This window comes from Ischnura elegans, chromosome 8 (assembly GCF_921293095.1).
Source record: "Ischnura elegans chromosome 8, ioIscEleg1.1, whole genome shotgun sequence".
Taxonomy (NCBI): domain Eukaryota; kingdom Metazoa; phylum Arthropoda; class Insecta; order Odonata; family Coenagrionidae; genus Ischnura; species Ischnura elegans.
This window is the reverse complement of record NC_060253.1, coordinates 63620591-64774023: the sequence shown is the minus strand read 5'-3', so window position 1 is coordinate 64774023 and position 1153433 is coordinate 63620591. Positions and strand designations below refer to the sequence as shown.

At 37.6% G+C, this 1153433-nt stretch overlaps 16 protein-coding genes and 1 long non-coding RNA gene across 35 annotated transcripts; 9 read left to right on the top strand and 8 right to left on the bottom strand.

Moving 5' to 3' along the window:
- Positions 1-74304: 74304 nt before the first annotated feature.
- Positions 74305-114838, bottom strand: LOC124164194 (beta-1-syntrophin). Of its 3 annotated transcripts, none has more exons than XM_046541406.1 (9): positions 114634-114838; positions 113526-114529; positions 101203-101469; positions 96083-96210; positions 89079-89174; positions 84382-84599; positions 81138-81355; positions 79906-80102; positions 74305-76061 (listed from the first exon to the last, which is right to left on the bottom strand). In XM_046541406.1, exons 2-9 carry the CDS (start codon positions 113980-113982, stop codon positions 75969-75971), a joined length of 1674 nt encoding a protein of 557 aa, XP_046397362.1. In that variant the 5' UTR covers positions 113983-114529; positions 114634-114838; the 3' UTR covers positions 74305-75968. The 3 variants fall into 3 exon arrangements, with proteins under 3 accessions (XP_046397362.1, XP_046397364.1, XP_046397363.1); XM_046541408.1 differs by having other exon boundaries at positions 101203-101445; positions 114634-114837; XM_046541407.1 differs by having other exon boundaries at positions 113526-114838.
- Positions 114839-114924: 86 nt separating this feature from the next.
- Positions 114925-120583, top strand: LOC124164196 (Fanconi anemia core complex-associated protein 24-like). Of its 2 annotated transcripts, none has more exons than XM_046541415.1 (4): positions 114925-115189; positions 115287-115426; positions 115517-115663; positions 119494-120583. In XM_046541415.1, the coding sequence occupies exons 1-4, from the start codon at positions 115087-115089 to the stop codon at positions 119755-119757; spliced, it is 654 nt and encodes a 217-aa protein (XP_046397371.1). In that variant the 5' UTR covers positions 114925-115086; the 3' UTR covers positions 119758-120583. The 2 variants fall into 2 exon arrangements, with proteins under 2 accessions (XP_046397371.1, XP_046397370.1); XM_046541414.1 differs by having other exon boundaries at positions 114927-115189; positions 115517-115672.
- On the bottom strand, positions 120352-192036 carry LOC124164195 (purine nucleoside phosphorylase). 4 transcript variants are annotated; one of them, XM_046541412.1, is made up of 6 exons: positions 191832-192036; positions 127740-127834; positions 122865-123043; positions 122027-122202; positions 121665-121858; positions 120352-121146 (listed from the first exon to the last, which is right to left on the bottom strand). In XM_046541412.1, exons 1-6 carry the CDS (start codon positions 191849-191851, stop codon positions 120938-120940), a joined length of 873 nt encoding a protein of 290 aa, XP_046397368.1. In that variant the 5' UTR covers positions 191852-192036; the 3' UTR covers positions 120352-120937. The 4 variants fall into 4 exon arrangements, with proteins under 4 accessions (XP_046397368.1, XP_046397365.1, XP_046397367.1 ...); XM_046541409.1 differs by lacking the exon at positions 191832-192036 and adding an exon at positions 164219-164416; XM_046541411.1 differs by lacking the exon at positions 191832-192036 and adding an exon at positions 138375-138480.
- Positions 192037-223281: 31245 nt separating this feature from the next.
- LOC124164308 (neurabin-1) lies at positions 223282-476767 on the bottom strand. Of its 7 annotated transcripts, none has more exons than XM_046541564.1 (26): positions 476375-476767; positions 438092-438141; positions 373484-373599; positions 333541-333834; positions 331569-332613; positions 329360-329550; positions 324079-324510; positions 290997-291199; positions 287631-287651; positions 280477-280794; positions 278986-279157; positions 277821-278003; positions 276679-276939; positions 271474-271641; positions 269333-269662; positions 268327-268380; positions 266800-267144; positions 264742-264864; positions 262776-262883; positions 254489-254710; positions 250748-251032; positions 243883-244354; positions 241346-241528; positions 230219-230355; positions 228978-229151; positions 223282-228146 (listed from the first exon to the last, which is right to left on the bottom strand). In XM_046541564.1, exons 4-26 carry the CDS (start codon positions 333808-333810, stop codon positions 227991-227993), a joined length of 5853 nt encoding a protein of 1950 aa, XP_046397520.1. In that variant the 5' UTR covers positions 333811-333834; positions 373484-373599; positions 438092-438141; positions 476375-476767; the 3' UTR covers positions 223282-227990. The 7 variants fall into 7 exon arrangements, with proteins under 7 accessions (XP_046397520.1, XP_046397522.1, XP_046397524.1 ...); XM_046541566.1 differs by having other exon boundaries at positions 241469-241528; XM_046541568.1 differs by having other exon boundaries at positions 243883-244210.
- A 5061-nt stretch (positions 476768-481828) lies between these two features.
- Positions 481829-509837, top strand: LOC124163373. Its single transcript, XM_046540248.1, has 4 exons — positions 481829-481987; positions 482081-482219; positions 491660-501245; positions 508563-509837. Exons 2-4 carry the CDS (start codon positions 482092-482094, stop codon positions 509025-509027), a joined length of 10179 nt encoding a protein of 3392 aa, XP_046396204.1. The 5' UTR covers positions 481829-481987; positions 482081-482091; the 3' UTR covers positions 509028-509837.
- Positions 509838-522696: 12859 nt separating this feature from the next.
- Positions 522697-526846, bottom strand: LOC124163541 (YTH domain-containing protein 1-like). Its single transcript, XM_046540513.1, has 2 exons — positions 526681-526846; positions 522697-526380 (listed from the first exon to the last, which is right to left on the bottom strand). The coding sequence occupies exon 2, from the start codon at positions 526322-526324 to the stop codon at positions 524846-524848; it is 1479 nt and encodes a 492-aa protein (XP_046396469.1). The 5' UTR covers positions 526325-526380; positions 526681-526846; the 3' UTR covers positions 522697-524845.
- Positions 526847-529581: 2735 nt separating this feature from the next.
- LOC124163601 (carbohydrate sulfotransferase 10-like) lies at positions 529582-537693 on the top strand. Its single transcript, XM_046540617.1, has 4 exons — positions 529582-529907; positions 532446-532867; positions 536041-536146; positions 537109-537693. Exons 1-4 carry the CDS (start codon positions 529593-529595, stop codon positions 537646-537648), a joined length of 1383 nt encoding a protein of 460 aa, XP_046396573.1. The 5' UTR covers positions 529582-529592; the 3' UTR covers positions 537649-537693.
- Positions 537694-541932: 4239 nt separating this feature from the next.
- On the bottom strand, positions 541933-574404 carry LOC124163321 (cyclin-dependent kinase 14). 2 transcript variants are annotated; one of them, XM_046540137.1, is made up of 11 exons: positions 574220-574404; positions 563350-563439; positions 561700-561849; positions 560854-561194; positions 556427-556518; positions 555353-555527; positions 551210-551414; positions 549488-549702; positions 549246-549407; positions 547231-547321; positions 541933-545636 (listed from the first exon to the last, which is right to left on the bottom strand). In XM_046540137.1, exons 1-11 carry the CDS (start codon positions 574272-574274, stop codon positions 545560-545562), a joined length of 1653 nt encoding a protein of 550 aa, XP_046396093.1. In that variant the 5' UTR covers positions 574275-574404; the 3' UTR covers positions 541933-545559. The 2 variants fall into 2 exon arrangements, with proteins under 2 accessions (XP_046396093.1, XP_046396094.1); XM_046540138.1 differs by having other exon boundaries at positions 574229-574404.
- A 98-nt stretch (positions 574405-574502) lies between these two features.
- Positions 574503-575530, top strand: LOC124163322. 2 transcript variants are annotated; one of them, XR_006865749.1, is made up of 3 exons: positions 574503-574664; positions 574817-574933; positions 575044-575530. It is a non-coding gene; the product is annotated as an uncharacterized LOC124163322 (long non-coding RNA). The 2 variants fall into 2 exon arrangements; XR_006865748.1 differs by lacking the exon at positions 575044-575530 and having other exon boundaries at positions 574504-574664; positions 574817-574994.
- A 12242-nt stretch (positions 575531-587772) lies between these two features.
- Positions 587773-624522, bottom strand: LOC124163365 (protein lifeguard 1). 2 transcript variants are annotated; one of them, XM_046540234.1, is made up of 4 exons: positions 624424-624522; positions 624015-624096; positions 597981-598266; positions 587773-588826 (listed from the first exon to the last, which is right to left on the bottom strand). In XM_046540234.1, the coding sequence occupies exons 2-4, from the start codon at positions 624058-624060 to the stop codon at positions 588196-588198; spliced, it is 963 nt and encodes a 320-aa protein (XP_046396190.1). In that variant the 5' UTR covers positions 624061-624096; positions 624424-624522; the 3' UTR covers positions 587773-588195. The 2 variants fall into 2 exon arrangements, with proteins under 2 accessions (XP_046396190.1, XP_046396191.1); XM_046540235.1 differs by lacking the exon at positions 624424-624522 and adding an exon at positions 624273-624291.
- Positions 624523-624631: 109 nt separating this feature from the next.
- LOC124163364 (protein lifeguard 1-like) lies at positions 624632-640075 on the top strand. 3 transcript variants are annotated; one of them, XM_046540233.1, is made up of 4 exons: positions 624632-624749; positions 625570-625666; positions 635636-636005; positions 638333-640075. In XM_046540233.1, the coding sequence occupies exons 2-4, from the start codon at positions 625609-625611 to the stop codon at positions 638961-638963; spliced, it is 1059 nt and encodes a 352-aa protein (XP_046396189.1). In that variant the 5' UTR covers positions 624632-624749; positions 625570-625608; the 3' UTR covers positions 638964-640075. The 3 variants fall into 3 exon arrangements, with proteins under 3 accessions (XP_046396189.1, XP_046396187.1, XP_046396188.1); XM_046540231.1 differs by lacking the exon at positions 624632-624749 and adding an exon at positions 624800-625396; XM_046540232.1 differs by lacking the exon at positions 624632-624749 and adding an exon at positions 624801-625400.
- Positions 640076-644426: 4351 nt separating this feature from the next.
- On the top strand, positions 644427-684023 carry LOC124163676 (DNA mismatch repair protein Mlh1). The gene is made up of 11 exons (XM_046540735.1): positions 644427-644846; positions 644939-645202; positions 645303-645599; positions 657125-657258; positions 657722-657948; positions 659268-659488; positions 662296-662469; positions 668720-668783; positions 674099-674300; positions 678857-679068; positions 683149-684023. Exons 1-11 carry the CDS (start codon positions 644734-644736, stop codon positions 683293-683295), a joined length of 2055 nt encoding a protein of 684 aa, XP_046396691.1. The 5' UTR covers positions 644427-644733; the 3' UTR covers positions 683296-684023.
- Positions 684024-685004: 981 nt separating this feature from the next.
- Positions 685005-690579, bottom strand: LOC124163303 (translocon-associated protein subunit alpha). The gene is made up of 5 exons (XM_046540116.1): positions 690303-690579; positions 689579-689776; positions 688487-688749; positions 686900-687209; positions 685005-685994 (listed from the first exon to the last, which is right to left on the bottom strand). The coding sequence occupies exons 1-5, from the start codon at positions 690364-690366 to the stop codon at positions 685909-685911; spliced, it is 921 nt and encodes a 306-aa protein (XP_046396072.1). The 5' UTR covers positions 690367-690579; the 3' UTR covers positions 685005-685908.
- A 35-nt stretch (positions 690580-690614) lies between these two features.
- LOC124163304 (pyrroline-5-carboxylate reductase 1, mitochondrial-like) lies at positions 690615-717820 on the top strand. Of its 2 annotated transcripts, none has more exons than XM_046540118.1 (7): positions 690615-690700; positions 696788-696883; positions 698839-698996; positions 706362-706443; positions 706729-706868; positions 712524-712735; positions 717593-717820. In XM_046540118.1, the coding sequence occupies exons 2-7, from the start codon at positions 696856-696858 to the stop codon at positions 717657-717659; spliced, it is 687 nt and encodes a 228-aa protein (XP_046396074.1). In that variant the 5' UTR covers positions 690615-690700; positions 696788-696855; the 3' UTR covers positions 717660-717820. The 2 variants fall into 2 exon arrangements, with proteins under 2 accessions (XP_046396074.1, XP_046396073.1); XM_046540117.1 differs by lacking the exon at positions 690615-690700 and adding an exon at positions 690717-691102.
- A 3049-nt stretch (positions 717821-720869) lies between these two features.
- On the top strand, positions 720870-731889 carry LOC124164146 (T-complex protein 1 subunit alpha). The gene is made up of 13 exons (XM_046541337.1): positions 720870-721099; positions 721294-721379; positions 721463-721591; positions 721920-722017; positions 724357-724467; positions 724892-725072; positions 725202-725285; positions 727774-727914; positions 729418-729529; positions 729852-729942; positions 730835-731027; positions 731116-731279; positions 731354-731889. The coding sequence occupies exons 1-13, from the start codon at positions 721024-721026 to the stop codon at positions 731562-731564; spliced, it is 1677 nt and encodes a 558-aa protein (XP_046397293.1). The 5' UTR covers positions 720870-721023; the 3' UTR covers positions 731565-731889.
- Positions 731890-731980: 91 nt separating this feature from the next.
- On the top strand, positions 731981-767909 carry LOC124164145 (NHS-like protein 1). The gene is made up of 11 exons (XM_046541336.1): positions 731981-732634; positions 735445-735606; positions 738770-739008; positions 743115-743354; positions 745940-746256; positions 747171-747423; positions 748155-748310; positions 749827-750177; positions 750654-750877; positions 751366-751498; positions 761855-767909. The coding sequence occupies exons 1-11, from the start codon at positions 732468-732470 to the stop codon at positions 762760-762762; spliced, it is 3150 nt and encodes a 1049-aa protein (XP_046397292.1). The 5' UTR covers positions 731981-732467; the 3' UTR covers positions 762763-767909.
- A 34414-nt stretch (positions 767910-802323) lies between these two features.
- Positions 802324-987416, bottom strand: LOC124163846 (allatotropins-like). The gene is made up of 3 exons (XM_046540949.1): positions 987029-987416; positions 806494-807044; positions 802324-803595 (listed from the first exon to the last, which is right to left on the bottom strand). The coding sequence occupies exons 2-3, from the start codon at positions 806937-806939 to the stop codon at positions 803460-803462; spliced, it is 582 nt and encodes a 193-aa protein (XP_046396905.1). The 5' UTR covers positions 806940-807044; positions 987029-987416; the 3' UTR covers positions 802324-803459.
- Between the last annotated feature and the right edge of the window lie 166017 nt (positions 987417-1153433).

Here is a 1153433-nt window from a genome sequence, read left to right as displayed (position 1 = left end):
ATTCGTACCATAAAAATTTCACGTGATGGATAAAAACTGAGGTTATTTTCTTATTCAGGGGCCAAAAGTTAGTCAAAAACCAGCCAAAAATCTAAGACGACTAAATGCCTTCTCCACAGTGTTAGCGTTCGTTCACCAACAGAATAAAAAGTCTTGCAGGGAAAATCAAAATATTATATGGCTATTTTACAAATAGTGGCAATTGAAAATTAATCAAACAAATAGTGATAATTAGTGTGCGGAAAGAGGTTAGAAATAGTTTAGAACAGAACATTATTAAAGCAATATATTTTGAATACAATATATATAGTCATTTAAAGATTTCCTATGATGCATCAGCCGGTTACGTTTTCACTAATTCATAAATTCACCTCAAGCGCCAATGACGAAAGATCCCAGAGTACAACAACAGAGAAACTGGAAAATCAGTACAGTAAAGACTCAGCTAGTACAGCCAGAAAATGAACCTTGGATATACAAGAAAAAACTAATATTTTATTTCAAATGCCCGTTACAGTTGGTTTAAGAATATAAATATACAACACTAAAAAATGTACAAAATATTTTCACGGTAAATACGCAATTGAACCATGATTTTTCTATATCTAAACACAAATTCCAAACCAAAGGCTTGGAATGGGAGGCACAAGGGACGTCATAGCGCTCAATCCGAAGCAAATAAAGCACAATTATCTCAATGGATTTACCACCTCAAACTGGCTTAAGTTTGGTATCACGCACGCATACGGACAGGTGCAAGTTCTTTCCCTTTAGCGAGCATTTAAATTCACTATGGCTATCAATGACGAGGCAGGGTGGGCAAGTTTCATCCCCAGGTATGCCGTCAAAATTGGAATGAGAATACTGGACGAATGTAGGTAAACTACGCCGTCCGTAACATCTTTATGAATAATTCATAAGCGATGAAACGACACAGGACACCTCTTGACGCCGCACGTCGGAGCTTTACACGCCGAGTCCTCATGATGAACCCGATTGACCGTGAATCGATGTTAAAGGAGTTCATCCAGAAGGCAAAGAAATAGAATCTAGCGATATAGAGGTTTCTCTGGAAACAGGCACGATTGTGACGATATATTTATTCCAAATTCATGCGCATTTGTAAATAGAATATTTCTTTAATAGATGGAAACCAACAATAAAATTGTGTGAAATTAGGGAGCATAGCCAATGGACGATTGAATGATTTTTTTTTCTTTTTTTATTAACTTTGCAATCTTAGGTGACCGTTAACTCATCTCCATTCAATCAATTGATTTGGACTTCAAATACAGAATTAATTAACTGATATTTTTTTAATATTTGAGACACGGAAGTTTTAATATTATCTTGAGTCTTCATTTATGGCACGACTTCATTCAGTATTTGCTTATTAGAGATCTTCAAATCTAATATGCAATAATAAACAATACCATGATAACCTCGATAAAATCTTCCCTGTTTAAACTCTATAAAAAATCGCAAGGAAATTCTAATTCTATTTCAGAACATATAAAAATTGCATTTGAGATTTTCACGAAAATCGTATTACATTTTTTTCGGTATAACCATGACGAACCGCTGTTCAGAGAGCATTACTATCAAATGAACCTAATATCCTGTCTTCACTCAGTCTCTCTGAGTGACTTAACCAATTCAGGTAGGCGGGAACATAAACAACATCAACCGGAGGAAAACCCGAGAAACGTTTCTGCAAGTGATACGCCGGAAAAACCTAAGATCGTACAAGTAAGACACTATTTACGATGTAAACAAGTTTTGAAACTAAAAAAGGCGTTTGAAACTGGTAAACCTTAAAAAAGAATCCCTTTATCACCGTATTTCACACCCAAGGCCCTCCTATAATACGGTTTCATCCTAGGAATAAGACTCGAATAGAAAAAGGTGTAAATGGAGGAATATATTATTACGTCCCACTGAGACCCTGCATAGGGGAAATGAGAGCCTAGTGGGTAGAGTGCTTACCCACTGATTGGAGGACCTCGGGTTCAAACCCTACAAACAATCCCGAAACAAAAACCTCGAGAAGTATTGCCAGACAAGGGTCTGGCTCCCCCGCATTAAATTTGTGAATTACATACGCCTTTTGCCTATTCTTAGATGAGTTCTACTATCACCTATCCAAGCCACCTTCGTCTGTAATCACTGAGAGAATGAATCACAGCGCAAGTTTTTTTGCGTGGATCTTCAAATTTATGATTGGCACACGGAATTTCACATCAGTTCATTGTATTAAACTAAGTAAATCACTATTGAGGGGGATGGACATGATGTGAAACTGAGAATAGCATTAAAATTAGGCAACATTGAAGAAAATCATTTACTACTACTTTATTACTCCATCAACGACTATTATGAGGAAGTTGATTCTATCTGTAACTTATAGTTTGAAGAATAGAATTTGGTTTCCACACTGCCGGCCATAGGCGGATATAGGGGAGGAGCACGGGGCACGTGCAAGACCCCCCCTCACAGGAGCTTAAAAAATAAACAAGATTGTCCATACGGTTATCATTATGCTCGTCTTGTTTTGTGTATTAGGAAGCCTCACTATTTAACTTCATACTTATACCTCTCATATAACTTTAAATAAAGAGAATACTTGGTTCCGTAATTGTTGCATGTTGTTTTTAATCTCAAATATGAGAAGGCCATTTGCCTGTCAGACCCTTGAGCCCCCTAAGAAAAAAACCTTGATCCGCCCTTGCTGCCGGTATCACATTCTTACACTAATGGCGTAGCCAGAAATTTCGTTCAGGGTGGGTTCAAAAACAGGGGGGAAATGTTTGAAAAACGGGGTACCAAGTAATTGGTTTTAAACCAATTTTAACACTTTTCATGATGGAAAAAACTTCATTTGTTAAAGAAATATTTTTTATGCCTATGATTCAATATGTTGCATTCTTTAATGAAGGTAAATAATTGTTTTTATATTTCGGGGTGGGGGGTCCGGACACCCCCCAAGATACCCCCCTGAATACGTCACTGTCTTACACCCTCACACGTCACGATTTGTCCTAGGACTGGAGCGCCACACGAGGAAGGCGTGACAGGAGGGGAATACGTGACGTTTGCATAGAATGCACACATGCACGTCGGCGTTTGCGTTACCCAGTGGCCATGCAGCCCACGGACTCCATATTATGGGCGGAGGGATGGACCGGGAAACACACTGGGGAGAGGAAACGAGGTAACGAACGCCAGGACACGGGAATGTACGGACCCCACGCCCCTCCACGCAAACTCAGTTCGCTGGCCTGGGAGAGGAGAGAACACGGGATACACCCAGGACCCGCCCAGGATCGAGGACACTGCGGGGCGCGGTGCAAAGATGTCGGAAAATATTAAAAAAAAAAAGAATAAATAAAATACAGAAACAAGAGAGACGCGATGCGTGCGCGGGGTCAGGGCAAAGAGCAGCAACAGAAAGGGAACATTTTACGGGTCAAAGGTCACCATACCAACGTGTGGAAAGCCGACCGAGCAAATATATGTATACTACTATGAATGTATATACTACTTCATTCGTTCACACGACGCCTTAAGCGTAAACATTAAAATAAATTCAGAGGTAAGGAAAAAAAGGGATAAGAACATTTAATAGAAAAAGGACGAGGACAACAGTGCTGTGGTAGATGGAAAAAGCCTGTATACATATATATACATATATATTCGAACAAGTCGGGAGCGTGCCACGTAATGTTATGGGTGGCAGAAAGGGTTGATTTCGGTTAGCCGACACTGTTAGCATTCCCACGCGAAGATCCGACGCTATCCGAGGTTGTTTTCCGCACGCACGGAGTCGACCGGAAAGGGGTCGCGGTCCCCAAGCGGGCGAGGGAAGGAACGCGAACTAACCGATCCGTTTCCCTCTCCCTTCGCTCCTCCAGGCGCATGCCTGGCCTCATCCGGCCGCGCTCGCATCGCTGGAAGCGCGTACAGTCCCAACGACGGAGGACAGATGACGGAGAAAAAAAAATTCCGATGGGAAGAGGGAGCCAGATTGTGGCCTTGCTCACCCCAGGTAAAATATCAATAAACGACAAAATGCTACAGCAGTAGTTCAGAAATGATCTCTCGCCACTATTTTCACAATGCAAGCGTCCCAAGAGTGCGAATATTCTTTCATTTGAGCAGAATAATAATTGGCGATGGTAGAAGCAAGAAATAAATTCTACCGAAAACTTTTTAAATACGATCATCAGCAGAATAGCCACGGCGAAGAGATTACTGCACCAAAAGAAAGATCTATTAACAGCGGGAAATTTAAACATTATAGGTACGTAAATAATTTATCAGAAATTATATTTATCAGAACTAATATAAGAAAGAAAGCCTGCCGATATTTTTTTTAATAAAATTACTAGCAGAATATCCCAGTCGAAAAAAGCGTTCCACCAAAAGAAAGATGTACTTACAGCGGCAAGTTTAAATATAGAAGGGAGGAAACAATTTATTACATTTTATACTTGGAGTATGTTTCTCCACGGAAGTGAGGCATGAACAATGAAATCAGCGGATAAATCGAGAGTAGAGGCCTTCGAAATGTGGTGCTATAGGTGGAAGATGAGGATCAAATGAATTGACCGAGTAAGTAATGTGGGATAACTTAGAACAGTAAGAGAGAAGAGAAGCCTCATGAAAATCTTGATAAGGAGACGAAACATTCCTGTAAGGCATACCTTGAAACATGATGGCCTGATGAAAACAATCGTCGAGGGACAAGTGGACTGCAAGAACGGAAAAGAACTTCGAATGAAATACATGGATACATAGAAATTACGGTTACAAAAAGAAAAATTAATCTTTTCATCTTCTCTTCTCAAAGAAAAATTAAATTTTATCTTACCATTGATCCCTCATTATGAGTAAATTGAAAATAAGCAAACTTTAATTATTCCATGCTCAGTTAAACCAAAAGTTCCCGTTTCAATATCACCATAGCCATTGATTTCTTATACATTTAAAGTTGAACTGCTTCGAGTTCAGAAATACATCAAATAAAGTTCTAAAACGCCCCCTATCGACTCTTCCTCTTTTCGTCATGCTTCGCAGTAACTGCAAGAATGCGAATAGAACGTAATACTCGACGGCCATGGTAAAGAAATTCTACGTGCAAATAAGGCACGAGTTTCCCTTAGCTTTCAGTTTTCCCAGTTTTTCAGCTTCTTGATCTACACGCGGAGAAAGCTCGAAGGGATTAAACTTTTCGCTGATGAGTTGGTGACATCATGCACTCCTAACTAGCGGGTCACCGCTTCTTAATCCTCTCTTCCCTGTATCGGCCGAGCGGGGTTCGCGGTTGTTTACACAATAGTGAACGATTCCTTTCCTCAATGAGCGACTCTTCTGAACGAAGTTATTGATCATAACTCAAATGACCGGCCTTAGTGGCGGTAGGGTAATGTCTTCGCCTTACAGTCCGAAGGTCGAGGGCTCGAGTCCCGCCTGAGTAGATGGCCCCCATCCAGGGCATGGGTTTTTAGCATTGTGATTTATTGTTGTTAACCCTCGATGTAAAAGCTGTTACGTGCTGTTCACTATGAACCTGAAACAAATACAATTGGGTCACCAACTAATTGAATAGTAGATGGCAACTTAAGCGTTCTTTTGCTGTTTTCAATTAACGAGATGATGATTTCATATTTATTTTAGCCGTAAGTTATAGTTTGAGGAACAGAGCCTTTTTTCTACGATTAACTTATATTTCTTTCCACCTACCAAATTCCTCTGATTAATTTCGATTTCGGGTATGTTCGATTGACACCAATTAAGTTATTTTAAGTGAAAATCAGTATCACGGGGATTGTTATAGACACGCGAGGGTAGAACGTAACCATGACTAAAATAGGCGTTTTAAATTCACACATTCAAGTGAGAAGCTGTTAGAACAGCACGATCATCAGTGAAGAGCTCTACCCATTAGGTTGATTCTCAACAAAAGTTATCATTCTATTGGTAAATACATTCATACGTCATGAATTTATTGGAGACTATTAAATAACTTCAAAAAATTCAAAATTAATTAAAATAGGTCAAGATATGCTCAATAAAAGGTAAGTTTAAAGAATAACTTGAGGCAGGAATCCAAAAATATTGCACCTGCATTCTATCCGTGTGCCAATAAATAGGATTTTTAATTTAGGAGATTCAAATAGAGAGGTTTTCAAGAGTTATCACCGAATATGGATATAAACATGTCTCTGGTAAAGAAGTATTAGATTCTTTCCCGTCGACTGGTTGATGTGAATATCTCTCGGGCTTCCCGCCGGGTTAGGACCTCCATTTATGCCGACGTTTCGATGAAATACTTATTCATCGTATTCAAACAGAGTGGAGAAATCATCGGCATAATGGAGTGCCAAACCCGGTGGGATTGAATGATTGATTGATGATGCGGTGGGGGATCCTCTCCCAGGGCACTTAGACCTGTAGGTCCATTGTACTTACTACCGATAACTGATCACCCATATGTCCTTAGCGAAGGACAAGAGGTCCCCAATGGGAAGATCTCTTACTTCCTTGGGCTCTATAAAAGGTGAGCCCAGGTGTGTATATCGAGTCCTCATGATTGCGGGGCACTCGCATATTAGATGGGTAGTTGTTTCCTCTCCCATCTCGCACCATCTACACCTATCCGAGTCTGTTACCCCCAGCAGGTGAATATGTCTCATTAAATTATAGTGGCCCGTAAGCAGACCTACTACCGTTCACAACTGACTTCTGTTCATAAGGAGAAGTCTTATGAACAGAAAGACATTAACATGCAGCTGGAGAGACGATCGATATCGTTTGACAAGTGTGCCCCCCTTTCCCACAAACTGGAGGAAAACGAGCGAAATGGACGTGCTCGGAGACTGAAAAGCATTCCTACGACACTTCGCACGTACTTTTATTTCGCGAGCAAGTTTTTTTTTTTGTTAGGAGATATTTCAAACTCGCTCCGATGTGAGATTTTAATACACTTTCCAACGAAGTGATAGGGATTCCTGGGATTACATCCGCACTAAAGACGAGAAATATTTCTTTCCATCCATGCCTCCTTTCAGGTGCACAAGTCACACAGTACGAGAGGCATTGGTGGTTAGTGTCACAATGGGTAAACAGGGGAAATGAAATGACGCATGGTGATCGAGAAAACTTCATAAACTACATCCGCAGCAGAGAGATAAAAGTCTAATAACCGTTTTCCAAGAAGAAACTAGATATAAAGATTGTGGCTTAACTGTATCGATCCTCTAGCCGTATTACAATAACGCATTAATGTGTTAAAATGCATATCAACTCTTCAATTGTAGCGCTCCGTCTCTTCCCATCATTTTGAAAGACAAGTTCAATAGAACTTAGAGATTATCTGTTGGACTTGCCTATTATTTTCGGAGACAGTATTAACTTAGCTTCTTAGGACATTCAAAATTTTCCAGTGAATAAAAAACTACAAAATAAACTATCACATTGCAATGTCAAAAATCTATTATTCGGTATTTAAATAAAATATCAGGCTCACTACAAGAGGAAAACATTTAAAAAGTAAACCAGGAGCTTCTTTCCCGACACCTCTTTCAAAAGTCAAAAAAATTAAGTGGAAATAAATATTGCGAAAACTAATTTTCACTGTAGAGAAAGGAAATGAAAGAGCTAAAAAGTTCATTATCACCGGTCAATAATCTTTTACAATTGTTGGATGGTACTCTCCATTCTATTCTCCAATTTTTTTTACACTCGCATGTTCTTCAACGATTATCTTCATCAAAACATACGTATCATCATATGACCAATTAGGTGGCCTTCTCTCGTTCCCAAAGTTTCCGTTATATTTCTTTCCACTCCTATTAACAATTTCTCGTTACACACTCTGTAATACAACTAATGATGTCAAAACAGGACTATATAACTTGATATTGAAATTATCTATTTTTAATTAAATTTTTAACTTGCACCATATTCATTCAGAAAAAACTCTGCAACATTAAGTGGAAATCCGTAAGTAAAAGCGAGGCAATGTCGATAAGTGGGTACCTCGCCGCAATAATTTACTTATTTCTCTAAGTAGTAGAAATTGAGGTGTTATTGTATAGAAACCAATGACTTTCATTCACTTCCTTATACTTGATTCTAGAAGTTACAAAGGAAGCAGAATTACGCATGATAATAAAACCGCGTGTGATTCAAGAATGCTTTAACTCATACTTCGTGGAACAGCATTAGTTGTTTCTAATGAATACCTCATTACTTCCGGGAATCCAGAACCAAATGAAATATGATACCCACCGAAAACTCTTTTAACGCAGTCTGTATGAATTACGGACAACAAAGCACATCGTTGCACGAAGAAAGTAACAAGAACTCGTTAAGATTAATTAGGCAACTCGTAAAACATAACTGCAATGAGTGCCGCATACATTTCAGGATGTTTTAAGAGTTGGTGAATAAATGTCGTGGGGCACGAATATTACAAAAGAGGATCCTCAAGTCAACCTCTAAATGTGTTCTCAACCGCCGTGCATTTAAATGGGTTTACAGAATTCGCCACTCGCGTCGCTGACAGACAATTTGATCCAAATTTCACAGGGAACTAAGGTATAATCAGGGGTGTCAACCAAAATTTATATACATGATGATGTGATCTATCAAATCCATAAGTCTACAATGCTTTTCCTAGCAATAGCTAAGACCAAATTGAAAAATATAGAAAAAAAAGTGGATCGCATTGCTCTCATCACCGCGACGCGGATACTTTGGAAAACCGATTAAAATCCGACCCAAGGAGCAACATAAATCAGCCTTCAATGGGGTGGCATTGGGCCTCCTCTATGCAGTCTTCTTGTCGTGGGGTTTCGCAGAAACAAAACTTAGAGATCTTGGAGATATGATATTCCACAAAAATAGTGATGATCAAATGGACGGAAAATTGAATGATTTACAGAGAAGAGAAGGAGAAGTCAGGATGCTCTCAGTACCATTGAAGGCTAAAGAAGAAAAGCGATCACCTTGATAAAACAATAAGCAATCAATGAGCACATTGCAATTGGCGGCACTAATATAGCCATATCTCCCACAAATATCCATTTTTTTTCAAACCTGACGATGCAAATTATGTTTAAAAAATAATTACAACTAGGATCATACGCGCTGTCCCTTGAACTAGACTTCTACAACCATGCCGGCCTCAGTGGTAGTAGGGTTAAGTCCTAACCAGCCAAACCGTGGTTCTTGGTTGTAATCCCGCCTATGTATAATTCCCTTATCCAGAAAACGTGTATTTTAATCGTCCAACTTTGTTAATATTTACATTCCCCCGTTGTAAAGGCCTTTAATTTCCTATTCCGATGCGGTGAATATAAATAAATAAATGCTATTATTTAACAACATAGAATAATCTGGTCAAGAAAATAATACTTTTTCATTCCAAGTCGTCAACGGTGAATTCATTTAAAAATTATCTTACAACTTACATATATTTATCTATGAGAAATGATGAAGATTGATTTTACTACAGAAATTAGTATTACCAATACGTATCGTGGTAAAGTAAGGGTTCAAAAAACTTTTATTTTAAGTAGAGGATCATGAAGGTTTATTCAAGAACAAAACGGTTAACTATGTAGGTAGTTTTTGACTCATTTTAATCACATATGTTTAACTATCTCATGTATAAGGAGGAATTTACAGTTATTTTGAAACTAATCTATAACAATGCATGAATTCTTATGTCATTCATTAAAACCCATTCATCATAAATTCAAGCGAAAACAGTATTTTACCTGCGTCTACGACAACCGGTACTGCAGCACCTCATGCCATCTAAAGGAAACAATCCTCCAGAAAAGCGGAGTGAATAGCCGTAACGCGGAATGAATCGCAATTTACGACGCTCGAAGCAACATGAAGCTTGGGATTTGTTTGTGGGAATTAAAGGGGCTTGAAACAGCGCCTCAGAAAAACGCTTCATTATCATTTTCCCGCGAAGTTTCTTGCTCATAAAGAATTCTTTTTAATAAATGACGCAATAAGCCGTTCTGATTGAACCAAAACTATTTTTTGTAAACCTTTTGGGTTTCTACATGCGAGGCTGAGGATATCTGACGTCATTTGAGCCAAAATAATGACATGGGTTTAGGGAAAAACAATCAATTGATCATGACTCATGGCTAATTATTTTCAACATGGTCGTACACGTAAAACCGGATCGCATTATTCCCTCCGTGAGGCTGCACTATTTCCGCGACATCAGAGTGCTGCTAAAATTCAATATTCCTGAGCTTTTCATGAAATTGAAACTTCTTCGTGTTCTATCAATTCTCCTCGGTCTTATAATTTCTGTCAAACTCTAGATGAATCCAAGACATGGCCAATTTATCCGGACTTAAAACGTTACGCCAAATTTCAATAATATGTAATGATATCAAATGCCCAAAATTTTTACCCGGGAAACAGTAAAATACGTAATAAATTATACCACACATGATAATTATAATCCCAAATGGACTAAACATAAGATAAGTTAATTGAGATTAATTAAGCAAACTGCAAGGCATAGATTAATTTTTTTACGGTAGGGAACATTTCAGTCCGAAATATCAATTCATGAGGAAAGAGAAGAGTCGTTTTGCTATAAAAATATGGTCAATTCAAATTCAGTTATTAAGTTATACAATGTTTAAAAAACTACTGCACTTTGATAAAAGTCATTAATTTCAATATCTATGTCCATATTTCTTCAAGATATGAGACAATTATTCTCCTACTGAAAAACCCTTGAGAAGAAACTCAAGTTATCGTCCACTCCCTACCAATAACCATGAGCGCTATGCAATATTCCAACCCTATTATCCACCGAACAAAAATGTTGCAATGTCCTGCAGTTAATGATGTCACGAACGTTTTGGTTGAACGGCAACTTCTACGTTGCTTTGCTTTTAAATTACGCCAAAAACAGATTTTTGGTCGAAAAACCTATTTTTCCTTCCATCTTCTGAGCTTACTGATTGAATCGCAAAGAGTGAACGAGCCCGCTGCTTCATCCGAAATACCAACACGAATTTCATTTCTCTCCACGCGCCACAGGAAATACAATGACACCACGGCTACCTCAGAGTCGCTCCCAGCTTTTACGGTCAACCGCTCGCCCTACGAGACCAGAAAAGGGTTGGACCTCCATTCGCTGAAATTTCTATTAGCCTCCTCGTTCCCTGGGAAACGGCTTCCTCTTTCTCCCATCCAAAATAGGCCGCGACTCCATTTCCCACACGAAATTCAGCGTCCCAAAAAATATTTCCGAGGGTAAACCCAACGATTCCCGACGGGGATGGACCTATCGGTGGAAACTTCCCGGGCGTCCGTCCAATGCCACCGCGGCGAATCGTTTACGACTCCCAGAAGAGGGCAATAAGGCAATGCCGGATGAACGACCAGGGAGGGAAGGATGCGACGCAGACCGGGGTACTGAAGTTGGCTTTTCACTGTAACGCCCAACCATAGAGGCTAACAGCTAGTTAGGTATATATGTATACTGCCTGCCACGCCTTTGACCCCCGCCTTTGAAGGTTTTGGCGGATAAATGTATCCGACCGGCCAAATTTACTCACACCTCTACCGATAAGAAGATATATTATTATTTTGCTAATATATTAGCCACTAATTATAATAAACAAAAAAATTATATAGAAAATAATATAATAAAGAAATAATATAGAAAATAATGTAAAAATAAGAAACATAGTCATAATTTATTATTATGCGAAACGTTTATTGGAACGCGTGGTGTGCATATGGGAATCCTCTTGCATTCTGGTGATTGATCACCCCCTGCCAAACACCCCAGAGGTGGCTCGCAGGGTATTGCGTACATGTAGATGAAATAGAGTATTGGCTACTTTGAGCCTCCTCTAGAAAAAGTTTTGTCGTGCAAATTCTACTCTCATCATACACGAAAGTAAATTAACCCCTTTCTATACGTTACTTCATAGACAGTTTGTCCCTACATCAACGAAAACCACATGTCACTGTTTAAATTTATCTGGGAGCCCATAAGTGGTATTTATTTCGATGTGTACAAGCGCAGCATGTCTCATAATGTCAGGGCGTGACGCTAGTAACCTAGAGAACTAATAAAATTCTTTATTTTCGGTAACTGCTATGTCAGATGCTGTGGCGAAGGCAATATATCTCTACCTGAACTTCCCATGCCCTCAAATTTAGAAAATATTCATCATAACTATTTCTTAAAGTTAGGATCAATATTTGGTCATAATATATTCTACATAATCGAGTAAATGTAAATACCGACGGAATGAAAGAGAGAAAAAATATGCATGGTTGGATTGAACTCGGTAAGGAAGCAACAATATTACGCCGTATAAAAGGGAGGGACAGCTGAAGAAGTATTTAGTTCAATTAGCTACCGACGATTACAAAGAAAAACAGGACACCAAACGTATTGGAGAAGAGGTGAAAAAAATCAGAAGTTGCATTGCATGTATTTTAGAGAGATAGTAGGCGACCATATTGAATTTCCGTTTCGCAACTGTCTCTTGCCGTCTGTATGCTCATTTCGACCGGCTTCAAAAATAAACTAATACGTAAATTAAGCCATTGCAAGCTTCAACAACAACATACTTGTAATAATTCCATAGCAAAAAGGAGTGTGAGTTTTCTTCAAGAGCCTCTCGAAGCTCGGTATGGTAAGATGTAGCCGTATGGCTTGGGTGGGCGGAAATAGGTTATGGAGACAAAAACAAAACATAGAGCTTGCTAAGGGGGTGGGAATAATACGTCAACCGGGAGACAGGAGTTTACCTTTCACCGTACCTTCCAGCCAGCGTGACCTAACACATACAGGTAGGTATATGTACCGCGTGCAACTCCTTTGACCGTTCTTCCTGACCCCCTCCCATTGGGCGGAAGGTTAGCGGCTGCGAAATGACTCCTACGGGCCACGCACTCTCTCGGGAGTGGTGTGAAGGAGACGAAACGAAGGGGCGGATGGGGTCACGGACCATTCACCGCCTAGTTTCAACACTCATACTCACTCAGGGTCCCAACCCTCATCAATGCCAATGGATTTGAAAGGGTTAAGGGAAGGGAGACGAAATAGGGAGGGTTTTAGGGGTTGATAAGGGGACTTTCGTAAGCCAAGTGAGGAGGCCAAGAGGAGGGGAAGGAAAAGGTGAGAACCCACGATACATAACGCAAGTGGGTTTACACTCGGTAGCTACTCCAACAAGTCAGATTTTGCAGTGGGGAATATATTGGTGAATCCTCGGAAAACCAAACATATATATTTGGTAACATTCATTGTCTCGGGCGTGATTTCATTGGATCAACTTAACGTAATTAAAATTATGACCCATAGCCATATAGCTACACTGGGTGATAACGAGGTGACAATTTAAAGTTATTCAATTCCAAAGAGTGACCGCGATAAAAAGGATGACTCTTCAGTGCTAGCATATTTTTGAATGAAGAAAAGTTGATATAATCTATGCAATGCCATTTCCTGTTTACTTTTATGGTTCGGTGACAGTAGGCGTCCACATTGAATATCAGTTTGTAATTCCACGTAATTTTCTTCGCAATTCCACGTGTCACGTAGAAACCTATGGCGTCTTTTCATAGATTTATGTGGAATAGCAACAGTTTACTTTTCATTACAAATATTTACATTTTAATACTCCGCATAACCCTATTCTAACGCATTCCTGCATATAGAGGTGACCATATTATCCTCGGGTTTCTTGACGTACCCACAGCTTAATTAATAAGAGCTGTAAATCATTTAAAACACCGACTTGAATAAGCTTTTAAGATTTCATCTCCAACGGCGAACCAACACCGTTCGCCACCACTCCAGGTTCTGGGGTGGATCACGAACCTACGTCATTATTACCCAGATACCGAAAATGCCTTCTGAATTTAATTGATCTCAATTATTAAATCTTTTAGGTTAGTAATAGAATGATATTTAATACCTAATTTTATCCTTTAAAAAAAAAGAAAAATAAACCTTCGATGGATTAAAATAATATATCCCACCCTTTGAAGTAGCTTTCTTTTCACGTGACGTGACAATTCAACTTCTGGAGGAGATAAAAATAAATGCACAACCAAATAATATTTCCGCATTGCTATAAAAGAGTCCTATCCTCACGTCAACTAAGGACTCCGTTTAAAGAGCGATTTCGTGGTGAGTCGTGTACACAACGCGAAGGGTGGGTTTGTCTGGCACCTACCGCCTCACAACCGGCCTGAATGGAAATCCCCCAACTCCACTTCCAACGGCAGAGCTCTATATGTGGAAGGAGAGCACCCGATTACCATAGAAACTGCCCCTGACGACGCGCCCTGTTGACTCTGGACCATTTCCACGCTACACTCGCCCCCTCGCTCTTTACTCTCCTCTCCCCTCGACTGGACGCCATCAAATCCTCATGACGAGAGGTCAGTCGGAACGCTGACAGTGAAAATTTTACATTGTATACGGCAGGACGGCATAATTCCAGAGATTTCTTATGGATACATAAGATTTCGTTCATTTTTTCCTTTTTTGTCTTTCTATTTTGTCCTAAAAATGATATTAAATGTGTTCTTAGTCAGAATCAGAAAAAAGCATAAGAAACACAGACAAAGAAAAGTGCACACAGCATACTGCAGAAAGGCATAATTACAGAGATTTCTTATGTATACCTAATATTTGTTCAGATTTTCCTTTTTTGTCCTTCTATATTGTCTTCATATGATATTAAATATGTATTCGGTCAGAATCAGAAAAAAAATACGTAAAGATCAGTCGGAACACTGGCAGTACACGGCATAACAGCATAATTCAAGAGAACCCTAATATATACATAAGATTTTGCTTAGAGTTAACTTTTAAACCCTCTATTTTGTCTCAACGCGTCAACCAAATCTGTAGTTCAATTACATACTTAAAGCTTGAACTTTAGGAGAGATAATGAATTGCCGAATAAAAAATATAAGGTGCCATTAAAAAAAGACATACCGCTGTTCATATCTTTGTAAATAACAAAGCTACAAGGAATGCAATCATGCTGATTAATGTCTCCCTGACGGCTAATGGACAATAGCTTGACTCATTTTTGAATTTGCATCTGGACAAAAAGTTATTTCGGGTGGTTAAGATAAATGGGACACCCTGTATAATAAAACCAAACACATTTTTAATTCGCTTAATGCATTAAAGTTTTCTATTTCGCCATCTCGAGGTTGATAATAACATCTTTCTGTTCTATCCTTAAATATTTCTTTAATGCCACTCCCGCGTTTTTATAAAAGGTAGATATTTGTGAGGCCTTATTGTGGTTAAATGTTTCTCGGAGAAAAATATCCATTCAATCAAATCTAGCTCATATCACTTGATATCTTCTTAGGAATTATTAGATAATTTTAATGGGAAGTTTTTACGTTGGAAATATAATATTATATTGATATCTTTGGGAGGAACTTACAATAAAAAAACATTATTCACACAATCCTATAAAATGCGTTATTACAGTCTTCTCTGATAAAGACGCAAGGATAACGTATTCAACCAAAGTGGTTATAAGGAACTCAGGAATCCAAAAGGGAAACATTACAAAATCTTTAAATTAAACCTTTTTTAAACACTAATTAACCGATTTTCGCCCACCGTAGCCATGTGGGTACACCATACCTAGCTGAGCAAATAAGGCTCTTGATGAATAACTGCGAAATATTTTGTTTTCAAGCTGTCACAAATATACACAGTTTGAGATTTTTTCAACCTAATCCATCTATTATTTATTTTTGAATCTGGTATAAATAATCCCACTAGCTGAAAGAGTGGGGTGTACATCGGAAATTCAGTATGGACGCCCACTGTCTTTAAGTGAGACGCTGGTATAATGTAGAAAAATAGGACATTGAAAAGATGATTTTTAACTTTCCTCATCCAAAACTTTAACTTCCTTGAATATATGCTTTTTTTATGCTGGTAGAAAATAGATCAATTTACACTTTGACACCATTGCTGCCCAACGTGGCCTTGTGGATCATTCTTAGAAAACTTTTTGACGAATGCTTCAACAAAATATTTAAAAGGATTACTTAAGACAATAACAGGAGCAAAATACCTAAATATCTTCAAAATTGTAAGCAGAAATTTTTTTCTGGCCGAAATGGGTTAAAACTCATTAGACTAGCAAAACCTGTAAGATCTTTTCTTAAATCCAATTTCAAACGTATCTTCTATGCTCACTTTAATTTCTCACGAGGAAAATTGATGCTTTGATTCCGCGTAACTACTCCGGTTAGAGGAAGAAAACTTTTAGGAACGGAGAGAGATTGCTTTTGAATGTACGGCGCTATCTGTGATGAAAAGAAGGAAGGAGCCTGGATGATGAGTCTGGGAGTGATTTCCCAGAACTTTAGCTAGGACGAGCTCCAAAAAGCGATGTACGGTCGCAAGCAAATTTGACGCAGATGACCTTTTAAACTCGTCAGCCGAACGGGGGATGGAAGTTTGGATTAAAACCACTGCAATGGAAAACAATGGTCGCCACTCAACTCTGGCACTTTATAACCTCCTAAAGTCAACTTTCACGAAAGCAAGGCCAGAAAAGGCAAACGAAAGAGATGGAGAGAGAGAGGGAGAGAGAGAGTAAGATAAAACGAGCTATGACAACGCAAACTAAAAAATATGAACTTCTGCCCGCACAGAATGCGGAACGAACACGAAAAGGCTTTCGGATTCGATTCCAATTTTACATTAATTGAGTGCTCTACATGCAATCAACGGTCTGGAGTCCGCATTTCCACTCGCTAAATAATGTGGGAATTTAGATTAATGGCATGGTTCTCCCAGTTTGTAATTGGTGGGCGACATTTTATGTTGGGTTAGGTGGATTTAAATGCATTTCTGAGAACTTTCTAGTTTCAAACTTACGACGAATACCAAAAGAAAAAGTTCATACTGCATCCACAAAACCAACAATAGCTACTGACAACGTTGAAACCATGGTCGTAAATTTGTGAATAAATATTAATTGTGAAAGCACAAAGTTCTTCTTTTTAATTTTTAATAATGAATCGCTTTCACCAAGTTACGCCTCAAACAATCAATTTGATTAATTGTCCGACTGAATAAAAAATTTATTTATTTTATTTTCATACCACCGAAAACAGCTCTATACGGCCACCTACATCGGTGTTTTTAACATGTTAACAACTCAACGCTCACAAACAACCATGCCCTGGATATTGGTAATTTACCCAGGCGGGACTCGAACCCGCGGTCTCCTGTTTGGCAGGCGAGAACTTTACCCCGCCGCCACCGCCACACAATACACTGCAGAAAAGCATTATTCCAGAAAATTTCTCATGGATTCATAAGATTTTGATCACAGATCCCTTTAGGGGGTGTTAAATCTGTAGTTCCTTTTATTAGATTATTATAGGCTAAAATATTCTTCACATACATTCTTCATATCGAATCATTCACACAACTTGGCACTAAATATTTGTTATATTGCCTGAACTTCATTTCACTGTTATTATCTGAGAACGTCAGGGAATAAGCCAGGACACTATATCGTGGCCCAACATTATTATACGTACAAAACACGATTGCATCATTGTCGAAACAGGATATGACATCTGTTAGACCCGATTTCAGTATTGAAACTGCAAGAAATGTTCAAAATTTTCTTTAATATTTTCATGAAACCTATAACCGCGCAATAAATAATAATAATAATGATAATAAAGGCGCAAATTATGATCTGTGATTAAACCCGGGTCGCGCTGTGTAAAAAAGAAGTGGTGTAAGTAATAGTCTTATACATCCAAGAAAACTTAGAAATACAGGTCTCTTTTTTAACTTAATCGTGACCGACAGTGCAATGAAAAAGAAGATAGAGCCCATTTCTCCATTACCAGAGTACACCGACCTTTAAGTGCTGAAATAAACATAAAACTTGCGTAATCGTTACTATTTATCCTACTGTGGAAAGAAGAAAAAAGGATAAAGGTGCAATGAGCAAACAAAGCCTTTCAACAGCGCTCATCCCTTGAATATGAACTACGACATACGACTAACTTACCTACAGCCATTACTTCATAAGTCCAGGATGCAAGACTTAGTCTACCAGAAAAATAGGAAAAACGGCCGGCCTGTCCACGCCAGTACTCCCAACCCTTGCAACGAATGAGACGAATAAAAAATTGCCTTCAAGGTATAAACTTCCCAGAGTTGCGGGGCAAAGAATGGGCAACGTACCGGACAGGCGGTCTTGACGAGCTCTCGCGTACACAAAGCATTAATTAGAAACAAAAGAGTCACCGAACACAATGGGGCGAAGTAGAAGGCAAACCGCTGGGTGACTTTGTTTGCGATCCTGAAGAGATAAATCTGGAGGCAGAGAAAGCGCACGAGAAATGATCAGTGTAGGCAAAAGTACTGAGAAAAATGAAATGGTCTCAATAACAGTTACTTCGTTAAACATTAATCATTCACGAGTAGAAATTTAAAATTTTTTAAAATTCTGGTATTAATCAGCATTTTAAAATGCTGTTTACAAGTAGAATTTTGGCGTCTTGTATCGTTTTAAGCCTTGCTATATATGAATTTCCATGAGGAAAAATTCCCCTGGACCGGGAATCGAACCAAAGACCGTTGAATTTACGGACCACAGCGCAGACCTCTACGCTATCCCATTTCCCGAATTCCTATGGCAATCGTACCTGAATTAGGCTTCGCTATTTCGCACTTTATACGAGGAATTTTTTGACAGCCTTATGGGACTCATTTTTATGAAATGAAGTTATGAAAGTAATATTGAAATGGATTTAAAAAATTAATTTAAAATCCACATTTTTATCGCAACCACAAAAGGAGAAAATAAAAATCGAATAATAATGAATCTTGACAGGTTAATAGGCTGCAGTCAAGGTAACAGTGGAAGGGGAAAAGAGAAGAGGAATAAGAAGGTTGAAGATGGCAGAGTCAGTGAGGTTAGCAAGAAGCTGCAGGGACACTAAAGGGGAGGTCTTGGACAGAATGAGTTGGAGACAACTTTGGTGTCTCGGACCTGCCACTGAAGGGCAGAAAATCAGCTGATGATGATGGTAAAACAATTTTTTTAAAGCAAGCTTTCTCCCAAAACAGTATAAAACAGGGGCAAAGCTAGGAATTAAGGCTGGGGGGGGGGGGGGTTTAGGTGTAACTAATACCGGGGTGTGTGGGGGTATGGAATACCCACCAGGATAAGCGGTAGGTGCGAGCTTAGTAAATTGCGGAATTTTAAGGTTAATGGTTCAAAATGGTAAGTTTTACGGTTTTCTGAGGGATATTTTATTAATCCTCACACTATTCTATTAGTAATATCAATCCAATTAAGTAAAATGGATTAAAATTAAAAATATCTCTGAGCTCTGGGGGGGTTTTATCCCCCTAAACCCTCCCTCGCTGCGCCACTGGTATAAAATGCACTGAAATGTAAAAAAATAAGCTTTTCATCGCTCGGAAAATAAAGCGTGCGTTCCATCACCCATTTTTCTTTACATTTCAAGGGTCGAGGGAGTCTCCAGCAACATCCAATAGGTGGCTCCACCTTCGAACTTCCCCGCAAGGGATTCACAATCGCCCGAAGAAAGATCCCCTCAAGGCATATCCCAATGCTGGACGCAACAGTCACATCCGCAGTGTAATATATTTCCCTCAGCTACTGTTGTTTTTCCTCGCAAAAAAAAAGCCATCCGCTTATAGTAGTCATTCGCTTAATGGATAGAAGCGTAGCTTTTTAACAAGGAAGACCCAACCCTCGCGTATTGTTACCCGCACAGCTTGCCGTGAGCTGTAAGCATTATCATATCCTGTGATAGCCGCCGGAGTTTCATTCAGTGTCATTTTCCATCAACGCTGGTGTCAAGAACAAAAATGCTACATTCAGAGAAAGATGAGCCTTAGAAACTTTCTGTAGAGCGCGCGAATATTCCATCGCCGAGTGAACGGTTAAGGAAATTCACAAAAATCTCACGATAAAAGTCCACGAAAACAAAAATAGCACATTTCCATGTAGACAAGTTTAAAGTCAAACCACTATTTTTCTACATCCTTACATCTATCGAAGTATTTACTTTGCATTTTCCCAATTAATGGATATCTCTCTATCCTATCCATGTATGGAAAGTAAATCGATGCAACGGTCCAAAAATAGCCCCAAAATAGGCATAAAATCTCTTCAATCCCATAAAGTCAACATGTGCCATTTGGGAATTCATGGCTACAATTTTCTTCAACACCAGGAATGGACCCTTAGACGTTAAGGCACTCGTTGGATTGAGGTACAGAATACCACATTACCAAGAACTGAATTCATCGTGGTAACTCAGTCTTTGATTAGAATAGGCATGGTACTACGAACGACTTCCTAGTAAATAGCGAACGACTTCCTCTTGCCTCACAGTCGGAAAAGCGTCAAAATAAACTCAATACAGCCGTAAATAAGACAAAAAGACAAATATATGATAATGCCCATTGTAATACGGTATTCCCATCGCCAATATTGCTATTTTATGGGTAGGTTTTAGCGTACTACGCGAATGTCAACATGGCAGATTTTTAAGTGGCGCCGCACAGTGGTCCCAAATCGAAAAAATCTGGCCAATATTAACTTTTTTCGACTTTTTACGAGGAAGTTTTTAATTATGTATTCGGATTCTACAGGGTATGGCCCACAATATTTTGTACCTGATAGGACTGTGTGATTATTATGTTGACCTGTGTATTCCGTCAAACATGGGTATGTTCAGCCTAAAACGCCCGACGCGTAGAAATAGTCGATTTTAGGTAAATCCAACTTAATAAATGACTGTTTTGATTTCATGGGATTCATCTTTCAATTTTAATACGGTAAGTTTGCATATTTTTGCATAATATCATAGTAATTTTTGTTCGTTTCAGAATTTCTTATTGCAGTATTTAATTATTTATAATGTTAGCTATTTTTGGGGTTATTTTTAGTAAAATGTGACGATGTAGTTTTGTGCTCCTCGAAGATTCCTATACAGAATCCTTGGAAGAGTATATACAACAAGATGGAGAAAAAAATCTTGCCTTTATTTGCCTGTCCGACATCGAGAGGGTTTTAAGTTGAGCGGTGCACCGCTCCGCTGAGGGCGGCTGACCGGCGGTCGGCGGAAGACCAAGTGGCATTATCGCTCAAACATTCCTGTATCGGTGGTCGAACTCGCATGGTGTGTACTTAGCATAATTATACATCCTGTGAGATTACATGCATCAAGTGTTTCACGCCTATCGTAAGCACACTTCTCGTTTGTTCATTCATCTTCAAATATTCATGAAACCGGTTTTCATGCTCTTAATGATAAAAATTATGAGTGATCAAAAGCGACTTCATAAGTCACTATGCGAGAAACTTACAGTACCACTAGATGCTTTTCTTTGCAAAACTTTCCTCGTATTTCATGCTCTTAATGATAAAAATTATGAGTGATCAAAAGCGACTGCATACGTCACTATGCGAGAAACTTACAGTAACCACTAGATGATTTTCTCTGCAAAACTTTCCTCGTATTTTTATTGAGAAGAGATCTCTTATATGCTGTACAGCGTTTTCAGCACGTTATTCCGAAATAAGGTCATGGCGCTAAGAGATATAAATGCTGCCTAATCTCCTTGCCTCCCCATTGCCGCCAAGAATTGTTCAAAGGATCATTTCAACAGCCCGTTGGCGTAGATAGGATGAGGAGTGGAAAATTCGTCTAAACCCACCAAGGGTGCGTGCATCTTGCAAGTGCATTTTTTTCTCGTATAATTACGGAATGAGAATGACGGCCTCCCTCACCATGACCATTGCAAGGATGTGGTGAATATTTCCCACTCAATTTTATTTAATGATTTTCTTAGGGAACTAGTGCTGTGCTCCGAACTGTGTTAACACTGCTAAGTCGAGAAACGTCTCCTGTCCTGATAATTAAAGCACTTGGTTTGCCAATGTTTGGGATACAAATTTTAGGATACGCCGGAAACTCAGAGGCGAATCTGTATAAGTTTGTATATTCAATATCATCTCATAATTTCCGGTTTTTTATTGGTTAAAAATAGCCAACTTTTTGAAATCACATTCATCGTTTCAGCCATAAATACACAGTTGAATTTGTAATATGAGTGCTGCAAATTTTTCGTACCTTGCGGTGTACAATAAAAATGCAGAGAGAAAAGAATATTCATGAGCGAAGAAGAAGGAATATGTCGTGGAATATTCGGAAACAAGATTTCAAATGAATGAAATTAAATATGTCAAAAATATTCTGACGCGTTTTATGCGAAGAATGTTTTCCCGGAATACCTGAAACAGTGTAATCAAAGCTCGAGGACGGATGAGCATTTTAAAGAGACGTTCAAAAGCTATTTGCAGAAGGAATTGAAATTCCCTCCAGAAGTATATCGATATCTCCCTCTCACATCTAGTGAGTGCAAATGATTACCGTGCATGCACAGTCGGCGAATATATGCAGTGTGTAAAAATGATCATTCATTAATTTCAATCATCATATTTTAAAAAACGGAGGTTAAATTCAAGATTTCATTTCACACAACATGAAATTACGTGAAAATATAAATTTATAATCAATAATTAAGAAATATTGGAACCGTTTCCATAATTTTGAAAAATCTACAAACAGATGCTTTTCATGCATGAAATGTAATTATAAGTGTGATTTGAAATTTTCATGACCATCATCTATGAAAGACTTATCCATCGACTTTCAGTGATATTAAAATCCCTATCCTGCGGCTATGAGATAAATAATGAAGCCTTCAGCCAATATTGCATGGAAATAGCTGAGCTGTACATCGAGTTTTATGGTTGGTATTGCATGCTGCTCAAGGTAAATAAAGTGCTGATACATAGAACAGCAATTGCCAAAGAATCCTTCCTTACAATTGAAGTTTTAACGGAGAATGCATAGGAGGCCAGGAACATAGACATGAGGAAATTCCGAGAGCAGCGTACAAGAAAATCCTCAAGAATGTTAAATTATGAAGATATCTTTCGAAGACTCCTTTTAATATCTGAATCATACATTTTAATTACATCAGGAGTTCCAAAAAATCGAGGTCAGCCTATCAGGTGAGGTGAAAATATGCTAATTTTAAGTGATTCGCAGAGCGACAATGAGTTCGATGGGGTGACATCGGACGACGATTCTTTTAAAATTCGTTTTTTGAGATACATGAAAGCGATTTAATTAAAATTCAAACTTTATTCTCCTCAATCTTCTTAATATCAGTAATTTTATTTCATCTAATGTGACTTATCAAATACATGGAAGCCAAAAATAAATAAGTGTAAGTATTTTTTTCGATTTTGGTACCTCACCGACTATGCTGATAGTCGCGGGTTCGAATCTCGTCAATTTCATGTCGTAAGTTCTAATATGGCTTTTAACTGCAATTTATATATCTTTTACCTTAAATGATATAAATGTTTTAAGCTCTCCATGAACACGAAGTTATCGCCAATCACAATTACATCTATATCGAGATTTTCTAAAATATTTTTAAATAATAACAGCTCAAAAAATGTCCAAATGAAGAGATATCGTAAAAATAATGCCAAAATCATATTCAGACGATGAAAATCAGTAAGGGACTTCCACTTTTGTTGCTAATTTAGGTAAAATTACGACGTTATTAATTTTCGCCAGCTTTTTTCAATTTGGGACGACTGTGCGCCGCTGCTTGACTCCCAGACGGCGTCATGCACATGTCAGGGACTCGTTTTCGTTCACCGGAATGGCCTACCTAATTTAGTAGTACCAGGAGAAAAGGTATTTGGGAGGAATTTCTCGGGCAGGTCATGTCTTTTACACCACCTGGGAAGGGAGAGAAAAACCAGACGTAGTCTTTGATCTGATTTTGACGACAGACACTTTGGGAACCTCACTTTAATATCCCATCCGATGGACGTAGTGCAGCAAGTGAAGTAATTTTAACGCATCACCAAAGCTAGGGTCGAGGTTTCTCTGAAAATTTTCAAGACAATATTAAAACGAGTCAACAATATTAAAAATCTCAAAAATAAGACACTCATAATAAAATCCTTTGCGATATTACCAACGTTTTTATTCCGCGTGTTTATCGATAACCGCTCCCCATAACTATGATGCATCCTCATAATTAATGGATCATAGGCAACACCTGGGTTCTGTCTTAATGCATGTCTCTGCAACGTGCGACGGAACGTCTCATACAAGAGGTTAACAGAGGGATTGCTGATGATGTTGGATACCAGGCGTGTATCGCTGCGTCGTTAAGCTTGATTGCTGAAGCGTTAATGCTTCTCCTTGATTACTGGAAGGAGAAACGCCACATCTACTCCCAATTGGATTCCAGTCGAGTTTTAAAATAAAGCAGCAAACAAGTCAGATAAAATAATTTAGGTACTATAACTTACCTTTTGAGTATTAAAAAAAATATTTTTATTTTTCCCTCACCTTGCCTGTTCGATTACGTCAACGGCAAAGCAAGAGTAACATTAATATATCCGCGACCAACGACCAACTTATGACGAATTTACAAAATCTGCAAGTTTCAATGGCACGAGTAATCGGCGGGAATCTCACAATTATTTTATTTCAAATAATCGCAACCTTCCTCTCAACTATTCACAAAAAACTTCGTTCGGATTCCTACTTCAACTTGGTTTGTAAAATCGCGATATAAAATCATTATTAACAGACTGTTCAAATACGAAATCGTCCTAGCTACACTCAACTCAAATTCTTCGGATCTTGCAATAAATAAACGCTGAGTAAGCGTTCATACAGCTTAGATATTGCTGATAAAATATAATAAGCGTAAAATATAAGTTATAATGCAAATGAAAATAAAATAACTTTAACGGAGAACTCAGAAAAAGTAAAACATTCAACCAATTTTGAAAGGATACAAATCTTCTACATCCAAAATGGAAGCTTGATTGCAATAACTGCATGTTACTTGTAAGTTAGAACCTTGCTATGCCCTCACTTTTAAGCTAAGAAATTTTCATGATGGAAATTTTCGTGATGAGATTACGCAACGCTTCAAAATCAGCGAGGGGTTTAAAATAATCTGAGCTTGAATAACACTCGTTGAATGTAATTTCCAGTAATTTAGCGTTCTCATAAGCAGGCAACTCTGTTTTCTAATTCCTCAGGCATGTCACACCATTTCGCAGGGCGCACCTGTGCATTTACATAGACAAAATATCGCAAAATCCACCCACTAGACGGGTGAAAATTGTAGATCCTTTGGTTCAAACGTGCAAGTCCCGTCTTAGCTCGAAGTATCCCAGTAAAATCCTCCAATGGGGAGCAAACAGAGCAACCGGGTAAAATGAAAAGCCACGTAAGACCGATTAGACGAAATGAAATACGCCTCCGAGTAACGCAAGTTAAAATACCACAACGAGGCCAAAAAAAGGTTAATTACTCAGACCGGAGCAAAGTTACATCCCCATCATGAATAACTTAATTTACGCGGCTCATGCGGCTTGAACAGTTCCTTATTAAAACATTATCCTCGATATACTTGCAGTCATCACATTTTATTCCATCGTTCGGGGCTTAAGGTTTTTTTCATCGGTGTGAAGTCTTTTTTGAACAAAGGGAGAAAAATTATTGATTTTAGTATATGAATTTCTTCAGATGATTACAATGTAACCCTCTCAATTTTCACATGCTATCAAGAGACATTTTTCAGCCACGTTACCGAATGTTAAGATTTGCTTAACTACATCACTAGTATTTTCACCGTTTGCACATGTCCCACGTGTCTTCACAAGTGATTGCACTAACCAAAATGCTGACAAATTAACAACTAATTGCTGAACGGGCTGTATAGCACCGTTTTGAAAGTCATGGGTTACCGACACCTACTTTCGCCCTATCCCTCAATGAAAAATAAACACATAGGAATATCACATTCATTTAAAATATATATTTAAAAGATAATACGCTAAATAATAAGTATAAATAAAAAATAATTAATAATTTACGTTCACCTTAGGGAAAGGGTAAAACACTATTTTATCGAGTCATTTGAGAGACCAACTCATCGCAAGAGAAGGCGACGGGCTAACTTCGGAAGATGATATTGCAAATTGAAAACTTGAAAAAGCTGAAAAAAATTATAACATGACGTCATAAAAAGAGCATCACGATATGTCTTATCAAATATAATTTAACAATTCATTCACTAACAAAATTAACAATATATTAAGAGAATAGAATATACGAATATACGTGGAAAAAAGGATGAATTATGTTCACGGTACGGAAGGGTGACACACTTTATGTTCGGGTCAGTTAGGAGATCAACTCATTGCATGGGATGGCGTCGGGCTCACTTTGCTAGAGAAAATGTCAACTAGAAAACTTGATAAAGCTTGAAATCAATAAAAAAAACAAGTATGACGACTAAAAATAGCAATGGATTACACAAGGCAACAATAGATCATTTTAATATAATTTAATATATAATATTAAATTCATTATATAATTTTATACTCTGAAATGTAACAATCATAAAATATCAAATTACCGACATATTCAAAGAGCATAAATATATGAACATCCATGGTACAAAAGGAATAAATTACGTTCAAGGTAGGGAAAAGGTTAAACACTCTTTGTTCGGGTCAGTTAAGAGATCAACCCATTGCGAGGGATGGCGACGGGCTCGCTTCGGGAGAGGATAAGGCAAATGGCCTAGCACTTAACATATTAATGCGCCAACGTCCACCTTACCGGGGCTGGAAGGACTAGGAGGGGAGAAGCAGGAGGAAGTAAATGAAGACTAATGCCCCTAAGGAGGTGAGCGTGGGAGAGTCCAGGGTGGAGAAGGCCAGGGGCGGTTGCCGGGAGACGAAGCGGAGATGGAATGGAGGGGAGAGGAGCAAATTGAAGCGGGAAGAACGCAGGCAACAACTCACTCCCGTTTCGCCTTGAATAATGGCGAATGCCTCAAGAGGCATCCATCTTTCCTTTCCCTAAATCACCGCAAGGCGCACGCATGGAGAACATTAGGAGATGTTACGGGGAGGGAAGGAGGAGGATTTTCCACGCTATGGGTAATAGTAGTAATGGGCAAGGCATTTTTGAGAGGATATATACCCCCATCTATTTCGAGCTCTCTGTTTAAGTTATTTTATTTTGATTTGCATTATAACCAATAGTTTTACGCGTATTCGTTTTTAACAGTAACACCTGTGCTATGAATGTGAAAGCTTAACCGACGTTTTTAATGATAACATCGGCTAATTCGACTTCCCAGCTAAATTTATATTGATTGAGCAAATACGAGGAGATATATTTCAATGCGGTATGGAAAACAAAATCTTACAACCGCAATATATGTCCAGGTACCTACAATAGAACTGACCGAATGAGAGAGATACTTTGCCAAGCGGACAGGTATGGGATTCGTATTTCCTAGCGAACAATTAATGGCTTAAATTAATGCTAGGTAGAACCATAAAGTATGTACTTACCCTATGGTAGAATTCAGGCGGTCAAGTACTTTGATTAAGGATAATTAGAGGTCAGGTGACATCACTACTTTGGTCCCATCATTCCTCGAGCGCCTCAATGGCAACTTAGCATTGAGTTACGTAACTTGCAAGATTAGCGGATGTTTAACTATTGACGTGCATTTGGGTAATTAGAAAAATCATCCAAGAGAAGCTCAGTGACCTTTCATTGGTGAGTGAAGGTAAAAATACTTTAACACTTGGTATCTCATTTTGACATGAGCCTAACATTTTCCTCCCGGGTTCATAGACATGTAAATTTCCCACGTTGCGTAATACATGGGACGGGTACACGTGTTTCCCTAAGAGGAAACTACCTACCCGCCTCTGCTTATCCTCTTTCGAAGGTCAAGTCCCTCAAAATGCACATCTAAATTTTTTGATCCGGGTTAAGGCTTGATGTCCTGAGGCCTTCTGCTAAATGGCCATCAAGGCGGCTTATAATGTAGTATGTAGATGTGTAAATGTATCATGTTGATAAATAAAGCAACATTATAGCATCATATATTTCAAGTTACGATGAATTTAAAACAAACTTGGGTAAGTGGAGCGTATACAATATAATAATAATAATTATATATTTATTGCTCCATCTACAATTTGAACGTTTAAATATCATGGATACAAAAACAATTTTGGAGCTTAAAGTGACCCCAGAGGCCATTTCCTGTAGAAGGGTTCACCTTAATACAGTCGTATGACTGAGCATATTTTATCACAACAAAAATTGCCTTCCAGTTAAACTTTTGATACATAATTAATATACAATTAAGATACACTAAAGAAAAAATGTATCTAGTAATTATAAACTTTCAGCTGTCTTGTCAGTGGCACGGAGAATTCGCCGTGAAATCGGGAGATTCTGCTTCGAATGCACATAAAGGCGAAAGATTCTTCAACCGTGTACTTGATCGTCGTTGTTTCTCAAGGGAAGTCAGCTTTCAATTTCAATATTTAACAAACTACAAATTAGTGTGAGTATATGCTGGTGTTGAAATTAAATTTACATTGATAATCATGGGCGAAGTTTAGAGTTTTATGTTGGGGGTGGAGGGCAGCAATCCTGCCAAGGGAGAAGGGAATATGGAACACTCCGCAGTGAAACGGGGGTATTCCATAGCCCCTATGTATTCCTGGAATATTTGTTGAAATTATCCTCTGAAAACAGCATTTTAAGAACTACCTACGACTAAATTTTTGATTTTTGAAGTACAAACTTCTTTAGCGGCGTTAAGCACTTTTGCGGGATGGGGAAAAAGCATAGAATTCGCGTGAGCGTCACCGACCCGACACCGCGATCGCTACAGCGAGATATACATTTCCCTCTTAAAATTCGTTTCTTAGTATCACATCCTCGGTAGTATAGTGGTCAGTATCCCCGCCTATCACGCGGGAGACCGGGGATCGTTCCCCCGCCCGGCAGGATTTTTTTCTCAATCTCATACAATTTAAAAAATTTACAATGGATATTTCAACTACGCAGGCTGACTAGGTATAGTAAATAAACATAGTTAATATATAAACTGTTAAAGTCTTTTTGTTTTCAAAATATTAAAATTCAAAATAAAAATCTATAGTGTATATTGTATAAGTTCATTAAATATAAAGAGCTCGTGCATGAACGCGTAGAAGAGTGTACACGCTATAAAAATACAGGTCAGTACAATTTAAGGCAGTTTCTTTTATGTGCATAGTGAACAATTATAGGTTTAAAGCATATTAAATAAAAGAAATAAAAGCATATTATATTTTAATATATAAATGATGTTACTTTCTATTCATACAAATCGTATTTTTAATATATATTTAATAATAAACAGTTTGCTGAAAAAAATAATTTCAATTTTTGTTAAAAAATGAGTATTACTGGAAAAATTAGTTCTTTAATAAAATTAAATCTATATAAAAAATAAATTGATAATAATTATTTCAGTTTTCACTTCTGTCGGCCAGTCCCACGACTGCCCCGTTTATTTTTACTTGATGCACAGGTTTCGTACTTTTTTCGGACAAATTACCATTTAAGTTGGGGGGCCAGTCTCCCCCCTGCCCCCCACCCCCAAAATTCGTCCCATGATGCTAATTGGTCTCATGTTTTACATGCGCAGACAAAAATCAATACTACAACTCCTTTTAGATTATTCTTTCATTGTAACTTTCCCTGGTTATGCCCTTGAGGATAAAGGATGTGAGATTTTTAAAATTTATAATAACCTTGCCTTACCCTCTTCCGGCACGGAAGATGATTCGAGGAAAGTAGTGAGTAGGTGGAAAATAAAAAGACTAATGAATGAAGAGTTCGTAGATGGGGATGATGACGGGTCGAGGAGGAGAGATAGTTAGGGGCCATTTTGTAGTCACGATGAGGAAATCTGTCGACAGGATACATAAAGCGGGGGAATGAGAAATAATGATCCTGAAAAAGGCAAGTGGGCCGTGGCGGTTGCGCACAATCAACAAGGAAGTTCCTCATGTTAACCTTTCACGGCATTTTGTATCATATATGATACACTACACACAGTGCCGGTTATATCTGAAGGGCACAATTCTTCCTCACTAACTCATGGTATAAAAGATATGATAAACTCAGCCGCTACACTATGTGTTTCTCGAAGCAGTCAGTAGGTGTTATAGGTGATCAGCTTCTCATTATGTAGCAGGAAGTTCGCTATGCATAACAACCTGAAGATTTTTCCAAGTAATCTGTAATCGGTGTAATTATGCTTTCAAAATAAGAAAGAAATTAGTAAAAGTACGGGCTCCAATCAGAAGTTTTCAATGAGTATGTGTATCATATGTGATTTATGCACATTTAATTTACAAATAGATTCAAACATCATTTATCATATGTGAGAGACAGAAATTATCCTCAAAAATAAAGAACAGCAGAAAAAGTTAATAAATTGTAGTCATTGAAGCGTTTCTAGATATATTTCACAAGGACAATTTTTTTGTCACGGATTGAGAAATTAATGCATTTAAGATTAAAGGTAGGTAGAGCGTCTCGGTAAAAGTGGACAAAAATTTGATGAAATTTTGGTCACATATTTTTTGAAAGACGCACTTTCACTGATTCAAAGAAAATGCGATTCCCGCATGCCATTTTTGAGATATTGCGGCGGTAAAATAGGGGTAATTAAAACATTAGCCCCCACTAACCCCTCTCTGGATCCGCCATCAATAACCTACCAAAATACTCATGCTCAATGGTGATAAAAATCGGATAAGTGCAGAAAAATATTGAATGAAAAAACAATTACGTAAAATAAAGGGAATAAAATTCACTTGATTTATAGAGTACCTTTTTGAATGGTATGCTGGATGAAAGGGATGATCAAAGATGGTATACTTTCCTACGCATAAGAGGACGAGGTAAAATCTACAATTGCATCTGCAGAAAAAATTATTTTTCCAGACCAGAGTCCTCTATATTGCACTCTCAAAACCACATCGTCACCAATTAGCACAAGCTTAGAGTAACAGAGGTTTCTTAGATTTCGGAGGTTGCCAGTCAGAGCCAGAGGGAGTAAGCTTGAAACCGTATCGCCCGCAATTTAATGGGGTTTCATCCCTACTCACCCCCGCTTACAACAATCTCGGACGAAAAGATTTTGTTTGTCTTATATTCCTGGACTAAGAAAATGAAAGACTATTCATCACCCTGGAGTAATTCAACCGATAAAATAGTACTCATAAAAGGTAAAAGCGAGAACAAACTACATTCTCTCTGCTCTTCTCATCAGAAAAACAAACTGCGAATATTTTCAGGGATAAAAAAACACATAGGAACGAAAGGCTAATTGTTTCATGCAAAATGCTGGTAAAAGTAAAAATTATATATTTTGGTTCTCCGAGCGACCTTTGGATTGGAGTGTGGTCTAGTTCAAACATTTCAGTCTCCTACTGATTCTAGGAATTTTAAAGGTAGGATTCATGAAGCAGGGCAAGTGTATGAACAGGCTAGAAAAAGAAAACCTTAATTAATTTTTAAAAATAAGTAACAAAACCTTCTCACTACATAATAACATATTGGAAGTGGTGAAAACGGTATGGATGAGCTATATGTTTTGTGGTTCAAAGAAATTCGCATATTTAAGGATAAATACTAACGCAGGTGTATGGTTGAGAAGGGACTCGTCCACAATATAAATGCAAACACGAAATGAGTGACTGCTCACAAAATGAATAGTTACAGCGCAAAACTCACGCAAGTAGTTCTGCAGAACCAGGTAAGGTACTCGTTCATCCATGCCCATCAATTCGGTAAAACCGTAAATAATACAACATCAATAGCAAACATTCACACAATCCCGTAAGGCAAGTTTGCTTATTCGGAGATACGGTAAGAACGGAAAAGCTTTCGCTTGATTTAATTAATACCATACCAACGGTTAGTATATGGCTTCGGGAATCAAAGATTTCAAAGGCATAAAATCCAATGACTTCCCATCAACCCCGTGCTTAGTTTTCTCAGACACTTCACCCTCCATTGCATTAACATTTCTCCCAATGTCAGGGGTTTGTTAGCTCTTTAGCCAAAATGTAATAACATTTAAAATGATGGATTTATGATGCCCTAATTCAAGCATGATAATTTAATTTAACACTACAAAAGGAGTACCGTCATGAGACCATTGATTATAAAATTACCAATAAGTCTCTAGCGTTCTCCAACCTACTTCACCAAAGACTACGTCAATGTGCTCTCTATCCGTTAGTAGAATCGTGCAGTTGATCGTGCAATAAAATTTTGGTCTCTTTCTGAATTGCATCACACTCCCTCTTCTACCGATATTTTTATTCTACATCAACGACATATATTCGGAGCACGATTCCACTAAAAGATCGTTAATGGCCGCTCGCCAATATCTGAGGAAAAACTAACCAACACCCCTCCCGTCGCAAAAATCTGCCACCGCCTCATACGTCTCGCTTCTCGGAATCGCAACCCTTTCGCTGATTCTCACATTACGATCCGAAAAAAATGACCTCCCACTCACTTTATCCTTTCCCTTAACGCATAACACACAGCCACAGAAACGCCTTTCCAGTCCTTTCAGACGATCCCTTCCGTGTTAACGAACGCCACAATCAATTAAGGAAGACTAAGGAGTGCTTAGTTCTCGCTCTAAGGACCGGGAGGAGGGGCGCGAGGCGAAGGGGACGGGCGGGAGGGGGGCAGAAGACTTGTGGGATATTTCGGGAGGGAAGAAAAATAGGCCGGCCGACTGTTTCTCACCTTTTCACCTCCTTCGCGATCCTCTTCCCCTTTTCCTCGTGCTCCATCATCTTCCCTCCAAAATATAGCACCTTGTCATTTTATATTTTTCCGTTTCCCTCGACCCCTCCGCCAATTATTTCCCCAGCCGGTTGACGGAAAATGTTCACACCTCTCGGAATGGGATTGTTCACACACTCATCCGAAATTGCGATTCGTTTAAAGCAGGGTTCTTCAACCTTTTTTAATTCAAGGGCCAAAAATCTATTTCATATCGTTCGGAGGGCCACAATTATCCATGTCACTTTACCACCAAATCAATAAAGACTAAATAAATAACTAAAAGAAATAAATAAGATAAAAACATATAATTTCAAAAATTGGTTAAAAATCTCGATGAATCGATGCGATTTTTTTAATTGTTTATTTATGACGAGTGTGACGATATATATTTTATATTATGTGGCGCGATATAAATTTTTTTTTCCTCTAGGGGCCCCAAGAAATTAGCCGGGGGGCCGCGGGTGAAGACACTTGATTTAAAGCATTCGGCAGATGGAAGGGAAGTATAAAAAAATGAAGAAAAAAGAACTCTTACATTCATTATCTCTCCCAATTTCAGCTAATTTTGCCATGAAGCCACTGCTTATTTGCCATTGTTGAGCGAACACCGCCCTCAGAGTCTCACTGAGAATTGAGTAGATATCATGTTTTTTAAGTTATTTGGACGCATTAAGATCGCTGGGAATTTAATAAACGTCAAACAACATCCAGACTCACAGGTAGTATAAATTAAATGTGCCGGCAACATTTTTGTTCAGTTTTCGATTATATGCCAAGAAATATTTATACATCAAAGAACCAATGCGAAAAATGCTTATGATATAATTTCCTATTAAAGCAACTGCATTCGTTTCGAAAAATGAAGTTTCACAAAATCATTTACAATGTCTGTTTCAAAAGGCAGAAAGATTATCAAAACGGCATCATGATGAGAAATTGATATGCTCATAAGTTACTCTCTATTTCAAAATCGCCAATCAACAACTTTTTTGGTAATTTATATTAATTGAGAGATAAAGATGATTTTTGTTTAAGCCATAATATAGTTTTCCGTTAAATTTAGAAAACTAATACGAATTTTTGGACTTAGAGAAGAGAAATAATATACTCGGAAATCTTTTAGACACTATCTCCCAAAATCCATTATGAAAGAAATAAAATCTGGAAATTTTCACTATAATTAGTATATACATTATGAGAGACACTTTGGAAATTAATAACAACGTAATTTGCGTTTATCATAGAAGATAATAATAGATATTCATCATAATATTCATTAGATATTCCTTAAAATAATAAATGTAGTTTGTCGGTTGAGAATCTTGTGAAACGACTTCAGTAAAACACTTCCCCGAAATCCAAAGATCCGACATTCCTGGTTGAAAACATTGTCCATTACACCAACAGCACTTAGACATCAATAATGCTCATTCAGGAATTTTAACCCAGAGAAGTCATCAACCTTTGAAAAACCTTTAGGCACTACGGAAAATGATCCCAATTTAAATAATGACATCAATTTTCATGAATTAAAAAAATGCTATATTAATTAGCAAACGGATTTTCTGTAAGAGATTCTCATTTCTCCATTTATTAGTCATAATTAAATAATAAGATCCAATTGTTTAGTATTACTAAAGTGATAAATTTACTCCTTAATACACCGATTTAGTGCAATGACATCAAATGTTTTCATCAACTGTAATACTTTGGGGCATTCCTCCACTATAAAAGTAGCACATTTCGAAAAAAAATACTAAATTCACTTTGGGGGCTCCCATAAAAACACAAATGTAATTTATGAATAAAACTGGCCTCTCCTAAAGACCTCGTTTAAGCAAATAGAATTCTTAACACACAGATTTTGTACAATACCTATTTAATACAGTGCTATTACAAAAAATAAATTTGGTTTAAAGAGGCTTAAGTAATATTTATGGACGATGTATCCTGCAGAAACACCATTACTTCTGGATACGACCCTGTATGTATACTACAAAGGCAAACTCGCTTTCGCTCGGAAAACCAGACACCCTGTAAAGTGACAGCACTTATTTCAGGTCACTTTGCCAGTTCTAACAATTTTGTTGAACCCTATGACGTAAAACTATATCTCACTCCGTTTTTGAGATAACAATGCACGAAATAGCAAAATTGCACAATTTGGTCAAAATTAAACCTGCCCCTACCGATCGGTCTGAAAACTCGTTTTACGACGTATTACGTGGTCGAGATTCGAAAAATGAATTTTTTGAAAAATCGATTTTTTTTGCCCCCAAATAAAAGAGACAGTAGGTAACACCGTCATATATATAAAATTTACTTTCCGCAATTTTTTCTGGGGTTTCAGAAGAATTTAGAAGGAGTTGATTCAATGACTTTCTGTCGTATCTTGTCTCGTTCACCCCAAAACATTTTATGAATCAGTCAGTCAGTTTTCAAGTGGGTTTCATAGTACATACTAACTAACTCTTGACTAATACTCAGTTCCCATAGTATGGTAGATACATTTCCCACTTCAGAGATATCGGGTTCGCAAGGCATAACCGTGAGGGGAACGAATCACGAATTTTAATTTTCACATGACTCAGCGCTTTAACGTTTTCATCGCAATTCCACGCGTGTTTTTGGTCAATCACTCAGTGATTCAGCCCAAGGCTAAGCAATCATTCATTTGCGCATCACAGTTTCATAGAGCGATGCTTTTTTAGATGTCAAATTTACACATCCGCGAGTGAACTCAATTAGGATATTCCCCAAACGTCACTTTCCCTCTCATCTACATTAATGCGAAGGAGATGGAGGTAGACGACTGTGTTGTTTTCGAGGAAACGGGAGGAGACAGAGCTTGAAAGGAAGACGCTGAGTGTGCGGGACTGGAAGCACAAAAAGAATGCAGACGCACAGGGAAAGGATAAGAAAGCCTTAGTCAGCAACACAGGCACAATATGGATCAGGTGATGCCTCGAGATATTCCTCTCCGCGTATCCGACTAGCAGCTGCTCAGCTCTTAAGATTTCCATCGCAATCTCACGCGAATATATTTGGTCACCCTGTAAGGATTGGTTTGGATAGGTGAGGATATATCTAAACACAAATAAAATATGCATCATATTCCAGATACATAATCAGTCAATTTTTTTCAAAGCCATATTGGTGTTGATACAAAGATGACCATTGCCATGTCCGGTATAAACTGGGAGTTGAATTATCTGCTCTTAAATAGTCTTTATTATCTCAAAAACGTCACGAGTCAAACAACGGTCTATGAAATAAGTGGACAGAGGGTTCCAGTTGAATTATAAGCACCTATAAAACTATGATTTTAGCTGTCTGTGTATAAGTTCTACTCACTCAATGATTCAACCCGAAGGTTGGTCTGGATAGGTGAGAATAGAGTTCGCCCCAGACTTACCCACAGGCGTGTAAATATCGCATGTCCATAGTAGGTATACCAGTTCCTTTCCCTATGTCACTTAGCACTTCGAGGATTGTATTTTGGGGGTGTCTGAAGACTTCAGCCGAGATTTGCCACCAGGACCCCTCTATCTGCAGCCAAGCTAACTACCCACTAGACCACCACGCTCCCCACGAACATTTGCTATCTCACCAAAAAGGGAAACACAGGTTAAGAGGACAGATCTTTCTTCTTAATCAAGTATTACCTATTTGAATTCCCCTCCTCCCCGCCTCTTTCCTGCTTTGCTACTTACTCCTGCTTCTCCATTTCTAACGACACGCGCCCTCTCTTTTCACCCCCACCCCTTTTCCCCTGCACCACCCTCCCCCCCTCACCCCCCAGGGCCTTCCCGGTTTTCTGTAGTTCTTCCCACGTGTCGTAATTCTACAATCATACCTAGAGTCCTTCAACCTTGGGTTTTCCTGTATCTCTTTAGTTGTATCTTTTCTCACTGTCTTCACTCTGTACGCCTGTTTCCCACCCTTTCTTCAAATGTGACATTCTCCTCCACCCCTTTCTCAAAGATATAAAGGTGATGTTCATATGTAACACAGTGTCTTGTACCAGATGAAGGCTCTGTAAGCCGAAACGCACCGCACGCATTGAAATATTGCGGAAAAGTGATACCATCTTTTATTTAAATATGTCGAACTTACACCATATAGCCCCTGCATTTGTTGAACTTGTTTGAAATTTGTTGAAATTGAGCTGCCCTCTATAAATATTCAAGGCATAAAGGAACTTCTGAACATTTTGCAATATCATAAATTTAAACATTCCACAAAAGTATTTCCCCCCCTTGGCGTTTAAAAAATAAACAATTTTTTAAATACGGTTATCATTAAGTTCGTTTTTTGTGAATAATGCCCCAATCATTTAATTTCATATTAGTAACTTTCATTTTCAAATAAAGAGAATATTTCGTGCAGTAATTGTTTTCTTTTGTTTTTAATATCAAGCATGAGAAGATCGTTTCCCTGTCAGACCCTTGTGCCTCCCCCCCCCCCATAAAAAACTCCTGGATCCATCCCTGTCCGTTGTAATATAACATACGCAGCTAATCCAACTAATGTAACATCTTGAAATAAAATATAGTAATAATTCAACATGGGTATAAATTCTTTGGCGTCACAAAATCATGCTTGCCGGCCCATTCAACACTACCGCTACTTAAGAGGCAGAAGCAACGACATCCATAATTTTAACTGTAGAAAATGTCGGAGATAAAACAATGCAAGTGCTGCATATTCGCCAGAAGCTTATTTACATACTAAAACAAATGGATTCACGTGGAAGAGTAGAATTGTGTACACGCATTAACTGGCGCGAATGCGAGAAAAAATATTTAAAAAATAGCTCACCACAGTTCCTAGAATTTGCATACAAAATTCACACGCGCAATTACACGTGAAAACACACGAATCAAGTAAGCAAACGACGCGTTTTTCCGGAGAATTGCTACGGTTTTCATCCCACTAAATAGCAAGAGCAAACTTTCCAAGCTCGGGCGAGAAGTGAGGATTTACCTCAAGGGAAACAATCGCCAATGACTGATCGGTGGAGTGTATTTAACAAAAATAAACCCATCAACAAACCAACAAGTACCGAAGCCTAGAGGACCGCGTACGCAATTCCAAACGTGCAAATCAATAAAATGACGATTTTTTTTTTTCAATGAAAATTTATAAAGGCTCCGAATACGGGAAAACTTTAGTCTGTTTGTATTTACCCGTTAGTTACATCTATCCGTACCACTTAAATGTCTTTCTCTAGACCATCGGTTCCCAGCCAGTAGTAAACGTACGTACCCCTCGGGGGTACTCGAGGAACCAGTCAGGGGAACACCGAAAATAATCGGTAATGGCGGATCCCAGGAACTATGTATCTCTTAACCAGGAAATATGTATAAACATATATTATATCGGGTATTTGAAACAAAATTTATATTTATAAAATAATTCGTGGGCGGATTTAGGGGAAGGGCACGGGGGCACGCCCCGTCCCCCTCCCCATACTCTCATAAACTAGACAATTTTTTTAATACGGTTATCATTACGTCCGTTTTGTTTTCATGTATTACGGAGCCTCAAGCGTTTAATTTCATATTAATAACTTTCGTTTTAAAATAAAGAGAATATTTCGTACAGAAATTGTTGTATCTCGTTTTTAATCTCAAGTATTAGAAGACCGTTTACCTCTCAGACCCTTGTGTCCCCAGAAAATAAATCCTGGATACGCCCATGCAATTATTTATAACAAAAAGTGTCACTTACCCGCAGTAAAATTATGTAATAAAATGTGCACGTAACATTTTTGGGGGCACAATATTATTAATGTACATATGGAGGGGTAAGGGAGGAAAAATAGTTTGGTAACCGCTGCTCTAGACTACTGGAGCGGCTAAGCCTCACTTCTTGTTCTGGGCTGTGCTACCCGACCGACGGACAAGCACTGAGGGGTTTTTGGCAAAGTCGAGGCGAACTAGGCCACCCCAGGATATTGGCGATTTTCAAACCATGGAGGGTAAAAGGATAACGGATGAGACAACAAGAGCGATGCAAGTTTGCAAAGAGATCGTCGGGATATAACTTTCGTCTCCAGGGTTACAACTTTTGCAATCGTGTGTTGAACAAGAACTAGGAGCGTCCAATTTATATTACCGAAAACTTCAAGATGCATTTAATAACATTTTGAAATGTATATTTTCAGTCAAATTTTCCCTAATTAATATGTGAACTACAAAGGGAGAGACTTAACAACAGAGAAAAAATAAACGAGGACAAGGCACTCATATGGGCGAAAATCATCGTATTCAGCAGATTTAATAGAGTGCAGAATATAATGAGTAACTTTTGATTCTGAGGACGCAAGAACCATCATTTAACATCACGTCTACAATGTATTTATCGCTTGCAGTTAAGCACAATAGTTAATGTGGATGTACATTGCATTCCGAAATATCACTTGAATAAACAGAAATAAATTAGTGTTAGCTTTTAGACTTCTCATTTAAAATATAATTTTTATATTAAGAGCTAATTTACCCAATTTGATGCATGCTTTCTATCCCAATTTCAATTTTACTCAAATCGGATTGTTCGCTTACGCCTTCGAATATACTGATTTACCTTCGAACTAAGGGTAGGTAGTTGAATGGTGATCTCCACGCAAGGCATTCCATCAAGTGACGCTAATATTCCTTTAAAATTTCCAGGAAACGATTCGGATGCCTCTATTTGGACCAAATCAAATTTTTACGTAACTCTTTATTAATCACATCATATGCTAAGTGATGCCTTGACGTTTACAATGAGACCATCCGAAATAGATTGATTCCGCTGCCAATTGGTGAAAATTCATGCTGAATGAAGATATTTTCTTGCGATGAAGATTTTACTTGCAAAATTTTCACAATTTTTTTGTACTTGGTAAGAAGAGTTTTGATGCTAAGGAGAGACTCAAGAATGACGTCTAAGCGTCGAAACACATCATACCAAATGTAAAATAAACTTGTGAAAATTTAAAATGGTTGTATATCTTCATTTATGAAACCATCCTGCCACATACTTACTCAACCTTACCATGACTTTGCCTAGAAAACTTACGCGAACGACTGTGTGGGGTATCTTAGGTATTCCATTTATAATTCATACATTATTCGTTATATTTTAATCTTTCCTGCAATTCAACACTATGGTTCTTTTTTATGATATAATATATACTTTTGAATAATTTATAATACTTTATAGGCTACACTTAGGTTTTTACATTGATTTTGTGTTAAATGGGAGGAATCTTTCATATTTTGCTTTTGTAACTGCACATTGACTAACATGCTGTGAAAAAACAAGTACAAAAGGTTCCATCATGTAGAATATTGACGTTATTGGAGTTATAATGTAATAAATGTATTGCATTCAACTATTATATCTGCAATGAAATAACTAACAAGGTTTTTTTTTCTCCCCGCCAACAGCTGTGCGGTGTAACTCAGTTACCCCACCAATAAAAATTGAAGTTTTCAAAAACAATTAAAATGCTTAAAAAAATCATTCGTCGCCAAAATAACAACAACGTGGTTGAGCACAAATACAAAAAAAATCAAAGGAACAAAATAAAAATAACAAAATTATACACCACTAACACAATTTGGGGTAACTGAGTTCCCCCGTGCAGTCACGGAAGTTTTAAATCTTAACCAAACTACCTACCCTGAATCTCCGTCGCACACCTCTCTCCATGTCACTAACTGCTTTACAGAGGAGATTGACTTCACTGCTGCAATAGGAGAAACAAATCTAAACATTTCCATGCTCCGATCAATCGAAACGTCGAAGATTCCACAGCAGAGACCTGTTTTCATCTCACAGTAAGGATGAGGCCGTAGCATACCCCTCATCTATTAGAAAGAAAAAGCATTGAGGAAAACAATTACCACATCTTCCCTTCACTATTTGTCACTGATGAATCTCATGTAGAATTGAAATTTTCAATAAAACAAACATTATCCAAAACAAGACTTTGAAGAAAAACCTCTTTATTAATGGGCAAGCTCTCATACAAACCAAGCTACCCATCATCCACCTTATATGCTGCATTTGACACGTGGCTACAAGCCGGAAGATCACTATATAATATTCAATGCATCGTATCTACTAAGCAATTAGCAACTCGTTTAAATGCACTTGGATATTCATACGTCAAGTGAAAATGAATACTAAAAAGGCATTAACTACATCATTATTATTCTTCTAGGAAAATACATATAAATAATAACTTTCAGAAAGAGGAACGGAAATAATAATTTTCTGGAATACTAAGAAATAAGTGGTTGGATTAAATGCCTGATTTTTATATTTTTTCTACAAATGAACACATTTAATTCAGATATATAGTCAGATTAACGTCAGGTTACGAAAAATTTCCTACGATAAGCCGGTTCCTTGCACAGTCGCAAAAATTAAAACTGTTCTTTTTGTTAGCTTATTGCAATCACGAAATATCTGACAACCCCAACCGAACATGCATTACACATCAATATCTATAGCGCGAAATCTTAGCGTTTAACATATTCAGTTCTATAAATTGAACTCTAAAAATTTGAACTCCCTAAAATCCAGCTTCCTTCTGACCGAATTGGGGATTACCCTATATTCTCCCCATTTATAGATTAAAAATGTTTCATTGGCGATAAATAATAACTTTTCAAGTTGAATTTAGGCCAAAACCGAATTTTTAATGTCATTTTTCGAATCTTCACCCTACGTGATATGTCAAGAAACCAATTTTCAGACCGATCGGGGCACTTTTAATTTTGGTCAAATCGTATGCAACAACGTATGGAGATACGATTTTGCGTACAGGGTTCAACAATTGTAAGAAGTGTATAAAATTGTAAAGTAGAATTCGCCCACAGTGAGAGCTAACTTTAATTTTTTTTTAATTCAATAGGCGTAACGTTTTCTATGATGTGAATGATTATATAAGGACCGAATTTCCTATTATTTCCTGTTATACAAGTTTTTCGATTATCCATTCCTCGTCGTGCATAATCACGAAAAACTGACGTTAGATTGCACATTAAAGGACTTCGCACAAGGCGGCGCCACTACAGAGAATAAGATTATGAGGAGAAGGGAGGGTGCATAATTAGGACTCCCTAATTCACCCCTAGCAACCTCTGCACCCGTCTGTGACAGCGGTACATTCCAATTCTCGGAAGAAACCCGTGTGATTTGACCCAGAGTGGATTTTAAATGCCTCTTTTGTGCGCTCAACCTTTAATTACCTTGACAATCCAGGGAGACAAAAGAAGAACGATATTTCCCGCGAATGCTCTAAAGTTCAGACGAAAAACGATGCAGTCAGAATTGCGATGAGGGCGTGCTATTAAAGAAAGGAATTGCGTTTGGTAAAATAAGGTAGTAAAATTGAGTCAAGGGAAGAGTTACTAATGCGAAAATCATGCAGTTGCCCTCAATAAATTTAGCATGCAAGACGGTTCTAAAACCAAAATGGACACGAAATTCGATGAAGCTGTGTGGTGATAACTCCCTCATACTGGATGTTACACGAAAACTGAAAGATCCACCGAGGAATTTGCTAACTAATAGGGAAAATAAATAATGAAAATTCACCATTGAGATTATTTATTAGCCTGAAACGTCACAATGTCTGCAATATTCTGCTCAAGTCTTTACACGAAAATTTCTTATGTAGATAAAGAACCTGAAATTTAGATTGAAATTCTGCATCTCTCGTTATAAATGAAGAGATTACAACATCGCCAATCTCAGACAGTAAATAGTACTTTGTTTTAATTGTCTAATTTCAATAGTGATAGAAATGCATAACAGTTCTTCAATAGCTAAATAACTATAAGTCGTTCGACGCTAACGCTATTATCAAGCAGTGGCGTAACTATATGAGGGGATAGATCCCCCCTAGACAAATAAAAATATTATTTAAAACAATTGTCTACTTTTGACATGTAATAACTGCACCTGCTTAAAGTTAAATTTTAAGCGCCAAAATTATGTAAAATATATTTCAAGGATATCTTATTCAAACATTTTCCCAGAACCCCTGTGGCGTGGGGGGGGGTCGCCAACCCAGGCCATCCCATCACCCCCAAAGCATATGCCTAGCTACGCCACTGTTATCATGTAAGATAAAACGTATTTCCCATTAATGTACGCAGGCTTTAAATATTTTCAAAATGACCCTTTCCTTTCACATGGTATGAATACATAATCACTAAATTCAGTGTAATTTCTTCATTCATTCATGTCCTTTTTGTCAATTTTTATCAGAAAAGAGTTGAGTGCTAGAAGTATACTATTTCATCGTCATCATCATTAGCATTTCTATTCAAAGTGGCAAATTTATACAAAGTAGAGCAAGTTTCAGAGCGATATATTATAAGAAGAATGTGATATACAGATAAAGTGAGAGTGAAAAATATACGACAATTAATTGACATTCAAAATATAACAAGTATACGTAATAATTAGCGTAATCAAACTCAATCATGGTGAGTAACGATAATATTTGCAATAGACTAGCAGTTGGGAAATTAAAATTCACTATCTAAAAATATTAAAATAAGCAAACATAAAAATGTAACACGCGTGGCTCGAACCATCTCGCAAAGACTTCAAACGTTTTATAAAATATTTGAATTTTTGACTCATATGAAATTTCAGTAGGAACTATAAAACTGTAAATTTTAATTCTGCAGACTTTCCTGTCGTGATAAAGAAAAGACTTGATAATTTTCAGCCAAAATTAATTAAATTCATGGCGCGCTGCATTTACATCTATACATGACGAATATTCTGTAATAAAATACTAAAGAAAAATTAGCCAATCAGGAGTTGGATAAGAAGCGTATAACGGAATAATCAGTCCCTGGAGTTGAAAAATTCCATTGAACCAAACTTTGGGAAACTTACTTTTCCCGACCAAAAAAACGTTTTGGGTATAACGAGTCTTAAGGTAAAGGAGATATTTTCGGAGATGAATTCCGTAAATGAGTTAAGAACTCAAGCTACGAAACTTCTCCTGAAGTTCAGTACCCATCTATTTATCTAATTATCCTCTAACTACAGCCAAGACAAATATTTGATGCTCCAATTTAAAGACGCCTCTTGATAAGTTCCAACAATTTAGGGTCGTTTTCCAAACTAATAAGGACTGAAATGATTTAATTTTCAAAATATTCACCTAGCAAAAAGCTCAATATATTCCATCTTGTATGTGAAAATACTCATCCATACTTAATATTTATTTTTCAATTGGTATCCACTGAATTTTTAACGTAAATATTTTAGGTGAAATAATAAATAATGTAATTAATAATACAAATAATACTTAATTAATATAATAATAATTATGCCCTAGCTTCATTCTAAGGTTGATGATGAACATCTCATGATATTAAGACACAAAAACATACACTCTGCACTTCACTATCATCATTCACGCACAAGTCCATCAATATTTAACTTACTCCTTCCAATTACACAGAAAATTAGATCCTCAGCTATTACTTCGTACAAAATACGGTCATTTCTACCAGGGGCGCAGCTAGAAATTAAGGCTGGGGGGTTTAGGTGCAACTAATAACGGGGTGTGTGAGGGTATGGAGTACCCACCAGGATAAGCGGTAGGTGCGAGACTAATAAATTGCGGAATTTTAAGATAAACGGTTCTAAATGGTGAGTTTCACGGCTTTCTGAGGGATATTTTATGAATTCTTACGCTATTCTATCAGTAATATCAATCCAATGAAGTGAAATTGATTAAACTTAAAAACTTCTCCGATCTCTGGGGTGGGGGTTTTATCCCCCAAAACCTCCCCTCGCTGCGCCACTGATTTCTACCATACAAGAAAATTTTCATGATTTCTACGAATTAATTTATTGTTAAGAAGACCCCAAATTGAACATTTCCAAATTATCTCAGCCGGTAATATTAAAGCTCTTAGTTCGGGGAGAGGGTAATATTTAAGCTCTTGAAAACAGCGTTCACTCATACGCGTCTGTTTTAACGTCATTTATCTCATTTCCTTTGAACAGAGACCTTGAATATTCGCGGCAGAGACAGTCGCTCCGGAGTCATAACAACAATGAGAGAAATGATTAATGACTACTTTCATCATCTCAATGCCTCACCATTCAAATTGTTGAACACTTTTGTTAACACCATACACATCGCGAATGCGCACTGACAGGCAGCAAAGACCTCACGTACATTACAGGCAAGTAAAACGTGACAGTCAAAAATGATTGTAAAGAGGACCGTGATTCCAATAATTACCGCAATCCCTACAAATGACCGCGTTTAACAGCAAGTATTGGCTCTTTCCTTGAACTTGTACCTAATTAATGATGGTATGACTCAAGTTTATGGGTAGCATGTTCCTCCCACGCGTAACGGGTTGGTTGTTAACATGTTACCCAATTACCTAAGGAGCTAACTTTCATGACAATTTTTTTCGAACACCCACCCCCTAAATTATGGATTCAGGTTCAAACTATAATTTTTATTTTTTCACAATTTGTTCACTGTTTGATGTACTACAATACTTATCTTACATTGCTGCAGAAGAAATTAAGAACTGCAGTTATTCAGCAAAATGTAAGAGAAAAACAAATAGAAAACTTGCCCCTCGCGTGGGGCAAGATTCCTAATCACAGTTTTCACATGTGAACTTTCTCTTTCCATAAAATGACGTGCAAAGTTCTTTCCTTCATGTTTTACATTCATTATGCATTATGCAATTAACAATTGGTGGATCTGAGTACAATTTTCCACAAACTACATAGTCATAATCAGTTTATCCGGTGAAGCGAATGCCCTGTTTACCCTTTAGAAACCGCCGCTTAGTACTACAACCATTTACTTTCTTTTAAGATATCTTCACGTTTAGTTTCTGGGTGTTGGGAGAACTCGTAAGAATTTCAGACCACTTTGAGTTTTTACGCCAATTTTACGCTTGCGATGCTTTTGGATATGGTATAATGCTCTCAAGAGAGACATGTGCCTCCCGATGTCTGCTAGGCAAAGTATGGTTATGAGTTGTAAGGAGTAAGCAGAGTAGTACTCAAGGTGGAAGGTTGTATGGACATGAATTTGGCAAGGGCGTATAAGGAAGGAATGTTTGAGGGTAAAAAAGCTTCTCCGCCTTCCATGACAACACTAGATCATCAGCAGAGAGTCCTGGATCTCCCTTTAAATGTTTCAGCCAGTCATTATAAATGTCTGAGTTGATGAATACCGAATCTGCCGTTAGCAAAAGAGTTCCTGGAGCTGCTCCCACTGCAAGCTAATTTTCAAACGCTTTCTTGGAAAAATAAGGACTGAGGGAATGTACACTCATGCCTGTTCAAGGGTAGTTCGGACAACAGCAGGCAGTATGATGCATATCTACGAATAAAACGGGTCTAAAATTCTGGATGTAAGTAATATTTTTCGAATTCCCGATCATTGCATGCTATATGTTCTATTGCATATACCGTCTTAAGACGTGTACGAAGAGACAACCTCCAAAATTTGTTATCCTGATGCTTCCCAATCGGTTTTTCTCTTACAGTTTCCGCATTTTCTTTCGATACAATTATTTTTAAAAAGTAAATATAATATTTATGGCAGAAACTATGAAGTCATAGAAAAAGCAATTCTATAAAGTGGGGCAGGAGTCAGCGCCCGTGGGGTAAGAGTCCGCATGCGGACACTTGCCCCAGGACTCTTGCCCCAACAGCACTTGCTACACGTAATACACCATAACACAACCACATAGTGAGCTACGAAACTGCTAACTGCATGAATTTTTTAGGCAAAGAATTCATATAAAGCAATGCTAGACAAACGTAGCAAGTAAATAAACGCCCAAAGCACATATAATAATGATGCGGCCCTACAAATTAGATAAACGTTGCATAAAACTGAAAAATAAGAAAAACTCACGTTCTGTCGTTCGTTGTCTTCCACTTAACACAACCCTGTGTTACATTTGGTCACGTAAATGAAATTGATTGACTACAAGTGCCATCATCCCGGCATTTAGAGAAATATTTCGGAAAAGGAATCTTGCCCCATGCGGACTCTTGCCTCTCACTACCATGCATCAGGAAAAAAATTTAATGGTCTAAAAATTTAAGAAGTTTTGCATTTACTTATTCTGCATGAAACGTTAAACGTAACGCAATTCAAACTCATCAGCATTTTTTTTGCTGAGAGAAATTAGATTTAAAAGAAATTTCAAAGGCTTCAACCACTACCAGGAGCCGAACTCTCCTTTCTTCATCCTTTCTGCAACCTGACCCCTCATTAGCATACCTCAGCCGCCCCTGACGTAAGGATATCACGAGCTTTTCATTGTGTGGCTAAGGAGATAAAATCGAGACCTTTAGGAATTCGCTCCCTCATAAATCATCTTTGAAGATAACTTTGTAAGCAGGAAGAATAAGACCCTTCCGCTAACATCGATTTCAAATTAGTCATTCGCAAGAGTCACTTGGAAGCTACTACACCAGGATACTATTAGAGAAATTAATTTACTGAATTTAAGAGATAAACTTTGGAAGAAGCGCGACTGCCAACCCCTCTCGGCGCTGGGATTTAAGAAGTGAAAAAAAGAAAATCTGAAACTCTTGTAGATGTATGTATCCCGATTTTAACGTGACTAAAAACTGCTCATGCAACATCGCGTTGTTCAATGGGCTTATAAATATGAGCGGAGATTTGGGGGCCAGAGGGTGCCTGTCCCCCCCCCCCCTCCCCAAACTTTAATAGTTATTTCTCCGAAAAAAAATTCTAAATCTGTAAATTCAAGTACAATGAAAACAAAAATATCAAAATCTTAGATAAATGTTAGTCATAGATAGTAGTGATGAACGATATATCGCTAACTGTGATTGAATCACCGTTACTGAAAAGTAGCAGTCACTGTCGGTGATTCAATGTTCGAAATCACTGTGATCGGTGATTCGATCACTGGATTCGGTGAAGATAGCTCTGGCGGCTACCAAGTGATATGCGATATATCGCCACCTGTGATTGAAGAGAAGTAGCCGATCACGGCCGGTGACTAAATCACCAAATACTCTAAATCACTGCGACTGTGAATACAGTGAAGTTAGCTTCGGAAGCTACCATGATGCTACCAATAGTAATATAAGGATGTCTTATTCATCTTTTATGACAAATAAGACATTCTGTACGAAATATACAGCTACAGCTTTGAATTATGATGGTTTGATTATAAATATGTTTAAAAAATGATTGCCCCTTATCAATTATTTTACCACATCAAATTTACTTAATTATTGTAATATAACCTCGGAATCAGAACTATTCCCTCAAAAAAATATTTTGCCTAATTTTAAAATTTTCTATGAGTTTATTCGTTCCTATTAAGGAGAGCTCATTCCTTGGAATTGGACGAAGTAGCAGGAATAGCAGCGCCACAAATCACCGCTGCCTTCTAAGAGTGATTCACCTCGGTGATCGCAATCACAGTTAAGAATCACCGTTACTGATGAGTAGCAGTCACAGGTAACGAAGTGATCGGAAAATCGCAGTTCCGCTCATCACTAATAAATAGTACTTAGAAGTGCTGAATGAATTTAAACACTGTAAATTTTCGCTGAATTTATTAGTTGGTACGACGCGTTTCGACGATTTATTCGACGATTTATCCAACGACGATTGCTCGAGTACTCGAGAATGACGCCTTAGCGTCGAAACGCGTCGTACAAGCAAATAAATTCAGTGAAAATTTACAAAGTGTGTGTTTACATTCATTCAACATGAATTTTCACAGAGTTGAAGCCTAATCTACAGATTTCATCTTAAAAGTGCTTTATTCTGAGGCTAACTTAAACAAATTCTCCAGAAGAGGGCCCTGCGGATCCCCCTTTTTCACTCGGGGGGATTTCCATAGCCCCTTAACTCCCGCCAGGATTGCTTGCCTCCCCAGCATAAAACTCTTAGCTTAGCACATGCTTATAATTATAATCCAAGCGCATAATTTTTTTTTCAAAATCCATGGCGAAAACTCGATCCTCCGTTCTGGAAAAGGAGTCCATTCACGACGAGAAGATCAAGCGACCGCGTAAAAAAAAATAGATCCCCCGAATCCCGTAAAAAATCATCCCTCTTCAAATCTTCACTCAAACGCTATAAAAAAACAACCCGGATAAAAACAACCGCAAATGACCTCATCGAGTTAACAACCTCATTAAAACTCATTTCATCTTCCGAAAATAGGAGAAAAAAATCACTTTTCAAAAACGGGGAAATCTTCAGGATGGCAGGACTGACGTGGGCATCATCTTTTTATCAGGCTCCCCCTCCTCCTATCCTTCCCAGAATCCCTTCTTACCTTTCAAAGTAATCCACCCTTCCAAACAACCCCTTTATTCCGCGACTCACCCCACAAGCAGCACAAAAAGACCCTTCCAGAAACCTACTCGCCAGACCTCATTAATCAAACTCACTCACGGAACCATCTAATGCCACCACGTACCCCCCCTTTTTTCAGCGATATTTTTTTCTCACGCGTCCATTCAGGAGCAGTGCCTCCTCCGTCTCCTCCTTCTAAAGGAAGAAAGATCCCTTTTCACGGGAGGAGGGGAATGGGGTAAATTAGTTCTCCGATCGGGGGAGCAAGCAAGCGGCCGGATCCATCATGTGTTGGTACATGCTTGAAGACGCGAAAACACACCGCTACACAAAGCAAAGGGGTCGCCACTGACCGCGTCGTTAATTATAATCCCAGCGAAAGGTTAAAAAAAAATATATTTGAATCGCCCCCAATTATTTTCAAGTGCGAAGAACACGATGTCGTAGTCAGTAGTACACTTGTCGAGGCAGCCTCACTCCACTTTCAGTTTCCTTGAACATGCTATTTCAACCCTCTCCCCTGAATCTCTCCGTAACTTAATGCAAGGGCACACAAAAATAAGTCGTAAAATAAACATCATTATATTAGAACGAAAGTATCCGCGGCGATGGCTTGATCTCTGAATCTTTTTTCTCGGCTTTTCTTCCGCGCTACTTGGCTTGTGGACAGCAGTTTCTCTAGCGATTCTGCCAGAATTTTCCTTCCTTCTCCAGCCCTGCGGCCTGAAGATGCTGGCACAAAAGAAAGCGAAACTGTTGTCGACAAGCCAACTAACGCGGAAGAAACCCCGAGAAAATGCAGAGATCAAAACATTCCCGCGGAAAACCTTCGTTCTAATATAATGATAATGTGCCATTTTTGACCTCTAATTTTAGTAACTTAGCATCGCGCAATATTCATGAAAATTGGCCCTTTAAAACCTATGGTTCCACACGTTGGTTGTCATGATGGCCCGGTATTTAACTCTGAGACCTTTGACCCCCATTATGGCTTTCGGAGGTCAAAAATTTAACTATATGGGTCAATAAACTGCAAAACCGACTTTGGCACCCTTTAAAACCTATGGTTCGACACGTTGGTTGTCACGATGACCCGACGCTTACCTCTATGACCTTTGACCTCCGTATTAACCCTGGGGTCCATTAGTTGGTAATGCGGGTAATAGGGCAATACCATTGACTTGGGCACACTTTAAAACCAATGGGTCGACACCTTTGCTGGTATGTTATTCTTTTCGCCACCCTTATGACCTTGACTGCGACTTTACTGGGTCAACGGTTGAATTTTCGTCAGAAAAAGTGTTATTTCCGGTTTTTCCGTTGTCCGAAAACAGAAGAATTGACATCTAGGTCAATGAAATTCAGACTTTTTTCTATCTCGATTTTTTTGACATTGAAGGCATACCCATAAGGCAAATTCAAATTTTTGGTTTGGACATACATTGTGAGGTCAAAAGGTCAAAATTCGTACTCGACAAAACTTCGGACCTTTCCACATAAGTATGCCAATTTTCATGAGTGTTGCTCGATGCTAAGTTACTAAAATTAGAGGTCAAAAATAACACACGACCTGTCGGACAGTCTGTATATAAAACTGATATAACTATTCAAGCAGTAAGGTAAAATAATGCCCCTTCCGTCTCGAGCCAAACTACCACGGCTGGCAATACTAGGACTCTGAAAGGTGTTTACCTAAGCTAAGCATACTCCTCCGGAAGGTCTCTTAAGCTAGGTTTACACCTGCGAGAAAAGTTGCGACATAAGTTGCGCGAGTGGTGTCGCATAGTGTAAACTCACAGATGCAATTTTTCCCGAGAGTTGGACGCGAGTTGTTTTGCGAGCTCTCGCGCGAGCCAGTGTCACTGTTAGTTGCGACAGTTGGTATGAAATTCGTTTACATGTGACAGCATTCGGTGCAATTTCAACTCGCGGAAGTGGTCCCTCCCGTACCGTGGTCCGTAGCTTTTTACAATGCCACGAAGTAGACGTGCGCAAATTGCCGCTACAATAGTGTTACTTTATTACTGGCATAGAGTACGTAAACAGAAAAAAAGGAAGAGGAGTATCTGGGTTAAGGAATGGATTGATAGAAGGCAACATTTGAGAGCTTTCACGACTTTAAGTAAATGAGTTACAAATAGACGACTCTCTAGGAATTTCATCAGGATGTCTGCTACAAAGCTGGAGAATCTGCTCTACTTTGTTGGGCCATAAGTCCAAAAACAGGACATAGTTTTGAGGGAATCGATATCAGCGAGTCAGCGGCTGATAGTTATAACCCCACGTTTTCTTGCCTCTGATAAGTATAATCGTTTTAATTCCTTATATTGGCCTGTTTACGTATGTGCAAATATCCACAGTAACCAAACGGATGGCACAGTGGTTCCAATTGCGAATCTAGCGGGACAAAATTATTTTTCTCAAAAAACTTAGATCTTTTGTCGTGAAAACATTCAGAAATGCCAAATTATAGACAAAAACACAAAATATCACTATCACAGGTCTTTTAAAGGTGGTTTTTATGAAAAAAATTAATTTAATTTGCAAAATAATTTCATGTTACTTAACAATTGAGAAATATGAAGAAAATCATAAAAAAATTGTATAGTAATGCGCTTTTCTTAATTTAATGAACTAATTAAGTTAAAAATATGCTCTTAAACACAGGATTTAAACGTAAAAGCGTTTTTCACAGAAAGTGAACTGCGAAACGTTAGTCACCTTCATAATTATTACTCTCCCAACTCTCCTCATCTCCGACATTTACCGACTCCACGTCCTCCAACTCTTTAACATTACTCATTTCATTAGGCGCAGGTAATATTGGTTCCCTGAGAAGCTGCCTGGCATCCATCGAGAGGGAATAACAATGCCTTGGGTGCAACGAACTAATACTGAAAACATAAGGTCGGATGTGACTAATTGTAGGTTGAAAACATCTCTCATTGTGTCCTTTCTGGAGTATTTTAGCGCGTGATTTTCTTTGAATTTCCGAATATGCTTATTCCTTGCTTCTTGGGCCTCTTCGGAAAGCAATGCAATGGGGGCAATCAATCACTTTTGTCCCATGAATTATATTTTAAGTATCGTGAAAGGCATGTAATACCATGAGTATGACGCATGTACATTTCTTCTGTTTTTTTAGCATACTTCTCATATTCACTTGTACTTATGGAGAAACCACAGGAAAGTGCGCTAAGAATTGTTCCAAACCAATGAAATAATTCCACCTCTACTCAACTAATGCCTGTTGAAATGTCAGGATTCTTTTAACGTCAAAATTGTGATACTTTGTACAATTTCTTCCCGTTTATTTCGATGACCAAGGGCATCAGTGGAGATATCTGTGCCTTTATCTTTTTCACTTCTTTCCCAGTTACCTCATAACTTTCATCTTCCAGAAATAATTTAATGGGTCTACAATACCTGATCGAAGACGGCCTGGTATTCTGCCATAAGATGTTGTTTTTATCATTTGATTTTAGCGGAAGAGGTAACATAGAAATGGAAAACATATAGGAATCATCCACTGAACCTGATTTCTTCCGAAATACAAATCTCAGCTTATACTGCTTGTGGCCACTACTTCCATGTTAACTCCACTTAATTATCATCGTATATTTGAATTCATTACCAGACCGAAGGAAGTTATGAATGTTTAATTATAATTTTCTTCAAATTTTATAAGAATAGCTAATACTAGTAAAGTAGTAAAATTGTCCATCCCAATCTACTTGAGAGAAAATTTGTGCCACTGAAGTGGTACCATGCGTAGCTATATGTTTGGCGCTGTACTATCTATGCACTATCTTCGTCATACAATCTCTATTTTTAGGTGACTCTTATCATTCTCTGATGTATTCATTCTTCTTGCTAATGTCACGCAAAGATTCCTGATTTTTCACTCGGTTTCTGTAATCTTTCAGGGTCACATTCCACCATATTTCGCTTTCTTCATTAACGTAATAAGTTTTTTTGTCTCCAAGTCCGACCATTTGTAACTACTTTGCAAAAGGGGATTTTCCATCTTTTTCCCTTCATCCATCAACAAAACAACATGACACAAAAAACAAACAAAAAACAACAAATTACAGGAGACTCGAGAGACAACACAACTGCACTTCAGCCCAACTTCCGCAAAAGTGTCGGGAAATATCTCCCGCGGTTTGATCAGGCGACAGTGCGAGCGCGAGAAATTGCTAGAGCTAAGTTTCATGTTTAGACCTGCGAGTCGAAGTGTCAGACACTCCGCCGCCCAGCTCGCGACACTGCTCGCCGACCCGTTTACACTTGCAATTTTGACTGTCAGACAGTAAACTCGCGCAATTTCTCGCAAGTGTAAACCTAGCTTTACACTACTATTACAGCTACAGTAAGTTTCTTTATCGAGTAAAAGTATATGGATACCCAGTGCAGATCCTGGGCACATGATGGCAGGGGCGCAGCTAGGAATTAAGGCTGGGGAGGGTTTAGGTGCAACTAATACCGGGGTGTGTGGGGGTATGGAATACCCACCAGGATGAGCGGTAGGTGAGAGATAAATAAATTGCGGAATTTTAAAGATAAATGGTTCAAAATGGTGAGTTTTACGGCTTCCTGAGGGATATTTTATTAATCCTTACACTATTCTATTAGTAATATCAATCCAATTCAGTAAAATGGGTTAAACTTAAAAATTTCTATGCGGTCTGGGGGTGGGGGAGGGTTTATGCCCCAAAATCCCCCCTCGCTGCGCCACTGCATGAAAGAGATCTCATCCTAAATTTGAACGCCATCTAACCCCGTAGTATTCACAATACACCGACGCCGTAAGTAGCGAGAAATTTTCTTCCCAACTGTGACCGATGACGAAGCTAACACGGGATCGTGTATTCTGTACTTAAAAAAGGTACACTTCCCCGTCACAGCAATGTATTCGCCATTTTATTGATAGCCTTCACAAATGAGGTCCGGTAACCCAGCTTCAATTAGTGTCATGAGTTCAAGAGTTCCAGGTAGATTTAAAATCTGAAAGTAAATTGCCTTTCACAAAAGTATAGTCGCGCAAAACGAGTGTTGTAGGAATTTACAACTTCCAAATTCATAAGTTATTATTTAAATGGATGGATAGAATAATCAATTTCGAAGCCACTCACAAATTAAAATCACGAAAATCCAGTTTCCGCATACTGGGTAAGTTCAATGCTAAGGCCCCTATTAGCCGAGGCAACCAGACGCGCAACCGGTGGCGCGTCCGGTGGAAATGGTCAGTCGCGGGGCATAGAATCAAATGAGTCCTATTAGCCGAGGCAACCAGACGCGCCACCAGACTTTCCACCGAAACCAGTCGCCTGAGCCCCGCAACCGCGCCTTCCACTTTGGGTTGCTCAGAATCGTCCCGGGGCATTGGAGTATATGTAGCCTATTAGCCGAGGCAACCAGACGCGCAACCGGTGACTGAATATTGCATGCGCGCGCATCATACTGCCCGGACCACGACGCTCCAGGCAGATTATCGACACGGTAAAATGAATTATAAAAATGATATAGTGTGTTTTCCATGTATCCAAAAGGGTCATATCAAAGCTAGATGTCCAAAAAGGGGGTGTTCAATATGTAAACGAACTAATCGTTCAGAAAAGGACTGCTTTTTACGAGAAAAATGTTGTAAAATGTGAAAGAAAACGAATCATGATGAAAAACATTGTTCATTTTTTTTTTTGAAATAAGGGATCGTCAAATGAAAAAGGGTATAATATATAGGAACAGAAAGCCAAGAGAAAATTAAGTAGCATTTTTAGCTTAATCTGCGTCTTATCTTAGTAGCAAGAATACATTTGAATTTGTAATGGATAGCGGAGCGACAAAACATATGGTTAATTCCACTGAAATAGTAGAAAATTTGCGTCCATGTAATGATAAGTTTAAGGTTGCTAAGAAAGATGGGAGTATGTTATTCAATGGAGTAGGAAGTCTAGAAATGAATAAATGTAAACTAAAAGAGGGGTATGTGTACCTATTATCTAAAAATTTAATGTCAGTTTCTGAAATCACAGAAAATAATGGAAATGTATTATTTACAAAAGATAGCATTAAAATATTAGTAGTTGAAATGCAAATACCAAAACAAAATATTGTAATAGAAGGGAAGAAAGGTTCAAATGGATAGTTTGTAGTTGACTTAAACGAAACCGAAGCCATGTTAACTCAGGCAGTTAATTTGGATATGGAATGGCTCAGAGAAATGGGTCATTTAAATTTTAACCTTAAAACATTTTCATCACTATGTCGTGGTGTACCTTAATAAATTTCAAGGACAAATGGCAGTAAGTTAAGTTCTGTTTGCGTGAATGCTTAACGAACCAGATTCCCATTTAAAACTGAAAGAATGAGAGCAAATAGAATTTTGCAAATAATTCACACTGATGTTTGCGATCCATTTGAGACAGAGACTCGCGATAGTAAGAGGCATTTCGTATCATTTATAGATGATACGATATATTATGTAACACTAGACCAGACCTTGCATTTTCGGTTAATTTTGAGAGTAGATTCATGGAAAAACCTGTCAAAGAAGTTAAAGAGAATTTGAAGAGATGTAGATGAGATATCTACAAGGAACACAAGGGTTGGGAATGCATTTCCGCACAACAGAAATGGAAGAGCAAATAAAGCTGCAAGGATATGCATAGTGACTCAGACTTTGCAGGAGATCTGTCTAAAAGAAAAAGTACAACAGGATATGTAATTTTGTTCGGTGGTGTGCCAATCCTGTGGTGCTCATACAAACTAAGCGTTGCACAGTGGGCGGAAATCGGAAAAAGCCGGACAAAATTACAAAATGGCTTTTTTTGAGTTATAAACTTGAAACTTCGCAGGTATACTTAGAAATGATTGAAATTTATTGATATGTACTTCATTTTACATAGATCTTACCCGTTACTGAGATACAGAGGCTCAAACGTGAGCAAATTTCCATAAAAACGCCCGTCTTCAATTTTCTCTGAAAATCTTCCAAAGTAAGTGGCTGGTGAAGTTATGGGTGGATTCTTGCGAAATAAAAAACCACATAATCTGTTGGCATGGTGTTTTTTATTTAATTTTCCGTAATCTTAAAGAATACCGTCCAGATATTCTTACCGTGCAGAAACAAAATGGCGGATACTGTTTTTCGACAAAGTTTTACATTTAGGTAGAGTTTCAAATAGGTTTTCGGCAAGGTCGCGCGGAGTAACTTATATGAGAGCATTTGTTGAAGATTTCTTGAGGTTTTTATGCAGTTTTCTTTGAAATAAGTTTGCGTCGCCGGAAAGGACATTGATTTTTCGACCGCGCGGCAGGGTTCGTCTCCGCGCTTCGGGAGTTGGATTAGCCGCGACGCGGTAAGGTTATTGAAGCTGTATGGGTTTTAACGCTCACCATTCACCGTTTTTATGTTTTCTTCAAGATACCGATTCTCAAATGGTCTATGGTGAAGACAGTGGAGGTTTTTCATGCGATGTAATTGCACGTTTCATCGAAGTTGATTCCGTTTTCTTTGGATACGATCGAAGACCATACTTCTATTAAAAGCGTTCAAACCTCGAAAAAGTGAGTTGTTTTCCTGGGACTCATACAAAAAGACCTACCAGAAAGATACCAGCTGAGACCCTTATACCTTCTTCACTCTCCGATCCCTGACCCTCAGGATTCTACTTCGAAAACGGTCGTTTTATGACACCGCGGAGTGGAGCCTTTGACCGTCTTAACCGTATGGGATGGGGGTATTTCCACGGGAACTTCTAGCTTTTTTAAAATGTGTATCATACCCTCAGTTCTACTTTATATCCATAAAATGTTTTCTTCTTGAGAAACAGAGAATAATGTTCATAAATATGGCTAATAATACAGTGTTCAGTGACTTAACATAACTACTAATCATGAAGCTAGGGCATAACATCTGATGGCAACTAAATAATCTACATTTTATGGACGAAAATTATGGATCGCGTGACAATCTCATGTTCGGCACCTACAATAAGTACTAGAAAGTTGTTGAAGCAGATACGATGAAGGTAGGGTAGTTTAGGTAGACAATTCATCGGAACTTCTAGCTTTTTTAAAACGTGTGTCATACCCTCAGTTCTACTTTGACTGTGGTGTAGGAAAGTTAAGTTCTCTTGAGTGCGCAGAATTTGTGAAAGTGACTTGAATTTGTTTGTGGAGCGTAGAGATTTCAAACTTCCACTTGCCTGTAAGTACGTTTTTGAATAAATCCCCGAACATCTTTTTCAAAATAGTTATTTTAATTTATATTACTAATTTTTGCTGAAAAATTTCTTAGCATTCCTTTCCTAACTAAAATAAATTAAAGCTTAAATTATCAAATGACACTGTTTAAATTCCAATCGATACGACATATCCAATATGTTGGAAGTAAGGAAATAAAACTGTAGGGTTCACTGTTATTTAATTATGGGCACGACCCGGGTTTCGTAACTTGGTTACATCGTCAGGTTGACGATGACCTGACGATGTAACCAAGTTACGAAACCTGGGTCTTGCCCATAATTAAATAACAGTGAACCTTACAAAGTTTTATTTCCTTACTTCCAATGTGGAGAGGTTTCACAAAGTAAAGCCTGAAGTTATTAGTTATATACAATATGCATTCAGAAAATCGTATGTGGCAGTGCAGCGTGCACAAACCAACAGAATATTTATCGATATCAGGTGTACGATATTTTACATCTCCTAAGTTATTCATACCCGACGCTCTTGCTCCGCAGATTTAGAACCTCATGATTCAGCTGTCCGTCAGTGTGTTGCAAACTAAAAACTATCGCTTTTCTTAATTTCGAAATGACTATACTTTCCTGTAGGATAATAAATTATATGGGTTTTAAGATTAAGAAAAAATTAGGAAAATAAGGTGAGCAATATAAGCATTACTTTTCCGTTGATCATTGTCAGTAGTAAACAGAACTTGATCGTGTAAATTCCTGATCATTAACGCCATCCACTTGCTTTTCAATATAGGTAATGTCTCTGATTTTGTAACTTCTTTCGTCTCTTTTTTTCACCTAAAGCGGATGGGATGACAAAATCGTGTCGACGTCGGCCGTGGATTTTCCCAGATAGTGTCACCTAAATTGTAGAGCCCAGATGTGAGAAGTGCCTCTGGTGGAAGTTAAATTTTTTATCAAAAGTTTAGAGATAAATGTAATTAACCAAGAGAAAGTGGAAATAAGACTTGAGTCGTTACCTGTAGCGTCGTTAATCAAACTAAGAGATACAAGGGAACTCATGAATAGGAATTCGTCTACAGCATCCACTTGTTGCCACATTTGTTTATATTGAGAGTGGCCCAAACTTCCATCAAAACCGTACTTAGAGATTAATGTGTAGTTCACCGCACATTTTAATTCTTGAGAGGTGGAAGTGGTGGCTAAGCAGGCTATTGTTCTCGATATGGTGTGGGTCAGTGGTGCTTGAAGGTTTACTTCGCACATGGTCTCGGTTATTTTAATTCTTTCGTTATAAAAGTCCTTTTTTTGTTAGCGCTATTCTGTCGTATCCGGGATACAAATCGTGTCCATGGCTCAGAGCTGTCCTACGGAAAGACCGATATTGACTCTTGGTCAACTCAGACGCAATCATCAATGACAGTGCCTCTTCCACTGTCATCTCAGTGTGGACCTTCTCACTCGTCCTCCACTTTGAAAGAACTCTCATGGCCCGAGTAGGGGTCGTAGTTGTTATTTCTGCAATTAGGTGAGCTGCTGCAGTGTCTCCCTTCTCTCTCAAACTCACAGATGCCGCGAGAGCAAGCCCAGCAGTAGTAGCAGTAGTTTTTAAAGTTTGAATTTTCTTCTGCGTGATATTATACATGAGGTGCGACATTTTTTTGGCCGCCCGGGAATGCATAGCAAATATAATATGAATTTTGTAACATGAAGTTACAGGGGGAATTTTATTAAATTCAATCAATTTGAGAGGAATATATTTTTAGAAAAATACAATACCAACCAGCTGTCGTTGAAGTATCGGGAAAGTGATGCATAACAAATTCTGGAAATGTTATGGATTCAGCGAGCCAACTTTTGTATGTCAGGAAGTCATTGAGAAATTTCAGAGCATCAGGGTCTTGTCTTAAATTCAGCCTCCGCGATAAATAAGGCAGCAAATTTTTTTTTCCGAGTGAATAATTTTTTTCCCTATTCCATTATTATTTCATTACTTCATTGGCATTTTCTATTGAGTGGCGGATGGAGCCTATGTAAAATTTAGAAATAATAAATTTGTCGAACCTATGGTTATCCAATGTCCTAATGAGTACACGGGGAAGAACGTATGGTAAATGTGTAAAAGACATGGTAATCTATAAGTCAAAGTAGAATTGAGGGTATGATACTCATTTTAAAAAAGCTAGAAGTTCCCGTGGAAATACCCCCGTTAAGACGGTCAAAGGCTCCACTCCGCGGTGTCATAAAACGACCGTTTTCGAAGTAGAATCCTGAGGGTCAGGGATCGGAGAGTGAAGAAGGTATAGGGTCTCAGCTGGTATCTTTCTGGTAGGTCTTTTTGTATGAGTCCCAGGAAAACAACTCACTTTTTCGAGGTTTGAACGCTTTTAATAGAAGTATGGTCTTCGATCGTATCCAAAGAAAACGGAATCAACTTCGATGAAACGTGCAATTACATCGCATGAAAAACCTCCACTGTCTTCACCATAGACCATTTGAGAATCGGTATCTTGAAGAAAACATAAAAACGGTGAATGGTGAGCGTTAAAACCCATACAGCTTCAATAACCTTACCGCGTCGCGGCTAATCCAACTCCCGAAGCGCGGAGACGAACCCTGCCGCGCGGTCGAAAAATCAATGTCCTTTCCGGCGACGCAAACTTATTTCAAAGAAAACTGCATAAAAACCTCAAGAAATCTTCAACAAATGCTCTCATATAAGTTACTCCGCGCGACCTTGCCGAAAACCTATTTGAAACTCTACCTAAATGTAAAACTTTGTCGAAAAACAGTATCCGCCATTTTGTTTCTGCACGGTAAGAATATCTGGACGGTATTCTTTAAGATTACGGAAAATTAAATAAAAAACACCATGCCAACAGATTATGTGGTTTTTTATTTCGCAAGAATCCACCCATAACTTCACCAGCCACTTACTTTGGAAGATTTTCAGAGAAAATTGAAGACGGGCGTTTTTATGGAAATTTGCTCACGTTTGAGCCTCTGTATCTCAGTAACGGGTAAGATCTATGTAAAATGAAGTACATATCAATAAATTTCAATCATTTCTAAGTATACCTGCGAAGTTTCAAGTTTATAACTCAAAAAAAGCCATTTTGTAATTTTGTCCGGCTTTTTCCGATTTCCGCCCACTGTGCGTTGTGGCACTATCCTCAAATGAAGCAGAATTTATTGCAGCATCTGAGTGTTGTCAAGAAAAAAAATGCTAAGGCTTTAATTGGGGAGTTGACTGGCAAACCAGTATTAGTAAATTTAGATATAGACAATCAGAGTACAATAAAAATGATACAATATGATCATATGAGTAGGAGAACAAAACACATTAAGGTGAGGTACAGATTTATAATTTGGGAGTATTCGGAAGGATTATTTGATTTACAGTTTTGTCTCCCAGAAAATCAAGTAGCCGACATTCTAACGAAACCGTTGTTAAATGTAAAGTTTGAAAGATTCAGGAATTTCATTCTCACGTGTAATGAAACAAATATTTTATTTAAAAATTTCAGTGATTACTAGAATATTTTATTGTGTTAATCAATGAGATTACTTTAATTGAACAATGTTAATGAATTTACACTCCTGATGTTTATTTGAAGACTGTTTATGAAAGTAGAATTAAGTTTTAAAAACTGCCAAGATTGATGTGAAATATTATTATTCCAACTACTGCTGTGCGCAGGGTAAAATTTAAAACCGATGTTGGTGGCGCCCAGTGGCGGTTTGCCCATAAGGACTCTCGGACGTCGCCCCTCCCAAATATTTGAAAAAGTAAAAAAAAATAAATATCCATTAATTTATAATTATACATCTAATTAGTCAGTGTTTTTTCAGTCACATACATCGAAAGTGTTGGAAAAACACGAAAAGAAATAGCGCGAGAAGTTCGTATTTGTAGCTGTGGGGCGCTGGCCAGAACGTCCCAATCCATCCCCATGCAGTTATATGGAGAGTGGTAGTGGTGGGGGCTGCTGGTGCTATGACGCGTCTAACCTTGTGTCTTATGGAAGTCTTGGGACGTCGTCCGAGAATGCGCAGAGCGACGTGTGAGTTGACATCGCTGCGCAGGCCGGCGGGCGTATAATCTGGCGTCTACTTGGTGCTGCCACAGATAAGGAACGTACGGGATCAGAATGGTCACTGTACTGGGTGTAGTTATACGATTTTATTTTTAATTACTGGTAGGTATTGCTACATAAAATAAATTATCCCATTATGCTAGCGTTTTTTGGTGTTTGAATTCCGGAACACATAAAATCCAACCAGTTAAAGGCCGTATTGACGAAGGAAAACTATTCTCGAGTATTTGACACAGTTATGTTATGATTACGAATTTCAAGAACCTTGGGGAAACTAATATTATAATATTTAGGCCTTAACAATTTATTCATATCTTCCCGATGATTAGATATGCGGTACCTATTTTTCAGATAAATTTATCAAAAGACCTGCAGTATTAGGAAAAATCAGTTAACATTCCCCACTGATTTATAATTTAAGAAATAGTTGAGTGCGTGATAGGGTGAAGGATTAAATATAATTTAAATCGTTAAGCGCGACTTTAAATAGAGTCATTCAATTAATGTCATGAAATGCCGCGTACAATGCACCTTTTGTGTGTAGGTTCATCATTTTTCTAGCCGTCCTTGTTGTATTAGTTCATGTTCACCTAATTCCTCAGCGGCAGAGCGGTAGCTGTCTGACGGAAAATGCCCACTTATGTCTGATTTAAGTGGCTTCGAAGAGTTCATATCAGTGCGGAGATCCTTACAGCTCCTATCTGTGGTTCAGAGTCTTTTACGATCTAGAATTTATATTCTATTATATCATGGCAATGATTTCGAAGACATGGTTATTCCAAGTGCGACCCGTTGGCGTTTCGTGTGTTTACCACATATGAATCTTAGACTCAAGGCGTTGGTCCGTGACGTTTTTGTTTACTTGAATGCCTTTGCTGACCATAAATTCGTCCCTCAGCTGAATCAGCATTTGTGGACCAAGACTTCTATCTCCCTTGAGTCGTCCTTAATGTAACGGCAAGACCAGGCAAGACTCTCGGAAAGAACGGAGTGAAATGAGTTGAGACATCATTTTCGAGGAGTTAACTGTGCGTAATTGCCTATTAAGAAGTTTCTTAGTGCTGTGTGTACATTCAAGAAGACAATTTTGAATTAATCAACAGTGCTCGTTTATGTTTAGGGAAATATAGGGAAAAATTGTCCCCAGTTCTGTGTCCAGGCACCTTGTTCTTTTTGGTCGTATTTTTCGTCGGCCCATTTTGTGTCGTCCCTTGTTTATTTATAGACTAGCGCCCTTGCCATGTGTTCAATCGGAAAGAAATTGTTGTCCGGCGCTGATTTCAACGAACGTGTAATTGATCACTTTGCTGGACAAAAGGAAAGAAGGATGGACTTCTGCAATATAACTAAAGGCATGTGAGTATTTCAGATTTTGTTAAAAATGTGTGAGAAATGCTTAATTATTAATTTTAAATCATACTGAATTCAAGAAGCAACGCGAACACCGATTTCAAAGTTTACATCTGCAATAGCAAAGCGCGCGCATTCTAGTAGTGTTTGTTGCCCAGTGGAAGTCAGTGACACTCCCCTCCCTCCTCAGGTGTTACAAGTGTCATTGCTACCTGAATCATTGCAAATGTTGTATAGATTTGACAAATAACGCGTTATGATTGCAAAACGAACTACATAAGTGTATTGCGGGCATATCCGCACGAAGAATGTAGGCGCTAAAACCTAAAGTTACGTATTTTCGTTTGTATTTGCAAAATATCGCAGCAAATATATTTCTCTTCTTCATGATCATTGATCAGTATAATCGAGAGTCCGGACTAAGCCGATCCGTGTGACCGAGAGTCTACTGCATTTAGTATTTATTAATCAAGCTTTCTTAGGAAAACTACGTATTTTTGTTGAAAAAAACGGAACATATGGCATCACAAAATTTTATTCCTAGATTGCCGTAAAAACTTAATAAAATACGCGAAATATTAAAAAATTATGACCCCCCGGTGGAGTGCGCCCCCCCCAGCATTTGACTCACGAGCCGCCACTGGTGGCGCCACCGGTGTCCTGGGCGGAATAAACCCGAGCAACCAGACGCGCCACCGGACGCGCCACCGGTTGCGCGTCTGGTTGCCTCGGCTAATAGGGGCCTAACTCATCTGAGATGAGAGGCCTCGATGGATGATCTTCACGATGAGCAAACCCTGAAACGTAGGAAATTGCATGTATACAGCACTCCCATTCCAACGGGTAACTTGGGAAAATTGGCAGATACTGCTCCCTATCCCACCTCCGCCCGATTTAGATTTATCACCCCCCTCTCCAATCCCTTTCCATAGCTAGAGTCCTGATCCACCACTGACTGGGTGACCAACAAACAAAATGTTCAACTTCGCTCAAAACATCCAGAGTGAGAGCTAGACCATAGGAATTAAGGGTGACACCTCAGCCAATAGAACTACCCCTTAAGCTGGAGCTAAGATTTCCGCAGAAACACAAAAAGAATAGAAGTAGTAGGTTAACAATTGCAAATGAATGGAAAATAAGATTTGTTCAAGGTACCAACACAAGAAAAAATATATTAGGGTTGAAGAGCGACAATTATCAGAGAAGTGAATGGTCTTCCTGGAAATTAAAATAAGTATTGACAAGTTTGAAGCATAGGTACACAATTCGTACAGTACTCGTATAAGCGTAAAACATGCATATAATTTCGAATATCCAAGATGGTGACTCCGAAGATGCGTGAAAAGTACTTCCCCTTCGTGCCAACATGGTTTTGAATGAAAACGCCCGTATGATAAAATAGGAAAAGGAATAGTTTTTCACAATTTTTGCCTTTTTTTCAGTGATTTGGTATAAGCGGTGTGACTGTCTTTACTCAAAAGGCAATTTACTTTCAGGTTTTAAACCAACCCAGAACCCTATTGTTGGTTTCAGATCTGAAAGAAACCCAGCTGGGAGGTTGGCAGTATGTATAAAAAGCGAAAATGGAAATTGATGATCTTCGAATGCGTAGCGGCATAGTCAAACATTCCGAATGAGCCGAAATTTTTTGGATGCTTTTTCATGCACCAGCATAAAAAATGGAAATCCCTCATCAACTTCCAAACTTTCGTTTTCTTGGGAAACATCCTGTAAATAAAAGGCCGTAGTGACCGTAGCTAGAAAGTTCTCCGGGGGGGGGGGGGAGTGGATCATCAGAGATAATAATTTGAGGTTGTTAGTTTGGCGCAGGTATAATAAAGACTATTTGCCACAAATTTAAGCAAGGAGGGGATGAGCCTCTTCCCCGGCTGCTGTCGGACTTGGTGACTTATGACAGTGGACAAGATCCTGAAGGGGCACCGTGAGTGTGCGAGATCTTATATGAAAGAGACCCTCGCTTATCGATACTTATCCGTTCCTGAGACTGATCGTTAAGCGAATAACATCGTAATTTTGAATGGGATTAATTTCCGGACGATATACCAGTTTAAAGAACGTCAACACATGTAGGTAAATGTTGCTAGCGTATGAAATTTTTTCAGGCTTGATGTGGTGGAAGTGCGAGATATCCACGACAAAATATAAACAACTGAATCATCATGTGACTGTGGATTAACACAACGCGCTCCCCTCCTTTCCTGAAACGACTATAACTGAATAAAAGGAAAAATATGATTATAGTGGAATTATCGTCTTTTCTCGCGCTAGCTACACGTCAACGTTAGTTCCCATCAAGGTTTCCCCCTAATGAAAAAGTTATTGTCGAAATAAATTCTCTATATCGGACAACGTCAGTGACTTGCAATTCTGAATAACAGATTGTAATCAAAAATAACGAAGCCAACATTCCCTGAAGGAAACTTATTTATTCATGAAGCATCAATTTTTAATGAATTTTCTCAGAATTAGAGTCGTTTTCTTAACCAAATTCCAAAAATATCTAACGACCATATTGTCAAATTCATGATTATACTCGCAAAATATTATTGCCGAGTCCATGATTTATAACTGTAAGCACAACTTTTCCATGACATCACTTTTAATTTTCATATGGTAATGGTATTTTCATACGATAAAGAGAATGGTGATGGTACATTATTTTCGTAGCCATTCAAAAAATATTGACGCTATTTTACGAAATTGAGCCCATATTCTCAAATAAGTTATAAATGATCTCAATCCATCGGAGAGACGAAAATAACTGCCATAATTAATATGATAAAAAATAAAAAATAAAATGCAATAAATAGTTGAGCAAATCTTGAATAAAACTTTTGCCGCAAAGATGATCAATTCTTGGGGGGTGTTTGGAAGCAGGGATATTTTTAAAACATAAGAGCATCAGTCGGAGCAACACAGCAATACGTCACCCTATAAATGGAAACGTCCCTCAACGGCAGCGAAGGGGACGATTGCGTGCAGTTGACCGAGGGGTGAGAAGGTTTCGCAGGAGAGGCAAATTTAATGCCATCTAACGACATTACTCCAAACTTGGACTAACATTGACTCACGACGGGTCGCCGTCGCCACGACCGTCCCACTCCAATGTCGGCGCCAAAATATCGTTCAAAGTTTCGATTATATAGATGCAGGGGCGCAGCTAGGAATTAAGGCAGGGAGGGGTTTTAGGCGCAACTAATACTGGGGTGTCTGGGGGTTTGGCATACCCGCCAGGGTAAGCGGGAGGTGCGGGGGCCCTCCACAGAAAATTTTAGGATAAATAGTGAGTTTTACAGCTTTCTGAGGGATATTTTATGAATCCTTGCACTATTCTATAAGTAATATTAATACAATTAAGTAAAATGGATTTAACTTTAAAAAATTTCTGAGCTCTGGGGGGGGGGGGGGGGTTTATCCCTCAAATCCCCTCCTCGCTGCGCCACTGCATACATGGGCGTACCAAGCGGGGGGCAGCTTTCCCCTAGAAGCAAAAATTGCAAAAGTCTTACAGGAAAATCGGGACTGGATTGAAACGAAAGCTTTGCACAAATTTCCTTAAAACCCACGAAAAATACTAATAGTATAAGACACATAAATAATTTTTTCCCAGCCAATAATCCTAAAGCCAATGAAGCGCTGTTAAATTTTCTAAAATGTTACCACTTGAACGACCATGGCTTGCCCTCCCCCTGCCCCCCAGTTTTCATACTGGGCAAGCCCTAGATTATATACTCTAGAGTTTGGGTAAAAATAACTTAAAAATAAACAAAGGCAGAAGTGGATTAAGGGGGATTGCGGTAGCACCCTCCCCCTGATTTCTAGAAAAATTGAAAAGACGGCAATGTTTAAGGCGGCCCTACCAATGTAAGTTACTATATTTCACCTGCCTAACAAAAAAATTGCGGTAGCACCCTCCCCCTGATTTCTAGAAAAATTGGAAAGACGGCAATGTTTAAGGCGGCCCTACCAATGTAAGTTACTATATTTCACCTGCCTAACAAATAATTTTTTTAAATAATACATGAATATCTAAATCCTATTTGTCCACTCAAATGAAACCTATGGCACATCATCGAGAAGAGATAAGACATACTACTTCTCCTCTCTGATACTACCAAAACGCCACGGCATGTGAGGATTCATTTTTCATTCCTCTTTGAAAGCAGGGATATAAGGGGCAGACTGTCCCAGTGGTCCCAGGCCACAGAGTTAAGGGGGGTCCAGGGGATCGATACCCCCCCACCCCGAAATATAAAAACACAATTATTTTCATTCATAAAAGAAAGCAAAATATTGAAAAATCATGAATTTACAAAATATTTCTTTAATAAATGAAGTTTTTTCTACTATGAAGTGTTAAAATTGGTTTAAAAACCCAATACATTGTACCCTGTTTTTCAAAAATTTTCCCCTCTGGTTTTGGACCCCCCGGACATTCCTGGCTGCGCCACTGACCCCAGGCCACCCCTGTGGGCGGCCCTGAACAGAAGTGCCCAACTGCATGAACTCTCTAAGGAACTTCCACCCCGAAATTCAGGAATTATACACCATCAGCCATAACAATTAACCACAGCTATCTGACAACATGTAATTTTTTAAAAACCTGTATTTCTGAGAATGAAATTCTTGCCTTTCAAAACCCAAGAAAACCAACAACTGTACATAGAAGAACGATCAACCACTAACTTGTCAATCATTAACCTAGATAATCAAAACCGCAAGGTAACGTTTAATTCTTCAGTCGTAACATCAAAGGTTTTGAAAAAACGCTTGCCACTGATTTTGAAAACCATGATAGGACTAGTAGGTAGGAACAAGAGCGTAATAAGAATGTGGTTGATGATGCCATTAACTACTCAGTGTCAGCGTTATTTGACAAATTAGAGATAAATGTATAACTAAGGGAAAGAATCGATCAATACTCACAAAAGACGCCAATGAAAAATGTCCTCATAACGAAATCCGCATTCAGTTGATGTTAATGTTGACAGTTGTAAGCAGCACACAGACGGTAATCCTTGCTATCCTAATTCTGGGTTTCTTAAACGTAAGAACTTTGACGACGATTGTTATTAAGTCTGCGAATAATAAATTCACATTTACAACTTCCAAGAGATCCCAAACACAACAAAAAATGAAATATTCCTACTCGTTGTAAGATGACTAAAATATCGGATATTCCTACACGAACCGAACTTCAAATGCGATACTTCCGGTCTGCGTCAAATATTCAATTCTCATGAAATATATGTGTTTCAATTAAATGATGATAGAATATTTAAAAATTTCATATTTATCACAAAACAAAACATTCCTTAGCGTCACATCAATTAAGTTCGTTATTTTCACTCCTTTACTGATCACGCATGGATCCAAATATCGATGGTGATCGATTTCAGTGTTTGTATCGATATCATGGAAAAAGTGTGGGGTTTCCAGTGGATGTGGTGAACGTGTTCACGGTACCAGTAGCGCAGCGAGGAGAGGGTTTTGGGGGTTAAAATCCCCCCCAGAGCTCAGAGAATTTTTTTAATTTAATTCATTTTACTTAATGGATTAGTATTACTTATATAAAAGTCTTAGAATTAATCAAATATCCCTCAGAAAGCCGTAAAACTCGCCATTTGGAACCATTAATCTTAAAAAATTTCTGGAGGAGGGCCCCCGCAACTCCCACTTACCCTGGCGGGTATGCAATACCCCAACACCCCAAAGTATTAGTTGCACCTAAAACCCCCTCTAGCCTTAATTTTTGGCTGCGCCCATGCCAGGGACTACATACAGGAGGCCCATTTCCATCCCGTCGAAGGCTGATTCATGGATGACGTGGTTGATTTCTGTCGCCACTTCGGTCGCATTTTAATCGGTTTTCAAAAATGTCCGCGGCGCAGTGTTGAGTGCAACGCGATCCCATTTTTTCCAATATTTTGCAGCATTATGTTTCTCATAGCGAGGAAAACTATTGAAAAGTAATTAATTTGATAGATCACATCATCATGTGTATAAATTTGGGTCAATTCTCCAAATCATACCTTATTTCTCCGTGACACCCTCAGTTCTTCGACTCCAGAATTTGAGGATGATGAATACACTATAATCATTTTTTGAGTGTTCTTTTCTTTCGGCATTATATATATATTAATCAGCATATAAGAATTTCACTCAGAGTGAGTCACAAGCATGATTTTATTCATTTAACCTTGCAAGTAAATTACACCAACAAGCAAGTACTCAGCAGATAAAAATATAATTATCCGATGATGGTCATTCCTACACTGTCATTTAATAATAAAAAAAGAAAATCCTCATTTAAAAAAAATTCCTTACTACATGCGTCAATCCAGCAAACATAAAATCATTTACTGCCTTGAATAAAGGAAACATAGTGGTCTCCATGTTAATACATCTGTTGTGAGAATAACTACCATTTTTCAACAGTGGCATTAAATTATATTAAAGAATTTTTTTTTCAAAAATCTATTAAAAAAGGAATTCTTTATACTAAAGAAATCAACAAATCAAGTATACATTAAAAAATGAATATCATGAGAATACATACACTGAATAAAATAACTGTGGTTATAGTAATTCTAAGAAAATATAAATAGATAAGGCAATTGATTATAAATAAGGTCATACTGAATGATTCTTCTGAATGTAAAAGTCAAAGTAATATTTATAAATACAACTGGTAAATAAGTTAATTTCTGGCAATTCATTTAAACGATTGTATGCACTTAGCTTTTACACCAGTAATTGTTTATTGTGAAACCAACCAATCTTTGGTACTGCCTATAGTAGACTAGCAACTTTGGATTAATTCAGAGTCATAATTATCATACGTGTAATTGCCAAGCTTTCATGTATATGCTTACCTAATAATTGCCCAACCAAGTTAAGTAATTCAATATCATCATGGAAATCCGTGTCCAGTTAAATGACTCAAATAAATATTGCATTAATAGTTGAAAAGAAATCAGTGGCACAAAATATGCCAGTTCGGAGGAAATTTAAGTTTAAATAAGCTATCATAAATACCCATCATAATTATGATTAGCCATTGAAGGAAAACTTTTAAAAGAACTTACATATAAAGAATGAGAAGAGAAAAATTACAGAAAGGTAACAGGTAATGTATTACCCTCGGAGAGATACCAAGCCTCAAAAAAGATCACAGAAGAATCCAGCATATTTTATCTACAAACACCAATTACTGATGAAAATTCTCACCTAACTCGAGCCAATATTTTTCCTGAGTAACTTGAATCAATAATACAATGAAGGGTATTCCTCTAGCATAAGTCTAACATCAACTTGCGCTCCTTTAATTAAAATATTCTAATAGAAAATAGAAGATGCAATAATTTTGTCAATATGAAAGAAAAACTCAATCAACTAGCGTGCACATCCAGAGCAATATGCACAAAACTTGTAAATCCACTGACAAGTATTATTAAAGCTTATTAGGACTAAGAAAAACTAGCTTATTACACAGTATTACTGTGTTGGTTCACTCAGTCTTCAAAAGATAAAGCTAGATAGTAAGATTAAGTTAATTATAACAGAAATATTCCACACAAGAGAACACCCAATGAATGCCAATTACATACACCAAATTAGCCATATAACAAACCACAACAAAAGAGCAGATAAATTAGTGTATAAATCAAGGAAGATATAAATATAAAAGCAACCTATGCTATAATTCACCAAGCTTTAGTAAGTTTAGGCAAGAATTTTCTAAAAAGAAAAAGTGAAATCTAATTAATGCTTGAATTATATTTGAGAAGCATACAATATCTAAAATGAAACAATGCAGTTACCAGTAGTTAGATAAAAATCGAACACCAATTGACTTGAAACTTTAAGATAAATATTTGCTACTCACTAGGTTATCTCTTCCGATAAATATGTTCAGTCTAGAAGTTCCAGACCTTTGCATATTTAAAATTGTTAAGTCTTTACTCTCACATTCAACAAACCATTACATATAACATATCCAAACTGCTCCTCCATGGCTTTATTTTACAATGGTTTACCACAATGACCTCCATGCTATAATTTTTTAATTGGGCTGCAATAATCTGCATTCAGCTTTCAATAGCAGGAGTACGGATTTGTGGATCATTACATTCCAATTATGAGCAAGGTTGGCTGGTTATGCCAAGAGAGATCGAAATCAAATGGAAAATGCTATGGAGGGGAAAATCAAAGGCAATTTCCTTTGAAGAGACCAAAAGATAAATATGTGGGGCAAGTAATGAAGGTTAAAAAGAAAAATAACCAGGAGAAAGTATCACTGTAGAGGAAGAGACGGAGGGCAGCAGTAATGCAATCCTATAATAGCCACACAAATCGGATAAATATTATACCTATTAGTGAAAAGTAAACACATACACACTTTCTATATTCCAGACTAAAAACCGGTTTCCATGGTACATTAACCTGAACGAATTGATGACAAAATGTATGAACGCATGAATGAACACGAAAATGCACAGCGTAACCACCCAACTTGTGCAGATGCACGAATAAAAAATAGAGCCTGATCTAATTTCATTCATGCATTTGTACGCCTTCCGTTTTGGTCTACCAATATCATTCATGCATTCAAAAATTAACTCATTCTTCTTTGTGTACTGTTTAAAAAAAGTCTTCAGAATCGAAAATCACGACCAGTTCAACCCCTAGAAGGTTGAGCCCCCCCAGAATTGAGCTAAAATAAATTAAGTGTGGAACTCATACCACTGAATGTATTTTAGCTGTCTTGTCTCCATCCAACAAACACGGGAACTGATGATGTTATCAGAAACCACTTTTAATCATAGCTCCCATCATACCTAATCTCTCTTCTCTTTGTATGACTACCGCATGCACTAGCATCAATTCAATGTTAGCAATCCCCATTCAAATATCGAACTATCTGTAGTTTACTTCACTAACAAATTACCTAATGAAAAATCCAGAATCTAAATGGATAACTACCATGATATGACAGGGAGCTGTTAAAATTGTGTCATTTAAAGAGATAACTTGGGATGAGATGAAATGATTCTAGTCGAGGCACACTTCAAACCTAATGAAGGAATTCCTCATAGACTTATCCTCTCCTTTTTCTTATTGGTAACACATCCAATATAATTCTCCCGTCATATCCTTTCCATTTTAAGCAGGAAAATAACAACCCATCATTGCCGATAGCTGCTTCTGAAAAGACATCACCAAGACACACGATAACCCTCAGGAATACGCCCTCAGAATTGTTTTCTTTGAAAAATGAAATATGTAAAGGATGAAGTATGCATCGACTTAAACACATTCACTGCCACTTCTTCATAATGATCAAAACATTTACATTATCTTCACGCTAAGAATGAGTCACATTTTTGGCCTCTCATATCACACCATCGGTCAAGGTTACTTCAGTGCTACGTACACAACGTTACCGACACGGCACACCTACCCGAATGCACACAAAAACTCAAATGGAAAGGATCCTAGTATTAAAACAAAAAGAAAAACACTTTGGCACAATGGGAGAGTTCATCTAAAAATCTGTGGCAGGGAATGCATTAACGTTTTTCACATCAGTATGTTCTTACAACATCGTGGCTCACACTGATGATTTCAGTTGTTTTCTTTGTTAATTAGAAAGATGACATACTTTTCCAAAAAATGTATGACATTAACGCAAATTTGATTGAATTCTATTGTTATATTTCAATTTTCTTAACGACCATCTTTTCTCATCCAAATTTAATTACGAGAAGTTTACTTCTTTCTTCAGCCTATTTTCATGACGAAATATTGTTTGGCAAATAATAACCATACTATTTAACCAGCAGCTATTCTGATATCTCAACTATCACACTTTCTAATGCATGACTTATTCCTAAGATTCTTCTGATACCTCAGTAACTTTACAAATGAGTGATAAAGATACTGCATATCCCAAACAAAAAAAATGAGTCACAATTCCTAATTTTAGATCATTAAGTCATAAAAATGCCTAATCACTAGAAAATATACTGAAATGGGAAATAGGATACAATTAATAGGCATAATTTAAAATTACAAGAATTACAGTAACAAGATTTAGCTTGCTACATGCATTACGACTTTCAACTTTAGTGAAAACAGAGTAAATGTGAGAATCAAAGCCAAAATTGTTGATATAGTGTTACGTTGGGGAAACAAATATTCTAAACTCTATTCTATTCCAAAAGGAATCCGAACAAAATAAGGACAGCAATACAAGTTAGGTGCCATGAAAGCAAGAAAGGAATAACATATGAATTACAAAAAAAACAATCAAAATTTGTCACCCAATTACAGTGAAACCTCGATATAACGACACCCCACGGTGCCCTAATTAACACTCGCTATAGCGAATTGTCGCTTTACCGGAGGTGGAGCAAATAATAGCCAATATACCTGTTGCGAACAGATATACAGGAACAGGAGTGGTGCGGCGACAGATAAACATCTATCCGATAAACGTAAGCATAAATCCAGACGAAAGGCGATGTTTTTTTGCATCACTAAATTTCCTAACTCAAATAACGACTAACTATTCAAACAAGTTATAAGCGCCGCACTGAATAAAAATCATGCAAAGCATTGTTTCGTCATCATTATATTTATCGAACGACAGTTTACCACATAAATTTGAGACTGAGCACTCCATTAACTTCATTTCTAACAGATCGCTAGCAATTACAGAGGTTAAGGAGTCTTCATGAAAGTCTTCCGGCGGTGAAACCCTCGCTATGGCGAGAGCCAACACCGAAAGGGTCTCGTAAAAACGAATTTTTTAACACGCTTATTATAGGGTCAATTGACGGTGCATCGGCTATCTCTCGTAATAGCGGGTGTGTCGCTATAGCCCGTACTCGCTTTAACGAGGTTCCTGTGTACATAGTTAAAAAACTTAATGGTTAACAAATTAGTTATAGAAGATGATTTCCATAAAATAGAAAACTATGCTAGACCCATGGGCGTTCCCATAGAGGGGCAGGAGGGGGCAGCTGCCTCCCCCCCCCTCCAACCTCCCAAAAGCAAAAATTGCAAATGTCTTTAAAGAAAATAATATTTTTTCAAGCAAATAATTTTAAAAACTAATAAAGAGCTGTCACAGTTCCTTAAAATGTTGGTTTCATTCATCTTTTCCATGGTTGAATCTTACTTATAACTTGAGCAACCATGGCTTGCCCCCCCTAGTTTTGAACCAGGGTACACCCTTGGCTAGACCTAATATGTATAAATGTACTTCAAAATAACTGAAGTGTTCTTCAAAGGGTAACTTAAAATCACTTACCTTCTATGAACTTGAGGGATTTGTTATATTGTAAGAAACAACAGCAACATTAATAACCAAACGAAGTTAGTCTTATTAATTTATTTACAATTAATAAAAACCCATGACCTTTTCACTAATCAAGTAAAGTTCCATACAGCCAACCAAAGTAGAAATTTCAAACAAAGAAACATGTTGGTATGATAAGGTAAATGTAATGATAAAGACAAATATTTAGAGACAAAAAATAAGTCCTATCATGTCATTGGTATTGTTTCCATTTATTTAAACAGACAGGAGTTTAACTTTATGATGAGCTTGCTTTCAGATCTATTACATCGTCAAGAATTTTGTAAACAAAATTATTCCTTTTTTTCACAGCAAATTAAGTTTACAGCACATATTACCATAACATAAACTGTCTCTCTGATAGAAGACTACAGTCAACAACTACATGCCTGAAGAAAGCATCATATGTAAAGAGATCAACTTTGGCCAAGTGTACAGCACTTGCCAATAAAAATATTCTGCACCCTACCACACAAATATTGATAACTTAACTCAAGTAAATTAGTATACTCATGTTTCTGGAATGTTATAAATAATTAGTTATAAAAATAAAAAATATACAAGTTATTAATACCAATCTGAACAATACTACAAGTTATTTATGACATAGTTCCCGTGTAGCATGCACATTCAAATAAATATCCAGCACCCGTTTAACAACTTTTTATATATATATTTATGTATTTTGAAAAACAATGTTAAACCACACACGCATGGAAAAGAAGAGCTAATACAGTAAAACCAAGAAATTCAAAGAAATCACTGTTAGGGTAAGCACCTTCTACCTTCTTTCAGGGCAATAAGATGGGTTGTCTACATCAAAAGAAGACCTTGCAGAAAAAGTCAAAGAGAGAGATAGGCATAAGACGACTGCAGCAGAGCAAAAAGGGCACACATTTTGATAATTACTCAATTCCCCCAAAACGCAAAACATTTTTTTCTCACTTGACTGTTGTACCGAGTCCAACTTTTTTACAAATGCATGAGTCACAAGGTGTAAATTTATAAAATTGCGTACACGCCAAAGGCACAAAAATTAATCAGCCCTTCACTTCTCGATTGACTATTTTTACTTGAGCACACACACACGCAGGCAGAGTGAGTATTATTTCGTCGTAAATGTCCCGTTTCACATACTCAAGGGGTTTTTATTTAAGGTGGTAAATATATATATATATGTATATCACAACCCCAACTTTCGCATGCCTTCTTGCAAAAGTTAGCGAGCCTCAGCAGAAGCAAGAAGGTCACTGAAGTTGTGCGGCATGACAGCCTCGGGGATAGACCGTAAGATGAGGATTAACCTTAGCAAAGGAAGAAGGGGTTCTCAAGAAAAAATTACGGATGCAGTCAGAAATAGGAAGGGAATGATGTAGGTAGGAAATGGAATGATTCCTTTACATTTTCTACTTCACAATGAAAACACATTCAATTAGGCTTTGTTTCTGAAGAGACCACTACGGAAAGACCTGCAAAAGATGGACACACTTGAACAAATTGTAGCCATTGTTTTATCCCTCACGAAACAATGTGTATCAATTAACATGATCATCTGACTGCACCTATATTCACCACTGGGACACTTGTCTTTCTTGGTTTCAACCAATTTTACTCCTTTTTCGCACATCACCTTTTCAATGGAAGATAGCCGATGGAAAACAATATTGCAATTGCAGCAGAGTCTATGCATACAGGCCTAAGCGATGCATCTTGGCAGAAAGGAAATTGTGAAGGGCAAACACAAAGGGTTTGGGGCAAGCTTCCAAGTCCAGCTCCTGTAAAATTGCAATACAAAATTAAAGTTGTGTCACAACAACAAACATCATACCATTCAAAAAAAATTTATGAACATTTTCCACTTCACTTTGCATTGTTAATGGTTTCCAGTATTTGATACATCAATGTAACAACATTATTCACCAATACGAATTCAATCTCAAAAGAGTCTGGCAATTAACATGTACTCAATACATGATGTTTAAATATGTAATGATAGAAATTCAGTATAAAAAATATGGACACCAGATAGATTCACCATATTATTCCATTTTGAAAATAAAATAAATAATTCTGGCTTAAATTTCATAGCCCTAAAGAAGCAATATAGCCCTGAAAAATATAGCCAAATAAACGTTATAACCTTACAAAGAAAAAACATGATTCCTTTTAAGTACTAGGTTATCAATTAGCTTTGGATACATAAAATATCTTATTTCACCACCCCTAGCAATAATACACAATTATCACATGGGATTAGAAAATGAACTCCATTATTAAGTCGTATAAAATGAATCGAAAAATAAATTCAGTCTCCCATTATTTAAAATAAAATTTTGGCATTTGTAAAAAAAACAGAAAAAAGTATGAATATCCTCTGACAGTATAGATAGTCTCTTCAACAAGAAAACTGTACATTGAATTAGATAGGATTGATTGATAAGCATCCGTCAGAAATTAAGTTCATTGCTTACCTAATTTTCATTACAACCAACACGGTAGGCACATCTATGATGTTATAAAGAACTAATGCTTGAAGAACTAGCAAGGCCTGCCGTTCGTAAGTTTTCATTCTTCTTAAATTGCCCACGTTTCAGGCACGTACTCAGACGTGATATCAAATAAGAAGTCAGCAACAATGTGGAAAAACTGAATAGTTGCAAAAAGCTATGCATCGATACATAGATAAAGATCAATGAAATAACATAATTCCCGTATTGAATTGCATTTTTAGATTTTTTTACATCCTCTGACAATTGATTCCACACTTTGCGAGAGATGACAAGGAAAGACCTGGTGTAAACAGATGTGCGATAGCGTGATATGTAAAGTTATTCCACGTGGCGTATTGGACGTTTATTTGTTCTAGCGTTATATTGAACATTTCGATGCATTTTGTAAGTTGGGACAAATAACCATGTTCACTATTCAACCAGCATAACTGGAATTCCCTTGCTTGTAACTCCTTCTCTACCCAAATGCAGGCCTGATTTGAGAATTAGATTAAAACGCTTTGGGGACCACTCTTACTGCACCTACAAAAGCCCACTAGGCTAATCTACCCAGCGTGCTACATAAAATTATTTCTAAATGCAGTGATGTAATTTCATATTGGAGGAAAATTAATAGATTTGCAAGTATCATACACAGGATTCACGGACGACTCTTAAAGAGGCAAAATTCAAAATGGAAAATAGAAACAAAAAAAGGCAAATTACAAACAACTACAAAAGAGGGTATCTGGCACTAAAGCATATAAATGCAAGAAAAGAAATATCACTTTCACCTGAACATAGGATGCATTTCAATATAGGTACACTTCCAAGAAGTTGAGTATCCATGGAAAAAATAGGAAAACCATTTCAAAATCTAATCACAATACTAGTGCAAAATATATACATATGGTAATTTGGGTTTACTCGAGGAGTATGCATAAATAAATTAACATTGGGTTGCTTTAAGAGCATTAAAATTTCAATGGAGTCATAAATAAAGACAACTGAGAAAGAATTTTATCAGTTATATCCACATTAATTACTTGCCCCATCTCTAAACATTATAATCTATTCACTTTATGCTTGCGGGTGAGCTTTTGTGATAGCCCAAACATGCCCGAACACTCTTGGAAGGCTTCGTTAATGAGGTAGGGCTAGTACCGAAGAGAGAGAATAGAATCAAACTTAACGTTGCCAAATGTACATAGCCGCCCAAGTTTGTCACTGAAAACATGTAAGTCATGGGTGGTCACAGGTATTTTGGCCCCATTGGTGAGACAATATACCAACTCATTTGGAAGGCATTGAGGATAATCCTTTCACAGAAGCCCATGACAAGTTGTCAGCTACCACACTGAATGACGCACCATTGGTGAAAAGCATACTTAGACACATACAAGGAGAACACTTGAGATTTGGCAACAATGCTCCATAAGCAGATTCACAATGTTAACTCGACTGAGGTCTGAGAGCAACTGACTGAAGCCACGCCTGCTGTTTGCTGATTGGCAAAGGGAAAGTCAGGTGTCGATAAACTTTCCCTACCCTCATCTTCACTTCCTTTAGCCTCACCAGCTCACCCGCAAAGAAAAAATGAACAGAGAACAGGGACTGATTGCAAATCAGTGAGTCATGAGAACTTAACCCCCTTCAGTGTTTGTTATATCAAGAATGAATTCAATGCCAGCATTATCTCATTTGGAAAACCACCCTCCATATTAAAAAATACAAAATCGACCAGCAATTATATTAGAGGTGATGCAGAAATGGAGTAGAATTTAAGATGACATTATTACATGTACATTCTTAAAAAAGGAAGAAGGCTAAATTCAAATCAATGCATAAATTTGAAACAAAATGCTGTATCGTAGAATATAATTAATAAGGCATGATTGGCCTTAAAAAATTGCTTACTGATATTAATTTAAATTATATACTTCATTCATACTGTGCTCACGTGGGAGAGAATCAAGTTCCAGCCCATTAATCTGCATTTAATGATATTTACATACTTACCGATCAAACATTTCCCTTCTATTCTGAATTCCGAAGTTGGCAAGTGATTTCCATAAAAAATTAATATACATATCTAGTACCAACATGACTTCAACAATAATCTCCTCATTACAGTGAGTCCTTGTTCTACGTCACCCCGTTTAACGTCATTTCGCGATAACGTCACGAAAATTTTGAGACCGTCATTCGTTTATCGCACTTACGCTTCGCGATAACGTCAAGTCTTTTAAATTTCTCGCGAAAAAAAAGGCGAAGCGGCGGGCGTTGCAGGTTGTTCGTTTTGTGGGCGGTAATATAGTCAGTCTATACAAAGTGTAAAACGGTGTTGTTAATTGATAATTGCGATTACAGTTTTAGCAAAAATTTCTGCAAAATGAATTCTTGCATAGGTGCGCAAGGTTTTGCTTGACATAATGGTTTTCAGGAACCTAAAAAGTGATTTCAAGGCATTATTCCGTGTAGAACTCGGAGTTTTTGTCGTCACTTTTTTCGCCTAGTTCACAATGATTTTGGTTCCTGTAACTGCGACGATGTTTCAGCGATTATGATGCCCAGGCGACGCTCGCCCGGGCGACCACCATAGCGAAGCTGAAAAGCAAATGCTGGAAGATACAAAAATGGAGAAGGATTTACGTCACTGCTGCTATTGTCGTCGATGAAGACAGGAACTCGTATTTATGCGATAGCTTGGCATTCCCATCATAAAAAATGCCCCAGATATGATACGCTAACATCTTTTCGCGTAGGAATTGTGAGGTCTAGGAGCCGATATTCACTTTTTACATTGTTTCTTATGGGATATTATGCTTCGATTATCGTTTATCGTCACATTTTTCAGGAACGGTAAGTGACGTTAAACGAGGACTCACTGTACATTCCCACTGTACCACTAACTGAGAACTTCTCCCCCTACTAGATACTCGGTGCAATCCTTGACATTAAAATCAGGGATTACATTATGACAATTATCGCCTGGAATTACTCAATACTGGCTTAAATTAACATTAAGAGTGAACCATGTAAAATGCAATCTAAGGTTCCAAAATTAAAATTTCCATTGATTCAAAAATATCAATCCATATATTTTATTGATGAAATTGGACCAACATACCATTTCACCGCCTCCATCACCCAAGAACTCAAGCCAAAGCAAACGAGAAGAGTCGTCCGCTGAAGACCTGAGCTGTTCGAAAGGGAAAGACCAAAGGGTGCGACCAACTATTCCCGATGATGAACCAACTTCGGTCAGCGTGAAGCCATTCTCATAATGAAGCATTAGACTTGCATGGTGCCCCTGCCATATACACCCTGAGAATTGATTAAAATTAATAATTAAACACCAACAGCCAACAGCATGATCCAACTAGCATAATCCAAAAGATCAAAGTAAAAAAATGACAAATACGCAATATTGCAAAAACAAGGGTATTGTTTCAAGACTGGCACTTGACTCTGAAAAGTCACTCGACTGCCTACAATAATTCTGTTGGACCTTAGCACATTGATTTAAGAAAAATTACCAATTTCATTTCAAGTTGTAGCAAAAAATGAAAAACACAAAATTGCAACCAAGATTAGATGACAATTCAACCTTATAATTACAGTCATCGGGATGAAAAATATACAGGCAATTGTTTCATCAGTAGAACAATTCCTACGAATTTTTGGTATCAAGTTTAAGACATGAATAACACCTTCTCCAATAATATGCTCTATTAGACATTGATATATCGCAGTCAAGTGACCCATAATTTGTCCCTCACAACGTTTTTTGTGCATATATTTTATATATTTTTTTATACCCATTCTAATGTATACATAGCTACATTATAAATAACTTTTGTAAATGCAATACTCATGAGAAAACAAACTTATAAACAATGGTAGTTAGTTTAAACAAATGGAAACCACTAAGTATAGAAAATTTAGGAGAGAGGAAAATTAGACAAGACCATTTTTTCTCTTTTACATTAAAGAAGTCTAAATCATTTGGGGGTATACCAAGGGATAATTTGTAATATGTTAACAGAATTCTATTTTTGAAAGAAAAATATTTGCCACGGGCCATATTTTCACTGGGTTACAACTGTCACTAAGCATTTAGGACAAAATTATCTGCACAAGATGGCATTTCATGACATACAGGCAAGTATGTACCTTTGAGGAATAAAATATATGCATTCTGATCCATTAAAAAATGACAAAAAAATTTTCATTGTTGCACGTAGTTCATGACAAAACATTTCAAATTTATTTTCCAGCAAAAAATGAGACAGAATTTTCTAATAAAAATGGAAAAAGTAAAAATATGCATGTATTATATTCATTTTACATGCCACTTACTCGTTGAAAGAGTTTTCTGCTGCTGTACAGCACTGTGCGCACCAGTCACCAGAGACCTTGCCCAGTCAGCCAAATCTCTGTGGGTCTCCGCCCTGAATTTGTGCAAAGCAATCCCATCTGATGTCCCTACCCGCACACTGAATGTTATTGCATCCGACCCAGAATTAATGTTGCCACCTCCACCAATAGAACTACCCCTTCGGCTGGAGCTAAGAAGCCTGCAGAAACACAAAAAGAACAGTAGTTAAAAATTGCAAAAGATTGGAAAATGAGACCTGATGCAGGTACCATCACTAGAGAAAAACAAATACGGCAGACTCCCGATTACCCGGCTGTGGTTTATCCGGGTTGCGGATTAATAATGCATGATTTTCACTCTCGCTCAATTTTTTCCACGATCTTTATCAAAAAAAAAAAAATCGGACGCAAAATCATCGGAATTACTGCATTTATGCTAGGATAAACCAGACTTATAATTTCCGTTAGAATCCCCTTCGTAAAACAGAAGTGATCGTGCACTGGTTGCATTCACTGGAGCACCATGTTCCTGTTTTCCAAGCCTCGCAGTGAGCAACTGCGCTCCGTGATCACGGATACACGTCGCGCAGCAGTTGCAACCTGGGCAACTTGAGCGAGACGCGACTACGTGGCGTGGTGCCTGAAAGTGTTGCTTCCGACGTCGCGCACTGGTTTTGAAGCATTCGTGCAAACCACTTTTCTGTATCTGTGATCATGCAGCTGTGGATGCGTGGTTTTGGAAACCAGTCCCATGTTAACTGAGTTATATGGACCCCTAATAATACAAGTAAAATCTTGTTATCGCCGCTAGAAAGAAAGCTCCCAATGAGTCTGGGAAGCACTCTAAAATAACAGAATAACAGCATGATTAAAAATACATTGTTTGTTTTACGTAAATTATGAACATTACAGGACATTTAAGTGAAAGTTTGGATTGCCCGTGTTTTCCTATTATTCGTACCCTCTTTCCCAATCATTAGCCTGGATAATCGGGACTGTACTGTACAGTCGAACTTTGATAAGTGGAGGTTCAAGGGACCGGCATTCTTTACTCGCTAATAGGTTTCTCACCCAGTTTCTTACAGACAAAGGCTCAAGAATGACCTCTTTCACTTAGAGAGGTACACACATGGAAGTAGGGGGAGGAGAGTTAGAGATGTAACAATGTAAACTTCTGAAATTTTCTTCGAAAAAATACCTGTTTCAATCTTTCTCTAATAACACCCATCGAAGTGTGTGTTAGGAATTGATAAGTGAGTTATTCTCTTGAAGAATGCGTTCCCCTTGTGTCAATGTTAACTCAGACCTCAGTTAGAGTCAACTTTGACAGTTTTTTAGTTAGAGTGTTATGTAGTCATCTTGTTAAGTTAACAATATATTGTACTCTCATTTTTTCATTTAAAGCCATGAGGATGGTTTACAAATAAACCGAAACGTAGGCAAAACACTTTTGCATCATTTGACCTAAACTCAAGGAACTTTTGACTATTTAAAGTTAACAACTGTATTTACCTGAATATAGTCCCCCCTTTTTTCTAAAACTGCACATGGTAAAAGTAAAGGGGGGACTATATTCAAGTGTATTTTTTAAATTTTTTCCCGAAACTGAAGCCTCAACATTACGGGGGGGACTATATTCAGAGAAACACGGTAAAATGTTCACAAATACTAAGCAGTAGTGTGACATAGTTTTCCTGTCATTCTGCATAGAGTCCGACAGAGCATATTTCCCCGCTTGAAGTGAGCTAAAAAATATCCCACTCATAGAGGTTCCCAGATTCTCACTTACAAAGGCTTTAAAGGGTAAAAATGACAGGACCTGGCAATGAGTCTTATTCATAGTTTTTTCTCACTCACTTAATTGTCGATTATCGAGGTTTGACTGTATTAGGGTCAAGAGTGATAATTATCATGAGTGCAGGTTTCCACACTCGGAAGATAGTAGGGAAACGACTTGCGGGTTGCTTCATAGCAAATAATTGAGCGTACTCCCCAGAAAAGCGCCACTATTTAAAGCGTACTAACCAAATAGTTTTACCTGTATTTCGCTTGGATGGTACTGGGACCGGGAGAAATCGCCATACTAAGGAGGAATGTACTAACCAAGTTCCACTGTATAAATTTTTGTGTATAACGTAACATTGATGAACAGTATCACTCACAAGTTGATTTCCCAGTTCATAATAACTGATAGATCATAAATCATGCCTCTAGCCACCATACAGAGGATTGAGATGGGAAGCAAGTCATCCTATGAGCCCACACTCTCAGCACGATAAAATTTTTAATTCTTTCCACCAATCAACTCAAAAAAAGCTGTAATCTCAAATTTCACGACAATGAAACAACAAAAGGAATGTCAAGTCCAATTTTGCTCATGAGTATCGCAAAGATCTCTTTTGGGTCTCACATCAAGTTGACCCATTTACACCAAATCATTCCAAAGCTGACATGAAACGCAAAGATTCACATCCAGATAGTGATTTGTATGTGACAATAAATAAATGTACAGTAAGTCCTCAACACATGAAGATGCATTCCGTGACCTTGTTTGTAAGTTGAAAAACATAAGCACAGCAATGAAAAGTGAAGTTATCCTGCAAAATGCAACACTGCGATACAGTTTTGCCTTAACTCACGAGGGTGACAAACTGGACGACGTAGCTGCGAGGTGGCTGGGGACAAAAAATTTTGCTGCCCTGCCACAGGAAGGTAAATCATGCAAAATGCAGAACAGTTCCAGTCTTCACAACGATTTAATTGATACTTTGTTTGGACTGGGCCCAAAAAGCGATTTCTTCTACGCCACACCACCTCCCGTAGACCAACCTCAAAGATGCCAAATTTGAAATTCTGGACACGCCTCCATCTTTCGTATGTTCGAATCTCCAAAAGTTTGTAAGAAGATGACTTACTATCACCAACAACTTAGAATGGAAAAAAAAAGTTGTGCCGCCTAACTTTTTTCATGACTATTGAAAACAATAGAACCAAAAATAATTGTTATTAAGAACGAAAGGGTTTGAAATAAAAGGTCTATCAGTATAAATTTATAACCACAAATAAATTTCATAGTATAAGGAAACTAGTTTCTTGCATGCCATCAAACTTACCGGATGCAGAATTTCTACTAAATAATAATAATAACTTCACTTGATACAGAAGGCTTACACACTGAACCTTAATCATTGAAGTAACAGCTTATTTAAACAGTATCTTAAGTTACCTTGTATATAGAAGGGAAGTTGATTGAATAGGCATTGACCAAGCCTCCAAACTCCATGGTGCAGATCCATAAATTCTTAATTCCTTTTGCGTGACTGCCACAAAAACTGACTGCCAGCGAGGGATAGTCCCATTGGCTGACCTATCACCAGACCCAGAAGATGACAAGCCGTCCTCTGGGAATGCATCAGTCCCCATGAAGCTTCCACCCGAACCATCCTGAAAAATAAAACAGAGTACCATGGTTTCAAACCAGTCAAGTAAGAAAAATAGTAATAGAACAAGCTATGAGAAAGCATTCCACCGGGTAATAAAATCCTTCTCCTTCTTGAAGAGACACAACATCCAAACCATCCACAAGCCACCTTCTAAAATACGGGACATTCTTGTGGAAGCCAAGGACCCGAGAGGCCTCAAGACACCTGGCGTCTACAGGGTGCCCTGCGCCTGTGGTAAGGTCTATGTGGGTGAGATGGCCCGGACGATTGAAACACGTCTGAAAGAGCACCGTCGCCATCTCAGACTAGGACAACCCGAAAAGTCTGCCATCGCAGAGCACAGCATCAGCTGCGATAACCCTATCCGGTTCGAGGAGACGGCGGTCATCACCTGGGCTTATGGTTATTGGGACCGACTTGTTAATGAAGCCATCGAGATCCAGCCAGAGCCCACCAATTTCAATCGCGATAGTGGTTTCAACCTAAGCAGCTCATGGAAACCTGTGTTGAAGACCATCTGCTTAACCAGAGATGGCAAGAACCAATCGGAGCGCACGATGACCCGACGCGGCGACGCCGACCAATTACACGGCACCTGACCACCTGGCCGTCCCTATAAATGAAGTTCGAATTTTTGTCTCGACACTCAGTTGCCCTGAGGATGATGCCCCTGATGGACATCGAAACGTCGGCGGAGAAGGATTTTATTACCCGGTGGAAAGCCTGAGGACTTTTCATCCAACACCTACGCCGGGAAAACACCCGATTATATTATGAGAAAGCAATTACAGCAGACTCCCAATTATCCAGCTGCAGTTTATCCGTGCAGCAGCTTACCCGTGCATGAGTTTTAGACTTCATCGATGCTTTCCGCGATCATTGCAAAAAAATTAATCTGGCGCATAAGCACCAATATATTTGCATTTTAATGCGAGGCTACAATGGGATTATTGTTTCCATTAGAATCATCTTTGTAAAAGGGAATTACCGTATCATCATCATTAGTCAACAATCCTAAGATTGGTTTGACGCAGCTCTCCATTTCTCTCTCCTATCTGCTAATCTCTTCATACCTACATATTTATTCTCTTTTACATCCTTTATAACCTGTCCTATATAACTCATTCGGGGCCGTCCCTTGCCCTTTTTCCCTTCCACTTGTCCTTCAACGATTGTCTTCATGAGACCATCGTGCCTCAAAATGTGGCCAACTAAGTTGTCCCTTCTTCTGCTTAATGTTTTTAGGAGGCTTCTCTTTTCTCCCACTCTCCTTAGCACTTCCTGGTTACTCACACGGTCAATCCATTTTATCTTCATCATTCTTCGGTAGCACCACATTTCGAATGCTTCCACTCTATTACCGTATATGTCTGAATATAGTCCGCCCTTTTTTTTTTCGAAAATGCCCATGGTAAAAGTAAAGGGGGGGACTATATTCAAACGCATTTTTTTTTAACTTTTCCCGAAAATGAAGCCTCAAAATTAGGGGGTGGGGGGGAACTATATTCAGAGAGGGACTATATTCGGAGAAATACGGTATTTTATTTAACATTAGAAAAGGAATGTTTCAAGTTTACTTGGACGGCTGCTCTGGCATGCAGATGACGATCAGCAGCAGGAAAACAAATCTTGATTAATTTTAGAAGATTCTTCAATGGTTAAACAATTGCAAAGTAAGAGATAAGCTGTCTATAATTGTATATTTCATATCGCAAATGTGCAATTCTTGCCGTGGCCTCGCATTCGGGCAAATACAGCCAAAAGGAAAAAGAGATTTTGTTGCACTTGGGACATATTTACGCCATGACTAGTCAAGGTCAAACTGGAGAGGAGGAAATAATAGAAATGAAGGCAGCGAGGGAAGCGGGATTAGAGATGGCATGAGTCATAGCCAGGCACTCGCCTGCATAGAAAAATCGCCAACAGTCCAGGTTTCCAACAATCGCTACTGTACAATGGGATGATTGCATGCCTATTACCTTCATGGAATCTCTGTGTTCATGCTATATAAACATCACGGTGCGTGATTGCGTTCAGTGATCATGGAACTGCATCCCGCAGCAGCAAACAACATAGTTCCTATTTTGGGAGACTCTAACGAGCAGTCACAATTGACTGTCAACCCCTTTACTTAAATGGGGCTAGTCTTCTCTGAAAGTTTCTTAGGCGAGAACTTGATGTGATGTATGAAAGGCAATTTGTAAAAACTCAGTTTTTTGCAGACATCATTACACCTTATTCCCGAACTGAAGGCGGCTGACCTTGAGCGTGCTCGCAACCCACCCACTCTTCTAGCCAATCACAGAAGAGCAACAGGAGAAAGTGTGGAAGATCCCGCAGTCTCTCTCCGAACTCCGAGCAGTGAACATCGCTCTCCAGCTGGCAGTGTTGCCAAGCCGAATCTTTGGAGATCGCTTTGGCGCTCGTTCTGCCGCCCCCGAAAGTACCGTTACTCCCAAGGCTGGCAACGCCGGTCGGCCGGATGGAGGGGAGCGGAGTGGAAAAGGGAAGGGGACGGAGGGGAACGGAGAGGTGGAAGGGGCAGCGCTTCTCATTGGCTACTTTCTATTTTCCACCCAGCCGCCTTCAGTTCGGGAATAAGGTATAACAGAACCAAAAGAAGGTCAGTCTGCTACAAATCACCTAATGTTTGCCCCTCAGCAGGGTTGGGCAGTATTTCAAATACAAGTATTTTAAAATACGTATTTGAAATAAATTTGCATTTGGCACTTCAAATACATCACCTGCATGTATTTTGTATTTCAAGTAGAGAGTTTTGATATTTTTCCAATCTAAAAAAATACATTAGCGAAATACTTTTGAAGTAGCTCTCATAACATTTCTGTAACATTATGCTTCAGAGATTAATTTGTTTTTGTTAGAATCGTTTTACTCATGTTTGCAACTATCCATAACGTGCCAAGGCAGGTTATGTTTTTTAAGATCTCTCAGTTCCCACACAAATATATTTTGACTTTTAAAAGGCATTTAAAATACTATTTTGCAGTTTGTTTTTCAAATATACGAGACAAAGGCATTTCAAATACATTTTGAGTCGTATTTTGTAGTTCAAATATCCCTCAGCTTGTATTCTGTCCAGCCCTGTCCCTCAGGGTCTAGCATTTTGATTTAATTTCTCTATGGGTCACTAATCACCTTAAATTAAATATGTATCCCCAAACTGTTTTGTGGAGAAACATTTTGTGCCATTTATGAGCAGGGTTGATAAAAGTCATGATTTTTTCAAAAATATCATTTTTGTTGATTTTTTTAATTTAAATCGGATTTTATTGATTTAAATGGGATTTTATTTATATAAATCGGATTTTATTGATTTAAATGAGATTTGTATGATTCTCCATTCATCAAAAATTCAGTTATTTGCAAAACTAACTATTTGGGCAGCATATTGGAGAATGATCGTTTGCAGAAACAATAAGAGGCAACATATGTACTCTAAACTTAATACAACATTTAGTCAATCAGGAGAGAGAACTATGGAAATGCCAATGGTATCAAATTAAAAATTACACCAGCATAATATAAAATTGCCATTGGAAGTATCAAATGTGCTATATTATGCGGTTCTAAAGCATATGAAGTTTAGAAAAATTCTGTAATTGCAACTTTGTATGGTGCCTACGCTTAGAAGTTAAATCAGAAAACAATTTTTTTTCAACGGATACACTAGTATTCTAACCAAAGCCAAAAGCATTCCTACAGTATAACTTCTATTTAAGAGCCACCATTGTGCTGATAACTGTCGATTCATTGTATTAATTAAGAAATAAAAATCAAAATTATACACTTACAGCTTCCTTTTCTTAACTCTTTAAAAGTCAAACATATAGATCACATTATGATTTAAATCACCTGATTTTTAAAAATAAAAATCAAGTGATTTAAATCGTGATTTAAATCATGAATCAAATCATCAAATAACTCCTCCTCACTCACCACCAAATTGTCAAACAGCAATGACTTATGGCTTATTATAAAGATAAGACTTTGCGTAGGGAATTAAGTGTGTGAAAAATGGAATAATTCCCTTTTCCTAACATTTATATTTTTAAATGTTTAAAAAATAGTTAATTCACTTCTATTAAATAATAAACTATCTCAGACTTTGTCAAAACCTTAATTTTATAATCTAGACACATCAACCATACTATTTCACAAACAATATTAAAAGCAACTCTCGAATGAATTTTTTAAAACATTTTCTCCCAAGTAATATTCCTGCTACACTATAAGTAAGTATGCATGTGATTGTATGCCTGGAAGAGTGAAGCTACCATATGGGATTGGGTGCTTTCAAATCATAAATAATTATCTTTTGAGACCATTCTGAGGTTCAATTTCACCAAGTTACTCTTAAAGATTCTTTTGAACACATATTTACACAATTTATAATTGGAAATATTTAAAAACAAGGAAGAGCTATTCATCATAAATAAATAATACTATTGAAAGGACCTACCACTGCATTTGGTGATCTTCTGATAAGCCAGCCAATCCTCTGCAATTCTACACCACTATTGGCTGATGCAAGCGCTTTGTTTGCTTCGTCCATTGCCTGCAATAATTTTTTAAAAATTTAAGAACCAATACAAACAATGGAAAAGATAAGATTCGAACTTGAAATACTTTCCTTCCAACCAACATATATAACTTAACCTAAATCAGACAATACACCTTTGTTATAAATTTTTTATAACCATGTACATATGTATCAGAGCCATTAACATGTTGCAGACCAATCATGGAGATTTCCGTGTTTTGCGAGCCGAACACTGAGGACAGGCCATGGAGATTTCCATTTTTCACATATGATAATGAAACTTTCTCTGCTTATTTTACTATTAGTTTCTCATGTTCACATTTGCTTCCGGTGTATTTGAGAATATGCCTTCATTGATATAGATTAGTTTTATACCATTCACATTATAAACTTATTGGTATTTTTTAAATGAACATAATTTACTGTTAGAGAATACCAATGTGTAGGAATAAAATTTCACTAGGCCGTAACATGTGAAAAAAATACTTGATTAAACATATGTTTTTCTATGACAGTAACTCTATAAATTCTACAATGCTATGATATTACGAATTATAATATGTATTTCAGCTAATGAGGAATAATTTTGTTGGATTTTTTGTCTTTTTCAATTGGCTCTAACACAAAATCTATTGTTGGTAATTCTCTCATCGCCTGATGCATGGTGGCGTAAAGTAAATAACGCATATTTCACCTCTGGATGCATATTTTCGGCTATCTTTCACATGTGCCATACTCTGGATTCTCACAAGACATCCTCTCTTCAGCGCTCAGCTCAAAGCTGCACGGTTAGTTTACACTGATGAAAGTGACTCAGATGCCAGTGATAGCGATGGTAGCTTAGTGAAAGACACCTCGGTGACATGGAATAAAATTGACCGACCAAGAAGTTTGGAAGATTTTCAGGGAGTGGCAGGAATCATCAATGCCCCTGATAATTGTTGAATATGTTTTAGAAGTGGTAAAAATGTTTTTTTGGGGATGATCTTCTTGAAATGATGTGCAATGAGACCAATTTGCATCGAATGCAGAACGAAGGCAGATACAAGTCTTCGCAGAAAACTGGGAAGAGGAAAAATGTAATGGTGGGAGAGATGAAAGTTTTCTTAGCAATTATAATTTTGATGGGAAAAGTCAGGAAAAATTCAATCAAGGAATATTGGAGCACTGATGAATTTATCAATACACCTATTTTTAGTAATTTTCTAAGCAGGAACAGATTTGAACAAATTTGGCGATCTTCGCATTTCAGTGATAACAAATCAAATTCTAAATTTTTCCAATAGGTTACATAAAATTAGACCAATACTATCAAATTTCTTAGAAAAATTAAAAACTGTGAATATGCTTAAAAACATGGCCTCTCCCTAGAAGGAGTAATACCTTAGAGGGGAAGATTGAGATTTAGAACATACAATCCAGGGAAATTGGTGAAGTACGGATTAATGGTGCCAATGGTATGTGAGAGTGAAAGTGGTTATATTTGCAACATAGACATATACACAGCTGAAGGAAAAAAATTAGAGGAAACCATATTGACCCTTTTAGATCCGTATTTACACCATTGGCATCATGTGTTCCAAGATAATTATTACAATAGCGTACAAATAGCTGAAAATCTTCAAGCGAAAAAAACTCGAGTTTGTGCAATCATCCGTGCCAACAGGGAGCTACCCACTAAATTTAGGCATAAAATCAAAAGTATGAAGAAAGGTGACGACACGTTATGTAGAAGGGGGTAAGTTCTGCTGCTTGCATGAAAGGCCAAGAGGGAGGTGAGGATGATTTCCACAATCCATAACTTGAGAATGGGCAAAGGAAAGTGAAACAGATGGACGGGACGGATACAGAAAAAACCAATTTGTATTTTGGAGTACAATAAGTGCATGGGAGGAGTAGATAATGCTGATATGCACTTGGCTTACTTTTCAGTACTAAGAAAAACTATGAAGTGGACAAAAATAAGTAGTGTTGTGGTTGATCAACTGTGCCCTATATAATTCTTTTGTGGTATAAAAAACTTTGAGCACTTCTACCCGTTTGTCCTTCAAAAAATTTGTTTTGGAAGTAGCCAAGGGGTGGAAGGCTATATGTGAGGAGGGAAGAAGTGCGTCTTCCAGCGATGATGATACAGACGGCGACAGGCCAACTCAGCGAGCGCCTCGGCAGGATAACCCAGCAAGGCTAGCAGGGGGAATGATGAAACACACTCTAGAGAAGACAGTGGGGTATGGGAAGAAGAAATATTCATCAAGGATATGTCAAATTTGTTCTACTAATAAACTTAGGACAGAAACTCTGTATATCTGTGGATTCTGCAAGGTTCCCCGGCACAAAGGATCATGTTTCACCACATACCATACAAAAACTAAGTACTAACATCTCTGGTAAGTAAAACGCTTCAAATTTCATTAAAATACGTTAAAAAGTAAACATTCTATGAGGGTTTTCCTGTATCAGTGTCATTTAGGTTAAAGCTCATTTAAATGTCCGGTCCTACCCGATGAGATTGGAATTAAATACCCGGTCCACAAGGTGTTAATCAACATTTGTTTCGTAACTTCGGCCGCTTCAGTTAAATCACCAGTGCATTAAAATTATTGAGATTATATAATCATAGTTACATATGATAGGAGAAATACATATCTAATTAAAGCATAGAGGAAGTATGAAAATTAATGCACCTCATTTTCAATGTAAAATTCAGGCCAAAATTCTTTTTTTTTTAACTTGGCAAGCCAAGTTATCTTTATTCCCTAGATGCTGCCTCTTGAAAAAGACATGAATAGCTAATACAAATCCTAAAGAATTTGACAAAACAAAAGCAATGCCTTAACAATATACCATCTACAAGGTTCCCATTCAAACTAAATTATAAAGTTCACAGTTTTTTCCAGGTTTTCACTATCTACATGTTGTCAAATTCACGGTCTGTTGATAAGCCATTTTAGGCAGAAATATTGATCACGTAACAATCACTGGCCGCACGTCAACTAAAAATTTATCAAATATAATGGACGCCATGAAAGCAAACCCAGCAATGAAAGTGCCATCTCCTATGTCACCTGTCGTTAGCAAAATTCAGGGCCGGCTAACGGTTACGAGTGGGTAAACGGAGGGAGCAGGTGTGTACGGAGTGAAGAAGAGTCTGATTTTTTGCCAGACTTAATGAACACTTTGGTTACCAGTCTTCCAATCATAGGTCAGTGTGTCGTCATGGCACAAGGACCAATAATTGCACTTCGAATATATGAGTGCAGACAAATGCGTGGACAATGACTATGCTTTGTAAAAGTCTTTCCCACCTTTGTATATTGTATATTCTTGAACACTATTAAATAATATCATATGTAATGTAAATGTGCACATCTATAATATTATTATTTGTATTCACTAGTGCCGACTGATATATTATAATGTAAATGTATTGTTTTTCTAAGGTGGCTTTGCCACAGAAAATAAATAAATATATTATTATTATTATGCGTGACTGACCTTGAAACATGATCGACAAATCAATTTTTCTTCTGATCTATAAATCGTAGGTCTACAATCAACTTTGAAATATTTTTAAGGTTTTATGACAAAATTCACAGTTATTTCCAGGTTTTTTTCACGGTAGACGAAATTCACGGCTTATTCACGGTTTTAAGGTTTTCACGGCTGAGTGGGAACCCTGATCTAGTAAGACATGACAAGCAAAATTATCAGAATTCCACAGTCCACCATTTTATGATGCAGATACTAACTAAAAACATGTACTGAATCAAGTACCGAATCGAAAGCTAATGTAAGATCATTAACAAAAACATGATGAAGGTGAGTCAGAAACTTTTTACAGCCTATTGAAGAGACACTTTGGAGACAGTAAACTAAGATGCAAAAATATAAGAGAGACTAATGGGAAACTGTTGATGGATGATAGAGACATCAGCAAAGAATGAAATTAATATGTCGAAGAACTGTGTAAAAACGTGAAAGTATGTAAAAACATTCATGTGGGCTGGGGTACTCTGTGGTTAAGAAGCTTGGACAAACAGAAAAAATGATCAAAAAAGAATAGAGGCCTTCATGTCCTACTGCTGGAGGAGGATGCTGATGGTAAAATGGATGAGTTACATTAAAGAATAGGAGAAGAAAGGACTATGAATCGCTAAAAACTAAAAAATGTAGGATTGGCCATATAATGAGACAGCAGTTACGTGAGAAACATAATCGAAGAAAAATTGATGGAAATGTCACGAGAGTAAGACCAAGGGGCAAGTGCCAGAGTCGCCATGGCAAAATTGTCAGTTAACACCGGAATGCACTCTCCTTCACTTTTTTTAGAAGTGAAATATTACTCTGTGTGTTTTTTTTATTGCATGTTATTATTTACTTTTTGTTACAATTTTTGTTTTGGTTGCGAATGTATATACAGTAAAACTTCGATTTTACGCACTTTGATTTTACATCAAGTCTCGTTTTTACGCAGCGGCACTCAAGTCTGGCCGGAAAGCATAGGGAATTGCAATGGTGAAACTTCGATTTTACATCTTTTCTTGATTTTACGCAGTTTTTCGATTTTGCGCAGCATAAACCCAGCCCCTAAGAGGTCGCTCATCTTGATTTTACGCAGTTGCCTTTCGGCTTGTTTTGAAAATCCCGACTGGAGCAATATGAAGTTAGGTTATTATTTCGTCTCAATGAGTTGCAAAAATGAATACAGGAACGGTTGAAATGACATCGCGCTGTTGAGCGTGAAACTAAATACATCGCGAATCTAATTATTGCTTCCCCGTGAGCCCTCTTAGGCTCCATTACGAACGCGAATGTCGCTCTTAGTTCAAATTCGCCGTAGAAGGATATCGAAACCTAAAACACACGGCAATCGCCGTGTATGCGTAACTACTTTTGATTAAGACATGATCGCTGGAGATATTAACATTATCACCTTTCGTTTATTATTCGACTTATTGATCGATGCTGTTTATACCCAGAATTATGAGCTACGGAATATCTATCGCCAACGCAAGGCTTTCTAGAATTTTGCCGACGCTATGTTTTCCGTCGCCCCAGCGAAATATAACGGCGAAATGAGTCGTTAAAAATACTCCCGTGCCAAAATTTTGGCTTCCAAGGTGATCCAAAAAAGATAGTCTTACTTCTAGTATGGACGTAAGTCGATTGTGATTCAACACAATGGTAAAAGCAGCATGCATTGTCTCATTCCCAGGCTAATCCCACATCTGCGGGACAAATGGAGGCGAGGAAAAATTGCTTGCGCTGCGCGCTTATCAGAACCGACTCAACTTGTATCTCATTGTCAGACGGTTTAAGTTAAACATGATTGGAACTTGAATAGCTATTACCTTAACTCCGCTAGGTGGCAAGCATTTTAACGGAACGGGAGTTAATGCCCTCGGAGAATAACTCGCGTCGTCAATCGTCATGTAATCATTGAAGTCAAATTCAAGACGTGAGTGATAAGGCAGTCCCTTTAAACTCAGGAATAGCTTAGTACCATTAAATCGAAATACAAAAAGTGTCCGGTGTTGTTATCAGATATGGGGAAGCAAAATATTACGTGAGGCTGAGTCACACGGCTTGTGAGTCGAAGGTCCCGGCGCTGAATTCGCGGAAGAATGCCGACAGAGAAGCTATTCCCGGAAGAGTCAATCTACCAATGCTAAAATTTCATGGGGAAATGCTTTTTTAATGCGTATTAATTATAAAGAAGGAAAAATTTTCAGGACTATTAGTCATTTTTTATTCATCACGGGCGGCATGACGGCAGTTGCGCGGTCATTTAAATAGCTCACTTTAAAAAAGTGATCTAAGCACCGGAAAAATCTGAATTTCCAAATATCCCGGGTCCTGTGTGCTCCGTATTATCTATGGTATGCTATTTGGAGGTAACCAACAACTGGGGTCATTAGCGCCATGAGGTAAGGGCTTAAAGGGATAGGAACCCTATGCTGGCATTAGCCAGGTTGTAATGATAAGCTCAAAAGGGACCAGGACTTAACTTCCCATCTGATGGACAGAGTGGTGCACTGGAAGTGCCCTCCACATTAAACTCAAGTAGGGATAGGGCCATCTCTGATAAGTCTCTGCTACTGCCAGGACTTGAACCCAGGCCCACAGGGTGTAAAGCCTTTGTGATGTATTAGCAAAATTTTGCTCCCTGTTAATGGGGTTAATTTGGATGACTATCCTCAGGTATCTCATTTCTTCAATCTCCAATCTTTGTTTGTCTGCTGGTGGTAAAACGGATATCCTGAAAACTGCTTTTAATGAGAATATTTTCGAAAATTAGCTTCTCTGCGACCATTAAGTATCACCATTCCGAAATTTCTCCTGGGTAACAGAAGTAATCTTAGTGCCAGAAATGCTGGCATTTCAACCATTTTGTTCAACCATGGGAAACACTGTTCAGGAATGCAAAGCTGTTTCTCTAAAGGTAACAAACACGTCATCTGTGGTGTTGCTTTTGAGTAAATAAGATTATTAGGCTTAATTTTCCGAGCAATAATGAGCTAGTGTTATCCTGAAAACTATACTCCTCCTCAATACCAACTCTTGATTTTACACACTTTGATTTTACACAGTGCCCATATTTCGGTCCCTCCAACTGCGTAAAATCAAAGTTTTACTGTATTAGAAATTTTGAAGCAACAAAATTGATAAAACTGTTATTTGACTGTTATACCTTTAGTTAACCAGTGCCGGAACGGCATTCCGGCACCATGACACCACTGACAAGTACCTAGGACAGTTCCAGTAGGATACGGGGAAGAAGAGCCTCAGAGGTGAAAGAACTGGCTTGGGATAAGGCAAAATAAGGGCTACAGTATACTATCCTAAGGACTGCTATACTATGTACTTAAGTAACAAGTGCCCAAAGTCTCACTTTTTTCTTTATTCATTTTTCCTCCACTCACCTTAACGGCTAAAGCTGATATGGAAGAATGAAGGGCATTAAACCAAGAGGATGCTTCAGCACTGTCTGCAGCTCTCAGCACACAGCAGTGAATTCCATCTGGTGAATGCAGTTCAATTGACCTAAGTTCTAAGAAAAGAGTAAAAGAAGAGAAGTCAGGAACTGGCTTTTGAAAAAGCTGCAGACTAGCCACTATTTTGGAAATGCGGCACAATGGCTATGATCATGTTGAAATGTGGCATAACATATCCAGCGCATACTTGTGATTAACTTTTTCTTAAATTTAAGACTAAAAATTATTGTAAAAATACATCCTAGTATTTAATTTAATCATATCTTTTTAAACCCTTCAACTTGTGACGGCAAATCATAGTTATTAACTGATAAAGCACACTATGGTGAGACTTTAAGTCATTATGAGAACATTTTCCAGCTTTGCAGAGAGAAGATGCTATGGTATATTGACTGGTAGAACAGCTGAAGTGAACTCATGCTTAAAAAAACTTAAAAACTTTATAATGGAATACCACAATGTAAACCAAGAGTTGGTGAATTTTAATAGGGTAGTTTCCTTCATCAAAGAAAACAAAAGGCATTGATGGCGATTCGTTACCCACCATTAGTGTATTCATAATACACAAATTATTTGGCTTTTGAAATACCGGTTTAGACGAATGGCAAGGGTCAAATTTTATCCTCATTTGAAAAAGGCCAGATTGGCGCCCATGCGATTCCACTCCACGTGACGTCACAGGGACCTAGTTTCTACACGAGAGGATAGGAGTTATGCATCGTCAGAGGCTACCAATGCATGCATGAGTCACAGAGCTCAGGGAAACATGTCTTAATAATCACCTATTAAAACTGGCTTAGGTCGGAAAGTTTTCTTCGCTTGATAAGGTATTAATAAACCTTTTTTAAGCCATGCGCTACCAGACAGGAAGGTACTCAGCTACCCGTTAGCATCCTGCGTCCTATCAGCGCTCAGAGCCTCGATCAAGGTCACCTCACAAGGCGGGAGGGGGAACCAGAAATGCGTCGTACGGACTTTTTCCCTTCATTCCTACTTACGCGTCGCGTTTTCGCGCGCTTGAAATTTTTCACTTTTCATTTGATCGCAAAAAATAGATATCGTCATTTAAAAATCTAAAAGCGTGAAATACGTACTCCAGGAGTAATAATCTTTCGATTTAGGCAATAAAAAAATAATAGGAAACCACCCTATTGCCATTAACCCTATCCATTACAAGACTTTTTGAGAACTGATACCCCTGAACACCAGGAGTCAAAGTAGGTTCACAGATTTTTGACATGTGGCAATGTCAGTGAAACTTGCGAACAAAAGCCAACAGATGTGGTGAGAACCAGAAGAAAATGCAGAGATTACCAAGAGTTAGATCTGGTAGCCAATATTTCAACTGCTTAGGATAATTTATCGACATGGCCACATCTGAAAAATCTCAGGCCATAACAAGATTCCAGATTTTACATTCCCTGACAGAATTCTTCACTTTTGTTGAATTTTTCACACTCTACTTACAATCATCACATGACATTCTTGAAGAATAAGATCTAATAAAATACTAAATTATTTTCAAAAACATATTCAAATTCTTTTTTAAGTAATTTCTTCACAACAAACACACATAATTACAGTAACTTGTAAGCAGAGTACAGAGCAGAGGCATTTGTTTCACAAGTTCGTTGAAGGTAAGAAAATAAAAGAAAATATTAAGCAATGAAATATTAACAAATTTTTTTGCTAGTCATCCGCAAAAAAATAACTCAAAACATGGTTACCAAATTATTGTACTCCCAATGGTAGATTACCCTGTCCAAAATTCAATTACTCAATCTGCCAACAGTACAGAGGTTTTTTTTATTACAGTAGAATCCTGATTTAAGGTTTTTCAGGGGGGACAAAATTTAAAACACTAAATGCGGAAAAACACTAAATGAGGACCTGCCATTTTTTTCAGGTTTTAGGGTCTGTAATGATTGGAATGGCTTTTTATGAATAAAAAATATTATTTTAAGTAACTAAAAGGTGCTGAATGCAGCAAAAAATTCTTTAATGAAATGTTCTCTGCCCTATGAAGGGTTGGATAATACTTTTCAGGAATCAGCTAAAAAAATGGGTAGTAAAAATAAGTAATGAGAGGATGACAATTGTTTTAATGAAATATTTTATTCTAATAAACATCAACTTAAAAGCATTCCCACACGGATTATTATTATGGACATTAGTGATTCCATTTTTATGCATATTTCAGTGGTCTCGATGAAATTCAGAATGTTTTCTGTAAAAATGACATGTAGGTGACTATAGCATTTCTAATATAATAAGAAAAGGTGTAAGTAGGTACTTGAAAAATCATGAGGAATGAGTGAAATAAAGGGACAGCAGAAGATCGCTAATCCCGAATTCTCAACTACCGAATATCTAGTAGGGAGGTTTCCTGGAATTTTGCCAACTTAACGTTTTCTGTTGCCTCGGTGAAACAAGGGATTTATGAGCCTTTTAAAAGCCTCCTAATCATAGGCGGATCCAGGGGGGGGGGACACGGGGGCACGTGCCCCCCCCAGACCCTTAAAAATATGCTAGATTTTTAATATGGTCCCATTATCATTTCGTTCATTTTGTATAACAAGGTATCCTTGTGCCCCCCCCTGAACAAAATTCTGGATACGGCCTTGCTTGTACCCCTCCCAGAAAGAAATCCTGGATCTGCCCCTGCTCCTATGCGCACATTTTGGATTTCGAGGTCATCCAAAAAAGTAGAATCTTATTTTAGTATGCGTACAAGTCGATGGTGATTCAACTCGATGATAACACCAGATTCGTTGTCATATATCCGCGGCCTTATGCAGGTCGAATGGAGAATGAATGAATGGAGCCGGGAGAAGTTGCTTACGCGGCGCGCTAATCACCTTGACTCCGACTCGCCTTGTTTCTCGGCAGCTTTTAATAAAATTTGGTTGGACCTTGAATAACGATTAGCTAAACTCTGTTAAGTGAAAAGGTTTGATCTTCAACAGAACTGGATTTCATCCGAAAAATTGTCAGTGCCTCTGGAGTTTGGCAATTTCGTCAGGGTTATGATGTCGAAGTCAACCATCAAGGGATACCTGCCGGATTTTCGTATTTTTCCGCGCTCATCTATTCCACCGTGAGTATGCGGTGATTTTGTTTTCCAGTATGAACGATTTTTTTAGTCATGGACCGTGATAGTTCGTCAGAACTCCGATTGTCATTCTCTTTTTACATTAATTAGCACCAGATAAATATTTTTGAATCGACAGCGATATCAACCAGCCGCATGTCGATAAATTGGCTCCGGGATATCTAAATTACGATGTAAAATAATGTTGTTCCGTAGGGAAAGAATGCTCTCACTCACGGTCATGACAGGGGAAACACTTCCTCTGTTCTTTCGCTGTTCCTCCGTGGAAACTGACCTTGGAATGGATTATAGAAAGAATCTTCCAGTGAACTGCGCAATTGATATTGGGCCTCCTCTTTTGAAAAGAGAAAGTAGCTGACTGAAAAAATATTCGGCTAATAATCGACTGCCCGTAGGTAGTAGAGTTGAAAGGGGCATAAGCCATCAATTGAAAACATAACGAGAAAACCATTATTGTTGCGGCCCTCGGAGGATAACTCGTGTCATCAGTCGTCACGTATCATCGAAGTCAAGTTCAAGAAGTGAAGGATTAGGTAGTTCGAGGTTATTAAGGGATGACTTTGCTCCATTAGATCGGATCTGATACCAAAAGTGCCTGGTGTTAGGATCAGAAGGGGAGCGAAACATTACGAGAAGACAAATCACCCAGCTTGCGAGTTGAAGGTCGCAGCGCTGCGCTCGCGGAAGAAAGCAGTTGAAGAAGCGTTCCCCGGTAGATTCTATCGACTCTTGGTAAACTTTCATGAGACTGTTCTTGTTGATGAGCCGAAATTCGAAGATTTGGATGAACCGTCATGAAAAAACGTTAAATCGGTCAAAAAAATCTTGAGCGGGACAAATTTTTACGACCATAAATGCGGAAAAACGCAAAATGCGGAAACACTAAATACGGATAATGTTTACATTGTCCTAATAGGGAATGAATCGGGACCCAAAAAAATAAACGCTAAATGCGGAAAAACGTTAAATGCGAAGACGTTAAATCCGGATCCGACTGTATTTGTAAGTCATGGCAAAAATCCTGACCCCATGATGTGTTCAAGTGAGACAAGTTGTTCCATGGTGATGATGTTTCCTTACAACAATGACCCATTTCAAGTACCCTGACTTGATTACCCTGATTTTTCAGGCTTCTGTAAACCCTAATATCATCCGTCCACTTGCAATAGGGTAGTTTCCTTCATCAAAAAAACGAAAGGCATTGATTGCGATTCATTACCCACCATTAGTGTATTCATAATATACAAACTATTTGGTTTTAGAAATACCGGTTTAGACGAAAGGCAATGGTCAATTTTATTCTCAATTGAAAAAGGCCAGATTGGTGCCCATGCGATGCCACTCCACGTGACGTCACAGGGACCTAGTTTCTATACAAGTAGATAAAGAGTTTTACATCGTCTGAGATTACCAATGCATGCATGAGGCACAGAGCTCAGGGAAACATGTCTTAATAATCACCGATTAAAACTGCCTAAGGTCGGAAAGTTTTCTCTGTTTGATAAGGCATTAATAATCCTTATTTAAGGCAAACGCTACCAGCTAGCAGGGTACTCGGCTACCTGCTCGCATCCTGCATCGTATCAGCGCTCAAAGCCTCGCCCCAAGGTTACCTTGCTTGCGGCAGCGGGAACCAGAACGACGTCACACGGAGATTTCCTGGCATTCATACTTAGCCGTCGCGTTTTCAAGCGCTTGAAAATTTTCACTTTTCATTTAATCATGAAAAATAGATATCATCATTTAAAAATCTAAAAGCGTGAAATATGTACTCCAGGAGTAATAATCTTTCGATTTAGACAATAAAAAAATAATAGGAAACCACCCTATTCTGAGTATCAAATAAACCAAATACAGAAGATAAGCCTGAAAGCATGCATTAACCCAAACAGCTCAATGAAAGACTTCATTCCAACACCACAGCAATCCGACTAACCTGGATCTGGGAATCGAAAATTCCTCACAAGGAAGCACAGTTGCAAGGGAATATATCTTGCATCTGTCCGATGATTCTCCCCATTGAGCGTTGACGGACTACCGAGTGCCGAAGGTGTGTGGTGCGGCAATGGGGGAGGTTGGGGTGGATCAGACGAGAGGAAGCCCCTCTGAAGTTCCCATCCAACCTCACTGATTATGCTGGCCTTTCGGAAGTACGGAGTCACCTCCCTGAGGTACTTGACTGAAAGGTAGAAAGAGGTTACAACTGCAGAGTTGAACAATATCCAGAATATATGAGGCAAACAAATCAATTTCACATAGAATATATGGAGCAATATTTTGATCACAGAAATTTAGAAAAGGTTTTGAAATATTAATCATCACAATAATAATAAAATGAAACAAAAATTTTTGTTAATCACGATAAAAATAAGCACAAATATTTGTCAATTATATATAATTGACAAAAAAGTACATTAATTATGAACGCAGGTAATGGAATTTATTTTGATTTTTAAGAAGCAGTTTCAAAAGATGAATGAAGTACGTAATATAGTTATTGACATTAATATTAGCATTGTGAAGGATAAGAAACCATTCCCAATTACGGAAATTTTAAATAAAATAAAATGAATAAGAAAAGATGGCATAAATAGCATGAAAAAGGTAAAATGAAGATTGAAAGGAAATGAAGGGTATTTCGTAAAAATTAGAAATTTTAAGATAGGTAAATATCAATGATTTTGGGAAATAAAGGGATGAAAAAGAAAATGAATAACGAAACCCGGAAAAAGGTGAGTGGGTAAGAGATGATGAAGGAAAATTATTCAAAATCAGAAATTGATGGGCAATAAGACAAAAGAAAGAAGGGAAACGGATGAAACAGAAGATAGGGGTCATGAGATGAAAGGCAAAGGAATGCCATGTAGCAAAAAAATTGCAATAAGTTGATTTCATATATGCATGACGCAGCAGCACCGTGATCATAACAGCCACATGGCGATTTTTTCAATTCCACCCATCAGCATCACAAAGCAAGTAGTTGACATAAATTGGCACAACAGCGGTTTCCACATGGCCCCACATTCCACGACGTTGATGGTGTACGTCATCATTCCATAAAAATTGCAATTCCAGGATACGCAAGGCGACGTTGGCGACGGAATGGAATTGATCATGTTCAACAGGTGTTGACATGACGCAAGGGGAGCAGTTAAAGGGTGATGTAGATGTTGCGTACATAAAAAAAAGAAAGAAAGAAAAGGAAGGGGGATTTGGGGAACATGGAAGTAAAATGAGTGCATGCATGTCAAACAAACAAAAAAAAAGAAACTAAAATAAAACATCAAATTAAAGTTACACAAAATATTAGTATTGATAGACATGAGCAACAATGATAAGCCTACAGATTTACGGCACATAAAAATTACACAGCAAAAAACATGCCTTAGATTATTATGCAATATAAAATTTTAATTTCGACATACACTACTAGTAAAATCTACAGTCCAGACAATACAAGATCAGATTTGGCCATTGGTTCTCACTGTTGACGCAAAAAAAGGTAGCACTATCAGCCTAAAATGAAAATTTCAGAAGGTTAACCAACTTAACCCACTTAACCAACAATTTATTTGAGTAATATGAAAAGACTGCTTAATTATAGTCAAACCATAAGCACATCCTTTCCGTGATAGTAAAAAAAATTCTGATATTGATCATGTTCTAAATTTGAAATTTAGGCATACTGATATTTGCAGACTTTTATGCCCATTAACGGAGAGCATATGCTTTTCATCTCAGAGCTCAACCAGAAAACATACATTAATGAATACTATTAGGTGGTTGAACTCCCATCCTACAATGAGACAGAGTCTATTGACTGTAGTTGTAATCCACACTTCAAGAGGCTAATTAAAGTATGAGGCCATATAAAACAAACTAAATAACTCATGAATGACTTACAGCACCCATAAATATGTATTGGTCTTAAAAAGCATCACCTTTAATGACATGAATCATCACAAAAATACTGTTTAAATGGGATTGAATAACAATAAAACATATGAAATGGAACAAAAGAAAATCTGAAAGCTTGGTTGTAACCATTACTTTATTCTTATTCCTCCATAGATCAAGCAACCTCAGGCCAAGCTCACCTCTGATCATTTCGTCCAATGGCTATAATACTTTCTATTTGTTATTAAGCAAGCACTAATACCAGCAGAAGTCACTAATAAATCTTTAGAAATGGCATTATTTACCAAACATTATGATAAATGCACACTCATCAAAAAATCCTTCAAAAACATAAAAAGTCTAGAAGAAAAAAATGAAGCAGTGAAACCCACAGCCAACTACATCAGAATGATACACATATTAAGGCATGGGAAACGAGTTACATATCATTCAGCACACATGGAATGTGTTTTTCAGAAACCCAAATAAAACTTTTTACACCATCTCAAACATTTGATAGGGAATAATACACACAAATATGATTCGTTTGCATGATTTACACTATCCACATATGTACATGTAAAATATATGCACAAACATGAATATGGTAACAAATAAGTAACACCAACACAAGAAGACAATTTCATTGTCAACAAAAAATTAATACATACTAACTTGCAGATATACAACAAATAGTTAATGGATTGGAGGTCAATTATGCACAAAGTTCAAAACCCCAGGCCTAAATCGAGTCCATTGCTGCATTTAATATCCCATTACCTAAAACTCCCAATTTATAAATGGAAAAATAAAGATATGCTAAGTGGTGTAACTCTTTCACATGCCTCAACTTTAAGTTAATGCAGAGTGAATATGGTTTTGAAGGAATGCTAGGTAATTATGCATCACCAACACTATTCATACAGACAAACAAATCACCATTTCAATCTAAAGAATACCAAGAACTAAGTCAACTACCTCTTAAATATAAATATGTAGATGATATATAGGGTACATCAGGCATGCACTTTAAAGTAATTAATAATGTTTTAAAAATTTTAATCCACAAAAATAAAGGCTCTGCAATGCATGTACTTCACTTATGTATTACCAATTTAATGTCTGCTATGATTTAATCGAAATGTTACCTGTAAAATGTAACTATCTTACTCATTAAAATTTCAATTGTGACTACAATGCATCAATTACATACCGTAAAACTGTCATTGAATAATGAGCCAGTCAATGCTAGACTCATCTATGTATTGAGGAACCCTGAATTATGAGAAAAGCTTGATACTGTCCACAAGAATGGAGATGATGTTCCACAAGCTCTAAAAAAGCTCATACTGCTCCATGCATTTTTTTGAGGAAGTTAAATTTTCAGCACGATGATGAATAATTTTCAAGTGAACAATGATTCAAAAGTACGAAAATGAAAAACAAATCAAAAGGTAAAATGATGGAAAAAATTATGAAAGTTATAGCTATGGTGAAATCGACAGATTACATGCAAAAATATTCCGAGAAATTTCAGAATCAAATGAAGAAATAATGAACCAAATACACATCAGTAACTACATCTACACTAGACAAAGGAAGAATTAAATTTCTAGTAAAAATATGAGGTTTTGGGAAAAACGGGGGACTTATCTAAAGGTAAAAGCTTAACAAGGAGTTGCTTTCATTTCACTTTCTTCTTGTTGGGATCAGCATCCCCAGAAAACCATGTGCTATATCTATCCTATTGTCTTTGTGTGTCGATCTTTCACTTCATTTCATCTTCTATTTACTTCTTCCCTGGAGGTGGGAATGAAGCACAGAGCCATCTTTTGGTCATCACATTGTGCTATTTTTGTGGGGAATTGGATGCATAAACCCCCTGCCAATAACACTGGTTATTAAAGCAATCTTGTTAGCTTGGTGGTTTGAACATTTGCTCACAAAGCAGACGGTTTATGGTTTGATTCCCGGTTGAGGAGAAATTTTTTCATGCGTTTTCGGCCATCATTCCATCTCCAGTAACTGCCGTGTCAGCATCATGAGTTTGTATTCCTTTCTCTTTGCTTCATCTTCTATCTGCATTTATGCTTTTATATTCGCTTATGGTGACCTATGTGAATGAGAACTTGATAACAATCTGACCACAATGGTTGATTTCTTGTTATGATCAGTGTTCCCAGAAACACATGAGCTCTATCTACCCTACTGTCTGTGTGTGTCTATGCATCTTTCATTAAATTTCCCCTTAGTGAATTTCTTCCCTGGTTACAAGAACCATGTTCAGAGCCATCTCTTGGCCAACACATTGGGCTACATCTGGGGGCCATAGGTCGCCCAAACCCCTTGCAGAAACACTGGTAATTAAGGAAATCTTGGTAACTTGGTATTCGGAGTATCGGCCCAGAAAGCAAAGGTCTGTGGTTCAATGCCTGGTCGAGGAGAAATTTTTTCCATATTTTCAGCCATTATTATAGCTCCACACCACCACTGTGTCAACACCATGTGTTTTTGTTTTTATTTCTTTCCTTGTGTATATAGGAATATGTGTCGCCACCAGGTACGAAAATTGATGGCAGCAATATTTGGTGCTTCCACTTGTAACCCATTCTCAAAGCTACAGATGCACAGACACAGATAATGAACATGTTTAGGAGACTCAATTTTAAATGAACAAGTTTTACAATTACAACAGGGATAATTAGATTCTTTCCTGTAATAACCTAATGTTTGCATACAAAATGTAGCCAAAAATTTTGTGCAAGGGAATGTAGCAATGTTGTAGACCTGAACATAATCTGAAAATGCAAACAGGGACAGTGGAGGGTAGGAGGAAGAGAATAGGAAATGGTCAACGAAAAAGAAAAGAAAGGTAAGGAAAGAGGGAAATTCTTGGGAGACTGATTAATGAATAACCCAATCGTCAGTTCATCGAACATTGTATACATGGCACTTTTCCATAGGAGATTACCCCTTAGAAATATTCACTGAAACTATTCATTCCCTAGATTTTCAATGTAAGTGAAAAAGAGCAGAACCCTATACGTATAAGATACACATGTCCAGAGCCACAAAGAGCCAAGCCAGACACCAGGGCAAAGTACTGCCATGGTACCACTCCATACACAAACGTCACCCATAAGAAGAGGTCTTAATGGGATTTGGCCCCCTCTTCCTTCCCCATTAGCTGTCCTGCATACAAATATTTAAAAGTTATGCTTAAAAAATTAGATTTCACATAAATTAGAAAGCCAATAATTTTTAGATTCAAAAACTTTCATGTTAAACGATTTCAAGTTAAAAACATATTTTATAGTTATAAAATTGAAAATCTTTCTGAAGTATTATGATATATTTCAGTATTTCTTTGTACCAAAATACAAAACGCGTGTAAAAGAACAAAAACTACAACAGTTCAGTCAGGTAGGTACCATAAAATATAGTACGGAGGAATCTGTGCATGTCAAAAATATACTTGCATTGCAGAAATAAAAATAGTGGGAACAATCTCAACACATTGAAAATTTGAGTGACTGATGCAGCAGTAAACAAGAGGAAGATGCCTTTCAAGACGACCAAATAATTGCTCACTGCATTGTAAGGACAGGTGAATTACATGAAATTTTCAGTACATTTGGCAGTGAACTTTCTTTTGAAGGAAGAGATATTTCTACAGTATCTTCAAAATAGAGAATACCATGAAATATTACTAAATTAAATTTGACGGCAATTAAATAATCATTTCATTATACCAATAGTAAATTAAAATTTAGAGGGAATTCCCACATCTCCCATGAGAGAATAACTTAAAAAAAGCTATAATCAATTCCAATGAAGTATGTAGTCGAAAACCAAGATATGTAACTGAGAGTAAAAGCTACTGAATTATAGGTAACCGTTATGTTTCATTTACTTTTTCCTTGTAATCATTACATTTCTCTTACTTTTTACTTGTATCCGTTATATTTTAAAACATGACACTATTACTAGTAATCTACTCACTGGCTTTCTGAAAAAATCATTACTTTTGGGGTCATACACTACCAGGGCTGGTATTTCAAAAAGCCGAGCGAACCAGAGTACATACTGGAGACCTGACAATATTTTCTAGGCAGGAACATCGGAGGAATCTCTCTTTTGCTCTTTTTCATTGTTCATCCATCCATAGCCATAACCTTCATAGCCCCATCTTCCCCAAAATTTGAGTAGCATCTGGTTGATTGTAAAATTCTGATCCACAGTTTTTATATTGATAGACAAAACAATCAAAAACTCCTGTACAGCAGCAAGTGTGACAGTTCTATTTCTATGTGCAAAGTAGCTTCTTCGTTAAATAAAACCCATCTGATTTTGGGGTGCAGACCTTATTTGGTATTTTGAAAAGTATTCTGAAAAGTAACTTAACCACAATTTTAACTGTTTCTACTTTTTTTACACCTGCCACTTGTAACTGAATACCAGTTTTTTTAAACTAAGCATAATCGACCTCAGTTACATTTTTTTAATACTTAACCCATCCCTGATAAAAGGGAAATGCTGCAGCATAATTGCTAACAATAAAAATTGACACACCAAGAGATACAATAATAATCACATCTCCTTTAGCTAACATTTCAAAACTACTTCCACAGGACAGATACTATGCACTTGCACATTTTCTAAATACCTATCATGCCCCTCTTTTTCAGTAACTTGCCAGTGAACCATACAATGTGATTCTCTAAGCCTATAGCTATGAATTGCAATTTGTGACTTTCCAGGCCATTCACATGCCTATCTAAATTAATTTGAGAATCTATGATTTTCCCACCTCAAATTATATGCACTCAAGCGTATCTCACCATCACCTAGAATAAGCATTAACCCGCACAAATGCATGTCACCATACTCAGCTACAGCGAAATTTATTAATATGTAATCAATAAAAATTGTGCATCAAACTAGCATGAACATAATGCAAAATGACTCATATTATGGAAACCATCTTCGAATTCTAGCCTCAGGACTTTGGGGAGAGATGAATAGATTTCCTAAATGAATATCTAGAAGTTAACCACAAAGGAAGTCACCAATTTCCATGCATATATGCATTTAAATGCATATGTACAATCCCCTGGAAAGGAAGTCACAAGATAAATTCAATTTCTACCCGATATATTTCATTGACCAAGGAGCTTGGGGAAAAAGACAAATCTAAAGAGTCCAAATTCCTTTCCATACAAATACATCATTGAGATTATTAATTTTATCATAATTTCTAAACTAACTTTTTGATGCCTTTTTAGATTCAACTCCTGTCATTATGTCCTTTCTGTTGCCCCTTATTACACTGCAACTAAAAAAGCAACAAACTTCCAATATCAGCGTCGCAGTGCCATCTCTTGGTCAAGCCATCAACTTAAAAATTTAACTTGACTTTAACATGATATCTTCTTCACTTCAAAGCATAAATAAGGATCTAATATCTAAAATAGTGTACATACCTAATTGAGAGCAATACAAAATAACCTTCACTCATAACAGTTAAAACGATTATATACCATCAAACAGCATAAGCCATAGCAGAGCCATCAAAACATGACTCACATCATCAATTAAATTATGTGATCAAAGAAAATTTTTTTCTTAACATTACGACCGTATGTTTATGGTGTGGAAATTAAATTTATCATAAAAAATGCATTGGGTATAATTTGGTATTGATTTCCTCATTACTTTAAATGGGTTGTTTACAATCACTACCAAGTCAATAGTGACCGAATATTTCTTACGTAAAGACTAAGATCCTCATTTGGAGTAAATTACTGGTATATTTAGTCAATTCAATATACATAATACCCAAAACATGTCATTTCAAGATTTGATTTTAAAAATTCATTTTGACGAAGGGTACTGATTTGAAAGTTAAACTACACTAAACAGAAGCACTGGCAATGGCAACTTGATAGTGACATCTCTCACAAAATACAAATTGAGATTTCAAGGAAAATAGGCGTGTGGAGATCAAATATGTATGTGTTTTTGGTACAGTCTTTCCTTTCTAAAACTGATGATGTCTTTAGAACAGACATCTTCCTTTTGCAATTAAGGTTTAGGCAAAAGTAAAAATTTGAGAGTTAAAAAAAGCTTAAAATTAGTATATTTTTAAATGATACATACCACTTATGACCTGTCATGTCAGTGGCAGTCAAGAAGAAAAGAATTAAGGTTACAGTGGTGTTCTGGTAATTTAATTGCATCAATTGATCAAAGACGAAAAAGTGCAAGGATGATGGACTGAATGAAAAATGTGTGACATATGTACACTTAGGCATTATGTTTATAAATAGTTGAACCCTTGACGTATTTATTTAGAAAACTTAAGAGACAAGATTGTAAGCAAAAAAACATTTTAGTTTCTGCCATAATGAGGATAGACATTAGAATAAAATATTTTCCCAAAAATCACTGTCACAGTGTACCATCAAAATAATAGGTGACAAAGCATCCTTAAATGAGTCCCCAAAATACTAATAGGAAGGCTACAAAAAAATAATTTTAATCATAATTATGCGTTCCTAGGTGGTCGTGAGTCCACAAAATTGTTCGCGTAAATCAACGTACATATTTGGTAAAAATATTTAGGACTAGACTTGGGATAGGGATTAGCTAGAACTGAAGTACAAGCATAGGCGCCGACTCCATGGGGCTTGAGGGGGCCCGAGCCCCCTCAAAAATCCGTTATGGGAGTGAGGAAAAAATGTGTCAGGCTTGTCGATTTTCCCCGGAGTGTCCAGATATCGAGATTCGAGTTATAAGGGTTCTAATGTTGATCATATGACTCTTCTAAAATGCTTAAAAAACTTAAAACTCACTACTTAGACAATTTGCTGGGGCAAGATGCCCGGTTTGGGCCCCCCCAATATTTTTTGTAAGTCGGCGTCCCTGAGTACAAGGAATAACATAAAAAAGGGGGAAAACCAAGCTATAATGAGTGACATTTCCTATGTTTAACACAATTGGCACTGGGAAATCTTAAGTCCACTGACCTGCAGAAAGAATAAAACAAGCAAAGTAGTTGGAGTGTTACTGAAATCAAACCTTAACTCTGACAATAAAAAGAACTAAGGATGTGTCGGTTCCTAAATTTTTTCGGTTCTCGGTTCTGGATACTCGTTTGCAAGGATGAACTCTTATTATCTGAATTAATAGAAAATTCAAATGAAAAACCACAAGAAGTGAATGAAAATAATTTCACTAAAGATATAAATTAGCAGGAAAGCTCTTTAAAAACTTAAGATCGTCTCCATAATTTTATTGGCCAAATAAAAGTTTTAAATAACATGTTGTTCAAGAATACATGATCGACCAAAATGTTACATTACATCAGGCGGCCACTCATTCTTCCTCCAGATTTTAATTTCAAAAATTCAACAATTTTCCCCTATCTATTCTTTTTTGCCAGAAATATTGCCAGCTGCGTTGAACAGGCATAAAATAATAACAGTAGTGGTTGATGTTGATTTTGAAGGGCTAGGCAAAATATGCTGGGAGCACAGTTTAAATACTGCATAAATAGTTAGTATAGCAGCAGGATCAATGGTGAAACTCCCCCAACTTCTGGTGACATCATCCCTTACTTTGTTGTAACTTGTGTGTCGGTTCAAAATATGTTCTGTATTCTGTGATGCAGCTTAAATTGTTACTTTAATTGGCAACTTATTCTGATGCTTGACTGTCACAGTTTTTGTAACCTCAACAATAAACTGCTCAACACGCCAGTACAGCGACACCATGGATAAACTGGGCGGCCGTGAGTTAACGCAAAAAATGTAATGCAATGTTGCATTCTGCAGGATAACCACTCCTTTCGATGCTTTGCATAGGTTTATCAACAAGCTCTCGGAACGCATCTTGCTCGTTTGTCAAAGAATCACTGTATGAGAACATAATTCCATCGCAAGACCTCCAAGGTGAAACGATTTTCCACCGGCCGCCGTTCATGGCACGGCATTGCAGAGAGCCGCAGTCCGAAAGCCTTTATATTGTAGCTATTCAAAACTAATCCAATTGTGCTGCATTTTAAAAACCCTCATGTGACATTTAAATTATTCCCAAAAGTAACCAACTTTTTTAATATTGTAACTGGTACTAATAACTGATTATCATTCTTATTATTATAGTATTCTACCAATTAAGGTAGATTTCCGTGAAGTACTTACAAAGCATTCTGGGAAAATCCCCTTTCTTTAAGCACTTCCCTCCTCAATTTACAAGGCCCACTCCCTTTCAATCTATATAAAAATCCTAATCTTTTCCTTCCTCTCCCACGTTTTCCTAACATTCTACCCTCTAACAGTGTTTTCAACGTACCCCCCCCCCTAAGTACACGCTCCATCCATACCTTCTGTCTCCTTCGTATCTCATCTAAAAACTGCCTCTCTTCACCCACCATGTCCACCACTTCTTTCCTTTTCCTCTGCGTCCACTGCACTTTCTCAATGCTTCTCCGCACCATGCCCACATCTCAAATCCCTCCAGTCTTCTCTTGTCCTCCTTCCTTCGTGTCCATGTTTCCGTACCGTATAGAGCTACACTCCAGATCGAACTCTTCACTAACCTTTTCTTAAAACTCTTACATAACGATCCTCTCATAAGCTTCATCCTGTTCATAAGCCTAATTTGCCAATGCAATTCTATTCCTGATGTCTTTACTACTGTATCTGTTTTTCTCTAGTGCTGCAATTGATGCTTTAAAAATTCTCATTACCTTCTCATAGGATTAATCCTCATCCCATGCTTCTCACAACACATCTCTAATGCATCCACTAAATCCTAGAGTCCGCTCGCTGACTGGCTAATCAACGCCTAATTATCCGTGAACCTAACTGATATAAACATCATTCCTCCCACTTTTACTCCAGCTTCCAACTCATCCCAAGCTTCTCTTACCATCTCCTCAGCATATACATTAAAAAGCAGGGGCGATGTAGGACAGGCTTTCCTTACTCCTAGGCCAATGTTTGCCCACTAAGATTCTCCGTCCACTACTCTCACTTGTGCAGTCTGGGCCATATACAGATTACGAATCAGTCCCCTATCCTTCCAATCTACACCTATTTTCTTGAGACTACCCATTAACTTGACCCAATTCACTCTATCAAATGCTTTTTTCAAAAAAAGATAATACATACATTATTTTCCTAACCAATTAAAAATGGCAGACAACATAGAAAAGCAGCCCTATCAGCCTTCAATCTTGAAACATCCACTAGATTGAATCGTCATTCCTCCATTTCATTTATCTTTTTCCATAGATGAATCACTTATAGCAGTACTCTGTAGGCCTTAACAACAGCTGGAAATGAAACTGTTGCTCTCATAAGAATAAATAAATGTAGGATTCATCAAGGTACATAAGTAATTAAATAAACATTTTGGGAGGTTTTGAACCTCTTTAAGTACCCCCCCAATCACTACGATTCGCACAAAATGTCTTAGATAAAGCAGTGACAATATGGCCTGAGTTTTTCTTTAATCCTGATTGGTAACCCAGTGCTCACATAATAGTACCAGACAAATTGATCCTAGCTTAACACCATTAAATATTCGAAATTTCACTTTCCTTCTGTACACATTTTAGTTCGATGGGTTTGGTAGCTTAATTTCCCGCGTTTTCTAACACAAACTTCAAACATCACAAGTACGATTTACACCAAACCGATGTTTCGAACACGAAAACACGGCAGGTAGAGCGGCAATCACACGACGCCCCAATAAAAGTTCACAATCTGCCACTAATCAACTTTTTTAATGCTATTATCTGCGGTAAATATCTATGTGCATGTTATGCATTCGCATAAAATACATTAATAACCACAGTAAATTGAGTTTTAAGGGACAGCAACCAGGCATATTTTCGGTATTGATGTAAGCAGTGGCGTAACTATGGGGGAGGGAGGATGAGGGGATGTATCCATCCCCCAAAGCATCTGATAATTCAAAAAAATATATACGAAAATCTTGTCTGGATTTGATATATAATAACTGCATCTGCTAAAAGATAAATTTTAAGTGCCAAAATGATGTAGAATGCATTTTCAGGCAGGTTATTTTTCAAAACTTTTCATGAAATCCCCGTTTCCTGAGGTGGTAGCCCCCACTAACCCCCTCATTCCTCCACCCTAAAGCATATTCCGAGTTACGCCTCTGGATGACAGAATAGAGGTACTGCAAAAATTAATAATAGCAAACAAGTAAAGCATTACAGTTCATATGAGCGAATAAATAAATCTATGAGCAGAATCAATTGCTTTCCCAGAAAGCTGCATTCCGATAAGAATCATTGTTGTGTATCGGACGCGAGCTTTCAAGGAATCGTACCTTCAAGCTGGACCACCCTTCCCGCCCTCTTCAGCGCCCTCACAGCCTCGTCGTGAGTCGCGTCACGAAGATCTTCCCCATTTACGGAGAGAATAGCATCGCCCACGTACAATGCCTCAGTCTGGTCGGCAGCCATGCCCTTAAAAATCTTCGAGATGAGGATGGGCATTCTATTCTCACGGCCTCCCTTGATGGAGATGCCGAGTCCATTGCTGTCCGACTTGACCACACGGACGGTGCGCTTTTGGTTCGCCACAGACTCGGGAACTTCCTCCGGCGCATCCTCCCCGTTGCCATTGACCACGCCTCCTCCGACAATCTCACCGCAGCTCTCATCTATACTGATGCAAAGGTGATCGTCGTCCAAAGCCACGAGAACACGCTGCCACTGGCCTCGAACTTGAGTCTCGAGAATCCCTTGACGGGCCACCCCGCAGACACTGCCCACAGACACCATCTTCGGAGGGGGACAAGTTGGCACTGAAGACCGATATGGAATTGATTCACGAAGAGGAAAAACGTTCAACTCCCTCAAGCACACACGCTCATACAGGCATAGAAGTTAAATTACACCGCCGAAGAGAATAAGGTTCATTGTTAAAAAATATTATCAACCGCAGGTGATGATATGACAGGTAAAGAACGTCAAATTATTTCATATTAACGAGCACTGTTTCAGGTGAAACTTTTTACACTGCCCACAAAGTGTTCCCAGAAGAATGTTCTATGAGACGCTGAGTTCCCTTGGGAAAAATGTTGAATTTTCCTAAAAACCATTATAACAAAACGCGTCCAAGTATGGGCACTGAACTATGTCCTTCGGCTCTCGTTAGCTCAAATGTAAACTTTCAGATAAAATTAAATTACTTTTTCACATAAAATAATAAACAGGAAAGACTCTTAAGTCATCGAGTCAGTGATCTTCAATTTGAGAAGCAGCACTTCTGAGTGAATACAGATCTGAGGATATCACTCAGGGAAGGCAACCAATCCTTGCTGAGCGACTGGAAACACAAAAAGCTTAAATAAGTCAAATGTACATTCCAAATAAATCACTTGACCGAAGAAATATGTATCACACAGTCCCACTAAAAACACAATATCGTACCAATGACTTTAAGAGGGTCTACATCACACTTGCCATGTCATTCAGCGTTTCTTGACCAAAGATTGCACACTAATAACAAGCAGCACAATTTTTAACAGCAATAATAACAATTTGATATCATTTGCAGATGATTTCTTCTTTCGTTGGTCACACTTACTTCGCAATTATTACAATACTGGACGATTGAACCGGACTGGACGTTCGCAAATTGGAAGGACAACCGCACGGCGAACCTCATACTCTAGCGTTCGCGTTTTGAACTAATGAAAAGATGAATAACGATATTTATGAAATGGTGGACTTTTGAGTTCCACTCTGTGTTACTGATCAAGTTCTGTTTTCAAATTAGAGCCAATATTTCCGTAAAATCCATTGGTTTGAATAGATTATTTTACTCTCTTTATGTCGCTACATTGAAAGGAATCATTCTTTGGTTAGACGATTGTCAAGGTAATGACTTCTTCTAAAACCCTTTCTAAGAGGGTTGATGTGCCTGGAGGATACATCTTTATGCATGAAAAATGGCAAGGAAGTCAACTAGCTCAAGAAGTTCATAGTGAGTATGAATAATTCTAATGTAATCTGTAATTGCTTCGAACAATATTACACCGATTGTTATATATTTTCTAATCATGCTATGTTTTCCGTCGTAGAGAAGACCAAAGGATGCTGCTATGAAGATTTAGGAATTGTTGATTTTTTTCCTTCTAACTTTTGTCCCGTAGTTTACCTAAGCGAGGCAGATGTTTTATGCTCTGAGTCATGCAAGGATAAGGTTAAATATTTGGCCAAGGTAAACTCCAAGAATTTTTATGTTATTTTCCAAGTGCAGAAGGTGGCGAATCATAAATTATTTAGGATTCTATTATATTCTTTTATTTAGGAATATCCCAAGTGTAGAGGTGTCGTTGTCATAATGCAAAGCCCATCCTCACTAGAAGCCTTCAAAGAAATGCAGAAGATGGCTGTTATACACTATTCATTGACCGTGATACCCATTACATCATTGCTAATGTTACCGGAAATCCTAGTACGAATGGTATTGTATAAAGTTTTCTCTGTGACCAAAATTTGTCGATGAGATTTTATTTCATCATGTGATTCACCATAATATGCTTAATCTCATGTCATGGCCTCTATTGTATTTCTCTGCTATTTCTGTCCATCAATTCAGCTAATTGTCAACGGCCTTAATCATTCATTCCTCCATCATTACTTATTAAACCAGGGCTGGTAAAATTTGTCCTTAAGGCACATGTTTTGGGTCGCACTATACTTTATATGCTCATGAATTGGACCCCATTCCATTCTGTCTTGTACTTTGGACATCATCATAAGTCAGTATTCCAGTCAGATTGGTTTGATGGACGAATTCTCTTAGCTCTCCTATCAGCTACCCTTTCATACTTATACACCCATTTGTTTTAAAGCATGCTTAATAATTTGTTTTATACAAATCAGTCTGGACATTCCTTTTGTCTTGAAAATCCTTCCACACAACTCATCCTTCAATTATTGCCTTTATCAGACCTTCATGTCTTATGATTTGAATGATTAAGTCCACTTAGGATCTTTGGAAAGCTTTTCTTCCTCTCTTCTACAAATACATCCTCATTATTAATTTAGTCGATCCATTTTATCTCAAGGCTGAAGAGAGTGGGGAAGGCATGGAGGCTCAAACCACTCCAAAATTCTCCAGAGATGTGGTCATCAATGTTTCTCCTCTATGTGAATCCTCCAGAAAATACCATCTCGACCATGAAACACCCACCAACATTTTTCTCGTTATATCCCTGCTTTACTATTCTTCACTATTTTTGTATAGCACCACATTTCAAATGTAATGCTTTCACTCTTCTCTGTCAAGAGTGACAGCATAATGTCAAAGCATGCTCATTTGCCGGGGATGAGAGGTTTTAGTAGATTGTTCATAAGGCTACTCATCATCGTCATCATCATTAGTCAACAATCCTAAGATTAGTTTGACGCAGCTCTCCATTCCTCTCTCCCATCCGCTAACCTTTTGATGCGGCATATTTCTTCTCTTTCACAGCCTTAACAACCTGTACTATGTAACTCATTCGGGGCCATCCTTAGCCTTCTTCCCTTCCACCTGTCCTTCAACGATTGTCTTCATCAGGCCATCATGTCTCAAAATGTGGCCAACTAAGTTGCCCCATCTTCTGTTTAAGGGTTTTAGGAGGCTTCTCTTTTCTCCCATTCTTCTTAGCTCTTCTTCATTACTTACATGGTCAATCCATTTTATCTTCATCATTCTTCAGTGGAGCCACATTTTGAATGCTTCCACTCTTGACTTCTCCGCTGCTACCAACGTCCAAGCCTTACTTCCATAGAGAAACATATTCCATATGTAGCATATGATGAATTGTTTCCTTACTTCTATGCTTGTATTCTCAGCTGTAAGAAGATTCTTCTTCTTAGGCTACTATTGTGCAAAAATAAAAGTCTTCACATTTTTCCCCTATCTTACCTCGTTGAATGGACAATGGACTGCCATACCTTTTCTGTGTAAAGGCTCTTTGGTCATTAAACCAACCTTCTCAAAGCATTTTGTTGAATTGAATTATAATCCTTGTTGGTTTTTTACACAATAATTTGAAAGCATGAATCTCTAAAAACAATCATGTAATTAGGTTTTCTTGATCGTATGCAAATTTTTAACATTTCTAGCTGTAGTATACAAAATTTTAGAATGGCTATCCCCTTAGCTATAAAGCTACTACTACCAGCTAATATATCTATGCATAAAATGTGCAAAATAAGGCAGGAAGAAGTTTAATGAGTGTATGAGCTAAAAATTTGCTTTTAAACTGTATGAAAAATAGCCAAATAAGAGGTATACAGTAAAACCTCTATGTTATGAACCTCTTTACATCGTAAACCTCAATACTTCATACCACCCCTACGGTCCCATCTGATTTACATGTAAATATACAGGAAAACCTCTTTGTAGTGAACCTCTTTATCTCGTGAAACCTTCACTTATCATACCATGGAGACACCCCCGAGACTGTCTAACTATACCTCCGTAGATCGTACCGAGACAACTAGAGACCATTTATGCAGCTGCGATTATGTACATGGTTTGACATTTTCAGCGATAAATGTTTCATGCTTTTTTTTTCTTGTACACCTTAAATATGCTGTAATTTTCACATTAACCATTAGATATGGCCATTTTGTTCCATATGAGAGCATACCTAACAGTAAATATGAAAAAAGGTATCCAACTATTCTAATCATTTTAAGTGACTGTTGAGTTAAGAGAGCTCACATTGTTTTCTCTCAAATCATGGTAAAAATCATTCGATATGGTCTCTTTCTGTAATTATTAAGCAATAAATTCACGTTCACCAATGCATGCCTGTTTGTTTAAACAAATAATATAATGGTTTAAAAGACAGCAGTACTCCTCATTTCCAAAGGATATGAAAAAATGGTGCGAATCAATAACACCTCTCTATAGTGAACCTCCATACATCAAATTGCCCAAATTTTGGTCCCCTCCATCACAATGTAAAGAGGTTTTACTGTATTTATTTCAATTTTTAATGTGTATATGGTCATTGTGCCTCAGTTTAACATGTTTGCCCACTAGGGCCTGGTTTCAATGAAAATTTCTGTATGGGTCTATATCAGTGGCGTTGCCAGGAATTTCATGGGGGGTTCCAAAACCAGGGGGGAAAATTTTTGAAAAACCGCCTGCTAAGTAATGAGTTTGAAACTAATTTTAACACTTTTCATCGAAAAAACTTAATTTGTTAAAGAAATATTTTGTAAATTCCTGATTTTTTCAATATTTTGTTTTCTTTTATGAAGAACAATAATTGTGTTTTTATGTCTGGACCCCCCGGACCCCTCCTGGCTACGCCACTGGTCTATATCCGCGTCAAACTAAAAACCATGAGACTACATAGTTTGCAAAAAGAAAAAAATGATTGTGTATTGTGCATTTTAATTTTTTTGCAGTTTTGCTAGAAGCGAAGTGCCTTGAATCATATAATTCCTTCTATTTCACCATCAAAATTAATTGTAAAACAATAATTTATGGCTTATTTTAAAGCTAAGACTTTGAGTACGACTTTATCTGTCAAAAATTGAATAATTCCCCCTTCCTGATATTTTCACATTTAATATTTAAAAAGGTTTTAATTAACTTTGCTCAAACACTCTCTCTCAGAGTTGCCCGAAACATTTTATTTCATACTTTAAACACATCTACCTACTATTCCTCGTATAAAATTTATTAGAAACTCATAAATATACATTTTTTAATATTTAAACATTTATCTCTTTCCCCTGTAATAGTGCTCCAGCTCCTTCATTAAAAATACATACCTTAGGATTATTGTACAGCCCTGTGGATGTCGTAACTGCTCCAGGCCATAGCAATATGACCTACGGCTTCAATTATAAACTATCAATGCCATCAATGTTTTCATCTATATTATTAAGAATATACTTTAAACTAACCTTATGCAAGAGCTGCACCGAAGACAAGCTGCTGGTGTGACATAATTTTCAAGATTACTCATGCCATAGTGGTTATTTCATATTTATTTATCATTTATAAGGTCAAATACTTAGGGCAGTCATATGAGAAAACACCTTGGTGCAGTTTGAATTAAAGTAATTATGAAGGCTTTACTATCACTTGGCTTCCTGTGGTGTAAATCTCACTTTAACCTGAAGACACTCAGAGGATACCAAGTAAAATTTTCATCAATGCATCAACATGTGGTTGAAACCTGAAATGTGGTAATTTTTTTTAAATTGCCACCAAATGTTGAAATTACATTCATAGACATATTTTTGCTTATCATGCCTTCTTCTTTGTAGATCAGAATAGAAACTACATCACCAGGGAATCCATTCAAGTGTAAGAAAAAAAAATTGGAAGCACACAGTGAACGAGAACAGCAAATAGCCCTCTTGTGCAATATTCCAGGCATCCGTGAAACAAATTCTATGAAGCTGCTTAAAGTTTTTGGTACTATCGTGGCCATATCTAATGCCTCATATTCTCAATTAGCGGCAGCTGTTGGAAATTCAGTGGCTAAATCAGTGCTGGATTTTTTTCATGGAAAAGGTGAATGGAAATAAAATTTTAAAAAAGGTGTGATAAATTGGTCTACTGTGATACTTATGTTTTGTTAAAATATGTGTAATTGATGTATAAATGCTTGGACATACGTTATTTATTAAAAAGCAAACTTTTTAATGTGGATGAACAATCTCAGGTATAAACTGTTGGAAGGATTGTATGCAATTTTTTTATGTTTATAATAAACTATTGCCATCATACAATATGCGTGTGCTAATATGTACCTACTTAATGTCAGGTGATCTTTTTATTATATGTTTGCCATCTGTGTGTGCTGGGCTGGAGAAATAATCATGGAAGAAATAGGCCCAATTTTTTCAATTGGGTCCTTTTCACTGCTCTGACTGGCTTTTATTAAAATTTTTATGGAAAATTTGGTCCAAAACATAATTTTTTTAAACTTGGCTGGATATCTTCAAATAGCTGTTTAAAATTTTCTGGATGCCATGTAATGCGATGTAGCATTTGCTCAAGAGCTGATATAAAGTGGCTGACATTACCCAAACTTACCAGCTCTTTATTTTGTAAGTTTCATTTTTTATGATTAATATTTTTTTAAAGAGGTGATATCTTTGCATGATAAAAATACATAATTTATTTTTAGTTCATATATTTAATATCAAGTCCACATTTTTCTATAAAAAAACCCTTTTAAACTCTAATTTTTGGAGTGAGTACATTTTTTTCTCTGCAAACTTCCTCCCATTCCAATATATTCACTGAAAATGTCCATGTGTTCGAGAGAATTTTAATGCACAGACAATATTAATAAAAAACTAAATCAGTAATGCCATTTGAACTCTATAAACACTCGCAGTGCTGGTTGATGAGCAAAAATGTAGAATCAGATTTTTCTTACCTTCAGGCTCAGAGTCGGTGTGATTGTCTAAAGTATTCTATGTACATATAGGCAAGAGCACACTGGATACATGTATTAATTATTTTCAAAGTGATATGTCTAACCACAAGCAATAACCCTTCCATATGAGATTGGTGTTGTTTTAAAGTCATGGATAATGACTCACCCCTCAGTCTAGAACACTTAGTGGCTTTAAAATACATAAGAAATGTTCATTCCCATGGTACTGATCATTGGAAAGTTCACATCTGGTTTGGTCCCATGAGATTAGAGGCATTCCTTCACTGGGTGAATTTTATCCTCTTTTAAAAAGATGGATTTCACTCTTTGGAGCCAATATGTTCAACCATGAGGGAAATAAATTCCTGTACCACTTTTTCCCTCGTCGCGGCTACTTCAACCACTTCAGCATGATTTGCTTCTTCCTCACTTTCACAATCCAGAATGCATTTGTTAGTAATAAGGCTAAATGCAAACACTTTCATGCCGCAGTGCACTGCTGTTATCACTTCATGAACGGTGCTCATACCTGGAACGATCAAAAGCAAAAAATTATATAGGAATTTTTTGAAAAGAGAAATATTTCCTTAAACGCAATGTTAGCACTCGCTGATGAGTAAAATGTAAGGAATATTTATCACATTAAAAAATTAAATTAATACACTACAATCAACTATGATATGTTTACACATTAAATTGAATATTCTGCTACCACAGTCAAGGTTGCTTCAAACATGTTGAAGTTACATGAGCTTGATTTAAGGAGAGATTTTGCATCAAAACAGTGATACTTAATTGGTGCTATTTTAAATACATTAGCTTGACCATAATCTTTGGTGATACAAAAGTTACTCTCATGTAACTATTTTGCATGGCAATACGTAAAGGGTGAATTCATTTTTTTTAAGAGTGTAAGCAAATGGAGACAGAGATGAGGACGCAGGAGCAGATCCCGCCCTTAATCTGTCTATGAATATAGCAAGGCATTAAATGCTTACGACAGTAACTGTGGTAAAAATTGTTTTGGATCATGCTATATGTACTTACCAACAGCATCAACACCAAGCATTCTGAATAGCCTCAGTTCCGCTGGAGTCTCATAGTTGGGGCCACCAACAATGCAGTACACTCCTTCTCTTAAGTAAGAACTAATTCCTGCCTTAACAGCTGCAACTTCTTTTGCATATTTTCTCAACTCAGAGTTGTAAGCTCGACTAATAGCAGGAAACCTGGGACCAAACCTAAAATGAAAAGTGATGCATTTTCAGTATAATTAGACTTTTAGAGAGGTTAAGAAACCAAGCAAAACTATGATAAACCTTATTGAATTATTCTATACATTGAAACCATTAAAATAATAGATAAGTAGACATCTTTCTAGACGAAAATGAATAAGGCATTACGTTCACCTCTCATCATTTGATCCCTGAAGTGGGTTGTTCCCAGAGAATCCCATCATATTGACGTGGTCTTTCATGATCATTATATCTCCTGCATTGAAATCTTGATTCAAGCCACCAGCTGCATTTGTTGCTAAAAGATGCGTAGCCCCCAAAAGTTTCATCACACGTACAGGCATTGAGCACTGTCAATAAAAATAAACAAAATTAGAGGAAAAAGTTAAGGCTTTGTGCTTGTTACCATTTGGTGACATAAGTTCATAGGACAGATCCATGATAGGAAAATAGGAGATGCAGCCATTCTCAATACTACGGTCAGTAATTGGCATCGTAATATTTTTCTTAGAAAGAAATTTTAGTAGGGTTTTATAGGAGGAGAGATTCATATTTCACTGGGAGTCCATTTTGAGGATGTTGACATGCGACCTAATATAGGTACATTTTGGGCTTTCTTGACATATTAGTTGGGGAGACACAAAAGGACCAAATGGCTACTGTAATGATAATTACCAATTAAAATTAGTTATTAAGTTATCTCAATGATGAAAGATGTTACAATTCATTGACTCAAATGCTAGTCAGAGGGGGAATGTGATAAAGTTGACTGCTAATGGTGACAAAAAAAGCAGCTGTCAGCAGAAGTGGAACAATAAAGGTGCAATGATATATTTTTTAAACCCAACTGAAGAAAATAAAATATCCATCCATTGGTACCTCCACCATTCTTCAAAACTCTCCTTGACCACTTTCGGGCATGGAAATTAATCCCAAGAATGACATGCAATTTTTTTACGAGGGCTTTATCAAAACCTTCAAGATATCAGTAAGAGAAGGCAAATGGACTCACCATCCACAGAGGATAACCTTCATAATAATGGAATCGCCCCTGCATGCACACTACCGGAACACCGCGGAGGTAGCCAAAGACCAGTCGCCCAGCATGTCCAGGAACAGTGGAGACAGGGAAGTGTGGGATGGATCCATAAGGAATAGAGGTTTTCTTATCCAGATTGTCAGCAAGACCTCCTGCAAGCAGAAATAGTGAATTGTTTCAATGGTAGCAGCTTTGTAATGAAATGGTGGTGGCAATTTTACTGCATCGCATAGGTTATTCTTCCAGGTTTCAATCAATTTTGGAGGGTTTTATTCATTCTCATAGTCTTTCACTTACACACGGGCATACCCAGTGGGGGGCAAGAGGGGTCAGAAGGAAAAATAGCTGAAGTCTCTAAGGAAAATCAGGACTGGATTGAAACAAAAGTTTTCAACAAATTTTCTTTGAACCCATGAAAAATGATATTAGAATAAGACATGTGACTTAAGTATTTTTTAAGCAAATAATTTTATAAATTAATTTAGTGCAGTTACAATTTTCTTAAAATTTTGGTTTAATCCATCTTTTGCATGCAAAAATGTTAAGACTTGAACGACCTTCGCCTAGTTTTGATCCTGGGTACGCCCTTGCATTTACTTATGCGCTTAAGAAGTGAGCCACCATTATTGATCGACACTCAATCCCACAGAGGAACACATTGAATTTTCACAAATGGATTTGATTCTCGAAATGAAATACCATTTTGATATTAATTGATACAAGGAAGCACTCTACTCTTGGTACTGACTGTATCTGCATCCGGCTGCACCAGGAGAGAGGGTTTTTTTACAGGTAGCGAAAGAAATTAGGGCGTAGATAGTGCTATGCTCAAATTTCTTTCACATTTGGTACTTGTAGCCATACATTTGCATACATGTACACTCCATTTACAAGGATAACAAATTTTTAATAAAATTTGGGTAGGAGATCACGATCCCAGTGAACCCCCCAAAATCTGCCCCTGAGGCGAAACCAAACCTTAGAGCAGGGGCGCAGCTAGGAATTAAGTCTAGGGGGGGGTTTAGGTGTAACTAATACAGGGGGGTGGTATGCTTGCCAGGATAAGCGAGAGGCACTGGGACCATCTCCCAGAAAATTTTTAAGATAAATGGTTCAAAATGGTGAAATTTACAGCTTTCTGACAGTGGCGGATACAGATGGGGGGCACAGGGGGTGCACGCCCCCCCCCTTGCGGGTCCGCTTGTATTGCCGAACATTGCAAAACCACAATTGTAACTTTTTTATATCATAAGATGGCATTGTCTTTTACATGTTTATGATCACTTTAAATAAAATTTTCATATACTTTGCCTGTGACTTGATCATCTTTTATTACGATAACAGTAAAGACAACTCAAGATATGTTGCGCCCCCCCCTTGAGTTTTTTCTATATCCGCCACTGCTTTCTGAGGGATATTTTATTAATCCTTACTCTCTACGATAAGTAATATTAATCAAGTTAAGTAAATTGAATTAAACTTCAAAGGTCTGTCAGCTCTGGGGGGGGGGGTTTCCCCCCAAAAACTCCCCCCTCGCTGCGCCACTGCCTTAGACACATAACTGTTGAGAGGCATTGCATACTTCCAAGGCACCGCCGAAAGTAGTGCATCATCCCCCCAATACAACGACCTTAATCCGCCCCTGTTCTCAGCTACACCTCCCTTACTCACAATGGTCTCGCATAGTGCGCTGCTGTTTACACTCTGGTGAGCAATTCCTCAGTCAACGGTTCTCCCTGAACAAGTTAATGAACCGAAACTCTAGCAGCATCATTAAATCATGAGAAGTGGGCGACAACTGTCGTCATGACGATTAAAAACTTTTGGGCATGTACCGCCACGCCAATGTTTGTTTGGCCCATGAAGCAATAAATCGTTTTTCACCTTGAACCATTTTGCCAGTAGCTTGATTGAAAGTCAATATTTCTAGTATACAAACTTTTTTATTTCATAAGTCAAATAGGAGCTAATAATTTTCATCGTACTTGTCCATCTTACTTAACGAGTAAGGTAAACTTCAGGGTATCCATCATCAAATAATGTCACATCGAGCTGATGGTCGATGCTTGTTACTTCATCAAGGCAGCTAAGTTCGGCTTAATTTGAGGCTGATGTTTTCTTTTATTTAAATTGAGTTTTGAGTTTTTCTTGCCATTGAGTTCTTTCTGTATCCGCTACTGAACCAAAAACGTCGTGTGAACACATACCCCAGCAAAAACATTTGCACCCAGAGGATTAATACTTCGGTGTAGAATCCCTTGATTTATGGCATTTTGCTTTATGTATGTATAATCAGTAAAAAAAATTCATGAACTTTGGATGTGACTTGATTATTTTTGTATTACGATAAAAGTAAAGGTCGCTCATGATATCTTTAGTGCCCCACCCTTGAGTTTTTCCTGTATCCGCTACTGAATCGAAAATGTTGTGCGAATGCATACCCCAGCAAAAACGTTTGCACCCATGGGATTAATATTTAGTGTAGAATCCTTTGAGTTATGTTTTCCCTTTAAGCGTGTCAAGAGGTATGCCTAACCGGCAGGATGTCCAACCATGGAAGTTGTGTGACTTGACGTAAAAAACTGTAATGAGATAACGACGCAAGAAACTCGTCGGACACAACCAGAAGTACCACTACAGGCTTTGGGAGCCTACGAACTAACTTTGTTTGAAATCTGTGAAGCCGTATGGAAATGCATAGCAGACAGACAAACAGACATCCTCTTTTAAATGCTTAATGTAAAGATAATTTAATTAGAAAAACTACATAACTTTTTAAAATAAACTTTGAGAATTTCGCCATCCGGGGCACGTGCCCCCTCTGTCCTGCCCAAGTCCTGTGCCAGCTTGTATAGTTGTATCTATCTAATTCTATTAATGATATTAATTTAATTAAATTAATTCTTTTAATGACCATATGCAGAGAATTATTTCGAATTCAACATTTTTCTAAGTCAATGAACGCAGGGTCGCAGCTAGGAATTAAGGCAATGGGGGGGTTTTAGGTGCAACAAACACTGGGGTGTTTGAGGGTGTGGTATACCCGCCAGGATAAGCGGGAGATGCGAGGGCCCTCCCGTAGAAAAATTTTCAAATAAATGTCTCAAAATGGTGAGTTTTACGGCTTTCTGAGGGATATTTTATTGATCCTTACACTATTCTATAAGTAATTTTAATCCAATTAACTCCAATTAATCCAATCCAATTGATCCACTGAGTGAACGAACCGATTGAACATCACGTATACAATCCGAGCATGGTAAAGCATGCGATCAATGGCAGTGGAGCAGCGAGGGGGGGGGAGGGTTTTGGGGGTTAAAACCCCCCCAGAGCTCAAAGAAATTTTTAAGTTTAATCCGTTTCGTTTAATTGGATTAATATTACTAATAGAATAGTGTAAGGATTAATAAAATATCCCTCATAAAGCCGTAAAACTCACCATTGTGAAGCATTTATCTTAAAATGCCGCAATTTATTAATCTCTCACCTACCGCTTATCCTGGTGGGTATTCCATGCCCCCACACACCCCGGTATTAGTTGCACCTAAACCCCCCCCAGCCTTAATTCCTAGCTGCGCCCCTGATCAATGAGATCAAAAATGGTTAATTGATGGAGCGCCTCCCAGCACGATTCAAATTGTCCGATTCGGAATTGACTCTTCAATCCAGGATTTTCACCTCGTTTTCCATCCTCACATCAGCCAAAGTGAGTCACCAAAGTTGTGACGTCATAGAGAATCTCGAGACCAAACAGCACGAGTGAAAACAATCGCAGATAAGCCTTATCAGCACAAAGAACATGTTTTTGGAGGTAGTCTTTGAAGAGCCGACGAGCAAAATCCATACGCAACACCAAAGCGTAATTTTCTGAAAGATGCCGCGTCAGCTGAAAATAAGAGACAAAAAACTTTTGCTTTAGTACGTTTTTTTCCAAATAAATTTACTCCAACTACAGACTTAATATATACTTTCATAGGAAACATGAAATCTAAATTGCACAGTAGATAATGCATACCTTTATGCCAAAAAAGGCCGACCTATTTTTTTCAGTGGGGGTTCATTTGGAGGGGCTTTACTGTGGCCCCCAAAAATATTGTGGGGAAAGGATTTGAATCCCTTGACCCTCCCACGTCTCCCCCACTGCTGGCTAAGGCCTTGACGAGGGAGCATTAGTTGCGTTGCCAAATGAATGTGCATCAAGGCCGTTCTACACGGGGCACGTAATTTCTCAGGTTAGAACTACGATAATTTCTCATTATGGCGTGCAATTTCACGAATACACAAACGAAATTACTGTCGACGTCAAAATGATGTGCCGCTGTACTGTAAAAATTTATATCTGGACTTCAGTGCATACCATAGTAATAAATAACATGTCATTTAAAGGAAATATTATTTTTAATTCTGATTTATTTTTTTAATGAAAATTACATAAAAGGGTAGACACGCGAGTGCAATAAATGACTCCACGCACCATAAAATTGGCCGTTTTGTCAACTTTATACACTTTGTAACTCCACCTAGGGAAAACTACAACGTCTACAGCATTCATCTTCCACAATAAGTTTTAAACATTTATGTAGATTAATAAAATGGCTTTTCGTATTTTTAGAACGCATATTTTGTTGTTAAATAATGAAAATGTTTAAACACTATCTAGTCCTACAGTTTACCCCGAAAGAAAAAATAAAACACTTCTTAAGGGGTGGAAGGTGGTCTCCTCCACGGTAGGTCACCGATCACGGGACGGTCTCGTACAATTCCACTAAGGCATGTATTAAATTTCAAATATAATTAATAGTACAGCCATACTACTTCAGCCGCAGAGCGGGCGAACTTGTGACTTACCCATTCCTGACCCACAGATGATGCCGACCTTGGGCTTCACGGGCACCCTCTCGATCAGGAAGTTGGCTATTTCCTGGACCAACTCATATGTGAACCTGTTTCGAGAAAAAAGAAAAAAATCAGAGAGGCCAAACATGGTCCACGTCCCTCACCAGAGCAAGCATTCCGTCGAGTTTGGATGAGGAAAGCAATCTCCATTTGTCAATAGAATCCCTATAGCCATGGATACTTCATTGGGACAGTGGGCATTGGAAGACACATAGATGAGGGTCGAATTGAATTTTGTTTTTTCAAATGTCCTAATGATTAAAAGCGCCGGCAATCGAATGATTTGAACTTGGGTCACCAGAATTGAAGAATTAAACTGGACTTCGAATATTTTTAATTGAATATTTAACTGGAAATATAATAGTAAGACAGAAGTAAGAGTAGTTGAACCAACGACAAGCAAATTTCATCTTGCCAAATATTATATATATGTATTTTTTTATGGAAAAAAATTTCGGTATCTTAAATGAAGTTTTGAATAACCACAATTTGCATGTCGTTTACTTACACTTTTCCGCAGGTATGAAGTTATCATGCGTGAATACTTACATATAAGAATATTCAAGGAAATAAATATGAATTTTAAATGTATACATATAAGATCATGTTATTTTTTTTAATATTTCATTACGCATATCAAATAAAAATGTAAGCCAACTTTCAGAAAATACTACTACTTTCATTGGTTCCATAACTAGTAGTAAAACTTATGGCACGAAAAATCAGCAGGCAACTTAAAGATACAATTCCGAAGAAACAGACCAATTGGCTTCCAAAAAAGCATTAACTGTAATTTAATAATAAAATATGTGGTTACAGACGAATTGAACTCAACTTTATCCCCACCAAATTCAATATTGTTAATAACTGTATAAAGGCGTTCTGACGATTTCCGTTCCTTTTAGTAAAAATATATGATGTAATTTATATAAAAAATAAGTTGAACGCCTATGATCCATGGATGATGAGGCAGAGGAATGGTATAGAGTATTTTCCTTTACTCGGATCAATTTTCAACGTGAAGCACATTTTATAAGAATATCTCGTAAGGACCTTTCATCCTTTATTTGCGAAAATAATTAATACGATATTCTGATATATTTAAGGCTACATAGATAAATGGTAAACCTTTATCAGGCTCCTATTACACTGACGAGAGTAAAGCTGCGTGGAAGACAACGATTTTCCATGAAATTTCTATCATGATTGGCTTTGCAAGGGGAATATTTTTATATCTTCTTAGCGCGAGATGATTTTTTTACGGAAAAAAAAGCAAAAATAACCAACTCATGTCATTTGTACTATTTCAAGGAACAATTAAAATTAGGTTTTTTTCATAATAATTTAAGTAAGATAATAACTGGGGGCGTTGGTAAGGGTAGGGCCCAGAGGCACAGCGCGAGCCCAGACGTGGTCCAAAAAGAGGCATCCATAATTTGCGGATATTTGCAGTATTTACCAGAGTTAAACGAGCATAAATACACCCCTCAATCCCTATATTTACCCCATATAAATTTGTGTTATTTGTCTATTCTGAGTTCTGTGGTATTATATAACCATATTATATTCTTAATAGTCGAGTTCAAGAACAATAAATCTTATTACTATTACCACTTTTCAGCTACTAAACCATGTAATGACCAAATAAAATTATAAAAGATTCCAATGCAACGAGATGAGACTACATAGGAATAAAGATGCAAAATATCCATCAAATGGACATCACAATCACAACTAATTCTATATTGTATGTTTTCCTGACTTAAGAATCAAGAAATTGACTCACATTTTGGAGAAGCGACTCGCACCTCGATGTGGGGAGACACAATGTCTGAATATCTTGAATTCCCCTTCTGCTTAAAAGAGTGGAAACTACTATCGATAAGAAATTAGAAAAATTGCGATAAAAGCGGACTGAGACTAATCCGTTTCCTTGAAGCATCTGCTGTCCACAATCACGTGATGTAACTTGGCAGGCATGAGGTTCTTGTGATTACGCTATTGAACTTCAGAGGCATGCAAGGAGGGGAGACACAAGTCTTTGGAAATATTTCTAAGCAACACACAATGGCAGCAACAGCTATGGGGTAGGCTAACTCATGACAGACAGCATTTTTCCATCAGAACATTCATTTTTGGCATCCTGAAGATTGTGATTATTTTACGAGTTTGTCCACTAAAACTGGAAATCATTCCGGGTTTTCCACATTGTCAAGCTTAACAGCCTCCATCGGCTCAAATTTTTCGTAGTGAAAATTAATTTAGTTTCTCAATGAAGTTCTACATCAATCCAGGCAAGGCAAGCTAGACTATAGGCCTGGTTACACGGTACATTAACACATTCGAGTTATTATGTGAATGCAATAACGATTTTGCTGGACCGGAAAGGAACATATACGAATGCATAAAACAGGTTCTATTTTATTTTCATAACTTCGCATAAGTTGCATTTTCGTGTTCGTTCACGCGTTCATTCATTTAGACTTTAACCCGAACGTGTTAATTGATCCTGTAATTAGGCCTTTGGTTTTAATCATGGTACAAGGGTGTACCCAGGATGAAAACTGGGGGGGGGGCAAGTCATAATTGTTCAAGTTGTAGGTAAGATTTAAGCATGGAAAAGGTGGATGAAATCAGCATTTTAAGGAAACTTTAACAGCTCTTTATTAGTTTTTAAAATTATTTACTTGAAAAAATATTATTCTCCTCAAGACATTTGGGATTTTTGCTTATACGGAGGGTAGCTGCCCCATCCTGCCCCTCGCTGTGTACGCCCATGTCATGGTGACGTAACATTAAACGAAGCGATTTTTTACTATTATTCAAACGAGGTTTCTAATAGAACCTGCAAAGAAGAAATGTATCCGTAAAAGAAATCAAGCGAAAGAAAACAAAAAAAATCGCTTCGCAGCATTTGAGAGAAGCAACTCTCCCTCTCGGCCGGTCGTATTTTGTCTATTTTCGTGAAGTAATACTCATTTAAAACTTACGCAATCACCTTGAAATTTTCAAGACATATAGAGGGTATTAAGCAAACCTCAAATATAAGAATCTGATGAAATACTGAGGTAATAATTTTGAACTCTGCGATGCAGGTAAATTTTAGGAAGAATACCCAGAAACGCGAAGTACGAAAAATACCCAGAACATTTCAAGACGATAGAAGTTTTTAACTAGTAATAATTCACGAAAAATAAAGTTCAAATAATTCCTCATTTTAAAACTGCTAAGACGGCTTCATGCGATTCGATCCGGATAATGTAATTCCTTAGAATATACTCTCGGGCAATAAGCCCACCAAAAGTGAAAGGATATCGTGGTAACATGCGGCACCAACCAATGCCCTCCGAACAGGATTTATTCGAGTCAGATAATGTGTTTTCACAGAATATATTCTCACTCAGTAAGTAAGTTTCTAACTGAAGGCGATAGGATATCGCATAAACTAACTCTGTAATTAATATCGAGGATACGAGCATGTCATGCCGACTCCATTGGTTTCCACGCAAACAAAAGTAAACTACATACCATATGTAATTGGAATTATAAGATAAATAAATTTTATGCGCGCATTCTCAATATCTCTCTCGCAAATATAAGTTTTCCACTTTGATAAATACTGATTGAAACATGTAGAATAATACAGCGTAGAACAGCATTGGCTTACACAAAAAGTCATAATTAATGTAAAAAGCGTGTATGTATATCTTTGGGGGGAAAATGGACAAATATCAGGGGAACATAACGGCTCTTTTGCACGTGACGCATTCCATACAGTTCACTCGCGGTACTTACGAAAGAAATCAAAGTTTATAAATTGGCGGAGGAGGAAAAACAGGTTTTTCATATATTATGTCAATGCATCTGCTGCAAATGCATTAATATGTCTAGTCACGTGAAAATTAAAATGTTACAGATTAGATTAAATCGATCCACCACTTGGTTTTCTGAAAACGCAAAGTAGGGAAATAGAGAGAAGATAATATTACGTAACACTAATATTTTTCCATCTAATTTTTCACCGTCGATCAGATAAAAATATCGTAAAACAAACGTTCACTCAAGAGCAGGAATAGAAGGGACAACAACTTTGCTATTTCCGCATGGTAATGTATGTGGAAATAGCAAAGTTGTGGAAATGTGTGGAAACCATTTACATGTGGAAATAGCAAAGCTGTTTTTCATTCTATTCCTGCGATTATGGATTTCCACCAAGTTACGCCCGCTACTATTAATTATATTCACTCAAGAGGGCTTACTGGTTTTCAGGCAGGATATTAATCAGTTTGTTTCAAGATACTAGACCGTGCAATGATTTTTTTAAAGGTGGAAACTTCAATCAAATCGTTTCGAAGTTCGGCTCGTCATTGCCAGAGGTCAAGAAGCAAGTGTCCTTTGAACATTATCCAAGCAACGCTCAGCGGCGTTTCCCAAGCGCAACCCCAAGGACGCCGTGATCAAACTTAATGAGCGAGAATTCTCTGAATGAGACTGTGGATTGGTGTTAGTGAACGTACTCTAGGCACACCATTTCATCTACAACGGCTTCAAAATAGATCAAATTCACCAATTTATGAGCCAAATAATTTTTGGGGGTTCTTATAAAATAGGTACAGTGAGTCCTCGTTCTACGTCACCCCGTTTAACGTCATTTCGCGATAACGTCACGAAAATTTTGAGACCGTCATTCGTTTATCGCACCTTTGCTTCGCGATAACGTCAGGTCTGGTCAGGTCTTTTAAATTTCGCGCGAGAAAAAATGCGAAGCGGCGGGCGTTGCAGGTTGTTCGTTTTGTGGGCGGTAATATAGTCAGTCTAAACGAAGTGTAAAACGGTGTGTTTAATGTCAATTTCAATTACGTTTATAGCAAATTTTCTGCTAAATGAATTCTTAGGTAGGTGCGCAAATGTTAAGTGCGTAAATGTCAAGTAAAGTTTTAGCAAATTTTACTTGACATAACGGTTTTCTGGAACCTGAAAAGTGATTTCTAGGGATTTTTCCGGGTAGAACTCGGAGTATTTGTCGTCACTTTTTCGCCGTGTTCTCAATAATCTTGGTTCCTGTAACTGCGACGATGTTTCAGCGATGATGATGCCCAGGTGACCACCATAGCGAAGCCGAAAAAACAAACGCGGGAAGATACAAAAATGGAGAAGGATGTACGTCGCTGCTGGTATTGCCGTCAATGAAGACAGGGACTCGTGTTTATGCCATAGTTTGGCATTCCCATCGTAAGAAATGGCCCAAATATGATACGCTAAAATTTTTTCGCGTAGGAATTGTGAGGTCTAGGAGCCGATATTCACTTTTTACATTGTTTCTTATGGGACATTGTGCTTCGATTAACGTCATTTCGTTTAACGTCACATTTTTCAGGAACGGTAAGTGACGTTAAACGAGGACTCACTGTATATAATTAGTGGGGGGTCATTCGGAGAGATAACACTTATGTCATTACCTCCCAATCGTTTCGGAGGGTACTTGAACTACCAGACTCCTTCTTATTTACACCATAAGCGCCCTTCGGATAATGATTGAAACAACGAGTTAAGTGATGTATGATCTTAGGTTTTCCCGGCGTATCAGTCGCAGAAAATTTTCTCGGGTTTTCCACCGGTTAATGTCGTCCATGTCTCCCGACGTTTCGATCAGTGACTTGCTGATCATCCTCAGGGGATCTTCGGAAGATCTTGCTGATCGAAACGTCGACAGACATGGACGACATCAACCGGTGGAAAACCCGAGAAACTTTTCTGCAACGTGTTCAGTGGAGGAAAAATGTCGGTCATAATCGATTTTTTAGCGAAATGAAAAGCTCGACTTTTCAACAAAAATCTAACTTTGAAACAAAAGATTGATTTATAGAAATAATTTACGTTTTTCGAAAACAGGTCGTACAATAAAAGTGTATTATTCTTTCGGAAAACACTCAAAATACAAATTTGAGAAATAAATCCAAAATTCTCTTCTCAAAATATTGAACATTTAGGAAAAAATTATAAATGCTCACTTATTAAAGTTTTGGGATCTCAGCTTGGAACTATTCGGCTCCATTATATTGTTTGATGAAGGATCGACTGATTGGGATGCTTTGTTGAAGTCCGAGGGAGTGCCTTTCCAATTTTACCGGCCTTAGAGAGAAGTCTTTCACATGGGACGGATGACGTTATCACAGGCCGATAGTGAAGCTGCTGAAATCAAACTCAATTATAAAGATTGAAGTTTAAAAAGTCGAGTTTAGATCGAAACTCGAAGATAGTGGCTCGATATAGATTTCCTCGATCTTTGACTATTAAAACTCGATTTTCGAATTTATCCGAAATCGATTTTTCCATCACTAAATGCGTTGAGCAGTGGTTCAGCAATGTGGCTGGGTAGTTAAAAGCACCAAGAGCCAAAACGTCTTGTTGTTGCCATTTCAAATAAGAGGAGAAAGAGAAAAGAGCATGGCATGCTAAAGATGCGTTAACGATGCGGACACATCAAAACATAACGCCTAGAAGTTCGAGGTGTCACAGGAAAGGAACTATCACCATTCTAAATGAGTGAAATTCACACCCTTGTAGATTAGTCCGGGGAGAGCTCTACTTTGATCATCCAAATCAATCTCTGGGGTGGATCACATAGTGATTCGAGAGTAGGTGATATAAGTACATTGCAATATCCCGAAATTTATCCGCACGTGCCTTAAATCAGGGTAACCTCTACCCTAACCTATCAAAACAAACCTTCATGTTGAAGTACTGGATGATCGGAGGCTAAAATGCCTCACTGTGGTGGTCATAAGATGACACAAGAGAGATGGATAGTGGTGCTCTCATCATCCACACTAGATAACACTCTTTCAGAGTATATGCGGCAAATAGTCATATGATAACTTGTATTGGATCATCCGATTCTTGCGTAACTTAAAAGCGCCATTACAATCGCGCGATGAAAATTCAGATGACCCAGAAACCTATCCATCATGCAACAAATGCACTTTCCAAGAATTCTCTCGATGTAATACCTCGTACTGCATTATTTATGTAACCGTACAACGGAAAATCAAAGTTCTCCTGTCTAATTTATTTTATCCCCGTTACCATCTTGACACTTTCAAGTCTGTATATCTCCTCCGACGACCGCTTATTGATTGATAATGAGCGTCGGATCCTGCTGTTGTGATACTTTCCAAGAAAGCGAGTAAATACCATCGGCGAAGAAGTGATTTATTGCGCGAAAAGTCGTTCAAGTTCGGAAAATAATTTCGATGTGAGACATTTAACATTCATTCGTGCTCACAAAAATACAAGGCTTGTACTTGTCGAATTCGTCCCAAATGTTCTACCACTTAAACTACCCAAGATCTTCAGATCAAGACTGGCCATTCGATTTTTAAGCTCGATGTTTTAACCACTATACACGCATGTCCGACGTAAAGGCCGCTATACACGGTGAATGATCATGCTAATGATCATGCTGAATGATCACGTTATCATTCACAGGACCATGCGAGAAAAATAGAACATGTTCTAATTTTCACTGAATGATCATGCGCATGAAGGTTCATTCGCGAATTGTTCCGTTATACATGGTGAATGATCATGCGCATGAAATCATTTGCCGTGTATAGCGGCCTTAATGGGTCTAAACTATTCCCTCTTTTCCCCCTCCACTCAACTTCTGAGATCAAAACTTAACTATGATCAGCGGAGCGTATCGATTAATTTAGTTTCGTTCCCTGGAGAGAAGTTTTGTCCCGTGTCGAAACTAAACTCCTTCATCATCATCTTCACTGGTCAACAATCCTAGGATTGGTTTGACGCAGCTCTCCACTCAGTTCTCCTATCAGCTAATCTTTTCACACCTACGTATTTCTTCTCTTTCACATCTCTCTTTACTTGTTCCATATATTTTGTTCGAGGTCTTCCTTTTCCATTCTTGCCTTCCACTTGTCCTTCGACGATTGTCTTCATCAGGCCATCATGTCTCAAGATGTGGCCTATAAGGTTGTTCCGTCTTCTTATTAAACTCCTTGGTGATTTTAATTTCGTGCGGGAACGAAACTAAACCCAAGCCTCGTATTTTCGTTTCGCTCCGGGTCGAAACGAAACATTTTCATTTCGTTTCACTTGCCATCCCTGCTTCGTACACACTCCAGATGATGCAATTACGACCCCCGTGTAAAACGGCCAAATGAAGTGGAGAAAGTATACGTAGCCAGGAGAATCCCTTCAGCGCGACTCTTTCGTCCTTGAGCGGAGCCTTGTTCACGGCCATTCAATAGTAAACATCACCTGGGACAACTTGCTCGGTATGCATGCGGTGAGAAGCTGGGTGAAGGGCGAATGACGCAACCCCGAGGGGGAGAGAACGATACGGCGGTGGAGGATGCCGCGAGATGGCGAGCTTTCGTTTCGCTATTTTTTTAAGCAAATTCCTCATCCATCCCGTTACGAAAACCGCCGCGAGTTATCCGAGAGCCGGCAGTAAAAAAGTAGTCGAGTGACGTTTTCGAGACCAATCAACCATTTCACTAGCGCACGCTGCGTTATTGACGTTCCTCCTCCTCATGCTCTAGATGTTGATTAACGCGAGGAGAAAAAAAAACATGCCGCGGCATTTTTCTCCCCCGGAAGAGATGAACTGTTCGATACGCATTCCTCATTGCGAGGAATGAGCTGGTACCAATATAAAACCCAACAATACAATGAAAAATATGGCAGGAATGTAACAAAATAAACATATAACCATAAGGGTAGTTTTGATATGAAGTATGACGTACACATTTCGACGATTAGAATTATATCATATATATTGTTACAGAAAGGTCTTTTTCTCTCATTCCGCGTATGCTCCGTTAATATTGCACCTATAGTGATAAGTGAGGCAACATTTTAAACCGGCCTCTGACGAAAAATAGAATCTCAATCTGAAATTTCGTTATTTATCCAAAAATTTGGCTTTAAAGTTTCGATTCTTCCTTGCCGATTACTTACGTCTCCACAAATTTTTCGATTCTAAACTAAAAACAAAGGTTTAAAAACCCGTTAAATACATAAATAAACCAAAGAAAATTTACATAAGTAGGCAAAAGCGTTAAAAATAAAATCTAAGAAGTATGAAGAATGTTAAACGTCCTCTATGAGAGACATCGTAAGTAAGGAACTTAAAAGTTTTCCTGGATATCAGACAATTACTTATACCACTTATTTTTATCAGGGCGCGACCCGGGTTTCATCATCATCTTCAGGCGCAAATTATGATTTGTTTATCTTATTAATGTCACCTATATGATCGTTGGTTACCTAGTTACTTGATGAATTTAAAACGGACGCCAGAATAGGGGAAAAGGATGGATAGAGAGATAGAGAAAGTTATCCATCAAGAAACGGATCGCCTCTCTCAATATTTACTTCAACAGCATGTGTCTCCGGCAGATCTCTATCCATCCTTTTCCCCTATTCTGGCGTCCGTTTTAAAATTCATGAAGTAACTAGGTAACAATAATAAGATAAACAAATAATAATTTGCGCCTGAAGATGATGATAATTCATTGTAACCCGGGTCGCGCTCTGATAAAAAATAAGTGGTACAAGTAATTGTCTGATATCCAGGAAAACTTATAATGGAATACCACAAAGTAAAAGAAGAGTTATTGAATAAATGAAAACATCGTGTTGAAAGTATTCAATTATTATTATCAACGGGGATTTACAACAAAAATTGAAAATAGTACGAAATGCACATGGTGGTTGTGCATGGGTGAATGGTATAAAATTGTTATGCATAAGAGAGAGAGACCCGTTTTTTCGCATGGACAGTTGTATGTAGCATTTTTTCGAGTTCCCACTTTCCGTGATATTTATGACGCAGGATTCTCCAACTTTTAAATACTTAATGTCAATCACAGCAGTTCGATTACCGGACCACAAAATATATTCACAATACTCTGTGAGCTTGAAATATAAAAACTCGGTGCATCAAATCGACGAAATTTTAAGTTACACGTGCAGGTAGAGATTTCCAATAATGTAAAAATCAAAATTCAGTGCTTAAACTGCATACCACTTGTATAATAGTAGGATGACGTGGTATGAACAGGAAATTTAGTGAGAAAAGCTATGGAATAGTTAAAAAAAATAATTGGTTAGTGATGCAATTAAGTTCAGTGGAAATTTAGCTATATTCGAAGTAATTACATTAAAGTAAAGGATCGCATCAAACATCATAAAACCAGTTTTGCCATTGCATTCCTCGCCAACATTTGTAAATGGTAATGCCGATATTATAAAATTGATGATTTTGCAATTACTTTGAACATAAACCCAATAGTAAATTTATCACTTCAGAGTTGTTTCGTGAAAAGGTAATGAAGGTATTATGAATAAGAAACACACTTCACATGAATAAACGACAATAAAAGAAAAATTAGCAAGCAGTGATGGGAGAAAAGAAAGACTTGTATCACCCACAAAACTATGAAAATAAATACATACATGAAACACGGACTTTTTTCAATTGAAATAAATGATTTTAAATTGTGGGACGAAGCCAGCGTCAGAGCCAGGAAAATTAAAACGAGAAAAAAGCAATGTACTTACACATTCGTAGATGGACGAATTAATGCCATCGTTGATATAAGGCTCGGAAGAGAAGATTAAAATGAATATGTATAGGTTAACCTACACACTAGAAAATCCATACAAACTGACGGAAAACACATCAAAGACAGAGGTAGCAATAAAAATACAGTAACTGTTGCCCTGAACGACGTATTCCCTCCCAAATAATTATAAACACTGCATTGGTTTCCTTTTTCTTTCGTGAGAGATTTTATCTTATCACGCGATTCGGTGAACAGAATACGAGGCGACAGATGGCCCGCACCAGGCTACGCTTTGATATGAAAAGTCTAGGCATGTTTCATCCAAATTACACGCGTTTTATCAGCGCTATAGATCGTACGGTAGTAATTTAAAATGGCACCTGATATACAAGGAAGACTTTTCAGTGAAAGTGGAAAACCGCAGTATACATACGAACCATACACGTCACCACTCAGGTCATTCACGCGAAGTAGCAACTTTTCAATCCCATTCACAAATATTTATAGATAACATAAAAATTAATTCTAATCGAATGTGTAGAGACTTCTTCCTCAAAAGATATCGAAGATTTTCATCTCATTTTTCTCGCCGACTATAATTGTACTACCACGATTTATTCATAATAAAAATAGTTTTTAGTAAATAATTATTTTACTATAAAATTATTAAAAAGTGATATTTTCACCCCAGGGTTTTATCGCGAGTGGAAATATATACTTACAATTAGTAGAAGTATTTTTCTTTCGCGCTTAGCTGAAGTATTATTGTAGAGAACGGGGAAAGTAGTAAAGATGAAAGTTATTATTCTCATAAATCAAATATTGACCTTAGTGTCAACTATGGCATGAACAACTTTCCCATGGCATTCTTTAATACGAAAGTGAAACATAAAACTCCATTCCCAAGAAATATACTTAGCGTTATCAGAGAAAATTGAATAAATATTGTTGCCTAAAATAGAAAAGTAATTAATTAAAATTCATTTCCTCAGCCAAGAAATACGCTCTAAAACAGCCCTCGAGTATCATGACGACCTAAGAGATCATAATAAACATTATAGACTAGCAATGATGTAAAAGTTTCTTTTTTGAAATGCAGGCGATTACCAATAGAGAACTAATGCATATATCCTGAAAATTCAAGATGATAGCATAGAAGTAAAGATTTATCGGGTTCGCACCGGGTCAAGTTTCGTTGAATTTCGACGTTTCGATTAATCAATTGGATTCCTGAATCCCTGAAGACGATGGGCGAATTTCCCATCGAAACGTTGGAAGGAGACATGGAAGACCTGACCCGGTGAGGAACCCGAGAAATCTTTACTTAAATTGTTTGCCCGAAAAAAATTATATCATGATAGCTAAGGTTTGAAGAAATAATACCTCAGGAAATTAAGACAAATTATGGCCGGTCGATAACAGCGATGGGTCATCTTAAATAAGAGGACAAAAATTACGGAAAGCAATGTCTTATATTACGTCGAGAATAACGTGACCTAAATGTGGCATAACTGAAGATAACAGGAAGCAATGAATCCTTCCGAGTGATTACAGGAAGGCATTGGACTAGCCCATAAAAAATAAAATGTTGACAAAATAATCCAAGAATATCTCGTCGCAACCTCACTTAGTCGGTCTCTGAGACATTCCTTCTAGCACTAGAACATTGGAAAAACTGAAGTCACGATTGGGAAGCGGAGGATAACACTCTGCTGGGTTTCAGATATGTCACAAAACGATATAGTGACTTAATCTGTTAAGAATTTCGATGATTCTTCTTCGCACTTGTCAATGTTCCCGCGTGAAATGTTGTGCTTGAGTTAATAGGTTCTCAGAACGAAATAAAGGAAAAATAAATTTTTGCAGTGTTTATAATGGATTACACTTATTATTATGAGTTCTCTTCCGTGTTTCTAATCTGCTGTTCCAAACTGCCTAAAATTATAACAGTGGATGTTTTGGGGGTTGATAAAAAAACGTTGTTATTTTCTAAGCGTGAAGACACATCATTTTTTCCCTGTATTATATCAGAGAATAGGCTGGAAATTAATAACACGAACTATTTTTTGTTTACTAGTTGACGCAGTGTTGTCATGGTGCCGGAACCCCGTTCCAGGCAAAAAGACATCATACCTAATCAAATAACACTTATATCAATTTTGGTGCCTCAAAATTCCTTATATGATTATACATTCGTAGCAATAGCATTTTTTTAAATAAGCAGACGCAACTTTAAATAAAAACACACATTAATATTTAACTTGTTAAAAATTAAGGAAAGTGCGTTCCGGCACTACTACTCTTCTGCTAATCTGGAGTTGCATCTTTGTGCACCTAAGTGAATACTCAAGCTCACTATCAAGAAGCATCGCTCCATTGTGCACGAGTCAATTTGAAGAATGAATCTTCCTTCGGCGTATTCCAGCATCCACAGAACTTCGATAAGTTCAATCGAAATTACGTCCGCCTTATTAATCAACCAGTTTTGCAAGATAAGAATCCGTATTTCATTCCAAAGGATACAATACATTGACGAAATATGACATCCACGTATTACAAAGCTGATCGAAAGAGAAGATGGCTAGAAATATTAAATAAGGATCACAAAGGCATTGGAGTAAATATTGAAAGAAATCCTTGGCCAAACAGGCCCATGCTTAAAAATTGCATATGTAAATAGGGTCACAGCTCAGAGCCAGATCTGGCGAACGGCGAAATCTCCTTGAAGTCATCTTGTCAGGATTTCCAAGTATGACGCGGAATTTTACAGATAAATCCACCACTTCCCGGATCTCAACTCGGGATTGGAAGTTTTTTTTAATTATCTCAACCCAGTCCCGGACATGACCTTGGGCTGAGTCGAATTAAGAATTGCATTCCTTTGGATCATGCAAAATACCAATAACATCCGAGATTCGTAAACTAACCAGCAGAAAAGTAAAAAATCGCATAATGAGCACAATAGAGTGGTTTCCTATTATTTTTTATTGCCTAAATGGAAAGATTATTACTCCTGGAGTACGCATTTCACGCTCTTAGATTTTCGAATGACGATATCTATTTTTCGCGATTAAACGAGAAGTGAAAATTTTCAAGCGCGCGAAAACGCGACAGCTAAATAGGAATGCTGGGAAAAGTCCGTGTGACGTATTTCTGGTTCCAGCTGTCGGCGTGTGAGGTGACCTTGGGGCGAGGCTTGAGTGCTGATACGACGCAGGATGCTAGCAGTTAGCGCTTGGCTTAAATAAGGATAATTATTCCCCTATCAAATGAAGGAAACTTTCCAAACTTAGGCAGTTTTAATAGGTGATTATTAAGACATTCCCTGAGCTCTGTTCCTCATGCATGCATTGGTAATCTCAGACGATGTAAAACTCCTATCTACACGTATAGAAACTAGATCCCTGTGACGTCACGTGGAGTGGCATCGCATGGGCGCCAATCAGGCCATTTTCAGATGAGATTAAAATTGACCATTGCCATTCGTCTGAACTGAGATTTCTAAAACCAAATAATTTTTATATAATGAATACACTAATGGTGGATAAGGAATCGTAATCAATGTATTTCGTTTTCTTTAATGAAGGAAACTACCCTATTGTTCTGATACGTCTATAACTTCGATTAGACAGCGTAAATCAAGAAGGTGAATTTTTTTCCGGCAAATACCAAGAATGAATGCGGATAATTTTTATTAATAATGAAAAATCTAAATCTGTGGATTCTTCAAATATGACTTTGTACGCACATTCTCAAAGTATCATCATATGCAAGTGAAAAAAAATGTTGCTTCTATGGGAGATATATAACCGTAGTAATGTTTCAAACATTATATTGACCCTACCGATTTCGCCTTAGTATACTATTTTCAAGGGTACAAGTCCTAAGTTTTTGGTTGCGTGAGCCACGTATATTCAGCTGAAGTTGAAGCTTTACAATCAGGGAGAATAGCCATCAAAAGTTAAGTCTACAAAGGGATCACATGGTGAAGGGTCCTGGTACAACATCTAAAAAGTTTCATTAAAACCTCTCTCTTAAGTGCTAATATATAAGTGAATGGGGAAAATTAGAAATCGAAAGAATTACCACAGATTACTGCTCCAGGTCTACTAGTCTATTCATAAATCTCTAAAAATTCCATTTTATTCCCTTACCATTTACACGAAAAACTCTTTGGCGAAAAATTACCGTCATGTACATTCAATGCTAACAATAAGTGCTAGACAAAGGCCGATTTACATGTCAATTTCCAATAAATAATTTATACGTACTTTAATTCTAGTAATGGATTTTCTATGAGTTTTTTTTACACAAATACCATTAAAATCTAAACACAAGAAAATCACGTCACACTACATATAGCGTCATCCTTGCCCTTAGGGTTAAAAAGAAGTTTTTACAATGGAAGGGAAGAATTACAGGGGGAATAAAGGTTTACAACATTTTTGTAAATATTACAGCACGATCCACCACCATAATGTCTGTTTATCTTTGACAATTAATTATTAACATTCCCTTAGCAACCGTTACACGCCAAATTACTTCTGCCTCGTTCACATTACGATCGTACGAGCCGTCGTCGGAACTATCGTGCATTCACATTACGATGGTTGAAACCTGTGCTGCTCTCTAGTGCTGACATCTAAAGTGAACGGGAAATTGATGATTAGCAAAGCTGTTAAGGTTTGCATTGACAAGATGTTACTGTTTTCAACGTGTATTTACCGAAAAATTTTTCTTCCGCTCATATTCTTCCTTCCTAGGACAAATCCATGAAAATAATAGAGCTTCACGAGCTTTTCGTCCTTCTCTTGTCGCTTCCGTTTCCGGTCTCCCAGCGCCTAACCATAGTAAAGTGGCAACGTTCGGAACTACGTCAACTATAGTCAGAACTTGCATTCACACGGCTAGTTCGGTCAACTATCGTTAGGACGACGGCTCGGACTATCGTAATGTGAATGAGGCATTCGTCCCTCACATTTTATCGCCATTCTTTTAGTATTTTCCGCTATCTTCTATCATTTATTCCACCTTTATCACCGAGTATATTACGTAAAACCTCACTCTTACGGACAGTAACGTTAAAAAATATGTCACTCAGTGAAACGTGTCTTTAAGATTAATTATTTCCAGTTGAGAAAATCATTCTTTTCCAATTGATTTTTCCGGATAACTATTCTTTGAAGCTAAATTTAGGGCAGCTGATGGAAATGCTTCAGTGCCAATTAATAAACCTAAAAAATCAATCTGAAATTTTGAAAAAAGACCCTCAATTTTGATAGGGTTATCAGCGAAAATTTGAAATGCAAAATATGAAGGCTACTTTTCCATTTCAGGGTCATGAAAAATGATCGAGATTAACGGAGTGCCATATAAAGAGAGGTAAAAAGGTCACTCCGAATCGTGAAGATTATGTTGAAATCAGAATCAAAAGAATGGCCCACAACAAGGTCGGGCGGCAGAAGACGCTTTTATCACCACTAAGTGATATCAAAAGCCAGCTGCCGAATTGTAAGAGTAAATATTTCCGTAGAGATTTTCCTTCTTGTGTCTTTTAAATAAATATTCGAAACGCAGACTATTTTTAAACTATAGAAAGATATTTTATAATTGCGGTACTATCAGACAAAGTTAAGCGCCACAGCCACTTTACAGGAAAGACAAAAATACAAAAATATGATGTTACTCAGATAATCAAACATGGAGATAGTAGTGCCATCACCGATGTGAGGCTTTCAAGAGAAGATAAATATGAAGATGAGCTGGTTATTATTATTATCTCCTTCACTGGTTTTCCCTATCCTATTTCCATTATCTACTCAAAGCCTCTACTTAGAGAGAAAACTATTCCAATTCTGAGACTCTGGTTAAAAAAACCATGTCAGTGGAGTTAGAAAGAGAAAAAAATACTAAGTCCAAAAAATTAGTAAAATTGGACATTACAATATTTCCACTGGGTTTAATTTTGCATTACGCATTTCGTTGTAACGAACAACATTATCAAACTAGATTTGTTTGTAACAACAAAACGCGTGGTGTCAAAATAAAACTCAGTGGAAATATTGCAATGTCCATTTTTACAAATAATGAAGAAGAAGAAGGTGAGGTTATGTGTAAAGGGTTGGTACAAAATTTAAAAAACCAATTTTAATAATGATAAGAATTTCCATCACATCGTGCCTCACACCATACAAGAAAGTCCAAAAAAGTTGCCCGTAACCGTTTTGTAGAAGTGTCCGTACGTCAGAGGTTCATGACTCTATATACTCAATTAAAATACGTCAAAATTTATTTCAGAATCAATTACTAAAATGAAAACCGTGTATGATTCCACGAAACTTTCTATTAACCTACCGGACTATTATATCTAGTTTCCAGATAATGACTGACTAAGAGGTGTAATCCAGGTCGGCGAAATAAAAATATTTTTGAGTAATTCAAATGAGTTTTCGTTTTACTAAATCAATTAAAGTAATTCTTCGAAGTGCTGCCCCATAGCTACTTCGCCGCCATGGAGGTTGGCAAGTTTTGTTTGCCTTGCACGTTGACTGTAAATAAAATGAATGTAGCCTTCACAATTAGTTTTCATGATGGAACTAAATAAATTTCAGAATATTTTTCCTGCAATTTATTTGAGAACAACAATTATATATCATTGCCTTTTCATCGGAAAAACGAGATTAAATTTCTGAATCGTTTATTTGATGTAGTCTGTGTAAAACAATCTCCTTCTGCCGGGGAATTCAAAATTGCACTAAAGCCGGATTTATTCCGGAAGCAGAATTTTTAATACACGCGGCACTTACAATCAAAAGTGTTGGAATTTCACCCATGATGATTACGCCTATAAGGCCGAAAGCGGTGGAGTTAATCGAATCGTATGGAATGATAAAAATGTGTTATTACTGTCATCGTGGCGAAAAACCATAAATTGGAGCCATAAACTGGTGAAATAAGTTTTACTTCATTTGACTTCCAGTCGATTCTCGCCTTATACTTCAATATAAATTATTAATTGCATTAATTTATTGCACAATATAAATTTCTTATAAAATAACACGTTATTGTTATTTCAGAGTCTAAAATCAATAAAATCTCAAATGAGTCACAAATTATTTTTTGACGCATCGGAAATCCAGCACTCACAATCAGTAATCTCCCTCTCTTATGTTGACCGTTTCAAAGAATTAGGAATGAGGAAGAATAGGATGCATCTTTAAGACATGTAAACATCATTTGTTTAAGGATCGGAGAATTTACGCGCCAGCGCTTATCATTGAAGTCTGAGGAGTTTCTCCAACTCGTAAGGGCAAACGCACATGAACGTAATGGAAATGTCTGCAATTGTTAACAGGTTTCATGACCCTTTAGTTCAAACCTGAATACGATTGCAGATTTGAAAAGGCTGCATCAACTGATAACGGCCCTACTTCGTGAAATAGTGCCATGCTGGGAGAAATAATGCGATTGCTTATTTCCAAGAAAATGTTACGTCACCCTTGAAAAAGGTATAATCATGAATGGCTATGAACTCAACCATTTAAAAAGCAAACATGTCAGTTTTAAACGAATCGAATTGCCTTCAAAGTCGTTGGAGGTACCAACCACGTGTTTTTGCACCTGCGTCGAATATATGACGATTCGGCGTTGAAATTGGCTGGATTAAAAAAAAATAACAGTAACTATGTCTCCTAACATTGGAAGTTTTCTCAACATCTTCGTCCGCTGAAGAATTAAAAAAATATAAAAATCATACCGATATCATACCTTGTGCAACTCATTGAAAAGTTCTTTGTTTTTTCTTGTTTTTTTCCAGTCTTTTTTTTCAAAATTGATACTCAAAAATACCAAAGGAATGTCACAATATCCTACATTCAGGGGCGAATCCAGGATTTTTTCTGGGGGGCATAAGAGTCTCAAAGGTCTTCTCATGTTTGAGATTTAAAAAAATACAACAGTTGCTGTAGAAAATATTTCCTTTATCCTGATTTGAAAGTTATTGTTATTAAAATAAATGATTAAGTCTCCGTAATGTACACAATAAAACAAACGTAATGATAACCGTATTATTTTTTTTCAAATCCTAAGTTTTACAAGCAACATATAAATGTAGGCGGATTTAGGGGGTGACTCGTGCCCCCGTGCCACCCCCTAAATCCGCCTACGTCTACATTTATATGTTGCTTGTAAAACTAAGGATTATCATAAGTTCAACCGATTCAGGGATTATAACGATGATACAGTGGAAGTTCGACGTATTGAAATAAAAGAGAGTTGCACTTCTACACCATTATTTAATGTTTAATTATGGTCTCGAACCAGAATAAAGAAAAATAATTATTTAAGGTCTTGTACCAGAGATGCCTCTCTAAGCCGAAACGCGTCGTACGCATTAAATAATTGTGAAAAAGTGTAACAACCTTTTATTTCAAGAAGGAGCACCATATAAGATTATAATTTATTCCAAACGCTACCACCGTATCAGATCCGTTGAGATTCCAAAACGAACCAAACAGATCCGACTATTTCAAATCTTAATGGGTGTTTCATCACAAAGATTCTTTGACGTCATCCCATGATACATGAGGATGATTAGTTGTATTTCCTCTTCCCACATCAATCCCGATTGTGAAAATAACTTCCTCCACAGTTTGAAAATAAGAGAAAAATCAGCCTACCCTACACTTTTTTTCATTTTTACGGAATGAAACATTTTCCACTAAATAAATAAGTCGTTTTCGTAAAACTAGAGGCTTGCTCTCATAGAGCTGAAAAGTTTTCATTTTACTAATTGGCTGTGAAATCCATTTACACATTTTAAATAAGGAAATAGAGCCATAAGGATAATCAAATAAAAAAATCAAGTGTTCCATAAAAATACGAAAATGAATGGCGATATTACTAGATTTCGTTTTTTCTTGGTGAATTATATAAATAATAATTCTCGGGTTTCTAACTGGGTAATAAAGGAGATATTTTTAGAACGCTTTAAACTTATCATTTATCATGAATTACAAATTTCCAAGATAAGGTTCTTTTATATCGGCATTTACGTGTGCTCCATTTCATCCTCGTACATGGAAATAGTTTCAGTTTTTCACTCGTTGGCTTCAGGCACGTATCACGATAAACACGGCCGTTTTTATCTCAGTGTCAAAATTCAATTGATGGCTTCTGTGTCAGGATATAACTAGCTTGAAATTGACTCTGGAAATTACAGATATGTAAATAAGGGAGAGACCATATTTTCACATTGTGGAATGTGAAGCATAGCGTAAAGCCGAGACACACCAATTTTTAGTCCAATATCCTTCTCACAATATTGGATACAATTTCTCGCCCAATTTGGAATTTAGAACAGGTTCTATTTTCTCGCGTCTGATCTCCAATCAGAAGTGAATGTTGTTGACTCCTAGCGGCCAAAACAAAAAGCTCTTTGCAAAACAATCAGTTTGGCTGCAAAATAAATGGTTTTGCTCCGAGGATTCGTTTGAAATTTCTAAAATATGGACGAAAGAAGTTGTTTCACTATTGATTGAAACGTAAAAATCACACGAATGCTTACAAAATGTAAAATCATCGAAATACAATGGCGTTCTCTAGCAGGACATTAGAACACTATTATGGCCAATATTGGTCCAAATAATGATACACGTCATACTGTACATAGTGCAATGGCCATGATAGCGCCCAATATTTTTAACAATATTTCGCGCCAATTCATTGGCCAATAAATTGCAAAGTATCATACGGGCTTAAGGCTTGATTATTTCGCAAAATCATTTCCTTTTTTTGTATGATTTTCCTTACCTATGATCTGGGCATTTTCTTAGTTTCGTAATGTCTTAAGTAACCTCACCTAGGCTACAGAGACCAATTTATGCACTTAATTTGTGTAATAATTATTCTTTATTTTTTATAAGAAGACCTCTTAGAGGACAGAGTTTAAAAAAAAAACATCCTATCAAATTTAAAGTGGTTGATTTCAAGATTTACAATTTTTTATCGATCGTATCCAAATCTACAAGGTACCGTGCAAGCAACCAACAAGGTGTGTGGCACGGGGTGATTCCACATCAGGCATGCAGTACTCATCCTAGTCTTAAACAGACACACAGGCCAAGTACACAGGACAGCGTGATGTGTTCAGACCATAAACTAGGAGAGTGCTAAGGACATGAACATGCTACCATTCAAATAAAACTATTAACTAGTAATAGAAAACGAATATGTATGCATTTTCACTTTTTTATCGTATTTTTCAATAATTCTTTTAATAAATCTTAATTCACTTTTTACTTGGAGAGTGCTAAGTACACGAAAATGCTACTATAAAAATGAAACTATAAGTTAGTGATAGAAAACGAATATGCATGCATATTCACTTTTTCGTCGCATTTTCCAAGACTTCTTTTGGTAAATCCTAATTTGCGATTTGCCTGCCCGCATATTTCCTGAGTGCGCTTTCCCTTGATAAGTACTGGCTGAGAATTACTCCTAAATACTTTACCATCTTAATGCCACCGAAATTTGGTGGTGATAGCCTGAAGTGCCAACGTAAATTTAAAAATTAGCACTTCATTCATAAATACAATTTGAAGTTCCAATATTATATGGGAATGTATTGTATTTTATTCACTAAAAATGAATTATTTTTTAGTTGAAATATTCTATTACGTAGGATGAGGGATAAAGCAAAATATAATAATTTAGTATGATTTTAAATCCGGTTTAAGCTCGGGCCGATATATCGGTTCGTGGCACTTTGGAGCCCATGCAGCGAAAGTCGATTTATGGCATTAACAACAAGAGGGTTAACCGAATCTACATTGAATTACTTTGCTAATCATTGGCATGCGTGGAATAATATTGCACACACTCTTCATTCCCCGCCGCGTAATAATCCTCGGAGAATAAGTTGTTATGTTAGTCAATGCAACTCCATTTCCGTGGCAAGCGTGTGTTTATCTCTCGGCATTGACGAGGTTCATAGGAGGTGGTGAACCAGCGGGTTGCCGGGTGGGGAGGGGTCTGCGGGGGTCACGCGACCTTCCAACCACCCCCACCGACTCCTCTGCTCCCCCCAACTCCACCATTGCCCCACGCAAAGACGCATCGAGGCCGTCAATTGACGCCGAATGACATGTTTTCCAGCGACCGCATCTCTTCCGTCATTCGTCCGTTCGAATGCACGTAAGCTTTACGCTGCAAGCCAACAACAAGGTGTGTGGCACGGGGTGATTCCACATCAGGCATGCAGTACTCATCCTAGTCTTAAGCAGACACACAGGCCAAGTACACAGGACAGCGTGTTGCGTTCAGACCATAAACTAGGAGAGTGCTAAGGACATGAACATGCTACCATTCAAATAAAACTATTAACTAGTAATAGAAAACGAATATGTATGCATTTTCACTTTTTTATCGTATTTTTCAATAATTCTTTTAATAAATCTTAATAGTAAGGAATAGTAAGTGTTTCCTATGAGTTCGAGACGTAATAATTAAATTTAGCGGTTTCCAGCGATTCTTTGTGGAAAATTTGGTGAAAATTTTGAATGCATAACTTATAGGTACTTTGTTTTTCCACGGAATTTATTTTTTATTAAATTACGACCATGGTTTCGAAGGTAAACGTCATCTTCTCATGCGACCAGAAACGACCAAAGGATGACGTTATTCGTCGAAACTATGGTAGTTATTTAATTAAAAAAACTGTGGGAAACAAAGTATAAGTTATTTATTAAAAATACTTATAATTACTATGGGGGTTCCTCTATGACTTCCCCATTCAAAACAAGAAGCTAATGCACGCAATCTGCATTCATACTTTAAAAAATCTGATGACATCCTCGCATATTATTAGGCAAAAGCCGAATGATATGTATTCTATCGACCGCATCGCTTCCGTCATCTGCCGCAGACAAGGTCTTGTCTCTGATCACTATCGGCCTTGGTGACAGTGTTTCTGTTGGAACTAATAATAAATACACTTTACACTCACAATATAGTTAGCATACTCTCGCACAATTATAAATCTCTCACTCGTTTTTCTATAGATAGTTGAGTCGATTGATGTTGCCGGCACATTTCTTCACGATAATCAGCTTTTCCAAATCAATGTCTTCACCCTTAACCTATTCAAGGGATTGAGTAGCCGCGGATGAACAGGGATAATTCCAATCATTCCATTATAACGACTTCAATATTTTTGATAAAAATAAATATTTAATTAAATGACCTTGATATTAATGATACTCCTCGTGTAGGTTGTGAGACAATATTTATGAAAAGAGCTCTCGTAATGTCGAAAACTATGCATATTTCGTGGAATTTTTGACTGTACTCCAAAAAAAGTATCCATATTTCCTACGCAAAATGGAATTAAGGTTATCGTAGTGTTATAATTGGCTTTGAAAAAACATGATTCCAATTGTTTTTTTGTTCACATTTATGTCAATAGGATTCTAATGGTCAGATTACTCAACTTGCTCGAAAAAACTAGAATTTTGGAATTCAAAAAGCCAATAAAATCCGTTTGTTTCCATTGCTGAATCGATTTTACGTACTGTCATTTTACAGATAACTTCCAGAGACAGAGGAGGTTTCTCTGTGCTTGGAATTATTAAATGAATGGCTGAAGTGAAGAATATGGGAGTAATTTTGCACTAAAAATAAATAGATGGGAAGATGTAGTAGTATTAAATTAAAAAAGTGTATAATTTGCATAATTAAATAAATTTATGACCGGTGTGCAAACTAATCCACGCCCCCATCCACGTGCCCATTTTGCCTTACGGTAAATCTGTGTGTGTGATGGTAAACAGTGATGGTAATACATTCCCACATTCGAATCCACCGTTTCTTTACCCTACGAACCCTCAAAATAACCATATTCATATTTACAGTTTCTTTCTTTGTTATTCACGTTGACTTCATGTTAAAGAATAATTTTAGTGCAATTTGAATTGCAATGTTGGGAAGGGAATTCCTTATGTTATACATGACATTTAATACATTAGGTACCATTTATATACCGAAAGATCTCTCATATCCATTCGGCCAGGATGAAAAGTGTGGCTTATCATTCCTTCCAGGCATTCCACCACATATCACATTTCAAGAATGTTGGTTACGACCCCCTTGCCCCATTTCTATTTCTTATGCAAGAGATTTACTGCCAATTTGAATTCCAATATCTCTCGTTGTTTCAAAGAAATGCTCCTTGTCATTCTGCAAAAAGACCGAGGCACAGCTCACCATTATCGCGAGGAGTGTCGTAACGGAAAAAAATCCGTATTATAAAGTAGGGGTCTTGATATGGCTCTCTTAATCAAGCGCAATGAATCACCACGAATGATTGTATAACATCGCGTTATTCAGTAATATGCGCCCTTTGATGACCCTAAAATGCTACACATCATATTCTCGTGACGCGAAGCAGTTTTTTCCGTTGCAATCCGCCTTTGCGATGATGGCAAGGCCACGAAAAGCCATATCATCTAGTCCACAAGCCTCGCCATTTGGTCTTCAGGAAAATTTCAAATAATGTAACTTTATTCTCAATTTTAAGATAAAACCCGATATTATTTCCTACCAAATATTTGTTGAAATATGCTATCGCAGTCATTTTATAGGATTTCGTTTGTATCTACTTCCATATTCGTTGTAAGGAAAAAAAAGAAATTCATTTCCAATTTAAATTCAATAGTTTACTTTGAAAACCCCCTCATATACCAGAAAGAAACACTTCTATGATATTTTACAACAAATATTCAAATAAATTAGTCGCCTAAACAATAATTGATTAAAAACGCCAATTGCAGCATGAAAATCGCTGAAAATGATTCTCTTCAATGTCCGGTGAGCGTCTTACTTTATTTATTTTATTTATTAGCGTTTATTCTCCGTAATTCAACCTAGAGTTCATATCTGTGGTCACAAAGATCGCCAAAAGTTGATCATGTTTTTAAAATTCTGAGTCCGCGAAGGTGGTATGGATTAGGTGATCCTTTGTAAAGCCGTTTTTGTACTTAATCGCGATTAATAATGGCAAATAGTGCCTGCATTGGCAGTTTTGCAGCATTCTAGTTGTAAAAACAAGTTTTGTGGTTGACAAGATGAAAGATGGTGATGCAAAATTAAGTAAATATAAAAATTTCAGTACACCAATTCATTTTTTTTAATGCTCACTTGAAGTGATTTTGGTGCAACCTATATTGACAAACTGGTAATAAAACTCTTTCCAGGCTCTAAAGAGCTATGTAAGGATGAAGATAATATGTCATATTATGTTTTTTCCGAATTGAAAACTCCTACAATATGCGTTTGACTCATTACTCCGTCCTCTGGGTCCCATTCATTAAATCTTAGAAGTCGATACCATGCCTTTTCAAGCTCATGCATTCATCATCTAATTCTTTACAAACACACACAAAAATTTCTCAATCCTTTCACCCTCATACGAATAAGATCTTCTTTTCGACTATATCTATTGACCAAAACATAAATGCATGTTTTTTAATCGTGAATGCCCGAGTTCTCATTAGGGATGTCCGTCCGGATCCATCCCATGGTCTTTGATTGCACGATCAGCCTTCACAATGTGTGGCATAAGCGATAGGATAGCCTGGCAGTGACTTTCGTTGGTCTTATTGCCATTGGCTTTCATCTATCATGTTCCATACCATGAGAAAGGTCTTAAATCGGTTGCTTTTCTACTCTATATTTCCATTTTCGTCATTATTACCGTATCGCTGTGGTTTCTTTTAAGCTACGGCTTTACGTTGTCTGTCAACTTAAACGAATAATCCTAAATAAGGTAGTTCTCGTCTAACACCAGGCAAGAATTCCATTTATTGGAACATATTTAACCAGTTTTTACCTTAAAATTAGTGGTATATGTAATAGTTAAATACCCAAGAAAACTTACAGTGCTGACTTTCCATTCTTTTTTTGTTAGTGTAATGTAAAATAATACCCATTACTTATCGCGTGAAGCTTCAAATAACAGTGGGAGTTACAGTAACATAAGGTATTAGGGATGTGCGAGTACTCGAAAATTCGAGTCGAGTAGTTGGTACACGACTCGAGTGCTTCGAGTAGCATTACGAATGCCGAGTCGAGTTGAATACTTTCGGTTAGAGTTTTGTCGAGGACACTAAGTTCAGAAACCTGGCGTCAGGACGCGCTGCATGGCGCTTCATGAAACATTATTAAAATGGTACAAATGCTTTTACTCAGGGCTCTTTCTAGCAGTTTAGATGCATATATAAACTAAATGGCCACATGTTACCTGAGATTAATTCATTTCAATTGTGTTTATTGAACTGTTGAAGAGGCATTAATTTTCATTCATCAATCATCTTTTCTGTTTTACATCAAGCTAAGCATTCAGAATAGAAAATTCACCATGGGATTTGATTAATGAGAATAAGTTGTGGCATACATTATCTTATTGCCAGATCCAAAAATGACCAAACTCGACTCGACTCGAATCGATAGTCGCAAGTAGTTTTCAACTCGATTAGATATTCGACCCGAGATCAAAAAGCACCACTCGCACATCCCAATAAGGTATGGATTAAATTTTTACCTCGAAACTTAAATGGAGAAAATTTTGAAGTATCCACATGTTTGGCTTTTTGTTGCCAAACCAAATCACACCAACAAGAAGCATTAAATGATGTTTTAAATTTGTCTTCTAAGTATATGCTATAGAAGCGAAGTTTATCGAGGAAATAAGTTCCACTCAAACCGTATTTTGTGAATAAACTCGAAAAATAATGGAAGGGATTAAAGAATCGTTGAATTGTTTCGAAAAATATATCAGCGTGAATTCAAATGTTTGGGCAACTGAGAAGGCCACAGTATTGGCGAGAAATTTCGCCCTTTGGTGAGCAAAGATCAAGTGGAGTCAATTGGTTCCCTTCAAGCGAGTTTAATAGAAGTAACTCGTGGTTATTCTGTCGGATAAAATGTATCACGCACAAGCGTTTCGTGGACTAGAAGACAAGGCTTGAAGTACCTTCTAGCTTAGGCTGTGGCTGCTTCGATTATCAGCTCCATGTTAAAACAACATATAATTTTCACTGATTTAAATGAAATTAGATTGAAAAGTACCACTTGATTTCTTTGAGTCTTCATTCAAACCATTCCTTTTTTAACTTTGAACGACAAAAGGAAGTTTTTTACCGTAATATCTTCATTACGCCTCAATAAGACCGTTTTTGTCTCGTTTCATTGAGATTGATGCCAAATATTTTCCAAGATCCTCGCCTTTGAAGAATACCAAAGAAAAAGAGGAATGATGGAGAATTACTATCAAGACAAAAACTTTATTATTTAAATTTGAAATACAGTTGTAATGCTCCAAATGAGTTATTTTAGTGTAGGTCTTGTATTGAAAAAATTAATATGAAATTTTTGACAACATTTCGGAAAATTTATTTTCCTTCGCCGATCAGGGTTGGAAATGAAAATGGATATAACACTATGGATACAAACAAAATATAGTTTTTCATAATTTTTTACAATAATTCCGTGTACAATCAAAAAATTATATTCATTTTCATTTCAAGCACTGACGAAGGAAAATAAATTATCCGAAATATAGGCAAAAAGTGCATTTAAATGATTTCAAAACAAGACCTACACTAAAAAAAAGAACCCGTTCAATATAAAATAAGAAAAGAAGAAAATAAAACCCATTAAAAATACAGTATTGTCGCATAGAGCATTTTAAATTTTTACTTGATATATATCAAGTTTTCCCCAAGGATCAAAACAAAGACGACTTACTCATAATTCGCCGACGGTGACTACTATGAACCGATTTTTCTCTTATAATAAACTCCCATATACCCGTATGCAACGAGGATTCACCCAATTTCACACACTGTTTACACCTAACTCACCCATCAATATCAAAAACAAAAGCTGATTTTCATAACTTGTGATCAGTATGAACAAAAATAATTTACAATGCGAGGAGAAATTTACGCGACTTTCTATCAGAACGGTACCCATTCAGCGATGGCAAATATATTGCAATTTAATATCAAAGTAGGATGACTGCAGTTTCCTTGAAATAAAAAAACATTAAGCTATCGCTAGTTACCAGGTCAGTGGTGCCCTTTAAACCCCTCCTCTTCTATCCCAATAACCCTGAGGTCGAAGAGAAATGCTGGACTTTTGCCAGTGAGATATAAATCAACTAACTGCATGTACCAATATCATAGCTTCATTCTCCATCTTGTTTCCTCTCGGTTAAATCGTAGAGATCACATTCTAGTAACGCAGGAACAATTAAAATGTTTTCCATGAAATCGCAAAAAAGAAGCAAGTATGCATGATGAAAAAGTAACAAGTAAAAGAGTATCAACTGAAGAAAAATCTCATTTAAAGCCGCTGGAGAAAATACGAATTCGTTAAATATAAAATATTCCGTTCATAAAAATAACACTGCGAATAAATTAGCATATTGTTCATCATAAATTATGCATATCAAGATTCGGAAATAAGAACTGCACCAGCCACCTTGAAAAATATTCGATATCGTGCATAAATATTTTATCGATAACGGTACCCGTTGGAGAAAATTAAGATAGAATTCTAATTAGAAGATGCTACGTTAGCGCATACCATTATAATAACCGCATTTAGTTTCTAAGACGATAGTCAATTTCACTCCTTGTACTAGAAGTCTTGAAATGACGTAGGTCTTGAAGTACGACACAGTTTGGCAATTTACAAATGTTATACCACCCTAGAAAATTTTCATAAATTAGGTCATTGCAATAACTATGGATGTTATGACAATGTTAAATTGAATGCCATCTCTTATTACATTCAGTATAGCGTTTTTTTATTCTCGAGAATGTAAACCCAAAACGAAGATATTTGAAATGTATTTAGGACAAAAAAATGCTATTGCTGCACCAACGAAAAATTATGATAAATTTCTAATTAATTATTTGGTACTCTTTATCGCAAATAAAGTTTTCCTCGCGGGAGAAATATGTATTACTAATTTCAAAAACTTGTCATAAGTAGTGCCCTCTATGATCGAAATATGAAAATATTTGAGAGAATAAGTGATTGAGATTTCGGTCGCAGAAATGATTGAAAGTAAATAATTAATAAAAAAAGTAATTGGATTTCTTTCAAGTGACCCTCAAGCCGAAATACTCGAGGAGTTGAAAATATATTTTTAATCCTGATGTTACATTTAAATCTGGCTCTAATATTCTGTCCTATAAAATTCTACCCACGTACGGGGGTCGAAAATGGTTTTTGGGAAATATATCAATTCAGTTAGAAGATGATATCTTAAAAATATAAAAGAAGATATGGATATATTAATAATACAAGATAAAGAATACGTATCATAGTATAAAATAAAGACGATATATTAATAATATAAAAGAGTATATTCATGTGTTGGTCACATTGTACCAAGTGCTCCTAGGATATTTTTTCGAGTTGTGATATTTTTTGTTTTTTTTTTCCCTCGACTTGTAAAACCTGTAGTTCTCTGGTATTGCCGCCAATAAAGAGTATGATGAATCACAAGCGTTATTTCGTGGATATAGATTAAAAATATGCATCCCTGATTTAGTTTCTGACTAAATTACGACTAACAGGCGAATTATATCATTTTAAATTCATTGGACCGTAATCAGCAAGTATACATAAAAGATAAACACTTATCTCAGAAAATTCACCAGACGCTTCGGTAGCCGTACACTCAGACAAAAGCCTGGTCACCTCACATTTTATCTCACACCACGAGGAATTTGGATACAGATAATTTTTTTCATACGTATATGATATCGACTTTTTTCAACACTTTTTTTAAAACTCTCCCACTAAAAATATAGTACACGATTACAATGAGTAGTAATCGTGTTGATCTTCTTCGAAATCCGCAATCATACTACAGTATCAAATCTATCATAAAAACTTCAATATCACTTGACACTATGATTTAAGTGAGCTTAAAAATAAATGGTTTTCCCCAGAGCTAGATAGTATTAGAAATAAAATTATTTCCTTGCACAGATATTGTAAGGTACACTGTGATGAAAATGACAGAAAGCTACTGTTACAATCACGTAAGGAATATAATACACGTATCATAAGAGCAAAAAAATCCAGCAAAACAGCCATAAGCAATTCTGGAAATAAAATTGAGGCAATGTGGAAAATAATTAATAAAGAAATATCACTGGATGCTTTCAACAAATTCTTTCAAGAATCTGTGGAGGATATCGTTACCAACACTATGAAAATCGGCATATTTTATGTAAGGAATATAATACACGTATCATAAGAGCAAAAAAATCCAGCAAAACAGCCATAAGCAATTCTAGAAATAAAATTGGGGCAATGTGGAAAATAATTAATAAAGAAATTAATAAAGAAATATCACTGGATGGTTTCAACAAATTCTTTCTAGAATCTGTGGAGGATATCGTTACCAACACCATGGAAATCGGCATATTTTATTTACATTGATGGCGAATATATATCGAACTAAGTAAAATTCAGTTCATGGCGATAAAAATTGTTTCCTTTCGGTAACCAACCTGCAATTCCAGTATTCAACAACCATTTCAAAGGTGGTAAAGAACGATAAGCCTCTAAGCAATAACCCCACTCTGTGCCCCTGCAACCAAGGCGCCAACGCAAATAAAACAATGAAGAATGAAAATGCGACTAAAACAATCAGAAAATGAACTTCAGAAAATGAAACAGAATGTGAGCGTATAAAAAATGAAACTTTCCTGAAAATATTGTCATGAAATTATCACTATGAAATTTTATGAAAACTTTACGCCTGAAGATATTGATTTATCTTTTATATGCGTACGAACATTTCTTTAAGGCCTAACATACTCTCTTGCCTTTTTCTGTCTTTTTCCGTCCGTTTCAGTCGGTATTTGCTGATTCCCATCCATCTTTAATGCTTTAGTTTATTCCCTGACCGTAGTTATAATTTAATCGATTATACAGCTCTACTACTACTCTATACTGCATCACTCCTCAGTAACTGATGGAAGGAATTGAATGAAATTTTCCTCGTCGGATATGTATTAGGATTTCCTCTGAAAGTATCCATAGATTTTCTCACGTCATTTCTCACTAGGCGGAATATTCCACTCTTCCAAGCACTAAGAACTCACTGACTCTTTGTGAGCTAGAGAACGGCCACGTGTAGTCCTCTTTCCAAAGGATCAATAACTATCAAGAAACGAAATTACGATCAATATTGCTTCAACGTGCCTAAACAAGTTATGCGTCCATTTACTCGCGGTGTATCTATCTTTTATGTAAAGAACTAGCTCCCAGAGCTCAATTAGTTCACACAGTTTGGTAACTGCTTTCGGGCGTTCCTCCGCGTAGTCTTGTTTAAAGTCGACGGTAGTTTCTCCAGACTTCGCGCTGGCGTCTTCGGGTCACTTCTTACCTGGCTTTAACTTCTTTTCTTGATTTCTGATTAAATGGTGGCCGTTCGTGTAGTTGGGTCTGATTGTGGGTTTGATTTTTAGTGATAGAGCTTGAAAAGAATTCCTTGAAAAGTGAATATCATATACGTGTGATGAAAGTTAGCTGTGTGCAAATTCCTTGTGGTGTATTCTTTAGAATATTTTGGTGTGAGATAAAATATGAGGTAACCAGGCTTTATTTATTTATTCCTCTACCATCGAAAACAGTATCATTTGACTTTACATCGCTGATTTTAACTCAACAATCATACACACACGAACATACATACCCCGGACAGGGGCAACCTACCCAGGCGGGACTCGATGGTATGGTATTTGGAGGAGGCGACCGACAGCTGAGGTCATTTGCGCCATGAGGAAAGGAGGTATGGAAGGTAGGGTGGGGAGAAACCCGGCGTCGGCATAAACCTACTCTTAACGAAAGGCGCCAGGGGGACCACGGCTTAACGTCCCATCCGACGGACGGAGTGTTGCGCTTGAAATGTCCTCCACACAACATTCAAGCAGGGATCGGGCAGTCTCTGAAAATTCTCTGCCACTGCCGGGATTTGAACCCGAGCCCGCCGGGCATGAAGCCAACACTCTAGCCACCACAACAACCCGATCCCCTGCGGGACTCGAACCCGCGACCTCTTTTGAGGCAGGCAAGGACTTGACCGCGTCGCCAACGAGGCCGGAGAATTAGTTTTTAACTTCTGGCCTCAAGACATGATGGCTGGAGAAACTGCCGTCGCCTTTAGATAGGACAACGAGGAGCAACGCCCGAAAGTCGTTACCAATGAGGAGAAACGCCGAGGAAACCTCAGATTCATACACAGAATACTGGTGAAATAATTTGGCCATAAACTGCGGGGAGAGAGATATAAAGAAAGAGAGTAGGAAGTGGAAAAAAATAGAAAATTTCTAACTTCCTCTAGCTCGCTCCCCCTCTGCTAGCCTTGGGGTCTAGGTAATTTATCCATAGGTCTTTTCTGCCGTGAGCTGTGACGCAGGCAGAAAGGCAGGTGTGTGTGGTCACCAGTCCGGAAGACGACCCACGGAAGAAGAAGACGACCCACGGAAAACCTCTTGAGATTTTTTTTTCCTGCCGAAAAGGGAGAGAGGTCATCGACGGGCTAGAACATTCGCTCGGGCCGTACTCGAAAGAACACGGTTCCCACATGCGTGGCATAGCGAGTCACGAATCGAAATAAAAAAACGAAGTTCAAACGCTTCCGAACGATTGCCGATACACTGAGAATAGTTTTCATCGTTGAGTAGGCTTTCGCGGTGTGGTAAAGATTTACCGACCCCAAGAAACCACCCGCGATTTCCGCGAAACTAACGTCTACAAAGATGGACACACACGCCCGGTTCATATCCCGAAACTTTCTCCGTAGGATGGTTTTCGATCGAAACCTCATTCTGTTAGTTTTATCTCCCAATGCAAGGGGAGAATGTAAGCATTCAGTCCATCAAAAAGCGAACCGTCAACGAGTAAAACTTCAATGTGCCAAACTAATTAGCTCAACAGCCGTTTCGTTTTCATTGACTACCATAAAAGATAAAGACATTTTAGAATATACATCGACAACAACTAAGAATACGGCGCTTGTTAACTCCTTATATTGCATCCGCTGTCTAATCTGGGTCACGCAAGTACAGCACAGGCGCTAAAAGAGGCTATTCTTATGATAGCCAAAATATTTTATTACCCTATGGAATATTCAACAATTAGGAAACATCTAACAAATATATTCATCCAGGAAATAAAAAATAAACCTATACACTTAGTTGTCAGAGCTAGTTGAAAATAACTTCAAATCATTAGCCCAACCTCCGATAGCCCATCCTAACCTCACCGGGGAAAAGCACTAGCATGATGCCAGTAAATCACGTGGTGCTACTTATGTAGTACTAGCAGTATGGTATTAATATGCGGGGACACAGCATATCCTGCGCGAACGTACAAACCATGAATTATGCCCCCCTTCATCCTAGAGGATTTTGTCCCTCCTTACGCCGGGGCAATCATTGACACCCATTATTCACTTCGTATCAACGGAGGAGGGAGAATGCATACTATCAATGCCACGGTGGCTAGACGTTCAGGTATAATCAGTATGGAAACCAAATATGTCACTTAAAAAATTATGCCATTTGCTGTAATTTCCTTTCCTCATAGAAAATTTTGATGTTTCAAACTTGCTTGTGGAATCAGGAAATTAAAAAAAGAATATAAATAGCAGTAGCAGTAAAAAAAGAAGATATCGAAAACAACTCTTATCGGTACTAGGCGCTGGTAGCTTTCGCCTAATCTACCTTCCTCATTGTCTTCTTTTATGTTACCTACGAGCTTTTTGTGAGTTTTCCACATTTTATTATTATTATTAAAATTGTTACAAGTAGGCCCATGACCTGGTGGTAACATGTACATATGATGAAAGAAAACAATAGAAAACATTTGAAAAAAACAATAGAAAACATTATAAAAAGCCCTTGGTCCCTACTTCTTCAACCGCTTCTTAAAACTGTGTTAAATTTTCGGGAAGGACTCAAATAGTTTTGCTGGTAGGTCGTTCCAGTCCCTTATGGTCCTATTCAAGAAGGAGAACTGCTTCGCATTTGTCCTTTGTGATCGGCACTTTATCTTGAACCGGTGATCATTTTGTCCAACAAAGCTGGGTTTTGATATGTCCTTCTCAAATTCTTTCCATCCTTTTTCCCCACTCATTATTCTAAACATGCCACATAGCCTGCTTCTTTTCCTCCTCTCTTGTAAGCTCTCCCACCTTAGAAATCTGAGCATTTCTGAAACACTTTCCGTTTTTTTATGCTTTCCCAACACATACCAGCAGCTTTTCTCTGCACCTTCTCCAATTTCTTGACCTCTCCTTTAAAATGAGGGTCCCAGACAAGAGATGCGTACTCTAATGTAGGTCGTACTAGGGTTGAAGGAAAAGAGAAAAATATATTTCATAGATTTCAATTTACTATGAATCAAATCGACTTTATTAACTTACATTCATATAACATCCACTTCATTGGTGCCAGAGAAGTAAGTCAAAATTTACGTTAAATACTAATTTAGACGTAAAGCATGACTTGTTCGCACCTCATTTGATTGGGTACCTAAGCGCCAAGAACACCGCAAAAGATTACTGAGAGCATAATGCGGCGGATATATGTATCCGATATAATATTTCCTGGAGTTTAGGTCAATTTTAAAACAAGTTTCAGCCAACTTTTCGATTTATTTTTAAATCATCATCAGGGGTATGTAAGAAAAAAGTATGAACTACATAAAATACAAAGATTAAAACGATATACAATATTTATACATAAACAAAGGTACAATCGGGTTTTTTTATACAAATAATATAAATTGATAATAATATAATACAATAATTAATAAATGTCAAAATGATTTATGTCAAAATTTTTTGTGTATTCCATTCTGTTCTTATATATATGTCTATATATATATTTTTTTATTATATTATTGCATAAAAAATCCGATTGTACCTTTTTTTATGTATAAATATTGTATATCGTTTTAATCTTTGTATTTTATATTGTTCATACTTTTTTCTTACATAGGCCTGATGATGGTTTAAAAATAAATCGAAACGTTGGCTGAAACTTGATTTAAAATTGACCTAAACTCCAGGAAATATTATATCGTATATTAAACAAGGTCAAGAAAAGGAAAAAAAAATGATATGTGTATCTGCATTGTGTTATTAGCAGGTCTTAGTGTCAGAGAAATGTATCAATAAGCTCACAAATTATCAGAAACTTGCGTGACTGAGGCCCTGAAATAAGGAAATAACGTTAAACTCTTCACAGCGCCACATTAAAAACTCATTACAACATTCCATTTGTTTCCTCATAATGTATAATGCTTTAGCTCAGGCTTGTGGTCCTTAAGCTCAACTGTTGAAGAACGAGACAACGCATGGTTCATTTAAACTACGTTCATTTCACACTGCAACTGAATACAATAAAATCCTACCCAACTTTGATGTTAAATGAATTTGAATGGGGTTTACGAACTAAAATAACACAAATTAAGGAATTTTTAATGCAGATAGGGTAAATAATTATTAACGATTTTGAGCAAAAGAACAAAATTAATCAATTTATGAAAAATAGTACAAAATAAATGTTTCTTGGTTAAAATGTCATTTTACTCCGATAATTTGCTATATTAATATACAAACTGAGGAAATGAAAGGTCGGAATTCCTTCCAATTGCGAGATTCATCCCGTTTTGTTCAGTTTTATCACGAAAGTAATAGCTCAGAACAAATGAAAGACTCTGATAAGGGTTTCCGTCGCTAGACTTTTATTCATTTCCTTTTTAGTCAACTTTTATTTAGGGAAACAAAAAAAACTAACGTAACACACGAGATAGTGAAGTGGGTTTCGAAAAACATTGTTTACTACCATACAAGATAATATTGCTTCCATTTGAACTTGAAAATAATAAATTTCAGATAATTCTAATCTCTCGTTATCTCTGGAATTAGAAATTCCTCCAACCTGAAGTAGCCTTTAAATTGGACGATATCAACCTGTCTGTATAGTTCAGCGAGAAAGACATGAGAATTATGTAATGCAGATCATTGACGCGGCTTCATTGCCGATGGTCTCTACACCGCGAATTATCCACTAAAGACAAAAATTGAAATCCAATGATTGATAAATGCAAAGCCAAGGTAAAATAATTAGTATACATTCTAGTACCGAAAATATTCTGGAATATAGGAGCTTAACTTTCAGCTGAGTTGGCGCCGGCGCCCGCCACCTCTTGCAGCTATAACCTAGCAAGCATTCGTCTTTCTCGTCATTGTGCGTTAGGAATTCATTTTAATTTCAGCATTCATCGCAAGCCATGAAAACATCATTTCCTTGGTTACCGTTCCACTGAGATTTTCAAACAAACCCAAAAGCAATGGTTAGCAAAGATTTGAACTGATGATAAGGCTTTTTTTTACGTAAAATCGACGGCGATTATCTAAAGCAGAGATTTAATCTGAAAGAAATAATCTCCAAACACACCAGATCCGAAGACACTCGCTAAAATTAATCTACATCAACGATGGGCAGCGAGGAAGGAGAACAGCTATATGCCTACCCCTATGAAAAAATTGTATAAACCTGTTTCAAAATTTTATACAATTTATACAATTACCATGGCAATGTATAAGATTGTATAAAAATTTGAAACAGGTTTATACAATTTTTTCGTAGGGGTAGGAAACGGATGCGGTGTCAGAAAACCGTCTCAGTACTGCGACATCCGCCGCGTACATCTTCCGGATTCATTTCCCTCTTTGTCACTTACACGTTATCCGGTATGAGGGCCCTGGTCAGCTCCGGGTCCGCATTGCTACAGCGACGTTCGCGATCCATCCTGATCGTCTTCTTCGGAAGATGCTGCAGTAGCTTCTTTGACGATGGCTAAAGACGCGATGCGACCCTTTCCCCTCTCTCGCCTCAGCGGTGTCCGGCGTCGAAGACCTCCAAAGCACAACTGAGGAGTTCCGTAGTGCCATCCGCCGAAGGGAGAGGATCGTCGTAACAAACGAGCGGGGCGCGGGTGGGCGTGTTCGGCGCTCGACCAATGAGAAGCCCCGAAAGCCGGTGACGCCAACGGAGCGCGGCGATAAAACGATGGAACTCATAAAACGTCGCGGCATCGTACGAATCAGTCGGCAAGGAAGCGCGGCTCATTGAGGGGCAGTACGACAAGTCAATTAAGCCGCCGAGCAGTATGGATCCCTATCCATTGATTTCTATTTGAGGAGCCAGGCGTGGATACGCCTTTGAGGCCATTTTTTCACGGAGCACGTACTTAATCTGACGTGTGTACGAAGGCGCAGTCTAAATTGCGTCGAGTAAAGCGGTGAATTGCTGGAACGCAAGCGAGAATGCGTGGACGTGAGATGGCGAAATGGCCCCTGTTCTAATTTCGTTCATGCATTCGCGCAACTCCACGCCATTTTATAAATTAATGCAGTTCTAACTTGCACAATTCCGTGCCCCGTGTAAAAAGGCTCTTCGCGGGTCACATCAAAGCGCAGTTTAGTACTGTAATTTTTTTTTCATTGCGTTAATGCGAGCTCGGGATTAAATCAGGGCCTATTTTGCCGTCTCGCATGCTTATAACCTGCGAATACACGTTTCCGTGTAAATGGCTTTGAAGTTTTTTTAATTACCCATCAATGTTCCAAAGCTATTCATCGCTGTAAAGTTTCAATATAATATGCAATGTAGTACACAATGTTATATGCAACTCATTCTTTGAATCACAAAATTTTTTTGTCTCCTTTTATTCAATCAGCGATCTAGCTCTCATTCTAACTCATTAGAATACCACTAGTTTGAAGATGAAATTATAGCAACAAAATGGAAGGAACCGCTAATTTCATGGGAGATTTTTTTATCCTTCTTCCTGATCTGCACATTTCTTGTGATCATGATATTTAAATCATCATCATCATTAATTAACAATCGTGAAATTTGTTTAACGAAGCTCTCCATTCCTCTCTCCTACCCGTTGGCATTTTAATGGCGAATCATTTCTTCTCTTTTATATCCTTCATACCCTGTTCTATGTAACTCATTCGAGGCCATCCCTTGCCCTTCTTCCCTTCCACCTGCCCTTCAATGATTGTCTTCATCAGGCCATCGCGCCTCATAATTTGTCCATTAAGTTCGTCCATCTTCTCCGTAGGGTTTACAGAGGACTTCTCCTTTCTCCCACTCTACTTAGCTCTTCCTCATTACTTGCTCGTACCTTTTTTAATACTACTTAAATACGAATAATCGAAATATCGACAAGAAATTTTAAACTAAGGGAGTAACTGATATTTCACTACTCAAAATTTAAAACTGATTGAAATTGAATCTTCACCCGGTAAACGAGATGAGCGCGAGCGTGAATTGTAACAGTAAAGCTAACGATAACAATACAAGGGCCGTTTATTTTTCAACCTTCGATAGCTCAGCAAAAACACCGAGCAAGCGACAGGCGGATACTGCGCGGATCGGACAACTGCGCTTCCTCCGCACTACACACTAAAGCCATTTCTGATCATAATTTGTTATTTTAAGGTTAGTAATAATCTCATTAACCACACTGCCTCAATTGATTCTCCCGCCAAGAGAGCACTGCGGAGCGACAGCCAGAAAAATTCGCCGAATGGATTCAGTATTGACATATCTTGACCTTTATGCTGATTAAGAGAATTTTTTCATGCGATGCAGCTAGAGGGTGAAACAGTGAGAAAAATTACGTCCATTCCCATTCAAAACAAAAGAAGAGATATGCTGACTTCTGGAAGTGCTCTGATCCATGACAACGACCTCAACGTCATTTCAGCGTTGATGCAGCCCAACTGCTCCTTGAGAAATTTCAATGGGAGATTTTCGATCACCCACCGAATAATGCCGACTTAGTGCCGTGTGACTTCCATCTTTACGCTGAAATGAAAATGCGGCTTGAAGGGAATCGTTTTCAAACGGGCGATGAGCTTCAAGACGAAGTCAGAAATCATTGAAAGTCATTGGCGGCAACATCCTACGAAGGAGGTTTAGTAAAGCTAGTCCACAGGCATGACAATTCCTCAATCGACGAGGTGATTATATCGAAAAGGCACCACAAGTGTGCTCAATATTTGCCAATGAAATAATTTTAAATATTTCGTCTTCTCTTCACGGCCGATCGGAGAGAGAAAAGAAAAAGCCGTTGTATAATAACTGGCGTACATATATTTATGTTTTTTCACGAGACGATGTGGAGTTTAAAAATTATTGGATTACCATCTTCGCGATTGGCTGAAAATTAAGTTAGTATTATTTATGCTGTATACGGATTTTCGGCGACTTTGGGACGCCTTTAAATACGTAGCCTTTTTAAGGATATGAATTAAACATAGAACCGGTCGAGCAGAAGTTTTGCGTCCTCTTTTATTGCCCAATGGACGATTTTCGACTCAGACGCCTCAGATGATTCTCTCTTTTTGCCTAATTCTTCACGGCTTTCCTCGGAAGTGGAATGTTTTGGCTGTCTTACAGGGCATTCATAAGGACATTCAAACTCTGAAATCATGCCTAGGCCTTATAGTGAGAGTGATACAGTCAAGTTGCGCTACTTGCGCAACCCGGTCAAGTAAAAAGGGCTCCCAGTAGATATGGAACGCATGAGGAACACGCGAAGGTCGACTTCGAAAAATTATGGAGACGGCTGCTCCGATCTTGTGGAGCGACTTTTGAAAGTGATTGTAACTATCTTTCAATTGGCATGGTTATATAAGACAGAAATGCTGACTGGAGATATGCAAGCCCGTAAAAAAGGAGGTCCAAAAATTTCCGCGAGATATTTTGAGTAAATACATTAATACGAAATCAGATCAGTATTTTTTTCAAAACGATGTAAAAGAGATGGAATACGTCGCTATGTAACGGCTAGCAGATAGGAGAGAGGAATGGAGAGCTGCGTCAAACCAATCTTAGGATTGTTGACTATCATGATGAGGAAAATAAATCGTTTCGTATAGAAAAAGAATTTACCTTAGAAATTTATCTGTTGAAATTTTTCAATTCTTGGCAAACTGGGAAATTCGACAAGGATCTACGCTTCATAACACCGAAATTTTAAGGTGACATCGTTACTTTTGAATACGTAGCCTTTTTTAAGGATATGAATTAAACATAGAACCGGTCGAGCAGAAGGTTTGCGTCCTCTTTTATTGCCCAATGGACGATTTTCGACTTCCTGACCCGAGTGAGGACCAGTAGCGGATACAGAAAAAACTCAAGGGGCGCAAAAGATACCTTGACTTACCTTTACTATTATCGTAATAAAAAAACAACCAAGTCACATGCAAAATTTAAGAATTTTTAATTAAAGTGATTATGTAAAAATACAAGTCAACGCTATCTTATGATATAAAAAAGTTAAAATTGTGGTTTTGCAATACGGGCGGCCCCACAAGGGGTGGTGCCCCCCCACTACTCCCTTCAACTGTATCCGTCACTGGTGAGGACGTGAGAACAAATCCAGCCGTCCAGCCTAAGGATCGAGAATCTCAATCATTTTATTGAACCATTTCCTCGCTCTGCTCCAGTGTTTTTTTTTAATTCTCGGGAAAACGGGGCGAAGAAATGAGGTAGACAGTTTTTTAAAGTGAAGGGAAAATTATGGGAGCCCGTAAAGAATGCGATCTTGAGGGATGAAATAACGGTTCAGTTTTACACATTCCACAATTAGTTTACGCCGGGACGACCCAGTTTGACGCCCTCGGTGAAGGACCAACTCGGTAGAAGTCCTTGAAATGCTACCCTCATTGCATTAAAGTGGCTTGCTCCTATGTATCCGGTTTACTTCGCACTGATTGCACCGTTCCATTTTGCGATATTTTTTTCTGTCCGCAATCCGTTCCTTTTAGTGAGCGCTGCTAGTCATGACGATGCTTAATATTGGCATTCAACCTGCAGATGAAAGTTTTGAGAGAAAGAGAATAACCTAACACCCGATGAATAAAAACGAACAAACTTTGTATTAATCCACCAATTTATTTACGCGGTACGACTAGTTTCGACGCAGCGGCGTCATCCTCAGGTACCTAGTACCTCAAGTAGAGTGTTAGGTTAATCTCTATAGTCACAGGCTTAACTTTGTGGAAGTTCATTTCAATGAATAAAAACGAGCAGACTTTGTATTAATCCACCAATTTATTTACGCGTTACGACTAGTTTCGACGCAGCGGCGTCATCCTCAGGTACTTGAGGTACTAGATACCTGATGATGACGCCGCTGAGTCGAAACTAGTCGTACCGCGTAAATAAATTGGTGGATTAATACAAAGTTTGTTCGTTTTTATTCATTGAAATGAACTTCCACAAAGTTGAGCCTGTGACTATAGAGATTAACCTAACACCCTTTAGCTCGGAGTAGACACAAGCCGTTAGCCTGCAAATGAAAACTTAAAAACATTTCAATGGATGCAGTTAGAAATGTCTTACTGAGTTCGACCCAGCATTCATTGCAGTCCCTTAATGTTCAGGAGACAATTGAAATCTTATACCTATCCATTCGGTAAAATATCTACCATATTTTCCTGTCTCTGTTACCACTAAAACATTTAAAGAAAATGTTCTCCGTGTAATTCTTAACAGGCATATTTTTCTAAATGTCTAAAGCCATCGAGAAAAATCGAAAAAATTCCTATTTTACTTCGCACTGATTGCACCGTTCCATTTTGCGATATTTTTTTCTGACCGCAATCCGTTCCGTTTAGTGAGCGCTGCTAGTCATGACGATGCTTAATATTGGCATTCAACCTGCAGATGAAAGTTTTGAGAGAAAGAGAATAACCTAACACCCTTTAACTCGGAGTAGACACAAGCCGTTATCCTGCAAATGAAAACTTAAAACCATTTCATTGGGTGCAGTTAGAGATATGTCTTACTGAGTTCGACCTAGCATTCATTACAGCCCCTTAATGTTCAGGAAACAAATGAAATCTTATACCTATCCATTCGGTAAAATACCTTAAAGTACCTTATTCGGTAAAGTACCTTATTTTCCTGTCTCTGTTACCACTAAAACATTTATAGAAGATGTTCTCCGTGTAATTCTTAACAGACATATTTTCCTAAATGTCTAAAGCCATCGAGATAAATCGAGAATATCCCTATTTTACTTCGCACTTATTGCACCGTTCAATAGGGTGGTTTCCTATTATTTTTTTATTGCCTTAATCGAAAGATTATTACTCCTGGAGTACGTATTTCACACTTTTAGATTTTTAAATGACAATATCTATTTTTCGCGATTAAATGAAAAGTGAAAATTTTCAAGCGCGCGAAAACGCGACGCTTAAGTATGAATGCCGGGAAATATCTCCGTACGTCGTATTTCTGGTTCCCCCTCCCGCCTTAAAAAAGGTTTATTAATACCTTATCAAACGAAGAAAACTTTCCGACCTAAGCCAGTTTTAATAGGTGATTATTAAGACATGTTTCCCTGAGCTCTGTGCCTCATGCATGCAATGGTAACCTCAGACGATGTATAACTCCTATCCTCTCGTGTAGAAACTAGGTCCCTGTGACGTCATGTGGAGTGGAATCGCATGGGCGCCAATCTGGCCTTTTTCAAATGAGGATAAAATTTGACCCTTGCCATTCGTCTAAACCGGTATTTCAAAAACCAAATAATATGTCTATTATGAATACACTAATGGTGGGTAACGAATCGCAATCAATTCCTTTCGTTTTCTTTGATAAAGGAAACTACCCTATTCGTGATGTTTTTTTTCTACTCGTAATCCGATCCATTGAGCGCTGCTAGTCGTGACGATGTTTAATATTGGCATTCAACCTGCTGACGAAAGTTTTGAGTGAAAGGAGACAACCTAGCACTCTTTCATCAGCTCTGTACCAACAATTTCAGGTCCGAAATAAACGATATAATATTATAGATACGATACCGAACGGATAAGTACACGTATTTGTCTTTTCAAGACCAATAATGTCAACATCTCCACATTATCCGTCAATACGTCTCGATAGCCGTGGAGCGGGAGGTGTAGAAACCTGGACAAGAATGCTTACAACCATTACATTGGGTACTGAGAGAGATTTTTCTTCCCGAGTTTGAACTAGCATTAAATGCAGCTCGTTAATGTTCGTAAGAAAAATGAAATCTTATACCTATTATTTCGATCTAATATCGCGATTATTTTCACGTCTATGCCGGAACGAAAAATATTTAAAGAAATGTTCTCCACATAAATCTTTAAAGACATCCTTTCCACATTTCTAAAACAATCGAGGCCTGGCACTTATCCTCCGAACCTCAAGCGGTTCGCGACCTAATTTGTGTGAATGGCGTATAACGCTCGTACCAGTTTGTGAAGAATCGCAATGTTTTTATCATAACTTGCCATTACGCCCAAATTAGGCTGTAATTAATCAAAATCCCTTTCTCATTACCTTTATCTGAAAGAGAGAAAATACAATATTTTCTCTCTTTCAGATAAAAAGCTGGCGAAGCACAATTATCGAGGTGGCATGCGGAACTGTCTGAAGAAATCTTGCAATGTCACTCCAATACTAACTTGCCAACGGTATTGGTAGGATTGGAATGGCTACGTTGGGTGATGACGTTTTGTTCGAGGTAATTTGAGTTCTAGGTTCATGTGCGGTACCTGTGTAAAATAAATATGCGCAATCCATACATAAATAAATAAAACACGCTTCCCTTCCAAAATTCTACGAGATATTTCTATTAACAAATAATTAATCGACCAAGTTGGAGCGATAAACTCCCCAAACTAATAACCTAAAGTTATAAAATAAGTAATATTCAATCGTTTCGCCATTATTTCAGGGGAAACCTTCTTCATCGCCTAAATAAAAGGCCTAGCACACTGTCCTGATTGGGGAGAGATTTCTCGGTAATTTTAGGGGAGAGGTTGACTACTAAGAAAATTCGGTGCTCAAAATTTGAACATTAAGTTCATGTGCGGAACTGACGTAAATAACTATGCGCATCAATGCATAAAAAAGGGAATAATTGTACCAAAAAAATCCTTCATTTCAGAGCTGCTATCGAACTCGTGATAACTTGGAGCCCTTTTTACTTGACCTGGTTGAGCAAATGTAAACTTAAAACCATTTCCATGGGTGCAGTAAGAGATTTGTTTGAGAGTTCAAACTAGCATTCATTCATTAGCAAGGGATCAGGTTGAAATAAAACTTTACGAATGCGAATAAACAAGATCTCATTGTCTAAAATCACGAATACCATGTATTTAATAAGAAAGTTAGAATATTTCAATTGGTGATGCTGATGAGATACCTACCATGGACTCTCATCCCCGGAAAAAGTTACGTAAGTGCGTGACGCACGAAAGCGTGAGCGAACAACGAAGGGAAGCAGGGGATCGATGGGCCTATTATAGGTGCGCATACATTTAATTTCTTTTAATAAGTTCGATTAAAATTAAAAATACTGGACGCAACCCAAGGCTTGCACATATGATGCTAACTCATGAACGAATGATTCGACCAGGCAGCCGAAAGCAATTAATCTCTTAAAAAGCACGAGAAGGCGGACCCAGTGGAATGAGTCCCGGCATATCCATTATAGATGCGCATATTTTACCACGTTACGGAACGGACCGGTTGAGAAACGTCTGCCTAAATGAGAGGTTAAATAAGATGCCAACATCCATCAATGGATATAACGTCAGTTTACGTATGTAAATGAGAATTTGAGACCCAATACAGTGGATGATGATAGACTGGCGGTAATTCAATTATCTCGTTCATAAGGACCGATGAATTTTGGAGTTAAACCACTAATGACATCTCACGCAAGGTTCAGGCGTGAACGATAACATGTTATAGAGAAAGATGAAAATTTTCATGAAATGGACACTCAGTATTTGTGAAAATATCGATTATTTCCGCCGCATTTTCGCAGGCTGGAAATTGTGTAATTCAGAATGAAATGCATACGCTTCTCTACTAAATTTAATCTCCACGTCTTAAATAATCAATAAGAAACTCATCATACCACTAATTAATCACGGTTCGCTATTATTTTAGGAAAATTTATGTAAACTAAAAATTGATATCTTGTACAAAGTTCGCCTCACGCATTTTTGATTTTCTGCATTGACGTTATCAGTTAAATAAATCTAAGGATTGCGATGAAATAAGATAAAATATAAAAATTACTGACAAGTAGGTATAAAATCGAATGGAAGGTGTCGCTACGTAACTACATAGCCAAAAAGAGAAAGAACTCAATTTTCCCACCTTACTATCATTGCTTTATCTCTATCTAGCACTCGTACAAATATCAAAAATCACTGATTGATATCGGCAAAATGATAAACCTCCAATTTTTTTATGGTCAGATGACATTTGATATCCTTCACATTTATCCACTAACCCTAATTGATTCAACATCAGAATTAGCCACCTTCAGACTCCCACCAATATCTTAATTATATTAAACGATTAGATTTAGAGAAATTTGGAGAAAAAAAGATTTCCAGCACGCAGACGCTTTATCTACCAATTAAAAAATAAAAACATTCCCGATAATAACACATTTCATTTCTTGCTGGTTCCAGATCCTTCCCTCTCCTTCAGTTATAATGATGTGATGCTTTCATTAGACATTGCTACATATTTTTAAATTAAACTATATTTTTTAGTACGAAAGGACTTTCCAAAGAAGAATCTCACTTCGATCGGGAATAGGTCACACTTGATTTAGCAAGAGACTAAAAACTTCGATTAATATCTACAGTTTTCAACAGGAAGCCATGGTTTCCGCGCGAGTAATCTGTGCGATGAGGGATCAGAACGAAAATACATGTAAGGAGCCTAACAAGATAACTGATGACTCAAGCTAAAGGGTATGAAAAATCATAAGAGACAAAAAGCAACTTAAATGAGAACGTGTTCCACATTTTTAATAGCATAATAACAAGGGACTTGTGGATTTGACCACTAACCCTAATTGATTTAACATCAGAATTAGCCACCTTCAGACTCTCACCAATATCTTAATTATATTAAATGATTAGATTTAGAGAAATTTGGAGAAAAAATATTTCCAGCACGCAGACGCTTTACCTACCAATTAAAAAATAAAAACATTCCCGATAAGATTTGATCAGCTTTCGAGCCTTTAACCATATAAGGAGTGGCAAAGAGACACGAATGTTTAAAATAATTCAGCTCGCCATGATCTATTTCTGTCAGATATCAATTTATCAAGCAAGCAACTTCAAAAGAATATTGAGGACATAATAAAGATTTTTAGCTCTTACTTTAAACAAATCAAGTACTTTACAAATACAAAATGATCTTATGATATCGGAGATGGGAAAGACAGTTTTTTTTAGAAATCGAAGATACAAATTATTTAACTCCTGCCAATAGGGATTACGATCCAATGTGACATATTTGAAGGAAAAAATGGAAGAAAAAAAAGAAGCATGCTTCCCGTTCTTGCTATCAGACGCCAATTTTACACAAGATTACCAGGAAATTTCTTATCAATTTTGTCTAATTAATCTACACAGTGTTTTAAATAGAAATGAGATTCACATGAAATTCCTACGTTTCGTTGGGAGACTTTCGCAACATCCTCAGGGAAATCCTTGAGTAGGCTTTCGTGGTGTGGTGAGGATTCAGCAGACTGGTTTTCGGGGTTACTACCGCGTAGATTTATCTCTGCAGACGACAGTTTCGCCGGCATTGCAGCAGGCTTCTTCAGGTCAATGAAGTGGAGATCCGTGGTATCGCCCGTCTCTTACACACCCCGTCGGAGGCCGGTGTCTTCTCATTGGCTGGTTCAGAACACCAAAGAGCCACAAGGAGCCAACAACTGCGCCTCTCGGCCATAGCTGAGCACACATGGAGTGGGCCGAATCACAATACCGACAATGACAATGCAAAAGTCATTGCAAATGAAAAGAGATACTTCCCTCGGATCATTAGGGAAGCTATACAGATTAAGTAGACACCGAACAACCTCAATACGTAGGACGGATACCAGCTCCCTAACACGTGGAGAAGAGTCCTCATGAGTAAACCCGGAGAGACAGGACAGAGCCGGGAGATGGGGACCAATGAGAAGCCACCCGGGCCTCCTGAACCAGCCAATGAGAAGACGCCGGCCTCCGACGGTGTGAATAAGAGACGGGCGACACCACGGATCTCCACTTCATTGATCTGAAGAAGCCTGCTGAAATGCCGGCGAAACTGTCGTCTACAGAGATGAATCTACGCGGTAGTAACCCCGAAAACCAGTCTGCTGAATCCTCAGGGAAAATCTCCCAACGAAACGTCAGCCTACACCATGCAGACCCTGACCCGGCTGGAAACCCGAGAAGCATTCATCCATTCTATTCACCGGGAAAAGCTCAGATTCTTCATTTTCGGCAAGAAGATGTACCTTTTCTCGTCTGCCGTATTAGAAGGTAGCTTATCAGGAATACAATCGCAAGTGAAAAGAAAAACTTCGTTATATCCTCCTTAAGATTAGGCCGCTACGTCAAAACTAGTTGTGTCTAAAAATAAAGTGGTGGAAGATAACAAAGTTTTTCTTTTCATTTGCGATTGTATTCCTGATATGCCACCTTCTAATACGGTGGACAAGAAAAGGTTCGATTTGTTTCCAAAGCCTTCCCTAGGTAGGCCAATGAACTTATGCCACCGGCACCGAGGTGTGTGTGCTCATTGATTATAATACCTCGAAACACCTGCAAATCCATTGATGTAATGACGGCAAATGGATTCAGGAATGCATATGGATTGACTAGGGCACAGAGGATTTTGATAAGAGGATTGCTCCAGAGAGCAATCGATTACGCCTAGAAAACACTTGTGGATCTCATTAATGTCGACATTACTTGCACAGCACCTCTTAGCGTACAGGAAAAGGAAATTTATGGGCTACTTGATTAAAAAAAAGCTGCAGTGACGCCTATCTCCCACCAGAGCCAAGAACATCCAGGTTGATTGCTGATCAAGATCTATTTTCCTTCCACCTAAGGGCAGGGCCGGTAAAAGCGGTAAGCAAAGTACGTGGTGGCGTTGGGCGCCAAGCAAAATTAAAAGGCGCCTTAGATCTCTCTCCAAAATTTATATAATTAATTTTTAAGCTCTAAAAATATCTCAATACTTATATAAAATCAAGCACGTTTTAAGTTTCTGCTGATATTTAATTCGCCACCCTTATTCCTAAAGTATTTGCATTTATTTTTAAATATATCCAGAGAGATTTCCTACAGGGTTAATTAATTACGCCCTCCCTCTCGAAATTAATTTGGTTAATTTTGAGGGGGGGGGCGTATATTGTTCGCTTAAACTGGTATGGTATTTGGAGGAGGGGACCGACAGCTGAGGTCATTTGCGCCATGAGGGCAGGGTATGCAAGGAAGGATGGAGAGAAACCCGGCGTCAGCATTAGCCTGCTCTTAACGAAAGGCGCCTAGGGGACCACGGCTTAACGTCCCATCCGACGGACGGAGTGTTGCGCTTGAAATGTCCTCCACACAACATTCAAGCAGGGATCGGGCAGTCTCTGAAAATTCTCTGCCACTGCCGGGATTTGAACCCGAGCCCGCCGACTGGGAAGCCAACATATTGTTCGCTTTAACTAGAAAAATGTCTGGCATAGGCCCTAGCTAGGGATATATCAATCATTACCAGAAGGTTAAAACAGGCTGCTACTCTATGTTGTGATTATAAATTGTAAGATGAAAGTGAATATACGTATATTTCAGTATAGTAAGATGTAAGTATGCTGTAACACACTTAGTTAGTGCGGCGGCATTGATTGCTGCAACCGAAACAGGTTCAAAAGACCTGATTCGATGTTGATTGCAATGCTTGCATTTTCTGCTTTTCCCATGGAGAACTTGAGCTACCTTCGAATCGCTTCGATAATCCGACTGAGTTTACCGCAGCGAGATTCCCACGACGAAAGCCCGCAACTGATCAAAGAAAGAGAAGATCGACAAAGAGAGATCTCCTATAGAGAAGAGGCACTCTTTGAGATAATATCTTAACCCTCAAAATCACCGTACCTTGGGGAACAACTGAGCTCTTGGTGACAGTTTAGATAATTTTTACTAAGCTGTTTTAAAAATTTCAAAATGTATATAATCCACCCGTTCTTTCCATAAAGTAGACCAAAAACCTGAAAATCCATAGGGTGATCCGCAACAATATTTGTTTGATTCAGTAGGTCGTAAAAGGCATCATTGTTGTTATTAAATAAAATGTGTTAAAATATGGCTAAAAACCCTCCAAAAAGTTTTCTTGTTTGGTGACCGCTCGGAAAATATTCATAAACATTCTTGAAATGTGCATTAACATTTTCATAAACATTTATGAATAATTTTTCTTGTAAATGTGTATGTACCGGAAACTTTCTGCCTCTTTATTTAACAATAGCGTAATTGGTACTTGCGACTGATTAAAAAAAATTAACTTACTATAACCACGTCCAAACACTGTTCTTGGTAAATTGACCCTCTCTGATTATCATAGAGGTAAAATCTTCGGAAAAAACATTCAATCAATAATAGGTAAGATATAAAAAATCTTCCGCCTCATCCCATCGTATGCATTACTTAATTTCCAAAGTGTATTTAAAGTGCATTCGAGAAAGGGTAGACAATATTTTGTAGGACTCAATGGTTAATTTAGCAAACAATTTGCAGAAAATTGACCCCGGGTTCCACACAAGGGCATTACAGAATACTTCCCTACACGATTCCCAAATAGCCAATACTTTTTTCTAAATACAGATAAAATATAAATCGATTGCTAAATTTTAACCAATCAAGCTTGTTTTACATAGGTATGCAATAAAAATAACAAAGGACATATAAATCTATTAGACTATCGACTTCATACTAGTGATGGGCAAAGTCGATCATTTTGGTGATTCAATCATTTTGACTCGAGTCACATAAATGATTCAATCAATTGATTCAATCATTGATCGAAAAGACTCAAATGAATCATGATTGAAAAGACTCAAAGGAATCAAGATTGAAGGACTCAATCAATGGATGTAATAAATCACTTTGAATAATCGAATAAATACTGCCTCACCTGCGAAGAGCATTGGTAACGCTGATTGCTATCCATATTATCATTTCATACTATTTTGATTGTGAATTCCTAGATGAGTAAATAGATTGCAAAAATGAAGGAAGTAGTGTCATGAAAATATTTGGGAAGGCAAAACTGCCACAGTTTCTTAACACTAATAGAAGATAAGAATAACTTAATTTCTAACTATATAACACAAAATACACCACACCCATGAATCTGATCTGCAAGGTAATTTTATGAACGGCACAATAAAATCTTAACAGCTTTAACTTCTACTTCTTAACGTTCTCCTACAAGAGTCATCTTAATGTTTTCCTTTTACGTGTATTGGTGTTATTAATACTAATAACTGTTGGAAAACATGTAAGAAAAAGATAACACAAGTATTCAGTTCTTTATAACATAGTATTTAATTTTCTCACAACTATTTCTGCCCTGTCGAAAAGAGATCAAGCATCGATCGTTCCAAATTTTTAAATAAACCGGAAACCGGGATGATTGAAATGAAACCGGAAGTCGGAGTGATTGATGATTGATGATCGACTTGTTTAACGAAATGAATCATGAGTCATTTGATTCACCTAGTGATTCAATCTTTTTGATCGAATCGTTCATGATCGACCCATCACTACTTCATACTTCGCAGCAGTACAATATCGGACATAAAATCTAAGGTATCGGTTTCATCAACGAAATAACGTGACTTGAACAAATTGCGAGGCACTAAATGAACACTAACATCGCATTCTCACGAAGTTTTCATAGCAACATAAGTACTATGGTTGAAGTTAGAATGTAGTGGGAACAGATTGCTTTTTGTTAATTATCAATAATAATAACTAATTTTACTGCAACAGCGATAAAATTAATGTAGCACCAAAAATTATGAAACAGAAGTTTCATTTTTATATTTTTAAATTATTCCTACCCCTTTAAAATTAACCCCTCAAAGAAAACTTGCTACTCCAGTATCCAGTAATCTAGTATTTCGATAGATATTCAGTGATTTATCACATCGCATGTATGCGTTTACAAAACCAAAAAAAAAATGCAAATAACTCTCCTCAATAATTGCTTTCCAAGCTCATATTGTAGTTAAATTATCAATTCACCGCTGCGACTATGAAAAAGAAAGTAAAATGAATAATTTGGCACTCTTAATGCTGCGTCAATGTATCCTAGACTTAGGCATTTAAAACAGTTAAATATAACCAACAAATAATTAATTTATGCTACCAAAGGAATTAGGCGCTACGATTATAAATGACGCATTTCCACGAATTTATCTCGGTGTTAATCTTAGAAAGTATATACTTAAAGTACACGAAGGCGAATCAAATACAAATCGGTTGACATTCACACACATTTGTGAAAAAATAATGGAATACGTGGGAATAAACGACAGCAGAGAGACAGACACGAGCGAAAATAACACAATACAGCTACGCAATATTGAACAATGAGATCATGCATTATTGACTAACTCACGCGACAAATTCTCATTAAACCCATGACTTCCGATGCTTACGAATCAAAACACCGGATTTTCTTCCTTCCATTTATTCAAGCGGAAAAAAAACAAATTATTAATGGTCGTCCATAACACCATAACATGGTGATAATCTAACAAAACACCTGTACAGGCATTTTTTCTTCTAATATTTCATTCGTCCATCAGTATGATTAGCTAACACAATGTGATGGCCTATTCCTGGGGGTCACTTGTTAAATAACCACTCAGAGTAACAACTCTTTTTTATTAGTATTTTTCCAGCTGAATGGCCATAATAAGAGTCATCAGCCGGAAAGAAAATATGAAAGGGGCTTGGGAGTGTGTGCATTTTGGATTTCATTGGAAGGGGGTATACTTTAGACCGCATCTTCCAAACACTTTGACAGATTTTGAAACCTCTTGACTCCTTAATAGCTACGGCCTTGTCCATAATTAAATGCAGAAATCCTCCACCTGTTACAACAAATGCGATTTAATCTTTCATCAAATCTGATAGAAGATTCTTCGGCCAACCTTAAATATTAGAGAGAAAAATCAATTGCAGGATTCCGTCGATGAAACAAAAACAGACGAATTAGGTAAGGAAAAAGCGCGTAAAAAATATCAACAACATATGCTATCACTGTGTAACGAAGGAAAGGTACTCTCAAACCAGCTCTGAAAATAGATAGGAGATTTCGCAAAGAAATACGTCATTCATTCCGTCAATGCAATTTCAGTTTCTTTAAACTCATATAAACATTTCAAGATGTAACCGGAGAGAAAGTTAATATGTACCTAGAGATGGGCGGTATCGGAAATGCATGCATTTCGATAATTTTGTCATTTGCATTTCTTATTGGGAACGCATATTCTCAAAATATTATGTATCTTGCAACTAAATTGCATTTGCAAAGTATTCTGTGATTCCAAATACATTTGAAATCAAAATACAATATATGTATCAGTTTCGCACTACCGTTTAATCCCAAGAAATTTCATGGAATCGTGAATACTTGCGGCAGTTCCAGCGACTTTTTTCTTCTCCATTGCAGTTTTATGAATACTTTTAATGTGAATTTCAAATTTTTTGGAAAACTGAGATAAATTCCTGCAAAATACCGTTCTCTCTTCCTCCCATTTATTCAAATGAAAAAATAATTAATTTATGATAGTCTAGAACACCACAACAAGGTTATAATATTACAAAATACCTTTTTTTAGATTTTCATTTCTTCATATCATTTTTTTAAACTTTATATTTTTTCCTTAAACTTCAATAACAAAGTTTTAATTTAAAACATAATACATGAGTTTTGTAATGTATTAGTTACTTCATTTACAATTATTCCAAAAACATTTGAGAGAAATACAATTGAAATGTACATTGCTTCATTTCGGTGTATACCGAACAACAAAGCCACCGTAGCCACCGCCAATGCATTGCTCGCGTGAAATATATTTCTGTCTTTCAACCCGTACATAGTATAAATACTAATGATGTATTTCTTAGAGGTGGCCGACAGCCGAGATTATTTTCGCCATGATGGAAAGGTATAGAAGGAAGGGTGAAGAAGGGTGGTCTGGCGTCGGCAAAGGCCTGCTCTTATCAAAAGACACCATGGGGACTATGGCTTAACGTCCTATTCGACGGACGGAGTGTTGCACTTGAAATGTCCTCCACACATAATTCAAGCAAAGATAGGTCTAAGTCTCTGAAAATTCTCTGCCACCGCCGGGATTTGATCCCGAGCCCACGGGGTGGGAGGCCAACACTCTAGTCAACACATCAACCCGATCCCCAGAATATAAATAAGAAAGATGATTTGGTAGTGTGAGGTTTAGGGTGCCTTCACAGTCCGGCGTTGCATTGACGCCGCGGCTCGCGAGTCAATCAGAGCCCGTCGTTGAGAATTTATGACGTCATGTCGCCAGCTCGCTGTGTCGTCACAGAAAAATCTGATCAGAAAAATTGTGAAAAATCTGAAGAGTTTAAATCAGGGTAGGGGGAGAGGTTGCCAGGTCAGAAAGGGAAACGCCCGCATCACGTGTAAACAAAAGGTTTTCGTGAAGAAAGGAGTCCCCCAGGTGAGGTCGTTTTTAAAGTAGGGAGTGCTACCCTCTACAATGAATTCAATTAAAACTTCTCTCACGTTTGGGCCTTCTAGCAATGCATTTGCATGTACACTGTCTTTACTCCTTTACAAGTGTGCGAAAACTATTAAAATAATAATAATTTAAAACTTTAGATAAAATTTGGGGGGGTCATAATCCTTGCCCACCTTCCTCCCCCACCCCCCACCTAAATACACCCCTGGTACCTAAAATACATACTGGTTGCAAGATTTTGAGATATGCAAGGAAAACCATTTTCAAACTGGACGATTCGCAAAGGCTAACCTTCGCATTTTCACTAAAAGGTAAGCACTGTTATATAATTTAAATTTGTGTGGTGGCATCAATCTCTTACGCTAACGGAAACTATTTATGCATAAATATGTCTCGAATTTAATTTCTTTACCTCATTCTCCGAAAAAATTGCTTGTGCCAAGACAATAAATAGAGCACACACTTTTATCAACGGATTTCAGGCATACTCGTCAAACATGCGCATTCTGAAATTTCGGAACCCTCATAGGAGGGATGACGCAATCAGTGAATACAGAGGTGGACAGGATAAACATCTATCTCCCTCCGCCCGGTCTTATAGGATTGAGATAGCACCGTCAGCCGAAAGTGAGGACTCATAGTAAGGTAAATAAAAGGCTCTACTGACAAGGAGACATCGCCAAAGTGATGTTCGGGATCTGCATGCGGATGTTATTATCTGAAACTATATAGGTAAGGTAGAAAAGGTGTCAAGGCTTTCTTCAACATAGGCCCGGATTCGAGAGATATTCGCTTGTAAATATTTCGCGCAGCATGATCCCCCTTGAGCAATCGCTACCTCTTAACTATGGCCGCGTTTTTCCCTCTTCTAATTTTTGGAATCATTATTACATTTTATCCCCATTCGTTTTATTTAGTTACTTCGCGATTTTTAAAATTTAATATCAATTTATGGATTTCAAATGAAACTCCGAATTTTGCCTTACCACGGCGATTACTCAAGGAATGTCATGTTGCATGAAGTCTTCACAAGCGAATATCTATCGAACCCGGACCTATGTGGAAGAAAGCTGTGACATTTTTTTCTACCTTACCTATATAGTTTCAGAAAATAACATCAGTATCCAGATCCTGAACATCACTTTGGCGACGTCTCCTTGTGAGTACAATCCATTCGTGCGAAATATATCGGCGCCCGCCAAATTGCGAACTTCTGACAATACTGCTCAACTGTTTTCAATTCCAAATATTTAAGTCATCCAATATAGCTCTATCCCATTGCTCATGCTATGAACTAGCATTATTGATGAGAAACAATTTGAAAAATCGGTGAAATCGAATTTTTTTTCTCAACGGTTAAGAATTTTTGATGACGAATCGTGGGATTGTAGTAGAATCTCGTAAAAATCGTTCCATTATTATTGTTAATAAATTGTTACAAGTAGGCCATTGGCCTGGTGGTAACATGTACAACATATGATGCAAAAACAATAGAAAACATTACAAGAAGCCCTTGGTCCCTATTTCTTCAACCGCTTTTTAAAACTATGTAAATTTTTCGGGAAGGGCTCAAATAGTTTTGCTGGTAGGTCGTTCCATTCCCTTATGGTCCTATTCAAGAAGGAGAACTGCTTCGCATTTGTCCTTTGTGATCGGCACTTTATCTTGAACTGGTGATCATTTTTTCCAACAAAGCTGGGTTTTGAAATGTCCTTTCCAAATTCTTTCCATGCTTTTTCCCCACTCATTATTCTAAACATGCCACATAGCCTGCTTCTTTTCCTCCTCTCTTGTAAACTCTTCCACCTTAGAACTCTGAGCATTTCTGAAACACTTTTCGTTTTTTTTATGCTTTCCCAACACGTACCTAGCAGCTTTTTGCTCTGCACCTTCTCCAATTTTTTTACCTCTTCTTTAAAATGTTGGTCCCAGACAAGAGATGCGTACTCTAATGTTGGTCGTACTAGGGTTGTATAGGCCATTTCTTTGGTGGCCCTGGCGCTTCCTCTGAGGTTTCTCATCACATTCTTTTACACCCCAGATATATTATACTATTTCACTTTCATCTAAATCTACATACTACCCCGCAAGCCATTGCTATATCCTACAAAATATATAAGAAAATGATAAGAATAGCATACATGCAAGAAAATAAAATATACCTCTTTACATTGGGTGGGTATCCTTTCATCTAGGAACAACACTTTTTATGCTACAGTAGTGGAAGCTCGCGCCGCCCCAATTATGGCGCGATTTTCTCTCTTTTTCTATCCTAGCCCTGAATAGAATTAGTATTCCTCATCACCTAGAGATTTTTTTAAAGCTTTCTTAAGTCCAGCCCAATCAGAAAGGCAAGGAGCTAATGTCTTTCGACTTGCATGCCTCGGTTCTGGATCCCGCCAGGTCGAAATACTCTCTATTCTACTCCATATTACTCTTTCAAAGTACTGAACGAAGAGGTTTAAGGAGATGTTTGCCAAAATAATTAGTGCATTTTAAAACAGGAAATACACTACAGGAAAAATTAAAAGATGGAAGAGAGGGAATTGGCACTCTTCTACGACTGAATACTTCTGACAGTTATTGCGGATTAATAACAATTTTAATGTCAGGAAGCATGGGCGGATCCAGGATTTCTTTCTGGGAGGGGCACAAGCAAGGCCGTATCCAGGATTTTGTTCTGGGTGGGGCACAAGGATATCTCGTCATACAAACGAACGAAATGACAATGGGACCGTATTAAAAATCTAGCATATTTTTAAGGGTCTCGGGGGGGGCACGTGCCCCCGTGCCCCCCCCTGGATCCGCCTATGGCGGGAAGTCATAAAGGAAAATGTGGAAAAAATAACTGGAACCAGGGAATCTAAAATATTGCACCTCTAACAGCATTCGAACTTGCCTCCCAAGTCTAACTAGTACTCTAGCCACCACCATTTACGAAAAATTTAAATATTGAAATATGGCTAAGAAAAAGGATCGCTAACTGCATTTTAACTTTTACAACAAAAAATTATTTATATTTATACATATTTTTAAACAACTTACATGCTAAAACAGACATTAGCACACGTGAGAGGCGAAATTCGAACGGGTAACGAAAAGAAATGCTGCGCTCATATTCCAGGCAAAGAAAGATAAACATTGAATTTACAGCTGAAGCAATCTAAACGCTGAGTTATCCAGGCGACACTATCAGGCCAAAATGACTCATAAGGACACTCTCGACACTTTCCCAGTCGTAAAACGCAGCTTGCCTGTAATTTCCGAGGGGAAAAGGGAAATTCGGATCTTAAATTTTCAAATTTAACAATCTTCCAAGAATATCTACGCTGATACGGTCACAGATTTCTTTAATTTTTAAAGTTAGCAAGCTCTGATATATTCGGCGAAATCGCAATTTTTTCATAACAATAAAGAGTTCTTAATGGTTAATCTTGGGAGTGCAATATAATACCATAATTTTGTTCCATTAAATTCCCAGGTATATTATTCTATTTAACTTTTCCTTAAATCTGCAAGCCGCCTCAATTGGCGATTGGCAGGAGTGTTCGAACACCCGCTTTTAGCAAAAAAAAAATATTATTCAGTCATGTTAAAGGGGGAAAGATGCAAAATCTCTAATTTGGCATGCGAAGATTAAATGAGGCTCTGTCTTTTCCAGTACTTTATTTAATTAATACATGAATTAACTAGCGCAAGCAGACCAGGCCCTAATACAGACCATGGCCAGTACGAATTATAATGCGCAAGGTCATTCGCCTAATCATGCGAAACAAATTCAAACGACGTGAAAGCAAGACAACTGCAAAACTTATGGCACATAACAGGGGTCCTAACAAGAAAGCTACTATTTTAAAAGATGGGGTAAATCATTCCAAGGAATCATAATCTTTCATAGTTAATTTTTGCGGCTCCTGCTATCGTTTCAAAAATGCCTATTTACCTTAGGAATTGCAGTTAATTGAGTAAGTTTAATATTACGAATCGCTCTGAACTGAATTGTTAGAATAAATATATTGGTCAATACTTTACCAACTGTCTCAAATACTTTGGGACAATTTTAACTTGGCTGAATTAGGTCCGAGCGTAAATACGGCGGATACGTAATTTCCGGAATAAGATTCGAAAGGTTAATGATTCCAAGTTCCTTAGTATTCTTTTAAACCAAGAAGGAGTGTTTCCGTAACTCAACTGTTTCCAATGATAGGTAGTATTTGGATTTTTTTCAAATATATTTCAGCAATAAGCACTAAAAGTTTTCATGTAGGCGTTCGCGGAGATTTTGACCGTAGACAGTGAGACTACCGGGTTTTCCGTTAAAAGAGGTTTGTATGTCCGCAACGCGTTTCCATACGGCTACACGGATTGCGCCCAAAGTTAGTACATAGGTGCATCACATGATCCCAAACCCAGTGATTCTACTTTTGCTGGCGTCCGACGCGTCCTATGCGTCATTTTCTCGTTAATACTTGTTACGTTACGTCATACAACTGTCGTGGTTGGACATCCTTATTTTTTTTAACAGAAAACCCTAATTGAAATATCGGAAATTGAACAATCGGAAAAGTTATGGTTTCACTCATGGTCACCATAATTATAAATTTCACTGCACGAAATCCAGTTTTTTTATATGATTGTGCTGGAATTACGTAATTATAAGGTGCAGGCGCGTTAAAGCTATCGAGATACACCATGATTACCACAATCATTAATCAAAGTTAATAATATAAAAATTTTGTGACGCATAAGTCTGTATTTAGTGTGCTGTTTGTGTTTTCAGAAACTTATACTCAAAAATGTTGAACATTGATTAAAACATTTTTCATATAAACATTGGTGGCAGAGTTTTTTTTTCTATTATCTATTGTTTTGTATTTTTTTCATTTTTATTGATATTATTACTTTTTTGTATATTACAAATAGCAGAGTTCATCCTTTTGCGTACGTTTTTCGTTATCTTCACTCGCTCAAAAGGAAAACATCCCTCAAATAGCACAACTCTTCTCTATCATACTTCTCGGTTATAACCTTTTGACTGTGGTATGAGTTCATCGGACATTTTTAGTCAACACACGTACGAACGCACACCCCGATCAATGTAGTTCCCGTGTAGGGTATAAGTTGATCCCGTGTGCGTTTTACGGGAATTATTTTTTTCCATTGTTAGCTATTCAGCGTGCCTGGAAATCTTACTATGTGAACATGAAGTTCTAAGTTTCCCACTTCTCTGAGTACTACCTTTCCCGAGAAAATACGGGTGGTCTGCTAGTGATATTATGATTCCGGGAAACATTCTACGGAAAAATAGATAAAAACGAGGAAGGAAACCCGGAATACTCACTGCCTACAATTAGTACCCACAGACTACCAACACTCCCTGCAAGTGTCCTGCATGCATTGCTCAACAAATCGTCATGATGTGGTGATACGAAAATATCGCGTGTCGAAGCAAACCAATTGCAATCCACTGAATTGCGCGAGGAAAAAAGATTAGGATTTGACCAGAGATAAGTCGCCATTTTCGACGGCATTCAACCGTGAAGGGATCATAGACGCAATTCAGGGTAGATAATCTTCCTCCAGTCATCACTTTTATCCTCTCAGATTTTCACTTTTTCATTTAACCTCGACAAAGCGATATGAGAGTTCTGAATGACCATAAATCAAAGAATACAAGACTGATTAAACATGCATGTTGTAAAAACAGTTAACAAATATAACCAACTCTGCAATGAAACGGTCAGAGGGATATCATAAATATTTCGAGTGACTTATTAGCGAAATTTTGAATGATCATATTGATATCAGTTGTAATAAGTTCACATTGTTTGAAACCGTTTCACTTGCTTGAATACGTGACCACATAATGACCACATTCATGAAATTAAGTTCAGGATATTGTGAAATTCTCGTTCTGAAATTATATAAAACAAAAATACATAGATATGGATGGAATATATAAAAATATATATTTTTATGAACGCGTGGGTAAAACCTCCAATTCGATAAATTTAAGCTTTAGCCATTTTATAATGTACTCGTAAAATCCCCGGGAAACCTAATGGTGATGATGATTTCCGGTTTGATGCAAAAGTTGAATTTTCTTCCCCTTCTTTGAAAAAAGTACTCTTCAACTCCATGGTAAAGAAGGAAGTGAAATCTAGTTAATTTTTAAAATTGAAAATCCTAATTGAAAGAATAATCTGAAAAATCTTGGTCTTACTTATCAACACCATAATTAAAAAATTTCACTGCGCCAAATCCAATTTTTTCGCTATGATTGTGCTGGAATTACGTCATTAAATGGCGCGCCGCAAGCGCGTTAAAATTATCGCGATAAACCGTGATTACCACAATCATTAACCAAAGTTAACAATATAAATATTTTGTGGCGCATTTGTCAGTATTATGGGAATAGTGTGCTGTTTGTATTTTCACCGACTTATACTCTAATATTTTCAACATTGATTAAAACATTTTTCATGCAAATATTGATAGCAAAATAGTTTTTTCTATTCTATATTGTTTTGTATTTATTTCAAATGTAATCGTATTATTACTTTTCCGTACATTGTAATTACCAGATTTCGACATTTTGCGTTCATTTTTTGTTTTATTTTCTTGTTTTTTTTAAGAAATCATTCATTGAACAATATGTTTATTAAAAATTTGAAAAAATAACACTATTAGAAGAAGAAAATATTTCAGGTCGATTAATACTCAAAATGAGTAAAACCAACCGACCCATTTTTCTGAGTAAACGTAATTGTGAATGACCGACGTGAGTGATTTTCGACAAATTCTATGCCAAAGCTTTGTATTCAGCAGTCTCTGGAATCCTCAGCCTTATCCAGGAACTACAATCACTAAATTAGACAGCCACAATTCTAATGACGCAAACTCATCAACAATCGCGTCCACATAGCACGATAAGATACGAATGATGATTCGTCAAGTACCTCGAACTCACTTCATACCATCCTCTACACGTGTGACGTTCGCGCGACTCACTCACATTCCATGAAACAAAAGACGTCCAAAAACAAAAGACGAGGGATGGCAAGTGAAACGAAACGAAAATTTTTCGTTTCGACCCGGAGCGAAACGAAAATAAGAGGCCTAGGTTTAGTCACGTTCCCGCACGAAACTATAAATCACCAATGAGTTTAGTTTCGACCCGGGACGAAACTTTACTCTCGGGAACGAAACTAAATTAATCGAAACTCCGCTGCTCATGTGAAATATAGTACCATGTATAATATAGTACCATGAGCCTCGGTATAATTGCCATGAGAATTAAGGAACCTGGATAGCGTAGTGGTCTGCGCAGTGGCCCGGAAAGCCAAAGGTCCGTGGTTCGATTCCCGGTCCAGGGGAATTTTTTCTCATGGCAATTCTTGTATATTCCGCTGCTCATAGTTAAGTTTCGATCCCAGTAGTTTAGTGGAGGAGGAAAAGAGGGAATAGTTTCGACCCATTTCATGACAGAATGTAGAGGTTATAAAGCATTTAGCCTCGTTATATTGCGATTGAATACTCCGTTGCGCATTATGAGTGGAAAAGTGCCCCATGCATATAGAGGAGGTTCGGCAAACCTCTACTCCACTGATGCATACTTCGTACTCTGTGTGTGAGTCGAAACAACTGTTCGAAGGTGAAGGACGTGGTCCCTCCAGTGCGAAACATATCATAATCTCTGTTTCGTTTCGTCTCAGAGGTTTAGTTTAGACTTCAATATCGTTTCGACCCTGAGTTTAGATCCCCGAGTTTTTTCTTTTTCGTTCCGTTTCTACATTTCGCTCCCCGGGACGAAACTATTAAAATTTTATTGGTTTTCACTTTCGTTTAGTTACGATTACCATTCCTGCCACATACTACTAAGACCACGAATACTACAAAATAGGATTCGCAAGTAAGCCCCTAAGGACCGTATTTATAGCCGTTTCCATGGAATGCTTCCAGACGTCTTCTCGACATCGGTGTGGTCACCCACCGCTTATTAAAATGGGCTTACAGAAAGTAAACGGACGGACAAAGTGATCCAAGTTTCACGGAGAAATCAGGTATAATTCGGGGTGTTAACCGAAATTTATATGCATGATGATGTGATCTATCAAATTCATGACTTTTCAATACTATTCCTCATAATCGCAAACATTACTATGCAAAATATTGGGGGGGAAAGTGGATCGCATTGCACTCATCACCGCGCCGCGGGCATTTTTGAAAGCCGATTAAAATGCGACCGAAGTGGCAACAGAAATCACCCTCCTATGGGGAGGAATTGGGCCTCCTCTATGCAGTTCCCATGACAATGGCCATCGCAGCACTCCCCATCTCACTATCATGCATTCAACCAGCGGAGTAGGTCGTTTTGATGGCCCTTCAAAATGGAATCATCCCATGACTAATTCTTTTACCTGCAAACAGAAAAGAACTGAATAATGTCCTCCTTGGGATCGCGCCACTGTCCTAGAGAAAAAAAATTGACGCTGTTTACAACAGTGCAATTTTTTAACTGACCGACAAGCAGTGCCAACCTGACTGTGGAATAGCCAGGTTGGCTCTGCTGCGCTCCCGGACGTTCCCTCGTCACCTACGTTGTGGCGCTGTGATGGTGTAGCAACTGTTGTTGGTTGCAAGTTTAAGTTTTGCAAAGGAGAACCACAGCAGTGAGAAAACGGGAATTAATTGTGGCTTGCTACTATTAGTCTCCCGTTTTGTGGGAAGGCTGTTTTTGGTACGTTTTTTGGCCGCAACTTGTGAGCAGAGATTCTGTGTCGAACGCACCAAACCCCATCCCTGTAGCACTTAGTACGACTGAGATGAATCCTAAAGTGTAATTGAGCAAAATTAAGACTGACTGACTCGCAATAAACTAAGTATAAATAAATTAACTTGAAATTATACTCCCGTTTGACTGCAATGAGATCGGCTTTTTTTCGTCTTCAGTTATTCACGCATTAGCAAGTGTTGGAATAATTTGCTGTTTAAAACGATGCTACTTCCTCAGCTACCTTTCATGCAAAATAGAGCATGAATTAATTTATCGAGTAAAATTTTCGAAGTTCCTCAGGAGAAAAAGCATTTGCCTTGAGCGGAATATATGATTATCCCTCTCTGGAATATTTCCACTTTCCATTCACTTGTGGCTGACTCAGCAAAGGTAAGCCGCTAGATAGTCAGCGGATATTTCTTTGACTAGAATTAAAACCTACTTTGAAGAGTCCGACTTATCCGCCAAACTTCAATTTACATGCATCAACTGTGAACCGCATCAAAATGAAAAATATGACGGTCCTTCGGTACTACACGATGTAACTTAATACTTCTTTGGCATAACTTGGGAAAACTTATTTCGCATATGAATTATTTTCTCATTTTCTGAATTATGTAATGAAATGCTGTCTTCTAAATGATTTATCAGAATAAGTTGCCATAAATTTCAATATTGTAAAAATTCTCAATAGTATGAGTTTATTAATAATGATTTTGCAATAAAAGATGACGCATTTTCTCAATTTTCTAAAGAACAAAAGGCTCAAAAAGTCAATTTCCGCAAAATAATAAATCACAATCAGTTTTGAATATTTTCAAACTCAAAATCTGTATACCTATATCTAATAAACATTGATTTTGTGATAAAATACGATGCACGTAGCATAAAAAACATGATTTGTATATTTAGCATATTAATTTATGAGCAGGCAGCAGCCAAGGAAACGACAAGAGGAGAATATATGGGTTGCAAATCGTATTTTCCATTTAAAAGTCAATTTTTTGCTATTGATTTTATTTTTTATTAATATATTCACTCACTTCCACTACAAAAACAATATTTAAAAAAATATAAATAAAACCTATGTATTTTCCTCATTTCTTCTCTCTCTGTTCGCTCATACAAAGTATATAGTACGAGCGTGACGATAGAAGATGTGTCGGATCAGCCTATTTGTAACCCATGAATAGCATAATTCTGGAGCACAAGTGACTTTTTGTTTTCAACAGAGTTAGGTAGAGAAATTAGGTAAATGAAACAAAAGAGATAAACTAGGTATATAGCAGTGCATTCGATTTTCCACTCGATGTCAGCACAGAACAGAGACTAACTCGTATTCCTTGGCAACCAAGTTTTTGCATGCTTCTTCAGTCTATGCTGGTACCTAACCCTGCTTGGAAAAAAATCACTTGTATCCCTTGGCTTCCCATTATTATTTTAACCCCTTTCACCTCGATTAATTTTCTGAATATCGTGCTCCTATTCTCCAGTTATTTTTTCTGCGGTTCTTTTTCAAATGATAGGTAATCAAATGATATTTTGTAATTCGTAATCAACGTAGAATCGTGAAATAAAATGTGATTATTAAACGTAGAGAACACAGCTATCGCTACTCGAATAAAATCCTTCCAATGCATCATGTTTCATGAAATATGAATTATTTATTGTTCCTCAAAATAGTGCTAAACTTACGAATAACCGATGACGTGATACACTCGTCATTGCGCGGTTTGGCATCGCAAATTCATGACGAGCTAGACTCGTCATTACAGCGCAAGGGGTTGACATAGCTACCTATCGCACCGAAAGACGTATTGAATTCAATAAATTCCACGGAGGATTCGTCAAAACAATATCGTCTCCGTGGCCGTATCGTCATGATCATAGGGGAATGATGAAAATAACCGTACTCACTCATAAGATGACGACCCCATTACGCGCTCCTTCAATATCGGTCAAGTGGAGAAGAAGAAGAAGCACCAACAAGATTAATCCAGTGGCCTGAGGAAAGCCGCGTCTCCGCAGTGGCTGTGGCAAAACTATCCGTCTTTGTTGTTATTTGCGAGGAGGATTTCCTGGTCCCTGTTACCGTCGACAGCTCCAAACCAGGACTGAATGTTTCATCAACACCGGTCGGCTTGATCCCAACCCCTCTCCTGTCTCCCCCTCCCCTTCCTTTCACCCCCTCCTCCCTTATCCTTCCAACATCACCGATTCGCGAACGCCTTCCTCCACCTTTCCGCCTTAAGACACTTTTCCCGATGGGGAAAGGGAAGGAGCCGCCCCGCCAACACAACAACAACGTGCGTGGCGAGGTCGGATGACCATCGGCGAAGAGTCAAGAAGGTCGCGGAGCGAGGGAGTGGATTTAATAATGGCAGGAGAAGAGAAAGGAAGTCGACCGACACTTCAAATCCTTCGTGCACGCTCGCGAGTATGTACTATTTTCTCGTGACAGGTTTCATTGAGACGGCGGGCGTGGGTCAAGATAAAAGCTATTTGACGTTCTTCTTTTTAAGGCCGCATTACGCGAGGCATTTGACTGCGCTCGTAAAGCGGCGTGATTCGTGAAAAACTGCCACTAGAGTTCATTTAAAATATCTTTGCGACAGAGAGTTAGGCCCAAGGAGGTTGCAAATATCTGGAGGGGGCACCACTGGTTTCGAGCGTGGAGCGAAGTGGGCCGGAATGGGGGTGCTTGGGTAGGACAAGCCACGCCCACTTTGACCAAAACATTGACAATCCCATGACGATCAATGCTTTCTATTTGGTGAAATTTTTTAACATAACTCGTTAATACATTAAAATAACCTATGGAACGCACAATGTAAACATTTTTTCTTACTTCATTGGTAGTCTTCGCGAAGTTATGACTCAAATATCTTTTCCCAGGGAAAAAAATATTATCAATCACCACGGTTACGTTCTTGAACTCTCTCAACGGAAATCTAACAATTAAAATAATACAGTATTTTTTAAGGATATTCCCACTGGTAAGGTGGCTAACAGACACAGTCTTTATATGTTAAAAGAAGTATCGCGAATGATGGAAAAAATCCAATAACAATCACGGGCGATATACTTGTGATTGTAGTAGCATTTTTCACTTATTATAGTGTATTTTCAGAACACAACTTAGCCACATCAAATATTAGTAGGAGATTAAGTCCAAATATTTTTAAACCAAGATGGCGGAACTTTGACTATGTTAAAGACTCGGAAACAGCGCCTCCAAATATTTACAACCTCCTTGGGTAGATATTACAACCTCCTCATAGGCCCAAGTTTTTGGAGGGATGTGAGGACACGTGACTTCCTGAAAAACAAACAAAATGCAACAGGCGGAGCCAAGTTTCCGAGAAAATGAGTCGTTTCAGACCTCCGAGGTTAGCGGTGTTGCCAAGTGGGAACAGGGTTTTTAAGACAGCTCCTTCGTTTCTATTTATTGACAAACTCTTTGGAGGAAACATGGCAACGCCCGCCTCTCTCTCCCCATCCCACAACCCAAGTGTCGCCCACCGATAACCGCGACGCTGCTCGAAAGATTACGAACATGCACGATTGGGCCAGTCGCAAAGATGTTCGAAAACGATCATAGCGTGCAGAAAGCGTGTCGAATTCCCAGCGCGGATTACGGTGATACCTGTTCGACTCTGAAGGCTACGCGCTAGGTTTAAATTTATTGAGCATTTAAGGACAGACATCTTTCAAAGCGACTCGAGGAACATCATTGTTGGGCCGCACAATATCCAACATGTAATGTATGATGTTGATTTTATCGATTGCATAAAATATTGTCCCCTGGATTATGACGATACCGCCAGGGAGACAATATTTATTGTCGCAGGAATTCCTCTATGACATTTATTGATGTTAATACTTCTTTAGACGCGTTAATCGATATTAACATTATTAAATAAAATAATAAGAGTGAAATTTTCCCCAGTGGATAGGTGTAAGAATTCTTTTTTCCTCCGAAAAATCAAGATCTCCAATGAATGCCAGATCGTACTCAGACACTCAAATTTCAGACAACATGCGCCTAGTTCTTTTAATAAGCTCGAATAGGTTACCTATTATTGTCCTGATACCTCTCACCACACGCCTATTGAGGCGGCTTCAGGGGGAACTATGTGTTGTCAAATGTACACACCAATACATGAACTGACAATTGATACTGTTCCCATACTCTAGCAATACTGAGAGAAATTAGTATAGGGCCGTTTTATCGGCTGCAGTCAATATGTGTGAGCGTCCATTACTGTATTCGTTCGCATTCGCCAGCGAATTAACGCATTCGTCTGCGCAATGATTATTGTGCCCAAGATTGAGAAATGAATCCAGTGCTAACGTGCGCAATGACGTGCCCCGTGTAAAACGGCCTTTATTACAACGCGCAATTTCCACCACGACCCAACACATGGAATGTACAAAAAAAATTCAGGTTGAAAGAATTTTTTGAAGGTGATGTCCCGCACTCTGCTTCCACCTTCCGATAAAATCCCAATTCACTCTGCCATGATTTCATATCTTTGCGCATGCTGTGTGCGAGGTGTATGCGGCCAATTTGGCAACTTCTAGTTCCAATACTGCCTTTTTTCGAAATTTCACCGCATAGGTACATGTAAATGGCCCGCGAATAATCATGTGGTCCTTCTAACCGTGCACTCCGAAAAATCGTGTTTCTTCTTATTTTCTTTCACATTTTCCCATTGAGAGGTCAACATGTCCATGAATTCCCGGTTCTAAGTTTCCCCTTCTATGGGTACCATCCTTCCCGAACAATGCCGGGTGGCCGGCTAGTTACTAATAATATTCATCAGCACCCATCGATTAGGATAGAAAGAGGCAAATATTTCGCATTTTGGACAATTTTGCGTCACAAAATATATTTCCGTCCATTGATGACGCTAGGTTACCAACTTCTAATTATTATCTATCCAAAGTATAAATCAAGTCACTTACCCTTTCCCTTCATGTATCACCCAAAAGTAACAGCAGTACGTAATGATTACGTGAAAGGCGCTCTAGAAATTATAAATTAACGACTAGTTTGTCCATATCGGTCTCACGGCAAAAAACAGATTTTGGCATTCGAGAAATGACTTCAACTCGATGTTAATTCTTCCGGCCTGACAATTTCTTCGCCGAACAACAGAATGGGTACATAAATTTGAAATCAAAATCCTGAAAACGATTTCAATTCCGTGCTCATAATCTAATGAAGCCATTTATTGGTGTAGATATAATTTTATATTATACATACAATATTTATGATGCATCAATGTCAATACACACATGTAGCCTATAAAAATAGCATTGTAGTTATAAACTCCCTTCACTAGGTAGGTATACATTAACCAAATTACAATATAGTGCAATTTTTACAATATAACATGGTCAAATGTGTTATTAAATTACATATAAATCTTATAAATATTTACAAGTAAGTCCTCCAGAGCCACTGGCTCGTAGGAGGTGCATGTATAGATATAGTTCAAAATAATAAAACTAAATGGTATACAAGTTATCAGTTAAATATAAATACAGAATAAAAGCTATCCAATTCGTTGAGCTTTAGTTGTTTACAAATAACAGCTTCTTACAATTTCTTTTTAAATCCGCAATGTAGTTATATTTAGTCTTCTAACATTTGCATAGTTGAGTAATTTCGTTATAGTTACTCTTAGCATTCTGTCTCCATGATTTGTGTATTTTTCCAATCTATATTATTTGAAAAAATAATCAATAAGATTCACCGAAAATTGAGGCCCCAAGTACGAATGAAAAAGTTCACCACTGTGCGCCATCCGAAATCTCACTCAACGGTTGGACAAAACAAATCGTTTCGGATTGGGAAAGCTCTGCTTCGGGAAGACCGAGATGATGAAAACAACTTGGTCCGCTGCAGTATCTTTTTATCCCCAAATAATAAAGGAGCAAGTTACGTAAGCTGTTGTCATATGAAACGTATCCTTGTATCTGTGTGCTCGAGGCACCGACCGCAAGAAGAGTCCAGACTCTTGAGGTTGGGAGGAAAAAGCGGCAGTGATTTTTTTCATAAGGGGGTTGCTCGAATCGACGGATAGTCACGCAATGAGACATAGGCCTCGTTATTTCGAGGCGACACGGATGACTAATGGTGATAAAACGAAGAGGAATTGATGGATCGAGCAGCATGCACTAAGGAAGTTGCGCCGACACAATACTATCAACATCAAAAACAAATTTGTACCCGAAACTTTGACAACTCGAAATTATTATTAGAGTATTCTACCGATTAAGGTAGGTTTGCATGGAGTACTAAAGAAGTGATCTGGGAGCCTTCCTTTCCTTCCATTACCGCCTTCTTCAATTCACTATAAAGCCTACTCCCCTTCAATCTATCCAAAAATCCTACTCTTTTCCTTCCCCTCCTTCGTTTCCCTAACATTCTACCCTCTAACACCTTTTTCAACATCCCCTCCCCGCTGAGTACTCCCTCCATCCATACCTTCTGTCTCCTCCGTATCTCATCCAAAAGCTGCCTCTCCTCACCCACCATATCCAGCACTTCGTCGTTCCTTTTCCTCTCCGTCCATTTCACCCTCTCCACTCTTAACTCGAAATACTACTTGAAAAATACTAGTTCCGCATATATCGTTTATTTATAAAAATCCAATCAATGTACACATAATCAATAAATATTTGGCACAGTTCCGATACATGCTTAAAAATAACTCAGCTTAAATCCACCCAATTTCTCGATGACGCGGCCTGAGTTTTACCCGCTGCAAACGTGCCGAAATAATTTATTTTTTATCGTGATTCTTCGAAATCTCCGTCAAGTGATTACCAAAATGATTACTGATTACGTCTATATTTATTTCATACTTTTTTTTCGTATGAAGATTTTACAGCTTCTTTTATCAATGGTGTTGGCTGTTCTCGGGAATTGCCTCGTAGGTAACATTTTCTTTTTGAGAGTACGCAACAGTTCCCGAAAACAACCACCAACATTTACTTCATACTTCTTTCAACCCGTTTTTACGCCCTTTTCATTCAACCAACGACTTCATTCGAAGTCCCAATTTGCTAATGACTCACAAAATAGTGGTATTAGGTAACACCGTTTTATTGCAAGTTTAAATGTCATAATTCTGACGCAGTATGCGACAGTATTGTCTAAAATTATATTTAAATTTTCAAATATATTTTCTTATTTGTAATTTATATTTTATCTACCAATAGAAAGGCCTAATGAAATTAGCAAATTTTCAAACGAAATTTCAATGTTATATAATTCAGAAAGCCATGATGTTTAGAGCGCTAGTGATGGCTGACTGGGAAGGATATTTTGTCTCGAAAATCATGCATATTTCGTTTCGCGATGCAAAATACCGGTTCACGTGAGGCAGGAGATAGCGCAGTAGAAAGTACCGCAAAGACCGCTTTACACGGGGCACGTACTTGCCCAATCTGATGTGTGCACGAATGCGCAGTCAAAATTGCGTCGTGTAAAGCGGTGAATTGCTAGAGCACATGCGAGAATGCGTGGACGTGAGATGACAAAATAGCCCCTGTTCTGATTTCTTTCATGCATTTGCACAATTCCACGCCATTTTAGAAATTAATTTGCAGTTCTAACCAGCGCAATTCCGTGCCTCGTGTAAAACGGCCCTTAGAAAAATTCTCCACCGACTGTGAGTCATCCATGCAGTTTTAAAAGCAATTCGCAAGGCCTTCTTACTCGGGGCACGTGATTGCGCAGGTTAGAACTGCATTAATATCTCTTCTTGGAATGGAATTGCGCGAATGCATGAACGAAATTAGCACAGGGGATATTTTTCCAACTCACATCCGTGCATTCTCGCATACATTGTAGCAATTCACTACTTTACACGGCACAATTTAGACTGCACCTTCGTACTCTCGTCAGATTGTGCTATCACATTCCCCGTATAAAATGGCCTTAACAATCTTCTTTCTTGCATTAACTAATGAGCTTCCTTTGTGCTGGCGTTCATACATCCGTCTACACGATTTCATGCATCCTGTAAAACTGCACAGTGCAGGGATCGGAAAATCCTCCACCCGCATGTTGGCAAGAAACAAACTCATGGGACCGCACAACCAGCAATTAATTACTTTTACACTCAATATAATGAAGGAAACCGGACCAACACGAAGAGAAAGGTGATTTAAGAGGGAGGGAAAACTTTTCCTCAATGAACGTGAAAAGGAATGGAGTAACCATAGAGTTTATATAACTACACAATATTTATGTATATACAGTATAAAATACACAGTAAACAATGTTTATGGGAGTGACCGTGTAGGTGAGACTTTGGCTTTCCAATATGTGGATTTGGGATGTAATTATTTTAGGCATAAGTGTATAAAAAATAATAAGCATATTGGAGTACCGTATTAAAATACTTTATTGTTGTTGAATATCTAGCACCAACATATCGTTTTGACAAAAACTTGATGCGACATGCATAATATCGAAATAGTCGTGATAAAAATTAAACGTACGAACTCAAACTTTCTTAAATATATACACATCAAACTCCAGCAGGCTGCAAACGTTACACAAACCCTCGGAAATAAAATTCTTGTGTCCTAAGGAGTACAAATGTAAATGTTCCTCTTTTAAATCAATAAAACAAAATCTCTACCCACATTTCGTAAAAAAGGAATATGTTTTAACGTGGAGTGTTTAAATGAAATAAATACAATCCACATAATCATTCTGACTTTATGTGACTGTACGAAATCATGACCTTGCGTGAAACGAAACACTACAATTTATTTTAAAATACCACGTCACAGGTTAAATGGTAAACGGGAATCATCTTCATGTGTATACCACCTCCATCCGACTTTAAGGTAACCAAAAAAACTAGGGCAGGAAAAAATGTCTCAAAAACGTACAAACTTAAATTTTGCATTCAAATACTCAGCATTTAAATTCCCTTCAAGCAGTACGAAAAAATATCTAGAGCGACAGATGGACAGGATTGGCGATGGCAATGATTAACGCAATAGCTACAAACTAGAACTCGGTAAGAAAATGACATAAATCTAGATCATTTAAGTTAGAGCGAAAGGGAGTAGTGTGCATTCTTTTCCTATTAGCAGTTGGCAGGAGATATAATATTCATGAGATAATGCATGCCACATACAAAAGGTCTCCAACACTGGTAAATCTGGTATCACAAGCATTGCGTAATACATTCCATTGAAAATGATGCCATTCATTGACTCTTGCAAAGCATTATAGGGGAAGAAGGACGCGAGTTTCAAGAAGTGTCTTACGTAACAATATCGAGGCGAAAATCATGCTGGAATCTCAATTTTTCACGATGAATAAGCTCAGGGCAAAGTTTCAAAATTGTTAGGACAATGGAAAATACTCGTCATGGCTTTGTATAACTTTATACGTTGCCTGAATATTAAGTTCGGCCTCATGAACTGTCCAAATTGATTTTTTTCAACACATTCCTCATTTTATTGCCTTTCCTAAGTTTAATAATGTGGTATAAGACAGCTTTGCGAAATAGTTACCTCGATGTACTTTCAATTAGTGAGGAGACCAACCTTATCACTCACAATTCAGTCTTGTTTTATCGGCGAAGATGGCTCGCCATTGTAGGCAAAAAAGAACATAGCACAAAATGAAAGCATGAGAACCACTACAAGAGATCATTCACGGAGCATATATATCAGCATTAGTGTGTATTGCGAATACGAGAATATACACAATATTAGGAATTGTCCGCCAAAATAGTTCTTAAAGTGTAATATTTACATATTTATGCTATAGAATAGAAAATATTGGTAATATTCAACACACTGAAATCAATTCTCAATAATGCTAAATTAATCAAACGAAAAAAAGGGACTGTGAGATTTTAAAAACATGATTCAGATTTTAGCGAAAGTACACAGGATTGCAAACAAAAGACTCTGCATCGCATTTCATAATTTTATTCCCCACTATTCCATTCCAAAAAATATATCTAGTACATCAAGTAAGACGGGCTTCATTTAGGTCACAAAGGTTGCTGTAAATGGTGCGCTCACATACCCTAGTCTTGCGAACCCAGAGACGAGTTAGTCCCGAGACCAATAAGTCGGAAATAAATGCTACAAGTTATGCGAATTCAAATACCACTTGCTATACAGCTATCCATTTCTGTACATGTTACATAACTATTTCATCCCAACATTTGGTCGGCTAAAGCTATGGGGTCATAGGGAAGACGGATTCCTCCAGGAAAACGTTACGTAACGAAATCCGGTCGCTTCACCAAACTTTCTCCAAAATCTTTTATATTCACCAGTCATCTCAATCTCGACAGCCCGCTTTATATTTCGGCCTCCTCCTCAACATACCTATCCTTACTTCGACCAATCCAGCTGGGCCACCCAATCAATTATTACCGGAAGCCCCGAACAGTCTCGACAGATTTTGGCAACAATATCGAGTCGGTCTCTCATCCGGTCCGAAGTGATCCCTCGTGTTAAGATGACGCATCACTCTCGCCCCATCGATCCCCATTTATTTATCTGGCGACGCGTTACTAATGGTGACGAAAATCTATTTCGCCGCGCTAATTTTTTAGTGGCATTGAATATAGGGCTATATGGATGAGCTTGAATAGCACTTCATACTGGGTGATAATGACTGAGCAAAGCGAGGCCTGGATGTATAAATTAAATAAAGCTGTTAGAATTCGTGGAATATGCAAATAAACCACAAATTATATTCAAATTAAAAAGAAGAACTTTGAGCAGCATTATGCTGCACAAAGTACTTCTTTTTAATTAGTATAGTATTTTTCAACAAATTTTAAGCTTAAAGGTTAACCCAAAGATAAAAACCTTTTTGCGGGTAACCAAATTTACTGTCCAAATGGAAAATTAAAAAAAGATTATTTTACTAGGTTTACATCAGTGCAATGTTGGGGCCTACCAAACATTGCCGCGGAGGAATATTCCAAATAGTCTTTATCACCATCACGTCCACCCGTGACTCCTTTTACGAAGAAAAGAACGCATTAATCATTTCTTCTTGCCATCGTTTAAAAATTTTATCGATTCCATCACACTCTTCCTGTTTTTTTTAGTAGAAAATTTTGCCCTCACGCTATCCATTTTTGTATGAAGCGTTGAAAAATTTTTAAACGCGGAGTCCTCACATTCTCGGCATCGTGGCAAGACGAATATTCAATAGAATAAATTTCCCCAAGGCCTTTTATTACCAATTTACATAGAAATTTTGATTGTTTAACCCTAAAAATCTTTAACCTACTTTCACAGCATGTAAAAATGAAAAAAAAGTTATATTTTTCTCAAGAAAAGTCAAACTTTTGCTCTTCAACTTGAATAATATTGAAATCTTTTTCAATAGTTCTGATGATTTTTTTTCTCCAAACAGAAAAATCTTCGTAAATAGTGATACTAATAGTGTTGCACTGATGTAAATCTGGCACATATATTCTTCTGTTAATTTTCTATTTGGACAGTGACTTTTGGTTACCCCCAAACAGGGTTTTATCTTTGAAGTAACATAAATCTTCCATCTATAGCTTAAAATGTGCTGAAAAATAGAGTACCAAAGGGAAGGTGACAATTTTTTATTGCAAAGAATGTTAGATTTTAGCATCCGATAAAGTTATGCAATTTCAGTCATATAGAAATATTGGGGGATTAGCTTTAGTCTTGTTAACATATGTTTTAATCTGGTATTCATCTCTTGAGAGCTATCATTCCTAACCTACCGCGTAGAGATTTTTTTACTCTCAAAAATAGCCCAAACGCATAGTAGTCCCAAATCGAAAAAAGCTGGCTAAAATGAATAAGGTCGTTATTTTCCCAAATGACCAACCAAAATAATTATTTCTAATTGGATTTTATCACGAGATTTTGACATTTTTTCGGTATCACTTCATTTTAACATTTTTGAGCTGTTATTATTTAAACAATTTTAGAAATATCGATATAGAGTCCATTGCGATTGGCGATAACTAGTTGTGTGTGGATTACCTAAATAAGATTAATTTTAAGTAAATAGATATATATTTAATTGTAGTCTGAAGCCATGATAGAACATACGACAAGAAATTGACGGGATTCGATCCCGCGAAAACCAGCATAGTCGACGAGCTACCCTGATAGTAGAAGCAGCGTTGCGACGCTGCTATTAAAATATTATCACAATAGTAAATTTATTACTTCAAAATGTCTAAAATATACAGATTTTGGCAAAAAATGAAGGACCTTTAGTTAGCTTCTGTGGTTAATGCCAGCGTGGAAGCTACCATTCTTAAATTTAAATGCAATGCTAGTCACAAAAATTATTATTTTTTTATTCATTATAAATATGCTAAGTAGGAAAAAAACCATCTCATTTGATTAAAAATTTAAGTAAGATAAGATAAAAAACAAGAGCATACAAGAAAAAAGAAGTACAAATTTTAGACAAAAATATAACTCTATTTTACGCAAAAAATGTAATAGTTAATTCATATACCTATATAGATGTAGGTATACGCAATGTAAAAGAGGATGTCCGTCCGTCAGCTATGCATTTCTATATGTCAGCATGGATTGCAACCAAAGTTAGTACGTAGGTCCATTTCATGCTCCCAAAGCCAGTGGTACTACGTCTGGTTGTTTCCGGTGCGTCCTTCGCGTCGTTTTCTCAATACTATTTGTTACGTGACGTAATACAACTTCTGTGGCTGGACATCCTGGCGGGTAGGCATACCTCTTGATTCACTCTAAGGGAAAACATCCCTCAAATAATACTACCCTTCTCTATCATTCTTCTCGGATCTAACCTTTTTACTGTGGTATGAGGAAGCAAGATAACTAGTGACGGGAGAAGTAAGAAAGAAATTATCAGCAGAATAGCCCAGGCGAAGAGAGCATTCCACCAAAAGAGAGACCTGCTTACAGCGGTAAACTTAAATATAGAAGTAAAGAAACAATTTATAAGAACCTACATCTGGAGTATGCTCCTATACGGAAGTGAGGCATGGACAATGACCGCAGCGGAGAAAGCAAGGATAGAGGCCTTCGAAATGTGGTGCTACAGAAGAATGATGAAAATCAAATGGATCGACCGAGTTAGTAACGAGGAAGTCCTAAGAAGGGTAGGAGAGAAGAAAAGCCTCATGAAAACCTTAATAAGAAGACGGAACAACCTTATAGGCCACATCTTGAGAAATGATGGCCTGATGAAGACAATCGTCGAAGGACAAGTGGAAGGCAAGAATGGAAAAGGAAGACCTCGAACAAAATATATGGAACAAGTAAAGAGAGATGTGGAAGAGAAGAAATACGTAGGAGTGAAAAGATTAGCTGATAGGAGAACTGAGTGGAGAGCTGCGTCAAACCAATCCTAGGATTGTTGACCAGTGATGATGATGATGAGTTCATCGGACGTTTTTGGTCAAAACACGTACTAACGCACTCAGCGGTCAATGTAGTTCCCGTGTTGGGTATAAGTTGATCCCGTGTGCGTTATACGTAAATTATTTTTTTCCATTGTTTGCTATTCAGCGTGCCTGGCAATCTTACTATGTGAACATGAAGTTCTAAGTTTCCCACTTCTCTGAGTACTACCTTTCCCGAGAAAATACGGGTGGTCTGCTAGTGATATTATGATTCCGGGAAACATTCTACGGAAAAATAGATAAAAACGAGGAAGGAAACCAGGGATACTCACTGCCTACAATTAGTACCCACAGACTACCAACACTCCCTGCAAGTGTCCTGCATGCATTGCTCAACTAGTCGTCATGATGTGGTAATACGAAAATATCGCGCGTCAAAGCAAACCAATTGCAATCTACTGAATTGCGCGAGGAAAAAAGATTAGGATTTGACCAGAGATAAGTCGCCATTTTCGATGGCATTCAACCGTGAAGGGATCATAGACGTAATTCAGGGCAGACAATCTTCCTCTAGTCATCACTTTTATCCTCTCAGATTTTCACCTTTTCATTTAACCTCGACAACACGAGATGATAGTTCTGACTGATCATAAATCAAAGTTGAAATCCAAAAAATCTTTTTGCTTGGGTATGAGTTCACGCGACGTTTTTGGTAGTATAAAACATGTAACTGAAATAGAAATATTTTTTTTCGAGAAAAGTGAAATTAGTATAACACATGTAACTGAAATAAAAATATTTTTTGGAGCAAATAATTTTAAAAACTAATATAGCGCTGCTACAATTTTCTTGAAATTTTGGTTTCATAACATTTTTTGTGTCACAACTTGAAGTACCACGCTTGCCCACCTCTGGTTTTACCTTTACAATCGCTGACTTCCATATGCACGACTCGCGACTATTATTGTATGTTAAACATCACAACGCCGTATATCCACAATCTTATATTCCCGGCTCCTCGCCCCGGAGAGCCCCAACAGGAATTTAAATAAGAGGCGAGTGAGAACGTTGGGCTTACGTAAGGATGGATGTGCTGGGCTCGGGTCGGAGGGGACGGACGAGCTATAGGAGGAGAGAGAACTTGCCCCGAGTCGAGTAGAAGCCCGCAAGGCCGCGGTGAATGCGGTTCTTTTGGTATAAGGTCAAGAACTTTTCCCGGAGGCGCGATGGAAACAGCTGCTGATGGGATTGGACGCGAGATTTGGAAGACCAACAGTAGAAACCAGTTTCAGCGAATTCGAGCCAAACACCTTCCATTGAGCCCAACCTTCCACACTGGGTAGTTTTTTTTTACTGTAGCACTGAATTTTTGAGGCCTTAACCTTATAAACTTCCATTTTAAGTTAGGAAATGTAAAAACTTCGCTTTCTAAAACTTAAAGCGCATTTGGGAGTGAATATCCATGGAGAAAAAATTAGCATGCTAAGATTTGCCGATGACGTAGCCGTTATAGCAGAAACAGAGACGGATTTGAAAAATATTCTGGTTAATATGAGTAGGGTAATGGGTACATATCAACTGAAAATAAGCACGAAGAAAACCAAGATCTTAGTATGCAGCAGAAGAGAAGAAGTCAAGACTAACATTAAAATAGGGAAGCAAAAACTGATAGAGGTGGATGAATTCTGTTATTTGGGAAGCAAGATAACTAGTGACGGGAGAGGCAAGAAAGAAATTATCAGCAGAATAGCCCAGGTGAAGAGAGCATTCCACCATAAGAGAGACTTGCTTACAGCGGGAAACTTAAATATGAAAGGAAAGAAACAATTTATAAGAACCTACATCTGGAGTATGCTCCTATACGACAGACTCACTCACCCATACAAATGTTTTGGATGAAAGAGACGAGATATGACAAAATTTCATGGAATCGAATCACCATATATTCGTCTGAAACCCTAGAAAAAATTGACGAAACACTAAATTTTCTAGTTTGTATATATGGCAGTGTTTCTAAATGCTTCTAATTTTTTGGAGTAAAAGTGAGGCATGGACCATGACCGCAGCGGAGAAAGCAAGGATAGAGGCCTTTAAAATGTGGTGCTACAGACGAATGATGAAAATCAAATGGATCGACCGAGTTAGTAACGAGGAAGTCCTAAGAAGAGTAGGAGAGAAGAGAAGCCTCATGAAAACCTTAATAAGAAGACGGAACAACCTTATAGGCCACATCTTGAGACATGATGGCCTGATGAAGACAATCATCGAAGGGCAAGTGGAAGGCAAGAACGGAAAAGGAAGACCCCGAACAAAATATATGGAACAAGTAAAGAGAGATGTGAAAGAGAAGAAATACGTAGGTGTGAAAAGATTAGCTGGTAGGAGAATAGAGTGGAGAGCTGCGTCAAACCAATCCTAGGATTGTTGACCAATGATGATGATGAACCTTTTATCGTCCACTAGTTTCAATACACTCCACCATTTTCAAGACTAGATTTCACTGGTCTTGAAAATAGTACAGTCTATTGAAACTAGTCGACGAATTAAAGTTAACCGTTTACAGTCACATGCTCCCATTTAGGAACAGAATTATAAAATTTAATGAAAATCATATTTCGTATCTGTGATTAATTTTACAGCCTTTTTATCTAAACAAAGTATGGAAATATTTTTAAAGTGAATTGCATGCCTTGTGTATGCATTGGTCGTTAATTATGCATTTTGAATCAAAATTGGTCATTTTCATCACCTCTGTAGTGAGTATGCGGTTTTATTCGATATTTTCCCCTACAGTCGCTCTCTAGTAACAAACGCACATTTATTCAAAAGATCAATATATATTACATTGTTAATCTTAGTTTTTTGGTGAAGTGTATATTTATTTTTCAAGGAATAGTAAAATTTTGTTGCCTTTTCCCATTTGGGAACATACTCGAAAACGCATTTTAAAATGTTTGTCCGGCTTTCCTACGTAATATCTCTTAATTAGTTCTAAAATAAATAGGATATGCAAAAAATAATAATAAACTCAGTTCTTAAGTTACTTCTGCCTTTAAAGGGTTAGGTTGTAGAAAGCAAAGTTTTCATTTTTCCTACCTTTTTTTACTATAACTCAAGATGAAAAAGATCACAAAAGCAACTACAAAAAATGGTATCGCCTTAGCGAAATTTTCTACCATCAGTAAAATACTGACGAGAGGAGCATAGGAAAAGGTCAAAAATGATACCATCTATCCATATATATTTACTATGAAGCCCACCTCCGACCACACACTGACAGACTCACTCACCCATACAAATGTTTTGGATGAACGAGACAAGATATGACAAAATTTCACCCTATAATCGTCTGAAACCCTTGGAAAAATTGACGAAACGCTAAATTTTCTAGTTTGTATATATGGCAGTGTTGCCAAATGTTTCTAATTTTTGGGAATAAAAAATAAGATTTTTCAGAAATGTCATTTTTCGAATCTAAACCCCGTGATACGCCAAGACACCAATTTTCAGGCCAATCGGAGCACTTTTGATTTTGCCAAAATCGAGAAATTTTATATTTCGTGAAGTATTATCTTAATGATGGAGGAAGATGCGGTGTTGCGTCATGGAGAGTGGGTTTTCTGGGGATATCCGGAGCGCAGAGCTCCTACAGCGAGCAAAAGCGAGTTAAAAACAGGGTGTTTCAAAAGTAATCTGCAGTACTTCAGGAGGTGGTATGGAAGAATATTTTAAGCATTTTTTTCATAAAAACGGTGTCTCAACTCATTAGTTATTTAGCTATGGCAACGTAAACATTCTTGAATGTATTTTGCGGTTACCATGGAAACGGTTTTTCTTGGGTGTCCACTCTAAAGGAAATTTTATTCAATACTCTGGATTTTTAAGGACATTAAATAATTATGGTTGGATTACGTCTATTTTTACTTCTTTCCACCAGTTCTTACGCCCTTTTCATTCAACCAACTTCAAATTGGGACTTCATTTGATGTCCCAATTTGCTATCGACTCATAAAATAGTGGTATTAGGTAACACCGTTTTATTGCAAGTTTAAATGTCATAATTCTGACGCAGAATGCGACAGTATTGTCTAAAATTATATTTAAATTTTCAAAAATATTTTTCTTTTTGTAATCTATATTTTATTTACCAATAGAGAGGCCTAAGGAAATTAGCAAATTTTCGAATGAAATTTCAATGTAATATAACTCAGAGAGCCATGATGTTTAGAGCGCTAGAGATGGCTGAATAGGAAGGATTTTTTTTTCTCGAAAATCGTGTATATTTCGTTTCGCGATGCAAAATACCGGTTCACGTGAGGCAATACATAGCGCAGTAGAAAGTACCGCAAAGACCTTTTCACACGGGGCACGTGTCCACTCTAAAGGAAATTTTATTCAATACTCTGGAATTTTAAGGACATTAAATAATTATGGTTGGACGGAAATGTGCAATTATAATTGTCCGAAATGATGAATCTCAAAATGGTTGAGGTCGCGCAATCATACTATTAATACTCACTCAAATCTGTCGTTTAATTAAGCACTAAGATCTATTGTTTCAGAAAATTATAATATCCTTATATATGCAGAGTATTAAATAAAGTGTTGAAAAGGCTGAATACTAGGGTGTTGCTTATTTTTTTTTCTCGGATTTTTGATTTCTGCCTCTTAAACTATGCTATGGGGTACAGAATGGTTGTCCTAAAAATTTCATCCAAATTATTTAGCATTTAGAGGTCGCACAAAGAGCATAAATCAATTTTCAAACATTCAATTTTCCCAATTTTAGGAAACAACATCATTTTCAAGAGTAACGGACAATTTTACAGTCCTTTATGGAACCTCAATTCGCTCCACCTGAGGTAAATGGCAAGAAGCAAGGGTTGCGATAATTAGTTGAAGGTCGTATTTTAAATCACAGAGTGGAGGAATCTGGACAGATAATGCAAGAGGATATCAGTAATACTACTCTTTTAATAGATGAAGTGTGTGTTTCCTTTTCTGATCAATTATGATATTATTGGTATGGCATGGTATTTGGAGGAGGCGACCGACAGCTTAGGTCATTTGTGCCATGAGGAAAGGGTAGGTAAGTAAGGGTGGAGAGAAACCCGGCGTCGGCATTATTATTTAAATTGTTACAAGTAGGCCATTGGCCTGGTGGTAACATGTGCATACGATGAAAAAACAATATAAAACATTGAAAAAACAATAGAAAACATTATAAAAAGCCCTTGGTCCCTATTTCTTCAACCTCTTTTTAAAAATAAGTAACTTTTTCGGGATGGACTCAAATAGTTTTGCTGGTAGGTCGTTCCAGTCCCTTATGGTCCTATTCAAGAAGGAGAACTGCTTCGCATTTGTCCTTTGTGATCGGCACTTTATCTTGAACTGGTGGTCATTTTGTCCAACAAAGCTGGGTTTTGATATGTCCTTCTCAAATTCTTTCCATCCTTTTTCCCCACTCATTATTCTAAACATTCCACATAGCCTGCTTCTTTTCCTCCTCTCTTGTAAACTCTCCCACCTTAGAACTCTGGGCATTTCTGAAACACTTTCCGTTTATTTATGCTTTCCCAACACGTACCTCGCAGCTTTTCTCTGCACCTTCTCCAATTTCTTGACCTCTCCTTTAAAATAAGGGTCCCAGGCAAGAGATGCGTACTCTAATGTTGGTCGTACTAGGGTAGTATAGGCCATTTCTTTGGTGGCCCTGGTCTTAGCCTGCTTTTAACGAAAGGCGCCAAGGGGACCACAGTTTAACGTCCCATCCGACGGACGGAGTATTGCGCTTGAAATGTTCTCCTCATAGCATTCAAACAGGGATCGGGAAGTCTCCAAAAATTCTCTGCCACCGCCAGGATTTGAACCCGAGCCCACCGGGTGGGAAGCCAACACTCTAGCCACCAACCCAATCCCCTATGATATTATTATCTATGGGAATACTTATGGTGCATTTTTTAAGTCCGCTCAACAGTTTTCCAGGAATAAAATACTTATCCGCGAGTTACAGCCGCGAGTCACACCCCAAACGGCGAGCTGGTCGCTGGCAGGCCGCATTCACGGTCAACTGATGGGTCCCGCGGATACCCAAGAAAAATCGCTCTCGTGGTTACAGCAAAGTACATCCAAGTAAATGTTTACGTTGCCATAGCTCAGTAACTAAGGAGCTGCGACACCCTTTAAAAAGGCTAAGAGCGTAACTTGGGTATACGCATAGGATAAAATTAACGTTGAAAAACATTAGATTGAGCGGGAATATGAACCTGGAAATCCCGACGACCGCCTAAGCCAAATGATTTTTTCAAGCTCAATGTAGTTCAAGGAACTTCAACGAGGTGTTACGTGATAATGATACGAATGTAAGCCATCGGAACTTGAGCGCGGAGAAGAATAGAAAAAACCGGAAGAGAGGGAAAGTAAGGTGATCAACTATAGTACCACGGCGGATGCGAATAGAATACATGAGGCTATTTCTAGCAATAACCTTTGGCCATATAGAGCCAATATCAATAACGTCCATGATATGATAGGTCTGAGTCGCATGACTTCAATGATATTAAAAGCTATAATACACTAATATCACAGAGATCGAGCCACAAAATAACTATATTTTAAAGTCAAATTGATTGTCTACGAGTTGACTTTGTACCCACACAGCACACGGACATCTTCAGGACGTCCGGTGACTCCGCTAAGTAACCTAAGGACGTCCGTAGGCTGTTCGCATTTATTCCAGGCTACTGCACGTCCGCAAGTCAGTAGAAAAAGACTGCCTGCGGACGTCCTGAAGGTTCCCGGAGAGGACACTTTCAGGAAACTCAAAGGATACATTTAGGTTAGGACTGAATTTTGTACGATACTAATAATTCTAGGTACGATACTAGTAATTCTAGGTCCTGACCAGAATGTAAATAAACGCGGCATCAATTTCATATACAATATTTATTAGACTTCTTTAGTGCAACTATTCAACACTTATTAGATATTTAGAACTACAGTAATAATTCAATACTTTTCTTTTCCAAAAAGCATGGAAAATTACAACAACTGTTCGAATTGGTAGTATATTTTAAGTTTTCCTTTTGTTTTAAATATGATTTTACTCACTATTCCTCAGAGCCGTCAGCAAAAAATTGTATTCAAACATGTTAATATATCTATGGATACGATATATTAAAAATCATGCAAACTTCTAACTCTTTCATCTGGCTATACAGAATGCTCTAATTAAAGCCGATTCGGGTGTAAGTGGCGCGCACATTCATTCACCTCGTAGTTCAAGAGCTAATGAAATAATATACTTTAAAAAAATATAACTATCAAGAAATTCTTTTTCTCGTGGGTTTGTCTTTGCTGCTAGTAGATAGCTACTTACGCACCCTGATGTTCACAATAAATTCACCACACAACTCGAAATTGAATAATCATTCTTGTTTAAAATATTGCTAATATATTCCAAGAAAAATCACTCTCAAAAATTATCTTCTCAGTAAACTTTATTTAAAACTACGGAAACAAGCTACTAACTTACTAGGCAGAAAGAGAAAAAGAAATTTCTTAAGAAGGATGGTTAGAATCATTCATTACTCGCCTCATAAAATTAAGGCCGTACGCTTATGAGAAAATTTTTACTTCACTGAGCCAGATTTTCAGTAGCTATACCGTCATTTTCAAGGTGATAAAAAGTTGGTGTGTGAATGCCTACCACATTAAAGTCGATGATTTAACCCATTGATGAAGCTCGGGTCATTCCAATAAAATTTTTATTGAATCGTAAAAACATTTTCCTCTAAGAAATGCATCCACACCGTAAATTATTGCCCGAACATCAATCGTTAACCGACTACCGGGCATGCAACACTAAGTTTATGCCAATTTTAACGTTTAAAATGAATATGCATTCGTTAAATCTCACGAGATATTGACACAATTATCCGCGGCCACGACATTACTTTGAAGATCGAATTTGTCTACTGAATCATTAATTGAATTCATTTTTAACTGTCCAAGGTACTTCTCGGGTTAAAGGATTCAATTACAATGATAATAAGCTTAATTTTAACCAATAGTCACTTTGCTTTAATAAATTTTAGTTGCATTAGATAACATACAATTGTTGCAAGAAGTGAATCATTAAATAACATACATTATTGTCGCAAGAAGTGAAGTGAAATGCAATTATCCCTTTAGATAAAGGCATTGCTCAGATTATAGTCACCCATTGTCTATCTGGATGGGTCATTTATCACTCACGATATTTGTTTACATTTCACCACTTACGACACAATCGTTTCCACGCGTCACAAAAGTCAAGAAACACGACATTAGAGAAAAGCGTGAAAAGGCTGAAAATTACCTACTTTCAATGCCACCGTAAATTGACATAATTGTTATTTCCTTCTCGCCCATTACTTCCTGGAAACGCCCTGCATTTTGCTTGATCAATGACGTCAATTGCCTCACACATAAAAACAAAAAAAATATTATAATGAAAGCTGAACTAAATCTAATATCCTACGACACGTCTAGCTTCTGAAATTAGATCGAGGTTTGAATTTTTAGGAATAAATAAGAAATGACGACAAAAACCAGCCACACCCATACTTATGGGTGGCCAAGAAGAGTTTTATGGTCCAGAGTGCGATGCCGAAACTTTTAGAGAGGATGGTTAAAAACGACGTCAAGGTGGAAAAAAAGTTGGATCAGCAAACTTAGGTGCTCTAGTGGTCTTGTGATGAGGCATTAAACCATTTTCCGGACAGTGTCTAAAGGCCTGGTTAGACGCTACATTAGAATGTGCAAGATCCTGTACATTTTTCTGAATGATTTCCTGTATAGTCTCTTGTTTTTTTCCCGACAAACAATAGCAGTGAAGATGTCTCGGGTTTTACACCGGGTGAGATCCATAACTCCTTGAACCAACGTTTCGATGGACAACTCGCCCATCGTCCTAAGTCATATTGACGGATCCAAGCTTTGAACGATGAGTGAGTAAACGTTGGAAGGAATAAGAAGGATATGGAGGAACTTACGTGGTGTAAAACCCGAGAAATCTTCACTGCATTTTCCGGACTATCCCCCAAGCTTTCTGGCGATTTTGGAGCGTATGTAGATCAATGCGAATTCCTTGTTGGACTTTTCTCAAGTACACGACTTCGAAATGCAATCACCATTGAGTGCTAGGCATACTACCTCAGGCATTTACAAGTCATGAGGAGAGGGAGAAAACAACCAAACTTGGAGACTAAAACATCCTCAAATACAATCAAATTTAAGGTACATAAAGTATAGAACTAATAATAATTAATCATCAAAAGCTCCTTGTTATAATCTCTTTCTCATTTCCACCTTGACATTTTCTTTAATTCCATTGTGTAAAATCATTTGCCTTGACCGGGATTCTCCCTAGTCTGCCTGATTAGCGAAGTATTTTAAATGTTCCAACTCTTAAACTACAGCCTTAGTTATTGAAGTGGTAAGAAGGCACATAAGTAATAACTAGCGAGAATTAGGGAGACCAGGGTTTGATTCCCAGCTGAGGCAAATGGTTTTTTTCTGTAGAATTTTCGCTTGTCATCTATTTCTCCTACTTAGTCCAAATCTAAATTCAAAATGGCGCCCTTTCATATTCCTTGCTTTTCGTAGATATTCACCAGATTTTATTTAATTACCTTTTACCGTGGCTGAAATGATTTTTTTTGTTGTGGGAAAAAAGAGGTTATGGCATTTGAGATTCTTTGAGTGGCAAATGATGTCTATAGCCATAAAAATGGAATAACGAGATAAAAGGAGGGAAGAGCATTAAGAATTAACCAGAAGTAGTCTCTATCGTAAAAATTTATACTGCCCAAAAAAATTCCAAAAATGCCCACCTTCACCACGGCACCACGGTCAAACCGTGAGATTACAAAAAAATCACGCAGGCTTCTCGCGAAAAATTCTTATTTTCTCTTCGATTCAGGTTTTTCTTTAATGAGTATGGGAACCATCAATGCAGAGGTAAGGCGTTCTTAATTTTCAGAAAGCAGTTTGTGCGGGTCATAGCATTCTTCGTTTCTTCCAAAATCAAAAAGACACGAGTCCAGGTAACCTTGACCGCGAAGGTCCGAGAGCTGTGACCTTAAAGGAATTCGCGGCGATTCGTGGCCATAGGAAATTCTCAAAGTGGAAACAGCAATCCATTACAGCATAATGAATTAACATTCTTTTAGGACATTACGTTTCCGGGCACAGTAATGAAGGAAAGATTTTTTTTAACAAAACCAGGAGTTATATTATCCCATTAATCGGAGAGCATATAAGGGGGTCCCAATTAACATTCTGGTAGGACATCCATAATTATTGGAAATAAAGAAATAAAACTTTGTAAGGTTCACCATTATTTTAACATGGGCACGAATATGGAGAGGTTTCACAAAGTAAAGCCTGAAGTTATCAGTTATATCCATAATTATGTTTCTGGGTACACTAATTTACGAAAGATTATTTTTGAGAAAACCAGGAGTTATATTATCCTATTAGTCATAACCAGGGGCGCACATGAGGAGGTCCCGCGCCACCCCCGGAATGTGGAATATTTTTAGCGTTCAAGCCGTCTACTTCTCACCGCTTAGAGCTATCGTAATAGTTTCTATCCATCTGCTGATGGTGACGTACTTCCATAAATTTTAAATATAAATAATCATGGGATCCCCTTATTTATACTTACGTAACATAACCTTACATTGATACTGCTTCTCTCCCCCAAGATATAATACATATACGATTAGAACATAATTATCTGATAAGTTAATTTTATCTATAACACTGCTCAAATTTGCCGTCATTTTGAAACAAAACCAGATCAATAAAAGGCTCCTTCTAACGAAATTTTAATAATTCAATCCAGTCTCGAGGGCAGGTATTCTAAATAGTAACTACGCATTGCATTTTACCAAAGGCTTTCTCATTACACCAGAACTCCAAGCTTCCCCTTTTATCCAGGATGGGCTAGGAGAGAGATGAAGGTGGGAAGGTTATTTGGCAGTTTTTCTAAATAGTGACTACGTATTTAGAGGGAAGTTTTTCTAAATAGTAACTACGTATTACAAAGGCTTTCACATTACACCAGAACTCCAAGCTTCCTCCGTTATCTAGGATGGGCCAAGAGAGAGATGAAGATGGGAAGTTATTTTGGCGAGGCCAGATTAAAGAACACGGACATATGGACAATTCAGAGGGCTTCAAATTCATTGAAAATGCAGTACAAACAATATTCCACATAAGCCAGTCTCGGTGGCGCCGGGATAATGACCCAGTCTGCCAATATAAAAGGTCGCGGGTCCTAATTTGCTTGTATAAAAGATAAATTAATTACAACCATATTTAAGTTTACCGGGAATATCCACGGTGATAACTTTACAGAAGTCACCCGCAATGCATAAATTGTGCGAAAAATCCATAGAGAAAAAAATTATTGCCTTGACAGCGTTTCGAACCCGAACTCTTGCTATCCAGCCGAGTGCTTTAGCCAGTTGAGCTACCAAGGAACTTTGGATACTATTCCAGAAATTGAGATATTCAGGTTCGAATCCCACTGAAGGTGAATGATTTTTTTCTCTTTGGATTTTTCGCATAATGGGAACAATATTTTATGCTTAAAATCATATAAGCTGGCCTAATAAATGAAGGCCCAAAACCGTCCGAAATATATTTTCCGCGTTCATTTTATCAAGCGTAATATTAAATCTACAAAGGGGAATGAACCAGCTAGAGCCCCTCCTGCTATGGCCCCTGGAAGAAAGCAAGAGAAAGTAATGAAAAAATCACGGAGAAAAAATTCAACGGTTCAACCAATCTGCACTGCTAAAGCAAAATTCCCTTCTGCCTAAGCAAAAATCCTGATCAAGGCGAATGATTTTTTTCTCTGAGGATTTTTCGCATAGCTTCTCTGTTGAGAGAACATTTTTTTAAGTGGTGGCTGGATGTAATTCTCCAACCCAATGAGATTACTGCGCTGGAGGTCGGGTAATTTATGGCGATAGAAGATTCCAATTTTTTTGCGGCATTGGATATTTAAGCATAAATTTCGGCGATATCATCTACGGCCAAATAAATTATCAGCGACAATGATGATTGAAATTACATCAATTTATACGCAAATGGTACAGAATTTGCGGCATTGGTCATTTCAGAATAAATTTGCGGGTCAGGTCAACCATAATCAGTGGTAAAATTAATTATTAGCAACAGAGATATTCGGAATTATTAAATTTATATGCAAATTGTCCAGACTGAGGGAAACATGAATTTCAGTGCTGTCTTTGCAGCAGCCAGAAAGTTACGCATTGGCATGTTAATAAAGTTTTCTCGTACAAATTAGAGCCTAAGCCACTATACAGACCAGGTGTAACAGGTGTAGTACCCAACGACATGAAATATGAACAGGTGTAGGAACCAACGACATCTATGACGTGACGCAGCCTTCTTTCTCTTTATACGTTTCCCTCTTTTAATGAAATTCATGTTCCCACATCCAGTGGCGCAGCGAGGGGGGGGTTTGGGGGATCACCCCCCCCCCCCCCCCCCAGAGCTCAGAAATTTTTAAGTTAAATCTATTTTACTTAATTGGATTAATATTTCTTATAGGATAGTGTGAGGATTAATAAAATATCCCTCAGAAGGCCGTAAAAAAATCACCATTTTGAATCATTTAGCGGGAGTTACGGAGGCGGATGGCCTCCGTAGCTCCCGCTAATCCTGGCGAGTATGCAATACCCCAAGCAGTATTAGTTGCGCCTGAAACCCCCCCTAGCCGTAATTCCTAGCTGCGCCCCTGTCCACATCTGTTCTCTGCATAAATATTGTTACCGTTTTCTATGCATCAGCCTTAATTTATGTAATGCTTATCGTGTATCTAACTGCAAATTTAACAAAAAAAATGTATGAACCTTATTCGAGCAACTTACTTGAATGTGCGTAGCAGTAAAATGACACCAATATATTGATTAAATGTTTTGTAAATCGCTATAAAATCAACTCGGGTCACAATGACCCGACGCGACCAGTTACTTAAGTTTTGGGATGCGACCAATTAAGGGCTATGGAACAATATTGGTTATATATAAGATGCGTGGGTTGAGATAGCTTAAGCCTGAATCAAACGATTATTATTTTTCCATCCCATTAGAGGGTCAGCTCCAGCAATCGCTCGAATGATGGTGGGAAAAAATGACCGTTCCACACGATCATTTACCGCGCTGGCTCGAGGGATGGGATTTCCATCCCTCTGTGCGTCCCTTTTCCTGTCGCTAGAACCGTCCTTCAGCCAATCAGAACACCTCAGAAGGCCCCAAACAGCGATTGAAACGCCACGCTTGGTTTATAACTGGATGGCAGATGTAAATACGGAAAGTGACGAAATAAGGGATGGAAAAAGGGACGGTGGAAATGAACGCGTAATCCAGAAAATGATGGGTCAAGCGATCATTTATTTGGTCCCTGAAAAGCTATCGTTGGAGCTATCCCTCAGAGGGGCGTTTTAAAAAAATGATCGAGTGATACAGGCTTGAGAAAAATCTTGCTAGTAATCCCACTATACAATTTGGCAATTTAAATTATAAATCATAACACTCGCACAGGAAAGATTCTTTGTATGGGCATTTCTTTTTTATATATGTTGCTTGGAAAGCGTTAATCTAGTGAGAGATGACCCAAAAACTTTTCCCACATTATATAACGTGGAACAGATTAATTGAATTTCCTAACTTGAAAGTCGTTAGAGGCCTATAGCTCTCCATCAGTGGAATTTCCATGGCCAGGTTAGCCTGAATGGACGCATGCTGTCCCCGCAAGGGAGGTATATTATATAAATTCTATTATAATAACTCAAAGACCAACGTCCCACGAGGATAATGAATCAAACCGGTAAGATTTAAGTTGCATGGACAAAATTTAAAAAAAACGAGGTTACGAAGCTTGTTTATTAACACATGAACCGCAGGAGATTGCTACGTACCTACCCATATCCGCGCATGGAATGGATCGACGGAGTTAGTAACGAGGAGTCCTAAGAAGAGTAGGAGAGAAGAGAATCACCATGAAAACCTTAACAAGAAGACGGAACAACTTTATTAGCCACATCTTGAGACATGATGGCCTGATGAAGACAATCGTCGAGGGACCAGTGGAAGGTAAGAACGGAAAAGGAAGGCCCCGAACAAAACATGGAATAATTTAAGTATACCGGGACTAGCCACGGTGATAACTTTACGGGAGTCACCCGCGGCCGGAAATCGAGGGATCCGGGTTCGAATCCCGGTCAAGGCGAATGATTTTTTCTCTGTGGATTTTTCGCACATATGGAATAAGTAAAGAAGGATGTGAAAAAGAAGAAATACGTAGGTGTGAAAAGATTAGCTGATAGGGGAACTGAGTGGAGAGCTGCGTCGAATCAATCCTAGGATTGCTGACCAGTGATGATGATGATGATGGGACAAAAATGTCCAATCGTCAATTTAGATGTTCCGAGAGGTATTATCAATGTTTTAACGCATGAATTATTTTATTTTCAAGAATGAGAAACTTTTAAATTTAAGAGCATTCTCATTAAATTTCATGCTATTCCCATTTGAATAAAAATTACAAAAAAGTCCTTATATAACCATAAAATATCTTTTTTCACGCGCATGATGAGCATCTCTTTTTGTTAATATATTTTGGTTAGTAACTTGAGAAATCAAAGCTTTAAAAAGCATGTAAATGCTTAAGGAAATAAATGATTGTGCGAACGTTTATAAAAACTGATAAAAAATGGTTTTGTGAGAATTCTATGGTCATAGTCAAAAATAATAGTATAGTACACTTTTATGAGACAAAAATTTCCCGATATCTTGGGAAATTTTCCGATGTTTCAGTGTTGATCGATCGATCGAAATGGGATTAACACTCGCTTCCTCCAAATTTCGCCTGTAACAAGATCCTCGCATCTTTAAGCCGAGCGCGTGGTCAAAAGATAAAACCGCAGGTCATTTGATTCAGATGCAATAAAATAGTGGAAAATTTCCCAAGGTTGACTAAAATAGCAGACAATTCCGAGGGGAAATGAAAACAGGACAATATCGAAAGAAGGATATAAATGATTATAGGGCGGAGATGGAGAGGACCTCAATCAACTATCCACGCGGGAGAATGGGGGTGATTTATCAGTAGAATAACGACTATAATGAAAGACGCGCTGATATACTAATCATTCGCATTGCAAGATACGAGAGCCACAAGAAGCAAGGTATGTTGGAGAATAGCTTGTTGTCTCAGGAAATCAAAGCAAACAAAGTAAATATCCTAAGTAAATCTAGATTCCTCAACCGGCTGCCTCTCGGCTAATGTCTTGCGGCCCCTAGATGCTAATGAAAATAATGTATCGCGCCACGCAATATAAAATATATATCAACACACTCGACATAAATAAAAAATGTCCAAAATGGTATTGATTGATTGAACTTTTTACCAGTGAAGATTATTGCACTTTTAAATTGTGCTTTTTATCTTATTGTTGTGGTGGTAAAGTGACATGGAGCATTGCGACCCCTCCAAAAGATGTGAAATCGATTTTTGGCCCTTGCATTAAAATAGGTTGAAGACCCCTGCTCTAAATACTGGATTAAGGCCTCCACGGGCAGTACTCGGCTCGAAAAATTGCTTGAATTTAATTACATAAAACACTTAGGTAATGAAAACACTCGTTGAGAGTAGTGTTTGCTTAAATATCGAACTATGACTATTTAACCATGAAAAAAAATTGAAAATGCTGGTGTCTGCACACCCACGTAGTCAAGAGAATTTGAAAATGGGACCCCCCCATGGGGGTACCCAGAATCAAAACTAGGGGGGGGGCAAAACTACCCGCGATCGTTCAAGTTGTAACTTTTTTGCAAAGAAAAAGCAAATGAAACGAAAAGTTTAAGGAAATGATGACAGCAATTTATTAGTTTTTATAATTATTTGCTTGAAAAAACAATGATTTTTATTTTAGTTCCATCAAAATTTATTTTCGCTTCTAGGGGGAGGGGACGCCCATGGACCCGCCGGCATGGAAAAGTTACACACCACAGAAAAATGCTAGGCCTGGGAAACATATATTGGAAAAATATGGGCAAATATCATGATATTTAAATGTACGGGGACTACGATATTCAGCATTGACCACTGGAAATGCATGGCTTCCGATAAAATTGTTATGCATATATCGCCCGATAAAAATACCGAAATATCGCACACGATATATAATCAAATCTTCGATAAAATATCGTAATACTGCATCCAATAATAAATCGCCGCCCGATTTAATACGACGATACATCATCCCATATTTATCCAATGTTACGATTTATCATCCGCTTATATATTTCAGTACAATTTAGTCCTTTGTGGGAGTACATGTCAAATATTTAGACTCAAAAGCAATTACAGAAATATCCCTTTAAAATGATTACGGCGTCCCTTGCCGCTTTTGATATGAAAGTACGAAAAGGTTACCGACCCCTTGAGTATACGTTCTTTCTTTACTTCAAGGAAAGAGGGACATTCAACCTCAGACACATTACGTAACATGCATGTGAAATTCGAGTCCTCTTTCAACCAAGAGAGATATTTTCAGAAGTAACGTTTTCGATGTCACAATGACAGACCCTTACATAATATTCAACTCCAGATTTATTCTAGTAAGAAAACTTTGGTGATTCGTTATCTCCATCACATTTTCTTGAAGGAAAATATCTGCTTAGGAAAATGCTTCAAAAAACCAATAATTTGTTCACTGGGACTTATCCTCATGTGCCTTGGCTATTCCATTCGTAGGTTAAGTTACCAGTGAGATGATAAGTGCTATAATTGTGTAAATATCAGGTAAACATAATATTTCAGAAAAGAAAATGTTTCCAATCCATATTTCGTGAAGCTGCGTGGAGTCTTAACCGAAGGCCATCTGATCGTTAGTGAATTAAAAAGTGGTAAAGGTCTAAAATAATGAAAACACGACACTAATAATACTTATAATACGGCTACTAAGCATTCTGATTTTTTTATGGCTTAAATCTCGATAAAATATGTCAGGGCCAAAAATGATTTTTTTAATTAAAATGTTGGGAAGGGCACTGGTTTTTTTCCCCTAGCATTATTAAGGACTTTTTTTCCGTGTTTCAGTCCGATTGTATTTAGCGCTTTAAGTTGAAATTTGTGTATGGTAGTTATGTTTTTCTTAACTTAAGATTAATCATTATTTTTTGGATAATTTGGACCTACGGCGAGAATTATCACCCATTTTTACCCTAATAGTAAACAACGTTATTGGATGATAATTTTTATAGAAATTTACTTACTATCAAGGAGATAATTTATTACAGTAAAACTATATCCTTGAGGGTTAGGCAACCACTCAAAACACCGCTGCAAAACGCCTAATTCAATGTATATTACAATAAGCTCTTTGCTCACATCGTTAAGATACATGTTTCAGTCGACGTAGCATTGCAAATGGCATTCAGTTTACTAGTAAACTCAACACTTAAGATAGGGAATTATTTCAACTTGTTCATCGTGTACGACGTAGTATTTAATCAATCAACCTCTAGTTAGAATCGGCATTCAATTGGCCATGAAAATTATCCTCTTTTTTACATTGTTTCAATTCTTATTGTGCATAGTCATCATGAATCTCTGATGCCTTTCATTGTACTCCAAATAAATTGATAGATAAAAAGACTAATGGCATACTTTGTTAATTATTATTAAATAATTCACGGATATTGTGCATGTCTTCGAATATAATGTGCGTTTGCTTACAATTAGAAATGAAATACACAATTTGTAACACATTTTCATATTTAGATCCACCATTGGCATACTTACATACAAGACAGTGATTTAGTTTAATAGGTTTATACATGGAAAGGATGCATGAAAGAATATGAAATACTTGACCATTATTTATCCAGGAAGGTACAAAGAATTTGAGGAGAATTAAATTCTGGAAACTCATGTGGACTACTTGGATAAGGCAGCAAAAGAATTCATAAAAAAAACCTAAGCCCACAGTAATAAGAATTAGTTTACTGTTTCACTTTTATAATAGAATTGAATGCTACAAAGATCTGTGCTTTTGGTGCCGTAACGGAGAGAAATTAGCAACAGCCAACGCTTGCCATTTTTGTGGACTTTCTCTTGCAACTAAGGTTGCAAATATCATTCTATTTTATGATTATGCTAGTTTTTTGCAGCCATACACTTTTACTTACCTAACTTATGGACGACAAATGATGAAGAAAGAATGGAATGATGGAAACCGGTGCTTAAATACATCAGTGAGTGCGAAAAATCCACAAAGGAAAAAATCCCGGTCAAGGCGAATGAGGCTATTTGTGCATTGCGGGTGACTCCCTAAAAAGTTATCACCGTGGCTAGTCCCAGTATACTTTAATACATCAGTGAGGCCCGAGAAAAAAGGCGGGAAAAGGCGGATCAATCACAAGTCACCTGACGAGGAGCCCATACTATATAAGTCGGTTCACTCAACTCGAAGACAAGCCCTGATGATGATGGATGACATGACCATCCAAACGTCAGCAGAGATGGAGAACCTCATCCGGTGGGAAACCCGATCCAACTTCGACAAATGATGAAGAGTTATCATGTCTTTGTCACAATGAGCCATATGCACAATCGGCAAAACATCATTACTCATTTTGCCTGTGGCCATAGACACTAAGTAAACAGCATCACTTCGCTATCTTCTTGAAACATCTCTTTTGAATTGAGCAAGATATCACCTTTTTCAATAAGAATACTTCGTTTCCCCATGCAGTTGCATTCACAAATCTCACGAGGGAGAAGTCAAGAGTGCTGTTTGCCTCAAGACCCTCTCCGAGGCCTAGTGTTCTATGTCACTGTGCAGTATTATGAAGGTGTAGGGTGTAGCGTTGGGGGGATAAGGCTAGAGGCTTCTAGGCCTCCATTGCCCACGGCCCCAAATGTCACTCCACAGCCAACACTTACAAAGCCTTTATCTACATGGGGGTTACGGTGATGGTAAAAAATTTTAATGAGAAATGATACGAGGACAGAAAAGTTGATTCCAAGCAAGAAAGGTTGAGAGTAGTAACAGCTGCAGTTGACATACTTTCGGAAGACATTTTGCTCACTAGAGTATGAGGCTGCTGAGTATTTGATACGTTCAATTTATGCTATTTAACGTAAACACATCTTTATCTTCAAACTTTCACAAAAAAATTCAATTGTTATTATACCCACACTGTCCATTCAGGGTTTCCATTCCAATGCGAAAGAAATGTAATTCTGATGGAATGAAGAGTAAGGAAATGATGCGTTAGAACATGGCTCAAAAACTTGCAATTTGTTCAGTTCATTCACTTGCTTCACAAGGGATGCTGGCAGCCCTCTCATAAGCGTTAAATTTCCAGCATCCTCATCAATTCACTAAATTCTTCTTTTGACATCCAAATTCTTGGCTATACTCCCCTGCTTTTTTCAACTTCGGTGCAGTGAAATTGGCTCTTGTCACAGAGTGGCGGAATATAATCCAGCATCATTGTTGAATGTAGGGTCAAAAATCAATTTCGTAAACAAGATATACATAATGTCAAATACCTCATACTATAATGAGACAACAGAAATTGGGAGTTGACAAAACCTTAGGCTATCCTGGATTCCTGGAAAATCTGTAGTTTACAAACGTGAATCAATGAAGGAAAACTGAAAAAAAAACAGCTGTCAGTTAACCTGTTTTCAATTATAAAAATGAAAGGTCGTCATTTTAGTAGTGAACCAAATAATACACGAATGTGATCCCCAATTATTTCCTTCAAATGCACCTACTCAAAAACCCCAGCTAAGACATTTATAACACCAAACCACTGGCATACTCTTATGCTACAAGAGGATATGGAGATGTAATCAAATAAATTCGAAATACTAAAAAATTACTAAAATGCAGTAGTTTATTAATAGTAGTAACATTTTTTTCTGTTTCATTTTGATACACAATTTTGATTATGACTACCTCGGTCCTCTCTAATGGATGAAAAACTGTACAGTACATAAAAATGAAATGGCTTACAGACAGCATTACTCGAGCTACGTCTGTCGGCTAATCCACTCCAGGATATCTAACAGTCATCAACTCAATACCCATCATCAATCTAATTGTTTTATTTTACCTTGGTTACAATGCACAGTGAAATGCACTCTCCATCAGAGTTTTTTTTTAAATCTTTTGACTTTAAATACAGCAGGTTTTACACTGAACATTTTTCAAGCTGCCAAGTAGGAAATAAGACCTGGGCTCATCATTTTACTTGATACACATAAAGTAAATAAGAACATGGTCAAACTAGCGAACACATAAAGGTGCGCATATTCTGAAAACACATTCTCATACGCTGAAACACCTAGTGTAGGCCAATCATTTACTTGACAATCACACAAAGAAAAATACACTTCCCCATAATGCAACCAAACTGACAGCATACACAAACACAAAACAATTTCTGCTGCCTTCATTTCATTTTTACCGGGTGAAGAAACAAATTATTTTCAATTAATATAATGGTAATACTTGAGGTTTTATAAAATTAATAACATACACAAATGAAATATACACAAAAGGTCAATAAAATTAATGGTTAATTCCTAAAAATCTAACATTCTGCATAATTTAACAAACAAAAGTTAACAATTCTCATTCACAGCAATAAATACAAAATATATTAAAATTATTTGTCTATGGTCCCGATAATACTTTGTGCTAAAATGAAAAAAATGCCAAGTGACTTTCAAAAGCTTAACTTTGAAAAAGAAATTCACTCTACAGTTCACTGACCGTCACTCATTACAGAGGTGCTTAATTAAGAAAACACAAGTCAACAAGTTAAGCGCACATAATATTCACAGTAAACAAACTTAGAACAAGATCTATTTACAGAAGTCAGGGAGATGGCAGTCATGTTAAAACATACACAATTTCATCATTTGTAGCACTTAATATTATTCCTCAAGTCAATTCAAATGCTTTTTCAAGCACAACATGCCATGCATTATGATTTAAGCATTGATTTATGATATGCTTAGCGATTGAAAATAATGTAGTGAACTGCCAGGAATACAAGTACCACATAAGATTAGAATCACATGGCAGATTCCTCATCCTACTTTACAATAAACACCCTTGTAACATTCATACATAATGTTGAAGAGATTTTAAGATAACTCAAGATATTTGTACATCCATTAGCACTCAGCAATCATATTTTTGGCACTCAAAACCCAGAGAGTACATGATCCGGGACAAGCATGGCAGGATCAAATAAAAAAAAGAAATAAATCACAAATATTTATATGGATTAAAATTATAGGTACTTATCTAATGATTTAAAAAGGGACGATTTACACAAAAAAATGTGGGTGAGACAATGAGAAAAAAGCTGGATTTTATATTAAGGAAACATACTCAAGAGGTCAGGGAATGAGAAAATCAAAGGTGCTGAGTCATCCAAAATAATAATATTGGCAACATTCACTTTAAAAATGCTCATAGACAACCAAGAAAGTACTCTATACTCAAGTACTCCATATACCCAACGGAAAATTTTTCATTCGCGAAATGTTGATACTAAATGATGATTTGTCAGAGTAAATGGCTAGGAGAAAAAATTCTCCAGCTGTTTTTTTTACCTTCTTCACATAAATTGATGTAATTAATGCCTCACTTGATCTCTAGGAATCAGAGAATACAAATAGACCAAAAAGAATTAATTTTATTGTTCATAGCAGATATGGTATAAGTTGGTAATGGACAGCACAAAGAAATCGTCCACTCAAAACGCACAATCATCACTTATATATTGACTGAATTTTCACATTTTCACAAAAAACTTCACATTCCATTCGACAATAAATAAAATTTCTAAAAACAGTCTATCACCAGACATTCAATTATTTGTTACATGTCTCTAATTTCTTCGTTCTATAAAACCAATATATTAGACATGACCACCAAAACGGATCACACTGTGAATATAATATTTTCCAAATAGGAAAGAGATCTAGAAAAACCAAATGATCAAATTTTTTTCCTGCTATGAGAGACATTCCCATGAAAATATTTCTGTGTTTCGTTACCACTCAATGGAATTTACCTAAGTGACGAAAACCATCTCTCGGATAACTAATTCCACCCATTTTAACGCAACGTAACTACAAGCACGCAAGAACGAAATAAATGGATGGAATTACTTCCAACACCTACAAAAACAAATGCACTTTACACAAGAAATTTCATTATATTTTACAATACCTAACGATATTGACCATCAGTTAATTTTCTTGGTGTTGCAAAGTATTCATTCTTGTTATATTCGTTCCCGATTTGCACTCAGAACAGTTGTTCCCACTATGCCTTTGGCTACAGAAATTTCAAGGACGTGCATAGAGGCATATTTCTGGCACAAGGGGTCTTTTCCTACTCTTAATCAGTTTAAAAGTTTGATATTAAATTGTACAAATCCATAAAAAATATCAAACTTATATCACTGCTGACTGGCCTTAAGAATTCAAATCTCCAACCCTAATTGGTACAAATGCAAGTGAAAAAATAAAGGAATTAGGAACCACTGGCTTGAAGGAAGGAAAGCACAAACAGGATACCACAGATCATAGTTTGGCCTCTTTTGAAAGCAATTGACTTGAATATAAGATTGGCGTTCCTCATGAAAGACATACAATTAGCTCAAACATTAAAAATGTAGAAGCATGGAATATAGCATTCAAAAGAAATGGAATTTTTCTGGAAGATACATGGAAGTAATTTCATTAAACATGGAAAAATGCTAAATAGATACTCCATATCTATACATTCCGACAGTAAAAACAAGTTCTAAATGCACCACTGGTTCATAAATTTCACCCATAAAATTTTTTGACAGGGTAGCAAAATTAACTTTTTTCTCGTAGAAATATGGGCCAAAATGAAAAGTGATTCATTTCTTTATGAGTGCCAACAGATGTTTCTTCCATTGGTTTTCATAATAGTACATGAACATTATGGGAATAAAAAGGGAAGACTTTATCGCCACAAAATAATGCTATTGAAATCCATGTTATAAACTTCTGACGATTCTACTCAATTCCTAAATTTTATCAATGGCTCCCATCGTTCAGGATGTGCTCTGAAGTATTTTACGCATCAAAATATCAATTATACTGAGAGATAGATAGAGTGTACAAACTAGGGTATTGTTACTCACAGGTATTTAAATATCACTCCAATATTCCATCCACTTTGAGCATGCGCTTCATTAAGCTTGTTCGCATTCCCTGCTAAAAATTGACTAATTTGCATGGAATAATTTCAAAACATAGAAAACATATAAATGAATAGCATTGTAAGTTAATGCTATCACTAATTACAGTAGAGTATACTTTATATCTTGGAAAAGTAATTATATGTCAAAGACTGGACTAATTACCCTCAGATACAAAATTGTTTTCCCAATAGAAGGAAAACTATTAGCTACACTCTGACCTTTTCTATAAATAGCAACTTTTGAACTCTCAGAAGATTAATTATTGGATACATAGGTCATTTAAGCTTTTAATCTTCCCTGGAGGCAGGAAAGATGGTACTCACATCATGCTATTCCTCATATCAACAGACGAATTCTTCCCTTATGCCATCATTCTACCCATGACACAAATATTGGCTTACCTCCAATCACTGGACTTGAACCATCTTGTAATTTCAAGGACTTATACATCACAAATATGACTTCAAAAATGCAGTTCTCTGGAGGTGTATTTAGACATGATCCATCAGTGGAGCAAATATTTTTTTCTACCGAATCACGAAGTTTCATCACATTCCACACATTAAAAAAATCAATATGCTGTCCAACCAGTCAAGGTATGGACAGCATAAAATAAAACACAAATACTTGACCGACTATATCCAGATGGAACTCCATACATTGGGCTGAAAATAATTTGCCAAGCGACCTTGACGTCATCCCTAAATGCACCTTAGGTGAGCACCAGAGCTTGGCACATGACCAAGCCAAGAAAATCCAATCGTATCACTCATGTCACCAGCAGTCCAGGGAGCACCAGATAATTTCTAATATTTAGCCGTCACAGGTGTACCTTCAATCATTTTCACGATTGCGTTCCTTTCTCTCTCTCACATACAGACATACCACTATCAACAAGAAATCTTAGGATGCACACTTTCTCACACCAAAATTCACATTGACTGGATTTCACTGCCCCCATCAGTTATTGCATACAGCTTTTCCTTCCTCTTCGCCGAAGCTTTCACGAGTATCTGCAACAACCCTGTATCAATCAGTTGAGCAGGTTCACCATGTGCGCCTTACAGCAAACTACCTCCACAGCTTTTGTACCCTAACTAAAATAGTCAACTGAGTTAAAACTCACTCTTAAGAGTCTACACGCATTGCCATCACCCACCATTGTCCTTCAGTCACGCACTCTCAGTGTGAAATGTTTTTAATAAGGGCGTCTCTACAACTGATTATGACTGGGAAATAAATTCAAAACGCAAAACTCTATCACATTCACATTCCATTCAATGCACACAGCTCAGTATTGCAAAAATACAAGCGAACGAGAGCCGCCTTCATTTGCGCAAGCTTCCAATGCCCGCAATGCTTCCACCGCTCATGTTGCAGCTCACACTCGACCGGTTTGCCTTCTCTGCCATTTTTTCCGCCTTTCTTTGAAGCCTCTCTTTCTCCTTTCGCTCTCTCTCCGCTTGTTTCTTCTCGCGATCAACCTGCGTATATTTACACGGAACAAAAATTATTACTATGCAAGTAGTTTTAGAATGCTAACATTTTCACTGGATTATAGAGTTATGAACTATTCACTGGATTATAGAGTTATGAACTATTCACTGGATTATAGAGTTATGAACTATTCACTGGATTATAGAGTTATGAACTATTTTAAAGAAAACATTTGTAAACGTATTCTATGAGCAGTGCTTGTACTTAAAATTTTATGCTGTAACAAATATGACTTTCTAAATGTATACTTTTTTATGTGAATGTTACCTGATATATCATCCCATGTTATTCATCAGTGTATTGTATTGACAAAGCCTATACCAATTACTAATCTGTATTGGTTCTCTTGGCTAATAAAACTATTATTATTATTATTATTATTATTATATAAAAATTGATTTCATAAATAATTGGGATGGGTTAGCTCACATGTCTGATTTACCTCTTCTTGAGCATAGAAATGGAATGGATGTCAAAATAATTTTCACAAAGGGAGCATTCAAGTATTATGTAAGAATTTTTTTATATTTGATGCCTCCCTCCCTATATCAGTAAATAAAATCATTTGCATAATTTCTCCGCTAATTTGATATCACAATTCAAGATTTCAACTGTAATACGTTCACTCACCAAAACCCATTGCAAGATTAATTTGTAATATGGCTAGCCTCAAAATGACAAGAACATAACATCAACTTCAAAAAATTTCTGATTTAAAAAAAAAATAAATTCATTGATACTAAAACCAGTGTTTTAGGAAATATAACAGCAGGTTTATTAGCTTTCCTCATTTTTATTGATTGGAAAATTCAACACACCTGTACTCTGAGCTCTTTGAGCTTCCTCTTCAGTCTACTCTTGTCCTCTCCCGACACCCCAAGAGATTTCAGCTCTCGAGAATCCAAGGTAAGCAAAGTGGTACCACCAACTCGCTCCTCCATGAAACGTGGTATGTGCTGCTCAAGTCCTAGAGCCATCAACCACTGGCATACCTAATAACATCCAAGAAGAAACAATAATTTACTCTCATATGGAAAACGTACTCTGAAAACAGATGAACCACATGAGTGACTCACAGCTGAGTATTAAGGTCTAGTACCATGGTACATTAACACATACGAGTTAATGTAAGTTTTTGCATGAATGATTTTAGTGGACTGGAACAGAACATGCATGAATATATGAACCAAATTAGAACAGGTTCTATTTTCTGTTCACGTGTTCATGCATTTGTACATTTTGGGATGGTTACAAAGTGAATTTTCCCGTTCATTCTCGGGTTCATGCTTTCATACATGAGCTTGTACATTGAACTGTGTAACCATGGTCTTTAATACGTTTGCTGCAGCTTTAGAAATAGTGACCGAAATGTGTACTTCATCCTCATGCCGCTTCGGTCATAATGACCAAAGAATGATTCACTTTTTGGCCTCTCATAGCACACCATTGCTCACATCTACCTTGGTGCCACAAATAAGATATGACCAACACAGTGAGGAAGCCAAATGCACACAAAAACTCAAATGTAAATATTCCAAGTATTAAAGCAAAAGGAAAAAGAAGAAATTGCTAAAAAAGATCTAGAAATTTCGATTCTTTTGTCTAGCCTGACATTCCACGTTTTGATTTGGCTGTAAAAATTCTACTGAGATACTGCACTTAAGATTACAAAAAAAGACATTTTAGGCCGGAAAATGGGCGTTGAACAGGCGAAATTTTATGTGAAATGAAATTTTTCCATTCATGCCTTGCCTAGAAAATGCCTTGCACGGATGTCATATGTTAATGCCAAAAATGTTGTCTGGATGCAGTTGGAATATTGATTGCTGCTAGGGAATGATCAATTTTGTTGACTAGAGAATAAATCCTATCATAGGATAACCATAACGGACATCCAATTCTTTCAAATGACCCAGAGCACGAAAGCCTTCAGAATAAGAGTTTTCATAATTACAGCTCTTTTGAGAGAATGCAGTTTTGTAAATTGAGTTCTTTTAGGGTTAAATTGAATTAATAGTTGAAGTAATTTGGTGGAAACAATCAAAACATCGTGCATTACCTGCTCTTTGGACCAATCACTGACAGGAGCACTCTGCCACATATGAGATTTCTTCTCAGCTGATGAAGGAGCTGAGGACGAATGCAAGGAGTCTTGAAGGTTGGAATGTGTCCAAATATCACTACCCATATGAATATCTGGGGGAAAAAAGTAAATAGCAAAATCAAAATTGAGCTATATTTTTTAAACATAAGCATACATTATTTGAAATAATGAAAATCAAACAAATGGACTATTAAAATGATTAAAAGTCAGGAAAATTTGAGACAAGGTAAGAGATGAATGTTGCAAGGTACCGTCATAAACATTAGTAGCAGTACTCTATCAAAAATTGTCATTCAAAGTACATAATCAATCTGGATTCATGATATATGAAGAAAATTAAAAACAGCAAGAATTTTGAATGCTATAGCTTATGATCATATTATCATTATTGAATTTGTGGTATTTGAAATATTATTTGTTAATGGGCCTAGAAATTAGAAATTAAAAAAACATAAGTGATGGGTTGGTTCTGGTTAGTTTGGTTTTTTAAGACACCAGGATCAGCCTATACGTTCAGTTATTAACCAAATAAGTAGTTTTCTTTGCTTCTGGCCTAATACACTATACCAACAATAATTACCCACAAAACAACAATGAGAAAGTTTTTAAAACAGCATGCATTGAAATAATTTCTACCATATCACCAACTGATCATACTTAAACAAACATGTTGAACTCTGAATGATTAAAGCCAACATTATAAAGTACACATCAAAAATTCACAAAATGTATTATTGAAGGAGGAATCGTGACAGAAATCAATATTAATGAGAGTGGCATTTTCAAGGGGTAAATGAAAAATTCATGAAAAGTTTCAAATAAAATGAACTGAAGCACATTTAAGTGAGTGATGGAATATGAAATGCTAAACACTTGCACACAATGAATACTCATACAATTACACCTCTACATGAAAAATTGGAGTGGTTTGAATGAGATAAAAGACCTTAAAACCCACGATAAAATAACAGTTTTTTTAGGCACGCCAGGCTGCAATCATCGTAACAGTTTTAATTCACTAATTTAAGGTTAAGTACCACTCAAAAACTATCCTTAAAGCCAACAGTAGGAAACGGTTAACATTAACCCTTAACCGGTGACGTGCAGTCTGAGAGACCGCTGCGTTTCTAAAATTATGAATACTTTCAAAATTAAGATTTCAAAATATCTATAATTCTCGTTAGCTTCATATTTTTGCATAACAAGGACATCCCACTCTTAAAATTTAACGTTCCTTTTATTAATTTCTGTAAATTTGCAATTGAACTCGATTAGCGGTCTGTGAGACCGCACGTCACTTACTAAGAATGCATCAAGAAAAGGAATAAGCGGGATAAATTTCATGGCTACTTACTACTTAGCCTTCCAACTTTAACATTGAAGGCCTTTTTTGAATCTGGCAAAATATTGATACATAAATATAATAATTATAACTCAAGTGTTTTTAGCATTAGTTTTTTGATCCTGCATCAAATCACAATTTTTTATGACAAATTGGTTCGTATTGGGAGTGCAAAAATTTTAATATAAGTTTTAAAATAATTAAGCATTCAAAGAAAAATTAAACAAAATAATAAAAATGGCGCAGCAATATTTTATGAATTTTTGATTTATTGCGGTCTCCCAGACCACACGTCACTGGCAGTGTAACAAGAATTGCACGTCACTGGTTAAGGGTTAAACAAGGCAACCTTGACACATATTAGGGAAAGGAAGGAATGTAATTAAACCAGAATCTACATAATTATATTATTCTATCATTGTCAAGGCTTGTTTGATAGAGGATATTAGCCTTTAAAAGATTATTCAAGCTATATACAGATAATGATACAAATTTACCACATTATCAAATTCAAATGTAGATGACTTACAGAAAGTAATTAATGACACAAAGATTGTTTTCATATTCCAGCTCTAAGCTTGAGATAAAATAAAGTAGCATAGCAGCCAATCATCAAACCAAACTGATTAAAAAATAATGAAAATCAGCATCCAGCTAACGATATTGCATGGAATATTGACGTCTTGGGACCACCACACTTAATGAATCCAATCATATCCACTAAGTCATTTTTTGTAACAATAATGGTTACACCTTGAAACACTTGGCATGACAGCATTATAATGACACATACTCATAACATGAATACCATAGTTATCCACTAAGAAAGCCAAAAATCTAAGAAGGCTATACTCCTAAGATTTGCATCAAGATAACTGCAGGTGCACTTAAGCAAAGCATATTTAGATTCAGGAATTCCACATACATCTACATTCCACATACTTAAAGCAGTGAAAGATATTTAAGCCGAAGCTTCGCTCAATGCCTTCACTTTTTCTATCATATTAACAGATTCAATGAGGGCCAACTCACGATGTGTCATACATGAGGTTTTTAAACCTTCCAAATCCTGATCAAACTTTTTCATTGAGTCCAAAACGTACCCTAAACACAAGCCTCCCCTGGGAAGGAGCTCACTTAAGGTCACAGCCATGAACAGAACTCAGCTAAGAGCATTTTGGTATATTTATAATAAAGGATGTGAAAACTCGACAGATTCTGCAGGATGAAGTAGATATGTAATTTTCCAAACCACAGGCAATATCATTCAATTGGCAGGGATCCAGAACGAATAAAAGGCCAGTAAATATTAAAAAGGAAAAACATACCACCAAGAAATCTAATAAACAACAGTCACTAAGATGACAGTAAAGTGACAAAGTTGATTCCACAGACACTGTAATTACCTAACATTTTTCATTCCGAAACCGATGTGGAACAGTTTAATGTGAATGACTATATGATAAGATGCTGAACTGAATATGTATGATGAAAATAGGATACTTTAACAATGGCTAAAACAAGGAGGAAATCGTAAAGGTTTCCGAAATTACTGAGTAACTACGATAAGTACGACCATAAACCAGACTTCGAGTCAGTGTTCCATCACCTCATGTAAATTATATTTTCATTTAGAATACTAATTGCATCAACCAGATATTTTTTCTAAACTTAAAAACTAGCAATACATAATAGTTGATTAATCTATGGTATGAAAATTATAGGTACAGTAGACTCTGGTTTATATGAACAACGTAATTACGAAGTTCTCCTTATTACGAAGCAAATCGTAGGTCCCGACGAAAAGGCCTATCCAAGCTATAGTAAAAGAAACGTTATTACGACATTTTCGTAGTTACGAAATTACGAACCTGTCCCGGTCCCGGCGGTTACAAAATGAACTTTATTATGAAGTTCCACGCATAAGCAATGGCATTTAGGTGGCTATTCACTATGCCAAGTTTTAATAATCGTGCCACGTTTAAGTTCTTCTCGTGTACTGTGCCCAAGAGCGTCAATTATGGTTCTTCATTCATTTTACACAATACATCATATAATAAGCTTCATTCCTGTGCAGTCATAGTGACCCACTCATAAACCACTCATAAATTGAATGTACAGTTAGTCCTCTTCCTAAGCACATTCAATTTACGAATTTTCAGATGTACAAGCATTCAAAATTTTCAAATTTCAAATTTGGTGCCTTTCGATTTGGCCGATCCTACGCTGTGTGGCATTGGGAAACTCACTGTGGGCACAATCTGAAAAAAGTATCATTGAATCCGGTGTGAATTTAGGAACTGTTAAGCATTTTGCCCATTCTTCTTCACCGCAGGGAGCTACTTTTTCGGCTCCAGATGCATGGCACGCCAAGCTAGATCAGTTCGTATCAATCGTGAGGTAGCGCATACGTGTAATGCAGTGTTGCATTCTGCAGGATAACCGTACTCCTCGATTCCTTGCATACAGTCCGGCCGGCGAGAGTTGTCCGATGACGGCACGATAGGAGGGACGGATAACCCTGCGCCAGCACGGTTTACCGCCAATTGCTGTCCCCCAAATGCATCTCACACCCTCGCCTAGTCATACAACGTTGTCAAATGCATAGGGAGCACCGAAATGAGCCTGATCTACCAAAACAAGCCCTTTCTTCGAATCACCAAAACAAGTGATTCTTCCTCTGGGTCCTTCACGCTCATCGTCCCTTCCGGCTCCTTTCTTCACGGAACCCTTTGTAGGCATTTCCCCTTCTTACCAGGCTGCCTTGCCCCCTACCCCGACCTAGACCATTCTGTCTAGACCGGCCTGTCATCGGACAACTCTTGGTGGCCGGACTGTAGGTTTATCAATCTACTGATTCGATCGATGGATTTTTCTTCCTCATAGGAAAATCCACTAGGATTGGTAGAATATTAATTGCGTTCGCTTGGTTTCGCTGTTAGTAGGGCCCGCCCGCCTTTGTGACAGTGCGGGATTCCTCATCCCCTCCCTTCCTTTCCTATCCTTCCCTTGGAGGTGTCGTCGGGCTCTCATCGCGGCGATGCCTCCCATCCTTATCCTTCCTCTGTCCTCCCCCTCTCGAGGTGGCACGGGCGTATAAGTCTCGGACTTGGTTCCCGGCCCCTCGAGAGCGTATTCTTTGCGGGGTCCGCCCTGGGACCCCCGAATCCACTATAGGTTTATCAACTTAGGAACAAGGTCCTGGGATGCATCTAGTTCGTATATCGGACTTACTGTATTCGGGAAGATATCAACCCTCAATAGCATCATGTTGCATTCTTCGGTTGAGAAACTGAAACATATTTTTCTGTTTATATATATTTCCACGTAATTTAAACATGTTTATTGCATACTGTTTTTTTTGACGATTCCTATAAGAAGCGTTCTTAAGAACTTCGTGATTACAAACCTCCGGTTTTTTGGTGCCGCAAACTTTATAATAACAATTTGAGTCTACTGCATCACTTATAGTTCCTCTGCAATCTTTAAGAAAATCTATCATTGGAAGAGCAAGAGACCGACCCTATCAACAGCATGCCACCAGTACAGGCTCAAGATGAAATAAAGTAAAGTTGAAGCCAAGCACATGAAAAATCAATAAAATACAAGCGTAGAAAGTAAAAAAAATTATTGCACAAAAAGCTTTGTCTGAAAATCCATACCTTATTATTTACTCATCAAAAATATGGTAAGTTTGTCGTCACAAGAAGCATGAAAAACATGCAAATTAGTGAAAGAAAATATGATGTTTAGCATAATGTACGATGTCTGATAGTATAATTACCAAACTACAAAAAGAAAGCAATAAGTATGGAGTAGCAATAGCAGTTTCAATGGTCTCCAATCCCTTCCGCGAAATGCAAAGATTTAATGACCATTAGCCTAACGACTCATACGTCAAAGATGTGAACTAAAATCATCCATAGGAGACAAGAACAGACAGCAGAGGAAATCCTGGATGAAGATTAATTCGGATATAGGAAGAGTACAAGGGAAGAAGCTATATCTGCTCTTAGGCTTCTCGTAGAGAAGAGAATGGAGAAGAACAAACCTAAATTCATTGTCATTGTTGAATAAGGAGAACTGAGTGGAGAGCTTTGTCAAACCAAACATAGGATTGATGACAGTTGACAATGATGATGATATAAATTGTGTTCAAGAAGTTTTAGCTCCCGAGCCTGCTGACATTTTTATATCATAAAGTTTAGAAAAAATCAATCCTGCCCACAATTCTATTCTTCCATTTGCATATTGTTCTCCTAGCTTTTCTAGCTAGGAAAATATACGAATGTATACATACTACCAGCAATGGCTGTACTTATTCTGGAGTCGTAGGCCATTTATGATTTACAGTGGAACCTCAATCTATCGTTTTACAGCGGGATGGATGAAAAAAACCATGAATGTGAGAAAACGATCAATGCGGGAATGTTCGGCTAGATTGCCTGTGTCCCAGGAAATGCTGGATTTTTGCTAGTAATTACGAGCTTCATTGAGGGATTCAAACAAGATTTTAGCTGATTACAGGAAAATTAGTACTTTATCGAAACACTTAGGTTAAATTGTTGATTCGAGTAATATCTCTTTCTAATATCCATAAGGAACACGCCACCTTGCTAAAAAATGTTTGCCCTCCACTCCGCATTTGCACTGCTATTATGGATTTCTGTCTGATGAAAAAATTCTTATCCATCAAACGCCATTTCAAGTACACTTGTTTACGAAAGCAATGTTCATGTTAGCCTAAAACAACCGCTTTCGCCGGGGCAGTGATTGGTTGTGAGATGGATCACAAAGGCCAAAAATAGTTTATTATTTGAAATGTTCCTTTTTAAAAATTGAATTTTTAATATAATTGAGGCAATGTATAAAACGTGAACAATGTTGCGTTAATCGTCAGCGGCACGCCCTCCTGATCCTAAGCTTCTTGTTTTCACCTGGTGTCTCACTCTACCTCACCCCTGCCGTCATGTGCTAGCGGACAACCTGAGGCGTTGCAATACTCTCACTCTACTAGCCCGGATTCTTTTCTTCATCTTCAATTATTTTCAGTCCATCTTTTAAAGTTCTATTTTGTTTCTTCGGAAGGGCCTTGGTCCGAAGATGAATAAAAATAAAACTAATACAGTGGAACTTGGTTAGTACGTTCCTCCTTAGTACGTTTTCCTCCTTAGTACGACGATTTCTCTCGGTCCCGGTACCATCGGAACAAAATACAGGCAAAAGTATTTGGTTAGTACGTTTGAAAAAATTGCGCTTTCCTGGTTAGTACGCTCAATTGCTAGCCGTGACGCAACCCGCAATTCGTTCTCCAGTATCTTCTTAAGGGTCGTAAAGCTCCGAATTCATGATTTAATTTATTATTACTAGCCATTAACATTCTTACATTTATTCTACATATCTTTCTTCGACCGTGATTTATCCAAATGCATTTCTCAATTCTTATGACGTGATGAATTTATCAGGAATGTCTGACTATGCAAACCTGCAGCCAATGAGAAGCCACAATTTTCCCCACCCCGAGCTCCTCACCTTCTGTTGCCTCTGGAGTGCCCACTGCGCACAAATTTCACGAGGGGGCATTTGTTGCTATTGCACGAGTTATCATGATGAAGAAATGAGTCTTATCCAATTCCCACTTTATCTAAAGCAGTACTGCACGACGTCAATGCTACGGGGTGTGTGCATATTTGACTACTGCTGCGGGAGCAGACGATGCTCTGGATCTCCACGCGAAGCTTAGCTTAAAAATACTTGATCTCGGCACGAAAGCAGACGACATTAAACTAATTTTTAAAGAAAATTTCATCATTATAATATAAAATCTTCTTGTAATTACGTCGTAATATAATAATCTTGCGTGTTATTATTCGATATATCGATCGATATAACAATCGATATGGCTTTATTCCAGAAGCGAATGTGTACGGTTGTTGCCGTAATTTAAGGTTAATATAATTTTGTCCAATTTTTATGATGTTTAAAAACAACCCGTTGACATACTCAGGGTTGTTGTTATATTCTTCGAGTATCCTGTGACAAAAAAGAAATGACATAGCTTTACTTGTCCTCTTTCTATAAATACATATAGGATAAATCACGAGAGAAAGACGCCGTTTTCATGTAATTGTCTTCGGGAAATCTATGAAACATGTGATTTTTATTCACATGGTATTGTTTTTCAATGTAGCGCCCATTTTCTTTACTTTAAAGGTGAAAAGAGCTCAGGAAGGCGATCTTACGAGAACTACCGACAGTAATTGTAATTATGACGACTTTTCCTCAGATTGCAATTACCCCGACTGCTATTTTTTACTTTCCTCGTTAGCACGTTTTCCTGGTTAGTACGTTCATTTTTTGTGGTCCCTTCAAAAACGTACTAAACAGGTTCCACTGTAAATATGAAACCAGACTTCATTGAATCCACATGGAAAACACTAGCAGGTTTGAAGTCAACCCACCCTGGAAAGTATGGAACCACTCATACAAGGTGAAGTTCGGCACTAATGCTACCGCGTACGGCGTAAGCGGAGAATACTGAAGAGGGTGAAGCATGACCATATGACTGCACAGTGAAATTTTTTATCCCACAGAAAAGGCAACTTACCCACTCATTTGGAACAATAAGTAGCGTAGCTCTAGATGAGCAGATGAATTCAGATTGCTAGTAGGGAGAATCAAATACTTAAACATTGTTTGCTGTAGCCAATAATGTTTACCATATTTTGTAAGTCGCAAGTGCTAAACGCAACGATCACCTCAATACTAATAGCTCCATGTTGTTCAGACTAAACTGCTGAGTGCTGTTGCAGTCAAACAATGTGCATGGCCATGTGAACATTTCTTAAATATTTGTTCTGTTTCCATTACAATTCCACCTTATCATGTTCACTTTTCAAAGAAGGATTCACCATGGAATCATGTGGCAAAAGGAACATATCTTCCATTTCTCTCAACAACAAGTGCAGATATAGGACATACGTCACATCATTTGCTGGCTGAGTAAATTGTTCTCTCACTATTGTGGAAATAAAGAGGATGATATTTTCCAAGGATGAGTTTAAAGTCACAAATTATACCTCTAAATAACACTCAAAAACTGGTAGACAAATGAAGAGTCAATTGCACATGAGTCATGATATTTTATATAATCACTTCAAAGAAACTTTCAATGTTTAGCTTTTTGAATATTATTTAGGAAAATATAGTCACTTTTTCATGAGCCAGGAATCAGACCGACGTGAATTAATTTTCGCACACACTAAGTACCAACATACTGATAGCTTTTCCACTCGGTTACTATAAAATTTCCCTTCACTGAATGGAAAATGGGTGAAAAAGTTTTCAAGATGTGTTTATGAATTCTCATGGTCTAATTTTTTAATATATACATTCTAAAATTTATTAACACCGTAAGCAATCAACAGTGCATATGCTACCAAGGAGAGAAGATAATAACTCTTTATATTATAATACATCATTAAAGCAACAACTTAGCAGTAGCGAAGAGCAAGACAAAGGTAAAAGATGGCTATTACATTTATAGATCAAAAGACCAGCAAAATACCTTACAGAGCTGACAGGAGCAGCAGTGAAACAAAGGTTATTAAAGAAAGGGAGGAAAACCTATGGGCCTAAATTATCAATGAGGAGGCCTTAGGAATCCCACCCTAAGCAACGGGATTGGCATGAGCTGACAATGGTTCTCAACTGTTTTCCCTTAACAACAAAAAAAACAACTTTAAATCAATTTCAGCTGCCAGAGATTATGGCCGTTTTCCAATTCGCAATTATTCACCCTTCGTGCACTTTTCGATCGTCAACTTACGGATGTGACGACAGCAAGGGTGGATCCAATAGGGTGGTTTCCTATTATTTTTTTATTGCCTGAATCGAAAGATTATTACTCCTGGAGTACGTATTTCACGCTTTTAGATTTTTAAATGACGATATCTATTTTTCGCGATTAAATGAAAACTGAAAAATTTCAAGTGCGCGAAAACGCGACGCGTAAGTATGAATGCCGGGAAATCTCTCCGTGTGGCGTATTTCTGGTTCCCGCTGCCGCTCTGTGAGGTGACCTTGAGGCGAGTTGAGTGCTGATACGACGCAGGCTGCTAGCGGGTAGCTGAGTACCCTGCTGGCTGGTAGCGCTTGGCTTAAATAAGGATTATTAATACCTTATCAAATGAAGAAAACTTTCCGACCTTATCCAGTTTTAATAAGTGATTATTAAGACATGTTTCCCTGAGCTCTGCGCCTCATGCATGCATTGGTAATCTCAGACGACGTATAACTCCTATCCTCTCGGATAGAAACTAGGTCCCTGTGACGTCACGTGGAGTGGCATCGCATGGGCGCCAATCTGGCCCTTTTCAAATGAGGATAAAAATGGACCATAGCCATTCGTCTAAACCGGTATTTCTAAAACGAAATAATTTGTATATTATGAATACAGTAATGGTGGGTAACGAATCGCAATCAATGCCTTTCATTTTCTTTGATGAAGGAAACTACCCTATCGGTGAGGGTGCAAGGGAACAAAGGGTAAGTGAACAAGGGAACGCGGATGCTCCCTCCTTAACGTGCCCTCGTAGGAAGTGGACGTGAAAATGGCGGCAATGGAAAACTCAGAAATCTTGAACTGGAGTTTTAAGTAATTTTGTGTTTATTATGTGAGCTCTTTTACGTAATATTATATCGACATTGTGAATTCTTGCTCTTCACATGCAAAAATATAAGTAGAAAGGTGAAATTGATTCTTAAATCAACCACCAGATGTCCTAACACTACCCTGCGCGTCACATTTCGTTACTGCCAATAGTTCGCATCATTTCCGTTCACACTTTATGGCGCCAGTAGCATTAGTAAGGGAGCAGGGCGCAAGAAAGAAAGGGAACAAGGGAATGAGTGCATACCACACGGATTGGAAAACGGCCTATGTCTTCAAGTATACGTAAAACATAAAAAACTTTCACATAACAGGAAAGGAACGATAAAGCTTTTTTCAACAGAGATTCCTCCAAATTTAATTTAAAAAAACACTGCATGTAGATATTACATTCACTCCTCATTTCTATTTCAAAATTGTATTTGGATTACTAAATTGTAATGCTGTTAACAGTTGAATCTACCAGAAACCTAAACACAAGAAAAGTAAACATCAATCGGATGAAGAAAATAGCTACAAAATTTATATCCATTACAATAGCAAAAAAAAACTCCATATGATATTCTTAAATTGCCAATGGCAAAACTGGCCAACAAACAACTGCACATAGTGAGAAACTCCTCAATCCAATGTGAAACTTGCTTAAGGGAAAGAGGTAAATTTACTGCAATAAAAATTAATCAATAATATATATTTTGAAAATTTTAATAATGTTTGAATGATAAAAAATCCCATAACGTACCACAATAATATCATTTAATTCAACAATATGCAGTAATCACCATTTTATGAATCAACTACAAGGAAAATCCTAACGTCACCTATACCTCACACGACCCCTAATTTAAATAAAATATCAGAGCTAGTCCTTTATGCACTATTGACTGCCTAAAGGAATTCAGAGGCATATAAATAGCTTCGGAAACTGAATTTCCATGGAATGACATATAACCGAGAGAAATTTTCACTTCATATTCATCTCCCCAAAAATGACGCAACATAACTTCACAAAAGGACCAATCAGGTTGAGAACCATTGGAATTAGAAATGGAGGTAATTCAGATCATACCGTATCGTGCATCACGGTCAGGCGTCCTAGCAAGCGCATGTGGGGATGCACTGCAAGAAGAAGAGGAGAGAGAGGAGGGTGAGGGAGGGGCCAACCCATCACTCAGCCTTTGAGGAGAGGTACCTCCTGGTTGCCACGGAGACGTGTTGACGGCTAAGTTTTGGCTTATAGGAACCTTTTTCACTGTAAAATGAAAGGTAAAAACAAGATTTAGTGCACAAACAAGGTGATTTTAAGGCTTAATCATATCATTAGCAATTAAATTTTAGTTTTCAATGTCAAAACAGCAGGGAAAATTAACTCTCCTGCTGGGTTTCTTCTTCATTTCTTTGCACAATTTGGTTTTCCACTATTATGGCTTGAGTACTTTAATTCAAATACAGAGGAAGTCCGCTATAATGAATACGGCATATAATTTTACACATTGATGGCATGACCTATGGCCAAAAATTAATTTTAGTTTCCAATGTCAAGTCAACAGAGAAAATTAACTATGCTACTTGGTTTCTCCTTCATTTCTTTGCACAATTTGGTTCTCCACCATTTTGGCTAGAGTACTTAAATTCATATGAGTGGAAGTCCGTTATGAAGAGTGTGGTGTATAGCGAGCATAGCACTATAGCAAGTGATTATTTTCTGTTGGTTGGTCCATATGGAAAAGTATAGTGAAGTCATATGCCTATAGCATGAGCTCTTATTTGTGCTAGTGCTATAACAAGTAAATTTTCTCATGAAGTAATATCATATATGCATAACTATCGTAACGCCACCTTCCCACTGTGGAATTTCCCTACATGTGGGACTGCTATATAAAAATTAAGTGGGAGCACCCTATCATTTCTCGGAGCAGTATTTAGGGCCTCTAATTGCCTGAGTAGTAATTGCTGATTGACAGGAGTCCAAATATTGGTTCAGAGAGATCAATGATGTATGCTAAATGATTCAAAAGCTCCACCATATCGCTCTAACAATTTTTCCCACTCAGGGAGGTGGAGAAAATGATACATAGCAGCCCGTTTCCATGAATTCCACAGCTCTATGGATGCTTAGTTAAATGCTTGGTGATATTTTGGGGCAGTCTTTTTGGCTGTCACATGCCTGCGAACTCGTTGCTGATAGCCGGTAATTCAAGCATCAGTTCTTGTTTATCAGCTTTTGTCTTTTTGCACCATAGTAAATGGCTAATAAGGAAATTTTTGCTAGACAATGGCTTATATATTATTCTGGATTAATTATTTCTTAAATTAACATAGCATTATTGATGCATCTTCTTCTACATAAAAATGCTCAAATAAGCCAAATTCTGTTCTTTCCGTGCCACAATAATTAGACAATAGAGATTTTAAAACTATACATCGGCTTTACAGAGTTCAGCCGCAAAGAGTGATTTTCCAGGGATCTTCAGAACTCATTATAACAGACTTCTACTGTATAATAATATGAAAAAGTAGGCTTCTAAGTACTGAGATAAAATTACAAATATAAATTTATATTTTGAAAACCTATCAGTGAAAGTAATCAAAATAGGAGTCAAATATACCTAGAGAGTAAAGCAGTTTATGTGCAACACATAAGGATGACATGAGGAGTAGCTTATACAGCACTTTTACATAGCAAAGGAGCTATGATTTTCTTTTACAGTGAAACGGGACTGTAGAAGAAAGTCTTGGCTCCTTTGAGAAAAGGCCAAATTTTCATAATCACTATACCAGGAACAGTGATGTCCTAGACTTCTGTATCGTAGACTAGCCAAAAATAGCAATTCTTTTAAAATCTTAGAAATACGTCTTTTCAATAGATTTCCCCCTGAGGCTAAAGATATGTGTGTGCCCAAATTTAAAAACGTAATCCCTAACTGGCAAATAAAGTAAGCATTTTACTCTGTAAATGAGTTTTTGGATGGTAAAATTGTGTTGTCCTTAGTAGTATGTACATATAATCTTTTGTCTTGCCATATTGTATTTGGGGTATTTCCGTATTTTTTTTCTTTCCATTTTGTGTATTTTACTTTGCTGATGTAAATAAAGTAAAATACACTCACTCACTTATGTATTATGTACAAAATACAATCATTCAACTTACAGTCCAGCCGGCGAGAGTTGTCCGATGACTTTTCAAAAGGAGGGGCGGAGGACCCTGCACCAGCACAATTTGCAGCCAATCGCTTTCCCCCAAACGCAACTCACACCCTCGCCTAGTCATACAACGTTGTCACATGCATATGAACCACCAAAATTAGCCTGATCCCCCAAAAACAAGTCCTTTCTTCGAATCACCAACACGAGGGATTCTTCCTTTGGTTCCTACACGCTCGTCGTCCCTTCTGGCTCCTTTCTTCACGGAACTCTTTTGTTTACATGTGGCGTGGGCATTTCCCTTTCTTACTTGGCAATCTTTCCCCCCTACCCTGAACTAGACCCGTCTAAATGTCATCGCATAACTCTCGGCAGCCGGACTGTCTTATATATATGAAGAAGACTATTGCAAGTCAATTTTTTTTATGCCTGAATTATTAGATATAATTGAAATTTCCTTACCCCTGGCATTAGCCTCTTGAACAGCCTGCCGAATCTCTTCAACAAGAGTCGCTGGCACGGATGACACAGATGACGATCCACCATTCTTCCCAGTCCCAGATGACTCCGAGTCTGAGCCGGATCCTCCTCTCTGCTCCCCTGCCGATAGCCGCCTCTCCCTCTCCGCTAGCACCTGCTTGAGCTGCTCCGCCAAGGATGGAGGTGGCCCTGTCGGTGGACCCCCGTGCACCGCATGCGGATATCCCTGGTGCTGCTGGGGCTGCTGGTGTGCCCTGCCAGTTCCCGCCCACGGATCCGACGCCGGCCTGTGGTGCATTGAATGCTGTACCTGCGGGGAGGTGGAAGCGTTTGAAGAAGAGGAAGTAGGGGACACATTAGGGGCACTGCTTGTGGCCGTGGTAACACTCCCTATCTGCTCCTCTTGCTGCTGCTGTTGCTCAGAAGTAGCTACATCCTGCTGCTGTACTGAGATCTGTCAGGGAAAGAAGGAAATAATGCCATGAGCTTATTAACAAAGAGAAGAGAACTTATATTTAATTAATAATCCCAAGTTACCCATGGAAAATCCCGAGATTAGAGGAGACATTAACCCTTTGCATTCCACTATCGATTCCAACTTGAAATGAGGGTGGGAGAAGTCAAGGGGTAGTAGCGGATCCAGGATAGGGACAAGAGGGGGGCTAAGTAGGGGTCCAAACAAAATTACAATTCTACCTAGTGTAAATTGGATGCCCAAGGGGGGGTATAGCCCCTTTGGCAGTGGCTGATCTATGAGGGGGGGCCAAGGGGCTATACCCCACTTGGGCATCCAATTTACACTAGATTTGATTTGATTTAATTTACAGCAGACTCCCGATTATCCGGCTGCGGTTTATCCGGGTTGCGTATTATCCGTGCATGATTTCCACTCTCGCTCATTTTTTCCCGCGATCTTTATTTAAAAAAAAAAACAAAATCGGACGCATATTCATCAGAATTACTGCATTAATGCTCGGATACACCGGGCTCATTATTTCCAATAGTATCCCCTTTGTAAAACGGAAGCGATCTTGCGCTAGCTGCATTCACGGTGTTTCTGTTTTCCAAGCTTCGCAGTGCGCGACTGTGTACAGTGATCACGGATACATGTCCCGCAGCAGTTGCAACCCGGGCAACTTGTGCCAGATGCGACTAAGTGGCGTGGTGCCTGACAGTGTAGTTTCCAACGTCGAGCCGTGGTTTTGAAGCATTCGTGCAAAACACTTTTCTGTATCCATGATCACACAACCAAGGATGTGTTTCGAAACCAGGCCATATACGGAGCATTAATAATACGAGTACAGTCATGTTATTGCCGCTAAAAAGGTCGCCAACTGGCCTAGAAAGCTCTCATTGAGTCCGGGAAGCTCTCTAAAATAACATTATAACTGCATAAATAATAATATATTGTTTTTTTTAGGTTAATTATGAACATTGCAAGACATTAAAGTGAAAGTTTGGGATATCCGTGTTTTCCGATTATTCCCATCATTAGCCCGGATAAACGGGAGTTAACTGTATTTCTTTTACCTGGCCCAGATGAGGCCACACTCCAGCCCCCTCTTCCTCTGGACCACGGCGACTAGAGAGAATGCTAATTTTGTAGGTTGACCCCCACTTAGCTAAGGAAATAATGCCATGAGCTATAGTCCCCTTGGGGGGGCCAAGGTGGATTTGGCCCTCCTCCTCCCTCCCCATAGATCCACCACTGCCAAGAAGTACCAGTGATTTTTTTTTCTAAACAGAGTTAGGTACAGAAATTAGGTAAAGAAAACAAACAAAATCAACTAGATATTTAGTACTGCATTTAATTTTCCACTCAATGTCAGCACAGAACAGAGAGTCCCTGGTATCTCTTTGCTTCTAAGTTTTTGTATAATTCTTTCGTCAATTTCTGTACCTAACTCCGTATAGAAAAATAATCACTCGTACCCCTTGGCTTCTCAACCCCTCAAATGACATATATCCAATTCCACACCAACGTGGAGTCTCACTAAACAATTATTCACGGAAATAACTGTGGACCAGCTGGCAGCCTTTATGGAGTCACCTGCAAGTGCATATTGAAGTGTGAAAATTCCACATACATTCCAAATAAGCCTCGTCAGGGATCCCAGTCGAAACAAATGTTACTCTTTTCCTATTCATCAATGTTTATGAGTTCTTTTTCTGGGATTTTACAGTCACATGCCTTCTCCTATGTAGCATCTAGCTTGAAATTTGGCTATGCACTGCAGTACGCAGCCATCTCATATATTTTGTGTGTAAACATTTGCAGGAGAAACTTCACTTGTTTTAATGGTTGGTTTGATGCATCTTTGAGCAAAAGTTGATAGAAATAGGAGTGATTGGATAAGCACATGCTTCTGGTTATGGAGTGCAAAGGGTTATTATTTTTTGTCGCCACATCAATGATTTCTATAGCTTTGATGGCTTCTATGCCTCACATTTTAGTTGAAGTTTATGGGTTAATGAGACATAAAGGCATCAACCTGTTTCTCCTCCAAGTTGAGGAATTTTTGGTAAGTTTTATGGCCAAAAGATTGATTCATGCCGGAAGAGAATTATCTAGCCCTCACTGGCTTAATGTCTTAGCTAAAAAAAATCACTAAAGAAAGTGGACAATGCAACCTCACAAACATCTCATGCATGGATAATTGAGATTGCTAATTTTCATTGTGACATTTCAAAATTTTGCAATTAAGAAAATGCTAAAGTTAGTAAACATGCAACGTAAATCAGGCATCAAAATAACACTAGTTTTTTTTCACTGGGTATCCAATGTTAAGAATAGGGATGGATCAGTTTAGTTTTTCACGTTTTATTTCCACCAGTTCTTAAAGCTCCAACTGTGTCCAGAATCAATGCCAAAAATAACCAATAACAATGTAAATAGCCTGAAAACCTGTTTGAACTTTGTATTCACTCATTGAGAGTAAAAGCTTTGCAGATCTATTGTGAAAGGACAAACATTTAAGCATCTTCAATACAGAAATTTAGACCACAGAAGTATCCATATATGTAAAGGTTTCCCAGAATAATGGGAACTTGTTTTTTTAAAATGCCCAAATTGGCTATCAAGATATTCAGAAAATGAGAATTTTATTTACAGCATACAAATTAATTCACTGGTTATTGTGCACAATGGAATTCGCAGCATGTACATTGACTTATTGCACAGGCTTACTCACATGTCAATTCAGCTCGCTTAAGAGCTCGCTTCTAAGAATTTTGAGTCCCCTTAAACTTTCTGCCTGCTGTCACAGTAAAATATATCAAGGTTTGAGAGAGTCTTAATAATGTACAATTTTTTTCCCTCTGACTGTTCCAATTTTAGCATAAGCTCTGATTTCAGGATGGGCACTATGGTCACTCTTCATGTTTCTGATTGCCTTAAGATACTTTTAGTAATGGAAAAAGGACAATTTCTCACAGATGAAATCTATATTATCTGAGATATGCTCACGTACTTATGGGGCAAGATATTCTGTTCATATTAAAATTGAGGCATGTAAGAACTAAATTGCGAAACTGGACCGAAAACCGAAGCCAAGAACTCCACAGGAATAAAAAAAAGTGAAACTAATCCATCCCTAGTTTATAATTATGGGAATTGAAATAGACAAACAATATGAATAATTGTAAGAGATCCCTCCGTTTGAGGGACAAAAGTGCCATACAGACCGGACATAGGCATCTTGAAAGCTCAGGCCTTTCCCTGCTCATTGAATTAGTCAGAAAAGTTTTGCAAAAGCAGGAATGATTTGCTTGAGCCTCCAAAGTAATACTTTTCATTCGTTACGCCTCTACTGAGGACAAACAAAGCTCACAATATTATTACATGGGATAAAACATTACCAAAGGAGTGAAAGAAGAACTAGTAAGTCAACACCAATTAACATGCGACTTCACCTGAAATGGATGAAATACATCAGGATCACACAAAGTTCAGGAATAAGAAAAGGGAAATCACACTTAAGAACAAAGATATTAATAAACTGGGGTGAAAAGCAGGAATAAACAGCATCACAGCTGGGTTGAGGTATTACAAAAGAACAAGAAGGCCTGAAAGAAAGTAAATACGTGATTACAAGACAGGCAAGAGAAGTTAGAATTTGCCAGAGAAATCTACAGTGAAGTTTACTGTTGATCAAAGGGTATAAACTAGTCAACATTCATGTAAGAATTTACAATGTTATGATTTTTTTTTGTTTTTGCTATAACCCACATTATCCAGTAATAAGCACATAAATTGCTACACTGATCCTAGTTTTCTCAAACTTCAGCCATTAACCATTCAACATCTTTGCTAACACACCTAATGGATTAAGCTACACCATAAATTCCTACATTTCAAAGTCAGCTTCTAAACCTCATAACTATGTACTAAATCCACCTGACATTACTGATTCTTGTTCTATTGTGACAGAATTCAGTGGCAGGAATCATGTTTTAAGGAATTCCAGTCATCCTTGAGTTCCAGATGCAAAGGATACTGCCAGAAAAATCAAGGCCATAGCTAGTAGGGGGAGGAAGGTTTTTTTTGGGGGGGGGTCATACCCCCTGAAATTCTCAGGAGTTGTACTTAGGTGTTTCCCTCCAAATGAACCTCCCCTTCTCCCTAATAATACCACCTACCCTTAAAAACCTTCAATATAATTTTTTTAGGCTGCGGCTTCGACCAAAACCCATGCTCACATCATTATTACAGTTGCAGAAATCCATACATTCTCAATGAAAAGGTGCCATTTTTGGATTTAACAAAGAGACTATTGAGGAGTACCTTCCCCACAGTTCTGCAATGTATAAATCTATAATCATGTTAACAGATCAACAAATTGGGGGAAACAGTGAACTCCCTGACAAGTAGATTTGCCCCAATTAATTTAAGAGTTCTAATTAAAATTATGGCAGCATGCATACTTCCTCCACAGTAACTGCAACCTTTAATTAACAATCTGTCCTCTTCAAGAATGGAATATGGTGGGATGATGTATCAATAGGCAAATATTCCCTTACCAAACCAAACTATCATTATCGAGCTACCAACCTGAGGTGAATCGAGTTATTCATTTATCTTCTTCAGAAAAAGTGCCTCGAGAGTAAAATCATCACACAGAAATGGTTTTCATAGCAATCAAGCACATTCCTCCAAGAGTTTGATAGTTCCCCACTGTGACTCCCTAATTTAAACAGGTATCTCGAACATGGCTAAAAATTAATGAACTTCTAAGTTTCTCTTGATACATTGATAAAGCTGTCTTTTACCTAACTTCAATCTCAATTACCGTAGATTGGCTCAACGCGAAGCCAATCAGTCCAACAAGCGTTGGCAAGCTCTTGACGCTGCCCCCTGATCGGTGACAGGCAGCCTTGCAAGCTGACCGAGTCTTCTCCTCACATAAAGCTACGCTGGCCTTATTGGCTGTTGAAATAAATGCCGTAAAACTGTTTTTAGAGAAACTATTTCTTTCATCACTGGTAAAATGGGTGTCATCATTTATTTACAAGATATCTACGTAAGCACCGCTCTGAAGAGATATACCTCCTAATACCGAGCTCAGCATACTGTGGCAGGAGTTTCTAGGCCTTGCTATGTCTATATTTTGTTACATGTTATTCATAGGCTGTTTGGTGGTACACTGCATATCAGTCGTTAAAACGAGATTCTCCCTATATGCTCTACTCACTAAAACAAGATTCCACTGTATTCAAGATGTACATATTAAGTTAATGACCTTGTCTGTCTGACTTACAAGCATTTCATACTTGATTTCATTTTAAAGGTCTATCTATCACCTAATCAATAACGTATGCTAAATTATGTGGATATATTAAAAATGAAGTTAGAGTCATTTATCTAGAGATACAACTCACTTAGATTTCATAAAATTTGGTATCCTGTAACTCTCTTACTGATGGTTGGAAATCTCCACATTTCATTAATATTTAAGAAATTATAATGGTGCGTAAATATCCTAAAGTTGAAAAATTGGCAAAAGATTGAGTCAAAAATGTTACTTTTTTGCAAAGAGTTATCAAAGAATGACCCCTCTTAAAAACGAAGATTTGAAAAATCTCTAAATGACAGAGACTTGAGATATGTGAACAGTTAAATATGTACTAAGAAAAGGGAAACCAATATCCTAAGATTTATTCATTGACTGACTCTTCATTAAGAAAGTAGCTTTTCTCAGTATTAAATGATCTTACAACACTTATGTAATTATTTTGTCTTATTTTAATTAAATTATTCTCCACATACGGCAACCAACAATTTGAGGAACTGACTTGAAATTTGGCTTGGATACTTTCACTTTAAATTCAATCTCATCATCAAGACATCTCAAATATCTCTATATAGTTGGTTAAAAAGAATATTTGACTCACGTTTAAGTACATCACCAATAATGAATTCACACAAGAGTGAGAAGAGTCAGTCATAAATGAAATTAAATAACAAAGGAGAATCACTAAATGGGTACCACCTACAGATTGAAAGTTGCATTACAATTACCTTTACTTAATTTTAAATAGTCAATACTACTACATGCACAGAATGATTGTCTAATTAAGTGAACAAGGCAATGGGTCTTTACTGAGCAAATATGATCCACAATCTACACTCAGTTTATACATCACTATTCATACATAAGAAATAAAGTTTTGCCACCCATTACTCTTAAGATTACGCTAAAAATAATACTAACAACAATTTTAAAATTGTAAACAGAATTTTACTTGTAATGAAACTGATACTGATGATACAAAATATGAAAAATGCTCAATCTTGATATATTCACAATCACGTTGATTATGGAGAAAAAACTGAATGAAAAAGGCTTACCTGAGGATAATTATTCTGAGCTGATTGCGAGACAGAATGGTGGACAGAGGAGTTATTTGCCATGGGTTGAAATGAAGAAAGGTGATTGTTAGGCACTGAATTGGATAGAAGAGTGGTAGGTCTAGCTGTCTGGACAACTAGAGTGGCACCAGTATGCGATTCTGAAACTACTGGTTGAGACTCAGATGTAATTACTGGTTGAGCTGCAGCAGGAGACAACACTTTATTCTCAACTGGCTGTTCTCCATCAACACTGGAGTGGTAACTATCATCCAAGCCATGATCCTGTAACATGTGAAGAGCCAAATTAAGGGTTGTATTCATCAGTCCTAAGTAATCATAAATAGATGCAGGCAAATTAATTTTAGTGAACAAAAAAGCTCATAGCTGGATCAGCAAAGTGACTATCTGGATATATTATAATGGTGTTTTATTCAGTCATCGTCATAGTAATCGACCATATTCATAAGCCACAATTCCCCACTGTTTTCTAATTTCAACAAGAACTAGCGTTTACGTATAATTATTACCACTGCTTTTTATCAATCATCAAATCTGCTATATGTACTCCCAAATCAACAACACAGAGAGCATTCGTTAAAATCACAGCTAAGCAAAGAAAGTCATCACATCCACCAAGAATGTAACAATTTGCTCCTTAGCAATCAAAGAAATTTGCTTCGAGGGTGCTTTGGTGGTATTCTGGTTTCCTACACTGCAAATTAGTTGTCAATTTGAAGAAAACCATAAATTTCATTACGTAAGCTATAAATTTTGTTTTTACAGAGATTAATTTATAGCCATTTTGCCTTTCTCTGAAACTGACATTGTTATTATGGCTACATCTCCATGGGCATTTGTTCCAGAAATCCACCAGATCTTTAGCAAAAATTTTACAACTTTTCGGCAAAAGCAATCAATGTGTTTCTTCAAAGTGATTTGGTGGCAGACATTATGTAACTGAATCAAACAACGGAGTGTTAGAGGAAAGGTGCCCCAGGGCTAGTGGCCTCCTGAGCATATGTATTGCGAGCAGTCGACACAAATTAACAAGTCAAGGTTTTCAGCCACTCCAATTTCTACGCAGATGCCTTTTCTTAAGTAATATGAGAATGGGCTGCTACTGAATCTATCCACATTAAACTTAGACATCTAGTTCTCCGCAATATCGAATGTCACTCATTCTCTCTTTCACAGGGACTTCTCAGAAACAGTTGGCAATTTTTAAATGGATGCTATTTCAGGAAGAAACTAATCTTATACTAAAAGTGGACTTGGAATAATCAATAAGAGGACACACAATTGCCACTGAACAGCCTGTATTTTGACTTTTCCGCGATGTACTACTTTTTTAAAACATGCACACCTTGAAAATTTCAAGATGACAAGGATAAATTCATAATGAGTAATAAAGAGTGACAATGGCAAGGTGAATCATAGGAGGCTCCAGCCTGAGGTTACAGTTCAAGAGACGCAATTTATTTTCCTGCTGCATAAGAACTAAAGCGTCAGCAAAATGAAGTTCTTCTGTATCATGAAAGGATCCTGTTAGTCTCAGTGAATGAGTAGAGTGGCAGCTAGGGAGACAGGTAAGCACTGGTATATTGGTTGAATGATACGATGTTGATAATCCCATGGTCAGTTAATTAAATGACAGATAGTCATCTCTATGTTGTATTACAATTAGCTTCGTTTGTCAATGCCTCAGATGGACAGTTAAAAATTCCATCATAGACATGCACACTAATGACTTTCAATGAGATGAACTTTGTAATTTCCTTGTGTATATTCATATTTTACCCATTTTTTCTCAAATACTGGCTATAGAAAGTTAGTGGTGTGATTAATCAATCACATATCTGCACAGAGGCAAATTCATGTAACTTATAAAATAGGAATACAAAATCCTTTTATAAAAACCATTTGATTTGGTTCACAGAGTCTGAAATTTTGGGTCACTTAGACTTTGTAAATTAAAGTTTCCACTGAAAAACTATAGCATAAAAATTAACAAAATATTATAAATCAAGAAATAACATATTCATGTATTTTGAATTTTAAATAAAGCATGATAAGACCCTCCCTTACACCATATGCCCTCACAAGGATACATATTAAGAAGGCATTACTTTAGTGATTAAAATATAAATTAGCATAGGGTGATCAATCAATAAATGTCCCTGAATACTCAGGTTAATTATGTACAGCCATTTGTCAGTAACTATAGTTATTAATTTTTAAACCATTATTCTTAGATTAAATTAAATTATTTGAAGAATACCATATGAAAACAAGGACTCAGCAGATCTTTCAAAGGATATACAGCAGATATAATAACCCCTAATATCTGTTAAGTATTGAGAGAAAATTGGTACAAAATTTAAAACTTAAGATATTCCTTTAAAATTCTTTCATAAATAGACAAGTTATACACTACAAATTTTCCTAAAGGGACCACAGTAAAAAGAAATCCCCAGCTAAATTAGAGCCAAACCACATCCACAATCAATCATACTTCCCCATTACTACACTAAGCTAGTTCATGCAAAGATACCACCAAATGTTAGACCTGAAAGACTAATAGTTTTCTACTCATGCATATGCACCAGGAAAATTCCAAGAGCAGGAAGAGGACAAAGTGGCAGGCAAGCATTGCATGCAACTACTCCTAAACATAGAGATTGGCACTTATTGTCTCTTTTAAGGCCCCACTTGTGTGAGTTCTTTATAGGAAATAATTCCTCAAAAATGAAAAATATAGCATTTACCTTAACCATAACTTTAAGATTTAATTTAAATTATGGGTCAGTTATATCCATGCACTGAATCTAAAAATTTTGATATTCAACTAAAAATAATCGATAGTTTATACTTTCGAAGCTAATAATGCTTGATAATAATAATTGCTCCCTCCACAGAGCTAATTAAAGCTCTCAGTAAAATAAAATTTTACTTCTTAAGAGTAAATAATTTATTATAGTCACTAGAGTAGAAGACTTGGGAAAAACACCAATGCTTGAATTATAGCCGTCTGGCTTAAACATGACATTTTCATAAACAATAACAAATACTCTTGATTTCCATTGGCAGTCAAGTTTTCATCTGCAATCACTCCATCAAAAACTAGCAGTGACCACTGTCAATGACTAAAGATAATCACTTGGCCATTAGCAATCAAATTAACATCAGCTATTGAAAAACCATTGAGCTGACTATCCACAACTTTATTTGAGTACCCATAGAACAAGCCTAAGCCTACAGATTAAACAAACTCCACACCATGAAATTCCATCTCACCATTCTTACCACTTCCTTTAATGAATTACCTACATTCAGTAAAGAGTATTATGATATTATGAATCACTTTACTTCGGTAAATTAAGTACTTCATCATAACGTAATTAAATTGGCCACAGGTAGATAATAAATAAAATATTCCCAAAGACAAAAAATTGAAAAATGAGGGCACAAATACTGATCACAGAACTGAGGAATAATGGTCAAAGACAAAGTACATGAATGCATCTGACTTTTAAGTCATGAAAGTATGTTGGTAAAGTGCTCCCTCCATGGATTCAAGAAGAATGACCTCTCGAGGACAAATATGCCAACCTCCACCAAAGCACACCCACAGTGATTAGTAACAAATAAAGTGAGTAAATAAAGTGGAAAACCGCAACCCACTCGCTCAATCACCCCACTGCCCTAGACTAGTATGTTACACCACGTGAATATGCTCACAGAACTGCAGTTGCTCATCATGCCGCTGCTTCCCTTGTGGGCGGTGGGCACATTGGAAGAGTTGGGCGAGGACGCCGTGGCCGCGGAAGCAGGGGCGGATGATGGGAGTTGCCTCCCAGCGAGACCACCCCTAGTCGCCAGGTCGGCCTTTGCCTTTGAGGCAGACACGTCGAGGAGTTCGTGGGGGGGAACGGCACGGTCCAACTCTTCTTTCACTGGCATCTATGCAAAGCCATTCCAAGCCATGCAAGAGGAAGTCCATTATGTGTGTGTATTCCCAAAAAAAAAAGTGTGTGTCATGCGAAAACACTGAGGCAGTGTACATTAGGAGGAAATGACGTTAATCAGCAAACAACTCTGATGATTTATTGTGACTGGAACAAGGAGTGATGTGAAGGTGCATAAGGATTTCACAGACCCCAATTTCATAATGCAATTTGGAAACATTGAAGCGATGAAAATGATGTTTGCCATTGATTCTTGAGGTCTGCTGATGACATACTGATTCCGGCATGGCAAAAATAATTTGTGAAGAGCAATTCTTAAATAAATTTATTTTATTTCCTGTTTCCTCACTTCATATAGATTGAAATTTCTCTGAGTGAGATAAGGTTTTCTTAATGTTCCACTTGAACCAGGAACAAAAAATCAGTACATCCCCGGTTGGCATTGGTTGAAACTTTCAAGCAACATATATTTTGTTTCTCCACGCAAAATCTAAGATTCTTTCGCCATTTGTGGACATAGGTAGATTAGAAACAAATCATACCATTTAAATCCATTTTTTCAGAAACATTTTCCCAGGCAACTTCGAACGTTAAATGCCAAAAAATTTTGAAGCTAACCAAGTCTCAGTCACCATAAATTATCATGATATTTGCCAATATGTCACACCTGATCGGATAAGAGAAGAATGTTTCCAAATCATTGTACACAAAATATTCCAAGAAGGTAGTGTTCATGAAGGCATGACATCAACAAGATGAAGCAAAATGTGTATTCTTGAGCACAAAAAACAAAATGTATATGGGCAATTATCATGATTCACATTAAATTGTCCCCTTATTTATATTTGTCCACAGTCATCTTAAAGCCTGAACAAAATTAAATATCCATATGCAGATAATATGAATGATTGTCAAGAATAAGGCAGGAAATATTTCAGAGCAATGAATTTTTTTCAGACATAGAGACATTCAAATCTCTATTATTAGGATATTTAGCAGGACTACATTAGATGATATTGATAGAAAAAAGGAAGTCAATGAAAGCAGTAGCTTTTCAATCAGTCTAAACCAAGCACTGAAAAAGAAAATCACTGTCTAAATCAAGACAAAAATAGCAGAAGGAAAATTAAAGAGTATTTTCCAGAAAATGCTCTCTCAATGTAGTTTTTTATTTCACTCCAAAATGTTTAGCAATAAGCAGATACTCCCAACCTGAAAACTAATTTTCACAGAATCATTTAATAGCATACTCGTTTCATTATAGTTTTCTACCACACAAAATTCTCTATGTTCAACTTATAGGTTTTTTTAATTTGATGCACCTTTCTCTATATTGAATGCATGTAACTTTTATTTAATGATTTTTCTCGTAATTGAATCATTATAATCCTCCTCAGTAACCTTCTCACTCAAATTAATATTCACCAGTGCTAGTGCAAAATAACTAAGGATTTTAGGAAAAAAGTTATGCATAAAAAACTTTTTACACTTATGAAATTTGGAAATACTCCTCCCATCACAAATGAAGTGTTTCTTCAATCTGCCTCATTCCACATCAAGATCAAACAATGTAAAAGGGATATAAGTTTGAGAGTTTGCTGATGTGAAAAAAATGTAAACAGTTGCTATTATGCTATACTGGATCAGAACAGCAATCAACTCTTAATGCAAAACAGTGAACCCTACCAAAAAATATTTATCTACTAATTTTGTACACTACAGGGCATGATACATACAACTCCTACTCAAAGATATTTTCAGTACTCAATAACATGTTGTTTCATACAAGAGCAACCAACCAAAAAGGCAATCATTTCAACTACATGAAGTGAATCACTGCTCTAATTTTTGAAAATAAAGAATGTTACAGATTCAGTTGCAGCTCCCAAAGTGTGTGAAAATAATGAGTGTCTGGTGCAACAAGAATTCCAAAAATATTTAACAATCATCAAAGCTAATATTTTTGCTATTGAGCTTACAGCAAAAAAATAATTCTCTTTGTCCACACAATTTAAACACAGAATATCCTCAATTAATATCACCTTATTTGGTATAACATAGTCAACCATTACAACCTTAACCCAAAAAACCTAATTATTAGGAAAAACATCTTATAACCTGTAGAGGCAAGAAATTTTAATTTGATTGTATACATTATATCAACTATACACATTCCCATACAGCACTGAGCATAAATATTCTCATGTATATTAGGCCAAAATCAGGTGAATCCACTCAGTCCAAAATTATCCCTTTTTACACATTTATACAAGGTGTAAATATTGGCCACAATGGCCGGCAGCCAATATTTAAAATGAGAAAAATTTAATTCGAAAATGCAATGCATATAATGTAAGCAAATTAACTTAATTTATAGGTGCTACACTGAATATGAACTATTTTTTTTGTTTCACAGTAAAATTTCAAGCATATTGATTCTTTCATTTTTTTTCAATTACGGCCACCCAAATTATTCATATAAACTTTCTGGTATCCAGCTGCTAGCTTCATCCAATTGTACTCAATATCAAGGTATCATAATCACCTTAACTTTTGATGGTATAGAATATTTTTTTCACTTCATAAAAGAGGTTTCCCTCGAATTTCGCTCCTACTTTCACAGCAATTTTGATACTGAATCGTTTGACCATGCTTGTTTTCTAGAATATTAACTGTGCTTATTGTTACTCAAGTGTGTAATACCTGCAATAACGAATTTTTACAAAAGTGAATTTAACCTGTGTTCAAGTTCTAGATATTCATCGAAATGTCAGCAGTGGACTTCAGAATATTTTGGTTGAGTTTGTTCTTCGTACAATTAAATAAAATTATTGAGCTAAATCGTGCACCAATTCCGTTTGGCATTTTACATATCTACAGTGGCTCACATTACTCTATTGCATGGTATTCAAGACAAGAGACCCAAGAGAATGCAAGGATGTGCTAAGTTTAAGAAGAAAGATAAGAATTTGGACATCATGGAAGAGTGTGGCTTTAGCTGTAAAATAATTTAAAATTTTTCATGAACAATATATATATGCTGAAAAAGCATATTTTTAACAAAAATCTTCAATACTTTATTAGCTTAATTCTGAGTCATCTTATACTCTCAAGTGTTTGAGATTCCCAATGCTGGCAACATGTTGCAATTTTGAGTTCTATGGTTCACTAGCAGAGGCGGATCCTGGATTTTTTTCTGGGGGAGGGTGTGAACTAGGGGTCTGACAGGCGGAATGATCTTCGGAGGAAGGCGGAATATCGTTGGGCTACTAGATGAGCGGATTTGATCTGGTGGGCAATTTTTGAGTGCTTTTGCAGTGGAGGTATCGTTATGCTGGTCCCTTCGCGAGATAATTTTTGCATTTTATACATCCTGTACAACAATTTGCTACTCTATATGCTGTATGGGATGTTTCCAATTAGATTTAAAGCTTCATTAAAGTCATTTTACTTTATATCAAATTTTTCAAGAACGATAAGTGACATTCAACGAGGACAAACTGTACTCTTTTGCATTGATTTATAAAAGTTTTTTCATTCTTCTTCGATAAAGGAAAAATTATATAACTTTCTCCCTAAGACCACCCCAAAATAGGACGAAATCAAAACTGATCGTCAAGAAAATTGTAATTTGTAATTACAAGATCCAGCTTAAGATAGGAAAGTGTTTTTAGGGACAATACTTCAAACAACTTTACATAATGAACATCCATTTTCTATTCTCAAATTAATACTTTTTCCATTAGTTATGAAGTTAATTTTTTTCTATCTGAGATTCACAATTAGTAAAATATATAAAACTCTCTCATTTGGTGTAAAATTCAAAATAATCCTTAAGAAAATAGTACAGAGTGATAATAAACTACTACTTGTGATTGGTATTGTTTTTCTGGACACATTTCAAAAAGTGTACTTGGGTTTAATTAAAAAGGTTATCATACAGTTAGCAAATAAGGCATGAAAATCTGAGAAGTTACACTCATGAAATTATTACTAATACAGTGGAACTTGGTTAGTACGTTCCTCGTTAGTACGTTTTCCTCCTTAGTACGGCGATTTCTCTCGGTCCCGGTACAATCCGAACAAAATACAGGTAAAAGTATTTGGTTAGTACGTTCGAAAAAATTGCGCTTTCCTGGTTAGTACGCTCAATTGCTTGCCGTGACGCAACCCGCAATTCGTTCTCCAGTATCTTCTTAAGGGTCGTAAACCTCCAAATTCATGATATAACTTATTATTATTAGCTATTGACATTCTTGCATTCGCTCCACATCTCTTTCTTCGACCGTGATTTATCCAAATGCATTTCTTAATTCTCATGAGTGATGAATAATAAAATGCGGCCATTTATCAGGAATGTCTGACTATGGAAAACTGCCGCCAATGAGAAGCCCCAATTTTCCCCACCCCGAGCTCCTCACCTCCTGTTGCCTCTGGAGTGCCCACTGCGCATAAATTTCGCGAGTGGGCAATTGTTGCTATTGCACGAGTTATCATGATGAAGAAATGAGTCTTATCCAATTCCCAATTTATCTAAAGCAGCACTGCACGTACTCCATAAACTCGACGTCAAGGCTATGGAAGCATTGCATTGCTTCTCCTTCCAAGGAACAGTAGAAATAAATGAGATAACATTCTACAATTAGTATTATACTGCCTCCTTTTAAATGGTCTAGATTAGGTCTAGCGTATTTGACTACTGCTGCGGGAGCAGACGATGCTCTGGATCTCCACGCGAAGCTTAGCTTAAAAATACGTTATCTCGGCACGTAAGCAGACGACATTATACAAATTTCTAAAGTAAATTTCAACTGTATAATACAAAATCTTCTTGTAATTACGTCGTAATCTAATAATCTTGCGTGTTATTAATCGATATATCGATCGATATAGCAATCGATATGGTTTTATTCCAGACGCGAATGTGTAAGGTAGTTGCCGTAATTTAAGGTTAATACAATTTTGTCCCATTTTTATGATGTTTAAAAACAACCAGTGGACATAATCAGGGTTGTTGTTATATTCTCCGAGTATGCTGTGAGAAAGAAGAAATGACTTAGCTTTACTTTCCTCTTTCTATAAATATAAATAGGATAAATCATGGGAGATAGACGCCGTTTTCACGTGATTGTCTTCCGGAAACCTATGAAACATTGTGATTTTTATTCACATGGTATTGTTTTTCAATGTAGCGCTCATTTTCGTGATTTTAAAGGTGAAAAGAGTTCAGGAAGGCGATCCTACGAGAACTACCGATAGTAATTGTAATTATGACGACTTTTCCACAGATTGCAATTACCCCGACTGCTATTATTTACTTTCCTCGTTAGCACGTTTTCCTGGTTAGTACGTTCATTTTTTGTGGTCCCTTCAGAAACGTACTAAACAAGTTCCACTGTAATCACTTATCTCTCATTACTATATTTGCAATCCTAATGACTTAGCTAAGTCTAAAAATTCAGGTAAATGTGATTTGCCAACTTTATTATAAATTTACACTTAAAAATTGATGCTTTTTTAAATGTATGAACCTATGACAAGTCTTTTGAACTTGAGCACAATAATTTTAATTTACAAAAATACATACTAAGGAATTAGTCATAGAATAAAATTCTTCTGTTTTTGTGACCCAAAACAAGTATGAACTGAATGAACAAGAAACATTTAGAAAGACAAACAAAGTTTATCCAGAAATGTCATAAGCAAGAGCAAAAGATCAGTCTCAAGGAGTGGAAAAAAACATATAGATAACAAGTTTTGAAATTCATATTTGTAATATCCATTCAATCCAAATATACATCACAAAAGGATTCAACAAGCATTCACACTGTCACTTTCACCACAGATTTACATTTTCAATGGAACAAAAATATAAAACAAAACTTTAGTCAAGGATATCAGTAATGACTCGGCAACAAGAATATGTTTGCACAAAATTTCCTGATATTAAGGGTCAGAAATTAGAATAAAAGTTACAAACACAAAGTAGGAATATCTAACATCTAAATAATTATTTTTCAACCAAGGCTACATCACTTAAGCCACTACTGACTTTGGGCTGGGCCATCTAAATACAGAACTACACTATTGGCATAAAAACACACAAAATTTCTTACATACGTATTCCAAAATATCTCGTCTACACTAATTCCCTCTGACCACATGAAATTAGCACACTATAATACTTAATTTTTCAGGTACAAAACTTAGAAACACAAATTCCAAGCCTACTTGGAGAATATTTTACATACAAACTACCACAACATCAAGCCTGGAAAAGAATTAAATTCATTTAAACATCAGAAATAAGAACAATAAATTTCAGAGAAGTGACTTGATAAATGCAATTTGATGACTATATAATAAATAAGTAAATTAAGTTACTGCCCATTGGAGAGATACATGATAGAAATTTGCCACAGAAAATTATTTGGATCGTAGACACCACTTGCCAAATGTAGAAAATACTTTTTGTCCCCCATACCCATTCTCATCCTACCCCATTCCAACTCAAATCTCTTCTCACCTTATTCATTTTTCCCTAGATTGCTTTACAAATACAGTTGTATACTGGATCAACCACATATAGATCTAACTAAACAACAAAACTCAGGATGTGCCCATTAAACTTGGAGTGAACCTTAGAGTAATATTAAAAATTTATTTTGTAGATAAAACGTATCACATAGTAAAGCCCAAAGTTATCCGTTTAATTGTTTCAGGACATGTAATATTTTGAGAGCAAGTGGCATAGCAGGCAAAGCTTAATTACTAACTTGAAACGTGAGATTTTACAGGAGATTCATCAGTATCGCAGGCCTTCAGGAGCCTGCGATACTGATGAATCTCCTGTAAACCTTAGTCCTGAAACCTTAGTCAAGAAAGCTTTCCCGCTAATTGCAGGATGTATCATCAGGCAATGAATAAAAATGGGTCGACAAGTATATTGATGAAATCCACCTTCCAATTCTTATTCAATGCCTGATGATGTGCCCTGCAACGGCTGCAAAAGCACGCTTGGCAAAGCTTAATATACAGCTGCTCCCAAAAGCCTCTGATACTTCATTTCTAACTTTTGATCAAACATTATGGCAACTTAAAAACATATTGTCTTGCATGTGCTGGAAGCTTGGGAGTAACATCCGCGTACATGTCTATAAATCTCTCTTATAATTATTTAATTAATTAATTATAAGTCTCATCTAAATCAACATCATCAGCCAGACATCCTTCCTTTCTCCTTCTGCACTCACTTAACCTTAACTCCTCCTCAGTCCTTCCTTCCCATTCTCCTAACTCACTCAACCCCCCAGTGCTCGGAGACTCATCTACCCTGGAAAATCCCCCAATCGTCCATTACTGCTCCCACAAATATTACAAAAAGATCCTCCAGTCGGCTTCTAAATGTGTTGTCAACCACCGCGCATTAAAATGGGTTTACAAAAGTCACCATTCATGTTGCTAATGGACAAGGTGAAAAAAAAAGTTTCTTGGGGAAATAAGGCATAATTAAGGGTATTAACCGAATTGTATACACATGATGATATGATATATCACATTCATTACTTTTCAATGTTCTTTCTCGCAAATAAAAGCATTACAATGCATAATATTGGCAAAAAAAAATTGGATCCCATTGCACTCATCACCGTGCAGCGGACATTTTTGAAAATCAATTAAAATGCAACCCGAAGTGACAACAGAAATCACCCAAGGGATGGAAATGTGCCCGTAGTCCATTTGACTGCTCCATTTGCCCCTTCCCCCTCTTCCACTACATCTCATTACACCACATGCCAACTCCTATCTCTTCCCATTCCATTCCATCAGGGCCTAATTGTTAGATGACTACAAAAATATACATATTCAGTCACCTGAAGATATGACTATGTTGTGAAACCCTGATCGTGCTCATTAAAAATCAAAGTAAATCTTCCTAAGAGCGACACTTTAATTTTACATCTTATGCTATACTTAAATTGATCCTAATGTAAAATATGTGAGAACAGGGAACATTTAGAGCTAAATTAAGTGGATGGATAGAGAAAAAGTGTAAGAACCTTTCTTTCAACAGTGGCAGTCTTGTCGGTATCCTCCGGGCTGATATCAGATATCTCAGTGTCCGACAGTTCTGTCTCAAGCTGCTGCAACAAGGGCTTCACAGGAACCTGGAAAATAAAATTCCCAATTCATTACGCGACTGGTTTTAATACCTTAAAAGATTTACCCACAGGTAATTATAAAACCCAAAATTACTATCAGGAGACTTCAGTGTGTTTAAAGAATAACAGGAGCTAAATTAATCCATTCCTCATCCAGTGGCGGTTACAGATTGGGGGCACAGGAGTGCACCCCCCCCCCCCTTGCGGGTCCGCCCGTATTGCCGAACATTGCAAAACCACAATTCTAACTTTTTTTACACCATAAGATGGCATTGTCTTTTACATGTGTATAATCACTTTTTAAAAAATTTTCTTATACTTTGCCAGTGACTTGATCATCTTTTATTACAATAAAACTAAAGACAATACAATATACATTTTGTGCCCCCCCCCCCCCCCCCCCTTGAGTTTTTCCTGTATCCACTACCGTCCTCAACCATCATTCAATACGAATGTAACATCAATTACTAGGCTTTTAAACCCCATGGCTCTAAAAATACTATTAGTGAAAAAATATGGATCTGGAATTAATGACTTTCTATTTAACTTCAACATTTGAAGTTCAAATGCATTCAAATTTTATTTAATCCAAAAGTAACATGTAATTAGAATTTTCCTAGTATGGTATTCGGACAAGGGGACTGACAGCTGAGATCATTTGTGCCACAAGGCAAGGGTAGGGAAGGAAGGGTAGAGAGAAGCCCAGCATCAGTATTAGCCTGCTCGTAATGAAAGAAGCTGAGGGGATCACGGCTTTTTGTCTCATCCAACTCATGGAGTTATGTACTTAAAATGCCCTCCACATAGCACTCAAGCAGGGATTGGGCAGTCCCTGAAAAACCTCCACCACAATCTGGATTAGTAACCAGACCCACACAGCCATGGTTTCTCAAGCCAACACACTAACAACCATGCCAACCCAACCACAGCATTCCAAGATTTTGCTTTCTTCTGTGCTCTATGTCCAAAAATTTTTGTTCACAAAGGCTTTTGTATCTGTTTTTTAATGCTTTCACTAAATTTTGGAAAATGATTGCTCTAAAACTCAAGTTTTTACCATTACCATCTACCAAAATAATTTCATGGATGAAGTTTGAGTATGAATAAAAACTTTTGGGCTATCTCGCCACGTCAATTCTTGGGTGGCCCCAACGTTTCCCAACCGATCCCTAGAAAGCGACTAGCATCGGTCGGGAAACATTGGGGCCACCCAAGAATTGACGCGGCAACATAGCCCAAAAGTTTTTATTCATAATGACAAGTGCTTGCAAAAGTTTTAACGAAGAAGTTTAAGTATTTAACTACCTTCCCAAACATTAAGAACTTATCAATTACACAATTTTCTGCTTTAAGGATAGGAACTCAACCAAGGGGAAGCTGAAGCCAAGTTTTGCACTCTGACAGAAAATCCTGCCATGCTCTTTTCAAACATATGATTGGGCACCTCCCTCAATTGCCATGGACAATAGGCCAACAATCTGGCTTTTTAAAATGCAGGCAGAATCACCTGGGCACCAGTAACATACTATTTAAATTGGTAAAATGGAGATATCATGATTTGGAAGTTTTTTAACTCAATTTCACTTCATGTACAGTCAGGACTAGTGATTAGTGAGAAAATTGGTGTCATTTTGTGACACAGGTTCTTAAATCCGCGGTTCTACCATGCATTATTAAGACATAAATTCCCAATAAATGAATGTAGTAGATAACAAAATAAGCAAAACGAGTTGTTTAAAAAGGTAAATATTAAGGTTGGAATTCACAGCCACGATTTTAGGCAGACGTAGACTTCTTAATCTATCTAAAGTTTTACTCAGACAAATTTTTAAAGAAATATTTTAAACAAAAGAGATGACTTTACCTGGTTATGCTTCCGACTGAGCTGTGGCGTCAATTGCCTTAAACTTGTGCTGTCATATGGAAGATGAACAGGCAGTCCAGCTGACCTTTGAGTTTCTTGAAGTTCCTGCTCCAATTGAATAACCTATAAAATAACACAAATTCAAAATTATTAACTACAAATTGCAGGTAAATAGGTACACAAAAGTTGATTTCCAACCAAACATTGTAGATCAAGAGAGACTTCTACATTTGCATGTTCTTCCCATGAAACACTTGCTGCAGTGTTGCTGCAGTGAATGTCATTTAACAATGCCTGTCTTACAATAATTGTTATGTTTGAAAAGAAGTAAAAAGGATGTGAATGAAAACAAGGAAGGTCCAAAAATCTTGACACACTCAGAACTTATGCATTTTACCATGATTATTTAAGGATTTAAGGAAGCATCATGGATTAGAGATGATATGGTTCCCAAAAATGATTAACAGGTCTTACCATAAAAGTGAGTGTAAAAGGCACACCTTTTTTCCCAGAAATTACAGCCGAAAATGGTGGTGAATCTCTTACACAAACTTATCTTCCCCCTCCCCTTCACCGGTCGCAAGTCCAAGGGGAACTGAGTGGCCTTGGTTTTCAGCGTGAATTAGTCATGAAACCCTAGGTCAAAAACAAGCGGCAGGCAGGGGAGTTTCTCCCTTAGTGAGGAATTTTTAAAATGCTCCTGTTTGCTTTTCTTACTTGTAAGCATTGCGCTGTCACATCAGTGCCTCAGAGGTGAACATGGAAAAGATCGTGTGGGGTTTTTTGCTTTGAGCCTCGTAGACCAAAAAAGGTCAGTTGATGAGATGGGGTAGGGATGAAACACGTTTCGATTGTTCCCATGTAACTTGATATTTTCCTTTGAGGCAAGTGATTTATGGTCTGTGGGGTCTTGAACAAGAAAAAAACAGCAGAGGCATTGGCTGATGGAGGGCTGAGTGTGGTTCCGTGAAATCTATGACGTGGTTATTATCCTACGGCACTGAGATTCCCCCGATTGTTGTTAGGAAGATTCATGCTATGTGCCTGTCATGTTTTGCCTTAAAATTTTCCACGACTGCAATTCTATTGCAATACTCCTACAAGAGCGTTTAAACAAAATTTTTCGTGAGTAGGACAAGCATCGGAACTCTTTCTAATGGGACATTGCATTCGCGAAAGCATTGATTTAAAATTTCGGCTTCAGATTCAATTTCTTCGACGAATTTGGATCTGGAGTATAAGGTGAGGGCATTATCCCTGGATATTTGGATACGAGGTATCCAATCCGACCATCCCTCATAAGCATCATAAGGTTAAGACTACAAGTGAATACCTACATATCTCCGAGCACCATACATATCACGTAAATTTAGCTGAAAAAATTCCACATAAATTTTTAGTATGAAAAGAGGAAAATTTTATAACTGTCGTAAGTCCAGGCATACGTCTGCAATACCGTACAATAGGATAAAAAAATGCCGCAAAATTTTTTTTCTTTAGCTTCAATGCCAAAATAGGGGTGCGTCTCTTACACGTGTGTGACTCTTACAAGTGCATATACAGTATTCACTAAATGTAAAATACATAACTATGTAATATGCTTTACAACTAAATTTCAGTCAAATAAGTTAAACCATACTTAATTTGAATTGCATAGGATTCCACAAATGAATACTTTTTAAGAGTCAAACAATTGACACACTGGTTTCTTGAGCGCAGCCAGCTCATTAAAATGCATTTGAGCTTAACATAGAGCACAGAAAAAGGATTATTTACACAAGTACGGCTAGATCCAGAGTGACTACATTTTCAACTTTTCTAGGTAAGGACCCAAGTCTATATAATAAGTTTTATGTAATAAATTTAACTTATTTGTGAGTAATAAATACCATTGGCTTGGACAGATGAAGCCTGAGATGATTTCTGATTTTAGGTAAACATTTCACTTATTTTTTAAATTCATTCAACTATGACACCAAAGAGACCAACTCATTGAATGTTATGATCTCCAATATTGCTAAGCATTCACTATCCTCTATTAGACATTTTGAAACTTACCCTATCTTTAAGAACTTTCACTAAAGCATTGTACTCAGTATCTTTCTCCTGAAGAAGTTGTAAATGGAATTCTTCCCTGTGGAGGAGATCTGCTTCTCTCTGCTGGAATTCCCTCAGCAGCCTCTTAGCTTTGCCATACTTCCTGTCAAGAGCAATGTACTGGCCTTGTGATTGCTCCAACATATCCTGGTAAGACACTACTTCCTGCCTGGCCGAATGGAAATTTCTCTCTGCTTCCCGTACTCTAAGGGACATCTGGCGCAACCTTTCCACATACTCCTCGTTCTCAGCCACTTGATTGGCTGGTGATGCATTGGTCCCATTGGTTCGCTCCAATTCATTGATCTGAATAAGAATTTGACCGATTACAACAGAACCACTTTGAAATTAATTACTAGTTCCACATTAGAAATAAAAATAATTACAAAGTTTTAATCACAACTTCCTGATTTGTGATGCAATTTGATAATCAAAATGAAATCTACGAAATAAATCAGAAAAATATAAAAAATGACTATTGAATCAAAAAATATGAAATATAAACAGCATTGCAATGGTAACAAAGGCAGAAATAGTTACAAGCATTCCGATTTAGCTGGATTTCAACTGTCAAATTTTTTGAGCAAGTTACCTTCTGAAATCATCTTCTGATATAAATTTTCACACTTTCAGCAAGTTACTTTGTGAAGCATAGCATCAAGTAAACATTAACCACTTCCACCTAATTTCCTCAAAAATTTCCATCAATTTAAAAGGGGGATTTAAAAAAATCTTTTGGCAATAATTCCATTAAGTAGAAAACTCAATTTTCCAATATAACTAATCTGAATTAAAATAAAAAACATCTGGAGAGATTTAAACCTTAAGTTTGGTGAAAGGGGAACCTCACTGAATATGTGTTTCATGGCAAACAATTGTTGTGACATCATTCTCTCATCCCTTTAGCAGGAAAAGGCTAAGGGTACAACAACAGCGGCCGCAGCAACAATGAGAGAAATAATGCCACAGGAATACGATGCTTTATGAAAGCAGGTGAATTTCAAAATTAAAAAAAAATAATTGGCTCCTTTGTAACAAACCCACCTGGTAACGTTAATCAAGTGTATCCATTCTGACTATACATGAAATAAAATGCAGCATTTTTTTACATGAAAGTCCTGAATTCTTCCACTAAAAATTGCCAGCCTTAAGCCAGCCACTAAGTAAACCCAGCCTAAGAAATTGGATTTAACTCAGAAATAAAGGAGTATCAATATAATTAATTAAATGAAATAACAAACTGCAAGTACATATACAATTCAACCACTTATGCTTGGTTTTTCTCTTAATATCCAACATTTTTTCCAACTATTCTCCTCATTTCTGACATGTACCCCACAGAGAGAGCTACTAGCACAAAGAGTGTTAAGAATAAAAACAGTGTTTCTCAAATAGAAGGAAGTTTAAAATCCACCACCTAAATCAAGAAGTAACAAAGAGCTACACAACACCAAATGAATACAATCAAAATGAGAAGGGATCACTCACCCTAGATTTTAATCTAACAACATCTGCCTCAGCCATTGCCAACCTGTACTGATTCTGAAATGAGAGAAAAAATATCAGCACTGACTATCTATTTATTTTTTACTTGATTGCCAATCATATCAGCAAATCTTTAACTATTCAAAATGTATAATAATATTTAAATTACTAGCACAACAAAATTGACACATATTAAAACTACAAAGTATTTTAAAACTACTTCATAAAATAATATAATGTTTCTTTCATGTTTCTGAAAAGAAACGTTAACATGAGATGTGTTAATATGAACTCATGCGTCCAAATTTTTGGTCTTGAGAACTTCATAATAATGAGAATCCATGGTCAACCATTTTTAAAAATACAGAAGAGCATTGATTATCTATTGTTATGAAGGGGTAACCCCAAAGAGGTGATCCATTCAAGACAATTTTCTCGAGAATTTTTACTTTGGTTTCCAAGTCACACTTTCTCTGCATTATTTGGACCCACTACATTAAAAAAGTAGTTCTATGAGGTTGGGAAGGATCGAAAAGGGAGAACAGAGAAGGGTGTGAAAGAGAGAACACAGTTTAGGGTGACTGATTACGGAAGCGATGGGCAGATAATTCAACAAACGGTCAATTGAATTACGGATAATCAAGACTCCATTATAATCGCTTCAAAACCATACATTATGAGTAATACAAGCATGATACATAGCATCAATAATTGATTTCATCACATATTCTCTTAATAACAAAAATACCCCAGGCAAATGGCGAGAATTACGCCACATAAAATTTTCCATTATCCTTTATTGCTAGTCCAATTTTTCAACTCCTATAATAACCATCATCTACAGGAATGAATATCATATAGATGATAGCAGAGCAAACAAAAAATATTTCTATTGAAATGCCCAACCAGCTAGAAAAGTTCTTAGAACTTCAAAACTATTTAATTTTACAAGCCAGGAATTTCTTAGTATGTATGTGATTCCTGCAAGCCTGACTAAAGTGTCACAAACCTCTTTGAGTAACCTCCTCAATGTATCCACTTCTCCCACATCGGAGTTCACTGATAGAGGATGGGTTCCCTCAGGAGGGCTTGGAGAACTGGGAGAATTCGATGCAGAGTTGGCAGGGACGGGAGCAATGGGTGGTGTCATGGGGGAGGAGGGAGATGCTGGTGCCCGCTGGTTGTTGGTACCACCTGGTGGCTCCTCATCTGGACGGTGGTGGTGGTGATGGTGATGGTGGTGATGGTACCTGGTGCTGCCATAAGTCTGCTCAAACTGCTGCTGCTGCATATGCTGCTGTTGCATCCGCTGCCTTTGCTCTTCTCTCTCCCTGTCGGCCTGCAATCAAAACCAGGGATAAATAACAACGCATTATAGGGCATCCATTAATTATGTGAGGCGTTTAAGGGGAGTAGTGGATCAAGCCAATTTTCACCTAATCTCACATGGGGTCCTGGCAAGTATTACCTAATTTTTTTCTCCAAGAAACAGAGTAAAATGTGATTCTAGAATCTCAGTAATCTTAAATACTAGTCTTAACTAATCTTGAATAAAAAATGACTAGACAAACATTTTTTTTAATAAATCCAACCCAATGAAGCATAGATTGATGCATTTACACAGAAAATACACAGTTTGAAAATTTTCACTTGAGATTAGATGGAGGTGGAAGGGGTCGAGCCAAATCTCATGATATTTCACCATGGCAGAAGTTGGGGTCTAAAAATCGCCAAAATTACCTCATGTAAATAATCGACGCCCTTAGCGATGCGTAGAAAACATTTTAATTCAAATTTATATCACAGTCACAAATACCTTCCTTCATAAATTACAACTGAAAATTGAACAGTACCCAGTAGGTCCTCGACATACAAACAAGATGCGTTCCGAAGCCTTGTGTGTGAGTTAAAAAACCTAAGCAAGGCAACAAAAAAACGTAGATATTCTAATGAATGCAACAATGCAATGCAATTTTGTACTAAGTCACAATGGTGACGAACTGATGGCCAACTGGTGACGGCCAGCGAGAGTAGTCTGATGACAGCGCAAAAGTAGGAGTGGAAAACCCTGTTCCAGCATGGTTTGCAGCCAATCGCTGTCCCCCAAATGCACCTCACACCCTCGCCTAGTCGTGCAACGTTGTCGCATGCATATGAAGCACTAAAATAAGCCCTTTCCTTGAATCAACAAAACAAGGGATTCTTCACAGAAGCCTTTTGTTTGCACGTGACATGGGCGTTTCCCTTTCTTACCGGGCAACCTTGCCCCCTAACCCTAACTAGACCCTTCTGCCTGTCATCGGACAACTCTCGGCTGTCGGACTGTAGCTGCAAGTGTAAAGTGGCTGGAGCCGAAAAAATTTTGCTCCCCACACAAAGAAAAAATGTGCGAAACACTGAACAGTTGCTGACTTCACAACGGTTTAATTGATACTTCATTTAGACTGTGCTAAAAAATCGAGTTCCTCTACATCACTGCATTGCCATGGCCAACCTCAATGCTGCCAAATTTGAAATAAAGGGGCACGTTTTAATTTTTTAGATGTTCATATATCCAAAATTTTGTAAGACTAATATTCGTAAGTAGAGGACTAAGTGTATACAGATATTACATTATCACCTTTTATATTCTGCCCGCCTGTTTTGATTGGAATGACTGAAGCTAGCCAAGGCTGTTCTAAGAGGATTTACAAGATTTCAGATTTTTCATCATTTTTAGTACGTTAGTTTATTTAATACATTAGTATTTGTACAATACATTTTTAGGTAACACATCTCGATACCCAAAGAACAAAATGTGAAAAAGGTTGAGCCAATAAATGTGGCAGTTTTCAAACATACAGCAAGAGCCTGTATATCTGCTCACTGGATGTAAAATAGTTAACAAAAAATATTGATGACTGCTATTTTCACTGGATGGAGAGACACAAATTCGAAGTCAGTTCTATAAAGCATGAAAATATAGATACAATTTCCCTGCAGAAGTCCTTTCTAAGGATGTTTACTTTCTTTCCATGAAAATAAAGTACACATACATAGGGCCTTGAACCCAGTCTCCAAAGGGCCCCTAAAGATACAAAATTTAGACACTACCCCGAAGTTAGCATTACACAAAAATTTACATCAGATAGATATAAATTAATAGCTTACCTGTAATGATTGCCTAATAAGTTGAGCTACTTCACTATTTTGAGGATCTTTTTCCCTTCCAATGAGGAAATGAACCAGGCCTGAGGTGTTGCGAAGAACAGATGCTGCATATGCTTGGGTAACACCCACCAATGACTTTCCATCAACTTCAATTATTTGATCATTGACCTGTATAGTAAAAAGTAGACAACTTAGATGATAACAGCTTAAACAATGAATGGCAAAATTCATTCATCACAAGTTTTTTAAGGGAAAAATGTTCAGATTAAAAAATTTTGAATCCGCAACAATAGTTGTCATTTTATACAAATGATGTATGAAATAAATCAAACTAACAGATTCATCTTTATATTCTTCACATTCATTCCATGCTGTGTTTCCAGACTTAAAATAATTTTACTTACACAAAAAGGAAATCATACTAACAAAATATAACTTTAAATATTGCTTGCATTCAACATGGCGGCCGGTCAAGTAAACATTGAATGTCACGCTTGTAAAAACCATTTAAAGGATTGTGAAAAAGCCCTTCCTTGTGAAAATTGCAAGCAATTTTATCATTATAAGTGTACGGGCCTGAAAGAAATTGCTTTGAGAGCTCTGGAGGAAATTTCCGGATTATTCTGGAAATGTCTTTCATGTCGCGTTATAGAAGGAAACCGACTTAGCAAGATGGCGTGCGACATCGAATTATTAAAAGAAGAGATTAACAATCTAAAGGATAACCCTAAGTTTCACGCGGGGAATGAAAATCGTGTGAAAAAGTTAAGTTTTGCTAAAGTGGCAAATCACGTAACAGAGGCCTCACATGACGTAGCTAAGCCGGCAAAACATCGTCAAAGAGATGGAAAAGAGGCTGAGTTTGGAGCAAACACTGTTTCTGACTCAAAACCTTCGGCAAAAAAGGAAAAAAACGACCCATGTTGATCAAACCAGCTGCGGAATAGTGCGCCTAAACCATGAACAATCACGAAGAGAATCAGACGACGACGGCTATACCCGAGTGCAACACAGAAGAAAGAAACGAAACTTCTTTGGTATTGGAAAAGGTGCGACTGAAAACAACGGTGCAGGTCTCCGAGCTGCGAAAATGATAACGTACGTATATGTGGGCCGCTTGGCCAGCGATTCCACTGAAGATGAAGTGGTAAAATATGTAAAAAATAAGTTTGACGTCACGTGTGATTCTTGTGAAAAAATAGATGGTAAAAGTGTACATGGTGCATTCAAACTCGGCGTTGAATACAGTGATTTTAAACAGGTGATTAATCCGCTTCACTGGCCTTCTGGCGTGATTATCAACAAATTTACAAGACCAAGACAACAGTCGACTGACATGAGAGTCGAACCTAAGGGTAAGTCTTCCTGACTAGCTTTCTGTGACTCAAATCAGCAAAAGACGCACTCAGGGTTTAAATTACTGGTTTTAAACATTCAGTGCCTGAGTAACAAAATAGCAGAGCTTGAAGCACTAGCAGAGGCAGAGAAACCAGAATTTATATGTTTAAGTGAACATTGGATGAGAGATATAATTATATCAATACCAGGCTATGTGATTGGTGACTTTTATTGTCGGAAAGATCATCGTAATGGAGGTGTGGTTATTTTTGTAAAAAGTACATTAGTTTTTTCTAATATGTCGCATTTGGTGCATAATCTAAATGCTGAACTTATATTTGAATGTGCAGCAGTGAGGTACACTGTAGCAAGTAATGATTTTATTGTATTATCTGTATATAGATCCCCTGTTAGTAGCTTTAATAGTTTCCTAGAAATTTTAGATAATCTGTTGTACACCTTGACAAGTCAATTGTCAAGACCAAATGTTATATTGGCAGGAGACTTCAACTGTAACCTTTTTAAGGACGGACAAGATAAAAGAAGATTTTTGCAAATTTTACAGTCCTATCAAATGAAACCACTGGTAAATACTCCAACAAGGATTACTAATGGCACAGGGACACTACTGGATAACGTTTTCACTGATTACAATGAATCTAATGTTAATACTTCAGTATTTGACCCAGCAATATCTGATCATTCAGCTATTGTATCCATCTTTCATATACATGAGGAGCATCCTCAATCAAAAACCCTAAATCAATGTAGGTTCTTTAATGAGCATAATATGAATTATTTTTGTGTATTGTTGAATCAAGAAGAATGGAAAGACATATATGGTGGAAGACCTCTGAATGTTAACTTTGATGAATATCTTTGTAGATTTAAGTATTACTTCAACTTAGCTTTTCCGCTGCAGTCCGTGGAACACAGGAGTGTCAGCACAAAAAAATGGGTTACAAAAGAAGTTCAAAACTTATCCAGAGTTCTAAAACAAACATTTTTGCAAATACGGTACTCAAATGATGATGGGTTGCGACAGAAGTACTCTCAACTTAGGAAAGAATATAAGATATTTATAAGAAAAGCAAAAAGGGAGTATAATGACCAAAGGTTTAGGAATGCCTCTAATTATTCTAAAGTAGCCTGGGACATCATAAAAAGTAATGTCAATGCCAACCCAACAGTTCTGCCAGATCAAGTTACAAATGAACAAGGGGAAATTACTACAAACCCCATTGAAATCTCCAATGCCCTAAACCACTCATTCTTGCATCTTCCTAAGAGGGTGATTACCACCCAAAGTGGAGCTACTCTCGAAAACCATAAAATAAGTAGCTCATTGTATCTTAAGCCTTGCTCAGAAAGAGAGTTGTCTCTCTATATAGCCAAGATAGGAAAGAAAAAGTCTGCTGACATTGAGGGAATAACGGGAAAAGTAATTAAAGATTGTGAGTCCCTCATACGAAGACCCTTACTCTCGTTAGTCAACCAGTCCTTGTCAGAAGGTGTATATCCTGATTCCTTGAAGGTATCCAAGGTGGTCCCAGTGTATAAGAACAAAGACAATAGAAATAATCTGCAAAACTACAGGCCAGTATCTATAGTGCCACAATTTGGTAAATTATTTGAGTATGTATTCTGTAAAAGGCTCATTGACTATCTTGATAAGCAAAACATAATATCACTCCATCAATATGGCTTTCAGCAGGGAAAATCGACAGAATTGGCTCTATTTAATGCAATTGATAATATTACACAGGAAATAAATAGTAAAAATAAGGTAATGGGGATATTTTTTGACATGAGCCGAGCCTTTGATGCTGTGGATCATGACAAATTGCTAAAAAAATGTGAATCAATAGGTATTAGGGGCATTCCTCTAAATTGGCTTAAGACATATCTTCATGGAAGAAAACAGAAAGTAGCATACAGGAAAGATGGGACAGTCTATTTCTCCTCCACGTTAGAAGTCCAAAAGGGTGTACCACAGGGGTCAGTATTGGGTCCTCTTCTCTTTCTAATATTCATCAATGACCTACCTAATAAAATTGTAACCCAAGATAATAAGTGTGTATTATATGCAGATGATGTAACCATCTTATCAAAAAGAAAAAATCTGACCGCGTTAATTGATTCCAGTCAATATATAATAAAATGCATGCAAACCTGGTGTGATGTCAATGAACTAAGGCTAAATGATGATAAAACCCAAGTGATATTGTTTTCTGCTGGGCACAGCCCAAAGGACAATGATCTACTGCAATGTAAAAATAATTATCTTAATGATATGGAATGTGTAAAGTTTCTAGGAATTTATGTGGATAGAAATATGAAGTGGGATGCACATATAGAGCACCTATGTAAAAAACTGAATACAGTGTTTTATCTTATATCTGTATTAAAGCATAGTGTAAGCCAGTATGTTCTGAAAACCCTTTACTATGGATTATTCTACTCAAGAATTTCATATGGAATTATAATATGGGGATCTTCGCCCCAACTTCATGATGTGTTTGTTATACAAAAGAAATTTGTGAGAAGTATGTGCAAACTAAAGTGTCGAGCTCATTGTCGCCCTTTTTTTAAAAGCCTTAAATTACTCACTGTACCTTGCGTATATATATATATCAGAGTGTCATATATGTAAAAAGGTATAAAGGTTGTTTTACTATGAATAATAGGATACATTCCTATGAAACCAGGAGATGCAATGACGTTCATGTCAAACAATCGAACCTAGCTCTGGTATCTAGAGGGCCTGAGCTCATGTGTACAAAATTGTATAATAACCTACCTGTATATATTAAAAGTATAGAAAATATTGATGTTTTTAAAAAGAGTGTCTTAGCTTACTTAATAGAGAAGTGTTTTTATAGTATAAAAGAATATCTTCAATCTGAAATGTAACATTTTCTTATGTGAATTTGTTAATTTTGACGTGCCCTATATACTTGTTTTATGATTGTATCATGACATATAGTATCCTTTGGGCAAATAAATATTATTATTATTATTAATAACGGATATGGTCGGAGTAAGTAAATGATAATGAATACATTATGATAGGATGTCCAAAATTAAGTTATAAGTTTCTAATATAGGAATCCGCTACTTGAAAAAATATTCATCCCTATTAAGATTTTATCTCTATACGAGTTTAACTAATCCTTGAAAAATTCACATGTCCCCCTAGCTATATGGTTGTTTGTATGGTCTTCTTAGCAACATATAACTCATTTATAACTTAAGCTATTGTCTTAGAATTTTCATGGTGCATAAAGTAGACTTATCAACATTAGCTTGAATCTCAAATTTAAAAAATTTACTTCATCATTTCTCCGATTTGAATTATTATATTTGAGGTACATGTAGATGCTGATAAAAGTCCACTCAATGACTCCTAAAAATTTCAAAATTATACGTTTTTAACAATAATACTTCACTAAAAATGAAAAACTAGAACCAGTCATTCAAAAAAAACTATAGAAGTGATGCATCCTATCATGAGGAAAATTAAAGCAAAAAGAAATAAGCTTGTGCTGAGACTTATAAAATTATTTTTATTAAATAAGAAAATTTGCTTAAGAGTTAATTCTCAGCACAGTTCAATATTAACCCCACAATTTCAGGACACACAAAAAGAACACCAGCATATAAGAGTTATCACTAATTAATCACACAAAAAGAATATGTGCATCTAAGAGCTAAAACTATTTTCTGGGTGATGTTTCCCTTGTTAGCTTATTTATGATTTTTTAGTTTTTATTAGAATAAACCATAGTTTTACGACAGGTGTAGGGAATATTATCTTTCAGAAGTCACTAATTAAAATATAGATGCCTTCCATAAAAAAAAACTCACCTGAATACGGCCATCCCTAGCAGCTGCACCCCCTTCAGTTATAGTCTTTACAAAAATTCCTAGCTTCTCAAGGCCTGCATCAGCACCAACGCCCATTCCGATGATGCTTAACCCAAGCCCCTCTGCCCCTTTCCGCAATCCCACAGCCATCACGTCCATTCTCTCCACCCTTTTTTCCAGCTCATACTCGGCAGATGCTGCCACAGGATCCACATCTTCATTGCGACGATCATACTCCCCCACTGAATAGGTGCTGTACACCTAGTTTTTTTTAAAACCGTGAATAAATTAAGCCCATTTTAAAAGAATGCACTTATCTTCATCAATCACAACAAAACATACAATTTTACAAATTTATTCATGCTTCATGTACCACTACTCAAACAAGGGGGAAAGAGATGCATATGATTTACACATTCAGAATTTCTTTGATCAATTGAAATCACAAAGGTAAGGAGAAACTGGAGTAGATTGGGATTACTGTTCAAAAATATAATACCAATGAAAATAATTGCATTTTACTTAATTGACCATATCCACGCATAAGTTATGGTAGAAATAGGGAAAATTGAATTTATTTCCAACTTTTTTTTTTCATTTGAGGGAAAAATAGCCACTTGAATGAAAATTAAGGCCATAAGGCAATGTTTAAAAAATAAGAGCTCACTCCTAAATGCCTTATGAGACATCTCCAACACACAGTAGATAAAATATAACTATAATATGATTTCTCAATACCTAAAATTCTAGGCAGCACAATCTGAACTTCAATATTGAATGAAATAACTAATTTAGACACATTGGTTTCTAGCAGTGAATAAGTCAGTAAAGAGAAATTAGCACTGAATTTGTTTAAGAGATAACAAATTGTTCAAATGAGGTATCAACACCTAAAGTACAAGGTGTATTTTTTGCTGCGCCAATACCATGAGAGAAGAGATTGAGATATGTAATTGATTAACCTTGAAGAATGCAAACAATAGCTATTAAAAGGTAAAAATACAAAGAGAAAATTCCATTCATGGATAATAACTTGAAGACATTTTGTGGCAGATCACCATCTCAGAGCTTAATCAAAATCAACCCAACATCAAAGAAATATATATACAAACATAATGAACACTTTAGAGTGAATATCTCACCTTGATAGGCCCCGTGCTGAAGGTAACTTTAGTATTGCGCTTTACAGGAATGGGATAGTCTTCTTCACCCTCACCCAATCCTTCAAACGCATCATCATCATCCTCATCTGTTTCAGGTAGCCCAGGGACCTCCATCCAAAAGTGACCATCTTCAAGGTAGTGCACTCCATTCTCCACAAAAGCCTGGATGTCCATGGAGAAAACAAAAAATAATTCCACCGCCAACACACTTCCTTACTTAGAAAAATATGTCTTGACCTGAAAACCTAGGGAAACATAAATCCACAATTGAGGTCACCATTCACGTTTTTTCATGTTTTATCACACGCCAGGCACTTGTTTCCACACATTAAAATGAACCTCAATTCAAAACGAGCACTTTTTGGATCCTGATGGTAGATGATGAGACAATTCAAATTTGGAGGGAACAACAAAAAACATTAAGTTTTTTTCAAGACACTAGTGCACAACCTTGAAGGCCAAAGGCAGCCTAATAAATGACAACTACCCTACTTCTTCCTTCTCGCAAGTAGCACCTGTATGCGTCACACAGAAGCTGTACATGTGCTATGTGCTAGATAGAAGAAGCTCTATGACTGTTCCAATGTCAAAGAAAAGGCTAAACTACAATAATGGATTGGATGACAGCATTTCTCATATGGTGAGTGACCTAACATAAAAATTAAATGCAATAAGTATGCAAACACCCTTCTGATAAAATTTTTAATCTAAAAACTCAAGTTTAACTATTCACCATTAAAAAGAAAAAGTAATATAAACAAGGCATGGGTTTCAACAGACTAAAATATAGGATAGAATTTTATAGGAAATCGAGGGATCCCGATTCGAATCCAGGTCAAGGCGGATGATTTTTCCTCTGTGGATTATATTATAGAAAAATTTAGAAGAGTGATGCAATTTGAATTTAGAAGCAGAGAAGTGATAAACTATGGAGAAGGTTTTGGTGTTAACCATCAGAATTTTTACACAATTGCTATTAATAAAGAAATGGTATAGACATGCCATCCAGGGGTGGATCCAGGATTTCTTTCTGGGGGGGGAGGGCACAAGCAAGGCTCTATCCAGGATCTTGTTCTGGGGGGGGCACGTGCCAAAACAATAAAACACAGTAACATATGTACATAATTAACAATTAAGACAATACCTCTTTCCCTGGTTGAATAGCCAAAAAAGATGCTTCTGTTGTTGTCGTTGTGGATGACGTAGAATTTATTTCCTCTTCATGAGCAGCTGGACCTTCTTGATCATTGTTGAGACTGCTAACAGAGCCCAAGAGGCCAGATTCTGATCCAGTCTGAGATCCTCCACCCACATGGCTGGATGAAATAGAAAATGTCAGACAAACCTAGATGAATTTATGATCAGGAACCTTCCCTTCCAAAGAGTAACTTTTTTCTCCTGAGGGGATGTTCAAGTAATAGGTAAGCACTTCTTGAGGTGAGGAGGAACATGTTTGCTTAATTTTACTGATAAGTGGAAGGGGGTGTCACAGTATTGCTTACATTATGCAAGAAGGTGTTACTCTTTAGCAAATATGAATAGGAGTAGAAGTAATGTAGAGCCATAGGTTGGCTTTACACTAGAAGACAATTTTGTCTAAATTGCCAAATCACCCAGATGGCACACATTAATATGCATACTAATAATATATTAATAATAAATACAAGTGAATTTAATTAAAAAATAAAGTACTTTCTCATCATCCATTTTATAGCAATTATGAGACATGAATGCAGAAAAGATGTTTAAAACAATCTTGATATAGTATTATCACACACCCTTACAATCTTTTTAAAGTAAAAATGTAATGATTGCATCAAGTACTTTTAAAAAAATGTCAGTTGATTTAGGTTTTAAGAGCACAAATTAAAAACAATATTAGGTGGAAATTAAATTTGTTGTTTCAGGTAAACCATATGAAACCAAAAATATTCAAGCCCAAACATGCATTAAACGGCCAACCTGTTCTCTTCACAATACTTGTGCTGTACATCATGTATAATATCTTAGTAAGATTAGAAACGAGTCACAAAGGTCAACACTTTATTATGTATTACCAAAACAAACATACATTACACAAAAGGAGTTATGATTTGAATTATAAGGAAATTGAAAATCTTCTCTAGGTTATTAGTTCAGCATAACAAGGTAAGTTGTGAATCCCTTCTTTTTCACGGTCCTGAAAAAAGAAACTCAAGACCTTGAGGAGAGAATTCTAAGAAATTCAAGAAAATTAAGTATACATACTGTATTAAGTTAGCATTATTTCTTCCCATTCGATGAAATGTGACAAAACCCTGCCAAAGGAATTTTATGAGGTTGTATGTATCAGTAAACCCTAATCAGATAGGAATACAAAGGTTTCATACGCCTACTAAAATACCTATATCAAAGCTATCCCACTGATATATACATTTACATGCCGAAAATGTATTCACAGATACAATAACAAAATGATTTGGACACACAATTGTCTTGAAAAAATATTTGAAGAAGGAATATGATAACAATTGGAGGGGTCAAAATTTTCCTCTATCTCAGACCACTTCATAAGTTTTACCGGACTTAGCCTTGCACCCTAAAAATTATCCCGAAAGGTGACCATGATGACAAACCTAACCACTTTTCGACCCACCTATAATCCAGGGTGGAATCCTGTTGTGTGCTCGATGAAGTTATGGAGGAGTCCTCAGCAAGCGAGGGTGTGTTGGCACCCGCTGCCACAGCCCAATCACCTTCCTCGCTCTCTTCCTCTTCTTCTTCACCATCTTCACCTTCCTTCTCACCACCCTCTTCTTCAACACCCTTCTCTGCCTTGCCCTCCTTCCTTGATGCCTCTTCCTCAAGTAGAACTGTCTGAGGTGATGACAAGGCCGACAAGTCGGCTACCGTGGGGTTGAGCAATTTCTTCACCTCCTGGGCCTCCTCATCCGAGAGCAAAGACTGCGATTGCCTACATGTGCGTGGGGTCAGAGAAGGATGCAACGAGGCTCATCATTCACTTGCTAAGGCGTGGCATCAAGATGAGGGATAACAACCATTTAAAGTTGGTTGAGAAAATAATACTCAAGGCTCAAGCCTAAGTGCCTAGCCTATCATACCTATCCCACAATTGCCTAAACTTTTGGTGCCAGAAAATACCATAAAAACTTTATGAAATTTAACAATATTTTCAAAAGGGTCAAGAAAACACCTTTTGCTGACATTTCAATGGCAATATCTATCATCTCCATCAGTTCTGATGCCTCACCAGTCCTGATGACCATCAGCCCTGATGAACAATGAAGAGACAGGCGTAAAACTGCTGGTGGCAGCCGTTATTCTACATCAGTTTGGAACTAAAGAAAATTTCCTCTTAGCATTGATCGTCAGGGTCATTTCCTTCATCCATCCCCATAAAAACCTTAGTTGAAGGTTGGTGACCTCGTTTCGCAAATAACGGAGTCAAGATGAGAGGAGAATTTGCTTAGGGGAGGAAATTGGGTTGAGAAGGCAAGTCTCTGGCTCCAGTTGGGTCTAAAGAGGCACCCCTCCCAGCTTTCTTTTAAACTCTTGATGAGAGTCAATGCTAAAGAAAGCGATCAAAGTTGAAAATGGGTTCATGTATACAGACCATGAGCTTTTAACTACATAATAATAATCACCAAAACCCAGGTACATTGACCAATGAGAGAGATATATCTTTACTTTGCAGTACAGAGTTTTTAGATTTCATCTTTGCAGTTCGGGTTACTAATCAATCAACCATAGGATTCCTAATATCCTACTTTACCAATTGATTTTCAGGGAAATCTAATACAGTTTTACTTATGGATTGAAAAGTAATTTAGAAATATGTATTAAGTACACTAAGCGTTCTATTCATAATGAAAGCAACTTTGTAAAAATCCACACAAATTTCAAACTGACCAGGACTCCAACACAGGTTTTCCAATATCTAGGTCTCACATTTTCTTGTACCTGTACCAGGTCTCACCTTCAGTTTGAAATACTTTGTGGTTTAATAAAGAGTGACTTTTCACAACAAATGCGCAGAACTTCCACAAACTAAAGCCTAAATTGAAGTACTCTTTCCTTTTTTCCCAGCATACAGCATCTCATAAGGTTATTAAGGTAATATTTGACATTCTGCTAACAACTCTCTTCAGCCCTAAAGATGGGCACTGATTAGGCTTTGAAACATTGGCACCAAAGTCAGTTATCACCCAGAGGGAAACCCTTAAAGCTTGAATTAATTGAATAAGTAAAATTGAATTAAAAAAGAAAACCAGCAAAACAGCAAAAAGAGAAAAATTACAATATCCAACCATCACACCCTTTCAAATACCCGTCAGGGGCAGTGGTGTAGCCAGGAATTTCATTTGGGGGGGGATCCAAAACCAGGGGGAAAATTTTTTTGAAAAACCGGGCACTAAGTAATGGGTTTTAAACTAGTTTTAACACTTTTCATAATTGAAAAAACTTAATTTGTTAAAGAAACATTTTGTAAATTCCTGATTTTTCAATATTTTGTTTTCTTTTATGAAGGACAATTATTGTGTTTTTATATTTTGGAGTGGGTCCGGACCCCCTGGACCCCTCCCTGGCTACACCACTGATCAGGGGTACGCTTGACTTTCACCACTCTCATTATATCAAAAGGGCATTAAACACAGAAAGGATTACATCTACACAGATCACTGTATAAAGGATATCATCAGAAGCAAAATATCTATATGTACTTCCTACATACAACTTATAAAAATACAACCAACACCACTGCTTTTTCGTCAAAAGTTAAGATTTGATATCAGTAACCCATGAGGATTAACTTACTAATGGAGAATAGCATAAACTACAAGTCAGGGCCGCTTGCAAATCAATGATCACAGTAGGTTTCTTTAAATCTTTTGAGCAGTATCTTACATCAAAGCCATCGAGATGCTGAAGGTCACAAAATCAATGATTATTTGATTGTCATATTTGAGCGAGAGTAATATTAAGTAATGGACACAAAGACTGGAATATTCTCTTGCATAAGCATTTTGGAAATATTAACAACACACTCACAATCATAAACGAGGGAAGAGCACTAACTGACAGGCTTCAAACAAATAGCAAATATGCTACAAATACAATTTTATAAAATAATTTATCTCCGAATCCCCTTAGGTATTTTCATACGACCACAGCAGGTTTTCCTTAAATTTTTATTGAAAACAAATTCAAAATATTTACCCCTGACTAATATTGCAGCCAATATAAGTTTACACACTAAAGCATTTACAGCACAATAGCAACTACAGATAAGGCCCACAAAGTATACATACATTTAAGCTTGTCTCAGATAAATGCTTTCATTTGTTTCACAACTCATCCAGGCACTCAATCCTATTAATTCAAATTTACATGGTGAGGACAAGAAATAAAGGATAATTCCATAAATGTGCGAATCATAGAAACTTTCACCCACATGAAGCTATCACTGTGCCACACTAAAGAGGATACATTCCAATTATACTAGTTGGAAAAATTAGAAATAATTTGCAAGTACAAGCCCAAGCCAAGAGCCTCTACAAAACAAAATTGAACTGTAGTTCAAACCTTGGCACCATAGAACTAAGTGTAGACAGTAGAATAAGATGGGAAGGCCCCCCACTCTCACATAGATGAAAATATAACAGGAATGATAAATTCTGTTATTCTCATATGAAATATAGATAATTACAAATATTCATAAATGTCATGGAGCAACTGGCTCACAAGCATCTGATTGATTTAAATACTCATTGACAAATGCACATATTTGCTTAACTAAAGTCCGGCCGCCGAGAGTTGTCCATTGACAGCTAGAAGGGTTAGGGGGCAAGGTTGCCAGGTAAGAAAGGGAAACGCCCACATCACATGTTAACAAAAGGGTTCCGTGAAGAAAGCAGCCAGAAGGTACGACAAGCGTGAAGGATCCAAAGGAAGAATCCTTTGTTTTGGCGATTTGCAAAAAGGGCTTGTTTTGGTGGTTCAGGCTCATTTCAGTGCTTCATATGCACGTGACAACATTGTATGACTAAGCAAGGGTGTGAGGTGCATTTTGGGGACAGCGATTGGTTGCAAACCATGTTGGCGCAGGGTTCTCCGCCCCTCCTTCTAAAGTGCCATTGGACAACTCTCGCTGGCTGGACTGTAAAGTGATCAACGTCAAAAGGTGGTTTTGTTGAAATTATATGAAAGAAGAGGAAAAAGGCACAGAAGAAGAAGAGATAAAATTTTTCTTCGAAGTATATACAAGCATTAAATTAGAACACGTATCAATAACAGAATGTGATAATCAATATTTACAGTAAAGCCACAATTATCAACTTCAAAAAGTACATAGGAGTAAGACAAAAAGGATCAGAAATGTGCACCAACTAATTGACACACAGAAGTAAGTTTCTACAAATCACTGAGTAATAACCCAATGCCAGGCAATTGATAAATATGTTTTTTATGAAAATATGTTCATAAACAAAGGACCTAGTGAACTGTAATCATATAATGAAGCATTCGACGAATCAGGAATACAGTTCTAAATAATACCATTCTCACTTTCATCAGTTATCTCAAATTATGAATTGAAATCGTACCTTATTCCCATTTAAAAATGATTCAAATAATAATTGGTCCCATCAGCAATCACTATACACAATTATTAATCTTTTGTGGGGATAAGTAAAGTAATGGGATAATAGAGCCTTCAACATGATTTTTCAGGGACTAAATATACCAAACAAGTTTAATACTTGACTTTAACTAGCTATTCACTTTGATTTCAAATCATAACAAATTAATATTTGTACAGGCGCTTGTTAAAAATAGGCTGAGTTGCCATGTATACACAACAACACAAAACATCAGTGTACTTTGTTTAGACTACTTAAAAATCCTTTCCCCTAAATATTCGCAGTGTAAGAAAATAAACCCAAGGTAAAACATTATCTTTATGGGTCACGGGATGATATAGAGGGGAAAAATCTAGTTGTCAATTAGAACATGACTTGATAACCTGATTGTATTGTTCAGTGATCATTTGCTTCTGTAGGTGGATTTACACAAAATTTTTATAAGGCTATCATTACATTAGTTTTGTTTCATGTATTACGGAGCCTCACTCATTTAATTTCATATTAATAACTTTCATATTAAAATAAAGAGAATATTTTGTACAGTAACTGTTGAATCTTGCTTTTAATCTCAAGAGTATGAGAAAATCACTAGCCTGCCAAACCCTTGTCCCCCCCAGAAAAAAATCCTGGTTCCGCCCATATTTGCTTTCCATAAAATACATCATGAGCATTAATGTGGGAGCAGCATTTACTTTCACGTGCTCCAGCAACTCTCGGGAAAAGAATTATCCTGCATTCCTCTCTCTCTTCCTAACTCCTCAGCATCTGCTACATGAAATCAACTTTTTCTATTCAGAAATGGCAGAACTGGAGAATCCAAAATGATTATCCTCACATTCCTATGATATTGCACTCTTATCATCTTTGTCCACTTGTCCATTTTTCCAGTCTTTGCTGCCTTCTATTAGTGTCTGAGAGACAATCTTGAGAATTTCGTACGCCTATATGTTAATGAGGATCCATCGAGATACCTATCCCTGTCAACCTCATTCAATGAATTACTACTAATTAAAAAACCCCCTTACCCCATTAGCTATGCCACTGCGTAGTATCTATCACAACAAATGATTTCCATCTTCTTCATGTCATACAAATTTTAAAACCTTGGAGATTAATTTCTTCCAGTAATTGCATATGTTATTTAGGAAATGATAAATATAAATAATGAATAATAATGTTTCAACGGGATATGATACCTCGTTGGGCAATCTCAACAGTCATATGCTATTCCATCCATTTAGTTGGCCGTGCAATCTCTAATTAAATTTTAGTATGCTCACTAAAAAGTATTGACTTCACTATGACATTCATGAAAAATGCCAAAATTGTGAAGAAATACAATGTTTGTGATAGCTTTGACAAATTGTGCTTTTCATCCTCTCATGATAACAGACATTTACTAACTAGTGAACTGCTGTGACTACAGTTAATTTTCTGATCCAATGAACCTTAAGATGATGAATCTCCTACCATCGTTATGTTACATGCATTTGTGACAAAACCAAATGCTATATTGAAATATTATATGTACTTAATAAAAGAAGGAAACAAAGTTCCAGCCAGATAACAAAAGATGGCACTGGCCATATATACATGGGCATAATATTAATTCAATACACATGCTGTTTTGTAAACACAAATATACAGGCAAAATGAATGCAACAGTAAAAATTCCACAATTCACAAAGAGTCCAGGCAATCCCAACATGTATATCAAAATCCATTATGACCCTCAAAGCAAACTTTCCTAAAATTTACAGCATAATGATATTGAAAATTTAATATTTCATCATTATCTAAAGATGACAGTGCATGAAGTGAAGAGTGTCCAGAAGAACCACCCATCCAAAAAAGAATTAACAGAAAGAAAATCAAAGATAGAATATGAAGAAACCCACACCAGACACTAAAGTGTTATTGAAACAGTCATGCAGTGCAGATTAAGATGGCCACATTCTACCATCAAGTTTATAGCATGTACATTAGGGCAGATTGGAAAAATTGTTATTTTTCAGGGAAACTTTCGCCATCAAAAAAGTTGTGGCGCTAACTCAAAATAAGGCCCGCAATAATTGATATCTCTAGGTCAATGCTAGATCCTTGCCATATGACCTTTTGCGGGGATGGAGGTTGAAAATCTAAAAATGTATAATTCTATATTCATTCCTAATTAATTAAGGCAACTTAGACCTCATTTTGTTGATGTATCACGTCTGCAACTGTTTAGCAAAAAACTGACTATACAGAACACAAGAATGGGAGACCTTTGGCAACTGAGATGCAGTGCGGCATCAAGGCATGGGGGAATAGGCTTTAGTTCGCTCATGCTTCTTGCCTTCTCACCTTGGGACAGGGCAAAATTCTTGCTTGATGTGTCTTTTGCTGAGAATCTTCACTAATATGCCATAAACGACCAATGTCAGGGGAAAAATATTGGCAAAAGCATTATTTGAAATTAATATATCACATGCCCCTAATTGACCCTCTGAGACTATTATTTCCATACATAGACAAGTGTACTTCCATAGATTTCTGATAAGTGAATTCTTCGGGCATATTATCCCTTATTTTCACGTCTTGAGAACTTTAAAATTTAAAGTTACCAAACTAAAGCCCATTTTACATGGGGCATGTACTTGCACGATCTGACACACATGCGAGAGACTAAATTGAGTCATGGAAAGCCGTGAATTGCAGGAACGCAAGCAAGAATGCATGAATGCAAAATGACAAAATAGCCCATTTTGTAATTTCTTCAATAGATCCCTGAAAAATATTGACTTTTTTCCGATCTGCCATAATGAACATCCCACTCCCAGGAAAGATAAAAACATTAGGGCTTGTATAAATGCAAAAGATTTCCAGCAGAACAGCTTAAAAATCTAATTTTTAGCTTTAGTCCTCAACCAAATGCTCAGCCAATCACCACCCCGGCATTTCTAAAATTCTAGGTTTCCAAGAAGTAAACGACTTTGGAAATAAAATAAATAAAAAATACTCTCCATTAGAAATACCTGAAGTTCACCAGAACCCAAAAATCTAACCATACGTGAAAATTTCACAGGAACAAACTCATAACAGCATATCCACACTTTCTATGACAGCTCCCATAGTAGGTAAAAAAATATGATGTGCTATGAATACTCACCTCATTCTTTTTTCCAGAATGCTGAAGATGTAGCAGAGACACAGGGGGTACGAAGAGAACAGAATGATTAGTGCTTGTCAGGTAAATAGAATTGCAAAGAAGTTAAATATTAGAAAATATTGCAAGTCAGCCAGTGAAAGCAAGAACAGCCCAGCCCACTCCATAAAATAGGCTACTTTTCCACTGAGAAAATTCCCAATATATCAAGTAAAAGCTGTGCCATAAACATCATTTAAAATATTCAAATGAGAGAAGAGACCTAAACATTCACATACACAAATGAAGGCAGATGCCTAAATAAAAAATGAGCCACTATGTCCCCACCTGCACTATACTCCACAAAAGGATAAAAGGAGCAACAATCAGTAGATAATAATATCAATATCCCATATGAAGATACCGCCATAATTTAAAATTTTCCAAATCCTAACACTCAGGGGAGGAAAGAAGACTGACTTCTCACACCATAAATACACCCTATCACAAAAACCAAGTGCATACCCTAAATGGAATGAGGAGAAAAAGTTGTACAGCAAACAACTACAAATACTAAATTATTCAAAGGATTTTCATCACTAAAGTTCTATATCCACAGTCCACACTGGTTCATTTCACAAACTCAATAATAAAATATAAGATAAACAGCTCACTTTGAACTCAATCGCCCACAAAAATTATAATAGGATCTCCAAAATCAGGGTTGTCATACATTTAGATCTAAAAATTTCTACGGCAGCCCAGATTTTCTATCTGTCCGCCAAAAGATATTCCCAGCCCTAGTAAGATTTATACAACACTAGAATTGGCCATCACTCAGGATACCCATTCCTTTCCAAACTATTTTAGAAACAAATATTTTAACTCATTGATTTAGAACAACAAGACATGTCTCTGATATTGATAAATATTCCTACCTATTTTTCATGGGTGATGAAAAAAGTTGATCATAAATAATTCGGATGCCAACGTAGCTTTTTTTGCATTGCTGAATCAAATACAGTCTGCCAAATTTAAAAAAAATATATTTTTCTGATATTTAACCCACTGATTATTTTTAGAGCCCTTGGTGGAGACACATCAAAGTTTTTTTTTAGCCTATCACACAAAAATTTGTTTACATCACTGAATACTGTCCAATTACCTTGGCTTTAATGCAGCACTCCTTTACACCTTTATTCAGCAAGCTATCTGAATACTGAGCTAGATGTCTGATGGCATCACTTACTAACCTTAACGCAGTGACGGCTACCTATTCCATATTATAATGACATCCCCATGTTTTATTTTTTTCCTGTCACAAATCATACATCACATTTGTAAATACATTTACCTACAATGAAGCCAGTACTTTTTTTTACTCATTACTATAACACTCAACAAAGCAGGTATGTATTTATGCAATTTCTACATAGCAAAATGATGAATGATAATTATTTAAACAAAATTCAGTAGATTATAATAAGGCCCTTCTTGGATAATTTCTTAGAAATGCCATTTACTTTATTTAATAAAATCAACTTTGGCAGTTAAAAGATTGTGTCTATCACGGATAAATGCATCATGGAATGGATCCTCCATAAATGGGAAAACACCACAACTTGTGTTAGGTGAACAAAAAAATTGCATAAAAACTTGATAACTGTGCTAATCTCTGCATTAAATAATACAGCTTTAAAAAAAAAACACTTCCAGGACTTATCCGGGCTCATTAGGATGATTTTTAAGCTATAAGACTACTTTCTACTTGATTTTTAACAAATCTGAGGGAACATAGCCCAAAAAAATTCCAAGTATCATAGCTATAGCCTATTAAAATAAACCAGCATACTGAATGTTGGAAAGAAGCTAAAAAAATTATGAAATGGAAACAAAAATTTAAAAGAATATGATTGTCTTCCTTTGCCATTCACTTATAAAAATTGTTAACAGAGAGAGAAACAAATCACTCCTAAAAACAGACATCTTAAAGCAAGCTTTTACTGAAAGGAGTCAATAGCCCAATATTTCATTTAATTACTATTTCTAGAGCAAATTTAAGCTCTTGTCAAAATGGAGTCAATGATTAGGCTGTTCTCACCTTCATTAATATAATTAAAGAAATTTTAAGCATCATTTATCAGTCAATAAGCATCCAATAATTCAAAGCATCATGCACATTTTAAAATGAAAAATTATTTTATAAGCTTTTATTAAGTAAAGAGAACTTGTTAAACAATGTTCTGAAAAATGTTACGCTACAAGCATTATTTTTACGGCTTTATTTAACACAATTTATTATTACAAGTCATGATAGTTATAATTGGATGCATTATATATATTTAAATCAAATATTGAATGCACATTCTTAATACTAGAAAGGAACTTCCAAAAGTATTGTTATCTAAAGACAAGTTAGTAACAAATGCTCACTTGACAGCAGCTTAATTTGTTCCCACCTTTCCTTGGAACTTCTATTTCATTGATAATGACTTGACTAACTCATGCACGTGAGATTTATGTTTTATGAGCTACAATGTTCGGCTTCAAGATTAATGTAAGACATTGGGTTATGAATCACAATATTTATACTTAAAATGCAGTAACACCTGTTACCAAATGATCACGCCCAAGATGGGAAATTGATCTTCAAGGCCATATATGAAGTATCAATTGTTTAAGAAAAATACCCACTTTCTTTCTGATTGCAACTTGTGTTTTGGTATGGTGCAGCATGCAAATGGTTCTCACTCGGATGCAACTGATGGTATTTCACCCAAATACAAAATGCATAGACAAGCAAATCCATGAGATGCATGGATGATAACTAGTACCAGTACATTCAAAAAAAAATTAGAGTGTGCTCTATTTAATGATCATTCACTCATGCAACCATTTCAATTGCTGTGGTAACACTCAATTTTTTATGGGTTATGTAGATAAATGGGACATTGATGTTATGAGATAATTGTAGTTAAATAATGTTGGAAGGCCAAGCCTAATGTATGCCATCATTTTAAGAAGAGTAAAAGACATTTATAAGATTTTAGATGCATGAAAATTGAAAATATGAGTAAGTCAAGCTATTATTTTCCCAAGCTTATTAAAAAGAATATTTTCCACTAAAGAAATTTTATAATAAAAGGAAAGGTTTGCATTTAACTATTTACTTTTCTGAATTTATTATTCATGCCTGCATAGCTACAAACCAATATCAATCAGACAAAAGGCTTTACCATAGAACATGAAAACAACAGAGAAGAAAGGAAACGGAAGAGTTAATAACCACATTACAATTTTTAAAAACTTGCTTCAACAATAACCACTGGCACATGATTCACTGCAACAAAATTGCATGCAAACATTTTCAAAGGATATTTTTTCACTCACTTGGCACTAAGCATTTTTTCCGCCTCATCAGGAGTCATAGCGTCTGGCTCTTGATTTTTTGAGTCGTTCAATGAGCCCTTGGGCAGCTGGTCATCTCCAGGCTTTCCCGGAGGGAAGGCAGCATCGGTGTTGACCGAAGGCATCACACCATTGATGACGGTTCCACTTTCCCAACATTGCTGATCTGGTTTCTTTAGATCATCCTGCATTGAACAGACAAATTAATGAAACACAAATATAATAATAAATCCTGGAATGGGAAAGTCATGCAACGGGTTGACAATAGAATAAATTGGAATTATTGGGGCTCCTTAACTGAGGAAATTAGCAGCCCAAGAAAAAGAAAAGAAACAATTTGTACATTAATAAGGCAGCAACAAAGATGGTATGTAATGCACAAACAATATATATTTTTGAACTACTCACATTGAATCATATTTCAACTAACAAACACCAAAACTCAAGCTCTTTTATGAGTGCCTGCCCAGAAATGAAAACTATCATTTGGCATGCCTAAACAGGCAAAAAACATGAAATATTTAAAACGATGACCATCACTTACTTACTTTCCAGTAACCCATAAATGCTGACTGAGTAAATTGTAACTGATTGTGAGTTAATTGATTCATTTTTTCATTGATACGTTTTATGTTCATTGAGTGTCAGAAGAAGAAATTTAGTTTTTTTTATCTTGTATGAATATTTTGTCACCCCCGTCTATTGTCAACTGAGTTAATTGATTTATTTATTTGTGGATATGTTTAAAGTTCATTTTGTGTTATAAGAAGAAATTCAGTTTCTTTGTTGCATGATTCCTTCGCTACCCCTACGTCTATTGTTAATGCTCACCTTGTAATTTAATACCATATTCTAAAGGAGATCAGACTCCTAGAACAATAAATGAATTTATTTATTTATTTGGTGATTACATGTGTACCACATCTCCATAACCACTGGACCAATTTGGATGAAATTTGGAAAATATTTTTATTGGTACAGAACATCCCGGCAGGGGTACAAAAAAAATAATAACAGATTCTTTTTGGGTAGGGGTGTGATCAGGGGCGGATCCAGGATTTTGTTCTGGGGGGGCACAAGGACACCAAGTCATACAAAACGAACACAATGATAATGGGACCATATTAAAAATCTTGCCTATTTTTAAGGGTCTGGGGGGACTCATGCCCCCATACCCCAGATTCGCCTATGGGTGTGATAAACAATCATTCACTCAACATAAGCCAGCTGTCACCGTGTCTCCATTAGGCGTTCAGTGTTTTTTTCCCCTTTTGATTAAAAAAATAAAGCATTGGAATGTAAATATATATGAACAGTTTCCTTACATTCTCGTTAGGGATGAGTTGGCTCCATTTTTTCCCAGTTCCCATTCAATTCTATGCTTTGGCTCTTCCTTATGGTACATAATTCAGCACTTATATTACTCAATTTTCAATGAAAAAAGAACCATTCAGCTTAATAACATACATATATGTTGTAAAGTAAGTAATTGATAGTAGTTAGGAATTTTATTATCCGCCTTATTTAAGTTTTGGCAATATCCTGAGATAAATCTTGGTTGTGTACAGAGTTCTTACTATTTTTCAACACCAACTAAATTGCAGAGGGCTTCAGAGTTGAAAAACAATTTTATCATTAAAAAATTAAGAAGAAACAGCAGCATTGGATGCAAAGCGGTATATCGCCACATGATTATTTTCTATATCCATTTTAAGCAACTGCATATAAATGTTAGTAGATGCTATCATTTATTTTCAGAGACGGTTCATCAAAGGGGCTCCCCATCGCTTTCTTCACGATTGAGCATGTTCCTTTTTTCTTTTTGTGAAAATATTATTCAGTCATTTAAAGCTATCATAAAGAATGATTTAGGCCTTCAACGAAATTTAATTATTTAGCTACAATTTGTTACTGTAGTAACAAAGAAAATATTAATTATTTCGCCTAAAATTTTAAGACAAGATTTCATAGCTAAAAGGAAAATATTAAATAACGCTCCCATCAAAAATTGCATTTTTAAGGGACACCCTAACCCCCACCTATTCCCTCTACCTGATTGAATATCTTACTTCACTTCGACATGTTTACTATTACTTTACATTATTTTTTTGTTGTTTTTTATACAATCATCACTTCAAAAACTACACTATTTAGCCAATTATTCGGGAGGCTACAACAAATAGCAATTAACGACAAAGAACATCCAGTCCCTGGTTCTGTGTGACCTTAACAGGTGGGGCTTGAACCCATGACCTACCGTTACCTGATGGAAGAACAAAACTAACACATGCTAAAGTTTCTTAGCACACAAAATGCCATGCTTGTGCGATTATCGCAGGTCAGTCACATAGACGCCCACCCTTGATTCATAAAAATTCAAAACTACAGCATTAAAACAAGTACGGTCACTCGAAAGATCTGTCCCTTTCACAAACACACACCGAGATGAATAGAGGGTGAAAGAAAATGATGGTAATTGAATGATTTACACGACGAAGGGTGAGCCGACGGGAGGGATAAAAAATAATAATGTATTTTGAACGCGTCTGGCAACGCCGCTCAACTTGCCTGACGGTCTCGAAACTTACAGAACTATTCCGCTCTCTCGATTTTCCCGAAATACACCGTCTACGAAACCGAGAGAATAAATAAAATACACTGAAAGGGCAATCTAAGAAGACTACGACACGTTTTTGACGACATAATGCTCTGGAGATGATCCAGACGGAGAAAAGATCGCGATGCTCTCACTTCACTCACGGCAGACCCTGATCTCGCGAGGAAGGATCTTGATTGGATCGGGGAGGCAGCAGATAAAGGAACTGAAAGACGGGGGAGTCGCTTTATTACTTTCTTCTCGGAGGGGCGGGGAAAGGTCGTAGCCCGAAGACGACTCCACACAAGTCACTCCGAGCGATGGAAGGCAAAAAATAGGATGCAAGTACACGCGGTAGTTCTCATGGATACCGTCTTTCAGAGCGAGCACGAAAAAATATGCGAGAGCAAAAAAATAGAGGGAAAAGGATCCCAGGGTAATAGGAGCAGCTGACGACGATGGTACTGTGGCAGCTGCACAGGGACTACAGGAATTTAAATGTCACCCGTGTTCGCAATCCAACAAGCCCAGAATTTTAGGTCCTAGGTTCCAGCGGTCAAAGAACCAACAGACCGATCACTTCACTCAGATCCACGTTCAAGATTCAGACAGGAGCAAGTCCGTAGCCACCAAAAAATTAGGGCGATTAATTAAGGGAGGAGGGGCATATTTAGGGATGAGTGTTTCACGTGGAGGGGGACTCATAACACCGCATCACCCAAAAATTTCGGGGGGTTTCGAATCCCTTAACTTCCCCGCTCGCTGTGACCTTGGTCAGGAATTTTTGCGGAAGAGATAATTCGGCATGTCAATTTTGAAGTTAGAAGCCTATTGGTTTCAAATTAAGAGTAATATAGTGTTTTCCGGCAAATAATAAAATGCAACTCCAACAAGCTGTCGACTCGTTCTGTATGTCGGCTGCTGACAACGTTACAATGGTTGCCTCTGCCATTGTTATCACGGTGATCCCCGGCATAACCCAGACCCTTTCATCCAACCCCTTACATAGCGCTGATGACCATTGGCATAGCCATCCATTGAAACGATGACAAGTGCCGGTATCCTCATCCGGTTACTTACGCGTTAACATTTCCCATTTCCATGGCCGAAAAAAACCGTAGGATGTGCAGACTGTGAGCGGGTTTCCCCGATCTCTTTGGTAAACAAAACCCAGATATTGCAAATCAACTTGATAAAAGTGACACGGTATATGAACAGCAACTATACCGGCACCCCAACCTGATAGTATCGAGTTCAGCATCGACCAATGCCTCTGGCAGTCCCATTCCATATTAAAATGCCCGTATCTGAGTAGGCTATTGATGAGTGGATAATGACACCTGACCTTGCCGGCGTCGGCGTTAGTCTATAAGATAAATCATAACGCAAAGCGCGTGGGGAATCACAACTTTACGTCCCATTGATCTGACATATTACCGTATTTGCAGTGCCTTCCAATTACTACCCAAGCGAGGAGAGAGCCTCCACTTACGCCAGGATATAAACATAGGTCCTCGGAATGAGATGCCAACACTTCAATCACCACACCAACCCGATCCACACGCAACGATGAACCGAATGTGCCATAAAATCCCACGTTTTCAGATGACAGCACGACACAACGTGCATAGAACACAGTCGAATAGTCCGAGAGAGGTCTTTCGTCACGTCAAGATAGTCACGGATGGAACAAAAATGCACCGTATCCCGAAACAGTCCACTCTGCAAATCTGTCGAGAGTCGTGGACTCACCGAGGAGATGCACAGTACGGCTCCCAGGTTGGCGAGAGGAGGAAAAGGAACCGAGATGCAGACACCACCGGCGACGGCGAGTATCCTGGACCTACCCAATGGCACGGGGCCGAACTCGAACAGGAAACAAACACAAAAACACAAAACGGACGCAAAAATAAATGCTCCCAAGGCGTGGAGTCTGCTCCGCCGCCGCGGGGCCAGGACCATTCAAATGAAGAAGAGGGAGATGCGACGGTCTCTCGTGGGGCCGGCAGACACGGGGCGACTGCCGCCGGATGGTCTGAAGAAGTGGGGGAAGAGTACGAGCCGTCCCCCTCCGACCAAAAACTGCCGAGGAGGAGGAGGAGAAGGACAGAGAGGGAAATGAGGGAGGAAAGAAGGAGAAAGAGAAAACGGGGAGAGAGAGAGAGATGCTGTATGTTTGCGGGGAGGGGGAAAAAGGGGAATGAGAAGTGTGGGAGGTGGATCGAGGAGGGGGAGAGTGTGGGAAGGATAGGGGAGATACATACGAAGAGAAACCCTTCTGGAATATAGGGGACGGGCGAGCTATGTTATTACTATTAATTCATTATATCCTCACCAATATGTTTTAATACATCGATTCATTGGCGACGTATAGCACGAGCGATAATCGTTCTAGTCACAATGATTTGCAACGACGAAAAACGATAGGCAGACGACTATAATTCGCGTGTTATTACCATTAAATCATAATATCATCACCAAAATGTTCTAAAACATTGATTTATTTGCAACGTACAGCACGAGCGATAATCACGATAATCGCGACAGTCTCAATAACTCACAACGACGAAAAACGACTGTCGGAGGACTAAATATCACGATATTTCGCATATTATTCCCATTAATTCATTATATCATCACAAAAATGTTTTGATACATCCATTTATTAGCGAAGTATAGTACAATCACGATAATCGCGATAGTCACAATAATTCACAACGTCGTAAAACGATAGCCGGACGACCACATATCATGATATTTCGCGATACAAGGGCACTTCACGAAATGTTGTGATTATCGGGCAACAATATACCGGGATGAAATCGATTAATTCGGCTTTCACTTTGCGAAAATTTCATTCTGAATAAATACAAACAACCTTTGTAATTTTCACAGAATTTTTTTTCAATGGTACGACGCGTTTCAACACTGAGGCGTACTCGTGAATGGCGCTTCAGCGTCGAACCAAGTCGTATCATTAAAAAATTTCTATGAAAATTACAAAGGTTGTTTTTATTCATTCATGTACCGTGATGATCGGACATAGATAAATGTATCGATAATCGGACGACGACCAACCGCTATAATAGGGAAACGATATTAAACGATGCATAGAGATGAATGTGCAAATACATATCGCGACCAGAAGGATCGCGATTAGCGAAGCATATGAAGTAGGAGAGAAGGACGAGAGAGGCGGACCGAGAGAGAACGAAAATGGTGTCTGTGAGCGGGATCAAAGGAGGGGTATTGAGGGGTAGGATTCCCCCCCCTCCCTTCTCTGGATTATATGGGGGATGGGGGAGTTGGCAGAAGGAAGTGTTGGGTCGGGAAGAAGAGGGTTGGGTGGGGAGCATATATGAGAGGGGGGGTGGGTGTGAAGCGGGCATTGGGGTACTAACAGGAGCGCGGAGGGAGGGGGGACGACGAGAAATAGGAAGGAGGGTGGACGTGAAAAACTCAGCATCCCGGCAGCACCCGCGCCGTGTCCCTCAGAACCTTTCAAGTGCACAAGCACCGCTCTCATTCATGAAAGAAATGACGGACCTTAATAAATAACGGCGTGTTTACTAAACAAGCGAGTTTAGAATTGTTCGCACTACTGTCATCTCTCACAATGAACTAGATGGGCAGCCCTTGGGTACTGAAAACACCATCCTCATGGGCAAAGTTTTGAGTTTTATGTCGGGGGGGCCGGCAATCCTGTCGAGGGTTTAGGGGCTATGGAATACACCCAGTTGAAGAGGGGGATCCCCGCGGAAAATTTGTTTAAATTAGCCTCTGTAAACAGTATTTTAAGTACATACTATCAAAGAATAAAATTTATTTAAACTATTTTTGTTTTCATTGTTCTTGAATGTAAATGGGTTCGTACTTTTTTCGGACAAATTACCATAAGTTGGGGGGGCCAGGCTCCCCCTAACCGCCCCCCCCCCAAAAACACCGCCCGTGACCACCCTGGCGGTATTAGAACTGGCGACCTCTAATTAAGAAAGTGATGATTCCTCAGCTGCCGCCACTAGCGTGTTGGAGAGGTTTCAACTCACAATCAATGATTCAACCCAATGTTGGTTTGGATAGGTGAGGGTCAGGGTCGCGTGTGTTACATTGTGATGGAAAGTATTTCGGAGGGGTTCACTGGGAGGGGGAATGCATTTCGGGGTGGGGGGAGGTCTTTTGGAGGGAGAGCATCTTAAGACTGTCACTCTCAAATATTTCGGGAGAATTAGGACCCCTTAACCCCCACCCCCGCTCGCAATGGCATTGGTGAGGGTACAGCTAACCCCTGACTTAGCCGAAAGCGGCGTGAAATATTCATTTTTCATACATTCAGGATAGTGAACAGTTTCTTTCCCTGGAGTACCTAGAGCGGTCAACTGAAAATAAGCACAAAGAAAACCAAGATCTTAGTATGCAGCAGAAGAGAAGAATTCAAGACTAACATTAAAATAGGGAAGCAAAAACTGATAGAGGTGGATGAATTCTGCTATTAGGGAAGCAAGATAACTAGTGACGGGAGAAGTAAGAAAGAAATTATCAGCAGAATAGCCCAGGCGAAGACAGCATTCCACCAAAAGAGAGACTTGCATACAGCGGGAAACTTAAATATGGAAGGAAAGAAACAATTTATAAGAACCTACATCTGGAGTATGCTCCTATACGGAAGTGAGGCATGGACAATGACCGCAGCGGAGAAAGCAAGGATAGAGGCCTTCGAAATGTGGTGCTACAGAAGAATGATGAAAATCAAATGGATCGACAGAGTTAGTAACGAAGTCCTAAGAAGAGTAGGAGAGAAGAGAAGCCTCATGAAAACCTTAATAAGAAGACGGAACAACCTTATAGGCCACATCCTGAGACATGATGGCCTGATGAAGACAATCGTCGAAGGGCAAGTGGAAGGCAAGAATAGAAAATGAAGACCTCGAACAAAATATATGGAACAAGTGAAGAGAGATGTGAAAGAGAAGAAATACGTAGGTGTGAAAAGATTAGCTGAAAGGAGAATAGAGTGGAGAGCTGCGTCAAACCAATCCTAGGATTGTTGACCAATGATTATGATGATGATGACCTAGAGCAGAGCGGGTTTTTGTGAGAGAATGAACTAAGGCTTCAGCTGGATTTCAACCCGGGACCTTTCGACCCAATTTTCCACAGACTAGGCCATCACACACACGTCTCCTCTCCTTAATAGAGGGGAAGATAAAAACAAGATGTTCTATGATGGTCGTTCACTAACTTTGATTTAGCTATCGTACTCAAATCTGAGGGCACGGGGTTAAATCCCAGGGGTGACGGAGATATTACGAGCTCCATTCCAGTCACAAACATTTTTTTTTATATAGACCAAATAATGACCCGACCAACAATTCCATTTAAAAAATCAAAATACTTGGGTTCTTTCAGCGAAAAAATTGCATTAAGATAAACATTTAGAGGCATGATAACGATGGCTACGGAGAAGTAAGGAAGGCCTTAAAAGGCTTTTAACTCCTTTAAGAGTTTTTTTTTTTTTTTCGAAAATTGTTTGTTTTCTCCGAGGAAGAGACAGAGTTCAAGGATTTCACATGCATCTGAGCGTCATATTTTTTTACATTTTAACTGTTATACGAGCGTAAAAACAAATACGATATCGTAATTATAAGAGTAGGGCAATGTCTGGAACTGAAACTGACAGATGCATAAATTGAATTCCGGTTATATTATTTCATATTTCGGATTTATTTCTCCGAAATTTTATTCGGCATAATAAAGTTAAGAAAGAGTTCAAAGGTTAGCGTATAACATATGCCATATACAGGAAATTTAACAAAAAATACAAGATATGAGTCAAAAGAGATATAATTTCATTCTCCATCCGCTGTATTTTGCTCTTAACATCGGTAACTAGGAAGCGAAGTAAATAATTTCTGACTTGAAATAAATTTACACGCCATGACCCTTGATACACCTCAACGTTTTTTAACGATACAGCTAAAAAAACTAAAGCAACTTCATCGTTAGTACTGCCATAGAGTAAGAACATATACTTACTCTATGGTATTACAAATTTAAACACCCTGACTCTTGATAAATTATACCATCCATTTTGCAAAAATATCGGCTAACAAACTAAAGCAACTTTACCATTAGCCATCTCGAATATGCGACAAGTTTTTGGGATGCGGGGCAGAAAGAATCCGTGAACTGCATATAAAATAAGCTCTTATAAAAATTTTTTTTTAAAAACCAGCCTTTATATTTAGATTACAGGGGATGAGCAACGTTTATATATGGCACAAAGCAAAAAAACTCAGTGACCCCGAAAAACCAAAAGTGACGTATTAAAAAAGTCACTATATTTATTAAATTTTCAGTGAATGGTAAGCCCCCTATGTTTCAAAATGCCACCCCTATGCTTTTAAATGCCTACTATGTGGATATGCCTAAAGTGGATAACTTTTACTGTGGTCGCAAAACACGAAAATCGACCATTTGGAACTTCTTAGATCAAAAACATGTTTTGGGGGGCTATAGGTTGACTGGGGTGGTTAAAGGGGGGTTGGAGAGAAAAAGTTATATTTTCATGTATTGTCATCGGAAATGAAGAAGTGTGCAAAATTTCAGCGTTTTTGCTTCACAGGAAGTGAGTCAAATTTGAGTTACAAGATTTGTACCAGACAAACAGACAGGTTGGTGAGTTGATATAAAGGCTGGAACAAGGGAAAACGGCTCGATTCGTTTAAATCAGCGATGGGAGAATTACTTGTTAGATATAAATGAAAGACATAACTTGGTGAAAAATGTGCGCAAAAATTATGCCGCGATCTATCTTCCTGCGCAGTGAGGCAAACCGCGCCAAGTCACCATGCCAATTTTGCGATAAGGATGCGAATTCATCCCGAACCATCTCTGTCCCGTGGGACCAAGCGAGCGACTTTTACCCTCGAGGTGGGGGTCGATCGCCGCGGGCAGCGGAACGCATTTGCGGTAGACCGACAGTGAAAAACCGTCAACCCTCGCACTAACATTTCCACCGGCCTCGTGACTTAACAAGCTCCATCAGTCTCGGCGCTAGGCGCCCCCAGACCTTGAGGAGGGGTAAGAGGTCATCGCTGTTGACGGACCTCATCGCTTGGGTAGCCCGAGAGCTATATAAAGTCATGAACACGACAAGCATTTTTGGGACACTGGTGCCCCTTGGCAGGGGCGCAGCTAGGAATCAAGGCTGGGGGAGGGGGTTTAGGCCAACTAATACTTACGGGTGTGGAGGTATTGCATACCCACCAGGGTAAGCGGGAGTTGCGGGAAAAATTTAAGATTAATGGTTCCAGAAAATTTTAAGATTAATGGTTCAAAATGACTAGATTTACCGCTTTATGAGAGATATTTGATGTATTTGATTAATCCTAACACTATTCTATAAGTAATACTAATCCATTAAGTAAAATGGATAAAATTTAAAAATTTCTCTGAGCTCTGGGGTAGGTTTTATCCCCCAAACACCCCCGCCCTCGCTCCGTCACTGCCCCTTGGTTCATTAGCAACAAAAACATCAGAAAAGACTTAAAGTAAACTGCATTTTTGACCACTTTGAAATCATTATTAATATGTTTTTCCAAATCTTTTAATTCCACCGATAATGAATTTTTGTCATCACTTTGGGGTTACACTCCATCACCCTCAAGCAAGCACAAAGTCCGTAAAACCTCCCTTCACCCTACCCACATCCCTGTTGAATACTGGTCAGCAATGAAAACTCGCATGGTTCTTAATGACACGTTTTATTGCAAGATCACGAGACAGACTGACTGGAATCGTCTGCTTGGCGGTGACACGCCCACACCCATATACAAATGAATACATAACGTAAATAAATGAAATTCATAATACATTCACACCCTCAATTACTGTTGGGAGAAACATTTTTACATCTGACCACGAGTCGCTCGAGTGCTCCCTTGTTCTCCCCCTCCCCCGACTGTCGCATTCATCCCAGCCCCCCAGGGTCCTCAGAGCATGGAACAAAGCCGCTTGGCCAGAGCTTAACCATGCACTTTCACTTCTTCCTTGGGCCCTCTTGGAGGGAGGGTCTCCCGAAGACGGCACGGAAGTCTTTTATGACCTACTCCATGCTGCCATTGAGGATTTCGTCCCAGTTCGCCGTCTATCCAAAAAAAGACCCATCTGGCAGTCCCCGGAGACAACACTTACCCTGAGAAATAAACTCAAGGCTTGGAAGCATTGGAAAAAACACCCCAGCCCCCTGTCCCGCGCCTTGTTCGTTACGCTACGGCGCCATGCTAGCTTCCTCATTCGCCGAGACTACAAAACCCACATACAGGACATTTCTGTCGGAATTCGTGTCAATCCGAAGCGATTCTGGACGCTCATTAATGCCAAAAGAAAGTCACACAGAATCCCTGCCTCTGTGTCCTGCAATGGAAATATTTCTAATAGTGATGAACGCCCGGAGGTGTTCAATGAGTATTTTTGTGCAAACTTTAACTCTGCCACTCCAACACTCCCTCTCCCGAAGCTTCAACCCGTATGCCACCAGTCCCTTTCATCCATCTCCACCGATCCTAAAGAAGTTCTGTCCTTTCTAACGGCTCTGCCCTCCTCGAAGGCCACCGGGTCCGACAATATCGGCTCCCTCTTTCTCTCTCGCACCGCTAATACCCTTTGCATCCCTATATCCATCCTCTTCAATAGGTTCTTCTCCGTTGGCGCGTTCCCTGAACAATGGAAGAGCGCAAATGTCACACCAATTTTAAAATCTGGCCCCAAAGGAATCGTGGAAAATTATCGTCCGATTTCCATTCTCCCTGTTCTGTCCATTATTTTTGAGAGAATCATACATAGCCGTCTTCTTCACTTCTCCCTCCCCTACATTTCTCCCCATCAGCATGGTTTCCTTCCCGGCGGGTCGTGTCTCTCTAACCTTGCGGTACTGCACCACCATATTACCAAATCTTTCGAGTCTAACTCACAGCTCGATGTTTGCTACGTAGATTTCTCCAAAGCTTTCGACACCGTTAACCACACATTACTAATACATAAACTTAAACACCGTTACAATATACATTCGAAGTTTCTATCTCTGATCAACAGCTTCCTCAGCTCACGTTACCAACGGGTATTGATTGACGGCATCTCATCCTCTTACTTACGAGTTAAATCTGGTGTACCGCAGGGAAGCGTCCTCGGTCCCCTCCTATTCGCACTCTTCATTGACGATATTACGGATGGTATCAGCCCTTTTGGCTGCAATGTTCTGTTGTACGCGGACGATTGCAAGATTTTTAAAAGAGTGGATCGCCCCACCGACTCACATTCCCTTCAATCGGCACTCAATTTTATCACCGATTGGTGCTCGACTTGGCTGATGCGGGTCAACCCCTCCAAATCGGTGATGATGACATTCACGTTGAAAAACAATCCCCTGAAGCACTCCTACTGCCTTTTAAATAAGCCTATCCCCCTTGTAACCTCCCACTGCGACCTAGGTGTGATTTTTGACGATAAATTAAAATTTCATGATCATATTTCGCTGATCGTGAGGAGAGCAATGGCCATTGTTGGTATGCTTTATAGACTAACAGACCTTCACGACCCTACCGCATTAAGAACAGTTTTTTTCGGTTGTATTCTCCCCATACTTGAATACTGCTCACCAGTCTGGTCTACCGCCTGCCCCACTACTCTAAGCTTGCTCAACCGTCCTTTAAACTTCTTTCTTGCAGTAGTCCGCCATCGAATCCCCACACTCAGATATTACGCCCGTGACGCTATCCTTTCCTCCCTCAGGATACCTAACATAACAAGCCGCCGTTTCTTATCAGATCTCATGTTTCTACATAAAGTCTTTAGTGGTTCTCTACGGACAAACGAAATTCTCCCTCTTTTCCGATTTCATATTCCTCCTCGCCCCTTACGAAATAACTCTCTGCTTCACATTCCGCGATTCCGTCTCTCCATCTCTCAACGCTCTCTGTTCTTCCGAATCCCCTCCTTGTTTAACTCCATCGCTTCGAAAATCCCTTCCCTGGACCTATTTTCCTCTGCTACTAGTTACAAAGCCACCTTAAAATACCATCTCAATAATTCACCATTGTCTAATCAATAGTGCCCCTTCTCACGTTTAAAAATTTTGTTTACTGTTACTTTTCATTTACTGTGCTATTGTTTGTTATCTTTTATATATTATTTATTTAGGAACAGCCAATGTAAAGGCCTTTGTGCCGTTTTTGGTGATGAAATAAATAAATAAATAAATAAATAAACATCTCTCCTATATATCACTCCTACTTGAGTGATGCTATGCCAGGACTTACCCTCAATTTTTATTTGTCAATAACAAATAATATGTAATACTCTCAGTAGACAGCTGCAAAGCTGGAAACTTGAGTTTTCAAACAAAAAAGTGATATTTCAGCGTAGCAGATTGTCGGGAAGAAGGGAAAGAGCATGGGTGCCTAAACACGTAGGCAGTGTTTTCGTTCAAGATTTTACAATATGGGATGTAAGGTAGACTTGTAGGCCAACAGAAAAATTCGCTTCACTCTAGCCACCACACCGACCTGAACTCGATTTGAACCCGGCCCTGAGAAGTGGAAAGCGAATGAATGCTCACTACATCCTTCGCGCCGATCTGACCACCCTACCGAGCATGCCAGTTCACTTCATAAACACGATACGCCCACTTGGGAGGAAGGTTAAAAGGGAACGAGGTCCATTCCTATACAGTGGACAATTGAATGAAGGGCTGCGTGCAACCAGCCAAAGGATTGCCAGCCTAAATTATGATCATGAACAATAATTACCGAACCAATTTTTATCTATAAACTCATTATCATATTTACTGAATATTATTAATTCACTCCTGAGGATTAAACCCAATAACTGCAAGTGGACAGCCGTTTATCTATTCACGGCACTAATCCGACTGCCCTAACGAAAATGCCAGTGCGCCGCATGCGCCTCAAAGTAAATACGAGCGTATTAACTAAACTCGTATTAACGAAAGCGATTTTCGAATTCCAACTTCCGACCAAGATTAGAATGGCAAAATCCACGATCACGTGAGGAATCTGGCTGCCTTAATATGACGAAAGCAATTGATTTCATATTTTTCATTTCAAGTGGAAATTTTGATTCTAATAAATTCCATCTCATGAGGAAGAAGTATTTTTTATCACCCATTTGCCCCGTAAAGAGCACAAGTGTGGTCTTTCACGACGGGGAATATTCAAAATTTAACAATGAACAGTCCCAAACACCCATGTTCTGGATAGGGGATACCTACCCAGGCGGAACTCGAACCTGCGACCTTCTATTTGGCAGGCGAGAGCTCTACCTCGACGCTACCGAGGCTGACATTTATGTAAAATGTGAGATAAAAATCTACACATGAGTATTTCGTTTTCTTGCTTTTTTTCCACTTGATAATCCTCGATATGATATCCTAATACATCAGACTATTGCACTTTTCTACCAAAAAAGTTTATTTACCACCAATTTTGATACATTTACCATCATCTTCAGGTGACTTCCACCAAATTAAGCCTGATAACTCACTCAATTCTGTTGTTATTTCCAATCGCCGCCCTCGGTGGCAGAAGGGTACAGTCCTTCACAAAAAAATGGTCGCGGGTTTGAGGCCCGCCTGGGAAGGTTGCTCCTATCCAGGACATGGTTGTTCAAGCACGTGAAATTTATTGAAACCCCCGAAATAAATTCGTGCTGTTTTCGGTAGTATGGGAATAAATAGTTTTTATTATTTTGCCTTGGCTTTTAGTTGCTCCGCAGCAACCTAGAGTGCTCTACTCCGAGACGTAAACACGATATGCCCGGTAGAGGAGAGGGCAAGAGGGGGGGGGGGGGGGGGGGTAAAGACGGAAAAGGAAAAGTATGAGAAATATGCGATAAAAATCTAGATATAAGAATTTAGTTTTCCACTTTCCATGATAATCCTGGCGTAAATACATCCGCCTTGCACTTTCCCACATCAAAAAGTTTATTTACTACCAATTTCGATACACTTATTATCATACTCAGGTGACTCCTACCAGATTATGCCTGATAACACACTAAATCCTGTTGCTGTTGGGTTTAAAAAATGTTGGCCTCGGCTATTAGTTGCTGCGCAGCCACCTCGAGTGATCTTGTATGTATGTATATATTTACTCCGAGACGTAAACACGATATGCCCAGTTGAGGACAGGGCAAGAGAGGGGGGGGGGGTGAGGACCCCGCGTAATGGGTGAACTACTCCCTACCTCCGACTGAAAAGACCCGTCTCCTTTGCAGACGACCAAGAGCAATTGTTGAGGGGAAGAGAGGTTGTGGAGATGGCAATGGCGAGAGAGAAGGGGCAGGGGAGGCGAACGGGGGTCGGGGAAGGCGTAGGCGGTGGGGCAGCAACTGGGGGAGGAGGCGTGGGCTGTGAACAAGAAGGAAATGAGGGGAGAGAGGTGCGGAGAGAAAGACGGGTGCAGGAGCGGGGGAGGGGGAAGCTGGAAGGCCAACGCGACCCAAGATCAAGGGAGTGGGGGAGGGGAACACAGTTGTGAAGGGCTATTCCGCCCTTTCCTCTCTCCCGATTATTTCTCGTCCGCTCACAGCCTGAGACACGGGACCCGATCGACGACCCGTCGCTAGGCACGTTCCGTGGTTCGATTCTTCGATCACACACGTAAACACAGAAGTCCCTTTACACACTAGCACTGAGGCCCGTGGCGGATCAAAGGATGGGCTAGGAAGGGCTAAATCCCCCCCCCTCTTTGGGATATCCAATTCAAGCAAGATAAAATGGTAATGGACCTTTTATACTGAGGAATAAAAACGAAATGCATCGTAGAAATTGTGGGAGAATTCCACAGGGAAAAAATCGTTCGCCTTGAACAGGATCAGGATTCTGGTAAAGGCGGAATTTTCGTATGATTTGTGCATTGCGGGTGACTCCGTAAAATTATAGCCGGGGTAGTTCCTGTATACTTAAATTAGCATTAGAGAAATTTACGATGAGGCAAAATTACTAAACATGTAGATAAATTCAGGAATTCTTCTCGGGCTCTACACCGGGTTAATTCAGTCGTTTTGGCCGACATTTTGGAAAACGACTTGTCTTCCATTCTCAAGGCGTGTTACTGTCTGAATGTCCAACTGCGAGTCGTTTTCCGAAAAAACAGCCAATACGACTGAATTAACCCGGTAGAGAAGAATTCCTCGGAATTCATGGATATTATTCATCAGGAAAAATTAAAATCGTTTATCATGTGGATCAATGTTTGTTTTAAAAACGGCATTTGTTGGAAAATTAGTAATGATACATGATAGTGTTGTTACAAGCCATGAACTTCTAAAAATTTTCGTAACCTCCCCGACCCCCACAACTGCTGGGAGGTTACTCCCTGAGCCCCCACAAGGCCGTGAAATTATAAGAATAAATCAAAAATTATAGAAATTCTCTAAGCCTCCACTAATTCACACGAGCGTTTATAACTTAAATAGAACTAATTGTAAGAGATACCATAAAAGATGATAATGTACTCAGAATTAATTCATTGGAGAAGAAGCGTGTAAAATCTGTTTCAAGTAGAGTTCAAAATATGCATATATTCGGGTAAGTTATGGGAAAAATACCACCGATGCGTGGTCTGTTTAGTTGGATTTTTTGTCTTGATAAACCGGAGAAAGCTTAAGGAAATTCAAGATTTAATTCTGTTTTTGGAGAATTATCCCAAGTAAGTAGGTGCTTCTTATAATCGGAATCTACTGCATAGCCTTATTGTATTACCGATGTCAGGTCAACATTCGGCCATCGGACACGAATGCCTGTCTGTCAATGCTAAATACTAAAATGAGTACTTCGCCACACCCTTCACCAACCAAAACATTCTGCCTAGAAGCTCGAACAACCATGCTCGAGTGTGTCCTTGCGAGTACCACCTCGCGGTAGGTAATTGATAGGAACCCAGCAGCCACCCACGACAGTGTTCCAGTAATTGAGACAGCAAAAAAAAAGAACAAAGAAAGAAAATTATAAGCATGGTGGTGATAATACCGAGCAAGAGGAGGCCCGTCCTGCCCGACGTAATTGGATGCTTATTTACGTAATCAGGCGAAGTAGGTATCAAAACAACGGGCGATCTCTAAAGGAGGGACGCGGACAAAGCCTCTCCATAGATGGGAATTTTCATGAGATCCGAAATTGATTATATCGATTTTTAAGCCAAAACTCTGTCGCGTTAAGTCGCGTTCTTCAAATTTAAGCTCATCGTAGGCTGACACCCGCTCCGGGACATCCGAGCACCACCGTTTCGATTGAAAGATTGCGGTGAGGAATTTCTAATCTGCCGGCAAATTGCATCAATCACGCACTCCATATAAAATACGCGAGCAGGAGAGGCTATCTTCAACTGTTTCTGCACGGCGCGAGAGCATAACGGACGTCACATCACCGATGCATGGATGGCAACTGCCAACTTTCTCCGGAAGGAAAAAGGCGAGTGGCTAGAGCGAACAATATTGATTGAAGTGCAGACGGGAGTTAAATTTATCATAAGAGGCGGGCTTCGCTGAAATTCTATTCACGCCGGTTGTTTTTTTTCATTTTTTTTCTGCTCGAGTGGGAGAAAGAGGAACCTCACCCTAGGCCCACTTCCACCCGATGAACACCCAATCGGATCACGAAATCTGCCGCACCACATCAAAACCACATATGCGGACTGGAGAAGCATGTAAAAAACTGCCAATGCAGAGAGAGAGAAAGATGCAAAGCCACACGGGTGGAATGGCGACCGATCGAGTTTTCATTGTCAAGGTCCCGCACTGGAACATCAATGAAAATCTTTAACCATTCACCGCTCGAAAATATGAATCGATAATAACGCCCGAGGAGAATCTACTACAACAGGAAGATCCAGAGGATACAAACGCAAACTGGCAGACCGGAAAGCCGTGGTTGGCATCAGTGGCGTAACTATGAGGGGGGATGAGGGGATAGATCCCCCCCCCCAAAGCCTCAGATAAATAAAAAAAATATTTAAAGATATTGTCCAGTTTTTACATGTAATAACTGCATCTGCATAAAGTTACATCTTATGGTATGGTATTGGCACGGTATGGTATGGTAGTGGCACGGGATGATTCCATACCAGGCGTGCAGAACTCATTCTAGTATTAATCAGAAACGCGCTAGCTTGCCGGACACAGGCCAAGCACAAAGGACAACAAAAACGGTCAGATCAGAAACTAGAAGATTGCTATGGACACGAACACGTTACCACTCAAATACAACTACTCGCTGGTAATGTAATAAAAAAATAGATTGCAGTATGATAATATTGTATGGCAAAGTATTTGGAGGAGGCGACCGATAGCTGAGGTCATTTGCGCCATGAGGGAAGGGTGTTGCAGGAAGGGTGGAGAGAAACCCGGCGTCGGCGTTAGCCTGCTCTCAACGAAAGGCGCCAAGGGGACCACGGCTTAACGTCCCATCCGACGGACGGAGTGTTGCGCTTGAAATGTCCTCCACACAACATTCAAGCAGGGATCGGGCAGTCTCTGAAAACTCTCTGCCACTGCCGGGATTTGAACCCGAGCCCGCCGGGTGGGAAGCCAACACTCTAGCCAACCCACCAACCCAAGTTACATCTTTATGGCCAAAATGATGTAATATGTACTTCCACGCATATCATTTTTCAAAAATTTTCGTTGACCCCCACCCCCATTCCCAGGCCATTCCATCCCCCCCCCCCCCCCACCAGAGCATATACCTAGTTACGCCACCAGTTGGCATGGTTTCACAGTATAAATGCTCCTTAAGGCATTAGGGGCCATCTAAAAATTGCATTAAAATGCACAAAAACACAGGTCAGGTCGTGTGATTTAGCTTGAATTAAAAAGTAGTTCAAGCTCATGCTAGTCTAATTGTAAGTCCCGATAAAGTAATTAAAATGAGGTCATAATTTTATCCTTTTCACTAATAACTCCGTGGCAGGATCCAACGTAGCAACAATGAACAACAAAATCAAAACTAATACCCAAAAATAAACAAAACAGCATTGTGATTTTTCGTCAAGGAGTTCATAAGCGATCGGGGCGAATGATTTGCTTCAAAGCTAATGTTTTACTTATTAAATTAAACGATATAACATATCACCTAGGCACGCGACTGAATAAGGCTATTCGTTCATGCAGTGATTTGAAAAAGTTCGCCCGTTGATTTAATCTGGAGAACGAATAGCTCTTTCTAACTGTGGTTTATTACGACCTTGACCTCTAGAGAACGAAGTAGATTAAAAACTAGTCCGGAAAATACACCGTTCTGAAATACGCTTCCAAATATTTTGCGTTGGTGGAGAGGCAGGTAACCGGGAAGGGTGGGTTAAGAGATCTAGGTTCGAATGCCCACAAAATAAAATTTCACGAAGCATATTTCATCCTGGGAATAAAGCAAGATATTGAAACTCAAAACTAACACAGTAATTAACTTATTAAAAATAATTAACCATTGGGAAAAAAGAGCAATACTGGCAGTGCGGTCGCTTAACATATTTCTTCCTATTTAATATTTTTCCTCTCCTTTTTCCCTGTACATAATAGCATTAAATATATAAGTGATACGATTCATTTGGTTAAGAACATGGTGGACCGTTGAATATCCCACGAGAGCCGGGCAACTTTCCTGTTCAGCGCCAAAACATACTACTCGACAAGCAAATTGAAGTGCGTTTATTAGTACCAAAAGAAAGGAGTAAAGGCGATCCATCCCAATTATCTGCGCCAACAGGACCAAAAAAACGAGGCATATTCCAAGCCTAAGGAAAGAATTGCACTTTCGAGAAGAATATAAAAACGCGGGATTAAATTAAATGATTAAGATCAAGCGCACGACTGAAAACACACAATAAAGGCGAGGAGAGACGGAATAATAGCCGCTGACTCGCGACCCTTCTTATTGGCAAGATAGGGTGGTTATTGAGGAGGGACCAACGCCTGATGTCTGCTGGTCGGCTCATCGGAGCCGGCGACCACATGGCGAGGTCAGAGGCGCGCCGTTTGGGATAAGTATTCCGTGGATTTCTTTTTCATATTGGTGAGATCAAAAGCTGGGAACGCCGATGAAGAAACATATGGTCAAACCGCACTTATCTCGAAATAAGTCAGCATGTTGATATGAAAAATATTTCAAGGGAAAAGGAAGAAAAACTTAAATATAACATCGTGGCCAGTAGCCTACATCCACATTTAAAAAAAAAAAACAGAAATTTTGGCACGAGAAAATAATTGGAAAAATAAAAGTCACGATGTCGTCGCAAATAATAAATACAATCCTTCCCCATTTTCAAAATAGCGAACACTTACATGTATGTGTAGTACCTTGGACACTAGACCTAATGAGCACTCTCCTGATCATCATATACTGTCATTTTTAAGAAAAAAATCCAATGTAAAACGTCGTAATGCGTTTGTTTTCAGGAGCGTTGGAAATAAAAAATATATTATTTTAAGAGGTCTAAATAGGAAGAATTTACATGAAATAGTGTAGAGTAAAATGAAGAGCTAGAACTTTCCTCGGTTTTAGATAGTATTGGCTTCTGGATGCTAACAAAAAAAGCCAACGTTCCCATTTCTACACCTTTTACACTAATCCTTAGCCCTTATCGGGGTTCTTCGTCAAGTCTCGATTTAGCAGGAGGAAACGCCGGTTTATTTTTAATCACAAAGGCGCGGGTATTCCAAGAAAACTACGGAATAAGTTTTTACAAATGGGATCCGCTGAAATTATAACTTCACAAAACTATCGCAATTATTACGATGAAGTCATGGAATGTAATCAAAACATCGACCGAGTCCAATTTATGCTAATAAGTGTACAATAAAAAAGAGAGGAAGAACTTGTTTCGCTTAGGGTGATAACGAAGTCTTGAAGCTAAATAAAGGCAACATTCTCATCTCTATGCTACTGAGGTTAATCCCCAACACTCATAAGGGCTTATCATAATTCTTCAAGAAGTCAAAAGAGAGGAAATACTACACCGCGAGTATTCTCTAAATCTTGAATAGGTTTTTCTTAGATATAGAACGCGAAACTTATAAGTTGACAACACTAACGGGATGTAATGTTTGGTTCTTTCCCGGCGAACGATGGCAGAGAAGGTTTCTCGGGTTATGCACCGGGTAAGGACCTCCACACATCTATTTCCAACGTTTGGACAAGCACGTTTCGACGATGGGCGAGTTGCTTGTCGAAACGTTGGAAGGAGATATTGAGAACCTGACCCGCTGCATAATCCGAGAAACCTTCTCTGCCAACACTAACGGGAATTTGCTTTAAAACATCGACCAGATCCATCGTCCATTGGTATCATTAAGGAGCTACCAGTCGGCGAAGGTACGGAAGGAGACGAGAGTGGGGCCACATATATTTGGTCGGGATACGGATAGAACGGAACCAGAAGGAAGGGGAAAAAGCTGGGAAGAGAAAATAAAATAACACGCCGGATGTAGCGCGGGCGGATTTTGGCTCCCCTTACTTAACGGCGGGAACACGGTCCCTCAAACGTGAGACACGCGCGTGCCCGCAGATGCCCGAGTGGGATTTAAAAACACGGAAAGCGAAGGGAGAGAGGGGTCGGGGGGTTAACCTTTCCCCATCCCCCGAGGGGGATAAGATGGAGGTAAACTACACAGAAAAACAAGTCTGGGGGTTTGGCCTCCAAGATGTACGTACGTTATCTCGGAAATAAACTTCGTAAACCCAAAACCGGTAACTCTTTCAAGTAAGACAAGACCCTAAAATCTGTATTAATATTTTATTAGATACATATTAATGTTATAAATAACATACTAATACATACTTAATTAATACTACCTAATTCTGTAATAATATGTTATTACTATATTAATTTTCAATTACTTTCAACTCACTAATTCACTTTTCCTTCGCCTGACGCAACTGTCTTGGTTGGAGCTTTCGGTTTCAACGCTCATAAAAAGTACATCGCTCTGAATATTATGAATTGGCGTGCCTAAGATCAGTTTTTTGACATCTTTTCAAAGCGACAGTAAGGAAAGTATCAATAAACGAACCATATTTAGTAGTGCCACTACTGCTGACAATTGTGAATCTGTTGTTTAAACACGGGGTACAGCAGAAAAACGACTAAAAATATTCTTAATGTCGATAATACAAGATGGCACTAATACATTCCACACATATATTCTTACGACGGACACATAACAACTGTAAAACTCTCTCGATTACAGCGGGTATAGAACCCTAAGTTGACGATAGCACGGTAACGAGTTCGGCGAGTTTCTGATCGCCAGTTTAATTAATGTTTGAACATATTGGTAGGGACTTCACTTAATGCTCCAAGCCCTGACTCACCTATTTTCACGCGATACAAAATTGTTTATCATGATAAATTGAAAGATTATTGTTATAACGATATACAAAATGGATGATTACCGCAGAATAAATACAATCGACAACGGTCAATGTGGCTGTGCAACAACCTGAAGTTGAGGTCATGCCACCTCAAATATGCAAATGGCTTTTAGTGGAAACTAAAGAAAAACTAAACAAATAAAAGGTTAACCCTTTCACTGCTGTGGACGTACCTAGTACGTCCGCACGACAGACTGCGGTGGACGTACTTTTTCGTTCCTCCCTGCCATACGGTCAGCACTTCCACGAAGCACTTCGAAGGGACCCACTAATCCAGGACCCTTTCCTCGACGAACACACCCACGCAAGACCGTCTCATGGGCCCTACCAGCGTGGGCCCTACCTCCGGAAAAGTGACCGCTCTGACTGCAATTTGAAAATCAATCAATCAATCCGATCATCACAATATGATTGTTTTCATCGCACTCCTGCCAATCAAGCAATAAAGTACGTCTTTGAACCGTGTTTCTGCGATGAAAAATAATGATTTTGTTAACTTTGATATAATGGCCATTTTCCGGTTGTCCGCAGCCACGTTTTATTGCAAAGTTAACAAAATCGTTATTTTTTATCGCAGAGACACGGTTCAAAGACGTACTTGATTGCTTGATTGGCAGGAGTGCGATGAAAACTATCATATTTCGATGATCGGATTGATTGATTGATTTTCAAATTACAGTCAGAGCGGTCACTTTTCCGGAGGTAGGGCCCCCGCTGGTAGGGCCGATGAGACGGTCCTGCGAGGGTGAGTTCGTCGAGGATAGGGTCGGGGATTAGTGACCCTTCGGAGGGTGTACCACACCCATCCTGGAAGTACCTGCTCCATGGGTCCAGGAGACGCATTTTAACATTTTCGCCGCATGTGAGGAGAAGGTTTCCGGAGATTGAACAGCAGTGAAAGGGTTAAAGAGACCGAATCATTCCCTCTCGGCTGTTCTATTTTGTCTTCATTACAGATGAATCACATTTTTTTCAAACTGAAGCTATCACATTTTCGTTTACAGTGTACATCTATAGAGTACACCCTTTTCGACAGTTGCCTGTATCTCAAAATAAACAAAAGCACATCTGAGAATAGTTTGAGGTGAATTTTTCAAATTTGAGATAAGAGCAGATGATAACAAGGGTCTCCTTTACATGCCCTGAAAATTTCAAGAAGATAGAAAACGTTTTAATTTTTAATAAGAAACAAAAATGAGAGGCCGAACAGGAGTGAGTCGTCCCCTAAAAACGGTTCAATTAAAATGTTAATGCAAACTCTGCGAAGCGCGGAGGCGTATTTAGACGACAGAAACAAAGTCTGATGCCTCATTTACAATTTAATAAAGACAACATTGCGTGTCATAAAACAGAGGTTATTTGTGTTACTGCAACGATTAAAATATGGACTAGCTCTCGTATATAACCATACAACTTTTACTGGCGATATTTCTTCTTGTTTTCGAATAGCAATAGGTAGCCTAAAACCCTCAAAATAACACGTATCCAAATACTGTGTACAAACATTTCAAATGAAAGATGAATGGCCCATAAAATGAGCCGTGTGGAATTAGCTTAACTTCATCCATCTCTGCCACAATGAGGCCATTGTAAGTAATGGAACATCCTTTTTCCAGCCTTTATATCAACTCACCAACCTGTCTGTTTGTCTGTTTGTCTGGTACAAATCTTGTAATTGAAATTTGACTCACTTCCTGTGAAGCAAAAACGCTGAAATTTTGCACACTTCTTCATTTCCGATGACAATACATGAAAATATAACTTTTTCTCTCCAACCCCCCTTTAACCACCCCCCAGTCAACCTATAGCCCCCCAAAACATGTTTTTGATCTAAGAAGTTCCAAATGGTCGATTTTCGTGTTTTGCGACCACAGTAAAAGTTATCCACCATAAAATTTCCCATCTTTTGACACCCATTGTAAGGTTTTGTAAATGTTTGAATATTGTTTTACCGTTACATAAAACGTACGGGGTGGCATTTTTAACATAGGGGGGTGGCATTTTTAACATAGGGGTAGGCATTTAAAAGCATAGGGGTGGCATTTTGAAACATAGGGGGCTTACCATTCACTGAAAATTTAATAAATATAGTGACTTTTTTAATACGTCACTTTTGGTTTTTCGGGGTCACTGAGTTTTTTTGCTTTGTGTCATATATAAACGTTGCTCATCCCCTGTAATCTAAATATAAAGGCTGGTTTAAAAAAAAATTTTTTTTATAAGAGCTTATCTTTCCTTCTACTCCCTACTACAACGGGGTAGCAGTGCTACGGCCTGCTCAATCCTCCACATCCCTTCCCTTGAGGGAGAGCAGAAAGACGAAACAGTGAATAAACAAAAATCCAATGGAATCCTGAGAGGTGAAGACAATGAGAAAACGATCCATCCACAAAGAAAACAGGTAAGTAAGACCTACCTTACGAGAGTCAGTGTGCTTAAATATTGAAACTAAATGTGCCTCATTGAGGCGAAACATAGACATTTTCCTCAAAATACTAAGTCTAAATTTAAGAAATTCCTTCGAGAGAGACAAGTTTCCTTCCCCCGAAATATATGACGCCGCAGCAGAATTTGCTTCCGAGGAATTGGCATCATTTAACTTTGGCAGACCCCAACGAGATAAAAAATTATAAAAATACGAAAAGCCACTGCATATGCATTCCATCGATGGGTATTCATTACCTACGCAGCAATCTAGACACGGAAATCGAAATAACCTTAGGTTTATCATGCGTTCCATGTCACCTTTGGGAAAGATAAGCTTCATCGACTTTTTTTAAAAAACGGCCTTCACAAACTGCAATCCTCTACGACCTCTGTGAATGATAAAATGCTAATTTCAGACCATTCCCGTATCACATTCGGTTCTCAGTAGCCGTCAAAACTTGGCAAAATGTTTAAAATATCAACAATCCTCACACTCTCATCTTTCCCTTTCTTTCGCAACTAAATCCGATATCATCGGATATCATCTAAATATAACATCGTGGCCAGTAGCCTACATCCACATTTAAAAAAAAACAAATCGCCCTTTTTTGGACTCAGTAAACCTTTGATCTATGGAGGAAATGACAAGCATACATGCCAATATCGCGATAGCCTTTCGCGGAGTCAAAAGCGATAAATTACTGGTGGCACCGGACATGAACAGCTGGCTCTTTTTCAGTTATTTCTTCCGCATGCCCTTAACTCGATGAATTTCCTCCACCTCAATTATACTTGAAGTGAGAATAACATAGACACGTAATAATTAAGTCGCTAAATAAACTCATGTTAGTATAGATAAGAGAAATAATGAAATGTAAAAAAAACTTTGTAAATACACATAAATTTAATACAGTACGACCTATGTTTCGACGAGGCACGTTCATCATCCGGTATATTTGCATCGAAGACAAAGAATAAATACTCATACACAAATCCAATTCTTTATCCAGAAAACACAACGGCGTATTCCCCACCTACTTAGCCACACCCCACCCATGGGAACTCCCCTCCCCCCTTAACCAACACCTCAGACCTTTGTTTTTTAATTTTTTTCTAATGAATTTGTGTGTGACTATTTTCTCTGTCTACTATTCAAATGTACCATATGACGATGACTCGAAACCAAGGTAGCACAGTATTAAATTAACGTAGAATAACAAAGTGTATTACATCTCATAATGTTAAGTCGATTCCATGAAGTCACTTCAAAGTCAACGAATCATATTAGTAAAGCGGATAAATTTTATCCCTATATTATACTAATAGAGTGAGACCTCAAAAGTGTCGCATTTTACAGCTAATAGTAAAAATCTAGGCAAATAATTGTCGATAAAATTATGATTTCAGCCACATGATCACGATTAATGAGCTCACCCCTTGAATCTTCTTGTGGCCAAGCCAATTTAAAAAAGAAGGGGATGAGAAGGATTTTTACGGCGTCGTTAACTACGATCCGAAATCGCAACTTAATTTCCGGCAAATGACGGCAGGATTTAAAAACCGATTTTTGGATGGAAAAAATCTTGTTAAAATATTCTGTTGGCTACTCAAGCCGTTAAGTCACAAGGATGACAAGGTTTCTTGATATAATCATTACAGACGCATGAATTTTCAACAATACTCATTATTCTACCTATTTCCGTACTAACTGTGAAACAATCAAGAAGCCAATCATTTTATCCACTAGCCTCGACAATTTTCCATCAAAACTTCTCCGTCATCGACAAGAAAAAAAACATTTATCTGGTTATTTACTCCAGAGCTAATAAGAGAAAACGCGAACTTGTGTAGCGGGTCGCCGACGACGCAAAAATATGACCTAGAAAGCAATTCCTTCATGAAATATGAGCATTAATCAGGCATAATGAGGCTTTAAAGAAAGTTTTCATCACAAATAATGCCTTTTAATAACTAAATTTCTAAGGATCGAAAAAAGTAGACGACGATTTTGTAAATTTTAGTCAAAATTTAGGTTGAAACTCTGGTAGAAGATATGAACCAAATTATGGGAAAATACTCATCAGTGACACAGATACGGGTTCGTAACTTGTACCAAAAATTACTATGAGCTGGAATAGATAAGATGCGATTCAAGAAACTTAAATAAGAACTAACTTGGATATCATGGCCAGCACTTTACTCGCAATGCGTCACCGAGGTACCGACTATATTATCTTGAAAGTTTGTGGGTTTAATAGAGTTTAATGTGGGAATAGTCGTCTAACGAGTTCAGAGACTATTGTCTCCATTAGTCCATTCTACTCAACAAGGAGGAAAGATTTAAAAAACGATAGATAAGAGGTGTATTTTGCCGAAAGGATAGGTACTTAAGATTTTTCCCCAAACAATAAAGGACTTTAAATAATCCTAGACCGAGCTCACTATCTCACACCTATTTTTTTATTATCGAGCAGGCTGGTTTCTGAACACTTCCCGCCACACGTCTATTAAAGCGGCTGGTTTGGCAGTGTGTAGATGTAGTTTACTCGTCCCAAGGAAAGCGAGATCGTAGCGAGGAAGAGGAGGTCAAGGAGTTCAAACAAACAATCCTGCAATGGTAAAGAGCAGCAGCCTTCATTAAAACCCCTCCCAATGGACCCCCTTCCCTCGAAATATATACCCTTCCAAATTTGACCGGACCCCTCACGAGTTTGCGGAATTATAACCCCTCCACATGAAATAAGCCCCAAAATACCCCCTCTCCAATTGAAGACCCCCTCAAGAATTGTCTTTTCACGGCCTAGCTTGTATCTAAGTGATTAATGCTCAGACGTCTCCATTTCTCGTCAGATACGGGGGCGGTAGGGAAATAAGTTTGGTGCCAAATGTCGATTACTGCTAATGTACACGTCAGCTAGATATGAAACTGATATAATGCTCATTTTAACTTATGAATCATGATAAAAATAATATATTGGATCTTCACTGCACTACTTGCTGAATTATAGGCATGAATAAATGCTGTAATTGAAGTCAAATCACGGTAGTAACATAAAATGGGCCTATGGTCAGCTCACACAGCTGGGAAAGAGTTCATTTAATTATATAAGGAACGAATCATCCATATAAATATAAGTTGTGCAGCAAGCATACAAAGTAAAAATAATTTTTAACGTCCGTGGATGTCGTCTGTATCGGGGAAATATTTTTACAGCCACATAAGCGAAAAATATTTTCTTTCAGATCTAGCAGTCGCGAATTTATCTCCTTTAATGGGCGTAGTGAATGAGAAGAGGGGAAAGAAAAAATGGACAATGAAAGCATGGACAGTGGAACAGCTGTGGCACGCAGTGAAGAACTAATCCATCTGTGGCGCAAGTCCACTCATGCCTTACACCGATAAACGATTCCGATGCTCGAATTAACATCAACGGCGATCACTGCCACCAAAAACAACTCGGCCGGGCTTGAGGAAGGTTGATCGAGAAATAAATAAAAAAGAAGTCGCTCGAGACGCTGAGGACAGCCTGCGGGAAAGAGCGAGTACCTCCAATTTCCGCCGACGCGCTACCATTCAGGGGCAGGCGGAGTTCCCGCGATTTAAAAAATGAAAAACTTCGCAACCCACGCGTTCGCTCAAGGAATTCGGGCAAACACCACGAGAAGATCTCCATTAATTCAGTTCAGCGATTCGACGATGGGGTGTGAAAGTGAAGGAACATCAAACGTATGACAGAGTATGAGAACTTTCGCGGTTCGTAGATATTTGCAGTCTCTTTCTCCGGTTTACCACATTCATGCTACCGAGGAGGTAGCAACGCAGAGCGATGAAGATAAGATTTGAAGAAATTTTCAAAACATGTCCTTTTTGTTCCACTCTATCGGCTGCAATAATGGGCTTTGCATGCTCTATATACATAAAAATAAGATAAAAAAAGAAAAAAACACGCTTTTTCCAAAAACAATAAAATACACTAAATATTAAAAAAAAAAAAATTTTAATCACTCTCAGAATAAATCGTGGCGGCAGATTAGGCTTATTGGAATTGGGTGTAGAGGAGCCTGATAGGTTAGCAAGGATCGGCAGGCTATACATAATATATAATAATTAATATAATAATTAATATCCAAGCGTAATCAGCACCAACGCTTCATTCTCAAAATGATGAAAAGCTTAGCTTTAAATTTTTAGTGAATTTTATACTATTTTGGAAAAAGCATATTTTTTTAAATCATTTTATATTATTTTTGTTTTATACTTTTAAGTGGTGAATCATTGAATTGATTAAACCAGAGCTATTAGTGAAATTTCTGCAAAAAAAGGTATAACTAACACCATCTATTGAGAAAGTAAAAAACTATCAATCCAAATGAAAATTAGTTAATTGATTTAGAGCAAAGGGGAGTGAAATTTCAAACGTCTGATTATTTAATATTTTATTTTCATCAGAAGGAGGCTAGTGTGCAAAATTTTTCCCCTGATCTAACCATAGGAAAAGAGTTAAAAATCAATTATAAGATTCCATCAATGAAACAGACGAAGCAAGTTAAGAAAAAGTAGGAAAAAATGGCATATAACTTCTGCAAATTTCCAAAGGTTCTTATAATATTGCCAGTTTATAGAAAAAAATTAATATTTTATAAAAATATAAAATTATTTTTTGACAAAACACCACAGTTATTACAAAGTATTGACAAAAGTATTGAAAGGAATAAAAGATAGGCAACTTGCCATAATATGTTCTGATTAATTAAGTATTGATGCCAAAGTTGAAAATACTTTTTTAAAGGAAGATAGCTGTACAGTCAAGTCATATGGTTTGAAAATATTAAGATTGAAAAAAATCATCGAAAAAACTGCATCAGCCAGATTTTTCATTATTCGTCAGTTTTATAATCATATGAGAATGGGCAACAGATGAGTGAAAGCTACAAACATCACAGCATATGATAAAAACAAAAATCTAGGAATTATAATAACTCTAGACATGTAAGAGGAAATTCCTAGACTGAAAATACATGGAGCACTGCTGGAAATAACTAAAGTATTCATCAAAAAGTCCAACAAGGTATTTCTTTTTTTGTAATAATGACTGCACCATTTTAATCTCATAACTTATAGCAAAATTGTAAATAATTTTTGACTGTAACTGTAGAATAAACTTGTGGATTAGTTGGTGCACAACAAGAGGGGAAGGAGGATGAAAGAGTGATAGAGATTTAGTCTCCCAATGACAACATTATGTTATTTTATTTCATAAATAAAGATAATATATATTCAAGATAGAAGTGATGAAATTAATTTTCAGCAATGGATCGAATGTAGTTCATTATTTAACTTATAACGCGATAAAAATGTCCTCTTTGCTGCTTGAGATGCCATAAGTGTTTCACTGTTAGAGATTTGAGAAAACTGAAAACCCCCTATCATTGAGAGCTATTTCCCAAGCAACCCCTTTCACCTAGATACCCAGATATTCCATTCAAGGCAATTTTCTCATCAATTTTAATATTGGTTACTGTGTTATGCTCTCTCTTCATTTTTTGTTCATATTCCAATGGAAAGCTAGTTGTTTTGATATCGAGAAGGGTAGGGAAGGGAGAGTAGAGGAATGGGGACTATATAAGAAATCCACAATAAACAGAGAATCCAACAAACTTGTAATCAAACAATAGGGTGGTTTCCTATTATTTTTTTATTGCCTAAATCGTAAGATTATTACTTCTGGAGTACATATTTCACGCTTTTAGATTTTTAAATGACGATATCTATTTTTCGCGATTAAATGAAAAGTGAAAATTTTCAAGCGCACGAAAACGCGACGGCTAAGTATGAATGATGGGAAAACTCCATGTGAGGTATTTCTGGTTCCCACATCCGCCCTGTGAGGTGACCTTGAGGAGAGGCTTGAGTGCTGATACGACGCAGGCTGCTAGCAGGTAGCGCTTGGCTTAATTATGGATTATTAATACCCTATCAAACGAAGAAAACTTTCCAAACTTAAGGTATTTTTAATGTGTGATTATTAAGAGATGTTTCCCTGAGCTCTGTGCCTCATACATGCATTAGTAATCTCAGACGATGCAAAACCCCTATCTACTCATATAGAAACTAGGTCCCTGTGACGTCACGTGGAGTGGATTCGCATAGGCACCAATCTGGCCTATTTCAAATGAGGTTAAAATTCACCATTACCATTCGTCTAAACTGGGATTTCTAAAACCAAATAATTTGTATATTATGAATACGCTAATGTTGGGTAAGGAATCACAATCAATACATTTCGTTTTCTTTGACGAAGGAAACTACCCTATTGATAATCTACATTCGAGACTCAAAGGCTATGTGCCACATTAAGATTACTAGAGAATTTAAGAATATATTCCTTCCAGAGTGTCATGGAAAAAACCATCTTAAAGCCACACTATACTTGCAGGTCTTACAGAAACGATTAAATTACAGACATCTCGTTGAGCGGATGAGTGAGGGAAGTGAGGAAAAAGGACTTAACCCTTTCCTGCCGGCGCCTACAACAGGAAAAGCTTTTCCTGCTACGAGTAGCTTGAGCATATTTTAAAACTCTCTGCGCAGAGCTCTTTTTTGGGGGTGAGTTGCCTGGGTATTTTCGTCCCTCAGATTTGGGAGCCAACTCAACAGGTCCCAGCTTAACCCAGCCATTGGATTAAACCCTCTAAACCTATCTTTGCACGAATCCACAGTAATCTTACTGCGTTACCAATGTTTTTTTTTCAACCAAGCATTGAATTTGATTTTCAATAATTTACTCTTCTAAAAAAATTACTAAATTACATTGTGGAATTTTAAACAGATTTCTAGCATTACCAACAAAAAAGTTAGTGAACACAAGGTGATAAGGCTATAAGTCCGGAAGTCTGTTATTTTTAGCACTAAAATTTCATTTAAAAATTGCTTACGTACAGAACAAAACAAATAATTCATTTCAAAGTATAAAAAATTGTTATATCATTGAAAAAACTATTGACAATATAACCACCTTGCAATGGATTCCTACAGTGAGGATGATCATAAATGAGTGGGAGGGTTGGGCAAAATTGCCAAGGAGTGGCCCTAAAGTCTCACTAAGCTGGGTCTCGGACTGAGCTGAATGCATCCGACAATTGCTACCTCAGCGGTCACTTCCCTTCCCTTGCGTCGGCCAGAGCCGAAGTCCAGTTGTTTGCGTTAAAAACTCTGCCACAGCTATACCTGATGTCAGGTCTTCTACGTATGAAAATGCCCGTAGGCTCCACCCAACATCCGGCGTGAAAGGGTTAATAAATAGGCCATAGTCAAATCACCACACCGACGCACATATTAATTTTTCGGGAACAAATACAAGGCTTGTGGGCACTCTGTTCCAAATGTCTTTGTGGCTGAAGGAACAAAACTGAAACAAGTTTGTGAGGAGGGAAAATTTCTCAGTACTTGACCTTCCCATTACCAATTAGATGACACCAGGCATGGTCTAAGAAATTTAGTCACTCTCAGACCTCCATGGCATTAACTTCACGAGTATACTAGCTGTGTAGTCAAACCAAGCATTGCCCATCAGAGCTCTTTCCTTCGCCGTTTTTTCCATCTGAATCCGCACTGCAGGTATGCCTTTCACCCACTCAGGGGACAGGGGCCACTCAGTGAGGATTATCCTTATTCCTTCATATGAGTGAGGACCTTCCTATTGAGAGTGGAACTAAGATACCAGTGATTTACGCGTTTCCTTAAAAATTAACGTATGATTATGCACTTTTGGCAATGCCAAGGTCACTTTGCCCCTTAGTCTCTCTACTACCCACCAAATCTGCAGAGCCCATTGATAGAATCTGGGCTTGAATGAAGGGCACCCTCCCCACTGTACATGGTAGCCCTACCTTCTCATCCAAAATTATACTTGAAACTCAGTATAAAATGCAGGTTTAATCTACAGCATTTTCTTTCAACCACAGATAACAGGGTTCCCACTCAAACTAAATTATAAAATTCACGGTTTTTTTCAGGTTTTCACGGTCTTTTTGATAAGCCATATTAGGAAGAAATATTGATCACATAAAAATCACTGGCCGCACGTTAACTAAAAATATAGCAAAAGCGATAAATGCCGGGAATGCAAAACGCAGCGATGAAAGTGCACTTATGACGTCACCTATTGTTAGCAAAATTTAGGGCCGGCTAAAGGTTGTGAGTGAGAAAATGGAGGGTGACAGGGAAGTGAAGAGGTGTCTCATTTCTCGCCAGGGTTAATGATCACTTTGGTTAAAGGTCGTCCAATCACAGCCTTAAGGTCTGTGTCGTAGTGACACACGGAACAATATTTGCACTTCGAATATACATTTGCAGATAAATGCGAGGACAGTATCTGCGAGTGACTGACCTACTTTTATTTTGATCCGTCAATCGTAGATCTAAAATCAAGTTTGAAAGGTTTTTAAGGTTTCATGACGAATTTCACGGCTATTTCCAGCTTTTTTCACAATAGACGAAATTCACGGCTTATTCACGGTTTTAAGGTTTTCACGGTTGAATGGGAACCCTGGATAAGGATGTTAAACATTAAAAAAGAAATGAAGGGCAGTGTTCTTACCTTAGCTTTCGTGCTTTCCTTTTCCTTTTTAGCTTCTCTTCCATCATCCTCATCAGCAAAAGACAAATCTGATCCCAAATCCAGGAAGGCTGGCGGTGGGGCAGGAATGTTTCCACTATCACTGATGCCTACATTGCTATTCTTCTGAGAGGTACGCTCCTGTTCTGGGGTTGAGGCATCAAATCCAGGAGGTGGAGGAGTGACATCCCTTGTTGGACTTGAATCTCCTACAGTGAGCAATAATGACTCCTTCTCCACTGCCGCAGAAGGAATGGGACTGCAAGCCTCGACTCCAAATGGAAACCCTGGTATGTGCTTGCTCTTCTTGTCAACATGGGCCACATCAACACGAATGTCACCCACATCTTCTTCTCGGCTTCTTTTCTCCCCTGAGGACTCAATACTTTGCTGAAATTTCGCTACTGGGTCGGCCTGGAAGGAAAAAAATTGTATCAAAATCACAAGTCCATTTAGCTCGCTGATCAAAGTAACCGGATATAGGGAACTGGAGTGTGTAAAAGGTGATGTAAGTAACACATAATTGATAAAACTCTTCATGAACTTCCAAGTTAAATTTTAAGTCATAGAATTTATTTTTCGAATTAATTCTGAAATGCCTAAATGCCATTAATTTCTTTTCGAAGATTACTTTACTCTTTTAAGTGACCTATTGACAATTCTCACCATCTAACTTCTTACAATCATAACAAGCGTCCGACAACCTTCTCAACGTTCAAGATTCTGATCTAAATCTATATCATATTGTAACAGAGTGCTCAAGACAGTCACGTGCGTGTGATGAGTATTCACTATTGTTTGTTGGGGAAGCAACTCACACAGATAGTAACTCCATGGTCATTCTACACGTTGCACATTTCACTTATTATGGTAGATAAAGTGACCAGCATAAGTCAGGAAACGTTGGAGTCACCCAAAAATCGACACTGTGACATAGTCCAAAAAGTATTTAACTACCATGTTGAATACATGCCTACAGAAGTTTTACCGAAGAATTTCACTTGTCCACTTGTGGAAGGAAGGGATGGGAAATAAAAATGCAAACAGTATAGGACAGGGAGATAAGTGAATCATAAAAAATGCATCCTAAGAATGTCTATCACATTGACAGTTTTACTACTTAAATGATTTACAACATTTTTGGTGAGGAAAATCTTATATACTAATCATAGAGTGGAATAATAGGCCAAGAGCAACAAGAAATTACAGGGGCAGGGATTTGACCATTTAGAACAACATAGTGAGTTTCAGACATTGGAAGAGGGTCACATAGCTGAAAAAAATAAAAATTTGACTGGAAAACATACTAAAAATAAAGATACAATTCACAGACACACATTCAGGGTCTTAATGGTTAGGCTCTTTATGTGATACATTCAGAAAAGAGGTGAAGATGGAAAATGGAGTGCAAATATTGGACTCATGCCAGAGGAGTCAGAAATGAGGTCATCCAGGGAATCGGTATGAAGATAAAGAGATACGAGAAATAAGCGTAAGTGTAAGTCATCAACAACTTCAAATTTTCAACCTAAACATTTTACCATACAGTCAACTGACCTATTTTAATGTCTCTTTTGATACTTTCTACACCAGAAAAAGTTACCAATTTAAAAAAGCTTAATCCAACCACTTTTACATAATTGGAAAAATGTGTATGTCAGCATGAAAAGGTCATCAATACACTGAAGGAAGGACCCTCTGTTTTATTGCTAACTTGGTAAAAAGAATACTATGTCGCATTGCAACCACACAAAAATTAGTAATCCAATACATATATCCAGAATATGCAAAACGTAACTAATTTACTTCCACCCAAAAAGTAAACAGACTTCCTTTTATGATATCAGTCGATAGAACAGGGGTGATATTGTGAAGTGAATTAAAATTGTAAAGCAAACTAGCTCATTATAAGGCAGGTATCAATTTTATACATTAACACCAATGCTACAGAGAAACAAAATAAAGTAAAAACAACACTATCTGAGGAATTGCATATTCCAAATTCCCTTTGATCAAAATTTAAGCTTTGAATGCAGAAAATTCTCAACACATTAAATCATCCAAGAATTCCTAAACAAGACATAAACCCTTGGCACCATACTATTAGTCGACCTCCGTGGTGGTGGGGATAAGTCCTCGCCTACTATACTGAAGGTCGCGGGTTCAAGTCCTGCTTGGATAGGTTGCCCCTTCCAGGACATGGAAGTGTTATCGTCTGTTGTTGATTGTTAAAAAAACTGCCGATGTAAAGGCCTCATCGGGCTGTTTTCGGGGGTAATTGAGATAAATAAAATAAAAATAAAATAGTTCCACTAAGACCCATAACCAAGGACCTAGTACTGAATAACAGATTACTAGTCTTCTCTAAAGAAAAATTTATAATTCACATTTATTTTTCAATCAGATACTTATTTAACTCATATCAATAGGTATCTAATGGCTAGAATGGACTTTACTGGAACCCAACAAAATAGTTTTATAATTCAACCATGTCTTTCCTTGTTCCCTCACTGAATTTCCTCCCTTTACTCAGGTCCATAACAGGTCATTCTATGCCTGATTTCTGTACTCTTCCTCCTCCTTACTTAATTGCCTGCATTCTAGCCCCTATCATTGCTTTTAGGCATTCTCTCTCCCAATAATATACCCTCACACGACACCCTTTGTCACTGCTTCAACTTCTCCAGCAATATCCTCTCCTTCCCATCAACTCTAGAGCTTCCACACTTGTTTTCCTCCCTACCCATTCACCTACTCCATTTCCCTTCTTCCTCTACCTTAAGCCTGTATCATACGATCATTTTTTTCCATCCCTCAGATAGATAGCTCCAGCCAGGGGCGCAGCTAAGAATTAAGGCTATGGGGGATTTTAGGCACAACTAATACTTACGGGTGTGGGGGGTATTGCATACCCACCAGGGTAAGCAGGAGTTAAGGGCCCTCCTCCAGAAAAATTTGAAGAATAATGGTTCAAAATGGCGAGTTTTAGGGCTTTCTGAGGGATATTTGATTAATCCTAACACTATTCTACAAGTCATACTGATCCAAATAAGTAAAATGGATTAAAATTTCTCTGAGCTCTGGGGGGGGGGGGGTTTATCCCCCAAAAACCTCCCCCCTCGCTGCGCCACTGGCTCCAGCGATAGGTTTCCAGGGTCCAATAGAGTGTTTGCTCACCCCATCATTTTCTGAATCACACGGTCATACCCACTGTCCTTTTTTCCATCGGTCATTCCATCACTTTTCATATTTACAACTGTCATTCAATTAAATGCCAAGCATGATATTACAATTATGTACTACTATGTAATGGTCATGCATTCTGATAGGTTGAAGGATGGTGCCAGCTATGTTTTCAGTGACGGAAAAAGGGACATGCTGAGTGATGCCGAGAGATGGGATTGGCATCCCTCGAGACATTGTTGAAAATGATTGCATGTAACATTCATTTTTTCTGCCATCATTGGAGCGATCACTAGAGCTGTCCCTTGAAAGGGATGGATAAAATGATCATATGTTTCAGGCTTTATTCTCAACCTCTCTCCTCAGAATCCATATTTCTATCATGCCCAGAGCTAAATGCCATCTGAGACTAATTTCTAGCCCTTTCTTTACAACAGGGTGGTTTCCTATTATTTTTTTATTGCCTAAATCGAAAGATTATTACTCCTGCAGTATGCATTTCACACTCTTAGATTTTCGAATAACGATATATATTTTTCGCGATTAAACGAAAAGTGAAAATTTTCAAGCGCGCGAAAACGCGACGGCTAAGCAGGAATGATGGGAAAAGTCCGTGAGACATCATTCTGGTTTCTGCCATCGCCGTGTGAGGTGACCTTGAGGCAAGGCTTGAGCGCTGACACAACGCAGGCTGCTAGCAGGTACAAGAGTACCCTGCTGGCTGGTAGCGCTTGGCTTAAATATGAATTATTACTACCTTATCAAACAAAGGAAACTTTCCGACCTTAGCCAGTTTTAATAGGTGATTATTAAGACATGTTTCCCTGAGCTCTGTGACACATGCATGCATTGCTAATCTCAGACGATGTAAAACTCCTATCTACTCGTATAGAAACTAGGTCCCTGTGACGTCACGTGGAGTGGAATCGCATGGACGCCAATCCGGCCTTTTTCAAATGAGGTTAAAATTGACCACTGCCATTTGTTTAAACTGGGATTTCTAAAACCAAATAATTTGTACATTATGAATACACTAATGGTGGGTAACGAATCGCAATCAATGTCTTTCATTTTCTTTGATGAAGGAAGCTACCCTATTTCAGCTGACAATGTTTCCTGTTCATGAACAACTTCATAACCAACTATATCATGATATCTCCACTGTTGTCCCCATGTTTCTCTTGGGGCTGCTTAAATAAATAAATCATTCCACCTGCTCAAGAAAGTGATGATAAAATTTTATGTTCAGACCAACACTCATCACTTTCAAAGCTTAGCAAAAACTCATGACTACGGTTTTCTTGCAATTAACCTTCATACCACTATGCAAGCACTGATTTTACACACCTGAGGCACCCACAAATGCCTACAAGCTTTCGTCAAATGTAATCTCATATAATACTTATAAAAAGTATCAAATGATTCAGTTTATTATGCATCAAGTTTATTATTTACATAACTAAAATCCATTTTGTACGCTGGGAATAAATGCAATAACACTGATTTATCTTCCAGCCTTATGCTCATTCAACTTAAAATTGTATCTCCTAGCTAATTATAATAGGAATTCATATCTCCAAAACCGAAAAACCGATTTCACAGATATGAATTCCTACTATAACAGGTTTCGCACTTCTATTTTTCATTTTATCCTATTAGCAACTACAGTCAATTTTGCATTGATATGGATATAACAAACAGTTATGCATGATGGATCAGTTAGAATAGCCAGGGTATAGTAAAATGCAACAGGAGGCTTCTTCAGGAAAATATTCATTTTTTTAGCAAAATATAAGAAGATACATCAATAAAGATGCAGTTAACCAAAAATGACATGCACTCAACTGATTAAAAATTTATTGGCAAATCATGAAAAAAATTCTGTAACTCTGAATATAATAAATTGAGCTTGGCCATTGTGCTGATGATTGTGTGATCAATTACGCCAAACTTTTATCAACTCAAAGATTGAGCAGCATACCATTTCCTAAACCTTTACCAATATTTTCACTGGCACCTTTAAATTTCAAAATGTTTAAACAGGAGTTACTGCGACCACATATATCTGGTTTACAATTACCTGTACATCCTTCATTGAGTTGTGGTTGTCTCTGGCAACAGGAGGCACAATGAATTCTTGCTTTGTCTCTTTGCTTTCCTCTTCCGTCTTTCCCCTCCTCTCCACATCCGTTTGGCTCAAGTCCTTCTGCTTTACAGATTCATATTGTGATGTACAATCCTTTCTACTGATGGGGGAAATAGCACCAGAACCTAAAATAGGGAGACGAAAACATAAGTGGCTTACATATAATTGCCACCTAAAAGCTTTTAACAGCATTACACATTATTCATGGTATTATTTTGACTATTCTTTCCATTCAATATGCTTCCTTCAAAAATTTTCAGCTAGCTACAGTAAACTGTGTCACAATATCCGCCACAACACGCAGTAGAGAAAATCGGGAATGTTCCAAGAACTTCCAGCTCGGCGCTCGCATTCGCCGTTACTATATAAACAAGCGATCTTGGCCAACAATGATTCAGCCAGTTGAGTCTATACTTAGAAGTGAGAATAAACTCTTCACAGCAGTAAAGACACAAGTGTGTTATTTAGCCTACAAAAGTATTATTTAGCATAGTAAATAGCTACAAAACGATTAAGCAAGTTCCAAAAAGTAAATGGAGAGAATAATCAAAGATTACCAAGGATAGAAAATACAAGCCAAACTGTGATAGAGGTTCAGCAAAGACTGGTGTAAGAGGTCAGCTGATATGCAATGGCAGAGGATCAGAAGGGGGAGGGTTGATCCCAGATGGGTCATTCAACATAGGTATGGTAACACAGGGGTGTGTGACTTTAAGCATTCGAGATAATTCAGAGCAGAACAAACTTGATCAACTAGTACACAGAAAACTTATGGCAGATCAAACCTCATTATGAAAAAGAACAGCAATAAAAATGAGGGTAATTAGGGAGATCCACCACTCCTATACTTCAACAGGGGTACAATTTATAAATGAATTTTAAAATTAAACATTTTTCTCCCTGAACACATCACTACAAGGTGACTTCATTTGCACAAAGTGGAGGTCATTCAGGAATTATTCTGAAGTTCCTCTTAGACCCAACAGAGAAGGTTCAAACGTAGGAAAGATCCCTGAAAGAGAGGATGCCTGCAGCATTGTGTTCGAGCCACTGGAGATAAATCTGAGAGAAAAAAAACTCAGCATAGGAGGACTAGAGTGTGTATTTAAAAGTGCTCAAAAATCCTGCAGAACCCATCAGATCGAATATTATATTCATAGATCATCCCAAAATATTTGAGATGATCAGAATGAAGTTATCCAGGAAATCCAGTCAGTTGTTCTGCCACAGATCTCAAGAGCATAGGTCCAACACAAATCACAAGAAATAATATGTTTGCAATCACTGACAGAAATTTCTAACATACCTATATTCAGGGTGTCCCATTTATCTTGACCATCCGAAATAACTTTTTGTATGGATGCAAATTCAAAAATGTGTCAAGCAAATGTTCATCAGCCATCAGGGGGACATTAATCAGCATGATTGCCTTCCTTGTAGCTTTGTTATTTACAAAGATATGAACATCGGTATGTTTTTTTTCAAGGGCACCCTATATTTTTTATTCGGCAATTCATTTCCTCTTTTAAAGACCTATTCAAAAATGTAGCACAGTGGACCATTAACATAAACACAACATTATGAAAACATAATGTTGTGTTTATGTTAATGGTTATGTTAAAACATAAGAAACTCGTCGCACATTTTGTTTGGAGTTTGTTTACCACTGTTTTTATCATCCCTGCTGCCTTATATGAAATATTAAGGAGTACATACATAATAATTACATAAAATTTAAGAAGCAAGGAGGTAAAATCAGAGGAATGTAAAATATTAGTATGCACATACAAAAACTGACGACTAGAGAATTCCTCAGGTTTGGCCACAAAAGGAAGCATATTACACTGATATCTATTTGTACAGGGCTCTCATGAGGTTAATTTCTGATTTTTTGGGGTAAAACAAGGGTCGTGTGTCCTCAAATCATCTAATATTTAGCATCTCCATCATTTTTTGCAAGATAATTTCTTCAAATATAGTCCACACAACATTATGGAGGGTTGGTTGCTATAGTAAGGGACTGCTTGGCAAGGTATTGAGGTAAGGTTGATAGAAGTTGGGATTAGGTTGAAATGGGTCAAACACCCCTGACAGCAGCTTATTCCCCAGCAAAATGATGCTAACCATAGCTGTTGATACATACCACTTTCCTTTTCAGCAGCCTCTCGCTCCTGCTTTTCTTCTCCACAACCTTCCCCTTCCTCCACCCTTTCCTCCTTCCGCTTTGGAGGTGACTCGACGGGAGGGCTGGCAGGTTGCTGATGTGCCTCCCTCCGTCCTTTCGCTGGCATCACATGCTGGTGGGCCGTCGCGGACGCGGGCGGCGGAGGCGGAGGGATCGAAGGCGCCCTCAGCGGCGCAACCGACGGGGGACTCGTGGCCCCGCCGGCAGCGTGGTGCCGACTCCCGGCCGTCGTCCTCGACGTCGAGAACGACGCGCTCCTCGTCGCGTTGTTGGCACTCCCCGCCGAGCCACGTCCCGCCGTCTGCCCTATCCTCTGGGCCGCCGCGGCCGCTGCCACCTGCTGCTGGGGGTCGCTGTGATACCGGGAGGGAGGGGGAACGGCCGGGGGGACGGCCGGCGGAGAGGACGGGGACCCGGACCTCGCCTTGCTGAAGTGCGACGTCCAGTTCCGCTGCTTCTCGATCAGCTCTCGACTAGTGGGCTTACGCTCGGGTTTCTGAGGGGTGATGGCCGGAGGTGCGGGGGGTGCGGGACCTGGGGGCCGGATCCCCCGGCCGACGACCCTCCCCCTGCCGTATTCCGCTCGCGACGGGGGTGAGGTCTTTCCCGAAGGGGTCTTGCTGGGGGCAGTGGGGGCTTCCGGGGAGGATCCGCCGTCCGGCGTCGAAGTCTCCGCCGTCGCGGGGACTTCGACGCTCTCGTCCTCGTGGTCAGCGGATCCGTTGGCCTCGCCGTGGACGTGGCCGTTGGCTGTCACCGGGTGGTCGTCGCCGAGGATGGCGGCGGAGGAGGCAGGCCTCGAGGGTTGGTGGGTGGGCGAGGGTGAGCGCGACGTCTTGAGCGGGCAGCTGCCTGCAGAGCCCGGTCTTCCCTTTCGCCCGAGGTCGGGTTTCGCCGGCTTTCCGCCGCCGGCGGGAGCCCCATCCGCGCCGCCGAGTTTCTCGAACAGGGCTCGGGCGTTGTTGAACCTGGCTACGTGACTTTCCGTCCTCACGACCGTTACCTGAAAAATCAGGGAAGATAGACATAAATACCATGAGCATATCCAGATAAATTTGAAGGAGTCGCCCGGCGTGTAATTGTTAACGCATGTGTAACTTTTTTACGGCACTTACAGTGAAAAAAATCTATTCTTAACTGGATTACAAGTAATAAAGTAGTTTTTGAAATTGATTTTACAAATTTGCCAAATTAATGATGAAAGAATCATTTCGATAGGTTTAATAGTTATTAAGTATGATTGGAATTTCTACATTTCTATTAATCGAAAGAAGTGACGAGGATATTTTAAGAGATCGTTACAGCTACACCAAATTGTTGATAGGAACCAATTCAAAAGACTGACTTTGCTACAGTATTAAGTAGAAGCCTACAGATTAATCTTATTAACCCCTGACCCGGCATGTATTTATTTAATACTTCAATATAATTTCATACGCCAGCAGGAAGACAAATCATCAATCCAACCCAACTTTGGAATTGAAGTACTGAGTGAGTGACATCAATCTTGGTTCGTATTTTCGTTATAAATAATGATGAATCCAACGTGATGATATTTTCTTTTAAAAAATAATTACAAATGAACTGACAAAAAAAAGTTAATTATACATTGGAAATTAAAGAGCCATTCAGTGAATAAAAAAGTCATATTCACAGTGTTAGAACATTTTAAAATACATTCAGAAAAATCGAGAGGAAATGTATGCATTTTTTGAAAACGCTAGCTATTGAAATATACACATTCTAAATTTATCAATCGATACAATGCCTTAAAAAAATCAAAATGAAAAATAAATAATAAAAATTGCATTTGCTAGATGTCAAAATTCGCAAAATATGAAATTTTAATCACAATCATAATGTATGATATGTAAAATACAATGTGGTCAAAATTATTTACGGCGATCTTCCATTTGAGTATAAGTATTACCTGAGAGGGTGTTCCGGGTGCATCCTTGGATGCATCCGCGTTCGGCAGTTGGTTGTGGTGCGTGGTGGCCGGGGGCGGCGGCGAGGAGCACGAGTCGCTGGGGGGCCTCAGGGGCCCAGAGGCCTTCTTCAGGGCCACCTCCTCTTTGGCCGGGACCATCGCCTGGAATATGTTGGCTATCTGTGACACTTTGGAGCCTCCTAGGCGACCCCCGCTGCACGCCGCCGGACCTCCGCCACCCATTGCCCTCTTCGTGCTCTCGGCGTCCATTACTGCGAGATCACCGCGCGAACGCTGCGGGAGAGATAGAGGAAAAAATTAACATGTAGATTGTTATTCTTCTACCGGTTAAGGTAGGTTTATATTGAGCATAATGCGAACCACCCTGGCCTGTCCCCCTCCCAATTAGGTCGTTTTCTATTTACGATAAGGACAACTCCTCAGAGGAGGCTGCTTGACACGAGAAACACCAGGTATCTTTTGAGACAAACGCGGAAATTTGTTCCTCAGAGCAAATCCGCGAGGAGCGTGAGTATGCATTTTTTTTATTGTTTATTGCCTATTTCATTATTGCCGAGTGTTTACTTAATGTGTTTTCAGTTGAAATCGTTGTACTTCATCCCATTCACATCCTTTCTAACTCCCCAACAAAAAACATTTCTCTCCTTTCATTTCCCTCCCCTGATCCATCCCATTCCTGTCCCCCCATTTCCGCCCACTAAAGAGTACGGCTTTGGAGAATTTATTCCTTTCAAGCACTACATTCTATCTATAAATCCTATCTTCTTCCTTACCTCGTTTGCCAAACTTTCTTCTCCTTACCATTGATTTTTAACATCCTTCCACTGTTCAGTAACAGCAGCATCCTAACCCTGTATTTCCACCGTATCTCACCAAGAAGTTTCCTCCCACTATGTCTAGCACCGATAATAAGGTTGATATATTTATTATACCGATTAATTGACAGGTAGAAAAATGCATTGCATCACTTAAAAAAATAACAATACAACTGAGCGACATAGGATAAATGCAATGGTTTACAACAGTGTATAACCTTCTGAAATTGAAAAGATATACAGTATAGCAATAGATTTTTTGACAAGACCTATTGTGGCCAAATCATTACCTCGGTTCAACCAATGGCATGGTCAGAGACAATTATAAAGAGCGGAATGATCGAGCTCAACATACTTACTTGATAAGAAGTAATGGTGATCATACATGACCAACAGAGCATCCATTTTCAAATAATTTTTTATATATTTAGGATAACATACCCTCTACTTCTATCATTCCAAAGGATTGAATCACATTCATTATTCCACGAGAACATATTACAAATAAAAGGAATTCATACGTTTGTATAGAAAAACTCTGCAAACAACGAAACAAATATTTAGTAGACGGAACCTTAATAATCGAATAATTATTTTTTTAACGATCCCGAGCGGTTGAACTCGGAAGCGAAATTTTCTGTAATACCCGTTTTATTTTTTTAAATACTTTTAAATATAATTCAGTGCATTAAAAGTATTATGGAACAAGTAAAGAGAGGTGTGAAAGAGAAGAAATACGTAGGTGTGAAAAGATTAGCTGATAGGAGAATAGAGTGGAGAGCTGCGTCAAACCAATCCTAGGATTGTTGACCAATGATGATGATGATGATTAAAAGTACGTATTCTCTCGTATTCTCGTATTAACCTACTTTTTAATAGATACGCTCATTTACTACTTGTTGGCATCAAGGCCTAATGTCGCATTTTCGATAAAAACCAGTATAAAACATACGAATAGTTATGCTGTTAAGATAAAATCAAGCATTAGTTTGCATTTTCAAAGCAATATTTTTGAGAAAATATTCTATCTTGACATCATGAAGAGAACAGAAGAAGAGCAGAAAAGATTACATTGAATTGAACAAACCTTTATACAACCGTACACATGCGCATGTACAAGAATATCACATATTCTCACCACATGCTAAGGATAGCAGACAATAAGTGGTCGTAGGGGCTTGGGCGTGACCGCACGCAAAACAGCCCGTGACACTCACCCACGCCATTTAGGAGGGTCGCGGCTTTAAAAGCCTCCATCAATCCCCATCGAAAGGAGCGATAATTACCGCTTTCTTCCGAGCTTCCGGCTCCGTCCCCTTTTAAAGAGTCACCTCTACGAGCAGTACGCAAAAGATGGGTCGCCCCCATGTTCCCGCCCTTTGTACGATTCATCATTCATTTCGGACACGCAGCCATCCAGTTCACTTTTTATCAGATTACTTTCACCCCGGGAGGAGGACGAATGGGCGACACGAACGTGGTTATCCCGCCCCGAGGCGGAATGAAAAGTGGTCCCGAAAGCACGAGACAAAAGCCCCCCATTAGGGAGACATCCTTCGGGCACAGCTCGCGTTGCTCAGCGACGATGGTGACAACATGATGTAACGCAAGCGGCACGTAAGTGTTCCATGAAGGATTTCGAAAATGTTCCCGAAAGGAAAACAGGGCGTACAGCCAATCAAAGCAGAAAAGTGCATGCATAATTCCCAGTTTTCCAGGAAAATGTTACCAAATTCCAGGTTGATCTTGCGTGATTACTGCGATAGACAATAATATTACAAAACCCAAAATGACTTCAATAATTAAAAAAAATTTATTTATATATTTACAAAGATAAGGAATAGGTTAGTTATCAAACATTGTATTTGAAATTTAAATTTATTCAATGCAAGCAAAGAAGCTGTTACGACCTCATACGTAGATATACTCGTCACCTGGCATTCTATTCTTCGTGTTTATTTAATCTTACCAGAGTCAAGAGACTAAATATTTCGATTCTTTTCTCTTGGTTGACATTCCGCGTATCGATGATGCTGTAAAAATGTTACTAAGCGACTGCACTTAAAATTACGACAAACACATTTTAGGCCTGAAAATGGGTGTTGAACTGGCAAAATTTTACGTGAAATGAATTTCGAATAAAAGATTTTGAAATTCCAGGTTGGAGAAAAAATTCATGAATAATTCAAGCACAATTCCAGGGACTAAAAATTCACGCACAATCCCCGATTTTTCCGGTCGCTACGGACACTCTGGAAAACCTTTATTTAACAACACCCTCGGAGTGGGATCGGAAAATCCCACCCAGCGCATTTATCGACTGAGAGACATGTTTCTCTCTTAAGATTTGATGCTTTCCCGACGAATTATGTTAGTAAACTTTTCACGTGATTCCCACCTTCTTAAATACCCCACTTCCGTCGAAGTTTTGAGTTCCGACTCGGGACTAATCCTCAGGGCTATTGAATTTTTTTTATTAAAAAAAAAAACAAATAAAACGACATTCAGCACCCCTGAGGATGAATCACGTGTTGGAGTACGAAACTTTGATAAAATGGAGTATTTAACACGGTGGGAATCCCGAGAAAAGTTTAACCACCGGTTTCCCTATTTTTAGATAACGAAATACCCTGACAAAAAGGCAGTAGGAGATTCGTACACAAGTCAATTGTACGAAAGTTATACCCATACCGTACTACTCTAAATAATATTAAGCCCACTTCCGACCACTGATTGACTGACTAAAATGTTTGGGGTGAACGAGAAGAGATACGACCAAAAGTCATAGAATCGACCCCCTCTAAAATAGTCTGGAGCCCTAGGAAAAATTGCCAAAACGCTAAATTTTCTATCTATCACAGTGTCGCCGAGTGCTGCTTTGCCTCTACATTTTGGGGGCATTTGGGGGTCAAAAAATCGATGGTAGCGAGGAATTTGAACATCGCGAAGAATCTTTTTAATGGCACCTAAGTCATTGTGGCAGCCATTAGTGCACATCTTGTAACAGTCGGAAAGCCTGGAAGCCAAGAACTGTTTGGTTTCTTAGGATTCAAATTCAGTAGGTTAGATATCACCGGAAAAAAACGATCCTTAATGTACAAATTGCAGACAAAAAATTGCCTTATACGGGAGTGTCTGCGAAAACGAGTATTAAGAGCGAAAACGAGAATTATTATATACATGGGTACGAATAGGTAAATTTGCACTGATCCATATGATAAAAATCACCAATAACGTTAAAATGTCACGCACTAGTTGAATGAAAATTCTAACTCCAGCACCAGGGACTACTTCAAAAGGCGAAGAGCGCAAAAACTAAATCCTCAAGCTCACTGTCAGGGGTGACGAATCATTTCTATAGATCCTGACCCCATCCCTAAAATGAGTACTCTGAGATAAATGCACTTTCTGAGGGCCATCAGCATCTGTTACGAAACAACAATACCTACATTCACTTCCTTCTCAGAAGCAGCAAACGGATTACTTCCTCAGCGGGGGTGTTTCGCTACGACTAAGCAGAAGTTAAAATTAGGACACCCTTGTTCGTATTCGCTTGGTTAACAGAAATTATAACACTGCATAACTTGGTTGGGCAATGCACTGTATAAAGGCACATTTGGCCTAGAGTAGCTGGTAACAAAGCAGAGGTGGCAATCTTCAATAATAATTAATCAGCTTGATAGCGGGCAATTTATACCTTCAACCACTTAAGCATTAGGAGATGAGTAAATGCTAATGCCATTGTATCATATTAACAAGCAATCATTATAGAATGTCATGAAATATGCATTTCACACCTATGATTTCACGATTTAATACCATTTTCACACCGTAAAAAGTCAAATGATTGGTGAAAAAAGAAAATTTGAATCCGTCTCCAACGATATATCTGTATCGTCAACTGCACGATCAATTTGAAGCCCTATAAACCTAAAACTAGTGATAAGCTACTAGTAGGAAATACGACGATAAAATACACAGCCCGAGTTATCAAATAGAAAAAATATAACAATGAATAACTCCAGTTAGATATAATTTAATACCAAAAATGTTCTCATAAACAATTTATACTTATCCACTCATTAATTGCTCAATAATCTCCACTATACCCAATGATGGTAACTCATAAACAGGAAAAAAACGTAATATGTATAAACTTATAAAAATCCTATGAAAATACATTTATGTGACTCTGTCGCATAAAAATATTGATAAATGGGTTTTACAGAAAGTAACACTTGAGGATGGTATTCACAATTGTCCAATGGAACTGAAATTTTTTTACAGATTCATAATGAACAGGGAAATAAGTTCCATAGCAATGAGGTATTGTTATGAGCATATAGAGTTTATATTACTATGTGTTACTAGTGTAGAGTATTTATGGTTATAAGATTTCAAGGTTGTACAATGAAGTTCATAAAACTATGAAAATATTACTTTTGAGCCAACAATGGTTAACAGCGGAAACCATTAAATTTGACGCAAGCGGTTTATTATTGCATCGATAAACTGTTTAGGTTAACACGACATCAAATTTGGCGTGGATTCTTTCGCTTCCTTCGCGGTTCTTTTCAATTGCAACTGCCACATAAATAGTACAGCTACATGAGAACCGGGAAACGTAAGGGAAAGTAAGGCAATTGGCAACTGACTCGAATTTACCGGGTTCATATCCCGAGTGAAACCTTGGAATGCCAACCAAAAACCCTCCCTTATCGTGAAATTATGTCAATCACACACCTTTGAATTTGGAGCAGCACCACACTCTCCTATACCAACTTGAAAAACTGACCTAGTGAACGATATTCTCACGTATTTAACCTACACCAGTGTAAGTGCGAGTATTCAAACGTTTAGGTTATACAAATGGAGTTAAGTTACATTTATTGACTGATTCCACTTGTATTTTCCACCGTCTAACGTCACCTTATCAACCAATTTCTCACTAGGCCTCAACCGTGGTCTCAAAATAGCTTTCGTTGCCATGATAACACCATTTCCGACCTTCGTCCCCACTTTCTCAACGTTCTATCCTCAATAACGGTCTTCAGCGATACCACGCCTCTTAATTATCAGGTCCCGAGTCAGGATACCTGTACCTAACACAGTAACATAGATGAAATTTCAAGACGACGCATCATTCCCGCACTACTAGACTACAACAAAAGTTCACTCGTTTAAAACCCACGCCTTCACGCGCAAAATTACATAAAGAAGACATCCTTATCAAAATTTATCTGAAACTTAAATTTGAAAATTTCACCCCAGCATATTCTCAATGTCCATTATTTGTATTTGATGATCATATGGGTCTACTCAATGTACCCTGGACATTTCTAGAAGACGAAAGTTTTATATGAATAATCCGTCGCGAGAAAATACAAAAGACTACAGTTGGAGAGGGATTAGTGCATCTTCTTAATAGATTCATACATAACAATGCACTCGCGGTACGCTGTTCCAAGGTATTATTTTTGCAAAGAGTAATTTAACAGCCTCCCTATAAAATGACAAACGTACGCAACACACTTAAGCCTAAATCACACCATCATTATACCATCCCTTTCGAGGGACAGCTCCAGCGACCGCAACAGCGACGGCGGAAAGAATGGATGTTTCTCGCGACCATTTTCCGCGATAGCTCGAGGAATGGGCTTTCCATCTCTCGGCACGTCCATTCTTCCGCAACTGAAACCATGGCAGGCACCGTCCTTCAGCCAATCAGAAAACAAAGGCGCTAAAAGCGATTGTAACGCCACGCTTGGCATTTAATTGAACGACAGTTGTTCATACGGAAAGTAAACACGGAAAAAAGCGTCGGAGATACGATAAGCGACCGTGTGATTGAGGAAAGGATGTGTTGAGCGATCACTCTTTTGGCCGCTGAAAACCTACTGCTTGAGCTATCATTCTTAAGTTCTGTTTACACGGTACATTAACTCGTACGGGTTAATGTGTAAATGTATGAATGCGAGAATGAACGCCAAAATGCACCGTGTAACCACCCAACTTGTGCAAATGCATGTACAGAAAATAGAACCTGTTCTAATTTGGTTCATGCGTTCGTACATGTTCCGTTCCGGTCCACAAAAATCATTCATGCAAAGAGACATTGACTCGTACGTGTTAATATATCGTGTAAACAGGCCTTTAGGGACGGAAAAAATTATTCAGGCTTAACTCATAACTGAGCAAGGATTCCTTTCTCAGAGTCGAAGATTCTAACCTGATCCCAGGAGCATCCCATAGGATGGAAGGCGTCCCTTGTTCACCGGCATTATTTCTTCTCGCCAGACACACGAGACGACATCCCCGTGATATATGTTATATTCTATGAGTCTATTCCACTTCTTTTCGATTACAATTCTTTCAAATCGATTATCGATTACCGATTCCATCGATTCTTATTCCTACTAACACGTGGGGGTATTGATTTGTCAAGAGCATTGCTATCATTAAAATTTAAGAATTGGATGGAAAAAAATAACAAAGATGATTAAGTGGCCCAAAAAGTATTACATATTTATTAAAAATAGCGAATTAGTACCATGATAAGATATCCTCAATGTACATTGCACAATAGCTAAGGTGTGCGGCGGCCTTTATGCCCCAAACTTATCGTATATTTAAAAAATATCTATCTTCCTGGAATCGATGGAGTCGGAATCGACTTTAAGTGATCGATCCCGATTCCCTGCCCGAGAATTTGTGTAATCGGGAATCGACATTTGGAAACGAATCATCCCTTATTTAATCCCTTGCCCCGGACCAATTCCTGGCTCCGCTAGATAGCGGCCAAGGCATTGAAGGAGGTGTATCTCGAATTTACTGAGAGCATCGAGTTGGGATCGGGACGACGTCGGGGGCGCTTGCTCCACACCGCCCCGGGCACATTGTGTGTGGCTCTGGGAAAACGGACCCGATCCACGGCAACTCTACCTCTCAGACCGCTTCCTCCATCCGACCCGCCACTTAAAATTCCTCCGACTCCGACGTGTTCATCAATTCCCTCGGCTCATCAACAAAACTCGGTCCGGCAACGAGACCCATATAGCGGGTTACGCCGAACCACTACACCTTCCTTAGCCTAGGTGCATCGGTATTTCAACTTGGGCTCCTCCACACCGTAGGCTGAAGCTCTCCTACCACACACTATTTAATGCCATTATAGCCGCGATAGCTCCTCTATTCTGAAAATCTCGAGTGGCCAGCCACAGGAACGCTTTTATAGACCATGTTCTTGGGAGTGGCTAATTTAACTTGAGGTGTAAACCCTAGCGCCGACGCCAATTCTGCTGCAAATAAGATCGTAGACTCTTAGTTACACGATACATTAACCCGTACGAGTTAAGGTCCGAATGTATGAACGCGTTAATAAACACGAAAATGCACCGTGTAACCATACAACTTGTGCGAACGCATGCACAGATAATAGAACCTTTTATAATTTGGTTCATGCATTCATATCTATTTGTTCCGTTCCGGTCCACCAAAATCATTCATGTAATCAGAAATTAACTCGTATAGGTTAATGTATTGTGTAACCAGGCCAATAGAAGTAATATGATGCATATTCGACAGTTAATCTGAGTTTGGCGCTTCTTAATTCTTGGAACTCAATTTATAATCATTGGTGACCAATGCGAATCGTGTAGACCACTGGCGTGGACGCTAGCGCGCAGCACGCCGAAAAAATGCATTGATCATCAGTTCATGGAGAATAATGTACTTTTCAGCGTCGTTCACCCGGAATAAAGAGAGATTTCAAGTCTAAATGTTGCACATGGAGTTATTTTAGGACGTAATGAGCTTCGTCAATGATGCAAAAAGTGATTTTCGCATCATTATTGCGAAAGTAAAATTTGATATTAAGAAATGAGAAGTGGAACCTATCCAAAACGATCCAGCGAATACCAAAGAGTGGCTCAGTAAATATTTGAGCACAGCGTAAAGAGGAAATAAATACAGCCTCTCACTAGAAGCTTGCAATAATAAACAGTCAAAAGAAACGAATATTATAAATGCGAGGAAAACATAAATTGCACATTTTGTTAAGTTTTAAGAAAGTAAATATAGGAATTTATCATCCAATTCACATGGCCGTAAGACTTAAGACAAGAAGATTTTAAATATTTATGAAATAACTTTTCCCGTAGAGAATATTCACAACTGTAATTATAATTTACGAGAATTAAATTTGGGGTCTTCTTGTCATAACCCATTCTCAAAATTATTGAGGTTACCCAAACGTTTGAGATTTAACTACAGAAAATAAAAAACACATACATGATCATGGGATTTGCACCTCATTTCTGTCCATAAAAATACAAGGTAAATGTTGAAAATAATAATTGATTCGGGGTAAATTATCAAATTAATTCATTTCATTTTTAAAAATGTACGTAAAAATGAAAAAAACGAATGCTCCGTTTCAACACTAGAATGTTCTTACCATGGGAAAAAACTTAAAATGATTTCATCGTTTTACACACTAACTTCGGAGAAGAATTACAAACAGTAACCCTATTGCTTAATGGTATATAAAAAAGATTTAAGCATGATTTGATACTTGAAAACACATTTTTTCTTAAGGTTCTCTAACAGAAGGCGTTCAAGAATTTGAGCTTAACGATAATAACTAGCCGAGTCCATGAAATCCGATAAAAAACTACGAAAAAATTCAATGTAGAATATCTACTAATTATGCCACGGATACACGAGGACGCAAGTCTGCAGAAACTATTATTTGAAAGCCTAGCGCCTCCAATTACGCAATATAAAAAAAAACCGCCTGGAAACCTATGATCACTGTCTACTAGCCATAATTGGCGACAAATTGAAAAACAATATAATTTGAAATTCATAAAAAATAAAGTACGCTTATCAGCTTTAAGAGTTAAAACAACAATAGGAAATTATTGCAATCTGATCCCCAACATCCATACATTTGCACCATTTCATAAGTTCTGGAGGAGGCCCTCCGTAATAGAAAACAGTAATTATAAATAAGGATATTTTTAACTTTGAAGATTAATATCGAATTCTAAAGAAAATAACTTGTTTCAATGGTGTGTAAGAGTTCAAAACTCAAACTCTACTTCCGGTTACCTATGCCGATGTTTATTCAAACGATTACACTGTAGCGAGACCAGGAAATGACTTCATTTCTTATGCAGAGAAACATTCGATTCCTGAAGGATCAACACGGGCCTTCATAACTGCCAATATAAGCAAACGGCGAGCTTGCTTCTCGGAGGATTTTATGAAAAGGTTACCCAAATTGTCAGTCCAATTTCTGATGTTAATTGACCGAGGAAATTACACGTTGAGCATCACCAAGACATCCGCGTCGCTTAATGAAACTTCTCGATGGCACAGTTGTTAAAACTTTTTAACTCAGCACTTCCCTTTAAGGGACACTTCGGAGGTGGCAGCGGAGGCGCAGAGGGGGATGCTGCGACACTTTGCGTGTGCAATCCTCTCCCTTTTACGATTCATTCCGAGAGGAGCTGATGCTATTAGCGAGAGGCGTCGACCTCCCCGGCACCCATTAACGAACTCCGGGTAACTGAATTTTCAACGACGACAGCGGAAAATTTCCCTCTCTTGAAATTAAATCTATTTCTTAAGGGCTAAAAAAATCTCGTAGTAAGTTACCCAAAAAAGAGGAAAAAACAAAAGAAAGAAAAGTATATTCTACGCTTAAAGCAAGGAAAAGGATGTAAAAGATTGCTATGAGGTCACGCAAAAGTGTCGTCCTGAGGAGCCGGTGAAAAACTCTTGGGAACCTAGGAACACAAATTTTTACCTATGACCAAAACTATAAGGTATTCATAGCAAAGTAAAGATTAATTCTAACGCTTAGTGTAAGCAAAATTATTGTGGTGAATACTTAAGGTGGGCCAAAAAACTGCATAATGACTTTTGACGATATTAAAACGTTAATATAAAGGGTCTGTATATGCTAAATTTCATACGATGTGTTCATTCTACATTATTACTCATTGTACAGTCACTACAATTTTGAAATTTATTACGCACAAAATTCCTTCTATGTTATCTTTAGGTAACGAGTATCTCTGGTTTTCTGTTTTCATGTCCACATTTAAGAATCTTTGAAGTTAGCCTAACTGCATGCTTATTCCCTTATGGGCTACCTTTCTTCCGAGAATGCAAAAAATATACTGCATGTTACATGTATGGAAGAAAATATATTATACATTTAAAGGACGTACAAGATTGCTACGAGGCCACACAAAAGTGTCGTCCTGAGGAGCCACTGAAAAACCCGCGGAAAGCTAATAACACATACTTTTTTCGCAATGAACATAGCAAAAAGATATTCATTGCAAAGAAAAGAATAATTCGTCTCCTCTTTTTGAACTAGTTCGTGAAATAAATACGTGCAAATAAATAAGATAATTAATAGCGTGGGTGCCGATTAGGATTATTAAAAATGATAGTAGAAGAGGCGCGTTAGGTTTGGCACCCACGCCTTATTCTCCAAGAGGTGAAAAGTTAATTTTATGACTTTAAAGTACATTATATACTTTTTTCGAAAAAAGAGAGTTTTTTAACATCTGATTTATTTTATTTTTATTATCTACTTTTCAGTTGTGAACAATATAATCGATTAAACTAGAGCCGTTAGAGAACTTTCCGCCAAAAAAAATTATAACTTACAGCATCTATTAAGATATATTAATATCTAAACCAGTGGCTAAGAGACGAGGGTCCAGGGGCTCAGGCCCGAAATAAAAAATCACAATTACTTTGCTTCATAAAAGAAAAAATATTGAAATTCATGAATTTAAAAAAGATTTCTTTTAAAAATTATTTTTACGATTATGATAAGTTTTACATTAAGTTTAAAACCCTCTACTTAGCACCGTTTTATTAATTTCCCCTTGGTTTTGGACCCCCCCGAACTAAATTCATGGCTACCCCTCTGATCTCAGCCTTAGCAGCATCCACGCTATATTAATCGAGTGATGAAAAACTTAGATCTAACTTTTAGAGTATTTCATAGTTTTTGGGAAAAGCATCTTCATTATTTTTTAAAATTTTATTTTCATTTTCTACTTTTCATTTGTGAATCATGTGATCTATTAAACCACAGCATTTAAAGAAATTTCTGCCTTGAAAATTATAACTAACGCCATGTATTGAGAAAATTTAAAACCATTTTTTTTCATTTGGAGATTTAGTTATTTAATTAGAGCGCAATGGAAAATAAATTCAAAAGTCTGATTACTGAATATTGCATTGTCATCACAAGCAAGCCACCTCGCAAAACTTCAAGCCCATCCGATAATGGACAGTGGGACAAAAATTATTGACATGATTCCATCGATGAAACAAACAAACAGGCGAAGCAAGTTAAGAAAAAGCGTGTAAAAAATCACTTCGTTTCTAAGTAAACCGGACACTTCATTTGACAGCTACATAGGTCAAAAAATATTTTTATTTCGTGAAAATTATAACTCTATTTCCGAGGAAGCCAATGGGGAAAAAAAGGAAAAAGAAAAATATTTCGAAGGGAAAAAAGCGACATAAAAAGTTCACAGTACAACTGTGAAGGATATGCTAATCACGTCTACCATTCCATACATTCCGAAAGCATGGACTAGCTTAAACCTTATTACCCAGACCAATTTCACCTCCAGCGCAAAGGGTATATACACGCAAAGACAAATGAAAGTGAGGAGTGCAAAAATAATTATGAAACATCGATAATCCGCTGCTTAGAGGCTGTTTCCGCGACCATTTCAATTGACACAATTGAATTGTGTTAACACAATTCACCTCCAAATATACAAGCATTGGGTTCACTCAAGAACTAATTTAACGCACCAAAGAGCATTTTAAGACAGAAATAAACTCATATGACAGTATCGGCCTCAATTATAGATCAAAAGAAGAATTTTAGCAACACCACTCAACACAGCTCACACTGAAACTGAAAAATATGTCTTTGAGAGCAGCCATTATCGTCGGCGAATAAGCGGCTTATCTTATTCAACTGCACTATGGATGCAATAAGTCGCTTGGCGATGCTAGCGGATTATCAGCAGTCCGGAAAAGCAAGCACGGATAATTGGAGTTTTGCTTTAAAAGGATGTTGCGTAATTGAGAAAGTTAACGGTAAAATATGGCCTCTACCTAAGATACCGATGCGAATGAAACATTGTGCAATTAATCCCAAGATGAATTTCTGCAAAGAGGAAAAGGAACCTTGTACGGTTATGGGGCCTCGTTTGACGTGATTATATTTATAATAGGCCAAGCTTTTCTAACAGCACCGACAAAATAGCTAACAAGTGGTTTATGAAGACAGATATTAACCCCAAACCCACGATTTAATACAATCCCGTTCCTTACCCTCACAGCTATACAGCTTGATATTTAAAATCCCACGTCCGAAGATCTAACTGCACTAAATCACGGAAAGGTGTGCTGCAATTAATATACTTCAAATGGAATGTACTTATATATTTCATTAACCTGGCATACACGAACATAACAGCAAATGCCATAATGTTTCCTGGAGTACTCGAGATGCGAGACTCAACGAAACTTCAGCAATAGAATTAAGATCGGCGTCGTTCTTAGAAACTCCTAGAGTGCATGTCGGAGGTACTGCGCACGTATAGCCAACTCAAACAATTGACAATTAATGACCTGGCAAGAGAAATAGGCGAAGCAAGCAACCAAGCACCTACGCTCACTCCCAACGTGGTGTCGAGGTCAGTTCCGATTCTAACGTTAGGCTCCAGCATGACTTTCGTTCTCAAGAAATCATCATTCGACCTCGCACATCTCACCTGACTGCTTCAATTCACTGAAAACAAATACAATTGAATTTTATAAAGGAGGTTGTAAATATCTGGATGCGCAATTCCGCCATCTTGGTTTGACAATTTTCGGACTTAGTCTAAAACAGTGTATGAAAATAATCAAGTATTCTATTCCTTATATCGCCACTGCTTTATAAAATGAAAATGCAACAATTACTTCTTGATTGCCGTCGGAGTATTGCGATCGTTCGTCATACTACTGTGTATATTAAACTGTCCATATAGTCATATCGTGGTGATATCGTCGTTAACATACTTTCGTACTATTATTGCGACCGTTTCGATATCGTAAGATTTCCATTGGCTGTAATCTTATTAATTACCAGTATAAATGCAGGGGAATGGATATTTTACACTTGTAAAATGTTATTTTCGGCTAAGCTAGTTGCGGAAGGTTTACTGTGTTCGTTTGCGATAGTTTATTTTAACGTAACAACGATCATGACCAAATATTTCACCAAATAATTAGAATTGAATCTTACGGGATTATGAACGTTTTGGTCAAAGCCTACCCAAGCACCCCTATTCCTGCCACACTGCGCTCAACGCTCGGAACCAGTGGTGCCCCCTCCAGTATATTTACATCCTCCTTGAATTTTATAAATGAAAGATTTCCCGGGATTCAGTTTATTCGAATCACCGTCATCGGATCACAAATGCACGCATTGCCGTTATAAAAAAAAAATAACTATCAGCTGCGAAAACGTAGGGTAGAAACACCCGGCGTTCGTCGACGTTCGAAACCATCGACATTTTTTTTTTAATTAATCGAACTTAAGAGTAATGCCTACATATATCGGTATCAAGTTGCCACGAAGTACCTCCTTTAATTAATCCACTGCTTCATCCCTTCAACGCAGTGGTTCCCTGGAGAATCTAAGCAGAAAAACGAGCTAAACTTGAAAGCACCCTTGGAGTGCTAAACGAATCCTGGAGTCCACAGAGTAGAGGACAAAAAAAAGGAAAGGTACACCTCAAAACAACCAATTTAAGGAAAGACGGAGCAACTTGGAAAACTTCCATGGAACCACCTATTTCCACCATTCCTACTTGGCATTTTTTAAACTGGATGAGAGAAGGAAAATAGGAGGGTAGGTAAGCCAGCGGTCCCAGCAATTGATTTCCCATGAACCAGAGGTAAAATAATGACTTGGAACTTTTCCCAAATATCCGCAGTGCTTTCCCCGGGGAGATTTTCCATGTAGAAGGCGATCCAAAATACGAAATAAAGAAGGCTTCATCAACAAGAAGGAACAATGGAGTTAATTCACATTTTCCAAGAAATTATTACGGTACTTTCAGAGGGTGAGGTAAACGACCCTTCCGGTTTGTTATCGCAATGCCTTCATACTTAAGATTGCAAAAAATAACGACGAGTAATTCCGATCAAATTCAAAGAAAAACAGGGTTTCGGAAGGAAATCGAGGCATTGGGACATATAGAAAGTAAAATTAAACAAGCGTCATGGTAAAAACACATTGTTTATCATTCATCATCTAATTTTTATACTTTTTTTCGCATGAAAGATAGACGCTTAGAGATCGCAACGGAAAAGGAAGCTACAGTGGCTCAGAATGTATGAGTCATCAGAGAATAATCATCAAAAAATTTCCATTAAATAAATTTCCCACTAACTTAACCATTGAATCCGGAATTAGTCAAATGGGATTTTTTATCAGGGTAATCTGAGGATTCGCGCTTGAAAATTAAAAACTGCAAGCCGAAAATGGCAATTACTAACTCCGTATTCGTCATGCAAGCGGATAAATTTGCTCATCAGTTCTCAAATAGCATCTGTGAACCAAAGAAAACCAGAGGAGGATACATATTTAGACCTTTCATTCCACGCTTATCTCAGAAAAATTATGCCATCTTTTCGGGTATATCCAGATGGCGCGGATAATTAAAATCACTATGAACATTTTGGCCTACAGCCCACAATAATTTAATATTCAACAATTTCACACTTTATGGAAATTGCATACATCAAGTAAAAAACTGAACAAAAAAACTGAACCATCAGGTAGAGAGAAAATGGAAAAAAATGGGCAACAAATTCGAAAGCCAAACACCATTTCGATCAATATTCATTTTAAAAGAAACACTTGCATTTTCACGATTATGAACTTTTATTCCCGACTTAGGTTTTGATGTTACTACATCATCCTCAAGGTACAAAATGGCTATACCTTGTATAATTGGTTGTACCTTTTTGTACCTTGAAGATGATTTAGTAACATCGGAATAAAAGTTGATAATTGTGGAAAATTGCTATTGTTTCTTTCAATATGGAAAAATTCCACTCCATCGCGCTTAGTTCTTCTGAATGTATTCAACTTTCATTTGTCCGAGAACGGCAATGCGTACGGATGTGCGAGTACTCGAAAATTCGAGTCGAGTCGAGTAGATGGTACTCGACTCGAGTGTTTCGAGTAGCATTACGAATGTCAAGTCGAGTCGTTTCTGTTACAGTGCTGTCGAGGCCAGTTAGCCAGTGATTAATTTACGTATATAATTTATATTACTATTGTGCCTCTTTACTCAGGGCTCTTTCAAGCCGTTTCGATACGCACATTAATTAAATGTTCGACATATCACTAAAGGTTAATTCATTTATACTGTGCTTAAACTGTTCAAGACACATTAATTCCATTCGTCTCCTAATGCTGAGACAGTTATCATCAACGTTGCTCATTATTTTTTCCTTTTTACATCAGGAATAGCATTCAGAATAGAAAATGTACTAGGGGATTGAAAAAAAGAGAATGTGTTGGAGCATTCATTGTTGTATTGCCTGGTCCAGAAATTACCATATTCGACTCGATACTCACGAGTAGTTTTCAACTCAACTCGATACTCGACTCGAGATTAAAAAGTACTACTCGCACATCCCTGGCAATGCGTGCTTCCACAATCACCAAGTACCACGCTTGCTGTGATCCCTCATTCAGGGAATCAACCCGAAGGTTGATTTGAATAAGTAAGGGTAGAGCTCACGCCATAATAAGCCAGACGTGCATGAATAGCAAACTTTTAAGGCCGTTTTACACGGTACACGGAATTGCGCAGTCTGACGTACGTGTGAAGGCGCAATCGCGTCGTGTAAAGCGGTGAATTGCTTGAACACATGCGAGAATGCGTGGATGCGAGACGGCAAAATAGCCCCTGTTCTAATTTCGTTCATGCATTCGCGCAATTCCACGCCATTTTAGAAATTAATGCAGCTCTAACCTGCGCAATTCCGTGTACCGTGTAAAACGGCCTTTAGGGCATGGGGCAATTCCTTTCCCAGGGCCAATACACACTTCTGGGATTTTTGTTTGGGGGAGTGCTTGAGCAGCGAATTGAACGCGGGACCCTTCACTCAGCTGCCAGTCAATCCAGCAGGCAACCACGCTCAGGCAACCCATGAGAAATTTGTTTGCGCCCCTGATAATTCCACCCATGAAAATCAGTGAGGAGGTGATTTCATGGAAATTGATAAAATCTTCACGCGCAGCCATAAAGATCGGTTGGAAAATTTCTGACGCTTATCTCACGGAAGTCGGGCACAACTTCCTGAGCTGCCTCGCAATGGCTGGGCATGAAAATCACCACATATTCGATCATGTCACGAAAAATGTCACTTCGCGACAGGAGACAGTGAAAAGAAGAGGGACTGCAAGCTAGAGGCGCGTGATCAATGCACACGTAGCCCGGCCCTGAATGCCGCGAGATAATACCGTGGAGCAGCTCCTGCATTTTTCCATACGATTTTATCGAACAAGAGAAAGATTAGCCGCGAGCGGAGGAACGTGGCTGGATCTCTCGGTATTTTCCGCGTTTGATTCCGCTTCAAAATTAGGACCGGACGCCCAAAGAATACGCCGACATCAAGGAAATCTCGAGGATAAACGAAAAAAAGGATATAAGCTTCGTGATGTGCAATACCATAGACTTTTTATCCGTAAGAGAATTACCTTAGTATTCACTGTTCACCTCGTTGAGAAGATTATTCACTCCCAAATGATGAGATCGCATTTTGTCTCGTTTCGCAACGAATAACTCGTTTCAAACTCAAGTTATCTTTTTTTTAATTCGATGGCGCATTGAGTAGAACTAAGCCAACATTATCCTGCATTTCAAATACAAAAATTGTACACCTGAAAAAATACTGAGGCAAAATTTTCTAACTTGAAATACAAGCAAGTGTTGACAAGGGTCAACTCTGTGTACCCAGAAAATTTATAATGGAAGTATCATTTCTAAAACAGATAATAATTCGCGAATAAAGGTCGGTCTAGGGGAAGTGATTTCTTTCCTTAAATGACTGAAAACACGAGTATTATTTGCCGGAGTTTTCATTAGTTCCACAATAATCATAGCCCGTAGAGAAATATTACTGGAAGAGGTAAAGTTATCCTGTTTACATGGGTAGTTATTGATCAATCGATCACCTAGACCCTTAAACTAAGTACAGCTTGATGCTTATCTCAAAATTATAAATACTCTCATTGTGGGTATCGACCCCTGCTGTAGGTAAATACTAGGGATGATAAAATTAATAAATATCCTACCTACGGGGCATATACCAGGACCATATCACTAAAGAAGATACATCGAGAAGGAAGACCATGATGGAAACCACATCATTACGAAACGTATACTCAGACCTTTATTTCCGGGCAACGGCCTGCCACTTAAAAAACAAGTGCTACACCTAGGATCCCAAGAAAAGCAACTGAATGTAACACATACCATGAAAGTACAAAAATGATTTGCTCAAACCGCTTTAAATCAAATTACAACAACCCTTCAAGCCTTTATTACATCCATTTTTTTCAAATTTCCCCACAAGCCGTATATCCTTACCGGTGAATTATAGATTGGACCGTGAAAGACGCAAATGTCAACAAAAGCGAGCGATTAATTTATAAAATAACAGGATTAACTTCTTCGAAGGCAAGAACCTTTTCGTCAGCCCAGTGGAAGAAGATGTTTTGACAGTGAGTGTAAGACATTTTGTAATCGAATCATTCCGAAGCTTTAAAAACGACAAACTTCCAAGCTATCATCACCGATCTACAAACACACCGCATGATGGAATGCGGGGTGGAAAGCTTATCTCGACTCGCTTGCTACTCTTATCACACCTCGATTACCCATCCTCAAAAGCCGAACGAATCTAAAACATCTTGGAAGCCGACGTAAGAGCCTGGAGAACTGGGTCAGGGATTTATCTCGCCCAAGCGTGAAGAACAAAAATCCCTAGAACATTATTAGCGCTCGGCGGTTTGAGAAACCTAACCAAAGACTCCACTTTAACTCTGATCATGCCCTTTCCGTGCTCAAACTACAAGTGTGTGACAAAATGGTAGAAGGGGAACGCAAGTAGTACGACGCCGACTATTAAGCCGAAAGAAAGCCCACGGTTCCGTGGCCTCCTAAGCCTGAGGTACCCTATCTTTTTTTCCTACCGTACCCCTCCATATACTACCGTACCCCTCCGTATATAACTAATATTAGTCCCAAAAAAAGTAACGTGCACAACGAAAAATAAAAGCTTTTTAAGCCAATTACATAGCCGTTACCCAAACATACTATATGCCCCTACAGCAATAAATAAATTGAATGATTAATAACCATATTCTTCTGCGTACACTTATGCTACTTATTAAATTTTCCAGAATTTTGTAATTCCGAGATATTTTCAATTTAATCATTAAATCATACAGATATGCTCCATGTCCTCAGTTTAGAAACCCACAGTTTACGATGCAAACATTTGATTTCATACCTACGCTTGGGCTTTCAACCATTCTTCATTGCTTAGTTCCAATAAAAGCGTTAATGAGAAAAACCGTATGCGCCACAAACATATGCCGACACAAATATCATGCTTCAAGATGACGAGAAAATCATCCCACAGGAAACACAAAATTGCGAGCAGATTACAGCAAAATCAATCTGTTTCTACAAGAAAATGTAATTTTTAGATTTTTCAGCACATGATAAATTCCAATAATGAGGAAAACCTTACAGTACTCAGTATGCACTTCAGGTGCAAGGCGTATTGAAGGTACCTATTGACCTTTTGCGACACAAAAATTTCACGTATACCTTCAAATTTTCCACCAAATGACTTGTTTAGCGAAAAAAATATTCACAGAAAACTTGGAGAAGTTGAAAATTAAATAAAAAATACATCAGAAAGTTGGAAAATACTATTGGTTTTTGGATAGGCCGGATGACCAACTTATTACAGAAGGGAGTGGTATTTACAAGGGAACATAAGAGAATACACCACATGGCAAGAGGAAAGAAAATTATCGTCAGGGTTGATGGAAGTTTCTGCGTCACGACAGACAATAGACCGGAAAGGGAGAGGGTGCTGGTAAGAGGCAACTGAGGACAACCGATTACAGATCATCACGCGCGTCATGCTATAAAAAGTCGACAGAAGAGCACGGGGCGAATATTAAACAGCGATTCGAAACGCTGAGCAATTGTCCGACATTTTTTAGTGCTTTGGGAAGAGACATTCGATAGAGCTCCAGCAACAGGGGATACATCGGGGTAGGATTACACTATTTTCAAAAGCTATTTCTCGATTTTGTGCGGCTGCAGCCATTTATCCGTTTTCATGCTCACTCGTTTGATTAAAATTCGGCTTTCTGTTTTACCCCTAGTTTTCCTTAAATTACCATATTTTGATATGTATTTGATTTTTTATGGTCATGTCACATGCGCAAAGTAACCGGAGCTAAATCACATTATTATAACCTTGTATTCGTTCACTCTCAAATGAGAGCTTCATTCGTGTAGTGATCAATCAATTTAAAAGCCTAAGAAACAAAATTATAGAAGAAGAAGAATAAAGCGTTACCACAAGACAATATTAAAAAGCATAGACGCTACCATACCAATGCTGAGATTCACTCACCAGAAGAGAAATCCGAAAAAATACTCGATTTCATCGGTCACGCGTGTAATAGAATCCAGAAGTTGAACATATACTATCTAGCTATGAGATACACAATACCATTTTGAGAAAATATAATTCCTGATAAACTGGATACATATCTTGGAATACGATAAGTCTAACCAAATTTTTATCTTATCATTAGGGTGTTGAAAAATATTTATCGTATGAATCTATCGCTTTTAACCTCTGTGGTACCAAAATCATAAAGGAATATCTTCCTCGAGCCTCTCTCGTAGAACGAACTAATGCAAGGCGCGCCACGATTCATTTGTCTCATTTTCAGAGCAAGGCGCATAAAAATGGAACTTGGGAAATAATAAAAAGCAGGAGATCTTCATGTCAGCAGCAATACTTCATGCAGGAGGCAGATGTGCTTTTTTAAAGAATGAATCTCTCTCAAAAATCAGCCTCGGGGAAAAGCAGAGACTGCCTATGAAGCATTGGGTATTGGAATTTCCAGGTGCTCTAGCGTCTGGCACGCAGGTCTTTGAAGCTCTAGTGCAGAGAGCACAACGCTGGACGACAAAGCATTCAAGTCTTGAGACTAAAACCCGTCCCCTTTCCCATTCTGAATGATTTAAAGATTATTTTTCCTAGAAACTCTGCCTAACAATACAAAACCTTAATATTTTCCATGAATTGTATTCCATAAAAAAGATATCTACAGCTAGGGTTCGCAAATTTATGAATTTCCCGAGATATTTAAATAATCCCCTTTTAAAAGTAAAATAAATTGGAGAAATTGTGGCCATCATATTAACAAAAAGTAAATTGCGATTAACTATACTCAATTTGTTAAAGCCTTTTATTAACTATTAATTTAATATACTACATTCTCCAGATTTCTTATATGAAAAGACCTTGCCTCACAGTAAATAAAAATTCAAAATGACATTTATCTCTCTAATTTGAAAACATCTACTTCCATCAATCGGAGTCGTACATAAAAAAATACAGGTGACCAAGGCAGCATGAATTTAAAACGAATATCACAGGTAAAGAGCATAACTAAATAACGAACCTTAATTATTGCCTAAAATTTGGTCCACGTTTCCTGATATATTCAGTCAACCACAGAAAAGCTGACTTAGTGAGTCTCAAAAGAGAAACTTGACTTTTTGCTACTTCAGTCAAACGGGAGCGACGTTTTCATACAAAATCAATAAGATCCCAATGAAAAGCGCGGTGTCACCATCTTAGGGATTAAAAATACATTCAAGTTGTACACCTATCTGAATGAATAACGAATTCGCCAATTCTAACTCTCTTAAAGAATAAGTTAATATTTTTTTCTTTTCTCGGAGCTCTTGCATGAATCTTGTAACTGTGTGATTGTAAACGAATATTTCTCTCAGAGGTTTCTGATTTCAAACCCACCTGGACTTCAATGATGTTAGCAAATGTACTATAAGCGTAAAATTTATTATATACATTTAAATAAAAAGCGAAATTTACGAACGTTTCGGGACAGTCAAATATATGCCGATTGAGTTGAAATTTTGCTATTAAAATCTAAAAATCACATAAGAAAATGGAAATGCCATCTCATCTTTCAACGCTCCGGTTTTTTTGGGACACCGTAACCAACAATCATCACACTCCGACAGGATATGCAGCAAACTTGGGAAAGAGTCGTAGTAAATACATAAATATTTCTCCCTTACGACCGTTGAGAACGTCCAAAAGAGGGCAAGGTGGTACGGGGGCGGGTCGACCCCACCTTTCCCCCTCCGCGTAGAGCCGACACCCAAACAAGAGACATGACGCGACGGAGAGACGAGTCATTTATCCGCGGGAATGCTCGATACCACCTACGTCACGGAAAGGCGAAGGACGACAAGAGAGAATCGACAGAGGCGCGGGAGAACCTGGACTACGTGCATATGGTTATCACCTATCGCGAGATGCTGGCGTCAGGTCCGCCTTCACGGACGTGCGTCACAGTAACATGCGTCCTCGCTCTCAACGGGTGAGCAAATGCGGATATAACTAAACTGCGGGGATATTATTACATGAAGAATATTTTTTTCTGCTGAGGACCGATATTTGGCCACATGCCGGCATTGTGGCAGCCATTAGTCCACACTTCGTAACATTCAGAAAGCTTGGAAGCCGAGAACTGTTTGGTATTCCTAGGATTTAATTAAAGTAAGTTAGATTATTTGAACTGAAATGTGTATGAATGAATTATACGATGAATAAGTTCAAAATAGCTGATGTTTCAAACAAGTTTTACATAAAACGAGGGGCCTCATTTCTTTAAAAGACAATGTCATATCAATAATATCATGTAAGATATGAATTCTAAACAGATACTCATAATAGGCTATCAATTCTTCCATTTGTGGGTAAAATATGTAAAACGGAGGATTGGGCGAGAGCAATAACCTCGATCGCGCCCCAGATGTTCATAGTAGAGGGTGCAACGATTCGTAATAGAATGACATGTCTATCATCCCTACAGAAATTTTATGCGCGGTGCATTCAATGAAACCATGCCTTGCAACAGATTTTTCATTCAGAGGGAGCAATAATGGATTCCCACTGGGCCAATAATGCGGATAGTATTCGACGACGAGTCTTTGCGGTCAATCGAGCCCCATGACACAAGGGGTAAGGAAAAAAAGAAACACCCCATGCGAGTTTCAAGAAATGGAGAGGCAGGCACAGAGTGAATGATTTCTATGGCTCCCCACCCAACACATCATCGATTGCTCGTCAATTGTTTCGGAGCCCGCGGATCGATGCGCGACTGTTCCTCGTTTCTCCTTTTCCCTTCCGCGCGGGACGAGCGTTTCAACTAGTGTTTCAACAGTCGGCGAATGAGCTATCGGAATAATAAAAATAGATCACGGTCCTCTGTGAACGAGGGAGTAACCCCTCGGTCACGAACCGGTCACGAACGCATTATGTGATGTAAAATACCCGTGTACCATATATATAGGTATAGTTCAGGCATGTAACCTGAATACTTAACTGTCTACCTTGACAGGGAATGCTCCGAAGCCTTACAGGCTACCTAATTGTAGCGTCAGAAATCCTCAAATATCTATTTTAAAAAAATAATAATTTGAAGGTAATAATGACACAGAGCTTCAACCCGAAGGTTGGTTTGGATAGGTGAGATCACCTAGTTTTCGTTCCACTAACTTGAAATTTTGATACAAGAAAATCAGATCTAGTATTAAAACTTTGCCGAAAACTAATTATTTATGCCACTTAAAATTTATCGATTGGTTGTAAACAACTCAAACCTCTGCTAACTTCGAAACCAATAGGGTGGTTTCCTTCATCAAAGAAAACGAAATGCATTGATTGCGATTCCTTACCCACCATTAGTGTATTCATTATATACAAATTATTTGGTTTTAGAAATACCGGTTTAGACGAATGGCAACGGTCAATTTTAACCTCATTTGAAAAAGGCCAGATTGGCGCCCATGCGATTCCACTCCAAGTGACGTCACAGGGACCTAGTTTCTATACGAGTAGATAGGAGTTTTACATTGTCTGAGATTACTAATGCATGCATGAGGCACAGAGCTCAGGGAAACATCTCTTAATAATCGCACATTAAAATACCTAAGTTCGGAAAGTTTCCTTCGTTTGATAGGGGAATAACAATCCTTATTTAAGCCAAGCTCTAGCTGCTAGCAGGGTACTCCGCTACCTGCTAGCAGCCTGCGTTATATCAGCGCTCAAGCCTCGCCCCAGGTCACCTCACACGTCGACAGCTGGAACCACAAATACGTCACACGGACTTTTCCCATCATTCCTGCTTAGCCGTCGCGTTTTCGCGCGCTTGAAAATTTTCACTTTTCGTTTAATCGCGAAAAATAGATATCGTCTCATTCGAAAATCTAAGAGGGTGAAATTTGCGCTCCAGGAGTGATCCTCTTAGATTGAGATCATTTTATAATCCGAAGAGAATAATCTTTCGATTTAGGCAATAAAAAATAATAGGAAACCACCCTATTCTGAAACTCATTTAAAGGTACCCACTGGGTCACTATATGCATGTTATACCTATCTAACCACACTCTTGGTCCCGATGGTTAGTGAATCACTCCATACTTGCAAGCTGAGTTTAGACCAGAAGGCTAGCAGGTCCTAAGTGTTCAAAGGCACTTACATGATTCATCGGATGACGGCGTAGTCGCTTCCGACGTCACCTTCGCCGAACGCTCATCACCGAGCTCGCTATTGCTCCTACCTAAACAACCGTCAATTGAAGCCAGTAGCTGGCGGAGAATAAAGATGCCTGAGCGCATACACTGACCAAATGAAGGCACGGGCAGTTAATTTTTCCATAGAGACTTAAGTAAGACCCAAAAGTCATGACGCAATAGTTTGTTTTGCAAATCTTCCTGAAATTTGCACAGAAATTTAATTTTACCATCATATTAGCTTCCGAGTTGATGAGAGCAACTGGCGCTGGCTGAAATTTATAAGTAATCCGGTAAAGCCAAAATATCTAACATCATATAAGCATAGCCACAGATAAAGAGGTAAGTAATTGGCAAGTTCTGGTTTAGTATGAATGTGGGAGAATAATTTGTTAGTATGCGTAACATTTTCATGACCGTGTGGTCTGCATGTGGGAAACCTCATGCATGCTGCATGCTTGTGATTGATCACCCCCTGCCAAACACCCAATAAGTGCCACGCAGGGTATTATGAAGATATAGATATCAACTGGATTACTTAAACCAAGTGGATTTAAAGGGATCAACTAGTCCCAATATATCAGTCAATATCCACAAACTCACTTGCACAAATACGTCCCAGGGTAGTGAATGTTTATTCAACGGCCATGATGATCAATCCAATGATCCTAATCCAATGATCACCCATCCCGGCGATATTGCCAATCTCTGAAGCCGCTACTCATTGGTGAATAGACATATATAAAAGTACTCTATCACTCAAAGAAAAGGGTGCGTTCTTTAGTAAATTACAATGAATCGCTTATCTTATGTTAGACAATATTGAATCACACTGCTGATAACAGAGGTACCGTCCTTTCGGTAAACAGCTATGCTATGAGAGCAACTGTCGCCGGCAATAGATAAAGAGGTGAGACATTCAGCCTCGCAATACTCAAACGTGCTAGCTAATGGTATACATAACGCTCAAAGCATAAACCCACATTTATGACTATTTCAAGTACATGACCCAAACCGGTGATGCACTATAATTCATTGGTGATATAGGGGCTTAATATAAGCAGACACTCCGTCCAATTCGCAAAAGAAATCTCTGTCACTATGGCACCAAATAATGTGTAGCATAAAATCTCTTCACAGCAAGTAATACAGAATATCAGGTATTTGCGGCTTAAGAAAGTGAGCAGCGTATACAGGTACCAAGGTAAATGAAAAATACTCGAGTATTCATGAATTATACGATAGTTAAATAAATAATATACGATACATACAACCATAACCAGCGATGGAATAACTCCTATAATTTGGTTTCGAGGGGTAAGACTATGAGAGCGCACATTCCGAAAGATTGAGTGTCAGCATTAAAATTCTAAAAATCTTAAGCATTCATGCTTAGCATTTATGAGATGTGTAAAAATCCCTAATGATGACATCTATGTCCTACTTAACTTACTTCCATGAGAATGCACCACTTCGGCTTTGAAACAAATGTGGCTCAGAGCCATGCCTCAATAAATTATAAATAGGTAGTTGCATTTTGGTGCTTAACTCGGCTATTAGTTGAAATCTGTGTAAATACATTAAGGTATTAAAAAGTAACAATAAGAGCCGCCCATGTTAACCCGTATTACAAACCCTGAAATTCCTAACAATATAAAAACTAGTACGACTGTTGAATCATTCACGTACAAATGCTACAAATACCTCCTACATCAATAATCAAATAATTTATTTTTACTTTATGCCACAGTTACTTCACGAGTATATAATGTCTGTCCCTATTATACATATAATATTACGTTTTCAGCGTTGTTTTTACTTAATATAAACTCAAAATATCATGTTACTTTACGTATCTATGGTTCTTAGGTATACCTAAATACCCAGAACATTACACAATTTTCATTTCATTTTTTTACACAAGGTATTTACTAGGTTGACATAAATACTCACAACAAGTTTACACAATGAATATGAATCAATGTTCACGGATTTTTCCCCGGCATACATAATCACTATTCTCACATCATAAAGCAAACTCTGTGCTCACATGCAGTAAGCGGCGAGTTACCATGGAAGTTACGTCACGGTTAACGATAGTGACAAAGCCTCGGAAGGTTCCGTGATCTCCCCTTTTTGACGCGCCTCTGATTGCTGATAATAAACGGGAGATTATTCCATCTCCCACTGATAACCATCGAGATTTATCGCAGCAACATTGTGTGTATTCCACTCCAAACTGGAAGGCTGCTACCACCGGAAAACTCATTGAGGTTTTTACAGGATAACTTTACAATGACATACTGCAGGACGAAAGCGCAAATGATTTACATTAACCACGAATTCTGCAATAAAACCATACATTTTAGGCGACTGAAAAATAATTGATAACGGTAATATTTATAAACAGCAACATTTTACAAGCGATGACATCATAAGCATATTACTTTGCGTCAAAAACGTATTTTTTGTCACCTCAAAAGAAAATATACATAAATCACAAACAACAATGGCCGTTTAATTGCATCATAAGAATAATACCAATGATTTTCATTCACGAGGATACAGCGGCCTTAAGTAGTAATGCGACTATGCATGGGAGCGGAAGAGCAGAGTTTAAAAGGATAGAGAAATAACGAAATGCAGGCAATATGGCAAAATTAGGACCACGATAAGGCTTCGCTGCTTCTCACTAAGCCACCCCTCAACCGGAGAGGAGCAGTAATATTTTGTTTTTAATTTAAATAGTCACTACATGATACCAATTCATGACATCCACCACTCTGTTGTACGGCTTAGCAGTAGTTAGTTGGTATATCAGCCAAATATGACCCAGTAAGGTGATATCTTTCCACAATTTATTTTCATGGTACAAATAGCATGTTTCCACGACCACTTTCATAGCTGAAAGAAACTGATAATGACACAGGAACACGCTGTAACAAGAAAGCAAATCTATAGAAGGAAGCTAAGTTACTGTTTCATTTGGGAAATTAAAGTTTCATTTGGTGACGCCTGATAGGTACTATTGAACATATATCCCGTTGAGTGGTTCTAGAATACAAATGTATTATTAGCATAAAAGAAAAGGGGATAGAAAAGTAGGAATTATTGACTCCCGTCAAAATCCCAACCTCACAGTAGGGTAACCTTAAAAAGTACCAATATTGGTGGTGGTTTTCGGGTATTGCTGTGTAGAAAACATTTTTACTCGACGTTTCACTCCTCCTACTGGGAGCGTTATCAAGAAAATGGAAGGAATTTATTCTCGTCCCGAGCTTATATATGTTTTTCGCTACCCATTGTTGTGCCGGATTTGAATTTTAGGCGATAGCCGTTGGTCATTATATTGTGCTAGGAACCCTCTCCATATACGGCTGAGGTTATACCCATCCTCCCTATTAAAATTATTAGGTCTTTTCGCTATTTCGATGGATTCACGTATAAGACGCGGATGGTATTCTTCCGTCTTCGCTAATACCCGTGTAGCGTCAAACGTTATTCTATGCCCAGGGCTGGAGGCAAAATGTTCAGCAACAGCTGATGCGTCCCACTGATGTAATTTTAACGCCCTTTCGTGCTCCTTAAGCCTTTGGGAGATTGAACGCTTGCTCTGCCCCACGTAGCTTCTGCCGCAGCAGCAAGGAACCTCATACACTCCCATAGATTGAAGGGGAGGATGGCTATCCTTCGGTGAAGGTGAGTAAAAATGTTTTCTACACAGCAATACCCGAAAACCACCACCAATATAGATAAAAGAAGCTGTGAAAATCTTCAGACGAAAATTAAAAAGTACCATTTTGGATTTTTTGATCGCCTTATATATATTACATTTATTGATTATATTAGATATTTTATTAATTGATTCAATTAATATGTACCCGTATCACAAACCCTTTGAATCTTAGCACAAAGCGAATCGATAAAAGAAAAAAAAGAAGGTATAGATCAAAACTTCCAAAATTGGAATGTTAACAGCATGCACTCTACCTCACAGCCACCCGTTAAGTATCAATTCCATTATAAACACTCTTAAATTAGTATTTACTGAAAAAGAAGAATACATTTTCTCGGACAGGAGCAACAAACAATGAAATATGAGACGGAAGTGATGAGAGACAACGGCAGAGTAATCAATGAAATATTCTAGCCAGAAATGAGGTTCTAAATCCATTTCAATGAACCAATTCCACAAGCTGCACGTATAATCCGTAGACAGAAAAAATGAAGTAAAAAATACGCATGGCTTGCGTGTCTCCGCCCTTAGGTGACTTATTAACCTAGCTAAGCAACTGTAATTGGAACTACATCAAGCATCAAGAGCATAAATGAACATCGCAAAGACAAAAAAAAAGTAACGAGAAATATATTTTCCGGATGAATAGTCACTCGTTCTAGGCAAACAGCGGTGCAGCAGTTGCATGTTTTGGATTCCGCGCTTCGAAGGAATTAATTCCATCTGGGCATTCGTAGTCACTGGAATGAAACATGATATAAACCAATGCGACTATGCACGGGAGAGAAGAGCTTAAAAGGATAAAGAAATTCATGAAATATGGCAAAATTAGGACTAAGATAAGGCTTCGTCGCTTCCCACTAATCCAGCCCTCAACCGGCGAGCATAAGTAATGTATATTTTTTTCATTTAAATTGTCTCTGCATAACAGTGAATGACGTAGTTTTACTCAGATTGAGGACACATTGAATTAGAGTTATAGTAGAAACAGAGAGATATGAAAAATCGGGAAAATACATCGGCTATCAATTCAACTGCAAATGAAAACAATGAACTTCAAACAATACTTCTCACTTCTGGGATTTGATACCGATATGCGTAATTTCGAAAACACATAATTATTTTCGATTTAAATCAAAAATCAAAATTCATCAAATACCGATTATCAGCCGATTTAGGATACCAAAAAAATTAATTTTTATTAAAAATGGAATTTGGGGATTTTCAATGCTATGCTTACAATAGAAATTTTATCCTAATATTTCTCTAGTCGAAACTGGCGATTAATTTAGCCTCATCGATACTTCACAACATCAAATAAATTATACTTGCACTGATATGAGATTTAACTTTTACGTATACACTGCCTAAGCTTTCCTTTATCAGCAAAAGCTAGACGAGTATTATTCCACGTCTAGTGGTGGATTTATGCCAACGTTTCGAAGGTAGAGTCGTCCATCTTCTTTAGGCATGGGAGATGTTCTGAACAACTGAACAACCCCCTCTCGACCGGTCGCACTTAATCTTCTTAAACGAATTACTCGTTTAAAAATTATATATTACAATAATTTACAGTAGCGGGCGTAATTTTGTGGAAATTCCTATACATTGTAGTATTGAAATTTTCCGAGTATATACAGTGGAAAATTGTCAACATCTTTCTGGATCTCAAATACAAACAAATCACACCAGAAATGTTGAATAAAATCATGGCAAATCACAAGATACATCACTCATTAGAAAACGACCATGCATTTCTGGTTGAAAGCCAACACGATTACCTAATTCATAACTACCTCAAAAGAGATCAAAAGCAATACCAAATATTCCTTTGAACTACATTTCTGCTGCGACACATTCTTCTGCAACAAATAGTGCCGAAATTTGCGAAGTCATTGCATTAATTAAAGAATTCAGTGCAAATTTATAACGCAGTGAACTACTTATAAAGCTTGAATACATCGGCGTCCGTAACGACGGAGAGATCTTGGATGATAACCATGGTAGAATCGTGGTTTCATTCGCGGATGATGCTAATATCGGCAAATACCCAACGGAGGATTTTAAATTAACCTAATTAACCAACGACCGCAACAAATCTTTCGGGCCTCAGTCCAAACCTCGGGAAACTTTTATCGTGGGATAGATTTTTATGGAGATTCTCAGCTTCGTGGCGAAGAAAAGCAACAGAAAAAAATTTTAAGTCCTTTTTAACTCCCGATACTGAATTCAACACCACGAGAGATGAAACATGAGCAGGCGAGGCATCATCGTATCCTTTGAGTCGCGAGCGAAGCCATTGATCTATGTTACTCATCTATTAAGGACCAATTTGTTGAAAAATACACATCATAAATCCGTATTGCGGGATCTCTCAATGGAATCAACCCATTTATTTCCTTCGCTGAAGACTCATATCATTAGCGTTCAATAATTCTCAATAAGGCAGTCAATATTCAGGGCATACGGACGAGGATTGGTGTCGAAAACCGAAGTAGACACAAGGTAATATATTCTCCATTTGGGGGAAAAATGTAAATCAAACTCTTGAGCAATATAGATATCATATCAAATACCCAGTGATAAGTTTACGGCATTTTAGCACATTTTTTAATTTAAGTTTGAAGTCCCCATTTCTTACCCCATTTAGCGAGTTGCATCAACTGAGTCTCCCAAAGAATGGATAATGGCATTAAATACACACAATTGAATTAACAAGCAGTCAAATAATCTGTGAAATAAAGATTTTCACTGATTAAATATTAGAAAGTGTCCTTCGACAAATGGTCAATCAGCAATCATTCAATAAATGTGTAATATACGCTTCAATATGCAATAAATACTCATCTAAACGGTGTTAGCATTATTTACAAAGAGACTCAATGAATTATTGCCGCGAATATACACACCTACCCTACCAGCATATCGCATGTCTAAACCGCATTACTCATTCCGCGCTCTTAAATAAGTGATGATACAGCCCAAATGGTATCATTACAAAGCACCGCGAATAAAAAGATTACAAAAAGCCACCAAGGACCCAATTAGATTAGCCGTCAGTCTTACGATATTGTCCATCTGAATGAGAAAGCTGTATATAAATGTGATCGAATTATTCAACTTACAACTCGACTATGAAGTCGAGTCGTAACAAAGAAACCCTCCACAAACTTACATCCCCATCAAATCAAAACCCATGGGTAAAGGGTAAAGTGTACTGCTTGCTTACTGCTGAAATACCCGGCAACTGCAGATTTATCGGATTCAGTCAGGAGTGAGTCAGTCAGTTGACCAATGCCACGGATAAAATGGCGTTAGTATAACGTAATCCACAAAAAATTCTCATGCTATTGATATGATTTCCTTCAGCTTTAAGAGAAAAGACAATACCTCGTGAAAGTTATATACTTCACTGCCTCTCATAGGATTTTGCCCCCTTTCAAATTTGAGCGTATGTTTCGATTCCTAACATTCATATTATATCAAATGGGTTTCCTGAAACCCATCTATGCATACGCAAATACAAAAAATACATTTTCTTTTGATTGATTTTTTTGTAAATATTATAATGGCGGCGAAAAACTAACATATAAAAAATATAGGTACCAAATCTGATGAAGGATCTTATTACGAATTCATGCGCCTCAGTGTAAACCACATAATTAAAGTAGGGAAATTATTATAGGTGATAAACAACTAAATTATTTACGCAAAAATCCGACTGGAGCCGACCGTATTCACCATGGGGATACCCACACAGATTTGATATTTTAACATCTAACAGACAATGCACATAACCCAACTTCTATTTCATTTAAATAAGGATGATTATAAATTCGAGGCTTCCCCAGTGCTCCCGAAAACTACCTATCAAGCAGTTAATGCTAATCTTGGATAAAACCTCAGAGTAAACATATGCTGAAGTGCTTTTTTTCTAAGGCGAATGGGACCAAGATTGAAATGGCAAAATCCGAATAAAGAGATGGGTTTAATACGCACACAACAACTATAGCGTTTATTTTCATACTATTTCTGTCACTGATTATTTGAAAATATAAGCACGTTCGTTCCTTTTAAGTAAGTTTAATCGGGATAGAAAAAAATAGGCGAAGTGGACGAGAATGTCGCTGAGGAGAAGTGCGCTAAGTACTACAAAAGAGAGCGCTCAGAGAGACTACTGCCGGCGTCAAAATGATGTGCCGCTGTACTTTGCAAATTTATATCTAGACTTCAGTGTATGCCACGCCAATGAATAATGCGTCATTTTAAGGAAAATTTTATTCTCAATTCTGATTTATTTTTTTATTTTAAGAAAAATTCAAAAATGTAGACACGGGAGTGCAATAAATGACTCCGTGAACCATAAAATTAGCCGTTTGTCAACTTAATGAACTTTGTAACTCAACCTAGGAAAAACTACTGTGTCTAAAGCATCTACCGATTCGATCGATGGATTTTTCTTCCTCATAGGAAAATCCACCAGGATTGGTAGAATATTAATTGCGTTCGCTTGGTTTCGCTGTTAGTAGAGCCCGCCCGCCTTTGTGACGGCGCGGGATTCCTCGTCCCCTCCCTTCCTTTCCTATCCTTCCCTTGGAGGTGTCACCGGGCTCTCATCGCGGCGATGCCTCCCATCCTTATCCTTCCTCTGTCCTCCCCCTCTCGAGGTGGCACGAGCGTATTAGTAGGACTTGGTTCCCGGCCCCTCGAGAGCGTATCCTTTGCGGGGCCCGCCCTGGGACCCCCGAATCCACTGTGTCTACAGCATTCATTTTCCACAATAAGTTGTGAATATTAATGTAGATTAATAAAATGGCTTTTGAGTATTTTTAAAACGTATATTTTGTTGTAAAATAACGAAAATGCATAAACACTATCTATTCCTACAGTTTACCCCGAAAGAAAAAATAAAATTGATAAAAACAATGCTTAATTTATTTTCAATTTTTCTATGATCCGAAAATACGTGATTTTAATGTAGTATAGATTATATACGGGCATTATAAAAATGCGCCAGAGCGAACGAATGCTGCGTTGCCACGTCTTGCGTGCGAAACTTTACTTCCTGGTAACCGGCTAGGCCACGTTTGGCAACATGAAATTAATAAAAGTTATTAACATTCACAAATATCAATATTTTTATAGATTATGGATCATAGAAAAATTGCAAATAAATTAAGTAGTGTTTTTATTAATTTTATTTTTTCTTTCGGGGTAAACTGTAGGACTAGATAGTGTTTAAACATTTTCGTTATTTTACAACAAAATATACGTTTCAAAAATACTCAAAAGCCATTTTATTCATCTACATTAATATTCACAACGTATTGTGGAAAATGAATGCTGTAGACGCAGTAGTTTTCCCTAGGTTGAGTTACAAAGTTCATGAAGTTGACAATACGGCAAATTTTATGGTTCGCGGAGTCATTATCTCGCGTGTCTACATTTTTGAATTTTTCATAAAAACAAAAAATTCATCAGAATCAAGAATAAAATTTCCTTTAAAATGACGTATTATGCATTATTATGGCATGTACTGAAGCCCAGATATAAATTTGCAAAGTACAGCGGCACATCATTTTGACGCCGACAGTAGGCAGGTGCGCTAACAAGTTGCACAGTAGACACTTTCTCTGGCGGCAAGGGCTGGGACTGAAATTTACGTAAAGGTGCACAATTGAAACAAAAATTCACAAAAAATTCTCTCCACTGAAAATTTTACTTCCATTAAATATAAAACCCACTAAGGGGGAGAAATATCCGTATTTCAATAAAATCTGTTATTAACTATAAAATTCGCTACTTTTTCTATTTCCCATATTGATACTGAAATCGGGGCCAACATTGAAAAAATTCAATGTTGGCCCCGATTTTGGTCACTGCGCAGCCACCTCGAGCGCTCGAGTATATTTTAACTCGAGTATGTTTGACCCACGAATTTCAGAAGACCTCGACGACATGGGCGACGCGGAAAAAATAAACTTGGCCAACCAAATATAGCCGGATGACAAACGCAATTTTCAGTCCGCCTGTCTTCGAAAGATAACGATAACGCGACTGGAGCGAAAACTACGGTCGTCACGGTCATAGCACACATTAAACGGCTGATTTTTTTCAAAAAATTAACGGACAAGATCTTTCAGAAGCACGTATATACGGCGCCGTTCCATTTACGCCGTCATTTTTCCTCGCCGTTCTTTCATTTGTTTTACGATCACCAAGCGGTGGGACGCCTAAAGGCGACATTATCGGGAGAAAGCAGAAGGCTGCCAAAGCGCGACCTAAAGCGTCGCTGAATTATTAATTGTACCCCACCCCCTACCTTCTCGCCTAGCTTAGTCATTAAAAACTCGGCCGTCTTCCGTGCGAGCGGAACGTGTCTACAAGCCACGCCCCCGAAGAGGGCACGGCCTCTTGAGCTGACAATTAGAAATGATTGTTAAAGAAGACGGAGCCTATTAACGCCAATGTGAGAAAACCTTTCTCAAGCTGCCAAATCCAACTTAATCCAACATTTCGTCAAATAATACACCTTCCTCCTTTATCACGCAGCCAAATCCAACTTAATCCAACTTTTCGTCAAATTATACATCGTCGTCAAAGGAAAAAGAAGCACTCACGCGATCAAAATACATACTTATACTCTTAATACGGCAGAATTATCTTATGGTCGCACAAAACTTAACACGGATGAATAGGAATTTTGATCACGCCAAATTATTTCTTCGACTATTATCATTAATAGTAAAACTATAAGCCTTCTCGCCCAGAAGCCCAAATCGAATTAACCATGATGACTCATTATTCCAATAAATATGAATGATAATACAGGGCTATCATTAAAGAATGGTGCAGTTTAAATGAAAACAGAATTACTTACAGCTTATTTATTTCGAATTTATAGACAGTGTTTTTACACAATAAATGTCAATATTTGCGCCCAAAATTAGCTAAAATTTCTTTTAATGGTTGTCATTGCTTCATTAATCCTCTTCATTAAGAGGTTTAGTTTTTAGTCTATAAACAACGCTTTTAATTTACTGCCACAAGAGAATTATATCTTGAAATTTTCCCACTATAATCCTATGAATTACTGAAAATGCACCATTCTTTTATGATAACCCTGTTATTCAACGCGCGTAGCACAATGATTCTTGATAACGAAATTTATAGGACATCCTTGAGTGATTTTCGCAGAAAGATAGCAACAGCCACAACACAAGCATAATAAACCGAGAGACACGCCTCGATAATTATGGTCATGAATTTTGGGCCTCTGCGAAGTGAACCTCTAATGAATTAATTTCCAAGATTGGAAAAACACAAACTGGACTACTTTTAGGACATTTTTCCACAGCGAAAAATAACAGAATACAGCTATACTAGGGAAAAAATAATTATGTAGCAAAATAAAATCATAACTTGACCTTGAAATATTCTTAAAATACAGCAGGAGACCACCAGAATACTACGATATGATTGGGTGAGAAGCCAAGGGGTACAAGTGGTTTCTTTTTTCCATACAGAGTAAAGTACAGAAATTAGGTACAGAAAACAAACGAGATCAATAAAATCTTTGGTAGAGCATTTGATTTTCCACCCGACGTCAGCACAGCGCAGAGACTCACTCGTATCCCTTGGCAACCAACTTTTTTGTGTATTTCTTCTAACAATCAACTTTACCTAACTCTGTTGAGAAAAAAAATCACTTGTACACCTTGGCTTCTCACCTTCTTATATGATCTTCGTATGCCTTGAAATTTTTAAGAATATTTCATGAACACTTTAAATACATAAGCATACATACGTAGTATGTATGCTTATGTATGCATGTTTTGAGTATTCGTTTAGATAAAAAAGACACACATTGTATACGACACCTGTCACTTTGAGCATTTACCTCATTCACATCGGAGGACCTTCGTTGTCCACAGAACAATTCCACGAAGCTTCGATAATCATAAACACAATGTATTTAAAGTAAGTACAAAGTTTGTCCTTACTTTCTCAAGGATTCAAACGTCTCCTAACTTTGGATCAGCCTCCTTTAAAGTGTACGTATTTCGATTCCGCAAAACTTGAAATATAGCCTTTGTCATTTTCGAGAATTTTAGTGAGTGCATGGTGTCTATTAACAAGCTAGAATGCTTGAAAACTCCAAATTAAAAAATTCACAAGATAAGGAATTAAACGACGCTTGTAAGAATGAAACCTAAGGAAATGTTATTTACAACAATAATGTATTGAAGATCTGACACCAGAAACTGTACACCGCTTCAATCGCAAATAGGAAATTTGGTTTCAAAGTTACCAGCTGGAAACAAGTATCAAACTTGTGATTATCGCACCAACTGTAAGAACGAACAAACGACTCAAAAATGTCTACAGAATGTCACGTCAACTTTCAAAAGTTCTCTAAAAATATTTTACGACTAGTGTAGGCTCTAAGTTGAGATTGATGGAATATTTTACTAATGTCTGGGTTAAGTTACATCAACAGCGATAATTTTTTTAGTAAGTATCAATCGGACTTCACTTGAAAGTGTACAGTAAATTTTAACACTGAGACATTTTAAAAAGTAAATTTTAACACTGAGCAGGAATCAACGCTTCAAAGCGGCAAGTCGGAGAGTTATTTATGTGCTGCGACTACATTTTAGTTTTAGAATGAAGTGGAGGCTTGGATTTTATTTTCCCCGATACTCCCCACACCAATTCGTTCGCTCTCTTGCGGCAGATCTCGACAAGACGGGTCACGAACCGCCGCCGATAACCCCTCTCTCCGACCAGCACAGACCAAGTGTTTCTTTTCATTCTCGTACACTTTCGAGGGTTTCCGACAAGGAGTTCCTCGGCACGAAGTTGTCGAGCGGATATCAAGGAGTCAGTCAGTCCACTCCACGCAAGCCGAGGGCAGCGAACTACGTTTACGAGCAATGACTTGAACGCGGCAGCAATATCGTGGGGATTCGGAAGTCCTCGCATTTGCAACATTTCAGTTGGTTTCACCAATACTAACACTTGGTTTACACGGTACGTATGGTGGCTAAAGAAAAGGAAATTATTACACGAAAAGAATCGTTCTAATAATGAACTCAGCATCCCCATGCGATTTTTGGATTTACTTTCGGTTTCCTATGCTACTTACCCAGTTTTGTCGCCGATTTCGGATAGAACAATTGGTTCATTAAAAGGTTAGATTAAATTTTTAACTAATACAACCAATAAAAAACTTATTTATCATAATTCATTAATGGATTAACTTAGATTTCATAGACGTCCCCATTGATGTTTTTCAAATGTGTTCAATTGCACTATTATTTTACAGACGGCAACAATAATTGCGTTCTCATCTGATTAAACTCTTTATTTAAGCACTAGCTCAACCTCCCTAATTTAAAAAACCTGACCTCTTTCCGTTCCCAAACCCGGCAAGCATCCATCCAATAATGATCTCAGCATCCCCATGCGAATAATTATCAGAATTTCCTCCAGGCACTGACTCTGCCTTCTCCTCGGCAAATACTTAAAATCCTTCGTAGTCCCTCATACAGAGAGGAGCCTAGACGGAGATTTATCTCGCAATGCGCGCATTCGAGCAAGGAGAAATCAATTCTTCCGGCTAAGCATACATTCATTACAAGAAATGCATAAAATATTCGACGTATATGGCGAAGAAAAGGATTTCGAAATGGCAAAACCACAGTGAAAACGAGTAAAAAAATCCTGTAATAAGTTCATAACATTTATGACAAAATGTATACCAAACCGGCAAAAGAAAAAAGCAAATCAGCTTTCTGACTTGAGAAAGTGAAGTATTTTCAGCATAAAATTGCGATTAATTTTACTGAGTCCCGCTCTATCTTTATGAATAATTTATTGATTGAAAGAGATCAAGTGGAGTTCTGTTCTCCTAATAAAAAAAACGAAGCAGCAAAAAATCACCACTAGTGGGCAAGTTTCAATGAAACCTTGGAAGCCAGCATCGGGCTCATAAGCAGCGTCGGCCAGCATTCATACTTAGCCGCCACGTTTTCGCGCGCTTGAAAATTTCACTTGTCATTTAATCGCGAAAAATAGATATCGTAATTTAATAATCTAAAAGCGTGAAATACGTACTCCAGGAGTAATAATCTTTCGATTTAGACGATAAAATATAAAAGGAAACCACCTTATTATCAAACGTCTTCGAAGCCACAAGTCAAGGAGAATCCTTGGCTGCGTACATTGCCGCGAAGTCTTTCAGCAAGTTACCGTCAACGCTTATGAATCATATCAATAACTTTGACTCAAAACTTCTAATAAGCGATAAAGGTTCACGTTCTGTATCTCCTTCCGTCTCAACGGTACAACCTTTGCAAAATACTCGAGGACGATTTACAAGAGGCATTTTAGATTACACTTTGAAATAAGTGCTGGGGTGAAGTGAAAAGTGACCGCGTTTAAGCTAGAAAGAACAAAAATAAAGGCCAAAATACATGCATAGAGGTCGCAAAAAAGCCCGTTATTACTTTACGGCATGCTGGACAGCGCGACTAACAGCACGCATTAAGGCCGTTTTACACGGGGCACGTACTTGCACAATCCGACGTATGTACGAATGCGCAGTCAAAATTGCGTCGGGTAGAGCGGTGAATTGCTAGAACACATGCGAAAATGCGTGGACGTGAGATGGCAAAATCGCCCCTGTTCTAATTTCGTTCATGCATTCGCGCAATTCCACGCCATTTTAGAAATTAATGCAGTTCTAACCTGCGCAATTCCGTGCCCCGTGTAGAACGGCCTTTACGCCTGTTTCACAAAAAAATAACTTTTATTGAAATTGTCGTAGTTAAGGAATTAAAAGCTAAAGAAGAGCGCCTGCAAGTCTATAACAACTGAAAGCAGCGCAGTTAACTTAGAATATTCATTACCTCAGAAAAGCACGTATTTCTCTCACGTGGGTAGCAGCATAAAAGTTAGCTACGTTTAGAGATTCATGCAAACTTTCGACAGTCCTCCTATCATTAAATTCACAATTGATACGCGGTCTACGCTGTGATTGGTGGAACATTGCAGTAAGATGTCTTGGTCATAAAAAATCAATTTACGTCATATTACGTAGTGGTGAGCGAGACTATTTATTTTACAGTTTAATGCCTTATACAGCACGGTCATTAGATAAGTTTTACATTGATAGGGGAAGGTGAAGGCAAGGGTATGGTATTTAGCAAAATCAAGATTTTCTAGTCCAGAGTTTTGTGAAGTCACACAGGATTCCGTCCCCAATATTGACCATCATCCATCACACTATGTCTTCCACTGTATCAATGATCGTGTGAAAGTCTTTATTCCCGAGCAGGGGAGATTAGATGCGGAGTCAATAACAGAAATAACCTTACCGTATTCTCTGGAACCGCGTCTCAGATCATGGCGTGACCCTGGTACGAAAACCCTCTTCAATCATCATTGAGCAAGCCGTTGCTCATGACCGCCCCGGAACTATCCATCACGCCAACTGAAAAAGATATGCCCGGATCAGAAATAACGAAGGAGACTCGGGAAAAGTTCATATTAAATTATGAAAAAAAGGGAGGAGTCGAAAACCTTTTTCACCCGATCACAAACAGAACTAATTTGATAGGTACCTCTTTCCAGGTGGCGCAGCACAATTACACCAAGAAACTGACACCTGGAGCACAGAATACAGAATCGAAGATTTTAACAACCAACTGTGCATGCCGAGACTTTTTAACAATAGGCGTTCACAAAAGAACAAGCTTTCATCCGCACGAGAAAAGATAAAATCTTAGAACCAAGCATATAATAGAACATAGTAAAGAACATTTTCGTATGAAGATTTTCATAGCTTCTTTTATCAATGTTGGAGGTGGTTCTCGGGTATTGCTGTGTAGGTAACATTTTCATTTGACGTTTCACTCCTCCAATGGGTAACGAAACATATATAAGCTCGGGACGAGAACGGTTTCCTCCCATTCTCTTGATAACGCTCCCAGTAGGAGGAGTGAAACGTTGAGTGAAAATGTTACCTACACAGCAATGCCCGAGAACCGCAACCAACATTAGTAAAGAACATATTTCTCGTAGATTTCACATTCACGCAAAATGGGAATTCTAGAGGACTCATCAATCCCGCTGGACCAGTCGTAATCGGTGTTTTTCACAGCGCATTCCACGTTCCTATCTAATGCTATCATATTGAAATTTTCAGCGTGTACACAGTGAACCCTTATCAACATTAGCCAGAATATCATCTACATAATAAATTTTACATTTGAGTAAATGCAGAGGTAAAATTTACGAATTTAAAAAAACAGGCAAAATACTTTGAAACCTGAACAATTGAACATTTCATAATGATGGATGAATTTTTAGTCTAGAAATACCACGAAAGAGACCAGTCAAACGGGGTTGATGCATTAATAAGCAAACGGAAATGATGAATTGGATGGATGAGGCAGATACACTGTGGAGATCCATTATGAGATACGAAGTGAAGCACTTTGCACTTTCCACATAAAAATTTATTACACTAGAGGCGACATGTTTCGCTGCACTGCAGCATTATCAAGACTAAACCAAGAAATTAACCATACCAATATATATACACAAATTGCACACTCGCAAACATTTGAGAAATGGGGGTGGAAGGTGGGGTGGAAAGGAGGGTTGAGGGAGTTTAAACTGACCGTTGGTCTGGGTTGACATGAAAACAGTCACCACTCCCTCCCCTACCTCAACCCAGACCAACGGTCAGTTTAAAATACCCAACCCTCCTTTCCACCCCACCTTCCACCCCCATTTCTCAAATGTTTGGGAGTGTGCAATTTGTGTATATATATCGGTATGGTTAATTTCTTGGTTTAGTCTTGATAATGCTGCAGTGCAGCGAAACATGTCGATTCTAGTGTAATAAATTTTTATGTGGAAAGTGCAAAGTGTTTCACTTCATATCTCAAATGAAAATGACTTAAATAGAAAGCAGAAATGAGACCTCGTACATAATCAAAATAACTTTTAAGTTTAATTAAGTAGTAAACAGAAGAAAAATGATCATCATGAAAGATAAATAAGCGATGCACTTTACTATCTCGCACCAAAATATTTTATTCTACCTTATCTCAGAATGTAATAATTCCATAGCAGTCTGAATAAGTGTAATTAAGTCCGTTCCTTTGCATTTTTTTAACCTCCGTCAGAGAGGCCCTCCGGAACCCTTCGTAAATAGACCGAAACTTCCTCAAGTGTTCGGGTTAATGTACTAGCAAGAGTAAATGCTTCCCATCCGGAGGGCCTGATTCCAATCCCGGCACTGAAGGCTTTTTAAAGGAACCGTTCATATTTAGATGGCAAAGGGGAGCACTTAAAGATCATTTTAAGTTCAGCACTGGCTCTGTCGGATAGGTTGCTAAGAAGTTCAACACTCCCAGTGCATTTCCGGAGGAAAATGAAGAAACTCATTATTCCTCCACCCAAACCTCCATTACCAGCATCTCCCTTCGTAAACCAACGCAGCGACGATGGCGTAAATGACCACCCTTATCACGATTTCCTTGAGTACCGCCAACGGAAATTACTACACCTCAACCACTGCTCTTCAGACCCGTTTCCAGACCACCGGTACCAAGTGCTATCACGACGTAAGTGAAGGTCAATTACATATGGCGTATTTTTTTGTCAACGATAACAAGGATAAAGCTATGCAGTGCGACCTACTTAAGATTTCACTTCAAATACTCCCTTAAATATATCTTAAAATTTACATTCCTACACAAACATGAAATGGCGTTGGCCTCGGTGGCGGCGGGGGGATAAGTCCTCGCCTACCATGCCAAAGGTCGCGGGTTCGAGTCCCGCCTGGATAAGTTGCCCTTTCTAGGATATGGGTGTGTGTGATCATCTGCTGTTGATTGCTTAAACTCCAGATGTAAAGGCCTCGTAGTGCTGTTTTCGGGGGTAATTGAGTTAAATTTAAAAGAAAACCCCAAAAAAAGCAAGCTCTCTTAATGAGAAGGGTTACGGTGTCTACAGTAAAAACACAAAACGATAATAAACACGAAAAAATAATACGCTGATAAAATAAATGTGATAATTATCGCTCTATACATAAATTCGCGAATATGCAATTCATTACCCTCATAATCCAAATATGCAAGATTCATAATTATACAGTTTTTCTTAAATAGCTTTCACTATAAAAAGACTTTTCGTATCATAAAATAATTAGAGACATTAGGGACACTGGAATAGACTAAGATAAAAATTACAAGTACGACGTTCGTCTTACGTTTCAAAACAAGCAGTTCAAATACTTAGCTCATAATAATCTCAGAACTCCCGTAAATTTGTATGAATAATTAAAACTCAAAAACCTAATCACATTAGCGATTAAAATCTCTGTACTACTACGAGACGGCACACACAAAAAATACGCAAAAAAATGAGACCGTTAAAAAATACCTTCCCTGAAAAAAGAATGAGATCATTTTTTGCCGCTTTCCTCCAGCCTGGAGAAATTCCTTGTTAGAGAAGATATCTTTGAGCTGATAAAACTCATAAGACTGAAAGCCGGTTTAAAGAAATAATTAGCAATAAATCATCCGCACGGAGCACTTAGCGTGAGATTCCAGGGTTCATACTTCAAACGAGGCGCATGAAAAACAACCGAATACAACACTGCGCGTTCTAAGGTATTACGCTAATTTGGCCGTAAATTCAAAATCGGAAAAAAAACACGATAATAGCCCAAGTGAAGAGAGCATTCCACCAAAAGAGACACCTGCTTACAGCGGGAAACTTAAATATGAAATTAAGGAAACAATTTACAAGAACCTACATTTGGAGACATGCTCCTATACGGAAGTGAGGCATGGACAATGACAGCAGCGGAGAAAGCAAGGATAGAGGTCTTCGAAATGTGGTGCTACAGATGAATGATGAGGATCAAATGGATCGACCGAGTTAGTAATGAGGAAGTCTTAGGAAGAGACGAAGAAAAGAGAAGCCTCATGGAAACCTTAATAAGGAGACGGAACAACCTTATACGCCACATCTTCGAATTTGTCGACTTCACGAAAACTGATAGAAAGTACTCCAAAACATAAAATCATGCTTCATTCGATGTGATATTAACCCTGTCCTGTGTTTTTCTAACCGCTATCGTAAATCAGTAAATATCAAGATTTCTAATCGTGAGACACAATTCATAAGCCTAAAAATTCAATCTATATGTTCACGTATCCATTAGCACCTATGTACTAGGGATGAACCTAGTTCTCCGTCACAAATATGAGGCGATTTTCTTATTAATGATCGCTCTCATCCATAATTGCAATCTACAAACCTAAAAAGACATAACCCAAGTAAAGCCTGAATCTCACGATCATTTTTTCCATCCCTTCTGAGGGACAACTTCAGCGATCGCTCCAATGATGGCGGAAAAATGATCGCATCACGCGATCGGTTTCCGCGATGGCTCGAGGGATGGATATCCCATCCCTTTTTCCACCGCTCGGCACGTCCCTTTTTCCGTCGCTGAAACCATCGTTAGCACCGTCCCTCTGTCAATCAGAAAGCACGGCCGCTGGCGGCGATAGTGACGCCACGCTTTGCTTTTAATTGAATTACAGTTGTAAACACGGAAAGTGACGGAAAAGTGGCACAAAAGGGACGATGGGAGTGGGCATGTAATTCAGGAAATGGTCGAGTGATCACACTTTTGGTCCCTGAAAACCTATCCCTGGAAGCTATCATTCTGAGGGACGGAAAAAATGATTGTGTGATCCAGGCTTAAGAATTATACCGATCTTCGGTAACCGTTTTACGGTATTCAAGGGCGCCCGCCGTATCTACGCTATCTAAAACAATAGCTAATTTGTTCGTAATATCCAAAAAAAAAGTTTAAAATCAATGCTCAATGTGAATGCTAATGGAAATTTAATTTACTGATGAGAGATGGTCGGGAGATTGCTTCCAAAGGGCAAAAGAAACTGACAAGGAGAGCTAGCTGTTTAGCCACTATTTCATTAATTAGTCATGCAATTCGAATATTGAGCTTATTTATACGTGCAGTATACATTTATTTCAGTTCAGTTATTATTTATATTAATACATTTTTCTTAGCAAGGATTACATTACCTTTACTATGAAAAGAAATTATTCTCTCGTTACTTCCGATTATGCACTACAAAGACGGCTACACTCACAGTGTTCCCTATATAACACATGCGCGATGCTGAATATTTCACAGAAAATAATTATCATTACCACCTAGATACGAACTCGGCACAGATACATACATGATTCAGTATGCAAAGGCCTTCCCATAAATCGCATAAAATTCACCGAATACATTTCCCTAAAAAAAATATCACATTAAATAGGCATTCGCCAGCGCACGTTGATTTTAGCGTTGACTGCGAAGCAAATACGCTCAAATATGAAAGTTCTCCCCTAAGACTGACGGTTGGGATTAAATAATTTTTTTAACGAAACCACAAAGCAGTGATAAGTAATAATGCATCACGAGGACGGAATGCATCATAAATCATTTATATGCACAGGTCAAACTTTTCCGATTATCAAATAAACGTATTACAAAATTAATCACGAAAAAATCTTTATACTCACACGCAAATCAATAATAAATTATTGAACTGGCCGAAATTGGACTGATTTTTCCATTCTGGAATCAATATTGACGAACAGAATCAAAAAATTAAAGATAACGGCATTAGTTCGATCACAAACACGGCAAGATTTCTAGAATTACTCATTGATAGTAACTATCGATCAAAACTAAAAGATGTTGATATTCAAACGATAGATATGATAGCATAAAGGAAAAATTAAGTTACTTTAGGCCACAGTATCTCGGAACCAATGGAATACGTTTCGATAATTTAATTCTTTAATTCTACCCTCAGCTTTGTACTCAAACGATAATGAATGTTCATCCGAAAATAAAAGATTCAAAATAATGTAAAGTTTTCGTAAGGTTGTTCGTTTAAAAAAAATGTTTTCGTGTTATGCATTACTGGACATTAAGAAAATGAAATTAATCAAAAAAATAAAAGGATGAACCATTAAGTATAATCTTTTTTCAGTAATTTAAAGCAAATTATCGTGACTTTAATTCAACTAGATAGTTTACTTTGATTGCGGTTATGCAAGCAATTACTACTCGTAGAGTACACCGATGACGTGCTTAGATTCAACTATCATCATAATTTTTCTGTTATGACGCACTTTATGAAAGTTTATCGCCAAATATATTGAAGACGCTCATAAAACTTTTCTTCGCATGGGCGCATATCGCCTTAAGATCCAATTTTGAAAAGCAATTTGATATTTGAGAATTCCACTCACGATAATTATGACAAAATGGGTATTCACACCGTTTATCGGAGGAAAGCCCTAAAAATAAGGCAGAATGAAAGAATGCAAACAAAGCCATAGCGGAACTCCAAATGAGGTTGAGAGAAAGGCACGGTAATGTTCCGAAACTTATGAACTTGGGTTCTGTATCCACTCAAAAGCGATGCAGTTACCCAACCGTCCAAGGGGAAAAGCCCAGCATTATCTCTCCACTATGGCTTCAGTGTCACAGGGATCAGGAACAAAAAACGTCAAATATTTCGAATCTGCGCATTTGGCGAGTCGACAGCCAATGCTTAGAAAATAGGCAACCATGCCAACTTACAAAATAGTAATAATAAAACTAAAGGGATGCAATATATTCATTAAAATTCTTAACCGATCGAATTTATGGACATTTGTTGACGAAAAGCAACAGGCATGGGTTTGATTCAAGGCCAGCAACCTTGGACAAATGAATTAGCTAAGACAATAATTTGAATATTGGGGTTATACGCAATATTTGAATCACGTAGACGGACATTCAAACACATTAAGCTTGACCAATAAAGCCAGAAACTGTTTTGTAAGTATTTTCCCAGGAGTAGACGCTTTAAAACAAATATGGCATAAATATTCCATCCGCGCTTTTGTATATAAGCGCAATACAAAATACAAATCCAAAATGTCAAAAACCCGACAAAAGCTAGAGAAAATGGAAGTTTTAATTGAATATTCAAGTGAACAATCACTTAGGACCTGCCTTAGGACGCAGGGGTGGGTAAGGTACTAGACTTTTTATCTCGGAGAGTTGTATGCGTGGCACTATTAAAAATAATTTTAAGTTAAGGGATATGAATGAACTTAAAGGCTATTAGACGGAATTAAAGTTTCTGATGCTTGCATGTAATGCAGATAGAGATAACGCCATATTTAACTGATTTTGTGGCGAGAAATGTTTGCTACCTTTACTTCACAAGTCAAATTGCATCCTTAGCTAGCCGTTATTTTGTTTATCGCAGAAATGGAAAAAAAACATAGAAACTGAACACTAAATACAAAATATTTTACGTACTATCCCCAAGGAAATATCCTCAGATTAATAAATATTTAAAGTCATCACATTGAAGACAACGACTTATTTTAAAATCGGAAAGAGAGCGTGCTGATTCTGAACTTGGTGAAATACAAAAATCACACAGGCTTCCAAACGACGAAAATACTCGACTGCAAAGAATCAGAAATAACAGCACAAAAAATATTGTGAACCATCGATATCTGAGCCTCGCAACTTCGTTATAAATTATCAAGACAGATTGGATCGAGGAGTACAAGGGCTAATTTAAAAAAATTAAAATTCACTTCTCAAGATACAATATGATTACAGGAAATATAACAACATGATTATTCAAAATTTATAAAATGTCTATTTGCAACAATGAATCTTCTAAAAAACGTAAAAATAACTAATTTATTCCACAGCGAATAACTACGATTCAGCGAAAAAACATGTAAAATTATACTTAAACATAAAAAGGTCCCTTCACGACAATGAATCTTCAGTAATATGGTAAATACACAAAATCATAGACTTATTTTCCCACAAAGACTAGTATCATGATCGCGCAAAAAATGCTTCTCATAAAAATGAAGTTCACTTTAAGAATTAAGCATAAATTAATTAAAAACGTATTTTTCTAGCATGACTAATATTCTGGTTGAGCGTATGGGGAATGAAACTTTTACAAGCGTAAGACACATTTCGTAACAATGAACCTTGACGAAAATTCATTTACATAAACATAAAAAAAACCTCTTGTCACAACAAAGAAGCTTTAGCATAAAAAAATAAGAACACGCATTCCTCCTTAAGCATACCAAATTTTCGAACTCCTACTCTCACTACGTAAGGGACCTCGTCCGCATGAACTCGAGAACGCGGAAACTACTTGGTGGACAGGAGGATAAGGAAGTGCGAGGGAGACTTCTTTTTTCCTGAAAGACTAATATCATGATCGCGAAAAAAATTCTTTTCATAAGAATGAAGCTCACGTTAATAGTATGAGCATAAATAATTTTAAAAACTTATTTTTCTCGCAGGACTAATAGCAAGGTTGAACGAACTTGTACACTCATAAAACACTTTTCGTAACAATGAACACTCGCGAAAACGCATGTACAGAAACATAAAAACTTCTCGTCACAACAAAGATGCTCAAGACAAAAAACAAACATGAATACGAAATTCCTCCTCGAGCCCATAAAATTTTCAAACTGACTACAACAAGACTTCGTCCTCTTTTGAATCGAGAACGCGTGAACTACTTTGTGGACAGGAGGGTAAGGAAGTAGGGAGGAGGAAGAGGGGTAGAAGGGTCGTCAGAGAAAAAGAGGTTGCAAGCGCACAGTGCGTTAAGTACATTTCTGAGTACTCCTCCAACCGAATCATTCCGCGGAATGGCTCGAGATGTTCACCCGGCTGAGTCCACGCCGCGTTAACCCCGATTTCGCCGCACCACGAGAGCGGAAAGTGGGAGACGCCTCCGCACCCGGTCGCCAGCTCAATTTTTCGAGAGATGCCGAGTAAACAGCGAAAACGTGTCGAGGTGTCGGCTGAGCGACGCCAGCGAATGACACCGCACTTCATTCTCCCCAAAACTCCCGAACGCAGTCTCGTCCACTCCCAAAAAGAGTTGCCATGAAGCGACAATTGGTAGCGAATACCTACACATATTTTGCCGTCATTCATTCAGCGTAATCCCACATTAGAGTTATTCATAGTGATTGAAATACCCAGGTATTAATTTTCTCGGTAAATATGCATGTCATCCTGCTACGTAAATGGTACACCCTGTCATTTTAGGACAGTTACCCTCATAAATTACACAAAAATAATAATATATTTTATTACCTGGGGTTTTATATCCTAGATTTAAATTGATAGTACAATACGTTAAATAAAGCATTAAGTATTCACAATGTAAATTGGATTAATTAGTGACTTGACTGTAAGTTAATTTAGCAGTAACAACGCCGAATTGAAAAAAATCTTGCCCTTCAAACATCAGTTAGGCATAGAAAACATGGAGTATAACAATAACAGGTCAGGGAAATAGTACACGAGTGTATAATAAATGCTGTAGTGATAAATTGAAATAAATATTAGCATTGACCAATAGATACTTCATACTTGTGTTTTGAGCAAAGGATATATTGATACAATTTGAACGGAATAAATAAATAAACTTTGTTTTACGTATTATTGGAGGTAAAATAAGTCCACAGTATTAAATGAATAGTCCGTGCTTCAAATGAATATAAGTAAATAATAATCCCAAGCATTATCTATATCAGTGAAGGAGAAATAAGAGTTCGAACTATAACATATGGTTTTAAATGGCACTGTTTCCATTCAATAATGGCATGCTTATATTTATAAAAAGTAATTTGTGGTAAATTTTTAAAAAGTAAGTATTTTCATTCCCACATATTCCCATGAACAGACCCGTCCACATTATTATTTCAACAAGTTACAAACTTATTTAAATTTCCTGACATTCCGTCACTTTCATGGTTTCCTGGAGAGCGGCAATCCTGATATCTTTTGCTTCGTAGAGATTGATGCACCAGCTGAAAGAATTGATTTCGCTAAACGAACTAGAGTAAATAGGTAGGATAGAGCAAAGGAACTGCTTCCTTCTCCTTTCGTCGTTAAATGAAATACTATAGCAAGGAAGATATCGAAATCAACCTTATCAGGTACCTTAAGTTTTCCGCAATCGATTTCACGATCGATACGAGGTCAGAGATGTGTTTGTTGGAATACTTATTTTATAGCTCTGAGCCATAAAAACTCAATTTTGAGAGCTATAAGGTAAGTAAGTAACTGTGAAACGGGATTTAGACGGTAGATTACTAAATTTCATAGCTTATAATTTTTTAATTTAATATTTAATTTAACTTTTAGTACTTGAATAAGAACTAAAATTATTAAGCTCGCCCGATGGTTCAATATCGAAATAAAAAGCGCCATAGCAGTGCATTTTTTCTCTTCCGAACGTGGAAAATTCTAGTTCCAGTGAAAAAACAGGAGTCCACTTCACATACTGCGGTTTTTTTTTTTATACGTCCGTCTGTTTTTAGGAAGGGGGACGCGCTTCAGGTTTGGCAGAGCGAGGGAAACAAAAAAAAGTTTTTTTATCGTGTCCAACGGTGTCCAGGTGGGAATAATCGCCCGCGAGCCGAGGACACGGGGGTTCACAATGTCCCGCGACCCGCGACGGCCCCCGACACGGGAGAACCACGGCTCGTCGTCCGCTTTCATTCAGGCGACTCGCTCGTCCGTATTGTTCACTACAGGGGTGGAACGGGGGATGGGCCGTGAAGGTATGGATGGCTATTCGGAGGTCTTAGGGAAGTGAACGTACAGCGCGCTTTTTCGCGAACGGGGACCGTGTCCTCTCCGCGCATCGCTTACGTTCGCAGCGCCTCCGAGAATCCCGACAGCGTTGGTATGTAGATGTAAATTCCGATTGCCTTTTTCCGGTTCCTGCTTTCAAAAACTCCTCCATGAAAGCGAAGTGGTGATGGGCTGGCAAAGATCTTTCCTGTGAGTTTGCTCCTGCTCCCTGTACCAACACAATCCGAATTTTATAGGTGTATCGCTCCCCATAAGAGAGAGGGTAGGGCTCAAACATGGGCTGTAACACGTTCAGCGCCATTCTGAAGGAAGGGGCAAGTGTAACACGAGAATAATGCAAAACCTGTAAACTGCTGTGACACGCGAGGACTCGATTCATGATGGGGCTTAATACGAACCAAGAGATTTGAATGTGAAGCTTGCCATTTACAATAAAAGATCCGTAATATTTTTCCGCATCCAGGTTTGTACAGATATGTAAGCTGTAATTTATTTCTACCTTCCGAGAAAAAGAGGACCAAGCTGGAATTCACGGCGGGTATTTTGGTCCATTAACTCAACTTTTATCCAAATAAAGAGTCAGTCTGTGTGTCGTAAATAGCGAGCTTGAGGACCCTTGTATCACTTGAAACTTCAACTCCAGTCTTCAAGTAAAGCCCTCGAAGCGAGTGCCTACCTCGTACGCCACCGTATAATGGAACTCTGGCTACATTTGTGCACCTTTTTAATCAGTCTTCTGTAAAAAAATTCGATGGCCTTTTTTTTAGGAATATTCCGCCTCATAAAAAGCGTTTTGAAGCTTACGTGATAGCTAACTCGTTTGAAAATTCGACTTTTTGTGGCTCACTTGAATCAAATTTGATGTTACATTAGTCTAAAGTAAAATTTATCTTCGTATTATGTACAAACATGCAAATTAAGTAAAATCTCTAATCCGGCCTTGCGGTAATCCGACACAACCAGTAATCTGACATGCAGGACTGGCGGCCTTCCTTCGGCTAAGATAATTTTGTCAGTAATAAATAAAGTATTTTTAATACTAAGAAAGTATTTTTATTAATATGCACACAGATGTTCACCAATGTATAATGCTCATGAATGTTTGGTTACGTGTCCCATTGAACCGGGAAAAGAAATGTTCTTTGCAGAGTCTCAGAGGTGTCCAGGGTTTAATTATACTTTTATCGACAATAATCGTTAATATTATAAGTAATATTAATTTGGTTGTGTTCCTTGGCTCACAACCAGAGCAGTAGGCAGATTTGGCGTCACTATATGTATTCCATAGCAAAATTATACTTTTGCTATAAAATACATATAGTGACGTATATAGTATAGTAATACGCTTTCTGTACATTGTGTTTGTTTCCTGTACGTTTCCAATAATCCGGCTATGCCACGGCTGCCTATACGTCGGAATGCCGAGACTGTAATGTATTTCTGTTATTACGTTAACTTTTCTAACACTCACACAAGCGTTACCACTCAAGTTGGTTTTGATCGTGATAAGTAAGGTCAAATCACACTCAAATTTAAATCAATGATCATGGAGCTGCCAGTCCAGTTATTTTTCCTGTTTCCGTATAACATCACAACTGTCCTTATAGAGTAAGAGGAGCTGCCAACGAGAACTTTTTAAGGAGGTGTCGAAGACTACACCCCACCAAATCAGAGTATGTCACGAAGATTTTTCCATTTCATTATTCCCATACGACTAGTAAAATTACTGAAAACCCTCCCGAAAAATAATTTTAAACACGATGATCATGAGAGACGAATTTTAAGACAATGGTAAACAAATGTAATTTGGTGTACAAACATATTAGGAAATAAAGGATGCCAGCAGGTTGGTTAAAGCCATACCTATCGATATATTCCTATCCATGTATTCGCTATCGATATATTCCTTGATTATGGCTACATTCAAAGATTAAGTTAATATTTTCTCAATTGATGCCAATTCCAAGTTAGGTCATTTTAAATTCTCATTAGAATAAAAAGGTTTGTCTTCTTTTACAATGAACCATATACTCGCAATCCACTTCAGCGTTGTCTCCAAAAATATTTGTTCGCCTGCATTCAATGAAGTTATTTTCAGGCACTTTGCATAATTCTGGCTTATCACAAAACGATCATAATAGCGAAAAATAGGGGTTAGTTTTCAAGTCATGAGAGCAAAAACGTGAGAAACATTAAGAAAACCTCACGAGATCTATAATCATGTCTATGAGAGAGATGGTAGAAAGACAAATGCTTCAAAATGAACGGTGGGAAAGCCTTGTGAATAATATAGATGTGGAATCACGATAAGGAAACAGCCTTTAAGAGTGAAAGCACTCTAATGTGTTTGCTAACGGCAGCAGTAGTATTGTACATGGGGTTGATAGTATCGTCAACATCATCTTATACTCGGAAAGTGAAATCTATGCTATTTAAATCACTGCTTTATCACACCAAAAAGATACAATATAAAAGCTTAAAGAACTTTTACTACATACCTATATCGGGAAGACGAAGAGAATAACGATTTTATTAAGGCGAATTCATACTCTTCCATCCATTAGACTGACAATATTAGATGCTTTGGTTTCAATTTCAGCCTCACGAATCTTAATTTCCTTCTTTTTTCTGGATACTTTTCCGCAATTCACACTATATTACAGACAGGAAAGTATTCTCTTCCCGAATGTCGGACTCGTGTCATCTAGCTCATTAATCACGTCCAAATGGCTCAATGTCAGAGGGTGAACGTGGAATCATCAAGGTAACATGGGTTGTGCCCCGCTGCACCAGAGGAGTCAATATACGTTAGTGAGCAAATGCTACAGGTAATATAGACACTCGGAGATGTAAAATAAATTTTATCCGCCATCTGTAATCGATCACTACAACGACGTAAGACACTCGAAGAAACCTAAGGAGCCATGAGAAAAATGATTCATCAAAATCAGCACACCACCCCGGTGCACCGTTGCGCTGCCACAGTGCGAATAAATATCTGGGTAATGAATACGTAAAACACGAATGTTAAAGCCAGCTGCGTAAAAAAAGCATTTTATCATGATATGTTGGCAAAATTCTTAAAATCATTATTTTTCATAGCTATGTTATCAAACTCTAACCACCAAACTAAGGGACTCAATTTTTCAACCAATGATAGTCACTACGCAAAACTGATAAGATAGTTAAAGGGTTAACTCGACTCATCAGATTTTTACGGTCAAATGAATTTTTAATAAAATATAATGCTACCCTTTCTATTTTTTTCAAACACATTTTCAGATCGGATTAGTATTTTAATTGGTATAATTATTTTTTTATTTTTCCATCAGTAACCGATGCAAAATGGCCACGTTCGCAGATGCACCCAATAAACTAAATACTACATCTACTAATGAGCACGCAAATGACAACCAAAGCTACACATAGTCCAATGGGACACGCGAATTACGGGGCGTACGGGATCTGATCTCCTCGGGCTATCTCACGTGGGCGGAAACATAAATCCTGAGGACCTTTCCCACGAGGAGCCAAGAGCGGATGGCCGCGCTCGATTTCACCCAAATTACACCACAGGACCCTGCCGTCCTCTCACGTTACGTGCGCCATCATTTTTCCATCGCTGACCCCTTCTTCCCCTGCCCCGGTGTACTAACTTCCCCCTCCGCACCGCGAATGGCAGAGATAGGAAATCGAAGGACGAACGCGCGAGCTATCGCAAGTTTCTTTCCGATCGTTTTTCCAGGCTGTGAGTCGATAAATAATCAACGTCATGCGGTATGTTCATAGTGACCTAGTTTAAAACTGAAACGAAAGAGAGCTTGATCACGACTTTGATCGACGGAACAGCCGCGGACCGAGCCTTTTTTCCCGCCCTCATGCCTGTTGGATGTCATGGAACGAGTAGCGAAAATCCACTAAAATCACTGCGTGCCAGAAAAGTGTGAGAAGGATACTCGTTTGAATGCTGACGAAAATTCAGCTGATGAGGTTTTGCAGGGAAATTTTGCGAAATGGAGGAGAAGAAAAGGAGTCCACCGCTGGAAATTTCAATGGGGTCGTCCTAAAATAGCAGTGAAAATTCAAACGGAATTCTGCAACTGATATTAGGAAATAACCCTGGCGATAATGCCTTTTTCGGCAAAACCAAAATTCCAAGAATATCCAAAACGTGGGGATCAGAAATTTGAACTACAGAGCTAGGAACTAATTTGGAATTTTCACAGTCAACATTTTGGAGTTGAATCCGAGCGAAAATAAAACAAGACTGGAATGAAACTGAAATATAGTCATTGGAGCTGCAGAAGTATGTTTATCACCCTTCAATACGGTTGAATTGAGAAAGATTTAGTTCAACGATTCTTTCCCCGCAGTGACATCTTTTATTTGATTTCCACTCCAAATTTCCACGAAGTACCGATCAATTGTCATGATTCTACTGGGCGAAATAAAAAACAACAATTTTTGCCTGTACCCATGAAGTAATGATTGACTCAAATTAAAGATCGAGAAATCTACTGATGCATCGAGGAAGCGTTGGGCGTGGCACCAAACTACATACGCAATACGAAGGTATATTGCCGGAGCCATTAAGAGAAAACCATAATTACGGGGAAAGCCACAGGGGAAGAAATTTTGTTCTCGTAAATTTTGAGATAGAGATCAAAAGAATGTGATTCGTCTCAGTTCTGCGCCAGAGAAAATTTCAATTCGGAATTGAAGACTAGGCTCAAAGGCAAAGTTTACACAGTCCTCGATTTATTCGCCATAACGGAGGATACTTCATGGTGAAAATATTATCGATGATGGCACAAGAAAACCAAAATGGTACTAATATCCCCTCTGTTTATATTAAAGTACTTCTACGATGAAAATTTTTCCTTGGATATTATTCAAGCTGTCAAAAAACAATAAGAAAATTCAAGATTTTCCACTCCACGTAACATCACAGGGACCTAGTTTCTACACGAGTATATAGGAGTTTTACATCGTCTGAGATTGCCAATGCATGCATGAGGCACAGAGCTCGGGGAAACATGTCTTAATAATCACTTATAAAAACTGACTAAGGTCGGAAAGTTTTCTTCGTTTGATAAGGTATTAATAATCCTTATTTAAGCCAAGCGCTACCAGCTAGCTGGGTACTCTGCCACCTGCTAGCATCCTGCGTCGTATCAGCGCTCAGAGCCTCACCCCAAGGTCACCTCACTTGCGGCAGCGGGAACTAGAACGACGTCAATCGGAGTTTTCCCGGCATTCATACTTACCCGTCGCGTTTTCGCGCGCTTGAAAATGTTCACTTTTCATTTAATTGCGAAAAATAGATATCGTCATTTAAAAATCTAAATGCGTGAAATACGTACTCCAGGAGTAATAATCTTTCGATTTAGGAAATAAAAAAATAATAGGAAACCCTTTTGGTTCAACTCCCAGGTGGCTAGCGTCTTTGCAGAGGGGTTAAAGAAGATGGTGCAGCGGCATGAAAAATGTTTAGAAGTGAACGGCGATTATGTAGAGAAATGAAGTAGGTTTGTAGCTAACTAAAAGTGCCAATAAAATGTGTTTCATATGAGCATATTATTTCCATTGACCAAACGGCCCTTACTTTATGAATATGTTTCGTATTCTTTCAAAAACAGCACCCGGTCTAATGATAAAAATCTGTAATAACTTTATCGACTTATTGATAAAATTAGAAAGTTTCCGCTTCGAAGCCTTCATACAATCGGTTGCGAAAATAGGATATCACGGCTAATATTTGTTGAACGCGAAGAACTTAATTTCCTTAACACAATCTCATCCACTTAGGACGGAAAACATTCAGATACAAGCGACTGACACGCAATCGTGCGACACCGGTGGGAACACTTCAATTCAGACATGCAAATTTCATCCATAAAAATCCCTGTTATCTGCCCTAGCCAGGAGGAAATGGCTAACAAAAACGCCATGAAAGACCCACTTGTAGCTCTTGATCTCGAGTCGGACGAGGCCGGCGATATTCCTATTAAGAGTGCTATATGAATTGATAGGCGCTGTGACAAGAAAGGAGGGTTGTTATGGGCTTCCCGGGTCCAATTTCCTTTGCATTGATCTAGCGAATCAATCATTCAAATCAGAGACGAATGCGGAGCCTCAAAGAGAATTCTACTCTGTTCATATACCAACGGGTAGAGCCAACTAAATGAAAAAGCAGAGACGTCAAGCCTCTCCTAAGCACAATTATGGTGATAGCGACCATTCATTGCGGCCAGACAAAAGTGCGCACAGTTGAATCTGGTCTCGTCATCACCAGGATTGTTACCACATCGATGCCGCAGGCAAGGAGTAACGAGATTTAGTAACCCAGCATAGCATTACATGTGATGCTGGCTGGTATTGCATTCATTACTAGATAGTGAAGATGAGGACAGTTGAAAGCAAGCTCAATAATAAGCATTTTTCAATGGCAAAGAGTCTTATAAAGATTGAAAATAATCAAAGATTAATAAATACATTTTTATAGGTTTTAATGCGGAGCTAAATAGTTGCAGATATTCAGGTGATAAATTACCCAATCGAACATTTCATATTTCGTTTGATTTAATTCCACGTCAGTAGTTTTTCTATGTAAAATAATCTTTTTTATAGTTCGCAAAATCCCAAGCAGAACTTTCAGTAATCATAGAAACGGAGTAGAAGCGCTAAAATAACACACATATTATATAAAAGGTATTTGCCGGCCATGAAAAATACACGTAAGACATCAAGAAATTGAAGATTCAACAATAAATCAATTGCGATATCGTATTTGATATTGTAAAATATGCCGAATAACAGAAATAATGGAGTAACCATCAATAAAACAGGACGAATAAGAAAATATCAAACTGAAAATTTCTAAGGTACATGGAAGACAAGATACATTTTCTGCGTAAAACTATGATATTCCACCCCCTTCTCCCCTAGAATTGGGAAATAATTTCAATACGTCATCGCCCAGAAGTCAAGAAATGGACAACGGATCAAAAAGAAGAAATAAGCAAAGTTTTTATTACTAATTTAATGCTTCGATGTTTGCAATTTATTAGGATTAGAGAAGGAGCCCTTTAGCCAAAAACTACCAGGGGCATTAACTCACAAACTCAGTATAACCTAGGTCAGGCCATTTTTCCTAAATGGAACGCCAGGCCAGCTAAGTCCTTACTAGCCCGAGGGGATTTCTTTCCTCATTAATATCCGTATCGAAGCCATTCACCCCCATTTGATGATAAAGGCGTAAAATATTAAGCAAAGGCGTTGAGTGGGTGGAACTGTCTATCAGGAACGAAATGGTGACACTGACTCCGGCTAAATTGCTGCCCTTCGAGAGGAAAATCAGCAAAAATTTAATGTACACGAAAGCAACAATATGTATTACAACTACCGCTATCTGGACTCGAAAAATCATACACGCATGTACGTCAGATCACTATGAAATAAAAAATCAGCTCTGAAATATTAACTGTACCTGCAATTTAGATAATAACCTTCGGAACGTTGATGTTGTTTTTCTAGTATGAAACTGAAACAACGATTTTTTGCTGTTATTAAAACTAATTTAATACACTTTTAATGCATCCCATTCAATATATAAGCCATTCCTAACTATTGTCCAATTCCCTACACAGTTATTTGGTTATCAGGTTATAGAAGGTTCCAGATAAACCCATAACTTAAGTTCTGCCGTACCTACAACTCACTTTCAACCGGGACACGCAAAATCTAACCCAAAAAGATATCTCAGGAACTCAAGGTAATATTGTGACTGGCAAAAAGAAAGCCCCTTTTAATAATGTTAATTTTTAACATCCATTTCAAACTAATACTATTTAAAATTATTTCATTTAAATAAAATTTTATCAACATACAATATTATTTTATGCACTTGTTGTTTGATAATAATCATCAACCATTTCATAAAGCCTGTACCAGACGCAGCTTAATACCACTATTCATAGCAATCCCATTAAGTAATAAATACTCTATCCCACACCAGGAGGGGGGAAGCCCAATCGCCACAATGTTTCCTAAAATCACGCGTTGATGAAAGACTCCTACACAAAAAATAAAACTAAAATACACGTAAACAATGTTTTTCCATTCACTAATGAGCTTTAGTCATAAGTCCCTGGGATTGTTCTAGGATGAATAATGCGTTCTTATTGATATTGCGTTTAAAGAAACCACAATAAAAAAACGTAATTACTTAGGTTTCCATAATCTCTTACACCCATAAAGGCCACCGAAAACGAATTAGTAATTACATCGAATTTCCGACTGTAATTTTCCACTTCCACTGGCATTTAAAGACAAAAATCGAAAGTGATCGAGGTCTACTATCTCAAACACGCGAACACGAAAGAAACCCCAAATTAGGGCTATTTGGAACGGTGAGATTGGGGTAAATAAATACAGCATTCACAAATATATCAGCGATGAAAAGACCACCACTGCGATTAACAAAGGGGAGTCGTGAAGTTGAACCTCACTGGGATTAGCTCAGGGTATATGAAAATTAGAGCGATTTTCAGTTTCTGTCCATTAGAAAAAGATTGAAGAGGCAAAATCCGAGATAAAGCGATAGGTCTGATGGGTAGGGTTGGCTGACAACTACGACAGTTAGTTTTATAATGCTTATTTCGATTGTAAATTTTACGTCCTTTAACAAATATTTATATTTAATATATAATCACGAAAGAGGAGGAGATTCAGAATGAAAATAAAATTCAGTAATGATAATAAAAAAGTTAGGGTGCCAATGTTGGCCTAAGATTTCGGCCACTGCGCAGGCAACTTTAACGATCTCGCAGAAACCTAATCTGAGGCTACTGATGCCTTAAGAGCAAGATAGGAGGGGTTACACACCTTATGCAAAGTGACTTATAGAACGGCATCCCAGCTAAGAAATTAGCATCTCGCAAATAACAATGGCTTAGCACTGACCACAAACCTACCTAATTATTACCGAGCATGAACTTTTCCCACGACGAGTAAAATGGCATGGTGGTGTGAAGACACTAATATATGCAGGGTGTTTTTCACGACGGCTATGCAGCGCCATCAAAAAACAGATTAGTGGTAGTTTGATTTAGATTTCACTCACACCAAAAACATTTTGCTCTTCCTTAAGCGTCACAAGATAATGATGTAAAAACGTCGAAACGCGTTGTGCCTTTAAGTTTTTAAGTGGATCCAACAAATCCATTCGTGATGGAACGTTTCCACCACATTTTACCTTAAACAATCAGTTTTATTTTAAAAAATAATTGAGTTACGGATTTATTTCGATTAGAACGGCTAAAATATTCATTTCTTAAGCTGCTTATGGTTGTCGAAGGGAAACAATTTTGGCATTTAATTTAACTAGGAAAATATATCGTCCAAACTGTGAAACTTAAATAGTTCCAACGCTTGAACTTAACCCCAGTAATAAAGGCTGCTATATCAACTTTTAGCTACAAGTCTACAACTCAGGCATTTGCATCTCGGGATATGAAATTAAAGGTTAGTGACTATAAATTACGTAAGGATGACATACTGGAGATTCTCAGTTTACAGCCGGATATAAGTAAAATAAACTAGAAAGATCGCCACATATGATTAACTTACACGGAATAAGCCTTATACAATTATACTGCAATAAAAATATCACTGTATTGTTAGACCTTAATTAAAAAAGTTTCTGAAATAATATAAAACATTTTACACAAGTAGCCAAAGTATTAAAATAATGGTAACTCAATTTATTACAAACAGCGACTTTCAATTTAGTCATGAATTCTTCATGAGTTGCTCGTCGGGTAGAGGCTTCCTTATCAATTAATAATGGAAACAGGTAGGAAACGTGAGCAGTTCATCTGAATTTTCGCTGAGAAAGTGAGTCATCCTAAATTCAATCTAAACGTTTCATAATGAAGTGCGAACTACATTTGTAAGTAATTTGAAACAAAATGATTATCAACGAAGCTCCAGCAAAGCATTATGTAGCCCTATTCAACGTGGTTCAAATGCATAAACGAAAAATTGTAGCAGGGCCTACGTTTTCAAACTTTTATTGGTGTGAAATTCGCTTACACTTTCAGAAAAAAATAAATTTTAATTAACACCTATTTACATGAGATTTACCGGAGGAAAACATCGAGGTTATACACTACACATTCTTTAAAAAACCTATGCTACAACTAATTTAAACATTAAAATTTAGCCTATATTTCGACTTGTATAATACATGGTCTTCTTAAGGACTGCAGGGATCATAATTAAACTCATTTTCAAAATCTTAACGTCACAACCGATTTCTAAACACGATAATCAATATTTACACATTCGAAAAAAAAAACAAATACAAATGAAATTCAACTGAAAAGCGTATAAAAAAGTAATTAAATTAGAACGTGGAATCAATAGTAAAGTAACGCATCAGTAACTCACAGCATTAGGGACCGAATTCTCCTCATTATTCCGTAAACAAGACAAGCCCAGAGTCATACGCATCCATCGTAATTCGAATTGAATGTGCAGGTAAAAATTAAAAAGACTTGGCCTTAATTCCCACTAATAAGATTAACATCGCCATATCTTTGTCACACGGAAGCCACAAACAAAAGACGAATAAAAAAAGACAGATTTCAAAGGCGAGATAACTTTTCGCGGATCAAGGATTACAATAGGGCCATTACAAATATGTATTCGTAAGATTCGTTCAGTAATACCGTGACACCCGGAAAAGCATGTACCAAATCGTGTATTGGCCAAATCGTTGGAGGAACTTCGAGATACAGCCAAATAAATATCTAACTTTACTACGCTTCAACGGACAGAAATGTGGAATTTTTATGATCTTCACCTTTTGCACAATACCACTTCGCTTCGCACTGCACGGAATTCACCACTAAGCGCCGGGAAGGAATTCGCCGACTACACACACTCCTGGCACATGTGCGCCGCCGTTCGTGTGAGACCTCAGGTTTGATGAGAGGAAAGAGAGAGAGAAAAAAAATGACTAGCTTCGAGCCGTGACCGTAACCTTGCGATTTTCTCCCGACAACACACACTCCCCGCGGCCCCCGCTTTCTAAGCAAGGCGCACCACCGAAGCGGGAGGCGGGGATGAGACGCTCTCCTGAATGGGGCAACGAACGACTAATCCGCCGCAAGCCGGAGAGAACGCCTTAATTAACCAAGCACACACCGACGCACACATGTGCACGGACAAAGCGGCCGCCTTGGCTTCAAGCTATCCTACCTAGCCAAACGCTGTTCGCCGCAAAACGCAATGAATGTCACTCACTTCATACTTATGCCCCTGCATAGAGGAGAGGCCCAATGCCGTCCCATAGAAGGTTGATTTCTCCTGTAACTTCGGTCGCACTTTAATCGGCTTTCGAAAATGTCCGCGGCGCGGTGATGGGTGCAATGCGATCCACTTTTTTTCCAATATTTTGCAGTAATATGTTTGAAATTGCGAGGAATAGCATTGAAGAGTTGCAAATTTGATAAATAACATCATCATGTACGTAAATTTCGGTTGACACCCCTAATTAAACCTTATATCCCAGTGAAACTCGAATCAATTTGTCCGTCAGCGAAGCGAGTGGTGACTTATGTAAACCAATTTAAATGCGCGGTGGTCGACAACACATATGAGGCCGACTTAAGAATCCTCAATTGTAATATACGTGCTTATTCCATCGGGCCAAAGCAATACTACGAAAGAAGACGATCCCAATAATATATCGTCATCGTTATGAAGGAAAACGCTTTGAAAAAGATGCGGAAGATTATAATGCGACAAAAAATTATAGGACAAGTTATGTTGAAAATTCTATATTGCAATATTTTATCAAACTTATGGCGAGTCTCTTTAATTTTTACTTGCCAATTCAATCGAAGTCGAATTACGATACGTATATAGGACTCGGCCCTAGTTCTGTCAACGGAATAGTGAGGAGAATCGGTTCCTTCATCAGTGATTTAATGAGTAGTTACTTTTCCATTGATTCAACGCTATAATTTACTTCATTTTTTTTATTTGGCTAATGGCTAAATTTCATGTGTATCTGCTTATTCCACGAAACGCAATTGTTGAGTCTCAGGAGGTATATTAAGATGGTTGTTTACAATAGAAGAAAAATGTAAACATATTCTAACTAAGTACCAACCTACGAGTGTTTAGTCACAAATCAAGGGAGAAAGATTAATGCAGAGATGTAATTCTGGCATCCAGCAACATTTAACAACGAATACTTGACTTTAACCTTATTTTTTACACATAAGAAACAAAATCTAAATTGCGTAACACGTAATTACGGGCCCAACATGAGAAAATTACTTCACTGATTCCCAAACTATAAGGTATTTTCCCGCGGACTTGTCGGTAACATGTTAATTATTTCCATGACGTATAAAAGTGATAAAATTAGCAACCATTTTTCAATAACTTAAGCGACTTTTTCAGTTTGTAACCATGCCAAATCGACCTATAGCAAACATCAAAATATAAAATCTTAGGCTCGATAGAAATGGCACATCAGTTAGCGTATATGTCAGAAAAAATAGATGACCATTAAAAATATAATGATTAGCATATCTGCATCCTTTGGATGTAAATTCTGCGATTAAAATAAATGACACTATCGTATAGTATAGGCGATATATAGTATAATAATAGTATAAGCGATGATATTTAATCAGTGCAAAAAAATGTTTCGATAAATAATTCGAATTGTTTCACTAAGGCACACTTGCACCTCCTTAAAATACCACGCACGTAAACAAAAATACACGCATGTTTCTTCCATACAAACGGTTTCTTCTTCTTTTTTTATCATCCTATATCCAACGTGACGAAGCGTTGTGCCCGAGATGGCCGCGTCGTTCGCTGACTTAATGTGATAAATCGGTTCCAGTGGAACGGCTGGCCGAGCTTTTCCTCGCTTAACGGATTCTTCCCTCATCGCGAGACTAATTTAAACGCGAAGTATTCGGGCATCGGTGCATGCCGGCTTCTTTGCCATTCGAAAGTACACCTAACCTAGAATCAAAAACCTTAATGTAATTCCCCCCGATTGACGTCTATAATTTACAACATGGTAAAAACCGCTATTATTTCGAAAGCGTATACAACTGCCATAGGAACATAGAATGCTTAAGAAAATACATAATACGCAGGAAATTTAATAATATATCACTTATGGAAGTACATCTCTGAACGACAAAAAGCAGCATCAATTGTCTGAAAGCCGAGACAAGCGCCAGTGATAGGTATCAATGAAGGGCAATACTGCTACGTAGTGAATTGTCCATTCGAATACTATGGCGCTCAATGCATAAGAATGGTAAATATATTAACATAATTATCCACCCTCAAAGATATAATCACCAAAATTCTGTACTACATATTAGCCTACACTGGAAATACAACGATGAAGTGAAAAGATATGTATCAGAACGATAGCAAACGAAATAGATAAATAATTAACGACATAACGATTGACAAATTATTCACTTACACAAGTCTCTTCAGAAAAACATCGATGGAAACAATTTTTCAAATTAAGCGTATGCAAAAGATCGAATACGGGTTTCAGTAAGTAATCAACTAGATAGCGATCTATATAGTAGTGCCCTCACACTAGCACGTAAATATGATTAAATTGAGTCACAATAGCTTCACACGCCAGCTTGCAACCGTTTGCCGTAATGATGCATAGAATAACAACTACTTAGAATTTAGAAAAAAAAAGCCGTTTACTATTAGCATTGTATTCAAAACAGAGGTTATTCATGATAACCATAAGATTACTTAGCTAAACGAGAAAAAAAACAAAGAAATGGTATAATAATTATAAGTTAAAGTCGTTTTCCAAGATCAAACTTCTATAAATTAGGCCTCGATAGAGCACCCATTTTGGCTGTGGGAAAGGTTTTACAGTAAAGACCCACATTCGATTTTAGCAGCGATACTGCTCGGAAGAGCGACGGAGATAAGTATTCTCCGTACGTAGCTGACGAAAACAAATTTCCTATAATATTATGAAATGTTGTCCTGACTTGGTCGGAAAAAAAACTGCTCGGCGCTGTTGCCCTTACGGTCGCCGATCGCATGTAACGGTTGCATGCAAGGGCAAGGGAAATGAGCGGGGTCAGCAATGACCAATGACCTGGGCACAGCGACCTCGAACCCGATGCAGACCTACGCGATCACGCGAGTTCATTCACGAGCGGAAAAACACGCCTGCTGTCCAGCAAAACCGTTGAAAAGAATTCGCACCCAACCATCGGGCCAAAGCAATACTACGGAAGAAGAATATCCCAATAATCTAACGGTTAGAAGAAAAACGCCTTGAAAAAGATGCGGAAGAATATTCTAAAAAGACAAAAAATTATTGGACAAATGATGCTAAAAATTCTATCCTGCAATTCTTTAACAAACTTGCGGTAAGTATCTTTAATTTTTACTTTCCAATTCAATCGAAGTCGATTTACAATAGATACATAGGACCCAGGCCTTGTTCTGTTTACGGAATGGTGATGAGAATTCCGTTCCTACAGCAGTGGATTACGGAGAAGTTAAAGGACATATTTGCTCACCTATTTTTAAGACCCGGATGAAATTATCGGAAGCTACAAAACCGAATATCGATCTCCTAAGGTGTTGCCAAACCCATCTACTGGTACTGAATATTTACTTGAAAATAATTCGGGATTGTCTACTATCGTGATTAACAAAATTGGTGAACCAACATTTCTTCACTTTCTCAACTTTCACTGAGATATATTTAATTTCACTTACAACTTTAAATAACCATTGACTCCATTATAGCGCCTAATTTTAAAACTATGTATTTAGCATATAAATTAAAATATATATATAAGTAGTAAATACATATTGTACAATATTTAAAATACAAATTGTAAAATACGTATAAAAAGTATAATTATAAAATATGAAGCACCCAAGCAATCACATCCTTAAAATTTCTCAATGAAATCCCGCAAAGTTAACCTAAAAATTCTGAAAAATGGTACCTATAATAGTAAAAAATGTTTCGTAACTTTTATTCCACCAATTTTATTAATAAAAAGGAGAACGCCATGAAAATAGCAGGATAAAAAATTTAAAAGAATGCAAAAACGAGCCCTTAAGATGATCATAGCAACTCTCAATCCGGTATTCGAAACACATTATCATGGAATGCGAACACCGACGTGCTAAACGACGAGTCGTACCGTCAGAGCCGAGACTACCTCGCTAAACGTTCAGAGGCACTCTAATGTCATTGATACACCAATTACGTCACATACAAATGCCCAATATTTTGCAACGCCTTTCCTCACACGCAATAGCAGCCAAGAAAAGACACAGTGCATTTCATAGTTTTGAACGACCTATTGAAATGGATATTTGGGCTAAATTAAGTCCTCACAATCCTGCGAAGTTTAAAGGCTAATTTTACAAAAATCACGGAGCACTCATAATACCTACCTTTGCCAAATTTGGTTATCTTATCTTCTTAACTTTCTACTAATATTACTACGTCTTCTAAAAAGGCTACAACATTTCTTTTAGCAGCAATTTTAATACCATGGTCATCCTGTGCAACTTCCTTCAGTGGCTACCGAACTACAATATCGAAAAGCATTTGGAAGAGCTAGTATCTCTACATACCTCCGCTTATCTTGTAAAACAAATACATCATTGAACGGAAATGGGCCGATGGTCCACACTAAGCCCAATGGATCTCTTGTGCTAAAATTTGCTAGATGTATCAGTTTTCTAATGATCGCAAACTTATCACAGATAAATAAGCACATGATAAACACTAATTTTCGAAAAAACATACCCTCCTGTTCGTAGTCAAACAATTTAATTGATCGCAGGCGAAATCTATCATTTCGTCGAGCCGAAATGAGAAAGTAACACAAATACGACTCGGAGAATGAGTGTTGCACCTTTAAATTTTTTCAGAGGTGACAAAAATTGATTCACAATCCCATTTCAGTTTTTCTTCAAATCTATTCCAAAATTTCCTGAATTGAATGACAGCAGTTTTGGTAATTCCTTCAATCACGACTGTTTGATCGCGGAAAAAATACTTATTTACCTGACACACCACAACATCAAAGTAGAGGAATGCTTATACTCCTCACCTATTTCAGAAACACGAGATGACATCCATGACGGATGACTCCACGCGGGAAGTGTCTACCTTCTTGACGTCGAGGGAACATTCCCAGCGATCAATTTGTCTCTTGAAAACCTTTTGAATCCTCGGGGTCTCATATGTAAGGGAGCCATAAAGGAAAGGTAGGTATCCTCTGGGAAAGAAAAAAAAGGATGGAGAGGGAGAAGAAAATGTCCCTCCGTCCAGGTGACAAAAATCACAGAGAGGAGACGGAGCGAAGACGAAAGAGGAATGGCATGTGTGACCGTTCTTTTTCATTTCATTCAGAACTCTAAGAGACAGCAGGAAGAGAAAAACGGACAGTTAACATGAAATGGCTGCCGTAAGCTAAAATTACGATCAACAGAGAGATATTATTAGGAGTTACAAGTCTAGACGGCTATGGTCATTGTACGCCAATTAACCCGGTAACGCCTGAATTAAAAGGTTTCTGCGATTTTTGTGGTGATCATGTATCTAAATATCAATGAAATTCGGAGTAATTAGGTGCAACATTTATTATTTTACCACTAATAATTACGCCTCATGGTAAGTTACCACTTATAGCGGTACCATGTGGTACCACTAAAATGTTTTGCATCATTACACCCCAAATATTAGGCTCACATAAAATAACCACACTTTATATGAGATGTAAATGTTATAACAACCATAATATCATAATAAAACCTTTGTATTAACAGTACATAAGGCGTAAGTAAAGAAAATAGAAATGATTGGTCTAAAAAAATCCGTTTTTTTGGGCTTGTTGATCATTCACAAATTTCAAACGGCTCTAAATGCGTTAATTACGGCTTTAAAATACCAAACTTTTCGGACAAATGTTATTAAAAATATTCTTATCAATTTAAAACTCTCAAAAACTCTAAAAAATTACGATGAATGACAAAAAGGTTACGTTTAGCACTGCACTACCAGCCGGGACCATTTGGTACCGCTAGGCGTTAACGGGTTAACTACTCATGAGCAACTTAAAATATGATCATGTCCAAAATTGTCCAACGAGTTCCGGGTAATAACCACGAAACAATCGAGAATTGGAACGCTGAATTTAGCAAAGTTTTCCAGGAATAGTTTATTGGAGGAGCGTTGTAGCCTAATGAGTAGAGCGCTTGACTGCAATCCAAATCAAATCAACTGCGATCTAATCCCGGGTTACGCCTTCAGACACCCCAACAAAACAAACCTATTCTTGAAGCGTGAGGTTTTGAAAATGACTTTCCAAAATTTAAAGTGTGAAATTTACACCCTTTTGCCTGATACCTTAGATTTCTTATACGATTGTGTGGAATTGTGTGATTGAGTGGAATTTTTCCATGTTAAAATAAACACTTTCTCTTTTCCACGATTATAAAACGGAAATAATGGCGGAAATTGCAAGTATTTATTTCAATTTAGAGTTTTAACCTCATAATCCGAAGCAACCTCTTAATCATAGAATGATTGGGAGAGTTACTGCCAAGGATCACATATACATGATAAATGCGATGGTGGTTGGCGTAACATGGTGAAACTCCTTCATGATGCACAAAGGTTAAGAAAAGACTTAGCTGTTTCACAAAATATATTTAAGTTACTCAAGTATTTTGTGAAACAGCTAAGTCTTTTCTTAACCTTTGTGCAACATATACATGACCCTGGATGCCTTGAATCACACGTTCACTACGACACGTACCAATAACGCCAGGAGTCAAAGACTATGGGTACTAAGTATGAGCATAGTTAGCTACCTCGATTGCCTGTTTTAACAACAAATATCGATACTGAATCTGCACGAGAACTGGGTCATTGAATGAAAGTACGTCTTTCATATGCAAATATTTCCATCGACTACTTATGTCTTCATCATTTTAAGAGCATTTTCTCCTTCATTTGTCACCCATTAATTATTTTACTAAACATTATATCAGTGGCGTACGCAGAAAACGACTAGAGAGATTTTTGAAGGAATTCCTCTATCATTACTACCCAAAGGAACCTCTTAAATAAAATGTCTCTGCATATAAAAATAAAAAATACCAAATAAATGTGATATTAATAGTAAAACCTTTTCTCAATACTAAACTGAACAATATAATATCTATTGACAACGCAAGACCGCTCTAAAGAATGTTGTAACACCCACCCTACATCCTAGCCACTCATAATTCCATGCCCACGAAGTGTCCTATTATTTTTCTACTTTGCGCGTATTAAATTATCCACTAGGCATGCATAGCAAGTAGTCGCTCCCGTAAAGAAGACTCAAATATGCATGTAGTCAACCAGGAGACGAACGGCCAAAATAGAGTTATGACATAAAGGAAGACTCCATGACGAAAAGGAGCTATGGGGATCCTCCTTCAACCCTAAGGGATTGAAGATCTTAAAAAAAAAGGTCTGAATGGAAGTCAGAAGACGAGATCTTCCTCCTTTCCTTTCTCTATACACCGACTCGCTTCTGTTCCCTTGTAGATCCCCCCTAGGGAGGCATTACGAAAGGGATTGACTACCCCCGGGCGCCAACTCCTGCTCCATCGCTCTTTAATTTCTTATTCCGCTCCCTCCCGGTCGGGAGCGGCGCTGTCGGGTGCAGACACGGTGAGGAGGACGAAAACCGGCATGCGCAGGGATGAGGGAAAACATTTCTCACCGGTACCGCTCCAGCTTCCGTTCCCGGGTGAGGTGAGGATGAGGAGAGCGTTGGCATGGCAACGCGCATCCACACCTTCCTCTTTTTCGCTCTATAACATCGCTGTTGACATATTTTCCGTAATACATAATTTGAAAATACGTCCTCAGTATTCCCGACTGCCATGCCAAAAAACCTGAAAAAAATTTCACTCGTTTGCTCACAAATATCTGTTCTCGTGACTACGTCTGCACATGAGCAGAAGAAATAACTAATTCACTTTACGATAATCAATAGATAAAAATTAATATTTAAGGTAGAATTGGGTAGTTCATAAATTAATTTGGCCGATTAAGGCGTGATATAGCGTGATAAGTTCGACATCATAAAGTAAAAGGTAATGCCACTTTCCCAGAATTATTATAACGCGTCGTATGCATTAAAAAAAGAGGAAAATTGCAACTGCCTTTCATTTCAATAGTTCAAAAATTTCGAATTCACGAAAAGTGATAAAATTTGCGCCAAATCATAAATGCATATTTCACCCGATGTGATAGTGACCCTGTCATAGATTGTACTAACCGAATACGTAAATGCAGTAAATTTCAAGATGTATAGTTGTAAGATACACTTAATATGCCTAAAAATGTAATACATAAGCTCACTTATCTATTAGATCATAGATCAAATTTTATCATGCGTCATTAACGACCTTACTGTCATTATTGTAATCCCGAATTCATTTTTACAATTCAGTTCTCCGTCACAGACTTCGAGGTGATTTACTCATCGGCAATGGCTCACACCCATAATAGCAATCAGATACTACCTACAAAAACGTAACCCTAGTAACTATTGACGTTGGTTTTTCTAATCCTGATTTCCTCTCATCTACTAGAAGACTCGCCTTTCCTACGCCCTTCTCAAACTGATTATCTCGAGTGTTTCCCAAAGCAGCTCTTGACGCGCACATCAATGGCATCGCTGATGGGATTGAAAAAAGGAGAAAATACATTTTTAAGACGGAAATATACGAATGCATTCCAGTGTAAGTCGGGCGTTCTCTGATCGAACACAAAACGAGTTTATAAACGACAGAAGGAGAGGAAATTGATACGGACATTCAAATATGAGAACACAAATATTACGAAAGAGTACCTACCCTCAAGTCGTCCTATAAATGTGTTGTCGTAACCCTTCTTGCATTTAAATGGGTTTACAAAAGTCGACACTTGCATCGCTGACGGACAATATGATTCGAGTTTCACGGAGAAATAAGGTATAATTAGGAGTGTTGAACGAAATTTATATACATGATGATGTGATCTCATAAATTCACAACTTTTCAATGCGATTCCTCGCAATTGCAAAGACCATACTGCAAACTAGCAGAGTACTCTGCTACCTGCTAGCATCCTGCGTCGTATCAGCGCTAAAAGCCTCGCCCCAAAGTCACCTCACTTGCGGCAGCGGGAACCAGAACGTCACACGGGGTTTTCCCATCATTCATACTTAGCCGTCGCATTTTCGCGCGCTTGAAATTTTTCACTTTTCATTTAATCGCGAAAAATAGATATCGTCATTTAAAAATCTAAAAGCGTGAAATACGTACTCCAGGAGTAGGTAATAATCTTTCGATTTAGACAATTTAAAAAATAGGAAACCACCCTATTGAGCCTCCTCTAAGAAGTCCCCTTAGAACAGAAACTGAATGCAATCCGCCGATGCAATTGATGCTCCTGACCAACATAAGGGAAAAGCCCTCGCCTCCTCGATGCAGCTCACGTGCCTGCTCCTCCATTTCTCCGAGCGAATGAAAGCGAGCAGAACACATCGCATCCACTCGTCTCGCGCGGGTCAATTACACCTTCCTCTACACTCTCTCGACTCCGCGAAGAAACCCCATTTGGAATGAGCGCTTGCCACTCTTACCCCATCCCTCCCTCAACGAGACATTACATTATTAACTCGTAACCTACATTCGCCACTCAATTATACAGGTAGAATTCGCAGCCGATGAAAATAGCTCCCGGTTTCCGACCACTCTCTCCATATCAGCGTGGGCACCAAGTTCTCCACAAGGCAAAACAAACCATAGATATTCAACAAAAAATACTTAATAGGGGCTCCGTGACAAACATCTCACTAAATTTGCATTTTATCACCAATTAAAAGTATTCAAGAATTTTCTTATACAGGTATCTCACTTAATATACACCTTATTTCCTCTTAGATAAATATTCTACGACTCTCGGATCAGTAGCGACGAACATACGCCGTATAAAATATTCAAGAGAATCAAATGAACGATTAAAAAAACGGTTCACTGAATGCACGTAAAATAAGCAACTAGAACATAACTTGCAGAGATTTCCGCAGTGTGCGATGAAATCAATCATTTTCGGTTACTAGTGCGTCGGTTGTTGCGGCGAAGACAGCTATTTCGATGATACTACTGCCAGCGTTTTCAGTTCTTTCACTAACAGCATTTTTAACAATTTCAAACTAAAAAAAATACATTGGTTTTATTTTTTAATGCATAAATAATGCGGCCATAATATCATAGCTATCACATATTGCAAGAAATTAAATCAATAACTCATATTAAATTATAAAATGATACAGGGCGGTGAATAATAATTTAAGATTAGAGTCCCTGTCTTGTAACTATGTCCCTCCACTCGCTGCTTGAAGCAAGTCAAAGTCATTTTATGATTAAACTTCAGAATGGACCTCCACTCAGTCACGACCTCGGTCAATCATCATCAAATAAATTCTCTACCTTTTCTTGACCTATATTCATATTTATTTTGATTTTTTTACCATTCGAAATAAAGCAAATCACCCGGTTATACGTCCAAAGGAATTTCATCAATTAAACTCATCGAGATAAACTCAGATATATATCTTTTAATTTTTGTACTGCACACACTTTTCCATAAAAGAATTCATCAAAGCGATTTTAATTTTTAGTCGTATTCATTCGATAAGAGGAGGAATAGGAGAGTAGGTCATAAGTGGAGCTCCACTCCAATGCAAGGTCGCCAGATTTCATGAGGGTCATTCATGAATGATGTCAGCCAAATCCTCCCACTTCACCTGCATCTCACTCGTGCGCAATTCCGCTAAAGTCACAGGCCTCCAAAAAATCAAACCATACAATTCACTGCGGGCACACATCGATCGGAAAAAAGAAATAAGACTGCAGTTGCACAAGACGAAGCCAATATTTGCCTGCATTTTGAACATATGAACTTCTCCTCCACCCTGACCTTGAATTTACCTTCACATCACAATAAAAACTTGGCCGATCGAACCTACTAACTTTTACAAAGAACATAGATTGATGGGAGATGCTGTCCTCCCATATCTCACCAAACACAGTAGAACGTAAGTTTAAATTCGGCATAGGCCCGGTGGAACCCGATTCCTGTATTTACATGAAACATTTTTACGACTAAAACCATTATTTGAGTGGGCCCCACCCGACTCTTGCGTACTCGACTCCTATTTCATGCTATTCCTTCAAGCATAACTAATAAATTGCAATACAGTCAAGATTAACAACTTACATACGTCCGGTCATTCTCGTGCAGATAAGAAAAATTTTAAATTGTTAAGTAACTTAATATGATTCAGCATTCTGGTCTTCTAAGATATTTGTCGAGGTATTGCTTGTTTACTACTTATAATATCGTCTAGAGGTTTCAGGATAAAAGAGAGGACCCAGGAAAAAATTTCCTTGTACCTCAAATTTGAAAATTTTACCCATAAAGTTTCACAATTGTAATACTTGAGTAGGAGACATAGGTCAATGTTGAAAAATGAGGACAATATCCATACTATATATGTTGAAACTGAACTAACTGACAATTTATAACATTATAATTGAAAATTTCATGAGGTAAAAATAGGTTTGATGTTGTGTTGTAAACCTGCAAAGATGTCGTAACCAAAACACTTCCAAGAGTTGGCAGCACTGTTTTTATATGTTCTCGTGTGAGCTGCTATGTTCTTGTCAGTCTGTAACCCGCCCTGCTACACAGCAGTTGTTCTATAGCAGATTTTCTCGAACTGTATTCTAACTTCCTATTTTACGAGGCAGTAAACGGCCTTACATACATTGCAAATGGAGCAAATTATTTACGGTTGAAATTCCAACATATGACCAGTCCAGAGGGTGAAAGGAGTCCTCTTAAGAAAAAATTATAAGAGACAAAAACCACATGTAAAGCATGTGGATAATTTTGGATAATTAGTAATAATTATCTAAACGATGTATCCACAGGTGCACTAAATTTTACTTCTCACAAAAACCTTAACGACTATCAAATCACAAAAAAATCTACCACTGCACGCAATCACACATTATCCATTACATTAATGATGTGTGATAGTAAATAGGTATTAAAAAATCGACCCCGGTTCCCAGAAATGATTTTTTAATTTTCCCATGCTCAATCTGAGACACAATGTTCAATAATAAAAATTTATTCATTGGGCCATGTAAAAGAAATTCATTTGTCATCCTTTTTAAGAACGAAATTTTCATCAATCACTAGCGTTTATCAGTCAAAAAGAGAAATCAAACGAAATCGGAAGTCGTTAATTAACGGGAGAGGCAAAATTAGCACTGTAGTTATGCACAATTAAGAGGCATGAAAGCGAAAAAAACACCACCATTCTAAATACAAATCACTGCAGTAAATTCCAAATCACGACTTTCATCTGTAACAAGACCAATAGAAAATTTCAATTTCTCTCGTTCCAACACTCGTCGACTTTCCTTCCAAGCGTGTAATACACCTCGCAGACTAGACCGAGGTATGACCTCCACAAGAACTGTTATCGGCAGATGCAGGTCGAGCATATTATCCCCTGAGGTACTACATGCATGCATACTTCGACACCTTTCCACCGAAATGTAACCCCTGAGCAAGTGTGAGTCGGGTTTCTAACGGTGCCTATCACCGCGGAAACTAGCTCCCCCCAAGCCTTTTCCGTGCCAATTAATGCAACGACTACCCAACCTCCGCCACAAATTCAATTCCGTGCGATTAACGGTTTCGCCGGATGAATTTTGCCTTCGTGGCTTACTCCCGCCGACGGAACTGGTGAAATTCCATGAAAATCCGGTAGTGGTGGAAGGTCAATCGAAAGCACACCTATTCCTCCCCAGTCTCGTTGGGAATTTTCTCTAGACCCTTGGGGCCGCATTTGAGCGCAGCCAACCAGATCTTCGGGTGATAGGTAATGAAAAAAAATTTGAACATATTTTTTTTTGAAACTTTTTTACTCTGATAATTTCCAGATCAGAATTACCAGCATATGAAATGTGACATAGTTTGCCATTTCTAACATTAAAGGTATATTAAAACATCTTTCATATTCTAGGTATGTACCTCTTAAGTCGAAACTCCAGTCATGTTTGTGTACTAGGATTCCAATTTGGTATAAAGCTGAAAAACCTTATGTACAAAACTGGTGATTATAGGTAGTTGAATCAGGTCGCAATGAGAATCCAGCATGGGTTAACTGCCTGTAAGGTAAGTAGTCATCTGAAACTCTTTGGAAACACTAGACTGCCATCAATATTATTCGGAAAAGATCAAGAGTGAAACGCGGTTATAAAGCCCTTCATTTTATTCCTTGCCTAGACATTGAAGGGAACCTTGACGACCCATTTCGTACACCTAATGGCTGCCGATCGAACAGTTCTGCGTTCAAATCCCGGGTTAATCTCACGAACAGCCCCCACAAAAGTAAGAGCACCCTCTAAGTACGATTTCGCCCAGGAAAAGTTATTAGCCTCACTGCTCTCTATGAATGTACTTCATACTCCCAAGTCTTCATCTGGTGTGAGCTCTACCCTCCCTTTTCCAGTTCAACCTACGGGTGAAATATTGAGTAAGAAAATATTTAGCCAGCTATTTATTAGTTCGCTCCATTAGGTGCCCATGCTAGTAATATGTAGTATGTGGTAGTAGTATGTGGGCCGGCTATATACTCATTGGGTAGGGTGTTTATAAATATTTTTTTGTATTTAGAACTTTTTACTTTAGAGGAGAAGATATTTCCTCTAAATTGATAAAAACAAGAGCTATTTACAGCTCCGATTGATGCAACTAAGATCTCCATGGCAAAATCCAAATCACGTGACCCCTGGGGAGTCACATGCACCGATTCCGACGATACAGTTTCGTATACTTTGCTTACTTTGATTGCACACTTAATTTCTATTAAATCCAATTCTTACGTAGCAGAAGAATCATAGTATTTAATTGCTAACTTTTTCTGTGACACGATATATCAGAACGAGCTGGGACGAGACACCGAATTGCCAAAAACGCATCGACAACGTGATTCGGCCGACACCAGTCTGGCGCTCTGCAAATCTTAAATGCGGGTCAGGGTACCCGCGCGTTCCATTTTAATGAAGAAGGGGACTTATGGGCGCTGGAGTGTAAGGGCACCGAATTCATAACCCTCTCCTTAACCCTGACCCGTGGGCGTATCTTATCTTACATTCCCCCGCAAATGGCAACCGACTGACCATCCTCTCGCGCACTCCATTATTACCTCTTTTGATGTTTATACTTTCAAGAGGGAAGCCATTTACGTCTTTCCCTTACGAGTCCCTTTCGGAAGCGACCTGGAGTCCATTAATCTACACAGAGGAAAAGGGGACCCAAAAGTGGTCAAATGAAACATTTTAATGATTACGCATGATCGTAAATGGTAAGCTTAATTTTTTTCTACTCATAAAATTGTACTTCGATTTAAAGTAGGTTTTAGAATCAGCATTAAATATAAAAATCAGATAAAACTTTAAGCTATTTTCCTTAATGCACTTTTCCATAAATTAAAATGGCTTGCATAAATCACCATTCCATTTAAACTCATGTAAAATAACTCAGAATAAAGGTATGTACTACAATAATTATAGTCATTAAATTGATACAAAAAAGCATTTAAACACTATTCTTGTACTGATATAACGACTATAGGCACAAGAAAAAAATAATAAAATTTTAAAAAACAAATGAAACACGAATAAAATGAAAAAATAATAACAGGGAGCTTATCAAAACCACTCGAACATGTTCTAAGATGAATACAATATTTTGAAGAAGATATACCAAATAAAGCAGGGGTGATTACCGTAAAAAAGGAAGAAGGAACTTCTAAACAGTGACCTACAAGAACGAAAGCACAGCAGCCTATTTTTTCTATTGATATCAGAAATTGAATCCCTCCAACACCACTATTAACCTAAGTTCTTTTGTTTGACTAATTTTTGACTCCTTTTATTTGCATAATCGTAATTACGAATTCACTCACCAAAGGTTAAAAATTTCAACACAAATTATGAATAAGTAATCATCAACGGCATGAGTAAAAAAATTTGTTCAACAAAAACCTATCACCTCACCACAGACGAGAACCAAGATTCAAAATGAGAAAACGCTGCTGGCGGTTTAAGTAATAAAAATTTTCAGAACATCGTCAACACATGATTCCGACCTTTAGAGTGAAACTAAAACATTAACATTTATGGCTTAAGGTCGCGAGATGAGTCATTGTAGTATGCAAATTGAAATAAAATTAACCTTGAAGTTTCATTATGAATAGAAAATTACATCCATTTGGTTCAGGGGGAGCGACTCCGCTGACCTACCTTTAGGAATAAAAAAGTAAGCATAGCGTAGTAAACGCAAAAGCGAAAAAACTCCCCGATGATATTTTCATGACCGCCCAGAGCCTTTCCCTCATTGCTCCAACTCAGTGGAGTAGCCAGGAATTTCGTTCGGGATGGGGGGAACCAGAGGGGAATTTTTTTTGAACAGGGTAAGTACTAAGTAGAGGGATTAAAACTAATTTAAACACTTTTTACTATCGAAAAAACTTCATTTTTCAAAGAAATCTTTTGAAAATTCATGATTTTTCAAATATTTTGTTTTCTTTCATGACGTAAAGTAACTGCGTTTTTATATTTCCGGACCCCCTGGACTCCTGGTATGGCCACTGCTCCGATGTCAATGGATCAAAAGGCAAGACTCATAAAAATTCTTTTAGAGACTGAATAATACACCGTGGGAGCCTTTAAATCGTACGATATCTCGGATACATTGCCAACAATCCAATAAAATGAGAAAAAATAAAATCCGAAGAACCAAGCGTGTTGAGTGAAATGAATACGTGCAATTTTCCACGATTGTAAAATTTATTATGACCTAGGTTTCAATTGAACTACATCATCTTCAAGGTAAAAATGGTAATTTTTGCACCTTGTACCTTGCACCATTTATGCCTTGAATATGAAGTAGTAACATTAAAATCTAGATCGTAATACATTTTATAATCGTAGAAAATTGCGAGTATATATTTCAATAAGAGAAAAAAATAAATGTTTCGAAATTCTAAACGTTAGGCCCAAGCTCCCAGGAGATACAGACTGCTTTATACGCTTACACTACAATGGACTCGTTAAACGAGACAAATACACGACGACCCTGTCACCGCCCTCCACTCGGAGCACCGACTAATTCCCATCTGAATGGGCTACGATCCTCAAGCCTTCGCACTAAATTATTGAGAGTAGCGGCACATCCAGCGTGATATGCCGAGGTGGTCGATGCGAATCCAATTCAAATTTCAGTACCCTCATTTCAAGGCACAGAGGACATCTACATTCCCACTGGGAATGTGGGACGTAGCGAACAGATGTATGATGAAAATGATGCACAGATGAAAATGTATGCACAAAACCGCTGTTGAACTGGGTGACATAATCACGCCGGATGAGTCCTAGCGATTTACTGCCCGGTTTAATTTCCTAACATCAACTAATCATGTTACTTAGGAAATTGTCGAAACATATCCCAGGTAAATGACTACACCCAAGACTAATTGTCTGTATAACAACATAAGCAAGATAAAAACAGATTTAACATAAAAGAATCGTGCGGTTTCAGTATTCATTAGAAGATAGTAGAGATAGGTTAACAGAGATTTTTCAGGGGCTGCCGGATCCCTGCTTGAGTGCTTTGAGGAGGGCCCATCAAATGCAGCCCTACGTCCGATGGATGGGACGTTAAGCTGTTATCTCCTTGGCGCCTTTCGTTAGGAGTAAGCTAATGTCAACGCCGGGTTTCTCTCTTATCGAGCGACTTAGGGCGTACATATTGAAATTTATTTATTACGTAAAATAAAACTGTTTGAGACGACAAATTCGAAAAATATAACAATAAACTGTAGGTAAGTATGTTTACATTAAAACTATGTGCAAAACCGCACCATTATTTTATGCTAACCCTTTACCTTAACCTATTAATATCATTTTTATCAAATTATTATACCGGTTACGGTAGGTTGACATGGAAAATGTCGCGATTTAACCCGATCGGTCGTCTCTTCCCATTTGGACTTCTCTTATCAATTACCAATGAAGCTTTCCCTTTCATTCCATCTATAAATCTTACTCCCCCCACTTGCCTAACATTCTTTCATCTAACACGGTTTTTAACATTTCCTTCCTGCTCAGTTCTGGCTTATTTGTCTTCTCCGTCCACTTCACCTATCCCATCTTCTCCACAACCACATCTCGAACGCTTCCGGTCTTTTCTCGTTCTAATTCCTGCTTGTACGAAATATACGCTATGATAATGACTCGCTGAGGATACTTGCATTTAGTATGCAGTGACATTTACTTAGAAGCTAGGACTCACAAAACTAGAGTGCTAAAACCTACATTATATCAAATTACTTTTTTCATCTTTCAGAGAGGGAGATATTCCTTCAAAAACAAAAAATAATCGCCACATTTATCTTTAAATTTCCCATAGCGAAGCTTCGATTTACACGAAAGCGCACCTGAACGCTTTCGATCCAAGGACGGTGATTATGAAATTATCGAATAAAAAAATCAATCCTTTAAGTTTTCATAATCCTTGATGAGCTGCAACTGAGGCCATATGAACAGATTAAACTCGCGACCCGAGCCACATCTACTGGGCCAAAGCTTGAAGACCCAAGATCCCCATGTAAAGGAGTTTAAGGCTCGTTAATTAAACTTTAATTTCTCATTAATAGCGCCAGGGAAACTTCTAATCACGTACCTGAAAAGTTAATCACGTCTCTGTAACTCCAAGGAACAAACTCTTGGGAAGTGAAACTGCTGACAGCTCGGTGTCTAAATATTTAATCAGTAAACCTGCTCAGGCCACAATGAATCTTTGACGTGACAAATACCTGCATTCAACACACAGGAAAGTAATATAGAGAGGCTAATGGAGAAAACTGCTTCCTGTTGCGGCAATGTAAAATTTCCCCTTCATGTTTCGATGGGCAAGTAGTCGTAGCACGTATTTTCTTTATCAAATAATGATAGAGTGTACATCTGATATTCAAAAATCAGTAAAATAACGGTTCTAAAACAAAATCAAAAAACTTTTCAATTAAGGCACTGTTTTAATAGCCTTTTATCATTTTTCGTGTAAAGTTCCATCCTAAAGCAAAGCAAAATAATATAGAAGGCGCCTGCTGACAAGCCGCTTCGGAGAAGAACCTGAACGGTACTTATTTTCTACATTTACTTCCGAACTGGCTTCATTGCATTGATTGAATAGTGTTTAAAATAAAAACACAAAATGAAAAATTAACGTTACCAACTGAGAGATTAACTATCGCACATTAACTACAGCTATATTCTGAACAACCAAAAAATCAAGGACAGGGTTAACTGTTATAACTTCTCCATTAAATAAACCGCAAGTTGTACAGTATATTAAACAGCTCCACCATACAATAAGCTCTTTCAGTTACATCGGCCTCGAATCGAGTATCCTGATATATGCCGAAAAGAGGGACGGTATCTGAATAGAAGAGAGTATGCATGTATGGTACATTGCAGACACATACAAAGCTAGAAATGAGCTAACGCTACATTCAAAAACTATTTAAAAGTAATTTTTACCTAGGCAGAATTTTTTAAAAATCCCACACGATGTTATAAAGAGTACATTCGTTAGGCCCAGCATTTTCAGCTCATGCTCTCAATAAGTTTGCAACAGGAGAGTTTATCCTCCAAAATACAGACGATGAATCCCTTCCAGCTAGGTTTATACATGATTCGCTACCTAGAAAATGACATACAGAGAAACAGAATGACACATTGTTTTTCAATTATCCCCATAGTGATTTTAAATTTGATAGCAACTATTATGTCAGCTACTAGGTTAATACCTATTTCGGATAGCTTTAAAACGCAACAAGCAATCACAACTAATTAAAAGACGTTAAAAAATATAATTATCTTCGTTTCGCATACGCAACGTACTGCATAGAACATCCATCTACTGCGTGTACACCTGCGAACTGCCAATTTGGAACAGGCTCGAAAGGAAAAAGAATTAAGTAGGTACTGTATAAAAAAAAGACATCGTACACTGTAGCGAAAACTGGATCAGAGATATAAACAACACGGGCAGAAATTTGTTTTCAAAATTTAAATTTTTTGCTCATGGGCCTGACACTATTATTCAACGGCTGCAATAACGTTGGTTCTTCATTGAAACTTATTGAGTTGATAGGCAAGTTTCGTGTAAGCCCAGCAGCACAATTTTAACAGGCCTTATGTAAGGAAAAGGCCGCATTTTACAAGAGTAAATACAGCATTTTTTAAAGGCAACAACATGAATCATCTATCTAACTTACATATGAATGAAAACAGGAGAAAATAGAGTATATTAAAGCCATATACCTAACTGAGAAAAGACAATTTAAAGACTAGAAATTGCTGGAAATGTAAACAACGCGTGAACCAGATCCTTCAAAGAAATGATGCATTTTCGCGAAATTTTCAAAATATGCCACACTAACTCACTCCAGACTACCAATAACGACTAATCTGATTTCCCTTAAAACCTCCCATTAAACATTCGTTTATTTAATATACCTCTCAGAGTGATGCTTTCTCATGCTTGCAATAAATGAAGACCGAAATTAAAAAACAAATGGCATTTTGGGAGAATGATAGCCCATACATGGTAAAACCAAATAAAAAAGTAAATATAATAACTATTAGCTCATTAGCATACTTTTTAGGGCATATTAGCACAATAATACTGGAAATTATGAAATAAAATAGGTTAATTATAAGAAAATAGCGTTAGAATTGATAATTTACACATGAGGCACTGACTAACCTGAGAATTAATACGCTAATTTTTCATTTCCCACCACAAAAGATACCACCTACAAAAGAACTATTTACGTATGACAAGAGCCGGAACTTTGGTTTTACTATGAATTGCAAATCCGTCGATGACCCTCCATCGAAAAGGAGCAAATGTTACTGAAGATGAATGATGAAACCGGAGTAAATTTTCCGTACAGTAATTCTACGAGGAAAATGGACCTCCCCTGAATTCAATTAATAGCAAACATAAAGGGTGCAAAAAAATTTCGCCACGCTCTTCCGAGAGGAGGAAAATCGATGATTTCGGATCAGTTCATCCGGCGACGAGGGCTTTCCTTCCGTGGGATGTAACAGCCACGGGCGAGTTCTATACTCCCACGGTCTCTATAGCCTCACTCGTCGCTACATAGAGAGCCATTTATCTCGCCCGGCTCTCAGCCCATAACCTCCACCACTATTCCCGAGTCCTGCTCATGCAATGCTTTCGGCTTTGATTCCTAACGCTCGCGGGAAAAATGGTGATGAAAAATCACCGCGAATGCGCCGATAGAGAGAGAGAGTATATACGATTTGAGGAAAAAGAAAAGAACCCCATCCCCCTTCTCAGCGGAAAGCTTCGACATCGGAAATATCCATCACTTCGATGAAAGTATAGGTTTTATTTTCATCCTTGTCCCGAGAGAAACGGTGGAAAACCCACGCTATTACATGATCTAGTGACCGCAGTTGCAGTACGTTTAGGAAGCCGTTTTCAGCCCTGAACGAATATTTTTTTTCGTGACACTTAACGAAAGAATAGCATTTCCGTATTAACAAAAACCGTTCAGCAAGCTTTTTCCGAAAATTTCGCATTTCGCCGTGATGATCTTAAGAGGACGTCTCAACCCTCTCGCCCGGTTGTATATTTTCTTTTTTCGTTTCAAACTTATGCTATTATTTTTGACTCACGTGTGACGTTAAATATCTTTTTATGTAATTATCTGCTTCCATGTAAGGAATTTCGCACCACATCAAAGATAAAAATTACACGCCTGAGCAAATACTGAGGCGAAACTGACATGTTTGAGATAATGGAACATTTTTATAAGGGACTACTCTGTACAACCAAAAATTTTCAAGACGATAGTTTAAGTTTTAAACAATTCACACATCAGAGGTCGAACGGGAATCATGCGTTAACTTAATATGCGAAAAGATTCATACTTATGAAAAACTGTAAAAATCCAACATGGACGGCGAATACTGTGCACTTCCATACCTTTCAAAAAGGGTAATAAAAACTGAAATGGGCACAGTTCGTGATTAACACTAATTTTTTTTCTAACATAAACAACAATATATTAACTACGCATATAGAAGCAACATTCATCGCTGGAAAAAGTCGGCACAATGGTCGGCTATAGCTCTCAGAAAAGATATACATGGCGGGAACCCGAAAGAGTTAAATTACATAATAAAAATGTACACAAAGAAATAATGTCAAATGAATATCGAATACTTCAATCCGCATGCCTGTATTACCTTCCGATGATGGCTGGAAAATAAGGGATACTAGCCCATAGTAATGATTCTCCATCAAAGAATAGTCTCTCCGATTTCATCTAGTGTGGAGTTTTAGTTTTAACAAAAATAATAAATATAGGATTCGAAAAACCACACTTAATTAAAAAAATAAAATTTGAGGAAAACGTATTACAAAAAAGCCACAACGGGAACGCATAAATGTGTAAAATGTAAATTCAAAGTCCAAAAGTAAGTAGTTTCTCCAGAGATGAGATGCTGATCCCTTAATCTTTCCGACGAAAATCTCCTCTCAAGCCTAAGCCAACTCATAATGCTACTGTTTCAGACGTCTTGTGTTCTCTACCAAATAAACGCCCTTGGAGAGACATAATAATCCACGAAAACAAATGACACGGCATGAAAACGAGCTCTCCAGCTTTTAGAGCAAGTAGGTACTATTCTAGAACGGAAAGGATGGGGGGAGGCAACGGGTGGGTTTCCTGACGTCCTACGTTGAAAACAAGTCTCCGAAGCCAGAAAAAGTTCTCATTTCACGAACGCTTACGTATTTCATTGCGAGTGTGATCAGCATACAAATAAGTCCCAAGAGATCTCCAAATGGCAGGTATTTCCCACGATGGAAGAATGCACCACGATGAGACTCTGACACACAAAGTACTCCATTGTTCATTTCCTTCCCCTACAGCTAAAAGTTGAATATTCATATCATTTAAGTCACAGAAAGTGCCCGACGAATTCATTATTAGGACGAACTGCGCGATTATAATTATTATTTCCTTATTTTTTAACTCAGTTAAAATCTTAAAGCGGGAAATAGAAAAATATATCTGAAAATTTCTTCTAAAGGTACGATAGAAAACATTAAGTTAAACAATGTCAACCACTTCGAATAAAACCTTCATCCACTTGGAATAGAAAATTTAAGCCAATGAATAAGAAAAAAATTCGTCACCATACAACTTCACCACAAAAATACGTCGCACTACAACGTAATAGGGTAATTTCCTTCATCAAAGAAAACGAAAGGCATTGATTGCGATTCGTTACCCACCATTAGTGTATCCATAATATACAAATTATTTAGCCGTCGCATTTCCGCGCGCTTGAAAATGCTCACTTTTCCTTTAATCGCGAAAAATAGATATCGTCATTTAAAAATCTAAAAGCGTGAAATACCTACTCCAGGAATAATAATCTTTCGATTTTGGCAATTTAAAAAAATAATAGGAAACCACTATTGTATAAGGCCTCAGCCATCCATCTATTATGGTGAACTGCTCGAAAGATGAAGCCTTTTCATTTCTCGAGGTTCAGATAAAACAAAGGATGTCGCTATTTTTAAAAACGGAGCGTCATTATCACGAAGAATCGCTGATAAAATCCTGGTGTTATCGGAAAAGTTACGGAATACGGTTTTGCTCATCTTTAATCGTTCTCAATTCAGAAAACATTTCTCGCTCACTCGCGAAATAACGCATCAAAATGCATTCTACGATGTGCTCTGAAAATTTCCGCAGTCACTGCAATTTTTAGAACGAAGCCAAAGTGGAAGTTTTCGTGTAGTCGCTACTCTTAGTCAGAGTACAGCACAAATTAAATTCAATTCAAATGCGCTTTCTCGCGGGATAGTGACGAAATTACTCACAGCAATAAAAATCAATTATAAAGCTGAAAATGCAACGATTTCATCGGATCATAGAGGGGGAAAATATTTATTTAGCACAGAAAATACGCTTGAAGGGCACACTCGCCATATATATACTAACTCTTTGATAGTATCTACAACGAAGAGCTTCTAAATAGTCCAAATTAACTTTAAAATTACATACATAAAGCGCAGGAAAAGGAAAAAGGAAATAATACCCATATTCTCTGTAAACATCCCATGGTATTATGGACCACTACGCCTACGCTTATTCATAGATAAGCAGTGAAATTAATAATTATTTATTTCAGGCCATTATGATTCAGACTCCCAATAAGCAGAAATTATTTGGGCAGGAAGGAACAAGCCATTTTGGTATTGCACTCAATCGTCCTCGTCAGCTGTTTAGTTTCAAATTTTGAACACAAAAGAGGTTACCAGTGAAATGTTCACCCTTGTGAGGTAGTTTCGCGTAAAAAATTGAGAACCGAATCCTAATACCCTAATTCTTGACTTCCCATGATACCCAGCTGTTCCCACTCACCTTTAGGCAGTATTTGAAGAAAAGAGATGATACATTCCACAGCAAGAGTTTTAATTCCGATCAGCTTCTAAGTATTTTATATCACCCCCCGTTAAATGTATACCATCTGTCACCCGACGGATTTTAATAAAATAACAGTTGGATAAATTAAAATAAGAGTTTTAAATTTAATTCACCACATGTGTGTTCTCTCTTCTCCATATATGCTCAGCCCATCACAGTCTTCTGCCTTTTATCCAAGCTATAACGTCCCGATGGCAATAAAAATCTCTCCATTTAATCCACGGTTTTCGGAAATACATAGAAACCGTCAGAGGTAATTTTCTTAAATGAAAAATTGCCAGCCTCATCTTTAAATACGCCACATCAAGCCGAAAACTACTCCCTTCAACACAAGGTTGCTAATCAGGAGTTAACCTAGGAATTTATACGAGTACTATCATAGATTAAGTTTGTTATTTACTTACTCTAAGGTACTATATTGCTGAGAGACGAACGAGATCAAATACAAACCTCGCAAACGCAACAACCTTTGACGATCCATCCCCATCAAAAAATGCACAGAGTGAAAGAGAGAGAAAGCATGAAAGATCGAGACCCAGGTGTGATTAACAGGGCACCACTACATGGGAGTTGGCGCACCCGCATTCTGGGTCAGCTTCCTTCCGGCTTGCAGCTGAGCGGTCCGCAAGATCTGAATCATGCACCGCGGACGCATCCCCACAGTCCGCGGTGTTCGCGACCATACTTACGGTGGATTAAGAATGATAAATCCCCGGGTCCAGGGCGATTAATACCCACGTAGTGATGAAAAAATCAATTTCGATTAAAATCGAAAATAGAGTTTTAAATACAACAAATCCTGGAAATCGAGGCCGAGCCTTGACCTTCGAGTTTCGATCCAAACTCCGTTTTCGAACTCCGATCCTACACATTTAGTGTGATCTCAGCAGCGTCTCTACCCATGCGAAAGACTTTCCTCTAAGGCCGAGAAAATTGGAAAGCACCCCGTCCATCATCAAGAAAAAAATCGCAATCAGCCGATCTTTCCGAAAAAATTTGGTAAAGCCGAATGGTTCCAGCCGGTGATCCCGATACTTAAATGTGCTTTAATTCGTACATTATTATCACTTATAATTCACGCATGTACCCTACGTAGATAAGGTAAATATGACACAAAATATAAGATAAATGCTACACATGATTCAAGATTGTAATATCACAACACTCGTCAACATATTTGCAAGTAATAGGCAGAGGGTGTGGGAGCTAAAAAGCAATGACATCGATACCGTTTGAAACCATAAAACGGACGTGTACCACACTTCATCGACAATACATTGAATGTGAAAGAATGGAAGAATTCATCCCGCTCGGCCTATCTTCTATAAGTAAGGGTCTTGAAATGTTCAAGGTATATAAATTAACTCCTGGTCGGCATTTGTTGTACATCAATTTTGAAATTTTTCGATAATATTGCAACATATAAAGTTTTTTTTACGATTCATCAACAGGAAAATGTAGAAAAAGGTCAACTAGACATATTCTGAAATTTTATTGATAAATCAAGTTTTAAATGAGTAATACCCGACCAAAAAATACAGAATACGGCCAGCAGAAAGGGAGTGACGTTCTCGTTAAATTGCTGATTCCTAAAGAAGACTATTACAAGGTTACCAAGCAGCGACGCAAAATTTCACGGGACCATCTCCGAAAACTACCCTTTAATGAAACTTGAAGCGACGTCTCCTAAAAATATAAAAGCCATCAACCCAAGGCTCCGTTTTATTTTAACCTAGTTTGAGAGGCGACACAAGCACTCTTGACGTTACGACCTAAGGCTCACCTCTCACCACCATTACAGAATATCGCGGAGATCTTTACCTCCTTTTACTCTCCTTATTTTCTCGACTCCTCTCCATACGAAGTTAACGACCCTTCCTCTCCCTTTCACCGCTCGGCAAGATGAGGGGAGCCGGCTGATATAAAAAGCTTGGACACGAAATACTGAGAGCCGCGCGAGATGCGATAGACGGCCAGTGAACTTATGCCACTGAAATAACAGTAATTATCGGTGACTTATATCGATCATTATTCTGGGGAGCTAACCCTAAGATTCGAGTGTTTAGAGTTATTAATTGTCAGAACTGAATCCATCACGAAGGTGAAATACAGAAAAGGAGAAAAACAGATTTCAAATGGGCAGTGAAGCATTTGCAGACAAATGCACCAATGCTGAGAAACCATAAAAAGAGAACATGAGAGCGTGGATAGAAAGGATCTCAAGATACCTAATTTCAAGACCAAGTACTTTAGTAACTATTTGATCAATAGAAATTACTTTAGTACTTTAGTAACTATTTGATCAATATCTATTATGAAATTATGACTGCACATTGTAAACCACTTCTTATGATAGCATACGATTACACAAAATTAAATGAATTCTGGCGCAAAAAGGATTCTTATTTAATATTAATTAAATTTCAAGACCACGCCCCTGGCAATTAGCTACTCTAACCACTCGTTTTGCCCAAATGTAGACCGTAATCTCAGCGGTGAGAGGCGATCGCGTCTGTCGAGACACTCCATGAATATACGTCAAATTCAGTTACGTGATTTTGGCCCGTTATTTTGCCTCTCCCTATATCTTGCGCATACTTAGGGTTTCAGTGCTTCGCAATACCTTAATACAATGGATCGCGAATTTTAGGCCGAGGCCTAGATCAATGTAAGGTCAGATTAATGCATTTTAAATAAGGGCACCCCATGATGGTATTCACTTTAATATAAACTAAAAATAATATAAATGATGGATGATTACTGAATACCGATCTCAAGCCCTCATGCATGATTCATTGTATAAAACAGACTAAGGTACTAAACTTTTCCTTTATTTTCCTCATTTTTGGAATGGGGACTGCTTTTTCGAAGCCCCCCATGGATCCTCATGACTCATGAATGAAATAAATACGACAAATAGCAACAGAAACATGGCATAAGGAGCAGTGCCGTCCTTGAGGAATATAGGATCTCGTTCTAAGGAATGATGGGACCCCTAATGTCGCACATTTCCACACATTAAAAAAAAAACATAAATCATGCAGATTACATAATACCCCTCAGCTGCTAATGTGGCATTCTTTGCCACAAAGAATAATACTTTAGCTTACACAGAATTTAGTTAGTTTAGCTAGTTTTCATTACTAAAATCGAGTCGTTGTTTATTTCATATAGTTAATTTCACGAATTCAATATTTTAACGCGGAACAGCAATATTTTTGACGAGGCATTCTTCGTGAAAGACCCCGCTGAATGGCTGGAAAATCCCATGAGTCCTTCCTTCCCATTATAGACAACCCAACATATTCCTTCCTTTTCCAGCGAAGCACTTCCCCTCCTCTGCCTCCATCGAAAAGTAAGGAGCGCCACGAATCAACCACGACTGGTAAACTCCACCCAACATACATTCCCAGTTAGCGATGTATCACGTAAAAGAGGCTCGCAGTTTTATACACGCAGAATCTACCTTCGCACCTCTATGGAAATTTAAAACATTCACATGTAAGTACCGCGAACTTAACTCTCGTGCAGAAAAAGTACCTAAACAAATAGCCAATTACGAAGGTCAATAAGGCGTGAAAATTTTTAACACAAATAATCAAAAAGTTTAATCCGGCTTGAGGCTACGATGCATCAATTCAGGGGCAGGAAAAGGAGGGGAGGCAATATAAATATATACTGGTACACTCGTCTCCACTATATCCACACTCACACTACTTTTGTGAAGTACAATTTGAGGTCCATAGTCCTCGGAGGCTAATTAAAATACGTAAATAGGAAAAAAAGGAATATTAAAAAACGCACTACCTCGTTAATTACGATTTTAAAGTAGGTAATCATTCAACTGCCATATGACAATTGTAAATCGAGCACTTAATATTTTATCCACATCATGCGATATCACCTTTTTTTATTTACTCGCATCATTTTTTCCAATCATATACCGATTGGTTTTTACCTTTTGGGTTCAGATGTGGTAACACTTTACAGTGGAAATTAAAGTAAATAGATGGTTTAATTCGCCGGCGAGATGCAAGTATTCCGCACAAATTCAATCAGCCCGCGCCATGGCGAGCCAGAACGACTCTGACGAAACGACGACGGGCTTGGGACAACTTCACGGTAGTCCAGCAAAGAAAGTGCTCTCGGGAAACGAATTCCGATCTGGACAGCCGGACTCAATCGAAGGCGAGAATCGGCTTATTTCTCGTTTCAATTTAACACATTGACCGCCACGCCGGTCATAGTGGCCATCAATAAAAGTTCCCGCCACCCCATCCCGGTCGTGGTGACCGCCCACGGAGCGACTAAATCCCAGTGACACTTTGGTCAGATTCTGACGACACGGGTAACCGGCACCGATTATTATGGCATAGATCGTCACCGAAGTGGTCTTTATGACATCATTACTTCAAAAGAGAGTATCTACAATTCATTTGCAATGATATTCCTAGCGTTATGAACCAAAAATACGGAACTGAAAACAATGCCAATGGCGACACAGGAAATATATACTGAAACGCCATTGCGGTCAACGCGTTAATATCATTGTAAAGGAACACTAAGAGGATCTATAAGGTGGCTAATAGGCTGGCTTTCCACTTACAATTCGAGGGCGCCGGTTCACATCCTTTTGGGGTAAGGATATTTCTGAGACTGCCCGATTCCAGCTTGAGTGCTTAGTGGAATGCACTTCAATTACAGATGGCTATCCATCTTTTGTCGAACGGTTAACATGTCAAGTCATACTTCCCTTAGTGGCATTCGTTAAGAACAGGCTAGTGCTCCCGCTGGGTTTCTCTCCACCTTTCCAGCACTACCATATTCCACGGCGCAGATATCCCAAGCTGGCAATCGCCTCCTCCAAATATTTCCCTACCCAACGTACGCCAACTCTCGATTCGCCTCTGCAATCACCCCATGCCTACTCGAGAAAAAATTAACAGCAAGGAACGTGACACCCTGCAGCTGTAACACTGTCAAGGAAAGAAATGTCTCAACGCGGAAAGGGAGAGGCAAGGCCACCACACCAATAAAAATGAAATCCCTTTTGAAGCAGGGGGAAGTTTTGTGGCTTCCTCGCGGGGGAGAGATCCAGTTTACGACCTAGGGAAGCAAGCCCCCTTGCCATCAGGTTTCGCAAACGAACTATTACCCACCTACCAGCCGTAAAGACGGAAGAGGTCTCACGTGAGAATGAAACCTCACACTGAGGGGGAAGGAAGGAAAAATGAACGTGGTGGCTGTTGATACACCCCAAGAGGGTTCAATCGCCTATTATTGGGGTCGAAGGGAACCATTACCCACCCACGAGTCAGGCGCCTTGAGGCATGAAGGAAACAACAAGAGCTCAGAAAGCTGTAAACGTACGTCAAGCTTACCCAGAAGCCATATGGTTCAAGATAAAAAAAATCATACACAAAGACCAAATAAATCCTAACGATATAACTAATGACTTCAGGATTAATTGTGTGAAACATCTCCATTATTGAAAATGAAATAATAAACTTTGTCAGGCTCGCCAATATATTTGAAAAAGCACGACCCAGGTTTCATAACATAGTTACATCGTCAGGTCCTGACGATGCCATCACCTGACAATGTAAATATGTAATTTAATCCGGGTCGTGCTTCATCAAATATATAGGTGAACCTGACAGAGTTTATTCTTTTAGTTTCCATGATAATAACGTTGGTCACAGAAACGAAGCATATGATATTTTCAAGGATATTACTAATTTTGCTTTCGTAATTGACATTCCTCGACAGACAATCACAAAAAAAATTATTTCCGTAATATATTTTCTGAGAATCGCAATTTTAAAATCCGTATATTTATACTGGTTCTTATGACGATATTTTTCCGAGCATACGAACTATATTTACTGGTGCTAGAAAAAAATATATACATATACTTATGATATAGAGGCCGTTATACCTTATTAATCGCGGTAAAAATGAAACTGAGGCTCATAATCGAACTACTTTTAAAGTTATCAACAAATACATTCTGATATTAAAGTCACTTTATTTGTATGAGAATTAAGTTACTTTCGGCTTTAATAGCTGCAATAAAAGTTAACTTAAAAAGGGAATTATTCACATAATTTGCGCCCTTAATTTACGATTTAACCCTGCTGGAAGTCGTCCGGTTAAAAAAAAACTTTCCTAATAAGATTATAGAGGTTTTTTTTAAATCGCGTAAATTGCAATCCTGTAATATATCTACGAAAAGATGGAAATCGCTTTTGGAAATTACAAAACGGAGATGATAAGTCTTGCTTCCACTACGTTAATCTGACACTGGTAAGCCCGAGCTATGGGTACACTTCGGCATTGGAAGGGCACCACCACGAGCGGACGACCCCATGCTATGCGGCGTGTTTGAAGTCGGAATAAAAACACTAGAAATATGGAGGCGGTGGCCATCCACTAAATCAATTTTGCTTCTTTCAAGCGACGAAATTATAATGCTTCGATTCAGCAAAACACCGGTTAACCGTTGAACATAAGATCCAACCCGTCTCTATTTTTTATTCGATTATTCCTTGTACAATAAACATAAGTCAACTCTAACGACTTTTTACGGAAATGAACTAACGGCAATTCGCATACGCTGCATGTCTGCTCTTAATTAATTTCTCCTACAACTGACAAGCAATAATGAGAATGCAGCATGACCATAAGGGGGATGTTTCGTTTAATTACTCGCCAAAGTATCGAGAACAAACATTGAGCAAGCCTACACCACGGCTCTACCGAGAAGCTATCATGAGTGGAGGCAATGTTCCGCATCCAATCTCACATCACGAGGGTCAAATTTAACAAGGTACAATGCTCTGAATTGTGAGAAGAAAATATCTTTTATTGGCTAGTATCACTTCATTTAAACAGGTAAGAGAAGACAAAGAACAAATACAATACTTTTCCCTGCACAAAATAGAGTCCATGGCGGCGATATACTGTATTAAAATTCTAATGCATATTTCTCTTCGATAAAAGATTCATGATTTGTTCATCGTTGTCAATAACATATCATAATATGCTTATCCAACTTGAATGAATATAAGATTCGTATTTAATCTGACATATTTTATCGATGGAATAAATCTCCATTAATCCACGGCTTTCCTGGGGAAATAATCTTTTATTAGGGTAATATGTGAGGCATTGGCTGAATAGCTAATTTTCTCAGGAAAAATGATTACACATTTCGTAAGCTACACTCGTACGTAAAAAGCACGACATTCTTGGTTCAATACATACAACATTGAAAATTTTAACACTGAATCTTAAGTATATGCGAATTAAAAGAGGAGACTCCTTTATATACCGTCTCTTGAAAGAGGTTACACCATGATACGGTAACTCCTGTACACCGCGTCCAAATAGACTAATGCCAATTCAGACGCGGTTAAACCCATAAGAAATGAAGTTATCTGAACAAGGAAAACTAAGAGTCAACATTGAAAAGAGATTGTGCAACGACTATAATTCTTTACCAATGAGACTTTTAGGGCTCCGTAGGCTTTTCCAAAAATGAAATACAAATATTTCAATTCCTCCAGTCTTCATTCATAAGTCGTCGCTATTTCTGCATATAAAACGGCAATTCGTAGGGGAGGCAAGTATGAAGGCCGTTTTACACGGGGCACGTCATTGCGTAATCTGACGTGTATACGAAGGTGAAGTCAATATTGCGACGTGTAAAGCGGTGAATTGCTAGAATGCATGGATGCGAAATGGCTAAACAGCCCCTACTCTAATTCCGATCCCGTATTCTCGCAATTTCAAAAATATTCTCAGTGCTAACCTGCGCAATGACCTGCCCCGTGTAAAATGGCCTCAAAGAATACATCCCATTTTATTTGACAGACTGCAGAACAGCCGACAGAACATTTTTCAACGAGTCCTATGATCTAGGAGAACTCGGCCGAGGATGAGAGTGCAGACCCGCATTTTGTAAACTCCAAGGGCATCCCCAAGCCGCTGGGTCACCGAGTGACCTATATCGATTGTGGCGGCACGCGAGGTAATTTCAAAACGTTCAGGGGGTCTATTTGCCCGATACTCAGCAGCAAGCGCGGGAACTGTGACGAAGCACACTTGGGCATAAAAAAAGATCGCCGCCTTCGAAGATGGGAGATACACATTAATTGGTCCGTGAAGCGAAGCATATGGAGCGCCGGACCAAGCAGAGATTCCAAGAAAATACTGTAAAATCCAATTTAACGACCAGCGTAACGTTAACTATTACGGGTATTCGGAGTTCTCCGCGAAGACACTTCATCGAATATAATTGAGAAATAACAATGACATTAGGGACACAAAAACATTTAAAATCCAATGAAATTTATTTTTTTTAATCATTGTATAAATCTGCTAACTTTATTTATATTCAATCAATGGTCTATTTTTTGTGTAAAACTTTTAGTTTTAAGTATTCTCTTCACACAGACAACATTTTAACACCGATAACGCAAACACATGCGCAATATAAATGTTTACATTCAATTAACTGGCTGGAAAAGGTGAGTGAAGGACTCACCGGTCATTGAATGTAATTGGCCAATTGAGGAAAGGCTGCACGATATTTTTGCGAGCAGTCATTTAACCTCATTTGATGAGGTGTGAGGAGAAAGGATTCATATTCATGGTGAACACGGTTCAACCAATTTTCACACACTATATTCACAAATTAATTCAATGAGCTAAGAAAAGATGAGATGAATAAATATTACAAGTAAAGAAATAAAAAAAAATTAAATAACGTTTGTACATTATATAAATACCAGTCACAGAAAAGCACTAGAAGAGTAGCTTCAGTAAAGGGAAATTGAAATAATGACTATCATTATCCTGGAAATTGGTGTTCAAGCATATTAGCAAGATAAAAAAAACGGGAAATATCTCAACTTGTCTGCAAATGGTAACTAAGCAACAACTGTTACGCCATTCCAATCTTTCAAATCAATCAATTTCCTAACCAAATTCTAGTTTTCAAGCATCTTAAAATATCGCAACGCTGCCACCAGACGATTCCACAATCACAAGACCCCATCAATTGGGCCAGGGAATCGAAACCAAGGTCCTTCCTCTTGCGGGTCAAAGCAGAAAACATTACGCTAGTCAAAATCTTCAGTTCTCAAGGCAATTTCCGGAGGATTTCAAGATACTAGATGTCATACACTGCCAATACATTAATATTTCATCATTGTTTAATAAGGGAATGATAGGAGAAGAAAGAGAAGAGAGAAACTAACATATTCTGCATAACGTATGTGCTATTAGAATCACTGTTTGCGGAGGAAAAATAAATTTTGCAAGCCTGATTCGCTATTGGTGGGTAGAGGAACGTGGGAGAGGGCTTTGCTACTCTTACGGCACCATCCCTTCCGAGCTTGACAAAAGGAGGATCTCGCGCGGTCAGGTCCCAAAGAAAAGGAAGGCCCACGCCCCAAAATCCTCCCCTCAAAGACTCTTCCTCACTAAAGACCCTTTATCGGAAACTTCCCGTTCCCATTCAACTAAATACATAAAATACTCAATTCCGAACGAAATACTATGCTAAGTCCTTTGTATATTTATTTCATGCGATACTTGAACCACATGTTTCAGAAACATATAGATAACATTTTGCACACTACATTAAAAAATGCAAAGTGATCTGTGGTCATATAGAGTTCGTTATAAGTACAAAAATATGCATAATGTCAATTAAGTACAAACATTATCCTATAACATGTCTTTCATAACATTGGCGATGTCATCAAAACCTTGATTTTCCTATAACAACCAGGTAAGTCTTGAGAATTAAATGTCTATACTTCGAGAGGATTTAAATGCAGTTTTCGCTCTGAAGATGCAAGCCCTTATCCAGCCGAAAGTGTGGCGGTTCTTTCCATTCGCGCGTCATGACATAAATTTTGCCTGGGGTCATCAGCGATGTTACGTTTCAAAGCCACTGTATTTTTTCCTTTGATTCCCCGGTTTCCATGGACCATTAAAAAAATCCAATACGATGAAAAGATTCATGCAGAAAAGAACAATATTCACGTAATGTCTTTGACAAAATGAATATCGCCATAGTGTACATGCTGTCATTAGATCGTAAACTTTTTTGATACCTGATCATAATCTTTTGTGATATCACAAAAAAGGAAAAGGTAACCCTTATTTCCACTTGGCTAATCTGATCAATGTGATCGCGAGCCTGCGAAATTAAAAGGGCAGTTGGCGCCAATCCAAATTAATATTTTAACCACGACCTGCTGGTCTCAAATACTGCGATGGGTTTATAGTCACAATGGAAGCGTTCGGAATCTGCACAAAATCAAGAATGTCAAGTCCTCCTTCATATGTGGGGAGTATTACTCTTTCCGTAGAGGTCTTTGGTTGGTGTAAGCGGTGTATCGTGGGAAGAGTTCCCACAATTCTATTATTATTAACAATAATATTTATACAGAACAAACTGTGAACGGGAAACATAAATACAGAAAAACTATTGTACTGTCCACAGACAAAATGAAAAGGAAAGGAAAAAAGACGATTACACTTTTGAATAACTTGTTATGAGACCAGAAAATATCCAATGAAAGCAAAAGAAAGGTATACAATACTATGGCGCATAGTAACTTACAGCAGTTAAGTATTATCACCGACGAAAAAATCAGGAAAACCTAATATCGAGCACAGAAATGGACTTCTTACAAATAGGCAGCCGGAAAATCAACAAAAGAAAGGATAGGGTCAGGGTCGGATTAATTCGTAAGAAAAGTACGCGGCAGCGTAGGGCGACAAATAAAAGGGGGCGCCTTAGGGTTCAGTCCAATGTTCAGTACTAATCCTAATACCTTCCATGTTACTTTTGAGGGGGGCGGCCAAAATGTTGTTTACTTACACTAGAAATAAATCTAGAACCGGCCCTGGATTAGGTCTAGTCACATAAAGACAGATGTCCCTTCATGAACTAACTTTTTTTTTAATTTCCCTCATTCCCCTGACCCAATTCAAATCCCCTGACTTTTCCCTGAACTGTAACGAACACAAAAACCCTGAAACTGACGAGCGCGGGCGGAAAACTTCCGCGAACCGCGAATTCATCATCGACACAACGACAACTCCACCGCGAGGAAGAGAACGAACGGAGAGAGAGAGGAGACGCGCTCACACACTTCAAAAAAATATAATAAAAAACCTTCCCCACCACTCGACAGAACGCTACCCTATACCGTCGAAAACCCTAAGTTTCCAACCTTCCCCATTGCGTCTTACCGCCTTCCACGCCCCGACCCTCCCGCGAGCACAAATCCCCACTTCAACTCCTCCCGCGTACGTATGAACCCAACCGTACTCCACCCCCACGCCCCCGGCATGCCTCTCTCCCTGCCCCTCCCCTACCCGCCCCCGGCCCCTCAGTACCAGAATCAATATCCGGCAGCCGCCGTCGACTGGACTGAGAGATAGTGGGGAGGAAGACTCTGGCTATCCCCCCTCCCCGCCACTGTGAGTCTACGGATGAGGGGAGCGAGGAGAGCAGACACAAGGTTACGGCCAAAACCGGGAAGGGGAGGGGGTGCCCTGAAGGATCGGGGGGGGGGGGGCGGGAGTTAGAGGGGAAAGGGGATCCGAGGGAAACACCCCGGTGTGGGCTTTAATGCCGTCCTGTGCCAAAAAGGGAGGTGACGGAGATGCCGGTAGCAGGGGGATTAAGGAAGCACAGAGGAGCGTAGTGCAGGGAAGGAAGAAAATTTTCATCCGTCAACTGAGTGGCTTTGAACTAGATAGTGGATTTTCATAGTTTTGCTTGAATGGGATCCTGGACCATTTTTAATTAATTTGTCCCTTGTTACTATTATTATTTTATTTAACTATTCCACCGATTAAGGTAGGTTTCCATGGAGCACTTTAGGAGCATTGCGGCAGCCTCCCCTTCATTCATGTACTTCAATTCATGGGAATCCCCAGCCATCAACTGAAATGCTTTCACCTGGTTTTCATACCGGAACTACTCTACTACGTACTGGGTGATAAATTTACGAAGTCACCCGCAATGCACAAATTGTGCGGAAAAAACAGAGAGAAAATATCCTTCGCCTTGAATGGAATTCGAACCCGTATCTCCCGATTTACGGTCGAGTGCTTTAGGCAGTTAAGCTACCGAGGCGTCAATCTCCAACGTAGAAATTTAAGGACAAATACAGACAAGGCGAATGATTTTTTTCTCTGTGGATTTTTCGCACAGGGAAGGAAGAAAATTCTCATCCGTCAACTGAGTGGCTTCCACCTAGTTGGTCGATTTTCATTGTTTCGCTGGAACGGGCTCCTAAGCCGTTTCTATTTAAATTGTCCATTGTAATCATTATTTTTTATTAAATTAAAATTTCTACCGCGGGGACAGATAAGGGAACGTTTTGACAAGGAAGTATAGTGCGTAACGAAAACTTTTTAAGATGATATCGTAAGTTTTAAACGTTTCACACGTCACTGATGGTTGAGTGGAGGTAATGCGACCCCATAATATGAAACGATTGATATTTATACTATTATTATTAAATTATTCTACTGATTAAGGTAGCTTTCCATGGAGCACTCGAGGAGCATTCTGGCAGCCTCCCCTTCCTTCACGTACTTCCCTCTTCAATTCTTCACAGCAAGGCCTACTCTTTTATCTAAAAATCTTATTCTCTTCCTTCTTATGGCTATTTTACCTAACATTATACCCTCAAACACTGTTTCCTTCATCCCTTCCCCGCTAAGTAGCCCTCCATCCATACCTTCCGTCTCCTCCATTTCTCATCTAAAAGCTGTCTCTGCTCATCCACCATGTTCAGCATTTCGTCGTTCCCCGTTCTCTCCGTCCACTTCTCCAATCTTCGCCATACCCACATTGCTTTAGTGTTTCAAAACTGAAGAGACCCATATTTTTTAGCATTTCAACCCATCATCTACTCTTCGAGCTATTCGCAACGAAAAATTTACCTCAACCCTTTCGCAGAAATGTTGATGACGTCACGAACTCACCCCCATCGGGTCACAACATCTCGGCTACTCCTCATTCTCGCGTGGTTCGCTGATTTTTGTGTTCATTATTTTTTCGTTGTTAAGTTCTCCAAGAAAAGGTAAACAAACACGAACCCTAGTGACGTCACTAACTCAAGAAAAGTGGGAGGTAACTTTCCTGTTTTCATGTTTTAACTTACGCGAGAGTGGTTGAATGCATAATATATTTTCTTCGTCATTTATACTTCCAAATTAATGAAAAACCACACTCTCACGCTTCAACAGAGTAATTTGGAATTTCCATAGAGTAATGCCAGAATTACAGCAGACGTATTAAGATCACAGAATGGGACTCCTCCTAAAACGGTGATAAAATTCATGGCAATTTTTAAGTCACACGGATGAATATGAGTCACGCCGTGAAAGCCTTCGCAAGGTATTCTCGCGTTTTCCCGACTTACTTTTAAGCGACTTTCTAACACACTTGCCGACAGAGTAAAGTCTTCTCACGATTTTAGCGGAGAGAGAAACTGCATCTCTGCCGAAGTTTCGTCGACAGACTCGGACATGGTCCTGAGCCCAAGTACGCCATGGTTTACCGGATTACTAATAGCACTGTAAGTCTCGAAAAAATAGATTCGTCCCCAGTAGTTGAGTCGAGAAGAATTTATAATGTCATTAAGATACATTCTGCTTGTTAAAGTAAATTTTCATGGAACAGTTTGCAAAATCACCCAGGCCTACTCCTTCCAAAATTGATCTTCTTAAATGGGTTTATTACTCTCTCCCATACTATTCAAGAATACTGTTCTATTGTTCCTCCTTCCCCGCTGACCAACATTAAAGAGAAGTGAAGAATAACTATATTAAGACCCTCAAATGCGGAGGGATCGGGTATGACCTATTGCTGTATTTTGGGTCATCAAAAAGAGAGACTGGTATTTATTCAATTAATACACGTACACAATCCATTTTAAGAGAATTAAATGGAATGGAGGTCATTATAGAAAAGTGTGTTACCGGCAAACTGTGAAACCTAACTTAGCATTTAAGTATCTAAGATTGATAATCGTAAAAGCAAATAGTTTAATCGTAACTTAAAAACGCTATTAACGAAACGCATCTGCTTTGAACTAGGAAGTCATAGTGATACCTCCCAAATGCCGCTATGTGCCTAGAAGGTAGGAGGGACGGAAGCGAGATTAGACTTTAGAGGGCGCAAGTCCAGGACCTATAACATAATGGGATCGGTCCCTCCACCCTCATAAGTCCCCACTCCATACAGGCAATCGATAAGTAACAACCAGCTGAAAATGAGTTTAGCATTAAGGGAGGGAACGCGCCATGGGGCACGATTTGTTTCCTTTTACTTCCATCACTGCAGTCGACAGAATCACAGCCAAGGGAAAACCAGGGTCCCAGCACCATTTCCATTCCATGAATACTTCGGCAGATCAGTTGATGCCACACGATTACTTCAAACCTTCGTTTCGTATTTATTTCTTGGAGATGAGGCTCCACATGCATACTGAATAAACGTTTACTAATAATCATGTATACAAGCAATTCATAGCAAGCAAAATGATTAGGAAAATAGATAATATCCCTAACTTTAATCGGTGATGCTTGAAACAGCCACAATTAAAGTGTAATTCACAGTACGACGGAAAAATACTTGCAACAAAGATAAATCCCGCTGCGGAAACCAAACGCTGATCAAAACTGAACAAATGAACCCAGGAAATCAAGTCAAGAATAAATAGAATCAAGTCAAGAATAAGTAAGATCAAGTCTTAAAAGCACCAGTGCACAAAAATAACTACTTAACCTAGTAGTTAACCATAGACAAATTCAGCATAAAATACAAATAAATATAATTCGTAAGCGACGAAAAGAGAGGATGAACGTTAAACAGTTTTATAGTTTCCCATGACGAAACTTACTCGAAGTAACGGACCAAGAAATAGGTCTATTCACATCGAAAAGGGACGTAATTGACACATGAATGAAACCAACGAATCAAGGTACCATAAAACACGGACAGCTCCGTCCAAGGGGACTGCATAGACGAGGCCCAATTCCATCCTATACTTAGAAGGTTGATTTCTGTTGCCACTTCGGTCGCATTTTAATCGGCATTCAGAAATGTACCCAGTGCGGTGATGATTGCAATGTGATCCACTTTTTTCCAATATCTGCAGTATGGTGTAAGCAAATTCGAGGAATAGCATTGAAGAGTTATGAATTTGATAAATAACATAATCAGAAATGTATATTTCGGTTGACACCCCCAATGAAACCTTATTTTCCCGTGAAATTCGGATCAATTTGCCCGTCAGCGACACGAGTGGCGACTTTTGTAAACCCATTTAAATACTCGGTGTGCGAAAACACATTTAGAGGCCGACTTGAGGATCCTTTTTCGTAATATTCGTGGTAACGGACCAAGAAATGGGTGTATTTACACCGAAAAGGAACCTAATTGACATGACGAACGGATTTAGGTACCAGACAACACGGACAGCACCGTCAATCGCTTCAAGAATAACGTTTCGCGATTCGAAAACGTGGAAACAAAGAAGACCCCCATAGCACACACCAAAGAACACACACTGGGCGAATAACGTCCAATTACGCAAGACCCCTTCCCGTGAGAGGATGCTCGCCTAATGAAAGTGTTTTTATTCGAGGGTGTTGGCGCGACTACACAAACAACCCCATTCAGGGGTGCGCGCGTACAAGAGGGATCGACGTCACAGGAGAGTTGGGTTGGACTGAGCCGCCAAACCCCCCTCCCCACCCCCGACCTCGTATCTCTCACACACCTTCCTACAACAGCCGCGAGCTGTCGCGAGAAAGCGAGGAATACATAACAGCCCCGTTCACAGCGATTCAACTGAGCTTAACATATATATCACGTGCTCAAGCTTCACTTGGATGAACAACATATCTAATGTGCTAAATAAATCACTTAGTAACGTTCCACGAAAGCTTTTAATGTTCCGGCCCAGGTTTTCGACTAGCATAGTATAGATTTTGATGATGGCTGTATACTAGTTGAAACCCTGGGTTGGAACAATGAAAGTTTTTGCGGAACGTGACAAAGACATTTATTTCGCACACTGGCTTAACACGGCTCAGGGTGGCCATTCAACTTCTAACGAGGAATTCCACGGCTATGCCACACTATTGACACTATATTTTCGCAATTTTCCTAACTCGTGATGATTTTTAAAAATCTTTAATTTTCCAATGAAACTTGAATATATTTAAATATTGGAAATCCTATTTAGAATTAAAAATAATAAAATTCTAAAAAATTTAGACATTCCCTACTCACACCGATCCTCGTTATTTACCTTGTATGAATTCCCAGCAATGGATAAGGGCAATGTACTTATTTATGCCAGAGTGTACAGAAAAAAGTTGGGCAGCTAAAAATAAAACTTCAGCGGGAAACACAAATTTAGTACACTCACCATGAATGTACAAAATTTCCACAAAGTAATACCTGAAGTCGTCAGTTTCAAATACTTAATAATACGTATTATAGCAAATTTTCATCTCTAAAGGGGATAATTTTGAGTGGGTAAATATTGCCCTTAAATAAAATTACGCAAAATCGCGAAATTAAAATTGTAAAATTTAAGGACCAAGATTTGAAAGACACACTGGGAATGCGATGGTTAAATATCGCATATATGCCTCATGTGTAAGAGTAAGTAGGAAAACCCTCAATTGAATTTTAAATAAAACATTTTTTTCTTTACTTCGTCACTTTCCCTGGCTTTCCACGACTTTCTCTGGGAAAAATACTTGACTTTCCTGGTTGTCCAGAAGTCACCAATCTGGCTTCTGGTGACCCACACCAATGAGAGAAACATTACACCAACCACGAGATCGAATTTGAAGGACTATTTATAGCCAAAAAAAATGTAATACCAATTATTATTAATATTCCAAAATGTATTGCTTTAACCCGATAGGTTTCAATATTTGATTGTAATTAAGGAAACTACCAGTATAAAAATGGGAGTCACAATGTACAGGCATTATGGGCCAACAAATAATAAACGGGATATCAATGTAAAATAAAATATCATATCAAAACCACCGTTTAGAGGAAAAATTGAAAACAAAATGGTGATGATTTCAAGAGGAAAAATACTATCTTTCCTACTCCTGGCTGGCAGTGTAAGAGAGCTTATTTTTCTTCACCTACTGACTACGGCAAGTTAAATAATGCTGCTTCGACTAATTGTGACCAAGCAGATGCTCTTCAGACTCCCCGAAAAAAGAGGCTTCACTCCAGCCCAATTGGTACTTCATCGTTGACCATTATTTGTTTATAACTAAAGGCATAAAATTAAAATATCCGTATTTAAAATTTGAATATTTGCCTCAGTATTAAAAATTGCCAACTTTAAAACACAGGCAAATGTTCACAAAGGTCCAATCTACATGAACTGTTAACGTCCAGAAGACAGCGTGATTTCTGATCAAGTAATAACTTACGAAAAAACAAAACACGAACGATGGAGAGAAGGATTCGTTCTCTTAAATTTAAAGTCATGTCAATTAAGTTTTTGTGTATGAAGCTTTCCGCCACCCCGAAAAACCGCAGGGCCACCCCCACTCTTCACGTATCGCCCTACCCAAATTGTATCGTCGCCATATTTCCACAACCCCACGCCTCTCGTGTACTTTCATTTTTTTTCCACAAACACATGCCGATAGCGACGAAAAAAGAAGTGGTTGCGAGCGCAGACAGAACACACACCGATCGTCGCGCGTGTGGAACCCGCTTCCGCGATCAACCACCGCGATGTTTACACTGTTTCCGGCGTTTGAAGGGAAAAAAGGGATATCGGTAAAATCTCATTCACGCGTCTACTCATCCTTCCTCCCTTTAGCGAAAACTCCATGATCCGAAGCTCCCTTCATGACATAAAATAAATAAGGACTGAGGAAGAGATGCAGGAAGGGAGTGTCACACTGACTCATCCTCTTTCGCATTATAAGGAAGAATTTTACCGCAGGGGAAGTTGTTCCATCAGTGATTTTTTACGCCAGCAGGAAGGAACTAGCAAACTGCAGTTGGCTGAGTTTATAAAATAAAAAAAATATTTATACACACCCGAGCATGATTCTATTATTATTAATGTAGCGTCCATAAATCACGTGAGGTGATATCGGTGATAAATCGATGTAGAAAAGTCACAAGGAACAATAAACATAGTCTTGTCACATACTTTGGGATATTCATCGTGACACTAAAAGGCTCACAATTTCAGCTCTGCTTCAACACTAAAGTGTAACAGTCAAGTGAACAATGGAACTAAATTTTTGGGGATACATTAAAAAGCTCTTAATTCTTTTTGGCGCTACCTAATATCGTGTTGGGGAAGGATTTCACAATTAATCACGTATATTTATTTCATGCCAAAAAAACCTAATGATATTTTAATATTTTTACTTAAAAATAGTAAAAATATGTCATGAATAATGCTAACTAATAACGTTTGATATACTAGTCAAATTTATATTTAATTTTTTCCGAAAAGAAAACATTTTTACCAATTCCTATCCAAAAAATACTTTACTTTCTAACAAAACTACTGTCGGATTGACATCTGGTATGTACCGATATGTCCTTAAAGGTGCCGTAACACGTTAAGGCATCCCCTACGTTCTACAGAAAAACCTTTGAGGTTTTTACGGCACTGAGGTTACCCGCAGAATCGTAATATTAGGCGATAACACAGTGAAAGATGCGCTGAAGGGGACTTCTCAAACTATCAGGACTAAAAATTGCCAGAGAGCCAGAATAAAAGCGACAAAAAACAGGACACCAAGAGGTTGAAGGAGCACGAGACGGATTTTTCGCTGATGCCGAACATGCAAGAGATACTCGAATGCCCTCTTCCCAATATTAACCCATTCTCCATAGCAACGACAGCAAGTGCTCCCAATGCGACAAATATCCACGAGCCTTTCACCAATGTTCCCGAGACATCGAGAAGTGAAAAAAATTGACGACGACTCGACCGCCAAAAGTTCATACTACAATAAATAGCCAGGATACTAACTAGACCTTTTGAGGATTCAAGATATTGAGGTCCGCTAAAATCATTAAACCCTGCAACTACGTGATTGCTGAAACGTATTAAGTCAAGATTAGAACAAAAAAAATTAAAATGAAATTTCGACCAAAAGCTGGGGACTACGCCAGGTAGCTCCGCGCCTAGTCTTGATCCTGTATTGAGAAGGGTCTCCTTATTGAAGTACCAACACACGGCATTAGCTCTCAGGTCCTTTTTTAACGAATCTTACTTCAGACCATACAAAAAATTAAAGAAGGTGAAACACAAAAGAAGTAATATGAAAAAGGATGAAAACCGTGGAAAGAATTAACTCACCGAAGGATCTCAAATCATCTCGTCGCGTCCGAATACCAGGCACTGAATACCTATAAAAATAAGAGAGGGATATTAGCCTCTTTTAAATTAATAAATATGAATGATTACATGCTAGATCAGAGAAACAAACAGTTACCATCGATTCCATGAAATGATAAAATCAGGCTTCCACCATACACAATTAATAGGATATCCAAAGATAAGGATAAATCAGGCTTCTATATATAACCAGGCCATTATAAATAACCATCTTCGAACCATGCAAAACCAAGGATATGTCGTATGATTTTATTCTTTCCCGACGCATAATACTGGTGAAATCTTCCTGTTTCTATCAGGTGAGTTCCTTGTGGGCCGTTGTTTCGATGGCCTACATTAACTCGGTTGAAACCCCGAGAAGATTTCACCAACAACGATAAGTTATCTTATGATAAATGAAATCCAGCTGATTTAATATTCCTAAGGAAATGGGGATGATGGCAGAGGTAGTCATCGAAGCGTCGGCCCACAAGCAACTCACCCGGTGGGAAACCCTGGAAGATTTCACCAGCAACTATACGTTATCTCATGAAAAAAGCAATCCAGATGAGTTACAATTTTTATTTTATAACACACAATCCCTTGAGCTAACGATTAAGATCACGTTTCTTCGGATAAGCTGGAACAAATTCTTTCTCCGAGTTCCCACACCGCTAAATAACCTGCACCACCGAGAGAGAAGCTTCCCACCCTTTCCACTAGACCAAACCTTCCCCCTCCCCATGAACCCATTCACAACCCCGACTTCCCTCCGTACCCCATGTGAGAGGTGCGTGAGGATCGCGTAACCGCGTCTCCTCAGCATCCAGCATCCCTGGCGCATACACGCGTAATTAAATACGACTGCGGTGCACGCTCCCTTTCTCCGTAGCAGCACCATGGCCGTGCTCGAAAGAATGGCGGAGTGGAGACGGAGCGGGAAGGGTAAAAAAGACTTCTTCCACGGTAGACTCGAGATAAGATCCTAAAGAGATGTACCAAAAATAATACGAAACGGTGGCCAATCCTTTCATTCACAGTACCACAATTACAAAATTGTCACATGGTAAGAGCATTCATTCCTCGGGGACAGCACCCAGCAGCGTCGTTTGTACCATGATAAAAAATTGCGTCACGAAGAAAAGTTGTGCGGGTATTATCAACAAAGTATCTTCCTTAGACAACATAATTAAAAGCCAATAACGAACCATTAAGTAACTAGGAGAAATATTACCATTTATTTCCCTATTAGGTACATAGGTCAGTAAATAGTGTAGGATTCGGTCCCAATTACAAAAAGGATATTTAATCCAAAATTAAACTCCTGGGGAATTAGCTAAACAGATACTAAACTTACGGGGATCTGTTCAGTAGTAGAGCTCACGAAAACGCTCAACAAGATCACTCGAAATGGTAACCTATTCGAGTTAACTTTATTACTCGATTGAGAACATCAAAATGGCTGGATAGAAATGATACAAACAGCTGTAGTAATATTCTACCTACTATTACTATCGATGAATTTCGAAGTGAACTCGTCAAAAATCGATTTTATATTGGCTGGAGTATAGCTTCTACGACCGATGTGATTTTAAAATGTTCTGGCACCACAATCCATTCCTAAATAATTTTTAATTACTAAAAAAACATTATTTCACTACACTCCCACCAGGTGTATAACCCAGTCGGCCGCTCATGCAAGACTAGCATGCAAGCTGGTAACTACTGATCTCGACCCTAAAAATTAGTCTCATTACAAATAAGAGCTCCTCGTCAAAAATAGGAGCTCCCGCTGATTTATTCGACGGATTCTTTTAATCGCTAGACTACTTTTGAAGGAAAACACTCGAGCAAGAGCAGTTCACTGCACACCTCATTCCATCAATTCGGGATCTATATGAAGGTTTATAGAAGCAGAGACGCAGCTTCTTCATCCAGATGAAAATGGTCACCTTCCAAAGCCAAGCGAAAACAAATGCTGCATTGAAAACGAATTTGAGGGACAGTAGAATTAAAATAAAAACAAATTTCCTGAATTTAAACTGATAATATTCGAAAATTTAACGAAGTTATATGTAGCATATTAAATATGAACTAACAATAAATATCGTGTATATTACATTTAAAGGAGTAAATTTGAGCTAAAAATTAACGACACCATCATTTCAAAATAAGGTAGACAATTTCAAATATCTAAAGAACTGGCCGCAAACTCTAACAGAGTAATTCTCCGGTGCTCAAAAAAGGTCATACAAACAGTTCGCACATCTAAGAAGTCTACAGAAAAACTCCACAGTAAAGGGAGGGACTCTGTTTTTTTTTCAAGAGTTTAAATATGAAGAGGAATTTCGGACGAATCGCTAAGAAATCAGTACCCTCCATTTTTAATAAGCAGGCAAATAACGCTGTGCATTTTACATACGAACTAGTATCATTAATTTTACTTCCCCTCCAATCAAAAATTATCTTTCTGTCTTCTTAAGAATACAACTTCCGCAAATCTCTGAACCTATTTCAATTTAATTACACTACCACAAAACCACGGTCAACAGAAGGTGCCCGAGCATCTGTCTGGTTTCTGATAAAAATTCTTCCTTCTTCATAGGCATTCTTCCAACTGATTCCTCCAAAGAAACCTGTTTAGCCACAATCACATTTATATTTCAAGAATCACAACTGAATAGACGCAGAGTGAGGAACATACAGAGGAATTCTCATCACGATAACCTATCGTCAAGGTGAGGAAGAAGTGGAGATGACGAAAGACATTAGACACTGCCTTATAGATAACGTGGGCAGAGCTGCACTTGTAATGCGTCATGCAGGAGTGTGAAAAAAAGGCAAGAAAAAACATATTTGATCACATACTATCCCATAAGATAAGAAACCCGAGTAAACATGGGATGGGTGATAAAGCGATAAGGTATTCCATGGGCTTGCGAAGAGTGAAGAGAGCCTTGGAAAACCAAATTGGGAACAAATGGCCCATAATTACGGCATTTGAGCCTTCATATAATGATGAGAACAACACCTAAGCATTATTATTTCTGCTAAATGTACTAATAATCATTTTTAGCGATCAACTTTACAAATTTGAGTCGACTCGGTAAATTATCATTATCATTCGATGGGCAAGCAAAATAATTCGGAGGATATTTAACTTTCAATTCAATTTCTGTATTACAATGCTCTATTCAAGCATTCACGTAACAATAGGCACACTACCCGTATGTTACGAAAAATGATGGTTACGTAATCATTTCTTCACTATAAGCCTTTCATCGTTCCACTCTGAATAATATTAAAATGAAAACATTATCATGAAAAAAGGGCATGTGAGGCATAGTTTTTCTAACCTTGATGCACCCAGCTCAGTAAAACGCCTAGCTTCCCACTGAAGAAAGACAAATTATAAAGGGATAGCAAACGGCAAAATTAATTTTAGAAAAAAATCGATTTAATCATAAAATTCATTAAAAATGAAATAATCAACTCTTTTTTTCAATTCATTGGAAAAAATGGGGAACATCACATTAAAATACTTAAAGTATAAGGCAATCGCAAGCTAAATTTCAGGTCAAAGGTCCTTTATACTCGATAAGGAGACGGAACAACCTTATAGGTCATATCTTGAGACATGATGACCTGATGAAGACAATCGTAGAGGAACAAGCAATTAACAAGAACGGAGAAGAAGGCCTCGAAAAAAATATATGGAATGAAGATGTGATGGAGAAGAAATACGTTGGTGAGAAAAGATTAACTGAAACAGTAATTGAGTGGAGAGCTGCGTCAAACCAATCTTAGGTTTTTTGACCGGTGATGATTAATGTTACTGTAGCTGACAGATCTGTAAGATCTAATAGATTTCTAATTTCCTAAGCCTAATTTCGACTAATCAGGTTAAAATATAATTGCATTGCGAATGAGCTTATTGCACAACTAGAACCATTGAAAACACAATTCGATACAGGCAAAGGCGATGCTTCTCCCTCGTTAAATTGCGCAATATTCTACTTACCCCGCGTGCGGTTTTCACCTCACACGCTGGGATATAAGACATGGACTCACCGCGCGTGTTATCATCCGATTTCATGCGGTTGAGCAGGAAATACCGTTTTCAAGGCGTCACGCGGTACCAGTTCTGGCTTTAACAAGGGGGACGGTTGGTAGCCCTCAGCCCACCCGAAGAAAACCGACCGGCTACGTGAACCTAATTATCATCCAATTGCACTCCTTTGGAAATAAAACGGATAACCACAAGTCCTTTGAAACAGAGTTTCCAACCAATCAAAGCAGAAAATTTCATGCATAATTCCTGGTTTTCCGGGGATATTTTACAAAAATTCCAGGTTAATCCTACATGATTACTGCGGTCGATGAGATTTAAAACTACACCAAATTAATTCATTACTTTTAAATAATATTATATCTATGCAGATATTTTGTTTCGTGCCCAATTTAAAGATTTTTAATTGCTTCATTACTTTTAAATAATATTGCATTTATGTATTATTTCATGCTCCTAATTAGACTAATTAGACTAAAATAGCTCCTAATTAGACTAATATAGACTTACATATAAAAATAGAAATTTTAAACTTATTTTATGAATGTCTCACTCGACTCCTCAAGGTATTCGTCATAATTTGAGGAGTTATAAAAAAATAAATGCATGTTTTCGTTAAATGCATTTTAAAACGTAATCAATACATTTTAAAGCATACATGTACATAAATTTTAAAGATTTTTAACTTCCCGGTTGGAACAAAAATTCACTAATAATTCATGCATAATTTTAGGAAATAAAAATTCACGCATAATTCCCGATTCTCTAGGTTTTACCGGTCACCGGACACCCTGTAATAGCTCTAAAATACGAAAATTGTAGAACTAATGATAAGTGAACAGATGGTTATTCACAACGGCCGTTGTTTCCCGGGCCCAGCTTCTATTCCTCTCCATCCAAACACGCATATGCTTCTATTTCTCTCTAGAATTTGTTTCTCGTTTGGGTCCAAGTTCTTCCTTTTCAATATTTCTCCAAATCTTTCTACTAAAATTTGTTCAGGCCATCTGGTTAGACCCGTACCACTAGAATGCCGAAACCAAAAGATTACTTTAATCCGTATCTCACCTGATATGGCCTTTCCTATTCCAATGAAGCTAATCATATAATTAGCGTCACATAAACATGACGCTAAATATATAATTAGCGTCATGTTTATGTGACGCTAAAATAAGCAAAAAGTGTTAAATTGTCGTTTCCACAACGTAAAGATGACCCTAAGAGCTTTAAGATTTTCTGAAACATGTATATGTTATGGAATGGCGGGGAAAATGTTGGTAGAAGTGTGGAGAAGTCTGAGAAATTTGGGTAGATTGTTATGTGGTAACGCTCTCAATATTTGTTGATACATATTGTGACATCCGGCTCCGTATTTTTTTGCTGTGTATATCGTCTCGTATTCTTATCGCTGTTCTTTTCTCGATAGCCGAGCTCTTGAGGATGTCAAGTGGGTCTCGCCATTCATTTTACACCTATCGTATTTAGCGTTGGAAGAAATAATCGAGTAAAGAGGTGGGGAAAACTGAAACTGAATGGAGTAAGAAGCATAAACATGACGCTAATTATATAAATCCATCGAGCGAACTCATTGCATTCTTGTCACCGCACTCGACTACAAGGGAAGACGATTTTCAGGACACCGCTTCTCGCCCGGCACTGCCCTAACCTAAGCTTCCCGCCGCTCGACGCAAGAAAATCGCCCGTTTCAGCCACATTCTTCGCCACTCTAGTCACCGCCCCACGGGCGCGGGCAACGGATCTTCTCGAACTGCCGGACGAAGGAGGGAGGAGAGAGACGAGGAGACATAGAGAACGGAGGAGAAACGGTAAGAGAAGGACGTGGAGAGATTAAGGAGGCATGGTAAGGAGAGGTGCCGCGATCTCTCAACGTCTGAACAGATGCAGGTATTTATTCTTTAAATAGGTTAGTTTCCTCAGACCTATTGATGGAAAAATCGATTTCGATTACAATCGAAAATCGAGTTTTAATAGTCGAAGATCGAGGCATGATCTTCGATTTTCGATCCAAACTCGAATATTCAACGCCGATCCGGACAATTACTTTTGATCACAAGAGCGCATAGTAGTCAACTACGCTACAGGCCTAGAGCACGGTAAACAACGCATCCATTTCATGTGAAAGACTTGTATCATTAAAACCTTGATTTGCGTGCATTTATAAAGTTTACTAATAAAAACTGAAGCATGCATTCTATGTACATTCTTGGGATATTTTCTACCACTCAAATGTGTATTTAGGGAGTATTCCGAATGAATAAAAAATCCTGTTTTGTACAAACTGTATTTTATTCAAACAAAGAACAGTAGCTTTTTTTCGATCAATCGATCTTTTGGCTCAAATTTCGATTTATATTGAAAATTCGAGCTTTCATTTACGATTAAAAATCGATGACTCGAAAAATCGATTTTTAAGGACTTATTTCCAGCACTACCCAGACCTGATGTCTCAATTCATTTTCAGAAATCGGTAGATGGGCGAAAAAGGTAAGTCAAGACGAAAAAAATCTTCCTCATTCAGTCATTCCCTCTTTTTAAAATAAATGAACACGAAATTTGACCCCCACTCTTCACGAGTAGGTAACATCAGTAGTTCCGGTGTATTAACAATTGCAGGGAGAACAGCTCATCGAGTGAAGGGATCACTCACAAAGAAGTAAACAATAGGGAACCACGCGAAACCAAGGAGTGGCAGTGAAATGATTACCAAATTGTTCGGACGTAGTGACGCTATCCACACGACTGTGAAAGGGTTAAAAACGTACATTATTTGCCTGGGATAGCTGTATGCGACTCTTCGAAGAACTTTTAGAAATGGGTCTACTATTAATATAAGACACGGTCTCAGGCGTTCATCATCATCATCACTGGTCAACAATCCTAGGATTGGTTTGACGCAGCTCTCCACTAAGTTCTCCTATCAGCTAATCTTTTCACTCCTACGTATTTCTTCTCTTTCACATCTCTCTTTACTTGTTCCATATATTTTGTTCGAGGTCTTCCTTTTCCATTCTTGCCTTCCACCTGTCCTTACTTTGTGGAATTGCTTCATCATAGAATAAACTTAAATTAAATTAATTTGTTTTATTCCACACTTTATTTTAAATAGCACGACCCGTGTTTCAGCATCTAATGATTCACCTGATGATAGCATTAGATGCTGAAACCCGGGTCGTGCTATTTAAAATAAAGTGTGGAATAAAACAAAGTAATTTTATTTTATTCTATGATTGGTCAACTAATTATTCGAACTGAAATCACATTCGAAAAGAAAAAGAAATTTGAGAACGAACCCATTGTGATGTCGTTGCTACCAGCGTAGCCCCAATGCAGAATGACCATGTTAAAAAAGAACAAGAACACTTCCCATTAATAAGTACAGTATAATTTCAGGGTACTGACAGAGACTAATTTCTAATTGCATCTGTTTTGATTTCCATCTTAATAAGTTTTCTCGCCCAGAGGTTTCTAACCCGTTAACCCTTAAAAAAAGAAATTCTTAAGCTAGTTCAACAGTACCTCAGAAAAATAAAAACAAGAGGGATCGACTTTGCCGCGCAGACACCGAAAGCTGAGTCAAGAAAATAAATGATATCTCAGAAGTGATGATGTACTAATATCACTATGGAAACTGGAAAAAGTACACTGATGTCTAACACTCCCGCAGCGACGTAATTCATCAATAGTGGAGACGTTAACACATTTACATTGTAAACCCTTGCACTTCTTTAACGTGAGTCCTAATTTGCACATGTAGAAATTAAATTTTGGCCAGGGCTAGCCATCTCACTCAAAATTCACCCATTGCTAGTGTTGAAAATCCCTGTCGATGAAATCGGCGTCCTCTGGAACCTATGAATAAAGTAGGGGGAAGGGGAAAGTGAAAAAATATTTCAAATATAGACCACAAGCGCATAATCCTATCATCTTATGTTTCCACCTTTAATCCTAGGACTAAACCGAAAAATAAAATAAACTTTCCGGGGCCACCCGACTACTAATAGATTGGTGCGTCGCCTTGATAGGAATTAGAACCCTACGGCAGGACCGTCCAGGGGATTCGGGTAGAATTACATTTACAAAACCGTCTCAAACGGGGCATGTCCTTCCCGTCTAGACGATGCCCATTATACATATACTGGAGAGGACACAAATTACGTTAAATCTCGATAATTTCAAATAAGTAGGCCAATTCTAATTTAGCAATGTTAGATCAGACCTAACGGATTCCTACCTTTTTCAAATACCACGGATTAGTGGACGGAAAGGAATATAAGACCTCCTGAGAGCTTTATGAAACATGATGAAGGATGTGAAAGAGATGAACTACGAAAGTGTGACAAAAATGACTGATACGAGCAAGGGGACTGCATAGAGGAGGCCCAATTCCATCCAATAGAAGACTGATTTCTGTAGCCACTTCTGTCGCATTTTAATCTGTTTTCAAAAATGCCCATGGCGCGATGATGAGTGATAATTCCCCTAATTATACCTTATTTCCCAGTGAAACTCGGATCAATTTTTCCGTCTGCGACAGGGGCGCCGACTTCTGTCAGCCCATTTAAACACGTGGTGAGTGAAAACACATTTAGAGGCCGACTCTTTTATAATATTCGTGGATATGAGAATTAAGTGCAGAAATAGTAAAATACAATCTTGCGACTACTAACTGTGTATCAGGGGAACTCTCATGAGACTTAGACAAGCTAGTAGAACGCTGGCGAAATATTGCCCTAAGAATTGGATACACGCCGGAGGAAACCCGGAAAACCTACTTCATCAAATGAAGCCACTCGTCACTAACGCCTCGTAAACTTGTCCCAGGTCGGCCCACCACTGTGGCACGCACGCAATACAGGTGTGGTATGAATTCACGTAGAATGGGCTACACATGTAGCTACCCTCGCCGTCTGAACGGGAGGTAGACGGGGAGAGAGAGAAACGCATCGGCGGCGTGCCTTGGAGCCCAGAGCGTAGGAGGAGGCAACGACCTCTCCCGCCTCCCCAACTACCGCCCTACCTCCCCCCGGCACTCGGCGGAGGAATGCCTGGCTGTGGCCGCCGCGGTGAGAGAGAGAGAGAGAGGGAGCCAGTGGTACACCTTCCAACCTCCCAAGAGTCACCCTGCGCCGGCGAGGTCCGGCCGCTGCGTGCGTGAGACCTTCGGGAGTGGGTAACGGTAAGGTTCGGATTCAAACTCGGGAGGAATAGCATCGATTTAATTCCAGCCCACAACGTAGCGACCTCCCGAAGACCCGTTCGCAGATTGTTTCAATTTTATGTTGAACCAATAGTCGACATTATCAAATGGTTGAAGACCTAATGGTCTTGCTCTTCGGCTGTGGCGCCGTGCGCACGATTTACACCGCTAGTCGCATAATATGCTCAGCAATATATGCTCGCACAATATGTCCATACCACCTTGTCCGGTATAGTCCACAAATTTCCACAGGGGAGAAAACGGTAGCTAAACTGACTAAAAGCACTCGACCGGAAATCGAGGGATCCGGGTCCGAATCCTGATTAAGGCGAATGATTTTTTTCTCTGTGGATTTTTCGCACAATTTGTGCATGGCGGGTGACTCCCGCAAAGTTATCACCGTGGCTAGTCCCGGTCTAATTAAATTCACCTGATGGTGTCGACCGCTAGACGAAACCGTGGTCGTGCATTAAAGCCGTTTTACACGGGACACGTCATTGCGCAATCAGACATATGTTCGAAGGCGCAATCAAAATTACGCCGAGTAAAGCGGTAAATTGCGAGAACACATGCGAGAATGCGTGGATGCGATATAGCAAAATAGCCCCTGCTCAAATCCCGAGCTCGCATTCTCGCAATTTCAAAAATGTTTTTAGTGCTAACCTGCGCAATGACAATGACATGGCCTTTAAGGCCGTTTTACACGGTACACGGAATTGCGCAATCTGACGTACGTGCGAAGGCGCAATCGAAATTGCGTCGTGTAAAGCGGTGAATTGCTAGAACACATGCGAGAATGCGTGGATGCGAGACGGCAAAATAGCCCCTGTTCTAATTTCGTTCATGCATTCGCGCAATTCCACGCCATTTTAGAAATTAATGCAGTTCCAACCTGCGCAATTCCGTGCCCCGTGTAAAACGGCCTTTAGACAATCCTGTGGAGGTTGACAAATTTTTTTTTTCTTGTGGGTTCAACATAATTTGAAGACCATAGAAGCCAAGGGGTACGAGTGCAATTTCATAATTTTGGAGATAAAAGCAGATAATGGTTGGTGGGGTACAAAATATTGTTGTGGCAAATGGAAACACTGCATCAAACAAGTGAATCACTGGTAAGTAAAAACACAGATTTACGTGTATCACTTTGCCACAACAACATTATGTACCCCACCAAACATTATCAGCCCTAATCTCCAAAATTAAAAAAATTGCACTTGTACCCCGTAGCTTCTTGGGTTCTCGATTGTAGAAACAATAAAGATACGCTATATGCCACCTTATTTATTTCACTTTCCTTCCGATGATAAAAACAAAACTTCCTGAGAGGCGAACTTCGACGGGCTGGAAAGTCATTGTTTCCCATGGGCGAAGGAGAATCAGATGTTCATTCAGAACCCGTCCACAGCTTGGCGCGAAATGCGACATGACGAAAGGATTGTTATGGAGAAGGATTTAGAGCTGGCACCGTGTCCGCTGAGGCAGGGTCCTAGGATTGTGATTTTCTAACGGGATTACATTCCTCGCACATAAAATTTGAAACGGGTCAAGAGGTTCAGAAGGCTCTCAAATACGACTGTGCGCATTGATGAATAAATGAAAAGTCGCATAAGTTTTTTTTCCGATAAGTTAGCCATATCTTATGAACGCCAACATACTACGGTAGATCAGATCATTTAATAAAATAAGAGAGAGATAGACTGTAGAACAGGTAGATTCAGAATGTCATTTTCCAACGATCAATAAGAGACTATTACGGCAGCGTTAGAACTTACAAATAAGTTAGCTGACTTGTAGTTTAGCCTAATAACTTAGGTATTCCTTAATGCATCCTTGTAAATTTTCTTACAGCAGATTGTTAGTATTTCTAACAGCAAGTTCTGTGCATTTTAGCTTTAATGGTAAACCGCCCTTCTAAGTAGTTGGCAAGTTTTGCCTTTGCATGAATTTGAAGTAAAATTTGTTAGTATGCGTAAAATTTTTATGTCCGTGTGGCGTGCATGTGGGAATCCTCTTGCATGTGGCATGTGGGTGATTGATCACCCCTGCCACACACCCTAGAGGTGGCTCGCAGGGTATTATGTACATTTTGAAGGGGCGGACGCATGGAAAATAAAACGAACCAGAGTTCTGGAAGGAATGAATTTTCCCGAATTTCGAGGAGGCTCCAACGACACTCCCCCAAAAAATTGTATAAAGATTTCTTCACACACTCGCATTCAGTTTAAATTCTAAAAAACTGAGGTAATAACCATCCATTTCCGCGGCTGACTTTGGCATGGCGCTGTGAAAATATTTTTCACGTCATCTCCGTCGGCTTCATGGTCACTTCCCATTCATCCGTCCTTGGATGAGTAATGAACTGGAAATAAAATAGTGACCTCTCCTCATTCCCCTTCTTTCACGTGACAAAATAATGCAGTCACCCAGTTTCTCTCCACTACGACTTCATTGCCTCAGATAAATTCTCCTTGGCAACTAAATACAAAAAATTAAAAAAAAAAGAAATTGAAAACAGCCGAAGGAAGAAAAAGGCAACATTAACCAGTAAAAAATGTTAACAAGCCTACGTTAACAGAACGCCAAATTTAATACACCGAAATAATGTTCGCGATGACGTCTGGAGGATAAAAATACGGAAAAATATCAAGACTAAATACTACAACGCACCTTATTAATATAATGATTCGGCATGCATAAAATATAAAAAGGCTTCACTCTGAATCCTACCACAAAACTATGATTTTTAATATTATAATGTACCTAAAAATACACACACCAAATATTTTATGGCGTAAAAAATATGGGAAATGAGTGTTTTTAATAAATTGTAACAGATCAAAGGTGGCACAAAATTCACGGAAATTTTTCCCGCAGAAAATTCGAAGAGAAACAAAATTTTACCAACACTGGAATCATGAATATGAACTCGAATAATGAAAAATCTAGAGCACTTTAAACTCATTGGATAAGCTTATCATCTTATTGGAATGCATTGGCAACACACATAAATCACCAAAACTAGAATTTAAATGCAATCACAGATAATCATAGAAAATTACAAGGCAAAGGACAAAGAACGAACGGTTTTCCAAATACAGTACCTTCATACGCATATATGAGTAACATTAAATCTCCATAAAATACACTCCAACACGCTCCAAATTCTTTCGAATCTTTCATTACCATAAACCAGTCTACCTCTTTTACAGCTAATATAAACTTGAAAGTCTCAGGAAAATAATTTCACGAGAAATGAGAATAAAATACCTAGCTTAATTCTAACATGATGCCTGCGGTAGTTCATATACCTTCCAAACATTCCGTCCTCGAGGAAAAATGCATGCGAAGACAGTGACAGGAGACGAATCATTCCGAGTTCCATATCTCGTCGAGTTATGCATGAGCAAAATGGAGATTATGTCGAGAAGATGCACCACTCCGTTCTCAGCACTACACTTAAGTACTGCGCGCAAAATCTCCTCGTATCCTCACCAAACCAAGAAATCGAGGATAAAAACCCCCGCGGTTTTGTATGCAAATCTTACGTCTACAGCGAAGCAAGCACGAATTTTCCCACTGTAAAAACTTCGAGAGACACTCCCAAGACGCCAGGACTCCACATAAAAAGGAGGATTCATGAGCTCATTATTTTTTCGAGACATTCCTCAATCGGCCGATACCGTGCTATCCTCCTTTTATTTGAAGGCTGACGATGATTCTTCGCGACCATAAACGAGATTTTGGGATACTAATGTCTTTGGGTAACGGCCATGAATGATGTACTGAAATGCGACTTTGAGTCAAAAATAATTATAATAGTAGTTATGACATTCTAAAGGCCTGTATACACGGTACATTGCCACGTACGAGTTAATGTCAGATTGCATGAACGATTTTGGTGGACCGGAACGGAGCATGTGCGAAAAACACGAATCAAATGAGAAAAGGTTCCATTTTCTGTTCATGAATTCGCAAAAGTTAGGTGGTTACACGGTGCATATTGGTGTTCATTCTCGCGTTCTTACGTTTAGATATTACTTGGTACGAGCTAATGTACCGTGTTAATCGGACCTTAGACCCTGGGTTAGAAAACAATGACCATGCCACTTCCTGATCTTATTCCTAATTTTCCTAATCCCATCCTCCTCAAATTAGCACACGCGCACAGATGGGAGGGAAATCCTTATTCTTTAGACAGAAAAACTCAAAAACACCTAGATCGAAAACTTCGTAATTTAAACCTTACGTATTCGCCCAGATGATGAACACGGGACAAAAGGAGGAAAAAATCACATTGGAATTCCAGTAATACACGCTTAATCAACCCCAGCACGCAAAGTGCGCATGACTACTTTTTTTATTCCATCTCCCCTTGCGTTTGTGTACTAGCAGCGGCTCTCAGCATTGGCTGAGTGGCATGCTAACGGGCTTCCAGCTCCAACGCCGCAAGAGATGAGGCTGCGTATATATTTTTCATTTACTATAAAATTTTTTATAGCTATCTTACAGTAGGGAGGCTCTAAAAGCTGAGGATTGACAAGTTACATAGCCATCCGCCACGTAAATCCGTAATTTCCGTTCGCATTAAAGCCTGCCGGTTGAAATGTATTCCACATAATGGACAGGTCGGTACAGAATGAAGTCAACGCGCAGGATTTTCCAACCGCGTGAAATCATTGTATAAAAAATGTAAAGTGGAAAACGCCATTCATTGTGCACTTTCCGCAAATGGAAAGTGTGGCGAGAGAAAAAAAACGTATAGGAGAAAAGAACTTACGTAAAATGGGAATTCTTCTGAACATCAAGCCAACATAAAAACCAGCCGACTAGGAATCGTCTAGATTTGCGATAAATCGGCCTAGATTTGCAATAAAGCAACGTAGAATAGTATCTTCTTTCGCTTAACTTGCACAACTGGGGTGAAAATAATAAAACTGAGTAATATGAAGGAATGTAAGAATAAACTTACACTTCATTAGGCCACTTCATTTCGTTGATTCCTAGTACCTACGTCGAGGTTCATTCATCGCATTTCCACCATTAAGTTCCCTCGTCTAGCGCAGTTTCGAAGCGAGGTTACGTTCCATGCCCCTTATCCTTAATATTCTGTCACCTTCGACAGACGTTCTCGTCACGAGCCTCCTCTCCAACACGAGACGATACCACTTTTTACGAGCCGAGATAATAACACTACCTACGTCTAGAAATACAAATACATATTAAAGAGGTTATAAATACATATTTAAGAGGTTAATTCTAATTGACTGTAAAATTAACATTAAAACTTAGTCTGACTTAAAATACGAAATAAATGGAACTTTTTCCTAAAGTAATAAACTATAATACAATGATGTTTTGCGATGCATCATTTGACCATCAAATTTTTTTTCCGATACCAATATTTCTGGTTGCAAAATCCTGACATTCGGAGACAAGTAAGGTGGTATTATTAGCTTCTAATATTTCTTTATCATCTTATTTTCTTATTTGCTTGAAATATAATCATGAAACCCCTTACTAACGTCGTAACCAGTTATTCCAAGTCCTTACTTCCATGATAAAAACATACTGTCTTTTGGACGTAAAATGTGTCAAATATCGCCCATTGGCTCCTGCAATGCTTACCTTATAGCTTACCTCCCCCCGAAATGTATGTCGCAACGTCGAATTATACCGCACTCACCTTGGCCAAAGGATGGAAAACAACTGAAATCACTAGGTTACTTAGATATTAAGTATAATTTGCTAGTGTGGAGCCACGTAAAAAACGTTATGACGATTTACTAAACATTCACTTACATCGCAAGTTATCTCTTTTGTGCGTGACTTGCGCCTTATGGATGCAATAATGGCGTTCATTAAACGCAAAATACCATTTTTGCTATTGTAGAACTATATTATGAAATGGATTTTGGGAACCAAATTATCTGGCATGGAATGATCCTTTCTTTATGGTAGCAGCTTAAAGAAGATACATTTTGGATGCAATAGAAGCATCAGTTTAAAGTGCATGCGTTGTCCAGTGTCTTATCCTGTGCTCTGCAGCAATTGCAATGCCATTGTTTAACTTTCTCCTTAGAATCCCATGAGCCACATTTTCGCATGAGACACTGTGATCATTTACTAATATTTTCACCAATATTTACTCATTTAAATATTAAAGAGGTAAGTATCACAACCTACGTTTTTACGAATTAAATATTTGATTTAAAGGTCGTCGGTAAATAAAGCAGGCAAAAGAAAGCAAACATAACACAAACTACTGCTACACAGAAAGTAATACCTAATGCTAAATAATCCGGAGTGATAAGCCTCCATGTCTTGTGCATGCTTCGTTCTAGAGGTCAATCTAATATTCGCTGAAGCAAACAGGATAGTATAATATTTTATTAATTTAAACATTGTACATAAAAAAATTTCGCGATAATTTGAAAATAAAAAATGTCAAATGACTACCTTTCCGTCATTCTTTCGTGACATTATATCGCCTCGTGCAACTTGCTTGGCTCAAGCTTTTGTTTTCATTTCACCCTATGTTCATGTTCAATTGTCACTTCCTGCTTCAGAGATTTCAATCATGGTTCTTAAACTTGAGTGGATTTGTACTTATAAACATGGTTACTGCATATTCACCGATTTTATGAGTCATATACACGCGTTTTCAATGATCATCAATGAAATCATTGATATAACATGCAGTTGGATGCCTTCGGTTTCAAGTTTAATATATCTTTAAAGTATTCATAAATTTAATTGATATTTCGAGTGTACAGATGCAACGATCGTACATGTTACCACAACGGATATTTTACTGTACTTCACAAATTTTCCAAGAAACGAGAAAGAGCCCTACGCACGAGTTTCGTTCGAGATTCAAGTCGATATCCAAGTTTAAAAAACGAGATCGATAATAGATTCGATCCAGTTTCGTCTAGTCGTAACACTAGGTACGTATGACCAATTACAAGTCAATACACTCAAATTACGTTGAAATGGCGACACTTCCGGATCAAACGACAGTTATCACGAGTACATATAAAAACAAATTTAACCATATATGCGTGTTAAGTACCAACTTTTTTTTTTAAATATAATAAGATGTGGTATTTTTACAAATGCATGCGACGGAACCTCCTTAAATTACAAAAGAATAAAAATATAAGTGAGGCTAGCAAGTAAGTAATGGACATCCAACATGAAACGCGGAAGGCAGAGACAAGGTAGTTGAAGGCGGGACTAACCCACGAATGACCACAAACAATGAGGGGGTAACCGCTACTTTCACCGACGAGGAAGAAAAAGCGACGAATTTCATAACCGCCTACACCAGACACTTGCCTCTGCGCGACAACCATATAACGACTTCATATATTTCACCTACCCCACAGATCTTTTACAAAACGTAACATCCTGGTCTCGAGTAGGTATCACGTGCATAAAATTCAAGCAATAACACAGCGGGTAAAAAACTGATGACTTATTTTTACAAGCAATAAACGTTCCCTGAAATGACGAAACGATTAATACAGCATCCAGACAAATATCATCACTTACAAAACGTGTAAGATTAAATTGTCCTTAATCCATTCAATACAAATTCCATTTCAAACGAAATTACTTCAAGAATAGTGTTTATTAAGCCAAAACTGCCGTAAAATCCTCAAACGAAGTAAGGATGCTGATACTCAATACTCAAAAATATAGCTGACACTCAAAACCAGGCGGCCTTAAATATTTGATTATTTTTTCACTTCTGAACATACTTGGAACGGCAGACCTCTCAGTTCATTTAATGTTAAAATAAATATATTAAAATATTCACGTATTTTACAAAACTAGCTAGATAAGGTAGCGAAATTTTAAGCACTAAGAGGAAGTCGACGGGCATGAGACAGACAGTCCACAGAGGCGTACTGTGACCACATCACGAACACAGAATTAAAAAGTATAGACATTCCGTAGGCACGTAAAGACCAACGTCGACTATCCACAGGAGAAAAAAAATAGTATCAAACTGAAAGGAGAATAAATCACTTACAATTAGTAAAAATTAGGTTTAAATGGGCGTCCATGGTATGTCATGGACTCTTTCCATATCGCTCGTTAGTAACGAAGCAATAGATTAGAAGCGAAGATTTAGAGCCAACCTGACTTCAGGAACATCCGAGGGGTGGTGACAAAGAATTTAAAGTGAGATCAGTAATTAACCTTAGCAGTGATAAACTAGCTATCGAGTATACACCTATTTACACGATATGAGGAAAATTTCAACAATGTTGTCCCTTACTTTTCATTTATGATCAATTGAATTCTTTTTATATTTTTTATTTAATTATTGCAGAAAAACTTTGTAAAAAATCGTTCATGCATTAATTTATTGGAACCATTTTTATTCATAGCCCTGATGAAGATATAAGAAATTTATCGAACGGTCGGAAAACTTTTTGCACTTCATTCCCAAACTAATACTCCGAGACATAATTAATTATTACGATTACTTTCAACTCAATTATTAAACCTACATCTACGTTCGTGGAGTATAGGCGACCTAGATCGCCAACATGGGCCTTCCGTTGGTCACACGTTATCGGAGCGTGCAGTTATAACGTACACGCTGAGGGCCGAACGCGACAGCTTGCGACTGCGCGGCTTGCCGCCCACCTGGCGATGGGAGTTGGTTAGAATAGGCGGCAATGGCCGGGCCGCGGGAAGTTGGGAGGGTGCCCCGCGGTGCGTAACGCAATGCCTCGCCGTCCCATGGTTCGCACACATGGGGGTCAACGAGTCCAGCCTGGACGACCGCGGATGCTTCACGTGCCGGAAGAAGACCGGAAAGACGGAAGTATCCGATCTCGCGCAGCTGGGACGCCAAGCTGTCGCCGAGACATATATTTCGTTTCTGCGACGAGTGTCGAGAGCGGGGACGGATAGATCGATGCTCGCGAAATCTCTTTAAACTACGGATGAGTCGATTCTTGATTCCACCGATTCTTGGGAACGGAATGGGAATCGATCGCCTTTTGTCGAATACAGGAAGATAAATATTTTTTAAATAGACAATGAGCTTGGGGCATAAAGGCCGCCACACACCTGAGCGGCCTCTCAATGATACCGTCTCTCAATGCCAAAATATCAACGGCTGGCGAGATAAAATAAAATTTGGAAAACACACTTACCTAAAACATAAATTGGGCAAACTGACTGATTCCCAAGCTTGATCCTCGGATATAATCACCTCTAAGGGTCCAATTAATATCGCCGCTGACAAAATCGAACACTGAACGAGGCAGACAAGCTTTCAACTAGAGTTGAGTCGATTCCAAATATCGATTCTCGATTCCACCGATTCCCGGGCACGGAATCGATCGCCTAATTCAGATTTTCATTACTCCAGGAAGATATATATTTTGAAAATGGACTATAAGCTTGGGATATAAAGGCATTGTGCACTGTGCATTAAGTAAATAATGTACGTCAGAAACAGTTAAAGTGTTTATTAATTTATTAAAGCTGATTGTATATTACTACAATAATAATTCGCTACTTTCAAAAAATATACTTTATGGGTCATTTAATGTTATTTTATCCCATTCAATTCTTAAATTTTAATAACAACATTGCTACTGAAAAATCAATACCACGCCTGTTAGTACGAATAAGAATCGATGGAATCAGAATCGAGAATCGGAAATCGATTTGAAAGACTCGGAATGGTACAATTAGGGAATTCCAAAGCTTACTAGTCTTTCGTCTAAAACATAACATGCAGAGTGCGTGAGAAACCATGAGAAGTCGATAATGACGAAATTGTTACAAGTACAAATCATAGTCTTGCGTACTCCTAAGACACCAATCATTAAAACAATGAATTAATCAAAAAACGAGAAACAGCTTCATGCCAATGAATTAAGGGGAAACAAGATTCAAGGGACCAAAAATGCTAACTGTACAATTACATGCAGATTTCTTCACGGTACTTAATCAAATGGGCCGCGGTGCCAAATCGATTAGGGGGCACAATTTAACGCAAGCCACACAAAGAGTACAACGAATTAGGAGCAACGAAGCTTCAAGACAAAAACTAGAAGACTTCGAACAAAGCTTCTGCACGATGCATTTCTCTCAAGGAAAGCGTCCCCCAAAAACCGTCCCTTTTTATTTTTTTCTTTTAATTTGTTTTAATCTTCTTTAATTTAAATATTTTTCTCACTTTAACAATCAGGAGACTACGCATGAAGCCTAAGAAATTGTGTAATAGCATTTTTAGCAGGTTTTCACAGCAAGAGCACATTGCTGACCTTGGATTTCAGTCACTAGGCCAAAGGTCAAAGTCTCATAGTCGATGAAAGGCATGCTGACTAGGAATAACTCGCACTCCAAAATGTTTGAAAGTTGATTGCAACTAAGATTTAAAAACCTTAGCATCCATATAAGATGTATAATAACTAATTGTCGTGTTTTAATCATCAGCAAAGAATCATGGGGTGATATACACCCCGGGCGCCCTTTCCCGGGTTAAGCTTTGGAATTCCCAAATTGTACCACGGCCAGAAAAGAGCAGTTATTCATCAAGCACGATTTTTTTTGTAATGTCCTTTTAAAATGAGAAGCAAACCCCATTTCAAGTAAAAGAACATCTAGAGTAGGTACCTTTATCACATTTTAATCGAGTGAGATATACCTTCGTACATTAGTTATTTAATTTGCATGCAGTAGCCCTACGAAAAATGGATACATTAATAGGACAGTATACTTCACATGGGTCTCCTTTCTAGACGACGACTTAACTTAGTGTTATTGTGATTACTGTTGGCATGCTAAAAAACAACAAACCCCGGCAAAAATATAAATCACAAAAATTCGTGGGAAACGGATGAAAAGTGAAAGGAAAAAGGAGGGTCGCCTCATCGCACCGCCATATTCTACAGAGAAACACGCGGCTGCAGCAGTCGCGAAGGCCGTCGGATAAACACTAACTTTTCCGCACGAAAGAACAGGCCTCACCCCTGACATTCACTTTCCCATCCGCCTCTCGACATCAGACAGAACTCGAGCGAAACGCCAGCCCGCTGCTTCCATGCCGCGACCACAGCTACGGATAGGTAAACAAGGCTGCATGCCTTGCGTGAATTACACTATTTCACTAGCAATACCTTTCACAATCACGCAATAGAAAGACATAAATTTACTCCAGACATAACAATGAATGTTAAAGCCAGGTTGCGAAATCCTGGAACCTGAATGGAAACCAATTTTTCGGAACTGGTGAGATCGATTAACAAAATAGCAAGACTATAATATCTGGGACAAAGAACAGTTTGAATCCACGCTTTCAATCACATTCTTGAATATTGAGAGAATACCTGCCGGACCTCGAGTCGAAGTTGATAAAATTGTAAGTTATATTTGAACCAGAAATCTTCGAAAGGTCCCCCAAGCCAAGCCCACGATGGCACAAAACCTCTGAAAGTTATTATTAGGTAGATCTCCTCCTTATAGATGTTAAGAGGAACTATTCCAGGATCCCTCTCTAATCACCTAACCTGATGGGAAGATTCAACAAGGTTATATCGAATAGAGACTTCAAGGTTGAGCAAACTAAAATTTAATCCGTATTTCGCGTATTTAACCTAGAATTCAACGAAAGCACCCGTAAGTAGCTTGTTCCCATTCCTTATCGAGCTAATTGCTCATGGTGTAGAATAGTACAGGTCAACTTGATTGCTGGTCATCTCCAACTTTCAGTAAAATTATTGTACGCTAATTATTACACTTATTCCAAATAACTTATTTCGTCATCCCCCTAAATATCACTCATGCTCATCAATTAGATAAATCCCTCGGCTATAACCTATTTTTTTTATTAAACCATCTCTTCATAGCGGCCTCGTTAGAAGAAGAAGAATAGGATGAATCCCAAGCTTCATATGATACCTGTAACTGCATCGATACATATTAGCTATATTTTAATCCCTTAGTAGCATTGGCTACAAATATATTTTTACGAAATAATTTAAACGTCATAAGGACTTTTTAGCCTACAATATTGAAGTAAAATTCAAAAAGCTAAATCAAGGCCACTAACAAAATATACTAGAACCGCACATCATAAAAAACGATATTATGAAATCCGTAAGTAAATGCATTTAGGCACGATAAGCAATAGAGTGTATTAAAGTAAAAAAAAAAAGTTTTTTTGAAAAGGCGGCCAGGCCGGATGCGGTCGCTCAACTCGCACCTTGGAAATCTCATTTGTGACCATAGCTTTCTTCGCGGTGCTATTGAATACACGAACCTCACGATTCAATCTCCATTTCGGAGATAATTAATAAAAATCGGCGAGTTTACCAAAATTTTAGCTGTTCATTCCGCCACGGTAAGAAAAAACATAAGGCTCGCATTTTTTGGAATTTTTAACCTATCCGTCTCCAACTTTCCGAGAGGTCGTTGGTGAAACGTGAAACATCAAAAGTCTAGCTTTTTTTTGTATTTTTACCCATGCGTCTACAACTTTGGGAGGTAAAATGGGGAGGAAAAGTGGAGACGTCACACAAACGCCCCATCCAATCAGCTTGAGTGCGACCCGGCATTCCCCATTCCACGCTCACAAATGAATAAGTAGCAATCTTAACCGTTCGGAGTGGTTAGCAACTTACGCCATCTCTCATTCTTACCTTGACGAGAGGGTGGCTGAATATTTTTTTCGGTAATCATATTCTTCAATCCATTTATCTAATCCGTACCTAATTTAAAATACGAATTCCGGTCACACAAAATTCCTCACTGACCTAAGAAATACATAATAAGATACATAAAATAAAAAAATTACGACAAAAATAAGCATGCAAGATGGGGAGAAAACATCAATAGTTAAAAAAAAAACTTTAGTTTATTAGAGAAGGAAAATATTTTAAACGCAGGAATAACGGGGAAGAAAAACTCAAAGAGAAGCCAATCATCATACGAAGGAATATAAAAGGATTACACTTCCGCTCCGCACACGGCTGTGTAAGAAAAAGCGTTAAATATAAGATTTGTAACATTACCAGCTCGATTTTTTTAAATATACCCTAAAATGGATGATAAAATTACTAATTCCTTTTCTTTTCTCCAGTATATCCATTATAAATTCCTTCATCTCCGGAGCTCCCCATTTAAGTTCACCGAATCAATTAGAGTATTAGAGACAAGGATGAAGGAGCTCGACCGACTCACTGAAATTCAAAGGAGAATCTAGTGAAAGAAAAATAGTGAATAGGGATAATATAGGTTAATGCAGTATTCGAGAGGATATGTGTGAACCCTATAGTGAGAGAAGTAGAAGCGCAGGTTTGAGGCTGCCAACCGGTCCAGAGAAATTTTCTCGTACCAATTCATGCAAATTATAGAGGCAAGGCTGTTGGACAAATTTTAGTAATATAATTAATTACTACACAATGCAATGAATAATAATTCTAATAATGGAATATGGATATGGAATGGAATATAACCTGATTATAGATAGCTTAAAGACAACGTGTAAATTCAGAAAAATCTGCCAATAATTAATTCATAGACTCGAATATAATATCCAAAATGGCACATGTGAAAAGATTCACTCGCCAAACAGCCACACAGACGAATTTTATTGCGATTTTTAACGACAGTCAATCCGTTAAACTGGATAATTACATCGGATATCCGCGAGCATGAGTAAGTGAGATGAACGATGAGTGAATGACCTCAGGGGCAATAATGAGAAAGAGAATCGGTGAGAGTATTTGTACCAGAGCTCGTGATCACGCACACGACAGCCTTCTCCGCCCACTGACGCACAGATACGGGGACAAAAGATTAAAACCGACATGCGAAAAGCGGCGAGACCCTATACACGATCACAATGGGATACGGAAAATTGTTTCAGAAGAATTAAAAGATTAAGCCTTGGCCACACGGAATGCGAATTTAAGGATGTAGGTTCGCAAATGAGCGATACAAAATTAATAAGTTTCGAGATCATCAGCTAATTATCACCATTACAGACGAAAGACATCGAGGACAACAATCCAATAGGCCACATGGAATTTGCAAGTACATTACATTTCTTATACTCTTGAGTTAAAACTTTTTTCAGATACATTTGTCAATCGCAGCAATTTTTCCACGTGATTAACTGATTTGACTCCAATTATAGCATTCACTTGGTAATAACTCAAAAAGAAACACAGCGATATGCCTGCTTCTTAGGATATTTGGAGAATTTCGTTAACTTTAGGTCTAAATGATAAATTTATTAAAGGATAAATCAACAATTTTCCTTTCCCAACACAATTGTCATAAAACCCAGCTGAAAAAAGCGATTATTCTAAAGATATTTCCTGTAATTTTAACCGGAAAACCTATTTTTTGAGGACGTCAGCGCAAAAAGAAGTGACAAAATAGATGAAGTACAAGTAGAAGGGTTTATTAACGACATTCAATCTAATTAATTAATTCAATCATTAATCAATTCATTCAATCTTATCATTAATTTGAAGTTTTCATGATGATGACTTATACTTTCCAAGCACTTTCATACGTTCCAAGCACTTACATACCTACTTGGGCTAGAGAGCTGTTCTAGCGGCCTCACATCAGAAGACAAGCCAGTGAGAATAACATGCATTGAAACAAACTTGATATTTTATTACAATTTTAGTTTAAAAAATTAAAGTTATATCACATCAAATATTTTTGTTGACGAGACAAAAATTTTTAGAAATGAAAATAATGGATTACATGACATGAACGTCAGTGCGCGAACGCGGTGCTATTCGACAAATTAACGTCAGTTCATGTCATGTAATCAGAACTTCCGAAGAGTAGATTACCTTGCCTTTAGAATCAGGTTCACAATCTACGTGGAAGCGATATTGAACTATGAACAGGTAATCTCCTGGATCATTTCCCTTCCCATATTAAAATACTATGTGGCGTTCGCAATTTTACAGTCCATAAGTACGTTACGTCCCTTCACATAACAATCTCTAGAATATTATCTCTAAAGAGTGCATTAAAGGCACTAAGAAGAACATGGGCGGGTATTTCCTCTGGATCTATAGATTTATTGTTTTGAATCGACCGCAGTTTTTTTTAGTTATTCAATCACCCTCGAAGTGGGAGTTTAGCTCGTTAGATTTGTTAATATTTTATGTTTGTTTCCACGTAATTGTGACAATTGCTCCAGGAAACAGATTAATGAGGATCAAATATTATAGCCACGTAGAACAAGCGTTACACGGCGTAAAAAAGCATTCCTTTCCTGACTGTACGGCGCAAGATAACCGACATTGATTAAAAGCTTGCCAACCTACCTTATTTCCAGTTAGGGAAACTAACGCTGTGGTGTCTGGCATTTTTGGACTTGCACTTAATAACCGACGGAACCTTTTAAGGCACAAACAATCATGTCTACCACCTATTTTCCCCCCTCTGATATCAAGGACATTATTCTTCCCGAGCTCCATCAGGGAGAATGGGCTCTATCTACCTTTTCCGTTTCATGCCGCAGCTCCATAGGGAGGAATTGAGGCACGCGATGCTATTCGACAAATTGGTACGGCTGCGGGAAAACATAATGAAAAGAAAGATTGGGAAGAAAGGCGAGGGACCCATTAAATAAGGATTCATCAAAGAATTACGTTTACTAACATCACGTGCCCCATCAGTAAACATCAAGTGACGGGACATGGTGTCACAGGGGTTCCATCAACTTCCTCTCCTATTTTACTGCATTTTCGATCACTGGCATTTAAAATTTTCCTGAACTCAATTCCGTGATATAACACAGCAACTACCTCGAGTATATTGCTCATCATTAAGCAGTGTTCTGTTAACAGCAAGGCGCTCATGAATTCTCAGACATATCTGCCTGAACACATATCCGCTATCACGGTACAGCCCAATTATTTTCATCCAAAAAAGATTTGAAACACCAAATGCGACTTATTAATACAACAATGAATATTAATCTTCAATTTCTATAAAAGCTATGAGACTTGCCAACTACTTGTCCATTAATTGATCTATGTGACCATTTCGCATGAATTGGACAACGTTAACTTTACCTTACCTTTCTAATGCTTAATATTTGGAGCGTTGCATGCTATAGCTCATGTCTGAAAAAATATCTATTTTCCGGTATTTTGATGTAAATATATATCCTTAACTCATTTTATTTTCGTATACCATGGTCTTTCGTGTAAATCATCACGAGATTAAACGTACCCGACTCTTTAACTACAAAAGCGATTGTTTTTTTTTATGACAGGCACTCATATAGTATTTTCAGAAATGAAAACGACCTAAGTCGTTCAAAAAAAAACTCCCGCTTCAATAAAAATGACGAATAAAATTGTAAGAGTAAATGACTAGAGACATCAAAATATGGGTTGTTTTTATGGCCAAAAGTGGTGTTCATGTTTGCAAAAGTGCTGTTATTTACCCTGAAAGCTGTATTATTTTGACAACATAATGGAGAAAAATTTGATGGTATCAGGCGTAACTTTGTGAAAGCGATTAATTTTGAAAAATGAAAAAGAAGAAACTTTGTACTTTCACATGAAATATATATCATAGCATAATGGATGTTGATTAAGTACCATTCATTTATTAGGCCGACCTATTACCTCTCATTGTTAGCTCTGCAAATCATTGGCAAGGGTTCATTTAAGGAAAAAAAATGCATTACAGACAGGATGCATACGATCTAGTTTGGGCTTGTGAATCATCGATCGACACTTAAAGATGTCAAAAGCGCAAAAGCCTGTCTAATTCCTAGAAATGATATAACAGATTCCTAGAAATGATATAACAAGGGCACAGAAACATCTTAGATTGAATGTTAGACCATACGAGTGTTTGAGAGGCAGAAATAAACCTCTTTTTTCCAGCCTTTATATCAACTCACCAACCTGTCTGTTTGTTTGTCTGGTACAAATCTTGTTACTGAAATTTGACTCACTTCCTGTGAAGCAAAAACGCTGAAATTTTGCACACTTCTTCATTTCCGATGACAATACATGAAAATATAACTTTTTCTCTCCAACCCCCCTTTAACCACCCCCCAGTCAACCTATAGCCCCCCAAAACATTTATATTTATTTTTGTACACACTACACGAATCTTTACAATTTTCTCATTTATTCACATATACATTTAATTTGTGAAAACTATTCAACAGCTAATTATGATCTTCATATATTTATTAACAATTGTAAGGTTTTGTAAATGTTTGAATATGGCCCAGTCCATATCGATTCAGGCAGGGGGGTTACCTTCATAGTCTCCGATTTTGTTGAATTTAGCATATGTCAAACTTCAGGACAAAGTAAGTAATATGTCATTTTTATTTTTGTCCAAAAAAATTTTTGGCCCGAGATACATTCCACCGAACATGGACCCGCGGGTGCTATTTTTCACTTGCGATTTTGGACAAAATACTAAAATGCTCATATCTCAGGAATGGTTCAAGATATTTTGCTAATTTCTGTTTTATTTGAAAGATAATAATTATGTGATTAAATTCATATGTTTGATTTGAATATTTATGCCCACATTATTTTGCTGCAATTTTTTATTTTTTAATTTTTTTTAATTAAAAAAATTTTTTTCTCGAAAATGCCAATCCTAAAAATTTTTATTTTTTTTCTGTTCATCAATATCATTGAGCACTACAATCCCTGAAAAGGAAAACTTCCACTTTTCAGTTTAACAGGTTTTATAAACAATTCAAAAAATTTCCATGCATTACGCAAGTTTCCATTACCACATTCTCAGATCACAACACAAAATCACAATCTATAGTCTAACTTTAATTTTTTTATCCTTCTTAACTATGAGTAACAGGCACAAATTTCAAACATATTAATGGATTTCAAATTATATGTGCAAGTTAAAAATATACAGCTTCCAAGGCATACTTCTCTGAACTCTGCTTAGAACTGAATTTAACAGTAGGGTGGTTTCCTATTAATTATTTTTTTATTGCCTAAATCGAAAGAATATTATTCCTGGCGAACGTATTTCACACTTTTAAATTTTTAAATGACGATATATATTTTTTGTGATTAAATGAAAAGTGAAAAATTTCAAGCTCGCGAAAATGCAACGGGTAAGTATGAATGCCGGGAAAAAGTCCGTGTGATGTCGTTCTGGTTCCCGCTGCTGCAACTGAGGTGACCCTGGGGCGAGGCTCTGAGCGCTGATGTGGCGCAGGATGCTAGCAGGTAGCATAGTACCATGCTAGCTGGTAGCGCTTGGCTTAAGTAAGGATTATGAATACCTTATCAAACGAAGAAAACTTTCCAACCTTAGCCAGTTTTAATAGGTGATTATTAAGACATGTTTCCCTGAGCTCTGTGCCTCATGCATGCATTGGTAACCTCAGACGATGTAAAACTCCTATCTACTCGTATAGAAAATAGGTCCCTGTGACGTCACGTGAAGTGGCATCGCATGGGCGCCAATCTGGCCTTTTTCAAATGAGGATAAAATTGACCCTTGCCATTCGTCTAAACCGGTATTTCTACAACCAAATAATTTGTATATTAAGAATACACTAATGGTGGGAAACTACCGTATTCAATGAACTAAAAATTAGTTCAATGGCATCAGTATCTTTCTTTGATATTGAATGATGTCATTGAGAATCATCAAGAATAGTCCACATTATAGCTGAAGATCGTTAATGATTTGGAAATTTGGTTCAAAAACTTAACAGAATCTTCTAGAACAATTTAGAAGCGTCCAAATAATTCAGGAGTGTAACCTAAACTTCTAGAGCAAAATGGAAGCTTCCAGATAATTACATATCATTATAGAACACTACAACAATCAACAAAATTGAAAATAATTCCAGAGTCTAGCAAAACACTCTAGAACCATGTGGAAGCTTCCAATTACTTTCAGAAAACCTCTGTGGACAAGGTGGAACCTTCCGTATAATTAAAGAATGTACAGAACACTATAACAATCTGAAATAAACCAGAAAATCATATATTTTTGACCGAGCATATAACAGGGAGGACACATGAACTTACAGTTCAGTTGTCAACAGGCAAACAAAGAGAGCAGTTAAGAAATTTTTGGTTAACAGTACCTGTGAAACTTTTTGAGAATTCTGCTGACGGACCGAGTTGTGGTGTTCGTGGAAAAAAATTCTTGAAATGTCTTCTGACTGGGGCCATAGGAGAGTGAAGTGTACGGACTATTTACATATCCACAAAATAGTGTTATATGTATAAGACTAGCAAAAAGACAGACTTGTTTCAGGTTGGAAATAAGAGTGCTCATTTTAAAAGACTGTTTCAAAGTGAAAATGCTTCCAGTAATGACTTTTTACATTCTCAATGCTTTAACACTGTATAATAAATGACAATATGTGAACAAGAAGCCTCTCATGTTGTGTGCGATACAGATTTTGTAACTGCAGTGGAAGAACTACATATCCTGAATCAGTCAGCTACAGAAATTGGTGTTAGTCCTGTTAAGAAAGTTTAGTCCAAAGAGGAAGTTGAAGAACTCCGCCAGCAGAAAATAAAAGAATGGTCAAACCAAACTACCCCTGAGAAAGGAATTCAGAAGACACATTTCTAGATTCAAATTGACGGGCAAACTTATATTGCACGAAATTTAAAGAGTATGAAAGAAAAAATTTCATTTGTCAAACCAAGATCTCAGAAATCCCAAAGGAATATTCAAATTCACAACCTACAAAAAGGAATGTTTGTGGCCTGTGTGTATGACTGTGACTGGTGGATTGCAGAGATTATAGATATCAGTTGTGAGTTAAGTGAAATAATTGTAAACTTTATGCTGCCACATGGACCGGCTGCTGGATATAGATTCCCAGATGAAAGACAGCAACACCACCACCAGTGCTCACTTGCAATTCACGATGTTTTGAAGATTTTGAGTGCCCCAGTTCCTATTGGTTCAACAGGAAGACATCATTCAATATCAAAGGCCATATCTGATGCCATTGAACAAATTTTTAGTTCATGGAATTGTTAAATTCAGTTCTAAGCAGAGTTCAGAGAAGTATGCCTTGGAAGCTGTATATTTTTAACTTGCACATATAATTTGAAATCCATTAATATGTTTGAAATTTGTGCCTGTTACTCATAGTTAAGAAGGATAAAAAAATTAAAGTTAGACTATAGATTGTGATTTTGTGTTGTGATCTGAGAATGTGGTAATGGAAACTTGCGTAATGCATGGAAATTTTTTGAATTGTTTATAAAACCTGTTAAACTGAAAAGTGGAAGTTCTCCTTTTCAGGGATTGTAGTGCTCAATGATATTGATGAACAGAAAAAAAATAAAAATTTTTAGGATTGGCATTTTCGAGAAAAAAATTTTTTTAATTAAAAAAAATTAAAAAATAAAAAATTGCAGCAAAATAATGTGGGCACAAATATTCAAATCAAACATATGAATTTAATCACATAATTATTATCTTTCAAATAAAACAGAAATTAGCAAAATATCTTGAACCATTCCTGAGATATGAGCATTTTAGTATTTTGTCCAAAATCGCAAGTGAAAAATAGCACCCGCGGGTCCATGTTCGGTGGAATGTATCTCGGGCCAAAAATTTTTTTGGACAAAAATAAAAATGACATATTACTTACTTTGTCCTGAAGTTTGACATATGCTAAATTCAACAAAATCGGAGACTATGAAGGTAAGATTTTTTCTTTGACTGCCTGAATGGATATGGACTAGGCCATATTGTTTTACCGTTACATAAAACGTACGGGGTGGCATTTTTAACATAGGGGGGTGGCATTTTTAACATAGGGGTAGGCATTTAAAAGCATAGGGGTGGCATTTTGAAACATAGGGGGCTTACCATTCACTGAAAATTTAATAAATATAGTGACTTTTTTAATACGTCACTTTTGGTTTTTCGGGGTCACTGAGTTTTTTTGCTTTGTGTCATATATAAACGTTGCTCATCCCCTGTAATCTAAATATAAAGGCTGGTTTTAAAAAAAAATTTTTTTTTATAAGAGCTTATTATCCATGATAATAACTACAAATGGTAATTTCCACACTTTTATACAAAACTCAACTACCGACATTGGTTCCGACATGTTATGTCATTTTCAAGGTCTAATGGGTTTCGACAAGTTACGTCTTGGATATGGCATAACATGTCGAAACTATGGTCAATTGATGAGTTTTGCATTAAACTTTGGAAATTACCATTTGTATTTTTTATCAAGGATATATCGCACTTCAACCAAGTTAAGCCTAAAACGATTTTATACGCCTCTTTTTATCGGCGGAAACATCGCTCTTTATCGAAGTCAATTCTTTCATAAGTAGCAATACAGATTGAAAGAGGAGATAAACTTTAATGTGACACCGAAGTCTCTTCTAACCGTGCAGCGAAATCATTTCGAGTGGAAGAATCTGCTGGCCACAGCAATTTAGCGTGAATGGACACGCAAACCGTATTGGCTACCCTTCTCGAGTAAGCGGATTAAGATTGCGGCCACCCCGGATCACCTCCCACAGCGAAAATAATGCATGGCGCCATTTTTTTATCTTCCGCAACGATTCTAGCTTTCCCAAGAAAGGGGAGCCATTATCGGCTCTTTTGATGAACAGCGGAGAAGGTAACACCAGGATATGACCAACACCAGAAAGAGGTTACATGTTTTTTTTTATTATCAGAAATATTACACTTAAAAATAAACTGGAACATTCCAATCCCTTCTTGGTAACTGAATTTACTAACAGCAAGTTAACAAAAGACATTAAAAATTGGCGCACATGTTTCCGTTGTCAGTGTAATTTGATATTTGTGTAAAGAGGAATCATAAAATTAAAGAGATAGCATAATCAAAAAACAATTGTACAAATAGCAACTAAGTGCAAATACTCGACATTGCTATTTTTTAATTTAAACATTTTTGTGGTTGCCTCGATTATATTTCGTGGGCTGTATGGGTGCTGCACTCTGATTGGCTGTCTCTTGGATGAGTCATTTCCAGGCGCCCTGAAGTAGGTATCCATCCTCTCTGTTGAAATTCAACGGTGTTTTTTTAATTTCTATGGCTTCCCTGATTTGCCGAGGAAAGTATCTGCACTCCTTCGTTAAAAGTTCCGCCTCCTCAAATTTAATGCCGTGACCGGGTCCTGACCACGCGAGTTCGGCAACGGCGGAAGACGAAATTCCTTATTTTTCGTCGCCCTGTGGTGATCTTTTATCGGCACATTCATCGAGTCATAGACATCTCCTATGTACGTTTTTCTGATGAAGCAAGATACCTCGCATACTCCCGAGAAGTACAACACACATGGACGGCGATTAATAAATGAATTATGCCCTGAACCAATACTGTGGGAGGAGTAACTCCCAATCAACGTTAAAGGGGAGTACAAAGGGATGAATTACATGGCAAAAACGTGGACGTTGAGGAAGGAGGAGGACCTGGGGAAAGAGAAATCTGAGACGTGGGTGTGGTGGACGACGAATAAGGCGAAATGGACGGCAAGAGAGACAAACGAGGAAGTATTAGATATGGTGAGGGAAAATAGAAAAAAGGAGTAGAAAGACAATTTTATTGGAAAGAATCTCTACTAATGTAAGAGAAAATACTGAAAATCGTGATAGATAAAAAAAGTTAACGCGAGGGTTGGAGTTAAGAGAAAGGGGAAAGGAAAAACAATTAGTTGGGCGGATCGGAATAATCGCCTTTATTTTCGTGGATGCCTCATTATAAAAAAAGTTGCCAAATAAGACAATTGAGACCGCTACATCAACTCTTGATCTTCACTACATGACCTTGATAGGGGTTGAAAATATAAAAGGGCATAATTTTATATTCGTTCCCAATAGATTTTGCTGCGTTGCAGTCTTTTCACGCTAAAATTTAGTCTGCTATATCGTTACATCAGCCTTTAAACCACAACCTGTCTAAATTCAGCGCGAAGGTGGGGGACCCAAGGGAGGGGCGGATTCAGCATCAAATTGGGGGGGGGGATCATGACCTGGGTGAGGGGGTTATGGAATACCCGCCGAGAGAGAGGGGTACTTTGACAGAAGGGAGTGTTTCGCTCTACGATAAATACAACTCCTAACTTATCCCATGTTTGAGACATGTAGCCATGCATTGCATATACTCTCTCTTCGCTCCTTTACAAGAATACAAAAAATATTTAACTAATAACTACCAAACATTTATGATAAAATTTTAAGGGGGTCATGACCCCTGCGACCCCACCCCCCAAAACCCCAACTGACCCAAAGCATAGCAGACGCAGCCCGGCGTCGAGGCGCCGGTAGGCGGGCAGTAGGACGCTCGCCGCGAACGGGCACACTTATTAATCTTCGAAGCGTCTTTCACCGAGAATCCATCTATTACGCGTTACATGAACAATTAGAGGGGAGCAATATCGGCGGAGAGATTATTGTAATTAATGCAGCTCATGTCCTTAGCTGATCCTCCGTGGCTGCAGAGACCATCTACATAGCGAACTCAGCGGAAATTTCTATAGATTTCTGAGGGATGAATTCTTCGGGCATTATTCCTTATGTTCATGTCTCCATATCCTTAGAACTTAAGTTACAAATTAACAACTAAATATAACAACCTATTGGAAACGAGAGAGAAATAAATCTTCATATGTTTACGATACTTAATGAAGGAAAATCGCTAGAAAAATAGGGTACATCAATGCGCAAATCTAGTCGAGAAAAAATATTATAAACTTCACAGACTCGTATGAAATAATTAGCCATTAGTAAAGATGCGAGAAAACACGTAACACCCGTTTACAAGTGTAAACCTACCTGTGGAAAAAACGTGACACACGTAATTGGGTGGTTTCCTATAATTTTTTAATTGCCTATATCGAAAGATTATTAATATTGGAGTATGTATTACACGCTTTAAATTTTTAAATGACGATATCTATTTTTCGCGATTAAATGAAAAGTGAAAGTTTTCAAACACGCGAAAACGCGACGGCTAAGTATGAATGCTGGGAAAAGCCGGTGTGACGCCTTTCTGGGTCGGCTGCCGCCGTATGAAGCCACAGTGGCGCTAGGCTATGAGCGCCGCTACGATGCAGGCTGCTAGCAGGTAGCAGAGTACCCAGCTAGCAGGTAGCAGAGTACCCAGCTAGCAGGTAGCGCTTGGCTTAAATAAGAATTATTAATACCTTATCAAACGAAGGAAACTTTCCTACCTTAGGCAATTTTAATAGGTGATTATTAAGAGATGATTCCCTAAGCTCTGCGCCTCATGCTTGCACTGGTAATCTCAGACGATGTAAAACCCCTGACTGCTCTAGGTCCCTGTGACGTCACGTGGAGTGCCATCGCATGGGTGCCAATCTGGCCTTTTTCAAATGAGGTTAAAATCGACCATTAATATTCGTTTAAACTGGGATTTCTATTACGAAATAATTTGTACATTATGAATACACTAATGGAGGGTAATGAATGGCAATCAATGCCTCTCGTTTTCTTTGATGTAGTGAACTACCCTTTTTTATGAAAAGGTCATACCTTCCCTCATCACCCTCCTAAATTAGAGATGTAAAATGCCCTTGCATCCAGGGCTACATTAATTGGCATAGGCAAAAGTAAAAAAATACAATTTGCAATGAAATGAAGCTTAAAATACAGCAGAGAGGAATACATGCCCGCGAGTGGCATACGTGGGGGTTAATACTGGCGCAGTTCACTTTCAATAATGGCTAACTTTTGTTATTTGAAGAAAGTGGGGAGAAATGTCCTTTTTAAGACGATCTTTGCTACTTTTAAAGTTTTCTTGAGCTATGTAACACCAGACACCTCGGAGGAAGGGTTAAATTCCCTTAACATCGGCACCTGAATCGCCCTCCGAAGATGTCCATAAATCAAATGGGGAGCTAAAAAATTATGCATAAGGGTGAGGGAGACTCTCTAAAAATTGCGTGCATTATCGTCACCCCGGATAAAAGTTGAATGATTTTCACTGATCCACGTTAAATAAAAAAAGAGTGAATTTCTGACAGTATTTGATTAGCAATCAAATTCAACCCTCTCCTCAAAAACAACTTCCTCCAACGTCAAAATGAACAATACACGGTAGTTTTCTAAAATATACACAACGAAACCACACAATCAGTGGAGGCGTAGCTACTCCAAATTTCCCCTAACGACATAACGTGGGTGAATTGGGACACAAAATGGCAAAAAAAAAGTTGTGTGAAAGTTCACGAGTGATAATAGTTTATAATAGGCTAAACGGAATTTTAAAAGCGTACAAATCAAGCTAAGAAATTCTAACTTTTTGATGTAACAGTCGATATTTTGAACGTATTTTGATATACCCTCACCGTATTACGATCAAAAAAATTGTTTAGCCCTTTTATCTTTCAGGGCAACGGTAAAACCTTAAACCACTTGCCAGGTGACCACGCACGGGTAAGAACTCAAATATTTAACATTGCGCAAACACAAAAGCCGCTATTTTCTGGTGCAAGCCAGCATTAACTGTATAAGAGTGTGCACCGTAACAATAATAGCAAATAAAATATCACAGAGCTAAGGACAATATAAACTATCCTCGAAAAAGCTTAAATATTTAGGTTATTACATTAAAGCTTACAATTCTTTCCGAATACTGCGAACTAAACCACTGGGTGAGACCTTGAAAGAATTGCAAGGGTGCAATAAAATTTCTGCCAGTTCAGCGCATTTTGGGTATCTAGGGGACCATGGAGTTTCCTAAAACTAAGCAACGGTTAAGCGTGAGATGAACGACGAAATGAGTGTCAAGGACACACGTTTCTCTGAAAAGGTACTCTTAAACGTTTTCTCCACATTGAGAGACATGGATGAGAATATAACTACCGATTTGCGTCTAGAGTTTGGCACAAAGCAGTTTTCTGTAAAGGATTTGAAGTATTTGGAACGATTTTCCGAGGATAATCTGTGTAGAAAGAAGCAGTTCGCCAACGACAAGGCAGAGATACAGCCATATCGAGAAAATACACTTTCTCGGATTGTGGAAAATGTCCAAGTGTTTTCAAGCTCGCCCGCGAGAGGATTCCCAGGATTGATAAAATGATAGACCGAGGGCAACACAAGAACTAAAATTTTAAAAACTCCATATAACAAGCACAAAAGAACTTTAAACTGAGAAATAAAAGTGAATCTAAAATTTATCTCATAATTGAATTATCCTCACGGAATTTCGAAGAAAACAAACAGAGACCATTATTTTCCACTTACCAGAAGCACGAAATATTACAAAGCCGAATATGTAGTCTGGCCCGCTCAATTCCGGAACGGGAAATGCGATTGATCACCTCAATGACCTAGGTAACCTTACTATGCTACGATCATAAAAAAAATATCAGTTTTCTCTCTCCAGACTGCGGTAAATGCGATTTTTCTTTTTTTTTATGCAGCCACAGCATCCATAACTATTGTAAATACAGGCATAAATGGGCACCTCACTGGGCAGAGAAGTACGCTCAATCACAACAAAAAAAGGTTAATGCAAAGTTAAGCACCCACACATTTGAGATCAAGACGATAGCTACGACGTGGGATTGCATTTAAGGTCATGATACCACTGTTTTTGTTAATCAATGACTGATAGTCCCGCACTCATTGGTCATCAATTTGATTCGCCGCTTCAATGCCTGCGGCGAACTGATAAACATTTATTTTCATCAAATAGTACAATAAAACAGTGTAAACGACAGAATGCCGCTTCTGGCACGGAGGTACTCAAAGCAGTGTTAGCCTACATGATCCAAGCACCACAGTGGGTATACACTGGCCTATGATAGAACCAAGAACCTTACATGGGTTCACGGGAACCTTCTAGGGTTCTTGGGTAGAACGAATGCCCAGTATTAGAACAGGGTCTGATACCTTTTTCCGGCAATTAGTTGCGCTGATACGAAATGGCTTGAATACAGTAGATGTCATACATCACCTCAATACCTAAAAGGGTCAAGGTATCAGGTGACCAGGGCTTAAAATATGTTTTTTTTAGGCATTACCTATGCATATAAATTTGAAACGCGTTACTTCAACCCGGATGTTATGTGTGACATGCTAAAACGCGTCCAATACCTGAAGGAAATCAAACTACAGAAAACGATCCTAATTTCAAGATGTACACTAACTTAATGCAAAGGTAAAAGAATGAGAGCCAAATACTTCCTCCAGATACATCTGTATAGCCCAATTTCATAAGATACCTAATTGGATCAAGAACAGAAAGAAAGGATTTGACAAACCCTTAGGAGGAACTACGGGAGCCTGACACTCCGATTTAAAATATCTTTTCCAGCGTGATCATAGAAATCACACCCATACGGGCCACTCTCGCTATTTTACAGATACCAGCGACAGTCGCTCGCTCGCGTGGGCAAATATGTTACCGTAACGGTACACCCAAGAATTCTGCACGCGGATATCGGCTCTACAGCCTTGAACCTCCTCAGCCTATATCATACAAATAACATTACACGTTGCTCTAAACACAATCAAGCAATTCGCTCGTATTTCGCTCAGCTGAATTTAAATGTCAATTGTACATCATGCGCAGGGATAACGTACGACGCTCGACTGCAAATCTACCAATTGCAATGGATTCGCAGAACAAAGACCTCCCGAAGTGAAAATAGTTAAGCCTGCTATAGGAAGTTTGATATCCCTATACATTTCAGTGATTAAATGGATCTAACGTATGGTTAACCGATTCAAATCATATTTATGTGAAGAATCAAATCTTTCTTTTCAGTTCTGACAAAAGAAAGGGCTAACCAGTAACCACTCGATACAACACTGATGACGGCACTATTATTATAACAGTACTAGTGTTACCCGGGGAATTCGAATGAAGAGAAAAGGCTATAAGAAATAAACAGTTTATGAAATAAATTAAGTAGTAAATCACTCGCAACTCTCTGACACATTTCTACAATAGCTTTCACTCACTAAGATTTTCTCGCCATTTCCATACGAATACGAATCCAAACGGATGCATGAGGAAAAATGCCGTTTTAGCAAACCATGCAACCAAATGTATTTTCTCAACACAAATCAAATTACAATACGAGCTACTATAACCACGAGTTCTCGTTATATTTAAAGGTAGCCTATCGCCAGGGCATAGCAACTACTCTTAACCCAAACATCTCCCGGTGTAAAAAACGTAGAGACCTAAATCGTGCTGAGTGTCTCACAAAATGAAAAAGAATAAAAAATTGCCGGTATTCGCATAAATATTACCAATAATATCCCGAACTTAAACGACTTTAAAGTGACAGAGAACTCCCATACCTTAATTCGAGAATTCTTTTTGCAACTGGTAAAAACTACCGCCAGGTGAGCTCTACCTCGACCACCTCGCCCTAACCGACAACCACGTATGCCGCAGTTCAGGCAACCATTCGTCACCTGGCATGCGACTGTTCACTTATTTTCAAATATGCATTCAAATTCAGGCCATCATTATACGAGGCCCGATATTTCTGATGGTCTACGAGGACTTACGTTGCACAGGTAACTATTACTAACACTATGGAACGCTAAGTGCAAATTCTAAGAGTCTAACAAAAAAACTGAGTGCACATTCACACTTAATCATTACTGTAAACAAAAAAATCAGCATTTGCACAAACACAATTTGTTAATAAAAACAATTTTGCATTCGGGTGCCTTTCGCTGGGTGCACCGAAACGCATTATGCTAAGGTCATGTTTCCCGAAAAATTATAAATCACTTTTAAGAAACTATTATTGATTATAATAAGTATTTTACCCAACGAGTACATTCGCTAAGGCATTCGAAAGGAGTGACCACGCTACCTAGTCGGGAGGTCCTGCTATTGAGCAATGACCTACACTCCCCCGTAGCGACAACAAGTACACATGCCACCTTTGCTCCCGAGCTGAAACCATAATCGAAAAGAATATAACCTACAATTACTCACCGAATTTCACCTGTTCTTCGTCCAAGGAAATTAAAGAAACGCTTCAATGCAGAATATCCGTAATTGGCTCTCAACACAAACACTAACAGTCAAAAAATGCAAACACTGCAGTCACCTATTTCAACATAAACAAAAGGTAAACTGACGTCAAGAGGGCTTCGGAGCATCCAGGAGCAAAGGTGCAGACTGCATAACATAACACACACGTCATTCGGACACCGAAATTGATAAAACTAATTTGACGACACAGTCAACCTCTAGGAAAATTGACTGATTCCGTAAGAAATGGAAATGGCCACAACGCTGCACAAAGTGGAGGCAAAAAGCCCCCAAACAGGGGAGGGACATAAGGAAGACAGAGAAACACGGTCCATCACTGTAACTGAGCAGACAACCAAGCAAACTAACCGAGTTGAGCATCGAGAAGCTAGATGGCGCGCTACTAGTTCAAAAATCTCCCAGAAGAGGTATTATCGCTCCCAGTTTCCATTGAAATTATCAGATTTCATTGAAAAATGAAATTTCACGGGAGTATTAGGTACTCATGAAAATTTCCCTTAGAAAAATTTTATTGGTGAATTATATTTTGGAGAATTCTATTTTCCAAAGTCGCATTTTCGCTGGAAGTTTTCTCATAAACGTATTTGCTGTAATGACGGAAGATGGCAGCAACCACCGGGAGAGGATCACTAGAGGGAAAATTGAATGGTACGCGTTAAGTTCAAACGTAGTTTTTCGCGGCGATGATCAAATTGAGGGTATGATTTCGGCCAACGTGCTCATGCGTTGAGCGCATAATCCTACTCGCAAAACACCTGTCTCACTTCACCGACGTACGCAGTGGTTAATAAGAAATCTAAATTATTGTTAAAACGAGTAAATTGTAAGAAAGGACTAAATAGTCCTAAATTCGCTTGAAATAAAGACGGCATTATTATTATTAAATCTTTTCATTCGATGTGCAGCATATACTACATCTCTAATTTAATTTCCAGCCCAAAGTGAAGTCAACTGAATGAAGTTATAAAAATATCTACCACACCATTCCTTCAATACATACCTATTTTGTATGATCTTAGGTTTTCCCGGCGAATCAGATGCAGAAAAGTTTCTCGGGTTTTCCAGCGGTTGATGTTGTCCATGTCCCGTGACATTTCGAGCAGCGACTCACTGATCATCCTCAGGGGATCAGAATTCGGAAGATCCCCCGAGGATGATCAGCAAGTCGCTGCTCGAAATGTCAGGAGACATGGACAACATCAAGCGGTGGAAAACCCAAGAAACTTTTCTGCATACCCATTTTACTATCGGAATGTAGTGGCAGTTCAAATTCTCCATGAAAGTTACCAATTGCAATTTTTTCTCAAAAAATTATTATTTCCACACGAAAAATATAGACAGCATTGCCCAGCTTTTGTATTGCTTCTACCGATATATCACAATCAATATTTGATGCATGGGCGTACCCAGCAAGGGGCAGGAGGGGGCAGCTGCCTCCTCTCGCCATCCCCCACTCCCCCCGCCCTAGAAGAAAAATCGCAAATATCAAAGAAAATAATATTTTTTCAAGCAACTAATTTTAAAAACGAATACAGAACTGCTACAGTTGCCTAAAAATGTTGGTTTCATTCACCTTTGCCATTCTTAAATCTTACCTATAACTTGAACAACCATGCGCTGCTCCCCCCCCCCCCCCCCTAGTTTTGGCATTAGAAACCTGTTCATGGCATTAGAAAAACTGCAACTTCATTGTTAGATTCCCCCCAGCATTTGAGCAGGATTCTTGGAGGTTTTTCACTGACTCTAAGCATATGTAAAAATTCTCAGGGAATCCTCGCTAGTATTGAGAATTCCCGTTACTACTTCAAAAATTGTTCTCCACATAAAAATGATTCACAAAACCTTGCCTTGCATGAAAAATTTATGCTAGTTGGCTCTCTCCCTTGAAAACAACACGTTAACGTTGCAGAAATCAATCAGGGCAATTAACCTTTTCCCTACTAAAGATGTATATATACGTGTGGACGTTTCCTGACCCGGGAGACGAAAGCCGTATATTTCCATCTGAGATTTTCCTGGCCAGAAGAACGAAAGCCGTATATATATGTTTTCTAGCTCTCCCCCTTTTATGATGGTCGCGGGTGTACAACGTCTTTGTTTCGGAACCCAACACAGTGGGGTTTTGGCTTTACCCTTGGAATCCGGGAGCAGGTATCCTGACCCCTCCTCTTTTATAATCCCTCTTAGTGGTAATGCAGGTCATGCTATTGTTTATCCAGTCAGTTTTTGAAATAAATATTTGTTCTTTTCTCAAGAAATATAACTTAAAAATTGAATTCTTTGTCTTTTGAGCTGCGTTCACAGTTTTTAAACGAAATCCTCGATATATATTAACTTATATCTCAAGTTCTGTATAAACATCAACATGGAAATTGTTTCTGCATTCAATGTGTTAATATTGACCTTAGAGCTTCGTTTAAAATTTGACAATGCTCAGAAAAAAATGAGGAATTCAATTCAAAGCCTGCAATTTACGTGCAAGCAACAATTATCCATGAGCTAAATGCATATAAGCAATACATAAGTTGACCGTGAACCAATGCCACAGGTATGGCCATAAACCCGGTAATGAGGGAGAACAACTACTCTCAGGGTCCCAGCGGGGAGGGGTCAAAAAAGGTTCCACGAGACCCTTCTTAACAAATGTCCTCCAAAAATGCTCCGTACCATGAGAAAGAAGAGTCTCTTGGGGCTCAGTACTGCAGTCGTGCTAAGACGAAAACTCCGCCATCTCAAAAGGGTTAAGCTGAAAGTAAAAAGTAGTCTCTTCCAGTGTTTTCAAAATTTTGGTTTTTATCGGCTTCTTCCCAACATGGAAAATGTAATTTTTTTACACATTTGCCAGGACTCTGATTGTCCTTACACAATGTTACTGTACCAAAATCAACATCCTTTTTCTTAAAGAGTCCTTTAAGCAGAGGTAGGTAAAATATGTTTCAATCCTATTTTACATACAAATTACTTCTAAATATTGCAATTCAAATACTCTATACAACTGTATGAAATTCAAAAATATAATAGTTATTTTAAAATACTTTCCTCACTTGTCCACTCCTGTGGGCACTCAAATCCCAGCTGATTTTTGGCCTTGTTAATCAGCCTCCTCCAGGCTCTCTGCCAGCTCAATGTCTCCACCTAATTTTCTCATGACATTTGCCACTTCGTCGCCCCAAATTGTTCTTGGTCTCTCTGGTGAGTGCTTCACTTACCATTTTCCACTTTTTTTATATTTCTGTTCACTTCTTCTAATATGATCAAACCATCTGACCTTCCTGCTTCTTATCAGTGCCAAAAATATGGCATTCTGAATAATTCAATAAGTTCTACATTCATTTTGACTATCCACATCCTTGTTTTATATGTTGGTCTTTGGAGTCTTCTCAATATTTTTTTAGCGTAATCAACTACTTTTTCTGTCTCACTATTGTTCACACTTCTGACCCATACAATAACATTGGATGGAAACAAGGCTTAGATGAAGCCTTGTATATCCTAGCTTTTATATTTACTGATAGAAACTTGGTCTTTTATAACTTTGATAGGCTCCAGTAGCACCTCTTGGCCATGCATTTAGTCTTGTTTGTATGTTCCTGTTTCCTGTTCTATCTCACCTTCTTCATAAGATTAATAATTTGGGAGTAGGCATTGCCAATAAATGGCCTCAGTCATACCTTAGAAATTAGACACAGGCTGTCTCACTCTCTTTAAAGAGTAGTAGATACTCTTTTAAAAGTACTTCCACCACCATAGGAATCCCTCAAGGGTCTATCTTATGCCAAGTCCTATTTTTAATCGTTATAAATGATTTAGCTCTTTCTCTCAGAAATATTCCAGGTTCCAAATCATACTATATGCTGATGATATGAATATTTTAGTTTCTGTTCCTACCCAAAACGACATCATTATGAGCTCTAAAACTGTGAATGAAAGTACTTTAAGCTGGAGTACTGATAATGCAAATTTAAACACACAAAAATCACATATATTTTGTGGTAACCCTAATGTTCTTGAGAGCATCTTAATTAGATTGGATAAGAAGTCTTTGGAGAATGTAACCCATACTAAATTTCTAGGTACTTACATAAGTAGTAATATGTCATAAATGAGATGAATATTTATATCTGTATCGATAGCAGATTTACACAAACTATACTGACTGTATTCATAATAATGACTTATTTTCAGCCATAGTGGCAGTCTAGGATTACGAAATTCTACTCAAAAATTTATTTAGATTTTATACTTAGGAAATAACTAAATTTAATGTTTAAATAATCCTAGGTAGTGTAGGTGTTGAAGGTCTTGACTGGAGTCGCGCACTGCTGCTATAAAAGACAATGCGTGAGTTGGCCACTCCTTATTTGGACCTCGTTGCGATTAAGTGGATTTGTGCGATTTGAGACATCTTTAGTTTTTAGAGCTTGCTCTTGACATATTCTCTCCCGGCTTTGACCCTTGCTTTTTCATCAACATACTCTCCTGGCATCGACCCTTGCTTTCCATTAACATACTTTCCCGGTTTTGACCCCTGCTTTAAAGCTAATTGTTTCGGACTTGATCGTGGTTGATTTTCAATGTACATATATCATTCCATATATACTCTTCAGAATAAAAAATAAAACTTAAACAATGAATGCTTTATTTCTACTTGGTATCGCATGTTATCCTTACTTCTATTTACCCTGTACAATATATAATGGAAATTTATATGAACATTATACGTATTTAACTAACATGATGTATTCCACTGTATTACACGTGTATTAGAGAATACCTTTGAAACATATATACACGCAATATGCATGTGATTTACAGCTTTAATACATGTGTATACAGCACTTTGGATTACTGTAATTCACATGTAATACAACTCTAATTAAACCAAGTGTGCTGTCTAGGTATACAGATGTATTTCGAAATCGTAAAAATATACAGATATGATCCTTTTGGTACTAATAGGAAGTAGGCAAGAAATTTACCTTGAGCATCCAATAACCAGCATAGGTGACTTCTCCTTAATTGCCATGATTACTGAAGTTGAAGATACTGTTGATACCACTGGGATTAGTAGTCCGGTAGTAAGTACGTAATAACCTATTTATTATATTAATGAAGTTTTTATTATCGATATCCTTAAAAATATTTCTCGCACCAAAAATAATTTCCTCAGAACTCAAACACTTCACTAAACTAACCTGATCGACCACTTTCTGAAATTTGTGTTCCCCGGTTCCCGCCCACTCTATCGAACACAAAGCGACAATCGAAAGGCTGAAAGGTCGAGGCCGCCGATTGCTGGAACCGCTGGAACAACCATCGACCTCTCAACCGAAAGTTAATCGATATATCGTTTGTGAATAACGGTCATAATTTGAATGGTGAAGAAGCACCCTTGAGCCAGTGTAGTGTTTTTCCGTATGAATTTTGTGCGGCATTCGACAAATAAAATCTGAAGTTGTCGTGAATTAGCGTGAATCATCTTTGATAATATAGCTTAGATGTCATACGGAGGAAATGATGATTGAAAGAAGTTGTTGAACGTCGTTGCTTCTGGTAAGTGTAGCTGTACTGCCTTTTACTGTCTTCGTTTGTTAGTGGTATGAATATTTCCTTCGTGTATTATGCTGAAAATACCCAATATCTTAGTTTCTTAGTAAATGGCGAATCGGGCGCGAATGTCGAAAAGGCTGCTTCCTTGCGACGCCAGTAGGAATGACAGCATTCAAGAAAAAGCTTGGCGAGATGCTGGTGACAGCAGTTTTTCTACTCCTTCTGATGATACAAGGTATTCTTTCCCTTACCTTTGAAATTTTCAGTATTTGGTGGATGGTTGCGGTTGTGATAATTATTAGTGCCGCATTGTTTAACTGTGTTTCTATCTGTGAATTTTCCCTCCACTAATGTTTTACCGTGTGGTTCTTTATTGTGGTTCATGTTATATGCTTTATGACCTTCCTCCCGGAACTTCGTATTGTAATTATGCCTCACTCTACATGAGTGATTTCCCTACGTATTTTCTCTTTGGGCATATTGTGCTTTTAATAATAGTTATAATTTTTACAGTACGATGGGTCGTTAAGACTGCTTTTAAAAAGAATATGTTGTGTGACTTGAATATCGATTAAGGTTTGCGAATTCTATTGGATGAGGTGTAAAAACTCTAACACCAAGCTATCAGCAGCAGAGGGGTTGCCACAATCTATCAAACACTTATTCAAAGCTTTGTCTTAAGTTCAATGTTCCCCATTGGAATACGGGACTGTACTGTGATTTTGCGTGGAAAGGATATCAAAATGATCGAAGAAAAATTTTTAGGAAAGTAGATACTTACTCATTATAACATTGCTCTGCTGAGAGTTTAACCAAACGTCTACATAGTTCAAAAGAACAAGTTCTCCTTTAAATTTAAATGTACCTGATGATGCTGCTTGGTGGTGAAACATTGTACTGATATTAATTTATAGTGGATAAATACTTATATAATTATTAGTATAAATAACTTCCACGTAGTGAAGCCTGATGTAGTTAAATGAAAATTATGTGAATTGTAATTTTTATGAAAATTGTAAAAATCTGTTCTCCGATGGGAAAATTGGACTGTAAAGGGTTAAAATGATTATATTTTCATTTTTCCATATTAATTAATTAAGAATAAAATAATTAACCATGAATAATCCTATTCATCATAGAGGCGATTATGATTTTGCTAGGTAATCGGATGTGGTGAAGATTAGCTGATATACTAGATCTTTGCATGACTCTGTTTTAGCCTTATGTAGTGGTCAGAAAGTTACAAATTTATTTTCATTTGTTATTCCACTCCCTTCCTGTGTAATGATCCGGAAATGAAATATGTATTTCCATTACCTATATTATGCGTTAGGGTCAATCCAGTTCATCCGACATTACACCCACCGACTCAGATTTTGATGAAACTTGGCAAATTTCATCCTTCCATGTAGGAATGAAACTGTGTATAATATTTCTTTGCTATCTCGACTAGTTTTTTCATGACCGTTTGAAGTTAGGGTGAAACTGCAGTTTTTCAATGAATGCGGTCTCCAGAGGGAAATAATTTGTCTCATCCGTACTTGTCACCCAATTCTTATGAAAACTTTCAATTTTACTATAGAGATCATGGGGATTCCAATTACTAATTGAAAAATATCCTGAGGGATACTGAAAATTCTCTAAACTCAGATGTTTCTTAAGATTTTAGGAAATTTTTCGTCAAAAACATGGTTCCAAAAATCATCAAATTTTGACCTGAGGCAATATGGAAATCAAGCTAAATTATTTTTTCTAATATTTCGTGAGGTATAAACCTCTACCTGTAAAAATAAAATTCATGGCTTTTGTAGTTAGTTAGCTACATTAGTATGTTGTTGTGTGATGTCTTATAATAGCCAACTGTATTAAACTATGACTATGGATTTGTACCCCTCACATTCAAGAACAGCTCACCTTCCTTTTCCCCTTCTTCTGTGTCATAAACATCCTAGTTGCACGTTTCCTATATGATAGCACTGGACGTATGGCCCGCGCTTCAATACCCACTGATGGTTACATTGTGACTGCACTGTCAGCGAATGGCTATTGATTAACCAATAATCAATAACTGATAAATGAGGGACTTTACATAATCACTAACAAAATCAGATATAAAAACATACAGCACTCAAAATCTCACCATGAATGACTTCATCGTGTGCTTCCGAAAAACCTGGTGAATTTCTAAAATCACTGCAGTGTGATCAGAAGTGAATGACATTAGTGTCTCGTTTATACATCCACAAGCTCCATCGAATTGTTCCACATGGCCCATAGTAGAAGTCTTATGTAAAGTGCCATTGAAAAATACTCTGTGCAAATTGTGACTCATTCACCGTTTCCAGCCAGTAGCAGTGGGTGTTTGCACACATTGGATGCCATGGAAGTAAACAAGATTGAACTTGCTTTCAGTCAATAGATGTAACCAATCATTCAGATATGAACTTTTCACTGTTATGAATGCTAAGTAGAATGAAACTTCATTTTTATCCCCTTGAAGGTATGCAATCTTGGTGTAAAAGAGTCGAAAACATGCCTAACTTTGACATGCCTTAAAACAAAAAGTATAAAAATACTACCTTTTTTTATTTTTTTTATTGAAAGCAGAACATTTAAACTACCCCCTGAGAAATTTAAAGAAAATAAAAGGTGGCCTTTTTAGTAATAAATTGTTAAATAATGACTAATTTTTATTGTTTAAACAAGTCCTATTTGTTTATTATTGCTTCAAATCACTTGCAAGTTATGCCATAATGTGCATAAATGAATTCTCTTCAAAATGAAACTATAACCACTGCATTACAGGCCATGGTTCCTTAGTAATCAGCATTTATGTGATTTTTCATTTTTTTCTCTGATGCCTGACACTGCAATGTTCAAAGGACTGTAACTTTATGACGGTTCAGTTCTGAGCTGAGATAAAGGCATCATTATTCATCATAAGGATACTGCTTTCACATATATAAATTTAAGAGAAATCGGTGATGGTCACCTGACACCTCTCTGCCTGATTTGAGATGAAATCCCCCATGGTACAAATCCCAAGGCATGCTTTGACATAGCTGGCTATTCTTAGGTGTCATTGAACAGCATAATTATGCGTATTTTGGAAAATGGAAATCTTCTATTTCAGGATAATTATACCTGTTTAACCCTAGAACGACGGACTGGGTCCAATGGACCCAGTTGGTAGTTTTGAAAGTTTATAATTATGTCAAAAATGCACGAAACTGATTTTGACGCCGTGACTTTTCCTAAATGTATGTCCTCTAAAACATAGCAAGAAATAATGAAAATGGGCTCATAAAATTTTATAGTATACTACAAAGTTACATAGTGGACGGACTGGGTCCATTGGTCCCAGTCGACTATTTTCAATGCTATGGGTAATTCATTTCATCTTATCAGCAATTTTCTTATTTACTTTGTAGTTTTGGGAGGTTCAATGCTTATGTAGTTATAAAAAAAGTCGTAGGCGATACTAATAACCAATTAGTGGGCAATTTTTGTGGATTTGCTTGAAGCCTTTCATATTCTCTTACAATGTCACATTTAGAGTGATACGGTCAGAAACATGTATCCACATCGTTTCGTATTGGGTAGTTTTTGCAACTTACTCTGGTTTGACGCATAGACAGTGTGAATTATCCACATTCAGTCCCATAATCTGTCAGTTTTATATGTGAGACCGTTCATCTAGCGTCTGAGGTGCTTTCGTGGGGGTCAGTCAGAAGTTACGCTCGCAAGCTGGAGTGGTCTCGCTGCCTGCCGACATTTGCTTTTATTCCAACTAGCTGACTGAAGACATTGAAGAATTTGAATTCCATAATTACATTTTGATACCGTACATGGTAAGTAAAAACCTTTATGGATTATATAAAAGAATTTACTCTTTCATTCTAATGTACTACACCTCAGTATTTACCACATTTACCAAATCGTTTACTCTTCAGATGTATTAGTTAGATGAAGTGGTGCATTGATTTTCATCTACTATGATATACAGCAATTTTATTCCTATCTTTACAGGATGCTTAGTGGTACCAAATTTTGTGTTGTGTGGTATTGATGTGACTGAATTCATAGAGTGACTATTGATACACTGTGTAGTTGAGGAGCTAAGAAATCGGCGTCGCCCTTTGGATATTACAGTCAAAATAACTATCAAGATATTTTTGAGGCAATAATAAAAAAAACCTTGTTTATAATTATTCTAAAAATTAGCTGTTCTAGTAAAATAATTGAGCTCTTAGAATTACTTTATGATATCAGAAACATAATATGAGTAAGTGCTTTGCTTATTGTTACCTCAATTCACAACAAAGGACTAGCACGAGCAATGTTCCATTATTCCATTTATACCTAAGTAAAGTTTGGAATGAAAAATTGTTAAATTTCATCATCACTTTATCCACAGGCTTGGTAATAGTGACATAAATTCGGAGTGCGTTCATCTAAAAATTGCAGAAGGACGTGTTCAGCATCTAAACATACAGCGCTGACAGGAGGAGGGTATTAGAAAATGGACCACCAAAGACATATAGTTTTTCAAGCTTGTAGAATGAATAAAATTACTCTGAAATAAATAAGATTGTGGGACTGCTAGTATTTATCGTTTTTACAAGTCAAAAATGAATATGTTTCACAACTTTGGAGTAAACTAAACGGGCGACCAATATTCAACAGTATTATAGTCAAAATAATACTGCGGGTTATTCGATTTGATAATGCAACAGAAATGAGAAAAAGCAGAGGCGAAGATAAGTTGCAGACTATTAGAGAGATATTTGATGGGCGAAATGAATACTTGAAATATGCACACAAGCCAAGGTTCTGCATGACAGTTGACGAACAGTTATTGATGTTCCGTGGGCGCTGTACCTTTAGAGAGTTTGTTTCATCAAAACTAGGAAAGTATGGAATTAAAATTTTAAATAAAATTAAAATTTTGGCTGCAAGTGGTAGTAGTGATTCATACGAGTGGAATATCCAAGTATACACAAGTAGAGAATCTAATATAAGTCAAGAGATCAATCAAGGGAAAAGATTAGTTACAGGCATGGTTGTGGGACTAATCAGCCAGAAACATAATATGTGAAAGTAGACCGCCTACTATTCAAAGGTTTAGCGATTGTAGAGATCATGAGGTAAAATAAACGAGGGATTCCACCCGAGCTCACGTCTGTAAATGCCATACAGCCTACAGGGTTTCCTAACAAAGTAGTATCTCATGAATCTCACGGAATCCAAGAGAAAACCAAATATACGAAGAATTTACATCGTGAAAAAGGAAATGTGACACAGTCCTTGATAACCTCAGCAACCTAGGAAAATAAGTGTTGTAAGTGAAACTACAAAATAGATAGAAATACATGAGCATCCTCTTCACGATGTGCACAAAAAATAAGCCAAGAGCATTCAGAAATTTTATGTAATCAGTCCTTGTAGTAACATAACAGTTTTTAATAACATTTGTAAATGTATCATACTTTTGTTTCATTCAATTTGTATCATACTTATTTGTCATTGACAAATAATCCGTTTTGTAATTTGTGTTAATGTAATTGTGCTAATGAACATACATAAAAATGGTAAAAGTGGAGTGACATTTCTGGTAGAGGGAATAATATTATGCTTCGCTGCAGTAATGTTCTCCTACAAAATAACTAAATAATAATAAATAGGTGAAGAAATATGTTGAGGAAGTAAATAAGATGGAAACCATCACCTAACTCAGCCTAAATTCATCATAAACTAGTAATATTGTGGAAAAAATGTTTGAGGGTCCATTGGACCCAGCCAGGCTACTACGCGATAATTTTTTTTCAGTCTTCCTAGGGTTAACACTCAATTTTATTTTTAAATTCTTTAATGTTTTTCTTATGGTATAAAACATGAAAATTATGAATGAAAACAGGTTATAGAGATTCTCAAATGTTTTTAATCATTATAACCATGACACTCTCCCATACCAGCTCCTTCCTTTCTCACCCTCTATCTTTGAAAACCCCTTTTCATCCACAGACTCAATGAACAGAGAGCCTGTCCTCCTGCACCAATTTAATCATTCCCTCCACTCTTTCATTCCTTTTTCTACAATGGCTTTATAAGCTGTGATTTTAAAGCAGTTTCCCTTGCCTTTTACTATGATAATGATGGTGTGAAAATTCAAAAACTGAATGTTAATTAGAAGTATTGTAGGATTTAACCATTACTTATACATATCAAAATTAAGTCACTTTTACTTTCATCATCCTCTCTTAAATAGGGGATTTTAGGCACCAAAACAAGGAATTTTCCCTCACCCATCAGGGAACTTCCTCAAATTTTTACTGGATCTTTCTTTTATTTATTTATTTGCATTAAACCCAAAAACAGTTCATAAGACCTTTTGCATTGGATTTGTAAACAAATTGTTAAATAATAAAGTATAACAAGAAACAACAACAAAATAAATCAAAACTCAACACGATACGTTTTGCGGGAAGGAACAAAATCACATATGGTACTGTGGAGGAAGTCATACAAAATGTCAAGAGAGTCCTCCACTGATCTGCCCTCTAGGAGGTTTCAGGGTAGAAGGGAAAGTACACGGTTTATGGCATCCCAATTGGCTTTGTTCCAAACGTGAACAGTTCTGGGGGAACGGGGGGCCTGGTTGCACAGCATGGGGGAGGGAAGAGTTTGAACTCAAAGTATTCATGGTCGGATAGGAAAATGCTTCTGCCTGGGGATACACTTTGTAAACAATAAGAGGCAAGATCAAGGTCCAATGTTGCCAAGTTTCTTGGTGGATTTTATTTGCACTGCAGCAGGCCTAAACCCTTAACGAAGTGGTCAAGGAAAAATTCATCCTGCACACCATTTGGGACTCCATTGTCAACAGTCCTCCAGTCTATGGATAAATTAAAATCACCAACTAATATTATATTGGGGCTGAGGGCATGGACTCTGAGTACAAATTGAAAATACTTATCAAGAACACTAATATTACTGTTGGGACGGCTATAAAAGCAACCCAGAAGCCACTTTCCCCCCGCAGTGGAGATACTGTCAGTGGACACACCCATGCTCACTTCAGTCCATATAATCTCGCAGTTATTTTTGAGATCACATCTACGTTTAGAGGAAAAAGAAGAATTAATAGCTATAAGTATATCACCCCCTCTAGCTCTTAGGTTACACTGATAAATGTTGTGCATCGTTGAAAAACCAAGTTCACCATCTTCTACTGTGTTGTTGAGCAACGTTTCTGACAATGCAATAATACCGAATTTAGGAAGGTCACTCAAATTTGTAACTGTAAACAATACTTTGTTCTTCAAACTACTCATATTCTGGTTGTTAACCTCATGATTGGAGCCAGGGTTTGGATGGAAATCATTTGCAAGCAAATGGATGACGAGGATTAGATTTCTGACCGGGCAGTGTTGCTAGCCCTTCCCGAAGGCATTTGTCGCTGTTCCCAGCAACTTCACTGCCCGGTGGAGAGACAGAAGGAAGAGAAGGCTGGTATGGGTGAGTTCTGAAAACTGAGGGTAAAGCTTGAATGAGGAGGTAAATATTTTGTCCACTGCTGGTTGTCAACAATCGCCACATCTGGTGACAATCGGATAATTCTCACACTGGGTATAACCACTAATATCACAGCAACAAACGCAGCGGCAGAAACACATGCGAGCATACTATCCGCCATCTTGGAACTCTTGGGAATAGAAAAATGTACTATACTTATTAATGTGTCTGAGACTTGTATTGTTAATAGAAATAGAAATTCATTTAATGGTAAGTTAAGCCCTGGGAGCTATAGGCATTAAAATGCATCCCAAATGGCATCCAAAGTCTCCATCTCATGCTGGGAAAAAATCAAATGGTTAACTTCTGTGCTTACTCGTGATGAATTCCCAACACTTTTCCACACTCTGTGTGCAATGTCTGATTTTCAAGGTCTTGAATTGAACAATAGTATTAAGGGACTTGTTTATGAAATTTCGGCTTTTAATATTGTTAGTATCAAACACAAATTTGCAATTTTGATTTTTGCCAATGTTACAACCTCTTTGATTTTTCTAAATTTTTCATATGTTGTAGGTACAAATTCCTTTACTAGGTAAAAAAATTGATAGCTTTACTATTTAATTGAAGAAAGACAAAATTTTGAAATGAAGGTGTTACACTGGCTTCCTGCCACAGTGGCATCTGGCTCTTCCCATGGCTAATTTTTAGGATCTTGAATTGAGAAAGATAATTAATGTATTATTTTACAAAATTGTATCAAAGGAATCAAGTAATAATAAAAACAATTGGTCAAAATCAATATTATGGCCAGGCCTACTCCAGGTGTTACTCCAAGCAGATACCCTCTTCTTATGATCATTTTTTCCTAATAGCCTCTGAGCTGTGTCAGAAATTTCAAATGTTCTTTCCACAAGTCTTGGAATCATGGAGAATTTCTATGATGGATGGTGGAGGGAGATAGCCATTGATATACCAAATTCTGTGGCAATGCACAGATAATCTACATTACAGCTAACTTGTAGATGTTGATTTTTAATTTTCCAGACCTTTATTTCAAATTAGCCGATTTCAATATTATAGTAACATTTTCTATGGTTTACTGTAGGTATTCTACTATCCAGAGTAGACTTTTCCCATATTTAAATTTATTTCTACATACATATTTGCATTTTTAATTTGATATTAGTCTATTATATTTTGTTTGTCACTGTTATTTCTAGTTGAATGATATTGGGTTATTCCATGCCATTTTCGACTGAATTTGACCCTTGATCTCTCCCAATTTGATGAAATTTGGTTGAAATATTTTCGTACTGAATATGTAGTGGATATTTTTGTAAAGGCTATTTTTGCATGCTTGAAAATTTTGACGGTTCATTTTAGGCAAAGGAATCAAAGTAAGGAAGAGTTTTATGGCTTCTTTTATGATATAAGTTATGAAAAACCAAAAATATTTACCAAATTATTGAATCAATTCTCAGGTTTTTATCAATATACTTATCAAGGATTTCAAATTTTCATTATTTAAATAATTCTAATTTTTAATATTTTTGTTTGCCTATGTGTCATTATGCTATTTAGCACACCGATACCTCCACTGCAAAAACACTCGCCAATCGCTCACCAAATCAAATCCTCTCCTCTAGTAGCCTAACAATACGAATTCACTCAACTAGCAGTGTCCGGAACATAAACACTCATCTCTTATTCTCCAGGCTTGGAGGTGAGCGTTTATGCTCTGGACACTGCCAGATGAGCAGATTCGTATTGTTGGGGTACTAGATGGGCGGAGTTGATTTGGTGGGCAGGTGGAGGTATCGATACTATATTTTAAAAATTTAACAGTGTGTTCATTCAATTAGGAGAGTAAATATGTATGTTTGAATATTTGTGCAATGCCTGTTTTTCGCTCATTTACGAAGACTATTTTCAATGATTTTAGCTCTTTACCTAATTAACTGACCCCATTATATTGAAAAGATGTGGGGAATCAAGCTTTGGCTGAGATTTAGAGCTTGGAAATTAATATCTTCTTTGTCTATCATTGATGAGAATATTATCAATGCTCACATTAATATAGTGTGTATCGTTAAATGCTATGAATTGTTTCTAGACATGCTTTTGTTACCCAAACTTTTCTTCCCTCTTATCTTTTAGGTATCTAGAAATGAAACGCTCGCATAAAAAAAGCTCAAGGATGACTACAAAGGACCAAGTTTTTAGGAGGAGGGTACTCCCAAGTGGCAGCAGTGCAGATAATAGTGTTGAAGAGTTCAAAAAGACAGAGAAATGGTGGGAATTTCTGGATGATGAAAGTGATCCTGGCGCAAGAAATTCTAACGGGAATCGTTCAACGAGAGAAAGTAAATCATTTATGAGTCAGAGGACATCAGGAAGTGGTTTCTCATGCAGTGATTTAAGCAATGCATCTACTAATATGTCAAGAATAATACCTCTGAAAAAACGGGAAAAAAAGACCCTCATCTCTCCAAGAGAGTACAACATGGCGATTTGTAATGAGACCACAATGAGATCCGAAAGGACACTTCACCAGACTGCAGATGCCAACATTAGTTCTTTTAAAGTGGATTCATCCCATGAGGATGTTTCTATCAATGAGCAAGCAGTAAACATCAACCCTCTCTTGAATCGTCGTCCTTTAAGGAAATTAGAGCTTAGTAACAACTTCTCTAGGGTACTGCCTGATGTGACACACCATGTGTCTCATGTTTCTGATGTTTCTGTTACCAATTCTGTCTATGGTCAAGGTGTAGAGGAGTATGAGGGCCCATCCACAGCAACGTATTGCAAGCAGACCGTGGAGAGAAATGGTGCCACTACAACTTACGTTACCATCTCTGAAGTTAAGGAAAGGATACAGATACAGAATAGAAGTTGCCGTGTCCCTAAGAAAAACTCTGCCTTTGATTTAACTGGGGCAGTGACTGATATAACTGCTAATAGTGACTGTGTGATTGTTCAACACATTGATTCTTCCACCAGGCAATCCTTCAGATTCGGTAGTATGAAGACAGAAGGGAAATATCAAGACACAAATGATATTTTAATAGAGAATCAGCATGCTTCAGGAAGTTTCTCTGATGCTGAGGTGGAAGATATAGATATCAGTGATCTCCTCAATCGCTCAGGGCCCGTAGAAAGGAAAAAATTCAAGAGTGGTAGGGTGCGTGATGAACGCAAAAGCTTATTGGCTCTATGTCCTGTCGAATTCGAGGAAATATTGAGTGAACGCTCCGATGATGATGCATCTCTTGACGAGCATGATATTAGTCATTCCACTTCTCCATCAGAAATTCATGAGCTGTCTGGAGGGAATGATTTACACAAATATAACAAGAATTATGGAGAAGATAGTGACCATACTGGAGATAAAAGCCCAACTATGGTTGAGAGGTCTGGAAGAAAGAACTACAAGAGATCTGGAAGAAAGAACTTTGAGAGATCTGGAAGAAAAAGTGTTGTGAGATCAGGAAGAAAAAACTTAGAGAGATCTGGAAGGAAGAAGTTTCCCGAAAATAACGAGAATTACAGTGAGAATGATGGGCTGTCTGGAAATGGAGGTTCAGAAACTTTTGAGAGGTCTGGAAAAAAGACTTTAGAGAGATCTGGAAGGAAGATATTTGCCGAAAATAATGAGAATTATGGTGAGATTAATGAACTGTCTGGAAGTGGAAGTCCAGAAACATCAGAGAGATCTGGAAGAAAAAACCTGGAGAAATCTGGAAGAAAGAACTTGGAGGGATCTAGAAGAGGTTTTGAGAGATCTGGAAGAAAGAATGTGGAGAGATCTGGAAGAAAGAACTTGGAAAAATCTGGAAGAAAGAACTTGGAGGGATCCAGAAGAAGTTTTGAGAGATCTGGAAGGAGGCAGTTGAGCGATAATTATGAGAATCGTGGTGAGAATAATGTTAGGTTATCCAAAGAGCAAGACTTCAGTTCGTTTGATGCTGATGGCAGTAGTTCAATCTATGAAAGTACAAAGTTGGAGATTCCCGCCTACCCATGTTTTGCCAGTAAAAGAAAGAGAGGGAAAATAATCAACTTTGACACGTTTTCTGACGCACTCAATTCCGAGTCGTTGGCTATCAGTCAAAATTCTCCTGATGAAAATGTTAGTGGAAATAGTCACTCGAGCTATTCATCTGATGCAAATTCAAGTAAGAGCAGAAAAAAGTTGTTTTTTGCAAATGAAATTAATGGTAAAAATAAACCAGATGGAGCAATGGAAGGTGATATTATGCCGAAAAAAGGCAAGCGGTCCAGTAAGGGAAGTAGCTCTTCTAAAAGTGACTCTGTTGAGAGTCAGGACTCTCGGGTCTTACAAAGCTCTCCAGCACTTCCAAAAAAGAAGAGGAAGACATTACCAGTTAGCACAAATGCTTTCAATGATGCACTTGGTGATAGTAATGATGATGTTGGACAGTCAGTGGCATCTGGTGGAAACAGTCCTTCGGGAGAAAATGACCCAAGTAGTAGGGATAGTAATAATTTTATTCCCGTTGAAGATAATATGCTAATTCAGCATGAATGTGGACCTCCTGGAAAGAATGTTTTCCATGACAGAAGGATGAGCTCTCTCAATCAAAATAGCATTTCTAGCGATAAATCTTTAGAACTTGATATGAAGCGAAATAGCTGTATTCTCAGTAGGAGCAGAGGCAGTGTAAAAGAAGCATCTGTTAGCATTAGTCAGTTTATGAATGCACTAGATTCTGACTCGAAATCTGGTAATACCTCTGATAATGCCAACAGTAAAATTTACGCAACTAGAGAAGAGCACTCTATCAAGAGTAGCATCAATGATAAGACCTCTGGAACCTGTAAGTCACTTGATGAAGTAAGCAGCTTTGAGATTGATGACATAGTTGCTCCCAGTAAAAATCCTCTTCATCAGAGAGAACGAAGGAAAAAGTTAGCTCCATCCCAAGGTTCAGCTCAATTAGCACTTGCAATAGACTCTGAAGAAAGAAGTGAGTGCAATGTATCCAAACCTTTGTCCCAGAAATTTGAAGGGGAGCCTGGTGGTAGAAAGTCAATTAATAGCTTCAGTTCAGAAACTGACAGACTCCCTACTTTGCTGAATAAATACGAAGACTGCAGAAGACCAGGTGCTGCACGTGAAACTGAAGCGTTTCTAGATAGTAAAGAGGAAAGCATTACTGAATGCCAGTCTCTTGGCTCTGATATTTGTGATGAAATGCAGGCCAGTAGTATTGTTACAAGGAGAGGGAGAAAGAAGGGTAATCAATCTATGAGATCCAGTGAGTTTGCTGTGGCATTGGACTCTGATATAAATGCAGAAACAGGTGAGCTTTTAATGGAGCCCCTTGCACAAAATTCAGCTGAGAGAGAGACAGGAAACAGACGTGAAAGTAAAGTGTTAGAAAAAGCTTCTAGTTCAGAGTGTGCCAAGAAAGATGAGAGTGTATCCTCTGACGAGGTTGAGGTTGCACCACCCAATATTGATAATGTTAGCCAGCTAGTAGTTCATGGTAAGAAGAGAGGAAATAGAACCAGTGTTCCAATACAAGAAGATGTGTATGCTGAGGCAGTTGAATGCAATGATAAATCTAACAGTCGCAGTTTTCACTCTCTTGATGCTGTCAGTGAAGGTGATAGAAAAGAAAGGAAGTCTGAGGAGCCTTTGAAGATTGACAAGCAGTCATTTAATGTTAGTAAACAAGGTGAATCAGACAATAGCCAGTCTTTGAATGAGGTTAGTCATGTGTCAGAAATTGATGCTGCAAATATTAGTCCAGTTATCCTAAGGAAGAGGAAAAGGAAAAATGATGTGAAAAAAACAGATGGAGAAGATGATGTAGTGAATGAAGACCTGATGGTAAATGGAAGCAAGTTGAAAATTGACAAATCACAAGCATTGAAAGTTGTCTCAAATTCTGATAGTCTTGCTGTTGTTGAGAGCAGTGGCATCAGTGACCATATTGAACCAGTGTTTCATAGAATGAGAAGGAAAAAGACTGTGTTTCCTATCAATGCTAGTGCTTTTGCCGGTATTTTGGAGTCGGATGAGTCTGAGTGCAGCAACATTGAGGGTTCATCTGAAGCTGGGGAAGGGAGAAATGGGATAGCGATGACTGAAAGCATATTAAAAAGTGGAAAACTGGAAAAGACTGTATTACCTGAAAGTGAGAAAGTTATTGAAGGTGGTGCAGCAAGTGTGGATTGTTCATCTGAAGGTGGTCAAGGTAGGAAGGGGATAGCGATGACTGAAGGCATATTAAAAAGTGGAAAACTGGAAAAGACTGTATTACCTGAAAGTGAGAAAGTTATTGAAGGTGGTGCAGCAAGTGTGAATTGTTCATCTGAAGGTGGCCAAGGGAGGAAGGGGATAGCGATGACTGAAAGCATATTAAAAAGTGGAAAACTGGAAAAGACTGTGTTACCTGAAATCGAGAAAGTTATTGAAGGTGGTGCAGCAAGTGTGGATTGTTCATCTGAAGGTGGCCAAGGGAGGAAGGGGATAGCGATGAGTGAAAGCATGTTAAAAAGTGGAAAACTGGATAAGACTGTATTACCTGAAATCGAGAAAGTTATTGAAGGTGGTGCAGCAAATGTGGATTGTTCATCTGAAGGTGGCAAAGGGAGGAAGGGGAAAGCTATGAGTGAAAGCATGTTAAAAAGTGGAAAACTGGAAAAGACTGTATTACTTGAAAGTGAGAAAGTTATTGAAGGTGGTGCAATCAGTGTGGAAGATCATCCACCTAAATCCCGTCCACCAGAAGACATCCACCCAGAATTCTGTGCTCATGAAGATTCCCCCCCTAAAAACTCTCCCTCCGAGTTACCTTGTCACGAAAATGTCCCCAAAAAGAGTGAGTCACTAATAGCCCTAGGTGATGACGAAAATTTGCCAGTTGCTGCTAAGATCAGCATTGAAAACTCAAGAGTGCCAGTGTTCATGAGAGAGAGAGAAAAGAAGGTTCCATTGAACATTAATGAAAGTGTTTTTGCTGGGGCTTTTACAAGTTACACAGACTCAGACAATAGCAGTTCTTCAAAGACCTCTGAAGTTGTCGCTGAAAACCAGGCAGAGGTCCATGATGGAGGAAATTCTAAAACAGTGACTACATCTGTTGAAATCCCTAAGAGGAATGGGATATCTGCCAGTCCAATCAGCAGTAATGTAGGTAGTAGTATGAGTGGTATTGAAGAAAAAACCAGCCAAGTAACTATGAAAAAGGATTTTAAGCCAAATTTACCAATTTTAGAAAGAAATGGAGGAAAGAAGGTGCCATTGCATATCAGTTCCAGTGTTTTTTCTGGGGTTCTTGGTAATGTTTTAGAATCTAGTGTCAACAGTGTTCCTGGCCCTTCGGACTCTGTTTTAACTGGAAAAGAAGATGACTCCTTCGTGCCGGACAATGAATATGCCCAAGCTAATGTGGCTGGTTGTTATTTTGAAAGTACTCGTGGATTTATAGTGCTTGATGCTAAATCGCCATTTTCCAGAATTAACAAAGACTTGGGAGATGTGAGTAGTATACTTACAGATTCATCTATCGAAAAGAATCCTTTGGAAGAAGTTAGCAATGCAGTGCCTTCTGTTAAAGCCAATGATTCTAGTAACGCTTTGAAAGCATCAGTATCAGTAGCTGATGTGGAAGTAATGAGAAACCTCTCAAATCATTCAGCATCTTTTGATATAGTTAATCCAGTTCCTTTGTCATTACACCCTCAAGAAATAGCTCCCATCCCTATACACTCATTACTCCACAATTCCGATTTAAAAGTGCAAGCACTTTCTCCGTCATTGTCTAGAGTAATTCCAGATGTTGCTTCTTTGGGCTTCGAACTGAGAGAATCCATTCGTCCTCTCTCTATGTCACCTTCTGTTTCAAAGGCTGGCTTATCTCCTTCTAAATTGTCATCACCCAGCCCTCCTGAAATTTTGCATTCACCAAAGGAAGGTTGTCCCGGTGAAATCTTAATTGCTGATGTGAAAGAACCTATACACGCCAGCCCCACTAGTTCAGTTGAACGAGAGAATGTTGCACAATCTTCAGACAAAGCTCCAATTGAACCACCAGATTCAAGTGAACCCAAGAATGCTGTGCTTTCTCCCGTAAAAGGTCCAATTGAACCACCAGATTCAAGTGAACCCAAGAATGTTGTGCCTTCTCCCGTAAAAGATCCAATTGGACCGCCAGATTCAAGTGAACTCAAGAATGTAGTGCCTTCTCCTGTAAAAGATCCAATTGAACCACCAGATTCAAGTGAACTCAAGAATGTTGTGCCCTCTCCTGTGAAAGGTCCAATAAAACCACTTGAGTCGACTCAGACACTTGAACAACCACCCAGTAGGATAAATCCGAGGAGAAGTTCTGCAAGGGGTATTTCTGCCATTCCTAAGCCTATTATCCCCGCAGGGAGCAAGAAACGTGAATCAACGGGCGTAAATAAAATAGCACCTGAATCTCTCAGGCCTGCCTTAAGTGTGAAATCTAAATTGATTCGTCCCTCGACAGAAAATTTGCTGTCAGTTGATAAAAAGTCTGATACTGTCAAGAGTAGTGGTGCACCTTCAGTTCCCCTTCCTGCTAAGATGAATAATACTTCTCAAACTGAGGTTCAGTCTCATGTGTCAGAGCTGTCATCAGCTGCCAAAAATTCGGCAATACATTGCAGCTCTCCATCTTCAGTGCCTAAGTCCCAATTACAAACAGTTGATTATTTAGTTCCTAATACTTCATCAGAGGCCCATCAAAATGTAAGACCAGCAATAAATGATACTACATTTGTGAAAGAAGTTGCAGAAATTTCACATGAAGCTAAGGAAATCTACAATTTGACCTTCATCAAATCCTCCTCTGCCTGTGAGCATGTCCCCACTAATATTGTTGATGTTAGTACATCAGCAGTGATTTCTCTTGGACCTAATGCTGTTGAAGAAGCTGTTCCTGCAGAAGATTTGGAAGGGAGAACTTCAGTAAATGAAGCCAGTGGTCCAAAACTTCTAGCTATTAAGCCTGTCTCCCTTTTTGGTGTTGGAGAACCTCAGGTTATATCTGAAAATGTTGTATCTGTCTTGGCAGGAGTTAATATCCAGACAAATATCTCTCCTCCAAAGTCTACCACTCAAATAGAGCCTAAGTCCCTCGCTACCACAGAGGTAGTGAAATATTCATCTGATGACAAAATACCTGAAACTCAAAATGTTAATACAATTTTAAAGGAAATTGATGATGTGTCTCTACCTAATTCCACATTTCAATTGGAACCTCAAGTGGTTATTTCTCAGTGTGAAGTTAACATGCAAAGTCCCAAGGAATCAGTCAAGCTTGACCCCCCTAATTGTGAACTGCCCCCACTGATGAGTGAAATTTCAGTGGATGAACAAGAGAGCCACACAAGTGATATAGAACCTGCTCAAGCTTCCCACAATGTGTCCGGTCCACCAAGGACCAGGTCATCTCTGTCTGTTCCAGAAAAGGTTTCAGTTTCTCTTGCTACGGAGCCAGAGAAGGAAAACTCTGAACTACATCTGAAAGATGCATTTCCAGAAAATTCTGTCACTGATAAATTGAGAGAGATGTCATCAAATACTACTGTGTTGTTGGAAGGAAATTTGAAGGCTGGACTTAGAAAAGAAGGGGATGATTTTACTCCTGCATCATTGCCTACCAGTCCTGAATGTGAACCTGTACACCCAGTTTTGGAATTGCAATTTCATGATATTAATATAGGACCATCTCCATTACCCAATAAACCTAAAGAAAATCAAACCTCTCCATCACCTGAAGCTGTGGAAATTGAGTCTGATAATGGTGGAAAGGAAATCAGTGTTATTCCGCAAGGCTCAAACTCTTTATCATCCGAAGTTGTGACTACTGACTCAGAGAAATCAGCCAATACTTCTGTGTTGGTGGAAGGAAATATTAAGGCTGCACATGAAAAAGAAGTGGATGATTTTACTCCTGCATCATCGTCTACCAGTCCTGATTGTGAACTTGCACATCCGGTTTTGGAAGTGCCATCTAATGATATCAATATGGGACCATCTTCGTTACCCCTTAAATCTGACGAAAATCAAAAAGACTCTATGCCTATTGACCTCGTGAGTGACACAGTCACATCAGAAGAAGGTAAATCTTATGCAAATTGTAGAAATCCTGTATCAATAGCGACAAACCCTGAAGAACCAGTCAAGGCCATATGTGACACCAATGTCATCTCTTCAGCTGTCACTTCCCCATCGTCTCAAGCTGAGGAAACTGAGTCTGATAAACTAGCTGCAATTATAATGGAAACCAGTTGTATTCCGCAAGACTTAAACTCTTTATCATCTGAAGTTGTGAATACTGGCTCAGAGAAACCAGCAGAACCCACTCATAGCAGTGTCATCTGTGAAGACTCAAACTTTCCACTGCCTGCATCTGAAGAAATTCGTCTTGAGAAACCTGGTGAGGCTATTGGCTCTTCAACATGTCACTCAGCCAGTCAATCATTACAAGAAATCAAATTGAATTTGCCATCTCCTTCCAAGGGTGTCAGTGGTCATAATATAACATCTGAAGAAATTAAGTCAAGTGGGTTTTCTGCTGTGAAGCATGCAACAAGAGATAAGTCAGGTAATCTCCTTTCTTCGACTAAAATTATTGAGAAAGTTGGTAGTATCACTATGAGCTCAGAACCCATGCATGCTGCCAATGAACCTAGGCCTTCAAATTCAGGTGAAGTTGGTTTCAAGTATTCAAACTTAGAGTGTGACTCTGAATTATTAATGCTCAGTCCTCTGAACTTCAAGCAGCTTACATCTGATTCATGTGGACCATCAACTTCCTCGTCAGTGGTGTTCAGTGGGCAGTTAACTGAAACAGAATTTTCCACCAGTGCACTCAAAGCGGCATCAAATTCCACTTTGCCGAGCACAATACATTCCCAAAGTTCTAGGGATGCTTCCCCATTCCAAAGTTCTGGACTGGTTGAAAGTACAAAGTTGTCCAAGAAATCTCCTCATGCCAGCAAATCTGTGACTTTCTGCAAACTTACCAGCAAGGACTTAGACGACCAGTCCTCAGGACCCATTTTTAAGGGAGATAAATCAGGTGAAGTGCAGGGAGAGAGAGCTGCTGAAGGAGAGTGTCAATATCGACAAGCTTCAGCACCTGCATTAATGGAAACCAGGATGCGTAGCTGGTTCAGGGCGTCAGATTCAGCATCCCTCATGAAGGGGAGCAGGAAACATAGTAATCTCGTAGTGCCTTCCCGTGGTGAAGTATCAGGACCCACATTAGCAGAATCTCGTTCAGAAGGGTCTATGTCACATTCTTATGAAAGATTGCCTCATAGTCATGCTGTGTCACAGGTGTTGGGGGCAGTTCCTAAATTAGGACATTCAGCTTTTCGTCACAGTGAGATGAATTCAATGTCATCTAGCCGAGATGAATCAGTGGCTCGTCGAGGACTTATTGATGCATCTCATCGAAAGGAAAGTTTGGTGAAGTCAGTGATGAGTAAAACCTCATCATCATCACTTGGTACTGAATCTGAGCCCTCATGCAGTTATCATTCAAGTGATGAAAGCAGTAGATTGACTGAGAAAAGCAGCAGAAAGTGTGATGATTCGAACTCCTCTAATCCTGAGGATGATGTGGGCAGAATAGTTGATACTGTTCTCAGAAAACTTGATGAAGCCTGTGAGCAGCAGAGGAAGTTGGAGATGAAGAGAGCTGAATCGATCGTACAACAGTTTGCATCATTAGTAAGTCAAATCTCATATTTATTTTCTTTTCCTTAGTTTGGAATTTGTTCCTCATATTCCTTGTTGAGAGTGATTTTTAAAATATGTAATCCCACTTCATTTGAGTTGACTGTTGGCATGGTTTGGAAAAAATTAGTTGTAAATATTAACTTATTTAAGACAAAATAAATCTCTGTAAATAGTATCCTGTGAAAAATTGACTTTTTGAAAAAGTAACTCATTAAAAGCTTGAGCTAAAAGACTCAGTTAATAGTCTTGTTTCCATATTCATGATAAGGTATGTGCAGACTTTATGGTATTGAGACTTTTTTTAAGTGTTCGTGGGCAGTTGCATTCATCTCCAGGGGCATTTCATGATTATGGATTGCCTCCAAAGGGTCCAGGAGCCTATAAGTCTTTTGAATCTTATATATTATTTCTACTGTATAGATACCTTTTTCTCAACTTATACGCAACCAAACTCTACAAATGAGGTACCAAAATGCACAGAATTTATCAGAAAACATGCGATGGCCTATCTTACTTCCTAAATATTGCTATTGTTTCCTAAAATTGGTTTTTAAATGATAAAAAAAAGGTAAATATTCCTGATGTGAACGGTGCACAAACTGATACATTTGTTTATTTGCTACAATATCTCGCATTCTTTAAATAACTTTTATCAAAATGCGGCTGATTCCACAGTCAAGTCTCCTGTTGATACGTAAGTATGAGTCATCATGTGCGTTTAACAGAGGATAGTGTAATTACTTCCAATGTTGTGTTTAATGAGGTCCTCTGACCTCAATTTGTACATGAACATTCCAATTAAATTTGTACATAAGACCCTGCCTTTTTTGTTAGAACGTAGGTTTCCGCGGCGATGGTTTGATCTCTGCATTTCTTCCGGGTTTCCTTCCGCGTCAGATTGTTAATAGACAACAGTTTTGCTGGCTATCCTGCCAGCGTCTTCAGGTCGAAGGTGTCGGCTGTCGGTTTCTGCCTCGCTTATATACCGTTGGCTGGATGGGAGCTGCATTGTGATTGGCTGTTTGACTGGGCGCTTCTATCTGATTGGCTCTCTCTTGGATTACTCTTATCCACGCACTGTGAAGGAAGTATCCATCTTCTCTATTGAAATTCAATGGTGTTTTTTGAATTTCTATTGCTTCCCTGATTTGCCTTGGGAAGTATCGGCACTCCTTAGCTAAAAGTTTCTTTTCTTCAAATTTGATGTCGTGGCCAGGTTCCGACCATGCATGTTCGGCGATGGCTGAGAGCTGAAATTGTTTGTTTTTGGTCGCCCTTTGATGTTCTTTGATCCTCACATGCATGGAGCGGCAAGTTTCCCCTATGTAGGATTTCCCGCAGGAGCAAGGCACCTTGTATACCCCCTCGTACAGTTCCTGAGGAATGATGTCCTTGGGCCCGGGGAGGAAGTCTCTTATCTTGGTCACACAGTTGTATCTAGTGACCACGTCATGCTTTTTTAATATTCTGGCGATCCTTTCTGATGTTCTAGCAATGAAAGGGATGGTGACGTACAGCTTCCTTGACGCTTCTGCCTCTCCATCGTCATCACTCTGGTTTTCTATGGTGGCCTTGCGTCGCTTTTCCTCTTCCTTAGTGGTCCTTTTAAGGACCAGTTCTCTCCGATATCCATTTTTCTGGAGTGCCAAAGTGAGGTGTTTTATCTCCGTGGAGAGGGACATATCATCGGAGATATTATATGCTCTGTTGACCAATGTAGCTACTAGTGAATTGCCTCGGCGCTTTATTACTTTATGGGATTATTTCCTTGAAAAAATAATTTTATTTTAGTTACATATATCTTATACTAATACATATCATTTTTCGTGTGTTTAAAGAAAATTTGTTAAATACTTTTTTTTCAATTCAGTACTGACTTTGCTTAAAGACTTTGGTGATATTTGCTTCTCGGGGGGAAGCTGCCCCCCCTGCCCCTACCTGGGTACGCCCATGGACTCTTTCCCAACATTTACAGGGATGGCAGTTGCATTAGCAACTATACCAAAAATTAAGGTTGGAACATTGAAAAATCTAGTCAGTATAAGTAAATTGCGTAACAGAGAGTGAAAGGACAGAAATTACTGATAAAATAAGAATTCCTACTCATTCTTCCTTGTTACAGTCAGTTCTGGAGATTATAGCTTGATTTTTTTCTTGTAATGAGCAAATGAATTCTGCCTTTAAAAAACAATTTTTTTCTATTTTCCCTTTCTATTTATTCTATTTTCTAAATTCATTGAAGCATTTATGCTAATTCTTTTTTCTGGTGACAAGAGATCACTAGAGGCAAAGATTATCGGTGAATAAAAACTGTGAATATCGTCATAAAAATCTGTCAATTTCGGTTTAAAATTTCGTCAAAAAATTTCAATTTAGTCACAAAAAATACAGTTTCGTCATAAAAATTCACTCGTCATAAATATTCCTTTTTTATCCCCAGAAAAATAATTTTAACAATAAAAATGCTTATTGCCTTTTAAATATATTTTTAACAGTAAAAACCTTGATAAAGAAGGGTCAAAGCAAATGCTAAAGGAATAAGTTAAGCATTTGTTAGATACTCATACCATAAACACTCTTTGTATGTACATATTTCAACCTCATAGCGCTAGAGAAATGTGGGAGATGTACAGACGGGGAATATTTTTGATTGGTCTAAATTTCACTGTCTCATTGGCCTGCATGATCTAAAAAATGTATAGTTTTCACTTAACACATTGATAACAAAAGTCTTTAAGGTCTTACACAAAATATAATATCAACACTCACAAATATGTATTTATCTACTAATGGGTTGCTTCTATGTATAAAAGTTTTTTTGGAATATGCCATCTGAAATTATTCACACTCTGGAATTTAAAATTGGCAGAATCTTTCTTTTACTGGAATTGAGATCCATTGGTCAAACTTGACTTTAATTCTGCATTTTTTTTTGGAAGTTCAGAGGTTCTTATATTTATATTTCCATACATGGAAAAGCCTCTTTCTACATATGCATTTGCCACAGGGTTTTCTCACTATTTTCTACAAAATGGGGAAAATCATTTTAAAGGGCAAGAATTAGTGGAAGTACTGTAAATTCTTTTCCTTCTTCCTGAACTGATCTAACAGAATCCTTCAAAGCAGAATAGCCAAGAAATTCTTGTGTTTTTGTTAATGATAGTATGAGGACATTAGCTACAATTGTGCTTAAGTCCCTCACATCAGTTGTCAATATACACCTTGTGTTGAATAATCCTCCCATGGCTGTAATAATGTTCCTCCCTGGGTCACTGTATACAAGGAATGACAACTTCATATTATGTTGTTGGTGGTTTTCGGGTATTGCTGTGTACAAAACATTTTAACTCGACGTTTCACTCCTCCTACTGGGAGCGTTATCAAGAGAATGGAAGGAATTTATTCTCGTCCCGAGATTATTTATGTTTTTTTTTTTTTTTTCTCGCTACCCATTGTTGTGCCGGATTTGAATTTTAGCCGCTAGCCGTTGGTCATTATGTTGTGCTAGGAACCCTCTCCATATACGGCTGAGGTTATACCCATCCTCCCTATTAAAGTTATTAGGTCTTTTCGCTATCTCGATGGACTCACGTATAAGACGCGGATGGTATTCTTCCGTCTTCGCTAATACCCGTGTAGCGTCAAACATTATTCTATGCCCAGGGCTGGAGGCAAAATGTTCAGCAACAGCTGATGCGTCCCACTGATGTAATTTTAATACATACCATCCGCGTCTTATACGTGAGTCCATCGAGATAGCGAAAAGACCTAATAACTTTAATAGGGAGGATGGGTATAACCTCAGCCGTATATGGAGAGGGTTCCTAGCACAACATAATGACCAACGGCTAGCGGCTAAAATTCAAATCCGGCACAACAATGGGTAGCGAGAAAAAAAAAACATAAACATAAATAATCTCGGGACGAGAATAAATTCCTTCCATTCTCTTGATAACGCTCCCAGTAGGAGGAGTGAAACGTCGAGTAAAAATGTTTTGTACATAGCAATACCCGAAAACCACCAACAACATAGATAAAAGAAGCTGTGAAAGTCTTCAGACGAAAACTTCATATTAGTCGTTACACGCTTCAGGACCTCACACATGGAAAGTTAGGCAGATTTTTGAGACTATTAAGAGAAGATTCATTTTCTTTTCCAAACTGTGCATTGCTGACTAGGGTAAAGGAATTCAATAAATTAAGGTTGAGTCGGTTCTTAAATTTTTTCGGCTCTCAATTGATACTGGTCTGGTTTCCCCCCGCCGGTTCTCAATATGTACTCAGTTCCAAGGATGAACTCTAATTATCTGAATTAATGGAAAATTTAAATGAACAACCACAAGAAGTGAATGAAAATAATTTCACGAAAGATGTTAATCAGCAGGAAAGCTCTGTAAAAAACGTCTCCATAATTTTATTTGCCTAGTAAAAAAGTTAAATAACACGTTTTTAAGAATGCATGATGGACCAATTTGTCTCATTACATCTGGCAGCCACTGGTTCTTTCACCAGGTTTTTTTGTAGTAACTTGTAAGTCAGATCAAAATACATTTATATGTAGGAAGGTTATATATGCGTTTTTTTTCACTTTTTGGCCATGAAAACGCTGCAGACAAATACGGTTTTGGGCGCCAAATTCAAATCCTCGTCACAGTTCCGAGCCTGTTGCAAAGCACCGACTTTATGCGATCCCTTCTTGATACCGGTTTTTAAATAGATCTTGAAGTGATGGGGTAATTTTTATCGGTCATGGTAGAAAATATCGCGCCAAATTCGCAGAAAAAGTGCTTAAACGCGAAATTTCGCGGAACCAAGAGAATTTCGCGCAGCCTTGGAAATTTCGCGTTATAATTCGCGGTTCGCGAAAATTCGGTGCCCTTAGAGATCACTAATTATTCATCGTTGAGTATTTCCCAACAATTTGGCTTAAAATTATGGCCTTTTGGAAATCTTTTTGAAAAATCCTTAAGAAATCCAAGATGTTGCCAAATCGATCTTATTTTCTACCACGTTTTATTTAACTCACTTTCTTATTTGTGTGTTTGTCCTTCTGGGCAAAATCTAGCATCTCAAATTTCGACCACCTTCTGGTTAGTGCTGAAATTTTCAGAGTAGCACAGAACATGCTGACAATGCAATGTTGTTACACTTTTACCATGAACAGTCTTTGTAAGCCCTTGTTTTCTTCTATGAAAGATGAGGAAACTTAGTAAATGGTTAAATTAAAGAAGATAATTTTTTATGAAGTTTAATCTGTATGTTTTAGGAACTTGCTTAGCCCATAACCAAGGACTACCAGTTGTTGAGGAACATTTCTCATACAGCTGGGAATTTTCTCACTACATACCCCCTTGCACCAAGGAAATTCAATCTTATATATGTATCACAGTTTGACAATGTGTAAAAGACCCAACTAAGATTTCCTACAATTTTCCATATTATGGTTTCGCCCGCGTATCACCTGAAGTTGTCTCTCATTTTTACATCTGTGAACACAGCCGACATATTGAACAGAATCTGCTGCACACACAATGTGTACCATTTTTCTGGTCACATTAACTTTGTAGATCGGAGCCTGAGGTCCAGAGGGTGACCATACAAATCTCAAGTACTTATTTACTTGCTGATATTGAACTCCTACCTTAAATGGCCTCTGGACCTCTAGTTGTTCTGCAAAGTTTATGTGATCAGAAAAATGGTCTACATTGTGTGTGCAGCACCCAATCAACCATCACCAATAGTTGATCTATAGAACATCTGTTCCATAGCATGATACCTAACCCAATACACCACTGAAACATTAGTGTTCTCAAGCAGTTTCAATCCCCTTTATGTCTGCTGTGTATGCAGGTGTCTGGATTAGAGTGAAGTTCATAATAATAATAATATTTTATTGTAGCGTTGTGTCCTCTCGTGGACAGCTCGACAAGGGGCGACTCAGGCTAGGGACCTTGACTAACGCTGAGGGATTCCGGACAACGAAGGTGGTCCTCTCGGAGGGACAGTATCGGGTAGAAATGAATTCTGGTCAGAAGCATAAGCATTCTGGGTCCACCGGTTACTTGGGGCAGATCTTGAAGAACAGAGCCCAATAGAGGAATATCCCAGAGTATTCTCCGCTTAATTGGGACAGCATGTCGCTTTATTGGGCCATGAGTCGGCGACATAGACTCTATACTCGCGATGAAATTAATTTTTGTTTTCAGAATACTATTTTTTTATATTTTCCTCCTTTGATTTACTCTTATTTTTCATAAATGTTCCTATTCTTGCCCTATTTTGAAAGCTCTTGTTGTTATATTATCCTTAAGAGGATAGGACTTTTCTTTAATATGACTTACAAAGTAAACTTACTTGTTAGTAAAAGACATTCATTCAGCATCGCCCAAGGCTGTGAAATATATTTTTAACCAAATTGTTATAATTTTTAAAAATTATAATAAATTAACTAAACTCGCTGATTTATTAATCAAATTAATAGTTTAATAAACTTATATTGCATTATAAACATTCTTTAGTCTTCTTTCTATCATTTCAACGATTGTTTATGCCCATATGTACAGGATAGTTCGCCTAATTGGGGCAGCCGCTTAATTGGGGCAAAGTGCATAAGTCCCGATATGTCCCAATTAACCAGAATCTACTGTAGTTAGATCTTTTACACATTGTCAAACTGCAACTTATAAGATTGGATTTCCCAGGTACTAGGGGTTTGTTTTACTAGTTTGAAAATTCCTGATTGCTTGAGAACATTACGCGTACAAAATTTTGCAAGCACACGTCTTCTAGTAGTTCCTCCCCTGGCCGCATTTAAATGCCAATGAGCTTTGCATTATTTTTTCTCCATCACTGCACTATGCTGTAAAAAACCTTAGCTTGAATTTGTATGTAGTAAAGAAGTTGTCCAATCGGAAATAGTCATGTCTCCTCAGAGGTTTCACCTTGGTATTTTTATTTTATTCTCGTAGTTCTTGGAAGAGGAAAAAATTAAAAAGAAATTATGCTTGTCCTTAAAATGTAAGTTAACCTGATTTTTCTGTACATTTGGAGAAGTTTCTATGGTTAACTCTAGTAGGTTTAACTTCTTAATATATGTGGTTTATTATACGTTTTGCTCAAATGCAGTGTTCTGTAAAATTCCTTGCTTGTAGAACATCAAGTGAACTCATGGTGAGGAAGGGTCTGCTGCATCTCATGCACTATAAATTGCTACTTGTATATCCTTCTTCTGTGGATGTGGTTTTTCAATCATAATGTAGCAAATACACTTTACACAATTACAATCATTTCAATCTTCTGCCATTTCAGTTGCCTGTACAGCATACTCTGGGAAACAAGAAAAAACTTCAGAGCTGTGCGCGAGGAGAGCCACGTAATTTGCGCAAAAAGAGAGACCCAAGTGAAAAGCCGGTGCCGAAAAGAAGGTTACCTGCCTGGTGTTCTAAGACTGTGAAGAAGGTGTTTGTTGAGGCAATGGAGGGGAGAGAAATGTCTTTCCTAGATCAAGAGAAATATCTTTTTGACTTTGCCGATACAGTGAAGCTGGTGATTAAGAGCAAAGATGCCAGCGAGGTTCAAGATGGTGTGATATCTGTACAAAAGCAGCTTTTTTATTTGAATATTGTGAAGACTCTTGGAGATTTCTTTCAATTTGTTCGCACTTACTTGCCTTATGAATTCCGCTGTCGCAGCATCCCTTGTACAGGTTGGAATGATCCCATTTATGCTACTTGGATGGATGATTCAGATTTGAACAAGCCCCTGTTTGAATAATGTGTAAAGTAATTATTGATATGGCGTTTAGCTCATTGATTGGGTGAATAATTTTGAATTGTAACATATTGTATTTTAGTTTTTTTATTTAATTTGTCTCACAAAGTGCGGTTTTAATGCATGTGTGCGTTGTAATGTTAAAATTAAGTGCATACTTCAAAGAGTAAGTGTTTAAATGAATGTTTTTTTCTTTTTACAACCTATTTTATGGTCTTATTCATTTGTTTTATTGCCCAGAATTTGAGCTTGTAATCAGTGTGTTGTTGTGGTATGCACTAATTTTTTTGTCATTAGTCTGTTACTTTAAATTGCACATTAATGAAGCTGCTCTCCATTTTCAAAAATATGTGTGTTGTAAATTTCTTTTTACCAAATATTTGTTTTGAATTGTTCATTTATTTTCAATGATGATTTTAATGCCAGTATTATTAGGTGAGATCTCTTTCAAGTACTTCATGGAAGATTAAAGTAATTACTTTTATTATCATGGTGTAATTGTATTTTGTAATCCTTTTAAGAGCAAGTCGCATTTAGATAAGTGGCCTACATTTTCATGCAATTGAATTGTGACAATTTTTCAAGTAATTTTATTCCATGTTCAAGTTCTCTTCATTGTTGTCTTGTATGTTTGTACATAAATGCATAATTCAAATAACATTGCTCCACTTAAGTACCTGTATTCTTTTTTCTTTTTTTTATATGGAATATTGTTATCATGAGTAAAAATATCATACTGAATCCATATTTTTTCACACCACTGTAAATAGTCATCATTGAATTAATATGCAATAAACTTACCAGAAAATATTATGTACCATTGCATTTGCTTGATGTAGTGGAGACCTAACCTAATACCAATACTGTCGGCATCAAAATGATGTGCCGCTCTACTTTGAAAATTTATATCTGGACTTCAGTGCATGCCATAATAATGAATAATTAGTCATTTTAAAGATAAATTTATTCTCAATTCCGATTCATTTTTTGTTTCATGAAAAATTCAAAAATGTAGACACACCAGTGAAATAAATGACTTCGCACACCGTAAAATTAGCCGTTTTGTCAACTTCATGAACTTTGTAACTCAATCTGGGGGAAACAGTTGTAAGTTGCAAACATCAATAAAATGGCTTTTGCGTATTTTTAGAACCTACATTTCGTTGTAAAATAACGAAAATGTTTAAACATCTAGTCTTACAGTTTACCACTAAAGAAAAAATAAAATTGATAGACACTTCTTAATTTATCTCTTATTTTTCTATGATCCATAATTCATAAAATATTGATATTTGTGAGCGTTAATAACTTCTATTAATGTCATGTTGCCAAACGGGGATGTGCCGGTTATTGAGAAGCAAAGTTTCGCACGCAAGACGTGGCAATGCAGCATTTGTTCGCTCCAGCGTAATTTTTTAATGACCATATGTAATCTATACTACATAAAAATCATGTATTTTTGGATCATAGAAAAATTGCAAACTAATTAAGAAGTGTTTATATCAATTTTATTTTTTCTTTCAGGGTAAACTGTAGGACTAGATAATGTTTAAACATTGTCGTTATTTTAAAACAAAAAATGCATTCTAAAAATATGAAAAAGCCATTTTCTTGGTCTAAATAAATGTTTGCTACTTATTGTGGAAGATGAATGTTTTAGACGTAGTAGTTTTCCCTTGGTTGAGTTACAAAGTTCATGAAGTTGACAAAACGGCTAATTTCACAGTGCGCGGAGTCACTTATTGCACTGGTGTGTCTACATTTTTGAAATTTTCATAAAACAAAAAATAAAACGGAATTGAGAATAAAATTATCTTTAAAATGACGCATTATTCAATATTATGTTATGCACTGAAGTCCAGATATAAATTTGCAAAGTACAGCGGCACATCATTTTGATGCTGACAATAGTAATTGCAAATGTGAGACTCTTGTGAAGGCTGGCTCACCACATGCAGTGCATCCGAAAGAGTGCCTCCCACTGTGCCACTCCGAGGTCATTTCCGCTTCTGCCTCTTGGCGGTAGAAGTTGGGGGAGGGGAGGCAGGAGACAGGGAGGAAATAGAGAGAGAAGATTGAGGTGGCAGAGGAGAGGAGAAAGGAGGGTGATGCAGCAAAAGTGGGGTGAAAATGAGGCTCTCTCTTTTCTATGAGCAGCCTAAGAGCCAGAATTGCTTCCCTTGTGCCCTTGCTTTTCCTGAATCCAAATTGGTCCTCATCCAAGAATTCTTCTGCCACTTGTTCTATTCTTCTGTAGATAACTCTCGTCAGTATCTTTGATGCATGTGTGGCGTGGCTTATGGTCCTAAAATCTTCACATTTCTCTGCTTCTTTTTGGGAATGGGAATGATGATGTTCTTCTTGAAGTCACTAGGTAAATAATGAGAACATATTGCAGATAGTTTCATACAGTTGAGTTAAGACCTTTTCTCCCGCATTTTTAATTAGCTCTGCTGGAATGTCATCTATTCCTGGGGCCTTATTCTTTCACAGGTCTCTTATTGCAGCATCAAATTCCGATCCTAAGATGCTCGCTCCCATGTCATCCTTTTCTACTTCACTTTCCCCTTCGATAATTTTTGAGCTAAGTTTGCTTCTGTCGTACACATAATTCCTCCCGCTATTCCTTCCATCTTTCGGCTTTGTCTTCCTTTAATCGCGTTTGTCTCAAAGTTACTTGGTGTATGTACTGTTGTGAGTACATTTCACTAATGGTTTTGTAAAGCCGAGTTAAAGGCCCTTCTACTGCATTTTCAATAGGGTAGTTTCCTTCATCAAAGAAAACGAAAGGCATTGATTGCGATTCGTTACCCACCATTAGTGTATTCATAATACACAAATTATTTGGTTTTTGAAATACCGGTTTAGACGAATGGCAAGGGTGAAATTTTATCCTCATTTGAAAAAGGCCAGATTGGCGCCCATGCGATTCCACTCCGCATGACGTCACAGGGATCTAGTTTCTACACGAGAGGATAGGAGTTATATATCGTCTGAGGTTACCAATGCATGCATGAGGCACAGAGCTCAGGGAAACATGTCTTAATAATCACCTATTAAAACTGGCTAAGTTCGGAAAGTTTTCTTCGTTTGATAAGGTATTAATAAACCTTTTTTAAGCCAAGCGCTACCATTCAGCAAGGTACTCAGCTATCCGCTAGCATCCTCCGACGTATCAGCGCTAAGCCTCGCCTCAAGGTCACCTCACCGGGCGGGAGGGGGAACCAGAAATACGACGTACGGAGATATTTCCCGGCATTCATACTTAAGCCTCGCGTTTTCGCGCGCTTGAAAATTTTCACTTTTCATTTTATCGCGAAAAATAGATGTTGTCATTTAAAAATCTAAAAGCGTGAAATACGAACCCAGGAGTAATTATCTTTCGATTAAAGCAATAAAAAAATAATAGGAAACCACCCTATTAGCTCTGCTGGAATATCATATTTTTCCGCAGTCTTCTTCCTTCACTGGTCTCTCATCGTCACATCGAATTCCGATCTAGATGAGATTGGATTAAGAGCCAAGATGCCAACTCCCTCATCATCCTTTTCTGTTTCACTTTCCTCTTGCATCTGTTCCATAACTCCTCCAGGTATTCATTCCATCTCCTCACTTAGTCTTCTTTTTCAATCAAAATATTTCCATAATTATTCCTAATGGTACTACGTCTTACACTGTCCTTGAAGTGGTTCTTCACAATTCTATAGGCAGATTCCACATTCCCTTTCACGAAGTTATTTTGCACATCTTCACATAGATTCATCATCCACACTTCTCTACTTTTCCTCGCTTTGTGATAGATCTTATGCCTTATTCTCTTGTAGCCAGCCTCTCCTTCAGTTTTTGCATTATTGTATTTTATCCTTTCTTCAATGTGGTCCAGGACTTAATTCATTATCCACAACTTTTTCTTAGCAACTTTTCTTCACCCAGAGCTTCCATTGCATCTTCCTGTAGTCCACTTTCAACATTTTCCTAGCTATCCTCCACCAATGTTTCAGTCAGATGTACACCTATTTTGCTCTTCACTGCTTTTTGAAATGCACATTGATGTTGTGACTTTAATTTTATTTAAATGTCATATGTTTTTCAGTGGTTTCTTGAATTTCAAATGGCATTTCATCACCGCAAGATTATGTTCGCTGTCAAAATCTGCCCCAGGGGAGCTTTTGCTGACCTTAACCTGATTCCTAAACCTCTGTTTGAATAAAATATAGTCTAGTTGAAATATTTTTTTTGTCTTCTGGCCTTTTCCATGAGTATCTTCTTTGTATATGATTCTTAAAAGGTGTGTTGGCAACCACTAACTTGTACTCTGTACAGAATTCTAGGAGCCTTTCTCCCCTTTCATTCTGATTTCCTAATCCGCATTTTCCTTTATTCCATCCTTGCCTTCGTCAACCACAGCTCTCCAATCGCCTTAAGTAATAAAATTTTTCCACCTCTTACCTGTTTGATTACTTCCGTGATATTTAAATCTTCTATTTCTTCAGTCTCATTTTAGAAATGAGAGTACATGGCGCCTCTGCATGAAATGCGTACAGAAAGTGAGCTGAAACACTCATTACATCCATGACTAACAACATTGTGACAGTAGGGAATCAGGAATTATGCACGAGTTTCACAAAAGAGGGAGTTAGGATGGAAGGTATGGTATCATAAATTGTTGAAAGGTGAGTCCGGCATGACAACTGAGTCACAACTCCAACACAAGTCAAGGTCAAGGAGCACCCAGGTCTTTTTCGCTTCTGGGGGCTGTTCGTAAGGCAGTTTTACACGGGGTATTGTGCAATCAGACGTATGTACAAAGGCTCACCTGCTCACAATCTGCCCATCGCAATGACCTACCAGTCTAATAATGAGATATATAGAACATATTCCCCAAACCTGGGTTGAGTGATGAGTTGACATAAAATCATGAGTTATTCATTTAATTAAACAATTTTGATTTAAGGAGAAAACTGAGCACTTAGAAAAATTAAGGCCATGTAATTATGCTATAAATGTAATGCTGGATGACTTTGTAGGACAAGACAAATAAATAGATGCAAAATACCTTGTAAGAAACCTATTTAGAATCGCACAAACAAAAATTATGGCTCTTCATGATTCGTTGGATGGGGCAATTTCATCCTATGAAAACATGGTGGTAATTCAAAATTATTTGTTCCCTATTATGTCATATTTATAAATACTGATTTTCCTAGTTATTCTATTCCACCAGAATTTTGTCTCACAATTTTTATTTACTACATCATTTTGATCATTAATATTTTCTCACTGAAAATGAATTCATTTCACCATGCATGGTCACAAGGCCACTGAAAAACATGGAACTTTCCTCAAGAGTGCTGCACCTGGCAGATGGGGGAAGGGATTATAATTTTTCTAGGGACTAGAACTTAGGGACTTTCAAAGGGCATTTCTGCAATAAGTTGAGAAACTTTTTCTTCATCACCAATTACTCAGAAGTGGAAGCAATGGATGGAGTAATGAATAATCCATCATTTTCATTGGTGACCAGGGGCGCAGCTAGGAATTAAAGCTAGGAGGGGTTTTAGGCACAACTGATACTGGGGTGTCTGGGGGTATGGAATACCTTCCAGGATAAGCAGGAGGTGCAGGGGCCCTCCCCAGAAACATTTTTTGATAAATGGTTCAAAATGGTGAGTTATACGGCTTTCTGAGAGATATTTTATAAATCCTTACGCTATTCTACAAGTAATGTTAATGCAATTAAGTAAAATGGATTTCACAAAAAAATTTCTCTGAGCTCTGGGGGGGGGTTTATCCCTCAAAACCCCCCCTCGCTGTGCCACTGGTAGTGACAATTGTCTTCTTGAAGGTAAATACTCTCATGATGTGGTCATAGGAGTTGCTCTGTCTCTTTCTTGAGTTTTTCATAAAACATATCTCCAAACTTCCTCCATACTCACTTGGTTGATCAATTTGATATTCACCATTCTTCTGCAGCATCTCATTATGAATGCTTACTGAAGGGGTTTGGGATAGTTCCATAATTAACCTCACCACTTCAATAATGTAAACGGAAATAATTTCGACCAATTTTATTCCGATGGCAAGCGATACAGAGGTGTACTATCGTCTCTCACTTCGGAAGTCCTTCTCCATTGCCTTTCCCTGAGCATCTCTCTCTCACGGCGCCTTCCTGGTGCTAGCGCCTGAATCCGGCAGCATCGGCAGGGACCTCAGGATTCCAGGGCAAAGACCTCAGCCACGTGGTTGTCCTTTGTGGTGGTGCTGGAAACTAAGATCTCCGCCACACTTACACCCATGACTTCTTGTTGCCATCACCATCCATGCTTTGTGGATTCCTTAATCTACCTATATTCCCTACTTTAAGTTGAGTAAGTCAGGTGCAGAAATGCATCACAGAGTAAATCAAAATGAATTATTCTTTGGCAGTTGCCTCTACCACTTGCAGGAGCAAGATATATGCGTGTGGCTCTCCAATTTTGTAGTCGTGAATTGAAGTTGCTGAGTATTCATCCTATCCATTGCACTTCAGAGCTTAAAAGATGGTCGCTCGAGTATTCAACACACCACCTGATGATCAGCCAAGAAATTCAAATTATAATAAAGCCACCCAGTGGTGGATCTATGGGGGGGGAGACAATGGGGGCTGTAGCCCCCCCTTTGAATATCCAATTTATACTAGATAGAATAGCAATTTTCTTTGGACTGCTGGGAGATAATTCCCACTTAGCCCCTCCTTGTCTCTATCCTGGATCTGCCACTGAAGCCACCCTACCTCCAGTGAGCCAGATCATGACCATTTTCTTTTAGGACCACAAAATCCTACTGGTGGAAGTCGTTCCCCCAGGTGAAAAATAGAGCTCGCCAAATGCTATGACATCCTGAGGTAAATGTGCAAAAGCATAATGAACTGGCATATGCGAATGTTCACATATATGGTATTTCTCTCCTGAATGACAGTGACAGTCCTCTCATTAGTTTGTATCCACTCCTATCGTTGATATCTCCCCCTAAAAGATCACTTTCCTATAAGCTTAGAAATTTTAAAGAGGTAAACTATATTGACAATGATGTGGTGAAAGAAATGGTTAAATAATGGCTTAAGGAGATGGAGCCTGAGCACAATAAATGGATTTGTTAATTTTATGAAAGTATATACCCTTTAAATTTTTTTACCTCATTTGACTGATGTACCCGACCACGTAGTCCCTACCCAGAGATCTGAATGGGAGACTAGTTTACCACTGGAATATTTTGGTCAAGAGAATGCCATCTTATCTTTAGAATGGAGCAAACATAAATGGTAGAGTACCTGTGACTCCTTAAGATATAATGCTGTTTTTTTCCCTTACCTTCCACATCACAGTACTACAGCTGTTTACGTAAACGTTACCATGCCTACAATGAAATGAGTGTCACTGTGCTGACCACTGAAATTTTCACTTTCAATCATATCAATAATAGCTCCTCGCCTCTCCTTTGGGTGATGGAGAGCATATATTATAATTGTTGGATGCCTACTGTCGCCAAGTCACAGCACCTTTAGGACCATAGCAAACACTGATTTTGGATGGCCGGTAAAATACTAGCCTATATTTTACTGGTAAAGAACTGCTTGCACACACACCGGATTTTTACAGGTCAAACCATCACTTGCTTGAATGTTGCGCCGGTGCTGGTGATCCACAGTGGCAATAGCCGGGTGCTAACCAGCATTTTACTGGTGCTGGTGCTCAGTCGATCATAGTGCAAGCTCCTCCCATGGTTCACTGTTGGAATGTGGACGACCAATATTTTAAAGGCCGTGCAGAATTGGTGTGTGTGCAAGGGGCCTTACAGGCTTTAAGTATCATTTAGATGGCCAATCTTACACAGGGATAGACCCATAACACCTTAGATTGCTGTCGGTTTCTGTCCACAATTACTCATTCAACAAGTAAACTCGCTTGGGTACAGCCCCAAATGAGTCAATTAGGACAGATTTTAGGACGAAGAGAAGAAGTACGTCACCATAAAAAGGCTGGCTAATAGGACAGTGGAAAGGAGACCTGATTCAAACCAAACTTACAATTATTGACTTATGATGATGACAGATTTTTTACTTATGCTATGACTAACTTTCACGACAACCCTCATTCATATTTTAACATGATTAATGCATATCTCCTTTCAAATCCAAAAAAATTAAAACTGTCGTAAAGGCAAGCAGAAAGAATAAATTTTCTCTTAAGTTATTCATGGAAACTATAATTGATTGTCATATTTTTCCATTGAGTGAAAAATCCACAGAGAAAAAATCATTCCCCTTGACCTGGATTCAAATCCGTATCCCCAACATACATCCCACACGCTCACCATTCAATACAACTTGGATGTAAATTTTCAGGAAGATCTGGACATAATCTTTCTTTTGCTAACTCTGGCAGCAGGCATTATATTATCTGACCAAGAAACATTTCTCCCTATGCCTCTCTGATCTGTCCGTCATGGGAGAACTCTGGCCACCTCAACTGCTGGTTTCGTGCAAAAAAAATCTGATGCTTTCCCAGCGTATGCTGGTGGTGAAGGTTGCTCCACCAGCTCTCCACCATGGCTGCCGACGTTTCAGGGTACGAGAAGAAAACCATGCCATCCATCGTGAAGATCATCTCTCCAGAGAAGAAATACTAGGATAGGATTATGAAGGAGCCCATAGAGATCTGGCTAATGAAAAATAACACCGATAGAGATGGCACTTACTCCCTCAGCAACACCTGGAAACCCATCCAGCGAAGAATCCCAGTGGCCAAAACTAAGGACCAATCAGAGGAGACTTCAGGCCCAGGCACAGCTATGTAAGGTGAACTCTTTCAGAGACACAACTTTCAGCCCTGAGGATTGAGTACATCTTGTACCCCGAAAATTTGGCAGCCATGGAGGAGATTAACCGGTGGAGCACCCAACCAGCCTTCACTACATTGGTGTTTTACCCTTGCATTTCATCAAAGATATTAGAAAGAATACCTAGTTCACTGCCATTAATGGTGCTGCCACCATTGACCTTTTTATTCGCAAATAGCTGCACACATTCAGGGGGCGCAGCCAGGAATTAAGGCTGGGGGGGGTTTGGGTGCAACTAATACCGGGGTGTGTGGAGGTATGGAATACCCACCAGGATAAGCGGTAGGTGCGAGATTAATAAATTGCGGAATTTTAAGAGAAATGGTTCAAAATGGTGAGTTTTACAGCTATCTAAGGGATATTTTATTAATCCTTACACTATTCTATTGGTAATATCAATTCAATTAAGCAAAATGGATTAAACTTAAATATTTCTCTGAGATCTGGGGAGGTTTTAACCCCAAAAAACCCCCCTTGCTGTGCCACTGCACACATTAACAGCCAGGCTTAGGCTTTAGGGCTTATATGAGGTTCAACTTTTAGTCCATTGTTAGTTCAGAATTTTTTCCAGTGGCGGCTTGCCCATAAGGACTCTCGGTAGCTGCCCCTTCCAAAGATTTGAAAAATGAAAAAAATTAAATATCCATTCAATTCTAACTATACATCTAATTAACCAAAGTATTTTTTTCAATCGCATACATCGAAAATGTAGGAAAAACACTCAAAAATAGTGCGAGAAGTTTGCATTTGTGGCCGCGGGGTGCTGGCCAGAACACCCAAAACCATCACTGTGAAGTTATATGAAGTGGTAGTGGTGGGGGCTACTGGTGCTATGACACGTCTAAGCTTGTGCCTTATGGAAGTCTTGGGATGCCGTCCGAGCATGCGCAGAGCGATGTATCTAGTGAGTTGACATCGCAGCGCCGCGGCCGAATAATCTTGGTGTTGCAGAATACCTTGTTTTGGTGACCAGTTGACTAATTATGTGTAAATTGTTTTAATGTAAAAAGGCCTAGTTGTAGCTGATTTAATCGATTCAGTGATTTTTAGTGTTTGAGTGAGTAATAATGGTCTCTAGATTGCCTTAAAAACTCACTAAAATACACAAAATATTAATAAATTTTGACCCCCCGGTGGAGCGAGTCCCTTCCAGCATTTGATTAACGAGCCACCACTGATTTTTTTTCCAATGTAGATCTCATTGCTGTTCATGAGGCAAAATAACATACCAAAAACCTCTCTCTAGTCCATTATACTAGTTATCCATAAAATTTAAAAAATGTTTGCAAATCAACCATTTAACTATGCTTGGACGTCTCTGTTTCAAGGGTTCATGTTGGATTGGACGGCTTTCAGTAGATAAGTTTTGCTAAGATTCTATCGAACTAGGATGAAGTTTACTTTGACCTAAAGATAAGCAAAAGAAACCTGATAAATCTGTTGCATGCATTAGACTGACCAACACAGCGAGAACTAATGAAATGAAGATAGCCGAAAACATTTTTCATGAATAAGTTTGGAGACAGCATCAAAAACAGCTACAACAGTCACTTGTCCACAATTATACTGACATCTGAGAATTTTTTGTCTGTCGCTGAGAAAATACTGGAAATCATATTGATGAGTTCTTATCGAGTTTTACACCAGGTTAATTCAGTCGTATTGGCCGATGTTTTTCAACAAATGAGTATTTTGCACATATTAACAACAATAAGAAACATGAGTTCAGCATTCTTTCGGGCTGCATCCACGTCCGTTGTCGAAGAACCACAACAGTTTCGCCAGCTCTCCTGCCAGCGTCCTCAGGTTGTATGAATGACACCTGAGGACGCTGGCAGGAGAGCTGGCGAAACTGTTGTGGTTCTTCGACAACGGACGCGGATGCAGCCCGAAAGAATGCTGAACTCAAGTAATCACCGCGGAAACCTGCGTACGAATAAGAAACATGCTTGAAACCAGGTGTGTACACTATGTTCCCTATTACAAGCAAAGGGCTGCGCGATAGGTTAACCGTTAGCTAGTACGTTAAAAGCATTACTCTGGATTTGTGCATGAAAAATGAGCAATGAAGACCATACCATTAGATAGGGAGATGCAAAAGTTCTTTTCCACGCACATTGCTACTGGGACTGCATAATTAAGGAAGCCATCGAGATCCCCCTCCATCCCAAAAATTTCAATTGTGATACTGACCTTCATCTTAGCAATACATTATTATTAAAGTATTCTACCGATTAAGGTAGGTTTCCATGGAGTGCTTAAGAAGAATTCCGGAGCCTCCCCTTACATCATGCACAATAAGGCCTACTACCTTTCATTCTATCGAAAAACTTATTCTTTTCCTTCCCCTCCCTCGTTTACCTAACATTCTTCCCTCTAACACTGTTTTCAACATACCCTCCCCGCTAAGTACTCACTCCATCTATACCTTCTGTCTCCTCCGTATCTCATCTAAAAGCTGCCTCTGCTCACCCACCATGTCCAGCACTTCGTCGTTCCTCCTCCTCTCCGTCCACTTCACCTCCTCCATTCTTTGCCACACCCACATCTCCAATGCCTCCGATCTTCTCTCGTCTTCTTTCCTCAGTGTCCACGTTTCTGCACCGTAGAGAGCTACACTCCAGATCAAACTCTTCACTAACCTTTTCTTTAAACTCTTACATAGCAAACCTCCCAGAAGCTCCTTTCTGTTCATGAAAGCCTCCTTTGCTAATGCAATTCTCTTCCTAATATCCTTACTACTGTATCCGTTTTCCTCTAACATACTGCCTAAATAGTTGAACTGCTCAACCTGCGCAAGTTTTTCACCACCCACCTTTATCTTAAGTCTAACATTCCTCGCTGGTGAGGCTATACAAAACCGCGTAACCTTGGTCTTCTTGTGATTAATCCTCATCCCATATTCCTCGCAACACTCGTGTAACGCATCCACTAGAGCCTGAAGCCCCCTCGCTGACTGGCTAGAAAACACCTGATCAGGAGACCTGTAATCAGTAGCTTAAAAAACATAAGGGAATTACATAAAGAACTTCAAAAGACCATCAGCCAATCGGAAAGCACCTGAGCCTTATCATTGTAATCGCCAAACAGTCGATTCAGTCCAGTGTGAAATTGGACTTCCATTGAGTAACACGCCTTGAAAATGGACGAAAACTCGTCTTCCGAAACGCTGGCCAATACAACTGAATTAACCTGGAATAAAGCCCCGAGAAGAATTCATCAATACTGGAAATCATTGGACTCTATCAGTGCGCAACAACAATAATAAACATGTTCAACACCAGGTGTGAACACTATGCTCCCTATTGCGAGCAAAGGGCTGTGCGATTGGTTAACCATTAGCTAGAACGTGAAATGTATTGCTCCGGAATTGTGCATTTAAAATGATTGAGATTCTCGCCTCGGAGATACTAAGGAAACGTACACACTAGCTTAAAATTGAATTATAAGAATTCATATTGTGATGTTATGCCTTTGCTGCCTCATACGAATGAGTGAAATTCTGGCAATACACATCAAAAGATGGCATTCAACATTAATCTATAGCGGAAAAACGAATCCAATCCTAGCCTATAACTAAGAAGAGTACAACAAACAATGTCAAGTATTTTATCATAAGTATCCAGGAGTCGAAAATGATTCATTGATCTTACGGATTGCAGAGAAGTAATTATTTCAAATTAATGCTGAGATATTCTTGATCTGAAAAAGAATAGATGTATCAGGCATTATAACGTGGAATAACAATATTATAAATAATAATTATTCATATTTTTAAAATATCTAAAAATTAGGTCTACCTCTACCCAACCCATTTGTTAATCACCTATTCTCACTGAATATTCAACCGTCAGTCTTTAGCATCCACTGCCATTCAGTAAGCATGCTATTCACACCTGCTTGATCCAAGACTCCTATTGAAATTCCACAACCACAAGCAATTAATTGTCCTTTTCATTTCATTTTAACTTTTCTCAATCCCTTTCCTCATATTCCTCAACATACAATGCTACTCCCCGAGTAAACCTTCACCAGATTTTTCTTTACACTTTTAAGGAATATTCCAGTCATAAACTTTTCCCGATAGGTTCAAATCTTCTTTTGTCAAAATTATCTTATCCTAATATTGCAAAAAAATATCCTGTCCTAATACTGTAAACAAAATACTATTTCTAATGGACGCATTCTTTTATTACAACAAATTCATTTTTGGCCTAGGACATTATCTACTGCTGCACTTTGAGTTTTTCAGGTGTACCCCATGTAATATTTCTATTGTTATCCCTGCTAAAACCTACATAGTAGGTAGGTAGGTGTACACAAGGTGCTTCCAAAAATCTCTTAACACAGCTGTGCCTGTGAGGGCTTTAACTGATTAAGAAATATTGCATACTACAGCATCAAGTATAGAAATTCACATTCCATTACTGATGATACTGAAACACCAAAAAAATAACCAGAAAAAAGTTTTCATGGGGGGTAGCTAGAGTTCATTCACTAAAAACGGCGTCTTTGGAATACATTGGTACGTTTGACTTCCTTGACCTTATTTGCTCAAGCCTTGAGTAAGCATATTGATACTTATTACTGTAATTAATTACTTCACAATGAAAAATTGCTCTATGTTCTTCACACCTAAAAGGATTTATGAAAATTAACTCAGCCTGCCATTCCAAAAACGAGCATCACTTCGGGTGATTATTTCTAGTTCACTGTACCATTCAGGAGGCACTACATAACCATTTCTAAGTGTTACATATCTCCAGATGAAAAAGACAAAAAATACAAATGTGTGTATGGATATTTAAGAGATTTTTTTAATACTGCAGCTGGGTTTTTTCAATGCCAATGTCATGTCGTATAAAATTCATCTCTTGAGGTAGGCCTTTCCAAATACTTTTCTTTGATTTCACGATTTTCGAAGATCTTTATGGTGAATGAAGGAGTTCGGAGTTCCACAAGTGTAAATGCATATCACTAAATGTATGAATTCACATGTCTCTTGCACAGTAAGTCTTTTCCGGTGTGGCATTTCAAATATTTTTAATCCACCAAAATTTATTTACATATGCACAACATGTAAACTTTTGGATACAGCGAACTTTACACAATGATCGCCACTGAAAAACAAGTTTCACAGCGAAAACTGCTCAAGTACCAACACAAGAGTACTCATTGTATAAACTTCAAGCCATATCCATGTTCAAAGCATTTTTTTTCTGCAGAATTTTCTTCAGGCAGTAGAACTTCTTCACATGCATAAGTAACATGGTTAATAATAGGAATACTTTCATCACTATCAAACTCAAGTCATTTTTTTTCTTACGCTTCCAACCAAACTAACGTGAGCAGTTCAAGAACACTGCAAGCCTATTTAATCAAAGATGAAATGAAAATTTTCTCCATTATCAAATTGTTACAAATGAGTGAAGGCACATGGGATGTGAGAAAATTCTCTTGTTGACGACACTGATAGCACATGTATCACAAAGTTGGAAGTAACTTGTAGTAAGAGGAGGGCCCTAGAAGCACATCCAATTGACTCCAGATGCTCAAGAAGGTAAGTACTTTTATGAGCTGACTTCGAATAATTCACACGAAAATAAACAAAATACAATAATGTAGTCGTTTAACACCCTAGAAAGAGCAAAAAGGAACAACAGATGAACACTGCATCAAGATTTCAACACATAATTACAAATGTTCTTCAGACACTTATTGGACCATCGAACACATGACAACTTAATCTTGTACACCCATCAATTGTTAGACATGATACATCTCCACAAATGTTTTCAGCAGAAAAGAAATATGTCAGAAGATTGCTCATTAACCATTCCAGCAGAAAGATTTTGGCTGCTAAGACATACTGACACTAACCTACAAAACATTTACACATTTCACTGCAGAAAGGTTGACTCAAAAGTAGACTATAAAAAACTGAAACATTGATCAGCACCATTCCCACCCTAAAGCAGTCGAAGAAAACAATATGCTTTGAATAGATCTCTTAAGAGTTTTGATGGGGTGTCTCAGAACACAATCATAAAACAAAAAAATGGTTTTTCAATTCAAATTTATCATCATAATTTGATCATAAAATAATTATTTCGATATCTTGCATGCATTTGAAATGAAAAGAATAATTACAGTCAGGATTTGTAAGAAAAATGGTATCATCTAATTTCCACAATTGTAGATAGTCAAACAGGAGCACAGAGTTCTACAAGAAGTTCGATGAAAGAAAATTTCCAATTCAAGTTTTACATCACACATTTCAGTATTCATATATGGTTTAAAATATCACAATCAATGTACAAAATTTATCAATTTTCCACACACTCTCACTTACTCTCTTTACTCTCTCTCCAGAATCCAAGGGAGGGTTAAGACATAACCCTCCAATTACAGTACCACAAGGACACCGTGAAACCTAATAGAAATCAAATTATAGGAAGTGACATGTACCTTGCAAGATAGGTATTCACAACCTTCAATACCTAAGAAAAGAACAGAACAGCATAGTATTCTTACATGGTTTACATGTCACTGCACCAATCAAGAAATTAATTATCAATTGCTTCATTACATAAAAGAAAACATTCTTTAAGACTTTGCACCTTTCCCATTAAAAGGAAGATGATGACAAGAATATTCAGAAGCAATTGTTCAAAAAATCATTTTTACTGGGCTTCCACCACTAAAAAATCAGTCTTCCGCACACAAACGACTGAGTGCTAGGAATCACTGAAAATGCAAGATAATAAATCTCCACTCAAACCGATATACTGCACAAGTTAACAGCAAATACTTTGATCTTGGCCTGAAGGATAAAAGGCCTTCTTCATTCCTACCCTGACAATCAGTGCTGGCCTCACGCGCAGGACAGCGATGCACACTCCCAAATCCCCAATGGTTCCACGAAGGGACACCAAAAGGTGAATTCAACGCCTGTCTCGGTACCTCATCTCCCTACCTCGCTCTCTCCTCTCACTCGTCCTCCACAAGAACTCGTCCACCGAGCGGTCGTAAGACCGCTTGTCGGAGGACCTCGATGAGGAGTGGTACTCAGGGAGCGGTGGCAAGGTGTCGTAGTACCGAACCGGCGGGGGCGGCGGGGGTGGCATGCTATCGTACGGAGGCGGTGGGGGCGGAGGCGGAGGGCCTCCCTGACCCACGTAAAGGTGCGGCATCGGGGGCGGCGGCGGTAGGTACGGCACGCCCCCAAGGTGGTGATGATGGTGGTGCGATCGAGAATGGTGGTGGTGGAGGCTGCGCACGTAGTCTGCCAAATAGGACGATCCACCCCCGCCGCTGTTATACGGACGGTCCCTAGAGGAACTGGGCGGGGAGTTGCCGTCCTCGTACCAGGGAGAATAGCGATCCCTTCGATGGGGTCTTTTGAACACGCGACCACGGGCTACGGAGTAATGTTTACCAGACCTGCTGTCTCCATCGTCGCCACCGCGCCAGCGGAAACGCCAACTATGGTGTCTCTGATGGTGCCGTCCGGAAGACGGCGGATCTGCCCCGTGCCGGCGCCGTGGGGCTCGGCTCACCTTAGATGCCTCCTTGGACCTCCGGAGGATTGGCGTCATCTCGATGCCATCATCAGCAGGAAAGAGGCGGCAGAGTTCTTCAGCCACCCTTGGTTCTATTTCCTGTCCATCCCGCCCGATCTTCACCGGTTTCCCCTCGTTCCAGGGATTGTAAAGGTGTAGGGTGGCAGCGAAGGGCAACTCTTTCCTTGAGACCCAATCTACCCGAAATACTCCGCCAAGGGCTTTGGCAGACAATCCAGGAGGAAGCACCCATGAAATGGGAGGTACATCCCGGCGAGATTCACTGCCCAGTCTAGCGAATCCAGCAAATTTCCCACTCTCCTTGACAGAAAATACTAACATAACATTTCGGGATTCGCGATAAGCTTGATTGAGCTTTGCCTCGTTCTGCGGGGGTGTCGACCACACCCCCTTTGCTTTGGACAAGGTGACATTTTCTGCGTTGTTGCTCTTGATCACAAAAAAGCGGGCATCACGGAAAAGATAGTTAAGCTTAGTCGCATAGTCATACGATTTGCTCTTCTCACGAGAAGACTCACTCCGTTTGGGCGGCGGGGGAGTTGGGGCTACTGGAGATGGGGGTGATGGACTCTTACGCACCTCTCCTCTTACAGACCTAGTCCTTCTGTGCTTGACGTCTTCTCTGCTGTCCTTATCGTCATCCGACGAATCCGAACTGGCAGAACTAATGCTAGGTTGGCTGGATTCACTGTCAGATTTTGCGGAAGAAGATGACGTGACCTCACTACATGTCTCATACTCATCCATATCTTCTATCTTCAACTCATCTCCAAGTTCATCCCCAAAACTGAGATTCAAATTGTCAGCCTCCGCACTAACTTCGACGTCTCCGTCTTCCATGTTGAATATTTTATTGCTTACTTAAAACGATGTAACTGAATTCGCCAAGCGCTGATCTGAAATAAGTGTATAAGATAAAAATAAGAGTTAGATATGGAATTCGGCATCACGATAATCACATCTTTTTCACTTCAAGTTTGAAAAAAAATCGCCAACTATAAATAACAACAAGTGAAAAATAAAGATCTTCCTCACAACTATAGCCATTGAAACAACATTTCACGCGATTAAAAATTAGTTTAACCACGAACCGCAACAACAGTGAACTAAAGTGGTTCCTAGAAATAATCATAAATGATATACCGCTATCATTACAACCATTACATGGTTCAACGAAAGATTAATTACCGACTTACCGGCTAGAATTTGCTGCTCCCTTTACTGAAAACCATCTTGACGGTTGAATATGAATATAATGAGAGCTTTAGAGCCTTATTTTGACGAAATAATTATAAAAACAATTACTCTTCGTCACCAACCCAAAACAATTCTTTGTAGCGTGACAGCTTTCATCTGTTTAGTTCCAACTTCTACCGATTGAGCCCTTAACGGCGCTTTTGACGCCAAGATGTGCATTTTTATATTTCCGCCAACTTCAAACAGACTTTAAGATGGATCCTCCAGGAGCATGCATATATTTTTCACGAAATTTTATCGTAGAGGTATTCTATGCACAATTTTGTAATAAAATAAATAAATAATTTATATATTATCTTTATATAGCTCAAATATGAAAATAATTATTAAATAAATAATTAAATTTTAGGCTTCCCGATGACATTCAGTCATTTTTGGAAACTGTGAATATTTTCAGAAAAATTAAGATTCTAAACATTTAAACAAAACCAAAGTATTAAAATTAAATGAAAACAGATAAAATTAATGAAAAATGAAAGAGTAAAAAACATAAATGATATCATACCCGAAGCAACTTAAGGCTTATCCACTTTCAATTGCACTAACTTTGTTCGGAATGAGCTCACGCATTATTGCGGAATGAATTGAAAATAAAATCAAGAAATATTGAGGGTGTTGTGGAAATGATTAATCTTTCGATACTAAAAAATAATTTTATAATAAATGAAAAAAACTGCCCCATTTGGTTCAGAATCTGGCGCGATAAGAAAAGTATCTGAAGGTCATTAGGCAGGTTGTGGACGAAGGGTAGTGGGCAACACTGTCTATCCTCAGTACCTGGGAATCTGATAAACTTTATCACTTCGCGGAGAACTGGAGTTCAAATCCCGGTGAGAAAAATATCTTTTGAATGTAATCCCACCCTTACTGATTGTGAGTGTAAGGCCGTCGAGATCCAAGGCAAGGATTCACTGCTGCCTTTATAGGGCTTTACAAACATTTTGCCGACAATTATTTTTTTCTTTGTGATTTCATGTAGTCAGCATTACATTTTCATCCAACTCATTTTCGTTTCGGCCATCGAAACACCGGTCGGAATACATTTTGACGCGAGAAGAAAGGCAAAAATGTATCGCGGGTTCTTGTCGCAGTCTAAAATTAAAACCAGAAAAAAATATACCTTGGTAATGATAAGCCTGTATCCCCGTTATATACGAAAGACTAATAGCCAGCCTCGGAACAAGGGTGGAGCAGGGGGTGGGGGCACGTGACCCGGGCGGCAGATTTCAGGGGGTGGCAAAATTTGAAAAGTTTATTTTTAAAGTTGTTCAATTTTTTTGAACATTTTATCAACTATATTAAATTGCCACTGAATACCAAATAACTTTCTTCTTTATAAGACTTGTCACAAGAATTAGCGTTAATAATTAGTTGCCTGAGCGCTCGGTAGTAGGGTCAGGGGCGCGAAAATAGTGTATTTTGGTATATTAATATAAAAGTTTTTCAATGTAAATTTGATTTGTGCATTAATATGTACAAGTTTTTTTAATATAAGTGTTATTAAAAGTGTTTTTCATAAATAAAACTTCTAAGTAGCATACATACAATGTCACTAGCGTAGTCAGGATTTTGAAATGGGGATCTGAGATTATTTTGAATCATTTCAATAATCCAATCACGTTTTCCACTGTCACTCTCTTACTCATAAGCTCTTGATTTTCGTTCTTTTGTTCTCTGCTTAATGGATTATTTTTCGTTTTCCTCTGAGGCAATTCAACATTTTCATCAATTTTCTCTGAAAGACCTCTATATCCACTATCTGCTTAGGTCTTAACGTCTGGTATTATATATACTTTATATATATATTTACACACTTCGAAATGCTCCTCGGCGAGGTAAATAACAGAAAAAACCCTAGGATGGGCAGTATCAGAACACACACGAAAAAGATTATAAACTCACAATTTATATAAACTACAGTATATGCGCCTCTTTTAAAGGCTCAATGTGGCTCTAACCCGGAAAACCCCCTTCCCCCTGTGGATACGCCACTGTGCGGTGTGTAATTTCAGCTACCGCACTTCAAAAAATAGCTTTTATTAGTATATTTTAGTGGTGGCGGAAGTGGTAAGGGGGAAGGTAATCTTTGCTCCCTCTGACAAAACTCATAGTTCCAGCCCTGTGAATAGCTATTTTCGAGTTTAAACCCGGAGTTATGAGGAGTTGAAGACAAAGCAAATACTGGGTACAATATGGATCGCCATGCTCAAGTTTCATGAGAGATGAAATAATCAACGAGCAATGGAAAAGAAGAAAAATAAAAAATATAATATATCCCCACAAAAAATAGCGAGGCCAGGCAGTAGGCATGGCTTAAAAAAATAAGCTAACTGCCAATCAGTGGGGTAGCTACTAGGTATGTTAAGAATTTCGTTCGGGGGGAGTCCAAAACCAGGGGAGGGGGGAATTTTTGAAAAACAGGATACCAAGTGAAGGATTTAGAACTAATTTTAACACTTTTCATAATCGGAAAAAAATTCATTTTTCAAAGAAATCTTTCGTAAATTCATGATTTTTTCCATATTTTGTTTTCTTTCATGAAGCAAAGTAATTGTGTTCTTATATTGCGGGGCGAAGGGGCTTCCGGATACGCGACTGCTGCCAATACTTCTTGTAATACTGCCACTTTAAAAGTAACAATACCCGCAATTCAGCGTGTTGCAGATAGGGGAGTCCAAGCGGAAGGACTTCCTTATCACTTTTCTGACGAACACCCACTCTTCCGACGGAAGAAATTATCGTTTGCTTCAGTTCCATCACTGATTGGTAGGCAAAGACGATGAGACCTTGCAGCAAAAATGACTTCCTTTCGAAGCTTCTGTCAAGAGTACGTGGTTGTTCGGAGTTTATAATGACGTTCCTCAAATTCGTAGCCGAACACCTACCTCTGTTAACGCTTGTTATGCTTGCGCTGCTGGTGACAACTTTACTGCACGGCGACCGCGAAGGGCGGCATTTTTCACATCTATTATTTCACTCTACGTCTCTTCCAGATGCTGCGTGCAACCATTGTTTCAACGCCTCCGACGTTCCAAAACCCCAGGATGTTGTAACTGTGAGCGAGGATATTAAGAGTCCCGCGAACGATGTGACTCAAGGAACAAACTACAGTCGATGCATTCAGACTACGACGAAGGAGACCGTCTATGATCGTCAGAGGGTGCAAGTGAGTGGAATCTTTCTTCAACAACGTCAATACAAAGAAAAGAGGGGAAGTAAATGGTATTGGGTGGGCGATTAGACCCCTGTCTTTACTAACAGCGGCATTTCGCCGAATTTTACCGCGAAATATAAAGATTCGAGAGCAGCAGCGGATTTTTGGGGGGGAAGGAGGCTATATAGCCCCTACCCTCCCCAGCGGGTCGAAACATACACAGAATAAAATTAAAATTTTTGGAGGTTACCAGTTTGCACAAGAATCTTTTGTTATATTTTCCGGTAAATTTACCCGGTAATACGAGTTGAATTACAAACTACATAATTTTAATCTTAGGGCATATTCATGGCTTTTTTGTCAAAGAATTAGACTAAAAAGCTGTATTTGAGCCTAGAATATCCCATATTTCCAAAATTTCTGAACCCCCCTTCTGCTGGGAGAAATTCCCCAGACTCCTCCCCAGTTTGTCCCCAACCCCCGTCAGACCAAATCTAGATCCGCCACTGTTTGAGAGCAAACTTTACCCTACATCAGGGGCGCAGCTAGGAATTAATTCTGGGGGGGAAGGGGTTTAGGTGCGACTAATACTGGGGTGTGTGGGGGTATGGAATACCCACCAGGATAAGCGGTAGGTGAGAGATTAATAACTTGTGGAATTTTAAGATAGATGGTTCAAAATGGTGAGTTTTTATGGATTCCTGAGGGATATTTATTAATCCTTACATAATTCTATTAGTAATATTAATCCAATTAAGTAAAATGAATTAAACTTACAATTTCTCTTAGCTCTGGAGGGTGGGGTTTTATCCCCCAAAACGCCCCCTCGTTGCGCCACTGCCCTACATCTACATACTACCCCGCAAGCCGCCTAAAAGGGGTGTGGTTCTTGAGTGTGCTAGGACACCAGCTGTTGATACATAAAAAGGAAAGCGAAATTACAATTAGCATTTATTAAAGTCCTTCATAGCTCGGGGGAAAAACAAATTCCCATATCTATCTCTTCCACTAAATATCTCTCTTAATTTATCAGTTCTTTTGGACCTAGAAATATAGTGGGGCTCAAATATTATGTTATCCATGTCGCTATTAAAGATAACTATTCTCAATAGGGTAGTTTCCTTCATCAAAGAAAACGAAATGCATTGATTGCTATTCGTTACCCACCATTAGGGTTTTCATAATATGTATACAAATTATTTGGTTTTAGAAATCCCAGTTTAAACGAATGGCAATGGTCAATTTTAACCATATTTGTAAAAGGCTAGATTGGCGCCCATGCGATTCCACTCCACTTGACATCACAGGGACCTAGTTTCTACACAAGAGGATAGGAGTTTTACATCGTCTGAGATTACCAATGCATGCATGAGTCACAGAGCTCAGGGAAACATGTCGTAATAATCACTTATTAAAATTGTCTAAGGTCGGAAAGTTTCCTTCGTTTGATAAGGTAGTAATAATCCATATTTAAGCCAAGCGTTACCTGCTAGCATGGTACTCTGCTACCTGCTAGCAGCCTGCATCGTATCAGCACTCAAGCCTCGCCTCAAGGTCACCTCACAGAGCAGCAGAGGGAACCAGAAATACGTCACATGGACTTTTCCCATCATTCCTACTTACCCATCGCGTTTTCGTGCGCATGAAAATTTTCACTTTTCGTTTAATGGCAAAAAAATAGATATCGTCATTTGAAAATCTAAGAGTGTGAAATGCATACTCCAGGAGTAATAATCTTTCGATTTAGGCAATAAAAAAATAATAGGATATTGTTGAAGCAATCTAAGCCTAGCGCACAGCCTCTGAGTCTCGGGTGGCTCCCAGCCTAATTCGTTAACATCTGGGTAATGCTGTCTGTATGCCTGTAGCAGTTTTTGGCGAACCGCGCAGCCTTCCTTTCTATTTCATTGAGTTAATGGATTGAGTCTTTCTGCACCAGATCCCATATGCTCACTGCATATTCAAGGTACAGTCGGACAGGTGGAAAATAGTTATTTTCTTTTACTTTATCATCGGAAAATCTTCCCGCAGTATGCTTCACGAATTAACCAATGCTTACTGGAACAAACCAACCTGGTGATACGTAATGGCGGTTGAATTTATTTATGACATGCTTGATCATACCGGTACAACACCACCCACCCATAATTTCTGTAAGAATTGAAAAGATTGTAAACTTTAAGGTGGCTCTCTAATGAAAGTTTCAATAGCGTATCCCCCCACCACAACAATGACCAAGATCTGCTCCTGTCCCTGATGGAGATTGAACATTTTAAATGGAGCACTTACCAACATTGAAGAATTTTTGAAATGAGAGAGAGCATTATAGAGGCAAGCTTCATAATGGTTTGCTCTTCCTACTTGAAGGATTAAATACTGAAAAGATTTGATTCATGTAAGACTTCATTGCTTGTATGATAATGAAATATACAATTGTAAAATATAGCTGCCAAATTCTAACAAAACATTTAGAAAATTAAAGACCTGATCAGCAAAAGGCAAATTCAATACAGGTAGCTAATGGGTGGATAACCTCTTTATGTTCATTAGGAAGAACAGTTGAAGCGGAGAGCTCATCTTCAGGATGCCTGCATCTCGGAGATAGTAAATTTGTCAGATTTCAAGCTGAATCGAAAGCATTACCTGATAGATCGCAGCCGTCAAATCCTCTATTGTTGGATACACAAAGTGGCATCTACATCTTGGATTTCATTCATGGCAAGACTAAGAGGACTGCAAGTGAGGAAAAATCGGATTTACCGTGAGATAAGTCGTCTCTCAGCTTCGTCTGATGAAGAGGTACAGACTGCTGCACTCAACTACCGTGTTCGCTTCATCGTAGTTCGGCACCCTTTCCTCAGACTCATCTCAGCATACAGGGACAGAATATGGGCCGCTACACAAAAGTATTCAGCCCAAGCATTAATTTACGTTCCTCGGATACTAAGACTGACAAGGCCTCACCTCTCCCAGTAAGTTATCATCAATTTTAAAAATATTTTAATCAACTAAGATTAGATTGACTTCCATTTTAAGACATGATTTAGAGCAGGGGTTCCCAAACTGGGGGGCACGCTCCCCTGGAGGGGCGTGGAGAAATTCCAGGGGGGGCGTGACACCCAAATGAAATAAATAAAAAAATTACAAAAATAATTTCCTCAGATCTTTGAAATAAAGTCTGTCTAAGTTTTCATTATTGTTTTTGTAAAGTTTCAATAAAGTTGTAAACTTTATCAAAGAAGGTTACAGGTAATTATATTCGTTTTTCATGTAATACTTGTTTTAATTTTCATCATACGTACAATTATTGAATCTTTCAATTCTGCGTTACCGCATTCAACAGTGAACAAAAAAATCTACCTACTCACCATATCAAGTAGGCACATACTTGTACGAGTACAAGTAGGAGTTGGTATGCACGGCACCTTGGAAATAGGGTATTGCAAAATGGAAAGCTGATATGTGTAGCAGAGGGGGGTGGGGGGGGGCGTGGTACAAAAAAGTTTGGGAACCCCTGATTTAGAGGAAATAAGATTATAGATAAGATTGGTATAAGATTCTATTTCAAGCAATTACTCCTAAGCATATGCTAATTGAACTGAGCAGTGACCACCAAAATCTTTTATAGTGCATGAAAACTATAAGTCAACTTTATGGCAACACATGTGAAATAAGTTTCATGTAAATGACTTATTGGATCCTTTGTAAGCTGAAGGTGGGAGTTTTCCTGAGAATTCACTTACTGGATTGAAATTAAGTTTTAGTATTTTAATATCTCTCTTACAATTAGATTACTATTGGCAGAATCAATAAATAACATTACAAAAAATGAAGAATGCTATGGGAAGAATTTGAGAAAAATAAAAACATACTTATAACTACATTATAAAGTGGATTAAACTGTTCATTTTTCATTGTCATCCTGTTCAGCAAAAAGAAGCTTAAATCTGCTCTTGATGAAAAGTCAGGCCATATACATATTATGGTACATACCTACATAACATACTTTCCATGTTATTACCTCTCCCATTTAGCCCCTGCTTGAACAAATGATGGAGGCTGATGCTATTCCTATATTTTACTAAGGCAACCAGTAAATTAATCCTCCCCCTGGAAGTTTTTCTGTGTTTAGTAATGACAATTTGAAAGTCCATATTCTATCTCTCCAAATAGGATATGTGATTCAAATCAGTTTTTTTTTTATAAGTTCCATGATGTTGTGTTTTCATGCTTCTATAAAAAATTAAATGACGAAACTTCATTAGTCATTATTTCCTGAAGCATAATATAATTTTCTTACGACCGATTTATGAAGGTTGATCTTTACGTTTTACGTTAGTCTGATTGTATCTATAAAGTACCAGAATATGGAATAATGGTGCTTAGTGGTGTCATATCTGACTAATTTTTAGTTGAAACATAATTTTGGCCCTAATTTTATTCTCTCCAAGAAGTAAAACAAACTTTTTCTCAAATTGATATCAAGAACTTTATTCAAGTTACAGTTCTCTGTTTATTGTTACAACTTTTTTCCCCATCCGACTTGCTATTTATTTTTACAAGATATATGCATACTTCTCACTAAAATATTAAAAATATTTAATATTCACATTAAGAAAGAAAATGCTAAAAATATTTTCTATCTTAAAGTGAACCTAGAGCAAAGTTTTTTCAAATGAACACCTATAAGAATGCAAACAGCAAGACGAATATGAACGGTAAAAGGAACATGAACACCTGGACCAAATAAATGTCCAGATGAAAATGAACACCCGGGTGAAACGAACACTTAGATGAAAAAAAATGGTCAGATGAAAATGAATACCGAGACGAACCGTTCAGCAGTTTTAACTGTTCGTTTTTGTCTGGGCGTGCTGACTTGAGGCAAGATGGAGGGGCATGGGAAAGAAAACTACAGAGGGGCTTGGCAGTCTCTGTCACAGCTTCGGCAGCCTTGGATGTTCTGCATCGTAACCACCATATCTTGTAATCACAACGCCCTTGCTGCAGTAAGCTAGTGATTAAGCTGCAGTTTAAATTACTTCTTGGTGAGCATACCTACTGGCCTGATTATACAAGATGAGTGCAATACAGGCATGAACATTGAACAGTTTAAAACAATTTAGACTATTAGAGAACAGCTCATTTTCCAACCAGTTCATTTCAGTGAACAGACGCTTTGGCTGTTTGGCTCTTTATAAACCATATCCACTACATTAGCCCTCAAATTTACCCTGAGTCGATCTAGTGAGTCCTCCATTATTTCAAGGTTTTTTGCCACCCTTGTCGATTTGCGGCAGTTATGCCGCTATTCCAACAGGATTAAGGTTGAGCTGAAAGAATCAAATTGCTTAAAATCCTAGAAACAATGACAGATAAAGTAAATCTGTGTTTAACTACTGAATCAAGGACAGTTCAGATCACGAATGCCCATAGCTGCATAATCAATAAGGCACGGTTGGGAGTTGACGATGGGGCTTTTGGTACTGCACAGGGGCCACCGCAGGTTTGCAACCCCTCATCTCTGGTAAGCCCTGGTTCTAACTCATGCTGCTCATGCTCCTAAAGTTGATAATCCAGCACTACCAAAGATAATGCAATCAAAGTTGTATCTCATCCATTTGAATCACATGATGAGTAATCTACCTCTTAGAGGGATGAAGCTATGGCTCACTCTTACCCAGTGCTGAAGTTGGAAAAAAAATTTACTAATAATTAAACTTAATAATTAATTAAAAAAAGTGGTACTCACCAAAAATTCCAACAGCTGAACTTGTATTATACATCTGGTCGCAAAGGTATTTTAACTGGTACACTTATAACGAGTTTGGATTTTAGGGGGTACGCCGTACCGGCCCAACAACTGCTCTTACATTATCTGTACTGAATGTGGAATGGAATTTGGGAAAAGCAATGTTATTAAAATGACCTTCAAATATTTATAACATAAAAATTTAGAAAGATTTATTAAATAATGAATAACAGGTAAATCAACTGCATAGTCAATTCATTAGATCAATCAATTCAATCCAATAGGCCACTCAGTGGCATAGCCAGGTTTTAGGACTAAATTTAAAAGGCGGAACTCATTAATCATCTAAAGATTCCCTCCTCCTAGACTGATTTCATTCCTTTCTCTATATAGGTTCCACTCATCATCCATCATACGTAAAAATAGCAGAAAATTGGCTATTGTACCAACATTTGAGGAATTTGTGCAGTACCTTCTTGTATCAGGCAATGTAAGCTCTGTAAGTGTAATTTCTTAAAACTGATGGATACTATAATTTCAAAATAACATAATACTATTGACGGTGAATGCATGTGTTTAATTAACCTGTTTAATTAGGTCTATTGTCTACTCGAGAAATCTATTCAGTGATTTTTGTCTTAAATGTTAGCATATGTAACACTAGAAATCAAAATGAGCATTTAAGACGTTAGCTTGATGAGTTGTTTGCTCACAACACTTGTTTCGTCTGAAAATATTTTGGACAGTTGTCACAGAAAAAATGATGACCATCAAATAAGAGGAGGCGAAAGAGTTCTGTTACTTGGTAAGCTGAGTAAACAACTACGAACAGAGCGAGAGGGAATTATGTATTCGGTAGAATGAATAGCCCAGGCAAAGGGAGCATCCTATGACAAAATGATCATCACACAAATGGAAATACAAGGGTAGAAGTAAGGAAACAATTAATGCGATAATATCCCAATAGCATATTTAATAGTGGCAGTGAGACATTATTAATGACAAATATGCTCCATATGTCAGTTCTGATGAATTTTTTCCTCACTTGTACCCGTTCATTCACAGTTGAGAAAATATCCTTTCGTAGCGGAATACCCTTTTTGCCTGGGTTATTATTCTGAAAACAATCAATGTACTTAGTTGCTTTATCTACCACTGGTTATTCATCTCACCAGGTAACAAAATTATTTCTCCTCTTCAAGCCTTTGTTCTCCTCATATAATGTAAGTCTTGGCCTCTTCCATTCTGATGCAGAGTTATTTCTAAGAGTTCTTTGCATTGGTTTTCAAATAATATCTGGTAATTTGCTTTCTATTTAAGATGAATCTTCGTCAAGTTCTCACCTCTACAACAACTAATTTATTATCGATTGGTGACATGCATTCCCTTGTCAATTTTTCATTTCTACTAGTTAAATTGCATTGTTTGTTTCCTGTTTATATGCGTGACTTTTATTTTCAGGAAACCCATTCAAATCAATCTAGAAAAGCAGCTTTTGATGTACACTGGGTTCCATATTATCAACACTGCAGTGTTTGCAGTATTCCCTTCAACATAATCATTAAACTGGAAACTATTGAAGATGACAAGAACTACATGATGGAGGAACTAGGACTGAAAACACAAAACATGAAAGGGACAGAAGGCACGATAAATGAACCAAGTACATGGACGCCAGAAAATGAAAACAACGATAAAATGTCGCCAAAGAAACAAAAAGCAAATTCAGAACCCATTTCTATAGATTTACTATTGAGAAAAGGAGGGAATATGACTTACTTTTACCCCACCACTGAAAAGACAGAGAAAGCAATAAAATTTAACCAATCAGTAACAACTAAATTACATCACCTACAGATTAGTAACATAGGGCCATCATGTCCTTGCTATTACTTCTCTCAGCTAACGAATGAACAATTACAAGGCTTGACAAAAATTTACGAAAAGGATTTAAAGATTTTTGGCTACAGCACAGAAGAGTACAAAAAATGTTTAAGATAACATTTTGAATTTTATAATTAAAATAAAATGAAAATTTTACACTCATTTATGCATGATGAACTTCTTTTCATGGTGTAAAAATTGCTTGACATGATGCAAGTGTCAAAGAAATTATAATCACAACTAACACCCCCGTCCTTATCAAAATAAATTTCATACATGAAATTGGATAATATGGAACATTTTGCTTACATGGAAATGGTAAGGAACTACTTGGTAAGCCAAGCTGCAGTCAATATCCCAACAACATCCAGACAACATTGTTGACATTAGCATATGACATCCATGTTCATTCAATTAACTTTGTATAGATATCTGTCAAATATACAAAGCACCTGCCAAACGATGTTGCAGGGATGTCCAACAATAGACATGGAGGTCCATATTATGACATCTCTTAGATATCTTCACAACATCTAATGAGTCGATAATGGGAGTGCTTATTATGGTTATTGGCAGTGGCATAGCCAGGAATTTCTTTCCGGAAGGAGGGGGAGAAAATTTATGAAAAATGGTAGAAAATTAAAAAAAAACAGGGTATGTACTAGGGAATGATTTTTAAACTAATTTTAACACATTTCATAATCGAAATAACTTCATTTGTTAAAGAAATATTTTCAAAATTCATAATTTTTCAATATTTTATTTTCTTCTATGAAGGAAAATTATTGTTTTTTCATAATTTGGGGGTGTGAGGGGGTGGATACCCCGGATCCTCCCTGGCTATGCCACTGGTTTTTGGTTAATCCCAGACAAACAAAAAAAACATTTGTACTCTTCAATTCTATACAGTACATATGATACCTATTGAAACTATTTGGAATAACAATTTTTTAATATCATGGATTGTACAACTTGAATATCTATGTAACGTCATTTTTAGAGCTCATTGCAAAGAAATACCAGCTCCCACAACATTTTTGTTTGATGGGTGTTCAGTAGGGCAAGAGTTTCTCAGCCCCTCCAATCCCCCCAAAGCATATTCCTAGTTACTCCACGGACCACACATACAGTATGATCTTAAAATTTCTCCCTTTTTCTCCCTTACACTGTTAAAGTTATTTTCTATGACTAGAGGTCCGTGAAAGTGGTTTTATTTTTTGCTAAAACTCATTTCAAAACCATGTGATTTCGGTGTTAAAGAAAATCTTGGCGGTGTTATTATAATGCTACAATTTTCCCACTTTTACCGGTGTTTTATTATTTCATGGTACACATTTCATGAATACTTATCCTTTAATAATCACATACTTTCTTTCACATAAAATCCTTCTGAGCTGAATTCACTTGCCCCGGTGTGAACACTATCACTAGCTTTTGAGATTTTAAAATTTCTTTCCTTCATTCGATATACCTATTTAAAGCTGGAATCCAACAAAAAACAGCCCAACCGCAAAACACAACCACTCAAGATGGTGTTTTCAAACTGAGTGCTGGGTTGCTATGGTATAACCATAGTACTTTATAACTTACAAATTGGCTGAAATGTTTCATGTTGTGGGTTCCCTTTCGAAGCCCCTCACCCAGGTATTGAGGGAAGGTAGGGCAGCAGCTAGATACAACAAAATCGCTTAGTTTTGATTACAGCTGTCGCCAATCGGTCAGGAAAGGCAGTGAAAGAAGCACACATAACTAAACATAATCGGATTCAAAGAAACTTGAAAAATTATTTCCCATTTATCGATCCTGAAACATCTAGAATGAGACACTTTCTCACCTGAAAAATTAGATATTAGATTTGGCCAATGTCGAAATGATTTTTTTTGCATTGAAGCTCAGTGGAGAGCCAAATATCTGACGATCCGTCCGCTAATAAGGAGAACCCCCTCTCCTCCTATCCTTTCTGTTCCTTCCTTCCCTTCCCCCAACTGCTAGCCCTTCATGCTTTCAAAAAACCATGCGTGTCTATAGATGTCTTTAAACGAATGGAATTGCACAGTTGACAGCACGGTCCCTTTGATGGGCGCCGTGGTCACCACGGCGCCCATTTTAATCCGGCCCAGCGGTTCGCCATATACGGCGTGAAATAGAGGCAGTGCTATGTTGAGGCCGCTTTCTGAAGAAACAAATTTTCGCTGGCCGCCGTTCACATCACGACACCATGAAATTTAGGCCGCTTTGAGACGAGACGACTCTCTGCCATGCTGTGGGCCGTGCCGTGAACGGCGGCCCGGTCCCAGCCAGTGGCCTTGTTTAAGTCAACTAAATTGTTACATTAGACCCACACTCAAGGTTTTCCTGCAACAAGTTATCCAATAACTCTGTCTAATGCATCGCGGTGAGTCACCGGAATTACTGCTCAGCATTGACGCGTGCCGGGTGCGTCAGCTTGTATTTCATCTCTTCCGCGGCCACGTTAAATTTCTTTCAGCACATTTTTAATTCATAATATCTAATTCTTCAAGTGATAAAGCTAAATCTTTCAGGATTGGTACATGGGAATCGAAGAGAGAGGCTGTGATAAATTTAATGGCAAATTCTGTGATATTATGCGGATGCGTTATGCGCGAGACTAAACAAGCCAATTGACCTTGGAACTAATGAGATATAGCAAATAAATGTCGGCAGCATTAAACAATTAAGGCTTAGGCTTTAGTAGATTATGACTCATTATATGTGATTTTTTCGCTAATTAATCTAAAATTGCAAAAAATGCAAAATTTCGTTTCTACTTACCGATTTCGCGTTATTTCCAGTGGCGCCGACTCCATGGGGCCTGAGGGGGCCCGAGCCCCCTCAAAAATTCATTATGGGTGTGAGGAAAAAATGTGTCAGGCTTGTCGATTTTCCCCGGAGTGTTTAGATATCGAGATTTGAGTTATCGGGGTTCTAATGTTGATCATATGACTCTTCTTAAATGCTTAAAAAACTTAAAACTCACCACTTATAAAATTTCCCAAGGCAAGATCCCCGGTTTGGGCCCCCCCAATATTTTTTGTAAGTCGGCGCCTGGTTATTTCGCAATATCGCGTCTCCCGAATTTCACAGACCTCTATCTATGACCTTTCCTGAAACCTTCAGCTGGTTTCATCAGGCAATGACTATCTGCTGAAATACATTGCTGTCTTGGAAAGCCATGAGCTACAACAATTACTTAACACTTTAACTAGAACTATAAGATGATGATAATGAGTTTCCTCTTTCAAATATAAAAGAATTTGTACCAAAATTTCATTTAAATCAAAATAGTTTGTAATGTTATATCATTCTATACAAACTGTAAAACATACATAATTATTGCAACTACGGGAGGAAGCTGATTCGTACACTAAGTGCAACCTTAGCATAATATTTATATTATTTAAATGTGAAAGCCAACACATCAGCTGGTCAAACCATCAGAAGGAACATAGGTTTAACCCTCAATTAGAATAATCCAATACCAACCAATATCTGTGTTTTATCTGTGACATGTAAATGCCTAATTTCCAAATTGGTTCAGTCCAATATCAAGAATATCTTCAACGCAAAGGGAGTATTAAAATTGTTGAAATGACACATTGCAATATTTCAACTTATAGATTTATTTTACAGAAAGTATCTACTAGTAGTAGTAAAGTACAGAATCTTTGACAGAAGAGAAAAAGAAGACAGTGAATGAGTGCGGGGTACCCTCACCCATCCTAGAACCCTTCTTTCCTTCCCCCTCACCCTCCTTCAGTTCGAGACCCTAAAAACGACCCTCCAACCCCCCCCCCCCCCCCCCCCCCCCCCCCCCCCCCACAGCCCTCAATATGCTCACTTCTCGTCACCCAAACCCCATTCTCCATCTTACTCCCCCCCCTCCCTTCAAGCACCATGATATATAAGGAAAATCTTTAAGACTTTTTTCACACTTGAAAATGACGCTGTAACGACGAAACGCGTAGTGTAAAATAAATCTATTAGTGGAAATATTGCAATGTGTCATTTCAACAATATTACGAACTTCCACCACATCGTGCCTAACATCATACAAGATATGGAGTATTAAAAGATAAAGAATTTGTTTTAGAGCATTTATTAATAATGCTGATACAATAAAATAAAACAATATTACAATAGATATTAATTTAAGCATAATTTACAATAAAACTGAAATTAAGCTTTAGTAAATTTAGTTATTTAAACATTTGATCCCAAATGAGCTGCTAAAAAGTCTCACAATATGCAGATTTCTATAATGTTCAGCTATGAAATGCGAACCAAAGATAAAAATCTAGTGCAAAGACTATGTTCATTAAGTGCAGGGAATAGAAGACAAATTTAAATGTGAAACACTATTAAGCCTTTTTGAAAGTATACAGGGTGTAACATAAGTTATTAGCCATTTGGACAAGATTTAAAACTAGACTTCTATCCTTTAGAATAATATCTACTGATTTTTAAAGTCAATGGCAGAACAATTCATGCATAATATACATAAGACTTCCAAAGAAATTTAGTGAGAATTTAAGCCTTTTGTTGTGCTTGTTGCAGATATCAGCCAAAAGAATTCAACAATTGTGCAAAATTTTCTCCCTTAATTTTGATACTTTACTGATATCCTGGAATGGCTAAAAGTATTTGCCACATCCTATATAATCAACATGTCAAAAACATAGTACAACTGAACAAAAATATGTAGCATGAAATTTATCTTTTAAAAATAAAGAGTCTTTCACAATTTCATGAACCAAAAATAGACTTGGATTCAGTAAAAAAAATCATCAATTGTGATAAATGTTAAGGAAGACTGGAAGTAGGTTAAGAGATAGTTCCATGACATGATTACCACCATAAAACAAAAATAACACATGGAACCAGTAAAAATAACTATTTAGTAATGCTTTGTTATTTTATCTTCCATCACATTAAAATTCTATAAATTTCTAAGCATTATAGCAACTAATGGTCACAAACAAAAACTTTCCAACATACTCTTTAGTTTGTCTCTTATCCATTTATTAATTCCTAAAGCTCAATTCAGTCAACAAAAATTAAATAACAACTACTATTTCACTTTCCTTTTACATACCATTGAAAATATTTCATTTGAGCAAGTTTGCTTTGAGTTATTAAAAGAAGATAGCAGGCAGAGCCAAATAAAGTATGTAATTGAACAAGATAACATAAGAAAACAGCCATAAAAACGTTCATAAGCTATAAAAAATTCCCCCTAGACTTTCCATAATTTTTCACGTAGAAGAGGAAGATAGGAATGTACTTAAAGACCAATTGCCACACGGTAAAAAAATCACATCTTTTTAATATGATTGCTTATGTTGGAAGAGCTACGATCCTTTTTCTTATTATGCTCCTTTTCATTTTTCTTTTACGAACACTGAAGAACAGGCTTTGCTTGCAGCAATGTACAGAACATGTGATGAATCAGCAGGATCTGGGAACAAACCCCTCTAAGGCAACTTTGTTATTTCATGTACGCAACTATGATAGTTTTCCCCTTAGTTTGAGATACACTGATAGGATAGCAGCAATGACATTATGGATCATAAAAAAAAGGCTGGTGCAAAAGGATGGGCAATGGTTGGGTTGGATAGGAGGACCTGCATGTTGGATGCTCACGGTGAAATTTCTGCATCAGATATGATCACCTCAAACTTAAAGAGCATAAGGTTCCATTATTCCATCCACATATGTATAGAGAAGCGAAAATTACCTAATTATACTAACGTGATGTCAAATTATTCAGATGATTGGTACAATTCTGAAAGAGCTTTTGAACTGACAATAACAATTACAGCAATAGTTTTAATTCTCAAGTTCAAATGAATTACAATTTTATTACTTTAGAATATATACATATTTTTTAAAATTCTAATGAAACTAAGCTTTTGCTGTTTAATTTTCATTCTCGTTGTGATCACTCCCTTTTGTGAGCTTTCTTCACAATATTGATATGTACACCCGTGACCTGAGATATACTTTGCGTGAAAATCTGTACTAACTAAAAATATTTCATTTAAATAGCAATTGATATCTTTATTATTGATACTTTCTGCAGTGATAATTACAAATATCAAAAGAAATATGACGAATGGGCAATAAGGGGGGCACATTGCCATATATCTCTAATGTAATGCTAGGTTTGACTGAGCACACAACCGAAATCATCTCAAAGAGATCTGCCGCGCAATGAGTAATTAACATCTTCACAAATGGAGTAAGTCAAGACAGAAATGCAGCGATACATTTATCTTGGTATACGAATTGGACTTCCTGAATATTCCAAGCAGAAGAACTAATTCTTTCTTCATTTATTCAGTTATGCACCATGGAAGCATACTGCAACGACAAAATATTTGAAAATAACGAAAATTAATTGGGATACCATATAAAAATGTGGAGATGTATTTTAATATAGATGTACACTAATGATAGTCCATCTGAAAACTGTACTTGATGCAGAAGAGCAAGCAGCATGCAGGTCCTAAGATATAAAATTGGTGAATGGGTGAGCAGTATGGGGATGTCTGGGATCAAGTAAACAGGATGGGAGACAGATTATGAAGACTAGGCACATTTTGCCGTGAAGGCACATGATAACTCACTCCAATCTGCAATCCTCACCGTTCTCGCAAAAGAGGTTGTCATTCATACAATGCTTGCATCCAAAACCTCTTGAAATTGCCGAGGTTTGATGAGCTAACCAAGGAAAAGAAAATAAGAAAGAGGATACACCAAACAGAGCTCATTAAGCTTTCCCGAAGTAAATAAATGCCAAAGAATAAAAATCAAAATAAAAAAGACAATTTCTTCTCTTCAAGAGGGAATGATTAACAATAATTTCAAGATAAGGTGATTTGAGCAGCATTATATAGGACTGAATCAGTGCAGACCATTTCACCAAAAAAGGCAACAAGAAATATCTGCTAAAAGCTGATTCCTTCATCTGAAGCCTAAAAATTTCTCATTTAACATTGGGTGAGTTGAGTTAGTTTAAAAACCGTTTCAGAAACCACTTTCATTGAAACTATTTTCTTTCTTTATCATCAGGCAGTGTGTATACTTGTGTGACACAAACTCAACACTTTTTAAGTGTCTCAGCTTTTTACCATATCAAATTTCACTTTCATTAAATATAATCGAGTAGCACCGAATACACTACCCACTTAGAACCTACCACATAAACACTCTTTCTTGAATGAGTCAAATACGCACTTCCATTGAAAAACAACATCCAAGAGCCTCTGTCAAATATCACTTTTTAAGTTTGACAATATACATAATTAGATTTTCCTGGCCTAGAGCTTATTTCTTCCAATAAAATTTCTACTTCAATATTTCTTTTGTGCCTCCCTAGGCCAAATCGACACATTTTTTATAAATAACGGACTATCGCCTCAGTCAAATGATTCACCAATGGTTAATGGAACATTTCAATAATACTAGGAAAAATGCCACAATTAAGGCCAGTTTGGGAATGAATTTCCGTGAATAAGAATCAACGTTTAAAAATGCCAACAAGGCGACAATACTCTCACAACAGAAAATTCTTTCCTCCCTTTTTCTCCTTCTTAACATTTTTTTTCATATCCTTATTTTTTTCCCATCTCCAAAACACACAAACACCAAACCGATGTGAAATCATCACACCATAAACTTTTTTTCAATGAATTCACCCTGCATTCCAATAACCGGAGCGCACACGTTTGCTTGCCCCTCAGTCCTGAGACACGAAATAAAATATGTACTCTAAATTGGTGTTTCTGAAGGAGAGAGAGGAAGAGGAGGGGTTGGGGAAAAACGGACACGCGCACAATCAGTAGCAACAGTGCATCATCCTTTGGGGCCACTTCCTCCGTGCGTCTGTCACGAGTTAAAAGCCATTCGGACATTCATTCGCACATTCACACATGAGAAGGGAGGGAAAAGATTAGAGCAAGAGAGACAGAGAGATGACTTGGTGCAGTTTTATGAGTCATCCTCTGGTCAGGTCGCTGCCTTCATCTGAGGCCTACCGCCTTCCGGGTTGAGTGCAATGTTCTCCACGCTGAATATTGACATCTCTGCAAGGAGGACAAGAGGGATCAGTGGTGATTACCATGCCTTCCAAAAGTTCTAGTGAGAAATTTTGAGTAGAGCAGAGCTTCAACTGTCTATTTTTAAATTAACTATTTGTCAGATTATCCATCAGTTATTTCTTTTTCCATACCTCCCTGATAATCACATCCTTACCTCCCTTTTCTATGCCACCTCTTAGAAAAATTAGTATTGCAGATGAATGAACACAAGAATAGGGAAAGCATAGCATGGAAACAAATGCCTTAACTACCAGCGAAATTATCAACAGACATTAGTTATTTCTCAATCATCCATTTTTATTTATCACAGATAATTGGAGCTCTGCTGTACTTCACAAACATTCTTAGACTAGTGAAAATATTACTGTGTCCACAACTTAACTGGAAAAACAACACATTCAATACTTAATATTACTCTCAAGTCAACCCACTGAGATATAAGTATTTTTTTCATGAAACTCATTGGAAAAGTCTACTAATCTGACTGGAATTATGAAGAGAACCGCAATAATTGTCTTACCAAACTTCATTAATAATTCACTATGAGTAAAAGTTTAGGCACACCTCCACTGGGAAGTCACCAGCATGTTGAGTGATGAGTAGAAAACATACTTATGAAGATAAATAACTTAAAATAAAACATATTGGATCCTAGGAAAAAAAGAGATCTCAGGAGAATTTTTAAGTTCATCATCAAGTTGCCCCATATCATGCAATATGGTCACTCTTTGTGCTAATGGCCTCAGTTTTGTTGACCCACTAAAAAAATGTATAACTTTCATAGTCATCCAGTTACCACTGTCACAATCAGAACACAACTTAGGCAACAAATCAACTCAACAACCTAGGCAAGGACACGTAGGGATATCAAATACTGAGCAGAAGTGCCTGAACGCATTTATAGATTAATTAATTAACAAAATATAGAAGCATTTGCACAGATTTCTGCCCGACTAAGGAAGGTATTGATAGATATTGCAATGTCTGGTAGCGAATGCTATCAACAAAATGGGAAATGGTATTGAGCATGAAGAAAAAGATGTTTTTATTTCTCGTTTGCATCCAGTATTAAGCACCTGTAGTTTATGCTGAAGAAGCTACAGCCGTGATTTGACAACTTATTCTGCAAGTTTTTTGCAAGGTGGAGAATTTCTTGAGGAAAAGGGAAGAAGGATGGACTGCTTGGAGGAGTTGGAGATTGGGAAACACATCAGGAATGGAATTTTAGCAAATGAAAATATATTTGTCAACTATTCCCCCCTCTTGGAAATTCCCCTAAGTTGAATAACGCTGCAACCCCATCGCAACCCTCTCCTACCAAGGCGTAATAGCAACGAATAAACAACAAAATAAAAATAACGATTTCTGTACCTGAAGATATCACCTCTGCGACGAAACAGGTCGTGCTAAATAAATTGTGCGAAAAAGTACCATAACTTTTTATTGTGTAATAAAATATAATATCAATTGAACCTGAGTAGGCAGTGGAAACATATGAGAAATGTTGCAAAACATTTCAGCTTGCATGTTTTGTCCTTCCTTAGCATGAATACCATCTACTATACTGACAGCAACTTACCATCAGGCAGTTCATACAGCTTCTTTGGAAGGCAGGAGAAATAGCGATGCCTAAGAGCTGCATCAGCGCCAATCCTGTCATTAGGATTTAGCTGCAAAGGGGAGAATTAAAATTAAAATTTTTCATAAGACAGAATGAAAGCTAGTAAATATCATTCTTCAGCACCAATCCTGTCATTAGGATTTAGCTGCAAAGGGGAGAATTAAAATTAAAATTTTTTATAAGACAGAATGAAAGCTAGTAAATATCATAAAGTAGCCTGTCATGGAATGATTTTTAGTTTCAAACAGAATATTAATGCAACTTATAATTCCTTGCATTAAAACGAACACGATTGTATAAAAATAATACTTCATTGCTTGCAAATCACAGCCCTTCTTCATAATTATCTGTAGAAATATGAATTATAATAGAGGTACGAGAGCAGTTTTTGTTTCTTTCAACCTCCGATGAGTCATGAATAGAAGGCAAAGCGATTGATTAAAAATTGGTGCGAAGGCACTCTCAGTGAACCTGGACACGACATCAACTGGGAAGACACAAAAGTTATCGCCAGAGAATCCCGATATTTTCCGAGGATCATCCGAGAGGCGATTGAAATATCCAAACATCCTCATAATTTCAATCGAGAGGATAGCTAACTCCACAGCACATGGAAGAGACTCTTCGCCCCATACCCCTACGCTATTGGCCGCAAGGCGACCAATCAGGGCGAACCTACACCACTGGGCTGCCTATATAACGGCGGCCAAAACACGGCATAATTACTTCGACCTGAAGACGCCTGCTGGAATACAGGAGAAACTGTTGTCACCAACGCAACCACGACGCGGTGAAACCCGGAAAATGCAGCCTACAGTGATTAAAAATTATTTCATAGCTAAATATTGAGCACACTTGTGGTGTCCTATTGACATAATGGCCTCGCCCATTGAGGAATTGGTCGTGCCAGTGGACGAGCTTTACTAAACCTTCATAGGTTGCTGCTGGAAATGACTACCAATTAATTTCACCTTTGCGATGTTTTTTCCATCGCGTTGTATCACCATCAACCTACGTCCATACTGCAAATACAGTAATCTTTATTGGATGACCTTGGAAGCCAACATTTTGGTATGCGAGGATTTTCTAACAGCTCATTTGGGCATTATTTCGCAGGGGCGATGGAAAACTTCTAGAAAATGGAAAAATTCTAGAAAATCTTCCGTTTTAGATAGATATTCCATAGTTCATAATTCCGGATTGACGATCATCTATTGTAGTTTAAACTAATATCTAATAAACAGCATCGCTCATTGTTAAAGCTTATTTATTATGTTTAGTCTTTATTAACATATATGTATATGTAATGAGCACATTCTACTCCCGCCCCTGTGACTAAAATCGGCGTTCATACCATGATCTTCTTGTAGAGCAGTTCTCTGACAAGTCGAATAAGTGAGGTATTTTACCTCATTGGACTGGAAAAATACATTTTCCAACCGAAGTAGTCGTATAAGTGAAAAGTTTCATAACTGAGGTTGGAAATACATGGGTTCATGTGGGGTTATTCACCGGACAAAAAAAAATCGGTGTATATGTGAGGTCATCGTATAACTAAGGGTCGCATAACCGAGGTTCTACTGTAGTTGTCTCCTGACTTTACAGCAATGAAAGAGCTTTTTTGGGAAAGACTACCACAGATTCTGTTGAATGAAGACAAAAATTTACTCCAATTTCAGAAAAAAATTATTCTTGTTCACATAATATACTATTCATGTAGAGAAATACTTGATTTTTTTATTTCTGGCCTTTGGTTAACACTTTATCGGCTTTCATGTGAAATATTTTCCATTTTACTAATAACATCATTTATGTCTCGACTACATGTACTATTTTATTGATTATCTACATCTTTCAATTACCCACGCCTTGCCTTATATTCATTAGTAAGGAAAATGAAGAAATTAGTAAGGAAAATTGACAAATGACTGTGGCAGCAATTTAATTTAGCTAATGTTACTTGAATTCTATACCTGAAGGAGGACTGAAGCTAAGCTTTCTCCATCTGCTACGTCATAAAGCCTCGGGAATGACATCCCCAGTTTTTGACACTTGTAGAAACATAATTTGTGAGGCTTGTAGCCAGGTAACCTGCTCACTCCTCTCCATGTTTCTTCTGTAGGCGTTCCAAGGATCTGTAATTGAAATCAAGAGTTAGATATAATATTGGATTCAATCAAATAGAGAGGGCTAAAGAGGATGTTAAAGGGCTTACCTTGAAAATTTTGTCTAACTGATCATACGTATTACGAACTCCAGGAAATGTGGGCACTCCAGTGACCATTTCAACAAAAATGCATCCAACACCCCACATGTCTAATGACGTAGAATACTCTGTGGATCCGAGGAGTACATCAGGAGGTCGATACCATAATGTCACAACCTCATGCGAGTATGTGTGACTTGGAACTGACTTAGCTCGGGCTAACCCTGTAAACAGACATGTGTTAAATTTAAATTAATTTAAAGAGCAAACTCTATATCTATGCTAAATGCCTATGATATTTCCAGTATCCACATAAGTATGACCAACTTCATATGTTTTTTTATTCTTTATTAGCCTTTGCTGTATAAGTTTTGCACTAGTTTTGGCATTGTATACATTTCACAATGATCCTAGTAAAACTGCATCAGGAAAAATATTTATATTGCTAACAACATAACCTGCAACTTGAGGGACTACTCTAAACCAATCATACGTGACTAAGGCTGTTCGAATATCAAATTTTAGAGATTAGAGCGAGAAAAAAATTACTGCCCAACTTCCACTCATTTTTGAGATTAATATGCTCAAAAAATCGAATCTTCAGCTTGTCTGGAGATGGTTTGAGATTCCCATAGTAGTAGACATAATATTTTTGAGTCTTGCAATATTGTGTGAAGAAGTAAAGTAATATTAATTCCCTTACATTTTGTGGCAATGTCAAGATGCCATGCCACAAAATATCGAGAAATCTCTTAGTTTTAGGCCTAAAATCAAGAAGATAACATAATTTTGGCCTTATTTTTAACAAATGTGTTGTATAAATGGCAATTACTTTGTTATAGCAAAAACTTTCAATGTTTCCCGATGATCATTTCAACAAGCATTTTCCATTTAATTTTTTGCCTTCCGAACAAATATTTTTCATGACAAAAAACGATTGACTGAATGCCTCTGCACGATTACCCAGCATTTACAAGCTGTAGACAAAGATTTTAGCTAATGAAAAAAAATAGGGTTCAGCTAAGGAATAAAATTAAAAAACTTTCAATGAAAGGGCATTTTTGAACTTTTTTGAAAAATGTTACTGATAATTAAATTCTGAAAAATGGCATCATCAATTGATATGATACTTGGCCTTTATTTTGACTAAGTTTTTTAAACTTATACAGGTTTTGGGCTGTATTAAATTATATATATTGAAAGTTTTTGTTATAACAAAGTAATTGCCATTTATACAATGCATTTTGTTAAACATACGGCCAAAACTCTGCTATCTTCTTGATTTTAGGCCTAAAACTAAGAGATTTCTCGGAATTTTGTGGCATCATGACATTGTCACACAAATGTAAGGGAATTAATATTACTTAACTTCTTCACAAAATATTGCAAAAGGACAGACGTCAATTTTATGTGATTTTTCATACAAAATACCATCAAAATACTCTTTAAAAAGTGCAACTGTTGATTTATTCGGATCAGGAATTCATTTAAGTGCTTATGAGACACATCTGAAGAAAGCCATGTCAGGATAAGCCAAAGGAAAACAAATTTCATGTACTTAAGGTATGAGGCCCCAGGACCACCTTACACTTGAGGATCATAGTTTGGGAGTATCTAAAGGCAACATACAGGATTTGAACCCTTTGACCACTGGACACCACAAGGCCTCCACTGTAATTATCACCATTATAACTAAGGGTGGGTCAATTAGCCAACCAAGATATTACATACCAAAATCTGCTAACTTCAGTTCCCCAATTTCACTAATTAGAAGATTCTGAGGCTTGACATCTCTGTGCAAGACCCTTCTTCTGTGACAGTAGGCCAAACCCCTCAGAAGCTGGAATAAGAAGAGGCGGACATTTGCGTGGTCCAAGCCACCCCCACCACCTCCTCCGCCTCCATGCTTTTCCATATACTGTGAAAGATCCGTATGCTGAAAAGAAATGCAAAAAAATAGTTTATTTAACCACCAACAATTCCACATAGGCTTTTACATTGGCTGCTCTCAATAAATTAATAACAACTTAAAGATAACATAATAAATGAAAAACAAACAGAAAACAAAATGTTTGCTCATGAGAAGGGGGCTAGGGGTTAGAAAGCGGATGAGGATCCAGGGAGGGCCCATTCAAGGTCAGTGGCACAGCGAGGGGGGGTTTTGGGGGATAAAACCCCCCCTAGAGCACACAGAAATTTTTAAGTTAAATATATTTTACTCAATTGGATTAATATTGCTTATAGAATAGTGTGAGGATTAATATAATATCCCTCAGAAGGCCGTAAAAATTACCATTTTGAACCATTTATCTTAATTTTTTTTCCGGCGGAAGGCCTCCACACCTCCAGCTAACCCTGGCGGGTATGCAATACCCAAAGCACCCCAGTATCAGTTGCGCCTGAAACCCCCCCTAGCCTGAATTCCTAGCTGCGCCCCTGTTCATGGTTACAGCATACCGAGACTGGGACCTAGTGCCAGAACTGATCTGGCCAATCACCCAGGGAGGGGAAGGAAAATGGAAGGAAGCTCTGCCTACTGATCCGGAACCTGCCGACACCTCCGGGATGAGGATAGGGATGGAAGGGAGGATATGATATATGGATAGGGTTAGCCCGCACCACCATTTGGACGATAGGGCCCACTACTAGCGAAACCATAATTTAATTATTATTATGGCAAAAATTGTTACAAGTCGACTATCAAGTTGGGTAGTAACATAAAATCAGAAAATATATAAAGACAAAAATATAAAAATACGAAGTACCAGCTTGTTCAATAGGTTTCATCACACACAAAAATATATAAAAACAAAAATACAAAACATAATATACTAAGTACAAAAAAATGTTTTTTGAAATAGCCCTCTAAATCCATTATTACACACTACATAACACAAGAATACACAAGAATATAAGAAGACCAAAGAAAAAAACATGAAACACCAAATACAAAAAATAAAGGTTTGGAAAACCCTCAGAATTCAATTTTATTTCACCTACTCACAAATATCTTAGCATTAGTTGGGAAGGGCTCAAAAATTTCCTCCGGTAAACCATTCAAATTCTCTATCCCCCCATGAAGGATGGAAAATTTTAGTCTATTTGACAGCTGCCTCAGAGGCTTAATCTCATAATTATGATCCTTCCTCGCCAGATAACTTGATCCTTTTAACCACTTGGTTAGGTCCCTCCACGCTGGATCACCAATGTAAGCTTTTAATATACACTTCAAGCATGCTTTCTTCCTCCTTGACTCCGAAGATTTCCAGCTCAGTGCTTTTAACATCTCCATGATGCTTGCCTTCCTTCTGAAATTTCCTAATACAAATCTAGCTGCTAATCGGAGAACTTTTATCAGTTGCTTGATCTCCCCATTCAGATAAGGATCCCAAACCGTATTCTATAATAGGCATAACAAACGTTTTATATGCGAATTCCTTGTTTTTTTGCAGCTTTCTCCAAGGGTACGCATCAAAAAATGTAATGCCCTGAAAGCTTTGGTTGCAGTTCTTTCGATATGTGATCCCCATTGCAAATCCAAACGTAATGTCACTCCTACGTATGTACAGTAAAACTTTGATTTTACGCAGTTGGAGGGACCGAAATATGGGCACTGTGTAAAATCAAAGTGTGTAAAATCAAGAGTTGGTATTGAGGAGAAGTATAGTTTTCAGGATAACACTTGCTCATTATTTTTAGAACGCTTAGTCATACACTTGTATAGTTCTGATTTGAACCAGAACCGGATCCAGAAAAAGTCTCATATGTGTGCCTTTACGGTAAAAGAGCATGAAATCCTTTTCAGTCGTATCAGATATATGTTTCCTGGATTCAATTACTCATTTGGGGGCAAGAAAATGAAGCCAAATAATCTTATTTACTCACAAGCAACACCACAGATGACGTGTTACCTTGAGAAAAACAACGTTGCATTCCTGAACAATGTTTCCCATGGTTGAATAACATGGTAGAATTGCTAGCATTTCTGGTGCTAAGATTACTTCTGTTACCCAGGAGAAATGTTGCAATGGTGATACTAAATGCTCGCAGAGAAGCTAATTTTCGAAAATATTCTCATTAAAAGCAGTTTTCAGGAAATCCGTTTAACCACCTGCAGACAAACAAAGATTGGAGATTGAAGAAATGAGATATCTGAGGATAGTCATCCAAATTAACCCCATTAACAGGAAGCAAAATTTTGCTAATACATCACAAAGGCTTTACACCCTGTGGGCCTAGGTTCAAGTCCTGGCAGTAGCAGAAACTTATCAGAGATGGCATCTTCATCTTCGACCTGAAGACGCTGGCAGCAGTGCCAGCGAAACTGTTGTCATCACCAACAAACCTACGCGGTTGCACCGGAAACATGGAGAAATTGTTATCAGAGATGGCCCTATCCCTACTTGAGAGTAATGTGGAGGACACTTCCAGTGCACCACTCTGTCCAGCAGATGGGACGTTAAGCCCTTTAAGGCCTATCATTACAACCTGGCTAATGCCAATATAGGGTCCCTATCCCCCCAGCCCTTACTTCATGGCACTAATGACCCCAGCTATCAGTATCCTCCTTCCAAATAGCATACCAAGAATAATACGGAGCACATAGGACCCGGGATATTCGGAAAATCAGATTTTATCAGAAGTCGAATAATAAACGAAAGCTGATAATGTTAATATCTCCGGCGATCATTTGTCTTAATCACGCATACACGGATTGCCGTATATTTTAGGTTTCGATATCCTTCTACGGCAAATTTTAACTAAGAGCGATATTCGCGTTCGTAAAGGAGCCTGAAATATTACTGAGAGGTCGTAGGGGGAAGCAATAATTAGATTCGCGATGTTTTTAGTTTCACGATCAACAGCGCGACGTCATTTCAACCGTTCTTGTATTCATTTTTGTAACTCATTTAGACGAATAAATAACCTAACTTCATATTGCTCCAGTCGGGATTTTCAAAACGTGTCGAAAGACAACTGCGTAAAATCAAGATTAGCGGCCTCATTGGGGCTGGGGTTATGCTGCGCAAAATCGAAAAAACTGCGTAAAATCAAGAAAAGATGTAAAATCGAAGTTTCACCATTGGAATTCCCTATGCTTGCCGGCCGGACTTGAGTGTCGCTGCGTAAAAACGAGACTTGATGTAAAATCAAAGTGCGTAAAATCGAAGTTTTACTGTACTTACAACTTTTGTTACAACGTAATGGGAATATTATTCTGTAATGAGAATAATCCATCAATGATTCCATTGGATTATGGGTTAGACAGAGGTGAATTGTTCAGGTGACATTTTAGGGAGGATTTGGATATAATAATAACAATGCGGTCTTTATTTCAAGCAAATTATGGAGTAGATAAAAATTTTATTCTCCATCTTTTCCCCTAAGAATGCTACCTAAATTAGAATGGAACATCTTAGTCCCTTCCTGCCTCTGGTCATATCAATGCCATAATGATAAATATAATACAAAAATGCTGAAAGCCTATTTCATACGAACATGAAATCTTGAGAGAATGATTGAGAAACCCTAACACAACTACAGTAGGCTCTTGTTTACATGAACAACTTTATAACAAAGTTTTCCATACTACCAAATAAAGTCATGGACCTGATGAAAGGGGTATTTTAACATTTGGTAAAATAAATGATATCACGACATTTTCAATCTTAAAAATTATGAACTTAGTCATCGTCCCGACAGTATCAACAGAGAAGTTGTTGCGAAGTTTGATGTTCATGCTTTGCAATCTAAAAAATATGCTTAGCTACAAATCACAAGGATTTGCCTGGCTAGATAACCGCATTTAAATTTCATACTGGCCTCAGAAGACATAAAACAGCTTATAAATATTTTAAACATATTTAAACTTACCACAAACTCAAAAACGAAGGTTAGAGTTTCTCTTGTATGAATGATGTCATGAAGAGTCACAATGTTTGCATGTTTGAGTTCTTTCAGAAGAGAAGCCTCTCGAATTGCAGTGAAGGGGGCCCCTTCCTCTTCTTGAAGCCTAATTTCTTTTAGGGCCACAACTTGTTTTGTCAAACTAAAATGTAAGGGAAGAAGTACAAAATCAGCCAAAACAGACATTCAAAACTGAGATTATAATAAATATATGAAAAAATGATTTTACTAGCTCAGTCGAGGTAGGATAAAAGTGAATTTCAAAGGATTTAGGTAAATTTACTTTAAAAAATGTTCATCAGGCAAATTTTTTAATCTAAGATCACTCATAAGTGCATTAAAGAAATTGATGAGTATATAAATTTATGAAGAACGTACAAAAAACAACATTCATACAAATAAATATTGAACTTAAAGAGGATCAAGATAAGGATACATTCACAATTGAAATAACCAGGATCAGGATATTCAGGAAATGTTTAGTTTTTCAGTTTTAGTGTGTGATCGAAAAGTAGCAGGTTGAGCACTAAGAGATTCAGAATATTACTGGTTTTAAATGAAAATTCTGAAGTGCTTTAATAAACCGACTAATGTCAGTTGATGTTAAGAAAACGTTTATAAGTGTATAGATTCAATGACTTGTAATTCAAGGTCATATTTAAAATAGTGCAATTATGCATAAATAAAATGGCTGCTTATCAGCACTTGCTTTGTCCTTTTCTTGTGAATACCTAGCTACATACCGTATAAGTCTGAATATAGTCCCCCCTTTTTTTTTCCAAAAATGCCCATGGTAAAAGTAAAGGGGGGGACAATATTCAAACGCATTTTTATAACTTTTCCCGAAACTGAAGCCTCAAAATTAGGGGGGGGGACTATATTCAGAGGGGGACTATATTCGGAGAAATACGGTAGTTATAATGAATATTAAATTTTACACGGGACTATCATATCTTAGTTTAAATTTTAAGAAATAGAAATGACACTCAATTTTTACTGCCAAAGATAAACCTGAACATATCAAGTATTCTAGAAACTTACTTGCTATATCCTTTGTACACTGTTGCATAGGATCCTTCTCCAAGTTGTTCCAGCTTCACATAGGATTCAGATTTTCCAAATGGTGAGTCACCCTACAAGAATAATAATGACAATTTGACATATCATCTATCACTTACAAATGTAATTAATTTTAGGGAATATATAAACCAAAACATAACACAGGCTACCCTTTCGGGTTTAAGTATTAAGAAAAACAGGTAATTTCAATACAAGTGGTGTTGTAAAATTTTTTCTTCATGCAGTAAAAAGCGAATCACACGAGTGAACCTGTTTTAAACGGGGGATATACTTGCTCAATCTGACTTACGCGCGAGCATGCATTTCAAATCGCATTTTTCAATTGCAACGGCACCAATTTAATATATTTACACAATGTGCTAGGGTCTATGACACTGCCAAGTAACTTAAGTCAAAGATCGTTTTAGTGAGTATGGAATGTACATGGGACTTTTTTTTTCAACCTTCGATGGGTCATGAACAGAAGACGAACTGAATGATTAAAAATTATATCATTGCTAAATGTTGAGCACACTTATGGTATCCTTTCGACATAATCGCCCCGTCAATTGAGGTATTGGTCGTGCCTGTGGACAAGTTTTACCATACCCTCTTCAGAAGATGTTGCCGCCAGTGACCTCCAATGAATTTTGCCTTAGTTCTGAAGCTCAAAGCCTGTTTGAAAACCCCTTCCTTCCTAGCCACTTCTTCACTTCAGTGTAAAGATGGAAGTCACACGGCACTATGTCGACATTGCACGGCGGACGATCGAAAATGTCCCATTGAAATTGCTCAAGGAGCAGTTGGGCTGCATCAGCGCTGAGATGACGGGCATTGTCATGGATCAGAACACTTCCTGAAGCCAGCATGTCTCCTCTTTTGTTTTGAATGAGAATGGGTGTAACGTTTCACAATCTAACCACAGTGCATTATAAAGTTCTCTTTAATCAGCATGAAGGTCAAGACATGTCAATGCTGAAGCCATTCAACGAGTTTTCTGGCTTTCGCTCCGCAGTGCACACTTGGCAGTAGAATCCATTGAGACAGTGTAATTAATGAGATTGCTATTAACCTTAAACTAAAAACTTAAGACCAGAAATTACTTGAACGTGTGGTGTAGAGGATGCGCAGTTGCCCTATGTATGCAGTACCCGCCTGTCGCTTGTATGGTGTTTTTGATGAGCTATCAGAGGTTGAAAAAAAAAAGTCCCTCACAGTAAGAATTGCATTATAAGGAGTAAATGGTAACAAGCCCTCAAAAAAACATGATTAACATGTAAAAATTATTGATATGGCAAGGGCAAGAAGTCACTGCCACAGTAGGTGCCCAATATTTTCAGTATATCTCTTCAGAAGCTTGAACAACTAGTTAACTTGAAAGTAATCATGGACACCCATTATACCAGTGATGGCAAAAATAATAACTGTGAAAACAGGTATACGATGTGTTCTTTGCCCGCCACTAAATTGGTAAGTACCAAATACCATACATCTAATTGCACTGATTGAAAATCCACAGAGAAAAAAAAAATTATTTGCCTTGACCGGGATTGGAACCTGGATCCACCGATTTCTGGTCGAGCACTTTAGCCAGTTCAGCTACTGAGGCATCATTCCGGTATAGTCCTCAAATTTCCACAGGGAAGAATGATGCCTTGGTAGGTTAACGGGCTAAAGCATTCAACCTCAAATTGGGAGATCCAGGTTCGAATCCTGGTCAAGGCGAATGATTATTTTCTCAGTGGATTTTTGCACAATTTGTGCATAGCGGGTAACTCCCATAAAGTTATCACAGTGGCTAGTCCTGGTATACTTAAATCACTGATTGATTTGCTAGGCACAACTCAATTGAATGACTACCTCGCTTGTGAGCACGACGTCTTTAAAAAAGATCTGCAACATTGATGCTACCATAGCTTTGTGCTGGGAGAAGACTCAGTCTCCTAGCTAAGTTGTCTGTCATCAATCAGGGGCAGTGTCAAGAGCTTGCTGAGGTCAAGTGCCACACTGATCAGCAAATCACAGGGCTAATTGACTCCACACCACAGTAAGGCAGATTTCTCACCAAAAACTGATATACTTCAAAGCAGTAGTGATGTTAACTACACCCATGCCTCATGTAGCGCAAGGGATGCATTCCTTCGAGTCTTTGCGCTGTACGAATTTGCGTTATACAAGGGTGTTTGAACATTGGGTAGATAGGGATGCGTTCCTGGTAGCATAGGTGTTGGGTATCGAATTTCCTCCAAACCATATACATATATTCTCATAAATAGCCTTAGAAAACCATAATTATATACATTTTTATAGTTTAAAACATCTTTAAAGATAGTAGGCACATATTTAAAGACTTTTATTCACGTTAAAAAAAATTCGTACATGCTTTTGAAATTCCCTCCTGCTGTGCGGGTGGGCTGCTATCTCAGGGGTTCGTAATGCACTGCCGGCAGTTGACGATTTTTCAAACCAGTCTAAAAACAATTATTGTGTCACCCAGGCCCTTTCGTCGCTCATCAAAATGACAGGCAAATGCTACTTTGAATGCCATTTCATAGCTAGCGGAGTTTATGAATGATAAATCATTTTAATTTGAAGTCCTCCGAGGCAATAGCAGCTACGTGAAACAGTCTTTAAATGCCTTGAAACCTGACCCAGGTTTTCCTTCCCTGAAAATGAATGAATGAGATTGCATTCTTTTCCAAAACAATATCATCTCGTCAACACTAAAAACTAGTTGGGGGGGAAAGGAGCCACCTTCAATCACAGCTTGGAGTTTAGCAGAAAATGTTGCGGTGACTGCACTATCAACACTTGCAGATTCACTTGATATTGCCGTACTGAAAATACCTGCTTGCCGTTTAAAATTCTGGAACCAACCAGAGCTTTCAATAATTGTCTCAGAGCGATTACCACCATCTTTTTGTGCAGATTCACAATGAACTTTCCGTATGTCTTGACCGCTTGGTTGAAGTTGATACGGCTGAGGTTAGTGATGTTTTAACTATCTCTTTATTCAGAAAAGGCATCGTGAGTTTAAACTTCCGTGCAAATCGCTTTGACGCTCTCCATTTTCAAAGCGATTGACCGCTTTCAATTTCTCTTCTTGGTTTATGGTTTTTCTTGATAACTTCTTGATTTTTCTACCCGCATTCCTATTTTTTTATTGGTTTTTACTCTGTAAGGCTCAATTGAAATCACCTTCTACGGCTGCACAGTATTCCTGAGACGCAGAGGGCCTAAGACTGTTGGGAGGGAATGAAGCCATTGTGTTTAAGACTCTATAGCGGACCCTTTTATGTGTTGATGCTTTTCATACGCAACTCGGCCACCGCACCATTTCTCCCCCGTGAATACTGATGACCTTGAAGGCTTTAGCGTAGACCCTCTAGCAGCAAGTCAATTGCCCGATGACCTATGACGGCAAAAATTATGTCTCATACCGTATTGATTAAAAAAACTCATTTCCACCAGCTCCACGCTTAATTGATGATCTAAATTAATTATTGTCATTCTGTTAAGGAGACGAGATAAATTACTTCGGTAGGCCAGCTATATGGACCCAATGACGAGGAAACAATGCACAGCAATGGATTTTGATCAATATATAAACAAAAAAGAAGATTTGAGGTAAGCAATACTATTAATATGCGTAAAATGATAGCAATTTCGTGCGTACTTAGCACAAGTTCACATTGCATCATGAGAGCACTTAAGTTTTCTGATAAGGCTACACTGCGATGCGATGTTTCCCTAGGGAACGAATTTGCGCTATATCGAAATTGTGCTATGCGAGGCAAGGGTGTATAGGAGATTCTCGTTATTACAAAGTTGACGGGTCCGAAAAACCAGAGGTTCGTAATAACGCAGTTGGTACTCACGTTTCTTTTAGGAATCATCGCAAAAAAAATACTTGGTCAAAATTTCTTTTCTCTTCAATCTCCCTTACTTGTAGCTGCACTGCTGAATAGCTTCAGAGTCATGTGTATACTCCATACGATTAAATTATGCGCAAATGTACAAAAACAAGCACATTGGTTTGGTTTTATCAATAGAAGAATGCAGCAGAACACAATTGAGGGTTGACACCTTTCTGGCCTTGGTGCCGGTCTTGGATTAAATTTAAAAAAATTTGTTTAGTTATTTATATCTAAGATTAGATAAAACTAATATCGACGATTACTGAGATTGCAATTTCAGACCATGTCTTGCAGAAAAAAAATTAAGTGATACTTACCAGGACCCCCTCTCTTCCCCACATTAGATTAGGTGAGAATTGCCTAGACCCCCTCCCTCCCAAAACGTAATGAACGGAAACCCCCTAAAATGGAAACCATAGTTACGAGCTACCTTTGCCAATACCTTGGCAGATGATAAACCTTTGTAGCAGGCTTGACTTAATATCAACTGACCCCGAACGCTGAGTATCTCTTGGTCCTCCTAGCCCCATGTCTGTGGTATCGGTGGTGATGACCACCTAAGCAGTTCCTCGCACCACCACCAGCACCAGCCTCATCTCCATCACCCTCGGCCTCCCCCTCTTCCTCAGCACCACTACCTCCCCTGTCCAGCAGGAAAGCTTCTGACTTAGGTCGCGGAGGCTTTCGAGGCCGCATCACCACCCTGGCTGTCTCCTCCCGAACCTCATCGTCCAGTAGCTTGGAATCACTAGAAACTGAGAGCTGCCGCTGAACAATTCGCTCCACGCCACCCCCATCTTGATGCTGGTGGAACTGATGACTAGAGACCCATTCTGCAGGTAAAAATGAATATCATTGAAGCAATTAGGATAATGCCAAAATCAACTGATCTCAATGGCCCTTAATGGGGGATGATGTCCAAAACACCTTTATAACATCTCCTATGAAACTAATCTTGTGCCATCCCTTGTCCATCTTCCCTTAACACCTTTTAAATGCAAAATTTTGCTATGTCCTTGCTTGTTACATTGAAGCTCTAGTGTAATTAATTTTTTAGCACTCTCCTCTAAAAATAATAGTTTTTCCATGAATAAATCAGTCATTTTTGAGAGTCACATACATATAAGTATTTTGGACATAAATTCTAAAAATTAGGACCTAACCAATCATTGTTTCTTGTAGTTAGTGAAAAAAAGGTTGGAACAGTGATCTTGAAACTAAACTTCATCTTATTTAACCAGAAATGACAATTTCTTCAAGACAAGAAATCTTCAATATTAGCTATACTACCTAACTTTCAAAAACAAATGAAATTAATGCAAAGGAAATTTTGCTCACCCCTGCCACATTCTCCATAGCGTAGATCTTTGTCAACAGGAATGTTGCCATTCGGCTCCAGCCGATCAAGGAACTCGTCTGAATAACCATTGTATGGCACTTTGTAGACATGGGTGGCTGAGGTTTCCTCACTCTCTTCCTTGGAAATAGCTAGAGAAAGAAAAGGTATAACTTAGACTATTTACATAGATCACAGCCTAAGCACGAAAATAAGTAAAAATATATGAGAAAGGAGATTGCTGTAGTGCGTGTTGAACTTCTTCATTTCTGGTTGCTACCGCATAGGTTGCTGTCGTCATCTCCACAGCAATCTACACTGTAGTAACCGGAGATGAAGAAGTTCAGTAGGAATATATTTTTTATTTGCAAATGATAGTTATTCTCCATCATTAGAAAGGATTATTTAATGTATAACAAACATACAAAAAAACAACAACTACAACATAGAAAACATAATTTGATTGCGCCATAATAGGTTTTCATGTTTAAATGATATAAGCTGTGCTTCTAAAAGCCAATAATTGAGTTAACTTGATTTTGAGTTCATTTGTGGACATACGGTAACGACCTTTAGCACACGGCATCAAATATGGCATGTAGTATTTGTCATCCACAAATAGTTTATTTATGATGCAAAAACGCTCAATCAGGTTAATTTCATTTGCAAGTGCAAAATGCAAAGGATAACTGCAAGCCTTTTTTCTCTACCTTAGGTATTATGACTCTGCGTACCCTTTCCATCTTACACATTTACACCCTTTACATATTGGTGTCCATGCAATGCAAAAGAAAATTTCAGCCAATTTGTGAAAATGTCAAATTTTCATGCACATAATACCAGGAACACGGATGATGTACCTTGCAGTAGACTTACAAAAGAAGTAATTCCTTTGATATTTCAAAAATTCATCTCTTCAATAGATAGTCCCCAAAGGCTAAGAATGTAAGAGTGCCTAAATTTAAATCAGTTATACGTATGTACGTAACTAGCATACTCAAAAAGCTTTTAACTCTTCAACTGAATTTCTTACAGGAGGTGACACTGTTATATAACAATTGATGTTATTCAATAATTTATCTCATTGTGTATTTATTAAATATTTCATCTATTTCTGAAGGTCTCGGGTATACCCAATGAACTTTTCACTGTCCTTAACATGTGTATTTTTCAAATGTATATTGATGTATTTTATGACAAGGACAATTGCAAATTCAATTCCTTTAATGCCAAAAAAAATTATAACTATTATCTCCCATGAAAATTTACCAACTACCTGCAACAGAAGAGACATTTTGTGATCACCATGTCACTGACTTTGACACTATGACTGTTATCAGAACTCTTGGAAAATTGATGCTGATTCTGTTTCAATTGGTGATAACCTCCAGATGTCTCTTGTATTGGAAGTGTTCTGTACATTGCCACATAAGATTACTGTCCTTTATCATCACGTGAACTTGAAATCAATTTAACTCGATTATTGGCATTATTGAAAACACTCAACGAATCTTGATCTTGTGTAATATGATGCTCTCTCTGTCACAAATCCTCCCAAAAAATTTTATTAGACGACAGAAATCTAAAAATTAAACCACAATTTAAACCAATATCACTTGCAATACAACTTTAAAAGCTTTTCACATACTTACCCAAGCGACCAAAACTATGACTCAGTCTTTTCTTGAGCTTTTGCACACGGCTTAGTGCACCCCCTTTCTTCTCCCGCATTGCAACAACTCCTGCAAAATAAAAATAAATTAAATAAATATGTAATAGCAACCAAGGGCAGATCAAATATTTTTTTCTGGGGGGGGGGGGGCGGAGGAGGGGGACAAGGGTCTGACAGGCTAACGTTCTTCTCATATTTGAAATTAAAAACGACATGGAGCAATTATTTGCAGTAGATCTCGAACGACGACTCGTGTGGGATTCGAACCGGGTACGACCAGGTCCACGACCATCGGCATCGCCTCTCCCTACTCGCCGCCACGTAAGTTTTATACCCAAGCATTCCACCTCCGTGCGAGCCAGCCTCAATATCAAGAACAATAAATCTGAGTTTAGTAACTCCCAAAGAGCATTTGATTCGCTCTCCCTTCGGAACCTTATCCCTAGTAGGCAGCAGTCGTCGTCCCGTCGCGACATATTGAGCAAAATATTCCCATTGTTTAAATATGAAAGTCATTACAGAAGTTGATGCGTAGTTTTCCGCGGCGTTGTCTAGATGATGTCTCCATGTTTCTGGGTTTCGCCGCATGGATTTTCTTTGTGACGACTTAAATAAGTCACCAAAAATTGAATCCCGACATCGACCTGAAGACGCCGGTTGGAATACCGGAGAAACTTTCGTCACAAAGAAAATCCAGAAACATGGAGACAGAAAGTCATTACAGTATTTACCCGTAGAAGCCGCTCACCTTTTTTGCCAGTGAAAAAATGGGGTTGCGCGGCTTACACAAATACTCCAAATTTTAATGTAAGCCACATTCCATTTTCCCTCAAATTTTTATCGCTTAATTCCCCAGAGTTTAGCATTGAAACTAAGAAACCTTCGCAGGAATTACATTTCTAACATTATTTATCACGGAAACGTAAATTTATCCTTTTAGCAAGAATCACGAGTTCCTATATTAGACTGCACCAAAAAAGCTTTTAGGAAGTTTTTTTTCCTCACGAGCCGGTTCAAAAATGGGGGTGCATGGGATACATGAGGGCGTGGCTTACACGAGTAAATACAGTAATGTGAAAATATTAATAAGTTACATATATAATAACGACAGTTTTCAAGCCCCCTTCCCACTTGGACGATGGTTTTTTTTGAGTGCTGACTAGCAAACGACCAATGACCGCCCAATCTGTCTTCTTGATTTGGGCTTACAGCTTAAATGAGGCTCTGTAATACACAGAACAAATTGAACGTAATAATAACTGTATTAAAAATCTTGTCTATTTTTTAAGTGTGTGGGGGGCACATGCCCTCACGCCTCCCCCTCTAAGTAATAATAATAGTAATTATATAGTATTTATTTCTGTATGGTCTAGAGACATTGGAAAGCGTCAATTAAAACAAACTCATTACAAATTAGAGGGAAACATAAATAATAAATTACATGAGAACACACAAAACTAACACATAACATACGTACATTCCTAATATTTAAGATATTCATCAATGCTATATAAGATCGTGAAGGAGAAAATATTTAATTGCCTTTTAAATTTCGCTAATTCTGAGATAATTTTACGTTAAGGAGGCAAATGATTATAAATTTGAGCACAGGTAAAATGTGGCCCATTTTTGCTGAACATCCCTTTTGTCTCGCGTGTCATAAGAGTGGAAGGAGCTATTTCGACGAAATAAACAGGGTGGGGTTAAAATACCTAAGGATTTGAAAAATGGTCTGCCATGTTCTCTAATTGAAATTCCTGCGATTGCTTTTACAGCTTGTTTTTGCAGAGAGAAAAGCTTGCTAGCCTGGGGAGAATTACCCTAGACAATAATACCATATGTAAGCAAGAACTGAAATTTAGCAAAATTCAATAATTTTAAGTATTCGTATGAGATAACAGAAGAGAGTCTTCTAATCATAAAATGTCCAGTTGCCACTCTACTGGCAAGCTTGTCTATGTGTTCCTTCCTAGAGATATTCTCACTTATGGTGAATCCTAAAAAATTAAAGGTTTCTAAGTGCTTTATACTAAGTCCATTTAGAGTAAGTAAAGTACTATACGTTGGTTGGGACTTTTTCGTACGGAAAAATAAATATGTTGTTTTGGTATTATTTAGCTGTAGATTGTTAGTGGAACACCAATGCTTCAAGTCATCAACTCAGGATAAGTCCATCTATGATATCAACTAATACTACCAAGTGTGGCACAGAATGTACGTTCTGAAAATTCAGGCAGGAAGAGCACCTAATAAGTACCAAGCATAGATCATGAGAAAACAATTTCCACGTTGAAAACCAAATAATTCAGCAGATTAAGAACAAAACATTCGAATCTATAACGGATATTATAGGTGGAAATGACATTGGTAATGAATAAAAAATAAATGGAAGTAATATGCGACTTGTAGCACAATGATAAGCATTCAAAATAAGCCGATGTCAACATGCCCTCAGGAATAATATGTAATATAATACATATATATAATGGCAAGAAAGTGCCACAGATGGAACTTAGCATTTGGGGAGCTTCATGGAAAAAGATGGCATTCAATTGACAGCCGCAAATGTTTAATTTAAGAAATTGTAACTTAATGAACAATAAAAACTTTCCAATATTAAAATATTTTCAGCAACGAAAAGGCAAATAAAAGTACTGCCTATTGTTTAAAGACACACAAGCCCTCGATCATAAAAAATTGAAAAAGTCTAGCGCTTCCTTAGCAAACAATGTGAGTCAGTTTTCACAGATTTTCCACAAAATCCAATGCTCAACTATGGAGAATTGTTTGATGGCCAAGTCAGCAGTTGAAACATCAGAAAGGGAAGAGCATTACATGTAGTCAAAAGACTGCAGTGAATTTACTTATGTCAGGCTAAACTCAATCTTTCTGGGGTGGGGGTCACTAATTTCTGTAGCACTTGGAGGGTATATAACAAAATAGTAACATTTTAAAACCATGATAACAATTATCATTTATCCTATTTTTCCACACAACTCAAAAGGGCATGCCATCTCCCACTTCGACAACACTTCAAACAGGTACTGCTACATAATTCAATAATGAAATGGTAATTAAGTCAGATTTTGCTTCACGAAAAAGAACTTTTCATGCGAATGACCACTCCCATTAAAAACTAGGTACTAAGACAGCAAGGGAAATTTTCACTCATCATTCTATTGTGGTAAAAATTATTTTTCAAGAAGTGCAAGAGTTGAGTGGTTTTCAAATATTGGTACAATCATCAATGGTAACATACTTCATCAATGGTAGCAATATACGTAGGAGAAATTTGATATCTACTAATATTTCTTTGTAATCTGCAAATACACACAACGGCTAATGATAACACATAGCTGTCATGAAACTGCATATAATAGCTATGTTGATGCTGATGAATGCCTACTTTATACAGTAGTTACATCCTAAATGACAATCAATCATTTAGGGTGTAACTGCTGTATAAAGTTGGCCCAAAGTTATAAAAACCCATAACACAGCACAAAACTCTAACTCCAGGTGCAACTAGAGAAAATTTGTTTTCTTCAACAAGATAGCATAATAGCAAGATAGGGAATCCAGAATTTCCCACGTAAACTTCATTTAGGGTTTTCCTGAGAAATTTTACACTTCGCGGTTTTTTATTCTCCTCATCATCCTGCCCCCCGGGAAAAAATTTCAGAACATTTCCCCCATAAAAATTAATAGTCCAGTCAATCCAGCTTTGCAACTCCTATTTCTTTTCGCCCTTATTGCCCACTAGGGTAACTCGTTACCCCAGGTTTAGAAAAAGTAAAATTAAAGGTCTAAAACATTTGAAATTGATACAAGTAACTACATCTGCCAGTAGTAGACAAGGGTGACTCATGATCCCATTACATAGGAACCCAAAAAAATGCGAGGGGGCGCTTCGAGTGTTCCATTTATCGATGTGGGGTAACTAATCACCCCAGTGTGGCCATGAACATGGCTTGAGTCAGATCTATTCTTTTGTTACTTGTTTTTGGTGTCAAACGACAAAATAAAGGTGAGTTTTAATATCCTAGGGAAAAATTTTTTTCTCAATTTTAGTCGTCGTGAAATCACATCTGTCCATGTGAAACAATTCGGTTTCATTTTTGCATGATAATGTTCATTGAATAAAGCTAGTGTACATACAAAAAAGTTGGATAACACATGGATTCTAGGTTATGATACTATATGTTCGTTGTTTTGTCATCTTTTCCCCTGTGAGAATCCATACGTGCCTACTAAATATATATACAAGTGCCTAGCAAGAATGTATAAGGATAGAAAAATACGGGTTGGATGCTCGTCCTCTAGAAGGCCCGCTTGCATGGAACATCTGTTGCCTCTGTAAACGCCGTGTGCTGGTCAATGAATTTGTTTTTTTCCAAATATCACGTAAATAATATTTTTTCCTTCTATATATGTAAATATGTATTTAGAAGCCAACAAAAGCCCATAAAAGCAAATTTTATGACGCTTGATAATTTCGAATTTTCCCAGCAGTAATTCTGCAAAATAAATATGTATACTTTCTTCAAGATTGGTGGATATGTACTGCTATTTTGTTATAGTAATGCTATATCTTGTGCATACAGCCCTAAAATATTAGGACCATAACATTGAAAAATAGTGGAGCAGTGAAATTCATTTGTGGAATGATGAAGAACTGTTCAACATGAAGCACCCGGTTAGTCCTAAAATAGCCAAATGTTTTGTACCACTAGGTTTTTTCAGCATGGGGTAACGATGGGGCCGCGACGCGGCCAATAAGTGTTCAACAAAGCCAATTAAAATGAACTTTTGTTCATGGTCAAAGATTGTGTCAACAAGCATTAGTTACAGAGCATCGATTGAAGCTTCCACCCTGGGGGTGGAAATTATTTTTTTCCGCAAGAATCCCTGGAAATCAATGGAGGACAAATTTTTAACCAAAAAATGTAGAATGAAGTTTTTTTGTTAAATCTATACTTTCCTAGTAGTTCATGATTGAAAAATTAATATTTTTATAGAAAAAAAACATTTCCCACAGTGTTTTTCATGAATAATTAAAAAAACTATGCATAGTAGAAAAAAGTTACACAAAACAAATATGTAGCTTATGAAACAACAAAGACAACAGATTTATATGAAACTATCAAAGTAAGACATGAAGTAAGACATGGTTGGTGGAAGGGAACTCTTTTTGTTGAACACTTGCATCGATGTATTCCAACTCAAGTAATGAGTAATGGAAAGAATATTGCTTTCACAGTTATTATGACCTTTGGTATTATGGTATGGTATTATGTCTTTCATACTGCTTGAATAGCCCCTTTGAATGAGCACTCATAGAAGAATGAATATGAGGAGATAACTTTTAAGTGAAATGAATTGCATATAAGATATGTTAAAAGAGTCCGTTAAGTAATGTGCCTAAGCTTTTAGTTCATAATTTGCATCATCACTTTTTAAAAAAAGGAGGATCAAGGAGAAGTGATGGATTTATAGAATAGCAAATTAAAATGGGAAAAACAAACAAGAACTCATCCACAGGTGTATGCATAGCACTTTAGGTGATATGCAGGAGGAGATAAGATAAGGAAAGATAAAAGTAGACCTTCACAAGTGCCATTCTTTATGAGGCTCAGCCTGGAAGAATTGAAAAGTTTAAGTTTATTCTCAAGATTTCAGGAACAGCCAAGATTAATAAGAGGTTATAATATAAAAGGCAATTAAATGACAGCAAATAACTAAAGAGGTAACATTAGCCACATAATAAGATAGATATGTATTTATAAAGCAATTACTTTCTGTACTTAAAAATCAAAATCTTCTCAGGATAATAAAACAAAAATATAATGCAGTATTTTAAAAACTACTATCTGCTAGTATAAAAATAATGCCAAAAAGCTCAATTTGTTTGTTTGTCCTAAATTTTTCCACAGTGGAAAAAAACTACACAAGCATTAACTTTCTTGCAATATTAAATATATAAAGAGATTATTCTAACAATACACAATAAAAATAGTATGATAGAAAATTAAATGAAATACACAATCACCTTTTTGCGAAAATCATATGACACTGATCATAAGGTCTCGGTTGAAAGACTATGGACAGCTAATTCTAAATAGAGGTAACACTAAAACAGTACAATGCAAGAAATGAGGCAGGAATATCATTTTGAAAATTGGATTACACTAGATATCCATAAGAAAATCTGGAAACAGCAGTGGAGAAAAAAGTTGATTTTTAGGAACAAAAGCTCAATATTCATAAGTAACTCCTATTAACCACTTAAACAGCTTGGAAGTTATTATGATGGTACTAAATAATGAGAACATAAGAAAATCTTTCAGTGAAATGAGTAGCACTTCTACCTCATCATCTTTACATTGTCACTATAAATTACAAAAGATCGCCTACAATCCATATAGAAGACAATTAAATTAACATTGAAACCAATCATATTTTTTAAACAACATCCAATTATAGATATGTACTATGTAGAGCATAAAAATCTGGGTTAGCAGGTTAAAATCATCAAGCAGGAATCCCATGGGTTAAAATATTTTCATAAGTTTTAAATGAAATATCTTTCAATATATAGTAGGAATTTATTTCATTTTTTGGATTAGGTGCATGTTTCCTTAATTTTGAATCTACCCAAGGACATTCAAGCTACACCTATGCTACCTCCTCTATTGGAAAAAAAATGCTGGATGGAAATAAGATTGGCTATGACTTACAACCAAAGCAGTCAGGAGAGAAATGGCGAAACAAAAATTCCTGAATTAATATTTTAAATAGTATTTTGGTATACTGTAAACTTTTCCTATACCTTTCCACCAATCTGGTATTCCTGATAATCAGGCAATTTCACCATCGCATATGTGTCGGATTGCCGAGTTTACACCGCATATCATTATTTTAAAAATGACTAGCTTTCAAGTGAATCATAAGTATTTATTCCACAGTGCTTTAAAGCTATTTCATCATGGAAAAAGTATACATGTAGGTTGATGACCAAGTTTAACTTCATCGTTGATAAAGGATCAGGAGGCTCCTCGTAATGTCAACATAACTTTTTTTTAATTGGGCAGCATACTTAGCAGCAGCAGCTTCACAAAAGACCCTGATTTGTTCCCCACACTAACCACTCGTTACCAACATTTGTTAAAAAAAGTATGATCAGGGCTTTTCCTATGCGTGTAACAAGGAATAATAGCCTCTACCTCAGACCCGCTGTAGGATTACAATAAAGAAAATCCTTGAGCCATCTAAATTCCTCAATCCTAATAATGTAAAAAGAAGCAAGTCAATGACAAATTTCTGAAATACACTTGAAAGACCACGTTCAAGTTGGCAAATGTTAAAACCGTAAAAAAGAAGCAAGCCAAGGCCCAAGGATTCGCATCTCATAAATTAAGGATGTAACTGCAGACATCAATTTTAAATAAATACATTAAAACAGGGAAGAGATAAGACTTCAATAGAATTTCTAATGCAGGATCATCAAAAGTACTTGGTAATAGTTTTAAATATTTATGAGAATGCATTAAAACATTAAGCTGTATAAATTTTAGACAAAGTAATTGCATTCAATTAATATTTACAACAGAAACCTTTGTGTAATGTTCTTGGAATGACATGGTGAAACAATTCATTTATAGAAATCGGGTATTAACTTTATACATTTCTAGCATTCACCATGAAATTATTCTTAGAAGTAAAACACCACAAAGTCATGAAATGTAATATGCTCGATGCAGGTAGTAGGTCACTAGAAAACCGATGAACTAAAACTACACTAATTTTATTCAAAGGTTGGCAAATGAAACAACCATTAATGAATATTTATGAGAGTGAAAGAATATAAATGCCTATGACCTACTAGTGCAAATAATAAATTTACTCAAATATTCATGAGAAAGAATCGAAGACATATAATCTGTAATCTGTCACAGCTAAAATTACTTCCTCAAATATCGCAATTTAAAATGGTAAATATTGAAATGAAGTTTGAAATAATTAGAAAAGACTGGAAAAAAAAGGTTCTATTCCTACCAAGAAGACTCGAAATCATTTTTCAGACCATTTTTGAGAGGCCACATGAACAAGAACTTGATTAACCACCCAGTCCATGTTTTTCCAATCTGTATCAAAGCAATTGCAGCTTTATTCAGGGGATTTGCCATTTTACATTACAGAATTCCAATTTATCCTCTGATACATACCAGAATTAGCATTTAAATGCCTCATTGACACAAAAAGTATTTACTTTTCTAGCTATTATCATGGGGCAGCTGCCTCCTACTGAAATCACCTGTTGCAGAATCACTAAATCCGAATTCATTCATCGCCTGATGATGCAACCTGCAAAGGCTGCTAAAGCTCGCGTCACAAAGCACAATACGCAGCTGCTCCCGAAAGCCAATGACAACAATGCATCTCGCTACGAAAGCCTACATTCCAAACTCACGGGACAGGGCCAGAGATGAAGCTATAGCTATCGAAAGGGAGATTTTACAGATAGCTCATTGGTCTCTTCATCATCTTCTTCAGGGACTTTACTTTCCAAATCAAATCAGTTCACTAAAATTAAGCCCCATACTTTAGAATTAGGTGCACGAAGACAATGAATGGATGCTAAGTGACATTTCATCATTTCACCACATTTGATTCTTTCTCTCAGGTCTTGGATCAGATCATCTTAAATTCGCTGGATAATCTTGCCCTCACTGGGTCATTTGCTGAGACCCAGAGACCTTGAATAGGCTATCTGGACCCAAGAACCATGTTGAGCCAGATGCACGTAACAAAATGTACAGTGATGCATGCATCGTCATGTCATTTGGTGTTTATCAGCAGCCAGACTCCTATAAGACCTTAGCCTCCAAAGTGCTTCAATACAAGCTGTTTGATACATTTATAAAATATATATATATAACTTTTGTTGAGTTATTCACATGTTTTACCAATGCAACAGCGAGGTGTCACCAGTATAGCATGTTGGCGGGTATTATTGCTGTGTTCTCATTGTTATAATGAATAACTCTGTTCCTCTTCACTGCTAATTAGCGGCAATATTTCTCTGTAATTCATGTAGCAGGTGTAACTTTGTGGAAATCCTTAATCGTAGGAATAGATGAAATAAAAACTTGGCTATTTCCACACTGTATTTTATTGTTACCGACCATGGTTTCGTTACATCATTGTAATAATGTTATGCTGTAAGAAAACCATGGTCGGTCACAAAAGAATACCATGTGGAAATAGCAAAGTTTTTATCTCGTCTATTCCTACAACATTTCTCTGCAGTATCAGGATAATCAAATTATTAATCATGCTTGTATACCTTCATTACAAATATACAACTAAAATTAAATAAGGTATTCTATGGCTCACTGGAAACTTGAGAAACATGACAGACATAAAAATTTTATGTATGCATACTTGAGCTAGACAAGTATTACAATATTAACGTCCAATCATGAGTCCAATCAAATATGAATACTAATTGTGTCCAAAAATCATTATGGTAATAATAAATGGAGTAACATTTATTAGGCCACACTAAATACAACAATTAACAATTATGTTGATGAATGACTACCCCTACGTCTCAGTTTCATCCGAACTAAAGAAGATGTTTCTCAGGTAAGCTCCACAGGGAACCACTGTCGAATTATTACTAAAAGTCCTAAACATTTCCAATCACCACTGTATGTAAATACCGCGATTACTACATGAGAGTCAACTCCTGATTGTGCCATATCTTAAACATTTGATAAGCAACGAAAAGTGAGACACTTTTCGTCTAATGATTAACTTACTATTTACATAAGCAAGTTTCTAATGAGCAGTATTCTCAATCCCAACTTGAGAAGGTGGCACAGCAATATTTACGTTTTCCGTTCAATTCAAAGAATCTGGCATCAACAAAATCACAGCGTTATGGAATACAAACTTGTAAATTCATCCTGATACGTAACGGCATACAGGAAGAAACACGCAAAAGAACAAAATTATGACTCACATACGTGCATCGCATTCATGGTGTGAGTTAATTACAACATATTGGCGAAATATGAAGTCATCTGCGACAACGTCACCATTTAAATAATGATCTGCCCTTAACATGTGATACAGATAATAATGGAGAGTTCGAAACTACTAGGGATCCGAAAAACCTTACGAAGGCAATAGGGTTGGTGTTTTTTATTGAGTAAGTATGTAAAACGTAAAACGAAGTTATTGATGATAGGAAAATTGAAAAACGTGGACTTAAGTCAAATGTCATGTAAGTACACACCTAAGAATCATTTCAAAAGACTGCAAATAAGTAGATGTCAAAGCAGAAATTAGAATGCAAAATAACACGACATTCTAGTTTATGATTAATTTCCGAGCCCGTTTCGTACGGAGGAAGATGAACCTCTAGCCACCGTTTAATGTGTATCCAAAGAAAATCAAAGTAATGCACAGGCGAAATCTAATAATAAGATTCAAAAATAATTACAAGAATATTTCATTCAATCACACTAATGTTTATGTCAATACAGATCACGATTTTCTTCATTCCGAACTTAATAATGCGAGTGCAATGAAAATAAAACTTCAAATTATTTAAAACATTATATTTTACGCTAGCAAGCACAGACGATAAAAGGGTAATAACGTACTCCAACATACAAGTCGGAATGTCAACGAAAACAAACACAAGATGTAGCATGGCGGGGATACCTTCTAAGAGGGATGATACGTACTACAAACAACACTTGGGTAAAAAAATAACTAACAGTACACCCGATATTTTGATGAAAGGTGAAGTAAATTGCACAATTAATAGTATCACTCACCGTCTTTACCTTTCGAAGTAGAATTGCTGGAATTCTTGTCGACTTGAAAGTACATAATTCACAGTATCTACCTAATAATAAAGGAATATATCACCCTCACCCTTACAAAGAATCATAGTATCACCATAAAAAATACCTAGCAAAACCTCAACATTTCAATACGTCCACACACTGCACAATTAACATAAAAATTATGAATACTTGCTGCATGAACTCATAGAGAGCGTCACTATTGCGAGAGGTGGTCGGCAAACAGCGGAAACACGAAAAACATGCGTGAACCATGGTGAACCGCGTAAACTCGAAGTAGACCATTGAGTTCGCAGGTACTGATGAACAAATACAGCTGCAAAATGAGTGTTTGTATAGATTTAATTTGCTGCTAAATGATTCGCAGAAATTTATTCCTGGTTATCGTGATGACGTAGGAGCCGCGACATAAGTGGTAATTCATTCATAGCTGTACAAATAAATGTAATTTAAGAGAGGAACATTGGATGCTTGCATTACATTTGAGTTACACGTTTATAAATTTTAATCTCATGGTAATGCACTTGTATGATTGTTTTTCATTTTTTTCTATCTTCTTGTATACAGTAGTAGGACATAAATGTCTTTCCTGCAGCTCGATAAGGACCAAGTGCGGGATAGCCAGGAATTTCCTTTGAGGAAGGTGTATCCAGCAGATTATTTTTTGCCTTGAACCAACTAATGGTAATGTGCTAAAAACTGTATGAAACCTATGCATTCAAGTATAATGAAAAGAAAAACCAAACGTTTAAATGAATTTTATTCTTAGATATCACTTAAAATGCTTTTTTCAGTCTAATATAAACAAAGTTTCCAGGGGTGGGCCCCTATTTCATTGGGGGATATTCCGGGCTGGTCCTAAACCCCCAGCAGGATTGCTGACTCCCCAACAGAAAACTAATCCCATGACTAACTGTGTCTCAGCCTCTGAAATGTTCACTCAAGTGGCTGCGTTCTGTCGAAGCCTTTTTTTGACTACTGTACAAGTCTCTACACATGACTTCAAGAACTGCAAACAGAAATTGCAGCTATCAGAAAAATTAAACAATCTTCTCATTCCACATCTGCTAATAAACTATCCTGTCAGAATGCAATGAAATATTGCCCATAGATTATTGTTGATTTTAAAGTTCCATGATGTGGGAAAAGATATCAGCTTACCAACTATTTGATGCCAAAGGTGAAGTTAACTGTATCTTTACTCAGCAATGAATTCATTTACTTTTTAATCAACATCATTTGCATATGTAAATTCCTAATAGTTTACAACCATACTTTGCAACCAATCTCTTCAGCTCAATATTTATCAGTTAATGAGAATCAAAATGTATGTGTAATTATAGTTAAATACCGCCATGCATGGAGGAATTTTGATTTTGCTTATTTTATTGATTATCCAATTTGGAAGCATTGGGCATAGCCGATAACAAGTGGGGGTGGTCTGAGTGTTCTTCAAACCCATCCTGAAATGCTCAGGAAATATGGTCTTACTACTAATGCACCCCACAAAAATATACATTTATAGTATAACCAAAACTTTTCTGGCTATTCGATTGGGGGCACACAGTATTTGGAGGGCATGGGGGGCACACAGCATTTCAGAATACTTGGTCCTGTAACCAAAGTCATATCTTGGTTAAGTTCATAACTTAAGTTCATTGACTTTGTGGCTACACTTGACATTACATGCATCTTCATCCAGACCTGCCGAAAAGAGAGTCAGAGGTCAAAAGGGGAGTGGTGAAAATCCTCTTGTACTTAGTTGCCTGCAAGCATACAGAAAATGCAGTCCTTTTGTGACTGGAACCCTTGCTGGGCTGAGTGTTTACCATTACTGCACTAGTTTAAAAGAAAAATATTGCTGTTGTTTTTGCCCATTGTTTCATTAATTATAGCAATTTTACAGCTAATTAATACTCACTTGGTATTATAGCTGTTCAGAATATACGAGATGTGCTGGCTGCTCCTTCATTTTAGGCTAAGGTATCAGCATCACCTGCTCTCTAACTGCAGTGATGCTTTACCTTGAAGGTAATGGCTGTTTGTTACCTGTAAAGTTTTAATTACAATGTTCTACCACTACAAAAAATCTGAAAAAAAGTCAATGATAAAGGACAAGTCGGTGCTCTTTCATAAATTTTACACCTGTACAATTGGAGGAATGATGATTTTTTTTCAAAATTTAAATGCTAACCAAAATTAATTGGAAATATGGAATTCATGAATTTTTATTATTATGTGTCTAATACAGATATATTTTTATGTTTAAAAATTGTTTCAATTCTTGAGTTGTCTCTTCGATGTTTGGGTTTCATTCTTAAGAATTGTGTGTCACACAATTGTGTCAGCTATCAGGGATTGTGAGGAGAGATGTAACATGTGTCGTTCAGAAAAGTTGTTCGCGCCTGCTTATTGAGTATTTTCAGTGCCCTCATCAATGCTACACTGCTAATCAGCCCACAGGTTATGGGTCCAGCATACCTATCAACCTCAAACTGATAAGTAGTAACAAGTGTTAGTCAAGAGAATAGCATTGAAAAGAAAATTCGTGCTGTCGGCGTTAAGCGAAAGAAAATGGTGGATGAACGGAAAGTGCGTGAAGACGATAATTACTTGAGGTTGAATCAACAGAATTACTATGTGTGGGGTATTCGTACACAAGTGGGACTAATGGAGAAGAACTGTTGGAATGCAGTTGACCCTGGATTCGGCAACGTGGAAGAGCTGAATGCGGAGAAAGCACGAACAATGTTAATGATGATTATCTGCAAGACATAGGTGATTGTGAATGAGCGAGAGAGGCCTGGATGACCCTTGAGGAAATCCATGCAACATTTACCCTACTTCACTCTGTCATGCTAATGAAAGAGATAGTAAAGGTGGAGAAGACTGAAAATATAAGTATGAAGGGGTATATGTTGAGAATTCAGGATATTTACAGAAAGGTGAGCAAAGGCGGAATAACCTTTACCAATAAGCAAATTGTTATGATCTTCCTAATGGGATTGCCTCTTAGCAAATATGAAGGGCTAATCCATTCAATGGAGCAGGAAGGGAGCCTTATCAATAGAGCTGTGAAAGCAAGGTTACTTGTAGAAGAAGAGGGTTCAGAGGGAAAATGATCGGAAAGAGAGGACGGACCGACAGCATTGACATTGACGAAAGGCCATCCATTCAGTAGAAATAACAGATAACAGAGGCGAGAGGAAAAACCATCACAGAGGAAATGGAAAGATGCAAAGAAGTGACATAAACGGAAATAAGGTGATAAACGTAAGTGATTGTAAGTGCTTTGAATGGGGAAAATGGGGACACGTTGCCAGAAACTGTGACAATCCTAGGTGCTTTGCTTGCGGCAACTGTGGTCATGTGGCGAGAGAGTGCTATCAAAAGAGAAAAGTGCAATCAACAGGAATCGAGGAGAAAATGAAAAAAAGAGTGAAGTGGCCACAAACCGATTCAGAGCATGTATTCTAAGGACTCCTACTTCTAACTACAGCAAATCTTTGTGGGTTGTGGACTTGGGAGCTTCAGATTACATAATGCCACATAGTGAATTTTTCAGCACCTTCAAGGAACTACGTGGGTCTATAGCTTTGGGCAAGGGGAGAGCGGACGTTAATGGAGTGGGAACTGATAACGTAAATTTGACAGAAGCGTGTGGAGGCTGGATATTGGGATTGACCAGAGTACTTTAGTGCACTGAGGACTGCGAAAATGTAGCACCAACGTCTTGGGCACCTTCATGAGGCAGCAATTAATAAGATACTTGGTATGAAGGAGGTGAAGGAAGAGGAAAAAGAGAAACGCACAGTATGCATATGAGGAAAGATGACTAGAAAAGGATTCCCAAAAGAAAGTGATAGAAAGTTGGAACATCCATTAGACATGGTACATAGTGACCTTATGGGTAAAAGCTGTCCTACTTCAAATGGCAGTACGCAGTATATATTGACTTTCACAGGTGATTTTTCAAGATATTTGAGAGTGTATTTCCTTGCCACAAAGAGTGAGTCCTTAGATAAATTTTTCAGTTTAAGGCTGAAGCTGAGAATTTTCAAGGGACCAAGCTGAAGTCCATTCAGACAAATGGTGGAGGAGACTATTGCAGTGACAGATTTGAGAGTTTCTTGCAACAGAATGGTATAGTGCACAGGAAAACTGTTCCTTATTATCCTCAGCAAAATGGAGTATCCGAGAGACAGAATAGGACACTGGCAGACATGATTCGTTGTTTGATTATTCAATCAGGAGTACCAGCAAATTTCTGGGCAGAAGCCACGAATACCGCTTGTTACATCCGTAATCTGTGTCCATCTAGAGCAGTGGTTCCCAACCGGTGTGCCGCGGCACTAAGGGATGCCGTGAGATCTTTTGAGGGTGCCGCCAAAATTTTGGGGAAAAATTGCACTAACGTCATTCTTTCTTGGCGGGATTTTTTATTAAGGCAGAATCAGTGTAAACAGTATTCTCATATCATCTAGGACTAGGTATAAGGTGTTGTTGCATGCAAACTCTCGAAATGAAACAAATAAATAAATAATAATAAAAAAGCTACGGAGATTTAAATATCTATTTCCTTATAAGGGTGCCAGGAACTTTTGAAAGGCTTTCCAAGGGTGCCTCAAACAAGAAAAGGTTGGGAACCACTGATCTAGAGCAATAGGAGACCAAAGCCCCTTCGAGCTGTAGATTGGTGAAAACTGAAAGAGGATAATTTACAGCGATTGAAAGATTTGGTTGTAGACTTGGCTAGCTGCAGAAAGTGAAGGAAAATTCGAATCTAGAGCAGAAGAATGTGTTTTCTTAGGTTATGAGCAGCATGTGAAGGGATACAGGCTTTGGCACTTGAAAAAGAAAAAGGGGTATTTGGACATAATGTGGTATTTGAGGAAAACCAGTTTCCATTTAAGGAAAATGTAAGAGACCAGATGAGAGAGGAAGCGAAGGCTCGAGTCAGAGTAGATGATCTGTATGATGAGGACTTTGAATGGAAAGTGAAGGTTTAGGAGAGAATGAGCCTGAGGAATTGAAACTGGTGGGAATAGAAAGGGAACGTGGTGAGCTAATAGAATGGGAGAATAATGAAATAGAACAAGTGGAAGTACAGCAACCTGAATTGACTCACAGACATAGCAGCAGAATCCCAAAACCAGTCCATTGTCCCTGTTGCAAAATGACAATATTCAGCAACACCCTGCCATGCTGCGAGCCCAGCAGCATGGAGCCTAACAGCATGGAAGAGGCATTTAGTGGAGGGGAAGCTGAACTTTGGCGGGCTGCTGTGATGGAGGAACTGGTACATCTCAAGAGAAAGGGTACCTATGAAATTGTGAAGAAACCCGCTGGTAAGAATGTTCTAGGTTGTAAAGGGGTTTTGAAGGTTAAGCAAAATCCATGCGGTACTGTTGAACGATGTAAAGTTTGGTTAGTAGCTCAAGATTTCTCGCAAATACCTGGTATAGATTTCAAAGAGACTTATTCCCCTCTGATTAAACGTAAAAGCATTAGATTGTTAATGGCTTTAGCAGTGGAAAATGGATGGGTTCAAGAGTATGTGGACGTTATATATCTAAACAGTCCATTGCATGAGGAAGTATACATGAAACAACTTAAATACTTTTGAGGAGGGAGGTCAAAATTATGTCTGTAAACTAAATAAGAGTATCTATGGTCTTAAACAAAGTGGGAGAGACTAGTATGAACATATTGATAAGGTACTTTGTGATCTAAAACTTAATAGACTTATAAGTGATCCATGAGTGTATCACGATGAGGAGAAGGAACTCATATTAGGAGTGTATGTATGTAGATGATTTGGCATTGTGGGGATAGAAATGTAAAGTTGACTGGGCCAAACAACAATTATCTAGTTAATTGGAAATCAGAGCATTGGGTAATATGCACCAGATGTTATCCATGCATGTTGTGAGACCTAATGATGGAGAAATTATTATAGATCAACACAATTATGTAAAGCAAATTTTTTGTGAATATGGTATGTCAGATTGCAAAAGTCGTACCCCCCTCCAAGGCCTTCCCGGTTTTCTGTGGTTCTTCCCATGAGTCGTTATTCTAAAGTTATGCTTAAGAGTCCTCCTTCCACCTTGCGTTTCAATGCATCTCTTTAGTTGTATCTTTTCTCACTGTCTCAACTCTGTACGCCCATTTCCCACCCCGTCTTCAAACATGTGAAACCCTCCCCCATCCCTTTCTCAAAAGTATAAAGGTGATCTTCATATGTAAGACAGTGTGTTGTTCCCGATGATGGCTCCGTGAGCCAAACATGCGGTATGCAATAAAATATTGTGGAAAAGTGCTATCATCTGTTATTTGAATGTTACCATTTACTATTCTCTTCGGCACATCATTAATAACATTAGGAAAAGTAAATGGCCAAGCACTGACCCCTGAGGCAGTGGCACAGCGAGGGGGGTTTTGGGGATAAACCCCCCCCCCCCTCAGAGCTCAGAGAAATTTTTAAGTTTAATCCATTTTACTTAATGGGATTGATATTACTAATAGAGTAGTGAAAGGTTTAATAAAATATCCCTCAGAAAGCCGTAAAACTTGCTATTTTGAACCATTTACCCTAAAATTTCACAATTTATTAATCTCGCACCCACTTCTTATCCTGATGGGTATTCCACACCCCCACACACCCCGGTAGTAGTTAAAGAGTTTAGGTGCAATTGCACCTAAACCTCTCCCATACTTAATTCCTAGCTGCACCCCTGCCCTGAGGTACTCCTTTTTTGACCTCTTGTGAACTAGAGAGGTAAACAACAAGCTAATACTGTATATCTCCAAAGTTAGTCCCCTTCTGAATTTAGTCCCCCCCCTCTAATTTTGAAGCTTCAGTTTTCGGAAATACTTAATAAAAAGACAAGGAATATAGTCCCCCCTCTACTTGTACAAGGGCATTTTTGGAAGGGGGAATATATATTCAGATTAATACGGTATATACTATAAGGCTTTGATAGCCATAAAGTGAATAAGAAAGAAGAATAATTATTCTATCAGCAATATTTACTTTAGCTGCCAAGTCATTCTTCCTCAGAATTTTTTGCACCACTTCCATCCCAGGCAAAAAAATATTGACGCCAAATGTAAATTTCCAATAAAAAAATCATTTTTCTTGGTCAGGATTTAAACATGAATGCTTTTCCGAAATACTGAAAGTGGACTCAAGTGCAAAGTGGCCCCCCTTCCTCCTCCCACTTCCCAATTTCAGATTTTTTCCTTGTGCGTACATGACCAGTGAAAGGTTCACGTTCCCCCCACCCCATCCCTCAAAATAACACCTGCGAGCATCAAACCCTCTCGTCTTTTGTTTTAGGTAGGCCAGAATGATTTTGTTTTTTATTTCACAGGCCAGTAATGTTCTTTAAAGTAAAGATAAACGGTCAATTTCATGTGTTTCAGTGTATTTTTCCTTATTGACTTTTGCAGTAAATGTATTGTTGAGTTCGTAATTTGTGTAGCAGCCTTTGTTCTTTCGTGCATGCCAGCCAACCATCAGCAAATAAACCCACCCCACACCCACTTTCTCTTTCTTCCCCCACTTCCCCTTTCTCCCAACCCACGACCCATCCGTCTTGGACAAACCCTCCAAATGAACCCTCCCACAGTCCCACGCACCCCAGCGGGTTCGTGTGATAATACTTGGATAGCCCCCCCTAGCTTTATTCCTCTCAATCGCCATTCCAGAGAGGACCCCACACTGGAAGCATTTAATAACTACATCAGCCTTTTCACGAAATAAAAAAAAAAATCTATTGAAATGATGGTGATAAGACAGAAAATATTGGGAGTCAACATTTATTTTCAAATCTATACAACATCATCACTTCATTACATTACAGAATTTTAATGAATACAGATTTCAATTTCAACAGTGTTTGTACAATTTTACATACTTGCTTGACAAATAAATTGTATTAAAATTACTTTATCCAAAGAATTTAGTTAAGAATTGTAACTGATGATGACCATAAACTTAAAAATAGCTAACAAAGAATCTATGGAATACTTTTACCAAACCTCTCAGTCTTGAAATAAATAAGATAATTAACAGAGGACATCAAGGCAAGAAAATCTGAAATGATGTACACAGTCACATAATTAATACCTATTATTAATTAATGAAAAAATAAAAAAGTTCTTTTACATTAATATCTCCTATCTATCAATTTGGCATATTCAATATAAAAAATAAAACTTGGTTCTTTCATTTTTTCCAAGTCGTAAAAAATATTTATTAAAAAATCAAAACATTTATTCAGTGTTATCCCTAGCTCAGAGCATTTCTAAAGCCCTAAGACAGATATTTACTCAGGGTAAAAACTTATAAAGGCATTTTTCTCTTTGCTGCACACCTTGTTCTGCTAGAAAAATTCACCCCAAAATTAATGTTTGACCTCCATTTTAAGTAAATGAAGCAATACTAATACATATAAGAATAAAAAACTGAGACTGCAAAATAGTTTCAATTTTGGAAAGTCACAAAAAAGCTTGAAATTCATGAATGTCAGGGAAATACCTTCCATTAGTAAGAGTGACATTTTGCTTAGGAATATGCTCATGGGGCCCACAAAAATCTAACATTGATAACATGTCACAACTAACCTCATGAATAAGAAAAATAATTCCAGAATACGATTCTATTACATTAATTTCAATAATATGCAATTAATCATACACGAATGATTGAAATCAACACTTTATGCAAAACACGATAGTAACTTAAGCCCTTAAATGTGTTATGTACAAGTATATTAAGGGTTCTGTACCTACTGTGAAGACTTCCATAATCAGAAAATATGGACCAGAATTTCAACTCTGTACATTATGAGCAAAACCGTAAAATCACATTTTCAACAGTAGAAAATAAGAGTAATATCCTCAGACTAGTTGATTGATATCTAGTAAGTTCCTTTACTTTTATTTGAGCAAAAAATGTTTCCAATGCAGTATTTTCCAAATGGAACTTACCAGATAGATAAAAGAAGTTGCGAAAATCTTCAGACAAAAATTACTCTATTGAATCATATAAATCAAACTACTACACAGATAAAGGCTGTGAGTATGATTCTCAAAGAAGACATAACATCAAGTAAGTATTCTCATGAATTTAAGTAAGGTGTAAATGCCTTCTCTTGATAAACCAAAACAAGACCAAGATAAGATAATTTTTTGATATCAACTGCCCTCCTACGATGTTGCATTCGAACCCATAGGAATAAATATTTACAGATGTTTTCAACACAGCTGCACGACTCCCTCTTTTGAAAGCTGGGAGAATATTTTTATTTTTCTCGAATCAACGTGAAAGTGATAATCATAAATACATAAGCCTCTGCGTAGGATATTTAAGGATGGGATCTTATCAGTCAGCAGGAAATAGAATATGATGCAAATAGAAAATGGAAAAAAACATCATTTTCTTGGAAAAAACATACATCATTTTCTTCAAAGGTTAAGCATTGCATGAGTGTAAAGACAGTTTGACATGCACAAAACAATTATCAATTGCTTCAGACGTATTATTTTGAAATAAATTATTATTTAAGACAAATAAAAAGAATTTTCAGATGCAAAAGAATATGGTAGAGGGTCTAATTTTCATAGTGAGGCCAATGGGATAAATTATTAAGGCATTTGACAAATGAGACTGAATTCAGTTAACACCTTGAACAAGGTTCTTCATTTACATTACATGATAAATATACCAGACTTCCAGACCTACTATCAACCTATACACACACGATTTTCCATGCTTCCTTTAAAAAAAAGCAGATGTATATACAATAAGTGGACATTATAATAAGGATGTTATCATTAAGATTGAGTAGAATAAGAGCATTTGATACAGTGTGATGTTCATATACAAATCCATAAAGTATTTCGCGGAGGCATATAAAGTGACACTTTGAAACTTGAAGCATCATCTAAATATGAAACCCCTAGTTTACTTCCCAGGACATTATTAAAAACAAATGCAACATCAACATTTCATCTATGCTACTCGGATATTCCCTGAAAATACACATATAGGTCATTGGACACTAGCGGAAAAATTGTCAGGCTGGAGCAATCAGTGCCATCCCATGGGCATCATGTTACCAGAATACCAGGTATGGTGATTAATTGCCAATTCCACTACTCTCTCTTCATGGTAGTCATTCAATTTTTTCACCGGTTATTTTTTGGTGATTTGAGTTTTCTCTAACATCTCCCAAATCTTTTCATGAGCCACTGGGGGAGGGAGGTGGGGGCAAGAGCTCACCCATGAACTCCCATCCCAGTGCCCATGGTTTGGCTCCACCTCTGGTACCATCAATCATAATAGCTGTCACTCACAAGTATTTATCTCCTAACTTCTGCATCAAGTCAATTGTTTCCACTAATGACAGAAACATATATCTCCTTGCAACATCAAAATATATTTCTAGAAAACTTCATTGATCTCACGACATGTTACACCAAATAAGTTTATCAGATCTAACTCATGAACTAAATAAATTATCAATGGAATTACAACTGAGGCCGAACCACAATGTGAAAGCATACTGTAAGATAATGATAAAATTCTGCAAGTAGATAAATGACTGTGCTTACATGTGATAAAACACCTGGTGATATCATTTACTATAGTTATCAGTTACCTAACCGGGAGCTAAGTCAGGATGGCAACTCAAATCTCAAACTGAAACTTTTTTCCAAATCCCATAAACCATTTTCTCAATTTTTCAGACTGGATGATAGTGTATTATTCGTATTTCACCCAATATTCAATTTGCGAGGGATAAATTTGCAAGTGGAGTGTAGGTAAATTTCAGAACTCTAACTAGCATTATCATAATATAAAAATAAATTTTAACAGTTTTGGAGCCCCATCTGAATGGTATGTTGGGAATGTGAAGTTCAAATATTGAAGATGCATCAACATATACAAAGATGAGTACAAATAACCATTAACTTTCGAGAAAACATGACATTTTCAGTTTATTTTGTAACTTTCCCAGCTTCATATGTTTCCCAAAGGAGTGGCCACCCTATATGAGCAGAGAATACATATAACATATGACACAAACATTTTTCGAAAAATTAATTTAGGAAATATATTTTGGAACCTTCCATCCTGAGTTTTATTGTTTTTTTTTATGACCAGTTACCCTTCCTGACGTAAACCCTTTCCATTTATCTGGGCTTGGGACCGGCACAGAGTTGTGCTGGTTTGTTCCCCCGGAAAAGTGTAACATCCACGAATGTAAGAACTACCAAGGAATTAAACTAATGTGGCATACTGTGAAAGTTGGGAGAAAATAGTTGAAAAAAGACTGCAGAAACAAACAGCTACGGGAAACAAACAGTTTGGTTTTATGCCAGGAATAGGAAAAAAGAACCCTAATCTTCATAGATTTGAAAAAGGCATATGACGCAGTCTCAAGGAGAAGAGGGAATGCCCGAGAAGTATGTTGGGATAGCGATGGACATGTATAAGGGAGTACACACCCTGATTAGATCAAGTGTAGGAGAGACGGAGCAATTTCCTGTGATGGTAGAACTCCACCAGGGGTCCAGTCTCAGAGCTTATCAATTCAACCTCGTTATGGATGTCCTACCAGAGGAGGTAAAGGGAGCAAGCCCCATGGTCAATGTTGCTTGAGGACCACATTGTGTTGGTGGGAAATACCAGAGATAGATTACGGGAAAAATTGGAAAAATGGAGGGCAGAGATTGAAGGTGGAGGGCTTAACATTAGCAGGTTGAAAACAGAGTACAAATGGTTTGAAGGAAAAGCCAACTTCAGGGATGTGGAGATGTTACATGAGAAGTTGAATAGAGTAGGGAAATTTAAATCCCTTGGCTTCTATCTATCTGAGGATGGTGGGGTGGAAACAGGTGAACAACAGAATCCAAGCAGGGTGGAGAAATGCAAAAAAAAAGTATCAAAGATGTTGCTTGACCACAGGAGCGGGAGTAGGATCAAGGGAAAGGTATATAAACCCATTGTGCGACCAGCACTGACACATGGAAGTGAAACCTGTCCTGCTAAGAAAGCCCACCAAAAGAAAGTGAATGTGACTGTGATGAGAAGTCACTTGATTGTGGCCTTGTATGGAATTGAAATTTCATTTAGGCACTGAAAACATTAAGTCATAAAGGCATAATCAATTTTTGTATTAATACAGCTCCTTACAGCATAATTACAAATACTGCAGCACGATGGATGATTGGAAAAACAAGAAGAGATGAGATTAGGAGTAAGCTGATAAGGGAGATGGCAGGAGTCGTGGAGGTCTCAAGAAAGGTGCAAGAAGGAAGGATGCAAAAGTTCTACTGGGTTCCCACTCTAAGTAAATTATAAAATCCACGGTTTTTTCCAGGTTTTCACTATCTACATGTCGTCAAATTCACAGTCTGTAGATAAGCCATTTTAAGCAGAAATATTGATTAAGCAGAATAACAATCACCGGCCGCACGTTAACTAAAAATTTATCAACTGCGTCAGGCACTGTGAATGCAAATGTAGCAATGAAAGTGCTCTCTCTCATGACGTTACCTATCGTTAGCAAAATTCAGGTCTGCATAAAGGTTGTGAGTGGGAAAATGGAGTGAGCAGGGTGGCAGGGAAGCGAAGAAGTGCCTGATTTTTCGCCAGGGTTAATGAACACTTTGTTTACCGCTCTTCCAATCACAGGATCAAGATCAATGTGTTGTCATGGCACGCGGACCAATAATTGCACTTAGAATATATGTGAGCATATTAATGTGTGGACAATGTCTGCACGTGACTGACCTTGAAAAATGATCGACATATCGATTTATCTTTTGATCTGTCAATCGTAGGTCTACAATCAAGTTTGAGAGATTTTTTAAAGGTTTTATGATGAAATTCACGGCTTATCATGGTTTTAAGGTTTTCACGGTTGAATGGGAACCCTATTCTAATATATTTTAAGAAGGGATGAGGAGTACATCGGGAAGAATATTCAAAATTTGCCAATGGAAGGGAAGAGAACGATGGGAAGGCCTATGAGAAGATGGAGGGACTGAGTCAAGAATGATTAGAGGGAGAAGGGTTTGACTGAAAGAGATTCAGAGGATTGAAAGACTTGGAGGCGACTAGCAAGGAACAGTGATCCCCATTGGGAATTAAGCTACAGAGAAAGAAGAATTAGGAACCACAAAAAAAATACATCACACATAATCAGTATCATAATAACGCTCTTACACCAGATGTAGATACATGATGCATGATTAAACACTTGACTTTGGTATACAGTGAACTCTGACCATATTCAATGCAATAGCCAATAAGCTCAGCTCAGCAGGAGAGTAGAATAACATTATTCATTCACAGTGAAATTTAATTTCCAAGGTAGTAACTAAGTCAAGAGATAATAAATCCGGCAATAATTCAGTCTATGAGAAAAATGGCCAATGGAGTTGCAAAGTAATAGAGAAATTCACGTACATATGGATTTCGTTTAGCACATAAATAAAAGTAATCAGTCTAGACTTCAATGCAATTAAATCTCTCTATTCCACAAAATTCACATACATGACAAAAAAAGCACATCTATAACCTAACCAAAGTAAATTTTACAAAATCATCACATATAATTTCCACAAACAATCAGGTAATACTTGCAGAATATCATGTCTGCCTTTTAAAATACCAGCTCTCAGCAGTCACTTGATTGTGGCCTTGTATGGAATTGAAAATTCATTTAGGCACTGAAAACATTAAGTCATAAAGGCATAATCAATTTTTGTATTAATACAGCTCCTTACAGCATAATTACAAATACTGCAGCACAAATTGACACATCAATTTATACATTAAGGCTGATGTTTCATGTTTGTAATTAAAAAGAACACACTACAGACAATACATATTGAGTTATTTGAAAATGGAAAAGGCTATAATAGAATCTTCAGTCTCTATTCAGCCCAATTATTTGCAGAATATACATGAAAATGTTCACAATATCAATATAAATATTGAGGGCTCCAAAAATGTATTCCTCAGGGGAGATTGAATTCTTATGCTTTCCCCCAATCATTAGCTGAGTATCATACACAAGATAAAATGAAAATAGAATAGCACCAATGGAGGCATACACAAGTAATAAAACTTTACCAGGAAAGAAAATGCATATGATACCAAACAAGGTGAACACAACCAAGCATACCAAAAGTACCCCAGAGAGCACGGTAAAATCCCACTTAGTTTGGAAAGCGAATATACTCAAGGCAAGGCAAACAGCTGTAGTTATTCCAACAGCCATAAGCACTGCATCAGTATCATATCTTGCAGCTGTGGTTCCCAGCATATAACTCATTGCCAGAGTGACTATTAACAAGCAGATATAATTTAAAGGAGATTTTCGGCGTACACTTTCACAGCAAGACATTACTATGATAACAACAAGTGATACTACCATAGCCGTTATTAACATAGCAGGGTGTTTCTGCACATATACTTTAGCTGGCATATGGAATGTGAATAGCATGATAAATCCCATGGTAATAAGCAATTGACACATTAGGATTCCATATACTTTCCTGAAAAAAAGAAGAAAAAATTATAGAAAATAGCTGATAAAAGCAATCAATTCCAGGAATGGGAACAAAATTAATCAACTTAAGAGTAGATGGTGATACTTTGTGAAAACTATGTACCACGTAATATAATCACAGACAAAAGGTTTGTGTGATCTAGAGATTGTAATTGATCAGCCCAAGTTTTGACAAGCTATGTCATCATCTATTTGGGATCATCCTCAAGGGATGAGCGATCTATGTCATCATTAAGGGATGTGCAAGCAGTACTTTTTGATCTCGAGTCGAGTTGAAAACTACTCGTGAGTATCGAGTCGAGTCTGGCAAATCCTGAACTAGGCAAAACAGCAATGCATGATTTAACATATTCTCATTTTTCCAATACCCTTGTGAATTTTATATTCTGAATGCTTCTATATTATTCTAAATTTCCTAACAAACTGGGATGGCAATAAAAAATAAACGAAAGCAAAACCAGAAAAATTTCAATAGTTTCGTTCTTGGGAGTGAACTGTAGAAAGAAAAAGAAAAAGTTTAAAACCCAGGGAGCTAAACTCAGGGTCGAAACGAAATCAGAGTCAAAACTACAGCACACTCCTGATTATCCGGGCTAATGACGGGACGGCACAAATAATCAGAAAACATGGATAACCCAAACTTTTCTCTTTATTGTCTTGTAATGTTCACAATTCATGTAAAACAAACAATATATTATTATTTACGCAGTTATTCTGTTAAATTAGAGTGCTTCCCGGACTCATTGAGAGCTTTCTTCGACAGTTCTCCATCTTTTAAGCGGCTATGACATGGTTATACTCATATTATTAATGCTCCATGTAAGGCCTGGTTTTGAAAACCACGCATCCGTTGCTGTGTGATCACGGATACAGAAAAGTGATTTGCACGAATGATTCAAAACCACTGCTCGACGTCGGAAACTATACTGTCAGGCACCACACCATGTAGTCGCGTCTCGCACACGTTGCCCGGGTTGCAACTGCGGGACGTGTGTCTGTGATCACAGAGCACGGTCGAGCGCTGCAAAGCTGGGAAAACAGGAACACGGCGCTCCCGTGAATGCAGCTAGCGTGCAATCGCTTCCGTTTTACAAAGGGGGTTCGAACAGGAACAATAAGCCCGGCGTATCCCAGCATTAATGCAGTAATTCTGGTGATTGTATGTCAGACTTTTTTTTACAGATAGTGGAAAATAATGAGCGAAAGTGAAAATCATGCACGGATATACCACAGCCGGATAATCGGGAGTCTACTGTACTTCTACTAAACTAAAGTTCTGGGACGAAACAAAACGTAGATAATGTTTCACACTAGAGGGACCACGTGCTTCACCTCGGAATAGTTTAGTTTCGACCAACCCACTGCGTACGAAGCATTGTTGAATGAAGAAGAGGTTTGGCCTACCGCCATCAGATCCATAGGGTATTCAGTTTTATATTCAGGTATATTTTGACTACAAACAGGAGAACGGTGAAAGCAAACTGAACTTCAATCACTGTGTTTTAACCTATCTACGTTCTGTCACGCAATGGGTCGAAACTATTCCCTCTTATCCCTCTCCACTCAACTTCTGGATTCAAAACTTAACTATGAGCAGCAGAACTTCGACTAATTTAGTTTCGTTGCTGGGAGTAAAGTTTTGTCCCGGGTCGAAACTAAACTACATGGTGATTTTAATTTAGTGCAGGAATGAAACTAAACCTAGCCCTCTTATTTTTGTTTCCTTCTGTTTTTTGTTTCCTTCCGGCAATTAAAACAAAACATTTTCGTTTCAATTGCCATCCCTGCTTACAACCTCGTTTTGCAAGTAAATTCCTTCCCTTCAGAAGAAAGAAGAAATTCCTTCCCTTTTTTGTCAATACAAAATAGAGAAAGTTAATTAATTGTATTGACATGTATCCTGTGTTTTGATGTTTTCTGTACAGCAACAGTCAAGTTATCCCCAGCAATGATGGGTAAGTTCTATGAATTCCTTAAAATATTTCAGTTAAAAATGTTTATATAAATTTTTGTTATCGGGACAAAAACAACCTGCACATAAAAAATGTTTAAATTTTTTCAATGATTATGTACTAGATTTATGCCATGAATGTTTGCTCAGGCATAGAAAACAGTTAACACAAGCATTTCATCACACTTGCAGGAAGACCCAAAACTGACTCCAGAGTCGCGAAAAGGATATTTTTTACATAAATTTTTTTTAACAACAAAGCAAGCAAATTGCCATGAATTTTATTTTTACAGGTGGTGGGTCATACGGCATACCTTAAGAAATATGTATTATAAAAAATGATTTAGCTTGATTCACATATTGTCTCAAGTCAAAATTTTCTAAAATCTTATGAAACATCTGAGTTTAGAGAATTTTCAATATCCCTTAGGATATTTTTCAATTAGTATCTGGAATCCTCATGACTTCTAAAAATGAATCTGCAAATTTTCATAGGAATTGGATGAAAAATATAGCTGAGACAAATTACTTCCCTCTGGAGGTACAAGTGCCCCTGGAGACCGCATGTATTGAAAAACCTGCAGTTTCACCCAAACTTCAAATGGTCGTGAAAAAAAACTAGTAGAGATAGCCAAGAAATATTTTACACTGTTTCATTCCTATACGTTAGTATGATACTTGCCAAGTTTCATTAAAATCCGAGTCGGTGGGTGTCATGCTTGGATGAACTGACATGGAATTACCCCGGTGGCAGTATTGGGACCACAGACTTCAGGAATAATCAGGACTGGGCAATTAAAGCTTCATCTGTCGTCGCTATTGTCGCTGACAAGAAATTATTCTCATAGATGTCAGCACTGCAGCTCGCCCGAAACATCTGGGGAGTTTTATGGTGATTGTACAGGAGTGATCTTTTTTCATCTAACTTTCGAATATAGAAGCTACTTAAGAACGATCAATTTTCTTGAGATACCAAGTGCGATGTGTAAGGAAATTTTTCTCGATGAAGTTTTTTGACTCTTTCGAGGGAAAGGACGAATTCTTTGCTGTAGAATTGACTTCGTTTATATTTCCATATCTATCCCTTAAGATTTTCAGCCTTAAACTTTTCGACCACAACACAGTGGAAATGTTTATTGGAAGCCTCTATTCCTGTTGAAATAGGGCACTTTAAGCTAGTATATTAGATAGGGTCTTATCATTTCATCCTGTTCCTTCCGCCTCGATTAGTAAAACAACTATGATGTGCAATAGGGTAGTTTCCTTCATCAAAGATAACGAAAGGCATTGATTGCGATTCGTTACCCACCATTAGTGTACATATTTATTCATAATATACAAATTATTTCGTTTTAGAAATACCGGTTTAGACGAATGGCAATGGTCCATTTTTATCCTCATTTGAAAACGGCCAGATTGGCGCCCACGCGATGCCACTCCACGTGACGTCACAGGGACCTAGTTTCTATATGAGTAGATAGGAGTTATACATCGTCTGAGATTACCAATGCATGCATGAGGCGCAGAGCTCAGGGAAACATGTCTTAATAATCACTTATTAAAACTGGCTAAGGTCGGAAAGTTTTCTTCGTTTGATAAGGTATTAATAATCCTTATTTAAGCCAAGCGCTACCAGCTAGCAGGGTACTCAGCTACCCGCTAGCAGCCTGCGTCGTATTAGAGCTCAAGCCTCCCTCAAGGTCACCTCACAGGGCGGCAGCGGGAACGAGAAATACGTCACACGGAGAGATTTCCCAGCATTCATACTTACCCATCGCATTTGCGCGTGCTTGAAAATTTTCACTTTTCATTTTATCGCGAAAAATAGATATCGTCATTTCAAAATCTAAATGCGTGAAATACATACTCCAGGAGTAATAATCTTTCGATTTAGGCAATAAAAAAATAATAGGAAACCACCCTATTATTTCCAGTCTAGCATTCACTTTCGTAGCATCACATATGCTATGAAACGGAGTTACCTGTTCACCAGTTAGAAGCTGAATTTCACTGATAAACTGTTGAGATAAGTATTAACTGTTTATCCATGCAGTTTGTACTTAATTTTACATTGTTCATTGACGTAATGAAATCCTAGAAGATGATATTTAATGATACACTAAATGCGAAGTTTGGGGGCCTACACTTAGGTTTTTCACATTTCTATCGCAGAAAAGTGTGTTAAAAATGCTATTCAGGGTTTGATTCGATAATAAAGGATTTAAATTTGTTGTTTAGAACCTCTTTTATAACATACGTTGATAAAATACTATCACCTCTAGTCTGGGACTGTTTCATAGCATGATATAATCTCCTTGAATTGGAATTACATGCTTATAACTCAGGAAGTTGAATTCCACTGATAAGCTTTTACGATAAGTATTAGCTATAATCCCATTCTGTAGAGTTTGTGCTTGATTTACGCCATTGATTGATCTGTTTGAAGCCTAGCGGATGGAATGCAATGAGGTAGAGAATGTCATGTTCCAGGGCTTATTTCATGGTTCTCCACGCATTTATTTCATAGAATAAAGATTTTTAATAGGGAAGTGCACTAGTGTTTCAAATGCACCAAACACATTTTTTAAATTAGAGTTCAGAATAACATAATGTCGTAAAACCACAGTTTAAATCCTAATAGTGAATACTTGATTCGAGATGACCGTCTGAAATATGGAAAAATTCAAAGGCCGCGAAAACGGGTGTCCATGTTGAATATTGGCCGTGACGTCACAAGGCAGTAGCAGAAGGCAGCTTCTACACCGTTTAGTTCTACCACTATTATTGCATGGAAAAATTACAGAATTTGAGGGTATCCGTTTTTTGCTGTCATAAAATATCTTCAGATTATATATGTGGCTGCTTCTCTTTTGAGTAAACGACTTCATCATTGCGTAATATATTAATATTCATTTACGTGTCAACTTCAAGTTTGGAAAGAGTAGTACGAATAGCACATTGAATCTTTAATAAATGCATGATGGAATTTATTTTCGCTGGGTATATTTTGGCACAATGCCATTTATCATGCCAAAACTTTTTTTTGTAAGAACCGAGTCAAACTAATAAACCTATTTCAGACGTTTGCTGCAAGACTTATTCGTTGCGTATGTATTCACGCCGGCCGGAACGTTCGCCCTTCGCTACTAGAATAGGGATGTTAGCCTTATTTCCGAGCTGGCTGGTTGTTGCAATGGTTCGCTGTCCAGGATGGGTTCAAGAAAAGATAATCTTGGTTGGGAGAAGGAAAATTCCAACGATTTATAAATGGTTTACCAAACTTTGATGTATTTATGGTTACTGAATTTTTGAATAAGGAGGACAGGTTCAACGCTCCATAGAAATGCGAGACGTTAAGGCTAACAAGGGGAGACCGCGTACCTTGCTGCATATTTTTCAATTAGGGCGTTAGTTAGGCTGTAATTAATTAATTTTCATGCGTTACTTTTTACAAATTATATATATAAATTTAAAATATCCACGTTTTTCGAATGGGGTCGGTTGGGGTAGTGGTAGCGTGCACGAGTGGAGGGGAAGATGTTACCTGAAGGACCGTGGTTCAAGCCCACGTCATGGCATTATTTTTTGTTGCCTTCATTGTGATCATACGGCGTCTAGTTTATCATTAATTATAATTGCAGCAATCATTGACATGAGACAATTTTTTTATCGTCATTATGGCGTTTAGGTATTTTAGCAGTGTCATTAAAAACGCCGAGATACGATGACTACAAGGGTTGGTGTGCGCTAAAATGTTAATTTTTTCTTTGCTTATATTGACCAACTTCCACATTAAAAATGAAAACCACTCTTGCAAGAGCACATACCATTAAAGGCTCGCGGCAAGCAGCAATATGCGTACAGGCATAATTAATAAGAACACAAAGTGAATATAAAATGTCATATATCTCGAACAGTTGTAATTCACATTACTCCAAAGGGAGTTTACTTACTCAGTACATACCTCAGTACCTTGTACTCAGTACCTACCAGTTTACCTCAGTAGCAGTGCTAAAAGAACCATTCTGAAATATAATTTCAATTAACAAATAGGATGAAATAAAAGTTGATAACCCTGGACCGGGCGCGCTGGCGTATAAAATACGTCAATCTTTTGAAAACCAAGGATTTCGACATTGTACGTAGATTCTGGGCTATAATGGTCTCGTGTATTCTTACAATGTACTTTGACTGCCTATATTGCGAGTTTTCAAAGTTCGAGGTATTGTAGCTAATTTTTTAGATCAGCAAGATGAACCCGTCACCAGTGGAGTACAAATTACGCCGCGCGACCTGCCGTGTACCTTTATATCTGTATCACCTATAAATGTACTAATTTCAACAAATAAAGATTAACTTTAACAAAAATCGTTTGTTATCATATATGCACATATCATGGGCAAAGTACGCATTTTGCCCGGTCGTGTAAAAAAACAGTCGCGCCATAATTCTTTAACCAAACTACTTTCAATTTATACTTAAATTACGTAGGTCTACGCGGAAGATGCTATATTTTGACTCAACACACTTTCTGATGTGACTGAGGTACCTATTAAGTAAATTATTATAATATAAATATCAATTTAATCTTACAATACCTTCAAATGATCTTCAAAACAGAATATCATCGATAGGTAAGAGTCAGGAGCAGCCTTGAACCATTTATTCCGTATAGCTTGTGCTTAAGGCACGGGAATGAATATCTTCTCCAGGCTTTTGTTTCGACGTCGAGATGAAATTTGGAACAAAAATCATTTATAATTCTATTTTGAATTCATGTTTTCGGTACTAGACGACATTTTTAGGAAGCAAATTCCACCGATTCCCGGAAACTCTCGCCGCGCTAAAGAAGGCGACGGAATACAGCGATACTCCACTGGTGACTACTGCCTTGTGACGTCACATCTCAATCAATATGGAGGCACTGTGTTTCAGGGCAACATGAAATTTTCCGACTTTCAAAACGTTTTAAAGTGCATACCCCAGATGCAGAAAATAAAAGTGACTATACTAATGTTTCTTTTTTAGGCTAAACTTTCAAATTCAGCAATAAAAAAAAATTAGTGCACTTCCCTATTGTGAAAATAAGTTTCAGCGCTTAAGTCAGTATTTAAAAGATATATATTCATATTAAGAGCCTTTTCCGCTAAGTCCTAACAAGGTAAATGAATAGCAGCAGCACACGGGCGAGCTTTGGTGCTGCCATCTATATTTGAAACCATCGCCGGGTGACATTAAGGACGATATCGCTTGGCATTACCAGAGTTCGGGAGTTGCACTGGGCTGATTGGGACATACCTTTACAGGTTATTTTCAAATCCAGTACATTAGAGTGCAGGCATTAAAGTACCAGATGGTCATTCAAGATATCCTTACAGATAGAGGAAGTTGATATGAAAGATTTCTTTACACACAGAGTTAGGTGAAAGAGAGTTTCTCCTGGTAAAGGGAAAAGATATTTCCCATGAGACTCAAAAGTGACCCTTTGCTGAGCAGACTCTGAAGTGTGGGCAGACTCTGGGTGTATACTGTGGGGTAATAGGGTGATTATCCCTAAAAAATTGAGATCCTTAGTTTTGAGGGATTAGCATGCTGGCCACCATTCTCAAAATGAAATCCTTGGGTAGGCCTTATGTTTGGTGGCAAAAGTTGGATGTTGTGGAGTATATTCATTGAAATGCAACAATAGGGTAGTTTCCTTCATCAAAGAAAACAAAAGGCAATAATTGCGATTCGTTACCCACCATTAGTGTATTCATAATACACAAATTATTTGGTTTTTGAAATACCGGTTTAGACGAATGGCATGGGTCAAATTTTATCCTCATTTGAAAAAGGCCAGATTGGTGCCCATGCGATTCCACTCCGCATGACGTCACAGGGACCTAGTTTCTACACGAGAGGATAGGAGTTATACATCGTCTGAGGTTACCAATGCATGCATGAGGCACAGAGCTCAGGGAAACATGTCTTAATAATCACCTATTAAAACTGGCTAAGTTCGGAAAGTTTTCTTCGTTTGATAAGGTATTAATAAACCTTATTTAAGCCAAGCGCTACCAGCTAGCAGGGTACTCAGCTACCCGCTAGCAGCCTGCGTCGTATTAGAGCTCAAGCCTCCCTCAAGGTCACCTCACAGGGCGGCAGCAGGAACGAGAAATACGACGTACGGATATATTTCCCGGCATTCATACTTAAGCGTCGCTTTTTTGCGCGCTTGAAAATTTTCACTTTTCATTTAATCGCGAAAAATAGATGTTGTCATTTAAAAATCTAAAAGCGTGAAATACGTACTCCAGGAGTAATAATCTTTCGATTAAAGCAATAAAAAAATAATAGGAAACCACCCTATTGCAATGGTGTATACATGGGACAGACAGGAAGAAGTTTTGAAATCAGGAAGAAAGAACATTTAAGTGCTTCCAAACATAACAAAAATGAAAAAAGGAATTTTTGCTAAACACTTAATATGCAACTGCCTTAGGAGCGATTTTAAAATGAGTACTTTAAAATTTTGCAATGACCGCCGTGTACTGGACTCTAGGGAGCAGTTAGAAATTTTAAAAATTATTGAAAGTCAGAACAGTACTCTTATAAATGAATATCTCTACCCATCTTTTTCCCCTATTATGGTGTCCGTTTTAAAATTCATCAAGTAACTAGGTAACAATATGTAACAATTAATTTCGAGTTTTATTTGAGTTGAGTTGGAGAATGTTGATGTGACAATTGGTGGGAGAGGAACAATGAGGCAAGTGATGGTGGACGGAGATTGTTGTGAACGGCAAAGAGAGCGAGTGGGATTGTAATAGTCACGGTGTGCAGCTGTTTTTTACACCCGAGTTTTAAATGATAAAACTTGTTTATAAAGTGTAATAAAATTATTTGTTAGGTTAGAAGTGAAAAAAGTGAAAACCAAGGACACACGCTACACCAGTTCCTAAGCCAGTGCACTAGCCCACCCCACGGCAGTACTTGTGAGGGAGTGATAACTCAAGGGAAGTCATTGTGCACGAAATCTTTACATGCAAATATCTCTCTTACCCGGGCCTATGTGGAAGAAAGCCGTGACACTTTTTCTACATTATCTATTTAGTTCCTAAAAATAACATTGGCATTCAGATCCCAAACATCACTCTCGCGATGTCTCCTTGTAAGCTTAATTACAGATAAAACCTTTGATTTTTACCTGATGAAGGCATTACGGATTGTCTTGGTGTTAAATCCAAAATTATCTCCACCCATAAGTGTGTCTTCATTATAAGATGAACCATAAGTGGCTGCTGGGTGGACTGGGGGTGGTGCACCATATGGTACCTGACCAGGCATCATTCCCTGTGGACCAGATCCTCCATAACCTGGGGGAAAGCCTCCAGGCTGTGCTGGATAGCCAGGCTGTGTGGGGTAGCCAGGCTGTTGAGGGTAGCCAGGCTGCTGGGGGTAGCCAGGCTGTGGGGGGTAGTATGGCTGTCCTCCTTGAACCATAAAAATAAATATAAATAAATGGAGTTATCCATGAATATCTACAAGATGTCAAGCCAATCAAAGCATGTTTTCAAGCAATCAAGCAAAATTTCATGCATAATTCCAGGTTTTCCAGAGAATTTTTTTTTTTAATTCCCGGTTAATCTTACATGGCTGATCATATTATATATGCATTAGCAGTAAAGTTAGTTCTACCTGTTACTTGCTGTGACAGCTTAGTGTACGGTGTTGTAGATTTGGTAAGGAAGACATTGAGTTTAGGTGAACGGGAAATTCCTTTGATAGGTAGTGATGTGCGACAAAAAAAATCTTTAACGAGAGTTCCACGAGCGAGCGAAGGGCCACGTGACGCAGTAGTCTAGATCCCAGTGATGTTGGCTCAATCAGAGGTAATACCCGCGAAGTGCGAAAGATTGTCGAGGATAAGAGCGAAAGATGATGGCGTCAAGGAGGGCGATATCTTTATGACGGAACCCGGGGATCTAGAGATAGAAAATTGTGCCATCGCCCGCAGTCTTGGGAATATTTCTGTGGAGGGGAAACACTCTTACAAGTAGCAAATTTTGGCGAAGGGGCGCTTACTTTGACAAAAGGGACCAAGGTGGCTACACTATGTAGGGTGGATGGAGTAGAAATACAGGAAATTGCTGATGACGAGGCCGTTCTAGTGAGAACAGTAGAAGGCGTCAAAAGAGTAGACTTCGAGAATAAGCTGTGCCACTTGAAGGGTCGGGAGAGGGAGGAATTACTTGATTTATTGCGAGAATTTGAGGGAATTTTTTGCGAAACTGACCTACCCCCGGCGACGGATATCATTTCCCACCGAATACCGACGGGAAACGCTGCCCCAATTTATCGGCGCCCCTGTCGTTTGCCACATCATCAAAAGCCCTTAGTTGAGAAATTCATTGAAGAGCAATTAAAGGCGGGGGTGATAGTACCAAGCGAAAGCCCATGGGTCTCTCCTGTGGTAATTGCCCCGAAAAAATCTGCTGACGGGGCTCCTAAATTTCGGTTCTGTGTAGATTTCAGGGCCCTTAATGCAGTAACAACGCCCGATGTTTACCCACTCCCCAACACCACCGAAACTTTAGACTACTTAGGCAATTGTAGATATTTTTCGACATTAGACCCAACCTCAGGGTATTATCAAATTCCAATCCACACGGAATCACAAGAAAAAACAGCATATAACGTACATAATGGCCATTTCGAATATACTAGGATGCCATTCGGGCTTAGGAATGCCCCTAGTTCGTTCCAAAGATTGATGGAGTGTGTGTTGCGTGGATTGAAGCCATCGCACTGCCTCGTGTATTTAGATGACGTCTTCTTCTTTGGGGCGAACATGGAGGAACTCGTCTCTAGGCTAAGAGAGGTATTTTTGAGATTGAGAAAGGCCAAACTATCCTTGAAATTAGAAAAATGCAATTTCGCGTTAGAGGAAGTCAAATACCTGGGGCACGTGATCGGCAAAGAGGGTGTGAAGCCTGATCCTAGCAAGATAGAAGCCGTTGTTAATTTCCCGACTCCCACCTGCGTTAAGGAAGTGCAATCCTTCCTTGGCTTGGCCAATTATTATCGGCGGTTTGTCAATGATTATGCAGTCATCGCGCGCCCGCTGACGCGCAAGATGAAAAAGGGGGTTGCTTTCGTGTGGACGCCGGAATGCAATGAGGCGATGAGAGCGCTAACGAAGGCCCTGACCACTAGCCCTGTGTTGGCCTATCCAAATTTTGATGAACCTTTTATCATCGACAGACGCCTCCAACTTTGCAATCGGGGCGGTGTCATCACAGGAAATTGGAGGTGTCGAGAGGCCTGTCACGTACGCATCCCGGCAGCTACACGCAGCCGAAATTAATTATTCAACTACCGAAAAGGAGTTACTATCTGTGGTTTGGGCTGTGACCCACTTCCGGTGTTATATATTTGGTCAAAAATTCAAAATTATTACGGACCACGCGGCCTTAAAATGGTTGTTTGGGCTAAAGGACCCCAAAGGACTATACAGTGGAATACAAGCCAGGGAAGTTGCACTCGAACGCAGACAAAAGATGAAGAGTGTTCTAGGCTGATGAGTGAACCAGGGTTTGATATGCGTGATGGCCTACTTTGTAAGATCGATCAAGGAGAGTGCAAAATAGTTGTTCCGAGAGAGATGCGGGTACAAATTCTTAAACAGAATCATGACCATCCGATGTCAGGTCATTTGTGATTTAAGGCAATGAGGGCACGCGTAGGAGACCAGTACTGATGGCCCGGTTGGAAAAAGGCCTGCGAGGAGTACGTTAAGGGTTGCGTGATGTGTCAGCAAAGGAGCCCGTATGGAAGAGGCAAAGCCCCTTTACACCCTCTGCCCATGGCTGATGGGCCATTTGAATTTATTTCGCTGGACATTGTTGGGCCCTTGCCGCGGACTGATTTAGGAAATAAATATTTTTTGTCGATAATCGACCATTTTTCGCGGTACCTTGTAATGATACCCTTGCGGGATTAGATGGCAGAAACAGTGGCAGTGGCTCTAGTGAGGGATTGGATACTTAAATTTGGTGTGCCATGTAGACTCCTCACCGATCAGGGAAGTAATTTTACATCCGACTTATTCAAAAGGGTTGCCGCACTTTTAAAAATTTCCAAGTTGAGAACTTCCCCTTCTCACCCTCAATGCAATGGGAGAGTGGAACGAGTGCATCGAACAATCACCCAAATCCTTTCCCATTACTTGAACTGTAAGTCAAGCAATTGGGATACCTGGGTAGATTACGCTGTCTCAGCATATAATAGTAGCTGGCACTCTAGCATTAAGTTCTCTCCATATGAGGTAATTTTCGGGAGGAAAATGAGGGGTCCGTTTGAGTGTGCAGTGCGGGATCACCCTATTTTGGACGACACTTACGTCGCCACTTTAAACGAAAGGTTGCTTAAAATGTGGGAAAAATTTAATAAAAATAGTGGGGAGGCTCATCGGAAACAAGCTAGGTCTGCGAAGGTCACCAAGCAAAGACATTATCAGGTGAATAACCTCGTTTACTTGAGTGACCCGACGGTGAGGAGTGGGGGGCAAAGAAATTTCACAAACCTTGGAAAGGACCTTACAAGGTGTAACACCTAATTTTGAGTGGTTTGTTTTGGTTGTTGGTGTGACGAAATAAAAGCAATAATAAGCAGCAGAGGTGGAGTGAGGTAATTGTTGGGTTTGTTGACGGCTGGGAAGAAGTGAAAAAGGAGGACTCGGATTGTGATAATTATGGTGGACGGGTGTTTCCCTGCTCCCGAGTTTGTATTATTTTAAAGTGAAATAAAATGTTTGAAAGTAACGTGAAAACGAAGTGAAATTAATGGGGAACTTGCATGAATTTTTTTTATTTCACAGGCGGACAGAAAATTATTTTCTGAATACAACAAAGAAAACCGCATGTAAATCTGAGTTTTCCTTCGCGAGATATTCAATGATAAATATAACGAATTTTAAAGCGCGGGAAAAACTCCCTCACCCCCCAAGCCACTGCCGACGAAGCCTCGATGACGTCAAAGGTGCCTAAACATCACGCGAAGCTATTGTTGTGATTGTTTGTAATAGTTGCCAGCAGTTGTGAGAGCTTCGTTTGTTAGACGTGTTGATTATTTTATATTTAAAGATAAATATCCGACGATAGAGGCTTGGAAGCCCTCATATTTTGCATTATTTATAATATTAATATCTGAGTAAGGGCATCAAATATAAAACTGGAGCAGTTAAACCAAAAATTTTATAATACCTAAATAACATCGTTGTAGGAGTCTGAGCCACGGCCATTGGAAGGGGGATACGTTAATTGTAAGTTGATGTTATCGACGGCATATCATTCATTTAAGTATGTAATTAGAACGATTTTGATGTTTACTAATGTCCACTTAGCTTTTATATACAATAACTTCAACCGTTTATTCGTAGGTACCGGAGAATTCGTCGTTTAGGACTGTATGTGCTTGTATTATGGGGTGAATTCCAGTCAATGCAACTTTTGCTCGCTGATTGGAGACATCTAGGAACATTTTTGTGCCAAAATAGTGTTATTTTCAACGTGACATCTCCCGTTAAACTGCTACTACTAATCACAGTGCAGGTGGTTGTAATGCACAAAGTTTGACAAGGTTGAAAAATATCGGCCAAGAGTTATCAGTGTTCCATCATGATTGAATTGTAAAAAGTGCTATTACGCTATCGATAAGTGTCTAACAGTAGTGTAAAAATTGTCAGTGGCGTGCTAATCTCCGTTGTTCACCGTAGATATGACATTTCACGATCACGCTATTGAAATAAAAACTGTGAGTGAAGTTTGTTATTCCATTATTTCAACGAATAGTAGTGAGAAAAGTCACCTGTGTCACTTGTGTGGGCTAATTTAACGGTTTAAATCAGTGAATAAATAGTTGTTTTCATCATAACGAGTTCTGTTATTGTAAGTTGTACGTGATGAATATAAGAATGTGACAGTGACATCCAGTTCTTGATAAGAGTATTTGCCTATTTCCCACTATATTTTTATGGTATATGCTTGTATGTTGTTTATGGATTTACCTATATTATTTAAATAGGTTATAGCTTGTGTGTGTGTTGGCAGCGGAACCGATTCGCGATCTCACATGTGGATTGTGTGCAGACTGTTTTGCTGTGAATTCGTACCGTAGGACGGATAGGACTACCTTCTCCATTAATTCGGTGTTGCCAAATTCAACAGCACAGCTTACTCTAATGTCAACAGCACATCTTACGATCGTTATCCTCCAGAATTAAAAGTTTCTTTTACAACTCGATTTGCCGCCGACGTATAGCAATAATTTGTCTTAACAAATTCCATGAGGGTCGTGGCATCAATTTTTGGTGTCCTAAAAAAAGGCTGGTGTCCTAACACCCCATGCCACACGCCTTTTAGGCAGCTTGCGGGGTATTATGTAGATGTAGATGAATTTCAGGTGTACTATTCGAACGAGTGGCAACGTTATCATCCATTTTTCTGATCACTAAAACATGCGAAGTGAAACGCTTGTACTTTATCATCCCGATACCGCATTATTAATATCCCAAGTAATAATCTATGCACAATAGCAATAGGAAAACTTGCCCAAGAATAACAGAACAAAATAAAGTGACGATGAGCGGCTAAATACTCCCTCAAAACAAATTTTACACCATGCGCTCAGCGTATTTCCCTACTCCCTACGGTTGTTTAGGCACCTATGACGTCACGCCTGGCCTCGGCAACGCTCGGGTGTCTTCGCGCAGTGGTCGGCTCAGAGAAATTTTTCTCGATTTTAAATGCAATTTTTTTATTTCTTTTGATGCTGAATGGAGAAACTGAAGGTATTTTTGCGAGCTAATGTATCAATTTGACTTATTCAAAATAGTTTTTAGAGCAATTTACGACCCATGCAAGTTCCTCATTGAAACGTTACAAAGGTAATTGAAATTCTGCCACCCGTTAATTTAAAATTGCAACTGCAGCACCGCACAGTGGTTGTTCACCGTGATCGCGTTAAGCCCCATCCCACCCACTTGTCACTTCCGCCCCCTCCCACTGGGGAAAGAAAGAGGGGAAGACCACGGAAAAGTGCGCCGGAAAATGAAGAGGAAAGTTTGGGGGAATGGAGTGATTTCGATGGTGAAGTTTGCCCCCGACACACCGACGCTTTTCTCTTAGCAGAGGAAGGCGGAGACTTCACCCCAGCCATCTCTCTCCATTCCCGCTCTGACCCCCCCTCATCGCCAGGCCCCGCAGACAGCACGTTGCCAGCCGGCACAGCTGATAGCGAAGAAGAGAGAAGATTTAGCCCCACTGCCCTCCCAAACCCCCTTGTGATGACCACTACTGAAGAACAAGACGCTTTCGGCGAGCGCACACCCTGCCCCTTGCCACCGCCCCTCCCGCCCAGATCCCCAGAGTATGCATTGAGATCCCGAGGACCACCGAATTCTCCCTCCGAATCAACCGAGGACCAGGGAGGGGAGGAGAGAGAGAGGAGCGATTCCCCCATAGAAGCGGGTTATAATTTGCGCCCCCTCAAGTAGTGTACGAAGAAGAAGATGGTGTGCTTTACGCTGTTAATTGTGTTATTAGCCTGTTGGCTGGGAGCCATCACGGCATACTTGTGGCGTTATGGCTTAAGATGGGCATGTGACAGGGGTATCGAATTGGGGTAGGGGTGTAGAGTGATTGATTGTGATGGTTATTTTATCTCGTGAAGAACATTGGACTAATGTGTTGATTTGAAATGTCTTTGTGTGTATTCCTTTGTATTTTAATTGCAGAAGAAATTGTGGTGAAGGTTGAGGGAGTAATTTGTGAATTTTGGATGTGGGTTTTTATGGGATTTCTTAATATTTTGTCTGTGGATTTCGTGGATCTGAAACAGGGCGAGTTATTGATTAGGTATTAATGGGGATCATCAATATTTAGTGCCAACTTTAATTTCATTATCTGCCAGTGAAGATTGTACCATTTAGTAATTTTTATTATTTATGATGGCTGGACTTTCCAATGACATTTTAAGATTGTTGCATGATTTATAGAAAAATTTCCAGGGTGTCAATTTTTCTCCTTGGGGGGGAATGATCTCGTCGACTTCCGTTCGCCACTCGCTGTTGCTGACTCGCAATCCCACGGTAGGAGTGAACGCTCACCTCAAGGGGGGGGGGGGTGGGAAGGTGCTGATGATGGGTCAGCATACACGAGGCGGACGACGGTTGCGCGGACGGGAGGCGCGTGGAGGAGGCGTCAGTCGGTTGGTAGAGCGGAATAAAGCATGTCGTAGAATGTACTACTGACCCCTTAATTCATCATCCCGTTCCCTTGATGCGTCTCCGACAAACTCCCAATAGTCAATCGATTTACAGATAGCATGTATCATAGTAGGGCACTCGCCTGCATTGATAATTTTCCACAAGTGCTGGTTTCCTATAACCGCTTCTGCGCGATGGCATGATTGTGCACCCATTGCCTTCACGGGAGTTCTGTGCTCCTGTTTACCGAGCATCGCGGTGCGCAATCGCAGTCAGTGATCACAGATCCGCATCCCGCAGCAGTTACATCACGTGCGTGAGATGTAACTATGCGGCATGGTGCCTGAAAATGTAGTTTCTGATGTTTCACAGTGGTTTTGAAGCATTCGTGGAAACCACTTTCCTGAATCCGTGATCTTGCAGCCACGGATGCGTGATTTTCAGAAACGAGGTATCTCACGTAGCAGTAGGAATGCGAGTACAATATCGTTCTCGCAGCTAAAAAGATCCGAGGTCGGGAAAAGAAAGCTCTTCATGATTCTGGAAAGCAATCTAAAATAACAGGCGATGTGCGTATATAATATTTGATCGGCTGATTTATATGTATTATGAAAATTAAATGATATTCAACTGAAAGTTTGGATTATTCGTGTTTTCCGATTATTCGTGCTGCCTCTCCACCATTATTAGCTCGCATTAGTCGGCCTCGGTGGCGGCGGAGATAATTACTCGACTACCACACCGAAGGTCGCGGGTTCGAGTCCCACCTGGATAGGTTGCCCCTTCCAGGACATGGGTGTGTGTTATCGTCTGCTGTTGATTGTTTAAAAACTCCCGATGTAAAGGCCTCATTGTGCTGTTTTCGGGGGTAGTGGAAATAATAAAAAAAAAAATTACACAAGATCTCAAAGTGATATTCACCACAATTTTGTACAGTCGGATTAAAAAGCATTACAACTGATGGAGCGGCGCCAATTTCGCCGCAGTTTGGAAATTGAGTTTCGGTATTTTCTATTGTACCAGTGGGAGGGAAATTTGAACAACATTCCCACCTCCCGCAATATTTTTATAACAACATCGTTAAAGGGAAATGTATGCGGGATATGTGCAATGTTTAATGCCACATATATTGTGCAGCTCATACTACATAATACATCCACGTCCATAACATATATATATAAAATATCCGCCGAAATATCACAGCAAATACTGCCACTGAGTATTAAAATTCAGTTTGATTAAGCAAGGGAGCTTCAGTATCTAGTGGATGCGTTATACGAGCGTTGCGAGGACTATGGGATGAGGATTAATCACAAGAAGACCAAGGTCGTACGGTTTTGTAAAGCATCACAAGCGAGGAATGTGAGATTTAAGATAAAGGTGAGAGGTGAAAACTTGAGCAGGTTGAGAAGTTCAACTATTTAGGCAGTACGTTAGAGGAAAATGGATACAGTAATAAGGACATTAGGAAGAGAATTGCATTAGCAAAGGAGGCATTCATGAACAGGAGGGAACTTCTGAGAGGGAACTTCGTTATGTAAGAGTTTAAAGAAAAGGTTAGTGAAGAGTTTGATCTGGAGTGTAGCTCTCTACAGTGCGGAAACGTGGTCACTGAGGAAAGAAGATTGGAGGCATTCGAGATGTGGGTATGGAGAAGAATGGAGAGGGTGAAATGGACGGAGAGGAAAAGGAATGACGAAGTGCTGGATATGGTTGGCGAGGAGACATAATGGCCTATAGACAGCTTTTAGATATGTATGGAGGAGACAGAATGTATGGATGGGAGGATTACTCAGCGGGGAGGGGATGTTGAAAATGGTTTTAGAGGGTAGAATGATAGGGAAACGAGGGAGGGGAAGGAAAAGAAGAGGAATTTTAGATAGATGGAAAGGGAGTAGGCCTAACAGTGAATTGGAGAAGGCAGCGCTGGAAGTAAAGGGAGGCTCCCAAATCACTTCTTTGGTACTCCATGGAAACCTACCTTAATCGGTAGAATACTATGAAAAAAACCTGTTCTATTTAACTCATTCGGGGCCTACTCTTGCCCTCCTTCCCTTCTTGTATTTTTTTCATTTGGTTATCATTCCTCAAAATATAATCAATTTTTCCAGTCTTCTCTTTTCAAGTTTTTACATGACTTCTCATTGAGAATTTTAGAAGACTTTTCTCTCACTCTTCTTAGCACTTTATCTTTACTTACTCGATCAATCCATTTATCTTCATAATTCTTCTGGAGCACTACATTTCAGATTTACTCTTGACTTCTCTGCACTAGACAATGTCTACGCCTTGCTCCCATAGAGAAACATGCTCCACATGTACCATCTGATGAATTGCTTCCATACTTCTTTGCTTGTGTTCTCAGCTATAAAGGCCGTTTTACACGGGGCACGAAATTGCGCAGGTTAGAGCTGCATTAATTTCTAAAATGGCGTGGAATTGCGCGAATGCATGAACGAAATTAGAACAGGGGCTATTTTGCCGTCTCGCATCCACGCATTCTCGCATGTGTTCTAGCAATTCGCCGCATTACACGACGCAATTTTGACTGCGCCTTTGCACGTACGTCAGATTGCACAATTCCGTGTACAGTGTACAACGGCCTTAAGAAGATTCTTCTGTTTGTTATAGGCCCTCTTTGTCTGCACTATTCTACTGACTATTTCTTCCTCGTTTATTCCATCAGAGGTAATTCGGCCTTCTTTGTAACTAAACTCTTTCACCTCTTCAAGCTTTTGTTTTCCTAGATAAATGTTTGTTATAGCCTCCTCTCTTTTGCTGCATACTAGTATCTTAGTCTTCCTTTTAATGGTTTTCAGACTATATCTGGCCATTGTTCTTTATTTCATATTAGTCGAATTCTTCTTAAAATCATTCACTGCCTTGGCTACAACTGCTATGTCGTCAGAAAATCACACCATACTAATTATTTCTGTGTGTTTATTGACACCCAAAGCCTTCTCCTTGATATCATTGATGGGTTTCTCCATGTAAACACTAAAAATTACGTGGGAAGGAGCAAAACCTTGCCTCAACCCTTTTCTTATCCTTAAAACTATAAAACATGATCAGCTTCTTGATCATGTTGAAGCCACACTGCAATTCCACCATAAAGGTTACCTTTGCTCCATTGATGATGTCTTTCACGGAAGCAAACAAGACCTTCACAATCAAAGTTACTTTTTGATGGACATGCCTTGTCCGGTGAAGCTGCCCAGCTATCAAAGTACAGTCACACTCCAAAGTCATTCCATAAGTTCAGTTCAGTAGTCTCTATAATTTTTCGATGTAAACCATTGCATATTACTTATGTGCTCCATGCGTACTGGGAGTCCATTTGACTTGATCTGGTTGTGCAAATGGTGCTACAAGAGTATTTTACCCTTTTTAAGAGGCCCAGGCAAGATTCCGGAGATAGAAAGGCCTGGTGAATCCCCTCCCATAGCCAAAGCGTTCCACTACTGAAGAAAACCTTGACGAATTTGTTTTTTTTTCTAAGAGGCACATTATGCAAAGAAGATAGAAACATCCGAGTTGTCCTAAGATCTCCAGAAAACTGAATACAGCATTAATAATAAAAAATTCAGCACAATGTGAAATTGTCTGACACTTCCAGTCCAGCGGCAGATGATGTAGTCAACATAACAGAAATGTTTCGGCTATTACCAGTGAATGGGGGGACCCCTTCTCAAGGCCGTCCGTTTAGTGACAAATATTCCTTTTGTACAAAAATAATTTTGGTTGGCACACAGTTCCATTATGGCCGTTTTACACGGTACACGGAATTGCGCTATCTGACGTACGTGCAAGGCGCAATCTAAATTGCGTCGTGTAAAGCGGTGAATTGCTAGAACACATGCGAGAATGCGTGGATGCGAGACGGCAAAATAGCCCGTTCTAATTTTGTTCATGCATTCGCGCAATTCCACGCCATTTTAGAAATTAATGCAGCTCTAACCTGCGCAATTCCGTGCCCCGTGTAAAATGGCCTTTAGATGATAAAGTGCACAAGACATACTGTTGTCAAATGTTGTAGTCTCTCAGTAAGTCTCTCATAAGTAATAAGGTTTTTTGTACAGGTACAGAAGTAAATATATCTTTTACGTCAAATGGAACTAGCTTGCAGTTGGATTGTAACGTGAGGTGTTGAAGTTTCTGTGACAAAATGATGGAGCTCTTAATATTATATTTTCGTGAAAAACCAGGCAATTGCCTAAAGATGATATATAATTTAAGAGGCTAACTTATAAAATTAGAGCAGGAAGATAAAGCTTTATTAAAAACTTTTTGGAATCTATCTGTTGGATCACGGGGGAGAATCACGAATGAGTAGATGTCCGTGAACTTCGGGAGATGCGATATCGCAAAATAGTATGAAATAACGCGAAATCGGCAAAAAAAACTAAATTTCGCGTTTCTTGCGATTTCAGGTGAATTAGCGAAAAATATCACATCTAACGAGTCATAATCTATTAAAGCCTTCATTGTTTAATGCTGCCGACGTCCATTTGCTCTAACTCATTATGATTCCATGGTCAATTGGCTCGTTTAGTCTCGCACATAATGCATCCGCGTAATATCGCGCGCACTAGTGATTTCTCCTCCAGAATTCGCCGTTAAATTTATCACAGCCTCTCTCTTTGATTCTCATGTATCAATCCTGAAATATTTAAAATGAGGCACTTTCTTACTTGAAGAAAGAACTTAGATATTATGAATAAAAAGTGCTGAAAGAAATTAAACACAGCTGCAGAAGAACGGGTATACAAGCTCACGCACCCGGTACGCGTTAATGCCGAGCAGCAATTCCAGTGACTCACCGCGACGGATTATTTATTTATTTATCACAACCCCCGTAAACAGCACATAACGGCCTTTTACAACGAGGGATTTCAATATTAACAGAGTACAACACAAACATCCATGCCCTGGAGAGGGATCACCTACCCAGGCGGGATTCGAACCCGCGACCTACGGTTTGGCAGGCGAGGACTTTACCCCGCCGAGACAGCGTTATTGGATAACTTGTTGCAGGAAAACCTTGAGTGTGGGTCTAATGTAACAATTTCGTTGACTTAAACAAGGCCGCTGGCTGGGACCGGGCCGCCGCTCACGGCACGGCCCACAGCGTGGCAGAGAGTCGTCTCGTCTGAAAGGGGCCTGAATTTCACGGCGTAGGGACGTGAACGGCGGCCGGCGAAAAGTTGTTTAGTCAGAAAGCGGCATTATTGTAGCACTGCCTGTATTTCACTCCGTAGACGGTGCACCGCCAGGCCGGATTGAAATGGGCACCCTAGTGACCACGGCGGCCGTCAACAGCACCGTGCCGACAACTGTGCGATTTGATACGTTTAAAAACATCCATAGTCACATATGGTTATAAGAAAGCACGAAGCCCTGGCAGTTTGGGGAAAGGAAGGAAGGAAAAGAAAGGATAGGAGGAGAGGGCGTTCTCCTTATTAGCGGACGGATCGTCGGATATTCGGCTCTCCACTGAGCTTCAATGCAAAAAAATTATTTCGATAATGGCCAAATCTAATATCTAATTCTTCAGGTGAGAAAGCGTCTCATTCTAGATGCTTCAGGATTGATTAATGGGAAAACTTTTTCAAGTTTCTTTGAATCCGATTATTTTTAGTTATGTGTGCTTTTTTTCAGTGCCTTTCCTGACCGATTGGACACAGCTGTAATCAAAACTAAGCGATTTTGTTGTATCTAGCTTCTGTCCTACCTTCCCTCAACACCTGGGTGAAGGGTATCGAAAGGGAAACCACAACATGAAACATTTCAGCCAATTTCTATGAGTGCCACGTAATACGCTACTATGGTTATACCATAACTACCCAGCAATCAGTTTGAAAACACCATCATGAGTGGTTGTGTTTTGCAGTTGGACTGTTTTTTTATCGTGGTTCCAGCTTTTAATATCGAATGAAGGAAAGGAATTTCAAAATGCCAAAAGCTAGTGATACCGCTCATACCAGGGCAAGCGAATTCAGCTCAGAAGGATCTTATGTGAAAGACAGAGTATTATTGTGCAAAGTTTGCAATAAAAGATTTGAATTTGAAAGATGTGACTCGTTTTTAAAGCAAATCAGTTGTGGTACACATAAACGTGCAAATGAAAGAGGACCCGTAAAACGACAGCTATCATTTGAAAACACAGTCACTCAGTCAAAGAAAATGAAGGAGGAGCTTGTTGTTGCTACAACTGAAGCATTTTCATTTGGTGTAGAGAAACTTGAAAATCCAAAAATTCTGGAATGGCTGTCTAAGTATACACATGTAAGGTCATGAGGATTTGCAGTTTTCTGATCATATTCGCCAAGACTACATATGTACTTGAACCATTCATATACCTTGAACCGGTATAACTTGAACCATTTCCTTCATTTAGTTTTATCAGAAATTTTATTAAATCGAAATTATGTTCACTATTATGTAAAATACTAAATAAAAGAATAAGTATTCATGAAACATGTACCATAAAATAATAAAATGCCTATAGACGTAGAAAAATTGTAGCATTATAATATCACTGCCAAGAATTTCTATAATACCGAAATCACATGGTTTTAAAACGAATTTTATCAAAAAATAAAACCACTTTCATGGACCTCTATGAATGAGGTATCCTCCAACAAATTACACATTCGACGATGTTTGAGACCTTATTACGGATTACGACATTGTTCCTTTTTTCTGCTTTGGAAATAATCAAATCTTCTTCGTTTAGCTTCTAATTGATTGATCAAAATCAACTTGTTTGTGATTAACTTTCATACGGTGAGATGTACTTGGATTAGCAAAGGTATTATAATTATATCTACACAGTTTTGTTTGATGCCTACATTCTTGCGTCGGAGGGCTACTTGAACGTCGACTATGTCCAAAGTTTTTTACCTTAGAGAGAAGTTTTTTAACCTTCTGAAAGCATATCACTTGTTTTTACTCGTTGGGAAATAAGTCCCTAACAATGGAGGAAAATGATGGTTACACCTCGGGAAAATCATTAATAGATGACATTTCAGCCAGTCAAAGGAAGTATCTCTGGAGAAGCTCTTCAACAGGTTGGTTTCAGTTCGAAGTTTGGACTTATAACTTTATGTTGCATGATCTCTGCATTCTCAACGGGTTTCCACCGCGTCCCTGGGCTTTTGGCGACAACAGTTTCGCCAAAAGCCAACGGACACAGTGGAAACCCTGAGAGAACGCAGAGATCATCTGATCAACACCGCAAAAATCTTCGAACCGACTTTATGTTGCATGATTGAAACAAACTCTGTATTAGTGTTGACAATCAACATTGTAATGAATAATTTGTTATCAAAGACAATAAATTGGTTTTGGACTGTTACATTGTGTACGAAAAGCAATCAATATCTAATATACGTAGAATCAATTATTTTGTAACAATTAATGAATGGATAACTCAAGATTCTAACGCGATGACATATTTTATCCTACGGATAAGGATTCCCAACCAGGCCTACGATGCAAATTTTGTTTTGCAGTTTAGATTCACAAAACTGCATAATAGGAGGTTTAATTCCGAAAAAGAGGATGGCGGATAGTTTTGAATTGCCATATTTTTCTAGTGCCGCAACAACTTACAATCGGAACATGCTAAAAATACTCCATTTGATATTGCTGTATAAATGCTCACCGTGTAAAATGTATCTTTGGATATTTCGTTTTTTGGCCCCTGGCAGAAGGGATTCATTCATATACTGATGGCAAGAATTTAAGCAATGAGTGAACCCGGGCCCAATTGCAGCCGCTATTTGTTTTACTTTTAAGAATCTCAACTAAAAGTAAACCGATTAACGCTTAAAACAAAACTTTCCTCAAATGACAATGCGTCTAGCTATTAACGAGACAACGATTATCACAACTATGATCAGATTAAGGTCTCAAGGGAAGACAAAATCATACATAAAATGATACCCGCCCCATACGTAAGACCCGAAGTTTAAGTAGAGCCGAAAAACCCTTTTCATTTTTGACGTGGTAACAGAATGGGCTATTACTCATCCTGCTATCATGCAAACAAATCAAGGTCACCAATCACCCACTTTTATAGCTTTAGTTGCCACCTGTAGTAAAGAGGCTATGAATGTTAGTGAAACGCAAACAGTGCATTGTTTTTCAGTGTAGAGATCCAATCTTGCATTCCTATTTTATTGTAATATTCTGGCACATAATGTTGTAAATAACATTTACGCTGCACCAAAGTGAGGTAATTCCTAACTGAAGTCCTGAAGTACACAACGCGAAATGTATTTCATTCGATATTTTGATCGCTCAAAAAAGCGATGAACATCAGTAAGATTTATATTGTCTCTTGAAGCGAAAAAATCTTCCCTCATGGAAAATCTCTTCCTCGTCAAAACAAGTGCCTCACCTCGCCAACCTATCTAATGGCAAAACGACCTACTCCGGAGATGGAAGCCTTCAGCGCAGACTCAGGCCAGTAAGGAAAGCCTGACGAGGTGTGGCCATTAAAAATTCATAACTCCCATTGTAATTGAGATAAAGTTACAATTCTTTCACCAAAAATAAATTTATAGTTTTATCTAAATTTCATACACTGCATATATGGACCTATTGTTAAGATTTCTATGAAATGTATAATTTCGTATATTCACGGACAATGCCATTTTTTTTATCAACAGAAAAAAAGTATCTATGTACTTTTTTGTAGTCAAGGGTTGTTTTACTTTGTTGTGGGTCTTTCTAAAAATGGTTGAGAATAAAAACTCGACGTAGATGGAGGATCCTGATTTTTTTCTGGACTAACTGCCGAAGCTTATATAGTTGACGAAGACTTCGTCCACGGGGTTACCGAAATAATATTTTTTAACAGGTTATGGACCCAGCAGGTATAAGTGCGGAGAATTAAACGTGTTGGTGAAGACGCCTGTGGCTTAAGCAAACGGTGATTAACTTCAAGTACAAATCAACCAGAGTTTGGCTTGGAATAACTCGTAACAAGAAAAAAAAGAGGAACGATGTCTGGATGGCGGCAAAATCAAATGATGGATAGTGAGTCTGCCCAGGGGCAGTTACCTGTGGCAGATAAACTTGAGGGGCTGAACAATTACGAGTGGACATTAGGAATGAAGGGGTTATTCTTAAAAGCTCAATGTATTGAAGCTATCAAAGGTTTTGAAGAGTGGACGATAGAAGAGAACGGTGTGTTAGTCGCGGCAGATCCGCCGGATTATGAGGTGAAACGGAGGAAAAGGCTGGATAACACATTTCTGGGACTCATCTATTGTAACGTTCAGAAGACTTTTCTGGAGCATGTGGACGCCTTCGATAATGCTAAGGCAGCGTGGGAAGCGTTGGAGACCATGTGCACGAGTTACGGCCGCTCTGAGCTATGCAGCTTCAATCGAGCTATGTGGAACACACAGAAGACTAAGGAGATGAGTATTCATTAATATGTTGCCATAATAAACGATCATCGCAGGAAAATCAAGAAATGTGGTATGGAAATTGATGATGATATGCTAGCTAATGTATATCTAAACGGCCTTCCATCTGACTGGAAATTTTTTGTCCAGAGTTATCGGAAAGGGAAATTAGTCTCAAGAGAAGTATTGGGTGACATGCTTGTGGAATAGCAGAAGATGCTATGCATGTCAAGAGAAAAGAAAGGGCTCAAATCTGAAGATAATAGCGATGCACATCAAGTTTACAAGGTCACAAAGGAATCAAGAGTTTTCTGAGCATGGAGTGAACAGATTTAAAGGGAAAGGAAAGAACAAAGGTAAAGGTGGAAGAAAAAGCCATCCTCCCATCTGTTATGTATGTGAAACAGAGGGACATCTATTTTTCCACTGCCCCGATAGGAAACCAAATTTAATAGAGAAGAATCAGAATTTTGAATCTGTGAAGAAGGGGCAAGTTTCTGTCATCACAAGGGGATATAAAGCATTGTGTACTCACCAAGAGAAAAGTATAGGAGGTGGGGGATTATGGATACTGGACGGTGGAGCATCAGACCATATGACTAATAGGAAAGATTTATTCATAAACCTTCGTCCTATAACTGGTCCAATTGTTGTAGGTGATGGATACGCTTTAGAAGTCAGAGGAATTGGCACCATAAAATTGGAGATCTCCACAGAATGTGGTGGATTTAATATAGATTTCTCAGATGTACTGTACATCCCTGACTTGGAAGGATAATTTGCTCTCACAAGGAGTGTTGGACAAGAAGGAAATGAAGTTCTCGTGTTATCAAGGGGTAATTGAGATATCTGATGAAGGAGAAGTTTTCTTAAAGGCATTTCTCGTCAATAATTTATATTACATCACTACAGTGGGAGGAGTCAGCATTGAAGATGTCAAGATTATTTCTGAGACTAAGAAAGCATCTAAAGTATCTACCATAATATGGCATGATAGACTGGGGCATCTAAATGAAGATGAAATGAAGAGAATTCCTTTGGATAAAAAATGTGGAATTAATCACTTTAATTGTGACACTTGTAATGCTGGGAAAATGAAAAGGTTAAAATTTCCAAACATAGGTGGAGAAGATACATGCAAGGTCTCGGATAGAATCCATTCTGATGTGGCAGTTCCATTTACACCCAAGACTTTAAATGGAGCTAAGTACTTTGTCACATTTATTGATGATTTTACAAGGTATTCTATGGTCTACTTATTGAAAAAGAAGTCAGAAGTATTTGAAAATTTCAAGAAATTTCAACGTAGAGCGGAGTGTCTGCACGATACGAAAATTAAGGAATTCCAGAGAGACAATGGTGGAGAATACACAGATAAAAAATTCTCAGTACACCTGGAAGAATGTGGAATCTTACATCGTTTCTCAGTGGCATATACTCCACAGCAAAATGGGGTATCTGAGAGGTACAATGAAACTATTCTGAATACAACGAGATGTTTACTGATAAAATCTGGTCTTCAAAAAAGATTTTGGGGAGAAGCTCTCATGACTGCTGTGCATCTCAGAAATTTGTCTCCTACTTTGCACGAAATAGCAATATTCCAATGAGTTTGTGGAAAGGACGGGAACTAAAAGAGATAGATTATAACTATCTAAGAGTTTTTGGATGCCAGGCATGGGCATGGCAGCCAAGAGAGACAAGGGATGGAAAATTGAGTCCCAGAGGAGAAGAAAGCATCATGTTAGGATATGAAGAGGGCATCAAGGGATATCGACTTTGGAGTCTGAAAAAGAAGAAAGTAATAATCAGCAGAGATGTCAGGTTCAATGAATCACAATTTCCTTTCAAGATGAGCCGAGATGATATCAAGATTCCCGATCTAGACAGCGATGGTGAACCTGATCCAGGAGAAGGCATTGTGGAACAAGGCTATGTTTTCACAGGCGATGGAAAAGCTGAGGAGACTAAATCAAACCAAATTTCATCACACCCGGTGGTGATCCCAGGTCTGACTCCAGTGGTCCCAGATTCAGTTTCAGGGGGAGCAGTGCCTGAGAAACCGGAAGAGGCAGCGCCTCATGTTGCAGTTTTGGAGGATGATGTCGAACAGCCTGTCTTGGTGGTCTACCCCACAGTTACTAATTTAGAGGTACCAGTGACAAACCTTGGCCCTGGTGAGGTCGCAGGTGAGGTACCAAGCCAGTCCATTCCAAGGAGGTGAAAGCGTGTTAGGAAGCCAACATCTTGTCAAAGCTGCAACTATGCTCATGCAAGTATTGAGTGTACTTCCATTCCAGGGACAGTAACAGAGGCTTTAAATAGTCAATATTCTGAGTTTTGGAAACAGGCAATGCAAGGAGAAGTAAAAGTTTTGTCAGACCAAGGGACATGGGAAATAGTGCCAAGGCCAGAGGGATTAAATATTGTAGGTTCAAAATGGGTGTTTGCCTTGAAACGTAATGATAAAGAGGAAATTATAACGTTCAATACAAGGTTAGTTGCTCAGGGATATGGTCAAATTTATGGAGTTGATTACCATGACACATTTAGTCCTGTTATTCAAAAGAAGAGTCTGAGGCTTCTTATAGCTATTGCTGTTGAGACAGATTTAGAAATGGATCAGTTGGATATTGTAGGGGCATATTTAAACAGTAAAATAGAAGAGGATGTGCACATGGAGATTCCAAAATATCTCTGAGAGAATATAACGGTTGATAGAAAGTTTTATGTATGTAAGTTAAACAAGAGTATACACTGTTTAAAGCAATCAGGTAGAAATTGGTATTTGCATCTGAGCTCAATTTTGTCTGTGTATGGATTAAAACAGTGTTTAAGTGATCCATGTATTTTTAGCATGTCTGACCTTAAAGTGGGGGTTTATGTTGATGATATGTTGCTTGTCGGAACAAAGGACAAGATATCACAGTTTAAGAGTTATCTAGGTAAACATGTAGGAGACAAGGATCTTGGTTCAGCCCATAATATTTTGTCCATAAGAATACAGAGACCTGAAAGAAGTGTGGTATATATTGATCAGGAGAATTATATAAAATATATGTTCGAAGAATTCAAGATGCAAGATTGTCATGGGGTGAATACTCCTTTACCAGTAGATTTTCAAGAGAGAGATGTCGAGAACCAAATAAGCAATTATTTGTATCGACAAAGGCTGTTTGTTGCATTTGTCTGGAAATCCAAGACCAGACATTTCCTACGCAGTGTGTATTTTAAGTCAGTATATGGAGGAGCCATGTCAAACTGATTGGAAAAATGTCGAGCATATGTTAAGATTTTTGTCTAAGACTAGAGGTTATGCTTTATGTTATCAAAAATGTCAAAGTAAAATTAATGCATACTCTGATGCAGACTGGGCAGGCAGTAAAGGTTATTGCAAGTCCATTACAGGATATCAAATTTCTTTACCAGGGGCTCCATTTATCTGGCAAGCAAGGAAGCAAAAATGCATGGCAACCTCATCAACTCATGCAGAGTTTATTGCATTGTATGAGTGTGTAACTGAAATAGTATGGTTATCAGAGTTGTTAATAGAAATTAATCAAGGATGATTAATGCCTAAACCTTGTGTTATATAATGTGATAATGAGAGTTCCACTGTCATTGCCAAAAATGACGTTATTACAGAAGGAAACAAACATTTCTTTGTTAAATACCATTTCATCATGGAACAAGTCAAAGAAAAAATGGTGTATTTTATATATGTACCATCAGACAAGAATACTGTGGATATATTTACTAAAAGACTGCCAGGGACAGGAATCAAAGATGATAGGACTTAAGGATCTGTACAATAGAATTAAAGATGCTTGAATATTTGATAATTATAATGTCTTGTGTTGTTTGGTACTCATTCAGAGATTGGTGGCTAAATGATTATTGCATTTTCAAAACAGATATTATCTGAGGGGGAGTGTTAAGATTTCTATGAAATGTTTAATTTGTATATTCGCGGACAATGCCGTTTTTTTATCAACAGAAAAAAGTATCTATGTACTTTTTTGTAGTCAAGGGTTGTTTTACTTTGTTGGGGGTCTTTTTAAAAATGGTTGTGAATAAAAACTAGACGTAGATGGAGGATCCTGATTTTTTTCCGAACTAACTACCGAAGCTCACATAGTTGCACAAAGACTTCGTCCACGGGCTACCGAAATAATATTTTTTATCACCTATATCGTAATATACGAAAGTTTGCAGGCAATTGATTTGTACCCTGCAAAATTCCAGATATTCTGTCCGAAAGATATATCAACACACATAACAACGTTGAAACTGAGTTATGCACAAATAAAACTTTACCAGTATGGAAAAAATGTACAATAAACGTTTCCTGCAAGTTTCAACTTAATACTAAGAATAGTCTGCCGGCAAATGGATTAGGAATATAAACTCGGAAAAGTCAAGTTACTAGCCAAAATTCAGGAAAATATTTTTTTTTTATTGTTATAAACAAAATCGAATAACCATGTCTCCACTGAACGTATCGACCCTTTATGTTTCAGAATATATTTTTAGACTTGTGGAACGAGCAAATTTAAAAAAAAAAAAATCGCAAAAAATTGTTCCTCGCCATCTGATTAATTGTTCCAGAAGTACATACATCAAAACTGCATACGATTTTTGTACGTGTGGTGAGCCCTCTATACATTACTTACTCTATGCCTTGCAATATTATTGCAAGCCACTGAATCAACATTCATTTATGATGTCAAAGACTCCTTTGAGAAATCTAAAAGGTAATTGTAACCTGCTTAGGCAAATTCAAATTTAGAATCAGAGGAGTGAAAGTCAGAGATCTCGAGGTTCCAATATTCAGGAAGAATCCCCAGAAGGCACCAACACCTCCTGCTCCACCAGTAGGCTATCAGTTGAAAATAAATTCTAGTTACACCAAAAAATATTGTATTTTAGTCATTTATCCAAAATTTTCCCAATGGATCCAATTTGAATATGAATTTCTAGAAAACATCATCTCAAAGATATCTTGCAATGTCAGAAAAACGGACATTCAGATATCTACAAAATATGTATAAGAATAAGTCTAGAAGATATCACAAGATATTTTATACACATAAGCTGAAACGCTCTAGATATTTTGTAGACATCTAGAAGATATTTCGTGCTATGTGGGTGCTGCTTCATACTTGTGTTATACGGCAGGTACCTGCCGGGTCACAAATAATATACTTGCCTTATTATTCCTGCTGCAAACATTTCTCATCATGTGCAGAAAAAAAGCTAGCTTCACAGCCGCTATTTATGTAATGACACTTACTCAGGGAATAGGTTTTAAATTGTCTTCTTCTGCAATACATATTCATTCCTACATCACCATTTTAGACTATAAGGTTCCACAGCAATACTATAGCGTGATGATTATAGGCGGGTTGTTGTTGAATATTGTATCTAAGAGATCTAATCTGTTTATTAGTTACTGTGCTTAGAGTTGAAGTAAAATAATATTGTCCTGTGCGTTGTGTGAAGTTATTAGTAAATTAATTACAGAATTACCGGAAGTTTCAACAGGTCATGGGCCCAGGAACCTATATCCACCGAACGCTTAGATTCTGAAGAAAACGTAAAAAAATAGAAGAAAGAAAAAAAGATAAAATTGGTGTTAAAAAAAACGAAAAGAAGATTGTAAAAATAACGCACTCGGCAACAATGACAGAGGATCTATCAAACATTGAAATACTAAAAGGAGCTGAAACTTTCGAATTGTGGAAGTTCCAAATACGAATATTCTTCCGAGCAAGTGGCCTACTGGACGTGGTCGACGGAATTCAACGTCTGGCTGATGTTAAAGATGAAAAAGACGTACGTCACTGGAAGATATTGGACGCCAAGTCACAGAAGTATATAATAACGACTATTGATAAAAAGATAATGGTGCATATTATGTCTTGTGTTACTGCCCATGATATGTTTAAAACCCTGACGAATATATACGAACGTGATACTGAGCAACAGAAGTGTAATTTACTGCAACAGTTCTACAATTTCCGTTTCGAGAAGAGTGCCGACATAATGACGAATATTTCCAACATCCAATCAATAGTTCACAAACTTAAAATGCTACAGCAAAATATTGATGAAACCATGTTAATAACGAAGATACTTAGTGTGCTGCCCACTGATTATCAAAACTTCAGCACGGCATGGGAGTCTACCGCGAAAGACGAAAGAACAATTGAAAACTTCGTAGCGAGATTGGTGGCAGAAGAACAAAAATTTAAAAGCTCTAACGATGAAGTAATACAGAACTCAGCATTAAGAGCGGAAACGAAATACTCGAGGAACCAAAATAAATGTAATAGCAAACCATTGTTTTGCAATATTTGTAAGAAAAACAATCACGAAAAAAAGAACTGTTATTTCCGAGAAAGATCGAAAAATCAAAAAGTGTGTCATCACTGCCAGAGACCGGGACATTTTATAGAGCAATGCCGTTTCCTGAAGGATGAAGAAAGGAAAGATAAAACAGGCAAAAATGCATTCATCAGTTCTACTGCATTTTTCAATGAACGAGTAGATGAAGAAATTTGGTACTTAGACAGCGGAGCCAGCGAACACATGTGCAATGAAATTGGAATATTTAAGGAATACCAAGAGATTAGCGAACCCAAGAAAATAAAAATTGGAGACGGATCAACGCTGGATGCGGTTGGTTGCGGGTCGGTAAAACTTCTGGCGAACAACGGTGAAGAATGGATGGAAACAATCCTGAAAAATGTCTTGTATGTGCCTGAACTTAAAACTAACCTTTTCTCTATGGGAATAGCCCTTGATAAGGGATACAAACTGGAGTCTGATGATAAGAAATGCGTATTGAAGAACATGAACAATAAAATCTGTGCACAAGCAATTCGATCCGGTAAATTATACGTAATGGATTTTCGAACAACCAGGCAATCAACTGTTGAGTTATATTTGGCAAAGAAATCCGAAACTTTGCAGGAGTGGCATAATAGATTTTGTCATCAAAACTTCACCTTAGTGGAAAGAGTTTTAGAAGAAAATAAGATTCCATTTATAGAAAATAACCTCAAGTTTTGCAGTTCCTGTGTAGAAGGGAAATATGCAAAAAGAAAATTCACTCCAAGCAGCAGTACCTCTAAAAGCATATGTGAATTAATACATGCAGATTTATGTGGACCGATGGAGACAGAGTCGATTGGAGGAAGCAAGTATTTTCTGTTATTGAAAGATGACCTATCACACTTCAAAGTAGTATATTTTCTCAGAAACAAAAGCGAAGTGAAAGAAAAGCTGAAAGTTTTTATAAAATATGTAAAAAATCAGACTGGAAAAGGGATTAAAATTTTTAGAAGTGACAATGGATCAGAGTTTGTAAATAAGGAAGTAAGAAAAATATTTGAAGGTGAGGGCATTTGTCATCAAAAATCTGTGCCCTACAATCCTGAGCAAAATGGGAAAGCTGAACGTGAGATGAGAACTTTGGTAGAATCAGCTAGAACAATGTTGTTGAATAAGAAACTGAGCAAAGAATTTTGGGCCGAAGCAGTTAATACTGCAGTGTATGTGATCAATAGAACTGGAACAAGCTCAATTAAAGGCAAAAGTCCTTATGAGTTTTGGTTTGGTAAACCATTTGGAGATTTTGAAAAGCTTAGAGTTTTGGATCAGAAGTCTATGCTCATGTGCCATCTCAGAAGAGACAAAAGTGGGATGCCAAAGGCAAAAAAGGGATGTTTGTGGGACATGAAGATTGTTCAAAAGGAGTAAGAGTATTTTTTATGGATAAAAGAACAGTTGAGGTAGTTAGAGATGTGTTCTTCATTCCTGAAATTCAAAATAACTTCAAGGAAGAGAAAGAAATTAAAAAGACCATAAAAAGAGCAAAGGTAGAAAATTAAGATGAAGAAGATATAGTACAAGAAACAGACGGTGTAACAGCTGGAAGAGAAGAAGAAGATGAAGGATTACACTACAATCTTAGAGACAGAAATAAACTTAAAGCACCAGATAACTTGAAGGAATATCAATGTAAAATGGCTTTAATTTCGTATAATGAAGCTGTAACTGGTCAGGAAAAAGATAAATGGATAGAAGCAATTGAAGATGAAAAATCAAATTTCAAAAATAAAATTTGTCGTTTAGAAAAATCCTTATATGGATTAAAACAAGCACCCTTGAAATGGAATCAGAGGTTGAAGAAGATTTTACTGAACAGAGGGCTTTTTCAGTTGAAATCAGAGCAATGTGTATTCAGAAATGAGAACAGAACTCTGTATTTAGCTGTGTATGTAGATGATGGGATCATAATAGGAGAAAATGAATCTGATTTAGACAATTTATTAGATAGTTTAGGAAAGGAGTTTGAAACAAAGACAAGAAATAATCCAAAGATTTTAATTGGCATAGAGGTAACAAAAACTAAGGACTCTATTTTCCTATCTCAGAAGGGGTATATAGATTATATATTAGATAAATTTGAGATGAAAAATACCAAGGGAGCTAATACACCACTTCAAATTGGGAAAAGAGTTGATGAGCACGAAGAAAGGGATAAAAGTGTTCTCAAGTTTCCTTACAGAGAAGTGGTTGGTAGTCTTTTATATTTGACGAATAAAACAAGACCTGACATGGCGTTTGCAGTCAACTATGAAAGCAGAAGTCTAGAAAATCCAACAAAAACAGACATTGAAAATGTAAAAAGAACATTGAAGTATTTAAAGAATACAGAGAACCTGGGTATTTGGTACAAAAGAAGATCAAACTTGACTCTGACTGCTTATACTGACTCTGACTATATGCAGGTGACTTAAAGACTAGGAAGAGCGCAAGTGGATACGTCCTGATGTTCTGTGGAGGTCCAGTAGCCTGGTGGTCACGTAAACAACCAATTGTGGCTCTCTCCACTACAGAGGCAGAATATATTGCAGCAGCTGAATGTGTGAAGGAAGTCATATATGCAAAAACCTTTATTGAAGAATTGATTGGTAAAGAATTGAGTGTAAGTTTACATGTGGATAATCAAAGCACTATTCGACTAATTGAGACTGGACAGCTTAATAGACGAAGTAAACACATTGATGTAAGATATCATTTCATTTCCGAAAAGGTGTCACAAAAAGTAGTGACTTTAAATTACTGTCCAACACAATATCAGTTAGCCGATATATTTACAAAGCCCCTCAATAGTATCAAGTTTCATGCACATAAAAACTTATTACTGTCAAGTAATTGAAGGAATTTTAATTTTTGCTAAAACGTAAATGTGTGATTAATTTGTTGCATTAAGGTTATAATTATATGAATTAATTCTGTGATGTAATTTTCAAGAAAAGTTTTATGGTGTTGAATGATGTAATTTGTTTTCTGTTGTTTCCAAAGAAAAAAAATTAAGAGAGAGTGTTGAATATTGTATCTAAGAGATCTAATCTGTTTATTAGTTACTGTGTTTAGAGTTGAAGTAAAATAATATTGTCCTGTGCGTTGTGTGAAGTTATTAGTAAATTAATTACAGAATTACCGGAAGTTTCAACAGTTGTACAAAATGAATTGAACTACATACCTTGAGGATTAAATCCCATCGGCGGCTGCTCTGGCCAAGTACTCATTGCGTTCAGAGACTATCTACGACGTTACCACCGACTCTGTAAAAAGAATAACCCAAGTTGTAATTACGCAACATGCATTCGTCAATTCGTTTGTGCGTTATCCCAACTCCAAGTATTTTATGTAACTGCCAGCAATCGATGAGCAGCAGAATTCGCAACGAAACGCCAATTTCAATCAACACCACGATTCTCTTAAAATGATAACGACGTACACACTATCTGAAAATGTCGATGTCATGGAATTCATTCGCCCAAAATCAAAATATCTCATTTCACTCAATTAACTGCACTTTCAAAACAGAATTGGAATGAAAAATAATAATTGACAATGATAATATAACAACAATCTTGCCATGTACTCACCTTCCACGAGCAGACGTCTCGTGATTTCCGTTCTCGATCGACTCGGGAGTTGGGGCCGGAGTGTAGGAGGTGGTAGTGGTGGTAGGAGGAAACTCGAGTTTATCCAATGATCCACGTATGGAGCCACTCGCGCCACCATATACAAACGTAAAGTGGCCACAGCGTTGGCATAAGTTACAGGATACACGAAACAGAATTTTCTAGATTCAGCCAGAATGGTGAAATTCTAGTAAATTTCATAGTGACACGTATATATGACACTCAAATTCTTTCGGTGCGGCGCATTAATTATCATATTGTGGTGAATCTCAAGAGTTTTTATCGTGGTACATATTTTAGAGGATGTTCTGATAAAATTATTCTGGCATAAGTGGTGTTCAATTTTTACTCCCGAATTCTACTTTCGCCCGAAGCATAGTTTTTAACAGTTTTTAAGCCTGATATGAAATCGTAGTGGGAATGAAATAGAATAAATACTGAGGAAAGAACTATTTGTGCCCGATTAGTAAAAGCTTGGAAGAAGTCAAATGACGACGATACCATCAAGGTCGTCTACTACTGATCGTCCTACATACTGATTTCTGATGGCATTTAGCCATTTTCGCGACAGAATATATTTGCGCAGGGATTTGAATATCTGGCACCATAACCATTTGGAAGGCGAAAGCTGTTATAGGCCCAAACAATAGAGAAATTGCAGTGTTGGCTTTTCTAAAACAGCGATAAATTCATCTGCGTTGTAGCATCTCAAATCCTAATGGGACTACAGCTATTTCATTTGCTGTGATTAATTTATCCTGCGGATTATGTTACTGATACGGAAAGTTGTTTACTTGACTCGTATTATAAACACAAGGAATCTGGGTTAACTTCACGGTCTTCTAAGTGAATGCGTCATAGCTGTCGTAATAATTTGGTTTTCTGGGTGCATCGTTCGAAACTGTTGGACATATTGATTCGTTGTCAGATAAAGGAAGGTATCAACTTGTCACTCTTCATATTTGGCTATGCATAAATGTTGTAACTGTTTCAGTCACATAGGGATTACAGCCTTTTGGTTTTCCTTGTGGGGATCTAATACGTCATATGTTTATGGTATGCCACCAGGAAAAATAACCTGTATCGTCTTGTGTCTTCATATTTCAGATAGCTTGTAATATAAAGGTAAAAGTATATTACAAGGACATGTCAACTTGGCAGCAACCTCCTATACCACCGGTTGGATTTCACCCTCCGCCACAAGGTAGCCACTTAATTGTCAGTATTTTGTATATTATTTGGTAGTAATGCCGTTTCATGACACGATGAAGCAGCATAATTACCTGTTATCTATTTTGGAGAAGTCGTTCTCATTATACAAGAATCTATAAAAACTCATGATGATATAAAATAGATGTTTTGATGAACTTTAATTACCTCTCTTTAGTTATCTCTCGTCCCCAATGAAAATCGTGGGTGTTCTGAGACTACGTTCAGGTTTTCAAGAATGTATATCGTCAAAATCCCCTTGAAAAGACGATAAAATGCTTTAGAGGGTTTTGTGCATCATACGAAAACTCTGCATGCTTCCGTCGAAACCCTGCTGGTTCACTGATTGATATTGTTAAGTGACTCTCGTTGAAATTATCTCAGAACTGATTGTTGCGAAACCACGTCAGATCCTGTAGAAAACCTCATAGCGTCTATAAATACTGATACCTTTTGATAAGGCAAAGCAGAAAACCTGTAGCAAGTTTCTTGGATACCCCTACGAAGTAATCCCATCCCATTCGGCTGTTCCGAAACCTCCAAAATTCCTGTTGAAAACCTGTTCATAGCAATAGAGACATTGTCATCGCTTTAATATGGTGTCTGTAGCTTTGAAAGAGATTCCTTGATCTTCCTCACTGGCTCCAAAATCCTATTCTAATTCTCAGGGAATTCTGTAGACAACCCCTTTGTGTCAAAATTATTTTCCCTAGAAAGATTCCATTATGGTTGTCATTGAGACTTAAAAAAACCTCTTCAATATTTTTACTGAAACTTTGAGAAACCCCTTGAAGTCTCTTCATTTTCATCAGGGGTTCTATTGGCCATATGGGTGGAAACAATTAAAGTTACTATATTTGAAATGTGTATTTTTATCACCCAGGTTATTTATAATTGGTATCAGAAGTATAAATTACTGGAGGTATTTTAGTAAGATGCATTTAAAATAAAAATATCTATTGATTTTGCAATGTTTCACTTTTTATTTACATTATATGGCTATTTTGACCTTGTGACATATTCAAACAGCTGCAGTGCACTATTTGTACATCAATTTACCAATTTTGAGGTATTTTATAAGGTAGGTTCTGTGGAACAATTTGCTTATTACTCTGGCCTCTTCCCAACCCATGTTATACTTTCCTGTTCAATTTAATTTAGGGCTAATAGGGTGGTTTCTTATTTTTTTATTGCCCAAATCGAAACATTATCAATTCTGGAGTATGTATTTCATGCTTTTAGATTTTTAAATGATGATATCTATTTTTTGTGATTGTATGAAAAGTGAAAATTTTCAAGCGCACGAAAACATGACGGCTAAGTATGAATGCTGGTAAAAGCCCATGTGACGTCATTCTGGTTCCGGCTGCTGCCGTGTGAGGCCACCTTGGTGCGAGGCTATGAGCACCGCTATGATGCAGGCTGCTAGCAGGTAGCAGAGTACCCAGCTAGCAGGTAGCGCTTGGCTTAAATAAGGATTAATAATACCCTATCAAAGGAAGAAAACTTTCCACCCTTAGGCAATTTTAATAGGTGAATATTAAGAGATGATTCCCTGAGCTCTGTGGCTTATGCATGCATTGGTAATCTCAGACGATGTAAAACTCCCAACTACTTGTATAGCATCTAGGTCCCTGTGATGTCACGTGGAGTGGCATCGCATGGGCGCCAATCTGGCCTTTATCAAATGAGGTTAAAATTGACTATTAACATTCGTCTAAACTGGGATTTATAAAATCAAATAATTTATATATTATGAATACACTAATGTTGAGTAACGAATCACAATCATTTTTCAATCACCTCAATTTCTTTGATTAAGGAAACTACCTTATTTCTGGTCTAGTATTGTTTGATACATTCAGCAAGCTCCCTGCACTCCTATTTATAAACCCTTTCATCACATCTTTGATCATGATCTACATTACTCTCCTCAGCTAAAGGTACAGCAGTAGAATATGGCTTGCAATTTTGCATTCCATGCTTCATTAATAACTTATTCACAAACGTGCTTTGGGACAATGACACACTATTGTCCTTCTGTTCAATCTGAAATGACAAAAGATTCGTGGCCTTTCCCAGATGTCGAGTTTTTAAATGACTAGCTAGTTGGCATTTGAGCTCAGCAACCTTGTGCTTTACGCCAACAACCAATAAGTCATCAACGAACAACCCTACTACAATTTCTGAATTTGCATAGACACACGGATCACTCTTGCTTTTTCTGAAACCTAGCTTACTCAGAATTTTATCCACGCATACATACCAGTCCTTGCTAGAGTTTGGAAGACTATAAATTCTTTTCTTTAAATAACACACATATCCATCGCGTCCCTTACCTTTTTCCTTGTATAGCTCTGGTTTTTCCATGTACACAGTTGTACTAATTGGACTATTGAGGTATGCACGTGTTACATCTATATGATCTATGAACCATCCATTTTCCACACTGATAGCAATTAATATTCTCACTGTCTTCCTTCTGATTACAGAAGTGAATGTGGTTTCCCAATCTAGTCCCATTACCTTTCTAAACCCTTGTGAAATGACTCTAGCCTTAAAATTTTCTACTTTCCCTCCTCCGTCCCACTTCCCTTTCCTTCCTCATCAACAATCATGGTGCAGACTGCAATGGGATTGACAGCTCCATCTGAAATACAAAGAAATTTCTCACTCTCCCATCCCACTTTTTCTTTGAATGGAAAACATTCTTCCTGAAATATAACATCTCTCCTTATAATGGCTCTGCATCTCTCCAGACTCCAAAGTCTGTAACCGTCCATGGTACTCTTCTCATATCCAATCATGATGCATTCTTCCGCTTTAGTGTCTAGCATGTTTCCCTGTGAATGTTTTGTCCATGCCTTGCACCCAAACACTTTGGTTCTGTTATCTTCATCTTGAGTAATTTTTCGACCAGTCCATAATTCCAGTGCAATTTTATGTTGAATTGCAGCACATGGACAACGAGTTCTGGCGAACGCTGCAGCCACCATGGCTTCAGCCCAGAATGTTTTCGATAATCCTGATTGCATCATCATAAACATCACCATTTCAGTTAAGGTTTGATTTTGTCTCTCAGCGACTCCGTTCTGTTGTGGGCACTCTGGAACAGTTTTTCGATGAAATATGCCTTCTTGCTCCAAGTGGTTCTCAAACTCTTTGCTTGTGTATTCCCCTCCATTGTCAGATTGAAACTTGAGTATCTTCCTTCCATGTAGTTTTTCCACCAGTGCTTGAAATTTAAGGAATTCTCCGTGTACGTCATTTTTATTTTTCAAACCCTTAACTGTCACATATCTCAAAAAATCTTACTTCACCATCTTTTGGAATCATAGGGGCATTTATAACGGATGAAACACTGTCTCCCTCAAGACCAAATTGTGAAGGCTTCTGAGAATCCATCGTTGTACATTTGAAGTGTGAACATATTGGGCCATCCTGTAGGGCATAATTTTTCGAACCTTCACTTAAAGGCTTTCCAGTTTATTAGTAAACTGTAAGCTAAAATTCCTCCCATAAACAAGTGTGATACTTTTATCTATTAATAAATTTTTATACAGGCTGCCATGAAACTTAAAAGTTGTTTCAAGCATTATCATAAATGGCCTTATTTTTAAACGACTGTCACTTCCTTCATCTAATGAGGTCTAAACAGTGCTCTAATCTTTCAAATTGGTTACATTGCATGAGTTCTGATAATTGTGTTGGCACCTAATTTTCTTTTGACATTGCAAATGTTTGTTTTGGTATTTTGCTCAGCCTTAGCGTTTTCTTTCTATTAGGTACGAACGCATTAGCTGGTCCTTGAAATCCCCCTTACCTATGAATTTATTATAATCTATCAGACAAACAGTCTTGTAGGTCTCATTTTTTCCTTTCAATATGTTCCCATTTCATCATTGTGGAATGCGGAGATCATGGAGAACATTTTTTTGTTCCTCCATTTGTAAATAACAAGAGGCCCAGAATGTTGTGCATATAATTTGTCCCTCTGCAGTTCCTTCTTATCGTATTTTGGGACATCCTTTCGGTTCAACCGCAATGTCCCAATGTTGTCAGTTTTTTATTTATATTTCATTTGCGTTGCAAGAGCAGATGATTATTAAAATTGTCCAAGTCCATCCAAATGCAGTGTCCTTGATTCATTCAACTGAGCGGTCCAATTTCTGAGGATTCATTGATGTTATTTTCTCCATCACATGCGGAACTTACCCTTTCATCCAAATCTTTTGCAAGCGATTCTTTAATATTTCGTTGCCGCTTGGAAATTGTGTTCTTTTTGTACTTATTGAAGCCATTTTAGGGATATCCAATGGTAAATATTACCACACCCAGGAAGTACACCCTAGGAGAATTATAACACACTACCTGAAAGTGCTGAAAAAAAATGAATGGTTCTAGCGGACTGAAACACATGGTTTCGAAACTTAAAAAAAACAGGAGAATGTCTCGAAGGGGTACTAGTATATGCTTGCTGTTAAGAAGGATTTTTATGTTCATTATTCACTGTCTACAAGAGAAGAAAAAAAATGCAGGGCAAAGCTTATGGCCCCATCGCTTAGGACTAACAAGGCAAACCAAATACACTTGGGGCTCGAGGTGATGACACACAAGGAAAAGGCAGTAAACTAACAAGGAAGAAATCGTATCTCATGCTAAAGAAGCTGAACCTTCTTGACGTCTCACAAGCAGAATAGGCTGCAGTTTTCAAGATAGTACAATTCAAGGTTAGTGGAGATTTTTAAGACCAAATTAATTCTCTCACTGGCTTTAAACAGAATTTCATTGAAGCATTAAGAAAAACCTGAAGACATAAAATTGCTATTGATATTTAATTGGAAAGAAAAAAAAACATTCTTTAAAAAAATGGAATAATTAGTTTCAAGTTAAAATGAAACATCTGATGGTGAAAAATTTTTAGATAAAGAAGTTCAGTAAGCATACTGAGTACGTATGATGGTGGCATATGGAATTTAAATTGTATAAACTGGGTATGCATCATGGTATTGAAAGGTTAAGTTCTTCAGTAAAAACTTAACTTGGGTCATTTTGAGACTAGGAAACCATAGCTTTTCCAAATTATGAAAAATAAAGGCCAGATTACTGTGTAGGTTGGTGAAAATTCTTTCATTACTTGGTCTCACATAAATGCTTGTTGACACCTGGGCCTGCATGCATAGTTGGACCTCCATGTCTCCTCTTCGTTGGAAAACCGAACAAGTGATTGTACCTCCATCTCGTTTCAGTGTCTTCCGAGTAGAAGGTCTCGTAAGATTGTAGATGTACAACTGACTGACTCACCCTTTGTGTAACTGTTATGGCATTTGCCAAAATTTTTCATTTTCTGTGACATCTTATGGAAAAAAAGACTCAAAAGTGAAAGCCAAATGGCAATGTTGATTTTAGCTAAATGGCATCACAAGGAGCAAATAGAATGTTGACACAGGAGAATGCATTATTTATTGACTTAGCTGTGGAACACAAAGGTAGAACATTAAAATTTACCATGTTAATTGGTAAGAATAACATGATATTAGTTCTTCACTCAATTGTTGCCGTTCATGGAAAGGAGCAAAGTAGTCCATGCATAACCTTACATTGCATTTCAAGTACATATTCTGTTCTTATTCTACTGGTTCAGTTTTCAGTAGCAAGCTGTCTCCGCTAGGGTTTTTTTTTATAGGTGGTTGTGCCTGTCAAACCTATTTCGTCAGGGACACTGAAAAGAAGATAGACCAATGTCGGTTGAATTTTCCTTTGAAACATGGATCAATTACAAATCCATTTCTTTTGCCAATTTCCCCATTCTAGTCACACTTCCTCTGGATAATTGTGCACGTCATGGAGATTTTGGGGGATCCTTGCATCCAGGTGTAACTGTGCCACTGCCCATCGGAACTCAAGCTGAGTTATGCCTTCTCAGGAAATCCATATTGGCACCCATGCATTGCGTCATTTCGCTTGGTCGTCTCTTGTCGCTAGCCGTCTTTGAATTTTCCCCATAGTAAACACCCTCTCATAACCCCTCCTAATTGAGTACACGGTTACTCTTACTTGTCATCTTTCTAAATTGGGTTGAGGTTTAAAGTCATAACTCCCACCTCTTGGTGAGGGAGTTTATAAAGGGTACGAGATTATGAATGAATGGGGACAACTCAGGGCCTTAGGATTTCATATGATGTCGTTTTGTAAAAAAATTTAACCCATAGACATATTTTATATGCATAATAACATTAAATAAATGCTATATTTATAATATGAACTATGAAGAATAAATTATTGCGAAGAACCAGAAGAAAACAAAAACCAGAGAAATATTCGTACGCTTTCCGCTAAAGCACGGCAGTGTAAGCGCCTAGTAGTACCATATGGTACCACCAAAACGTTTTTCAATTTAACATCCCAATTATTATGCTCACATCAAATAACCATACTTTTTTTGAAATGTACGTATTACAACAGTCATAATTATTAGGGATGGATGGATCCAGGATTTTTTTCAGATCCAGATTCGAATCGGATCCTTAATTTTCGGAGCTGGATCTTTCGGATTGGATATTTTTGGATCCAAATGCATTTTCGAATTCCTGCTATCAAACGAATTAATTATTCAAGTTTATTTTGGGTACATACAATCAAAGGAATTCTTTTTAGATTTTCATACACATTTCAATATATTTATAAATAAAAAATCATTTTTATAGGCTTTCAAATTGTTTTTTAAAAACATCTTTACATAAAATCAACAGATTTAGGCGTTACTTGGTGGAACGATGAGATATTCATGGTGAAATAAAAACACAGTACAGTGGAACCTCGTTAAAGCGAGTACGGGCTATAGCGACACCCCCGCTATTACGAGAGATAGCCGATGCACCGTCAATTGACCCTATAATAAGCGTGTTAAAAAATTCGTTTTTACGAGACCCTTTCGGTGTTGGCTCTCGCCATAGCGAGGGTTTCACCGCCGGAAGACTTTCATCAAGACTCCTTAACCTCTGTAACCTCTAGCGATCTGTTAGAAATGAAGTTAATGGAGTGCTCAGTCTCAAATTCATGTGGTAAACTGTCGTTCGATAAATATAATGATTGACGAAACAATGCTTTGCATGATTTTTATTCAGTGCGGCGCTTATAAATTGTTTGAATAGTTAGTCGTTATTTGAGTAAGGAAATTTAGTGATGCAAAAAAACATCGCCTTTCGTCTGAATTTATGCTTACGTTTATCGGATAGATGTTTATCTGTCGCCGCACCACTCCTGTTCCTGTATATCTTTTCGCAACAGGTATATTGGCTATTATTTGTTCCACCTCCGGTAAAGCGACAATTCGCTATAGCGAGTGTTTATTAGTGCACCGTGGGATGTCGTTATATCGAGGTTGCACTGTACTATTCCACAACCTTATATTTTTGCAGTCTACTAGTTTCAACGTTTACACCGTCATTATCAAGACTAACTATCTAACGATCTAACTAAGACCAGTTAGTCTTGATAATGACGGTGTAAACGTTGAAACTAGTAGACTGCAAAAATATAAGGTTGTGGAATAGTACTGTGTTTTTATTTCACCATGAACATCTTTACATGCTCAGGACCTAAACTGTTACGTTAAATACATGTTGAACACAGTAATATCATGCCTCAACAGCTTTGCGAACCATCAGTTTCTCATTCACTTTAGATTTCAGCACTGGAGAGTAGTGCAGGTTTTACAGTTGTGTGAATGTGCCATAGTTCCTACGAATACTGGAACAATCGTAATCTGAGCAAGGCACAAGAAAATCAACCTGGGACACATTTTTTAGGAATGCAAATTTATATTTCCCTTTTGGTGATTTGAACATCTATGGTGTTGCTTGTGAGTACATAAGAATAGATTTCTGTGAAAAACTGAAGAAAAGTTTATTTTGTACCAGAAGTTTGGAAGGTAAAAAATAGAGTTGCAGATTTCATGTTTTGCCAATGAAGAGGGCAGCACATAGCCAGTATTTTGTGCCATCTGCTGCTGGTTACAACTCTTAGTTTCCTTAATGTACCTCCTTTCTTAGCAAAGAAACCAGTGTACACGCTATCAGAAATGAAGTGAAATTCAACTTTAACACTTGGTGGAGTTAATTACCCCTTTAACCTCTAGCTGATGGATTTAAATGTCAAATGGTCACCTTTCACTGCCTGATTTACCTACCCTTTGATTTAGTAGGCCATTATGGGCATGCTAAGCAGGGAGTGGAGCTTTATTTCCATACCTGATGAGCTCACTGGGCATTTAAAAGTTAATGATATAACTTACCTTTGTCATTGTAATAATTAATGATGGGCATTGTGCGAGTCAGTTCAAATGTGCGACTCAGCTGATAGAGCTGTGAGGCGAGAGAGTCTTATTTGGTGAGTTGCAACTGCCTCCCATCTGCAAACAACTCCCTCCCCTCCGCACACGACTCCCTCAGCGCACAATATGCGCATTAGAAGCCTGTGTGGTGAGAGGTTGACTCCGTGTGCCCATGACTCCTTTCGCACACACTGTGCGCTGGAATTGTGCGAGGCAAAGTCAGACTCCTGGTGCCCATGACTCCCTCAGCGCACACTGTGCGTGTTGGGGTCGTGAGCAGTGGAAGTCGGACTCCATGTGCACATGATTACTTCCACAAACATTTTCCGTGTCAGACTCATTGCACATTTGGATCAAAGTGAGCACAAGGCAGTTTTCGCGGGTAGCCCACTGCTCACCACGCTGCTTGAAATATTCTCCTGATTCATTTTCTGGGTATTACTCTAAAGAATCTCATATGACCCTTATCGTAATTCTCTCTCCTGCATGTTCCATGCATTGTGAATAATAGTTGAAGATAAAAAATAGTTGAAGATGCTCATGTAAAAGTTTTCGGCAAAGGCAAATTTATGAAAATAATACGAGACAAAAATGAAAATTAGTACTAATTCAAACAACTACAATTAATCAAGGAAATTAACTATGAATTGTCAACATTGTCATGTAGTTTTGGGGAGAATATTTTGTAACAACAGATTTTTTAAAATTGTCGTCATCTCTAAGCTCACGAGACGGAATACATTTTCCGTCTCCCATGAAATATATGTATAACATATTGGGAGAAATGGTTCCTCAGTTACATCACCAGTTAAACATGGTGACTATGCAATACGTGATTGATTTGAAATGAAATTTTCAAATTGTGATTTAGGAGATGTTGCATTTTAAATGTTCATTCAGAAATCCCCCCTCACCACCTTCCCCTCTTCCTCTTTCTTCCACTCCCCTCTTCTCCCTCCCCTCAACCCAGAAATGCTTCGTTGAGTCGCATTGTGTAAGAGGCTCTCTTGAGTGTGTAGTGAGCGGTGAGGCAGCTCCACAAAAAGTGTTTATGCCATCACTAGTAATAATTAACAAATCTTGAAGCCAGCAGTGGCTCTAGCATGTGTCATATGGGCGGGCTAGACGAATAAAAAAACCTCAGGTTAACATGGATAAGTACGAAGGATAAAATGTAATTTTAAACATTTATTTATTGACCTTACACAAATGGCACCCCTTTCCTGACGTGCCACATAAAGAAAATTATACCTCAGGCCTTAATGTAAGGGTGCATTCATTTTATATTCGCTTGAAAAATAGCAAAATTGATCCTACTGAGAAGAAAGTGAAAAACTGTGAAATATGTATTAATCGATATGGACAAAATAAAATCATTTTGCAAATTAACTGAGCGGTTCTCCTTATACGTATAACTGTACACATTTTATTTTATAAAATAAAGTTTTACTTTGGACTTCGATTCTAAAATTTGTCCATCTTATTTGGGTGAGCCCTGGCCCCTGATGCCACCACTGCTTGAAGCAGTGAAGGGGCCTAGAAGGGAGGTTTTGTTACTTCTGATATTTTCACACAAAGTTCAGGATGCATCTTGTTCACTGTTTATTTCTTTCTTTTAATATCCATTAGGTCAGCAAGAGTCTTATCCTCCACCAGGTACTGCGGCATATGGCTCACAGCCAGGGGGGTATCCCCCACAGCCAGGAGTATATCCCCCACAGCCTGGAGTTTACCCTCCACAGACAGGAATGCACCCTCCACAGCCAGGAATGTACCCTCCACAGCCAGGAATGTACCCTCCACAGCCAGGAGTGTACCCTCCACAGCCAGGAATGTATCATCCACAGGCAGGAGCATACCCACCTCCATATCCCGGAGCTGAACCTATTGGAGCGATGGGTGGTCTAACTGCATCATCGGGTGATAATGAAGATCCTTTCAAAGATCACAATGAAAACTTTCAATTCAGTACAAAAAGTATTCGACATGCATTTGTCAGGTTAGTGTTGAAGCTAAAGTGTATTCCCTGAAATAACTAATGTAAGCAGGTCATTCCACCCAACGTTTTCCTCCTCAACATTTTGACTGTCAGTCAAAAATGACAACAGAGGAACTGTTAATTCAGATTATTCAAATTCAAGTTGATTATTTATATGGTACCAGCTGACCCTGCGAACTTCGTACTGCCTATTAATCACTGAACAGTTGAGTTTCACCATTTTTAATCAAGAGCGGCTGTACTGATTTTAATAATATTTAGCTTACAATAATAAAGTAATAAAAATTTAAAAAACATATAATGAGCCTAACAATAGCTTGTTAGAAATATATTTTCTTTATTCAAACTACACCGGGAAAGTAGATCAAGGCATGTACATGCAGATTTTTTCAATGAATTTTCTAATTTTCATGTTTTAAATTAGGTAATTTAAGACACTGTGGTCTTATAAAGCAATTATTAATGTCAAACCCGTTCTTGGAGCAAGTTAACGCCACGCTAGACCGATACTTGACTGACGCTCAAACCGCGTGAAAATAGCCCCTACGAAGCAGCATTAATATGCCTTATACTCGTGGTGCACTCGTTATGACTAGGTTCGGGGAAGTGCACTGCGTACCAAATGTACCACGGCACCTACATATTCGGGTTTAATCTTGTGAGTTAAGCACCTTCTAATATATGACAGTTTTTGTTTTTTTATCAGATGCAAGATAAAGCAGATGGATCGAAATAAATAGAGCGAAGCGAAGAGACAGATTAAGCGGATGGTTTACCTACTCATGAGCATACTACGTATAAAATCTTGGGTTTTTCATGATCACATGAGCACAAACATTGAAAGATTAACATTGTGATTTGTTAATCATCATCACGAATGCAACAGGAACTGGAATTCGTTTAAGATCAAAAGGGCATATACGTTGGGATCATGGAATCTTCGGAATGAGAACTTCCTCATCTTTGAATTTTCCTTTGGGTATAGTCGCGTGAATCATATTCATTATCAGGTTTTTTAATCACCAAACGCGTTCCGTTGGATAGTTTTAGTTGATTTAGGTTTCGAAAGATAATGAACACAGAGCCTACCTTTAGCTGTAAATCGTGCCGTGGTAAGCCAGGTACATCCAAGGACTTTAAATATTCAGATAGATAGTTGGTGACTTCATCTTCGTTTGTTACACTGTTAAATGATTTGAATTCATGCAGAGTACCAACAATTTGATCCTGATTTACCTAGTTTGAGTCATCCACATCTTTGTTCTAGGCTGTCAAAATTGCTCGCTCAATCAACCATTTGTGATTTTTGTTGTGATCAATCATATTCGGGAACGCTTTGTTGATGAGCTCACCTTCCGATGAAATTAATTTGCAAGCATTCCAAGGAAGTGAAATCAAAATGCTCGATTCGTTGACAGGAACACGGACAATACTGATTGTCAACAATTGCTTGGAGATTTGTTTACAAACACGGTAGTGAAGTGTCAATTCGCACTGGACTTATAATTAGCTCAAATTAAATTTTTTAAATACAATTTCAATATTTTGAATATATTTAACAATTAAAATGATATATTGTTATGAATTTCAGCCATTAAATTGGCAAAAACAAAACATATAATTTTTAGTTTTGACTGACTATTCAATCGTTGTAGTGTTATTAACTCTTAAAAACATATACCTAAGAAAAAGATGGATTTTTTTGTGAACTTATCCTATTTTTTAATGTTCTATATGTTATCCGGGACTGAGACGAATCCAAAGAACATAATATCGTTCAAATCGGTGCAGCAATTCTCGAGTTAAGAGTATTTTAACTAACATGATTTTTTCTTTCTTTTATATATATAGATATAGTGTAATAGATTACGTTCAGCCATTGTTTGCATTTTTGTGGCACAGGGATGTCAATAGTTCCAATTCGGTCAATTCGTGGACCTCCCTGATCCATAGGAAACTGATTACTAATCACATTAGATTATCCTGGAATTTTGTGAAATTTCCCTGGAAAACCGAAATACATAATGCATTAATTTTTTTTGCTTCGATTGGCTGAACACTCTTGACAGGGCAAACTCTCTACCAGTCAAAGAGCTTGGCTCAAATTTTTCTGTAGTTTCAAAATGGTATGTTTTCGTCCTGAACATCATCATTTATCCAGGGTTAAAATTTTGTGACAATTTTATCCTACCTGTATATTAAAGAAAAATTATGGTTGTGTATGCCTTCAATCTCTGCCTCTTTTTTTACCTGAATGAATTGAAATTGCTGAATTTTTCTACAGGCTGTCTTTTAAAATGATTTCCTTTCTATTTGATTTATCCTAGGAAAGTATATGCTATTCTCATGAGCCAGTTGCTGGTGACTGTGGGCTTCATTGCATTCTTCATGTATCATCAGCCGACCAAAGTGTTTGTTCAACACCATCCAGGTGCTTTGTATGCAGCCTTAGGTGTTTATATAGGGGCTGTTCTTGCTATCTCATGCTGTGAAGGTGTTCGCCGCAAATCTCCTGGCAATTACATATGCTTGCTGATGTTGACATTGGCTATGAGTTACATGACGGGAGCTATAGCCTCGTTCTATGATACAGAAGCAGTGCTAATGGCTGCTGGGATTACCACTGTTGTTTGTTTGTCACTGAGTATATTTGCCTTTCAAACCAAGTGGGATTTCACAATGCTTAGTGGCGTATTGTGTGTGGCTACGGTGATTCTTTTAGTCTTTGGTATTGTTTGTATTTTTGTTAAAGTAAAAATCTTGACATTGGTGTATAGTTGTCTTGGAGTTCTCTTGTTTTCAGTTTTTCTTGTGTACGACACTCAGCGTATGATGGGTGGCAACCACAAGTTTACCATTTCACCGGAGGAGTATATATTTGCTGCCCTTTGTCTTTATATAGACATAATGCAAATTTTCCTTTACATTCTGCAAATAATTGGAATGTCCAAAAAGTGATGTGATTGATTTGGCTTACCAAATGCTTGAAATTACTCCTTGGAGTGAATGAAGGGAATTAACATTTAATGATGCCGAATGGTTAGCCTGAAGCCATCAGCATCTTTCTTGGGCAATTTTGCACTTTGCCTGTAAAATTATATTAGTTTCAAAGTAAAAGTATAACCAGAACACTTTTCTATGAAATGATAAGTAAACATTTGTATCATTTTTACAAATTGACAGCAAATCTGGCCTTATCCTTTGACTGGTAAAAGAGGCAAGAGTACCTATCTTTCAAGATTTTAATTCTTATTCATGGATTAATTCAACCATCTTGTAACGTATTCAGGTTCTATAGAATGATACATTTCACAAAGTCTGTAATATATTGTATTTCTAATTTACAACGGAAAAGTTTTAATGATCATTTATTGGATTTAGTGTTGCTGGATATGCACTCATGTAGTATTTTGCTATCTTTCTCAGGAACATTGTGTTAGAACTTTGGAACATCTAATTTAGCATTGTGTAATTTTGAATGATTATGGCCACTAATCTCTGTCATGACTTAGGTACACATATGTATTCCTTCCAAAAGCCTTTTTGTGTTTATAAAGAGTTCCATATTTATTTTAATGCTGCGTTTAATCATTGTGAAATATATATGTGTTTTACCGTAGTTTGGAAGTGTCTTGAATTTACTTGAAATGAAAGTTACCTTCATCAATGTAAGATTATGTCACTTTAAAAAATTTACAATGAATCTTATGAAATGAAATTGTAAATTTATATACTGAGGGTTTTAATATGTAATAAAAGTTGTATTTTAAATCTATTTTTAATGAATAACGAAGTTATGTGTATCTTAACAGAAATTCCTGTATTCTTTCAAAGTTGATGATGAAACCACATCCATTTGTATTAAAAATGTGACTAAAAATTAATTTGCTATTGTTGCTGTTATTAGGAGAAAGGAACTATTTGCATGCGACTTCCATAGTTTTGCCTTTCAATTTAACAGGGAAACTGAGATGTGGTGTACTTATTATACCCCTTGAGGGTTCGTAATTTGCTGTTGTCTTATTGTAATTGTGGCTAGATTTGAAATTGGAAATAATTTTTGAACATCACATTTTACTTCTCTATTCTTTTTAAATACTCTTTTAAGGCTCTGAATAGAGGTAGAATGAAAGGCCTTAATAATTACGTTTTTATTAATTACTAAGGCCTTGCATAATAATCATAGAAATAATTATCACAAAGTAAGGAACGTTTTGGAATATAAGAAAGCTAAGTATAGTAAAAAGATTTTATTATTTACATCTATAATAGCGACGAAGTACATGTCTGGATTAATCATGACATCTGGTCACCCTAATTTGAGGTATACCCCTTCCTGCACCTAAGCGGGGTGACTGCTGTTGTCAGCAATATTGTCCTCTTCCTTAGTGTTGAGGGCTGAGGTTCTTAGGGCTGAGGTTCCAGGGCGAAGAAACAGTTGTGATAAGTGAGAGCAGCAACCTTCTTGAAGTTATGAAATGGTCGTTGTTATGTAGACTGAGGTGCTAGTGCTTCGAATAATAGGGTGATAATGGGTGATGTCCCCATTATGTTGAAGGGAATAGCTCTTCCGCACCCTGGTTTCCATTCACCACAGTAAAGGGTAACAAAATTTGTTTCGTGATTAGTACTACCATTGATGTTTACATGCTCACTTTTGTATGACGTGAAAGTTCTGAGCATGATCAAGATGTCAGATTATAGGGGGATAACTAGTGCATATGATGTGCATGCATCCTAAAGAATTGGCAATAACACGTTCCCCCTTCCATTGCCAGCTGACCCAAGTTTTCACATGGGCCGAGGTGGGTGCATGAAGTTTGCCGTGACCAAGAATATTGCATTAGAGGATTCTCGGGGCCGTTGCTATAATTGTCCCTGCGTAAGCATATTCAGCTTTTAATAAATTGCCACTCGCGATGCTACCTGGAAAATTGATCCAGAGTCCTCATGATTGCACTCCCAACATTACCCTCTCACCATGTTGAGTCATTGCATAGGCTTCCACTATGGAGATCACAAGGTCTGCCATATTTAGTCCCAACTCCCTGTTTACCCATATCATACATCTACTTACTCTATGCCCATATGGAGATATGGGCAAATGTCTTCTTTTTTTTGGAATGCTAAGAATGTTGGGAATTTTCAGATAGTCGATCGTAATTCCTGAAACCTTCAGTAATGTAAATACAGAAATTATAGGCATGACAACAATCGAAAAGGCAGAAAAAATAAAATAAAACCACGGCAAAGATTACAACCTGATAACCCTTGTCTTAGTGGGTTGACAGTCAATTGCACTGAATAATTGTTTCATCTCTAAAAATAATATAAATGCAAACAATTACCCTCAATAAAAAGGCTCTATACATTAATATGTACGGATGCAAGCAATGTCACAGCGAGTTTGATAACTGAAATCAGAGAGTAACCCAGACAGTGGGTAGATGCATGGGCGTACCCAGCATAGGGGGGGTAGCTACCCACCCCTAGAAGCGAAAATAAATTAAGTTCAAAATGGAAGTTTTAAACAAATTTCCCTTTGGAGAAAAATGACATATTTATAAGATATATCGAACTAAATTAAAAGTCATTATTTTTTTCAAGCAAAATAATATTTCAAGCAAGCAATTTTACATACACCAAAAAATGCTGTCATAATTTTCACAAAATTTCATTTTCATCCACCTTCTCTGTGCAAAAATTTTACTACATATTTGAATGACCACGGCCTGCCTCATCTTGTTTTGATTCTGGGTACGTACAAGGGTGGATGTGCTCAATATCAAACGCCAATGATAGAAACACTGAGGGCATATCTGTTCCAATGACAGAAGTAACCAGCGCCCTGGGGTGGGTGATTGAGGGCCCTCGGCTGAAGCTCATGAGGCCCACCCCTCTGTGGAGGATTCATCACGCCCCCCCCCCCTCGGAAAATTTCATGATATTGCATGCCGGGAAAATGGATTTTGATGCTATTCTGGCTCTTAAAAACAAGATTAAATTAAAAAACACAATTTTGTAAGAAAAAATACTATTATAAGTAGGAACTTCGCAGCTTATAAAATTTAATTAGGTATTATATGGTTCTATTAATATAGATAAAATACATATATCTATTTATTGAATTTTTCATTGAAAATGCCCTAGGGCCTCTTGCGTGGCATATAGGTGTAGTCACAAGTACGTAGCTTTATATCCATACCCGTTTGTTATTGTTTTAAAGTGTAGATAAAAACTTGTGCAAAAATTGAGGTAAGTTCTAATTTTGCAGAAAAATGTAAGCCTGAATAAAACTAACATATCTCAAACTATTTTTTTAAAGGATAATGTTTAACAATTTGTTTCGTCCATATAAATCAGCTGGCCAATTAAAACTGTCCGTTAGAGAAGAAAACTACAGGTAAAATGTTAGGATACATTTATAATATTTTTATTCATATCGATTTTTTTTATTATTGATATTTATTGAAGTTATTGAAGGTGGTAAAATTTTGGTAATCGAAGTAGCGAATGAAGTTAAAAATTTAAAATTTCTGTACCAAAAAGCGGTTAGAGAGTAATTTAGAGTGAGCTCAAAGAACGGTGCAACAAATCGTGCAGATATCATGATGAATTACGTTAAAAATTTCTACAGTAACTGCATAGATTATTTACAAGAGCAGATGCTTTATCAAAATTATATTGAACATTTTCCTTGGATTACATGAAAACATGAACTTAAATAGAATGATATTCGAAAATCATTCGATCATTGTACACAAAATTTCCCTTATAATAATATTTCTGAAAATGATCTTTTTACTGAGGTATCATTATTAAAAAAATATATTGGTTAGAGAAGGGTTATAATCTTGGGCTTCAGCACATATCTTGACGGAGTACAAATGGTTATAAATATTTCATAATTTTGAAACAAAGCATATTCCATACAATAATGCAGTAAAATTAAGTAATATTCGTTGCCCTTGCCACAAGGTAATGCTGCGACTGAATGCGTTTTTTCTACTGTAAATGATATGTGTGCATCAGAAAAATCACTATCAACTGTTGAGACTTTGAAAGCAAAAATTTCATGACCCTTTCCGCAAAAGAAATTAGGAAAAAAATAACTCAAATATAAGAGATATGCCAAATAAAAAAAATAATACTAAACTTAATTTTTAATGTATCATATTTGTAAATTGTAATTGTGTTGACATTAAAAAATATTAAAATACTATTTTTGGATTGTAATTTTTTCTTATAATGACTAAATATTTAAAAAATAAATTAAAATAAAGACCTCATTTTTAATCAAGAACCCCCTCCCCCTCGGTCAACGGTATCCCGCTCTACGATTGTAAAAATTTGGTCACCTCTGGTAAATATCTTGTAACGTTTAATGCGTTTAAACGTATTACGTGTTTACATAAAATAAGGGCATACACAGGATCAGGCGATGCCGACTTACAAAAAAATTGGGGGGGCCAAAACCGGGGATCTTGGCGGATTTTATAAGTAGTGAGTTTTTAAGTTGTTTAAGAATTTTAGAAAAGTCATATGATCGACATTAGAACCCTGATAATTCGATTCTCGATATCTTTACACTCTGGGGAAAATCGACAAGCCTGGCACATTTTTTTCCTCTCATCCATAACGAATTATTGAGGGGGCTCGGGCCCTCTCAGGCCCCATGGCGTCGGCGCCACTGCCCAGGATCATAATTAAGGGGGGGAAGCAATGGTATGGGGGGGGGAAAGCCATGATCTAGGGAGGGGGGGCAAGCCAAATTGTGATATTTTAGCATGGAAAAGATGAATGAAACCAACATTTTAAGAAATTTTAACTTTATTAGTTTATGAGATTATTTCCTTGAAAAAATAGTTTTATTTTAGTTACTTATCTCATACTAATACATATCATTTTTCGTTGGTTTGTAGAAAATTTGTTGAATACTTTCGTTTCAATTCAGCACTGATTTTGCTTAAAGACTTTTGCGATTTTCGCTTCTAGGGGGGGCAGCTGCTCGCCCCTGCCCCTCGCTGGGTTTGCCCATGTTTACATATGACATTCTTAATCAATGTCAATTCAATTAAAATGACATTCTTAAGCAATACGATCGCTTCTTGCTTAATCTTAGTTTATGTGACTTTTTGCACACAGTCAAGGCTATTAAGATGCCTTCGTCGCAAAAATAAATGTTTTAAGTCTATAATCATTTTGCGTGCCCAATATCTACACTTTTCAGCGACTCTGCAGCGGATGAGCGTTAAAATATTTCAAGCGTATCCTGTTCAAAATATTTCGGTATATCGTCTGCATTCCCAACCGTGACGTCATGCTCCCTCATCCCCCTCACTCCCCGCCGAGCGATGTTGGCCACAGCGTTCCGGCCGAACGGCGGATCTACTTGTTTATATGTAAGATCGCCGATTGCCTTTGTTTTTCTTGACTTCGAGCGCGGAAGACAAGGGGATAAGCGGGATAAGACAGGATAAGGGCCTACCGGAGGTTACTATGCCTTGTGAGCCGTCTCTGTTTTGCGATGATATTTCTGTGATTAACCAAAGAAACGCCTCGAAGTTTCAACAATATTTTGAATGACACTTGTTTTTTTCCGCGAATTTACCATTTTGCCTAGCCAATAAATGTTTAGTGATAGTATTATTTTTAAACACCCTAGTTGCTGAAGATGAGCGCGCTGATCTGGCCATAGTTCTTTTATCCTGTAATCTCATATTTTAACATGACACTACCGAATCCTATTCGTAAATTAGACCCGACTGTAGTAAACCGTATTGCTGCTGGCGAAGTTATCCAGAGGCCTGCTAATGCCCTGAAAGAGATGCTTGAAAATTGGTAAAAGGATCAACTGACAGTAATTGCTGGTTGCAATAATGGTTTTACTAAGTTGGGCGAGCTTATAATCTCAGTTATATTTTGAATTTCAGCTTGGACGCCAATGCAACGAACATACAGATTACTGCTAAAAATGGGGGAATGAAATTGCTGCAAATCGTCGACAATGGCTGTGGAATAAGGAAGGAAGATCTGGAAATTGTTTGTGAAAGATTTACGACAAGCAAATTAAGAAACTTCGAGGATCTCACGAGTATTACTACTTACGGATTCAGGGGTGAAGGACTAGCAAGCATTAGCCATGTTGCTCACCTTACTATAATAACGAAGACTGCGGACTCTCAATGTGCTTTTCGGTTTGTTGTTTTTCCTACATTATGTATATTTTTATTCAGGAATCTGGGATTGCACATTGTTTTATGTTGTGCTTTCAATGAATTCTTCGTGTGATTGTAGGGTTAGCTACCTTGATGGCAAGATGAAGTCTGCACCTAAGCCTTGTGCGGGAAATCAAGGAACGCAAATCATCGTGGAGGACTTATTTTACAACTTAGCCACTCGAAGAAAAGCTTTGAAGACAACCTACGAGGAGTATGCCAAAATTGCAGATGTTGTTGGCAGTTATGCTATCCATAATTCTCATGTAGGATTTTCATTGAAGAAAATAGGAGAATCGTCTGCCTGCATTCGAACTCAACCAAACTCTACCCGTGTGGATAATATATGCAATATCTTCGGGAATAGTGTTGCAAGGTTAGTGAGAAACCAATGAGTATGCTATCTATGGTGAAAATAGAGTAGAGAGGTGGACAGTATGACAATATTTATCATATTATGCACACACGCTCCCATGCTCACGACTTGTTTATTGATTTAAAAGTCAACCTGTGTCCACAATGGCTGGGCTATTCTGTGTCTCCACATCTACTGGGATCACATCGTGTCCACATGGCTATGCTCACTGTGTTTTGTCATTCTGAATGCACAGTATGCACAGCACTGATCACACGTGGGTATGAGCCAACTTTCACAGTTGCAATCTGTGTGTTTTTACACTTTTTGATCATGTTCGTAGCACTTATTATTCATGCATTATTTATTTATTTTAAAAGCCCACGTACAGCAATATTGCCATTTTATAGTGGCCTAATAACAAGAAAATACATATATAACATATTACAAGAAACTAAATACATACAATGTAACAGGAATCAGATACATAAAATATACTGACAATCAAATACATAGAATACAACAAGAATGAAATCCTTGAAATTAAAGAATACAAGTACTCAAAGCTAAACGGAATCGGAGCAGTGGTAAGAAATGTGAAGTGTTGCTGTTGATGTTCATAGAGAGGTAAGTTAGAGTCAAGTTAGCAAAGATGTTCACAGATAGGGAAAAGGGAACAGGAATATTTGGAGGAAGGGAACCAAGAAGTGAGGGGAGGCAGAAAAAAAGTGAGTGTTGAATGAGTGATAATTTGGGAACTGGTATGTGGAATAGTGATTGGGTGTGCATAGGGAGGGAAGTTACTCGGAAATTAAGAAAAGAAAGGAGTTCAGGACAGTCAGTGATGAGTAGAGGATATTGTAAATTAATTTTAGGTCCCTATTAAGGCGTAGAAAAGGAAGATTGTGAATGGAGAGAGCAGTTAGAATGGTGTGCAAATTGCACATGTGAGGGACTCTATATTTTGCCTTACTTGAGAAGAAGATAGCACTATTTCTTACCACTGCTCCGATTCCCTTTAGTTTTGAGTACTTGTATTCTTTAATTTCAAGGATTTCATTCTTGTTGTATTCTATGTATTTGATTGTGAGTATATTTTATGCATCTGATTCCTGTTACGTTACATGTATTTAGTTTCTTGTAATATGTTATATATGTATTTTCTTGTTATTAGGCCACTATAAAATGGCAATATTACTGTACGTGGGCTTTTAAATTTTTTTGTCATGTTTGCAACCCTGCTGTATGAATACCGTGTATGGCTGAGGGTTAAAACTTTGTGTATGGGCACAGTTTCATGTGCTTCAACTTCCTACCAAATTTCAAGCAAATCTGAGACGGTCGGGTTGAAAAGTCCACTTTTCTGTGATGATTTGGCATGGAATGACCCAGCAAGAGATTTAAAGGGTGAGAGATTTGATGGGGCTGACATCGCCCAAATAGGAGAGCAATGGTTTATCACAGGAAAGACAATAGGGTAGTTTCCTTCATCAAAGAAAACGAAAGGCATTGATTGTGATTCGTTACCCACCATCAGTGTATGCATAATATACTTAATTATTTGGTTTTAGAAATCCCAGTTTAGATGAATGAGAATGGTCAATTTTAACCTCATTTGAAATAGGCCAGATTGACGGTCATGTGATGCCACTCCACGTGACGTCACAGGGACAGAGATGCTATACGAGTAGGTAGGAGTTTTACATCGTCTGAGATCACCAATGCATGCATGAAGCACAGGGCTCATGGAAACATGTCTTAATGATCACTTATTAAAGTTGCCTAAGGTCGGAAAGTTTCCTTCCTTTGATAGGATAATCTGATACTAATAGGATAATTTGATACTAATAATCCTTATTATAATTATTAATATTATTATGAAGCCAAGCGCTATCTGCTAGCAGGGCGCTTGCAGGTGGCTAGCAGCTCTGATACCTGCTAGCCACCTGCATTGTAGTGGTGCTCATAGCCCCACACCAAGGTGGCCTCGCATGGTGGCAGCGAGAATCAGAATGACGTCACGCGGGCTTTTACCAGCATTCATACTTAGCCGTCGCATTTTTGCTCACTTGAAAATTTTCATTTCTCTATTCGGGAAAAAAGATATCATCATTAAAAAATCTAAAAGTGTGAAATATGCACTCCAGGAGTAATAATCATTTGATTTCGGCAATACAAAAATAATAGGAAACCACCCTATTGTTGAAAAATAACAACGAAGAGCTTGTGGATCTTTAATTTCCGAACAGTAAGCCTAAAAGGGTCATGGCTTCAAATTTGACTGTTTGAATGTGCTTGGAGAAATTTTGTTTATTACCAATAGTATGCCAAGATCCTTCACTGACGACTTGCGGTTCAGGAGTTATTAGTTTAAAGTGTAATTGAAGTTAAGAGGGACTTTTTTATTAGGTTGATGAACATGGTATTGCACTCATAGGCGGATGCACTCATGGGGGCACGTGCCCCCCCAGACCCTTAAAAAATATGCAAGATTTTTAATGTGGACCTGGTATCATTGCGTTCGTTTTGTATTACGGGGTATCTTTGTGCCTCACCCAGAACAAAATCTTGGATATGGCGTTGCTTGTGTCCCCCCCCCCCCCCCCCCCCCCCCCCCCCCCGGAAAGAAATCCTGGATCCGACCCTGTTTGCACTTATGCACATTGAGCTTTAGTTCCCAGGTGAAATAAAAACACCAACGTGAAATGGTATTTAAAGCATATTGTAGTTCTAGGCAGTCAGAGGGAGTGTGGATGGTTTTGAAAACTTTGCTGTCATCAGCGTAAAAGGGCATGTGGGCTTGCAAGGTGGGAATTAGGGAGGCTAAGTCGTCAATGCATAAATTAAATAGATATGGCTGTAATACACTGCCTTGGGGAACTAATGATGTTGCAGGAGACCATCTAGATGAGATACCAGAAAGAATAACATGCTGATTTCCGTCCCTAATAAAGCTAGAAAAGAGTCTGAAAAATTTACCATTGATATTAAACCTATGACTTATTTTATGGAGGAGACTATGGTTGACAGAATCAAAGGCCTTTGAGAAGTCGAGAAATATTGCATCAAGTTGGGCTTTCTTAGATATTGAAGCGACAGTATAGTGTTGGAAAACTGATGAATTAGTTAAGCATGATCGCCCAGGGAGTATGCTGTGTTGGCAGGTGGATAAAAAAGGGGATGTGAAATAATAAAGTGTGTTTAGAATAATTCTCTCACAAACTGATGAGAGAATTGGAAATAGAGAGATGGGATGGTAGTTGGAGACATTACTCTTCCACCCTAATTTGTGAATTGGTGTGGCGTTAGCAAATATAAGCTGTGGTGGAAAAGCACTGAAAGAAAAACAATGGTTAAATATTATGGATAAGGGTAGTGCGAGGGAGGAAGCACAGTTTTGTATGAAAATACGGCTGAGGCTGTCAGGGCCAGGGGAACAATGGGGAAAATCTTCCAAAGATATGAGTAGACTTCCCAAGGGTTGGATTGAATTCGGGTTACGCAGTGATTGGTGTTCGGAATAAGTGTAGATCATGGGTTAGAGGGTAACTAGATGGCGATTTAAGGCATTCAGAAAAGAAACTGAGAAATAGATTAGGCCTATCGGAATCTACTACATTGAGTTCATCGTATGAAATGGTATCCGGAATGCGAGGCTGGTTACGATGACAATTGACAAGGGACCAGAATTTCTTTGGATTGGATGTAACGGATGAGGAGTGGGTTTGGGCTTATTCTTCATAATAATAATAATATTTATTTGCCTGGAGATCTTGGTACACGGCACGTCAATGTTTAGTTACAAAAAAGACATTTAAGGAAATAATAATAAACATTACCCATACAGAACATATTTACATAGTTAAATATTCGTCAATAGAATAAAATAAATGTATCAAAAAGAACTCCTTCACCTTAAATTTAAAACTAGACATTTTTTCCAAGCTCTTAATGTTTCTAGGAAGCTTGTTGTATAGTAGTAGTCCCATGTAAAGGGGGAAAGGCTGGTTTTACTGGTTCTGATGAACTTTACATGTAAATTGCTAGAGTTCCTGGTGTAGTGGTCGTGAATACTATCGTTGGTAGCATACAGACCAAGATTGCGTTTAGCACAGATGATTGCACTCAACATGTAAACACACGGAATTGGGAGAATGGAGAGTTTCTTGTAAAGAGGGCGACATATCTTGACGGATCAGGGTTTTAGAATAATGCATAGGTCAGAAAAGGAAAGGCGAGTGTGGGCTTTGGGAAAGGATTTAAAAAGATACCAGGCACAGTTCATGTTTTTTAAAATGTGGATTGTTTCAGTTTTAAACCGGAATGGGAATTTTTTCGTCTTGGGGTTGGAGATCAGGACTAAGTCTTTTGTGATGCTCTCAAGGGCAGCTTTGAGGAAGCCCACTGCTTCGTCAGGGTACTAAGAGGAAACTACACCCCAGGGTATTAAGTTGAGACATTGGTTAATGTCCTCCGAGCAAAACTTTGCCCAGACAGGGCGGGGACGAGGATCATGGGTTGAACTCTGCAGAGCTTCCTAGAACATTTAAAAAGGAAAGTCGCATCCACGGACTTATGGTCCGAGTCAAAAATATTTCACTCGGGGGTGATATCCTCAGGGGTAATGGTAGAAAGGAGTAGGTTCACGATTGCCATGTCACGGGTGTTGTGGAGGTTATGTTGCTTTAAGCGGAGAGCATGGATAAAATGTTCTAATAGGAAGTTATCGTATGCATTTAGAGGATGGCCGGACATTGAAGACTCCCAGCGAGTTGACAAATTAAAATCACCCACCAAGATAATTGGGCCAAGATCAGTAGCCCTTAATACAGAGTCAAGACAGTTATCAAGCACATTAATATCACTCACGGGGGTACGATAAAAACAACCGTCAAATACTTCCATTAATTTTGCACATTTGCTAGTGGGTAGATGGACTTAACACCACACTATTTGCACTCCGTCCTGAGGTCTGTGCGGTGTTTTGAGGGGAACTGTGAATTGATGGCAAGGAGCGCACCACCATCTCTGGATAGTTGATCCCAACGTAATACTGAATGGGAGGCAGAAGGATAACTCACTATTGCGACTATTAAGAAGATTGCTGTGACCAACGGATACAGTGCCGACATGATCAACTCTCTCCTCACCAAGAAACGGAAGAAGCACGCGATTGGCCTTAGTACTTCCCTCTTGCCAGCAGACATCAATAATGGAAGAAAGTGGTGTAAACTTCCGTTTTTTCAAAAGTTATCCTATAAAATAGGGAATCTCATTCCAAAGGACAAATATAAAGTCGCCTTCTACACACCTAACTCGCTCAAAAAATCACTATGTAAAAACAAGGACACTATTGAGAAAACTAATCTGAGCGGGGTATACGAGGTATGTTGTGATTGTGGTGCGAGCTATGTAGGGCAAACAGGACGTGATTTCACCACGAGAATGAAAGAACACAAGAAGTGCAAAGAAAACGGTGATGAGACATCCATGGTAGCAAAACACGTGTTAAATTCGGGCCATGATTGCGAATTTGATCCTGTGATTCTCCACGTAGCCGACAAAGGAAGGAAACTTGATGCCCTGGAACAAATAGAAATTAACATAAGGAAAAAGAGTAATAAGCCCCTCCTCAACGAACTTCTGTACTTCACCAGCTCACCCCTCCTATCCATTGACTTCCATTAGCCATTCGTCCTCCCCTCCCATCCCTCTTTCCCCCAGGACGCGGTTGCCCGCCCCCCCCCTCATCCTCCTCGACGGCCGACACCATGAGACATCCAGGGGTAGGTGACCGGACCGAGCGACTGGAGCGTTGGAACCCAGCGGAGAGGGTACCAGGGGCCTTCCCACCATCCCCTTGGAGGAAGACATTAACCTGTTAACCGAGCGGGACGTATATATACGTCCAACATAATCAATATCGGGTACGGGTGGGACATATGAATACGTCCTTGAAATATAAGTTGCGCCCTGGAATGGGCGGGACGAATATTTTCGAACGACAAAGGTATTAGTCATCCATACATATCTCGACTTGATTTTAAGACAGGGAGGGAATCAGTATCATTTCGCCATTGGGAGTGGTTGGACGCGTTCTGGGTGAGTGGCGACAGGTACTTACTTACACTTCCCTACCTATTTTCGTATTATATATCATTTACTATTATAATTCATTTTCGGGAATACGTCTGCGTGCTATTAATATTTAACTCAACGTTTCGTTCCACTAATTATGAAATGAATTATAATAGTGCATCTAATCGCTGCGAAAACCTTAAAACTAAAATATATATCATTTACTTATATTTTTTACATTTTTAACCTCTTTATTTTAGAATACATTTTTATCATCCATACATGTCTCGACTTGAACTTGAGATACGGAGGAAATCAGTATCATTTCGCTATTGGGAGTGGTTGGACGTGTTCTGGGTGAGCGGTGGCGGGTACGTACTTACACTTTCCTACCTATTTTCGTATTATATATCATTTACTTATATTTTTTACATTTCCAACATTTTTATTTTAGGATACATTTTTATAATTATCCATCAAAATGAATGAAAGTGATATCAGCGATGACGAAATCAAAGCACCGGCAGGTAGAAAAAGGAAACGTATTATGAGTTCGTCATCGGATTCATCTGACAGTAATTTTGACTATGATACGGAATTGAGTGTTACTGAGAATGAAGAGGGTGAAGAGGTTGATAAAGTTTGCCCTAGCAACAGCATTGCTTCTGAAGAATGGCTACCTCAAAATGCAGAAAGACCACCATTTCCCTTCACTGCACATCCTGGAAAAACTTTCGATACTCCTCCAAAAAAAGTTCCTTTGTTTTATCTTGAGAAGTTTTTAGATGAGAAACTTATAAAATTAATTACAGAGCAAACAAATTTGTACGCCGCTCAAGTTTTTGATAAAAATCCTGAGTTAAAACCACGTTCAAGAATTTGAAAATGGAAGGATACAAATGAAGCTGAAATGAAGATTTTTTTGGGGCTCCTAATTTTACAAGGAATAATTAGAAAACCGGCTTTGGAACTTTATTTTTCAAGGAGAAGAATAATTGAAACACCATTTTTTTATGAAACTATGAGCGAAAGCATTTTTGGTTTATTATGTAAATTTTTGCATTTTGCAGACAATCTAAGTTTTGATCCTAACACATGTAAAAGAAAAACATATAAAATTGATCCAATCATCAATAATTTGTCAGTAAAGTTTAAAAGTTTTTACGTATGTGAACGAGAAATATGCATAGATGAATCTCTTTTATTGTGGAAAGGGAATTTGTCTTGGAAACAATATATATGTACAAAAAGAGCTAGATTTGGAATGAAGTTGTTTATTTTGAGTGAAAGCTAAACTGGATACATCCAAAATATAATTTTGTACACAGGGAAGGACACAAATTATGGTTCGAACTACCCACAAGAAAAACAATCATCAAGAATTGTTTTGGAGTTAACACATGACTTACTGAATAAAGGATATAGGATTTACTTAGATAATTCCTATACCTCAATTCAATTGGCTGAACTCTTGTGTAAAAAAAATACAGATATTGTTGGAACAATGAGGATAAACAGAGTCGGAATCCCCAAGGAAATAAAAACAAAAAAATTACAGAAAAATGAACATATAGTAAGATTCAAGGACAAACTTATGGTTTTAAAATGGAAGGACAAAAAAGATGTGTTGATGCTCAGTTCTATTCATAATGACGAAAAGACAATGATTGAAAAGAGAGGAAGAAGGCAAGAAAAACCGAATGTTGTCCTGGATTACAACAAGAATATGGGCGGCGTAGATTTGGGAGATGGAGTTATGGTGGCCTACACGGCTACCCGTAATAGGCTAAAAAAATTTTATAAGAAAAATTTTCTACGATTAATTGATATGTGCTGCTTCAATGCATATGTTATATACAAAAAAGATAAAGGTAATTTGGATCGATTACACTTTTTGATAGAGTGTGTAGAGAAATTGGTAGATAACAACATAATGAAAACCCACCCAAAGATATCAACAAGTAGCTCTACACCTAAACCATCACGCTTAGTTGAAAGGCATTTTCCAGAACAAATGAAAAGCGATGTAGGAAAAACTAAATCCAGAAAATGCCGAGTTTGCTACAAAAAGGGTCTTAGGAAAGAATCTACATACTGGTGTCCAGATTGTAAGGTAGCACTATGTATCAACAATTGTTTTAAAATATATCACACGGAAATTGAGTTTTTACGTATATATGTATATTTAATTTAATGTTTTAAACAACATTTCTATTTTATTTGTTTGGTTTTTTATTGTTCTGTAATTCATAACTTTTTAAAATTTTTTATTTGTTATCTAAATAAAAAAATACATATTGTAATCTTTATCATTACTTCTGAAAGTTATAATTCTTTAATTCGATGTTTCAATTTTATGGTTGGTATTCTTTTTTATTTGCTTGTAATTTTGTACATTCCTTTGTGCCATATGTATAAATTAAGGAAAAAATATATATTTCATAGTCTTTTCATTTATTTTAAGCATAAATAAAAAAATAATAATATGAAATTACGTCCTCCGGGCGTGACGTACCGATACGTCCTAGCGAAAGTGTGCGCGCCCGTTGTATGCTGCGTAATTAAAAAGGGGATTCCCCGGTTAACAGGTTAAGGACAATTAGTGTATTTGTCATACTCCTCTCTAACCCCACCCTCAGTTTTCCCAAGCCCCGTGACTGTACACCCTCCCTCCATCCCCTTCCTCCGCCTTACCGCCCACCACCCCCTCCTACCTTTCCTATTTAAGCGTAACGTACTTGATATTTTTGTACCTGATGATGCTGAAAAGCGAAACCGGTAGTATTAATAAATGTAAAATTGTGGAAATTGCTCCTGCTTTTTCATTTTCATTATGTCACGTTTCCACTCCATCTCGCCTGAAACTTCAGACTATATCTCTCCATACCTTACTTGTGGACGCTAAGTCCTCACACTCACAGCGAACTATAATTACTCAGTGTCATCGCAAATTGCGGGATAGGAACACCACAAAGAAAATTCTTTTACCATTGGCCACTTCACTGCACTGAATATGAGATTATTGATTGTTGAAACACACAAATTCGTAAGCAAAATTAAGATCACCATACAAGCATTGATGAGCTGAATATACGTGACTACTTTAGATGATCACTATTTTGAAAATATAACGTTGTTAACCACTTCACACACCATACGCAGGCTTAAAAACTTGATGTAGAGAGAATTAAACTAAAATAGAATCAACAACTATGTACAAACAATGCCTAAAAACGTACACTGCGAGAGCACAAGATCTAACCAGCCCACAGTTAGTAAATGTTTTCATAAAGATCAAAACTTTTGAAATGAGGAGACGAAATTTCATTCGGCGATGGCAAAAATCCATGATTGGTCAATGGGTGAGACAGAGGAAGCACACATATTTCATATTTCCTATTTATTATTAAAGATACCAACTGAGTGACATTATAAAACTTATGAAATAATTTTTAACGTAATAACTTTTATTAATCAAAACTATCTTACAAAACCATAGTGTTAGTTCAGGCACACACTCGCCAAGCCCATGGTGGTGCATGCTGTAGGTAGTTCGCATGGCCAGTGCCTCCATTGTGGGTCACAGGGAGAAAGCACTCACGGCAAAAGTTGAAAAGGAAAAGCTTCTGTAGCCAAACATCTCTATTGGTAATGAATCTGAGAAAGGCTGTGATCGGTTAACACATACAACTGTAGGTACACGCACCGCAATATTTACGGATAGTGCAAAAGTCAAGGTACAAATAAAAAAAACACAGGAGCTGGAGCATATTGTGCTCTCTTACTGGCCATCTTTGCATCCCTTTCATCTCACTGAACATTTCGGAGATGTTTCACTGGGGCATTCATACATTCATTCTGCACAATTTTTCATGTTTTATCATTTGTGATGGTTGTGTATTCTTCACACAACGAAATAGTATAAAATTCACTTGTTACAATGGTTGATCTAGTTGGGATAACATGATGTCCATTTTTTGTTGAATGGCTGACCTCCTGTGATGTGGACAGAAATTCAACACTGTCTAAAATCCTCCTTGGACAAACTTATTTTCAGCATCTTTGTCATCGGAAGGTCCATCAAATACTGTTACCGCAAACTTTTAACTATGAAATAACTTTTCATGGGAAGCTTCTGGAACACAGTCTTCCCTTGAGGCCTCATTGTTCGACAAGTCACCCTGCATAGCATCATTACGATTCTCATGCTTTAATGGTGAATCAGCAGATGGTTTTGCAGGGGTACTGACACCACCTCCCAAATATTTCTGCACCAGCTCTCTTACATCTGCAGCACTCCCCTTCATCCACCTCTCCTCCTTTCACCTCTAATCTGGCTGCATTCCCTAGGATTTTTGGACTTACAGCCAAGGCGAACGTTGAACTGTGAGATATGTATCAACGTCAATTGTTCCAAAGGTTTTGAGATCAAAGCAAAGAAACTTATCCTTATACATATCACCCACTCTGCCGTGCCGCATACTCTCCAGAAGCCAATAAACTCGCACTACATGAGGACTGAGTTTTCTGTACTTCAAAGATTTTATTCGTTTAAAATAACTCTCCAGCAATAGCGTGGGAAGAAGACTCAGTAATTTGATGAAAATAGTTGCTCCACCTCCATTAATAATTTTTAACACCAAGAATGAAATTTGCCAAAAAAGTCATTTGGTTTAGCCGGAATTTGAAGCCTGATCTTCGAATTGCCAGTCAGGTATGTTACCAGTTATGCTGTTTTAAGTATACCTGGTGGCGTACCTGACTGGCAATCTGAAGATTTGGGTTTGAATCCCAACCAAGACAAATGATTTTTTAATGGCAAATTTCATCCTTGGTATATACATCTTTGAACAGTACACAAGACTGCATACAAAGTTACTTGTATCATGCAGTACTCCACTATTAATCTTCCTCAACTTTTACCCTGGACTAGGATTGATGCTATGTATTCCAATAAAGTTCACTGGCATTCAAGGATGTCCTTCCTTTTATTGCTTAAGACACATTTAGCTTTTTAAATAAGTCAATGTATTTCTTGCTGCCTCCTTTCTTTTTCTGGGAGTATGTGGCTCCGGGACAGTTGAAAAATCTGTATTCAGTCTTATAACGTTGAACTGTGAGATATGTATCACCATCAATTGTGCTACACATAGAGAGGTTTGAAAGAACATCTTGGTTATTTTCAGCTTCAGAAGTTGAACATAAGGAGATGTAAAATGGCAAACAGAATCATTTGGCTGAGTAGTCAAATATTCACTGAGGAGTGAATCTTGGAAATCACTTTGTTTTTTGGCATAGGAATTACCTGATGACTACACTTATTGAAAACTATGATACATTTTTAGTATTTTATATCCACATTATTAAACAACCACAATTTATTTTTTGTGCTAAGAATTTTCTTGTTAGCCTCTATTAAGGGTTTTTGAGGCATCGAATTTCATATATTCTTTCTTTCTTTATATTAGAGAGTTGCTGGATGTGGAGCTACAAAGTGACTCTTTGGGCTTCAAGATGCATGGTCATATCACAAATGCAAATTATTCTACGAGGAAACTCCTTTTTTTACTTTTCATCAACAATCGGCTAGTTGATTCAGTTGGTGAGTCCCTCACAATGATCATTTAGTAAGTAGATGTGTTTGTAAGAATAAATTCAATTGATATATAAATTAAATGAATGACAGTAACGAAAATTGTCCAATTCTCGTTGCTGTCATTCAGAAAAATAATTGAATGGAAAAAGACCAATTGTTTTGGAGGCATGCAAAATACTACCTGCTCTTACTCGGGATTGTCAATGTAGGTGTATCGATTTGAAGTTTTGTAAAAATATATAGATATGATGTTTTTTGTGATTGAATTATGGGGTGGCATGAAAATTTGTGCACTTTCATTTTTTGGGACCACTAGTGTATCAAATTTTTGGGAAAGTATGAAATTGTAATTAATAAAATAATAAATTTAAGTTCATAGCATTTGATGAGAGGGAGCATGCTGTTTAGGTTCATGTAGATATGTATTTAAAGTAGGCACATAAGGAATTCAACGCTCTCTGATTCACAGGCATCCGTAAGGTGGTGGATCAGGTGTACAGCAGTTATTTGCCTAAAGGTGGCCACCCTTTCATCTACCTGAGTCTGGAGATCAACCCAAACAATGTTGACGTGAATGTCCACCCTACAAAGCACCAGGTGCACTTCTTACATGAAGAGGAGATCACGGAAAAGATCCGTGAGGCCATAGAAATGCGTCTCGTGAACTGCAACACATCCAGGGTCTTTTACACCCAGGTGAATTGTAGCTAATTAACTCCTAATCTGTAAATCATCATGAGGATATTTGGTTGGGGTTTTGAGATGAGGCAGGATAGTTTGCTGTTTAAGTGGTCATCCCTTTCTCTTGATGACAGAAAGTCAGATCCTGAGCCCCCACAAAGTCGTAACTCTTGGCTACAGTGTTTGAATCACGTCATTATTGATTTCAGCATACTTGGAGACAGGTTTCCCATCAAATGACCATTTTCCTGCATCTCAGATGCTCTCTGTTTATTCTCCTTTCCTCCAATGCATCCAATTCTCCCTTCAATAAATCATGTACAGTTGCAATATTAATTCGTTCCAGTGGACAGATCGTTAAGCAAATTCCATTGCATCTTCAATTGCCTTATTTCTGATGAGGAATCAGGTTAGAGACGGTCAGGTCATGCAAACAATACTACATTAAAAAATGTGTTTTGCTAACAAATAAGGATTTCCCCTCAATTTGTTCTTCATGGAGAGACACATTTTCCAAGTGTTGCTGGCTTTTCCTCCCTCTTCTCTTCTTCGAGAGAATTTTCTACATGGTGTCCATTCTTAAAGTTCTTCACCATCTCCTCGCATCCCCTATGCCTGTTTGCCTCTCCCCCAACCTCCCCTCTCCCTCTGCTTTGGTGGTATATGCTCTCACTCTGTGTATTACCAAGTTACCAGAATATTACATGAATTTAGAATGTATACATGTATGTAGTGTATACTCTGGTTGACATTGCAGAGTCTGAAGTGCTGTGGTTCTCATTATAATTTGCTTATTAAAAGGACTTACTTTTAATAAAACTTCATATTCCATTTTTTTATTTCTCTGCATATTTCTTTTTAAGTTTCTCATATAATAACATAATTGCTTTATTAATGTAATTTTAAGGGTTTCTCTTATAGGGAAGACCATCTACAACAACGAAAAAACTAGAAAAAATATCACTGTTGCATTTAAAAACTTATATAGTATGCCTGGAAATTTTAAAACCAGTGAAAAGTGTTGAGCTTAGTGTTTTTATATGGGTGTAAATGAATCTTGCATAGTTTTAACTGGTTTGTAGAAGTTGCTGAGAAGTACTTAGTTTAGCACCTTGAATTTCTGTATCTAGCAATGCTATCACAAAAATGGTGCTATGTTGCATACATTTTTAGGACAGGAGTCACCAACCACATGAACATCCTCATGTTTCATTTTTGCAAACAAGGCCATAAGTCTCACATTCTATAGCTTTTTTAATTCCTTAATCTTTGATAAAATACTCTTTCAAACATAACAGTCATTTCTCTCGGTTTTCTCTTGGTTTTCCCCTTAGGCACACTTGCCAGGCAGTGCACTGCCAGAGCGGCGACCCGAGACAAGCACTGCGTCCCCCTCACAGGTTGTGCGCACAGATGCAGCTCAGCAGAAGATGGAGCGCTTCCTCTCACCACACGCCCCACCTGCTGCTTCAAACAGCCTTGAGTCCTCGAAGCGTACATCGGAGGGCAGTTCTTCCACTGACATTGATGAGGAGAGAACGAGGAAAAGTGGCTGGCAAGTTGTTTGAGATGTGTGATGGGAGTGTGGGAATCATTGTTGAGGGTGATATTGTTGTTTTTTCTTTGTGGAATGTATATTAGCAGAAGGAAATCTCATTGGGTTTATGTGTTGGCCTTTATGGTTGTAACAGTTTAGTTCCCTCACTCTGACCCGAAGTCACTACATATTCATTAAGAAAAATTGATAGATTGGTAAAGATGCGCTACAGAGATAAAAAATCTTTCCCATTCATCCACTCTCTTGTAAGTTTGAAATAAAAAATAGCAAAGTTGCTGCAGGGCTGTTCATGATTTGAGTATATGTATTTTGATTTGTTTACTCATTGGGGGAAAGAATCGCTCTCAAGTGTGTAAGCAGCAATGAGCCACTTGAGGCCTGTGCATAAGGCTGTGGAGTAGCTGAGAAGTGGTTACATACATGCTTGGCAAGGGTTTGTGGCATCATCAACATATCAGCAAATGTAAAAAGGCCATTGACTTTTCACTATCAATAGCTCAAGAAGTAGGCAATGGATCAAAAAACAGGAAAGTACTGGTCTCTTTATTTTTCAAACACTACCAAATTGTACGAACAAGTACACCTGAGGCCTACCAAACTGTACGAACAATTTACACATTGACACGGACAGGTAGTTAGAGTGGTTTGCTGCTAACGCTGCTTCGTTTGCTGCCTCTGTGGCACCGGGGTAATGTCCCCGACTGTTAATTTAGAGGTTGTGGGTTCGAATCCCACCTGGTTGGATTTATCACCATCCAGGGCATGGATGCATGTGATTGTTAAACAATGGAATTGTAAGAAAGGACCAAATGGTCCTAAATTCGCTTGAAATAGAGACGACATAATAATAATTATTATTTCCTGCATACTTCAGTGTCAAATTTCAAATAATTAGTGTAGTACACGACTCAAATACGAGGAAATTTAGGAAATGAATCACTCGTACTACCTCACCACTGGACAGTTAATTTCAATAAATCTTTCATTGTCGCCACATGATAAGAGTGAAACATCCTTGACATATTGCTACATAAATCACCATCACTCGCTTCCTTCAAAAGGACATAGCTCTTCAAGAGACAGGAAACTTCACCAAGCTCAGTGACGAGACATGTCACATCCTAGGTACACTAGGCAAGATTCAATTTTTATCTCCAGCTGCTTCTTTTTATTATTCTCTTTCTGGGTGCTGGGTGAAATTTTCTTGTATCTTTGTGTATCCATGCTTTTGCTGGTTTTTCAAGCCCCCTTCTTGTGGGGGGTTGAGCAAATGATGGTTAGAGAACGAATTTTATGGATTATGTGAGAGACAATAAATTTTATGCTGTTATGTATAAATATATAATTCAATTTCCTGAAAGGGGACAGACTAGAGTCATGGTTTATGGAAATCTATCTGAACCAATGCCATCCAAAATATTGATTGGTGTTTTCATTGCATTTTTTATAGAGAGAACAACATCTTCGCATTACATACAGTTTTTCAAAATTAAATTTTCCCCATTCCTTGATTTTTTAAAAGGTTGAAAGGTAGATTTCAATTTCCAAGATGTAGAAAGGAAAATTAATATTGCAGTATCATATACTATGTGTAAATAATATTTCTAAAATTTTCATGTAAGAAAATGTTTAAAATGTTCCTCTTACATAAAATAAAACAAAAAGACGAAAATCGTCGTTTTAGTGGAGTGCATTGGTGCGGTGCGTTTGTCATCTTTTCAATTCATGATTTATTTTAAGTAAGAGGAACAATATAAACATTTCCTTGAATGAAAATTTTAGAAATATTTTTTTAAATTTAGCCTCCGTAACTTCATTATTCATTTACTCTTCTCAACCTCGGAAATTGAAATATACCTTTCGGCCCTTAAAAAATCAAGGAAATGGTAAAATTTAATTTTAAAAACCTTTTTGTAATGTAAAAAGTTTTGTAATGCAAAAAATACAATGAAATGCACCAATCAAATATTTTGGATGGCATTGAGAGGCCTTGTACTGGTCCAGATAGATTTCCATAAACCATGACCATAGTCTGTTCCCTTTCAGGAAATTGAATTACAGTGGTTCCTCGTTAAAGCAAGTACAGGCTATTGCGAGACACCCACCATTACGAGAGATAGCCGAGGCACCGTCAATTGACCCTATAATTAGCATGTAAAAAAAATTCATTTTTACGAGGCCCTTTTGGTGTTGGCAATCAAATATTTTGCTCGTATCGAGATGAAGAAGATGACTGTTTCACAGTTTTATGCATGCTCTTCTTAACTCTTTTGACCGTAGAAGCTAAACTTTTACGTTAAAAAAATATTTAATGATTCATTGTTGTAATCGAATAAAAAATGAGTAATACGATATGAGACCCTATGGAGCTTCGGCAGGATTTTATACAAATACTTAAAGTTCAGCTTTCTACCTTTTTGGCGCTAATAGTAAGCCGCAAATGTCTGTGAATGAGGTATCCTTGGAGTTTCGAGTCAAAAGGGATTGAAATGTGGAAAATAGTGACATGTAAGGGCAGATCCAGGGTTTTTGATTTTTTCATATTTGAGATTAAAAACTACATACAAGAGTTAATGTATGAAATATCTCCTTTATTTTATTTTGAAAGTTATTAATATGAAATCAGATGATTGAGGCTCTGTAATTCATAAAACAAAACAAACGTAATGATAACCGTTTTAAAAATCTTGTCTATTTTTTAAGCTTATTGGGGGGACACGTGCCCCCATGGCTCCCGTCCTACATCTGCCTGTGGTGACATGTGTGTGCTGCTATTAAACATTCCTCTGTTGCCTCTCTTACAGGAAAGAGACAAACCTTCACAGTGTGTTGAGTCTTCGAGCAGCCATTGAGAAGGAATGCCATGCAGGACTGAGGTTGTTGTTCAAGGAGCATTCCTTTGTTGGTTGCGTGTCACGCAGCAGAGCTCTGGTGCAGCACAGCACCAGTCTTTACCTCTGCAACACGAGGCAGTTGTGGTGAGATAGGGCATATCTGCATATTATCGAGCCACCTTACATATTTATTGCAATAGTATTCCCATGACCGTCTGACCTTTGCTGTAGCATACCAGGGGAAACCTTCCATGTTGAATTTCCCTCCTTAATTCTTCATAATGCCTACTCCCTTTAAGTCTATCCTTAAACCCTATTCTCTTCCTTCCCTTACTCACCCAACACCCTGTTGTCAATTGTGGCTTACAGCATCCTTTCTTAAAATTACAATTTATTGGCCTTGTTTGCTCTGATCTTTAATCGTAATTAAAGCCAAGTACCGTATAAGCGCGTGTAAGAGGCACACCTTTTTTTCCCAGAAATTGCAGCCGAAAATGAGGGTGCGCCTCTTATACAAACTTCTTATCTTTCCCCCTCCCCTTCACCGGTCGCAAGTCCAAGGGGAACTGAGTGGCCTTGGTTTTCAGCGTGAGTCAGTCATATGAAACCCTGTGGCAGGCTGGGGAGTTTCTCCCTTAGTTACGTATTTTTAAAATGCTCCTGTTTGCTTTTCTTTTAAGCATTGCGCCGTCACGTCGGTACCCCAGAGGTGAACATGGAAAAGATCGCGAGGGACTTTTTTGCTCCGGAGGGTGCGCTAAATTTACTGCCACGAGTGGGCATCCCGTGGCATTTATACTGCATATAGTAATCGCTTATCAAACGTAGAGAAATGCATAGTTTTGAAGGACATACCTGGTTAATAGTCAACTTCTGTCTTGCCGATCACTTTCCATTACGCTGAGGACCTGATTTTTCAAAAATCATCTTTAGACGCTAATATGAGGATTTTTGTAACTGAAAATTATATTGGTGTATATATGTATGTATATACCTGCGGTTTAAAAAAATCAAATGAGTGTGTTCATTGTTGGACTAAATGGTGGATAGAAGAAATCGGAAATGCTTATAAGTGAAGAGCGCTGAAGGAGCATAGATCTTTTATACAGTAGATGGCGCTTTCCCCTAACCCCTTACGGCCGGAGCGCGTAGCCAACATACCGCCCCCCCTTTCGCTCTCGGAGTCACGTGGTTCGGGTCAAAATTAATGGCGGCGTTTGAATTCTCTGCTGTGAATATCGTTCCCGCTCCGGTAAAAGACATGTTACTTTTACTTACAGCGCTAGAGAAGAACGTGTCTATTTTGCTATTTATTTTTATTTACGTTTTGCTGTATTATATGTGAACCTGATAGCAAAATAGAGTTCATTTCAATTCAGTTTTAGGAAGAACTATAGTAAAACTGAATTAGTTTCCCCAATTATGCGCAACTGAAGCATCCTTCAGGAATACATGTTTGGTTTCGTTTGTGTCCTTTACAGAGGAACACCTGCGTCCAAAGGCTACGTTTTTATACGTAAATAAAGTTAGCAATAACACAAAGGTAGATTACATGGTTTGAGAAATATGTATACACAACCATAGACTATGAATTTCAACCACCAATCCAGTACATTAATAAGTAATCTTTCAAAAATGATAGGTACTATCTTTTTTTCAATAATACGCCATTAATAGAATGTCATCGTTAAAGGAAAGACACTTCCAATGTTGCATGACTTTCAAAGCCAGAGAAGAACATTAGGAGCTGTAACCAACTGATTATTCCTCCTATCTGGTAATTATCTTTCGTTCCTCGGGGAAAATTGATGAAAATATAATTTAAGATTCCTCAGAATGTTAATTAACAAAAGTACCCACAATAGTCACAGTGTTGCAGCCAGCATTGATTTTATGAAATTTTATACGTGAACATCTCTCGTACGTAATTCAGTTCGCATAAAATGATTAAATATCCTTCAACATGCACTAGTAATAAATCCTTGTTTATTAAAGAAACCTTTAACAATATACGTCCACTGGAGGTGTGATGAAAACATCGCAGATAATAAAGATGTTTTGCCGACAATGGAAAACAAGGTTTGAATACAAAAGTGAAGCTCAATTTTCACTCCATCAAAGAAGACTATAAATTTTACATTCTAAATGACTACAGTGTGTATGTCCATATATTTGGTAGAACATAGGGGAACCCGGTGCGCAACAGGGTGGCGGGGCGGAACGGGGTAAGCGATTTTTAAATGCGAAATAAAGCAGGAGTAAATATAACTAGTCAAAATTGTTGTTTTTAACATATAAGCAACACCAATCTGGGCTAGATATAGTTATTCCCGCTTGCGCAGAACCTTTTTTCGCGTTAAAAAAAACCGCTTACCTCGTTCCGCCCCGTGTTCCCCCATATATCAATTTCATAGAATTCCAAAATGAGGATAGAGAGCATCCATCAAACAGAATCTACAAGAAAAAAAGGGTTAAGAAATAACATAATAGTAATTAGAAACCATACAGTCTAAACGAGATTCAGTTGGCATAAGGCAATAGAAAAAAAGAGAAACCTGAAGAACTGATTAAGGGCTCAGCCTCAGCTCACACTCAAATAGACATAATGTAGCCTAAAAATAGTCTTTACAGTTACATGCATGGAATTGGATGCCATACAGATTCCGTAAAATACATTTTGTTCAGGTAGCCGAGTGAGTTGAAAATAGATTGAAAATAAATCTTACTTGATCTCAAATTTTGATTGATTAATTAGGTGTTCGAATATTATTTCACGAACTAAGTTATTTGTCTGATTTTCTTCAAAATCTTGCTCCAGAATATGGTCCCTTAAATGTAGAAATAGGGAAGTAATAGCTGTGAATACTTCCATCGTCAATACAAGGAAAATATCCTTGTTCCGTAACTTGCCGGATGCCTGAGCTACCCTTTTGATTTGAAAATGCTTTTATTTTCTTATTAAATAGCGCATGCATTGCATTACACGTATCGTTACTCAGTAATAAATACATCCATGGCTAACACGGCTTTAATTTTAACAGGGAAAAACTTAGCAGCAGACAAATTCCTTTCAGTAATCTCTCATCGCAACCGAAGGCACTACGCGTATTCACCATAACGCTGACCCGAGTCACGTGATACACGACCACGCTTGCGTGACGTCATGCGCCATCTACCTATATGAAAGATCTATGTGAAGGAGTGGTCGAGGGGAAGGAGCGCGCTCCCTCCCCTCCGTATTTCAAGCTACGAGGCTATGAGCAAAGGAGCAAGGGAAGAACACGTGCGATCTTGCATGTGACGTCGTTGCCTTCAAAGCGAAGGGGCGAAGACGCAGCAATGTGATATACGCAGTTTGCGTTGCCTGAAGTTACCAGTCCGTCTCGTCATGTTTGAATGCGCTTATGCTGTGCTTGTTTCTTCCGAAATTGTGCTTTTTGGACTGTGTTGAATATTAGTAGCCTTGTTTTAACTAAAAATCTTTCTGTTAATCAATTACAGCTTAAAAAACTTAAATTCTGTCAGATATACGTCGCGTTAGGTCCCATTCTTTTTAGAACCTCGTGCATGTCATACAATTGCTTAAAGATATCGAGATATCTTCGAGCTCAGTAGGTGACTCACCTAGCATTTGGCCTCCAGAAACTAGGAGAATTGAAACAGACCGAAAAAGGTCAGTTGGTGAGATGGGGTAGGGATGAAACACGTTTCCATTGTTCCCCTGTAACTTGATATTTTCCTATTTTCCTGTGGGGTCTCGGAAAGGGAAAAAAACGGCAGAGGCATTGGCTGATGGAGGGCCGAGTGTGGTTCCGTTAAATCTACGACGTGGCTATTATCCTACGGCGCTGAGATTGCCCCGATTGTTGTCCAATCTCTTGGGAAGGTTCATGCTATGTGCCTGTCGAGTTTCGTCTTAAAATTTTCCACGGCTGCAATTCTATTGCAATACTCCTGCGAGAGCTTTTAAACAAAATTGTTCGTGAGTAGGACTAGCATCGTAGAGCAACGGCGTGTGAGAAGAGAGGATCGGAACTCTTTCTACTCCCTCTTGTGCCACTATTACCGCTGCAGTTATCAAAAATTCCTCTTTCAATTAGCATTGAAAGAGGAAATTTCGATAACCGTCAAAATTCCAGGCATATGTATGCAAAACCGCACGATAAGATAAAAAATTCTGCAAAATATTTTAAAATCTCTATTGTAACAGGCTCAACTTTCTGGAGGTTCATTCTAATAAATAAAAGCGAACAAACTATGTATAAATCCACCAATTTATTTATTTGGTATCACTAGTTTTGAGGCAGTGGCGTCATCATCAGGTACCCGACGCCGCTGCATCGAAACTAGTAGTACCACATAAATAAATTGGTGGATTTATACATAGTTTGTTGGCTTTTATTTATTAAAATTTTTTTTCTTTATAGCTTTGATGCTCAAAATAGGGGTGCGCCTTTTACACACGCTTATACGGTATTTGGTGGATGGATGGGAAAAATTAGTTCTGAAGGAAAATATCTTCCTCTTTCACAAATTATGACATTGCATTCTGGTTATCAGGGCAATTGAATGATAGGGGCAGCTGATATTTGAATCTAATGTCCAGGAACAGAACCCCACTGAAGAATTACCCTGATTTTATCTTTGGTTAATTAGGACAGAAAGCTGTTTAAATGGGCCATGGATCAGAGGTATTTGCCCACAACTCAAATGAAGTTATGCAACCTTTTTTGACTCTGGAAACCAATTTTGCTCCGTCACCCTCACCATTGAACGAATCCTGGGCTCCTGTCCTTCTCTTTTGTTCATCTTACCGCAACTTCAGTTATAAGCGTATATTCAACGAATGCCTAATTGTCCAAAACTTACCTTCAATGCTAGTACCATACTCTTCAATTATTATTACCGTTGCTGGTTATGGGTTAAACATTTTTTCCCCTGGAATGTCTCAGATCACAATTTCAGGTTGGGAACTTAAGACACTGGCTGAAGTATTGAGCATGGAGTGATTGAGGTGATGGAAAACAAGAACACCACCAAGTTTTCCAACTGTATCATGTCCAAGTAGGTTAAAATCTAGCATGAGGGAAATGAATACAACTTGCAAATTTTAATCATAACAAGACTTCAGGTTTCAGTACTTTGTTCATCTTTGAGTGAAATTACATCGTTTTAATCTAATGTACAGTGAGTCCTTTACCTACAAACATTCAACTTACGAACTTTCAGAGATACAAGCATTCAAAAAATTGAAGTGTGCCAGAAATATCAAATTTGGCACCTTTGAGGTGGGAGGATGCCAACACAGTCTTAATGAAGTGTCAATTAAACCATTGTGAAGTCTGGAACTGTTCAGCATTTCATTTTTCCTTCCTGCTGGCAGCTAAATTTTATTGGCTCCAGCCATGATGCACATGCAACAAGATCAGTTCTTCACCATTGTGAGTCAATGGAAAATTGTATTGCATTGTTGCATTCTGCAGGATAACAATGCTTTTCGTTGCTTTGCTTGAGTTTTTCAACTTACTAACAAGGTCCTGGAATGCATCTTGTTCATATGTCTTGGACTTACTGTATACTAATTGAGGGCAGAAAAAAGGAGGCTTAAGGGGAAGGGGGTAGGGAAGGTTTTGATTGGTTTATTGGTGGACGGAGGGTGCGTTTCTGTTACAGGAATTCCACAGTGTCCACATGCAACATCTACTGACGGCTAGCTCCAGGGTGTCGTCACTGCCTCTGACATTCTGAGGGCCTCTGCTAATCTTTCTCATATGGAGAAGCCCAGTGCTGCTGGATGGAAGGGTTGGGGGAGGGTTTTGCCTTTGTTCAGTAATGTCTGCCTGGTCACGAGCATGTTATGTGAGGGGTTCAAAAGAAAGGGAGAGGGAGGGGAGCATTTGCTTATTTACTGCTAGGGGATTTTTTTGGGGTATGCTGAATACTCCTCAGCGCATCAATGTGTTTTATCTTAGTTCCTTATTGTCAAAATGAAAGATGTCTGGAGAAAATCAACTTGAATGACCACTTTTAAGGAGGTGCCTGGCAAATGCATATCAGGATAAATCAGAAATCAAATCTGTGCTTGCTGACATAATCCATATGCTGATTGAGCTACGTGCCTTAATAAAAATTATTTCATTTGTAATGTTGATTGTCCTTTTCTCTTCTATCTGAGATATCTATGGTTAACCTTGAGGAAAAATTATTCTGTTTATGCAATAAGCTCTTGGGTAATATTTTTAGTCAGACCTGCAATACATATTTCTTTTTATGGTTTAAAATTTTCATGATGAAGTTTTGACCATTACGAATTATTCATTATGATATTGTTATAAGTGAATAAGCTTCATATAAAGAAAATCATTTTTAATTGTCTTTTCTTGTATATTTTCAGTGAAGAACTCTTTTACCAGATAATGATGTACCAGTTTGGGAACTTTGGCATGATAAAATTTTCCGTGAGTATATGTTTAAATCCTGATGTATGCCATTGAAATTGTAATGAAATTAGTAGATGAAGTGATTTTTGCCTAATATGTACTTGATTGATTGTGGTTGATGGATTTTTTTAAGAGGGCAAATCCTTAGTAGCTGGTATGAAATTAAAATGCATTCCTGAACTAATTTATCTCATTGTGCTCTTTTGAAAAGGAGCTGTGGTCACAAAAATACATAGTTAATGTACAGTAAACTCTTGATTTTACGAAGTCAGTGGGACCGGAAAATTGGCACTTCGTAAAATCGAGTTTCGTAATTTCAAACCTTTTTCATAAGTCACGAAAAAATGTTCGCTTTTGTTTCTTCTGCCCTTTTTTGTCTATAGTGGTCTTATTTAAATGTTTTTGGTGGTTATTCTCGGTATTATTCATAGAAAAGGCTTTTTGTTATTGATTTATGCTGTGAAAGATCGTTAAATAATTATACCACCATAAAATTCCCATTTCTCGTTCATACTTCAACATCAACGATCGCCTAAGAAATTCCCGACCAGTTTAGAAAACGTAATCAAATAATGAATTGCAAAGTTTATTATAAGAATTTAATGTTATAAATTTGTGGTTAGGAGCGAATAACAACTATTAAGTACGCGTAAGATAGATACAGTAGAATCCTGATTTAAGGTTTTTCAGGGGGGACAAAATTTAAAACACTAAATGCGAAAAAACACTAAATGAGGACCAGCCATTTTTTTCAGGTTTTTAGGGTCTGTAATGATTGGAATGGCTTTATATTAATAAAAAATATATTTTTAAGTCACTAATAGGTGCCACACAGTGGAGTAGCCAGGAATGTCATTTGGAGGGTCCAAAACTAGGGTGTGGGGGAAAGTTTTAAAAAAAGTTAGAAAATAGAGGGTTTTAATTAATTGATTAAACTAATTTTAACCTTTTTTATAATGAAAGCAACTTCATTTTCCAAAAAAAATCTTTTGCAAATATATGAACTTTCAACGTTTTGTTTTATTTAATGAAGAAGCAAAGTAATTGAGTTTTCATATTTGGGTGTGAGGGAATTCCAGACCCCACCCCCTCATCACTATAGTGCCATATGCGGCAAAAAAATTCATAGATTAAATGTTCTTATCCCAATAAGATGGTTTCGTGACAATTTTTAGGAGTGAGCTAAAAAATTGGGAAGTAAAAGTGTTTGGATAAGAAGGAGAGTGAAACATCACGCGAAGACAAATAACCCGGCTTGCAAGTTGAACGTCCCAATACTACATTTGTGAGAGAATGCTGATGAAAAAGTATTGCAGGGTAGATTCAATCGACTCTTGCTAAAATTTCACGAGAAATTTCTTGTTGTTGAGCAGAAATTTAAAGATTTTGATAATCATTTGAATAAACCATAATGAAAAACATTAAATCGGGCAAAAATATCTTTAGCTGAACAATTTTTTACGACCTTAAATGCGGAAAAATGCATAATGCGGAAACACTAAATAAGGATAATTTTTACATTGCTCGCATAGGGAATGAATCGGGACTCCAAAAAAGGAACACTAAATGCGGAAAAACACTAAATGTGAAAACCTTAAATCCGGATCTGACTGTATTTGTTTCCAGCACCCACGGAATTTTAGCGGCAGCCGGCCTAACCGCCATTTATGTCGCCCTCTATCGCTCAGTGACGAGAAAAAAAAAATAAAAACGAGGGCCTTAACCCATTTCCAAAATAACCTTCGTAAGTTAATATTTCGAGTTACTCCGTATTTTCAGCTGAATGTGCTATCTTTTCAATTAATTGTTTTCATTGAGATTCAGTCACGATCATAAATTACGTAGGAGATCTTCTGGCGAATATTTGAAGTAAATTCTGTTTGAGTTCTCTGTCCGGATACTGTGCTCCATCATCTTTGCAGACGTTGCTACGTAAGACTTTATTCTTCATCAGGACCATATTCTTCATACCGGGTGTGAAGTGCTATGTTCATATAGTATTTCTCTCTTCTTTTATGCCGACAGGAGCAAGGTTCCAACCGGAAAATGACAGGAGAAACATCCTCCATTATCGGAGAAATAAAGAGAGAATCGTTATTATCCGCATTGATTGTTTTCCTACAAGAGATGTTTCGTCATTTCTCAACGTGTGTGAAGTATTGGTTCACTTGCGTGAATTCCCAAAAATGACACGCAAAAACCTGTACCTTCACCTCATTTAGTTTTCGTGTTCCTTTCTCTGCCGTATTGAAAGTTATGCAAAGGATCATTGACATAGAGAAAAGATTTTCTTAGCTTTAGCACTAAAAAATAGTCGCGCCATAATCGTAAATAAATATAGTGTGGAAAGAGCAAAGAAAATAATTTCAATAGAAACGTCAGCAGAGAAGAAGAGAGACAATTATAAGCGCGGCACCATTTCCCCGATAGTGGAAGATACTTCTTCAGCCTCTCTCCGGTTAAAAACTTACCCCCGTTGCAGGTAAAGATGAACCATGCCCTTCTCCACAATCGGGGAACGTTCCCAGTGGGTGGGGTGAATAAGAGTGGAATGGGGATTGCCTGAGGAAAGAAGTGGTCAGCATATGGTGGGGTGAAGGGGGCAGGAGAAAGAAGGGTGGGGAAATTGTCTGAGGAATAAAAATTTTAAGAATCTTTACAAAACAAGGGAATAAAGTAGTTTTATTTAGTAATAACTAGAGATGTGCGAATAGTATCCGCGAATACTCGAATACCTCGAATACTAGAAAGTATTCGATATTCGAGATCTCGAATATTTATGCCAAAGGTGCCGTCTCGAATACCTCGAATACTTTTAATTTCGCGTCATACACTGTCGCTCGCACGTCGTTGGTAGTTGACTCGAAAAAATGAGGAGAACTCTAGTCGTTTAGTGCATGCAGCGCCGTTTTAGGCAAGCTGACGAACTACATCAAATTCGCGGGTTAGAGCGGTGAATAGAGTTCAACGTGGGGAACCGAAATTGATCGGGTGAAAAAAATCCGAAAATCCCAGGTGTCCCCCATCAGGAGAAGCTCAGTGCCGTGGGATAGTGACATTGGCGCATTTCCCACGATCCGCTATCCACCTCAATTCAGCTTTCGCCCCACCCCCTCCGACGATTTCCTCTTCTCCGAAATCAAACAAAAGGTCCCGGCTTGCCCAGGGATCGTATTACGAAGACCTCAGCTTCGAAAAAAATATAAAGTTACCGGAAAAAAATAGAATCGCGTTTCACCCTTCTTCCCTCGGAGATGAAACTACCATAGGGAGGAACTCATCAGTGCCGTGGGATAGCGACATTGGCGCATTTCCCACGATCTGCTATCCCCTTCCATTCAGCGTTCGCCCCACCCCTTCCGACGATTTCCTCTTCTCCGAAATCAAACAAAAGGTCCCAGCTCACGCAGGGATCCTATTACGAAGACCTTAGCTTCGAAAAAAATATCAAGTTACACGAGAACAATAAAAACGTGTCTCACCCCCCCCCCCCCTCTACTCACCCACTGGCCTTTTTCTGCTTACCTGCTTCGAAGTTCCCCATTTCTGGAGGTCAACTGCTGCATGAGTTATCTACTAGCCCAAAAGTTGTCTAACAATGACTTTCGGCTATTGATATTACGCTTTTAACGGATTGAAATATTAGTAATAAGCGCGTAATTTAAAAAAGAATAAGACCAAACACGACATATTTCTGACTTTATTTAAGCATTTTACGCAGGAAAATAAATGCCGGAAAGACGAAGAAATACGACGGAGGCTTAGCATTTTGGCGTAATGCTCAAATACGGTGCTCTCCTATTATTTTTTATAGCCTCAATCGAAATATTAATACTCCTGGAGTACGTATTTAACGATTCTAGATTTTTATAAGACGATATCTATTTTTCGCGATTAAATTAAAAGTGAAAATTTTCAAGCGCGCGAAAACGCGACGGGTAAGTATGAATGCCGGGAAAAACTCCGCGTGACGTCGTTCTGCTTCCCGCTGCCGCGAGTGAGGTGACCTTGGGGCGAGGCTCTGAGCGCTAACACGACGCAGGATGCTAGCAGGTAGCCGAGTACCATGCTAGCTGGTAGCGCTTGGCTAAAATAAGGATTATTAATACCTTATCAAGCGAAGAAAACTTTCCGACCACAGCCAGTTTTAATAAGTGATTATTAAGACATGTTTCCCTGATCTTTGTGCCTCATGCATGCATTGGTAACCTTAGACGATGTAAACTCCTATCCTCTCGTGTAGAAAATAGGTCCCTGTGATGTCAACTGGAGTGGCATTACATGGGTGCCAATCTGGCCTTTTTCAAATGAGGATAAAATTGGCCATTGCCATTGGTCTAAACCGGTATTTCTAGAACCAAATAATTTGTATATTATGAATACACCAATGGTGGGTAACAAATCACAATCAATGCCTTTCATTTTCTTTAATGAAGGAAACTACCCTATTGTTTATATAAAATTAAAATATTCCATTAATCAGCTAAATTCCTGTTTGAATCCTTTAAAGGCAGTCACAATTACTCGCCAAAATCTTGGGTTTCCTGCTGCATAAGCGACCTAGTCAAACATTTTCACATTCATCGTTTAGTATTCGAGGTATTCGAAATTCGAGGTATTCGAATATTCGAGCAATGATTTGATATTCGAATTCGATATTCGAATTCGAGAAATCTACTATTCGACCCATCCCTAGTAATAACGTGTAATTATTAGTGATGGTTGAATTGGGTACATCAGATCAAAAAGTCCATGGGTATCAGGTTTCACTGGATCACTAATCCAGATTCACTGAAAAAACTCAGATGATTTTTGCATCTCAAATTAATGATTTAGTGGGAAAACTCTAATGGAGGAAGTAAAAAGATCAGTGTTCCAATTCTATATTTGTTGTGAAAATGAACTATGTTGCTTGTTCTACGTGCATGACAATTTCTTTCTATTGTGATGACTTATGCAATTAAAAAATTGTGATGACTTAATGCAATAATAGGTACAAAATAACATTGCTCTCACATTTTTTACATCCGTTCTCAAGTTTAAAATTTACATTATTTTCTGATTTTAACTTAACTTTAATCCTCATTTGAATGTCTTAAATTGCACATGCCTGTAATTTAAGTTTATCAATGATTCCCCATTAAGCTTTAATCATGATTAAGTTTTCTGTCAGTTTAGCTTTGCCAAGTGTAACTTTATAGATGGCAGAATATTACTAAGAAATTGTCAGCTGTGGTAGACATAACAGTTAAGACAACATATGTTAATTTTTATAGCTGGGCATTTCTTTACACTTCATGAAGGCTTTGATGTTTGTTTTTGGTTCATGACAGGAGGCACTGCCACTGCAAGACCTTGGCCTGCTGGCACTGAAGAGCAGGTGGTCAGGGTGGACTGAGGCAGATGGTTCACAGGATTCCCTCTCAAAATTCATTGCCTCATTCCTAGCCTCCAAGTCGGCCATGCTGCTTGATTACTTCTCCATTGGCATTGAGCCTGACGGTGCCCTCCTCACTGGGATTCCCATTCTCATTGGTGTGTATGTCGTGGTGATCAGAATGATGAATTTCATACTATGATGTCGAGGGTTTAAAAAATAATATTCATCATTATGTACTTACAAGAAGCTCATAAGTGAAATTAACATTTAAAAAATCTTTGATGGTAAAATATTTTACCAGAAATATCTTACCATCTCCAAACATCATATTTCAAAATTTATGTGATCCATTGGTTTTATCAATCTGATTTACATCGGCGAATTATGTTTAATTCCAAATTCATTATTGACTCTCATTCGTAATGTGCCATCGGTGCTGGCCTGGTTTCCTCTAACAGCCACTAAGCTCATGTCTTCTGATGAGGGGCCCACATGTGACATGAATGTTGTTATTGAATAAATAAAACCTTATAGACTTCACATAAATAATTTTAATATTGACCAAATACATTGCTGTGCTGACCTAAGGTCAGTGGCGGCTGGTGGTAATTTATCTAGGGTGTGCATTAGAGCAGATATAGGATGATTTAATTATATTATGTTAATCCTAATCCATGAGCGTCATATTTCGTCGTAATAGAAAACATAGCAAGCAAAACATATCACTGGTACACTCTACCCTTAAAATTGCATGAACAGAAATAATATTAGCATGTATGAAAATATTTATTCTCGACACACCTTTACAAGTGACGGTAGTTGAAATTCATTCTCTTTTCCTTGCACCCTATGAGGAAGTAGTGTAGAAAACGGCTACAGTAGACTCTCGTTAATACGAACAACGTTGTTACGAAGTTCTCGTTATTACGAAGCAAATCGTTGGTCCCGTCGAAAGGGCCTATCCAAGCAATAGTAAAAGAAACGTTATTACGAAATTTTCGTTTTTACGAAATTACGAACCTATGTCCCGGTCCCGGCAGTTACAATACGAACTTTATTACGAAGTTGCACGCACAAGTCACGGTATTTAGGTGGATATTCACTACACTTAAGTTTCAATAATTGCGCCACGTTTAAGTTATTCTCGTTTACTGTGCCTAAGAGCGTCAATTATGGTTCTTTATTCAGTTTACACGCAAAATCATATAACTAGCTTCATTCCTGTGTAGTCAGGGTGCCCTACTCATAACCGTTCGTAAATAGGATGTACAGTCAGACCTCTTCCTATGCACATTCGATTTACGAATTTTCAGAGATACGAGCATTCAAAATTTTCAAATTTCAAATTTGGCGCCTTTCGATTTGGCCGATACTACGCGGTGTGGCGCTGGGAAACTCTCACTGTGATCATGATCTGAATAAGGTATCAATGAAAATGGAGTGAATTTAGGAACTGTTCAACGTTTCGCCCGTTCTTCGTCACCGCGGGGAGCTATTTTTTCGGCTCCGAATGCATCGCAGGCCCCGCTAGATCAGTTCGCCACAAGCTTGAGTAAGCGCATACGTGTAATGCAGTGTTGCATCCCGCAGGATAACCTTACTCTGCGATAAATTACATAGTCCGGCTGGCGAGGGTTGTCCGATTACGGCACAATAGGATGGGCGGATAATCCTGCGCCAGCAGGGTTTAAAGCCAACCGCTGTCCCCCAAACGCACCTCACACCCTCGCCTAGTCATACAACGTTGTCAAATGCATAAACGAACACCGAAATAAGCCTGATCCACCAAAATAAGCCCATTCTTCGAATCACAGAACAAGTGATTATTCCTCTACTGTCTGTAAAAAAAAGCAAGATACTCGAGTTTGAGGAGCTCTAGCGTCTAAATGAAGCAATCGATTTCAATGCAATAAAAAGCATACGAAAGAGAATTTAGTTCTACGTTATATCATGTACTTTAAAAATCTTCGGCTCAATAGTATATCCTGTACTTAATTTTTTCTCAAAAAAGTACCCGTTTTTTGCGCGTAAAATCAAGGTGCCCAACTTTGAGCCGTTGGCATTCCCGTAGTTTTCGTTCCTATAACTTGCAATTTTGATATAAAGAAGCCACATCTATTACTAGCAGTTTGCCGAAAACAAATTGTTTATACCACAAAAAATAACGGAGTTGTTGTAAACAACGCAAACCTCTGCTAACTTCGAAACCAGTGAGTCAATTGAAAATTGATTGGTACTGTTGTCTTCCGTAGAATGTTAGTTATGTATATACGTACATCATACACGTTAAATGTCAGCAGTATATTCAATATCTTTTTATATTTATTTTTGTTTTTAGCTCTTGTTGTCGCCTTCTCCCTGCCTGACGGGGGTGGCCTAAACAAAGCAACAGAAAAGAGAAAGTCTCTCGAAGTCGTGCGCAGTTGCCACATAGCGCATCCTGACTCACAGTACCCTAGCAGTTAATGAATCATTCGCTGGTTGCTTTAAAACGTTTACCTTTAGGGATGATTCGACTATTGTTAGTGCAGATTCCCTCGGTGAATCAATCGTCCAAGAACGGGTTTTTCGGAGACGGAAGTCCAAATGGTATTGAGTGCAATTTGCTTTTTTCGCTGCGAAGCAGAAAAAAGTATGGACAAAAGATATCCTGTGTATCAAACTGTTTCTGATTGTCTTGGTATCAGCTTGATATCAGTGAAAAGAGTCGCAGCTAAACATAAGGATTGTGAAAAGTAGAACACAAGTGGTGACCTTCCTACGGCACGGAAGAGGGTTCGTCTTTTGGGAAGGCCGAAGATCTTCATCGACGACTTCACGATTGGAGTAATAAGGAGGACAGTGCACGGTTTCTATTTGAGGAATATGTTTCCTACGTTACGCAGAATGATGGATCACCTGCCAGAGAATGTTCCCGATTGACCACGTTTCTCTCTCCCAAAGTTAAGATCCATTCTGTTAGACATGGGATTTAGGTACAAAAAGTTTTTACCATCCGATAAAATTTACGCTATTATGGCTTAGAATTTACGTCGTAGAAAAGCATTTTGATGGAAGCTCAGCCCAACCTGACCTTAAGTTTACCTGAAGGGTGCAACAACGATACTTTCATTGTGCGAGTCGGTCATTTAAAGGAAGCGCGCCCTCTACTGAGTCGGTGGCAACGACGCGCCTCTTTTCGCCTCCCCCTCCCACGACGGAGCTGCTGGTACGCGCATAGAAACATCTAGATAAATAATAAGTGATATTGACGTTATTATTGATATTTAATATACATTTCATATGTGCTTGCATTACTAACATTCTACGGAAGACAACAGTACCAATCAATTTTCAATTGACTCACTGGTTTCGAAGTTAGCAGAGGTTTGCGTTGTTTACAACAACTCCGTTATTTTTTGTGGTATAAACAATTTGTTTTCGGCAAACTGCTAGTAATAGATGTGGCTTCTTTATATCAAAATTGCAAGTTATAGGAACGAAAACTACGGGAATGCCAACGGCTCAAAGTTGGGCACCTTGATTTTACGCGCAAAAAACGGGTACTTTTTTGAGAAAAAATTAAGTACAGGATATACTATTGAGCCGAAGATTTTTAAAGTACATGATATAACGTAGAACTAAATTCTCTTTCGTATGCTTTTTATTGCATTGAAATCGATTGCTTCATTTAGACGCTAGAGCTCCTCAAACTCGAGTATCTTGCTTTTTTTTACAGACAGTAGGTCCTTGACGCTCGTCGTCCCTTCCGGATCTTTTCTTCACGGAACACTTTGTAAGCGTTTCCCTTTCTTACATGGCAGCCTTGCCCCCTCCCCGGACCTAGACCATTTGGTCTGTAATTGGACAACTCTCGGTGGCCGGACTGTAATTTTATCAACCAAGGAACAAGGTCTTGGGACGCATCGAGTTTGAATATCGGAGTTCATGTATTCGGGAAGATATCAACCCTCGAATGCGTCATGGCGCAGTCTTCTGTTGAAAAACTGAAACGCATTTTCCTGTTTATATTTCTTTCCGCGTATTATAATACACTATTGCTTTCGACGATTCCTAAAAGAAACGTTCTTACGAACTTCGTTATTACGAACCTCCGATTTTTCGGTCCCGTGAACTTCGTAATAACGAGAGTCTACTGTATACAGATGGCTTTGTAGACGGACTAGGATCCTAGGCGGAGGTAGTGTAGGTGGCGGCTACACCACTACACTACCTGCTAGTCAGTCACCAAAAACATGCGCGTGCGCATTCGCATGGTTTTGAGTCTGCTCCCATCGCCCCTTTGAACAGCACATACCCCCCCGCTTACCTCGTCCCGCCAGAGCTCCCACAAGCGATCGCACAGACCGAAAATGCGCCCGGCATGATGCCACGGGATCGCACACTTGTAGAGCGGTGAATTCGAAAAGGAGATAGCTGTAGCGTTCGGAGGCTCATGTTTCTTGCATATGCAGACAGTACTTTTATCCTTCGCGTTGCAAAGGAATAGTTTTCTTTTAAAATCTATTCATCTTTGGGTGTGCACTTGCTAACATGCGTATACGCACGTGCCGCCACTGCCTAAGGTACCTGACAATGTTGCACAGGGATGAAACTGGCCGATATTAAAATTATTTATTTGAAGTCTACAAGGTTTTTTTGATTCAACATGAATCATTTTCACTAAGTCATGCCTCAAACTATTAATTTTTGTATGTTATTGCTTTTGTAGATGGCTTCTTCCCAAGGTCAGAGGACTTGCCACGGTGGGTGCTCCGTCTTGCGACCGAGGTGGAATGGGGTGACGAGAAGCTTTGCTTTGAGACGCTGTGCCGTGAGACAGCACGCTTCTACGCTATGTCCTTAGATCAGGGTGAGGAGGACGAAGAGAAGGGGGACGAACCGGTGGAGAGGGCAGTGGTAGATGGGCAGTCCGACTCAGAGGTTAGCTGTCTTTGCCATTTATCTTTGAAACCCTTTATCATCAATGCATAAAATCCCTTTTCTTGGGCTTGCTACCAGGTTAAAAAATTGATGGCAGCTCAGAAGTAGACATGAGAATGGACAACGAGTGGCATATATATGCTCATGAGTAATTGAGAACTGTTTTTGCAAATAATTCATATTCTGCTTGCGTTACCCACTGTACACCCATACCTCGCTTAATGCGAGGGATGCGTTCCTTGGGGTCTTTGCGCAATACGAATTTGCTCTATTTGAGAGTGTTTTAACATTGGGATGAATTGGGATTGGGAAGATAGGGATGCGTTCCCGGTAGCATAATTGTTGGGTATGGAACCATATATATTCCTGTTAATAGCTTCAGAAGACCTTATTTACATAAACATTTACAGTTTAAAATATATTCAAAGATTGTAGGCACGCATTAAAAGTTTTTTTTTTTTTCGCATTAAAATGAATTTGTAGGTGCATTTGAAATTCCACCTTCCGGGCGGGTTGCCTAACATCCAGGAAAAATGCGTGCTATCTCAGCGGTTCGTAATACATTGCAGGTAGTTGATGAATTTTCAAACCATTCTAAAAACAATTCTTGTGTCACTCAGGCCCTTTTGGTGCTCATCCAAATCACAGAAAAATGCTACTTTGTATACCATTTCATTTCTGGAGGAGTTAGTTGGTGAATAATAAATCATAACTGGCTTCAATTTGAAGTCTCCCGAGGCATTAGCATCATAAGCTACCACGTGAAATGGTCTTTTGATGCCTTGAAACCTAACTCAGGCTTTTCTTTCCTGAAAATGAATGAACAAGATTGCATTCTCTTCTAAAACGATTCCTTCTGGTCATCATTAAAAACTAGTTGAGGGGGAAAGGACCCACTCTCAATCACAGATTGAAGTTCATCAGAAAATGTTGTGGTGTTGACTATGCTAGCAGCACGTGCAGATTCTCCTGATATTGTGGCACTAAAACACCAGCTTGAAGTTTAAAACTCTGAAACCAACCGGAGCTTTCTCTAAATGTCTCAGAGTAATCACCACCCTCATCTTCTTTTATAGATTCAAATAAAGCCACAGCTTTTGCTCAAATAACTTCCTGTGATAGAGGAACATCATTCAACCGTTTATTATAAATCCTAATTAGAAGTCTTTCCGTTTTTTCCAGCAATGAACTTCGAGTACATGTTGACCGCTTTGCTGAAGTTAGTGCGGCTGATGTCACCGACGTTATAACCTCGTCTTAGTTCAGAATAATATTGTGGACTGTCGACGTCGTGAGCTTAAACTTACGCACAATATCGAATTGATGCTCTTTATTTTCGAAGCAAGTGATCTCTTTCAATTTCTCTTCTTGGTTTATGCTTTTCCTTGTTAACTCCTTTACTTTTCTATCCAGGTTCCTATTTTTTGCCATTGTTCACTTGATTTTTACTCCATATGGCTCTATCAAAAACACCTTCTACTGCTGAATAACTGCCACACTGTATTCCTGAGATGCAGAGGGCCTATTGCTGCTGGGAGTAATGAAGCCATTGTGTTTGAGACCCTCGGACCCTTATACGCGTTGATGCTATTCATATGCAACTGGGCCTCCGCTCCCCGATGACCTTGAAGGCTGGACTCTTTACGTTGTAGTCTATTCACCGGAAAACCTATGATGGCAAAAATGACGTCTCAAACTGTATTGCTTAAAAAAACTCATACCACTAGATGCAAACTTTGTTAATGATCTAAATTAACAAAGTTTGACGAGAAGAATTACTTTGGTGGGTCTGCTGTCAGGATGCATGACGAGTAATGTTTTTTCCCATTCCGCAGCAATGGATTTGGCGAATATATAAACAAAGAATAAAATACAAGGCAAACGATACTATTAATATGAGCAAAATTAGTGTAATTTCATGTGTACTTAGTGTACCTTCACATTTTATCAAGAAAGTATTAAAGGTTATTTGACTAGGCTAAGCAGTGTTGGAATAAAAGATGCAGTGTCCGGCGTGATACAGTGGAAATCTTTGATATTCAGCTTATTAAAACCACTTGTCTGTTTCCACACACTTTTATTTACACTGACCATGGTTTCGGCAACTTGTGCCATTGGCCTTGATAATGGCACAAGTTAAAGTGTGTGGAAACAGACAAGTGGTTTTAATAAGCTGAATATCAGTGTTGGAAAGTTTCCCAGAGGAACAAACTTGCGCTATATCGAAATTATGCTAAGCGAGACATGGGTTTATATTGTTTGTGACTTTAAATGACATGTACGGTATATGCCTCGGTAAGGGTACTTGCATAGTGAGGAGGTAAGAGGTGGAGATAGAGGTAGAGGTCGGGGTACTTTGAGGTAACAGAAATGCATTGTGTTTTATGGGCGCGCGCATAGTGAGCAGGTCGAGGTAGAGGTGTACCTCATGGTTCACCAGGAGGTTGCACGGGACCATTTTCAAAGACAAACAAGTTTGTTTTTCGAGCGGTATGCCTCGATGTACATCGCGAGGCTTCTCCGTGATTGGTGCGTTCAAGGCCCGTTTCATGTGATATCCTAATGTTTTCCTGAAATTTGTTTGGGTAATACTTAAGTTGCTAATACAGATGGTGATATTCTGGTGAGGGTGAAACATGTTTCTATTATTCTCCTGTAACTTATATTTTCTTTCGAAGCTTTTGATTTATGGTCTTTGTAATACAAACCCTGCGCGAGCTGGGGCCTTTTGTTTGATTTTGGAGAGGAGAAAAGCATCAGAGGGGGAAGCCGAGGGCTGATGGGAGGGGGGTAGCAGATTTAGGGAAATGTGCAACGTAGTTACTATATCATGGCACTGAGCTTCTCCCTATCGTAGTTCCATCTCCAGGGGAAGATTCAAACACACAAGTGACATGTTGTAAATATAGTGAGTCCTCGTTCTACGTCACCACGTTTAACGTCATTTCGCGATAACGTCACGAAAATTTTGAGATCGTCATTCATTTATCGCACCTTTGCTTTGCGATAACCTCAAGTCTTTTAAATTTCGCGCAAGTAAAAAGGTGAAGTGGCAGGTGTTGCAGGTTGTTCGTTTCGTGGGTGGTAATACAGTCAGTCTATACAAAGTGTAAAACGTAGTGTATATTGTTAATTGCGATTACGGTTTTAGCAAATTTTAGCTTCAGAGACATTTCCACGAAAATGTCCAAGAGAACAATGTTCACAATAATTTTGGTTCCTGTTACTGCGACGATGTTTCAGCGATGATGATGCCCAGGCGACGCCAGCCCGCCTCAATTCGCAATTAAGACCATCTCTTCGATTTCATAATCCCAGTTTGCCCGCCCTCGTTCATTTCCGCCATTTTGATTTCGCTCCTGACCGGTCCGAAAAGAAATTCTCATAGCGAACGTAGGGCCTATGGACTGGTGCTCCGAAGCACCATCTGTAGAGTCTGGTAGCGGAAGTAGCATTCATTGGACCGCACCTCTTAGCGAAGCCGAAAAGCAAATGCGGGAAGATACAAAAATCGAGAAGGATTTACGTCACTGCTGCTATTGTCATCGATGAAGACAGGAACTAGTATTTATGCCATAGTTTGGCATTCCCATCGTAAAAAATGCCCCAGATCAGGTACGCTAAAATTTTTTCGCATAGGAATTTGAGGTCTAGTGGCCGATTTTCACTTTTTACATTGTTTTTTATGGGATATTATGTTTCGATTAACTTCATTTCGTTTATCGTCACATTTTTCAGGAACGGTAAGTGACGTTAAATGAGGACTCACTCTTCTTCATCCCATTTTTGTTAAATGATGGTTATGGGAAAAATATATGTCAGGACCGTGATTGCAGGAAACAATACTTCGGTTAACGATTTATGTGGGAAAAAATTACATTATCTGTATGGGACTTTATTTGGGACCTGAAAGGCGAATGATGAATGCGGGAAAATGATCAATGTGGGAATGATAGAACAAGGATCCACTGTAGAGAATTAAGGAGAGAGTCAGTGGGAATGATGATCAAAAGAATGTGGGGGCCATTTTGCTGGCTGCTGCTGCAGTGTGGTTGGTGATTGGAGGTCTTTCTCTTGCAGGAGGCATCCTGGAGGCACGTGGTGGAGCACAAAGTGTACACAGCGCTGCGCAAGACCCTCCTTCCACCCAAGGGCTTCTCCACGGACGGCTGTGTGCTGCAAGTGGCACATCTCCCTGACTTGTACAAGGTGTTTGAGAGGTGCTAATGGACATCCCACCATGTGGATTCCTTGTGCATTTGTGGACTTCCTTCCTTGGTTCAAGAGCATGAACACATGAGTCTGGTGTAGCATTCACAGTTTTCTACTCAACTTTCGAGAATCACATTGCCAATTTTTTCGTAGTCAAAGAGTCTCGATGGATATATGTAGATGATGTGCTAAGCTATCAACATATCAGCATCACAATTATTAACCTAGATTTTCAGTTGATAAAACTCTTGAGTATTGGCTCAATTGTTGTCCATATATTCCAGAAATGGCTTGGATTTATAACTCTTGATTTCTTTTTAATACTCTTATTGAGTGTGTGGCCTTCATTAGTGCTGGTATTCAGCATTGAAAGGAGGCTGGATGCAAAATTAGATCTCATTACATTTCTGTTGCTTTTTGTGCATCTTTTATAATTCTAACACTTCAATTTATGTGTTTTTGCATTTTTAATGGGATGCTGTTGTCATCATAGGGTACTTGTTTTAGATTTCACAAGATGGGATCCAAAAGCAAACAGCTTGGATTCATTTTTGTGATACATGATCTTCCTGTTTTAACCACAATGATTCCAGCTACAGACTCTTTTCAGTATTGAATTTCACACCTTCATGTGCTCCTATTCAGAATTTGATACCCTTAGTATCCAATATTTTATATTTTAAACATGATGTAAATACATGTACAGCCTTAGTACTTAAGAATAAATTTTGTACTTGGATTAATGATATGAGTCACAAAGTGATGGTGCCAGTTTGGTTGAATAGTGTGCCACCTTTATGCTCTGAGGGCATTGGGAGGCCCTTAGAGCCTCAGAGTCCAAAAGAGAGACTACGGAGTCTCTTCCTTGGACTCAAACGATACCAAGTCTTTCAACTATTGTAGACTGCAGTGTGCTACAATCCAGGTCTGAACGTATCTATGAACGAAAATCAGAAGTGGTACTTATTTATCATCTTTTTTAATCTTCATTACATATTTCCTTCTTTTTTTAGAAAATTATATTTCAATTCAAGTATACCGGGACTAGCCACAGTGATAATTTTTACGGAGTCACCGGCAATGCACAAATTGTGCGAAAAATCCAGAGGAAAAATCATTCGCCTTGACCGGGATTCGAACCTGGATCCCTCGATTTCCGGCCGAGTGCTTTCACAGGGGATTTTTCCTCTGTGGATTTTTCGCACATTATATTTCAAATTAGCTGATGTGATGCTGACAGTCTATCTGTTACTAAAATGGCCACAAAGAGAAAAGGAAGTACCAGAAAGTGAAAACTGAAGGACAGGATTTCTGAAAGAGAGTAGGAATAAGATTTATCACAAAGCTAGATAAGTGTGGAAGATTTACCTAAGTGAAGATGCGTAGAAAAACATTGTTCACGGTAAAGTAGAAGCTGGTTACAGAATTGTTAATTTTGCCTAACTGCTTTTGAGAAATGATCATTGCTTGCAACGAAATTCCAAAATTCTGTGGCGCAGGACTTATGGCGAAGCTTAGCAATTTGTAGCATGTATATTTAATATCCTGTTGTACGTACATCAACTGGAACCAAGGCGGGCAAAAAAATAAGGAACAGACCCATCACTAACAAAAACGTTAGCTGAAAGAAGAGCGGAGTGGTGATCTGTGTAAAATCAACCTTTGGATTGTTCACTTAAGATGATGTTCAAGTGTCTCCCAATTTAAAAAGAAATAATGACATATTCATTGGATTTGTTTATTAAAAATCTCAAATGGTAAAAAAAACCATTACATCAACCACAGTACACAACTTTCACAATATTTCAACCATATGACTCTATTAGACACGCATGCGTTCAATTTACCATTCAAAAATAGCATCTCAAAATTTGGAGCAACATAAGGGAGAAATCTAACACCCTAACTGGAACATGAGCAGAATGGAACAGTAGTTAACCATAGAGGGAGAGGCTAAAGGTGTGACTGCAATAAGGGAAGGATTTTAGGTTTTGAGGAAGTTAAAAGAAACATTTCCCAATCTATCACTAACAAGTGAACGTCAGTCACAGACCCAATCAATAAGTCATAGAGGAAAAGTAATGAGATGAGGTTGTAGCGACTTAGAAACAGCTCAAAATGAGGCAGTGGGCTTTTACACAAGAAATATCCCTCATGTCAGCAACACAATTTAGAGGTTAAATGACAACATATCTCAACATAAACAAAGATTTATCGTAAAATACAAAATATCTAATAAATAATAGATGTGATCTCAACAGAACTGAAACCCAAAAAGCAAACAAACAGCAATTTAACAAGTCTACTCCAGGAAAGTTCTTTTGCCGCACAACTTCCTTAGAATGGCAATTCATGAAACAAGGCTGTTACACAGTAGTCAGTTTGTCCCAATTATAAATATCCAACAGGTGAATGCTATTGGCTTAACAATTCTGGAGGGTCACAGCCATTCACTTTTACTCCCAAGATAGTCACCTAATGGGTATCATCACCAAACTTCATACACACATATTCATAATTGAGCTGAAAACAAAGAGTCTCACCACGATTTATTAGGCATGTGCACCGGAGTCTAACAAGAGACCACAGGGAAATACTGAACAGTCCAGGTCGTCCTGCTCAGATCACTCAATCATCAGAGCCAGCTGTACGCTTGGCTTTCCTCTGTCTGGGACTCTGTTTGGGGCTCTGCTTAACAGCCTTGGGGGATTTGCCTGAGGGATTAGAATAGAATCAAGTGAGTGGGGTGCAACTTCTCCTTCCTGGGATCTCCTTATACTGTTAAAATGATAAACTTTGTCGATTTCAAAATAGTGACTGTAATGTGACTGGTTTCAGTTGTTTGCACTGCAATAACATGAGACAATTTCACAAAGTCATGCCACAAAATATTAATTTCACTTTATATATAGGCCTTGTGTCAGCACCCGATCAAATTTGAACTTTGCTGAGCGGTAGAAAATGAACTTGTAGGGGATATCCACAATTGGTCAAGAACTCAACAAGAACAGGTAATAGATATTTGCCATAGAAAGAATGCATATGTACTAGTATATTTTCCCACATGCATGCAGCCGGAATTTCAAAAAAAAATATTGCCCTGGCTCCTCTCGTATCTATCCAGCATAGAAGTCGACCCAAAGTCTCTTAGAGTCAATTAGAAATAAAATGATTGACTTCCAATACAACAATTTAGAAGGGAATTGAAGGTATTATATTTGTGGTATCAAGATTTGTTAAAATGGCATCTAGCATTGTAACGAAGTTGAGACAAATTTGTATACATGATAGAAATACATAGACTCATACTTCCAATCAAAATTTGAGAATACCTTGAGAAGGCTAAAATAGCCAGAAAAGTACACAAAATTATACAATACATATCATGGTGGCACTGTTCCAATTTCTAATTACCCTGTACTCAGTAGTCTTCACAACTAGTTTTCTCCCAGTAATTTTTTTTTCTCAAACAGGGTACTTTATAGGGAGAAATATGGCAATCCACATCTATGAAAATATTTTTATTAAGCTACAACTATAAACAAGTGATAATCACCACGATTTTTTAAGCTTCTAAGGTTGAGTAGGAATCTGTGAGAGGATAAAGTAGAGGACTTACTCATGTTGTTCAGTGTTTGGACGGGCACCCAGTCGTAGTCAACATCACTTTGCTTGCTTGTGCCTGTCTCCACATGTTGCCCCTTGCCCCTCAGGCTGTTGACAAGGCCAGCGGCAGCACGGCGGCTGCCAGCACCCGCACCACTGCGCCCCACCGAAGAGGCAAGCAGCTGCTGCCCAGCCACAAGCATCAGGACAGCGCATGCCGCCAGGAACACATATAGGAAAAAGGTCTCGCCGTCCAGCCCCTCTTCCACCTCAACCACCTGCACAGTCTCGTTGTACACGCTCTCCTTGAACACGGCTCCTGACTGCAATCAATTCAAAGGCAATCAATCCCCTGTGGTTATCGTCAGACTCATGAATTTGCAGGCACCAATGGAATATTTTTCACACAGAGGTCAACTGACAATAAGGTAGTTTCCTTCTAGGAGAATAACTTGTGTCATCAGTCGCCACGTAATCATTGAAGTCGAGTTCAAGAAGTGAAAGATAAGGTAGTTACAGGTTATTAAGGGATGACTTAACTCCATTAGATCAAATTTGAAACAAAAAGTGTTTGGATAAGAAGGGGAGTGAAACATCACGGAAGATAAATAACACAGCTTGAAAGTTGAAGGTCCCAGTGCCACATTCGCGAGAGAATGCTGATGTAGAAGCATTCCCGGGTAGATTCAATCGACTCTTGCTAAAATTTCTAGTTGTTGAGCAGAAATGCAAAGGTTTCGATAATCATTTGATTCAACCATGATGAATAAACATCAAATCGGGGAAAAATATCTTGTGTGGGAAAATGTTTTACGACCTTAAATGCGGAAAAATGCAGAATGCGGAAACACTAAATAAGGATAATTTTGACACTGCTCAAATAGGGAATGAATCGGGACTCCAAAAAATAAACATAAATGCGGTAAAACATTAAATGCTGAAACCTTAAATCCAGATCAGACTGTACACCCTTTCCAAGACCTACAAGACTTGATTGATTGGGCGCATGCAGTCGACAGGATGATAGAAGGGGTAGAAGTATTTCAATTGCTCTCTTCTGCTGAATGCTAAGGCCCCATCAGCCTTGGATCATGCTCAAAGGATCGGGTGCATTGAGTTCACCCCTCTATACATAAGTCTCCTTCTGCGTTGATACTCAATTATATTGTGCCTGATAATGACTTTCTACCACTTTAACTTCGCTAAAAACTGCAGAAATGAAAGAAAAACTGTAAATACAAACGTTTGTGAGGCTCGGGTGGGTTTATTCAACTCCTTTGGATACAACGAGCGCTCGGTTTTGCGAGTAATTTCCGAAGGGATCATGAGCACTCATAAAACCGGACTTCTACTGTATAATACTAGTGACCGCCACAATTTTTCTCAGGTTTCATATTTTAGCAATTGAGTTTCTCATGCAAGTGAAATATATCATGAAATGTCCAAAAAAACATAGGGATTAAATATTTATTCCATTTGACTTATTAAAGTGTAATTTTCTCATTTCCTGAAGAGAGTGACTCTTAACTAAAAGACTAAACAGACAAGTCTTCATTATATAAAACAGTAAGAAGACACAAGAAGTTATCTCCATTCTTACCAAAGAATCCCTGTAATGAAGGTTGACACTCAAGCCAAAAGGCCTGCCAGCAAACGCCTCTGATGGAATGAATGAGTAGGCCAGTGTTGCTTCATGTGAGGGTGCCACCACCTTGTTGTATGCAATAGTGGAATAGTTCTGGATGTGGAAGGCAAAGTCCATTGGATAGCGGAAGGAGGCATCCACAGCTTCCAGGATGAAATCCTGTTGGCCCTTGTTGGAGAAGCCAATTAGCAACTCGACCACATTGCCTCCAGGCAGCTCTACAAATAGTGTGAAAATCGCTGATTAAAACCAGATTGAATGGGGACAAAAAGAGATGATGAACAAATTGAAATTCAATCAGTGGTTCCTTAGAAGACTTTCATGGATTATCAGTCTTTCTGGTTTTACATCATGTTGCAATAACTGCTCATAATGAGATAAAAAATAGGATCTGAGAAATCTAAGACAGTAACACCACGAAACATAGCTATTATTAATATGTGAATTAGTTAATGAAAAAGTTAATGTAACGCCAGTAGTAAATATCCACACACTCTACTAATTGACCTTGTTCTACCCTTCGACAAATAACTAGTGGACCTTCTGGAAGCAACTTTCTCCACCCTTACCAGTACATAAAAGCCAAATAAAGATGTCCCTAGTATGTGGGCAAGTCACTTCTCCTCAATGACAAGGTTTAATCCCAAAAAATATCAATTAATTTGAAAATCTACAAATGAAAAACAGCCAAGTCAATGTTCTCACTAAGCTGCTTTCTGCCACCTCACTTCGCTGGAATGGGACAACAGACCATATTGTGATGATGAACAGTGACTGTATCGTTGTACAGCGAATTTAAGTACTCAACAACACCTCTGCTATTCTAGCAAATGTATCATGGAAAGTCGCTTATTGTGTCCAGGATAAAATAGGAACTCTATATATAACACAATGAAAAATTTGAACCGAGAAATGGCAAAATCGAGTCGAAAATGAGGACTCCTTATCACAAGAGGCGCCGCTATTAGTAGTAGGTCACTAACCAAACAGGCATTTGCACACAGTCTCCCAGCACGAACCGTAAAAATGAGACTATTTAGCACAAACCCAGAGCAGTGGATGCGGCCGTATGGACCGGCTTGGTGAAGAGAATGGTGGTGTGGGCGTCAGGGGAGGCTCTGGGCGCCGAACCGCTGCCATCCGCCTCTTCTTCTTCCTCCTCCTCAGTCACGGCCGTCTCCTCGCCCTCCACGTCGACTTCGTCCTCCACCTCGTCCTCAACAACGTCTGCTGCCCATGTCGGCCCTGAAGAAATACATTGAAATGAGCCAATTACATCACGGCTGTTACATGCACAAGGCGGCTATGGACACGAAATAACTTTCGTTATTGAGAAGTCTCATGGCATATGCGAGTACTATCTCCCGTATGTTGCCCTGATTTTCAATAATAATTCCGAGATAGCACACGCTGGTTAAGTGCAACTAATCAAAACACAAAATCATCCCGGAACCAGGTCGTAAAAAAAATGCTGACCCACATATTTACAATTCTTAGGCGTCGATAGGAACTAGCAGATAGGAAGAGCCGGTGGTGCGGTACATGAAAAATCAGTGATATTTAAAACAAACATGCACTAACACGGAATTGCTATCCAAGGCGCTACTCACAACGAATTAAAATTGAGAATTAATGTTACGAATGAGTTATAAGATCACAACTTTCCACGACTAAGGCAGAATGCAAAATAACCACACCTCTGATCACATACATAAAACATTAACAATGTTCACTGTGGAGAAGCTTCCTCAACCAAGGTAGGTATGCTTACCTGTGCAGAAAGCTACCAAACAAACACCACTCAAAAGGAGGCAAAATAGAACCGATTTCTGCATCTTTTTAAATATTGACCACTTCAGAGAACTAAGCGAGGAGGAAAGGAGATAGTTCCTTATTTTCACAGGCGGCTTCGTTCGGTCTGCACTCCAATTAGGAGAAGAGCCGATAGCAACTTCGAATTCCTGACTCTATCGTGTCCAGCTGTAGCAATGCTGAACCGAACAACACCAACACACGCGATACCACGTACACGTATCTCACTTCCCTTGCACCGTGGCTGGCCGTCGCATCAAGTGACGTGGATGTTTACCAATGCCCTCTGATTACTAAAGTGGGCATAAGTGGAACTTCACCTGGCATGAGCATCGCCGCACCTGTTCAGAGTCCTCTGTACAGATTTATAAAAACTACTTAAGGACCTCCCCGCGAAAAACGACTTTTGGATATTTATTTTTCGGAAAAATAATTATCCATGTCTATTATAGGGAATATTGTCATCCAATCTTTTCCCCTGTCCTCATTCGACAGAAATACCAACGGAAGTGTGCTTTCGGCGTATTGATAATAATATGTATTGCAATGCCGGCATGTGTCAAGTTAAAAAGACAATCGAAATTGAATCAAAATCTTTCGAAAACGATTTTAATCATTTGTAACTAGTTTGCCGCGGTTATTTCTGTCGATTAAGTTGAATTTATTCTGAAGTCATGGAGGCTACAAATACCAGTAAAATTGGTTTCATTGGCGGCGGGAACATGGCTCAAGCAATTGCTCATAGTATTTTGAAAGCAGGTATGAAATCAATTCCGTAGCAGCCCATGAGAACACATTTGCTTTGGTACCGTGATTATATGCCTTGAAAAATCAGTTTGCGTTTTCTGAAACTATGTTGAACTCTCGTGTAAACTGATTGCCCTGTAATCTCCTTTGAACTAAGTGTCCTGGAACTCAAATGCCCTTACTCTTTCGAAACTGGCTTCAAAAATAATTTTATTAGTTATGAACTTACATGGACGTATAAATAGAGAACATGCCATTAATTGAATGGTTATATATCGATAAAAGATATACGTAAATATCACAAGGTTATTCGTTAGTAGAATTGAGTGGGTATCATGCATGCATGAAACTAATCTTAATTTTGTTGACTTTTGATTTTGTTACTTATTTTGAAGCTCCATTGACTCATTTGTTTAATTAGATTAGTCTTATTTTCTTCATTTCAATTAATTGCTACTGGAAAGTTACTTCAACTTATTTATCATTAGTATCCATCTTTTTTCCACTCTAAAAAGTTTCCCATACATTACCCTTGTGTAGAGTTAATCACCTATCTTTGATTTCACTTTCGCCAAATATCAGCTTAATTCTCACATCCCTTTATCCCCATATCTCAGAAGCTCTCAACTATTATGAATGTCAGTATCGGTCTTGTGTTACTCCATTGCAAGAAATATATGAACTCTGTGGTCTTGGAAGGACATTTGATGAAGATGCTGTGGTTTTACTTAATTAGTTTTGCACTCTGCTGAAGCAACTGGAACAAACTAAAAAATATTTCTAATGCCAATTGTGTTTTTATGGTATTTTTATTTCGTATTAACTAGAGAAATAAATTGCTGTGAAATATATCATTTTACTCAAGCAGGATTCAACTCGTTATGTGGTGCCATATCACTGCTTTTAAACGTAATTTCTGGTTAAGTATGCTACGATTTGTTCTTTTTTCTACAAATTTCTTTCATGTATGATGCAATGTCTGGTGTTTTCCCTGTGAACAGTGGCAGTGAAGATTTCTCAGGTTTCACACCCGATAAGATTTTCCATATTTCCTTCCAATTTAGCAAAATTCCTTTTGGAGAATTTTTAATTAGTGGCACTCAATTCAGCCCTGCTCCCAACAAAGCATTTATGTATGATAGGTTGATTATGTGGTCACACAATGAACAAATTGTTTGTCATGTGGCTATATGGACCTGATGCTTTTAATGTGTTTCTTCAGCATATGAATGGACATTACAGGAACGTTTACTGTGGATAAGGAGATTGATGGTCAACCTCTCTTCTTTGATGTACTGATTTACTGTTTTACAAAAGATATGGCAACCTGGGTTGCAGTGTGTATAGGAAACCCTCTCACACAGACCTTGACTTGGAAGAGAAGAGCCGCCTCCATCATCAGAAGATTTTGGTGTTATCTATATCATACTTTGGGCCATCTCCATCACTGATGAGGAAAACCTCCGTTAAGTAATATTGCACTGGAAGAAAAAGTTTAACCAGAATGGCTACAAATACGGCTACATCCTATGCCAAATAGACATGGCCCTCATAAGGGTCTTGGCACCAAAGAGGACCTCATCAAAGGTAGAGTCTACGTCAGCGACCATGGCCTTCCTTCCATACATATCCACCAAATGAGGGAAGATCTCTCGGATCCTGAGGAGGTTTGATATTGACACCATGCAGCTTGCTCCATCAAAATTAAAAAGTCAAAGTAGTGAAGGCAAAGGAACCATTTGGACTGAAAACTTCAAGAATGTACTCCATACCATGTTAATGCATCCAAATTTACATTGGAGAGATGAGCTGCACATTAAAAACTAGCTTGAACGAGCATAGGAGACACCTCTGATTAGGGCAGCACAGTAGTGGCGCGTGCGTATACGCACGTTAGCAAGTGCACACCCAAAGATGAATAAATTATAAAAGAAAACTATTCCTTTGCAACGCGAAGGATAAAAGTACTGTCTGCATATGCAAGAAACATGAGACTCCGAACGCTACAGCTATCTCCTTTTCGAATTCACCGCTCTACAAGTGTGCGATCCCGTGGCATCATCCCGGGCGCATTTTCGGTCTGTGCGATCGCTTGAGGGAGCTCTGGCGGGACGAGGTAAGCGGGGGGTTATGTGCTGTTCAAAGGGGCGATGGGAGCAGACTCAAAACCATGCGAATGCGCACGCGCATGTTTTTGGTGATTGACTAGCAGGTAGTGTAGTGGTGTAGCCGCCACCTACACTACCTGCGCCCAGGATCCTAGTCCGTCTACAGAGCCATCTGTATAGCCGTTTTCTACACTACTTCCTCATAGGGTGTAAGGAAAAGAGAATGAATTTCACCTACCGTCACTTGTAAAGGTGTGTTGAGAATAATTATTTTCATACATGCTAATATTATTTCTGTTCATGCAATTTTAAGGGTAGAGTGTACCAGTGATATGTTTTGCTTGCTATGTATTCTATTACGACGAAATATGACGCTCATGGATTAGGATTAACATAATATAATTATATCATCCTATATCTGCTCTAATGCACACCCTAGATAAATTACCACCAGCCGCCACTGGGGCAGCATGAAAAGTTGGCAGTAGTTGAGAATTCATGTGGGTGTTGGGATTGCTTAGTGAAGGAATCTACTCAGATCTAACAGCTCTGCAACATGACCAATACATAAACTGGCTACAACCAGGGCTGGGCAGTATTTAAAATACAAGTGGTTTAAAATATGTATTTGAAATACACTTGTATTTGGTATGCCTACCAAATACACAACTTGATTATATCATGTATTTTATATTTCAGATAAGAATGTTTGGTATTTTCTAATTGTAAAGTAATAAGTACATTAGAAGTAGCTCTGATAACACTTCTGTAACATTAAGTTTCGGTTTTCGTTTGAATCGTTCTCTTCAGTTCTGCAACTATCCAAAATGTGCTAAGACAAGTTATATATATGTATATATACTTTTTTTTAAGATCTCTTAGTGTCATTCAAATTTATTTTGAATTTAAAATACTATTTTGTTGTTTGTTTTTCAATTACCCAAATCAAAGGTTTTTGCATTTCAAATACATTTGGAGCTGTATATAGTATTTCAATTACTACTCGCCCTGTATTTTGCCAAGCCCTGACTACAACATTCGGAGGGTATGGCACCACACCCTGAAAGGCCGAGGGGATTGGCAGCCAATCAGGAGACACTCTGAGAGCAACTGCTCTTGCCTGTTTTTAATCGTATATTAACTTGATCTGATGTATGAATAGAACGACATTGCATTCCTGAATCCCTGAGGACAATGGGCAAGTAACTTATGGAAACATTGGAAGGAGATATTAAAAATTTTACCTGATATGAAAACCAAAAAATCTTCGCTGCTCTTCCTTCTGTATTGTTTAGATCTTGGCATTCTGCAGATATGACTGCATTCAAAGAATTGTTTGTGCAGTGCTACTTTGTCAGTTATAGTCACTTCAAGAGTATGTGGGAAAGATTCAGTCCATTACCAGAAACTCCACCCTTATCATTAGTATCTTAAAATACTTCACAATTGAAAAAGAAGACATCTTGGTTAGTTTTAATGTAATATCACTGTTTTCTAACGTCATGATCCAAAACAATAAATGAATTAATAAAGGACTTAAATCAGCTATAATTCCTGAAGATTTCCATCATTAGTTGAATACTTCTTCCTACTTTTTGAGGGCGTTCACAAGCATACCATTATCTCCATTCATAGATTAATGAACGTATCTTGTACATTTTCACAGCTTATGTTGATACTTGGTATTCTTTGGGTTCTTTGAGTACATATATTTTTGAATAACTACGTGTGACAGTTTTGTCGTCCTCTGCTTCAGGCTTTGTTAGGCGTTTGTGAACCAAATGCTGAATACTGACCGCCTAACAAGGCATGCTGCAGAGCACAGTGTAGCTGTCAATAAAAAAAAATATTTAAAAAATTGTGAATATCACCAAATATCCTTAGAAAATCTTTATATGGAGCATTTAGAGAAGGCCCATGACACTTAAAACAAAAAGCCATTCCTGTGGCTTCAGTACGTTGCTGACTTGTTTGCCGTGAAACAAGGAGGAACTCCAGAAATTCATAGATCATATGACCTCCCTGCACTGAGCCATTCTGTTTATTATGGAAATATGGTAGAATAGACAGCTGCCATTCCTAGGTGTATTAGTGAAGAAGAGAAGTAATGGCAGCTTTGGTCAGTATACCAAGTGGCCGCTCACACTGATAGGTATCTCAATGTTGCTTCCCACCACCATCGCATGTAAAACTACTCAAGACTCTTAATTTGCTGAGCCCAATGTATATCAACGGCAGACTAAATGAAATAGGAAAGAAAATACATAGCCAAAGGTAGCACTTGGAAGGAACGGGTACCACAGTACAGCCCATGAAAGAGTCTTATTGATGAAGGAGCCCTTGCGAATCGTCAGAGACTTCTAGGCAAGTGAGAACAGGTAAGCAAGGGCAATAATGCTATGCATTTAGGGGGCTGGTCTAAGGATAGCAAGAGCATTGATGAAGCATAGCATCACCACCAGGTTCGGTTGTGCATCGAAATCGATGCCGAACTGACTCCAGCAAAATACAGGCTCCAACATGACCAAAATGAGATACTGTACCTAGTGACATGTTCCTGAGGCAAATCCTAAATGAGACTTGCCAATCTTTGAAGGTCCACCTGGAACAATATGGTAGAGGTACATATGAGGAATTGGCAGTTTCATATGCCAGCCATAGTGAAGCATGTCTAGACCCCAGAATAACACATACAATTTGACGAATTAAAAGTAATGTTGAGAGAGGGCAGATATTACCTCATGAAATCAATGATTTGTATGGTTAATTTGTGGAATAGAGACATGATATGAAGAAACTAAACTTTGTTGTGCTCCACACAGTCTTTTAATAAATACTCTGTGGAGTACAACAAAGTTTAGTTTTTAATCTATCAGGTATTACCTCAGCCTGATCAGAATAGAGATAGCGAAATGGCAACTTCAGCAGACTGGGTACTGCGTGGAATATTTGTAGAAGACAATCAGGATTGATGAGGTAGCACCTCTCAGCATTTGTGGCAAAAAGGCCCAGTGTAGTGGACATGAAAGCAATGACCCGGCACATTTGTCTCTGGCTGAAGATAGAAGCAGCAATGCTTGCAAAACTTTTTTCCTACGAAAAGTATTGGGGGAGAAATCTGTGATGTGTGGAATTTGCTTGCAAGAAATAGATAAGAATTAATCTTGACTTAGCTACAATAATTACACTGCCAGTCCCTGTTCATGAATGTGTCTACTGAAGGGAGTAAGTTAATTAATAGATATTAAGTGAACCACTTATTTTCATTGTATAGGGGAAACTCTGATTTAGTTTTTTTTCATGACATTTTCAATTAAATGTGTCTTCGAGAAAAATATTCTGTTAAAAATTATTTGGTGAAATCATTCACATCTCTATTGAATGTCATTACAATTAATTTATTTATAAAATGTGGAGAAAGTCTGAAAATGTTCTAAAATAATTGTTATTTTGCCTTTTCCGAATATTTTTGAAACACCCAAGGAGTTTGGATAAATTAGGATGATGTTGTGGTTTTTGTTGGAAATTATTCTAACTATTATATATATCTTGAATTATGTGACTTAAATTTCAATTATTTTTTTTCCAGAATTATTACCTGCGAACAATATAACCGCATCATCTCCATCTGACAGAAGTTTTAGTGCATGGGAAAAAATGGGAGCTGCTACTACCCATGATAATGGTGAGCGGTAATAAATTCTTCTCAGCATCTGTGGGGATCTAGTACCAGTGTAATATGTTATTATCTGTTCACTTTATCTCTGCGGGTGAGCTTTTGTGAGACCCCGGACACTGTCGGAAGGCCTCACTGAAGGGGAAGGGGCCTCGCTGAATGGGAAGGGGTAGTACCGAGAGAGAGAGAGCAGGAGCGACCTCAACGTTGCCGAATGTACATAGCCTCCCTAGTGTCTCACTGAAAAGGTGTGACTCCTACGTGGCCACAGATATTTTGGGCCCGGCGGCGAAACAATGTATACCTACTCATTTAGAGGGGATTGAGGATAATCCCATCCCTGAAGCCAGCATATTGTCTGATAAATGCGAGACCGCTGGTGAAAGGCATACATAGGCATAATATTCTGATAAACGGGGATTGCAAGGGAATTCGTGAGGATGCAAAAAGAATGGAAAAAGTAGCACGACGGGTATTTTATTAAATAATTTATTGTGTAACTTATTCTTAGAGTGGTGTGGCTAATAAATCAACCTCATCGTCTTCCCTCCCGTCAGTGTCTTCATTTTCGGAGTCACTTTCCGTGAGCTATATAATGATCTGCTCCATAAATAGAAAATAACGAAGAACATTAAACACAATGTTCTTTGCGCCACTGCGAAGCAGCATGTTGACTTTCTCCATAGCGCCTTCAATAAACTCTCTCGGATGTTGCTATTTTAAATCAGAGGTATCCAAAACTATATATGTAGGTTGTAATACCCAAAAGTAAATACGGAGTTGAGGAAAAGGGTTAGGGTTTGGTAAGAAAGGGATCGGAAAAGTACTGAGAGGGAATAGGTGGAGGGAGGGAGTCGGTGCTGATGGGAATGCAAAAGGTGAATAAAAATTTTCTGGAAAGGAGATGGAAAAGGATTGAAGTGAAAGAATAAGGAACGGTAAGTTATAAGTTGGATTCAAATGGTAGAATCGAAGAGCACCAAGAGAACGCGCGAGATTTGGCAACACAGCTAGCAGATTCACCAAGTTGACACGACGGAGGTCTGAGAGCGACTGAAATTCCAAAGTGATAGGTCACGCCTACTGTCTGCTGATTGGCAGATTGAAAGTCACGTGTAGATAAACTTTCCCTCCTCTCACCCCAACTCGGTTAAGCCACACCAGCTCACCTGCAAAGATAAAGTGAACAGACCTTAGAAGCATGTCATTTTGAACATATACAATATCTGTACCCAGTTACCTTTATTGTGTACTGTTGTATGCATATTTGTTTTAATACGTCTGTATTACACATCTGATGGGTATGGGAAAATGGTGACTTCGTTTTAACTAGTTTTGGGTTACTGAGGTACTTTTTGTGTTGCATTTCCTCGGGATGAGCGAAGAGTTCACATAAATTGAAGACATGAGTCACAAGTAAAGTAGTTCCTGTTGACTTTTGTTTTGAAATTTTTTTGAAGGATTGTGAAATTCAATTTTTAATAATAAAGCTTGTCAAAAATATATTAAACCCCTTGAATGACTGATTGACTCACTCACTGATTGCTATGAATTGCTGATTACTTCCAGAAGAGCTGTAACTTTTTAATTTTGTATGTAGTTGGGAAACTAGAAATGTTTTTGAGAATAATTAAGAAAACCTCAACTTTCGGTTCATTTACCCATGAAAAAATTCTGTATGGCACAAATTCTGTTTTTTTAAACACTAATGTGAAAGATAAGAGTGTTACATTTAATGCATATCAATGCAAGAATCTTACGCTTTCAAATTTGAAAAGATCTGTTCACTGCAAGAAAACCATGTTGTGTCATTTTATTGTTTGTATCCTCTCTATCTATACAAACACAAAGGCTTCCCCTTCTGCTGCCTATCCTTTCCCTGTTGATTCTACTTTCATTGACATTAATTTGTACAGGACTTAAAACTTTGAGATGTTTCTTATCAAAATTCTGTTGTTTTGCAGGAAAAGTCATCGAAGCATCAGATATTGTATTTTTAGCTGTGAAACCACACATTCTGGATTCTGCTCTTCACTCTATAAAAGTCCAGCAAAGTTATAAAACAGGAACCAAGCTTTTTGTTTCTGTCATTGCAGGGGTCACTCTTAGAGACCTTGAACAGGTAGTAAAGTTTGTAGCTAATCATTTTTTGACTTTAAGTGAATTGTAGTATTTGCACTTTTTATGACTTATTTGTTCTATTTAATTAATTATTAACCTATTTAGTAGGTATGTCATTTAAATGCATTGTCAATTTTCCTATGCATACAGTTTGTCCCTGTTTATTTTTTTTCTTTTCCTTGTCTCTTGGCTATGTTGTTTGAAATGTAACACCATTATAGTAGACTCTCGTTAATAAGAACAACGTTATTACGAAGTCCTCGTTTTTACGAAGCAAATCGTGGGTCCCGACGAAAAGGCCTATCCAAGCTATAGGAAAAGAAACGTTATTACGAAATTTTTGTTTTTACGAAATTACGAACCTCAGTCCCGGTCCCGCCGGTTAGAAAATGAACTTTATTACGAAGTTCCACGCATAAGCCATGGCATTTAGATGGATATTTACTACGCTAAGTTTTTAATAATCACGCCACGTTTAAGTTCTCCTCGTGTATGTAGTATTCCAAACCCTGCCGCGTGAACGGCGGTGAAATATACAAGAATTGCCATGAGAAAAAATTCCCCTGGACCGGGAATCGAACCACGGACCTTTGGCTTTCCGGGCCACTGCGCAGACCACTACGCTATCCAGGTTCTTTAATTCCCATGGCAATTATACCGAGGCTCATGGTACTAGGTGTTAGGCCCTCGCGGTCCATCAAGGATGGCAACGCGAGGGAGAAAGGACTTCCAAGAAGCCACAACCGGTTGAGAGCCTCAAACCTGCGCTAAAGCCGCGCAAAGCGGTATGTGTAGTATTCCAAACCCTGCCGCGTGAACGGCGGTGAAATATACAAGAATTGCCATGAGAAAAAATTCCCCTGGACCGGGAATCACCTAACACCTAGTACCATGAGCCTCGGTATAATTGCCATGGGAATTAAAGAACCTGGATAGCGTAGTGGTCTGCGCAGTGGCCCGGAAAGCCAAAGGTCCGTGGTTCGATTCCCGGTCCAGGGGAATTTTTTCTCATGGCAATTCTTGTATATTTCACCGCCGTTCACGCGGCAGGGTTTGGAATACTACACATACCGCTTGGCGCGGCTTTAGCGCAGGTTTGAGGCTCTCAACCGGTTGTGGCTTCTTGGAAGTCCTTTCTCCCTCGCGTTGCCATCCTTGATGGACCGCGAGGGCCTAACACCTAGTACCATGAGCCTCGGTATAATTGCCATGGGAATTAAAGAACCTGGATAGCGTAGTGGTCTGCGCAGTGGCCCGGAAAGCCAAAGGTCCGTGGTTCGATTCCCGGTCCAGGGGAATTTTTTCTCATGGCAATTCTTGTATATCTCCTCGTGTAGCAAGAGCGTCATTTATGGTTCTCTCTGCACCATATACGCAACGTCATAAAATAAGCTTCATTCCTGGGGAATCGTGGTGGCAGACTCATTGCAGTTCGTAAATTTGATGTATAGTTAGTTCTCTTCCTACGCACATTCGATTAACGAACTTTCAGAGATTCCAGAATTAAAAAATTTCAAATTTGGCGCCTTTTGATTTGGCCGTTGCTACTCGGCGCGGCGTAGAGGAAATCGCACTCTGGGCATAATTTGAACAAAGTATCATTGAATCCGGTGTGAAGTTAGGAACTGTACAGCGTTTCGCCCGTTGGTCCTTGCCGCGGAGAGCGATTTTTTTCGGTACCGGCTGCGTTGCACGCCCAGCTAGATCAGTTCGCCACAATCGTGAGTTGGCGCACAATTGTTATGAAGTGTTGCATTCCGCAGGATAACCGTACTCGATGCCTTGCATACAGTCCGGCCGGCGGGATTTGTCCGATGACGGCACAATAGGAGGTGCGGATAACCCTGCGCCAGCACGGTTTGCAGCCAATCGCTGTCCCCTTAAGGCACCTCACACCATCGCCCAGTCATACAACGTTGTCAAATGCATAAAGAGCAGCGAAATAAGCCTGATCCACTAAAACATACCCTTTTTACGAATCCCCGAAACAAGTGATTCTTCCACTGGGTCCTTCACGCTCGTCGTCCTTTCCGTCTCCTTTCTTCACGGAGCCCTTTGTAGGCGTTTCACTTCGGACAACTCTGGTGGCCGGACCGTAGGTTTATCAACTTAGGAACAAGGTCTTGGAACGCATCTAGTTCGTAAATCGGACTTACTGTTCTCGGGAAGATATCAATCCTCGATTACGTCATGCGGCATGCCGAAACTGAAACGAATTTTCCTGTTTATATATATTTCCGCGTAATTTAATCGCGTTTATCACATACGATTTTTCCGACGATTCCGTAAAGAAATGATCATACGAACTTCGTTATTACGAACCTCCGATTTTCGGTCCCTCGTAATAACGAGAGTCCATTATATCATTTTTTCCTGCTGGCTCACAGCAAATGTCAACTAGAAATCAAATGACTCATTTTAAAGGGAAGTGGCATTGATGTATTTTTAAGGATGCCTTTCATTTATTTTTACCCTATTTAGAGCATTGTTTTGATATTGCATAAATGCTAGTGATGGGTCGGTTCGATTCTTCGATTCCTCGATTCTCGGCCAAGAACCGGAATCGAAAACGAGTACTTGCCAAGGCGAAAAATCGATTCCGATTCCAGTATTACTTCAAACAACAAAATAAACGACCGCGTTTCCAACAGTCATTTGAATTTTCGCGCCACGTAATCGTAATAACAAATCACATATCTTCTTGGGATGTGCGAGTACTCAAAAATTCAAGTCGATCGAGTAGTTGGTACTCGACTCGAGCGTTTCGAGTCGCATTACGAATGTCGAGTCGAGTAGTTAAGTTTACAGTGCTTTCGAGGCTAGTAGGTCCAGCAATCTGCCGACAGGAAGCGCTATCATGAAACTCATGTAATAATGCAGTTTTTAAAGCCGATAAGTCATTCTAATGCCTTGGCCTGGTAGTTTCAGCTTGCCGAATACACTATATAGTTGTCGACGTGGGCGCCGAATACCTTTACGCCAGCCGCAGCGGCCGATCGTCTTCCTACCCGGCGCACACTGGTCTGAAATCGGAAAAAGCTGGAATAAAGTCCAAAATGACCTTTTTGGGGATAGAGACTTGAAACTCAGCGTAAATACTCATAAATCATTACCAAATATTGCTTTATATGCCATTTCACATAAATACGAACCTTTAGTGAGATACAGAGGCCCAAGCATGACCAATTTTTCAATGCCACGCGAGATATCGTTTTTCCTCAAAAAATCTTTGAATTTATCCAAGTGGTTTTGCGTTGGTGTGAGTTTTATGTAATATAAAACGCAATATTCCTTTGATCTGGTGCTTTGCCTATACTTTCAATGACTTTCGAAGATTTTGGCTCTCATCTGTCGGGTTTTACAACGCAAAATGGCCGACCCGTTTTTCACGTGAAATTTGACATAAAGTAGACATTATCTTTCGTTTACGAAAAATATAACTCGGAAAATTTGAACCACAATATAAAGTAGAGATTTCTAAAGAGTACTAATAAGAAATCTTGAAAAAAAAGTTTGCGACGAAGGAAATAAGAGTGATTTTTCAATCGCGCGTCAAGGCTGAGCTACACGTTGCGGAACTTTAAGGCTCGGTAACTGAGGCCGATTTTTCAAGTTTTTTAAAACATTAGTCTTGAAAATCGTCATTTAAAGCATAGATAATCGTCTTTATAGACTTAAAACACTAAACTGAGGATGTTAAAAAGGATTATATATAGATCGACTTGACCATTTAGCGCATTACTCGAGTGAAAATACTAAGGATTGGGTTTTTTTGGAACCATCCCACGCATAAGAAATATGCCTCGGGTATTGAAGTAAAGTGAAGAGATTAAGTCAGCATGCTTAAGATAGAGAAAAAAGAACTATTTCCGTGAAAGGCAACAACCGATACCCTTTTTCCCTTTCCACCTTCGCCGAGGTGAGTCGTGCGGTAGGGGGAGTTTTCACACCACAAGGCTCTTTTAGCCTTTTTTATTACTGCGACCGTCCGATGTGATATTCATTTGTAGCGTTTAGTTTCTTTCTTGAACTTAAAAAAAGCAAGAGATTTTAAGGTTGATTAAATGACGTGAGAAGTATAGCATTTTTTTTGGCTCTACAAAACTAAAGTTTAGTTCTATATAGTTGTTCGCTTCGACCACTTGAATTCCATGAAGATTCAAGATCCAAAAAATCGTTGATATAATTTTTAATAAAAATTCCAAAGTCTCCGAAATCTTGCAATTTTGGTGGGAAAGTACTTGCCCAATAACACACATGTGTAGCAAAAGGCAATTTTCAGGCAGGCAGTAATACTGTAACATGGAGACGTCAAAACCTGCTGGCTGAGCATGTAGAATAATTGGTTTTTCTGCTTGAGAATTTGAAAGGGCCAAATATTACATGATTCATATACGTAGTATGTAATCTTTATTACAGCTATGAAATTTTCTGTACTCAGGTATGTTCTGTTTTGAAATTAAGCTATTATATTTTAATTACATAGTGATTATTTGAAAGATGCTTTTGTCAACTGACTCTTTCACAGACTAATATTTTTTAAAGTGGTTTTCTTGTTGCCTGGAAGTAAGTGATATTTTTCTTGGAGCCTATGGCATCAGAATCGATGGAATCGGTATCGGTAGAATCGGAATCGAAATGTCAGAATCGGAATCGGGATCGGAATCGATAAAATTTTGGAATCGACCCATCACTAATAAATGCTGTTTTACTTTGTTCTAATTTTTACTGTTAAGTATTGTAGGGTTGAGTAAAGAATGTAACCAAATGAAAAATGAAAAAGCATGGGTTGACTGGAGATTAAGATTTGATCAGGAATTGGGTTAGTAAGGCAGCTAGATTACAAGTTTGGGTATATTTTTCTCTTGCATGATACATTTCACTTACCTGCGGTGCCATCAGATGTACAAGAGACATTACAAGATGATGAAACACTATACGCACGGAAGTGTACCTGGGGGAACATTGGGCACCATAGTGCGGGGTGTAACAAAATTGTACCTTGAGTCTAGTGCTTGAAGGGGTGGCTACCGTTATTTGACCTGGGCACCTTGTGGGTGCCAAGTAGTCTTGGTATGCCCTTGTGCACACAAATATCATTAAAAATATGGGGGTTGTATTCATTATGGGAATGTTTGTATTCTCTTATTCCTATTTGAAGTTGCATGTTTTCCCCCTAAATTTAACTTGAATTCACCATTTTTTTATGTGGTTGTGTTTCCCTCAATTTCCCCAAACATTTCTTACCATCATGCTCAGTGATGTAACTCTCTCTTCCATCAATTCCTCATTAGAACCTTGCCGTATATACTAGTGAAACTCAGTACTTCATTTTTTTGAGGTTTTCATTCTTTTAAGTCTTTTCTCAACCACCCTTCTCCTTGACTATTGAACAGTCCTGGACATGAAAAATAATGACCTTTTTGTTGAGAGAGGGGAACTCATTCTAAAAAGCTTGGCTCAGAGGAAGTGGCAACTCTGTTCCCATTCCACTTGTAGTACATTCTGCCAGGGCGAGATTGGGGCCGTGATTGGCTGAGTAACTAGCTCCAATCTTGAGAGCGAAACATTTTTCATTCTTATCTTTGCAATCTGTCCTCTGGAATAGATTAATATCCAAAGCGAGGGTCTTCTGTCATCACTTTGCCGAGGATAATGGCAAAAGCTATGATTAGATGCTACATTGCTTATTCTATCAAGAAGAAATTATAGTAGAGGTTGTCAGACTTCTCAAGTCCCACACCCACCTTTAACCCATTAGTCACCGAAAGTTTAAGCGAAGAGATCACAATGGTCAGGTAGGTTGTGACTGTCTGATCATGGTATGTCCATCTCATAAGTATCACCGAGCAGAAAAACTATTTGTATGAATTGAAAGGGGCAGGATAATATTCTTATAAGAAAGAATACTGTCATTCCTTGTTATTGCGCAAATTGGAAACTTCCTCTAAGCTGATCTTGTGATTCAGTGACAAAGACATACAGTTTCAGTCAGATGAAATTTTTGCTCAACAAATGCAATAAAATTTCTATCTCAACATTCTGAAATAGTAACTTGAAAGATCACTTTTATAAACAATATTTCTACCCTGTTAAAACCCTTAAAAAACATCTCAATTAATGGGTTATCTTTAATGAATTGATGCTGTTATGCGTAATTTACTCATAACCACAACCCAAAAACAACTAACATACTTCAGTCGTTATGTTATAAATTTTTAGCGTGGGTAATGAGTTATTGTAAACGAGTGTAATGTAAAACAATGTAAACGAGTTATTCGAGATGCTTTTTTTGCAAAAATAGGGGCTTTTGTTTCTGAAATGTTGCCGTTGCTTTCTCAAAGCCCTTTTCACTGAGAGAATTTCTGAGCATTTACCCTTAGAATGTGTGATTTTGTGACTCTTCAGCAAGCTGTTTCCTTGTGAATGTGTATGTTGTTTTGGCTTGTATGAATGAACCCTCCTAAGCACTGATAAATCGGCTCTGGTAACTGGTTCTTGGTCCTTAGAAGAGGTAGTGGGAATTGATCGCATAAAATCGGTACTTGGGAACGAACGAGTAGCGAGGATTTGAATTTTGCACCCAAGAGTGAGGAAGAGTTGAACAAATATTTTCCTTAGTGATGAAACAATTAATCTTAGGTATTCACTAGATAAAGGCCACTACTGGTCTATAATCCCCTTCAAACAACTTTTGCAGTTGGCAATAAAATATCTGTGTATTCCATTTACCACTGTTTTCAGTGAATACCTGTTCAGTACTCCAGGCAATATTTATGATGAAAAAAAGGTATAGATTAGACCCATATGGGGTAAAAATGTTGATTTTTTAAAAACAAAATCTGGAGAAAGCACCAGTGGCTGCCTGGTGTAGTGTGACATATTGGTCGATGATGCACTCTGTAGGAACATGCTACTTTGACTTATTGTACTTAGTAAATTAAATTATGGAGACAGTTTTAATTTTTTACAGAGGTTTCCTGCTTATTTACCTCCTTAGTGAAATTATTTTCATTCAGGTCTTGTGATAAATCATTTAAACTTGCCATTCATTCAGAAAATAAAGAGTTCATTGTTGGAACCGAATATCCAGAATTAGGGACCGATGGGGGAGAACTGGCTGACTCATTCTTACTCCTAAGATATGGGGCAGGGTTTTGGAGTTGTGAAATCGAGGCTGCTAGCAGAGTTGGTGAGAGCGGTACTCGTAGTCCAGGCGTGATTGGTTCACTTTATTTTTGTTTGGGACTGTTCAAATACATGCTGTAATTGTGCTTACAGGAGGTAGTAGGAAACAAGCACAACTTTTCTGTATTGTAGTTAGTTTAACTTTTCTTACTATTACTATTTTATCCTTGTTTTACAGAAACTTATTAATATTGGATTTCATCCCCGTGTTGTTCGTGTGATGCCCAATACACCTATGACTGTTGGTTTTGGTTGTTCAGGTAAATCAATCATGATCTTTGATTTTTTGTCAAAATGTTTCACTTATTTGTATTGTACCTGTACCATTGATATCTCCCTCTTTTAGTATAGACTGTGTACCAAGTTGTTAACCTGTTTATCTTAGCATTGAACCCTACATGCATGAAATCCCCATGTGAAACTGTATTTGAGTTTATGTTCAAAGCTTTCTAATTTTGATAAGGAACCAAAATATTCTGCGGTAATCAGTCAAAGTAATTAATGATGTGGGTGATTTCAAATCTTTGGTATTCTTTTGTTTTCAGTTTATTCAGGTGGCACCAAGGTCAGTCCCGATGATTTGTTAGCAGTTAAGAGGCTGCTGTCTGCAGGAGGTGTATGCGAAGAAGTTCCTGAAAATTTGATCAACTCTGTTGGTGCCCTTTCTGGTTCAGGCCCTGCTTTTGTGAGTCAAAAAATGGAAAATGTGAACTTTAAGAAATGTCATTTTTTAAAATATCATTTGAAAAAATACACCTTTTTTATCCCATTTAAAATGTATTCACTCTGAGCAATGCTGTCAAATGAAATGCCCAGGGGGGTAATTCTGTATTTCCAAATTTCGGCTATAATTCGGATGAGGTCATAGATATAGCCACGTTCCGGCATTGTTTTGAAGTTCATTAAGTAACCGCATACAGCACTTGAGTAACGGCTCACTTACTCAGAAACAGTCAATTTCCCTCATGTCATCATTGTTGCCTTAAGCAATGAATGACTCATTAGTCATTGGACAATTTTATTGAAGATTCTATACAGGCCCGTCGCTAGCTAATCTGGTGCCCGGGGCAAACTGGGATCGTGCCCCCCCCCATAACATTGACATACCTGCATCGGGAGATTTGAAAATTAATTGAAAACTTTTTTCATAATAAAGATATTTTATTGATTATGAAAGTACAAGGATATTTAAAAATTTCGGTGAAAAACTTGCCGACCGCGTAAGTCACGAGCCGATGTTATGTGTGTCTGCGTTTTCGACGTGAAGGAGCCTCGGAGCTCTTTCATTGTGTTGAAGAGAGCTGAGAGCGCCACATAGCGGATAACGTTGTTAGTCAAAATTAAAAAAAAAATTTAGTCCGCGAACACGGTGCGCCCAGGGCAAAATGCCCTGGTTGCCCCGCCCTCGCGACGGGCCTGATCCTACAGCTTTCCAATTATGGTCATTTCAATCGAAAATACAGAATAACTGCTCAGTTATGTCATTTTTGGTTTACTCATGTAAATTCATTCATATCTATTCAAATGATGGAGGGGGTCTCAATGTTTGGAGAGGGAAAGTCTACGGTTTGCCAGATATTGGAGCAGAGAAACATGGAAAGCAGGGGTTTACAATGGGTAAATGTCACCTAGGTTCAGTGCCTGATTGCTGTATTGGCAGACCCAGTGGCGCCGACTCCATGGGGCCTGAGGGGGCCCGAGCCCCCTCAAAGATTCGTTTGGGGGGGGTGGAGCCCCCTCAATATTTCAAGAAAATAATTAAGTTATATTATGCTTTGTGAAATAATCCTTCTTCACAAAAATATATTGGTAATTTTTATTTCCCATGTTTGAGGATAGTTACCTTTTAAAATAAATTCAACAATGTGTTAAAACAAATAATTATAAGGTGAAGCAGGTTGACTGAATCAGGTGGTGTGAATCATGCTTGTGTTTCGGTGCTGCGACACACTTTGAATTTAACCTCTTCCCGGGGCAAGACCTCGGATATGGGCCCCCCCAATATTTTTTATAAGTCGGCGCCCCTGGGCAGACCTAGGCATCTGACTAGGGGACCAAGTCCTTAAGGAGCCTGAAATCCCTAGCAGCACCTAGTCATGGTCAATATCAGTTCACAAAATCTAGTGTTAATGCAGTGATGGAGCTCTCACCTCCATGTTTCAGACAAACATTTGGTGATTACAAAAAATTAACTACCTGTACTTGTCCTTCAACCTATCCTACTTATTTTTCCTAATCTTAGGTTGACTTAAGCACTTGGACTTTTCCTCACAAATAGGAATATTGCTATTACATATATTGTGGCTGCATAACTTAGGATAAAATCTATTGAAAAAATGGAATTCCTTTATGGTATTTGATGATACTATACTGGCACAGAATTAGAAATTGTGCATTTTGTGCTATTAATGCTAAGGTATTATTATATGTGCATTATATATGTGTTTTAAATAACATAAAATCTCTTACTATTAAGCTGTAAACTTTCCTTTTACTCCTCTATAATTACTTCAGAGGAAAATATGATGATAAGGAAAGAAAAAAGAACCAGTAACATCATGATTAACTGCTTTCATGAAAATGGAATTACATATATATGAGCTATATAGTTATTCCTCTATTATCTGTTGGCCAATTAAAGGTTTTTTGTATTATTTGCCTATCACTTCCTTGGCTAGTCCCTCAAAATTCTTGCCTACTCTCCTCAATACAGGGTTTGGCAAAATACTCGCTCTCCAGTATTTTAAATACAAATACAAAACACTTGAAATTTTAGTATTTTAAATACTGTTACAAAATACATTAGAACATATCTGTCATAATTAGGGATGAGTCGATTCCAAATGTTGATTCTCGATTCCACCGATTCTCGGGCACGGAATCGGAATCGAGAATTGATCGCCTAAAGTCGATTCCGATTCCATTGATTCCAGGAAGATAAATGTTTTGAGCATAGACTATAAGTTTGGGACATAAATGATGCCACACACCTAAGCGGTCGCGGTGTCAGCCTTGCCCGCGCGGAGGATACGCCAGCACGCGGGTGCTGCGACGAACATACCTAAGCGGCCTCGGAAACATTAAAATGTCGGCAAGAGCGACAAACCGACGAACCCTGAAATACCTCGTGTTCATGAGCAACTCTCAGAGAAAAAAAATTGAAAACCACGGGATCGGGAAGCAACCCATGCGTTTTCCGTTCTTTTATTAACCGCTGGTCACGGCAAATCAAATTGTTACGATTATGAATCACATTCGGAGAATTCATCTGGACCACCAATTTTAAAGTATAATAGATCGAAATATATTTTTTTACTTTCGAATGATATTTGAAGTCTGATGATAATAAAAACGTGCAGAGAGCGAGTTTTTCTGTGAAAAAAGTTTCTTATAAATACGCTCTGAGAGCAGTTTTTTTTATATAAGTAACTTTTTTAGACTAACACGCGCCTGCGTCAATAATAAAAAAATTAGACACATTCGCGTTTATATAGCCCAGTTTCATCAATGCAACCCTTGAGGAAGTTGATACTTGCTTGGCATAAGCCGCCGCGGCCTCTGGGCGGACTCGACAGGTTGCGTTCGGCCGCCACCGCGCACCCGCCAGGCTGCTCTGGTATGTATCGACGCCATGAGCGCTACATTATTGTTTAGCCACCGCGGCCAAACGAGAATATAGCCACCGCGGCTATTGTTATTTTTAGGGATGGTCGGATCGGATACCTCGGATCCAAATACCCGCGGATATTGCCCTTCATCGGATCCAAAGTTGCGGAAGACATCGGATCTGGATCGGAAATTTTAAATAATAGCTTCAGTGAATGTAACGCCCCATAAGAGTGGAAAGATTTCCGATTCTCTCTTCGAATGCGCCGTCGCATGCGATTCTTGTCCTACTCATGAACTGTTTTGTTTGAAAGTCTCGCAGAGGTTGCAAGTAGATTTTCAGCCATGGCCAGGATTTTCAGCATTTCAAAAGTAACTATGTCGCAGATTTCAGAAAACCACCCTCGGCCGTCCATCAGCCCGTGCCTCTGTTGTTTTTTTTTCGCATCCGAAATCACACGGACCAAAAATCATTGTCTTCTAAGGAAAATATCAAATCACACGAAAACAATTGAAGCGTGTTTCATCCCTACCTCGTCTCACCAACTGACCTTTTTTGGCCTACCTGCTTCAATTCTCCGTTTCTAGACTACAAATGCAAGGAGAGTGACTTTCTGGGAAAGTGTTAAAATTAGTTTAAAATCCATTATTTAGTGCCCGGTTTTTTCAACAATTTTCCCCCCTGGTTTTGGATCCCCCTCCCCAATTGAAATTCCTGGCTACGCCACTGCTCCTTCCCCTCCACCTCTCCTTTGCACGCTTTTGCTGCCCACTCCTTCCTCATGCTGAGCGGTTGAGCACCTCGTCGCACGTGACGTTATTACCGTTTTAGATACTTTTAATTGTGTTGCTGATTGCGCAGTTGCAATTTAATTTAATGATGCACCAATAAAAATGTCTTTCATTGTGTATAAACATTTCCATTAACAGGAGAACCAATGAATCCAGTGTGCGTGCACTATGGCGTAAATTATTGCGAGGATGTGCTAAATCCACCTCACCATACTGAAGCATTTTCGGATGAAACACGAGTCTGTATGCGATGAGAAAGTTAAATTCGGGGGAAACGTGTGTGAGGAAAATTTGAATTCAGTCGATAGCAGGGGGGTAGCCAGGAATTTTGTTAAGGGGGGGTCCAAAACCAGGGGGGAAAATTTTTAAACAACAGGGTACAAAGGAGAGGTTTTCAAACTAATTTTAACGCCCTTCATAATAGAAAAAACTTCATTTTTCAGAGATTCATTTTTTTTTTCATTTTTGTAAATTCATGATTTTTAATATTTTGTTTCCTTTTATGAAGGAAAGTAATTGTGTTTTTATATTTTGGGGGGTCCTCTCGCTACGCTACTGGTCAGTGGTTCATCCTAAGATTTTTCCTATTTTCATTTCCAAACCCAAGCGTAACAGTTTAGGCCCTGAGTATGTAAAGATGTTTTTAAAAAACTACTTGAAAGCCCATAAAATAATTTTTAATTTATAAAAATATAAAAATGTGTATGAAAATCTAAAAAGCATTGATTGTATGTACCCACAATAAACTTGAATAATGACTTTGTTTAATGGCAGGAATTCGAAAATGCATTTGGAATAGAAAATATCCGATTCGAAAGATCTGGCTCTGAAAATCCTGGATCTTTCCATCCCTAGTTATTTTATTCCATTCAATTCCTAAATTTTAATGACAGCAATACCACAGATAAATCAAAATCCCACCTGCTATAAGGAGTAAGAATCGATGGAATCGAGAATCGGGAATCGATTTGAAAGAATCGAAATTGGAATCGGAATCGAAAAAAAGTGGAATCGACTCATCCCTAGTCATAATACTTGTTAAAATACTGTAATACATATTTTTAAATAGTGAAAATACTCTAAATACTTCACCAAAATAAAGCCTACCCATTTGATCCCATGAATCCTGACATTACATTGATACCAACCGACAAATATGTAATAAAAAGACTAATCAGTAGTTTTGACAAATGTCTACAGTGAAGAACGAAAAAGATTTTATCCTGTCTTACTTTACCAATCGAATTGCTGATAAATTGTGCTTGCATATCTTTCAGTATTTTAAGTATTTCAGTTACAATAAACTCCCATTCTTGTGTATTTTAAATACAAATACAAAATACGTTGCATAGTCCGTTTGAAAATGCAAAATATTAAATATGTATACTACTTCACTCATTCATACGGCGCCTTAAGCGCAAACATACATATAAATTCAGAGGTAAGGAAAGAAAGGGATAGGAACATGGAATAGAAAAAGGACGAGGACAATGGTGCTGTGGTAGATGGAAAAAGCCAGAAATCAGAGGGTAAAAATGCGGCCTGACTGGGACTCGAACCCAGAACCTCCTGGTTGCCGGCCAGGTGCTCTACCAGTTGCGCTACCAGGACGCTTAGATTTACCATGATTTAATGCATTTGAAATATATATTTAAAATATGTACATGTATTTGAAATACTGCCAAACTCTGCCTCAATTCCACCTCTGATAACCTTTCCTGCCCTAAAAACTAATCTTTGATTGGAAAGAGAGTATAAAATGAAGAGAAGTCATTAACCAGAGACCACATTGTTCAAATTTCAAAGGAATTGATTATGTCTCTTTTGATCGTCTTACTGGGATTCCCCCCTCCATTGGGACAGAGAGATGGATGTAATGTATATTTAGACTTAATTGGTTTGTATTTTAATGGAGAATATTTTTGATTTGTATATTTAACAGGTATATTTAATGATTGAGGCTCTCTCTGATGGAGCTGTGAAAATGGGAGTTCCACGAAACATGGCCTCCAAGTTTGCTGCTCAAACTGTTCTGGGTGCAGCTCATATGGTTTTGGAAACTGGGCGGCATCCTGGACAATTGAAAGATGAAGTATGCTCGCCTGGAGGAACCACAATAGCTGGGATCCATGCTATGGAGAAAGCTGGCATTAGGTAAATCTTTACTGACAATGAGTTACAAATTTAATGACATTAACAATTTTTATTGGTCAGAAGAGCCATTGTTACAGCCAATGACCTTGTCGATTTTATTTTATATGCAGTAAGACCTCTATACAACTAACCTCCATGAAGAAAATTTATTTATAAAACCCCTTATTTCAAAGTCATTGGCCCAGTCCCGGATTGTGCAATGGACAATGCACTCTACAAAACATCTCGTAACAAATCTCTCCTATTACGACAACTCCTTACAACAAAGTCTGCACTTGGGCCCAAAACTTAAGGCCTGGTTACACGGTGCATTAACCCGTACGGGTTAATGTATGAATGCGTGTCTGAATTCATGGATGTTTGCGTGAACGAGAAACATGAATGAGCGGTTACACGGAACATGCGTTCGCACAAGTTTTCACACATTTTCTCGTAACGTGAGGCGTTTTGTTTTTGTTTATTCCCTTCACAGTGCACAAAATTTAAATGTGTAAACAGTATCATTAGGTAAGAAGCAGACGATACCTACCAGAAAATAATTCCCTTTTCGTTGTTTCCTGTAGGACCAGGAAATTTCACATACTGGTAATATATTTGCACTGCCGTGTAAACAGTGGTGTTCATTGTAGTCGCCGAAGTTGTTTCATTTCGTGCCAGTAATATTTATTTATATTTAATATTTATCGTTATCGCTCGCGTAATGTTATATCTCAATAGAAGTCTATTTATTTCAAACCGTTATCAAAGTTAATACTTAGGCTTAAAATTTGTGGATGCATCTTGTTTTTAAGCTAGTTTTTTGTTTACTAGACATTTTTCTGTCATCTGTTTTTGTGAGTGTAGATGATGTATGAGAGTAGATATTTTTAATACTTTGTTCTACTTTTGTCCGGGACGGTTATAAAGTTAAGAAGATATTTGCTGTTGATGGAAAAGATGCTGGTTTAGAGGTCTGGTCGATTTATGAATATGTAGGTCGTCTTTTTGTGGTGGGCCAGTGCATTCCCACCTCGGACGTATCAAAGGTAGAATTGTTGTTAATTCATATGATATAAATTATGTTTAAATGTGTTCTATTACTCGTATGATAGCTGTTGTATTTCACAAATGTCGTGTTGAAAACTCGGTTATAACCTCATCGATTGTTTTTTTCCGGCATAATACAACCAATAAGATACCATAGGCATAAACTTGGTATGTCCGGCATACATGCAGGGATACTCCATATGAATATTAGTGTAGATGCAAATGGTGAGTTTGTGGTAGGATTCAAGCACTTACGATACATTACAAATGTACAAATATGCGTAAGGAGTTACTGAATAGCCCTGCAGATGACAACTAAATGTGTCGTATCCTTTGTTTCTCACCAGGTGGCTCTGTTATGAGTTCAACTTAAACGTGAATGAACGAAATTAGAACAGGTTCTATTTTCCGTTCACGCATTCATGCATTTGTACATTTTGTGGTGGTTACACAGTGAATTTTTCCGTTCATTCTCGCGTTCATACATTTATAGACATTAACCCGTACAGGTTAATGCACCGTGTAACCAGGCCTTTAGAAAGTGCCCCTCTAGAACAAATTATTGAGGAAAAGAGTAATATTTTGCATTTGCAGGTCATTTCTTCCATTGATATTTACATAATAAGGTGGAAGTAGAACTGCAGCGGAGGGTACTGCATCTTTACTGTTTTGATTAACTTGACTAATTATTAATTTATAAGTTATTAAACAATAATATGAATAAAACTTCCTAATAGCAAACATATGGTGTGTAATCAGTGGCACCGACTCCATGGGGCTTGAGGGGGCCCAAGCCCCCTCAAACATTCCTTATGGGTGTGAGAAAAAAATGTGTCAGGCTTGTCGATTTTCCCCAGAGTGTCCAGATATCGAGATTCGAGTTATCAGGGTTCTAATGTTGATCATACGACTCTTCTAAAATGCCTAAAAAACTTAAAACTCACTACTTATAAAATTTCCCCGGGGCAAGATTCCCTGGTTCGGGCCCCCCCAATATTTTTTGTAAATCGGCATTCCTGTGTGTAATTTCAACTACCACATCTCAGAAAAATACTTTACGGATGTATTATATTTCAGTGGTATCAAAACATCAAAATCACTAGTGAAGTTGAATGTGAAGGAAGGTTAAATTACTTAGAGTTAACCATTCAAAATGTAAACAAAAAATGTGAATTCTCGATTTTCAGAAAAAATTGTTACACTGACCAAATAATACTTCACAATTCACGACACCACTTCTCTCACAAACTATCAGCAATACATTGTATGCTTCACAGACTATGTATTATTCCATTGTCGAATTACAGCAGGATGAAGGAGCTAAACACAATCAAACTAATTGCATCCAATAATGGGTACTCCGAAGTTCTCATTGACAAACTGTACCACCACAAACAAAAATGACTCGCACTCAACCTTATTTACACAGAAAGGGGGAAAGATGATGACAGGAAATGGCGTAGAATCCCCTAACTCGGTTGTATATCTAACAGAACCGAAAAATTATTACCAAAAGATCAAGTGAAAGCTGCCTTCAACAATAAAAATACACTAGGCAAACTGTTAGGCAATACCAAAGACAAAATTAGTGCCGGAGAACCCAGCGGAGTATATAAACTCCAATGTAATGACTGCAATTCCTGTTACATAGGAAAAACTGGACGGAATTTCAACCTCTGGGCCAAGGAACATCGTTCATGTTTTATTAACAACAAACAAATCTCACACTTTGCCAAACACCTCTTGGATTCCGGCCACACAAGCGATTTCGAACCGATAATCCTACATAAAGAAAACAATGGCCCAAGGCTTGACGCACTCGAGCAGTTGGAAATTTTAGTGGGCCAAACCTCACCCAACATCACATTAGTTAACGAGCAATTGTATTCTCACCATTTACCACTGTTCAATGTTTTTTCCGAGACACCATTACGGATAACACTCACCACTCCATAACACCCCTCCCCGTATTTCGTCATCATACACAAACCCTCGGCTACCCCGTGCAGTGACCCATCAGCGACGTACTTCCCAAACCTACCTTCCCTTCCCTTACCCCCTCCCCATTCCCCCCCTTTCTCCACCTCCACTCCACCACCCCTCTAACGCCTTCAAGGGTATAAATTCTATGTACTGATACTTGTAATTGCCAGATGATGATACGCTGTATCGAAACCGGTCGCAAATATATTTTATTTTGTGGAACAGCGAAGTCTTTTTCTTAACCTTTGTGCATCATGAAGGAGTTCCACCATGTTACGCCAACCACCATCGCATTAATCCTTCTTCTATTTTATATCTATTTTACAGTTTATGTTGATACTTTATAAATGATAGGTTTTGCTTACAAGAAGACTTTGCATAAGTGATGCCAAGAAAGAAGATGAAACCTTTTTTATTTGAAAGTAGACACTTAGATAGGAATACTGCTGAAGGGTTTTATTCGTATAAGCCCGGGTTAGGGAGAAAAAAGCATTTAAAAATTTAAAAATACAGTCACATTGAATTTCATTTAAAAATTTCGCTGATTACTTCAAGGCTGATTTGGCCTGGCGGTAGCATATCGCATTTTCGTTTTGAAAGACCAGGGTTCGAGACTAGGAGAGAATAAATTTTTTCCAGTCTGCCACCTTCTCCATTTTTTGTAATCTGTTCCATTTTCTTCAGATGTGCTGATTTCAGACGTTTTACATTTTTTTTACTTGACTGCTTTTTGAGAATAACCCTAAATTGACATTTATGTCACTAGCTAACCCTTGCTTCGAATTATTCTTTCCGTTGCCAAGATTCATCCTAGCAGGAGTGATAAAACTGTGGTGATGGCATCGAAGTGAAGGGAACTCATTTCCAAAGCAAAAGATTTTAAACACACTGTCTTCGAAGAGTTTCCCAGGTTCCTCCTGTGAGTGGATTTTTACCCGTTTACCTATATGATCAATTGTGAGTATTCCAAGTGCTAAACGTCGCTACTGCTCTTCTTACATACACACACTCACCAACAGAAGGAATGGACGAGGACACTATCCCTTTCTTTCCTTACCTGAGAATTTATTTGTATGTTTGCGCTTAAGGCGCCGTGTGAATGAATGAAGTAGTGTATCAGCCATATTGGCTTATTTCACTTAAGCTCAGTGTGCCCCGAAACGCATGTTCCTGTCTCATTCCTGCTATCGTGTGAGTGTGTATCTTTCCTTTCTTCCTTGTGTCCTCGTCCATTCCTTCTGTTGGTGAGTGGTGAGCTTCCCCAGTGCCATCGATTGGTTACTCTAGTGGGCCATAGGAAAGGGAGTTTCCTGTACATAATCCCCCGTCGAAATCATGTTAAATCTAAGCGTACTGGTAGCGCAACTGATAGAGCACCTGGCCGGCAACCAGGAGGTTCTGGGCTTGAGTCCCAGTCAGGCCGCATTTTTACCCTCTGATTTCTGTCTTTTTTTCGATCTACCAAAGCACCGTTGTCCTCATCCTTTTTCCATTACATGTTCCTATCCCTTTCTTTCCTTACCTGTGAATTTATGTGTATATATAACAGAACAAGTATTTATTTTGTCTATGGTAAGGACTCATAAGATTCAGAGAAAGTTAGGAACCAATGTGGAAGTCATCTTGATATGAATGGAAATGCATTATTGTCCCTATCTTTCAATTTTGTTTGGTCTCTCTGTTTGCTCTACTGTGTTTGAGTTGAAACTGGACTTTCTGATAGGGATATTATGAGCCAAGAGAATGGTTTTGCTTGTTGACATAATTTGTCATGTAATTTTTTGCTGTAGGTTTTTTATGTATGTAACATTTTCTTGTTATTTATTGATTTTCTTTCATAATGTTTAGGGCTGGGCTAATGGATGCTATTGAAGCAGCCAAGAAGAGAGCAGATCAGCTTGGAAGTTCAAAGTGAACTATGAGTGTGTGTGTGTGAACTATGAGTTTGTGAGGAGGTATCTCGATAGATTCAGGGTTCATCATTTATCTGAATGTTTTCTGGTGTGGAGAACAAAGCACATCAGTGCTGCCAAGGCAGATTGCAGACTGATTTTGCTTTTTCTAAGGTGCCTTTGAGGAGGAATGTTTTTTGGTTTAGCTAACATTGTATGTACTCATAGAGTAATTGTGATATTTTCACTGATTTGGTGCATCATTCAAGATATTAAGGATTTTACTAACAATTAAATATTTATATGTAATTATTGTATTATGAGAACAATTTGATTCAATGCTAGTGATTTTGTTAATTGATCTTGACTTATATTTTTATTGATTGTTATTATGCTCTGTATTGCAATTTTGTTTTGTAAGCAGTGGCGCCGACTCCATGGGGCCGGAGGGGGCCCGAGCCCCCTCAAAAATTCGTTATGGATGTGAGGAAAAAATGTGTCAGGCTTGTCTATTTTCCCTGGAGTGTCCAGATGTCGAGATTCGAGTTATCAGGGTTCTAATGTTGATCATATGTCTCTTCTAAAATGCTTAAAAAACTTAAAACTCTCTAATTATAAAATTTCCCGGGGCAAGATCCCTGGTTTGGGCCCCCCCAATATTTTTTGTAAGTCGCCACCCCTGGTTGTTAGTTTTTTTTTCTAATTTGTCATTGTGTACTAAAGGCTATTGCCTTTAGTACACAATGACAAATTGCTAAATATGCTATTAGAACATGAGCTTTGATTTTTTCTTTGAGTCTGTACTGCATTGTGCCATTGATCAGAGTAATGCTGTTAAATCTAGATGACTGAAACTGAATCTCTTGGATGTAGCTTAAAGTTTCAAGTAGCTCTGGGGGTAGCGTATTTTAGACAATAATTAATTGTGCCAATTAACAAACCTTTTAGTGTTGAAGTTACTATTTTGCAGTTAAAATTCATGAAATATCAGGTGTAAATCTTAGAAAAGTTTTATGCATGAAATTTCTGCCCTGATTGGTCATCATTCTAACTTCCCATAGTGGGTGTTGGTGGTGAAAAGTTGCTTCAAAATAAACGTGGTAGGGACTTAACTAACTATTTTTCAGTGTTTCTGCATTTATTTCTCTGTGTGAGAGTTGTTTGTGCTTATCTGTGATCTAATTTTTCATTATGGTAAATCTAGATTGTTTTTGAAATGATGAGTTCAAATACTGAAGTGTTGGTTGGCTATCCACTGAGATAGAAAAATTCATGGTTGTGTGTGCTGCCTTGTCACCTTTGTACCATTTTTCCAAAATTGAAAGATTATGATTGAAAACAAAATCCAGTTATACATTTATTAACCCCAGCATTTATTCCTTCATAAATCTCAGACTTGGAATTAAGACTCATGAACCAGTTGAAGTGATCATCAGAGATGATAATGTACGTTCCAACAACGTTCCAACAATGAGCATAATTTCATCGAAAATTGGACTCTCTTTCTTGTGAATATATTCTTTTTAAATTCTTCGAAACATCTAAAATTATGAAAAAACTTTATCATTTCCACGATGAATCAGTTCCATGATGCCACCCCACAATCTACATATAGTCTTATATAGTTATGTGATTGGATAATTTGGTATGACTTCAGCATTTTGCAGTGACTTAATGAAGTAAATATTGTTTGCAAAAATTTTTTCTGGGAGTGCTATTTTCATATATTTTTAATCGATAAGGGCTTTTGGCACATTCATCCCTGATGAATTCTTTTCCCTGTAAGGAATATAAAGTTAGTTTGTCACTGGTGTCGAAAATTTTATGTACCCATATCCATAAATTCTAAAGGATGATTTTACAAATTTTTCAAACTGTAAATCACGGGCTTGCAAGTTCAGCTGAGCAGAAATAATGCACATGTGATACGGAGTGAAATTTTGTGATTTTTACTATTAATTGACTGCATTGATCATCAATTCAAGGCATGTGCAGTGCTAAAGGTTTGAGTTGTTATGTTGGCAATTTTTTATATTAAATTTTTCAAAATCATTTTCTAGCGTTCAATCCTTCCTGTTCTGCAGTAATATCAATACTTTTTTAGCTTGTTTTATCAATAAGAAATTGCCTAGTTCTAAGCTGGCACAATTTATAATTTTTAATGTGAGCTCAAAGTATGATTTCTTATGATCTCTGCATTCTCTTCGGGTTTTCACCTTATCCGTTGGGTTTTGCTTGTTCACTTTGAACTTCCAAGCTCGTCTGCAGTCTTCTTGGCTGCTTCAATAGCATCCATTATCGAAGCCCTAAAAATTATGAAAGAAAGCCAATAAATAACAAAAAAATGTTACAAATACAAAAAACCTTCAGCAAAAAATTACATGACAAATTATGTCAACTTGGAAAAACCAAACGGACGTGGTGAAAACCCGAAGAGAATGCAGAGATCATCTGACTAACGCTGTGAAAATCTTCAAACCTTTATGATATCTTATATCTGTGCCAATATGTATTGAGAGATATAACAGATCGTAGACCTAGTCGCCGGTCCATTTATCTTAATCCACCTCTCCATTCCATCTTTACATGTTACGGAGTTCAGCTTGGACCATTTGAGGGTTAGAGTGCATTGTTCTCTTTCCAGTGTGGCATTTTCTAATGGTCAGTCATGTATAGGTGTGTATTTTCCTCTCAGGTGATGTGACATTACCCATCAGGCACATTGTCCATAAATTCTCAATGAGTAACATAAGAGTAGCCTTTTCATGAAATTTTATATTAAATTACCCTACCTGAGAAATGGTTCAATGCTTATCATTCGCTTAAACCTAGTACCCACTGCCTAAGGGCGTGCTTTGAGAGCTATATTGAAATGACTGTATAATCAACAGAAATTTTCTTAATGGGGAGTGATAATAATGTTCTCACCATAAAATTGGAACCTAATTGTGTCGGTGTTACCCAAAATATTTTTTATTTTGCCAATATGTGTATCTCTTATCAAGGAAAATGAATTTGATAGCTAACTTTCCCAAAGTTGGCAGCAGGATAGAGATTCAAAATAGCCTCCATTAACTTCAAATCGATGGACTCGATAGGTCATATCGGTGGAATCATATCGACCAATTTTCGTCATTCACTTGTAATTTTAATAACCAATGTTTATTGTCGTAACTCTCGTGTCCACGTTGCATATTGTACTAATTTAATAATTTATCGAAAATAGTCTCAATTTTTCTCGTTTTTACCGGTATTGACGGCCGTAGTGTTTGAATTTTATACGTAAACTCGCAGCTGTTTTGCGTCGATAGTTAATGCTGCGATATCCTCCCACACACATATCGATACCAGTCGTCTAGCACGTTCCAGAGAAGTGTTGATTGCACGATGTCTACCACGGTTATGAGCCCTTTGTCCCTTGCGGGATCCCGTGCCTCGGGGAATTCAGTTCGCACTCAAAATGGTAATTTTCATGTTCTTTTTGTCAATTGTAATATTAGTTCAACATCATTGTTTAGTTTTGGTTAATGCTAGCTTAAAACCGGCACACGCGGTCATCCGGCCATGTTTAAGCTATGTTGGACGTATCTCTGTAGTTAACTTTAACTATTCCTGAAGTGGCGTTGTTTAACCGTTAAATTTAATTTTATTCCCTAGTTATGGCAGCGTGTTCAATTGCTAATATTGTCAAGACCTCTTTGGGACCAGTAGGTTTGGACAAGATGCTGGTAGATGACATTGGGGTGAGTTCTTGTTACTTTGTTGTGATGTCATTTTAAAGGAATCGGAGGAGGCCTTATGTGAATGTCGGTATTTTATGACTTAGGATGTCACCGTCACGAATGATGGTGCAACGATCTTGAAGCTGCTGGAGGTAGAGCATCCGGCTGCCAGAGTCCTCGTAGAATTGGCTCAGTTGCAAGACGAAGAGGTCGGCGATGGTACCACCTCTGTCGTAAGTTACTTATCTAATATAAATTAGAGTTGTCTATGTGTTGTGTTTACCAAATGTGTCGTGTCGGACCCTTAAGGCATCGATAATTTTTTACTTTTATAACTTCAAGCCATCTTAAATCGCATTGCATTTCTTCTTCATGCTCACTTATTTCCGGGTGAAGAAATTTTTAATGTAAAATCTGTGGGTTTTTGAATCTGACGTTTATGAAGAGAAGAGTTAGTTATGCCTGAATGATGATCGAAACGGGTTGTGCTGTCGTAAATTCTTCTATGCCTGCTTCAGAAATTTCAAGTTTTCACTCCTAATTAATTCTGCAATTATTCAGGTTATTGTGGCTGCTGAATTACTTAAGAATGCGGACGAATTGGTGAAACAAAAGATACACCCAACCTCCATAATTAGTGGATATCGCCTCGCATGCAAGTAAGTGTAAGGGTTTTATTAATATCATGCATGTTGAAGACTGCTTTATTACTATTGTACTTGTTGTAAATAGTAGTGGGCATATGGGAAGCCTGGTCAAAGATTTACTTATTCCCGAACCCAAGAATGCATTCTGCAGACTTAATTCCTATGGTCATGATCAGTTCGAGACTCGTGAATTGAAATAACATGACAGTGGAGGCCATGCAGTGGCGTAGCCAGGGGGAGGTCTGGAGGGTCCGGACTCCCCCGAAATATAAAAACAATCATTTTCCTTCTCAAAAGAAAACAAAATATTGAAAAATCAAGAATTTACAAAATATTTCTTTAACAAATGAAGTTTTTTCGGTTATTAAAAGTGTTAAAATTAGTTTAAAACCCATTACTTACAATTAGTACCCTGAAAAAATTTCCCCCGTTTTTGGAACCCCCTGAACGAAATTCGTGGATATACCATAGATGTCATGTGATGCTTAACCAGAAATTCATTGGTTTAATTATCGCTCTCTGTCATGTCTGATGTAGTTTTATTATTATATCCTTCCATCGAAACCTATGCTGTATGTGGAATCATATTTATTCAGTTGATCAATACTCTTTGGAGTCCTAAAAGTCACAGAATTGATATTCGGAAAATATTTTGGTGGTTCACATTTGTACTTACTAGGATATTCATGTATTCAATAAACAGTAATGCAATCACAAGAATGGGAGTACTGTTGCTCTCCATTTCTACCTGTTGCCTCGAGTACCTCTCTCTTCCTTGGGGGTTTAGGGGCCCTAAGATATGAAGTGAAACACTTTACACTTTCCACATAAAAATTTATTACACTAGAGTCGACATGTTTCGCTGCACTGTAGCATTATCAAGACTAAACCAAGAAATTAACCATACCAATATATATACACAAATTGCGCACTCGCAAGCATTTGAGAAATGGGGGTGGAAGGTGGGGTGGAAAGGAGGGTTGGGAATTTTAAACTCCCTCAACCCTCCTTTCCACCCCCATTTCTCAAATGCTTGCGAGTGCGCAATTTGTGTATATATATTGGTATGGTTAATTTCTTGGTTTAGTCTTGATAATGCTGCATTGCAGCGAAACATGTCGACTCTAGTGTAATAAATTTTTATGTGGAAGGTGCAAAGTGTTTCACTTCATATCTCATAATGGATCTCCACAAAGTATCTGCCTCATCCATCCAATTCAATTTAGGGGCCCTAATTTTGACATGGATTGGTGTTGGTGGGGTTCACCCCAGCCTTAGTGATGATTTAGGCATGAATTGTCATCCATTCGTGGTAGCGTCTGGTCATTTCCCCTAATACCTTGTATGACCTGTAGTTATGTTAGGAGTTTCTAAAGGCTTCAGCTGTGGATAGAAATAGAAACTATGCTCTATCCACAAGGTTACCGCACTCACTACTTAGCATAAAAAATTGTTGAAGTGATGCCAATCTTCAGATGTAAATGCTTATTGAAATTCCTCCTCCAACTAACTACCATATACAGTGAGTCCTCGTTTAACGTCACTTACCGTTCCTGAAAAATGTGACGATAAATGAAATGACGTTAATCGAAACATAAATCCCATAAGAAACAATGTTAAAAGTGAATATTAGCTTCTATATGCAAAAAAATTTAGCGTATCATATCTGGGGCATTTTTTACGATTGGAATTCGCTATGGTGGCCGCCCGGGCGAGCGTCGCCTGGGCATCATCATCGCTGAAACATCGTCGCAATTAAAGGAACCAAAATTATTGTTAACACGGCGAAAAAAGTGACGACAAAAACTCAGAGTTCTACACGGAAAAATTCCTTGAAATCACTTTTTATGTTCCTGAAAACCATTATGTCAAGTAAAACCTTGCGCACCTACCTAAGAATTCATTTTGCAGAAAATTTGCTGAAACTGTAATTGCAATTAACAATAAACACACCGTTTTACACTTAGTTTTGACTGACTGTATGACCGCCCGCAAAATGAACCTGCAACGCCCGCCGCTTCGCGTTTTTCCTCGCGCGGAATTTAAAGACTTGACGTTATCGCGAAGCGAAGGTGCGATAAACGAATGACGATCTCAAAATTTTTGTGATGCTATCACGAAATGACGTAGAACGAGGACTCACTGTATGTAATTCCCTGTAAGTGACTTCTTATCTAGGGGAAGTATTTCAGTTTGTTATTTATGGGCTGGTTTTAGTGTATTGGTATTTTTGGGGAGTTATATTTTAAAAAATCGGCTGCAAGAACTTGGTCTTGGGGAAGGATTTGTTATTAACTCATTTTGCTCTTATTTATGATATCTTTTCTAACTTTTTTCTTTTAATTTCTCAGAGAAGCTTGCAAGTACATCCAGGAGCATTTGACCGTCAATGTGGACACCTTGGGAAGAGAATGCATTGTTAATGTTGCAAAGACTTCTATGTCCAGTAAACTGATTGGACCGTATCCTTTTATTTTGAGCATTCTTTTATATATAACCAAATTTTCAAAATTATGGTAGGTAAATGGGAAATTAAGCCCTTGTAATTTACTGTTTGGAAAGTCATTGTTGGAGTGCAGAAAATGAAGTCAAGTTAAATGTACTTACATCTGTGGGAAAATGGTTTCATGAGTTTTATTTTCTGCTTTTAGGTGCATCAAAGTCAATTTTTTTAGTTGTCAAAATATTCCTGTTCTTAAATTTAACTTTTTGATAAGAAAAGCTGATGCAGAATACAATGTTAGCACTCCCTAATCTGGAAGTGAAATGAGTATGGTGTACCTTTGTAAAATAAAATTCTGAAAAAAGGAGATGTTGTTTCCCTCTGGGTCTTAAAACAGACATTTGTCTTTCACCTTCACGGTATTAACCTTGACTAAACATCAGTGATTCTGACTTCTTTGCTTCATTAGTAGTTGATGCTGCCATGGCTGTTAAAATAAATGATGGGCGTGGTGGATCATTATATCCAATTAAATCTGTGAATGTGCTGAAGGCTCATGGTCGCTCTGCCAGGGAAAGTACTTTGGTTCCTGGTTATGCACTGAACTGCACTGTTGCATCTCAGGTAGGAATTGAATGAAAGAACTCTGGGCTGAAATTAGTTAATTAATATTTGCTGTGTTACATTTAGTAAGTGTGATTTGCATAAATTTTTTCGCATATAGGTCCTAAAATTTTCTTATTTTGCTTACAGGCTATGCCCAAGAGAATAGCAAATGCCAAAATTGCCTGTTTGGACTTCTCTCTTCAAAAGGTCAAGATGAAGTTGGGTGTTCAGGTATGGAAATGAGGTTGGAGTAATATGGTTGGTTTGATTTTCAGGATTTCACATTTCAAGGTTAAGTTTTTTACTCTCCTATTGCTCACTAAGTACAGTGGAACCCTGATCTATTGTTCCCGCTTTCATAATTCGCCGTTCCTTGTCAAAAATTAAGTTCCATACAGACAACGTAATTTTTTCCCTCATCTATTGTTCCCCGAAGTATTGTTTTCCCGCAGTGATAGTTTGAAGATCAGGGTCCTGGCATAATTTTCCCACATCCATTGTTTGACGAAAATGAGACGAAATATATGCAATGTGTCATTTATGGCTAATATCGACAGGCACATAGTTTGAATCCTCCCCAGGAGATGAAACTACCATAGGGAGAATCTTAATGCCATGGGATAGTAACATTAGTGCATTTCCCAAGATCCACTATCCCCCTCCATTCAGCACTCGCCTCCACCTCTCTAAGCTTTCCTTTTCTCCAAAATCAAACAAAAGGTTCCAGCTCAATCATGGTTTGTATTACAAAGACCTTAACTTTGTAAGAAAATATCAAGTTACTAGAGAACGAGGAAACCTTATTCATGCCGCCTCCTTTCTCGCCCACTGACCTTTTTCAGCATACCCGCTTCAAAGTTCCCCATTTCTGGAGGTCAACTGCTGCATGAGTCAGCTATTTGCCCTAAAGGTGTCTAACAATGACTTTCGGCAGTTGGTATTTTACTTTTATTTGATTGAAATATTAGTAATGTGCATATAATAAAAAAAAAGAATGAGACCAAACACGGCTTATTTCTAACGTTATTTAAGCAGTTTAAGCAAGGAATTAGTTGGAATAATACGATGGTGATTTATGGCAAATCTCAATATCCTCGCAGACTTAGATTTCTGGTGAAACTCGCTATCTTTGCATCTGAGCTTCTCGGCCTTTGATGCGCCTTTTTTTTCTTCTGAAAACTGGACATCAGGTTACAGTTATACTATGTCTCACTTGTCAGTTACTGACGAAGGGATATCTTCGCTGGATATTTTATTTCTCCCTATTAGCAATCTGAATTCAACAGCTCATCTGGTGCTACGCTACTTAAAAATGAGTGGGTAAGTTGCCTTCTTCTTAAGGACAAAAAAATTTCATGGCGCAGTCATATGGTCATGCTTCACCCTTTGCCTCGGCACTGTGTACACCATACATGATAGCATCAGTTCCAAACTTCACCTTGTACGAGTGGTTTCGTACTTTCCAGGGTGGATTGACTTCAAGCCAGTGACTGTTTTCTGTGTGGGTTTAATAAAGTCTGGTTTAATTTTTATTAGTTTTATTTTTATTCATCTTCTCGACCATGGCCCTTCCGAAGAAACAAGTTAGAACTTTAAAATATGGACTGAAAATAATTGAAGATGATGAAAAGAATCCAAACTAGAAGCACGTGAATATTGCAGAACGCCTCGGGTTGTCTTCTAGCACATGACTGTGGGGGTGGGGTTAGAGTGGTTAAAACAAGAAGTGGGTTGAAATCGAGGATCGGGTGGGTTTGCCGCTGACGATTGACGCAAATTTGTTTATGCATTACACATTACCTCAATTACTTTATAAATATATAAGGATAGGAAAGGAACATTTCAAATAAATAATAAGAAAGGAACATTTCAAATAATACACTATTACTGGCCTTTGTGATCCATCTCATAGCCAATTACTGCGCTGGCGAAAGTGGCTGTTTTGGGCGTAGCATACACATTGCTCTCGTAAATATATGTACTTGAAATGGCGTTTGATGGATAAGAATTTTTACATCAGACAGAAATCCATAATAGCAGTGTAAATGCCGAGTGGAGTGCAAACATTTTTTTAGCGAGGTGGCATGTTCCTTTAGGATATTTGAAGGAGGTATTAGTCGAATTAACAATATGGCCTAAGTGTTTCGATAAAGTACTACATAGTATTCTTGTAATTAGCTAAAATCTTGTTTGAATTCTTAAACGAATATCATAAATACTAGCAAAAAATCCTAGCGTTTCCTGGGACATAGGCAACCTAGCCAAACATTCCTGCATTGATCATTTTCCGGCATTCATCGTTTTTTTTTCATCCAATCCCCTGAAAAACTAAGATCGAGGTTCTGCTGTACCTAAATGAGACTTTAATTTTCCATAAATTATATTGATCGTCCCTCTTTGAATTCTCAATGTATTATTTTATAAAGAATTTCTCATTCACTATTTAGTGTCGCAGAATTGGTGGTTAAAAGGCACAATTCTATGCTTATTGGTGAAGTTTATTGCTTAAAATTACTCTGTATTGATGGTTTGAATTACCCTATATTATGCTATGGTAATATTTTGTTCTTTCAATATATTCTGAATTTTTACAGCCATATTAATTGACCATGCGTCCTTTTTATTGAAAGCCTAATGGTTATTGCTGTGTAAATATGCTTTAAAAATTGGCTAATGTTAGCAGTACTGTGTGCACACTAAAACAGAAGTACACTTTTAGGTGTTAGTGACAGAACCTGAAAAGTTGGAAGCCATCCGTCAAAGAGAAAGTGATATAACCAAGGAGAGAATACAGAAAATTCTGGCTGCTGGGACCAATGTAATCCTCTGTACTGGTGGAATAGATGATCTTTGCTTAAAGGTAAATATGCTTTCATTATTCTTTATAATTCTTTAGCTGAAGTACGGTAAAAGTCTCTTATAATGAATAAGGCCTGTGGCAAGAGTAGCACAATCAGTAGCATACCATGAATGTGCTCTATTTGTTATCCATCCTGTAGTGTAAAAATCTTATTTCTATTAATCAGATTTTTATATCAGTCATTGTTTTCATTGGCAATGGCATCCACATATGTATTTTGCAGTGTGTGGGGATGCTTTGGGACACACACACCTGCTGTTGGTATATGATGCATGCTTTCTCGTAATGACTGAAAGTTTAACTCCAGGAAATCAAAAATGAAAAATAAAGATTAAATATTCATTTTACCTTCTTGTACTTAGTAGTACTCTGCCTTCATGATCTTATATTTACTGTGAAAGTGTTGTGGCTCTCCTCTTGCAAGCGGGCTCAGTGCTAGTGGTGTATTGGGAATTAATTTTTGGCATTGGTGAAGGCAAGGTTTATTTCTGAGTCCCTCTTGAGATTTCGGGCATCAAAGGATACCATTTTCCGAAAGTACAGAGACCCTGTATGAAAAGTGTTAGTGCTTTCTTCCCTATATACCAAGGTTTGAGAGAAAAATACTAGTAAAGAATCAGTGCAGCATCACTTGAGTTCAGCAGTCAAGCTTTTCATCAATCCGCTGTGGTGGGAGTGCGTAAGATCGAGCCACGCACAAACTGTCACATTTTCCTCAGGCGATTCGGGTTCGAGTCCCAATAATGCTAATTTTTTCCAGTCTTATAAATATCACAGAATCACTGATAAATGCTCAGACCCGTACAATTAAATTGGTTAGAATAAAAATGTTCTATTATTAGTTTTCAGCGTATTTTATGGATTTTATTTAACAACTGGGATTTTATTTTCCCATTACTGGCTTACATGCCTCCTGAACCATTAGATTTAGATTTTGTATACCCGTGAATGCTTCTGTGGTATATGAAGGCCTTCAATTGTTTGCTTTTAACTCATTCAAACCAGGGGACTTGTGGCAAAAGTGACGTGCGACAGGATGTGCTATCCTACCCTTTTTGTACTCAAAACTTCGTAATATTGGTTGCTATATTGTCAAATTTCTGTAACATTCATTTGCTTTGTTCCCATTCAATCAGTAAGTGGAAATTCATGGTGCATGTTTGTGGAAAACTCATTCAAATATGTAGTGCCGGACATCCCAGCTCAAGACCATTGAGAGCTTTTGTCACTGCATCAGTGCGAATAATTTTATAACATTTATAATTTTGTAATAATGTTCATAGAAACGAGAGTCCACCATTTTTCAGAACAAAATTAAATGCACACATGAAATTTATAGTGTTGTTTATTGAATTGGTGTTTATTAAAACATCAATTAATTTCATTAATGTTCAAATTAGCTTTAGCAGACATTCAATATTGAAATGTCGTGTCAACTGAGCCAGTTTTGGGTAACAGGAATTGTTTAAAATGTATTGATTTACTATTTGTTATCGTTTTCAGTATTTTGTTGAGGCTGGTGCAATGGCTGTTCGAAGGTGTAAGAAAGTAGACTTGAAAAGAATTGCAAAAGCCACTGGTGCAACGTACCTCACATCTCTATCCAATATGGAAGGTAAATTACTGGTTGTATTTCTTTTGCTTTAAGTCAGTTTTAATTAAAAAAATTAATTCAAAAATTTTGTATGGTTGTCAAATCTTCAACAAACTGAGATATTCACACTCATGAAATTGTGGAAGTATGTTTATTTACTGTCTAGGATTTACAATTTAATGTCTAAGTTCTTTAGCATGTGTGAAACAAATTTCTTGAGGCAAGCATTTTTTGAGTTCAATATCCCTCTATTTTGCCTTTGAGTAAGTATGGAAACTCAAATTTTCTCTATGATAAATATTTATTTCTGTTGCTACAATTAATGTTTTTTTGTGAATTTTAGGTGAAGAAAGTTTTGAGGCTAGTTATCTTGGGGAGGCTGCAGAAGTGGTCCAGGAGTATGTTTGTGATGATGAACTTATTCTTATTAAGGGGTAAGTGTTAAAATAAACAGATCTTGGTTTAAGTGGGGTAAGCTTTTGCTATCTGAAATTTGAATTCGACCTCTCATGAAGACTGTTTTCATGGAAAGCAATCAAATGAGAAAAGAAGTTTGTGTTGTTGTAGATTTTTCAGGATTCATTGATTGGGCAAGTACTAAGATGAATAATGGGTGGCTCATGTTTTTTCTGCAGTTTCATGACATCGATAAAATCTCTATTTATAATGCTGTAGGGTTACATTTAATGTATATGCGAACCAACCAAATAAGTTGCTAAAATTCCTTGGCAAAAAATCTTTTATCTTGACTGGAATTAGAACAGAGTTCCCCTGTTTTTAGTACCAGGTGTTCTACCTCTTAAGATAAGATGGCATCTTCTTCCTTAGTGCATCAATTAGTTCTTTTATTGCCCCAGTCCCTTCCATACCCTCCCTTTCTTCTTCTCTATACTGTTTACTTATGTACTGTTCTTTTACCATTTTCCCCCGTTGGACAAGATTTTGGATAAGATAGGCGAAATAAATCATTGTAACTAGGCTGAAACCACTTGGAAAATGATTATAAATGGATTATCCATCTTTTTCAAATTTCTGTTTGGGCTTCTCCCTCCATTACCCAAATAATAAAATCAGTGGTGTACTGTTTTTGAAAAATTATGGGTCATTATAATGAACAATATATGTGGGTATTTATTGACAGTAGGGTGGAAAGACTAGTTTATTGGGTATGAGTAGCTAGAGATCTATATGAAATCATTCGTAGCTCAAAAGTTGTTTTTGTCTTTAATTTATTCATGTTTTGTTTTCAAATTAGTTAATCAGTTTGTGAACATAATTTCATGTATTTTATTAGTGAATTATAACTCCCTTTTTCTCTTTGTTCAGTCCTAAGGTCCGTACAGCAGCATCTATCATACTTCGTGGTCCTACAGATTCTTATGTGGATGAGATGGAAAGATCAATCCATGATTCTCTGTGTGTAGTTCGTCGTGTTTTGGAATCAAAGTCCGTTGTTGCCGGAGGAGGATGTGTTGAAGCTGCTCTGTCTATTTACCTGGAAAATTTTGCCATTTCAATAGTGAGTTCTAACTTAAGTGTCTTGCAATGACACGATGAATTACCAACAGCTATGAAACTGTGAAGTAAACCTACCTCTTCTCTTGTAGAGCTCTCGTGAACAGCTTGCGATTGCAGAATTTGCACATTCGCTTTTAGTGATCCCCAAAACTCTGGCTGTAAATGCGGCTCAAGATGCTACCGAACTGGTATCTTGTCTTCGTGCTTACCACAATTCTAGCCAAACGAAAGTGGAGCATGCTGACTTCAAATGGTAAGCTATTGGATTTGGGGTAACTTGATTGTTGCTTTAGGTCTTGTTTATTTACATCTCTCTTATGGTTTTAGGTTGGGGCTGGATCTATACGAGGGCACAGTAAGGGACAACCTTAAAGCAGGTGTGTTGGAGCCAGCTATATCCAAGATAAAATCTCTTAAATTTGCCACAGAAGCTGCTATTACAATCCTACGTATAGATGACATGATCAAACTTGATCCAGAGCCAAAAGAAGGGAAGAGTTATGGTGATGCATGCCATGCCGGGGAGTTGGATGATTGAAATCATTGTACTGTTATGCATTAATTTATATTGATTCCACACCTTGTGGTGAGTGGTAGCTGTTCAGAGAAATAATGATCAGCGTTGTACTACCACTTGAAAATGCTTGAAAATTTCATTTCATGGCCGCAAACTTGAATGATCTGTAACCTTTGGCATGTTTGTCATATCATTTAATATTACTGCTTTTAAAGACATGATTAGTGTGATGCATTTACCTGTTGATCAGATCTCTCTTTTGTTTATATCCATACTGCAATATTTCCACTTAACACATGATTTGTAATTTTAAAATAAAGCCTCTCGAGTAATTTTCTAACCAAAATGACTCATTCATTTACCATGTCGCCCTCCCACCTTGACACTTCCCTCCTCAAAGCTAGTAGTAATGTTCGCCACCAGAGGGCTTGGCTTAGCATCATTTCAAAATGGACGTCAACACAGATGAGATTGCCTTATCGGTGTCAACAGTGGACTTACGGACTTGCATCGACAGTTGTCACGAAGTGTCAAAAGCTTGTTTCATTTTACAGAACTGCGGCCATTAAAGGTCGCCAGTTGTTCAGTCTGTAAGAAGTAATTGTGCAGAATAGCTTTCCAATTTCAAATACGTCAGCAGACGTATTGGTTGGAGTGGGTGTTGCCAGTGGAGAAGACAGTAAATATGAGTAATTTCCGGTTCAGGAGATTAATTTATTTTCAGCTGGAAGATTTTTTAAATCAGTGATCGTTCTCTTATTTCGAAGGATTGAAACATTTTCAATAGGCATAATCTGCTGATCATTGTAACTGGTGGTTTTGTGGTTAGCGAAGACAATGAAGAATACGAAAACAGCTCTGAAGGTTTTTACCTCAACGATGTCAGTTTTACAAGTTATACAGTCTGTAAAGTGATGCAAACAAATGGCAGTTGCCGAGGAGGATATCGGTCATGATTGGGCGGGGTTATGGAGCCACTCTGCGTATGGCAGTCATTCTGGTTGGATCCTTGCTCTGTTTGTGGCTTCAACTTTGATATGCGGGCTTTCTGCCGCCGCTTGCGTATGTGGCTGCCGGAAAACAAGAAACAAGTAAGTATTCAAGCGCTGTCAAAAGAGCAGTAGCTTTACTGGTATTATTGTATGTTGTATCACATTTTCATCCATATCCAAGTATCAGAACAAGTGTTAATGTGTCACTGGTGGAGGAGCAATCGCATGGTATTAAAGAATTGTGTTCTCTATTTATCGAATAATGCATTATTTCCATGGAATGACCGCTGACATGTGGGAGAAATTCCTTTTCTAACAGAATATCTGGATGAAAGATTTGATAGGTTATGGTTGACTACCTTGCTTTCTGTTGTTGTTTGTGTTGACTAAGAACAGCAATATTTTTGTTTATTAATGCGTTAAAATATTTCTCAATGGCATGTGAATGGTCTGTACCCACTAATTTCCGTCCAAAATAATTCCTAGTTAAGAATTGTGAAGGCTGCCTCTTATGTTGTACTTTTCCCTTGGATTCAGCCTTTAAAAAGCCCGTAGGATTCTAGTTGTAAATGTTATGTTTAAGATAATTAATTGTAACCTTGTGATTGTGGATACTTATTTAAGTTTTGATGTCACCCGGATCAAAATCGTAAAATGAAGAAAATAGGATTGTGTGGTTACCAACAGAATCCCCAGTTCATCATGGAGTGGGCTACAACTTTCCAATGTCAGTGCATTGTTAATTTTGTAGGTGACTCGGTTTGCCAATCCAATGCATATTTTTAATGCACTAATCATTTACAAGCTAGAATATGATAGGTGAGATGGTAGAGAATAAAGGTTTATATAATGAACCATTCATAGCTAGGTTGATCATTGAGGAGGCAAGGAGGACATTGAAGGGAAAAATTCTCATTATGAATGCAATGGAGAATGGATACTTTACAAGGCGAATGATAAAAAATTTGAAACCAAGCACAACCCATCATGCTTCGCCATCTATTATGTACTAGATTTCTTCAAGTTTGGCACCATCTAGATGGATAGCTATCAGAAAACGTACAACAGTTTGTCACTAAGAAGATCTAAATTTTCAACTTATCATTTCTCTCTTTGTGGTACAGCAGCCCTTGATGGGTGTTGTGCCTTCAACCTTCAAAATGTTTCTACAGTCTTCGTTTCTTCTGCTCTTCCCCTGTATCTTGTTGTTCTTTTGGTGCAAGTTTGGAGTAACATCATCAATCTGAGTCTTGGTCTGTCTCTCTTTCTTGAGTGGTAGAATTTTTCCTTTGTCATTCTTTTGGACATTCTTTCTCCATTTCACTCTCTCTCTATGTCACTCAATTTCCTTTGCTTTCAAGTTCCTACAATATCTTGAAATGATTCATATAACTTTGTAGTATATCTTATTCTCGATTCATCCTTTTTGTTAATGAGTATGTTACTCTTTCTTGGTATTTTTCATTTGAATGTGCTGAAGGCACATTCATCTGACCTCTTTTTGGTCCATTTCTTGACCATAGGTGAATACTGACCAGTGTGACCATTGCCGAAAACCTGAGTCTTAAATATTTTTTATTTTTGGATGCCTTATAAAAATTTGGCCCCTAATTTTTTGTTTCCTTGCAGAATATGCATGATTTCCTGGTTGAATTTGGTCCTAATTTCTCTTGTTATCTCATATCACTATTGACTCCAAATACAATTTTATGTGTGCTTTTAAATGTAGAGGAAAAAGGCCTAGTGAAAGCTGACAAGTTGTAGTGAAACTAGGTGGTAATATCGGCTAATATTTTAGTAATCTGATATTTGATTGTTATTGAATCGAATAAAGGACTGGCTACACCATACATTAACAGATATATGTGAGTTTGTGTGCGAGTGTATGAACAATTTTGGTGCATCAAAATGGAACATGTATGAATGCATGAACCAGAATAATGTCATAATTTTGTTCATGCAATGGCATGTTGGGTTGCTACCAGGTGCATTTTCACATTCATTCTCACGTTCAAGAAATTACTCTAAAACTTGTGTTTGCAAATGCACTGTGTTATCAGGCCTAAATGAGTGAAGGATAGTATTTTTGTGCTGTGAATGGAGAAGAGTTATAAATATAAACTATCTATTGAAGATGATGGTATGAAAGTTTAAACGTGATTCACTAAATTTTATTAATAATTTAATAAAGCTTTGTTTTTTACTAAGTTCGATCTGGAGCATAAAATCCATTCTCCATTGCAATGTCACACCAATAGAATTTTATCGGAATCTGGATGTGTTATAGTGTAAAATTCAAGTGATAAAATTTTTGATTACAAGTTATGTACTCATGATGTCTAAGGCAATAAAACAGATATTTTGTTTTTGGTTCTTTAATGGTTTAAGTACATGTCGGTAAGGCAATAAGGGAGTGTGGTAGTGTAGTGTGTAAAGTGCTTGGCTCCTGATAGAAGTGTCCTGGGTTTGGTAGTATATATCCTTTGCGTCCTTAAATTTCGGAAGTGTTCAGGGTATTTTATTTTGGATTGGGCTTTTGTGGCATTGTGCATGGTAACATTATTTGTTTAGCATTTGGAAAGGAGATGTCTTATCTCATTCAGTGTAATTTTTGGTGTGAAAGCTTTCATTTGGATTGATTTCCTGTTTCTTCTATGAGTTCCCATTTCATACCAGAAGACGGTATTTCTTCCTGGGGCAAGTATGCAGTACCACTCATCAGTATTGCCAGCTTTGAGTGTGTTGAACTTCATAAAAGTTACATGTTTGAGCCTTGGCTTTTTGGTGAATGAAGCAGTAATACATAAATGTTTTTATTGAAGCCATAGGTAGAAAGCTGATTCTCTTGTGTCTTATTAACTTGAAGGTAAAATATAATTTTTTTATTGATTTCTATATATCTTTTGTAGGCATAATGGTGGAGAAGAACTTCATGGACCAAAAGGAATGATTATAAAGACAAACCCAGATGAATCACAAGGTTGTGTTAACCATTCTGATGGGATACCACCTATAAACGACTCAACGGTGGTGAATATATATCCTGATGACAATACAGCTCATGAAACAAGGTAGAGTCCTCAACCCAATCTATGAAAATTATTTATACTTTTTGCATTCTTGTAGTGTCATAAGCTATCATTTGTTTCCATCTTAGCTATACATATTACCTACTTAAGAGGATCACAAAATGTTTTGACCATCTACTTCCCTACAAAGACAAAATCAGCAATCCCCTGATTTACTCTTTATTATGTTTAATATCTCAGGTACCTATACGTCTTAAAAAAAACATCTTAAACAATTGTTTTCTATGGTTTTTATTCTGTATAGGAGCTATTGTAATTTTTCAAGCTCTGGGGTGTGATTCTCTTTCCTGTCTCATACTGTTTATATTGTGGGATCATTGATGGTGGGAGAATAACAGGCCAGAAAATACAAGCACAGATAAAGTAGAAACACGGAAAATCTGAGCTGAGCAGGGTAAAGGGAGTGTGGTAGTGTAGTGTGTAAAGTGCTTGGCTCCTGATAGAAGTGTCCTGGGTTCAAATCCCAGGTGAAGCCTTCAGACACCCCCAAACAAAATCCTCAAGATGGCTCCTGGTGGTTCAGGGAAGGGAACTGGCCCCCCAACCCTGAAAGTGTGGTATTTACATGCCTATTGAGAAGTTTGGGGTGAGCTCTACCATCTCCTACTCAAACCAACCTTCGGGTTGAATGAGTGAGAGAATGGGTAAATTACAACATCTCTTGTTAATGAAGTCTCAGAATTAAAAAAATAGGATTGCTCTATTTTACTATCTAGTGTGGCATAGGAAAGAAAAAATCCCAGCCCATATGTGACATTAGTAGTGCGAATCATGTGCAGAAAACAACCAAACACTCTTTTTTACTGCATAATTTCATTCCAAAATAGCTACAGAATGAATAAAATCTGATCTAACTTGTTTATAGATGCATCCCAATCTAATAGGTAAGACTAATTATTAGCAAAGACCCTCTTCCACAAACAAATGTCCAACAGAATACTACCCAGTCAGCTCAAAGGATACGGAAGTTTGAGTGATGGAGGAATGAAGACGAAAGGTTATCGGTAATACATGTACATTTTGTGACGGAACATGACGTCACATACGTGATATTAAGGGAAACAATCAACCCTCCCGAGCAAAGGAATGATCTAGTCAAACACCACATTAATCACTCTTAACATTGCATGATATATTTTACCTTTTCTGCACATTACATTATTCACAACAAAAAAAATATACCCTGATGAGAATGAAAAGAATGAATTGATTACACTTAACAAAAAAAATCGATGATTTGAAAGTGATGTTTTTTCCCCCCCTCCAAAACAGTACAAGTTTGAAGGAAATATACCATGCAATCCTTGGGCCACTGTGAATTAGTGCCTTCTGATAAAGTTTCTGAAGTTCGCTAGCAAGTTCATTGACCTTTACTTTCTTAGCATTTCTTCAAATAAGTTGCGAGGACAAGTTGCAATGAGGACTGGGAGCTGTAGCAAAACGGTTAGGACCAGATGATGTGAACTCCTCCCGCACTGGGCATGTGGGACACGGCCGTAACTCGTCTGGTCTCCTTTCAGCGTATGCCACCAGCAGCACTCCGGTTCCACTTATGATGGCAATCATGCATATCAGCACTTCCCCTAATCTTGCTCCCTTGGTCGTTGTGTCAATCATGCCTCGCGAAGTACACCTTTTTTGGGTTTATATACCCCTCGGGATGGGAAATATCACTTGTGGAAAGGGGTTTGCCGGGAGAGAGGATGATTTCACTCAGGCCGGGGATAAGTGGGTCCCTAGGTAGCCCTTGTTGACTGGGGCCATCACACCGGCCTCCACACCCCTGACTCACACGCAAGCATACACACAACATTGCATGACACCATACTCCACTACATGACCATTTCCTGCTCGAGATATCACAAACTATATACCATGATCAAACTTATTAATAAGTTATTAAGTATATTAAGTAATTTTTAATTTTTTCATTGTAACACTTATAAAAATTAATGAGAATTGAAAAAAATCTCTGTTAGTCCTCTACTTACAAACATTCTACTTACGAACATTCAGTGATATGAATGTCGAAAAATTCAAGCGTGACCGAAATTTCAAATTTGGTGCCTTTGACATTGGCCGGTACAATGCAGTATTATGTAGAGGAACTCTCAATTTGGGCATATTCTAACAAAGTATCAGGTAAAGTTAAACCATTGTGAAGTCGGTAACTGTTCAGAGTTTTGCCCGACCTTCCTTCCCTCAATCAGCGAAATGTTTTTGGCTCCAGTTGCATTGCACTCCCAGGTACATCAGTTTGTCACCATTGTGAGTTGATGCAAAATCCTAATGCAGTGTTGCATGCTGCAGGATAACTACACTTCACGGTGCCTTGCTTCGGTTTTTCAACTTACGAACTAGGTCTTGGAATGCATCTTGTTCGTATATCGAGGACTTACAGTTTTAAGTTAGGATCACATTTTCCATCATGTTCGATGCTTGTTTACCTTTTTTTGATCAAGCCGACATTTTTAAAACAAAAATTCCAAATTCCAATAACATAAACTGTGATAAGGAAATATTTTTTTTCTGGAGCATGCATTTGTGCCAGCAGAAATAATGCATTGTTGAGTAAGGGGTCAAGTAATGAGAAAAACCCAATAAAATTTATAAAATTAATGATTAAAGGCACGATTAATAATGATTCAGAACATTTGCTAAAGTTCTTCGTCCGTAAATTGCGGAGGTACATCAATCATGAAAGCAATCTTGATTAGGGCATTTGTAAATAGAAGGAAAATGGCGTAACATTTTTACATTTCGATTAGAACATCAGTATTATGCCTTAGCATTTTTTTCAACATACAGCTGTTGTAAATTACATGTTATTTTCATGACTACTAACGTAAACCTAGTGGTAATTATCAAGTCCTCTTATCGGAGGTAATCCACTTTGTTCATGTTACCTTAAATATTTACTGATTTTGAATTTTAACTCTAAAATTTAATAGTACTAGTTGCAGCTAATCTTAAAAGTGTATTGATCTGCAGTTGTTTAGATGCTTCTATTATCTGGATTCTCGATCATCTACTGGATAATATATTTTAAAATATTTTTGTGTAAATATTTCCTTGTGTTAAAAAATGTGAATATTCACTGGTATAGCTCTAACATCTTAGTAATTTTATCCGTAAAAATGTTTAGGCCTCTGACAACGGCCAAAAGGAGCCTGCCAGACATTCCAGTTGATCAGCTGAAGGATGGAATCTTGGGAGATGGATGTAAAGTTGGGTCGAGGAGTGTCCCTCGAGAAATGGACTCTCTGGACAGCAATCACATAAAGTGCAGTGATGCTGAGATTGGAGAAAGTGGTGGAGGAACTCACAGTGGAGGTGATACAAGCTCTGACCTGTATGCTACAGTTGAGGATACCACTAGAGATGGTAAATAACAATGGTTCATTTCATTATTATTTTGAAGTACAGATTTATCAGTTTGGTTTGAGTTGAATTTAATGTTGGTTCTAATATTTTTATAGCATTTTGCCATTGTATATTGTATGACATCCTTAGCATCAACCTATTCAATGTCTCCTCTCTCCCTTAACTGTCTTCTATCTATCGGCAAATCTCTTTTACTCCTTCCTGTTTTACATTTTATTACCATATCTAACCTTTTACCACTTACTCGACCTCCTTATTCTCTACTGCTATCAAATATTCACTCATTCCTAGAGGTCCGTGAAAGTGGTTTTATTTTTTGCTAAGATTCGTTTTAAAACAATGTGATTTCGGTGTTACAGAAAATCTTGGTGGTGTTATTATTATGCTATAAATTTCCCATGTTTATAGGTGTTTTATTATTTTAAGGTACACGTTTCATGAATACTCATACAGGCATCCCCCGAATTACGTATGTCTCGACTTACGTAAATCCGTACTTACGTAAGCCATAACCGTATTTCAAATGATTACGTTAATTTTCGAATGCGAGCGCGAAGAAGTAGATATTCGCTCGTACAACCTATGGTAGAAAAAATATTGAATAGTTATCAAGTTTTTTACGTGCTAAAAATAATGAAGTGACCCATTTTTGTCATTCCTCGAAGGAATTTTTATTAATTTCTGTGGAAAAATCGCTTATAAATCCCGAGTCAGCAACCAACCTGAAAATTTGCAGTTCTAGCGATGGATGTGATTGCGCTCATTCCTGTACGATACAACTTGTTATACAGCATGCACACCCGAACTCCGACTTTCAACTATTTAAAAATTGTATCCTTAAGTTTGGACATTTCCGTCTGTGGAATTAAAAGAAAATGAAGTTCAAGCAGAAATCTTTATTGCGGAAAAGAATTGTTTAGTACCCACGTAACGGCATTGAAATTTTAAGAGTTGGTAATGAACGCCGCGAAAAAGTTAAGAAAAAGTTGACACACGATATTAATTGCGTGATTGTTTACATGTTTCTGGCGGAAAATTTTATTAAGCTGCATATTCTCATTCTCACATATTGTCAAATGATGATATTTTTCTGTTATTTGAGATATGAGAGAATGAAAGTATGTTTCTGTGCGTGAAAGATTGAGTGTATGTGCGTGTGAATGTATCTAAGAATATAGTAATTTACTTGTATTTTTTTGTGTGTTATTTGCTGGTAATCCTGGACACTCCTCCTACGTGTATTAACTGTGACAGTGAAACCACCAGATTCATCGATCAATGTAATATATAAAAGGCAGAAGATATAATGATTATAGGTAGGTAGACGATGCATTCTTTGAGCCCGTAGATCGCAGTATAACATAATGAATCAATTAAAGTATTCAGTTTAGTAATGTAGCGTTGAGATACCGTACTTTCCCGAATCCACGCGATCGGTCAACTCTGGGAATAATATTACGCATTTTGATTAGCAATGCTCGAGATGCAACTCTCAGACTATATTAATGTTTATCGATTTTGTATCTAATAACGTAAGAATACGCGGTAGAGTTAATGAATATCGCAGTGAATTGAATGAAACTTCACCGAGAATTTACCACGCATAGCTCCGCTGAGAATTTCACAGCACCGATCGCAATCTCTGAAGCACTAATGCAAAGGTTCGACTTACGTAAATTTCGGCTTACGCAGAGTCTGCCGGAACGCATCTCTTACGTAACTCGGGGGATGCCTGTACTTTTTTTAAGCATTATACATAACATCGAACACAATTTTGATTGTACAAAATGTCTGATAAAACTAAATGAAAGAAATGATTCAACTTATATTGGTTCAAGGTATATGAATGGTTCAAGTATGTAGTCTTGGTGAATACGATCGGCAAACGGCAAATTCCCACTACCTCATATGTACTTAGAGAGCCATTCCAGAATTTTTGGATTATCAAGTTTCTCTACACTATATAAAGCATTTAAAAATGCTTCAGTGGTAGCAACAACAAGCTGCTCCTTCGCTTTCTTTGACTGAGTGTTCAAATGATAGCTGTTGTTTTGCGGGTCCCCTTTCTTTCGCACGTTTTTGTGTATCGCTACTGATGTGCTTTAACAAAGTGTCACATCTTTCAAATTAAAATCTTTTATCACAAACTTTGATCAGTAATACTCCATAAAATCCTTCTCAGCTGAATTCACTTGCCCTGGTATGAACAGTATCACTAGCTTTTGGCATTTTAAAATTCCTATCCTTCGTTCGATATTTAAAGCTGGAACTACGATAAAAAAAGTCCAACCGCAAAACACAACCTGTCACGATGTTGTTTTCAAACTGAGTGCTGTGTAGCTACGGTATAACCATAGTACTGTCTAACTTACAAATTGGCCGAAATGTTTCATGTCGTGGGTTCCCTTTCGATACCCCTCTCCCAGGTGTTAAGGGAAGGTAGGACAGCAGCTAGATTCAACAAAATCGCTTAGTTTTGATTACAGCTGTTGCCAATCGGTCAGAATGGCAGTGAAAGAAGCACACATAACAAAACATAATCGGATTCAAAGAAACTTGAAAAATTATTTCCCATTTATCTATCCTGAAACATCTAGAATGAGACGCTTTCTCACCTAAAGAATTAGATATTAAATTTGGCCAATGTCGAAATGATTTTTTTTGCATTGTAGCTCAGTGGAGAGCCGAATATCCGACGTCCGCTAATAAGGAGAGCTCCCTCTCCTCCTATCCTTTCTGTTCCTTCCTTCCCTTCCCCCAACTGCTAGCGCTTAGTGCTTTCAAATAACCATATGTGTCTATGGATGTGTTTAAACGAATCGAATCGTGCAGTTGACCGCATGGCGCCGTTGACGGCCGCCGTTGTCACCACGGCGCCTATTTCAATCCGGCCCGGCGGTGCACCTTCTGCGGCGTGAAATACAGGCAGTACTACATTGAGGCCGATTTCTGACAAAACGACTTTTCGCCGGCCGCCGTTCACGTCACGACGCCGTGAAATTCAGGCCGCTTTGAGAGGAGACGACTGGGGGGGGGGGAGGGGGAAGGGTGGGATTGCATCGGAGGTCCGGGAAAATTTCTGAAAAATGACATGCCTGGAAACACATTTTACATCATCTTGACACTGAAGATTTAAATTTAAGTAGATGCAGTTATTACATGTCAAAACTAGACAATAGCATTAATAATTTTTTTATGAGGCTTTGGGGGAGGGGATGTATCCCCTCATCCCCCCATAGTTATGCCACTGGTATTAAACATTAAGGGTTTTCTCATTTTTAAAAAAATGAAATGACTTTTTGGTATAAATTATTTTTTTTTCATGGTTAATAGAATTTTCACTCACTCAGTGATTCGACATGATGATTGTTATGATAGGTGAGGGTCGAGCTAACCCTAAACTACTCTATAGCATGGCAATTTCACACTTAAACATTTGGGGCTGGTTCCTTTCTATTGAATTTCAAGGATTTTGTTTGGGTTTAACTTAAGGCTTCCCCTATGTTTTGAACCTGAGGCCCCTAGATCAGCAGCCAAGTACTGCACGCATTATGCTCATTTAATTATTTCTTGTTCTTTCATTGAGAAGTGCCTTTTATACTTTCATGTAAATCCTTATTATCTTGAGGTCCAAGAAAGTATATTTGACTTTAATTACATTTTTGTAATCAATTTGGCCTCACACATACATAACTAATTATTCTACAACATATCCTTTGTTAAAATTCTGCTGTTTTAAAGTTTTATCCTATATGATGCCTTGTGTTGTGTAAGTAAACATTATCTTACTACATATTTTGTTGAATTTACCAGCTGCAGTTTCAGTAGTGTTCTAACTAGCATCTTCAGGTTGAAGATCAAAATACGATTCATTGTAAAGACTTAATATTAAGTAAGTTAACGAGATTATTTTATTTAATATGACGAAAATTCACCAAGTAACACCTGAAACTATTGATTATTTATGTGAAGATGTATGTTGGAATATTGGCAAACGTGTTGTCAGAAAAAGTCAAATGTGCACTGATAACGTGGTAAGGAATCACCTGCTCCGCAGAAAATGCAGAAATAACCTAAATGTCCATTTGCCTTCCTTTTTATTTTAGCTGGGATGTCTGCTCTGGCCTCAACATCTTTTGGTAGCAGTGGTAAGAAGAGAATTGCTCCAGTTGTCCCTCCTCCAGCTAGGCCTTTGTCTAATTCTGGACATGAGTCTGGAAATTTAATTGACCAGGGGATATCCATCAAAAGGCCAGTAGATGATGAAGAGGAGGATGATGATGATGATGCTCACAGTCGCTACTCTCGCCTTAACAAAGAACACCCCTACGACTCCCTCAAAACAAGTAAGTGTGAAAGGGGAAATTTTACTCTCAAGTACTAAATTTGTTTTATTTTACGGCAGTGTTTAAATTTAGGTTGAGCAATACAGTGGAGCCCATTTATAACAAACCCACTCATAACAAAGTCCTGCTTTAGGTTCGGAGTCCCATTTCTCTTAGACCTGACTTAGTCCTATTTGTCCTCACTGTATAATAGTGAAAGCAGTACCTATTTCTGGTTTCACACTTATGAAAATTAGAGTTCATTTCAAACATGTCCAGATTTTTATGCATAAAAATTAGTAGAGATAATGAGTAGACTCATGGTAATGGGAGGATCTTTAAAGTTTTAAAGATGGGGTCGGAGGGAGCATTCTCAATAGACTTTTTATCAATTTTAATTGAAACACTTTTCAGGAGATGATTTTTACACCTAAATTGAACATTATGCGACTTTTCTGTGTTTACTTTCAATTCATTATCAATGCACCAGAGAAGAATGTTTTCGTTTGCAGATTTAGAACTCATGAAAAGGTCATTTTGTGATGGAGCAGAAAGTAATATGTTTGTATCATCAGCATATATTAAGACTTCAGAATTGGGATACAGGCAAATTGCTTATGCAGGTTAGAAAAAGGACTGGGCCCAATATGGACCCTATGGGGTGCACCAACAGAAGTGATACTACTCTCAGAGCAATATCTGTTACCCTTGACAGAGTGACACAGCTTGTGTTCGATTGGTGAGGTAAGAGAGTAGCAATTTGTTAGCAATGCCTCTCACGCCCAGGTACAGTGGAACCTTGTTAAAGCGAGTTCGGGCTATTGCGAGGCCCCCGCCATTACGAGAGATAGCCGAGGCACCATCAATGGACCCTATAATAAGCATCTAAAAAAATTTGTTTTTACGAGGCCCTTTTGGTGTTGGCACTTGCCATAGCGAGAGTTTCCATCACCGGAAAACCTTCACCAAGAGTCCCTAATCTCTCTAATTTCTTGCGATCTGTTAGAAATGAAGTTAACATGGAGTGCTCAGTCTCTAATTCATGAAGTAAACTGTCGTTTGATAAATAGGTAGTTCATTTTGGTGAAAATATTGTGGCATTTACATTCGCGAGTGCTTGATCTTCTTTTGTTCCTCGGACGGCAGAAAGCAGTCGTCAGCATACCCGCGCGTCCGTGAGTTGCGTGAATAGAAAACATTTTATGGTAGACGCCTTGGCCAAAAAACACCAAACACGTCAAAGCAAGAAAGTAAAAATAAAGGAGTAATATGAGAGTGTCAAAATTAATTTATCTTCCTATTCGCTCTTCAAAATTAAAAAAAGCAAAAGCGCCCAAGGAATGCAGACCATAATGTGAATGTGAACCAATCAATAATGTGAAGTTCATCGAGCAAATACCCAAGCACTTACAATGTACAGTTTCTTATCATTAGTCAAAACTAGACACATAACATAACAATCGAAGGTTACCGTATTTCTCCGAATATAGTCCCCTCTGAATATATTCTCCCCCCTAATTTTGAGGCTTCAGTTTTGGGAAAAGTTTAAAAAATCCGTTTGAATATTGTCCCCCCCTTTACTTTTACTACGGGCATGTTTGGAAAAAAAGGGGCACTATATTCAGACATATACGGTAACTCTTCATTTAGATTCATGCTCAAAAATTGGCTTGATAAAATCACTGTGGTAGATTTCACAAATATTATAACACCACCATTTTTGTGATGAGAACGAGCATACACATCTGAAATGACATATCCCATAAGAGAGATGGTAGAAAGTTCATTTAAGCTCATCCAGTATTCACAAATGCACAACACATCAGGTTGATAGTCATTTATCAAGGTATCTAATTCGAGGAGTTTGTTTTGTTGGCACTGGATACTTAAATGCATTACAGTGAGCTAGTGTTTCATTGCGAGATGAGGCGAGGGGGCTTGTCAAAATGCTTTCTTGCCGATATTGACTGAGTTTTAACTGTTTGAATTTATCTCCGCAAAAAATTTTCTTATGAAACGGAACTTATTTTCCCCAGCGTCGTTAGGCCAAAATTGAAGATCAAGAATTTTCGCAAGGTTGTTGGAATTGACTCCTCACATCTTGGCGGTGATATTCACTCGACTCTTCTTGGTGGTCTTCTGATTTACATTTTCCTTTCGTGATGATGTCTTTGTATGGAAAGAAGAGCTGCTGCTCGAGGATTTTTACCTTGAAGATGAGAGGGTGGCTGGGTTGATTATTTTGTCTATTGTGTTGTTGGTTGACTGCCGATTTCCATTGATTCCCTTTGCCTTTTGAGTGGGATCACCACTATTTCCAGTGGAATTATTCAGGCTATTATTTTTGGATTCTTGATTAGAATTCTACATGTCGCACAAGTTACATGCAGAAGTCGCCATATCACCGGAAGTCCTTTGAAAATTAGTGAGCCCTTGAAAATTAGTAGTAAATGCTCTCATGATATTTGGGATCCTGGGATGTCTGATGATGACAGTTGCACTGGCAAACTTGGAAAAGTTGAATGGGTGGGTTTACTGTACAATTCATGCCCGGAGGTGAATTGTTTAGAATTACCTAGCTAATTTCTATTCATGTTTTATTTCAGCTGAAGAGCATCCCTATGCACAAGTAAAAACAAGCAAGAGTGATCATGGAAGAGGACTGTACAGTGCTGAAATGAATGATGGGCGAGTTTCAAGCTCAGCTGCACCTTTGCCCAACCTGAAACCACAGACGTGGAATGAGTGTGTGCATTTCAAAAGGCATCTGGAAAGCAACTGCCAATGTTTCAGTCCTTCTACTTTTGCTCACTCATCATCCATTCATGCTAATGGAATCGAGGGCCAGAATCCAGTGCCTCCTCCAAGGGCTCATAGAAGGTCACAGAGTGGTACAAGTGGAAGCTGTGCATCATCTCCACCGGTAATCAAGCTTATTTTTTGGAGCTCGTCATTGTGAAATGACAAAAAAAGAATGAGAATGTAGGAGTGGGCAAAATAAATTTCAATTATATTTTAGGTACCAAGTACAAAGTTTTCATAAATATTCTATTTCCATTATAAAATAGGAATTGTTTGAGAAAATTGCTTTTGAAATACAAAAATGTAGTTGTAATTTCAAAATACTTGCTTAACATACAAAATAAAGTCCACCTTCAGACTGAAATTCTAAGTCTGAAATTTTTGGGATTTTTTTATGTGAAATGTGATATTTAGGAATCAAAAACAATAATTTTGTACGAGTACTATTTGAAAGTTATTTATTGAGGCCATCTTACTCATTTTTGGTGACTCTTTTAAAGGCTCCAGGGGTGGTTTGTAATGTCAGTGGATACGCCACTTACAATTAGTGCTACCGATTGAGGGGAGATGGGTGTGTGAGAGGAGATGGGATGAAGGGAAAAGAGTGTATCACTAAGAAAAATATCATTGTTATCATTAAGAAAATTTACAGATTTTTAAATTTCATAATTACTGTTTTTATTTGAATTTAGTCCCCCCTTTTTTTTCAAAAAATTCCTAGGTTTACGTGAAGGGGGGGTTTATATTCAAAGTTTTTATTTTATATTTCTCTAACCTGAAGCTTCAAAATTAGGGGTGGACTATATTCGGAGAAGTATGGTAAGTGGCTATTATATTTCATTAAAACTATACCAAAATTTTCCAGACAGCAGCACTTTCTGGATAGCAAACAATTTTCCTGGTCCCAGATCCGTCATTTATGTGGAGGGTTTAACTGTATAACATTTTAAGATGTGTCAAGTGTCAACCTGATAATTCGTGATTTCTCTTAAACCAGTCAAATGATGTATGTATGTTCTCTTTTTTTGTTTCCAGTCAGTACACATTCCAGCTGCCAAAGCAATATCAGGAGGTATATCAGCTAATCAGGAACTGCCATACATGACTCCGCCTATCAACTTAGATAGTTCCAACCCGTCCGCATCGGCCTTAAATGCCACTGTGTCTTCCTCATTGGTATCAAGAAGTTTACCCAATGGATCAACTCCTGGCTTGGAAACTGGCCCTGGGCCATTCCAGCAGCGGGGATCTCGAGGAAACTTTCATAATCTCGAGTCCCAAGATTCAAGTAATTTCTTTGTTTTTCATAGCATAGAGTAAAAAGGTTTTTCCAAGGAGGAAGGGTAAAACTTTAAGCACAAAATGAGAACTTAGCATTTCTTGAGGTTATGGAGTGGGTTATGAATGGAACTGATTTCTATGGATTAAATAATCTAAGTCACTAAAAGAAGATGTTTTATTCAAAAATAAAAAAATTTCATCAATTAAATGTGCTTTTCCTAAAGTGGGTCAAAAATCTCTTTCCGAAAAACAGCTAAAATATGGGAAGTTGATTTTTTATATGATAATGGGATATGTGGATGATATTTTGGAACTGGAGTGTTGGTGATATTTATGAGAAATTCTTTCATATGATATATCTATTATATATCCATTGTCCAGCTATTAAGAGTGTAAATCACCATTGTGACACTTGTAAAATGTTTTTTCAACTTCTCAAATATTTTGTTAGGTTTGTGTAAAAACTATTTTGTTAGGTTTGTGTAAAAACTACATGATTTATTTTACATGGTCAATGAAAAATAGGCACTTGGTGTGCTCTTGTTTAAAAAAATATATTTCTGAACCTTGCAAATGGTTATGAAACATAGGTATTCAATTTTTAATAATTGGACAAGAACTGGCAGTAACTGGGAGTGGAATCATTCTAGCATGATATCATATTTTAGCAGAGATTTAATTCGAAAATAAGTGAAAAATCAACTGATCCTACAATTTTTTGTCATTATGTTGTTGCAGATAGCTACACTAGTATTAGTGTCCGAGAACCCATAGCCACCATCAAAGCACAGATTAGTGAGCAGCAGAAAAATGCCCGATTGCCTCCTCTTCGCATTCCAAGCAAAAGCCTTAGGTCTACAGATCCTCATTATGCATCAGTATCAGATGATTCTGGTAAGTTTCTCTTGTTTAATCTAGTTTCTCTTATATTTTTGTTTTGCATGTGGGATAAATAAATCTTTAGAAATGGAGGGCGATGGCTTTGTTCCCACAACTGTTACAAAATTGTTGGCCAAAAATGCCAGGGTTGACACCTGTTGGCATGTCTTCCTGATCTTTGTAGAGTGAAGTAACGGGTTGTGTAAATAGCTGACTTATGTTAGTGAGGTTTAATTGTAATTATCTCATTGATGATGTTGATATTCTTCCTTATTTATCACCAAGTTCTGTTTTATCTGAAAAACAGTACTCAAGTGTTGTTTGACCCCAGTTTTTTTTTTCCAAAACACTTAACCTTCTTTATTTTGTGTTTAAGTCGGGCATCTCTTATATCCAAATGATGGTTGCTAAATCTAAGTGTGATACGAATCCCCTTGTTTTTTGTAATCTTAAAACAACTCCTCTGCAAACTTTCATGTTACAACACTGCTCTTAATGAAGTTTTGCTGTTCTTGCAAAAATCCTGTGATTGACCTTTTGAATTTAGGTAGTCGCTAATTTTGGCTGGTTCGAAGGTTATACATTGATAAAAACTTTTTCCTCTTGAACAAGTCTAAAACTGAGGATGTGTGTGATTGAGAATTATATTATTACTCAATTAGATATAATAATCAAAATAATTTTGCCTTTATTTATGGAGCATGCCTTTGACTTCACTCTCACTGCCAACTTATTCAGATTCAACTTCCAAGCCTCAGAAGTCATATTCTCCCTAGGCAGCTTTTGGACTGAAGATTCAGTTTGGCTTGTGAAGACTTAATCCTGCGCCACTTTACCACCTAGGTCAAGGTTATAACTTAGACATTCAGCAGCGAATTCCTTTTTGTCCATTTTACTTTATCTTATCTTGCCATGTTCAAACTATTTATTGTAAAATCTTGGAGTGTCTGAGTCTGAGATTTGTTGACATATAGCAACCATATTTTTCTTTTCATTGGGGAGAGATTCATCCTGCTAATATGCTTCTAAAAATTAAAAAAGAGCTGAAATCCCATTGCTTTATGCTTAAAAAATGGAATGCTCCGTATATCAATGCTGAAGAACTGTGCTGTATCACAGAGTACTCAATTTTTGGCTTCCAAGTTTTACACTGTGGAGATGTAGAAAGAAGTTGTGGAGTGCCTCTCCATATTGACCATTTTTTTGTGTTATTCCCTCATTCTCTCCACATTGACTCCTGAAACCCGTTGACTTTTATGCATTCAACATGTTGCCATAGGCACTCCAAGTATCGTACTGGCAACCAATGTAAAATCGGCAAATTTATTAATGAATGAATATTTTTCTTGTCATCCGCCCTCTTTATTTTCCTTGTTTTAAACATTTAAACAGAAAGAGAGACAAATTTTCTCTTCAACTTTGATGTACCACTCAATTAATATCTTTGGCTTCTAAGTTATGCATCATGATGGTGTTAGAAAGAAATGGTGGAGAGCCTTTGGACGTTGACCATTTTTGAAATGACTTTTAGATGAGATGTATGCTGCCATAGGAGACCGAAGTGGAAGCAGCCAGGCCATTTATGGCAGTGGCAGTGAAACATATGCGCAGATACAGCCGCAACCTCTTCCAGCAGCTCCGTCTGCCTCTCGTGGTGGTTCGTCCCCACTTCCTGGACTTCCGTCTCCCTTGCCTCCATCAGCAAGTCCCACCCCTCATGCCCTTCTGCCTCCCTCCATTTCTCCCGTCTCCCTCACTCCTGTCAGCCCTACTTCACTGCCGTGTGGTGCGACTCTAGGATCGCAGCTGCAGCCCTCCCCTCCTCCACAGCCTCCGAGTGTAGACAGCCTTCGTCAGGTGGCTCAAGTACACTCCAGGCAAGGTAAGATTTGTACATTAGCACTTTAGATACTGTGCAATCTTGGTAATTCGACATTTATGCAGCTGTGGCATAGCTGGATTATTGAAAATGCCGGATTATTGGAAATGTAGAGGAAAAAAAACACAATGCACAATCTAACTTTCCCTTCTGCCTAGGGAGTGTTGATAAATCAAGGCAGATAACCAAATTAATAATAACATTTGTGGCAGATCAAAGGAGAATAAACCCTGGACTCTGCAAAGAACATTTGTTTTCCCAATTCAGTGTGTCACGTCATCAAAACTTCTTGCAAATTATGAACTGAATATTTTTATTATCATCCACCCTCTTGATTTTACAAGTTTTAAACTTTAAACATTAAAAACTTAAGGAATGAATATTTTCACTTCAATCTAGATGTATCACTCAATATTTTTGAGTGAATTGTTTTTCACTTCTTAAAATTAACATGCTATGGAATTTTACCCTTTTTGCAGCATCCTCTTCCAGTGCTACAAGTTCCACAGTTAACCTAGGCTCTCCTAAGCCAGAGAAAAGGCAAGCCAACTCTCCACTTCCACCGCCACCTTTAGTTCCAACCCTTGCTGTCCCTGAGGTGGATGACGAAGATGAAATCAAAGTATTTGACCAGCCTGAAGTGGAGCTCAGGCATGAGAAACTTCCCCATACTCCGCAGAACCTTGAGGAAATGTATGCCAAAGTGAGTTAACTGCAAATTAACAAATATTGATTAAAAATTTGTCATTAATTATAACTCTTCATTCAATTATTACAGTAAACTCTCGATTATACGAAGCAGGATATTACAAAGTTTTCAATAATACGAAGTGAAATTGTGGTCCCGTCGAAAAGCCTTGGATAAATACATGGCGCTTTTCGATAATACGAAGTTTTAATAATATGAAATTTTTGAAATTACGAACTTCGGGTTCGGTCCCCAGGAGCAAATAGCGTTTGTACGAACTACAGCAAAAAGTTTGTCAACAAAACTAGTTATTCCGGTGAAAGTAGCAAAAAAATCGATTGCTCTGACATTATCTTCTGCCTATCGCCACTTTGTGATTGTGGTGATATTAACTGATAAATATTCTATTAACTCATAGTTCACTTTTTGAAACTCGACACTTAAGCTTATTTTATTGTTAACTTTTTTGCTTAGAATATGTATTACTATTACTTTATCCTCAGGTCATTAAAAAGAACAAGAGGAAGTCTGAAGGATCTACACTACAAAGTCTTCCAATGCCAGTTACTGGTAATGATTCCACTAGGAAAAGTGTTGGATCATCAAGTCCTTCCTTGATAATTGCAGCAATAAATGGTTAGTACTTATTTTTTTGGTATTAAAAAAATAGTGGAATGGCCTTTTATTAGATCAGAGCATCATATTTTAGAATGTTACTCAAACCTTTAGTGAAAACTTGTATTCTGTTCAAAATCCAGTTTCACATTAACGTTCTTGCAAGTTCCCTGATGAGCAGTGATTGCTTTGCCCCATTCACCCTTTACCTCAATCAGAATTGTATTCTGCTACAAGTTTATTTTGTTTCTGAATGGAAAATTCCTGATTTGAAACATTTATTTATGAACATTGTCAGCAACACATAGTATGAAAGAACAAAAATTTTCCTAATAGTTTGATCAAGGTTTTCGTCATGACATCATAAACTAATTCATTGGTGAACTTTTTGATTAACTTTTTACTATAAGTTATTTGTAGTGCAATGTAAAATTATGATATACTATTTTCCTGTTAACCTGGGTGGGTGAAATCAAAGTGTTAAGGCAGCTTTATAATTGAGAATGATATTTGGTAGCCTGACAAGGTATACGGTACAGTTTCATGTGAAGCTATCAATTGTCAATAAGTCCAGCATTGAGATGCCTCAATGCTGGACTTATTGACAATGATCATGATGCTCCCTCATGGTTCTTGCTTTTTTATATTCATTGAAGGCTTTTTTCTTTTTATCCTTACCATTTGGTCTTTTTTTTCGATAGGGTAGTTTCCTTCATCAGAGAAAGCAAAAGGCATTGATTGCGATTTGTTACCCACCATTAGTGTATTCATAATATAAAAATCATTTGGTTTAAAAAATCCCAGTTTAGACAAATGTTAATGGTAAATTTGAACCTCATTTGAAAAAGACCAGATTGGCGCCCATCCGTTGCCACTACCTGCGCTACCTGCTAACTGGGTACTTTGCTACCTGCTAGCAGCCTGCATTGTAGCGGTGCTCAAAGCTTTGCCCCAAGGTCACCTCACACGGTGGCAGTGGGAACCAGAAATATGTCACATGGGCTTTTCCCAGTATTCATACTTAGCTGTCCTGTTTTCGCGTGCTTGAAAATTTTCACTTTTCCTTTACTCGTGAAAAATAGGTATCTTCATTTAAAAACCTAAGAGCGTGAAATGCGTACTCCAGGAGTAATAATCTTTCGATTTAGGCAATAAGAAAATAATAGGAAACCATCCTAATAAAACACAGCTAGCAATCATAGATTCCAGCAAAAGAAATATATATTATTACTATGAAGTAAAGAAGTCTAACTCTCAGGTTTTTGTGCATTCGTTACAAATAGTTTTATGAGTGATTTGTTGACTATTTATATTTTACCTGTGGTTTATGGATTTCTTTTCTTCCTTATGATATTTTTAAAAGCATTGGAAGACACAATTAGATAGATAAAGGCTTGAAGTTCATATTTATTGTAATAAATAATTTATATTCACGTGGGGAAATACGAATGTAATGTGTGTGTATGTACAGTAGAAGATGGACTATCCAGAATACTAGCCTTTACAGCCTATACAGACTAGCCGTTAGGATTAATGATATTTTCAGTGAACAGATCAGTTACCTGGATGCTGGCAATACTGAAATATGGAACATATTTTTTCTGACCTTGCATTGGTGCCAGAGGAAATGATGCATTGTTGAGTAAACGGTCAAGTAATGAGAAAAACCCTGTTAAATTCATGAAATTTGTGATTAATGACATGATTAAGGGTGATTCAAAAAATTTGAAAAAGTTTTTCGTCTGTGAATCGTGAAGGTTGAAAAATCATTTAAGTCATTTTGAGTCAAAATTCTTGATGAGGCTACCTGTAAACAGAAGGAGAATGGCTCAACATTTTTACAATCCAACTAGAACATCAATGTTTTAGAATTCGAGAAACCTCCATATTTTCCAGTGGCAGCTTCTGCAAATTCCATGCCATTTTCATGGCTACTGGCATAAATTTAATGTTAATTTTCAAATCCTTCAATTGGATTTAATCCCACTTCGAATGTATAACTATAAATATTCACTGATTGTGAATTTTAACTTATAAATTCAATATTAGTAGTCGAGGCCCCTTAAGGTTATTTAAACCAACTGGTTTTGATGCTTACAGTGTCAGATATCCAAGTTTTATTCTTGAGAATGACACGGTGAGTGTTGAAGGTGGTTGGGTTAAATTTGTTTTTTGTGTGGATATTTTTCATTTTGTGGAAAATAATTTTATTGTTATTGTCGCATAAACACTTGTCTGTGGGTAGATTTATATATCAGGAAATCCTGAACCTAATTTAATCATGGTGTTTCCCATTCCTCTACTTCTGTAATTGATATTTCAGAAGGAATATAATTAAAAATTGTAACCCTAAGCCCTTGCACCAGAGTTCCTCCTAAATATTTACCGAGCGAAGACTAACTTTTTATTAAGAATGAATCCAAATAATCTTATATGTGCATATTTAAATTACATAGATTAGTGTGATAAGTAGATAAGTAAGTAAATCATTGAATATTTTATATATTATATTATTAATGTAATATCATGGTTAACTTAAGAAATCATTTGCACTCTGTTTTTCTCCTGTCTTCTGTTGGGGGTGAATCATGTGCTGTTTTTTTCTCTTGTCAGTGTATGGGAAATAAATAATTTTTTTTCTGACTGTAAGTATTTTGGAATAAGTTTTTTTTATTTGGTATGTGCACAGGGCAGCCATTTTTTACTCTCTATTTCCTGTGCATATCCAAAGATTTTTGATGTGACATGATTGCTTTTTTTTAATTCATCAGTTTGAAATACGTAACATTAACCAGGTTTGTCCTTTCACCTCAGTCAAATTGCAGTCATTTAAGGTTGAGCATCATATCACCCCAAAATTGTGGAATAACCCTGATGAAACACTTTTGTGTAAGTTATTGTTCAAATTCAAAATTTAAGTTTATTCAGCAAAAGGTTTTTTTTTGAAAGAATGATTGGCTTGTTTTCATTGCTTCATATCAGATACCTTAATTTTGTATGTTCATATCATCTGAAATGACATCTGTATGCATCCCACTCCAAAATCTACACATTTGCTTAGCATTAATGGATTAATTTTAAGTGTATGCTTAAACCTAATTTCAGGAGTTTGAAGTGATTGATGGTTTTATTTTGTGTTATGACTATTATTTTGCATGGAATTTGATATGTATAAATGTCAACATAATATGAAATGAGGCATGAATTATATGACCTGTATTTGTATGAGGTTGGTAAATAATTTTGATTTTGAAAGTTCAGCTCAAATGAGTGATATTCGTATTGGGTATTTCTTTGCTAGTTTAATGAAAGCTGTGCGTTTGTTAAAGTATTTGTCGATGAAAGTGCATATTGTATGGTAATACATCCACAATTCTGTAATTATGTGATTAAACTTTTAAAGCTCCAGTTTCAGTAGAAAATATAAGCTGTTTTTTATTCACCAGTAGTTACTGTCTTGTGGGTGAAGTTATGTAATCAACATTGTCCAGTTTAAGTAAGAGTTCAAATATTAATTTTTTCTTTGTGGCTGTAAAAAGGTTATTTATAGAATCTAGTATGTTCTAGAACAGGGATATTTGGTATATTTGTCTTCTATGATAAGTTTCTACAAAAATGCATAGCCTGTTAGTTATGGTGCCAACTATAGCCACTTACCCGTGAAAGCACATGAATGAAAGGAAAATGAAGACTTAGCTGTAAGCTCTAAGTTTACAAATGTCAATCATAATCATATTTATTTGCCTTCCTAATCATGGGCCTACCCAGCGAGGTGCAGGAGGGGGCAGCTGCCCGCCCCTAGAAGGAAAAATCGCAGAAGTCTGTAAGGAAAATCATGACTGAATTGAAACGAAAGTTTTCAATACATTTTCTTTAAACCTATGAAAAATGATATTAATATAATAACTAAAATTATAGTAATAATAACTAAAATATAATTTTTTCCAAGAAAATAATTTTAAAGCTAATGAAGCACTGTTATAATTTTCTTAAAAGATTGGTTTCATTCACCTCTTCCATGCTAAAATGGCTTGCCCCCCCAGTTTTAATCCTGGGTATGCCCTTGTTCCTAATGTTGACAATGCAAAATGAACTAGGAGATATTTGACTAAGAAGGCCTATTCCATCCAAGCCACTCATTAAAGTATTAGAGGAACTCGTACTTTGGGCACATTGTAAACAAAGTATCAATTAATCCGTTGTGAAGTCTGTAACTATTAAGCATTTTCCCATTCTTCATTCCCGAGGACAGCAATTTTTTTTCGGCTTCAGCATCGTCACACGCACTAGATCAGTTCATTGCAATCGTGAGTTAGTGCAAACTTGTAATGCTGTGTTACATTCAGCAGGATAACCACATTTTTCTATGCCTTGCGTAGGTTTATCAACTTATGAACTAGATCTCGGAACGCATCATGTTTGTATGTCGAGGACTTATGTATTCCAGAAGATATCAACCCTTGATTCCATCATGCAGCAGCCAAAGAGTTATTGTTTCACACATGAATGTTGCTGATGCTGGATGGTCATGAAAATGGGAAGATAACAAGAAACTGAAATGAATTTGGAGGGCAAGAACTTGGCAGTCGAAAATTGTTTTACCTATGATCATTTTTAAAGCAGATGACTTTAAAGTGAAATGAGAATATTTTTAGATATTACTTTGTGAGGAATTAAATTATACCTCCTTAGTCACAATTCTAGAGTCAGAATTCTAAGTAATTTTAGTGAGAATTCTATATAGCACTTTTTCATACCTCTTTGTACTGAGTGACACCCCTGGCTTCCTTCATGCCAGTTGGTGGTAGGTCAATGTCTGTAAGTCAGAGGGTTTGTAGCCAGGTAGCTATTTCGGTGATGTCAAGTGGAGAATGTCTCACTGATTAATGCACCACTGGAATGAAAGCTTGCATCTTTCACTACCAAATTCATATTTTCTCTTGGCTAAGTTTCTTTGTCGCATAGATCACAATATCCCTTGATCGATCTCAATGCTGAGGTCACTTTTGTTCCTAATTACCTTTGTGATATTTTTAATGCCATTAGGTCCTATAAACATTCAGTCATGCTTGATCATACTCTTTCATAATATGCTATGCAAATTTTAAAGCTCACTTCTTTCAAATCTTATTTTATCCTTGTCAATGGTTCTCTTTCCTGTGTGTCATTTTTAGTTGATTGAAAGTTAAAGTGACTTACCATTTCTGTTTGAATTTAAGCCTACCAGTTTAATTCAAATACGGCCTGTAAATTTTAGGGTTGGTGGATGATAACTTTCTAATTTTTAAGGACTGTACCTTTTGTGGATGAATATTATGATTGCTTCATACAAATGTTTCCTGCATTTTCTCATGTGGGAATAAATGATCAAATGAAATGCAGAATATCAGTTGGCATTTGAAAGAAGAAAGTACTGAGAGAAAATAAAGTTGCTATTGGTATTTCATGAAATTATGTACTTTCTTTGCATAGCTAATGAGTATGATATGATTACTGATAGCCAGAGATGCGTGAAAATCGCAAATGCGATAAATGCGATGTGCGCAAATAAATGCGACATAGATGCGATGACTGGACTTTAATGACATTTTTACGTAAATTTGCCTTTTTGACGGCAAAATTTGTACATTTTGTGCCAAGCGCAGTTTAAATGCTCCGCCGACACTCACTGCTTAAAGCATGTGCGCGACTGGCCAGCTGCTAGTTGGCTGGGACTCACCGTAGCTGCGAACTACAAGTGGGCGCGGGCTAGCTATACCTCCGCCATTATATGTCTTATTCCTTAATTTATTATTGTTCTACAACATAATTATTTAAAATATTCTGTATTTTGTCATATAACTGTGTTTTACTACATTTTATCGTCATATACCTCGTAATGAAACCAGTAGACGCTACAAAATGCGATAAACTGTTATTGAAAGTGCGTTAAAACAAAAATGAAAGTGCGATTTTCACGCATCTCTAGTGATAGCTCTTGGCCATCAGTTATCTGTAATTTACACTGTTAGAAATTTGAGTTCAGTAGTTCAGAGGGAACCCTATACTTGGCTCTATTTTAGCGAATATGGTTCATCTTTAATTTCGTTTGGAGGAAGAATTTTATTGTTGATTTAATAAATATTGCTTGGAAGTTTGTTGAATGAAAGATGATCATATTTTCAGCCTTCACGTAGGTGGAAATGAACCTCGAAAGTATGAAGAATTAGAATGAAATTTTACAGCATAGGTACTCCTGATTATCCGGACAAATGATGGTGAGAGGCAGCACAAATAATCGGAAAACACGAATAATGCAAACTATCACTTGAATATCATTTAATTTTCATAATTCGTATAAATTAAACGATTAAATATTATTTATGCACATCGTCTGTTATTCTAGATTGCTTTCCGGAATCATTAAGTTTTGTTTCCCAAATTATGCCATCAACAAACCTATTACCGTATTTGCACGAATCTAAGACGAACACGATTCTAAGACGACCCCCCCTTTTTTGGAACTCCACTTTGGGAAAAAAATTTTCGAAGGGAAAACAATCAATGCGGGAACGTTTGGCTATGATGACTATGTCCCAGGAAACGCAGGATTTTTGGCGCGTAATGACAGGAATAGTGGTACTTAATCGAGACACTTAGGTCTTATTGTTGATTCGACTAATGGTTTCTTCGAAGGGTCCTTGATCTCAAGATGAATAAAATTAAACTAGTGAAAATGAAACCTGACTTTATTAAACCCACACGGAAAACACTCCGTGGTATGAAGGCAAGCCACCCTGGAAAGTAGGTAACCACTCGTACGAGCTATGCTATCACGTTCGGCGTACGCAGAGCATATTGGAGGGGGTGAAGCATGACCATATGACTGCGCCATGAAATTTTTTGTCCCAAAGATACCCTTACCCATTCTTCTCTAATTAGCGTAGCGTCAGATGGGCGGATGAATTCGTATTGTTCGTAGGGAGGAACAATATATCCTGAGAAGATATCCCTTCCTCAGTAACTCTGACAAGTGAGACTTATGGTGTAACTCGTAAATTGGTAACTGATAATAACCTGATATCCTGTTTTTGGAAAAAAATGCCGCATTTACTGCCGAGAAGCTCAGCTACGAGGATAACGAGTTTCGCCAAAAATCACCATCGCATTTTTCCAAGTAGTTCCTTGCTTAAAAATGCTTAAATAACGTTAGAAATACGTCGTGTTTGGTCTCGTTCTTTTTTGAATTACGAGCACATTGCAAATATTCCAGCCTCATAAAAGTGTAATACCAATTGCCGAAATTCATTGTTTGACACCTTTTGAGCTAATAGGTGATTGCATGCAGCGGTTGACCTCCAGAAACTGGGGACTTTGAAGCAAGTAGGCTGAAAAAGGTCAGTGGGTGAGAACAGGGGGCGGGAAATGCGTTCCTATTGTTCTCGTGTAACTTGATATTTTTTTCGAAGCTAAGGTCTTCGTAATACGATCCCTGCGCTAGCTGGGACCTTTCGTTTGTTTTGGAGAAGAGGAAAGCGTCAGAGGGAGGAGGCGAGAGCTGAATGGAGGGGGATAGCGGATCTTGGGAAATGCGCTTATGCTACTACCCCAAGGCTTTGAGCTTCTCCCAATGGTAATTTCATTTCGTGGGGAATATTTAATCTATGTGCCTGTCGTTATTAGCCATAACTGACACATTGTATTTATTTCGTCTCATTTTCGTCAAAAGATGGATGCGGGAAATTTTCGTCGGGACCACGATCTTCAAACGATCAATGCGGAAAAACGATACTTCGGAGATGCGGGAAAAAATTAAATTGTCTATTTGGAACTTTATTTGGGACCAGAAACGGCGAACGATTAATGCGGGAAAATGATCAATACGGATACGATAGATCGGGGTTCCACTGAATAACTTTTCTTTTAAAAGCGGCTGTGTAATAACTTCTTTTCTCTGCCATCGTAATACTCTGAAAGGCACGGAATCACAACTGAATCGATCTCTCTAATCAGAGGCAAATCATGTTGCCTTCTTACCGTTGCTCTGAGAAAAATGCAACGACTTTGTAGCAGTTTATTCCGCGACGGCATTGAGGCTTTAACGTTACAATTTAGGTAAATTGTAACCAATCACACGAACATTTTGTGAGTTGATCGAGCTTTAACTTGAATGGAGCCGAACCCAGGGTAAAGTAGGCAATCTCGCGGACACTGCAGAAGTGCACCCGACGACTGATTGGCACACGCCGAATCTTTGCCTGCTGCCCAAAAATGGAAAATGTTTTTTTTTTTACTTGAACGCAAAATTAAATATGCTAAATTACTGTTAAGCTATTTTTGACGTTGATTTTTCGTTGTATTGCTATCAGGTGGCAACCTAAGGTGTCAATAATTTTTCCGACGTAAATTATGCAAGCCGATTGACATCGAGAATTTTGCATCCGATTGTAAGACGAACCCTCTTTTCCGCAGGTGTTGCGAGGGAAAAAAACCTCGTTTTAGATTCGTGCAAATACGGTACTTCACCTTAAAGAATGATCGCTGGCTGTCCCAGCATATTGTATCATGGAAGGTTACTAGGGATTTCCACTTGGTTAGTTCCTCCATAGGGGATCGGGTTGGTGTGGTTGCTAGAGTGTTGGCTTCCCACCTGGTGGGTCCGGGTTCAAATCCCGGCAGCGGCAGAGAATTATCAGAAACTGCCCGATCCCTGCTTGAGTTTTGGGTGCAGGACATTTCAAGCGCAACACTCCGTCCGTCGGATGGGACGTTAAGCCGTGGTCCCCTTGGCACCTTAGGTTAAGAGTAGGCTAATGCCGACGCCAGGTTTCTCTCCACCCTTCCTTACCTACCCCTTCCCTCATGGCGCAAATGACCTCAGCTGTCGGTCGCCTCCTCCAAATACCATACCAGTTCCTCCATTACGACCGATGTTTTGATGGAAGAGTTGTCCATCATCATCAGGACATGTCAAGTCTTGAGAATTGTCCTCCTTAAATACTGTCCTCCTTATATATGGTTGATATGCCCGTCATCTCTATGTAAGGAGGACGATTCTTGAGACTTCACGTGCCCTAATGACGATGGACGACTTATTGAAATGTCGGCTGTGATGGAGAATCTGACCCGAAGGAAATCCTGAGAAACCTTCCACTATTACTTTACCCTTTACGTGCAAGGTGTGCCATAGCATTTAAATAGTCATCCAGAAGACGTAGACCACTTGGTATTAAAATGCACTGTGTATTTAATTTTTCTTAATTAAGATTTTATAGGTGTATGAGTATTGGTTTAAATTGATTGACTTCTGTTACTCCCATATTTTTATTTTGAATGGAAATTGGGTAATGGAATTTTTCATTTGGGATACCCTGGTACAATATTTTGACCATAAGTTTTGACCATGTTTACAGTGTAAGTCATTAAATTAGTGGCAGATTTTGCTGGAGTCCAAATCCTCACATTAGTACTCTTGGGTGAAGACATTTCTTTTTGCGGAGTACTGTATTTAATGGATAGAATGCTTTGGTAATTTGGTAACTCTTAGGTAATTTGAAATTGGTTTTTAGCAGTGATAGATTTTGCTATCTTCTCTTACTTTATTATGTGGGCTATTTGCAACTAATTTATACCTCCCAATCTGTAAAGGTACAAATAATGTCGGTTCTTAGTTGCCTTTCAAAATGAAAATATGGTAGCGTAAAGGAGTAGGTCTGAAGTGTGTGTGAGAATGTTCAATATTGGTATGTGCGATATGATGAATTGTACTTTTAAATCACAGAAGTATTTTTAAGGAATTTGAATGCACCATGTAAAAGTGATCAGTAAAATAATATTCTGCATAGCTTATGAGGCATTGCCTGATACATATTTGGGTTTTGCATGTGCTTCGTTTGGAGAAAAATGATTTTTTTGAATGTACGCTTCATTAATTTAAGGAAAATGACTTCTGCATACTTTATTTGTAAGTATATTTTAGAAATTTTGTATGAGAATAATCATCTTTATCAATAATTTTTATAACTTGTGAAAATTATGTACAAAATAATTGATATGGCTTTATTATTTACTTCGGGATTCATATTCATCATTCATGTCGTGAATATGCCAAAGCAATAATTGATTGTTCAAATATCAAATGGATTCTTCTGGTTTGTACCTTGGTCTTAATGAACTCAAGTCTAGTGTGATCAAATTTGCATTCTTGTCAATAACCTGGAGCATATATGTGATTTCATGGTTCACTTTGCTATTTTAGTTAATATTTTTTTATGTTAACATGCTCATAATTACTTTTCCAGAGACCATATTTGAAGTATCCAAATTTCTCGAGATCGTATGCGATGTAGTTGAGTTGATGGCACGATTTTCATCGCAATGTTCTTGTATGGTTTACAGGAGGCGGGCCTTCAGCTGGAAGGTGGTCGGAAACGGATGATCACAAGCTTTCTGCTGGAGCTACTGCTTCGAGGAGGAAGAGCTCCGAGGGTTCAAGCATGACAACCTCAGATCCGGACCTTTCCTTAGACGTTCGGCTTAGTGTAGCCCTAGGGGAGGAAGCAGAAAGTGAGAGCGAGTGGGGTGCGGAGGGAGAGTTCAGACACACTGACCTTCCATCGGCTGCACCCGACCCCAGTGGCAGCAGGAGTAGAGGGAATATCCCCTTGAGCAGGTCTCTGGTGGGCACCTTGGCATTGGGGACTGAGGAAGGAGATGGCTCAGGGTACGAAAGTGTCGGTTCTCGCAACGGAGAGATGGCTATATGCCGTGCCTCGCTCTCTGGGAAGCAAGGGGAAGATGACGCTGGCTATGAAGAGCTGAAACCTAGGCGCACAGCATCCAGTCAGGGCGATCCTGGATATGAGAGGGTGAAGAGGAGGGAGGGAGCTTCCAGCGTCGATGACGATGAAGACGATGAAGAGGAGAGAGAAGGTGAACCGAGGTACGAAAGGGTGTCGGCACGAGTAAGGGGTGCGGTACCCGGCTATGAGACTGTGAGGGAGCGCTCATCTGGCGCAGGCGAACCAGACTATGAGAAGATGAGGGGCGAGGAAGAGGAACCCAATTATGAGAGTGTGGGGTATTCGGGAAGTCTCAACAGTGGTCATGTTTCCAATGGGCCAGTGGGTGATAGCTTGCATAATGATTATGAAAGTTTAGCTGGCGTTAGCAATGGTGATGAAATGATGTATGATGGCAGGACATCAAACTCCCCGATGACTGCACCCCCTTATTCCGGAATTGCAGACACCTCTCAGCTGGATGCAATGTATGCCAAAGTCCAGAAAGGGAAGAAGAATCCATAAAGGTGCATACTTCCAGTTTTTTTTACTATGTATCATTCCTACTATGGAAGGCAAGGAAACGTTGCTGAGTATGCATGAAAAATTTTTATGAGTATACACTTATTAAGTGCTAATCATTGGCCATGTATTTCATGAAATTATTATCAACTTCCTTATCCTTTTTTGCAAGTTATTGATCTTTGAAAGTTATTGTCCTGAATACAAAGGTACAATGGAAGAGCAGTTGAAGTGGTTTTTAATAGTTAGTGTGAAGCCTTGTTGATTAGCACGGAAATATTTATGATATTTTGTGAAATTATTCTATTGAATAATAATAAGATATGGTTAGAAGTAGCGAAAGTTTGGCTAATTCATGGCACATTGATAAGTCTTGAGTGCATTGGATAATAGGATCAGGTCGATGTAATGAAAAGATAATGTATGTGATTACATTATAGGAGAGATGCTTGGAAGCTGACTTGGAAATCAGATGGCTTGTTGAGTTGTCTGAATGTTTTGATGTATAGATTTCCTAGAGTTGCTATGAAACTTGCAAAGCCAATTAGAGTTTTACCAATTCTAAATGTAATCATCATGCATCACAAATGGACCTCATTGGAAATGTAGTGTCCATCATAATTTAATGCTCAATTGTAAGTCTGGCCATAAACTAAAATTTCTGTAGTTATTTTTTGAAAAAAGTTTACTGTTAAGTGATCAGATAATATGTGAAAATAGCACTTAAGTTGAATAATCGCTCTTTTGACGGTATTAACTTACGTAACTGCTGTAGTGTATATAATTCATGCTTTCTAAGTTAATTAATGTTAATTTGCATGCAAAATGCTAGTTGCTCCATGGCTTTAATTTATCACAATTCTGGGAAAATTTTAAACTAAAAAAATTAAGATACAATGTTAATAATGAAGGATAACCAGCTGACACTTAAGTATATTAGTGACATTATTAAGTTTTCTCTAATCATTTAATTTTCCCCAGAGGTCATGTAAAAAACATAACCACATGCATGTATGTACTGCATTAATACCTAGGACAAGTTGAAAAGGATTTACTATTACTTTTAAGAAAGCCAATAATTGGGATGAATTGATGAAGACTTCTGGGCTCTACCCTTTTTTCTGTGGGGAAAAAATCCTCTTAGGGTGCTGTTAGGATGCTGTGGCATTTAAAAAATATTTTTCATTCCTCTTTTTCTGCAATAAAAATATCAGCAAGTACGTATATGGTTTGCAAAAGATAGTTTGTAAATATGGGTGGTGAATTTCAGGCCTTAACAAGATTTACAGTCATGGGATAACACATTTATTTTTCACTTAGTTTTAAGCAAAATATCAGTTTACTTCTGTGTATGACAAACATGTTTCTTCTCTCTCTGAATTGGTTTAAGTCAAGAAACCAATGTCTTGGCATCAAATCTCTGGAAAAAAAGAGAAAGCGATACATTATAATTATTTTTTTCTTTTTTGGAGATTTAAATTAGCCTTGTGGCAGCTATTTGAGGCATGACTTCTTTTCTATGTTTTTATCCTTTCGATTCATTGTTCTTGGTAACTACTTACTGCAGATTATTTCATGCCTTAAGCTGGTTGAAGGGATTAAATTATGCCATATTTTGATAATTTATTCCTATCTCACATTATGTATATATTGTTTGCACGATTATAATTTTGTTTAATATTATGGTTTATGCTTTTATCAATTAATCATGTAAAGTAGCCCATAAGCAGTTGAAATTTTTTATCGCATACGAAATAATATTTTTACTCAGCTATCTGAAATATTTGAAAGTGTATTTGATGGATCACTTTTTATGGACTGAAAATCTTTTGCCTCTCTTTTGCCAGTTAATATGGCCTGGTGAATCCATTTTTGGTTGTGACGACTTTCGTAAAAAGTTCACTCTCCTTGTTTTCCTTCTAATACAGTGTATAATAGTATAGTTTCTTTATGCATATTATTCATTCCCTTTTTATACTTAAACTTAACCTTTGGTTTTTTGAAGGTTGTTTGAAAATCTTAATGTATAATTATCTTTTGGTCATAATTATCTGTCGAAAATTATTTACAGCCCTGCGTTTATGTTAAAATGAAGGGAGAGCCTCTCTTTGCATTTGATTGACAGGATTGGTGTAGGTGTTTCATGTGTGAAATTTCTCATGAAATGGCATAGTAGTGCATTTATGTAGTGCATATATAATTTTTATCTCAGGAGTATGGTGTTCAAGTTAGATAAAAGGGAAATTGACTTAAGTGGCAGTTAATTGGCTCCTCTGTCCAAAATATCTTTAAAAAGTAGGAGCTTGTTGTAGACAGCTGAGAAAAGTTCCGAAAAAGTGTATGTTTATAAAATTAGTGAGTATGTATGGCATATGATGCTTGATCATGTAATATAGGATTTTTTGAGATTTGCAAGAAATTGAATATGTAGGTATCAAAAAAATTATATGTTTGGTTTGATAACAATGTCTCAACCAGGAGATTGCTGCATGTGATTCTTGAGAGACAGTGTGATTCTTCAGACTTTAAAATTACTCTATTAATGGTTATTTATTTCCTAAACTGCATAAATTATTTTCTTTTAATGAACTGTGCATAGTTTTATGAATATGCTGAGAATAGTGCAATGCCTGAAAAAAACAAGCTGTGTTACCAGTAGTATAGGGTATGGGTTGTTTGAAGTGCAATTCAACTTTCTAATCACATGGCTGAACCACACACTAGTGTATTGGTCATTAGTATCACGTTTAGGGCATGTTCTAAAATTTACTGCCAGTTGTGCCTTAAAACAGAACACTATATATTATCAATGAGGGAGTCCTATGTGAAATAGCTCTATGACAGTGGTTATGAGAGTGTACTGCCAAGGAATGTAGATGATAACCTATGCCCTGCTGAAAATTCAATTGGTGAACTGGAACAATGTTTAAACCAATTATTAGTAATAGGCATATTAGAGAAAGTAGTTACCATTTGGTTATTTAAAACTATCTTTGCTTGAAAATACTTCACGAGTTATTTAGTTGCCTATAGACCTACTTCAGTTGTCCATGTAGTCTCCCTTCACCATCAATTGTGTTTTGTTATAATGCACTAGTTTCTTCAATCCCTCTGCATAAAAACTCAAGCCTGCTTTCTGCTTTGCATTCTGCATTAAAGTGGTTGGCTATAAAACCTTTGTTTGCCCAGCAATTGCTTCAGATGTCTGCAGTGTTGCTGATGCTTACAAGGTTTGGATTTTTGAGGGCTGGGATTGATGGTTGCTAAGTTTCATGTGGGAATTTTGCACATTATCAAGATTACTGAACCTGCCTCTCTGCTTGTAATCATATTCTTTAATTGGCTGCTATTTGAGTGCTATTTCCTTACATATTCTTACTCACCTCCATAGTTTAAAAAAGCTGACTCAAATTGTGATGAATTTCAGTATCTTTAGGAATTTATGTCCTATTGAATTGCCGATAATTTGCATCTAAGAAGAGAATGTATTTTTCGTTCATTATTGCTCTATTTTATCAGAAATCTTACTGCTCCTGTGTTAGAATGATGACTTCTGGCCTCTTAAACAGTCAATAGATGGCACTCCATGCTGACTGCTTTTTGGTAAGCAAAATACTTTGCAAGTTTTGATATAAGTTTTGCACAGTCCTCTTATGAAACCAAAAGGCATCATCAAGTTGTAAAATAATCTAAATCCTGTTTTTAGTCCTATTAACTAAAAATCAAATTCCTATTGTTTAATATTTGAAAGAAAATATATGAGTTTTCGTCTACGTATTTTTGTGCACATGTATCTTTTCCACATTTTCGTGGTGTGCCATCATTTATTATGCTGACTCCATTGATACTGGTGCTTGGGAAATGCAAATTCATTTTATTTGTTGACTCACAGAAAATGGATAACATAAGTGTTTTTGGGGAATTTTAGCCCAGCTGTGAAATTCGAGTGTTTTCGTGGAAATGGAGACTTGTATATGTAGTCAGTTCACAAGTGTTGCCTTGTTGTCAGGAGGCATGATTACCATGGTGGCTCAACTATTGGTTTCTGTCTGTGAGGCTTGAGGTTCATGCACTGTTAGAACTCTTTGAAAACTTATTTAATACCTGTTATTGCACACTAAAGAAAGCGCAATTTCAGTGCCTCATCTGTTAGATAGGGTATTGACTTTGGTATCCTTGTTGTTTTTCATTTAGAGTGTATATGTGGTTGATCAGCATCATTCTTTATTATCTTTCACTCTTATTGTAACACCTATCTTCCCTTCAACGGTTCTGACTTCTGCTAAGCAGACTTGGAGCATTCGTTGATTATTTGAAAATTTTACCTAATATTTTTAAGTAAATCACAGTGGTTGAATATTAAACAGTTTTGTAGGTGCCCATGCCATCCTGTATTCCCATTTTTGCTTCTCTTTCCGTTAGATATCTCCTTCCCGTTTTCTCTTCCATTTGGTCTGGAGATTAAAAGACTTAGAGTAGATGTATAGTTCATGGTGGGAACTCCACCAGTTCAGTGATACCACTTACTACTGCATGGTCATTCTACAGAGCACTGGCAGTGAATGATGGAATGTGCCCTTGAAATACACTACCTCTCTTTATCAAGCTCTTTTTAAGAGGTGGTTCAACGGGTTTATTTTGGTCAGAGCCAAATTCTTTGTGATTTTTTGAGGGTATTAATCCTGGTTTTTATGGGAGCTATTTCATCAGGTTCTGGTAAGACCTGTGTGTAGACTTTTTATAGATATTTTAACAAGCTTTGAGAGTTTTAAAAGCTGTATTTGTAGAGATTTATTTATTTTCTGTAGTGTATGAATGGCGGAATGAAAGTTGTGTATGCATTGCGCAGTAAAAATTTCATGGTATGAATCATTTATCTATTCAGTGCATCTTGAGTGCTACTGTCTCTTTTTCTTTACTGAAGCATTTATTTCTGTTTCATTGTGGAAACAATTAAGTATTTATTTATATGGGTCTTACTAATGCCTCTTTTCCAGTTAGATACTTCAATTTCTCTGATGCTTTATTCTCTGATGTTTCACTTGTAAAGGTTAGTTGATTTCTTTAATGTGTATTTGATTTCTTCTAAGTTGTTGGTGAAGAAGTGGATATAAATTATTTAAGTTGCAAACAAATAATTTAAAATAGTACTTGGGTTATAAAAATGTCACTTTGTTATGCCTTATGTGTATTTTATGTTGCCTGTTGATTGTGTACCTCGCCATTTCTAAGAAACTAAAGCTCTCTGATAAAAAATGTTTTCTTTTTGTGATCTTGTAGTTTTTTACCTAACCAATGAACACGAATCTAGATTTTTGTTGGGAATGATAATGCACTGTTACTGAGGTTTTATCGTGACTGAACATCTCTAAAAAAATATTTATACTTCTGCATAGTTTGTTAGGAAAAGTTTTTGCTTTCACAGAAAACATCCAGTGATGTCATAAGAAAAATAAGGGTACAAATAATGTGGGGAATGCAGAGCTTATATAAAAATGGCTTTTCAAGATTTCTGAGTCAGTGGCTTAGGGCCGTTTAAAAAAAAAACTAACATGATCTTACTGTAATTGTAGCATATGTTTGCTAATATCTCAAAAAGTGGTATTGAGGAATGTCTAATTTTTATTGTATTTTTTTCTCTAATGAAATTCATAACAGTATTTTGTTCTCAGAAACAATAATGCACTACTTCAAATAAATTAGGCATGCGTTTCAATGTCTTGAAAAGTTTTCATTGCCACAATTCACTTGTTAGCTTTCAGTATAGTAATTCTGGTAGGATGTAACTCATTGGCCTCTATATTTTGAAAACGTCTTTTTCCTATTAAGTGAACATGTATGATTGGGGATATATAAAAAAAAAAGAATATGTATGTTAGTCATATAAAAGTTTGACTTCAATAGTGGCACAAATTTTAGAGCTTCAAACCCTTCCATACTAGTCCTAGGGTCAAGAGTTCAAGTTCTGCCTGGTCATTTATCTTCATGGGTGTTTGTTACTGTTATGAATAACAAGGTGCTCTTGCATTAACTAAATGGGTTAATTATATTTTAAGAACTGCATTTCATTCACAATCACATCAGGCCATGGCTACATCACATCAAATTGGGCCTGCTACTCATGACGGTGATAGTAGCACCATATGCAATGCAAATGACATGTGAAAGGATGACGAAGATATGGAGGTGAATTCCAAGTTCATTATAGATACATACATAGGCGGATCTATGGGGGGGGGGGGGGGACGGCGGCACGTGCCCCCCCCAGACTTAAAAATATGCAAGATTTTTATACGTTCCCATTATCATTGCGTTCATTTTGTAGTACGGGGTATCCTTGTGCCCCCCCAGAACAAAATCCTGGATACAGCCTTGCTTGTGCCCCCCCCAGAAAGTAATCCTGGATCTGCCCCTGGATACATATTAACTCACTATAATATACCTAACAGTAACCTCACATTGGTGTATGCCTCTGAGAAAAGGGCAGTCAAAGAATAGAGATTTTCCATGAGTCGTCAGTTATGCCACGAAGAAGATCATTTCCATCTCCTCTTATTTCCTACCCTATCCAAAATTCCTGTCATGCTAATTAGCATTAGTTGTTTTATTTGAACTAATTAGAATCAAAGAGGAAGTCTTAATGGGCCTTTCATCCGAATGGACTTTTTCATGTGGGTTGATGGATCAAAGGCTGAATTAAGGCTAACCATACTTCGAATTTCCTGAGGGGGGATCCATTAATTACGTTAGGCATTTAGAGGGTCAGAAGGTTAAGCTGAATCCCACCCAATCTCACGTGGGGGAGGAGGGGTTTCGTGGCAAGTATCATCATAGGCGGATCCAGGGGGGGGGCACGGGGGCACGTGCCCCCCCCCAGACCCTCAAAAATATGCATGATTTTTAATAACGTCCCATTATCATTGCGTTCGTTTTGTATTACGAGGTATCCTTGTGCCCCACCCAGAACAAAATCCTGGATACGGCCTTGCTTGTGCCCCTCCCAGAAAAAAATCCTGGATCCGCCCCTGAGTATCATGTACATTTTTTCTGCAAATGACTTTGTAAAATTGCCATCTTTGTAATATTAAATACTAGTCTTAACTAATCTTACATTAGATAAAAATAATTGAATTGTTAAAAAAATAAATCCAATGCAATGAAGCATAGATTAACGTATTTACTGTGAAAATATGCATATTGAATAATCTCACGTGAGATTAGAGGGAGGGGGCTGAGCCAAATGTCACGATATCTCACTAAGGAGGGAGGGAGAGGGGCAAAAGTCGCCAAAATCACCTCACGAAGTTTATGGACGCCCCCTCATCTCTTCTCTGGCCTTGATAGTGACCCTGAGTCAAGCTATGAAATGTCAGCAGTCATGAAGAGCTTATCTAGGTTGAAGACCTTAAAGACTTCCTAGGTGTCGTTTTCCATCATAAAATCAAATTATGCTTCAAATGGAAGTAATCATTTTAGTTTCAAGGGGTAGAATGTTTAAAGCTCTAAAATCTATGCGCTTGCAAAGTTCATGGCTGTGGAGGGCCCTGAGTCAGGGGGGGACTGGTGTAACCCCATTGCGATGTGAGAAAGCGGGTTTGGAAGGATGTAGGAATATTTCCAATAAGTGCTGGAGGAGAAATATGTAGCGTACATTTCACAGTAATCAATAAAGCACATTTAGTAGAAGTATTGCAACGAGTTCTGAAGTTCCCAGAAAATCACTCGTTATAACGCGAACTCGTTGAATCCTATTCCAGCGAAAATCTCGTCTTTCACCAGTTGTTACGGCTACAGTGCAAAATGTCTTTTTTTGCGAACGCATTTATATTATGCCCTAAATTTTAAATTTTGCCAGAGGTAAATTCATCAATATTTCCGTTTAAGTTATGACATAATTAGAGTAGAATGATAAATATGCATAGTCGATGTCTAGCATGAAGTCAACAGTGCCTCAACGGTCAGTGTCGAAGGCGCGAAATGCCAAAATTCTATATACATTTACGCGCTAATATCGACAATCGTTCGATTAATGCATTCTATTTAATCTAAAAAATTGCTTTCTAAAACGCTTCATCTTCAGATGCACAATCGTAGCTAAATCTCTCTAATGCTAATTTATTAGAATTTTACTTTTTAACAGATATCGATCCGAAGAAAACTCAGAAATGGGAATCTCCTTTCACCATATAACTAACTCGACACCATGCCATTTGGTCAATCCAAGTGGGACGGATGTGGTAACTTCCTCTTTTCACCTGCTGGACCCAAGGGTCACCCGAAAGTATGATAGAAAAGAAAAAAAACGATACAATGCCATAGCACAGCAGAGTGCGGGTATACTGACGAGCTGCAGCAAGTACTTTTCAAGCCTTGTGGCCCTCACGGCGGCGGCCTCTGTTTCTCTGGGCCGTGCGTAGCTGACGGCTTGTCCTCTGGTGTCGCCTCGTGACTGGGTGGCAAGTGTTGAACTATGTACGCGGCACTGTGTGGTGAAGCTCAACACTTCTATTACTTACTCCTAACGAGCGATGCCGAGCATGACCGAGAGAAACCGAATGAGTAGGTCTGCCCAAACGCCACAACCGTCTTCAGAAGAGGGGAGGGGAAGGAGGGTGGGCTTGTGAAGCGGGAATGCCCCTGAAAAAGGCTCTCCAGTCATCGAATCCATGGCTTGTTTTCGATCTTTTCACGTAGTTTCTTCGGCAAAAAACGGAACAATGGACGTCACACCTATGCTTACAATCGTTTTCTGACGTTTTACCAAGTCTTCTTTACCTTTATTAATGTTGGTGTAGAAATCGGCAAATTCAGAGATGACGGCCACCATGGCCACCACAGAATAGGACACTTCCACACTCCCCTTACCACTGGTAGATTACCGCCCCTTCCTCGTTTTGATTCGTTATCCTTTCAATTTTGGGTAGATTAATAATTCTACAATTCCATGGATTTCCCACCATTAATGTTACGTCTCTGAGGAATTGCAAAGTCAGTACTCTAACTGTAAACTGAATTAAAATTGAAAACTTCGTCCTTGTCTCAAGGCATCACTGAATGACTTAACGCTCATCGGGAACGGAATATCTTTTGGGAAATCTATGAAATTTGATCTGAGACGTCAGCTACTTTTGATTCCTCTTGCCAGGGGCCAGCTAGGAATCAAGGCCGGTGGGGTTCAGGTGCAACTAATACCGGGGTGTGAGGGGGTATGGAATACCCACCAGGATAAGCGGTAGGTGCGAGATTAATAAATTGCGGAATTTTAAGATAAATGGTTCATATTGGTGAGTTTTACGGCTTTCTGAGGGATATTTTATTGATTATTACACTATTCTTAGTAATACCAATCCAATTAAGTAAGATGGATTAAACTTAAAAATTTCTCTGAGCTCTGGGGGGGGGGGGGTTATCCCCCAAACCTCCCCCCCCCTCGCTGCGCCACTGCCTCTTGCCAATAACTATCCCGCGCGGGAAGGAGATATGAATCCACTCACTGAACCCTCTTGACTTGGCGCCGTCATATGGGGCAGTCTAACAATAAGCTTCGCGGCGCACAGTGGGCGGAAATCGGAAAAAGCCGGACAAAATTACAAAATGGCTTTTTTTGAGTTATAAACTTGAAACTTCGCAGGTATACTAAAAAATGATTGAAATTTATTGATGTGTACTTCATTTGACATAGATCCTACCCGTTACTGAGATACAGAGGCTCAAACGTGAGCAAATTTCCATAAAAACGCCCGTCTTCAATTTTCTCTGAAAATCTTCCAAAGTAAGTGAATGGTGAAGTTATGGGTGGATTCTTGCCGAATAAAAAACCACATAATCTGTTAGCATGGTATTTTTTCTTTAATTTTCCGTAATCTTAAAGAATACAGCCCATAAATTCTTACCGTGCAGTAAAAAAATGGCGGATACTGTTTTTCGACGAAGTGTTACATTTAGGTAGAGTTTCAAATAGGTTTTCGGCAAGGTCGCGCAGAGTAACTTATATGAGAGCATTGTTTGAAGATTTCTTGAGGTCTTTATGCAGTTTTCTTTGAAATAAGTTTGCGTCGCCGGAAATTACATTGATTCTTCTCCGCGCGTCGGGAGTTGGATTAGCCGCGCCGCGGTAAGGTTATTGAAGCTGTATGGGTTTTTACGCTCAACATTCACCGTTTTTATGTTTTGCTTCAAGACACCGATTCTCAAATGGTCTATGGTGAAGACAGTGGAGGTTTTTCATGCGATGTACTTGCACGTTTCATCGAAGTTCATATCTTTGGATACGATCGAAGACCATGCTTCTATTAAAAGTGTTCAAATCTCGACAAAGTGAGTTGTTTTCCTGGGACTCATACAAAAAGACCTACCAGAAAGATACCAGCTGAAACCCTTATACCTTCTTCAATCACCGATCCCTGACCCTCAGGATTCTAATTTCGAAAACGGTCGTTTTATGGCACCCTGGAGCGGAGCCCTTGGCCGTCTTAACGGAGGTATTTCCATGGGAACGAAAAAATGAACGATTTTTGTGTCGCTTCAAAAATTGGCTCGCTGAATCCATAACATTTCCGGAATATGCTTTGCAATTCTTTTGCATTACTTTCTCAATACTATTCGGGCTAAGAGAGTTCTTTCAAAGTGGAGGACGAGTGAAAAGGTCCACCCTGAGATGACAGTGGAAGAGGCACTGTCATTGATGATTGCCTCTGATTTGACCAAGCGTCAACATCGGTCTTTTCGTAGGACAGCTCTGAGCCATGGGCACGAATTGTATCCCAGTTATGATAGAATAGCGATAGCAAAACAAGGCAGCTTATAACGAAAGAATAAAAATAACTGAGACCATGTGCGAAGTAAACCTTCAAACACCACTGAGCCACACCATTCTGGGAACAATAGCCTGCTTAGCCACCACTTCCACCTCTCAAGAATTAAAATGTGTGGTGAACTACAGATTAATCTCTAAGTACGGTTTTGATGGAAGTTCGGGCCACTCTCAATATAAGCAAATGTGGCAACAAGTGGATGATTCAGATAAATTCCTAGTCATGAGTTCCCTTGTACCTCTTAGTTTGATTAAAAAGCAGGAGGTATCAAAGGCGCTACAGGTAACGACTGAAGTTTCCACTTTCTCTTGGTTAATTACATTTATCTCTAAACTTTTGATAAAGAATTTAAATTGCATCGGAGGCACTTCTCACATATAGGCTCCACAATTTTAGATGACACTATCTGGGAAAATCCACTGCCGACGTCGACACGATATTGTCATCCCATCCGCTTCAGGTGAAAAAAAGAGACAAAAGAAGTTACAAAATCAGAAAGACATTACCTATATCGAAAGGCAGGTGGATGGCCTTAATGATTTCAACTCTGGATTTTACACGATCAAGTTCTGTTTACTACTGACCATGATCAACGGAAAAGTAATGCTTACATTGCTTACCTTATTTTCCTAATTTTTTCTTCATCTTATAACCCATCTAATTTATTATCCTACAGGGAAGTATAGTCATTTCGAAATTAAGAAAAACGATAATTTTTAGTTTGCAACACACTGAAGGACAGCTGAATCATGGGGTTCTAAATCTGCGGTGCAATAGCGTCGGGTATGAATAACTTAGGAGATGTAAAATATCATTCACCTGATATCGATAAATATTCTGTTGGTTTGTGTACGCTGCACTGCCACATATGATTTTCTGAATGCATATTGGATATGTCGTATCGATTGGAATTTAAACAGTGGCATTTGATAATTTAAATTTTAATTTATTTTCGTGAGAAGGTTGGAGGGGGAATGGGTGTTAGGAGGGGGGGGGGGGTGGGGTAGTGGGTGGCGGTTATGGTGAGGGATGGGAAAACCACTGCGAGGACAGTGTTGATGACTATATGCAAAGGGTCATTAGTAAAGGATTAGGGTGGATGTGGGTTATCAGTAGGTGTGGGGTTGAGTGGGAGGTTAGGGTTTTTACGTCCTTCAGTGTAGTTTAGAGCAGAGTCCTCTAGATTGCTCTCTCATCATGTTGTTATTATATGGCAATATAGAGGACTCTGAACCCGCGTGCTGGTGGTATTACCACTCTCTTAAAGTAAGGTCTTATGCCTGACACCGGTGGAAGACAATTTTTTTTAAATACTTAACTCGCGAAGGAGCTGATTCATTCCACATTGGCTCAAAATTCCACCATTTTACATAGCATACGATGAAGAAAGAAAGAGTAGAGGTAGGTAAACCCCATTCAATACTATACATAGATTACTGAAAACCGAATAAATAAGGTAATTTCAACGTGAGGGAATGACGAGAGGCTGGATATATTAGCAAAATGTCTCATTTAACCCAGATAAATCTAAATGAAAAACCCCTGATAAAAATCTTCTTATCAAGGTTCAAGCATTCTCATGACTCTTCTACACGTCGCTGCATCGGTGAGTCCTGGTTCTTATTAAAACGACGTAAGCATTCATAAAATGAATTTGACCTATAACTATTGTATCCCGTTACGTCCGAAAAAGGGTAGTTTCCTTCATCAAAGAGAACGAAAGGCATTCATTGCGATTCGTTACCCACCATAAGTGCATTAACAATATACAAATTATTTGGTTTTGGAAATCCCAGTTCAGACGAATGGCAATGGTCAATTTTAGCCTCTTTTGAATAAGATCTGTTTGGCGCCCATGCGATGCCACTCCACATGAAGTCACAGGGACCTAGACGAGGAGTCAGGAGTTTTACATCGTCTGAGATTACCAGTGCATGCATGTGGCACAGAGCTCAACCATTTCTTAATAATCACCTATTACAATTGCCTATGATGGGAAAATTATCTTCGTTTGATAGGGTATTAATAACCCTTATTTAATCCAAGTGCTACCTGCTAGCAGGGTACTTTACACTTCCGCCATACTCGGCAGCAAGCAGCCTGCATCATAGCGGCGTTCATAGCCTCGCACCCAGGTAGCCTCACACAGCAGCAACCAGACGTCACACGGGCTTTTCCCAGCATTCATACTAAGCCGTCGCGTTTTCGCGCTCTTGAAAATTTTCACTTCTCATTTTATCGCGAAAAATAAATATCGTCATTTAAAAAGCTAAAAGCGTGAAATACGTGCTCCAGGAGTAATAATCTTTTGATTAAGGCATAAAATATAATAGGAAACCACCCTAGTGGCCGAAATCCGAGAGACCTACAGAATTGCCGGACATTTCATAATTAAAACACAAAGTGAACTGTATCGAAAAAGATAACTAGCCTCCACGATAGCACTGAGTGACTTACCCCAGGCCGCCAGGCTATAGGCTCCACGGTCAGGCGTCTTGAATATTACGATGATGCCTGTTAGTCGGTGCGTCAGTGAATGAGGCCGGTTTCGAAGCCTTATGGGCCCAGGAAAGCATTAGATAACGAAAAAATATTTCGACAGGTGTCGCGGTTAGTGGCAAATCTATTACTGCCCTCTTTAGGCCATAAAAGAAAATCCACTAATGGGCGCGAATATCAAACATTATTAATTGTTTTATTAATAACATCATTAAGACAAAATTTTCAAATCTTACTTCCTTTATTTCCTTAAAAGTTTCAGGAAAATTCAGTTTTTTTCAATTACGTTCTACATCAAATAGTAGTTTTATCAGATAATTAAGTCATCGAGCAAAATGAAAATTAGAACCTTGTCACACTTAATCAGCGATGTGGTGATATTCCCACCCTCTAATAGTAAGGTCTTAAAGAGGAAACCGGCGAAGGGCAATAAAAAAGGAGCTTATTTATTAATCATTGGCTCAAAATGTCATCTGGTTACGTAGCATACGATTGAGTTTAGTACCCGAGACTTCATGAAGCAAATGAGTAGGAGTAGCTACCTCACACCTGCGATAATACTTACAACTCTTCATCATTCACACATTCGGGATTTTCTCTCGTGTTTTTATTCGCTCTGCATTCCTCAGGAATTCTCTCTTTTATATAACTGCCTTTACCTTGGCTTTTGAAAAAAACGCACTTTGTTTCAAATTATTGCGGCCCCTTCATACCAGTGCTCACCATGAAATTCTCTCCACACATCCCTCTAAGTTCACCTCAGCATTCTTTCCACCGTTTCATCACCGCTAGAATCCCCCATCGCTTTGAAAGTATTTTCGCTCTCATTCATCAAGATCCGTTTAAAATAATCACGGGGTTTTAGAACTAAAAAGGCAACGTTTTATTAAACAGTGTATGATACAGCCCAAAAAAAAGAATTTCTCACATATTAGCAGAGATTCCAGAGAGGACAAAATAACATTGCGGTGAACAATTTCTTACTAACTCTGACATGAATGTATTTGACTAAATGTAATTTTTAACAACCCATCTTCAAACAGTAAGTGGAGTTTGATTCATAATTCCGTAAGCCCTATTCCAGCATATGTTTCCGCGACAAACTCAAAGACTGGCCAGAAGATGTTCGCGGCATCTCCGGCTACACTGTAGACATCAAACATTAAAAAGCACGATGGAAGTCTGTTATATATTGTATCTAAGAGATCTAATCTGTTTACTATTTACTGTGTTGAGTTGAAGTAAAATAATATTGTCCTGTGCGTTGTGTGAAGTTATTACCCAGACGGCACAGGAAGTTTTCGCACCTGAATACGAGGGTGGACCATCAAGATACAAAAATCGCGCTTAGGAAGTTACTAAAAAGGTTTTGTTTCTTTATTTCCTTTAATGACGAAAAAAGATGCAAGAGGACTGGCAAATTCATATGCATCGATAAAATTGTATCTCATCGATAAAACTGTATTCGGTCTGGGACTATTTTCTTTCGCGGGTGGTGCCATCGTGCCATATCCTCCTAGAAAGATCACATACCTTCACAAGCCGGCACAAGCCGTTGGAGATCGCATCGTTTACGTCACGTCTCACCACATTTCAGGGATTTTTGTGGTTAAGTTTGTGAAAAATAGTGTCTGGTAATGGTGAAGTTTCCCTTATTCTTTAATTTCATTCACTGGGCTTCAGAAACGTGTTTGTGAGATATTTTTGTTAAAAGTGCCTTTCGTGTGTGTATTGTCGGGATGTAATGGAAACTCCGGGACATGGTTCAAGTTTTTAGCTTTCCAAAAGATCCTGAGTTGAAGAAGAAGTGCATTTGGGCGATAAGAAGAAAACATTTCACCCCTACGAAAAACTGTGAGGTATGTACTCTTTCTCGCTGTAATTATTTCCCAGACGGCACAGGAAGTTTTCGTACCTAAATACGAGGGTGGACAATCAAGATACAAAAATCGCGCTTAGGAAGTTACTTAAAAGGTTTTGTTTCTTTATTTCCTTTAATGCCGAAAAAAGATGCAAGAGGACTGGCAAATTCATATGCATCGATAAAATTGTATCTCATCGATAAAACTGTATTCGGTCTGGGACTATTTTCTTTCGCGGGTGGTGCCATCGTGCCATATCCTCCTAGAAAGATCACATGCCTTCACAAGCCGTTGGAGATGGCATGGTTTACGTCACGTCTCACCACGTTTCAGGGATTTTTGTGGTTAAGTTTGTGAAAAATAGAGTGTCTGGTAATGGTGAAGTTTCCCTTATTCTTTAATTTCATTCCCTGGGCTTCAGAAACGTGTTTGTGAGATATTTTTGTTAAAAATGCCTTCCGTGTGTGTGTTGTCGGGATGTAATGGAAACTCCGGGACATGGCTCAAGTTTTTAGCTTTCCAAAAGATCCTGAGTTGAAGAAGAAGTGCATTTGGGCGATAAGAAGAAAACATTTCACCCCTACGAAAAACTGTGAGGTATGTACTCTTTCTCGCTGTAATTATTTGGATGTAATTTTAAGTTAGAAGTGGCTTCGGGATGTTGATGCATCAACATCCCGAACTATTCAGTACTGAAGTACTATAGTACTATTCAGTACTAAAAATGGTGATTCAAAATATTGTAGCAGCAATTCTTTTGAAAATTCTTGCATTTTAGTTATTACACGTCGGCTTTCATCATTTCAAATTATCTTATGCTATAGTTTAAAACAATAATAATATCAGGCATACAAATATTTACTATATTTACGAGCCTATAGTAATTTGATTTCTCATGCAGAAATACCAAAAATTGGAAATGATTTGACCTAATAAGTTACATGGTATTTTATTATTTATTAATTTTAGGTGTGTGAGCTTCACATCGCACCTTGTGATATCAGAAAATAATCTGTGGCCTTGGACGAGAAGACGAGGAGAAAATTCTTGCTGAATTGAAGGTGCCCAGATTGGAGGAAGGTACCATTGCTTCACTGTTACCTGTCGCCAAGAAGACAGACATTGTGGCAGAAGTGACATGTTTGTGGATGTGGATTTGATTTGTGCAAGTTGGTGCAGTGATAGTGGACGTTCATCGGAGAAAGTATTGACGATAGTTTGTATGTATCGACCAGTCCTCTTTTAAATAATTTTCTATTCGAAAGAGAATAAGAGTAATTGTTTTGCTAAATTAGATGTGGGATAGAAGAGAAAATTGGAAATATTATAGTGGTTGACAATAGAAAATACATAATATATGTATTGTATTTCTGTGGGTTTTTTTCTTTCCTGCCTCTTTAAAATTTCTTGCGGTGGTGACTTCATGCAAAGTAAGTATAAAATCGGAGGTGTGATCTAAGAGATAATATGTTTTATTTTACAAGTGGTTATGCTGGTGATTTGGCAGGACTTTCATATTTTTAATAGGTTGATACATTTACTGCAGTGACCTAGGGACTTTTACTCATACCAAATAATTTTTCAAATACTTTAGCGCCTGATATGGGTAAGCTGAGACTGAACTATACGTTAATTTTTGCTTGCATTTTGATGAATTCGATCATACTAATAGCAGATGTGTCAGCAATCCTGTTTCATCGGCAATTTTTATTTAAAAATTTTATTTCGTCAGGCTTTAGGGTAAGCTTTTTAATGCTCGTGGGCTATGTGATGTCTTATTTAGTGTCAAAATTAATAAGAATTTACTCTCATTAACATCTCAAGGTTTCCAAGTAAGTACGAGCCACTTAACAATGCTGGATGCTGGGGGTGCGTGAATTAGCCTTGAGAATCTCATTTTTCGCAGTTATTTAAGTGGCCGAGTAAGTTTTGTAAGTTCTCAATGGGTAAATAATACTATATCATGAATTCTAATTACCATGAAAAACTCACAACCGACAAAAACTTTGTCGGTCGTGAGTCTTTCATGGTAATTAGAATTCATGATATGGTGTTATTTACCTATTGAGAACTTACAATTCATAATGATTCGTATCAAGGTTCTCGCTACGGTCGGTAGCTATCGATTGTGTTGCGTTCGATACATTTTTCGATCGTGCGAGTTACGATATATCTAATTTCGACCTAATCGATTGAGATTAGCCTGAGTGCCGTGTTCCTGCGCGCTTCGTATCCAATCGTACGTGCTTAGTAGCGGACATTCACATGCTGCGTACGCGCTTCGTCGACAGGCCGCGAACGGAAAATATCCATTGATGAAAAGCGACGGAGCGGCATAGTATCCCCTTAGTCAATGGGTACTATGTACATACGAATTAGATACTGAGGGTTCTGTGCCGTCTGGGTTGGATGTAATTTTAAGTTAGAAGTGGCTTCGGGATGTTGATGCATCAACATCCCGAACTATTCAGTACTGAAGTACTATAGTACTATTCAGTACTAAAAATGGTGATTCAAAATATTGTAGCAGCAATTCGTTTGAAAATTCTTGCATTTTAGTTGTCTTTTTTGTATTAATTCATTCGGTAAACGTGTGGTTAAAGGAGAAACTAGGAATAAGCTGCCAAGTTTATAGATTCGAATATTGCTTCTTAGCTTGCCCTATGGTGTATTACACGTCGGCTTTCATCATTTCAAATTATCTTATGCTATAGTTTAAAACAATAAAAATATCAGGCATACAAATATTTACTATGTTTACGAGCCTAATAATTTGATTTCTCATGGAGAAATACCAAAAATTGGAAATGGTTTGACCTAATAAGTTACATGGTATTTTATTATTTATTAATTTTAGGTGTGTGAGCTTCACATCGCACCTTGTGATATCAGAAAATAATCTGTGGCCTTGGACGAGAAGACGAGGAGAAAATTCTTGCTGAATTGAAGATGTCCAGATTGGAGGAAGGTACCATTGCTTCACTGTTACCTGTCGCCAAGAAGACAGACATTGTGGCAGAAGTGACATATTTGTGGATGTGGATTTGATTTGTGCAAGTTGATGCTGTGATAGTGGACGTTCATCGGAGAAAGTATTGAAGATAGTTTTTATGTATCGACCAGTCCTCTTTTAAATAATTTTTTATTCGAAAGAGAATAAGAGTAATTGTTTCGCTAAATTAGATGTGGGATAGAAGAGAAAATTGGAAATATTATTGTGGTTGACAATAGAAAATACATAATATATGTATTGTATTTCTGTGGGTTTTTTCTTTCCTGCCTCATTAAAATTTCTTGTGGTGGTGACTTCATGCAAAGTAAGTATAAAATCGGAGGTGTGATCTAAGAGATACCATGTTTTATTTTACAAGTGTTTATGCTGGTGATTTGGCAGGACTTTCATATTTTTAATAGGTTGATACATTTACTGCAGTGACCTAGAGACTTTTACTCATCCCAAATAATTTTTCAAATACTTTAGCGCCTGATATGGGTAAGCTGAGACTGAACTATACGTTAATTTTTGCTTGCATTTTGATGAATTCGATCATACTATTAGCAGATGTGTCAGCAATCCTGTTTCATCGGCAATTTTTATTTAAAAATTTTATTTCGTCAGGCTTTAGGGTAAGCTTTTTAATGCTCGTGGGCTATGTGATGTCTTATTTAGTGTCAAAATTAATAAGAATTTACTCTTATTAACATCTCAAGGTTTCCATGTAAGTACGAGCCACTTAAGAATGCTGGGGATGCGTGAATTAGCCTTGAGAATCTCATTTTTCGCAGTTATTTAAGTGGCCGAGTAAGTTTTGTAAGTTCTCAATAGGTAAATAGTACTGTATCATGGTAATTAGAATTCATGATATAGTATTATTTACCTATTGAGAACTTACAATTCATAATGATTCATAACATTCTCATCGATTGAGATTAGCCTGAGTGCTGTGTTCCTGCGCGCTTCGTATCTTATCGTACGTGCTTCGTAGCGGACATTCACATGCTGCGTACGCGCTTCGTCGACAGGCCGCGAATGGAAAGTATCCATTGACGAAAAGCGACGAAGCGGCATAGTATCCCCGTAGTCAATGGGTACTATGTACATACGAATTAGATACGGAGGGTTCTGTGCCGTCTGGGTAGTAAAATAATTAAAGAATCAGTGGAAGTTTCAACAGGTCATGGACCCAGGCACCTATATCCACCGAACGCTTAGGTTCCAATGAAAACGTAAAAATAAAGAAGAAAGAAAAAAGGCAATATTGGCGATAAAAAACACTAAAAGAAGATTGTAAAAAAATAACGCACTCGGCAACAATGACAGAAGATCTATCAAACATTGAAATACTAAAAGGAGATGAAACTTTCGAATTGTGGAAGTTCCACATACGAATATTCTTCCGAGCAAGTGGCCTACTGGACGTGGTCGACGGAATTCAACGTCTGGCTGATGTGAAAGATGAAAAAGACGTACGTCACTGGAAGATATTGGACGCCAAGTCACAGAAGTATATAATAACGACTATTGATAAAAAGATAATGGTGCATATTATGTCTTGTGTTACTGCCCATGATATGTTTAAAACCCTGACGAATATATACGAACGTGATACAGAGCAACAGAAGTGTAATTTACTGCAACAGTTCTACAATTTCCGTTTCGAGAAGAGTGCCGACATAATGACGAATATTTCCAACATCCAATCAATAGTTCATAAACTTAAAATGCTGCAGCAAAATATTGATGAAACCATGTTAATAACGAAGATACTTAGTGTGCTGCCCGCTGATTATCAAAACTTCAGCACCGCGTGGGAGTCTACCGCGAAAGACGAAAGAACAATTGAAAACTTCATAGCGAGATTGGCGGCAGAGGAACAAAAATTTAAAAGCTCTAACGATGAAGTAATACAGAACTCAGCATTAAGAGCGGAAACGAAATACTCAAGGAACCAAAATAAATGTAATAGCAAACCATTGTTTTGCAGCATTTGTAAGAAAAATAATCACGAAGAAAAGAATAGTTATTTCCGAGAAAGATCGAAATATCAAAAAGTGTGTCATCACTGCAAGAGACCGGGACATTTTATTAAGCAATGCCGTTTCCTAAAGGATGATGAAAGGAAAGCTAAAACAAGCAAAAATGCATTCATAAGTTCTACTGCATTTTTCAATGAACGAGTAAATGAAGAAATTTGGTACTTAGACAGCGGAGCCAGCGAACACATGTGCAATGAAATTGGAATATTTAAGGAATACCAAGAGATTAGTGAGCCTAATAAAATAAAAATTGGAGACGGATCAACGCTGGACGCGGTTGGTTGCGGGACGGTGAAACTTCTGGCGAACAACGGTGAAGAATGGATGGAAACAATCCTTGAAAATGTCTTGTATGTGCCTGAACTTAAAACTAACCTTTTTTCTATGGGAATAGCCCTTGATACGGGATACAAACTGGAGTCTGATGATAAGAAATGCGTATTGAAGAACATGAGCAATAAAATCTGTGCACAAGCAAATCGATCCGGTAAATTGTGCGTAATGGATTTTCTAACAACCAGGCAATCTACTGCTGAGTTATATTTGGCAAAGAAATCCGAAACTTTGCAGGAGTGGCATAATAGATTTTGTCATCAAAACTTCACCTTAGTGGAAAGAGTTTTAGAAGAAAATAAAATTCCATTTATAGAAAACAACCTCAAGTGTTGCAGTTCCTGTGTAGAAGGGAAATATGCAAAAAGAAAATTCACTCCAAGCAGCAGTAGCTCTAAAAGCATATGTGAATTAATACATGCAGACCTATGTGGACCGATGGAGACAGAGTCGATTGGAGGAAGCAAGTATTTTCTGTTATTGAAAAATGACCTAGCACACTTCAAAGTGGTATATTTTATCAGAAACAAAAGCGAAGTGAAAGAAAAGCTGAAAGTTTTTACAAAATACGTAAAAAATCAGACTGGAAAAATTATTAATTAATTAATAGAAGTAAAATAATATTGTCCTGTGCGTTGTGTGAAGTTATTAGTAAAATACTTAAAGAATCAGTGGAAGTTTCAACAAATTCCACAAAATAGAAAAGAACTATTCATCCAGGAAAGAACACCGGCAAAATATATATAATAAATACGTGCGGCTTTTGGCGAATCAGCTAATACCTTTAGACTTTAAATAAATACACGGTGACGTAAAATATTGTTTTCATTACTTATATTGTCATCAAAAATGATTTCTCGTATAATCGTAAAGATAGAGAGGCAATTCAGCTCATTTATTCCATAATTATCAAAGTAAAAATAACATTGGACACTGCGCAACATTCTTCAAAATCAGTATCCGCCGTAAAAATATGGTGATCTTAAATGGTATTTACCACTCACACAACATGATAATCCTCAAAACAAACAAATATTTCATCCACCCTCCTCTACGTGGACAGAACTCAGCTCACTACAATGGAATATAGCATAGGGAATAAACTTAGCGCATATTCTACCGCAGGCCAGCAGACGGCATATCTGGCGCGGCAACAATACTTTCGTTTACCTTGGCAACCAGAAAACGTAGCCGTACGGTGACATTTTATCAATTGGATTTTCCAAGCGAGAGAGAGCGGATGCGATAGCATATTGTGGTGTTATAAACGAAGTTTACACGCACTGTTTACAGTATCAAACAGCTACAGTGAGTAATACATCAATCACTTGAGTAGCAGAGGAAGAAAATAGTCATCTTGCAGGCGTTTGCAGTCAGCAACAGCCGGCGGAGTTCCGTCTTCGGCCAGCAGAGTTCCAAAAGAACTCGTGCAAATACGAGATTCCATTTATATCCTGCAGTTGAATCTCATTATCGATTCCATTCAGTGGATTTGGAGTTGATACCAAACAGCAGATCTCGCCATCCATATTTTCCGGCTTGTACATCATGGAACGGATTTTAAAGAGATGTGCATCGAGCATCTCTGGAAGTGTGATGGGTAACAGCCTGGAGGAGAGGCTGGATAAAGAGTATATCATCCACCTGGAGCACATTCAACCGAATTTGATTAAAATTCCCAACGAGCTTCGAACCCAGGCGGAAAAATGGTTGATTTATCTAGTCGGAGAGACTCCCAAGACCCTGGACGAAAAGGAGAGGCGAAACATCCACCTGTCCGTTCTCCTCAATGACATGGCATCCGGAACACTCACGGGGATATTTAAGCTCACGAATCCCCCAAGGCCAGGGGAGCCAATGCCTCCGTGTCCGAAAATATACTTCGACGACACCGAGGAGAAATTGCTGGCCACGGAAGTCGTTGAAGAAGACCTGAGCGACGGTTTGTGCTCAGAATTCAACGAAGCGGAAGGTGATGGAGGAATTTCGGCCAAAGGAGAACGTGTTCAACACCACCCAGTGACACAAACCCCTGTGGTCGCTAGTGAAACCTCGCCTGGTGACAAAAACCGTCTTCCCATGACGGATGATAAGAAAAGAGAAGGACACAACCATAGAAGTGGTAACACCGACGTTCGTCCAGATGCCGAAATTGATGGAGCAAATTCGGCCAAAAGAGGACGTGTTCAAGACCATCCAGAAACTTTGGATAAGGGAAAGGCTCACAAAAATGGGAAACTTATGGGAGATGTCGCAAATGAAGGCACTTATTACGACAACTATCGATATCATCCATCTGAGAGTAAAATCATTGGAAGGAAAAATGCAACTGGAGTCGAGAATCATTCCTTGCATGTGAACAGTAACGGTATTAATGCACACCACTTCTCACCAGAGCAATTTCATGACTTGGAATATTCTGTTATGCCGCCTAAGAAACAAATACAGTGCCATAACATTAAAACGGGATGCAATGACGCTTTCGGCGATGGTGAAGGTGATTCATTAAAGCCAATGTATATCCCATCAGAACCCGTTTACGCCAACATCCTTCCTCATATGTTGGCCGAAGACGATAGAAAGAAATGGGACAATAGAATGGACCGCGAGAAACCATGTCAACACACCGAAGGTGATTATATAAATAAAAACTTCATTCCATCACAAAAAACCAGAGCCTCCTACCATACTCTTGAGCCGGCTGAGCGGATGGAATACAGGACCCACAGAATGGATCGCAAGAACCCTCATCTTCACAACGAAGGTGTCGTATTAAACGAAAACTACGTTCCATCGCAACAACGTAGAGCCTTCCACGATCCTTATGAGCCAGCTGAGCACATGAAATTCTGTACTCACGGATTGGACGCGAAGAATAATCGCTTCAAAGCTGAAAATGACTTCAGGCATCCATGCCAACATGGACCCACAGAAGAACGGGAACAACGGAAAGGTGCGATGCTTGGTGTCAGGTTTGCAACTTATACACCACCACCGAGGCGACCCGCACAAAATCTGGGAATCTCACCAATGCAGTTGGATTATCTCCTGGAGCTAGTGGACCGGGCTTGGAGAGGCGAGGATATTGAGGAAGTTGAGATACTCCTGGAAAGCGTTTACGAGGATATGAGGGAGGAGCCAGAAAATGAATGGCTGTGGGAACAGCCAGACCCCCTAATAATAAGAGAGGCCCTACTGCACAGGTTGACGCAGACAATCATCAACGAAATGAGGCGACAGGAGCATAAAGAGCTCCACCCGCAACAGACGACCCCATCCCGCCAATTCTTCGGCCACCCTTCACCTGGATGCAAGTGTTCCCGCCACTCTAACTACCAAATGCATTCATCACAAAATGTAAGTACATAATTCAAATTATATTAAAATACCTTTGGCGAGGGTAAAGTGTTTGTTTCCTCTGAGTTACATACTAAATATGCACAAGAGGGGGAATCAATTTCTCTTCTTGAGGACGATATTGAAACGGCGAAAATCTAGATGCTGCGGTGGATCTGATAGGCTGCCTATGCTATTTTTTCATGCTGTTTCTTTCGTATGGGATAAGTATTTACGTGAATCTCACGAACAATGAAATCCACTTCTATGAGTCTTTCGCATGTCTTAACCTTCTTCTAATCACAGGTCATGAATAAGTATTGTTCATTTATTAAATTTTCAATATTGGTGTAAATACTCCACATAAAAATAAAATAGATCACAAAAACATGTGAATGACCCCATTCAAAACTTAATTCTATAAGCACATAAAAAGGCGTAGCCAAAACGATAAGTTTGGGGTGCACGAATAGAGGGAGTAAGGGGAGTTTAACTCTCCTCTGTGAAAAATATGAAGACTTTTATCTCTAGTAATCGCATTTTATGCTATTTTGACACTTAAAATTACACAATTAATCGGTCGTCGGAAAGTTGTTTGGCTAAAACATACTGGTGGAGTACAATGAGTTTGAGGGTTTTAGGTGAACTCTTCGAAGGATACAACGCACCGGGGCCGGGAACCAAGCCAGTAGCTAAATCGCCCAGACACCCGGGGAGGGGAAGGAAGGGAAGGAAAAAGGATAGAGGTGCTGCCGCGTTGGGAGCCCGCCGACAACTCTGGGAAGGGATAGGTTCGGAAGGGCCGGGACGAGGGAAAAACACCCCAACGCTATAGAAGCGAAGGAGGCCCTACTATTAGCGAAACCAAGCATAAGCAATTAATGTTCTTGCGATTCTAGTGGATTTTCCTATGAGGAAGAAAAATCCATCGATCGAATCGCTAGATATTGGTGGAGAACAATAAATTTGTCTTATAGGTCAATATTGTTCTGCTTAAATGAATTGTCTTAGGGGGTGCGTGTCCCCCCGCGCCCCCCTGGTTAAGCCACTGACCTCTTTTGATATCAGCTACACATTATCCATAACGAACGCTTCCTTTTTCATCGCAGATGACTCGTATGGATTACGGCAATGCATGGGAAGGAGGAGAAAGAACACATCATTCCCGCACCCATTGCCGTAAGCACAACAAACCATCCATGGAGGAAACGAACCAGTCACAACGCAGAACTGGACATCTGGAAGAAATGGTTGCTAGTGAAACTCAGCCGCGAGGAAGACAGCGAAGAGGTACAGCAGATATGGCTGCCTATCTGCAAGACTACGAAGAAATGGGACGCGATTTGAAAATTCTCGAGAAGAAGAGGAAATCTATGATAACGGCATACAATGAAGGGCTGCAGAAAATATCCAACCCAAATGTTCCACTCCAAAGTATATGGATGCCACTTCGCAGCGAACTGGATGACATCACGCGCGAGATAGATATGTTAAAATTAGAACTATCTCAATTGGATCAATGTTATGGAATGGATATCAAAAAAGATATTCACTCTTGTCAACCTGTGATTGTACACAAACCTGTGATTGTGACACAAACTCCTGTCGTCGCTAGTGAAACCTCGCCTGGTGACAAAAACCGTCTTCCCATGCCGAATGAAAAGGAAAGAGAAGGACACGACCATAGAAGCGGTAACGCCAACGTACGCCCAGATGCTGAAGGTGAGGTAAAAAATTCAATCTATTCCAAACCCGTGAACAGTGGAACATTTAATCATTCTGACGTGCCAACTGAACAGGAAACAAAAGGCAGGAATGAGGGTAATTGTCGCAAAAGTGCGAGCCACAAAGAAAAAGATAATTTGATAAAGGGAAAAAGCCTAGAAGAGGTAACAGATTGCATTAATACTCATGTCAGCGTTGAATATGAGGTGGTAAATTCTGAGCATTCCCCGCCAAAAAATCCTGGCGCTACATATCATTCTTGCGTGCCTACCGAGCGGAAGACAGAAACTTTGGATAAGGGAAAGAATCACAAAAATGGAAACCTTATGGGAAGTGTCGAAAATGACGGCATTTATTACGGAAACTGTCGAGATCTTCCATCTGATAGTAAGATAATTGGAAGGAAAACCGCAACTGGTGTCGAGAATCATCCGTTTCATGGGAACGGTAACGGTATTAATGCACACCACTTCTCACCAGAGCAATTTCATAACTTGGAATATTCTGTTATGCCGCCTAAGAAACAAATACAGTGCCATAACATTAAAACGGGATGCAATGACGCTTTCGGCGATGGTGAAGGTGATTCATTAAAGCCAATGTATATCCCATCAGAACCCGTTTACGCCAACATCCTTCCTCATATGTTGGCCGAAGACGATAGAAAGAAATGGGACAATAGAATGGACCGCGAGAAACCATGTCAACACACCGAAGGTGATTATATAAATAAAAACTTCATTCCATCACAAAAAACCAGAGCCTCCTACCATACTCTTGAGCCGGCTGAGCGGATGGAATACAGGACCCACAGAATGGATCGCAAGAACCCTCATCTTCACAACGAAGGTGTCGTATTAAACGAAAACTACGTTCCATCGCAACAACGTAGAGCCTTCCACGATCCTTATGAGCCAGCTGAGCACATGAAATTCTGTACTCACGGATTGGACGCGAAGAATAATCGCTTCAAAGCTGAAAATGACTTCAGGCATCCATGCCAACATGGACCCACAGAAGAACGGGAACAACGGAAAGGTGCGATGCCTGGTGTCAGGTTTGCAACTTATACACCACCACCGAGGCGACCCGCACAAAATCTGGGAATCTCACAAATACCGTTGGATTATCTCCTGGAGCTAGTGGACCGGGCTTGGAGAGGCGAGGATATTGAGGAAGTTGAGATACTCCTGGAAAGCGTTTACGAGGATATGAGGGAGGAGCCAGAAAATGAATGGCTGTGGGAACAGCCAGACCCCCTAATAATAAGAGAGGCCCTACTACACAGGTTGACGCAGACAATCATCAACGAAATGAGGCGACAGGAGCATAAAGAGCTCCACCCGCAACGGACGACCCCTTCCCGCCAATACCTCGGCCACCCTTCACCTGGATGCAAGTGTTCCCGCCACTCTAACTACCAAATGCATTCATCACAAAATGTAAGTACATAATTCAAATTATATTAAAATACCTTTGGCGAGGGTAAAGTGTTTGTTTCCTCTGAGTTACATACTAAATATGCACAAGAGGGGGAATCGATTTCTGTTCTTAAGGCCGATATTGATACGGTGAAAATCTAGATGCCGCGGTGGATAACGAACATTACTCTCCACTTCTATGAGTCTTTCCCATGTTTTAACCTCCTTCCAATCGTAGGCCATGAATAACTATTGTTCATTTATTAAATTTTCAATATTTGAGAGAATACTCCACATAAAAAGAAAATACATCACAAAAATATTTGAATGACCCCATTCAAAACTTATTTCCAAAAGCACATCAAAAGGGGTAGCCAAAACAATAAGTTTGAGGGGCACGTACAGGGGGGATCATGGGGTTGAAACCTCCTCTGAGGAATATATGAAGACTTTTATCTCTAGTAATAGCATTTTATGCTATTTTGACACTTAAAATTGCACATTTAATCGCTCGTCGGGAAGTTGTTTGGCTAAAACATATTGGTGGAGTAGAATAAATTTGTTTTATAGGTTAATAGTTTTCTGCTTAAATGAATTGTCTTACGGAATGCGTGTCCCCCTGTGCCCCCCCCTCTACGCCGTTGATCACTTAAGTATCAGCTCAACATAATCCGTAACGAACGCTTCCTTTTTCATCGCAGATGACTCGTATGGATTACGCCGATGCTTGGGAATTAGGAGATAGAACACGTCATTCCCGCACCCATTGCCGTAAGCACAACAAACCATCCATGGAGGAAACGAACCAGTCCCAACGCAGAACTGGACATCTGGAAGAAATGGTAGCTGGTAAAATTCAGCCGCGAGGAAGACAGCGGAGATGTACAGCAAATATGGCCACCTATCTGCAAGAGTACGAAGAAATGGAACGCGATTTGAAAATTCTCGAGAAGAAGAGAAAATCTATGATAACGGCATACAATGATGGGCTGCAGAAACTATCCAACCCAAATGTTCCACTCCAAAGTGTATGGATGCCACTTCGCAGCGAACTGGATGACATCACGCGCGAGATAAATATGTTAAAATTACAACTATCTCAATTGGATCAATATTATGGAATGGATATCAAAAAAGATATTCACTCTCGTCAACCTGTGAGACAATATTACTAGTTTCACTGTCATCATGTAACAATAGGTGGTCAAGTTCGAAATTATATTCCTTTACTCTTTGTAAAATGAAAAATTTTAGTTGCCACGCACCCTGATCATACCATGGCATTAAAAAATTTTGTAAGAGCATTAGGTCATTCATGATGAACTCTACTAGCTCAAAAAATATTTCTCGAACGCTTTCATTTTGCGGTTTTTTCAATTCTGTGTGTAAATGTGATTTTTTTCCTGCATGGCCATATTGTTCTACACATTATGATGCATGTCACCAAAGGCATCGTCACAATGTCACCATGGCATGCCAAATACCAAATTATATTTCCTTGGATGTACTTTGGGATGCATTAAAATTTGATGACGTTTTTGGCTATCTAATTGTATTGCATTATATTTTTTTACCCTTATTCTCCCATTGATCACCATAAAATGCATATTCCGCTGAATTTTATTATTTTTAATGAAATCCACTGCGCGTTATTTTTTTAATGGCCCAAAGCTCTTTACCAATTATTTTTCAAGTTATGAAGTGTTCAATTAGTTCCACTTTAAATATTTATCCACGCTTAACTCAGCCAGAAGGACGCGACAAATATTCATGAACTAGTTCAGGGATGCCGCAAATGACGGCACAAATTATGGCTCTCGGACGTAGTCATTTTCAGATGTGATCATAGTCCCTATTTCCATCATTTTTTTCCTTTGAGTTACCCATCATTGGACACTTACGTGGAATAAGCAGCAGCCAATTAAAGTACGACAACGATAAGGAAGCCTTAAATGACAGAGTGACGTAGAGAATGATGGTTTACGCAATATTTCCTCAAGGGGTCTGCATAGAGAAGGCTCAATGTCATTCCATAAAAGGCTGATTTCTGAGGCCACTGCGGACGCATTTTAATCTGTTTTCAAAAATGTCCGCGGCTCTGTGGTGTGTGTAACGCGATCCTCTTCCATCCAATATTTTGCAGTACAAAGTTTGTCATTGCGAGGAACAGCATTGAAAAATAACGATTTTGACAGATCACATTATCATGGGCGTACCCAGCGGGGGAAGGTCCAGTACGGGGAAGCTGTCCTCCCCTCCCCCCTCCCTCATATGAGTAAAAGTAAATTTAGTTCAAAGCGAAATTTTTTCAACATATTTTCTTCGGGAAATCAAAGAAAAGTGATATTAGTGCAGGGGAATGGAATTTTTACACTTATAAAATGTTATTTTCGGCTAAGCTAGTTGCACAGCGGAACCGTGATGATTGACAATAATGTTTCCTTGGGAAAAGATATTCGAGGCATATTTTCACGAAGCCATCCCATAATGATAGAAAAAAGGTTTACTGTGATCGTTTGCGATAGTTTATTTTAGCGTAACAACCGAATATTTCACCAAATAGTTAGCATTTACTCTTAAGGGATTATCAATGTTTTGGTCAAAGTAGGCTATCCTACCCAAGCACCCCCATTCCCGCCACATTTCGCTCCACGCTCGAAACCAGTGGTCCCCCCTCCAGTATATTTACCTACAATCTCCTTGGCGACAACATATTTAGAGGACGACATGAGGATCCTCTTTTAATATTCGTGCTTTCCCCAGTCAAAGAAAATCATAACTGAAATGCGTGAGACTCGAAGTACACAGACTGAAGAGGAAGGGTGGGATAATATTAAAACGGGAATAGTCAATGCGGCGGAGAAGTCAATTGGCTACGTTGACAGCAGAAGGATTAAGAAGCCTTGGATTACGGAGGGAATGGTAAAAGAAATGGAGGAAAGAAGAAGTGGAAGAACGTGGACACAGATCAGGGCAAAAGAATGTATAGGGAACTAAATACTCGATTACTAGGTGAAACTAAGAGGGCAAGGGAGGATTGGTGGAAAAGACAGTTTGAGAAAATGGAAAAGTTCCAGAGGGATGGAGAAGTAGGCGCGTTGTACGCCAAAGTTAAGTCGCTATCGGACGGCAAAACAGGAGAAGCCATGTCTAACAGTAAGGCTAAAGATGGAAGGATGCTAACCGAGCGAGAAGATGTACAGAGTAGATGGAAAGAATACGTGGAGGATCTCTATGAAGGAAGGAACAGACCGGAGAGATTGACTTTAGAGGATGAAAGTGAAGTGGGGGAGGATAATTTTGGGCCGGGGATATTAGATTCGGAAAAAGAGAAAGCACTTCGTGATATGAAGGCTAGTAAAGCAGTGGGCGTGGACAATATCCCGTGTGAGCTTCTGGAGAATCTAGGGAAGGAAGGTAAGAAAAGGTTTTTCAAACTAGTACGCAGGATATATGAGGAGGGATGTTGGCCGCAGGATTTCGTGAAGACGGTTTTAATTCCGCTACCGAAAAAGAAGAAAGGTGTGGAATGCGGAGATTACAGGACTACCACCCTAATATCGTATGCGACGAAAGTGATTCTGAGGATATTGAACAGACGAATGGAGGCGAGGGCAAACGACTATTTCCCAAAGATGTTTTGCGAAGTGGGACTGTGAAATATTGCAGTACCGGTAATATCTTTCATGTTCTTTAATTCTGCTCTCGAATGCGCGTCCGGTCTGTCCCATATAAGCCGCTTCACAGTCGTTGCACTTTAATTTGTAGATACCACTTCTTTCGAGAGGTTGTACTTTGTCTTTAGTGTTCACTAAGAATTTTTTAAGGTTATCACTGTCATAAAAAGCCACTCTATATTTATCTTTCGGAAAGAGGTTTCCTATTTTTTCCGAAATCAAGCCATAATAAGGTAATTTACACCATCGCAATTTTTCTCTGTTCACTTTCCCTGAATTGAAGAGTAACTGTTGAGCTTTGACGGAACGTTTCTTGAGGAGCATCTTTTCAATTGAGTTCACATTGTACCCGTTTGAGATGGCTATTGTTTTAATTGTTTCAAGCTCTTTGATGTAAGCGTCCTTGGATAGGGGGATATTCAATAACCTGTTGAGAAGGTAGTGAAATACGGACAGTTTTTGAGAAATGTGATGTCGGGAGTCTGAGGGGATGACCTGGTCGGTTGCGGTGGCTTTACGGAAAATTTAAAATTCGAAATTATCGTTCTTTTTATAGGATTATCCGGTTATTGTTACTAATTAATGTTCTCGTTGTATATTTGTAGGGTCACTGCGATAAATTGATTGCATTTAAGTATTCGAATGCCATACCTTGCGCTACGAATTCTTTATTACAAATTATTAATTATTTCATTTTTAAGTTAATTTCAGATATTATCGATTGCATGAGCTGCTGCTGCTCCATTTGATAATTTTATTTTCTCGTAACTGGCATGAGAGAGATCAGCTAGTGGTAGCATCAAGTCCGCTGAACCTGTGGATTGTGCATAACTGTTAATTGTCATCAAAATTTGTACCCCACTCATTGTGAAGAGAACTTTATTGATAAATGGAAAGTTGATATTTTTGACATGTATTTAGAGCTATAATGATTGCCTGGACTTCAGTTTTCTCACTATCGTCAGGCAGCCAAAATAATTTTTGGTGATCATCGGCAGAATATACCTAAACCTTGTATGCAAATAGGATGGGATTTCATTCCGATTCACCGAAAGTTTTATAATTTCAGCTTGATGGATGAATAATTCAATAAAGCATTTACGTATGCTGGCAATTTAATATCATTTGTTGAGCGAAACTGTTCAAAATACATTTGTGGAAGTTATGGAAGGAAAAATGGTTGTTGGGGTCCCCATTAAAAATCCTCATTCTATTAAAATTATTCGATGTGAATCTCATTTCAATATGTATGAGGGTAGTTTAAGCCAGTGAGAGTGTAAGTTGACTTCAGCCAGAAACCAAATGAGATGGTTTGTTGAATTTAGAGCCTTATCAACCAGTGTTCCGTTATCAATTTATCATTTTTTTGGATCGCATGAAACGACTTCTCTCCGGAGTCATTACTGGTGAAAGACATCCTTCTTAGCTGAAGAATTGTGAGGTACTCAGTATCGAACCTATAATTGCATTAGCATATGGTTTACTGTGGCCATTTTGCCTAATATCTTGAGGTCTGGCCATGGCTCATGACGATCTTTAATCAGTTATAAAGAGGAGCGATACAGCGGATCGGCTTATTGGCAAGTCAAACGGTGAATTCTCTTCATCATCTTTCGCATCGTTAAAATCTTCGATATATGGTCGTCTCTTCTAGTTGTTCGTTATTAACTTTTAAAAATTATCTACATATTGTGATTTTACTGAACTTGATGCTGGGTTAACATGTAAAAAAAACACATTTTTCCTATTGACTTATAATTTTCAGTAAAACACGTATTTCCAAACAGTATGGGATTTTGCGACAATAGTATGAAAAAGCAGGGAAATTTCAGTTTATTATTGACTTATCTTCCTGAGATTGAAGTGAATAGGTGACAGGTGGTAGCGTGTCTCACTTCTCCATTTGACTTCTCTCCTTTGACTATTGATTTTGAGTTATGTTTTTTGATGCATTGCAATAAATGATGAAGAATTATATACTCAGTACAAGACTTTAATTTACCTTGTCTATAACCCATGAAATCATGCGACGAGTCGGTAATATTTTATCCTAACACTGCGCAATATTTTGTCGTTAAATTGTTACAGATACGCTGCTTAATATTTTTATAACATAATCTATCTATTAATTTATTTTTGAAGCTGGTAGAAATATTCCCACTTGCTAAAGGAGACGGGAACTAATCGGAATTTCAATATGAACGCCAACTGTCTGTAAATAATATACAAGTATTATGAAAGTAAAAATACTTTGACATTGAAAAGATGATTTTTACTCTCCGTCATCCATAAATATGCTTTCCCTTAAGATTTAAAACCTTTTTTATTGCTGTTATAAAATAAATTACAGAATTTGACGCGTTACCGCTCAGTGTAGCCTTGTGGCCACTAAATATCTTCAAAATCGCAAGCAGGCATTTTTTCTGGGCGGAAAAGGATTAAAATTCGTTTTTATATATCTTTTCATCCGATGTGCATTGAGTCAGTCCTGCACTATATGGATCACTTCTCCATTGAGGCGTTTTAGATGGGCTTCGTGATGCGGAGACGCGGGGGACCAATTCACGGGGATGGTATAGCGATTGTTCTGGGTTGGGAATGAAGAGCTAACGCAAGGAAAGGGGAGGTGCTTTGGTGACACACCTACGCACCACTACACTCTCTTTCTCCACTGTCCGCCGACGGAGGAGTTGAAGCACTCCGGTCCAACTCCTCCGTCGTGAAACAAGGGGATTCCGCACACGCAACGGATTTATATATATGTATCTCACTCATTCGAATGGTCCACCCGAGCCATGGCCACGAGGGAGACGCGCATAGGAAGGCGAGAGAGAAGAATAAGAAGAGTATATGTGGCTAGGGGATGGAGGTGAAACTTGTTGTGTCATGGGGTCTTATTCGGGTGGGGAGAAAAGAGATTCTATGGGGTTTTGAGCAGAGAGAGACGGACCTCGGCTCGCACATAAAACTTTTATCATTCTTTTCCCCTTCTTTTCATCCCTCGCCAGCTTCTAAACTGCTCCCTTGCGACCCTTTGACCCAGAGAATAACCTTTTCAGTCTCTCTGTACCCCCAACTCCTCTTCTGACGCTGGTCCTCACGTTAGTAATGGTTATTTTCCTTTCCTTCTTCACCCTCGTGTATGCGCGGTTTTCGCACTCTCCTAGTCCTCTCCTGGCGCTTTCGTTATTGTTTGCGGGCTTTAGGTGTGGTACCCCTGAGAGAAGCCGGTGCGATGATTGCTCGAAATGGGATTGGAGAAATGTGACACGAGTTATAATCTTCGGCGTTCCTCCTTCTATCTCTCTCTCTCTCTAGTTGGTCAGTTGTAGTACATAATTCCCCAGTCCAATTACTTTCTGGAGTTTGATTTAATCGGCCATCACCATTTTGATGTGGATCTCGTTCGTCTAATAAATTCGGGCTCTATTTCGTTCCCAGGTTTGGCTGATGAGGGTCGAAATGAAATTTAAAATTGTAAGGAGACGAATCTTGAGTATAAGCGTTCTTGCTTTTACGGTCGAGATTTTATGTACCTCTCTTTGAGTGTGAACTCATGCAGGAAATTTTTGAAGGAGACGATCTGCATATACGCAGAGTAGGTTTCATTTTTTAGTTATACCCTCGCTATTTCTCTATGACAAAGTCACCACTGGTATTTGTAATAAATGGTGGAGGCTGATACTTTTGGATATAATTGAAGCAAAATACCTTGCACTTTTCCACATAAATATTTGTCAACAAATAAGTACATGTTTCATTGTACTGTAGTACCATTTGGACACGGTCTGGAAATCAGAGCCGTGCTGATGCTGCAGTTCAATGAAACGTGTTGTTTCATTTTTAAATAAATATTTATGTGGAAAAGTGCGAAGTATTTTACTTCATATCGTACTTTGAAATGTGTTCAATCATAACGAGTGAGATTGAAGTTGTTTGAGAAATGCAGTCATTAAATAGGATACAGTTCTAATAATTTCCTACGATTTTTCACCTTATTTTACGTGTCATTTTGCAATTTGCATTGCAATTCAATCAAACTTGCATGAATGGAGGAATTAGTGGAAATTGTTTGCACCGAGCAAGCAGGGAACTCTTAAAATTCCTATTTTTTTCGGTGATAGAGCAATGAAAACTCCAGTTAATCCTTGATGGCCGCTGAGTAGCAGCTAAGTATTGTATTTTTTTTCGAACTGAATGTATCCGGGTTTTGGTTCATTTTGTTCTCTTCATGAGAACAAAGGGCTTAAAGTGGCAATTATTTGAATCTCTCTCCCTCCATAAACGAATACCTAACGAAGGCTTCGTAATCCATTTAATGTTTTCAAATACTGCTTTGGTCCCGAGTAGCTCTATGTTTGCACACAATGACGTTTGGACCTTGTCTTTTAATGCTCGTTTGTTTATATTTAAAGGGAATGAATTTCGTTCCTGGGAATCAATTGAATCTCACGCGTTCGAGCAAACGATAACCTAATATCGTATTCATTCTCGCGGGCCGAGTCAATGTCTTTCGGGTTCATCTCACCAGGCCGTGCAATTCAATTTGGGTTACACGGAAAACAAGTTTTCCATAATTTTTATCGGGACCTCTTTATGGGAAAATATTTTGAAAGAGCATAAAGTGAAATTCCGTATTAAAAATAAACATTATGATCGAATGAGAGGTAATATTTTACTCGAAAGTCCAGAAATATATTCCGCTTATTTCTCTCGCTGTTTAATGATGTTTTTCCGGTAAAGAACTTGAAGTTTTGAATATACGAAAGCATTTTATGATGCGCGTCTAATTTGATGAGAGTATCACTGGGCCTCTTATACTCCTGTTGATTTTATATATCTACGTGAACAGAGGAACATAACCTTTATATCGAAGTATTTAACAATTTGTATAGATTAATCACTAAAACCCATTCCGTGTATAGGCGCAGCCTACCAAGATGAGACTCGAATTCGCCACATTCAGTTTGGCAAAACACCGGTGTCGAGCTGTACATTGCACTGTATATACAGGATGGAGGAAAATCACATCACGAAGGAATAGCTTACATGAAAGTGAACAGTAACGAATCACATAAGGATTTATGCCCAAGCCCGAGGAATAGCAGAGAAGCGGTGATCCTCTGGACAAAAGTTAGTGACGCCATCAACTTATATGCGGAAGGGCTAATATCTTCGATTTTTCGTAGTGACCAGCTCGAGAAGTGTGCGATGGGCCGAAAAAGTGAGAAAAATACGGGTTTCCTTATTTTTTACAACTTTATCACAATCGAAAGCTATAAAAAGCCCTATTTCTAGCTTATTTCCGTGTGATAATCTGATCGCTCTACTATCAGCGTTATATGGTGCTATCATGGCGCTCTATTTTCAAAGATTTTTATTCATCAACATCAAGTATACTACATCTCGTGATGTATTTGGCGTTTTCTTCTTTGAGATGTGGATAAATTAGACTTACGACCTTTGTATGCTCATTAGAACGCGCGGTGGGTGAGGGCACAGGTAGTGGCCTCTATAGCAAAATTAGTGCGTAAGATCATCCCTCGGGATCTCATTCGATGACCCATTTTCAGCCGTCCGCCCACACCGCTGTTCTTTTCTCCGTCAACATTCTTTCCCTTCGACGTCTAAGTGAGCCGAGAACTTCTGTTTTCTCTCCCATTTCGACACGTCCTCCTCGAACCGGAGTCTTATCCGGATCGTAAATCTTCGCCTCCATTCTCTCGCCTCATTTGACCCGCACTTACCTTCTCTCTATTCTTCTCTCTTTCTCCTCATCGTGAGTGTTCGATGTCATCCTCCCTGCAGCACTCCAAAAAATCACTCCCGTCTTATGTTAAATCCACCTTTTCTCTTCCATTTTCTTTCAGAATCCGTACCTCAGATATGGAGCTCTATTTTCAAAGATTTTTATTCATCAACATCAAGTATACTACATTTCGTGTTGTATTTGGCGTTTTCTTCTTTGAGATGTGGATAAATTAGACAAATAAATTTGTTTGTAAACATTTCTGTTTGTAAACATTTCATTTAGTATGGGGCAGACAAACTAGTCGGAAAATTCTTAAAAGTAATGGAAGCGATTGATCCGTAGGTTAAATCCATCTTTTACTTTCCATTTGCCTTCAGAATTCGTACCTCAGAGATGGTGCTCTATGTCCGATCATATTGAAAGATTTCTATCCATCAGCATCAAGAATACTGCATTTCGTGATATATCTGGTGTTTTCTTCTTCGAGATGTGGGTAAATTAGAGAAATACCTTTCTTGTAGGCATGACTATTGTTGGGGGTACACAACTTACCACAGATGTGATGCTCTGTATTGAAAGATTTCTACTCATGAGCATCTAATATATAGCATTTCGCGAAATATTTGGTGTTTTCTTCTTTCAGATGTGGATAAATTAGACCTACCGACCGAAAAATACATTTTTATGGACATGTCCATTATAGGGGACACACAACGTTGGCGGAAAGTAATTCTTAAAGGAATGGCAGCGATTGATCCCCCATTTTTTATGAATACGGTATGCAATATTTCATTTGTATATCAGTGTATAGGTACATGGGATATATAGACGCATATTTTATGTTATTTTTTGTGTTAGCTTGGAAAAAATTGAGGAGTTTGCAAGCACCTGTTGGAATTTTCAATTAGTAGCTCTTCATTAATAATATAAAATGAAGTATTGCATTTCGTGCACATTCAGGCGATAACAGACAAATATTTTCTGCTATTACCTGACTTCTTAATTTTTTGGGTTGATACTGAATGAAAGTGTGTTGAACATTGAGTAAAACGTTACTTTTAGGCCTATTATTCCTCATTGCCAACTTGAATGCGAAGGATATCTTGTTAAGTTAAGTAATTGAAAATTTCATGGGATATTGAGTAGGACATACCTATATTTTCCTGTGTATCTAAAATATTTCTCGTCTGAAAAAATATAATGAGGTGAAATTTTTATGCCTCAGATTAGGGAAAATATTAACGAGAGTCTACCCAGTACCCCCTGTAAATTTCAAGATGATGACGTTTGTTTTAAGTGAGAGATTCGTCGTTAAAAAAGAACTATCACGTATGAGCAAGGAGCCCTCAAAGCTTTCGCAAACATTTAGAAAGCCCAACGTTACCGTTTGAGCGCGAGACTTGTTTTTCAGCGTCTAAGATTGGCCTTGATGTCTCATATGTAACCCTCTGCCAAAAACTGTACCAAAAGCAGTATATAATCTTCAAACTTTAAATTAACCTAGAATATACTCGGCTCTTGCCTGTGTCGTTATCTTTATTATCTGAAATATCGTTGGAGATAATTTAGAAGAGTACCGAGGAAATTACATGAGCTCCCGGTGGATGATATAATAATTTTTCAAAGATTCATGTCCCCATGGTGGATGGTGAGTCGTTAGAAACCATTTTCAAGCATCACCAGGGCTGACTTAAATTCTAAGAAATGCATTCACAAGGATTAAATGAGGTGTCACTCATCCCACTATTGATGCTATTTTAAAATAATTCCAGCAAACATTCGGTTGCCATGGAGACACTGATTAGGTTTAACCCGTGAAATTTTGGAGAGAAATCAAGAAATTATACCCATTATGATTAGCAAGTGCTGGTAAATAACTTGGATATGAATATGAAAGAAGACTTGTTTTAGGAGGTTTAGTGTTGACTTGGAGGGATATACGTAATTTTTACGTAAAATTCACGTAATATTTACCCACTTACTTGTCCATTATTTATTCTCGTGAATATCTGTCATCTCTCGCGAAATAAATAAGTCGCCACTCAATGTAAACATATCCTTCTGTACAATTTTACTTTACACAAATATTCGACTACATAAAATAAAAAAAACCACAAACACGTCAATTATAGTCAAAATATAATTTTTGAAACTGATACATTAATAATATTGTATATTAATTCATATATATATATTCCAACACTGCATTATGGGGATTCTTAAAAAGTTAGACTTAGTTTTTTTTAAGGTGACGTAATGTAGAGATGCTGATATTTGGTCAGCATGAGCACAAACCACCCATTCATTATGCATCCTTAATTTTTTAATTTCTAAAAACCCCCTGTGCAATTGTACATTCATTCTTTGGGTACAACGATGTTTTTTTTAGAACAATCACAATGATAATAATAATTTAGTGTGATTAACATGTTTATGGTAAAATCTATAACCATTAAATAGCTTTACATTATGTTTTAGGCGCCTAACAACAGCATTATTTTTTCAATGTCCCAAGTCATTAAAACAAAAATATACCAGAAAAAAATGTGGAAAAATTGTATTTATTTTTGATTGAAGAGGGTTGCAGAAGCTGAAGAAAAATATGCAATAATTTTGCGTTTCATGGGTGAAAAGAACGAAAAAAATAAAATGAAGAATTTGTATTTTTTTTACTTCAGCGCAGATAGTTTTCCATAACTTTTTTAGTCTTAAGCGTCGGTATTCAATTTGAATTTCGCTGTAAAGAAGCACACCACTTGAAGGCTGAACCGGGTATAATTATTGGGTGAAAATCTGCCTCCGCAGGCTGATTATAATGGCAAACGCGCCTTAGGCCTAGCGGTCCTCGTAAAGTCTTAATTACTTTGACAAAGACGGCTCAGGCCTTCATTTGAGTCTCTAAATGACGAACCTTCTTGCGGTTGGCGCCGGGCACTGGACCAGGGGCTCGAACCCAGACCTGTCGCCATTGCATGGAGGATTATTACACTTATAAAAATGTATAATGACACATTCAGTAGTTAAAAGACAGAAATGGGAAACGAGAGTGAGTTTGTAAGCCTCGGATAAATTTTCAATAGTAGTGTGTATTACTGTTTAGCCATACGAAGGCAGTCTTTTAAATAACAGTGTTTTCCATAAAATAGTTTGCTTAATAATAGGAAAACAAATCAATTTAGTGGCTGTTATTTGTAATATACCCGATTTTACAATTCTGGTTGTAATACCCTTGATCACAATACAACTTTTAAATTAATATTGGAGCAAATGTTCCAGATTTTGTATATGTTTAATGTGTATCACAGCTGTCATACTGCTGCAAGAATTTACGAAAATTTTAATGCGATGAGCTGTATGTTTTTTCGACAGGATGAATTTTTATATGCGGCCAATTGTTTCCAAATTATTGCAATGGCTGTGAGTGAAGAATGTCTTATTTATTTAATCAGTCAACATTGCTGAGTCCTTGAGTCATTAGGATTACATACGCTTACTTCATCATTTATGGAAAATTGAAATGCGTGGATTAAGAAATTTGTCGAAGCAGGGAACCGAGAGTACTTTACCGGTCGTATTATTTTATACCAAGAGAAATATCATGTGAATTTAGTTCTAACAAAATCCAATTATGGTTAGTAAATTAGGAAAAAGAGTACTTTTGTGGTATGTGTCTTACATTAGGATCGATGGAAGTTCACTGCTATACAAATGCTGCTTGGGTATAACTTTAAGTTGTTTATTTAACTTCTGAAAATATTAATGGCATGCCAATCGTGAGCTTTTACTAATTCAAAATATCAACTCATGTCGTCAATTATCAGAGGACGCATGCCTCAAAGTTAATAATAAAATACTGAAATGCAACTGGGAAAATGATCTAATGCAGAATTCCTCTTTAAAAGTTGTATTATGATCAGCCTTTATTCTCATTGTCTAAATTTTGTTTGTCAAATTGTCTACTTTATTGCGAATCATTGTCCAATCGTCAATGGAAAACTTATCTTTTGAAGCTTATTTTTTTTTCAATCATTTAGGATTGTATTTGGAAGATAATTAATTGTCGTCGTGTTTTTTTTTCAAATTTTTAGTTGAGATCTGTGGCGAGGAAACATAAAGTACATGATAACAGAGAAATATATTTATGTATTTATATATAGTCATCAAATGGCGAGGAAACGTTTCGTGTGTTGGGTGGCTGCACGAATGCTCAATGAAGGATGTTCGGGGGTTGCTGAGAAGGACATCTATGATGAGAATGGCCTCAGCATCTCCTCTGCGGTCACCTCACCATCGCCATCTTCGTCCACAAATCGCCTCACTAAAACCTGTGCAAGTCCCGGGTTGCCGGCCACTTCGTCCGCTAGCCATTGGTCGGGAAACCTGCGGTTACAAACAGATGATATCACTTGAAACTTACCATTACACAAGTCATTCAAATAAGCAACAGTTTGATGACGTTTTGGGGGGTGAGATTATGGGTGACATATGCACGTGTGTCCTGTAATAGTTATAGAAAATATTTGCCAATTATGTTATCTCTTCAATTAATGGTTAATTTAATTTTTATCTTTGAAATGCATTCACAAGAGATAAAATGAGGTGTCACTCATATATTATGATCAGCCGCTATTCTTACTATAGTCTACATTTGAGGTTTGAAAAATAATCGACCAACTTTCAATAGAAAACTTATCTTTCGAAGCTTTTTTTATTTTATAATAGAATATTTCTCAAGAACGATGAAGTACCATAGGAGAATCCGCTGGGATAAAAAAATGACATTTCCTTGGACAAGTTAGGCAGTTACTTAATTTATGTTTTTACTGAAAATTATAAAGTACGAGTATAAAAACGATAAGTTTTTCTGTATTATATTTTTCTTATACATTACCTTGGTCAATTCTTACTCCTGGATATTTATCTCCGCTCATACTTCAAAAATTTTCTCTATCGTTTGAATTTCCTTCTCAAGAAATCATGTGTTATGTTCATGCTGTCATCGTGTGTCATTTTAACCACTAAAGCTATTACATATTTCCTTTGTGTGTCTATTGGAGTGAAATTCTGTCCTTTTCAGTGGTTTGTCCTGGAAATATAGCCTGGCAAGTTTCTTTGCAGATGGCGGAGGCGTGAGAGATGGTTCGATCACTTTATTTTCTCTAGTTTTCCAAAAGAATCAAGGAAGCTGGATTAGTTTGGTGGCCGGAGTACTGCCTTCCCATCCTTCAATACTGGTTTAACGTACCGACGATTGCATAGAATTCTCAGATGAATCATGATCTCAGTTTTAATGTTGTATGAAAGGATGAATATAGCCTTTTGCCCGTTGGAAGGAATGTTAAACCGTAGTCCCCTTTTTCTTGCTTAGGAGAAGTTAACGCTTTTAAGGAAGATTTCATTCTTCATTCTTCGCTTAATCCTGATCGCTTGTTTAAATATTTTAAATAAGTTTCACGGTGAAATATTTGCGAAAAAAGCCAATAGTATAATATGAGATCCTATGTATTGCGTTCGTTGGCCACAAAATCAGGGAAACTGATTCGTGAACGGATAGGCTAAAAAAATGAATTCTTCTCGAGAACGATGAAATACCACAACAAAATTCCCCGCGATATAAAAGACATCTTAGTTACTTATTTTATTTATTTTTTCTGAAAATCAAATAGTAACATGCCCTGCTATTACTACGAGGTCGTTAATTCTTCGATTTCCTTTCCCACCCATAATTCGTGATGCATACCCAATCGCACCTAATTGGTGTCGTTGTTTCGGTGATTAACAGTGCATGCTCGGGAAGTATTTGCTTCTCTTGGTACCTTCAATACATCTCAGAGGGTATCACGTAATTATGGATGCTCCATCCATGAAGTAAATGACCTCTCCTATCGATATCCTTCTTCAAATGCTACACCTTTCCAAGGAACCATCATACCTTAGGGAAAAATTTAGCTGGTCTCTCTTGAGGGCATCTTGAATGGAGAAGTCTATTCATCGTGTGCAAGTGAGGATGCTATGAATAAGTCTTATCAATTCCGAGGGAGCGCCGCAAACACATTTTGCTAGGAAGATTGATGCGTTGATTTCAACTCGTACATTCCCATGCAGACAGGTTCACTGACCTGTGATTACCTATTACCAAACTTGCTGCGAGATAACGTCATTTGGTGTGTCGGACGAAGCTTTACTCTTAGGGCCATTCTGCTTGCTCGTCTGCTGAAGCAAACTTTTTGCTTCTCTTGGTAGGGAAATTCTATTCACAGTCGTTTTTGCCACCGTCGAATGGATGATTTAGAAGCAGGAGTGAGCAGTATAAAATCGTTTTTTTCGGGATATCTGAACCTATTGGCTAATACTTTGGCTTCTTTTAGAGTTTCCAAGCTTTTAAAAACTTGTTTGCTATACGTTGCAATCTTGGAATGGATATAAATGAACTTATTTAAAATTATAGTTCTAATAAGACGATGAACTTATCTTTACTGGCATGGTACTTAATTAGATTAGCTATCGCCCAGCGTCATTTCAATCGCGGGCTTAACTGAAAGGATACCAAACCTCTTGCTGTCTATTTGATGGGTGTTTGGATGAAATAATAGGTAAATATGGTAGATAAAAGTGTGTAGCTAATTTGTTTCAATTGAAGACGGATTTAAAGAGAAGGCGTAGGCGGTTTCACGCTTCCAGGGAGTCAGACGAAATCAAAAGCAACGGAAAGAGGCAGAAATATTAGTCCAGAAAACACAAAAAGCACTTATAAGGTTCATTAATCAGTATAGCGGTGACTTTCTGAGCCAGTAATTATATATCCAGTCATCCCTATATTTTTTCCGTATTTAATTTTTTATTTGTCTATTATTAGCTCTATTGCATTGTATATATCTCGATTATATTCTTAATGAACAAGTCCAAGAACCATATCTGTATGTATAAAAGAGGAAATCTGTTTGTCTGTCCGTTATGCATTTCCATGCGGCTGAACGGATTGCGACCAAAGTCAGTACATAGAAGCATCTAATGCTCCCAAACCCCGTAGTGTTACTTTTGGATGTGTCCGATACGTCATTTGCTTTGTTTTCTCATTACCGTTTATTACGTCACGTCATACAACTTCTGTTCATCCTGCCGGGTAGGCACACCTCTTGACTTTGATGTTCAGCGTGCCTAAAAGTCCTGCTTTGTGACCATGAATTCCAAGTTTCCCACATCTTTGGGTACTATCTTCCCCGAGCAACGCCTGGTGGCCTGCTAGTTATTATTATTATTATTATCATAATGAATTACCTGCTGCCGGGTCCGAACTGCCACGGGTATGGATTGATGATGTCTTTCCTTGCCTCGCCTTCCAACGCCTCCGAGTCCTCCCCATTCTCCTGCTGTCCGCCGCTGAACCACCGGAGCCTTCCGGGTGCGGCCTGCAGGAGCGCGTGCGGCGCCCTCTGCGACTCCTCCCCGGCGCCTGCTCCCACCGCGCTATCCTCGCCCGACCGCTTGCCAAAGCCCCGCGCCACCGACAGCTCGAGATTCTTGAAGCCGCGGGTCGTGCGCTGTCCCTTCTGGTCGCCCTGCTGGAAACTGCCCCGCATCCGGGAAGGGTAGCGGGGTGAGGCATCCACCGTGGAGACGGCGGCCGACAGCAGCACGGCCGCGACGATGAAGAGACAGAGGGCGAGGGGGGATGACGGCATGCCTCCGAGCCACGGCACGCTCCCGCGAGATGTCCTCGGCATCGCTCTCTGTTGCTTTGAAAGGTCCTGCCCGATCGGTGATAAAGATCTCGTCCGTGGAATCAGGGCTCTCTTATTTGGTGACAGAGACCGGTCGCTCCTCAGCCCCTGTCAAGAAGAAGATTATTATTATTAACTTTATTGTTATTACTATTATTCAATCGGTGTTCAAATGTACTATGGTTTATAGGGGAGGCGACCGATAGCTGAGGTCATTTGCACCATCAGGGAAGGTTATGGAAGGAAGGTTGGAGAGAAACCCGGCGTCGGCATCAGCCTGCTCTTAACGAAAGGCGCCAAGGGGACCACGGCTTAACTACCCATCCGACGGACGGAGTGTTGTGCTTGAAACGTTCTTTGATGAAGTTCTTCATAGGCCTTACGTTGATTAGAATATAAGGTAATGCGTTGTCTCCAATGAAAAAAATTTTATTGACTAAAACTGACCTACACGTCTCAGCAGAAAATAAAACATTGTAATTTTTGTGGTCATTAGAGGAAAATAATGGAAAAAATAGCCTATATGTATCAAAAAGAATAAAAAAATATAAGAAATTTTTACTTGGCCAGAAATTTTTTTGGAAGGGTTCATTTGTGTAGGGTCAAGTTTCTCCCTAAAATTACGTAGGGTTTGGAACCCTGGACCTTGCCTCATTACAGCCTTGTTTGGCCCGCGAGAGGGTGGTCTCCCGCGGGCCAAACAAGGCTATAACAATTGAAAGCCAGATGTGAGTATATCTTATCCCGAATTGGTCCTCAGATTTAATCACAATATCATGGTGAGCGAGTGTGAATCGTCTCTGAATATGTTTCGTCAGGCAATTACTAATGTTCACTGGAATTCAATCTTATCTTCTAGGAGCGTGTCGAGGGGAATTCAACGTTCATATTGTGAATATACTAAACAGTGTTTCAGCTTAAGTTTTAGATAGGCGTCGAGTTTCTCTCTTAACATTCCCTCGCCTACTTGGATTCACTGGATACGGTGTACACCCATCGCCCCATCCAAAACACCTTTGGCGGCGTCATCTGCAATCGGTTAAATGGGCGATGAAGTACGCTTCCCATTCCCATCAAACTGTCAAGTGTCACCATTCTGCTATTTCGCTCTTCAAATGATCATGTTTCGGATCTCTCCTCGCCCTATGTGAAGCCAGATCTATTCATCCACTTTACCCCGATTATCCTTCTTCCATTATGAGATATGAAATGAAACACTTTGCACTTTCCACATAAAAATTTATTAAACTACAGTCGACATGTTTCGCTTGTCTAGCATAGTCTTGATAATGCTGCAGTGCAGCGAAACATGTCGACTGTAGTCTAATAAATTTTTATGTGGAAAGTGCAAAGTGTTTCACTTCATATCTCATAATGGATCTCCACAAGTATCTGCCTCATCCACCCAATTCACTTCTTCCATTACATAAGTACTATTCAGGGACCGGATTGGTGTGGTACTAGACTATTTCTTCACACCCTGTGGGCCTGGGTGCAAATTACGGCTGAGATACAGGTTTTTAATTGGTAGCCCGATCCCTCTTTGAGTGATATATGGAGCACATTGCAAGCACAACCCTCCGTCCATCGGATAGGACGTTAAGCCGTGGTCCCCTTGGCGCCTTTCGTTAAGAGTAAGCTAACGCCGACACCAGGTTTCTCTCCATCCTTCCTTCCCCACCTTTCCCCAACAGCGCAAATGACCTCAGCTATCGATCAGCCCCTACAAATTCCAGACCATACCAGAGGTATTAAGTCTGAGATCCAGCTTGTCGCCCTTAACGTGACATCATTCTAATTCGTGGCCCTGCGTGCTTCCCTACCTCACTTCCTACCTTTTCTCTCTGATTTTTTTCACTCCTCGCTCAAAAAATTTTATCTTTCTTCCATTGAACGTTCTTTGACGCATTTAATGCACATTATTTGCTTAACATGCCAAGGGAGTCGAGGATCATAACTATGGGGGGCAAGCCAAGTTGTGACATTTTAGCATGGAAAAGGTGAATTAAACCAAAATTTTAAGAAAATTATATCAGCGCTTTATTAGTTTATGTGATTATTTCCTTGAAAAAATAGTTCTATTTTACTCACATATCTTATACTAATACATATCATTTTTCGTGGGTCTAAAGAAAATGTGTTGAATACGTTCGTTTCAATTCAGTACTGATTTTGTTTAAAGGCTTTTGCGGTTTTTGCTTCTTGGAGGGGCAGCTGCCCCCCCATCCTGCCCCTCGCCGGGTACGCCCATGTAAAATGCAATATATAACTACGATATGATGAAGTGGAATGTCCATTGATAAATTTCAACTGTGAAAGTAAATAATTCACGTTTAAGTTTATGTAATACTTTTTCATCCTACCCTTCCCTCCGGTCCAATACCTATTAGGATCTCCTGTTGTTACGCTCACCCGTGATAAAGAAAACCTCACTCAAAGTTATTTGTCATGAAATGAATGATTTGCGGCGTTACTTCGTGAAATTTCGTCATGTTGAAACGAAAAAAAAAACTGCAAATTTCACTTTAATCCATCAGTTCCGTTGCTGTGAGATGTCGTCACATACGGGTACAGAAAAATGCACGACCATATCATGTGCAATTAAATTATTTCCATTTTATGTGTAACCCTTTTATTTTAATTCTCACATATAAAACGGGTTTAGAGAGGTTTATTTTTCATAATATTTTCATGTCAACGTCGCTCCAAAGGCTGAGGAATCTCTCGACGCCTGTGTTAAACCATCAGTGCTGTTCAAAAGCAAAGCCACGGCCTGTTTTATGCTGCACACCTAATCTACTACCCCTTCTTTCTCTGGTTTTAAATACTCAAGCCACTAGGTGTCTTTCCGCAAAGGAATTCTTCGGGTGCTCCTTCCCGCAAGAATACCTTTGTTTAATGGTAACACGACTTGCTAATATGGAACAGGCACTAACTAATACAAAGAGGTGATGCAAGGTTTCAAGAGGTTTAGCGCGACAAAGAGGATCTTTCTTAGTCAAAAGAATTCCTCAGGGTTTGCCATAGCCTTGAGGTAATCATGCGCTCAAAGAACCTTCGGGGAGACATAAGTAACAACTAGTTGCTCGACTGAGGTCGCTAAAGTTCAAGATGAGCATATCATCCCTATGAGTAGACTTCTTCTTGCGGTAAGTTATTCCTTCTGATGCTATGTAAGCACCCTGGTCCTTTGTGGATTTTATTGTCGGATTTTTACGAGATAATTAAAAAGCTTTGAAACTCAGAAGAAGGACGGAAAAAGGCTGTAATGGCGTTTTTTAAGCTTAAGGATGGATATGATTTAACCTCTTACACGTTCCAGAGAGAAAATAATCTTAGGGAAGGAATTTTTGTCATTTGAATGATATATGTATCTTTATCTTATACTACACCTACTTAAATCCGCAAGATAATGACGTTAGATAGCAATTAAAAAATTCCCTTAGGTGTCTGCCACAAGAACCAGCCCATGGCGGTATTATAGGCTGGTCTTGAATAGGGAGTATTTAATTGTGTTTACTTAAATGATTTCTAAAATTTTCATGCAACTAAATTATTAAATAAGTTGATTTTCATCTGCGATTCTTCTGATGAGGCAATGGTATCAATGTAGCATCTCATCATATCTTGTAGTATTCGTGTTATTTATAAGTTGATTGCTTCGAAAATTTATAAATAAACTAAGTACTGCAGGAACAAGTGACTTTATACGCAGTCACGCGTACGGGTGCAAAGTTAAATACACCAAAGGGTGAAGTTCGCCATGAAAAAATATTTGACTTAGCCGGGATTCGAACCCGGATCTCCCGATTGCCGGTCAGGCGGGTTAACACTTTTGGACTGCTTATGAGCATTAAATGTGAATAATTTTGAATCGAATCTAATCTACGCCGTCCTTTTGTGTGATGCAATCTGCAGAGAACCTTTTGCTTCATTGCCTGGCTTAATGCATTAAAATTTTATTCAGTGGTTCACTTCCCAGTTTTTTTTCATTATCCTTTTCCCAAAAACGTAGCTCCAAGCCCGTTGGAATGCCAAGTGTATAATGTATTTTTATTTTTAAAATATTTTGGAATCACATTGTGGCTGGCTCAGTAGCGCATCTCTGTACAATGCAAATCCAAATTTTTTATTCACTGATTTAGTCGAATTAATTTATTTATTCGGACAAAGGGGCCGGCTAAGTTAATTTATTTTTGTGTCGTGTTACGTACACACTTGTAGCCAAACATGGTACCCGGGTTCATTATTAAAGCATTGAATTTTTTGGAGGGTTGTATGGGGCATTTTTTCCTAAAGCTTTTTCCTTCACAGTGACATTGGGTCGTGAGATGCATGGTCGGTATGTTTTGGAGCTCTTCTGGATTCGGGAGCAGATTACGTGATTGTCACAATGCGGTGATGAAGTGTAGGTATGTTGAGCCATGCGGCATGATTGTTGTGTTCTTTTCCCCTTGAAATGCATTCTATTACGTGCCTTTCTGCGAAATTGTAGAATTATGTTCAGATACACGTTTGGTATGTATTTATAGAGCTTTAATATTTTCTCTATTTACATGGGAATTATTTCTCTTGATTGGGAAATGATGATATAGTGGATTTTTCATGGATTTAAATCCTCTATTTGATGCTTTGCAAAATTATGATTTTGGATATAGGTACCGAGTGAATTTTACAATGCGATATAAACCGGGGTACAGTACGAAGGGTGATTCTCTTGTAGGATTGGTTTCTTCTACGCTTGCCATTCGTGGGGAATTAGGCACTTGTCTTTTGGCGTATATATGTGAATTGAGGGGGTGAGAAGCCAAGGCGTACAATTAATTTTTTTCTCAACATAGTTAGGAACACATATCTGGGAAAGCAAACAATCGAGGTCAACTAGATATTTAGGAGCGCATTCAATTTTCCCCTCGATGTCAGAATAGAACAGAGACACTCGTATCCCTTTGCCACCAATTTTTTGTATATTTCTAGTATCAATTTCTGTAATTAACTCCGTTTAGAATAATCACTTGTAGCCCTTGCCTTACAACCCCCTCAATTATATTCGTGCTTTTAGAACAATAATGTCTTAATTCCGATCCTAAAATCCTGAATTTGTTAATAATGCTTGTAATATTATCCACCGCGCCATAAAATAAAAATTCTGACGAATCCTTATAGCACCCCAGAATAAAAATCCTAGCGATGCGAGGTGGCCAGAGGAAGTGAACTCGTCTCCCTACCCTGACTGTATCATATTCGCGCGCCTATGGCTCAGTAATAATCTGGTTACGCTGACCTCTCCAAACTAGCTTCTCCACTGAAGCACAGAATCGAATGAGTGACAAAGGTCAAACTAGAATCACGGTGGAGCGACCTTATAACTGAATGATATTCAAAGATACTGCCCACTTAATTTTGATTTCACTATTTCTACTATACGTGTTTCGATTGGCGTACAATCATCATCAGGTACTTAGTACTTAATAACTAGCCAATAGAAACATATGTATTGGAGTTTTTGAAATTCAAATCTAGTGGACAGTATGATATCGTTGTGCATTATCATAGGCGGATTTAGGGGTGGGCCCGGGGGCACGTGGCACCCCCAGACGCTTAAATAAATAGACATGATTTTGAACACGGTTATCATTACATTCGTTTTGTTTTGTATATTACGGAGCCTTAATCATTTAATTTCATATTAATAACTTTCATATTAAATTAAGAGAATTTTTTCAAAGTAATTGTTGCATGTTGTTTTTAATCTCAAATATAAGAAGACCGCTTGCCTGTCAGGTCCTTGCATACCTCCAGAAAAAATTCTGAATCTGGCCATGTGTGTCATTTAAGATACTGTTCCACAATATCACTCCGTAAAAAGTTGACTTCACAATTTGACTTAATGGTGCTATTTTTCAATATTCTCACGTCAAAAATACGTAGGATCCATTTTTTCGAGCTATATAAGTGAATAAAAAGTCATATCATGATTACATTGGTAAGGAGTCTCATTGTACTCGATTCATGTGGAAACAAGGCGAACTTCCCCCAACCTTCAAATTTAATACGTGATGGGTCTGATCAGCGTGATTGGTCGACTATGGCGATAGCTTTTACTTCCATGCTTTTTATTTTCATTAGAAATTTTATTACCAATGAATGTAATATCCGCGATGAAGGAGTAGTATCTGAATTTTAAGAAAATGTATTTACAAGTATTTCCTTGGCTGACATTTTCATTTTCCCATGATTTCACTGGAATTGGGATTTCAATATGTTGCGTCATATATATTACGATATCATTTGCTCAATTTATTCAGGCGGTGAAGAAAGCATCGACGATACTCTCGTAAATGGCCTAAGGTACGTCCGATGCTGCATGCATCTTGAACCATGGTCGTCGACAGAGACCTCAACTTTCATTTGCACGATTTTCATCTCTTCCCATCTTTCGCCCCGCAGCTCTTTTAATCTTTGCTGATAGCACGCGCTCTAAGGTGATTATATGAGCATCTCTCCATTTCTCTCGCCTCTCCCTTTGTGAAAGTAATATCACGCTTCCCAGCGACCCTTTTTGCTCCCGGGGCAAAACCTTCTCATTCATCCCACCTCTCCGAGATCTTATTAATTCAATTACGAGTAATTAATCTTCCTCGGACGTGAGTGGACTCGAATCCGGGAAACGTTTTGAGGCGTGGGCGCGTGGATCGGTCGGTGCAAGTGGGTTGGTCGGAGCAAAAAGGTAGGTGAACAGCGTACAGAGGCGGGACGGAAGCGGATGGCGTATAGTCATCGCTTCGTTAGCCTCCTTCCTCTCATACCGCCCGTCCCTTTTCATCGTCGGCGGGGCGAGAAATCTTTTGTCAGGGGAGCGGAGCGGGTTTTATTCGTTAATTGGTAGCGTCCCTCAGAGTTGTCCCTAGAATATGTCGAATGAAGTGAGAATTCGGGGAAATCGTGATTCTTTTCGTTTCATTTCCCGGGTTGATTTCCTCCTCCTACCTCTCTGTCTGTTGGTATAACTTGAGGGTTGGTTAGGTGAATAATTTTTCAGTAAATCAGAGAATTAATTTGCGTATAATTCAGAGAATTATGCGTGCTCAATTGATGACATGGAGTGGTCACTGTCAGGTTCTTCATGCTAGCTTTACTGTTACTTTTCTACCTATTATTGGATTCCATCTTTGTTTTTTGTTGGTTATTTTTGTATTCTCTTTAAAATAATTACGTTTATGCAAATTTGTCTAATGTATCCTTTGTGTAGAAAGAGAAGAATCATAGAGAATATCGTAATCATGCGAAAAATATATTGCCAAACCTACTGTGGAATACTTATTGACTGAAAAAAGAAAAAAAAAGATCCGAATAAACATTAAGATCGCAACATACGAACGGGAAATAAAGACAAAGACTTTAAAAGCACGCACACATTCTGCAAAAGAACGCTGCGATTCACTGCACTGATGGGAATATTATTATCTAAATGTGTGCTTGTAGTATTATTATCAATGAAAAATCATGTGGTTTAATTTTGAAGACCACATAGCTACAATATTTTTCTATAATTTCACGGACGTGAATAATTATATTTAGTTAATCATCTCTAGATATGGAACTTGTAGAGATATATTCCTTTTGGAGAAGATCATTTTATCATGGAAGATCTGATTTTACTTCCTAGAATGTAGCAGTGATGAGTGTTGAAACAGTCATGGAAAAATGTTTTCTTGAGCATATTATGAATTTTTATTAAAACATGAGGTATTTTAGTTTTTCATCGACTATGTATAATTTTGTCTCCTATATTTTTGTGCGAAATAATTTAATGTCATCATTGTACTTTCTGACTTTATATAGTCTACCTCTGAGGAGATTGTTGGGCTGTGGACGAGTAGTCGTTTAACACGTAGGTATGGTTATATGATGATTAGAAAACTTAGATATAGACGGTTAAACCTTTCTAGTTAATTCGAAGGGACGGGCTAGTCATAACATAATATCGTATTTGATCTTCGAAAAAAAAGAAAACAGCAGAAGTGTTAGTTGCTCATTGATGAGGTATATAAGTGTTGAATTATATATACTTAATGTATTCGCATTCAGAAAATTCACATTTAGCTAGTTTCAAAGTTTTATGAAGAGTAGCTAAAATACGTGCTGGTATGAATGGATCCTCTAAAAAGTCGTTCATTTTTTGCATAAAATATTTCTACCTTTCGGTCCCAAGATTACTTTTTTACTTAATTCCTTTATTACTTTTGAGTTAAGTGGCAAAAAAACTTGAAATTTATGTCTTTCTGCCAAAAGCGCAGACGTGAATTCAAACGTGAATTAGATCTCAGGCTTGATTAAGTGGTGAGTTTAATATTTTTTATATTTGCCGGCACACTCTTTTGCACCTCTGGAAGATTGTTTTAGTGGATCTTCAGCTGAAAAGTAAGACGTAAAAAGTCGGAGGCGGCCCATCGTAACTCCACCTTGCGCATGTATTGGGCGTACTCAGTACGTGTACAGACTCTCGGATAAGTCAACGGGTGGTGAACGCGCGTAGGTCATTACAGCAGGGATGCCAAACGTATGACATCTGGATTGACGTGGTGGAAATGCGATATATCTTTTATAAAATATAAACGCCGATAATGATTTCCACACTTTAATATATAACTTCACTACCGACCATGGTGTCGAAACTATATATATATACCTTGAAAATGACAAAGAATATCGAAATCATGGTCAGTTGTGGAGGTTTATATTTAAGTGTGGAATTTAATGGTAGTGTTTATATTGAATCAGGGATGCCAACAATGGAATAGCGTAGTATGACTCCAGTCCGTGGAGAAGGTTAACTAGCCTCAAGGCTAGTTTAAGATGGATTAGAGGGCAAACACACTATATGGTGATCCATGATACATGGCGCGCTCTTTTTTCCTTGCTTATTGTTTAGTTTAAAGATTATCCTGAAAATGGAAATACTAACCTCTTTGCTCACCGAACACGCTACCTTGCCACACTGTAACGCGACTCGTAGTCTTTTGAATAAGTACATTTGCAAAAACCACCCATGCTTTTTGCTAGTTTAACAAGTTTGGGTATAATTAGGAAAGGGAATCATCAAGTTATTTTCAAGCTCATTAACTTTCCTAATAACCTTTTTATCGCGGTATGTGTGCTTATTTTTTTTAATTTGTGCAAATTATCGCGACGGTGTTATTTGGTAACGGAAATTTACTTTTGCGTCGCTGTTACTTATTCATTCGGTGTTAAAGTGAATTTATGCTGTAACTGACGAAGAAAACACATTGAACTCCATTAAAAAATATTTTCAGCGTGAAAGTTATAATAGAATTTCATCATTTCAGAAATGCATTTTGGATATCAAATCGTAGTACTCAATGGAGAAATAGGTCGTAGTCTTTAGAGTAATTAGTTTTGTCAGGCTTATAAATTTGTTCTTTTTTATATTTTTTTGGTTTTAGGTGGAATTGCTGTTTCAATCCTGAATAATTTTGATGTGTAGTCTATAAAATACTCAAAAGCATAAGTTACCTTCAATTCGATAATTCCGGCGAACGATACTACCAATGCAAAGGCAGCACTTTGAAGTGCAGGTTGTTCTTAATGAGTTATTCTCCTGCTATTATTAGACATAGGTGATTGTAGCTGGTACTCAAACAGGATTATGTTGTGAAGTTATGTTTACGTGTGCCTAATTTGAACGGAAGTTGCGTGAAGTTCGCGGTAGTCCGAAGGAGTAGAGATGCCTTCTCACCCTTATGATTGCACGCTCGGCCTATTTGGTAATTTTCATCTTGTTCTAGGAATTAATATGCGCGTGGAAATTCTCTTGGAAGTTTTGCTGAGAAGGATGTTTATCTTTAAGGTTTAATTTAGCAAACAGTCCTGCCAAAAAAAGACAATATTTCATGCTCCTTGGAAAAGCCGCTAAGTAAATTTCTTGGGAAATCCGTTAAGTAAATTTCTTTGCCTAATAAATTCTACAACCTATCTCCTTCTTTACTATGTATAAATAGCTTTGTTTTGATAACCAGCAACAATAACAAAATATCCTATTTTATCTTGTCTTAAGTCTTTGTAATTTGGCAAGTAATCAATAACGCCTGAATAATTTGCTTGCATGACCATACTTAATGATACACACTGCCTATCATCAAAATGTTAAGATAATGTTTCAGTTTTTTTGATTCAACATTAGTGTTTTTTAAATATGTTTAATTGAAGCCAAATATGTAATTTTTGTTATGTAAGGCGAGTTTAAAGTTATTTTAGGTAAATAGGGTATTTTGCTGCAAAACACCGTATTAGGGAAGCCGTTGGTTGTCTACCTTAAAAATATGATTAGATAGGAATAAAGAAACTTGTTATTCCTTTTTCTGTGATATTTCAGGTTGTGGAAGCAAGAAAAATGGCTCCGTTTCATTTTGTTCATACGCTTGTTTCTGCTGTAATTCATCTACATCCATGATCTCGCCGAGGAATTTCCGGGAATTTCGTATTACTGAATATTTTCCCCATCTATAAGTCTAACGGTGAGGCAAATACCGTTTTATCTTGGTTCCATTATTTTCTATTTTTTTTAAACGGTGGAACGAATTGGAAATTCAGTCGAGCAAAACGTGATTTCTAATATATAGGGGCAAAAAGTTTCTGTTTTTGGTTGTTATCAATCCAATTAATTTGCTTTAATATGCCAGTAAAGCATATATTTTTGTCACAAAGCACAGACGACAGAGGAAAATAGGTGTTTTATACTTTTTGAGCCAAAATTCCCGTCATCAGAGGAATAATGCTTTTTCATATGACAAGCTGATCATTGGATAGAGAAACGAATTATTTTCATCATATGGATTTTTACCATTTGTTTAAATCATTTTGTGTGTGACATCTATCTACGATTGTCGATGAGGCCTAATTAAATTAGACAACTACTGAGAGAAACTTATGTATCGAAAAAAATTATGAACGAAATATTTAATAAATGCATATCATTATTTTATTCGGATAATCGAATATATAATGGTGAGGGACTATGAATTTTGATAATTTTATGGCGGAGAAATAGGGATACATCAAATAACGCAACTGAAAATGGAAATGCTGTCGATGAAGACAAATAGTCTCATAATATGCCGTCGTGATTAAAAATCAGTGTTAGGGCGTAGATAAAAAATCTGATTATATTTATGTAGAATAGCAAATTATATATGTAGGAACCAGCTGATTAAGACGTTGGGAGAATAAAGACGGGCTGATAAGGTAGAAGCAGTACCGGCTGAGGTGTTGACAGCAAATTACGAAGAATATGGGTTGCTTTCAACACCGCTGTAGCCTTCTGAAATGGTCACGATAAAGTAATCTCTTTTAAAATGGTAGGCCTTTCTCCTCCTATTTTGTATCAGGAAAGGAAAAGTTGAATTATTATGAGTTACTTCTCAGATTTAGCTTCAGTCAGGAAATTGGATTTTTCACGCTGTATCATTTAGGCCGTATTGTTTGATACCGGTGGAGAACTATATTTTAAAGACGTATATTTGCGGAGAGAATATTTGTGTGGAATTCTCTGAAGTGCATTTGGTAATTCTCTGGAATTTTTCCTATCTTATCTCCGAAATGACATCAGGAGCAGGATAGTGATTTGTAAAATATTACGCTGTGTTCTGATAAAAGAAATGTAATAGTTTCCTTCTGTAAGGTTTTTATTCTCCTTGGCTTTATACCGGGTCTTTCAATAGGAATGACTGAGGTGGGAACCAGGTTAGCTATTAGTTTGTTATAATGGAGAATCGAAGCAATCAATTATTAGGGACAGCAATTTAATTTTTTTATTTTTTTCTAGATACTGTGTGGTTTTGCTGTCCAAATTATTTTAATATCTATTTGGTTTACATATTTTGTCTCCTGCTGTGTGAGATATTTTTAGGCTTTTTTTTCTTGAGATTTTCTTTTCTTTTCAACACTATATTCAGGTAATCTAACGTGAAAAGAGTCTACTTTTTGACTAAAAATCTATGGAGAATTTCGAGAGTGCTGTAGCTGAAATAGTTAATATTTTAACAAAAATCATTTTTATCTCATTTTGAAGTAGAAGCAGTTTAAATTTGTTGAAAGTTTTTTAGTGTGGTCAGTCCTGTCAGTAAGGTTTGAAACTTGACAGAATGTTTGAGTGATAAAAGTTTGGGCTGAACGTTCAAGATATTAGTTTGACGGCTCGAAGATGATATTGGGTAATTGTGGAAATTGATTTGATGGTAAAAATTTTAAATGTAGTATAAGAGTTGTGAAAAGAAAAAATATATGTTCATTTTATGGATTAAAATATGCATACTTCCTTTCATTCTTTTTATTTCATTAAATACGGAAGCTAGATACTAATACCTCATCAAAAAATCTAGTTTTCTAGTTTGTGAAAAACACAACAGATATCCCGGGAACCAATTGGTAGAAATGAAAGACATCAAATACGCCCTATGCGGAATAGTTTCCAACTTACATCAGGGGCTCAGATCAGATATTTCTGAAAATCGGTCATATTTAATCACCGCTCGGACCCCAAAGTTAAAGATTTTGCGAACTTCAGGCTGAATTTAGATAGAAGCACTCAGATATAATATTTAGATATGGAGAATGAACCACTGCTACTAATCCCGTTTTGGTAATTAAAAGTGATAAATATAACATTCAAGGTTGTATTGACGAACTTTAAAGTTTATCCAAAGAATTTTATGCTTTTACGACGAGTGAGAATGATCAACAAAAATTGAGAGTATGCAACCCGCGTGCCACCCAAATTGTCTGACTAGGGTGGCGCCCACTCACTCTAGGTGCGATATCCCGGAAACCAAAGGGCAGAAATGAAAGAAATTTGAGGTGGTTCTCTGAAAATGTCTAATGAGTCGTTGTAGAAGACAAAAAAGTAATAGAATAATCCGAGAGTGACATCATCGTCACTTATGTCCGGAAAATACCCAAAAATACCAAAATTTCATAACTTTAAGTAAGATGCGGCACGTTTTCCCGGTATCCGATTAAAAAAATAATTTTCATGATTTGTTTTCTCACCAAATGGAACAAAACTGGGGGGGGGGTCCCAAAAGAAATTCGAAAACTTTAAAAATAAGGGCCACCCTAATGTGGCATGGTGTGGCATGCGGAGGTGGTGCCCGACAGCTTAGGCCATTCTCGTCTTGAGAGAAAGGTAAGGAGGGAAGAGTGGAGATAAACCGGGCATCGGTGTTAGCCCACTCATAGCGAAAGGCGTCAAGGAGACCACGGCTCACCGTCCCATCAGACACATGGAGTGCTGTACTCGAAGTGCCCTCCACAAAGTACTTAAGCAGGGATTGGGCAAAACAACTGCAATAAAAAAACAACTGCACTTGTCAGCCATTGCAGAGTATGTTTGGAGTGAGGCGGGCCATAAAATTGATTTCGAAAAAGCGAAGATAGTGGCAAAAGAGATTCGCTACTACCCAAGGCAAATCAGGGAAGCAATTGAAATTCACAAAATATCAACCGAGACAACGGCTACCCAATCAGCAACGTGTGGAAGAGAGTGCTGACCAATCAGCGCACGGGGAGATCGGCCAGTGCTATATAAGACGGCAAAAAATGAAAACTTCTCACCTTCGACCTGAAGACGAAAGCAGGATGGCTTTAGAAACTGTTGTCAACATTTAACGACAGACGCGGCCGAAGAACCCGAAAATTAGCAGTCATCGTGAACAACGCCGCGGAAACCTACGCATGAATTTCTGAAAAATCTATCCCACGATTTTAACCTTGGCTCATGGGTTAAGAAGGCAACGCACACTTTTGCAACCTGGTTCCAGGTAGGAATTGGAGAACAAAAGAGTAGCAATAAGAGTTCCGTATGAGAATGAATAGTCATTTTAGCGAGATTAGTTCAAAAGTTAACGAGGCATAAAGTGAGAGGAAGAATAACGAGGGATGGGTGGAAAGAAGTGGAAAAGAAGAGCTGCTCAGAGCAGCGTGAGATATGGGTTGGAAAAGGAGGCGTCGGGGCGAGGTAAAGACAGGAAATGAGGGACATGAAAGGCTCAAGGCAAGGTCAGGACGAGAGGTTGGAGGTGAACCGTACCAGTGCATTGTCAAAAGCTCACAGACTTTCCCGGGAGTGTGGGGAGATTAGAAAGTAGGTGAAAGAAATGAGGGATAAATTATATTTAGGTCGTAATAATGATCTGAAATGAATGCCACGAAATTTACATACAATCGTTAATTCGTGCTATTTATCCAAAGGCATTTTATTTTTAAATCAATTCATTCATATTAATGTAGTTCTTTTGGAAAACTACTGCGATTTTACGTCAATATTTTTGTAATAAATTTATTGTTCGTATTTGGAAAACATTGTGAAGCCGAAGTTTGAGTGGAATTGAGGCAGAATGTTGAAAAGATGGAAGAAAAAAAATAAATTTTAGGCACTGTTACTCGTTGACCAAATGCTGAAGTTGATAATTACTACGGCTTATAATTGTGGTAACTCAAAGTGAGAGAAATAGAATTCTTATTTATTTATACTGGACTTGGATAGGGAGAAAACATTCTATTTATTTATGACTATGGAATAATGCTTTATCACCTCCCGTTGATAAAGAACGTACATCGAGTTAAAATCACAAAAGAAATCGTATTCTAAAAGCATGCAAGGAAAGTATCATTCAGCTATACATTTCCGATTGAAAAACAAGTCATATGTTCACGCAGAAATTTAAAGAAAGCAGATATTGGAATTTAAAAGCCACCTAGCAAAGCACACTCTTAAAAACTAGATATGCTGAAATGAGATATACTTCGCCGATAAGGTGAAGCAGGAAGCATTAATAATGCACCATATATTCGACACACCTCCTCTAGGCATATTATTCCTGCCACATATAGTAATTTCACTCGCTAACGGGGTATTTGAGTGGATATTTGGTTGGGTTGCCGTACAAATTCAAGGTCTATAATTAGATTTTATGGCATTTTAACAAATAATTATGTTAAACATAATTTGTGTTTTGTCTTTAAAACAATGATTTTTACATGTACTTATAGAATTTGTGAAAGGAGGAAATGGATAATATTGAATGATGCGAAATATCCGGTATCCAGTCTATCCGGAAGAGATCGGTGTTACAATATAAAAGGATATATGTACGAATATGGAATTCATTGTATTTTCCGATGAGAAGCTTGAATAAATTCAAATTTCTACTAAATTGAATTGAATTAAACTCTAATCGATTCCATGGAGACAGATACTCCGCTCAAAGCATGATTTGTGTTGCAGGAGTTCATTTTAACCATCACGTTAAACCTCAGTTGTCTCATATGGAATGTAAGTTATGTCATAATTAGCGAGAAATACCGTGATGCCTTTTGTCTGGAAGCCACTGAATTAATTATTTTTCTCGTTTTTTTAGGATTGTACTTGGTTTTTGATACATTTTATGAGGCGATGTCTAGTTCCTATTGAATGGTGCGTCGTTGGTAATTAAGGTTAGTCAAACATTTCAAACGCGCGGAATATATTTTTTGGTAATTTCATCACCATTTGATGCATTTTTATTGAGTGAATATTTATCATGATTCAGTGAAAACATTATTAAAAATGCTGCACCCAATCAAATCACTGGGAAATCGCTTTTAAACGAGCTGACATGCAAATTACCAATTTCATATATTTTATCACATCACAAAAATAAGCTCATTTCCCAGAAAATGTTATCAAAAATTTGTTTCAAGTCAAAATATATTTTGACCCTGTATGCTTGAATAGTCTTGGCGTAAAAAGTTTCTTGAAGCGATGTTAGTCATTTGATAAGAATACCAAAGGTCGTATGTTGCACAAATACCTAAAAAGCTTTGATTTCTTGTAATTTTCTAAATATCTATACAAATAATTACGATATTTCTTTCCCCCTCCTATTCTGAATTTTATCTAAAAAGAAGGATTGTTTAAAGGGGACTAAACTTTGGGATTGGAGATATTTTAGAGCTTTAAACAATGTACTCGAGTGCCAGATCTGGTCTTTTTGCTCGGAATGGTCTAGAATGGTTCAAGCATAAGGGGGAAGGAACTCGCCTATCCTAACCTGAGTTTGTGATACTATAACCCTTATTATGGCTTAGCGAGGGTTGAGGTTCTCCCTCACGTATTCAACCTTCGAATTAAAGCCGTATGTGAGTGAATTGGAATCGCCACAATATCGTTTGTGGTACCACAAACATTTAATCCGACGGTTTTTGAACACTTCCTTCTGACGAACTAGTAAATTACTCTGTGAATAAATGTACACTTACACATTGTTCATCATTGGAGAGCATTTCATAATACTACGCAGCTTCTCTTCTTGGTATGTGTGACGGAGGAGATCGTAAGAAAGGATAAAAAATTGTATAGAAAACGTGTCTTACCGCGTCTTCGTGGTACACTCTCTCCTATATAGAGTTATTGCGGCTTATAAGTTTGATCGTGTACATTTTGGAGATTTAGGGAATGTTAGTTACCCGTTGATCATGTTCGTAATCATCGCAGCCGCTTTATTTCTAAATTCTAATAATTGATTTTCAGTTCTTCATTTTGCTTTTGTTCACGCGTTTGAATATACGAAATTTAGGAACTGTTGGAATCGCCGTGACCTCAGTGGCAAATTATGCTGTTCAATTTCTGGAAAATGCATATTTAAAAGTCCATGCGACTATTATTATTATAAGGAGAGTCAAGGCTCGAATCCCGACGAAGGCAAATGAGTTTTTTCTATTTAGAATTTTCCCAAGTCGCGTTCTATTGCTCCTGTTCTATTACTCAGTAGACTCCGTAAAAGTAAGCCATTACCTAGCCCGCGGCTATTTCCTTGAATAAATCTACTGAGTCAATCTTGTAAGATTCTCATTTTTTCACTTACTTAAGTTGGTGAAACATATATCACAATCCTTGTGTTCGAGGAAAAAGGTAACCATGAATTCATATATTCCGCACAAAAGACTATGACTTCATAGGAAAGGGAGAGGAAATTACGGACGAAGCCAAGGGAACTTCCAGCCTCAATTTTCCCTCATATGAAACGGATGTCGGGCTTGATATTAATGCCGGCCTCAACAGAGAACCTTGACTCGAGAATGGGTGCCACTGTAGACGAAGAATTCAAATAATGAGACGGGACAAAAGAGACCGGAATCGGTACATTTTCCTAGACCCCTGCAGAGTGGAGAGGGTGACAAACGGGAGGGGAAAGGGGATGAAATGATAAAAAAAATCGGGGGTTGTGGGAGGGGCAGAGGGGCGAGAGAATATAATAACGCGGGTTTGCTGGGAAGACGGTGGATTGTTGCGGGCCGGAGACGTTCGAAGGTCAATGTAGCCGGTAAAGTACACGAATGCGATTGGTGGTGGGTTGGCGGTTGGGTGGGAGGCAATATCGTTCCTCGTGGCACGTGAGCCGGGGCGGAAATTGTCGCTCTCTATCCTCTCTGCAGGTGTCCTTGTCCTTGAGGCATGCTCTCGTCGATGAGTCCAAATCCCTGAGGCGACTCTCCCACCACGGGACAATGCTCTATAAATCTCCACGCTGGTCCAGTCAAGATATTCTCAACATGTTCCTTGCTGAGAAAGTTTTGGACAGTTCTTAGTGTTTCGTCTAATCTTTGGCTGCTAGTTCCGAATATGAGTTTTATTTAACAAAGCTTAGCTGACGCAGCATTAAATAGATGCAAAATAAATACGTTTAAAAATCTTAATTGTTGCGTTGTTTTTAGCTAAGAAAGTATCAAATTTTCAAAATTCGAAAAACCTTGTCTGTAACAAAAGTTCATAAAACTTTCTACATTTCTTGCTAATTGCTAGGTTATTTTCTCAGAGAATTTTAAAGTTAGCATTGAGAATAATCCCTAGGGTTCTATTTGTTCTTCTCGAGACCTTTTCTAATTTCTATGCTACCGAATATCAGTGACCCGAAGAACTAAATATTAGCTATTTCAGGTTCAAATATTTAGGGTATTTCCTTTCAAACAATATTCTTAGTGCCCATGTTTCCCTATAAAATATCTACAGTGGTCTATCTCTACTGACGTCATGTTTAGAAAGAGCCTGTTTACATTCCAACTGAATGGTTTACTTTGCATTGTACTGCCATGATGCGATATAAGTATTACCATGAGAATAAATAGAGATAGAGGGATTTTTTAGGCATATTGTAATAGAATCCTGCGGCCAGACGTGGTTGCTAGAGACGAAATTGATACCAAACGCTTCGAGTTTCAATAAATCGCCCGGTGCGAATTCTTCTTTACTTTCATCGGCATCCAAAAGAACTGGCACGTTTTCAAGGACACGTTTGGTATACAAGATTCCGTATGAATTCATCGGAAACTAATCCATCTCTAATGTTCAAGGTTTTCTTTGGGTGAAGGTTATATTTTCCGAGATACACGCTGGTAAGTTTGTTTTGACCCTCTCCGTCCAACGGAAACGAAATAAATAAGCATCACGTTTCACCTGACGAAGCTTTTCTGGAGCAATCCATTGAAGGTAGGTTGCTAGGTTGTCGACCTAAACCTAAAGAGTACAAAAATCATTAGAACTAATCATCATTTTCGCCGGTTGGCTACGGGTATTTAAGTATTTTATAGACATTTCTTGCATTATCAGGTATATTATCTAGGAGAACTTCGGAAGCAGATGCAGTTATGATAGTATAAATATAATAACTAGTAGAATACTATTGCACATAAAAGGCGCATACTCATTGATAGACATACGTGGGAATAAAATTTCGAAGAAAATCTCCTGTAATATTTCATTCACTGCGATGATATATACATAAGTTCGTAACAATATGGAAGATTCAAAAAACTGTAAATATTATTAACGTAATCAAGAGACTCTTATGGGCCTTTACTTTCTTTGTAGATATGAATGAAATACAAGTATGTGTTAAAAGTGGGCCTCATTGTTACTAATCTTCACAAGAATACAGGAAGTTTTTCAAAAGGTGTTGCAATCAGCTTACCAGCATGCTTGTAAGACAGACTTGCTAATAGGCCATTCGAACCGATATAATTTGCCCTTAAGTGAAAATTTCCTGATTTTGAAGTTAGATTTTTATTTATGAATCTCATGCGTGCAGGTACAAATTGAGTTGTAAGACTCTATGTGGTTGGACCTTTGTTTAGGGACCCAATGTGTGATCTAGAGGGTGCGGAAAGCCCTTTATTGAAATTAGAGTAAGCCTCCTCCCCAGAATAACATAAAAATTAAAATTGATTTAAAAGTGTACAAAGAAAAAAACTTATTCACTCACGCGGTGGTTCGACCCAAGTGTTATTTTATATCCTCAAGGGTAGAACTCTCCGTGAACTACTCCACCGGCGTATCAAATTAAAGAAATTAGACCAAATGGGGGAGGGATAGTTTCTTTCCCTAGGATACTTATTTCCAACGGGACGGGTGCTTGACACTGATTGAAATAATTCCGATCAGTTTTCATTGCGAGTGGTTGGCAACGCGATCGTAATTTGTTGTCTACAAAATTTTTCACTCCCACGCATTATGAGCCCTCGTAGTAAGCAATAAAAACCAATATTAGTAATTAAATAAGTGTCAAGCGCACCCCCTAATCACAACATTTTTGTATTATTAATCATTTATCATAAATGTGACATTGAAATGCGAGTCATTAACAATGGACTTTATTTACAAATATACAATTTATGAACACTTGCATTATCAAGACACTTTCAGCTTTTTACATGCGGAACCTTTCAACCATTACATTCATGCCAACCTCAAAGATCACCACTGTGCCCCTTAGATCTTAAATATTGTAATTAGCCTTTATAAAGTGTCAACTTAAAAATACTTACTGTTTTCTACACATTAACTAAAAGCTTATTGAAAAATGTAACCCTGTTACGGGTTTTGTGGAATTAGCTTACTCTAAAAGAACTTTTTAATTGAGAATTCTTATAAAACACTGAAATACAATACTGCCTTATTTATTCTATGAAGTGGGTTCATAAATTGCCTATTCTATAGCATGCACATAATTAAAATCCGACATATGATAACATGTGAAAACATATTAAAACAGTTTCAGAATTCATGAGTTTTATTTATAAAATTACGTGAATATTGGTTTTGATCTATTTAAAAAATCAAATATTGACAGCATTACACCTCAACTGTAGTATTGAATTTTTTTGTGAGCTGTTGAAAAAATGAGATAGACATGATAGGTACCATTAAAAGTACCTACGCAGTTGTTGTCACACTTTGTGAAATATAGACCAATGAGATGTAATTAAATTAGCATTAAATTTTAAATTAAATAAAAATAGCACATAAAAAGTTATAAAAATATCTGTTACTAGCTTTCTATTTGCTAAACGAATCTCTGTGACATCGACTAACTGCTTAGTTTTTATCAGGCGCTGCGGTGTGTCGCGAAATTTGTGTCACTTGAATGTGAGGGAATGGAGTAAATGCCCTAATATGATGTACATGTTGTTAAATTTATGAAAGAATTATTAACGAAAATCGTTAAGGTCAGATACAGTAAAAATTTCCCAGTTATAGAGCTTATCTATGATTTTAATTTTATTGGAATAAAAGTATTTTAGAAAGCAATATATTTTCAGTGAACCATTTCGGTATCAATGTAATTACAATGAACGTTACCAGTGGGAGAAAAATTCAATTAAAAAGATAGTCATTTCTTGATTATGTTGGTGCTACTTCCATTGTAATAAGACAATTATACTTCATGCTGTATTCTCTCGGAGAATGGAAATTGAATAATGCAGGTAGCTAGTAGGAAGTAAAGAGTGCCCATGGTTTTGATTCATCTGTAATATTCTTGTGCCTTTCATGTGTTTTTACTGTTATGCCTTTTGATACGTATGCTAAGCATATTATGTATAGTGTATCGAAAATAGTATACACGAGCATTGCTCCCTGGAGTCCTAAATCATATAGACTACCCTTGTGTCTTTAAAGAAACAATGGTTGTATACACTTTAGGATAAAACATTTAATTGAATAGAAGCCTGTTGTTTAGTAAGGGGCAGCGAATGAATCTAACTTCGTTTTCAATGAATTTACAGTATCTTTTTGATTAATTAGAGTAAAATATTTGTGTTATATCCCCTTAGTCTTGATTTTATTGTTAAATAGTGTGAATTGTTCTGAACCTAAAGTTTATGAAGGTAACGGAAGCTAAAATTAAAATTTATTTCCGATTTGGTAAAAAAATTACGCTATTTTTGGTAATATTTGCAATTACCTGAATAAATATGAAATTACATTTTTTATTCACTATGATCCCGGCGCTTCTTTGCAGTTTTATAGCAACGCGACAACGTCGGGAAAGAAGAGCACTTGTGTGCGACCAAGTGAAAGGCATGGCCGAAAAAAAAACAAAAATAAAAATCGCGGGAAAAATAAATGCGATGTCTATATTCCACTAGAGTATCGAGTTTCTCATTTTTATTTTCCCTTCCCTTTCCTCTCCCTTTTTTTCCCCTCGGAGAAACAATCACGCCGCAGAGAAGGGCACGATAAAAATTCCTGCGGAAACCTTGACGACACGTGCGTGGAGAAATAAAACTCGTGAATAGCGCTGGAAGGGCATTTCGCGCAATGTTGAGAGAGACGCAGAGTAAGGGAGAGTGATAGGCGAGCAGAAATTAGGTGCCGAAGGGAAATTTATGTTCCTGCCTGTTGTGTGAGTGACTGAAGTGAAGCGTCACGACCTTTGTCTCACTAACGGTCCATACCAGAGGACAATATTTCTCCTGCCTCTAACTTTTTCCCTCATACGCAGTTTCCTGCTCACAGAAAAAGATAGCTCTTCCATTTATTTACTTTTTATCACTTTCATGATGGCTTGATACCGTTCCGTAGTGAAGAAATTTTTATTTTTTAAACCTATAAGCACCTTTTAGAGGTTTTGCCGCGTGATTTACGTGTTTTTAATCTGTAGAGTCGGCTAAATCTGTCGGAGGAGTGTCATCTACAGCATGATTTGTTTGTTAAATTTTCTTACGTGGCGGAAATTGCTAGTTTTGGTAACTTTGAATCTACATTTAATTCATAACTAGCCGAAAAGTGGGGAAGTTTTCATTTATATAAAGAGAGGAATACATTTTCCCTGTCCTATCTTTTTTCCTTTTCCGTATCTTCTTTCTCGCAGACAAACGGAATTCCTCCTTCTGTTTATTTGCTTCGTGTGTGCAAACCCGCACGTTTGTAAACCGTAGTGGGATCGCTGGATTTATATTTTTTAAAGCTCTTGGGTCGGTTAAGTCTGTTGCAGTAAAGTTCTATGCGGCAAGATTTTTTGAGGTGTTCTAGCGCAGAAGAACGTTCAGTTTTCGGTAAATGTAATGAAAAAATGCGTATTTCTACGTTCAACTCCTAACTCACCGAAAAGGATAAATTTCCGTTTGCACCGACCTGGTAGTGGCTTTTTGGTATCGAATCACTAGACGATCGTTTGATTTATCTACTTAGATTTTATCTACTTAGTTCTTCCCTTCCTGTAATGAAAAATCATCAGTCAAACCTATCATGGAAAAAAATTAATGTGTTTTGATGCTTGTCTTGTATAAATTGTATAACTCATTGTGAGTTTTTGTGCGCAGAAGATTACTTTTGCATTTTAAATCTTCTTAGTGAACGCTTTGAAAAGTTTTTTAATGTACAATCGGTAACTCCGTGAAGTTCTCTGGACCACTGTAATGTTATTCGATTAATGTCAGCTCTTTTAAATGGCTTATTTGAATTTAACATCTGACTTGACACTAGCAGACGAGCCTTGACTGCGTAACGCTGGTCAAGACGATTCATACTCTTCTCTCTAGAGTTTTTGCTAATGCTTATCTTGTATATCTGTGCTTGAAATTCTGATATGTTTATGATTTTCAGGGTGACTCATCATAGGTCACCAGTATATTTCTCGAGGTTGTTGTCTAAAAACAGTTTGTTCCGTCGGTTAACGTTGTTCCCGAGATGTCATTTTAGTACCACGTTTGTCAGACATTCCTAGCTACAAATAATTGCTTGTTGTGACTCACGAATCTCGTAACAGAGGAGGGCTTGAGAGATTCTATTTGATTGATATTTATCCTCTTTGAAGCATGACGTGAATTACTATTGGTCCGTGACCTCAGAAAAATGGTGGTTAAACATATTTTTGTAACAATTGCTATCAGAAAATTTCATTTACTATATTTGTGAATAATGTGTTTTTTCTTTTAATGTAGCAATTACTGTTAGGAAGTAATTTAAATCATTATTCCTAAAAATAAGCGCAAAATTTTCGTAATGTAGTTATTATTCTTATATATTGACGTTTGGAGGAAGAAATTAATAGTTGAGGCCATTGGCACTGTAGCAAAGGCTAAGGGGGACAGGTGAATAGCAAATTTGCTTCGGAATCAGTCTGCTCTTAAAAGGGCCAAGGAATGGTCCAGAGGGCCTCAGTTTAACGTCCCATACGACGGACGGAATGCTGTACTTAGTGCAGTAAGTGAACTCCACAATGGACTCAAGAAGTGATCGGGAAGTCCTTGAAAAATCTCCACCAGCGCCGGGATTAGAGCCCTTACAAATCTATACGTCTTTGTTACAAAACCACATTACATGCCTCAAGTTGGTTGCGGTCACTGCGCATTAAAATGGGTTCATAAAAGTCGCCACTTGCGTCGCTGATTGACAAAGTGATCCGAGTTTCACGGGGAAATAATGTGTAATTAGGGGTGCTAACCGATATTCATATCCATGATTATGTGATCTTTCAAAAACTTATCAATGCTATTCGTCGCAATTACGAACACCATAGTGCAGAATTTTGAAAAAAAGTGGATCCTATTGAAATAGGGTGGTCCTTATTTTTTAAGTTTTCGAATTTATTTTGGTACACCCTCCAGTTTTGTTCCATTTAGTGAGATAATAAATCGTGTAAATTATTTTTTGCAATTGGATGCCAGGAAAATGTGCCGCGTAGCACGCAAAGTTTCGAAATTTTGGTATTTTTCGGACATAACTGAAGATGAATGGTATCTCTAGGATTATTCTATCGCTTTTTTGCTTTTTTTTAACGACTCGTCCCGCTTTTGTAGCCTATAACTTCAAATATCTTTCATTTCTGCCCTTTGGTTTCCGGGATATCGCATCAGGAGTGAGCGCGCAGACATTTTTGGGTGCCACTTGGGTTGCATACGCGCCATATTTGTTGATCATTCTCACCCATCGTGAAACTATAACATTCTTTAGATACATTAAAATTCGTCAATATAACCTTGAATGCTATATTTATCTCTGTTTATTGCCAAAACGCGCTCAGTAGCATTGATTTATTCTCCATCTAAATTCCACCCGAATATTCGCAAAATCCTTAACTTTGGGGCCCGGGAGACGGTGATTAATAATATTTGATTTTAAGAAATTTCGGATCTGAGCCCCTGATGTAAGTTGGCAACTTTCCCACGTAGGGCATATTTTATCTTGAAATAAGTCATTTTTCGGCCCAGCCCTGTTGCGGGATACTGTGGACAACTCGTGACTTCGAAGGCTTTGTATGCCAGACATCGCGATGAATCCGTATGCATACTATTGCACTCATTAAAGCGCCGTGGACATTTTTGAAAACCGATTAAAATACGACCGAAGTGGCAACAGAAATCAGCCTTCTATGGGATGGAATTGGGGCTCCTCTATTAGGTCCCTTTGGAAGTTCCATTCAAATCTATACGTTTCCGTACAAAAAACCACTCCAGCATCCTCAAGGTGGTTACTGTGTGAGATATGACCCACGTTTTAAACCGTTAACCCTGCTCACAGGCCTCTCGTCCGCTTGTTTATTCAACTGCGCTCATGGAAACAGGACCCTCGTCCCTGTTGCGTAAGCCCTCATGTGTGCCGACGTCCTTGTTTTATTTGTTTTCGCTTCCTTTCCGCGAGCTGAAGGTTTGACCACTCGTTCTTATCTTATGAGGTGGGTGTGGAATTTGGGAGACTCAACGCTGATTCTACATGGAGGGTACGTGGGATGGATCACATCTTATGCGTGGGCCGAAGAAGACAAAAGAACAGCGACGCTATCCTCAGAGGGATGTTCTTGTGACCCCGCTTTAGGAGGCTCGTCTAAGAAACGAAGTGTGTTGATTATTTTTAAGAAAATATCAAATTTTCTCTTTTAATTGTGCTTCGCCCACCGACGGCCAATAAAATATTAATATATAAATAATAAAATAAATTATATATATAGAAATATTGATTTTCTGATCTATTTTTCCTGTAAATCGCTTGAAAAAATCTGTATAGGTATTTGTTTTTTTTAATGACGAAGCATCTATAACGATACGGAGAATGCGTATAAATGCTGGATTATGCGTGCTGTTCCGAGTGAAACATATTATGTGCATTTAAATTTTAGAGTCATTGTTAAAAGTAAAACATAAACATGTTAGGGGACTACATTTTGAGTAAGTTGCTAATTAATGCCGCAATTGAAGTAAGATCACGATCTGGACATTTTCTCAAGTACCCTCGCGATGAATGCTTTGTTGATCCATTGAGCTAACCCCATGGTTAAACCACCTGCCTGCTTGTTAAATACAAGAGAACCGTCCAATCCTGGTCCGGGCCCAGCATTGCTGAACTTCGTTAATCTTACCTTGTGCGGTTCGCCTACGTGGCTGGGCTCAAATCCTTAAGTTATCGGAAAAGATTCTGCAAGTAAACAGGGAACGTTTCCTTTTATTGAAAGAGAGAAAAAGGAATCGAAATATATACTAAAAAAATTCTCTTTTACAAGAACCAACTGTATGTTTATTTATTTGAATATTTTGATATCTAAGGAAATCTTTCAAATTATAATGTGCTCGTTATATTATGTTCTTACACATTCTAAAAAACAGAATGCACGTTTCACACTCTGCTGCTTACATTGAAATCACACTTACAATGAATATCCTTGGACACCTTGAAATCATACTGCCTATCAATACATTTGGAAGTAATATTATCACTATTTTCGTAAATATCGCTTTTTAAAATCCGATTGAAAATTGATGGCACTTGATTAAAAACCAATTATGGGCGTGGGGAATTTATTAAGAGAATTTATTAACAGAAATGGGTGTGGCTGAAAATTATTTTATCTTCTAGGAATGTTATAAACATAATTCCTTTTCGTAACGTTTCTAAATTTCAAGCACAATTCCACAACGGACCAAGAATTTACACCAAACTATGTGCCATCTTTCTGATCGATTGCTTGCTGGCCTGAAATAAAAAATTAAATAAAATATTTTAGAGATTTTTAGCCTATTTCAGAGCGTCATTGAAAGAAAGAAGTGCTTTGCATACTCATTGAAAAATAAATGTGAAAAAATGAAAAACTCAGGATTTTAATTTCTGCAGCTACTATGCCGTTTAAGCATTCCTTGTGCCGCCGTTTTGTCGAAGTGGAGGTCTCGGCTGTCCCGGAGGACTTACCGTGATGATAGCCTGAGGGAAATTGAAAGGCATGACCTTTGAATTCGCCGGAAGCTACATCGATTCGTGGAGTATGCCTCAAAAGGGGAATGGAGTCGTGCCCTTCTGTTGTCGTTGCGAGCATCAAGATTGCGGAATCCCAGAAACGACATCTTCACTAGCGTAGGTGTGTTCTACTTGGAACGTGAATGGAAGCCCATGCTATGTAAATACACGAACATACACTACCACAAGAGCCACCGTAAGTGTATGTAATGGAAAATGATAGTCCTTATCGTAAAATAGGAGAATGATGGTATAGGGTCCTTCTCCCAAAAAAGTACATTTTCTGCAGGCAAAATTTATAATCGTCTTCATCAACGGCAGTGCATGAGAAGGCCGTCATCAAATTTTTGTCCTTGCAATAAAATGTTTTGTAAAATGAATGCTTTGAAAATTAAAATGTAATGCTTTTTAAAAGGACAATGGTCTGAATAACATATGGTTTTATTAAAAATTAAAAATTGTGCAGGAACTACTCTCTTACTTATGTGTTCAATAGATATTGTAAACGTAGTTTAAAAAAATACTTCTAGTGTTCGCTATAAATTTATCAACAGCGCTTATGTATGTACATTTGGGAATCCATAGGAGGTGAGAATTTGCACTAAAAATGGCTTTTAACAATTCAAATTTTCGAAAAAATATATTCTGTTGCTACGGTGTCAAATAAATAAATATATAGAAAGGGACGCGAAAATAGTTTTACGAGTCTATTGCAACAGCAATTTTGAAAACCACTAGTATGCCCCTTTTGATAATAAAATATGTCGTTTAAGCTAGTTTCAAATGACTGCATTGTCTTATGAAGCCAGCGGCATTATATTAGGCTCGGAATTATGATGAGCACGTCGAATATTGTGCCTAAAATGAGGGGAAGCATGAGAATTGGCATCCGAATCATGTTTTCCTCTTTCAAAACTGAGAGTAGAAGAGAATACCTGCAGGTTGAACTTGTGAATAAATTAGCCTGTTCATTTTACGTTGAGCGCAAGTGTATCTGTGGCTAAAAATATTTTTACTCTATGGGTACGTAATTCTTTGAGGCCTAGCTCGAATTTCTGCAAGTGCTGAACTTGCTTATGCTGTTACTAACTTATCCTGTTACCAAATAGTCACTGGCTTGTTAATAACACAATTTTTTCGAATTATTTGTTATTGCAATTTGGCCACATAAAAATATGCTGACAAAAGTTCGCAAAATTATAGTTTATTAGCTTTGAAATCCTGATATAGGCTTGCTTTTATTTGTGCTCTTACTTCCAGATCTGAGGCCGGACGTTGAAAAGTTTTTCATATGCTTAAGGGGGCCTTCACAGTTCGGCGTTGCGTTGACGCCGCGGCTAGCGAGCCAATCAGAGCCCGTCTTTGAGAATTGATGACGTCACGTCTCCAGCTCGCTGTGTCGTCGCAGAAAAACTGAACTTGTCGGATTTTCTCTGCGTCAAGGCGGCAGTACGCCGACGATTTCGAATTGGTGTTTGTTTTTGGTTATACAAATATGCAAGATTAGCTCAAATGGGAGTGGCAAATGCTATGTTTTTTCATTATTTACTACTATTTTGAAGTGTTCAGCTTAGATATTTCGTATCTTTCCTGAACATAAGACGAATGTTAATCATAAATTAGATTACAACCACTGAGGAGCATAGATTAGCGTAACACATATCCGTAAATGGTTTCACAAGCTAAATACAGCGTGAGAGGTGCTTGATGGTGACTACAGTCGCTTAAATTCCAATTGATATCTAATAATCGTGCCCTCATAATCTACTCGGTAAGAGCTATTTAGATAACGTGACTAGGACAATCTGTTTGAACAACAGTTATCATTAACAAATATTCCTGATAACATTCCACGTTACTCATGTTCATTGAGTGTATGTAATTAGCTATTTTTCGAATATTCCGAGATAGGAAATAAAATTTAAAGGTCATAATAATACATAGGCAAGGGCCATCACTACATGCATTATTATCGACTTTATGGTCGCCATATTAACTTCAAATGCTATTTATAGTTAAGAAGAACATTTTAAGAAATGAAATTGGGTAAACATGCAGAAAAAAACAGATGTATTGTGCGTTTGGTTCGAAATCATAAGATGATATGCTCACAGGCCGATTTTTAGGAGCCGACGCTTTTTGCCTTTCATTTATTTTCGCAACGCAGACCTGTGAAGGGCTCCAACTTGCTGCGATGAGTTAGCTCCGCCCCCAAGTACGTAACGCCGAGCTATGAAGGCACCCTAAGTTATACGGCAACATTTCAGGAAGTCCATCTTGTTGGCTTGGACTTGATACCATATTAAAGTAAACCGTTAAAAAGTTTTCCAGAACGCTCTTTTTGCGGCATTCTCAACTTCTCCGTCGAATGTGCATTTATCGGCGTGCGATCGCTTGGCATTACGGTTGGGTACCTTTTTTTTGTTTTTAGTGATCCTTCTCATCCAGTTTTTGTTGCGAGGCAGAATACCCTTTTAGCTCCGCGCGACTTAGCTCGATATTAAACCCACCATTCTACGCTGGTGTTAGAGGAAGGCGAGGCTTTTACCGCCTCTTCACCTCCACCCATATTGCTACTTTTAAAACCTCAACGCATCTCCTTGTTTTTTTATTCAACGCGAGATTCTTAACGTAGTGTGTCCGTAGTTGGTTGAGGGGCGTGAGGATTTGCGAAGCTCTTTTTTTTTTTTCTTTTACGCTTTGACTCCTCGAGATTCCTTATTTTTTTTATTCAACAATTTCTTTTCCTCTTTACTTATCAACCCTCCTCTTCCTTTTCCGCGCTTCGGGGCATTCTCATTGTCGCGAACTCTCATTTGAGCCTTTTTTTTGCGTCCTTGGTATTTCTCTTGTTTTTTTATATTTTCTTTTGGGAAAAAAAGGTTGCATAGCTATATAGATGCCGAAAGAGTGGAATAGAGCCTTTCATTAGCCTTGATTTCGGGATGGCTTGCTTATTTAAATGACCTCTGTCATTTAAGGAGGTCCCGTCTCGACTGCGCTGTTCAAAATAAACACTAATGCAGCATAATTTTGTATCCCTAAAAAGTACTTGTGTGAGAAATAATACCCTTCGGTAAAAAATAGTATTATTTGGGTTCAAAGCATGCAGTTAATCAATTAGAGTACGTTTGAATTCATATGTATGTATTTTGAGGTACGTTTTCAGAGCTAATAAGATGAAACTCTTCAATTATAGTAATAAAAATGTATACTGATGTATTTGATATCTGCATATTTTTCGCATTAGCCAATATTAATATTTGCTCTTTGGAAAATTCGTTTAGTTCGTCTTTTTCAAAATTAATAGGTACGTGTTTACTCTAAGAACTATTCGAGTAATTTGAGTAATCTACTGTAATGTATTCTCTAAAAAGATATTTTTTTTTAATAAGAGGTTTTTCATAACATTTTAACCATGTCTCGTATATCATAGCGGCCCTTTTCCTAGTTTTCTGTTATTATTTTACTTATATTCTAATTTAAATAAAAAAATTTTCGACACTTATCTTAAAAATTCCAGTTTGTAAATGTTAACATGCCTAAAATAAAAAAAATACAGCATTATTGTGCCCATGGGAGATGAACTATCATTTTGTTGAAAATATTTCGATTGCATTTAGGTGAAGTACCTACTTTAAGAATGGCTTCATTCATCGATTCTTATCAAGAAAATGAGTTCTCTTCTGCGTATCACGGAGATATTATGACAAATTATAGTCGTGTGAACATTATGGAGACATAGTTTTGATTCCTATTTACTAAAGTTATGCATATTCCTGCATGAAATTGGGAGAGAAATCTGCTGAAAGTATGCTCTCATCGCTACAAGAAATAATATAAACAGAGCCACGTCGTCGTATTTATGGCCTCATATGGCTGTCGTAAAATATCTCCCAATACAGATGACGAGATGATCGATCTGGTGTGGTTTAAAGGCCGTATATGTGGATATATGTGGAATGTGAGTTTGTTTGTGTAACTACGAGAGAACGAAGGGCCAAGCGAAACGATCCATTATTATCGGTATTTCGTCGTTTCCTTCCTTCTGGGCATTTTGTAACACGGTCGGGCACATTTATATCGCTTTATGTTTTTGATCGACCGATTTTCTCGCCATGATTCTGCGGCCATTTCATTCTCTCTTTCGTCCACTCATCTATTTAACTTCTTACGTCTTGAACATGGCAGGTTTTTTTTTAAAGCCTGAAAACGTATCCAGGTTTCTTCCATCAAAAATGAATGCCCTTGTGTCTTTTTTTAAGCTTTGGTCTTTTTGAAGAAGGCCGACATAATGCGATTTTTTTGCATTTTACAAGCGAATGAGGCTGTCTCCTGCTTAACTTTCCAGCATTTGCGGGATGAACGTAATTTTAAAGCCCCTAAATTAGCGGGTAATCCGCATGGTTTTATTGCTGTTTCGTCTATTTTAGTTTCACCATTAGCGGCTCATGCTGATCAAATTTAGATATTGAGACCGATAAAATGTTATCATGTCGAGATATATCCTGAATCATTGTCTTCTAGCCCCATTAGTACTTAATTGAATATGGGATTAAATAATTAATCCATTTTTCATACTAGCTACATTGGCCTGATTAGATTGTGGACAAGGATAGTCTTTGAAGGAGACAGGAGACAGCAGTAAACTATAAAGATAGAAATTATGAAGCGCGTTGTGAAAATTTTTGTATAACTTAAATGTGCTGGGTTTTGTGGATCTCGGTGGTGGACTACGGCTTGCTAACACGGATCAGGATTAGACTGAAATAATGGGGGATAGAGGTGTTCGGTACCTGGTGGTGAAGGTAAATACGTAAAATCAGATGTGCAGAGCTCATTATCGGATGAGAAAAGAGACGATAAAAGGCATCAAGAGCTTAGCAAAGAATTTATCACGAGCTTGGGAAGTACTGAATTTGAATATTTATGGAATAATACAAGTATGAGATATTGAGAGGACCTATCACTCCTACTCGAACGGGCAATTTTTTCCTTTTTTGTCGCATTCTAATCGTTTAAAACTTACGCTATCATATTAAAATTTTCAGGCGGCAAAGGGTAAAAACCTTAGCAACACTTTCCTATATCTCAACTGTAATAGTTATTTTTCCGAGAAAATACTTAGTTCAATTTTTCACATTTAAAATTTAAGCAGATGTTGACAAAATATTCTCTCTATACTCCAATTATTCCGAGAATATCAAAAAAGTTAAAAAAACAGTAAATCTTCGCGAAAAAAGACTAGTTATGCGGAAGAAATGTGATCTGATAAAGCAGCGGCACCCAAGTTCTTACCAAATATTCGGCGGAATTAGCGAGGATATTTGAAAATAAATGTCAGAATTACACAATCTGAAGGACAAATCCTAAGAAAACCAGGCAGATTTGTTTAGGATTGTCATTGACTATTTAAAATTTGATTTATTTTCAGTTTGATCATTCGGCTGGTTGTTTCAGTTTATTTTTCCCATTTTGTAATTCTCATTAATGTGTACCAAAATATGACAATATCTTTACCCGAACATGAGAATAAGTATATGAAATTTATAGCCAAGCAAATTGTCCGTTGAATACTAACGTTTAACTAACTGCTGGCCCAATTTTATCAACTCAAAAAGTTTAATGGAATAAAAAATTGAAAAATATGTTACGCATAACTTGGCCCCAAGAGTGGTGATGTAGTCGTCAAGTTTTTAACGACAAAGTAAACGTTTTCGCACCGCTATCATGTGAAAGAGGCGTTGGCTATCGACGGGGGAAATCGAGTAGGTTGGACAAGTTCTCGCAATTATCAATGGGTGATATCATTCGGATTCCATTTTCGCGTCCAGGTCAATTTCGACCTTATCGTGACATTATTTTTAGTTCTGTTCCTCCTTCTGTTTTTTAATTCACCCGCTCAGTAATTTTTTGGGACCTCCTCCTTGCGTGAGGGAGAGGCAGCAGCTGGAATCAACTCACTGGATTGACTGCATTATGAATGGTTCGTTTAACAGGCGAAAAAAAACTATGCTTTGCATGATGGGCCAAAATCGGTGATCTAGAGTCGAAAATTCTGGAAATCACGTTCGTATCACCGTTCCTCGCATTCCTAGGCCTTCTTTTTCTATTTGCATTCCTCGACCATGCGAACTATTTTATTTTTGGGATCCAGAGGCCTCTAACTCAATTTTAACTTAAAAAAGCTTTTTTTTTCCAAACGCACTGAATATATCATGCAAAAATGGGGAGGAATTCAAATTATTTTATCTCTAAAAGTTTATATTCAATTAGAGATATTAGGATCGCCCTTTCCGCCAGAAAGTTCCTCTTTACAGTGGAATTTCATTTATTTTCTCCGGGTATCCCGTTCATAGGTCCATTTTCATTACGTTGAAAATTGTTTTTAACTGTGACATACTCTCTTTTCGGTATCAAATCCGCTTATTTAGTTTTAAGCCACATATATTGGCTCCGTTATGTTTTCACGATGACGAGAATGCGTGGTGTAAACAAGTTTTCGGCGAAATATTTCTCTGCTGGTATTATTTATTTCTACTGCTGCTACAATGTTCACTTGATTACGCATAAGGACTTGCTCGTGCTTAGAAGCGTAAAACAGGCATATTTAAAGAAATTTGACAAATAATTATGACAAAAGTGTTTGAAAGCATTGATAGGTTTTGTTGATCACTTAGATATCGTCTACTTCATAGGAATTTAGGTCGTGTTCTAATTCCCTTTTTATGCCCTTTTTATGGTATTTTATTTTTTATTATTTTATTAGGTATTTTAGTAGTTTATTTTATAATATTTATTTATTAGTTCAGAACATGAATTTATTCATGATACATGTTTTTTAAATTAAATTTTATAACGATGCCGCTAGAAAATACGGAATTTTTTCTGCTGTGTTATCAAGATTTAATGCTAAGATGGCATGCTTTTCCTCAAGAAAAAATGTTTTTAAATTGGTTGCAAACCTTCGTTTTTCTGGGTCGATACCGATTGCAAGTTTGGCTGTTAATTAGCTGATGAGGCAATTTATGGTTTTTCTAGTGCTGATTTTTAATGTTATTGCCTCCGGGTTGTCAGCAAATAATGCTATGTATTCGGTCTATACCTAGCTCAGGTTTATAATTTTGCAATAGGTGACAATTTAATACATTAACGAAACTGTACTTATATTAATTATATATTAAATATGTCTATGTATTTTATAAATGGCATTTAATTAATTATGGCAATTATATACTCCCGGGCTAGGAAATAGATCGCCTTATTCACAACATCCTAGTTAACACTATTGAAAAATATTTGTACCAGTGAAATTAATTAAGTTAGCATTGTATTAAGTAAGAATGTATCTGGAAAAATTTCCTAAGGGATAAACTTATTTTAATCACTACACTTTATTGATTTTTATTACTACTGACTTTAAAATTGAAGAGATTAATGGATTTTTTGACATGGTTATTTATTAATGGGTATTTATTCAGTCGCTGGGAGCATTCAAGTCTTTATTTCTGACAGCCAATTAGGCGCTACATGCATTGATGCTGAGATAACCTTTAGGATAGCTTCATAAGAATGATATACGCCCTTATCGAGCGTTAAGCTTCCCTCGAAATCTATGTGGCTTTCTTCCCTGTGCCTATGGCGTTTAACCTCCGGTGATAAATAGGGGTCTTAGAGCACAGGGGTAGAAGATTTATATCTTTGAACGATGGCCTCCGAAGGAAATGGATAAAGGTGTCGCTTTCACCCCAAACCTTTCTCTGAAGCTCTCTCATGAAAGGTAAATTTTTTTCCCTTACTTATTACGGGATTAGCTAATGCATGTGATTTCGCTTTTTTCATCACTTCTTTGAAATATTATGACCTAAATCAGCCAAAATCGTATGGAATTAGCAAATAATGAGTATTAGGCATTTTATAACTTCTAAGTTCGTAAACCCGAGCTTATTTTTAGTCAATTATTATCAATTCAATTTTTTAAGAAATAAATAACTTCTTGTTTTAAGTAAATCACTTATCGCATGCCTTGTGTTAATTAAAATTGAACTCACTTTTGACGGCGGTTTAGAAATAGACTCTGAGTGAGAATGAGAACCATCGTTCATGAACGATATAGGGCAGTGGACAGCAGAAAACATTTTTGTTGAAGTTTAAAACATTTGATGTTTTTATCTTCATAATAATAGTAATCAATGGAAATTTATTACCATATACATTTTGGTAACAGTATAATTTAGTCTTTTAAAATAAATGCCCTCCGTTTTTTTTGCCAATTGTGGCCTTAAAATGTAATATTGTACTAGAAAATTGTATATTGGTGATTTACCTCAAAATATTCATAATGGTAGGTAAATCATTTTTATTCTTCCGTTCGAGCGGTTCCGTTGTTCTAACAAAACAAATTGATTAAGTCGTATTTCAAATTATGGCATTTCTATCATTTGTTTTCAATATTTCCGATAAAAAAATGCCGGCAATTTTCAGCAATCTCAGGTCGATCGGCGCCGAAAAATGGCTTAGAATTGCGTGAAAAGGAAGTGAAAGAAATGTCATCTGAGGCTAAGTTCGTGTCAGCGGTGGAAACTTTTGAAATATCCCATCTGTTGCCGTGATGGCGATTATATGAATCATGTCCGTGGGATGCCCTAATCCCTTTGGGAAATAAGGGCATGTGTCAGTTTCGCGGCGTGTTCTATCGGCGCAGGTGGGATTTGAGGGCACTTGACGGTGTGGGCGTTACATCATTTCAGAATCAATAGCCCATGAAATCCTCTGAGGGGACTTTGAAAACTCCATTGCTCCCCCGTTCAAAGGTTATGATTCTAAGGTTCTCCAATATCTGGCCGACTAAAAAGGATTGCCAAGAACCATTTACGGCCCCTCCATACGAACCGATAATGGTACATAGGAGAGATGTTTCCGAGGCTTCGCTTAGGCTTCATCGTAAGGTTTTTGGAGGAAATATTCGAGTGTTTTGCCTCAAATGACAATTGAAAATTTATGTCAGAGCATTCTAATATTTGACGTTCGCTTACTTTTTAAGAGAACTCAAAAACTTTTGCTCCATTGAGGGATATTTTAATGGTACTTGTGAGAGGTGTTACTGAGGCTTTGATTAGTCTTTATAGTAAGATTTATAGAGAAAGGCTTTGTTTTTTCTTGTCTCAAACGAAAATTGATATAATGACAATTTATACCAGAAATTTTGAGTATTTGATGTTCATATATTTTTTTGTGTCAACTCAAAAAATCTTGCTCCGTTGAGGGATATTTTAATGGTACTTGAGAGAGGTGTTACTGAGGCTTACTTCAGGATTTATCGTTAGATTTTTGGAGGTTATATTTGTTCGTTTCGCCGAAAATGGAAACCAACAAAATCCCCATTATTAGAACTTTTCAGTATTTTATCTTCACTTATTTTTTATGAGAACTCAAAAAATGTTGCTCTGTTGAGGGATATTTTAATGGTACTAGCGAGATATCTTGTATGATGTTAGGCACGATGTGGTGGAAGTTCTTAATATTGTTGAAATGACACATTGCAATATTTCCACTTATAGATTTATTTTACACTACGCGTTTCGTCGTTAACTTGAAAATGTCGCTGTAACGACGAAACGCGTAGTGTAAAATAAATCTATAAGTGGAAATATTGCAATGTGTCATTTCAACAACAGTACTAGCGAGAGTTGTTTCTCAGGCTTAACTCAGGATTTATCGTAAGGATTTTGGAAGAAATATTTGCGGCATAGCGACAGCTTATATTTGCCATTAGGACTACTTTCACGGTTGACAGTTTGGATCTCGCTTTGGTTGCCACTGTGGTTGATCCTCTAGTTTTATCATGCGGAGAAAGTTTCTCTGTAATGTGGAGCTCCAGCATTCGTAGCACGCGTGGCGAAATCCCACAGAATTGTCATTGGTTTTCAGGGATGAGATGGCAAACGGATCTTCAATGTATCCCATTTGTATCCCTCGTGTCACTCTCACTTCCAAATCGACAGAACGAATTGCCTCGCGGAATTATGTAGCCTTAAACTCCTCGAAATCCTTTGGGGCAATCCGAAGGAGTTAGTCGGAGGTTTTAAGGCATTCACGCTTCGGATGTGGACGAGGTCACGGCTTTCGGGACGGGATAAGTCGAAATAAATTGCCCTGAGATGGATTGACGTGCTTCAAAGTCATTCGTCACAAGTCCGCGAGACTCAAGGGAGATGTATTCCCATCTCAACTTCATACCAGCTGAGACGCGGCCGTATAGCTTTGGAATTCAGGAAAGGATAGGCTGATGGGCCACTATACGGCACCTCAGGGCAACAGGTTGAGGTTCTCATTTTGACACCCGCTTCATGAAGAAGTCATATCTTCGTGAATGGAGGATGAAATGATGATGCAGAGGAAAAAGGATGGATGTGTAAAGTTGATACTTTGAAAAAAGAATTAAAAGATGAAATAAAAAAACAAGGTTATTCTGTAGAAATTGAGTGGATGCAGTTGATGATGGGAAATGGGATGCAGATGATGAGAAAAATAATCTAGCAAATCCATGGATTCTTAATTTTGCGTATAAGTGTTGGGCATCTAAGTTAAAACTTGAGAATGATGTGAAAATACTAGTGATTAGAAATACTTAATGAGTGATTGCAGAAAAATATTCAATATTCAGTGCCAATGATAACGAATGATGGTGTAGATGATTTTCCTCAATGTTCAGCGTAAGGGCGGCCATCACGCTATATAAGGAGCATTTAAAACATTGATGCTGGAAGCCGGTGCCAGGATAAATTGAAATTGAAAGCAGTTCAATGAATGACGGGGAAGGAGTTTTCTTACTACAGCAAAATACTCAGTGCCCATGATACTGGATGATGTAGTAGATATCTTTTCTGTGTGTTCGGAATTGACTTCTCATCATGCATTTGGGAGCCATTGATTCAACTTTCCGAGCATTAATCATTGTTTGTAATCAAATTTGGATGACCAGTCATTTGGAGTAATTCTCAGAATCGAGGTTATGGTCAAAACCTCGCGCAATTAGGTTAACATTTCGAGAATTTACTTTCCGCCGAAGCCACGTAAAACCGAATCTTCCATGTGTTAAGGAAAGAGAATGAATATATTTTTGTTGTAATGTAATACTTTATAAGACTATATATTGAATGGAAATAATTTCATTGGAAATTCAAACAATCTGTGGGCAATGAATACTAGCCTCACGATATGGTCTTCTAATACTCACCGTGTGTATGTAACGACCACTGCATGACGTTTAATTGAATAAATTGCATAATTACTGTCCGTGCCAGAAGTATAGAGACTTGAATTATGAACTTGCACGCTTATAAACACCATGCCCTTTAAGCTATTTTCATGATTTTGGTAATATTACTTTTCTTGTTGTATTGCATGTTGATAAGTATGGTTGAAAAAGTTTACCTTACAAGATCGATATAGATATTAGTGGATAAACTAACAAAGGACCGGTTTTTTAAGCCTTTCCCAGTAAACCTGAACTATAAACATTGGCCAACGTTAAACTTGCATGATTGATTTTACCAAATTCATATATGTTATTAAATAAGGCTCTTTTAGCGTTTATCTTAAGTTTCATACATCCTTCATAGTTAGAAAAGTTGTTATTTTATTTTTTTTGAAACAACATTTTCTAAGCTACAGTTGCCCGCACGGGGTGAATATTTTACATTTCTGTCAATTTTTATTCCTCCGTATCTATCGTATATACATTATAAATTGTTTACAATAATGCGTTAACTTTATAACGATTTTTATATTGTTACGCGGAGAGATGGGTGCCAATCGGTGAAAACAGCGGCTTTCGGCACCGTGCTATGGCCAAGTGACCGTGCAGCCAGAATTATATCAGATGAATTTTTGCATCTGATATAATTCTGGCTGCCAGAAGTATATCAGATGAACTGCGTCGCGTGAGCACTACTTATTTCTCCATTTGCGGCTCTTTGCTAAACTTCACTTTGGTAAATGCCTGGGGAATTTTGGGCAATGCTGATACAATTGCCGGGAAAATTACCAGCAGCGATTTCTCGGGAATTGATCCAACCGTCTCAAATGGACGATTATGAACCTGAGGCATGGTAAACACGAAATAATTGAATTATCCCATCATATGCACGACTGGGAATAGGGAATTGGAGAGAGAGGGAATGGGTGGAACTGCGTGCCTTACTGACATACTCGCTCATAATGTCACCTCTCATCAAAATGAGATTCGCTGATAAAAGTTGCTTGAAATTTTAACTTTCAATCTCAGGTTTAGAGGCCATCCGACTATCAGCGAAGAAAATAATTTTCACGCATGAAATAAAAAAAGCTTCTATCCCAGTTTATACTTCATTATAAACAAACACCTTAGGAAGTACTCTATCAGTATAAGATCATTTATCTCGTTTGTAAAATGAAAAACTTTGTTGCATTCCACCTATTTATTTTAAGACACGACTAGTTTAAACGCAGTGGCGTCATCCTCAGGTTCAAAGAGGCAAATTTTTTCCTCTTTGTACGAGGATGTCTTGTACCTGAGGATTACGCTGCTGCGTCTAAACTTACCTTACCTTACCTAAAACGTACCTTAAAATATATGGGTGGAATAGAACAAAAGTTTTCATTTCATTAACGTTAAAATGAACTTCCACTGTAGTTCCAAACTTGAGCCTGAGACGTTAGAGACAATCATTTCTATCTATGACGTAAAAAAAAACTATATTTGCATGCTTACTTGGGGACCCAGGATATTTCCCAGAGCATTTTATTAGCTTTTTGAAAGGGACCTAATCAAGAATGAGGATTATAACTAGTAATATATGCCATGACTTCATCCAGAGCTATTTAGATTGGGAAACATGTAGCTAAATTTTCCATTCACTTTTTGAAACGGATCTCTTTTCATTTGAACAGAATTATAATGACGCAACGCACTATATCTCTGGGTTGTGCTTTTAGAAATTACTTGCATTCACTGGGAGATCCATAAAATTAGTGAGACAGCTACTCTAAATTATTGATTTTGAATGAAACATCTCAGAATAAATGAATGACCCTATATAAGTTATTTATTTTATAACAGTTTTTGTTGAAAAATATTTGAGCATACATAAACACTACTATTTAATTTTTACCTATGATTCGAGTTGTAAAAAGCCATCTTGATTGTTTCATACTCCTCGAGCCAATGTCAAATATGTCAAACGCTGGTTTTAATGATGCAATGAAGAATTCATGTTAGTGCTCACTGCTACAAATTGAATAATAGATCAAAGCGTTTATTTTATTTACAAAGCCCAAGAGAATATTTGAACGGAAAAGTTGAATTTTTGGGCTTTTTGCCGAATATCGGCCTGGATTAGTAAATTTTTCCTTTGGTCGCCCGTGGTCGTTTAATCGAATCTCGTGTATTTGAGATGGAAATAGGCGATTCCCGAATTGGTAACATTGCAAAATGCGTTGCTTCATGTTACTCTTCCGTAAAACTTTTATCTACATAGTCGTATATGAACGAGGAGATCTGTTTGTATGTCCGTTATGCGTATCCATACGGCTGCATGGATTGCAACCAAAGTCTCTTCATAGGTGCATCTCATCCTTTCGGACTTCGTAGTGCTATTTTTGGTTTCGTTCGACGCGTCCTTTGCGTTCTTTTCTCATTACAGTTTTTGAGGTCGACATTCAACTTTTGCGGTTCGTCATTCCGACGGGTAGACACATCGATTGACGATCCTGAAGAGAAAACATAAATATCCTGCTTTGTGACCATGAATTCCAAGTTCCAAATAGGGTGGTTTCCTATTATTTTTTTATTGCCTAAATCGAAAGATTATTACTCCTGGAGTACGCATGTCACGCTTTTAGATTTTTAAATGACGATATTAATTTTTCGCGATTAAATGGAAAGTGAAAATTTTCAAGCTCGCGAAAACGCGACGGCTAAGTATGAATGCTGGGAAAACCCCGTGTGACGTCAACCTGGTTCCCGCCGTCGCAAAGTGAGGTGACCTTGGGGCGAGGCTTTGAGCGCTGATATGACGCAGGATGCTGGCAGGTAGCAGAGTAACCTCCTAGCAGGTAGCGCTTGGCTTGAATAAGGATTATTAATACCTTATCAAACGAAGGAAACTTTCCGACCATAGGCAGTTTTATTAGGTGATTATTAAGACATGTTTCCCTGGGCAATGTGGTACATGCATGCATTGGTAATCTCAGGCGATGTAAAACTCCTGACTACTTTTAAAGCATCTGGGTCTCTGTGACGTCACGTGGAGTGACATCGCATGGGCGCCAATCTGGCCTTTTTCAAATGCAGTTAAAATTGATCATTGCCATTCGTCTAAACTGGGAATTCTAAAACAAAATAATTTGCATATCTTGTGTACACTAATGGTGGGTAACGAATCGCAATCAATGCCTTTCGTTTTCTTTGATGAAGGAAACTACCCTATTGCCCACTCCTCTGGGCACTATCCTTCCCGGGGAACGCCGGGTGGCTTGATAGTGTATTATACATCTCATTTTATTTTTTTGGCGCTTGAAGTTACTGCCCCTCTAACTCTGTCATTTGTCCAAAATATTTTCAGCTATACCCTCCGTATTGTATGTGTTCCATTCAAAGCCATACCCATTTGAAATATACATAGGTGTGTGTGTGTGTATATATGTATAGTATAGCATTAGTTCTAACGATATATTCAAATATCCTTGCGGAACTTTAATGCCAAATGGCAGCTCCAGTGGATCGATAGCCATAATCCCATTTTATAAGTTCCTTTGAAATTTTCCGCTGGGAATTCTTGGTCGACTGTTCTCTTCAGCGAATGGCTAACTACCCTCGTTTACCATAGAATTTTCGAAATAACCTAATTATGAAGTTCAGGAGGAAAACTGAAAACTCATTACACCGGCCTCATTGCGGCATTTAATGGATTTCAGGTAATCATTAATGCCTCCAAAGCTATCACATCATCAACTTTCGCTCGGCGAATGAAGCCATGAGTGTACAGCGAAATGAGATAATCACATGCTGTGCCTTACGCAATTTTTTTAAGGGAACCGATCGGAAATAATTTTCCGTTCCCTCTCTTACTGTTGCTGTTACTTACTGTAGAGTTTCCCGTTCACCCTCTCGCTACCGATAGTCACAATTTATTTTCTTTGCTAGAGCGCATGGATTGGAGTGATTAACTCCCTTTTAACCCAGAGCTACCTCTGGGAGACAGCAAATTTCAAGTCTTCTCATTTTAAAAATGTGAAAATTTTCTACTCAATCATATTACTGTGGCAGCTTCATATTTTGCCAATACATTTTAGAGCACAAAAGAACATGTAGTCTGAATCTTTCTTAATAGAGCTGAAAATGTATACATTTTTGATGTTACTTATTGTTAGATGCAATATTGGATTATAACTGGTGAAGACGATTGATAGCTTCAATAATTTCAAAAGTATTGTGTCCTAAATATCCTGTTTTTAAGCTAAAACACGAGATATGAAAGAGTTATGCATGGAAAATATTTCTCATCGAGTTGTCTATGCCGCAAAATGTATTTAAAATAGAAATTTGAATAGAAAGGTTCTCGTCGGAATAAGATTATGTGAAGGAGAAATTTTAGGAAAACCGTTAAGTTTATTCCACTTTTGAGCGCTTCCATTCAAATGAGGCGATTTGTATTCAAATTAAGTTTTTATTTTAGGTTTGCAGTAAGGATTTATGATATGCGGGTTAGTTAGTATTTTTTTGTTTTCAAAACATATTGGAGCAATGCTTACGCATTTTAGTTCAGGTGTAACTCTTTAACAAATAAGTTTACTGATGAAGTGCTTTTCCGGTTTGAGTTTGATTTAAAGGTTTCTTAGAAGTCAAACGCTTCGTTGAAGTTAATGTTCACTTTCGCCCTATCTAATAAGTTTCCGGAAATGACAATCCACTCTCAATGATGTTCGGGGAGTTACGTTACGTACGTTAATTGGGACCCAAAATTGAAAATGACGCGTGTGTAGAAGAGACGATTGGACGTTATGGAACCCTTGCGAATCATTTTCAGGTTAGAGGATCAACCTTTAATTAGCAAGTTATTTCATCCGGTTTATAAATTCCCTCGTCGGTTCCAGTATAAGGGTGATATATGATAATTTCCTCGAATTTTGTAAGGTAAAATGGCATTAATATTTTATAATTTCGAATTACGCATGGAAATAATTTATGATTCGTGAAAAAAAAATATTCAGAATTTTTATATGGAGGGGTGGACGACTCATTACGCCGTTCGACAGTTATTTTTTCGTGATGTTGGTCATAAAAACTTTGCTGCTATCTTCCATTTGTCAGGGCATACAGACTACACATTTTTCCTGTATCACAAATATGATAATGTTCTCTCAGTATATTGTGCAAGGTAAAATTTATATGCTTTTGCTTTATTTTTATGGTCAGTCAAATATTGACTAGGGTCAATGAACAGTGAAAATATTAAAATGATAGCGTATGCTTATAACGAGTTATGCGTAACAAAGAAAGACAAATTCAGTGGGAGTTATGCATTCGGTGGATGGTTTGCAGCATCAAAAGGGAAGGTGGGGTTGAAAAAAAACCGATATCAACATAAACATGCACTCTTGGTGAATGGTGCCGAAGGATTCACGGTTTACCATCCCTTTCGACGGAATAAGTGCTGCTCATGGTGTCCTCCATTTAGGTAGTTACTTAAGGAATCCCATTTGAAATTTTACGGTATAATGTAAATTTAATTCCAGGTGTGTGTGATTTTTATTTCTTAGAAGGTTGGTAAACGCAGTTAGGTAGGTAAATGCATTTCTTATCAGAATATGAAAGCAATCGCATGATTCAGGAATCATGGCATCAAGACAATTTCCAATTGTTTCATTTTATCTCTTCGCAGTAATGTTACATAGCTTGAACCACTATCTGTTTGTGATGAAACACACCTTCCCTGTCATAGTATATAAATTGATATTAAAGGTCAAAATTCTGTGATCCAGGAAAAAGTGGAAACCTTTTTTCAGTTGTAGTTTGTTTCTCCTACGCACGTCAAAAATGCGGCCTGTTTCTGACGGCTGTGAGGGAAGATTACTTGGTTGATTTCTCAGCCGAAAGAACTCAATTCTTTCAATCCTGTGGGAATCAACTAAATTTTTTATGCCATAATTTTAATTTTATTACCTTTAATTGGAATCCGTCGTTAGAAATTCATCTTCTCTGATGTAGGGAGAGAAAATATACAATAGATTTTTTGCCTGAAAGCCGAGAGGTTGAAAGTTTGGAGTATTTAATTAAAACTTTTTGAGAACAAATGGTTTTGAGTGGGAAACTCATTTTTTATTTTTATCCTTTTCTAAAATAACACGTATGCATTGAATGAGATCCCCATCTCCGCGATTTATAAGTTTATGGATGCATAGCATCTTTACTAATGGATGTAGCTGTTTTAAGGTGAGTTACGTGTATCAATGATAACTACTCGGTATTAAGCAGCACTGTAGCTATTCAATAGTTAGTGAAACAAGTAGGGTATGGTCATTTCAAAATTTGATTATTAAAATCACGGAGTTCAAAGACGATTTAAGTCTCCAATGGCCTGCTTGTAATTAGATACTTTAGTAAAGAATTACTAACTATTCACAAAAATATGCGATGGTATGTTAAAAATAACATTAAAAATATATTATTGAGTTACCCTAACACAAAGTATAATTCTTAATGAATGCGTGACAGATTCTGTACTGGCAAGTGAAGGTGCCAAATGTTAACTGGTGGGAGAGAAGGGAGAGTCCATTAGTCTATAAACGCTCCGAAATTAATGAGTATTTTAATCCTTCCACTATTTATTCTTGGCTTACCCAAATGAACCCAAAATGATACGCTAACCTTCGAATTAAATCGACGTGTTTAAGTTACCAAGTATTTAATATTTGTACAAATAATACATAACAACATAGCATTACCTCTAGCGAAATATATCTATGGATGTGTGACGAATTATATTCTGGGAACTGTTTTTATTAGGTGATAATCATTCCTAACGGCATCAGTAAATAAATCTACTGCTTTATATATTTTCTGAAATTAAGGGGGTAAAAAACTGAAAGCGCGTCAGCGTATTTCATCAGAACGAAGAATTCCAAAGATATCCATGAATATCTGAGTTTTTCAAGTAAATAATTAACTAGAATGTGTATCTGGAATGAAGTCGAAGGCAATTTCAATTTGAATTAATTTCTTCGTATTCCATTTTCCTGATTTCCATTTAGGATTTGTGAGTGCAAAATACGATAATATGATAAGGAAGGGATATTTTTCAAACCTATCAAATTACATAAAAATACGCAGGCAAATGCTGAATTTCAAGTGTTGACGGTGCATTATTGAAACTTTTTTTGGTATTTCTTTTAAATATTTTGCAGAGAATTGCATGTTTCATCTCAATCCAGGAAGGTTTTATTCAAAGAAGAAGGCACAGGTAGCAAAATTTGTCTTGATTTTCAACATAAGCGGTACTAATTTTAATCCGATATGGCGTTAGTATCATTGCTTTTCCTGCTTAATTTTATATGGATTACGATATTTAGTATTCTTCTTGGATAATCGATTTGTAAAAGTGCATTTAAAAATTTTCTTCAACAAATCCGCATCTACCATCTACCATGGTATTACTCACCACCTTGTGGCTAACCCTTCATAGCCCAGAGCAGCTTCTGGGAGAATTAAATTTCCAAGACTTCTAACTCTAAGAATGTGAAAAATTTCTGCTGTCATAATTATTGTGGCAGCTACATATTTCCCCATTAAACTTTACGGCGCAAAATAACAAGTAGTTTAAATCTTTCTTGAATAGAGCTGAAAATGTAAACATTTTTTATTTTGCTTTGAAGTAATATTGGGTTATAATGGGTAAAAGTGCAGCTTTAATGTCTATATATAATGGGGTGAAAAATCTAACTATAAACTATACGATTTATTCCCAAATAGAGAGATATAAATGCGTGAAATATCCTGCCCCATTATTGAGGTCATAAGAGATAATCGTCACGGATTGTATCGGCTTGAAAGTGCAGCTTTAATATTTTTATAGAATGGGGTGAAAAATCTAACAACAAACTGTACGATTTATTCCCAAATAGAGAGATATAAATGCGTGAAATATCCTGCCCCATTATTGAGGTCATAAGAGATAATCGTCACGGGTTGTATCGGTTTGAAATCTATTAAACGCTCCACTGTTTCCTCTTGGCCTATCCAAATCAACCCAAAGCGATGCACTCCCCTCGAATTGAATCGACGTGTTTGTCGTATCCTCCCTCCGGTCGATCCCCGTTAATTCATCCCACCTGTTTACACACACACACGGTCCGGGGCAACATGTCCGACTGCCCTTTCTGTCCCCCTCAGAGTCAGCGTTCGCTTCCTCGCCTCCCAGGGAAGTCGGGTCCCGGGAGCTTCGCCGCCGACCGATAGAAGCAGCGACGAGAAAACTAATATAAAGACAGATCGACGCTCGGGAGTGGTTCATCTCAAGTTTCTTCCGCCTCTTGTTTCACTGCCTACTCCCTTAGACCGACGACATCCACCTTCTTCCTCGAGAAATTTAGCCGACTCGTTCGGGAATGAAGCTATATTTACTTCGTCCTCCCCAAATGTACTTTTCCCCTATCACTTTATCAGAACCAAATATTCATGGATATCTATTTTTTTAAGTAAAAAAATTAACCTTAATGTCTATATAGAATGGGGTGAAAAACCAAATAACAAGACTATACGATTTATACCCAAATATAGAGAAAGTACAACGAAAAATATTCTGCAGCATTCGTGAGTTAATAAGCGGTAATCGACACGGATTATATATCTTCTTCTCGTTTCTATTTCCCTATTACAGTGTGTGACATCGGAATTCCTTCAACAATATAAAATTTCTTGAAATCTCAATTTGACATAGCCCCTCTTTAGTACACGTCTTGCCAGCTTTCTTTTGAACGAATAATAAACAATCTAAAACATCAACCCAGCAAAACACAATAAAAATATAAATTAATACTATAAGAAACCGAGATAATGAAAGAATTTAAGTGAATAAGAAAGAAGTGTGTGACATCGGAATTCCTTCAACAATATCAAAGTTCTTGAAATCTCAATTTGGCATTGCCCATATTTATTACACGTCTTGCCAGCTTTATTTTGAACGAATAATAAACAATCTAAAACATCAACCCAGCAAGATATAATAAAAATATAAATTAATACTATAAAAAAACCCAGATAATGAGAGAATTTAGGTGAATAAGAATTTAAGTTTAATAAAAGTGGAGTTCGGCAAGGCAAGGCACGACGTTACAAATGCCATTGACGTTACTTTCAGTTTGTCCTCCATGGGCACTCTCTTTATTTCGTCCCTCGTTCTTACAAACACTCGGCAAACTTTTTACTCTCCCACAGGTCTCACTTTTCTTCACTCATCCGTTTCTACAAAGGTTTCCACCCTAGCATTACTCACAACTCTGTCGTTAAAGAGGAGTATCGCGCGATATTTTATATGTTCTTTGCGGACCCCTCAACCCTAGTCGAGCGGCCGTTTTATGCCTTGGTTCCGTGGTGGTATACTTTTTAAAAACATTTATTCAAGATTAGTCTCAAGAAGGCCAAAGTTATACGGTTTTGTAAATAATCAAGACCAGGTAATGCAGGCTTAACATAGAAGTTGATGGTATGGAATACTGAAGTAGATGCATCACGTAAAATATTTTGAAATCACGCTAGAGGTGAACGGGCACAGCCATAAGGATATCATGAAGATAACTAATTTAGCATAGGAGGTGTTTACGAATGGGATAGACTTGGGGAGAGGACCATTATTTACGAGTCTTAAGAAAAGGGTAGTTAAGGGTGTGATGATGATGAGGTAGGATAATTTGGAATTTTACTCCCTTTTTCAGATGCGGTCAAATTTTTTTTAACAGGAAACGGTCTCACTCAATAAATTAATAAATTATTTTGTTATTTTTCTCCAATTTTTATTATATGTATCTCATTATTTTGTTGAATTACTATGAATTTTTACTTTGTTTTTTATTAAAATAATGGTTCATAATTTATTTGCTGTTGGTTAATTGTGGGTTCATCCACATGAGATAATCGTCACGGATTGTATCGGTTTGAAATCTATTAATTGTAATACATACGTATACAATATATGTAATAATACGTATACGTAATACGTAATAATGTATGTCAGTCATAAATGTTTATGAATTGATAATTATGTAATTTTCACATTTACACATTGCTTTGTTCACAATGAAAACGCATCAAACCCGAAGTTAAAATAAAAGTACTCCGTAGAGTTGATTGATATACATTCTGAAAGTTTCAATTGTTTGATAAGTTCAATTCAAAAAGTTTGATAGTACGAGCATTGAAAATATGATACGCTATGAGAAAATGCGAAATACCATTAATCGAGGGAGTGATGCTTCCTCCAAATCCGTAGTTTTATTTCCTCCTTTCGTTAGGAACTGACTGGTGCCAATGCCGGGTTTCTCTGCTGTTGATCTTCTCCTTGAAGCACTATACCTGAAGTATTTATTAGATTTAAGCATACTGGGGATTAAAACACAAGAATTTCAATGTCTCATTACAAAGGATAGGGGAGCCACTTCCATGCAGAAGGCCATCCCTTAAGTCGAAGTTTTTTTTTTGCTAGAGTGTGTACAAAGTGCTCACCCAGATTTCGAACCAGAAAATTTAAAATAGTGGCTAAAAATCCACCTACAATACCAAAACCTCATAATTCAGAATACTCTTTTGAAATGCCCTTTTCCCGAACGATTTTTCTTCAAGGCATTGAATTAAAAATACCGTAGTTAATGTTAAATCAAGCAGGAAAAGCAATGTTACTATCACAATCTCGCATTAAAATTGGTACCACATATCAAAAACTCAAGACTCAAAACAAATTAAGATATTTATGCCTTTTTATTTGATCCAAAAACTTTCTGGTCCAAGATAAAAGTGGCAATCTCTGCAAATTATTTCATACACATTTTATACAAAAGAATATTTCTGCACAGCCTAGATATTATAGAACTTAAATACCGTAGTTAAATGTTCTATTTGCGTTTCAATACCCAATAATATACTGAATAAATTAACTAGACTATGAAGCAGAGGATCAGTAAACGTGAGAGCTGAAAATTGCATGTGTTTATTATTGGGGAGTCTCTGTTTAGACAAAGCCTCGAATAATTATGTTATCCAGAAAAATTATCTTATTTCCTGATAGAAGCAATGAAGATAATAATACAGCATGAAATATGGTCAGTAGTCAATTTGCACACATTGGTGAACTGCCCCTCACGATGACACAAAGAATGAATGAACTCCAATACAAAATGAGACCAATTCCATTCATAACCGCACAGTATGAATCAGTTTACTCAGATATTTGATTTCATTATTTTTAGTAGCATCATTCATGAAATAAGTAGGAATCAAAATAATAAAATCCGGAATGAATAGATGCGTTTTAGTGGGTGTAACGTATAATATAAGAATGAAAAAATCTCTAAATATATTCGAGCGAACAAATAAAAACAGTGTTATTTAGGCTGATGATATTCGATTTATCTCACTCTAGTCATTTTTCGTATATTCACGGAATGTGACGGTCGCATTGCTCTGTAGAACTTCGCTGGCTAAGGCGAGCATTCTTAACATCTTCGTATTTTCCAACAAGCACTGCTGAAGTGTCTTCTGTTATGTATCTTTAAAGAACGATTAGTGTAATTTTTAAAATTTGATGATATCCTCGTTTGATTGCTGCTCATTTTTATTTCTGACCAAGAGAGGAGTTTTTTTAGGAAACACCCACAAGTTTAATTTTATTCGAGATGATAAACAATATAATGTGCATCAAGATTCGCGTGTTTGAGTTGGTTATTTTTTTCTTCCCCAAGGGATTGTTCAATATTAAATGTTGATGAATATAAATTTCCAAATTTTTTTGTTAAGGTATTTGCTTTTTTCGCGAGGAAAAACGCATCAAACTCAGCGTTTTAGAACCGGATGACATGTTTATGAAAAATTAATAAAAGTAAATAATTTTTGCAACAGAAGCTGTATCTTTATATTTTAATTTACTGGTGCGTGCATTAAGTACGTTATTTAGAATTCTTTCGCGGTTTTTGAAATATAGGTGCGCTGTAAGATAAGTTGCTCTCTACGAAAGAAGGAAAAAATATAATGACGTATTTTCGCATATTATATCATACATTTGCTCTCCATATTTTTCATAAACGAGTTTCTTTTGCTGAGAAAGGTCATATATAAGGTAAAGTGCTCGTTAAATCACTGTTTTAAATGCATTGTAATTTTTGCTTTTATTTATGCATTAAAATTTATGCTAATATGCTTTAAATGCATTAAAATTTTTGCTCTTGTTTCTTCACTCAAAGTATTCAGAAATTATTGTTATCTATCGATGATAAATATTTAAAAATGTTTTATAAGGTAGACGCTTGAGTCTGTGTGGGCGACAAATATATCTCGTTTTATGTCATTTGTAGAATCGTTTGTTGAGAGAATAATTTTTTTATTAAGATTGCCATTTATGGAATGATTCTGTAAAAAAACGTTTATGGAGAAGATTTCTTATCTTTGTATTTTATAAGTGACCTCAGGGCCGACGAAAACGTTGTGATAACGCATTTTTATGAACTGATGAATATGCTTAGAGGGATTGTGTACTTTCTCTTATTTGCTTCCGTATGCTGTCATTATTTTACTTCATAAATTTAGGAAATGTACAGGGAGCAGTCTTCATTTTTGCAGGTTCATAATGAGAATTTCCCTTTTTCGCCTGTCCTCTGTACAATCGTAATGGGCAAATGTCTTTCTACTGCTCTCTTTTGTACCTTTTACAACTATCTGGATAGGATAATTTAACTTGTACAGAAGCGAGGAACTTTCTACAATTTCATTTTTACAACATGAATTGTCACAAGAACCAATTTATGGTATGAAGTTGTTTATGCATAGTTATAATACTCCTTAATTATAGTCGAATGCATGTTCACTTCTGTCTTCTTAAATCCACATTTTTCAACATTTGTGGCATCTGCATATGGTTAAAGATACAGTTTCTGGCTTAATTCAACGGAAATATTTGATATTTGACACAATGAAAGTACTTTTCTATTTCACAGGTCTTTATTTCAACCGACCAATGTTTCGTAACATAATCCCATTTTCAAGTTTTACTTAAAAATTCCTTGATAGTGAAATTCCTTGATGAAGTGTGGAATTACACAGGTACTTTCATTATGTTGAATGCATATGATCACCCTACCCATCAGACATTGCCATTTTATGCACCAGCCAACTTCGACTGAGATGCTGACCCTGTTCAAACACACATCGATCCGAGGGAGTTTCTTTGCGAAAAGAACTTGATTGCGACATTTGTTTCTTTGCCCGGCAAAGTCTCTCGGTTTGTTGGCAGCCAAGTAATCTTCTGTCTACTTTCCTTACTCTTTCCGTTCCAGTTATCTTTCTTCGGTTACTTAATTCCAGAGGTCTCGCTCTCAATCTCCGTTGCGTTCATGAATATTCCACTGCTTTAATCACCCGAGGGAGCGAGACAGTTGCTAGGGGTTGCTTCCTTCGCTTAAATCGAATTCTTGTGAAATGGATTCGATTTCCCAGTGGTGAAGAAGACAAGTCATCGCCAGTCTTACGTACATGGACGAGTACCATTTCCCCGCTACCCTCCTCCTAAGATTAATTGGAGTCGAAAGTTGGCGTTGAAAGTTGAAAGAAACACGTAGGACTAGTGAGGGCTGGGCTGCTTATTTATATTTCGGTAATTTTAGCTCCCTATTGAACTTAATTCATACATTTGGTAATGCTTAGTTCAAGTCAACATAAATACATTGGTTCACGTTAAAATGAATAGCAGATCTATTTTCATGCATAGAGTTTTCCTAAGAATTTCATTGCTATTTTTTTACTAATCAATCGGTTCATAAATTATAAGAATTTCAGTTTGAACACAATCGACTTGCTTGAATTTTAATGAACGTTTTCATGCCTTTTGATGCATAATTTTTTTGCCTTCAATACGTAGGGAGGTCATAGATATGGAGGTCATATTAATATATGACTATAAATTCACTATCTTTTTTATGATACGAGAAATTATTTTTTCCTTTTGATAAAATCCTGTACCCTTTTGAATCCAAGCTATGAACCATCTCCTTCCCCTCTGGGTTGATATTATCGCTCGATTAACGTAGTCTTTCATACGAGAAGCGAATTTGTGCTCTATAGAGACATATAAGCATCCTTCCAAGACATGTAAGTTTCCTGGTGATACGGTATCTTTTTATTTTAGCCATTTCAATGGAATTTTGAAATTAGATTACTTTTAAAGATAGAGAGATGTATCATGTCAAAAAGTCAATACTTTGTTGCAGTGCGAGAAACTTGCTTAAGTCATAAAGGTAGACGTGGGGTTCAGATTTAGCAAAAAAACCTATTAATTTGAAGGTCTATACACGTGATTTTTCTTAGGATAAACACCACCTTTAACTAGCCTGATATTGAACGCGTTGTTTGAACATGGTTGGTTATCGTCGAAAAATAATCAGAAAAATTCGTGTTCTGGTTGATTTCTGGTTAAATTGGGGCACTCAGGGCACAATTTATTCAATTCTCAATCAATCTTAAGCGCTGATATTTGTAATATTTGAAAAAATGTATTTACTTCACCATTTATTTTTATCCTCATTGGTTCTCTTTCAAAAATATCGATTAATTTTATACTCTATTCCTACCAATTGAAATTTTATTCACTTCATCCATAGGAAATATAAAAAGATAGGCAATATTTGTGGTACGTTCTTTGATCTAGCTCAAGCGTGGGAATATTATTATCTCTGCTCACCATGCCTTAATACGATTAATGTAAAGATTTTCTCTAAAAACCGATGTATACTCCTCGGGTTTCTTTTTTGATGAACGATGAAATTCTTTAGAGTGACTGGATATATGTTTATGCATAGTGAAAAATGGATCCGCTTGGAGTACTTGATGAATATTAAAGTGACGAACCTTAAATATGCATTGTGTTTTTCTTGAGTTATTTTGGTGGTAAAGAGAAGGTTGTTTTAGAAGAATTTTCGAAGAAACCGTATTTGAATCCGCAAACCCTAGACTTGCGATCGTGTACTTAATCCGACTTCAACGGGGGTGAACAGGTGCGTAGTGGTTAAATGTAAGCAGGGCGTATATAAGCAATAAATATATATAACTTTATGATTTTTATTTTAAATTTACACCATTAGTCAGGTGAAGGGTAGTTACGGGCGATCGTAAATTATATAATTACGGGATATCTCTCTTATTTTCCTAATAATGTTGGAAAGACTGAATTCTTATTGAAGTTTTCGTAATATGCTATTAGTATTTTTACTGCTATTATGTACTACCACAGATTTCATGGCTATCGCTACCAACTAGAGGAATCAGAATATGTCATCTGCCTTTATTTTTATTACCTCGGCAGTGGCAGAGAGTTGAAGAAATTTTTGAAATATAGAGACAACGAATTTTAATGGTTACTTATTTTAAATTTACACCATTAGGCAGGTGAAGTATAGTTACGTGCTAACGTAAATTAAATCCCTTCTCTTATAATCCGAATGATGTTGGGGAATACTGATATTTATCTGAACACTTAATGAAGTTTCCTTAATATGTTATTAGTACTTGTACTGCATATATATTCTATTACAGATTTTATGGCTATCGCTACCGACTTAAGTCACCAGGATATGCCTTGAGAATTTATATTATTTCCATCGGCAGTGGTGGAGAATCGAAGATTTTTATGAAAATCTAAAGACAGCGAATAAAATAACCAGTCCAATCTCTTTGAGTGTACCCTTTTGGAATGACAAAGCCTTGATCCTATCCCCGAGGGCTTCGGAATTGCAATTAAATCCCGTACCGTTTTGTTCAGGTCAGGCAAATTTCCGGTCCAGAAAGGCGTCGAAATGGAGTGTAGCAACAGGAGAAACCGAAAAATAAATTTTGTCGGGGACAATGACAACCGCCAGAGATAACGGAATCGACGACTTCCGTCGTTCACCCTCTAATGTGCCGGCCTGTGAGCCGAGCATCGCTGAATCGACTGGACAGTCTCCCTTGAGGCAGGTGGGATGTGAAGAGAGAGGATGAGGAAATCATGGGAGATTGTCCTTTGGGAGGACGGCCGGCTGAGCAAATAAGTGAAGGAAGCGCTTTGGTGGCCGCCGCTGCTGCTTTCTACCGGGATGAAAATGTCAGCGCGGCGGTGCTGAGAGGAAACACTTTGTGTGTCCGGGCCACGCTGGCAGATGGCTCCCGGATCAAAGGTCGCTTACGCGCAACTAGTTTCATCTGTTTTCATTTCCATCATCTTTGATGGAAAAGTAATGCAATAAAAAACTAAAAAAACTCTCAAGAAGAATTTCCAGATTTTTTTCCTCTTACACAAAAGTAGTTGGGGTAGCGCAAATTTTTGGGGTCGGAAGTAATATTTTTTGCTGAAAATTTCGTCACGACCGCAAGGAATTTGTGCGTTCGAAAGAGCGTGAAAGTTACTTCTGTTTTTTTTTTTCACTCACATCTCGGAAGTAGAAGGCCCTATTAGTGTTGAGAAACTAGTCGTGGTGAAAGTCCTCTTGTGGGCTCAATTAAACTTGCAAACTCGTGCCCGGTCCTTTTGACGAGAAGATAAGCATAGAATTCATATACATGAGTGTTTTTGACTGATTGGTGACGAACTACTGCGTAAATTTCACCGGTCGCAATGGTTCATAATGGGATATAATTCTCATAAAATGTTTGCAATAACGACTAGTGCTCACTGTGGGTAAGAACTCTCACTTTTGGTGAACTTAACTCCTTAGCAAACATTTCAAAATGTGTTTGCTTTATTGAGAATTTAATGGAACGATTCAAAAAGAAATGGAAGCAAACATCACTCGTACTCGCATAATTTCCGGCTCTAAGTGCTCTTAAGCTAAGACGAGTAAATGCAGTTGAATTTTAGGCAATAGGGTCAATAACAATGAATTATTTGATGTATCTAACGGGAAGCGTGATGTATAGCCTAATTTGAAGTTGAAATAATTGTACCTCGGTCATAAGAAGGTTACTTTGTAAAAATGGTCGTATGTTGACCAAAATTTAATTTTCAACTCGTTAGATCAATGAAATTAAGGAATCATATAAATTGATAAATCGCTCAGAAGTGGAAGAAGGTCGTCAACTCTTTTGTGTTACTTCTTTTGAGTTCATTCAAAATCCTGGTGTTCATGACTAATTTACTGTAATAACAAAAGACTTTGAGGCCATGGCCACTTTCACGGATTATGATCCTCATTTACTCACCGATTAACCTAAATTCTAGGAAATATTTTTTGATAAAATTTTCCGTCATTCTTCCGAATTTGTGAATAAAAGTTTGAATTTGGATCAAAGTAGATAAAAGATATGTGTCATAATGTTTGAAAGAATTGACAAAGGAATTTGATGATTAAATTTATGGATTCAAGCTTATGAAAACTTGAGGTAAAATAAATATTCTAACTATTATTTTGTTGGTTTATTTAAGCCGTGCGTGTAACGTTGAACGTGTGGTAGTGGCGTCTCCTCTCTGGCTTGGTCGAGAATTTTGAGGGACTAACAGAATTATGAAGAGTCAGTATGCTAATACCTGCCTCTGCAAGGTTTTCTTGTGTGCTGTTTTCATTCAGTATAATTTCTTTTTGTGTACTCTTGCAATTTATGGAGAGAATCTATGATTTTACAAGAATTTCTCGTGCATGCTGATTGCGTGACAGAGTGGGTTTGCCTCAGGTAAAACAGAAGCAAGTCCAGGGAAAATATAGCTGGCTGGGGATTTTGCTGGACGATAATGTAAATATTCAGTAAAACATCCGCAGGGAATACTACTGAAACTTAATTTGCTCACTAAAACTGAAACTTAATTTGCATAGTGATACGTATCATGCAAAATTTATAATAAAGTTAAGAGCGCCATCAGCAGTCCATCATGACAATTTAGAGCTGTTGAAAGTGAGTAAAATCAAGCAAAAGTAAAATAATATACGAATGCGCTGGATTTTATGCACGATTAATTTGTTTTACCTCAGAATACTTATTTAGTTTCAGCATATTTTATCGGGCTTGCTCTAGCGTTGTCAAATTCATGGAATGTTATTATAATTGCTTGAAAATTATTTCATTAATTTGTCTGATTTTGCAACCTTGCAGCAGTGGGAAATGGTGTATGTCTCAATTAATAGGTAGACTGGTTGGTACATCCATACCAGACAGTTTTGGGGGCAGTAATATTAAAAACCTGTCTTGTGCAATTAATCATCTATTTTTCAGCAAGTCTGATAGTATATCGATATACAAAGTGAAAAAACATGTGCTCAATTCAGCATCGAGTCATATTTAGAGTTCATGTGTATTTGAGGTTAATTCACCAATTAATTTCTCAACACGAATGGTATTATTAGCAAGCCTAAGTCTATTAATAGCGCCATTATAATCTCCCTCATTACTTGTTTGGCTTCAGTCAACAATTTGAAAGTTTCAGTCAGAATAGAGTCTCCCGGAACTCAGATTTCACCTCAATTAAGTAAGCATTTACGGGAAATAACTTTTACCAGCATGATTTCGGAAAACATGATTAATTAATGAATGATCCCGAACTTGTTGAAGTACAAGAATTAGCTTAATGGGGAAATGAAGTCGTGATATTCATCAACACAACAGTTTTAGATGGGTGTATCCAAGGCCCAATATACGCTTTCAGACATGTAATCATTTTGGGGAGCATGCCAAAATTTAATTTCAAAATCTGAGCTACGGATTCTGGAATAATATATTGTAATAAAGGGAAAAAATTGTCTTTTACTAACAGGAAAGAAGGAAAATGCTATAAATATCCACTGAATATTTTATGCTGTACAGCTTACTCGATGATGGTGATAATTATGAGCGCCAAACTATAAACATTGTCATAATCCTAAAGATCGGTGCGTTTCATAGAATTATTTGCGTCGATAAAATGAATTAAAATTGCAGCCACCACTGCCACCGCTGATTAACGTTGTATAAATTGAGTGCATATTACGCAAAGTAAGCGAAATAGCAGCGTTTTAGCTTCACATATCCGCGAATGCTATACTTCATGAGTTGACTTTTAGGTATTAACTGAAAACGTTTGCTAATACCTAACTACCAAGAAGAGTACCTGGAATTTTTGTGGCAAAATAACATATTAGCATAATTAAAAGAAATAAAATGATTGGTAAAAACACCTAAATCACTTCTGTTTAAAATTGTTTTGGGTAAAATATGCTCTCGGACCACTTAATTCAATATGTGCAGTAGGCATTGTTGTTAGGAAAACACAGAAGGCGAAAATTACTCTGCACAGTATAACGTTAAGGTTGAAACAATAGCAATCGTCATTTACTGCGTTTGGAAGGCTCTCTAGTAGATAAAGACTTTCCCCAACAGTTTGCTGATAACAATTCCCTTCCATTAAGTTGATGGCACCTGGACGAAGCTCCATTGCTTTAATGAATTTCCGTGTGAATTTGCGGAGCAGCCCTTACGATCTAAAGCTTGTATCTTGCGTCAGCTTGGAAATCGGTATCATTTATCCTAGAACAGACGTTATCTCCTTGGTATTGTAATGTATTTATAGAAGAAAGATCACTAAACATACATTTTTACAACTAATACACGTCCCATGCAAATGGATCATTAAGTCAACCAAGCATTTGGAATGTACATACACAAGTAAGAGCTTAGGTACCTATTTAAAAAATTTGGAATTTAGTATTAAGCAGAGCAAATTGAACGAGGATGACTAAGAAATAGAAATTGTGATAATTAATGCTCTTTCTCAATTTTTATGTACTCCCTGCATATTTTGAATGTATAATAAGCCCGAAAAGTTTTGGTGCAATGTTGTATTTTTAACCAAAAGTGATTCGCTAAAAAGTTATGAACGGATAGTAAGCCAATGATACTATTTATATTGAACTGGGCCCTCGACACTTGATTTATTAAAGACAAAAGATCAAAATAAAATGGACGGGAAGACCTCAAAGTGATCCATAATCGATTTATTGTAATACGCACCCGGCAAGTGATGAAGTGTGTTAGAGAGACGAGAGACTGATAAATAACTGGCGAATTGAGAGAAAATCTACATTTAATAAATCTTTCGACTTTTACCAATTAAAAGAATATTAGTCGTGTTGAAACTTTTTACAACTTATTTTATATCTTCACGATACAACCCATCAAATTGTTGTATGAACCTACGTAGATTGTAATTGCAAGTTATTCTCAGAAAACCACACTCTTTAACACGAAAATATTGCTAGATGACGAAAAGCACCCTTAAATATAAAACGTGTTGAAACAATTTGCAATATTATTGATTGAACTGAGAGAATTTCAAGAAGTGAGACTTGAATTTGAATCCTCGAGTCTGTTAATTATAGTCGAGACTAATCACAAAGCCTATGCCAAATAATGAGGATATTTCGTTTGTTTTCCATACGAAGGGTCGTTTACACATTGTCTAACCATCTCGAATTCACGTCTCGCTGCTCCGGCGCCTCTCTTTAGCATATTGCGAATGCGCCGTCATTCTGATCGCAATAGCCGATCCATCAAGTCTTGATCGAAGTGGGATGAGGACAATAGCAATAGGGGACGCTGGGAAAAGGAAGTAAAGCAGTCGATAAGGAAATCAAAACCCCTCTCTTTGGAGTGGATTGGAAAATGGCGTACGCATATGACGAACTTTGCAGAACCTCTTTCACCAGGCATGAAGATTCAGAGGTGAAATAAGGGCGGTAGTCAGGTGAAAGGATTTGGATATCATCGGTAGTGGCGATATTAAAACGTGGAGGAGCGGAAGGGAGAGTTTATGAGATAGTTCTTCTTTGGCTCTGAATAAACTAAAGATTGGGAAGTTGGTAGTTAAGTGAGAAGAAAACATGAAAATGTTTGCGAGACTTCATACCTTGGCACGCATTTGTAACCCTCGGGAGGGCGTTGACTCCGTGAAATGTTTTTGTGTAGATTTGAGTCGCGATCGGTGTCATAAGGGTCGCTGAGGTGAGGAAACTCGTGGGTAGGGCCAAGTCTCAGTCGAAACGATGTGGAAGAAAAGAAGAAAATATGCTCGGAAGTCGTAATTTATACGATAGGTTGCAAGGGTTACGAAAAGTTTGTGAGAAGAGCTTTATTTTCTGCGTTATATCCGGCACGTGGAGGATGTGAAATATGAGCGTAAAATTATCATACGACACTCGTAACTAACCAGTTAGGTAATATTTCCTACCTAAAATTATGTTTTTTTTGATGGATTAAGACATTTAGTGCTTCATTGAATAACATTCCCCGAACTCTAGTGCAATAGCATCCATTATCACATTATTGCGTTTTATTTTCAGTGTCTTTTTCGAAAGAGGAATAATTATTTATTTCCAAGGCAATACTCATTACTTTTGTGAATATGTTTAATGATTATGGAGAATTAATGTTTCTTCGATTATTTTATTCATTGAAACAAGGTTTGAGTGGTATCCCATCCAGTCCCTGGGATTCGGCGGTAGAGATTTTTTTTAAAGGAACCTCGTTTCTTGCTTTAGTGCTTAGTGGAAAACTCAAAGAAAGAACGGTCATCTTTTGCCTTTCTGACGCCTGCTATGTGGTTTTATTTTAACATCCGCAAACTGCCTCAATAGACAGAAGGTGTTAGGATCCCAGCCGTTTGCTTATTAGAGAATACAAAAATATAAATCAGGTGCGATATGTGAGAGAATTGACTAGCGAGTTTGATCTAGTATTTATTAATGTGATTAAACGCTCGGGGCGATAACAAATTCCTTTACGCATGCATTTGGAAAAATGTTTATATTATTTTGTCACTTGTATCGGATTTGGAAATTTAGAACGGTTCTAATGTTAGTGGGTATAGCGTACTTCAACATACAATCTGTACGGGCATAAAGTACATCGGTACCATAAGGTGGATTGATAGTATGACTCCATGAGAGGGAATATTTCATAGAGGCGGGCTACATTAAATGTTTCTATGCTTTTTTTTCTGTTGTACCTTCTTGTACACAGAAAGTCAACACATATTTTTTATATTATTTATGCGAGAAATATGTCATGGAAAAAGGTGAAGTACGATCAGTCCAGTTGTAGTGATGCACCCTGTTAACTTCACCGGTTTGCGTGACTGGATCTTTGAGTTTTTATGTGTTGTTTACTCTCCACAGTCTAGTGGAGCTAAAATTTGTCGCACATTACCTTAATACCAATAAAGCATCGAATTGTGATATGAAATGCCAGTTGGTCTATTAGAAATAAATGGATGATAAAATTATCACGACATGGTTACATCCTTACGGTTATATTACACGCGAAACATTTTTGTAGGTTGGGTAGCCGAGATTCAGGGAGCTTCATCGACTACGTCGGCTCCGTTAAAAACTGTCCTTTGCGTAAATTTTATTCAAACTTGGTCTTTTATAAGCCAACGTGAGTTATCTTCAACAGCGGAGTGTTTATAAAAGTTTAAACAATTGTGTAAAATTTGGCAGAAAAAATAGCTAAATTCTAAACCTACATGTACTTTCATTATGTTCCATGACAAGCTCAAGGGATTTCTAACCTGAAGACATTCCACAGTGAATCCATCGATGAAGACTTCCTCAAGGCTATTAAATATGTGTTCATTTAATAGTTATATCAATCGCAATGTTTTTGTTCCAAATTTTTTGTGTTAATATGAGATATACCAAAAATATAAAACACTAGGTAACCCGTGCGAAAATTGCGCACTTTTACGGTATCAGCAAATAAGTATGTTAATGATACGGTGTAATTGGATTTTAAATTGAGAAAAAGGTGCATCATGAAGTACTTTCTTTATATTTGTTTACTTGCAAAAATATACAATGCATATGAATAAAATACAGGCAAGAGAGTTTGGTGCCAGTAGGAAGAATCATGACGTCTGTTACTGAATAATATGTTACTATTTTTTACATACGTTATATTTTACGTTCCTTACACGTTTAGAACGTTTATGATTCTTAGTATTTAATAAATTTTATTTTTTAAAATTTTGCTTGTTTATTATACCTTTTTTGATTTAGTTATAGATAACGGGTTTTTAAGGTTTTTTTTGAAGTTTAGAATAAAAAAATTATGGAGTCGTTCATCTCGAGCGACAAATCGACATGGAAAAATCGAAACTTTTAAGCCTACTTAATTCGTAAATTGTGAAATTTGAGATTGAGATTGTATTTTTAGTGAGAAACCGAGAATCAAAGTGTAAAATGATACCTCATTTATCACTGTAGGTCTAGGTGCAGTATTGATGGAGCTTATACGGAATTTAATAAAAAGTTCTTTCTGTAATAATATGAAAGATACAGCAATTAACTCCGAATTTTAGTTGGGGATCAAAAATTTGACTACAAAGCTCGATACTGTTACGGTGAATTGCATATATAGCAGTCTTACTTGACATTCAATTCCGCCGCATAAGATAGTGCTCTTCTCATGTTTAGTTTCTCTGCTCATGAAAATCACTCATGCCTGCAAGCGAGCTTTCCTTCCCTTGGTCCACCTGCTATTTCCCACGAAATTCTAATTTCTTGATAATTCCACTGCTTTGATAATAGCTAAAGGTTTCAGGACTCTAAAGCCCTTGGCCGGAAACTAAAATGCAAGTATTCACTAATGGCATTGCGTAAATGCGGATTTTGGTAATGTGAATTAGAGTATCATGCGACAATCTCTCAGTACGCACAGGTGAAGTAAAGAACCCAGGGGTGAGAACATCATGTTATCTCGCTACAAGAATCCCATCTAAAAGAAAGTTGGTTCTTATTCTGGATATCAAGTGGTATTCTATAGTAAATTATTACTTTAGATAAATCAAATATATAATTTAGTATATAAAATAAGGTAAGAGACATTTAAAGATATCCAGAAAGACTATAGTGCTACTACTTACAATATATTAACCGCCAGAATGTTTTTAAGCTATACGATAATGAATGAATAGATATTAATTTCTAATATCTAGTATCATTGCTAATTTATCTACTTATTTTACTGTATTTTACATTATTACAGTAGCCCTAAATAATGAAGTTTGTTAATATATATTTCAGTAAATGAGATTACTTTTTTAAGTTTAAAATTTCCTTGCGCGCGATGCTGCGTGTTTTTTTTTCTCGTGTGATTTGGAAAATTAGTTTTTATGGACAAATATTTGAGTCCGATGTCCGAGGGAAGCTTTAAACAACAATTAAAAGTTGGAATTTAAATCACGATGTGTGCATTTTTGTAATTACGCGAGTTAGTATTGATGCCTCGGAAGCTTATCGAATAGAAATGTAGTGGAATTTTTGTCGCCACAGCTGTGAAAGCTTAATGAGAACCATTCAGAAAGTTATGAACCGTTCATATAATTTTTTCGTCATTGGATTTTAATGTATTCATTCAATATTCAAATAAGCTTTGTTTTTTTCTATTAATTATGATCCATGGGGTAGCTCTCTGATGATTAATGAGGCTCTGGTTGATGAATTCATAACAATTTATGCAGGTATTCCCCATGCGTTTGCATTATGGTGCATACATTGAATTTCACTGTCTAATTTTAGATTCCGGGAGATGGAATTTTGATAAAATTAAACTAGTTGCATAGTACACGTTGATGTTCATGCCGTGTTTATTTCAGAATTCCTCGTTTTACTCATGGGGCTATGGAGATTAAATGGGGACGTTCACGATATTCTTCCACGAAGAGTGCTCTGTTGAATGTTTGAATTAAATTTTAAATATTTTAAATCATCCATTTAGATATCCTTAATTTTATTATATAATAAACTTCTTCGGATTAAAACTGAGGAATCAGTACCAAATATTTATCTTAATAATTAACCATTGTTTGCAACCAAGATGCATTTATTTGTTTTTTAATACAAAATGTAAGAAAATATTATTAATATTAATTAACATATACTTGCTAAAAAAATCGCATATGTGATTTTTAGCTGTCTATAGCATCAAAAAATATTGCATGATGAAAGTTACTTCCTACGCAGTCACGCACATTGGTACTCGCACACTTGGAGCAACCTGCACTAGGGATGAAATTTACCATGAAAACGTTGCATGGGTGAGCAAGGAATCAAACTCGAATTTGACAGCTATGAGTCAGGTAATGTACTAGTCACACTTAAAAGCTTTATCTTGGATTTTAGATGTAACAGGTAGCATACCTGACTCACATTTGGTAGACCCGAGTTTAAATCCTCGCTTAAACAAATATTTTTCATGGTGAGTCAGTCTAGGTGTAAATTAATGACTATTTTAAGCTGTCGTTGGCGTGCTTCCCTAAATGGGACAATTAACCGTTAGCATTCATTCCCAACATCAATTATGTGAGCTTCCATCAAGATTAGAGGATTTTCCATTACTAACCATGTACTAATGTCACTGCCTTTTCACCGACGCACTTACGCCTTGTATTCTCGTCATTGTATGCATTTCCATGGTCATGTTTTTGAAACGGCTCTAGAGTATTCTTTTTCCAATCTCTTGTTGTATTACCTCCAGGAAGTTTCATATGATAAAATATTGGATGGAAAATTAATTCGCCTGCCTTCCCATACCTAAGAAAGACCGCCAGGATTCAGGTTATCGATTTTCTGAAGTTTTGGGCGTTGATTAGCTCAGGGTTGTAGCTGGATTCTCAAAATAACCTTATTTTAAGATTCCTGTGTAAAGTATCAGTAATTTCGAGTTTTTTGATGACCAATTTCTACAATATTTTCGGACTTTCAGTTTAAGTTGGGCTCTCAGTTCGAAATTGTGAAAATGTCAGTTAAGAGATCAGCGTGACTAACCATTGATTTTAACCAAGAATAAAACGTTATTTGAAAAGATAGACATTAGTTGTAACGGTCAATCTTGGGGTACTGCTGTCATCACTCCGGCATCTAACGATTTGAACGTTGGATTATTCTTCCTCATAGGATAATCCTCCAAAGTTGACTGAATAGCAATGGCTGTCGCCTGGTTTCGCTGATGGTAAATCCTCGCTCAAACAAATATTTTTTTCATGGTGAGTCAGTCTCGGCGTAAATTAATTTATTTTCAAGATTTCTCTTATTTAATACGTTTGCTATTTTTATTAATTGCTAGCATAATTTAAACAAAATTGTCGTAGATTTTTACCCATCCGTATGTAATTATTATTTTCCTTGATAAAACGTTTGCGTACCTGATTATGATGGAAATCATTATTCGCGAGGAATTTAATAATACAATGCAACTGTAATGATTCATATCACACTGGATAATAACGTTGTAATTGAATTGTTAAATACATTTATAACGGGATTTTAATCATAAAAGTTCAAACTTATTGGTCTCTTTTATGTGTGGGAGGAATGATTGTTAATAATGGTTTTCATCCACTTTCGTATTTCTCAGTGGGCACTGTTCTGCCCAAAATTTTAGTCACCTCTCTAGGCTGTGTCGACTAACACCAAGATTTCGAAGATAATCTGGGAATAATTTTAAATGTACGAGTAACGTGGTACACCCATGTTACACGTAGGTAAATTTAAAATGTACGCGCTTAAATATACGCTTACACCCATGGTGATGATGTCGATGGAAAATGTGAGTTAAAATGTATTTTTAATGAGTCTTACTTGATTCGAAAACTAGAAAGTGTTTTGAATTCATGATCCGTATAAAAATCTTATTTTTCTTTCTGGATATGCTATAGTTTTTATGCTGAAAATATGCCCTAAATATGACATTAAAGTGATGGTTATATCGCACAGGTAGACAAGAAGTGTCATCGGTCATCAAGTTTAATCCAGTTGCTTCCCTTAACCAGCGATCAAAAATTTCATCTTTAGTTATGTCGGCACTTGAATTGGTGCTATTCCTGTTTCGGAATTTTTTCTTTCTTTCGAATATTTCTTGCGTCATACGGCGGATTTCATTCGACCGAGGAAATTATGGAAATGAGATGCGGCATAGTGAAACAAGACAATTTGCTCCGTTGAAATTCAATGACGAGGGCCGGATAGGTTGGCGAAAATTCCTCATTCCAGGGAGAGAAACTTTTAAGGAATTCCATCGCCGTGGTAAGCTAAAAAAATAAGGGAAAATGACGCCTTCTTGGGCTCACGGCTTTGAGATTTTTTGTTCAATAAATAGGTTTTCAAGTTTTCAGCCACTTGAATATGAGCCAGTAAAGATTCTCGAAATCATTCGCACGATATATACCAGTGTTGAATCTCCATTATATTGCGTAATGTTTTCTTAATAATGTAACCCCTCTGGTGATTTTTACTTTGGAAAATAAATGCCATTTATCTTAATTTCATCCTAGAGCTATGGAATTTACTAATCATATCTGACTTGTATAATGCATATCACCGAGGAATTTGTGTGAATACCAATTGTCAAAAAAAGCCGCCTCTGTTATTCTGATGGTTTCGAAAATATTCAGATGAATAATAGTGACTGAATAACTATTTGCTGATGTGAAATTTTTTTATTGTACCACGTAAAAAGACTGGAGGTAGTGAAGTCAGGGAAAACTTTTGCGATTTTTACCCATGAAAATATATCTAGCTTCCTTTAGTACGACTTAATTTTTATTAGATATTTATATGATGCTCTTTTAGGCTTCTAATTATCTGATGCATTAAATGATATTACGCGTAATTTGTCCCCGATGTGAAAGGAAAGGTTAATTAGTGTGATTTTGGCATTCCAATTTGGCCTCATTATCTTTCATTTAACTTCTCCAGTCGTGTGTAACGTCATATAGAATATAAATTATTTGCACGCGATGTCTTTTAAACGCTGTAATTTCAGTGGCTTGCACAGCATTTTCGTTGATTGGTTGATGAAATCGACGCCGATAATTAATTAAAATGCATGGTTTGATTTAAAAAAATGGATAATTTCACTCATAAAATGTTTTTAACTCAATCAAGGAAACTAAAGGTGTTGATTGCGTTGCTGTTAAAATCGTTAAATATTCCAGAAATACTGCTGCATTGCTGCTAGTTTACATTTAAATTGCTTTGAAACTAACTACCGTCTCGTGATCATTTCCTGAAGGTGACTAATGGGTGTATATAGAGGAGCATATTGGTTGTTAGCGATATTATTCCGCTGAATTTGTGGCATTCTTGCACTAGATATGTGATAGAGAAATGAAAAACTAGAAAACAAACCAAAATGCGTAAAATTACGCGATAATTTACTTCTTAAAGATAGTAATTCCGAATGAAAAAAACTTAAATGTGCGGAGTGGAATTTTCTAGGAGCTGTGTAATTCGTAAAATACTACTACGAGCGAACAAAAAAAAAACATCACGTAGCTTTTTTATGAATTAGGCTGAGAAGGAAGCGAATAGGATGCTACTTGATAGGCTTAGAATGCTTTTATTCTATACCAATACCGCTGTGGGAGGTGATAGGTCACATAGGGCTGCTTGCGGGATGCTTTTCGAATATCAATACAGATGAAAGCTAAGTTGCTGCAAACAAGACGTAAGGCAGGCTCATAATGGTTGCAATTATGATTGCTGCCTGGTAGATTCACGAGAGTTTGAAGGTTGTCTCAAGGGTCGTGCTCCACGATAGAAAAACATGAAGCTTCCGCGGAACGGGACGGAAGTTGAAGGAGCAGAAGGGATGTTCTAAAGGAGGTGGAGGTCACAAGTGCGCCACCGCCCGGAGGTAAGAGGAGGCAATGGATTGAGATTACGGTGAGTGGATGCGATGGTGGAGGTAAAATGGGCCCTGTGTTGTGCGACGGTCACCGGCGTGATTAGCGCCTCCTAGGGCGAGATTGGCGTCGAATGGGGTTATCCTTGATTACGCGCGTAATTGGGTAAGGAGCTCGCGCGGGGAACATCCTGGGACGGAATTGAAATGGTTCCCGCGAGATGGAGCGCTAATAAGGTGTGCTTTTGAGAAAGGTGATGATGTAGTGTGATAGGGAAGACAGATCAAAGGAAGGAAGACCCCGGAGTAGGCGTTTTCCATATCTATCCAGTACGGACGGCCATATGCCTCGGCTAGAGTGCCGCGTGCAAATTCTCACAATACGATGATCACCTGTTCTATTGTCCTCCGCCAGGAGGTGTCAAGTCTCAGAGCCTAAGATTCTCCCATTTTTTTGTTTCGAAGAGTAATTAGCAAGCACTTGAGATTTGCGGGTGCAGTCTTAGTTGATTTATAGGATAGGTGAACTCCATCATCAGTAAAGATGTCATCAAGGTTATGCTATAATAAGGATTATGGCAGTTGTTTTGTGTGGGCGGAGTTTAACTCTTCTAAGGTCATAACTTTTCAAAAAGGCGAGATTGAAAGTAAAAAAGTTTTGTGTGTTGAGGAAAAAGTTTTGCGGTGGCAAAAGTTAACCAATTCTTTTAATTTAGCAAAGGAAAAAACGTGTGAGAGTTTTTACTCTCTCCAGTATACTGCTTCCCCAATAAGCATGAAATCCAGTATCTTACCACGCTTACCTTTTTATAAACACTGGAGTGAGAAGCCGCAATGGACTGTGTCTGAAGAGGGTATACTTTGTCTCTAAAACAATCAAGGTTTTGAACTGTGTTGTTAGAAAAATTTATGGGCGAGAAAAGTATGCGAGGAAAGCATTAGAATTGTGCATCGACTTGCGAAATAAGTGATTGCTTAGGAAAACCCCGTGTACATTTACGATAGATATGCTTTGTTATGAATATGGGGTGGAAAGGGGGTCTGCAGCTGAAATATTTTCTATTCTTTGAATTCGAAATAGTTTGTACAGAAAGATATCTAGCTGAGCGAAAATGCTTCATTAAAGTGAAAATAAAAATAAGATAAGTGAAAATAAAGATTTGATAAGTGGAAATATAAAGATGGAATCGCTGAGTGAAATTCGAACGGATGAAAATTCTTGAGTTTCCCTAATGTATTCTTATGTGCAGTTAGGCAGTATAAAAATATTCGTACTCTGAGCATGCAATTCCATTTTCCGGGTCATAAATAGAATACTGAACTATGAGCATACTCGAATAATTTGCTTTTTTAATTAGCAAGCATTTAAAAAATCCTGGACTTCATATTTATTCCATAGATTGCTTAAATTTCATTGCTAAAATAACTTAGGATCGAGGGATACATAACGGCATTTTATCATTTTGAGGTACTTAAACTCATATTTTTTTTTAAAATTGCTGTTTATTTAGTGTGTGTACGAGCCAAGTATCTGTCACTAAGTTGTCTTTTGTTTAATTCTTATTTTACAAACTTAATTGCATCTTTAACCCTTTCTAACCCAGAGCTGTTTCTGGGTGAAATCAAATTTCAAGATTTTTCATTTTGAAAACTTGAAAATTTTACACTAAGTGATAATTATCCTGGCAGCTAAATATTTCGTCATTAAAATTTACACTACAAAATAATATTTAGTTTAGATACCTCCTAAATAGAGCTGAAAGTTTAAACATTTTTGATGTTGCTTAGAAGCAAAATTGGGTTATAAAGGCCTTATACCTGTCTTTACCTATTTTTTCCTTACTGAAGGTGTTGATCCCGTATTCAGTCATAACTTTTCAGAGGCGCGAGAATGAAAAAAAAAGTTTTGCATGTCGAGGAAATAGCTTTGCGGTGGCAAAAGTTAACTAATTCTTCCATTTTTGAAAGAAAAAAGAGGCCAAGAGCTTTTACTCTCTCCAGTATACTGCTTCCCCAATAAACATAAAATCCGGTATCTTACCACGCTTACCTTTTTATAAACACGGCAGTAAGGACCAGAAGGAGCAGCAATGGATTATATCTGAAGAAGGAGAGCTTATTTTCTTGTCACGGTGAAAGTTTCGTGGAAATGAACCGACACTACAGGGGAATGGAGTTTAGGAAAATCCAGGTAAACGTATAATCAGCGCCTCAACGGTCAACCTTGAACCTTGTGGTTTCACGGAAGCCCTTACTCTCAAACAAAAATCATCCCAAGTTTCGCACCCTCCTGGATGCGAAGGGGTCCATGGAACGAGCATAAATAACTATGACAAGCGGAATTAGTTTGTTGAAGGCCTAGCGGCTAATGCATCCACTCGGGATACCTCTACAGTGAGTGGTTTAGAAAGGAAGTTGATGGCAATTAAAGATGGTAACATTAAAATGAAGCTTTGGGCTTGTTCAACTTTTTCATTACATTCTCTGATATATCATATCTATGCAATAAACCGTATTTCTTATGGACTGCATACTTATCTCGGCGACTAAGCATTCAAACTCTGAAATATCTCATGGGAAATTTCTGGGATAGTTAATATCAAATAAAGGCACTTTGTACTACCCACACTTATTTCAATATTGTGCAATCAGTTTCGACGTGTTGTACGTCATTTTCAAGCGAAACTTACGCAATCGAAAGGACAGTTTCGCATGAAAATGACGTAGAACACGTCGAAAGTGGTTGCAAAGTATTGAAATAAGTGTGGAAATTACAAAGCACTTTTATTTTTTTAGCATGCATAACTTCCACAAAGTTAAGTCACCCACCATCAACTTCGTATGGGATAGTTATTTACGTCACCACTCGCTTTCATCAAATGGCATCGGACGCTGCTAGCGCCTCTACAAAGGGTGATTTTAGGGGGAATATGCAGCACTTCAGGAGGTAGCAGGGAAGATAATTTTAAGCTTTTTTGTCCATAAACATCGCAACTCCTTGGTTTCTGAGCTATGGCAACACTAATATCTTTTTGGATGCACTCTGCATTTATCATGAAAATGGGTTTTCTTGGGTTTCCAGCCTTTTCGACGTTTTACTTAATACTCTCGATTTTTAATGACATCATATAGTTTAGATTTTACGAAAATGTGCGATAGTAATTTTTAGCGGTTTGGTTGGGTGTTAAGTGCCACTTTTTGCCACTTACTTATCATATAGGATCGTGAAATACGAAAAAAGGATGCACGTGTGAATTTTGGCTAATCGACAAGTATCTTCTGTCAGTAATTTGACCTAAAAGCTAAGAAATTGTGGCGGAAACATCAATAGCGTAATTTTTATATCAAAGCAATTATATTTTCAGGTGAAAGAGCATCATTTATAATAATTTTGTTTTTTTTCTCTCTTGACCTCTAGATGAAATATTTAATCATCGCCTTGGAGATTATGTCTTGATAAATTTTAATATTAATATTTGCCAACGTTATCATATATTTAATCACCTTCACCAGGGCTTGGAATGAAAACGAATACATAATTTTGTTACACAAACGGCATGAAACTGTATGATAATATTTTTACAATAATAAAAGAAACAGAAGAAAAAAATAGTTGTACATTTATTACAAATAAAATTCAAGAATTCTAAAAATTTTGACATGCTCTGAGACGGTGGAAAAATTCTAGTATCTTCTTTTTAATTAACTTACAAGTGAAATTTAAAAGAAATTAATTTTATTATTATTTAATTTTATTATATTAACATGGTCTGAGATTCAAAATTATAGCATCTTCTTTTTCTTTAATTTTCAACTAAATTTTATTTTATTATTGCTAAAAGCATTGTTATAATCTTTTAGGCTGTTTATGTATTAAAATTATATGTACTCGATTTCATTGCAAGCCCTGATTAAGGTGCATAAATATACCAAGCGTTGGCACAAAACTGAATGAAAAATTTATCAAGACCTACACTTCGAGATGCTGATTAAATACGTTGGTATCAAAATATTACTGCCATTTATCATTTTTGATTCATAAGATGGCTTCATACGGCATGATTCCTTTGTCGTTCACCTCTGAGTGAAAATATCTTACATCGAAGCCGGGTGAGACTTTCGAGTTTACAAACTGATCCGTCACGTATGCGATTGGCGGAGAATATCGAAGGCAATCACCTTGATTGCACGAAACCATCGAGGAAATCGGAGAGAGCTGGTGCAGGGTTTCATCTTAGTTTTGGCGCCTCCGAGGCGAAGGGAGACATGAACAAGGGTGGAAAGAGGGACAAATATCGAGGGAAAGATCTCGTTTCCTTGTTTATCCTTAGGGGTCTCATTTTTCCCCCTCAACATCTAGGCAAAGGTCCGGATACTTATTTTGGGGTTGGATAGAGGAAGGCAAAATGCGGGGGATGTGTATATATATGGCTTTAGGTGAGGGTTCATTTTTTTTCTCTAGCGTATCTCATCGGAGGCGTTTGGAATTTCGCCGTCGGTGATTGATGCGCCGGCTACACGTGGGTTCGAAGGTAAGAGGAGCCGAGGGACGAAGAGTGAGGCTTCTTCGCTCAACCCCAAATTCCTGAGTAAATGAGCGGTTTGGCGTCGAAAAAAGTGGCAATTCTCTTAACAGCCCTTTATTTCTTCGTTCGAAGGGAAAGATTTATATCGGCAGAGGGTGTTTGATGGTTGTGTAAAGGGTAGTATTTCAAGTACAAGTATTTTGAAATACGTATTTGATACACATTTGAAATTAGTATTTGTTTTTTCAACCACATGACCTGAATTTATTTCGTACTTCAAATACAGATTTTGGAATTTTTCCAATTCTAAAATAAAATAAATTCATTTGTAAAATACTTTTGAAGTAGCTCTCATAACACTTTTGTAACATTATGTGTCAGGGATTAATTCGTTTTCGCTCGAATCGTTTTCTTCACGTTTGCTAGTATCCGTAACGTTGCAAAGCAGGTTATATATTTTTTAAGATCTCTTAGCTTCCATGCAAATTTAATTTCCATTTAAATACATTTGGGACGGTTTTTTATATTTCAAATACGCAAGTAAAACGTATTTTATATTTTTAAATTTAAAATACATTTGAAGCGGTATTTAGTACTTAAAATACATTGGGAAAGGCGTTTTGTATTTCAAATACTCCTCGGACTGTATTTTGCCCAGTCCTGGGTAAGGAATTGTGATTATGGAAATATCAACGTCAGGAGCGCGTGGTACTCTGTGGATTTACCTTGATCTAAAGTGACCATACCTTGGAAGGGACAAAGCGGGACACAGCGTACGTAAGCATTTTCGCGCGCGAAATTTTTGGGGTAGGGTATTTAAATTTTAAACATTGCCCTTAAAAATGGTCAGGTGATTTAACTATGGGAGACTTTCAAACATCCACTTTATTGTGTTGTTTACGGTTAACTACATGTAGAAATTACAAAAAAGACACTTACGTCGTAAATGCCGGATACCAGTGTTTCCCCCTCCATATTCTTTCGATTCAGTATCAGGATAGAGACAGTAAGATAGCTCACTCTCACCATTAGTGGCATAATTATTTATTATTTATTGTTATTTTTTTGTTAGGGCAACACATTTCTAAAAGGAGGCAAAATAAAAGTTTCAGCATTTCACACAGATGCAAGTAAAAAACCAGGACATTTTCCTGTCCCGGGGAACATCGCGGGGACACTGGGACAAGCGTTCTGAAAACGGGACTGTCCCGGGTGAACTGGGACGTATGGTCACTTTACTTGATCCAAAGGTTGGCCCTTACTCGAGGATAAATTATGGAGTGAAGAACCGAGGATGAAATTGTGTTGCATGTACTTATGAGGAAGTGCTGATTTAATTTGAATTTATTGAGTATCTAATAATTTATGCTGAAGAGTGAGGCTTCTTCGCTCAAGCCCAAATTCCATAGTAAATGAGGGGTTTGCGTCGAAAAAGTGGCAGTTCTCTTAACAGTTCTTTCTTTTTTCGTTCGACGGATGGATTTGTATCAGTAGAGGGTGTTGGATGGTTGGGTAAGGAATTGTGGTCACTGAAACATCGACACGAGGAGTACGTGGTCCGCTGTAGATGCGGCTAAGGTCAAAGGTTGGCTCTTCTCAGAGGAGATTTTATGAATCAAAGAACACAGGATGATATTGTGTCACATGTACTTATGAGGAAGTGCTGAGTTTTGCTTGAATTTTTTGAGTATCTAATAATTTTTTCAGAAGATATCAACTCTTACTAAACCATGTATGACCTGTATAACCAAATTGATGTTAGGCAACTAATGTGCAGAAATGGTGCTAAATATTTCATAAATTAACTTTTATAATAAAAAAAATTGAAATTGTTTTTTGACATAAGCTTGAAGTGAAATTTCTTCTGTTTCTTTCGTATTTTCTCATTATTGCATGAAAGAAAATGTATTTACATGGTGAGGTGATGCGTCAATCTAAGACTTTTGAGTTTTTTAAAAAGTGGATACCTGAAAAATTATAATTTTTCTGCTTTTCTCTCCGTAACTTCCGTTGTACATCGTAAGTGAGTGCTTCATAGAAACATAACTTCCGGTATACATCCTTAGTGAGCACTTCATTGAAACCGTAACTTCTGTTGTACACTTTTGTGAGTGCTTCATGGAAACCGTAACCCTTACGAGACCTTTACGCATCGTTAAGTCTTTATTTCTCTATAAAATAGACCTAGATATTGGCAATTTTCAATCATTAATATTTTTTTCCGGTATCATTAATCATTAATAACAGTAAAACTTTTATAAATTTCTTGCTCTGAGACTTAAATTCAAGGAAAAATATATATTTTAAATGATCGTGAAAAGTCGTTTAGATAATTGTGAAAATGTGCTCTCTGGTTTGGAATTTTTTTTACCAGAACTAGCTAAAACAATTAATCAAGGACTTTAAAGTTGAAAGAAATAAAAGTATATGGTCATTATGTATGGTAGTTTTATTTAGGAGGACTTTTATCGCAATGTTTCTGAATCAGAGTTACCTGATACATTATTACTTCCTTCCACCTTGTTCCCCGCCTTTGACTCTGCTATCTTTCCCCTCTTTGCTGACCTTCGCAGTTTGAAGTGACCCTGGGTGTTCGAAGATCTTTCGCTCAATAACTCTTGTTTATCATCCGGCCAAGGACAGGTATTTTATCGGCTTTGGTCCTATTTTCTTAATGGAAAATATGTAATTTTTTCTACTTTCTCTGCGATATGTAAGAGGGATTTACGCATTTGCTCAGATCGTTTTTACGCACTGTAATATATATTAACACACTGATATATTTTTCTTTGGATGAATCTATATTTTAGGATTGTAATTTCAATATTTTAATCACTCTGCTAATATTGATTGATATCAAAAGTTTGTTCCTTGCGAATATTGAATCCTAATAGCTTAATGACGGGAAAGAAACTAAGCCATAAATATATCTCTGATCTCTTTGACCAAATAGCTTTGTTAAGAATATTCAGAAAAGTGTGTACACTCGGAATATTGAATTGAATATGGCTGTGGGTAGTTGCTACTGTTTCCATAACTAGTATTTTTTTAAGCTATGAATTTTTGCTTCTTTTATCTCCAAAATGGATTCCTAAAGCTTGTGCAATGTTCAATAATACTAAATTTTCCTCCATATTTTTTCTGCCGGAATTTTACCTCATGGGCCCTAGAATTAAGAATAAATCCCATAAAATATTCGACCAACATCCAGCCGGCGACGCCTACCCAACTGCGAGTTAGCATGTGAACACTTTAAATCAATTTCAGACATTGTGACCAATCAGTGCTGTTTTCGACTCGCAAAATCTGCGTGGGACATGACAACGTCAGGTAGGCTCAAATGTGTGTATAGTGGGAGGGATGAAAACTGTGTAAATAGCAGCCTGCCAACCCCTCTGTTGTAACCCTCTGCCCTGTAACCCCGATACAGTGGAAACGGTTTCTTTTCGATACAACTTCGGATATATGCCCGCTGAAATTGTGCGTGAGTAATGCGATTATCGAATGCGGATTAATTTTAAACTTGATACCCAGCCCAGTTCCTTGTGGTATATGAGGACCATATTGGTATAATGAATTCGGATATTGCGGTTAATTCACCGCAAGAGACGCATCACTCCAGTTTGATCGGTATTTTTTAAAAGTTACTTATTAATAGTATGAAACTAACGCTATCATGTTGAATTTTATAATTTTTATAGAAAACTATCGTTAATATTTTTTATAACTCAAATTTGGAAACTTGAGTTTAGCTTTTAATCAGGGGTAAAATCTTTATATTTGAGCTGTAGAAAATTTCATGTTGATCAGTTGAGTTTTAAAAGAATAATGTATCGCTAAAAACAAAAAAAAAACCTCGACCGATCCAGAGGGAGTGATGGGGGTAAAAATATTTCAAACGTTTCTTAGAATTACTTGAAAGGTTAAATGGGAAAGTGCTTCTCCGAAAATATACTGGAAGAATTTTCTCCCTCAACCCAGTTGTAAGCCAGATGAGATTTTGCTATGGATTCGCTCGTTTCTGCTCATGAAGGTTAGTAGTTATGCATCATATAATCATTCGTATGCCGAAAAAATATGTGACAAGGGATGTAAAAGTAGCTTTCTGCCTAGCTAACTTACTATTTACTATTACATTTTCAGATCTGAAGCTTCTTCCCTATCAAGGGGGATCTTACGAGAATCTTCTCAATGTATTGGGAGGGGAATTTTTCTTTTTCGTGGCTTTAGCATGCAAATGCCAGCGACAAATCCCTCAAGAGCGTACTTTCACCGTTTATTTTAAAGGTCATCGCCAGGATTCGACAAACCGTTTTCGCAGTGAGCAGCTATAAAATCTTGAGGAAAGCCAAAATGCACAGATTGTATACTGAGGGTAAGAATTATATTTTTTTCAGAAGAATTTGAAATCTATGATCGAACAAGTGAATTATAAATGGCATATCATCTCGCACAGCGGTTCATTATAGAGGTTGGTTGGGATAGGTGAGGAGATATCTTATCCCAGACTAAGCCGCAGGTATATTATCAAGGTAGGGGTCCAGTTCCTTTACTTGCGTCGCCTCGTGCCTCGAGGATTTATTACCTAATGGTGTCCGAAAACTTCACCTTGGATTCCATTTCCACCCTCAGTCCCAATTCAGGACCCTTCGACCAGTCGCACAATATCCACCTTGATAGCGAATTGCCTAGTATGGTACGTTTCAATATCTTCTACCTTTTGGCTATCATATTGTGACATTTCAATTTTTTATTTTCATTATTGAATTATGACATGTTATAAGCAACCTCGTTCTTCCATCGGCTATTTTGACAATGGCGAATCGCTCAAAATACCACCTTCAAGATCAATACCTATCTTACGCATTCTTGACTTGTCTTTTTGGTAGTACCATTTGCACGTTAAAGGTTGAACTAATGGGAGTCTGGGAAAGGCTATAATATTTCCCAAGTTTTCCACAATGCGCAAATGTTAGTTTTTTTTAAAGAATGAAGCGGCCAAACAAACAGAATTGGAGACATTGCTAAAATTGGTGACTATTATCATACGAGGCTGATGGATTACCAAGCTGACGTTTATGGCTTGAGGGTAGAATTCTCAATTTTTGGTGCCACGACATTTCGTTGACATCATTCATGAATTCTGGGGAATTTTTAGGTAGCTGATTGACGTACAATCTGCAAGAGAGACTTGAAATTTATGTTAATCTTTCCATAATGAATATTTATTAATCATAATGACTGCTGTGTTTAATGGTTTGCCTTCATTTCAGAAAAGGTAGTCTCTATTACCTCAAGTATCTGTTTTGCGTGCTAATTAGTACATATATTTTATGATGAATCTATATCTACTATCTATTATAAGCGGAAATGCGACTCACATTACTTATACGTGCAAAATCTTTATTATTTTCGTGAATTCCCATGGTGACTTGAGCCATGGTTTGATGAAACAATTAAAATTAGATTCCGGGTGCGACCAGAGGCTTGCTTTGATGAAATTACGACCAATTCGTAAATTTATTATTTTACTTATATTTGCTACTAATTCTCATATTGATCAGCGTAGCTTTTAATAACTAAAATAATCAGTTATGTGCCCGTGCAATAACTTTAATTATTATGAAAAAGTTCCAATGAACGGCGAATATCCTGTTCAGGTTGAAAATATTATTTGACTTGACCTCGATTCCTCAATGGTTTTTAGCTGGTAACATTATCGATTTGCAGCTTTGTGGTTTTAGTTTAAATAAATGCAAAATGTATAAAAATGGAAATTGATGTTCTTGTTTGACTAGTTGATATTGAATCCATTCAAACCTTTCTTAAATTTAGAAAATTCCCATGATGATTTGAGCCATGGTTTCATGATAATGTGAAATTAAGCTGAGGGTAACTTAGATTCCAAGTGCGACCCTAGGCATGCTTCGATGAAGTTACTACCAAGACGTGTATTACGTTCATGCTATTATTAACCACTAACATAGCTAATCAGAACCATGGATTTTTTTCCTCCTCCATCTCAGGAAGATGTGATTTGCAAATGGAGATATGGCCCATGAAAACGAGAAGCAATGGATAATTTGTCGGAAATTTCACCGCCAATCATTGAAATCTGCGATGAGTGCCCAATTACCTTCTATCGAGTCCCCTTTACATCGCACCTATCAGACGGTGCGCGTTGATACATATAGTTGAAATTCATGCTTAGAGGGGAAACTGATTCCAGAGCCGATGAATCGGAATAATTATCTGTCATTGGAAAAATTAAAGCGAAATTAAAGCATATTGTCAATTCTGTGTCATATAATTGGGGGAATCAGGCGTTTTTGCTCTAAAAATGACGAAACATTGAGAAACTTCCCACTTCTATTCATTTTATTTTTTATTCTGCTCAAATTTAACTTGCATTTAAAATAGTTAAATCATTGTGTCAGTTATATCTATGAATTGATAAAAACATTGGAAAATAATAAAAAATACCCTAGACTGCCGTGATGAATTGTTATTTAATGTTTATTGACAGGCGCTTATGAAAAAGAGCGGTAGAGTTTTATTCGTTTACTCGATTGTTTGAGATTTTTGTTTAATGATGCCAATATCGCGTAAATTAATTTAGCAAGTAAAAATAATTCACATTTAAATTCGGGATTCGTATACAAAAAATGATTTGCGCCCTCGTTTCGATTTTGAAGAAGACTGAAATATAATCAAGTGCCTTTATTCAAGTCAAGCCGTGACTATCCATTTTGATATATTCCCATCAATATGTGTGATTTGATCTTTTGTTTCGGCTCCAATGCACCGAAAATAGTTTCCGTAAAAATTTTCACATTGCCTTTTTTATATTTTTATACAGATATAGTTGCCGTATAAACTCTTTTGTGCCTAACTTTTTGCATTGGAATGATTGGTACGATAAAAATGGAACAATTACCGAAATCCATAAATTAAATCATACTTTGTATGCTGATTCTAAACTTCTGATTCGATCGGGACTGTAGTATATTTGCTCTCTCACAACTGGTAAGTGTGCTTTTATAAGTGACGGTTCTCCTTCGACCCTGAATGGTTAAATTCTTTATTAATTGTTACACGAAACTCCATACTGCAATAAAGCGGGACGTGTCTAAATTATAGCATCTTTTAACTTGTGAAAAATTTGTGCTAAAATGCAGTCAACGGCATGAAAATTCATTCAAGAAAGAATTAGGGTTAATATTTGTGAAATTATTCGTATTTTATTTGCCTGAAATGGTGCTTGTGCACGTTGAAATATGAATATTTTTGCAATGGCGCGAATACTTATTTGTAGGATGATTTTTAGTGCTTTGATAATCTGTCCTTCGCACTCTACGTGAATTAATGCAAGTATTGCCCCATTTCAAATCGTTTCGAAACCTCCCGAACATGATTCCCATCATCTTTCTCGATTATTGAATTTAATTCATGCACCGTGAAATGCATTCCTCCTTCGAAGACAACGTCGTATTGCGCAATTAGAAATTCGCTCCGTTATTTACGTCACTATAACCGCATGAATATCTGAGTCCGCTCTGTGGTAACCAGAACGAACCAGATAATCGAGTCTTGAATTATTCGCTCAACGCTTCACTTTGCATGTGCTTTATCTCGAACGGTGTCTCATTCGAATCCGTAATCATTAGAGCGCTGAAAACAATCGTCTGCACTCTGAAATACGCCATCGTTACGATTCAATACATACGAGTGGGCGGCATGATGCATTTGTGCTTTTTGAGTTGATTTTTATATTTTCATGTCTCCCATCCAGTGACTACGAAGGTTTCCACGGTGTTGAGATTCCAATTCCTCCATCTTCGGGTTACTACCGTGTGGGTCATCTTTGACGCTGGCAGTAGTGCCAGCAAAACAATTGTCGTCACAAGGCAAGCGACGCGGTAGTAACCGTCATATCGAGAAACTGACTCCCATTGAGTCATCGAAATTTCTTTAGTTTTTAGCCAAAGTCCTTCGTAAATAAATCAAAATATGGTGTGCAGGGCCAGTAATAAAAATATTGTAAGTTGTGAAGTAAGAAAATACATCACTTGCGCTAAACCGGTCGTATTCTGTCTTTATTAGTCACACATTACTTATAAAAGCGCAAAGTATCATTTTGAATGTACAGAGTAAAACCTCTTCAATGGTAGCATATCTTATCTATCTTATCTAATCTAACCAGAGGACATTTTATGCATGAGGAAACACTGAAGGAATTAGTCTCAGATTTGAAATATAGAAAAATAATACCAATGGTATACTCTACATGCCTTGAAAATTTTCAGATGATAGTTTAAAGATGAGTCCGAAGCAAACAATATCTTTCTGAGGTCTGATGGAGATTATGTGTGCTTTTAAAGCATGATAATTGATCATACGATGCAGCCTGAGTCATCATTTCCAAGCAATTCAAATTCCCTTCTCAATTTCCAAATATATCTGAATGGTCGAGCCATTGCTTGCGGCAATTTTTGGATGACTTCGCACGATTATGATGGGCTGATAAGTATTATGATAAGTTTGCTAATATGATGAAGAAAAAGGAATCTCGTCCTTAAGTAACCTTGAGGAAAGCAAATTACACGCTCCTGAGAACTGCTAAGTGCTCTATATATTGTGTTAAACGCTATTTTATTGAATTTTTCACGATTGCTCTTGCCCTTTAATTAATCCGAAATGCTGAGTTGTGGGAATTATTCTGGATTATAACTCAGCTCTAGATTCGTAATGCGGAATTAAAAGAAGCCCACCTGAACTGAGAACACGGATTTTTTACGCTTTGGAAAAAAGGTTTTTATAGAACTGTATTCCGTCTGTAGAATTCGATGGTGGCAGCACACTGGAGTCCACTGCACCAAGGGAATCTACGGCGTGAATTATGCTCTAGCAACTGAATATTTACCTTCAATACTTGTTAAGGTGGCTGTTATTTTGGCTGCTTTGCATTTTATATTTGGAAAAAAATGGATTTATTTTTAATTAGTTAATTTCGATATTTTAAAGAGGTTATGTTCTCATTTAAAACAATAAATACCCAAATAAAAGTTAATAATTGTATAATAACTGTATGTGATTTTTGTAATTGTATCACCAACTCCCCCATGATTTCAAGGGGAATTCATGACCAATGCATAAACACAAAAGAAAACAAATGTAAATTTGACACTGGAAAGGTTCTCGGTGGTTAATGAGTTTTTTTTTCATGTGTTGAGCTCGTAGTAAAGGAGTTTTCAGTATCTTCTATCTTTACCTTTTAGGAAGATCACGCCAAAAATGACCCCTGGACCAGCGCACGGCAGCAAATATACAACGTGTTACCGCCTGTTAGTAAAAATTCCGTCCCATTTTGAAACGCAAGTGTGGAAGCACTGAAGCAAAGTGCGCATGATTGTCATAAAATATAGAAATATACATTAAGAAACGTATTTATTAAAATACCTGACGTTTATGTAGCGATAGACATTCGAGTTAAAGAGCAGAAGTTGAACCAGTTACACACAACACATTTTCTTCGCCTATGAAGTGTAAAAATAAAGGTATACCAGCAATTGATTGCATTGATGACTTTTGAATAAAGAGGAATTTACTGTAATGGTGGGCCAAGGGAGGAAGGAAGCTATAGCCCTCGCATGCTTCACGGAAATCCAATCATATACCACCGGCGAAACGCAGGATTCCTAACGCTCATACGTAATTATTGGTATTGCAAGGTACTCAATGACCATGCGATACAATAACACTTCCATGATAGGCATTCAGTTCGGTCATCTAAAACTCCAAGAACGCACCAATATTGCCGCTACAGAAGCAATTTCGTTAAACCAACAGCTTTTGCTCACATCATGAAATTCACGGGAAATGTATCCAAAGGTTGATTTTCACCCTTTAACCACATACGAATTCGAACGCACAATGCGAATCACGTATTCATGAGTTACCACACCAATCATCTTTGAAAAGGTAGATAAACGTTTCTCCAAGTGTAATAGAAAATAGAATATAGGCCGAATTATGCGATACATGGTAGAAAATGTAGGGATAAAAATTTAATCAGAGACGTTTCTTTCTGCCGGAGAAATTTAGTAGCTGTAGTTAAATAGTGGCTATCTACCGTTGTTTGAATAGAAATGAAAACCTGGACTAAATATGAGCGTCAAATCACAAGGAATTCTCTCAAACGGGTGATAGAAATGACACTTTAAATGAAACCAGCATGTTGATGAAATCTTCACGGGAAATCAGCCGGTTAATAATGGTCATTGCTGCCAACGTTTCGATGGCCTTCTCTGCCATCGTCTTCAGGGCGAATGATGGACCTGGTTATTTCCGGGCTTATATACACCGTTGGGGAGGTCAGGTCGTCTGTGACTGGTCAGTTTTTTTTTTTTTTGAGTTCTTTCCTCCTCTCAGCTTACCCATTCTTTTTATCATTGGGTTCCACGATTTGCTGAGGTTGAAACCCGCGTCCCTATTCATTGTATTATTTGTGATTCGTATTTCGATAGCTTCTTTTGTAAGGCGGTCCCAATATCCCTTTGCCTTGCAGAGGATTTTTGTTTCATTAAACTTAATGGATGGAACAGCCTGACCTCCCCAACGGTGTATATAAGCCCGGCAATAACCAGGTCCATCATTCGCCCTGAAGATGATGGCAGAGAAGGCCATCGAAACGTTGGCAGCAATGACCATCATTACCCGGCTGATTTCCCGTGAAGATTTCATCAACAGCATTCGCCGGGCAAGCACCAAATCCTTCTTGAAACCCGTATGATAAATACGAAACTTATAGTCAAGGGTGGTAAATATTACTTTGAGATATTTCTATCTAACATGCTAAAAATGAATGCTAATTTTCTAGTTATTGGCGACTATATCATTAAAATTTACTATCACAATTTAAATAGGGATGAGTTAATAAATTCTACAGAAAGTAGCAATCTCAATATCGTGTCAATGTCACACATCTGCCAAGATATTCCTTGCCATAGAACACTTCGAGAAATTGCCTCTTCTTTAAGCAAAAAATTCGATTCACACGGAGAAAGTTCGTCGATTTGATGGATTGAAAATGGTATAAGATCTTTATCTATTCCCCTTGAAAGATTATTTGAATGACGAAAGTTGTTTGCCCTCGCAGTCGATAATGGCAGGAACGGAAAGAAAAGAAGGTCTCAATGCGCTTCAATGAGCTTCGCCGTGTGTGCTCAGCGGTAGTGAATAGCGCAGGGATAAAGCGAATCCGTGAACCAATCTGCTGGACGGTAACTCTATCACCCTACAATGAGAAGAAGTCATCGGAGAAAGGATTCGTTTTAAAGACTCAGCTTATAGTCAAGCCTTGAAAAATTCAGTCCTCAAATCGTATTATATATCATTGTGACATATAACATATGGCATGGAGGAATACGACAGGAAACCAACTTCTTCAACATAAATACGACAGCGATAGTTGAACGTCTTTAATGAGAAATAAGTAACGGGAGCAGGTTGTAAACTTCTAAATATTGTGACTGAATTGAAAATTGTAGTGCAATGATTCAGATCTCGTTATAGTGTAGTGGGAACCCACATAGCTGTGAGGATGTCAAGAATTCATAAAAAAATGACATTAAACTAGTCCCTCGGAAAAAGTCTTTAACTATGTCGCAATAGATATTTTATCTGATGATTTTGATTTCTATTTGGATAGGATGATTTAGATGTTATTTTTATGCTTTCTTCAAAAAAATGTTCATGCCGGTAAAATTTCGTTCATAATTCGTGGAAGATAATATTTTTTGGAATTTCTTTGTCATCCTAGTGGATTTATTTCCTTAAAATTATGGCAAATTATATTACCAGTAGATTTTTTCACATGGAGGTATTATAACGATTATTTTACAGACAAATGCATGTTTAAAAATTACTTTATTTCAATCCATTTTAGTATAATAGTTTCAGCATCTACATAATGTCATCAAGAAAGCACCACCAACCTGGGCCATAGATCTATAAACTTGTGTAGGTTGAAGGAATATTGTTTTGTATTAAATATATCTGCGACTTCCAGCAATTTAACTCGTAGAAAAGTAGATGCGGGAAGGTTTTGTCGTTTCTGCGACAAAAAGCCACAGCGAAAACTGGCGTTTTTATTATACGCTCTTACATATCTTTGTAGGCAATAGTCGCTTTTAAAGCCTTATCAATATTAAATGTCACCTGCTGAACACGGCAAGTGTATTTGACGCCTGGGATGCTTGGAAATGACAGAAAGCCCACCCGCACATTCAATATATGTCCGTTTTCCCCTCTTCTGTTTCCTCTTTGCGGTAAATATTGTCATGATGGAAACTTATCCCCAGAATCATCATCCGAGGATAATTCTCTCGGAGAATCCCACGCTATTTGTCGTTCACCTCTAAATTTAAACCGATGACTGCAGATGGAGTCATGGCAAATTGTTTTCATCTGTTGGAAGACTAAATGCGGGCGCCCCCGTCGCTGTCGGACATTTTATCTCACGATTTTGAAGTACAGAGTAATTCTAAATGATGACCCATTTACAAATCGTATTTATTAAGTGCAAAGCTTAAGAGAATAAGCTTTGTGTTTATGCAACTGAAAATAGGAAGTTTCAAAGTTTTTTCATGATGTGTAGTATCAAGTTAATTTAATAAATTTAATAATTCATAATAATGAGTTAATTTTTAACAGTTATTTAATAATAAGAAATGTGACCTGGCTCTGTACTTCTAGTTATTCAGATATCCTAATGTTACACCTTGCGACTATTTCTTTTAAGGTTATGTGAACGTTTGGGACTAGCTTGGCTGGTGCGTTGATGTTTGATGCCAACGGTAGCCACATTGAATATTTAAAATATGTGTAAAACTTATTATTATAAAATAATTAATAACAACTAATTAATGATTAAAAATTATAAAATGAATTATATTAAACCAATATCACACATCATGGAAGAAATTTGTAACTTCCTATTTTCATTGGTATAAAGCTTGTTCATTTTGGATTTGTAACTTGAGTATGGAATAAGTTTTGAAAATTGGTCCATCATTTTGAATAACCTGTATGTTAATATTTTCTTCTTACAACTACAAATTGCCAAAGATTTTCTGCAATGGGATTGGAATGATATTCTGGAATACGAAGCCATTAATATCATCTTCTAAACGTATGTGTATGACTCATAAATTTTTATAGCTTTTGTTCATCGAGATTGCTTTGACTGCTAAAATAATAATAATTAATGAAACTAAAATAAAGTCCATGCGTTCATATTTTAGGTAAATGAACTCTGTGAAGAATTGTTGAACAGCTACAATTATTTTAGATATTGTAGAACCGTCGAAAAATAATGTAACTTTGACGTTGCTATAATAGAGTCTACGCTGGAAAAAATATGATGCGTACGAAAATTTACATTGCGGATTATAAAATCATACATTTGATGTCGGGCAGGAAAATATTAGGAACTAGTAAAAGATATTATATTGTGTAATCCTATGTAAAATCCAGCACCCAATTAACGGCATTTAATCGATTTTCGATGGCTTACCTATGTGCATTGATTAACTTCAATATCTGTGATGACATTGGTTTATGGGTGAGAACATCTGACCGAAGTAGATTGAAGCATGTGTGTTACAACTCATTTTCAGTACTTGAAAAAAAAGGCGGTGCTGATTTTCCAACGCAGCACAATGATTTTTCTCCCCCCCCCCAATTTAACTCAGAAGCTTCAAATCTTTGTATTTTACCCTGAAATTTGGAGTAATATTATCTATTGTAAATCCTTCGCATGTGCGTGTGTCGCGGTTTTCGTGTTCCATTCTATGTGAGTCGCCGACTGTTGTGACTCAAGTCAACAAACGATTGCGCGCAGGAATCTGAGTGATGAAACCAGTTTTCGTGAGTAGAAACTTATCGACGCGTGAGTCGCATGAATGGAAAGCGAGGTGAAAGCGTTACAAATGCATATTTATGGCGAAACGAAACACGGAATTTATTGTGTGAATGTAATTGCTATACACTTGCCTTGTAAAATTGTTTATTGTTGTTGCATTCCAATACTATCAGTAGTTAACTTTGCAACGGTGATGAATTCTTCTCAATGTCATAATATCGAGAATAAGCAAATTTCTTGCACCCAAAGGCATGAAGGAATATATGAATTATGTAGGAATATCCTTTGGGAAGCCTTTGTATGAATGGGAGCTTTACAAAATATTAATTCCATTGCCTAGCTCTAATGAAAGCAGGTCAATTAACAATGTAGTTGCCAGGAATTTTATTCAAATCCAAGCTCACATATTGCGATAGAAAATGGGAAATTATGCAAATAATAACAAATTAAGCTATTGAGTGACCTAATTTACGAACCAATCAAATTAATTTACTGTCTTAAATCGAGTTGATTAGCGAACTAATTAAATTCATTCACCGACTTCAACTGAGTATTGAATTAATACAAGGAATTTTAAACTATAGAATCATTAATTATATATAATCCTGATAAAAGTAATTTTTTTAGGCTCGATTTATTTAACGGTATTTATTGTGTGTGCTTGTTTGAAGTTAATGAGTAAATATCATTAGTCAGTAAATTAATTCAGGCACTTTATTAGATATTGATACACGATTACCTGGTGCAAAGTGTGATGGTGTGTTCTTCGTAAATTTTTTGACAAATGTACTCCCTTGATCTTCATTTTAATGAAAAATTTATGGCAATCGAAGTAATAATTACTTTATTGTCTGATTTGTGTTTAATAACTCTCTATGCTATGAGAAAGATGATTTAAACCTCGGGCTGCTATTTATTTATGGAGCAATATAGTGAAGTTTGGCATTATTATATCATTGATTCGTTTATTTTCCATCACAATCTAAGGAAGGCTAGTTTTTCATTAATGCCGTTCTTCAAATAGGATCAGTTCACTGCTTTATGCATACACGTATTATGGGAGGTTATACGTGCGAAATAATGATATTCAATACTGATTTCTGACAGGCTATCAAAATTAAAATCGCTAACTAAATCTAGCCTAATAATTGTAAATGTACAGTAGGCCGGCCCTTATTTTTCAGAATTGCGAAAAGTTATGTTTTCCTGGTCTCAAAATGATCCAAATGGTGTTTATATTCACGTGTTAAAATTTGGTTACTTTAAAATAACGGCAACCCGTGCCCCAAGGGCCCTAAGTACTAAGGACCCTCAATTGAGTTTTTTGGGACCGAAAAAGCGCTATTTCTATGTAAAACGTAAAAGTAAAGCCCTTTAGGGCCGATTTTATGTTTGTTTTAACCTATCTCTAAGCGTTTAGGAGATATCGTCCGTCGTAATGCAATCCCCCCCCCTAGGGCGCCACCCCGCACCGCGGCACCGCTGAGGTATGTCCCGCACCACTTACTAGAGACTTCCCCTCAACCCCCTCCCCTCCCTCGGCAAAGACTTTGCTCCTGATGACAAGATTTACATGCTAGTGGTACAGTATTGAATAGGTTGTTCATCTTGTGTCATGATTAATGTTGTTAAAGCCTATAATGTCAATTTTAACCCTTCAACGCCGTCCTATGTACTGGGTACCGACCCCTTAAACCTTGATTTTTGCCGCCATACGGCCGCGAACCATTCCAACAGGCTTTGTTCCAAAGTGCTTTTTATGTGCAAAATATTATAAGCATGTGTTACAAATGTGTCTATGAATACTAAAGGAATGAAGGGAATGAGCAGGGCTTCCAGGGCTCCAACAGTAGATAGAAATACTATTATAATTCATTTTCGGGAATACGTCTGCGTGCTTAATATTTAACTCAACGTTTCGTTCCACTTACTGGGAAAGTCGTCAGGAGAATCAGTAAGTAAGTATGACGACGTTCCCAGTAAGTGGAACGAAACGTTGAGTTAAATATTAAGCACGCAGACGTATTCCCGAAAATGAATTATAATAGTGCATCTAATCGCTGCGAAAACCTTAAAACTAGTAGATAGAAATATTCAAGGAAGAAGAAACGAGGCAGTTAGTTCACGGATGTAGATCACTGTGAATAGATAGAGATAGTTCTTGTGTATAGTGTGCAAAGGATAGGAGGTGCTAAGTTTTTTAGGATGTAAGGAGAAAAGTGGTGTAAAATTTTTTTAATATATTATAATTTTAATATAGTAATTTTCTTTATCATGAACGTGACGTTCATTTTAAGAATAGACCAACAAGGAAAGACTAAATCCAGGCATTGAACTGGTTGGAAAAGAAAGTGAAGAAATACTCGACTCAAATTTACCGACAGTGTGAGAAGTACTGTGTGTTTTCTCTATCACCTAATGGGTTCGAAATTTGTAAGACTTAGTGCGAGAAAAACCGTGAGAAATGCGTCTCATCCATAGTATAAAACTAGAATTCCTGTTGTTACGGAAAATAATGCGATTGAAAAGTTAGAAAAATGACGCAAAGAATGGATGAACGTGCAACGGCATAAAGAGAGCGCGAACTACAGTGGATATGAAGAGAAGAGAATCTTTCGAAACAAAACTTGATGATTTGCTTGACATTGCAAGGAGCGGTACCATTGCATTTTTGACGTGCGAGGAGGAAAGTGCAGTTAATCTCTCGGATAAATGTGCTTGGGCTGAAGAAATAAAGTTCTTACGCAAATAAAGAGGAGAACGAAATGCAGTTATTGGTTGAATAGATTTCAATATATTCAAGAAGAAATGAAAATATGTGGTTCTCCGCTCCTTTTGTTGCATTAGCTCCCATCAGTGACCCGCAGTTCCTACAAAGACTTGTTAATTACGAAAGTGTTAACCTGGACGTTCATTTTTTTTTTTACCGGAAGGTTTTCAAACCACTTGTGGTACATGAGTGAGGAGTTGGTATGCCTGTCATTCTTTGACGGATCCATTTCTAGGTGTGAAAAAAACGTGATGCGCCGTATGTGGTCTTGTGTAGGAAAATATGATCCACCGAAGAAGGCATTCTATAAACGTAAAGACATGACTAAGGTATCTATACCAAATTTTGTCACCACTAATTCGAGAAAGCTATTCAATGTATTGTAAATATGTATTGCATGCTTTGATGTGAACATGCGAGAATGTGATGAACATACAAGAACGATTTGCAAATTATTCGGGGTCATTAAGTGGGAAATGATTGTGCAGCGAGAGGAGTGAAACTAATTCAAGATTTTTAGGCAGTCACGTTGAAGGAAGAGACCTTTCAAAATTTATTACTAACAATAAATGTGACTTTTCATCGCAATACAACCCTTACGTGCGGAAAGGCACTTAAATTGCCAAATATGGGATGTCAGTGAAAAATTAGAAATACAATGAAAATCTATTTTATTTTGGTGAATGTACCGAAATTCATGGACAGAGTGAAAATAAATTGATCTCTTGGATTGGAAGTATTGTTATGGCAATTAAATTCTTTCTAAGGTAAGCACATTTCTTCAGAGGCTAGATCTTGACTTCAGGAGCAAAGTCTTTGCCGAGGGAGGGGAGGGGGTTGAGGGGAAGTCTCTAGTAAGTGGTGCGGGACATACCTCAGCGGTGCCGCGGTGCGGGGTGGCGCCCTAGGGGGGGGGATTGCATTACGACGGACGATATCTCCTAAACGCTTAGAGATAGGTTAAAACAAACATAAAATCGGCCCTAAAGGGCTTTACTTTTACGTTTTACATAGAAATAGCGCTTTTTCGGTCCCAAAAAACTCAATTGAGGGTCCTTAGTACTTAGGGCCCTTGGGGCACGGGTTGCCGTTATTTTAAAGTAACCAAATTTTAACACGTGAATATAAACACCATTTGGATCATTTTGAGACCAGGAAAACATAACTTTTCGCAATTCTGAAAAATAAGGGCCGGCCTAATGTACAGGTATAATTCTCGAAAAAATTCAACGAAAGAAAAGTCAAGATTTTTTGCTAGTGCTTCAAGGGGGAATTTAACTCCACAGAATTATGATTGACAAAAATATCTGCTGAAAGATTTTCAAACTATGCAGAGGTTATAATATACCCAGCAGCAGCAGTTACACAGTTTTTCATCCTTTGGAAGGTGATTTTAAGAGGACTCTGTTCGTTGGTATCAAACTCTTGGCTTTTCGTCGGCGGTCCATGGATACAATTCCTGAATCTTCCAGCCAGTGACTCGAAGAAATGGTGGAGGCAGAACTGTTTTCGATTTTGAGGCGAGAATACCTAGTTTTATTGGAAGCTTTTGATGTAGAATTTTCAGGCTCAGATGCTCTACAGGAACCTTGCCCTCTCTTGGAAAATTTGAGCTTTATAATGGTGACTTATTCGTTGCTATGACCCAGAAAATGACTTATCCATCTGCAATTTTTCTAAAGACAAAACGGAAAAGCTCATGATGAAGAACAACAAGTATTCCACCCTTGCTTTGCGAAATTACCGAGAAAATCACTGGAAACAAGAGCACAACGCTTCCATCGTGATTATCAAAGCAATTCTTTCGCATGATGATCATCCCTTGGCAACTAAAGGAAAACCTTGCAAGTCATGCTCTGCTTTAAGGTGGAGTCAGTTTTGATGGAAACTGAGACTTATTTGTGGACTCATCTAGAGATATTTTAAGAGAATTTCTATTAGTTGCTTCTTTCAAACGTCATCGCGTATCAGCAAAATAAATTATAAGTGTATGGTTTTGTATATTCAGTTTATTTTTTGGTCTCTTTTCCCTATAAGTATGGAAATTGAATTCCGTGACATGGTAGTCTAGTGGGCAGAGTACTTGGCTACTGGATGAAAAGTCATGGCTTCAAATCCTTTGCGAAGTCATCGGAAACTGCTAAATACGAAAATATCGTAGTCCGAGGTGACACAGTGAAAGGAGTCTCTCCCTACCATGAATGTGTAAAATTCCCCTATCTGTAGCTTATTCGGGGTGAGCTCCACCCTTACTTAAACATACCAACCTTTTGTTGGGTAGGTAGTGGTATAGTGGTAAAGCGCCTGTCTGCTGACAGAATGGACCTGACTTCTTAACCCTTGGATTAAACATTTTTCTTCCCCACACAATACCTCATTATGTTCGAAGTAGTTGGCGGCTCAATTAAAGGAAGTGTGTTAAATTTATACCCTTGTGGCTGAGTCTGAGGTATGATCTACCCTAACCAATCCAAACCAGCCTTGGGTAGAATTAGAATTACTGAGTGTATTATGGAACACGTTATGTTATCAATGAATGAATAGGAAAAATACCTGATGTGTATCATTTTCACGGAAATTGAGAAACTAAGGCGTGCAAATTTCCTTTTATACATGAATCAAATGACTTCTTACGCAGGTGATTTAAGGTATTCAGGAGGGAGACCACATAGAATGACACAACGTATGCTATACAGCGCGGCATTCAAAAGCGTAAAGCGGGGTGTGGGATCAACTGTGATTTACTCCAGAACTCAAAAAAATACCTCATTGAAAAAGACAGAATTTTCCTGATACAAAAATTGTTATTCTTGATCATCAATATAGCAATCAAGGGTCTCAATAAATCCATTAAACTGAATAAAGTCATTATCTAGAACTTTGATGATTAATTGGTCACCAAAATGAACTTTATTGGATTAAAAAAAACTTAGTTATTGGAAAATATGTTATATATTGCGTATTTTTATTTTTTCCCGCATTATGACCATTTTAGTGTGCACCACATAGTTGATTTAATAAGCAATGTAATAAATGCATGTACTCAGGAAAGATATGCTAGATAAAGGGACTATAAATAGAAAATAGTTTCTCTTTCCCGATAGTGCATGGCATTAAAGGAAAAAGTTTATCAAGAGAGTAACGATGAATAGTGTAGAGTTTTGATGCTTTGTGATGCTAATATTCCACGTAGCTAATGATGTTGCTCCTTGTCATTTTCTTCTTTCCAAGTTCGGGCCAAACTTTATTCCCCCGTGCATTTTATATGGCCATGCATTTTATTTTTCTCTTGATATGCTCTTTTCTCAATTCGGCTGACTAATAAACTTCAGAGAGATAGTTAAAGTAGGCAGGTACTAGTCGTTCGGACGCAACCCATTGTGAATGTGTATTTCAGGTCAAGAATGGATGTCATTTCTAAATCTAAGTATTTGAAACACGTGACATAGAGCCGCTCCCAGTCTTATTCGTATTAAAAAAATGTGTAATTTAGATGACTAGTAAGGCTGTAGATGCATTATGCCTATTAAGGTAAAAATAAATAAAATTTTTATGCACTTATAATATTCTTGACACAGTTTCAACGAATTTGCAAAATTTTCGTGGGAATAGTAATTGTTTGCCTTTTCAAGGATACTCCTGAAGCCTCGTCACAATGTTTCGTTTTAGTTAGATTCGTTTGGTGATGGATAGCAATACAAATAATTTTGATAAACTAAAATTAAAATGTTTCTAAAAGTTGGAACGTTCAACAAACTAAGACTGTTAGCCTCTAATCGTATCTAATTGAGGTCAGCTAGAGTATGAGGAGTTTCCAGGTCACAATATTCTTAGGATTGTCCTTATTTTAATCCTTTTCCTTGATTTGACGTAAGATTTTTGAGTATGGCACGATAAGCTCTAACGCATTTTGATGACTTAAAATCTAAGTGAAAATATCAGTTGATTCTAATAGGGTCATCCCTACGTCGGAAGATAGGTTAATAGAAATAGACAATTCTGATATGGCGTGGATGATAATGCAGTCCATAATAAGAAAAAAGTATTCTATATTTTCGGAGCAAACATAAGTGAATAGACTATTCTTTATATTGTAAATTGAAAATTGTGGCGAGTACCTATACCTCTTTTCGTTTGACAGTGGTTTTCTGCTAATATCCATTGTATTGTTGCCTTTTTATCGTTCATATCTGAAACTAAGCTATGGGAAGTTATGATAAAAAACGCTTGTGAAGGATATAAATTCTGAAAAAGCACTGGGTTCGTTTTTAGGTAATTGATTTGGTAATATTATAAAGAACTTTGAGGTAAAAGGCGTACATAATAACGAAATTCATGAAAGTGTGAACTTGGTTAATGGAAATGATTATGGACATAATCAACATAATGTTTGTATGAAACTGTCTTGAATCATCATTTTTTAAAAATTCATTCCATATATATGTAATTTTTTTCTTCATCTCCACATATGGTAAGAGCTTTACGACTCAAAATTGTCACAGAAAGTCGTGGTCGTGAAGTGTGCTGCAGCATTAATTTGCTCGCAAAATTACCTTTCTCGAATAACAGCCCTGTGCTAATCCGTTTAACCCGCTTTAAACGAGTTTTAGGCGCAGCGAGACACTTTTTTGAAAGCTTACTATCGTACATGTGTTGAAAAAAGAAACAAGCCGGTTATTGAGGTCAGGTAGACTCGGCTAATAACCATGCTAATGTGGTTACACCGTTTCGTGATATGAAAGAGACGCGCGCAGCAAATGTTTCTTTTTCAACCAAACGTGTGGAAAGCTCAAATTATATGAAAAACTTAACTGGGCAGAATATACGTGCCCTAGGCCTTTCAGTTCGTTATGCCAGAGAAATTAACCTGTCTTTCGTGGCTAAATGCCTTGATTTTCTCTCTGCTATGGAAACCTTTCTCTGTTTTGCCACTGGGCACAGATGTTTATTGACCTTCTCTGTGGATTTGCTCCATATTCGCAAGAATGGAAACTTGACCCTTTAGAATGCCTCGTGCTCATCGCTTTGTTTGATGCGGGAATTATTTTTTCTTGACCTGTTTGCTAGAAATATGGAAAGTAGCTTCAGTGGAAGATTTTTTCCGCAGCAATTGATTGAATCCACATGCGATCTCAGGATTTGACGTTTCCATGAATGGCTCTGCTTAATAGATTAGCGCCGCTGATTAGGGCTCTAGTATCTGTGAAGTCTTCGTTTTCTTTTTCTGAAATATATAATTCTTCAATACAATATACGTTTTAAGCAGTGGAGTAGCCAGCAGAGTAGTTGGATGACTTGGCTAGCTTTCGAGGGGGTTCTTATTTTTAATCTGGGTTAAGGCTTTAAAAACCTGTAAATAAATCCTCTTGGAAAAGAATCTAATCCCAACGCTGGACCTGTTAAACTGAGAAACCTGGGGCTTAGTCTCAGGTGAGCTCTACTCATACATATGCAACCCAACCTTGTAGTAGAAGCACTGAGTGAGGTAGGAGCGAAGTGAGAAAACCCCTCATGAGGGACAGTTTCAAAAATCCTCCTCTCCCACGATTATAAATGGTATCTAAATCCTCTTCTTACAATCTGAGGAAAGTTTAATCACAAGAATTACAATGGGGGATGGATATTAATAATGAATCTATGGTTGAAAATAGCAATAAAAATAATTTAATGAAATTATCTCCGTGTTTTTCTGCTTAATCCTCAATTTAATAGCATTCTGATTAAAAGGCCGTTATTTATTTTTAGAGGAGACTAGAATACAACATCTCTGCCTCTTAGCTGCGTCATTGAAATCAATTAGGTTCTCATGAAATACTGAGTTTTTATTCTCTTTGAAGGCTTGTAACAATTCTCATCTCACCCGATTCCGCGTTACTATTCATTGTTGACTAGTTGTTCAGTTGATCACTAGTTTATAATCTATGTTAATTGAGTGTATATTAGAAAAAACTCATATGGTCTGCCCTGTATAATGTGACGTAATTAGTCACCCTATTGATGTTTAAAGTTTTGGGCTTCAATGTGAATATTAGATGCACCTCAAACGAAAAATTTCCCGGTACGTGCTACCTAGTATAAAAGTCCTTTTATTTATTTTCATATTCATATCTCCTTTTCTTCAACCTGCATTAAGTGCCATTTTCTAAAATTTTTCGTGCGGTCCTAGAGAGATGTGAGATTTGCAAAATTGACCTTTAATTCAGAAAATGGCCGATTGTATTTGAAATTTCATAATTTAGCCATGCGTATTCACTGGAATATGTGTGTTTAGTGGATTCAGGAAGCCAGTTAATTCGGGTAGCCTTTGCATATGTATTAAGCACCGCTTGCTCTGGTTCTCGGAAACTTCTCTGTCTGTCAAAAGCAGCGAGTAAAATGTGGAAATTATGATTATAAAATGAACGCCGTTAGGCTGATGTGGAGTGCAAGTGAATGAATGTAGTGAAGAGGATTGACCGACGGTATGGACGCTGATGGCAGGTGGATGAGATGTCCCGAAAATCGTCCAATAAGGAAGTGGATAGAATTTGATCCAGCACGCCACAAAACTTTTCCGAAAAGAGCACAGCTTTTAGGAAACGCTTTTTAGGTTGATACTAAGTGATTCAATTTTCAGCGAGACTCACTAATAAACATTAAAGAGGTATGGTACTTTTCCACACAATTTATTTAAGACGACCGGTTTCGTCGCAGAGGCGACATCTTCAGGTACAGAAATCGTTATTTTTATATTTATTTTGTTTTTTACAAAACAAGTGTAAAAATAACGAATTCTGTACCTGAAGATGTCGTCTCTGCTTTACAAAACAACAAAATAACAACAAAACGACAAAAAACAGCAAAATAAACATAAACAACAAAACAACAGCAACAAAACATCAAGAACAAAAAAAAACAAAATATCTATAAAAATAACAATTCCTGTACCTGAAGATGTCGCCTCTGCGACAAATCCGGTTGTCTTGAATAAATTATGTGAAAAATTACCATACCTTTTTATTGTTTACAATGGATTTGTACAAAGTTTAGTCTGAAACAATCGAGTTTAGACTCTCTATTGTTAAATTAGCTCATAAATTTAAAAAGAAAATGCTAAGAAATGGAAAGAACAAAAATATCATTTCCTCCAATTCAACATTTGATAGAGGGGTTTGTATCGCCTTATATTTTCATAAGCAATCGATGTATCTTCATCAATTAGCGGTGGAGTAAAAAAAGGCCTCTGAACGTTTTATGGCCATAGTGCACATTTTGAACATTATAGGATATGTTTTCAAGCTTCATCTACTGCAAGGGTACCTTATTAATTAAATGGAAATGTAATTTTCCGCGAAAATATTAAATTTCAAATTTATATTTAATTTGTGCCATAGTCAGGTGGTACGATGATACGAAATGTATCAAAACCAGTAAGAATTTAACTTTTCTTTGCCGGAAGTTGCAGTAATCTGTGAAATTTATTAATTTATGACGAAATTAAATTTAAAAAATATTGTGTCTCAATTCGTAAGAGATGTCATTTCGTAAAAAAATAAATTTCGTTTCATATACGTACAATTGGTTCACTGCCAATAAAAATGGAAAAATTTTCATCTCCTAAAAAGAATAAATTTTTTTATTTCGTTGAAACGGATACAGTGAAGAAAAAATGCTCAATGCTTGCGTTAGTACGAATCGCGCTAAAATGTCTAGAATTGACTTCTATTGATGGCAGTTCTGTTTTTGCAAAAATTTAGTCTCTCTATGTAATCCCTTGAACAGGTTCCCTCAGATTTCATCCCTGAAGATGTGGGCATCTAATTACTCCACGTCGAATACTGAGTATTAATTAAAAGAAATAGTAATTTTCCGCGAAGAAGTTAAATTTCCACTTTATAGAGTGTTTTTGGCTATTATCAGGAGATGCGATAATGCGAAATTCATCGGAAAAAATAGTGGTTACGCTTTTTTGTAGGCAATATCAAGTCTATGTATTTACTTAATTCCCAATAACATAAATATTTAACATAATTTAACAATAATATAAATAACCAATTCAATTCCAAAAATGCTGTCTTGATTATTGAGAGAACTCATTTCATAAAGCGACATAATTTCGCACTCGTAAATGTATAGCTGGTACGCTCCCGATAAGAATGCAAAAAATGTAATCTCCTGAAAAGAGCAAATTGTTTCGTTTCGTTGAAAAAAATGTCCGAAGCTTACTACGAATAGTGTTAAAATGACTTGCATTACCTCCTATTGGTGGTAGTTTTTTTGCGGAATTTGCCTCCCTATTTGGAAAAGCAACATACATTTCGCATACATATGTATAATTGGTACTCTGCCGAGAAGAATGTGAAACCTCAAATATTCCAAAAAGAGTAAATTATATTGTTTCGTTGATGTATTGATGGAGTACGGTGTGGAAAAAATGTTCAATGCTTCATACGAATAGTGCTAAAATGTCTTGTATTACTTTCTATTGGTGGTAGTTCGCTTTCCGGAACTCGGAATATGATCCTCTGGAGAGATTTTATCAGATTTCATCCTTGATGATGTGGGCAGCTAATAACTCCTCGTCGAATATTAAATATCAATTTAAAGATATAAAAATTTTACACAAAGAAGTTGAATTTCCATTTTATATAGAGTTTGAGCAATAATCAGGAGGAGCGAGAATACGATGTTTATAAAAAAAGTATCAATTACGCTTTGTCGGAAATTGCAATTCGGCGCATTTATTAATTAATTACCAATTCAATTTCAAAAATGCTGTGTCTTAATTCTTAAGAAATCTTCCGATAATTAAAGAGACTTCGTAAAGGAACATACATTCCGCATTCATATATTTTGTACGTATAATTGGTACGCTGCCAAGTAGAATGCCAAAATTTCAATCTCCTAAAAAGAGCAAATTGCTTCGTTGCATTGAAACAAATACAAGGAGGAAAAAAAGGCCAAGCAACGAATACGAATAATGCTAACAAGGCTTTAATCACAATCTATTGGTGGAAATTTTTTTTCCGGAATACGTCTCTCCATCTGATCCCCTGGACAACTTCCCTCAAATTTCATCCCTGATGATGTGGGCAGCTAATTGGTCCACGCATAACATTCAATCATAATTACCACCATGAAGGGGGCTGTGATTTACATCCTCATAGCAGAGGAAGAGCTAGCGACGAGGCTCGCGTTGTAAAGCCGGCTTACGTTGGAAAGATAGCCGGAGGATGTGGCTAAAATAGATCCCGTGGGCTGTCGCGCTGTGCTTGACATCTTTCCCCCTGTGTCCCTGCACAGTACTTTGCTCGAGGCCTCGGGCGAAAATCCCGATAAGCTTCATGTCATGAGAATGTTGAACCTCTGAAGAGTGGGTTCATTGTGTAATGACATCACCCGAATGTTTGTTAAAAATGGAAACACGTAAATCATATCACGCCCTTGGCCGTAGATGAAAGTAAATCATCTCTATTTTTAGGAAGACAATTTTGAAGAATGTGTTTGACATCTTTCAAGCTAATTATATCTCTGAATGATAGTAAAAAATGGAAACAGGAAATGCATATCACAAGGATATGTTACATATATTACAATCATTAATTCCAAAAGCTTCAACCGTATGTGTTATTCTTATCTTTGATTGAACATTTTATGTAGTGTAATATGACATTTTTGTACGCAGCATTTCCCGGTAAACATACGAATACTATAAATCAATTGTCAGTGTTCTATCCTGGCATCACCGATTCAAATCTATGATTATACTCGGTTTTTGCTTGCTAAAGGGGCCCTGCTCAACCTACCCGGAGAAGGCCTGCTCCCTTTTCTAGTCTATCTCTATGATGCAACATCGTATCTCTCTCCGTCGTAACACTATGACGACACACATTACCTATCTCCGTTGCTGAGGTATTAATTCACGAAAAAGTGTAACTGCACGATTTTTCCAATATTTAAAGTGCTCTGATCGATCTGAAAATTGGTTTTTCGACGTATCACATGATCTAGATTCGAGAAAATAATATTTTTGAAAAAAGAAATCGATTTTTTGACCCCAAAATTCACCAAAAAAGTAGCATAGAAAATTATTTGGCAGCACTATAATAGATAGAAAATACAAAGTTAATGTTTCGACCACTTTTCCTTGGATTTCATACAATTTTAGTGTGCGAGGGAGTGAGTTAGTCAATGAGAGGTCTGAAGTTGGTTTTATCTATGATTAGATGAATCATGGTATCTAGATGGCGTATGCTTTATCTAAATCCTAAATGATTATAATTAGCTATGATCACTGATTTTGATGGCGTTTTTAACATCACATTGTTTATTTAATGCGATTATTGAAAAAATATTATCTTTTTTAAAATTTGAACCTAGGAAATAGAAACAAGTGCAACCTGTTTTTAAACCTCTGAGAAAATTCGAGAGAGAAATATTTCAAGCACCGCTACCTTGCTTTTAAAATCGCGCATTTTTGGAATGCATATTAAATTTTATTTATGTGGACTTATCCGCCACTCTACTATGGAATTGGGTGACGTAATGTGCAATTATTCCAGATTCATTCATTGAATAAATGAGCACTCTCTTACTTGAATGTATTTAAATTCGTGTTTAAAACTTTCATGAACACTTTCGTTTGCTGGTTCCATTTCAAACGAATCGACGATAAGTCTTCGCCGTAAACAAAATGAAAATAACCTTTTCGAATCATCTCCAAATAAAAAAAGTCATGCCGTTTTCCAGAGATATTATTCCGTTGAAATTACCTGAAGCGGAAGAAGGAAGAACTGGGGTGTGCAAATGGGAAAAGAAAATATATATTTCTGTATCCTGGGAATTATATTCACCTCTCCGTGCTGGTAAGCTTGTTTGGTTGGTTCTTTTGGGGACGTGGAATACTGCTTAGTTCTTTTTTATGAAAGAGATTGGGAAATATTATATTTTAGGATAATCCTCAAAGATATTGATATATTCACGCCTTAATAGAGTGAAATAAGTAATACAAACTTTTCTCTGTATCTACATCCAAATACTACCTCGATGGGCTTGTGTTAGTTCATTTACCAGTACATGATATAAAATAATAGCGTGTAGATTTTTTAACGATTTGACCTTCTATTTATTATATTTAAATTTTAAAACCTAAAATATGTTAATTGTTTCTACAATGCTTAATAGGTCTGATCCTAACCTAATGTATTTTTCAAGATACCGAACCACTGCATACAGTTAATCATTTATTGAAACTGCTTGTCACACATGGATTAATTTTTCCAACTGAAATTAAAACTTGCATATCTGTTAAAAAATTTAAATAAAAATATAATGATTATTTAATTTCTCGAGAATAACGTAAGTCACTATTATTTCTTTCTAAGGGCTAACAGACTAAGATGGTGAAAAGTGCCCCCAGAGCTTTTGAAAAATAAAAAATTTACACTTAAAGTGGATCAAAAATTATGTTTCCCCAAAGTTTCAGGCCTTAACATTGGAAATTAACCACAAAAAAATTGACTCACGATTTTTAGTTTTCTAACTATATCTCCAGTTTTTATTTTTGCAAAATTGTTTTTTTTGTACTAAAATGTATTTTTTTTCAAAAATATTTGACCGAAAACTAAACTTTTACATAAGTTTGAAATTTTCGAAATTAAATAAAAATTTTGAGGAAATAATAGACGCCTCGAAAAAATATATGGTGTTACCCCTACATCAAAGTGCAATTTTTTTTTTCAGACTTTTAAAAATTGTGGAACAGTCAAAGACACGAATAACTTCTTTGCGCCATTTTCATCTATGTATTCCAAGAGGATATTTGATATGATTTTTGAGAGCAACGATTGTTGATCAGTTCGTAATTATATTGATTAAGAATAATTGCTCACATAAACAATACCTATCACATTATTATTAATCGTAATTAATGTTTATAGCCATACTGTTAAGCTTCAAGTTAGTCTTCAAGCCTCGAGAAATACAACGTCCGCCGACAATGATTTTTTTCAAACCTCCAGACTCAAAATAACTATGAATTTATAGCCAGCATTTGAGCAAATTTCCTAAAAGGGCGAGAATATGACTGAATATTCGGGGACCAGTTTTCAACGAAGCGATGACACTTCATTATTTATGATGCAAGCAATAGGCTTTCTCTAATGCTTAATTTCTCAATCGGTAAATGTTAAACAATACAGAGGAGTCACGTGCAGCAAAGAGAGAGGAAATTATTCGGATAAACTGCTTAATGAGAGACGTGTCCATGAATGTTATAATTTCCATGAATTTTCCGCTGCACATAAAAGGCTACATGCGTGTAAATTTTAAGGGTTAGTCCACCTCAGTGGAAATAAGTGGGACAGTCGAAGGATCTCATCCGTTGACACCTGGTATTCACATACGGTTGGAGCATTGGTGGCATTTGAGCATGAGAAATGTGAAATTACTGTGTTCCAAAGGAACCAGGCAGCTGCCATATGCCACGCGAAGTTGAGTTTTAGAGGATTCCATTTCCGAATTTAGGTACGCGAAGAGATACGATCTCCTATAGTAAATAAGTGACAGGGTTAGAGATTGTGATGTTAACAACAGTATTACGAGACTTTTATCATAACACTATATCTAGAGTTTTTTCGATTAATTAATTTTTCCTTTCTAGGAACGGTATTATATGATGAAGATATTGTTTAAAATTGTTTAAAAAAAATAATATATAAAATTATTCTTCGACAAAGCTTAGTTACTCTAACATATGAATTCAATTATAAATTGCATACCCATTTTATTACTTGTTTTTTTTCAAATATGAAGTGTTTTTAACTTCAGTAGAGTATTACGCTAAAGCCAATATATCCGTTCTAATGGTCATTCATGTCTACAAAGCGACAGAATGTGGATAAAAATGTGTAAGGCGTGGCAATCTCAGCAAGGAAATAGCCAAACACAAAAAGTTTCTTGGCACAGCTTAGTTTATGAAGGAATTTCCAAGGATATTAACGACGTGGTCTTGGTTAATCACATTTTGTGCCGTAAATGATGTACTAGTGTGACTTAAGGCCGTTTTACTCGGGGCGCAGTATTACGTATGTATTACGAAGGCGTAGTCAAAATTGCGTCGTTTAAAGCGGCGATTTGCTAGAATTCACGAGAGAATGCACTTTTGCGGGATGGCAAAATAGCCCCTACTCTAATTACAGGCTTGGATTCTCGCAATTTCAACTAATGCATTCAATGCTAACCTGAGCAATGACCTGCCCCGTGTAAAATGACCTTCATGCATATCCGAAAAGATGATATACCAACTATCACCACTTCCGTCATATTCTCGCACTTTTAGGAAATTGGCTCAAATGATGGCTATAACTTCATTGAAATTCAGTCAGGAGATATGAAAAAAATCATTTTCGGCAGACGTTGTATTTATCGAGGATTTCAAACTTATGTAAAAGTTTACTTTTCGGTCAAAATGTTTTGAAAAAAATCATGATGGTATAACGTACTGTTATGTACATTTTAATAAAAAGAAACGATTTTGCAAAAAAACTAGATATATAGTTAAAAAAATAAAAATAATGTTTCAATGATTTTGGGGTTAATTTCTATTGTTAAGGCCTGAAACTTTGGCGAAACACATAATTTTTTATGCACTTTAAGTGTTTTTTTTACTTTTCTAAAGCTCTGGGGGCACTTTTTACCATCTTAACCTGCTAGACCCTTTGTGTTTATGATATTATGGTGCCTTATCTGCTGCACCATTTTGTAATTTGTTTATTTGAATCTGCATGCATTTTTTGTGTTGTGTCAAATCCGGCATGGTGTATGAGTCATTTTCTTTTTTTACGTGGGTATGTACAGTTTTTATTTTATTAAAAGAGAAGACATTATATATAGGCATTTCAAAATATCGAATTTTATCTTTTTTGTAATTATCGTACTCCGTACCAACTGCATTGTTATTATTTTTTCATATGGATTTTTCCTGGACAATCAATATTTTCCTACCTTACTAACTTAACCATCAGTATCAAGTTTTGTTTGTCAGGTTTTTCCTGCTTTTGTCTATTTTTATGGACGACTCTTTCACACGCCTTTCCTGAACGACCTGACAACGCTATCTTTAAAAATAAACAGACACTGAAGGACCCCGAGTAAGCGATACACATCACATTACCATGGAATTGTCTGTACCGCAGTAAGGATAATTATAGGGATATTCACGGCTTCCAAATCAAAGATTTTGGAAAATTCGGCCCAAGATGACCTTATGTTAACTTATGACCTGGTACCGGACCCGATGGGTCTGTTATCCAATATCTTAGCCGCGAGGAAGGAGTTCGGAGATTGAAGTGCCATCCACGAAGGATCAAGTGGGTATCGGAATTCGTGTTAAAATTCTCCGGTACACCCGAGGAGAGCTCTTAGGACGAGAAGCCTAGCTCGCAATTCGCTACACTCCTGTGTCGGATAAGGAACATTTTGTATTACGGAAGTAGACCGAGAAATAGAAAGTGCTGAAGCTGTCATAGTGGGAAGCGATACTTATAGTAGGGTATTGCTATTGATAAATGTCAATAATTTTCATTTCTAAAACATTATACCGGCCAGTGTTGGTTTACGTAAAGGTTTTTGCGAATCACCCCGTTCCTCCAAATTCAACGTCACACTTCATTTAATAATGAGGCGTATTTTCGTCAATCCCATAATCTTCCTTCCTCATTCCCGTTTACCAACTATCGTATTATCTAACACACTTGTGTAAAATATCGAGCTTGTCGCGTAAACGGCGCTGAAATTTACATGAATTATCATGAGAAAAATTCCTTTCCGAGCCACTACGCAGACCGCTAAACTATCCAGAAATCGCAGGTACTTTAATTCCCATGGCAGTTTTACCAAGGCTAATGGTGCTGGACATTAGACCCTCGCGCTCCATCAAGGATGGTATCGCGAGTGAGAAAGGACGTCAACGAAGCCACAACCGGTTGAGAGCCTCAAACCTGAGCAAAAGCCGCTCATGGCGGTAATTGGCAATATTTTGAACCTGTCGCATGATTAAAGTTACATGAATCACTATGAGCGAAAATTCCCCTGGACCAGGATTCGTACCAAGGGACGTAGGAGAGAACACTGCTCTATCTAGGTTCTTTACTTCGCTCTAAAACATCGTTTTTCAACTCAAAATTTTTCCTTTAACTCAGGAGTATCCAAAATACGGTTTGCGGGCCGGATCCGGCCCGCGGAGGGCTTTCATCCGGCCCGCGCATCGTTTCAAGCAGCGCGCGATTCTCGCTCGTTTAACTCTGTGAGACGCCGCTAGGAGCATTGCAGCGCTGTACTGCACGTCAAAGTCGCCTTCAACTGTTTTTTGGTATCGGATACTTCAGTAGACGTTGGGATCGAATACTTCAGTAATCGGCTAATTTGCTATCCGGCCCGCCGGGCGATTCGGAACTTCGAATGTGGCCCTCGTGGCCTAGTAAATTGGAGACCCCTGCTTTAACCCATTGTTGAGTGTCCCCTCCCCATTTATTCCTCGCTCCATCTGCACACACTATCTCCTTATTTCCTCTAGAATATTCTTCTACTCGTCCACCGCATCTATAATTTCCTTGTTATTCTTTCTATTCGTTCACTGCACCTTCTCCATTCTCCTCCTTACCAGCATCTTTTAGTCTTTTCTACATCCTCCTTCATCATCGCCCTCGTGTCCGCAGCGCTAAGCGATATTAATTTGATATAAAAGCGCGAGTCAGGTTATATATGAAAGCAGCCGTATTCAGTATTCATCAACATTTACATCTACATACTACACTAAAAGCCGCCTAAAAGGCGTGTGGTAGGGGGGGTTAGGACACCAGAAACTAGAGTTTTGAAAGCGCTTGGGAGCAATTATTTGATACAGATGATTGGATGCTGCTCACACAATGTGAACAGTTTTCTCTGATCATAAAAACTTCGCAGAAGAGAACATGAGTTTCAGAGGATAATATTTGAAAATTAAGCGTTTACTTCTTTGCTTACATTCAACTCCTACACTCCTGCCTTTCGTAACCTTTGGACACTTGACAGTTGGGTAAAATTTGACTGCCTTATTTGCTATAGTGGATTAGGACCATGCCTGTGTCTCAGGGGTGGGTGTCACTGTGTGAACTCGGAGGGGTTGGAATTTGCATGCTTACTATTCTGTTTTTTTTCCGAATTTTGAGCCTGAATTCGAATGATGTCCCAGAGTTAGCCAACTACGGGGATAGCTTGGAAGTTCAATAAGTGACCGCCTACGGAGCGCGAATTACGGCTTATTTCATCGGGAATGTTTACTTACGGCTTACTTCAATGGAAATTGTGACGTCGTTGTATCCCCGAGTAATAAATGAATCATTGAACGATACATTTGAAAATCCTTCAGTTCTCCGGATGTTCTTCTGGCATATATTTTTTGTAATGCACAATAATATACAAAGTATTACGATTGTATTTCTGAAGGTGATCCCTCCAACTGGCTATAGTCTCTGGGGTCACCTAAAGCTCCAAAATTGGTTTTTTATCTATAAAATTTAAAATATTCAATTTTTTGAGGAGCGAATATTATAAAATATTTTATTTATTCTCATTCGGAAGCGCAGAATAACCCCTCAGGAAATGTTGAAGTGGTGCCGTAGTGGGGGCGAATCTTTGCAAAGCGTGAGACGTTTAAAATTATCCCTTACGTTATTTGGGATATGTCTTCATTGATCTCTCGTATTTAGCTCTTCGAGTGAATTCGAATCCAACCGTAAAAAAGATGCAGGGTACATAAAGTGTGGGATGATAATGAGCGTCTCTTTATTCCAAGGGAAAGAACGTATGCAATAAAAATTATCTTTCCATGAAGACAATATCGTTTCATAAGATCATATTTTTATTGGGATATGAGTTCTGCCGGTTTTAATTAACAGGTTAGATCGTTTATTTTGAAGATTGGCGATGCAATTGGCTTTTGGAGAATATTTTAACTCGATTGATTTTTGCCTTAGTGCCTTTTTTCTCCAGCTATTCTGTAGGTTTACTCGAATGTTACTAGCTTTGATCATCCATGTGATCACCAGTATCCTAGTTCTTTTTTTAATTTCAAAAGGCTTATTCCTTTTTTTCTCATTAGGTTTTCCGTTGCAATGATCTGGGGAGTTGTACTTCCTCCAATCCGATACCAATAGAGTTTTCATGGTTAATAATTAATTGATGTGTTTATCCTTTTTTCTGTATCCTTCTTCTAGAGTTACCTGAGGTTTAACTTCGAAGCTTTTAAGCAGGTTTTCGCAGTGTCTGGTATAACAGAGCTTATGTAGGTCTATATCCTGCTGCTTAAGCTGACTTTGATTAGCCTCAAATATCACTCAATAATATTTGTTTAGATACTTATTGCTTGATTGATTAATGGAACTATCCGATCATCATCTGGCGAAAGAGATGCGATTTTCTACGTTAAATAATTAGGTACATAAAAAGTTGAAAATTTTATATTATTCCCCAGCAGATACTGGTCCCTCAAGATTCCTACGCGGCTGGATGCACGCAATATTGCACCTTAACACCATAGTTATTTCCACTTCCTCGGAATAGGGGCACAAAATCTTCCCTTACTAAGAGCGAGAAAGTCGGGCATTGATGCGAATGTCTGAACACCATGGGAGTCAAAAAGGGGTTGACCTGACGAGATAACATCCCAGAAGCGGTAATGAATGCACCCCCCTGACAATTTTTTTTACCAGTTTCCATGCTGAAGATATTTCGATTTGGATACGAAAGTACTTGTGCTGGAACTATAATAAACGGATATATCGGAACAATGTCGGTCTCCTATGACTTTAGAGTAATTATTGTGCATATTATGTCACATAAATGCAGGTATACCCTACTGTACATTCTTTCTTCGGTATTACCGTTTCAGTAAGGTTATTGTTAGGTTCTTATAAACAATGGGTATTTTTAAGTGTCACTAATGCTTTTTTTGTCATCGTAGCTTTAATACCACATCAAGTGTTTAATGGCTCATCGAAATTTTATCTTGAATTCATTATTAAGTATTTGGTATGGTATCACGATGATATGCCCCTGCGGATCTCTGTTATTTATCTCAGTTATTTTCCCTCGGACTATTTGAATGAAAAATGAATGAAACGAGAAACAGTTTGGAAGATTTACAAAACAATTGCCCATCGTAATAACCCTCGAGGGATCTAGACCTTAAAAATAAAGCCATATCAATGCGTGAATATAAATGAAGGTTTTATCCCACGGAGAAACCTGAGTTTTTATGGCTAATGTATATCCTCGAGGATAGAGACTTTCCCTTTTTAGCCGAAATGTAATATCTGTTTCGGATTGAGTCGTATTCCCATAATCTAAAAGTAATTAACGGAAAAATGAAGTTTAATTTATGAATACATGATGAAGCCGGTTTCTCGTAAATTGATGTATGCGAATTCCCTGCGGGAAGTCATTGTGTTCTGCTGGGTTTCAATTATTTTAACTTGAAAATACGTACAGAGAGCAGCTTGCAATTCCTTATTGGTCTTCATATCTGTGGTAATTTATTTATCTCTCTTTAGACACACTATATGAACTTCGAACTGCATAAATCACGCAAAATTCGTTCATTTTTGGAGTTGAATTATCTTTGAAAAATGGAATAGCTTCATTCAATCAGTACATTCATAATTGAAAATGCCGAAACATCAGCCATGAAAAATTAGTTGGCTTTATTTGGCCATAGATTATAAAATTTCGTCGGATGAAAAATATGACAAAGTCATTGGTATTTTATCTCATAGTAAAGATGTACCCTTTAAAGTCAATTATTATACTTGAAGTATTTTGGACATGAGTCGAAGAAAGGAGACATTATTTCTCTCGTACGGGTTCCTATTGCGAATGATGGGCAACAATCTGGACTTGCAGGAGAGTAATTAAGTCGGGAGAAAGGCTTAAATTATTGAATGAATCGCGTGACGTATGATAAAATCATACGCCAGTGAGAGGTTGTAATCATGGTAAAACAAAGAAAAAATAAAGTGCAATCCTTAAATAATTTAGTGGTGTTTACTAGTTTCAACGGCTCAGTGTCATTATCAAAACAAACTGTTTGTCCTGATAATAAAGTCTAGCCGTTGAAACTAGTGGAGAGCATTATATTATTTGTGGGACAGTACCTACTTTGTTCTACAATAAATATTACTTCTTTTTACCAAGAAACACCGAAATCAGTTGGTATGAAAGGTAGTTTTTTTGGTTTGTACGAGAAATACTTATTTCAGTGCATAAACATAAAGTTAACAAAGTTTGACAAATAGATTGCCATTATCTTTCTCGTCGTATTAATTCATAACTGATATTATGGAGTATAGTCTCTGGATAACGCTTCGGGATCGTGCTGAAGCCAAAAGATAAGAGATAATTAAAATCAGTTAGAATAAAAGAGGTAAAATACCTTTTATGATTGAATATTAAATACTGATAAATGAATATATTTACTGCATTACTTTAGTCTAAGGTAATGGATACTGGAGGAATGGCGTATAAATTTCACACTTTTCCCAAAGGGAAAGTGATAAACAAGTAAGTTTTAGATTGTTCTCTGTTGTCTAGACTCTCCTTTGAGACTCTATGGAGCTAAGCGGTCGAGATATCAAGTATTTCTCTAAAGGTACCTCAAGGAGGCAACGGATTGCTTAGTTCATTTGACCCCTGGGGAATTGAAGACTAAGAGGGCTGGAGAGAAACCCTCGGCATTAGCTTGCAATTAACAAAAGGCTCCACGGCGGCCACGGCTTTAGACTCATCTACCAGAAGGTGTGTTGTACTTGAGGTATCCCTCGCAAAACAGTCAAGCAGGGCTATTTCCGAAAAGTCTCCTCTATCGCCGGAATTTGAACCCTGGCCCTCAAGGTGCGGACGGGTTTTGGGTAACTAACACACCATTCATCTCACGAACTCAATGATTTCCCTCGATTTTGTTAAAATACCACAGCGTTGTGAATCATGTAATCCAATTTTCTTTCAAATATAAAACCTATCGAGTAAGTATCAAATTAAAATTTAAAAAATGGAAACCGTTAAAATTTGTCAGCGAGTTTTGAATGGTGTCTCTTCTAAGTAATTTAGGATGAAATGAGGAAATAGGGGAATTAAGTTTGGGCTTTGTGGCAGTCGTTCATGAATACAATCGAATAAAGGCTTTTCCTTAATATGGGGAAGTGTAAAACACGGAAAAGGAGAGTAAAACGTTCCCAGCCAACATTTCATTAAAAACGACAAATAACTGTAAGGCTCATCATGTAAATATTTAATCAAAATGTCTAAAAATAGAAACCATTAAATTTTAACAGCAACTTTTGAATGGTGTCTCACGTAATTAATTTAAGGATGAAATGTGGAAATAGAGGAACTCATATTAGAATTTTATGGCTGCTAGATAATATTTTCGTGTGTGGATAATTAAGTATATTTACTGCATTACTTTAATATATAAAATTTTTGTACCAAGACTTTCGATTAAATACGCGCGGTAAATTTCTCAAATAATCTAGGAAAAAATTGAGGCACAATAAAAAAAAATGTTGTGATCTCTATTCATCTATCCTGAATACTCCGACTTATTGTCCCTCGTGTCACAAGACAACCAGAATAGAGTTATCCCTCTTTTTCACTCTCACCGTTCTCATTTTTACGGAGCGCCACCCTTAAAGCAATGCTATGATTTAATTCAGTTGATACGTACTCCACAACCCACCCCTTTTAAAAAGTTGAGGAAAAAAAATGACGCGAGTTGAAACTTTCCTTTTAAATTGATTGTTTCGCCCACCCCTTCCGTCTTTTAAATGTTCAATTTGGATTCTGGCCGAGGGAATAACTTTGGCCTGTAGTTTCGTGGAAACGCAGTATTATCTGCCGTTTTGGACCCCCCTCGTTAGCCTTATAGGGGTTCATTTGGAAATAAGCGCTTGTCCGGATTCACTCAGACTCCGCCGGCCGTGTGTGTGGGTGATGTGGAAGGGATCGTCAGTCTACGTGTCCCGCACCATCATTGTGAGATGCCCTGTTGAACTTCACCCTGCTGAACCTGGGGTCAGTCATTAATGTCCGCGTTAATTAAGGAAGTATGTTCGCTACTGAGTGATTCAAAATAAATATTTATTTATTTTATTCCCAAACCATCGAATAGAGCTGATATTAGCCATTTTATATCAGGGTATTCAACAAATTAAACAATTGCACGAACACGAGTGACCATGCCCTGGATGGGGGAAACCTACTCAGGTGGGAATCGAACCCGCGATCTCTTATTTGATTGGCGAGGACTTAACCCTGACGCCATCGAGGCCGGTAAAGAATATATTGCTTATATTAATATGTAAAAAATATTTTTGCTATCATAGACGATATTTTTCGAGTGTAGAGTAAAAAAGAAAAGCAAGGTTAAAGAGAATGTTACTGTTTCAATACTTGTACTTAAGTTGACACTACAAGTGTTTTGCTTTCATCTCAGTTTTGGAAAAGGATTACGAACTTTTGTCGTCTTTTTTTACCCTTGTCACCAAGTAAGGTTATCTTATCTTACCAAAAAACAAATACTTTTGAATATGGTATAAAAAAAGTATTGCCATCATAGATAGTAGACATCTATAGAGCTTGAAAAGAGAAATAAGGGTACAGAGAATGTAACTGTTTATATGCTTGAAATTAAATTGGCACTAGTGTTTTGCTACCATCTTACTTTTGGAAAAGGATTAGGTACTGCTTTTCTTGCCTTTTTTTATCCTTTACACTCAGTGAGGTTACCTCCAAATTTTGAAATTTGTTTTAGTTATTTTACAGTTTCCATCATTTCTCTGTGAGTCTCTAAGTTTTTAAAAGTATTGTATAGTTGCTATAGCCGAGATAAGGCACGTTGAACTGATGTCCTGGTTAAGATGATGATGTTAACTGAATAACGAAGTATTTGTTTCTCGCCTGATAGAATTATGCGACGTTCTTAAAATACCATGAGGAATACACATTGTCTATTTTAATTAATTAAACATGAAAAATTGTTTATGGCTGCTGATTATAGTTTTGAAATGTGTCAGCTTAATTGAATTCATTTGATGTGCGTATAAAAAAACCAAACGTTAATAATTCATTTTGCAATGCAAGAGAAAAAGTTTCAAAATTTGAAAAACTACCGGTAAATATTTTGGAATTATAATATCTTTTCACGATTTTTTGAGAGGAGTAAAATTTGACAAGCTCATGTTTGATACGCTAATTCGACGATGATATAAGGAATGATCACATTACGGTTTCGAATTCGCAATTTGAGTCTTGATTAGAATTTCATGGAGGGGCGTAAGATTTTTCTTATTGTTTATGACAATTTTATATCAATCGCATCGTTCTCATCTCCAACCTTCGCGGACGTAATTAGAGACGGTGTATCTTCCTGGCACAAACTAATCGGAAATACCTTCGAGATTCTAATGAGGAAATGGTATATCCTTGTGCGATACATGTTCCAGCTTTGAAACTCTTCAAGTCCTCTCTCAGCCTATCGCGTAAATTTTGCGCTTAACCGAGGCTTCACAAAGGTGCAGGCTGTTTTTTCGTGTTTAATGAAGGTGTTGGCTGGGAACTTTTTACTCTCATTTTCCGTGTTTTAGACTTCTCTACATCCAGGAATAATCTTTTGAATGAGATAGAAGAAAAATTTCATTTAATTGACGCTTGTTTTATTTAGCAGGAGATTTCATATGCATGGAAAATACAAACAACCAGCGCTTACTCATCTATATCCTTGGCAGAGAAATATTGGCTCGATTTTGCTTTGATTAAATGTTTTAATAAATTACATTATTAATTTCTGCCGTTCCTGAAAGTTTTTATCCAGAGAAAATAGTTGTAATGATTAATTGAAAAAACATTTATCATGATTAACATGAAATTAAATGGTTCTTATTCGCAGCGTCAACAAAGAATGGCAAAATATATATTCAAATAAATGTGTACGGTTGATGTGGAGTAAATTGTTGTTGAGTGATATAAGTTATTCATCTGTGAATCAGTACAGCATGTACTATCTTATTTGTGCGTTAGTTGGTAAGAGTTTAGAATTATCCCCCAAGCTGTCTTTTTTTAGGCACTTTTTTAATTTAGCCCTCCAATAACTCACATGCTGGCGATATATAGCATCTATTTTGGCTTCGGGATTGGAGGAATAGAGTTTTTCGCCCCAAATATTTTGATACAATCAGCTGGGATATATTACACGTATACCTAGTGTTGAATTAGCTAATGTTAACCTTAATGATAACACTGAGGTTGATAAAATTGGTCCATTGCATTTTACGTTGGAAATTGGTCCACTTTGCTACTTAAGTTATGGTGAGTTCATTGTCAGCGATTTGCTTGGATTTCAAATGTTTAGAAAACTCCTCGGAGTAGTAGTGAGGCTTTAACTTAAGAACCTGGAGTTACTTCTGCTTTATCTCTTGTGGGATTTATGACATTCAAAGTAAAATCTTTCCCTATTCCCTAAGAAAGAAATACACAGTAGAATAGCGCAGGCGAAGAGGGCTTTCTACAAAAAGAAGAATCTTCTTACAGCTGAAAATACCAGCATAGAAGTAAGGAAACAATTCATCAGATGCTACATATGGAGTATGTTTCTCTATGGAAGCGAGGCTTGGACGTTTACAGCAGCAGAGAAGTCAAGAGTGGAAGCATTCGAAATGTGGTGCTACCGAAGAATGATGAAGATAAAATGGATTGACCGTGTGAGTAACGAGGAAGTGCTAAGAAGAGTGGGAGAAAAGAGAAACCTCTTAAAAACCTTATGCAGAAGAAGGGACAACTTAGTTGGCCACATTTTGAGGCACGATGGTCTGATGAAGACAATCGTTGAAGGACTAGTGGAAGGGAAAAAGGGCAAGGGACGGCCCCGAATGAGTTATATAGGACAGGTTATAAAGGATGTAAAAGAGAAGAAATATGTAGCTATGAAGAGATTAGCGGATAGGAGAGAGAAATGGAGAGCTGCGTCAAACCAATCTTAGGATTGTTGACTAATGATGACGATTCCCTAAGAATTTTCTAGCCCCTGTACATAGATGATTGAGAACAGACTAGATGCAGAGTTATCACTGTAGCACGCATTTTTATGCAGGTTTTTTTTTGTAAGTTATTAGTATACCTTCATAGAATTGAGATAAATCTATTTTCAGTGCTCATTATTCATACGTTGCGAAAGCCTTGGGCTGAGTAAAGGCATAGCGAAGAAAAAAAGTCACCCCGTAAGTCTTAGTGAGTTAATCGCCGTGCCTAAGGATAGCTTGGATTAAAACGGTTCATTCGTCGGCCTTGCATGTGGTTTAGGGGTCATTTCAGGAGGAGCTAATTAGGGGAACGCTGTCGTATATGCGCAGTAGGGGAGGTCCTTGGGTTACACCGTTATGCACATGGGAAGATGGGGGAGGGTGTGACTCGGTTCGTGCCCCTAGTTCAAACGTGCTTAGTTCACGCCGCTCCGCTTCCCGCTTCCTACGTAATTGTCTCATTAATGCAGGGCCTGCGAGTCCTCAAGTAGCGTAGAATGAAGATATTAGCCGGGTGAAAGGGACTGAGCCCCGTGATAGTCATCCATGGTTCCATCTTACTCATGTTCGTCGCACAGAAATTTCTTGTCTTGGTAAATGATACGATGCGTTCTATTTTTCAACAATATATTTAGCTGCAATACATTTTAATCAGATTATAAGGGAAAGTAAGGTTGCACATAAAAAGCTGAAATCGTTTTATACCGTGGTGGTTAATAATTCGACTACCGATATTTAATCAAATCACATTCATTGAGTACTGACATCCCTAGAAGTGGCTTCCTAAATAGGTTATCCATGTGGAGTAATTTGCAAATTAATTATACCATGACACCTATGCTTAAAATGGGTCGGATTTGCACGATCAATATAAATGAGATTTAAATTACGTATTTTGAAATATGTTGGGTAATTTAATTTTTTGTCCGTTTATTTTAAGCCTATTTTTCAACATGTGGTCTTTTGTCTTAAGTGCACGAATTTTGTTCTAAGCCTTTGATACATTCCAATAGTAAATTAATAATGCACTATGGAAATTAGATTATATTTTGGTTTAAATATTCAATGATTATTTTGCAGAATGTTAATAGGCATTTGAGATCATCAGGCCACTTTTGTCGGAAGAATCCAGAGTCAACTCCAAGACTGATGATCGATGATGGGGTGAAAGTGAAGAGACTGTGAGGGAGTCACAGGCTATGCCGGTTGAACCAAGTCCACAACTACATCAGAAGATTGGCTGTGGCACTGAGGACGAACTGTTATCAAAAAAGACAAACTGTCGCAATCCTGAGTAGTTGACTATGCCACAAAACCATGCAGGATTTTTTCGGTAAAAAAGGTAAGGTTATACATATTAAGATATTTCTCCATGAACTAGATCTAATTGCCTTAGAAATCTGATCCGTTTCTGAATGCCGATAAAATGAAAACGAGGAAAGTTTCTCGCGCTGAGTTTGCCCAATGCGTTGAGTTAGGATTCATTGTCATTCTGTACCTCTGTGAACTATTTGCTTAATTTTTGTCCAAATGTCTTTCATCTCGGCTTTGCATAAAACATGAATTCGTGGAGTATTTCACTACCCGGAGCTAAGTCTGTAATGTGTTCAATATATATTTCAACGATGCTGGGCGGCGATTTCAAAATATCTGAGAACTATCGTATATTTCACGGATACTCTCTCCGTGTTCGTCCTGTGGAAAATAATATCAAACATTATTTTCACAAACTTATAATTTAATCCTTCAGAATTGATGATGCAATAATCCTGCTACGTAATGGAAAGGTCATGTACAGGAGTTGAGACGCATTTATTAAATTATCATACAACTTATACCGGAAAGAAAGTGGGTCAGTATTGACCTCACTCCGAAATGCTGTGTTTGCGTGAGTAATATAATGGATACGCGCGATAAAAATGACAAACTATGTGTCGCCCGCTATCTGCGGCATCAACTCCACTCGATGCCTTCCGCTCCTTGACCTTAATTAAAAAATTAGATGAGCGAACTTCCCCGGTTAACTTTTCCGGCTCCAAAAGTCGTCGGACGAACTCTCCCTCCCTGTCGCTCCGTTCCTTTAATCCACCTGACAACTTATGTCTTCAACAAGAAGCACCGCCTTCATTTAGTGGCACCCAACTGGGCGAGAATTTCGCGGAAAATGAACGCGCAAGTCACCCGGTAAACGAGCCTACTCCTCCATCCCCCTCTAGATTCGGCGTCTTCACAGCCTCGAGCAACTACAATAATAATCATCGTGATAAGAGCATACAAAATATACGGAACTATCAAATCAAATTGAACATAATACTTGGGAAATTTATCAGGAAATGAAAATGAAAGAATGAATAAAATAATGCGCCCAATATATTATCAACAACTGATTTAAAACCCTAATCGTATTACAAAGTCCAAATGTTACAAACTGGATAGATGCATTTTAATACTAAAGGCATCCATGTATAAAACAACTCGCATGGTAAAAATAATCCTGCATGCCAATATATAAATGACATTATATAAAAACCTCAATGCCAGCAATGTGGCATGAAGTATATCGGCCACATGCTTGTCCATAGTATGAGTTTAACATCTGAGAAACTGCGAAAAATCTTACACGGCCTGGACTACGTATTTTAAGTCTTGTTTCCAGGCTTTGGCATCCTTTTGTTTTTTTAGCAAGTCTGCAGCAAAGCACTTCTGTATAGTATTTCTTTATTTTATTGTAACAATGAAAATTTTACCGGAGATGCTGTACCCTAATTCGTCAAAAAAGGCCAATTCATTTAGTGAAACAAAGTATGAGCTGTAATTCTGAATTTAAAGCGCAGCCCAAATGATCCATGGACTTGCGCGAGGAATATAACGTGACTCAGAGTTGAAACAAGCCATTATGTGCTAATTATGCCGTCATGGACGGCATCCGTCAAGATTTAACATCAAACTGATATCACTTCGTATGTGGATAATTAAACTCTTTAATTTTTAATTTAGCACTATTTTCTGGTAATTCAGCCGACAGTGGCGGTCCTCTCATGTTACGAATATGATGTGACTCATTTTGCAGCATTCATTAGGTAAACATTGGAGAAGTCCGGTGAAATTCTTAAATTTTATTTTTATCTTGACACATATGGCATTGCAGCCATTACATCAGTATGCTTTTCAATTCGACTCGAATATTATGGTACTAATCAAAATTTTTACTTTGTTTGGACAAACGCCTCTCTAAGATTTTGCGCAAAAATATGGATTTTTAAACGCAGTTTCCAGAAAGCCTTTTTTTTATGGTCACCAGTGAATGAGGTACAATTAGATGAGCATAAAATAAAAATTTCATTAAAATAACTTTCATTTCTCGGACCGGCCTCCATTCACCTAGCTGTAGTAAAATCCATTTGAGGTCGTTCTGAGGAGCAGCTAAGTACCATTAGTTTGCTTCCTGTCTTACTAATTGAGTGAAAAGGTCGAATCATCTCCATACTAGGCAATGTGAGTCCTGTCAAGAAAGCTGGGTCAGTATCGGATTTAAACCTTACCCATAATTTTATTTCCTTTGAGAACAGGTTCCTAAGAATTTACGGTTCTTTACACAGTAATCGGGTATGATTACTTGATTACACATTTTATACCTCAAGTTTAATAATACATTACCGAGTTAGGTTATTGATTTTAGAGATAGACTTTCATAATAATGCGATAACTTTTTAATTAAAAATATTTCTTCATGTTTTATGGGAACTAAAAATGGAGGGATTGTAAAAATGCACGGTTTCTACCGGCGGAGGAAGAACTGTTAATTTGTAGATGGAATGCACTATCAGCATTGGGAATATGAACGTCTTTGGGCACGCTGGTATAGTTTTTAATCAGTATACCTATCGAGAAAAACGTATAATTGAAAAAATTTTGATTCCGATACACCGTCATTTTTTATATCCATTACATCCCCATATTGGACTTAGAAATTTCGCAACTATCATTCATTCTATCGAAATTGACCTCATAGACAAGCAAAATTTTAGCTTGGTATGTCATGAGATACCAAGTTAAGCCAAAATGAACTGTTTTTAACGAAAATGAACCATTCTCTTGCCAACTTTCTATTCCACTTACAACTTTTACCCCGAGTTCATATCCTCCTCAACGTCTTTCTTGATTGGCCATGCGAGGTATCACGTGCGTACGGGGATATCCTAACGTTTCAATGGGGTCTTAGTCAACCATGACCGTGCTATTGCGTCCCGCCACCAGGAGGCGATACAAATGCTTATATTGCCCGAGGAGGGAAGTGGGAAGGAAGTTAAGCAGGTTCTTACTTTGGGCAAAGACCTTCTCCTTCGCATATGGGCGGTGGAGTTAATATCTCCTGCAAGCGGGCCAAATTCCTTAACCGTCGAGGCAAAGTCTTTGGCCCAGTGATGACGCTCTTGCAAAACAAGTCCCTTCCCTTTGTTCCGAGGGATTTTGTGTCCATCGAGCCGCCACCTCTCGCCGGATCTTTTAAAGTTTAGAAATTAGGCGAAAAGTTGGTCGACGGCGAGGCGCGCGAGTTCAGCCGGGGATGCAAATATTCGGACCTAGTGAGCTCGGTAAGATATTTGAAGTTAATACTCTCCTAAGGAGAAAGTTGTAGAAAGTAGGGCTATGAATATTTCTCTCGTTTTCTGTGTGAGATTAAATAAACATTTTGTGGACGCTTTTCCCGAGATTAAACACGCATTTTGGTTTATAATTAATGGCGTTGAGCCTAGCTTTGTGGGATAGTGTTGAGTTCAAATTGGCATGTTGCACATAATTTTAAAAGCTACTGGGCCTGACTCAAGATCCAATGTAGGTATACTAGGTTTATAATTATTATTATATTGTGGAATTAGAATTTTTCTTGTTAATATATTTATTTGAAGAAAAAATATATTACGAAAATATTAAAGGGTAACCGTACGAAGTACTGTTCTTATATTAATATCTTATGTATAGTGTTGTTTTTTACAAAAATAGAGAATTATGTATATATTCAACCGTCATAAAGAAAACATTATTGATGGTATGAAGCCTCGGTCTGCATCTTTGAGGATTCTTCTGTGCAATACGGAAAATTGTATTAATTCAATTTTCGTACATATTTGTAATTCCTATTCCGCAGTTAAATATCTCTAGCTATTTTCATACAGATGTGAAATGCCATCATCCGAGGGAAATAACGTCTCCGCAAATTGGTTAAAAGTGAGTAATCGTGTGAAGTTTCGGCTCGACATGAAACATCTAAAAGTTAAAATATATTCACAAATAATTTTATGGAAGTTGTTTCATTATAGAAGGTGGACGATCTGTATCTGTATCTGTATCAGTATTCTTTAAAATTACTTTTATGGAATTGTGTTGGTAGTTATTGCTTCCGCTGGGTCATCTCTCAAGAGAATATCAAAGTTTGTCGTTTCTTTGCCTTCTGACTCCTAAGTCCGTGCAAATAACATCTTTTAACGACCAGGAGGCTGTATTTTCAACTAATGCTAGTGTTCACTCTGCCACAAATTTACCGGATTTAAAGGTTAACTTTTTCCTCTTTATTCCTCTTCATAATATAATTATAATTTATAATTAACACTTAATTATGAATTCAGTTTGGTGTACAAGAGCTTTTTAAGACATTAAATATGTGAAAGGAGCTTGCAATAAAAAATATTAAGGAGTGTAATAAATGGTGCATACTTTCTTTGATTAACTTATTTCGTAGTGAACACTCGTTTCTGCCATAAATATTTGGTTCCACACCATTAAAATTGGTACATATTATTGTAGAAATACATAATCACAACTATAATAAAAGTATCCTTAAAATATTCAGGTTTTTAAAAACGAAATATTAATTGCAATAACTGTATCCATATCTGTCAAAGGAAGAACGACGAAATTAATATACAGAGCTATTTTCGTGTTTAGATAAATTCAGCAGATGGTATGAAATACATTCTAACATTAGCAGAAAATGTCCTCTACTCTGAACATCCTGAGGAAACGTGAAGGAAGTTTTGAAATAAAAAAATGAGAGTTATGGAAACGAAATGTCATCTTTCCTTTTCACTGTCTTAATTATATCCTCTGGAAAGTAATGAGGAAGCGAAGGAAGATACAAAAGATGAAAAATCAGAAAGATAACCGTTCAAAAAAGGTCTAAAAGAAAAGGGGTATGAAAAGAAAGGGGGTTGAAATTATCTCATTCACTTGTTTTTTCGTATTGCAAGTAAGATGTGCTAATTCTGCTCAGATACATTGCAGAATAATTCAAAACTTCTAAAGAATTAAATTTCGAGATTTTAAAGGAATATTTAAGGTAAGAACAGGATAAAAGAGTAGAAATTTGTATTAGAATTATATTATAATACCAGGATTTGCGATTGTTGCAAATTTAAAATAAAACGTTTTCTCAAAATATTTCAGGGTAATGGAATTTTATTTTGGATTTTAGAGTTTGGAGTAAGTATGAACGAACACCAATCTAAAACTAATAACCGGATAATTTCAGCGCCTCAGGCATTGTGAGAGTTTCAATTTCCCGTCAGTTAAATGGCGTTTCCTCTGAAAATTGATATCTTTCGCTGTATACGTCTTTGATAATCATGCTACTATTTTGAAATCGGTCGGTCATTAGTACCTGTATCAATGCCGTCAAACAATTAATTGCTGCTAAAATTTCAGTGTTACACATTCCTTAAGTTACGACTAATGAATATGGACTTTTATTCACTATGAGTGAAAGAAGTAATGAACGCATGTAATATCTGGCATCATAAATCGTCTATCCCGGCCTAAATGATCTCCGAGCAGTTCATGCCCCATCACACACTAATTTAGGCACCTCATCAAAATGAAAGACGTATTCAACGCTCATCGGGTACTCAGGCTCTCAAAGTGGTTAAATTTCCCGTAAAGAGCACTCAAATCACCCTCCCTTCCTAGTGTTTCAATCCAATCCTTGGAATTATGTGCGTCCCCTTTAGATTTCAACCTTGTAAAAACTAGTGTTCAAACGGTGCAAGTTTCTCTATGAAAGCGAGGCTTGGACGTTGGCCAGTGTAGAAGAGTCAATAGTAGAAACATTTGAAATATGGTGTTACCGAAGAATGATGAATATTAAAGTATCGGCTGCGTTAGCAATGAGAAATAGCTAAGAATAGTGAGAGAAAGGAGAAGTCTTCGAAAAGCCATAAGGAGAAGACGGGACAACTTAGCTGGACACATTATGAGACATGATGGCCTGGTGAAAACAATCGTAGAAGGACATATGAATGGAAAGATGGGCAAGGGACGACCTCGACTGAGGTACATCGGACAGTTTGTAAATTATGTAAAAGAGAAGAAATGCGTCATTATGAAATGATTAGGAGATAGGAGAGTGGAGTGGAGAGCTATGCCAAAACTTAGGATTGTCGACATATGATGATGACGATGAAGAAGAAAAACTAGTGTAGCAAGGTAGTGTAATTTACTCTTGTCTAATTTCTCATTATTTCAAATAAATTTCGACTCTTCGGCAATTTTAAAAATTGCATTCGAGGTGAACAATTACCGGTACAGCAATTTCGTTTTCACTCACGATAAGTCATGTAGCTCTTTAGCGTTGACTGCACTTGAGGAGGGTAGTACTCACCTCGAACTAACATAAGCCGCAGGTGTGTGAATTTCTCGCATTCGGGCAAGGGGGCCAGTTCGTTTCCCGAAGCCACCATGCAATTCGAGGATTTCTCTTCTTTGTGAGTTTTCGAAGGCTGCAATAACTGGGATTTAACACTATGGACCCTTTCATTAGAAGCCAAGCTCCATTATACTTCCAATATTGCCCTATTTTCGTCTTAGAACGGCGTAATGTTATGTACGTAGAAGATAACCATTTGTTTGCAAAATAGTTTGTTTTTAGCTTTGGGGAGCATATGCCGTGTACCCATTATCACGTTGCGCACCAGGGGTGTAGTTAAAAAATACTACTAGAAAGCTTGCGATAAGCCGTGGTTCATTCGTTAAAGGCTATCGTTACAGTATAATATCCATCCATCGATTAAGGCATCCTAAGTCTCCGGAGAAAAAATATATCCACTGAAAAAATTCCGGTCATATTACATTTAATGATAATATCTCTATACTATATTCCTTCCATATAAAAAAAGACGTGGTTGATAAAAGGCTAAGATAATTTTCAGTAAATAAATCACTTTTCCATTTTTTATATTTACAAACAATTATCGTGTTCATAAGCGTATTTAAATTTTTGATAACAATTATTCGGTCAAAATGATATTCTATATTCATTTCTTGGTTATTTCGTTGATGGCGATCTCAAGAAATATATATTTTTTTTAGATTTATTAAAAGTATTTGTTTTGAATCGCAAATATGATTCTACATATATCATTGGAGAAGTCCGATATTCGCGATCCGAGGAAAATCAATGTTCATTTCATGCCAAGGATGCCATGCAATGTGCTAAAATTAATGCTAAAGTGAATAGTATCTTGGAAACTCGTCCTCTACTCCCTTCGTACTATGATAAAGGTAAGATGAAATGGTGAACCTCCTGAGAGAGGGAAGGTGAAGAGAGGAGAAAGCATGGGGAGAGTTTAAAGAAATACATGGCGAAGAGGGGGTTAGAGGGGCAAGATGTGGAAGGGGAAGCGGTGTGGGTGAGGCGTTTGAACATCAAAAGCAGTGCAACTGGAGACGCCGGGGTCGAGAGGGCGGGCGGTATGAGAATTCCTGAAAATCAAGACGGATCGTGGAGATGGGTGGAATTCCGAAAATAAAGGGACAGAGGAGGAAGGGTGATGCGAACGCGGAGGAGGAGATGATAGAAGCCCCTGAAAAACAGGCCACGAGATGCTGATAAGCGCCCATGACGACGCCACCGGGAGAAAACGGCGCAGTATAAATAGGCATACTCCGAAGAGATTGGCATTTTTTTTGCACCCGATAAATTGTAGTTTGAGCAAAGAAAAGTTATCGAGAATAAAATAATTTGAAAAGGTTTGAGATTAAGATGAATTACCGGTATCATGATTGAATTTTTTGTGATCCGAAGTATAAAACCTTAAGCTTTAAATATTACGCTTTCGATGTCCGAATCCAATATTTTCAGCATAAAAAAATATTTTTTGGGCTTCCCAAAAATATAAATTTGTTAAGCATGATCAAACAATGTCGGAACTCGCTATTCGCGGAAAATCGATGTTTATATCATGCCAAGGATACTATTCGGTGTGGTAAAATTAATGCTGAAGCGAATAGTACTTTGAAAATGCATTTTAGGGTAGCGTTGAAGTAGTTGCAACTATACCGTGGTCGGCATGAACTGCATTACACTAGATGATAGTATCTTCAAACATTGAATAATTAAAGTAACATAAAATTTATAATGAGCAAAATGTACATTGAAAATTTTTCTCATGCTATCCATTTCTTCGGGAGAATTACGTTGTAGATGCCCAATTTTTAAGAATTGCAAATGAAAAAATGCTATTTTTGGATATTTGCATGCAAATTAATTGTGGCATATCTTTTTTTGATTATCACTGGTTGTGAAAATGATTAGTGACGTATACTTGCGATATTTTCATGCTCTTAAAAGCATTGTTTTGAAAAAGTCACTAATGACCTGCTGTAACTCAATTCTTTTGTACATTTTATGACTTTAGTAATAATAGTTGGAAGTCACATATATTTCATGATATTTCATATATAGTTATATATGAAATATACTACTCATACTTTTCTTCCCCATTAAAAAAGTGTGTTCTAGTATCAGTATATTTTTCCCTTAGTGGAAGCCGCTCCCGTGAACTTTACATGCATGCGGCAACATAAATATCCTGGAACTTTTTTTAGCGAATTGACGAAACTCGGTAAGTTATTTAGTGAATTGACTAACCTCAATTTCCCTGAAAAATGACATCGTGATGCTGGTTCGCGTGTCCTACATTTTTTCATAGTGGCGAGATTTGCTAGCATAGATCCTTGCAGCATTGCATATATCGCTGGAATGAATGATCTACCACTTGTTTGCGTCCGTACCAATGTGAGAAACATATCGTCCTTTTTTCCGAAAAATAACACGTTTCTCCACGAGCAAATAGTCTCTTTAGTCATATGAGGGTATATTGTTTTATGCAATTGAGCAACTCTCTAAAAAATGACTTTATTAAGTTTTTCCCACAGTCATAAAATTAAAACCTATTGTCACGGGAAAGGTAAATGAATATTGCGTTAGCAATTTATAAGTTGTTCAAGAGTCATCCAATCACTAACGTGAAAAATATTTACTTATTTGACGGCTTCAGGACCATTCCAGGAATTCTAAAAGGTTAATTAATGAATAAAAGTGCCATGAGAACTAAGAAAACTTAATCAGCCCTCCTTTCAACTTCATTAATAATATATCTCGGGGTCTTGTTTGTACAAAAGGATATCAAATTAAGAGCAGGATACAGACCCTGGTAATTTAATCCCTTCACGGAAATTTATTTTGCTGAAGTACTACAAAAATCTTTTTTCATTATCACCGCTGAAAGGATTAGTCTCCATCGTCACATGTACGAGTATTTAAGGTCTGTGGTATTTACAACTACCTTATCTTTGTAAATAATTTTCTTTCAACCTGGATGTTCATTTGATAGAAGAGGGAATAGGTCTCCTCGGGCTAAACCTTAGACTTAGCTAAATGAAACATTAAATAATTCCTCGGTATTAATTTGGACACGACGTGTTTCGTTGCTACACAACATCATAATCAACATCAAAGATACAAGATAATGTTGGCCAAAGCAAATCAATTTTTCATGGAGAGCGTCACCTCTCGCGAAATAAAATATAATCGTCAATAGTGTACGGTGCCATTATCATTTCTCATGATGACAAATATTTCGGCCTACCTTGTGGACACGAATTCCTCGGAAACGGAAAGCAAAGGCCGGTGACACGGAAATTGAGTTTATTAATTGCATCTCACAGTAAAATCCGACAGAAAACGGGAAGCGGAGAAGAGGAGAGCATGGAAACATGGCGACGGGGCGCACCGCACCCATCTCCACGTCCATATTGGTCGACTGCGGGACGCCCTCGGAACATAAACCGCCTCAAGCTCGCACACCTGCACTTCAGCGTGAAATTGTCGAGTGGGAAGTCTTCCCTCATGCATGTGTGGGAGTCGAGCCAAGTTTAGGCGTCGGGGAAACTTCATCTCTTCAATATGACGCCCAAGAAGTGCCGGGGTGTCTTCGCTCTTTTTTTTAAGCGCACACGGAGCTCTCTACCGGGAGGAAGAGGGAACTAAATGGGGGCAGGTTAGGATAAAAAGGTGACCGGGCCGGGATGAGGTACCGAGATTGAGTGTTGAAAGGCTGCGTGTGGTGTTTTTTTTTTTTTTTGGTGGGGTTTGGCGGAGTTATTACTGGGGAAGTTTTTCTTCACCTCTACGTCCCCTTCTCGCTTCCTTATGTACAATGGCCGACGGACGTCAGGGGTTGATGGATAAGGCGAAAATTTGTGCACAAGGAAGGATAGGCTGAGAGGGGAATTGAAGTTTAGCTCAACTAGAGGTGGTTAGAGCAGGCTCTTGTGTTGGTGTACGCCGGGCATATTTATGTGGAAAAAGTTTCGGGCTATTATGAATACATATACGCCCACTGTCATAATTCTATGTGCATTACTCAGGCATGGGTGAAATTTCTGTGTGCGTTGGAAATCGGGCGTGGGAAGTTTGATGCCATTTTCCATCGTACGAAAAGGTTATGGAATGTAAATATTGCTGACATATCTTGGGATTTACCCGTTAGGCAGGCATGTAGTTCTGGGGAAAATATTATTCCACTTGAGCGTGTATGGTAGACGTATAGGAGAGGATCTATCCCTTCGTTATGAGTTGAAATACAAATATAACGCTCGCATATTGAACAACAAATAATATGGAGACATTTGAAAAATGAATGTCTCGGACATTCAGTGAATTATTGGAACTACGAACTACGAGCCGGGAGAAGATTTCATCATTATAAAATTAGTATTTGGCACAAAAAGGATGCTTACGTAGCACTTACTTAGTTAACGTAGAATTCCTGCGTATGCCTGCGTACAAAGTTACTTCTTTCATGCAGCGATGTACACAATCATAGTTAAACATTCATTTGTTATAATGCAGAATAATTATCGACATGTAAAGGAGCTACTTACGTTAACCCACCTGTAACTTCGTCTGCGTAAAGTTTCAGTGCTGTGAATTTTTATCGATGTTTTTCATTTTGTATTATGTACCCATGCTAGCTAGCCGTTAAATCAAATAATGCCATTAATTACTACGTATGTAATGTGTATAAATTGAAATTGTCGCTTGATGTAACGTACTGAAACACAAAACCCAAAGCTAAAGAGGACACTCACAGTCTTATATTACTCAGAATTCGATATATGTATCTTTCTTAACGCCTTCAGGAGTAATGAGGTAGTAACAGATGGGGTAAAGTTTGGAACTTGGAGGTGTTGTAGGGTCAACTGGATGCATTGGGCCCAGGGATGCTGCGCGTCTTGAGTAGCTATTCTTGCGAGATGATTAATTTATTTAGTAAAAAATGTGTACCTTGAAGAGCTTTGTCGTATTTTAGGAAAGAAAACTGCTCAAAGTTAGCTACGCGAAACTATTTCCTGTATAGATTATGTATTAAGTATTTAGCAATTTCATAAAAAAAATCCCACGGAACCATTCCGTCCGCGCAAAATAATACTATGCGTGGAATGCACGAAATTCGAGAACTGCTTTTGCATTCCTTTAATTGATTAAGTGAAAATGAGGGAAAAAATCACTGACTAAAATAAAAATTTACAATTTGTCATGGTTAATTTAAAGGGTGAAGCTAGGTTTTTCAAATTTATTAGAGGCAATTGCTGATATCGAGCTCTGTCAAGCCATGTACATTATTTATGAAGGCTAATTCGTGAACATGAGTTAAATGCCGATTGTAAGTATGCCTAGTAACAATTTTCTCACGCAAAGATTGATTATTTTGCCTAGTTTTAATTAAATTTACTATTTATTCTTGTCATTTCCATTTTAGTTTGCCTATTTTTTGATCCAATATTATTATATTGGATCTATAAACTAGGCCATGGCATGGATATTGCCATGTAACTCCTAATTAGGCATTCTCCTTTGACAGCTATACTTCAATAGAAAAAACTAGGTAAGTCTAAATATTTGTTCCACTTAATTTAAGAATAATGTTATTTTGTTATCATAGAAGCTTCGATTTGGTTATTTATATTTCGACTATGGAATGGAACTCGAAATCAACGCGGAACGTTTTCAGGAATTCCCAATAACAGTGATGGGAATTTATGATTGATTCAATGGAATTTCAATAATCGGGAGGTCTGAAATGGCTATTTATAAATAATTCATTCGTTCAATTGTATTAGGCTCAACTATGTGGAAATTAATACACGATAATGAAAAGGAGACTTCGTTGACTCTATGGAAATCAACGAATAATCCTTTTCATTTTCGTAAATAATTCATACTTTGCTGGTTTTATTTTTTGCTTGGTATCGGTATAATGTGATAAATATTTATAAGTAGTATTATTATTACTTTTCCATATGGAAATAGCATATGGAAATCAAAATTAAAGCAGTTGTATATTTAATGAATATCCAGGGATGATAGTTGAGTTTTCTTAATTCATGTCACATTTTATTCATAAGAATTCCTTTCAGAATTGACGCTATAGTGGTCTTGAGGTAGTCATATTAATCAATAATTACTGAATATTTATTTAATCTCTAAATTCAATGTTGACAGAACGCATGATTATGAATAGACCGGTCTTTTTTGTCTTCATTGGCAATGTATCACTCATTTATAAATTATGGTATTATCATGAATTCTCTAGGGTACATGCACACCTTTGTCAAGATTTCCCGTTATCTCATAATTTAAAAATTTGCATCAGAAGAATGCTGATCAGAAATCAAATTCGAGAGAAATTTTTGACCACTATATATGCCCTGGAAATTTATATAATTCACGTTCAATACAGTAAAATATATGTTTAAAGAACTATGCGTAAAAAAAAGACCGGAGGAATTAGAGGGATGCGTTCTCACAACAATTTTAAGTAGCATATAATTTCGTTATATTTTCCTCCGAGAAAAATATTGCCGAATTAATATTTGCTAAATCAAATTAATCACATATTTTTCCGAATCAAGTTTATTAAATAATCAAATTCACAAAACCCGGTTATCGTTTGCATTGCACGTTATTTTGTCCGTTAAACGTTTCGGGAAACGTTAGTTCTCCCACTTCCCATCATTTATCTTCGGCGCTAAATATTTCCCGTGGGCGGCTCCTAATTTACTCATTGCCGAATGGAAAAAGGAGAATAAAACCTTTCTCCGAATATTTCACGCCGATTTACTTTCCAGTGGACTGTAAAAAATCTCCCTTTTGATTTTTGCTCCGGCAAATCTCCGCAGGCGGGGTATAGATGAAACACATTAAGGAGGTACCACTATCACTCCGGAAAGCGCCCGTGCAGACTATCATTATTCAGGTAGCTTAACGTTGGCGCTGGTATAGTGATAATTTTCAGTACCTAGTCTAAAGGCCGTTTTACACAGTACACGGAATTGCGCAATCTGATGTACGTGCGAAGGAGCAGTCAAAATTGCGTCGTGTAAAGCGGTGAATTGCTAGAACACATGCGAGAATGCGGGGACGCGAGACGGCAAAATAGCCCATGTTCTAATTTCGTTCATGCATTCGCGCAATTCTACGCCATTTTAGAAATTAATGCAGCTCTAACCTGCGCAATTCCGTGTACCGTGTAAAACGGTCTTAAGGAAGAGATATACCTGTGTAGTATTTACGAGATTTTGCTCATTTCAGGAATAATTTTGAGTAAAAAGGACCTCTAATTTTTCTTTTCTTTTACTAATTATCACGGTTATTTTTTGTGGTCATGGAGAAAAAGACGGGTTATAGCTGAAAATGCGAATAAAGAGAGACTTCAAGGAAACTGAAATTAGTATAAAAAAGACAGAAAAGTCAGTGCCGTCCTGTATACAATACCCTCCACGGTAAGTCGGAATAGGAAAGAATTTTTTGCGAATGCAAGAAGTTTCACCGATAAACATATTCAATGTAATCTCGTGAAAAATTTCAAATATATCTATATTTCTGAGCTCTATCGAATGACATAAAAATTGACTTTCTACTCAATAATCTTTCGAGAATTTTTATTTAAATAAATACCATTTTCTTATGGCTTTAAGCGTATGCTACCTCGTTGGAAAGCGTCACTGCTGAACACCAAGATTTCGTCATTCATAGCTTAACATTGCTTCTAAGGCATTAAAACTTTTATTAAGATTCTTGGTAAAATATTGGTTTATTTATTATTTCTTAGTCATATTTTATGTAAGTATAGAGGAAAGAGAATAATATCAGTTTTTTGCATTGTAAATATGAAAGTATTTGTTTACTTTTCAGGTTGTTTTCACGAGATCATTCATCTCTAAAGAAAGCATCACATTGATGCAAATATTGGGCATTTATAATCGTGTATAATCAGCATTAAAACATCATAAATATTATGCCCTATGCGGGTAAATTTGAAATTCTCATCATTCTCATTAATTTCCACGCGAAAAAAAATACGACAAGTCCGTAAAGCTCAAGGTCAGTAGTACCAATCCCGGCCCAGGGGAATTCTTTCTCGTGAATTTGCAAGTTATTTCCACCGCTAAGGTTGATTGACCTGATAAATTTCTTAATCCATGAAAAATAAATATAATATGATGTGAAAATCGTACCTGAATGTTTGAAATTCACAAAAATTGACTTTGCTAAAAGTAATAGGTACCCAAAATATATTTTCAGGTCATTTAATTAGAAAATTCGCATTGTAGCAAAGGTAATATTGGACGCGCCTGTCTAAACATAAGACAAATGCTGGTTGCTGTTGGTAAATGTGACTTGGACAATAAGCTGATACAATGTTCTTTTGGCTATAAGAGTCATCATTTAATAAAAAAAAGGCAAATCACGAGACAAATTTTATTTTAGTCTTTTCAATCAATTCTGTTATTGGAATCAAATCAAGATTAGAAGAGGGAAATTGTGATACGGTTAGCTCAAATTGCCGGGAAATATTATTACTTAAATTTATAGCGATAGAATTATTAATGTTATCTTGACCCTTATTATATAGGTACTCTTTGAATGTCGGCTATGAAAGAAAACCATTCTTTTCAACAGCGTACGGGAAAATGTTTGTTTGAACCGCGTAGATACGAATCTATCTCTTGAATTAGGCTTCGCGCCGCTACGATATATCTGATTACTCTCCCTCATTGTGCCAGCATTTGCTTGTCTCCCTTCCAAAGACTTCGGCTCAGCTCGGTCCGCCCGCGCCCCGCTTTCGGTTTCCGGTGGAAAGCGGCGGATGAACCCGCTTCGGTTGCTGAACAAATATCGACCCCGAGCAGCAGCGAAATACGTCGGAAGCGATCCTTCAAAATTCGCCCGACCTCCGCGTGAATTACAAGCATCCAGCCTTGATTGCGGCGAACAGTTCACGGACCCAATCAAGCTGCGCTTCTGGCGGTGCGGGCCAGCGGAGAGTGGTAGCGAATTGTTTCGGCCCAACCTAGTAAACGCACACTGATTTAAGTTTTTTCCCAGGTCGTATCCGTGTTGGCCAACAACTGCGTCAATCAAAAATTTAAATATTTTTTTTTTAAAGTTCATGCATTTCGTACGCAAACGGAACGAAAATAAAATGGCCGTGGTTTGGTTCGAGAGTTGGTGGAAATGTTCTGTGATAAAAAACTCGGGGAGATGTCATTTCAGGTTTCCGTCAGCAAATTTGATTTGAACCGATGGCCGATGCGAAAAAAACTTTGTAAACTCCCGCAGATAGGTACAGATATGATGCGACTCTTATAAATGATGTAATCGATATAATTTGAGATATAATCAAATCGTCACGAATATTTCATGAAGCCTGTTCGTTAAAAACATTTTATTCGTGGATTTATTTTTTTCTTACAAGTTTTAAAATAACCACGGCACCATTATTTAAATCGATGGAATACTCGGCAATTTTCAATGAAAAGGGTGTAAAAACTCATGGACGTGTGAATAGAAAAGTAAGTAGGGCGGCTAAAGTAATAGATATCGAAAAATAAATCGATTATGAATGTAAATTTAGTAGATATCATTTTGCAAATTCACAATCAAACATTATTTTTTGTAAATTATCTAAGGCCATTTGGTCGAATAAGAAGAAAGATAGACGCATAGACGTCAGATAAACCAATAAAAATGCAACTAATTCTATTGTTTTATTTGTATAGTTTGCATTATTTTATTAGTTTATACAATTAAGAAGTAAAATTTTTCAATCTTGTTTATTTTTAATTTCACGTAAGAGAAAATAAAAGTTGATTATGCCAATTTTTATATGGTAGATTTTTTTTTGTTAATTTAGAATCTAGAATGTTGAAAAACCCGGTTTCCAACGAGTGGGGAAAAAATTCAGCACACACCATTATGGAATAATTTGGGCAATAAAAGAAAGTTATGACAGAAATAAAAAGAGGAAGAAGGTGTAAAATAGAAATTAAGCGAACATTTTTATGCCATTGTGAACATAAATTCCGTTTCTATGTAGCGTAATTAACGTAATAAATCCTGAATTGAAGTTTTTATAAATTTAAGTTTTCAAAAATTTAAATACAAAGGAAAGAACATGTGTCCGGCTTTTTGCGTCTTCCCCACTTAATTTAATGCCCGTGATAAACCTTTTTGCTGAGCATCTTAATGTACGAGCATATTTTTGGGCTGAATCTCCTGAAATAACCGCCCGAATAATGCATATGTCATGACTTCCTTGAATTTTTAAATTTCCTCTTGGTCGTGGGTGATTGCCGGCATTCTCTTTAAAGACTCGAAAATCTATCACCCCTCGGGTCGATTCGAATTATTGATAGGACAATTAAGACTCGACAAAGGAATGTTTTATGCATGAACCGATTGCATTTATCCAAAAACCGTGTTTTCGGCCAAAAATTATTATTTTTGTGACTTCGCAGTAACTGAGACAATGGTTGGTAAGGATTCTCAGGGGTTTCTAAGTTAATAATAAAAGCAATACGTTTCAAAGAATTAAAATTTCAGTGGAGAGCGGAAGTTTTTATTAAACCGCACTGCCACCACAAGATGGGTAGAGTTACGCAATATTTCTCTGGAGATTGAATGTCCCGCGGGACACTGGGCATTTGTTTGATTGAAAATTCCTCCATCAATTCAGTGACATATTTTGTTATTAAAAGTGCATGAGAAGGTTGGATAGAGATATTGTAATAGATATTCTTTTAACTTCTTTTTTATGTTTTCTTTAATGTTTTTCTATTTCTCGTTCTTTCCTTAGCTTCTATTATAATTCTTGCGCTCTTTTTGGCAGTTGCTATATGAAGTGAATGAAATAAGTTGATAAAGAGTTCTGTTACCACATTTTATAAATACCGAATGATCTTTAAAACCCGTTTTCCACATCTTCGTTCCATTTTCGACAGGGTTTCAAAGACTCCCAAAGTTTTTTCTCTTCCATAATACCACCTCAGTTTTCCCCTATATCTTCGTTACCAAAATTTTATGCCGTTAATAAATTAAAAATAATATTTATAACAGGTTAAAATTAAATTCATTGGAGTCTGGAGAATATCCATGGATGCCAAGCGAGTGGTAAACCAAAATAGGCTCCTAATGTTGGTGATTATTAGCCCATAGAAGCTCGCGGACTACTTAACTTAATATTTATTGTGCCGAACATATTTTCTTTCTTCATGGTTACCTTACTCAGTGTCTTGTGTACATAAAAATTAGAAAATGCAGCATTTAAACTTTTTCTTGGATCTCATAAAGAATTGATCAAGTGTCTTATTTGTTCTACGTAGTGTAATGTCCCATTTATTGACTCTTTATACAGTTGTCCAATGGAACCCGCCGGGGCTCTTGCGTATTGCAAGGGGTCTACCGACCACCGCTCGGGAACATCTGCTTTATGGCTCGTCATGGTTCGACTACAGTGGTACATATTTGAGTTAACTCCGCAATGGTATCGCAATCCCATGATTGGAAAACTGCGATCATACCTTTCTCCTTTTCCTAAGCTAGTTCCTTCAGTTCTCTGATGTTCTTCAACCATTTGTCCCTCTATATTTGTCTCAAGTACTTACTTCCCTCTTGACATTTCCGAAGAAACTAATTTTGAATCTTTACCTCCATTATATTTATCAGGTAATCAATGTGGCTTATGACGTGAGGTATTCGTCGGGTCCTGCTTGGGAGTAGGGTGCTCCAAAACCCCTATTTTCTCTCAATTCTGTTGGTTCATTACCCCTCCAAAAGCTGCAGTTAACCTCCAAGCCCGACGGTACTTACTATTAAATTTAATTATCTCCCCAAAATATCTCCCTCCCATCCTATGAAATTTTCCTATGTTGAAAATTGTGCCATACTAGGTACAGATATACTAGATACATGTGCCATGCTAGGCGGCTTTGGGTACACCTGCTCACTTTATCCGTACAATTCTTCTGCATCGGCCTCCAGCACGAAGTATCGAAGGGTTCTGTTCTCCTCCGAGAAAAATTTCCAATGGCCCATGTATCCGATCCAATAGGTTCCGATTTTTGTGCTGGATCGTCAAAATTTTTATGAGGCGAACTTGACTGAAACGAGGGGAAGGAGAAAGAGTGAGGAAGGAAATGGCAGGGGTCACCTCGTCAAAATTAGTTTTACGGAAGGCAGGAATTTAATTCGATTGTCCGGGTGTGTTGATACTTCCTGCCGTGCCCCCACATCCTTTCAAAGGGGAGGGCAGGAGGAGTTGAGGGAGCATTGGGGGCGGGAAGCATTGCTAAGAGGCACTGTTTGCCGTGAAGTTCTCTGAAATGAAGATGTTACCTTGATGATGAAGAGTGGGCATGGTTGATATTAAGGATTGCAACGGTATTTAAAGATTAACTTTTAAAAAAGCACCACCACAGAACCACCAGTGATTAACAAAGAAGTATTTTGTGCTGGAGTCCTTTTAGAATTCTAAGATTTAAGCGTGATGGAGCGGAATTTTTCAAAATTGAAATAAAAATAAATACTTGCAATTTTCCATGATTATAAAATTTAATACGACCAAGGTATAACGGTTACTACATAATCTTCCAGGTAAAGATCAAGATTACATTAGTACAAGGCAGTGGCGTAACTAGGCATATGCTTTGCAGGTGGGTGGGGAGAATGGGGGGAGGGGTGAACCCTATCCTTTACAAAGTGGTTTCCGGGGAAATTATTGAAAAATGACATACCTGGAAATACATTTTACATAATTTTGATCGATGATCTTTAACTTTAAGCAGATGCAGCAGAAAATTTATTATATCTTAAACATAGACAATAGTTAAAAAAATTATTTCTCTGAGGCTTTGGGGGTATATCTATCCCCCACATCCTCCCCATAGTTACGCCACTGGTACAAGGTAACATTGAAACATAGGTCGTAATAAATGTATTATCGTTGAAAATTGCAAGTATTTTTTCAATATCGTGTCCTTTAGCTTTTCGCCTTCGATTTCTGCTCCCACGTCTGACAATTTTGATTGTTATAAGCTTCATGGTAGGCCTTCGTGCTTCCAATTCGCTCTGGTATCATTTCGATACCTCCACTGCACAAACGCTCAACAATCGCCTACCAAATCAAATCCACTCTTCTAGTACTATTAGGGCTACTAGATGAGCGGATTTGATTCGGTAGGCGATTGCTGAGCGTTTGTGCAGTGGATGTATCGATTTTTAGCTGTGAGTAACTAAAACACAAAACGGATTAAACGAAGAGGTACCAATAGCCTCGGTCCAAAATGTTCAGCCGGAGCCGCAAAATAATTTTGTCGCGCACATACGAGTCAAATTTGTTTTTAATATACAAGTGAAGCATGATTTGTTAGAATTTTAAATACGAATGAATCGGCAGTAAATTTGAGAGCCATCTGAGAGGGTGGTAAAAGATAATTAGACTAACGTGAAGCATTCATTTTATATCGCTCAATCTTTTTATCAAATGGAATAACACCGCACGCTGCTTGGTAATGACTGAACCATACCTTGATTCAAAAAAATTAACATCCGGCGAAAAATAATTTAGGGCACCAATACCTCTCAGTCACCCCTAAAGTTGATTTCATCAGGTGTGAGTAAAGCTCATCCAAAACTTAAAGGGGTTGAAGGGTCATCTGGACGCATTGGCCCCAGAGGCGCTGTGCGCCTTGAGTTGATACGCTCGCTTAGTGATTAATTCATTTAGTTAAAAAAATTCGACTTTCTAGAGCTTTATTGTATTTTGAGAAAAAAACTCCTTCAATTTTGCTATGCGAAATATTTCTAGTAGATTACGTGTTTAGCAGTTTCATCAAAATATTCCCGTAGAATCATTCCCTCTCCTATCAAATGAATATTTTCCACGGAATAAATTAAATTTTAAAATTACCTCTACATTTCTTACTTAATGAAGTGGTGCCGAGCGATAAAATATCTGACTAAAATAAATATTTGGTGAAGCGAGATATTTCAATTTTATTTGGGCAGTACGAGAGGATCGCTAATATCGAGCTCGGTGAGGCCATCTTTAATCAAGTAAGAGAGTAAAGCTTACCCAAAACCACAGGCGTGTGAATAACGCACATTAAGTGTCGGGGGCAGTTCCTTTCCGAAGTCACCACACACTTCGAGGCTTCAACCAGGGTTAAATCCGGAACCCTGCGATCATTGGCCAGTAACTCTTCCCCCAAGGCTTCCATGCCCCCAATATTTCGTTTCATACACCCAAGGGAACTGTTTTACCGGGAAGGATGCCTTCACGTCGAGTTTGAATGTAATTATTGAAGGTATATCAAATTAATTACCAGGGATAATTAATTTTCAAAGTTATGCATTGCAAGCTGTATAGAGATCTATTACAATTAGAATTGAAATTGTATAAATAGCAGTGAAATGATACTTGGCAAGTTTAAATTTTTATTTTATTTTTAAGGGAAATTTAACGCGATGTAGTAATTCTTACATCGCATTTTTAAAGGAAAGTATCCATTCTGGCCCAGTCTGGTTCTCACATCGCGCGAATTCGCTCAGGCATGATTAATTAAAAAAAACGCTAATTTGATTAAGACGACGATTCTGTTCTGATTCATCCAACCCTCAAGCTTTCGGGTGGATTGGTTGAGCAGAGATGAACAATCAGACCGACTATCGAAATGAAAATTTTGATGTTATTGGACTGGAGTTGTAGTATAATTTGCCTCGTAATTTTCGCAAAAAGGTCTCTAACTGTTCTTAGAGTGGACGTTTTATTTTTGTGTTTAATTTCGTTCACACGATAACATTTTAGTACCTAAGGAATATTGAAGCAGTTAATTTTATTAATTCATCATTTTGACCTTTGCTCTCGTGCTGTGCATCTAAAACGTTTGCTCTTTGATTCATTGCATCAAAAGCCAGCGAATTTACCATGTACACCTGTCTCAGGCATTAGTCAGTGTGTTACATTCATGGTTGATAAATGTCTTACGTACTTAAACATCTCTGCTTATTTTACATATTATTTATCTGTATCTGATAATGCCAAATGAAGGGAGGATGAGGAGTTAACGCAAAATTGGTTTGTGGAACAGTAAAATACTTAATCAGCCGTTGCGCTATCTGTTTCATTTGGGGTTTTTTCAATTGATCCATCAACACCCATTTTTATTTACTTGCCAAAATTTTCCCACCTAATTTTTAGAAAGCATAGTTAAATCTACCACTATTTTCAATATTAGTTTTCATGCAAACTTATGCCTATTTTACTTTTAAGAAAAGTTAAAAACGAAAGCTCTAATTTGACGAATATTTAAAGTTTGAATTGCCAACTTTAACATGCAAAGGGAGCTATCTTCATTCACTAAAATTGATATTACCAATAGGGAGAAATGCAATTGCGTCGGACCGATATCACTCCGTGCTATTTTCATCCCCATCGATGACGAACTTCCGCTGTGTTTATAACAACAGTCGAAAATAAGTCAAGATTAATTTTGAGGAGCTCTCCACTCCATTAATGATTCATTATCAGCTAGGCTTTTAAAACTTGCATAATTCTCTCAATTTTTCTTAAGGTTTTCAGAAATCTCTTCTTCTCTCATACTAATATTAAGGCCTGCACATTTATATTTCGTTACTATTATATAAATGTGGGCATAATGTCTACCTAGCACGCAATATTGACTACGCTGGCATCAGATATTTGCACAGAGGTAAATGTAGGCATAATGGCTTACTAGCACGCAATATTGACTACGCTGGCATCAGATATTTGCACAGAAAGTTCGCCAAATTCTCGTCGGTATTAGGGTGCTAGGAAAGGCTTAGTATGGCTTATGCAAGCTTTCAGTCGTTTAAGTGAATGGGAAAGAAAGAGAGAAGTTTTGAAAACATCGAGCTCACTGCGGGTGATTACGAACATACGAGGGTATAGGGTGGTTGTCGGTTATAAATACCCACCGGCGGACGAATTGCTGCACTTGAATTGTTCACCATAAAGCAATTCAGCAGGGATCGGGCAACCTTTGAAAAATCTCTGCCAACTAAGGGATTTAAAAACCCTACCATCTTCCTATGAATTACTGAAACTTCAACATTCATTTATGATAAACCTGCACAAAAAGTAGGAATAATGGCTAATTTTGCCTCAAAATTGACTACGAAGACATAAGATACGCAGAAGGTTCGCAAAATTATCCTCGGTACTACGGTCTTAGAAAAAAGTTATGGTTGTTGGAGATGTCTTAAGGGTGTACCCCGCGTATTCGTTCGGTTTTTCCAGGGTTAGCAAGTGAAACGAAAGGAAAATGTTTCTTTTCGACCCGGAGGGAAACGAAAATTAGAGGCCTAGGTTTAGTTTCGTTCCCGCACGAAATTAAAATCACCAAGGAGTTTACTTTCGACCCTGTACAAAAATTTACTCCCAGGAACGAAACTAAATTAATGGAAACTCTGCTGCTCATAGTTAAGTTTCTATCCTAGAAGTTGAGTGGAGGGAGAGAAGAGGGAATAATTTCGGCCCATAACGTTTGACATACGGGAAGAGAGGCTAAAACATTGAGCTTAAAAATCGAATGGCGAGTTTTCGTTCACCGTTCTCCTGTTAGTGGTCAAAATATGGGTGCCCTATGCATCTAATGGCGGTAAGCCGAGCCTCTGCTTCATTCAACCATAATTCCTACTCAGTATGTGGTTCGAAACTAAAGCGTTCGAAAATGAAGCACGTGGTGCCTCCGGTGCGAAGCATTATGTGTGTTTTGCTTCGTCCCAGAGTTTTAGTTTAGTTTCAACCCGAAGTAGTTTTGACTCCGATTTCGTTTCAATCCTGATTTAGTTTCAATCCCCCCGGGTTTGAATCCATTTCGTTTCGTTTCAACATTCCGCTCCCTGGAACGAAACTATTGAAATTTTACTGCTTTTGACTTCCGTTTATTTGCAATTGCCATGCCTGTTTTTTGCCAAACGTTCCATGGCCGTTGCTGGTCACTTTTGCATAGGTAATGAGGATAGTCTTGTGTGGAGGGTATATATGTATTGAAGGAGATTAAAAAGGGAGGCATTGAAGGAGTTGTCATTTTATTTTGCATAATTTTAGAGCCGGATCCCACGTGTGGCTAATTTTTAAACCATGGTACCTGTTGAAAATTATGATTACTTCGTAACCCTGCAAGTTTCTGTTCGTTGAAGTGGAATAGGAGAGATAGAGAGCAGTTTTCAAAACATCAGGCACTCTGCGGGGGAGTACGAACACACGAGGGTATAGGGTGCGTGTCGGTCATAAAAAAAAGTTGCACAATAAAAAGTCGGGAGAAATTTTCCAGAATGAAATCAGGAGGGGAGTGGGACCAAGGGTTAAGTGGCAATGGGAGAGCTTTGCGGAAACGGGGGAGGAATTTGCGTGGGCTTCTCGTACAAATAGCGCCTTGAGTGGGTGGCGTTCTTTTTTTTTGTCTTTCCGCCTTTGAAAAAAATGGCAAAGATGCCACGGGACTATCCGTGGGAACTTTGACCGCACTAGGGAAGTGATGCTAGACCTGCCGCGATCACAGTACTAGCAGACAGGGATCTCTAAATCGTCATTATACAATAGGATAAAATTTAATAGGATAAAAAGCGTGATTTTCGACTGCACTATACCCTTTTTCCGAACTGACGGCGGCTGACCTTGAGCGTGCTCGAAACCTACCCACTCTTCTAGCCAAGCACAGAAGAGCGACAGGAGATTTTACACGAAGCCGCCGTCAGTTCGGAAAAAGGGTGTAGGGAGTTGATGCTTCACCTGCCGCGATCAAAGTACTCTCAGTAAGGCAGGGGTCCCTAACTCGTAGTTTACAGTAGCATAAATTTCCACTGTACCGGAAATCCAGCTGCTATGAACATTTGTCTTTTCAGACCAATACGCACACCTTTATCTTTTAGCGCAGGTATGAGGTTAGCCATTGGTAGAGGCTTATTTGCAGTCCGAACCATAGTTTGGTGATCCCTGATATAAGCAATAGAACGTTGAAATTTCTCCCCGAGATAATGAAGCCAAGATATTGCGAGTCTGGCCATCTTGAGATGGATCTCGAAAATTTCTATCCATCATAACTCATGGGAAATCACGAAACTTTGAAAACAATTTCACCGCTCATGCAATGCGGATTGAACTGCTGCAGTGATCTTACAATACTTCAGCCCTATAAGAAAGTTGAAGCAATTCAAAGAGCACTATCCTCACATTTTAATGTTTCGCATTTTCACGTTCAAATTAAAAAAATCATTTATTAACTTATATCTTTTAAGGAACATAATTTAACGTTTTATGGCTGAGCAATTCCATTTGTGACGGAATTACCTTTAGAGAAAACTATGCCATAGGACATTTCGATAAAATTGTAAAATATTAAAAAATGTCAAACTTCTAACTAAGCATGATCAAAAAGCATTTATAAAGGTGATCTTCGTATGCAGAAATTAAATAAATATTCTAAATACATTCTAAATATGCCCAAAATTAACATGTGACGAGTTATTACCTGGTCAACCTCCTAATTGTAATATTTCAAACACCTTCAAAACTCGAAGTATAATTTCAAAACTTTTTATAAGGCTCTGAATAATGTTTCAAATACTGATTTCATAAAATTAAATCATTTAGCTGTTGATTTATCAATATAAAATATATCCAGCCTAAATTTTCATTGGGAGAAAAAGTTGACATTTTCATGGAAACGCCCGGCTACAATCGTTCTAATCTTGCAGTATATTTCATCCCATAGTGATACAATACAGGAATTGAAGAAAGTTTTGTTTTTTATTTTTAAATTACTACTTAGCGAAAACTTGAAAATTTCATTTTCAAACTCGGCCATTTTATGAAAAAAAGCTTTCGAACTCGAGTAGCTTTAATTTTGGAACGGACTGTAAACCTGCGCCAATAGAGCGCACGATATCAAGTGTTATAAACTTATATTTATTTTGAAATTAAACCGTTAGTTCACACGTCTTTGGTTGTGAAATAAAACTCGACGATTTCCGGAAGTATATATATTTGTTTGTTGCCTATCCTCACTGAACTCGGTTGTACACCTTCTTGAAGCGATTAATAACATTATGTAATCCTTGTTTCACTGCAGTCGGGAGTATTGAACGCGTGTTTGTCTTTGATGCATAATATCAACAGCTCAAAAGTTAGTTGAGGAGTTTACCATAGGGATCGTTGAGGAGCAGCAAATCGTATGCCTCCGATCGTACTAGTTCCGTAATTGCTGTAATGATGATGTTTTTATTGGTAATCCACTATATTCTTGTTTGAGTAGAGACCTTGGAGCTATGCATCGTGTGCGTTGGTTGCGCTGGGTCGGCGTTCAACTGTTTAATACTTGATGCACTCGTAAGGGTGATTGAAGTCCATTTCGAAATTAGAGGAAACTATATCCTCTCATCATCTCGTGTTCGGATTTCTACGCATAACATGAGTATATACAGACTTATTTACATTTCTTGTATATGGGTAGATTATTGGACTCATTTTGGGAACATTCAAACTCGAGTAGCTTTAATTTTAATACTGACGGTAAAACTGCGCCCATGTTGCGCGTCATATCTACCACTTTCATAAACCAATTTATTTTTTAAATTTAATCGTTATTTCAAACCTGACCACCATCGTGACTCTGGGTGGATGTATCTACTAGTCTTAATCCGTCATATTACGTAAACAAGAGAATGTTTGTCGGAGAATCAAGGAAATTACCCAGCTTCTAATATCAAACGTTTACACAATATTTCGGTCATGAGATCCGTCAACATTTAGCTGTTATATCAAGAATCTCCTAGCTAATATTCTACATTATTCTGACGTATGTACGTATGTTGTATATGATATAGAAAACTCTCAATAACTTTGAGTATCAAAGTTGCCGTAAAGGAAACAATAATGAGTTGTTGTTGATTTTGACGGAAAAAATATAGAACACAGAATTTCATAATTTTTGTACGTCAAATACTAAGAGTAAAAATAAAGAAAGGAAGATAATTAACGGTAAGTAGTGGTCAGAAAATTAATTCAATCGCTGCATTAGTGTAATTCTCAATTCACAAAGAAATAAAACAGAATAGTGAAGTGTTACAAATTTCACCCATGTAATGATTATTTAATGAAAATTAAACTATGTTTTTCCACATAAAATATTTATTAGATCTCTACTATGGTTTCAACGTACTGCGTTCACTGAGGTCAGGCCAGGTGAGGGCCTGAGGATGACGCAGTGCGTTGAAACCATGTTAGTGAAGTAATTAATATATGTGGAAAAACATTAATATATGTTTAATTTTCATTCAATAGGAATAAATTCCATAAAGTAACGCCTCAAACCACAAATGTAATGATTATTTTGATTTTCAAGATGTAGTACGTTTAAAATTAGCTTTATTTAAAATTTTATTGTCAGATGATTTTCGCCTTAACATTTTTTTTACCATGGTAACTTCCTACAAGCGAAATGTTTGAAATAGGTAACGCCCCAAATTGGCATTTGAGGAAACTCATCTTTGTAGCTTTGACTCATATACGGAAGTTGTTTACCATATGGTAACGTGTCTCCGATTTGCCGACCCAAATTCTATTGGAATGCAGGCGGGCGGGAAACGAGCAGTTGCTTGGTTAGCAATGCTGTTGATTGAAACGAGGCGTTTAGGCTCCCTCACTCTAGGGGCGTCGGTGGAACAGCTAGTCAGGTGGTGTAACCCTCCGCCACTGTACCGGGCAAGACACCGGTCAATAGGGGCGTATGATATTCAGGGTCAAATAGGACCCAAGATATATAAAGCGGCGTTGTCCCGCGAGAATCGGGAATTTTTGTATTGGTGAGGCTCTCGTCGAGTGTTCGACGCTGAAAGAGCTGCTCCCGAGAGATGGACCTACGGCATCTTCTTGAAGACTTCTGCTACCTCCGCTGCCCAGGTAACAAACTAGGGGACCTCATAGTGGAGGCCCAATTCCATCCCACAGAAGGCTGATTTCTGTTCCCACGTCTGTCGCATTTTAATCGGATTTCAAAAATATCCGCGGCGCGGTAGGAGTGCAATGCGATCCACTTTTTCCAATATTTTGCAGCAAAATGTTTTAAATTTCGAGGAATAGCATTGAAAGGTTATGAATTTGTTAAATAACATCATCATGAATGTAAATTTCGGCTGACACCCTTGATTATACCTTATATCACAGTGAAACTCGGATCAATTTGTCCGAATGCGACGCAAGTGGGGACTTTTTGTAAACCCATTTAGATGCGCGGCGGGTGGCAACCCATTTAGAAGCCAACTTGAGGGTACTCTTTTGTAATATTCGTGGTAACAATGCACCCAACTCCATATCTTCCCTAATCCCTGGAGCCTGCTTGCTTTCCTTGAGCCGCTCACTAGACGCTACGTAGGCGCGTGATTCGAGCCAGAATCTCCAAGGTGCTTTGTGGAGGGCACTTCAAATGGAACACTCCGTCCGTCGAATGGGACGTTAAGCCGTCGTCCCGTTGTTGCCTTTCATTAAGAGTAAGCTAATGCCGACGTCGGGTTTTTCCCCTACCCTTCCCTACGGCGCATATGGCCTTAGCTGCTGGTCGCTTCCTCCAAATACAATACCATACCATACTAGTGTTTCAACTCGAAGGTAAGGTTATGAGATAGTTAAGGGTAGATTTCAGCACAGGGTGGGCTCGGGTTCAAATCCCGGCGGTGGCAGAGAATTTTCAGAGACTGTCCGATCTCTGCTTGGATATTGTGAGGAGGATATTTCCAGCGCAACATTCCCTCCATAAGATAGGAAGTTAAATCGTGGTTTCCTAGGCTCCTCATGCTAAGATCTAGGCTCCTGGGGTTCAAATCCCGGCGGTGGTTGAGAATTTTCAGAGACTGTCCAATCTCTGCTTGGATATTGTAAGGAGGATATTTCCAGCGCAACCTTCCGTCCATCGGATAGGAAGTTAAATCGTGGTTTCCTAGGCTCCTCATGCTAAGATCTAGGCTCCTGGGGTTCAAATCCCGGCGGTGGTTGAGAATTTTCAGAGACTGTCCGATCTCTGCTTGAATATTGTGAGGAGGATATTTCCAGCGCAACCTTCCGTCCATCGGATAGGAAGTTAAATCGTGGTTTCCTAGGCTCCTCATGCTAAGATCTAGGCTCCTGGGGTTCAAATCCCGGCGGTGGTTGAGAATTTTCAGAGACTGTCCGATCTCTGCTTGAATATTGTGAGGAGGATATTTCCAGCGCAACCTTCCGTCCATCGGATAGGAAGTTAAATCGTGGTTTCCTAGGCTCCTCATGCTAAGATCTAGGCTCCTGGGGTTCAAATCCCGGCGGTGGTTGAGAATTTTCAGAGACTGTCCGATCTCTGCTTGAATATTGTGAGGAGGATATTTCCAGCGCAACCTTCCGTCCATCGGATAGGAAGTTAAATCGTGGTTTCCTAGGCTCCTCATGCTAAGATCTAGGCTCCTGGGGTTCAAATCCCGGCGGTGGTTGAGAATTTTCAGAGACTGTCCGATCTCTGCTTGGATATTGTGAGGAGGATATTTCCAGCGCAACCTTCCGTCCATCGGATAGTAAGTTAAATCGTGGTTTCCTAGGCTCCTCTTGCTAAGAGCAGTCTGATGCCGACGCCGGGTTTTTCTCCTCCCTTCCTTCCCAACCCTTCCCTCCTGGCGCAAATGACCTCCGTTGTCGGTTGCCTCCTCACAATACATACATTCAGCACTGATGGCTCGTTCAGATTACGATTGTTCCAGCAATCGTTGCAACTATCGTGCATTCACACGACGATGGTTAAAACCTGTGTTGCCCTCTAGTGCTGACATCTAAACTGAACGAGAAATTGACGGTTAGCAAAGTTGTTGAGGTATGCAGGGTCAAGATATTACTGTGTTCAACGAGTATTTAACGAATAATTTTTCTTCCGCCCATATTCTTCCTTGCTTGGAAAAAAAACAATAAATCGAAGGCAGCTTCACGAACTTTTCGCCTTTCTCTTGTTGCTTCCTCTTCCGGTCTCATAGTGCCTAACCATCGTAAAGTGGCAACGTTCGGATCTACGGGAACTATTGTCAGGACATGCATTCACATTGCTAGTTCGGCCAACTATCGTTTGGACGGACGCTCGGACAATCGTAATCTGCACAAGGCATGTGTAAGCCAAGGGCGGGTGCTGATTACATTCAGGATCAAGGCGCAATTAATTTTCCCTGGGCCACCTCGTACTTCGAATGTTCATCCTTAAGAAGTCCTAAGGACTCACTCCGGATTTGAACCTGGGATAGTTTGATCAGTATGCTACAAGTGAAGCCACTAAGTCGCTCGAAGAGAATTTTTCTGAGAGATCCGGGCTCGAATCCCGACGGAATCGAATGATTTTATCCACATCGCTTTTCATCTGCGACCGGGGTGGAGGTCATCAACCTGAAAGACGACCTGGTAGCCACCGAATGAGTAATTATTTTAGTGGAGTAAATAAAAGAACTGGGGTACAGAGACTTTTACTGAGAAGGAGGGTGAGTGAGTGTCTTAAGAGGTTAAGTGCCCCTTTTACCTCTGTTCTTTCTGACACGTCAAAGTAGAAAGCACTTAAAAGGTGCCATGTCACTATTCTTAGATCGCGAGCCGTCTCGTTGGGAAACTAGATGGCCAAGCGCTGAAAATGCGAAATACTGGATTTAAAAGGGGATTTAGCGAATTGTTTGGGGCGTGTTCCTTCCCTCCGATTATCAAATTCCCTAAGGGTCCCCTTGGGAAGGACCTCCAAATAAGAGGCATATTCATTTCCCTTCGCTTGAGTTTATACTTGTATCTCTCGAGCCGAACTCATAGCAGTAACTGAATGGGATATCGAATTCTTAATATTGAAAGAAATGCTTGCTATTTTCCACGATTATAAAATCATTTCACCTACGACACCTGTCCGGGCTGGAGGTCATCACCCTGGTGGCCTTGTTACCACCGAATGAGTAATCTTTTAGTGGGATAAATAAAAATAGCGACATTGAGAGCTTTTTACATAATATTAAAAATAAATTTTATGATCGTAGAAAATTTCAAGTATTTATTTCAGTATGGGTAAATTCCACTCAATCATTCTTGAACATTCGGATTTAATTCTTATTCTTAACTTTAGGTGGGGGCCTTCCTGTTATCAATAGCAGCGGCCCCTAGAGATGGACCGAAAGAATAGGAAGCCCGTGTCCTACTTGCCCTGCTATACTAGTGGCATGTTGCCTCACTGCATTCCCCTAAGCCTTTCCTTTAAAAGCCAAGTACAAGTTTTAAAGGGAGGTTTTGCATGTAAATACAGTAAGTAACATTTTAAGTTCACACTGCACTACTGTTATCCAGTCGGAAGGCCTCTTAAACAAATTCCATTATTCTTGTCATTGAGTTAACGAGAGGTGTACTGTTTCCTGCGTATTTTTTCGCAATATTCTGCAAAAGTTTGCGGATCCCAGTGGGAGCCTCTCGCAACCTTCAAACATCTCTCTAAAATCCCTGCGAGAATAGTAAGCTAAAGCGGAAAACTGGTTCATCTTCGTGACGAAACATATTCAAGACACACTAGCAACGATATTCAGTATATGATGTAATTGGTTTGAGTGTCATCTCAAGTACACCCACGTAATTAAGTCGAAGTCGTTTTTTTTGGCCCAAGTTTTCGCGTGAAAATAATTTTGGCTTGGGAGCAACTCAAAGTTTGTGAAGAACGTTGTGCCTTTTAACGTGTAGCGTGCATTGAGTTTAATTATTCGTGTTAAGTTCTAAGAGTTAGAATGCAAGCTATATTCAATGAAACTTCTTCATGTGAAATTTTCCCCGTTTTCTTTTACACTTTTCTTGCTTTTTGAAGAACTCTACATTTATGAAGCTGTCTTTTTAGCAGGTGCATTTTAATAATGAAAACGGGCGACTCTTTTAATGAAATGCTTGTTGGAAAAACGTTTATTCCAAAATAGTTAGTTTATATTGAAAATATTTTTGCACATAACAAAAAACCTACTTTGTTTTCGTCTTTTTTCGCTAAAAAATTACATTAACGCAAATGCCGTTAAAAAATATTGGCTTTTCAATATCTAGTGATTAAAAAAACGGTGCCAATTAGCCTGAAAATATACTCCCACATAACATTGTTTATTGTGCGATATGTATTGCTTGGATATTATATTTAATAGAATCTTTTTTTCAATGCTCATGAGCCATGCATGTTGTTAAAAGTCATTGTCATTCAAAATTATGTAAATATTCACTTTATGTATGCAAGACCGGTGAATTCACATCTATAGATTATTCCACTCGCATTCCAGTGCGAGATACTTACGTCTATCGCTTAACAACCGATATTTTTATATTAAATTGTAACCATCAATGTTCCCAATGAGTCATATGCTTGATCTGCCTTTAATACCGATCTTTTGCGTAACTAATTTCAACATATTGATTTACTCTCAGCCGCCCTGACCATTGTCGTAGTACTCTCTTTTTTTTTCATTTAGGAATATATTTGTGCCTAAGCGTCTGCGAAAATTATATTACTCTTTATAATGGCTCTAAATATTTGAAAAAACTTTAGTACTTACAATTAGATTAAAAAGTATTCAGCACTTCAGGGTCAGCTGAATTATCCGCAAGAGCGGTAAAATCCAGAAGTGTCCTCGTCGACTGTCACCCGCATGTTTCCGTTAAGGCAATGTTTATTTTGCATTTAAAAAAAGCTTTGACGTGTTCAAGTGTATAAATCCCATTTATAAATGTATTGACTGTCTATTCAATCCATTAATTCAATCAATGCTAACAATACACACAATCCATTTATAAAATTTTACAGTAAAATTATCATGGAACAGATTAATAGAAAAGATCCTGTAGTACAGTATTCGGACGTATTTTTGCACTGGTGCGCTGCTTGCGTATTTCACGTGGCGACTACATCTGTGACTATCTATATCATCTATTTATTCAATCAATGTTGACAATACGAAAAATCCATTTTTAAAATTTTTCAGTAAAATCATCGCGGCACAGATTATTAGAAAATACCCTGTAAAAGAATATTCGGACGTACTTTTGCGTTACTATTTTGCGTTGTTTGCGTGCTCCACGTGGCGACTACGTTAAGGGATACGTAGGTGGTATTTTAATGGTCCATGACGCCACTTTTGCGAGGGCGTAACTGCGACCGCGGTGGAATTGAAAGTCTTCGATCGGTCCCCATGGAACACCTGTTGAAACGTAACGCGTGAACGTGGAGTGTGTATACTCTTATCGCTTTCCCTCGCTCGCTAAACCACCATTCAACCGTCACCACTCGAAGATCTCTCCATCGACTGCCGCGATAAACCCTCTTGGCTTCTGCCCCGAACCACAGGCCTCCCGCAATCCCTCGTTTCCGTTCCGCAAAACAAACCGGCTTCCCTCTCCCGTGAAACCCGTGGTATCTGTTCAGAGCGATTGTTCTCTCTCCCAATCTCGGTGTCACCAGGAAGCTATGGGTACCCTCGCTGTTAGGTAATGCGTGTGCTTGAATATTTTCATCACTTATTTCTACAAAATATTCTTAAATTTTCCTCTCTGCCATGAACCCATGATAACCCAATATATCTTATAAGTTACACCAGAAATGTATAAATTTTCAGTTCTATTCAGGAAAGCTTTAAACTACGCGTTCGTTTATGCTGTAAAGTTAAATGGAGAAATATGTAGCTGTCACAGTAATTATGATTAGATTAAACATTTTCACATTTTTTTAGCATGGAAAGTCCTTAAATTTAATTTCTCCCAGAAGCAGCTCTGGGTTAGAAAGGGTTAACAATTTTTATTTAATTTTGTTCTAATTTTTATATTATTTTAAAATAAAATGTTACACATACAGTAATACTGCCTATTTAAAGTGCACTAAAAACAAAATAATCACAGTGGCCGCAGCCTAAGTATCTAGCGAGTTATCAACTCGATAGATTGAAAAAATAAAGTGACCAACAATTAGATCCATCGCCTACTTCGCAAGCAAATCACGGCGAAAAATTGACGTCATTAAACATTTCGCGGATTTGTTGATGACATCACGAGTTCCTGCTGTGAGGGTCACTCAGCCACTCCTTACCTTTCATCTATCTCCCGTGGTTCGTGGTTGATCATTCTCTAGTGAAGGAATCCTTCCCGCATTAAAAGATTCTCCCTGAGCGAGTAAATTAAGCATAACTCACCAATGACGTCAACAACTCATGGTAAGTGGGAGTTAACTTTCGCGTTTAGTAATTTTCAACCTACGAGAGAATGAACGAATGTGGGAAATGGCTTTTTCATCGTAACTAATCTTCACCTTCCATATACCGAATTCTATTTCCTTGAAATATATTCTTGGATCTGAGCGAACAATTCCCTCGTTTCTCGAAAATTGCTTGTAAAGAGGAAATGGATTTGGAACGGTTAAGACGTTTTTCTTCTATTGCAGTGACTGATCTCTAATCCGCACGTCTTTTTAATGAAACTACAATTTTAATTTATGGCATTAAATAAATGATTGCCATTGGTGATGAGAACAATCTTATCGCTTATATTTCTATCAATTTTAATGTCATCGTATAAAAGTAGTAGAAATGAATGAAATCCTTCGGGAGCAAGTGGAATTAAGGAATTGATTCGATCAATATAATAATTTTATTATTTTTTCAGCAATTGTAGGGCATGAGCCTCGATATTTTAACTGAGCGACGATAGGTGTCAACAATCTTTTCTCCAAAACCATCTAAATAATATGTATGTATACACAAGTATTGGTGGAATTGCGGCTAAGAATCCTAAATTGCATCCGTTTTTTATGCACGGCTGGACGCCTGGTGCTTGGCATGAATGACGAATACCTTCTTTATTAATTCGTGATGAAATTGAATGAAGGAACCATATGAATTTCTTTGGGCTCTTTCTCAACATATGGATGTATTATATCCGCGGCAAATATCCAAAAATATTTTGTTATTATCTATGTTAAAAGAAGTGATAGATTATGAATAATGAGAATCACAGTTATCTACTCAGTGATTCTGCTGCATTTTGTGGAGTATTAATTCCTTCAAAGCGGAATATAGATATCAAAACAACATTTTCTCAGAGTTCTTAACATAGAACTTTTTCACATCAATTTCGAGCCAGAAACACAGAAAAAAATTATTTTATGCTATTCGTCAATAAACTTTATTGCTATGGATTCCTACTTATTTTCATTTTGAAACTCTAGTGTTTGTTGTTAAGTATTGCAATTGAAAAAGTAGATGGCACGATGTTTTTGTGAATCTTTTCACTATACTGTTTCACGGGTGGAGGAATTTATGTTTGTAATTTAGTATGGAAAGGTTTTTATGTGTACATTCAATATAGAAAACGGATTTTAATTTGCTAAAGGTTATAATGGCAACCGTATAGCAAAACTACTGCTGTGTTCTTGTGGATTATGCGCCTTCATCTTACAGCTTCCGTAGCCTAACACGGTGTTGATCATTTTATTGGTCACATTCCTGTAGGAGTGTGGATCCCGGGTTAAAATTCAGAAGGAAGCCTATGGGTCACCTCCAAAAAAACTCAAAGTTTGAAGTGGAACACGGAGAGGAAATGGCCACCTTCCCTGAATGTGTGGCAGTTCAACATCTTTGTTTTCGACTGGTATGATATCTACTCCTACCTATCCTAACCAACCAAAGGGGTGAATTATTGAGCAACAATACTTAACAATCCAATGGATCAAGTGATGAGAAAACATTGGAGGGCCTATAAAGGTGGACTTTTGCGTAATTTTTTTTATCATTTTCGGAAAATTTAGTGTTTTTTTAGTAAAAAAACAGAAATTTTACCAATCTTCCGATCGTTTTGCAGTCGCAGTGCACAAAGAAAATTTAATTAAGGTGGCCAACTCTTCGCTGGTGTTATGCTAATGATGCTCTTCCCTAGAGTCATTGTTATTGCACTTGGTTGTGGGAGTGTTGTCATTTGTTTTTTGCGGCATAATATTTCGCATAGGTATTATCAATGGCTCTTACGACATTTAGGGCTTGGAACGGTTTTAACCATACATTTTTGTTCTCGGAAATTAATTACCAAGTATATGAAATAAATGTTTTTCCGTAATTTACGAGATAGCCTAATGTCGTGCGAATAGTAGGTAATGATTTTAATTTTCTCGACTTATGAGATTTTAATCAAAATTCCTTTCTGGCGCAAATGGATATTTGATTAAAAGCAATGATAAACACTATCACCATATCATACCTGATATAGAGGCTCTGATTGGTCATAAAATGAAATTTAAATCACGTTAGCCGTCCTTGTAATTTGGGACGATGTTGGTGCTGTATTTGGAAATTTTCGAGCAGCTTCCAAAAAAGTAACAATTTGGTATCTGTGTTGGGCTACTTATCCTGAAAACGAACGTTTAATAGATTGAAATTTTAACTGCTGATGCTGCGTCAAAATTCCCTTCATCACCGAGATAGAGGGAGATAAAATAGTCCATCGTCTGCGTGGGTTTTATTGGTAATTTTGTTCACGGTGACCGGTTTTTATTGGCATTAGGCAAGAGCAAAAATGATAATTTCGTAATAACGTGACTTGGTAAGTGGTCAGCACCACGTGGATGTCTATTTTAGCTCCAACGGTTGAAAGCATACACAAGTGCGTTTCTTCAATTGACGGAAAATATTTGAAACATTTTAACGCCGTGATGTAAAATTCTGTACCGCCATCAAAGCACTCAATAATCAATGCTTTGTGAGCTTTCTAGTTCCATGAAAAACATTTCAGAGTGAATCAAATGAATTCATTGAACACGAAAACTTTTCAAGTGCCTAGGATTACTTCATAAATATATCACCAGCATATAAATAAAATGGACTTGGTGAAATTACTTTGCATTTCATAATTTTGATCAAAAATCGATCGAAATTCTTTTGACTGACAACTTTGACCATGCAATATACTACTCAAAATAGATTTAGCATTATGAGAGTAATTATAACGCTCTTTACTACGATTATTCCATATAATTGTTCTGCTACTGGGCTTGTTGCTGCAATCAAAGTTTTTAATAGGGAGGTTTTTGAAATTTCTTCTCAGCATTAATTTTCTTTCTCTGTCTTGTTGCTGCATATCGCTTTGAGAGGACATTTAAGCCACCAATTATTTTACATTTGGTAATTTTTTCGAGTGCAAAATCAACCAATAGTATGCTTCCTGCAAAATAGGAATTGCGTACCAATTATATGGATACTAAGCAGCAGTGGTGAAAAAGAATACAATGGACTTCAAATCGACCCCGGTTAAAGTTAGCAAAAGTTGTAATATCGGTCAGGGAGCCGTCCAGTAATCTTCTTCATCAGACATGGGCTGCTTATTCATTTTTACATGTTTTCGGATACATAGCCTGCATTGGAGATTATAAACCTATTCCAAAAGTGAATGCATATTTTGCTTACTTTGCTATTGCCAATGTCCAAAATTCTTATATTTATCCTGAATTCAGCTGAAACTCTCCCTTTAATCAACCTGTCCAGAACGTTATTATACCTCTCCACATTGAAATACCAACTCTGTCTTAAATCAAAGCTTTCCTTTGGAAGTCCTTTCCTTTTCTATTTCCAAGCCCTTCCTTGTGTTATTATTCGGTAAGCCTTATTAACTCAATTTCTTTGCGTTTCCTTTCGGCAGTAAAGTCATTCACTCACACCAAAAACAGCAATTTTCAAAATAATTTTGTCGATGCAAGAGAAAATTATGCTCTCCCTAATATATACTATTATCTACCACTAAAAATAATCTTCTTCATTATTGCATTATCTCACAAGCTAAAATAACGGGCACTTTTCACGATCGATTATGAAATAATAATTGACCGATTCCTTTGTATCTGCTAGGTTTCTACTGTCCTACCCTGAAGATGAGATGGTTTATTTATAACTGATTTTTTATATCCCTTATAAAAAATAAAGCTTTAAAAAAAGTATTTATTGACCTGTTCATGAATAAGCGTCAGTCAAGGAAATAGGTCATAAAGAACATAAAAATATGCGTTTCCGGGTTTGACAATAAGCTCTTTGTCAAATATTAATCCAAAACCCAAGTCGAACCAATGGATTTTCGCATTACTTCCGGCTAATCGTATTAATGCAATGTTTTGAGTTTGATTCATTGAATTACTTGCAATTCCAATTATTAACGTCATTCAAATGTCATTCGTGAGAATATGGCGTTATTTTGGACCTTAACAGAAGAGACATAGGTTAGATCTTCTTGTAAATAAATTCTTCTGATATTTTGGTTGTATTTGGAGCACGATAATAAGCGGTGTTTTCGACCGGTGTTTGAAATATTTTACATTACCGCCGGATACATTTTCTCGTGGGAATTTTAAATTGAAGTGTTGCATTTCAAAAGAAAAAAAAACACATATGTTGCGTTGCACGCATCTCAACCATATTGTGCATTGAATGTGAAATCTGTTTGCTGCATTAGCATTGGTTACTGGCTGCGCATGAAAGGTGAGCCATTATAAATCGTTCGCGTACGTGCATTTTCGATGAAATTCATCAATGATTAGTGATTCTGATTGGCTAATTTAAATTCCAGTACAATAATTTATTTACATTTCTCCCTGTTCTTTCCCCTTATTTGGTATATTTATAAAAATACTTAATGGTTTGCGTATTCAATTTGCTATTTTTGTCACATGACACTCGAATTAAGGTTCACGGATGCCCTTGAATCCAATGAAGCTGTGACTCTCTAGGTGTTTAAAAACATTTTGTCAATTATTTTCTGTGCGATCTCGAACTTTCCTGTAACATTTCCAATATGTTTTTTGCACAAAAATACAGCCACGATATGCATATAATTTTTTATTTCATTTCCGGAAAATATAAGATTGTGGTTGGAAATATTAATTATTGTAACCACGGTTTATTAATTCGTAGTAACCACGATATTTGTCAACATGCAACCAATGAATATAGAATAAAATAAATGGCGGCGGTCATTGCTTTCGTCAAATGATTGTGAAATTTCCCAGTCTAAATATGGAACCAGAACCCAGTGTAAATTTCATTAATAATCATTAAATTAAACATGGTCTGATTGGGCGAGTAATGCACTTAAAATCGCGTGAATCTGTCCATCCTTTTCGTCAAGTTTTCCGCTTGATCGAGAGTGACTAATATTTTTTTTCATGCATAATTGAACAATAAAATGTTGAATAATAAAAAAAGCATGCATTTTTATTGGATAAATCTTTTATTTGGAGCTTTCAATTCACACAAAATTTGCCGAATATAAGTTTTTTTGTCACTGTAAACTTTCACACCCACAGTCAAGAGGAATGAATGTGAGAGGAAATGTTACAGCTTTGAAAGGGCAATGATTGCAACTCTGACGGAAGCGTTTGATAACTGAAATCCACACATATAATACTCCATGATATTGATCTCGCTATCGTATGCATAATATGCTTAAAATAGGTCTTTTTTATTTCTATTTAATTTTTTCGAGTGCATCATTTGATATCGGAATGCTTAGCTTTTCATGGATTAATTATAATCTTTCAAACAATTTATCAGTAAGATAAGATACAATTACTCTCAAAACACAAACATCCATGCCCTGGTTAGGGATCACCTACCCAGGCGGGATTCGAACCCGCGACCTATGGATTGGCAGGCGAGGACTTTACCCCACCGCCACCAAGGCCGGCGAAGATTCTATATTTAGATAGCGTTTTTACTTTTTAATGTAAGAATACGAAGGAGAGTGAGCGTTCCTAAAAAGTCATTCATGTTTTTTCGCATTTATTTCAGAGATGAATTATTTACTTATACTAGTGAAAGAGTTTGTTCCTCTCTCGCATTTTTTTCTCCTCGACATCATTTTCTTTGTATCCAGAATGACTTCTTCCATCCATTTTGTTGATTTAGTTGAAGCTCTACGTCCACAGTGGGAGTAAGATTCAGAGAAATCCACTTGCGGGAAGTCATCCTCCTAAGAATAATTATGACTTGTATGCAAATTTGAAGAAACGTGTCATAAGTAAATATGTAAATGAAGAACTCTGATATTTGTTATACCCTGGTGATTTATCTACGGTAAGAATATTTTGTCAAAATTATTGAATAATTATTTACGTAAGAATACAATCACTGGTTGCTCATTATGTACCGTTTGAATAAAATATTAATGATAATATTACTGGTACTCCTTCAATAATCCTCTTGAAGATGTATCCGAACTAATCAGTCAGTCCATATTTATTGAAACTAATCCTCTTTGAAACAGGAGGGTTTGGATCTGAAGATGAAAAACAAGTTGCACTATAGAAAATCAGTATATACCAAATACATCACCGCTCATAAGTACACGAGTTATTTATCCGTAAGAGGTTGCACAGTATTATTCTGTTAGGAATTATTCCTATCATATTTATCATTCAGAATAAATTTCCTCCTACTTTTCTCCAATTGTTTGGCCTTTAGGAGCTGCTAAATGCTGGCCCTGATGTAATTTATGACTTCAGAATTATACCACTTAGTAAACTCGTTGTCTACTTATTTCTTCTGAAAATGTAAATTATGCCAATGAGATTGTAAATAATGGATTAACCTCAACATACTTGGATAGTTGCTCTCAACGTTCATTAGTTTTACATTAATATTATCCCATACCACCAGTTCTTCTCATCATATTCCGGACCCTGTTTGAATTCAATGCATCTACGGCCACCTGTGCCATTCATTCAAACATAAATTCGGATCACGTTCGCTTATTTGAATTATGGGCGCGCATTTGTGTCAAAATGACGTGACGATATTCGACTGAGATTGCAAACGAATAGGCATAAGAAGGAATGCTTGAAGCACTTCTGAAATAAAATCGGATGAGTTAAATTTCAAAATACAAGACTTTTCTATTACAACACTGAGTGCTTATACCTCGTTTACTTGTCCATTTACCTTAAAAGAAATTTCGCATACAATTTTTCTCAATGAGGTATTAAATCAATGCGTGAGATTCAATCTCGTTTGGTGGTGTTCTGCTGCTCTTCGGTTTATCAACTTTAAATATCATCGTACGTTAAGTACTTGGTTGAATATTTTTTTCAGTCTTTAGCTACCAATCATTTTTTTATTTTCCATCGAGGTGATTTGAAGTTAAACTTTATTACTCTGAACTTAAGACCTCTTACGTAACCTCAAAATTCACCCACAGAATTTAAAAGATATTGATCAGCATTTGGTTGGTCTGACCCATTATTGCGTGGCTAGTTTTTTCGTAGTTCACCTTTTGGAAATATATAATGGAAATATATATCTCCAGACTGGAAATTTTTATTGCCAGACTCAATGTATTTCCCATTCGAATGCATTGAGTTTGACTTCGAAATTGTTGCTTTTGTTTAAAATTACCATGGTTGGAATTGGAATATTCCTCTCAATTTTGATCTACTTATGAAAATTTGCTTAAGGTAAAGTCAAAAGACCCCGCTATCGGTATAAATTGACTTTAAGAACTGCAATAAAACAGTTGCTTCCAATGTACCACGGATTGTAACCGCACATTTGAACTGGACGTTACAATATATACATAAATATCGAAGAATGCTTCTCATGCCGCTCAAAATATTCAATGATAATATCCTCCAAGCTTCTTTGGCGGTGCTAATATGACGTGGGATGCAATACCTGGCGCTTGCGTACGATAATCACGTCGGCTTGGAGGATATGACGCGAAATACAGTCGGGATGGTTTCTGACACAATCGATAACTGCAAACTGATGGTTAAGCTGATTCGATTTAGAATCCTCGAACCGGTGATTGTGATCTTGTCGCATCTAAGTAGCAGGAAATTAACACTTAAGATCACTGCCGTGCGCTAGGATTTATTGAGTTTGGCGTTCCGTACATTTATTTATAGCGTTGGAGTTTACCTCTCATATTAAATAAAATTATTTCATTTTCGTTATACTGAATATAATTATTATTATGTTAATAATGATTTCACTAGCTATATAAGCTTATTAGCTACACTTACAATTTCTACTAATAGCTCCTTTTTCTGCGTTCATGTGCAAAGTAATACTGCTTCAAATCAAGTACACTTTTATTGCTGCAAAAAAAGACTGAAAAATAGTTAACTGATTTTTAATTGCCTAAAGAAAATAAGGAAAATGAGGAAATCTGAAGCAAAAAGGAAAAGAATTATAACTTGTACTTTCTTCAAACTCAGCGGTGTTTTCCATGATTTTGGCCTCGCCAACTCATGACGAGCACTAGTATTCACGCTTGTATTTTTATTTTCATTTGGATAGTGATCTTTAAAATTATTGATAAGGTCAAGATATAAGGTTCATGGATTAAATATTGCTTAAACTCACGGGTTACGATGTCATGGCCAATGCATGATTACCATCGAGAAGATAATCCAGGTGTTAGTTTTTTCCTTTGATCAACATCTTCATAATCCCATCGTTTAAAAAAATATTTTTTTTTCCAAAGCTTCCTACTTCAGGATTCACAGGGGTAGTAAAATAAATATATTTTTGGGATTTAATATATGAGTTACATTGCTCCAATGAGTTGGAATGAAAGGAAAATATAAATACATCGAAAATCGTTATTTTGTCCAAACTATCGGTCGTTGCGCCTCGGTTGTTTCCGACGACGACTCTCAATTTTGACCGGTTAATATACCCGTAGATGGTCCAGCTGCCGGTGAATAAATATACCACCTCTTCAGCAGCGATGAATGTACGCAAAGTGCATACGCAGGATATTTTTGACGATACAAGTGTAAAGGGACCTTTCCAGTGTTAGTAGAAGAGGCCTCGGTTGTTTCCGACGGTGCACGAAGACAATTTATTTTTTCAAAAAGACTAGCTACCCCCTCACTGAAGTCGTCAAGTGCGTGAATATCTGTTAGACACTTTACCATTTGTCTTTACCATTGTTGGTTGATTGGTCGTTAAGAAGCTGGCGACTCAGCATGTCTCAGCTGGGCTCCACGGTCACCGGATTTGACACCCTGTCACTTCTTCATGTAGGGTTTCGTTAAAGACAACGTATATATACCACCACTCTCCCGAAACCGGGAAGAGGTGAGGAACCGGATCCCTACTACCATAAAATCAGTGACGAAAGACATGTTTACCAGAGTATGTGAGGACTTTTGAGTATCGATGTGATATTGTTAACGATTGTAATGCCTCGTTCAGATTACGATTGTCCGAGCGATCGTCCTAACGTTAGTTGGGCGAACTAGCGGTGTGAATGCATGTCCGGACAATAGTTACTGCAGTTCCGAACGTTGCCACTTTACGATGGTTAGGTGCTGGGAGACCGAAAGAGGAAGCGACAAGAGAAAAAAGAAAAGTTCGTAAAGCTCCCTTCGCTCTATTTTTTTGTCCAAGCAAGGCGGGCGAAAGAAAAATTATTCGTTAAATACTCGTTAAAAACAGTAATATCTTGACCGGGCATACCTCAACATCTTTGCTAACCGTCAATTTCTCGTACACTTTAGATGTCAGCACTAGAGGGCAGCACAGATTTTAACCATCGTTGAGTGAATGCACGATAGTTCCAACGATTGCTGGAACAATCGTAATCTGAACGAGGCATAAGAGAGTCCGATACCCAAGCAATGATATTAGTCACCGAGTAAACACGCAGGTGTATAGACTAACTAGATTTCAAAAGAACGTATTGAGGCAACGTGATCTCTCGGCTATCTAGGATTCAAAAGAATGCACCGAAGCAACGGAGTCATTTTCAATAAGAAATCCAATCAAGTTTTCTACACATAAAATTACACATTGATTCGAAAGATGATAAATCTAATTTATCCAAATTTATCAGAGAGTTCGACATTTTTATGCTAAAGGTCTGAAATTTCAGCCGTTATAATTTAATTTTTAAATACATATCGCACTTTAAATCAGTTACCTTTTTCCCTTTTCTAATGAAGTTGTAATATTGAATATAATATTTATGCTATTAAAAAGGAATTTATGCTATGCCTCATCTCGGCTTTAATTGCGGTAAAATCCACGCTAGCTCTAATTTTCCATGGAGAGGGCGATTCCTGGCATACTGCACGAATGAACTCCTGACTGGGTAACTGTGCTACAGAGCAACGCACCTCTCTTTCCTCTGACCTCTGGCATTTAAGTGCGGTCGCACCACGGAATAAATGTTTTAAAATATCGAATTTATGGTAATTTCCGAAAACGTACCATTAAGGAGTTCATAAGGGATGCATCAAAAACTGAGATGCTAGTAAGCGCAATAATATGAAACTTCGTGCGACTTTTTTCCATGCAACGAAAGCTTTTTCATCGGCATATGGAAAGCATATCAATATGTCTCAATTCGTTTAGTTTTTACAAAGCCGTAAATGTCACTTAACTGTCCGAAAACCAGTAAAAGGCACTTGAATTTGGTTATTAAACACAATTTGAATGTATTTTTGCATGAAAAAGGTGTGCGCAAAATCCATTGATACAAACGAGCTTTGATTTCATGTAATTTATTTTAGAACCCAAGAAGTGGCCTTTGAAGTTGTACTCGGTTGGAATTAAACGTCGAATTCATGCTCGTCGTTCTTTGCAACTTTGAGAAAAATGTGCGGCGATATCAAAAATACATGAAGAAATATTGGCGGGGTAAATCACCATCATCGTTGAGGGAACGCGTAATCCCATAGTAAAATCTACGCTATCGATGTTTTTTCAATATTCTGTGAAAAAATTCTACTATTTTATGTTTTACACCTAATTTCCTCTCGATAAAATCCTGTAATGTCTTTTATATTTCTCGGCTACATATCTCATCCACTATTTCAGCCGTGCCTCTTTATATCTAGTTTGTTGGCAACCTGGAGGTTATAATCGTAAAACGCATTGCTGCATGAAGTATAGAAGATTTTATGGCCCCATCTTAATCGAGTTGATAGATAGAACAGAGTGATAACTTTGGAAATATTAGTATTTCAAGGAAAGCTTTATGAAAACGTTTGCATGCTCTATTTTTGGTCTGCATAATAGCCTCTGATTTCCGCAATTGTGATGCACCGGACAGATAGTGGCCGGCAGTTTGATCACACCACCTATTAATTAATGTATGATCAGGCTTCGAAAAATCAATCTTGGAGTAGTTTTAATGGAAGCTTTTCCCTCAAATGTAATTTATTTTACTTTCAACTCAAAAGACTTTCCCCATTAGCTCTAAAATTGGGAAAATAGTGTGAATAAATGAAGTTAGCATTTAAAAAAAATCAAAATTAAATCAGGAAAAACCGGCATAGTATTCACTCATTGCCACCACGAACATATGTTCGTGTATTAATGTATATAATAATTTGTGTTTACCCAGAAACTGTCATTTGCTCTGCTATACGATTTCATTTCATACTAAACTAAGAGAAAAAAAGCCGAATACATATTTTCCTTCCAATTTAAAAAAATAATAATATTAGGTAGGTTTTAATGCAAGCTTTTCCCTAAAATGTAATTTATTTTACTTCCAACCAAAAGACTTTCCTTATTAGCTCTAAAATTGGGAAAATTATGTGAATAAATGAAGTTAGCGTTGTTAAAAATCGAAATCAAATCAGAAAAGACCGGCATAGTATTATTAACTTATTGTCAACACAAATAAACATTCCTTTGTTAATGTATATAATAATTTGTATTTACCGAGAAACAGTCATTTGCTCTTTTATGCGATTTCATTTCATACTGAACTCAGAGAATATGGTTGAATTCATATTTCCCTTTCAAATTAAAAAAATAATATAATTAACTCAATGCGTATATTTACAATACAGAGGATTAAATGAAAATTAATGACTTGCAGTACTGGCAGAAATCATATTTAGAAATAAATTAAAACCCATCTTTTTTTACTTTGCAACGTAATTTAGATAATATGTATAAATTTAAGTTCCGATTTGATACTTAAAATAAGCAGAAGACCAATAATTGAAGGGTTACTTAAAAATATTGTTTTCGGAGTATAGCTGAAGCCGGGGAGTGAAAATTCCACACAAGGTAACGGGTTGGATTCAAAGTATCTGGCATGGATAATTTTTAATTCCAGGTTAATTCAGGGGCACACATCATAGCTTATTTTGAATGGATTGACTCATTTATGAGATTATTTTTAATCGGTTTTAATCAACAGTATAGTTGAGATAAAAAAACTCCTGATACAATTCTGCATTATTTCCCGATCAGTTTCGTCGTCTTCAGGCAGTCAATAAAAATGTTGTGATATCTTACTTTTGTACTAATTAATGATCTAAATAAAATGTTTTTTAATGGAAATCATCACAAATATTCGATCAACTTTGCTGGCCCATTGTCCCAATTCAAATCCAGATTACTCGAATAACATCCGTTTATTGAAATGTACCATGGAATCCCTTGCTTGAAATGTACTAAAGCTCAAAAATGTGTGAAAATTCTGTGAAGGACGAAGTAGTGTATAGTTAATAGTAGAATATTATCGAGTACTTAATTTCCAACGAAATGCAAGGAGTGATCTGTCCTCATTTGTTTTTACTACGTGGTAGGACTAGAACTCTATGACATTAAATTTACCTATTCTTTGATGACAGAACCATTCTCACCCCAATGGTTTGTTTGACTTTACGATGAATCGGTTACATAGGATGTACAATGTTCATATTTGAAGTCTTGGGGCACTCTACTTCCAAAGGGCGATTTAATTAAATCCTCCATAACAAGTGACAGTAATTGTCAAGTTCCCGTTCGGGTCGTTAAAGTATAAAAAGAAATTACCCTCGGAGGCTAAGGTAATGACCCCTCTACACAATGGTTTGACGATGTGAGGGATTATTTTCCCAAAAACTTTTCCAAGTGAGTCGACAGTTTAGTGCTAATGACGAGTGGTTGATTTTACGCGAGCGATTGCAATCTGCGCTCACAGCTTGAGCGGTTAATTTCCATTTTCCGATGGACCCTTTGATCTCGCGAATCTGCGGGCCATTTCATGTCGTAATTGACAGCGACGAATTTCGCGAACCTGTGGAAAGCGTCAAATTTACGCGACGGCCTTTGGGAAACCGAGGCAGTTGAAACCGTTCCCCTCGTCTTTGATACGGTGTTAATGTCAGGCGTTAATTTACGACGACAGATCTGAGGCATTCCCGTAAAAAGAAACCGACAAATTGGGACCTTGGTTTTGGGCATAATATATCCATTGGTCAGGCGTTAAGTTTTTGTTTAGTTAGCAGTTTTAGATTAAAAATCCATTTTTACTCGTGTGAAAAAACCTAAAAATTACTAGAATTGCACAGCATGCACATTGAACAATAAATGGGTTTTTGTACGGCTCTCTTCATTACTCTAAAGATATCAAACTTGTCGGTAACTTGTGAAAATATTCACAATTGAAGTGAAGTGAAGAAAGAGGAAGAAAACTTGAGTTGAGGCAGACCCTGTCAGATATCAGGAACCAAGCGTCTTAAGTCTAAGATACAAATGTAAGAACTACTTTCTTTTGCATAACAATTAAAGTACCATGATAATTGATGAAAGTAATGAGAGGATGGTTTGATTTATTTCAGAGTGATCTTCTTCATGCAGTCTAAAATAAATTATTAGGGGAAGTGGATCTAGGAGTAAATTTATTTGTGAATACTTTTGATATCTTGTTCGTGATTATTAATCATGTGATTGGGGAAACATAAAAATTGAGAAATCTATATATATATATATAAGGTTAATGGATTCTAGACTTGCATCAAGCAAAAAAGAAAACTTTTTGACCCTAAGTAAAATGAATGTCAAAATATACTAAATTGCGACTAAGTTATTCTGTTTGTAAAGAAATGAAACCTTTCAAGTTATACATAAAAGTGGGGATAGAATAATTTTTAAAAGATATGTTGAATATGGAATATATCACATGTTATTCGTGAATTAAATATATAATTTTCTGTGAGTATCATACATATCACATCCATTAGTCTTTGGAGTACTACGCGTCTTTATAAATTATTCATTTTTGTATAGGAATTTATGAGACACGTGATTAAAGCAGACTTTTGTCCCACCCATATATAGCTTTTCAAATCATGTCGAACCATAAAAAATGTCTATTGCATAGGATTTAAATGTACCTTTGAAGAAGGATAATGGATTTCTGCGGTGCTTTTTAATAAGCCTAATAAATAGCGTGTTGCATTTGCCTAATTGATTCTTTTATAACTTAGGATACATGTGATAAATACTAAGATGTAAAATACCCACTTTGTATGAAAATACAGCCCAAAGCTTTAAGTGCTTGAAAGCATTAGCTGTGAATTGATACTTAGCATCCCATTTGATAACGGGTGTTGGATGAATTTTTTTAGCTATCCGGGAAAAGCGTGGTATGGGGGAATTCATTTACATTTTGGTAACAATAAATAATCGAAATACATACAAGAGAATGAGAAATCATAAACCACCTTGTATTAATTTCATATGAAATAAAATTCAGTCACTTGAGAAATATTTGGGAAGGAAGAAAGATATTTAGGAAAGGTTTTCAGGAATAAACTCAGGAGGTAATTGCTGTTGCTCTATTTGTAGCACTAAATGTGAAAAAATGTCCACTTTTAAAATATTAATGGAAAATATGGTCAGCTCCGTTTTTTTCATCTATTTTTAAAATAGTTCATTCTATATTCAATGTCTTACGATCACTCTGCTTAAGTAGCACTGGGTGAATTTAACGGAACCTTATGAATGTATTTTTATTCACAATACTGCTGGGTATAAAAAAATGTGTTCTCTTACTAACTAATGTTGCAAAATTATGTGTGTTTTATTTTTTAGGCTATGAGCTAGTATTGAAAATAAATATTATATATTATTAAAAGCTATAATTGATGGGAGTGTACTCCATGTATTTCTGGTAATGTGAGCTTATCTTTAGCATCATGATCACAAGACTCTTTAGTTAGACATGTTGAGCTCTCGCCAAGAAATATACGATATTAAGCCGAATTCGTGCTCAGTATGGCATTGCTCCGATAAAATGGCCGGTATTTAAAAATGAAATTATAATGGCTGAAATGGCAGATCTTTTGCATAAAAATGTCGAACTCTCTGAAAAATTAGGATAAATTAGATTTATCATCTTTCGAATCAATGCTTTTTTATGTGTAGCTAGCTTGATTGAATTTCTTATTGAAAAGGACTCTGTTACCTTGGTGCATTCTTTTGAATCCTAGATAGTCGATACATCACGTTGCCCCAGTACGTTCTTTTGAAATCTAGTTAGCCTATGCATCTGCGTGTTTACTCGGTGACTAATGCCGTTGCTTGGGTATCGTTAAGCCATTTTTCGTGGAAAGCCTCGAATTCGACTTATTCTCTGTTGACTCGGTGGAAAAATTTAATTTTCCGATAAGTCCGCACAGCACAATCGCGTGAATGCTGCGCATCAGCGCATTTCTTTTGTTTATCATTTTTGATGGGGTGACATATCCCGCTGATCCTCGCTATCGTGGTATGGGCATGTGCACTTGCATTATTTTTTAAGGCTTAATATTTAGTCGCGACGGAGCCTACGTAGACGGTAGGAAATTTCAATGTCCCATCTAAAGCGTGCAGTCAATTATTTTATTGCTTGGACGCAAAACGTGGAGAAATATTAGCGATGTGCTCATTCCTTACAGTGCATCGACAGCGGAAAAGGTTAAATTTTTTTTTTACTCGAGGCCGAAGGCCAGGAAAATATTCTCCCAGCCAATATTTTTTCTACCTTTGAATATTCATGGAGTTATACTTGCGATTTTCGTTTTTTTTATCGACGTTCCAGTATCCCCTCACATTTCCAAAGCGTTTAAAAAATATTGTGTTCAATTACATTTGGGGTTACGTGATAGTATTCCTTTCCTTTGAGCAAACATAATAATTCGAGGATAATTTGAATAAATTTCGCCAGATTTAGTCATCATTGAGAAATTTTCAGCTGTAAAATGCTTGGCACCGCTATATCGGATACACGTGCATGATTTCGGTTGCTTAGTACCCATAAGTGACTTATCTAGAGCAACTTATCTCTGTGAATTGTCATAGAGAAGGAATATCATTCCGTAAGGGAGTTCTTGAGATAGATGAGGAAAATTTTTATTTTTAATGCTCATCGTTATTGGGAAAAAACCTCTCGGAAAATATTATTTATATTTATTTTATTTTATTTATATATTTTACTCTAACATCTCTCTAACATAAACGATTTCGGCCATATTTTGTAGCGTTTCAGTTTTTATTTATATCTTTGATGATGCTGTAATGCATTCAGAAAACATGGTAATTTCTTTTTATCATACGAGAATCCAAATTCCTCGATTTATTTAGTTAAAGATGTCAATAATGTCGAAGGTTAAAATCACTGATTTATTTATTAAAGTTATAGTTTACAAATTCACAGCATGAATTTCGGAATCATAATATTGTTAGTTTCAACATTAGATTTTATTTTGGTTAATATATCATACAATTTAATACAGATATTAAATTTTTAACTCGGTGTCTCTTTTCATCAAGGAAAAGTGAAGAAAACTAAAAATTCATTTAGGTATTTTCAGCACAATTTAATTCATGAATAAGTAGCTTTTTGCTTCATAATGTTTGGGATAAATAAAGAAAATGGAGGAGTCATGAAGATTGACGACTCATTATAATTCTTATTTTGCGATGTGAGAGGCAGAAAGCTCAAAAATATGTCCAACTTGTAGCCTCAGGTGTCGATGCCCGATAGATGAATCCAAAATGCCGGCCGTCATGAATTTATAATGGATATCTGTCATTCAATAAAAAATATTTTTTATTTGGAGAATTTTCCAGTGTGTTCTGTCCCTTTAATGGACAGTTCATTTGTCAATAACGCTTATGGCTCAAATTTGGATCCATGAATTGGTGGGTAATCACCTCTCTCCAAAATCGTAATAGCTCAAGAAATCGATTTTTTCGACATATTTTATTTAATCGATTATCTACGGTTATTGGACAAAAGCATTCAGATTTAAAATGTATAAAGTCACTAAATGTTGGGTTGATTGATTCATTGATACCTTTTTGACTGTCATGTTGGCATTTAAAATAGCTAGCTTTTACTAAAGGGGTTTGCAGATGCTATAAATATTATGAAGTTCATTTCATATATTGAAATCTCGATTACAATTCGTCTATGCGTAGATTTATATTTCCCATCTCTTCTGATTTACATTTTTTACTGAATATTCCTTGGGTTTTCTACAACTAAGGAAAGTAAATTTCCTTTATTTTACTTTGAGAAAACGTTAATGCTGTTATTTTTTTAGAGTTTACGAGCAGTTTACACTTCTAGAAATCTTTTTTTTAATCAATTCACGCTGAAGGTGTACGTTTTCAACTACTTATCCCGTGTGAGATTAAAAGCTCTCAGAGTTTATTGAATCCAAGTTTTATTTTCGATCCAAAAGGTTTAGCTTGGATTTCAATCCATATGAATCGGATGTATTGGAATGGATTAAGAGATTCAGGCAGAGCCAGTAATAATAATCTGCTATTCACCACCGCTTTGCTTTAAAATTACCGGAAATGCCTGTGGCCGGCGATATAAGACTTTCCATGAAATGTTTGGTCTTTAATTACCGTGATTTATGTAACACTTCTTTCGGTATTTCTGCAATTGATGATCGATCGCGATCATATGATAAATCATGTATTTATAATTTTTTGGTTGATTAGGGAATCAAGTACTTCACTTCTTCATAATTATCAGTAAGCTATGTTTTTCTGCTCACATTACTCATTATTACCAGTTGCGGGACTTTTTTCAACGTTGAAATAAGTAGAGATGTCAATTAAGATACCCATTTATAACAATACGACATACATTCTGGAATGCAATTCCCGGAGAGAGAGAGAGTAATCAATCATAGTTTGGTGAAATAGATCGTAACAAATATTCTTAATAGGGACGGCAATTATATTAATTTACGGGATGATTTAAATATTTACTATATAATCTACATTATTTCCAAAAATAAATGGTAAAGTAAATAGGGCGAAGCGTAAGCTCCAACAGTCTAGGCTGTGGATTCATAAACGCGGTTGTGGCTGATTTTTTTATACCTACGTTGGTTTCAGTTCGAAGGTAGGTACGAATTTCCTAAATATATCAAATGGCACAAATTTCATGGGCTGGAATTCATCAAGCATTCTGCGGAGAACGTTAACTTCCTGGAATGGCATTGGTAAATAATTTTCTGATCAGCGTTAGCGACCCAATTGGAAGAAATGGAAGGCTAAAATAAATCACTAGACATCCTAAAAATTCTTTCCCTCGTGGGAACCTTGATCGGCTAGTGAATAAATGGCACTTGGTCGTGCACATTGTCGTTATGATCGATTCTGAGCACGGAATGTAGCATGGTCTATCCCGTGCTTTGAAGTATTACAAAACGAAAACAGGGTAGTTTCCTTCATCAAGGAAAACGAAAGGCATTGATTGCGATTCGTTACCCACCATTAGTGTATTCATATTATACAAATTATTTGGTTTTAGAAATCCCAGTTTAGACTAATTTTATTGGTCAATTTTAACCTCATTTGATAAAGGCCAGATTGGCGGCCTTGCGATGCTACCTCACGTGACGTCAAAGGGACCCAGAAGCTATAAAAGTAGTCAGGAGTTTTACATCGTCTGAGATTACCAATGCATGCATGTGGCACAGAGCTCGGGGATACATCTCTTAATAATCACCTATTAAATTTGCCTAAGGTCAGAAAGTTTACCTTCGTTTGATAGGGTATTAATAATCCTTATTTAAGCCAAGCGCTACATGCTAGCAGGGTACTCTGCTACCTGCTAGCAGCCTGCGTCGTATCGGCGCTCATAGCCTCGCTCCAAGGTGGCCACACAGCGGCGGCTGGAACTAGAATGACATCACACGGGCTTTGACCAGCATTCATGATAAGCCGTCGCGTTTTTGCGCGCTTGAAAATTTTCGCTTTTCAATAAATCGCGGAAAAGAAATATCGTAATTTAAAAATCTAAAAGCGTGAAATACGTACTCCAGGAGTAATAATATTTCGATTTAGGCAATAAAAAATAAGAAACTACCCTATTGAATACTCTTCGTCCACCAAATCTGAAGGAATACTGGAAAATCTGGATTTCTACCTAGTGGGCGGTGTAGAACGTAAATTCTTCATCTCTTGGCACCTAAAATGTGTTAAAACGGTCAGAAGGGTTTCACCACGGTTGAATGAATGAACGTTCCTTAGTACATAGGTAATGCCCGAGAAAGTATGAACGGGCATTAAGAACCAATGAAATGAATGACTTAAAACAACCTTTGTAATTTTCACAGAAATTTTTGTGAATTTTTCTGTGAAACAATATCTGTGAAAATTACAAAGGTTGTTTTTATTCGTTCATTATGAATTTTCACAAAGTCAAATCCAAATCAATCGATTTCAACTCATGAAATGCCTATTTCCCTCTATTTTACTACATGAAGAGGCCATATCCATCTTCCCTCCTTTTAGGAATAACCCATGCCGAGGCGGGATTCGATTCCACCTTCACCAGAACGTTAGAACTCTCTGTCCAATCACCTTTTTACACCTTCCCGCAGTTCCCTCACTTCTGGGGGTTTGGGTTGGTTATGTGGCTGAAGTGTTGACCTCTCACAATGTGGGTTCGGGTTCAAATCCCGTCGGTGGCAGAGATTTTTCAGAGACTTTTTCAGACAGAGATTTTTCACACTAACTTAAAGCGTTGTAGGGGCTCTTCAAGTACAGCATGCCATACGTCGTATGGGAGTTTAATATGTGGTCCTCTTGGTAAATAGAGGGTCTCCGAAGCCTGGATTTTATCCATCCTACCCTCCATTACGGCGAAAATGACCTTAGCTGTCGGTCGTCTCCTCCAAATATAATCGTTGTTTCTTTCGGTAAGGTCCATTGCACTAGTTTGTGCCATTAATCCCCAACGTGCGTTTTAAATCACAATAATCCCGCTAAAGAGGTGGTATGTGTATATACTCGCCAATCAATAATAATAAATGTTAAAATAGTTCTTGGAGTGTAGGTCAACGTATGTTATGCAAAAAAGTTTTAGCCAACGTTTCTGTTTATTTTAAACTATCATCAGGGCTTAACTTTGTACATATTTAAACGATTTTACATATTTTTACAACTTTGTACATACTTTTTTGTAAAAATATGTAAAATCGTTTAAATATTTGTCGTATATATAAATCGTATAAATGTAAACGATTTTACATATTTTTACAACTTTGTACATACTTTTTTGTAAAAATATGTAAAATCGTTTAAATATGTACAAAGTTAAGCCCTGATGATAGTTTAAAATAAACAGAAACGTTGACTAAAAATTTTTTGCATAACATACGTTGACCTACACTCCAAGAACTATTTTAACATGAATTAAACGAGGTCAAGATAAGGAAAAAACAATAAGAACTGAACAATAATAGGAAGTTGCGGATTGTCGTCGGCGTCTCTCTTCATTCACCAACCTCCAACTTCGCTCGCCCTCTCCCCCATATTTCTACACTCGCACGTAATAAAGAGGACGACTCACTCCCAATCAAATGGTCACATTTTTATTTGCTCGTGACGCATTACTCGTTTGAAAGGTCGAATCATCTTAAGGTAGTCAGTGTATACAGCTAGGGGACTCCATAGTGGAGGCCCAATTCCATTCCATAGAAGGCTGATTTCTGTTGCTGCTTCGATCGCATTTTAATCGGCTTGCAAAGTCGTCCGCTTCGCGGGGATGAATGCAATGCAGCTTTTTTACATTAATTCAATGCAATTTTTTACATTATTTTTGCAGTATAATATTTGCCATTGCTATTAATACTATTGAAAATGATGAATATGATATATCACAACAACATGTGTATACATTTCTGTTAATACCCCTAATTATGCCTTTTCCCCCTTGAAACTCGGATCAATTTGTCCGTCAGCGACACGAGTGGCGACTTTTGTAAACTCATTTAAATGCGCTGTGTGTGACAACATATTTTGAGGCCGACATGACGATCCTCTTATGCAATATTCGTGGTATATAGGATAGGGCCTTATCGACTTTCACTTCCATCTCAAACAAAAAAATATTGCGTGGAAGACTATACTGAAGTAAAATTTCTGACTCGAGATTCAGGCGACATTCAACTATGCTCGATGCAATTTTATGCAATCTTAAAATCAAGTGATGATATTATCATTTAAAAATGGACTGGTCGAGCTTTGGGGATGCATCATTTTAATTATACTATATCACATCCATTTTCGCTATTCTTAAAGTTGGCAGTTCGATATATCAAGAAGACGCAATACTCGATTCATCACATCGCTCGATCGGTCATATTATGTCTTAACTTTCCAACGCATTACTTGCTAGATACCTAGGCTGTCAATTCTAATTTTCAGTGCCTGATACTCTGGTTAAGAGTTTTCCTTTTCGAGACGCGAGTATAAGTTCCTCTGCTAAGAAAATTTCAATATTATAGTATTAATGCTCAACGTGCCCACATTTTGTCATTATCATTATTTTTATTTTATTGAATTTTTTTACTCTACTGCACTGTGGTATTTATATTCTACTTGTAACCTGAGTTTGTGTACTCAGAATAGCATCACAATGAGACCCTGTTCTTTGGCTATGGCTTTCAAATTCAACTTGCTGAAAATGTATCATGACCAGCCAAATTTTACCTCCCGTCAGTTATCGAAGCACAATCACGAGAAAATTTCCGATTTTCCTGAAAATAAAACTCTTTTTTTTTAGTAACCTCCTTAAAATCAATTCCGTTATAATCTCTTTTTCTGACGTAAATTTCAAAAACCCAATTTTTTTTTCATACTGGACTTTTTCTCTCTCCGGGATTCATTATACGATTCACTTTAACTGTCAAACAAATTTTCGCAAGTCATCTGAGAGCTTCCTTGCTTAAAACTTATCCTATCAACACTTCCTGAGCGTTTACCATAAAAATTTCAAATTTCTAATGCAATACGGTGAGCGTGAGGAAATGACAGTTCCGTAAAACCTGAAAGATGGCCAGCGGAACATTATTACATCGTTAAAATGAAACGGGGAATGAATATCGGGGAACGATATATGCAGTATGAACCCATCTTGGTGTATTCCAAATCTAGTTTAATTTTTTTCGGTGTGAATGAAGTGAAATATGATAAGATTATTTTTCCCGGTGAATTATATCGATAAATACTTCTAGGGATCCTCACTGTTTGAGGGGTTTCACTTACTCCGGCGTTTTAGAAACCATGCATTAAAATAATTTTCCATGTACGTTTACTTTGATACGTTTGGAACGTCTTAAAATAGTATTTCTTATTCAAACCGATTCAAACTGGCCGCGGTAGACATTGCAATATAATGCTATCAGTAATATGTGCGTTTTTAGTGGAACAAAGAACTACCTTATTTCTTTTTCTAAAAGGCTACGTAGTTATGCTACACATTTCAAATAAATTTGATGATAAAAATCATACAAAATAATTTGAAGTGATGATAGGTTCTTACTGCATATTCATATTTTTGTGATTGAGTTACGGAAAAAGGTTACATTCAAAAGTGTAGCCACGGAATCTTGTTATTTATTAGACCAAATGCAAAAGGAAAATATGCATCAAAAATTGAAGCACAGCACGTATAAAGCCAAATATTTTGTGAAACAAACTCATCGATAAAAATTTTCGACATCGATGGGAAGCGAGCAAAAAAATATTATAAGCGTACCAAACAAGACTAAGATAATGTACCGCAATTTCACGATTCAAGGGGCAGTAAAAAATTTGTCTTGGAACATATAGCCAGAGGCACAAAACCGAAGCCAAGAATCTTGTTTCCTGTAGTAGATAAGAAACGTAAAATCATCACCGCAAAATGAGGAAAATGTCATCTCTGTATCAATGTGCAATTTCGAAGGATTCTCTCTAAAAATGTACTGAATATGGCAGTATTATTTTGCCTTTCTCTCAGATGGAAAGAAAGTTTATTTGAAGTTACTATGCGCTGAGTTGAAATGAACCTGTTGAAGTTTTGCCAAAGAAAAACTCCATTTTTATTTTGAATAGACAGCCAGAATCAAGCTACTACATAAATTATGATGCAGATACAATTTTGGGATCTTACTACCATAGCTATCCAGCTGTGAGTGATTACCACTTCACTCGTGCTAAAAGTGTTTTAATTAGGTATAAATGATTCTACTGAACATTTACCTGGCTGTCAAGTCCTCATTAAAAGTACGATTTTCAAAAAACCTGGCTTAATGTACCAAACCATGCTTCATTCCAAGAAAAATCTTCGATATTTTTGTTGTCATCCCCTTTTAACGCTCTGGTTCATTTTCCATGTTGTGTCTACTCGGAAATCTACCCCGAAATTTGAAATAGACCAACGTTATGCTGAGCTCCTCATTCCTGGAATCACGTCAGAGAATACAGAAATCTCCTCTTGATTAAAGACGCCAGGCTTTTCGCCTTCGTGGGATTTAAGCATATCTAGTCAATCCCCGCAGTAATCAAATTCCGCTTCTAAAATTTTCGTTAAGGTGATTGCTTTCTTAGAAGCTGCTATCGTTAATCGATATTCCCCTTTCCATAAAAAATATGATATCAGTGTCATTGTACAAAATTTTAGTTTATGTGTACATTCTTAGTTACGCAATTAAGGAACTGTCGGCTAGGAATGTCTGGAAAATATTGTCCGGATTAGTTCGTTAAAAGCTGTCATATTATTATTATCATGGTATTATAATAGTTGAGAATGATGGGTATTCAGTAATTTGCTTTGAAGTTACAAAATATCGGCGTTTAAAAGCTCGATCAACGTGGAATAATTTTGCTCGTAAAAATTATGATAATTTTTTTATACCGATGTTTCCATGTCTCGTGCTTTGTAACTTAGTGACTGCCAATTTTGGAAGCCTGAAGAAATAGGTCCAAAAAGTAAGTTTATATATAAAAAATCCAAATATTTATTGTTTGCATTCCAAAAAATATTTTTGCTGATTATTATGTTCTATAATTACTCCTCGCTGGTGCAAAAGGTAGCTTTTGCCACGCTTTCTCGGAGCGGTTTTAATGGGGGAACGAAATCCAAAACGAGGTCCGAGGGGAAACTTGTTATTGTCCCGGACATGCATTTTGATTTTTTTATGAGATTCTTGGAGAAAATGATAAAAAGCAAAATTGATATTTTCACAGCTTTTTTTATTCGCTTTTGTTTACGATGAAGACGGGAGCGATTAACTGGGGACCCGAGGGAATATAGGTTTTCAGTCTTGTAGACTCCATTCCGAAAATAGAAGGCTGTGCCGCGATGCTCATCTAAGAGGGCCTGCGGCGCGAAATAGAATGGTGTTCTCTTAAAGGGACTTCAACAGGTTTTTTTGTTAACTACATGAAATTCTAACCCTACTACTAGCCAGCTATTTAGTAAATTTTTTGTTTGATAGCTCTTATAAAAAAACTTTTTTAGCCTTTTTTAAATGTCGCTCTTTATTTTATTAGGTTACCCCATAAGAGTTCCCTGCTTTATATACAGGGTGTCCCATTTATCTTGACCACCCGAAATAACTTTACTATGTTTTCATTTGTTCACTGTCAACGTCAGCAAGTGGAGTAGTTCCAATACCCTCGTACCTGCACTGAGTGCTAGAGAGTCAGTCATTTTTCATAACACCGTGTTTATGTTAATGGTCCACTGTGCTATATTTTTGAATAACTCTTTAGGAGAGGAAATGAATATCCGAATAAAGAAATATAGGGTGCCATTTAAAAAAGACATACCGCTGTTCGTATCTTTGCAAATAATAAAGCTACATGGAAGGCTACAATCATGCTGATTAATGTCTCCCTGACAGCTAATGAACATTTGCTTGACACATTTTTGAATTTGCATCTGGACAAAAAGTTATTTTGGGTGGTCAAGATAAATGGGACACCCTGTATATGAAGACCATTTTTTTAAACCTCCGATGGGTCATGAACAGAAGACGAAGCGAGTGATTAAAAATTATTTCATAGGTAAACATTGATCACACTTTTGGTGTCCTTTCGACATAATGGCCTCGTCGATTGAGGAATTGATCGTGCCTGTGGACAAGTTTTACTATACCTACCTTCTTCACAGGATGTAGCCGCCTATGAATTTTATCTTTTCCCTGAAGCTCATCGCCCGTTTGAAAACGCTTCCCTCCTAGCCACATCTTCATTTCAGCGTAAAGATGGAAGTCCCCCGGCACTAGGTCGGTATTGCACGACGGGTGATCGAAAATGTCCCATTGAAATTGCTTAAGGAGCAGTTGGGCTGCATCAGCTCCGAGGTGACGGGCGTTGCCATGGATCAGAACACTTCCAGAAGTCAGCAAGTCTCTTCTTTTGTTTTGAATGGAAATGGACGAAATATTTCCCACCGTTTCACACTCTAGCTACTGTGCATTGAAGAAAAATTCACTTTTATCGGCATAAAGGTCATTTTGCTTCGTCAGACATTTCAATGCTGAAGCCATTTGGCGAGTTTTCTGGCTGTCTCTCCTCAGTGCACACTTGGCGGGAGAATCAATTGAGGTAGTGTAGTTAGTGAGATTGCAGCTAGCCGGAAACTAACAACTTGCGGTAAGAAATGGCTAGAGCGTTTGGTGCGGAGGACGCGCAATTGCCCTACGCACGCAGTACCCGCCTGTCGCTTACATGGTGTTTTTGATGAGCAATCGGGGGTTGAAAAAAAAACCGCCCTCGTAATATACCTGAAAGACTGATTCTATAAAATATCTTTTTTTTAAAGAGACTCCAAAGAAATATGGAAGAACCAAGAGCATACAAATAAGATTATTTTAATTTTCTCGGCTCTTATGGAGTAGTAACTCGCTCATAGTTCATTTTTCAATTTTTTTCATGATTCTTTGGCAACCTTCTAGTTACTAAAGATCTTATTGATTTCATCACAGGGATGGGGAATAATGCCATGAGCATTGCCATAATCGCCAATTTATTTCTTTGAATAAGAAAGAGAGCCACAAGTGAAATAAGTTTTAAATGGGGATGAGATTGTATACAGTGATACGAAGCAAGTGAAATTCAGTTTGTAAACCCCAATGAAGTTCAGGCTAAGGTTTAGCATGACGAAGAAACTTAATTGACGTAATGATCTTACAAACAACTTAGAAATTTATCTCCTCTATTCCGCCCTGCATCTACCCCGCCGAGAGATTGAGTATTAGATATGCAAGTTTGTATGAGCTACTTAGTTTGCGGTAAGCTGAGGACCTTAATATCTTTCGATTGCATTATAATGCTGAGAACCATCGAATCTATGCCATAAAAAAGGTGTAGTCCTTATTTTCTTCTTCCCACGTACATACATAGTGAAAGATTGATGAATTATCAGGCTACGACAAGTAAATACTGAATGTGGTTTGTGGCTTGGCTCTATTGTGAAGATATTTTACTTTTTATGATGTGATTATGGCAGTAGGGGGAAGCCGCTTTCTTGGGACAGTACTTCTAGAACAGAACCCAAAAGAGGAATAAAATAAAATAATCTATTGTCTTTTGGGAGAAAAAGTCGTTTATAAGGGCCACCCATCAGATGTATTTGTCCATTTCTCTGGCGAAGATGGGCAATATTTTTAATACTCGAACCCATTTGTCCAGTGCCCCTCTCCATTGAAGTAATCCTGAACATGCATCCTCTTTTGCCGCCTCTCTTACATACTCATATGTTTTACCTTAGCCATAGCCATGTTCCCATGCTGAGAGATATATGTGTGAGTTTCAATCTCATCTGAGAATAGCAGATAAATATTTATATTTTTAGCATTTTAAAAATAATAATTTGTTCAATAGATAAATGCACAATAATTGTTTTCTAGAAGTAGTATTTTTTTATTCATGTCAGCGCTCATGAATGCATATTTATGGAATTCTACGAAATATTGGTGCAGCTGCTGGGACAAAGTGTCCGATACCAATGTGTCCCAAATAAACGGAATATACCTCACCAAGATTTCGTGCACCACTTACCATCGGCTGCGCAATTGGCATCATTTCTGTGGCACGGACCAGAGCAACGAAGTTTTCCACGCACGAGCATCTAAAACTGCGCGGTTTTGTTAAGATAATATCCTTATCCGGCCGCACTTTTTCTAGTGTTCTGAATGTTTGAGCGTAGGATAGGCGAGCGTTGTTATCCTAGGAAAGCATCGTTCCTAGTTCCCCGTCGCTGGGTATTCTCCTGCTACGGCCGCAGATTAGACCGTCTCGGCTCGCAAACACGGCATGGATCCCTGGCATTGTCGTCACGTTTTATTCTGGCTCCCCATTCCCAGAAACTCTTAGCCATCGCGCGAGTGTTCACTTGGCTGGTTGGAACTGATCGAAAATTTAAGTGGGTATCTCATCCTGACTCGAATAGATATGAAACTCTCTGTAGTGTTTTTCCCTTACCTCTTCTTTCTATTATATATTTGCGTAAAAGCTTTCAGGCTCTTAATTTTTAGATTTTCTGGAGATAAATATGGGAGGAACTGGTTCTCGGTACGGTGTTCGGGAAAGGCGATTGACAGATACGGACATTTTTATCGATAATTCCGGGAAGGAGACATATTCCATTGGGAAATAATATATTTTGAATATTTGAAACCATAATTCGAAATGAATAACTCACAAAGAGCGAAACAGGTTATGATGCAATATATTTTCAAGAAGATTCTTCGAAAAAATAAGTGAATTTCATTTTCATCAAAATCGTAAAAATATATTTTATGGATTGTGGTATATTGACTGGCGAGAGGAAAAATCGGGATTGCCATTTTTCTGGAATTTGGATTTGAAAATCAAAGTTTTTATGGAGGGTGTTATTAATGAAATTATAGAGAGACCTGGCGTTGGCGTTATTTGTAGAGAGGCGGAAAATAGAGTGGATCTTTACCACAATGTTTTTTTATAAGCCGGAAATAGTCGAATCTGCAGGCACGGCAAATTCCAAGAAAAAAATCGTTAATTTTATAAAAGGTATTCGTTGAAAAAGATAGCGTGGTAAATTGATGGGTTAAGGAAAATTTAGCATTCTCACCAAAGGATCTGCGATCAAATCGCATGTTAGGGCATTGGAACCCGCAAATAAAAATATTGACGCGCGAATTAGACTGAGGCATGGATCTAGCCGCTCTAACCTGTATCTGCGACGCACGTCATTAGCTTAGTACGGTCTGAGATGTGTCTTCCTATTTTTATCCTCACCAATGTTCGGATTGAATTCCTGTGTGAGTGAACGTCAGGAAATTATACCTTTATACGATATGTGTCAACGAGGACATGGCTTTATGTCTCATCGGACGAACGGGGTTTTGAACTCTTCGGTTATCTACATTCTCTTTAATTTTTCCTCCGAGAACCAGCGCCTGGGTTTGAACCAGTTTCCTTTGGTTGGGAAGCTGACGCTTAAGTCACCACATCAACCTGGCTCCTATTGGGAAATATCCCACGCACATTTTTCATTGCAAACCTAATGTTTCGAAAATATTCCAGATTTTTCTATTTTGAGCCGAAGTGTAGATAACTGGAATATTTTTGGAACATCAAAACTATCTTAATAAAAGAACGCGGGAAAGAAACAGAAAGACAAGTTCCTTCCTCTTTAATTCCTAGAAACCGAATTGTTGCCTTGAGTAAAGCAAGCATGAAGTGTTGAAATTGATTTGAAATAATGTGTTTATCCCATGTATATATATGGAAAATTTTGGAATAGGCCATTAGGAATAATAATCGCATATCATCTTTTAACGTGTTTCACATGCAGCCCGAAGTGTTCCTTGATATACTTAAAATGCTCTCAGAATATGAAATTCGGCGTGCTTCGGTATTATATTATATGTATGGTATTTTACCATACATATGTCCTTATAGTTTCAGAAATGAACTTTTTTTTGCGTATACACTGGTTTTCGACCACCTTTTTTGGGCCAGTGTAATAATTGTACGACGAACACCTAATGCATATCGAAATTAGAACTATAACACTTTTATTTCGGGTTATAAAATTATCTGGCGAATATTAAGCAAAATTCAGAGCTGCGGTCGGAATCACTAAATGTTTTTATGACATTGACTTGATACTATGGTGCATTTCTGTGACAGTTTGTATGAATAATAATTTTACTCTCACCTTATCAATAGCGTAGTCTTAAAATCTTAGGATTAGGCTTAGGAGATATGATCTCTGTGATGTTGTAGTAATGATAATGCCGTAGTTTAATCATTACCTTGATTTAAAGCTTTTGTATGATAGGGTCCTTGAAATAAGTTGCGAAAGCATTTTTCGAGAGCATTTAATTAGCTTGATGCAGAAAAACGTCCTCCTGCACGGAAACTATGCATTCCTATCTTGAGTCGTATTCAAAAGGGTTGTTTTGTGAATTCAAGAGGAAATATCCGCGTTTGTTTGAATAAATGCAAATGGAACTCATCCTATACTTCTGTTACCGCTGACGCACATATCCTCGTGTTTGCCGCGTATATTTCCTGTGACCGCCTTAAAGGTCTACGTTACATTCAGGTTCGCTTTTTCCTCCTTTCCGTGGTCACAATTTTCAAATTCTGTAATTTTTTAAAATGGATATAATTAAAACTCTTCCCCATTCTTTGACTGAGGATCCATTGAATCCAAAATCTCCATCCTTCCGGTACTACCGCGCCTGGTTGTTTCTTGGTGACAACAGTTTCGCTAGCACTGCTGCCAGCATCTTCGACCTGAAGACGCTGGCAGCAGTGCTAGCGAAAATTTTGTCATCAGGAAACAACCAACCGCGGTAGCATCGGAAGGATGGAGATTTTGGAACCTCGACATCTACACAGTCACATTCATTAAATCATTCTATTTGGTAAAATTGGTGTACAAGCAAGGTTAATTCCGTCTAGTTAGCCTCCATTTCTTTCATGCCCTCCATTTTATGCTCTATAGCACGAAAAAATATCCAAAATGTGCTTTAATTCTCACCTCGCTTCACCTTCTTCGTTTGGTAAGTGATTGGTTTGACTATTTATCTTTGATTCGCATTTGGTACTTCTGAGTTTGAGATGCGCCTAGAATATTCGACAGATTTGGCCACTAAGGGTATTTAACCTTACTCGAAATTTCTTCTAGATATGTCCAGAATTGGGCATTTATTGTGCGCCCGTCCAGATAATGAGCATAGTTTTTACCCTTCTGCTCTTAAATTTAAAAAAATAAAAAATATTTAATTTAATTTAAATCTGTTAAGGGAATCCAAAGTTTCAAATGAAATTAGTAACCTGCCCTACTCACAAGAAATTTTACATCCGCCAGTAATTTCTTACCTAATTCTTTTCCACTGTCCAAAACCACTTTGGAAGCCATCACCTATTTTCATTCAATAAACGCTTTAAATAAATTCATTTTATTGCCTTGCAGTTCTCTTATTGATTACTATGGTATTCGAAAAGGGAAAGTATAATTAATTGTCTTACAGGAATTTAACCACTTCAAATATAACGTTTTGAGATTGTCTAACGCCCAAAATGGTTGAACATCTGATTTCCACACCCGGCTGATCTCACTGAATATAGTGATGAAATAGCTAACGATGAAAATTCATTTTACTTTTTTAATAAGCTATTATCCAATTCCCTATTCCACTAAAAAGTAGGTGTTACTGTGGAAAGATCTGGCATATGATACTTTTTTGTCTTTTCCCTTTATCTATTTATTTTATCAGCAAAATTATTTTTGTACTCACTTTTTAGAGCCAAAAATATAGTATTACATCCATCCTATGGAAAACTATTCGAATGGCTGTAACACCATTTTATTAGAGTATTAATGAGCATGTGACAATGTCGGCTTTGGTTATCACTGCAACAGTTGTAGAGGGAAGAGAAGTCACTAATCAGCATTAGGCAATTAAAAAAATACCCTTTGGCCATCGTGATGAAGCCGACGTTGCACTTGCAAATTATAGCCGCTTTTGAGCGAGCGTATAGAAGGTATATATCGTACCGTTGCATCACGCTTAAAGAGTACAGAAAACTACGAACGCACTTGCTAAAAAACGAATAAAGCTTTCAGGGGAGAAGATAAATACGTCCGTCCATAACCCTGTCATACATTTTTAAATGCAACATATGAGTCAAATAGTTAAATAGCAGAAGATTTCATGAAAAAAGGAAGAAATATTTAAGAGTACATTTGGAATGAACAAAGTTTGTTCGCAGCCATAAGTTGAGGATAATGTAAGTAAATATTAATGAAATATTTTTGATAGACTAAAGAAAATTGCTTCTTTTCTTGCGCAAATTTTTCCCTTAAAATTTCTTGGCTGAAATAAATAACTTACATTATTAAGTAGCGAGCAATTTTTCTAAGCGTAGGAAATATTTTATACAATTTAGCGATTGAATTAGCTATTGCCTGAATATACATATCCTTGCAAAATAAGATATCAACATTTTACGTGAAATGTTTAGAGTACCTTCATGATATGGATGCGGTGTGTCCCACGAGAAATCATTCATATAAATTCATATGAATCAGCCACGGCTAATAGATGGCAGCGAATCTCCTTGTAAAACTTGATATTTAAAGCTAACGTGAAATATTTAGGACATTATATGGTGCGAATGTGATGCTGTTAATTAGCCAATGTCGCCACCTTGACTGACTATTGAAGTAAAAAAAGTTGATTCCTTAAAAGGCGTCAAAAACCAGTGTAAAGTTCGTCAAACTCATCTCACGTTTCCATTTTACTTTGAACATGCGTAATAAACGAGAAAAATTGATTGCAAACCTAAAGACAGATGCATTTCCTATGTTAGGCATTCAAAATGCGAGGACAAACAATAATAATAAATTCCCTTGATCGAGGTTTACGTTAAAGATAATCCGCAATTGTTCCCTTGAATGATGAATTCAAATATCTCCAATGAAATTTCGCAGCAACATATAAAAGAGCAATTATTCTTATAAAAATTTACTTCCTCAATGTGAAAATGAGTGAGTTAATGTCCAATAACTTAGGAAAATATCTTGTGATTTTAACGTGATGCATTTCTAATCATGCTATAACTACGATTTAAGTTACTCCAAACGATTCCTAAGGCATTGGTTACAACGGAGAAATAACCGCCGATTTTTACGCCCGATATTTCCATTTTTAATTCTATGCTACTGAAGTTAAAACTCAAGACAGTAAGGAAAAATCTGAATTATAAATGTTTGGTTGAAAAATAACAATTCACGAACAATTTTTCAATGGTTTCTCGGCTGAAATAAAAACGCCATTGTAGTTATTTTTCTTAATATAGGCATACGCACGAATTGTGATCCGTCACAGCTGCAAGTTGTTAACAGTTGCTGTTTAAATAATTGAAAGATATTGCTGTAATGATATGAATGAGTTGATATATGTACCTTAATGGAAAATAGGGATATTGATTTCATCCCCTAAATTCTGAAAAAATGCATTATTTCTCAGCGTATCGTCCTCTAAAAGTATTCGCTTCATTTTGACATCGAGTGAGAAAGTTTTCGGCACCCTCATGTTTCATCGATCTCTCTCATCGCCTTGTTCCTGTCAATACATACCCTCTTAAAATATGATTTCACTTAGTGACGTGAGCAAAATTTTGTATAATATTTCATGTATACTTATCGTATTAGAAATGAACTAATATTAACTCATTGATCTACGATGAAGAAAAATTAGCCGACTATTAAAATACGTTATTAACCAGAGGTCACCAAATGTTTTTGCTCGTCTAACTTACTTTCTTGGTTCATGAAAAAAAATTGGTTGCGTGCCTAAACTACCTCTTTATAAGATATATACATATCAATGTAATTTCCGCAGTTCCTGGGTACCTTTAAGTGTCCGAAGCAAGGTTCATTTTGACAGAGTACCTAAACAGTTTCCGATTATCTTATCATTAGATTAATTAAATTAGGTGGATGCATTGGTGCCGTAACCAGTTTCTATTTGTTAAAACGTTTCCTCATAAAATAAGATTTCGTGAATTGGTGTGAAGAAACTGAACTAATATTGGCTACTTAATTGACGATTGAAGACGTTTTGGCGACTTAAGACATTTTTACCTGGAAAAACAGACTTTGAGCCACTTATCTGCGGCTGCCACCATATCGAAGATTAGCATGGAGAAATCAGAATGGATTTGTGGTATGAATACGTCGTAAATAAAGAACTACGATTTTACACTGATCACTGGGTTCTACCTGTACTATTGGTTACTTACTTTGAGGTATAAGGCCACTAAAAAATAAAATCGACGGTGAAAACGTGGACTTGACGTTTCTCATCCAAGACTGTCACTCTTTTTAGTATTGGCGTGGAAAAATGAAAATGGATTTAGTGCATAATTAAGTCACCCAAAATTAACTAATAATGGTTCCCTAATCGACGACCGAAGACTCCTGAAAGGACGTTTTCGACTGGGAAAATGGGGGTTTATCGTCGCTCCACCAAAGCCGGAACTTCCATCGTACTCACCGTTGAGATTCCAGCCGCCGACGGACAAACTACCGCTGACACTCCCCGCTCTACCGACACCTTCTATCGCAGGCCCCTCCTCGGGAAGATCCGCGCAAACTTTTTCCCCGCCTACCGGAGCTGAGGGCAGCGGGAGCCGGATGCCTCCTCACGCGGTGGGGATGCTGAAGAGGATGGGAAGTCCCTTGACCGCTGCGGCGTCTCCGGAGATTCTGGACCAGAAGGATGGCCGGTTACTTTTGAGGGCTTGCGGGTTATTTAATGATAGATATTCGGAAGTTATTAAGAGTATTTTTTTCTAATGTTCCGCTGGTGTGGTTGGTCTTCGTGCAGGATAGCAGCGCACGCAAGTGTAGGGTGGGTGCGGTCGGACCGTCGCTGGTGTTGGAGTGAGATTCGGTGCCGTGTAAGTCGGCCCTTTTGTACTCGCGGCTCCCTTCCCCTCCCTCCGCGGTCCTTCTCCCTCCACTGCCCCCCCTACTCCTCCCTCCCCTCCCTCCCCTCTCTGGTGAGAACTTTAGCCCTCTCCTTCACCCTTCACCTTCTCTCCCTCCCTTGTCCTTCCCTCCTGTTGCGCCCTATACTACCTCCGGCCCCCCTGCCGTCTCCCACGCCCTCCTCAAGGGGTCGTCCGCCAGGGTGTGCCGTGGTGGTGGCCTATGGGGGAAGGAGGGTGCGTGTTTTGTGGAAGGGGTTTTTTTATGGGGTGGAGGGTGCCTTGATTTTCACCCCCCTCCCTCTCGGCGTACACCCCCGCCTTTCTCTTCTCCATCCCCTCTCAGCCTTTCTCTTCGTCCTCTCTTCCACTCGTGCCTTCTCTCTTTTCACCGATGTCTTCGTATTTTCAGATTTCCTCAGTCCCTAAGATATCCTTATTTTTATGTGCATTGCTAATGTGATGACTTCAGACGACCTTGCATTCTTCTATTTGGTGATATGGAGGAACAGAAATGGTGATATTCAGAAGGTATTTCGTATCGTGGAGCTGTGGAAAAATTTGTCATGGACTCTGAGGCCAAAATATTATGGATTTAAGTCCCTAGTTATCTTAACTGGATGTAAAAGTTCGTACTGATTTGTGGATAATCCCAGTATTGTTTTGTGGTAAATCTTCAGCTAACTTTCATCCGGTTCTTTCTTTTCCCCAGGCCCTGTCAACCTTATTCATGGTCTTCTCCATTCCCGTATTCTTCCGATCCTATTTTGTCCGACGACCTTTCTTCGTTGCCTAAGAAATCCTTTCTCCTAATACCTAGGAACGTGGTGCATGTAGGCTTCCTTTTATTAAAGACCTTGGGAAAAATTCTACGGACGTAATGGTGAGTATTTTAAGTCGCAAAGAGAGGAACTGTAACGTGTCCTTGATAATAGTTTCACATATTCCTTTCAGCAAGTATTTCACATCAAGCAAACGGAAAAATACTGGACATAGTCTATTGTGGAGGTCAGTCAGACGAGATCAGGTCAGTCAGGTCAGATAGACGAGTTGAGGTCAAAATATTGTGAAGTAATCAATCCCGCAAGGATCTGCTAGCTAATATTTTAATAGATACCTCCACTTCAGTCTTCCGGTATATCTTGAGCCATGATATCATTCACTCCCATCTCTTCTTCTTTTTTTCTGAGCCTTATCTTCTTCTTTCCCCATGTTTTATGCCTCCCTTCCCTCCCTTCCCGTTTTCTTGCGATTTCCTCGAATTGTTAGTTTATTTAGATCACCGGCTAAACTAACAATTCGAGGAAATCGCAAGAAAACGGGAAGGGAGGGAAGGGAGGCATAAAACATGGGGAAAGAAGAAGATAAGGCTCAGAAAAAAAGAAGAAGAGATGGGAGTGAATGATATCAACTCACGGAGTACATATTTCACGCTTTAAGATTTTTAAATGGCGATGTCTATTTTTCGCGATTAAATGAAAATTGAAAACTTTTCAAGCGAGCAAAAACGCGACGGCTAAGTATGAATGCTGGGAAAAGCCCGTGTGACGTCTGGCTGCTGCTGTTTGAGGCCACCTGTGTGCGAGGCTATGAACGCCGCTACGATGCAGGCTGCCTGACGCCGAGCATGGCGGTAGCGTAGAGGCTAGCAGGCAGCGCTTGTCTTAAATAAGGATTATTAATACCCTATCAAACGAAGGTAAACTTTCCGACCTTAGGCAAATTTAATAGGTGATTATTAGGATATGTTTCCCTGAGCTCTGTGCCACATACATGCATTGGTAATCTCAGATGATGTAAAACTCCTGACTACTTTCATAGCATCTGGGTCCCTTTGGCGTCACGTGAAGTAGCATCGCAAGGCCGCCAATCTGGCCTTTTTCAAATGAGGTTTAAAATTTACCAATAACATTTGTCTAAGCTGGGATTTCTAAAATCAAATAATTTGTATATTATGAATACACCAATGTTGGGTAACGAATCGCAATCAATGCCTTTCGTTTTCTTTGATGAAGTAAACTACCCTGTTGCATCGATCTTGCATCTGCAAATGAAAATATCATAATTGACCTATTTTTGTCGTAAAAGACTCGTATTATACCGTAAAATTCGGGTTTTTACCTCGAGTTAGCTCCAGAAGAGAAGGAGTGATGCAAAGCCATCAATTTCAACTAAAAGGTGTCACTCCTTAGGTATGATATTAAATATAGAAACACTGAAATAGCAGGTACAAAAATATTCCATCTTTTATAATTCCCCCTTTTCAAAGCTAAGAAGTGGGCGTAATTCCGACAAACTTTTTCACACCGTCTCAAAACAGCTCCGTTTTAAGGTCTCTCAGGAGTTCTCAATATCGGATGTCTTGTCTTTTATCTTTTTTGTGCAGTTTTTTTCTTACTCAGCCTCATATTTCTGTTTTTATTTACCCTAGGCCAATATTTTCCGAGCATATGCGGTGGTGACGCAAACGTATTGGCTTTGATCCTTAAAGGATGTGTTCTCACTCCTTAAAAAAGCTGAGGTTGAGTTCAACTTGTGGTCGCGATCCCTGTCATTCAGAGGACCGACCCGAGGATATTCTTCCACGAGGCGTCGTAACTCAATATGACCCTGAACAGTGACATAGCTCCATCGTTTTTTTCTAATTCACAGTTGTTCAAACTCGTCATATTTCACTCACCCATTCATTCAACCTTGAGTTTGGTTAGGATTCGTTGGTTAGTTAGTTAGCATTGAAAATCAATTAATGAAATTTGGCAAAACTAATGAATCGACTAGAATAATATATTGATGCTTTACTCATAATATATGTGAAGTTATGACCGTAAAATATTATAAAATATTTTTATTATGTGCACATTTTTTCACGTTTTTATTCTGAAATGCAATATAAATAGTATCCGTATTGCCGTCAGTAATGCAAAATTATCTCATTTAGACATTTCCTAATTATTTATATGACTCTTTAATGAATCTATAGTTTAATTTGCAGATTAAAGTATCGTAATTAACTCTCTTTTCGACGTAAGATGAAAAATTAAAATTTCCTCATTTATCTGGCAATAATGTATTTCGAAGCAAGATTTGAAGATTAATAGCGTAGTGAAGTAAAATCTGATGCTTTCCCGGCGAATATATTCAATAAAGGCTAATTATTGGAAGGCTTATTGGAAGCCCGAATAGCCCTTTTTGAATTAATAGCGAAGTGTTTATAATTGCATTCCATCTTTGAATAAGTTTCATAAGTTATGATGTAGGCAAAAATGAAATTAAGATTACTTTAGTTTGATCTGGAAGATATCCATCGATTGTTTTTTCATCTTGACTCAAAAAGTTTGAGGAAAGAAATTTTGTATTCACTCGATCTTTCAATTACAGTATCAAAACCTTATATTCAAAGAATCATGTAGCTCAGCTAGGGAACACATTTTGTGTTGGCATAATCTCAAATCTCCTGCCTCGACACAATTGCCTTTCTCTGGCCCCGTAAGCGGTGCATTGAGCGGCTATCTCGCGGGCCCCCTATTATAAGTACACACGATGATGCGGCTCTTCTCTATAATTTCTTGTTTCTATTCTGCCAGGTAGCATCGCATGTTTCGGGTCTCCTGCCTTTTGTATCCCTATGCTGTTGCTCACATCCTACGCAGATCTCTTGAGGTCTCTTTTGTGATCGAAGCGCTAAGATAGGTGGATTAAAAGATACAGTGTCCGGCGTGATACGGTGGAAATCTTTGATATTCAGCTTATTAAAACCACTTGTCTGTTTCCACACACTTTTATTTACACCGACCATGGTTTCGGCTACTTTATAATGGCAAAAGTTGCCGAAACCATGGACAATGTAAATAAAAGTGTATGGAAACAGACAAGTGGTTTTAATAAGCAGAATGGGTGGATTAATTTTTTCACACATTTTTACGACTTCAGTGGCTTACAATTATTGGTTAGTATTGTTATTTGTTATTGTGGTTAGTGATATTAGTGTAACAATTTTTAGTCATTTTACATTATCCTCTGATGATATCTCTTTATTCGCCACGAATACCGAGCTGGTTTGTAAATGCAATCCAATTTTGAGGAAGGTTTATTATTTATAATGCATGCAATAGATGAAATTAAAATCACTTTAGTGTGATCTCGAAGGGCTCCATCGATTATTTCATCTTGATTTTAAAAAATTGAGGAAAGAAATTTAATGTTGCATCCACCATTTCCAAGCATGATCGGTGAATGCTGAGCTGGATGCTCGTGTAGTTTAAAGGCTGACATACCGTTTTTTCTTGAATGTATTTGAAGGGGAGGAGTATCTTAAGACCATATTTAAAAACTTTGTTATCACATATAGAAGTAGAAATTGGCGCTAATTATCTGTATGTTTCAATTTTTGACTAGCGTACAAGTACCATCAAGTAATTGTTTATAAAATTTATAGGTTGGAGTTGAAAATATAAATTGCACTTTCACGTCAGAGATAGGCTCTTACGGATGGCATGGACATATGGCATCATTATTTCAGGATCTCTAATATGTTGGTTCATTTTAACTTATATGTTCGATTATTACTTCTTTAGATTAGATTAGGACATTAAGTGTATGCCAAGATGGCCGGGAACACATCATCTCATGTCAAAAGCCACACATGTGCAAGATATCCTATGGCAAAGAGAGTGGCAAAACGTTATTTTTTTCGTTTTCTCTTAAGTTCACTAGCTGCATATGCAAGTATCGAATTTATCCGCATAATTATGGTAAAACACTTATTTAGGTGGTTACCTTTCTTTTATTCTTTATTAAAATTAAAAAGAAGAACTTTGTGCTATCACATTGCATCACATCTAACGCTGAAACCGTGGTCGTAAATTTGTGAATAAATATGAATGTGAAAGCACAAAGTTATTCTTTTTAATTTTAATAATGAATCGCTTTCACCAAGTTACGCCTCGAACAATCAATTTTATTCTTTAGATATTTCCAGCCAATCAATCAAGACCATACCTCCCGTGTGAAGGTATATTGGTATTTACAATACAAGTAGCGTTTCATTGCAGTGAAGTTTTCTCGGGTTTCACACCGGGTCAGGTCCTCCATTTCTCCTTCCAAAGGATTTGGATTCCTGAATCCCTGAAGACGATGGGCGAGTTGCTCATCGAAACGTTGGAAGGAGAAATGGAGGACCTGACCCGGTGTGAAACCCGAGAAAACTTCAGTGCAATTGTTCGCCGGGAAAAAAAACCAAAAATTATATTAGCGTTTCAATGTTATTTCCAAACATTCCTTGTTTGATCAAAGTCGTTATAGCAATTTCTGTCGGATTTATTGGCTTAAATCTCCCCATTTATTTAAAGAGATTTCTACCAAACGTCCACAATCCTATGGAATACGTACTTGGGCTTATAAATCACCTTCTTGATTTCTTCATGTACTCTTTTATTTCTGTAATTAGATGTTTCAGGATTGACTTTTTTGTATCAAGTCATGATAAAATTGGTTACTTTGTAAGCTCAAGCAAACATTTTATTTGAAAGGGCTGGGGATTTAACATTCCTGTCGTTAACAGCTGGCGTTGATGTACCTGACGGTGACATTTCATGTCCAAACCAGCATCGTTTCAAAAACCTTCCTGGAACCACCAAGTTACAGTTTATTTATCTCTAACTTTTATTTGTGCTTTTTTCCAAGTCTCTATCAATTTATGGTTAGTACTTTCTGGTGCATAGATACAGTTTTGTCCTTTCCACTGCTTCTCAGTATTTTTATTTTACCTCAATTCCATTTACATAATACATGCTATGCAGTTTGAAATCTCATTTCGTTTCCAAAAATTTCCTAATCTAAGCCAGCCATATTTGTTGTAAGAATTTTGAAAATAATGATGCATATTTTTCGGAAGTTAAAGGTGCCTTTGTCACAAAATGCTAGAAAGCCGATGCTAAAAAAATCATTGTGCAATACTAGCTCATATTACGAAAGACTTCCTAACTCTTTCTACTTCAAGTTCCTTCTTAGAAACCTAATGTGGCGCAAGTGTAAAAAATGCTGCAGTTAACCTTAAAGCTTCAGTTGATAATCTTCTCAAATGCTGTGTGGGGATGTGTATTTTCCGAAGTACATATCTTTACCTAAAAATTTAATACTATTTATCATTAATCGTAATCGTTGATGAATTTCGGCATTTAGGCTATACTTTAAATTTCAGATAGTGGGAATCAAGAAAATATACCGACTTAAAGTTTCACGTTGTCCTTATGCTATCGATGGGAGACGTACAGATTGGATGGAGTGGGTAAGTTTTCAAATGGCAGCCTTAAGTTACAGTCTTAAAGCAACAATTTTCATGGTCAGTTTCTCGTGTTTTTAGAAGAGTTTCCACCAAGGTCTAAAAAACGGTTATTTTTTAAATTGAATGTCCCGATGTTAAGTGTCCTCGCTAGATTCTTTTTTTTGCAGTGCTCTCTCCACGCAAAGAAAGCAAAAGATTCTTCTCAGCTCGAGATGTCTTCGTGAGAAGTGAATGGAAAAATATGGAGGCATCTTGTATCTTTAAATGTGTCACTAAGCGTTGAAACAAATTCACGGAGAAAGAATTTACCTTACTTTTTTGTTTCAAATGCTGACCCATATTAATTCGTGGCCTGACCTGTATCATATCACGAAGTACTTGCGAGATGATTTTATAATGCTTCGTTTTTTCTGACCTCCTCCCATGAACATTTCTGTCGAATGCGAGGGAAATGTGTGAGTGAAAAAACTTATTTTGACTAGGTGTGAAAATAAACGTATTAAAGAGGAATAACCGGTTACTGGTCATGGAACGAAGATTATAATGGAAAAACCCGAGATCACGTGAAGGGTCTGACAGGTTTGATTGCCTAACTACGCCGATAGCCTTTTTATCGTATTGACTATTTATCTTTCAAATTTTACATTTATCAAAGTAAATTTTCGCGAGGGAGAAATGGTAGAGTTATGAATATATAGAATTTCGTTTTATCTTTCCTTACTTTTCCTCTTCACGTGATAACATTGAAGTTGATATTTTAATGTTGGCTTCGACTTTTTGTTACAGTGCAGTCTTTTTTAGAAATCGTGTGCACATTCCCTCTGAAGGTAAGATTCAATGTGGATCAATTGATTATCATAGATATTGAGATTTTTTTATGACATCGATCGCGCCCATTCCAAAATTTCCTTCCCCGTTATCCCTAAAATATAAAATTATGCACGGTCTAACATTTTAGTATTCTCTACTGGGGAACATTAGGATTACGGCCGTGGCCTTCAACCTTTTTTATTGCAAGGACCAAATATCGATTTCACATCGTCCGGAGGGTCACAATGCGTTACTTTACCACCACATCAATAAAATAAAGAAAACATATAATTTCAAATTGAAATGATAATTATTGGTTAAAAAGTTCACTCAATCAATGTGGTATGCTTTATATCGTAATGTCCTTTTAAGTTGTATTCATTAAAGACAGGAAATGATTATTTACGCATCGAACAGAAGGTTTTTTTTATTAACAATAACGAACAATATTTTATTTAGTGATACAATATTTTTTTAAGTCTCCAGGGGCTGCAATATTTAAGCCGCATACGGCGCGGGGACGCGGGTTGAAAACCCTTGAAGAGCTAGGCTATCACCATTGGAAGACATTCAGGCAAGGCATGAATGTAAGGATACCTGAAAATATTACTCTCTCTCAGTGATTCAATCCTAAGGTTGTTTGGGATGCGTGAGTGTAGTGTTCAAAGGAGGCTTAATCGTTGGCGTATGAATTTCACTCTTTCAGGTTTAGGGGAAGAAGTTCCTTTCCCTCGGCCACCTAGCTCCTCAAGAATTACTTTTCGGGGGTATCCGAAGGCTTCGGCCGGTATTTGAAGCGGGAAAGCGGCAAACTTACTAGGATCAATGCACTCCTCTTCACGACATAATAATTATCAAAGAGAATTTTAGTTAGTAATATCTGCGTGCGAATGTATAAATCTTCTACATATTACTAGAGATCATAATGATGATTAACAGTGACACATGGGTGTATGCCGCGTGTTTTATCGTATTTTGCTCCGACGCACAGTGGTCTAAAATCGGATATCGTCGGACAAAAGTCCAAAATGGTTTTTTTGAGATAGAGACTGGAACCTTAGCGTAAATACTCATGAAAGATTACCAATTATGGATTTATGTGCCATTTCACATAAATTTGATCCGTTGCTGAGATACAGTAGGTAGCACAAACATGGCCAATTATTCAAAAACACGCGCGATCTCGTTTTTCTCCGAAAATATTTGAAGTTAAGCAGGTCGTGTTACGGTAGCATAATTTTTAGGGATAAAAAAACACAATATTTCTTTGTCCACGTGTTTTGGCTATATTATCCATGATATTTGAAGATTTGGTTCACAACTGCCTGGTTTTTCAATACAAAATGGCTTACTCGTTTTTCTCGGGACATTTGACATAAAGTAGATATTATCTTTCGTTTACGAAATATATGACTCGTTAAATTTACATCACGGTTTGAAGTAAAGATTCATTGAGAATAATACGAATAATTCTTGGAAATAAGTTTGCGACCAAGGAAATGAGAGAGATTTTTTTAATCGCGCGTCAAGTCTGAGTTACGCGACGCAGGACCCTTTAACGGCATTCGATTTTTCAAGTTTTTTTCAAAATTAATTCGTGTAAATCGTCATTTGAAGCATAGTAAGTATTGACCTATAACACATTTACAGGTTGATAGATTGATCGACTTGACCATTTAACGTATTACTCAGGTGAAGATGGTAAGGATTACGTTTATGTCGGAACAATTCCACGTGTAAAAAGTGTGCTTCGGATGGTGACGTATTGTTAAGAGATTGAGTCGGCATGCAAAAGAGAGGGAAATAAATAATTTCTGCAAAAGGCAACAACTTTTACTCTTTGTCCCTATCCTTTCTTTTCAATCCTCGCCGAGGAGGGTCGCGCGGAAAGGGGCATTATTTAATTGTAACTTAAAATTAATATTAATCGTTACTTAATTTTCTTAATCCAATACCACTACCATATTATTGCATGCGTTATGCGTATTGCCTGTGGGCATGAAGATTTTTTTTTTGCGATTAATACTCGTGCCTAGCTGAGGTGAAAGAAATTTCCGTATGTCGACTATGGCGAATTATTTCATAAAACTGATTTTTAGTTATCTCATTGGTGATAAACAAAGATAAAGCCTTCACAGGTGACATTTTTTTCTGCACCTCATTACTCTACCCTTACTCAGTGAGAACTCTCCTAGCTCTCGTAGGAGTAGTTACCATTATTTACGTAATTAGCTGTATGGCTGCAATATCTACTCCCTCCCTCAAATCAGGAGAGGTTGCCAATGCGATATCAGTTACTGAGGAAAAATCTTATTATATTCGGAAATTTCCTCCTTTACAATTTTCCTCCTTTCGAATCGCCTTTTATGAATGTATAAAGGGAAATATCTCTCTTGATATACCCGTCTGTCAGATGTGAAAATATAGTGGGGCTCTCAGATGACGTTCTCCGTGTTTGAGATGAAATCTCCGTTTTTGAAATGTTGCAGATGAATTGATTCAATATATTGCTGATTCTTGCATTTCTCCACCTACTCCCTCCAGTACTTGCGCCTCACCCCCACCATAAACATCTCCTGCTTGCAATAAAAAATCATAAGCGCCAAACACCACCACCATTCCCTTGAAGAAGTGACCAGCACTCGGTCACGAAACGTCGGAGCCAAATCCGATATACAATTTGGCATATGTCACTTTTTAATCAAGTCTTGAAACATTTTGACAGCATATTCATAGGGTCCTTTGTGATAATAGTTATCTTGGTTTAAAATTAATATGGATAGCTTCCATAAAGAAAACACAGGAGTGCTGTTTCATTCTATTTTTGGGAATGGAAAATTATTTTCAGCCATTCCTCAAATGCTATGCATGGAGCCTTGAATATGCATTTGTGCTAAACTGAACACACCTCCTATCTGGGTATGGTGAAGTTTTATCATTCATTTACCGAAAAAATTACTTATCCTCTGTGTTATTTTGCATTGTTTCTGAAGTGCAGAAGTCAACATTTTTGAAATTTCCCCCCTTTATGCCTACAAAGGATGTATGCAATGTAATAAAGGTTTCTTGTAGTATCGTGAATTCATCCCTAGTTTCATAGTGAAGTTTAATTAAGAACCAAAGGTAAATTTTTGATGAAAAAGGCACGTTATCGGCTTCAATAAAGCACATTGTGGTAGAAAATTTCAAGTTGTTCCCACAAAAATGCAGAATTTTCTATGCTTACCACTCCATAAACCCTTTTAAACATAGGTTTTCTTGTCAGAGAAATCATATTTTAAGGTACTCCAATAAAAATTAGTATAATTAAACTCAATCATAGTTATTAAGGCAGCTATGTATTTGACCATTTAATTTGAAGAAATAAAATAGCTCGTGGTTCATATCTGTATTTATTACATCTAAAATATTAATGACTGACATTCAAATTTGATGCTGCTTACGAGGAACAGTGTGTTGGAGAGCGTTAATGACTCTTGCTGGGCTTGAATTAAATCATTCTATTTATATTCAGTTACCAATTTTAGTTTCAACATCAACGAATAATGAGATTGTGCCACCTATACTTCGTAACATACTTAATTATAGCGCAATGGATGATTTTCAAATTAAGGTAAGTATGCTGGAATTACGTTTTCCGGCTGTAATTGTATTTTACTCAATAGTTCCAGGAAGTGGGTTCAAACTAATCCCTCCGATGGGAATTAATGGCAATATTTTAGGTTAGCGTTTAAATAGCCGAAAATAGCCGTGATATAAAACATTCTGCATGTCATATTGACATGCGTCGTAACTTTTATTATGATAGGCTGTCAACAATTTTCATGAATTCAAATGATCATTTTGCCGTATTTATTCGCGCTTCTTCTCGTATGTATTCTTTTTTTATTCATTTTATATATAAAGTTAATGTTCCAAGCCGGTTATGGAAGTTTTACATGGGGAATTTTTTCGAATCATCCCGCTGGGCCACCATCCCCCAAATTCGATCTCCTTCTTTAATTCAAAATGGATCCTTTTTTCTTTCACTCTATCGATGGATAATATTTTCTCCCTCCTTCTCCAAGAGCCTCCATTTATTATTATGCACGGCTAAACATCTTCTCTCCCCTTAATATTCGGCCCATCTAAAATTTCTCTCTCATAGGTATCTCCTCCAAAACTTATCTCTTCTTTCCCACGATTTACTGCACTTTGTAATCCTCTTCCTCTCTGTTCACTGCATCTTTACTATTCTCCTCCTACACACCCGCATTACTATTTTTTTTATTTAAAGCTGTTGACTTCATGGGTTCGTGAACCATTTGAAAAAAATATTTCTTTCAAAAAACTTGAAGATGACCCTGGGGGATCGGGTTAGTGTGGTTGCTAGAGTGTTGGCTTCTCAACCTGTGGGTCTGGGTTAAAATCCAGGTGGTGGAGGAGTTTTTCAATAACTGCCAGATACCTGCGTTAGTGTGGAGGGCCTTAGCTCTAGGTCACCTCCTCCATATACCCCAAAAAAATAATTATCTCATGAATGGTGAGTTTCTTATATTATCTAAGAATTATTAATACGCTCACTGACATTGAATGCCAGTCAATTTCTCGTATGCTGATCAAATTGGTCTAGTTTTCCACTTAAAACAGAATTTTAGCCCAAAAATATCCGATGATATGTGTGTACCATAAAAAACCACGGTGTGTGATATCAGTATCGTATTTCTAGATACTGAACTGGATCTCACTCACTAATTTCAATTTGTAGTACAAATACAACATTGGTGTGGTAGGTTTCAAGGGCATGCTGGAGTGATAACTAGAGTATCTTGGCCAATCATTGAGATAATTAGAGTAGTTGCTGAAATGTTACATTTACTCTAGGAGCAATTACGATGGAAATCGATTTGATCAAATATTCATTGCTTCAGGGAGGTCTTCAGCCTACTTGAGTTAGCGGATGTACACTCATGATATGTTAACTCTTTCCCGGTAGATTGATTATATTTTCGGACCATCCGCATCCTCGTTTGCTTGCCCTGCTCGCTGTGCCAGGCACGTGGAAATAATTTTGTGCCTAGTTAACGGCCGCGGTCGAGTCCTGATTAAGTAGCTTAATTGAAGGAGTGATAAGCTGTGGCACTTGATAAAACCGTAATGCAGTAGTTAGGCGTACTCAGGAAAGTTTGTTAACTCATTGAAGAACAGCACCCTTATTGGAAAAATATTCATTTTTCAAATACTTCCTTTTGGTCACAGTCTTGCATGTGAATTTCACTCATTCAGGGTAGAGGGCAGTTTATATCCCTTGTATACTTCGCACTTGGGGGATTATTTTAGGAGTACTCAAGGGATTTACAGTATTCTGAACCCTGTATCCTTGCAGCCCAGCGCTCTACTATCTAGGCAACATTATTAATTCATTGTATTGCAACCCTAAGACTCGTATATTGCATCCCTTCATTTTTCCATTTCCCAAGCTGGTTCCTTTGCTCTCTTTTGTCCGTCTTTATTTGTTCCAAATACTTATTTCCTGGTCATCCCTGGGGAGCTATCCTTCTCCTTTTCCCTTCATTATTTTCTTTGCGTAATCACTGTACCGTATGACATGGCCTATCCAACTGATCCTTCTCTGACAAATGGTCCTCCTCCCTCCAAAGTCCCTTATCTTTTCCTATTCTTTGGTACACCTCATCATTTCTCACCTTGTCCATTCATTTGATCTGCAGCATCCGCCGTCTTCACCATGTCTTGAAGGCTTCAAGTATGGGCGTACCCAGCGAGGGGCAGGAGGGGGAAGCTGCCCCCCACTAGGAGCAAAAATAGCAAATTTATTTAAGGGAAATAATATTTTTTCAAGCAAATAATAAAAAAATAATAAAGAGCTGTTACAGTTTCCTTAAAATGTTGGTTTCATTCACCTTTTCCATGCTTAAATCCTACCTATAACTTAAACAACCATGACTTGCCCACCCCATAGTTTTGATCCTGGGTACGCCCTTGGCTTCAAGTGTTTTCTTGTAAACTTTTGTAATGGTCAGCTTTCTGATCCTTAGTATGCTATTCCTAATTTTTCTTTTTAGGGACATGGGACAGTATCAAAATTGTAATATTTATTAAGGATATAGTATATACTTCCTTCCATCCGGGTTTTCATTTCGTGGAATTGTGAAAAAGTTCAACGTAGGTTACACCCAAAATAAAATTTCTCAAACTGAGGGGAAAATATTCTTAACAAATTGAAAAAAAATACTTGCAATTTTCCACGATTATAAAATTGATTACAACCTAATTTTCAATGTTGCTACATCATCTTCAAGAGGACTTGAAGATGATTCCTTGGAGGATAGTAACATTGAAACCTGAGTCGTAATAAGTTTTATAATCGTGGAGAATTACAAATATTTTTTTTCAGCGTGGAAAATTCCACTGCATTACGCTCGAGTATTCGGATTTTACATATATTTTTAACGATAATATTTAAGAGATAGGTAATGATATATATAAGGCTAAAATTATTTTGTAATAAAACCTCCCAAGTTTATCATCAGGACCTGCGAACTGGTCTTTTATTAGGTACGTTTGGGTTCTTTTCGGACCACCATTCTCCCCTAAATATTGTAACATAGCGCAGAAAAATTTTGCACAAGAAAAATAAGAAGCTAAGATTCATTATGTGCGTATCTTTATGCAGAAAGATGATTCTCCAGAGACTCAGGGTCGGCGATCAACCAGTGTTGGTGGCATGGCCGCCAGAAATCAATCCAGGAATATTCCGGTGAGCTTCTACAATTGGCGAGAAAAATCCGTTTATCGTTCGAATGATACGCCTCCGTGACTCCCTCAGGCAAAACTTGTGCGCATGAATTTGCTGAGTTGGCAAGGATACCGTGGATGGGGGTTAAATTTAATATTCATTCCTCCGTAAGAAATTTTGCTCCTTTGCCTTCTTGGGGTGAAAAAATACGGACGATGTTAAATTCTCGACGCTCGCGATTTCTGAGTTGTACTCCCTGATTTCAATGCAACGGCCTCCTTGAGTCTATGATCATCATAAACTTTGAACGTTCCCAAACATTTGGAACACTAACATGTCATTATCACTTTGTAAATGTCTAATGAATTATGCTACGAAGTACTGTGTTAGAATGGAATTATCGATTCCATAGATACACAGATTTTTATAGCAAAACGTTTTTAGTCTTTTTTTTACTACTTCGGTAAATGGAAATATTTAGGGTTTAGTTTTGATGCCGGAAAAAACTATTTCTTCTCATTCTTGCTTCATTTTTTATCGATTTTATTAGAAACTATACTTTGGAAAAATTTAATTTGGAATGCAAATTCCTTTATACTTGGAAATACTTGATAGCTTGAGTCAAAGGTATTTTTTACATAATAATAGAATGTTATGGATCTAAGGAGTGCAAATTATCAGCCCCATCTTGATATAAAATAAATTTTTTTAAACTCCTGCGGTTTCATATACTGATAACACTCAAAACAGTTACACAAAGCTGCACACTCGAAGCTGCACTACCATTTTAGAGCAGATTCGTGATGAATCAAAATTTTTATTACTAGTATTTATTCCTCTCCGCAGGGGACGATTTCTTTTTTCCTTGTCATCTTATTTTGTTCAAACAAACCGTATCAGAGATTTTATTTATGGAATGCATGTAATTTTATTTTGATGTTTTTCTATTTATATCACTACAAAAAACACTATAAAAATATTAATGGAGAAATAATAATGTATCTCGCTAACCTGCTCATCATTAGCTCATACTATTTTTATACAGTGGCCTCGCCCAAAATGGACCTTCAACGAATGAAATGTAAATCTTTTGAGTTTTTTTGCCGATAATTGTGCGACATATAAATGATTTATTAAAACACTTGAGTTACCATAATGAGTATTCACATGTATTCATAGCGTGAGTTGAACAATATGATCTGGATCAATGAATTTTATAATTTTCCTGTACGTCATTGGGCAAGCAATACTGGCGGTCAAGCAAGTTTTCAAGGTTGTTTTCACGTTTTGGTGGAAAGTTACGGGAAATGCACTTGGAATTTGAACTTCTCCCAAGGCGAAATTATCATTAAAAGTTAAAATTACGTATGAGGCCTGAAGGTTACCAATTGGTCGTTTCCATTGTTTTATCCTTTTATCAACGCATTAGCAATCTTTTGAATAATAATAAGTAATTTTAGGCATGCGTAAAACTTATGTCCATTTTTAGTCTGATTTGATGGACTTTGTACTCAAGCTTGTACCGTCAAGGATAGAACTCCACTATAAGGCGAAGGGGTTTACCAAATTCCTTGCCAGACATGTGGGAAGAATTATATCGGCGAAACTGTCAGATCGGTCTAAGCACGCATAGAAGAGCACGAAAGAGAAATTGGACGGGGGAGTTAGCGAAGTTCGCGGTAGCCGAACACGCATCCCTGGACCACAGAATCGACCTTAAAGAAGCAAAAATTGCTGCCAAAGTAAAAGGTTTTAAACAGAAACTCGTCAGAGAAGCAATAGAAATATCTAGAGAGGAGAAGAAAAATTTTAACAGGGACACCGCCATTAAAATTAGCCGTACTTGGCAACCAGTAATCAGCAAAAACAGTCAACAACCTACTCCTCCAACCTACCACTCCCTTGAGAAAGCGATCAGCATCGGTCGGGAAACGTTGGGGCCACCCAATAATTGACGCGGTGACATAGCACAAAAGTTTTTATTCAATTAGTAAGATGTTCATAAAGCCTCTATATGCAGGCTATTGTGTATTAGAAAATAGTGGAAGGATATTTTTTTAGAAAAAAAAGTGGAATATGACTTCCCTTTTGTACACCACATTTATTTTTCAATTTTCAAGTCTCTTGTGTGCCTTGAACTAGGGGCAAAGTGTATGAACGGTTGCATAACTTAACGAAACATATTACCTTTTGAGAGCGGGAACTTTTCTGGGTCTTCCACTTGGCGTGAACCTGTTTGGAAAACTGAGAAACATTTCTACGCCCCACGCGCCGGAAAATTAATAAATCTCACTCCAAGACCAGCTGGAATCCCATACCGACAAATGTGAAGTTTCGGGTTCAGTTGACTTCGCCCTGTGAAAACGGTCTCATTTGGATTATCTTTCTTTTTGATTATTTCTTAAGGAATATTTTTTTGGTTTAAATCACGAAAAACATAGCTGAAATTTAAACCTCAAAATAGTAGATTCATCCTCAGATTCCATAAGATATGGATTGATTGAGTGATTGATTAATATAATCAACAATTGACTACCTTTTTTTCCGAGACAGCAAAATTTCACCTCCAATGCAGATGGTAAATTCTTGTTCAGTTAAGTAAAGCTCTATTTTTATATGCCTTGAACTTATGAATTTCAAACTTAGTTCATCGCTTCATCTACATTCACCAGTTTTAGCCCTTTGGTTTTTCAAGGCTCACATTTTATTCACACTAATGGTTCAGATTTTTACAATTTCCAAGTGTTGACATCCTATATACCTTATTAATTTCATTGATCGCTTTCCAAAATATTATTTTACTTTTCAATCACTTATTGATTGCTATATGATTCTAATAAATTTATTTATAATTCGATACAGTTATAATTAATTACATATAAATTTTATTTTTATTTTCCCATACTTTTCATTTTTCATGAGCGAGAAAATGTTGAAACCCCTTCTAACTTTTAGGCCCATATTATTAAGATAATATGTGTATAATTTCCGTATTAAATAAATTCAATTATTTTTTTAAAGGAAGTGGACGCTCTAGGATACAATGAGTAGGTCATTTTACAGTAATATCCCTTAGAAATACTATCTATCACACGATAACGTTCTTCAATTATCAATCGCAAATGAAAATAACTGCAATTATAACTATTACATGACTCTGTACTAATGTTTGCTCCGAATTAGAGTAATTTCATTTCCATTCAATTACTCCTCTAATAACCCCGAGGCATGCTGGATGAGGTAACCAGAGAGAGACATTTAATATTTGGTTTGGAAATTATTCACCGAGTTTTACTTCAATAAATTTATATTTGAATACGATTTTATTCTTTTTATCTTATTTTTATTTAAGTTACGGCATCCGTTATGTCAATATTAATCTCGGACCAAAAATTAAAGGATGTTATTCCGAGAGCCCGCGTATACAGTGTTGATAGACGGGGTGAAGGTAGAATCCATTTAGAGAGTTATCATTTTCTAGAAGGCATACTTTATTGCTATATTATAGGGTAAAACCTTTTGAAGGCTCCAAAAATATTGATCATTCAGGATAATTATCTAATTATTTTATTTACTTTGATGAAGGTATGCAGCAGCTAGGAGAGATAAAATAAGATATGTGGAATTCACTTATTGTTTCATCGATTACCTCTACTTAAAGTTGGTATCAGCGCGTTAAGGTTACTTTTTTCGTTGAAACAAATATGTTTTGACCGGCACATTTGGTTTATTTTTAGCGACCAATAAGTTCATTACCAGCATGTCGAACATTATAAATAGCTCTTAACCTTCCTCTCCAGGGTACACTTCAATAAACTATGCTTTTCCAGATTGCTGAGATTATTGCCAGTATTTTGCTCTGTATCTTGATGCAGCTGGAATTTACTCTATCATAATTTTGTACGCATAATTGTGCAATAATACGATATACTCCTTTCGCTAGATAAATTATTATCCCTCAATACATTATCCATGAAATCAGATGATCCATCTGTACCATTTAATGTCTGCATTTTCCAAGTACTTCTCGGAGGCCTCATGACTGGGAAAAATATCTCTTCTTTAACTCCATGCCTCTTTATTCTCCTTTTTAAACCCAAAGGCACAACCTAATGATGTATTACTGTTTCTATATGGTAAAATTCAAAACTTGATAGAGTTTACAATTACTATGGCAATGAAACATATGGTTATGGATACATGCATCTACTATGTTTTCTCATTACCGCATAAAATATTCTGGCAGATTATTTTGTCTATTATTAATAGTATATTTATTTCTGGATTCATAGCTGGACTAATTACCTTGTTGTTCGATTAACGCGATTCCGATGCATTGTTCTTTCACGTGTTTCTCTTACCGTTCCATCATTCTTTTGGTAGGAAAATTCATTGTTTCCCGTCTTCCATTGGCTCATTTATTTTGAATTGGGGGCGAAAATTTGAGGAGCGATTTAAGCGTAGGATAAACCTGACTTTGGACTTTGCTTTTCTCAATGGAAATTGTTTATTACCTACTGAGTTATTGTATCTTGGATATTCCTGTGCTGGTTTCGCAAAATTACACAGAAATACTATTTATGAATTTTTAGTGGAAAGAGAATTACATGAAGAATGCCACCGTAGTAGCCGCTGATGCAGCATATCACCCAATAGGAGAATGAATTACATATAATTATAATTATTCTAATGATGAACCAGTTGGTTACTTAATCCTGTGATAGTAAATATGCTTTATTATATATGAATTTAGACATCGCGACCACATCAGTCAGTATTTAAACACGTAAAAACGCATCACTTTTTTGATAAAAAGGTACAATTGAAGTAGATTAACAAGACCATGGGTAAAATTATGAATTACTGCGCTAAACCTAATATTAAAAGGAAAAATTGTGAATACTTCAAATCAAGGATTATTGCACGTGAATGCTTTTAAGACATAGTTTGAGTGAGTAAAGACAGATGCGAAAAATTTAATTTCAAATGGTTTTAAAAGGGAATACCCGTGGTAGAAATCAAAAGTAAAAAAATATCAAGTTTTCTATTTTCTAATATTTACATTACTTTTCCCTGGAAAATGTTCTACGTGGTATTTAAGTAAGGTGCAATATTTTATTCGAAATCATGGAGAATAGTTAGTATTATTATTTTCTAAGAATAATATGTCGTTCTTCGTGTGATACAGTCAAAGGAAGCATATTATTTCCAATTACATTAGAATTATCGTCGCTAAAGCAATACAACCAGTTCCCTGGTGGTCTAGTGTGGTAATATTAATGTAGATATTTAATTATAACACGTCTCCTTCTTCCTGATCGTTAAATTTGCAATAAATAGCGTGTAAACTAACGAATAAAATGAGATACTTGAATCAAAATCTCGATTTCTGCATCAGATATTTATTTTTGTCCATGAAACTAAGCGTGAAACCAAAGTTTTCGTAGCAACCCCCAATTACTGAAACTATGCTCAAGTCAGCGTTCACAAAAATTAATCCATTGCGCATTGCGCAAATATTTCTCCCATTCAAAAATGTTGCTGTTGCTAGCAATGTGAGCTTCTGTTGTTAAAAGTAGTACAAAGCCTTGCCATTCTCATAGGAAGTGTTACATGTCATTGAAACTGTAACCTTGCATTTCAGCGTGCGTTCTTGCGCATTTTCCGGCTCCGATGCATTGCATGACAAAACTCAGTCGTTTTCTGTAGTGAATGCAATCAAAGCGGAGTACTAGGGAGGTTCTTATTTCTCAAGATCTCGGCTTTTGTGACTCTCAAAGAGTCCGGAAAACCGGAAACTGCCGGCATATTCTCCACAGCATCGCAGCGTTGAGGAGGTACCTTGTTGAGCCTGATAAAATATCTCGGGTATGTTTGCATTTCACTCCCTTTGTTTTAAATTTCACAATATAATAAAATTCATTTGGATCGACCGCATAAGTATTGAGGAAGTGCTAAGAAGAGTGGGAGGAAAGAGAAGCTTCCTAAAAACCTTAACCAGAGGACGGGAAAACATAGCCACATTATGAGACATGGTGGCCAGATGAAGACTATCGTTGAAGGGCAGGTGGAAGGGTAGAAGGGCAAGGAACGGCCCCGAATGAGCCACTTAGGACAGGTTATAAAGGATATAAAAGAGAGGAAATACTTCGCTATGAAAAGGCTAGAGGATAGGAGAGAGAAAAGGGGAGCTGCGTCAAACCTTAGGATTGTTGACTAATTATGATGATGAAGAAATTAGAATTACTTTCATTGTCATTTCCGTTTTGAAAGCAGTGGATACTGGTACTATCCCCTCTGGCATACTTTACCGGGGACCTATTTGGTTCCCTGTATATGTTCGTGCACTGAGGGAAGAGCATGAGGAGGGAAGACTGCCAGATTACTTCTAAAATACTGCATGGAAACCAAACTCGGTAAAATTCAAAATTAGTGGGAATGGCAGAATACTATTAATATCGTGCAACAGGACTATATAGTGGCATTACATATGATAGATTTTCAAAATTATGTGTAGAAGCAAGATTAATGATCTCTCCTTTTATTTATGCTGCAATGACTGTACTCAGAGTAATGCTATTTCGTATTTACTCAAGCCTTCGTGATTTACTCATGAGTTGATTTCATCCGGATCATAATTCATTATTCTTCATCGTTAGTCAATGTAATGAGGTCGGTAAACTATCCCAAGCTAGAAATCGCACTACATTTTTTCCCACATTGCATGATTAAAAGCTGAGAAAAATTATTAAATGGTAGTAGCACTTATATTAGGTGAGGGCTTCTTTTCATTCACGGAAAAATTTCCCCTAGTCACTTCTACTTTGAAATTGAAAATATGATTGATTCCTAATTTCTCTAGAGAAAATAGTTCTGTAGGAATTATTTTCTATTGGCGACAGTTTTCGATTGTTTTCAAATTTTCTTCTTGGGGTATTTGCGTATATACATTCACCATCAGCATAAGACCCTGTGAATACACAAAATTCCACAAGTACGCGAATGCCTGTCCAAAAAATTGCCCTAGAGCTAAGAGTAGAACAAACACAACAAACAGTGGAGTATGCAGAAATTGATTCTACTTAGAAATCAAAAAAGCATTTTGAGCTTACGTTGAGTGCGGATTCTCGGTAAGTAATTGTACTGAAATATAAATTTTTGAGAAACTGCGTTTTGAAGCAGGGTTTTAAAGGCGTTTTACACGGTTCACGGAATTGCGCCGGTTAGAAATTCATCAATTTCTAAAATGGCGTGGAATTGCGCGAACGCATGAACGAAATTAGAACAGGGGCTATTTTACATCTCACGTCCACGCATTCCCGCATGTGTTCCAGCAATTCACCGCTTTACATGACGCAATTTTGACTACGCCTTCGAACGCACGTCAGATTTCGCAATGGCGTGCTCCGTGTAAAACGGCCTTTAGATAAGGGTCACGAAAATTGACTCTTGATGTTCCTTAGCTGTTATTTTTCGGTGACTCTGACGTAAAGTTCCTCATTGGTGTAAATTTTGTACTGAATTTGACTTGAGCGGGAACGTGTACGCATAGAAAAGGGGACGAGGAAAGATTGTAGGTGTTCGAGATGTGGGTGTGGAGGATAATGGAGAGGGTTAAGTATACGGAAAGAAAGAGGAACTACGAAGAGCTAGTCACGGTGGGCGAGGAGAGGAAACCTCACATTCTCATGCTATGCGGTTTAAATGTAGGGGATACTTAGCGGGAAAGGGATGCTGAAAACCATGTTAGCTGTAAGAATGCCACCCAAGAATTGACGCGGCGACATAGCCCAAAAGTTTTTTATCATAATGACGAGCACCCGCGAAAGTTTTAACGAAGAATTGTTCATTGCAATACAAAAAGCTGCAATTTTAAATACTTGTCGGATAATAACTATTAATAACAATAATGATAATAACTAATTATAATGATGATGATGATGATAATAATAATAACAAATTTATTGCTCTATGACCTTGTCCAATGGAACATATCACATTTTGCAAATAAGTCTCAGCAGTGAACTGCAAAGAAAAAGTGAAAATATAATTTTACAGTATTAATGATACATAGAATTACAGTATTTTAATTATAATTGTATTATTCAAGTAAATAAGCAAACATTTTCATTTCGAATTGATTTACAGTGTTACAGTTAACAATGTCGTCCGGCATTTCATTCCATATGCTTATGGCAGAGTTTAAGGTTGGCTATTCGTCCACCGTATTTCGGCAATTTGGAATTTTAAATCGTCTTCCAGCTCTTACTATTCTACAAGTTTCGCTCTGGTGACATATAATCATTTTATAAAGATAATCTAGTGTTTTGGATGACAAGATTTCATATACAAACATATATAGCAGGAATTTAGTTTTCTGTTGGTTGTTGGAATGGGCAGGGAGACGAGGTACTCATCGAAAGAGTGAAAGGGAACTGGCCTTATTGTGATCAAGGGATTATAAAAGATAAGAATAAAAAAGGTGAAAAAACACACTTTTTTCGAAAGAAGTGAATGTAAAAAATGTAGAATTAAAAATAAATGTAAAATATAAAAAAATATGCTTTTTACTTACTGAGGATAAAGCTTGAGCGATGATAAGATTTATTAGAAATTAATGTAGAGGAGCTCAATTCATTAATTATTCTATGCATTTTCTTTTATTTTTTACTTTTTATTGGTGAGCTACGTAATCGATTAAACTAGAGCAGTCAAAGAAATTCGATGGAATAGACAAACTAAGCTAGTTAAGAAAAAGAGTGAAAAATAGTCAAGTTTAGAATGGGTGTGTCTCGCAAATTTCTCCCCGTGAACTATCCTCAACCGGGAGGATAAAAGTGCTCCATGCTCACCTACCTTATTTGGGATTTGGCATTACTGGTATTTGAAGGAGGTAGTTTATTTGAGGAGGTACTGACATGGCCATTCCCGAAATGCTCCATTTAAACCTCTCTTAACTTATAAAAATATTATTATATAAGCAGTACGGGAATAAGGAATTCAAGGGAAATTCTAACCTGCTTGTCCTTTTTTATCCCTATAATATCATTGTGAACTTGAAAAATGTGAAGAATAATCAGTTTTTTTAAAAGATACCTCAGTGTTTAGGAGGGAATATTAAATGGATGCGCCCACGTCCTTAACCTCGTCGCATTGTTCCTATATTCTCGGAACCAGGATTTTCTGGAATGGCGGGCACTCGAGTGAATTGAATCGCTTAGAAGCAGTCAGGGCAGCCGTGATCACACGCGTGAGGGATGCGGATCTCGAGTGTGATTACTTAGCATGCAGATTCCGTTTCTCTGCCGATGGGGAACTCTCTCTTAAAAAATTTTGTCGAATAATGGAAGGACGAATTTTTAAGGTGGAAGGCAGTGTCGAATCCATTTCCGCCGATGGTAAAATCTACGGCTCCTTTGTGAAAGAAACGCGGATTTCAAGACTTTCTTAAGCGATCCTTTCCTCCACATAGTAATGTGTTTTTTAAAACGTTTTTTTCTTCCTTTATTCTCTCCTAGCTCTACATAATGCGAGAGAATATGAGCTCTTACTCTATTACTTCGAGGACGTAGAAATCTAAATGCTTAAGCTCTCTGCTTGAGGTCATGAAAATATGCCACTTAAGTTGGCACTTCCATTAGCTTCAGGAAATTTCTTATTAAAAAATAAATGGTACTTTAATGTACATTATGTTCAGACAAGATGATAATAATTTCTTTCTTATTTCAATTCAATGGGATTATATTCCATTCTGTTACGATTCTCTGGGATTCTATTTCACTTAGGTTTGACTCGGTTAATTTAAAATATAATGAGGCATAAGTGCATAATGGGAATTGAGAATAGCTTTTCTATAAGAATTGACTAACATAAGACCAACCTTTTTAATTTTTTCCCTTAAAATTATTGAATAATTAAATACTTGTATTAAAAAAATTGAGAGATTCAAATGGCAGATGCTAATAATTATACTATGAAGTACTTACCTGAAACAAACTATTTTTTACTTATCAGCCTAATAATAATCCTCCTTTGAATCACTATTCAATGAATATTTTTCGGTTGACGTGGCACTTCGTTTCAAACAGAGTTCATCGGGCTCAAAGGAATTATTTCTATTTGTATCTTTATTTTGGATAAAAATATTTTGTCTGTCGTAATTTTTTACTGCATTTTTAGATTTTCTATCGGAGATTACTATTGATATCGCTGAGCGGGGCCGGCATGCATTTAGAATAAATTGCACTTAGTGCGGTATTTCTCTTTGATCTTTTTTATGATTCCCTTTTCTTCAGTCGTATCTATCACATGATTAGTCTCTAATCACTCTCACTCCATATTGCCTTGTAATGCATTTATTTTCTTGCAATTAACTGACGTATTTTATACTTGCTCGCCTTCTTCTTTGGGATGTGTGCAAGCATTTTGTGTATATAGACTGTAAAAATAATTTAAAAAAAGGAAATTCTGTGCGTATTTAAACTGAACTCTATGTTTAACTTACCCGTTCTCAACTGTTTTCCTTAAAGATCTTCGTAAAAAATTTATATATTTCAACAAATTTGATGGCGATTTGATTGTAAAAGTACTCTTGGAAGCGACTATGCGAGAGTGAAAATATTTATTTGGATTTTTTTAATGTTGGAGGCATTCTTTGTTTTTATAGTGTTATCATAATTTCTTGGGACGATATAGACTACATAAAGATACCGTAAGTTAATATCAACCACGTTGTAAAGTTATAGATGCCGTAAACTCATATAATTGCACCCCTGCTTTAGACATGTTTCATGTATGCAACCCATTACGCAAATATGTCGTGGTAGTCAAATAATTAAATGAGTATTAAGTAATAGATACAGAAAAGTTAATATATATACATCATGCGTGTAGCAGGAGCAGGAGTTACGTTTTTAATAGGTATTAGGTAATATTTTATACGCCAAATATCCAGAATTTCAGTTTGAATACGAGCGAGTATATATTTAGTTCAGCTGTAATAAACCCTATAAAAATGAAGGCAATTTGGGCGAAGGGTGTTGTGTGATTATTAACCATCATTTTCAATCTATTAGTAATCAAAGAAATATATTTGAGGAGCCACATATTAAAATTTTAAGAAGAGACATACATTAAAGTTTGGAAGTGGTAGGTACTATGTAAAAATAGTATAATCAATTATCTTTGAATGTATAAAAATATGATTAGTTTCCACATGAGCCAATGAGGAAACGAAAGCTTTGAGCACTCACTTGAGCATTCAATTGAAAATCGATGGTTCATGTGCGACATTTTTCTGAGGATACGAACCGTCTATTTCGGGATATAAAATATACAGACATATTTCGGCAAAAAAAAGTGAATCCAACACCTCCTTCACTCGATTGTGGAGGCATGGCTACCGTAAAAAATATATATATTCGTAGGTAACAAAATTATGTATAAAAAAGGGTCTCTGGCTCATAAATATGGCCTCAAATTTCCCGGAATTCTGTATTTTATTTCAATTTTTACGATAAAAATAATATATTTCCTCATCCTTTATGCTCTATAACACACCTTATCAGAAATACAGGGATATATTTCTGTATTCGTATGCTTCATCATGCAGATACAATGAAAAATCTTCTTATTGTCATATTTTCACGCACCATTTACTGCGATGCAGAACGGAAATTGTTTGTTGAATCGCTTCCACGTCTAACTATCCATGGAATTGAACATTTCCGAGGAATTTCACGAGTATCAAAACTCACTCTCTCAGTGATTCAACCCTAAGGTTTGTATATAGAGATGAGGGTAGAGCTCGCCCCAAAGTTTACCTCAGGCGTTTTAATATAACTCATTCAGGGTAGGGGGCTAATTTCTTTCCCCGGGTCACTATGCATTGCGAGTATTTTATTTCGGGATGTCAGAGGGCTCCTTATGAGATTTTTTTAAAGACCAATGTGAAAATAATAATGTCTCTTTCGGTCTATTACGAACGTAAATGACTTTCGGGTTAAGTAATCAGCAACGTTAAAAAGTTGAAAGTCTTCGCTGCATAATTATTAGGAATTTGTAATGAATTCTATTCCTCCGACTTTCCTCCGATGTTTCTCCGTGGTAGTTAGCAACCCGTGTACACTCTACACTTCACTCCAATTTCTTTATTGATGTTTTCTCTCTTGTTTTATCATCTTAAGTATTTTTCCATAGTTTCGTCACTTCAAATATGCCCGTTGAAAGCCTTAAGAATTCCCTATAATTCCTTCGTGACTGCTTTTTCCGCGAGGAATCACTTGTTTAAGTATAATTAGGAGTAGCGTGCGTAACTTGGTGGAAATCATTATCGTAGGAGTTAAAGAAAAAAACTTGACAATTTTTACATTGTGATTTATTGTGAACGACCACGGTTTCGTTAAAGCGTAATATTAACAAGGTGTTTTGGACCTTAATAATGTTAGGCTTAGGTCGGCCATTTTAAATTACCATGAGAAAATCACAAAGTCTTTATTTCTTCAACTCCTACACTTGTTTAAGACTTAAGTAATCATCTATAATTTTGAAGGGTTTGTATGGTTACCCAGCATCAGCATTTGCCATTATTGTAGGCATAAATATTTATAATTATGATTACTCATCCGTGGATTAGCCTTGGATGAGCTCTACTCCCTCATTATTTCAAACCAATGTTCGAGGTGAATCACTAATAGAGTAATTTTTCCAATATTTATATTCTTCGACTCATTGCAAATACAAGCGTTTATCATTGGACAATTTTGTTTTCCTAAGACCTCTTTATTCTTCTCAAATTACAATTTTTTTACTCCGCGATTATAGCGCAGTCATGATATCATTTGGCTAATCATCGTTCTTCCTACATGGAATTATTTTTCATATAAGCAAATGGACAACACAAAATACCAAATGTACCATGACATATGATATTTTGTGTGATACCATATTGGGCTTATAACATATTGGGTAACATATGTACCACACGAGGGGCTTCGGTCTGGAATGGGTAAATTTTATCCTCTCTCCAAACACTAAAATTCTTAAATTCCCACCCTTCATTGCCCTGTTTTTATTCTCTACCTTATTTCTTTGGCTTCCTCACGCGGTCGATGCTCTCTTACATCACGCCAATTACCTTGTTGCATCGTCTTTCTATTTTTACTCTTCGTTTGTTTCGCATCGCTCCTTCCACTCACCACCATCACTGGAAAAAATGTCTCAACCTTCTTTTCCTTCTGAGCACCTTCTCCTCTTCCACTCCAGTTCACGTCAAACTTGATAACCTTCCCTTCCCCGCTCTTTTGTCTCAATTCATCCTACCTACGTCGTTGCCATCTCTTCTCTGCGTTAGATCGTAAAAATTCCGAGGCGGCTCTTCGCCCGCAATAGTTTTCTTCGACCGCCTTTTCGCAGTTTGATGTGGACAGTATCGTTTGGAACTCTCGTTTCCCATACAAGACTCTGAAGTCTTCCGTAGTGTAGTTGTTGATGCGTAGGCTGAAAACTCGCTCGCAAAGCGATTGAAGGGTGTCGTCACGTTTTTATAGCCTCTTCCTCCACCCGCTCCAACCCCGATAAATGCATGTTGAAGCATATCGGCAATATTTTCGTACTGATGGCTGAGGCAGTATGCGTAATAAAAAAGGTTTCATGACGCATTCGAGTATTCCTGAAAGGAGGTAATGAAATCAATTATTTAGTAATGCAAAGAAATTATAGGGAAAATTGAGAACATTATAATTCAAAAGAAATGGCTGGAGAGCTGTTTCAAGTATTATCAGGATTTTTAATAAACGTCGATGACATTTTTCTCTAAAACAAGGGATGTACTATGGTTCAAATATTGGATTACGATTTTTTATACGAATTAATTGAAGTGTTTAAATGGTAAAGGTACTAATAAAAAACAGTCGAAATTTCGTTTATTAATGGGTACAAGCACATTCCAATGGCATGGACAAGGTAGTAAATCAATTGGTAAAATATATATGTTGCTATGATTGACGAAGTTTTTTCACTAATATAAGCTTCACAATGTTAGTAAACATCTTTCTTTTGTCTCCTGTAAAATTCACATTTAGTGACAGACTACGTTTCCCATGTCAACCCTTCCATTATTGTTTGCTTCACTAAGCTGAGTTTATGATCTATTTATCTTGCTGTAATAATGTTTAATGCAGCAGTAATTGTGTAATTACTACGAAATGGTTCGTTTTTAAAAATTGATGGACGGAAATTATTACCAGTTACTTTATTAAATAAATTGTGTTAGTTAAATTTAAGACTTCAATATCCGAGAATGTATAATGCTGATAAATATATAAATCTGTAAACACCTTCTCCTTTATTCAAGCATTAATTTAATAAATTATAATTCAATTAATTTGAATAATTTTTTATTTTTATTTCCTAACTTTGAAGCTATTGAATTCATAGTACGCTAGTTTTCAATGTGGAACACAGAAGCTGAGTAACACTCGTACATCTGATTCAGTGATTCATTTGCAATGCATTCCGCTAATTGTAATTGTAATCACACTCCGAAGATATAAATACTGAATTAAATACACGGAGCAAATGTATTCATCGCGGGCATTCTTAGTTGACATTGTCGGTCGTCTGAGTTACTCTGAGCGACTCCATAGTTTCCGGAAAATTCTGAACTTGGTTCGAGGTACCCGTCTGTTGTATAAGTTCTCTGTCGTGAGTGTCTTCGACGCTATCAGTCGCCTGATCGATGACGGACGAATTGCATTTTAGGGCGACGACGGAGAGCAGGCATGTTCGAGGTTGTCAGGGACTCTTGAGAGGAGAAAAAAAGGAACTGTTCATCGTTCAAGGAGGTCCTTGCGATTGAGAGACTTTCCTGTTGCTTTTTGTGGCGTCAAAGGGAGGTTAATTGGCTGCAAAATCAGAACACTTGTTCACTCAGTCAATATTTTCTTTCATGTGACCTCAAGGATCGCGCGCCGCAGGTTGGTTCTTGAATGCTTAGCACGGTAGGAGGTGAGATGCCATTGGCCTCTCACCACACCAACCGTTGTGACGTCAGAGTAGCTACTGGCGAGAAAAATAGATAATTCAGTTAACATGAAAACTTCAAGATATGATCTTCCCCCTGTAGTTATCGCTGTTCTCCATTGTAAGGTTACAAAAATTTGGCTATTCAATCCATATTTCCTGCTCATAATATACGAATATTTTCTTAGCTCTTTGTGGCATTGCTCTTATTTTCGCAGAAAAACTGTATTTTCTGAGAGTACAGTAAAATTTTTTTGTGGTTTGGTGAATACAATTTTTTGCGTAAAATATATCATGAAAATGGAACATATCTATCCTAAAATACTGCTTTCTAAGTTAAAAGGAAATATAAGCCGTGACCGCCGAGACTAAAGCCTGAATACGTTAGTTGGATGCACTTACGAACAGATAGAGACACTTTTAATTAATGGACTTTATGTTAAGAAAAGGATGACGGCTTTATTAAAGTGCTTCGTGGTATTTTAAATAACTTTTGTGAGGTTCTTGAGGTAAAGACCAAAGGAATGCGAAAAATGTTATAACGAACAAAAGTAAAACGTTTTAAAAACTTTTCAACATTTTGTAATTTCACCTTTTTTCTGAAACCTGCAATATGATAGTATTTATAACAGTCATTATAAAGACATTCTTTCACAAGGTAAAATCTCTCATTAGTAAATTTTCTATCCATTATTTATTCGTTCATTCGTAATAAGCTGGGTTTTATGCATGTAATCATACTAGATATTTGAATTTAACCTTGCAAATAGTAATGTTTTCATGGGAGTAGTTTGGATATTCATTTCAAAACAAATTGGATTAATCTGTTTAATGAAAATAATCTTTGTAATAAGCTTTGCATTAAGATCGGTACCTTGACGAAGTTTGTTAGAGGATTTATTTCTCTTCATTTTGCCAAGCCGGAAAAGGTCTTTCTCGGGGATACGAAGCACAGAAGTAGTTCTTAATCTCCATTCATCCCTCGAAATTCTGGAATTGCGTGCGCTCAGTTAATTTCTGGGGCGTAGGAAGAATTCTCCGAGGAATAGCTGGTGAAAATGTGACGTGAGTGTGTTATATCAATTACCTGGAAAGATGACGTTACATCAGCGTAGCATACGGTACTCTGCCGCTGAAATTAAGTAAAAACCTTACCTTTAAGAAAAGGATACCGGACTTTTTGAAATACGTCTTGGAATTTTTAATGACTTTTGTGAAGTTTTTGTGGTTTAGGTCAAAGTAATATGAAGAAAGAAGTGGCCAATAAAACTATTGCTTAAAAAATAACTCCTAAATATTTTGCTATTTTATATTTGTTTCAAAATTAGGCTCTATACTTTAAACTATTTATACTAATTAATACTATTTAATTTTAAATAACACATATCATTAGTAAGAATGATGAAATATTGTAACGACGAGTAACTACCTCTAAGTTAGGCAGACTTAACTTAATTGTACAGTAGTTTTTAGTCAGCTATGCCGCCATTTTCATTCAACTATCGTATTCTGACTTCAATTACAACATTAATGTTGTTTTACCTCAAAATGTGCTGTGGTGTGGTGCCGGTATTATTTTTTTAACCTGATCCTCGCTAAATCACTTTTATTTTGATTCATTTACCTAGTTCTTGCCAAAAAAATATTTTTTTATTGCAGTCTGCCTTTTTTCCACCCACAGGCAAGCATAAACCAGTTGATCTCAATTCAATTGTCAAAATCGCAACTTTAAAGTTGGAGGGGATGGCTTGAGGGATTACAACCCAATGTTGCTTCTAAGCAACGTCAAAAATGTTTAAATTTTTAGCTCTATTAAGGAAATATATAAAATACGTGTATTTCTGTGGTGTAAGTTTTAATAACGAGATATTTATCTGCCACGAAAATTATGATCGAGTGAAAAATTTTCAAGTTTACAAAATGAAAAATCTTGAAATTTGATTTCTCCCAGAAGCAGCTCCGGGTTAGAAAGGGTTATTTGGATGTATTATTTTTTCGTTTAAGTCATTGCCGCATGCGCAGTTACAATTTTTTCCAGAAAGCGCACATAGTACACGTTTTCTTTGTGGTTGTCTCTCCGAAACACCTTTGATTTGTGCATACTTTTCCCTCGAATTTAAAACTTGTGATGAGTAGTAATTCCCAAAGAGGGATTATGCTGACCTTAGCGTCCGCTTAGCTGTCTACCCGTCCATCAAATTCTGACCTTCCACCTCTCATTCAGCGGACGTCATGTCATTACGTGCCTCTCATGACGTTTCGCGTCGTAATTAGAGACGCACCCTTCAAAATTCTCGACCACTCTCGACTGCCGCGTGTGGGAGGTCTTGTAGTTGCTCCCGGCCGAGCTAATTCCCACGGCTGACGCCAGACGGCAGCAGTGGGATGAATTCCACCGCCAAAGTGGGCGGAAAATATTATGGGCGATTTCCGCCCCAAGTGCTAAGTTTAATGTATTTATGTGGACCTTAATTCTACTCTCATCTTGCTAAATTCCCTCACTTTAGCTCGTCAAATTCTTTCGAGGGGTTGAATTTTTAAGTGAGTGTTTATCAGAGGTAATTAGTTGCTTATGTTTTATTTAAACTGGTTTAATACGCGGGTCAGGAGTGTAAATAAAACAAAAGGCATGGTTTTGATCATTATGTACATGCATGTTCAAGAATTTTGGACTTCAGTCTCTCTCTGAGCAAACAGAAATGGCTGTATATTTAATAGAGTATCAGAGGAACAAAGTCGATGTTTAACGAAACTAAATATACGATCTGAAATTTGATCTTTCAACTCTCTAAACATTTACTCATCGATAGTACAAGGTAATATTAAAATTTAACACAGGTCATCATGATTGTCAGAGATCATTTATTCTAGAATTGGCGTAATGCAGCCCTTCACTCAACTCTCTTATAAATTAACCTTTTAAAGCTCTTAAATAACTTTACTTTCACTTTATAATTTCGCTTGCTGCTTATGCCTCATGTAAGGCAATTTTTTGCCATCCTATTTTTTTCCCTTTATTTTCTTCACCACATCTATTTGACTTACGAAGTGGCAGATTAAGCTGTTCAGTATTCTTCTTGATGGTGTTCATAAGACTTCTTTTCTACCTTCTTCCTTGTCAGGGCTTCCTTACGTCTCTAATTTATGCTCGCCAAAAACCCAATATAAGTTTCGCATCTGTGCCGTGAGGTATTTGATGACGTTTGCCAGCTCTATAATCATTAGGATCAAGTGCATCACAACGGCATGATCACCTCATGATAACTTGGAACATTATTAAATATTAATTATTCGGTTCTTTCTCGGTAATTAGTCAAAATTAGTAATTAGTCTACCAGAAACGATTCGGAATGAGATTAAACCTGTTGCTTTATAGTCCTGCTATTTGGGCAAATTTGGATGTCGGAATCCAATAGTGTGAATGCGCTTTCGAAATGCGCCATATTGGTTTGATTCTATATTGGTTTATAATATATGGTGAATGTGTCGTTTTCGTAGTCTGCCACCAGGTGACTCTGAGTCCAAATTGTATGATTGTCTGAACGAAATTAGAGCAGGCGTTCAGAAATTCATACATTCTTACATTTTGCGTGGTTACACTGTGCATTTTCGCGTTCATTCTGAGATTCAGACATTCTAACATTTTCTTGTACATTCTCATGCACCGTGTAACCAGGCCTTAAAAGAATTCTCGGTAAATACCCAAAAAAGGTGGAAGAAATAAGTTACCTGACTCTGGTGAGGCCTCACTTAGAATATGCTGCTTGCGTATGGGACCATTATGGAGTAGGACTGATAGCTGAAATCAATCGAGTATAGCGCAGGGCGGCCAGATTTGTGACAAGATTTGAGTTATTACGACAAAAAGTGTAGCGTTTCGTGTATGTTACGCGAGTTAGGATGGAAATATTTACAGTAGCGTAGATCGAAGTATAGGCTTAATTTACTCAGTAAATTCGAAGAAGATATTTTCTCAGACGACGTGAATCATATCCTTCGTTTACCATCGTACTATGGTAGACGTGGTCACGAGAAGAAAATAAAAGAAATAGACTGCAAAAAAAAGAGATTTAAAAAGTTATTCTTCCCTCGTACTATGAAGGATAGCAAAATTGTATCAATTACAATAATTAATGGCGTAACTCGGTAGGGTGACACATTGCATGTTTTTTTCCCCATAGTTCTAACCTTCCATGTATTTGCTATAGGAATTACTAACCACTGGAAATTTTTTAAATGAATACGCATGTATATTTTGCTAGCATGCGTAATATTTCTATGACCGTGCGGTGTGCATGTGGCGGTCCTCTTGCATGTTGCATGTTGGTGATTGGTCACCCCCTACCAAACACCCTAGAGGTGGCACGCAGATGAGATGTAGATACCACTACATGACCTCGTAGTAATTATTAAATGCATAGGCGCTCAAATTAGTAGCGGTGTACCCAAAACCTGAGGCAACATTGAAAACAGATCGGTATAGTGTTCTAATGGGAAATTGTAATAGGTTGCGAATTAAAAACTTATAAAATATTTAATTAAAAATCCTGATATCTCTCTTTCTGCGTGAACATAAAATTTAACATAAATAAATTTTTCAATATAAATTTAAAAAACATGGAGTCAAACACAACGGTCGTAATTGGAAATAATTCTGTAATCTCGGATTCTATCATTTAAATATTGATTACATGTGCAGAAGCAGAAAATTGATCTTGCCTAAATTGGCTCTGAAAATAAACTCATTGCTTTCAGAAAATAAAAAAATGAGAGCATTCTTCACGGCTCAAATTCAAATTTTTGTTAATAAAATCGATATTTTCATTTCGATTGAAAATCGATTGCTCGAATAATCGATTTAGATCTATATTTTTCCATCACCATTTCGGACATCTCCCAGTATATGGATGGGTGTGTTTGTATGAGTTAATTGTGAGAGAAGATCAGAATGGACTTGAAACAAAGACGACATTATCATTATTACTCCCACCACGCGTAGCATTCGAAGTGCGTGGACTTCCACAGACGTCATCACTCGAGCCCCATTCAGACTCCATCACGTTTCCCCCACCCTTCCATCTCATCCGGGCTGCACTTCATCACGACGCGGCGCCTTTCCCCCCTCCTACCACCCCCTCCCTGCCTTCAAATCTCACCTCACCCACCCTCCGACTCACCCTCTGAAGACGTCCCCAAAGATTCCACAGGTTTTGTCCACCTTCTCCTTCACTCCTCAATATACGAGCCTTGGCGCCAACCAGTGTCTCGTTTTCTCCTACTGAACGCCCTACTCAAGGGCCGTCTCCGATTCGAACAACCTCCGTTTATCCTCATTTTCCTACCCTCTCACTCATTCAAGCTTCTTCCCAAGGTTCATTCGGCGTGCGAGGGTACTTGGATTTAGTTCAATATGCCCAGAGGTAATTTAAACAGGAGCGCTCATCGCATTGAAGCCAGGTTAGTTGAGACATATGTCGATATTATTATAGAAAATCACTACGCATCTCTCGCGCGTGCTTTATTCTTTTCGGTGATGTACTTTACGTTTAAAATTAAAACAAGTGAATTCCTTCAAGTACCTTGGAGGTATAGTTCCCCAGAATGGCAGTTATACAGAATAAATCAAAAGTGGAGAGAAAAATCAGGAGCAGAAGGCAAGGAAAAACAGCATTTAGCAAGATTCAGGGACTTGTGACGGCAAGAAAAAGATATTGATATTGAAAAAAGATTTGTTAAGTTCTTTACATGGAGCATGGTATTGTATGGAAGGAAAACGTGGGTATTAAATAAGAAATAAGAAAAGTACTCGGAAAGCATCGAAATATGGCTATGCTGACGAATGGAGAAGATTGGATGAGAAGATAAAATTACAAATGAAGAAGTATTACGGAGAATAGAGGAAGAAAGAATTATGCTGAGAGAAATTAAAAAGAGAAAGAAAAAATGGATAGGAAATATTTGAAGCAGTGACTGCGTACACAAGTTAATAATAGACGGGAAAATAGAAGAGAAGCAAGGGAGAGGGAGGAGGAGGTACAGAATGCTGACGGAAATCAAAGAAGGATGGAATGAATTCACATAGATGAAGAGAGAGGCCCAGGACATGGTGCGGTGGAGACAGCTTTTCCTGTCTAGGGACAGAATCACCAATGATGATGATTTTACGTTTAAAACTTACGCTGCCAAATTTGAAATTTCGGAGAATTAGAGTTAACGCTTTACCGCATTTACCTTTATGCCAAGTATAAATATTTAATTCCGGCTGTTTAGTAATATTTCAATCCTGTGATGTAAGGTACAGGCCTACATATTCATTTTCATGGCCTATGACGAAAAAGTAGCGGAAACCAAATCAACGTCAAGGATTTACGAAGCAGGAAAATGTTGGCAAAAATCTACTGCATACTATGTCTTGAAAATATCAGTTAATACCCAGAGTTTCAACAGGTAACTGACAGAAGGTGTGATAATGATCCGTCCTCCAATATTAAGTATAGCAATGTGCACCTTGATTTATGCGTGAATCCTGATCATAATGAAAACAATGTTTTCGCACAAAATATGCAACCTCGTCGCTCCCGTTGAAATGACACTATCTACGGAAATGTGATAGCTGTTGTCATTTTCGCAGACATGGGAGGGTTGAGATGGAAGGTTGAAGGGAAACCCAGCGACGGCTTTGACGTGATTAGAGGTGATAAGGAGACCTCAGCTCAATGTGCCATCCCACGGATAAAGTGTAACGTGTATACAATATTTTCTATACCTAAGTTGTGCAATTAATGCACAATTAGAATTATCTTGCTCACTTGAATCACCACGTAAACATCCAAAATATTGTTCAGGAATCATTTTCTTACTATCTTGATCACTCCATGTGTTGTTTTATCAGATTTAATATTTTTCTCATCTATTATATAGGTTGGACAGCGACAACCAGGATTATTTTTCATTCATGTCCTCTTAGACAATTTTTGAAAGACACGTACCACCTTATCAATTTCCTTTCCTTTCAGCGATTCTGTAAGGTCGTCGGTTTCAATCCAGTCGGTACGGTTCCCTCTCCTTCCCAAACAGGGAAAATCCGAATACATCCGAAGTTAAACGTGTCTCCACCAATGAAAGAAGGGTAAAAACAAGTGAAGACTCATTCGCACAGTTTGTTGTCGTCATTCTCAATCTTTTTATTTGCGGAAATTACGACTTATTGCTAGATTAAGATAATCGATATTGGATGAGTTGTTAACAATGCTTATATAATTTGTGGTAGTAATGCTGTACCTACAGAATCGAAGGAAACAATATTACAACATCACAATATAGTTTGTATGTGATGGAGATTGTTGTTGCTGGAATGAATTATTGAAACTATCCTTGAGATCGTAGTTTCTTTTAAATATTGGTTCCGTATATTGCTATTTATTCATTATTTGGTAATATAGTTGTCATTAAGTAAGTTCCGTCTAAATGTTATCAACGGAAGAATATGCCATTGGCACCGTAGCAGACGAAAATAACATACCATGGAACGTGAACGTAGGATTCAAAAGCAAATGTAAATGTAATATTAGAGGAACAAGTTAAGAAATTGTTATAAAAATATGGAGCTGGGTGTAATTAAAAGAAGTGTAATGACGAGGAAGTATAGAAACAGTGATTGGGTGAAATACATATGTTTAAGTTGCGCATTCCAAGTGAGAGAAAATGATAATATTGCGGCAAACCTCATACTTATTAACAAATATCTTCTTTTATCGTCAAGGGAATCAATGGCTGACGATAAAATGAAATATAGTTGCCTGTTACAAATGAAAGAAACTGATACCGTTGTGGCAAACTTAAATAAAAAGATCTTATTTCTATGCCGAGAGAAACGCCAAATGATGATTGAGTGAAATAATAGTTGCCTATTCAGAGTGAGATAAAGTGATAACATTGCGGCAAAACTCGTATTTAATCAAAAATATATTTTTTATGTCAAAGGAGCAAATAAATGATGATAGAGAGAAATAAAGCCTATTACAAGCGAGTGAAAGTGGTAACATAAATGAGAGAAAGTCATTATATGTCAGCAAACCTCATGTTTATTAACCAATATCTTATATTTCTGTCAAGGTAATCAATATAGATGATGACACAGTGAATTATAGAGGCGTATTCGAAGGGGCAGAAAAAGATAACATTGCAGCAAACCTCATTCTTTACTCGGTGATGAGGTAAAAACAAAATAAAACGTACAATGCGCACCGGGGAGTTCATGAAACCCACTAGTCGGTGGCCGTGCCGACACCTTTTTGCTGTCGGTACGCCTACCGACGATCTCCTGCCTTCACGTCGATGCCGCACCGATCGGGTTCGTACAGAATCGCACCACTTCTTGCCGGGAGTCGGTGTGACGTCGCACCCGACGAATCGGTGCCGCACCGATCGGTTTGGAGTTACAGAATACGGCCCCAGGCTGGAATCGGACTATCCCTGAGAAATCTTCCTCATTCGAACTCTTGTTTAGGACAATAGCCATGAAACGTACCTCAATTCAATCTTTCTGTGGGAAGAATGAGCTCATGCTTTCACAGCGTAACTTTTGGGTCAATAATTTTTTCGTTGCCTGACGGTTGAGTTTTTCCACGTATTTTGACCATTTAACTGGAGGCATTCGAGAAGAGTGAGGAAACCGGAAAAGGACGGGGAATGGAGTGGACGGAGAGGATGAGGAACGGGAAATTATAGACATGGTGGGCGTATAGAGGACTCTAGAAGGTGTCTGAAGGGGACAGAGGGTCTGGAGGGAGCGAGCACTGTGGAATCGAACGGGGAGGGGATATAAAAACCGATGTTAGAGGAATAGATCTCAACCGTTAAGTATTAGCTTTAGATAAAGTTACGTACCTGCTTGCGTTTGTCATATTTGCCCTGGATATGAACGTAAAAATGGTTACATGATTCCATAAATAGTTTTAGTTCCATACATAGGGTTATAGTAATAAGAAAAAAATCATTTCAAGAATTTTCTTATATTGTATTTCCATGAGATTCGGTGGTCTAATTCATACCTTTACATACTGTTTGAAAATACTGTCTTCATTTATCAAAATTGCTTCACAAATGCCCGCGACTATTGATAGAGTGGTATTTTTCTTAGACGCAAACACTCGCGTCGGGTCAAAACGCCAAATTAGGATACATAATGCATGTATCCGGGAACAAAAACTGCAGCGAAAGATAGAGAAAAGAACGTTATGAGATTACTTGGGACGCAAATTACTAAAATATTTGACTTATTGAAAATTTAATCTTAATGGAAATTGAAGGGGGAAGTGTAATTTAGGGATGAGGAGTAGGTGGGGTGAGTCGCAAGATTCTACCTTAGGCCTAGACCTACCTTAACTAGTAGAATGAATTGACTGCAAACCGATTTTGATTTTTTGAAATCCGAATGAAGCTATGCTTCATGAAATTGTGTCAGTTTGTAGTAATTTGACATAAATGAAATCAATGAAGGGGTGAAGACCTCTTGAGGTGTCTAAGTGGCAATGCACGTGACTTAGCTGTTTAGTGGAATAATGTGCCAAGTAGGATATAATAAATATTCCTCTGAAATTCCCTACATATACTCGAAAGGACAATTCCTCCTCGGAGGGTGTGTTTTAAACAAATTCCTTTTTTAATACGCCATTTGCTATTTTTATGTAGCAGTGCTCTCACTTACACTCAAAGTAACTTATTTGATTTAGATTTTTTTGCACAATTTGGGTGGTGAAAACAGGGAGGAACTTCATGCTTTTACTTTCGTAACCTTTCTGATAATTGAGTTTTTGATAGATAATCGTCTCTTTGCCTTTCTCTTTAGATTATACCTATCTCATTTATTGTCTTAATCCCTATTCCTCGGAAAAATAAAGCCTAAAACTAACGTAGCGTACTTCGATTGAAAAAATTTAAATGAACTGGAATTCTTCTTTTATCGATCCACAAGTTTAACGGCCTATTGCAAGCGTTTTCCAAGAGAAAATACATCCGAATTTCCACTTATTATAAAATGTGAATTTCAAAATATTTCTTTTTAAGTTTAAGTGAATACGTACATCCTAAGAATTTGTTATCTTTAAGTATTTTATATTGTTTTTATGCATATTTAGTTGTTCTATCTATCCATGTCGATCCGTTTCAGTTTATATTAATGGATGTTTTGGTGGATTGTAATACGGCTTTAAAAAGAGGTAAATCCCAGTCACATTTTGTTCATAATTTTTATTATGACCTATTCTTATTTGGGAGGTTGAAAGTATATCCTATTGAAGATACTTTTGACAAATATAACTGTGTTCCTTGATTATTTCATTGACTTAGACCACTTAAAAAGTACTGCCTAGAGCTCTACGCCCGTAACTCACTATTTCAACTGGTATTTTTTATTATTATACAAATCGTTACAAGTTGGCTATTTGCCAGGTGGTAACAGATAACTATTGAAAATATATCACCAAAAATAGAACTAAATCAGTCAAATCGAAAATTTTATATTAGCATTAGTGCTAGTTTTCCGAAATAAATATTTTGCACCTATTTTTAAAAATTCTTTAAGTTACTAGATATTTTATGGTATTCACGCAGATAATGAGTGAGTTCTAGAGGAAATACCCTTTTGCGAATACAATATCTGCTGTGGGTAAGTCACTCCACTAATGTTTTCTCTAATCTATTATGCCAATGCTCAAAATTTTCCATGCCGTTAACGGTTTTCCTCTTTTCGTCAGAATGATTGCGGGGTCTGGAATTTTGAACGATTAATGTGGTATAAATACTTGTTATTGATATTTTTATGCGCCAGTACTGGGTCAAAGAAAAAGGACTAAATTGGTCACAAATCGACTTAGAAGCGCGTTAGTTTTCTGGATCAACTGGAGAACTAAATATTTCCTCGCCTCACTGCTGCCTGTTTTCGTCAGATACAAGAACACTACTTCCGTACCTTCGAAAGTTTCCGTACTCGGGCGAATTATTGGTTAAGTCCAACAAATAATAAAACTTTATCGTTATTTTTTTTTGTATTTATCCTCACTACGTCCGCAGAAGCTTTTAAGTCCGCCTGAAGTTAGCGTTTAAAAAATAAATCGGCTCAGCAAAAAAGCTATTTTTGCTCAGTCTTTAATTTCTATCGCCCAAGCGCACGTCTTAATTCTTTCTATATTATTTGTGGTTACCCTTTTTTTGGGGTAAAATATCGGCTTTCATATACGCTGGAGATGATTAATTATGAGAAAAACATATTTTTTCATTTTTTGACCAAAGAAAATCACATTTGTACCATTTTCTTTCATGTTATGTATTGATTCGTCGTTTTAAAAAAAGTCATTTAAAATACTAGGGTAAAGCATAGGACTACGGTTAAAACATACCTCCAAAATGTTGTGAATGTTAGAAATGAAGATAATGGTAAATAATAGATCGGTAATAGCATGACAATAGTAGAATTGAAGGAAAAAAAAGGTTCACGGCCAAATAAAAATCTTACATATATTTTTTGATGGAGTCATCCTTAGAGTGACGTAGGAAATTTCGATATTCATTACACCTATTTAATACTTTCCTCCGAAGAGCAGGAAAAGATGCAAATTATAGTAACTAATAAAATTGTGAAAATATCTCTTTTACGTATTGTTCGTCCATTGTCTTACCATTTACAGCTGTAATAATTCAAGATAATACGGGAGAAATTGGAAGAATCTATGAAATTATCCGCTCATCCTACGAGTAAAATTCATGAATAATGCGCCGGAAAAAGTTTCTGAAAAATTTCGATCCTTTATCAAAGAGAATACAAATATTTAAATACTTATCTACTTATGTTGCTACAATTTTAAAACTCTAGTTTTTGATGCATTACAGATTCTACTGGTTTCTATTGCTTGCGCCTGGATGAGCGTTGGATACAACTTAGGAATACGGTGGCGAGGCGCTTGGCCACGAATTCATCTCATTAATCGTGGTGAGGAGATAAAAATGATGCTGGAAACAGGCAACTGCGTGCTAGTAATTATTAATGAAACTCTTAATTAAATTACAGTTGAGTCTTATTGGGTTATTTTAAAAGTGAAGTACTGGTAAAAATGGGTTGCCAAAAATGCTGTCATCGTTGGCCATAACAGCCATCAAGAAATAATATTTCCTAAGGCGGATTAGCCGGTGTAATTGTTAATTTTAAGATAATTATTATTATTATTATTTTTTCCTTTTATTGACCTTATTTAATATATAATATAGTATTTCCTGGAGTATAGGTCATTTATACAAAAGTTAGCAGCCAACGTTTCGATTTATTTGCTTAAATCATCTTCAGGGCTATGTTAGAAAAAGTGTGAAACAATATAAAATACAGAGAATAAGACGATACACAATATTTATACATAAAAAAGGAACAATTGGTTTTTTTTTAATACAATATAATTTAAAGAAATATGTATATATAAACATATATATAAGAACAGAATGGAATATACAAAAACTAAGTATATTTTAAGTTGACTACGTTATTTGAAGTTACTACGTTGCGAACAAAACTTAAAATATCCGTTTTATAAAGTTTTATATACCCAGTGGGTCAACGGTGAAACGGATTCTTTTTTAGAGTATCCAATTTTAGTCGTTATTTACAAAAATAAAGTTTAGACCATTGAAATGTTGCGGAGAAAGTGATGGCCCTAGTGTAATCTATTTACAGTTGTTGGCACGTTTGTTTCTTTAAATATTAAAACCATTTGAGTACCTTGCATGAAGGACTCAATCCGTAGAGTATGTGGTAGTCTTCTCAATCTATGACTAAAGCTCATTAGTGGAACTGGGACACTTTCTTGATTTCGAGCTGTTAGGTTTAGTAAATATGAAAGAGTACGTTACTTTTGCATACGATAATTTGATGTGAGCTTTCAATTTATTTTTTATTGAAAATGAGCATGGGGCGGCTAGTTCGCTTATCTGTTTGAAGGAGTTAGCATATAATCATGCGAAAGATTAAATGAAAAGGAGTATTAGTATATCGGAGAAAGTCTCATTAATTAATTTTCGCCTGAAGATGATGATGATTCATTGAAACCTGGGTCGCGCTCTGATAAAAAATAAGTGGTATAAGTAATTGTCTGATATCCAGAAAACTTATAATGGAAAACCACAAAGTAAAGCAAGAGCTAGTGAATCTTCTTTTCCAAGGCCACCTCGTTGTTCGAAGATTTGGTGTTGGGAAAACCTTAACCCGAGATTGCAGCCGGATACCCTCGGTCATCCAAGCGCCATACCCACCAGACCCCTATGCCTCCCTTATATTATAAATTAATTCTATTATCTGTATTATTCTTTACCCGTGGCGTAGTACTGGCCACGGTGGCGCCGGGGTAATTCTCCGTCTGCCAACCTAAACGATGTCTTGGGTTCGAATCCCGCCTGTGTGCATTTCTCCGTCTTCCCGGGCATGGATGTATGTGATTGTCAAACAAGTAAATTATAAGATAAGACCATCTGTTCTTAAAATCGCTTGTTGAGAAAACGACGTTATTATTACTAAAATATATTTTCCCGATCGTTGAAATTTGCAGAAAAAAATCCTTGGACTTGCGCTTGAAAAATGCCATGTGAGTTGGCCGTATATATGTCACTCATTAAAAAACTGAAATATTTCAACAATATTTGCTCAGACTCTGGCATTGACCGTGGTGTTTACTTAAAGTATTTTCGGTAGCTTATGCCTGTCAGTGGACTCTCAAATGACTTTTGATGCTAATGGCTATATTTAAGAGAAATTTGTGCTTTTCTCAATAGGTGGATATTTTAACTAGAGTTATGCCGCGACTTTGAACATGCCGTATCTTTTTACTTTTTCAAATTTACGCCAGAATAAGGCGTTGTGAACAAGCTTGTTGTGAATTTTATGGGAAGAATTTTACATTTCGGCTATTTTCTACGTTCCGTGAAGAATGTGACGTAACGGGCGAATTGCTTCTCCTTGTCCGTCTTTCCTGATCAAAAACTTTATCTTACTAGCTGGCTAATTATTGACTTGCTAATTTTTCCCGATTTTATCCCTCACGGGTATAAATTTTTTAATTTATGAGCTCGAGACAGGGATATTTGCGAGACCATTTTGCTTGAACCAGTGTAAAACTTTTCTTTTCTCTCAATTTTGAATTAATATTTTTCAAAGGCTTCGTAGCACTTGCCCGGTCTCTGCCTCTCCCACTACGAATGGACACCTTTCTATATTTAATCCACTTTTACGGAATTCCACAATAAACACGCTATTAAAAATGAATAATTGTTTACAGAAATAATGAAGGTAATCAAAATTACGTAATGCATTCTATCAAAATGATCCCTTGACTCAGGAACTTCATTAAAACCATTTTTTTTCTAATGTTTAGGTTTTATAATTTGAGAAAAGTTCTTTGAAAAAATTTCGGTTGTAATACATTGTATAATAAGAATTTATTGCATTCCATACAAGTGCAATAATTGTTATAGTCATTCGTGACAGCCTTTGACATAAGAGCAGTGTTTTCATCAATTTTGTATTATTAAATGTATATACCTTCGCTGGAATTCACTTTAAACTGCGTTTGATGTGATTGAAGTGTTCTTCGTGAAGCCATTTACCTTAAATTGGCGTTCATTGACTACAATCCGTTAATGAATTTTCTGTTGACCCTAAGTGACCCACGGGGATTTTAAACTACTCCAGGCCTTTTTTTGTTTCAGTTCTGCTCAGTAATACAAAAAATAGATATCCTACATAGCGGTTGTTCGATGCTCTCCAAATTATGACAATATAATCATTGAGTGGATTTATATTGAAATTTGTCGATGCATTATGCTTTGAATTACAGGGCTGTTTGGACATGAGTTACTACTATAGGGTTTTCAATGATTTTTGCACTGAGATATTGTTATTGTGGCCTTATTCGTATTTAACTGGTGGGAAAATATTTTATCAAGCATAATAGGGTAGTTTCCTTCATCAAAGAAAACGAAAGGCATTGATTGCGATTCGTTACCCACCATTAGTGTATTCATAATACACAAATTATTTGGTTTTTGAAATACCGGTTTTGACGAATGGCAAGGGTCAAATTTTATCCTCATTTGAAAAAGGCCAGATTGGCGCCCATGCGATTCCACTCCACGTGACGTCACAGGGACCTAGTTTCTACACGAGAGGATAGGAGTTATACATCGTCTGAGGTTACCAATGCATGCATGAGGCACAGAGCTCAGGGAAACATGTCTTAATAATCAACTATTAAAACTGGCTAAGGTCGGAAAGTTTTCTTCGTTTGATAAGGTATAAATAAACCTTTTTAAGCCAAGCGCTACCAGCCAGCAAGGTACTCAGCTACCCGCTTGCATCCTGCGTCCTATCAGCGATCAGAGCCTCGATCAAGGTCACCTCACAAGGCGGGAGGGGGAACCAGAAATGCGTCGCACGGACTTTTTCCCATCATTCCTACTTACGCGTCGCGTTTTCGCGCGCTTGAAATTTTTCACTTTTCATTTAATCGCGAAAAATAGATATCGTCATTTAAAAATCTAAAAGCGTGAAATACGTACTCCAGGAGTAATAATCTTTCGATTTAGGCAATAAAAAAATAATAGGAAACCACCCTATTTATGCGGGAAATATTTTTATATTTTGTCTCATATGAAAAGAATGAGAGCCAAAGTATCTTTCAACTCACGCATCCTAAAATAAACTCTCACGGCTACTTCTATGGATTTGAGATGAAAACATATCAGTTGATATTTGTATTGCCACGTAGATGCAATAACAATTAAATATAAGTAATAATTCAATTGTATAAAGCGCGTTAGCTTAGGGAAAAGCCTTGCAGAGGTTGAAGTACCCGATCGGTTAGAGAAGGCTTAAATTTAATCGTAATTTGTGGTTATGTCTTTTTTTCGTGACTCTATATTATGACACTTAATGTTACATACTAATTTCTGTCAATATGACTTTTTTCAAATTTATAATTATTACATCATAATGAATTGCTGGAATTGTTTAACTACAGACCACCTACAGAGTGTAATTGATGAATGAGGATCAAGAGAAATGTCTACTTCGCGCCCTTTTTATCAAAAGCAATGCATACGAATAATCTTTTGTTGTAAATTCCACCATACTTTCGAATGATGTTCCGCATGATTTTGTTATTACCCGAAGGGTAAAAGAGTTTGAAACTAGCTTCTATAAATATCTATTACATCAATGCTCATTTCAATTTTTTTAATTTTATCATTAATTTTAAAATTTTATCATTGTAAAATTTGAAATTTTGCTATCAATCTGTTACATTTTTTGTAATGACGTTCTGTAAATTTTGTATGCAATGCCTTCTTTTGGTATTCGTTTGAGAAATTGTTGTTGAAAAAGTGGCTTGTCACAGAACATGTTATTAATTTAATAATATTCTTTTTACAATTATATTCCACAACTAGACTGGATTATTCCCTCACTATCTCCTCGGTGGTTCAAAATTGCCTCAACTGGTAGTTCAAAAATTGGAAATTTAAGCGAAGTCATTAATTTGATTATCTGGATGCTTTTTGAACTTGATATAAGGTTATGTTCAAGAATTAATAATCCTGCTTTAGTTTTGGCTATAGCCCGCTAATTTCCTCAATAATTCATTCGTAATTGAAATTTTGCGTTGGGTATCAAGCTATGAAGCAAATAAACTGACCCTACGTGACGTTTTTCACGAGACTCAATAAGAAAAAAATGCTGAAATCGAGTCTTTTCCCCTGGCGTTCATTCATTGCCTCAATTCCTTTTGACTTTATGAAGCAGCATCCATTCTAAGATTTCTCCCTTTCTCTCTGTCTTTCCTCTCCCACGCTAGAACCCCTCACTTTTCTCATTTGCCCCATCCCACATCTTAAAATATTCCCCCCCTTCAAAAGGTAGCTCTTTTTTTATACTTCCTGGCAACTAATTTACTTTGCCTTTCCTATTTTTGCCCTAGGTGGAAAAATAATCCCTTGCGCTAAACTATGGGAATGTCGCCATTATTAAAGTGTTGATAAAGAAGATGTTGTTGAATGATAGGAATTGTTTTTACTGAAAAGTACCATTTTGTGACAAAATAGAATTGAAATGATAAAAATTGCCGCACAAAAAATAGGTTTTCTGAAAAAATTATAACGTTGCTCTGCTTACTCTTTTCTGCTCAGTAATCATATCCTGTTTTATGCTATAGATACGACTCCGTTAACTCCACACAGGAATGTTGCTCGTAGAAAAATTCAGCGGCTTACCTCAATTGTGATCAAAATTTTATCCCAAATAAGGTAACTATTAAGATACTTAAGGGAGTGATTCTTTGTACTGACGGCCGTAATATTTGTCTTATCAAACTTCCCGCAAGTTATTCGTGAATATTTGTTTTTTAATCTCTCTCATTTACTTTGATTAGTGTATCGTAATTTCGTGACTTTATTGATCGACGTCAGAGCCAACTGTGCTTCATTAGTCGGATGCGATGAAATTATTTTAATTAAACTTTTAAATGTGATATACCATGGTATATTTTATTATTCTATAATAATGAATACTTTTTACGTAAGCCCTCAAACTGCAGCGTAATTAAAACGAATTTGTGACGCCCGTGATTTGAGGAGGAATTGAGTTTTTTAATTGAATTTGAGTTTGAATTTTATCAATGTGATAGATATTTAGATATAAAGGGTCAGGATTGAAAGGTGAGATCATGTCACCTAAAACTGTCGTTACTGTTACTATGTGCTAAATAGTCATGTCAATGGGACCTCTCAATCACCACTTAAACAGTTCTTTAAAAAGAACTTTTTTGTGATTTTCATTTTCCTAGTTTATTTCAGTATTTCTGCATAAGTTTATTTAAAATGCTTCTCACGCTGGGAAATATTTTCCTACCGGCCATTTATTTGACAAAAATAGGACCAAAAGGCCATTATTATGTGGCCTATGTGCTATGCAAATATGGTGCGCATCCTCCTGCATAGTTCAATTCGATTAGTTCTGAGCGATCGAGTGACAGAGAAAAGGATAGACGGACGCCATTTCAATTATAAACATTGCTATAATTAGCAGGATTTCCTATAAACACCGTTTCCTCCTCTACGATAATAATTTTCAATACATTTTATTTTTTCCGTATCTGCATATATCAGTGTTTGCGGGCCAAAAGGCTAACGGTAGCAAATTTACGGAAGGGAATGGACATTTCTAACCTAGATTAACAAATGACCATGATGAAGGTGTCCAGTAAAAAGATTTATTTTTTTGTTTGCCATTTGCTGTTTATAAATTCACTAGCTGACCCGGCGAACTTCGTACCGCCTAACAATAAATGAACTTACAGTTTACTTACACCATTTATAAATCAAGAGCGGCTGTATCGTTTTTAATCATGTTTAATTTATTATAATAAAATAAGGATACAAATTCAATAAAACTACGTAAATGATTACCAAAATTGCTTGTCAGAAAGACATTTTCTTTATTGAATCTACATAGGGTGAATCGGAGTACGTTTACGCGGATTTTTTTCAACAAATTTTCTTACGTTATAGCTTAAGAAATTTTGGGCATTGTGGTTTAATAAAGCAGTTCATGAAATAAAAATTATACGCATTCAGTTGTTGGCTATTTGCATTATTAGCTGTAAAAAATGTTTTTAAGTCCAAGTCTGTTGCATACACTTGGCCCAATCAGGGGGCAGGTTGACACGACCCCAGACCGACGCTTGACTGATGCTCAAAATCGTGCAAGAAAAGCCCCTATGAAGCAGCATTCGCATTAAATGACTTAAGGCGCGCCAGTTTTAGTATCTCTGTTTGGAAAAAATGCACTGCGTAAACGTACTGCATGCGTAAACGCACCACGGTGAGCCCTACACATTCGGGTTTAATGTCTTGCGTCAAGCACCTTCTGAGAAACAATAGTTTTTGTTTTGTTATCAGGCGCAAGATGAAGCGGATGAAGCTAAATAAATATAGCGAAGCAAAGCAGTGACGCAGCGAGGGGAGGTTTTGGGGGATAAACCCCCCCCTTAGCGAGTTTTCTATACCCTACATACCCGTGGTATTAGCTGCGCCCAAAACCCCCTATCCTAGCTACGCACTTGAAGCGAAGGAAGAAATACAGAGGATGGTTTATCGACTCGTGAGCATAGCACGCTAAATTGACCATGAGAAAATCATGGGTTTTCATTAGCACATGAGCACAAACAACACAAAAACTGAAAGAATGACCATGCGATTTTTTAATCGTTATCACGAATGCAACACGAATTGTAAATTGAATACGTTTAAGCTCAAAAGGGCATATGAGTTGAGATCATGGAATCTACGGAATGAGGACTTCCTAACCTTTGAATTTTCCTTTGAGTAAAGTTGCGTGAATCACATTCATCACCAATTTTTTTAATGATCAAACACGTTCCGTTGGATAGTTATGGTTGGTTTAGGCTTCGAAAGATCCTGAGCACAGAAACTACATTTCTCTGTAAATCGTGCCTTGGTAAGCCAGGTACGTCCAAGGACTTAAAATATTCAGATAGATAGTTGGTGATTTCGTCTTCGTTTGTTACACATTTAAAAGATTCGAATCCATACAGAGTACGAACTATTTGAATTTACCTCGTTTTAGTCATCCGCATCTTCGTTCTTGCTCGCTAAATCAACCATCTTTGATTCTTTTGGTGATCAATCATATTCTGGAACTCTTTGTTGATGAGCTCACTGAAACTAATTTGCAATCATTCCAAGGAAATGAGTTAAAACTACTCGATTCCTCGACAGGAACACGGACATTACCGTTTGTCAACAATTGCTTGGAGATTTGTTTACAAACACGGTAGTGAAGTGTCAACTCGAGCTGGGCCACGGCTGGGCTTACAATCAGCTCGAATTAAAATTTTAAAATGTAATTTCAATTTAATTAATATTTTGAATATATTTAGTAATTAAAATGTTATATTGTTACTAAATTCAGTTATTAAAGTGGTAAAAACAAAACAAATTATTTTATTTGTAGTTTTGACCGACTTATCAATTGTTGTGTTACTCTAACTCCTAAAAGCATGCCCATAGGAAAGAGATGGAAGATGAAATTATCCTTTTTTTAATGGCCTATATGTTAACCCCGCCTGAGACGAATCCAAAGAACCAAATCTCATTGAAATCGGTGCAGCCGTTCTCGAGTTATAAGTGTTCTAACTAACACGATTTTCGACTTTCTTTTATATATATAGATATGAGTATATTTTCAAATACCCGGTAATTCAAAAGCTTTTATTTACATTTTTCAGAAGAAGAGGGCATATTTTAATTAAAATGGCTTCGCAGTCTGTTCAGTTACCTTGGCGACAAGATGAAATGCATTGGTCATTATGCGTAGTCATTATTGATTTTTGAATCCAACTTACTGCAATTCAAACAGGGGACGAGTGACCTATGAAAATTCTTTTCCGGCGCCGCGGTGCCGAGATTTTTACCTGGGGTCTATGTGTGAAGCCAAAACCGTAAACACCACACCAACCCAATCCTTAATGTGGTTCAGTTCCTGCAATTGTATTCGAGCATATGATCTAGGGTATAATTGTTGTAATGTAAACAATTTTCACTATTAGTTACTGATATCCATTTTGGATCATGAATAAATTGAATTTGAAAACGTTTTCAAAACGAAATTCTTGCTAGTCCGCAATGATTGGGATTCCTGAAATTCTATACAATAAAATTCTAGCCATTTATTGCCACTACTTGCAGCATAGCTATATATTTATTGGAATGCATGTTAGTACTTTAATACGAAATGCGTATTTGAAGTCAATAAGGAAAAACTTCTGTCGTTTGAAGTATCGTGTAGGTTTAGTTTGAATATCCTGGGGCGATAAATTGATAAAATAATTGCATGAGGAAAATTCCATGATGATAAAAAAGTAAATTATATTTTTTTCGCTAAGTACATTGAAATAATAAACCTTAACTGAGTCAAAACTCGTGTCATTCTCTAGGGTACTCTGCGAATTTTGTGTCAATCACAGATTACCCTTCAGTTTTCGTGACCTTACTTGTATTAGTAATGAAAATTGTGAGAATAGTTACGGTTTCAGTGGTATTTTTATATCCGTAAGCGAAAGATGGGTCATATTGCTCCACTAAATTGATAGTTGAAATAATCTACCTATTCGCTTTAGTTACACAGTATCTTATTCCCGCTGCAATCGCATTTAAGGGTGTAAATGCAAGGAAAGGTCAGCAGGTATATATAGGCTGACACGTTTAGCCGTGGATGACAGCCTTCATGACGTTATCACCAACGCATGACGTCATGAATGACGTCAGAGAATAATGTCATCGAAGATTTTGATGTAAAACTGAACGTGCTTTATAAAGGATTAGTTTGAAAAAAGGATAAAACCATGATATTAAAATTTGAAGCAGTGTTTGAAAAGCTTCGATGCAATGCAGCAGAACTAGAATAAAATTAACTCATATAATTTTGTATAGTGTTTAATTCGTTTACTTTATTTAAGTCCTTTTAGCCTTGTATCTAACTCATTTTTGACTCTATGATATCTATAATTACAATCTTTAATCAAAGTATAACCTGGAAACATAGTAACATGCGACCTATTTGACTGAATTAAACTTCAGCTTGTGATTTCGCATAGAATGCCGTTTTTATATAATTGTTAGGGAACATCAGTAATTGGATATTTTGTGTAAATCGAATTATTTACACTCAGACTTCAGGTTTAAAGTGTTCTATCTCTTCTGTTATATCATGTATTGAGCGTGTTTATTCAGCGAAACCTCAACAGGTGTACGTGGGCTGACACATGAGTCGTGGTTCGTGAATGACGTCAAACGCATGACGCCATCGATGAGGGTGAAGTGAGCGTGGGTGGGTCCTATCGTAGTTAAAAGCTATCCATCTCCAGAGGGTTTTCGGAACAAGCACAACAGGTTTACCGCTCACCAACAAAATTTCAAAGTTGTCTTTGGGAGAGTACCAAGAGTCCAATACGACCAGAATGCTTTTCGAGAAACCCTCTGCGAGTCTTTTATAGTTCTAGCGCGAAGTTTTTTTAAGATCCCCAACTTTCGTCTTCGTCTCCAGTGTATTGCGAAAGTTGTCTTTATCCTCAGTATCACTCGCGTTTATTCCACGTTTCATCAGTGGCCATCTTGGCTCTCCTCTTTCTGCTGTAATCCTTCGCCTTCGAGTGATGGGTCGCTTGTATCTAGAAATATATGTATGCATCGATTGAATTATAGAAAATCGCTTAAATTCTATCTATTTCTCATTATTTTTGTTTACTTTCGACTTATTTCGATTAAATAGAGTATTTTGCGAATCACTGCGGCGTTTCTTGCCTCCCAACTTGAATTTCTGTTTTAATTTCAAAATGAAGTCTTCATGCTTCTGTTCCATCTGTAAATCCTATTGTCTTTCTCCCTCTCCATACTTGCATAACTTTCTCTCTAAACAAAATTGATAGTTTGAGGCGTGACTTTTCTCATTTTATAAAGCTTTTCTCTTCCTGCTTCATGCCGAGTCCGCTTTCTTATAATTTGCTGCCTATATAATTGAACTGCTCCGCCTGCTCAAGTTTCTCTTTTATCTTGAGTCTCACGTTCCCTGCTCGCAGTATTAACTTTTTGAGTCGCAAATCAGAAACAGGCTTTTAAGTTGCAGTTATGGCGAGTAAATAAATAAATCGTGTGACTTTTTTGGTATTTTCCCTAAGCGTAACGTGGCCATAAATTATTCGATTCGTTTTGTTCGGAGAGAGAAGCTAAACTATTCCCTTAACAATAATGTACATTTTTTAAGCCTTCACTCATCGCTTCACTTTTTTTAACCACAGTTTAGATTTGGTCTTATGGTTACGTATCTTCATGCGATATTCTTCGCACCGTTAACCAAACGCATCAACCAGTACCCACAACGCTTTTCCAGCAGGCTAATCAATACCTTAACGTCCTCAATACTCCCTGATTCAATTACCAATCTGCAATTTAGCACAAAGTTTTAACTCTTCCCACTCATCCCTAATCAAAAACATGAGTATAATATTTTAGAATTAAGCATTGGTTTGCATTTGACCTCCTTTCTCTTTTATAATTATTGCCACAAAAATAGCTACTGCTTAAAAATCATCATGCCCGACAAAAATAAATACTTTTCAATATTTCGAAAAAAATATTTAAACACCATTTTGAAAAAGAGAATATGTTTTTCAACGGTGAACCTCAATTTAATAAGGTCTATTAAATTGAGGTTCACCGTTAAATTTTATTAACTGTTTTTGACTGTGGTGAATTAATGGTTTTTTACTGTGGTGAATTACAGCACCCAAAAATCTTGAATTTCTACCATAAAAAATCTTTTTATGAGCCTGTATTTCTATGCAACGTATACCACGTCACTCATAATTTACATACAGATCCTATGTAATCAATCTGTAATTTCGTGCGCTCGCGTTGCTCCTTTTTACTTGCGATAGAATGGAGATTGCTCGCATTCCCTCCTCAAGTTAAAATGTTGGAGATCAAAATTAGCTCCTCGAGAAAATTGCTTCACTGTCTCATGAAATCGCAGTAATCACTCACCCACGCGGTTATCTTAGCTGTCTCGATAGGGAAACGGATATTGATTCTTATTTCTTTGATTCCTCTGCATCCGTCTGATTCTGGATTCCATTTCCTTGACGAGCCGGTCTGGTTTATTAACCGGATGCTTAGATGTGCTTCATTCCAGGCGCATCTATATTTGGTATGGCCTTGAAGCTTTGAATCGACCATAAATGAGTTTAATAAGAATCGGTTACCCCTATCATTTTACGTACATCCTTAAAAACATTTACGTTGCTATTGTCACTGATTGTATTTTATCCCATTATAACCAAATTTCTTGTAAGCAACATTAAAAATGCATAAATTTTCATCTCTATTCATGTCAGATCTACACTAAGTGTTCTTTTGTGTAGAAAAGAGTAATGGCAGAATGTATTAATGCCAGGATAATTGTGATTAAGTACAAAATCTTCTTTTTAAATGAGAAATCTTTAAATTTGATTTCTGCTAGAAGCTGCTATGGGTTAGAAAGGGAAGGAATTTGTGCCACATTAGGACTGTGAATGAGTTCAATGAAAATTTCACATTAATGAATGACTATTCATGTAAATTTAAATATGTTAGTTAGCTATAACTCTTTTTAATCAATTTATGACATCGAACTAAGGTGTTTTGGGCTTTGCATAAGATTAATGCGTGTCGCCAACGCGTCGGGGGGCTTACTTGGCCGCTTTTCACGGACAAGTACTAGTTTTTTTTTGCATTGAAGTGGAAAATAAGTCAGCAATTACGTGCTTACTATAAGGAGGGTAGTGGAGTAAGTTTCTGAGACTTCGCTTTAAATTGCTATTTGAACGGGTAGGAAATGTAATAAAGCTGCTATTTTTGCATCCCAAAAAACGTAGGTACTCGTAAATTGCTACCTCAATTTAGGTGTTTGGAACCGAATGGATATGGATGCTACGAAGCAGAATGTATTCACTGTAGTGGAAAATTCCCAATGGAACTGAAAGGAATTCGGATATGTCCTAAATCCAGCCATGATGTGCCCTCTCGTTAGGTCATTCCGTACAGATGTGTTTTTGGTGGCCTATAGCCAAGGATACCACAAATAAAACTGTCGTCGCTGCAGGTAGGCATCGGATCACGGCCGAGCGGAGAACCTTTATTGCCGGACGAGGAACGGAAAGAGCCCGCAAAAACGACACCTTGGTTACACCTCACGCACATTCACCACATAGCGGGCCTATGGATCACCGCAGATTCCCAACCCCTCCACTTACCAGGTGGTTCACGTGAGCGGAAACACCCACTCCTTTCCGTTACGAAATTTTTGTCGCACGAGTTTGAAGAGGAATCAGCGCATATCAGCGCATTTTCTGGTTTTCGCGCGGTTGTATAGCTTTTAAAGCGTTTTAATAATAAACTGGATTGAATGACCTACATTTTTCCTTCTTTGTATTACACATAAAAGCCTTCATAACAGTTATAAAACGTTTTCAAGCTATTACCCTTATCAATATTTTAGTAATTGGTAGGAATGTAATAATCTGTTATTTTCAGATCCGCGTACGCAGTTAATTCTCCGTTAGTACCGTTATCTTAATGTAGAGCTCATTATGATGAATTCATACACAGTTTCCTTATGGTAGCTGAGAGTAATTTGGTTTAGCGTTGATTTCATGTTAAGATCGCTCTGAGCGACCGAAGTTGAAGGAGGTGCACTCTCGCCTAGTCAGAATATCAGCCTCCGTCCCCTGCGTTAAGTTGAAACTACACATGGCTAATGCGAAAGCGTTAAGTAATGTTGACGAAAATAATGATGTCTCAATCCTTTTTTGCAGATAACCGTAAATGTTACGCATCCGTACGGCAACCATAAAAATGTACTGAAATTCCTAGTCTAAAAGCTTAGTGACATTGTTATTTGCCATAAAATAATTAGCGTACCGTCATAAAACGTTAATATATACGTGATACATTGCGATGCACTTGTAAAAAATGTATGGTAAAAAATGAACGAGCTGTCTCTTAAACTTTGGTGTTTAAACTCGGGTAACATAATTTTCCAATAGTACAGTCCTACCTCCCTTAACGGATATTCTTATTTGCGAACAGCTATTTCGGCCCCGGTATCAGAGCATTAAAACTTATGAAACTAAGCCCCTTCAAAAATAGGACATTCTTAATAATAGGTGACAATAGTCATTCAATTACGGGAAAACTTTACTTACTATCCTGTGAAATTTTCTCATGCTCCAAAAACAAAACGCGAATCCTCGAAAGGCTATCGCTCATATATGATTTATGCCGGATAAAAACATCAAACCGCATAGGAGAAACAATTTCTTGGTTTACCGTTTGGTGTTTCTTCCTATTGCCTTACCCACACTTTGCTTTCTAAGGGTACTGTAGAATAATCAGGCTGAGGTTCTTCTGACTACGTAGAGAAGACGGTTTTAAGGGAAAGCATGGTTGGAAAAAAGGAGAGTCGACGCAAAATTTAACAAATTCATCTAAATGTATTAAAATTCTTGTATTTTTATTGAAAGACGAAGTGCGTTGCGTAAAAACTTTGCATTTATTATCCACGCCCCCTCTGAATTGCGGACACCTCTCAATAGCGGAGGGGTTTCTGGTTCCATATATTTCTGGCATTACGTACTCAGTACACGATGGTTTGACTGCATGTCTGGGGACGGTGGTAAAGCGTGGGAACGAAGTCTCTCTCACACACGCATGCCTCCGGTGAATTCTTGTTCTCTGGTCGGGCCATCATCGTCTCCTCCTCCCCGGCGTTCGCGTCGCCCCCACTCCCGCGGACCTCGTTTGTGTGGGTCGCCGCGGCGTTTGTGGCGCGGGAGTTGTGAGCACCGTGCGTGGGAAGACGTGTCGGAGGTCGGCGGGAGGAATTCGCGCGTGGGTGACGGACCTATGCTCCTTCATATTCTCTTCCCACCCTTTCCGCCTTACGATCTTTAAACTCCGCCCTCGGCCACCACAGGGGTGTGCCCTCCGGTGTTAGGAATATTAGCTTTTGGGGGCGTAGACATGAATGCCTCCATGTAATAATAAATCGTATCTCTGTCCTCTATGAAATAATAAACATTAGTCTGTTCCAGTGCTTAATCCTTACGAATCCGGAGCAGGGGTGGGTAAAATACGGGACGAGGAGTATTTTGAATGCAAAATACCGCTCCAAATTTCAAATGCAAAATAAAAAATACCTTTGGCCTGGGTATTTGAAAAAAGAAACGAAAAAATAGTATTTTAAATACATTTTAAAATACAAAATACATTTTTATGGAAACTCAGATATCTTAAAAAAATAACCGGTAAAAATGTTAGAAAAGTATTGGTAGACCGAGGTTATGGGACCTTTAGATCTAATGAACTAATACGTCTGCTGTAAAAATCCTGAGCTGATGCAAGTGATTTAGTCTAGGCTAGGAAGAGTGACGCTTCATTGAAAGTAAGCCAAATTAAACAGAAGCTGTCAGGGTTAATAACTGTGGGAGAATGTTCATAAAATGTGGTATCAGGAGCTCAAATTTATTTTTAGGTTCTAGCATAACTTTCTACTCTACTGAATAAAGGTTTGACCCCCATTATTTTGAGCTTGTCTATTACTTATATTATTATCGGCTCTAGCGTGTACTTGATAGATAGTGAACTTAATAAAATAAAAAGATGACTAGGATCTACAGCAATGCGGTAAAATTTTACGGGGCTATTTCGATCACTTGATTTTATTTCAGGGCAATATCCTTCGTAAATTACTTTCTAATGGATTATTATTTATTTTGTAAACAGATCGAAAATATAAACGGGCAGATAAATATCACAAGTAAAAGGAAGATAAATACTGTGAATAGCGATTGTATAGAGTTTAATAATATCCCGGGGGCTATCCACATTATTACAACGTATTTTGTAGAGTCAATTCTCAGAATTATTTTTAAAATAGATCATCTAAACATTGAATTATTAAAATAATAGAATATAGTCCTTAATTTTCTTATTTTGAATGAATTCAGAGTATTTTAATGATACATATAAATATCCACTCACCATCATTAGTCAACAATCCTAAGATTGGTTTAACGCAGCTCTCCATTCCTCTCTCCTATCCGCTAACCTTTTCATAGCGACGTATTTCTTCTCTTCAACATCCTTTACAACCTGAAATGTTCCTTAAAGCTTATTTTATCAGATTCACCCGTCATTTTTGGCATTTCAACACTTTGCACGACATCCTCAGAACCGCTGTATGGGCTGTTGTTTACCAGGTTTAATAGATTTTCAATTCCACAACGGTATACAGAGTTAATGTAAAAATATGATGCATGCCAATAGTTCTACAAATTATTACAGCTGAATTTTTTGCGAAATGATGCTACAATGATCGCAATAGCCCTAATCTGCCCTATTTGTGTTCTATTTATTCTGTGTTTCTTATTATTTCATTAAGCATGTGAAACATTGCCGAAAAAATAAGCCTGCCACCTTCCGCCTGCTTTATTACCGGCGAAAGATTTCCAGCAGCATCACTTGCATTTTCATATTGGATTGTACTTTTATCATGGAAAAATTAAAGACATGAGTGCAAGAATCAGTACTAACCGAAGGTGAAGTTTCGACAAAATGATAAGAAATAGTTGTGCTTGCAATCAGAGATTGGAACATATGTTTTCATTTATGTCCGCTGAATTTGGAGCTTAATGTTGGGAAAAGTATGTATACTGATAAACAGGTTTCGTGTGTTTGTGAATATCTCATTTTTGTAAAAATTGATCATTACCTGGCTATTACACTCAGCTATTCAATTGCAATTGGTATTACATAGGACTGCATGAGCTCAACTGTCTTTAGGACTAGGCTTATGAAACAGGCACCAGAAGGCCAGGGTATAGTTGCGATATCGAATAAAGTTATCTTGGTATGTTCCTCACGACTTTTAATAGAAAGAGCGTCAACCGGTTTTTAGCACTTATCGGCCTTATCAAGGGAAATATGTTGTTATGATATTATTTCATTCAATGTTTCCGCCCGAAGTTTGGTTTGCAAGGTAAGGGTATGATAAGGTCAAAAGGGCCAGTACGTTCACCTGGGGCATCTCGCATTTCGAGGGTTTAAATTTTGGGATGTCGGAAGGCTACTTCCAGTATTTTAGTCCGGTAATCTAATATTAAAACCAGGATATCTATTTTAATGGATGCCCCCACACTTCCGAGGAAACTATTTAGAACACATTTTGAATTACTTGTAACTTGCAAAGTTTATTCAAACGTTTACGTGATGAAGACCTCTCTACTCTCATACCCATTTTACTCTTTCCACCTTCCGCTCTTTAAACTCCGCCATTAGCTGCCGCGGGGGTGTTTCCTCCAGATTTTGGAATATTAGGTAGTGGAGGCGTTTTGGCCTTTGAGGCCTCCCTTGGTTCGCCAACGATTTTGATATCGTTAAAGGATCGAGTAATCTTAGCAGCCAAATCAAAGTGTGGGTTGAATCACTGAGTGATGGAGACGTATATTGCAGATATCAGCTTTTTGTTTTACAAAATGAAAATGAAATTAATCATTTAATTTCCTTTCAAATCTTTGAGGCTGGATGGGGAAATCGCCTTACATTTCTTCTGTCTTTGGAGGTTCTTTTCATATTATTTCGCCGTAACACATGAATATAGGTAATCAATATGGAAACCTGGCACATTAAATCCATCTTTGACTCGTGTGAAACTGTCATTATGGAACTACGATGATCACTATTACTTTGAACCTCCTATTGCCCCGCTAGAAATCATGGGCAACCAGTCTATAAGCATATTTCCAATAGAATTTTCGCCATATTTAATTCCCTACCAATCCGGCTCTAGATGATACATTTACGCGTATTAAAGTTAGTAAATGGCAATATAACGAGCATTGCTAACCACTCATATTGCTTGCGCGAAACTCAGTAGGTTGTCATCCGCAACCTCTTATAGAAATGCCATAAAATATCGATACGTATCCCTCCAAACTATTTCATACTCATTATTACTGCATCCATGAGTTTTTATTCGTGAAGCGTAATATAAGAAATCACCTGCCGTGTGGATTGATGTTTCAGCAGTTAAAAAATTCATATCGGCCAATGAATAGGGAGAAAAAAGAATTCAAAATCGTTCAAAAATAATTTAGTCTCATGAATATTTACTTTATCCGAAGTTCTTGGTCATATAGGTACCTACTACATTTTCTACACACTTATCTTGTCTTTACGGCTGGAATATTCCCAAAAGGCAACATTTCATCCGTGACGCAAATCGACTTCAATAACATGTTTGTAACCTGAACCGCTGATAATATTTTCCAGCGAGAAGAATTGGATAAAGTTATCTTATTATTATGTTTGTGTCTGAAGTCTTCTCGGGATTTCTTCCGGCTTAAATTTTTTTATATCACCGACTTTTCAATGGACGACTCCTCTATCGTCATCATGATGGATGAATTTTATGGTGAAGTTGTACTGAAGAAAAAGCATTACATCTCACCGGTTTTGAGAAGATGCGAGTGAATAGGAATTACTGAAGGTATTTGGCCAAGCAATTAGGGTAATGTTAATATTAACGAGACTTAGAGATTCTTTTTTAGTTGAATGGTTTTACAGCGAATTAAACAGGTGTTAATCCCAAAAAAATTTTACGCTAGTAATTCTAACAAAAATAATTACCTACATCATATTTTACATTTATGTACTGTTAATGGATTCCTCTCTCATGCATACAATTTTTAGATAGTATTTACATATATTTTTGGTATTTGACGTGTACATGTGTATAAGTATGCATGCAGGATTCACGAAATGTATTAAATTATTAAATAATTATTTTCACTCATGATATATGTGTGCGCTCATTGCTAAATCGCTTTCAGAGAAAAAAGTCACTGGGGATTCAGATTTCCTTGACGCTGCAATTACGTAGCAACCCCATTCTTCGCGTCACGAATTTTGTGCATCGTGCGTCCCTGCAGAATTTGCGAGCAAGTAGTGTCGGGTGGGCGTGCTTTTGTGCGGTGTTCCTAGATAATCCTTTTATGTTTTGCTGCTTGAACGGACGGTGGCAGCTGTTTTCCTCCCACTTCCTCAGTTTCCTCATACTCTTGTGCCTTGTTGTGTGTAGCATTGCAAACCATTTTTAATAATATGAGAATGTAGGTTATCACAGCGAAAGGGCTTCTTTCGCGAATCTCAGAGCTACAGGTATAAAATAATCTCCACTCTTGAAATTGATGAAGTGACCAGAGTCGCCTGAAGGTAGAGTTATTAGCTCAATCTAATCAATCGACACAAATCCACGGTACAATATTTGTGTTGAACATATTTTACAAAATATCTCAATCACGACAAACCCAGTGTGCAGTGTGCATTATTTAATATGAATATACATTCATGTATTTTACAAAACAAGTCGATCAGGCCAAAGCCAATGCGCAATATTAAAGATGAACATGTGAAGCAAGGTTTTCGGGTTGACCTCCGCGTCGATTCATCTTCAAGACGACAGTTTCGCCGGCGTTGCAGCTAGCGTCTTCAGGTACGAAACATCTGATGCAGGTTTTTTCCCGTCTTATATAGGCCTTGGTTTGGGCTAGGTGCGTTCTGATTGGTCCGTTTGGGTAAGAGTCTCTTCCAGGTGTTTGAGAGCGAATAGCTGTCCTCCCTGTTGAAAGTGGATGTTTTCGCGATTTCTATAGCCTCCCGTATGAGTCGAGGAAAGTAATGTTTTTCTCTAGCGATGATTTTTGCGCTTTCGAAGTCCACATTGTGTGTTGGTCCTTCCCATACGTGCTCGGCGATGGCGGATAACCTTCAGATACTTCGTACCTGAAGACGCTAGCTGCAACGCCGGCGAAACTGTCGTCTTGAAGATGAATCGCCGCGGAGGTCAACCCGAAAACCTTGCTTCACATGCTGCACCACCCCGCGAAAGTCTCCATCAAAATTTTAAAGATGAGCATATTTTACAAAATAGTTCATGTGTACGAGGCAACCAATCGGCAGCACACACATAATGGTGGAGTGGAACACACAGCAAAACACTAAAAGAAAGGCATTCTCGCAAATTTTCAAGCCATTTGCGGACCTGTTATTAAAATGGGGCCCGTGTGTATTAATTCCGGAGGTGATTAAAAAGGTGTTTCGCTTTTTAGAAAGGTCCGCAATTGGCCTAAGAATTTCTGAAGTAAATATTTCTTTATCTGTGTTTTGCATCTTGTTACTTCTCACTATAGTTAATCATGCTTCTATAGTTTGAACGTATCCGTTCAGTGATTCAACCCAAAGGTGGGTTTGCAGCATATGTTTTGAAATGAAAACAGAGACAAAAACACTTTTGAGATTGACATAGAAAAAGGAAAAAAATCGGTAAATCAGTACGACTACTAAAATTGGAAACGAATATATATGGGTCTTAGTTCCTTCGATCCCCTGATGATTTTAACAGCAGGAGGAGCCACCTATCCCGTTTGAGAATTTATCTAATATAGCATTGCCGCAATGGACTTAACTCATAGAAATGCGAAGGGATGATATTTCAATTTAGAGATGAATCGAACGAAGTTTTTCTATTCTATCGTGTTCATCCAATATGCACAATGACTCGATTCAATGTCGAAACAATCAAACGCTAACATAACGCATAACGCATAACAATACGCTAACTTATGCTTCACGATGGTGATGATTTTTTCTGGGTGAAGTTGCTCATCACCATCGATTGAATTTTACTTGAGGTAGATAACAGAAGCCAAAATTAGCCATATTATTACAATTGATGAGACTGAGACGATCGGGTTGGTGTGGTGGCTAGAGTGTTGGCTTGGGTTCAAATCCAGGCGGTGGCAGAGAATTTTCAGGTACGATTCCCTCTTGAATGTTGTGCGGAGAAAATTTCAAGCGCAACACTCGGTCCGTCGGATGGGACGTTAAGCTGCTTGAACGGATGGAGCAAGCTGTTTGCTTACCAATTCCCCAGTGTCCTCATACCCTTGTGCCTTGCTGTGCCCGTAGGTAGCATTGCAAACCATTTTTAATAATATGAGAATGTAGGTTATCACAGCAAAAGGGCTTCTATCGAGAAACTCGGAGCTAGAAGTACAAACTAATCTCCACTCTTGAAATTGATGAAGTGGCCAGAATCGCCTGAAGGTGATGTTATTAGCTCAATTCGTTAAGGGCAGGGTAATGCCCATGCCGAGTTTTCTCCACCCTTCCTTCCATACCTTCGCTCAGGGCGCAAACGACCTCAGCGCGCTGCTCAATGCTCAAGGAAGGACTCAATCAGCGATGTTTTTAACCTACTAATAGTCACATCTGATCCTAATGTTTCCAGCATTAGTTCGTTGCACCCAAGGCATTGTTATTCCCTCTCGATGGATGCCAGACAGCATCTCAGGGAACCATTATTACCTGTGCCTAATGAAATGAGTGATGACGAAGAGATGGAATAGGTAAACGTGGGAGATAAAGAGAATTGGGACAGTACGATCGTAATATTGATGAAAGTGACTAATATTCCGCAGTTCACTTTGTGTGAATAACGATTGCATGTTTAAATCCTGTGTTTTGGAGTATATTTGTTACGTACTTAGTTCATCAAATTAAGAAAAGCACATCACTTTTTAGAAAAGTACTTTTTCTAAAACATCACTTTTTTGCGCTTTGCGCAATTTTTGATGATTTTCTTCATATTTTTCAAAGTGTTGTGTAACATGGAAAGTATTTTGTAAATAACGTTTTATTTTTTTCATAAAATCCACCTTGAAAAGACATATGATAGTGTTATTTAATCTTTATGTCTCTAATTTGGCAATTCTGAATGTTTACACGATAAGAGCTCTAAGTTTTTTGGAAAAAAATAAATTTGTCCCGCTAGCTTCGCGATTGGAATCACTGTGCAGCGGTCGGGATACACAAGGACTTAACCCAGTATTTAGACACGAGGCCCTTTCATCAGTTGTTCCACACTCTGTTGGACACAACGATACAGCTGTACACTTGTACTCTAATAGAATAATTTCGTGAAATTATCTATTACGAAAATGATTAGGATAATTTTATTACCTATACCATAGTATCCTACCAATAGACACAATAGCCTAGCCCTTAAGGCTGGGCTAGGCTATAGTGCAATGTAAAAATATTAGGTGCGCTTTCGTCCAATATGCGGAAATTAAAGCTCATTCGTGAACATTTGCAGGCCATACAGTGTCGTCTAAAGCGAACTAATTTTCTCTCGGTGCTTTTGTTGCCTACCAAATGAGTACGCCTTGTCTCAATTTCCGTGATCCAGGATACACCAAGAATTAATTACGCATTCTTTCCCGGCGTGGCTTTTGTTATGATTTCCGTTTGGTCAATTTTTGCTCAGCGTTCTACGACTTCCGCCGAGTCCTGATGCCGGTGCATATTTACTCTCAGAGACAAAAAGATTCGTTTGTCTCTTTTATTTGGGTGTAATTTCATCATTCCTTTTGAATATTCCCAAGGTTAATTTTCTCACGTACTGTTTAAATCAAGGAAACTACTTTCAAATTGTCATTCCCTGCTTTTATCTCTCTAGGTGGTTTATGGCTATAACAATGGTGGAAAGATATGGGAAATGTTACGAGAAGCATCATTTGCCCAGCATGTTCATAAAGGTTATCATTCACCATACCAATGAAACCGGGATTATCCTTGTGTTCCTTTAATATACACGTGCCAAGCTTTTTCCATCTAGATGGCTTCAAAATTAATATACCCACACCGACATCCCTGTTTCGCTGGTAATGAAGAATTTATTCACTTTTTAGCTCACTTAAAGGCAAACGTACGGTGAGGCGACTTTAGACTCAAAATTTTCCTCTTCGCAGGTCAAATTGAGGCCTCGTAGCGAGATGAAATAAATCGTTCGTAGTTGTTTCAGGAAACGTTCCCGGCTTCCATATACTGTTCTCTTGATGATCGAAATAATTTGATACCGCCCAGCCGAGTGGTAATTCATTGATCGTTATCAAATAGTTTATTCCTCAGCGTCATACTTGAATACTTACTTGCCCAAAGCAAACAAAATTGCTCCTTTGGGTACGTGTAAATATTTAGGTGTCTGTTATTCCTTAATAACGATAATTGTGTTGACTTGATATCAAGGAATCCCCATTTGTTTACCAGAGTTATAGCCGTTCTTAAATTTGCCTAAAGTTACACGTAAGCGCTAAAGTAATTCATGAGCAGCTTCCCCAATATGCCACAATGTTTATCTTCTAAATTTTTGTCTGCAAAATGTATTAAGGTTTTCGTACAATATAGTGGAATCTGTATCGAATAATTTCGATAGGAAATCCAAAATAATCAGTCGCGAGGACTGCCTCGTGATACTGAAATACTTTGGTTGGTAGCTGGTGGAATAAATCCACTAAGGACTAATAAGACACAATGAATAAAATTCTTTTGCATTGTTGCTTTTATAAATTGCAGAGAAGAAATATATTACATTAATAATAAAATGTTAAAGTAGTGATAGTTACATTTGTTGTTTGAATAATAATATCAACGTAAAACGTGCATATCAAACATTTCATGCTACAATCTATGGTGAAAAGTGATGATTGAGATGTAAAGATATAAAAATTGTACTGAGACTGATCGTAGATAATAATACAGTGTAACGCTGCGAGTTATTAATGAAAACAATCTGTGTACTAGCTTTCTTAGATATTGAACATCAAAGCTTGGTATAGTAGCCACTATGACAGTCGATAAATATTTTGAATGTGATTTTACCTTCCTTTTGAGAAAGGTAAAAATTTTGGTGCCCGCATAGTTGCAGGGGAGTTTGCAATCATCGCCTTTGTTCTTGTTGTCAGTAATTTACAGAGGTAAATAATGCAATTTCAGGAATGGCTTAGCATCGCATTTGAATGCGGTAGCAGCAAAAGTCTTATCATCTAGGTAGTGAAGGAGTAAAACCAGGGAATAGAAGGAATTAATTTTGAGATCAGAGATGTTGTTATTCCCGAAAGTTAGAACCTCATTTCGGGAATGCCTCGAGCACTTCGAGTGTGAGTTCACAATCGGCGTGTATCGTGGTGAACCTTCGGAACGTCTGACAACGGCGTAATACTCAAGATAGAGACGATTTGACCTCAATTTATGAAAGCTTGATGATTGCTGAAGTCCTAATAATAAATAAATAAGCATAAATATGTTTAGGGTATGCATTGTGAACGATACCATTTCATTAGAATTCATTTAGTGGAAATATTCACTCACTGTTTGGGCATTTATTTTGCCCTAGCAAGCCACCCGGCGTTGCTCAGGGAGAAGTGAGAAACTTGGAATTCATAGTCACATATCAGGATTTTTAGGTGAAGGATGAAAGCAGGTATGCTGATTCTATATCGGTATTACTTTTCCTATAACGCGCATGCGGTCAGCTTATACTCCGCTTCCCGAACATTGATCGCTATGTTTGTAGATTTGTACTTTGTATGCGTAGATTAAAAATGTCGTGTTAACGCACAGCCCAGAAAAAAAGGCTTTCACCGAGAGGATTAACCCCTTCTAACCCAGAGCTACTTTCGGGAGAATTCAAATTTCAAGATTTTCCATTATGAAAACTTGAAAATTTTTCAATCAATCATAATTATCGTGGCAGCTGAATATTTCGTTATTACAATTAACTACATAAAATAATGCGTAATTTAGATATTTCCTAAACAGAGCATATAATATGTACATTGTTGATGTTGCTTAGAAGCATCATTGGGTTATAATGGGTTAATAGGAACGTGTAGTATCCTTTGAGCTATTTTCCCTTTGAGATTGTCAAGAGGTGTGCCTACCCGGCAGGATGTCCAGCAGCAGAAGTTGTATGACGTGACATGATAAACGGTGATGAGAAATCGTCGCAAAGGACGCGTCGGTCGCAACTGAAAGTAGCTTTAAGGGGTTTGGGGGAATGAGATGCACATATGAGCTATCTGTGGTCGCAATCCGCCCAGCCGAAACGCATAGCGGACAGACAAACAACCATCCTTTTTTATTTTACATTACCATGCTTGGAAACGTGGTGAGTTCTAATTTACTCAATCATTGAAGAATAGATCAGTGTACTACAAATGTGAGATATACGAAGGAAGTCATTTCATAATGATTTCTTTGAGCTTAATAATCTTGCCAATGTATTTAGCTATCAAAGCATACTGTATAGAGCAATTAGACTACCGTATTCGCACTCAACTTTGCAGAAGCAAAATTATAATTAGTATATATAATGACGGCACCCCGTAAATAACAGCCAAAAGTCTTATTTCGTTGTGTTAGTTATTTTTGTTGTTTTGGGGGGGGGGTTAAAATCTTATCCGGGAGTTGGGACTGGCACAATATGTTACCGTTTTTTTCTCACTAACCTTTGTAGCAGTTATCGCGAATGTTCTCTCTTTGGGTAAAGTCAAGGTACAATTGCTCGGAAAGAGCCACAAAAAGTCTGTACCGAAGAGACTTGAGGCTTATGTGGCTTGGAGTAGGTAAGTGTGCGATCAAGGGTGATGTGAAGTCAGGAGCAGGTATCGTATGCATTCCATCCTGAAATTTAGACGTCTGTTTTGCATTTTTCCTCCTTAAAACTGTTCTCTCTCTATAAAAACGCTATCTCGTTTGGAAATTCCAGTTTTTCTGCTTTACTTTCATCTTTCGTTTGTTTCTTTAGTTTTCACTGTTGCACCCGCAGGGGAAAAAAATTCGTACCAAAGATATGAGAGAAAATTCTAATATTTGCTGGCTTTATAATTTCTTACTTACATAGCCTCAAAATCAATCCAAGCGAACTGAGTTTATCAAAATAAAAAATTTACGTGTAACTTTCGGCAGCACATACTTTCAAAAACTCCTTGCGAAAGTTATCAGGTTGGCTTAAATAATATTCAGTTATGTAAATAGGTCAAGTTTTTTCCATTTCAGCGTCGAAAGGGAAATAAGTTTGCCTTAAATTATTGTAATTAAGATAAATGCAAGGCGTTAAGTCCACATAAATTATAATAACTCTCGATTATTTAGTATTTCCATCGGATTTTCTCAATTAGTTGCCTCTCAGTGCCCTGAGAACTTATTTCCTCTGCGGCTCGCTCTAACTTTGATATGAAATATTTAAATTTTGATAAAAATTGGTGTTGGATAGATTATCAGATTCGCAGGTGGTAGCGGAGGTTTTTCGGAGACTGTCAATTCCGTGCTTGAGTTCTTTAAGCACTGCGCTGCGCCCTGAAGTTTATAATATGTGTAAATAATATGAAGGACATAAATCAATGGTCCCCTCGGAATGTATCGTTTAAATTGACTGATTTTGACGCCCGGTTTCTCTCCACCCTTCCATTCCTGTTCTTTCCTTTGGTGCCTATAACCCAAGCTATAAGTCTTCTCCTCTATTAGATAAGGTAAAGAATTGATCCATAAAATCCGAAAGGACTCAAGTGTATTTATCAAGAATAACCAGTTTTTATTTACATTTTTGGGTCTACATGAGCTGGTGTCTCAATTTATTTTGTGTGGTAGGATATAAATTAAAACTTCATACCTAATAATGGGGGAGAGTTGATCTGATTGCTTTGGTGGCATATAATGAACTAATTTTAGGTCATCTGGAAGTTTTTGTCAATAAAAGAATATTAAGCTTTTCGCCAACGTTCACAAAAACATGTGTGTCCTCCACAGAGTTTGGAACTTAATTGGGAAACTCGAGGATTAAAAAAAAACTGTGATTCACAAATTGTTGCAAATATTTTATTGACGAAACTTCAAGGGAAACTAAAATTAATTCTTTTAACTATTAGGTCAAAAAGAAGATTTGTTAAGCCTTGCAAAAGTTCAGAAAAACTGAACTGTTTAGAGAATTAGCTGAATGTACTTAACCTATTTCGGAATTCAAAGCTTCAATTTTATAAATTCATTAGCCTGAAGAGCTTGCTTACGTAGATAATTGATAATTTCTCTGAATTAGTGTGAAAATACCGAGAGGCATAACTTTCAACTAATGTTGAAAGTATAATTGCCGTGAGAGATCTACTATTTAGTGTTGTGAGTTCTAACTGACGAAACCACAGAGTACCTTAGAGTGTGTGTGAAGTAGCTTCTCTATGTATCCTCTTCCTTCGAATGAATGGAAATATTCGCTTCAGTTAGAACTTGGAAACCCGCCTCAAGGCCAATCATCAAATGGTGAATTAGGCCATTTATTTCGTTACAAAACAAGATCATGGATAAGAGCTAATCTTGGCTAAACTCTCCGACACTTGAGGAAGATGTGACGGAGAATTTGATTTTTGAGAAATCCGCTGGATGTAGAACTTACGGCTTCTGGGGCAATGATTTGATTGACAACGGAGAATTTAAGTTGTGCAGGTAGTTAAGATGAACGTGGAAATTTTGAGGAGGAAAAGGCTACGAGATATTCTAATTCAACGCGCCAAGATAATTGGTTTAAGGCCGTGTTAAGGATCATGAATATTGCGGAAGATTTGTAAAAGGAAACATCGGAGGTAGAATCAAAGTTTCGCTTGTCGTTGGCAGTATGAATTCGTTTTGAAGAAATAATTGTTGGGAGCCGTTGTATTCTCAGGAAGTTTTGGTGTGTAAAACTAAAAAAATAAAGGTTCTTGGTGCTAAAATTACGAATTTAACGGAGGAACCCAAATAATACTACTTCTTATCGTAATACAGGTTGTTTTAAAAAGGAAACTCGAAAGATGGAAAAGTCCTTAGAATAGTAGTAGGAGAGAAGAGAAGGCTCATGAAGGCCTTAATAAGAAGAAGAAACGACCTAATTGGCTATATCTTTAGAAATTATGGCTTGATGAAGACAATCGTCGAGGAAAAATTAGATGATAGGCACGGAAAAGCGATACCTTGAATAAAATACATGGAATAAGTAAAGAAGGATGTGAAAGAGAAGAAATACGTAGGGGTGAAAATATTAGCTGACAGGAATATTGAGTTGAGAACTGCGGCAAACCAATCTCAGGATTGTTGACTTAGGATGATGATTTCATAAAGATACTTTTCTGAATAGTCCCAACAATCTAGTCTTCTGATTTATCAAGCCCGAGGATATATATGGAACATTTCGGTGAGAGTTGGGGGAATGTGTTGGATACTGAAGTGAATAATGCAACGGAGTCGATTTAAGGACGCCTAGGCAGTATGGGACGCAATCGGAGTGGTGACGTAAAGGGGCAAGTACGTAGAAATGTAACTGTCACTTTATATATAATCACTAAGGCTTTATGATACGATCCAGTACTCCAATACCTGCTTCTCTTATGCTACTCCTAAGTCCCAGTATCACCTTCATGTTAGAAATAAAAATTGCTTTGGACTTATTCGTGCATCACATGTCTATCTATTGCGTTTTTCTTTGGAATGAAATAAGCGGTATTACAGCGAAGCCTAATCCTCTGATTCCGTAATCGCTCTTCCTCCAGGTCAATCTTTCCAGCAACCTCTTCCTTCGGTAGAAGGCATTTCGTTTAGCTCATTAAAATTTTCAGGGTGCATTCAGTAAAGACAAGAAATTCCCCTTGTCAACATTTATTTAAATCTCACATTGAAAAAAATGCATTCGAGAAAACAGTGAGAGAAAAAATGTTTGCAGTTTTAGGTGTACCTGCTAATGTTACATACGGTCCTTCCGGGATACCCTAATAATTTTAAGAGCATGATTAAACTGGTGATACGGCACTTTAAATAGCCAGTCGAATGAGAGTGATGCGTCTCCTTAAACCAAAATTTCGTTTTCGGCTATCTTGTACCTCATAGTTCTGTAGCACCCTTCAAAGACCACTTGTCTAATTTTTCTCCCGACTTCTATCCTTCTAAGAAAAAATCCTATGCGTCTTCGTCTTGGGTCTCAAATAGCACAGGGTGCTTCAAACGAGTCCTCGTGAGTAGCCCGATGATTGGCCGACGGGTTTCCCGGCGTCCGTCTCGAGCACCGGCCGGCGCCACCTCACCCACTCTCTCGCCAAACCGTCCTTGGAGAATGTCAATCTGCTAATCGGATTCATCTGGTCGCTCCGGTCGCGCGTTCCCATGGGTGCGGTTTACCTTCCCCTCGTCCTATATAACCTATCCTGCGAAATAGCCGTTAAGTGGTCTAAGCGTTGAGACGCCGCCGGAGGCAATGGGATTGGACCCGGAGCATTTTTCCGTCATGCGTCTGATTTACATAGCGTGTCGAAGTGACTAACGCACAGGCTTGGGAAAAGGAGTCCCGGTTTTGCTTCGATATTGGATTAAGTCACCTGATGACCGGAAAATTCCGTCCCTGCCCCAAAATAGTGCACTTCTCTACGTCGCAGAAAGAAAACGGAGGGGAAAGATATAATTCAATAATGCACACTTTATCAGCCATTTACAATTTAAAAAAATTTAGTTCGCCTACTCAACAAAGATGAAAAATAATAATACAATTCAGTCTATAGTAGGTTATGTTAATTATTTTTAAATTTTTAAATTATAATTAATTAATTATTATTTTAAAACTTCAAAATAAGAAGAAATCGAAGTTCCAGCCCACGTTTCATGAGTTGGTGACGTAATTTTAGCTATGGATCATTTACTCTATGAAGGAAAACCTTCCACTATGTAAAGGAATCACTCAAAAAGGTGTAATCAACGATGATCCATGGGAGAACTTAGATGCTTACAAACTACAACGAAGCAGTGTCCCTTTCGGTATGAGCTCGTGATGTCAAAAACTTGCGTGCACACTTGCTCTGTATCGTAATTTGAATTATGCTGTTATCTTTGAAGATATAGCAGGATAAAAAGGAGGAAATTAACATTTATTGTATATGACCACCACAATGTTAATTTCAACGAATAATTTTCCTGTAACATATGCCCTTAAAAGTAACTTCTTTGTAACACTTTAATATTATGTTTATACTCTCATGAGGTTTCTTCAAATGGAGATCCGCTCATGATGTTCTGGCAGCTATACTGAGTGGTAAGTGGACATTGTTTTCTCTTTTTCCATCAAATACATATGAATAACTAAGTTTGGGCAATTATCACGGAATATTGATCAGAGCCACGAATATTTAGGTCGTAATAAAAGGTTTTTACATATTATTATATCTATTTTTTACATCTCTTTCAATAATCCACACTATATCATCCGTGTATTGTATATATAGCCAACGGAGCTAAAGCATTGATGACGCATTTACTGCAAGAAATGTGTCTCATTCTGGTTCCGGTTCAATGGTGATATGTTAATATTTAAAGGCTATTATAATGCCTTGTATTAGCGATATTGCTCTTTGTTGAGCAGGCTTAACAAAACTCAGATTCTGTTCCATTATGCGCCAAAATTAATTTGCTTATGAGTGGTATTTATGCGCTGCGCTCTGGATTTACTCCATACTAAGACGTATCATCCAATCATCCTTTTACTTCATCGTCATAGTATACGTTTCTCCACCTAATGCCTCGTGTTCTTGGTTTAACCATTACCTCATAGCATTTACCAAACCCGCACCTGAATGCTTGGCTATGTTGAACGCTTCCATTAATCTGCATCCTCCATAATAGGTGAGCATTATGGTGATTAGAACTGTGGCTTTTGGCTTGGAGCGGATGCTTTACCTTGAAAGTCAGGAGTTGCTGTTGCGTCATCCTTTGTGCTGATGCCTCATTTATGGATTCTCTTAGGGGGAATCAGATTTTAATTAAATAAAAAAAAGCTGTATTTGTTTAGTGCCTGAGGAGGTACGCATGATATTCATAGCGTATCTTGTCTTCCTTTTCTTATTTAAGGTGGATCGTTTTTAAAGAAACATGCTTACTGTATAGGACTCTGAACTCTCTCCGTAGTTTTTCACTATCTCTCATTGTCAGTAGCATTCTTCGCAAATATAGTCGGTTCTAATCCAGATCAAGGTCGTTGTATGAGTCAAATCGACCTTTAAAGAATTTAAGATAAAATAATTTCGTCCCATGATAAGTATTTGAGTTCATAAAACTTTCTTTTTCTCTTAAATTCATACATGCATAGTATTTACTCCGAAAAATTTAGATTCTTTTCACTTCACCTAAGTTCCAACAAAAAAATTCCCTTTCAATTGTGCATAGCTGTTTCAAAAATCATCTGCCTACATTGTAAATATTTAAACATACAATTACTCAAAAGGATTCATCCAAATTTTCAACGTATGTCAAAAGATGCCAACTGTTCTCCATGCTGTTGATGTATTCCATCGTCAGTTGCCACGTCATGGTAAAATGTGAATTGTCAGTGAATTCCTAGAATGCGAAATCGATATCATTCCATGAGAATGCAAATAATTTCCTGTCTCAAGGTTATAAACTCATAAATTACCTTTATTCCGGAATGTCTAATTCACTGTTAAATTACTGTCTCCATCTTCTTTCTATGAAAATGAGTCATGCCTTTCAAGTGTTAGTACTGCAAACATCTCGCCCTTTTTCCGCGGCAAATCACTCGTTTAAAACTTAAAGTATCATGCAAAAATTCTCAGAGAGCAGAGATTTTGTCTTCGCCTGTGTGTCATAGATGATAAATTTAAATCTGAGGAATTAATGAGATAAAATTTTCAAATTTTAATCACTGGAAAGTGTTAAAATAAAAGACGTACTTGAAAATGTCAAGATGGCATCTTGATTTATAGTCGAATAGGAGTGAAGCACTTCCTTGATTGTTTCCTAAATCGTAGGTAGTTGAGAAAAAAAGAGGGTTGAAATGGTTAATAGACTTACTTGGTCTTAGGTTAACGCGGTGGATAGGACAAAATGGGAGACTGAGGTAGATACAAAACAGTGCCACACAGAAATGATGAAGTGCCTCTTTGTTGAATAACGTGGGAGAACTTTTTCGTTCTTAGCTCAAGCATAGTCCAGTTGTTTTTAGCTTCGTTCGCGATAGGAATAAAGTGGTGCACTCTGCTATTTTACGAGTAATAAATCCACGATACAATAACTCATTCCGTTTTAAAAGGAGAGCTCCTCGGAGCCTCGAGAAGGTATTTTATTTTATTTCATGAAACTAGCCTCCTGCAATAAAATGGTGTAAATTAACGTCCTGACACCAAGCTGGGAGATCGGTCTCCCGCAAGCACCTGAATTATCTCTGATTCTTCGGGTCAGCTTTCGTGGACACCTAAGTCGACAATGATTCTCTTCGGTTGATCCTCCTGGGGGTTTCTAGTGCCGCATAGCCAGCAACTCAAGGGGGATCCGGAAGAGATATTACATTTTGAGACAGTTGTGCGGTCAGGATTGATTTGTCACTCGAGATACATCCACCACCTGGCATTCATACCGTTGGAAGCGATTACGCCCAGCGAACAGCCAGATGCTTTGATACCATTAAATCTAACGAACGCCGATGACGCTTAATGAAGATTAGAGGGTCGAGGTGTTTATAACTGCGTCATCCCCTTTCATCGCAGAATTGCACTTCAGCTTCCATTGCACTCACTTACCTGATATTTAAAAAAAATATTATAGCTGATACTGGATGAGACAACATTGCTGAAAATTGATTGCTTTATATGTTTAGGTAATTGGTTGATGATTGATTTATAGCATTTTTCCAGCCTTTATATCAACTCACCAACCTGTCTGTTTGTTTGTCTGTTTATCTGGTACAAATCTTGTAACTCAAATTTGACTCACTTCCTGTGAAGCAAAAACGCTGAAATTTTGCAACTTCTTCATTTCCGATGACAATACATGAAAATATAACTTTTTCTCTCCAACCCCCCTTTAACCACCCCCCAGTCAACCTATAGCCCCCCAAAACATGTTTATTTTTAACATAGGGGGGTGGCATTTTTAACATAGGGGTAGGCATTTAAAAGCATAGGGGTGGCATTTTGAAACATAGGGGGCTTACCATTCACTGAAAATTTAATAAATATAGTGACTTTTTTAATACGTCACTTTTGGTTTTTCGGGGTCACTGAGTTTTTTTTGCTTTGTGTCATATATAAACGTTGCTCATCCCCTGTAATCTAAATATAAAGGCTGGTTTAAAAAAAAAAAATTTTATAAGAGCTTATTTGATATCGGTTGGTTTTGACAGACTCCTGCACCAATTAATGTTTTCGTAGTCCTTAAGTTATCAAGTTACCTTCATATTGCCAATGAATAATACCTTGATAATGGAAATAATTTTCTAAATTCTTGGTTGGTCAAATACATCGATCATAGAAATTAAAATAGTTTTTATGCATTCACCTTGATAATGGAAATAAACTTGCCGTTATCTTCGTCGCTCTAGTAAAGGGTCTGTGGATATTTACAAAAGTTTTTTTCAAAGATATAATGCGCAGCCTGAATTTGCACACGTTTTCGCCTACCGCTGAAAAACTGTTCGCGGTGATATATGTTTATGAAGAATCAGTCATAAGAGAGTATACGTTATAATAGAATGGAAAAGTTAAGCTGGCTGTCGCACGCGCTACATCACCTGCCACTGTTAACTCCTGCGACTTTCATTTCCTTTTGCCGCTGTCGCCAACTGCTCCGATGTCACCACTAGATTCCCTTTGCAATAACTGCCACGAAATTGCTACCGACGAAAAAATTAAAATAAATCCCCACAGCTCCTTACACCGTGGACGTTTCACTATACGTTTCGAGATTGTAGAGTGGTCTCGCTAGCCTTGATGCACGAAAATCCATAGATAATAGACCCGTGTCGGAACGAAAGTAGTGAAAAGGTTGATGAGAAATACTCTTGCTGCCTTATGCTGGAGAAAGTGGTGGTATTCAATGAATATTTGCTATCTTGTATTCAGCTGTAAAATCAAAATGAAGGAGTACATAAATTTTTATTACCATTATAATTACTATTATTACTGTTATTTTTATTATTATTATATTGGTCATTGAAAACGGTGTTAGACTGGTCGAATAGGAATAAGCGATGACCATGGAATAATTGGGTCAATAAGTATTTTTATTTCTGTTTATTGTATAAGTGGAAACAAAATGATCGCATGCAGGTGAAGTGCGATCAAAATCGAAAGGATTGATTTCAAAATTGATTTCTCGAAAAACCACTGATTTTGACCGACTTTTTTCCATCACTACCCAAGTCCTCACCTTATATACACCTCTGTGCTTTTGTATCGAGATATTTTACTCATGTTGGCGCGGGCATGGTCGATAAAACTGAAAATCAAGGTTAATTTTTTGTATTTTACTTCACTTAAAAAAAAAATTATGCATAGATTATAAAAAATTAAGAGCTCCAATCGCTTCTATTTTTTTAACAGCTTAACGCTTGACGATGAGGTCGTGTGCCCCTGTTGTGAACGAACGTATTTTAAAGCGGACTGTATATCGACAGGGGAGTGACTGGTCAGGAAGGCAGACCTCAATTTTTATGGAGTTGATCAGAGAACGAACTCGATGCCATAAATATTTCAGAATACACCATTACAAATTGCATTAAATTGACTGAATTTAGTCGAAAATAATTTCGTGCAATACTTTCAGGAAATTTTAGCTTTCAAAGAAAACAGGTTGAGATGACTCTTATAAGACTCTTAGATAAGGCTATTTTCGTAGAAGAGAGATCAAACTGGTCGGCGAGAGCTGGAAACATTGCCCAGAACGAGTCATTCCAGAATTTAAGAAAGGTTTTTAACTTTAACTGATAGCTCACACTTTCCATTCCCTTTCAACGTAGATTGTCTTTAAAGACATTCATTAGTAAATTATTTTGGGAGGATGGCGGTCAAGTAATCAGAGCATTGGTTTTTATCTCACTGCACCATTTCAGTCTCTGAGTCACCGGAAAAATATTAAGAAAAAAAATCTTAATTTCAACTTTTATAACTAAAGCAATCGCTGCCATTTAGGAAACTACTTTTTGTGTACCCAATAAATAAGAAGGGATCAATCTCAAGAATCTTCACATCAGTAAACTTTATAATGGCTTCACTGAGGTTAACTACGGTTTAGTCCGCGCCTATCCTCTAAAATATATCGATTCCATAACTTATACCGATGAAAATAATGATATTGGAAGACTAATAATTGACACCGGCAACTTTAAAACGGCACTAATAAATATGTTAAAATATATTTGTAATCACTAAAATATACTCTTAAGGAATGGCAAATGACGGGGGCTAAAATATTAGTAATTTTGTAATTGTTAAATATTGTGATTTTTCTAAGCACTAACGCTCGTTTGCTGAGGAAATAGTTGAAGTTTGTTGGCTTATTGGAATTTTCCTCGTGCTCAGTTTAATTTTATCTTCTTTAATACGTTCAATTGTATCTTTTTCAGTCTCTACTCGGAGCAACTAAAATAAATGCTATACCTGTTTCAACGCGTTTGTCTCGTTTTCGAGAGTCTTGCCCCTGACGTCAGGGAAAAAATATAAAGCAGTATCTTCCCCCTTCCCTCAAGTCACCTCAGAAAATCTCCATTCAGTCATTTCTTTGTCTTTCCTGCCTTTAGAATCTCATCCCTCTCCCGACTTTTCTCTTTAAAAACCCGTACTGAAATCTTCCCTCACATTCCGCTAGTTTCTTTCAAGGCTTTCTCCCGTTCATTTTACCCATTCCGTGAACTTTCGTTTCATCTTTTTTCCATGCATGCCATCCTCCGTGTTTTCGTGATTTCTTTCTCGTCTGCCTTTGAATTTTTCCTCTTTATTCTCGCGTCTCCTCGCGATAATGGTAGTTGGAGTTCCCGCCCAGTTTTTTTTTTCAGGTGCTCATGCTGAGCATTCATAAGCGTATTCCTTCTCATCCTTTTCCTTGGCTTCATTAATGACTGTTTACAGTTTATTTCAATGGGTAAATCCCTTCAATTGCCATTAATTCGTTTATGGTGGCTTTATGGGAGCTGGAACGAAGTAGGCATTTTATTCAGTATCCCACTTGCAGATGCATCTACCAAGAAAGTTAATGCCTATTGATAATTTAAACTTAAGGCTGTTTTTATTTTTTTACCAATACGAAAACAAAATTGTTGCTGGGAAAACAAACAGATAATGGATGAAGACAAGGATTTTAGAAAATTTAAAACGAAATATAATGTGATCAATATTCTTAGTCGAATATATTTTCTTTTTTTTATTAGCTTTTCATTCGTTTGCGCTAGCATTTTAGGCAACTGATATCGTCACAATTCAATACATGAATGAGCCGCATTATGTGGCACCGAATACATGGGGCTTGAGGGGGCCTGACCCCCCTCAAAATTCGTTATTGGGGGAGGAAAAGTTGTGTTAGGCTTGTCGATTTTTTCCGGAGTGTCGAGTTTTCATGGCTCTAATGTTGATCATATGACTCTTCTACAATGCTAAAAAAATCTTTAAAACTCATTATTTATAACATTTCCCGGGGCAAGACCCCCAGAATGGGCCCCCCAATATTTTTTAAAGTCGGCATCCCTGACCACATAAATAGGAATATTACCAGAAAGCCAATTATTCTTTATGTACTGCATTCCTCATATTATTTACTTTTTTAATTCTTAAATATCACGTTTCTTTTTATACTTTATACCTATTTAAAATAATCTTATTCCTATTTTTTATCGATTTTGGAATGATTATTTGACAAAATAGTGAGTGAGAAGTGATTCTCATCGCGGGAATAATGTTACTCTAAGTCAATCAGCCAATCATACCCAATTGTAGACGAACACACGAAATGTAAAATTTACTTAAGAAAGGAAATATTCAGGTTCCCTTAAAGATATTAGTTTGCGACTATGTTTCCACATTGTGAATGAACATTGACTAACTCAACAATCTATCATGCTATCCAGTACCTGGTTGGAGATTTAAACTGTTATTTGCCCGCTCTTAACCGCCTTTTTTTATTGAACAGCTGCATCTTCTCGGCCATATGTGTAAATTTATACTTCTACCCGTAAATAATTACAGTGAATATTCTCGTGTTTGGTGTACTTTCGGCAATTGCGTAACGTTCACCAGAGGTGGTTGATTACCAGTACTGCTTGCGTGATATCCCACAAATTGCTGGAGGGTTTCCAATTAGCATTTTTTTGTTTTTAATGTATTTGTGCCAAATACCTACGCTCTATGCAGATGTGGTGCCTGCCGAGGTGCATTGACAAATTGACATTTCAAAAGGGCCCTAAGTTTGTAGTTTTTGTCTCCGTCCAATAGAAAAACAGCATGAGCGTACTGCGATGAATCGTAGAAAAGAGAAAGTGCTTGATTCTGTATACTCTCCAACACTTAAAAAAACGTCTCCTGGGAAAAAATTTAGTGTTTGAATATGATTAAGAGAAATTGTTGGAAAAGGTTTGCGTGACGGAATATGGAATTTTAATCATTGCGTAATATTTTGCTCGGTGATATTTTATAAAAAACGCCTATAAATAAAGTTTGGGTTGCTGTCAGCCAAAGAACTATAGGTAATCAATAGCGATGAATACTTGAAAATTTTAGATTGGTAAGCCTCAGAATAATAATTTTTCATGAATATTATGGATTTCATCAAATGCGTAAAAATCAAGCTGTAAGGTAGGAGTTATATATAGGAGATACATGAACTCGATTGGCCTTTAGGAATTTATATATAATTTATAATCTCATTGAAAACCTCCCAAATAATGATCTCTGTGGTTACAGTTGCCTGATTGATGCTCTTTTGGATGAAAATGATCACGTAGTCAGCAACCATTGGTGAGGAAGTTATATGTTAGACTTTGAATGCAAAAAATGTAAAGCGGGAAGGCAAAGAAAAACTTATTACACAATAATTTTCATCTCCATTATTGTGCTGTATACGAATAAATTTTAACTTAAAGTACGCATTTTAATTATGGTTTCAACGGAAAAAGTGCCTGTTTATAAGGGCGATCGAGCGAAGTACCAAATTTGGCGATCCATAACTCGGAAACAAATCATTTCACCGTAGGACATCGTAGTAATCGAAGGGAAAATGCTTCGAATATATTTGATCGGGGTACCAGTGTTCTACTTATTTTTTTATATCTGTAACACCGAAATCATCACTATTGGCCATTTAAATAAGGGATTTTAACCTAAAAATTAAACGTACATGGACAACTATGCCCTGGATGGGGGCAACCAACCCAGATGGGTCTCGAACTCGCGACTTCTAGTGATTTCTGGGTGATGCCTTCGGGCACCCTTGAATTTCACTCCCATATTTCATAGTCTAGGGCGAGCTCTACCCTAACCATCCTTCGATTGGAATCACAGAAATAGTGAGCGAAATGGAATGAGCTAAAAATGCTCCTGCATAGTTTTTACTGCATGCCAATTACATGAAACATTTGTGCGAATTCTTGATCGCTCCTCCTATAGTTTGCTTGCTCAACTCAATTCATCGACGCTTGCGAGAAAACCCGGGAAACAATTTCCCTCGATACATCCTGAAATTGATGTGAGGAACACGGAAATGAGTGGAGGAGCACTTTGGGATTATTAAGAACGCTCCAGTTGATAGTATTCGACGTAAGGTCTCCCCTCTCGAGTAAAAGCCGGGGAGCTGCTGAAAAATCAATACGTAAAGACTTACGACGATGACTTAATGGAGAGTGTCGCATCTTCTCCCTCTGCTTCGGTCGCACAGCTAATCCATATTGGTGGTGTCACACGGGAAAGGAGAAGGCCTCTCTCCACGAGTTTATCCTACATTACCCCCTATACTTATCCTCCTTCCATGACCTCTAGTATTCACTAGGGATCCGGGTATTGTTGATTTTTTTGCGAAGCGAGTTGCAATAGCCTAAAAAACTTGATAAACCGTATCGATAGTACAGATACTTTATTTTCTTTAAAATCAATCAGTGTATTCCATTAAACGTTTGGAGTCCAAGTCTGGAAATGTTGGCAAAATACTTTTTCCTATAACATTTATTGATTCAGTTACCATATTTATCGGTAAAAAGACATTAACTATGGAAATTATCCATGGCATTCTGGGAACGATTATTTATGATCGTCCAGTAATGATATTCGATAGATTTCCACGTTGTTAAAGCCTTAAATGCGCTGTTTTGGAGACGGTGTGGATAACTAAAAATTGAATAACAAATAAATATATGGATATTATTGGTATTATGACCTCAATATTCCGTACTCAAATAGCTAGGTTGAATTAAATAAATTCAAATCGTTAGAATATTTGCATCGCCATTTTGAAATGGATTGCCGATTGTGATATAACTGGAAATATGCATTCGTTTTTCAATCCGTCATCTATTTCTCGAGCTCATGGCAACGAATAGTAATCAACGGCCTTGACTCTTTCGCAGATGATTTGATGCCGTCACGCACTCCTAACGAAAGGACCATTGCTTCTTAGCTGCACCTATCCTCGCATTTGCCTCGCGTTGTCTCTTAACCCTCGTGAGCAATCATCTTCCTTGAATGAAAATCTCTCCTAAAAGAGGAAATAGAACAACTTTAATGTCCTCATCAACTAATGAAAAGCGGGCGGAAACATTCCCGCTTTCTTTATGTTATACTTAGTGGAGAATGGCGGAGGAGGGATGATTGATTTCCTCGAAACTTATTTTTCACTTCCATCTGCATCATTATTTAAATAAATTTGCCATTTATTTTTTTCAGTGGGGTGACCATAGTATTTGGCTGAAATGGTGTCATTTACGGTGAGTATTGACATTAAAATCTCAATACTGAATTTTTGCTTGAATCACAATTCCAACAATGGACTAATTACAGTGCCTCCTAAATTGTCATATAAGTCACTTGGAAAGCCACGACAAGGATTCTCATTTTTGTTTTTTTTTTCGCTTTCAATAAGTCGATTAAAGTATTTTTTTTGCATTTTCTTCAGTGGATACCGTAGGAGTTATGACAGGGAATTGTTGAAATAATTTTTTGAAATATTTTTGGAATCTTGCTTATATTGCATATATGCTATATCTTGCTTATATCTTAATAATTGCTTTTTCAAAACTCCGTAGCTGCTTCTTAAGTATAAGGAACACGAGTAAAAGTGGAAATTGGCCTCCCAGCCGATGTATTTCGTAAATTTCCGGTCTTTATGGAACGTCCCATATTTGTTTTTGAATGCTTCAAAATCGGTTTGATGTCTATGAGATGCCTTAGTATTCCTCCATCCCCGCGTATCTACGTTCCACCAACGAATACAACCATAGCAGATTCTCCACACCACCATTAAATGTGTTTTCGCACACCGCTCATTTTCAATGCATTTACAAAAGTCGCAAATCAAGACTAGACAGTAGAGCGATCCTAATTTCGCAGGGAAATTTTCACGACGAATTTTTAATGGTTTAAAAACAAACAAATCTTAAAATATGAGCTACTCATTCTAGACCTGCTAAGCGATAGCTTATCAACATGTTCCATGTTTACACGTTTTTGTGGTGCCGTATATCTGATATGTTTTTACTTTTACATATGCCTCTATATATGCATATTCATAAAAAATAATTTAAAAATATCCCAGGTTGGGCAGAAACACAGGACACAAAAAGATAAAAAAACACTCACTGAACTAAATATTCGGTGGTATACATCAACCTTCCTCAGGGTTAGGCAGGAGACACAATGTGTCTCCCACCTAACTCTGAGGAAGTTTGATGTATACCACCGAAAATTTAGTTCAATGATTTTTTTTAAAATCTTTTTGGGTCCTTCGTTTCTGCCAAACCTGGACATGTTTAAGTTATTTACTTCGTCGGGGAACATTTCGAAATATTCATAAAAAATAAATTTAATTAAACTTTGGCATATAAAACATACTCATACTCCTAGACAAAAACACTCACACACATGGACAACACTATTATTAAAAAAAAACCCTTTCACGGGGAAAATACAATAAACATTATCTGAAGCAGCATTAAATTTTCCTGCATTCCTCATAAATTATATTTTCACATTGTTAGTAGTATTTTGATAATTAGGCCAAAAACCGAAAGACGAGATATTACAGGTTTGTCTTATTTCAGACGATCAAAATCGATAGTAATTTAAAATTGGCGAACAAACCCTTTCCCCGAGAGAGCATATCCTCTATTGAAAACGTTGGGAATGAATGGATCGCCCTACACTCATTGCCACGCTGCTGACATTTAATAACCGATCAGGGAGCAAACTGAGAGTGGAATGGCTCAAGTTTCTTAATGACGGACTAGCGTCTCCTTTATGTGTAGTTCCCTCAATCTTGCCGCTCGCGCAGTGCCACCAGGGGCGGAGGATATTGCGGGCAACTTGCTAAACCCTGGCCCAGCAGTAGTCCCGGGTGTGATAGCCCGAAAGCGAGAAGCGACGTCATCCCCTCTTAAGTTCTCTGGACTTGAAAGGCGATTTGCAATTTTTTTTAATCTCGCTTAGACCTCGGAGTCAATATAAACGAGAGCGATTATATTGTCTGCGCAATATCTTTGTAACATGAAATGGCTACTTTTTCCTGGGTAATGTTTGTAGTTGTTTGTCTGTGACCAAGGGTGTACCCAGGATCATAACTAGGGGGTGGGGGAACAAGACAAAGTCTAGGCGGAGCCATGCCATGGGATAAAGCCATGGGATTTATGAGATTATTTCTTTGAAAAAATAGTTTTATTTTAGTTACATATCTTATACTAATAATTATCATTTTTCGTGGGTTTAAAGAAAATTTGTTGATTACTTTCGTTTCAATTCAATACTGATTTTTCTTAAAGACTTTTGCGATTTTTGCTTCTAAAGGGGGGGGGGGGGTAGTTGCCCACCCTGCCCCCAGCTGGGTACGCCCATGCCTGTGACGTTAGAAAATGGTGTTTATCACGTTATTTTCATAACTGTATTCTATTAAAGTTACATATGGAGCATGTTTCTCTATGGGAGCGAGGCTTGGACGTTGGCAGCAGCAGGGAAGTCAATCAAGAGTGGAAGCATTGGAAATGTGGTACTACCGAAGAATGATGAAGATAAAATGGATCGATCGAGTAAGGAATGAGGAAGTGCTGAGAAGTGGGAGAAAAGATAAGTCTTCTATAAACCTTTTGGCGAATACGGGACAACATAGTTGGCAACATTTTGAGGTATGGTGGCCTGATGAGAACAATCGTGGAAGGGAAGAAGAATAATGGATCCGCCGCATATGAATACTATAGGACAGGCTATAAAGAATGTAAAAGAGAATAAAAGGCACTATGGAAAGGCTAGCAGATAGGTGAGCTGAATAAAAAGCTGCGTCAAACCAACCATAGGATTATTGACTGATGATGAATCGATAAATGATTAATCAACAAATCGGCTTTTCCTAACTATAAAAAATAACACTTTTCCGTAAATTAGTATTTTATCAGAATTGCTATTGCGACCAATAATTAAAAGATTTCGCGAGGACGATTTTCTCTCATATCTGCATATTGAGAACATATATAGGTCACAAGTGTCATGACAATGCTCTACAGTAATTAAAAAAACACTCTCCTTGGACGGCATATCTCACTTCTATTGTTTTATTTGGGTCATTCATTTTCGGGAGAAGTTGTTGGAGCAAGGCGCTCACCCACCGTGCTAGCGATTCCAAGTTGATATCGACGAAGTATCCAAGCTCAAAATTGCGAGAATCGTGGCCATATTAAAATTCTTGCTGCAGTTTTATAAGGAAAAGGCCTTCATTGCTGGGAATTGTAGCTCACAAACCGGCTTCGCTGCGGTGGAACAAAAAATATTGAAAATACTCGGTGAGATGTTTTTCAGGGGTCAAAAACTAGGAAATGTATTGTGCGATGACCTATGAAGAGTCTTTTTCGTAATAAAAATGTGCAATTTATTTGATTATTTGCAATATTTAATTTCGCCCTCTAGTTTTTACTTCGTGTCTACATCCACTCCAATACAAAAACCTCGGCGCATTAGCTTCTATGAAATAACGCGACATCTGCTCAGCGTATGTAATTTTATTAACATGATGCGTAGGGATGGCGAGGATTCTCGTAATTTTTTTTCCGAGCGTTCCAGACGAATGAGGAAGATTCTCATCATTTAGGCGCGTCAACTAAAACAATCTTAAAGCATAGCATAGGCCATTGATAGTGCGTCGTCACTTGTTGCTCGTTACTTCTTATGAATGGGCGTATCGATGCTTGATTAGGTAAAGTAATAAATGAGATATACAACCTTTGTAAATTTTCACAGTTTTTATTTGCTTCGACGCGTTTCGAAGTCTCAAGAATGTAACACGTCGTGCCAAACAAAAAATATAAGAAAAAATAAAACGGTATTATATTTTTCATTCAGCATGAATTTTCAGCAAGTGACAGCTGAATCGATCTATTTTTCAGTTAAGTAATATTATAAACATTAGCGTTTGTTAAATGAAAGGCAGTTCGCCCAAACCGGCATGTAATTTTGCATGCATAAAATTATGGCTGGAACATATGATTAAATGGAATTTTAATACCACAGCAGGAGCGGATCCAGGATTTCTTTCTGGGGGGGGCATAAGCAAGGTAATCCTGGATTCTGTTCGGGGGGGGGGGGCACAAGGATATCTCGTAATACAAAACGAACGCAATGATAATGGGACCGTATTAAAAATCTTGCATATTTTTGAGGGTCTGGGGGGGCACGTGCCCCCGTGCCCCCCCCCCCCCCCTGCATCCGCCTATATACCACAGTATGCAACGTGCAAAGAAGTTGAAAGAGGCAGAATGAGGTTATCCACTACGAAATTTAATTAATAAGGTGTTCAGTTCACATTGAAGGATTCTTGAATAAGTATCGAAGTATATACTCAATATGAATTCACTGGACTCATTTGAATGCGTGCATTCGTTATAGCGTATCATTTCGATATTTAATATTTAAATAAACAGCAGTATAAACAGTGAATGCAAAAATCAAATGTTTATGAATGGGTATCTGCGTGATTTTTAAAGGCATATGTGTCGCGGTTTTTCGCTGAAGTGGGTATCTTAAGTGTAATAAAGTCAAAAGGGAAAAATGCAATAAAATAATCACTCCAACTTGCTCTCGAATTGTGTCAAGTGGATAAGTGGGTGCAATCCAAATCAAGTGGATATTCAATACAAGTGGGTGCATTCCAAAAGTGGTGCGTGGATGGGATACTTGTGAGCGGACGCAAGGTAATGAAGTGGTTACTGCAGTTATAGGTGGGATATGAATGGGTGTACAGGAAGTTTGTGTCAGCATATTTGTGGCCATTTATGATCCTTATCCTCCCCCATATAAACCCTTTTTTTAGCAAAAATAATCATTTGCCGAAACCGACACCCCACTTGTATACTTTAGGACTTACGGTTATTTTATTCACCTAGCACGGAGAAAACCAAATAGTTTATTTCATTTTCTAAGTATCTATTTATCAGTCTCAGATGATCACTGTGAAAAATATACTGTGAATGGAGTACAGTAGTTTTTATTATCAAATTAAATTAATGAAAACATTAATGAAAAATTGTCACTAGGATAGGTAACGCTATATAATATTTGACCATTCTGCGTTGTACAGAGAAACATTACTTTGACTGTGAACCCAACCGAACGCAGTATTCGACCACTTCTTCTTTTTTTCTAAAGACTAAAATCTTATTGCCCTACGAAAGCAATGCCTCTTTGCAACAAACCCGATATGACCCTTTCGTAAGGAGTTACATTGCACAACTTGAACGCCTACATGGGAAAAATGGCATTTTAATAGGTAAACATGTAAAGTCTTACCTTTTCTATCATTCTTTAGAACTATAAGTTTAATATTTCAAAATAAGTGTAGTAGACAAACTTCGGTCACATGGGAGAACAGATTTTCGAAGAGGACATTTGCAAATGCCAAGTCGAGCTCTATCTAATCCCTCTCACGGCTCTGCTATATTTTTCAGTATTTATTGAATTCTTATACAATAATAAAATCATTGCTGATTTTCTCAAATATCTCGCCACACTACTTTTCAGGTGGCTTGCGTGGTGGAATGTAGATGCAGATACAAATTCTGCATCGTTCAGAGAAAGGTCTTCATCGCGTTTGGCTGCATGGAAAGTTTGGCAGATCGTTTAACCTCGCTCCGGATTGACAAGTTGGCTGCGAGTCAGCGAGCAGGATTTAAAAGACTTCTGAAAAGGTGGAGAGAAACAAAAGACTGCAGTGCTCCGTCCACAGGAGCGAAGGGCCTATTCATGTCGGTGCAGGAAAGGGGTGTCGTCAATCGATGCGCCGGCAATTCCGACGTTTTTCCTCACTCTCGAGATTGTCTCGTTTGGCACTGCTTACGTGCATCTTTTGACTCGCCAATGGCAAATCCCGCAGCCAAAAAGCTTTCTGTAAGGTTTCCAAACCTCTTCAATGGACGGTAATACTTTGAAACACTGCTGAAACCGCTACTCAGGATGATTTATCGCTCAATCTCTAGGTACGACGGCGATAGTGATGATAAAATCGATTTTGATTAAAATCGAAAATTGACATCGAACCACGATGGTAGTACTTTGAAACACAGCTGAAATCGCTACTCAGGATGGCGTGTCGCTCAATCTCTAGGTACGACGGCGATAGTGATGATAAAATCGATTTTGATTAAAATCAAAAATTGACATCGAACCACGATGGTAGTACTTTGAAACACAGCTGTAATCGATACTCAGGATGACGTGTCGCTCAATATCTAGGTACGACGGCGGTAGTGATGACAAAATCGATTTCGATTAAAATCGAAAACCGACATCGAGCCATGACCATCGAGTTTCGAGCCAAACTCGATTTTTCAGCCTCGCACTTGACCATTTCGTCTGATTTCAGCAGCGACCGTCCCATGTGAAAGAAATTTTATCTAAAACCAGTAAAATTAGAAAGGAACGCCCTTGATCATTAAGGAAGCATCTCAATCAGTTTATTTTTATTAAAACTTTTAGTAAAGCCGAATGATTGAAAGTGTTAATCCCAAAACTAAAACTGTGCGTGCATTCGTAAATCGGTGCTACCTATAATTCAATTCATGTATTGGTTTTTGTGGGACTTTTCTACTACTCAATTGTGAATTGGAGTGTTTTTGACGAATCATAAACATGTTTTAGCATTACGTTTATTTAAAATAAATAAACTTCGATTTTTTCTGATTAATTGATATTTTGGTTCGAATTTCGATTTTTGTGGGAAAGTCGAGCTTTTATTCCGATTAAAAATCGATTACTTGAACAATCGATTTTGACGAAAATATTTTCATTGCTAGACGGCGGCATAGGCTCTAGGTTCTGCTCGTTCTTCGGGGGTGGTGTCTTCGGTATAACTTAACGCTACCGAAACATCGGAGACGATGGCGCGAATAATCAGAAAATACGACGTGGTTTACGAGATGTAGGAGTTTTACGAATTCGAGTGATCATCTCCAAAAAGAAAAAAGAAAATGGGCCAATAAGCATAAGCAATTGCTAAGTGATTCAACACAAAAGTTGCTCTGATTAGGTGATGGTAGAGCTCGTTCTGGAGTAGGCCAAAGTCGTGGGAAGATCACATATGGAGGGTAGGTGGTGGGGGAAATTTAGAACCAGTATTATGGGTCAACTTATTATGAACCCAAATAAAACACAACCAATAACATGTGATAGTAAAATACTTATAATTCGTGAAAAAGTACTAAATACAATTGCTAACGACGGCCTTCCAAATGTATGTGTTGCTTACACTATTGTGCCGATTGAAGGATGTTCGGTATCTCGTATTAACTCTCTCTTGCAATCTATCATGGGAATAGGATGTCCTTGACGCATGTAACAAAGTCAATAAGGTTCCTTATTTATTGAAACTGAAAAATCCTCCTGTTTCTAATATAACTATGCTTGTTAGTTTTATTATTTTCCCCATTATGGATTAATGTATATTAGTTTATAGTTACTTATCTAGTGTAATTGAAAAGTGTTTGCAACGGGTAATTAACTTCAGCGTAAACCTCATTTACGACTTTATTTAGGATATATGAACATATTTCCAAGTTTTATATTGATTTGAATTGGTACCTTTCCATTGCCGAAGGAATTACTTTCTAGGATCATCTCTTTTCTTCATATTCCAAAACCAGACTCTTTCATGCCTGAGGGAACTATTCACCCTCCACAATAGAGTTACTACAATATCCACCAAATCTAATCCTGGCCTTTTTTATGTTACTCAACCCCACACCAATATACAAATATTTCGCCTCGTTTCAACGTACCGCTTCTATATTCTGGAATTCCCTGCCGATTAGCATCTAATTATCAATGACCCTCAAGTATCTGGAATAAACATTATACTGTTACTGGAAGACCCGTATTTAATTGTTTTTGACATTTTTCTCTAATTGTGTTGTCAACACGTCTATTCTTACAAGTTTTTGTTACAATTTCTTTAAAACCTTAAAAGTCATATATTTTGTACGACAGTTAACGAATGTTTTTTGTGTCGCAGTCAAAACATCCCAATTTAGTGAATGTTTATTATGGTTTATTTAAAACCTAATACGTCATATTTTTCTGTATAACTTATATTGAATACCTTATATTTGATATTATGATATTTATTTTTTTTCTGAGCAGAAGGAAATAAGAAATTTTTTTATCTTAAGGGTTACCCCAATTAAATATCCAATCAGTCATTCGCAATCACACCTCGCTTCCATTAATAATGGCTATTTAATAATTTTTTTCAATAAAAATAAACTAAAGTTTCCAAGTAGGCTTCCGCGGAGATTATGATGAATTCTGCTGGTTTTTCCGGGTATTCTTCCGCGTTTATCCATTTTTTTGGACGATATTTCGCCAACGTTCCAGTTGACTTCCTCAGGTCCACTGAAGTGTTGATGCAGAAATTTGTTCATCTTATACACACCTCGAGAAAAAAGGCGGCAAACGGGGTGTATATAAGATGAACAAATTTCTGCATCAACACTTCAGTGGACCTGAGGAAGCCAACTGGAACGTTGGCGAAATATCGTCCAAAAAAATGGATAAACGCGGAAGAATACCCGGAAAAACCAGCAGAATTCAAAAATAAACTAAATTTCACCATCAAGCATTCTTTAAAGACTTATAACAGCAAAATATTATTAAAATTATTCTCGTTCTCTACATTAATAATGGCTTCTTTCGAACGATATCATAAAAATAACAGGTTGGCTATCAACGCAGGAAATAGCATCGATGTTAGTCAAGGAATGACGGTTTGCAGCCTGCGTCAATACCAGTTATGCCACCGATGATGCGATACTAGCACAACGTTTTAGGAGTGTCGTAAAAGTTTTTTCACGTCAGGATTTAACTGGAATCCACGCGCGTGTATTCGTTAAATAGGCTTTCAGAGAATCTCAAGAGCCATAATTTGGCGTCCCTGGCCTTCATAAAAAAGATAACTGAATGTGATAGGAAGCATAAGTACGGCGGATGTGAAATTTAGGGCAGCTTCGGCAAATTCCATTTGAGCCAAATATTTCGCTGTGTCTAACAATGAAAAAAAGAACACCTTTGGACCACCAACGAGAAAGAATTCCATGTGTCGGCAATTGCAGCGAATATATGTACGGTACCCGAACATGGCTTTGAAAACTCGAGACTGATCGCCAAGGAAACGAGTTATCTCCTTACGTTTATCCGAGAGGCTATAGAAATTGTAAAATGCCAAGAAGCTTCAATTGATAGTGTTAAAGGTCGATACTTAAACATATTTGAATCAATATATTAGGCATTTTAGTAAGTGCTGAAAATTTGTACTCAATATTTGTGAAATAAAAATGATGATTTTATATTAAATTTTATCACCTGTATTGCATACCTTCCTATTTTATCTCTATAATCAATCTGCGATGACATAAATTAATACATATGACAAGCTATATAATGCTCTCATCATAAATTCGAAATTATTTAGCTGTTGTATTTTTATCCTTTGAGCTTTCAACATTGCCTTCGTGTATATATTTGTTTTAATGCACCTGTAAAAATATAGCGTGAAATTTGATCAGTGCAAGTCTTGTTGAATCATGCCTCCAAACTTAAATATATAGCGGAAGTATTTGATGCTTGTACTGCATCGGTCATGTAGCAGCACGGTGTAATTTAAGGGCTTCATATTTTACCCTTTCTAACCCAGAGCTACTTCTGTGAGAAATTAAATTTCAAGTCTTAAATTTGAATTTAAAATTCTAAAATGTGAAAATTTTCAACACAATTATGATTATTGTGGCAGCTACATATTTCCGCCGTTAAACTCTACAGCACAAAGGAACGCGTAGCTTCAATCTTTCTATAATGGAACTGAAAATGCATACATTTTTGATATTACCTAGAAGAAAAATTGAGTTATAATAGGTGAAACATTTAATCGCATTGCACCATATTCAACTTGAGCTGAAGAAAAATATTTTGTTCAGACCTCTCAAGGTTATTCCGTTCAGTAAAAATTCGAATAAGGTTTTCGCTTGGTTGAATGGCATTAAAAGAATATTCTCTCCAGTAGGTCTTTCAAGAAATTTTATTATTTAGCCCTCGCGAAATACAGTGAAAGCGGAATTCGATTTTTTTTCATTAACTTTTGGCACCTCCCACATGAAAGTTAATTTTGTTTCCCATCCGAAATATTATTTTGATGCTCGACGGCTTTCGTGGATCAAATAACAAAGGAATCTACTTTTGTAATAATTTAAACTTATTTTGATGAGATGAAATCTTGTGTAGTATCTTCAGTTCCTTTTGATAACAACGAATTTTTCTTTGCGTAAATGTCATTAATTTTTATTCAGAAAAAGAAATTAGTACCATATTTGGCGTATTGCGATTTGCGAGGGCATTTTCAAATAGACTTTCGTGGAAAAAACTTTCGAAATCATAGGATAGGGAATGATTTGATTACTTTCCTTTCGCTATAATTTAATTCTCCTGTAACTTCCACGTGGGGATATGAATTGAAAAAAATATAAAATCTCAATCTTATGCTTTGGTTGACGTTGAAATATCGATCGGAGAAATTCACAATCTTTCGTAGAAGTTTATTTCTTTTTGAAAATTACCGATTTTATCTTACAGGGAAATACCTTAGAAGAACAAACAGCGGTTAAAATGAATATCGAAGTTTTAGCTGCTAAAATCGGCCACATTATCATTTTCACGGGTGGTAATTTTTTCAATAAACAAGGGAAATACGCTGGAGGAAGCAAATTAAAAATACGTAATTTATTAAAAATGTTTTAAGTAGAGCATTCAGCCAAAATTTTTCCTTTTCGCCGCTATTTAATCAAAATACCTCTTTTATTCACTTTTTTGTCAATTTAGCCGTAATTACTTCTGTTTACATTCATTTAAGACAATTTATAATGAAAATAATTAAATAACTCATCTCATAACTAAGCTCATCCGCTGCAGTACCGACGTGTAAAGATGTGAGTGAAAATCAATGGATCAATCTTGAGTATGATGTCATCAATCAGGTATAAGGGAATCGCAGAGGTTGCCAGAATACAATGGGTAAGGAATTTAATACTCTAGCAGTGGGAGGAGCTAATATCACTGGAAATGAATATGAACTAGATGCTGAGAATATAGGGGGGAGAAAAAGGAAAAATATCATACAAGGGGAAAGGTGTTTGTTGCCAATAATCATGAAGCAAGGCATTCCCATTTGGACTAACCATGAATTCAGGAGAGGCGTTTCCTTTCAATATGCTGACAATATGTACCTTGGGAATATTAAAAGGAAGAAAGGACGAAAATAAATCAAAGAAATGAGGACATGGGACTCGATGTTCAACAGGAAAGCAAATAATAGCTACTATATCTAGATTTTTCTCAGTCGAGCATCGATATGATTGCTCCAGATTTTTTTTCAATTTAATATCAAGGTGAGAAATTTTAAGCCACCTGAATCCCGGCTCTCCAAAGCTCTATCGAAGAGCTAAAAATACAAGCGGGGAACCAAAATTAGCCGAACGCAATTTTTTTTAATAAAAATTTATTTATTCGAGTTATAAACGTTAGCCACCTTCAAATTACTCTCCATTTACATTGATAGGCGGCTAAAACTTTTTTCACTACGTGAAACACCTTTGGTACTCGTCGTTTCCGATGCCTTGCAGCGCCGCCTTCGATTCTCTTTACACCTCCGTAATGGTATCAAAACATTTCCCTTTCATCGCCATTTTCATCCGAGGGAAAAAAAAAGAAATCACGAGGTGTAAGATATGGTGAGGAGGGTGGGTGAGGAAGCAGTGTCATACAGTTTATTTTTACCAAAAACTCAAGTCTCGGAAGCCTTTTGAATAAGAGGGGGATGAATTTTGCCGCGATTCGTCTCATTTGTTAGTTAATCTTGAAATAAAATACGCTGCAATGACTCCACGAAAGACCAGATCGTTCAGCAAGTTCATCAAAAGTACGCCTCTTATTCTCGTTCACAAGGGCACGAGTTCATTTCCACGTTCTCATCAGTTCTGGACCTGGAAGGTCGGTCCGGGCGTTGAATGTTTACGATCGACATGTTGCCGCGTTTGAATTGCGAATTCCACTCGTGCACTTGAGTTGTATTTAAGACGTGTTCTTTATAAGGAGTAGATAAGTTAACCGTATTCGGCTCACTTTTACCGAGTGCATAACAAAATTTCAACGCTGCATGCTGTTCTCGAAAATCAGCCATTTCAAAAATCGAAGGGCTCAAAAACTCTTGGAATTTAAACTATCATTAGGGCTCGCTACAACCGTCTAAATCTACGCCGTTTCGCATGCTGACTAAGACATGATGAAATAAATTCCATCTAGTGGGAGAAGCCCGAATTATAAGAGCGACGCGCGCAACAATTTCCGCCCGGTATTTTTTTTGTTGTTATTTCGTATCTCAACAGTCCCCTTGCGAAGCAAAAACAACATTTGACCAACCAAACCACCATATATACCATATGTAATACCGAATATACCGACTCGACCATATGTATTGGCCAACGAAATCAATGGAATATTGCAAATTTTCAGAGAATCTATTTCTTGCAAGAGTTTTCGCTGTCTTCCAATACATCCTCACAGTACCGCGGTGTGAAATATGACGGAACATACCCTTTGTTGCGATGACGGACTGAGTGGCCCTCCGAAACGTCGGAAGTAGGAGGTAATAGAAGAAGGTAGCCTGAATAGAAAAGATCGTTTAAAGACAGAGTGGCGGGGGGTGAAACAATGAAAAAGATCTCTCAATCTCGTCGTGTACTATAGAAAACGAACCGGGAAAAGAGAAAGGTCTATTCTATATTTGCCATTAATAATATGCATGAAGAGTCTCCTGTCATTGAGGACACGAAGTTGCAACACTAAGAGGGGATCTAATCATATTGAGGGAAAGGTCACGGGAAGGCTTGTGGCGGTAGCGGAAAATCAACATCACTTGTCAAAAATCATAAGATTGGTTCGACGCAGATCTCCACTCCATTATCCTAATTGCTAATCTTTTCACACATATTTCATCTCTTTCACATTCTTCTCAATCTGTTTCATGTAATATTTTATTCGAGGTCTTCCTTTTCGTTCTTTCCTTAGCAATGATGTCTGTGTATCACTCGCTAGGATCTCATAACCAGGATGATCGAATGGTCCCTAACTTAAATGGATTGTGAAGAATTCGTTCCCTACAAAAGAAATCCTCGAAGTGCAAACTTTCCGTCGGAAAAAACTGGCTCCCCCCACCAAAACTTTGTAAACTTTTAACTCCTGCGGCTTGGTATTTGACGAGCTCCATCCCAACGTGCCCTATCCAACCTTGGAGTAGAATCGCTAACAATACTACTTGTTTCCGCCCGGAAAACTATCTGCTTTCGATTTTGAAGATATTTAGCTACGTTGCTCCTACAGTCGTCTTCAGTAATTCAGTAACATATTTTGATGAGAAATCAATTTGTCCTACAGAATCCTTCAGAATGACCCGTAGCCACATTGCTGGACGGTAACGTGGCAGAAAGTAATGTTGCGCAATTTCTACGAGTGACCTTGATAGAAAGGTGATTCTTCTGGGAAAGCATATTTTTGGATGAAGGAAAGTTAAAATAATTTATAGAATGCCATTTTTTGTTTGCTTTTATGATACTTGCATGCAATTTATAGGCTGTAGGCATCCATATTGCATTTCCGTTTCACATCAGTCCCTTTTCTTCATACAACTTATTTCGATTGGATTCAAAAATAACTTATTAACGAATGAAGTTATTACAAGCTACAATAACACATTTTTGACAATTTGACTGCAAAAAGGAGTACGGGTTTTCTTCAAGAGCCTCATATGGTTATGGTGGTAGGATGTAGCTATATGGCTATGGTGGGTGGAAATGGGTTAATTAACTCTCGTATGTTTTTTCCCACCAACTTAAATCTTTTTTACACAAAAATTTCACATATAGTTGTTTATATTTTTTGACATTTCACAAACAGTGTGTATATTCTTGGTACTGTGAACGTTTGTCTAATATTTTATAATATGCTTGCATTGACGTTATCGAGGGGTTAGGTGGAAGAGGGGACTTTCCAGTCTCAACCTCGCCCGAATAAAGGCATTTTATTATTATTATTATTATTATTATTATATTCTCTAATTTTTCCTCATCGGACCGGGAATGCGGTTTGGGAATCAACTATGCATGCGCCCCTAGTGCAAATGCCGAGCGAAACTCTCGAACGCTTCCCAGTTAAATATTTGAATTGCGAGGGCCAGCCCACGGGAAAGGAATTAGAATGTGCGAGCTTTACACGCCTTTAGCTTAGTCTAGGATGAGCTCTACTCTCACCTATCAGAGATGATTCACCGGGTGAGGAGAGAGTATGGATTGTTACTAATGGACTGAAATATTCGTTGATATTTTCTCATCGGTGAGGGGAAAACGATAAGGAGATTTGCGATTGTCGCAAGCCTGTGGCTAAGTCTGGGCTGAGCTTTACCCTCACCTATCAGGGCTGAGTCACTGAGTGAGGAGAGAGTAGGAATTGGTACTAATGCCCTAAAATATGCGTTGATATTTCCTCATCCGGTGAGGGGAAAACGATTCCCAGATTCAGCGATGCGTCGTGGGTAAACGCCAGGAGAGAGAAATTTGGTCTTTTCCTCTAACAGAGCGGCAGCTTGGTTAATAGCGGATTGATTGATTACCGCTTCGCTCAACCCTTCAACCCTCCTAATTCGACCTCGGCGATATCCACGGACACCTGCAAACGCTCTCCAATCCATTCTCTTCCTCCTCCTCCTCCTCTAGCATCATAGCCTCCATCTTCTCACCTGGGGTCCCGACCTGGAAACCGTGCAAATGCATCCTGACCCCTCTCCTTCCCACTATATCTACTTCCCACCCACGCGCGCCTCTATCCCCCGCCTCAATGCTCACATCATCCTCCCACGCATTCGGGTCAAAAAACTCCCACGCTTCCGTCTCAAACAATTTGCGCCACCCTCGAAGGTATCAAGCTCACGGCTTCATCTCCAACCGAGAATCTAAAGCGACTTCTCTTCCCCTCCTATTCCTCCTGGATTGGCTAGTGCAGGAATTTTTTCCATTGGTCGGAGTGCAGTTTTTTTTAAATCGCAGATTGTCACCATGAACTAATCGGTGAGTTTTCCTAACGCATTCGAAGGTTAATGATAAATGTCCTTTAAATGATGCAACATTTCCGCTATTTTTAGAAAAATAATTTATATTTGTTTATCAACTATGTGAACTATGGACACGGTATTTAACCATGGTTTAGAATTTAAAACTTGCATTCTTTGGCTATTCACTCTAGAGAACAAAGCACTGCATGAAACTGTCAAGAACATTATCTGACTGATCACCTTTACGAATTTGAGTTTTTATGATAATGTTAAATCTACTAAATGATCTATAAAAATTTCAAAATAAAATTCACTAACTCTTGGTTAACTATGTGGTATTCCATTATTTCCTGGATAAGTGGTATAAGTAACTGTTTATATCCAGGAGATATAAAAATTTCAGTGAAAAAAAATACGCGGGACACTGTCGCAAACTTGTGTTTTTTTTTAAGTAATTTGCACCGAGTTCCACCTCATCTCGCGAATTCTTGTTTTTATTACAGGAAATATTTTATTTCCGTGGGAGTGGAGATGCATAGAAACAGAAGTTGAATGGTTTTAAATACTGCATGTAATTATGGGTGTAAACTGGGCGTATTATGATGACTCCTTAAAATCCTTCGATAATTTCTTTTTCAGGAGTGTTTTGCATTTGTTTCTCTTTGCGTCTAGGTCTTCACCTTTTTTTTCCATTTTCTACTATGATCATGGTCAAATTAACGCAAAGCATGTGAGAATGACATTATATTTCTAGGAAAATGACCTGTGAAGATTTTATGCTCTTAACCCCTCATTATCTCTTTATCACTTGTTAATTCTCTTTCCCAGAACTAATTCTAGCTACATATTTTACTGTGTGATGCATCTTCGTACTTCATTTTAAGCATTCAGCTATGCTGCAATCTCTCCGATAAGTATTATTCGGTTCATAAAACCGAGAAGAACGTAGACATTACCGCCTGCCCTATCATGCGTTCACTTTCACCTTTATAATACGTGTACTAAGGGCACTTGAGTTTTGTTTTGCTTGAAATCCGCGTAGTTATTCCTTATCTTTGAAGTTTCAACAGCCTTTTGAAAGTTTCTGATACTTAGCGTAAAGCAGTAAACACCTAGGGAGGAAAATATTTTGCTGGTTAAAAGGTAGCGGCAAAATATAGTCTGGGTTCTCCATTGGTTGGACTTTTCCGTTGGTAAAATGTTTAGGAATGCTGGAAGGGGTGAAAGTAAGCATTTTTCCTCCCGGTATTGCTGTAATATAACCTAATTTCCTTAACACGGGGTATTTATCATGTTTCGCTTCATGCCTACACTCTGTACTGATCTGTACGGAATTATCAATAGTTAATTATAACTCTGAAATGGATAAAGATACCGATATTTACTCGTTATGGAATCTGAGAATACAACAACCACCGATAATAAATAATATTAATAAATATAAAATAAAATATTTTTGTTTCCTCCTGCATTAAATTCATTTAAGCTTTCCGTAGAATGAATATAAAAGAAAAAAATATTAATGAATGGGAAATTGTGATATTGCACTACACTAATCTCATTTTTGGCTCCGTTTCACTATAATTATACTAGGGAAATGAAATTATTTACCACTGTGTTTACATTTATACCGTTTAGTGCTTATTCTGTCTGTTTTCCAAGAAACTTGATGAGTTTGAGCTCAGGTTTCGAATTACATGTATGCGATTCCATTGTCCAAATATTATTCATTGAACGAAAATCATGTTTACGCACTTTCTGTAAACTCAATTTTCTCTAGTTTGCGAATTCTTGTTTTTTCTTATTCTGAGCCATAGCGGCTATCATTTTCAATACCGAATGCCAAAGAGAAAAAAACAACCGCGATTCTAAATTGATCATAAACTTGATTCCATTCTTTTATTCCCTTCACGAGCTTTTAAATATATTCAGGAAAACGATACTATTTAACTCAGTATTCAGTAATTAAAACTTTATTCTCCTATCTATTGTGATAATACATTTTTTTTAAATTTTGTCTTATCTTCTGTCTTTTATTTTTTTCTAGTTGTGAGTTTTTCTCTGGGTCATCGTTACTGAACCTTAACCGCTGTTGTTCCGCTGTAGTTTTATGTATCTTCGAAAATCTTTCCTCATTGAAATAAAATATGATTTTATGCTACAGCAGACGCTATTTTTCTTTGGTAACATAATCCCGTTTTTATAGATACAAAATCGCAGTGTCAATTAATTTTAATATACCAAGTAAGTCAAAAAGTTCTAATTATCATTAACCGGGATATCTCACTGTCTTGCTTGTCTATATTAGGCACATAATCATTTGGACCAATACTTCGGTAATAAATAATCAACCTTGAAGTCATTATGTATTTTTTTGAAACTTGAAATTATCTATCAATGAATTAAGTAATTGTCACCGTTAAATGAAAATTCAAAAATATGATAGTAATTTTAGTATTTTATTGCAATAAAAGCTATGCAATGGGATATAATAACCGGTCTTTACTTGGTTCAAATGAATACGAATCTTTATCCATATATACTATTCCTTATTATTTCTGCATTCATGAAAATTATTATGTTGTCCTTTGCCATTACTGTGTATTCAGAGATAGAAAAATGTCTTGTGCATATTCATGTGACAGTAATACTAATTAGATATAAAATAAATATTTTACATGGGTAATACACCATTAAATTGAATGTATCTGCACATTTAGAGATAGGGAAATAACGAAAACATAAAATTGACATTTTATTAGGAATGCGGGAGAATGAAGATAGATAGATAGATAGATAGATAGAAAGATTATTTATTATTCTAGGACTGATGTCCTCTCAGAACAAAACAATTCACAAAGCATGTATACATACTTCAATATATTTGCTCAATTTCTCATTGTGAGCAGTAATAGAGAAAAAAAAATATTATACAATATCCAATCAGTGATACAAGTTTTATACAATGTATACAACGGTAAGACATACAATTTAAAATCAAAATTACAGCGTGGCGGTAAGCAATAAGCTATAGACTTTTGACTTAAATAATTTCAGAGACCGAATTTCTTTCACACTTTTAGGCAACTCGTTCCAGAAATTTGACCCAACAACCTGGAAAGATTTCTGGAAAGAAGTTGTGCGATGGGCGGGATAGTATATAAAATTTATATCTGATCTCGTGGTAATCGAAGTAGTTTGTTGCTTAATTTTAAATAGCGTATATAAGTAATCGGGATGTTCGTGACGAAACAGTGAGTAGAGAAAAGCTGCTAGGAAATATTTCCGGCGTTTTTTAGTTTGAAGCCAACCAATATTTTTAAGGTAGGGTGAATTATGGGTATCTCTTCGGATGTTGAACACAAACCTTACGCAGGAGTTAAGAAGGCGTTGGAGTTTTAAATCCAGGTCATCTGGGATATTGTTGTAAACCAAACAGCAGTAATCGAAATGCGGGAAAACAATGGAGGATATTAATAGTTTCCTCGTTTCAATAGGTAAGACTTCTTTATTTAATTTTAATAGATATAAAATTTGGTTTACTTTCTTAGAGATATCTTGAACATGATTTAACCAAGAGAGATTATTCGACATAGCTACTCCGAGATTTTTAACAGCGTTTGAGAAGGGAACTTTAACATTACTCACTTTGACATTTGGGATTAAATCAAGGTCTATTTTATTTATAAGTTTTGTGGAGCCTAAGATAATGGCTTTGGTTTTAGAACAGTTTAAAACTAGATAATTATTTACAACCCAGTTTGATATTGAGGCAATGTCCTCATTCACTTTTTCAATAGTATTTTCAAGGTCATGAGGAAGACAATGTCGATAAATTTGCAAATCATCAGCATAAAGCATATATTTACAATACTTAAGGTTGTGAGGAAGATCAAGAAGATAAATGGAAAAAAGCAAAGGTCCCAATACAGAGCCTTGAGGAACACCGCAAGTTACATCATTCCATTTGGATATATTCCCACTAGAGTCTTTGACTGCTTGGCGGCGGAGGAGAGGAAAGAAATCAAGAAAGGTTGTGATTGCGTCTAACCGAGAATTGGATTTGTGTGGAAGAAGTGAGTCCATCCTCTATATTATTTCTACTGTATAGATACCCTTTTCTCAACTTGTACGCAACCAAACTCTACAAATGAGGTACCAAAATGCACAGAATTTATCAGAGAACATGCGACGGCATGTCTTACTTCCTAAATATTGCTTTTGTTTCCTAAAATTGGTTTTTAAATAATAAAAAAGGGTTGAATAATCCTGACGTTAACGGCGCACAAACTGATACATTTGTTCATTTGCAACAATATCTCGCATTCTTTAAATAACTTTTATCAAAATGCGGCTGATTCCACATTCAAGTCTCCGGTTGATACGTAAGTATGAGTCATCATGTGCGTTTAACAGAGGGTGGTGTAATTACTTCCAATGTTGTGTTTAAAGAGGTTCTCTGACCTCAATTTGTAAATGAATATTCAAATTAAATTTTTACATAAGACCCTGCCTTTTTTTCTAGATTTTAAAATTAGAAACGCGCCTATCCCTCTGTGACCTGCATTGAAAAGAGCGGGGGAAGCCCGCTGGGAGCGGGCGCATCACGCTCGTTTGAAACATAATTGTAGGCGTTGTGAACTTCCCTTATCTGGTCTATGAATCGGTGTGAAACTTCTCTGTCATTAATTAATCAGAACAAGTGTCTTAACCCGCCGGATAATTTCTTGCGGCCCCTGGAGGCTAAAGAATATATTCTATCTTGCTACAAATTTTGAAATATACATCGACCCACTCGTCAAAAATTAACAATATCAAAAATTGCTTTGATTAATGTAACTTCTTAAACAATGAGGATTTTTTCACTTTTTGAAATTATATGTTATTTTTATGTTATTGATGTGGTGGTAAAGTGACGTGGATCTTTGTGGCCCTCCGGACGATGTGAATCGATTTTTGGCCCTTTCATTAATAAAGGTTGAAGACCCCTGGTTTGGAGCATCGCAGTAAGACTTATCGGTATTCACTCGGTCCGATAAAATACTTTTAATTTCAAATTGTTTTAATTAAAGGTATTCCAAAACAACATGCTGACTTAAACCACACAGCAAAGTGGAATTTGCCTTGGAAATGGGAAAATAGACGCAAGCCAAAATGTCGGCAGGATTTGGTTTCTGTATTTGTGAAGATCCTACGATGGCATCATGCAGAAAATATTAAACCACACCTTAATGCTTGCAAAATTGTTTGAGAGGAATTTCTACTCCATAGCCTGACACTCAAGTTGACAGCGAAAAACATTCAAATTTAACGTTTGTAATGATTGCTGTTGCTCAAAATATTTGGGTATTTGAAACATTTCTCTCTAACTTATAACTGCCGACTGTAACCAAAAATTATTTAGGTTTTTACCTTCAGTAGAGAAATATCTAGTTCAAATTATCTTAGAAGGACGCATTGCTCTCGTTAGATCATTCTGATTTTGCCTAGTTAAATGAGGTAATACTTCAGTTCCGTTATTATTTTGAAATTTTTAGCATATACACACAACAGCAATTCATGTACAAATTGTTGTGCATAAACATTTTTTTTAAATACAGAGTTCATTGTTTGAGATGAAGGTAAATTTGCTAAGGGTATACAAATCCTCAAAATTTCAAGGTGATAGTAGAGTTTATTTTAGGAAGTATCTCGTCATAGAAACGGATCGGTCAAGCGAGTTTGATTCGTCCGCGAGGTAATGTCGTGACTACGTGACTCAAATAAAAATATTTTTCCGAGGTAGACGAAATTTATCGAAATTTAAAATCGAAGGAAAACAGAACAAAATATGGACACCTCAATCCTTATAGATTCAAGTTAACACTTTCTCCAGTTATTTAAGCCGAAAATAGCGCCATTTACGTGTAAGACACGTAATGAGTCTTCAATTAGAGCTATAATCTGAGCTAATACCTGAGAGTGCGTTATCGTAGGCGATTTTTTCATTGAAGTGTAATTAAGGGACAATATATTGAAATTTTTAAATGCTATATATTTTGCGTCTCTCAAAAACCTCCTTAATTCCAGAATGCATTTTATTCCAAAATTATTAAGCAATGAATTTTTTTCGAACGGCTTGCCCTCCATATTTCGCCTTTTTTCATATCATTAGCTGTCGTGCGATAGAAGATTCTTTATGAGAATGCGATCACTGGGGATGATATCCAGGGCGTTTAATTCTAATTGGAGGAATGTAAATTTTATATATTACTTCCTCACATGGAAAGGAGTCGTGTGTTTGATTCATTGCTATCATACGCGGCTCCTCTTGCAATATCTCAATATATCTATATCAAGGGAAGCGCCCACAAAGGGTACCGCTACGATACGCCCTTTCAAGCAATATTCATACTCTATTTTTGCTAAAAATGGCCAAAAATAATCTCGTTCCTAGGAGGAAACTTCCTGCCAAAATGCAAATATTTACCCAATTTTCCTGAAAAGTGGGCGTTGTTGTGTGACACGATATGGAGGACAAGGCAAAGATCGAGGAAAGAAGTTGTTTCCAATATCCCTCCAAATTTGAACAGATTTTGGGTATTTTACTACAAAAAAAAGAGTACACATTTGATTCAGCTCTTAGAAAATCCGAGCAGCGTGTACAAAACATATGATTTAATCGAAGCACGGGTATGCATGTGAGTACCTCATTGAAAATCATATAATCGAACTAAAATAATTCATATACACTTAGGATGAAGTTCGCCATGAAAAAATATTTGGCTTAGCCGGGTTTCAAACCCTGATCTCCCGATTGTCGGTCAGGCGTTTCTTTCTTCATGTAGCTAAATTTCATGCAGCACTTGTTTCGTGCACTGCTTTAAAATAATTCAATTTTTACCTTTAAAAATATGATTTCCGGGATTATCTCTGTTTAACCAGTGCTATGAAGCCATTTTTCAGACGAGATGCAATGTGCAACAATCGGATATTGCTTTACGGAATATTTAACGTCGCTTGGGTCAAAAACAGCTTCGTCAATATCATAATTTTTTTATCTACGTCAAAAAATTCAAAGCATAAGGTTCAATTGTGAGATTTTTTTACCTTAAGAGTTTTGTTCCAACTTTCAATGTGAACATATTACTAATGCATTTTTCCTTTTTTTGTATTAGGGCTATAATTCCTGCTTACATTAATAGCATGTGTACGGTGTACACAGTATATAGTTATACTGCACTACTATGCTCTATGCTACACTGTACACATTCTCCGAAGATCCATGAAGTCGTATACTTGACTTGCACTCATAATAGGATCTGCGATGCCGTGCAGTTATAATACGAAGAATAATAATTGCTAGAATTCATTAGGGATGGAGATTTTTAATTGCTAATTATCATATCCAATCGTATCGCGTAACCAGGTCACCATGTTGCATCCTCTTGCCATGGCCAATGCTTTCCTTTGGGAGAAAAATTTCCTTTAGAAATTTTTAAATTTTAAACATTGATTATTATAAACCTACAAATTCTTCTTCTCATTGGAAGAATATTTGAAGGTATATAAAGTTAGTGTAAGTATTAAAGAGCAATCAATGCTCAGTTTGCTTCTCACGAATATGTAATTTAGAAGTGGTAATATACCAGTTACAATAAAATATTCTGCAAGAAAGTTATAATTAAATATTACATAGAGAATCATAATTTATAAGGAGCGCACTGTGCCCTATTTTGACGAATCCCTTGGATATATTCGTATGCTACAAAATTTCAGACCTTATGCTCGCCGCGTCTTCTTTGCAATACTAAACTCAGATCAAAGTGAGAATTTCATTTGGTGGACTTACACTCCAATGATTGTAATAGGGTGAATGATTTTGTAATGCTCAATTTCATAAGGTTTTTTAGTATTATAAACGTTGGCAATGATTTAATATACCAGCCGCATTAGGTTTCTTTGGGACTTAGCCTTGAACTAGTTTTTCGCCCCCTGAACTTCCTTCTCCTTGGCAATGTAAAAAAAGAGTTCAAGGTTTTTTGCTATTTTGGCCATGTATGCGTGTTGTGAGAGGATTCTGATGAACAAGGAAACAATATTGATGCTAATTTGTTTAGGTTTACCTCACGTATCAACAAATAATATTTAGAAAGCGTTTTAAATGGGGGCATAGCTAATGAAATTGTTTCTTTACTGTTGCTAACAAAAATATAAGAGCGTATTACGCTACCCTGTTTGACTGCCTCGTCTCTGTTGTGTACACCTTTCAATGCGTGGGATAGATTTTCATGAAAATTGGGATATTTTAGGCTGCGGTTATGGATTTCTCATTTATGTATCTTTGTATTCTGTAAAATAAAGCAAAGTAATAACTTTGGACGGGAAGTTTCTCCTGATATATTCTTTATCCCAAAGTTAATATTAAGTGAATCTTTATTTCTATATTCAGCATCTTTTTTCAGCAAAGACTCCACTTTATCCACTATCATTTTTCCTGCCCACTTCCTGAACTTCTAAAATTACTTTCAGTTTGTGGACAATAAAATAATGCTGTCGTGCATCAACCACACTTTGAATTAATGGCTATGTTGTTCGAATAAATATTAAATCAAATATAGAATTCTTCCAATCAATTCTTTCAAAATTGCATCCTTTTTGCATTTGAAGGCAGGCATAGCACAGTGAGTGACCGAAAAATTCATTACCTCATACTTTGACATCATGCAAAAAAAATTGGTGTTATCCAATAATCGATGAAAGTGTATCATACTAAATTAGGCGAGCCCTTAGCAACAGCCTTTCAATGTGCATTACATATTTTTTCCAAAGGATTAATGGAGAATTACTATTTTTTCGGTTTTTTCAACTTAAAGTACTACACGAATGAATAAGCTTAAATAATTACGGCGAAAATCTGGGAAAAGAATTAGTTGACCAAAGAAAAAGGAATTTTAAATTTAGAAAGTTACGTATGTGGCGGGAACCCTGAATTTTGTGTTAAAAATTCCTCTAAACATTTATATGGCCGAATAATCCTCGATATTTGAAGTCAATCATGACGTAATGCCATAAGGAAGAGCCAACTATGATAGACAAAATTTATTTGGGTATTGTGAATCATACTTCTGATTAATCTCGGTCCGAAGGTAGGTTATTTCTTCAAAAGTAGCCATGGGGTAATTTGACCGGCTTCTGAGGTCATCTGCGCAAAGAAATTATTGATTTTTTGAGGTTATCTGAGGAGCACAGAGGAAGTGTAGAGAGATACGGGCTATTTTCTTTTGCTCATATTTCTCGGAAAGTGCGGAATTTTCCGTAAGGAGTCTTCCTCATTCATGTATCTTTGAATTCTCAGAAATAATGTCAAGTCTACCCATTCTGAAGTAAGGAGTGCAAATCCAATGTTTTTCGATGACATAATATCCTTCAAGTGATTAAAAGATACCTTATCTCTGTCTGAGGATATTTTAATCATGCTTGATTGTAAAAGAAAATTCCCTCAACTTAACAATCGCTCTCAGTGAAAAGGTTTTTTTTTCCTTTTTTGTGACACATTACACATCTGAAAATTAATATTAAGAAATGTTTAGGGTGTATAGAAGAGGTAGATAAGTTTTGCCAACATTTGCTTTGATGTCAAATGTAAGAATTTTACACCCGAGAAATAAATTTGGCTAACTTTTCAAAATTTTTAAATAGGTAAATGTTTTTAAATAGGTAAAAATAAATTTATCATTATATAGTATATTGTGGAAGTAACGAAGTATCTTTCATTGCCAATATGAAGCCCTTTCACCTCGTACAAGGTTCAAGTTTCGATTTAACATAAATGGGCATGGCCTTTTCAAGATCTTTGGTGCCCTTCTAACCGGTATGCCTACCTTTTTCCGCGCCATCCTTCGTACATCTTCGCCCCCTCCTCCTCGTCTCGTCCGCTTCCGTCCTCCATTTATCCCCTCAGTCCTGCAACAACCCCCATCGCTTCTTCAACCCCTAAAGTCCTCTTGCCCTAACGCCGCTACTGCGAAGCCAAACTGGAAACAAGATTTTCGGGGAGCACGTCTCTGAGCGTTAGCATTCTTGTCTCCCCTAGTCCTTCCTTATCTCCGTCAATCTCTCCTTCACCTTACAGTCGACACCGCTAACCCACTGCTTTACGGATGGACTTTGTTTCGACGCATCGATTACGAACTATCAGCGATATCGTTGTGACTCTTCTACGTAATCATCTAAATCAAGAGCCAACAATATGAAGATTGGGTTGACGCAACTATCCACTCCACTCATTTGGGACAGTCCTTGGACTATCTTCCCATTCAGTTGTCCACGGTTGTCTTTATCCGACACTTGCCGACTCTTATACAAGTGCATCATTAGAGAGTATACGGTACTATTAATGCTAATTAAAATCAGTAATCAGTGAACTTACATGATGGAATCATGACGGAATTTTGGAAAAGAGTACACGTTTTTGTTTTCCAATGTTTGTATTGGGGAATATAACACCGTATTTTTATGCTTTTATGATTAATTATGTTCAATTACACTGTCTGTTCAAAAACAAAGTTCGTTTTGATGAAGATAGAGCCAATTTGAACTGAGCCGGAGGAATTTGAATTTAATATATGCAAGAAAATGCTCTTTTGACATTTGTATATTCCCAGGTTGCTAACTTTCCTCACTGCCTAATCTTTCAGTGAACAAAAATCCACCGAGTACAGTGCATAAAATATTAACTTGGCTCCTCAACAATAGCAGCATTTTCACTCCAAACCTGAAATGTATGCAGCTATGTATTTGATGCCTACCTACGTATTGATCCGTAAAATTCAGATAGTGTGATGTAGATCGTAACTACACAGAAGTAAAGCACCAAATATTCGAACAGCAGTGGATTTAAACGCTGATGACGCCACTTCACCATTAACGTATTCCTGGTATTTTCGTTTCCCTGCGAAGCCCTCCACAACTTCCGCGAAGAGAACGGCAAGTCCCTTTCATGACCGAGCCCCAATCTCGCCAATATCTCCGCTTTCCCAACCCGTTTTAACTCGCGACCCTCGTGCTGTTGTACCGATCCTGAGATGTGTCAATCCAACCTCTGCCTATATCCTTCGAATCCCTTCCCCTGTCACCTCAAAAGGTTTACCCAGGGTGAATACATCGCAGCCAAGAATGCTTTGGCGCCTAACGAACCCCCTTCGAGGTAGAAGTTATCGTTTCATTTCCCGATAGTTTGCGCCCACTCGATACTTAAAAAAAGCGCTCTGTTTTACGGCACGTTGAAGCATTGGTGCATCGAGGTGCTCATCCGGGAGCGTATATGTGTTATCGCGAAATAAACGGCGCAGAAAAAGTCAATATACGCGCAAAACAGTGGTTCGGAGAGAGTTTCTTTCTGAAAGATTTTCTTGGGATTTCAAATCAAAGGGGATGATGGGTTTAACAAAAAATTTAAAAAATATTGATTTTTTAAACATGATTATCAGGTACATGTTTGGCTTCTAAATGTGTATAAAATTGAGGGATACTTAAACCACCTCCATATCTGAAATTCCAGCTCCAGCAAATGTAAGCCTCATCGAGCTTCGAGCCTCATCTACGTTTGAGCTTAATGTATTTGTTGTTATTGTAGCTATAAATCACTAAAAAGGTAAAGCAATCCTCTTACCTAAGTTTCGACCGTTTATACTTCACCTTCAGGGCCGTGATCCGCAAATCAGCGTGTGATACACTGGCAATATAGTTTGGTTTACTTTATAAGTGGCCTATCTCCAAAATATCAAAAAATATTTATTATTAATTGAAAAGGTACAGAATCACCATCATTTATTGAAAACAGTGAGAAAATTGAAATGATAGCGTAATATTGGTGTTAATATTTTCATAGACTCGCGAATTAATTCAGTATATTTGCCTACTTTTGGTGGTCATAATTCGTCACTTTTCTGAGGGAAAAAACAAGTGACTAGCAGCGGCTACCAACGTCGGGCATATCAAATACTCGGTGGTTGAAAAAATTTCATTGATAACCAGCTATCCTAGCATCGGAAAGCAACATTTTTGACATATGAGACTAACTGAAGTATTAGAAATCATCGAGTATTGATCTCAAAATGTTGGGGAAAAGGGGTTTATTTTTTCAACAAATTGAGACAAAGTTTAAAATTAAAAAAGGTGCAGCCACCCTAAACTAAAGAGTATTATATCCTGGGTCAGAATCACGGTTTCAAAGGTTTTTCAAAAGTGAACTGTTTTTAAATGTGTTTTTGGGCTATGCTTTTTTAAGCTATATATTTTGCAATGAGCATTCTTTTTATGACTAGAAATCCGAAATCGCAAATGAATCTTATATAGATTTCAGATATATGTTGACGATAGACGGCTATGTCTCATTGTATCTTTCAAATAGTAGCAGCTGTATTGGTATCTTTTTTTATAAGGCTAATAAAAGTAAATGCTAATTTAATAAAATTATGGCATATGAATGAGTGTGCTAATTTGACCATCGCCGAGGATAAGTTTTTAGCAGTTTGAAAAGGGTACGGTTACTTTTTTAAATTTTAAAATAAGAATTACCCATTTTAAATCCATTCTTTATACTTCAATTGTAAATTAAAAGCTATCTTAAACGAATTTGTCAATGGGTATGCCAAAAATTGCAAAAAGTCATAATAAGTGCCACTCGTCAAAATGAAGGGTAACGATTTTTTCAGGTAAATGAACTCTGGTTCTTCTACCGCTAATTGGGATAAGTTCAAGACTTCATTTGGTAGTGGAGTCTTAGAAAAGGAGCTATTTGGTTTATAAATAAATTATTAAAGGCTAATTAATAAACGTCATCCCATGCAGCTGGTGATAACAAAATTTTTAGATTAATGCCAGTGTCAATAGTCAATTTTGAGATTTATCGCCCAGTAAGGAAATTTTCCATTGAAATATCTTCTCATTCATCCCACTAAATGTTGTTTTCTGCAATTGCGTCTTCGGTTACCCTATCGAGAGGACAGCAAGCTACCCACCTAAAAGGGGATTATCGTTCGGTGAAACACGGAACGTGCTCACGATGTCACAATTTCAAGTTTTCCTTTGATGCTGATGTATTCACGATCTGTCTTGTTATTAATTATTCCAATGGAGTGCCCTGATGTTTAGCAGTTTCTTATAGGTTTCATGGCTCAATCACCCTAGGTTCTGAGATATAGGCTATTCGTCACGCATGAGCACGCCAAACGTGCTTCGGAAGCTTGATGCATTTGCTTCCGCTGCAATGATTCTGACCTAGTATATCTCGGAGATACAGGAGCTGACTGCTAACTAGAATATCCATCTCCATTATCGTCGCAACACGTGCAAATGGGATGCTGGAAAACACAGTGAATACCAGGGAAATAATACAATTCTGGGGAAGTATGTAATTTAATGTAGATTTCGATCCCATCGTCAATATTTGTCACCAAATGCGGCTGATATCATTCTTAAATATCATTTTTAGATACGCTTCAGTTCCCTCAATAATTTTATAACATTCCAGGGTGCCTCGTTTTGCCACTTTTTTAAGGAGTGAATCGTAATACCCGGCAAACGTTGCGTACCCGGGTGGGTATTACAGATATGATTTCTTTTTGAAATCGGTTAATATCTTCTGTTCGCCATTTTGTCTTGAAATTTCGAAATTTTTAACGAAAAACGTTAAAAATCTAAATAATTTAAATTTGGTTCTAGCAAGCCCTCATTTTTTCGAATGGTGTATAACATTGGTCTTTCCTTGATATTTTTGACCAAATGCGTCAGCTCTATTCCTTTTAATTATCGAGAAAATGACCTTTTATCGTGTCCCCGAAAGACGTTTTTGTGGGTAGGCAACCCGCAACACAGTCTCATTTTACGCTATGCATGCGATAAATGACGCGAAATAGAGATGCTTCTCTGTCAAAAACGTGTAAATCATGTCTGGAGTTGTCAAGGGTTAGTCACTAGGATAGGATGATTAAATGGTCACCCCAAAAATCCAACAAGAACGTCAATGGAGAGCCAATGGTTCCCCTGCCCTGGCTAAGTATATTTATACCCCTGAGGCTGAGTCTGTTGAGGGGTCTATCCTCACTTATCAACCAACTTCCGCGATTATTTTGTTCTAAATTTGGGAAAGGTATTAACTATTTCAACATTTTTGTCAACTTATTTGTGAAATTTATTGGTCAACGCTATTTAAATAAAGTATAAATTCAATATAAACTCCATCTCAGTCATTTAATAATATTTGGCGGTAGTTAGGGACTGGGCCTAAACTCGCAGTTTCACAATGACAACCTTGCATATAGGTAAACTCTTTTTGGGATTCCCACCGGGTTCATTCATCCTTAATGGCCAACATTTCAAGCTCCAAATCGGAGCTTATCATCGGTACTGAATGTTGTTTTGTTTTTTTTTTTTTACACAAACCAATAAAACAAAATTCAGACCTGAGGGTGAGCCCCGAGCCGGAGCTTGAAACTTTGACCGTTATGGAAAAATTTACCCGGTGAGAATCCCGAGAAGAGTTTATTCACATTATTCGCCGGGAAAGCATCAAGTCATATTTAACCTTGCATGTACCTCGGAAAAACCTCTAAGATAACTATGATTGTTGGGCTCGGACAAGGTAAAATTGGCTCTTCATATATAGTCAATAAATTGCTTTAATACTAGCTATCTGCTTGCATTTCTTGGCATGCTATAACTCATGCCCTCGGGTTGGATCTAAGAATGAGTGACTGAGAATTTTAACTATATTTAACAATCTCGAATTTTTTTCTGTACCTCCAATTTTCATCTTATTGACATTGGCCTGTTTGCCCCTGAGGAAATCTATTCGTCTTGCCTAAAGGGTTGTCGTATTGAATATACACTGCGTCTAGAAGTGAAGGGATATGTCACCGGTAGCTGACTGCCTAAATCCCCGAGCCTTCTGATATATGCTCGAACAGGTGCAATAAACTTCCTCATAACTTTCAGATTCATTTTTCCATGTAAAATTTAGTCTCTCCTTTAATTCCCATTATTTTCCCATTAATACTTACGTGACAATGATTTTTTATCATTTAAATCACGCTGTAAACTTTTTGTGAAAGATTTTGTAAAGCACTGAGATATTTAAGGATCACCACTATTTTTCGACAACATTTCAGTAAAATTATACTAAATTCATATAAATAGCTCACTAACTGGCTAATATAAACCTTTCAAATTTGTATCATTCATCTATCAATCGTTTTTTAGGTGCCATTTTGCTAATAATGTAATTCATGACGGCGTACATTATTTATGTATGACTATATTTTGAGTTGCTATTGTTGGAGAATTTTGAGCTTAACATCTCAGTTTAGGTAATTTTTTATATTAAGCTACTAAATTTTACATTAATACTCATAAGAGTTTTCCAATTTTTAAATGATAGTCATAGTCAATGACATCATTGAGAATAATTAAGTATAAATATCATTCATGAGTTTCCATTTACGATAAACCAGAGTAGTGTTTTTGCGGGAAAATCCCTCTTCCCCGAAAAGTAATAATGAAAAAAAAAAGTTTTGGTGCATTATCGTATACGCATTGAGTCATGGCGGAAGGAAAATAATGTGCACTTTATATTTAAAATGGTAGAGTAGTGCACTTTCCCTGTGCATGTATCCGCAGAAAATACCAATTTCGGATTGGTAGCGTATGTGGTTGGTACTTAAGGTCGGAATTTCGTGAATTAATTTCAAGTGCATCGGATAATATGAAGACGATAAGAGGATACCAAGATGCACCCATACATTTTGTCCAAAACATGAGTAGTTCCTTATTTGCATGCATTGAATTTGTTAGTCAAGCCGAAAGTTTTGATCTTACCATCTTACGATTTTTATTTCCATCTTCCATCAGTCTGCGAATCTCTTCTTTTTTGTGTTGACTTCTTCTTTATTATATATTTTCTTTCCTTTCTTTCCACGTTTTCAGCGACTTAGTTAAATATATGACTGAGTAAATATGGAAATCTTTGTTTGAAAAGAAAACGAAATAAAGCGTGTTCATAACATGTTCAATATGATATTAGCTGTTTATTTATTTGGGTTTACTTGTCGCAAGTGTGGGAAACGATATTATTTAGAATTTGGGGTGATAGAACGTGCGCTCGTGTTTTTTGTTTTAACTTTTCAAAATATTTTTCATCCATGCAGGGTGAAGGGTACGTTAACCTTCTTTGTAAGCGCTATTTCCATTTTCTAAATATTTTGCTCCCTTTATCAGTATTTTTACGTTCTCCCATAAACGTTGGTACAGTTCTAGAGTAAATATTAGTGTTAGGTATTCTTTTGTAGCGAAATCAGAGAACTTGAGTTCATATCCGGATTCCAAGGGACTTGTTCATAAAAAAATCTCTCTCACGCGTTATGAACGGTAAAAAAAACCTTCCGTGCCTTGCTAACTATATTTTTGTTTTATATCGCAGTGTCAGATTTTTTTCTCGATGACACTCTTTGATGTGCTGTGCTGAAAATCCAGCACCTGAAAAACAAAATAATGTCGTAGGAAAACGGTTAAGTTCACGGAGGGTTTATCGGTCTAGTTGAACCTTTTAATTCTGCATTAACGCCCTCGTGAAAGGTGGCTTCTATAAATGTCATCCTGACGGTATGCGCAGGGATACATTTTTCGAGTTTTATGGCTCATTTTTTCCTATCCCTCACATTGATCTCCTTACTTTTGAATCGGCACGAATACGTTTATGCAAGGGGACTTACTGCATAGAGGAGGCCCAATTCCAACCCATAGAAGGCTGAATTCTGTTGTTGCCACTTCGGTCGCATTTTAATCGGTTTTCCAAAATACCCGCGATGCGCTGATGAGTGTAGTGCGCTCCACTTTTATCCAATATTTTGCAGTATAATGTTTGTAATTGCGAGGAATAGCATGGCAAATTAATGAATTTAATAGATCACATCATCAACTGTATTAATTTCTATTAATGCCCCTAATAATACCTCATTTCCCGGTAAAACTCGGATCAATTTGTCCGTCAGCGACCTGAGTGGAGACTTTTGTAAACCCATTTAAAGGCGCGGTGGTTGACAGCAGATTTAAAGGCCGAATTGAGGATCCTCATTTGTAATATTCGTGGGTTTATGCATCCTCGGCCGATTTTACACGAGCGTGGTGGCCCATTACGATGGTTTGGCCGTTGGACTTCTGATTGAAGAGTCACATGTTGTAAATTCGGGAAAATCCTTTGGACACCCCAAATAAAAATCCTCAAAGTACGAGGTGGTCCATTGAAAATTATATAAAATGAATCAAAATGGTAGTCTCCCTGCCCTGAATGTTTGATATCTTTTACCTTAGTCTGACTTGAGCTCTTCTGAAGACTTAAGTAAAATCCTCATGACGCTGTTTATCACCGTTGAAATCAGATCAATGGGGTAGTTTCCTTCATCAAATAAAACGAAAGGCATTGATTGCGATTCGTTACCCACCAGTAGTGTATTCATAATATACAAATTATTTGGTTTTAGAAATTCCAGTTTAGACGAATGGCAATGGTAAATTTTAACCGTCTCTGAAACAGGCCAGATTGGCGCCCATGCGGTGCCACTCCACGTGACGTCACAGGGACCTAGTTTCTATACGAGTAGATATGAGTTTTACATCGTCTGAGATGAGACCAATGCATGCATGAGGCACAAAGCTCAGGGAAACATCTCTTAATAATCACCTATTAAAACTGCCTAGGGTCGGAAAGTTTCCTTCGTTTGATAAGGTATTAATAATCCTTATTTAAGCCAAGCGCTACCAGCTAGCATGGTGCTCTGCTACCTGCTAGCTTCCTGCGTCGTATCAGCGCTCAAAGCCTCGCCCCAAGGTCACCTCACTTGCGGTAGCGGAAACCAGAACGACGTCACACGGTGTTTTCCCGGCATTCATACTTAGCCGTCGCGTTTTCGCGCGCTTGAAAATTTTCACTTTTCATTTAATCGCGAAAAATAGATATCGTAATTTAAAAATCTAAAAGCGTGAAATACGTACTCCAAGAGTAATAATATTTCGATTTATGCAATAAAAAATAATAGGAAACCACCCTATTGTTGACGAGTTCACTTTGTGGAGATTCATTATAGTAACTTACAGAGAGCTGCAGTAATTTTCTACTCCATTTAATTCTCTCAACTCAATTACACGTCACTATCAAGAAATGTTTCAAATTCAAATTCAATGATATAGCTCTTGAAAATGACGTGTAAACGTAGAAAACCGTTGAGCGAATAAAATAGAATTGAAAATTACTTGGTCTATTTGTATGTTATCACCATTGAAATGTGTTGTATTCTGCCATTGAGTTATAGTATCTACATTGCTCTCGTTATAAATTTAATATTTATAAAAAATGGATAAAGTAAAGCCAAATATTTTTTCAAGAAAACATGTTAGTACCTCGTGACGTTATATTTAAATAAATTATCGAATAAAATACATTTACAAACCACTGTTATTCGAAAATTATTTTGGTTTTATTTTTTTATGATGACAGGTAAAAATTTTTGTTTTTTATCGTAAAATGTGAAAGGTTGGAAAACAGAATTTGTTTTGACTCGCGCAGTCGATATACAAACTTCTTAGCGCTTTTTTATTCTCGTGCGTATAACAGCAGTTCCTGTTTACATCTCCAGTCGTGTTGGCTCTGAAATAATAGCCTCTTTTTTATGTATTGTGAAGATTATGTCTAGGCCAATGACATATTCCTATATTATTCATAGCAGAGCTCGGTACCCAGTGGAAAGATCAGAAAAAAAATTGCTGTAACCTTTTGCTGTTCTCTCGAATATTGCAACATTCCTGCATCCGGGCTTCGAGATAATTCACGTGGTGCCCCAGCAGTTGATTGATCACTTTTTATTTACGTACTATACGAGCATCCTCCACTGCGAAATCCTCTCTGAATATCCTAAACACACAATTTCTTTCAACTCTCTATATCCTACTCCTTCTATGAACTGACAACTCACATTTTATCTTTTCCTCTAACACACTCTGTTATTCTATCTTTGCTACACCATTTTGGCGCCTCCTCTCTTCATAATAATTCAAGGTGGATTGATGATTTTATAAAAAGCCGTCTTAGGAATTCACATTTTTTAAGTAGTCATTTGGTTAATCCATGTATTTTTCTATGTATTTATCCGCCTAAGTTGTCATAAGGCTAGCATCCGGGTCGAATCACTTACCCTTGAACTATTGTTGAACTGCTGAGTTCAAGCGCAATGTGTCTGATAGGCTTGCATGCGAAAAAAACATCATTAACTCTTAGCATGACTCAATGGTTCAACTTAAAATTTTAAACCGTCGTTATAAATGCAGTCTCACACTTCAATGATGTCTTATGTGCTCTACACAGACCCCTTTACACGTCGTCATACGGTGCCGAACCGATCTATCAAGGTATGATTAAAAGTGCTCTTTAGGCTCTTAAGTATTACTACAGGTAGCATATTTAGGCATGTGATCAAGATCAGTGTTATTCATTATGGCAAGTTATTTTGCTAATAATACTATTTTTGATAGTTTTACTAATAATATTATTATTTTGCGTTATTTTGCTAATTGACCAATCGGCATATATGCTACAAGGCTGCAAAAAACCAGCTACTCTGAGCGTCAAGGGTCTATGCCGCCAAGTGCGCCGAGAAATGAAAAAGCGCTGGCGCTGTGTTTGTAGCATCCATTGTCCCTAAAATATCGAGAGCATACCGACAGCACTGCAGAAAACTTCTAACCTAAAAAATGGTTTATTTTTCCATTCAAGCTATCTAGTTTTAGCTAAAATGGTAAATTATGTATTAGGTCTTTCTAAAATTTTTATATTTCTCCTCTCTGTGATTTCAAATTTTAACCTTCGTGCAGCATACTTCAACAACCCGTGCTAAATTCGTTCCTCCAGCATCAACGTCATCGTGAAAAATATTTATTTTCCTCTTTTAAGCTCGAATCCTCTGCTTGTATTTATATGCATTTCACTGGGAAATTCTGAAATTTTGTCAAGGTGTTGAAGCATAAATATATTTTAAACTAATACGATGAAACTGTCAGACGACTTGGTTTGTTGTAGCTTTTGTAATGCAACGTGACGAAGAAGTGTGAACTTAGTGAACGACGCATGAAATGATAAAATTATGATATTTTAAAAACAATTTAGCTGTAATTTGTTTCTCAATGACTTATACTTGCTCTTCTTTTGCCGAGGTAGCATTTTATTTCCGTTTTTTATCCAGCTCGTAATTGCAACCTAATAATCAGAAAGTCCTGGCTATACTACTGGAATTGTTTGATTCCCTTTTTTCACCGAGTTTAAAAATATTTGCACTCAGAGGCTACTTCATGCCATTAATTTAGTAAAGGAAAAATAACCAATAAAAATTTGCATTTATTTCCGAGGCAAACGTTTTTGAATTCGTGGAACCAATGGAGTTAGGTTAGATCGATTGAATGATTAATTACATCGAAATTACAAAAATAATCTTAATTGAATCATTATTGAAAATTAATCAAGCACCTATTTAAAAAAAAGTCCCACAAAGATTCTTGGTTTTCACTGAATCGTCCCATCGTTTTTTATTGACTTCACTCAGGGTACATAACTATGGATGATTCATTCCATAATAATTGCAGACCATTCATTACGAATTCTCTGGTCATTACTTTCAATTGTCATTTCACGTAATTATTCATATTTGCTGATTGTTGCTCGTCGTAATGAAATATATCGTTGATTCCAGTGCATATTTTAAAACAAAAAAGGTGTAAGTTATTCATTCGAATATTATTCGGCTGGAATAATTTTTTTATGAAAATATGTTTCCACTTAGTAGCTAATAATTATATGTTATATATGGAGCACAGTATCATAGTAAATACAGCGATTGCTGTTCAAGAGATCCAGGGTTCAAACCTCTTGAAAAACCTTAAACCAAATAAAATCCTCGAAGTGTCATGTGACCCAAGGAAAGAAACTACCCTGAATGTGTGAAATTCAAACACCTGAGGCTTAGCTCGGGTTAATCTCTACCCAAACGTATCCGAACAAACCTTTTGGTTGTTCCAGTGAGTGAGTGTGAGCTAATAATTGTACGTTTAGGAGTTTATTTTTGCACCAAACAATAATTGATGGATTTTATTTGACCTAATGCTGATTACACTGGATATGTACCTACCTCATTTATGACATATAATCTTCTAGATTCTGTTATATAAAATCTTGCATGAATAATTTATTTTGAAACGTTGAAAATACGAAAATGTTCTTATGCGACATGAGAGTCATAAATTCAATTGTAAATATTCTTTAACTTTTTTATTCATTACATATTTTTTTAAGCTCCTTAAGGAGGAGTGGGTATTTTGAACAGGATTTTCTCAATTCTAATAGTTATTTTCAATGACCAAATTAAGTTTAGTTTAGTCTAAATTATCTTTTTTATATTTGGCTTCAAATTTATGTAATCGTTAATTAAGTTTGAAATAATTCAAAAATGTCACAGATCCATTAAGATTTATCCATGTACAGATTTATCGACTTTAAAAGATCTTTATAACGCTCAGGGCCGAAGTCATGTTATAAGATGAAGTCAACTTCGAAGAGGTCCCGTATGGTAACATGATGGCATTATCATTGGACAGTTATTATTTTCCCGATTGATGGGATACGCAAAATATGATTACTACATCATTCGTGTGTACCAAAGCAATTTATAATTGGATGTATCCTGGGAACATCCCACTATGACGTCTTACACCTGAATTAGTTGTTGTTTTTCTACTCAATATCCTTGTTTTCTGTGAGAATAAATGATTATTGTTAATATTTTCAGCTACGCAGAAAACGTCCGTTGCGAGTTGTCTTTCTTTTTACATCTGTAGGAATACTGCATTTGCAAGAAATGATATTCCAACGCTGAATAAACGTGATTGAGATGTCGGACTGGAGTTTCCATTCACTCGGAGAGTAAACTCATTGCATTGAGATGTAGCTAGTATTCATGTATTCATAGTTCTCTCCTTTGGAATTTTCAAAACTCTACTTCTCATGCTGAGCTTATTCAAAAAAATGAAAAAAAAAAAAAGAAATGCCGTAGGTCGAATTCTCTTGAGAAGACAGAGCCGCGGCGAATTTCACGTTAAAAGTAATGAGCAATGCTGGGAATACGCCCAGAAGGCTAAATATTGTACGAGTTATCTGTGAGTCTATTGCCTGAAACTCCTCGAGGTCTGCAAAATAATATCTTGGAGTAATACGTGCTGCATTGGGCTCTCCTTTGATACTAACCGTTCGCAAATGTTACTCAGCTCGTCGTTTCTGAAGGCTATAATTTTATTTAAGATCACGAAAAATTCCTCTGATGATTCTGTAAAGTATTTAGCGAGTAGTGTACCCTGTGTTGGTGCGGATAAAGGTTCACCTTTCCTTTTGCTGGAAAATTAAAGCTGGATTAAAATGATGTAATTTATTTTATCGAAATGAACATTTGTTTTAGCCAAGATACGATCAGGTTTATTGCATAGAAAATGCTCTAAAATTTAATAACGCTCAAAAGTGACTATAATAAATTGTTTTTTAATGAATGTAGCAATACACTGTCAAGCGTAGGTCAAAATAAAATCCAGGTCCCACAATTCAGCAGTGTGATTAATCTTATTTCCTAAAACTCACATTCAACTTTTACCTCCTTGTTATAATGTTGAATGTTATTCCATGAATTATGTATAAATTTGTCGTCAATTATACCTTTTCAAAATTGGTTATTTTCATAAACTGTTTATAAACAATACTCATATCGGATTTAATTATTTGAGAACAAAAATTATATTTTTAAATTATTATTATTATTATTATTAAGAACTAATCCTTTTCTTTTCCATTGCCTGCTCTACCCTCAAATCTCGAGAGCCTCATGACTGTTATTATCTTTCTTCATCTGGGTATACGTTTACTTCTTGTATGCAGTTATCCTTCATCCTATATATAATCTCGATTTTGCGCAAGTGAACATCTTGTAATGGGTTAATAGTTGATAAAATGAGACATAATCGAGAATAATCTCCATTCTCGTAACATCACACTCAATCAGCTACAGAGAAGTATGTACCTACTCATTATCACCTACCGTTCCACGGGACAGAAACCAGATTAAATTTGCATTTCTGTGAAATTTTCTGTTAATGAGATGAAAATGATGCTGAAGGTAACGTTTCATCGTCATCTACTTCATCCCCAATTTATACATTTAAGATTATATTAAAATTGATGTATTAATTTTGTTTTTGAGTTATCAAAATTTTTAACGTAGCGTACTATACCGCCGAAGGCTGGTTTAAGTGGAGCAACCTACTATCATCTCGTATTTTTCAATCCCTATTTTCGTAGTACTCCATTCAAACCATTTTTCTCATCTTTATCTCATTTAGAATGTTCCTCTCTTCATCCACTATGTTATCACTTCCTCTTTTCTTTATCTTTACCTTCATTTCGCTCTCTCTATTCTCCTCCTTACCCACTATCAAATTTATCCAGTTTTTTCCACATCCTCCTTTCTCAGTGTCCGCGTTTCCTCACCGTAAAGCGCTGAACTCCACATGAGAGTATTTGATTTTTCTTTACACGCTTACTGAACGACCCTCTCTTCAGCTATTCCTTGGTCATGATCGACTCATTTTTTAATGCTATTTACATCCTGATGTTCTGACTGGTATGTCTGTCTTGGGCACCTAAATAACCATTTTGAGGGCACAACTGTTTCACTTACTCAAGTTTGTTTCACCTGATCTAATTTATCCTTATGCTTCTTTCCCACGATGCTAAAAAAATATAATCATTAATGACTTCCAAGTGTGTTCACACTTATCCCAAAACTTCTTCGCATACACTCTACTCTAAACGCAGGTAATATTAATAATTTAACATTAGGCCGAGGGTGGTTCCAGGATTTTTTCTGGTGTGGGGCAAGAAGGGTCTACTAGGCAAGCGATCATCTTATACTTGAGATTTAAAGCAAGATACAACATTCACTGTACGAAATATCCTCTTTATTTTAAGTTGAAAGTTATTAATATGAAATGAAATGATTGAGGATCCGTAATGCACAAAACAAAACCAACGTAACAATAATGATACCAGTATGTTTGCTTCAGTTCCCTATATTCTGAAAAAATTATAGGAAGCAATTAAGAATAAAATTTTATCTAATTAGTGGGTTCTGGTATGCACGTAATTTTATAGTATAATAAAATTTGATTAGTTTTAATTGGCATCAGAATTTTTAAAGAAGCATGGTAGTTTATTCAAAACAAATTTCGTACGCATCTTGGCATTTTTGCATTTGCATTTTGCATTTGCATTTGATGCATCTTTATTTCAATTGTTCTCGAATTTGTTTCTTGCAAAAATGAGAGTCCACTCTGAAGTTATAAGTAAAGAAGAATTATTTGAGGCTAAAAAGTTTCTATGACATTTTTACTGAAAACTACCAAACGCTAAAAAACGTTATTGCACTAAAAGTTGTTCAGAAACTTGTTAAGAGTTTTTGAATAATATTTTAACTTGGGCAAGATTCGTAGACGTAAGAAGTGATGGGTCGTAAAAAAGTTGCTTTTTCAGATGTGATATTCAACAGGCAGTTTTTCGATTAAAAAAACAATATTTAGCTTAGTTTATGGAGTATAATCGAAAGTGAATTCTCGTTTATTCGGATTTACCTATAGGCTCAAATTACCTGTATTCATCCTCTGAATCCTTATCCAGTCATTGAAATCTGAATGAATATGTGATGCATTTTTACGATATAAAATATCATGATGTGCTGAAGATAGTAAAATAGCTTATACCAAATGAAAAATATCCAAAGATAAATACGTGCAAAAAGACATGAACCATATTTAAAAAATATTATTAATGAAAAATAAACACGTTATTCTTTAGGAAGCCGAATTCTCTAAGTGCAATATTAATTGCGTTTCGGAATTCGAAGGCTTCACAAAGAAATGACGAAGATTTCCTTAGGCAGATGATATGATTGAAATTTTCTCCACGTTGAAATTTTTCATGCGGAAGGAATGATGATAATAGTATGAGTCATTGAATGTGAAATGTACATAAACTATCATCAAAAACGCTTTCCTCAAAGCCTTCCTCCGGATTCAAGCACTGCAGTTTCCAATCCTCTTCTCACAATAATTATCCAGCCTTGTGATTTCTCGCCACACATTACTTTTCACATGAAATGGAGTTATTATTTCTTTGACTATAAGTTGAGCCATTTGATTTCATCCACTCTCTTACAAGCAAGCATATTGAGTGCCTTCAATAACATCTCACTCCCTTAACGTGTGATAATAACATTTATTTCCATATCTGGTGTTGATAATGGAACCAACTGCTCAGTTCATTGATTCTGCGTAATGTTTACCCATCTTATCAGCTCATTGACGCTCTCGTCTATCCGAGAGTGATTACGTAGGAATTCTCTTGAGAAAGGTAACCCAAATAGAAGACTAAAAATATGTTATTTACGACTAGAAAAAAAGGCAAACTACTTTGAATTGAACTAATTTGATAAGGCCATCTCCGGAATTACAGCTTTTATAGGCCTAATTTTGAGAAACAATTTGTTTTTCTACGAACTTCATACCAGTTTTTCAGATTAATTTTTGGACTTTATAAATCAATTAATTAGATATTTATTTAAAATCTATATCCATCCAACTTTTTAAAGCGTTAAAAGTGTTTAAAGCACTTAATTAGATATTTCTTTAAAATCTTCATCCATCCAAATTTTTAGAGCGTTTGGAATTGCTTGAGCTTCAATATAAAAATTAGGTATCTGAGTAATAATTTGTTTCCCGCATTGATAGACTCTTCACCTAAAATTTTACTGAATGATTCAGGGAGTACTTTCGAAGCATGCATTCATAAATTTCAGATAAACCCTTATTTGCCTCCCTAAGCCTACTGCGATCTATTTTACCACGAATCTGGAATTTCATGGAATTAAGGTATGATAACCAGTGGCTTCAACTCCTGTTCATAAGTTGTGGTAGGTAAATAGTACTCATACTATTACGCTATCGTGCTTGAATCGTACAAGCCACGTTACTTTTTTCCCCTGAAGCTTTAAAAGCTTTGCAGCCTACACGATTATATGCGGTGTTTCTTTTTCCAGCCAAAGTGAGACCAAAATAATCTATCAGGCTTCCATTTGCCGACTTCCTGTGATACTGGGAGCCCAATGTTCTGACTTTTTTATTTTTATGTTCAATTTTTTACCTAATGGTGACAGATTGTTGAGCATGAAAGAAGTAGAGATATAATATATCTTCAGTGATGCTTTTCGTCCATTTTCAATCTAGGGTTCGTGAACTTTCTGCAGTTTTCACACACAACTTGCATCTTCCGCGGTAGCATGGGGCAATCATTTTCGCGTCAAAGAGAAATTCTCAGGGTATGAAAGAAATATGTTTTACCCATATCGCAGGCACGGTTCTAGCTACATTTGCAGGCTGGAAGATCGCAGAGGCTTAGCAATGCTGGGCTGGGCTAAGGTTTACAAATCACTGAAAAAGGACAGAGCCTTGCCATTGCATACATTGATACGAAAACAGCTCTTCCAGTTAGCACATAAAACTTAACTGAATGAAATTCTTTAGTTTTTAGCAATAAATAAATTTTTTACTTGATAAATAATTGCAATTGAAATATTAATATTATAATAAAAAATCAATAATACTCATTTTCTTTGAGACTTATAAAACTTTCATTTTTATTACTCTTGGCTGTTGCGTTCGGGCGAATTACACTTTAACTTATTGATTGTGTTGTCTCAAGGTCAATTATTGAAACTTCACTTGAGTTATTGTTCAAAGATTCAGCGTGAGATGATGGTAGATTTCGATATAGATGGTGGATGAGATGGGAAGATGTTAACCACCCCTTGTCAAGTGGCAAGCAGGTTAGATATGGGATTGACTCAATCGATCAAGATAGATCGAAGTGCGAGAGTACCTAACGAAGGCCGCCTTCCCAGCCATTTCAGTCAGTGGCCATGGCGCCTGGAATTTATTGTACTCTTCTAAGTCCTTCATTTGCTCAGCTGTCGTACTTGATCAGAAATATTAACAGAAACCTTTAATTCTATCGAATAGAGTTGACTAATGGAGTCTTGCGGTCCACTGTGGTATTACCTAGTGCAAATGCTGAATTACCTTTTTATGACTAACCAATTTTAGGTGTAGCTTACAGTGGTGCCAACTCCATGGGGCCTGAGGGGGCTCGAGTATCCTCAAAATTCGTTATGGGTGTGAGGAAATAATGTGTCAGGCTTGTCGATTTTCCCCGGAGTGTCCAGATATCGAGATTCGAGTTATCAAGGTTCTAATGTTGATCATATGACTCTACTAAAATGATTTAAAAAACTTAAAACTCACTACTTAAAAAATTTCCCGGGGCACGATCCCCGGTTTGGGCCCCCCAATATTTTTTGTAAGTCGTCATCCCTGGTAGATTCTCTATAACGACTAAAGAACGTTATTATTAGGTATCGGCTTCTCCAGTAAACGAAGGATGAGGAACTATCACTACAGTTGTTGTATTACTTTGCTCACTCCATAACTCAGTGATTCAAAGAAGGATAGTTTGGCTGAATTAGTGTAGAGCTCACCCGAACTTAAGGGCGTGTGACATCACTTACCCAAGGTTGAAAATTCGAGAAGATTAAATGCCATGTATGAGTTGGGAACATATCCAACGAAATCAGCGTATGGTCAAATAAAACTCATGCATTTTTGTTTGATACAGAAATGTATTCCTCGACGTACAATCATTAGCTCACACTCACTCATTGACGCAACCCAAAGGCTTGATTTCACAAGTGAGGGCAGAGCTCACCCCGAACTAAACCACAGGAGCGTGATTTCTCACATCCAGGATTGGGGTAATTCTTTACCCTGGGTTACCTCGTATTCCAAGGATGTTTTTTTGGGGTATCCGGAAGCTGAACGCAGGATTTAAGTCCAGGGCCCCACGGTCAGTATCCAAGCTCTCTAACTATAAGGCTACCACGCTCCAATTATCGTATTTTGAGGATGATTTTTGGTGTTCAGCGGAAGCTTCAACCGGGATTTGAATCTTGGACTTTTCGGTCAGTATCCTAACTCTCTATCCACTAGAGTACCACGTTCTCATTACCTTCTTATTGTTAGTGAATGCTAGCCGAAGCTAACCCGTAAAGGCCTGTTTACACGGTACATTAACCTGCACAAGTTAATGTCTACATGCTTGAGCGTGTGCATGAACACGAAAATGCACCCTGTAACCACCCAACTTGTGCGAATGCTTGTATAGAAAATAGAACATTTTATAATTCGGCTCCTGCATTCGTACATGTTCCGTTTCGGTCCACAAAAATAATTCATGCAAAATAGGCATTAACTCGTACGTGTTAATGTATCGTGTAAAGAGGTCTTAAGAGACGAAAGATGCGGAATGAAGACGCCCTGGTCCTCTTTCCCCTCTCGAGTAAGTCACGTAGTTTCGGGGTTTTCAATCATGGCCGCATTGCGCACGTGTGCCTTAAATCGCCTTCTCCCATCCTTCGCTCTTGACGGAATATTTCGCAGGAGGAGGAGGAGGAGATGGGAGGGAGGATGTGGGCAGGAAATGACTTTAAGGAGCCCGGATCGCCCACCCAGCTTCCCCCTATCGCCGCCTAAATGGCCCGAGGCGCGGGAAGTTTGCATTCCCACCACCCACTTCTAACCCATTCTCTTCCCCGTAGAAAGGTCCTCGAGGAGTGGGGAGCGAAGGAGATACACACAACCCGAGGCGCTCATACCCTCTGCATCAAAATCCTCATCCTTCCCTTCCCTTGCCTCGTCCGGCACCCCTCCGTCGACTCGCAGACTTTCACCGGCGAAGATCGCGAAACCATGGGGGGATGATATGCGCGGCGAGGTCGGGGGTGAAGGATGGCAAAGGCTTCCTTTACCTCTCAACTACTTGTCCTCCGTCACAGGGTACTGGATCGCAGTGCAAGTTTAAAGGGGTAATGTTCGAGGGCTGTTTTGAAAGTAACCTCCGTTTTATTTATTAAATAAAACGTTAGAGTAGACTTACAAAATTTATTGTATGCAACTTAAAACTACGACTTTCCTCCACTTTTCAACAAAGTTTCCATGAAACTTTAGGCACTTATCATACCTATAAACTAACTTTGAAATTTATTCTAAAAAATCTCCCGCCAGTGCCTTTGGACATCCGGTGACAGTGTCTTTGAGCTCATCATCATCCTCAAACCGCTGGGAGGCAAGCCATTTCTTTATATGAATAAACAACTCCATTCCTGAACAACTCCTTCTCTCATTATCTTTGGGCCATACACAGAACCAAGTTCCCCATGAACTGCTGCTGCCGAATATTGTTAAGCTGTGAACAATCGAATAACAGCACGCAATTCACACTTGGCGGCATTTTCTGTTGCAGCACACATTTTCACAAGCTACCATAAAACAACTATCGCTGAAACGACCTTTACTCTACCACGACTATACGCCGACTGACCTGCCGTGAGTGCCTACGCAACAATAGTGGCACTATCCCCTCCACTTTTCACGCAGTGAGCAAACGGAGGATACTTTCAGGAGCCCTATCCACTGTGGCAATCTCTCGGATAGTTCGTGGCTGGTTCTCGGAAAGACGTCATAATTTCGGAATGAGCTATCCACTAAGTTCTATCCGAACTTTCCGTCACGGAAATTCGCGCGAAGGCGACCGAAATGACGGAGGGCCTTGGAAAATAACTTTCCGTTTCTCGGAATCAGAAAGTAATGTACCAGCTGCTAAATTATAGAATATTGTTACCGCGAAAGTGGTGTTGCAGAAGCTGGTAAGTAGTCACGAGTAATTTGGAATACTGGCAGGGTATGTGTACTAAAAACTATGGGAAATGGAGGATTACGCACGGAGTTAGGGATTAAATTAAGTTACCGGGGGAAACAGTTGAAAGAGTTAATGCCTTTATCATATCATAATTACGTTGTTTTCACTCACAGGTTTCGTATCAAAGTCATAAACTGAAGGGGCTGGGCACATTTCCATGCCTACGAGCCGCATTTTCACGTAGTAATGTTCTCCTATGCTGTATTTTCAATGCTTTATTGGTCGCAACTATTGGCGATATAGCCTGAGCTCTCCAGATTTAATGAAATAGGATTATAAAACAATATACTTGGTTTAATTTGGCGAGAAAAACTAAGGTATGTAACCTGGCTATGGTAAGCATAAAACTAATGGTTAATATATACTGTGCTGTAAGCGCGTAGTTATTTTGAGGGCTGCCGTTTCTGACCTCCGGTGACGTGGACGGCTGGAATAATGGGATACTCGAGGAAGGGATTAATTTAATAAGTATGTTCGAAGGATGTGAAACAAGACAGTAGAAGATGAAAAGAGACGGGAAGAAGGGAAAAACGCAAACAGACTTTCAGAGTTTATACTTCCAGCGTAAAGTGTTCCGGGCTCTTCGCGAAACGGATCCAGGAACCAAAGGGAGCAAACAGAATTCTAAATGTAGGGATATTAAAATATATTTCACGATGGGAGGGAGGCAAGTATCCTATCTTCCAAATCGACTAATTTCCCTTTTTCACGTAATTTCTCACAAACCAAATTGTAATTAGGGCATTTTTCAGGCAAATAATTAAGCCATAAATACTCATCTGCAATATTGGTTGTGTTGCGCGGTTAAGCACCATTCATCATCATAATAATTGGTGATTCTGTTCGTAGACAGGTTTTAACGAAAGTTTTGTCTCCACAGCATTCAGTCCTGGGTCTCTGTCTTCATGTCTGTCATGCAATTCCTTTCTTCCTTGATGTCCGTCGTTCCTTGCGCGCCCCTCCTCCCTCTTCCTCTCTTTCATTCTATTTTCTCTTCTACGAGGGCCGTTCTTTTCAAGCTTCGATGGCTCATGAACAAAAGACGAAGATTTTCTTATTAATTCGTAATATTTTCTCGCCCTACTAACTTTAGAGTGTAATTTACCTCTCCTTGATTTTTAAGCGCATTTTTACTCGTTAATGAGTTCGTAATTCAGGAATGTACTAGATAAAATATCTTTGCCACCATCTGTGACAAGTAATATGAAAATTAAAATATTGAATTTTTTTGTGCGGCGATTTTTCCTTTTTTCATAAAATGATTATTCATAAATACTACTTTAGCCTTTCTACCTTATCATATAAAACCAACCTTCGGATTGTATCATCGGGGGAATTAATCCATTTCTATACATACTATTATAAATATGTACTGTGTATGACAATTCAAATTTTATAGCATAGAAATTATCTAAGCAAACTTCTTTGAGTAAACTGAAGTTTTGTGCTGTTAACTAAAATTCGGATACTCAAGTGAACAAAAATTGATAGGAAATAAGAGAGAAAGAGAAAGTGAACGAAAATGGTGATTTTGCCTACCATTCCTGGACTATGACGGCACTCCAAAATTTCAAGGCAACCAAACAAGCATAGGTAGATTTTTATGCATACTTTGGACAAGGTACTGATATAACGGCCAAAAACTATTAATTTTCTCTAAAAATCGCGTGAATATCACCAAATCCACCGTATTGTTATTTGAGATAATTCACTACCAGATCCAGCACAGCTACCATTGGATCATATGGAATTCGATCACTTGTTTTTTTTTTCCTTTCAACAAGGTGGCCTTACTTTGACTTGACAATCTTTAAAGCAATAGTATTTTTTACAGATAATAGTCGTTTATGACTGCGGTAATTTGAGGAAAAGAAGGAGTCCACCCATCTCCCTATAAAACCCAAAGGAAGAAGCTTAAATTTTAACGCTTTCTCACTGTGCCAGATCAGTAGATAAATTGCCGAAGTTATTCCTCTTACGGGCTTTATTAGGGAAATTGTTGTTTTTATCAAGAATTTCTTCTCAAACCATGTATTTCATATCCTCCATCCCACAAAATCTGTATCTGGATCCCCCTGTGGTCGAGATTTTTTTTCGCGAATAAAATAATAGATAAGAGAGTATTTGAGCTACCTACCTATTCGTCTGCCAATTTATATCTTCAAGGATAGTTCAGATAGATTTCCTAAGCGTGCTTTTTCCTCCACGTGGAAGTCAGATTGATTTCAATGGCCTTGCCCAAAATACCCAAATAGGAAAAATGAATATAAAATGTAATTCTAAACCAGTACTTTTTATTTCATGCTTGTATTTCGTGAAAACTATTGCATGGATATACTGTCGTGATATTTCATACCAATTCGAGGAAAAATTGAGAATCAACAAATTGGGAAATAAATCAACAAATTTTCAGCGAATACAGAATATATTTTTAGATATTGGTCTGTGTCTCAAATAAAGGTGTTTTACAACTGGGAAAATATTGTGGTAACATTTTTCCTACTTGGTGACGAGCCTGAGAAAGTCGAGGATGGCAACTTTACCAATTTTTTTTTATTTGGAGAAATTCAAATATTTTATTCACTCAAAAGCGTCAAATCAGACATTTTTATAGTTGACACATGGGTAAATGCTGGCAACGGTGCACAACCCATACCCGGAAAAATGCGACATCATTTCATAAGTTTTGAACAAAAATAGGCTGGCCGAGTGATGTGAAAATTTTGTCATTTTTTGTGCCGTATTACGTATTCAAAACTTACGATGTCACCACACGAAATCATCATGATATACATAAATGTAACTCTTCGTAAAATTTACCTTTATCTCAGGTACAAATGCTTAACACTTGATTGAATAGTCAGGTGAAATTTTAAAGCTAGAGTTACATGGAAAATTTGTCATGGTCTGCGAAATATACTCCGAAAATTCATAGATGATTGCATAAATTTTAATTCAAACATAGCATAAGATGAAAGCAATACATCACGAAAAGAGACCGATGAAGCGGGAGATCTGTGTTCTTTTAAACCAATAGCTATGCTCTTTCATTTATCCTGGAAAGTTGTTTGAATCCATGTAATGGCAAGTGTGCTGGAATGACTGACCTTTGTTTTCCCTCGAATTTAGAAAGAAAAAGATTTTTCACTTCCTGATAAATCAATTGCCTCAGCATCGACAAACACGCTGATTCAAGCTCAGGACGATATTTGTTCTCGCCTCGTCAATCGCTTTCGTGACGTTTCGTTTTCATCGTGATTCTCCTCTCGTTAACCCACTTTGAAGACCTGGGACATACCATTGTGATTTAACAAAAGAAACATTTTTCGCTAATTTTGTTTAAAAAAAATGTGTTTCATGGGTGATTCCACAGCTGTTTAAAATCAAATTTAAGTTCCATATAATGTGGATAATTCAATGTCTTTATTCTAAAAAATAATGCTCACTCAATGCTAATGAATAGATCGTGGCATATATTGCGTAAGGTATAAATATATTTATGTCAGATAATAGTTTCAATAACATTTAAATCCTAGTTTTACTCAACATTTTACTGTGACCAGCAAATCCATATAAGCTAAGGAAAAATTCTGATTTTAATCCATTTTCCAGAAAATATTATATGAAAAGGTCACTTCTACCCCTCTCTGTAGAAGTACAATCGCAAGATCATATTTTGGAATATTCATGAAAGTGGTATTCCATTTATATTTTTTTGTATTGCATGGTCCGTATGGTCTCTTCTTCAGTTATTTTCCCTTTAGAATTTCCGTAATATTCTTTGCTTATTTATCTCAAAAAGAGTCGAAGAAATTGATATTTCCTTCTTGGCTGGGCTTTCATTAAAGTTTTTCCTTTGTGGTTAAATATTTATCACATCATCTGGAAATGAAGCAGTTTCATTCTAAAAGTTTTTGAGAATAGGCAAATTTTTACTTTCATTGAACTCTAGGAAATTTCCCGCTATTCGATAAAAGTTTGAATATGATACTATGAATTTAAAAAATCTAAATCATTGATTTTCGAAGCTGCGTTTGCTGCGCCTCCACCGTTTCCTTCAATTCACTCTATGGCGATGTTACATGAGTAAAATACGATTTTGTAATTTTATGATCAATTTTATATTAGAAACACTAGTCACATGAGGTGTATGACGGAAAATATTTGAATTCGGTGTGCAATAATTTATTTGAGAAAACTCCTGTGCTTAATAATGTCACATTTGTATAACCTTCTTACTTTGGGATTACTCATTTTGTTTATTTGATGATATTTGTTTTACGTTCAATCCGGTTTCAGCACACGAATATTAGCGAGTAATGTATGCACAAATAAATTGCTGTTTTCAGAATTATTTTCGAGATTTATTGAATGGTTATCATCTACTCTTCATAGTTTACAGGTACAGCATAGAACATTAACCTGATTATTGAAATGAACAGTCAGCCTCCAGGCGTGAATTGTACGTGAACAGATTAAAATCTGAATATGCATCAAATCCTCATTCGTGGTAATTACATTCTTAGTTCCCTGGCGTAACAGCATTCATCACAGAATGTAAATCAACAGTCCATATATTTAATAAAATTCGAGCAATCGTTCCACCCGCTATTATATTATGGCTGAGCTTGAAAAACTATGGCCAAAAAAACGTCAATTAAATTTAAATTGAGCCAACGACCAATGTATTTCTCACGTTGGAAGAATTACCAAGGAATCCAGTGTATGCGTGATCTGATATTGAATTTAGCAGTGAAACTTCATGATAAATCGAAAATATTCATGAAATTAATCATTGTGATAATTTTATTGGAAGCCCATGAAAATATTATTGCTAGATGAAGTACTTATTGTACTAGCACATTAATTTATCCACTTAGAAATAAAGAGCTACATGTAATGTTTCAATTTGTCAGAGAGTCAGAACCAAGCGACAGAAAATATTAAAATTTTACAAATGCAAATATTCAACAAAATAATTAAGAATTAAAAATATTATTATTTACTGTAAAATTTATAATGGCATTGCAATACTTCAGTACCAATACTCTGTGGAAAAATTGAACATTTTCGCATCAACTTTTCGTAAACATATTTCTTAAATAAAGAAACATACTGCACATTTTTTATATGAACCTGTAAGGATTTCCACAGGTAACTTTTATAAAAAAATATTAACCAGAAATGAGCGGAATCGCAAGCATTGCGTAATATAGTTTAATGCTATGCGTTTATAGCGTCTACTTCTATCTATATGCAATGGTGGAAAAAATTCTCCATCTCTTTTGCGCTTCTACTCCAGTAGGCGCAATTTCAAAAATGTACCTCCATTTATTATGCTGACAGTTTTAATGTATTATTATAGATGAATTATCTACGAGTTGTTGCATTTCATGCGTGATTAAATTTTTATACTCAATTATTAAATTGTGAATAAGATAATTTTCTTTAACTTGTTGTATGAATGTCGTACAATTAAAGGCTAATTTTGGTGCCATAACTCCCAATATAGTTGTATTTGCTGTTATATGCCATTAGGTTCTTTAAAATAGCTTACAATGCATTAAAATATTCTGCATTTATTAGAGAAATCAGGGACAGTCTCGTTATATTCCAATGCTGTCTCACTTCATGAAATGCTTAAAAAATACATGCCAGATCCTTACAGCCTCAGGCGATTTTCTCTCCAAGTTTGAAACTTTTTCGTTGTACAAGGAACCTTTGAGCAAATTACTTTCACTGAATATTGAAACCTGTGAAAATAAGGGAATATCAAAGTGTTAATGTAGCATAAATTTCCAGCAAAGGTCAGATGCGTCAGAGAGTTTCGATAACACACTGAGTGATGCACTCTTCGTGATTAATGGCTGATAAGGGTACGTAAATCATGTGGGTGAATGATCCTCCTAACCTTTGCAACTTCCTGGAGTTCCATAGGGAATCATCATTACAATCAAAACAAACAGTAATATTTACATCAATGGCGAAAGGTTGGTGAAGTTATGATTTCCATTTGAATTTCAGGCAAAAGCTAAAAAAAATATCAGTATATCAAATAGAACCCGAAAATTAGCAGTCATCGTAATATATCATATACTTATGTATCAAATACTTGTGATCTATCCACAGGTCAATTTTGTATTGTTACAGCTTCATAAAAATGTTTAATACGAATATTAACCAGCATTGTATCAAGCCAAACTCATTTGGGCATAGATACATATATTACATCATCTTGTATCTCAATTGAGTATTCATCCTTACAATTACACCGTGGAACAATTTTCAACACGTTTCCTGTTGACTTCAATTTTTGAGCTGCTTTAGGGTAAATTGGGCGCGCTGATTTAAAAACTGTTGCTAGGTTTCTTCTACCGCGTCAAGTTTTTTCAATACACCTTCTGTGATTGTGGCTACACACTGCTAGATTGAGCGTCGATCACCGGATCACCATTGGTTTCAAATTGGATGACATTTACGTTATGCCACTGTTGCCGCGTGACTGACGCCGTAGTAGGTTAGTTGTCTAGTTATGAAGGAGATACTATAGTTAGATGCAGGCACGTAGTCCAAATTTTGCTTCGTAGGGATATTCAGTGTTGAGCGGTTGCAGTGTTGTTGCGGTCCCAGAGTTGCATAATCTGATACTTTGTTGTCAATTCGCGCACATCGGTAAACCCATAGGTAAACCATTCATTCATCGGTAATTACCGGTAATGATTATAATCATTCAGAATGGGCAGCATATATGGTTAGATTTCCCTTCAAATGTATTCTTAAGCAAATTTTGCATGAAATGTGAAACAAAAAGAGGTTATGATATAGTTAAAAAATGTTGATGTGATAGATGAAACATAGGTCATTTTCTCATTTAGAGGCCAAAAGTTATTCACAAAGAAATTGAAGTTGCACTGCCCATTTAATCTTTTCAAGTCAAGGTCTGCTAAATATTTGTTTTGCCATAGTAACTTTTATTTACTGATAATTTTAATTAAGCTTGAGTTTTTTTGCGATGAAAGAAATGTTTCAACGGGTTTAATTGTTTTACAAATTTTTCATCAAGGAAAAAATATGAGCGAGCCTATATAACTCACAGTTGATTATCTCATATTACAATTATTTTATTAATTAATTATGACGAACCTTAAAAACGGAAGCAAAAATCTCCCTTCATTTCATATTTTTTGAGCAGGAACATGATATGGATTAAAGTGATAACCCTGCATAATTTAATTAATTAAATTGACTGAAATTTGAAACTAATTAAGCTCATTGAGGCAACGAATGTTTGTCTACCCCTGCGAATAATGGTGGAATGGTGGAAAATGTGGTGGATTATTCAGTGGGTAATGACTCAAACTTATTTATTTGATGCTAACAAATTTCATAGTTTAACCTTCATTTTCACTACGAGGATAATACTTTTCCTTCTCTTGCTAGATCTTAATCTCAGGGAAATCTACTGAGAAATTCATCAATTGATACCGTAAATATGCAGTCAAATATTATTGAATTCTTTTCGTGTATGGTTGCAGGTATATGGTTATGGTTATGACGTTCTTCCTAATGTACGAATCTGCGACTGCCAAGAGGAAGTTTGTTGAATCTTCGCAGGTTTTCACTCACGCGACCTACACGTCCCAAGGGTTTTAAGGTGGTATCTACGAACAGATTTACATAAAAATTGACGTGCGTGTACTTTTTTGTGATGTGATGTGGATAAAAAACAATATATTAAGCATTGCGAACTCGTTTCTTTAGGAATTAATTGTATTTTTTCAATCAGAAATCTCTTTGAAAAGATCAAATTAATGGCTTATTTTTATTAAATTAACTTCTGTGACTTCATGGCTCAGTGGATTGAAGTACTATAATTTAGTTCCTTGATACATATAATCATCTTAAGTTCTCATTTCATCTCGGCCTTTAATAAGTAAACAATTTGTGGTTCTTCATCGAGACAAGGTTTATAAATAATTAGAGTAAATGATAAGAAAAGTCTCCTGTCATATTTATTTCAGAGAATAAAATACTAAATCATTATGCCTATCGATTGATCTCTTTCTACGGGCTTATTTTGAGAATAGGAAGAGTTTCTCTCTGCGATGCAATATGGAATTGGGATATATTCTCTGTTTGTCTGAATATTGAAATGAAAAAAATTATAGATACTCATAACTTACACCATAACATCATATTAAATAAAAATGAAATACTAAATTAAAATATTACATTAAGTAAAAACCATTTTTGACACAAAATAACACTTTACTGAGTGGTTCTGACGGGTTAAGGCAGGTCGGCGTGGAAACGGGTCCAGTCGTGCAAGGATTCTGGGTTTAGAAAGACCTCTTTTTCCGTCCGCTTGCAGTCCTCAAATGCTGATTCGCCTGAGGTGCGGTTGTTGACTCAATCGGAGGCCACACCCCAAAGGTACGAAACCATCCTTGCCGTTCACCCACATAACTTTCCTCAACACTTATCGCATGACTCACTCGATGAAATGCAAATCTTGAGCGACTCTCCTTGTTAGATCCATCAACCCCGTGCTAACTTACCCCCAATTAAAATACTTATATTTCTATAATCGCAAAATTCCTGCTTGCGTGTCGGTTACACCATCCCATGGTACCGAACATATCAAAGAGTATTAACCCACCATTCGGGTAAAAAAGTTTTTTACTTTCAAAACTTGCGCGATATAAATATCAAGGAAAATTTGGTATCATATTATTTTCGGGCAAATTAATTATGATCCCAAATTATTGCTTATATTTATTCTAATTCGTTTAATTTTTTCTATTTCATCAAATTTTAATTCTCATTCTGTAAGCATGCCTAGTGCTTTGTGATTTGATTTCTCTCTAGTGATGTCTGATATATTTCTTTGCGTGGCAACCATTTAATTCTTAAGTTTGTTTTAGCACCAGAAGTCCTGATTCATTTAAATAGCACTATTTATCCTTGTTAAATCTTTCCGTGTGTAGGCATCCAATGTTCTTGCCGATGAAAAAACAATTATTTGTAGAACATCAGCCGGGTGTTTACATAATTAAAAACAAGTAAAACGATTAGTAAATTACATTTGTCTGCTTTGTTCTATAAGCTTTACTTTGGAACCTATGTATTTCGAATCCTCATTTTCAACTTTTAGTCATGCCTTACGGTATTGGCCCTTTATTTGTACTAATCTTGACCATTAACGTTACAAATGATTTGAGGAAAATAAGACGAATATATCGGATTTATGTTTACTGTAATCACTATTAGAAGTATTTTTCACCATTTTCTTTCTCACTTGGCTTCAATATTTGTCGAGTGTTTCAACCATGATTAGTTACAATGCTCTCATTTAAATAAGTCCAGTCATGTAAGTCGTACATCACGCTCAAAATCACTCGGTAAAAAATGGAAAATAGCTTACAATGCCTGCTTCGAAAAAATAATTTTTGTCGTTGTTCTCTGCCAAGTATAAAAAATATCTATCTTTTAGTATTTTAAAGCAGTAGTCAAAAGGGTATTAAAGTCTATAATTTCGACATTTAGGTGGCACTTCACAAGAACATTTAAGTATTTAAGGCATTATTAAAATATTTATCTTAAGTCCCGTTTATTTTTTAATTTAAAATAAAACAAGCATCTACTAGCTTTATATTACAGCAACATCGTTGAAAATATAAATTTCTTTGATCTTTTGGGCACTCAGTTGCTGTTATATATAAATTTCTCTCAGCTAAAATTTGAAAAAAGCTATTTTAATTCCACTGGTAGCATCACGTTTTATGCTATTACTATTTGACTATTTTTATATTTACATTCCAATTTCAACTCCAAATGATAGCCAAAGGCCTTGTTGATATGATATTTGAAAATATATTCAAATCTCAACGCGTTTGAGTGCATTTTCAAAGCTAAAGGGTATAATTTTTCTCCGTTTGGTGAATAACCTCGGCTTAGAAACTTTATTGATAATCGTAACAATTGGAACGGATATCTTTGATCTATTCACCAGGCCACCGTTTCCGTTTGAATGCCACTCACTCGCTAAGTGCGTTAAACCTTTGGTTTGTTTGAATAAGTGAGGGTAGAGCTCTTGTCATATCAAGCCGCAGGCATTAATATTTTCATAATTAAGAATAGGGGCTGTTTCCTGCCCCGAGTCACCTCTCCATCGAGGAATTTTGTTTGAGGCGTTCAAAGGCTTTTTCCGGTTTGTGAACGCGAGTACCTTTGGTCATTAACCAATCGCTCTACACCCTACGTTACCACGCTCCTCTTATTGCATCGATTTTCATTGTAATATTTTTACGCCGAAAATCGTCGCTCAATTCTGCTTAAGTCGTAAATTAAAAAAATATAATTAATCAAAATAATATATCGGTTAAGGTAGAAACTCAGTTACACTATTTTACATTAAACGGCAAACAGATGATTGATTCCTAGTTATTTTGGATTTTAGCACTGAGCACCTCTCTTCTGTGATATGTATACGGTAGGATATATCAGGATTTCATTTCTCTCTCCCATTTTGCTCTTCATGTGCATAACAAGAAAGAGTTTATGGAAAACAATATTTCAGAGCAGCTATCCATCGAAAATTACTTTTTCACACCATTCTCTATTTTAGAAGTTCTTCCTCTCAAATGCAGTTTTTCTTTGAATTAGTTGGCCTAGTATCTTTGAGATAAGCCAATTATTCTCCTAATGCCAATGAAATTATCTTCCTGAAAAATAATTAACTATCAACCTTTTTCTATCACCCGAGGAAAGAAGAGTCATACCTACAACGATATGAACAAAAAAACTAATTTTTTATAATTTCAATCCCACTATGTTTTAATCATAGAACTCTTTTTTATTTTTATGATATACATGTTAGATTTTTTATATATATCTTACATATATATCACAAAAATGTTTGTTATAAGCATGAAACTGAAATAAATTTTATTTTATATTTAGTATATGTCAGCAATATAATTAGTTATTAAGAGTATTTACATGCCTTTTATATGATTAAGTATTTGACAAAATTCTTAGATAGTACTTTTCATTACGATGTATATGTCCTACTTATGTTCGTAGCAAGTATTTTTCGTGGGTTATGAAGGTATAAAATCATTGAATTAATTTTTATTTTCCTTCACACATTCCAAAAGTTGAAAGCTACCCTTCATATCGGTTCATATCGTTCTTAGTATACGCATCTAAGTTCTGAGAATCTAATATTCACGGTATCGGAGGAAATAAGGTGTACATTTCTTGAAAAGTTTTGGATTTCCAAGTACCCCATTGGAAACTGAAGCTATCTCTACGTTAGTTACATATTCATTTGGTAGCTCCGGCAGTTAATGTTCTCATTCAAGTGTTCATTTAGATGTTTGACTTTCCGGCCACACATTTGCGTATTCAAGCGGTGCATTCATTAGTCTTCCCTTCCAGTTCACAGGTGTTATCTTAACTTTTAGTCTCTTCCCTCCATAGGAATGGAAATAAATCCATTAGCGAGTTCAGAGACCTTGGAATTATCGTTCGCAATGCGGACCTGTAATTTTGCGTGATTTACATCTATTCTCTCCAGCCATATCAGTTTCTCTATTAATCATACTACCCATTCCTCACTGGTTATGAAAGAGAAAGCTCCTACCCAGCTCTCGATATCGTTCTACCTTCAGTCTTCCTTGTTTATCGTCTAACGATGTCACAGGTCTAGCCTCTTCTAAGACATGATTTTCAGCATCTCCTGGAATTGAAATTTTAAAGACATAACATGTTGTACATTCCAATGAATTGGGACTCGCTGGGATCACTTACCACTCTTACCCTAATGAAAATGAAAAAGCAAAAAGCAAGCAAGAAAGTTCGCTTTTCAGCATCATCAGGTCACCTGATGATGCTGAAAAGCGAAACCGGTAGTGTTAATAAATGTAAAATTGTGGAAATTGCTCCTGCTTTTTCATTTTCATTATGTCACGTTTCCACTCCATCTCGCCTGAAACCTCAGACTATACTCTTACCCTAAATGATCGGAAGCTCTGTTTATCCGAAGCATTCCATGATATGAATAACAAAGAAGGCGAATTTGATTTTAACTGATCTAACATATATTATTAAGAACTAACTATGAAAAACAATAAAATTGTAAAAACATTTCGGATGTTCTGTAAGTGGCGTTGTCTATTTAGGCATTATGGCAGTGAAATTTCGTTACCTCTCGAATATACCAGTAGCATTAGGGTTGAGGCTGAGTGGATTCGTAGATTTATATATTTGTGACTATGACAGCGTTACGGAAGACGATATAAGAGGATAGGAATTAAGGATTAGTCCTTGGTGAAGAGTTTTCGGGATCGCCACCGGGTCAGGAACTCCATATCTGCCAACGTTTCGATGTCCGACTCGGTCATCGTCCCTGCCCTGAGGACGATGACCGAGTCGGACATCGAAACGTTGGCAGATATGGAGTTCCTGACCCGGTGGCGATCCCGAGAACTCTTCACCAAGTCCATTCGCCGGGAAAGCACGAAATATTTCTTCAAGGATTAGTCCGTTGGTGAAAGAAATTGTAAAAATCCTGTTTTTAATATTAAAGTATTTTCATGCCTGGAAATTTCTTTCAGAAAAATTCGACCAATTCGGAACCCATTATAACATCTTTATGTCTCGATTAACCGAAGAAACTACATTAATTCTTCAATTGGGTTCGGTTCTTGGAGATTTGTCCAACATAAGTGGCTACCCTCAGTATCATTTGGCCCTTATAACTGGACTGTAATGTATTTTGCCCTAAGAACTAGACTGTACTTCGATTGTAAGCCATTATTTAAATCGTGAGGAACATAAGGCAAATAATATTACAACATCAGCAAGGGAAATCCGACACAGGGTTTCTTTCAATTCATCATTTTCTGCCCATCCCTATGGCAAAATGAGCCTTCCAAGCTGCCAGTTCCTCCCTTTAAGTTCCTATTAACCTACCAAATATTTTCTTTGGATCACAGGGAATCTTACACGATAGGTGAAATTCACCATGGAAAAATGTTTCCTATTTGATGTCAAAATCCCGGTTATGCCAAATATTTTTTAGGGCCATGTTTGCTTATCGCCTGCATCTGCACCCGTAAGCGTGACTGCGTAAAAAATCACTCGCGTCATGAAGTGTCCACTGGAATCTTTTTTTAAAGCGAACAACTTTTGTGGCTAAATTAAGATAAATGAGTGAAGATAATGGTGAAGAATAGATAAGGATATGTGTGGTTTTAATGAAAACGCTTTCACGGAGCTCCAATGGAACATAACACTGTTCTTCCAAAAAATAGTTCAAAAAATGCCCGGCTACAATTTAGAGCGTTTCTGGCTAATTTTGGGTCGCTGAATCCGAAAATGACCTCCGTTTTTTTCTATCACCCTCCATTTTTACTCAACCCCTAAATTGGGGAAAACAACCCCTTATCTAAACTTATCGCTTTTCAAGGTACTTTTACCAATGTTATCTGCTTCTGATTGAAAGAAACTGACGTTTTAAGGCTATCAGGGTCAAGAGAGAGACAAACTTCACAGGGGTTGAAAAGATTAAGGGGTGAAAATTGAAAAAAAAAACTTTAAAAAACACTAAAATAACCAATTTTTCGTTTTTTATGACATATGATATGGTAGCTAATGGAAAATTTTTTAAGGGATGAATACACTGTTCACCCCCCCCCCCCCCCATTTTGTTAAGGATTAATATAGCATGAAATATAAGAGGGGAAGTGGGATATACGAGTGATACCACTCGTATACCCCCCTTTCCCCTCTAGGAAGTGGTATGAAGATCTACCAAAAAAATCTGAACATAAATCAGATTTGTCAAAATATTATTGTAACAGCGTTTGGGGGCTCATGATTTGACTTCGTTGTCCTCCTTACTTTTAAAGTATGAGCTGAGACCTTTCCATTAAATACATTGGAAAAAGTTGGGAAATACATTGTAAATTCATTGGGAAATATTGGGAAATAAATTGTAAAAGTTATTCACCACATGTTTTGACACGCTTGGACACGTTTTAACGTGTCTTCATGTGTCTTGGCAGTCGCACTTGCTGATGTTCATCTATGAAATAAACCAGTGGTCTATTCAGTACGTCACACTCTTTCCTGCGTGAAGGGTTATTATCTTCCAAGGTCTTTCTTTATTTTTCTAGCGTGTGTTCGATTTAGCGTGTTATTTTGCGAGCGATAAAGTGTTTTGCTCTATAAAATGCTACAATTTCAGCGTTCTACCTAAATTACGCCGTAAATAGAATCACTCTGTTTTGGAACAATCGTCCATTACGCATGGATGGCAGCCATAGATGTACCTCCGACCTTCATTTCTCCAAGAAAATACAAAATTATAGCGTGTTTGCGAGCCTAAATTGTATTTTTATCGTGTTTCTTATTTAAAGAAATTTCTTTCAGTTTATTGTCTCAATGGCATTTATATTCTAGTTTGATCAGTATAGCTGAGGCAAAGTGTTGATTATGCTACAAATGTGCCTCCGACCTGTATAGTATATTTAATTCACATTTCCTTTTCCTCGACTGGCATCGCCACAAGAGTTAACAACAAAAAATGTGATTTTAAATGCAATTTCCCGAAAATATGATCTGAAATTGTCACTTTTAATCCTACCTGAAGAAGTGTAATCCCCAAAGATATATTTTGGAATGTTCTTGGACTTTTCCTTCATTTTTTTGCTTGTTCGCGTTAAATGTTGCAATGTATTGTGTATACCAATGGGTCTCCTCGAGTTCTTTCTCACTTAGATTTTTCTTAATATTATTTTCATTCATTTATCTCAAAATGAGTACATTTAATTCACGTTTCCTTTTTGGCTGCGCTTAAATTGAAGTCTTACCTTTGTGGTGAAATATTAATCACCTCATCTGGAAATAAAGCTGTTTCATTCTTTATGTTTTTTAGCATAGGCAGTGTTTTTTTTCCATTGAACTTAACCCTTTCTAAGTCAGAGCTGTTTCTGGGAGAAATCAAATTTCAAGTATTTTCATTATGAAAACTTGAAAACTTTACACTCAATGATAATTATCCTGGCAGTTAAATATTTCGTTATTAAAATTTACACTAAAAAATAGTATTTAGTATAGATATCTCCTAAATAGAGCTGAAAGTTTAAACATGTTTGATGTTGATTAGAAACAACATTGGGTTATAAGGGGTTAAGCGAATTAACCCCTTCTAACCCAGAGCTACTTTTGGGAGAATTCAAATTTCATAATTTTTCATTATGAAAACTTGAAATTTTTTCAATCAATCATAATTATCGTGGCAGCTGAATATTTCGTCATTACAATTAACTACGTAAAATAATGCGTAGTTGAGATATTTCCTAAACAGAGTATATAATATCTACATTTTTGATGTTGCTTAGAAGCAACATTGGGTTATAATGGGTTAAACCGTAGTCACTAAAAGTTTGAAAATCATGTTAAGAATTTTATTGTATGTACTTTGAAATAGCTTTTTATGTGCTCATGTATCCCAGAAATAGCCCAATCAAGTCCAATGTTAGTGGAATATTATGAAAATGCTAAACGTTCAGCGTTCTACCTTAATTTTACCTCAAGTAAAATGACTCTGGTATGGAACAATTGTCCGATACACATGATTGGAAGCCGCCAATGTGCCTCCGACCTCTATATTCCACCGAGCCTACACGAGTTCTAGCGAGACCCATGGACCTTCGCGGAATATATCGCCGCCTGGCCGAATGTTTTTTCACGATCACTCCCCCGGGCGGACGCTGAGGGGTCGATATGATATACCTCGCTTCCCGTGGGGAGATTCGAATCCCAATGGATATGGGGAAAGGGGATAGGAAAATCAGCAGAGGGGACAAATGTACATACACATATATATACGTATATATTACGCCCAAGGAGAAGAACGTGTAGGGGAATGAATAAAAAAAAAATAAATAACAGACTGAGAATGCTCGCAGGCGGAGGAAGAAGGGTTGAAACGATATCCCAGAAGGCAATGGAGTGGGTGGCAGTTCGAGGCGAACGGGTGAATGTATTTTTAAGGAATCCCTTGCTGCATCTGGAAGGATCCGTTTCGTTCTTTCTCCGAAGGGAGTTGCGGTGAGCGAAAAATTATGGGACATAGTATGGTAAAAAAAATGAAGGGTTGGTGAGTAAAGTGAGTACGGCACATAGAATATGTGGGATAGGTAGGTGAGGTGGTGGGCAGTATGTCGGACAATAGGTCATTTTTCCATTAATCATATGTAAACCCCAATTCACTTGCAGAAACGTTTCTCGGGTTTTCCACCGGTTGATGTCGTCCATGTCTCCCGACGTTTCGATCCGCGACTTGCTGATCATCCTCAGGGGATCTTCCGAATCTTCGGAATCAGCAAGTCGCGGATCGAAACGTCGGGAGACATGGACGACATCAACCGGTGGAAAATCCGAGAAACTTTTCTGCAACTGATACGCCGGGAAAATCTAAGATCATACATAACCCACTTCACTTTCTTATGAAAAGTGAGAAAACTGTGTAATTCCATATTAATTTATTAATGTACGACCTAGGTCTCGGCGTGGGTGGCCATCATCTGGTACATTTGCTCGTGATCTGTTTCATTTACTCGCTCAGGACGAACCTTTCATCGACGGAAGGGACGCAGTGAGTAAAAATTTTAGCGTCTTTTTTATTTCAGCCACGCGAGAGAATCGTTGATAGAGGAAATTTTTTCTCGTGTCTTGCGTTCTCTTCGATCTACCAAACATGTCAAATCGGATCTGAGTGAAGGACCACATTAACAGCGTAAACATATTTTTAGTGGAACAATCTTCCCACTGTAAACTTGCCCCCTAGTTCAGTATACTGGGACGGAGAATAATTCATGTGGAAATGAAAGAATTTAGACATGTGCTGCATGCAAGGCATTCAACTTTTATGCATATTCATCATCACTACATATACCATCCAAGATTGACAGAGTTTAATTAACTCAATGGTTTTATGTGATTTAACACCTTCCCGGCAAATAGTATGAACGAACTTCTCTCGGGGGGCACGCTTCCGGGTAAGAAACTTGGACCCGATAATGGTTAGGGTCCCATTCACCTCTAAATATATTGTTCAATGCATTAGCTTTCTTTTGAGGCATTGGAATTTTTCCAGAACTCTATAAGACAAATCAAACCTCAAGTAAGCCAAATAAATGGTGTAATGCATGGCATATGTAATTATGTTGACATTATATTATCATGAAAAAGTTTGATTAATTCATATGTTAATACAATTATTTTGTAACCATAATGGCTGAATTTATTGTTTTAGGAACTTAGAGTGAGCTAACAATAAGGAAGGTATATATTGACATCCTGTCAATTGTTTTATTTGCTATGGACCCAATATTTATAAATATAGCAATGTTATGCTTTCCAAAAAAGAAGATTTACTTACCATATTCAATGACGTGGTGACATTTATTTATAGGTCATTGAGAATCTATTCTTGGACCTATAAACGAAACCAAGCATTTGATTGCTCCGTTAGCAATGCGTGCTGTTCGATGGAAAAAAACCCTTGGGTAATCCAATTTTTTACAAATCTGCATGCAACAGCTTTAAGCCAGTGAAGTATAAAAGTAGGTTTATAGGATAGTGAGCTTCCCTGCTAGACTACAACAAAAGTGAATCGATTATATCTTCGGTCCGATAGGCTGTGGCCGGTCTGGAGCGGTGGAAAATGACTTTAAACGGGAATTGGATATCGCATTGAATAAGGAGCGACGCCAGATCAAATCTTGAATTGCTGCGTCATGAGTCTTTTGATGGCAACCTCCGATGAAACCTTCTGTATTGATTTGGAATATTTTTTTCCTCGGTACTTGCTGTGGATATCCTGGTTAGTTTGTATAGTTTTATTGTTGTTCCCTTGTTTGAGGTAAGAGGTGACATCATAACATTCCCATATGAGAGTTCCACTATATCCACACGCAATGAATTGATATCTTATTTTTATTAATCGATATTTAAGGATACACAACCCTACCTACAACTTTAAGTAGGGAGATATTTATTGGACATTTTTTCATTGATTTATTCCGCAGGTTGGTTTGGATAGATGTGGGTAGTGCTCACCCTGTACTAAGCCATAGGCGCCGGGATGATATACTACATTCTCATTAATTTCGGTATCACTTGGGATTTCTCAGATTAATGTCCGTGCTTAGTGTGTCAAGGAGCACAACTACTAGTTATGGGATCTTCCCTGGATTCCATATGAGGCTTCTTTTGATGCATTAATCCAGGCTAACAGAAGACGATTTTCTTACGATTTTATTTCTGCCTAAGCACCGCAGAGAATATAGTTTTATCGTTTTGTTCTTTTAATCTTGAAGATTTACTCATTGAAATATTTGCTTTACTACTGCAGCCATTTCATTTGCAAACAATTCATAACCAGGTCTCGTTGCGTTCCTTTTCATTCCTGTAAATCAAGCGCATTCATGCGAATCGAAAATTTTTCCTCTTATATGCTGAGTTTCTTAGAATTTCGTGAACACACTTGTTATCTTCTGTATGTGCGAGTTTTGATCCTTTATTGATGTAAGAGTGCAATTGACAGGCAAACGTTGTTAGTGATGTATTATCTACGCTTAGAGATTGAGGTATTGCTCATTTATCCTTGTTCGTATTAGTATCTTTTTTAAATGACGATTCCTAACATAGTCAAATCTAGTTCGTGTTCAGTTAAATGAAATTATGCTGTGTTTAACGATTTATTTATTCTAAAACTTCGAACATAATCAAACACATATTCTTGAGGTAAGACGTTGTATAGGGAAAGGAACTCGCCACATTTACCTGAGTCTGTGACATTCACACGGCTGTGGCTTGGCCTCGGTAGAGCTCTACCCTAACCTATTCGAACCAACTTTCGGGTTGAGTATGGAAGCCATTTTAAATAAATCAATTCTTGTGTTCTTTATCTGATATGCATAAATATGGTGATAATTCTTTTAATATATATTCATGTCTTGGTAACATTGTGCCAAGTTCTCCTAAGCAAGTATTTCGAGGTGTGAGCTCTTAACCATTTCTAACCTAGAGCTGCTTTTGGAAGAAATGAAATTTCATGAATTCTCATTTAAAAAGTTTGAAAATTTTCTGCTCAATCATAATTATTGTGGCAGCTACATATTTCGCCAATAAATTTTAAAGCACAAAGGAGCACGTCGTTTAAATATTTCCTGAATAGAGGAGAAAATGTACACATTTTGATTGTTACTTAGAAGTAACATTGGGTTATAATCGGTTTAATAGTATATTCGGGTAGTTATTATTTCGTTTTAATGACATTACAGTTTTAAGAAATTCTACATTCTCTTGGCTTTTTTTATTCGCTTCACAGCCTTTTTTTATTTTTTTAAAACCTCAATAGCCCCCGAAAACAGCACAATGTTGCCTTTACATCGAAAGTTTAAATAATCGACATCAGACGATCACACACACCATGTCCTGAAAGGGGAAACCTATCCAGGCGGGACTCAAACCCGCGACCTTCAGTATGGTAGGCGAGGACTTCCCGCCCCGCCGCCACCAAGGCCGACATATTTTATTATGCATTACTCTCTCCTTTTGTATTGCAGCCACTTATAGACAACAATTTCCAAAATCTAGTCCATTTCCTGCGAAGCGGTGTATCTGAAAATAACGGATGAGCCCAGACGTCACGTCGTGTTTGCATTGACTTCGCTGTTCAATTTAGCCTCGCTTGAGGCCATGGCTTCGCTCTATCTGCTGTTGCCTTGAAAACGACAAGGATACTCTTGGAATTGTGTGCGCACAAGATTGCGATGATGTTCTCCTCGTTCATTTTCTTCATGCGGATGGTTAAGTTCTCTGAAGGGCATAGAGACCGTGATTTTGGCCCAGTGCAGATATCATCTTTCCAGGTTTTAAAAAAGGGTACGCTTCGATTGATATTAACTTAAATAATCATGGCTTATGTCAACAGAGATTTTAATGCTTTCCATGGCATTATGAGAGCAGTTATTTGTCTGTTGGCTGGGAGGAATTACGTCGAACTGTATCATGTGTTTCAGAGTGCGAGTTAATGCTGACACCTATTGTTTTCTCGTTTATAATTTTATGAAAAAACATTTTTCTAATATAAATTAGTGGCCTAATTAATAAACTTACTTGCCTCGAAGTAGTACCTTGAAAACGAAATATGTCGTTTACTGCGCCAAAATCTTGATCCTATTTCTCAATGATGTATTATTTTCAACCTGCTTTCGCCTGTGCTAAATATTTAGATTGCTTTCAACATGTTATAATTTTTTTACCATTGTTTTGGGGCATATTAATTTTCAGCATCATATCTTACTCAACTGATGATCGTACCATTTCATCGTTCTTTCATATGTTAGTTTTCATGAGGCTTTCATAAACCCTCAAAATGTTAGCCATATTCTCCATGTAATTAATTATTCATTCGTAATTATCTCCACTCTTTAAATTCCTTTTCATTAGTGTCTTTAAGAAAAACCTGTTCATTTATATATATGTACGAGTCATTTGTTATAGACTGCGATTGAAGCCCATTTTCTATATTTTTTTACATTCATTTGCAGCCAAAATTCTGTATGTACTGTGAGAAATGAGAGAAGTTATCATTTTAAGTCGTAATTTATGGCTTTTATTAGAATCATGATAATTTTCTTTTCCTCATTAAATGCTATGAAAAATTTCAATCGAAATGAAAAATATGAAATAAAACACTACCGCCATAGACAGCCAATCATACCCGTAAAAACCATCGCGCGATCTCGTATTTTGCTATTTCAATCTCAGTTCCAAATTAAGTATCATTAAAGTAATATCACTTAAATAATTGAAATTCAAAGTAGTAGCTTGATCAAAGAAAAATATTTATTTCCCTCTCTTTGAAGAAAAGCAGAATCAATTAAGTGAGAACAAAGCTGAAATTCTATTAAAATTACCATAATACGCTTTAGCGATTGAATAGCTGTTTCGTTATTTAATTTTCAAACATAGGATCATGACATTTCATTCAATCGCAAAAACCTGAACACGTATACATATAGCTAATTTAAGGAGTAACTACTCCTTTCTTACTGCATGAAATGGGATTTGGCCGGATGTGAGTAATTTTTTAGTCTCACCGCCCTTTTTACCGCGCAAAAAATCGACGACCCATGTGCTGCAGCTATGAAATGGAGTCTACCTGGCCCGGTGTCGTATTTTCTGACCTGTGAATACATTCCATCCGGCAGAAGCGAAAGATTGTTTTTCTAATTCGGTTTTACTCAATGAACACCACTCTGGACAACGCGATCTCTTTTCGACACGCTGCATGAAATTTAGGAAGCCAATTCACTGTCCATTAGTTGAATCGCTCCACGTCCGTGCGCTGATGAAGTGGCCCTGTAATTTCCCGTGAGATACGGTAGTTGGCGTTAATTGCTTTAAAAAAAATAGAGCAAGTGCATCAATTTAGTTCTCACAGCGATTTTGGGTGCGTTGGCTATTTTTTTCGGCAGAATTTATTTTTTCGGTATTACATTCCAACGGAGCGTAGTGCTCCAGAAACTTTCCACTGAAATTCTGGAATTCCATTGGATTTCGCAAAAAACTTATCCAATCTCTGTTTTACGTTGTGATTTCACGCCCCAATTCTTGAATTTTCGTAACTTTTCTCTTCAAAAATTTGTGTCCATCCACAAATTTTTTAAGAGAATTCCTTGCATTAAAAATTGTAGTCTGACACAGTAGGTATATGCACGTCATGTATTAATAGGATGTGGAGGAAATCGAAACTAGCCTAATTTTAAACGTTTATGTGCATTTTTATTTTCCATTGCCTGGGGCACTGCAGTTAATTACTGAGGTTTGAATACACAATTTATTCAAAAATATAATTATGGAATGGTTCTGTATACCATTCATGACGAGCAAAACCAATGATCGTTGGTTCCCAGGTAACATTACTAATTTTTCATTTTCACGCGTGAATTTTAATGGATGGTAGTTCATTTTGAAAATATTTTTCTCATATTCTTTCGTAAATATTAAGAGTAAGTATATTTTGCTGTTCATTAGCAGTAATCAGGTCAATTCCGTTGATAATATTATGTATAAAAGGAGAAATTTTCCTGCTTATGATAATTGTCCTCACTGCCGGTGACATCATTTCTTATAACGTCTTCAAGACTCAAGACCATTCCTGGTAAAGCGATGCCCGATGAACAAAATCCCACACCATTTCCGCAACTTTTCCTACCACCAAACTTTAAACTTAAATACCTCCGGAAGTGTTGAAAATTCAAATGGGTTCCTTTGGAAATGTACATTTGTAAAAGTCCCTTATAATTTAAGATTCTCTCTCTTCCCATTTTTAAATATTATTAAGGGGAGCGTACAGGCTTATTGGGTAGAGCCTTTGGCTAGAACCGTCTAGGTCTCAAATCCCAGGCGAAGCTTTCAGAAACCCCAAAACAAAAGACGAGTAAAAAGGAGATGGCTTAGGAAAAGGAGCTACCTCCTTCCCGAACGTGTGAAATTCATCTACATCTACATAATACCCCGCAAGCCGCCTAAAAGGCGTGTGGCAGGGGTGTTAGGACACCAGCCGTTTCAGCTAAAAAAAATGAAGTGCTCTAACGAAGTTGGGACTAGCGTTTATTAAAGTCCTTTATGGTTCGGGGGAAAAAAAATTCCCATTTCTATCCGTTCGGCAAAAACTCTCTTAATTTATCGCTTCTATCGGACCTGGAAATATAGTGTGGCTCTAATATTATGTTCTCTGTGTCGCTCTTAAAGGTATCCATTCTTAATTGTTCAAGCAATCTAAGCCTAACGCGCAGCCTCCGAGTCTCCAGCGGCTCCCAGCCTAATTCACTTAACATCTGGTTAACACTGTCTGTACGCCCGTAGCAGTTTTTGACGATATGCGCAGCCTTCCTTTGTATTTTATTCAGTTTGCGGATTAAGTCTTTCTGCACCGGATCCTATACGCTCGCAGCATGTTCAAGGTGCGGTCGGACGAGAGCGACATAGCACCTTTTTTTTACTTTCTCATCCGAAAATGAATTTCAATGAAGTGCACAATGAGCAAAAGTGCAAAATGAAATTCACTCCCCTTTGGCTTATTTAGGGATGATCTCTATCCTCAGCGATTCAAATCAACCCTAGGGTTGAATCTCTGAGTGACAGTGATAAAATTAGTGTAAATAAGATGGATGAGTTATGCGAGGTAACGCTGTGAATGACACCTACTTGCCCCCGCTAGGCTGAATACGTGCAATTGAGGCTACTTTGGCTCAGTCCGAGGTGAGCTCTATCCTCGTCTATCAAAACCAACTTTGAGATTGGATCATTGAGTGAGTGAGGCGTTCTTGAAATGTAAGCATGATATCAAAACATCATGTTAATTCCTCATTCATACAACCGCAATTTCAGAACCTTAATCAGGGGGGCTTCAAAGAAAGCACACAGTGTTCAGATTCGTCGAGTAGAAATTTAAATGTTTGGGGATGGGGCATGAGAGAGAAATGGAGGAAAAATTGGGTACAAAGCAGGCAGAGATACTTTCATAGCATCTCGCTAGAGATGGAATAAGCTAAAATCCGACAATAAACCAATTTAGTTTTGGACAATCCGACTCGTCGTGGACCGTGGAACTTCCAGTTAGCCCTTAGGAAGAAATACGGAACCCACCGCAGCGAGTAGCGGTGGGAAAAAATATTCATTTTTGCCTTATAGCAAAAAAGCTTGGAAATTAAAATCGGATACATTGTCAATTTATCCATAGTTTTATCGACAATGACGGCAGGGTGAAATCTTCGCCTGCTAATTTATTGGTCCTCGGTTCAAATTTCCCCTGGGTAGGTTTGAAAAGAGTATATTCCGTATTCTATATTTCACTTGGCACATGGAGACAATATTATTGTTATAACATCGTTATCATTATTACTGTTATAATAATATTATTATCATTTCTAAGTTTATATTTTTCCACCGATGAAATTTCAGTTTTTTAACCAATGGACTCTACCAGTCCCAAAACATTAACTGATGAGGTAACGTAAAATTTCGAGAGGAATCAAAATATAACTCCATCAGCGACAACTGGCTTTTAGACAATACGCTCTCCGAATTACAGTATTATCCACCGCGCAATTCCGTAAACTTTTTCAAAGACTCTCAAGCTATCAGCATGCAAGACTCATTCCGTCCTATCCTTGTCGGCTCATCTCATTATTTCAATATTTGCATATACCTCATGGTAATGTCAGTATTCATAGATACATTCCCTTTGAATTCATATTTATGGCAATGCCACTACGACTCCGGACCTTTTTCTCTCGGATAAAGACAAAGGTGAATATTCGCACGCGCTCTTTCTGCTCCGAGAGATACGAATTTATTTTCTTCCCTTCTCCCAGATTTCACATTTGCATACATCATCGTTGCGTATCCATTCGTCCAATTTGATGCCGGTCTTCCCGTCACAATTTTTCCTGGTCTTCCAAATCTTCATGATGCGGGCCCAATTCTACAGATTTCGCGTCGAGACTTTTCAGCGTGAACTTCAACTTGCGGTATCCTTTCTGCATCTCCATTACTGTTTAGCCTGAAACCTAATTCGAGCACCCTTTCCTCTCCCTTTCAGTTTTTAAAAATTGTTTTAAAAGAGGTTTCATCAAGGAGAATCATTTTCGTAATTTCGTTATTATTAAAAGAGGTACGTTTGCGAATGGGCAGTTCAAACCTAATGCATTCTGTATTCTTTATTAGAAATTGTGTTGGTTTTGCAGAAGACAGCAATCGATGTTAAAAGAAAATTAAGAATGCCCGGCATGTGGTTGGGTTAGCGTGATTGGCGTGATTTCTATACAAATAAAATGATTTGATTTAAATTTCAGCATTTTTTTTGCAAATTGCTATTTATTCAGACGCGATTTCGTAATTCATTCAAATTATTCTGTAGATGGAAGGGAAAAATACTTACCAAAGACGAAAAATAAATCTCCTTCGTGCCGACAATATCTTTTAAGTTGTAAATAGAAAAGCGCGCAAATCGCCACCCATTTTTATGAGTTGGTGACGTCATTAGAGTTCAAGTTCATTGCCTCGTTCAAGAATACCCACTCATTTATCGAGGGAAACGCTCTAAATGATGTAAAAAAAAGCGAACTCTATGAGGTCGATGGGATAGGGCAAGGAGCATAGGTTAAGCAGTGATACCATCGCCATGAGTTTGTGACGTCAAGAACTTTTCTCAAGTCGATGTTTCTTTTCGAAAAGCTCGTGAAGTAGGCGACAGATCAAGAAACGAAAAAATACTGTCTTATATTTTTTTAGAACTATTTCAGTCAAAAATAAAAAATGATGAACGAGTTACTCTAAAGTGGACCAGCCTTACTTATCATTACCTTTTTTAAGGTAAGCAAACATTTTATCAGTTCTTCACAACGACGGATTTTTTGCAGCCTCAAGAACTCTGCTAATTTCCTTCATTCCTTCGTAATTCACATGCACAATTGTATTTTATACTCATAATATTTTGAATATTTTCGGCCTCGGTGGCGGTGGGGTAACGTCCACGCCTGTCAAACAAGAGGTCACGGGTTCGAGTCCCGCCTTGGTAGGTTTCCCCTGTCCAGGGCATGGTTGTTGTGCACGTTTACTTGTTAAATTTGTTGAATTTCCCCGATGTAAAATGACCAACATGAGCTATATTCGGTGGTTTGAGAATTAAATAAAAAACATAAAGGGCACTTTGAAAAAAGCAAGCAGGAACGGTGCGCAGCCGTACGATGGCAACAGGGTAAGGCTAATGGGGTCGGTACCTAGCACATAGGACGGCGTTGAACGGTTAAATGTGACGTTATAGGCTTGAAAATTATTAATCATGATACAGAAAGAGCAGCCTGTTCATTTCTATACCACTTGAATATAACTTTTGCCATCAGGAGCAAAGGCTTTGCCAAGTGCGGGAAGAAGGTGGAGGGGAAGTTTCTAGTAAGTGGTGCGGGCCGTATCTCAGCGGCGCCGCGGTGCGGGGTAGTGCCCCGGGGGGTGGATCGCAGTCCGACGGACAATGTCTCGTAAACGCTTAGAGATAGGTCAAAACAAACAGAAATTCGGCCCTAAAAATATTTACTTTCACATTTTACATACAGATAATACTTATGCCCCAAAAACCTCCATTGGTGGTCCTCTGTAGTTAGGGCCCTTGGGGCACAGGTTGCCGTTATTTTAATGTAACCAAATTTTAACACGTGAATGTTAACCTCGTTTGGATCATTTAGAGACTAGGTAAACATAACTTTTCTCAAATCTGAAAAATTAGGGCCAGCCTAATGCCCAGGTATACCGAAGTGAGCTTCATTAAAAGTGGAACTAATACGCCATGCAAAGAAATTGATTATAATTTTATTTAATAAATAAGAGGCAGCAAGAGTAACAATAAAGGTTCAAAAGTTGAAATACTTATTGGTATTGTCCCTTGAAAAATAGTGATATGTAAGAATTAAAACTTATCATAGGTAGGAAAAAACTGTTTGAAAGCTACGTCGTACTATGCTTTTTGATTTCTCAGCATTAAGATATGATTGAATTTGCATTTATAATAGTCTGTATTTTATGTTAAGAATGTTTTATCTAAAAATAAGTGTTGATTATCGTAAACATATTCTTTATAATATAATTATTTGTAACCTTCCTAATTTTAAGTGGAATGCCAGTTTAAAATAACCTGCACTTAGATCGGGGACTAATTTAAAGGAAACATATTTGTCTACCTCGTTAATCTGTTCCTGGTAGCGTTTAATGACCCGACTTTTTATAACCCGAGTTCATACGTAAACGGTCAACGACTGAAACCCAGAATATAATTAGTATTGCGATGAGAGAGCAATGTTTATTCAACATGCCTACCCACCATAGTTGAATAATCAACTGACACAGGCTGAATTATCAGTTGCACCTTTGTTCCTTTGTTTGCAGTATTCCCAGAATTAGATAGTTAAATTTTAGTTTTCTGCTCAATGGAAATGATTGCGCAGGCTTTTAGACGACTTTACCTACTCATCTTTTTAGAATATGACATGCTTTCTTCTTTCAAATGAACCTATACAGCGTTTGTAACAGCGACTCTGAATGTTTACTCCTCGCAATACCGTTGAAAGGTCCAAGCATTTGTACCGAATGATAAAAGCGAAGTTCTGTTCAAAGTTTGCTAAAAGGAGTTTCATATAGTTAACGACGCACAATAGCTTATTGAGGAACGAAAAAACTATCCCCAAAATAGGTTTTAGGAGTATCAGTCTCCATTTCACGCATTTTGAATCCATACGAGTATAGAGCTCATTGTATGATGACTCTTGTACTGCAAAAGCAAATGCTAGATAATAGATCCAAAATTTAGGCGTCAGAGTTGAGTCAAATGAGAGAAGAAATTGAGTGAAGTCCTCTCGGGATTTCCACCGGTTGATTTGATTTATAGGCACCAACGTTTCAATGAACGCCTCGTTCATCGTCCTCAGGGTGAATAATAAATTTTTACTGATTAAAGAATGTTTATAAGTAATGTTTATGAAGAATGTTTATGTTTAATGTTTTCACTTATAAACATTCTTTAATCAGTAAAAATTTATTATTCACCCTGAGGACGATGAACGAGGCGTTCATTGAAACGTTGGTGCCTATAAATCAAATCAACCGGTGGAAATCCCGAGAGGACTTCACTCAATTAATACGCCGGGAAAGAGAGAAGAAATGTTTTCCTTACACCAAGCGTTGGTGTACTGGTGATAAAGACAAAGTGATAAAGCGTTATGAACGAGGTACAAAATTCATTTACATGCTTTCAAAATAAATGTATTATATTCACTGTATGAAAAAAAATTATTTACAGATTTTATAATTTTTCCTCCGTACCTAATCCGAAGTATTTCTTTATCGTTCTTCCTATCCACTTCTGCGTCGACGATAGTCTTCTTGAGACAAGAATGCCTTATGCTGTTTCCATGAAGCGGACACGTCTTCTTCTAAGGGTTCTCTCTCCATCCTTTCTCTAACAAAATTTGACTATGCACCAAATATATAAAGACATTTTAGTACCTACACTTCCTTCTTAATCATTTCCATACGCAATTATTCGTTGATTAAGCGCAATTCTTTCAGTCTATTTGGCTTCAGGAGGCCTTAAGGGAATTTCAGTTCTTTACCGTCGCTGAAATGTTTTTTTCTTCAAGGGAATAAAATATTTTTTTCTCTATAGAGGATGGCTAGGTGATAGATAAAAAAAAATTTAAAGCATTTTAATTCGTGTGATTGAAATCTGAGACGGCAGTTTTCTCTCCGTTCCAGGTGGAAATGCTTTGCCTTCTGAAGCAAAAAGAAAGATCGGGCATATAAAGGTAAAAAATCCACCTTCAGAGAGGTAATTTTTCCTCGCGAAACGCAATATCCAGTAGATTTTTTTCATAATTGAAGTATTAACACAGCACGTTTCAATTTCTACTCTGACCTTTATTATTTATTTACTTTAAAATAATTATTAATTTTTGTTAGCCGTGAAAAGCTTTTTGTACACAATAACCACTTTTTATTTTACAATATACTACCTATTGTGAGTCCAGTACCAACTGCATGGAGAATGGCGCATGGAAAGTAAATTCACTCCATTTAATTCGGGAATTGAATCCTCTATTCGATATAATTTGCGTTTTAAAAACAAAATTTAGACTTAAGGCGGCTAATCATTGCGATTTAAACTAAGCCAAAGGTTATTTGATAAAAATAATTTAAAATGTGTGTTTATCTGTCTTAAAACCAGCACTTTCTTCATTTTAATTACTCTAAGAACAATAAATGTATACTTATTTCCTTTCGACATTGCCTTTATATTACATTATACTGTGTGAAGGCAACTTGGCCTGAATTTGAACTAAAATATGTGCTTTTTATAATCGCTACATTCTTTGAATTGTTCTAACACTTTTTTATTTTTTATGTCCTTAATTGGGCATAAGAGCTTCCTAAGTTTTTAATTATTTTGGTGTTTCTTAGGGGAGCGTGATCCAGCAGGTAGAGCGTTGCAATATAGATGGTATGGTCCCGGTTTCAAATGCCGGGCGAAGCCATCTTAAACTACAAGCAAAACTTCTTTCAGTCCAAGGTGGCTTAGGGAATGTGAGTGGCGCTCTGACAATTAATATGCGAAATTCACATTTCCGAGACTTATTCTGGGGTGAGCCCTGTCTTCACTAATCAAACTAGCCTACAACTTAAATAACTCTGTGAGAGAGGTATTTTTTTTATCCATTTACTCCCTCTTATGATCTTTATGAATCTTCAGCTAGAAATATCGTTGTTCATGGAATCGAAGGACTTATTTTATACTCATATACAATGGCTTATCAGCGAATGTACCCCAGCGGAGTGCAGCTCATGGATCACTCAATCATTTCCGACTCCCAAAACTCTCCCTTAATGAAACATAAAATTCTTGTTTAATATTCTTTTTATATCTCTCAGAAAATTAATCCATCCATCATTTAGCCGGCCCAAAAGGAATTGGATTAATGAAGAAAGCTGAATGCTCAAAGGAACAATTTTGAGCAGCCATTATTTAGTGGTTTATTCTTTCCATAAAAAATATGCATAAAATAAGCCGAGGGGCTCTGAAGGATAATTCCCTAGCTATGGTTGTTATTATGTGGCATCTTATCCATTCACTGGGAATAATTTGCGTTAACCTGGGATTATATCGAAGAATCTGAGCTTGAAGAATCTGAGCTTTTCCCGGTGAATAGCGTGGATGAAAGCTTCTCGGGTTTCCAACCGGGTCAGGGTCTGCATGGTGTAGGCCGACGTTTCGTTGGGAGACTTTCCCAACATCCTCAGGGCTGATGATGCCGTTGTCGCGGCGTTTCGATATATATACCCTCCTCCTTCACCTAGGTGGTCTCTGATTGGTCCGGGATTTTTCCTCCTTCCTCGTCCTATTTAATGCCAGGTTCCAAGCGCTACTTAGCTGCAGTCCTCGATCTCTATTGATATTGTTGGGGTGAAGACGGATCTCCACGGCTTCTTTAGCTATACGGTCCCAATAGCCCCGTGTTCTTCCAAGTTGGGCAGTTTCTTCCCAGTGGATATTGTGATTTTCCTGGACACAGTGTTCAGCAATGGCCGATTTTTCAAGCTGTCCGAGTCGGAGGTGGCGTCGATGGCGGTGGCGTCGGTCGTGGCGTCGGTGGGATTATATCGTTGGACGTTTTTTTGCCATTTTTTGAAGCTTCGATCAGTGGCGGGGGGGGGGGGTTTCTGAGTTACAACCTTCCCCTTTTGCCTTTAAAAGAGGCGCCAAAAACGAGATGAATAGCTCATACTTTCTGAATGAATAATCTGATGAATAGTCATAACTTTTCAAAAATGCTCGTACAAAGGTACTGTTTTTGAGTTCTAAAAATCATGTTTGCAACATCAAAAATCCCAAACTTTTCCGAAGAAGGACCCCTGAGGTGATTTGTCTGAAAATAAGTGTGCCCTGAGGGGTTTTTCCCTGGAAGGGCGACGAAACCTTCGGTAAAACCCACTACCATTTCAAAATCCTGACTGTGCCACTCGCTTCGATTCTTTTTTTTTACCGTTTTTTTGATACAACTATTATTTTTCTGTCAATTAAAAAAGGAATCTGTATCTTAATGTACGCTCACTTTGTATTGTTACAGCTGGGTCAGGACGGACAAGGACTTAGCAAACGATGATTGTAATGCGCTCAAACTAATATCTCCTTGATGTTTCCCCAAAACAACTGCCTTGATCTCTTAATCAAATCCGGTGGCATAACTCTCGCGTAAATTCTTTTTCGCTCGGATTTTTCTCAGCTAACTTGCATGATTTGCATATGATTCCACCGCTAGGTAGCTGTTGTTCCGGAAACCATATCATAAATATTGCCTAATTGACCTTGAAAGGAAGTTTGGCTGAATCAGAAGTGAAGTGTGTAACTCAGGAATCTTAATTAACCCTACGCGTAGTATTTGGAAGCCGTACGAAGTTTTGTCTCACATGACTCAGAAGATGGTTAGTTGTCCACTTCACGTTTTATGTTTCGTCTTGGATATATTTATGAAATCAAAAAGCCCTCTTACCTTAAATTGCTGCTATATTTTTCAGATAATTTTATAATATTTGCATAACTGTTATTTCAGTTTGAAATATATGTTTTCTTGTGACTTTTTGAATACAGAGTATAAACATCCTTCTTATTTTTATCATATATGCAGTACTTTTCAGTTTATAACCTACCTTCATTCATATTGCTCATGAGTTGCTAAAAAAAATTAAAAGCATTTTAATATGGTCGACCACTTTTACGGCAAGTCTCTTTACATGCGTTAACATATCGGCCGTCTTCGGTCGGTTTCAACGCTAGCATGGGAGTGCGTTACCACCGTAGGAATGCCAGTATTATAAACCAGGGCCAATACCACAAGTAAAAAGCCAGGAGTATTAGCTACAGTGGGGTATGACGTCTTAGGGGCCAATCTCGCGTCAGATTGAACCCCTCGTCATGACAGAAGTGGAAATGACCTCAGGAGGTCCCACTGGGGAGTGTGTCTCCAAACGAATCGGCCTGTCGCCCAGCATCATAATCCTAGGGAGACCCCTTTTGCACCCTATGGTGACAAGAGTGTCCATAGGGATCTAGTGGATGCCCGAAAAAACGGCTAATTTGGAATGAGCGATCGGTGGGAAGTATGAGGAGATTTCTTTGGAAATGAATGAATGAATGAAAGTTTTTTAATGCTCTGGGTTCTTCATCAGAGCAAATAAAACGCATGAAACAATCCATGCTAAAACAAAAAAATAATTATATTACAATATAAAAATGTAACTAAAAAACAAGATTTATTTATAATATGAAATAAAAATAAATTTTTATAAAAACAATTTATCGCGAACTACAAAGAATACTAAAAATTTTCTGCGTGGCATTGTTCCTATGTACACAAGCCATGAAGAATTGGACTTTTAAAAATTACATTGAAAATTTCCTACCTTAACTGTTTCCTCTTTTGGACTTAGCTCCTTTTTATCTTAATAGTAAATTTTTGTTCGATCAATTTTTCAATGAACTTTGATGTTAAAAAATGTGTTGTTATGTCTCTCTATCGTTCTCGTTCCTTTTAATGATCGCAGCGCAGCCATCAGATTTTGGTGTCTATTTTTTGAACTGACTACGTACTTGACTTTAAATTCAGAATAAACCACGAGATACAATTAAAAGCATAATATATTTGTTATAATATTGCATTGTCATCTGGTTTCTAGTTATCCTGTAAATTTCGGCTTGATAACTACCCGGAAAGTGGGTTAAAATTGAGTTGCAAGATTTGTCCCGGACAGGATAACAAATAGCAAAGCGAGTATATAAAAAACGTTATAAAAATACACCATCGTTTGCAACAAAAAAACACCGAAGCAAAAATTATCCCAAGTAAACAATGAGAACATAGATAACAAGAGGAAGAGAAGCATCAGAGAAAAAACTTCAGATAACTTGTCAGAGGACACCATAAAAATTAATGTAGATTACTGACGTAAGTTCTCTCTAATGGCTAGGCAAGAAGAATCTTTTATAAATTACGGCAGGGAATTCCAGAGATAAGTAGATATGAGAAAAGAATTTAAATAGCTTTGTCCGAGATATAGAAGGGTCAGTTCTGGTGGCTCTAGAATCAGAGACTAATTTAGGTTTATTTAGAGAAATGGTCGTATTTGAAGGTATTCCAAAAGATCGTCCACAAAATTCGTGTGACGACCTCTTTGCCTGTTTTAGCAGTTTTGCTCTCTGTTGGAGAGTAATAAGGTTCACACTTACGATGGTTCATACTTACATCCCGCTCAAGCGGTGATGCAAAACGCGCAGATTCAGTGTAAGAAGGGGTCAATTAATAGCTCTGGACAACGTCGCCATTCAAGAATTTTTCATTGTATTTCCAAAGGATTCGCCCGGGAGTCGACCTTGGGATCCTTCCTTCAGCACCCTATCGTTACCACAGATCCGCCACGCTCTCCGATATTTCCCATTTTTTATCCCGATTTTACACATCTTTATGACAACATACACCCATTACGACCGAAAATATCGAGGGATTTTTTTTCTCTCTCCACATTTCCAAACTTAGAGTAAAAATTCTGAATATTATATCTCCTCTAGAAAATATTCTCCTTAATTTACGGATTGCTTTGCTTAGGTAGAGGGTGGAGCTCACTTCAGACTAAGCCACTGACGCGTAAAACTCAAACTACTACAGGGTCGGGGAGCCAATTCCTTCTTTTAGGCAGCTTACACTTAGAGAATTATTTCCTTTGGAGTGTTCGAAGTCTTCCCTTGGCATTTTAACTCGAAATCCTTCTGTCAGCAGCCCACTCTACCCGTAGGACCTCTACGCTCTTGAATCCAACGTTTGAAAATTTGGAGGATATGTGGCTCTATGAGGTTTTACTATCAATTACCTACTTAGTTCATAAACTTAGGTAAAAAATGGTCATTTTGACAGAAATTCATGGGAAACTTTTTTTCTGTCAAAATTTCCAATTGGAGACCTATGTCAGAGAGAAGGTATTGAGTGATTGGGAAAAAAATTCACAAAGGTTCTATTTCTAGGGGTTGGTAACTTTCGTCGGGTGTTAAAATTTGCTCCGATTAAATAACGGCATAGAACCTCATGGAACACCCGAGTATAACGTTAAAATTTTACGTCCACACTCTTAAAAAGACGGAGAATTTCCCGCTCCGCGGGCAGCATTTCAGTAAAAAAGGTAGAGCAAGTAATTTAAAGCAATACTTTGGCGGATCAAATCATTCCTCTTCACTCCGATCGTTTGATCGCTTTAATTTCATACCAAAAAATAAGTGTATGCAAACACCATAAAATCCTCACTTGGGAACAGTTCGCATTGTCTTGGAAATGCTTCGTTGGTTCCACTCCTCTCTCTCTCTTTCATACGAAATTTTGTTGTGGGTCAAAGTGGCAAAATATGGCCGTATATTCTCGTTTCAGCACTTCGGAGGCAAACCGAGCATTTCGGAGAGGAAATATATGTACTCCCGTGAGTGCTCGGTACTTATAAACCCCTATACCCGAAGCCCGTAGGGATTGGAATGCATTTTGAGTGCGGAAGTCGACTTTGGGGTAAACATCGCCACTTTGTGGCACTTGAGAGTTTATGCTTCCAGCAATGCACTTCGGATGAGGATGAATAAATGGAAGCAGCTTTTACAATTTTCAAAGAGGTATATGGAGTTTGATAGCATTAAATATTGAAAATAGAATACTTCTTTTGATTTTTATTGCTGGGTTATGTAACTTCAGGGATATTATTTTGGCTCTTGTTAAATTAAAAGAAAATTTCACCGGTATTATCACTGGGTAAGGTTTTTATTTTTCCGTGTCTACTGTTGCTGTGTCACTCCCCTGCGTATAAAATATTTCAATAGACTATATCTTTATCGCTAGAATAAAAAATAGGCTATGCTACTGAATATTGATTTTTTCCATCAGCTTTAGCTGCTAAAATAAATATGTGTAACAAAGTACCGATGAACATTTAAGAATTCAATCAGGTTACTTGGTTTGAATATCAATAGTCCATAGTCGTCGACCATTATCAGTAGTTGGGATATGTGAATATTTTTTAGGAAAGCCAATTTCTCATGATTTCGCTTTATGGCTATTTATTCTGACTTTCCAATTGCAGCCATCAGCAATTGACGAATATGGGCAATCGATAGCAAAATATTTTTTTCTATCCACTGGCATTGAATAACTGGCAACGGTGAATAACAATATCCATCGACAACGATTATACAGAAACATGCACCTTACCAAATATTGACCGAGTATAACCCTTGCCGGAAACTTGGCTAAGTGAAAATCAATGTGCATATTTCGAGAAAATCGATGAATCTTTGCTCCTCCTGCGTTATTGTGTCTTCTAAAATCATGGTGTAGAATTAACTTTGCAGTTAATTCTTGGTTAAGTAAAGTCGTTTTATAAGGCCTTACTCATAAGTCAAAAAGTATTTAGGCTACTAAACAGTGCCTCTAACTTCAATGCCTTATTTTATTTATGATCTGTAAGCTCTAACCCATTTCGACTGCTGCATATTACAAACTATCTGAGCAAAGACAAAAAAGCGTCATTTTAATGTTTTGTAGGATATTTTAATAAATCCCGATCTAGCTGTTTTTAGGAGTTTCTAGAATGTTCTGTGTAACCAGTCCCTCTATGATTATGCTTATCGTTTGCGCTTCAAGTTTTGTAAAGAAAGAATCACCCCACGTTGAAGGCATTGCTCACTCTTAAGAGCCTCGGACAGAGAAAGAATCTTCCCACAAATTTATTTCTTAACTCACCTCTTAATTCGCCGAATTCTCTATTTAGACCTTTGCTATCTCTAATGAATGAAGGTCGTCAGCTGCTTGAGCTGCTTTTATTCTGAGATGATTCCCCTATGGATTGGAGAAAATTACCCACGTTAAAGTATCGCATATATGAGATTAGCCCGGAACTCCGGAAGTCTTGCATCCATTCGTCAAAGTTTCATAGTATCCGTCGCTCCACTCCAGGTTGGATAAGAAGGTCTGGCTTTTAATTCCCAGATTGTTCTCGCAAAGCCGGATAATGCAGTTATCTTGTATTTGCGTACAATGGAAAAGGTCATAAAGAGATCCTCTTTTAAGATTTGCCTTTCTCCAGAATTTCTTCAGCAGGAATTCCTCTTTTTCGACAGTTGAGCGACGCAAAATATAATGCCTACGAAATGCGTATAATATAAATGGAATGTTGTATATTCGTGGTTATGACCTAAGCATTTATCTAGATTATGACACGAGAGAATTATACGACTACATCTTTGCCTATAAATTTATTTTATATTACCAATCAGAAACTGGAAAAATAACTTGAATTCCCATTCCGTCGCCGAGACAGTACTTTATTCTCCGCTCAAAACAATAGAAAAATCAATAAATTGTATTCAACATAATTAATTATTGCTGGGGCGTCATTCAAGTTAAACGGCTGGAATTTAGAATATGGCGGATTTTGTTTAAACTTTCTGCAATTTCATCAAAGGATATTTTTCGAATTTCATTGCAGAGAATGTTCTTTTTCTACATTTCCAATTCTAATGTTTTATAGCATCGTTCTGTATATAGTCCTCTTAGCTAATCATGGAATAGACAACATCCTTGTTATCGTAGTTATTGTTCCTAATAACCTTCAAATAAGTTAGTACAGGTGCCCGATTTCTGTGGCTAGGCGCTCACATTAATGCTAATATTATCTCCATATATGCTCATCCCGCATCTCCTAATGACTAGTAAAAGATAAAAGTTATAAATTTGCATAGGTATAAGTTATATACATAGGCTTACGATATAAGTCACCACAGGTATTTTGCGTGCAAAGTTTTTGTTATAATAAACTTGCATTCGTTATTTCATTGCTATACTTCTAAAAGTAAAACTGCTTATGTAGTCAGTTTGAAAAGTATGGGACAGTGAGAGAAAAAACAACACGTTCCTTCCAAATGGGATAATGATAAATATTTTCGATGTTATGCGGTAATTATCTCTCCAGGATTCGGATTCTTAAAATGAAAATTTCTCCTACATTGTGAATCCAAGCTAATAAATTTTATTTCCTCAACTTTCCCCGGATATATATGTATTTTTGCCGCCTTGGAGAAATCTTCAATTACCTTCACTGATGCCAAGTGATACTAAGGTAGTCAAGATGATCCTCTTACCTGCAGATTAAAATCTATGATCGGAAATAGAATTATAGTTATTTATGTATCACTTCACCTATCTCCTTTGTAAGTCTCTTTAGAATAATCGTTGTACGTTAGAGTTTGTCCACACATTCTAAAAGTATGCCTAGGTACAGTGGCGGATCTAGGTTTGGACTAGGGGGGTGAAACCGGGGCCTGGGGAATTCCCCCTTGCCGAAGATTCGGAGGTTCGGGGATTTTGGAAATTTTTGATTTTCAAGACTCAAATACGGCGATCTCTTTATTAAAAAAGAGAATACTATGAACGTGTAGTTGATCGTTTTACTGATACCAAAGCGCGTAAATTAGGCCCTAAATTTAAAACTAATTTGTATTTCAATACGTCATAGTAGGTATATTTACCAAAAAAGTTTTATTTGTGCCAAAGCGTGTAAAATGGGCCCTGAAATTTAAAAAATATTTTTATTTTAATTCGTTATTGTAGGTATATTTACCGGAAACTGTAAATATATACTTTTGTACAAAGTGGTAGCCTCCGAAAAATTCGATTCTATTTAATGTATCATATGCTCCGAACCAATGAGGGGACTATTGCCCCCTTAACTCTCCTCTCCCCCATAGATCCGCCACTGCTTAGGTTTGTAACCTCTTACGTGGTTTATGGTTATATAAATTAGGGAGATTGTATCACAAAATGTGCCCTTCCGGGAGGGATAATCATTTAACTGATTTTTGGACTTCTTGTGATATATTTCGCGCTACCGCGAATATTGGCCCAAACTGTTTCACATATATCCGACCTGAAGCGATTTCTCCGCCTACACACGGGATGACTTTCCAGAATTTCTACCGCCAACATAATGAACAGCTTAGACCGTCGGGTCATAATTTAGATTACAACGACAATACAACTTCTCTCGTTTAATGATTAAGCGTCGCCATTTTCCATTTCTCGGGCGTTTCCCTCGATCGGAACGAATATCAAGGGCCAGTTCTTTAGGGGATAATTTGAACTGTTGTCCTCATAAAGATCGGAAAGGCCTCTCTTCCATTGTTTTTATTCGTAACTACCCCATAAAATATTACCCCTCTTTCTGTGGAACCAATAATTTTTTCGATTGAGTTACGGACCACTTTCGACCTTTGGAGATAGGAATAGTTTTTTCGTTTTATTTTCGATAAAATTTTTTTCGTTATCTCAAAAATTTCCCGGACATTGGGACAAATGAAGCAGATTCAGTATCTTAGTTGATTTTCCCTTTCCCTTATACTGCAAACTTACCGCAGTGGAAAGGCTTACGGTTTCCTAGAACCCCTAGAGCTGCAATGGCGGGATTAATTCTCAATTACTCCCATGCCAGCTAGATCGTAGGGTAGGAGCTAGACGATAGGTATTCCACGCGATGGTGTCACGTAAAAACCATGTTGGAATGAATGTAGGAAACCCTACCAACTATCTCTTCGCTAAAATCATGAAGTATAATCAAATGACCTTCGGAAAATCATCGAAACGAAACCGTCCACAGAAGGCGGCTGTCATTCACGGCAGCAAGGTCAACAAGGTCCTCGAGGTCCTCAAAATGTAAAACCTTTGCAGAGACTTATCATCAGCAGCAGCATCCAAGAAAAAAGAAAAGAAGAGCCATGAAATTGAGAAGAAGAAGGCAGCAGTGAGTTTAGGGACATGGAATGTGAGGACAGTAATAAGAGCGGGGAAGCTATAAATATCAACTAAGCGTGGTGGGTATCAATCCTTACTCACCAATCAGGCACTTCACACATCACTTTCACGGGCACTACACTCATCTATGTAAAAGAGAATGTCTGTTTGTCTGTCCGCTATGCGTTTCCATACGGCTGCAAGGATCGCGACCAAAGTTAGTACATATGTGCACTTCATGCACCGAAACCCCGTAATGCTACTTTCAGTACGTCCGAAACGATCTTTGCTTCCTTTTATCTTTACCGTTTGTTACGAGAAATCCAATATTTTCATGAAATACAAGTTTCCCAATGCTACAGGTAATATCCTTCCCGAGCAACGCCAGGTGGCCTACTAGTATTTAATAAGCTTAAACAGAACCCACAATTTATTTTACGAGTGATTAAAGCGTAATTTATTTAATGTTTAGTGAATTTTATACTGTTATTGGAAAATTGCGTTTTGTATCTTTTTTATTTTATTTTGCTATGACATTCTCCTACATAATTAATGAGATTCGCAAAATAAAGAGTAATATTTCGGTCATGGTATTTTGTGCTCATATCCATGAATATCTGCTTTTATTATTCAGCGGCAAACCTATATCAGCTGAGAAAACTTGAGTTGCGTTTCAGGAAACTCGCAATTGGGTATGGAACATGAGTTACTACTTAATGTGTCGTATGTTGCATAAAATCAGTAAGCCAGGTATTTTGTAGCATAACAAGCGGACTATTTCCAAGAATTTTTGTATATGTTGAAAAGAACATACAATACGGCCGTAGGTTATTCTTGTATCCTGTTTTGGGAAATGTTAGCATAAAGAACTATTTTGGTTCTTTTGAAGCAAGTAATAGACAAAAAATATTTGTTGCTTTTCCGGCGAATAATGGTAATGGTCTATGACTGAAATTGATCGAATGAAATAAGTTTGGAATTGTAGGTGTTCAGCGATTTGAATCAACATTTTTTTTTTTAATCAAGTAGGGAATACAAGATTTTGAAACTCAATGTTTCTCAGAGACAAAGTAATGTATACCAGACACTCTTTGAATACGAATATCAAATTAGGAGACCTCTTGCGGTAATTAGGCGATTCTAACAAGGTGAGAAGTTAGTAGTGGTCCTTAGTCAGCCGGAATGGCAAATGGTTTTATGAGGATGGCAATAGTTTCATAAGCAGCAATCAATATCCCTACCACACCCAGCCAACATTGTTAGCGTTGATATATGACATCCGTGCAATATCCATGTTAATCCAATTAACGTTGCAGCAATGTCAAACAGTGGATATTAAGGTCCATGTTACAACATTCGTTAGATATCTTCACAACATCGAATGAGTAGATAATCATGGTTATGCTTATTATGGTTTTTGTAAATCCTCAAACATACACACAAAATATTTGAGCACTTCGATTAGCATTAACTATTATAGAACTGTACAGCAACCTGTGGATATTATTTGGAATAAAACATTTTGAGGAAATAAGTGCTATTTCTTAAATTGATGGTAAAGGTGATAAAAAAGAACAAGTGCATTAAATGCTCTACAATAATTCTTTTAACCCTTATTGTACTTAGGCTTAATCTTCTCCTTGCTTTCCATAGTTTAATACTTATGGACTATATCTATCTAATATGTCAATTAATCCTTTAAGGTCCATAAAGATTGCAGCCATTAGATCGCATGACATGATACGTTTTTATATTAATATTAATATGTAGATTTAAAAAATACATTTATATAAAATCAATGTCTGTAATAGTTTCTGAGATACAGTGTGGAACATGAAATAATACAAATCCTCGCTCCCTTATGGTTCATATGTGTCCCATGACATAAAAACACTAATTTTGTGAAAATGAAAGCACAAACGCGGAGTTTTTTTTGCAAACTCCACAGGCTAGGTACACACAAAGGATAAACCTAAAGTCCTGTTATAATAGACCTTCGTATTGATTTGTTATAAACTATCAAATAACCTCTTCGTATGCAGCATTTCAAGTGATAGCTCTTAACTCTGTGGGAACTACAATATCTAAAGGATATCACAAAAAAAATTAAAACTAGAAGCCAATGGCCTATTCTTCAATAGAACCAATTCTTACAATCATACACCCTCTCATTAAATTTTGAGAGAAATTCAAACTTTTGGGACATGCGTGTCTCTTGGACATTAAAGGGTTAAGAATGTCACGGGTATTACAACTTTGATATAGACTATGTAACGTTACTTTTACAACTTGTCGTGCATGTTACAAATAGGATATAAATGTAACGTCTTCAAAATAACCATCGTAATAACAACGTATTTTGGATAAATCAGTCTTATTTAGATATCCGATGGACATCGCCTGCTGCTTAGGTATTATTAGCTTCTAT

Coding starts and splice junctions, on each gene's coding strand:
- LOC124164196 (XM_046541414.1), top strand. CDS start 115,087: ATGACTTCTTCTAAAACCCTTTCTAAGAGGGTTGATGTGCCTGGAGGA. Junction 115,190..115,286: donor ACTAGCTCAAGAAGTTCATA/GTGAGTATGAAT, acceptor TTTCCGTCGTAG/AGAAGACCAAAGGATGCTGC. Junction 115,673..119,493: donor CGGAAATCCTAGTACGAATG/GTATTGTATAAA, acceptor TCTTCTTTGTAG/ATCAGAATAGAAACTACATC.
- LOC124164145 (XM_046541336.1), top strand. CDS start 732,468: ATGGCAGTTGCCGAGGAGGATATCGGTCATGATTGGGCGGGGTTATGG. Junction 739,009..743,114: donor TGAGGATACCACTAGAGATG/GTAAATAACAAT, acceptor TTTTTATTTTAG/CTGGGATGTCTGCTCTGGCC. Junction 750,178..750,653: donor TCAAGTACACTCCAGGCAAG/GTAAGATTTGTA, acceptor CCCTTTTTGCAG/CATCCTCTTCCAGTGCTACA.
- LOC124163364 (XM_046540231.1), top strand. CDS start 625,313: ATGCGTCATAGCTGTCGTAATAATTTGGTTTTCTGGGTGCATCGTTCG. Junction 625,397..625,569: donor TGATTCGTTGTCAGATAAAG/GAAGGTATCAAC, acceptor TTCATATTTCAG/ATAGCTTGTAATATAAAGGT. Junction 636,006..638,332: donor ATTCGACATGCATTTGTCAG/GTTAGTGTTGAA, acceptor GATTTATCCTAG/GAAAGTATATGCTATTCTCA.
- LOC124164308 (XM_046541564.1), bottom strand. CDS start 333,810: ATGGACGCCGAGAGCACGAAGAGGGCAATGGGTGGCGGAGGTCCGGCG. Junction 291,200..324,078: donor AGGAAAGCACGAAAGCTAAG/GTAAGAACACTG, acceptor TGTTCAATGCAG/GATGATCTAAAGAAACCAGA. Junction 241,529..243,882: donor TCAAGAGGCTAATGCCAGGG/GTAAGGAAATTT, acceptor TTCATTTTACAG/TGAAAAAGGTTCCTATAAGC.
- LOC124163303 (XM_046540116.1), bottom strand. CDS start 690,366: ATGCAGAAATCGGTTCTATTTTGCCTCCTTTTGAGTGGTGTTTGTTTG. Junction 688,750..689,578: donor GGCCGCATCCACTGCTCTGG/GTTTGTGCTAAA, acceptor CACTATTTGTAG/AGCTGCCTGGAGGCAATGTG. Junction 685,995..686,899: donor CCAAACACTGAACAACATGA/GTAAGTCCTCTA, acceptor CTAATCCCTCAG/GCAAATCCCCCAAGGCTGTT.
- LOC124163676 (XM_046540735.1), top strand. CDS start 644,734: ATGACACTACCGAATCCTATTCGTAAATTAGACCCGACTGTAGTAAAC. Junction 657,949..659,267: donor CCAGGGTCTTTTACACCCAG/GTGAATTGTAGC, acceptor TTTTCCCCTTAG/GCACACTTGCCAGGCAGTGC. Junction 659,489..662,295: donor AGAACGAGGAAAAGTGGCTG/GCAAGTTGTTTG, acceptor CCTCTCTTACAG/GAAAGAGACAAACCTTCACA.
- LOC124164195 (XM_046541409.1), bottom strand. CDS start 164,286: ATGGATCGCGAACGTCGCTGTAGCAATGCGGACCCGGAGCTGACCAGG. Junction 123,044..127,739: donor CATCTGTGGGTCAGGAATGG/GTAAGTCACAAG, acceptor TTCTGCTTGCAG/GAGGTCTTGCTGACAATCTG. Junction 122,203..122,864: donor AAGGTTATCCTCTGTGGATG/GTGAGTCCATTT, acceptor TTTTATTGACAG/TGCTCAATGCCTGTACGTGT.
- LOC124163304 (XM_046540117.1), top strand. CDS start 691,018: ATGGAGGCTACAAATACCAGTAAAATTGGTTTCATTGGCGGCGGGAAC. Junction 691,103..696,787: donor TCATAGTATTTTGAAAGCAG/GTATGAAATCAA, acceptor TTTTTTTTCCAG/AATTATTACCTGCGAACAAT. Junction 712,736..717,592: donor ATGGAGAAAGCTGGCATTAG/GTAAATCTTTAC, acceptor CATAATGTTTAG/GGCTGGGCTAATGGATGCTA.
- LOC124164146 (XM_046541337.1), top strand. CDS start 721,024: ATGTCTACCACGGTTATGAGCCCTTTGTCCCTTGCGGGATCCCGTGCC. Junction 721,592..721,919: donor GCGATGGTACCACCTCTGTC/GTAAGTTACTTA, acceptor GCAATTATTCAG/GTTATTGTGGCTGCTGAATT. Junction 727,915..729,417: donor TAGATGATCTTTGCTTAAAG/GTAAATATGCTT, acceptor TATCGTTTTCAG/TATTTTGTTGAGGCTGGTGC.
- LOC124163365 (XM_046540234.1), bottom strand. CDS start 624,060: ATGAGTACTTGGCCAGAGCAGCCGCCGATGGGATTTAATCCTCAAG. Junction 598,267..624,014: donor GATGGGATTTAATCCTCAAG/GTATGTAGTTCA, acceptor TTATGGTTCAAG/GAGGACAGCCATACTACCCC. Junction 588,827..597,980: donor ATCCGTAATGCCTTCATCAG/GTAAAAATCAAA, acceptor TCTTTTTTTCAG/GAAAGTATATGGAATCCTAA.
- LOC124163321 (XM_046540137.1), bottom strand. CDS start 574,274: ATGTACTTTCAAGTCGACAAGAATTCCAGCAATTCTACTTCGAAAGGT. Junction 556,519..560,853: donor AGAGATACTCAGCGTTCGGG/GTCAGTTGATAT, acceptor TTATTCTTGTAG/GGTGACTCACCATTTGGAAA. Junction 545,637..547,230: donor GCTGTATGAACTGCCTGATG/GTAAGTTGCTGT, acceptor TCCTCCTTGCAG/AGATGTCAATATTCAGCGTG.
- LOC124163373 (XM_046540248.1), top strand. CDS start 482,092: ATGGCGAATCGGGCGCGAATGTCGAAAAGGCTGCTTCCTTGCGACGCC. Junction 482,220..491,659: donor ACTCCTTCTGATGATACAAG/GTATTCTTTCCC, acceptor CTTATCTTTTAG/GTATCTAGAAATGAAACGCT. Junction 501,246..508,562: donor TACAACAGTTTGCATCATTA/GTAAGTCAAATC, acceptor CTGCCATTTCAG/TTGCCTGTACAGCATACTCT.
- LOC124163601 (XM_046540617.1), top strand. CDS start 529,593: ATGACGTTCCTCAAATTCGTAGCCGAACACCTACCTCTGTTAACGCTT. Junction 529,908..532,445: donor ATGATCGTCAGAGGGTGCAA/GTGAGTGGAATC, acceptor TATGTTCATTAG/GAAGAACAGTTGAAGCGGAG. Junction 536,147..537,108: donor TATCAGGCAATGTAAGCTCT/GTAAGTGTAATT, acceptor TTTTATTTTCAG/GAAACCCATTCAAATCAATC.
- LOC124163846 (XM_046540949.1), bottom strand. CDS start 806,939: ATGCCGAGGACATCTCGCGGGAGCGTGCCGTGGCTCGGAGGCATGCCG. Junction 803,596..806,493: donor CAGTTCGGACCCGGCAGCAG/GTAATTCATTAT, acceptor TTGTAACCGCAG/GTTTCCCGACCAATGGCTAG.
- LOC124164194 (XM_046541407.1), bottom strand. CDS start 113,982: ATGGTGTCTGTGGGCAGTGTCTGCGGGGTGGCCCGTCAAGGGATTCTC. Junction 89,175..96,082: donor TATCAGCTTTAGCCGTTAAG/GTGAGTGGAGGA, acceptor AAATTATTGCAG/GCAATGGACGAAGCAAACAA. Junction 84,600..89,078: donor GAAGATCACCAAATGCAGTG/GTAGGTCCTTTC, acceptor TTTATTTTTCAG/GATGGTTCGGGTGGAAGCTT.
- LOC124163541 (XM_046540513.1), bottom strand. CDS start 526,324: ATGGAAGACGGAGACGTCGAAGTTAGTGCGGAGGCTGACAATTTGAAT.